At 44.5% G+C, this 1,153,433-nt stretch overlaps 4 protein-coding genes, 9 long non-coding RNA genes, 2 other non-coding genes and 2 pseudogenes across 37 annotated transcripts; 12 read left to right on the forward strand and 5 right to left on the reverse strand.

Annotated features, from left to right (window-relative positions):
• Window positions 1–31,127: 31,127 nt before the first annotated feature.
• On the reverse strand, window positions 31,128–32,678 carry LOC121143757. The gene is made up of 2 exons (XR_005881082.1): window positions 32,127–32,678; window positions 31,128–31,336 (listed from the first exon to the last, which is right to left on the reverse strand). It is a non-coding gene; the product is annotated as an uncharacterized LOC121143757 (long non-coding RNA).
• A 5,109-nt stretch (window positions 32,679–37,787) lies between these two features.
• Pard3 (par-3 family cell polarity regulator) lies at window positions 37,788–569,093 on the reverse strand. Of its 22 annotated transcripts, none has more exons than XM_013123087.3 (25): window positions 568,465–569,093; window positions 475,086–475,187; window positions 368,960–369,140; window positions 339,382–339,560; window positions 319,628–319,759; window positions 289,502–289,593; window positions 287,201–287,284; window positions 277,798–277,923; window positions 276,031–276,413; window positions 271,741–271,880; window positions 268,740–268,868; window positions 266,298–266,336; window positions 256,673–256,861; window positions 255,839–256,009; window positions 245,695–245,854; window positions 238,858–239,047; window positions 232,609–232,757; window positions 231,528–231,572; window positions 226,493–226,720; window positions 210,989–211,220; window positions 182,405–182,515; window positions 171,343–171,579; window positions 53,620–53,740; window positions 43,917–44,044; window positions 37,788–39,639 (listed from the first exon to the last, which is right to left on the reverse strand). In XM_013123087.3, exons 1-25 carry the CDS (start codon window positions 568,582–568,584, stop codon window positions 39,297–39,299), a joined length of 4,011 nt encoding a protein of 1,336 aa, XP_012978541.1. In that variant the 5' UTR covers window positions 568,585–569,093; the 3' UTR covers window positions 37,788–39,296. The 22 variants fall into 22 exon arrangements, with proteins under 22 accessions (XP_012978541.1, XP_005083508.1, XP_005083510.1 ...); XM_005083451.4 differs by having other exon boundaries at window positions 232,606–232,757; window positions 568,465–569,090; XM_005083453.4 differs by having other exon boundaries at window positions 245,704–245,854; window positions 568,465–569,089.
• On the forward strand, window positions 197,731–202,849 carry LOC121143464. Its single transcript, XR_005880646.1, has 2 exons — window positions 197,731–197,983; window positions 202,504–202,849. It is a non-coding gene; the product is annotated as an uncharacterized LOC121143464 (long non-coding RNA).
• Window positions 569,094–581,810: 12,717 nt separating the features above from the next.
• Window positions 581,811–581,965, reverse strand: LOC121143812 (annotated as a pseudogene).
• Window positions 581,966–658,327: 76,362 nt separating this feature from the next.
• On the forward strand, window positions 658,328–680,231 carry Rbm34 (RNA binding motif protein 34). Its single transcript, XM_040755295.1, has 11 exons — window positions 658,328–658,477; window positions 658,558–658,729; window positions 659,233–659,366; window positions 662,776–663,007; window positions 664,792–664,851; window positions 669,030–669,073; window positions 675,699–675,782; window positions 676,039–676,102; window positions 677,888–677,927; window positions 678,540–678,658; window positions 679,737–680,231. The coding sequence occupies exons 1-11, from the start codon at window positions 658,428–658,430 to the stop codon at window positions 680,019–680,021; spliced, it is 1,284 nt and encodes a 427-aa protein (XP_040611229.1). The 5' UTR covers window positions 658,328–658,427; the 3' UTR covers window positions 680,022–680,231.
• Window positions 666,880–667,011, forward strand: LOC121143849. Its single transcript, XR_005881158.1, has one exon. It is a non-coding gene; the product is annotated as a small nucleolar RNA SNORA72 (small nucleolar RNA).
• A 4,832-nt stretch (window positions 680,232–685,063) lies between the features above and the next one.
• Tomm20 (translocase of outer mitochondrial membrane 20) lies at window positions 685,064–697,003 on the forward strand. The gene is made up of 5 exons (XM_040755296.1): window positions 685,064–685,315; window positions 689,184–689,230; window positions 690,926–691,007; window positions 692,663–692,805; window positions 694,796–697,003. The coding sequence occupies exons 1-5, from the start codon at window positions 685,195–685,197 to the stop codon at window positions 694,838–694,840; spliced, it is 438 nt and encodes a 145-aa protein (XP_040611230.1). The 5' UTR covers window positions 685,064–685,194; the 3' UTR covers window positions 694,841–697,003.
• LOC121143802 lies at window positions 685,962–686,095 on the forward strand. Its single transcript, XR_005881126.1, has one exon. It is a non-coding gene; the product is annotated as a small nucleolar RNA SNORA14 (small nucleolar RNA).
• A 29,158-nt stretch (window positions 697,004–726,161) lies between the features above and the next one.
• Window positions 726,162–728,934, forward strand: LOC110342811. Its single transcript, XR_002384971.2, has 3 exons — window positions 726,162–726,455; window positions 726,991–727,188; window positions 728,802–728,934. It is a non-coding gene; the product is annotated as an uncharacterized LOC110342811 (long non-coding RNA).
• Window positions 728,935–732,115: 3,181 nt separating this feature from the next.
• LOC101844335 lies at window positions 732,116–737,713 on the reverse strand (annotated as a pseudogene).
• Window positions 737,714–770,349: 32,636 nt separating this feature from the next.
• LOC110342810 lies at window positions 770,350–772,527 on the forward strand. Its single transcript, XR_002384970.2, has 2 exons — window positions 770,350–770,507; window positions 772,278–772,527. It is a non-coding gene; the product is annotated as an uncharacterized LOC110342810 (long non-coding RNA).
• Window positions 772,528–787,248: 14,721 nt separating this feature from the next.
• On the forward strand, window positions 787,249–791,092 carry LOC106021913. The gene is made up of 2 exons (XR_005881059.1): window positions 787,249–787,367; window positions 790,791–791,092. It is a non-coding gene; the product is annotated as an uncharacterized LOC106021913 (long non-coding RNA).
• Window positions 791,093–817,048: 25,956 nt separating this feature from the next.
• Window positions 817,049–821,959, forward strand: LOC121143750. Its single transcript, XR_005881075.1, has 2 exons — window positions 817,049–817,252; window positions 821,631–821,959. It is a non-coding gene; the product is annotated as an uncharacterized LOC121143750 (long non-coding RNA).
• A 33,012-nt stretch (window positions 821,960–854,971) lies between these two features.
• On the forward strand, window positions 854,972–859,428 carry LOC121143741. The gene is made up of 3 exons (XR_005881060.1): window positions 854,972–855,138; window positions 857,065–857,114; window positions 858,383–859,428. It is a non-coding gene; the product is annotated as an uncharacterized LOC121143741 (long non-coding RNA).
• An 82,511-nt stretch (window positions 859,429–941,939) lies between these two features.
• LOC121143742 lies at window positions 941,940–959,731 on the reverse strand. Its single transcript, XR_005881061.1, has 3 exons — window positions 959,566–959,731; window positions 952,469–952,600; window positions 941,940–942,540 (listed from the first exon to the last, which is right to left on the reverse strand). It is a non-coding gene; the product is annotated as an uncharacterized LOC121143742 (long non-coding RNA).
• Window positions 959,732–962,980: 3,249 nt separating this feature from the next.
• On the forward strand, window positions 962,981–1,028,163 carry LOC121143465. Its single transcript, XR_005880647.1, has 5 exons — window positions 962,981–963,044; window positions 963,337–963,452; window positions 1,024,000–1,024,138; window positions 1,024,654–1,024,822; window positions 1,027,953–1,028,163. It is a non-coding gene; the product is annotated as an uncharacterized LOC121143465 (long non-coding RNA).
• A 24,842-nt stretch (window positions 1,028,164–1,053,005) lies between these two features.
• Window positions 1,053,006–1,058,100, forward strand: Irf2bp2 (interferon regulatory factor 2 binding protein 2). Of its 2 annotated transcripts, none has more exons than XM_005064698.4 (2): window positions 1,053,006–1,054,006; window positions 1,054,591–1,058,100. In XM_005064698.4, exons 1-2 carry the CDS (start codon window positions 1,053,064–1,053,066, stop codon window positions 1,055,304–1,055,306), a joined length of 1,659 nt encoding a protein of 552 aa, XP_005064755.1. In that variant the 5' UTR covers window positions 1,053,006–1,053,063; the 3' UTR covers window positions 1,055,307–1,058,100. The 2 variants fall into 2 exon arrangements, with proteins under 2 accessions (XP_005064755.1, XP_005064754.1); XM_005064697.4 differs by having other exon boundaries at window positions 1,053,007–1,054,054.
• The last annotated feature ends 95,333 nt before the right edge of the window (window positions 1,058,101–1,153,433 follow it).

The raw sequence follows: 1,153,433 nt of genomic DNA on the forward strand, positions 1-1,153,433 counted from the left end.
AGCCAAGGTTAGGGAGCAGGCTTGTTCCCGCCCTTGTGTGATGGTGAGAAGCTGAGATTGGAATGAGGGGCAGTTCCACAGTCACCTCCTGTGAGAGGACCCCCCTCAGCCTCCATCTGTGCCTCACTCCTTACCCAGAAGGCTAAGTCAGGGGAAGGGAACATCAGAGCTGCTAGCTGCTCAGGGGGGTGACAGGGTGCTTCCAGGGGAGGCAAGGTGCTGTTTCCTGTGGCCCCATGGAAGATTCCCCTGTGGTACTTCCTTGTGTTCTGATGCTCCAAGGATGGGCTCATCTGCAGGTAGCTAGGCACTGTCTCCACCTTTGAGATATCTCCCATTACTCTATGAAAACAATCCTACAGATTGTTCATTCCTCATTCTCCAAATTCATGTGCTAAACTAAACCCCAATTTGGTTGTATTAGGAGATGGACTTTGGGAGATGGCCAGATCGAGAGGGTGACCTTTATGACTTCACTGGTTACCTTAGAGAATAAGGCACTAGGATTTTCCTCACCCTTACACGAGTGAGAACACAACAGGGAAATGAGGCAAGAGGTGGACCCTCACTAGTTGCAGGTGTCTTGATCTTGGGCTCCAGACCTGTAAGAAACAAATCCCTGTGTGTTACTCAAACTTAGACAAAACTAAGACAAGTGACTTAAGTGTGGAAGCATTTATTCCTTCCCACAGCAAAAGGGTTAACCATAGTTTGCTTCAGGTTTGCCTGCTCCAGCAGGATAGTGAGTAATCAAAGGATTAAGCCTGCCACAGTACATTTGCTGACATTCCACCTCATCATTGTCTGTATCCTCCCCAACGGCTGTAGACAGAGGATAGTGGATGCTAAACAGACAGCCATGGTGTCTGCCCAGAAGAAATCCATACCCTTGGACCACCCAACTTCATGAGAAGTCACCCACAGAACTCAAGTGGAGAGGTGAAATCTGCTTGCTCTTTACCTCATCCTGAAGGAGATTTATCAAGGTGTCCTAAGCAGATGGGTGGCATGTAGTCTCTGCACTAGGGAGTGACTTCAGTCACTCTAAAGATTTACAAATCACTTGAAATGCTTGTACTCATCCATTGTTTTCTCCTCCATAAAATTACAGAACCCTTGTGCCTGCCTGTATCCATGGACCCTCATCATACCCAGGACCCATTCCCCATGCCCTGAGAGCCCCTCTGTCACAGAAACTCCAAGGTTGCCCTTCAGAGCCACTAAATGGAATATTCTCTTCTTGTAAAGGTTTAATCTTGATTGTCAACTTGTAAGGAGTTAGAAGCACCGTGGAGACATTATTCTGGGCTTGTCTCTAAGGGAGTTTCCAGAGAGGGTTAACTGAATTGGGTAGTTCCCCTCTGAATATGGGAGGCACAATTTATTTTCTGAGAAGTCAGATTCATGGGCTGAGGTCTTAGACTGAATAAAAAGGAAAAAGCAAGCTGAGCACCAGCCTCCATCTCTCCCTACTTCCTGACTGTGGATGCCATGTGACCAGCCACCTCAAGTTCCTGATGCAATGTGACCAGACCAGTTGTCTCGTGCTCCTGCTACACGGCCCACCCCATCCCAATGGACTGTCCCCTCAAATTGTGAGCAGGAACAAACCTTTCCTCCTTGAGTTACTTTTGTCTGGTACTTTGCCATGGCAGTGAGAAAAGTACCTAACATTATACGTCATCTTACCCTCTCAGAAGATGAAAGGAACATTGGCGTCCAGACCCACAGCCAACTGTCTGTAGCTTGTCACCAGAAAACCCTGGCTGTCACCCATAGGATGCCACCAGTACCTCTTGTTCAGAGAAGAGAGAGAGGGTTAGGCAATAAAAGATACTACTTTCTGACAGAATCTTACGTAGTCCAGGCTAGTCTCACTGTATAAAGAATGACTTTAAACCTGTGAATTTCCCGCTTCCACCTCCAAAATACAGAAATGCAGCATCATGCTCAGTTTATGTGATGCTGGGCCTGGAATTCAGGGCATTGGTAACACTAAGCAATCATTCTATATCCTCAGGCCCCACAATAAGATATTAAAAGCTTTATAATAGAATAATTTTGTGATATGCAGAGCATGTTTTGAACACTGAAATCAGCAGCTCAAGGTGAGAAAACACCCAGTTGAGGTCAGTAACCTGAGCTCCACAAAAATATATATAAGCATACAGTTTTCCTGTTCAGCCCACAGGCAAACAAGAAAACTGCCTGGCATAAAAATTCTTGTGGCTCTTTGGGTCTCTAAGGTACGGGAACATATTGATTCTGCTGGGAGAGTTAGAACTGGAACTCTCTGCCTGCTTCATTCACCTGTCTTAGTCAGTGTTCTGTTGCTATGAAGAGATGCCATGAGCACGGTGCTTGTTTATACTCAGAGGATTAGTCCATTATTATCATTATTTATTTGGGGCTTGCTTACATCAAAGGTTTAGTTCATTTTTGTCATGGTGGGAAGTATGGTGGCCTGCAGAAAGACATGGTGCTGGAGAAGTGGTTGGGAGTTCTACATCTCAGCAGACGCAGCAAAAGAAAGAGAGAGACTAGGTCTGGTTGGAACATTTGAAACCTCAAAGCCCATCCCCAGTGATACACTTCCTCCAACAAGGCCACACCTACTACAATAAGGCCACACCTCCTAATATTCATCCCTATGTATTCAGATATACGAGGCTATGGGGTCCATTCTAATTCATATCACCACAACCTCCCTCTAGAGATTTATCCAAGCAGTATCTCTTGATTGTTTTTTATTAAAATACAGGAAGTGGGGTGTGTGTGTGTGTGAGAGAGAGAGAGAGAGAGAGAGAGAGAGAGAGAGAGAGAGAGAGAGAGAGAGAGAGAGAGAGAGAGAGAGAGAGAGAATGTGGACATGTGTGCATGTCCATTTGTGTGGATGATGGTGGAGGTCAAAAGTCATAGTTGGGTATCTTCCCCCATGATCTCTATTTTGTTTTGGGGGACATTGTCTCACTGGCCTGGAATTCATCAACTTGGCTAGGCTGGCTTGCTGGGTCCTCCTATCTCTGCTTTCCCAGTGCTAGAATTGCAGACATGCATCATTATGCCCTGCACTGAGCTGGACATACCAGAACTTTCTATTCAAGTTCTGGATTCTGAACTTAGGTCTTCACATTTGCACAGCAAGTAATTTACTCCCTGTGCTGTCACTCCAGTTCCTCATGTGAGTTTTTGAAGTGACATAAGTTTTACCTTCAAAGAGACTGCGCAAGAATCATGTGTACCTGTGCTATGTTGAGATGGTGCCAACTGAGGTAACAGCATTTCATTATTATGAAGCGAATGAAGGTACCAGTAGAACTGTCTGATCTTAGAATGGTTCTTTCAGGCTAACAACCCATGGGTAGCCAGCCTATAAAATAGAGCTGAGCTGGGTATGGGGTGGGGTGGATGGCATGCTGCAGAGATGATCACAGACCTGGGAGCGGGCTGTGACATGTACACTCACAAGTCAAGACTCCATCACCCTGTGAGGAAAATCTATAGAAATGTTGGGTGTGTCTGGCATGGATGTTGGAAGCTGTGTCTACTCTGACTTAGCCAATGTGCCACATTCTCTTGACATCTGTACAGTATAATATGGCCCTATAGATCTTTGACCCAGTGTTAAATTGGAAGTTTCTTAGCAACCCAGACAATAGTATTGTGCAGCTGGAGAGGAATTAATCAGATTAACAGAAAACTCTGAGTCCAAGAACTGAGTGGGAACTTCTGACCAAATACACAATCGACCCTTGACTCAAGTTGATTCATCCAGGGGCACTCCTGGCTGACTGGGTATCATAGGCGTCCCAAGCTTCAGTGGTTGTGACAGCCTTGGAGAAGAGCTGAGCTGGAACTCACTGGTAGTACCGTCCCACATTTAGGGTTGTCCCAGATGCACAGGCCCTGCCAACCCCAGGCTTCAGGTACACATGGTTGTACAAATAAGCTTCCTTTTGATCCATGCCAAGTCAAAGAGGTCTTAGAATCAGCAACCATGACGCCTTGGATTTAAAACTATAGCCTCCAGAACAGAGAAACTTAACTTTGCTCTTTGAGACCTGGACTGTGGTCTATGCCATCAAACTAACGTGCTGGTGTCATGAGTGAACTTACCAACTTGTCAGAATGTAGAATAACCCAGGAAACACCTCAGATATATCTGTGAGCTGATTTAGCTGAGGTGGGAAGACAGACTCTGAATGTGAGCGGCACAATCTCATTGGCTGGGGTCCTAGACTAAAGGAGAGGGTGGAAGTGAGTTGAGCACAAGCATTCCTCTCTCTCTCTCTCTCTCTCTCTCTCTCTCTGCTTCCTTGACTGGGCTTGCAAGAGGCAAGCAAGACATCTCTGTCTCCCCAGCACTGAGATTACAGGTATGCATCACTGTGCCTGGGTCATGGAGACGGAACTTAAGTCCTCATGCTTACAAGGCAGGCACTTTATCAACTGAGCCATCTCCCTACCCCTACTCCAGCATTTTCTTGATCTTTCATGTTTGCCGATTCACCATTGAGGGTGAGTCTGAGGATGGGGAACAGATACAGTACACTTTCCTGTCTGAAAACATAGATTATAAAGGTTTATTTTGTTCTGTCTTGTGACAAGATCCTAGAATGTTACCTAGACTGGCCTCAGACTCATAATTCTTCTGCCTCATCTCCATGAGTGAAGGTGTGCCTGGATGTCTTAAAGATTCTGAAGTAGAGACAGGTTGAGGGACAATCGCAGGAAGCACTTTACTGTTTGCGTGATCCCAGTGCTCAACCAAGAGAAAAGAAAGTCACTTCCCTGTAACATGAATGTCTTACCAGTAGTATCCATAAAATTCCAAGCCTGAAAGTATCCCAGAGGTCACAAAGGGGTGAACAAATTGTGGTGTGTTCATACAACAGCATCATGGATTTGAGATGATGGTTGTTTGCATTGCCCTGTCTGCTGATGTCACACCTGTATACATACATCAGAACCTCCAAATGTGTGCAGCTATTATATGTCAACTGTATCTTACAGATTCCATTTTAGAATTACCTGTTTCACCTAGTCTCTCCCCAGGAAGGCATCTCAGCCTCCATTCCTCATCCCTCCCATAAAACCTCCTTCACACTCATCCATCCCTCCTGGACAACACAGGGTTCTATGAGAACCCAGAGGTTTGTGTAGGATTGAAAGGCAAGTATTCTGGGGCAATGTCTGGTGTTTCTCTGTTTTTACATCCCGTTGATGAACACAGAAAGTTTTTATGGTCTCAAAGTGCAAGGAATCCCTATCTCCTCTAAAAGGTGTTTTTGGAGCAGTGGCAGGAACCAGTCAGATTCTTCTGACCCCCTGGAGGTGGAATCAGACCCAAGTCTGCTCCCCATACCACTAGTGCTTAATTGAGACAGGTCTTGCTATATAACCCTAACCCAGCTGGGCCCCACGAACCCGGATTCAAGCAGTCCTCCTGTCTTGTTCTGTCCAGTGGCAGGGACTTCAGGTGAGACCCACCAGACCCCTTTGGGGTTCATGGACGACATGCAGAGACACAGCCCCTCACAAAGGGTTTCACCACTCCACTCTCCTCAGATCCCTGCACTAGTTCCTCCCTCTAGGATATAAGTGGGTAGGGAAGGACTCTTTGGAAGGAGGGAGGTCTATAGATCTGACAAGGACAAGGTGGTTTTATAGCCAGCTTCAAACAGGAAAGGGAAGGGAAGTCAGAGTTCCTATGATACCCATTAAGGAAGAAAGTTATACTTTATGGATAGGGAAAAACATGTATATATACTTGTGTGTATATATGTGTATGGTTCATGTATATGAATATGAATCTATATAGTTTATATATGAATATATATGATATGGTTTATATATAAACAGAATAAATATGAAATTGTGTGAATATATGATGCATGTGGCTTGTCTATGATAAGGTTTATGTAAAACTATGATATGTACTTTACATATGAACATATGATATATATAGTTGATGTGTATGAATATTATATTAGTTACTTTTTTGCTGCTGTGACAAAAATAACTGACAAAACCAACTTAAGGAAGGAAGAGTTATTCTGACTCACAGTCCATCATGATGGGGGAAGCATGGCAGCAGGAGTATGAGACATCTGGCCACAGGGCATCTGCAGTCAGGAAGTAGAGAAGGAAGCTTGCTGGTTCTCAGTTCTTATCTTCCCTCTCTTCAGCTCAGGACCCAGCCCATGTGACGGTGATGCCCACACTCAGGGTGGGTCTTCTACCTCAGTTAAACCAGTCTCCATGATCCCTCGCAGATAAGCTCAGACATTTATCTATAGTGATTCTAAGTCCTGCCAAGATGACAATCAAGCTTAACCATCAGAACATCTATAACACAGCCCTCTATCTGAGGCTCAGGGCACATTGGAGAAGCAGGGATGGAAATAGTGTAATAGCCAGGGAACCAGGACTTATGATGGGGAAGGGCATACCTGAATCTCAACAATATAGCCGCCTAAGCAAGGCAATGACACTGGGTAACATGTCAACATAGATAGGGGAAATCTCGCAAACCCTCATCCCAAGATGAAGAGTCATGGGCAGTTGACGTCTGCTGAGAGATAGAGTCATTATTCTCTGGGGATGAGCTTCCTAATTTGTTATCCAATCCTGTGTTAAGCAACTAAACCCATACACATAAAAACAACATGAAATGGACTCAGCAGATTGTATGTATGCATATCATGTATATAATGATAATAAAGAAAAGAGACCATTAATTTGAGAGGGATGGGGAGACATGGGGAAGTTGTGGGGGAGAAGGAAGAAAATATTTTATAGTACTCAAATATGAAATTCTCAAAAATGAAAATTTAGAAAGATTAACCATCAAAATTATATATGTTGTTTGTATATGTAAATATATTAGACATATGGACCACCTTATGAACATATATGATCTTATTTAGAGAATTCATATGGTTCATACACATGCTTATATAATATATGGTTTGTATACGGTTTATATGTGATATGTAATATGTAGTTTATATATGAATACAAAGGGTTTATATATGAATTTATGCTGTATATGGTTATACTTATCATCTTATATATAAGTTATACAAATGAAAATATATTCATATGAGAACATGAGTTCATGTTTTTATAATAACATGAAAACTTGTGCCCTTGGCTCCCGCCATCATGATGCTAAGCCCACAGATACAGCATGTTGGTTGAATGAATGAACACATAGTAATGTAATAGATACTTAACAACCAGTAGGGTGTATGGATGATAGACAGATGGACAGGTGGGTGGATGACAGATGGATAGATAAACAGGAAGATGGACAAGTGAATAGACAGTCAACCAGATGGGGATGTGTAGGACTGACCACAGCTGAGTCAGCAGCTAACATTCCTCTAAAGGAAGAGTTAGTTTTTGAAAGTGCACCAAGCCCTTTTAGATGGATGGCCCTCTGGTGGCCCAGGCTTACCCCTTAACATTGCCTTCCTCATACCCTGCAAGCCCAGGTCCTGACACCCCAGTGCCCGATTCAGTCTCTGTTGACGTGAGATCTTTCGGCAAACTGTCCTAGATGAATACTTCAGCTGAAATATTCTTTGTCACTGTGCTGAGTGAGGAATGAATAAGCTATTCCAGTCCGGTGCCTCCTTTGCTCTCTAATAAACCCCAATTTCCCAAACTATAGTCAAAAGGGGAATATTAGAGCACAAACAATGTATGCCATTCCCTTGATGGACTCTCCACTCTAAATCCACATCAATAGACGCCTGACAATAGGCGAAATCTCAATGGGAGTTCAGCAGATGAAATGAACAGCACACATAGCAGTGGGCTGAAGCATTTCCTTGCCTGTGTAATTGCAGCCACCCGTGTGTAAAAGCCCCCATCCGATTACAGGATTTGTTGGATGTAAATTGCAGACTAAATGGTTGGTAGCACCTTTCAGCTCTGCAATGCTGGAAATTAGTTTTTTAATAGGAAATTAGATTAGCAATATTTTAGTCAACAAAAAATGTAGAAAAATTCTGCATAAAGATGAGAAAATTATTCATGCAAAAAGACATTTAGAATCAAGGGTGAACAACTGTCAAATTCTGTGAATGGTTATCCACCAAAGAATTTCTTTAGACTTCTCCTGACCAAAGTTCAGAGCGGGAACAATTATTTTCCTCATAGTTTTTCCACGAGATTCCACCCCAGTGAAAAGCATCCCAGATAAGGGCTGCTCTGCCCCTCTTTACACTACAGCCTGGGGTCACCAGGGAGCCTAACCAAGCTGTAGGATAGCTGTTTCACAACCTGTGTGCCAGGCAGAAATGCTTCCTAAGACCTTCACAGGTAGGTCCTGGCAGGCTGTACCTGGGAGGTGGCAGGAGGGAAAAGTCGGGACTCTGGTACCTGGGCTCTGAGAGCCAGGCAATAGACCTAAGAAGATCTTACCTGCTTTCCAGGTTAGAAGCAAGGGAAGACTGATACTCAGATTTCTGTCTATGTGTATTTTCCCCCTCCTCCCTTCTTCATTTGCTTCTTCTTTCCCTCTCTGCTGAAAAGCAAGTTTGTAACTACATCCATTTTGTGCTTCCATAATACAATAACCCAGACCATGAAATTCATAAGTAGCAGTGATTTATGTCTCATAGAGGCTGAGAAGTCCAAGATTAAGGAGCTGGTATCTGGTGAGGGCAGTCTACATCCTCCTCTGGCAGTGAGAGGACAAGACACAGCGAAAGGGTGAGATGGGTCTGAGATCAAGTCTTTTTTGTTGTTGTTGTTGTTAAGACTTCATGCAGCTGAAGTCCAGGCTGGTCCATAATTCTCCATGTACCCAAGGACAACCTTGAACCCTTGACTCTCTGCCTATATCTCCCTCCCAAGGACTCTAATTACAGAGGTGCACCACCAAGCCTGTTTTAGGTGGTTCTGGGAATGGAACCAGAGATTTATGTGTGCCAGCAATAACTCTACAAATTGAGAGATATCCCTAGTACCACAAGGTTACTTTTCTAATAAGTCCACCCTATAGATAACTATCCAACTCTTGAGATAACTGCAGTAATCCATTGATGAGGACAAAGCCTTTCTTATCCAAACACTTCTTAAAAGCCTCAGTTCCTGACAGAGTTGTGTTGGGCATTGAACATTTTATACTAAAAGATATAGCTTGGTGACAGAATGTTTGCCCAGCAAGTGTAAAGCCCTGAATTCCATATTCATCACCATGAAGACAGATAGTAAGACAGGAAGGAAGGGAAGGAAGATGGGCAAAAGAGAGATAGAGAGAAAGAAAAGAAAAGTTAAGAAAGAAACAAAGAGAGAAGGAAGCAAATGTCTAACACATGAATGGGGAATGTCATCCAAACCATAGCAGCATGAGGATCTGCTAGAGTGGGGACTAGAACTTGCAGCATGCTGCAGGAGAGTAGGTTATGTAGAAAGGCAGCAAGACTAACATATGGAAGGGGCAGGTTGAAAAAAGAGATAGGGACTTCTCACTAGGAAGGACTTCATGCAAGGCGCAGCAAATATGGGCAAAGCCTGAGTTCTACAAATGCAGTTAATATGTAAATTATCCATAAGACATAACCAGTTAAAAAAAAAAACAGAAAGATTCCCAACTTTCTTCTTTCCAAGCCTTGGCCTCTCTTGCTTTGGTCCATTTCCAAGTTCAGAAGCTTGTCTCCTCCATCTTCTTGGCCACTTGCCCCTGCCCAAATCACCCTTCAAAGACACAAGCAATGGGTATCCTCCTAGAGCAAGGCCACAGTTCTCCAGGCCTGGTCCCAGAGGCCCAAGTGCTGTGATAAGAAGAAAGCTGCCTAATGGATCCAGGTTTAAGCACAATGCCCAGGTACATCTTCAGCAAATGTTAAGTCTGAGTCTTGCGGTGCTGGAGTTCACACAACTACAGAGCTCTCAATGGAGAGAACAGAAAACGATGGCTGCAGCCTAAGGTACAAGATCCTGGAAGGATCAGATACTGGGCAGAGAAATGCCACCAAGAGCTCATCCACAGGATGATACTGGGATCAAGGAGTGCCTTATTTTCTTCAGTGGAATTGGGTGTTGTGGAAGATGGAGACAGATGGTTGGTCTTGAGGGCTGGTCCCCTCCGTGGACCAGGCACCAGCCACAGTGTCCAATGAATTATCTTTTCTTTTTTTTTTTTTTTTTCCCCAATCTTTCCCTGGCCAGAAAAAGAGACGAACCCGCTCACTTACCTCGCTTTCATGATCTCGGTGGGATCCTCCAATTGTCGCACCTGCTGTGCGGCCTGCATCCGAGAATGTAGCGAGGTGGTCGGGATAGATGACACAGAGACTGGTCGGTTGCTTTAAGAAAACTTTATGCTTCCCAAGTCAGCTTAGGAGGAGACCCCAGTCCGCTTAGGAGAGCTCTCAGGAGAAGTCTCTGGCGAAATCTCTGGAGAAGTCTCCCTAAGAAAAAGGAGCTTCCCTTTTTAAGGACTTTTGCCATCCATTTACATACCATTCTTTCCACTTCTCACCCTCCTGGCTGGTGGTTTAATCTCCGGCCCCAGAATCGGGGAGACACCACAGGGGGCAGGGACAGGAAGAGGCATCTAGCCGTAGGGGGTGTGACAGTCATGGTATTTCAGTGAGCAAGCCCTTATCTGAGCCCTATGAAGCTTTAAAGCACTGAATTGTTTCCAGTAAACATTACACAGATGCCTGCTCCCAGGCCGAAGGGGAAGTGGGTTTCTGCTCAAGGTCTGGTGTCCCCACAGAAAAACTAAATGTTCTTCTGCAAATAGTTATCAGTTGGAGAGGAGGAACAGGTGAAGATCCACAGTTGGCTACTGCTTCCTTGCTGGAGTGACCTGCAGGTTCTCAGGGAATGCATGCTGGAGTTGGGAACTATAGAGTTGAGGATGAGACTGGGGGATTGGAAATGGAGGAGAGGAGGGGTGAAGATCACCTACCTGCTTCCCTGGCCAGCACTGGCACCATGCTTTCTAAAAGCTGTGATTGTTCCAGGCTATACATTCATATCTGAAGATTCTGAGCTAGAATCCATAAATCAGAGAGAACATGTGGCATTTATCTTTCTGAGTCAGTGTTACCTCACTCGTAACATTTCAAGTTCCATCAATTTACCTGAAAATTTCACGATTTCATTTCTTTTTACAGGTGAATAGAATTCCACTCTGTATATGTGCCACATTGTCATCGTCCATTCATCAGCTGAAGATCATTTAGGCTGTTTCCATTTGGTAGCTATAGTGAATGGGGTTGCTTCGCAAGCTTCTGTGGTGGAGAAGGATGCTGACTCCTTTGGGTATAGGTCGATGAGTGGTGTAGCTGGATCATATGACGGATCTATTTTTAGCTTTTTGAGAGTTCTCCACACTGCTTCCCATAGTCAGCCATGCAAAAAGAGCACTTGTCAGGCTTGCCATGTGAATAGAGCACTAAGTGGTCCCCTTGGCCCCGCCCCACACTTTGTAACATGAGACATGGCTGTGTAGGAAATAGAGCATTGAGCGTGTGTCTACTCACACATTGTTCAGACTAGCAGTGATTTCGGGTGTGGTCTTCAGACAAACCCCATAAGGATGAAAATGGCTCCTGTAACTCCAGACCAAAAGGAAAATGTAACCTATGGGAAGCGCTTCATTTTCTGGTCTTTTTCTGTAATTTCTGAGAGTGGAGAATAGTTATAGAATTCCTAGCATCAGGAGGCAGAGATGATCACAGACCATCTAGAATCAACCCAAAAAGGGCCTTTTCCTTAGCTGGCCACTTATCCTCCAAGGCACATCTCAGAAGAAGGAGAGATGATGCTGTCTGGTGCTCCTGGTGGTGAATCCCCTTCAGCTCAGCATTCACTCTCATGTGTCTGGGGCCTTGAGACAGATGGAACCAGGTCGAGCTGGGAGTGCTAATGTTCCCACGGCAGGCAAGTCATCCACTTTTTGGAAAATTAGTTGTGAATTTACTTCAGCAGTGTGAGAACAAAGTCCTCCTGGCAGGAATCAGGACTGGTAGGCTGGCATCGACTCAGTGCATGGTCTGTGTCACTGTTTGCTTATCCAATGCCTGATCTCTGATTGGCACTCACCGACTTCATTGCCATCACCCCACTTTGAAGCCCTGGTTATCCTTTTGTCAGGAAACATTTCCTGTCCCCTCTCATCTTCTGCATGAAATGTCATGCTCTTCGGTACCCCCAAAGTCTTGCAAGGCCTCTGTGCTGGATAGTTTTACATCAACACAAGCTAGAACATCTTTAGATATGGCTGTAAGGCATTTTTTAAGTTAGTGACTGATGGGGGAGGGCCCAGTCCATTATGGGTGGTACCATCCCTGGGCTGGTGATCTTTGGTTCTATAAGAAAGCAGGCTGAAACTGATAGAAGCAGATGCAGAGGTCTACAGCTAAGCACTGGGCTGAGCTCCTTGAGTCCAGTTGAAGAGAGGGAGGAACAATAATATGAGCAAAAGGGTCAAGACCATTTTGGGGATACCCACAGAAACAGCTGACCTGAGCTAGTGGGAGTTCACTGACTCTGGACTGACAGTGGGGAAGCCTGCAGAGGACCAAACTAAGTGCTCTGAATGTGGGTGACAGTTCCGTGGCTTTGGAAATCTGTGGGACCACTGCAGTGGGACCTGAATGTATCCCTAGCGCTTGAACTGACTTTTTGGAGCCCATTCTCTTCAGAGAGATACCTTTCTCAGCCTAGATATAGGGGGGAGGGCCTTGGCCTGCCTCACAGTAATGCGCCAAATTTCCTTGAATCCCCATGGGAAGCCTTACCCTCTCTGAGGAGTGGATGGGGGGTGGGATGGGGAGAAGTGGAGGAAGCAGGAGGAGGGGAAGGAGTGGGAGCTGGGATTTGTATGTAAAGTGAGAAAAGATTGTTTTAAAATTTAAAAATAAGCAGGCTGAGCAGGAGCAAGCCAGTAAGCAGCACCCATCCATGGTCTCTGCATCAGCTCTTGCCTTTAAGTTCCCGCCCTGATCAAATTCCTGTCCTGACTTCCTCCAGTGACTGTGATGTGGAAATGTAAGACAAATCAACACCATCCCCCCAAAGTTGTTTTGGTCATGGTGTTTCATCACAGCAATAGTAACCTTGACTTTCTCTAACCTTGGAGTTCATACCATGTACTACTTTGTCGGTATATCTTGACTCTGGAGCTCAAACAATTCAACAGTTGTTTCCTTTTGGTTTTTGTTGTTGTTATTGTTTTGGGGTTGTTATTGTTGTTTTTCTGTTCCTTTTTCTTTCTTCTTTTCCATGTTGGAAATTAAGTCCCCTGCTAAACACTGGTGTTTTGAGAATAAAAGTTATGTCCAAAATTTATTTAAGTGTAAGGCAAACAAGTCTGGGAGATATTTCAGTTAAAAGAGTGTTTTCTTTGCAAACCTGAGAACTTGAGTTCAATCCGCAGAACCTGTAAAAAATGAAATGCTGGGTGTTACAGTTAAGGTTTCTGTTGCTGAGAATGAAACACCATGACCAGAAAGCAAGTTGGAAAAGAAAGGGCTTATTTGGCTTATATTTACATATCACTGTCCATCATCAAAGGAAATCAGGACAGAAACTCAAACAAGGCAAGAACCTGGAGATAGAAGCCGATGTAGAAGCCATGAGTGCTGCCTTCTCCACATGGCTTGCTCAGCCCAGGGCTGAGCCCTCCTGCATCGATAACTAGTTAAGAAATGTCCTACAAGCTTGCCTGCAGCCCACTCTTATAGAGGAATTTCTTAATTGAAGGTCTCTCCTCTCAAATAACATCAGCGTGTCTCATGTTGACATAAAGCCATCCAGCATACTGAGCATATTTACTTGTAATCCCAGAACAGAGGAGGCAAAGACAAGAGAATCCTTGAAGCTTCTTAGCCAACCAGCCTAACCTACTTGGGGCACTACCGGGTTGCCAGGCCTGTAAGAGAACCTGTCTCCCAGTAAAACAAGTGGAAGGTTCATGGGGAACACACTCAATGTTTCTCTCTGTCTGTCTCTCTGTCTCTCTCTCTCTCTTTCTCGTGCGTGTGCGCACACGCACACACACACACACACACACACACACACACACACACACACGAGGGAACATGTAACACCTACTAAATATTCTGTGCATGCAACAGTACCAGCTTAACACCTACTGACTGATTGGAACTAAGTCTCAGCCCTCAACCTCAGTGAACTGATTCTATCATGTTGCCTCTCTCAGCTGCTGAGGACTGAGAGATTACAAGATGGATGAGCTGACAGCCTCCCAATGAGTCTGGACTAGCTTTAAATTAATTAACAAGTGAAGAATATTTTAGGGAAGTTACTGTGAGCAAATCACAGTAGGGGGACAAAGAAATTGCAAGCATCACCTTGTCTTTGCCCCAGGAGCACCATCTTGTCTCTGTGCTAAGGAACTGACAAGTCTGTGAGTGTAGTGAGAAAATGTAACTGGATCCTTATCTCTCACCTGCACAAACCTCAACTCCAAGCAGACCAACGACCTCAACATAAGGTCCGAATCTGATAGAAGAGAAAGTAGGAAATACTCTTGAACTCCCTAGCACAAGGAAGGACTTTTTGAACAGGATCCTGTGATACCATAAAGACCAATAATTAATATAAGTATCTCACAAAACTGAAAGCTTCTGTACAACAAAGAACACATGCTACAAAATGGTGGGAAAATCTTTACTAGCTATGCATCTGACAAGGGATTAGTATCTAGAATATACAAAGAACTCAAAATACTAACTTTAAGAAAACAACACAATTGAAAAATGGGGCATGGAATTAAAAAGAGAGTTCTCAAAAGATAAAATACAAATTTCTGAAAAAAATTTATGTTCAACAACTTTAACCATTATAGAAATGCAAATTAAAACTACTTTGTGATTTCATCTTATCCTCCTAAGAATGGCTATGATGGGAAAATATTTAAATGAAAACAGATGCTGACATGGATATGGGGGAAGGGGACACTTATTTATTGCTCATATGAGCACAAACTGGTATAAACTACTATGGAAATCAGTGTGGAGGTTTTTTAAAACAGCTAAAAATACATCTAGTATAGTATCCACTTTGGACATATACCCAAAAGACTCTATACCCACTGTCTTAGGGTTTCTACTGCGGCGATGAAACACCATGATCAAACAGCAAATTGAGGAGGAAAGGGTATATTTAGCTTACAGTCATCAACAAAGAAGCTTCCTCCTACACCACACAGATGCAGAGACCCACAGCAAAGCATTATGAGAGAGAGAGAGAGAGAGAGAGAGAGAGAGAGAGAGAGAGAGAGCCCTTGAAACATACAGCTCTAAATAGGATGTCCCCATTAAATCCCTACCCTCAGAGCTCAGAAAACTCCAAGGAAAAGGAGGCAGAAAGAGTCTAAAAGCCAGAGGCAATGGAGGACAAAGCTCTCTGAATCAGCTTAGCAAGGCTCATATGAATACACAGAGACTGAAGCAGCAAACATAGGGCCTACGTAGGTCTGCATCAGGTCCTCTATATTAAAGCTTTCAGCTTAGTATTTTTATGAGACTCCTGAGTGTGTGAATGAATGGGTCTCTGATTCTTGTGCCTTCTCTTGGGGCTCTTTTCCTTCTGTTGGATTGCCTTGTCAAGCCTTGATGTGGTGATTTTGCTTTATCTTATTATATTTGATTTTGAAATAATTGGTTGCTGTCTCTTAGAAACCTGTTTTTTTCCTAATAAGAGACATAAAAGGATCTGGAGGAGAGGAGAGGTGGGGAGGAACTGGGAGGAATAGAGATAGGGGAAACTGTAATCAGGATATATTGTATGAAAAAAGAATCTCTTGGCAATAAAAGGGGAAAATGAAAAAAAGAAATAGGTAAAGCATTTAAAAGTCTCTCACACACACACAGAGAAAGAAGAAAGGAAGGAAGGAAGGAAAAAAGAAAGAAAGAAAGAAAGAAAGAAAGAAAGAAAGAAAGAAAGAAAGAGAAAGAACACTAAGTTGAGTGGTTAAATACAGACACACTGGACGATGTTTGTCTCTAGTTTATCTCGGGCTCAGCTCAGAGCATCTTGCACCCAGGCCGGAATCCCACATACCAGTTTCCAGAATTACGGACCTGAGTCTTATGAAATAAATGGGGTAGGTATGGGAGGAATTGGGGAAGGGGTAAATATGATTAAAAAAAACATTGCACAAAATCCTCAAAGAGCTAATTACAAAAGCATTTTCTAAAAGAATTGACAGCCTCGTGGTCAACAACCTCTCAATACCACCACCAGCTAGAGACTAAACCATCACCATACGAGCCTGAGGGACATTCCATACCAAACCACAGCAGAGGGGAAGTTTGTAGATGGACCACAGTAGGATGAAAGGCTAAGTGTGAGTTATAACAGGGGAAGTTTGCATTTAGACTTCAGTGGGAGGAAAGGATAGAACAGTGAATGTGGGTCATGGAAAGGCTGAAATCTGAGCTAAGGGCATTGGACATCTTAACATGGACCATGAGAATCTGTGAGATTCTGAGCTACAGAATCTTGATGGCAGTTCCGAGAAAGGTTGATCTGCCTCAGGAAATAGCCCACATTGGAAACTCCAAGGATATCTGGCATCACTGTCACTGAATGTTCTGGAAAGTTATCTCTTGATTGTAAGATAGCCTGGTCCTGAACAATGGGATCTTGACCTATTCAGGTTCAGAGGAATTGTGTCCTTTAGTCCTGCTTGTCTCAGACATTCCTCCTGCCCAGCTGAGCATTGCTGCGCACACTTTTCTGTGTTCAGCTTCCATGGAGGCGACCCTGCTTGCTGCAAAAGCAAAATAAAAACAAAAGCAAAAGAGTCATCAGAGAGTTCTTGCAACATCTGTGCAAGCTGAGCTGTGGGTAAATATTCTCCTACCTGGGACCATATTCTCAGCGAGCTGTAGGATCAGGAAAATTAAAGAATGAATAGACTTAATGGGTTTTTTTTATTGTGTCTCCCTAGACAGTAGCCAACTGTTCCCCACAGCATGAAATTAAATTACTCTAAAACACAAAGCCATCCCAAGAAACCCAGAAATCCTAATAATTTAAAGAACTTAAGGATAATAATGAGCTTAAAAAACAAATTGTGATTTTGAAGTTATTTATGCAACTGCTGTTGAAACACATCAGGAAATTCCCTCAGAAGGTTAACAAATCTGGAAAGGAATTAAAATAAATATCTTAAAGATGTCCCCATAATCATCAGGATACAATGGAGCTATTGGTCATGGCTGGGTCTGGCTAGCAGAGAGGCCTCTTGAGGACAGGGGAGGTGGGTTCCACTTATACAGTAGGAGTCAAGTCCACAACCCTGGAAACTTTGGGATGTGGGATTCCAATCTGTTTGCAGGAGGCTGTGTGAAATGTCCCCCAGTGTGTCTGTACATAAGACTTCAGGTACAGGGAGGAGGGTTCAAGAAAGGAGCTCAATGGACAAGAAGGTAATAACAGTACATGACTATTTATCTCATACCTAGTTTCTGAACAACCCCGTACAGTCTCTTCTAAGCCCGGTGGACAAATTGAAAATCTAAGGGCGGGTTCTCATAAGAGAAATGGAGTGGGACCAGTGACAACTAACACTTAGAGGATAACACGTAGGCTCAAAGACAGAAATGTCTAATCTACAGCTTGTGGGCCTGTGTGTGTCCCAGGATAGTTATAAATGCGGCCCAACACAGTTGTAGATGATGACATATCACAGTGCCAAGGGCTGGACACTCCTGGAAGCAGTGGCCTTATCAGGCAGTCCTATCAACGCTAAGAGATATAGCTTGCTCTTCTATCCAGTTCGCAAATGGAAGCACTGAAAGTTGGAAGGGTTGGGAGGGCTAATCACTTACCCAGGAAGTGGGAAGGCTGGACTCTGGAGCCTGTGCCCTTAGAACACTGCACTAAATTGTGTCATAAGCAAGGCTGGGGGCAGGGGTGTGCAAGTGATGCTGGGAGGGAATCTGAATCTGAATCCAGTGTGGGGTTGAAAGCTTCAGGAGAACAGGGTCTTGGATGGAGGTTGCACTGGGGGTGTTTTTGTCAATTTGATGCAAACTAGAGATACCTGGGAAGATGGAACTCAACCGAGATATTGCCTCCATCAGACTGGGTTCTGGGCATATCTGTGGATCATTTTCTTGACCCATGTGAGAGGGCTCAGCTCACTGTGGGCAGTGCCATCCCTGACCAAGTGGCCCTGGGTTGTATGAGAAAGCAAGCTGAACAAGCCAAGGAAAGCAAGTCAGTAAACAGTGTTCCTCCATGGCCTGATTCAGTTCCTGCTTCCAGGCTCCTGGGCGAGTTCCTGTTCTGATTTCCCTCAGTGACAGGCTGTCACAGGGAGGTGTAAGATAAAATAAGCCCTTTCCTCTTCAAGTTGCTTTTGGTCACAGTGCTTCTCATGGGAATAGAAAGCAAACTAGAATGGAAATTTGTATCAGATAATAGGATGTTGCCGTGATGGACCTGGTCATGTTTGAGGGAGGATTTTGGAGACAAGGCTTTTTAGTGCCTAGAGCTGAACAAGCTGTTATAGGAACTTGGAAGACAGGAATGTTGAAAAAGATACAGACAATTGATGCCTGGCTTGTTAAATTTCAAAGGGAAATAATGACTAGCAGGACCATTCGTGTGATATTTTGAATTAAGGATATAGGAATATGAAACCTTTATCTTACTGGGACAATTGATCCTGGTCAACCATGACTGAGGAATCAGCTGCGATTGATTAGGAGGAGCCCGGCATCACTGAGGTGAAATCTTCTGGGGAGTATTTCCTCAGGGTGAGCACACAAAAGCTGTGGTCCAGAGGAGCCAGGGACTGTATCTCAAGCTGGCAGCTGAACTGGTAACGTGTAAGCATTTCCCATGTGATAATGACTTGGGCTGTATGAAAGCTGCAGGATTAGAGGAACATGAGGAACAACTGGAGCTTGACACTATGAGATACCAAGAGAGGCTATTGGTAAAGATGAAGCCCAACTTGCAGTGGAGACCTGGGATTGAACAGGCTGGGGAGAGAAGCTGAGGCTTAGTACCTTTGTTAGTAAATGAGGAGTCCAAAGAGAGGCCAAGGGGTCATTGGTGAAGGTGCACCCTTGCCATCACAATGGAGGCCTCAGTATTTTGGAAGTGTGGAGACTACAAGATGACCACCCAGAACAGTGGCAGGTGTGGCGCAGAGCAAGCCTGAGCCTACAAGACAAGATGTGTGTGCTGTGGAGGGCAGAGCCAGAGAAATGGAGCTGGCCAAGCCCTTTGGAGCCTAGAGGATGAGTGAGCCCCAAATGCGGGACACTTGGCTGCAGAACTTGATTACAATGCTAGATGTTGGCTTGGCTTTGCTTTGATTGTAGTTGCGCTGGCTCTTCCCTCTTAGAAGAAGTATACATGTTATTTAGTTATTTTACGGGAAGCAACAGTTAAGAGACTTGGGATTATTAAAGTGTTTGATTTTTTTAAGATAGTGGAATTTTGAAAACCATACTATATTTTTATATTGTGCTATTTAACAGGAGATCTTGGGAATAAATAAGACAAAAAAGGCTGTAGTTCAATAGTGATGTGTTTGTTTCAAGTTGACAAGAGGGGTCAGTTATGCTGGTAAGTTTTTGTCACCTTGACACAAACTAGAGTTACCTGGGAAGAAGGATCTTGACTAAGGAATTGCTTCCATCAGATTGGCATATAGGCACGTCTGTAGAGCATTTTCTTTATTAGGGATTGATATGAGAAGACCTACCACACTGCAGATGTTGCCACCCCTGGGAAAGAAGTCCTACATTGTAAAAGAGAGCAAGCTGAGGAAATAATGGAGAGCAAGGCAGTAAAGTGGGCAGCGCTCCTCCATAGTCTCTGCTTTAGTTCCTGCCTCCGGGTTCTAGCTTGAGTTCTTGCCCGTGCTTTCCTCAGTGGTGGACTGTGACACAGAAGTGTAAGCTGAAATAACCCTTATCTCCTCAAGTCACACAAACTAGGACACTGGTTTTGGTGAACCCACACAGGTCCTAGCAACAGAGGCAGGGGCTCCATAAACTATGGACGGGAATGACAGCAGAGCAGGGTGACCTCAGGACAAATGAGCAAGTTCAGAGAATCTGGGGGTTGGGAGTTTGTAACATGCAGGTGGCAGACGAGGTCATTCAGGAAGAGAGCAGAGTAGAAGGAAAAAAGGACAGAGGCCAAAGGGACACAGCTACTATAGAGACAAGAAAGAGAAAGATTGCAAAACCAAAACCAAGGAGTGGTAGGAATTCCACTACCCTCCTCCTGCAAGAATGTGCACAAATTCCTCTACTTCAGACTCATACCCTTCCTTCCTTCCTTCCTTCCTTCCTTCCTTCCTTCCTTCCTTCCTTCCTTCCTTCCTTCCTTCTTTCCTTCCTTCCCTCCCTCCCTCCCTCTCTTTCTCCCTCCCTCCCTTCTGGCTTCCTTCCTTCCCTCCCTTCTTTCATCCTTTCTTCTCTCTTTCATTCTTTCTCCTCTCTCTTCTTTCTGTTCTGAAGTTTCTGGGGACTGAACATGGAGCCTTGCACACACTAAGCAAGCACCCTGAGCCACACTCCACCTCTTCCTTTTACTTTACAACACACTCAGGGCTGGGAACAGTTAGACATGATAGAGCTTCGTCTCTCCAGGCAGGTATCCAGCCTTCAGCATCTTTCTTTTTTTCACTTAATTTCGAGGTTTTAAGTCTTTCACTATGTGTACCCATTATCCCTTATTCTGTCATTCAACATCTCCTTCTCTGCTTTATCTCTGCATTGGAATCCTCCAGCTATAATTTAAAAAAAAATAGCACATGTTTCCTTCAAGCACAGAAAGAGAAATTCAAATGACATGACAAGAAAAACACTCCTTTATTTATTTTCTATATTTATGTTGAATCAGAGCTTTGGTTCAACGAATTTTATTGAGTGCCTATTACATGGTGGTGAGGGGGAGCCAAGAGCATCAGGTTTGCTTACTAGCCAATTTCACAACCTGCCAGGCCATAGATGTAGTGTACCGGGTAGCGTTTGGACACTTAGGGTAGAAGCAAAGCCAAAAGCCAGAAGTGAGTCTAAAACACACACTAGGGACAAATAAATCTTTGAGGGCAACTGAACATAGGGCTGGCAGGGGGTGTCTGAGGATACCAATCCTGTTTCAAGCTAACCCAACAAGGGTGCAGGATGGATTACCATGGGACTGGAGGTTTTCCAGCTGCTTTTTAAGCATGATGGCCCAAAGTTTCATCCAGGTTTCTGTGAATCCTAGACCTGTTCAGTAGTGGAAGTGTATCTCTGGCTGGAATTCCATGGTCCCTTGGGAATCTTGGGTGTTTTATCATGTGGCCCCCAAACTCCTGGTGTTTTCAGAGATTGACCACAGTAAAAGAAAGTCTATACAGAAAGGGAACTTGGGGGTGGTTTGTCGATCCCTATGGGGGATCCTTTGGCTAACAACTCCACTATATGTAATCCAGTCTGGTACTGGCAGTGCCACTAGATGACAAGAGATGGCCAGTTAGGATTCTGTCTCCCCCCATTACTAGGCAATTACATATAGATTGCCTTCATATAGCAATATATTTTAGAAAATTTATACTGTATTGCGTTTCCACACTACCCCTCAAATGCCCCTTAATTTTAGCTGACTCTACCCATGTTCCCTCTCCCTCCCCACCTGATCCTCATATTCCAATCCCCTTCCCATCCATATCTATCTATTTTATTTCCCTTTCCTAGTGATATATATATATATATATATATATATGTATACATATATTCCTGCTAGTCCCTTATGCTATGCCTACCCTTTGGGATTCTATGGATTTGTAGCTTGGTTATCATTGACTTAACAGTTAATACCCACATATAAGCGAATGCATACCATATTTCTCTCTCTCTCTCTCTCTCTCTCTCTCTGCTGCCTGTGGATCTATCTGGAAGTAGAACTCTCAGCTACCTCTCCATCACCATGTCTGCCTGAATGCTGCCATGTTTCCCTCCATGATGACAATGGACTAAACATCTGAACCATAAGCAAGGCCCCAGTTGCTGTGACCATGGGGTATCTTCACAACAATAAAACACTGACAAAGATGGGCCTCATGTTCAAGAATAGTTGGCCAATATATAATGGATTTTATAGGTATTTTTGGTTACAGTTTTGGTGAGTTTTTTTTGAGGGGGTAGATATTTTGTTTTCTTGTTCTGGGACATTGTTGTTGTATTGGGTTTTTGAGAAAGAACTTAAAGTTGGGTAGGCTGGGAGAGGGAGATGATCTGGGAGGACTTGTGATAGAGGAAGAATGTGATCAAAATATACTTAAATTTAAAAATTGCCTTAAATATATATAAAAGGAACCTGAGAATGTGACTCAATTGGTAGAAGTTCTGGGTTCCATCTCCAACAGCACATAAACCAGGCATCACAGTGCACTTCTGTAATCCCATCTGTAATGCCAGCATTCTGGAAACAGAGGCAGGGGGAAAAGAAATTCAAAGCTATTCCCACTTACACAGTCAGTATACTGACTAGGCTATAGACACTGTCTGTTCCCCACTCCCACAAAAAATGAAAGAAAAGAAAGAGAAGGATTATAGAATCAAGGAAGGAGAGAGGGATGATGGGAAGAAAGAGGGCTCAGTAAAAACGCATGGTGATCACACCGGAGTAAAGAGTCCATTTCTGAGGGGATGTGGAGGTGTGGTGAGGCTGTACTCCACAGCAGTGAGCCAGAAAACGCTTAGTGGAGGCTCCTTAACCAAGCTCTTTAGACAGTCCAGTCACCTTAGACCTTTTCTCTCTCAAGAAACTTTCCATGAGAGAGGGTGTAGCCTCTGCCCCCCCCAGGGTGATCAATACCCACACCCATGCCAAAGGGCTATCTGACAGTTCACAGCACAAATGGAAGCTGGCTGTGAGCAGGAAAGAACCTTCCATGGTCCTTTAAAGACCAATATGATTAGAGAATAGCCAGGATGCTTAAGACTCCTTTGCCTCTGCACATGTCAGGACTTGAAGGGTAGCATTGAGTCCCAGGCTCCCAATTCCTGTTTTAGCTTGCTTATTTCCAAGTATGAGCTGGGAAACTTATATCCTAAAATTCCTGGGAAGTTATATGCCTGTGTCCTTGAATTACCCTCATTTGGACTTTAGTGAAGAATTGTCATCTTGGGGACACATTCAGGACTGGGTCAGAGAAGAGAAGCTCACTGGTTTCCACCTAGGGAGCTCAGCTGAATTCTACCAGGAGCTCTGGTCACCCTCCATGGAATCTCACCCTCCTTCCTAGACACCAGCCAGGAGCTTCAAGAGACTTAATGATGGATTTGTACAGTTAAGCTGTGTGTGCAGCAGGCACTCACCCATTGGTGCACGGACAAAGGGTTAGAAGTCAACATTAGGTGTCTTCTATTGCTCTCCCCCTTATTTCTGAGACAGTTTCTCTCTGACCTGGAACTAGCCAAGCCAGTGAGAGTGACTATCCACAACTCCCTAGGATCCACCATCTCTGCATTTCCCCCACCTCAGCACAGAGAATACAGACATGCCCTGCCATGCTCAGCTTTTATGTGGGTGCTGGGGACCTGAACTAAAGTTTTCATGCTTGTGTGCAACAAGGATTATCTGGCTTTGCCATCTCCCCAGAGCCCACCTTGTCACTTGAGATGTGGTCTCTCACTGGTTCAGAACTCTCCATGTAAACTAAGCTGGCCATCCAACCCCAAGAATCCTATTCTTGTCTCCTCAATTCTGGGATTATATACACATGCCACAACGCCAGGCCCTTTGACTTGGATTCTGGGGATCAAACATGTGCTGTGCTTGCAAGGTGGGCACATTACCAACAGAGACGTCTCTCTAGCCCCTGCAGCTGAACTTTAAAAACAATCCCTCTCTGATTAAACTGTAAGGTCTTTCAGCAAAGGTCAGTCAGAAAGGATCAGACCACCAGTTTGTCATTGTCAGAGTGTGTTTACTCCCTTCCACCTCCAAATTGTTACAGAACAAAAGGCACACGGGCAATGCAGGGCTTCGTCTCTGCCGGACAGATGTGCAGAAAACCCTCAGCCTCCTTCCGTGCTCCAGAGTTTTGATTCGGGTGTTGGCAGAGACTCACTAAATTGTCAAGGATGACCTTCAACTTCATGTCCTCCTGCCTTCACGTCCTGGGTGTTGAGGTCACATCATTCACCACATTTCCTAGCTCAAGAAGGAGTCTCAGAAGAGACCTATTTTTATTCTTGTTATTGTTTTCTTTTTTTGAGACAACATCTCATGCATCCCACTCCAGCCTTGACTTTTTATGTAGCTAACGAACCTAGAGCTTCTGATCTCCCTACTTCATCTCCTGAGTACTAACTGGGATTAAAGGCCTGTGTGCTGCCATACCCAGTTTATGTGGAGCTGGGAATTCTCAGTGCTGAACCCAAGGCTTTGTGCATGCTGAGCAAGCATTCTTATCAACTGGGCTACATCCCTAGACCTCAGAGTGTCTTTATTTGTTTCTTCATTTGTGTGTATGTGTGTGTGTGTATGTGTGTATGTGTGTGTGTGTGTGACTGTACATGTACACATGTGTACAAGATATGGCATACATGTGGCAATCAAAGGACAACTTTCAGTACTTGATTCTCTCCTTTCACCTTATGGGATCCATGGATTGAACTCAGGATGCTGGGCTTGCTCAACAAGGGCTTTTACCCAATGTGCCATCTTGCCTACCCCTGGATTTTGTTTTAAATAAGGATAAAAATAAAATAAGGCCAGAGCTCTTTCAAACCTCTCAGATTTCTTTGTGCCCTCAGGGCAGGCTGGCTATGTTCTGCTTCCCAGCAAACCTGAAACTCTTTTGCATACTATTTCATATTGACCCCAAATCAGACAGGCTTATTCAGGTAGTAGGGTGGGACATATCTGTCAATGCTTCAAGACTATCTGCAGCTCTCAGGCCAAACTGTATGTCTTCAAACAGCCTTTAAAACATCTGTAGCTTCACTCGGAGCCAACTTGCCTGCCTAGAGAGGACATACCTATCCAAAGCCTCAGAGACAGCCCTGCAGACCTCAGTGGTAGATGCCATGGCTCAGTTTCAGCCTCTTCAACCATTGTCTAAACCAGTGTGCCAGATGAAAAAATTATCAGGCCTAAAAGGAGCTGCGTGAAAGCACATCAAAGCGTGACGTTTGCCGATGAAGATAAGCCACCTGGATTTGGAAGCATTAATATGTAATTGTGGTGTGCAGACCACTTTTAACTCAAATATAAAGTTAATAGATTAATGTATTAAAAATAATCACAGCTACAGTAATTTGTTAACGATACAAAACATTAAAAGGGGAAGTGAAACATTAATAGCATAAAATGTGTGAGAAGTAAATGTGTAGAGTTTTTACACATGAATTAAGTGTCCCTGGCCTAAATTATGAAATTATGTGTTTTATACAACCCGTGGTGGAAATAAAGGAAACCTGGAACTAGAGAGATGCCTGATCGGTGAAGTGCTTGCTGTGCGAGCATGAGGACCTGAGTTTGGATCCCCAGCACCCATGTAAAAGGCATGTGTCTGTGATCCCAGCACCCATGTAAAAGGCATGTGTCTGAGATCCCAGCACCCATGTAAAAGGCATGTGTCTGTGATCCCAGCACCCATGTAAAAGGCATGTGTCTGAGATCCCAGTGCAGAGGAAGGGAAACAGGCAGACCCCTGGGGCTTGCTGGTTGGTCTAGCCACTTGGTGAGTTCCAGATGGAGAGCAATTGAGGAACTGTACCTGACATTGACCTCTGACCTCCACGGGCACCCCCCACACACATATTCACAGAAAAGAAAATTACTTATTAGATACACCAATGATAAAAGAAAGGGAATAAAGCCCTATTATGAAAATGCACTGGGAGAAGGAAGTGAAGAAGCAGTGCTAAGGAAATCTCAGTACCAAATGTTTGTGTCAGCAAAAAACCAACTCCACACATAAGCAACCTGACTTCACACCTTTCACACCTCAAGAAACTAGAACAAACTAAAGTCAGGGCTGTTAGGAGGAAGGAAGTATATGGAAGAGAGAGCAGAAACACTGTGTGTGTGTGTGTGTGTGTGTGTGTGTGTGTGTGTGTGTGTGTGTGTGTGTGTGTAAAATGTGATGAGTAGGAATATGCAATGGAGTTTTTACTTTTGCCATAATCAAAGCATGTCAACCTTAGCCATTGTTGGATGCTGTCAACTTTACTTATTTAGGCAGTGTTTTTCCCTGGCCAGCAACTCACTTCAGGAAGGAGGCTTGGCTGACTGACCAGCAAGCTCTAGATATGTCACCACTTTCTCAAAGTGGTGACCACAAGTAAATGTCACCACTCTTAGATATTTTTTACAAAATGGGTCCTGGAACTCAAACTTGAGTCTTCATGCTTACAAGGTAAAAACTTTCCTGACTGAGCTATCTCCCCAACCCTCAAAATAATTTTGAACCACACAAACTGAGCACAGAACGGTTACTACTTACAAAGCCACAATCTATCTCCAAGGATGTCAAGGATATCTGAGTCAGGTAGAAGTCTTCTGGGCCAAGAGAAATTGGCTGTCAGTCTTGGTTAGGGTTTTATTGCACTGAAGAGACACTGTGACCATGGCAACCCTTATAAACGTTTACTGGGAGAAAACATTAAATTGGAGCTGGCTTACAGTTCAGAGTTAGTCCATTATCATCATGGCAGGAAGCATGGCAGCATGCAGGCAGACATAGTGCTGGAAAGGTAGCTGAGAGTTCCAGATTTGGATCTACAAGCAGGAGGGAGAGAGAGAGAGAGAGAGAGACAGAGAGAGAGAGACAGAGACAGAGACAGAGACAGAGAGAGACAGAGAGACAGAGAGACAGAGAGAGAAAGAGAGAGAGAGAAAGAGAGAGACAGAGCGAGAGACAGAGACAGAGAGAGACAGAGACAGAGAGAGAGAGAGAGAACTTACTGGACCTGAATTGAGCTTCTGAAACCTCCCCCACCCCCAGTGGCACACTGCCTCCAATACAGTCACACCTACTCCAACAAGGCCACACCTCCTAATCTTTTCAAATCGTGTCACTGTGAGTTTATGGGGAACATTTTCATTCAATCCACCACACTGTGGACAACAGATGGGGTACAGATGGCTTTAGGGATCATTATGATAAGTCACCTTATAGTCTGTCTGTCATGAGTAGGAGTCTCTGGATTCTCTCCTAGAGGTGTAGTTTGTTGTAATTTTTAAAAAGTGGCACACAAGAGAAAGATACCATGCAACAGAGTTCAAGTGACTTTTTTTTTTAATTAGGGGAAAGGGATTCTGGAAAGGGAAAATGGGAGGGAGGAGACGAGCCTCTAGGGACAGCAGGGACAGGAGCAGCAAGAAGAGGAAAGAGAGGCAGAAAGAGAGAGGGGGGCATAACAGCAAGCACTAACATACAGAGAGAGGGAGAATAAAAGAGAGAGAATGAGGTAGGAAGGGCTCTTCTAAAGGGGAACATAGTGAACAGGCACAGTGGTCCTCTTAGTGACTGCAGTTGAGGGTGTATCCTGTCTGAACTCCAGGGCAAGCCAGTACAAATGCCTAAATACTAACATAACTGACCCAGGATTCCCATGCTGCCCTCTGAGCTCATCTCTTTATGCTGTGGTTGTAATTTCTGTGAGTTTCTCTAATCTGACCTAGGGCGTGTTGGTAGGTCCATGTTGGAGCGCCTCGTTGAGGTGGCTTTGGCTCAGGGACTCCTGTTAAACCTATTGAGGTTTCTCCGATCTTCACCCCAGTTCATGGTTTTCCTCCCATCTCATTTCCACAGCAGTCATGACTGCCCCAAGCTCTGAAGATTCCCCTGGGCTCTTGTGTCTTCACCCTCACCAATATACCTTGTGGTGGATTGAATGAGAATGTCCCCTATAGGTTGAGGCATTTGAACACGGGGTTTCCAGTTGGTGACACTGTTTGGAGGCAGTTTAGGAGGAGTGACTCTCCTTCCGGTTCACTCTGATTTCTGCACCTGCCACCATGCCTGCTGCTTGCTGTTTGCTGTTATGCCTTGTAGACGTGATAGACTTTTTTTTTATTATCTTTCTGAAAATATAAGCTAAAATAAATTCTCTCTTCCTTAAGTTGCCTTTGGCTATAAGGTTTTATCACAGCACTAGGATAGTAATACATAGCTTTGAAATAGTACATTGCTTATCTGATCTCATCTTCATGTCTACTTCTCAGTAAACTCAGACCAAAATGCATAATATCAAGAGAAGACTCTGCTATTGCAGCCACCCATGTATTGCATAAATAGTTCAGTGACCTTAAAAACTGCACTCCCTTTCACTATTGCTTAGTGTGACACCTGGTGTCATCCTTGTAGATCTCTGGAAATCTCACTAGTGCCAGATCTTCCCCCAAACCTAAAATGACTCCCTCTATTATGGTATCTCTCATCCTGCTCGCCTCTATTCTTCCCCTGACTCAACTTTCCTGCTCCCCCATGTCCTCCTCTCCCCTCCTCTTCTCCTCCTCTCTTTTTCCCTCTCCGCTCGCCCCCATGCTCCCAATCTACTCAGGAGATCTTGCCTCATTCCACCTTCTCTGGGGTACCATGCATATCTCTCTTAGGATCTTCCCTGTTTCCCAGACTCCTTGATAATGATTTTGATGACTATCTTATATACCATCCTAGAACCTCCATCCAGTGACAGATGGAAGCAGAGGCAGACACCCACAACTAAACACTAAACTGAACTCCTCAAACCCAGTGACAGAGAGGGAGGAGTGATGAGCAAAGGGGTCAAGACTGGGCTGGTGAAACCCAGAGAAACAGCTGACCTGAACAAGGGGGAGCTCATGGACCCCAGACTGATGGCTGAGAGACCAGCATGGGACTGATCCAGACCCTCCTGAATGTGGGTGTCAGTGAGGAGGCCTAGGTAATCTATGGGGCCTTGGGTAGTATTTTTCCGTGCTATACAAATGGACTTTCGGAGCACATTCCACAATGAAGGATGTTCTCTCAGCCTGGACTCTTGGGGGAGGGCCTAGGCCCTTCCCTGGATGAAATGACAGTCTCAGGATATCCTCCATGGAGGGCCTTACCCTCCCTGGGGAACAGAGTGGGGATTGGGTGGGAGGGTCCCGGGGGCTGGCGGGGGGGGCGAGGAGGTGAAGGAAAGGGAACTGGGACTGACATGTGAAACAAGCTTTTTTCTGATTTAAATTTTAAAAAATTGAAAAGAAAAAAGCAGCTACACTCCTCACACACCTTCATTGTCCCACTCCTAGTTCAGTTTCTTCCCATTACACTCTCACAGTATCTTTAAGGCCTCAGTCTGCCAGTGTGTGTGAATGGGGGGGGCGGTACTTCTGCCTTTAGACTATTATTTTTATAGGACTATCATGGCCTCTCAGTTCATCACTGAATGTCAGTGGCAAAATGAACATACTGTCTTGTGTACAGAAGGCCCTGAGTAGTGGATGGATGGATGGATGGATGGGTGGGTGGGTGGATGGGTGGATGGATGGATGGATGGATGGATGGGTGGGTGGGTGGGTGGATGGATGGATGGGTGGGTGGGTGGGTGGATGGATGGATGGGTGGGTGGGTGGGTGGGTGGAAGGATGGATGGAAGGATGGATGGGTGGGTGGATGGATGGAAGGATGGATGGGTGGGTGGATGGATGGAAGGATGGATGGGTGGATGGGTGGGTGGATAGGTGGATGCATGCGGCAGGAAGCAGGTTTTGAAACTGGGGTCACAGCATCTTGCCCCTTTTTAAAGGCCCAGGAAGCTCTGAGAGAACAGGCAACAGATGTCCAAGTACTGAACTTCCTTCTCTCCCTGAGACTGCAGAACTTCCTCAGTGTTACAACCCTGTTTTGTTTTAGAAGCCTGAATCCTCCAGACCACCCTCCTTAGGAGGTCCCACCTCCCCAAAGGCTTCAAATATCAATCTCCAGTCACCCCGTTCTCACCATAAGTGATTCCCATAGCTTCCCAGAGTGGCTTGGTTTCACTTACACAGTTCACATTTTGGGCTTGGAAACCAGATATGTGTCATTCTTGCAGACCACTTCCCCTCCTTTCGTGGAGGGTGCCCACGCTCCTTCTCTGCAGCCTGTCAATTAGGCTGTGCTCTTCTGCTCCTTGCACAATCTTCTCTAGCTCATTCTGTGAAGAACACAACACGGGAGCCACCATCTTGAAGCCACCTTTGTCTTGTTGCTGACTTCAGCTCTCAGAAGAGACCCTTCTAGCACACCAGCCGATGTTTCTAAAGTGCCTGGCTCCAGGAAGCTTGTCCTGGGTGGCACCTGCAGGGATCAATCCTACCCAGATTTCCTCCATGCTGTACCCAACATACATGCTCCCAGGCAGCAACAATCTCCAGTTCCAAACACCCTCTGACCCACCTTGTTTCAGGCCCCTGTCTCCTTCCCCTGATGTTTTTACTTTTGATCCCTGTCATAATAAACTCTTCCTCCCTCAGACAAACTTACTTGGAAAAATAAATGTAAGACAGGACCCTTATCATTTTTTTCTTCTGGTTTGCTTGTGTTTGAGCATGTTCATGTGTGTGTTCAGGTGTATGTCGGGGTGGGGTACATACATGTGGTGTCATAAGGACAATTTAGGTGTCGTTCTAGGAGCCACCTACCTTAACTTTTGACACAGGATCTCTCACTGGCCTGAAGCTTACCAGTTAGGCTACACTGGCCGGCCACTGAATATTAGGGATCCTCATTATTCCATCTCGATAACTTACAAATGCATGCATGCCTCCTGGGGATGGATATAAATAAATAAATATATATATGGGTTCTGGGGATTGAATTTGGGTCCTTATGCTTTCTCACAGGTGCTTTATTGACTGTGCTATCACCCCAGTCCTCTTCTCAACTTTTAAATGAAGCATCCACGCTGATACTGCGGCACTCCTGCTACCTGGTGGCATGCTCACCTCCTCCAGGCCTCTGCTCAACTCCAGTCTCTACCAACTCCAGGTGAAGTGACATGTTTTCAATTCTACCTCCTGTTCCTGACTCCTGCTATTTTCAGCATGCTAAGTATCACTGTGGATGTGTGTCTCTCTAACCCATTCCCAGCACCGAGAGCAATACAGCCTGAGCTATGAAAGAAAGAAAGTATAAATGAATGAATGAGTAAATATGAGAATTTTTTTTTTGCAAAGTGACTCCACATTGTATACTGTCAGAATCATTCCTTCCCAGGTTTCCTCCATTCAGGCAGCAGCCATCTCCAATTCCAAGCATCCTTTGACCAATCTTGCTTTGGGTCCTTTTCAGGCCATATAAAATGACTTCTTTAGAAAATCAATATTGGCTTCTTCATGGCCTTCCGGTTACCTTGAACAAATCACACAAACAGGATGTCCATGATTTTCAATTAATCCAGAGGGAATGGCTAAAAGGACTTAAGATACACAGCTGAAGACACTAACACAGCGTCTGCAGTAACCAGCCGGATTCCAGGTCCCCGATGAGCATCCCCTAATGAAAGGGGAGCACATTTCCTGGCTTACAGGAAGGAGAGCCAGAGCCAAAGGAAGCGCCTCATTCAAACGATTAGATACTGGAAACTCGGTCCTTGGCTAGTCATTCTCCCAGATGCTGAGAGCCCATGGCCGTCTAGTGTCTCCTCTAGGGGTGGGAGGCTGCAAACCAGCTGCAGCATCTACCCTGGCTCCTGCCTCCTGGCCCTGTGGTCCATTTTCAGGAGCCTTGGATAAGGCCTGTGCTGTAGACAATGGATGGATACACCCTTACTGCTCCCCACACAGGAGCCCCTGGAGAGCTTCCCAGTGGAGGTTGGACCCCAGTCGGTTGCTCTTTCTCTCCCCATACTCTGAAAGGGAGGCCAGTCTCAGCACTGCCAGCCTCTTTGAGCTATCACAAATATGTTTGCTTAAGATCTGGAGTGAAATAAGTCACTGGCTTCATTTGGAATGTCTCGGAGTTAAAAGTATCTTTTCATGTATAATTAATAGTCTACCTCTTTGAAGATAAATTCTATCTATCCAACTATTAATGGATCATTTCCCTTTGCCTATTGCTATGTCATTTCTTTGCCCAAAATAAAATACGATACAAAGTAAAAAGGATTGGTAAAGAATAAATTCTCTGAAAAGTAACTTACATTTTTGTTCCCAATGAGAAAAGCTGGAGAATGTTTTAAATGTGTGCCCAGCTGACAGCCAGCAGCAGATGTCTTCCATCTAGCAGGCTTTGGCCCTTTGAGCTGGAAGTGCCAATGATATGGTCCAAATCTGCATCGCATTTGTAATCTCCTAGTGTCTCTTCTGTTCTGGATGGGTTAAAGGCCTCTCCAGACTCGGCTGGGACTGGTTCTTGTTATGAATGTCCTATGCTTGGCCATGTTCTTCTTCCTTAGGGCTGTGGCCCATTCACTTTCCAAAACATGCTCACTGTTTCCAGTCTCCTGAGAGTCTTCATTTTCTCATCATTAAATAGCCTGACTTGGAAGTTAACCGAAGTTCCCAGAAAAATAAAAACAGAAACAAAACAAACAAGCAAAAACCTATTCCGGCATTTAACATGGTGATTGACATGTCAGAACTTCAGTGACCATGCAGCAGTTGGTATGTTGCAGGTCTTGGGCTATCTTAGTCTGTAAATAGCAATTTATTGTGCACGTGTGTGAGAGCCAACATCCTTGAGAAGATATATATGAACAGGCTCTTAGCTCCCCTCAGCCCCAAAGCTAAAACAGTTGCCAGTTAGCTCCTGAGATTTCCCCTATTTTGTTGTAGTTCAGCTAGCTGATGTTTCCACCCAACTGTTTTTGGAAAGCATTTTGATGCATTATTCTTTTTGTTAACACATCAGAGCAAATGGTATTTGGGGTAATCAAATCTATGTTCCCTGGCCATGGCCGTTTCATATTTTCCTCTAGAATAAGTCATGCTTACTCTCTTTGTGATGAAAGCTGTGTTTTTGAAGAGGAAGCTACACTTTCTGGTCTACTAGTCATGAACACTGACACACTGGAGCCAGGGAGTGAGCTATAGTCACTAGTAAGGGAGTGCAGCCGAGTCTGCACAGCCACATGGAACCCTGACGACTGGAGGGCAGCGTGGTGCAGCCGCAGTGAAAGCCCACCTCCAGATCCAGAGAATGGAGCCTCTGGCTTGGTAGCTGGGCAGCTTGGTCACCTGACTAAGGAACCCCTGCTCAGGAAGGCATGCCACTTTAAGCCATGCTACGTGGGTTGGAGGAATAATTATGTCTCTATTGTAACGTTTTCCTCCCCAGGAGCACCATCCGCAGTGCTGTTCTTACAGGGCCACAGCCATACACCTTTGTAAGTCTGCCTACTTTTGAATTACTCACAAAAGTGTTATTTTTCCCACTTCTGTCCCTAAGCATGCTTTCTCCAGGACTCTTGGCCTCCTTACTCTTTCTCTGAAGTCCCCCCCCCACCTTGCTTTTTGCCAAGTGGGTGGCTCTCTGCCATGCAGCTGACCCTAATACTGGCCTAACTCAAATAGCATGGATTCCCTCTTCCTCTACTCCACCTCCTTTCTCCAGGGTGCTGCTGAGCCGCCCTCACAGCCCACCTGCTTTGGGGTTTTTCTTTTAAATTCATATAAGACGGTCCTGGAGCTTTCTTCTGAGTCTGTTCACAAATCCCTTGATTAACTAGACTAAAAACAACAGGCGGGGATCCCCATTTCCCCACGTGTGATGACTCCAGAGTGACTTCTCCGAATTCCGGTAAGAAGCAAATGTTTTTCAATACACTGTGTTAAGAGGTCATTGTACATGCATACACGTCGGAGTATGTGTTTGTGCATATTATACACGTATATAATTTTCAAATACACGTGAATAGTAAGTATTAGGATCAATCAAAGCCGGGCGGTGGTGGCACACGCCTTTAATCCCAGCACTCGGGAGGCAGAGGCAGGCGGATCTCTGTGAGTTCGAGGCCAGGCTGGACTGACAGCCTCCAAAACAATACAGAGAAACCTTGTCTCATAAAACCAAAAAAAAAAAAAGAAAAAAAAAAAAAGAAAAAGAAAAAGAAAAAAAAAAGAAAAAAAAAGGATCAATCAAATTAACTTTCTTAAATTCTGTTTTACTGGGGGATGGAACCTAGGGAGAGCTTTGCCTGTTCTAGGTAGGTACTCTGTCAGAGAGCTGCATCCCCAGGGCAATAGAAAGACATTACTAGCTTTATATCTTTATACTTTCTGTCATGCTTAGTTTCCTGGTCAATGAAAAGCAGTCACTATTAAATAAGGACATAAAAATTATGAAAGACATAACCTTTCCCTACCTGTGTGTGCTGGTGGTGGAACCCAGGGAGCCTGAATGCATTGTCCTGGGTTCTCAATTCATCTTTGCTTGGAGACAAGGTCTCAGTAGCCTAGGCAGGTCTTCCAACTGTAATCCTCCAGCCTCAGGAGCACTCTTTTGTTTTTGATGAAACCTTTGTGCTGCTGCTGACATTGGGGGCTGGATGAAAGAAAGCCCCACATGAGCTGAACCCTAAAAGCAGGCCATTGACCAAGGCCAGGGCTGGTTTAGATATTTGTGTTGTCTATTTCCTTGTCACTTGCAAGCTATAACATAATGTCCTTCCCCACTGGTAGTTAGCAGTCCCCTGGGCCCTGAGTCTTGCTAGATGGTTTACACACAAAAAAACTTCAAAGTTGTACTTAAAATATTTACCTCATAAAACCCTTCGTAGAAGCCTTGTAGCAAGCCTCTGCACTGCTCCAGGAGGCCAGTGATGCCATGCAGAACGGCTCAGGAGGAGACACCCACAGCTCCACTGGGACCAAACTCTGAAAGGTTTGGAAGCCAGCAATGGTGTGAGTAAGTCAGCACTTCCCTGAGCCATTCAGAGAAAGGGTGTTTTTCACACGTTTAATTGATCCTAGGAGCAGAAGGGGAGCTAAGAACAAGTGCTCTTCAGAGCTCAGTGTGGGGCAGCGGGACTTGGTTCCTGCAATGCCCTCCTCAGTCAGCTGCCCCTGCCCCCAAGGCTGGCTAAGGGTAGAGCTTGCTCTGAAAAATCAAACAGAAGATAAAAAAGATCTTTAGAGCAGAACCCACTGTCTCCCCCCTCCCATGTTGTGTGTAAGGGGGGGATGAGGATGAGGGAAACAGAATGACTCTTTGGCAAAGGAGTTTTGAGCTTACAGAAATCACAATGGAGACCTCCAACAGTGAAATTTACTAGTATAGGGTATAATGTAAAGAAATTGCATTTGCCAGGCCTGGGACTGCAAACCTGACATCCCCACTGAAGCAGGAGAATGGCAATTTCAAGTCCTGCCCCAGTCACAGAGCAGAGAAAGTAAGCCTGGGAACCTTAGCAAGATGCAGCTCCAAAACAGAAAAAGCTCTTAGCCGGGCAAGATAACCAAGGTGTACTTAGCACCCACAAGGCAGCTCACCAGTACCCCAAACTCCAGTTCCAGAGGATCCCACATCCTCTTCTGGCCTCTGGGGGCTCATTTGGTTCAATACTCAACACCATGGGAGAAAACAAAAGAAATTAAATTTAGGGACAGAGATCACCCACAGAACTTCTACATTGCCAAATGTGTGGTTTATATGTGGGTGGTGGTGTGTATGTTTGTGTGTAGTGTGGTGTGTGTGTGTGTGTGTGTGTGTGTGATGTGTGTGGGGTGATGTATATGTGTGTAGTGTGTGTGTGGTGTATGTGGTGCGTGTGGTATATGTGGTGTGTGTGTGTGTGAGACAGAAAGGTAATGGGGAAATGGAGATCTCTGGATGGAGGGCACCTTTTGCCCAGGAATTTCGAGGCTATCAGCCACTTGCTTTTAAAGAGAGAAAGCTTATGTTCAGATTACACCCTCACCCTCACATGTTTTCTAAGTCACTTTAATCCAGCATGCGTTTGATCTAGTCATTACCCAAGGGGAAGGTGATTTGCCATTGAAGCCGCCCCTCCTACACTCTCACTCTCTGACCTGTGAAGGCTCTTATTAAGACGATATCCTGTCTCTGTGGTAAGAAAAGATCATATCCTTGTTTCATGTGTCATCATTGGAGCAATCTTTGTTCAAAGGGGGGAGGATAAAGAAAATAGAAAGAGGGAGTGGTCAACAGATAGTTGAATTTTGGTTGCACTATGATTTCCAAGGGAGGGGACTTTTGTTACCTCCTGATGGCCCTCAAGGCTTTAATGACATGCTTTCCTGTTACTATAAACAAAGGTGGGAATCATGCCATAGCTGCTTGGTTATAGGTTGCTTTTGCTTGTGGGTGTGGTGTGGTGTGGTGTGGTGTGGTGTGGTGGTGTGAGTGTGTGTGTGTCTGTATCTGAGGACTCATAGGATGAGGCAGACACATCAGAATGCACAAACTGAATCACAGGTGCTCTTAGCTAACATAGGGGGAGCTGGCTGGAAGGTCACAAGGTTAAGACAACAATGCCACCTCCTAGGTCACTCATCAGAAGTCCCCCTGTTCAGATGCATGGGGGACAAAAAGAACATCGTCCACAGAGGGGATTTAGTCACAGCCCACAAGAGGATGGGGGTGGGGGTGGGAGTCAGTTACTGCTCATGGGGTAAGGGTGGGGGTGAGTTACTCCCATGGGGCAGGGGTTGGGGTGGGGGTAAGTTACTCCCATGGGGTTGGGGTTGGGGTTGGAGTGAGTTACTCCCATGGGCTGGGGGTTGGGGTTGGAGTGAGTGACTCCCATGGGGCGGGGGTTGGGGTTGGAGTGAGTGACTCCCATGGGCTGGGGGTTGGGGTTGGAGTGAGTTACTCCCATGGGGTTGGGGTTGGGGTTGGAGTGAGTTACTCCCATGGCATGGGGGTTGGGGTTGGAGTGAGTGACTCCCAAGGGTGGGGGTTGGAGTTGGAGTGAGTTACTCCCATGGGGTGGGGGTTGGGGTTGGAGTGAGTGACTCCCATGGGGTGGGGGTTGGGGTTGGAGTGAGTTACTCCCATGGGGTGGGGGTGGGGGTTGGAGTTACTCCTATGGGGTGGGGTTGGGTTTGGAGTGAGTTACTCCCATTGGGTGGGGGTTGGGGTTGGAGTGAGTGACTTCCATGGGGTAGGGGTTGGAGTGAGTGACTCCCATGGGGCGGGGGTTGGGGTTGGAGTGAGTGACTCCCAAGGGTGGGGGTTGGAGTTGGAGTGAGTTACTCCCATGGGGTGGGGGTTGGGGTTGGAGTGCGTGACTTCCATGGGGTTGGGGTTGGAGTGAGTGACTCCCATGGAGTGGTGGTTGGTCACTGTTCACTGTCTATCTCATCTCAGTAAGATTCTTTGGCCAAGGTCACCATGGCAGCCATGGCCACAGGTGGTATCCTGCTTGAGCCCTCCCTTTATTTAAGTCCTTCAGTCCATCTCTCCCAGGGGCTCCTTCAGGCGCTCTAGGTCTTCCACAACCCTCATTAATAAATAGCTCCATTTATACATTTATTTACATACATGTACACATATGCATGTAACAATAATAAAAAACAAGAGGCCATGAACTTGAAAGGGAGTGGGGGGGGGCAATGGGTGGAGCTGGAGGAAGGAGGGAGGAAATGATGTAATAAATTTTAATTGGATAAAAAATATAAAAAGTTTAAATGAGAGAAAGAAAATGGGGCTCCAGTCTTTCCTATCCAGCATTCCCTCTCCTTGGGTGGTCAAACACTCCCCCACTCAAACGTGTGTTTGCAGAGATAGGAAGAAACTTTCCACTCTCACTAAATATGAGAAAAAAAGACATCTGTTAATATACTTTAAAAAAGAAAAACAGCTAGGAGAGATTCGACAGGAAAACTAGAGACACTCAGAGAACAGGAAGAAATATGCCTTTTATTAGAAGTCTGATATGTACAGGGACAGCTGTTCCTCAAAGCCTAAGAAGGCTGTGAGAAAACCACTGCCGTCCAAGGTCACACGCTTACTTACATTGGAAATACCACTTAAACACCACTGCGAGTCATTAACAGATAAAGCCATTACACACGGATGCAAAGAGACACGGGGTCTGTGGACACTTCTCATATTTTCTAAAAACAAGTCTACACAAAAAATACAATGTGCCAGTAAAAAAAAATAGGCATATCAATACACGTCTGTTTTTTTTTTCCTTTCTTTTTTGTTAATACATGGTACTCTGAGCTTTTTCCTCAAGATTTTTTTTTTCACATCGAGATTTGCAGGCACTTTAGCAACCCAGCCTTGGTTTACAATACATGATGTTCAGACCAACAGATGAACAGCGAGCGTCAAGGGCCTCGTGACACAGGCATGCACGGAAATGTGACTCCTAGTGCTCTTCTGGGACATCAAAATGTTCTCAATGGGATGGCTTTTCTTTTATTTGTTTTATGTCTCATGACAGAATTACTTAGTAATGTGGTCTCACCAGGAAGGGACACATTATGTGGGGATAGGAGACAAATAACGACTCCAACCTCAAAACTGTATTGAGATTAATTTTCAGAATCCAAAGTGACTGGTTTTTCCTTGTCCCACTCTGTGCCTTCCTTGCCAACCTATTGCAAAGCAAATAAAGTAAAACGATGACAGAAGAGTTTGGCCACAGCTCCTCCAGACTCTCCCCTCAGTTCCCACCTCCCTCCTCAGGGTGCATGCACAATAGGCCATTCCCATGTCCCTTGTTCCCAAGCGTCATGAATGTGACTGAACAAGTGTATTTATAAACTCAGACTAGAATTGCTGTGATACGGGTAGTGAGGTTATAAGGCAGCTGGAAAGTCCCCCTGATGGCCAAATCCATGGGCATATGGTTTAGCTTCACTACCGCCCCAGAGCCTTCATGCTCCAAGGAACTCAGGGAAAGAGAAGGAAACCCAGACCGAGTCCCAGAACAGGGAGAAACCCTGCTGCGAAGTCCTGGAGAGAGTCCCTGTTCCTGGTGTTCCTGCACTCACTTTCATCTACCAGAGACTGAGGAATCACTCCAGCTGAGAGCCCAGGGGGGAAGGGGACAGCAACATCTGCAGCCTCAGGGGTCACTCTCCAAGGTGAAGCTGGGACACCCAAGCCATAGGCATCTTATGCACAGAGCTGAAGCTTCTGGTACTGAGAGAAGCAGGTGGGTGATGCCTTGAACTTGGGGTTGTCAGGAGGGGAAATCCTTCCATGAGACACTGAGACGCAGTGGCAAAGACATTAAGGCCTTCCATTTCTTTGCTCGTGCTGCTTAAAGGCACTGATACCAGCAACAGAAGTGTTCTGTAGTACCACCGAAGACTTTTAAACTCCAAGAACACAAGTCTTCATAGGAAAATGTCCGTTATTGCGTGACAGGAAGCCTTGCCATCCTCATTTGAGCTCAGGAGTAGAAGGGCCGCCCTTTCTCGGGCGTCTGCAGTCTGTTTAGCCTGGCCACCTGAGATGGGGATGGAGGCACATCTTGCCTGAAGGGTCCCCTGACTCCATCAGCAGGGGGCTGCTTCTTCAGCTGCTGCTCTTTCCTCCTCTGCTCCTGGCGGAGAAGCTCCTGGGTCTCCAGCATGACCCTGGCATTGAAGCCATGCCCGCCTAAATAGCCGTTCCTTGAGCCCTGGTAACTGGAATACCTGGGGTTCTCCTTGGCACTCTGGAAGCCTTCACCGGGGGCATAGTTCTGTTCCCAGGAGTCCTGTGATACGGAGCTGGCATTCTTCCTGCTTTGCCTAGCAATAAAGCAAAGAGGCCAGTCAGGGGCGAGAAAGAGGAACCTCCAGGCTTTAGCAAACGTCACCATCACACACCAGGTGACATGGTAGGGGCTGGAGATATCAAAATGGACATTGCTCGCTGCCTAAGCTTGAGGATGTGATTTCAATCCATAGTAACCATGTAAAAAGCTGGGTGGGATAGCACACATTTGTAATTCCAGCACTGGGGGACGGGGAGACTCATGGGGCTGGATGGCTGGCCAGCCTAGCCTAACTGGTGAGCTCCAGTCCAGTGAGAGACCCCATTTCAAACAAACAAGGTAGACGGTTCCTGAGGAATGAAGCCTGAGGGTGTCCTCTGGCCGTCATATGCACACACATGTATGCGCACCCACACACACACACGCACCTGCATCGTGCATGCAGCCACACCACAACAACAAAGAAACAAAACACCTTGACTGTCCTCAGCAAGTCCTTCGTTTCAGCTAAGTGACCAATGCTGACAGAACGAAAGACAGGTGCAGACTCAGCAGCTATTTAGAAACAGGTGCTTCTCCTAGCTTGAGGCGCCCTCTTGCTCATGGTGACCATGTCCCCTGTAGTTGGGTGTATACACAAGCGCCTAAGTATTAGAGGTCAGGCAGCGTCTAGCTTTGTAATAACTGCTGCTCACTTTAGTGTTACTGTTCAATCTAAACAACCCAATGAGCAGTGTACCTAGCTGTCGCCAGAATGACAGAGACTGGTGTATGTTGTTCATGTTCATCTTCCAGACACTGTGATGTCACTCCGTCATGAAGAAGCTCATGTGACAGATTACAGCGTGAGCTCAGATGAGAATGGAAGTACAGTGGTCAGAGCATTGCACCGGGCTCAGGTGATAGAGCCCTGACCTAGCATGAAGAGGCCCGGGTTCCATCCCCAGCACCACATAAGCAGGTACTGAGAGTGCATGCCTATTACTCCAGCAATAGGGAGGTAGAGGCAGGAGGATCGGAAGCTCAAGGTCATCCCCATCTACATGTAAGTCTGAGACTAGCCTGGGTGGCAGGAGACTGTCTCAAAACAAAACAAAACAAAACAAATCACTGATAAAACAAAGCAAATAATGCAGCAGGCAGCTCCTTCAATCCCGCCTTGGCTCTCTGGGGTCCTGTGTGTCAGTAGCTGGCACAGGTCATGGGTGCACAATTTCCTTTTCTGGAAACACTATTTATTTCACCTCACTAGATAACCCATATTCTATCATCCCAGGGTGGGGAGACAAAAACCAAATCACACAGAAAGTTCATGTCCTACCACTTCTGCAAGGGGTTTGCTGTGGTTTTCAGGAAACAAGACTCTGAAACATCTTTAATTTACTACCAAGGCTCTAGATACTTCTATGAATTTGCAGTAAGATTGCCTTTGATAAAGCATAACAATTTTGTGCCAGGAAGGAAGACATGCCCTATTTTCCCCCTTGAAAATGGAAGAGGGAGGAGAGATGACACTCATAAAGAAAATCTATTATTGCTCCATTTATCAGCAAGGAAATCATGTGGTGACAGTAGGCGAGGCTCAGCCTCTTGTATCAGCACACACAACATTGCACATTCATGAGGAGACCCTGGGAAGCCACCATGCCTCCCAAAGGAACAGAGAGATCAGCATCTGAATGTTCTGGAATGCTGGCAATATGGTGCAGGGTAGAACCTGCCCATTTTCCACATGGCTGGGACTGTAGATAGGGAGACATAGAAGATGAAAAGTGAATTAAGCTCTCAATGTCACCACGGGCTCCGTGAGCCACTGGGAAGAATGGTGGCTCCCATCTGGCTTTCCTTATGGGAGCCACAGCAGAATCCTCAGATGGGATGGAGTGAATTCTTTGCCTAAAGCACTGATTATCTTCACATAAAAAGTCATGAACTGATCTGACCAGAGAAGTGACATACGGACAGCGTCAACATGAAGCCTGGGATTTTACTTTGTCACCTCTTCATCCATGGCTTCTGGATAACTATAGCCGCCTTCTTCCCTGATCCTGCGTGTCCTTTGCATAGAAAGGTGTATGGCAGTCACCCCAGAAATGCAGGTTCTTTCTGCACTAAAATTTGTGAAAATTCAGAGACTTGTCAGGGATGGATGAGAAGATGTGTGGGAGGAGGCACTGTTTTGTAGCTCAAGTTCAGCTGAATGAGTACAAAATAAAGCAAGTCTTGAGGTTTGAAATAGGGTATGGGAAACACACACACATACACACACACACACACACACACCCCTATATTAGGAACTAAATATACTAAATATCAAAGCACCCAGCATAGGGAAGAACAGCTTAGGAACACAGAGATTTGATTCTGTGTACTTGTGACAAGACTGTCACTTGGTCTTTGTGTAGCCTGGGGGAGTTGTGTTCTCTAGGCCCAAGCTACCTCATCTGTCAGATGGGGTGTAGTAGCTGACTGTGTAAGGTGCGGGGGGGGGGGGATCAGCAAACATGTAAATTGATCAGAAAAGGGACTGGCTGTCTTCAAATGACTTATGGGATCTAGAGAGCAAGTCAGTGTCAAATATTAGCTTCTGGATTTAGGGTAGACAGAGAAGATGGCCACCTTTTGGAACTGAGAATAATTAGTAGGGAGAGCAATATTAACTGTCCCTTCATTGAAGAGACAAAGTGGGTTAGAATCCAAGAGTTGGTGTCCAATGAAGGCCACTCCATAAACACTTGTGCATGGGGCCATTCAAACAGACCACAGCAATGGCAGCCACCCATGTGCTCCCACTGGATGTGTTCATGTGACACCTAGGTCTGGGTGGACCTGCAGCAAACTCCCTGGACATCTTTGAGTGTATTCACCTTGGATAGGTGCTAACTGCTTGCTACTGATTATAATAGCCTCCATTACCATGTAAGAAACTCGAGCCAAAGAACCAAGGCAAGGACTTCGCCCCCAAGATGAGGGAGACAGAAAGACGAAGAGAGACACAGAGTATAGCTTTGAAAGAGACAAACAGATGTGAACTCAATAACCCTGGGAGGAGAGGTCTTGAGGGTGCAGTGGCCTGTGAGAGGAAGAGTTGCAAGGAGGAGCAGTCACACAGTAGACACACAGTCACCACAGGGAAGGGAAGGCAAAGAATACAGGAGAAGGTCTATGGGCTCCAGTCACGAATAGTGGAGGATGTCTTCATGCCTGGGCTTCAAGTATGCTGGAAGGACATACTGACTGTGACTCTGAGCTCATTTCTTTCATTTTTCTGAGCTATTTATTTGCAAGATGGGAAATCTCCAAAGAATTTTGTATAGACATAGGCCTCAATGCCTCTTACCCGATGTAAGTTAAATGACTTCAGTGGCTAATCTCTGCGTAACAGCAAGAGGCAGCTAAGTGTTCCAAGGGCTGTACAGCCTCACAGCTGAGAAAAGACAACGGAATGCACTGGTTCACACATCACTACCATGTGTGCTGGTGGGAGCTCGCTGCAATTCCCTCTTGGCTAACCACTGTGAGTGTTCAGTTCTGAGGCTGTCATGGAGATGACTCAACTTTAGAGGCACTTACTTGTCTTTATCGGAATTTGAAGCAAGTTCATTTTCACATGGATCAGCCAATGCACAGATAAACACCACCTTCCTCAAACTGCCTTGCTCAAACTCACGTTTTTTTTGAGATGGAAAAACAAATGTCTAATGATTGTCACGTAGCAGTGACTTGTTCGGAGGAGTCTGAAAACCTGCAGGGTTTTCACTATGTTTATTCTGCACTATACATTTCCTGGGAGGAAGACTTTGATGGGAAAATGGGGGTGAGTTCAGTGTGGGTGTGCGGCCAATCTTGTGACAAGAGTTCTAGCCCTTTCACAGAGGTCCCTCATAAGCCCGATGCCTAAGCTTCTCTGACTCGATTGTCAGCTAATGAGCCGAGCACCCCTGGGACTCTGCACTTCCATGCAGAGCGACAGTAGAGACGGAGGGCAATTGGAACAGGGTCTGTGACTGTCTATCCGCATACGTGCATGAACAGAGGGCTCGATCCCGCTGTGACAGAGCTAGGTGCATACAGCAGCACTCACCCCTGAACCCTGGGAGTCAGGCAAGCAAAAGCATGATTATACTCTCTTTTTTCAGACAGGGTGACATATCACTTTGGGTATGCACAGGTGCAGGCACTTGCCCTCTTTGCCATGCTGCCACCAAGTGAGAGGTACCCCTCCCAAGCCTAGCATGCCTGCACCGCCCGTTCCTTGGTGACCCTGGTGCAAGCTGGGAAGGCTGCTTCTGCAGCTTGAGGGCAGCTCACCTTGGCAGTGAGCTGTACTGGCGCTGGGCCTGCTGGAAGCTCTCTCGCTCCTCCTGACGTTGCCGTTGCACTTGAACCTCCACAGACACCGAGTGCCGACCGCTCTGCGACGCTGGCCGTGAGCCGGACTGTGGGGGAGATGTACAGCTTGTCAGTAAGAGAACGACACCTACCTTGTCACACGTAAGTGATGTCACTTCAATTCTGGGTCTTCAACAATGCTGGAGATGGAACCCAACGCCTGCACATTCTGGGCAAATGTTCTGCCTGGATTATACTGTCAAGTCTCTAATTTTTTACTCTTACCCAATGACTTTGAAACATTTTACAAATTCTATGACTTTGTTTGTCTATGTCAAGTTTGTTATTTTACCTTGCTATTTTGAGACAAGGTCTCATGCAATCCAGCCTGGGCTTGAATTCACTGTGTCATAGCTAAGAGTGACTTTGAACTTCTCACCCCCGTGTCTCTACTTACTGAGCCCTGGGATCAGTATGCCTGGTTTATGTGGCACTGGGTATGGAACCCAAGTCTTTGTGCATGAAGGTAACCACTGTACCAACTGAGCCACCTCTCAGCTCTCCTCCCACTCAGGTTTCTTTGAGAGAAGAACCATATCCTAGCCTGGCTGAGTTTTACATACTCCATCTTAAGCTGTGATGGGTTTGGGCACATCATTTAAAATGGAGAGGCCAACTCTTAGTGAGACTCAGTAAATACTGACATAGATACAAGCTGACATCCCTGACATAGCAAACACCAAGCTCAGAGGATTAGAAGTTAAGACCAAAATTCAGGACTGGTAATGTAGCTCAGGCGGTACAACGCTCCCGCCCCAGCACACAGGAAGTCCTGGCTTTATCTCCTGCACCACATAATGTGGACATTGTAGCACACAACTGTCCATCCCAGCACTCAGAGGTAGAGGCAAGAGGATCAGAAGGCGAAGGTCTCCCTCAGTCGTGAGTTTCAGGCCAGCCTGTGCTACCTGAGACTCTGTCTCCAACCAACCGACGAAAACAAACCAAAAATTTGCTGCCATAACTCACAAAGGCCTGTGACTGAAGGCTTGCTGAGCTGGTGAACATTTAGTAGTTGTCTCTTTTGTTCTAGCAACGGTAAACAACATGGAGCGTCCACCTACACTATGAAGTGACAGCCCAATTTTGAAATGTAGAGATCAGTTTAAATGAGACACTGTGACCAAAGATAGACCTTCTTTTTGTCCCCAAAAACATCATCTAAAGAGGACCAGGGACCCTTACCATCATCCTGGACCTGCCAGCTAATGAATACTAAATGGACCAGTTTAAGTAACACACTCCCTTGGTCACAGGAAGTGGTAATTGGCCAATGTGAACCTAGCCTGAGAGAAGTCTTCACTCCACCTGGCCACATCCTGCGGCTAGCACATCATGTGTGGCATGTGCTTTTCATTCACAGTGGATTATCAAATTATATACTATGCTGTGTAGATCAAAACAGCTGGCAACTTTACAGAATACTCGAGGATGGTTTATTGCTGCCCTGCTGTTGGCACCCCAAGATTCCTGTCTTGTTACTCAACCATCTTGGTGCCTCGTTTTTGCTATGTGACATTCATTGTGCAATGTACATATTCTATGTGAAGACTTTCTGAGGACAAGCTCTAACTGATTTTTCTTCTAGCGCTGAAAGCCAGTGGCAGGCATGACTCAATAATGGCTGTGTAAAGTAATGGCTTTAGCATTCACAGGAGAGTGTTAAGCTAACGTGAGTCCTGCCCCTGAAGAGCAGTCCCTCTGTTTGGCTTCTGTCTGAAGACACACTCGACAGCATCGGTTGTTCTCATGTGCTGGTAAGCAATAGTGAGGCAATGTCCAGGACAAACATCTCTAAGCAGATGTCCTCAGCAGGTACACATTTAAAAGAATATTCCAATACAAAAATAATATGGTAAGCGATTAGACTTTACGGTACCCCAGTCTGTGCTGGGGGAGAATCACAACCACACTAGCTGGGACAGATGTGCCTCGGAGGCTGCATGTGCAGTTCAAACAATACATCGTGTATCTCCAGCATGAAGAGGACTGAGGGGGCTGGGAAAGAGTTCAATGGGTAAAGTACATGTTGCACAGGCATAGGAGATGGATTTGGATCCTCAGTACCTGTCTAAAAGCTGGGTATGGTGATCTGCTCTTGTAATCCCAGACTACGGGGAGTGGGGCTCAGTGACAGCCAGTCTAGCCTAATTGGTGACCTCTGCTTCCAGTGAGAAACCTTGTGGCAAAGAAAGAAGGAACAAAGGGAGGGAGAAAGGAAGGGAGGAAGGAAGAAAGAAAAAAGAGAAGATGGCTCTTAAGGAATGCCACTTGAGGTTGATTTCTGGTCTCTGTGTGCCTTCACACATGTGCATGTGTGTGTGCACTTGTGCATACACACACACACACGAGAGAGAGAGAGAGAGAGAGAGAGAGAGAGAGAGAGAGAGAGAGAGAGGAGGGATTGGTGGATAGATAGATAGACAGACAGACAGATAGGTGATAGAGTATTTCCACAGTGAAACCCTACTTTTATGCACACAGCATCCTCTCTGTTAACGAAGACAGGCATCTTTTCTCCCTTACACGAGGCAGGATGCCACTGAACTCCTGGGTGGTGGCATGCCAGCAGGAGCCTTGGGGAGCGTCACTGGACAAGCGAATATAAAGTGAGAACTGCATGGTTTGCACTGCACCCCCAAGGTGCTCTGTTTCCTTCCCTTCCACACACTGTAAGCTACCTACACATGTCAGGTTGTCTGGAAGGCTTTGGCATTCAGCGCCAGGATTCAGTAACCAGCGATTGAAGCTCATGCTGGCTTTTGACACACTGCTTGTGGAGATGTGAAAAGAAAATGTAAGATCTTACAGAAATGCAGGTATATTTTTAAGTTGTTTCTCTCAGCGGCCTGAAAATTTGATTCTGACAGAGGGGAAAAGGAAGTTGAAGGGCTTTTGTTTCCTCCACTGTGCACTATCTGACACTGCTCAAACCTTGTCAGTTGTAAGGATCTACTGACACCCTGGAGGGATTCAGGAGTGATCAGCACAAGGGCTGCAGCATACACAAACAATGACTGAGGTACAGACAGACGGATGTCTCCTATTATCAAACAGAAGCTTCAGCCCGGCCATCCGTACTTCACCATCTCTCTCCAAGACTGCAAAAGGGCATGCCAGTCACCTTCATCTTTCAGAGATAACTCCAATAGGCCCTGTGTCTTAGGGGAGATTGTACACATGACTAGGTCATAGCCGCAAGTCAATAAAATCACTCTGGCAACTTTTACTTTTGTCCCAAATAAAAAGTAACCTCTCAAGCTTGGGAGACAACCGAGCTGGTAACTTCCAACCCAGAACCCACGACAGCAACAACAAAGCTGGGTGTGGTGCACATGATTGTACTCCTAGTACTGGGGAGACAGAGGCAAAAGAATCCCTGGGTCTCCCTGGCCAGCCAGTCAGCCAGCATAGCAAGCTCCAGGTTCATTGAGAGTTCAGGTCTCAACGCATAGTACATGGATGGCACCTGAGAAGCACAGTCATGTATCTGAACCAAAACTTACATGAATAAAAGCAGGAGGAAGAGATAGCATGTTACCCGACAGGAGTCCATGTTTTCAAACAACAACAAAGCAGGAGGAGAGAATGAATAGAGTGCTTGTTGCACAAGCATGAAGACCCGACTCCAGCTAGCTGGACCTGTGGGCAGCGAGCTCCTGGTTCAGTGAAAGACTCTGTCTCAAAACATATGGTAGGGAGTAATAGAGGAAGACAATTTCTACAGTGACCTCTGACACTGACACACACACACACACACACACACACACACACCATCTGCATACAAAACATACCACCTCACACTTGCACACAACACACACAAAAGAAACAGCTGCACAGAAAATCCGTGTGCCAGCATAAGTGCCACAACACTGGGAATTCAGACAAGGAAGTAAAGCTGCTTTAGCTGCAAATTACAGAACGCCTAGGTCTTGTTTGTAATGAAATGATTTGTAAAAAAATGACCTTTTAAATTGAAAAAAAAAAAGAAAGAAAAGGCCCCAAGTGCCAGATCTAAATAACAAAAGATTCTGTAAGACAGAGGTGAATATAAGACTGTCACGGAGCACAATGGAATCTCTTCCTTAAGACCACAAGAGAAAGCTATGCCTTACACTTACAGAGATACTGGTCTGTATCATGATTAGAAAGACACCACTGCAGGACTGAGAAAGCTGGAAAGTGCTGCTTTCGTCCTGTGTGGAAGAAAATATAAGAACTGTCCCCACAGAGGGCCACCGAATTTACCTCAAGTAAGCATGTCTTTCAGCTAATTAGAATTATTCTTTGATTTATTTTTACAAAAATAAAAACACAAAACAAATCAGTTAAAATAATTAACAGACTAGTGAATAAGACAATGTAGACACATTGTAAATTTTCAATAGTAATTAGAACTAGGTAATGCTATAATTTTCAGATTCTAAAGGCAGTAAAAAAGTTGTTAGTTTATTGAGTTATATACAAATTCCATAAATTAAAACATACACAGTCATTTAACCTCATATAGATAAGAAAATAGTGTGAAAATATGTATGTATACACATATGTGTATATATACACACACACAGATACATGACCATTTATTTGGAGGTTTTCTATTTTCTACCTGAATATGCATAATAAAACTTCTAAATTTTGCATATGTCAAAGGTACATACAGAAAACAAAAAAATAAAATATGACAGTTTATGTTTTTTTAGATAAAAATAATGACAAAGGTGATATCCCTTTAAGATAGTGGGATCTTATTTAGAAGTTAAATGCTCATAACTCTCATATGGATTCTAAACTGATTAAAATGACAATTTAAAGATCTGATAGGTAGAAGGAAGTTTTATCCAATTAAGTCATGTAAAGAGTGTAAATTATATTCACTCTGATTAACTGTGGACACTGCTAACAGTGGTCATTATCTTCTGTAGTTCCCTCATTTACAACTTTAATCACATTGAAGCTAACTCCTGTCAATCTCCCTTCTAAATACAAACCAGACTGGGACCCTCTCAAGCCCCCAGACAAGACTGGGGCCTTCAGGGTGGTATAACTGAGACACCTTTTTGTCTATTTTGGTGTCTCAGTCCTCTGCCCCAATATTCTGTCAAACTCTTGTGGGTTCTGAATGCTGAAAAGCCTAAGTGCTACTACTAAGAGCCCCTGTAAAGGCAGGAAAGTCCTTGGAACACCCAGTTGCCCCTGATCTCTCTAAAAGCATGATTTGGTTTAACACTGGGTTTGTCTTCATTCATTCTCTCCCATCAGTGCTTGTGTTTACTAGATTTTCCTATCTGAAGCACCTAGTACCTTGAGAACTAGGTCTAGATCTACAGAGCCGGCCATTAGCATCAGCAGCTCATAGCATCCAGCACCCTCCTCTGCGGGTAGCATAGCTCATGGGCCTTTAAAGCTCATCTACAGGGATGGTTATTATAGTCCAAAGCCAGGGGTCCACTTTGCTGTAGCAAGGGTTTTTCTCCATGAGGAACTGCCACCCCTCTGCTGCAAAAAGCTCTCTCTGGGGACATTTCCAAGGAAAGCAATCTCCAGGCCGTGTGAGCTGAGGTCCCGCTGAGAGGCTTAAGTGAAAGTGGTGTCTCCTGAGTCAAGGACACCAGGCAACGAGGAAGCAACAGCAGCAGAAGCCTCATAAGTCACTAAAACAGTGACAACAAAACTAAACTGCTGGTTATCAAAGCCCCTGGCCTAAGGAAGGCAACAGGGGTGCAGAATAGCCCTGCTTGCCCTGGGCTCCTGATGAAAGCAGGCCACACCCTGGAAGGACAAAAAGCACCATCGCAAGCTCACACCAGGAAGATGGAGGAAAAGGTACCCACACAAGGAACATGGAGGAAAAGGTAGATTTTGCTGTTCGTTTAAGGCTTGTAAGGAACAAAGCAAGCTCAGGAAAGATGAGGACATTCACACTGCACAGGGTCCATTTTCTCCTTGAAGGACTAAAGTACTCTCAGTCACTCCTGACCAGGGATGGAAAGGAATTAGCAATACTATTAACATCTGTTATCCATTTCTCAGTTGCCTCAGCCAGTGCATCTCCTTGTGGGCAACGCGAGGAGTCTGAGAGGTTCCACTGGCAGGCTGAACTCTTTTGTGTACAGCCTGAGATTTAACTCCTTTAGAGTAACTGTCAGTTCATTCATGCCGGAGCACCCCATAATGATGGGCACCCCAGCTACTGCTCAGTGACTTGCCGGAGGTTGCCTTAGGGAAGAGTTAAAGCGGGGTGCTGCTTTGTTTAGGCTGCACCTGCATGGGGTGGGGAAGAACCGGCTTTTCTTCCTCCTCAACCTGGGAGAGGATATGCTCTGATTCCAGCTCAGAATTTCCTGGGCCTCTGCTCCTCTAAAGGCCTTTTGTGCCACAAACAGCTCTTTCCAACCCAGACAGCATCCTGAACAAAGGCCCACAAGCAGGTGCATTCCACACTGCTAGGGTTTACAGTGAACCTTTCCAAAATAGATGAGTTTTTAGGGCTACCTGCAGTCATTTTTGCCACAGGAAGCCCTGCCGAAGAAGTTGTTGGCTAGGAAAGCTCTATGCTACACATATATCTGGCTGTATTTCAGCTTGAATGTGCTATGCTTCCCATACAGCTTAAAGATGAACTTGAGGTTCTTTAAAAATAAAATGAGTGTGGACCGTTATGAAGCCATGCTCTGACACCTTCCGAGTACAGGAACACTACAGGGTCAGCAGACATGTGGGAGAAAGAAGGTTGCTAGCTGTGGAAGGGAAGATGGAACCAGAGAGGTTAGACTCTGAAGAAGCCAGCAGCTCTCACGGAGGAAAAAGGGAGAGCTGATGTGAGGATCGCTGTGCTGTGCTGTGCGGAGCAGAATAACGGTTAGCATGAGCTCATTTAGGTCATCAGCAAAAGGGAGAATTCTCAGCAAGATCTCAATTGTTTGCAAGTGAAAAATAAAAAGAAAGGAAAAGGTCAACTTTTGATCCACAGTTGAGGAAACTATTCGATGCCTACGGTAACCAATTTGTCATCCAAGTAATTGCGGTTCTGTCATCTCAGGAAATAATACATAGGCCACTCTGTCTGTCTAAAGTTTCAATGGCATCTGGCACACTGTAATTTGACCTCTGACCTTTGGTAGTCGAGTTTCTAAAGTACAGGGGTTTTCCGGTCTTTTCTCTGGAGTGATTGCTCCTATTAAAGAGATAATGGGGAAACATCTGAATCACAGACACTTCCTCACTCAGACCTGGATAAAACCCTTCCAGAGTCTCTCAATGAAAATCCCCTGCATTGAGAAGACACCTGGCCTCAAACTTGAAGTTCCTTTATGTGGGCACAATATCACCTGTCAGAAGGCAGGAGTGGTCGCCACACCTGTAACCCTAGCACTTGGGAGGCTGAGGCAGGAGGATGGAGAGTGGCTTTCTTTGTATCACCTTTGCTACACAGCTCTAGGGACGGCCTTTCTTTCCCAGACTTGCTCTTCTGTACTGCATGACAACGGGGCCTTGTGAGCTTCCCAGAAGTGAGGCGTGAGTGCTGGGAAGATGCTGGTCTGAGAGCCACATTCCTAGGTAACCAAAAGTGTTCCTCATGGCAGAGTGTGGGGACACCATGAGAGGCTGGCAGATCAGAGCAGGGTATGTGACAACCACTTCTGTCTGTGGTGGCTGCTTTCTTCGTAGGCACTGTCCTCGGTTCTCTCTTCAAATGTAGTTAACTATACATCACATAAGAACCCTGCTTTAGGAAACCTCTCAGGGATAGATGGAGTCAATTACAGCAAACAACACCAGTGCATTATCACAATCCCACCCTGTTGCTACAGAGATGACTCAATTTACTGGCAAATAAATCAGGTCCCTTATAAGGAAAGCATGTCTAAGAGCACAACAGCTGCAGAGGACAACTGGAGATCTGTTTCGGGGTTGGATCAGCGCAAGGGTGGCCTTCACGGGGCATGTTCGCACCTGAATGCTGTGCTCACATTGGCGATTGCCATTCTAAGGCGAGGCCTATCAGCCTGACACAGCTTCCACACTTCCTCCCCTCTTTCAGCTCTAAGTCATCCTTCCATATGATCATTAGACAGAAGCCTTTAAAGGTCTCTTGCTTCACACAGCACACTGGATGAATTGGGTATTGGGACCAAGAAGGACCCCAAAGATCACCCTGACATCCCAGACCCATGCTTGTCAAAGCTGAACATGACCACCCTCTCTCGGATCTCCACTTTTACTCAGCCCTCCCTCTACCCAGCCACCTGTCAGCTTCACTTCAGCTGGGAGGTTCATCCCCCCCTATGATCAAGAAGGAGCATGTGTCCTCAAGTCTCTCCTGACACCATCCTTCTTCTGCCACATCCAGAAATCTGGTGCAATGTATTTTATTCCCAGACTTTTTCTGAAGGGACTAGTCAACATCTGGGCACTGGTCTCCTCTGCTTCTGTGCCTCGAGTGCAAGGACAGAATAGTCGTTCCCACTATAGTTCTGAAGCTTCTGGTTGTTCTTACATTCTCCTGAGCCACCATGGTGATCCATCTTCTAGCTGCACAGGTTCCCCTACCTGGACTAAGCATCCTGACCCCAGAATCCTCATCAGGACTATAGGGCATCCTGACCTTCTACCTGTTGGTTTCTCCCGTCCCAATCCCAGAGCTTCTTTGTAAACATGCCTCCGTCATTCCTAATTCTCTTGGCAGTCGGTGGGGCTGCGCTACCAGGAGGACAGGAAGTTCCCATCTCCAGAGCTATACTGGCCTATGAGAGCAGCTCTTACTGACTCAGTCTCTCTCTTCCCAGGGAGCCTTCAGATTCTTCACTGTCTCCAGCACCAACTCTGCTCCCATCCTTCTACTCCTAGAAGAGTGCCACCAGGTCTCACAGATACAGATGCAGGACAAAAGAGGAGCAGCCACAGTTTCATCCCAAAGAGATTGCTGAAGTGGCTACATGGAGGATGGATGACAGGTGAAGATAGATAAACAGGGATTTGACAAATACTTGGCAGGACTGGGGATGGTGGCTCAGTTGGTAGAGAGCTTGTCTGGCACACATAAAGTCCTGGGTTTGATGCCCAGCACCACAGAAAACTGGCATAACAATGCACAAATGTAGTACCATACTTGGGAGGCAGAGGCAGGAAGATCAGCAGTTCAAGGTTATCCTTGATTATATATCGAGTTTGAAGCCAGTCTGAGCTACATGAGACCCTGTCTCAATAAAACAAAACAAAAAATATCAAGAGGGTCAGAGAATAAAGAACCAGGAATTATCAACCTCTGTCTCACAGACACATATAAGCATGAGCTGAACTTATGTCGGCTCTGCTCTATAGAAAAGCACTGAGTAAACCTAATAACAAATGCAGTCAAGTGCAGACATTCTTTGGTGGTGTCTCGTCATATGACTATTTGAACCTATTACACAGTGGACAGATGGTGGAACAAGATATAAAATGAAATTAGCAATGATGAAACCCAGATGGAAATGAGGGAAAGGTCAGAATGCTAAAGGTCAGAGGGATTTGGCTCCATCTTGTCTTATTTCATAAAGGACTGAGGTCATAGCTCAAGGCCCTCTCTTATGGGGCAGCTGTTAGCCTCTTCGCCCGGACTGAGGAGCCAGACACTCACCCAAGACTGCTCGAAGCTGTAGGTACGGCGCCGGTCTTCCACGTCCTCATCCTGCTTGGCTTGCTGGAACTCTTGCCGTAGACGCTGTATCCGGTCATGGTTGCTAGGAGTGGATCGATTGCTGAAAGAGAAGGGGCAGCAATGAGCACCCTCAAGAAGAGCAACCATAAATCTCAGTTGCTGGGGAAGAGGGGGGCAGCTAGCTGTGGAATGTTACTGAAGCAGGAAGTGAATTTTTACAACACAATCTGGCCATTTGAAATGGTCACTTGTTCTCAGGACTTAGGCTCTCTGCGGCTATTCCAGCAGAGACCTGAGAGGGTGAACTGTGTTTGGAGAGACCTTTATTTGCAGTGACCTTTCAAAGTCTCACTTCCTTTCTATAATCTGGTTAGGTGCTGGCAGCAAAGGCTTGAAAGATGTTGCTTTGGACATCAGAACAATTAGGGTCCAGACTAGCTCCTCCAGCTCAATAGCCTGGGGCACACCATTCTTGTACTTTTAAATACGAAGCAGAGATAATTATCTTCCATAAGTATCATCTGTAATCAACAAACAGCAACAATGCGTAGCCTCTTCAGCCAGATGTTGTAGCATATATCTATTCCAACATTAGGGTGAGAGGCTGAGGTAGGAAGATCAAAAGTTCTAGCCATGCCTGGGCAGTTTAGGGAGATCCTGCTTCAAACTAAAATCAAAACCAAAAAAATTACAATGGTACTGGAGATGTAGATCAGTGGCACAGTGCTGGTCTAGCACGTTCTCTCTGCAGAACTGCAACAACAAAATGTATACACATCTGTGTGGTTATCTCTGTGCATACATGATTGGATGTCTGTGTATGGTAGGTGTGTGTATCTGTGGTCTGTGTACCTATGTTTATGTGTGAAGTGTATATGTCATGTGTTTGTGTATGTGGTATATGTAATGTGTTTCTGTCTCTGTGTACCCGAATATACAATATGCATGTGCATCTTTATAGATGCAGAATTATAATCACAACACTATTATATGTGTCTGTGAATATACGGATGTAGATATGTGTGTGTGGTATATGCATGTACATATATGTGTGAATGCCTGCATGTTCTCAATGATATACAGGATGACATCATATTGCTGATTCATTAAGTTCCTATTTACATGTTATCGAGATCATAAACCAATTTGTGATTTTCATGGTATAATGAGACACACAGAAAAATCAAGTTAAGGTGGTGTTTGAGCAAACCACTTGCTTAAATAATGACAAATGCACTTCGCATATCGCCGGACTTCCTTTTGTAGTAAGGACAGCAGTAAGCCTGGTAGAGAAGGCAGCACTTCCCCACACCCACCAAGCGTGGAAACTGACATTTTAAGGGGGTGAGTGGCAGATGTTTTGGGTGGATCAGTCTGAGAACATGAACATTAACAGGTCTGTAAATGTGCTGTTTCAAATCATGCAGCTTTTCCCACAGTCTGGAAAGCTCCCCCCATGCTCCTGAGGCATGCAGGCTGCTATTTCCACTGGTGTATAAAAATACAGATAGAGCCATATCTTGCTATAGCACATTAGCACTGGCTACCAACCTGTAACTGCTTCTTTTCCATGTGACCAGTGACTACCTGGGCATGTGGTGGTCTAGTTGCCAGCACAAACTGACAGAGAGTGAGCAGCAAGGGAAGGGACACTGAATTGTTTCTTGCTTTCAACCTGCATCAATGGGAGGATGATCAGAGGCAAGACTCCGATCTCACCAGCATCCCTGCTCAACTCTTCCCATGCATTAACTGTACATTTATGGGTCCCATGAAATCCAAGCAACTGATGAAATCAACCTTCCACGGTCTGTGATGAGGTGAAAGTCCTTCTCCAACAAGGTGGCTGACCCAGAGTCCTCAATTCTAGTTCTGGGTAACATCAGTGGCACTCTAGGATCAGCCCTAGAAGTCACCTGGGTCCCAGTTTTCCAATCTGCCCAAGCAGTTTCCCTTTCTCTCCTCAGCTTTCTTTCAGCCTGTGTTCTGGAGGATTGGACCAGCTTGCCCTAGACCAGCTACACCAGTGCCGCTTTCCTGGCTCAGGCTGAAGGCAGGCTGCAATGGTTTCATGATTGATGATGATTTCCAAGGATGGGAAGGCCATCAAGTGCCCTTTGGGAATAACCATTGGCAGCATGGAGGTAAGACCTGGCTTTGAGAGAGGGAACCATTGCACCAGCTTACTTGTTTCCCAGGCCAGCCTGTGATGGGCCAATCATTCAAATCTGGGCTTTGAAAACTCGGATGCCCTCTTTTGCCAAGAAAGCCAAGGAGATTTAAATATTCATTAGCAATAGTGACTAATCCCTACACATCCCAATCAACCCAGATTAGGGCTGGTGCCAATTTAAAGCTGGTCTTTTTCTTTTCCTCCTAGTCTCCCCACCTCCAACATTGGTGAGGAATAAATAAAAACACCATGAAAGTAGATTCCTAAGAGACTGAGACTAAAGAAGTCTTAATGAAGAGACTACGAATTGTAGTTTCCAGAGACCCCACATCACGGGGATCTGAATAGAGATGATGAGGGTTAGGATGCTCTCTATAACCAAACAAAAGACAGATTTGGTCCAAATGCTAGCACTTAGTCTCCTCTTGCAATACTGGCTTTTGTAGTGCGACTGGTCTGTGTGTGTGTGTGTGTGTGTGTGTGTGTGTGTGTGTGTGTACCTGTGTGCAGGTACATGTGTGTACTATGTGAAGAAAATTGGTTTTTGTTCAGTAATGATGTGGGTTTTGTTCTGCTGTATTATGGGTCCTGTCCTGCAGAGAATTCTGGCCCAGTGTGCATTCATGGTGCAGTGGGACTTGGAAGCCCATGGAAAGCAGAAGGCAGAGGACACATGGCACGGAGCCTTCTGGTGGGCCTTGCATATTTCCCTGATAAATTCATTTGTGCTAAGTGTAACGAGTTTCTGCAGGCCTGCTATGACTCTTGGTATACAGGGTGATGGCACAGTTGCACAGCCATGCCTGTCACCACCCTAGAGAATGGCCATCCTAGAGAATCTGGTAAATGGGCTGCTTGTGGAGACGGAGACAGCCACTCCTAACCCCTTCCAGTTCTTAAAGAGAAATCACAGATGCAGTTTTCACCCCAAATTTAATCATTGACTTAATTCAATTTTTTTTAAAATTTGAGACAAAGCAAACACAATAGGGCAACTGGCAGCCAGGAGCTACCTCTACTTTCTGTTCTGCAGCCGCTATTTTCTGTTTGCTTCCCCCAAGTCAAGGTGAGACCCATGGTCTCTGAGCGATAGTCCTGAGAAATAGATGCAGTCAGTTCTCCATAGGGTTCATCCTTGGGCTCAATTGTCATTGGGTAGGAAGTACTGAGGGAAAGTTGTTAAGATTGTAACTTTAAATTTTTTACTACATATTTTTATGTGTATGGGTGTATGCAGTGCCCACAGAGGCCAGAGTATGGCATCAGATCACCTGAGATTAGAGTTGCAGAAGGTTGAGGCAATATGTGGGTGCTGGGAATTGAACCCAGGTTCTCTGGAAGAAGAACCAATGTGCTTAGCCACTTTGCTATTTCTCTAATTCCTTAACTTTTAAATAAATTAGTTAATTAATTAATTAATTTGGTTTTTTTGAGACAGAGTTTCTCTGTGTAGCCCTGCTTGTCCCAGAACTCACTCTGTAGACCAGGCTGGTCTCGAACTCAGAGATCTACCTGACTCTGCCTCCCAAGTGCTGGGATTAAAGGTGTGTGCCACCACTGCCTGGCAACCCTTAACTTTTTAAAAATTGGGACATTATCAAACCACTCATTAAAATCACAAGAACACAACCCCTGTTGGCACAAGAGACATAGCCCTTTATTGTGTGTATGTGCACAGTGCTTGGAGATGAACTTGTATAAGGTGGTTTTCTCCTTCTGGCACTCAGACAGCTGGCTTGACACCAAGTGCTTTTACCAGCTGAGCCATTTCGCCAACCCGTGACTAGTTTTTACATCATCCATACATAATTAAGCATACTGGTAAGTTACATAGTATTCCTATGCCATTAGGTATTAAAATCTAGACAGAATTTAAAGTATATGGGCTTATATTTGTAGATTTCTATGCAAATGTCCTTCAACATCAAGTATGGAACTTTGGCATCCACAAATTCTGGTATCCAAAGGGGATGTCTGGTGGCTATTGAAGGTACCAACAATTCAACAGGTGGACTTTGTCCCCAGAGCCCTGCTCTCCTAATCCACCCTCTCCTTCCAATTATAACTGAGCCTGGACTTAATTCTTCCCCAGTTATCCTATGATGTAAGCCCTGTGTTATACACAGTGCCCATCAGAAGGGGCACACATATATCTTTTTCTAGGTCCTGTCCATGATCATTACCAGAGTGCATTAGTCAGCAAATATGTGTGGAGGGCACACTTTGAAGTGACTCCCAAGTCTCTCACCTTCAGGTGCACTGCCTTTCTGAAACTCACCCTCAAGTGCGGATAGGACCCCCATTTTCTAACCAAAAAATGGGGTCACCATTGTTGAATGCATGTGATTACACTTATATGACCACCTAGGAATATGGTATCCATCCTGCCTCTGGACTTGAGCTATTTACCCTGAGTTGCAAAGGACAAAGGCCAGGACCTCCCCAGCAGTGCCTCGATGTAATAGCCAGCCTTTCTAACCTCGTCATTGTCCACTATGAGACCTTGAGCCTTGTCTCAACCCCAGACCCTCAGAAATGAAATACAAATGTGCGATGTTTGAAATGACTGAACTCATGTTAATCTGTCAGGCAGAAAAAGAAAACATATAGCTCACTGACGTTGGTCATGGCCAGAGGACTTGCTCTGTCCCACAGGATGTCTACGGATGTGCACAAGCAGGGATTTGAAATGTGACTATCATGGGTCTGCTCTCTCATGTTCTTGACTACCACTTGATGAGAACATTTCCACAGTTTAAGAGTATCAAAAGGACTGGGGAGGTAGCTCAGTTAGTGATTTTCATGTAAGCATGAGGCACCGAATTTGATTCCCAAATCCCATGTAGAAAAAGAAAGCATGCTAACACATGCCTATAATCTGTTATTAGTTAAGGTTTCTATTGCTGTGATAAAACACGATGGCCATAAACAACTTGGGAAAGAGAGTTTCTTCTAGCTTCCAACTCTCAGGCCTTATTCCACTGCCAAGGGATGTCAGGGCAGGACCTCAAACAGGGAAGGCTGCTTTACTGGCTTGCTTACATGGCTTGCTCACCCTGCACTCTTAAAGCATCCAGGAACGCCAGGCAAGGGGTGGCACCGCCCACAGTGAGCTGGGACCTCCCACCTCAATCTCTAATTAAGAAAATGCATCACAGGCTTGTCAACAGGGCAATCTGTTTTCCCAACTGAGGCTCCTTCAACACAAATGACCCGAGTCCACGTCAAATTGACATCGAACTAACCAACAAAGTCTGAGAGGTAGAAATAAGTAGATGCCTGTGGTTGGCTGGTCAGCCAACCTAGTCACAGTGGCGAGGGTCCCTGTCTCAAAAACAAGGAGGACAGAGACTAAGGAGGACACTTTAGGATGACTTCTGGTCTCCACATAGACAGGCACATGCACACATATGCGTACTACATCTGTAGGCACACACATATACAAAGAGGGGGGAGAGCACATGGGGAAGGGAGCAGAGCTAATCTAGGCTGTATCTTAGAGTCAAAGCTAAGAGACTTCAGCCTCAGAGCAGACCATGCATGCTCCTTACCAGGTGGTTTGCTATGCATCACCCTCCCAGCAGTGCGCCCCCTAGGCTTCCCTCCTGCAAGCCTGTATGCGCTCACCCTCCACTCCTACCCCACTCTGGAGAATGGCATGTTGTTGCTTTAACTTGCTAAAGTGACCTAAAATACACACAACTCTGTCCTTTTTCTAGAACCAAAAGAATATTGCAAAAACAGGCTGGTCAAAAGAGCAGGGAAACAAGGTGCTTATTGTACAAGGGGATTCTGTCACTATCATTCATAAAGATGGTCCCTGAAAAGTTCTGGCCCGAAAGAAAGTTCACCAAGTAAACCCTGGTACAGAAGATATAACTGGAAAATCAATGCCCCTAGCAAATAAAGCCATGGGACACCAGCATTTGGGCAAGAATGTTCCATAGGTAGCATTTCAACTACTTGTTTCTTTCTTTGTGTGTGTGTGTGTGTGGGGGAGCTATCTACTAAAACACTCTGTTCTGAAAAATCAGTCCTCATGGAAATTAGATTGTCTCCCCACAGCCTGGTGAACATACCCTGCTGAGCTCAAGAGCCTTTTGTTCCTAGTGTGGGTGTCTGAAGGAGACCCAAGAGCTGCTGGGAGTTCTCTCACAAGTCACGTACAAGGAACCATTCATTTCCTATGGTTTGGAAGGACTACGGTGCACTTCAGATCATCAATTAGAAAGGATAGCTGCTCAGCAAATGTTCGTTAGCCACGCTAGCCTCCACACTCAGCCGCTTCACTTCTGCTCCACCCTCAGCCCTAGCAATTTACTTTCTGGCCTAGGCTCAAAAATAGTGTTCCAAATGCTAGTGAGCTTCACACCTGTGCTTGGCACCCAATTACTGGAGATGCAAAGGGGCCATTCTTCTATTCCTAATTAAAACACAAGAAGTTAATTTCCAGATCTTTTAGATCCTGGAAATAATGCAATTCACACTCGATCAAGTTTTTTCCTACTGGGAAGTTTCAATCACCTTGACAGCTATCCTATTCACAATGTGTGTGTGTGGGGGGGGTGGTCACACCTTACGTGCTGAGTTGGTGCTCACACTCACCTAACTGTGCTGAGCTGGTGCTCACATTCACCTAATTGTGCTGAGCTGGTGCTCACATTCTCCTAACTGTGCTGAGCTGGTGCTCACACTCACCTAACTGTGCTGAGTTGGTGCTCACACTCACCTAACTGTGCTGTTGGACAGGTGAGCAAGCCTGAGGATCCTCCTGACTCTGACTCCCCAGGACCAGGAGTACAGGTGTGCACCACCCACACATCTTCTTATACATGGGTACTGGGGAATCAAACACAGCTTTTCATACTTGCACAGCTGAGCCATTGCCCCTTTCCTGAATACTGTTATCTTTGAAAACATGTTGATCCGGAGAAACAAGTGAATTCCCTTCCTTGTAGAATTTCTGACGTCCAACTTTTCCATCCCTATTTTGTCCCAACGCAGAGTTGGAAGTGCAGATATTTCATGGATGTCACTTAAGACAAAAGGGACATTGGAACAGAAAGAGAGTGATGGTGGGAGCAACAGATGTGGGGCATAATTTTCAAGCAGTCTTGGAAACAGGAAGCCTTGACAACCAGCAACACCTCACATCATTAAGCAATGTCTCACTGTAATGTCAAGTGTGGATGTGAGGAGTGGTGAGCCGTTCAGAACAGACAGTCAGCATGATAGAATGGAGGCAAATAAACTCCTAAACAGAGATGACAAATCATGGACGGGGTGTCTCTACATTCAAGGGATTCAAACAGAAGCACCAAATTATGGCATCAACTCGGAGGCAAGGAAGCCACCCTCCTGACACTGAGGTACGTTCTTTGCTGATTAGCAATCCCATAAAATAGTCTGATCTTGCCATTGCCAGAGAAATAGTTTTCATCTACAGATGTCAGAAGTAAGTTCTTAATTGCTGTAAATTAGTAAGCAAATACAGATTCCTCATTAAACTCATTACACCCATCTGTTAGAAGGGAATGCTTGCATTTGTTTTTCCTCCTGGTGCTTAAGTCTGAAGCATTCTGCTTAACTGAGGGGAAAGGGAGCAAGGCAGAGGTGGGTGTAGTGGAGATCTGTCCTCTGAGTGATGCTTATTCTTAGGGAGATGACAATGAACTTGAGGCCTCCACATCATGTGCATGCATGTGTGTGTGTGCATGTGATATCTGTGAGCATTAGTATATGTGTGTGTGAGGGTACAGAACAGAGGTTGATGTTGTCCTCAATTGCCATCCATCATATTATTTCACACAGGGTCTCACTGAACGTGGAGCTCACTAATTTGGCTCTGAGTTTCAGTGCTCCTTTCCCTGCCTTCCCAGTACTGAAATCACAAGCATGGGCCACCTTGCCGGGGTTTCTGTGTCACTGCTGGTGATCTACTCAGATGCTCTCATGTGCTTAGCAACAAGCACTTAGAACCAAGTCATCTCTGGTGCCCAGCATCTCTGCTTTCTTCACAAGGGTCAATGTTGTCAACCCTCGTTTGAAAACTTTTCTTCTTTCTAGGTATTGCTCTGCATCCTGTCACCTGTCCAAGTGACAAAGCCAATATTGCCGAGTTAAAATTTGGACACACCAAAATGATGTGGCACAAACTAATTCTCAAATGGCTGAATGTTAAAGACTGGCTGGGTACATGGGATTCCACCATCTCATAGGCTCCATCGTTGATGAGGAATGGGAGAAGGAGTAGGGAGACTAAACCAGAAGATGCACCAGCTACCAAATCACAAATAAAAACAGCTCTTCTGCACAGGCTTCATTAAGTCTTAACAGCAAATATCTTGGGGTTTTACACTCAAGCTGCAGGTCATAAATTCGCAGTACACCCCCATATGTTCCACAAACACCTGAATTCAATTTCTCTTTGGGCTGTGAAGCAAGAATGTGATGTTCCAATTAATTATGCATGCAAAGTTAGCTTTGAACAGGGGCAGATTTTGTGTGTGTGTGATGCAGGAGGGTATTTATAGTGTTTGATATTTTGGGATAGCTCTTTCTCCCATCCTAGAACTTTTCTAATGGGGGGAGGTGAATTTAAATTTACTCAAATATAAACATGAAATGAATTATGACTGGTAAATATCTTGTAACGTTTTAATTTTCTATAGACAACCCAGATACATAAGCGACCGAGCCAAGGTCTTAGTATTGGGTTAATGGATTTCAGGCAAATAGATCTCTGCCCATGTACAAATCACCTTAAATAGATCTCTGCCTGTATACAAATCAATCACTTTAAATTGTACAGAGGCATCTAAACAGAGACCAAGTAGCTCTATTTATATGCGTCTATGTGTACATGTAAAATTAGCTACTTAGGGAATACCCTGTCACCTTCAGTTTCTTTTTACAGTTTTCTCATCATCTGTAATATGAAAAGAATTATGAGATGCTTGTGCAAATCCCACAGGCGCTCCCCTTTCTCAGCTGATAAAATTCATCGCCAGATTGTGACACCTATGATTTGTTGTCCATTTCACACCAATTTCAGTATAATAAATCATAACAAATTAAAACCATATAGCTATACTCTCTGGGTTAAAAAGCTAGTCATCAAGGCTGTTAATCCCAGGTTTGTTCCGATAAAGATAGTACTGGGTCCCAGGATGCTCTGTGAATCACAGGGAAGTCATCTCACTGGTGGGAAGCCTCAGGAATGGACGCTGCATCCGTCCTCTGTGGCCCCTGGTAACAGCCCTATCATTTTATAAGCAGTTGGCTTTATTACCATCATCACTCTTCCTTATTAGCCTGTCAGTGGTCTCAAGCAGGAGCGAGGGGAATTTACCTTTACTTTTGAGGGAACGCCTCCAGCTGCAAAACACACATGTACACAGGCACACATACCTTCAGGACCCATTAATAAAAACACAGAGAAAAGTCCAATAGAGGCCTCCCTGGCTCTCCCTGACTGGAGTCAGACACAATTCAGGCTAGCTTCTACTGGGAAGGACTATTGATTATGGGATACTAACACTTTGAAGGAAGCACTTGCCTAAGTCACAGAACAAAAGTATTATTATTGTTATTATTATTATTAATTGAAGAGGTCTATTGTGCTATCTAGGCTGCCCCTGAACTGCTAGGCTTAAGGTATCATCATATCTCAGCCTCCCAAATAGCTGGGAGTATGTGACCCATACCTGGATATGTTTTAAAAATAATACACCAGTGTGCTGGTGGGATGGCTCAGTAGATAAGAGACATTTTAACAAGGGGGTTCGATCCCTGGGACCCACATTGTGGAAGGAGAGAACTTTCGGGTAGTACTCTGACTTCCACATGCACACAGTGCTGCACACACATATATACACATGCAATAAATAAAAATGTAACATTTTAAAAGCAGCAAAACAAAATCTTAGAAATATATTAATGTAAAATGAGCTATGCAAGATTTTACCAGAAAAAGCTATATTTGAATAGAACTTTTTAAACAGATGGTCTTTGATGAGAGAACCTGGTGAGGCCAAAAACCCCACAGAGAGGGAGAGTGAATGACCTTGTAGCCCCTTGCCCCACTTTATTGAGGGAAATGGGCAAAGGGCAGGCAACAGTCAGAAGCAGAGTCTGGGCCCCAAGTCTGCTCTCCAGCAAGCCACCCTGCGGAGCCATAAAAGCAGGTGACAGGAAGAAAATGAGCTCAGGCACACCTACAAATCTAAAAGCAGTTTGGAAAACACCTGTAAGGTGTTACACCTGTAAGAAATCACACACGACATTTTTTTCCCTTCTGCACAACTCAAGGGGTCGTTATAACCTGGGGTTAACCTCCCAAGTGCACTAGATAGGTGACTTTCTTCAACTTACAAATGGTAAGCACTTGTACGGCATTTCAGCAGGTGAGAGAGTTGGTGGAAGTTTCTGGTTGTGTTATTCATTCAATAAAGCCACCAGGGATGCAAAGGTTAGCCAGCTGTGACCCAGAGTTAAGGCCCGTGCTTCAAACTGAGATAGACATTCAGAAGTCTTAAGTAAAGAGTAGGCAGAATTTAGTACCCCAGGTTTAAAAAAATGCAACAGCAGAGAAGGGGGAAAAAAGTAAAAATTAGGATTATGTTTGAACTTCGAAATAAAAAAGCAGTGGAAATTAAATTACAAAAGCTGATAGAATTCAATGACAAAATAAGATGATTATCATGTTCTTTTTCATATTAGAGGGGTCTTATCACACAAACATAGAAACTAATTATCCAACCATTATTTTAATTCTTTAATCATGACATGATTACATAGAATCCAGGGATAGCGTTTTCTTTGTTTTTTGCATTCCCTTGTCTTTAATGATAGTGTAATTGCAAAATGATAAAGAAAAGAAAGAGCTATGTCTTTCATTCTGTTTAAAGGTAGAATCCCAATGTAATGCAGGGCTTAATTCTATACTGTATTTTAATTTAAAATAATGGCTAATTTCTATATGGGTTCCCTGAAATGACTGAAAATGGGAAGCAATATAGTAAGAGACATACTGCCTGTACAGGTCATAATAGACATCAATCTGAAAACGAAAATAACAACAGGGAAATACTTCTTTACTTAGGAAAGAGAAAAAGAAAGCCTGAAAGAAGGCTTGATACACTAAATACTAAGGAAAACTTTCTATGTGTCTGTATTAGTTACATTCTGTTGTGATAAAATACCATGTGAAAAATCAACTCTTGGTTGGGCCACATTATGTTGGCTTACAGTTCCTGAGGAAGGATCCACAATGTCAGGACAGTTACAGGGGTGGGAGGCTGAGAGGTCACAGCTTCAGCTACGAACACATGAAGCAGAGAAAGAACTGGAAAGGAGATGAGGCTATATACTCTCAAAACCTACTCCCAACCACACCTCTATCTCCTGAGAGTTCCCAAATAGCAACACCACCCAGGGACCAAGTGTTCAAATACATGAGCCTACCGGGGCATTTCTTACTCAAAATACCATAGTGCTACTGTTTCTCAATATTTTAAAGAACGTCACAATATTTCCTCTGTTGTTTTTACTTTTACTTATTTTTATTCCTTTTATTAATTTCATGATTATTAGTTAATTGTTTCTATTTATGATTTGTCCATGTTACAACTTAAAACTTTTTAAGCTGCATTAGGGAATTAGTACAAATGTTGGTCAGGCACCTCACATACAATCAGTGATTGGAATTGTTTGGGACTATTGATATATAGTAAAAGCTAGAGAGGCTTGCATGTTTTCCAAGTCCCTTGCATGTATACCAACTACATTTCAAATGCAACCTGAAAGGCTGGCTATCAGCAATCCTGCTCCATGACAGCTGCTGCTTTGACTTCCCAGGCCTCATGAAACTCCTTCAACTCAAGCTGAGACAGCCAAGATGTGCCAATCTTCATTCCTGGTTTGCTACACTCTCATCAAGGACAGTCATGGTTCACTTCACTTTCCATATTTTAGCTGGTGATTTTAATCAATATAACTCAATACAATTAAGCATGACTTATCTACATGGGCTTTTTGATAAGACAAAAACTTAGGATTCTATTATGATCCTCCTAAGTTCCTCTAGTATTTAGATATTTCTGAATGGTATGCCTGTAGCCCCCCCCCCTCTACTGAAGTGTATCTGCTAACTTCTTGTTAAGGCAGACAAGCAGAGTCCTCTTACACAGTGATCCCAACCCCTCTCCTTCTCCCCTACCTACAGTAACAGCATAGTGTATGTAATAATGTTTTTTCAACTTATACCAATATTGCTCACAAACGGGGAGCTTTGATTACTCCACTTTTTCCCTGCAGCATTCTTTATTTTCTTTTGCTTCATTTGCTTATTTATGAAGGGTACTCTGAGAAGCAGATCGTCACTGGGCATGGACCATGTCCACCACCACAGGAAGATCCTTCTCTGAGGTCATTTCAGTATCTACCCAGGAGAAGCCAGAGACCTCTGGCTTTGGGTCATTCTGCTCTCATGTATAAGGTTATAAGGAGACCCCATTTTCATACATACACACACACACACACACACATAAATGCCATTTACTCTCTTTGGTTATCATGGGACTTTCTGATTCATGTTATTTTTAATTCTCAATTATTTTCGAATATCATTTTAATAATCAACTTGTAAGTGCTGGATGGTCCTATATATGGCACCAGGAGAAAAATGCCCAACAGTTTTGTTAAGTTGTAAACCCTGTGAGCCACAATAATGACAGGTTGGATTAATTATGCCCACTAGTGTAATCGTGGCATGGAGATTCTGAGAGTAACCAGAACTTCATGATTAGATCTAAAACCTGCTCCACAAGATGGAACTCATGCCCAGTACTATTGCATGGGCTGAAAAATAACTAACTATGAAAATCAGTGTGGAAAATGTTACAACAGTGTTCCATACAGCTGCTGTGGTTGCTTGCACAGGGCTTGTATAAGATCAAGCCATCCTGCCAGGCGGTGGTGGCGCACGCCTTTAATCCCAGCACTCGGGAGGCAGAGGCAGGCGGATCTCTGTGAGTTCGAGGTCGGGCTGGACCGATAGCCTCCGAAACAATAGAGAGAAACCCGGTCTCGTAAAAACCAAAAAACCAAAAAAAAAAAAAAAAAAAAAAAAAAGATCAAGCCATCCGAAATCCCAGCACGGATGGAAGAGAGGCTCATGAAGTCCTACCCCTATCTGATGAGCAATGGCCACTGATGGGTGCTAAGGAAGGAAGATTCAGTTTTCTTAAGGGCTTTGGCATCTCTGAAGCTACCCATGTTCTAGTAGATGGTCCTGCACCTGTGCTCATACAAGTGGACTCAGTGGTTAAAAAGAACACTTGCAGTTGGGAAGAAGTGTGAAAAGGAGAACTAGAGGGGAATGAATGGGGATTTGCATAAAATGTATAATATGCACATATGAAATTCTCAGACAATAAAAAATTTTGAGAAAATACTTCAATTCAGTATAATAATATAAAAGAATAAACTAGGAAGATGGGTATTTACAATAAAATTTAAATATATGGACTATGTGGCTATAAGCCAAAAATGATAGTTGTCTGTGACAGTAACCACACTACATGGGTATGACACGATAATTTCTACGCTCTTTTAAAAAGAAATGCACACAATTTACTTAAATACAACTTTCTTTAAAACAGGGTCTAACTATATACCCCTGGTTGGTTTTGAATTTGAGGTGATCCTCCCAGCCTTCTGAGTGATGGGATTACAGGTGCTCATCACCCTCAACTACAACAGCAAGTGTCTTACTAATAGAGCCCCAAACATAAAATCATCTTTAAGGTTCAGCTGAGTCCTCTGGCTGTAACACACGTTTACTCCCATCGGTCACCGTAGTGATTACTGCCTTCAGTTCTTCTCCCAGTTCCAACATGTGCTGCCTTTACTCTTTCTCCTGTCAGAGAACTGGCAGCTCGTCATTCAGAACTCTTCAAACTGATTCCTGCTGTGGGTGGAAAGGAGTGGGAGGTGCTTTTCCTCACAGCCTAGCCCGCTCACAATTATGGAGCTCTGAGGACATGGTCATAGTCCTGGCATAGCCCCCGGCCCCCTTTTTTTCAGAAAGCACTGAGCTTTCATGACTGATAAATGTGAATGGATACAAGCCAAATCAATTTGGTACAGGATCCTAAATAATGAGAGTCATAGAAAAAGCAACGGATTATCTGATTATCTGGAAGTTGGCCAAATGATCCTTTGAATTTGTCAATCCTTCTGTTTAGTCTTCTAGAATGCCTCTTCCATTCTGAAAGGGAACCATCAGTATTGCTTCTCTAACTCTTGAGAAATAGGCTGAGGTTCTTCACAGCCACTAGTTTTTATGGCTGAACTCTCCAAGGTCTCTGCATCCCCACTGTCTCACTGATGAACATCAGCAGCAGCACTTTCACAGACATGGGACTTTCTGTAAAGTTTAATTCTCAGTCATGTTGGCCAATTCTGCTTTTGTTTCATTTCCAGTTGAATGTCACTTTATTCTATTGTTGCTTAATGCTTTGTTGTTTTGAGACAAGGTCTCATGCAACTCAGACTGACCTTGAACTCACTAGCAATCAAAGATGACCTTAGACTTATGATTCTGCTGCCTCGGCCCTGGAAGAGCAAGGCTTGAGATGGGCACCACCATGCCTAGTGTATGCCATGGTAGGGCAGGACCCTGGGTTCTGTGCATGCTAACTAAGCACAAGCATTAGATTTTAAAATTACATGGTAGCCAATTAAAAGGAATCATTTTCTTCTTTATAAGTTGTTTGACATAGTAAAAATCTTCACTTCTGTGTCTAAAATGTTCCAAAGACTTTGGACTAGTGACCTTTATCTGTCAACTTGACAGTCTGGAGTCATCTGATAAGGGGTCCCAATTAAGGGATTGCTCAGATAAGACTGGCCTATGGGCATGTCTGTGAGGTTGTCTTGATTGGTAATAGATGTAGGAGGAAGGGCCAGCCCACTGTGGCCCTGGGCTATATAAGAATGTAGGTAAGCATAGCAATAGAAGAGAGCAGGTAAGCAGCACTCCTCCACAGTTTCTGCTACAAGTTCCTTCCTGACTTCCTTCAGTGATGAACTGGGACCTTGAAGTGTAAGTAGAAATAAGCCCTTTCCTCCTTTAAGTTGCTTTTGGTCTGTTCTACCATAGCAACAGAAAGAAAACTAGACAAGTTTTGATATATAGGTATGCTTCAAACTTGCTCAACATCACTAGAAATTTTATTATTATTTTTTTGCTTACACATAGAATCATTGTTCTATTAGTAAGAAAGGGCATAGAAAACATGTAGACCACTACCTAGTCAAGTGACTATCAGATATATACCAATCATAAGGGCAAAGAAACAGATTTCAAAACCAGCCTTATACCGAAGGTCAGGGAGGCAGGACAGTGCCAGCTTCTACCTGAAATAGATGGGAAAACAATGGATCCAGGCATCTGTTCAAAGCAGTGAGAGCTTTTACCAGCAGAGTCACCTGCCATTCTGTATTCCACACCATCTGCTGATGCCCAAGGACCAGTGTGCAGGGAAGTTACACCAAGACCCACTGGTATGAAAAATGTGGTTAGCAGCACTGAAAGGGAGTCAGGCGACACAGCCAATGACATACAAACACAGGGACAACCAGGGAGAATACCAGTGACTTTTGAAGCCACGCATCAGTTTATATTCAATACTTAGGGGGTGTGCTGGGTTGCAAAAGTATGAGTTAGAAAACTTTTCTGTTGCGAGACAGCCAACTAACAAAGCCATGTGGAGATGTGAAGTCATAGCCTCTGAAGACATCATTTCGTTTCCTCTTCTCTTATATTGTCACGTCTCTAAGGGTGGCACAGATATTGCTTCATCTCCACATCACAATGGTGCCTCCTTGGATTTTGGCTGGCATTTTGTTCTGATATCACATTACAACAGACCTCCTCTGACATTTCATTTTGTCAGTGCAACAGGGTTTCTATAGGTTTCTGTTACATTGTTTTGTATTGACATTAAAAACCATCTCTACGGTCTTGGCTCATATTGTCTAGAGAATGCTGAGATGAGTTGCGTGGCCCATGGAACAGATGGCTGAAGTGGTATCATGCAGAATGTTTAATAAACTTTGAGGCCCTTCTGGTAAGTATGAATGTACATGACATGTACACAGTGGAAGGTTCACAAAATTGTTTCCATGGAGCCCTAGGGCTTATGACAGTGTAGATATAGTTATGATGTTAATTCTCTACAGTCACAACCAACAGGGACACAACAATCTCTTTGCATGTTGCAAATCTCCGAGAATTAAGCCTCTGTCCTGTGGCTAGAAATGTTATTTTTAACCACCAAGGCATCTCTCTAGTCCCTAGAACAAATGAATTAAATTATTTTAAAAATAAACATTTTGTGATACAAAATTTTAAAAAAGAACATTCTGAAGCAAACAGTGATAACTTTCTAGCTTCACTGAATTTAAGAAGCCATTTGCTATAGAATATCCTATGTACCTCTTAAGAAGAAATACCACTAAAAGTAACATTGGCTATACAAAGTATCTAAATATCAGAGATGTCAAATTGAAAAAAAAAGTGTGTATCTTATGACTGGAGAAAATGGTGTCAAGCCTGGCATTTCATAAAATCAACATTAGTAGAAAAGCCATAATAAATAAATGATGATAGTTTAAGCAACTTAAACACTGTATATTATGAATGTAATTTTAAGTTCAATGTAGTTTTAGGTAGAAATTACTTGATGACAAGTGTTCTCAAAGGGTTAAAAAGACAATTCTTCCTCTTCTCTTCCTCTTTCCTCTTTTCTTCATTTAGTGTTTATTAATTTGTCTATGAACATTTTAGGATCTGTAATAAGACTAGGAATCCTGATCCCTAACACTGTATACTCCTAGATTATAGTACTTCAAATTCTCGGAGACATAGTTTTACAATGTAATGGTGCTTTTGCAACTTTGACAAAAAGTCAATGGTCATCCAATATGAACATGTCCATGTGTTTTCTAATGATGTATTGAAAATTGTTATTCTATCTGATATTTCTCTCTCTATTACACACACACACACACCTCTACTTATCTACTTATCATCTGTGTATCATACTTTTTCTGTGATGAATATTGAACCCACAGCCTCATGCCCACTAGGCAAGTGGTCTGTCAGTGACATCTATCTGCTGGCTACATAGCACCACTGAAATTGTCATGCTTCTCATGTCTAGGTTTCCAAGGTTCACTATCCTGCCTTGATGGATTAAGACCTTCTGTTAGACACTCTCATCATATGTTCTGTAGGCTAGCTTTGCTCTGGGCACCAGACTATGGGTCACCACGCCCTCAGTGTCCATCTACCAATGAATACTCACTTCCTATAATCTCTAAGGACAATGAATATTATTCTAAATAAGATTTCTGTTGTTGAGACAGATTTTCATATATCCCAGGCTGGCCTTGAACTTACTATATAACGAACTTCTTGTCCCCTGGCCTCCACCTCCAGAATACTGAGAATTACAGGCATGCACCACCAATACCCAGTTTATATGGTCCTGGGGACTGAACTTATGGCTTCATGCATGCTAGGCAGATACTTTACCAGTAGAACTATAGAACCGCCCTACAGAGATTAAAACAACAACAAAGTGATTGGATGTCTTCAATTTAGTTAAATGATTTCCAACCAAACAACTATGACTCTCTGGAGTCTTAATGGTAACTATAAAATTACAGATGTAAACAGGTAACATACTCTGATTAACAGGCACACAATGAACTTTGATTTCTTTTTCTTTAAAGAGAAAAGCCTATGGTTTTTATCAGCTTTAGTCCATATTTCAAAGAATATGGTCTTTGGCATGATCTAAAGTGGAGACAAAAAGTTTAAAGTTGTACAACACTTCTTAAAAAAATATATAAAACCCTCATTTTAAAACACCAACCCTATATATAAGCTCCAGATTTCTTCTTAAGACTCAGAGTTTATGGATACATTCTTCATTCACATTGCATACCTGAGACCACACTCAAATTGGGTCCTAAACGACCTTCAACATCAAATACATTGTTCCCACCCTGCCAAGTCATAGTCGAGGTTATAAGGGCCGAGAGCTTACATTTAGAAAATATGGCATTCTCGACTTCTCACCACAATGTGTTTCTAAAAACCACAGCACAAAGTGAATATTGGATTTTCCCACAGGAGCAAGGTTATAATGGTGGCGGTGGCAGGGTAGGGGGCAGGAGTGTTTCTCAACAAGGAGTTGGCTCCATGGTGCTGTGGACTGTATAAGCCAGGACATGGTAACACCAGCTCTTCAAAATAACTTCAATAGTAAGAGATTCCAAGTACCACAGAAGAGTTTCATACTTGCTTTGTTATGTACAAGAGAGGAAACCATGACTTTAGATTATATAGAAATCATCCCACCCAAAGTAAGGAATTCTTAGAAATCTCCATGAAATAAACATTCTAATAATCCAATATTGTAATAATTCTCAGCTTTAACACAGGCATCTACAACACTAAGTCTACATTTCTCCAGGAGAAAGAGAGATACTTTCTCATTAAACCCTTGATAAATTTACCCCTGAGACCCAGTGGGTTTTTATATGATTTTTCACAGGATCTTCCTTTTACTTTGGAAATTTCCCCCAGTAGCTAGTGATACTTTATAAAAGTCATTCCATCAGCACCAGAACTGTTCCAAACCGCTAGAGGCAAGAGCTCATAGGTTGTACAATGAAGCGGAGGAGTATGTGCTGATCAAGTCACCATCATTAAAATGCCATTTGAAGACACTTAGCTTTTAAACAAGGAGGCGCAGAGTCACTGAGCCCCACTGGTGCTGTCTGCTTTCCCGTATTCTCCCTCAGAGCCTGGCTGTGAACAGCGCAGAGAGGCCAGTTAAAGGTGGACAAAGTGTACCGCAATGTGGATTACATAGAGTGGAAGGTGTGGCCGAGGGCTCTAGTGACATACTAGACCAGAGCTGACACTTCACAAGCCCAAGACCGGTGTCTTTGAATTAGAGAGCTTTCCTTTGCTGTGGTCACTGGAAGGCTGAGGCCCAGAAACAACAAGTGACAATTCAGGGCTACACCTGTGAAGTGCAGAGGTGGGGTCATGCCCATGTGCAGGTCCCAGCTTGGCTCATGCAGGTGAGGCATTGTCTGCTGAAATTCTCCACCATACACAGAAACTGCGAGACTTCCTAGTCTCTGCCAGAGATGAATGAGGGGCGAGCACAAGAGTTCTCTCTCTCTCTCTCTCTCTCTCTCTCTCTCTCTCTCTCTCTCTCTCTCTCTCTCTCTCTCTCTCTCTCTCTGTGTGTGTGTGTGTGTGTGCGTGCCCACGTATGTGTGTAATATTTATTTTGTATAAACGAATGGAAAGTAAATTAAGTAATACTTTTCATTCCACTCAGGCTCCTTAAGCTGGAGGTATTCACAGCAAAAGAACAAATACAGATATTTTAGTTCAGATTCTCTGAAATGTTTGTAATTTCATCGTCCAAGCTGTATCTTTTATTGACATCCATTTAATGGTTTGTAGTAGGAGAGGTGGATTGATTTAATGTGTGTTGAAGTCTAGGACTCTTAAGCAGCTATTCCATTACTTAGCACACGACTCTATAGGCAAGTCACTGAAGAAAACCTTTGCGGTCCTCCGTGGCCCTCAGCATGAATATGCCTTCTGTGTCTCACAGGGAACCTCCCACCAGCAATGCTGTGTTTTTGGTAGCTGCTTCAGAGGCCAGAGCGTGCTGCTCCTATTTCAATTCTAGCCACTTCTAAATGATGCTTTCAAGAAACAATTAATGGGGGAAACCATTTTTCTGCCCTGGCTTTTTTAGGACTGGGTGGTGGGTACCCTTTCTCACCACCAGTGGCATTGAAGTAATTATTTAGTGTTAAGGTTCACTTCCTCTGGTGTAAATTTTGGTTTTAGTTGACACTAAAAAGAAACATCAATTTATTAGGACATAAAACTTGTTCTCTGATAATGGAGCAGCTGTATTCATAAATTTATTGTGGTTTAATGTGCTCACACATAAAGCAATTAGAGTTTTCTGACAAACAGACTTGTGCTGAAATGATGGTGGGGCTGTGGTGGGGATGGACCAGGAAGCCTGAAAGGATAACAGAAGGCTCACATGAGAATCTCTCAGAAATGTAAAACCATCATCATTTTAACACATGCTGGGCAATCGCAAGTGAACCTCTTCCCTCCGAAGATGGAAGGCAAAGGAAAGTTTTGAGTTCTGTAGTTATGGAGAAAACTCCTGGCGCTACATGGCTTCCCTGCTATGCTTGAGCAGTGTCCAGAGGTAAGCCTGCCAGGACCTAGTGAGCGTGACGCACAGAGCCACAGACAAGCATCGCCTGCAGCAAACAAGTGTGCCTCCAGCTGCTCAATGCCAGGGTTACTCTTCCTTGTGGGAAACTAAAGCCATTTACTCAAGTTCCTCTCCCCACCCCAGACAGTGCCTCTCTTCTGTAGTGCCAGCAAGAATGGACTCTCTTTTTTTGCACCCATCCGACACCCCCACCCCCGACCCCTGCGTCCTGTAGTAAGAACCATAGCACTTGGTATGAGAATGTTTTTTTTTTCCCTTAGTTAATTTGGGAAGGCTGAGACTTAAAATGCCTCTAACATATTTCTGTCATTTGCAGCAACAGTTACCCAATTATTTATTATGCTATTAAATGCACTTATATAAAACTTGTCCATATTATGCAAATCTAGAGATGAGAACATAGTTCCTATACTCTGTAGTTAGCATACAATCGTCTACGGTCATTGCTACAAAAGCAGGAGTGACCACTGTTTGAGGGAATGAATGGTGGAGACAGGGCCAGTTTTAGTTTCAGATTCCTGAGTCTAAGCTGGGAGAGGATAGGAATTTGAGGCTGACAGATCAGTCTGTGTGAAAACAAGACTAGAATAAGAAGCAGAGAGTAAGGTAACCCAGTTACAAAAAGACAAACATGGTATGTACCCACTCATATATGGCTTTTAGGCATAGAGAAAAGGATTACCAGCCTACAATCCACACCACCAGAAGAACTAGAAAACAAAGATGACCCCAGGAGAAAAACTCATGGTCCCTCAAAGAAGGGAAGGGGGACAAAAATCCCCAAGCAAATAGGGAGCACAGGGGAGGGGGGGAGAGGAAGATGGAAAGAGGAGAAGGGGGAAAGGGGGGGGGAGGACAACAGGAGAACTGAGACAGGGGAGGAATAGAAGAAGGCAAGAAAGGAGACGCCTTGATAAAGGGAGTCACTATAGGTGTGGAGAGTGTCTGGCACAGAGGGAATGGTAGGGGATCCTCAGGGATAACCCCAATTAAGAATCTAGGCAGTGATGGAGAGGCTGCCTTTGATGCCCTTCCCCTATAATGAGATTGATGACTACCTTGGTTACCATTCCTAGAGCCTTGATCCAGTAGCTGATGGAAGCAGAAACAGACACCCACCGCTGAACACTGATCCATACTCCCAGAATCCAGTTGTGGAGAGGGAGGAGAGATGACCAAATGAACCAAGAAGGAACTGGAGATACTTGCAGAAAAAATTGACCTGACCTAATGAGAGCACGCAGACCCTAGTTGTAAAGCAGGGTAGCATTGGACCAAACCAAGCCCTCTGAATGTGGGTACCAGCTAGGAGGCCAAGACAGTCTATGGAACCTCTAACAATGGATCCAGAGTTTATTCCCAGGTCACAAATGAACTTGGGGAGTCCATTCCCTATGGAGGGATACTACTGAAGCCCAGATATGGAAAGGAGGACCTGGGCCCTCCCCCAAATGATTTGATGGACTTTGATGATCCCCCATGGAGGGTCTCACTATCCCTGGGAAGTGGGTGGTGGGTGGGTTGGAGGGTTGGTGGGAAGCATGGGAGGATGGGAGGGAGAGGGAATGGGGGGACAGATATGTAATTTTCTATAAAATAAAATGTGTCAAAAAAAGAAGCAGAGAGTGGTCTGGGGAGATGACTCAGTTGGTGAAATGCTGGCCACATATCTATGAGGAACCAAGTTTAATCCCCAGGACCCATTTAAAAGCTAGGTATGATGGGACATGCTTGTAATACCAGTGCTGAGGAGGCAGAGACAGGAAGACCCCTGAGATTGCCAGTTAGCCTAACCCATGTGAGAAATTTCATACTAGTTTAAGGTCCTGCCTCAAAAGCAAGGTGGATGGCCCTTTAAAAATAACCCTCAACATAGGTCTCTGGCCTCCATTTGCAGGTACACATATGTACTTATACTTAAATGCACGCGCGCACTCACACACACACACACACACACACACACACACACACACACACACACGAGACCCCTACCTGATGGCAGCAGTACTACAACAGGTGAGAGCAGTTGACAGGAAAGGCAGTGGCTTCCCATTGACAGGCAGAGACTCTGTGACCTGAGTGTTGCATGCTGGCAAGGCATACTCAGAGATGCAGGTGCCACATGCCTCCCCTTCACAACACTTAAAGCAATGACAGGAGCTCAGCAGTGCCGCCAGCTCCAGGTCCACAGTGGGCTGGAAGCTGCTCCTCCTTCTGATAACTTCAAGGTGGTTCTTTTAGCCGACCAGCACCAGATTGGGGCAGGTATGCATGTGATGGAGAGGCTGTAAGTCCACATGCATTAACAAAGCAGCACACGCCGTGGGTTTGAAAACAACAGATAAGATCACATAGCCTCTGCACGTGGACAGATGGCTCCCGGTCAGACCAGATGAGTTATTTCAAGTTTTAAGTTGGAAAGGCAGAGTCTATTCAGAGCAAGGAATTAAGAGTTAAAGGCTATGTTGCAGGTGCTCCCATGAGAAAACCCAGAGGTGATGAATGAGCTTGGATCAAGGTTTTTCCTGGGGAGTTCCCACTCCAGCCACCAGCTCATTCTTGGCACAGAGCATGATTGAGCCTGGCTGATGGTCCTACAGACTTTGTAGGTGGCAGCAGCCTCCCAGAGTGACAGTCTCACTCAGCTAGACCTGGATATTTGCATGTCCTTCTCATTAGACCAAACCACCACCCAGGAGCTTATTAAACCCCTGCATCTCTGCTTCACATCAATAGAAGAATAGCTTCTGCATATTTAATCTTCTTACTATAAATATCTACGTAAAAGCAGAGAGGTGACAACGGAAGTGCATCCCACTCAATTTATTTCTGTTGGCAATCTTTCAATAGAAACAAGGGGAAAAGAAAAGAAAAAGAAAAAAAAACAGCCCTTGAAGATGAATGCATCATGGAAAGGCCTGTGCTGAATCCTGAATGCAATTGTTCTATGAAAAGACTGAAACTGAATTCCTAAGTTGTATGTCACAGTGAAGAATCAATCCTGCCCATAGAGCGCCAGCCTTGGGGAACTCACAGAGTGTGCCAAGAGCTTCACACCTGGAGGAAGGTCAGGATCACCGGGGAAGAGATCATCGTCTGAATGAAGAGCGGAACAGCTACCTCTGGAGATTAGGGGTGCACTGTAGGCGGCCTCGCTGTTGCTTGTTTAGTGGGCCTGTGACCCTCTAGAAACAAGACCCGAGTTTGCTGAGGGCAGGCGGCTGGCTGCAGACAAGTGCATGAGCCATGAGCTTGTGGAGTGAGTGAGAACTGCTGCCTAGACACACGCTTCTCTGATTCGCTTCCATTTCCTTTAACCAGTTGTTGTAGGAGTGAACCCCACAAAGCTATCCGCCCATTAGGGCGGAGTCAAGGTAGAGATAAAAGGAAGTGAAAGGAAAAGGGGCTTCCCTTTTCTCCTGGAAGCCAGCCATGCTTCTAACTCCTGGTCTGTGAGGCTCTCTCCCTCTCTCTCTGGTAAATAAATATATTGTTTTCTCTATATAGCATCGAATATCGTTATCGAATATCGTTATAAGTTGTGTTATTTTTCTCGCCTCTGTGACTTAATAATTGGCATAGGAAAGACAGGTGGAGTTTAGATTACCCCTCAGGAAGTCCAGTCTATTGTGCAGGAAGGCACGGTGAGAGCAGATTGGTTGGGACGCTTTCCGAGAAGCATGACAAGGGGAATGCTCCTGCTCTGTCATCTTCCTCCTCTTTTCCTTTCTATTCATTCTGGGATGTCAGCTGGGGGATGGTGTGGTCCACATTCAAAGTGTTTCGTTAGTCCCATCTCTCTGGAAATGCCTTCAAAAACATGCCCAGAAGAGTGGCTCTTGGCTGATTCTTCATCCAGTCAAGGTGATAATCAAGACTAACCCTGACATGTGTATTTATGCTCAGGGTCTGCATTTTCCAACACAGAACATGTGTTTGCAACTCCCAGAGTTGAATGATTTCCCTGTTCCTGAACCTGAAATGTTTATACTATAAAGGGGGTTCTGAGTCTTCTATCAAAGCTGTAGCACACACATGAAGTCTGAGGCCATGCCATCCCTTGTTCCTTACACGGGGTTCTCTGTTCCCAGCGTCTGACTCTGAGGAATAACTTACTTAGTTTCCCATGGTCCTGATGTCTTAAAAGCATGACAGGATGGATGACAAAGCAAGCTAATGGTACCATGGAAACAGGCATTACTAAACTGGAGAAAGAATTCTATTTGTCAGTTAATTGTAATTCTAACCAAGTATTTTTCATGTTTTAACCACAACCCCAATAAAAGGGGTATTTTATGTAGTAATCAGCACAAATGCACATAAGTATAAGATTGAAACAGATTATTAAATAAAAGCACTCCCAGTGCAATCTGATATTTTTTATTCTATTTTCCTACCACATTTTTGCCCTGTATGGGGTGTGAGGCAGGAGGGCTGGGATCAAACCCAGCTTTTGAACATATTGAGTATGTGATGAGCACCAAGCTGCCACCCAACTCCTGCATTCTCTTTAAAAATTAATATTCCCCTGCTCAGCAAGAGGGAAAGCATGCTGGGTACTGGAAACCTAGCCAACTACTCAGTGTTGGTGAAGTCATAGATCTTGGAGGAGAACCTACAACCACCACTTTACTAAACCAGCATAACTCTAACTGCATTCTAAGTATTTGTCCTTATGTCCACCCATAAGTATAGCAGTCCTCATCCCTTACTAGGGAAACTTCTCTTTGCAAGAGACGAAGACCATTACAGAAAATCACCACCCATCAAAATGAAGAACTGGAGAGCCCCGTCCCAAAGGATACACCTTCAAAACACTTTCACGCCTAAGACTTGGGAACTGAGGAAAGAGGAAGTGGAAAGACAGTAAGAGCTAGAGGATCACGAACTTTTCTGTGAGACTGTCCCTCTTAGTAATGTCAGAAGTAACACTGATGAAGTCTCACCAACAAGACTGAATAAATATGAACTGAACAAGGACGACACCAATAGACATGCCCAAGTGGGTGGGGAAAACCCAGGAGGCCCCAACCCTACACAAGACACTATAGCCTACTAATGAATGCTGAGTGTGGGAGAAATAATCAACCACTATTCATCAAATACCCAAATATTAGCCCTGAAAACATGATGAGTAGCATTACATTGAGTTAGCAGGTTATATTTGGGAATATATATGTATATACGTATACATATATGTACATATACATATGTATATAAATAATAGCAATTATTGAAAAAAGAAGCCATGAATTTCAAAAAGAGCACAGAGGGGTATATGGGGGAGGGGTTGGAAAGAGGAAAGGAAGGGAGAAATGATGCTTATTTTATTATAATCTCCCAAAAAAGAAAAGAAAAAAATGCTGATGTCAACCTGAGAAAATTTCATAAGCCAACTCCTGGGAATGTCATGATTTAAAAACTGCAGTCACCTAAAAGATACCTATTTACCACTTAATTTCGACAGAAGTACTGACATTATGTAAATGCAAAACACAGTCACTAAAACTAAGTATGAACCAACTTCCATGGAACTCAGAATCTTCTGAAGTGACTTCTCTTGGGTTTCCTCCGGTTTCTGAATCTCTACTTCTGTGGTTTTCTAGGATGCCCTGTGTGTTTGGTTGTCTACCCTCTTCTATTACTTGTTACCCATGTGGTTTAGACAGGGTGAAGGCCAAAGTCACTCAGCAACCTGAGACCATGAGTGTATCCAGGTTAATTTTTACTACACACCATCTAAGAAACCAGACTTCCAGACTTGGCTAGTAAGAAAGATCACATGCCAAACAATGACAGGTGTACTGTCCAACAACATTGGAGAACACAACTTTCAAGCACATTGTCCATTGTGATTGCTTCAAGTAGCTATGGGTTCTTTCACCCTTGGAAGCTTCATGGAAGAACTGAAGTTCTCATTTAATTTTAAGGAACCGAAAGCTAAAGAGGCAAATGTGCCTGGTGGCTTCTACAGCAAGCAATGCAGCCTAAGAACCTGTCAGGCCTAAGTGAGAAAGAACAGATGAGATGCTCTAGGGCAGGAATAACTATGACAATCCTGATATCAGCTGTTGTCCCAGACTTTCACAGACAAGGACTGAATCCTGCAATTTGATGTTCGCAAATCCTGAAAGTGAAACCGAGTTTATGAAACAAAATAATCATAGAATTTCAACTAAGAGAATGTTTTTGTGGCTAATAAGCAATCTCTTCTAACTAGACCTTTGGAGAAAGGTTTTATATAAAAATTTACATGATCTTTTAGGATTAGAAGAGGTGGTGATTGGCATCATGCAGGAGACATGCACCCAGAGGCAGATGAGCAGATAACGGTTTCCTTGTAGCTCAGAATAACTATCACCTAAGTCACAAAGGTAGGCAGAAGGCTGATTTTATTCACTTTACTCTGTGTAAATACCAGAAACAGAAGACTCACAAGACTGTGGGAGATGGGAAAGAACAGCAAACCCCTCAACTTCTCAAGCTTAGCTCAACCCACAATACAGATGGATATAACCAAAAGGCCCCTGAGCTACAAGACAGTTGCAACAAAACCCTTACTCACTTGTATATCCATGATGAAATAGACAAAACAGCAATTACATTATCCCTGAGGCAATAGGCTCTCTCTGTGTACCCACGTCTTACAACTGTAAAAGCTGAGTCCTGTTATGCCACCTTCCCTGATGGGAGCGAAGGAATGGAAGTCCTAAGTGGCTTGTCCAAGATCAGATAGATAATTTTAAGCACTACACACTACTGCCTTTGTACAAGAAGTAAATTTTGCATGGAAAAGAATTATCTCAGCATTTCCAACCATGAACTTGTTTTTAAAATGTGATAATATTTCATAGCATCAAGTGTCACTGGTAGAAAAGGAAAATCATATGGCTGTGGAAGAAGTGGATAGGACTTTATAGAAACAGAACTAAATATTTTAACAGTCTCGAGTTAACATGGGGGCAAAAAGCCCTTAAACACAAAGAAACAGCTAATACAAATGATTGGCCAAGGACTCCAAAATGTGGTTTAACCATTGTTTGAATACGCTGCTAGAGAGGGCACGGGTCATTAACTCTAACTTATAAATAGAGAACAGCTTGGTTCATAATAGCACTAAGCTTTGGTTATTTGAGTAATTCACCATATTGAATGCTTCACATAGTCACACAGAACTAAAGAGACTTTCATGAAACAAATGAGGAGTGGGTGGATCACAGTGTCTTCTAAGAGTTTATCCTCCAAACAGAGCACATAGCTTGGTAGCAACAGTAGGCACCAACATACTGCAGTTCCAACACTGCTGTTGGGTACTTGTAAAAAGAAAAAAAAGTGTTAAAATAATGGGCAATTGAAGTGTTCTGAATTAGACCTAACAGGGTGAGTAATTGCTGAGCAAGTCACACTCCTCCTTACAGACTTTTCTCACTGAAGGAGTCACAGAGATTGCCCATAAGAGGTATAATCTTCTGTAATCTTTTCTTTTCTGGTGTTCAAAGCAATTGCCCTCCAATGGGAGAAGCAAGCAAGAGAACAAAGCATGCACCCCCAGACTACTTGAGAAAGTGTGAACTCTGACCTTTCACAGCAGTAATTATTGACAGCTGGCCCAAAGTATTTGACAGCCATCAAATTCGCATGACAGATACCTGTAAAGGAGCAGAGTGCCTGCCTTAGTGGCCCATTTTTCATCCAGGCCCAAGTACAGGGACAACTGGGAGAGACTGTTTCACTACAAGGGAGTTTTTTAGGCCATTATAGCTAGGAGATGTGTGGTTGAAGTTTAATGCTGAGAGGGTAAGGGGTGGATTTGTTGTACTCATCCACAAGCTGAGTGAGAGCAAGGACCCCGTTATATCTAAGGAGAATAAGAAGGAGGAGGAGGCATTGCCACTGGAGTGGGAGGCACAGAGGCTCGTGTGTGCATATGTTAACATGTGCTCACTAGCAGTGTGCTAGGCCCGAAGTGGTGATCTTGGGAGAAATGGTGACAATAGCAAATTAAACAAAACCAAGCTATTTGAAAGAAGAAAATGGTTCCATTTAATTGACTTCAGCTGCAACACTCACCATACACTCCAACTCTGACCCATTGCAACGAGGTGCAGAGACTAAAAAGGAAAGAACTTTGGAAATCGATCCAATAGACTAGAAGCACTTTCTTGAATGGGTTTTATGGTATCTAGCTAGGCTTCACAGGTTGACAGGACCTGTCCCTCCAAGCCCAAGGCATGCTGACACCACCACACTGGAATATGAAACTCCGCAATTCAGAGCTAGAGACGTTTCTCAATGGCAGGTCAGCTCTGAGAGAAGACTCACACACACAGCTAAGACCCAGGTAGGCATGCACTGGTACAGCAGTACATCTGTTTCTCCTCATACAGATGAAGGACATGCTTTGCATCCTCTGTATTTATTTAAGTGTTTTCATGTTCATCACAGTATTAACCTCAGAAATAAATGAGTTGTCTGTCACCTGTTAGGTGATAGGGGTTTAGGTTTGTCAATCAGAAATTTTAGGCCTCCATATTTCTGTATTGAGCGTCCATTAACCCAATGGATCAGATCAAATAAAAATAGAGTCCCTCATTCTAAATGAAACTTCATCTAAGTGAAGCAGATAGATACCAAAATTGACAGTCTGTCCTAAAATTAGGAGAGTCCAGACCACCCATGTCAGTGTAGTAAGAAAGTCTCCTCAGCACTAACCCTATTAAAAAGAAACCTCTCTTACATGGTGGCAAGCAACTATCTTAGTCAGTGTTCTATTGCTGTGAAGCTATGCCATGACCACAGCAGCTCTTATAACAGAAAGCATTTATTTGGAGGCTTGCTTATCATTTCAGAGGTTTAGTCCATTGTCATCATGGCAGGAAGCATGGCAGCATGCAGACAGATGCTGGAGCAGTAGCTGAAGGCTACATCCTGATCCATAGGGAGGGAGAGAGAGACACTTGGAGTTTTGAAACCTCAAATCCACCCCCAGTGACACACTTCCTCCATCAAGGCCACACCTTCTAATCCTTCTCAAGTAGTGCCACTCTGTCTGAAGCCCAAGAATTCAAATATATGAGCACATGGGGGACATTCTTATTCAAATCACCACACCAATAAAATTACATTCCTTCTGTAGCTCTGCTTCCTTGTTCCTGTCTCACAAAACCCCATGGATTTTTTACGTAGCCCATGATAGCTCTTAACACACTTTATGGAATGAATCCACTAAATAAACCACAAATAAAAGCAATCATATATTCACTGTAATCTTAGCCTTTGCAATCCCAGAACCCTTGCCAGGATTTGGAGGAACCCAGTCTTCTCTTAGAGGGCAAGTTTTGGCGGGGGAGTTGCCTGAATGTTTAGTGCCCCTCACAGACCAAGATTGGAAGCATTCACTAATGCAGAATGGCCAGGTATACTAACAAAAAGTAGTCCATCTGGTGAGTTCTCCTCAGTGAGGTGCCATGTATGTCAGGCAGAACTTGAAAAAGATGAAGAGTGGGAATGAGATGAAAAGATGGCATAGGGCAGGTGTAATCAGATCCAACAAGGATGACATCTGGGCTGGGAATCAAAATGTCAAGCAAAGAAGAGTATGAGAAATGTGGCAATTCACATTAGAAAGACACAGGGCAAAGCCATTCCTGGTGGATTGGGAACCGGTAGCAAGTGTTGTCTATATACACTGAGTCTTAGGGGCTGAAGTATCTTCTACAGCTACCACACTCTCACTGCTTCAGTGGAAGAGAAGCTGCAGGTAAAGAGCAGTATCTGGCTGTGACTTGCAGAGCCCCAGGCTAGAGGACTGCAGACAGATCTGCTCTGCTCAAGCACGAAGCACAGGACTCTGAGATCCTAGGTTCTTGTTATCCACAGCATCCGGCTCCAGGGCAATCAACATCCGAGTGAAAGAGGTAATGAAAACAAAGCAGTCAACTAGGTTTAACTTATACAATTATTATTTCCTTAGTTCATCTAATATGAGCACAGACAAAATGATGCTTAATTAAGATACCACACCGATCTATTTGAGGTGGGCAAAGAACAGTAAATCACTAATATAACCTCTGCCTAAAGCAAAATAAATAGATGCTTTGTACAAGTCTGGGGATTCAGAAGCAGAGCCAAATAATGGAGAAAAGGAAGGGGCCATAAACATTATTTCTCTTTTGAACCAAGTTTGAAGACTGAGTGGCAAAGTTTCTGTTACCCTCCAGTGTGGATTTTTCACATGAACTGCCAACATTACTGAATACATTGAACTGGTCACCACTATAATGGTGGACAACTATATCCAACCTTTGAAGATCTCTCCAATTTTTCTTGCAATTTCCAGGAATTAACTGAGAATGAGCAATTTCAAGTCCTGGAGTGCCACAAAAATACACTTGCCACAAATCTATGATCTAAACAGTCTAGAACTGAATAGTGTAAAGCTAAGAATAAATAGTTTCCTTTCTGTTATTTTCTGCAGAACATGAAAACTCAAGACATAGGGATCAGACCACAAGTTGCAGTCAATAGGTCTGTATGTATTTTTTCCTCCCAGCTATAGCAGAAAATAGTTTGTAGCTTTATTGTGAAAAAACTCCAAAACAAGAATTGTATGAAAAGTTGCCCTATTTTCAAGACTCACTAAGTACCGCTTTTAGCTTCTCTTTCTAATTGTGCAGGCATGTGTGCACATACACACAAACACACTCACACACACGTCTTTTTTAAATATTCAAATCAAGAAATTTAAAAGCTAAACCTGTGTATGGATCAATTTTTTTTCTGAACATCTAGCATTTGGCAAGGCAGTGTGGGGGCTTGTATCACTGAAATTTTCTATGTTTGGAGTAATTTTCCTCAAGTTATAAACCAGAGTCAATCCTCTTAAGTTGCTTCTTGTTAATACTTGAAACTAATATATTGCTTGTATGGAAACAACATCTCAGGCCATAGAGGTGGCCCACTGGTTAAAAGTGCTTGCTGGCTTCCAGGAGACATGTTTCAGAGTTTGATTCCCAGTGTCTAACTGCCTCTAACTCTAACTATGGGGCATGTGACACCTCCAAGGGTACTTGAATCAAAGTGACATACACACAGAAACATACATACATAGAAATGAAAATAAAATCTTAAAAACAAAACAAAGCACTGTTTTAGCCACCTGAGCATACCAACTAAACATGTGGAAATGAGGCATCTTGCTCTCCAGGCCTCCCACAACTTCCATTATCTCTGCAACGGTTAACATTATCATCATCCTATCTTTACAACCAGTCCCTTCTTAATTTCTTTCCCTAATCCCTCACTCAAATTCAATGAGCTGCACTCAAAGATATGAAGTAGGAAAAAGGGATTTCATTTTATTGCTGATAACATATGAAGCTTTGGAAAAGTTGTCTGTTGGAGAAAATTAATTGGAAAACAAAATTAAATTCAGCAGTAGTGCTTGTTGGGTGCCAAAGCATGGGCTGTTAGTATGGATAAAAGCTGCTTCTTGCCCTGACTCTGAAGACAAAACTTCCACTTGTTACTGACAGACAGAAACTCCAGAAATCTCACTAGCATTAGGAAGAACTCAAGGACTCTAAGCCATGCTGAAACAGCCCTCTGTTCCTTGAAGAAGAAGTCCTGTCAGAAACACCTAGCAGGTACCCCACAATGCTCAAATCCCAGATGGTCTTCTTAAAGATTTCTTTTTCCAGAACACAAACTGAAGAGTCACCTTTAAATTTTTTAAATTTATTTGTGGGGGGGGCTTGGTTTTTTGAGACAGGGTCTTACTCTGTCAAGAGCTGGCCTCACAGCCCAGGATGCAGCTCAGCTGGCCGTGTGATTACCTAGCATGCACAAAGCCTTGGGTTCAACCGTCAGCATTGCATCAATCCGATGTGGTAGATGCTGGCAATCTCAGTACTTTAAAGGTTCAAGGTTATTCTTAGTTTGATGCCAGCCTAGGTTACATGAGATCATGTCTCAAGGGGGGAAAAAAGGTTAATCCTAAGGTTCTTTGAAAGCTATGTTCCTTTACTTCCATTTTTGATTAAAGACAGTGGTTAGTAATCTCCATATCAACTTCCAGTCTATTTTATATGGAATCACACTCCAGATATAACAAATAATATTGGTGTCATTATTTGTAAAACAAAGCTACTCTGCTAATGAAGAGAGTGGCCAGTGAAAACAAGCCTAAGTCTGACCGACCTGCCAGTTGGACCGCTGAAGACTCACACCCAGTCCCCCTTTAACTCAACTGTTTAGGACCCTGTGTCTGTGTTCTGACTGGACCTCATCAGCAGTGTTCTGGGGATTCACAATGGGCAGTTAGTCATGTTGCCCACAAACATTACTTACCTAGAATGAAGCTTCTGAAGTCTGACTACCACAGAAGTATCTTTATGCCCCAAGTCAACACCTCAGGTCATTGTGAGCATCAGTGTTGTGGCTGGGTCAGCTGAAAGAGCTCCTGTGTGTGTGTGTGTGTGTGTGTGTGTGTGTGTGTGTGTGTGTGTGTGTCAGAGCTGGACACATGCTACACCAGGCACAACTGAGCCCAGGAACACCCCCCCCCATTACAACAAGCTAATAAGAGGAACAGTGGCTTCTAGTTCATAAACCAGTGGTGGTGCAAACATGAGGACCTACCCAAGTTTGATCCCCAGAAGGCATGTAACAAAGCAGGGTATGAGGCTGGAAAGATGGCTCAGCAGTTAACCTGAGTTCACTTCCCAGAACCCACACCAGGTGACTCACAACTAACTGTAACTCCAGTTCCAGGGATCCTCTGGCCTCTATGGATACCTGCACTCACATCCACATAGACATCATCTGCATTTTTAAAAGCTGGGCATGATGGCACATTTTATAATCCTGGAGCTAGAGAAGCAGAGTCAGGTTCTGGGAGCTTGATGGACAGCCAGTCTAGACAACTGGTGAGTTCCTGACCAGTGAGACCCCATCACATAAAACAACGTCAATGTCTAGCCTTCACATACAGGCACTTGCAAACACATATGCATCCACATGAACACATGCAAAATCTTACAGACCATTAAAGCTTCAGGACACATGCCTCCTTGGATCAGTATCAAAAATGGTAAAACCAATCATTTTCAATACCCAAAATCAAAATGAAGTTTGAAAACACAGATAGCATAGCAGATAGCAGCTCTCTTCGAGCAATTCTTCCTTTATGTATTCTGAGCTTGCTCTGTCTCCTTTGTGCAGAGTTCCCTGTCTGTGCTTGAACCTGTCTTCACTTTGGTAATGGAAGGCAGTGTTATAAGACATTAATTTCTAATTTGTTTTCTAATTTACTTTTAAGGCTGATTATTCATGTCCCTTTGTGCAATGCCATCTTTGCACCAGACTCCTGGTACCGACTCCATATCCCGAAGTCATGCACCCCTCTTATCATCATGTACCCCCATTACCAGAAAGGGCTGCCCTTTGACCCTGGCCATTCCCGGGGGTGCAGAGGATTACCAGGAGGAACAGATGGGTCTTAACAAAGGTCAGGCCATCACAATGGCTGCAGCGGCTTTTCTTCTTTTTCTCTCTCTTTTCTTAATGAAAAGGTTGTGTGTTTGATGGAGTTATAACATGTGAGCTATCTTTGTTTGCCATTTTGGGGGTCAAGAGGTGAAGAGAGAGTTATAAGATATGTAGTTAAATATTTCATGAAAAGATGTCTCCTCTACCATAAATGTTAATAATTTAAAATATGATAAACTCAACACTAAGCATCAAAGTCATTGGGTGATAGTTCTGTATTTGATGTGAATGCTTAGAGTCACTTCCTTTGCTGAGTACTTTGACTTAAATGGTGTTTCATCCCCTGAAAAATTATATTAACATAAAACATGCCATTAGTAAACACTAATCTTGGAGTTTCTGATTTATCTTTTTTCTTTAATGCAGAGAAAGGAGCACATGTTTATGAGAATTCCAAAACATCGTGCCAGAGCTCGGCTTTGATGTCAAATATATTCGAGTCCACATGCTGCTGTGTGGTTCCAGTTAGCTGCACTCTTCCTTAGATGCTGTGTGGAGCCTCCAGGATAGACACTCCGCTGGTAAATCATCGTGAGGGGGACGTGCTTCACTCTGATCTTCTCTGACAGGCTTTTCCCACACAGGGCCCAGCGGCCTGAGGTGGTTACTGAAGAGTGTTTCTACAATCGACAGCTGGGTCCTGATCTGTACTTTGCCAATCTGTGCTCATAAAACATAATGTCTGGTAACAAACTTACACTTTGCTGTCATCTTTTCACTAAAATCCTTATTTTCTTTTATCCAAGGATTTCTGAATAGTTTGAGGGCATTAATTTTGCAAAATGAAATCCTACCACATAATTGTTGGTACTAAGCTATCTCTACTACCAGCACATCCTGTGTTGGACTGCAACATAAGAACCCCCAAAGCCACCGAGTTCATTTATGCCTCCTGGGTATGTAGATCTATTGGTTTGTTTTAAGACAGAATCTCACTTTGTAGCCCAGGCTAGCCTGGAATTTGTGGTGATCCCCCTGCCTTAGGTGCCCAATCATGGGATTACAGGTATGAGACACTACATCCAGCAAAAGACTTCCTAATGAAAGGTACAGAATTTTCCTCTGTCCTGTGCTGGGCTCTTCAAGTGAAACTTTTTATCTGACTTTCTTTCCTCTACTATTCTCGTCTGTACACACACAGAATTTCCCTTTGAATAGGAGTTGTTGCTCAAGAGACTGGCTGACCACATTTCCCAATCCACACTGGAACAAAGCATGTGAACAAGAAGCAAAGCCTCCAGAAAATTCCATTCTGTGTTCTGTGTACTACAGGGGACACAAAGAAGAGGCCAGGCAACCCAGAAGCTTGCAGTTGCAGGGAACCACAAGAGGCATGGCAAAAGAAGTGGCATAGTTTCCTGTGGTGGTGACGAGTGGAACCAGAAAACAGCTTGGGACAACAGGGAAGGAGGAAGGGGAAGTGTATATGGGGTTAGGGAAGAGGAGGAGGGGAGGGGCTACAAAGGCAGCTGAGATTCTGGTGATAAAATTTGGGGTGAAAGTTCAACCACTGGTATGATGATTCGTGATCCCCAGGGTGGAGAGAGAAGCAATGTTGGAGGTGGCCAGCTGTGGCTCCTCTGTACTGGGGACCAAATGAAGAAACCGTGACCTTAGGGAATTCAGATAAAGAGGAGGGAGATATTTGACAGTGAGATACAGTACACCACAGTGGACTGGGTTATAGAATGGAGTCATGGAAATGCTGTGTGTGAAACAAATACACAAAAGTGAGAGTTTCCAACAACTTAACAAATGGACTGACAGGTGGAACAGGCCAAGCCCAAGGAACCGTGCAGCGGAAGCTTGTGGTGACTGCACAGGAGTTTTGGACACTGCTGCTTAGTATCTTTCTCTGGTCTCAATGGCCATAGTGAGCCAACATCATCTTTCACACAGACCTCCATGACCTATAGCATGGCTGGAGAGGTGCCTGGCAAAGAGCCTAGAGTGTGGCTGAGAACCATATACCTATAGTACTAGCTTGATTTATAAAATACTCAGTCTCATCCACAAGCTCACATTTGATGTCTTCATACGTGGTTTGCTTTTCAAAGCTTGTCTGGGAGTCATGAATTTTATTCATTCAACAACTTTACTAGGTGGAGAATGTAGCTTAGTAGGTCGAGTGCTGACCTAATGCACACAAGACCCTGTAAATTTAATCCCCAACACTGCATAAACTTGGGGTGGTTTTATACACTTATAATCCCAGCATTCTGGAGATGGAGGCAGGAGAATTAGAAGTTCTAGATCATCTTTGATACATAGTTTCAGGTCAGCCAGGGATACATGAGATCCTATTACAAAATCACAAAACAAATACAACCAACTTTATCAATATTATTCAGCTTTTCGGAGGTGGCTCAGTAGACGTAAGTCACAGGTTTATTTATTCATTCAGGAATTTCACCTCGTAGCTAATCTGACCTTGGCAGTAGGGTCGGAGCTCTGTAAAACAAACAGATACAGTCCTTGGGAAAACAGTCATGAAAGCTAGTTGCCAAGGGTGACATGTTAGGATGGAGATGAGCTGGAAAATGTCGAGGCACAGACAGTGTGCACTGACTGTGGACAGGGGCACAGGGACAGCACATAGGGATGACATATGGTGGCAGCATACATGCATAGGATGACTTGTCCTCCACACCACATCCAGCAGTCCCTGCAAGGTTAGAGGGGACAGATGGAGAGAAGCTGTCTTCCTGGACAAGCATGTCAGACACTGCACATCACAGCCTAAAGGGTGAAGGGAAGTCACCAAGGGGATGCTGACAGGACTGAGGTGCAGATTGCGCCAGCTTCTCCTGCTCACATTGCTTTGCAAAATATTGAGTTGTGCACAGAGCCTTGCTTGGCGCTGCCCTTGAAGGAGTTTGTCTTTGCTGTTCCCTGGAACAGAATTCAAATGCACTTTCATTTGCCAGAGGCTGCTAAGGCTGTGACCAGCTTAAATAGCTTAAAGAAACCAACTAAATGAAGAGGGAAAGTTTGAATAGAAAACAGGATTTGACCACTATTTTCCCTTACCCTAAAAGCTACTGATGGCATATATGACATATAGTTTCATATTTACAATCCATCAACTTAAAAAAATGTTTCATTGAATGACAAACAAGAATACAAGTCTTACCAAAAATCAAAAAAGAAAAAAAAAACACCAAAAAAGAAACTGAATTTTGGGTTAGGGAGCTGGCTAGGTAGGCAAAGTGCTCCCTGGAAAAGCCTCAGGACCTGAGTTAGAATTCCCTAGAACCTGTGTAAAGGGTGGCAATGCGCATTTGTAATCTCAGAGTTGGTGGGGGTGGGGGTGGCATGTAGATCCTGGGGGCTTACTAGCTAGCCATGATAACCAAATCATTGAGAACTCTAGGTTCAGTGAGAAACTCTGTCTCAAAATATAAGGTGGCAAGCCACTGAGGTAGCCATTCAAGCTTGACCTCTTTGCTTCGCTTTGTTTCATTTTTTGTTTTGAGACAAGATCTTATGATGAAGCCTTGGCTGGCATGAAACTCATTACGTAGCATGGATTGGCTTCGAACCCAGATCTGCCCATCTCTGTCTCCCACGTGCTAGGATTGAAGGTTTGCTGTCTTTTGAATTTCAACACAGAAGACACTATTCAATTATAATTCATCTCTCTCGCCAAAGCTGTGTGCCCGAAAAAAGAAAGAGGGCAGTGCTCACAGAGCCTACAAGGGGCTGCCAGCAGACAGGGAGTCATGAACCAACCACGCCCCCCACGGTCTCCCCTACAAGGGGCTGCCAGCAGACAGGGAGTCATGACCCAACCATGCCCCCCACGGTCTCCCCTACATCCCTGCCCTTATGGAAGGATTTACTAAAAGAATGAAATTTTTCTGGACAGGCAATTACTATTGGAACACAACCTTCTCAAGGGTTAAGTGTAAATGAATCAGAAACATGTGGCTTAAATTTCCCCCAAAATTGAATTCATATGAGCTTTGATACAAAGGGGAAAACTGTGTTTTCCCAAAAATGGCTTGAGTTTTGAAAAACTCCAAGTGCTGGGGAAATGGCTTAGGTATTCAGTTAACCTTTAACTACGACCACAATCACTCATCTATAACGTGGCAAAACGTCATCCGATGGAATCACGTGGTATGTGCAAAGAAAACTGCTTGCACATAGATCAAACACCCATCTTCACAATTCTGTACAGTCTGACAGAACAGGACGAGAAGACAGCATTCAATACTTCCCACACATGAGCCAGACAGCTGATTCCTACCAGCGAGCATGCACATGTGTTACTGGAACTTCTGTCCCATAGGGCTCCCCCGGGGCTGACCTGATCATTCATGAACCACACTCCTAGTAGCAAAGATTTAGGTGACTCTGTGCTGCAGGCCACAATTCACCACACAGGGTCATTTCGTTCTATGCGACATACTCCAGGCTTCCTAAAATTCGTATTTGTTTGTTGGTCCCCCCTGCCAAAAAGAGCTAAATCACATGAGTGGGAATCAAAATTTCCTGCTAAAAAGGTATAGATAATTGCTGTGGAATTTACATAACAATATGCAGTAATTGGAAGTAATGAGTAATGTATTCATTATTACATAGGGAACAATGAGAAAACAAATAAGAAACAGTAAATATTCAGCACTGCTGGCTCTGCCACCTCTTTATGCTTCACTCCAACTGGGAATCCTTTCAGGAAATCGTACAAATCACTTCAGACATCGGCTTATTGCCTGTTTTGAATTCAATTTCTTCTTTGTTTACCACATGACTAATTAGTCAGGAACTGGCTAATCCTATTGCATGCATTAAATCTGTACACGCACACCCGATTTTCACGAGCAGATCTCAATTTCAGTGAAGAATAGACTGGATAGTTCTTGTTCCAGAATACACCAGAGTCCTTCAACATGCAACGAATTACACTGCATATCTTGAGTAACCCTATGGGGTACATGTCAGCTTTTAGCTATATAAAGGCCATAAAAAGAGCAAAGCTCACTTCCAGTGTTAGGATTCATGGTGTCCTAGGTTTCAGCTGACGTGGTAGATTCAAGTATGAGCTGGGTAAGAAGAAAATACCCAGTGTTCTAAAGAAATACTCTGAATTTATTAGCAATGCTCCCTTTATTACTCCTGCAACTGAACAGGACTTTGGTACAAAGAATAGCACTATTATTGTCCTCCTGAATAAACAGGTAAAGCGTCAACTTCCTTTTATGTCTACCACATGTGTACTCCAGGACTGTGAAATATGGAGATTATTTCCAAGCCCTCCAACTTTCAAACCATCATCCCCAGTTGTCTACCATATGTCTGATTGCCTCTCCAAGATCTGGTGGTCCCAGCTTTGGGGTCACCAATTTGCACACTCTGCTACTGAAGGGGTCCCCTTGTCATTGCCCTTTATGTGAGCGCAGCTTGATAAGCTGAGCATAAAGGGTTTCCTTCTCACAGGCCATAAAAGAAGGTTCACAGAACCTGTGTCTGGGCTGTCAGTTTTAACCAGTTCATGTGAATACCTGTTGCCAAGGGGCTGTCCCTGGACTCTGCTGCACCCCTCAGGCAAGGATGGGAATCACTTCCTCCAGTCAGCAGACTCAGGGCTGGTGAGGCCAGCAATGCCTTAGGAGCTGAGTGGGTCTTCACCAGCTATGTTACCATGCCCAACAGTGATTCTGACAGAACTGTATCTAGCCTGAGATGATCCCCATGACCTCCTGTTCTGTAGGGCTGCACAGAACACTGTTCACCTACCTAATTCGATGGGTAAGAATTAGCAATTATATGCATTAGTTCCAGGCTAGGTTGCTTAAGTGGAGCGCAATTTTCCCTGTTTCCTTTTTCACCAAAGAAATTTACAGTCTAGATGGGAAGATGGTATGTATAATACATCTTAATAGTTTGCAGATCCAAGTATATTAATGCATGATATGTTGGAAAGTGGCATTAAAGGCAAGAGAGTAATCTTCAAGTTACATGCTGATGGTCAGAACAACAACAAAAACATGTGTAAAAGAAAAGGAAGGTAATTTGTTTTGGAATGTGTGGGCTCAAAAAGCCCTGGAATTTAGGTTACAGTGAGTCAACCTGGCTGGCTGGTATCAAGAAGACGTCAGGTTAACATCTGGGTGGTGGGTACAAGAGGAAATCACCAAATCAAGCTTGAGTGCTGCCCAGAAGACAGATGTGTAAACAAGACTGCAGGGGTCCACAGAGCTTCTTCCTGCCTCAGAGGTGGATGCTAAACAAATCTAATAAACCAGGCAAGGTGGAACACTCTGCAGTCCCAGTTCTAGGCAGAGGAAGGAGGACCCAAAGGTCAAGATCATTTTTGGCTACACAATGTGTTTGAGGCCTATTCAGGGTACATGAGACCTTGTCTCAAAACAACACAAAACCAAACAAAATCAATTAAACAAAAAATAGTAAACGAATCACTCTGATCAAATGAATGAATGAATAAATAAATAAACACTGGTCAAATAAAATTCTTTATCAGTTTTATATGTTAAATTTCACTTATCTTAGCCAAAAGAATGAAAAAATTATATATGGTAAGATCCTATATATGATTTTATTGGAACAACAACAACAAAAAGAATGATGTTTAGGAACTGCTTTTTTACTCACACAGGAATTAGCCTAAAGTAATTTTTATAATAAAAATTTAGTTCATAACTAATAGTTCATTGTACTTTTAAAAACAATACAAATGCTTAATTTAACACTTGGAGTCCCCTGTCTGTGTCATGGGAGATTATCACTGACATCATTGTCATTAATTAGATCAATATGGCTGCATCTCCTTATATGATGAGAACTAATTAAATCAGAGCATGCAGCATTACAGGATTGAACTGCGCATGGCAAAGAAGAGCCAGTTAGCTCCTCCCACTCCTAATTTGCCTCCTAACACTCACAAAACCCACATCAGTTTTCTAGAGAGCTGGGCACAGAGCAGGAGGGGCTGAGGAGGACTCCAAAGAAAGACATTCGTTTCTCTTTTACAACCCATTCATAAAATGCCCTGTTTTATTATTTCTGCTAGTATATGCATGTGCACATACATGCTCTTGAGTGTGTCTGAACTGAAAGCCTGCTAGCCACAAAAGGAATTAAACATAAACCTAAATAAGCTTCCACATGCCAATACAAGGACCCAGAGACTCGATTGTAAATGTGTACATTTAAATTGCCTATAGAAATGCTTTATTCAAAAGGTGTATTAAGCAGTTTCATTACAAAGCCACATAAAATATATTTTCACACGGGGAAAAATATTCCTTGGGCAAGCAAGAGATATTTTATTTAGACATTCAAGAATGGATTTAGAACAAATGAGTGCCTGATAAAATGTCAATTTGCCCTTGTATCAGAAGGCACCAGTATGCAGTGACGAATATGGCAGCTATAGGAAAAGGAGCATAAGACAAGTTTATGGCATGAAGGAGAATCTTTTTTTTTTTTTTTTTTTTTTTTTGGTTTTTTTCGAGACAGGGTTTCTCTGTGGCTTTGGAGGCTGTCCTGGAACTAGCTCTTGTAGACCAGGCTGGCCTCGAACTCACAGAGATCCGCCTGCCTCTGCCTCCCGAGTGCTGGGATTAAAGGCGTGCGCCACCAACGCCTGGCCATGAAGGAGACTCTTAAAGTAAGATTATTCTAACAATTTCCTATTAAACGCCCACACACCAGCTTGTTTAGAGTCATGGTCTGGCAGTCCTCAGTGTGCTGCACGCTGCCCTCGCTCCTCCTCTTAACACACTCAGACAATTTCCACATGGTTCCTTTGGTTACCCATGGTTCTTTGCACACTGCAGACTGGAGAGAAAGGAGATGATACACAGATCCATCAACTCAGAGGAGTTCAGATGCTTACAAGTTTTTGCTCTAAAACTCCATTTCATGTTTTTGGACTGGAAGTCATTTTTCTCTTGACAGGATCTTAAATTACAGTGTTATTATTTAAAAGGAACTCATCACCATGCCACCTAAATGGTGGCTGCCACTTCTCTTCTTTCAGTTAGAAAAGCCCAGAAAAATAAACAATTGAATCGATTTAATTTTAACTCTAATTTAAAAATCAAAACCCTGTCCTGTAACCAAATGACAGGCAAGGGCTTCTAAGCCAAGCGGGTGCAAAAATAGTGGTCTGCAGCAACATAATAAACAGCGCTGTGGAGAGAAACCGAGGGGACAATAACTAAGATGGGGAGGGCAGGGAGCTTGGGAGTTAGATCAGGTCAAGAGCTCGTTAGGAGGAAGGAAATATACTTGTTTATTAAGAAACAACCTCATTTAGTTATTGGTGGACGTGGATAATTTGTTTATCATTCCCAGTTTGAGGAACGGTTTTCTTACGTATTTCTAACCAAAATAATGGCCCCAGTGGTGCTGCGGTGTCTCTGGGGTGTCCCTGCCATCTGGTCTAGCTTCCACCCCCTCCCGAGCCCAGTGTGGGTTACACCTGCAGAGCTGTAACTTGGGAAGTGGCTTCCACTTCTGTGGGAAGGACTCAGGAGTGGCAGAGGCTGCTGCAATCAGCCCCCAAAGCGACTTCAGTTAAAGGGAGAAAAGAAAAGGAGCTTGTGGGGGGGCCATGCCACCGAGGAGGAGGGTCAGCCAATCACAAACCCTCATAACGAAGCAACCCAGTCCTTAGGGCTTTCCCTGGCTGTGGGGCTGGGTACCATTCGCAGGAAGCTAGGGACACAAGGAAAGTTGTTTTCCATTTTGAAACCCTTCCTTAGGGGGAGCAGAGTGTGCATGCTTGCCTGTGTGCACGTGTATTTATGTGTCCATGTACATGCATGCAATGTGTTTTGGTTTGGACTAGATGGGTGTCATGCCCTCTTACTGATGGTTTGCATGCTGTTATTTTTTGTCTTCATTGTGGACATTTAATTTAAGAGCATAGACTGGAACGCTGCAATACAGCCCTTGCTTGGTTTGTGTGGGGCCCTGGCTTCCATCCCTGATAGCACAGATCATACTGGCTGGTGGATGCATCTATGCTAAAGGCATGGAAGGAGCTCCACGTGCAGTATTGTAAATACATGGCTGCTAGTTGAGATGGTGCTGCAGACTGGCAGCCATTGAAGGTGGCAGGGAATAGCAGCACTGGAGCCCTGCTGTGGCTCCTGAATCATTGGTCTGAGTGTTGGAGCACGCTTACTCTGTCTTTCAAAGCTGGGACTTTCATTCATAATCCAAGGGAATGAGATGAAAGATTGTAGGCACCTCTCAAGAAACTCTGACAGCACATTAACTAGACATAAAATGTCTAAGAAAGAAATTCTGCCTTAACCCATATTATTTAAAAAAGAAAACAGTTGCCCTCCATCCCTCCCGATTTGCTTTTTCCTAGAGGTCGCTTTCTTTCAAGCCTAACCTCTCTTTGATATCCGTGTATTGTCCCTAGACCTCAACCCACTGGGCAATTAAACCATGAGACCTACTTTCCGATGGAAGATCAAGGCGGCCCCTTGAAAGGGCAGGAAGCCTGGGCTCAGGGAACATCACAGGGGCTTTCAAGAGTGATGCCTATCTGAGGTATCCCCACTCCCCTTGTTACCACAGCGACCCCAGTACATGGGGGTCCTTCCTTTCCTGGGCTCTGCATAGAATCTGCATCAGTCACGTTCACTGCTAGGGCTCAGACCCTCAACCACCCTGACTCCTATACGCTACTCAGTATAGCCCTGAGACACTTAAAAGATGGCATCACCTAAAATAAGCTTACCAGCCACAGTCCTTAGTCAGCCAGAAGATGCACAATTTTGTGTTTTGGAGAGAAAAGGAAGGAGTTATTTAATAAGGTAGTCTTTGCTTGCTAGGCGTTTACTGAATCATACATGTTAGGGTTTGAGAAAGCTTACTTCTTACATGTATACTCAAGAGCTTTCAGTAACTGACAGAAAGGGGGCAGGGTGGATGGTAGTTAAAACCCAGGGCTGCATTCTCAACTAGAAGAGTTGGGGCAACACTGCCAGGCCTCAGAGTCAGCAGCTAGGAGGAATCATGACACTTAAAGGAGAGACAATATTCTTTGCATCAGACTAAACACACTCATGTGTATCCATGTTACACATTATATAACTTAGAAAGTGCTTTAACTTTGTCACACTGAAATGCCACCTTGGAGACAGAGCTGTGGTTTGAAGCACCCAGCCACCTAAGGTGCACAGCATGAACTCAGGTCCGGGACTTGGAGACAGCTTCTCTCTCCTCAACTTGAGGGTGAGTAGGATATGGAACAGCTAAGTGAGGGAAGGATACAGATGCTGTGGTAAAGAGTATCCACAATGACACACTTCATCAAGGCTCAGTCGTCACGTAAATGGTCCCAAAGAGAAAGAGGGCTGCACACTGTGCCATGGGCCCACTTGTTGTGACATGCAGTTGCCCCTCTGTGGTAAGCTTCCCTTAAGCCATTTGCCTCCTCCATTGAAGTTGCATTCCTGAGAACCATGGCCAGTCTCACTCTATACTTTCCCAGCTTCTCTGATGAGCCCGGGGTGAGTCATTGTTCTTCAAAGATGATAAATGGAGCAGGGAAGAATAGTAGGATATACAGCAGCAATTGACCCCCATGAGGCCCCAGGCCTGAGACCTTCCAGGGACACCCACATCCCAGCCGCCCACCAGATTGTCCCTGCTCCTTTCCAAGTGAGGCCCTCTATCTTATATCCTTACGTGCTGAGTCCTTGCCTTCCCATCCCAACTATCTAGAGAGAGTTGCAACTTCATATGGACAGACAAGGGCAGTAGGCTTAACTGTCACTGTGGGGCTAGTTCCAAACTAGATATTCTAGAAATACTTTCTACTCCATCAATACTCTTCCCACCCACCTACTGTCTACCTGACAGTGTCCTGACAACATTGCTATCAGAGACCTAACACTGGACCAGCTGTTAACCCAAAGGTAGGACTGCAGTCTAGCACTCTTCCGAGTTTTAGGAGTGGGTGTGTGGGAAATACAAAAGAAATGTACTTTTTCTCCTATCAAAGCATTCAATAAGGCAAAACTTCACTTTAAAAAATTATGAAATAGACACTTGGGAGAAATTCAGATTCCCTCAGAATCAGTACTTCTTGAAACCAAACTATGTGCCTAAGATTGTACTCACTGCTAAAAATTGTATTCTGCTTACCAACTTTGTCATTTTAACCTAGCCAATCACATAAGAATGTAAGGCCAACTTTTGACTACTCAGAGCTAAGACTTAAAAACCCAGCGAGATGCCCACTGGTGTGCTCGCTTGAGTTAATATAGTGACACACCCTGCTGAAATATTTTAGATGGTGTGGTAATTTTCTGTGGATCTGAGACCCATCTCAAACAGGCAGACAAATAGCTAGACAGATTGCTAAGCACCTTAGCAGTCACCATTCAGCTTCACTGCAACAACAACAAGAACAGCGTGGGAAGATGTGTTGACTCCGGGGTGGGGAGATTGGGGGAGGGTCCAGAGGGACAGTCCAGGGGATCATCAGTGAAATTTCCCATCTGTTATTCTCATGTCTAATGTCTTAGGCCAAGGCCCACACATTCCTGTGCCCTCCACAAGAACAACTAAACCAGATGCTTGGCATGTCACTCATAACAAAGGCAGGCTCACTTCTAGCAGGGATTAGTTTTCCCTGCCTTTCTTCTTTCAGAGGGAAAAAAAATAAATAAATAAGATCAAACTACAACATTCATCAAGATATTGCCTAACAGGGCAAAATAACAGTCCCCAGGCTAGAAAGCCTCACCATAAAGAAGACACAAGGCATCTTCCACACATGTGACGTCTGGGGAGAACCCTACACACAGCTCTTAAATGCTTCTCATCTCTATCTCCTTTCCCAAGGCTGGCCAGGTCTGCCCATTAGCTATCCACATTAGCTAGCTGTTTCCCACAGAACTGAAATTAGTACCATGCTCCTTCTTCCAGCACAGGGTTAATTATATTCTCCAAAGGAAACCCATAATGCTTTCTTTGGCAGGCATTTAGCTAAATCACTTTAGACCAGCTTAGTCAATCCAAGGTGCATAGTGTGTTTGGTCTCCACCATGGGAATGAAATACTTCCTGTTGCCTTTGCCAGAACAGGGAAAGCTGCCTGGATAAACATGGTAGAGAAAGGAACTGGAGCTGCACGTAATTCAAGTGTTCTGAAGTGCCTGATAATTGATTTCAGTAGCTCAATGGAAACGCTCAGAATAATCATGTGTGAGCATTATCTTCTGAAGTAAGGGCTGAGAGCATATTGATTAATAATTATTTGCACTAACAGACTCAACTGAGGCAATATCATCAATTACTTTAAAAATTGACATGGATCAATCACAATGGGATCAGCTGGATCTTTTGCTCGGTGTTTCCAACAAAGAGGTAGACTCCTGATGGAGTCCCAGGTGAGCAGCACTTCTCTAGACAGAAGGCTCTGCAACGGCTTCAAAACATCGCACTGACCTAGACTTTTGAATAATGACTCTTTCCATGCTTCTGCGGAATGGCTCCCATGGTAAACAAATGGTAAACAAGTGAACGATGAATAAGGAAACACCAAGAGGACTAGGACAGAATATCTTCAGGCCCGGATCCAGAGGCACAAATACATTCACATTTCAAGTAATACTCGGTGTGTGTGTGTGTGTGTGTGTGTGTGTGTGTGTGTTCCCTGAACTTACAGCACACCCATAAAACACTGCTGCCCAGTTTATTTTGCAACTGAATGCGATTTTGAATAAAATCACTACCCCAAAGTGCTTAAAAATTTGGGATTTAATCATATCTATCCGGTGACAACAATAAAAGAAGAAATGTACAACCCTGAAACAACTTCTTCCTCCTCTTCCTCCCCTTCACTCCCTTCCCCTGCCTGCTTCACTACCACCTCCTCCTCTCTGTCCTCCTGGTCTTATTCTGAGACAGGTTCTTATTATGTAGCTCTGGCTGTCCTGAAACGCGCGGTATAGATCAGACTGGCCTAAAACTCACAGGGATCACCTACCTCTCTGGGATTAAAGGTTTCTGCCACCATGCACAGCCATGACCCCGAACTTCTGATCCTCTTATCTCCTCCCTCCCAAGTGCTGAGATAACAGGTGTATGTCACAATATCTGGTTTATCTATTGGGGATGCACACCAGGGTTTTAACACATCCCCAATCTAAGATTTGTATTTTTTTTTAACAGTGATAACCAGCTCATATTTTCCAATGCCCCAAGAAGATATTCTATTCTTCTCTATCGTACTGGGCCCTACCCCTAATCCCTCATCTCATTCCTGGGCCAACCTCTGCAACCTGGCCTAAAAGGTCTCAACACAATAATCCATAAGTCCCAAAATGCTGGAAGTGTGGCCTATGCACACTGGAGTTTCTGAGATGCCTTTACTATGGCTACCTTCTCCACAGACTAAAGGTCCCACTAAGGCTGGTGACATGGGAGACTTTCAGTGTCAGGGAAGGGTGTTGTATAGGCAGCTGTGGGGACTGTTACATTTTCTCCTGCAAGCAAGTTTCTCTTACATAGCCCCAGATGAAACAGCACTAATCTCTATAAATCCTGACCCCAAACAAAACTTTTCCTTAGGTCTGTCCTAGAGCATGTTCCTATCACACCAAATACGATACTGGTCTCCAGGGAGAGCAGCGTCACTGAGCTGCAAGGCCAATGAGCCACTTCCCTGCAGGTTACTGTTTTATAGAAAAAAACGATTTAAAACAAACAAAACCCCATCTTTCAGACATAGTATAGCTATGTAAAAAATGACTATCACTGTTTCCAGTGACAACACTTGAATGTTTGAATAGAAATTAGAAAACTTGTATCTACTGCTATGAGTCGACAGCTTAAAAATTTCTGTGTTGTTGTCTATCTTAGAACAAAACACATTATTATGTGGACAACTTGTGTAACTTCATGGGCCCATTTCTTCCCAGCAACTGATGCATAGGTTGGCCACGGAGCACTCAAAGTGTGAGACTGCCCAGTGTCTTAAGGGTGACTGTACTACAGTGGATAAGATCAAAGCTTCTTCAACTATGGTTTGCAACCCTAAAATAGGGTCACAGTTGAATGTAGGGTTGTATAAAGGGCCATAGTAAAATGTTTCTAAACTCACAACAGCCAGAAATTAATTAAAATCAAAAGCAATGAACCTGAAGTGTCACTGATGGTGGTTACCCATGTTGTATCACATTGTCTTAGTGCAACCTTAGTCCTGAACACAATCACAATCTTCTCTCTCTCTCAATCTCTCTCATATATATATATATATATTCCTGCTCTTATGGAAACATGATAATGTAATTGTGTAAGATGAAGATTTTCACTACCATCATAGCATCCCTCTTCAACACGAAGGCAAGGACTTAGACTATGTCTCAGTGTTATTGTCTTAGAAAGTCTGATTTTAAGTGTAGCTACATGCATTTCTGCCATGAATTTCATAAACAATTACATTTTGGCTTGGAATTTCTGAAGTAAATATACTTTTGCCATTTTGTACAATGTATTTATGAGAAACAGCATTCCCAGTATTGGTAATTATCAATACCCTCTCTGAAAAGTGTAGAAGATGCTCTTGCTGTAGCAAATACTCAGTCAAGATATAATTCTTTATGTAAAATCAACAAGCACATCCATTTCCTTAGTGTATAAATTTCCTCATCTTTAATAAATGGTAAGATTATTTGTATATCAAAGAGCTGTTTTAAAATAAATCTCTTCATGATTTACTACGCACATATTTGATTTGCATATTATCCTATATACATCTCTACTCAATAGAAAGGGACCATATGTATAAAATGTACTTGGCTTGGATAAGTAGTCCCTATGGCTCCAGGTACTAGAGGTTTGGTCCCCATTTGGGACTTCTACCGATGATGGAACCTTTAGGAGGTATGACTTAGTTGGGAGCTGCATGGTAAGCAGGGGAGACCTCCAAAAGGACATTACACGATCTTCACTCTCCACCTCTTTTGTCCCTGGTTAGTGACGTAATTGTTTTTTGTTTTGTTTTGTTTCTCTGCCATGAATTCCCACTGTGACTGTTACATCACCACAGTCCAAAGTCCCAGGGTCAAGGGGATACAGACTGAACCAACAGTAACTCCTCTTTCTGTAAGTGAGTTGTCTTGGGGGATGTGATAGTAATGAAAGCTGACTAACAGAAGTGTGAAATGCCCATCCCTAAGGTTTCAGAACTCATTTTACATTAGAATGTCCAAATCCATCCTGTGTCAGAATGTAGTACAACAAATGAAAATCCACAACCAGGGTTAAACTGAACACTACAATCAGCTGGGATAACTGCAAAGACACACAACAATCTGCTGCTCCTCAGCCAGACGTCACAGGCTTTCAAAACACGATGGCACTCCTCTCTGGAGAACATTTTACTGATACAGAACCAAAGACCATTGACAGAACTATATGCATTTAGCATTGTTGATTTTTAAAGGATAATTTATTTTGAATTTCTCTGTGATTTTGAAAAATGGTAAATGACTAATATTTGAGTCTTTATCTAAATAGTAAACCAGAAGCTCCTGTAGGGTTCCAGTACATTTTAAGAGTCTAAAGTGGGGAGGAGGGACTGGATAAGGTGCTCAGCACAAGGGTGAAACCTAAGTTTTGATCTCTAGAACCCATGCAAAGCCAAGAGCAGCAACCCCACCACTCCCTGGGAGCTCTCAGGGCTGCCTGGTGTATATAAACAGAAGCATACGAGAGACCCTGACTTAAAGGTGAAGGTGAAGACTGATACACACCCAAGGGTGTTCTCTGACCTCCCCATTTGTGTTGTGGCACCTGGGGACCTGCATACCTATATACCCTTTTTTATTTATTAGGTATACAGTGTTCTGCCTGCATGTCTGTCTTTGTGCCAGAAGAGGACACCAGGACTCATTATGAGATGGCTATGAGCCACCATGTGGTTGATGGGAATTGAACTCTGGACCTCTGAAAGATCAGTCAGTGCTCTTAACCTCTGAGCCATCCCCCACCCTTGAAAAAATAAGCACACAAAGGGAGTCCAAGAACACATGTGAGGAACTCCTCTGCTTCAGTCACTAACTGGGTACTGTTTCACTCATGGCCTCACAGGAGTGGTAGTTATTTGCATAATACCTATATATAGTCAAGCTATGGTGGAGAAGGCCTTTAATTCCAACATACAGGAGGGAAAGCTAGCAGCTGATAGTATCTGGGGATGGGAGAATCATTCTCTTTTGAGGATGTGGCCACTGGCAGGTTTCCCATGCACCAGTGGATGGTCCCACATTGGTGCACATATGGGAAGTACTAACTGGACTTAGTGGCTATTCTCTACTCACCCCCCCCCAAAAAGACATGAACCTGGGAAAGGGTGTGTATTGGAGAGAATATGGACAGAGTTGGATGGGGAGGAAAATGAGGAGTAGATATGATCATATTTAACTTTTTGCACATATGAAATTCTCAAAAAAAGAAAAAACCTGTTTTTGATTTAAGAAATGTTAGCCAGGAGGTGGTGGTGCACACCTTAAATCCCAGCACTTGGGAGGCAGAGACAGGCAGATCTCTGTGAGTTTGAGACCAGCCTGATCTACAAGAGTGAGTTCCAGGACAGCCTCCAAAGTCATAGAAAAGCCCTGTCTAAAAAAAAAATCCAAAACAAAAAAAGAAAAAGAATGTTAACTATAGTATCAGTCCCTTCACCTGACATTAAAAAACAAAAGAAACAACAACAACAGAAACATTTATTTGTGTGTGCAGTGTGTGTGTGTGTGTGTGTGTGTGTGGGTGAGAGAGAGAGAGGGGGAGCGAGGGGGGAGAGAGAGAGAGAGAGAGAGATGGGGGAGGGAGGAGGAGGGAGAGGGAGAGGGAGGGGAAGAGACCACACATGCTTGTGGAGTTAGGAAGGGAGGATAAGGTGCCAGAAGTCAGTTCTCTCCCTCCACCATGTGGGTTCTGGTGCTTGAACTCAGCTCTTCAGGCTTGGTGGCAAGCATCTTTAGTCACTTTGAAAACTAGAACAATCTACCTTCTTGCTTGTGTATATCTACCCTGCAGTATGCTGTCTCTAGGACAGAAACAACACGGGTGTAAACAAACAGATTAAATACTCTCAGTACAGAAAATGTGTCTAGCAATGTCCCAAGTGCTCTGTGCTGCGTGCTTTGGTTTCATTGTGTGGCTGTGAGAAACACCAAGACCAAAAGCATCTTAAGAAAGGAAAGGGTTAACTTCAGCTTATGGGTTCATCATTGAGGGAAGTCAGTGCAGGATCTCAAGCAGGGAGGGGACTTGAAGTCAGGTCTTCTTACTGTTCCACTTAGCATTGCCTCCAACCAAAGAGCTCACTCACAGCCAAGGAAGCCCAGAAGAAACCATGGGGGAATGATGGATGCTTGGTGGGTCATTCACAGATCAATGCTTTCTGATATAACCCAAGGCCATATGTTCAGGGGATGGCGCATCCCACAGTGTGCTGGACCCTTCTACATCAATTAACAATCGAGACAATTCCCCACAGACTATAGTTCACTCTGATCTCAGTAATCTCTCAATTGAGACTTGCTTCTTGGGTATACTACAGGTGTGTCAAATTGACATTTAAAGCTAACTAAGACTCTATGCAAAAAGTTCTCATCCTTTTGGGGGGTGTGTCTATGTGTATAAGCACACATGTGTGCAGAAATGTATGCATATCACATGTGTGCAAATGCATGTAGCAGTCAGATATCGACTCAGATGCCATCCCTCAGGAGCAGTTCATTTGATTTTTGGAACAGGCCTCCTCACTCTGGGATCTGGAACTCACTCAGTAGCCTAGGCCACTGAGCCAGAGGAATCTACTTGTTTCTACCTCCCCAGAGCTGGGATTACATGTGCTCACACTAGCATGCCTGGCTTTTCAATGTGGGCTCTAGGGATTGAATCCAGGTCCTCATGCTTTCAAGGCAAGTACTCTATTGACTGTGCCCTCTCCCCAGCCACTTGCATTTCTCTGAAGTAAAAGCTTCAGAAAAAGGCCACATTTCTTTCTTCTGTCCCTGGCTGACCTGGGAAACGACTACACTGTTGTTCCTCAATGAGGTGAGCTTAAATCGGACAGTGAGGGGGTACTATGGAGGGCACAGGCTGGCAGTCTCCCTAATTCAGCTGATGTCACCCACCTTCTAGTCTGTCTTGAAGGTGTAGATGGTTAAATGAAAGTGCATTTTGCAGATGCTAGTTTTGTTGTTGTTGCTCTTGGTTCTTCTTGTTAAAGACAGCGTCTCACTACCAGGCTTAGGCTGGTCTAATTCTTAAACCTTAGGCGTGCACTACCTCACCCTTCCTAAATGATTGTTTTTTGTTTTTATTTTTAATCCTTCTACTTACTTACATTTTAAGTTTTAGACATATATGTGTTGAGCATATCCCATACCCCTCCCCCCACACCACCAAATCTCCACATAATGCTCTTTGCCCACCCATCCTGCTTTATTTCTATTTCATGCTATACATGCATATGTAATTTTATGTATTGACATAAAATCTAAGAGCCACAAGTAAGAGAAAACATATGCAATTTGCCTTTATGAGACTGACTTAAGGCTAAGGTTAAGGCCAGCTTTAAAGTTTAACTGAGTTTAACTCAGCACCCTAAGAGTGAGTTCTGAGTTGTGGGCAAGCCTTTTCTGGATCGAACAAAACACCTTTTTGGGTTCAACAAGTAATTCTTCCTACTGAAGCATCTAATTTGAATTTAAACATTTCTTTACATGCTACCTTAATTAGATGCAAGTTCCCCTCAGCATCTTAATTTTATGCATTTTACACTTCTAAGCAGCACTAGTGAGGACTGCTTATTTGCATTCATTTACATACAATTTGCAAGAAATGTTGAAAAACCTAGAAAGGGAGAGATTGTAAATTCATGAATTTTTCTCCAAATAAAAATGTCAGTTCTATGAGGAAACAAACAGTAGGTTCTCTGCCCCCCCTTATCCACTGTGGTATTTTCAAGACAACTTTTAATATGTGTATACATAAAGAGATCTATTTAAGGAATGCTGGGATAGGAAAACTCCCCGCCCAACACACACACCAGTTAACACCCACGAAAAGGCTCCAGACTTCTAATTGCTGCAAGATGAACCATACTCATGCAGATGATACCTCCCAAAATACATTATCCAACAAGTGCATCTTCCTCTACCATGAGGATGCATTTGATCAATTCTACTCTAAAGATGCATCTCTCTCAGACCCATTTCTTTTAGCAATGGGCAGTTCATTTGTGAGATTTTCAGTTGTGTCAATTTGGATTTTCTCCAAATCTGTCTATCCTCTTGAGTTTAATTTATATTCAGAAAAACCCTGGCCCATCCTTACAGGAGCTTCCTGGAGTGTTGCTGAAGTCTGGCTTTTCATCAAAGATGCAGGCAGTCGATACTTCCCAGATTTCCAACACTCTGCATTTGAATTGACATCACTATTGTCACCATTCCCTAGGCTTGGGCTCAGAGACTGCCTTGAAGACAGCTGTGTGTATGAGGACTACAGAGGGAACAGAATGGCTGAACATACTTAAAATATAAGCACCTTCGACATTAAAATTGTATCTTTCTCATTTCACTGATGATGGTGCAAGCGTCCCCCACCCCCAACCAAGCTTCATAAATAACCATCCTACTTCCAGAATGCTCTCTCCTTTACATATTGAAAGCAATTTTCAATTCCGGCTCTGAAGCAAGCTGCTTGTCCAAAATAAGACACACTCAGCAAAATGTGAGTTTTGACATGCTTCTAGCTGAACAGTCATGTTTTCTGGCAGACAGAGTTTGTTCCTGAAGAGGAGATGAGGAGCCAGACGTGGCAGCTGCCCCAGCTGAGCAGTGAGGGGGACAGAGGCTGAGACACCTCTGCGGCAGTGGTCCCTGCATGGCGGGCCCCAGGGGCTGTCCTCTAGCTCCAAGATGGAAAACAGAGGCTTCTAGGAAGGACACAATTAGATGCTACTCTAGATGTGATCTCCGTAGACAAAATGTGAGCAAGGCACCGGAGTCTGAGTGTTTCTTGAACTCTTCAATGCATCCTCTCATGTGCCAAGAGTCAACATTTTAATATGTGTAGGTAACACATTTTCATGCATCAAGGCACTGCTCAGCTCAGTAGATGACAGAGATGGGACACTGGAGGAATGACCACTGATAGCCCCAAGGGGATCAATGAGTTTGTGATGAAGAACTTCCATTTCTATTTGAGTGCATAAAAATGGGTGTGGCAGACTGACAGACAGAGCTCTTGGACCAGCACTTGGGACACTAAAAACAAATATATGCTTTAAAAAAATCCCCACTCCTGATCACTTATAATTTACTACACTTGCATGTTGTTTTAGGACACTTGCTTCTGGTTACCAGAAACAGACTTTTTACATCTAATGTGATTACATGCCTCGAAGGAAGTCAAGTCTGAGGAACCAATCTGCACTGGTGAGAATGTCACCCTGTGTTACTGACACTTGATTTTGTGAATGCCCTCACTCCTGGTGCTGCACTCTCAGAAACTGTTTCTAACTGTCTTACCATAAACCAATATAGTTTCTCCACACGAAATCAACAAGCACAAACTGCCTCATTTCACAAGTAAATATGCCAAATTATGCCTCCTGAAGGAAAGCACAATTTATAATTAATGAATAAAATAAGTGGCAAAACCAGCTCAACACAATCAACCCAATGTTTATGCTGTTCTTGAACTTTTGTCCTATGTAAACCTAAACTTGGTGAACATATAAATATGTGTGTATAAATGTCTGAGTATGTGTGTGGAGTCTTGAGGTCAACCTTGGCTTTCTCACCGACCTGGAACTTACCAAGTAGGCAAAGCTGGGATTAGAAGGAGGATGTGCTATCATTCCTGGCTTTTTGATGTGGTTGTGGGATAACCGCTGGCTTTCACATGGATTTACAAGCATGCGTGCATGCACACACATACCCACACCCACACATACCCCATATGCATTCCCCCACAACATAAATAAAATGTCTTTAGTCATGTAATTGCACGTGACATGATCAAACAGAACATGAAAGGCTGTCATCATGCACACAAGCAGAGACATTCCCAATGCTTGCTACCTGAGTTATGGAAACCCAGGCATGCTATGTCTTTAAGTTGTTGTCATTTCCTCATGTGCCAATGGGACTAACAGCAGAAACTCTACAGGACCACTCCAGACATGCAGTATGAAATGGACTCTACAGGAAGCTGCCTGGTATGTGGAATGTACATTCCAGAAATATTAGCGCTGACAGGTCTGGTGAGAGCTCAGTCATACTTAGCCATCTAGCTTGTTCTAATAAGGACTCTGCAGGGTCATAGAGCACTAGGAGTTCATCCCAGATTTCTGACATGAAACCTTTAAACAGTACTGCAAATCTGGCTAGCTTAATATTGTTATCAAATAGATTAAAGAGTATCCTCAGATAACACTTAAAAGCAACACTTTTACTTTTTTCTATTCTTGCAGTGAAAACTGGCTTGGACCTCTTTATGTAGCTCAGGCTGACCTTGAACCTGGGTTCCTCCTGCCTTGGGCTTTGGGATGCTGCGATTACAGGTAGATTATCATGATGGCTCCTTGAATCCTAACATATAGGAATTTCAGTCTATCATTCTTTGGTTCTTGTTTTAGTGACAATTTCTGATACAACACAGGGCTGTCCCCATCCCCATCTTAAGCAGAAAATCACCGGAATAAATGGATTCCCCTAAAGGCTTACCATCTCTTCTTGACATGGATTTTTTTAATGGCACCTTCATTACTTGCTAATTGCTTTTGACCTGCAAAGTACCTGTGCATTACAAATATTTTGTATCCTTTCTGCTCTAGTGATTAATGCAGTTAATAGAAAGGCCAGACCTGAAATCTTCATCTCCCATCATCTTGACATCCCACAGGGAGCCTCTGATGTTAAGCCTCTGGTTATTGGTGATACTAAATAGCATGTTCTTTTCCATTCACTGTGGGGACAGCTGGGTGTGCCTGGATGCAGGAGGGCATCCGGCTTTCCCATTTTCACTCAGGATATAATCTGTTATATGACCCCAATGATGTGATGTGAATGGGGGGAGTATTTAAAACCCTGTGCTGATCTTAGTGTAAAGCATGTGCAAAGTCAAGAATAGGAACAGTCTGTGTCCATCTACTGATAGAAGGATAAAGAAAAGATGACACATAGGTACTGTGGAATACCATTCAGCCTAACAAAGAAGATCTTACCGATTACAACAGCATGGGTAGAACTAGATATCACTGATAAGTAGCACAAGCCAGGGGCAGTTGGACAGGCTCATATATGGAGCACTGAGTCTAATTTCATAGAACTTGAGAGGAAAATGGTGGTTATGAAAGTCCAGGGAACAAGGGGATGTGTGGGAGGAGAAAGGTTGACCAGTAGTACTGAGCCACAGTTCAGCAGAATGAGAGGTTCTGGCCCTGCAGCAGACTGTAAGCATCAACAATGTATCCTGCATCTCAAAAGGCTGCATGATTTTCAATTATTTTAAAAGAATGATAAATCCTTCTGGACATATATATTTAAACCTGATTTTAAAACAATACAACGTGTATCCTTTCAAACAGTCTATAGTAACCCACTAGCATATATGGCATTTCCTGAAGTATCTGATAAAAAAAACAAACATGTTCTTTTCAATGTACAGGTGTACATGCACACACATGCATGCTTGGTGTCCTTCCTAGTTTTCTCAGCATATGTATGTATCTGCATGTGCTCATGTGGGTGTGGGTATATTGAATACAGGTTTATGTGTATCACACATGTATGCACATAGAAGTAAAAGGACATCTTGGGTGTTGTTCATCAGGCTCTGTCTACCTTGCTTTTAGTCACGTCACTCATTGGCCTGGAATTCATCAATCAGGCAATACTGACTGGCCAGTGAGCCTGAGGGATCTTCCTGGGTCTGCCTCCCAGCTCTGGGATTATAAGTGTGTGCCACCATATCAGCATTTTTATATGGGTTCTGGAGACCACTCAGGACATTGTACTTTGGCAAGCTCTGTAGATGCATCTGCCTCCCTAGCAACTTAAATCCTCAACAGCTCTCGAAGAGACCAAATGTCATCCACTCTTAGGAAACACTGCCTTGTTTTTTGACACTCAGTTGGCTCCTTAGTTCTCCCAGATGGTCTTAATGCTTTAATTACTTGTTCTGATGGACTGATTGGAGCAGACCTGGAATTAACCCTCCAGCCTCCTGGTTTCTGTCTCATTAGGTCTCATTTCATATCAGGACTAGATACTCTTTCCCTCTTAGATCCCAAACAGACTACCGGCCCACTCCAACCAAACCAACCTCCGGACACCACCTTCAGCATTTTAGCCTGAAATTCCTGCACATCAAACCTCCCACAGTGTAAGCTCCACAGGCTTGCTCTTAATTACTTTTAGACAGGCCTTTGGCCTTCTTTCCTGCTCAAACCAGATGTGCACATAGAGTGATGGCTAATCTTGATGTTTCCATTGTGAGCCTAGCCTTCAGCAGCCCTTTTCAGCTAGCCTTAGTTGTCAGCTTGACGGAATCTGGCACCAAGAAATCACAAGTGGTTGGGAATTCTTGTGTGGGATTTCCTTGATCAGATTATGTGAAGCACAAAGACCCACCCTAAATGTGGAAAGCACATTTCTGTGCCACTTTCTGGTGGCAGCCCAGATGAAAGGACAGGAAGAAAGGAAGCTGCTTTTTGGATGCTGCTTTGTCCCCACTCTGGCTGACAAGTGCATCCATCTTGTTGCTGTGGCATTCTATCACCGATATTGGAATCAGCTTCTTCAGGATTCCACCACAGACTGCAGATCAGCAACTCTTCAGGAATCCCCGAGGCCTCCTCTAGTGCTAGATTGGGACTACTTAGACATCCAGCAAAAACTACTGGATTTTCAGTCTCTCTGGTGTGAGACAACCATTGTTGAACTACATGGGCCACATCCTGTAAGCCAATGTAGAGTCCTAGTGTGTGTGTGTGTGTGTGTGTGTGTGTGTGTGTGTGTGTGTGTGTGTGCATGTGCAGGAGTTCATTCTGTCAGTTCTGTTCCTTTAGAGAAACCTGACTAATACACTAAGTAAATTAGCAAATCCAGGCCTCTAGGTAAACTTCAATTATTTTTTAATATATATCAACTAGTTATTCGCTTGAATACTCTTCTGTTTCTTGGGAAACCTTCACTCCTACTACTAAGTATGAGTGGTTGTAATTTAATGAAAAGAATGAAGCAAGATACAGACTTGTGTGTGCTAGCACAATGACTGACAATCTTCTAGAAGCTGGTGTCGAGACTAAAAGTTGTGAAAAAGTCTACCAGCCAAACAAATACATGACTTTTAGTCAAATTCAATAGCACTTTAGTTCCTGAGTCTTAAGGAGCCCATCCTAATCAGATAATAATTTAAAAGGTTAATAAAGTTGGTCTGGGGATGTGGCTTGGTTGAAGAGTCCTTGCCTAATGTAAGTGAAGCCCTGGGTTCCACCCCTAACATAGCATAAACTGGATTTAGTAATGTATATCTATAATCCCAGCACTCAGGAGGTGGAGAAGCAAGGGGGTCAGAAGCTCTAGGTCATCCCCAGCTATGCAGCAAGTTCAAGCCCAGCTTTGGCTACATAAAATAAAACAAGTAAGGGAATGAAAATCACCGGTAAGTGTGGTGGTTAGGACTTCCATGTTTTTGTCTATTTGTCTGGTGATTAGTCAACATACAATTTGGAACACTGTAAATGATAGGTTTGTAGTATTTCAACAAGCTCCACCTGGGCACCAACCTTAGTACAAATTAATTAAAGTTCGGAAGAGCATGCATGGAACTGCTGGTGGGCGTGGCATAGGACAGAAGCACCTGAAGCTCAGGCCCAGCTGTCAGGGAACATGGGTAATTTCCTGTCAATTTTCATAATGAATACTGCCTTATCATTTCAAAGTTAAAATTCTTCCATTTTTGCCAAATATTTTCACTGGCTGTTATTTTATTTTACAAGAACTATCAGAACCATAAATAGCCCTTGCTCCCTCTTCATGGGATTGCAAATTTGTCAAAAATAGTAATTACCTCCAAAAATAAATACTGAGGGGCAGTCCAACAGTTGGATTCGTTGGCAGGCTTGACTGAACATTAGGGTGCAGGTGTATGCTTCCTTACAGATGGAAGGCTTAAAGTCAGGATGTCTTGAGCTAGGAGAAGCCAAAGTACCCTACATAAGCAGTTGAGAGGGTGTAAGGGATGATATATATCCTGATAATAACCTGAGACTCCAGTCACTATGTATGACAGAGGTAACAATCCAAGCACTGAACTAAATGGCTAGCCATCACAGACATCCCAGAATCAACAAGGCCACAGTCAGGATTCATGCAGGTATGCTCCACTCTGTGGGCCTCAACAGCACCCCCAACACCAGTTCCTATCAGTGAGGAGCAGCCTGCCCTATCAGGTAGAGAGAGAATAAAGAGACTGGAGTACCAACCAGTCTCATCCTACCTTGTGCCTACTCACAGCACCTCCTGGTTCTCAGGCTCTGTCTCCTACACATCAAAGTAGGGCATAAGGAACTCAACCATAAAGGGTAAGCCTCTAATTAGAAAAATTCCCCTTCTCCTTTCCTTCTCTCTCCAACCCTGTTTTCATTTCCTCCCTTTTTTAGAGACAAGTTTGGATCAGAGTGGAGATGGAGCCCAGGCCTGTGCATGCTAAGCAAGTCCTCTGCCGCTACACTTCACCTCTAGGTTTAGGAATACCAATTTCTGTTTGGCTTTCTTCCAAGTCTTGACAACAAAGACATGCTCAAATGTGAGTAGCAACAGTTCTGCCTAACAAAAGGCAGAAAACTGCTGATGGAAAATAGCCTCACGATTTCAGGATTTTAAATTTGACAGAGCCAAGTAAAGCATCTATATAGCCCAAAATGATACTGTTAAGCGAACATCCTAATCAAAGTAGATAGAATTTCTTTTTTTAATAACTTATTTTATGCGCATTGGTGTTTTGCCTACATGTATATATGTGTGATGGATGCTGGATCCCCTGGAACTGGAATCACAGACAGTTGTGAACTGCCATGTAGGTGCCTGGAATTGAACCAGTTTCCTCTGGAAGAGCAGCCAGTGCTCTTAACCACTGAGCCATCTCTCCAGTCCCCTAGATAGACTTTCTTAAGAGGACTCAGGGAGCTATGGTGATGTGAATCTTGGTTACAAACTATGACTTCAATGAGATTTATTCATACAAGTTCAGTTAATCCTGAGAACTGTACCATGAGGCAGTGGATGGAGAGGATAAGTCACTGGTTATGTCACCCAGCATGTTCGGTGGCAGAAAGACCATCCCAGCAACAGGGAGGAGCCAAGTGGAACCTTGAGCTCACTGACATGGTATGCAGCAGGCCAATGAGAGATCCTGCCTCAAAAATCAAGGCAGATACCTGCTAATGAATGACATCCAAGGTTGACCTCTGGCCACCACATGTACGTACACACACACACACACACACACACACACACACACACACACACACACACTGAGACCTTGTTGGGAATACAAAGCACAGAGCAGTAAAAGGGAGAGCTGGGTTGTTCTCATCTGAGCTACCATCCTACTGGCTCTTCCTAAACTAGGGTCACTGCTACTTTTAAAAAATGAAGGCTTGGGTATAGATGTTAGGGAAATAACACATAAATTGGGAACAAATGAAAACCTTCTGCTGGAAGGAGCCAAGGATGCTTTGGAGTGAGAGAGTCATCTTTACAGACTAATGGCAACACCTTTATACAGAGACAAGCCTCATAATTTGAATTTTAACTGACATCTGTGGCATGGATTTGCATGTTAAACCTGCAAAGCTGTCCACCAAAAAGGAAAATGTACTGTGTGGAAGAAACAGTGTGACCGGGAGCTGGCACGCATACTGTATGAGGAACCACTCAAGAGTAAGAATCAGATTTTGATTCTCAGAACTCAAATAAATGAAAAGCCCAGAACTAGGGAGGCAGGAGGGGGTGGGTGGGGAGTAAACTGGCCAGAGGCAATCTAGTCTACTTAGTGAGGCTCAGGAGTAAGGAGAACAGGTGTCTTAAAACCAAGCTAGTTGCTAGAGAGATGGCTTGGCAGTTAAGAGCATACACCATTGTAAATTACCTGAGTTTAGTTCCCAGCACCCACACTGAGGGGCTAACAAACCCTCTGTAGGTCTAGCTCTGGAGAATCAAGCACCCTCTTTCTGAGTGCTGGGGCATGTGCATGTGTACAAACATATGAGATACATGTGCATGCATGTAATTTAAAATAGTATAAATGACTTAAATGGCACTAGTGATGGGAAGCCACTAATGGGAAGATGGAAACATTACTTCTTGTTCATGTCTCATGTCTCACGTCCAGCAAAGAGGTCCCAAGCTGAGTGCTTACCACATTGCACAGGGTGAGTGACCTAAAGTGCTCCAACATATCTGAAAACACGGAAACACATCAAATACAAGCCTCAATACAAGGAAGTTACACAGTAGAATCGTGAGTTATCACCATTTTAATATGGGAGGCAGGAGACTAAATATGCCTTGGGTACTACTTTCCTAGCAGCCTTTGAGGCATAAACCATTGACCTATATCACCTCCCATGGCACATGTGCAACATAAAGGACCATGGGGCAGAGAAAAGCAGAAAACTAAACACTCATGGGTGCAGCGTCCTCCTGAGCTGGCTGTGTCTGACATGAGAAGGCCATCCCTGACAGCTGAGGCACCCCACATGTGGATCCACTGAGGTCCTTGCTTCAGCACAACCAAGGGAGCCCCTGCCTTGCCCAGTACTGCCTGCCCTCCCTGCCACTCAACCCTCTAGCAGTAGAGTGTACTTTACCCCATTTCTCTTTCTCTCTGCCTGTGTCAAGAAAACATGATGGTTTAAGTCTGAAGGTGGTTTGCCTGCATTTGGGAGTGCAGAAATACCAGAAGAGAGAGCTATGTCTACCTGCTTCTGCCAACACTTGAAGAAAATGCTTCCATTTAGAGCAGGGGTTCTCAACCTTCCTAATACTATGACCCTTTAATACAGCGCCTCATGTTGTGGTGACCCCCAACCACAAAATTATCTTCATTGCTACTGTTGTATTTTGCTACTGTTATGGGTCATAATGTAAACATCTGATATGCAGAATATTTGATATTTGACCCCTGTGAAAGGGTCATTTGACCCCCAAAGAGGTCACAACCCATAGGTTAAGAACCACTGGTTTATAGGCAGAAAAACTGAAGAACAGCAGCAAAGTGGACCAAAGTGAGCAGCTCATACAAACTGAATGGCTGCACTGGTGTTGGGAAGCTCCCAACACAACTCATCATTCTCTGTAGTCTGAAAACGTTTCCACAAACTCAGTCAGACAAGAACAGCCAGGAACCCACAGTATGGCTCCTGTGAGGAGCTTGCTGTAGTGGAAACCACACTCAAGTTAGGAAACAGATGATGTGAGAAAACTTTTTGCACATGCAAGCAAAGCTGGGGAGATATCTGAACTCTAAGGGATAGTCTAGGTGCCTGGAAGATGTATCTGGTGATTAAAAGTCCAAAGCAGCTAAGCTTTTCTTAGAATATCCACAACCCAGAATCCTTACATGGGATTAGAGGGTTCTGAAGAGCACACCTGTCAAGCAAGTTGATGTTATACTTAGAAATGGAAGGTTAGGACATGTGCGATGGCTCAGCCCAAACAGGTACTTGCTCCCAATGCCAAACCTGATCACCTGAGTTCTATCCATTCTTGTATAAGAAGAAAACTGACTTCTCTCAATTGTCTGACTCAATTGTCTTGAGCTCAACATGCATGACATTACACACACTACCACGCAAATAAATAAATCTAATAAAATGTTTTAAAGAATGTAGAAAGCTAAACATATACATGTTTATTGACTGACTTTTAACAATGATCAAAATTGCTTCTAAATGAAAGGTATAAGATCTCAATTAGTTTTCAAATAGTCTTTGTTGTTGTTTTTTGGACAGGGTTGTTGTGGAATATTCCCTCACACCATATGAAGATATGTCACTGATTGGTTTAATAAAAAGCTGAAGGGCTAATAGCTAGGTGGAATTTCCAGGCACAGAGGATGCTGGGAAATAGAAGGGCAGAGAAATCAGCCAGATGCAGACTGAGTCTGCCTATGCGGGGTTTCTCTGTGCAGCACTGACTGTCCTAGAATTTGCCCTATAGATCAGGCTGGCATCAGACTCAGAAATCTACCTGCCTCAGCCTCCAAGTGCTAGAATTAAAGACATGGGCCACCACTGCCCAACTTGAACAATCTTTCTTGATGCAAACGCCAGCCAGACTCAGACCCTGGGGTCCTGCCATACTTATACCTTGCAGCCTCCCATGTAGATGTGCGCAACTTCAGAACTAGAACAATTGTTAATTTGGCAAACTTTGTATTTGTTTCTCTTATACCTAATTACAAGCTCATTAATTTTATAATCATACTAAAGAACTCCAATAGCATCTCTAATGACTCAGGGGAAGGTACTTTTAGACAGTCAACCCTAATCAAGCAAGCTGATTACGAATGCATCATCACGGCAACTAGGAGGTAAGACTTGATGCTGGGGATGGTCACCTTCAAAACAACTGCAAAGCCGCATAGCAGACTTTTGTATCATAAGCCATTTCATGGAGGGTGGCCTGGGGATCTCGGAAATCAGCTATGTGAGCGATACATCAAAGCAAAGAAGCCCTGACTTCTTTTTTTTTCTCAGTTAACACATCTGATACTGCAGTCATCAGAACTGTCAGGTGTGAATCTGCCAAGCCTGAGCTCTTTCACACTTGGATGCTGAACCTATCTGAACTCTTTATATTTAGTATCTTATATTGATAACCTGGTTACCATGGAAAACCATCTCTGCAGAGGCCAAGACTGTCCTAGAATGCCACCTGGAACAGGAGAAAATACTTTAATCCATTTGAAAACAAGTCTGTGAAGTATTCAAATGTCTCTAGAGAAGCTTATAAAATAATATTTAAGATAAGAGCTGGGATACAGCCCTGTTACTAGAGAATTCCCACACCATGTGGAAAGCACTGAGGTTAAGCCCCAACCCTGTGTAACAGGATGTGGTAGAATGCAGCTACAATTCTAGCACCTGAGATATGGAGGGAGAAGGATCAAGGATGTCATCCCCAGCTGCATAGTAGATTTAAGGCCAGCCTAGACCACATAAGACCCTCCCTCAAAAACCAAAATTAAAAGCAAACAATTTTTAAAAAGAAAATATTCCCCAAGCTTATTCACAATCTTCGCTTTCCAGGGAGAATCCACAGCCCAAGGGTCAGATGCAGAGGCTTTCATGGCCAGATTCTGAAAGATGCTGGACTCCAGAAAGATGGACGAGGTCAAGAAAAGCAGTGGGGTGGGGGTGCTAAGAAAGGAGGAGTAGGAGCAGCCTAGCCTCTAGGAACCAAAGTACCTTGCCTCCCGGAACACACATGTGGCTGAGAGTGTCACTTTGTAGAAGGATGCCAAGGAGAGGGAAATAACCTTCAAAGGCCCAGTCAGTGAGTATACTACACGAGTCAGTCACATACATCATTTCACAGAATGAGAGGGCGGGTACCAGAGCAGGGAAAGGTAGCTGTGTGGAGGAAAGTCAGAACTTTGCCAGTCTGTGCCAAGACTGGAAGTAAAGCATGGTGCACTAACAGCTTCCGTGCCATGTAACCCACTCTGAAAGCAGACTGGGGCTTTGGGGCATCACTGCCCATGCAGACAGAATTTAGCCAGCAGGAATTAGGTGACACCTTGCATGCCTGTCTGGCTCTGCTTGGGATTTTCCACACTCCTTCTGAACCCGGCCCTCTTCCTATAGTCAGAGACAAGGAATAACAACCCAGCATTAACAAATCAATAGTGGACTCAACTGTGATTCCATCTGCAGACCAGCACCTAGAAATCGGTACCAGAATTGAACCTTGTCTGCAGAGGCATGTGCCTTCGGGGGTCTACCTGCAACTGGAGTAAGCAGCCAGACTGCAATCTATTCCTTTCCCTTTTATTTCTTTTTGGACAGCATCTCACACAGCCCAGGCTGACCTCTAACTCACTATGTAACAGAGGGTTTCTTTGAGTCCTTCGTCCTCCAGCCTCGAATTTCCCAATGTTGGGATTATTGGCATTGTGGATATGCTCCACTGTGCTCCACTTAATTTCTATATAGAACATGGATGGTAATTCCCACAGATGACCAGACCCATGTAAAGCAATCCAAGGTGAAGAGGTTAGAAATGATGAAGGGGGTGGCGGTGAAAGCATTTGCAGGGTCAGGCAGAACAACTGTCCTTCAGATGGAGAGCCAGAGGTCACAACAGGCAGGAACATGAAGGATAAGGTTTCACTCAGTACAAAGCAGGCTATACTAGGTAGTGAGTTAGGCGTGAAAGGCACATGTTCCCCCTTCTGTCACAAAATCTCCCAAACACATATAATCAAGAGAAAGTAAAACATTGAAATTCCTATAAACCAAAGGGTTATAAAATATTGTCTTAGTTACTTTTCTACTAAACAAACCCATATAAGGAAGCATTTAACAGAGGCTTACAGTTTCAGAGGGTGAGGCCCTGAGAGTCATGGCAGGGAGTTGTGCCACAAATAGGCAAGCATTGATGGTGCTAGCACAGTAGCTGAGAGCTTATACATGATTTGCAAGCATGAGGCAGAGAGAGACAGCAAAGGATAAATAGACAGATGGGGGGGGGGATGCCCAGGGCTTTTTGAAATCTCAAAGCCACACCCCAGTGACACACTGTCTCCAACACCCCAAATCCTTCCCAAACAGTTTCACCAACTAGGGACCAAATATTCAAATTTATGAGCCTATGGGGGCCATTCTCATTCACATCACCACTAGCATTTTTTGATACAGCTTTGAGAATTTCAAACAATGTATTTTAACCATAGTTACTTATCCAACCCCACCTCCTAATTCTTTCCAAATCCACCATCCAGCTCCCTAGAACCCCACCTCTACCAAGCCAAATTTGTCTAACCATACATCCCTAGGTGTAGGTCCATCCACTGGCTCATGCTCAGTCTACCAGAGGTCATCCCCGTAAAAAAGCAAAACAAAATAAATCTTTCTCTTACTTCCCCAGAAGCCAGAGAATTTTATTTTAAATCTCTCAGTCCCCAATTAACTACAAATAACCAGTATGATTATAGCTTTCAGTGTGGTATTAATTCTCCACAGAACGGACATTGAAGATTCTAAAAGAAGTTAAAATGACTTCCTCCCTCCCTCCCTCCCTCCCTCCCTTCCTTCCTTCCTTCCTTCCTTCCTTCCTTCCTTCCTTCCTTCCTTCCTTCCTTTTCTTCCCCTTTCTGAAACTATGCAGCCCAACCTGGCCTCAAACTTAGGGCAAACCTCCAGCCTCAGCCTCAAGAGTTCTAGGATTATATACAATTCTCATTTTTTAAAAAGTGCCTTTTGTCCTTCACCAGAAAGGTTTATGCCAAAGGGAGGCTGTTATCTAATATTTTGTAAGAGAAAAAAGTTAAAAACTTTTGGCACTGTGAGTATGCTCTACTGGGCTCTGATTTCTTTTCTATATACAGCATGGATGCTAATTCCCAAGGTTGACCTGACCCCCTGCAAGGCAATCCAAGGTGAACAGTTAGAAACGATGGATGATGGGGATGGGCAGTGAGAGGGTTTGCAGGGTCAGGCAAAACAACTCTCCTTTCTCAGAAGTGGGGTCAGAGGAAGAGAAGGGGAGGAAGCCCTGAAAGAATGTATAAGGAGTGAATGAAGTCCTGAGTGAATATGGACTGGTGACACGGACATGGCCATGTCGAGATTTACAAATGGTTGACCAGGGTATGTAAAAAGTATTAAGCACAGCTTTCTCCAGGATGACTGCAACCTAAGGCTCCTTCCCTACAGATTTTCCAGAGGGATTATCTAACTTGTTTCCTTGACCAGCTCTATACTGTTATATAGAAGAAATGCACTGAGTTTTGAGTTTGCAAAGCGGCATTGCAAGACCTTGTGGTTGACTTTTATTCTTTCATGGCCTCCTTCTGCCTTCCACCAAAGGCTCATGAGCCTAATGCATTGATGGCTTCCTGTGAACTTTGCCTAACTTCATGGCAAGCCAGGGAATCCAGGTAGGAGCACTACACAACATGAAGCCAGCCAGGGTCCTGCTGCAACCTTGAATCAGAACCTACTCTAGAACACCAGGACATTCAGCACTGGCCACACAGGTCTAAAGGAGCCAGCAGACCTCAAGTTGTTTCCTATTAACCAGGTCTGAGTAAAACTCTCTGAGGTTTTGCAGACATGTGCAGTCATCAGTGGGAATAGCCTAACAAAGCTAATAAGATTGGGGGTGGGGGACTCATTCTATAAAGTACATAACTTGCAAGCAGGAGGATCAGAGTTCAATTGCCAGAATCCACATTACAAAAGATGGGAGTGGTGTGTTGTACACATGTAAGCCCTGTGATAAGATTATGGGAATGTGGGATCCCTTAAGCTCCCTGGCCAGCCATCTTAGTCTACTTGGGAAGCCCTAGGCCCATGAGAGACCACATAGCAAAAATAGTAGCTGATGCTTGAGGAATGACCCCTGAGGTTGTCCTCTGGCCTCCACATGCTGGGTACACACATGCACAGATGAGCATATTCTCAATCATAAAGGTTTGTGTATACATATACACAGAGATGAGCACCATCTCATACACAGGTAATGATAATAAAGGAAGTCCTCCACTACTTCACTGAATACTGATGTCTAAATTCTTTACACACACATTAGAACTTCCTCAACAATTTAAATATCTCAAACTCTTTAAACTTTTAGAAATATACTTGTGTGTTTTGCACACACATACATACTCACACACTGTGGCTAAAGGGGAAAGTAATATACAAGAATGATTTTAAATGCAAACTGAATTTTTTATATAGGATATTTAGCCAAGAAAAAAAGTGAAACAGTGTACAATTTAGTCTTGCTGTTTTTACATTAGTCAAACTGGGGGAAATGACTTCAGATTTTCCACTTTAATAACTCAAGAATTTCTTATTTCTTGGGTTTAGAGAGGAGGCACTTATGAGAACACTAGTTGTTCTGATGAGGAATAAACCTCATTTCACAGGAAATGCTTTCTCATCAAAAGCCTAACAGAATTGCAGTAGGAGGATCATCTGATTATGAGGCGCCCAAAGGATTCTATATTATTTAGCATCTTTTAATATTATGCTATTGAAATCCAGGAGGAAAGGGTGGGTTGGCATGGAGACAACACCAGGGACAGCACTGGGCTATGAAGGAGCCCAGGGAGCACTTGAAGAAACTTCATCTCACCTATTCTGCTGTTTTGTTAGGTAGCTGATAATAATAGTATCTATAAATGTGATTCTGGAAGTGTAGAAACTCAGCACCACTTACAATCCAGGGAAGTAGTCTCTACTTCCATAATACACCAGCTATGGGGTCTTGGCTGGTTCACTTTTTTGTGTATTCTGAGGCTAACATTGCTACCAGAAGAAGGGATCCACTTCCAGGCATACTGTGAAAACTAAATGAGAAAATGCATGCAAATGCTTGCAAGAGAAAGCATTTAATAAATGTTAGCTATTATTAGTTATAATTAACACCATTATTTTTATCACAAAGTTGTGGTGGTTTTAAAACTGTGCCAGAATAAGATATTTATGGGTAGGAACCCAAAATAGGTTTCTGAATATCATTCACATGGAAACCCCATCTTCAGTTACTAAAAAAATCCCTGTAGAGATTAGATTCTTTGACTTTCCAACACTTTTTTTTCCTTGCAAAGTTAGCCATAAATATATCAAGGGTAGAGAGATCTTCCAGAATTCATATCAAATGTGAACAGTGGTATACTACGGTGCTTCTGCAGTATGTTCAGTGCAAGGCCAGGACTAGGGGTCTCAACACAAACATATAAGATACAAACAAGGCATCTCCTGCAGCCACTCTGCCACCATAAACATACAAGGGAATCACGTCTGCGGGTAGTGGACGTGGAGTCCAGGGGGACTGGGGGAGCATGGGGAATATCTGGCCTGGATTTCATTCCTCCAGTCAGTAAGGTCCTGGTGTGCTTCCCTGGTAACACATTAGCAGAAATCATAAAGGCTATAGTGAGCAGATAGCCCCACAAGTTTGCATGCCAACGTCTCAGGATGTACTGGACAGGGGACCAGAAGTCCTTCCTGTTGGACACGCACTTCCTCCTGGAAGCCAGACTCCTGTAGACCCAGAACATTCCCCTTTTCATAGCTTTCCCGCTCTCAAGGAAGGGAGGAGCAGCCACCAGGGTTCTCCTGGTGACACCACAGATGCCACCATAGCTCACTCTGTGAAGACACTCTGACGGTGAGACAGTAGGGAGTCACCCTCTGCTCACCTGAAGACTCTCTACATTATCACTGCCAGATGTAGCCTGGGCAGAGACAGATGAGTCCCCTCCGCAGATGACCCTTCCCAACCATACACCCTCCACAGACATACATCCTGAACAGGCATACCCAACTATAGACAGACAACGCCCCTTAGCTACACAACCATCCACAGATAACTCCTCAACAGACACGCATTCTTCACAGGCACACCCCCTCTGCCGACACCACTCCTACAGAGAAGCACTTCTTCACAGACACACCACCCTCCACAGAAACACCCACTCTGTAGACAGACTTTCTGCAAACACCCTCCTCAGCAGACATTCACCCTCTACAGACACTCCCTCCCTCAAAGACTCAGATACACCCTCTACACAGGCAAACATCCTCCACAAACATACCCCCAACACACACACACACACACACACACACACACACACACACACACACACCCCTAACAGACTGTCAACAGACATATCCCTTCACAGACGCCATCCTCTGTAGATAATCACCCTCTACAGACATCACCCTCCCCAAAAGAAACATCCTCTCTGAAGACACACCCCGTCCTCAGACACACACTCCACAGCATGCACCACCCTTTGGACTTTGGCTGGCACATTACAAGCATGGATTCACACACATTATCTTCTCCTGCCTCTAAAGACTCACCTGTCTTGGAGGTGAGCACAGTCACCCAAACAAGAGGCCACAGGAAGTGGCTGCAGAGGGCCTGGGCCCAGATACAGACCATCTCACCTAAGGCTGGGTTGAGACTTTTTCTCTCTACCAAGGCACCTGTTCACCCGTGTGCTTCTGTGTTAGGGTCACAGTCGAGGCCACAGCTGAGATGGAGCTACGGCTGAGCACTAAGAGAAACTCAAGTGTTTGGGAGGGAGAAACAGCACAGCGAAAGGCAGAGTGCATCTGGAGGGCAGGAAGAGATACTTCATTCTCTTTAGAAAGAGGAGCAGAGGCACCCCTCCACCCTAAGAGCCTCACTGTCTGTTAGCATCTCCCCTCTGTCATCTCAGTGTGTTGGGGATGTCACTTGCTTCTTGAGCATATTCTATAAAACTTCCGTAAAGGATCTGGGCTGAGGACATAGCATCAGCATGTGGGAGGCCCTGGGCTCAATATAAGAGAAGCTAAATGTGACAGTAACATGCCCTCTTTTCAGTTCCCATATCTCTCCACTCTACATTTTATCTCCATGAGTTTTTCTTTCCCTGCCCCTCCCATCACCAAGTCTACTAATTGAAAAGTGCTGAAATCACTATGGTCCTAACTTAATTTGTGGAGATCTGGGAAAGTTGCTCTGACAAAATCAAACATAATTATTATTATTTTCACTCCTAGGCTCCTAGGTGTGTGTGTGTGTGTGTGTGTGTGTGTGTGCGCGCGCACGCACGCGCACGCTATCTATCTATCTATCTATCATCTACCTATCTATTGATCTACAATCTCTCAATTTCTTTTTCACATTTCATTATTTTTCATGTATGTGTGCTACAAAGTACACAGGGACGTCAGAGGTCAACTTGGAGTGTATTCTTTCCTTCCTCCATGTGAGTTCCAGAGATGAAACTCAGTTTCTAAGGTTGGATGGCAAGTGCTTTAGCCTACTGATCCATCTCACCAGTCCCCTTACTTATATTTTTAAAAATATCTGTAATAAAATCCAGTCTGAACTCTTGGCTCCGAGACTGCCAATGCCTCATTAGGTAGGACTGTCTCTCACTTTTCCAGGCTGACCATCAATGTATCCATTCCAGCCCAAACCAGTATCCCTTTGTCTTTACCTCCCAGTAGCCCCACTGTCTTCGCCCTCCTCCTATTCTGTTTCTGACACTCCAGAGACTGGAAGCTACTGAACTCCATGGATAGCAGAGAAAACCAGAAAAGGCCTTTGCTTAGGGACGTCATACCCGGTGTGTCTGCCAAGTCCTCAGTCCCTGGTGGTGTAGGGGTCTCAGAGCAATGGCAAAAGCTCAGGGTAGCACTGTGAAAGGAACACTAAAGCTAGTACTGCTATTATAAGGCACAGGTGACAGTGTAGTAAGGCGATAGGGGGGCAGGGACACCTAGGAAAACCACTAATGAATCTGACATTTCCCTACTCAAGTCTGAGAAGAACCCTGTGACTACTGATTAGCTAGGGGCTAGAAGTATGACTCGGTTGGTACAGTGCTTGTCTACCATGTGCAAAGTCCAGGGTCTCATCCTGGAGCAGACCTAGAATTCTAGCACTCAGGGGATAGGCAGGAGGGTCAGAAGTTCAAGGCCATCCTAATAAGGAACTAGAGAGGTGCCTGAGCTACAGGAGATCCAGCTCAAATTCAAAGGAGGTCATCTAAAATGAGCAGCATTGTACCAGCAGGTACTCACTGCCTGACTGACTGTCGAGGTGTCTGCCTCAGGTCTGACTGTAATGGCTCATTCTGCTTCCCAGGTCCCCTCAGATATTGGCATTCTAGACACTTGCATAAATCCTGCAATAAACCAATTAAAATTCTCATTAAAAGATAAAACCTAAAACTATGTCAATAAATGCTAACCAGGCTTTAACTGTGTTCATTTCACACCCCATTCTAAAGGTATAAAAAGGAAAAGAATGCTGTGAATGATCTGGTCTCCTGGGGGAGGGCTCCACCCTCAGGAGGTCAACTTTGGAAACACAGCTAAGTCACCAAGGTCCCCAGACTCAAACTTGCAGGCCTGTTATCCTGCAGAGCTGTGCTTCAGGGGTTTCCTGAGTTTCTACTGCAGTAAGTAAGGGAAGTGCTTTGGAGATGAATGTGTATTGAAAACATAAAATATCATTCACAGGCAAACTTAAATGTCAGTCAAAAAGTCTTCAACTGATCCGAGCATGTATATTTCACAAGGAATCCTGGACTTTGCTCAACGACACTTCACTGAAATATGAGGCTGCCTCTTCAGCAGGAGCTCACATGTAACCACTTGTAAAAAGCTGACCCACCATGACTTCAGCCAGTCCGGCATGATAATGCTTGTTTACAACCCCAGCACTCAAACCCAGGCAGGAGCATTGCTACCAGTTGCATATCAGCCTAGGCTACCCAGTAAGACCCAGTGTTCAAAATACAAAACAAACAACTGACAAACTGAATACTGCGAATTATAAACATGACCCTTGGTCACCCCTTCAGAAGCCACAAGTACACTCAACCTCTGTTCTTTGCAAAACGAATGAAGGTGAAAGGAAAAACAGTTCCAAGGGAAGCTGTATTTCTGGAAAGCTAACCAAATTCATGAAAATGAGACATTGCTATTGTTAAGGGAGACTGTAGTAATGAAGTGTATGAGTAGGTAAAGAGGGGCTATATTTAAAAACGTCTAGCTGGGCATGGCTGTGTACACCTTTAAGTCCCAGTATTTCTCTCATCAACTCTTCATTCCTTTGAACACAACTGACACCTGGGCAGGTTCCTCATTCCCGAGTTTCTCCATCCAATTCCATATTTGTATGTAAATATCAAGGAAACACACAGGAAATTGAGTAAGTGGGCTTCACCACTCTAACGACAAATATCCCTAATGCTATCTGTGGGCCTACCTGCAGAACAACACTGGAGAGATCACTGGAAACTTTATAGGTAGGACACATGAAATTTACAAGGAACTTTCCAGACATGAGCACACGGCTGGGATTGTGAGTGTTCTGAGACACTGCAAGCAGCTAGCCCTTATCTCCCAGTACCACCGTCTTCCTGGAGTGACTGATGCTTGGAGTCCCCGGCTTCACATAAACTAGGCTGCTGCATTATTGTCTGCGGCCATCCCACTGCTGGTAGAGACAGGAAACTGCGTGGAGCCCAGATCAATAGACATGTCAACAGTAAGCTGCTTAATCTAATTCAGCCTATCTCATCTCGGGGGCCCAGAGTCTGCAGTCTGCTGTTAGGTTCTCCTGGCAGGAAATGGTTTGGAAGGTTTAGTCTTCAGAAGTTTAAGTGACATGCCTGTCCTCTGGGCTCTTGGATGTTTACTCAGTAGAACAGAGGCCTCAAATGTCTTTTAAATGGCAGCTATATAAACAGAACTTTTGACTTTCCTTATGTGGAAAACTGGACTGGTGCCCCCCTCCATATGTATGTATGTATCTATATATGTATGTGTATATGTATATAATGTACATTATATAAAATCTATTCTTTTTAGCAATATTTTAAAAATTCTTTGAGAATTTTATATAATGTATTTTGAACTTTATTCCTCCTTCCTGACTTTGAACACTACTGGGGAAGCTGCTTGGGTCCCTGTGTTCTGAGATTCATAATTAACTCCCTCCTAAAACTCTTTCCTTTCCCATCCCATGGCATCTTTCTGAGAAAGAAGGGCTCTTCATTTAAAACAAGGATTTCTCTCTTCTTCCACATGGTGTTCAACAAATGCCTTTCCTAACTAGAAGAGCACGCCTGCTTCTGCCTGTGTCTCTCTGTCCTGAACTCCTTGTCATTACCTGGAGGATGACACTTGTCTATCACCTGGGTGCTTGCTGTCTCTACTACTAGCAGCACTAGGACAAGCTGTGCTTCCATTATCAGCAAAGGAGGGGTCTATGCCCTCACTTCCCACACTTGTGACACGCCCACTCCTACAAGTCTCCATACTCCCTAAGCCCTTGAAAAGGATGCTTTCTTCCTTACCACTGCTGCCTGCCATGATTTCAGCAGAGTATGTATCCCTGACGATGCGACCTCTCTGTGTGCAAAGACTGTGGGAGGCGGGGCACTGAGGTCCTGGCAATGAACCACTGCCAGGGCTAGTGAAGAGGGCATGGGGAGGTGGATGCATGGACTAAGTGGTACAGAAGGAAAATTTACACTGGGGAGTCTTGCAGATTGCAACCCTGGTGAGGTGGGTCAGAAATTAGTCCCACATTACTGTGGCCACAGGGACAGACATGCTGTTTTTTAGGATGTGAGACAGCAATGAATTCCCTTCTGAGGTCAGGCTTTGTTTCAGGTACCAAATCACTGTAGTGACCAAGACAAACCCCACCCTCATGGGACCCACACGTGCAAACAGGGAGGTGGAGAACCAGCAGGAGAATAACACATGGCTTCGGACCATGCTGAGGACAGAGTACAGCCATGAGAGGGTGTGGTGGGCATTGAAGAAGTGACAGTTGAGACAGTCTGTTTGCATCAAAACTGCCCATCCATGAGGTGAGCATGGGAAACACAACATGCCCTGGTTTTCAGGGGGAGAAGAGAGGCACACGTCACTCTGTGAGATACTTGGACCCGATGTACTTGGCACCAGGCAAGCAATAGGCTCGCAGTTTTCTCAGGCCACTGGACTGGGTAGAGAGCATCACAGGAGGCATTTCTTTCTGGTTCCAAAACCTTCTATGCAGTTCCTTATGGATCTCTTCCCTACAGCTGTCCAAGTTGCTCACGGTCTGGATTACAGTGTCGATCTGAAATCATGGTGACAATCTTGTGGCAAACAATAACTGTATTTTAAGAAGATGCCACACAAGAGGACATGTTTGTGGAAAGAGGTGCCTTTTCAAATTGGTACAAGAAATGCCCAGCTTCTCCTGTTCTTCAAGGTTAATCACAGAAGGTGACAGGAGGGGCTGGTAGCCCAGCTGTATAGAGGGTACAGCAGGGAAGTTCTACTGGTTATCTCTACAGGAGTGATTCTCAACCCATGGGTCACAACCTCTTTGAGGGTCGAATATCAGATATTTAAATTATGACTCATAACAGTAGCAAAATGACAGTTACGAAGTAGCAATGAAATAATTTTATAGTTGGGGGTCCCCATAGCATGAGGAACTGTATTAAAGGGCCACAGCATTAGGAAGGTTAAGAACCCTTGCTCTAGAGGAACAAAATAAGAACAAACTCCATTAGCAGAATAAAAGGGGAATTCAAGGGGCAATGGTTGCGTGTACTATGGCAATGCTCTTAATTGATGACTAAGAAAACCGAATAGAAATCCATCATTACTGCTTTCTCCTTCACTGATGAAGTAAGCTGCCCCACCCCTCATTACAAAACAAAGGCCCCTTTGCAGGTACAAAACTCCACAGGGATACTCTTAATTGGGCTGGTAATGGGAACTAGGTGAACACAGTCACTGTTCATTGCAGGTCTCTGGAGATGTTAGCACTCCATAGACAGCAGTCTGAAATTTCTCACTGAATCTGTCTCCAGCCATCTCCTAGCTTTGACATTAGCCTTAAATATCACCTCTAAGTCAATCACTTTGTCCCCATCAAAGGTCACATTGAATTGCTTCCTGCCTCTGTGAGCCTCTTGGTTCGCTCAATAGTAGTTATAATGTTCTTAAATTAAGAATTTGGCATGGCAATGAGTTATACAATTGCAAAGCCAAACAGTCCCATTTCCACCCCAAGACCTTCCCAAGCAGAGTCAAGGCGACCTCCCAAGGCCACAAGGGAGCAGAGTGGCGGCTGGGAGCCTCCTGTGGCTGCAAGCATCGTCAGATAAATGATTTGCAAATTAAAAGAAACATTTTCAAGGCTCAGTGTGGTAGCCTGCTTTTGGGGATACAAGGTTAAAAGTGAACAGTAAACCTTTTAAGGTTATTGAGAGTAAATTATTAACACACTTCACCTTCCGTTTGTCCTCTCTGGCATCCAAGTAATTACTCATGGCAGCTCTACTCCTACAACTTGTAAATCAAAGGCGATCTTTACAGCACAAGGCCAGCTGATTAAAACATTCTGCCACAGGGGACCCACTATGGGAGTGGCAGCCTGCTTTTGTATTTTTGTTAATATTTTTTACTTTTAAAAATATGAAGCTTGTGGAAGCTTTTGAAACGATACATTATAAAAAAAATCATCTGCTTTTATCTCTGGAAGTAGCCCAGAGGATCAATTCCACCTATAAAATCTCCTTGCAATATTCAAAATAATGAGCACAGCTCTCCACGCAGGCACAGGTGGCATCCCGTACCCAGGATGCATCCTACTGGGAGGGCTTTGTGCAAACCTAACTGTTTTAGAGGGGTTGGCAATAGACTTAGACAGGAGCAGAGTTTTCTTTTAGTCCACAAAGCTCTACACCAGAAGAGAGGGAAAACCACGGAACGGAAGAAGCTGATTTCCTCTTCCATAAGGAGGACTCCTCAGGTCAGCGATGAAGCTAGGACTTGGTCCTTATTTGTGGGCACCTGAGTTCTGTACCTTTTATAAGATGGTGGCTCTGGGACTGATCGACATGCCCCCCCAGGCCTTCTAATCCTGCCTCCTAGCCTGTCACTTTAAGTGAGGACACATGGGAGGAGGCCACCAAAGGGCACGATGGCAGGAATGGGGATAGGCCACCTCTGGGAGGTGCACTGACCAGCCCAAGGGATCTGACTGAAGGGCTACCCAGAGCAGTGCAACTCCGGTCTCCCCACTTTCTGGTCATTCATAGATTGGCCGGTAACCTCTCTCTGAACTTGGGTTATGTAAGTGAAGTATGATGGGTCTATGGAGTACAAATTCATGGGCCAAGGAGATCTTGGCAGTGAACATGTGTGCCGTGCATTGTCACCTTATGTTTGCCATTTCGGAAAACCTCGGAGTAAAGGATTCTAGTGGGTCCAGGAAGCATGCACAGAGAGGTAGAGCTGACAGTCCCTGAGACCACTTCCCAGGAGAACCAGACTGCTTTGTTTTTCATCCGACAAGTAAAACTTGTGTGTATTTATGATTGCCAGTAGATTATTCTTATCGGTGTCTACAATGCGAGGCAACAAGATCAAGGGTTCAATACTGCTTCACACACTTCTATTTCTCCTTGGTGGGAACCAGTGATAGCTGCTCTTCTTGCCATGAAACTGCTGAGTGCAGAGAGAAGCCTGGAGGTGCCTGGGAAGCATGATGGTTACTGGCCCCTGGAACATCCTTTTCTAACAGTGCTCATGCCCTTGAGTTAATAAACTACTGTGTTAAAGACAGCAGCAGCTACTTTCCTTTTCAGTTGGTCCTTACTCATCAATAGGCTAAAAGCGGTGGGAAGAGACAGCAGTAGCTAAACTACTGTGCAACTATGATGGCAACACAGTGTTGGGTGAGCATGAGCGGGGAGAGCAAATGCTATGATCCCAGGGAGCCCACACTCCAGTCAGTGTCTATACTCTATGCTGAGGACAGGTACTCATGTTGGGTGTCCTCCTCAGCTACTCTGCACTTTATTTATTTATTCTTTTTGTTTTGTTTTTCGAGACAGAGTTTCTCTGTAATGCTTTGGAGCCTGTCCTAGAACTTGCTTTGTAGACCAGGCTGGCCTCTAACTCATAGAGATTCGCCTACTTCTGCCCCCTGAGTGCTGGGATTAAAGGTGTGCGCCACCAATGCCCAGCTCACCTTTATTTTTTAACTTTATGGTTTATTAATTTTTATTTCATGTATAAGTCTGCATGTATGTATGCATACCATGTGTGTGCCTGGTGCTCACAGGGGTCAGAAGAGAACATCAGATCCTCTGGGAATAGGGTTACACATGATTGTGAGACACTAAGGGGGGTGCTTTGAACTGAACCTGGATCCTACACAAGAGCAGTAAGGGTTACTATTTACCGAATCTCTCCACCACCACCCCCAGTTTTTTGAGACAGGGTCTCCCACTGGCCCTGGGGCTCAATGAGTGGTCATCAAGACTCTAGGATTCTCCGATCTCCACCTCCCCAGAGCTGGGAATGCAGGTATGCATCAACACACCCAGATTTTTATGTGGGTTCTGGGGATGGAATCTGGGTCCTTCGCAGCAGGCACTGCATGGATTAAGTCATGTGAGTGTAGTTAAAGCCATCTATTCACCTCATGATAGTAAAATTTTATATGGTTTTTAACTACACAAACACAAAAAACTCCATAAGCAAATAAACTTGGTAAGACACCACACATACACACACACACACACACACACACACACACACACACACACACACAGAGGAAGAAAATCAATGGTAAAATTTGATCCAATAATTTAAAATTTTCATTCTTTCTTTATATAGAACAAGAGTCAACACAATTAACATACTGTCAATAGTTAGCAACAGGACTACTGGAGAGAGGATAGAGCTTCCAATTTTCATCGATTGCTCCTCTCTTTCCCTGAGCTCTGAACAAAGGCTAAGTATTTCCTGGGGAATGAAACCTCCTAAGCAGGGAGTTGGCTCAGACTGTGTGCACCAGTTGTTAAGTGTGACAAAGGGACACTGAGGCTTCCCCAGAATGGCTCAAGGCTCCTTTCTGTATATCATACAGCCCTTGGAATAAAGACTGACAACATTAGACCCAAATGGAAGATACCTTCAAGATTCAGGGATCTTGTAGACATGAACCTTGCTGTTCCTGCAAGAATAGATGAAAGAATGGTCCCAGCAGTCACCCACTGGCCTTATAGGCCTGGTGAGACCTAAGGGGGTGGGGGTAGGGATCCATTAGCTGGTGAATAGAGAGCAGTGTGACTTTAGATAACTGAAGGCTACCCAGGATTGCAGGCATCTGCTGTGTCCAGAGACCACCAAGGGCTGGTCCAACAAAGATCCTTAGCCATGGCAGCCTGGCCCTAGTCTCTATGGTTACATTGCTCCTGTATCTAAACCCTGGAACCATAAACCCAAGAAAGGAGAAAGAGTCAGTGCAGTCCTGGGGAACATGGCCATCTTTATGCATCCTTCCTGGAAGAGTCTCCATCACACACTCTCTCCTCATCTCTCCAAATAGTACACATGGATCTGTCATGCCTAGAGTTCGCTGGGATCTGTAGTGATTCACCTAACCAAAACTTGCACAGGAATCACACTATATGCCGCCTGCTGCATGGGAGAAGTGAGCTATGAAAACTGGGTGGATGGGTGCAGGGTGCACAGCAATGCAGAGTGCAGGGGTGGCAGGAACAGTGCTGAGCATGTAGATCACATTTACCCATTCTTGTACAATGCTTCTCTCTGGGAAACAATAGCCGAAGACCCTTGAATTGAGAGGTTCTCAGGTAGAAGGCCTGGACTGCACCAAAATGGCACCATCAAACCACAAGAGGAGATGGTTAATCTAGATGGTCACCTCTATAGCATTTAGAATCACCATGGAAATAAACCTCTGGGCACATCTGGAAAGATGTTTCTAGATTGTGTCAGAAGAGGTAGAAGACCTACTCTAATTGTGGGTGGCACTATCCCAGGAACCGGGGGCTTGGATTTTCAAAAAAGGAGAAAGTGACCTGAGTGCCAGCATCCATCTGTCTCTGTATGTGGGACTGCAGATATAACAGTGTCAGCTGCCTAGCGCTCCTGCTGCAGAGAGGAGCCCAAACCATCCTAACCTCTTTAAGTTGTTTTTGTCAGACATCCCATAGCAGAAGCAGGACAAGTAACTAATACAAGTGGAGGAAGAATATTCCAGATTTGGTGGTGGTGGGGCTAGAATGGCAAATAAACCAAATGCAATGTGTAAATTTGGTTGGATCCTGAATCAAACCATACTTTATCCATTGGGGAACCAACCTGAGCCTGGATTTTGAGTCTGGTACTGTTGAATTTATGATTATCTGTTGTTGGGTATGACTAATAGGACACAAACCAGCTTTACGTCTATGCAGACCTCTTTAAGGGAGATAGCAAATGGATTGGGAAGTAATGCCAGCTATTCCCAGCATGTTTCCTTTAACAAGAAAGATAACGTGCAAAAACAATCTAAGGAAGGGGCACTATATGAAGTATAGATGTTATGGGGACATCATATGATGTAAGCAATTAGATCATGTCAGCACAAAAATAGTAATAAATAACAAACACAAACAAACACGTAATGATGGAGCAAGCCACTCACGAAGTGCCCTGAGCTCAAGATGTGACTCAGTTGGCACAGCACTTTCCTACTATGCATGAAACCCTGGGTTCCATTCCCAGTGTCACATAAACTGAGCATGGTGTACAAGCCTGTAATCTCAACATTTGGGAGGTGGAGACAAGAGGATCAGAAGTTCAAGGTCATCCTCAGACTACACAGTAAGTTCAAGGCTAGCCTCGGTTAATTGAGACTTTATCACAAGCAGAAATATGTTCTTTACTTTTTCCTTGCCACGTATGTACTTATTAACATGTATGTATTCATGTATGGATTTACTTATACTGGAGATCAAGCACAGGGTCTCATGCCTGCTAAGCAAGTACTCCTTTCACTAAGGTACATAGCAGTCCTTAGTCTCCTTCCTCTCAGTGAGATGGTGTGGAAGATCATTTTCACAAAATAGAAAGACAGTGTTTGGACATAGCATATAATATACACAGAGACACATATCCAGTAAATGGCAGCCCCAGGGCTCCAACCCAGGTGTCTGTGGCTCTAAACAACAGCAGAACCATTCCCTTAAAGTGTATGTTTTAAGTTCAGTGGGTGAGATGAGGAAGGTGAACATAAGAAGCTTGCTCTGGCTGGGCAGTGGTGACACGCACCTTTAATTGCAGCACTCTGGAGGCAGAGGCAGGCAGATCTCTGAGTTCAAGGCCAGCCTGGTCTTCAGATGGAGTTCCAGGACATCCAGGACTACACGACAACAACAACAACAAAAGAAGCTAGCTGTTAAGCCCGCAGCTTGGAGTTGATTGTCTCAGTTTGATGTGGTTCATATACATCCAAGCAAATCAGACTAAGGAGGACCAATATTTGTCCCAAGAGACCAAACCCCACGGTCACCATGACCCCCACAGTCCTGTTTCAACACCACAAATGAGAAGAGTGTTCCATAAGACCAACTTCACAAGGTTGATATCTAGGTGTTCTGCTCTGCTCACTGAATCACGACTAGGTTGGCAGAGGAAATTATTCTTCAGCTGAATTTGGGATATCTCACGAGAGGGAATTGGTGCGTGTACATGAGGGAATTGGGCACTATTTCTTCTTCTTTCATCAATGTTTTAAACATACGGAAAGTCCCCCTGGGAGTAAGGGGCAGGTAGAGAGAGAAGGGGAAACGTGTGCTCCTCAGGGTGCAGGGAGCAGAGTGTGTCAGGTGACCCACTGGAAATGCACAGGAAGGGAGACAGAAAGTCAGGGATGATAAGTTCTTGGAATGACTGGTAGTCAATGAAAGATGGAACTGGATTCCTGTCCTGTGTCAGAGGGACTCCATGTATTCTAGATTCTTTTTTTTTTTTCTTTTTGAAAAGCCATGCCAGACAGCTAGGGGCCACCTTGAATTTCTGATCCTTGTGCCTCTGCATCCTGAGTGGTGGGATCACAGGCATACACCACCACACCAGGCTTATGTGGTTCTGAGGAAGGAACCCTGGGCTCCATGCATGCCAGGTGACTACATCCTCAGATTTTCTATGGCATGTCATTACGATAGCCCCGAAGCACCTGTCCAAGTCCCTTCTAATCACTGTCCCTTTCAATCTATCAGGAAAAGCAACTCCACTTATTGATCTTCCTGAACAAGCTAGTTCCCCACACCGATTCACTGTTGCTGCTGTTCCAAATACTAGTGCATTTCAAACACTAACAAGGAAGAGGAAAGAAAAAAGAGAGGGAGGGAGACGTTCAAAGATCATAGAATTTAATTAAATGTAATACTAAATATTTCAAGTCCTACTATATCTAGTTGTAGAGAATACCAAAGTGAATGAGCTCATATTTCGGTAAGGAGGAGGGCCTGAGTTCAATCCCTACAACCCAAATAAAAATGCCAGGAGTGATAGGCACATCCCCAGGGTTCCCTGGCCAGCCTAGCCTTCTGGGAGAGATCCAGGCCAGTGAGAAACTCTGGTGGTTTGAGTAAGCGCGTCCTCTACAGGTCCAGGTGCTTGGATATTTGGTCCCCAGTTGGTGGCACTGTCTCAGTAGATGCGGTGGCCATGTCAGAGGAGCATCGAGTACCAGTTGAAGTTCCCAGTGTCAGCCCGCCAGAATAAACTCTCTGATGGGCCAATCTCATTTTGGCAAGGCCACAGGACTGCAGACGCGAGAATGTCTTTTGCTGTGCCTTTCCATGTTTGCTGCAGCTAGCTCTCTTTCTCTGATATCTAGCTCGGATGTGGGGAGATCTCCACAGCCTGTAATACGCTGCGTTTATCTCTTGGAAACATCCGGTTCTACTGTTACCTGTGGAATGTCAAGAAGATGAGCCCTCCCTAAGTTGCACTGTAGAATTTGATAACAATAATGATAGCCTATACAGAGTTTTGATGAATAAAGAAAATACAAGGATATGTTTCACAGGTAAGACCTATGAGTTCCACCTTAGGAGTTGCTCAGATTAATGATTAAAAGGAAAGCACCTGAGTCCAGGAGCCAGGCTGGCTCTAATTCTCTTAATGCTGACAAGAGATAGTCAGGTACCATTAGCTAAAACAAAGCTTCAAAATAACCTCAGGTTAGACCAGATGCCTTGCTAACACTTTTATGATAAATAACCCAAAGGACAAGCTAAAGGTCACAAGTACACATCACTGAGCTGACTGACTTATTAGGCTAGGGTGGAAAATTAAAAAAATGGCCTGACGGTTGCTAGTTCCCCTTGCTAGGTCTGGTTAATAACCTAAGGTGATGATTAATTCCTTAAACCCATTTTTGTTCTCAGTCTCCATATATATATATATATGAATGAGTGGGTATGCACCCTAAAGATTTAAGAGGAGCCGACTGTTGCTTTTTATTGTATAAAAGTTTAGATTTGTGATTCCTTTAAGACTCCTTATAAGATTACCTTTCAAGATAAAAAGTAAAGTAATTGGCCCTTTCTTTGTAACTGCAAAATGCCGTCTGCCAGTAAGAAGCTTGACAAGAACACCTTGCTTGCCCACACAGTTAATCTATAACAAGTTGCTTGGGTATGAATGTCTGTTTAATCATGTAAGGGATATGGAAAACATGCTGTTTTTTTAAAGGTTTGTTTTGTATTTATTGTAATCATTAACTTGAAAAACAGAATGTAACCACACTGTAATTCCTATATTGCCTGAAAAACTTTGCTGGGATATATGAGTAGAAAAAAAGTATACAGCAGAGAAAGAAGAAAGAACACAGAGGGAACATGAGAGAACAGAGAATAAAGAAGGAAGCCATGGTGAATGCTTATTTTCCCATAACCCCCTCAGACAGAAAAGTCTAGCTTATGCCAACTCCACTGGATTCCTTTCAAAGCCTTGTGCTGCCTGAAGCTGGACCCCCCAGGCAACAGTGAGGAGGTTTAGAGGGTGTGGTCTTGCTGGAGGAAGCATGTCAATGGAGGAAAGCTCAGAGGTTTCAAAACCATACGCCATTTTCTCAGTCTGCTTCATGTTTGCCTTTCAAAATGTGAGTCCTCACTTTCCTGGTTCAGCTGTGGTTCCCCCACTCAGCCATTATAGACTCCGATCTCTCCAAAACAATAAGCCCAACAACCCTTCCTTCTACAGGTTTCCTTGGTCATGGTGTTTTAGGAACCTATTTATCACAGAGATTTGTCTGAAAAAGTAGGGTGGAGGCTCCTGAGTAAGAAAACCTAAGGTTGACTTCTGGTCTCACACATGTGCTCCCACATGCCCAACACATCTACCTCTTACACACAGGCATATACCTCTCATAGCAGCACACACACACACACACACACACACACACACACACACACACACACACACACACACACACGGAAAACAAGTAAAATTATTATGCCTCATTCATCTAAGTTAGAAATGCTTACATGTCAAATGTCATCATCAAGAAAATTAATAAATGAGTCACAGACTGAAAAAAATATAGTCAGATCCTATGTGATGGGCTTGTATCCAGATATGAAAAGGATCTTCCAGTTCATCTAGGAGATGATAACCTCATCTATAAAACAGAAGCAGGAAGCTGGAGGAAACGGTTTACCAGGACACGGAAGCTACACAAATGGTGGTCAAGTAAAGAGAAAGAACACATTATTAGGGAAATGCAGCTCTCAGCCATGAAGCAGCACTTCATACCCTCCAACATACCCCCTAACCCAAACCACAGATGACTGTCGGGAAAACTCGAATGCTCAGACTCTCTGAAAAACTATGGCATTCTTAAAAGTCAGACAAGTACTTACTGCAAGCCCTGGCAATTTACTTCTGAGGAATGAAGCACATTACCACAACCACCACTTAAATGTATAAGTTTGGGGCAACACTGCTCACAACTGCTCCAAACTGAAAGAATCCAAATTCCCACTTGCAGGTGAATAAATAACTAAAGAATACTATTTCCCATAATTTAATACTGTGAAGCAACAGAAAATAAGGATTGCCATTAAAATACTACAGTTACGAATTCAAGAGCAAAATTTGAGTAATCTAGTGTTTTCAACTCAAAAAGATGTTTGGATAAGTTGAATCTATAGATTCAGGAGTAGTGGCCTGGGATCAGGAGTAATACACACAAGGATCTGTTGATGACAATAAACATGTCTTAATACACTGAATTAATGGCTGAACAACTCCACCAATTCAGTAAAAAGAACTCACTTGTATGGTTAAGGAATACTATTAAACAAGATTTCAAAAACCTAGTTTAGCAAATTACTGATTTAAAAAAAATATGGGGGAAAAATCAAGGTTTTAGCAGCATAATAGTTGAATAGGCTGGTAGTCAAAAATTGTTAAAGCAGATATTCATATAGCTGAAAGGATGGATTTTACACCCTAAACTTGCTGCAAGATAACCCAGTCCCTGAGTCTCCCCATCACCCCATCCTTACTCATGTGGTACATTTCTTTGTATCATTGGGAGCTCCGTGTCACTCTCAATTCTCCCTCCTTATTCTATTGCCTGGTCTTTTGAGTGGCTGAAATAACATTGGTTCGTTGACTCTTCACTGTTCCCTGATTTCTCAGCCTCAAGACCTTCAGAACTGCATAGTTCCCAAACAGGAACCCAATTCCATGAACACACATGGGCAATGGGCTGACAAAGAGATTCCATGTCACAGACACAGGTAGTCAACAGGCTTAGAACAAAGACTCCATTCTATGAACACACATGGTCAACAGACTCACACAGAGACCCCATTCTACTGACATTTATGGCCAACAGGCTTAGAGCAGAGACTTCATTCCAAGAACACACATGGTCAACAGGCTCAACACAGAGACCCCATTCCACTAACACATACAGCCAACGGGCTTAAAACAGTCTGTACTCCATGGACACACATGGCCAGTGGGCTCACTGAGCCTGCTCCTCTGACTTTGCTATACCATGGATCCTTCATAATGAGGCTAGAAACTCTTCCTACAAACTCATCCCTCGACAATGGAGCCTGAAAGTCTCTTCAGTGGCATCCTTTTGCTCTTTATGCATCCCTTTGGAATTCTCCTCTGATTGGATAACAGTGTTGGGTGGGTCCTAGGAAATTAAAAACCCTGGGTAGTTGCACTCTCTACCACACTTTCCTTATGCTTTCAACACACCTCACTAATTTTTGCTGGTTTTATTTTGTTTGGGGGTGAGGAATGAACAAATAAGCGCAGGAGAGAAATGTTGGTAAAACAACAGAAAGCAAAACACAACAACAACAAAAAACATTTCCTCTGTTTTATTCAACTGATTTTTAATGCTGTTTGCTACACAACAGTTAAGCAGGGCCTCCTTGTCTGAGCTTTGTGGTTCCCTCACTGTGCCACGTCCCCATGACTGAGAAACAGCACAGTCACAGTTTTTGTCTTGTGCTTGGTAGGCTATGAGACAAGGCGGAAAACTCACACATGGTAATGGCCAGTAAGAAAAGCTTCTTGCCCCTTCCCCTGCACAACCCAGAAACTAAGGACATCTTTGGACTTTGATTCTATTAAATGCACGAGGCAGCCACAAATCAAAGGCTGTAACTAATAAATAAAAACAATAAACAGAGCATGAATCAGCATAGCTCCAGTGTGTGGGACAGGGCGGAATAACACAACACACAGCCCAGATGCCTCACAGCTAGTATCAAAGTGCTGCTTCCCGTCTCCTTCTGTCCTCCCCACCCCACCTCCCCACCATCTCGCAGCTCCAAGAAGGTATTTTTCATTTTTGTTCAGATGAAATTCGCTATGCCAAACATGTTTGTATACCTGTCAAAAAAGCAACCGGGGCTGGGGCGGTGGCTCTGATGACACAGTGTTGCCCTTGCTTTGAGAAACAAGTTTCCTGCGTAGTGAGAGACCCTTCAAAAAAACCAAGGTGGATGGCTTCCTGGGAGTGGCACCCATGCACAAAGCCACAGCCTCCAAATTGCTTTCCATGTGTAGGGCATTGCAGCTATGTCCAAAAGCAGAGGCTCAGCCTAGTCACAACTATCTGTCCATGCTTCTCAAATTGGATTTAGACACTGGAATATACACATGCCCAAATGAATTCCTTAAATTAAATTTTATACCTCACACTCGGAAAGGGGTGTGTGTGTGTGTGTGTGAGAGAGAGAGAGAGAGAGAGAGAGAGAGAGAGAGAGAGAGAGAGAGAGAGAGAGAGAGAGAGAACATGATTTTCCTCTTTAAGTTGACACATTTAGTGAGTGGCAGCTGTGGCTCAAAGGAGATGACTTTTGGGGCTTGACTCTGATTGGCAGAGAAGCACATAAGGCTGGCTCAAGGCAATGTCTCCTGGTGAAAGCCTGCTCTTGTCATGACCAGCTGCCCTTGGCTATCATATGGATGGACTTCAAGTCTTTGTCTTTCCCCCTTTCTTTCCAAAGCTCTCTTGCTTCAAATGCCCTGCTTGACATCTGGGTCCAGATGACAGATGATGGGAAATGTTGAGTTTTCCATTAAAGTGTTTGAGTTCTCCAATGAGAACCATTTTGAGGAATGTAACCAAGCTGTGAGAGTTACTGAACTTACTATGGACAACCTTAGTGAATAGTCCTGTGGGCTGTTGATAAGTGGAGTGAAACAATACATCTTTGTCCTGCCAGGAAACAGCACTTTTTTGGCCAAGAAATAGGTTTTCTGTTCTTATCTCTCTAATTGTGGCTGTAAAGCAACCCCAAAGATAACATATGTGCCAAAACATAATAGCTCAAATTCTCACTGAGTATCAGGCATCTTGGAGAACTCTATGAAGGTTTAAATAAGTGGCCACTGGGTAGAGAAAGTGACTTGGGAGGGTGAGTGGAGTTTTTGCCTTAGGGCATGTGTGAAACAGTTTACCATTCCTGTGACAAAGTATGAAAGATGCTTAAATTGGAAATGGTTTATTTTATTCATTTATTTGTGTGTGTGTGTATGTATGGCCACATGCACACAAGGTCAGATGTCAACTTTGGGTGTACCTCAGGCACTACTGTTTACCTGTTTTGTCTGTTTGTTTTTCAAGATTGAATCTCTCACTACAGGGATTTTCCCTGTCTCTGCCTCCCCAATGCTGGGATTACAAATGTGCAGCCCCACACTCTGGTCCTCAAGTTACACACCACCGATCATTTGGGAAAACACCATACATATCTCTCTTATTTGCGGTAATGAACAACTTTATAGGCAGATCTGTATTATATACAGCCTCCAGGGAGAAAGCACTGCAAAATACCAGCTCACAGCAACTCTCCTGAAAACAGTTATCTCAACAACTTCTGTGCTATTTGTAAATTTTTCTTTTCAATTAAGTTTGATAATTTCTCCAAGGACTTGAGGAGTTTGAAAGTAATTAAATTCTTGTTATTGTTTTGAAGATTCTATAACACAGAACTAACTGGGTTAGGTCTTTCTCCCACTTACTGTGAATTGCTGAAGTTTTGCTATCTTTGCCCCACTCAATTTCTTTTAAACGACAGGCTGACTAAGCTGCACAACTCTAATCATTCCAAGTTCAAAGCAGGTTTTCCTGGAAGTTTAGGCAAGGAGGGGAGAAGAAGTGTAAGGAGAGGCTTGAGGCCCAACCTGCATTGCTGCTGTACAGAATGGCTTGGTGCCATCAGCTGAGGGCTAGGGCTGGGCACTGAGGGCTAGGGCTGGGTGCTGAGAGTTAAGAGCTGTGGGGCCGGCACTGAGGTTGGCCACAGTTCAGGATCTTTGGAGCAACCTCCTTCAAAGTGTTTGCCCCTGAAAGGTCTTCTTTTATTAGTAGATATTTTGGAGGTGGTGTGGCAATCAATACAATTGGTCACTATTCATGGATAATTTGCTTTTCCTTTGTTTCCCACTTGACTATGTATTTATAAAGAGCCACATTAACTACTGCTGCTGCTTACTTGCTGAGCTCTCATGACTAACAGCAACAAACATGTGTCTGTGTGATGTGACTGAAATGAAATGAGGTCTTTGGCAGCTCTGACTAATGGCACCACTTGTGGACTTACAGGTCTGAACAGAGTCAGCAGCGGGTATTACAGAAGTGAAGATTCTAACAATTGCCTCTGCACATCTTTTATACTTTACATAGTAGCTAATGATCTTGATTTGTCCTGAAAAAAAAAGTCTGACTGTGTGTGTGTGTGTGTGTGTGAGAGAGAGAGAGAGAGAGAGAGAGAGACAGAGAGAGAGACAGAGAGACAGACAGAGAATTATTTTTGTGGGGGTGCCTAAAATACTTTGGAAACCAAACATCTCACTCTAAATGTACCCACAGGGTTGGGGGTATAAGGCAATGGTTGAATACATGCTTAGGATATGAAGTCTTGGGTTTGATTTTAGTACCCCTCCAGGGAGAGAATGCACAAGACAGAGACACACTGACTGACTGACAGACAGACAGACACACAGACACACACACACATAGAATAAGAACCTATGTAACAACTCTTTTGTTGTTGTTGTTTTGTTTTTTCAAACAGGGTTTCTCTGTGTCACTTTGGAGCCTGTCCTGGAACTTGTTCTATAAACCAGGCTGGCCTTGAACTCCCAGAGATCTGCCTGCCTCAGCCTCCTAAGTGCTGCGATTAAAGGTGTGCACAACCACCTGGCACATTCACACACTCTTACTGGTGTCAGTGGAGACAATCTATGAAGGAGACTGCACAGTGGAAGGGCTTTGGCTACATCTGTGCACAGCAGCTCTGGAGGAAGAGTTAAACAGTTCCTAGAGAGCATACAGGATCCACCATCTGTTAAACTGAAGCCAGTTTGGGGGCTGTGATAGCTTTAATATGAGTCATTTACAGCACAGGACCCAAGGAAACAGGGATAGTGCTTTGTTTACTAGAAGGCTGATGCCTACCCTCTGCAATCCACACTCCCACTGTCCGGCAATACAACAGCAACCAACTAAAGCCAGAAGCTCTTCTAGGAAAACGTAAAAGGCTTGGGTGCTAAAAGCTTAGTCCCAAGTTCAATGCTCATGGAAGCATATTAAGTTGAAGGTGGTGGTGGAGGAGTCCTAGGTCTCTGGGGCATAATGCTGTAAGGCTAATAGAACTCTGAAGCCCCTGTGTCTTCCTTCCTGTTGGGACCTCCTGACTTGTGGAGTAGCTCTTCTCTGCTTCACACTTCCCACAGGGCTGCACATTCTGCCATGCCACACCACCCTGTCACAGACCCCGAAGTAATGGATCAACTAACCTTCTCTCTTCATAAGCTGATTTTTTTTGGTAACTAACAACAATGAAAAGACTATCACACATACTGTTTATTTTAGCTTTCCTACACGGAATTTGTGTTCATTCCACACCTGCAACCCACTTCATGGTCCACAGCTGCCAGATCAATACCATTTCAATATTACTGTCAGTAAAATGCGTTGACAGTGATTATAAAGAACATGTAACACACTATAGGAAATGTAAGGCAATGAGAATATAATGAGTAACCAAGAACATTTAATTTCTTTCTTTCTTTCTTTTTTTTTTTTTTTTTTTTTTTTTTTTTTGGTTTTTCGAGATAGGGTTTCTCTGTATTGTTTTGGACTCTGTCCTGGAACTCGCTTGGTAGACCAGGCTGGTCTTGAACTCACAGAGATCTGCCTGCCTCTGCCTCCTGAGTGCTGGGATTAAAGGCGTGCGCCACCAATGCCTGGCAAGAACATTTAATTTCATTATGAAAAACATTATTTTTCTTTTTGGAAACATTTTGTGTTGGATTTTTTTTTCTCTGTTGGTGTCCTGCAAAGAATGATATCAAGTGTGCCTCAGCACTTGGTCACAGGACTGAAAACCAGGATCTATGAAGCTGAAAACATAACAGACACCCAGATTGCTTAAGCCAGTGCCAACAGTCACTAGCCTTAGGTGGCTCAAGAAGAAACAACATGAGGCAGAAATGCTTCATCACCATCTTAGTTCAATCAGACCCATTCTCCAGTTGGTCCAAATGGCTTCTAGGATGCAAGATGTCACTGGTGTCTCTTTCATGCTTTCCAACAGAAGGGCAATTGTGGGTTGGGATACAGTTCAGTTACCAGTGTGAAGACAATGAGACTCACATCCAGAAGTCACTTTAGAAGATCCCTGCCTCAGAACCCCGCCCACACTCAGGATATCCTTATTACCTTTATTCTGGGACAGAGGATGGTGTGCATGGTAGCCTGGGCCTATTAACCCAGAATGGGTCAGTTCCTGGGACTCAGTTGGCCAGTCAGCCAGCCTATTCCACCAGCTCCAGGCCAACAAGTGAAGTTGTTTCAAGGGAAAGATGAATACCTCCTAAATAACACCACCATGAGAACATCCTCTGATATACATATACAGACACATTGATACACACAGATACACACACACATACTGGTGCACACACAGAGAAATACATATACACATGCATATAGATACACACACAATACATACTCAGGCACACACAAACACACATAATCAAAACCCAAACCAATAGAAAAAGTAACATCAAAGTGGACAGCTGTGCATGGAACCATCCTGGCAGAAATGAAGATATTATAAAGAAACACCATGCCTTTTGAACTGACCATCAGACTGTTGAAACAACTGACACAAAGAAATGGGAGTTTCCCCAGGAATCTCACACTGGGAGAAGGGAAAGGTAGCAGCTAGAGAACTTGCCTCCTGAGAGATTTCACACAGTTCTAAGGACTTGCCAACCACTTTACTGCATGAAGCTCTGACGGAGCAGTGCGGGGACACACCTTCACTGGGCTTAAATGTATAAGTCCTTGGGCCTCCATTTAAACTTCGATCTCACTTCTGACCCCAAAAGGACTTTGGGGACTCAATGAATGTCTTTGTTCCTCTTTCCAATGTGGCCATGTTGAATAACTCTTTTCTTGTTTTCCACTTTTTACTTGGTTCTTTTAATTGGTTTATCTAGGATAGTGTCCGGATCTGACTTGGGACACTTGCTGTGATCCCTAAATTTCATGAACAACAGTTGAGGTTGTCCTCAAGGCTACACACACACACACACACACACACACACACACACACACACACACACCCCAGTGTAAGCACAGGAAGAATTATCATTCATAGGAACATTTGAAAACTAATAATTTAGCTGTTGGAAAATATTATTCCCAATAGTTATTAAACTTGATGTTCAAATCGCAGAATTGAATCCTCTTCAGGAAGAATTTTAAAATTCCCAGTGAGAACCTGAAAGCTCTAATGGACAGATGCGGAGGTCAAGCCATGCAGCCCCTCCCATACAACACAAACCCATTATAGTGCTTAGACACATTGCTGGGTGTGGGAATGAGCCGCGCCTTGAAACTTAACACAGACTGCACACTTGCTTCCTGAGGGCTTTTTCTTTCTTTTCAGACAGATGGTCCGAAGCGGAGATGAAAGAAGCTGTTTTGATCTATTGTGCAGGGACAGAACGTTATCTTTGTTTTGTTTAAGCACTACACTGCTTCCAGTTAAATAACTGGGTGAAAATTCTCAGCTTTAACTTGGAAGCCAGAGCACATGGAGATAGCATTCAATAATTTTCTTGTATACTGTCATAAACGTTAAGACTATAAATATACACTATACGATGAATACTGTGTGTGTGAGATCTGAATATTTTGTGCCACTACTGCTGGCTAACAGACTCAACTAAAGCTAAGGGAAGTATCCATGTGTAAATTTCCACGCAATACCTAACAGTTTTCCCAGGGCAGGAAATGTAGTGTCTTGACATAGTTTAACACTAAAAAATCTGAACGCAGAGAGTGCATTTAGCTTGGCAATTCAGATGTGCTCAAGCTTTGAGTACGTTGCTCTGATGTATGCTATAATCCCAAGTTACATTGTTAAAATAATAAGGCTTAAAGCAGTGCTTCTGCATGCATGTGGGGCTGGGAATAAAGAATACTCTTTTTTTTTTTTTTGAAGGTACATTGAATGCATTATTTCACAGGCCTCTCCTGGACTGGCTTCATACTGGTAAATGATGTTTCATCAGCCCAAATAATTTGAAGGATGGTCCATGAATTTGGTTTATGAATACTGACATCTTTCAACCCACAAATCAGTATGTAGCACTGCATCAAAATGGAGCTAAATGAGAAAGAAGGGGGCTGCTGCCAACAGGCGAATCCAGACAACCGAACAAAGACACTTAATTTAATAACGAAGCCACTCCACTGCACTCCACCTCGACCACGGGTTATTACAATAAATGCATATTCACATGCTTCCCGAGATGCCTCCCTTCTCTTTCAGCCCAAAACAATGCCTCTCTAATCCAATACAATTCTTTCCACTCTGGCTTTCAGCAACCGGCTCCCCCGATTTCTAATCAAAGCTGTTGATAACTGTCTTTGGCAACAGAATGTAAAATCCCAAATGAGTCATTAAAGCCATAAATGTGTTCCTTCTCAGAACCCAAAGTGCATTTTGTAGCCGAACACATTCAGGCTCAATAAGGCTCTCCTGAGTTTTAATTTGGTCAGGGTCCTCCCTAGTTAACAAAGTATGGCCAGGCTTTTCTGTCATCTTTTCTAAACAGCCAGTTCCACGTGGACAATATAAAGGTCTGGAGGCTTAAATAACTCCCCTACCCCAACTGGCTCCCCAAGCCGCAGCACAGGACAAAGAAGCTGGAAGCCAGCAATGGTTTCTGACTACAGAAGAAACAGAAGGGAAAACATACAGAAATGATGGATTTTAAAACATATATAAGGAAACAACTTAGACACAGGAAAATAGCTTTTACAAAAGCTACCCAATGCTGACAGCTTTAAATTTTTTCTCTGAGTAACAGTGGTAAGGGAAGAAATGGTCTCTTTAAATGTATTTTAGTTTGTTTGTTATTTATCTGTGTACACACACTTGTGTGTGCGCTAATGATCATGTTCCTCAGGGTCTCTCACTGAACCTGGCTTTAATATTAGCCTCAGTTGACTAGCCAGTAAGACCCAGGAGTTCTCGTATCTCTATTTCCCCAGTGCTAGGGCTACAGGTGCACACCACCATGACTGGGGGTGAGGGATTGAAAGAAAATGGCTCCCAAAAGGAGTGGCACTATTAGGAGGAATGGCCTTGTAGGAGTAGGTGTGGTCTCCTTGGAGGAGGAAGTATGCCACTGTAGATGCTGGCTTTGAGATCTCATGCATGCTCAAGATACTGCCCAGTGCAACAGTTCACCTCCCGTGCCTGCGAGAGGGAGAACTCTCAGCTGTCTTTCAAGTACTTTGTCTGCCTGCATACCGCCATGTCTCACCATGATGATGATGGACTAAGCCTCTGAAACATGAAGCAGCCACGTCAACGAAATGTTTTCCTTTATAAGAGTTGCGGTGGTTATGGTGTCTCTTCACAGCAATGGAAGCCCTACCCTAACCTGGACACTAAGAATACACCAAAAATGTACACAGTTATTGTTTTGGAGCTGGGTGATTTATTCCTTTTCTATTTTGTAGAAAAAGTATTATTTCACGAATAAGACAATTTTTTAATGTTTGATCAAAAGAATTATATTAATATATACTGGAGCTGGGGAGATGACTCTGAATAAATGCTTGCTGCACAAGCATGAGAACCTGAATTAAACTCAAAGCACCCACGTCAGTAGTTGGGCATGGGGGTACATGTCTGTAATTTCAGCACTGGGGCAGAGATGACAGGAGAACCTGTGGACCTAACTGGCCAGAACAGCCTAAATGGCAAGCTTCCAGGTTTCGTGGGAGAACCTGTCACAAAAGATAAAATACACAGGAACTGTTATTCCTGAGACTGACCTTTGGTTCTCACATGCATTAATTTCCACATGTACATACACACACACACACACACACACACACACACACACACACACACACACACACACAGTAGTCATGGCTTCCATAAATCATGCACAAATTATCAAAAGAGAAGGTTCAGAAGGTAAAAGTTAATAACAAATCTTATACCAACGGCCTTTGTATATTTTATTATTACTTTTATTTGTGGTGTGTCTGTGTATGCATGCATGTTTGTGGAGGTCAGATGACACCTGAGGGCATCAGTTCGCTCCTTCCATCACATGGATCCTGGGATCCTGGGAATGAACTGACCTCATCAGGCTTGGCAGCAAGCACTAATACCCACTGACCCATCTTGCTGTCCCCAGCGCTTCTTAACCCACTAGACCACCTCTCTGGCCCCATGCAGTTTTTTAAATAGTGCCGCCTATGAAGAACGACATCTAGAGGAAGAGGTGCTTTAAACACAGAAAGTAGGAAACCCTGAGAGGAGAGGCTTGTTTTGCCTTCATATGGGAACATCTAGCCCCAGAGCAGAATTTCCCGAGGGTTAGTCAATAGTGCTGTAATACGAGGCAGAGTGCAGAGGCGGGAACCAGACAACGTGGGAAGGAAGAGGAGCAGGCAGGTCCCATCTGTACATACATACTTATTGTGCATCACTGAGGCGTGCCTCAGATGAAACCTGGGGCATCGGATGGCCAGGGGCATAAAATGGAGGTCTGGGGTTCAGGAGGGAAAAGGACTTGATCCTGCCATGAGAGGAATCTGCTTCATATCTAGACATCGCTGCCAGAGCATCCTCAATGGGTTCTTGTAGAAGTAACGGAAGGTACTACCACATGAAGAAAACTTGGTGGCCAGAAAAGTCAGCCTCACTGATGCCTGATATATTCCATCCCAAACAGCATCTCCAAACAATAACGCTATATTTGTAGCTCAAATCATACCTGGTTCTTCATAAGTTTATGATTTTTCAATAATTACTCATTGCTTTAAATTTTAAAAAATAACAGTTAAATATTCAAATCACAGGAGCTCTTAACTTATAGTCATATCTGTTGAACTTTCAGATCTATCTCTTCATAGCTAAGTGTGGTGCACCTAAAGTGTCTTTGAAAAATTCGTTTTTAAAGATCAAGGAAGATTCTTAACTGGTTGTAATTTATAACAGAAACACCCAAACCCAGGATTGGAAAGGAAGCTCTTTTGATAGAGTGTTGCCTAAAACACACAAAGCCTGCCTGGATTCCCAATATGAGATACGCCTGACATAGTAGGGCTAGCATTTGAGCAGGAGGATCAGAAGCTCAATGCCATCATCAGTTACATATCTAGTTTGAGGACAATTTAGAATAGATGAGATTCTGTCTCAGAAAACAAAACAAAACAACGTGTAAATCCAGGTACATAGACTCAAAGTTGCTGTGTCACAGACATGGAGGTAAATTCATGCCATGCATTCCAGAGGTTCTGAAAAAGGACAGTGTAACTATCTGATATGAATAATCATCAGAGGGACAGCATCTGGCCCAGGAGGAAGGGGAGTGTGCAGCACTTTCTGATATATAACTAGATCAGTATATCTTCTTTTTCTAACTGGAAATGGAGGCATAATTATCTCTCCTTATGAACTTGTACAAAAGGCTACTGGTAACTGGGGGACTTGTTCAAGGTTTCAGAGAGCCACTAGTCCTCATGTCCCAAAGAAATGTCAGGCCACACAGGCGGTGGCAGCAACAGCCACCTTTGTCTCTACCTCATGTCCTGCTCTATCCCTATAACTTTAGGAGCTGCAAGGTGAGCTCTTCATAGCCCCAAAATGACAGCAATCTATGATTCTGGATATATTTTATGAATATCAAATTTAAGAAAACCCAATAGTTCATCAATAAAAAAGCAGGGGGACGCCCATCAAACTGTCTTCACTCTGACATGGCACTCTCAGAAGGCATGCATATCCAGAGGAATTTGCAGAAGCAATTCTCCCTTTGTAACCACACTGAAAGAAATGGGAAATATGTTTGCATTTCTATCTTGTTAATTCCCATTACATTGGTGTTACTAATAGCATCAAATATTTAAAATTTGTGTTACACACAGAGCCAATTATATTATCTAGCGAGAAAACAATTTTATATTAGAAATCTAAAAATAATCTATTTTTTCACCGCAACAGATAATGCACATTATGAAATAAATTCTATCATCAAGTAACATTAACAGTAGCTCCTGGACTAGTTGCGCACATTTGAAATGTTCTCAGTAGCTGACATCTACATAAGATTCAGAAAGCAGGAATCACCATTAGACACATGCAACATGTGTCCATTACACTGTCGGGTGTGCCTGGACTGGACATTACTTCATTTTCTTTAGACCAGCAGTTTATTTAGATTAAATTTCTTCCCAAATAATCTCCAAGTGGTTGCCTAAAAGTTCATGCTGTTTTAAAACAGTCTATTTATCTAAGTAACTGTCCTACACAATGAAGTCTGATCTATTTATTATAAGAATTTGATTTTAATCATAATGTCTCCCCCCCTGGACAGGACACTTTCAAGAACTGCTCAGAAGCGAACACATTCCAAAGAGCCTGCAGGTTCTGTTATGAGGGCTTGCCCTGCTCCACAATTAGACGCCATCTATGCTTCCACAAGCAGCCTCTACTCCATGCTTTACTTACAGCATCCCCTTATCCCATTTGTACATAGTTATGTAATTTTACAGAGGGAAGACACAGTTGGTGCTTATGATCTTTATTATCAACTTGATTAGATTTAGGATCACCATGGAAACAAAGCTCTGGGCGTGTCTGTGAGGGATTATCTGAACTAGGTTAACTCAAGTGGGATGGGCTACTCTGAGTGTGGGCGGTATCACCCTTACAGGATCAGTTCAGACTGAAGAAACAGGAGCCAATGCACTGTATGTAGCAGTCGTCTCTCTCTGCTTCCTGGCTGCAGAGCCCGCACATCCTGCTGCCTCGCTCCTGTCACCACGCACTGTGCTTTGCCACCGTGATAAATCATACCCTCCAAGTGTGACCAATACAAACCCTTCCTTCATCGAGTTGCTTTTGCCGTGTGTTTTGTCACACCAACAAGAAGAGTCTCTAGCACACTGTCCCAAGTCCACATTATGCTTAAGTGTGAGTAACAAGGAACTCCTGTGTCACCGTTATCGGTCACTGTGCATGGCTAATCAGTTCAGACGATTAATTGGTAACCATGCTGATAAACCTTAATAATTGTTTCTCCTGCACCTGAACATGATATTATAGCCCAGTGACAGCGTACTCATCACACAATGTTTAATTATCAGTGCTTCTGCTTAGAATTTGAAACTAATTGGAATAAGACTCTGTTTAGTATAAACAGATAGCTCAAAAGAAGCTGATTAAGGATGATGTGTTTCTTACTTAGGAAATATTTCAAGGAAATCAGCAAAATGTTGTATCTAGTTAAACATAGTGCCCAGCAGAGTCTGATCATCTGCACAGGAAGAAGGAGAAGGGGAGATTACAAAATACCCTGCACTTAGCCCTTTTGACATCTGGACTTAAAACCAATAGTGTCCAGAGGAAGATGTCAGATCCCCTCCTCTAATATGTGCCTGCCCACTATTATAATGTATTGTTGGTTTGTTTATTTGACACAGGGTCTGATGTAGCCTAGGATGGCTTGGAACTGCTATTCTTCCTGCCTTTATGTCCCACCTGCTAGGATTACATGTGTTCTACTGTGTTGGCTTTATGTGGTTCTAGGGACTGAACCCCAGGATATATGGATGCTAGGCAAGCACTCCTAAGCCACATCCTCAGCACCCATTTCTTCTGAATTTGGCAACTCTTTAGGAAAAGTCATAGTAACCATCACAGTATAACAACAGGTCATCTAGTGATCTTTTCTGATCCATTTCACATACCAGATGATTCTTGAAAGGGAATCATCTCTATTTACTGGGGTTATATTTCATAAAAAGGGATCCTCGAGAAGCAACCTAGTGACAGAAATGGAGGAGTAATGAGCAAAGGGGTCAAGACCATGATGATGAAACCCACAAAGACAGCTGACCGGATAAGGGTGAGCTCTTGAATCCCAGACTGATGGATGAGAGGCCAACAGGGGACTGATCCAGACTCCATGAATGTAGTGCCAGGGAGGAGGCCACAGAAATCACTGGGTAGTAGATCTGTGTTTACCATGGTTTATGAATGAACTTTGGGAGCCCATTCCAAATAGAGGGATGCTCTCTCAGCCTGGACATATGGGGAAGGGCCTAGGTCCTGCCCTGGATGAAATGACAGACTTAAGAGACTCCCTCCAAGGAGGGCCTCTCCCCTCTCTGGGGAATGATGTGGGGATTGGGTGGGGGGCTGGGGGGCTGACGGAGGGACAAGGGAAGAAGGGTAGGAGAGGGAGCTGGGACTGACATGTGAAACATTCATGTTTCTAATTTAAATAAAAACATATATTGAGGAAAAAAAAGAAGCAACCTGCCACTTAAAATGCTATTTTTTCCATTCATCTTCATACACCCACCTTTAAATTCTTCAAAATGTTCAAAAGGCTATGAGGGATCAAAGCAGTCCAGGTCTGACTGTATCCTCATCTCCTTGAGATGAGCTATTCTTTCCTTGAAGGAAACTCACCATTTACATTGCTCCTTAGCAGGAACTGCATTCTAGAAGAAAATGAATCCTAAAACCAGCCCTTAAGAAATACCTGAGGATTTCCCAGTAACACTATAGAAAAATTAGGGATAATTCAAGTAGTACAAGAGAGGAGGTGAAGACCATTAAGCCATTCAGGGCAGATACCTGGGAACATTCAGAAGAAACCCCAGCTGCTCTGGATCCACAGAAGAGGATGGATCAGTTCTCAATGTGCAGACAGGGACATTGGAGGCCTGAGACTTCACACAGCTGGAAGACAAGCCTACAGCAGAACCCTCTATACTAGCAAGGGGCAGGAAAACTCTCAACACAGCCTGAGGCAGCAAATAGCCTAGACTGAGAGACTTGATGAGAAGTAAGGCCACAAAGGTTCACTAGGTAAGAATGCCACACTGGAGAGAATAGACTTGCCTCTGCAGCTTGTGTGTTTGATATCCACCAAGGCAAACTCAAGAAGGTAGTGTTGAGAGACCTTGTTTGACCAGGCTCACATCTCTGCAATAGCAGCACTGAAACACACCATACTGCTATATTATGCCAGATAAGGGAGAGGCAATTCAGGCCAATTTCACAGAAATAGCACAGACTGATGGGGAATGTCCTTCTGTATACATGTTTCTCTTACTGGTTGATGAATAAAACATTGATTGGCCAGGAGCCAAGCAGGAAGTAGAGGAGGGGCTACCAGACGAGGAGAATTCTGGGGAGAGGACTCAGAGAGTAAGCCACCAAGAAGATGCTATATAGTTGCCAAAGGAGTAACAGGTCCGGGCATTCTCCAGTAAGATAAGGTCATGTAGAAATATATAGGATAATAGCTACAGGTTAATAATTAAGAGAGAGCTAGTCAGCAAGATACCTAAGGCAGTGGCCAAACATTTTATAATTAATATAAGTCTCTGTGTATTTATTTGGATCTAAACAGATGTGGGACCAGGTGGGAAAGAAACTCCATCAACAACAGACGGATTCTGTGAAACTTCATAACTAAGAAGGGGATAAAGGAAGGAGGAGGAAGAGCAAGGAGATGGGAGATGCTGAAAAGAACCCATGGAGAGTGGACATGTGATTAACCGTGGTCACAGTAATAAAGAACACCCTAACCTTCTAAATTTGTGACATGTCAGGGCACCCAGAGAGCCACACTGCAAGTCAGTTGTATAGCTTGCAATGGGTCAACTTCTACAGAGGGTTTCAGCTGCGCTTGAATGAGGGGGAGAGGATGAGAGTCGGCACTTCAGAGCTGTGGCATGAAGAGACAAACAAGCCTCCAGAAGGTGAGTCGGCAACAAAGGCCAGGGAGAGCATGAAATAGCAAAGGGGAAGGTGTGCTGAAGGGTGAAGGTACACACGGAAAAATGATCTCCTGATGGCAGATTTGACAGAAGCCTTTAAAAGTAGAGGGGATTGAAACCATTTGCAAGAGGGAAATATGGGTAAGAATGAAGTAAACAGATAAAAGACGTTTTTTGGCAGAAGAACCATTCAAAACATTTCAAGGAATTACAATGTCTGCCAATAAGAGGATAAAGTGATCCAGAACTAACTTTTCAGTGCAGACAACTAGAAAACCAAAGAAAACATAGGAACCAACTACTTTCAAAACTTGGGATAGCCAAAAAACTATTTCTTCTGAAAGAAAAAAAAAAAAAGGAAGTATGAGGCACAGCTGTCCATTGCTGAGGCTCCAGTCTGGAGGTCTCTCCCACTGTGTAGTTCAAAGAGGGGAACTGAGACCACAGTGAAGGGACTGCACTCTACACCAGGGGTGTAAAGGTCACAGGATTGCCGATGGAACACCAGAGGGACCACATCAAGACAACACCAAATAAATCCTTATGAGCCCACTTTAGTTCCCACAGACTAACCTGGGAATGAGTAAGAGGACCTGACAAGCTTAGGCAGGAGCAGCTCTGTTTGCCTATGGTTCGTCCATGCGACAAATTCTCAATGACTGATGGAAGTTAATCTGCACTTTATCCCTTAAGATGGGGGGTTTATATTACCAAGAGCTTGGGAAATGGATCCATTCAAGATAAAACATTTTGCTAACAACTTTCATGGTTCACTGGCAGAGAAAAGAAGGCTTATTAGCTTGGCACTTCAGATATGGCTTTGTCCATATGGCAAAACACATACCAGATTTTTAAAAAGTCAATCAAACCATTCTGGCCCAGCTATTAAAATAAACAGCATGGTCAATAAAACTGGTTGTGTTATTTAAGTCCGTCTGCTGTTCTCCCAGAAGACTGGACGAGCACTACCATCAGAAGTGCTGTCTGTACTTCTCTTTCAGCCAGCTAGTTTCCAATGTGATCAAAATGCATGCTTAGAAAGACTAGATTTTCTAAATATAAAAAGCAGGACACAGCTGACATATGCTCCAACAATGGGACAAGGAAGGAAAAATAGAGATGATTGCATTAAGGCCCAAAGAGGTCAAGAACTTGCCACACATCCAAAACACGGGCAGAGTTGGATCTGAATCTAAAGCCATCCCTGATGGGAGCTCACACCTCGCTGTTCTGAAAGCAGGAAAGCAGGCAGAGAGAGTCACAAAGACAAAAGGCCCAGCCCAATAAAGGACATTATATGCTCCCTTACATCTTCTTCCAGGAACTCCAAGCATCATCACAAGAATAAAACTACTATAACATACATAATCATCCAAAGCAAGTCACACTAACCCCAATGGGTAAGAATGGAGCACATGTTTTACAGAAAGTACAGCTACTAAATGAACCATCTTCCTCATTCTAAGTAGCTATTTGTACTTCTGTTGATGGCTCTTTAATTCTGTTTGTTGTTTGCATATATGTGTATTCAGGTGTGCATGTACTTGTGGACATTCATGTGGAGATCAAAGATCAACCTTAGTCACTCTCCACTTTGTGTTGTAAGATAGGGTCTCCCTCCCCCTCCCTCCCTCCCTCTCTCCCTCTTTCCTTCCTTCCTTCTTTCTTCTTTCTTTCTTTCTTTCAATACTATGTAGTAGTAGCTAGCCTGGAACTCAATAGATCCACCAGCCTCTGCCTCCTGAGTGCTAGGATTAGGGGTCATATTTTAGACGTACTTCTGGAACAGAAATCTAGACACAGGGAGAGCAGTATTCAGTTTTCTGGGAATTAATAAAGGACAAACAAAATGGTACAGTTTAGTAAATATATTTGCTTTTGGATTCATATAGAACATTTTAAAGATATGAATCTTTCTTTCAGAACAGTTTGCAACTTTTACTTAGCATCATGACTGGTGCAATCAGCAGTTGATAATCTGTACTTTACACAGTTAGCATGGCTTTAAAGACATGGGCATTTCACAGCCAGCCTGGAGGAAATGGAAAGCATTGGTGCAGTGATCTATTTACTTTCATGTTCTCACTGTCTGCGTTAGTCAACCAGAACCCCAGTATACCCTGTGTGGTTCTACACTTCAGATTAGCTACTCCCAGCAAGCCTGAGACATTATCATCCACGTACTTTTATAAAAGTACTTGACATTTGGGACAGTAAGAAGTTTCTGTAGATTCTCCGTGGTCCAGATGTCCTGTCCCTGCTTCTGATCACACTGTTTACAGTCAGCAGACTCTGGAAGAAGGTTCCACTCCGTATAGATATCTGCACTCTGAAGTCCATTTCTCAGCTTCCCTTTGTCACCACAGTTCTCCAAAGTAGTCCTACTCAACCTGGGCAGGCACGGGCAAGCTAGCTGCTCATGAAACCAGGCACATGTGCAGGTAGAGGTCTCAGCCACAGAGTGCCACACACAAGATGCTTTGTTCTTTGCTACTGAGGGCAAAATCCAAATATGAATCCCTAGTCTACTAGCTGACTTTTATGAACAAAGACTCAGCCTTGACTCCCAAGACATGTGAAATAGAAAAATTCACACATTATCAGCCATGTAAATGATGAAAAGAAACTCCCAGCACACAAACATACACACACACACACACACACACACACACACACACACACACAGAGAGAGAGACAGAGAGACAGAGAGACAGAGAGACAGAGAGAGGGAAAGAGAGAGAGACAATGAACCTAGGATTCTTAGCTTCTAGTACAGTAAGTACCTATTTAAAAAAATGCTCAATTACTGGCCCGTGAATGTTGGAAACATCTTAATGGTGTCTCCGAGATGAAAAGTGCACAGTACAGAAGCAGGGAAAGAGGGAGCGAAAATGTTATCTGCAGTCACAATGAATCAAAGCGCAGAAGGAAGCCTGCAAGCCAGCAGGTTCTAATGAAATATTAAGGCGAATGATTATTGATGAAATATGAATAAGCCTTTTTGATTTCAGAAACCTTTAAATCACACCTAGCTAATTAAAACAACCCAAATCCATTAATTTAGTCCTTGACAGGTGTTTAGCCTGTTTGGGGTCTAATTTAGAAGGCCTGAAGGCAGCTGAACCCACACAAGTGGACAAAGCATGGCAGAAAAGACGCAGTCAGGAGAATGCAGTGTGGCTGGGCTGGAGAGATGGCTCAGCCGTTAAAGGCTGGGCTCACAGCATAAATATAAGAGAATGCAGGGTGGCCATCTCATATTTTATGTGTCATTTCCAAGCTGGAACCCTTTCTGTTTATCAGAAAAATATCAATAGTAGGCTATTATCTACTTATTAATACTCAATGTTATTTCAAGTAATTATCATATAATGAACACAAGGCATTTACAACACTGATATTATGTGATTTCATGACGCTCTTTATTTAGCTATATTGTAGAGTTGTCAATCCACTCCACACTTCCAGGAGAGACACAGTGAGGATACTCGAGTAAGCCCTGCAAGCAGGAAGCATTACAAGTAGCAGGGAACCTGCCCAGTCCATCCTGCAGCCTTTGCTACTGTCCTCTAACACCCAAACCCTGTGCACCTGAGCCTCCTATTCAGAAATTAATTGTAGGCTACTCAAGTTCAAGACTATACATAATTAGGGCAGATTATGTTGCTTCCTAATTACAGAGATCAATCAAATGTCCACAGCAATAATGAGTATTCAATACTGGTACACTGGGTACAGAGAAAGAGACATCAATTGTCTCAGCAAAACTCAAAGCAGTGAAATCTACAACAAGCATTTATACAAGAAAGATGCTAAAAATATGCAAAGGAACATCATATATCACACAGACAGAAGCAATCAACACAGCCAATGATTTTGCTTCGAAATGTCCTTAGAACTCAAGAATGAAGGTGCTGTGCTGCTGGTGACCATAGTGGGGAATGTCCAGTAACCTTAAGAGACAGCTTTCCTTCCCTGGAACTCAAAGCCTGAGAGAATCCACTTATGGGTCACCTCAGTACATGATATGAAAGTTCATCTCAGTATAAGATATGAAAGCTTAGCCCTGTCCTCTGGGCTTGTGAGCACATCATGACAAGAGCACAGAGCAGAGGAGGTTGGATTCACTCATGGCACTCTGGAAGTACAGAAAGAAAGGAAGAGTATGCTATTAACCTAACTTCCTCCAGTTCCCAATGTCACCAGAGACTGATGAGTACACCCGATGAAACAAACTATAGTTCTTCTTATGAGCCAAGCACTATTCAGGGTTGTGACCCTGTGGCATACCACATTGTGTCACCTGGCAGAGAGCACTGCACCCAAACTCCTGCCAATTAAATAGGCTCCACAAAGGCAACAAAGATTACAGGCTTAACTCCTAATAAGCAAGAGGGTTTTGTTACGGTGCCCAGACTAATTTCCAACTCAGGAGCTCTAAAGACCCTCCTGTCTCAGTCTCATGAGCAGCTGAGGCTGCAGGTACATATAAAAAGTGACTTTAAAGATTAAAATGTCTATGTTCCTAAAACAGGACCTTCATAGTTATATATAGACATGCTATAGAAACTGTCATTGTTATGCTACAAAATCTGTTTTATTTAGTGTGTGTGTGTGTGTGTGTGTGTGTGTGTGTGTGTGTGTGCGTGCAGCGTGTGTGTCACACTGGGCAAGTGGAGATCAGAGGACACCCTGAAAAAGTAAGTTCTCCCTTTCTACCATAGGGATTCTGGTGATTGAATTCATGTCATCAGTCTTGGCTGAAAGTGCTTTTAACTGAAAAGCCATCTCACTGACCTTAATTTCTTAATGTATGCAAACATATGTGAATGCCAATATACCAGAGCTTGGAATATTACAGTGAACAAAATAGATAAAAACCCTCTGCTTTAAATGCAATGTAATTCAAATTGAAGATAGATGATAAAACCCTAGAAGTACATCACATGCATGTTGTGATGTCAACACACTAGTAGGTGACATAATGTAGGCAGGGTGGACAAGGGGTGGGTGAACACACAGTTGCAAATCATTTGCATTTCCTGGGACACTGCCTGCTGGCTTTGCTTGCCCACCCCCAAAGCTGCTGTGGCCACAGAGATGCCCCCTCACCAACTCACCAACAACCAATCAAGTTCCAGGGGAGTGCTCTACAGAAAACTGCACTCTATCAAAAACAACGGGGTTCTGCTTTTCTCAAGGGATGAGTTCCTGTGACCCCAGAACTTGAAGGCCTACCAGCTTGTCACCTGCACTACCTTCATGTCCCTGGCTAACTACTTCACCAGCTGCCCTTCTGGCCACTGTGAACCACTGAGGCTTTCAAGGAGAATTCCAAACCGAAAACTTCTGGTTCATAGGGTCATGATGAGCAAGCATGGGAAGGACCCCGAAAGGGCCAAGGGGAGCATTCGTTCACAAGAAGCACACACACTCCAGGGTCTGCCTATGCTGCTCCCTACAGTGTTGAGGAGAAGGCAGGACTGGCCTCCATGCGTGTCAACCCTGGATCCTTTCAATGCAGTGAGGTTAACAAGCAGAGTCCGTAGAAAGCAGCAACCTTAGTCTTATCATGATTTCTGCTCTTTAGGAGTACAGCCTTTCACAACCCACGTGCATGCATGCGTGTGGCACCGGAAGTCCCCTGACTTTTAAATGTTTGCAAGAGTGTGCACGATGCGAAAGTTGGGAAGGGACACTCTCATGACAGGGCTGTAAAGGAAGTCCCAGAGAGCCATCAACCCTTCCAAGAGAGCAGCTCACGTCGGTATCAGTCATCAACAGGGCAGGGTGTTGGATATCAAACCTGTCCATCATCAAGGTTAATACTAATGGGAGACCCAAGCTGCCTTTCTCTAAAATGAAAGCTGGAAATCTGAAGAAGAGGGAGGGGGTGAGGGAATGAAAGACACAGTTTAAAAAAAAGAGAAGAGAGCTAGACAAAGGGTTGGCTGGACTCAACTGGAAAGCTGCTTTCCAGACCTGAGTTCGAATCCCCCCAGCACGCACATAAAATTTGGGTGTGGTGGAGAGGACTACATGCCCAACTCTGGGGAGGTGGGGACAGAGGAATCCCTGAACCTCACCAGCCAGCCAGCCCAGCTGCATCAGCAAGGGGGCAGTTTGTATGAGTGTCACCCAAGGGCCACATCTTACAAGGTTTGGTCTTCAGCCTACACTGCTGGAAGGTGCTGGAACCTTTCAGGGTAGGGTCTGCTCACTGGGACTTTGTCATAGAAGGTGACTCCAAGACAACCTCTTAGTCTCTTCCTATTGCTCCATACCCAGATATGGGGTAAGGGGTGTAGTTATCCCTGCCCTCCCCATATGAGGTAAGTCTTCCACAGAGTCCTAAAAGCACTGGGCTCCCCAACCAATCTGAAGCTTCAAAAACCGAGAACCAAGTTAACCTTTTCTCCTTTTAGGCCAAAGAACTCAGTTTATCCATCACAGACACAGAGAGCTGATACAACCCAGGAAGATCTGAACTTTGCATTTTAACTAGGTGCCCACCAGTCAAAACTCAGCCCCACTCCCATATACAGAATAGCTAGTCTGCTGAGGAGGCAGCCCAGGCATTCTGCCCTCTGAGGAAGTCAGGTGTCTGCCAGTGCTTCAACTGCTTAGCAACCTGACTCATATCAGCACATTGAACCCTGTTGTCTAACTTGACACCAAGTGAGAAAGAAGAAATTGGAAGGCACTCCAGATGGAATAAGGAATTAAAAAAAACCGGAAAGGAAAAACCTGTTATGGAATATTACTTAACTATGTAAAACTGTGTTACATTTGTTTATGCTGCATTTGTTTAACAATGTAAAGATGTGTTTTGCCAGCCTAAGGCACCTGATCAGCCTAATAAAAAGCTGACCAGCCAATAGCTAGGCAGTAGAGGGATGGTGGGCAGGGAGAAAGGAGAGAACAAGGGAGAAAGAGAGGGAAATGCCCTGGGCCAGCTAGCCATCCATGGAGTAGAACATAGAGAATGCAAGAAAGGTAAAAAGCCTTGAGGCAAAATGTAGATGAAGAGAAACAGGTTAACTTAAGCTAAAAAAGCTACCCAGAAACAAGCCCAAATGAAGGACAAGCATTCATAACTAATAAGTCTCTATGTCATAATTTGGGAGCTAGTTGGTGGCCCAAAAGAAAGCCTGGAAAACAACAACAACAAAAAACAAATACTGAAGGGTCAGTTGAAAGACACTTGTATAAAATGTGCATTTCTGAAGAAGGATACAAATCCATTCATTCTAACACTCAAGTCCATTTCAAGTGCATCCTCAAAAAACAAACAAAAACCCTCTATTATCTACAGGATATATGAATTATTTAGTTATTTCAAGTTCTTATTCATTTCCATCAACATCACTATCCACAATTATTGGCATGCAGCCAGGACTGAACAGCATTTTAGGAGTTGCCTGAACCTCCAGGAATTGTCAGTTATGTCCTAGAATTTGGACTTGTTGAAAGAGTTAATGCCTTTAAATAATCAGAGCTTAAATGTATAGGATAAAGGAAAAGAAGGAAACATCTGGGTGAAAGGAGGCATGGATAATTCAGCTATTTCCTTGAGCATAAAAGAAAAACCTCTTTTTAAACCAATTAGTGCTATTATTTCAGATACACACAATCAGCCAATGAAGAAAACATGGGAAAGGAAAGAATGAAGAAGGAAATACAGGAAAATCAAACATTCACGGGAGGACTGAGGGTGTCCAAAGAAGGACCATGGAACATCTGGGAGTTAATTTAAAAATGGATTGTGGATTCAGGGCTCGATAAAGTCTCCCCAGAAGCTGAAAATGCATCTCACCACAGGGCTCCACATAAATCCTCATGAATTTATATTAATAGTAGACTGATATTCCATCCTTATGCAGGAGCAAAAAAGGAAATAACACCAGTCTAAGATCACTAAATACCAATAAGATTGGCACTTAAAGCTACGAGTTTGGATTGTGGAGGGATGGGGAAATGCGGTAGGGAGACTAAAAGAGAGAGCTGGCTTACTGTACCAAAGTGCAGGGAAAGTGGGGTGCTAAGATGTGCTAGACACTAAAATAACACACTATGCCACACAGACGAAAGAGATTCTGGCCACCTCAGCAAAGCCAGCTCATCATCAAAGACCTGCAAGTTCAGGGCCCTGTGACAAAAGAGACATTAAGACTGAGTGAGTACACTCTTCTGGGGGCAATTTACTGATGATTACCAAAGTCTAAAATAGTTTTCATTTAGCCCCACATTTCTGTAGAATATGTAAGTATTCCCTAAGGCAGAAATAAATACATAAATAAACAATCCCCTCACAGATTACTTCTACAAATTGTGGTTTCGGGCAACGTTAATCAACAAAAAGAATTAAACAAAATGTCTTTAAGATTAGCCATGACCTTATTTATGGCTTCATTACTTTCAAAATTTCATTTGTTGGGTTGTTTGTGTCACCTCAGCCTTTCTTTTAATTGCAGAATCTCTAACTGCATTAGACATATTGGTGAATGGGGGCTGTTCACTTTCCTGCGCTGGCTCATTTTAGGTCAACTTGACACAAGCTAGAGTCACTTTAGAAGAAGGAGACACAGCTGAGAAAATTTCTCCACCAGACTGGGGAAATGCTCACCATGGGCAGTGCCACCCCTGGGATGTTGGTCCCAGATGCTATAAGAAAGAGGCTGAGCAAGCTATTGGGAGCAAGCCATGGCCTCTACATCACTTCTTGCCTTTAGGTTCCTAGTTTGATTTCCCTCAGTGATGAACGTTACCTGGAAATGTAAGCCCAATAAACCCTTCCCTCTCTAAGTTTCTTTTAGTCATGGTGTCTGATCATTCCAATAGAAACCCTAACTCGGACACTCTTCCTCACCAAAATATAACACTTGCAGAACTTGTAACGCTAAAGCCACATGGCTCATCTGTGTACCTGGTAGAGTTAGGTTTATATTTTCACATGGATAAGGAGTTACTAAAGAGATGTGGACCAACGGGGCACTGCAGGATATGTAGAAGAACAGCCTGAACGGAGAAGCTGGGGAAACCAGATGCTCCATGTTAAGGTAATAGATTACATCTTAGACATAAGCTATAGAATAATTTCAAGTAAAAGTAAGACGTAGTCATATTTTAAGTTCTTTGATCCACTACCCCAGGTAGTAGTTGAAGTAAAGACTCGCCAAGAACAAGACTGGAGACAAGGAGGATTCTGGGAGACTCCCATTGGCCACAGGAGCAGTGCTGCAGAAGACAAAGAAACTCAGAGTTCCTTAGCTTGGCAAACTGGCAGGCACCTGTCATGTGCTACAGCTGAAGGGTCCTGTCTCCAGAAGATGGTGGTGACAATACAACAAGCAGTCTGTTTCTCAGAGTGGTACCCATTCGACTGGGAGAGGATGCTGGTAAACGTCAGCCAAGTGAGGAGCAGGAAGCCAGATGCAGGTATGGGTAACTTCTGGCTCCCGAGCTGAAGAGGAGGTTGAAGGGAGTGAAGGAGTTGAGAGCACTTGCAGAGGATAGTGCAAAAGGAGCGGCCAGTGTCATGGGCAGATGACAGATGGTACAGACACCTGGCCCAGGTCTGATGGTGCACAGGATAGCGGTGACCCCTACAGACTCACTAACAGTTTTTACTCCCTTCTAGGCTACCTTCTCACATTTCAAGAAAAGCAGACATAAATAACAGGAAGTGAGTGGAAGTAGAGTAGTATTTGACTTTTTGAATAGCAAATGCAATTTTGTTATATGACCCAACATTCTCCAAAGGGCACGTGTTTAATAACTGCCTATATCTCAGAAAATTAGTTTTGTTCTGTGTCTGCCAGACTTCTTTTAGACTCAACAGGATTCCAGTTTTAGTGGGGAGGGGTGAACAAGTTCATAAAGGTCTTTTCTTTTAAAACTGGCATTTTCCCTTCATGGTAAAATGCATGCAGAAAGCATATGATTATGGTATTTATGCTTCCATTAAGGCATCCTAGGCAAGCTCAGGGAGTCTAGCCTACTATTTTCCTGCATTTAGATTTGTAACAGCACAGTTCTTGCTTTATTTCAATTATATTTGAGGACAATACATTCTTGGATGTCAAGTGATTGCATGATGACAGTAAGCAAATGTCCATTGGAGCTGCCTCAGAGTCCAGTATCTGAATACAAATGCATATTGCACAGTGTCCTCAAGTAAATAAAAAAAATTACTGACCGTGACTTCAGCATACCTTTGTTAAAATTCAAAGCACTCTAAACTTCCTACATGAAATTGTATAAGTTGTATGAAAAGAAACTTAGTGTTGTTAAAGAAACAATGAATAAAATACAGGAATAATATCACAAATGAAAGACAGCCACTTAATAAAATGATTTAATCAAGGTGAACTGCAAATGAAATGGGCTGTGTCCAGTAATGGTTATAATTACTTCCCAGCTTTGCTATTAACAGATGTTAGCAACTAGTTCCTGCTAGAACCCATGTTTTTCTTTCCCATAGCCCAAGCACATTGTGTTCCCGGTGTGGATCAGTCAGCTGCATGAAAGTCAAGTGGGGAATGTATGAAAGCAATGAGTGGCCAGTGCCCAGCCAGACCTATAGGATCAGAATTCCTACGAGAGCAGCATACCTGGGAGAGGTTCTTGCAGTGGGTTCATTTCCTGAAGGTTAGGAGCCCTCCTATCCAGTCAGCTCTGGGAATAGTCCCCACTTGGAAAAAATAAATCTCTTACACTGTCTGTTCTGTGGTGAGATGGGTAGGGTAGTCTGGGTTCTCTGTGCACACTCTAAAATTTGAAAACCACTGTTCTAGAACATAGCCTATGTGGCAGGTTGGCATTAGTGCAACACATTCCTCAGATAATCAGTCTCTGAAGAGGTTTGTTCAGGGGCTGGAGATGTAGCTTATTTGGTGAAGTGCCTGGCTAAAAAAATGGATTCTAGTCCCAGCACTTGCATTGCATAAACTGGGCATGGTGGCACATGCCCAGCATTTGGAAGGTAGAGGTAGATGGGTGACAATTTCAAAGTCAACCTTGACTACCTACATAGTGAGACCAGCCTAGGATACATGAGACCTGGTCTCAACTTCTCACCTTTCCCTATTAAAAAAAAAAGGTGGTGGAGGGCAGCTTTTCTGGCCTACATTATGCAGGCTTCAGCCCAAAGTCAGTTGCCATATGTTTTTGTGGTTGGAGGGGAGAGTACATCATGGTCAGAGTGTGTGGTAAACAGCAATTCACTACCTGGAGGACAGGATGCAAAGAGAGTAACAGACCAGGGTCCCACAATCCGCTCAAATATTCACTCCCACTCACTTGAGGGCCTCACTGGCTCCCACTTGTAGTAAGTTCTACCCCTTATGGGAGCCCACAGTATTGACTCTGTTCCATCTTGACCTAAGGCCAGAGAGGTCAAACCTATTCTTGCTTCTCAAGGCCAAATAATAGTATGTTTGGCCAAAAGCATGGCCACTAGATGTCTTGCTCCTCAAGACCAAATAATAGGATGCTTGACTTAGGGCTTGGTTACTAGATGTTTTGAGTATTAAGGAGGTAATTATACTCATTTGTTCCTTATATCATGGTAAGGATGTCTTTTGCCCTTCCCTTTTGCTTGGGGCATATAAGGGCTATAAATAATAAACTTGGGGCTGCTGCAATATTTACGGAGAGTCCTCCCAACTATGTCTTCTGTCTTTGGTCTCTCTTTTCTCAACCCTTTCTCCCCCTTTCAGACACATTTCACAGATCAGCTGGTCCTGACAACCCCATTTCCAGGGCACCATATACTGGGAGCTTAAACTACAGGGGCTGATAGAAATTGTTTCAGTCATAGACTAGAGTCAACTCTCTGACAGTTACAGTTCTGGGTCCTGCTTCTAGCCCTACCAGGAACTTGCCTGACATGGACAGAAATGTTAAGGGTATAGGCAATGCTTGACAGCTGAAGATCCTACTCTCTGTAGAAGCTTAGGAGTTAGGCATTTGTAGTAATTCCATGAAAAGACAGCATGAAGACTTCCAGTGGATTCCATGGAAAAATACAAAACAAAGAACTTCTAACTCTAAAAAACAAATTGAAACCGACAGCCTCCAAAACAATACAGAGAAACCCTGTCTCGTAAAACCAAAACCAAAACAAAACAAAAAAACAAAACAAAACAAAAAAACAAATTGAAGCCTGCTGAGAGATGCTGACTGAAACTTGTCACCTCTGTCAGGGGTACCCAGCCTTTAAGTTTCTACTGTTGAAGGAAATATCTTATGAGCTGTCACACCCAAGTTCTATTTCATTCACCACTTTCTGTATCCATGTGGGGCACTGTGTTCTCTTTAGAACAAAAGCCCATTTTGTAAATAACAACTGTAACACAAATTCTGAAATAGTGCTTATGATGCAGAGCTAAAAACTTTGTTTGCTATTAACAGAGCTAATCTCTGCCAAGCCATGAGCAAATGCCACTGATACCCCATTTCACAGGTGACAGGAATGAAGCAGAATGATCAGCTCACAATGAAAGAGCACAGGATCAAACTCTGGCCTGCTGGTGTCATAGTTCAAGTTCATGATCTCAACTGCCTCTGATCTTGTCAAACTGTCCATGGAGGTGGGAGTTATTAGGATCTTAAACAGCTAACGAGGGTTCTGCTGGCCAACATTCAATTGATAAAATGCAGTGTCAAGCAGGTAGCCTCAGCTCTGGGGAGGTGCAGGCATGAGGGCGAGAAGTTCAAGGTCATCCTTGGTTATGTAGTGAGTTTGAGGTCAGCCAAGGATGCATAAGATTCTGTCTTTAAAAAGGAGGAGGAGAAGCAGGCGTGAGGAACACAGGTAACGGGGGAGGGAAGGAAGGGAAGGAGGAATGGGGGAAAAGGAGGAGAAGAGAACAGGGCTTCTTTTAAAGTTCTTCTGCACAAGGTTACTTATATCCAGCCTAGTGTCTGGCCTCTTGAAACACAAATCTCAAGGCAGCAACTTCAGCAACAGCCAGATTTTTCTAAGGAAATAAAGAGCCAGGCTGGATAAGTCAGAAAGGAACTGCCACTAGTCAAAGGCTTTCATGTGGCTGTCCCTTTTGGGCTTTTTAGGTAAGGACCATCCTGGAGCACATATCCAAGACCCTAGCAGAAAAAAAGAGAACACTAAGGTGCATTCCCAAGCAACCTTGATTCTGACGTGCTAGGGCTGGGATCAAGAGCTTCAGATGTGCAAGTGAGATCCCCAGTTACAGGACACAAACAGATGCATGTACACATCAGGAAAAAAAAAAACAGCACTGTAGGAAGTCCCTTCTGCCCAGCTGCTTCCAAAGTTGACTAGTTAGAACTCTGTCACGTGACTCGCTAGGAGTCTAAGAACTGAAATGCTTAGGTAGGCATTTACTTAAAGAATAAAACAAGGATTTACTCCATAATGGAGAGGTGAGACTAGGTATTGGGTAGGTAGGCAACTGGTAGTGTCTTCCAGAGTACAGAACAGAATGGAAGCATGTCACCACACTGTGTCAGACACAGGGTCCTTGGCCAACCAGGACACACCAGCCACAGAAGAAGTTACCTTAGCCAGGGAAATGCAGGATTATGAACCATTGGTCATGCCTAAATCCATAGTGATGCACAGAATAAATAGGATGCACACACACATTATGGTGACTTTAAGCCTAATTATTCACACAGAGCACAGATTAGGGTCTGCCTCTTTAGCATGTATCTAATGTAAAAAATCAAAATGTTACCAAGGACATGAATAAAGAATAGAAGTTGGTACCACGACTCCAGCATGTACTCAGTTACTAGTACATTTGCTGATACAGTTAGGCATGCGTGAGAATACTGACAGAATAAACATGCATGAAACTAAACAGTAAAGGAAAGATGACTAACGCATGTACACAGGTACAAACTCACTTATGCAGGCATGAATATATTTCTAAACATAACTCTGTGCCCTGGAAAGCCACTGTGCATACAACATGTGGAGCTGGGAAAGTGTCCCCACTGTGACATCAAGTTACTGTCTTTTAATATATTTCCTGTGTTGCTTCTACACTCTGGCTGTGAGGCCCATCAAAATGACTGAGCAGTGCATTCTGAGGGCTGCATTTTTACTGAACAGAGAAAATCTAAGAAGTGCACGTCAGGTTATCAGCAAAGCCTACCCTCTCACAAATACAGAGATCTGAATAGCAAAGTTCCACAGATACCTATTGCAAATTTTGGTGACATTTAATCAGTCAATGAGCATCTGTACATTATTCATCAGAAGGGACTTCTCTCTAAGTGGTTTTAACTTTCATATTTCCATTACAATGATTACTTTTTTAAAGTTCATGTAAGCATATTCTAGATCACCTTGCAGCCATGTTAAATTTAACTTTAAAAACAGAAAGATCCTAGAAATGCCACTTCACTGTCTCAACTTAATGATGACAAAAACTGGGTGATGTCATAAATGATGTATCAATATGATACTCCAGTTAAAGATCATGGACCAGAAATTTGCAAAAGCACTGAAGGAATCAGGAAAAGAGACAGATGAAATGAATATGCACCAGCCCTGCAAAAGTATCAAAACAAATCTCAGCCTGCCTGGGCATGAGCATGGCAGGTGTGTATCATTAAACCCAGAGTATCTGTTGGTTTTGGTTACAATGCACCATTAAAACAAAATGATGAAAAATATTATTGGCCACATTAACATAGTTCACTGGAATGCAAAGGGTTTGTCATTTTGTTTATATCTAACTTTGTAAAGATTAAAGTTTTATTAGATGTATAGTAGCTCTACAAATGAGTCCAGTTCCATTTTAGTTTTATATGTATTTAAGTAACATTATAATCACAGCAATTTACAGCAGTGTGGCAGTAGCAAGAGGTCTCTTTTCCATAGAAGAGGGCTTTTCTACACTACTCAGGTATACTTTCACTTCAACTAGAAAGACAACAAGTGAGGCCATGCTCCCAAGCTAAGTTCCATATTCAACAGCAGGTGGGCAAGGAAGGGCTTGACAGGCACAAAGGCCACTAAAGTAGCAACACTAGTAATCACTAATGGATATCTTATTCTCTGCAAAAATAACATAAAAGATTCAGCAAGCATCTGTAATCTTTTCTTTTCCCTGAAAAACTAAACCATGACTCTCCAGGTAAAAGCAGAGGCGCCTTGGAGGAAAACAGTGTCAAAGGCATGGTTCTGAGATTATGTTTAGTGTGACCCCTAAGAAGTAGACTCTGCATGGGCATGAGCCAGGGCCTGCCGAAGATCTGGGTTAGCAAAGCAGGGCCTGAAGAACACATGCCCAGATGTTGCAAACTGGAGAGGGAGCGCTGGGAAAATGCTACTCTCTTCTGAACACTTGCAGAGGTCTTCAGGCGAGATTGTAGCTCTTGGGGAGCACTGGGGCAGCCCATTGTGGTTAGCGCGAGCAGGAAGGTCCTCTCAGATTGCCAGTGCTGCAGCCCTTCTCCCGGTTTTCATATTTTTTGAGTTTTGTGAGAGATGTGGAAATGATTAGCTCTTTTTTTATCAGCAATCAATAATCCCCAGGCCAACTTTCTCCATTTCCCCCAGGAGTCTCTAGCTGGCAGTGCAGGTGTGTTGGTGGCCTTTCTCTCAAGAAAGCACCTTCAGATGCCACTTAACCTTCTGCAGGCAGCTTCCACAATCATGGCAGAAATGAGGCAAAAAAGCTTTCAAAGAAAATGTCACTGCCACTGATGAGAACTTCATTCTTGAGTTCTGACATCTCTGTTGATACACACGAGCCTTCAGGGGGACACAGGGAGAGGCTGGAGCAACCATGTTAGAGGGCTCACTCCTCATATTCAATGTTAAATAGATTTTCTGAGATAATCAGGAAGAAAATCTAAACTACAACAAAGGTTCAGGCCAGAACAATTGCCTTGGGGTGTGCTCATTCATGAGCTGTTGTGTTTGCTCTTGTTCCTATCTGCTATTTTTAAAAATGGTTCTTTCTGTAATTGCCGGAAGTTGCTTTTCTGCATTTGCAAGCTTCTGCTACTAATAGCTAGAAATCAGTTATTAAAATAAGGGCTGTGGCAAAACTGCATTGAGGAACCATCACCAGAGTCCACTGACTGTGTCCTACCGAGGACTCTGAAGCCAAGACCTGCAGGTCCAGCATCAATTAGGGAATCCTAAAATATTCAAGTTCTTGGACTCTGGCCTTAATCTACCACATCCGAACATTCAGCCAGTGTTTCGAGAAGTCTTTCAGGCAAGCCTAATGCACATAAATGCTTCAGAAACACTGTTTTTAAGTAAAACCATTTATAATTTACAAAGCCCAGCTGCCATAGAGAGCGATAAGCGACGTTTATAACACGATTGGCGTATTGTTTATGACAATAGTGTGCACATGTTTGATATGAAAGGAAATGAGAATTATTCTCTTCAAAGCTAAACTCCATATGGTGTTGGAGTCTATAAAGGGAGGGGTGGGAAAAGATTCATTCAGGATTGTTTCAGCTAAAATCTGAAATATGTATATAACCATTTGAAGTAAGTATACCAGCAGTACACAGAGCCTCAATAAGTGTCTGTCAGTAATGCAGGCTCGCAGACTCAGTTAAATACTTAAATAACTAGATAACCTTTAAAACACAATCAGCATTCCACTCTGTCTGTTGTGTTGATAAACATATCAGAACTGAAACCTCTGCTGCTTAGCAAGCCTCTTGTAGAATAGATGTACTGTTTCTCATTTACTAATTCTTTCATGGCATAAAATTATGCCACCCTCAAAGTGGCCCTTCTAAGTCCTGATCCAAACAAATGTCCCTGCATTTAGTTATCATACCCAGAAGCCCTTTTATAGCAAGACAAGAACGTATTGCTTATGTTCAAGTTTGACTTTGACCTGAGCTGTAAGGCACAGGCAGGTCAAGTCCCAGGTTCATGAAGAGCATGAACAAGCTAGGCTGGAACTGTAAGGGAAACAATCAAAACTTCTTACTGTTCCTTCCATTAGCCACTGATTTGTGCCAACCCAATACCTTTAGACACAACAGCTTTTTAAAGCAGTTAATAACCAGCATTTTACAATGGGCACTGACAAACAATCTTCTCCCTTGTCCATAACCAGGAGAGAGCTGACACAGACACAAAGCCAACGAACAGCACCTACCTGTCCCCGGGTTTGGAGCTCCGTGGTTTCTTCACTTGCGCATACAAAGTGTCCATCAGGTGCCCTTCTCTTGGGCTCTGGGGTCTGGCATTGAGAGCCAAACAGCCTTCATAGGATGACATGCCACCATAGAGCAACTCGTCATCACAGCCAAATGTCCGATGGAAATCTTGGATTTCAGCATAATCGCGTTCTCGAGCCTGCCGCTCCCTAAATTCTCGAGTTTTGGCTTGGATCCTGTAAAATTAGAACAATGCTGAAACAGGAGAAATTATTCCTATTCTATGAAGTGAACACAGGAGCCTTTATCAAGCTGTCTTGTGGGACGTACTCTGTTTCATGCAGTTATAGGGGAGGTGTGTTATGAGTGATAATTTACACATATTTTAGATTCTCATGTAATGTCATAAAGGCTAAACATAATCATTTTGTTCATGCCAATATGACTCAGTGATAGAGTGAACTTGCACTGATTTGCTGACATCAAACATGTAAAAACAAGGGGTCTCAGAGACAGCTCAGACAGTAGAGCGCTTGCTGCTGTGGACTGACTTGGGTCCCCAGCATGCTCAACAAGCATGGTGGCAGGTACCTGTAACCCCAGCCCCAAGAGAGACAGCTATTCCTAGGGCTCCATGACCAGCCAATCAGTGAGCTACAGCTCCAGTGAAAGACCATGTGTCACAAATTAAGGTGTGGAGTGACAGAAGAAGAGAGCTAATGGTGACCTCTAGAATCTGCATGCCTATCCACATATGTGCACATGATCACACATACAGCCACCTGCTTTTGGGGTTGGATTTGTGTCCTGCCTCATAGGTAAAAATTATTGCCTGATATTATAACCCTTCATGACTGTGAAGGTCGTAGGAATTCCAAGGCAATTGCCTACTGTTGTCTTATTAATATAACTGGGTGTCAAACAGCTTTCTAAATATATAACACACCCAACTTGGGCATTACTTCTGAGTTTTTTATAAGGACAAACAGAAATTTTAAGAAGTTACACATAGATTATCCATCTATCTGTATCTGTCGCCTATCTGCATGTATGTATAAGTATAATAAATACATATTACTCAAAGAAAAGCCACACAAGTACAAAGATCTGTGAAACTTCAGCATGAGTGCATGTCCTGCTGCATCAGTGGCAGGAAGACCTCAGATCAGAGACACTGGTTTTCATTTCAAGTTTTTCCAGTCAGAATGGAATGCCAGATGGATCAAGGACCCAAAAGACATCCACACAATCACATTCTAAAGTAAAAACTACCTGTGTTAACACTAGAAATAGATCTTAAATGATCATCTTTATTGACTTAAAGATACTTTTAAATTACTTTGTACAGAGACCCCTTCAAATTATATTGGTAATTTTCCCTAATTAAAAACCAAGAATTCTTAAACTTTGATAATTTTTGATGGAGAAGTGTTTTTATTACACATTTATGAATTGAGTTCCTTACTTAAAAGCAACGGAGCCCTGGCAAGGATGAGGGGGAAGTACCCTTATCGCGGGGATGTATGTTTATGAGACTTTAAGAGAATGCTGCAGGCAGAGGCTCTCTGGAACATTCAGAGTCACCATGCACACACCCAGCAGGCCAGCACTGGTACAATTCAAAGAACACCACGCTTGAACAAAAATTTGATGTCTTATTAGCATCTTTGTATTTTAGTTCTGTGTCTCTGTATTGGTATTCACATGTGTGTATGGATGCCCACAGAGACAATGCATTTGCAGGAGCTGGAGCTACAAGGGCACTCTGTCAATGTGAGTGATGGAAACTGAACACAGGTCCTCTGCAAGAGGAGTGCTCCCCATAGTCACTGAGTCATCTCTCAGCACCGACTTTGGGGTGTTTTTATGACAAAAAGTGATTTGCTAAAAAGCTATATCCTGAAAACTTCTGTAAGTGCTCAAAAATGGATAGATTTATAGAGAAAATGTGGTGTATATGTACAAATGAGTACTATTCAGCCATGTAAAGAATGGGATTCTATTTGTTAGGGCAGTGTGAATGAGGTCAGAGGGCATAATGCCCAGTGACAGAAACCAGATGCACAGACAGACATCTCACAAAAGTGAGCCAAATGGTAGCTGCCAGAGGCTGGAGCAGGGCTGCATGGGGGAAGGGGAGAGGTTGCAGAAAGGTCAAAGTCACAACTATGAAAGAAGGTCGGAATCTCATTTTTGTTGCACAGTGCAGTGACCTCAGCTAACAGCAATGTGCACCTTGAAACAGAGGACAGGATTTGAATGCAGTGTGTGAGAAGATGGCTATAGTCATCTCCCTGATTTGATCATTGCACCATGTATGAGACATAACTACAATCATGCCAAAGTAAAAACCAGTGAAGACTTAATTCTGTGGAGTGGTATTTTAGGCTCATATGGATGTTTTATTGTATTTACCTTTCTTCTGATTTGAACTAGACTCCCGTTTGCATAAATGACACCTACATACAGTGAAAAGAATCCAGAAAAGGTACTCAAATAATATGGAAACAATGCCACCTATGTATGTGCACACCACACACACACACAAACAAACAAACACACACACACAGACAGAGAGAGAGACAGAGAGAGGAGGAAAAGGAGAGAGAAGGAAAGAAAGCTGGAGACCAATATTTCTCATGTACACAGAAGTAGAAATCCTCAACAGAATATTAGAGAACAGAATTCAGCAACCATACACTATGACCGAGTGGGCTCATCACACGAATGTGGCCCAGACTAGATTTATAAAAATTACATGATCCAAACAAATGATGCAAAGGCATTTGACAAATGTACCCCCTATTATGACAAAAATCCTCAGAAAAACAATACTACAGCAGGGTCCCTAAGCTTAATAAAAGTGTTTCTCCAAACCTACAGCTTTCTTCACACACAAGGAACAAAATGAATGTTTCCCCTGACAAGCAGTGAAGTGGACACACAGGCCTCTCCACTATCACTCCACAGAGGGCTGGAAGTTCTTGACAATTGTACAGCCTAGCCAAGGAAATGAAAAGCAGACAGGTAAGAAAGAAATCAGTCTTATTTTCAGATGACATGGTTTAATAGGAAACCCAAAGGAATGTACAAATCTAGAAAAACAAAGCGAGTTCGGCAGGTGACACAGAAGATCGACCTGTCAAGCCCCAGGAGGCAGCTGAGAAAGTGGCTCAGGTTGTAGCGTGCTTGTCTTCTAAGCATGAGCCTTGGATCTAATCCCAGGACAGTAAAACCTGAGGGTAGTGCTGCATAGCCAGAATAAGCATTTGGGAGGAGGCAGGGAGTCAGAATTTTATGGGCATCCTCAGCTACATCATGAGTTCCAGGCCAGCCTGGTACTGGGTTACATGAGATCTGTTTCAAAGCAAAACAATACAAAATTCCATCGAACTATATATATATGTGTGTGTGTGTGTGTAGGTCTAGGTTTCAGTTACTGAACTCGGGCCTTCAGGCTTGATGGCAGATGCCTTTATCCATCTCATTGACCCCACTGAACTTTATATTACAAAAGGCAGTTTAAGCACATAGGACCTGAAATTAAAACTACAAAACCACTATAATTGTTTTGTTTTATTAAGTACATAACAAATCAAATATTGTCTTATAGATAAAAATGTAACAAAACTCTAACAGGGCCAGTGTAGTGAAAACTATGTAATGGAGCTGAGGGAAATGAAAACCATGTGAGATACAGAGAGAAAAACCCTGTGCAACGGTAGAAACACTCAGTGTAAGACATGGTCAGTTCTCCCTAAGTGTACTCAGGCTCACTGCAAGTCCTATAAAAACTCAGCAAGACTGATGAGATTATTTCACCATTTCCTTTGGGCAGGACTTGTAGCTTAGTCAAGTCTGTGTCAAGCACTGTGAGCCCAAACTTTGATCTTTAACATTGCACGCCTAGAAACACCATGTGTAATATGCATGAGGAAAGACAAAGGCCAGAATAAGCAATGGTGAAAAGAACTATTATTAGATGGTGGTTAACCTTGATTGTCAACCTCACAGGACTTAGAATCACCACTGAGATCTCTGTGTACACCTGTTGTGAAGTCTTTAGGTTGGGTTATGTGATGAGGGAAGACACATTCTCGAGAAAAGGAAAGCTGAGCACCAGCAATCATCTCCCTGCTTCCTGATTCCAGGTGTAAGGTGAGCAGCTACTCACTCTTGCTGCCATGTCTTTCTCACCATGACTACAGCCTCAAGCTGAGAGCCAAGATAAGCCTCCCTCCTTAATGTGCTCTTCTCAGGACTGCTTATTGCAGCAGCAAAACAAGTAACTAATACAAGAAGAATCAGACTTCAAACTGCAGACTTCTAATACAGTAACAATAACTGGTCTATGGGTCTGTCCATCCAACAAACACTACACAGTCTGAATTCCAGCTATTGGAAGTTCAATACCACACGATCTTTCCCTGTGGTCAACAGATAGGGATACATGAAATTAAAAGCTTCTGCACAGCAAAAGAAACTACCAGCAGAACACACAGACAGCCCACAGTGTGGGAGAAAATCTTTACCAGCTTCACTTCGGACAAAGGATTAATAGTTAGAATTTACCTAGACTTGCAGAGAGTTAACATAAAGTAAATAAAGCTTTCCATTCAACAAATGGGCTAATGAATCAAATAGATGGTTGAGAGAGAGACAGACACAGACAGACAGACAGACAGACAGACAGACAGACAGACCGACAGACAGAAGACACAGAGAGAGAGACACACACAGAGACCCAAATGGCCAATAACTACTTTAGAAAGTCTTCAACAATCCCAGTCACCAAGGAAATGCAAATTAAAACTACCCTGAGATATTACCTCACCCAAGTCAAAATGGCTGTCAATAATGGTTTCAAAGAATCAAATTTCTCTAGTTTTTCTTTTGTTTTTAATTTATTTGTGTGTGTGCTTGGCACATGCGCATGTGCACCCACACAGTGCACATGTAGAGGTTGGTGGACAACTTGTGAACGGTTCTTTCTGCCCTTTGTGAGTTCTGGGGCTCTAGTTCATGTGCCCAGAATTGTACATGTTCACATGCTGAAGTCTCTTACTGGCCCAGTTTTTCTTATTTTGAAGCTAAGAGATGGAAGTACCTAATGTGCCTCACTTGACATTTCTTGGGAAGACTCTTCTGAAAAAGGACAGACAGCACGTGACATCTGACATGACTTCAGTCCCACTGTTCCCAGCCTGTGGACCACTGAGATGCTTTCAAGGTGCCCAAACTCCCTAGGAATACCTTAATCTCCCCAGTTGGAAAGCAGAGCCTTGTTGGAGATGGACTATGCTGAAAAGTTAAGACATTCTCCTGGAAAAGCCCTAGATTCTAATAACAGGGTTCTGGTAAAATATTCACAAGAGAAACAGTGGTACGAATTCTAATGTCAATTTAGTAAGGCAAAGAGCAGTTTTTTTTTACATGCCCTTCTACTTAATAACAATTATGATAGCCAAGGACATAAAAATCAATTACTACTGGATATCCACAATGAAACTGCTGTATGGTTAAGAGATAATTTTATTCTTTATATCATACTGTTTTCTCAACTCAGGTTCAACCAAAATAAAAACAAAACAGAAAACCTAAACAACTACCTGAAGTAAAGAAATGAGCAATCACTTTTAACTTAGCAGAATATTAATCTGAATGTCGATTATTATGTATCCAACAACCCAGTTTACTATTATATAATATTTGGTCATCAAAGGCCATTGCCAGGAGTCTGGCATTTATATAGTGTGTCTGTCTATGTTTCTCATTGTGATGGTATGGAATCCATGGTCCCATATATGATAGGCCAGGGCTTTGCCACTGAACTGTTTCCCCAGCCTATTATTTACTCTTAAATTTTTGAGACAGGAACTTGCTAAGCCGCTCAGGCAGTCCTTGTTCCTGCCTTTGTCTCCCAAGCAGGAGAGGTTGTAATCCAACTCTCCCTTGCCATGGCTCACAGAAGTTTGGGAAGCTCATGAAACTTCAGTGGGAATAAAAATGAAAAACAAATATAAACACAGAGCTGAAGTTCTAAAGTTAGAGCCTTCCTAAATGAAAAAGAATGGCTTAAGTTGTTTTATGAAGGAAGGAATTACAGAACTTCACAAGAGCCTCAGTTCATTAAAAGCAAGGCTACCCAGCTCTTGGTGAGGCTTCCATCAGGTAGGGCACACACAGGCTACCCAGAAGCCCTGCATCTGAACTGCCACCCTGCTCTGCCTGTATATCACTTCCTCAGCATTGCTGATGGGGCCTGGACTGGAATGGTATTTCCAAACTACACAGAATAAATTAGCATTTATTATGGGCAATTTCCCTTTGTATGTGTGTGGGTGGATGGTGTGTTCCTGTGGGGGGAGAGCGTGCATGCACAAGGTCAGGGATGAACCAGTCGGGTGCCTTTCTTAAATGCTTTCCACCTTATTTTGTGAGATTGGATCTGTCACTGAACCTGGAGCTCACCAATTCAGCCAGACTAACTAACCAGTGAGGGTGGCGGTCCTCTTTCTACGCCCCACCCCCAACACCGAGATTGCAGGCATGCAGAAGAACCATACTCATATTTTTACAGCTCATCCATTGAGCCACCTCCCCATCCTCAGGTGACACTTTCTAAGAGACCAGTTTCTCAGAAGGAGGCTTATCAGCATCAGATACTATCTGTGAAACCTAGCTCAACTACTTTTGTCCTTGTATCCAAATCTATATCCTGTAACTGATCACCAGCAGTCAGTCATTCGACATAACAGCAGTCCCTCCTCAGTCCCCTCTAAAAGCATTGATGTCCCCCTCTAAGCTCCAATCATAGAAAATGACTCTTTTCGATAATCTTGTTGTCACCTGTGTATTTTAGCCGCTAACTTCCTTTCCACCCTGGCAGCTCATGCTGATGATAAAACCTCAGTGTTAAAATGTCAGCACACCTATATGTGACGGCTACAATAGAGGGTAGTGGATCTGGCCGGCAACCCTGTGTTTATCTCTAAACCAGTTCTACAAACTATCCCCAAGGAGGTTCCTTACGCAAATGGCACTGGAAAGGTGATTTTTTAAAAACCAGTAACATACTGTGTGTGTGTGTGTGTGTGTGTGTGTGTGTGTGAGAGAGAGAGAGAGAAAATTTTGGGGGAAAATTTACACACAAAGTAAATTTAAGAAGCATGAGAGTGCTGGAGCTGGAGCTGCGGTGTTACAATGCTTGCCCTGGGTTCTGTTCCCAGCACCTCACAAGCAGAGTGTGCTGCTGCATCCCTGTAGATACAGTGTTCTGGAAACAGCAGATGGAGGACCAGAAGTTCACTGTCAGCTACATAGTGAAATCCAGACCAGTCAGCCTGAGCTACATGAAAGCCTGTCAAATAAAAACAAAGAAGCGAAGCAAAAACCAAAATATAACTCCACAAAAGAAAATAAAATGATTTTCCTTATTAACTTTTAAAATTCACCCTTGAAGTCTTGTGTATCATCAAACCATTCATGGAAAGGGGCATTGCAATATTCCTAGGTTATATCTGCATGTTATATGTATTCATTGTTGGCGGAAGAACTTACTTCAAAAAATATTTGGCCCAGGGGAGAAAATATTTTCTATGTCCTAATAAGAATATCATGATTTCTATATGAAAAAAATTTTTAAAAGCCCATTACCTTGCAGCTGAGCCCCTAATGGCTCCAGATGGTCACTGCTATAAAGAATACTCCTCTATTCTTTTACGGAGACCCTGGGGTCACACATTATCTGGGAGATGTAGGGTTATTCATGTTTCTGAACAGTTAGGTTTTGTTCAGCCTTATCCATCTCATTTGTCTCAGACTAGCCATCAGCAGCTATGGTGGCAACTGGTGCCCCCAAATGCGGCGTGACAAATACAACTCCCTTGCTTTATGCATCTCTGCCCACTCTTCCCACTTAACAACTACCCAAGCTTGAAATGAATGCAGGCAGCTATAGCTCAATCGGCCAACACCTACAAAAAACATTTCACACTGTTCCCTATCACTTAAATGCAAGGGGAAAAAAATAAAACAATGGTTAAAACTTTTCATCCGATTTTGAAAAAAAGAAAAAGGAAGAACTTATTTTGATTTGCTATTTTCTTCCAATGCATATTCACACCTCTCTTTTTATAGGGGAAAAAGATTATTTTTCCATTACAATGAAATTACATTGAAGCTGCATAGCAAAAATACGCAAAATAATGTAGTATACTACTAAATAACTCAATAAGGTAAATTCTATTCCTGCTGTCACTGGATTCTTGCTAACTGTCTCTCTTCAGCTTGACATCAATTAATGATTTTAATTCCAGACTCTGTCACAGTGCCCACCACCCCTTTCTCTAATTAAAATGGATGATGTGTGATGGGGACAAAGCACACAAGATTTTGTTCTTGTAACATTTCTATTCATTAGTATTTGTGCTTTTATAATAAATGGCTTTTAGCACTAATTGCAGCAGAGAAACATGAAGAGAACACATTTGTGACTGAGCACAGTCTTAATTTATCCAGAGTAGGCACAGATAAAATCTACACTATGTTGAAATCTCCCAGTAACATACAAAATGCACCTACTACAAAAACAGGGATTGAATCTGCAGAGAATTACCCATAGGGAAGGTAAAGTTTGGACCCGAGGCCTAATGCATACTAGGTAAGTGCTCTATCACTGAATTACATCCCCAGTCAATTTTTTTTTTGTTTTTCTTTTGAGATAGGGTTTATTAAGTTGTTCAGGCTATCCTTGTACTTATTCTAAGCAAGACTTGGAATTGTGATCCACTTGCCTTGATCTTTTGAATAGCTTGTATTAAATACCTGAACTACCAAGCCTGGCTCCACGGTATAATTTAAGAGACGGGAGTAGGGGGGTGGTGAGGCTATGGGGAGAATGCTCTTTTCTGGTTTGGCTTTTATCTGTCCTTCCAATCACATTTTCCCCAGGAATTTACCGCATTCCTCCTCAAAAGAGCATTGCTCACAGCAGAAACAGCACAGAAGGAAAAATAGACTAAAGAAGACTTGTCACATATCACAAGCACCAAACACACAACAGGACTTAGCACCTCCTCACACGTACCAAGCATGCATTGTGACCAGCACCCATCAAAGCACGAAGGATACAGTGTGACTCAAGCACCATCATAACATCAAACACCCAGGGTACCGCCATCAGCACCAGTTTGTTACCCACTCGATCATAAATCCAAGATTCACATGAAGCATGCTTTCAAAAGTATTAAAATGTAAAAAGCCACATCTTGCTCAAATTTATGGACCAGTCACTTTTTGAAAGATTTTGTTCTAAGCCCAAGTACACTGTAAATTTACTATGACCAACTGAGTACCCAGGGAACTACATCATTAGAGGCACAGAGATAGATTAAAAGCCAAACTAAGAAATGAGCTGTGGTTTGGGCAATTATTAATATAAATGAAGCTATGATGTTAAACTCATTGTTTAGTTGGACACATTTGACTATGTATTATGAACTATCTTGGAAACGTTGCTAGAATTCTGCAGGAAAGTACAGAAGTCATCTAAATGCAAAGCAAGCATGTCTAGACTATGGGAGATTGTGCAGTGTTGGCCAATTTCAAGGCATGGAAGTAGAGCTTTTCCTTCTATCACTCCATCTGCTCTCTAAGTAACTTGTACATCTGTGGCTGACTTGAGTCCACACACTGACTTGGTATGTTCTATCTTTAGGAGAAAGAAACTCTTTTTAGCATGAAACTGATGGAGACTGATAGGGAAGAGGAAGAGGGTGCAGGAAGGAGGTACAAGAGGCCATCAGGCGGTATGACTGTGAGCACAGTGCATCACAGGTGCACATATTACAGCAGCACAATGAAACCGCCTATGTGTACTATTAACACACACCAACAAAAAACAAACAAGCAAAACAGAAGCCCTGCTAAGACAGAGGTGTGAAAATTGGAGGAAGTCTGCCTAACACAGTACAATGACTTCAAAGGAAAATTGATGGCTAAACTCAACTCAGTGGTAGAATGCCTAGCATGTATGAGCTCCTGGCCTCCATTCTTAGAACTAACAAAGATAGATAGGTAAGTAAACAGATAAAAAGTAAATAAAAATACTGAGGCAAACCTCAAACTTGTATCATTCATTAAAACTCATGTCTATGTCTTACTGGAAAGCTAGAGAACAGAATAATTGCTCCATTTGAAACAAAGACAAATGAAAGCAAAATTCCCCAGAGAAAGATGAATGAAAAGGTTCCCAAGCTAATTTGTGTAAAGGAAGCTATTGGGCTGGGAAACAGATCAGGAGGGAGCTTGCCTGACTTGTGTGAGACTTTCAAGTCAATCCCCAGAATTGCAAAATAAAATAAGAAGCAGCTTCAGACTGTAGAGGAATCCTTTTTTTGTTTGTTTTCTTATTCATTCATTAGCATGAGATAACCCATCTCTGGCACACACCTACGCTCAAAAGTGCTATACAAGCTACAGGTAAAATGACACCCACTCAGATCCAAATGTGGAAAGGCAAATTATTTCTTGGAACATGGTGCCTGGCTGTGGGCACTCAGGAAAGGCAGTGTAAGGCAGAAGCTGGACACATGTGCCTATAATTCCAGTACTGTGGAGGAGGAGACAAGGCTTGCTGGTCAGGTCCAGGTTTAGTGAGAGACCCTTTCTCAAAGAACAAACAGAGCAACAAAGAGTAATAGGGTAAGACACCAGGTTTCCACATGGATGTACATTCCCATGGACATATATAGATGCACATAAGTCACACACAAAGAAACCTGATGGATGGATATATATATCCATGCTGAGCTCATATATATATACCCATACACTATGTAAAACATCTTAAGCAAAATCATTAAAAACTCACATTCAAATGAATATAAAAGTTCCTTCTTTTTTTAATAAAGCCTTCCTTTGTACTACATTAATAATCATCACACAGATCTTTATAGCCGAGTACAAACTATTTGCATTTAAGATCAAAGCAGTAGACAGGTAGCCATGAGTGAGGGCAGCACCTCTGCCAGGGGGCAGGGGCTGGTCTTTGAGGCCTACCTCTCCTGCTCTTCCTTCATCCGCACCCTGTCCTCTTCTGATGTGAAAGAATCCTGGATTTTTATTCGGCCCATTTTCTCCATCTTGTCATCTTTTCGATGCTTGCCAAACCTGTTAGTAATGAAAAATTCTACTTAGTCAATATATACACAATGAGTTGTCCTTCCTCAGATACACACATACTTAGTGCGATGCTAGGTTCCTCACAATGCAGCCCAGATGTCTCCTGAGTGTATCATCTTCAATTAGAAACTTCTACTAAATTTTAATTAGAATATTCCAGGCAAAACCTTTTTGAAGGGCTACTCCCCAGCCCCTCAGTATCTATATTTTTGTGTTGTTTCACAAAACAAAGTAATAATAATAAAAAAGACTCATTAAGGCTAACCAGTTTATTCTTCTGAGGGACTGAGGAGAGGTCCAGTTGGTAGAGTGCCTACTCAGCATGCAGGCAACCCTGAGTTCCATCTGTAGAATTGCCCCTTCTGAGAGAGAGAGATTGAGAGAGATTGAGAGAGAGAGAGAGAGAGAGAGAGAGACAGAGAGAGAGAGAGAGAGACAGAGAGACAGAGACACAGAGAGAAACAAGAGGATAAGAAGTTCAAGGTCACCCTTATTTACAGAAAGAGTTAATGATCAACCTGAACTATAAAAGAGTCTGTTTCAAAAACAAGAAACCAAAGACTTGCAGCAGTTGATTCCACGAAACAAGCAAATGATAAATGTGCAGAATGCCAGGCTGAACACATCAGACACCAGAAGAAGAAAGGAATCTGCAGAGAGGGGGCTTCTCTTAGGACTGAAGACTGAGAATCCAGAATCATCTAGTTAATGATCTCTCCATAAGCAATGATTCTTCTTTATTTTCAACGGGTAGGCTTATTGGGAACATTCATCATAGTTTAAAACCTGACAAAGGTTTGCAGGGTTTAAAGCACAGAGGATAATTCGAGCTACTAGACTGGAGTTTATTAAACTGAAAGCTTTTGAGGCGTCTTCACCAAACACTGTCCTCAGTCCAGTGAGCAATGGCAGGAGGATGCCATCCCTTGGAAACCGACATCTGAGCGAAACCAAATACAAGGAATGCATGTGTGATTCGGCCTTGGTCTATACACTGCTGAGAATAGATGCCGACCCTATGGCTTTTAAGAGAATGTCATGCTAGTCAATGCTGGCATGCAAAACATCACAGATGCTTCCAGCTTCATATGGACTCTTTTTCCTGCTGTTATTTTCCTCTATAAAAAGCCCGTGTGCCCTGCAATGCTTGCCTTCCATGGTCTCCCATCAGATTCATGCATGAGGATTGTCAAGTCACCAGCTGTCTCGAAGAAATCTCAGGCACACAGTTGTACAAAGAAATGCTCATATAAAAGAAGGAGGGGGGCTGGGAGGGCTGAGTCTTTCTATTGGAAGAGGTGACACAAGACAGAAGGAGACAAGATCATGGGTATGAGAAGAAAAACTCCTCATGCCAGTGAGGCTGAAGCCTCTATCCAGTGGAGAATCGAAAATTGAGCACAAATAACATTTGCTAAAGGTCTTTCTCCCTTTCCAGCTACACACCTGTCATTTTTTAGGAACATCATCTAAAGCCCCTGTACAGTGAAGGGGCATATCGTAAACAATTTGTACAATTTCATCAGATTGCAATTGCATCCCAGCCACATCGGGAGCTATCCTATAATCTCAGTTACAAAAGAGGGAACAGAGTTAGAGGAGGCAAGGGCTCTTTAGAAATGCACTGAGCAATAAACCCCCCAGAGTTTCCAACACTCTGTACACAGTTACCAATGGGACATTTGAAGGGGTGCTCTTGTTTGAGAACCCCCATCCACACTAGGGTATGTCTTATTCTTTCCTTGAGCAACTATTGTCTCTCAGTCCCCTTGCCCCACAGTATTTAAAATCCTTGTTTGAAGTATCCTTTAGTGAATGGTGACTCTCGAGAAACTTAGACCCACCCTCTGAGGTATGCCATATTCTTTCCCACAGTGCCTTTTAAACAATCCCCAACACTGTTTTGCTCATCCTGAAACTGTTTTCTGTATCAGAGCCAAAGGGACGTGGCTTTACTCAGGGATTAGGGAGCCTTCGAGGTTGCTGGTGACAACAGAGCCAGCCTATGAGTCCTGCCTGGCAAAGAGACCAGGAATGAGGCTGACAGAGACAAATCCACATCAAAATGAGAAGAGTAAAGCCTGGTACAGTTGACAGATAAAAGAGAAAAAGATTTCGAGTCATGGGTTGGTTAGTGGCACAGGTCATTTCTTATTAATATAAACCCCATTTTAAACACGCGGTCACACATGAAGTATCGAGTATAGATCTCAGACAGCAGTTAAGGTACACTGTGCTTGCCAAAGGGTTTATAAACATCATCATCACCCTATTATGCCAGAAAAAGTCACATATTATCACCACTGTTCATTTAAATTATATATTCTGAAGTGAAAAAAATCAAACCTAGCTACAAGTTAATTCTATAAAGTAAATCTGTCTTTGACAGTTGATCTTATAGTAACTGCAACTGGAAAAGGACGGAAGCAAAAGAAAGGGAAGGAGAAAAATAAGTCTTCATGAACTTGATTAAACTAGAATCAGCCCACTTTTCACAGAGGATAAAACATGTGCTGGGACTTTAAAACTAATACACACACACACACACACACACACACACACACACACACACACAAAGTCTGGGAGTTAAGCTTTATAAAGTTAAACTTTATAGAATGAATGAGTCTACCAAATAGAAAACATGCATCCTAGGAAAATACCATCTTAAGCATCATGTTCAATCATTCACCAAAGCTACCAGGCATCTGCTTGCATAAGAGCTGACTTGTCTATAGTACAGAGCTACACACAGTACAGAAAACACGCCATGTCACTGTGGCATCATGGAGCCTCGATTACAGCATATATTTAGGTGACAGCATGATGTGCTGGGCAAGGGAGCACAGAGGGTCATGTGAGAAGAAGGACAAAGTGGGCCAGAGATTTTATTTTAGAGAATTAAAGATGGCTTCCCTAAGAAGGTGACATCGGGCACAGGCCAGTGAGTCATGTGGGGGCCAGCCACACTGGGGAGTCAGCAATACAGGCTGAGACTGGAGCTCAGGTTGGTAACCCCAGCACCCCATTAATTAAGCATGGTGGCACACACCTGTAACCTCAGCACTTGGGAGGCATCAGCAGAAAGAACAGAAGTTCAAGATCATGCTAACTATCAGGCTAGCTTGGAATGTGTAAAATATCTTCTCAAATAAAGGAAAACATGAGGAAAGAGCTAGCACATGGAACCTGACGGAAGGTACGATGATTTTCCTTGAGAAACCACAGGGGCCACAAACCCAGGTGTGACACCGGGTGGTATCTGATAATAGCAGCTAAAGCGTAAGAAACTGAGTCCTTGAAGGGGGACTCTCAGAGATGTGGAAGAAGTCAGGTGTATGGGGGTGTTACAGAAGGCAGGAGGCAGAAACCATAGGATTCGCAGATGGGAAAGCCACAAGCATGCAGGAAATCATTGCTGCCTCTAAGATTTGGAAGATAGGCTACTATTCAGTGACACACACAAGGCGGGGAGGGGCAATCTATGGTGGCTGAATGTCACCTGAGGTTGTCCTTTGACCATCATCCACAAACAAACAAATACATCTTGTATTTACTTATTTACAGAAGCATATTGTATTTACTTATAATAGATAGCTATAAAGGTAAATGATTATAGCCATTTAGCTTTCAGTTTGTAAATGTCCCTCAAATGACACACTGATGTCACAGTGATTCGAGTTACTCTCACTGAGAAGATAATGTACGTCTGTGCATTGAGTAATCTATTGAAGAAAACTGAGATTGACTGATGGTTTTGAACCCAGGTCTTATGTGTGCTACACAAATATTCTACGACTGAACTAACAAGTTGGGAAGACTCAACTGTGTTTACATTCTTCTTCATAACCCAGGGAGGAGTGACTGACAAGTGGCCACTTTCCAATGGCACACTGATCTCACATCAGCTGCACAATGCATCCAAGTTCCACCACGCAAGCCAGGTCATTTGAGAGTGGTTATGGGAAACAGGTGGGGTAAGGCATGCCTTTGGTCATGAGAAAAGCTAAAAGCTAGTAAAAGAACCCCCAAACGGATGCAGGAACTGTCGTTCCTATGCGAGAACAATCACTAACAATTAATGCCTGCTACGTTTTCCTGGATATTAAACCATCGTTCTCATTTCCAGTGAAGCAGTATAAATACTGCTGAAATAGCTTGCTATTTAAACTGTGATAGTTCTACTGCTACTAAATTTAGAAGTCTTTAGAAAAATCATGCTGAATGATAACACTGCGCACTGTTCTAGATAAAATAAAAAAAAACCATTGGTTGTGACGAGAGGGCTTCCCCTCAAACAGTGTTTTAAAACATGATACAGTAAAAAGAAGGTTGTAAAAACATGCTGCCATGTATATAAATAGTATCTTCAGAACCGATTATTTTATAGTCTTTGAAAGAATAGGTCTTAAAATAATATTTTCTTTAAAAAAAAGAGTGAAATGTCATTGAAGTCTAATAGTTCACTGCTAATTACCAGGCTTTTGTGACACAGGAGGACTTTGCCATGATGTGTGTCTGACTATTTACCTCAGGAAATATGTAGGTTAGAATAAATGATACTGTATGGCTGTAAGAAAAGATCTTAACTAAATCAAATATGAGTTTGGCCTCAGCTCCCAGAGACAAGCAACTCCAACCAGGCATCACTGCAAAGCACTAGAAGTCCTGGTCCTGTATCCTGCTCATCATTTTCAGACCCTTGACCTTGTGTGATTCATCCTATCATTTCCTCTGTCTGAGAACTCATTTTTGCCTTCTGGAACCTCTCATTTGTTTTTGCTGGCTGCAAGCCAGCAATGTATGCTGACTTTGGACACTGCTGGCAGTGACAATGCTGCTATTGACTCTGAAGACCCTTCAGGTATATCAGCTGCCCAGTGAGCCAGCTGAATACTACACACAGCAAATTACAACCCCTGCCTAGTCCCCAAGTGATGCAGAGTACATGCTTACCACATCAAAACAAACTGGCTTCCACCATCATTGGCCTAGAGCTGCTGAGGTCATGATCCCCAGAGCTGTTTGACCCTAAGTTGCTTCCAAAAAACCACTTCAAGTTGATTCTGGTGGTATTAATGTATTTTTCTACACTCTACATGTATCAACATCCTTTAGTTTATTACTTCATTAGGGTGTCAGTGTGAAATACCTACAAATGCAATGTGACAAACTGCCTCCCAGTCCTGCCACCATGCCTTACCTGCCATGGTAGACTGTGAACCACAGTAAGTCCTTCCTTAAACTGCTGCTGCCAGGCATGGTGTCATGGAAACGAGAAAAGTAACTGACATGCCCTTGCAGTCTTGAAGACAATTGTAAACTTACTTTTGTTTAAAATTCTAACGTCTCTATATTTTAAATATGTAAATTTATTTATTTAGCTTATATCCCAGTCACAGTTTCTCCCTACTCCTCTCCTCCTGGTCCCTCCCTCCAGCCCCCCCCTTTATGTTTGCATTTCCCAATCCACTCCTCCTCCATTTATATTTAGGAAAGGGCAGGTCTCCCATGAATATCAACAAAACACAGCCTACCAAGTTGCCATAAGATTAAGTATCTAACCTCTCTAGATATCATATGAAGAAAACAAAACAAAGTAAAACTCTAGCTATACATCTTTGAAGATTATTTTTTTTTTTGCATTCTTATCCACAGCAGACAGATAGATGTTCACTGGTTTCTGGAAATCAAAAGATTCGTCTTCCAGTCCAGTCATCACCTGACAGAATAAGAAACTAAGGCCCCGGAGCCCCTGGGAGCTGTCCAAAGTCACCTTGCAGGCTGGGACTAGACAGTAGACAACCTCAAGGTTATTTAAAGATATCTAGGGTGTGTGTGTGTGTGTGTGTGTGTGTGTGTGTGTGTGCTCATGCATGCACATGTGTGTTTGTGTGTGTGTGTGTGTGTGTAGAAGGGGGTAGCTAAACTTGGACATTCCGAAGAAAATAAAATCTAGCATCTGTTGGAGGTTCACTCCGTGTACTTCCTAAGTGGGACACACAATTAGCCCTGATGATGCTTATTTTACGATGTAATTACATCTAACTGGAATTTACTGAGTGCTTACACTGTACTTTCTCTCCATGGTTCCCACATCAACTTATGAGGGAGGTGCTGTTTTCCCACAGGTGAGACCCTGGGCAGGGAGCCTAGGGGAATCTATTGACAGCAAGCAAACACCACCACCCAAGTACCCACCCAATGCACTCTCAACTCAATCCACACACAGTGCTTGAGGAAGCAAAGACAGTCTCCATGCTGTTATGTACAGAGCAGATGACTGATTTGTTCCTTGCTAAAACACATGAGAAAAGGTAGAGAAGATAACTTCATGGGTAAATTGCTTCCCGTGCAAGCATTATATGGCCTTAGTTCAAGCCCTAGAACACTCACAAAAATCCTTGTCTGCAACTGTAATTCCAGAGCTGAGGAGGCAGAGACAGGAACCTTCCCATGGCTTGTCAGTCAGCCATTCTAGAAAAATTGTCAAGCCCCAATTCTTGTGAGAGACCTTGTTCCAAAAATAGAGCATGATATAGTAGACATTTGATGTCCACACATATATGTATCCTTCCTTACACACAAACGCACACATGCACATACACACTAACATGCATAAAACACTTATATTTACTAGTATTACACACACTCCACATGTGATAATCCTGTACTGTTTATAGCACTGTGACCTATGGGACAGAGGTCCCGAAAAGAACTTGACTATGAAGAGTAGGAGTTTGAGGGCCAGGTCAAGAATTGCCCCATGCACTGGAGAGAAGTATAAAAACTGCACATAGCCACACATAGGGCACTACAAACATTTCTATTTTCAATGGCACACCAAATGTCAAAAGTTCAGTCTGGCATATGCAAACACTGCCCAAGGTTTGGCAAAGATCAGCCCAACCAAGAGGGGGCAGCTTCAAGGACTGAGGAGGACAAACTCATTGGAAACAGAGTGTTCAAGGTTTCCATCCATACTTCCTGTAGCCCAGATGATTTTATAAAGGAGGGAGGGGGGTCATTTGTAATCTGTCCTTGTCACGATTGTTCAGTTTTGTGACATTTTGAGAAATCGCTACTATGAAAGTGGCTGATTTGCTCAGCAGTAGATTGTGGAAATGATGGGGGAAATCAAGGAAGAGGGGGCTGATTATGGAAAGCAGAAAGCTCCCATTTAGAGGGGGAGAGGCGTCAGTAATCAACAATGATGAGAAGAGGGGCAGGGAGAAAGGGCAGGAGACAACTTGACAATGCTTCTGTAAGATGGGTGTGGCTTCCCCAGTGATGGAGGGTAGCAGGGGTGCTCTTTATGAGCAAATTCACGAACTCTAGTACCATTATTTTTGATTGTGTACAGTTCTCATCAGCCCTAGCCTGATTGGTTTAATAAACTAAATGTGTGTTGCTTGGCATGTAGGGAAAAATAAGTGACTTTCTTTAAAAGAAAAAAAACCCAGCTTCTGTGTAACCAACCTATCATAGCCTTAGATGTACAATGTGCCCTTGATGGAAGTCATTTCCTTTTCCAAAGTCCTGCTACATGTTCCTGTGAGTGCACTCCATCCTGCCGCAGCTGTTAACCATCAAGGCTGCACTGATACGCTCAGGAACCTGATGCATCAGAAACCCCAGATGCATGTGGAGCAAGGAAATATTAAAGCTACAATAGGAAATCTGAAAATGATAGGGGTAGAGGGAAGGGAAGTCATCACAGAATCAATTTTGACCTAAGAATAAAAACGATCTTGAAGGGGAAAACACACACACACACAATACATAAAAGCTGGGGTATAGGCACAAAGATGTAAGTGGGGACAAGGCACAGAAGATAAACCTTCCAGACATGAGACAAATGCATCAACAACTCCAACATCACAGGTGACCTGTATATAGGGCTGGTCTGAAGACATGGGGTGGATGAGGTCCATGTTGATCACAAGGCTGAAGCCTAGCCATCAGCTCCCAGAACACAAGCCATGGTCTCTGGACTTATTATAAAAAAGAGGTCAATTAGTAATTGCTGCTCCACACCAGATGTTTATAAGTCTTGTTATACCTTATTTTTTTAATATCATATCCACCCTAGTAATCAAGCCACACCAACCCCATAACCCTTACCATCTAAATGCAAATGAGATGCAAATTACAGTTTGTTTCTCCTCTAAGAACACCAACTTTATGATAATGTGTACAGGCCATACACATTCATACACTTTCCCACACACTTACACACAGGAAAACAAAGCAGGAACGTGATTTTGCTAAATGCTTTCCTTTGCAAAGACACCAGTCACGTCCACTCAGAGTGATTCCGAGGGTGCCTCTCCCTTCTGGTTCCTTCCCGGGGTCCTTTTGCACTGCCATGCTCCTAATTCGTGGTCTGTTCATTTTAATGCATTATTGTTTCATAATACAATACCACAAATTGCAAATTACATTTGGCTCAAGGAGTGATTATGAAAAACTACGATCACGGCTGCCTTTGCTCACATCACGCTGATAATAATGAGGGCCTGATTGAGTTCGAAGCAGCCGAGTGATGAGAAGGGTCAATTTGAGTGTTTCTATTAAGCGTCTTTTGTCAAACCCAACACTTTGCCAGGTCAGAGGCAAATAATCACACCCTGCATCTGGTTTCCATGGTTATCCTTCAGCCTCAGAACAGTACAGCAAGTGCCCTCAGGCAGCCTTACCCCCACCCCAACCCCAAGAGAAATAGAATATTGTTTTAGGAGTCTCTTGGACTCCCCTGACCAACAATTCAAAGAAAGGTTTTACATACCTGGCTCTAGGGGTTTTACCAGTCTATGGATTTTGGGAGTAGCATTATCACCCATGTGACAGAACTCCATGTAAGCCCCCCCACACACACGTATTCTATGCACTTTTAAGAAGTTTATAAAATAATGCTTTCTTACAGATTTTAGTGTTAGTCATCTCTCCTTCTTCCATCTCTTCTCCCAGTTAAAGGTATCCCCTCTTTTTCCATTCACCCTTTACAGCAGCTGTTGACATTGCCCTTGGTTGCCTCCAGAATCTAAAGATAAAACCCTATTGTTGAAGACATCCCACTTTGGATACTGGGATAAGGATGGAAATGAATCTAACCTGAATTTCTCCTCCCCAAGGACTAGTGCTCATAGCACAGGCATGCCCAGTCATGAGCACACACACACACACACACACACACACACACACACACACACACACACACACACGAGTGATGGAAGACTGTACATCATTCTAATGGAACAGAGTCCCACTACCATCTGCCTAGCCAATACTTGAATAAGTACCACATTGAAAATACCAACAGTAACAAAAGCTCACAATATGGAGACAATTGCTGTTGAGTTGAGAATACTCACCCTCAACTAAATTCACACTTGGAGGCAGCATCATTGACCTTCCTACTGACTCACATGGGCACATTAGTTACAGGGGCTGGAATGCCCTCCACCAATTCTTTCCCACCTTGAATGTTTACAAAAGTCACCAAGAAAAATAATAGGGGTTGCTGAAGTTTCAAAAACAAAAACAAGCAAACAAAACACCTTGGACTTTCTGGCTTATCTTCTGGAACTTAGAAAACAGAAACTTCCCTAAAGATCTCATTATCTGCAAAGTTCCACATCAGTCAACACTTTTTTCTGTCGATGATAGGAAACAAATTTTTGTTGATTCACACTTCTTCCAGGATGCTCCCTGCACAGTAAATTAAGAGGTGTATATGATCACAGTTTATCTTTAGGTTGATTTGCATATCAGATCAGACTTGAAAGGGCTGATAGACTGTTCAAAGAGCAAATAAGCAAGGATCAGAGGCCATGCTTCCTTCTGAGAACCCACAGAAGTCAGCAGGGACAGAGCACCAGTGTCTCCCCAGCATACCATCCTCTCAAGGAACAGAGGATCCATAACTATGCATTCGCTTGTAAGCTGTCCTTGTAGCACTCTAGGATGCTAGATATTTAGCATCAACAGAAACTGAAGGGTGACACCAAATGCCAACAGTGGCACTCTTTCAGCCAAGATCCCCCACTGTTCCATGCTGAGGCTTCACCTCCCAGGGTGCACAGCACAAGGTGTCTTGACTCATTGGTTAAGGATGCAGCTGCTAGTGAAGATCCTAGTCCTGGCAGGGTTCAGGGTTGAAGTCACAAGGGGTCAGAATAAAGACAGGTATTAACTGTCCCTTCTCCCACCCACATGCCCTGCCTATAAATAGTGTGTGAAATTCACAGTTCAGTAAGTCTTTAAACGAGAATTTGTGTATCTGACTGTAATTCCTCTCATCTTAATCCTATGTATGCTATGGGTTCACAGATGCCAGGTGAGAGAGAGAGAGAGAGAGACAGGAAAGTGAGTATGTTAGTTCTGGTGGATATATGTTGAGTCCAGAGGTAAGTGTTATGGTGTCCTTACTATGGTGATATCCATCTTGATTTTGATTTTTTTTTAGACAGGGTCTCTCACTGGCCTGGAACTTAATGGATTAGGCTAAACTGGCTGGTCAGTTAGTCCTGCAAGTTCCTGCCTTTGTAGTGCTGAGATTACAAGCTCAAGTGTGAGTAACTACAGTGCTTAGCTTTTGGTATGTTTTTTAAGTACAGGTTTTGGGATCAAACTCAGGTCCCCTGTGCTTTAATTATCTGGCTATCTTCCACAGTTCCAAAATAATACTGTGTCAGTGTTAAACTGACTATACTGTAAAGTACATATCTTAATAAAATTAAGCTCCTTGGGCATCTACCAAAATGCATAGCTTGTGATTCCTCAGTGCACAGTATCCCTGGAATCGGCTTCTGAGAGATAGCCTTGGAGATCACCAAGTGTGAGGCACACTATTGTAGCGGTGTAATTACAAGTCCTCTCTAGACCAGGAAGACACATGGGTGACCTTTGCACTCTTGAAGTCTCTTGCATATCATAGGTTGTTTGGTGGCATGGTCAGCATTACTTACAGATTTCAGTAGCTATACTTCTCTGTACTGACAACGAAACAGCAGCTAATGACACAAACCACTAGCAGGACAAAGCCAGGGGTCTAGAACCACTTGCTGTGTAAGGTAAACGAGGTCAAGCTGTGCAATCATTTACAAACTATAAGGATGTAAGAGTCAAAGGACTCTGGTAAATCTTTGATATTCACCCCCCCAAAAAAGTTCCTCTGTCTGATTGAGACTAAAGGGCTTTAGAAGGCTGACTTAGCTTCATCCCCTTCTCTAGTCTTACTCCTGAGAATGCCGAGGACATGGCTAGAGCTGAAATGGTATGATGTCACCGAGGACGGAAACACAGGGACAGACATACATTTACAGCAGCAGCATCCAGAGCAGCAGAGTGCAAAGAGACAGATGAACTGTTAACAAAGGAGTGAGCACATGCTATGGAATACTACTCAGACTTGAAAGGAGGGGAATTCTGATACACAGTAAATATAGATAAAATCCTGGGGACATCATACCACATGACGTCCTGTGACTTAGAGGGGCAGAGTCACAGAGCAGGTGGGAGGGAAGAACACTCAGGATCCATGGTTTATAATGCCATTGTGCAGGATGATGGAGCTCTGGGAGTGGAAGGTGCATGATGTAATGCCCACTGAACTGTACACCAAAATGGTCAAGCTAGTAAACATTATACTCTACATATTTTACTTCAACTCAAAAGTAACAGAATATGGGCTGGGAATACAGCTTGGTTGATAGAGTGCTTGCCTAGCACTACATATAACCAGGCAGAGGAGTGCATACTCATAATCCCAGTACTTGGGAAGTGGAGATAGGAGGATCAGAAGTTCAAGGTCCTCAAGAGCTTCATAGCAAATTCTCTGCTACTCTGCACTACAGGTGACCCTGTCTTAAAAAAAATCAAATGATATCAATAACAAAATTATGGTAATAAAATATGTATTCAAGATGGTTGAATATAAAGGGGGCTGGACAACCAATCTCTCACCCAGGCTTGACAAAGTGGTTATTTGGGTCTGTGCTGCAGCCACAGAAATACTGCCTTGAAGACAGAAGACGAGGCATGCTCTGTTTCATACATGCTTCAAAGAGGACAGCCCTTCTCTGCAACTTCTCTCTACATGGTCTCACCTTTCAGGTCATACCACCTTTCAGGTAGCACCTACAGTCCTTGACAACTAATCTCTCTATAAATAGCCAGTGCTGCCAAGGACTGACAAAGGCGTTTAGTGTAAGACTTAGAAATGTTTTTCATTTTCTCCTCATTGTTTCTGTGGTGGTTTGTGTCTTCCCTGGCTGGTGAGAGTGAGAGAGCACACCCATCCTTCTAGGACCTGGCTGAGCGTTCTCCACAGTGATCTGCTGTCCATCACCCACATAGCTGGAAGGATGGAGATGCTTCTCAGGAGAGAAAGTCCTTTCAGTAGTTACTTGTGCTCCGTGGAAACACAGTGCTGCGTAGAGACACATTACTTCTTGTGGAACTTAAACTGACAAAATAAGGGGCTGGAGAGACGGCTCGCTGGCTAAGAATGCTCACTACTCTTCCAGAAGGCCTGAGTTTAGTTCTCACCAGGTCACAACCACCTGTAATCCCATCCCCAGGGAACAGATGCCCTCTATTCACTTGGCATAACCCCCCCCCCACACACATGAATAAAAATAAAAATGAAATCTTAAAATTCAATCTAAAGTAATTTTAAAATTTTTCCTCTTACAATAAAAAGTATGGTTAAAAGTGCTTTTTTGTTTTGTTTTGTTTTTGTTTTTGTTTTTGAGGGGTCTACAAAGAAAAGGACTCTGGGAGTAAAAGATATTAAGATCACAGGTGGAGCCACAGTAGATGGTAGTATAAATAAACTTATATAAGTGGACTGAGGATATAACTCCACTGACAGAGTGCCTTTCTGGCATGCACAAAGCCTGGGGTTTGATCCTAACCACTGCAAAAGAGAAAGTGGGAGAGAGGGGAAGAGACAGATAGAAAGGGCGAGGGAGGGAGGGAGGGAGGGAGGGAGGGAGGGAGGGAGGGAGGGAGGGAGGGAAGGAGGAGGGTAACAGGGAAGACAGGGGGCAAATAAACAGAGCTGGTGCATTGATGACGCAAAGTCATTTGTTTGACCTTTTCTCCCTGTGCAACTACGAGGAAGAGTTTAGAGGCAGCACTGATTTTGACTCTCATCCCACAAGGCGAGGTATAGATGATACTGGCCCCCAACACATGATAAAAAAGAAACCCAGTAAGCATGTGAGAACTCCTCTCCCTGCTCAAGTGAGACACAAACATGGTCAGGAAGATGTGCCACGAATGCGCTGTTGCTGCAAGTTGTACTTTGGGAATTCTTTACTTAAAAACGAGCCCCTCACAACCTGAACACTGTAAGCTGACTACTGCTGCTATTCCTGGGCTGATGGGACTGAGATCCTGTCTCGCAAACAAAGTGAATTAGGAATATAGTAACAGCAGCAGTGGCCAACGTTTACCTAACCTCAGGAACGGGAGCCAACTTCTGATTCAGAACTGTCTGCATGGCAGGAAGCGCTGGCTGTCTTGCCTTGTGACTGGGGAAAGCGATGCCCAGAGCCTGGTGTGCAAAGCTAAATGCTGGGGAGGGATTCTACCTTGCACCCCTACCTTCCAGGACTGCTAGCATGACCAGAGGGCATCAAAGGGTGACGTGTACAATGCTTTGGGAAATTTACTTTGGCAATTGTATGTTGCATATACAGTAGGCAATGAAGTTGAGTGTATTCATTACTGAGGAGGATGATACAAACACTGGAATCCCACGGAGGCACACACTCTCTTCAGTCATTTTCTGAAACTAGACAGACTTGCTAGTCTGGGCTAGACCCTTCTGCTCTAAGCTTCTAGGACAGAGTCCATACCACCCTTTCATAAAGCCACTGGGGAGGAGTCCACTCATTATGAGGCCAGCAGTCGTCTTAACAGTATGGCTGGCAGGAGCCACGGGAGAGGGGCTTATTTGTGTTGAGGAATGAAAGGTGTTCCTCTTAGAGGCAGTCTCCTGTCTGAGGCACTAAGATCCCACGGCAGGAACTTGGGGACAGTGCTGTGTCAGACCACACCAACTTCCTTCACCAGGAATGAGCTACAGCAGGACTGACCAATTACAGAGGAGCAGTAAAAGTTAATCTTTAACAAGCACCCATCAGGAGGTACAGTGCTGACGGTACTGTGCTGAGTGGTTCCTGCTCATTTGCGAGCCCGCACCACCTGAGGACTGAGGAAGGGGTGCTGAACCACGCCTAACTAGAGAGTGATCATCCTTTCTTCAGTGTGGCCAGGACAGCTCCGTGGCAGCCGAGTGTGCCTGCACACACAGCAACCTCTACTTTGCCACTGTACTCCGTGTCCAGGAGCTGCTATGATGTCCCAGAGAAAACACCACAGGACTTCTAGCGGTGGAGAAGCAGCTGTCGAACGGCTTTCCAAGCAAGAACACAGCCCCGGGGCTGATCCTCAGCACTGAACAGATCCAGGTGTGTTGACTGGCCCATACCCAGAATCCCAGTGTTCTGGAGGTACTGGCAGCAGATTCAGAAGTTCGAAGTTCTAGGCTACATAATGAGTTTGAGGTCAGCTGGGCTACAGTTGCCGCAAACTAATGAACACACAACCCCAAACAAACAACAAAAAAGGAGCAGAACAACTTCAGTCCTCTCAGCACCCTTGACAGATTTTCTTATAAGTAACTGTGTCCAAATCAATCCTCCGAAGGAGACCAACGACAACGTCTTTGTTATTAAAAAAAAACAGGAAAAGGGCTTTGGGGTATGTGGTCCAGTGGTAGAGTGCATGCCTACTAGGTTCAAGACCACTATAGAACTGAGCCTAATTTTTTTTTCCTTTTGGGGGAAAAAATGTGAAATCCATGAAGTTTAAAAGTTCACCTTGAGATGTGGTTGACATCAGTTATGAGAGTGGGAAATGCCCAAGATTTGCTGAATAAAGAGACAGTGGCTGGAGACAGAACCATGACCGGACCTCACACATGCTGGAAAAAATGCTCCAGCACCAAGCCACAGACCTGGACCGCAAAGGCCAGCATGGAAGATCCCAGAGAGAACCAAAGCAGACGATGAGTTGCTGAGCCCAGCACCTTGTTCAGGGGCAGAGCCTGAGAGGAGCACCATGGTCTCTTGCACAGTCAGCATCGGTTAGCAGACAGAGACAGCCAAGGTAAAATTAGCCCTGGAGGGAGGAGTGCAGACAGGTTCTGAGGAGGCCAGGATGACTGCACACTTGCTTTAATAGCAGAGTGAAGAACAGGCAGAGGTGGAGCGTGGTCTGAGGTACAAGAAGGTGCATGTAAGGGATGGGGGAATAGCACGTAGGAGCAGCAGTGACTGCAGCCACAGAACTGTGGGAGGAGAGCGAGCAAGCAGGCTATGCTCGCCAGCAGTGTTGGTGAAGGGACTCTGCCATCACGGGAAGCACAGTCACTTAGGAGAGGAGGTACGTACAGGTGGCAGTGTTTGCTTCCCTAACAAACTCCTTAAGGTTAATTTTGGAGGATGGGCTTGGGAAATGCAGCCAAACAGTGGGGTGCTTGTCTGACAAGCAGGAAGCCTTGGATCCTATCCCAGGGACTGCAACAAAGGAAATGGGGGCTAAGGGAGAAGTAAGTAATCTGTGGGTAATAAAAGAACCAGGGAGGCAGTAAAAGAAGAGTACAGAAACTAGGCAGAAACAGAAACTCAACAGTCAGGACCAAAGGGCACAAACTTTTGTGTCTCAGAGCTAGCGACAGGAATGTGTGCCTCTGGCAGTACACACGAGAGCAGTGTGTGACACTGGAGTGGATTTCATAACAGCTGTGGCCCAAGCACAGGTCTGGCAGCGTGATCCCCAAGGGAGACAAGAAGGCTGGCCAGCTTGGCACCTGGCTCAGGGATTTAGCCCCAAGGTAGAACACCGATTTCGGTTTAGCAATTCCATCCCCTCACAGTGTGAGTTGGCAAGTCAGGTCACTCCACTGAACCTGGGTGTTGTTAGTTTCTTTGCCCATAAAATATAGCTAAAAATAGCAGCCTTCAGGGCTATGGTGAGGTTGAAACGGGTTAGGGAAAGAAATGGTCTCAGCAGATGTGCACCAGCTTGAGCATGCGATGATGACTGCTAAATGCCAGCTGCAGCAGGCTGTGCAAGGGACACTTTTCCCGTAAAGAAGTCATGGGGTGAACTTGTACAAAGCCAGAAATGGGCGTTCTGGAGTAATGGCGACAACAGACTGTAATGTGATGACTGGAATATGGCAAGGATGGGTATCTACAGTCAACTCAGGTCACCTCAACCTTCTGGTGCTATGTAGACCAATATGAAATTGTCTTTCTTGAGATAAGGTCCCCAAGGGGGGTTTGTGTAGTGTAGGATGACTTTGAACTTCTCCTCTTTCTTCCGCCTCCCCCATGGGTCTGCAAGTGTACCATCATGCTCAATCTGTGCAGTGTGGGTCCACTCAGCCACATCCCCAGGTCCTCTTAGTTTTCTTTTACAAAGACTAAAAACTGTTCTATAAGGAGAGATAGAGAGCCTGGGGGTGGGGAGCAGTTAATTACAATGTAAGTATTATAAATATTATGGAAAGAGAGACTAAGGAGGTGTGGCTGTCATCACCCTGTCAAACCACACCTCATTTAGGAGTGCCAGAAGATGCTGGGCTGCAGGAGGAGCCTAATTCCCAATTGTGTCCACACAGCAGCAGCATATGTATTCCAGGTTTGCCTGCAGGAGAATGAGACAGCTCCAGAGCACCCCCTGTGGTTGAGGCATGTGTACCTGCACATGTGAATTGCCATCCAGAAGGAAAGAGGCCTGATGCCAATGTAGTCCTCAATGGCTGCTCATAACCTTTGAGCAAGGGTTCTTGGCTTCTTTACGAGAAAGATCCTACTCCCTCTTCTGAATTCTGATGCTTTCAATCTTAGAAAGACCCTCATATGGCAAATGCATTATTAACACCATGCTGAAATTGATCAACTCTATAGAACAAGACCCTCAGACCTGGGGAGCTGTGAATGACCCATGGGGGAATGAGCGTGTCTAGGATACCTTCTGTGAAAGCTGCTGTACTGGAGAACACACATATCATTAGGGTTACTGATAGCAGAGACACGTGGTAGGTCTACAGGGCATGGGAAGAACTCCCCGTACAATGTCTGCTCTGTGCTAGGATGCACATGTGCAAGGTAGTTATGGCCAGTGGCAACCTTTTTCAAACTGGGGAAGCAGCGTTGCCACTAAGTGCATAGTTCCTTCAGACAGACAGGGGTGCCCCTCTTGCCTGACTACTGCCTACTAAACAGGCCTCATTTGCTCAACACTTGCTGCCACTGTCTGGATTTAAAAGAAACCATGTGGTAAAGGAGAAGGGGTTTCTAGGAAGTTGCTAGGAAACACTGACCAGGAAAAAGGGAATTCTGGGAAGCCAGTCAAAGGGATGGTCTCCCAAGGCCATCATCCTGTGGGCAAGGAGTGCCTGGTAACTTAGACTAGGGGTGCAGTAGGGAGAGTTATCCCTCTCATCTGTGCCGTGCACTGGGATTCTGGCATCAGTGACTCTGTAGTTCTGCCAGGTCATGCTTCTGTAATGATCCTGCCCAGAAGGCTACCCTTTATGGCTTAGGGTGTAAAAGTCCACTTATAGTTAATGACCCAGGAACCAGGTCTATGTTTATACTGGCTTCTGGGCCAATGTTTGATGGCTCCTCTGAGGTGATGTTATGGCCAGGCACTCTCAACAGTCCCAGCGAGCCAGGTGGAGCTGTCCCAGAAGCTGTGGAAGAGGCTTTAGACAGAGGTAGAAGTCAAGGAGCAGGCTGTTTACACTTGGCTTCTGTTGGACTCCCCAGTGCTGACTGTGCACTAAGGACACAGTGGACAAAGAAGTCAACATTCCTTGCCGTTGTCAAGTTTAACCCAAGGAAGCAGATAGATCAAGGTAGGCAACAGCCAGTGAAAGGATAAAGGATATTAGAAGAAGCGGAGAAGGAAGTGCCAGTGTAGCAGACTGCAAGCAGCAGATGGCATTCAGGGGGGCTGAGGAGGAGAGGAGGCCAGCATCCCAAGCAATGCCTCTGGGACGGTGACCAAGGTTTTCACTTGGAATTCGGTGATGTGGAAAGCTATGCGGGGTACTGAGAATAGGGACACACTACAGCTCTGGCTTCCAGCTGCAAGGGCGTACTGGGCAGGTGTTGCACAAACCAAGAAGGGCACAGGCTGCACGCATGGGTCAAAAGACCACAATCACTCAGGTCCTCTGCTCCCAACCTCCAGTCAACTCTAGACATTGTCCCATAGACACCTCCCAGCCTCCACTTCTGACTCTGGCCATTGACAGGCTGCCTTCTGTGGCCATAGAGGATCCAGGGCAGGCAATGAATTGCCAGGGTAATAGATGGGGGCTAGGGCAAACCAAAAGGACTTCTGCATATTCACAAGCCCGGTGTTGGATGTAAGATTGCTGTCAGGGATTGTTCTCAGGTTTTGAAGCTAATCAAGTGAAGAAGAGAGCCACTATAGGGAAAAGGAAGAGAGGGATACACAGCTTTGGGGGCAGACAGGGGACCTTGTGGCCACTAGCGCATATCCAAATAAGAATGTCAAAGAGGGCACCGCGCAACCAGAACTCAAAGGAGATGCCCCAACTAGGTACAAATGTGAGAGTTCTCTACCTAGCCTGAGAACCCAGAGGCCCTGTTCCTGAAATCCCAGCCCTCTGTGCTACTGAAAAAAGGAAGGAATTAAACAGCATAGAAAAGGGGAGAAAGGACGGGTCCTGTAGAACCCCAGAATTAGAGGATTAACTGATATGGGATTAGGAAGAAAAGTAAGCAGAGTGGGCAGAAAGCAGATGGGACCAGCACAGGCCAGGAAGAGCAAGAGCAGAGTGGTGACTGCTGGCGGGCTTTGCAGAGCATGGTTGAACAGAGACTTAGTGAAAGGGTCAAGGGAAAACAGGAGGGGTTCAGAATGTGACACATTCGGGAAAATGTTCAGCTGACATTCACAAGGCTGTGGGTTCCATCCCCAGCACCCCATAAATGGTGCATGGTGGCACACACCCATCATCCCAGCACTCAAGAGGTAGAGGCAGGAGGATCAGAAGTTCAAGGTTATCTTTGGTTACACAGGAAACTGCAGTCTAGCCTGGGCTACATAAGACTGGGAGAGGGGTGTGTTAGCTGTGAAGAGAAGCCAGGAGTTGGAAGGGGGGGTATATCTGATTGATTTTTCTCCAATATGGCAGAATGTAGGGCAATGTGGGTGATCAGGCAATGAAGATGCAGGGCTAAGAAGAAATTGTTAGCACCAGAGCCCAGATCAGGCTAAAGAGAACAGGGCAGCTCCAGGATTCCCCTCACCACTGAAAGTAGGCGTGACTACAGGACCCCAGAACAAAAAAAAAATATAAGTGAAGGCCAAGAGCAGGTCTCAGGGATATTTAACCATGATGGGAAATTCAACCTTTTGTTTCTAAATAGGCTATTACTAAACATACATCAGAAGAAAGCCATAAGCTGTTCAGTTATATCAGGCTTCTAGACACTTCCTTAAAAGTACTTTGTGAGGACAAAACAATTACTTTATATAATAATTTGTGTCTTGAAAAAAAACACATTTGGGAATAATGTCTACTTGATCTATCACATTAGATGGTAAAGATAAGGGCTTCCAACGGCATGGATAAAAGCACCACATTGATGTGAATGCCACAAAGCCCGTCTCTAGTACATCTTTCAATGGTGTGATAGCATTTATTTACCCTTTGTTATTAGGAAGTGAATAGTCACTAGCCTTCAATTTTCACGTCAATTGCGGGAAAAGATTCCATTTTCTACAAGAGTCTAGGACTGAAATTGACTTAGCATCTCAGAACTGTCAAAAAGTCCTTTTACAAAAAGATTTGCTATATAGAGACTATAAAGCAGGTGTCACCCTCCTGATGTGGACATTCTATCTTCACGCTATAGGTCTGCAGAGGACAGCAGCTGTCAACTCCGTGCCACCTCGCCTCTACATAAAAGCAGCTTTGGAGCCACCAGAACTGTGGGTGTTAGGGGATGCCGTTTAAATGTTCTAATGAGAAGAAGGATACCTGGAAAATACGGATCAGTACCCCAAACCAAACAATGCTACCAGGCCAATCTAACACTTTCCAGGGTAAAGAAACAGGAAACCCTGTTCTGATTTGAAAGCAGCACATTCTAAGTCCTTGGGATTTACAGATACATAATTTAGCTCAAGAAAACCTCCCCACTTTGGGCAACTACAAAACAAGGTTATTCTCAATAAAAACAAAACAAACAAACAAAAGTACAATGAAAAGCATCTCTATCCTAGTTCTTTCCATTTCAGCGAGTCACTCAGTTTTATAAATGTATTTTCTGTTTTATTTATTTATTCTTTATCTTTTGGAGACAGGGGCTCCTTTATCCCAGGTTGGCTTTGTGCTCATTACATAGGCAAGGCTGACCTTGAGCTTCTGCTCTTCCTGCCTATAACTCCTGAGTCCTGAAATTACAGGTATGTACCTCCATGACAGTTTATGTGCGGGGAATTGTACCCTGGACTTTGTGCAAGCTAGGCAGGCACTCTTCCAACTGAGCTACACCCCAGCCCTACATGAATGTGTTTAAACAGCAGTCCTTAAATCTTTAGAGGAATGCACAGGCCACCATCTAATTAAACCAGTGTGAAATTGGTCTCTTTAATCTATAAGGCAATTAGGACTGTACCCCAAAACTCCAGGTATTGCTGGGTTTTCAATGGTAAAAAACCTGCACTAGCTGCTCCTTAAGGTCCAGATGAGGGTCTTCCTGGGTGAGTTGGGGACTATACACTTATCCAGGAGCAGAGAGGCGTCAAGGCCTTGCCCACCCAAAGTGACTCCAGGCCAGCCTTTACTGAGAGGCTTCCATCTTCCTGTAAATGTCTGATCAGGACACACAGTTCTTATAATCTCAGGAAACAGAAGCAAGCATCTGTATCCTAGAGTTCTAGGGACATCAACAATGGAGGCATGGAGACTTACAGCTTATTACATAGCAGTCAGCTTCATCCTAAACAGGAGAGAGTTGGGCTCTACCACATGAAAAGAATGCTGGGCCTGATGGCTCTTCCTGGAGACACTCCTTACTGAGTATGCCCTTTTCCACCCCATGCTCTCCACAATGCTGTGGACAAGTGGGTCTACTTTGAACTGCTAGGAGAAGCTGCCAATACTGCTACCACAAAAGCTCTTTTCTTACTGCTTTTTCATCTGGACCTGTAGCAAACTAAGGGACTAACTGTTGTCAAGATGTCCCTTCAGCTCCAACCATTTAGGTACTGATCTTTGCACCTTTCTTTGCATCCCCAGTGGGGAGATGATTGCCATTCACACCCCTTAATCCAGTCCTGCTCCCCAACCCAATCCAGGGTTCTGCCTTGCTGCCAGGGTGTGTGGGAGACCAGACTGGAGCCTTTGTTGCTATACTTCGTCTGGGAAGCAGTGACTCTAACATTGAGTTGGTATCTGCAGGCCCATGATTTCTTTTTCTTTTTCTTTTTTTTTATTTTATGAGACAGGGTTTCTCTGTATTGTTTTGGAGGCTGTCGGTCCATCCCGGCCTCAAACTCACAGAGATCCGCTTGCCTCTGCCTCCCGAGTGCTGGGATTAAAGGCGTGCGCCACCACTGCCTGGCTCAGGCCCATGATTTCTAAAGACACCAGGACTATGCACATCCATCAGGAAAAAATGGATAATTAAAAATCAAAGCACAACAAAACAAAAACCTGAGAGGGGAAAAAAAAAAACCCCGCATCCCTGTTTTCTGAAACAGCAATTTAAAGCCCCTAGAATGAAATCAGTATTAAAAGTTCCAAATAGACTATAATAGAAATCCCTAAGTCATCCAAACTGATGGCATAAACAAAACTCGTCAACAGTCACTAATAATTCATTGAAAGTAAATTTATTGTTTGGATTTTTAAAAAACTTCTTTGAGACACGTTTCATGTATCCCATGCTGGCCTCGAACTCACTATGTAGTGGAGGACGACCTTGAACTTCCGATCCTCCTGCCTCCATGTCCCAGGTGCTGGGAGTTCAGGCATGCACCACCACATAGTTTATAGTGTGCTGGGGATTGAGACCAGGGCTTTGTACAGTCAAGGCAGCACTCTAGACTGAGCCACAGCCCAGTGAACATGCTTTTAAAAAAACAATTGTGCAACTTGTGCTGCTCAAAACAGTTTGAATCTGGTATGTTGTTCATCTCTTCTCCGGCTTCAGTTTGGCCAGGCTGGATGAGAAACACGTACAGACATTGTTAGTAAGCACAGGGAGGGAGCTGCCACACACACTTGCCTTTCCCAACATGGTCATCCACACCACACCAACGAGGTTTGAGGTCTGACCCTGTGATCCTAAAAGATGATTTTCTAAGAGAAAGCTCTAGCAGTGTATCTGATGTCACCCAAACAACATCTCAAACCTGGTTACCTATGCTCTCTTCCAGACCCAAGTCAAGCAATGTCACAAGTTCTTGGTGATTGTTTTAATTGTAATTAGAGGATTCAATTTTAGTAAAATTGTAGAATTAGAGATGACTCAGTGAATAAAGGTGCTTGCTGCCAATCCTAATGACCTAAATTACACCCCCAGGACTCACATGAGAACTGACTCTAGAGGTCGTCCTCTGACTTACACATATGTGCCATCGCCACACACACAGTGAAATACAAATAAATATATTTTTAAAACTTCAAAGAAAGATTGAAGCATTACTTTTGCTCTTGTTTCCCACAGTGATATGTGTTCACTGACATAAATCTCAGTTGGGCACAGTGGTGGTACACACCTGCCATCCAAGCACTGGAAAGGAAGTAGAGCAGGTTTACAAGTTCAAGACCAATCTGTGCCTCATAGCAAGATCCTGTCTTACAAAACAAACAAGGGTCCAGAAACATGGGTCAATGGGCAAAGTTCCTTCCATGTAAGCTCAGCACCCATGTAAAAAGCTGGACTTGGCTGCACAAACAAATAATCCCAGGGCTGAGGAAGGAAAGAAATGAGGATCTTAGGGCTTCACTTGCCACCCAGTCTGGTTGAAGCAGCAAGCTTCTGGTCCTAGGGATAGACACTGTCTCAATATGAACATTGAGAAAATAACGTAGAGAGGCTATTAAAGAAGACACTCAATGCTGACTTTTTGGTTTTGTAGCACACACAAAGGGACTCCTCCCATTCACACACACACACACACACACACACACACACACACCACTCCACATGCATATAACCATCAAAACCTACTCACATGCCCATGCAAAACAAATAGCACAAAAAGTACTAACATGGAGATATGTATAGTCAGATCGTTTCTAAGATCCTTCAGTTGGACACAGCTACAGTTCTCAATAGCCATGTGATAATGGATTCAATTTGCCAACAAAGCATATCAAACTGATAAAAAAATGGGAACACATCCCTTAATTATTAATATCTGTAAGACAGGATTTCATTGTCTTGATGGTAATATCCTTGTCAAGTTGGAGACCAAGGCCAAAATATGGTTCAAAGGCTGCTGCTGCTGCTGCTATCACTACAGGTGTACATATAACTCACTGGACAATACCTCCCTCCATGTTCCTTCTACAGTGAAACATAGGAAGCATCAGAGTTCTCAGGAATGTTTTGTAATCTGGAATCTGCGAATCCGACACTCACCTCTCCTAAACCTTAAACTTCCCCTCGTTTGGGCACTTCTTACTCAGGACAATTATATTCAGGCACTCTGCTTACTTACCCTGGTTTCTCACATACAAATCTATCTGAACTAAGGCAGGGGAGCTTCATTTATGCCAAATAAGATGCCATGCAAATGAGAAACTTACACAAGCAGGAGGCACTCCACATTTGCCACTGGAGTCTTTATCCATTTAAATTAGTGACTTAAAGCTAGGACAAGGCAGCTAGCTTTCATACCCCTCAAACTCCATAACTGGTAAACTGAAGAAGGATTTATATGACTAAAACAGTTTTTTCTTGGCAATATTTGTCAACAATTAAAGCATATTTGTGACCATTTAATATGGGAACTAGGAAACCGTATGTCCAGGATATGGCAGTAGATGAAGACTTACCATTCATTTTGCAAGAGGCTTCTTTAAACACAGTCTCTCTGATTCTTTTTGTTTGTTTGTTTTTTTCTTCTGAGAAGGGTCTCTCTACATAGCCCTGGTTGTACTGGAACTCACTATGTAGATGAGACTGGAATCAAACTCACAGAGATCTGCCTGCCTCTCAAAGACTGGGATTAATGGCATATGATATTATGCCTGGTTCAGAGTCCCTATGTTTGACTCACATTATACTTAATCAAAACTGGGGCTGGAGAGATGGCTCAGTGCCTAAGAGCACTACTGCACTTCTAGAGGGCCCAAGTTCAATTCCCAACACCCACATAGCAGCTCACAACTGCCTATAACTCCAGTTCCAGGGTGTCATTTACATCAGGCATGCAAGTCACAAACACATTTGCATGCAGGCAAAATATCCATTCACAGAAAATAAAGCAAATCATTAAAAAATTGTCAGGCAAATCACAGGGAAGAACACATGTATGCATGTGTACATTTGTGTATGTGTATAAGAGAGAGACAGAGAATGAGCAGAAGAGAGCTATGAGCCTCCTCATTGTGAAGAAAAACTTATTATTTCATTAATTAAACTGAGAACAACAACAACAACAACAAACTTCTAAGCAGCTACATTAATTAAAAAGCTGGATTCCTGGGTTGGGGAGATAGCTTAGTACAGTGTTTGCTTGGTATAACCATAAGCATCAGAATTCAGATCCACAGAAATCATAGAAGACCAGATATAGTCATGTATATCCATAGTCCCAGTGCACATATGGTAGGATAGGAGGCAGAGATAGGTGAATTCCCAGGAGCTCACATACCAGATGGCTGGTCATATGCAGTAGTGAGTGACAGGAGACCCTGCCTCAAGCAAGAAAGTTAAGGACTGATACTCCAGATTGTCCTCTGATCTCCATGTGAACACCCACCAAACCTAGACTCCCAACCTTTAATGTCCCTTCCCTCTTAGCCTTTCCTTTTTGTTAGCTAAACCACAACATAGCAGAAAGAACAATACACAGAGACCCAAAACTGCACTGTGCCTGGATCCTGCATTAGCTACCATTTATGTGAACCTCTGAACCTCTGCAAACTTCAGAAAGAAAAGCATATACACACATTCTGACCTGGTATTTAGAAGTGCCAATGTAAAGACATTACATCCTTGTCTCACTCAAAGAACAAAGAGAAAGGAAGAAACTCATTTCAGCATTACTACTCAGTATGGAGTTTAAGGGGTGTAGGGGGTGGAGAATACGAAAGAGCCAGAGGGTTGAGTAGTCTCCGATCCTCAATCCATCAGGCACAGAAACTACTGGAAATGCTTCAAAACTTGGAGTTGGATAGATGGCTCAGTGCTTGACAGCATTTACTGCTCTTGCAGGGGATCTGGAGTTCAATTCCCAGTGCCCACATGACAGCTCAGAACTTTCCATACCTCCAGTTTTAGAGGATCCAGGAACCCTCTTCTGAGCCCCATGGATATCAGGCACACACGGTATATATACATACATGCAGGCAAAACATAACACATAAAAAGAATCTTTAAAAAAATCAACAAAATGTTGGAAAACTCTAATGAGGCTCCACAACTTCTAATAATAGAAGGCAGACAAGATAAAAAGACACATGAGTATGTGTGTGCATACACACACACACACACACACACACACACACACACACAAACTGTTTTATGATTATGCAGTAGTGAAGCAGTAGTGTAGACTTAAAACTCATCCATGTTCCAGGCAGAAAAGATGCTGTAGTCGTACCCACAGACACATTTGTATTCTAACATGTGAAGTAAGAACAATCCTGTCTGGTGAGATTCCTTGGCCTCCCTAGTACAACCTCCCAAAATGGTTGATTTAGATAGGGTGTGTGATATGGCTGCTCACAAGCCAGGCAGGACATTGCAAGAACCTAGAGCTCACAGCATGCAGTCATCTCAGAAGCAGGGATCATAGTATACATTTAAAAAATAAGAACTGATGAACTTTGACCATTCATTACCTTTGATTTTTTAAAATTTAATTTGCTTTTAATAATGACTGTACTTAACAACAGCTTTACACAGTGTCTTAAAGCTGGGCATTGTGGACTAACTCCATAAGAAACCCATTACAGGTGCCCATGAAAGCTGATGTGCCTAGGTTTGTCTTCTTACACACTGGGAGAATGTGAACTCAACTTCACAAAACAAAATAAAAACCTTTAGCGCCAGCATGAAGGCTTTTGGATTTCCAAACAGGCAAACTTCTTTGTCACAAAGCTGGCTCTCTCTTCAAGCAAGCCTGTGGGTTCAGAACGAGAGGGCACATCACACAGTGCTTGCTAGGGCACTCAGCAGAGAGAGCTACTCCTCAGGAGACATAGTCCCCGTCACTGACCCACAGTAGAAAGCGCCATCACTGCAGCTGCAAGCTGCAGACAAAGGATGCATAATTAAGGCAGTCCTTCAAGTTGGAACTTCATCTGTTATTTCCCATTCAGAACAGAGATCAGGGCTGCAGAGATGGCTCAGCAGTTAAAAGCCCTGACTGCTCTTTCAGAGGTCCTGGGTTCAATTCCAAGCAACCACACGGTGGCTCACAACCATCCATACTGGGATCAGATGTACTCTTCTGGCATAAAGATAGAGCGCTCATATACACTGAATGAATGAATGAATGAATGAACGAACGAACAAACAAATAGATGACAGATAGACAGACAGACAGATACATCTTTAAAAAAAAAGAACAGAGCCTTGGATCTATTGCGCAAACACTAATGGTGAAGCAACATCAACAGTCTGTTGTTGGTTTTCAGGGGAGAGCTATAGACTGAAGTGGGACACATGCCTAGGACAGGTTTCCTTCCCCTCTTACTGTTTAACTGACAAAGACCACAGTGCAGATTTCCCAAGAGGTTACTGAGAGGTGGCAGCTTCATCACCGTGTATTGTATGGGTGCCAGATCATGCGCTGCCACTTGGCAAAAGTGGAACGAACCCCATGCTTCCTGCAGAATCACAGAAGCTGGAATCTAGTAGCAGTTAGAACGATTTCATCCTATAAATATGTATGGGCATGCAATATGCAATATAATGAAGAAAGATCATCAGGGAGAAAGCATAGTCAGAAAGAGCAGCATATTAACAAGAAAAACTTGCATGAAAAACTATGAAGATGCCAAGGTTCTGGGGGTAGAAAACAAGCACACGATTTTCTATACATTAAAGCTGAGCCCACGGACAGGCCAACATGAGCCAATGGGAGTCTCCACTTTCATTCTTCCCCAGGTTTGACCCATCAGACATCCACAGAATACATTGCTGTGAAGACTACAGGTTGAGGTCAACCTGAGGACTATAAATAAAGAAATTCTAGGAAAACAAAAACTCATATTCACATTTTAGAATTAAAAACTAGTTAAAGGGAAAGAACTCACAACACAGGATAACTCACTATATTTAGAAAAGTCAGAAGCTACGTACATATCTTGTTTTCAATTTTAAACACTGCATTCCTCTATGCAGCACTTAATCTGTGAGGCATTCATCACCTCCATATTTCACATTAGATACCTGGATCTTATGAATAATTTTACCTAAGGTGAACACTGAAGAGGATTTTGGTGCAACTTCTAAACAGTTTGGTTTCTTTATTGTAGCAGCAATTTGTAAGAAATGATATGCTAAGTAACACTAGAGTGTAATTTAGGGACAAAACCAACTGTCAAGAAACAGCCAGAGACTATATCTAATGAAATCTTTACAGACTGAAGTAATAAGTATTAAATTAATCAACATAGCTTAATTGAAGCTCTATCTGTAACATTTTTATTAGACTTGTTATTAATGAGCCTTTAAATGCTACAACTAACTTGAGGTCTGTGCTAGATTTAAATAATGAACCATTGTTCCCACACAAAAAGAACAAACAACACTTTAATAGGCCCTTTTCTCTGTGGGCCTTTTGCAGGCAGAGGGAAGAAGAAAGAGTCCCTGCTTCCTCACAACTGTTGTGTGGTTGGCAAGATACCACAACGAAGGCTGCTAAAACAGCTCAAAATAACCACAGTGGAATCGTTGAGAACATGAAAATGCAGCAGCTAAGACCGGAAAGGGGATAAGGATATAGGTTGGTCTCAGAGAGGTGCTTCCTGTCAACCTCAGTCACCTACAGTCATGTGCCACACACATAAGAAAACCAACTGGCTGGGGCAGCGGGGTCTCGGTCACTGCACCGTGGGCTATTTGCACAGCACATTGCCTGAGCACATCCCTTCACTGAGCAGCTCAAGCCTCTGCCCAGGACTGCTCCTGTCTGTCTTCAGATACTTACCTGAACATGTCTCCCAAGCCTTTCAGCATCCCCTTCTTGGCTTTCAACTTATCCTTCTCCTTCTCTCGGTCTTTCTTCTTTTCTTTTCCAGTTTTGTCTTTTTTCCTATCAGTCTTGTCCCTCTTCTCTGGGTTTCCATTCATTTGTCTCTCCAGAGAGTAGGAAGGCTGATCGCTGGATGTGGACACAGACTCCCTCCCTGACCTCGAGCTTTCTTCCGTATCTTCTTCCACTTGAAAGGGGGGGAAAGGAAGAGAGGGAATACAGTAAGCCACAGCAACAAAACCAGGGCACTGAATGGCACATGGGACCACGCTCTCCGCCAGTTTCTACAGCATAAGGGACCACATGCAGAAGCAGAAGAACATGTGATATGGTGACTTGGGTGCACAGGAAAACCCACAGGAAGATGGGACACCAGGGCAGGGGAGATCAGGCTGGGCATACAAAACATGGTACTTGCACTGCTACAGAGTCTGCATGGTAGGCAGGGACCCACAGACCCAGCAGGACAAAGTGAAAAGCAAATCAGCAAACTGTTCCTCCTCTGTGCTTCTTCCCCCTTGGTTAAAGGTCCTGCAGACACCTGTGTACACATCTTTAATTTGCTAAATGACACCACTCCCTAGCAACAACCATGTCAGCATGACCTTCCAGCAGCAAGCTACCTGATACACTCATATGTGGTTTCTGGAGATAGCAAGTCTTCAGGCTCTCCTTGTGTGATTACTGTGGAAGGCTAGCACCACATGTAAATGCCATAGTGAGCCCTACATTACATAGTGGATGCAATAATCGCCCACATTCTTTGTATGTGTATGTATGTGTGTGGTGTGTATGTCTGTGTTCACATGAGTATACATGGGTGTATGGGTGTGGATACATGTGTATGGGTGAGGAGGCCAAAGGTCAACCTGCAGTGTTGTGCCTCAGACACTGACCATTTGTATTTTGAGATCCTGGCTGTCACTGGCCTGGGGGTTTGTTAAGTGGATTAGATGGATATCCAGCTAGTCCCACAGAATCCTCCTGCCTATTTCCACAGGGCTGCAGTCACACAGGCACACCACTATGCACATCTTTTTATGTTGGTGCTGGGGAGCCATGTTTCTATGGCAAGCACTTTAGCAAATGCCACAGCTGCAGGGGTGGATGATCCATGAGAACTAGTGAGTCAGTAACTCACTCCTTCTGGCTTTACAGATGACTAGCTAGTGATAACAATATGCCCTTCTTTGAGCCAGCCTGTTCATGGTCCCTAAGTGTTTTGTATTTTAAGGAATGACAAGTAACTGACATAGATTTCTTCTATTCAAAGAACTTACTTTGATTGTTAGGAGACACACAGAGGCCTAAAAACAGGAACTATTAGAGATCAGTTCTGAGATCCAGCCATAAATCTGTCTTCCAAATACACACAGTAAAGATTAGGCAGGCTTCAAGTCACTCTTGAATCCTAAGGCAATCTCTTTCTAGCTTTCAACAGAGATAGATCCATGTTCGTGAACTTACAGCAATATGGAGCATAATATGACAACTAAGCTTCTTCTAAATGCTTTTGCCTACAAATCAGATCAATAGCCTTAGCTCTCTATCAGCCACAGGGCACCAGGGTAGTGATATAAGTACCAAGAGATGAAGACCACAGACAACATCCTAGATTTCATCTAGGCATCTCAGATTTCTGCTATTAGTTAAATCCTCAAACATGTGAGCCTAGTCTATAAAATGATGGTATGGCCAAGCAGTACTATTCTGTACTGTCTTAAAGATGCCAGTTGTAGAGAAGAAGGACAAAAAAGCAAGACAAAGAATCTTTTCTTTGCAATATACACCTTAAGACAGGAACCAATGTATTTCTTCTCTTAGGACACAACCTAGACACAACCAAAGCCTCAACACAGGTGCTAGAGAGATGGCTGAGTGGCTAAGATCCTTCCCTGCTCTTCCAGAGGACCTGAGCTGAAGCCCAGCACCACACTGGTTGGTTTACAAACACCTGTAACTCTAACTCAAGAAGAATCCAGTGCTTCTATTCTACAAGGGCACTGCTTATTCCCATATGCATAATTGAAAAATAATAGACTTATTCACAACCACCTGACCTAACTGTAGCTCCAGGGGATCTGATGCTCCTTTCTAGACTTGGTGGGTACCTTCACTTATATGTGCACATAGCTACATTTTGACACACATATACATTCTTAGTGCTTCTTAAAAGCTATGTTAGCTACATAGTAACTGAGGCTTGCCTTAGTTACATTAAACCCTGTCTCAAAATAAAACAAAAAGAGACCTCAGAAAACCTGCTTCTTTTATCATCTGTGAATATACAGATATTAACCAATGGAGTTTGTTAGAAGGAGCCACTTAGCATTTTTAAGTAGACACCCAATCTGTAGCCTTATACATAATGATGAACCAAGGCTGTGATTTTTGTGAAATGTGTATAACATGGAACACAGATCCTGGCCAGTTGCTGCTGTGGAACAAACTTTGTACACTGTAAGTATGCATTACTCTCATTGGTTAATAAAAATATGACTGGCCAATAGTTGGACAAGGAGAGATTAGATGGGAGATCCAAACTAAGAGGACACTGGGAAGAAGAAGGGTGGGTCCTTGGGAGTGGCATGCAGATGGCAGAGAGAAGCAAGGTGAATGTGCCGTGTTGAGAGTATTGCCATGTAACAAGAGGGTAGATAAGAAATCTGGGTTGATTTAAAATTTAAGAGTTAGCTAGTAATAAGCCTGAGCTACCAGCTGAGCATTTGTAATTAATAATAAGTCTCTAAGTGGTTATTTGTAGCAGTTGCTGGAACATAGAAAAGTCCGCCTACAAGTTGGCCTTGATCTTACTGCACACATGTCATTTCAAGTGAAGAGCAATCTATGAGAATGCAACTACAGCTTTTAGCAGAGATCAGGACCTCAAACCTCTGAACATGACTATGTTCTACCCACACAGACCTTCTTCAACACTTTGGAAAATGGGTGTGGTCCCAAATTTGTAATAATTGATCAAATTACCAGGAAATGATTTTCAGGAATTTCAAAACCTAAGTATACTAGAATATTGTAATGGGCTAAATGGAAGCTATTGGATATTTTTGTGAGTCCTGCTTAGGAACAAATTGTTACTAAAACTTCCATCCAGTACATAATCTTTTATCATTGCACATCTCAAACACTTTCCATACAAGTCTGTCTCCCATCCTCTTCACTCCTGAAACGAAGACGGCAAGCAGACAGCAATGCCTATGGAAATGAAAGATACTGGCCTGAACACTGAATTCCCAACCACGCCTGGATCCAGCATCTGAGCACCACAATCCCTCTGTCATCAGAAAAAAAAATGCCTGTTCTCCTCCAACAAAGCCTCATAAAATGCTATGGCATAGATACCCACTGTACTTGAATTAGCTCTATCTGGTTTCAGGTATATTCTATGTATATCATCTAATAGATTTTACGACCCACTATAATGTCTAAAACAAAAAGAGAACTCAATAAATGTAAATGATTTAGTCTTCCACAGAAACCATTATCATAAATCATGAATGGAGTATGAGTAGCAATACGGTCGGTTTTCTGCCTAACAGTTTTGGCAGGACTTCAGGGGGCATATGTCTTCTCTTGGCTCCATCACAGAATAAACATGGTGCCTTCACAACTCACTATATGCTGAAGTAATGTTTGTGCCAATTCTTTCCATATTCAGAATGATTTTCTCATGTCTATAACACAATGTATTTCCTAAATTGGATAAAACAGAAAGTATTAAATGATTTATTAACTTTGCTTTTGTAATCTCATTTTATAAGATGAAAACTCCTAGTTCGATTTGCTGCCCCAAGCGAATACACTGTTTAAATGATTCTTGCACATCTGAGGACTCTTGACTCTTGTTTTACACATTCAAATTTAGGTAATACCTCATCACAGAAAAGCTGCTGGGGGCATGATGATCTAACCAAAGTCTCTGAATGCCAACTAATTAAAAATATTTAGCAATATGGAATTTCATATGTACAAACATAAGATGTTCTTTTATGGAGTCACATTATATACACTTAAACTCAGAACAAAAAGAATTTCCCACTATACCCTCTTCCTATGTGGAAACACTTAAAGAAAAAAAAAAGCTCAAATAAATTAGTTACATGTGTTTAACTTGTGGAAAACACATGCGATTTAAGGACACAGATATATATTAGGTGCTACGATTAAATCCTAAGCCTGCATATTTAGGACTAGCTTTATATAAAGTAAGGACTATGAAATATTTTATTTCCTTAAGCTAAGAAAATGCAAAATACTCATGTGAACAATAATGCTACTAAGAAAATACAGGCAATGCCTCAGTAGCAAATGACTCACTCTGTTCTGCTCCTATAATAAGCTCCAGTATAGAACTAATCATGAATTTATATTTAGGTAATACACTATTTTAAATGCAGCATAAATGTTCTTGTTTTCCTCTTTGATCATGCTCATCTTCATAGACCTTTACAGACAACCTGTACATAGGAAGATGCTATCTCCTTCTGAAAAACAGAAAGCCCTGTTGTTTTTACCACAGTTCTGCGTCTGAATGTGCCCCTGGCACCGAACTCCCAGCCCCTCCTGAGTGATTACTATGAAGATGACACTTGCTCATTCCTTTTTTAAAAAGGTAAATCGTGAAGCTGCTTATTCCCTTTGATGTGCCAGTCATTCTGCAATTAAGACATACCTAATCACTATGTTTTCAACAGATGCAAATGTGGCTCAATTAAAATTCTAGACCATGTGACAAACTGAGCTCCTCAATTCTGAAAGGTATCGTGTTAGGACTGGGTCACTGAAAAGTCTAGAAAAGTCTGAACACTTAAGTATTAATGGCGATAGAGAAACTGGTCTCGGGCTTGAGAGGAAGCTCAAAGTTCCACAGCTTCTTCAGTGAATGAAAAATGTCTCTTTGGTTACCACAAATACCAGACTCACCCAGGCTGACTACCAGCACATGGTTATCAGCCATTGTTCTGCCAGTGATGCTGCTGCTGGAGGTGTAACCAGCTATTGCTGGTTGCTTACTCAAAGTTCATTTCTCCCTTTCTGCTTCCATAAATTCAGACTGTGCCCAGAATGTGACCAAGCTCCAAAGTGTGGATTCATAAAGCTTAAAGCAACCTACAGAAGCTATGGTCCTGCAGACGTGGGAGTCCAAGGTCACTGCATCAAGCATGACCCTGTCTCACCAAATCCTTCCCTTCCACTGGGTACAAAAGGAAACTGTGAAACAACCCTGTGGACAGAGGGGCAGATGGGGAGGAAAGACACTAGACCTTGTGATGCTGATTAGCTGTAGGCTAAGAGACCCACAGCTCCCTGGCTGTATAAGATACTGCATTTTCTTATCATTTAATTTGTGAAGTCAAATTTGCTATTAAATGCAGCCAAAAGCATCAACAAGAGGACACAGTGTAAGTCAGATATTGAAATAGCTGTAAAATATCTAAAAACTGCAAGATCTAGATTTAAACAAATTGTTGAAGATACATAAACAGAGAAATACAAAACTAAATTAGAACCTGTTTTGTTGTTGTTTTTGAAGACAAGATTTCTCTGTGCAGCCCTGGCTGGTCTGGAATTCATTTTGTAGACCAGGCTAGCCTCTGAATCAGAGATCCACCTGCCTCTGGTTCCCAAGTCCTGGGATTAAAGATATATACCACCACACCTGTCCTATAACATAAGTTTTGTTTGTTTGTTTGTTTGTTTCAAGATAGGGTTTCTCTCCAACTTTGGAACCTGTCCTGGAATTTGCTCTGTAGACCAGGCTGACTTCGAATTTATAGAGATTCGACTACCTCTGCCTCCCAAATGCTGGGATTAAGGGCTTGTGCCATAGCCTGTAACAATTTTATTTTCACTCAATAGGCACACTCCTCTGGGGGCAAGGACTAAAGATAAGTATCTGTTGCATGAAGGAGTCGTTTCCTATTCTCATGTATGAAGATCTATGCAGGGATTAGGAAAGCTTCACAATACGGACATGGCTTCTTTAGGAACTTACAATTGATATGGGAAAACAGAGGATCAAATATAAAGCTCTTCAGGGACAACTCACCTGCTTCACAAACTTAGTTGAAATAAGCTAAATATGAGCTAGTAAGAATGTGGGGTTGAGACTACAGGAAAGGCTCAGGTGGGAATGTGTGCTGTGTAAACAAGAAGATACAAGTTCAACCCCCAGAATGATATGTTTTTAATGTGCAGTGATACACATTTGTGATCTCAGCTCTGAGGACTGGCAGACAAGATGTCCTTAAGCTCACTGACCATCAACTTTAGTGACCTGTGGGTTATGTAAGAGACCCTGCCTCAATGGAAAGGGACTGAAGAAGACACCTGAAGCTACCCTCCATCCCAGACACTCAGAGATGCATGTACACACACACACACACACACACACACACAAATTCACTCACACTCACACATAGCACACACATACTCAAACACATAGAACACACACTCATACACATAGACACACACTCACATACTCATACACACACACACAGGATGGAGAATTCTACTAAACTTGGCAAATCAACTATCTGCCAACTTTCTATTGATGTGTGGGCAATAAATAATGTTTCAACAGAAATCATCAAGGACTGGACTCCAAGGCCCAGCAAAGCCTTTGCAGGAACTGAACACTTTGAGAACATAAATATTATCATTGGTTCTTATTTTAGCTGACTATTTTGACTTCAGGAAAGGAAGAAAAGATGTAGGAAATGAACAGCTAGTGATGCAGATGGTATCAAGTAACAGAATCTGTCGTTCTGGACTCTTGACTTTTAACATTAGAATGACGAGCTCTTGGCAAGGAAAATAGCTGGCTTTTTCTGAGCACAGGGGGCGGGGCACACATGTTCAAGGCAGGAAGGAAATATGAGGCCTTCAGAAGCAGTTCTTCTGAGGTGTGTAACAGGAAAAATAATGGATAGAGGCTGAGTGTGGTCGCACATGTCTGAGACTCCAGGACTCAAGGTCACCCTGGGCTATATAAGCTCCTTTCTCAAACTAACAATACCCGATAAGATAAGCAGCCAATACAATGGCTGAGAAGTGGCAGGACATAAAGGAAACAGGTAATGATACCTAGTACTTCTACAAAGGAGAAGAGTTCAAAATTAATGACCACAAGACACTCTATACTTAAAATAGCTCATTTCATTAAAATGAAAAGAAGCTTAAAGTCTATGGGTAGAGGGAAAGGAACAGTAGGGACTGTCTTTACAAATAGCTCAGGACTTGTTCCCAAAGGTCATGGATCATGTATTCCTAAGTTTCTAAACTTGTGTCATCCATCTTCCAGATGTCGTAGTCATGATATTCCCAAACACAATGGCAGATTATTCCCTACACAGCTGGCCATTCTCCCTCTAATGTTCCCTGCTGAACAGGCACCATGAGACCCACACACTCAATATGCTCAGCCCTTGCAGATTCATTCTTGGTGTCCAGTCAATTTTCACCCTAAGGTGATGCTAGCCATGCATCCTCTCTGCCCATAGGAACAATGTATCACGACAGTAAAGATTTTCCTCTCACCAATTCTTTCCAAATGGAATATTTATAAACTTAAAATGTTGGACTACAGTGTGGGAGTTGTCATTTAAAATCTCATTTGAGGACAGTGGATACAGAACTGAAAGTGGATTGGCACAGTGTTTGCCTTGGTGCCACATAACCTGGCTACAGTGACACACAGCCATAATCTTAGCATTTGGGAGGTAGAGGATCAGAAAGGTAGGGGTCATCCTTGGCTATAATGCAAGGTCAAGGTCAGATTTGGATATATGAGATTCTGTCTCAAAATTTTTTCTTTGGATTTAAGTAATGAGTAGGTTTAATATCAACATATGATTTAATAACCACAAATTATTATTATCGTGTCAAAGAGGAGATTCCTGCCATTGTTCAGACTATAAATGAAAAGCAAACAAAATCAAAGTGTGCAGATGGGTTCATTAGTGGAGGCTGGTGGTACCCTGTAACGGCTGTTATGTTTGCTTCTTCCTTTCTGGGAAATCAGATTGCCTAGCTCCCAGAAGCTGGTGTTGTTTTTAACATCTAGGAAATATAACACATTTCAGGGAATGCACAGAAATTCTTAATGCTAACACAAAATCTCAGAGTGGGGGTTAGCTGTGGTAGAGCATTTGCCTACATGTATGAGGCTCGAGGTCCTAACATCACTGCAAAGCCAAAACAACAACAAACGATACTAATAATAGCACATTCTACCTGATGGTCAGAGCTTCTGAAACACAAGTAGAAAGTGGATTGTGGATGGAAAATGCTCTTGAAGAAGGAAGTAAGGGGACAGTAGTGTTCACAAGTAAGGCTGGAGGGAAACACACCATTATAAGGAGACACTCGTTACACAACACAGGTGGTGTGGGTAGTCCAGGCTGCTTAGTGCTATGGATAGATGGGAATGGTGGTGTATGCCCATGATCCCAGAAAAAAAACTGCATGCTGCCAGTTTACTGAGTCAATCCACAGCAGACAATGAGATCCCAATAACAATTTTTAGAGTCAAATAAAGAGGTCTCTGGGCTGAGTGGAAAGGAATGACATCATATTTCAGGAGGGGGATTAAGACGGCACAGCAGCAGAGTGGCCATGTGGAGCAATGATAATCAAGGTCCAAGAATCAGAATGCTAACCAGAGACATGCATCATCAGCCACCACACTGTGTCTAGTGCTCAGCATGCGAGCACAGTTCCTGCCTTTGCTGGCACTATCGAGAGCCTTCACTTTCCTGAGTCATTGTGTCGTTTCTCTATAAGCACCCTGCCTGTAATCTTGCCTGTAATCTTGTTTCTTCCTGCATACAGGCCATGTCTGTGTGTTTGGAAGCCAGAGGTCCTCAATCGCTTTCCACCTTACCGTTGATGGGGTCTCTTACTGGACCTCATGAACTGCTGGCCTGTGACCCCCAGAGACTTCCTACCCAGCACTGTACAGAAGGCTGCAGCCACACTAAGTGTTCGCATGGATACTTGGGGTCAGAAATGCAGACCCTTTACTCACTAGCAATCTCTCTAGTCTCAGTCTCTGCAGGCAATACCCCCTGGCACCCCTCTACCCTACTCTCACCTCACTGCCTGGTCTCACCAACAACCTGTAGCCTACAAAATCATGTAGCCACAAAGTTCGCTGGGGCTGGTTTTCTTCTGAGTCAAGTCAGCCCTGGCCAGTTAGGGACTTTTAGCATCAGACATTTTACAATGGCTTTGAAATAAATGGCTTACCCCTTTGGGATTTAGCTCACGTTTGGGGGAGAAAAATCCTAGGACTGAGACATAGAAGAGGGGCATTCTAACATCTATTTGTTACATGTGACCAGGGATAAACATAGTTAAATATTTATCTCTCTCTAAAATTATTGTAAATGAAAAATCTTTTGTTTTGTTTTTGTTTGATTGTTTGTTTTGTTTTTCGAGACAGGGTTTCTCTGTGTAACAATCCTGGCTTTCCTGGAACTCACTTAGTAGACCAGCTGTCCTTGAACTCACTGAGATCCACCTACTCTGCCTCTCAAGTGGTGGCATTAAAGATGTGTGCCACAAACACCCAGCAAAGATTCTACAATATACTTTATATGTGATTTTGTATCACTGCACTTTTAACTTCATCACTATTTTCGTTATTGTTTTTGTTGACTGTTGTCTTATATAGCATTGGTGGGGCATTCCCTGTATAGTCAGAGATGAATTGGAAAATTTCATCTTCCTGCCTCTATCTCTGAGTGCTGGGACTGCAGATACGTGCCACCACACTGGGTTTAGGTGGTCTGGCATGGAACCCAGAGCTTCAAATGCTCTACACTGGCAGCTAAGCAATGCCATTCTCCTTTTTCTTTTTCAAGATATGTAGCCCAGACTAGTCTGGAAACCATGATCCTCCTGTGTCAACCAGTGAGTCTTGGGATTGCCGATATGCCCCATCACTTAGGTACAACAGTGGAGAGGCAAGTGAACAGGTTCCAATACTTGGAACCATAAAATATAGCTCTCGAGGGGGTTGACCAAGCAGACAAGGGCAATCACAGTGTCTCATAAGGGCATGCATTGCCTGCTAGCAGGAAAAATGGGCCACACTATTCCTGGGGACACTTTCCCATCCACCATCTGCTCTAACCTACCCAAGCCTGGGCCTTTGCCACTGCTGACACCATGGATCACACAGGCTTGTATGCAAAGGGCCCTACTTCCTCACAGAATGGCTGCAGAGATCCTTTGCTCAGACAACGGTCCTCTTCTTAAAAACAATATTCAATGGGGATGCGGCATTTTCATCTCAACAATTTATTGGAACAGAGTCACACAAGCATCTGCCCCAAATGAACACTCAGAGACTCATATTAATTATAATCCTGTTGGTCAATGATTAGGGCTTCTTACTGGCTGGCTCTGCCTTAATTATTAACCCATTTATATTAATCTAAGTATTTCCACGTGATCTTATCTTACCGGAAAAAGGTCTGGGGACATGTTACTCCTCTGATGTCCTACATGACGACTGCTCTCTGCCTACATCTCCCAGAATCCTCCTCATCTCTGAGACCCGTCTACCTTGGTGCCCTATTGGCCACAGTGTTTTAACCATCAACTAATAAGATAAACATATTTACAGAATGACATCTCTCATCAAAAGTATTTATTTTTATTTTATATGCATTGGTGTTTTGCCTGTATGTTTATCTGTGCAAGAGTGTCAAAGTTCATGCAGCTGGGTTACATACAATTGTAAGCTGCCACATGGGTGCTGGGAATAGAACCTGGGTCCTCTGGAAGAATAGTCAGTGCTCTTAACAGCTGAGCCATAGCTCCAGCCCCTCTATCCCTATTTTAATGTAAAGGTAAAGGAAGGGTTCTTATTGAGCACCAAAAGGATAATACATGCCAGGTGTCACATAGATACAACAGAAAGATCTACTTAGCCTTGACATGCTGTGCATCATGTTTCTCTCTCTGCTCCCTCTCCTACACACCAGTAATGGCTAAGCTTGTCCACCACCTACAATCTCACCAATATTCATGGAAGCCCGTACCACACTGAGCCTGAGGCCGGGAATGAGGGATGACAGAAGACACAAGGTAACTTTCTTTGGGAACTTCACAGAAGTTGGGAGGGACTGGTAGGTAAAGGAACTGCTGAGGCAAAAGAGTGATGACAGGAAGAGGATGAGAGCTCTGTGGAGGTCGTCTGCAGTGCAGAGGCTCAGCACACAGCTCCATACCTACACATCCAGATACCCAGGTCTCTGAAGTCACAAGTGAAAACTTAAGGGCCTGGGGATTAAGGATTTTGATCCAAATCCCATCTTTGCTGGACATCCTCAAAGCCCCATCAGTACTTGTCCTGTTCATTCACACAATTTCTGTGGTTCAAATAATAAATGTTTGAAATGTCCAAAGGCTGCTTTAACTCTCCAATGTTAAAGCTCAGCATCATGGTCTGACAAAACATATTAATAATTGGACTTCTGAGGACTGTAGTGCTCAGGACACACACCCCAGCATCACTTTTGAGCTCATCCAGAAACAGCAACTGTCTAACTTGTTTTCTTTCTGTTGAAGATAGGTCAATGAAGACAGGCTAATATACTCTTTCTACATTAAAAATGCACTATTCCCACCCTTTTTTCTTGGGAAAAGGTACCAACTACACCAGGGCAACTTCAAAATCAAGCCTACTATATAGTTGAGGATAGAATGCACTGCATTGCCATGCTCAGTTTACGCAATGCTAGGGATGGAACCCATGATTTCGTTCACAATAGTTCAACATTATAGAGACTGAGACACATCCCCAGCCCATTTGTCATAGAATGGTTAAGTTACATTTAGTGTGTAATTGTATGTGTGTGTCTGTGCTTGTGCTTGTGTGTGTGTGTGTGTGTGTGTGTGTGTGTATGTGTTTGTGTGTGTACACCATACAGCATTGGAGGTCAGAGGACCACTTGTTGAAGTCAGTTCTTGACTCCACACTATGGGTCCCAAGGATGGGTCTCAGGTCATCAGGTTTGGTAGCAAAGAACTTTACCCACTGAACCATCTCTCGGGGGTCCTGTGTATTCTTTTCAGAGGAACACTTTATCTGAAGGAGTAAAAGCAGATGTCCACATTGGTGTCAAACTCGAGAGTTCATCATGGTTGGCTTCAGATGGGAATTCCATAAGCATAATTTTCATAGTGTTATTACTGGAAGGAAGATGGGGGAACCTTTGACCAACATGTTCTGTTGGGGGTCCTTTGCCATTTGGGAAAGTACCTCGAGGGAGGACTCAGGAACCCCATCTGTAGGTTTAATGCTTCCTGGCTTCTGATGGAAGTAATGTGTCTCTGTCATTGCCATCTGCTGCTTGCAGCAGAGTCAAAAGCAATGGTGCTGTCCAACTCAAGACAGGACCCATGAACTAACCAGAAGCTCTAGAACTACGAACTAACAAACTTCTATTCTTTAGAAAGTCAGCTGCCACAAGTGTTTATTAAATGTGCAAACCAACTAACCCAGAGGATGCCTGTGTTCACATGCAGTCCATCTTCTGTTTCATTTAAAAAAGGAACACATCATGTAAGTATACTGAAGTTCATAAAAGGATTAAAATAACACATTAACAGGAACTAGAAAACACTTAAGTGATGGGAGATGTCATTCTGAAAATCTGTCTCTTATTGGTTGTTGAATAAAGCACTGTTGGCTAATAGGAAAGCAAGAGAGGTGGGACTAGGAGTCGAGCAGGATTCTGGGAAGGAGAAAACACAGGGAATCATCATGTAGATGCCATAGGCGTAAGAAGTCTGGACCCTTTTCTCCGATAAGAGAAATACTTAGATTAACAATTATGGGGTAAATACTTAAGTCAGAGCTAGCCAGTAAGAAACAAGCAAGGCCAACAGCTTCATAATTAATACAGCGTCTTGTGTGTTATTTGGGGACTACAACACGGCAGAGCCCAGGCGACTGGTGGGGGAAAAAACCAAAGCGGCTGTCAAGGAAAAGGCTTCACTCAACACTTAAGAAATTTGTGATTACATATAAATACCAGGTGTTAATGGAGACAAAGTATTCTACCTTCTGTTAAATGGACACCTATCATAATCAGATGTAAAATCTATAGGTAACAGCCAATGTTGCTTGGTAGGACAAAGAACCCTCCTTACAAAGGAGGACACTACATAGGAGTGACAACTCTGAGACTCAGGAAATTTAAGACCAGGACTGGTAGCTACACTAGAAAATGTGTTCTTGATCTGGCCAGAAGGAGGTGAATATATTTGAAACTACAGGTTGATCATAGTGTAAAATGGTCTAGATTTAGACAAAGAACAGGGATGTGTATAGCAATGTTCTTCCTAAGTTTTGCTTTGTGTATTAGATGTTCCCAACTTATTACATGTTACAGGCAAAATTGTGTAATTTTGCTTGAAACAGAAAGAAGCATTGTTTATTAAAGCTCTTTCTCCACCACTATCTTCCTTAGGAATGTGTGCTGCAAGTAGTCTATCCAAATGTGGAAATGAAAGCAATTTACATTCCACAGAAATTTTCTCAGTCTTGGATTTAACTTCAGGCTGTATAGGCCAAAGCTTTCCTTATAGATAAGTCACATGGGTAGTCACATTTGATGTTAAAATTTAAAACACAAACCAATTTCCATCTCTGTGTCCATCACTACATGGCTAGGGTATTTAAATGTTATCAACACAGTGTAATTAACTGCACAAGTATAGGTATCATGATCCTACAGGAACCTGGAAATCAGAAATGCCAGACATATAAAGCTATAAAAAAAGGCTGGTTTAACCCCCAGAAACAGCTGATCAGACAAAGGTTAACTCTTGAATCCCAGGCATCAGCCTGGGAATCCAGCATGGAACTGATCAAGACCCCCCCGAATCTGGGTGTCAGTGAGGAAGGCCTAGGGAATCTATTGAGTCTTGGGCAGCAGATCAGTACCCATCCCAAGCATACACATGGACTTTGGACTCCCATAGAACAATGTGAGGTGCACTCTCACCCTGAACTCTTGGGGAAGGGTCTAGGCCCTGCCCTATATGAAATGACAGACTATGGACACCCCCATGGAGGGCCTCACCCTCCCTGGGGGAATGAGGGGATAACAGGGGGGTTGGGGGGGAGGGCGCGGGAGGAGGGGAGGGAATGGGAGAGGGACCTGGAACTGACTTGTGAAGCAACCTCGTTTCTTATCTAAATTTAAACTGGAAAATAAAATTAAAAAAAAAAGGCAGACGATTAGGGCTGGGCTGTAGATCAGTGGTAGAGTACTTGTCTTGAATGTTTGAGGTCCCGGGTTCATGCCTGGGACCAGAAATAAACAAACAAACTAAACTAAAATTAAAAAGGTCAATGATGGGATGGATATGATTGTATGTGTGTGTGCATAAAAAATACCACATTACATTAAAACACTAACAAAATAAATAAAATTATAATGTAATCTAAAACAGTAATTATTGAATACACTAATCAATAATATTTTCCTTTACAATCCCTAAGTTATCTTCTGAATAAGTACTTTCCTTATTTTATAAAAATATTCAAATAAATGGTTAAACATATACCCCAACCACATGCTTATAAGGGTTAATTTTTCATTAATGAACCATAGAAAATTCTACTCATACTAAACTATAACTCTCAGTCAGTTTGACATAAAATGTTTAGTAATTTGGGGAAAATACAAAATTAGATACATCTGTTTTAATCCAAAAATATGTTTTTTAAAGTAATAAGATATTAAAAGTATTTATTGTCCATGTCATCTGGCAGACAATACTCAGAAATATTTTTCCAAGATTTGGTATAAATATAACTCTATGAGTTATTGAGAAATCCAAACAATATTTTAATGTGAACTGTATTTATCATTATACACCAATTTAAAAATCAGTTTTTAAAAGAAAATTACATTGTAAAAAAAATAGTACAATTGTATAGTGAGAGAAATTATGTTTTCAAAAAAAACCCTGTAATTTCCAAAATGAAATCATTGTCAGAATAATGGTTTTGTTTTAGTTTTGTTTTTTTTTTTCCTTCTAATCCTCCAATGTTACTTCAACACTGACTGAAAAGACAATTCCTTGCTGGACATAATGGCACAGACCTGTATTCTCTAGCATTGGAGGGCCTAAGAAAGGTTTTCAGTTCAAGGCCAACCTGGGCTATTACATATATACAGCAAGACTCATTCTAAAAAGATACTCTCTGTTTCTCCATTGAGTGCAATATCTCATGGTGTAAAAGACCAAGTATGGACTTCAAAGGGAAAATGACTACAAGGACAACTGTTACTCTGAAAACACTTTAGACCTCAGAGATGCACCCAAAGGACCTGAGAACCTGATAGCACATCCCGAGGACCACTGGTCAGGCAAGCCATTAGCAATTGCTGCTCGAGCAGCCAGGACACTCACAGGTCTCCATGCCTTCATCGTCGTCATCAACCATGGGTTTATCATAAGACTTGTCAATAGCAGCTCGGAAGCTCTCATTGCAGCCCCTTCCTCGGATGATTCGTGGCCGGGGGCGGTGGAAAGGAATGTTTCCATTCAATGTAACCTCAGCTACAGCAGTCTGCAGACTTTCTAAGGAGCTGGATTTCTTCAGACCCAAGGAAGGTCCCACATCTCTACTGGGAGAGCCTTGGAGGGTTAGAACAATACAAGATTAGTGAGAGGGAAGTGACAATTTCAGATGCACCGTGGATACCTGCAGGGATAAAATTATTGGCTCAGTGATAAGCACTAAAATAAGGATGAAAAATACATAAAATATTAACAATACTGAGTTTTAAAAACATTAGGTTTTAATATCTATTTCTGTTTGGAAGTGGTCCAAAATGTTAATTTTTATCAGAACAGTTGAAATCATCATCAAGCCATTGTCCAATGTAATACATATATGAACTAAAACAACTAAAATGATCAATAATTATATTTAAAATGTGGAAGTGGTAAGGAGGTTGCAGGAAAGTAATCTTTGCGATCCAATGGCAGCACCTTTTTGTAGTGTAAAGTCATTAACAGCAAAGGTAGACATCACGGTCACAGGCTCCATCCACTCTTTGCCATATGAACATACACAAAAGCAGTCCCAGGGACGGTGTGCCACGAGCACACTTAGCTGAGACTATGTAGAAAGGTGATTGTGGGGAACAGGATGTTCTAGCCAAAGGGCAGTACAGATTCAAAGAGACACATCACATACGGGCTTCTCGCCCTGAGAGACAGAAGTGTTGATATACCAGGAAGTTAAAAAAATTTCTTTTGTTTCCTGAAGATCCAAGGCAAGAAGGCGTGAGATACCAATGGCACCCGATGTAGCCGGCAATGCAAGCTATTTTCTTTAAGCAAGAGAGACAGCCCCATCCATCACTGCCTGACCTGGCACACTGGGGTGGACATCAGCAGACTCTAAGGCTGACGTCTCCACCTGGGTGGGCCAGGTGACAGGGCTGGTTCCTCACTTATCTTACTAAAAAGACAGATGAAAAAAAAGGGAGGGGGTGTGGAGAAGCTAAACAGCTTATCTCCACACGGGGTCTCCCGCCCATATGTTGATCAATAATTAGGAAGTAGATTCCTCATGTTACTACCTAGAAGACAAATGGCTGAAAAGATGGGCTCACCATGGCTCAGAGTGGCAAGCCACAAGGAAAACTAACTGGAAGTGTCAAATAGGAATTATCCCCTAACGCTTCCTTTATATTACATATTTTACTTAACTTTTACCATGGGGTAGCTGTACTCAGGAAGGGCAGGGGTGGTGAAAATACAGGCCAATAGGGAAGCTGGCATGAATTTAACAGCGGAAAAAAATACTCTACAGGTTATCAGTCTCAGAAGCAAGTGATGATATATATGCTTTCTGGGGTGCAGATTTGTGTGTATTCGATCACTTCTTTTACAACGAAAGCATACACTGAATATTTCTTTCAAGGAGCACCATGTCACTCTAACTCTTCACAGCATGTAACTGACACCTCTGACATTATTCATAAAGGCGATGTCACAGGAAAGAAAATGAACAGTCTTCCAAAACAAAAGGGGCAATGTCAAGGAGTCAGACACAACAGGAGCCATGCATTCCTTGGTGTGAATAGCCACCTTCACATTCTCTAGAAACAGCACCGGCAAGAACTTCATTTCTCAATGAATTATGACTGTGAGATTTCAAGCTTCCCTACATGCATTTGGGTCATGTGGAACATGTATTAGGTAAATGAGCTCCCCAAGGGTATGAGGACCTCTGAAGGTACACACAGACACACACACACACACACACACACACACACACACACACACAAAGCTGTGGTTTCACACTTCCTGCAGGGACTGTCATCAAAATGCCATGTTCTACACAGGCATAGTAACCTTTTCTTCAAAAGGAGTTAGCTGAGACGTTAATGTACTCAAAGTAACAAAAAGTGACAGTGAATTTAAAGAAATGGTCCAAGGCTCTTTCCTCATAAAGTAATTCTGCAAAGAAGACAAATAAAGGTGCAGAATAATGACATCAGCAAGAAAACTCTACATGTACACCAGGTCCTGTATCTTCATTCTCTAAATTATAACTCTGTGGATAACATTTTATCGCAATGCTGCTAATTGTGAATAGAGTATTCATTCACGGTTGAGATTTGCACAATAAAAAGTTTTAAAAAGTCAATCTATAGAGTGATCCGCATAGGCACCTAGACACTGCTCCACCCACTTATTTACATATGATCCATGGCTACTTTCATTCCTCCATTGTAAAATCAGACAGTTGCCAGAAAGCCTCTTGGCCTCTTAGCCCAGCTTGCTTACTATCTGCTTCTTAACATAGAGAGCTCACTGCTCCTGTAACATAGATATCATACACCAAGCAAGAACCTTGATCAAAGGCTTTAAGTGAAACACTGAGTATTCTGGGGTGAGAATGTGGCTCCAGGTTAGATGCTTGCTAGCAAGCACAAGGGCTGGATCTCAAATCCCAGCAGAGCAGTGCATAAGCTCAGCACTTCCTATGATGAAAACTGAGACAGGGTCTTCAGTGCAAAACATGAGCTGACTACTCACCACTATATGGAAAGCAGTATCTTCTCATTTGTAAACAATATTTCAAAACTCTCACTTTTAAATCTTTAGATCTTAGCATAAATGCATTTTTACATTATTCTTTTTTAAAGGAAGTAGATTCATGGCAAAAAAAAATACAAGATCTCTAAATCCATAAGTCAAAGTCAAGGAAATCATCCATAGAATTATCTTTCCTAGAGCAGTTTTGTTTGATGCCTTCCATATATAAGATGATCACTCTGGTGCCACACTCCAGCCCTAGACCTGTTGTTCTGTTCTATTCTTTTTTTAAACCTTTTTAAAAAAATTTTTTGGACAAGGTCTCATTCTGCAGCCTTGACTAGCCCAGAACTCAGTAGCTAGGACAAAGGAGACCCACCTGCCTCCTGAATGCTGAGATTAAAGGTGTGTACCTGATTCCTGCCTGCTAATTAATATCCCTTAGGCTTAAAAAAAAAAACAACTGACAATGAACATATTTTCTTCGAGAGGCAAAAAGGAGAAAGAGTTCTGTTTTCATAACAATTGGCTTACAATGAGACAGGTATCTATACCAAAATGTCTGCATGCCCTGTCCAAAGCACTGGGCTAACCTATCAAAGAATGCAAGCACCTCTCAAGTGAGGAACAGGAGACAACTCAACTGAAAGCTGTTCATTGGCAAGCACTGGGCAGGGAGAATACAGTCTAAGAATGTATCAATGGGGATTAAAACCCTCCAAACCAAAAAAACATTCTGGTATCTATATAAAGCACATCTTAACATTTTCGAATCTAATTGCATGCATAGGATAGATGGAGACACTCAAAACCAGAAAATGCCCTTCTCCTCTAAGACCTAACATGTGAACCACAGAACACATGGTTTGAATAGATGATAAATCTCAATCATCATAGTGGGAGTTACATAACGCTTTCAGGTAAAGTCTGTGTGTTATTTTTTAATCACAGTAAATTTTGTTTTCCTCATTGTGGCTTTTGGTTGTTTCAATTAAACACTCACATTTTCACATAACTGGACAGCATCACAATGTGAAGGTACGCAGTTCTACTGGTGTAGGACCTACTTCTTCAAACTACTAAGTCTAAACACTGACTGCTACTGTACACGTGTAGACTACCAGGACTTGTTCAATAGTTCTGGTTCAGAATTTCAATGAATTTTATGTTTCACCAGAAAAATAGCTACTTAGTAAGATCTGAGGCTATAGTTAATTGCCCAGAACACAGCCAATCATATATATTATTGAATTCAGTTTCACAAAATATCATTTACTTCATAGAATATGGTAACGCCAAGCACAACCACAATAATCTTTATGCATGTATGTAGAACACACAGGCTGAAACTAATTACTATAGCAGGTTAAAAAGGCAAATTAAAGCTAATACGTGCTAAGTGATATAATTACATTATCCTGGATCTAGAATAATTAAAACAAGATTCCAAAATACACTAATAAATCATGCATGCTCAACTGCACACAGCACACTGCTTAATTACACTGACAGACTCTGCTGATTTTCATGTAGTAATATGAAAAATAAGATATACTATACCGCTAAACCTGGTCCATGTAGCCCATTATTTCTATGAAATGATTAAGCAGTAAATTTAGACCAGATTCCAAAAATTAATGAAGTCATATGTATCATACAGTTCAAACTAATGTCAGGGTTAACACTGAGCTAATTCCTGCATCCAAAAAAACATGTAGAAGATAGCAAACTAAATATACTAGCATCAGTAGTAGCAAGGTCAAATATTGGCATTTAGTGAAAAGTGTTCATACAGGACAGTGGTTCTCAACCTTCCTAATACTGTGACCTTTTAATATAGTTCGTGATGGTGCAGTGACCTCCAACCACAAATTAAATTGCCTCTTCATAACTGTAATTTTGCTACTGTTATGAATTATAATGCAAACATCTGATATACAAATCTCGTGAAAGTGCCATTTGACCACAGAATGGGTCACAACCCATACTGAGAACCAGAGATATAGGTGATGCTAATTTCCAAATACTAAGACATCATGTAATAACTAAAGACCATAAGAGTACAAGTAAAAGAGGTTTTCTTAGACTTTTGATTTGTATAAAAAATCATCAAAACATTCCTATGCAAGAGAGATTAAAAAATATCTAAGGTTTTTTCTTTAACGTGGTAAAGGTAATCCATTCCATTCCATCTGTTACACACATTGCTGATAAATTTCTCATAACAGAAAAAATGTATTTCCCCCTGCAATTTGATTTCCCATAACGAAAGCATCTGAGTGAGACTGGAATACTGGTGCTTACATGAAACATGACTGGCAGCTCTATAATCATGATAAGCTCCTTGAACCATGGTTTCCATGGCAACAGTCTAACTGCCCATTCTTACCTGCTCTCTGGTCATCCACTGTATTGAGTTTAGTCTCGTCAGCTACTGTTAAAAGGTAAATGTATAATGGTTAGCCCAGTTAGTCCCCGAAGCCAAACATGCTTTACCCCTCCCCCAGCCTTGGCCGTTAGAGCACAATTCTTAGGCAATATTCCATGCAAAAAAATAAAAAGAAGAAGAATGGAACAACAAGCAAACATTCATAATCAAAAAATAAGAGAAAAATAAGCAGTATCTTCATGCAGGATGCCAGTCATTTCATCTCACAGTCATATGTTATTTGTATGTTAGTGTATCATCATTAGCCACGGCAGTGCACTGTCTAATTTTATTTTATTTTAACTGACAAATTAATGCTTTTAGTCTTGAGGTTCAAAAAGCCACCAGAAAACAGTATAAGTCATGGTTGATTAACAAAGGATTTTTTTTAAAAATTTAGTTTACACCTGTATTAATTAAATTATTTTGGGGGGTAGATTTGATTTAAAGAGAGAGACTAGCTGATTGGTGTCTTGCTGAACAATTATGGCTATTTTCCTCCTCTCATTTGCTCCCAAATTTGTTCTAGAATATAATCTCTCAAGTTATTAACTTGATTCAAGGCCATAATTATTAAAGCACAAGAAGTTCTATCAATTAGCACTTCAAGAAGCGCAATCAAGGAGGGCACTGGCTACGAAGCCCTAGACATGGATTGAGATAATGGTTTCTCTCCAAAACGTTTTCTACTTAAAATCCCACCAAATGAACTCTCAAATAAAACTGCTCCTCAAATGGACAAAGTATTAAAACATCTCATTTTGAAATGAAGCATCAGGGATACATCAAGGGTTTGCATGTGTTTGCTTCCTTTCTCATATGAAAGCACACGTCAACATACTGCTTATCATGTCAACATGCTACTGTGAGTAGCATGGGTAACTCAAACACGTGGAAAACTATTTTTTTGACATATTGCCACATTTTATATTCATTTTCTCTATTGGTAAAAGTAAGCAGACATGTGTTTGGGACTTTCGGTTTCATCCTGCAGCATCCACACCTTATTTAGATAAAGATTCATGGAGATTGTACTCACTACCTAAATCCATGCTTTTTGATTTTCGTGTTTTAACGAAATCCAATTGACTGGCATCTGAAAATTGCTTTGTGCGTTTTTCTGACATACTCTGGCGTCCAAATCCTTCTCGTTGAAACGCAAGAACCGGATCAACATCGGGACTCAAAGAGCTGGTGTGAAAAGAAAGAAAAACATGAAAGTATTTACTAAAGAGTACAGACATTCAGTTTTAGGAAAGATCCTATATCTGTTAGTGCATGGATAGATTAATATTATTTAAAGATTTAAATTAGATGACACAATAATAATATACCTCACTTTTAAAAGGAGACAAAATGGAAAGTAAGAGAAAAAATAAAAATTGGTTTAACCTTAAAGTAACTCTGTGGTTATAAACTTTCTTCTCTATTTCTTTCTGCCTGTTTATTGTGTTTGCTAATATATCATTAGTTCTGTTATTGTTTAAAATGAGTCTGCTACTTGTCAGACATTGGGATGGCTGAATATTTGACAAGACTTGCCTTGTGCTGTAACATGTAACCATATAAACCCCAATTTAGCAATTTAAAAAAAGATGTGTTCTGATGGAAACTAGCACAAAGTCCACAATTGGACAATGTGCAGACACTGAGAGATTTTGGAACATTCTGTCTGAAATGTTATGTCTTCACCAAGCCCGTACCCTCATGGAGTTATGCAGCAGAGAAGGCAGAAAGACTGTAAGAACCAGAGGGAATGGAGGACTCTAAACAGAATCTTCAGACACAACAGAGCTGATGTATGTAAGCACTCACATACAGAAGGGGTCCCAGCACTGGGAGGGGGAAGTGGAGACAGGTTCCCATGCCTCACCAAGAAGCTACCTGTAACTGACATTCACTTGCAAAAGAAAATTTACTGTTGTCCAATAGAGTCTCACTGGGTATGTTAACCACATTTAAGGGCAGGCCCCAAGCCTCAGTAGTATATGGCCAACACAAAACAAACTCAATGGTATTTTTGTAGATTTCCAGTCTAATGTAGCTCTGAATGGGCATTTTTTGTCTTGAGTCTTTTGCTCATACATTACTGTCTCCGATTTTGTGTTTTTATGGTATGTGAAGGCCATATGGAATTGCTCTTCCTTATAAAAATCTGTGACTGCTTTAACATGCACTACTAAGAGCTCCTACACAGCTCCAACTAAAGAAGTGGCCTTTTCTCCATGTTTGACACACTGAATAAATAAACACAACAGTTTTCTTTTATAGGATACAGCCAGGTAGAAGACAGCCTATGGTGTTTTGGGTTTGAAATATCCCCCATAGACTCAGGTATTTGAATATTTGAACACTGTGTCACCAGTTGGTGGCAACATTTGGGGACTTGGGAGGTAGAGTTTTGCTGGAGGAAGTGTGTCACTGGGGGTGGGGGCTTAATAGAGGGAGCCATGCTGGAGGAAGTATATCACTTGGCAGAGAGTTTAGGAGGTAGAGCTTTGCTAGAGGAAGTATGTCACTTGGGGAAAGTTTGAAGGTGGTGGCTTGCTGGAGGGAGTGTGGTATGGGGGTGGGGTTGAAGAGTTTATAATTTCTCCCCACTTCCAATACTCTCTCTCCTTAGCATATGGTTGAAGATGTGAACTCTTAGCTTCCTGTTAAGTTGGTCTGTTGTCATGCCCCTTCTGCAACAATGGACTTGCCCTCTAGAATTGTAGGTCAAAGTAAACATTTCCCATAAGTCACTTTTGGTCATGGTGCTTTATTACAGGCAGAAAAACAAACTAATACACCTCTCCCCATCAGCGAACTGATAATCATGTTGGGGCTGGGAGGGGGCTGCTTCTACTGAGGCAGCTGACTTTACCATAGGCTTCCACATGTTTCCCTGCCTACAAGCCTCAACAAGCCCGCACTGTATTATGTGAAATAACACAGAGGGAAAGGGATGTGATTTGGTTTGAGTACAGAGCAAAATTTTAACTGCAATTCACCAAATGACATAGCAGCAGGTGGCTGGCTCTTCAGGAAGTGCTAAGCCAAAGGTGAGGGAAGGTTTCCAGGAAAACCCTACTGCCGGAAGGATAGAATGGAGAGCTCTGCACCCATTTGCCTCCATGTGCTACATGGAATAGCTGGCTCACTCATCTCTCTAAGTTAATGAGAGAACTCAAGAACCTGAGGTGAAAGCCCTTTGCATACTGCCATCCATGAACTATTATTATCACCCAGTGAAGACAAGCTACCTCAGATTACCCTAGTAATACCAATACCTGTGCCCTTAAAAAACACATAAAGAATCAGACACCCTCCTTGATCATTGCCAGTAAACACAGAGCAGGGTACACATGTGAAGCAAGGCAGGTGGGCAGGGTCAGAATTCACTCACAAGGTCAGAGAAGAAGAGACATACAGCAGACAGTGAGCTTGTTCTTAGTTCTCCCCGGCCCCCATCTCAATAGTCTTGCCTGAGCCAGTGGCCAAGAACACAACAGGACCAGAGACCAGCCGAGAGCAAGGCATGAGTTTTTATTTTTATTTCATTATTTTTATTTTTGAATTATGTGTACATGTTCAGAAGTAGCCCACACATGAGTGGGGGTGCACTGAAGATCCAGAAGATACCATACCCCTGAAGCTGGAGTCACAGGCGGCTATGAGAAGTCCCTGTTTATCTGATGGAACTGGGAACTGAACTCAGGTCCTAGGAAAGAGCCGCTGATGCTCATAACTGCTGAGTCATCTCTCCAGCCCCCAGTTCCTGTTTTTATGCTAGTCTAACTCTCAGGGCATGCCATTTCACTAGCACTATAGTCTCCATCTTTTTCATTGAAGATAAAGGACCAGGGCTCTACAAAACTTTTGACAGTCTGAATTTGCAAGAAATAGTAATCAGACTTATGTAGAAATCTGGTGTAGCAACTTAAATACTAGAATCAGGCTTTGACCAAGATATTCAAAAATTTCCAGAGCAAAGTTGCCATCATTAGCCAGGTGTAGAGGTGATTCTTTCAACCCCAGCACTCAGGAGGGAAAGGTAGGTGGACTTCTGTGAGTTTAAAGTGAGTCTGAGCTACATAATGATTTCTCAGTCATCCAGGCCTATAGTAAGATGCTGTCTCAAAAAACAAACCAAACATCAAGCAAACTAACAACAAGCATTCATAAGATAACCACAACTCAATTCTGGAGCAGAAAACACTAAATAATACATGTCTAGTAATAATCATTCTTCTCTCTATGCAAAGTGGACTTCTTGGTTGCTTAGCAAAAAAAATTATAATGTAACATATGGAACACTTGAAAACTGCAATGAGGCATTAGATTTGTAGACAGAATGAATCTGAAATGTGGTTATTTATTTACTTACACATGTATGTGTGTCTGACAGGCTTGTATCTGGTGACCTTTGGAGAGGAACCTGTGGGGGTACACATGTACCTGTGTGCAGGCCAGAGGTCAGCATGAGGGCATCCTCCTCAGGACTCTATTTACCGAGGGATGGTCTCTGGCTGAATCCAGAGCTCAAAATTGATGTTATTGTAAACTTGGGACCCTTCCAGGTATTCACCTAGATCTTCCCAGTAATTATGTGGGTGTTGGAGATCCAAACTCAGGCTGCCCTACTTGTGTGTCAAGTACTTTGTCTACTGACTGTTTCACCAGCTTCATTACTTGGTTTATTTTTCAGAGAGTCCTGCTTATATCCATGTTGGCTTTAGACTTTTGATCTTCCTCAGTCTCCTGTGTACTGGGATTACAGATGTACACTATCACACCCTACTGAAAAAGTTTTAACAGAAAATTCTTCCTGCCAAAATGGCTTAAGAATCCCCACTTAGCGGCCGGGCGGTGGTGGTGCACACCTTTAATCCCAGCACTTGGGAGGCAGAAGCAGGCAGATCTCTGTGAGTTCGAGGCCAGGCTGGACCAACAGCCTCCAAAACAATACAGAGAAACCCTGTCTCATAAACCCCCCCCCAAAAAAAAAAAGAATCCCCATTTAGCATACTTTCAAACTCACTTAATATCCTCCCAAATACTGCTATTATCAAAATTAGAATTTGCTGTTATATTTTCTACTCCCTTAACAAAAAGCATGGTTAATGGCTGCTACATAAATTACTAGGTTGAGAAAATATATTCTATTAGTTAACAAATTAGAAGTACAGTCATTTGACACATTTAGCCTTGCACAACTGTGCAGTTAACTATAAATGCATGCATTTGAAAATGTCAAATGAGCTTGGAAATTAATAAGAGACTAAAATAACTAAATATTCTTAAAATATGACATAATTAATTTTTCCTGATTAATCTACTCATTAAACTTATTTCAGACACAATAAATAGTACACTAGAATATTATCAAGATAGGGAGGAAGACTGGTAGATGACACCCTGAAGAAACCATATATACCTTTCCCCCCTTTACTGAAATTCCAGTTGCTAATCTTGCCTCACTGACTCTCTGTTTTTCTAACATTTTCACCAAGTTGAGGGAGAGATTGTCAGATGGGCAAAGCTAACATTCTCAGCTCTGAGGCTGAACAGCTGGCATGCATGCTTAGATAATTCTTCACTTGCATTCTTTCCTTTGCCCTATATTTCCCAAGGAAAATGATAGACATCCTCACCACTGTTGTTGGAAACTAATATCCCAAGCTATCCCTTCAAGATAACTATGTCTTTTTACCAATGCAGATCTGTTCCTGCGAACCCCTTCACAGTGTCTTATCATGGTGGAGACTCAAAGGCTTTGGCCTCCTTGGAGAACAACATAGAGATAGACATAAACTTCCCTTCTGCTCTCACTTCCAGCAAGACACAGGCTGCAGTCACAATTAGGGCATCTTGTATTGCTACCCCCACCCACAAAGCAAGATTCACTGAAAGCTCGGCTCTATTATTATATCTTGTACTTTCCAAAAGAGAATTAAAAGGCACGAAACAAAAGCTAGTGAAAAACTTTTCAAGAGTCCACAAACAGGTCAAGTGCTTTCAAGAGAACATTATGTTTTCCTGACATCATATGAGGAGGAAGAGAAAGGTCGGGAGGAGAGGGGAAGAGGAGAACAGAGTGTTCCACTTTGTTAAGATTACCATGAAGATGTTAATACAAAAATGCCACTCCTCAGCCCCTCCAACCTAATGCCTAATGCGACACAGGAAGGGAATGCAGAGAAGGACATCCAGAGAAACAAGCTTTGTTTGATAGAATGCATTTCTACTAAGCACGTACACTAAAGGACAGGGTGCTGTGTGAGGGTCATACAAGGTAAATAGCATCAGATGCTTTCTTTTACTGTCACGGAGGTGCAGGGAGGGAGGGAGGGAGGAGTTATTAGCAGAGTATTCAGTCTCTGTGTCTCTGGTAGTAGCAACTCAAAGCCTAGTAAACAGAGTGCTATAGCAGTAGAGAGAATAACTGGGTTTGGGGCGATGGCTCTGTGGATATAGTGCATGCTGCATAGGCATGAGGACTCAGGTTCAGATTCCCAGCATGCAGTCTAGGCACTGAACAGCCACCCTAGCCAATTGGCATGCTCTAAGATCAGGGAGTGGCTATAGAAAAGAAAAAGAAAATTATGAGGACAGCACAGAAGAAGATACCTGATACAAATTGGGTTGGTCAGGTGTACGTCAACTTGACACAAGCCAGAGTCATTTGAGAAGTGGGAACCTTAACTGAGAAATGCCTCCATAAGTTCTGGCTTTTGGTAAGCTTGTAGGCATTTTCTTAACTAGTGATTTATTTAGGAGAATCCAGCCTACTGTGGGGGGGGGGCATCCCTGGGCTGGTGGTCCTGGGTTCTATAAGAAAGCAGGGAAAGCAGGCTGAGTAAGTCAGTGAGTAGCGCTTCTTCATGGCCTCTGTGTCAGTTCCTGCCTTCAGGTTTCTGCCATTTGAATTTATGTCCTGACAGCTTTTCATGAAGAAGAATTATATGGAAATATATGTGAAATGAACCCTTTCTTCTCCAAGTTGCTTTTGGTCATGGTGTTTTATCACTGCAATAGAAATCCCAAATAAGACACAAACCTATGGCTTCTACATGCACACTCACAGGGGAGCACACCCCAACACGTGACATGCATGCACATAGTCTCACTCCACACCGCAGCGCCCCCTCCCCCTGCAAACAACAACAAAACAACCCTCCAATAGGTCTCCTCTAGTTCCCAAGCAGATGAGCTGTTAAATTTTAATCTAATTGTTTGAATCAATTCAGGAACTTGCTTAGATATTATTTATCCAATAAGAAACTCCAGCCCTGGGCTGCTCACTCACCAGTCGGCTGAGTCGCTGATGGCAGCCTTGGCCCATGTGCCGGCCTCTGTCATTATGAATCCCACATCATCATGAGAGCTGGAAGAGGACTGGTCTGAGAGGTGAGGAGGAAGCACAGGCAGCCTGTCATCTTCAATCATGACACTGTCATCATGTGGCATGTTCACCGTGGGTGACAGCTGGCATTTACCTGACCAGTGAAAAGGAGAAATCCTAGATGTCAATGCAAGTGCCAAGCCTGTTAACTGTAAAATTTTTGTACATACAGAAAACCCCTTCTTGACACACCCTCTCAACCTGATGGAATGAGAATATAGTGTATTTATTTCTCATCAAACACTGTCAAACACAAACCTCAGGTCCATATGAATGTTTCTGCAGCATGGTTACACAGCATGCAGCATGGCAAGTGGCATCTCTGCTTTTAAGTTTCCCAAAGACAAGGATGACCTCCAAAATGCCTTACTGTGGGCATGATACACAGCTTCTTAGCTATGAGTCTTCTGGAAGGTTTTACTGGGAAATCTGAAGGGAAACCCCACAAACTTTCAATGATCATCTATTTACTCATGCACTAGGTAACTACTATAGGGCAGGCAAGTGCTTAGGTGACATCATCTCTGTAACTGGTGAGTTGCACTCTAATGAAAGAGGAAAATTGCCTACAGAGCAGTTAACTTGCAGTGTGAGAACTGTGTCAGTTGTGTTCACACGGATGGATGAAGGTCAGATGTGGGTAGTATTGCTGAGAATGTCAACGAAAGTTATCAGAGCTAGGTTTGGAATGGCAGTTAGGAATGACGGTATTTATCTCAGAAAGTCGCAACAAAATTAAACCACGATGAATTCAGGCGACACCTGACAAAGCCTGGCATGCAAGCCAGGGAGGATATCTTTGAAATGAGAGTGGCCTAGAAGTGAATAGCTTAACAAAGATCCAGATGTGTTGCTTGAGGCTCCAAGACTTGCCTGGAAGGAGGGATTACTAAGTTTGATTTTTCAGTTAGGAAAGGCTCCAAGTATCTCTGTCTTCTGTCTAGTCCCTTGCAGGAAAATTTGTTGAGGTTCATAGTTCAGCATGGCATTCACATATCACAAGCTTTCTTAGAACAAAACTTGTTTCAAGTCCTGTCTCTAAAGGTAATGCTGGAGGATAAATGGTATCCTTATCTCCTATCACTTAAAGTTCTTGCAGCTTCTTTGCAAATTCTGTATAATTTGTTTTCTGAGCATGGATACACTGACAAAATTTTGGTCCAGGTGCACACCTTGTAAGAAGCTGAATTCTCAGGACAACCACCCTAAGACATGGAACACTAAAGGGTATTCCTCAGTTAGCAAGGAACCATGACAGTTTCTCTGCCTCCTTCATGGGATGATAGAAAATACTCCCTGCAATTCTAATGTCCAAATCTGTTCAGTCAATTATACTGGAATACCAAATAATGTATTCGCTGCCATTTTGTGCAATATGCTCTTTCCCATCAAAATAGAGTTTCCAAAATAGTTCAACAAACATGTATTAGTATTTTAATATTAGTCTTAGATCTAGCTGTAAGTTGAGAATTCATTAGCACAGATACACTGGAAAGGTAAGTAGCACAGTAGATCAGTCTCTGGCTCTTTCAGTAAAGAAACAGAAAACCATTTAAGTTGTTGGATATCTTTCAGTCCTTACAAAAAACCTTGCTAGAAATTACAAAGGCATCATTACTTAGCATTAAGCGGTCTGTTACAGAAACCATGAATGTTCATTAAAACCTCTGCTCAACATAGCAGCTAGGAAAACTTCCTACTTATATTGAAATGTGCTATTTTGACAAACTGTGGAGCTGGAAGCTTCTGATGAATGTTCATGACACAAAAGTAAATCAAATGGAATTGTTTTTCTGTGTTGATTTCAAACCACCAGTTTTCTTTCCACTCAAGTTATAGGATATTAGAGTAGAAACCTGCTAAACAAAATGTCACTTGTAGATCAGGTAGTAAATTCCAGCACCATTGGCAAAAAAAAAAAGTGTTCCTGTATTCCTTTAAGACATAGTTTGTCTCCAAAATAACCATATTGAATTCATAAAACAAGGGTTCCTTCCCCTGACTGGAGAAGCATATGCCACATTATTAAATACCAAGTCCTCATCCAGGAAAAATTTAGCCAAGGAAGTACCACAGAGTAATCTACATTGCATACTTTTTTAAAATGAAACATGCAACCCCTTGTATTGACACATATATTCTTAGTGAAAGCCTAATAAGAAACATAGGCCACTGACTGGGTCATACAATCCCCTTTTGAATGTGTGTGTGTGTGATATATTGTTTTGTGTAGAAACAATGCACTGTACATGAGATACTGACAGAATTTCTCTCTCTCTCTCTCTCTCTCTCTCTCTCTCTCTCTCCCCTCTCTCTCTCTCTCCCTCTCTCTCTCATGCACGCACGCACATGCACACACACTCTCTCTCCACAGATGGCAAGACGTCTCTCTTCCATTACTCTCCAGTCTAATATTCTGTAAGATGTCAAGATCTGAAGACCCATATTCTGATCCTATTTGCTTGTCTGTGAGGAACTACTCCAGAATCTGGTTCTGGAAACCAGCAGTGACACATGACACCAGACATCTACAGTTCAAAGCTACATGTTTCACTGAGACACACCAGGATATCTTAATGACATCTGTTGGCCTTTGATACATCATAGGTAAGAAGACTCTGAATCATAATTCAACATGACTTTGGTTTTTTAGCTGATCCCCCCAACCCCCACCCTCAACTATTTCATCAACTATCTACAGACTATAAAAAGAACATTCAGGATCTTATAGAGTGAAACAATAACATACAAGATGATTGTTTACTAGACATTTATTCATTGATCAATTTACATAGGATGCAACATAATGCATGATATCAGGAATAAATGAAATGAAAACTGTCAGCAATAAGACTCATTATAAAACCAGCACCAATGTCAGTTTTCTGTGTCAAACTTTTAACAAAATGAAAATATTCCAAACATGATTATTTAAACTCACCATAAAAGTATGAATATAGAAACCATTGAGATAAATAGTAAAATGAAATAAAATTTTAGTTCAAAATAGAAATTTCTTTGAACAAAATATGCAGACAGACAATAACTAAAAATAATAATAATAATGTTCTATGTTCCCAAACATGAATTTGAGATGCATCTTATGAAGTAAGCATGTTGGTAAACTGTGCCTAATCTTTTACTGCTGAATAGTTGGAAAGGTCTTTCAAGGTTTATCACAGGAGAACTCCTAAGTAGGCTCACTAAGTGATACTTCTGGCCTGATCTGCTATTGTCCATCTACCTACCTACCTATCTGTTCAATTACTTACTTACCTATTTTTGTGGTGCTGGGAGCAGGGCACTTTACATACTAGGCTATATCCCCAGTCCTTATGAGTTACTTTCTAATACAAGACAAGGAGCCATGTTCTACTAACATCAATGGCAGTGGGAATACAGCCAAAAAATGACTGTGGTTATCTCTGGTCTTTGGTCACATTTCTGAGTGATTTATCCCAATCCAGAGATAAATCAGCTGTTACTAAAGAGAAAACCACACCTTTGAATTATGGTTCAGAAACATCATATGCCACTTCAGTCAAGCCACTGAACATCAGTCTGTAACCCCTTAAACGGAAGAGCAGAATGGAGCATGTGACATGAGTGGAGAAGAAATGTCTGAATCACAGTGGGGACCACAGGGTCTAGGCCCTGGAGACACTTCGATGGCTTTCAGTCAATGTGGTGCCATTAAAACTTACCATGAGATCTTGGCATTCCCCAAGAGGGCTATTTTTAGAAAGAGGAAATAGCTAAAATCGAAATAAAACTAAACTCATCATGGGGTTTTGGGACAAAATTTCTTTTTTCTGGCAAATGAGACAGTGTGACTGAGGACATCTGACATCCTTCCAATTAAAAAAGATGTTTCTTTTGGGGTGTAATTTTACAAGTCAATCTCTCCTGGGATGTATAGCCATTCAAAAATTATCACAGGCCTTAAAAATTCCTTTGGTTGCATGTACAAAGTATTCTTTGAGGAAAATTTGCCCTTCTCACATAAAATTAAGTACTTCTTTGTGTTATGATCAGGAATTTCAACACCTCACTTTATAATATGAAACCACGATCTACATTGGATTGAGGCAAAGGACCTGGAAGAGAATCATGACCTAGTCAGGTAGGACCTGGCTGAGAGATGTCTATGCATCTGACAGCACAAATCAGGACACTAACGGAAGAATGGCACACTGAGATTGGGTGTTGCTTCACTACTAGTGGCAAAGTAACATCTTTTACAAGATTTCTAATCTCAGTATATCTAACTTCACTAGTATCATGCAATCCTTGAGGCCAGTAATACTAGAATAAGGACTGAAAAAAACATAACTCTGAAGTTTGTAAACAGCATGATAAATTGAATTAAGTTTATATCTTTCTCTAGGTAAAGTCACGTGGGGCTCTTAGCTTCTAGTACAGGATATAAAATATGTCTTAAGGACATGGACAAATGAAGAAATTGTGAAGCCCTGGATTCAATCTCCAGTTTCCCTTCCCCAAAAGGTATTCTACTGTAAAAACTTGGACTACTGAGTATGATATCATCCCCTAGCCCATATGTTCCAGGACATGTGCGGAGCAACACCAAGCATAGCAGGAGGGACCAGCCTGTGAGGGGAGTCATCATGAGTGTGAAGGTTCTTTACATACCTAGCAGAGGGAGGGAAAATACTGCTGACCGAGTTACCCGCTGAAAAAGGACTAACAGGACAAAACTAACAAAATTGGGTGACAGAATATGGAGAAAATGACGTACTCCTCAACCCATGTCACACATTTCAACAAGTCACTAAGTAAAAATCAGGAATGGGCTTGGTATGTGTTTGAGTGTTAGGTTTTCGCCTTCCTCTGAAGAACCAGGGATTGGAGGCAGGATGCAGGTTACAGGAGCTGCTGTACCAATGGGTTGATCAGTATGGCAAATCCTATGTTCCTATAATAAAGGGGAAATTACAGCGTATCACTTTGTATGCACACAGATCCAGGGACACATGCACACATTCTTTCTCAGGGGTCTGAAATTTTGTCAACAGATAAGACAAAGATGCTCTACAGCAAAGTCAAGAAGCGTGGATAACCCAGCAGCAGTGAAGAGTGCTAACAAACAGGCAAACACCAAACTAGAAGCTAGAACACGGGGCTCAAACCAAGAGCAAGGATTGCCTCCCTGGTTCTCTCATGCCAGGTATGTAAAATTAGAAAAGCAGCTCTCTTTTACCAAGACTAGAAACTGAGAATTTAGCAATTTCTCCAAAGCTAGATGAGGAGGAAGAAAAATGACAGGAAGCTGCACTAGCCATGCTGACGTACATATATACTATATTTCTACAATGCTCAGTAGAAAGCTCTTTGATGATAGACACTGCTCCTTAACTCACCCACGTCTACTGTTAACACCATACCTTGCCAACATAAGCTTTCCATAAAACCCCCAACAAATTAACCAAACTCTGTTTCAATGATGCATTACAGTGGAAACATGTATCTGTATTAGGTCTGTATGGAATATACTCAAAATGTATCTAAATTTAGGGTTTTACATTAGAGGGGTGCAACACAGATCATTAATCTGAGTTGTCTTATGTCAAAACTATTTCTTATACTTTAAATTTGAAAACTCTCTCAAGTTAAACCCCAGATGAGCAGTTCTGTAGAGCCAATCCCTTCAGGATCTGCTAGGACAAAGTTGAGCTATAGCAAGAAGGTCACTTAAAATGGCACCGCCCACTGAGTCTTAGAAGGCAGCAGGGGTGGATCAAAAAAAGACACAGAAGAGCTAAGGATCTAAAGAACAAAGCTAGGTTCTTCTTGCTGCTGTTTTTGTTTTAAAGACATGTCTCATTATGTATCCTTGGCTGGCTAGAACTCTATGTATAACAAACTGACCTTGAATTTGAAGATCCACCTCTGCCTTCCACACCCCAGTGCTGAGATTAAAGGTATAAGCTAGCATATCTAGCAAGACTAAAGCTTTGATAAAGCATAAATGTGACAAAAATTTTATTCAATGCCACCAAATAATGAATACTTCACATAAACATGTATTTTTCATCTCAGCAGTGCTACTAAGTGACAACTTTTGGATTCCTTTACTAAAATCAGTGTGTGTGTGTGTGTGTGTGTGTGTGTGTGTGTGTGTGTGTGTGTGTGTGTGTGTGAGGCAGGGGAGTGCCCATGTGTGCCAGCCTTAGGCATTGCTTCTCAGGAGCTGTCTACTCTGTTTTTGAGACAGTCTCTCATTGAGATTAAGAGACTGCCCATTAGGCTAAGCTGGTTGGCTGGCTGGCCAGCCAATGGGCTCCAGGGCTCCTATTGTCACTGTGTCTCAGCACTGGGATTACAAACATGAACCACCACATCTGCATTTTTCATTTGAGTTCTGGGGGTTGAGAATAGATTCTTATGGTCACACAGCAAGAATTCTACCAACTGAGTCACCTCCTTGGTCCTAGTCATTTGTTAAAACATAGCTTCCCCTACTGTTCTCAAATATTTTGATGATTGAAAACATTTCTTTCATACCCTTTTCCTTTCTGTCCTCATCATACAGTTGAGAACTGAAGCCTATTTAATCACTCAGTGCATGGAGATACTTTTCTCACATTCATGTTTCCTTCATGACCATAATGAGACTGATCTCTTGGAGACACAGGCTTCCTTTACATTAATATTACATTAATCCCCTCCCATTGAACCAGGATAAGCATAAACATGAGATGAAGATGAGGAGAGCTTTACCTGACTCACCCATTATTCTGCTGAGTGCAGCATTCCTGGTGGGAGACTCTTCCAGCCCCTCAATCCCGCTGTAGAGGGAGTGTGAGATCCTGCGCTCTCGGTCATCCAACTCTGTTTCGATGGGCAGCTCAGGTGCAGCAGGGCTCCCAGGAGACCGAAGCTACAGAGAAAGGGAAAGGGGAACATGAATCTTGGAGGTTGGTTAGCAGCATGTGGCCACTATAACAACTTTCTAAGGCTTGCATCCAACCAGGCCTCAAATGAACTAGAACTTTTCAACCTACACCAAAATAATTTGTTCAGCTCGGCCTAATGACCAAATTTCAGTGGCACTTTATCCAACACCTCCTATGAAGCCCTGTCATATTTCAAGCACAGAAGGAAAAATATGCATATTAAAAGATTTTTTTAAAGTTTCACCTTATTGCTTTTTTTCAATTTGATTGAAAGCATGGACTGAGGTCAAAACAAGTTATTGCTTAATTAAAAATCCTGCTACCTGTCGCTCTGTGAAAGGCAGGCCTTGTCAGAGGAGATTCTGGGTTACTTATTTTTGTAACTATAGGACAGAAACGCATTTGCCTCCTCCACGTATCAGTTTAGGCACCTTTAGCAACACACTGAATCTAAATTCTGTAGAAACAAGACTAGTTGCATAACAGCAAGGCCATCTATAAGTTTGTGGCAATAACTGAGAAACATTGTAAGCATGCACAAAAGAGTATGAGTAAGACTCAGATCTTTTTGAATATATGTAGTGTGCATGCATCAAATGCCGGGTTTCAGATGTGTGTAGGTTCATGTGCTCTAGTGTTCGGTCATGTGGAGGCTTGAGGTGTGTTCTAGTGTTCGTTCATGTGGAGGCTTGAGGTTCACCTTGGGTGTCTTCCTTGATTGCTCTCCACTTTATTGAAGCAGGGTCTTTCACTCAACCTGGAGCTTGCTCGTTGCCATTAGTCTACCTTACTATCTTGCTAAGGGGACCCCTACCTCTATCTCAAGAGTTCTAACATAATGGGCAGCTACCATGTCTATCTAGTTTTTAGCTGTGGTATTAACATTTAAGTACATTATCCACTGAATCATCTCCCTAGTTTAGGACCAAGTATTTTGATGCAGCACATAATGACATGAACATTAAGCAAATTCAAGAAATCTACTAAAGGAGTAAGGAGAAGCAAGTCAAAGAGCTGGGAGTGTGGCTCCGTTCCTACAGTGCTTGTTTAGCAGGATGAGACCCTGGGCTCAATCTCCAGCATTGAATAAACTGAGTACAGTAGCTCACACCTATATCCCAGCACTTGAGGTAGACAGTTCAGAAGTTCGATGTTATCCCCTGCCAAAGGATGGGTTTGAGGCCAACCCAGTACACAGAAGGTTAAGTTTTAAAAGATTAAGAAGAAAAAAAAGTTTGTCATTTTCTAAAAGGTTTATCTCTATGACTGTGGATTGAAATAGCATGTAATCATTCTTATCACTGCTGTGTCCTACAAGTCATCTTCTCCATAGAAATAGCCAGAAGAAGATGTCCATGTTAGGAAGGATTTAAACAGTTTACTTGGTGAAGGGCCTGGCACCACAGGAACCATAAGGACCCATGAAGATTAGTCCTTTGGAGTGGTGCTACTGGCACACAGCCAGGCAGGCAGGGAGGGTCTTAGATGAGTAGCTACTTCAGTCAATCAGGGAGCCTACACCATTCAAACAGGAAGCTGTGCTGGTATGCTGCTGTGCATAGAACAGATTATTACTTTTTAGGAACTATCCTGTGTTAACATAATGAAATAGTTAATGAAGTTTTAAGCTGTAGGCTTACCACTCCCAGTCTGAGAAGAACTGGAGAGAGGTGGAACCCATTGAGGGGTCAACACAATTACAACGGGGACCATCAAGCTACAGGAGAATAATAAAATTGCAGTGTGGTGAATTGGACTAATACGGTTTAAACTGTAAAATCAGGATTCGTTTTTAGTTTTATCTTGAAACTGCAGGTTACAACTGACAGCTTAATTGACAAGTAAAACATTCAAGGTCTCTGATATATAGACATAAAAGAAAACGATCTACAGGACCATGATGTATCAATTCTCAGATACCTTGGGGAAGCAAAAACTAAAGCAAAGCGCAGTCCCTGTACATTTCAAGAAAACTGTACTCTTTGAAAACTCCACTTTTAGACCTGTTGGGTAGCTCTGTAGCAGAGCATGCCCTGGGCCTTGCAGTCCATAAGCAGCATAAGAAAGAAAGGACCCAAAACAAAACCAAAACTCTTGTTAGTTTTAAATGGTAATAAATATTAAAGACATTTGCCTTGCAAGTCTCTAGAAACAAGTTTGCTTGCTTACTATAGGGTATTTTATCAGGAGACACATACGAAAAAAATCCTTTGCATTTGCTTTCAAAAATAAGTTTAGATCCACTATTCAATTCTACAATACTCTGTTAAAAAAACCTTTATAAATATTCTTTATTTAAGAAATTAAGAATGCCAACAGAATATTTTAATATTATATTAAGTTAAATAAAATTCCATTAAAAGAGAATGGGCAGGTTTTGTAGAAAAAAATCACTTATGATGCCTGTTCCTAAAGAGCACACATGTAAACATTCTCCACCTTAATCATGTCTAATTTACATATGAAAAGACAGATTTAAATGATGCCATCAATAGTCTACTATATAAATATTTAACAGAACTTAGAATGCCTTTTAATTTCCCCAGTTTTAATGTGGTCTCATTGTTTTGCTTGGTTTCTGACAGGGTTCACCCTGTAGTCCTAGCTGGATGGGAACTCACTTTGTAGAGATCTGCCTGTCTCTGCACCTCCTGAGTGCTGGGAACACATTGGCAATTTCCCAGGTTTTTTTTTTTTAAGTTGGGGGGTGGGGGTGAGGGGTGGAGGAGTGTTGTTTGTATTTTGGAGAGAGAGTTTCTCTGTGTAAACCTGGCTGTCCTAGAACTCCCTCTGTAGACCAGGCTGACCTTGAACTCAAAAGATCTGCCTGCCTCTGCCTCGTGAGAGCTGGGACCAAAGGTGTGTACCATCACACCTGGCTAATTTCTCCAGTTTTAAGAGAAGGTATTGAAAAACAGTTTGGATTAAAATCTTTTAATTTTTCCCCTTTTTTTCTGCAAGAAATCAAATATCAAAAGGTGGTCTGCTGGCCATGCGGAGGAGATGCAGGAAGCCATGAAGAACATTCACACTAATCCATGCCTTACAGGCCTTTACATTAGAACTTACTAAAATTAGTAAAACTTAAATAAAAATAAGATACAAACTTAAAATTTAATGGAATTAGAAAATGAGTGTAAACACAGCTGCTCTTCTCAGGCAGTTCCATCTGTTCAAAAAGCAGAAATCTGCATTTTCACCCACCTGGCCCAAGGGCAGAGCTGGAAGGACCCTTTTACTGGTCTCTAGAACAGAGCGTTGATCTACCAAGAAAAGAATAGCAGCTGTATCCAGCATAGGGACCATTTGGTAGGATGTAAAATACACTATTTCCTGACTCATTGAGTAGGAATATATTTCTCTTTGTGGTCACTATATAAAGGAACTAACAAGCTAGGTCGTTAATAAAGGCTCCTATGAATCATTATTATAATCTTATTTATAAGCATAAAAGTTGCTAATAAAAAGTGAATAACAATAAGAATATTATGTTTTCAAAAAGATTTTCAGATGATATGTTGCTTTTATAAGTGGCAGTAACATCTTTTTAATAATAATCAACTGGATATTCTCCATCGATTATGGTTTTTTAATTAACTATTTGGAATACTTCTGAAAAGCTAAAAATTTGGTTTTCTTTAAAATAAGGAAGCATATACAAGTGTGTGTGTGTGTGTGTGTGTGTGTGTGTGTTTTGCCTTTTTCTAGGACTGCATTAGTGAGCCAAATGAAACTTTTCACATAAAGAGAAGGAACCACTGAATCCCACTACCTCCGCCTGGAATGTCAGAAAGCTAGAGAAGAAACAGCCTAATCTTCCCTCAGCAACCCTCCCTGGATCCTACCCAGTATCTGGGAGATCTCATTAATTGAAAGTTCATTTTTTGAACATATCAGTTTATATTTTAACCTCATTGTTTACCATAAAGCAGGCACTGGCTAAATGACTGGCTGAATAAGAAGTGGGTGAGTCTGATCCTCCTGAAAATGGCACACTAGGTTCTATGGAAGTGGTCTTGAATGCTGGGTTCAGTACTGTATAACATTTGACCTAGATTATAGTTCTACTGTGGAAAATACTAATGTCCAAAGGGTGGAGAAACCTAAAGTAAATAATAAACGGGTATGTTTCAAATCTGAGGGTAGGTTTTAGCTTTTAAATTTTATTTTGAAACTAAAATCTAATTATATAATTCTCCTCTTCCTCTTTCCTCTCTCCTACCCCTCAGAAATTCACGGCCTTACAAATTGTTATTAAGCTGAAATACAAAGATGCAACTTTCTCAGTCCATATACGGTTACTTATGTGTGCATGATTTCAGAGCTGGCCACTTGATGATAGATAACCAATGGAGGAGAGATTTTAGGGCTCAATTTCAGGTTCTGATTTCATTTAGTTTCCTTCATGTTCTTAGGTGGTGACAGCAAGCTCCCCCTACAAGTTCCAGGTGTAGAAGAACCAGAACTCAGTTAGCTCTATCTTTCTCTGATATTCATACAAGTTTTCCATGTTCCTCTCACAGCACTGAGTAAGGACACAGTCAGATTCAACAGGGGATGGTGGCGCTCCTGCTTCTAAATGGCTGTCACTATGCTAGCCACATGGCCCCTGCTCACTTCACTGGCTATGTGAATCCACCTCTTAAAACACACTAGATAAGAATCAGGAATGATTTTCCAGGCTCTTTCCTATTCCACAACACTTTCTGATTCTAAGAGGATTAAATCTAGGGAAAGAATTAATTTTGAAGTAGTCAATGATGTCTAAATCTCCTCACATGAGGTTTAAGACACAAGTTCACCTGGCAGCTCTTTATATTTAGGCTAAAATAAGGCTTTATGTAAAATATCTTCTAACAGACATACTGAAATAACTATGCAATGTTGAATTATGGCAATTTCTGCAAATATCCATTTCCTTCAATGTTTAAAATCAACCTAGTTCTCATATATAACTTATTTTGAGTACAAGATTGGGGGGGTACCAGTCCCCTCCAGCATCCTTTAGAATGCAACACATATCTCCCTTGAGGTAAATGATATCTATTTTGTCTTCCTGTTTCATGCATTCCAAATCGGAAGGAAGAAAAGGAGAAAGAAAAGAACATCATGAGGTCAGAAATAAAAAATAAACAAAACAAACTGTCTCTGAAATGTCCATCCATCCTTCAGGAGTGAATGGTAGTGGGGCATAGTGTTTAAAAATGCCCCATCATACCTCAGGGGTAAAGGGGATAAAGGAACGATAAAACATAGTGGAAAGAAAATTCTGAAATTGAAAGGCTACTGGAGGACCTTAGCTACCAGAGAGAGGTAGAAGCTGCAGAAGGAGTCAAGGCAGAGAGCGCCCCAGTGAGGGGGCAGCAGCTGTGGGTGAAACAGAGCTTGAGCAGGTAGCGCAATACAGATAGCACTAGGCCCCAGATGCCACAACAGCCTGACCCTGAGGCCATGTGGTGTCCATCCTAGAGCACTGAGCAGATCAGTTTGCTAGGTGCATAGAAAGCAGTCTATGGAAGAACTTGCTACTGGAATCAATCTCTAGAGCTGCCCTGGAAGGCCACAGGGGAGTGCCCCTAGTGCTGGGGAGTGGAGCTACGTGGAGATAGGTCCTAGGCAAATCCCAGAGACTAGCAGGCCAGCCAGTCTACCCAAACCCATAAACTATGGTTTCTGTTGAGAGACTCTATCTAATAATAATAATGATAATAAATAACATAGATAAACCAAAGAGGAGAGTGTACACATACATAGCACCACCATATATGAGGAAAGGAACCATGAGGCCAAATAAACAAGCTTCCATTCACAAATTCTCAACGTCTTTAATAAAACATTAAAGTTACAAGCCTTGCACTTCGAGAGGAGTGGGTGAGACATCATGTTATGGTCCCAGACTGGACTCTCATGCCTATAAAAGCAGAGCTCAAGCACATTATATGGACTGAGGCTCACTCATGTCAGCAAGATGGCCTAGGAGGACATTCACATTTAGTGGAACATCATTTACACAATCCCTCCCCGGGGCTCAGACAGAAAGTATGTCTGAAGTGATTGATATAAATGCCACACCAGGAAAAGCACATGTGAAGCCTGTTGGGAACCCAATTACATAGCTCCTCTGACTGCATAATTCGTTAGTTAAATCCTGTCAGTACAAATAGATCCTCCATTGCCTTAGAAAGCTCAGTACTTACCATAAGATAATACACACACACACACACACACAAATATATATAATTATAAGTTTACTGTGTCCTAAGAAACAGTAAGAACCAGGCATGTAGGAAATTTTAGCAAGGGGGGCAGAGAATTTGAGTCGGCAATGTCTATTGCAGTAGCTCCCACACTTGAATCGTCTTCATTCACATAAATTCAAATGTAGAAGTAAATGTGATAGGGAATTTTCAGTGGGGATTCTAGACTCACATATTTCATAGGGCAAAATGGAATAAATAAATGCCTTTATCAAAACATTTTCAAGCTGGTGCAGGATTGCCTAGCTCTTGGGGAATCAGAGCCCTACAGAAAGAAGTGTCTTCTTCGTCATTCTTTACTGCAAAAAACTTTCACAACATTCCATATTCTGGTGTGTGTGTGTGTGTGTGTGTGTGTGTGTGCCCTCGTGCGCATGTGCGTGTGTGCATGAGAGAGAGAGAGAGAGAGAGAAAGAGAGAGAGAGAGAGAGAGAGAGAGAAAGAGAGAGAGAGAGAGAGAGAGAGAGAGAGAGAGCAGTTGCAGTTGAAGCCCTCTATGGCCCTCCCTTTATTTATTAGAGTCCAAATCTCTTATTGAACCTGGAGTTCTGAGATTCAGACAGATGGAAGGCCGGTGACCTCCAAAACCCACAGATTCTTTCATCTCTATGTCCCTAGTGCTGGGATCAAACTTAGGTCCTCATGTTTGTGCAGTAGCATCTTCCCACCATGCTGTCTTCTTGGCCTCCAGATCTTGATTTAAGATCAAGGCAAGGATCCATTTATGAGTAGACACTGCTGTGTATCCATCATCTAACACATTTTCTGACATACAGTAGATGCTCAATACACACCTATAAACTGACTTCTGCCCTTGTGAATCAGAAGCAACTCATTTCTCTAAAGGAACTATCTAATATAGACACGTGTGTTGCACAACTTCCTGAGAACTTAGCACCCTACACAACTTAAAATAAAAATAGCAAACAGTGATTTGACAAAACTACCATTCAAGGCATGGAAGGCTGAGATGCAAGTCAATGAGAGTATATGTCCAACAAGTGTGAGATCCTGTGTCCACCCACAGCACCACTAATAGAATAACAAGGCACACTCCTGCAAGTCTACAGAAGTCAGACTTGTACTCTTCCCATACCAACAAATGTCTGCCCTATGTGTTTCCATTCTGAGTTTTTTTTTATTTTAGTTTTAAATGGCTTGTTTTACATATCAATCCCAGTTCCCTCTCCCTCCCCTCCTCCCGCACCCCCTCCATGCCCCCATCCTCCCACCCTATTGCCAATTCCTTCCACATAGGTGATATCTAGAGTCTGTCATTTCACTCAGGGTAGGGTCCAGGCACTCCCCTAAGAGTCCAGGCTGAGAGAGCAACCCTCTTTGTGTTATGGACACACGATGTCTGTTAGTATTCGAGGGATAAACACTGACCCACTGCTCAGGACCCCATAGGTTGCCCAGGCCTCCTCACTGACTCTCATATTCAGGGGGTCTGTATCAGTCCCATGCTGGCCTCCCAGCTGTCGGTCTGGGGTCCAAGAGTTCTCCCTTGTTCAGATCAGAGGATTTTAATTAAGGTTAAATTATTATTTGATGCAGAAGTTAATTATTATGACTAGCTAATTCTATATTAGGCACATAAAAACAATGCAAGTATGCATTGGTTAGAATAAGAAAGGCCATAGGTCCACATATTTGAAGCTTAGTTACCAGGAAGTAGCAATATTTTAAAGAATTAGAAAGATTAGGAGGTGCGATCTTGTTGGGAGAAGTGTGTCACTGGGGTGAGCTCTGAGGTTTCAAAAGCCGATGCCAGGTCCAGGCATTCTCAGTCTGCGGATCAAGATGTAGCTCTCAATTACTTCATCAACTCCATGCCTGCCATGCCTGCTGCCATGCTTCCCACCATGATGATAATAGACTAAGCCTCTGAAACTGTTAGCAAGCCCCTAATTAAGTGCTTTCTCTTATGAAGAGTTGACTTGGTCATGGTGTATCTTCACAACAACAGAACAATAGCTAAGACAAAGCATAAGCCAGTGATCCTATTGAGGTTAGTTCCTTCTACTTAATAGTACTACCCTTCAGAGAGATTCAGTTTGCAAAATAGGAGTGTAACCTAGGCCCCAGTATGTGACCATGATGTTGCTTTGAAATGAAAAAACACAGGCTCTTAGAGAAGGGTAGACTTCCAAGATCTGCCCAGTAAAGGACAGCAGGCAGTGTGAATCTCTCCAGCTTTCCCCCAAGTCCCTGAATAAAGTGTTTTGACAAGAAGGAGGAGAAAGAGAAGGAGGACACGGATGAGGAGAAAGAAGAGGAGGAGAAGGAGGAGGAGGACAAGGAGGATGAGAAGGAAGAGGAGGAGGAGGAGGAGAAGGAGGAGGAAGAGGAGGATGAGGAGGACAAGGAGGAGGATGAAGAGTATTTATTTTTCAATGTATTTTTCTGTTTGCTTCTGTGAATATGGTGTATACACATTTGCATGTGAGTATGGGTGTAATTGAGCCATGGCATGTATGTGGTTCTCAGTGCCTGTGGATCCTTGCCATCTAACTTGCCTGACAGAGGGTCCTATTCACTGTTTGCTCCTGCATATACTAAGCTACCTAGCCTATAAGCTTCTGTCTTTTCCTCCATCTCAACTGAGCCCTGGGACTCTAGACACATGCATTTCCAATTTCAAAGACTCAGCTGTAATTTACTTTATTCTGAAATGTGGGAACACGAGCACCAGTGAGAATACAAATAACTAACCTTACATTATCAACACACTCCTTTTTAGAAATTGGCCCAATATCTAAGGATGCTGCATCATTGAAAATTTAGTCTGTGGCTTGTTAGAATTTACAAACAGATCTATGTATGTATCATTTATTTTTAACTTTGCAACAATCTACTCTTTGAGAAAATTTCTTTCCTTTCCTTTAGGAAAGTCAAGGATCAAACCTTTCCAAATAGGATGCCCTGGCCCTGCAGTCACTGCTAATCACTTTTGCCAGTATTTCATTTTGTCTGTTTGCAACAAACACTGGGTGATGGGCATGGTGCACCCAGCTCTGTATGTCTGCCACAAATTTTGTCTGTAGTTGAGATCTATGAGAAAACAGTACTTTTAAAAGAGTTAGCTCCACAGAGGCGAGAGCGAGAGCAAGCATCTCCCACTCATCTCTGGGAAACAAAGATGTTTCTTCACAGCCACCCACAAAAGAACATGGATAAAAGGCAAGTCCTCTCCATTATAGGATTAGACAGAGGCATGCCACTTCACATAAGCAAGCAGCTCTCTCTTCTTGGCTCTCTCACTCCATGGAGAGCTAACACTTTCTGCAAGACTACTGGCTACCGGACAGATTATGGGCCCTGCTTTTCCAATGACATTCAGCTAGCTACAGGTAGCTCTGAGACATTATCTTTTGACTTGCAACAGAAATATTCAGGTACATTTTGAAAAACTTTGACCACAAAATCAATAAAACACATGAATCTGGAGCTGGAGGTCAATTCATAGAGCCCTTGCCAAGCATGCACAAAGCCCTGGGTTTGGTCCCACGCATTGTATAACCAAATGGTGGTACATACTTATAACTCTAGCACAGGAAGAGCAGAAGTTTAAAGTCATCTTCCACTGAAAGCTCAGTCTATACTGGATGACATGAGACAATATTTGAAAAAAAAATCTATGAGCAATCCCACACAATGTCGGCAAGTAACAGAATAGTGACGGCTTTCCTAGGTGACCCCTGTGTTCACCTCATTGCATTTGCTGATCCGCCTGGCCACGATGAGTTGGATCATGCCACGCTTGTTGCCCTCAGTAGACATGGACCTCCGCAGAGTCTCCATGGCTTCCTGGTTGGCTTTGCCCAGCAGAGACTCTCCATTCACAGCTATCAGCTGGTCATTCACTCTCAGTCTGCCATCCTGTGAGGAAGGAAAGTAATGTGAGTATTGCTGAATAGTTTGCAAAAGAGATTGCTTTCCCCTAATTTTAAATAATTAAAGCAAGAGAGGAAAGGGAAAGGGATCTGGGAGCTTTAATCACATTGCAAGCAGCTGTTGTAGTCTATCTATTTTAGTCTTTTAGGCATCCCTGAGTAATTATTATAATCTCCTAACTAAAATGGAATACTAATTCAAAGAACACAAAGTGATCATCACTCACATGCTTTTAGAAACACCCACCAAGCTGATTTATAAGGAAGAACCATGACAATCAAGACAACTGTAGAAAGTGGTCTCAACAAACTTACTCTAGGCTTAGAAGGAACAAATGACCTACCAGTAAGGGAAACAAAAGAAGACCTTCTCCCCAGCCCAGGACCTGTGCTCAGCCTATGCACATATCTTCACTGAACTAAGAAAACCACAGATTGTGGGTCATGTGAGATTAAAATGAAGAGTTGGAGTGATGAGCTCCATCCCACCTTTCCTCAGTGTTTGGTCCAGGCAGGGGTTCTATAAAGAAAGAGAACATCACTAACAGAACATGTGTGCAGGTCAGAAAGAAGGCGATTGAGAAAACATTGCAGTGGGTGAGAAACCCTTGCACTGGGTGTAGATTGAAAAAGGTTGACAGGCGCTTACTTTGGATGCAGCTCCGCCATTAATAATGGACTTCACGAAGATTCCCAAATCTGCATGGTTCTCTTTGGAACGGTTCCCTTTGACACTGACACCAAGCCCTGCAGATCCCGAGTCATTAAGCGGAACTTCAAAAGTCAGAAACTCCCTGGTCCCATCGGGGGTGAGAACAATGTCCTCATCTTCAGCTTTCTAAAAAGGGAAAGAATTGCACATGGTATTAAAATCTGAATGCCTCAGCTACCACACTACAGACCTGTAAGGGTAGCTCTCTGATCAGCACTGGCAGATTATTTCCACCCCATGACAGGAACCATGATGATGTTATAGGTGTCCTTCAAGATTACACCAGACTCTTGCTGTGAGTTTAGGCTATACGTACATCTAAGAAACACAAGGAGTAATACAGAAGGGATATGTAGACTCCTAAAATCTGGGGCTAGTATATTAAGTCTTTGTTCTGTTCTGTATTATAAACTAGTAGAGAAATGCAGTTAAAAAAAAAAAGCCAAGATAAGCCAGACATCTCCTCAGGTATCAATTTAGGAGTGGACAGATGCCAGTGAGGCCTGCAAGTTAGTTCCTCTCTTTGCCCAACTTTCAGACACGACTTCAACATCTACTTAGACATTTAAACGTACCATCACTAACGGAGAATGACAGTATGGTGATCTATCACTTGTCCTAAATGGACAGTTTTCAAACAACTCTTGATTACTAATAAAGGATGGAAACAGTATTGATTTCTTAATTTTTCTTTGTACCATACCCAATTTTTGAAAAATTCTAAGAACTCAAATCAAATAACTATAAAATAATTTAAAAGAGAATTTGAGTCTTTCATATGTATTCTTGATTTCTTAATTAAATGAAGTTTTAGAAGAACAGTATTTACCTGTGATTTAAAAAAAACGAAGCTAAAAATATACAATGGAATAAAGAAAGCATCTTCAACAAATGGTGCTGGCATAACTGGAGACTGGCATGTAGAAGAATACGGATCGATCCATGTTTATCGCCATGCACAAAACTTAAGTCCAAATGGATCAAAGACCTCAACATAAATCCAGCCACACTGAACCTCTTAGAAGAGAAAGTAGGTGGTACCCTTGAACGAATTGGTACAGGAGATAGCTTCCTGAACATAACACCAGTAGCACAGACAGTGAGATCAACAATTAATAAATGGGACCTACTGAAACTGAGAAGCTTCTGTAAGGCAAAGGACACAGTCAGCAAGACAAAAAGGCAGCCCACAGAATGGGAAAAAATATTCACTAATCCCACATCTGACAGAGGGTTGATCTCCAAAATTTACAAAGAACTCAAGAAGCAAGTCTCCAAAACAGCAAAGGACCTAATTAAAAAGTGGGCTGCAGAACTAAATAGAGAGTTTTCAATAGAGGAGTCTAAAATGGCTGAGAGGCACTTGAGAAAGTGCTCAACATCCTTAGCCATCCGGGAAATGCAAATTAAAACAACTCTGAGATACCATCTCACTCCTGTCAGAATGGCTAAAATCAAAAACACCAATGACAATTTATGCTGGAGAGGATGTGGTGAAAGGGGGACACTCCTCCATTGCTGGTGGGAGTGCCAACTGGTTCAGCCACTTTGGAAATCAGTATGGAGATTCCTCAGAAAAATGGGAATAAACCTACCACAAGACCCAGCAACTGCACTCTTAGGCATATATCCAAAAGATGCCCATTCATACAACAAAGATGTCTGTTCCACTATGTTCATAGCAGCTTTATTTGTAATAGCCAGAACTTGGAAGCAACCTAGATGTCCCTCAACCGAAGAGTGGATAGAGAAAATGTGGTACATTTACACAATGGAGTACTATTCAGCAGAAAAAAACAATGGAATCATGAGATTCGCAGGCAAATGGATGACACTAGAAGAAACCATCCTGAGTGAGGTAACCCAGTCACAAAAAGAGAAACATGGCATGCACTCTCTCATATATGGATTTTAGACATAGATCTGGGGAGTGCCAGCCTACAATCCTATGGCCAGAGAGTCTGGGAAACAGAAACTTCATTTAGTGGCTGATCGAAGAAGAGGCAGACTCCCTCTTGAGCTGAACTCAAGAAAGCCAGTAACAGAGAGGGAGGACTGATGATCAAAGGGATTAAGACTGGGCTGGTTTAACCCCCAGAAACAGCTGACCAGACAAAGGTTAACTCTTGAATCCCAGGCATCAGCCTGGGAATCCAGCATGGGACTGATCAAGACCCCCTGAATCTGGGTGTCAGTGAGGAGGCCTAGGTAATCTATTGAGCCTTGGGAAGCAGATCAGTACCCATCCCAAGTATACACACGGACTTTGGACTCCCATAGAACAATGTGAGGTGCACTCTCACCCTGAACTCTTGGGGAAGGATCTAGGCCCTGCCCTATATGAAATGACAGACTATGGACACCCCCATGGAGGGCCTCACCCTCCCTGGGGGAATGAGGGGATAACGGGGGGGGGGAGTTGGGGGGAGGGCACGGGAGGAGGGGAGGGAAAGGGAGAGGGACCTGGAACTGACTTGTGAAGCAACCTTGTTTCTTATCTAAATTTAAACTGGAAAATAAAATAAAAAAAATTAAAAAAAAAAACAAATAAGGTAAACAGCGTGCCATTTTAAAACCTTTAAATACAAAATAACATTACATGTAAAGCAATGTTTCTAATTTGCTGACATTTGGTGTTAACATGTATGTGTGGGTGTGTGTCTGCTTGTGTGTATGTGCACACATGTAAATTTATCAATGATGATAAAGCAGGGGTCCATTAAAGGCTGTCTCAGTCTGATGCTGGCCTATATGTCTAGCCACACAGGAGTACATTCCTGGAAACATTTTAAAGACTAGCCTGACAGTGAGTAAGGAGGAGGTGGAGGTTTTCAATGACATAAAATCACACCCTTTTTAGAACATAAAAAGTATGCAGTAAAAAATGAAAAATAAATGTTGAAAAGACATGGCCTATGTGAAATAAATATTCACCATCAAATTGAGCTTATTGGCCCATTGTAAACACTTTCTTATCTTTATAATATTCCCAGAGAATAATTACAACACAACAAAACCAATGAATTGGAGACAAATTGAGATCAAATAACTGCATCAAAATATTGATATTTCACACACTTATACAGAAATATCTTTATACTCGTGTGGTACACTATAAATAGAAATGTTCATTTCATTTCTCATTTCTGTAATTTATCTGTATCAAAACAATTAAAACACTAAGTAATTATTCTGCAAATGACTATTACAACCTTAATGTAAATATAAAAAAATACTCTCTGGAGGATTGGAGCAGTTGGATGAAAGAACTCTGGCCTAGCAAGCAAGTTCAAGGGCCCAGGTTCATCCCAGAACTACAGACAACCAAAGTAATAACATTTAAAAGAATACACCACATGAATAGATTTCAATATTTAACAGAAATTAATAGCATCAATAACTCCAAGCCACACCATTGCCCTGTTGTATCTGGAATTCAGAAACAATTAAGACATAAAACAGATTTTTTTAAAACTCATATTTCTAGTACTGAGAATGCTGCATCTGAGAGGCCATGGAAGCCATAGCTCCTCAGCCTTTTGCTCAAATAAAGGAATCACACCTGTATTTAGTGAAGACAAGGACTCACCCTTAACATTCCTCCCCTCAAATCCAAAGGATCTTAATTGTCATTGACTGATTTAGATTTTCAGTTTAGCTTTTTCATATTTACTGATTTCAACATTTCCATAATGTTTTTACAAAGGCTTGAAATTCTCGGTTTTTTGCTACTTGAAAAATCAAGACAAGGAGCTGAGTGAATTCGTGAAGAAGAGGGCTAATCAAGGTGGGTGCGCTTCCCCACTGCCTTGCTTGGCAGTGTCACTTACTATGAAGACTGCAAGGGGCGGCAGGGGTGGGGAGTGGGGTAGTCTCTTGCAGTTCTCATATCAAACCTTGAGACTTTATTATCATTAACAACATTGAAGGGAGACACTGTAAGCTCCATTAGCATTTCATTATCAATCCACTTGGCTCTTGAACAAGATTGAAATTAACACCAGCTTTGAGAAATTAGTTTTTTGGCAGTGACTTTTAAAAGTTTGCTCTCCAAAGACCATTTGAGTTGCAAAATTATAAAAATTTCCACCAAGATGAGATTTGTACAGCATCTCTGTGTTCTGACCCAATAGAAACTACTTTCCCACTTCCTGTTATGCCATTGAAGCTGTGCCTTTCCCACCAACGGACTTTAGTTCCCACTTGAGAAAAAACATTAGCATATTTTCCAACACACTCAAGTCAATTTTGCAGTTCACTCCCTCAAGCACATGGAACATGGGTATCTCTGGGTGTGTGCATATATGAGTATGTGTGTCTGTCTGTCTGTCTGTCTGTCTATAGAGCATAAACAAATTTCCCATCAAACTTGACTGCAGTTCTTCTATGTTCTCTTCTCCACGGGCAATTCTGCCTTTAAATGTCCAGAAAACAAAGGGTAATTTTGCCAAGCATGTTAGAAATAAGGCCCCTGCTACCTAGTTTTCCAGTATCCTCAGAGAAGCAGAAGGGTATCTCCCATGTCCAATGAGGAAGAAAAACAGTCAATAGCCTTCCTCATGCCCTAGTGTTTTTTCTTGTGTCAACAATAGCCCCAGGAGCTCTGAGACACTGGCTCTCTGTGAGGGAGTATGAATCTACAGTGAACACTAAACGCATCTTCTTTTCCTAAAGAAAGGGAAACAACAAATCTCTAGGCTTCGACAGATAAAATGCACAAGATATTGTGAAGAAAAACAAAGGGAAAAAGTTGAAATCACAGATCACAATGGGGTGGGGAAAACACTCAGTGGCAGCTCTTCGAGAGACTACAGTGCACAAAGTTGCCACCCAGGAGTCAGTAGCTCTAGTCTGTAAAGCCCTGGTAGATTGCTAACGAAGGACAGATTCTCCCCACATCAAATTCAAACGGGAGGTGAGCAAGTCATCCACTAAGAAAGAACAGAATGATAGGTAAGCCCTATTATCCAAACATCACTTTTAAAAAAGTGTAAATGGATTGGGAATTGGCCAATAGCATTTGGCAATGTGCCAAAACAGATGTGTCTGTGCTGGGCATAGCAGTACATACCCATAACCTTAGAACTTACAAGGCTGAGGCAGAAGGACCCTGGGGTCAAGTTCAATCTGAGCTCCTAGAAAGGCTGTCTTCAAAATGAGAGATGTGGGGAGGAGAGAAAGGAAGGAGGGGAGGAAAAAGAGAGGAATATGTCCTGGAATGACAGGTAAATACATAAACAGACAGAGCATTCAGAAGGTAATTTAAGAGCATCTAAGTTTATTGAATATTGCATTATAAACTGACTGTGGCCATGTACATTTGCGAGGATGCCGGCTTCCTTCATTACAACTACCACAAACAGACTCTAAATGTCTGACACAAAATTAGTAAGTAAATTGTCATATACTTAAGGAGCATATATCACTCAATTATTTAAATTGTCTTAAAAAACACTTAGGGTGATAAAAATACTTTTATAATGGGAAATTTGGGTTTGCGGGAAATAAAGGTTCTTTTAACTTCGCTCACCAAAGCCTTGACAGTGATTTTTGTAAATTGCTTAATTTCTTTTCTGTATCAGCAAGAAGTTTCAAAGCAGAGAGCTTGATGGTGTGACAGTCTTAGGTAGTGTGAAGGACATGTCACTTACAGCTCCTGCTCAGGCATATAAGACAGGACACAGATTGGCTACATATGAAATGGAAATTATGAGCAAACACATCAATATCATGACAATAAAGTCACAGAACTGCAGGTAGTTTTCTTTTGCTTGGCTGAATTTTATGTAATGAATGAAACTATTTATGCAATCAAGGAATCTAATGTGCTATTAATTTTTTTCCTCAAAGACACAAGAAGGGGTGATAGACATAGACACTGTGGGGACACCAGACCTTGAGCAGAAACCCACTTCCCCTTCGGCCTGGGAGCAGGCATCTATGTAATGTTTACTGAAAACAATTCAGTGCTTTAAAGCTTGATAGGGCTCAGATAGGGCTGGCTCACTGAAATACCATGCCTTTCACACCTCCTAAGGCTAGATGCCTCTTCCTGCCCCCTGTGGTGTCTCCCCGATTCTGGGGCCGGAGATTAAACCACCAGCCAGGAGGGTGAGAAGTAGAAAGAATGGTATGTAAATGGATGGCAAAAGTCCTTAAAAAGGGAAGCTCTTTTTGCTTGGAGAGACTTCTGTTGAGACTTCTCCAGAGATTTCGCCAGGGACTTCTCCTGAGAGCTCTCTCCTAAGCGGACTGGGGTCTCCTCCTAAGCTGACTTGGGAAACATAAAGTTTTCTTAAAGCAACCGACCGGTCTCTGTGTCATCTATCCCGACCACCTCGCTACATTCTTGGATGCAGGCCGCACAGCAGGTGCGACAGACACAAAGTGAAGACAAACACAGTGGAGGGGGAAGACAGAGGGAGGCTGGCGGGGCAGGGGATGGGGCTGGGGTCATGGAGAGGATATGGCTGCATGGAAGCCATCAGAAAGAACAGCCCTCAGCACATTCCCAAGAGCTAGAAAAAGAACACACTGTGCAGGGATTGTAGACAAAAATGAGCAGAATTTTGTCATTTTAATTAAAAGGAAGACCTCTTACAATTTATCCTCATTTTAAAAAATTGGATAAACTAATCACAAATCAAGTTTAAAACCTGTATCTTGATTAAAAACAAATGCTTTTGAGATAGGATCATATAGCCCAGGTTTTCTGTGAATTCTCTATATACACAAAAATGACCTCAAAATCTTGGTCCCCATTCTTCCACCTACTGAGTGATAAAATTACAGGAGTGCATCACCATTTTCTTCTTCACATTTTTATTTATCAGATGAAGCATGAACATTTGTTATATGTTAATTGAACCAGTCTTTCTAAGATTCATTATTTAGACTGTTTATTTGTTATTGCTGCTTATTTGTGTAGTAATTGGGAATTGAACTCAGGACATTGCACAACTAGGATATACCACTGAGCTGCAACCTTATTGTTTCCCTACCCTTTGATTTTTTTTGTTTTGTTTTGTTTGACATGGTCTTTTAGGTTTCATAGACAGGCTTTACCCTACATCATCCCAAGCAGGACATGGCATGTAGATGCACTTACCTCAACCTCCCCAGTTCTAGGATCACCAGACCTGCTTATTAAGTCACAATCTTATATCTGGACTTACTGTTGAATTTTCTTATTCAACGAATAGCATATATTTTTAGACTTTAGAGTTTTTTGTTTGTTGTTTGATAATAATAATGATCACTAACTTACAGCAACTGCCCAGAAAAGTATCCAAAGAAAAATCAGAAAAACCCATGTTAAGACATATTCTCAAAATGATGTGCTCTTTAAGAGATGTTCTCAGAGTAGGTTTTCAAAAATGTAAAACAAAGAGACAAGGAAGGAATAGTTCAGACAGAAGATTACAGATGTATGACGACTAAATGCCCACACCACACCATTATCTTGTATCCCAGAGGTTCATTCTTAGTTAATGCTCATTTATTTTATAAACAACTATTATTAGTTAGAGCACTCTGAAACCAATGTCAGTTCATTGGTTTTGATAACTAGAGTAAACTTGCATAAGAAAATGTCCTTATACCAAGACATTTAGGAGTAAAGCAAAAAAAAAAAAAATCACATAAATAATTTACTGTCAGTTCAGAAAAATGTTTAGAGAGTATGGTATGAAGACTGCGTGGAGGAAAAAGAGGGTGAAAACTATGTTAAATGTAGCAAAATGTTAACAATGGAGGAGATGGGTGAAGAGAACTTGTTGGAATTCTGAAAGAACAGAAATAAAAAATAACAAAGTGATTGATCCATTCAGAATAGTCTTGCAACATTCTGTCTATATTAATATTACAGATTTCAACAGAAAAGGAAAACCTTTAAAGTTAAAAAATGTACATGTTGCAAAGGTACTAAGTTATCACTACACTGCAAAGATGATGACTGATAACAAATGCTGAAAATATTTCCAGGAAAATATGACCGAAACATTAAGCAGTCATTTTCACAGTAGAGGAATTTCAACTCAATTTCTCAGTGAGTCAGCCCTGTTTGTCTTTCCAGCACCTTTACATTCTGCAAAGAGTAGGTAAAAATCAGTGTGGGCAGATGAAGGATTTTAATCATACTGTGCTTTGAAAACCCACAGAAGTTAGTAAGATTCAAAGCCACAGAGAAATGTCACTCATTCCATAGCCAGGCTGCAAATCCTCCTTTCAGTATTTATATAAGCAAATGCTTCAGGATATGGCTATAGCTGTGGATAATACTAATAATAAGTAAGATAAAAATAAATATGTACACATAAAGATGTATGAGAACATAAACGTCCCTTGACTCACGGTGGAATTACACCTAGATAAACCTACTCTAAGCTGAAATACTGCAAACCTAAAATGCATTTGGCATACCCAGTGAATCCTACATCACAGCTAAGCCTTCAGAACATTTTTATTAGCTGACATTTGGGTAAACTATCAACTACAAAGATTATTACCCGATAAGGCATTCAAGTTCCCCAGTCATTTATTGATTTCTCATGGAAACTGAGGCAAGAGAATGGATATCATATGTATACTTCATAGTCTTGTGAAGTTGAAAACTTGTATTTTGACCCTTTGTAAGTTGGGGCTGCCCATGTGTTGGTCTTTGATGTGACAGGCATGTTTTTATTCAATGTAATTCAAATGTTTCACACTTTGTTCTGGCCAAGATTTGCTAGGACTTTCGAGATGTAAATTCGTGACCAACTAGGACTTACTGGGATAGGTGGTAAAACAGTATCAACCTTTTAAAGGAGAATGATTGGTTGCTGGTTCAGTTCTGCGATAGGCTGGTCAGCATTTACATGGGGTCAAGCCCAGCACTGAGCAAATAAACAATTTTTTTAAAAGCGAACAGGCAGTGTAACACATGCTAGTAAACCTCATTTCGTTACTAATTTAAAACGCTGTCTTCAGACACAAGCATACACGTGTGTGTGTGTGTGTGTGTGTGTGTGTGTGTGTGTGTGTGTGTGTGTGTATTGCAGGAGAAACTGCCATCAAGCCTACCCAAGCTGTAGTCGCCCTGCAGGGGTGCTGAGGCCAGACAGCAGGAGCATGCACAGCAAGCACTTCTTCCCTGAGCCAAGTCTGCCTCTTTGCCCAGAGATTGAAGAGGAAGACACCTGACTAGAGACACCAATGAGGAAAGGACATGCAGCAGAGTCAATGGAACCTTAGGAGGGGTATAAAGAATACCTGACTTATCCTCCCATCTTTCATTAAGACAACACTGCTTACCCTAATTATCTTATCACTGTGGTTATACGTTATATTATATGCTCTTAACCTCACCATATTATACAAAGGAATAGGAAATAATTCTGACATTTCCCTTTTTATGCTTGTTTGACAAATCCCCATTCCAGGCCCCTCCCCCTACATGGAAGTAAATAAAAGTTATTTTAAAAATAGATCACTTTAGTAAAGAGGAAGGACAAATAATATCATAATGAATTAACAAGTGAGCTATTTATCTTTGCAACATCTCTAAAGACAAGTTTCTTACCGTTTCTTTTGGAATCTGCATCTGGCTGGGTTCAGCATTCTAGAAGAATTAAGGAAAAATATGAATATTTCCATCATCAAGGCCTAGTTTCATTAAAGAAGATTAGGTTGCTTTCAGCACCATCAACTAAGCTGGGTAGTGGTGGTGCATGCCTTTAATCCCACCACTGTGAGGCAGAGGCAGGTAGATCTCTGAATCCCAGGCCAGCCTGGTCCACAGAGTTCCAGGACAGCCAGGGCTACACAGAGAAACCCTGTCTTGAAAAACAACAAAAGTTGATGATGATGATGATGAAATTCATAACTATACATGAAGGATCATAATAAGATGGCCAACACACAATTGTCTTCCAGACTGTGTCAGGTCTTAGACACATATTTCAGCAGTTCTTCTAGACATAAGTTTTCACCAGTTCATTCACACCACCGCATGAACTTTTATATACAGGAAAACAAACCTCATAAACTGTGTTTCTAAATATGCTGCTATCTCTAAACGTGTTTGCCACCCTCCACAACCAAACCCCAGTCTTGAAGTACAGGGCCACCTGATAGTTCTGCAAATAAAAGTAGTCAGTACTGCAGTGGGAAACACAATGTGATATTTGAAGGTGTTTCACAGGGAACAAATGTAATTCTTCCCACAGAATATAGAAAATGAAAGACTGGTATTTAGTTGATTTAATTTTTAATAAAAGACAAACACTAATTTAAAAGTATTTTGTTTAAGAACCACAGAAATGAAAGAGAGACACCCAAACACAGAGAGGTACACTAACTGGAGTTAAGAATTATTTTTAAACACTCCCTTTGACTTTTCAGAATGTTATTATTTAAGTCTCAAAAAGCAGCTGCAGCATGTGTAACAGACTGACAGCCTACTGGCCCCTTCCTTAATGAAAAGCTCACAAGCAATAAATTAAATAACCAAGGGGGAGGGGGAACAAGAGCAGCAGACGGAAGAAACAGAAGCCTGGGGGATCTGAATTGGCCCAGAAGAACCTGCATAACCTCAGGCTGGCACTTGCCCCCCTGTGAGACTGCTGAGGAGCAGTGCTGCAGCCTGGCACGTTGGTAAGGCCAACAGGCAGCCTCAGAGTGCCAGGCGGAGGGAGCTGGAGCTTCCTGCCTGCCCAGGGGAGGCTGGTGCTTTGGGGAAGGCTCATTTACAATCAAATAGAGGCATCCCAGATTCAGGATCAGGTGGCATTTTAAACACAAAATTGGATAAGAGTGAAAGAAATGGAAAACTGAATTTAAATTGGGAAATAATGCATTAAACATTTGTTAACTATGTCGAAGTTTTCATAATTTATTTGAAATAAATCTAAAACACAAGTGTTCACTTCTCACCCTATCACAGTCTTAAAGCCCCACAAAACCATGGAAGAATTCCAGGTCTGTGTGGAACCCAGAGACTATATATCCATGATTGAAGTTTAGCTTTGTTTTAATAGCTATTTAAATAACTAATTTTTATAGAGAATGTATCAACCATGATGCATCACGCTTGCATAACTTAAGAAAATCAAATCTATATGACAGATTTGGGAACTATAGTCCTGAACCTTGCCACTTGTCATGGCAACACAATGCTAGCAGCTAGCTGAAGGAGATATCAAACATTCTGAGATGGCTCGGGTCAAACCTGCTTTGGAATATTTAAGATGCTACTTGTGTTTGAGCCAAAACAACCTTCTAAGCACGTTAAAAGATGAAGATGATGTTTCCAAATGAGTGACTTTTATACATTTTATACTTTACATATAAATAATAAAAATAACACTTTTATTCAGAAGAGTATTCAGAACTATATTAACTGTGTACATCTTATTCTGACCAATACCATTTCACTTTCCCTGCCTAATGGATGTCAGTCTAGAGAGCAAAGGTGAACTATAAGCAATGCCATTATTTATGTTTTGGCAAATAAGGGCACTTACACTTGGATTGCAACATGTCTTGCTTCTTACATCTTTTTATATGCATAACAACTATTTTGCAAGTTTCCCTACTCACCAAACAGTAAAAAACAATGAACTTTGCTTAGCTGTACTAACTATGAAAATCTGAAACCTGAGAACATGCCACATGAGAGGAAAAGATGGCAATATTTCAACTACAGCCTTTGGGGTGACAGTTATAAAATAAATGACATCTTGAGGTTCAATAAGTATAGCTGAGACTGTATAGCTATAAACACATGATTTCCTTGAAACCCTCCTTACAAGCTATTTATGAAACACTCATCCACTTATAGCAGAGGTATCCATTGCTAAGACTGGCATAGTTGAGGATGTTTGCAATGAGCTAAGCATGACGAAATAAAAACTATAGGAACTCCTTACAACAAGTCTCCATAAACATTCACCAGTAAGTAGGCGGCCTAGATCACTGGTTCATGTGCATGAGAAGTCTTCCATCTGCCCTATTGGTTACACACCAGTTCCCTTGGGTGGAAAGCGTCTTCCTGGCGAAAGACTAGAAGGCTCACGGTCCCCTCCATCTTGGTGCTTCTCAACAGGGAAACGACTTCCTCTTGGGACTTGCCTGCTAAATCTACTCCATTGACCTAAAACAAAGAGGAAATAATTAGCTGTAACCCTGTTCAGACAGGCAGTGGAAGAAAAGCCAGATCCAGAACTGAGGGCATGTGTTACTAAATGAGTCTCTTTCCATACAAAATTTGGTCATGACCAGGTAAACAGAGAAGCTTTGGCGGCTCATAGAAGAAGCCAATCACATCGCCAGAAGTCAGTGAGGAAGTAATAAATCCTTTAGTGTTCACTCATAAACCAGAAGCTGCAACCACCAGCCTTAACAGACAGCAACCATGAGGTCCAGGCAATATGAAGCTGCTATGAGAATTGAGCTCTTGCAAGGCCTTGTGTATAACAGGTTTTCCAAGAGCCAAACAAAGAGGCGCTGCTCTTGGAAGAAGAATACAGCACCAATATTTTAATATAAGTACTTTAAGTTTCAGTGAAAATGAAGAATAAATATTTTATCCTTGAAAGGTAAACACTAAACACCAAAAAGATTCACTAAACAATAATAATATTTTAAGAGGGAAGGATGCTTCATCTTAGTTCTTCTCAATGATTAAAAGAATTCAGTCAGGCAGAGTTTTGGAAGAATACATTTTTAAGGAATCTTATCATTTTTCATTCATGAGAATTATAATGATAGGTTCAAGGAAAGACGTTATTTTTATTATTTATTTATTTTTAAGATTTATGGTTTGGCTATGTATATAACACAGATTGAAGTTACTACATAGTTGGGGAAGCCTTGACTCACAGCCCCACTGCCTGGGACTCCCAAGTGCCAGGGTTGCATGTATGCATCATCACAAAGTAACAAGTTTCATTTTAAAAAAAATATATTGTTCTCTCTATATGAGTCAAATATTATAAGACAAATAAGTATATTATTTAAATTTTAATATTAAGATTCCCCTGTAGTTAAGGTATGCTTTAGAACCTAGTCTTTTTCTTGAAATGCTCTTCACAGAGCTTCATATGCTCTAATTCAGGGATGCTAGCAAACTGACAACACTTAAAACCAATGAAAAGTTTGCAGACAGTAAGGGGAAGGCACTAATAGTGTGAAACTTTTCCTGTTTATTATTCATTGTATGGCCCAGATGTTAAGGAAGCCTGTGCACTGACTTGTACATAGTCTATGGACACTGCCACAGTGGGTTTTAAACACACAAGACAAGTTTCAGAACTGAGACACACCTGGCAGGTATAAGCACTAAACCTGACTCAGAGCAAGGCACGCTACAGTGTGCTACCACCTCTCAGAGAAAAGAATGAAGTTGTTTGTGATTCACTAAAAGTAAAGCTATTACTGACTAAACAGGTGTAGAGACAGTGATTACCTTCAGGAAGGAGGGAAGGAAGGACGGCAGCAGAAAAGTAGGTGATAGAGAGGAACAAGGAGGCAGACACACAAGCAAAGACAGATGAGCCCTGCACGGAAGGCCCTAAGTTCATCCCAAGCTCAAGGCCCTAAGTTCATCCCAAGCTCAGACACAGAAACAGAGAGTGGGGCAGAGACAGAAACACAGCCAGAAAAGGAGGAGTAAAGAAAAAGCAAATGGAAAGACAAACTTTTCTCTTTTTGAACTTGGAAGCCAACTGAGACTTACAAAATAAAAGAAGCCATAACTACAAGCTTGCCCACAGCTGCTCAGTTTATATCTGAAAGAGAACAGAATTTTCGAGAAACAGTCCCCTTTATACAAGTTGGGGATGAGTCCTTCTGGTTAATAGAGTAACTCAGTGTCATCTGAAACATGTCACCATTTGTGGAGAGCAAAAGGGAATGGCATGAGATTTCAGGGATAATTCTAAAATGAAGACATGAAAACAAGGAAGCGGTTTCTCAGCTCTGCTACTCCTCAAGAAGCCCTTGAGAAAGCTCAGCCCAGAGGGGATCAAAGCTACATGGGAGAGGGCATGTTTATCCATATTTGAAGAATAGATAATGAAGCATGATTTCTGCTAAGAAGAAGGGACAATGAAGGACCAGATGGTGGCCCAAGAGTGGGGGCAGTGGTTTAGAGTGCAAACATGGCTCAGTGATGAGGGGCATGGCACATCAATGGGCGTGGCTCAGTGAAGAGACCCTGGATCAGTGGGAAACTCTTGCCTGGAATTCCCCAGTGAGGGCACTTAGGTGTGGCTCAGTTTCTGGATTGCGGCTCAGCACTCAGAGGCACAGCTCAATGGAGAAGCAATTGCCTAGGATTCATATGGACTTGGGCTTCATCTTTAATACCAGTAAAAAATAAATGAGTAAAAACTAAAATGCAGATTTGTTTTTTTAGAAGACAACACTTAGAAAAATAGGTGTGAAGTTGTGACTGAGTTGGTCCCTCAGTTTTTCATATGCACACAGCTTCTGAGCTTCTGTCTGGGTGTGCTTTTCCACAATGACCTCAGATACCAGGGACATTAAACCCTAAGCATCAAAATGAAATTTCTAAAGTCTATTTTTCTTTCTGTTAAAATTGGATGTTGGTTCATGATCCAGATGGTCATACTAACCCTTTTACCTTCCTTTTGAGACACGTTCACATTTACTTTATCTGCCTTGGTTCTGGTATCTAAGTAGTTGACTTGCCTATGCTGTCACACATTGAATATTAAGCTGTCTAAATTCATAGTCACAGAGTTATGCACATGCATAATGTTAAAAGATGGTCTGACCTCATAAACCAAATATGTATATAGCTAAATATTTATAAATAATCTAGACAGAAAGGTAATTTCTCATCAGATAACATGTATAAATATAAAGTAAAACATAGCTTTTTGATACAACATTTCTGCTAAGATAGAGAATTTCATGTTTTACAAAAACAATTTCAAACTAACCCCCGAGGGAAGGAATTTTTCAGGGAAGTCAGGAGTCTTTGCCTAGAAGTCACTCACCTCTATGAGGCGGTCTCCTGCCTTGAGTCTGCCATCCTGAATGGCGGCCCCTCGAGGAAGAATGTTCTTGACATAAATCGGAGCTGAGCCACCTATAGTAACATCTCGGGAAGTGATGCTGAACCCAAGTCCTTCTGTACCTAAGTCAGAAATAGAAACACCTGTAAGTGCTGCCACGTATTGTGAACTGTGCATGTGTGCCACACACACGGGACTGGCTAATATTTGGTGTCAGCTTTACATTTTATTATATCCAGTGGCCTACATTTCTTTTAATGCTTTAAAAGTTGCAATAAAGTTTTCAAACTAGACTAAGTTTGGAAGACTTAAATCGTTTAGCTCTAGAGATCATCAATCTTTTTTGGTGGTCTTATCAACAAGGACAGGTGCAAATTGATGAACTCATATGTCAACTTTAAGTCTTTGGATACCAAATGGACCTGAGAGCTCTACTTGAAGAAATTATGAATAAACAATTCTGAAAATATCTATAAAACCTCTGGGGTCTAGAGAGATTGCTCAATGGTTAAGAAAACTTGCTGTCCTTGAAAAATACTTAGGTTTGATTTCCAACACCAACATGGTGGCTTATAACCACTCTAGTTTCAGAGGATCCAACACCCTCTTCTGGCCTCCAGGCACAGCACTCATGTGGTATGCAGACATACATGTAGCCAAAACACCTAACACACATAAAATAAATTGTAAGAACCTCCATGAAACTTAAAAACATCAAGTATTAGCAATAATGGTCCCCAGACCTAGAGCACAAGGCAAGAGAAATGGAGAAGAAAATGTTCTGGGAGGGGACAGTGAAACCAGTGGTGTTTTCAGTAGCCAACCCTCCACAGATTCTGAGAACAGCAATGCATACATGAACTATATTGATTATCCTTGTCAAATTTTCTTCCAAGTAACCGAAATCCTCCCATGTGTGATCCCATATCCCGCCACAGGACAGACCACTTCATGGAAGAGTCCAGCTGGAAATCAGGGCTACTGAACCCTAGGGTCACCCTATCGTGTTTAAAGGTACCAAGATTACTGGGATATCAGTAAGTCAATTTCTTGATTTACCTAATTCTTAGCAAATCATCTTCTTAGATCAGGATGTTTGGAAAGGAGTTACACCACATTAGAACCTCAAAGTAATGAACAAAAATACGCCAAGGAGCAGTGTGAAGAGCCTGACAAATTTCTGAGTCATAGAATTTTATAACACTTCTAATGAGCAATTTTTTATTTGAGCGCATTTATTTCTCATGCTGCATTTCTGTTAACGAGATGGCAAATGCATGGTCATTGTGAGAAGGATATAGAGATGCACAAGGTGCACAGCTGATGAGTATCTTAGCACCATACGAGGCTCTCATAAACATGAATCAAAAAGTGTAACACATGAAAAAACTAAGACAGTTAGGTAAAATATTAGTTGAACAAAAAAGGAGCAGAAATGAATGCTCAGTAATTCCAGACACCAAAAGTGCCATAAATACTCTCAAGTTCAAACAAAACATGCATCTATACCCAACAGGAAGCCACTTCCAGACTGACTGTTAGTTTTTGCTGCTGTCTGTGCTCAAGCCTTGACTGGCAGGCTGTCTATATGAATTTTAATAATTATTCTTCTGAGGCTGTCCCATATGTCTCTGTGCCTTCATGAAACTCTAATGACTTGCAATAACATCTATTAAGAAAGAATCCTAAATTATTCTCCTTTGCAATATTAATTTGTACAAACTACAAAGATGGACTATTATATAACCACAATTCTATTAAAAATATCAGCAATAACCCCTAAATCTATAAGCCAGAAGTTCAGGCAATGACCTTTAAGGGAAAGATAATAGACGTCAATTTTCATTTGGTGAGGCCAACAAAATATTTTGCTCTGATTGAAACAGATTACTGACCTTCTCCTCTGACTTTATTAAAAAGCTAATTTTTACAAAAGAGCAGGGGATTTGAGAATGCCAGAGTGGTAATAAATATAAGAAATCATAATTATTGAAGCAAGCGAGTTGGGGCTTTTAGTTCCATAGGATCATGTGACCGAGTTCCAAAATTATTTCTAGGAGTTATTATCCTAGAGGCTTCTTTTTTAGTACCAACTATTGTCTTGAGCTTGTAAATTAATGCCACTTAGAGCACAACAGTTTACCTTGAGATGAACATATGTTTAACATGATCACACTATGTCTATAATGGACTTCTTAAAAAGAAAAACCTCCAACATTACAAGAACTGGTAAAAAGATTATCTTACAGCTACAAGGAAATAAAAAATTCTCATGCAATCATTATTATCATATCTGTATTCAGTCCTAATCAAACACAATCAACATTCTTGTCCTTCTTAAGTATAGTCAACACAGTTTATTTATGTAAAACATCTGTAGGCACTGCTGTAGAGGCAGCAGGTGCTTTTGTTGGATATTCTCACTGCTAGTTAACTGAAGTCAATATAAATCTAAGGGACTCCATGTCATTTGGAGTACCAAAAGTTAGAGAAATATTTCAAAGAAAACCACCACCTCTAATTTTCTTTCACGGATGAAGATTAGACTTCCTGAATTACGTAAGAAAACAGAATTCTACATTTCTAAATAATACTAAAGCAAACCTACTAGTTTCTGTATTCAAAACTAGTGGTTCTTTTAATAACAAGTGACACTTCATGAAAAAGTTCATATTACATCATAATTTGTCATGTCTATTACTTATGCAAAGCTGCAGTTAATTAAGTGAATGTTCTTCCCCCAGGCAAAGAGAAGAAGAATATTATAAATAACAGTTTATGAAGTAACATTAGTAGAACACTGGTCAAGTAAAACACTGTGTCTTTGTAAAAGGGACCTGAGTTGGATTGTTATTCTTCGTACACCACTAATTGTGGTGTTTGACATGTTTTTGGTAAGAAACCAAAACCTGTCACTTGAGTGGAGAAAGAAGAATGGGAATTGGATCTTCCCCTTACTGAGAACAGATAGGAAACAGAGGGCTTCCCATACAGCTTGCAAAGTGTAGAAACACACTGTCAAGTCTTGCTTATGCCAATCAAGTTATTGTAGTTTAAAAGCCAATAATCAGAAGATGTGGTTCACATAAAGTTCAATGAAAGAAACTAGCAGGCGCAGGCCCACAGCCTTATAAGAGCTACCTCGATGGCAAGCAGAGCAATGAATGCCATGATATGAAAGACCCTCTGCAAGGGTTTACTGTCCACAGTTGCTGGACACAGGTACATCATTCTGGATGGCTCTCCAGCCACTGTTGTAGCTGACTGGACTCAGAAAGGTATTTTTTTAAAATAAAGCCATAATTTTTAAAGGCATGCATTTCAAAAACGTAGTTAAAGGAATACAAAGAAGGGAAAGAGCATCTCGTCCTTGACAGACCATTGACTATCTAGAGGTCAAGTGTGGCCATCAATCTGCATAGAGGAGGAGACCAACCACAAGTGTGTTCTGCAAGAGGGTACATAAATACATCAGCAAGGATGGAGAAGACTTAGTAGTACCCTTGAAGGTGCTCAAGGAAAAGAAGTTATATACTGGAGAAGGAAAAGCAAACACAACTCTGGACTTCTTAGCAACTGTGACTCAAACAGCCTCAAAAATGGGTGCCCCCTTCCCATGACATGTGAAGGCTATAGAGACCTACAATTTCCTACTTTAGGGAGTGGTTGCCAATCAAGACAGGCAGACCTCTAGACTGTTCTAGATGTTAAAAGAAAACCTGTAACTCACTTTCAGTATTAAAAAAAAATCCTAACCTAGGAATAACACATGTACTATAATGTATTCTGAACTTTTACATTTTAATTTTATTTCTTCTGCACTTGTGTGTACATGTGTGTGCAAGTGCATATGTACCCGTACAAAGTGTGTGTGCAGGCCAGAGGCTGCTTTGAAGTGTCTTCCTCAGTTGGTTTCATACTGAACCTGGAGCTTGTCAATTTGTCTAGACTGGGGCTGGTCATAAAGATAGCCACCCAGCTCCACAGCCAACATGCCTAGCTTTTCTGTGTATGCTGGAAATCTGAATACATGTCCTTGTGCATATGTAGTAAGCGCTTTACCACCAAATCCCTTCATTTTAATTATGACAGGGTACAGACAAGGATGGGGCAAAGCAAACAAAGAACCCCAAGTTTTATTCTGAGCACTGAAACACTTAATAGACAAAGACAACAAAAGAGCACACCTTCCCCACCTTAGAATTCAAGGAACTCTCTTTGGCTTGTAGCTTATCTTAAAAGAAGCCCCATCTGACAGTGAGGACAGCCTACCTTTCTTAAGCTGGATGTTGAGCCTCTTGCCTACTTTCTTAGTGTTGTACACACTGCCCATATTGGTGCTAAGCACATTCTGTGGAACCACAGGTGGGGCTGCGGGTGGTTTAGTGGAGGCATGAGCACTATGAGGTAGTCGGGGGTGAGCATCCAGCTGCTCAGGCGGATGATTCAGTCTGGGTGCTCTGGGCAATGCTTGAGGCACATGGCTGGCCACATTCCTGTTGTCCACACAGTGGCTGTCAGGGCTGAAGCGGTTAGGGGAATAGTTGTTCTTCTCTCGCTGGGAGAGTTGTTCATACTGCTCCTTGTTTGCTGCAGGGACCACGTGGAACCAAATGACACGTGTGCGCATGGCTTGGCGGAACATATGCTGTGCTCTGGATTTGACAGAGAATGGAAGGTTAGCAAATGAAGGCTAGCAGAGCAGAAGATAACATGAGTTTGATTGAGTATGCTAATTAAGCAACACGACCAACAGACTGTTGGAACCACTTATGAACCACATTTGTAAGGTCTGATAAAAGCAGAACAGTTTCCCCAAATATAAATTTCTCATTCTGTAAATAAAAATGCTAAACCTATCTATGACTGTAGAAAAAAATACAGTGCCCTCCACTGTAAATCATCAATAATGATTACGTGCTAACACATTTATTCTAGTTTAATACTGACAGAAAATATACCTAGGTTTTTTTTTTCTCCCAAGTGTGTCCAACCTTCAGTCCTTCAGCTTCAAACATTCAGTTATGAATGCATGAATGCATTTCAACACATTTGTAGATGGCAAGGACATATCAAAAGGTTGGATATAACTGCACAGAATTATGCCATGAAACTACTAAGGACATAAAGTGTTTTCTTATTAAGGAACCATAGAATTTTTAAAGAAATACTCTATATAGAAATATAGGAGGCAACTAACCATTCATCACTTATCATCAAAATTGGTTCAAGTTTGTTGCAAAAATCTCACAAACACTAAATTCCTTTGAACAGAACCTAATGATGTATCCACTACCAACTACCAAGTCTGAATCCTACCTGTTGTGGAGCCCTAAGGCACACTGTAAGGCAGATACCACTCATGCTGGTCCCCAGGGCTCACATCTAAGTAAGAATGCGGTCACACCTACCCATATTTAAAAGGTTTATATTGCTGTTGTTATTTTTAATTTAGTAAGGGTCAGGATAAAGAACACATGAGAAAGACACAGTGTTGTGATTCAGAGGAGCCTTCCTCCTTATTTACACTGTGAAAGACAAAGCTGGAAATATGAGTTCAAGTGGGCCCAGGGCCAACTGCCTGAAAGCAGAGAAACCAGAAGTACCGTAATACTAAAATCAGGACCAGAACAGCTCAACTGGCTAGAGGTGGCTCTAAAATATAGACTGACAGGAGTTTGATTAAATTCTACATTAAAAAACTAGATGACTGCATAAAACTGTCTTCTGTGGTACAGTATACAATAATGTGTCAAAGCACCTGAGCCAAAGGTACCCCATCATGCCACAAGGGAAGAGAACCCCATTACCACCAGGAGAGAGGACCCCATTGCCACCAGGGGAGAGGACCCCACTGCCACCCGGGGAGAGGACCCCATTGCCACCAGGGGAGAGGACCCCACTGCCACCCGGGGAGAGGACTCATTGCCACCAGGGGAGAGGACCCCAAAGCCCCCAAGGGAGAGGACCCCACTGCTACCAGGGAAGAGGACCCCACTGCCACTAGGGGAGAGGACTCATTGCCACCAGCACACTTACTGCTCAAATCTTCTGTTTCGAAGATCTCCATCATTAATCCTCACAATGCAGTCATTCTCATGGAAAAGATTTTCTTGCTCGGCTTTCCCACCTTTCTCCAACCGTTTGACTAACAATCCCAGTGTTCTGGAACATCAAGAATGTGAACAATTACAGGGGTAACACTCCCTCCATGTGCTTTAGCTCTATGGTACAAGTTCACACACTTCCTTAAAAGCAGATGGACTAGGGCACTACTGATACATTTTCAGGAACTCCCAAAGGTCTAAATTATGTGTAGAAATTGACCCTTTCAATCAATATCAGAAACCATTTTCTGACTTGCCATTATTAGCCTTCTGAACCTAAGTGCATACTAAGTCAGCAGAGCCTGCTGAGGTGGGTGTCACAGTACAGTCTGAACAGGGACTGTCTTATGGATGGTTTGGCAGCCTTTTGCTTCAGTCCTGTGGGCATGCTGCTGCAAGCAGCCACTGATTCTTTCACAACACACACAGATCATGAGGAATGCCTATCCTCCCTGTGCTTTACATTCAAAGGTAAGAGCAAAGTCTTCAGAGAGAGTCAGAGAGAGAAGAGAGCTTCGCTGGCACGTGGATTGTGAATTCAGCAACAGTCTGATATAATTGAACTTTCAAAACCTGGCGAGTGTCTTCCTTAAGCGAGAGATCTGCTGCCATACTCCTGGGTGAAGAAAACCGGGAGCAGGAAAGCAGATCAAAGAACTTAACGCTTCTCTTATCTGCATCAACACTCAAACTTTAAGATAGGGCATGGCATGAGCTTTGCGGAGAAGGTGGCAAAGGAAAAAGACAAAATTATTAATATCTTTTGTAGTGGTTTGAATGAAAATGCCCCTAAAGGGTCCGGCAGCTAACACAGTCTCTGAAGGTTGGTGCACTTAGGTGATGCGATGGAACTTTTAGATGTTACAGCTTTGCTAGAGAAAGACACTGCTGGTGGCAGGCGTTGAGAGTCCATAGCCTTGTCCTATTCCAGTTCATAAACTCTGCTCTGCGTTGGAGGCTGAAAATGTGATCTCTCAACTTCTTGCTCCTGTGGCCATGACTCCGACCATGATGGACTCTTGCCCGTGGAACCATAAACTAAAAGAAGCTCCTTTCTTACCATGAGTCACTTTTGGTAATAGTTTCTTATCACAGCAATGGGAAAGAAATTCAGCAGTTGATACCAGAGAGCGGGTTGTGGCCTAAAAGAGCCTGAGCGTGCTGACTTTAGGGAACAGGGAAGACCAGAATTTTGGAACGGAAAAGCAGCTGAAGGCTATAAGTGGAGATTGCAGGGCCATCCTAGACTGCACCCAGGGAGGCATCCAATTTGTAAAAGAGAGTTCCAGGGCCCTTCTAGATAGTAATTCCAAGATAATGATCGGAAGCAAAAATAATTTGAAGTTCCCTGTTTTATATCTGGTCTTTCTATGATGCTTGTGTGTGTGTGTGTGTGTGTGTGTGTGTGTGTGTGTGTACTGGGTAAGCCCTCTACCACTGAGCTTAGTCATTAAAAAATTACTGAAGACTGTCTTTCTAAATTGTCCTTCTCTGTGGTTAAATGCAGTAGTAATATTAATGTAAAAAAATTATTACAAATTGCTGGGTATGGTAGCACATTCCTTTAATCCCAGCATACAGGAGGCAGAGGTGGGAGAATCTTTATGAGTTCTACTCCAGTCTGATCTATACAAAAAACAAGTTCTGGGACAACCAGGGCTATTACAAATGACTGACCATAGTGAAAGGCAGGACAAAGGAAGTATACTCCCAGGTAATGGTACTGCCAGATAATTGGGAGGGGTACTACAGCAGACACAGTGAAACATGGTACCAGGAAATCAGGAACATCCTGCACTAAGGTGATGTGACTGGCTTATTCACAATGCTGGAATCACTATCTCCAAGGAATGAACTAACTGATGGAGAGGTCAAGTGTTACAATCAGCAACATTTCTCATTGGCTTCATAGAATGAAGATAAACAGAAAATGAATGAACAACAACAACAACAACAACAAAAAAAAAACCCTCCCAAGAAAATGTCCACAGTTGCAGGAGAATGGAAAGAGCTCTGATGGGCAATCCAATGGAAACAACGTGTCAGGCACCCTCATTTTCCTGGAAGCAGTTGGGTGACAGACAAAACCCGTTTGCACACCTGCTACTTTGCACGCCTGCTACCTCTGACCCCACGTGGTCTCAAAGCTGCAGTGAAAAGGGAAGTACACAGTGGCGAGCTCTTTCTCTCTCTCTCTCTCTCTCTCTCTCTCTCTCTCTCTCTCTCTCTCTCTCTCTCTCTCTCTCTCTCTCTCTCTCTCTCTCTCTCTCTCTCTCTCTCCTTTACATGGTTTCACTGTGTCCTTGAACACACAGAGACCTGCCTGACTCTGCCTCCCAGTCTCTGGGTTGAAAGACGCACATCACTATGCTTTTCCAGATGTATGTCTCATAAACTGAACTCATCAGCTAGAACTTGTTTGGAGCAACTTGAAAATAGAAGACCTATGTTGCTATATTGGAGAATTACAGAAGGTAAGTAGGTCCCAGGGCCTATGGACTATCAAGGTACAGGATATGCTTTCCTTCTTGGGAGCCATTGCCAGAGTTCATCAGGGGCAACCATGACCAATTGGAAGAGCTGGGGGGGGGGGAATAAAGCTAGCTCAGAGCAGCCCATGCTTCCTGCACTGAGCCATGAGGTTGAGAAGAGACCCAGGGCATTATGAATGGAGCTGGGGAGATTTATGAAGAAATGACTGCAGGATGGGTAACGTGGAAACAGGCCTACTCCAACTCCACCTCCCACGTGAACTTCAGGCAGAACTTACATCAGTCACAGGCTTGCCAAAGAAATGTGACTTTCTTTTCTTGTTAGACTGGAGTATTTTTCAAACCTACTCTTCTTCCACTGTTTACTATAATGCTTTTTTTCCTTCTTATTTTAGAGGAAGGAAGGGAGGAAGAGCAGGAGGAAGGGAGAGGAGGACGGAGAGAGGGAGGTCCTATGCCTACTAGGTACAAATCTCAATTCTGAATAATTTATTTAAAAAAAACAAAAATAGGCAGTTACACCTCCCTTTCTCTCTCTCTCTCTCTCTCTCTCTCTCTCTCTCTCTCTCTCTCTGTCTCTGTCTCTGTCTCTCTCTCTGTCTCTCTCTCTCTCTCTCCCTCCCTCCCTCCTTCCCTCACAGTTGCTGAACAGTCTCTCTCGGGAACAGGAGGGGAGAGATCTCAGAGAGCAAGCTGCTGGATGCTGTGTGTGATTTTGGTTACATAATTAGAAATTTAACTGCTCAGATTATATTAAGGATTCACCACTACATTTTTACAAGGTTCATTAGCCTAATTATACACTTAATTCAAACAAACTCAGTTGCACATGTTAACATTTTAATTCTAAGTATAAATTATAACCAATGATAGAACTGAAAATAAGTAACAAATGTTTTATTGACATTTAAATTGGCTGAGTTAGTGTGAGTTTTGCTTTGATAATCTCCGCTCCCACAACTGCCATCCGGCTCTATGGGAGTGATCACGGTTTACCCTAATGATAAACGCTGACACAGTACAAACATGACAGTGAAGGCAGGGTATGAATAGGATTGCTGGCAAAAAGACCTTGCCAGCCCCCTCAAGGGTTACAAGTGGGAACTGACAATTCTACACGACTTAGAACCATGGCCTTGGCCACGGCCACAGTGAACAGCCACAGAAAGTTTGAACTTTATAGGCATTTCAGTTAAAATAACAATCCTGGTAAAGAATAGATCATGTTCAACATACAAGTATAAAAATGATTTTATGTAACACAATAACACAAAGAATGTTTACAACAAAAAAGCTTTAATTAAAAAGGAATCCTTGTAAAGAATCCAGTAGAGGGTTTGCCAGCATCTGTGAAGCCGGATGCCCGGCACGACCACAAAGTACATGAACTGGACCAAAAGGCAGATAAAGATGGGGAGTTTCTTTAATTCAAAGCAGGAATTACACATTATTCTACCGCATCTACTAAAACACAAGTTTTCTAAAGCTATTAAAAAGGACAGACCCAGGTTCAACCCAGGTTTCTGAGAGAGTTCCTCACAATGGCAGGCCCCATGTAGGCTACAAACCATGCTTTGCCCACAGGAGGATGTCAGATTGCTGGAGCTGGAGTGACAGGACAGCTGTCACAGGTGCTGAGAACTGAGTACCGGTCTCTGCAAAGGGAGCAAGTGCTCTTAAGCACCAAACTCTCTCTCCATGAAATTACGTAAGAGAATAATTGCTGTGGCATTTTATTTATGTGTGTGTATACCTATATGCACATGCTGCAGTGCAGTTATAGAGGTCAGAGGACAACACTGTAGAGTCAGGTCTCTTTCCAACATGCGGAACCCAGCAATGGAACTCAGCTTCCAGGTTAGCAGTAGGCAACTTTCCTCACAGAGCCATACTGTTAGCTCCTGGTTATAATTCATTAACGAATGCTTTCAGACCACATTGTAAACAGCTGCTTCTATGGTATAAGTTTGATTTGTGACGTCCACATCTCTCTTAGTGGGATTTCTAGATTCTGTCTTTAGAAACTAATTCAAGGCCTTACATCTTAATAAATAAAAACAAATAATAACAGAAAACCTCCTTGAATAAAATTGACAATCATCTAATTAAAAGTTGCATAAGAAAATATAGGACGAAAGAAAATGTTTAGCAATAAAAGAAGAAAGACCATTGAAAGCAGGCTGTGCTATGCTATGGGCATGTGTTAGGCACACTGGGAAAGATTCAGAACCTGTACTACAGAGGTTGACTTTGGAGCCAGGTAAACCTTTGCAGCATCCTCTTTATATACACCATGACTCCAACTAGCAAAGCACATTTGTGTTAGCATCTTCTGTTGGAATGCCCTCCAAGAATTGCTACCGTTCTAGAATAACATCTCTAAGACAGATCCCTTATTTCCTTCAAAGAATGGATCAAGCATATGGTGCTTCCCAAGTGCTTTCACAGCAGCCAACATCCAATATTCTCAGTCATTTATATCCCTGCAACATGTGGATGGCATCTCTTAATATACATGTTTTTTCTCAGGTCCATTAAAGCAAATATACAGTCTGGCCCCTAGTTTGGTAAATGATTTTGTATCTTGTTTTGTATTGACCTAAAGTTATACTGTAGTCATATTTCTGTATCATTGGAAAATTTCAGAAAAAAAATGTCAAATAATGCCATGGTCAGAATATGTCGCTACTCTTTTATTTTGTTTTTATTTTTCACAGTTTCTTATCATGAAGCCCAGGCAGGCCTAGACCTTAAAATCCTCCTCCTACTGCCCCCCCCCCCCAGTTGGCCTGCAATTTTATTTACCAAGTGCATTGAACAAATGGACCTGGATGATTCTTGGAAGTAAAAAGCACACATAAAATATCCTAATTTCACCAAATGATGCATAGTTATTTGTTATGAATGTTTTGAAAGTATTTGCGTTTGTGACTTAAAGTGGTTTGTGTTGTGACAGAGAAATGAAACAACAGAAGTAAAGAGAAAGTGTTTCAAAATGATCAACCCAGATAAGGAGTTCTGGGTGGAATCAGCTCACCATTTTTGTGAAACATCTACAGAGACTTGAGCAACTCAGCATCATAGAGAAGATAATCCTGTGGACTTTCCTATTGTCACTGTGTCTAGTCTAGAGTCAGTCATCCAAGGCAGAATTGGGAGGTGAGCCATCCTTGACACTGCCAATGAAGGCACAATGTTCAACTTACTAGAGAAAATAACCTTCCAAAGGAGCAGTTCTGGAAAGGTCAGAAATGAAGCTGCCACATGCAAGTGGCTATAAACCTCTCTCCCACCCAACCTCACAAATTTAAATTACTGTTCTCCTTCGATACATAAGACAACTGAAACAGTCAAGGGATGTCCCTTCTCCTTGTATAATTCTCATTCCTAATCAGATTTGAAATTCTAAACAAGAAAGCAGAGATTATATATACTTATCATTTCTATAAAATAAATATTCTGAGGAAATTATTCAATGAGGTTATGTCTCTTAGTTTGAGACAGCTCAAGACTGAGTAAATTTTCATGCTAACGATTCTTGGAGATTTCAATGTGCATATTTATGCTGCCGTGTTCCCAATAAAGAACATGTAGTTTCCTCATGAGCTCTACCTCACATATCCATTTCTACTCTATTGCTTTGCTCAGTCAGCCTGAGATCCCAGCTCTCTTTATGAGCAGCCAACACATTTAAAATCATCCTTCACCATCAGTCAGCCTCAGTTTTCAAATTCAGATACTCCTTTTCTTCCAGCTCACAGCAAGTTATCACATAATTATAATGCTGTGATTTCCTAGCTATCATTCACCTATATTCAAATCCTAGTTCACCTTATTTTCTGATGTCCACTTTCCTTACCGTAGAAAATGTTTTCTCAGGATTTGTGATGGCAAAATATAGTGCTCAGTTCATCTTTGTTTCCTGGCACCCACCATCCTCATCACAAGGTGAGGACTCTTCAGGATTTCTGACAGAACAGAAAGGACCATTCCAAAGTGTTTCTGGAGACTCTAGTCTTCTGGAGATGGGGACTTTGAGTCTAAGCAGCAACATGCATCTCTGTCAATGTCCACCCACTTCAAAGAGCTGGAAGCATCAAATTCATGTAGAAGATTGTAGACCCAGTGTCCTGGATCGTTTTATGTCAACTTGACACAGGCTACAGTCATCAGAGATGAAAGAGCCTCAATTAAGAAAATGTCTCTATAAGATCTAGCTGTACGTCATTTTCTCAATTAGTGATCAATTCAAAAGGGCCCAGCCCATTGTGGATGGTCCCATTCCTGGGCTAGAGTTCCTGGGTTCTACAAAAGAGCAAGCCATGAAGAACAAGCCAGCAAGCAGCACCCCTCCATGGCCTCTGCATCAGCTCCTGCCTCCAAGTTCCTACCCTGCTTGCATTCGTATCCTGACTTCTGTAGGTGATCAACAATAATGTGAAAGTATAAAGGGAATAATTTTTTTCTTTCCCAACTTGCATTTTGGTCATAGAATAGAAACTCTAACTAAGACACCCAGCAGACAAATTGAGTGAGAATTAAGTACTTCTACTCTGTTACCACGGGAAAACTGGTGATGACCAGAAAGGATTTATGAAGGCTCTGCTTTTCCTAGATCAAAGTCTTTATTCTTCATACAGGAAAGCTGTATACAATTTTCCTCATTAACAGTCAAATTACAAGGAATTAAAAATCACTCAGCTCTAGAGTTGCTAGTTCTGCAGAAGAATTTGTTTGTTTACTTGAATGGGTTTTGTGCATCCAAACTCAACACCATGGTAACCACCAACTGTGATAGGCTTTGCAATATTTTTCTGAATTCACCCTACTGGCAGGTTTATTTCTGTTTTCTCCTTTTGCTTTAGGCTTGTCATCTGTTCATTTTTTTCCTAACGTCATTTCACAGTGAGGTAGGAAATGTGTAAAACAAGAGAGAAAGTAACATGTTTGCAATAAAATTACTGGTTCAAAGTCGGCACATACACAATAATCTTATTTGTGATGAATTACGGTTCACAAGAAGTTTCAGATACATTGGTAGTAGGAAGCTATGATCCATGCACTCTAACTTTAAGTTTCTTTTGAGATAATTCTAAATAGCTTCAAAAGAAAATAAAGCTGTTACATTTGATAAAAAATATTTAACTGAAATATTTTTAAAGATATTTTAATGTTTTGCTAGAGTTTAAAGTGAAAGTAAAAGAGGGGAAAAAAGGAATGAATAAAAACACCACTCCAAAATTCAAGGTGAATTTTGTACTGAGCTACAAAATATTGTATTCGTGGTACTTCAAAGAAATTTTAAAAAGTTCAATTTTTAGCTGCAATTCAATTCACAAACTGTATTTTAAGCAAAGGAACAGTATAAATCTGGACTTGCAGTCACCATAATTAATGAGAAAGCAGTACACCTACTCAAAGAAAGACTAGTATAGCCCATGTTTGGCTATGTGCTAATTCATACTCAACTTCCTGGACACAAAGGGCAATAGTTTTAGCACATGTGGCTGGATCCCAGTACTGACCTGGTATCTCACTGTTGCACATGCAGAGACTCAGACTCTAGCCTCCATTCACAATGTCCGTTCTGGGGTTTCCTCACTGATGTATGTTCTCAGCTGTGGCCCTGTGCTCGTAGTCATATGTCTACATGGTCAAATGTGGCTTTCTTGTCTATTTTCCAGGTTTTCTTTCACTGGCCTAGGTTTTAGTCACCAGTTAGGCTCCTTTGGCCAGTTCTAACTTCTTGTCACACCTCTGTGTTTCTGGTCACTGGGGTAAGCTCCTAGTTCCTCAGTTCTCTGATACTAGTATATGGCTACTTGCCAATCTTGATTCCCACCCACTTCCCCAACAAAGTCTAAATATTTTATAAAAGAATAAAGTAAAAAAATAAAATAAAAGGACTAAGGAGGTCAAAAACAAGGCATAAACATGTTTCACCAGGTAATCACAAAGTGAACAAAAAGAGGGGAAGTCACATTTGCACAGGGCTGACACCCATGATGGATAGGGAACACCCCACTTGGCCAAGGCACCTACCCAATAAGTAAGCATTGACACCAAAATTAGCCAACACTATTGGAATAGAGCAAAGCATCCAAAGCAATGCTTACTCCATAGTTTCAGGGGAGAACCATGAAAACTCATTTGACATTTGTTAACTTTAAGGAATCATATTCTTCACAGTAATGAGGTTGAAAATAACAATGTAACATCTGGTGAGGTGAGCATTTAGAGACTAAAGTCAGCTTGGCCAACTTTCTAAGGAATTTTCCAAAACAAAAACAAAAACAAAAACAAAAACAAAAAAGCAACAGTTCCTTACCTAGTTGTAGGAAGTGAGCTAACAAATACAAACTTAAAACAAATTCCCATGTAATATATACAGGTGATTTTTTTGTTTTTGTTTTTGTTCTTGTTTTTCCAGATACACTTTCTCTATAACTTTTGAGTCTGTCTTGGAACTCACTCTATAGACCAGACTGGCCTCAAACTCACAGAGATCTGCCTGCCTCTGCCTCCAAGTAATTTTTATTCTATGATTTCTCTTTCAGGTAATTGCTATAGGTCTCCCAGGGTTTGGAAATCCCAGCAGAGTTGTCAGCTTGTGACAGAGTCCAGGAAGCAGTAGGATGTGCTAATGGTGAGTTCATTAAAATAATCTGAACATAGGAATCCTTCCTGTGCACAGAAATGTCATTGATCAGGCTGTGTGTTCTCTATAGACATTTAAGGAAGCAATAGCTGACCCCATTGAAAACTTTTCCATTATGCATGTGCGAAGTCAATACAAAAAACAGTAGACATTATGATGAATTAAAAACCTGCAAGATACATTACCTGCCGCCTCGAGCACTGAAAGGCACTACATGGATTCCCAGAGGCCCTCCATCGTTGGGGACTTGTACGAGCTTTACCATATCACTGTGAGACAATGATGAATGAGGGAGCATGAACATGGACTGTCAACAAACCAAAACAGAAACAAAACAAAACAAAACAAAAACTGCCAAAACACAGACGCACACAACAAAAGAGAACCAAACAAAAATCCCACCAGGCGACAGGCATACACATATACACTAAAGAACGCAGGCGTGAAGATGGCGACAGCACTGAAGGGCACCTACCTGAATGCTAGTCTGATGGCATGGAGGGAGCAATCATTAGAGATAGTAGCATTAAAAAGGGCACAGAAGTGGTCCCCTTGGACCATTGTCTTCTGAGCAATATGACTTCATGCTTTGGAGATCTAGACTTCATGAACACTCTCCAACCAAACATCTAACTTGAGAAGTCTAAGGTTAGCTAAATATAGCCATTGTGGATTCGTAGTACATGACAAGTTGCAAGGCTCTCCAATTCATGTCACTTCATTCATTCTCCCAATAATCCAATAAGGTCAGTTTTTGTGCCTACAGTCTGACCATTCCAAGGAGATTGCTAATGACCTTATGACTCACTAGGATGATCTAGTCATCTTTCCCCAAGCTGCAGAGAACTGCAAGGAGTTTATGAAGCTTATTCTCTCAAATTTACCCACTAAAGCTAAATACTTGGCCTGTCTTTAAAATTATGAAATATATTCCATGGACTAGCATAGAGTTACCTCTGAAGAATGAGCTTAGTGTGATGGCAAAAACCTGATATTATTAAAACCACTTCCACAGAACTTTCTTATTAGTATTGCCTTTAGATTAATGAAAATTATAACATAGAAAAGGTATATTTTTAAACTACTTAAGAGATTTGCTTTCTTTGCAAGTTTTCCAACATATACACACACAGAGCTGAATATAATTCAATCAATATTTGGAAATAAGATTTCAAGTAAATAACTATTTTAAGAAATTTGGAAAATCCTAAGTGACTAATATTGGATTTGAAGACAACCATAATGTAGTTTTTATATAATACACGATGCCAAATTATCATTTTTATCATATGTGTAGTTGGTGATAACATATATACTATGACTGTCCCACTTATATAGACTGCAATTAATGATAGGGATAGCCAACAAATCAAAACAGAATCATGTACATAGATTTTAATTACATACACTAATTAAAATAAAAGTCAGGTGTGGTGGTTTATGCCTGTAAATCACAGAATCCAGAAAGCTGAGGAAGGAGGACTGCTTAAGTTTGAGACCAACCTAGGCTATCTAATGAGACCCTTCTCCAAACAAACATATTTGTCCACATAACTAAATGTTAAGTAACATTATGTATAAGTCAGTTTTCATTTCATTATAAAAATCCTGTTTTTAAACTGCTAATACTACTTGAACATTGGCATTTAAATGAAGAAAAGCATAATTTGAATAGCTTTATTTTATTCTACATTCTGTCTAAAAAAAATGATGGTGCCCAATCATCTCTTAAATAGAAATATCACCAGTGCTGCCCACTTGTCCATATATCTATCCTATCTGAACCTGCTCAACCCCACTGTGAATGCTCTTAACACACTCCCCTTAGAAGACCAAGGGAACACTGAATTGTCTACAAATAGTGTTGTCTTCACCAAGAAAAGATCAGTGTGACTGTCCTCCCTGACTCCTGTGTACCAGGGGGAGGTACTAAGAGCAGACTTCACCGCACACAGGCTAATATCCAACACAATTCTAAAGCTGTGAAGTAGGAAAAGGCTAAGATCATGTTCTGTACTCCTACACTATGACATTCATCTCCCATCAAGTATCAACGCTGTTTCTTCAACTAAAATGTGCCCGCATGTGTGTGGGAGTATAAGACCAATGAACATTTTATCCACCTACTACTTAGAATAAAAAAAATAGGATATTTTCTTTTAACTTTGCAAATTTGAACAAATGTTCAGCATACAGACAGATAATGCAATCGGAAAACAGTTATAGTGTTTACAGAGCTATTAACATGACAAACATTTTCCATTAAATATTAGGTTAATCTTACTTAGTAGTTTTTGCCAAGGCATGAAACAGGTACACATGAACTTCCACACCACGAACGATGTTCTTGGGGAAAATGAAGCAATGCAGGCACAGCTTTTACCAAAGCACAAACATTCTGCATGCCATATGCTTCTAGAACACTTGCTGCAGTAATGACGCTACACATACACTGTACAGAATGAGGCAAAATCATAAGAACTTACTCAAGAGAGAAGTTGGACATATTCTCCAAGCCAGTATCAGCGTGTCCAACTGGTTCCACTCGGCTGCTGTCTTCCTCTGTGCCCTCTTCATCCTAGAGGCAGTGTGACAAAGAAAAGTATTCTGGGTTAAAAAGGAAACTGAAAAGCACTATGGTCCTGCCAAGAGGAATCGTGTCTAGGGAGGATACTTGGTTGGTAAGACAGGAACACCTTCTTGAATAAGCAAGGGTCTCAAGAGTCAGCATGTCCAGTTTAACAGACACTCCTGGGATAGGGAAGAAAACTGAACTACAGCTGAGGCAAATTTGTTTATCTTGGTATTTGTACACCATTCTTTGAATGTATGTTTTAGATAGTAATTATATTGCTGCAGTTTTGTGATATATTATTAAGTGAACATCTTTAAATTGAACATTACCACCTAAAATACCTAAGACCAAAACAGTTGGGGTACTAATAACCATGACTACTTACCAAAGACTTTGATAGTGAAGTCTTCCCCTTCCTTACCTACAAACTCAGCTTGTCAAAATGAGAATTTAGTAGGTAAAATTCCAAGCCTAAAATCCTTGCTCCAGGGAGGTTTCCCAAAGAGCAATCTCAAATAACTGACTGAGTATCTTGTGCCTTTCACAGGATCAAAGTGACAAAGGCTCTTATCTGTTTAGAGGTGCACAGCAAACCCAAGAAAAGAAAATGCAAATACATTCATGTATACAGTCCTTGTACTTACATACTGCCTTTGAAACCTCACTATTGTGTCACAGATATTGGTGAGAATGTTGGGATTCCAAAAGACAAAGGTGCAATAAATGCTGTTTGCATAAATAAATGAAATTCAACCCATCCAAGAGGCCACCTGAGGTTATCATCTTGCCTGATGCCTTTTCATTAAGGTGTTCACTTATCAGTCATTACTTGGCTCTTGGAGACCACTTGAATAATGATGAATACGCCTGATTGTTATCAATGTTCTTAACTAAATCAACATATTTACAAGAGACTCATTCTCCATGTACAATGGTTCAGACAGCCAAGTATGTTTCAACTTGAATGAACCGTCTAGCAACAGTGATAGACACTATAAAATCTTAATCGAAGCAAACAACCCACTGGCAATTTCTAAGGTTGTCTAAAGGGAACTGTGAGGTATACCTTAATTAATCTACTTCCATGATTACAAAAGTAATTTAGGTATATGCACAATTTTATTTTTATATGTTTCATTTCCATTCTTTATATTGTTTGTTTCACTTCAAATTTATTGTATCATCTACATTGGGAAAGGGAGCCCACCTATAACGAATATTTTATTTTATTTTACTTTATTTTATTTGAGACAGGATCTCATAGATCAGGCTGACCTCAAATTAGCTTTGTAGCTAAGGATGACATTAAATTCTGAATTTCCTTGCCTCCTCCTTGCAAGTGGTAGGATAGGTACATGACCATGCCTGATATTTCCTATTTTTCTTCATATATTTAAAGTGTGTGTGTGTCTGTGTGCGTGTGCACACACACACACGCATGCACTTGAGCCATAAACAGACACATCAATCAACAAAATGATAAAGAAGACAAACAATGCAGAGCACTCCTAGAGGCAGCTTCTCACTTCATCTCCTTCCTGTCATCTCCAAAGAATGTGCAGTCGTAGCAGAGGGCACCGTGCTGCTCTAGCTGTGGCATGCATCCTAGGAGGGGCAGACATGCCAGTGCATCCTGTATGCCCTATGCTGAGGAGCTGGGTGCTTGAAGATTGATGCTCCTGTGCTTTGAGAGGCTCTAATATATACTTCTTAGCCATCTATCTCTCTTAAGCACCAGCACATAATACATCTCAAAGGTTAACAGCATCTTGAACCTGTCTAAGAACAGCACTTTGAATGTAAACACTAACTCCCTAAATGACGCTTCTCCATTGGGAGTTGGGGGTGGAGAGACAGTAGGATCATTTATAAGCCAGATGTAAGGCAAAAAAATAATCTTACAGGTTAAGGACATTTTTATTTAAGAAATATTAATAATTTAGGTCCCACTGAAATGTTAGCAAGATGCACCCCTTCTCAAACATCTATGTGGCACCAGGGAAACAGCCACATAAATGATGCCTGACTACAATGACATATCAGGCAGAGGCAATTTGCAGAATATTTCCCTACAGTAAGTATCCCAGGGCCTCAAGCATGTAAAACTCTAGAACTGGGTATGATGGTTAGTTTAGGTCCACAAAACTTCCTTTATAAGCCTGCACTCAGTTGCTGAGGGAACTACAGATTAGCATCTCTAACCTTTTGCATGGGTCAGCATCAGCTCCTTCAGCATTTATTTTGTCTTTTTAAGAGCTGTGTACACACAGTTACTGTCAGCAAAACTAAATAGCACATCCCACGGTAACCATAAAAAATGAAACTCTACTGTCATATGATCAATATTTAAGGACAACCATGTTGATTTAAGCTGGATGTCACTATAGAACATCCAGGAAAGACACCAGAGCAGTGCCCATCCTTCTATTTTATTTAAGAATGCAGAGACTAAAACCTCTTTTTGGTGTTAAAATACTTGAAGGTGATTGTGAGGGAGGTCTAGTGACTATGTTCTTGTCTCAATGCCCTCTGTAAAATGGGAACAATAAAGACATCCTACATTCTAGAATGGAGGGGTTGAAGATGATCCATGTCCCAATACAGTATTGGAAAACTGTGCCTGCAGAAGTTGGTAATTTACATATGTCATCAAAAGCAAGTACTAGGGGCTGGAGAGATGGCAAAATCCATATACAGTTTGCTTATAGGTTCTGAGTTTGGTTCTCAGCAGGCACAGCTAATGGTTCTACAACCATATGCTTTGGTTGTATTTAACCAGTCTGTCTTTTACCAGAGAAAACAAGGAAGGCTTGATACACATAGCAGAATGCAAAGTTTGGGGTCAGTCTATGCAGAACTAACTGAAAGCGCTACGTGAAGCTCCTGTGTCCAGCTTCTGGTGAAACATCTATGCTCTGGCTCGCTTCCCAAGCTATGCTAGTAATTCAAAGGCTAAGCTTGGGGCTAGAGCCTCAGAGGACCACTAGACACTTTATCTTTCAGTGAAAAGCACTCATGCAAGCCACGCAGTAAGAAAAACGACACTTGCCTAACTATCATCCACACATGGGGAGTTTTAAAGAATGATTCAAGCTGCCCTCTATTTGAGTGGCAAATATTTTCTGAACTTCATAGAATAAAATTTCTGAAGCCCCAAATTAGGTGGATGCCACAGCAAGCTAAATGGGAGAAATTAGAAACGTTAAGGCTTGAATCCTGCACTCTTGTGTACTTCATAGCACTTTCTGAATCCAAACAGACGCAATCCCACACCCATTTTATACATACAGTATTCAAAGGAACCAGATATTTTGTAAATAAAAGACCACAGTTCTAAAAAGTAATTTATCATTTAAAAATCACTTCATTAAACACTAAAATTTTATTTCTTACCTGTCTATCACTATTATGCTTAAATGTAAAAAGGAAATGTGTGACCCTGAGGTAACCACTTAAATTTACAGTAATTCTCTCTATTTTTCTTATTATTCTTAACAGAATAAAATTTTTTAGATAATTTTTCTATAAAATGGTCTATTAAATGTTCTTTCTCACACTTTTGACATTAACTGGAGAATTTGCCCAACTCAACAAAAGACATAATACTTAGTAAGCTACAGCATCTTAGGGAAAATATTTATTTGGATATAGACAGAATGAATGAAGCTACGTTTTTTATTACATTTGGTAGATAATTCTAGAGGGATATGGCTTCCAAGTTCTCTGAGAATTGTGATGAAGATTCCATAAGGTTTTGTGTAAGGAAGCATGTAGCTACTTGACAAATTGGCAAGTTCCCTGAGGTGAGGTAGTTTCCCATCATACTAGAGAAAAATATGTGTGGTCTGACAGACTTCACAAGAGAATGAAACTCACATCAGCCTTCCAAAGAGACAAAATGAGGTGGGTGACACAAGTTAACTTTGTGATCACTGTGTTCTATGAGAGTTTTAGAGGTGAGAGAGAGACCAAAAAACTAGCAAGGAGTTGGGGGTTACCACACCAACATTCAGAAAGTAGAGGAAGGAGAACTATGAGATTCAGTCAGCCTAAGCTACAACCACAGAACCTGACTTTTGTGGGGGGGGGGCAGGGGGAGCAATGGAAGAAATTACTTAATCTCCATAGGCATGTGCATCTAAAAATCCATTCACATTGCTTAGATTTTCCAATTTAGTGGAATATGTTTTAAAGGGATATTATAATAATGATCTGAATTTCATCAGTATCTACCATAATGGCTTCCTTTTCATTTCTAATTTTATTATCTAGTGGAGGGATAATAAATTAGGGCTCCCTCTCTCTTTCTCTCTCATTAGTTTGGCTAAAAGTTTTTCAATACACAAAACAAAATCAAACAACAAAAGTCAAATTCACTCTCCACAAACAAGACTAAATCATAAGATCCTATGGAATAAAATTTCTACTGGAACAAAGAGAGCAGTGGCCGATAGTTAACTTCCAATAGTTGACTATAATACCCACTGGCTTTAAGAATAATACCCACTAATGATAAGTACTATCACTTATGGATAGTTGGAAACTATGCATTTTTTAATATGACTAACTTTGTCTTCTATCAATAGCATCTAATTTTCATTAATGTAATGTTTAAAAATGTTTGACCACAGGGCATGGTGGCAACACCTGTAATCCTAGCACTTAGAAGGAGGTTGCAGAAGGATCCCAGTGACTTCCAGACAGCCTGGAGTACATAGTGAGACCCTTCAAAAAAGAAAAAAGAAAGAAAGAAAAAGAAAACTTTAAAAACATATATATGTAATAAATAAATTTTAAAAACAAAAATAAGTACATATTACAAATGCTTTGTTGGAGGAAACAAGATACACACAGCTTTAAAATTCTTTTATCTCCACTACATAGCAAAATTGAAATGACCCAGAATATGTGACACCATTTCTCTAATAAATAAATAAACGTTAAAAGTAGAAAGTTTTGTTTTGTTTTGCTTTCCGAGACAGGGTTTCTCTGTGTAGTTTTGGAGCCTATACCAGCACTCGCTCTGTAGACCAGGATGGCCTTGAACTCACAGAGATCCACCTGCCTCTGCCTCCTGAGTGCTGGGATTAAAGGTGTGTACCACCAATGCCTGACCAAAAGTAGAAATTTTATGTACTGAGGTTAAAGCACCAAAAAGAAAATAAAATGAAGCAGAGTGCCAGTGAGAAGGCCCAGTAGGTAAAAGTACAAACCTGACAAGCTCAGTTTGATGCCCACTTCACACATGGTGATGGACAGAAACTCCTCCATGATTTTCCCTATAAACCATATGGTGATGGACAGAAAGACTCTTCCATGATTTTCCCCATAACCCATATGGTGATGGACAGATAGATTCCTCCAGATTTTCCTCATAACCCACATGGTGATGGACAGAAAGATTCCTCCATGATTTTAATCATAACCCACATGGTGATGGACAGAGATTCCTCCATGATGCTCCCCATAACCCATATTGTGATGGACATAGAGACTCCTCCTTCGTGATTTTCCCAATAATCCACATGGTGATGGACAGAAATCCTCTTCCATGATATCCTCTGATGTTCATATGTGTATGTCCACATACATACACACACTAAATAATAAATGTAAAAATGTAATAAAAATATTTAAACCAGTATCAAAGAATCTTAAGGAAATATTGACAGTAATAAGAGTATCTCCCTGGGTTGGAGAGATGGCTCAGAGGTTAAGAGCACTAACTGCTCTTCCAGGAGTCCTGAATTAAATTCCCAGCAATCACATGGTGGCTCACAACCATCTACAATTCAATCTGGCGCCCTCTTCTGGCATGTAGGCAGAACACTGTGTAAGTGACAAATTTTTAAAAAATCTCCCTAAAAGAAAATCTTCAAAATTTAAAAACATTTTTCAATTACAGTGTCAAAATTACACACACACACACACACACACACACACACACACACACACACACACACACACACACACATGCACATATATACAGCAAAAACTTAAAAGGACAGCTGCTAGCACGCACTAGGGACTTGGCAGCCCTAGTTAATCCTGTCACTCTCAACCCCCGTATCATCCTCAGCACTCCCCTTCACAGTAGTGTCTTTACAAAGCAGAACTAACTGCAGGCCCACATGGCAAGCCTGTGATCATCTGAGCAAGGGGTAATTTGGACAGTTGTGCTGTTTCTAACACACAAAGTTTCAATAATGTTTTCTGAACATTCTACATGAAACTGGGCCCTACAGTGCAGTGGTATACATGAACAAAAAATCTGGGTGGGGAATACTGCCTCTGCCTCACTCCCATTTGATTCACTGAGCCCAAATTTCGGCTTTCTTCTCCACCCTCCCAACTGCCATGCTCAATGATACTGGTGAGCCTGGGCTTTGCTGTGCACACTAAAGGTGCTATACATCCTTAGCCATAATTCCTGCTTTCTTAATCTGAATACAGGAAATAACAACCTTAACCATTTCACCATAAGTTGGCAGTGATGAAACCATGGAAATCACTATGTGGAAACTAAAATAGTTGGGAAAACAGAGAGAGCCCATTCTCGCAGCCTTCAAGGTGAGCTGCAGACACCACAGACAAACTTTCAGTTGCTTAATTCTCATAGTGATGAGCAGTTCTTATTAAAGTTGGGTCTAGATAGGGGCTGGAGAGATGGCTCACCAGTTAAGAGAACTGGCTGTTCTTCCAGAGGACCCGAGTTCAATTCCCAGCACCCAAATGGCAGCTCACAGCTGTCTGTAACTCCAGTACCAGGGGGTCTGATACCTTTACACCAACACATAAAATAAAGTTAAATAAATTTTTAAAAAAGTTGGGTCTAGATAGAATTCTTGGCTCCATGCAGAGGCAGAACTGGGCTTGGAAAACTGCATTTAAGTTCTTCAATTTCACCATGCTCTTACATCAGTTTCTGCTTGTGGACTGTGACCCAGTGTTATCAAGGAGTGGACATGACCCAAAGGGACTGGACAGTGACGGCAGGAGAATTTGTGAGAAAATAAAATTTATGATAAAAAATTTAAGTTCTGAACATATAATGTTAATTTTACATGATGTTATAACTTCTATTAAATTGTCTCTGAGGGGTTTTACTTTAAGGAAAGCAATAAATCAGTAAATAAGGACCAGAAGGGGTGTCCAGGAAATGTTCTGGGGTATAGTGGCAGGATTGAAAAGGACTTTTACTGTATCTTGTAGCATACATAACCTCATAATGGACTGATTTTTATTTAAAGCCCACAATAGTCTTGCAAATCTCTCTTCACAATAGACATTGCTGCACTGCAATTTCTCTGGAAGGCAATGTCAGTAGGAATCAGAGATGCAGAAAGTAAGCAGGGCATGGGCAAACTGTTCCTGTCACAGCTGTCTTAGTTACTAGGAGACTCAGGGTGACAAGGAGGAGGCATTGGTGGAGTGAATGTGATAATTAGACAGTGAGTAGTACAAGAGACAGAGATATTGCTAAGACAGACCTCACCATACTAGTTTTTTCTTCTTGTTCTCATTCTTCTCTTCCCTCCTTCTCACCCCCCCCCCCAGAAATGTGGAAGACATCGGGAATCTGGACTAGAAAAGTGGTTGAGTGTTGCAAGCAGAATTTAGTGTGCCATTTTTGCAACAGCTTGCAAGACAGGTGCTGAGAGCCATGAGAAACCCCAGGCTGAAGAGAGTTTAGAGTGAACAATACTCACAAATGGCTGGGAACTGTTCATGTGAAATTTTGGCAAAGAATATGGCTGCTTTCAGCTTTAGTCCCAAGAACTTGCCTGAGGCTACATCAAAAAGTAATGGACTAATTTCTTTGGTGGAGGAGATTTCAAGACAGTCTGATATTGACCCTGTCATATGGTTATTAATCACTTTTAGGATGGTCTACAATGCAAAAGAGCAAGTGAGGCAGGCAGAAAGAAATACAAATTTTACAGTTGGAACAGAAAAAGAGCACCAGGAAATGTAATGTTGCAGCCAAGGCTTGTGCTGAAGGAGATGAGGAGACTAAGGTGTGATCAGCTGTGGAATAAAGAGATGAATGCCCTCATGGCTTTCCCAGTGTGCTCTCTGCTTCCTTCTTGTGCCTTACGATGGAAGCTATCAGCTTGCTGCTACAGTAGCATGCCTAGCTGGGTCCCTACTTCCCTGCATGACAGAGATGGCCTCTTATCACACTAGAACCAAAGGCCCCAATATACCCTTCCTTCTAAGAGTAGCCTCAGCCAAGATGGTTCATCACAGTAATAGAAGGTTACTAAGACAGGTGCCTCATCAAATAAATCAGAGAACCAGAAGAAACTGCAAATAGCAAGAATGAAACAACAATAAAGGTAAGATGCAATGGGACTTTCTATGGGAGATGTAATTTCAACAGTTACTTCTTGATGGCAAGCACACACTCTTGATTATTAATTATGAAGGGGTCGCTAGGAATACACTAAGAAAAACATCATTTCCTTCCAGAATTCCTACATTTCATTATTTTAAGTTGTTAATCAACCAACAAAGAGCCACGCTCAGGTCCTGTATCGAAATTCTCCTGCAAAGATAACACTAAAACATGCACAGACTTAATGCTCTGCAGTACAGTGTTTGATCACGCAAGTGAAGGATACCCACTGACTTAAACTGAAACCAGTAAGGAGCGATGAAGGAGATGAAAATAAAAGTAAAGTAGCCACTTCTCTCAATGTCCCAGTTGAATTCAATGAAACAAAAGCTAGTAGGAAGACTTCCTGGAGAATTGGAGAATAATATTATCTAATAACAACTATTATGTTTGTCACAAGACATGCAGTAATGATTAGTTTCAAGGCTTAATTTTAAAGTGTGACTTCAAAAGTTTAATATTAGTAAAGCTTCCATGTTTGCATGGTTCATGATTCCCAGGATATGATACAAATGTCAAACTAAACGCAATATTAACTGTGCTGTGTTTGCTGTGGCTGGCCCACATGGTGGGTATTAGCATGGGTTCCATATGCAGGAGGATTTGTGCCTCGCTTTACTCATTTATAAATAGAGTAACAGTATTGCTTCATTGAGCTTTCATGAGGTTAAAGGAAGTAATTAACACGAGGCTCTGAGAACATTGCCTTGTAACTATTAGAAGTAAGCTAAAGCTGCCTTCTAGATACATGAGAATGAAAAATTAACTTATAACAAATGAATGCCCTCTAACTTATGTGGAACAAAGTTTAGTTACAGAAATTAAAATACGTCAAGCTGTCCAAGAAGGAGACACACTGGTAAAATGTCATTTTAACTGTTGCTATGAAAAGCTATAGCTTCTCTTTCTCAGTACATTTTGTCATTTACATCTAGGGTTTGAAATCATATATATTACATATTAATAATAAAATATGTTTTTTCTAATATAAAATTTTATTAGAACCTTTATAAAATGCTAAGATAATTTTATAACTTTGGTAATTTCAAATTTATTGTAATAGACAATCATCAATCGACATGTCATTTACCAAAGGACGTATTTCCTTTGTATAGCACTGAGGAATGAGCCTAGGGTCCTGTACATACTTTGGAAGTGCTCTCCTACTGAGCTAAACCCCAGACTAATTACAGGACGTATGATACTTACAGTAATTAAATGATTCATTAATAAAAATATTTCAGTATTTAAGATCAATTTTTTTGGAGGCCATCTATAAAAGACTGTTTCAAATAAATGAGAATTTGTAATAGAAGGTTTCCTTCATGGGGACAAGACAGCTGACGCAGGCATTCTAACAGGAAGGAATCATGGTGGAGAGTTTGGCAGAAAGGCTGGCTGTGGCCTTGGAGACATCATGGCATGGAACAGAATGGGAAGTAAAGATGCTCACCCCAGGGTGGCCATGGGGTGAAGGAAAACAGAGTGTGGGTTGTGCCCTACTATCCACTTCATAGAAATGCGCTCAATACTCCCCTCTACTGGCTACCCTCCTAACACCCAAGCCAACAGCACCTAGGTTGGGACCAAACCCATAAAACATAGGCCTTCAGGGATACTCCAGATAAGAATTACAGCATTCTTTCTAGTTATTTAATGACTAGTAACCCCCAAAAAGGGTCAAGCCCACCGAGGTCTACCAGCTTCATAGTGAACTACACTACTCCACACTCGTCTTCTGGCCTCCCACACTTTTGTATACCCTCAAAACAGAGTTTCTGACTGCTTGGGTCCAGCACTTGTTGCATAGGTTACCCATTCAGCTGGCCAAATACTTTTCTAGATAAGTTGTATAAAGATGTTTCTGAGTAAGATACCAATGTTTAAATGGTTAGGTTGAAGAAAAGAAGACTGTTCTCCCTAGCATGGTTGGAATGAAAATAGAATCAAAAAGCTGAGTAAGAGGGAACGTGTTTTGCCTATTCTGGGAAATGAGACACACTGGTCTCTCCTCATCTTTGAACTGAACGCTTTGGTTCTTGAGCTCGCAGGCACAGAAGGCAATTTACACAAATAGCTGAGGGTCAGGGGTATGTTCCAATTCCATGGAGGTCTTGGGAATTTGCAACCCCCATAATCATGCCAGGCAATTGTTTAAAAGAAGCTTTTCTCTTGGGCTTGGGGTAAAGTTCAGTTGTACAGTATGTGCTTCGTGTGAGAAATCACAGGTTCCATCCTCAGGCAGGCAGAGAGGGAAGCTCTGTGAAAGGAGCTGTGTATTACCCTATGATACCACAACCACACTTGTGAAAGGATCATAATCCCCTTTACAGATGCATCTCTATATCTCATTTATATTGAATTTATATTTTTCTTATGGATTTAGTGAAGTTGTGATATTACTTCTTTAGGTGTAATGAAGATTGCACCAATTTATGATGTTTTCATTTTATGTAAGATGAAGGCATTGATATTAAAGGGCCTCACTTTTTAAAGCAATTGTGCTGAGGCTGTAGCTCAGTGGTTGGGCACCAGCCTAAGTATGCTCTTGGTCTTGAGAATCATCCCTAGCAACAACATAACATAAAATAAAAGAAAAAATAATTTTATTTTTAATCCTCTCCTCTGCCTTTTGTAGGACCCACAGTTTAACACCTGACAGCTTCCATGGACTGAAGCCTCCATGGTGTCTGCTCCAGAGGAGGGATTTTCAAACTAAGAACTGGGTCTGGGCAACATCAAGAAGGTCCAACCCACTACAATCATGTATCCCTAAAATTTCTTACATCAGAGAAGTCTTGAGGCTGGGAAATCACTTTATTATTTCATAGTCATATCATTTGCTTTTGATTACACAATTGAATCAATTATGTTGTTGCTTTCGGCTCCCTAAGGCTATCCCTGGGGGTACAATTAAGTCCAAATTTATGATTTCCTACCTGGACCAAATATCTTTAGCTCATATAATACATAAAAAATTTTCTTATTGGTATGTCCCAGAAGAGTGGTCTTCATAAAAGAACCTCACTGTAATTTTAAATAGGAAATGATTAAACAAAATACACAGGGCAATTAAGAAACACAAAATACAGCAGATACCATTTTAAAATATATATAAAATAAATATATATTTAGGTCACAAACAAAGACCAGAATGGTTTCACTCTAGGTGTGGATTTCTGAGAGTTTGCTAAATTAACCAACTAAGTGAGTTTGGGCTATGAGCAACAGGAAAAAGACTATTATATGATGCTTCTTTCATGATAAAATAGATTTTGAAAGTGAAAACCACTTAGAATATAAGACACTATGATTAATTTTAAAGGGGGGGGCAAGATATGAACGCCCCTCCTGGTTTGAACACATGCAACCATGTCCTGGAAACAAGGAGGAAGCCCAGGGTAAATGACTGCACCCCAGAAGACAGCAGCAAGTTTCTTCCCCAGTTCCACAGCTTCCCTGTGGAGTCAGCCCCACTTTGTTATACAAATTAGCTGTGCAAGGGTCTGAGCTGCTTTATAATATCAAATACTTTTTTTCTTCAGACCCCAGAATCTTATCCTTTTTTTCCGGTATTCCTAGGAAGCTCTGACCATGTTGAGTATCCCTAGACATTTCTGCTACACTTTGGGAATCAATTATTTTGGCTCTATTTACTATCATTTGGAAAACTGCTTCTTTATAGAAAAGAATTTGAGATGTGGGGAGAGGTTTATGGCTCCAAATTAAAAAAAACAATTGGTTTAGTTATTCCTTTGTTAATACTTATTTAGGCAAATATTTCTGTATGATATCTTCCTAGACTTAGAATTGTAAATTTAGAGACAGAGGTCAAATCCACTTTCAGAAAACCTTCAATTCATTTATCAGACTAATAATCAATCTCACCCGGATAGGAATCCTGCAATCTACAATGGGAACCTACCTGAAAGACGTACTGGTGCAGTAGCAGCACAAGTGTTATGGGAGTAACCAACCACTCCTTGCTTGACTTTAAAGCCAACTCCATGAGATGAATCCATCCCCAACAACCTGAGACTAGCTAGGTTGGCCACAGGCCTTACACGAAAAGCTACTACTATTATTTTGATAAAGGAACATAGTAATAAAACAACTCCTAATGACGACATATTGCTATACTTAATAGATAATTGCATTACTCCATCCTCTCAAAGAAGCTTTTTTATTTTTGTGGTAGACAGGATCTTTTTCTTTTTCTTTTTTATTGTTTAAATTTAGATTAGAAACAAGGTTGCTTCACAAGTCAGTTCCAAGTCCCTCTCTCCCTTTCTCTCCCCTCCTCCCAATCCCTTCATTATCCCCTCATTACCCCAGGGAGGGTGAGGCCCTCCATGGGGGTGTCCATAGTCTGTCATTTCATCCAGGGCAGGGCCTAGACCCTCCCCCAAGAGTTCAGGGTGAGAGTGCATCTCACATGGTAGACAGGATTTTTAACACTGAAAAGCCCAGTACAGAGAGAGACCCCAGAGCACTCAACTCTAAAAGGTTTACTTTCATCAAACCTTACCCCTCAAAGCTCAGAGATGTACTCAAATAAGGAGCTGGAACAATTATAAAAGCCAGAAATGATGGTGTAGCAATCCCACTGCTGGATGGACACTTAATAAAGGGGGATCAGCATTCAGGAGAGAGAACTTGTTCTGGAAGCCACCAGTGCCCAGCCCGAGGTTAAAAACAAGAAAATTCAGGATATATAGAATGTATCTGGTAGTCTTTAAGAGAAATCTGTCACTGGCAACAACATGGGTGAACCTAGAGAACAGGATAAAATAATCCACACAGAGACTATTGTGCAATCTAAGAACACTGAACTTGGAGAAATAAAGAAAGTGTACAGGAATGGGGATGTCACAGGCATCAAAAGGAAGTACAGAACAGCCACAGTGAATAATGTATTAGAGTCTTAAAAACAGCGAAGACAGTAAATGCAAAGGTTTCCAGGACAGAGGAGAAGGAAAACAATACACATGTCAGCAATGCATATGGTAATTAGCTCAGCTCAGCTGTAGGTATATTCTCAACCAGCAAGGTGTACGCATCTATAAAACATTAATCAGTTAATTTTAACGGATCAGAAAGAAATGGTAATTCTTATAATTATGATTAGCTGAAAATAATTCTAACTAGTGGACCGAGATTCACACAGGCACAAAGACAGCAGAACTAAGTTCTGAATTAGGGTGGGAGTCCCCCAAAAGCCATGTTTTTACCATTACTCGAGTTTTCCAGACCACAGTTGTGTTTTTCGATCCACATGACATATTCAAAGTTCTATTCCTAACAATCTGTTCAATTTATACTCAGAGGGGATCTTAACCAGGAAGGTCTGGTCCAAATTTTAGCTTCTTACTCGAAACAAGTTCGCCAGTTGTTTTATGCCAGTCACACAGCTAACCCAAGGGTGAAGGATAACTTTTGGGTTCCCTGAATATTATGTCTACCTTTGCAAGTGTTAAAAAGTAACCGGGAGGGCTGGAGAGATGGCTCAGAGGCTAAGAGCACTGACTGCTCTTCCAAAGGTCCTGAGTTCAATTCCCAGCTAACAAATGGTGGCTCACAACCAACTATAATGATATTTGGTGCCCTCTTCTTGCCCACAGACATGCAGGCAGAATACTGTATGCATAATAAATAAATAAATCTTTTTAAAAAAAAAGAAAAGAAAGTATTGGGGAGATGCAGAGCAACAAGCAATGCCTTCATGTCATTACACAGGGCAATCACATTTTGTAACAAACAAACTCAAAAGTCTCTTAGTTTGAAGAGATTTCAGTGTTAGAGTCCCTCAGGATAAAAATCAAGACCAATGTTGTTTCCAATAGGCACAACAATCTGTTGGAAGGAACAGACAACAAGATGGATTCTAGTAACATGAAACCATTTAGATCAGGAGAAAACAGAAGGGGCTTTGAAAGAGTCCAGAAGGAACTAATCAAATATAAAACATGATGAAATTTGACCTATTACTGCAAGTAATCAATGTTCTAAATTTAAAATTTGAACAAACAGCCCTATCAAGTGAGCTGGGCTTCGTACCACTGAAAATAAAAATCACCACCCTCTATTTCTCAGCCACCCAAGATTCAGAATTCCCATTTTCTCCCCAACCCTAAAGAACCCTAAGCATCAACTTCAGATCCACTGGAATTTCTGTGAGCCATTTTCAATGTCTCCTAGGAAATTCACAATTGCTTCATGACAAGAAACTTCAAACCTGCGTGCTAGGACCAACTACTTTCTCTCTTCACACACTTGCACCAGCCTGCACGTGGGGTATGACTTTTCATCTGCCTTGACTGCTCTCCGCCCTGTTGATTCTCTGTTCTCAAACTGCCTTTCAAAATCCTTACTGGTGAAAGGAATACTCACTTAACACCCAGTGGATTCCAACCTGTCTTTCACCAACTTGTCTCCTAACGTCAAATATCTACACTTCACAGTGTGGAGGCAGTCTAAACTCTATCCTTCCTGCAGCCCCTCACCCCCAGTAACCTCGCAGCACTTGGGAACACTCACAGACAAACGTTCTGCCTATTTTAATGATTTTGTGCCTTGACTCTGTCCCTTCTGGGTCACCTCTCTCTAGGGTATCCAGGGAAACTGAGTATCACTTGCTTATTCCAGTGTGTGGCAACTCTGCCCAACTATAAAATCCCCCATTCTGCATTAAAGGAATATGGGTTCCAGCCCTCAAATCTGAGTGCAAACAATTGTTTTCTCAGTATTAATCACCAAAATCAGAGGGAAAGGAATATTTAATTGCGTAAGAACAAAATGGCAAACCTGAGTATACTTACAGAGTATTTTCACCTGGTCTAGGAACCAATTGCAGCAGGTTTAGAGCTTAGGATAGGTTGGGCCTCCAGCTGTCTCTCTTCCAGGTCAGGCAGGCTTATATTTATTTGTATTTGTATAACCATCCAGGCTCATACTTCTTTCTATTTTTTTTTTTTTAAGTTCTTACCCTAGCTTGAGTCTGGCAGCCAACCTATGGGACTAAAACCCAGTTCTCCCAGGTTCAGTGATGAAACAACTTTAGGTTTCAAAGCATAAGTGAACTAATTTTCTGCTTAAAATTCCTAATGATTTGGCTGTTTCTGGAGCCTGGAACTGTACTACCAGGAAAGCTTGCATGTCTGCCTGTCTTCTGGGCTGTAGAGAAGTCTGCCTTCCCTCTTCCCTCTCCATAGAGTTCAGCCAGATTCTTCTCCACTGCTTCCTCCGCTAGTTGACGTTTCTATCAAATTCCTCAACTTTTCCATACTGGCTTTGATTTTTCAAGTGAGAGTACATGATTGCACAAAGCCACGTAGTTTCTGTGGGGTTTCCTGTAATTTGTAACACAGAGCAGAGACAGATCTTGCTCCACTTCACCACAAGAATTGTTTGAATTTTAAGAATTATGGATCTTATAAACATTTCCTGGTTCTTTGTCCCATTTGCTGGATACTGAAGAACATTCCAGTAGACACAGTCTTCTTCCATCCAAACAGTAAACATCTGCCAGTTTTATCAGGATTTTGAGTAATTAATTTAAAGATCAGTGTGCATGAGTTTTCTGTTTTCACTTGTAAATGAAAGTATGCAATTCAAGTAGTTTGTGGGCTAAAGGTTCATTTATTTTTGTTATTAAGACAGAATCTCACATATAGCCCAGGCCAGCCTGGACAATTTGCATTCAAAGTTGTGAGTTCAATTCTCAGGACCTTAAAAGCCATGATGATGGTACTCACATGCAGTGTGAGCACCCTGGGGGTGGGAACAGAAAGATTAGATGGTCAAGGTCATCCTCGAGACACAAAGCTAGTTCAAGGCCAGCCTGGGCCACACCTGGTTTCTAGGAAAATAAAAGTTTCTGTCGAAAGTCTAATTATTTCTGTCTAAATAATGAAGAAACCAGCTTTCAGAGTAGCCGCTGTCATCCTGTTAGTGCTGATGTTGGTGTCTGCTGTTTCCATGACCCAGCTTTCCATGGAGCTGTTTATCACCTACAAAACCTCTGTGTGGAGCTACTTCCTCAACTGGGAAGCTAGGAATCAATAATTCCCAGAGTGTGCTCAGCATGGAATTCTGATTGTCTATACTTCTCTTATCTCTTTAAATTTTGCCACGTGTTTCCCTGCTTCTAATTCATTTCCTCTCCTCTGTGTGTTTAATTGGTCACCAGACAGTAAAACTGCAGCAACGCTCTTACGTGTGTGCACACCTTTCCTCTTGCATAGCAACTGTTCCTATTGTAGCCCAATTTCTTCTGGCTGCACTGATGTAACTGTCTTACTCCACCATCTGTTCCTTTAAAAAATCATTGCCACATATTCTTAGTTGATTAATCTCCAAAACCACCTCTTGTGTTGTCTCACTGAAGATTAAAAGTGTAAAGAAACTGCTATTCTGCTTTAAGATTAAATGCAATTTGCATGCTATCCAGCTCTCATCTGGCCTTGAGAACCAACACTGCCTTTTACCTCTGGAACTAGCCTCCAGTCCCATGTACTAAATCTTGCTCTAAGACAGCCCTCCGCTTGGGAGAACTGTGTGTTGAAATGCTGGGTCCCAGTATCCTCCTTTACTGACCATAATCTAAGGAAGCCACCTGACATCAAGTTTCTAAGAATCTGTGATGGAAAAAAATCACTTCATGAAAATTAATGTACTGAAACTTTCTGGGGAAAAATTATTTTAGTGAATAGTCTTCTCTTCACAAAAAGACATTTCCCCCTATGGTGACAAATGCTCTGTCTATATGCAACACTCTGGTCACTACTAGTCAGTTGCTTATGTTCCTCTGCTCTAGGGGGCATTACTGGCCTGACTTCTCTTAGCTGCTGTAATTGTACCTGAGTCATTGGTGAGATTTGTTCTTCCTTTTGTAATACTCTTGTTCAGAACCTCAAACTTACCATCTTACATGCTTGACCAGGGGAAGCTGAATCCATGTCCCCTAGCCATATGACTTTGGCAGTACCAACTAATTTCTTTTTTTGTTTGTTTGTTTGTTTTGTTTTGTTTTTGTTTTTGTAGACAGGGTTTCTCTGTGTAGCTTTGGAGCCTATCCTGGCACTGGCTCTGTAGACAAGGCTGGCCTTGGAACTCACAGAGATCTGCCTGCCTCTGCCTCCTGGGTGCTGAGATTAAAGATGTGTACCACAAACACCCGGCTGCCAACTAATTACTTTATTCAGTATTTTTTTTAATTTATGGATTATCCTTATTTAAGGATGTTGATAAAAGTATTTAATAAATGCTAGCTTTTTTAATTACTGTGGTGTGCTCACTGAAGCTTAGTGTTATGTGTATTGCTATCTTCTTCCAATACTCCAACCCTAGAAACTCATTGCCATTCCAATTGGATCTGGAAGTTCTTATTGAATGGAATAAGAATCAAATTGCATTCAGCAGTCTATTTTGACATGAAAGCTTCTGTTACAAGCTTCTCCACCTAAACTTTTTAGTGTTTGATCAGTATTGCTTTGTATTCTGCATGTGTGAGAGTTGGGCTCTTTGTCCTTTGATAGAACATGCGCTGTAGAAGAGGACTCACTCTACACTGTAGCATGCTGTCTCTATCAGAGGCACAGAACCTTAAAGAAGACACTCTGGCTCCCCAAGTAAGGAAGTAATTGCACACGGAGGCCTGTGATGAGTAGCTCCGCAGAAAGCCAGGACACAGAGAACAGCTTTCGGCAAGCATCACTCTTTTCTCCAATGACCACCATCCATCACCTAGGGAGGATGGCTCACCTTCATCTGTGTTGTAGCTAAGTGGCTTCCTAGAATTGTGGGTCCTCATGGGGCTGAAGGAAGGAGAAAGCCAAGCAACAGAGAAGCTAGCTAAGAGAATCCACATCCATGCAAAGCTGGATAGACAGAGACTTCTGCTAAGTTTTGGCCATTTAATGTCCACACATGACTCATAAAGAAGGCCCCTCAAAGTACACAAAAGCACATCAGCATAACTGTACATGTTACCAGTCTAAACATAAAACTAAAGGAATTAACATTAACAGTAAAGTATTACCTAACACCATTCTTAAGTTAAAAGCAAGGACTTTATAATACAAAAAGTAATTATAAAGACAAAAAAAGATGTATTGACCATCAGTGTCACATCCAATAATAGACAATTCAATTAGCAAAAAGAGTTTAACACATTACCCAGTGGGAGGGCAAAAAAAACTCTGGAAAATAACAAATACAATATTTTTATTTGAATTGAGACCTGTTATTCTTGGCCAAACCACAAAAAATATGTTTCTCTTTCTCAAAGTTCAGGACATTAATACCAAAGCCCCAGCCAAAGGATTTTAAGTATTACTGGACTGGGTCTGTTTATGATTAACATACAAAGTTCTCAGGAAAATTAGTCCCTTTAGGGACTTACAATATGAATAAGTCCAAAAACCTAGGTTTTTACTGATAGAATCAAACTAGCATTCCTCTCTTCCCTCAAACTGTCTATAATTTAAGCTAGAAGGGTCTTACAAAACTACATATTTAAAGTAAGAAAATACACACTATCTTTGAAATAAGATTTTTTATCAAAATGCTTGCCACAAAATGTTTAAAGGGAAGAATACTTTTAGATATACAAATTATAAGCAGACATTCTTCAACAATAACAAATGTATTTAATAAAAGCAAGGTTGGGCTGACATGTCAATATACTAGAAAGAGACCCAGTGCTTCCCTCAAAAGCCAGACAAACAAATGAAAACACTATGAAGAAGGCATGGGAACCTGCCCTCATCAAAATCACCTAAGGGCTATGACAGGAAAGGAGCAAGTCATTTTAGGTGCTTAGCTTGGGAAAGGGAGGGTGGGGACATTTGTTCTCGACAGTGTCACCAATCAGAAAGAAACAGGGAATAACCAGTCAGTTTGCTGTCAGAAGATGCAAGGACAAGGGAATGTGGGGGCCAGGGTTATTGGTTCAGTGTAGCTGACAAAGTGGAGAATCCAAGCCCAGAAGATTCATCCAGTAAACAGTGCCAGCAACAAACAGAACAAAATACCACCAAGCAGAAAATAACTCCTGTACCCAATACAACAGAGAACCAGCTCCAAACAGATACCATATAGAGGCAGTTTGTTTGTTTCTATAAGAAAGAATTTCCCTCTGTAGCTCAGGATAGCCTCGAAGTACTGATCCTTAGGCCTCAGACTCTGGGATGCTGGGATGGTAGGTGTGGTCAGATAGGATTATTATAGCCCAGTAATTCTCCAGCAAGTGATGAAAATGCAAGATAAGGCAGAGTGTGCCTGGATCCCAAGGGGTGGGGGGTGGGGAGGTGACAAAGGAAATTCATAGCTAACTCCACAATTTCTGCATCAAAATTCCTAAGATCTCAAGAGCATTACATCTTCTTCCTCAAGAGAAACCCTTTTCAATGAATCTCTGCATCAAGACAACACAGAATGCAAGCCTGGCAAGAAGACTGTGGCAGTCCCTAAAGTTTAATTCTTTCAAATACACATTTTCCATGTGACTAAATAATGCATGGTCTGAGGTCTCCAGGAAAAGTTGTTAAAACAGAAATAGATTAAAATAGCACCTTCTCCTATGATAGATAGAACAAGAGGATTGAAGACATTTTAATTTGTTCACATAGAATGTATGTACCTAAAATAATACCAACAACCTAATTTAAAACTTCCCTATAAGGCTGGGGTGTAGCTGAGCTGCAGGCTCAGTCCTCAGCATGTGGCAAGCCCTGAGTTGAAGTCACAGCATGCCTTTCTCATCTCTCTCAGAAAGAAGGACTCTGAAAACTTTAAAAAGCCTTTAAAAAGCCCCACCTCCTTCCTGTCTCTAGCAAATAACACCAAAAACAATCGACCTCTAGTAGCAGGCAGGCATGAAGGTGGGTAGAAAACAGAACAATTCTAGTTAAAAGTAGGTAGGGAAAAAGTCAAGTACACATGATTTAAATATGGAAACAGACAGCAATGGGGGATTGCAGGGACACAGAGCACAATTCCAGTTTAAAAGAGGGGGGGAAAGTCAAATGTCTGAGATTTAAGAATGAAAAGGATAAAAAGTCAAAAGTTAAAAAAAAAACTCCCACGAATTCACTATATGTGAAAAATCCAAATACATCTTTAAAACACACTTGGGAGAGAAGGAGGGTCAGAATAATTAAAATAAATTAAAAGTGGAAAAAGAGACACACTGGAGCTGGGGAGATGATTCAGTAGGTAAATGCTTGTCCCACAAGCATGAAGACTCCAGATGAGATCTCCAGACCCATGTGAAAGCCAGACTGTCCTGGTGATCCACCTGTAATCCCAGCACTCAGGAGGCAGACAGGGGATGCATGCACTGGGCAAACTGGCTACACTAGCCAAATACAAAAGCTCTAGGTTAACTGAAAGTACTACCTCAGTAAAATAAAGTAGGGGACAATTAAAGAAGACCCACTTCAACTTCTGAGTTCCACACACATATACATATGTGTATACAGACCTACACAAATACATAGAAATATACATACAACACACACACACACACACACATATAAACACACACACACACACCAAAAGAGAAACAAATAACAAAATGATACAGGTTCTGATGAGATTTTAGCAAAAGTTCAAGGTCATCCTAAGCTGCACAGTAAGTTTGAAGTCAACCTGTGACACATGAAATCTCATCACAAACAATCTCAATTCTAAATGTGTGTCCATATTATTCCTGCTCTCTCCAATATGTTGTACTATATTCTAGAAGGAAAGGGAAGACCTCGACCTAAGCTACACGTGAAATGGCCACTTAGGACAATAAGAAACAACATAGAAGCAACTACAAAAAACTCCCTTAAAACTGGTGTGAGATCATTTTCATATCAATCAATTCAATTAAGTAAGACACTTTTGTGGAATGTCATAATGAACTGTGAGTATTTCCTTTCTATTAGTAAATAATTCCAAGGGAAGAAAGACGTCTCAGCAGTTGAGAGCACTGGCTGTTCTTTTCAGGTGACCTGGTTTCAATTCCCAGACCAATCTGACACTAACAACTGACTTTAATTCCAGCTCCAGGGGTTCTGATGTCCTCTTCTGGCCCTCCTTGGACACTGCATGAACACAGTGCACAAATTTCATGCAAGGAAACCAAACCAAACAAGCAAAAGAACCATTAAATAAAATAAAATCAATGGTTTTGAAAATTAGAAAATAATTCCAGGGTCTGGAGATTTGGCTCCATGGTTAACAGTGCTTGCTGTTCACAACCGCATGTAACTCTAGTTCCATGTGGCCTAAGGCCTCTTATTCACTTGTGACAGACTCATAGCAGACACATGCACGAAAATAAAAGCAATTGAATCTTTAAAATAAAAAGGAATTTCAAAATTCCTATACGGTTTTCATGTCAAATATCCATATTAAAAGCATGTCTCAGGAGATTGAATAGAGAAAATAACCTCAAGATACAAAGCCTATGTGTAGCATATTAATGGTGTGCCAGAATTTATAACATCTGTAATTTATATATACTGACACAAAAATATACTGACTCCACAGTAAGGGAGAAAAAGAAAACACCTATAAAGATAAATTTTTGTAGCTTGCAACCACACAGTCATACATTCACAGTCTAATGAGAATGAAGAAACCCCTGAACTCTAAAAGAAAAAGCTCTCAGATAATATTTACAACATTTTTAGTATAGGGTATTAACTGTTAGATCCAACTCTAATGTTTATAAATTATCCAACATAATCAAATATTTTGTTCAAACATTGTTTGCAAATTAAGCAGAAAATTCATGTCACTTTAGTCATAAATATTAAGAGGAATTTAATATTTCCTTGATAATTAAACATTTTACTATTTACATAAAATTTTTAGAGCTAACAGAATTGACAGGTGCCTTGGCTTATAACAGCATTTTTGAACTTTTTTTTTTCCCTCAGGTCCTTTAAGAACCTCACTTAACTGGTCATAGCAGCTCAGCAAGGTTCAGACAGACTAGGGGGCTCTCCCAGAATTAACCAGGACCAGCAGACCTCATTAGGGCTCATGGAGACCAGCAGTCAATTAGGAGGCAGTCCCCAAGGAGCTGTACAGGCTAACACCAGTTAAGAAAGGCAGTACCCTCCACCAAACTGTCTTCAAACTGAGAACAGGGCTTTGTCTAGACAGACTTTCCATCTCCCCTCAACCGTTGGGTCTTTCTCTGTAACACTTTATCAGTCTCCTCTGTCACAGGGAGATGTCATATGACAAGCAATATTGTCAGGAAGTATCAACAGTGTAAATGCACAACTCAGCTCTTGAATAAAATGTATTAGTTGTTAACTTGATCCACTAGAATTAACTAAAACCCAAGCTGTGGGGTATTCAGGTGAGGGAGTTTTCTAGATTGGATCATTCAAGGTGGGAAAAACCCATCTGAAATGCAGAACATTAGATGTGGGAAGATAAACTTAAACCTGGGTTACACTTTCTGGTGGCAGCCTATATAAAGGACATGAAGGGTTTGTTTACTCTTTTCCTGCTCACCCTTACTCTTGCTTTCAAATTCATTCCTTCGCTGACATTACAGCCTGCTTCTCCAGAATTTCTTTGTGTACTGAAGACCAACTGATACATTCAGCCTCTGGGAGTGAACAATTACTGTACACTTGGACTTTCCAATAGGAGGCAGCTATTGTTGGAAGAGTTAGATAATAACTTGTATGTCACTTTAATAAATACTGAGAGATAGATAGATAGATAGATAGATAGATAGATAGATAGATAGATAGATAGGAAGATAGGGAACTTTGACTAAAAAAATGTGTGTCATGATATTTAGCCCTTTTTCCTAGATTCACCCAGACACTGAAACACTAGGAGCTAGAAATGTAGCTTAGCATGCATGGGTGTCCTGGATTCTACCCCGAGTGCCACATGAACTAGAAATGGTAAGGTATGCCTATAAACCCACTACACAGGAGAGATGGATAGTGGGATTGCTAATTCAAGGTCATCCAAGCCACATGCCGAGTCTGAGATTAGTCTGGTATCCTGGTCAGATTTTTGTCAACTTAACTTTTGTTAACTTGTGTTAACTTAGGATTATTGGGAAAAGACAAATCTCAATTGAGACAATTCCCTCTTCAGATTGCCTGTGTGCAAATCTGTAGGGTATTTTCCTAATTAAGGATTAATGTGAGACAGTGTCACGCCCAGGCGGGTGGTCCTGGTTGGTATAAGAAGCAGACTAAGACGTTCAGTAAGCAGCAGACATTCCTCCATGGTCTCCACTTCACTTCCTGCCTTAACTCCCCCTGATGATGAAGAGTAGCCTGTAAGCAAAATAAGCCCTTCCCTTCCCAAGTTGCTTTGTGTTTTACCACAGCAATAGAACTCCAAACTGAGATGCCTGGGCTACATGAGACAATGTCTCAAAAATAATGCATAGAAAGGCCACAGTTTTTAGTTAGCATTCTTATGACATTATAAAATTATTGATATAATACACTCAGCAAAACCCACCATAACACACGGGATCAGGAAAGTGAGGAATTATGTAATATGCTCTCCCCTCAATCTGTTGAAACTTGCATAAAGACTTATTAGATGCTTCAGACATTTTATATGGACACTGGGAGAAGACAAATCAAGCTCAGTTCAGTAATGTGACCAAGGAAAGGGTGATGAACAGAAACATTGATGTCATCCTCTTTCAGAAGAAGGATTTGGGCAAGGATCTGTCAAGGAACCCTTTACATGACAAAGGAGGATCCAAGTTTGTGAACTTGAAAGAGGCAGAGCCTGGCTTGAGGAAGGCATAGGAGAGGCTCTAATCAGCTGGACATATACCTGCTGCAGGAGAGCCTGGAGCTGACAGGGGTTTATAAGAAAGAAACCAAATGACTGACAAGGGCACACGAGGGAGAAGTGAGGACCCTGCCATGCCAAAGTCAAAGAGTTTCTTTAGGGAACACAGGCAGTGTGAGCACACACAGGTAAATCAGGACATCTGAGGGGGAATGAGGGTGCACCCACATCATACTCCTATTTTCTAAGAAGTTAAAAACAAAAGTGCCAGTTAATGAATTTTTTCTGATAACTGAAGGGGCTGGCAAAGACAAGAAAACACATGTTTACCAGAGGGATTCACCAATACCACCAAATACTGACATACAGTTTCATTTGGCAACTTGGAAATTGCAACAGAAAAGGAGGGTGAGGGGATGGGGGAGGATGGGGCATCTCCCATCCTTGTAAAGACTGATTTACTAAAAATAGGAACAAAGTAGCCCATGCTTAGCATAGGGGAACATAAAGAATAAGGGAACGTGAAAACAAAAACAAAACAAAAAAACTCAAAAGTCCCAGCACACCATCCCTTCAGGTAGATGTTGTATAAATAACCATGGTTCTTTCCAGATCCTTAATCCCTACATAATTTTCTCAGTTACTTGCAGATGCAACTTAGCTTGAGCTAGAGGTACTACTGTGTAGATAGAGTACTTAAGAAACAGATCCAAACACCAAAAAAAGTGAGGGGGGAAAAAGTCCCCTACCAATATAGAATTGTCAAAGAAATACCACAGGGCACAGAGTTGGCAAAAAAAAAAAAAATGAATAATTTTAACACTTAGAAGGACATTTTTCAGGACTATTCCAAGACCTAGTTGATGGTGGTAGGAAAAGTCTACATACAAGCAGGTTAAACAATAATAACAACAAACAAAAAAGTGTCCCGAGTCCTGTGTTGATATTTCTTCTACAAATAAAGCCTGCCTGAGGGTGAGAGAATGGAGCTTGCCACTACCTAACCATAGAGGTCTGGAGGTCTGTAGAGACAGACAGGAAGTGAGGTAGCTGGGTGGAAACAGGATATAAGCAGAGAGAAACAGGAACTCACTTCTCTTGTCTGCTGAGACACAAAGGAGGTAAGGATTGACTGTGACTTGCTCCCTCTTCTCTCTGATCTCTCAGCATTTCCCTCTGTATCTGACACCAGGTTGTTATTATCTACACCAATTAAGAACTCCATGTACAGAGCCCAGATCTCAAAACCCCAAACTAAAAAATGCCTTGTGAATGATTCATAGTCTCCAGGCAGGCTATCAGCAATAGGCATTGTAAGATAGAAATGTTGATGTGACTTCATAATTCGTATTCCTAAAAAGAATGGTGGTCTCCCCCCTCCTAAAACACAAAGAAACAGCAAATGTTAAAGACAGTGAGACCACGTGTCTGAATGAAGCACTGCACAGCACAGACACTTGTTTGGCCTCGTCATCTGAGCACAAAGCTCCAACAAAGGGCTTTGAGGCTGACTGTAGTGAGCACAGGAAGAGCCACCTGAAGGTCAAAGATTTATAAAAACGATGCATCTTTATCCAATGTGCAAGATCCACAGCCTGACTGTAGCAGTGATTTCACCGCCAAGGAAAGCAGCGAACACCAAGATTCCCTAAACGTCACTCCACATCCTGCCTGACTTGTAATTTGCTCAGAATTTCTGACTCACCTCCTGGCTCCCTCCAGGCTTTCAGCTCCATCAATCAAAGAAGCGGCAGAAAGTAGTAATCATGGTGAGTGAAATGGACAAAACAGAGACTGGGGGGGGGGGGGGGATCCTTCAGTAAGTGCTTGCCTAGTAAACACGAAAGCCTGAGTTCTGTCACAACACGACATGGTGGTACATACCTCTAATTCCATAAAGCAATGAAAGCAGGAAGATCAGATGAGACAGACAGACAGACAGACAGACAGACAGACAGACAGATAGATAAAACAACCCTGACAAGTAGCCCTTGAAGGGCACAGATCAGCTCCAGAAGTGACTGAGTGACAACTGTCTCCCAACTCCATCAGATCACAAAAAGGCCAATATGCTTAGCAAGTAGCTAAGCAGACATGATCAGAAGGCATGCGGGAGTCTAGTATCCATAAATGGAATCCTTGCATTTAATCCCAATACACCTACACAAAACAGAACAAACGGGGATATTAAAGTGGGCACCAGGACTAACACTACATTCTTATGTCAGATTATATTCTCTGGACAAAATATGATGTAAGAAGATTAAACTGTATTCTAATTCTGATAAGATGTCACTGAATCAAGAATCCCATTCTGCAAGGATGTACTCTGGGGATGGCAGAGAGTCAGCTCAGAATTCCAAATGATACTTCCAGAATGAGAGGACAAAATGAGATTCAAGACAGTAAAACCTGGGCTGGACATTGCCATGTGCAAGGCCCTGGCCTCCAGCCCCAGCCCTACCATTAAACAGTCTAACAGGTTACTCACTATTCGATAGATTAACCTTGCCTTGTCTAAAATGAAAAGAGGGGGGCAGCATCACACAAGTGCCACAGCACAGCCATGAGTCTGCACTAAACCTATGTGATGTCCCCCAACCTTTGCCCAAGGCTAACAGTGTCAGTCCCCACCTACACAGCTGCAGGTGAAACCTACAAAGCTCACACACAACATGAAAGCTGACAGTCGGACAGTCACAAAGTATACCTGCTTCCCTCAAATGCAGGTTTCCAACGCTGACCACATGTCACAAATTCACTGGGGGTGTTTGCTGCTAAATATGTAAATGGGTAAAACATGTTTCTTCTCTCTCTCAGGAGAAAGAAAGTGCCCTGCCTGTGACCAGCATGGCTTCCCAGGAAGGCAGGGCATTCTAAGCAGATCATTCATCAGGGCCCTTCGCCACTCCATGGGACATTGGTGATAAAAGCAGAAAATATGCAGGAATCATGGAAAATAATGCATGATACCTATATGTGGAGCCTACCAATCACTGCATTCTAAAACAAATAATTTAAAAATTGCCTATAATAGCAGTCATTTGTTATCAACGTATGACAAAGTAATTTGCAATACAGCAACAGCAGGGTGGGAAGACAGCTCTCCTAAAATGTTGGTTTTATTTTTGGTGTTATTGTGAACAGGATAGATTTCTGCGATAATAAAGTATCCAGCAGTCTATAATAATAACTAAATTTAATTTTAAAACAGTCTCAATGGTTTTAACTTTCTACATTCAGTGCTGCTAGAGAAAGACAATTATGTTTTGCTGCTGCACAAATTTTCCAAATCTTGGCCAAATGGGAAATAATATTAATAAATCTCTTTCGCTTTAATAGAAAACAGTACATTTTTAGGATTTAGCGGCTAAGGGCTTGCATATTTTCCATCAACATTTGGCCACATCAGAACTGAGCCTCAGTTCCCAAGAATGGTTGGCCACAGCAGAGCCCTGTCTGTTCCCCACTCTGAACTTCCACAGTGCTTCCGGGTTTTCATATTATGACCCATGAGTCAGCTCACTAGCCAGTCCACAGCTGCTATAATCAGATTTCTGAGTGAGCCATTTCCTAATTTTGTAATTATAAAATAAAGATCATTTCATATGCTGGAAACTTATTTTTCTTTATGACATCTGGATAGTTCTAGAACTAAGTAAAATCAGACTTTCTTTTGTTTTTTCTTTCTTTTAATTTGGAGAAGAGGTAAATTCAGCAGGCACTTGGGAGGAAAGGGAGCCCACAAACATAAGGTGATCCATCAAAAAAAAAAAAAAGCAACTGTGGCTAACTGTGCATAAACAGGAGCCATAGCCTGTCTACCCAAGACACCTACCAGTTTACAATATCGTTAAAACACACATGTGCACATGCACACGCATGCAACATGGCTTTGTCACTTCTAAAACTCATGGCATTGAGAATTAAGGCATTCCACTGGGTAGTGGGATTTCTTTGGGGCTAGAGAGGGACTGCGCTAGTCAAATTGTATGCTCACCAAACATTTAGGTAAGTTCTTATTCTTCAGCGCATTCTGCCAATTAGGTGAAGTTTTCCTTAATGGAAAGAACCCTAAAACATAGGTTTTTCTCCAAAGGTCAGGGCAGTCACTCCCAGCACAGAACGGAAATGGCGGCTGGAGTTGCCTTGTAGTTCTGCTCTCCGCCTCTACTAATTGGGTTCAGACTTGTTCAAGACAAGGAATGAAAATGGCAGGCTCCCAATTAGTTTACATCCTCTTCTCTTCCCTCCACTTTCTAGCACTAACTTTTGCAATCAAGAGTTTTGTAAGGTTTGTGCTGAACTCACATATAGATTTTATCAGTAGCAATAAAGCATAAAGAAACAGGAACAAAGTCAGCTTATGATCTATTATCTGCCAATATTTAAAAAAAACATTCTACGCACAGTCAGAAAAATGATATGGTTGAAAAGATTTCAACCTTCTTAAAATACTTTCTGACATCCAAACTCGGAGTTTCTTTCTCTTTTTGTTCACGGATTTCTCAGAGTAAGAATGTCCAAAGCAGGAAAACTCACAGTGGCCCAACAAACCATGTCACTTTTAGGCCCCTCCTGCTTCCTCTGAGAAGGCTCAAAAGAAAGAGATCCCAAGATGAGCATTAAAAGGGATGCTAGTTCTCTGCCTCCTGAGGGTCGAAATCAGAATGAGAATGACTATTCTGAGCAAGGTGAGATCACTATAAAATCAGGCTCTGCGTCTGGAGATCGAGTCTGGCTTGACCCCTAGTACAGGCTCTAACAAAGTTCAAGTCAACGCACCAAAATCATTGCAGAGGGAAAGACTTCGCCATGTTCCATTATGTAGATCAGTCCCCCACAAAGAACAAGACATCTGCCTTCTGAGGTGTCTGCTAGCTCAGCATCAAGGCAGGCATTTGTCTGCCTGCAATTTATTAGCATTGGCAGAGCTGCTGTGGTCATGGTGGGGGGCTCTTTAATTAGAAATGAAACAAAGACAAAACTACTAGAGACATAAGATCTAGAACTTCCCAGACCTCCTCAGTTCAAATGGCAACTCTACAGGAAGACAGCCATCCATTCTACTCTAGTGACCCCAAGATTGGTTTTGTTTTGTTTTTAACCCTACATTATTATACATAGAGAATGTAATTCTCCTCATTGTATTTTCAATAACAAAATAAAGAAAAGAAACCCCTTCAGAAGAGGCATTGGGCATTGAACACAGGAGTCATGGAGAACATTTAAGCAAAACACAAATAAAGGAAGACATCTGGAAGGGAGGTCCAGGAGGAAAAAGGAATCTACCCCATCTCTCCTGCCAGAGCAACAGTGCTTGCTTCTGGCCAAAATCATAATCTGAATTGTTTATTTTCTTTTTGTAGTTCTCAGCCCATTAGAGGGAGTCAGGTGTAACTAATTATCCGGCTGATGAGGAAGCACCAATGTCTTCTTCCAGGTGTAGTCGTGTTGGTGCCAGATTTACTGAGTGGATCAACATCTGTCAAGCCTCTGTGGAGGATGATGCTTTAAGCCCAAGACTAAAGGGTACCACTTTCTTCATGTCCTGCCTATAAAGTATTTCAAATAGCCCCAAGATGGGCAAATAGAAGTTCAGTCTTTGAGGAGAAATGAGAAGGTGTGTGACTTCTCAATTCAATACCTTTTGATAAAAACAAACGTTTTAAAAACAAAAATCACAAAGAAACTTATGAGACCAAAGATATAACTCTGTGATTAAATCAACCCTCTTCAGAGACCTGGGATTCCGTTTTTCTTCACATACTGCAATAAAAAAATGTCACACAGCACATTTAGACAACTGCGGGCTGTCAGACAATGATTCCAAGCGAGGACACGGTACTTTACCTGCTCTTGCTTCTCCAGCCACCGGTCTACCATTGGGTGGCTGGCGCTGAGAGAGGAGCGGGCATTGTCTCTCTGGAACTGGTTGGACCAGCTACTGGGATCCCTCGGGAGGCTCCTGTAGTTTTCATCTTTCTATTCGAAATGAAACAAAAGGGCATCTTTGTAAAAACACAGACGTCACAAATTAATGGCACACTTGGGTTTTCTGAAGTCAAGGAAATTTATTCTATGTATTTGAAATATTTTTCCAAGTCTATACAAAATAGTAGATTGAAGATATTACATCTAAATTGGACCTCATAAATACCAGAAAATGCCAGGATAAGGACATTTAATTGGGGTAGCCTGAGAAAGCTGCAGAGAGTGCATACAGTAGGCCAAGAACTTGCATTATTCCATGCTGTCACTCAAATCAATATCTGGCAAAATGTACATACAAAAAGCAGCTTGTATTTCTAGAGACTCACACTCTCAGCCAAGGCTTTTTATTCTTTTCCAATATTATGATTATGAGATATTGTCAATAGGCCATCAAAATGGTAAAAACAGGAAAAATACATTCTATTCTTCTTTGTGTTCTTGAAGTTTTGTTATTAGGGGAAAAGAGTCTCTAAGATTTTCTGATACTTACATCACAAGATTGCGGTCAAGATTAACTTAAATATCAAGGAAATGCCAGCCTATCATAATGCTGGACACATGATAGACAAATATTGTTCATTCTGTCATGGTTATGACAAGCAATGTCTTTACATGAGTATTTATTCACTACATTTTCAATTCACCATAGAATCAACAAATGCAAGATAGTACTGAATATTCTTTCAAATACTAAACTGTAACAACTGCTTTTAACTTTTGAAGTGAGAAAAAATAAAAAAAATCTAAGATGAAATAGGGAAGTTTTTTAAGATCAATAACTAAATGCAAAGTATTTCCAACAAGAACACTGTAAAAATGCTACCCTCAGTTCAGCTCAGATTGGATGAGAAGTTAAAAGGACTATAATATTTTTCATAATAACTGTTAATACACTATGAAACACACTATTAACTATTATTATCATTCACTCTCTTCCTGCTGTGTGTGTGTGTGTGTGTGTGTGTGTGTGTGTGTGTGTGTGTAGGGTGTATTCATTCACGAATTTACAAGTCAGCATTACAAGTCACATATTTACAGGTGTGTAGAGGCCAGAGGTCAACTTCAGTTATCTTTTTCTACACCCCTGTCATCCCTGTCATATTTTTGAGACACTCTCTCTCCCTCTTCCCTTTTCTCTTTCATACTCTGATCTCTGGCTCACCTTTCAGCTAGACTGACTTGCCAGTGAGCCCCTGGGAGATACCCATCTTCCCTTCCCCTCAGTGTTGGGCTCAAAGTCACACATGCTACCAGGCCCAGCTTTTTTGGTGGCGTGGTTCTGGGGATGCAAACTCTGAACCTCATGCTCATGCAGCAGGTGCTCTGACCATCACCATCCCTCCCCAGGCATTATTTTAAATACATAAGCTACCAATACCACAAAAAGAAATGAAGCAATATGATAAGACTCTTGCATACTATAGACTTTAGCTGTGGGCCAGGACATAGTATACACCTTCCCTTATGGAGTTCTACCATAAAATATAGCAAGCATAAGATTTATCTAATAGTATGAATCACGAAGTTAAACAAACCAACACTTATCCACTTAAACTCTGATGTAAAAGTCTAGAAAATCGGTACTAGAATTTACTCAAAATAAAATAAAATCATCTTTTAAACCTTGGTAGTGAATGGGGCTAAAAGATGGCTCGATGGTGAAAGGCATCTGTTCCTTTTTCACAGGACCCGGGTTCAGTTCCTAGTACCCACATGACAGCTAACAACTACCTGTAATGCCAGTCCCAGAGAATCCAGTGCCTCTAAAGCCACAGATACTAGGCATGCACAATGTGCATACACATACATACAGGGAAACACACAGACAAATAAAGTAAAAATAAGTAACATGCTTTTCAAAAACAACCCTTGGTAGCTAAAATAAACATTGGTAGGAAATACTGATTAATGAACTCAGGGAAGTGGTGAGGAAAAGTCACTAAGAGAAGAGTGATTTGGTCTGATTATCATGTCAGTTCTATTCTCTCTCTCCCCACCATTTGATCACTGAGGTAATGATGAACAGCTCCTTCCTTGGAACACAAGCCATTGAACAGAGGGGCTGAGAAGACAATCCTGTGTCCTCAGTTGGAACTGTATTTCAGAGAAACCGACAGTGACAGCCCCTGGTGGGATGACCCTATGAAGGGTTTGACCCTTCAGACGATGGTCAAGCTGGGCAGCAGGACAGAACTAGAGCAAAACAAGGTATGTGAGATGAATGACGAGACAGTGAAGACTGGCCACAGAGCAGGGAGACCTCAGCATGTGGAAGTGCCTAAAAGTAAAACACCCCCTGCACTGACTCAGGCCTTCCTGGAAGGTTCTGGATCTGACTCTTCTCTCCCCTTCTTCTACAGTCTTCACAGCGGCCAACTCCTAATGACCCAGCATTCTCTGTCAAGATTCTACTTCCACTCTCAAACCTCATATGAAGCTGTGGCCCTGGTTGCCAGATAGACAGTTGTGCAGCCTCATCCTCTCCAGCATGCTCTGCCCCACTCCAGAGCAGGTCTCTCTACAGGATGTGTCGCATCACATGATACCTGTGCTGACCAGAAGAAACCTGACTGCATCTCACACCTCTCTTTCCTAAGCACAATTTCCAAGACATTTCTACTGAGGAAAGATTAGCAATTCTTCAAAGCCAGTCAAACCCCCCCCCCCAGGCAAAGTCCCCAGGCCCTACTATGCCATGGTTTCTGTCAACTCAAAGTTTGATTTTCAAAGTTGCTATTTCTATGATTGCACTGAAGCCTGGACAGGGCCACCATTCACCTTACCCAGGAACCTGGTGCTGTGACACGGGATGTGGACACCTTCCTTGAATGTGTTTTGTTTCCCTTTTCACATGGTTCCTAAGGGACAGTGTAAGAGGCTTTGAGACAGACCTCAAGCAAATGCAGTGACTATTGTTTCAGATTACACTGAAAGGTGTATTTGCTTATTTCAGTTTAATGTCACACCTGCAGGTTAAAATACTTATGTCAAATGTAATTACTTTTAGTTACATCCAAAAATTAATGGATTATTTCTCCATTTAATTCAGTTTTATGACATAATTCTTGCAACAGGGTAATGACAGATAATCACATTAAAGGAAATTATGGCTAAAATCAAAAGACCTGTCCTTTTTTTATTGCATTTGAAAAATTCTGCAATTTTGCATATAGACAGTGAACTCTGAGGAGTTAATGGATAAGAAAAGTAAATCAGACATTACCATCCCACAATAAGAGAGTATTCCTAATTCATGGTGAAGTTAACAATCTATGCATTAATTCATGTATAAAGACTTGCAAATTATAGCACTCTGACATCATTACCATTTGAGCAAAGAAGGTTGAAAATATATATTACTCCTCATGAAACTTATGCTTTATTGTGTTAATAATATCTAACAACTTAGACATGTTCTTCTACATAACATTACCAAACATTGGGGTTAAGTACACACAGGGAACATATGCCAGGAAATGTGTTCTGTGTGTATGAAGAAAGAATATGGATAGGCATCAAATATGAAATGTTTTTTAATGGACATCAAGACAACATGGCTGATCAAGCTGCATTTATGAAATGCTTTTGCTATATCACAATATGTGGCATGCCGTGACTCCTGTTGAAGTATGTATAATACACTCTATTTTAGTTTGGAACATGTCTAAAGATAATATTTTAAAATAAAGTTGTCTTAATGTTATCTGAGCTAGATTATATATGCTCATTTATAGATTCTAACTATAAAATGTAAAAACTTCTATTAAAGGATTTTCAATCTGATATTTCACAAATTAAAGACAGGAAAAACAAACTATCAAATCTTATCTCTCCTCATATTTTTGTGAAAGTCCACAAGAGGTTACTAATAAATCAGAAAACATCTGTTTAAATCTATTTCAATCCATGACCAAAGTAATGCAAAAATTCTGTACACCAGTAAATATTCAAACTTTACACTAGCAAACATTTTTTTTTTACAAATAAAAAATGCTGAGCATGGTTATACATGCCTGTAATTCCGGTACACGGAAGTCTGAAACTTAAGGATGACAAGTCTGAGGCTACCCTGAGCTACATAGCATGTTTTAAGTCAGTTTGGGCACATGGATGGTGCAGATATCATGATTTATTAAACCATAAAACAATAATGACCACTAAGTCTGCTAATGACAAGCAATGATTTATTAGAGTTAAATTAGGACTTCATCTAGAAGATTGTATCAGAAAAATAGTGTGAGGAACCACTGTCCCTTATTCGCATTTAATTATAAAATTTCTACATAAGAGGCTAACCCGTACAGTCAGTAGTCTTCAGGAGGACTGTCCCTCTTGTCAGAGAGAAGCAGGTGTAGGGGCTGTGATCAGGGACTCTTATGTCACCTGAATGCTTTGATGCCAAGAGCAGATGTAGAAAGTCCCTGGCCTGGGAAATGCATACTAACTCTCAGCTCTCTGGCAAGCTGCCTGTTTGACAGACATCTTCCAGGGAAATCAGGTAAAAGAATTCCACTACCCCTCTCCTGAAGCCAACCACAAGCCAACAAGAAGACATTCCACAGAACCACCCACTGCTTGACAGCAGCTGACTCCTAGCAGGCTACAGGGAGGCTTTCTCTCTCTGACAGCCCACCTTATCCACGATGCTATGAACAAGCAGATTGTTTCAAATTTACCATGGAGGTAATGGACCCCCAATTACAATTTCATGGATATTTTTAAAAACCACTAAGTCTCACAATATCATAAAATACGAAATATTCAACATATAAAAACTTCACATTTGCACCCTCTATGTATCACATGATCCCAAGGACGCCTAAGTGATGTTAAGACTCTAAACTCACAATGTTTGACATGGAAGTCATGGCTTTAAAAGAATTCAATTTTGCACTCTAACATCTTTTCCTTCTTTTTTATTATTATATTTATTCAAGGGGGGAGCACTTGCAAATATCTTTTGCAGTATACATCCATTCTGTTCCTCTATAGAACCCCAACTAATTCACACATATAGCACAAGGGTAATTTTATGAAATGCTTTAGCAATTTGTGAGGCTTTTGTGTATAATTTACCACATCAGTGCTAAATGGCTTGAGCTTGGGGAACTCCAGGGCAAGATGAGTGCTCTAAGTTGGTGTGACTTACTCCACATGCACGGCTATGTTGAAGTGCAGCCCTCTTATCTATGTCTTAACTTTCTGAAGTCTTCATTACTCATGACTAGCTTAAGTTCAAACATTCCAAATGAAAAAGTACAGAAATGAACCATTGTTTTAAATTACATAATGAGAACCCTAAGTGTCATGGTCTACCCCGGCCAGGAGATGATCCATGCCCTGTCTAGTCCCCACACTGTGTACACAGCCTGCCCACAAGTCACTGAGCAACAGACAATTATCAAACAGAAGACAGGAGTTAACATGGAACTTGGGAACCGGGGATCCTTTACTTTTTTTCACAGCACCTCAGAATGCAAGTGTGGTGAAGTAACCCAGAAGAGACTGTGACAGAGTATTTCCTTTTTACTGAAAATATAAAGGTCCTTGACTTCATAGTAAGAGAAAAAGCCATGTGGTGAGGTTGCCAGGAACAATCTTCCATTCGTGCAAATGTGAAGGGGATAGACAGGCTCCTGTGCTGTGGGGCTACCAACAGCCACAGCATACACAGTCCTTAGTTAAGATGGAAAATCACTGACTTAGGAGGTGCAGAATTACCTAAGGGTTCAGGCATCACGGTGGGGGTCAGGTGTTCCCTGAAGATGACGATAATAACACCTGGGCTAATGACCAGCCCCTAAGTGTGCATAAACAATGTTAGTGAGCATATACTACTTCCTTCCTATCCTTTCTTCTTAATAACTCCTCAGAGTTGTGGAAAAGATGAAGGATTAGGAATATGTTTACAAAATTTATTCCAACATGACTATAATAATATAGAAAACTCAGACATCTCTATATTAAAAGAAAGGCAAGATCTCTACATCTCTCTGGAGCCATCTGCTAGGCTCAGAGAACAGACCAGAGGGCCACATTACAAATACCCAAACTCACTTAGGCTCTTACATTTGGAGTAACATCCCCAATTGTTCCTTATTTACCTAAGTAAGTCAGAATGCCAGGAAATTTCTTCATGTGCCTTTTCTTTTTCTGAGCCAGGGATCAGCCCTGGGCTCTGTGCATGCTGAGCAGTGCTCCACTCTTAGCTCCACCCCCAAGTCCTCAAAGCAGAATTTTGAAGCTGAAGGAGGGCATCCGACTTAACCCCCTCCTGTCTGAAGGAAGAAATAGACCAGACAAGTTATAGAGCATGCTCTACAAGATGCAGACTGACAAGCAGTTCCTGCGGGGACCCAACACTGCACCCCATTCCTCGATGGTTCTGAGTGAGGAGAAGCCACAACTCACTCTTTATCTACTTACAGTTAGCTCCCATGAGAAAGGTAGGAGTTTCTGATATCTGCTGATTCTTATACACCAACCTCCTAAGTTTTTATACAGCCAGTTCAACCTCCACTGATTAATTCTACTGATTATAGTGATAGCAGGAGACTAGCACACACTACGTAGTCTTCAAAGCAAGCACAGTGAAGCATCTGCTTGAAAATCGTGTCTAATTACAAAGACATCTTTCTGCACACAAGACTCATCTTTCTCTTGGAAAACATGCTGAGGGAAAGAGAAGGATCTGAGAGGGGAAATTGCTTTTTTCCTGAGTTGCACAGGGCTTTCTCCTGACTTCTGAGACACTACATAACAGAGCTGATGGAGAGCAGCCATAGAGACCAAAGCTTCCATGGTCTCATTTGCACGGTCTTTCAAAGAAATTAACATGGCCGATTATCTTTCCTGAAATACACAATCATCCAGAGTCATACCAGAGAAAACAAGACTTCCATTCTGACCACACACTTGTCTTAGCTAGGTTATTTCTGCTGTGATAAACGCCATAACCAAAAGTAATTTGGAGAAGAAAGGGTTCATTTCAGCTTATACTAGCAGGTCACAATCCATCACCGAGGGAAGTCAGTGCAGGAACTGAAGCAGAGACCACCGAGGGGTGATGCTTATTCCTCATGGCTTGTTCCACCTGTTTTATTAAGACCCTCCCTGGGATGGTATTGCCCACAGTAGAATACTCACATCAACCATTAATCAAGAAAATGCCCTATAAACTTCCCCACAGGCTACCTATTGGAGATAACTTTGACTTGTGTCATGTTGACGATAAACTAGCCAGGTCGACTTCCTATCAAGTTAAACATGGAAACTCCAAGAAGAGACTGTGTGTGTGTGTGTGTGTGTGTGTGTGTGTGTGTGTGTGTGTGTGTGTGTGTGTGCTGGGATGGGGGGTATCCCTCTAGAAATAGAACTCAGGTCCTGTCATATGCTAGCCACATGCTCCTTCAGTAAGCCACACCCACAATCTCTGGCTCATCTTGTTGATTACTGACATTTAGTTTTGAAAAACAAAGTCTAAAGCAACTAAAAAAACATTTGACAGCATTTGTGTACTTCTGAATCTGAAGGGAAAAAGTATCTATCCACATTTCAGTTTCCTTCATAAACACACAACTCTAAATGTTTTTACCTCTAATCTAATAGTAGAAATAAAGTTGCATGTTGCCTTGAAATTTTTCTGTGTAATGCCAGGGGAAGGAAGCAGCATGCTAGGAAGCAGACAGAGCAGGTGCCAGGTCCACAGGGCCTCGTTCACACCATTATCCAAACACCATTATCCAAAATGGGTAAGCATTCAGACGGATTTACCTACACATATTTCATCTGACGTGGAGTTAAAGAAATTACACATATGCCATCAATCTGCCAGAGAAAAGTATGGACACTTCTTTCTTAAAAAACTTTTAGATTTAAAAGGTCTCGATGGGTTGACAGAACAGGTGGGGAATTTTAGTGCCAGTTCCTTGGCTTAATTCCCTCAGCTTTCCTCTTCAACTTCCAAATGCTTCTTCAGGTAAGCCATGTCTATGGGCACACTGCTGAGAATGCTTATCCATGTCATAATCTTATCCTGTGTACTGCTGCTCTTAAATTAAAAGGGCCACAGGAAGCAGGAAGAAATGGGGGCGGGACCTTCATCCAGTAAGCTGGTAGACAATCAGAGCAGGGCAATGATATGCAAGGAAATCACTCGTTCCCCAAGTTACAATTAAAAACTATAATTCTAAAGTAAGGAGGAGATGCAGAGACCCTTGAGTCCAGTCCCTCTGTTGAAATCTTGCCACAACCAAACTGTTACTTTGACTAAGTTAAGAGCAAACCAAGGATGGCATTTGGTATCTCAGAAAAATTGAAGATTAAAGTGGGGATTTGCAGCCATGAAAGTCCATCTCATGTGAAACCAGTGAGCACTTCTCAAATGTAGATGTACAACAAAATGGCTGTAACAATGCATCGGTAAAATGGCCTGGGTGTCAGCAGGCTCAAGAGACACAAGGTGCACCCTGATCCTACTGGTTGCTAACCTCACCTCTGAGTCACATGTGTGGGTGATACCTACAGTGTTAAGATCTGATAGAACTTTAAAAAAAAAGTTTAGATTTACAGAGAAGTTACAAAGATAGTACACAGAGCCCCTGTATGCTCTCTGTCCAGCTTCCTCTGACGTCATCCTCCTTTGAAGCTGCCATGTTCCTGAAACTACCAGATGGAGCTGGAAAAGCACTGGTAATCCATAGATTTGGTTCTCTCCTACCTGTTTTCTTCTCTCACGGTCTTTTTCATGCCAAGATCTAACCCCAAGTCACGGTTAGTTACAAGGTCCGCAAGTCCTTCTCTAATAGGAGACACTGTATCTAAGAATCCTGGTCAGATACTTTCATCCCTCAAGTTTTGGTTCAGCTGGTTGTTCCTTTTAGCAGTTCTAGGGGGAAAGCAGGGAAGTGAGACCTCTGCCCTGTTCATAGCATAGGGTCCCAACACAGTGAGTGTCATTGCTAATGCAAACCTGGGTCTTTGGTTTTGGTGAGTTGGCTACATTCTTCATTATTTGGTCCTCTTCAAGAGCTAAAGGAGCTCCTGTCAGCTGAGCTGTCTTTCCAGTGCGATGTTAGAGTGTTGGTACCCAAGTCTAGAAATATTAGGTTATAACAGACTTGCTGAGGTTTTCAAGATGTACTCCAGTTTTAGTAAGAGCTGATTACTGTTAAATTCATAAAGTTCATTATAAAAATTATGAAGTATTTAATATTTGGAAATATTCAACTTAAAAGGTATTTAGCCATATATCAAATGTCAGAGTTGTCGAAAAATGATACATTGTTAATAAGCCAGATTTATCTCATCTGTTTATATGTAGGGGATCAAAATCATGGCCAAACAAATGCTAGACATACATTCTACCATTGAGTTAGAGTTAGAAGCCCTCTTATTCATGAGATACATTGAACTTAGCCTAGTTTTGAACTTGCTATATAGGCAAGGATGGCCTTGAATTCCTTATTTTCCTGCTTCCATCTCCCAAGAATCGCAAATGTAGACTACCACACCAGTTTTATGTGGTGCTGAAGGTGGAAACCAGCACTTACCAAGCACTTCTTCAAGAACTCCATCAACTAAGCTATCTCAGGCCTGACAAGAGAATTAAAAGTAGACAAACGGAACTCATGTTACAACTTCATCATGTTCAATCATTAGGTCAGTTATTGCAAGTCACCAAGGCTCTGTCTTCTCAACAATACGGCGGGAAAATCAACAGTACCAACAATCAGAGGTGATACATGAGCATAGCCTGTAACGATCCAAGTAGCACACAGCGCTTTACAATAACACTAAATGTGGCCAAGTCCCCCATAAATGCATAAGTTTGGATCTGCAAGTAGGACTGTTGAGAAGTACTATGCATATTTAGGAAGCTCTTATGGGAAGCTCTGAGGTCACTGGTGATGTGACTGGGCCTCCTAGCTTGTAAAGTAAGAATTGTGATCTCCTGCAGGGTCCTACAACATGGCACAGCCCATTCTACATGCTCAGACCTGCCCCACCCAGAAGTATGAGCCAAAACAAACCTTCATTCTTTAGAAATTAACTGCTTCAACTATCTCGTACAAATGGGAACCATTTTTTGTTCCTACATTGTTAAAACCTAGGCTGGAATTCATGGCTCAAAAGGTAGCTGAACACAATGGCACCAAGGTTGCTAGGAACAGCAACACACTATGGGTGCTCCTGCCCCAAGCTGACACTTTCATCAATGGACGGACCAATAGAGCCTGATCTAACTCTGTGATATAACACAGTTAATTTATAAGCAAAAAACTTAACATGCAAGCCAACATTATAAGATGAAATAATGCCAAAATACTAGGAAATATATAAACACTAGGAATTTTGAATCGCCTACTCTACTATTTCTTGGTCCTTGCTTCTAAGAAAGCAGGCATAACAGACTCATTTCCCTCTGTGCTGTGTATGGCTCTCTGAAGGTGTTCATGAAACATCCCAACTTCAACTTGACTTTTTATTATAGATGGTAAAAATATCATAACCAAGCTCAAATCTTTTTTCCAATAGCCCCTTCTGACTTCATAATTTTGAGCACAAATTGTACTGTTCAGAGTACACGGAAGCCGATTATATCCTAGGTGTATAACAGAGACAGAAGAAACAGGACGCTAACAGCCTGGACCAGGTGAGCTTAGCACCTGCAGGAGGGCTATTGTCCTGATGATTATAACTACTGCTAACTAAAAGCTCCAAATGGCACTGATTCCAATTCAAAGTCTTTTAATACATAAAACAGAGGGGAATTCAGGGACATAGACTCTTCAAGGGGAAAAACGCACTACAGCCAGCAAGCAGTCTTAGATCTGGTTCTCAGCAGGACCTCCTTTTAAGCTGTCATGCGGGTGGGGTGGGAATGATTTAAAGCCATCTCTGTTTTTCCTGTAGGACTGGAGGGGGAACACTTACAGTAGCACCTGTGCCTACACTTAGCTTGAAAATAAATAAGAACAGTTTCTTCTTGACAGTCAGCTGATCAAGGGTCCTAGTGTATTGTATTTCATATATGTGTGCACATGTACATGTGTATATTGTTTGAGTGGAGGGATGAACTTGAATATAGGCAGACTTGAGTGTGGAAGCCAGAGGACAATCTGGACGGTCACTCCTCGGCGCTATCTAGCTTTAAGACAGGGGCTCAACAATTTTCAGGTACACCAGCTGGAGAGAAAGCCCCCACCTCCAGCAGTGGAGTACACACCATGCCGCCCCTGCCTCTGGTTTTTAACATGAACGTTCTGGGGACTGAAGTCAGGTTGCTGTGCTCACACAGCAATCACTTTGTTGGCTGAGCTAGGTCCTCAGCTTCTACTTTAAAAAAAAACTAAATTGTGAGCTGAAGAAATGGCTCAGCTGTTAAAAGGCTAGGTTCACAAAAATATAAAATATGTCAAATTCCATTTACAATTTGACCAATAGTTTGAAAGAATTTATTAGGAAGAATAGAAACCAGAGAGCCAAATGGTTTGGAAACGGGTGAGGACGTAGAGGGGAAAGTAAACTATGGACATCATAAATAAACAGAAGAGTAAAGAAGCAAGCAGAGGACCAGGAATATGGTGGAGTAGTTAGGAGCATTTGCTGGATTGGGAAGATGGGGGATTAGTAAGGAGCAATTGTTGCTCTTTCAGAGAACCTGATGGGGACTACCAGCACCCAAGTCAGGAGCTTAAGAGCCAGTCCAGCTCCTGATAGTCCAAACGCCTTCTGTAGGGACCTGAACACATATGAAATACACACAGAGAGATGCTATAAGGTGCAAGTTCACACAGTAATTATACAGTCATTGTATCATGAGATAACGCAAAAGTTTTAAGAATTCTCCTTATGGATTAAACCAGTACAAAATCTGTACTGGGTGTTATAATCTAGTGATTGAAATGACTTGTTTCTTGCTGTAGATTCTTCCTGTAGCTTATTCCTTTCTATAACAAACTTGGAATTTTACTTCCCACAGTTTAGTACTATGTGATCATTTGCTAGGAACAAGTATCTCCCATGTATTTGAAGTTTACTAATTATGCTCCCTAGCTATGTGTGAAACCTGTTCTCCATTAACAGGTCCTAGTTTACTGACTACATTCCTTAGCTATATATGAGACCTGTTTCCCACTATCAGGTCTTTGTTCCCCTTTCCTGTATAATTTCAGAGATCTACCTTCCTGCAACTATCAGTGTTTAGGACCCAGGCAAAAGCACTTCATCTAAGACAGTCCCAGATATCCAAGGACATAGAATTACTAAACATCCAAAGTTGTTGATTCATAGCTGCCTAGATAGATAGAAAGAATAAGCATGCCCTGGTTTTACCTCACTGGCAGATAGAGAAGTAATAACCTTAAACTAACCCTGCACTAAGATACTCAAGCTTCTTGTTTTATTAACTCAAGATTTTAGCTCAGAGATTTACTGCTCCCTACTGTTTCCCCTGAGAAGATAAAGACGAAGGTAATCAGCTCATTTGCTCGTTCTCAGAGAAAAGTGAACTCTCCTGAAGGCCTGTGCTGCCACTGAGGCTAGAGCACTGGAAGGCACCAGGTTTTGTTTCTTGTGGAAATTAAACTTAGGCCCTCTCTTTGACCTACAGCCCTAAGTGATTGATGCCAAAAGTTTCTCCTAGCAGTTTTAGTTTATTACTCTGTGTGTAAATCCTATCTGCCTTGATGACCCTGAGAAACTCAAGCCTCATATTGTATTGTAAAAAGAATTACTGTTGCAAACATATGTATACCTGCATCCCAAGAACTGGGGAGAAATAGAGAGACAGAAAACAGAAGGCAGGGGGGGGGAGCAACATGCAGAGGAGCAATTATGTGTGAGTCAATTCCTTTTTTCCTCAGATTTTAGTTCCTCCACTTATTTGTAGTTCCATTTTGGGAACCCTGAGTGAAAACTCTAAAAGTTGGCCTTTTAAAGTTTTCGATAGAGACAAAACACACACAAATAAAAATATAAATCTTAGCGGCAGGTGGATCTCTGTGAGTTCGAGACCAGCCTGGTCTACAAGAGCTAGTTCCAGGACAGCCTCCAAAGTCACAGAGAAACCCTGCCTCAAAAAAAAAAAATCTTTAAAGGGGAAAAAAAGGAAGTAAGCAGAGAGCCCTTTAGAACAGGATACAGGAAGTTTTGATACTAATGATTAATCTACATATCAAATGTAAGCATTTCTCATGCTGGAAAACCCAAAGCAGGCAAGTTTTGAAAGTGTCAAGTCTGAATGGCTATGATGTTCTCATGTTTGAAGCTGGGAGTTGGAACCTCCTGCACTGAAATACTCTACAGACAAAAACGAGGGATGCCCAAAGGCCAGAACCCAGCCCCTGCCCTCAGCACAGCCTCCCATCACACGGAAATGCTATTTCCAGTTCTGGTTCTGTCGGGACAGAAGTAGCCAGTGTTAAGACACAGTTAGCTGTAAAGATGGCTTTAAAGCACTTAGAATAAGTTAATTTCAGTTGACTTCAATTTAAGAAGTGGGTAATCCAATGAGGAGATATTGGGGGGGATTGGTGGGAGGGCACGGGAGGAGGGGAAGGAAACAGAGAGGGACCTGGAATTGACATGTGAAGCAACCTTGTTTCTAATTTAAATTTAAAAATTATATATATATATGAAGTGGGTAATCCAAGTATGAAAAGAAGTTAAATGTCACAAAACCATATATATTTTCCAGATTCTGTTCTACTATGTTCATTATTATAACAGGAGATGATGATGATGATGATGATGATGATGATGATGCCTGAAATGACCGTATCTCTGTATAACCACATCAACCTGTGTGCTCTTTCCTTCTCCTCTCTGTCTGTCTCTAGTGCTGGGATTGCAGGGCACTCCTGGCTCCTCACCAACAAGCACATTATCCATTTTCTCTGAACAGGGAACCACCCAGAAAGGGTGGCATTCCAGAGTGGACAAAGGAGCTATAAAGACTCCAACCTCCCTGAATATCTAGACAAGAGATGGCCTGGGCTCATTCCAGGCACCGCAGAAAAAGATTTAGAAGAGAAGATGATGGTTCGGTCAATAAAGCAAGAACCTGAGTTTGAATTCTCTCTCCCCATTCTTCCCTTTCTCCATTCCCCCTTCTCCTCCTTTCCTCCCCACCTCTCACCTTTCTCCCTTTCCCCTGTGTTAGGCCACTAGTATTACTACAGCATACTCAAAGAGGAACATGGAGTTATTCAACAAGACAGGCTTTGAACTAGAAAAGTCTACCCCTTCTTTTTACGTTCATTTCATGCACACATACCTCCAGCATGCCTGTGACTTCTCACCGTGCTATATGTAAGTACTTCATGCTTTCTAATTATGAACTTAGATGAAAAAATAACAACTTTAAAACTTTCATCTCCTTATAAAGTAAGTCTAGCTCACAAACCTAATTTAAAAAAACAGGTGTCAATATAAGTTAACATTTAGGAATAGTCTCTGAAATACAAACCTAAAATTTTACTTTTATGAGAAATGATATAGGCAAAAAAATATAGATGTCAAACACAGAAAGCCCACCAAATAACATTAGTAAGCATAAACTCTAAAATGTCAAGTATAAGATAGAATATTCTGCAAATACTAATATTTACAAGAGATAGCAAAATCAATACTACAGACATTAGGAAGTGCACTGGAAATCAAACCTTCCTGCTTTCAGACTCCCCATTATGATAAGGATAGCCACTGTCTATATGGATGCACACACAACATTTGCCCTGGCATTACACTTCATGATTCCAAAAGGCTTCTCTACCACTCCATACTTTACATGTTAAATAAAAATCACAGTAGTATAACCATAGAAAGCAAAAATGTTTGTGGTGTCTTAAAGTTTACTAAAAGCAATGATGATTAGAATTAATTTCCAGACCTAGAGTACAGCTGAGGGGTAAAGTCCTAGTGTATGAAGACCATGGTTTCATCTTGAGCATCCTGGAAAAATACTGAGAAGAAGGGGTGATGGCTCAGTCAGCAAAGCAAGGACCTGACCTTGAATCTAAGCTCAGTGGTGACCTGCCTCAGTAACCCTGGGGCTGGGGGCAGGGACTGGTAGACCCCTGAAGTCCACTAGTCAGCCAACCTAGCCAAAGCGTTGAAACTGCAGGTTCAGTGAGAGACCCTGTCTCAAAAAAGACTGGAGCGTGACTAAGGAAAGCACCTACTGCCAGCTTCTTGCCTCCATACTCACACAAGTACACGTGCATCCACAAGCATGACCTCTAGTACACACACATACATGGGCACACAAGAGCACACATGCATGCGTGCGTACGTACACACACACACACACACACACACACACACACACACACACACACACACACACACACTGTGCCATTCTAAAGTAATAAGAAAGAGCTCTCATTTCTCAAAGGGCAGGAGATGGCAGAGGCTTTAGTTAGAAAGCTCCTTTCCCAAGTAGCTACATGTGCCAGGGAGTCCCAAGAATACACTAACCCTGACCAGTAAACAGAGAAATAGGAAAGTCAAGGGGTAAGAAACATTCCAAAGCCTCTCGCTGGAAAAAAATTAATAAATAATTTAAAAGCCACTGACAGCAATATGAGGTGTTTTTATTATGGCGTTCTTCCCCCTCTGCTAATTGGATAAGGATCTTTCTTGGAAATTTGCCAACATGTAGTTTCATGCTAAATCTACCGCTGTTTAATTTGTAAGGGAGGAGGTAAATGACTCAACAAAGCATCACCTGTTAATATTTAGGGGGAAGACCACTGTTTGTGACACCACATTGTGGCAATGCAGTCTTACACACTGCTTACCAGTTTGGCTAAGTGCCCCCTGCTGTTTTTCATGTGACCAGTCACAGGCTGGCACACAGGGATACTGACTGAATAAGGAGGACCAGGGAGTCAGGGAAATGACTTAAGTTTCCACACAGATTAAATAACCCAGGCCAAGGTAAACATCCACTGCAGGTGAAATCTCAGGTGAAAAGCAGTGTCTAACAAGCCACTCTCCACGTCCTCTGGAAAGGTAGCCAGCAACAGAACTGAGTGATATCTGAGACAACTCTGAGAAAGGCAAGATTCCCTTCCCTCCTTCCACCTCTCATACCCAAATAAAGTATATAAATTATAAAGAACCCCAGAATCCCACAGAAACCTACTCTCAGAGGTCTACCAGACTCAGCATCATGAAGGCCTGTGCCTGCAGGCCCTAAACTCCACAGTAGACATATATACAGTCATCCTACTTGATGATCCATCTGCCTTTGCCCCTAAAGTCCAAGTGCCCACTACAAATTGACAATAGTCTACAACATTTTAAAATCATGCACCATGGGCAGGCTCTAATGGATTCAGAAGAAAAATACTTAGAGCTCTTTGCCAACTGGCTAGCAATGTTTCTTCCCAGGTGCTTTCTCAATAAGAAAAAAAAAAGGTGAGGGGGAGTTCTTTTCATGGCTGAAAAACAAAAAAATATGGAATGAGACAGACAGAGATATAGAATGATAGATATGAAATGTTTTATGGTACTGACAACATATAATTTAAGATTTATTTATTTTATTTGTATTGGTGTATTGCCTACATGCATATTTGTGCACCACCCATATGCCTGGTGTCCATGGAGGCATCAGACTCACTAGAACTATAGTTAACAGACTCTAGTTGAGAGTCACCACGTGAATGCTGGAAATCAAACCTGGCTCTTCAGCAAGAATGTTTAATGCTCTTAAGCACTGAGCCATCTCTCTGGCTCCCAGCATATAATTTTGTCAAGATTAGTAAATTAATAACTGAGAAGTTAAGCAAGACAAAAACCAAAAACACAAAGGCAGTTACCCACTACCTTTCTGTATCCTCTGTGAGGACATAGTGTCATCTAGGGGCTTGTATTAACCTAGGCTTTTCCCTTGGGAAAGTGTGGCATGGGACAACATAGAATACTATTCTGTTCAGTAGAGAAAAGTCTCATTGGGTATATCAGAATTTCTAAAAAGGAAAATATAGTCAAGGTTGGGTACCAATATGATTATTTGCAATGTGAGAAGATAAAAATTGGTCAAGAGTGAGTGGATCATAAATCAGAGAAGGCTATATAGTAGGATATGTCACATTATTTAAAATATTCTCTAATAGCTGGGCGTTGGTGGCGCATGCCTTTAATCCCAGCACTCGGGAGGCAGAGGCAGGTGGATCTCTGTGAGTTCGAGGCCAGGTTGGACCGACAGCCTCCAAAACAGAGAAACCCTGTCTCATAAAACCAAAAAAAAATTCTCTAATAAAATCCAAATAGAAAATCTTAGTAGTAGTAGAGGGAAAATGTAGGAATACTGAGTAGCAGATATGCAGAGATAACATGGCAGAGTATATGTGTGCGTTCGAATGTGTGTGTGTGAGTATGTAAATGTACATGTGTGCGCGTGTGTGTTTCACTGGTATCCTGGTCCAAATACTAGTCAATTCCAACCCTACTTAGCTCCAGAGATCTGAGGAAAGCCTGCTTGCAGTGGTGTGGCTATCCACCATTGACTTATCAATGAGAGATGCTGGCTTTGGAGACACAGGTGATTTTACATTAGTCTAGTCTTCTGGTTTCCCAGGTGTTCCCAGTGACAGATACATATTATTTACTGCCAAGGCAGAAGTGCAATTGGTTAATTATTCTAAGCATCTCAATATGCCCCTTGCATGCCTTCCTCTGCGGCAGAAGTGGGAAGGATGATGATCACTCCCTAGAGCTTCAGCAAGAAAGAGTCTGCACTGCATGCAAATGAGTCTGCTATCTAAATTCATTGGTGGGAAATTTCAGATTCCAATGGCAGTAATTAAAGGGAAGCTCCTTGGTCCACTGCCACTCACAGCATCTGGAGATTCAGCCTCCATTTTGCAGGCAAGGCAAGCACCTGTGAGGACAGAATGATATCTAGTGTGGAGACTGCTGGAATGCGCCTGCTTAGAGACAGGTCTGATATGCACCAGGTCAGGCATGTTCTGTGAAATTTTCCAATAATATTTGAGAAAGACATTCTAAGTATTAAGCACATTCATGTTTGAAATATGATAAAAACAGATCTGTTTGCTATAACTACACCTAAGTCACATACCCAAGATACATACTAAATGAGTCACAGAAGCCTGGTTGTGCTCAGACCATTGGCCTGCCAAAATTGACTGGATGAAAGCCCACTTGAAAAAAATATTCTTTAATTATAAACTTCACTTGATTATAAATTTGTAAATACTTATATAAATTAATTCTGACAAAAATTAAATGCCATGAGGCCTAGTCAGAAAGTAAATTTTCCTTCTTTGGTCAGTTCACTTCAAGTTTCCTCAGGGCTCATGCTGGCTTCAAGGAGCAAGCAATCTAATGAGTTTCCTTGCAGAATCTTTCAGAGTAAGGCTAACAGCTAAATCAATAGGCACCAAGAACCCAAAAGTACACTGCCTTCCATGTTTGCCCTTTAAGACTCTTGTCAGTTTTTATTATTATATTATCACTGTTCTGGGCACTGAAACCTGGGTTGAGTTTGCTGTAAGGGCTCTGCCTCAGAGCTATACCTCTGGCTTCAGTCTTCTCATTTTAGATGTATTTACCCCATGGTTTTTATTTTCACTTGAACTAATACTAATAAAGACAAGAGAAAGTTGGAATGCAAAACAAAATTGAAAGAAACTTCGCTATGAGCTACCACACAGATGCACAGGATGAGTCAAGCAACCCTCAAGCTGTGCCCAGTTTGATATTAATGTGATTGGCACTATGTGGTAACACCTCCACAGCTCTCGTCACAGGCTGTGTGAAATTACTGGCTACAGTGAAACGTGTTCACAGAATCTTATTCTGCAGATACAACCATGAAAACATGCCTTAAAGCTCATTAGGTAAGAGAAAGGGATGTTGAGGTTCTCTGGGCATAGGAGATGAAGATCGCAGCAAACAGGATTACTATACTAAAGTGCAGGCACTGGACTCAGTAACATGTCAAGGAAGCAAGGTGCACAATGACAAGACAGCACATTTCCACTCCCCATGGGATCAGGATAAAACGATGAAAGAAACAGAATAAAATACCATGAAAGGCGCTTTTATACTTCTAAATCTATAATGGTCCAAGTCCCTTGATATACTTCCCAAGACAACACAGGTGTTTGCTTATCCATGTATAAATTATCTCCAGAAGGCCATGCAGAAAGCACAAAGAAGACATTTCCTTTAAAGAGAGAAGCAAGAAACCAGAAACTAAATAAGAAAGGGACTTTATAGGGCAACACTTCATGTTCAAGTTTTCCTTCTGAGACTGGTTTACAGTTCAGGGTTAAAGAACTTCCCTGACATGGTAAGGCCTTGGTTTCCATCCCTGTGACTGAGGAAGAAAAGAGGTGAAGTGACATAAGCGTGAAAAAGTGAAAGGAAGGGGAGATCCCCATACTCCACATATAGCATTGAATTTATCAGAAAATTGAAACAAACTACCCATTAGTTTCTCCACAAATTGATGATAAAAATCACTAACACTCACACAGGGCCATAGCATATGCCCAAGGAACACCTGACCACACTTGACTGACACCAAAGTACAGAAGATGACAACGGTTGCAGAAACAAATGGGTGTGGTTACCTTCCTGTCACACGTTTTGGGACTTCCAGTGGTGTTCTGCTTGAGAAAGCCAGCTGTTGTGGACCATCGGGTGGGGTTTTTCCTGGAGGGCTCCTCGGAGGAAAAGTTATTATCACTGACCGAAGTGGAGAGGCCAGTTAAAGCTGGGTCACTGCTCCGGCGGACATGAAGAGGCATATCTACACACACAAAGAGAGGATTGGACTTAGCAGACATGAACACCACAATAGGAAAGATACATTCAATCCAAAGACAAGTATTTTTTTTAATTTTGCAATTTAAGGTTTAATCGCATTTACTTATTGTGTGTCTGTATATGTTTGTGGGTGTGTGCATGACACACACATGTATTGAGGTTGGAAAAGCACTTATTCAAGTTGAGTTTCTCCTTCTACCATGCGGGATCCTTGGATGGAATTTAAATCCTTGGGCTTGGAGGCAAGCACCTTTATTTGCTGAGACATCTTGCTAGCCCAAGTAATGCTTTTACAAAGACACAGTGAGCTAGTAATCTAGCACAAATCCTATCAGGCCTTCAAATGCCCTGGCAGTGAAGGAGATGGAGGAGAGGTCCAGCTCTGGACAAAGCTGCCTGGCCTGGTATTTGGACTTCACCACTCATTCCCAACAAGCCTACTGGTCCTCTACCTCTATCTAGTCACTTGCTACTGGAACAATGATGAAATAATATCCTGCTTAGTAAGAGTACTATGGGGTTTAAATAAGAATCAGTGTCTGGCATGTGATAAATACCAAATTGAGAATAACAATCCACACTGCTCTTATTTACCACTGTGTCTAGATGAATTATCCTAAAAATTACGCAAGACACTTAACAAAACAAAGTTATTTCATCTATCTTTTAATTGTATCTATAGAACTGTAAATATAGAACTTAGACAATGCTTGGATAGTCTCCTAAAGAACTATGTGGACTACACCTCTGCTTTTCTTCAGTAAATTATTGTAAGAAAATGCAAAGCACAAAGTTGTTTCTTTAATCTTCATTGTCAACCTGAAAAGATTTAGATTCTTCTAGGAGATATCTCTGGGCACACCAATAAGGATGTGTCCAGAAGACTGAGTCGCTCTCTCTCTCTCTCCCTCTCTCTCTCTCCCTCTCTCTCTCTCTCTCTCTCTCTCTCTCTCTCTCTCTCTCTCTCTCTCTCTCTCTCTCTCTCTCTCTCTCTCTCTCTCCTCCTTCCCTCCCTCCCTCCTTCCCTCCCTCCCTCCCTCCCTCCCTCCCTCCCTCCCTCCCTCCCTCCCTCCCTCCCTCCCTCCCTCCCTCCACAATCGGCAACAAATTCAGGCCAGTGTCTGTCTATGGTATCACTGAAGCATGGTAACCACAGCAGAGGAGAAACCCAAGATAGAGGTTTTATAACTGACCTAAAAAACTCTATCAAATGCTAGGCATGGTGATACACACTCAGGAGACACAGGCAAGGGGATCTCTGTAAGTTTGAGGCCAGCCTGGTCATACTGAGTTCCATGACAACCTGGACTGTATAATGAGACCTTGGTCTAAAAAATAAACCAACAGGAAAAAAAATCCCAAACCCAAAATACATCTAACAAAACAGCCCTTCCCAGGAAGCAGAAGCTCACCTATAAAACCACAAACAAGCCACCCTCAGCAGTATCCTACTGAATATCCATGTCTACCCCCATGAAAACTTGGTAACAGCACCACAACCTGGGCAACATTACCCAAGTGAAAAATCACTCATTAGTTTAACACTGGTTGTGGTTATGTCAATTTGATAGAAGGAACTCATACATAAAAATTATAGGATTCAATTTCTGATTTTTAAGTGTGTATAAATTACCTGAGACAGTCAACATACTTAAAATTTGCAATAAAAAAAATTAAACAGAGGCTAGGGATTTAGTTCTAGTGGCAGAGTGCACTTGCCTAACACAGAAAAACGCTTCGACCCAATTCTTAGTACTACATAAACTATGAGTGGTGATACACGCCTATAATCCCAGAACCTGTGGAGCAGGAGAATCAGAAGTACAAGATCATCCTTGACCACATAAGGAATAGGAGGCTGGCCTGGGCCATATGAGACCCCATAAATATATAAATAAAACGAACAAATAAGAACTATATAGTCCCTTTGAGACAAGTGCATAAAAACACACACGAATATCCATGTGTACTGATACTATAAGTAAAGTCCTCTATCAGAAGGAAACAAAATTGTAACCTAAATTGAGAGGGCTAAACTATTCCCAAGGATTATAATGATGTCTGTTTTGAGTAATATCAGTGCTAGGGGTGTTAGTTTTCTATCACTTAAACAGGTCTTAGTACCAATCTCCCTTCCAGATTCCACTGTGTAAGTATAAATATCATACTAGCTCACAAGACAAGGTCTTTAACAGAGGCACAGCCTACAGGCTAAAGCCAGCACCCACTATCTAGCACAAAATGACAAAGAAGTATATTCCATCTCACAGCAGAAATTTGCTTACCAGCATCAAAATAGTCAGGGGCACATACTACACTCCTGATTCTATTACTGGAATCACCAGTTCTGTCTAGACATGAGCACTATGTCAACCTGTTCATTTGAAACAAAGGGAAATCACACCTTGTGACTATGCAGTATTATGAAATTTCCCTTATATTCTAAGGGATTAGAACTTTCATTGAACCTCACAGCCAAAATTAGTGACACATGGTGAGGTCACTTAAGTCTCGAGACTGCTGCCCTACTATGTACTCGTCTGCTTATCTAACCTGACTTTAAAAGAACAACCAACTTTACAGGCCTTGACTTTTCCATGTAATCAACTTTTATACCCTAAGTTAATGCATAGCTGAAATCCCAAATTATATACTTTTCCATGCCCCGGACCCATGAGTAATGCATGCATGTGTGTATGTCACAGTAATAAATGCTGAAAACAGCAAACATACTGAAAGCAACTTTATAAAATGAATATCCAACATAAACATTGAAGACTATGTGTAGCTATTGCTTGATATCATGTGTTTGTTATCTGGGTCAGGTGGAGGCAGTGACTTAATCCCTTGTAAATCGCCAGTAAAAATTCTGCAAAGTATCCCTCATTCTTCACCTCACAAGATTCCTTCTGTGCTGTTCAATAAAAGAGAGAGCACAGTCCTTTGTTAGGGACACACAAACACAGGGACAGACAACACAAGACAGCATTCAGGCAGACAGAGATTCAGACTTAGACAAGATAGGCATCAAACAAGGATAAAGAAGTAGAGAACTCAGATTCCCAAGAGGAAGTGCTATTTAATTTCTTTCCCTTTAAGCAACCCTGACACATTCAGGCACATCTGTTCAGTTTGAGTATCTGTGTCTGTAAATAAAGTTGAATTATGGAAAAGTGGGGGTTGGAGTTGGAAGCTGTCTGCCAAGTGGATGAAGAAGCACTGGGTGGTGGGCTACAGAAACTGCAATTTGAGGGGCACTCCTGGGAGACATGGATATGCAGTCCCTCCTGTGCAGCCATTAAAGCCATGTTTGTATTTTAGGGAAACTGATTCCAAGAGTCACCATAAATCCACTCTGGGTGTGATCTTTGGGCTACCATCTAAAGAGTAATCCATGTGACGCCAACAACCTCTTTTATATATATGAGCTCTGTTGCATTCAAAAAGGTAAATTTGAATAACAATCATATCCAAGCTGGTAAGAAAATTATAGAACTAAATAAAGAAGTCAGCAGTGAATTCTCACTGGAGAGACTCAAGTAACCATACAAGGTGAAAAGCTCAGGTTCCAAAGGCTTTGAGGGGGCCATAAGAGTTGGGTGATCACAACACAGAAGCAGAATTGGCTGTCTTCAAATGGAAAGACTCCAACATGATGGTGACTGAAGTACACCAGACAGAGGGAAAAACAGCACACCATCCCATTCACAGGCAGAAGCTAAGTTGCTCTTGTAGAAGTGTGTACTGTGGGCTACAAGGGCAAGGAGGGGAAATGTGTACAAAGACAATCAGATAATGGAACATTCTCTGAAACCTGATAGGACAGTGTGGCAGCTGCAATCAAGAATCATTCATTTCACATTTCAAAATGGCAAAAGGATCCCGAACAATTCCAACTCAAAGAAGTGAAGAATGTTTGAGAAGATGGAGATGCTATTTATACTGTATGCATACAAATTTATCACTACCCATGGTATATGCAGGGCAGTATCACAATGTACTCCATGAATACACACAATAACTATGAAAACAGAGACCCCAGTGTGGCTCTTCATTCACACTCACAGAAATTCAGATCCAGTACGAACCGAATATCACACACTATAATGGTGCCCACTTGGAGGTGTACTGGTTTTATTTTTTTCTTGGTTTTATAACTGCATGAAAGGCATGTTTATGCAGCTTACACAGACATAAAGGTTTAGGAATAGAATAGTAGAACTAATGACTTCCTTTACGAGGGTCTGAATGATTTAATTTTTTAATATGAGTCTGGTACCAGTCACAACAGAGAAGCTTATGACTCACTTCAGAGATTAGCTGGGCTAAAAAAAACAAAAAAACAAAAAAAAAAAACGCATGAACAGCCAACTGTGGTCAAGGATAAATGTCCTAGACAAATGTACAGGTTCTGGAGCAGGGCTCAGTGACCACACAAATCATTCAGTTATTATTGGGATATCTATCAGAGAAGGCATCTATTTCTATCTACCTATGACTGTAAATGTTGGCATCAGGCATTAAAGAGGAGAATGTTGTTGTCTTCGAAGCAGAACCATACACACTGAAAACTACATACTCACTTCAGGACTCAGACGAACAGTACACTAACTACAATCACTGATTGTAACAGCAGCACACATCTACATCGCCAAGATGATAGCACAGAGAAGAAAAGGCCTCCTTGGTTAGTAGAGGAGGAACATGCATGGGTGGTTTCATGATAAGGAACAGCACAGGTGAACAGGCTGAGGCTGGTGTGGTTCTCAAACACTCACCTTAAGACCTGATCAAGTCCAAAAAGTGAGGGTCAGGTATGGTGATCCATGCAATGAATCCTAATACAACAGGGGCAGGTTAATCTCTGTGAATATGAGGCCAGCCCGGTCTACACAGTGAGTTCCAAGTCCCAGCCAGGGTACACAGTGTAACAAAACCAATAGCAACAAAAAAGTGAATGCCTCAAGCAGCCGTGCATTTGTGCAGCTCCAGGCTGAAGGCATTTATCATTTAATAAGTGAAAATGAAAAAGTGCTAAATCTTTACTGCTTTTTTCTTTTTAAGTAACAATAATAAACACACTATATGCTCCATAACCAATATGAGTTTATGATGATGACTTTACAAAAAGCAAAGCATAGAAACAGAGAAGACAGCCACTGCTTTATATTTCATACAATAGAAGACACCAGGATTCCACATGGGCTTCTGCAGGCATTCTGCTACAAAATGGGAAAGTGCAGAGGCAAACAGCATCACAATGGTGGAGCTGGAGCAAGATCATATTCTAATTGCGTTCTGAGGAAATTGTGGAGATTCCTCGCCCATACTTAACGAATGGCAGTTCTCAAAGGTCAGATACAACATGGGTGTGAACTTTTCCGTTACCTTAAAATCTGCTTGTCTATCTCAGACTTTTAATGGACTATCTACTTATGAAAATTCTGCAGCATTAGTCATCTGGAAAATATTAGTTATTGAGCTATGCCAATCTCCTCAATGTTGACACATTTTCTTTCCTATCAGAAAAAAATCACATATGTTAACGTCTCCACTGATCTCATTGGGAACGTGTTATAGGGTGGGAAGTTGTCAACAGGAGCAAGTTATGGGTTGGGAAGATGTCAGTCATGCTTATAGTGGGTGTGAGTTTCCAAAACCTGCTTTTCACTACAAGGTTGAATTTTTCTTTGGCAACAAATACTGTCAGTGGTTGCCCTTGTTTGAGGGGTTTCTGTCATCCACTCACTAGAAACCATGAGATACCAAGTTCTGAATATCGCAAAGTTCTTCTGTCCCTTTTAAAAATATAAACAATGTCCCAGGGCTGGTGAGATGAGTATAGATGAGTGTTTACTATGCAAGCATGAGGACCCTGATCCTGGGAAGCAGGGAGAAATGATCCCTCACCAGCTAGACTAGCCAGAAATGGTGAGCTCCAGATTCAGCAAAAGAATCTGTCTAAAATAAGGTAGACAACAGCAAACATCAACCTCTGACCTGTATGCATTCATGTGCATGCAATTGAACACGAACACACACACACACGCACAATGAAATCTAAAAGGTTCCCAAGTCAAACCAATGCCCAGCAGTTTTTTTTTTAGACAGCTACAATGTTTTATGCCTGCTTCCCATCATGCCATTTATAATCTGTGTACTTGAAGTCAGGTTGAAGTAATTGCTTGCCCTAGTTCATCAAGGGATAAGCAGTATGAATGACAAGCAGGGATTTTTTTCAACTGAGTGTATGGGGCAAAAAAAAAAAAAAAAAAAAAAAAAGCATGCCAGCATGTTACCTTTGGGCTGTCTCTACCCACACAGGTATGAAGCAAGTCAACAATAACAATGAGGATTCCCCATGCCTTGAGACTGGGGGAATGAGTCCAGGGCCTCAAACATGGTAGCTGAGCCTAGAACCACTACACCCCATTCAGTCAGTGGATATACCTTAATAATGATGAAAATGTGTTATAATCTGGCCTCCACAAAATGATGTCAATGACACATAAGGACCCATGAGCCAGAGCATAAGACCCATGGACCCGGTTCCTAGACCCTAGAAGTAATTCCTCTTTCAGGGCTTTAGTTCCCCACAGGTAAAAACAGAGACCACAATGATGGCTGAAAAGATTCTGTGAGGACCAAACATGTGATCTCATACATGTTCACTGCCCTCATCAGGATCTTCCATCAGACCTTTTCCTAACAGAACTGATAACCATCTAGTAACACTTCAGAGAGAGTATAAAAGAATTCATAAGCACCTATGTTGCAATATTACAAGTACTACAGTCTGCAAATACCAAAAGCTGTGCAGACGGGTACAAAGTTAGGCACACGGTGAAGGAGGACATCTGAGCAAGTAGACGAGGTCTTTAGAAAGGTCATTATAATAAATATCTAGGCTTGTGGTTAAGCACTACTATCAGGAGGCTTGCCATCTCTTCTCATAACCACAGAACTTAGTATTATATACAGAATACCATTTTGCACTGGCCACTGAGGAATAAAACATGAATGCAGTATCTTTCCTTATTTCATTTCCTGTTGATGTGATAAAACTCTCTTGACAAAAGCAACTTAGGAGAAAAATTATATGACTCCCAATTCCAGTTTCCAGTTCATCACTGTGGGGAAGGCCAAGGTGGCAGCTGATCACACCATATCCAGTCTGGAGCAGAGAGAACTTGTTCAACACACATGTTCTCCACTCTTAAGAGTCTGGGTCTTCTCCCTAGTGGATGCTTTGATCCACACTGAGGGCTGGGTCCTCCTGAACTGTCTTCATCAAGACAAGCCCTCACAGATATTCCCACGGGCCAACATGATCTAGATAACACCTCATTGAAACTCTCATGCAAGGTGATTCTAAAAATCTAACCATTACAAGACTTCTGCAACTTATAAAATGACCCCTGAGCCTGTGGCCTATTGCAGCATCACTAATAATCCGGTGTGCTCTATGCCCATCACAGTAATTGGCAATAATGGATGTTCCTTATCTGTCGAAATTCCTCAGGCCTAATTTTAGGAAAACAGAAGTATTTAATATGAAAATAAAACTTTCCAACCAAGTGATCTTCTGATTTATTTAATATATAGATGTTCAAAGCTTGGCCTCTGAAACATTAAAAAGAAAATTCAGAGATAGGCATCTTTAATAATGAAGCTGCTGGCTGCAGCTCAGAAGGACGTGCAGTGGTACTAAGCCTGGAACAGCTGTGCGGGCCGTTTGATGCCATCACTGCTTTGAAGAAGGGCGAAAGCACCAATAAACCACTATCACATGATCCCAGATTCTCTGTGCCGCTAGTGCACTATAAATATTGATTTGTTTGCCTAGGTAACATTCTTCTTAAGTAAGACAAAGAAAGGGTAAATCTAATAAGGAATTAGAGCAGATGCTAAACAGGAGATGCAAGTATTGAGTTCAACTGCCGCCTCTTCACCTTGCTGAATGCTACTTCTCCTAGTTTTTCAGTTGACTCATGTATTATTTAACCACTTGAGGCAATGAATAAACTTGTTCCAGAAAAGCCCTGCATAAGCTGGCAAGATATTTAATCAAATCTAAAAATAGCACACAGTCACAAGGTTCCTAGAAATACTTACTATACAAATGGCACAATTACTCCGCATACAAAGTGTAACTATTTCTCCCATCTCCGGGGCCACTAGACAGCTCCTGAAGACACAGTTCACTGTGGGAAAAGCCAAGTTATTGGCATGTGCCAGTGGCAATGTACCAAGCCAAAGCCTGGAAAAATTCCCTATACAGAGGTTTCGAGAAGACTTCAGGCAGCCTTCCAACCCTATTTCCTATGCCACTTGTCATGGCCCAGTGCTCAGCCCTACCCAGATTGGCAGTTCCACCTCGAAGCTCTGCAGAAAGACAGTCCCAAAGCTCACAAAGGAACAAGTGAGGAAAGCCCGGGGCTTTTTGGCTTAACTTCCTACAGCACTCCAAGCCTGGTTCTATCCTTTGGAAAGCATATGGGATGTCTTTCTAAACCACCAATCAAATGCAGTTGCTCAGAACTCTTGGTCTAGTTGGGCCATAGCAACATTAGATAGAACAAGTCCTAGTCTTTACTTTCTAAGATATATTAGCTGAAGTTCCTAGGAAAAAAAAGTCGTCCCAATAGAAAGCCTTCTACAAAAGCTAAATGGCTGATAAGAACATCAGTAATCGTAGCCAGCTAGATTGTTGCAGGTCTCAGGCTGAATTACCCTGGACTATCTTTTCCAAATAGGTACTTACTGTCCACCTCTCTATGTGCCCTACCATCCTGTGACTATTAGGTAGGTCATTTTGAAATGTATTAATAGAGCACTAGCTTCCACTACTCCAAAGACTAAGAATATCCTCAAACAGTATCTGAGGCCTACTGCTGAGATTTCCCACTTCACTGTAATGAGCTCACCTGGACGCCCAACAATGTATTTGAAAAGTGCCTTGATTTATAAAACTTTTGTTCTCTTATTATAAAAAAAAGAAAATCAGGAAAAAGTATTACCATGTCAGAACACAAAATTTGGAGTAACCTGAATCATTCATTCCTGGGTCATGGCCATTTGCATTTGGCTCCCCAATAAACCACCTCTTTATTCCTTCCTAGGTGAGAGCTGTGCTTTTGGGTTTTTTGTTTGTTTGCTTGCTTGCTTGCTGGCTTGCTTTGCTTGTTGTTTGTTCTGCATGGACAGATCTGAATGCTTCTGTGCTTAATACCCAGATGCAGCTGAAGGTACCAAATGCCACAGGTATTCCCAGGCCCACCACTCTGAGGTTCCCACAGCTGAATGGAAGCTGTGCTCATATGCACTTTGTCAGTTAGAGCTAACCTTCATTATTAAATTCTTCCTCCAGCACAGAAAATGGTACTTGGAAATGTTTGCAAAAATGGTTTATAAATGAAACTGATGAATAAATGTGGCTGCCAGCTATCTCTACCTTTTTTCTATCTACTGTCTCAATTACTGTAAGGTCAATCTCTTTATCAAAGAAGAAACAATGATCCATACTGGATAGCTCAAGGGGATTTTTTTAAACTGTTGAGAAAAGAATGAATTGCTAGTTCAAGCACTGCCAATAGTAGATAGTATCCCAGTAATGTATTCTTTCCATTTTATTGTTTTTACTATTAAGTTTGCACTTTAGCCCTTCATGCATAGCTGATTCCCCTCCAGGAATGCCAGAGCACCGCATACTGCAGGTCAAAGCTGACACTCCAGTAAGAATTTGAGGCTCTTTCAGAATCAAATCCTTCTTATCCCTACCACTTCATCAGTTCAGTTCAACAATCATGGGATCATATTTGAAAATTATCAATTATATATGATGAGGAATTTGTCTCTCAGAAATTGCCATCGACTATTGATTAATGGAGATTTTTATAAAGGCTCAGTGCTGTCCTTGGACATTTGTCTTCTATTATCTTATTAAGGTTTGCAGCCGTCACTCACTGTCAGGTCAACTTTTGAGAAGCATTACTTTCCCATTGCTTTATTATTCTAACCTCTGACCTGCAATGCTATGGAAAAGTGTAACACATCCCCTCATCTAGGGACTACAGATCCACAACATTCACTGGCTGATTTTCTATTAATGGATGCACTCAGGAGCCTCTATCTTCATCTGGCTCTACAATTACTCCACCCACATGTTTCTTGTCAGCTGTTTCATGGAGGCAAACCTCCTCGGATGTTTCCAGGACTCAGACTTCTGCTGTGGTTAATGGGTTTGTTTGCTCTTGTGGTGCTGGGGATGGACCCCAGGCATCAAAGGTGCTTAGGCAAATGCAGTGCAATACGCTCCAGCCCACATCTCTTCCCTTTATTTTGGTCACAAGTGGAATTTTTGTCCTAAAAAATGAATCTCCACTAAAGAAGCTTGAGGACTCACTATATGCTAGGTACTCAACTAACTGCTGGTGCAAACAGATTTCAGGGAGGATAAAGGGACCATAAAGAAACAATGCATATTATGTCATCAGGGATTGGTGTTGTGAAAAGCTAAATGTAGTAAGGGCCAATGGGAGGGAAACACTTTCTAAGGGGGAGAGCAGGGCACATGTTGTCTAGTTTCAGATCAATTCCTCGCTGTGCCACCTTGTACATGCTGATTGGTAATAAGCTCTTTTGGCACCAGTAAGCAGCTCCAAACAATGAGCAAGGCTTCATGGTCCTGAAACATATGACTATGTGACTACATGTATTACCTTCAGTGTGTGGAGATCTCCCACTGATAATGTAATGCAGTTGTTCTTCTCCTTACATGAAGAGTAATGGAATGTTAATGCATGAATGGAGTCATTGACATTGACTATTGTTAAAAAGGTAAGAGGAACTTTAACACATTAATGAGGAATTCTTCAAAGCAAGGCTAAGCACATAGTTAAAGTCATTTTTCCTATTTATAGGGAGAGAAATTTGGTGTTAGAATAAGAAGACCTGACTAGAGTTAATGTACAAGTGATGTGGAGATAAATCCATGCCTCAGTCATCAGAAAAAAGACAGTGGGCTCCTACCGATGGGAATCCCAGAGTCTAGGGCTGAAACCCTACCCTGTTCACAAAATTGTCAGCATCCAGAGTCCTCATCACCAAAAGGCAGACATACAGCAAATGCATTTGAGCAAACCTCATATTAACAAAGTAGGAAGGACAGACAAACGCTGTTTGTCTCTCAGCTCACCCGGCCCAACTGGGGCTTGAACATCTGTACATATTCTTCACAGAAAGAAAGAAGGGCCACCACGTAAAGAATTGAGAATGAGATATGCTCCTTCTAGGGAAAGCTGAGCAAAAACAAAAACTCTTAGTTTACCATAACGTACTGTCTTGTTAGAAGACTTGTATGAGGGAGGGGTGTCACACTGAAGGGAAGGACCTTGGGGTGTGTGTGTGTGTGTGTGTGTGTGTGTGTGTGTGTGTGTGTGCGTGCGCACAAATGCTTCACATTTCATGCCTGAGCCACAAGCATCATCTGGGCTAACAGAAGTGTGTGACATGACCTTAACCTGTATGTTCATACACTGTAACTGTATGATCTTGAAAAATGGGTTTATTTGTATGAAAATAATCACGTCAGGCAAATATTTGGTGGGCTAAGGATGATGCCTGACCCATGACAAGCACCAAAGGAGGGTGCCCTCATGTGGATCCACTCCTGTATCTGCCTGCAGATGTTAAAGATGAAAATCCAGACCAACAGTAAACTCAAGCATCTGTGTGTGCTCGTGTGTACGTGTGTGTGCGAACATGTGTGCACATGTGCGTGTGCAAGCACACTCTGTGAAAAACATCCATCTTTCTTATTCTTTACTAGTTTGCTGTAAAGAGGATCTGGGCACAATTTATGAAACACTTGGCTTCAGGGCACTACCCAGAAGTATTAAAGATTTAGTGTAGGGTGAGTCTACGAATGTGCCCAAAAGTACCATGGTCAACTCTAGTGAGCAGCCAAAACATGGAAACATGTTGACATAGACTACAGGTCAGGCCTGGGGATCCAACTAAGAACACAGATTCCAAAGACTACAACCACAATGGGTCTAAAATGATGTGTTTTCCAGCAAGGTACCAGGCTCTGCCCTGGGTAGCAAGGTTTATAGGCTGCCCCATACAGGAGCCCCTTTGGGGGCCTATTTCACTCAAGTCTTTGGCCTCATTTCAAAGCTCAGAGGCCATGAGGGGACAATGATTACAATTCCTACATTGCTCAGGCATGTCTCTGAGATGTCTTAAGAATCCCATCATTTTGTAGCTCGGTTAGCTTAGCGGGATGAAAGCAGAATGCCAAAGCAATGATTTGACAATCTCAATTGTATTAACCTTTTGTTACGGCATGAAGGACAAGATCAGAGGTAGTTCCATTTCTCTCAACTATCAAAGTTTAAAGATGGAATCATTGGTCTGCTTAAAAGATACAGGGAAGAGAAACCTGCATTTTCTAACATCTAACAGATGACATATTTGATGTTTGTATTTGTACCTTGGGGAATCACAGTTCATAGCTAGACTCCCCATAGAAACAAACATTTACATATGATTGTTTATCAAGGTGCTAAATTTAGCACTAACCCACTGAGATAATACAAATGTTACCATAATCTGCTACAAAATAAAATTCCAGTCACAATCAAGCAGTCAACAATCTTCTATTTAGTATGTTGAGAGCATCAAAGAGTTGGCTGCTTTTTAATTGGGGAGATAAACCACTTTAATATTGATGAAACATTTCTAATATTTAAGTAGCACTTTTACACCAGTAAATCTAAACAACTTTACCTATCACTCTGCCAGCCTGACAACCAAGCAAAAAGAATTCAGCCCAATAGTGGTTTCCTAGGCAACAAGCAGAGAGAGAACCACTGGGGGGAAAAAAATCGAAAACAAGAAAAAGCATTGTGGCATTTCCAGTAGGTTTAAGAAATGCATTCTAATTGTTCAAATGTCACAAAGACAACAATATTGAAAATCATTTCATTGGAAATGATTCAAAAGATAATGCCATTTTCATTGTAGCAAACGGGGTGTGGAGAAATAGAAAAATTAGATTCCTTTCCTTTATTCTGAATTAAGTAGGGTCAGTCATCAATCTTGTCTGATTTTATGAAATTTATCTATATTAGTACAGATTTCTAATATGCCTCCCTATTTCCCTATGGCAAGTATGAGCTGACAGCTACTCCACAAAGAATCACCCAGAGCAAGAAGACAGTGTAATTTAGGTAAAGCCTCTGGGCATCTGGGGGCATGCAGAGGGTCCCATGCATGCTTAGGTCTTCATTCAAAAGGAAAATCCATGTGATGGTTATATGGGCTATCCATTTAACAAGGGTTATAATCAGCTTGGAGACAAACCTCTGGTCATGTCTGCCAGAAAGGTTCTAGATTAGGTTAACTGAAGTAGAAAGACCCACCCTAAGTGGGTGGGACCACCCTGTGGGCTGGCTGGATATAGAGAAGAAAGCAAGCGAAGCATCTCTCTGCTTCCTGACTGCAGAGGCAGTGTGAGGAGCTGCCCGAGCTCCTGCAGACACGCCATCTGTACTGGGAACTACGACTGACTATACTAGCCACACTAACCCAGGACAAACCACTCATTCCTTCAGTTGCTCTGGTCAAGGATCTTGCCACAGAGCCAGAAAAGTAAACAACACAACTCTTGAAAACAGGGAAAAGTGAGTCCAGGCTGAATATGCACCCTTGCCCCCAGTGTCCTCCTTTGTAACAAATGGCTTAGATTCAACCTCACAATACTTTTATCTTGTGACTTTTAGAGCTGAAATACAGAAGGACTGGACTGTAATTCTTCTAATGAAATCAGTACGATGCTCTAGAGTTGAAAGCCTTGAACTTACAGCTAACCTTGAAGAAGCAACATTGGAAACACTATATCACACAGTGGGAAGAGGTATACATTTTTACCAGTTTTTATAACCCTAGGGCATTTTGCCTTGTCCCTATGTTGGGAGCATTTACCTAGATGAAGAAAATTTTGAGTGATGAGAGGCTGAAGAAATAACTCAGTGGTTAAGAATACCGGCAGCTCTTCAAGAAGTCTCCCAGCAACCACATGGTGCATGGTGGCTCACAACCATCCTCTTCTGGCATGTGGCTACTTGTGTAGACAGAACACCATATACATAAAATGAATAAATCTTTAAAAGAAAAATAAAGGTGTGATAAAAGCCCTAAATCCATGATGAATGTTACTGCAGTCCTATGAGACACCCAATGTTGGCATCTAACCAACCTTCTCTAAGAAACACTGTGTTGATCTAGGAACTTGGGTGGAACTGGTCCAGTAATTCAGTCAAAGCCATTAATTTAGTAGCTGCAGTCAAATATTACAAGTGTTTTTCTGATAATTCACTTCTTGAGGATTGGTAAATTAAGGAAATAATAAAATGTAAGTAATAATAGTGAAGTAATACAAACTTTGCTGTATGTATGTTGTATATATATGTGTATATATGTATATGTATATATATGTATGTATATACATGTGTATATATATGTATGTATATGTATATCTCCAGCAAAGCAAGGGAGAAACATTGCAATTCCTTCCCCAGAGGTCATCAACCAGCATCATGAGAATAGTACTAACAGCCAGTGAATGGTGGGTAGCCCTAAGGTCTGGGTGTCCCAGTAGATTGGTGTGAAACCCTGTGACCTGGATGTCCCAGTGAATAGGTATGCAACACAGTGACCTGGGTCTCTGGTTTCATATGTACATGTTCCCAATATATACTTGCTCTATAAAAGCTTAATTAACAGAAGGCATTAAAGGTACTACAAAACAGGTTGATAATTTGAGAGAAAAGTGAATTCCAAGACAAAAGCACATATGCCGGTGAGGACATTCTTATCATTTCAGTTCACTTGGACATGCTTGCTATTTTGTTTTGTTTTGAATCCAGCTTTCCAGATTCTCTTGCTGGTTGTTAGACACAACAGAGGAGGTCACAGGACTTTATCTACACAACACACAAAATCAAAGAAAATTTAAACAACACTGCCATTAACAAAACTCTGAGCTGGGCTTGTAGGCATGGACCTTTAATGCTAGCACACTGGAAACTGAGGCAGGAGGATGCCAAATTCCAGGCCACTCCAAGCTATAGGTACAAAATCAGAGGTGAACCTGGGCTACATATTAATACTGTATTTTTAGAAGAAAAAAATACGTCCCCTAAGAGTCCAGCAGGCTGGTAGGCGGGCTGCAATCCGTGCAGATCTCCAGGAGTCTGAGAAGGCCCATTGGTAAGTAACGAAGCACAGCGCCAAATGCTCTCCCATTCTCAGGAGCTAACATAGCAAGCTCCAACGTCCAGACCCGACCAGATATGGGGAAGTACCTTTCCTTGTTCACAGTTTTAACTTTATATTTTTCTACCATTCTCAGGGGCTAACATAGCAAGCTCCAATGTCCAGACCTGACCAGATATGGGCAAAATGCCTTTTCTTCTTCACAGTTTTAACTTTACATTTTTCTATTTTCCTGTTATTTCAAACATCAATATGTGGTGCAGTTTGAATAAACAATGTCCCCCATGGGTGGGGATATTTGAATACTTAGTAGACAGTTGGTTGGCACTGTATGAGTAGCTGGTAAAACATTGCTGTGAAAAGTATGTCACCTGGGGCCCACTTTGAGGATTTATTGCCTTGCCCCATTTCCAGACTCTCTCTCTCTCTCTCTCTCTCTCTCTCTCTCTCTCTCTCTCTCTCTCTCTCTCTCTCTCTCTCTCTCTCTCTCTCTCCCTCCCTCCCCCTACTTCCTATTTATGAGTGGAGGTGTAACCTCTCTGAGTGGTACCATGCCTTGCCTTCCCTACGGAACCATAAACCAAAAATGAACACTTTCTTCTAACAGCTGCTTCTAGCTATGGTATTTTATCAAAGAAGCAAGCAAACAAAAAATGCAACTGTCTATCAACTAGAATAATACTAACAACATTTTTGGGTTTGTAATACATAAACTACATATTTATACAAAGGACAATAAACTTTGATGTGTCACAATTAGCAGGAGACAGGGTTGGGATGTGTCTCAGTTGGTAGAGTGCTTGCCTCACATGCACAAAGTCCTGAGTTCGATCACAAGTGCCATTTAAACTGAGTCTGGTGGTGTAGGCCTGCCATGCCAGAATTCAAGAGAGGAAGAAGTAATAGGAGTTCAAGCTCATCTGTGCTTATATAGCATGTTTTAAGACCAACCTGGAATATACAAGACCTATTTCAAATAATAATGATAATAATATATGAACTAACTCTAACATCCAGGAAATAGTGAATTAAAAAAAAATACATGGCAAAAAGTTAATTAGAAGGAATTCATTCCAAGTAACCATCTTTCAACTACAAATCCCATAATTCACAGGAGGCTAGGCATCAAAAACTACTCTTCTTTGATGAAAAGAAAATGTCCCCAAACTCAAAACCCTTTGAAATCTATGATTTTATAACCTCTCTAAAACAAACTGTGGTTATAAATTATCATGCCCCAAGTGGAATAGATTTGCAAAGATTAGACAATGTTTTGACAAACCACACTCCTTTTATGCTCACATTCCTAAGGCAGCAAGGAGACAGTCTACTGAGAAGCAACAGTAATCGGCATCCTAAGACTTAATCATGAGAACTCTGCAGAATGCACCAGCAGCGAAGGCCATTGCAGGCAAATACATCTCTACTCAATCAAATGACTACAAACCAAGTTAAATATTTTAATACGACAGTGGAATCACTAGAAATGAGCAACCAAAGGAAATGAGACTTATTCAGCTTCTCATCAGGGAAAAATCTGCTGCCCACCACTTGGAGCTCATGAAGTGAATGCACCAACTGCTATTCTGTGGAACCTTCCAGAAAGATCAAGCATCAGAAAAGGCTGATGCATTCCCAGAACAGTAACAGGTACCATTATAATCCCAGTTCACATTTATCCTCACAACCTAAGAATTCTGTAGGCTTAGCATGTCAGGAGCAATGTAAAAATAGAAACAACGTGATGAAGGAGGGGAGGCGCTGACACGGATAGTAGTGCTGGTTAGAACATTGTTTTCCTTACCTTCTTTAACCAATGAATGTCTCATTATCAGTAATTCATCCATCCATCTATTCATTCACCTTTAATATGTCTCTCCTCCACACCCCTCCCTCACTGATACATGCTAAACTTAGTCCAGATACCTCAAAACTGGAATGGTTAGTAGAAACCAACTGTACCAAGTTTAAACCCAAGATATGTGATCCATCTCTACTCAGCATGAGATTTCTCGACTAGTTTATATCAATGAATTATTAAATTGTCAAGAGCTGATTATTTATATGACATCATTATTTAAAAGTAAGGTGCAGAAACATCCAGCTACACATTAAAACAAAGGCACTCAAAACTGATTCCCACTTTCCTCTGTGTCTGTCATAGCTCTGGAATCTGAACAATGGATAAGTCATTGAACTGTTGTTCACATCTGCACAGGTCTACTTCGGCGGTACTCAGCACAGATCACCTTAGATCTCAGCATACCAGCAGACCCACAAAACATTGACGAATGCCCTCTTCTCAAATAAGACACTATCCAGACAGTTCTGGCCTCCAGGAAGTAGCATGACAGGTAAATGCAGGTCTCCTGGCAGGCAGAGGAGTTTTACAAAGCAAGGCAGAAACTCAGAGAGGCCCAGGGTACAATGAATGGGATACAAAGAGTTAAGACACCAGTTAGCTCTAAATTTTAGCAAAATACGACACACAAAAAAGTGTGGGTTCGATCCATATAAGTCAGGTGTATACTGCATGCCTAAAAGCCCAGCAGGGAAGGGGTCAAATTCAAGGTCATCCTTGGCTGGAGTTGGAGACCAACATGGAATATAAGAGATTCTGTCTTAAAAAAAAAACAAAAAAAAAAAACAATGATACAAAACACAAAATTGTTACACAGGCTAAGCAGCACACACATATAAGCATAGCTTTTGGAAGCCTAAGGTTGTGGGAGCTCAAATTGCAGACAAGCCTGGATGAAAGGCTACATATCTTACTTGCCTTATGATAGGCAAGGAGGCCTTGTAGTGACCTAGGCACTTCACCAGGAGAAGTACCCTGAGAGTCCCAACTGACAGGAAATGCTCATCAATTCTTTTATTTCTGATGTACTCAGTTTGTTTGATTCAATTTTTTTTATTAGTAGTGTTCCTTTTTTAAAAGATGGTAAGGAACAGTAGTCACAAATATAATCCCATAGCTAAACTCAACTTCTCTGAAAGCTAAGACTGAACATGAACTTGGCGCTTTATAGGCCTTGATAATGTCCAGGGTGAACGGAGTCAGAAGACCTGACGGTAAGGACAGAACCTCTCTAAGACAGGATTTCAGAGGTTGGATTTCCTAATTAAAAGTCTCAATTGTCCATCCTAACAGAGCTGGTACATGACCCCAGTTAATTCGAGATACAGATGCAGGGACATAAGTGCTCATGGGAGCTGTAGCTCAGCTGGTAAGTGCCAAGCATGCTCACAGTCCCAACTCTAACTCCAGCTCCATACAGCTATCAGCATAAGGGAGATGCATGCTGGGGGATCAGAAATTCAAGGTCAAGGTCACCTGCTACTATAGGACTCAGAGGCCAGGTTATACCTAAAAATATACTTGTGAAGTTTCCATATAAATTTAAAGTCAAAGAAAATGTATAAAAAACAAAATATATAACAACGGTGACCAGTGGAAGGCCTTGTTAAGCAACTCTTCCATATTTAAAAAAAAAATCATCCACATTAAAGGGATTTGGGCAGTGAAATCAACAGATCATGGATAACCTCAAACCTAGGTGCCTTCTTGATAGACATGATCAGTGGTTGATTGCTCTTCACAATCTGGGGCCAAGGACACTATTGTCCTGCTAGTCTCTTGAGCCAAGAGGAAGAAGTTTGGCAGTGTGGAACTCCAAGCCAGCTGGCACAAGCAAAAGCAGGGTTCTTACTGCTCCTTTTGAGACAGGGTCTCCCTATGCTGTTGAGACTGCCCTTGAGCTCCTGGCCTCAGGTGATTCTGCCTCTCCCACTGAACACTTGCTATACAAAACACTGCATGCTCTAGAGACATGCGCATAGTTAGCTACAAAATAAAAGCAACATGTAGACCAAACTGGGAAAAGCAGATATGGTCAAGAAAACCTTCAATTAAAAAACAAAAACAAGCCGGGCATTGGTGGCTCAGCCTTTAATCCCAGCACTTGGGAGACAGAGGCAGGCGGATCTCTGAGAGTTCGAGACCAGCCTGGTCTACCGAGGGAGTTCCAGGACAGAGTACAAAACGATACAGAGAAACCCTGTCTCGAAAAAACCAAATAAATAAATAAATAAATAAATAAATAAATAAATAAATAAATACAAAAAAAAAAAAAAAAAACCTAGTAAATGCCCAAGCAGTCATTTCTTCTTCATTCTAAGAAGCCAAAAATAGAAATGGCAGGACTAGGTGAAGAGTTGCCGATGAGGCATCGGATAGCAAAGGAACGTATCCCCAGCTGCTTAACTTACACAATATCACAAGGAAGCAAAGGAGGAGAGCTTGAATTGCCCCACGGGTTCAGTATGTACAGCCTGTGCCTAATTTTCCTAATCAAAATTTCACACAGTACAAAAGTGAGTAGTTATCATGAAAATTTTCTAATTATGCAAACAAGCTAAAAACTGAACAAACATTCTTGCCAGAGTATTTTTATCAAACAGAATTATATAATAATGGTCAGAATTATATTTTTTGTAAAATATTGCTCCATTGTATTCATCTAACTAAAACAAGGTGCAAGTAAAACACTGTGTTTAGCCCTCACTGGCCATTATTCTCCTTCCTGACATATTTCAAATGACCAGCCCATCAGTGTCCCAGTGTCAAATGTTTATTGGTGGAGAGAAAGGACAATGGTTCCATACATGCAGCAGGGCTGAGGGAATTCTATGGGAACATTTATCTAGCATGTTTAAGAACCTAGAGATTAGCTGGGCGGTGGTGGTGCACGCCTTTAATCCCAGCACTCAGGAGGCAGAGGCAGGCGGATCTCTGAGTTCAAGGCCGGGCTAGTCTGACAGCCTCCAAAACAATACAGAGAAACCCTGTCTCGTAAAACAAAAAACAAAAAACAACAACAAAAAAAAGAACCTAGAGATTACAGATTACATCTGGTACTATTTGTGATTAGATGGATACATGCATGCAATAGAAGTGATATTCCCTGCCCTGCTTTAAAATATTAAACTATAAATATACTAATAACCATTCAGCCTGTGGGTACTTTGTTTGGTAGTGCTTACAGGTCTGAAATATTGTGATTTAGATAGGACATCCCTATTTGAACATGTATTTGAACACTTAGACCCCAATAGTATCTCTATATTGAAAGGTTATAAAACACCTGTAGGAGGTGAAGCCTTCCAGGGTAAGAATTGCACGGGAATAAGGGGGTCTTGAAGTTTGATAGCTAGACTCACTTCCAGCCTGCTCACTGCTTATGGGTGGTAGATACACCGTGACCAGCTGTCTAACACTCCTGCCATCACTGGTTTCCTCTCATGATGGACTGTATCCCAAAAACGCTTCCTTTCTAAAGTTGCTTTTTGTCAGCTTTTTCTCCCCACAGAGCAAGGAGAAAAATAACCAATGAAGGGACTGAGGAGAGGACAACAAGGGATATGGACATAGAAACAACCTTCGCATAAATGTTGTTACATCACACTGTTGCAATTGTTATTATTAACTATTGTTCTCGTCTGTGATGTTTGAATGGCAATGGCTCCCATAGGCTTATTTGAATGTTTAGTCATCTGGGAGTGGAACTGTTTGAGAAGGGTGGTCTTGCTAGAGGAAGTGGTTTGCTGCGGGGTGGATTTGAGGTTACAAAAGCCCACAGCCAGGTCAAGGTTCTCTCATGCCTTTTCTCTCTCTGCCTGCCTATGATAAAGACATATATCACTCAGCAGCTGCCTGTCTGCTTCCAACCATAATGATCATTGACTAACCCTATAAAACTGTAAGCAAGGCCTCAATTAGAAACTTTCTTTTATAATCGTAGCCTTGGTCATCGTGTCTCTTCACAGCAACAGAACAGCAACTGAAACAGTGTCTTACTGGGTCTAATTTTAAAAAAATTTATTATAAAGTATGTATCTATAGACAAAAACATAGAGCAGGACATGGTGGCCTGTACCTATAATCCCAGAACTTGGGAGTTGGGGGCAGGAGGATATCCAGTTCAAGGTCAGTCTCAGGTACATGATGGATTTAAGGCCAGCATGAGCTACATGAGACCCTACCTTACATGATAAAATCAAGAAGCACATACACAGGACTATCAATTTAGAAGAGAAAAAAAAAAAGCATTTGAAGAAGAGGAAAGAGCAGATCACTTCTCTGGCCAAAATAACTGCCCAGCTCCTCACCAGGATAGCTGCAGGGTCCTCCTTAGCCTTGCATACAGATCAGAAACCCAGGGCAGAGTTCAGAATGAGAATGCACTCCTGAGCTTTGATCCATTGGGGACTTTGTTTCTGTCTCCTTTTCCCAACCTGCTTGTTCCAGTTAAAAGATAACCGTAACCATTCAGCTAATATAAATCCTTATTAGAGGACCATGCACTACTTAATCTAACTAATCACCAGCTGCTTTGCCTTGTACTAAGTCATAAATCTTCAGGCTGGAACATCACTGCCAAGCAACATAATATGCTTTTCCAATTCATTATCACAAACTCTATATTTAAAATAAATATGGCTCCAGCTGATTTAAATAACAAATTAGCCCATGGATCAGCCATGGCCCACAACGACATTTTAATTAAGTGTGATAATAGGCTGTATAACCTACAGAGCTCTGAGACGCCCTTCGGTCAGGGTCTTTTCCACATTACTGTTGGTCCAAGCTGCCCTTACTGATCCAGTTGTAATTTTCCATCTTTAAACATGAGAATTAACTTTTTTAAAAAAATCATTTTCCTGTATACTTCTAAAATCCTTCCATACATAAGCTCATCACCAGCTATGTGTATATACTTTGATATTAACACATTTGTGAGTGTAAGTTTACAGTGTGGATATCTAAATACTAGGATACTGATATCCACACATACATAAAATTAACAGGCAACTACTATAAAGGCAAGAAAAGACACCTAGTGGACAGAGGTAGAACTGCAAAGTGGCAACTTAGTCCTGTGACAGGTGTGTTCGCCATTTCACACTTAAGGAAAGGTTGCCCACTGTTAGGAGTCCCACAAAAGAACCATCCTACACAATTGTAACATATATGCAGAGTGCCTAGGTCAGTCCCATGCAGTTTCCCTGATTATAGGAACAGGGGCTGTCTCTGGATCTTCTAGTGGATTTTGGGACCCTACTCCTCATACTTAGTCTCTTTGCCCAGCCTTAATACATAGGGAGGTGCTGCAACTTTGATAGGCCATGTTTTGTTAATGCTCATGGGAGACCTACCCTTTCCTAAACAGAAAGGGAGGAGTAGATGGGGGGAGAGACAAAGTGGTAATGTGAGGGAGGGACTAGGAGGTGAGGAGAGAGGGGAAACTGCAGGATGGAGAGAGAGAGAGAGAGAGAGAGAGAGAGAGAGAGAGAGAGAGAGAGAGAGAGAGAGAGAGAGAGAGAGAGAGAGAGAGAGAGAGGTCAATTCACACTTACACCAGATGTGCTGTTTTATCCCTTCAATCCCAGTACTGCAGAGGCAGAGAGAGGCAGGCGGATCTCTGAGTTTGAGGCCAGCCTGGTCTATAGAATGAGTTCCAGGACAGTCATGGTTATACAGAGAAACCCTGCCTAGAAAAACAGAAGGCAGAAAAGGTTGAGGAAATAAAGGAAAGCAGCTGTTGAAACCCTTGAACAGACAGATGTGTAAGATGCGGATACATTCCAGACCTTTCAGAGAGAATGGGAAGGAGGCGGCCAGTGTAGGGAACTCACTGTGTGGTGAGATTCAAGGACAAACGAGGCCAATGGTTTGCACTTATAGCAAAAGGAAGAAGCAGCAGGGGGAGGGGTAACAAAGCACAGACCTCCTTTGTAAAATTCTAGATTAAGCTCAGTTTTCGAATGTCAGCATGCAGATGTTGAAGGACACATCAAATCCAGAATATAGAAAGACCTTTATTAGAAACATCTATTTTCTGAAGAGGAGAAATCACTGTGTTTTCTACAGAGTGTCTAAGCACCCTACTGCTCACCCATACTTCTGCATTCACCATGCGGCCACGCCATAATTAAGACTCCGTGGAGCAGAAAGAAGGTCTGTCTGAGGGAGCTGTGGTTTTGGATGAGAAATGTCCCCCAGAAGTCATAAGTGACAATTGAGGTTTACCAGCACGTCCAGGAAGTGTCAGAACCTTCTAGAAGCAGAGAATGCAGGGAGGAAGCCCTAACCCCTTTTAGTTTACTTGCTGGCAGTTATGAAGCATAACTTATGCTCCGACCATGATTCACAGTGAGAATACAGGTCCGCGCAACAGGATGAGGTAGCTGTGAAATGAATCCATGAGCCAGAATAAACAATTTGATCAGATATGAGCACTGATTATCTTTAGTGGTGTCAGGATGGAAATCTCACTCCCACAGTAGGTCATACATTTATAAATAATTGAAAAATCAATAGAAATAATTTTAAAACAAAATGACTTTGACGTTAAGGGACATTTTCATCCTTTAAAATGTCATCCCACAGAGACAGTTAGTTACATCTATAAGTGGAGGAGGTTACAACATCAACGGCATAAAGACTTTCCCTCATCAACACCCAGTCACTGGGACTGACTCAATGGCTCTGAGATAGAAGAGACACCTTCAGTCAGCCACGAGAGCCAAACAGGGTCAAATAAAACGGGGAATACAAAACTACTCCTGGTGTTTAAAAATATTTTTTGGAAACATAAATAAGCAAAGATATTCTCAAGGAGAAAAAACAAACAAACAAACAAGCTGTGTCAAGTGAAGGAGAACAAAAGGAGATTTTTATCTTCCAGGCTTTCAAACCAACAAAATAATCCACAATGTGTGTGGGATGGGAGTGAACAGCAAAAAGGACTGAGCACTTAGTGCAACAGAAGATGAAAATAAAAAGAAACTTTGCAGATTCACTCTATGCAGTGTCTACTGAAACATTTTCATGCAGTTACTGTTTAATATGTAACAGCATACTTCTTATTGCCATCAAAACCAGCTTCCTTATCTTTGATTTAAAAAATACTTCTTAACATAGCTATGGCAAAACTAACATGGCAGATTTTCAGGTGCAAATAACCATATCTACATTTGATACAGAGACTATAGTCAGGCATATTGAGTATAGTCCCATAAAAAAAAAAAGAAGAGATCAAGTCAAGCCAAGCAGGTCAAGAAAAACTTAATCATTAAGGACAAGACGAAGGGGAAACGTGGTTGTGTAGTAGGGGAGTCTGTGAGGCAGAAAGGGTGGACCTGGGAGCATGCTCCTGCAGCAGATGTGGAACGAGAGAGAACTTCCTGTACAAGGGTCAGTTCTACATGGCCTGCCTCCAATTCCAAAGGCAACTTCTGAAGAAAACGACAGATTGATCTCCGGAATACATGTCAGGAGCATGAAGATTCCAATCATGACCTGGATTTCACTACGTCAGTCTGTCCTGGTGGAGACCGGGATGGTCTACAAGGTCAAAGTTTACATGCATATGGGGCACACAAACTCTCAAGAAGACAATCTTTCTCGGGCTACTGGGCCATTGATCACACACACTGAAAATATCTTTACAAATGGTAAGATGTTCATGTATGTGCATGCTTGTGGTGTGTGTGTGTGTGTGTGTGTTTTATAACTTAAGTGCTCTGAGATTGGTGAGTAGCTCCATGGAAGAGCACATGCCAAGTATGTACAAGACTGTTTGAGCCTCAGAACTGAAGAACAAGAAAAGGTGCTTCTCACAGAAATAAATAAAAGCAAAACCTTTCCTGGGAAATGCAAAGGCACATTCGAATCAGGTATTGGAAACGCAGCAATGAGCCAATAAAGATGTTTGAGGGCGTTAACAATGTGTGTCGCCATACATTATCAACAATGCATCCTTTCTTAGATTTAAAGACCTAAGCCATGGCTGTGCCATGATTTTAACTAACTGAGCCTGTTGCCAAGCGGTACAAATAGGAAAAGTGATGTGGGAATTTTCCTATGAGCTGCATGTTTAAAAAGCCTGTGAACTTCAAGTGTCTCTCAAACAGCACAGTGTCTATAGCCTTAGTGGAAGGGCTGGTCCATGTGTACATGTCTAGATGCTTCCTGGAAACTCACAGCACCACACCCTGATAGGGCTGCAATGTGACTTTGGAGAGTTTCAGTGGGGTGACCACAGATGAGAGGCTACCATCCAATGAAGTGGTGTCTTACCTCTATGTGATATGTCTTGGATTCTAAAGTGAGCAAATGTATTTTATTCATTTTTTATAAATGAAGCATGTGATTGGGCAAATATAAAAATACTCTACAACCTATCTTATCATATATTGATTGCTGATAGTTAATTTGAAATCTGAAAAATGAAGCACACTTCTTTGTGATGCCAAGTATAACCAGGAAAAGATAATTTTTCCTTGTGGTATTTAAACGTCATCCTTTGGAACAAACAATGTGGTGCAGGCAGCTAGCTGCCATCGCCTGACAGCCCGTCTTATCTGCCAAATTGCTCATTAGGTTTGGCAATTTTCACCTGCTCCTCCAGTTTATATTTCAGCAGGGAACAGGCATCATCCCTCTCTTACCATCTCTATCGTGAGCTCCTAAAAGCCCTTTGTTAACAGAGCACCCTGTCCCCCATGCCTCAAAAGCCCAATCACCTTATGTACATACCATTATTTTTAAAATGTCAATTTGGCTTCCACCAGGGGAAGCCAGCCTAGCATCAGTAAAGCATCAGTATAGGAGCAAGCATGTTATATAAGCCCATATTATAGCACCAAACAAGCGCACCAATAACAAACATCATTCTTAACTCAAAAGCAGAACCCATAAAAGAAAAGAATCTACTTCTTTAAAATGCCAGGGAGTAAGTATTTCCAGCGGGTCACAGGTTAAGATAGGAAGCACCAGAGCCCTCTTCCCATTGGGGCAGATCACCCAACCTTTGTTACAGGCCTGAAAGGAGAATGCTGATTTATAAAACAAGCAATGACAGTGTTGCGACAAACAGAATGGAAAGAGTCTAAGAACCACTCACCCGGCGCCCATGAGCATGGTGGCATCTGGGATGGTTCGATACGTGTTGGGCAAAAATCACCAAAGATATAAAACAAAATGTCTCATACCCTATAAAACAACTTCTGATGGCATACTGGTTTTCATTATGCAGAAGTAAAATATTCACTACCAACCCTGCAATTAGCTAGAAAATTACAATAATTACAGCAATTTTGTATCCCATCTCCAGTCCAATTAATAGATATATGACCTTGTCAACATGTAATAATCAGATTGCATCCACAACAAAACTAGAAGGGCTTTGGATGGATGTTGAATGGAGCTTACTCAGAGAGGAGGCAATTACTTGAAATTCTGAGAATAACATTTGTATGCCATGCTCTAACAACTCAAAAGGAATTACAATAGGATAGTATCGTAGTTTCAATGTATATTTAAATCAGATTTAAAAAAACAGCATGCTAATATCAACTAAATGTTAAAGGCTGGATCTCTAAGCCAAAGACCCTTGTCTTCTCCATCTTTGAACAAATCTTTAAATAGAACTCTATATTCTTAGATAAGGAAAAACCTGAGATCAAAAAGGGGAAATGCAGGCTGGCCCAGACAGCTGAGCCTTGGCAGCACTTACCGTGTGAGCCTGGTGATACGAGTTCAGTTCTAAAACCCACATAAAGGTGACAGAGAAAACAAACTCCAGGAACCTGTCCTCTCACCTATCTATGTGTGCTATGGCTCATGTGCCCACATGTGTATGACATTCACATGACGACATCAAGTGGCTCCCAGGTGGTCTCAAACTTCCTGCATGGACATGACTGATCCTGAACTCTTGATCCTCTTGCTTCCGCCTCCCAATTGCCGGGATGATAAAAGCACACCAACACATCTAGCTGAGGACTATTTAGATAATATATCCGTGAAGTGACCAAATGATGTTTCCAATTGCTTAAATTGGTTTAAATATATCTGTTTATATATGCACAAACTGTGACAGAGAAACGGTAAAGCAGGGAAAAGTAATATATATCTTAAGCTAGCAGGGAGGCTAAAGGGGCAGTCATTTGAAAATATCCTAAGCAAATGGGAGATGGGACAGGCTGTTCTTTTCCAACCTTAAAAACATTTTCAATGTACCTGGGTCTCCTGTGGTCCAGAGGGTAAAAACAGTTGAAGGAAGGTTAGCACTGTTCTACATGCAGGTATAATTCTGTAACACATCACTCTCGTAACACATACCACAGTGTACCACCTTCCAGGACCTCTACTTCTATGTATGACACAGCTTCATAGCAGCTTCCGGTTGGCCTGTCAGACTCGTTCAATGTTAACTTGGTGTGCTTTGCTTGTTTTCCTTATATATATATATATATATATATATATATATATATATATATATATATGTTTTGTTCGTGCCAGTGAACAAATTCAGGGCCTAATACGTGCTAGGCACATGACATCCCACTGAGTTGTATTTCCATCCCTGATGCATAGATTTATAGTAGTGCAGCAAACACGAAGTGAAAAGAACTGAAGGGCTAGAAGATGGACAGGGGTGACGTGAAGTGCTATCTTCAGGACGTGACCTGGCCGTAGCATCCATGAGCTCCCACAACTGTGACTACTTGCACAAGACCTGCAGAAGATCAAGTCAACATTCCAGCAGGCAGCATTAATTGGACTCTGTGCTAGAAAGGGAGAGGAAGAGGGAGGAGTGAGAAGGAGGGAAGGGGGTGAAGACACAGGGGGTGAAAGTCGGAGGGAAGAAAGGGAGAGGAAGGAACAGGGAACATGGCCGAGGGAGGGTGCTGAGGTTGAGGGGTGAGGAGGAGTGGAGAATGGGAAAATTTAAGGATGACATATCACTGGTTGAATTGTAAACGTACAAAAGTACCAAAGAACACATAAACATAGACCTTAAAAATAAATAAAGCAAGAAACAAGACTTGGTTGGAAACTAAGGATTTTAGAGAGTTGTTTGATATTTATTTTATCTTGTTTACCCCCTTCCCCTGTGGAAGTCTCAGAATTGTAATAATGCTTCATCTTTTCTTTCTTTGTATTTTAGACTCTTGAGTTTTAGACTCAGATTCAGGTTACCTGTATGTTTTAAACTCCTAGTTGACTACAGATAAAATGAAAAGCAAGTAACAAACAAGAAAAGTACATGTAGCTTACAAACACGTAGAAGCAAGTTGTTGAAATGCTATAGCCTACCACCAATGAGGCAAAAAAAGAATTAGAATACAGTCAAGAATAAAGTACACTTTCTAAATAATTACCTATGCCATGTTTTACATATGATTAATCAATTGTAGAAAAAAAAAGTTGGCCAACCAAAGAGTGTCAGTCAGTAAAGACACACAAGACCAGGCATTCATTCTAACAAAAAATAAAGGACCTTAAACAGAGATAAATGAGTATAAAAACTAATTTATTTCTTTTGGGAAGGAATGTGGGTGAGACAGAGTCCCGTTATGACTTAGCTCATAGTGTCCCTTCCTCAGACCCCAAGAGCAGGATTACAGGCGTATGTCACCGTGCTTTACCTATGTGATAAATCACGTTTTCACAGCTAACAATGGCTCAGCTATGAAATTTTACTAACAAGTATTATTTCTAGAACAAATATTGCACTATCCTGAGCAAAGTTTCCGGGAACTGGTTACGGAACCCTTCAAACAAATATCCTGAAACTGGAATTCCCAGGGGCACATTACTCCTCACAGGCTCTGTTTCCCTAACTTTCCTTGAGGTTCTAGTTCATTCTCCTACAAAACCCCACTGCTAACTTCAGTGCAGCAGTCTCTTCCTTGCTAGCTGGTCACATGAAATACATGCTCTGTGAGTCACAGTTACAATTGAATTGGCTATGAGAAACCTTTGCTCATTTCTATCCATAAAAACAGGGCAGGGTAACTTATTGGCAATCAATCATTATTTACCCTTTGGGACCAACCAAAAGTCTCCACTATAGACAAAACTAAGCCCATCTATGAACAGGTCCATAACCACTGACTTTTTGGGTAAAAGATACTGGCCCAGCTTCAAATGTATCCAGTGTCTGATAAGCACAAAGAATTCCATTTGTAGAAGCAGAGACGGAAAATTAAGATGAAATATGCAGAAAGCAGAAAGCTCTCACTTACTTGCCCGAAGGACTGAAGGCGTGACCTCAATTTCACTTGTGGCTTGATAAGGCTGAAAAGCAGAAGCATTGTTGGTGCCCAGCTCACTGCCGAATATCTCTGGGCTCTGGGTTCCTGTGGAGCTGGCGCTGGTACCATCTCCTCCATGGTGGGGGTCCTGTTCGTCATACACTGCTACCAGCTGGAAATGACAAAGGGGCACTTGTGAATAAGGACATCAAAATAACTACCAAATACTCCACAACACTGAGACAAACTTAGAGGGAAATACTGACAGCAATGTGTCCAAGAATGCTAGCTTTGAAGAAAGCAAGACCTCAGTAAAACATTGTCTCCCGCCGGGCGTTGGTGGCGCACGCCTTTAATCCCAGCACTCGGGAGGCAGAGGCAGGCGAATCTCTGTGAGTTCGAGGCCAGGCTCGACCGACAGCCTCCTAAAAACAGAGAAACCCTGTCTCGTAAAACCAAAAAAAAAAAAAAAAATTGTCTCCCTGAGGCCTGATACACCATTCACACATTTCTAGGAAGTGGATTTCGTATCTAAAATTCCATGGGTAAAAACACAGTAAGACACAGTGACATACCAGAATGCTAGGGTAGGAGTGAGTTTAAATCATTTTTACACAGGGTATGTTGCTAAGTACAAAGAAAACCCAAGTACGTACATGAATAGATATATTTCCTCTTTTCCTTTCCCTTAAGACCAGAATCACAGGACGCCCAACTCACTATGTCCAGGGTTGATGTTCAGCTCTGAGCATTTTACCTTCACACCCCATTTCCCAATTACTGGGATTGTAGGACTGAGCCATCACATCCAGTTTTCTGTGGGGCTGGAGACTGAACTCAGGCCCTCCCACATGCTAGGTAGATGCTCTACCACCTAAGTAACAGCCCCAGACTTGTGTGTGTGTGTGTTGTGCATGTGTGTCTGTGTATGTACTTGATTACACACTATATATGCTACACTTCACACAGGAGGAAATGGATATTAAAAGATATACGATCTCATTGCTGGATAAAACTTATGAACTAGTGAAATGAGTCATTCCCAGGAATGTGTTTGGTTAGAAGACAGGATGGGAATAGATGATGGCAATAGGAGGAAAGGACACACTTTTGAATAGCTCTGCCTGTCAAAGGCAAAATTGTGATTCATTACCTAAAACACAAATTACTAACTGAAATCAAAAAGGGTAGCAACATGAGGCAGGGACACTGAGGACATAGTAATGGCACAGACAATCCTGACCACTCTATAAGCAAATACATGACCATACCAAATGGGATGAAACTGAAACCATCTAGATTCACTGTGGACAAAAAAAAAAAAAAAAAAAAAGCAAAACTACTATTTAACGTAAAACTAAATATAAAAGAACAGTCATGTAAACACCGTATTCCAGGGAGTCAATTTGCTTCAAACATGCACACAGCTTACCAACTACCGCTCAGCTACATGAGCGCACATATCAGGAATGAACAAAAAAGTGAAAATATTTTGGATGGTGAAAGCCAATATTCTCACTGTCAGAAACAGCAGTTACAGAAAAGGAGACGCTGTAATGAGCTCTGTGTGTTAGACTGGAATTAGGGCTCAGCACAAACTCATAGCTCCTGTGAATCAGTCATCCTGAGCAACACTTCACTGACAGTATAACACCATAGAATCCCAGAGAACACTTACACTGACTGACCTGGATGAATAGGCCAATCACTAGATGGAGGCTATTAATCAAAAACACTGTATGCACCAGATATATGAGGCCATTGTTGGCATAGCCAGGCATACTGAACATTAAGCTTTTCTATAAGACATAATATACTATACAATAATGATAAAAATGTACTATGTGTAATTTATTGCTATAATTTTACATGGCTGGCAATATAGTAGGTTCTTTTATACCAACAAATGAGAGAAGCATTACACTATGATCTCACCCAAGACCACGAAAATTCCCAGATCTACTGTAGTCTAATGGGCAGCATGTTAGAAAGAGCATACTGTGGTGCCTGGATACAGGTGTACAAGCATGTAGACAGATGGTGTAGATGAGTGTTGATACCATGAGGAGACATATAAATACCCTCGCTCTATTCTGAGCTGTCCCAGCACTGAGAAACAATGGCACCCAGAATCGGGGAGCACACCTCATGCCCAGAGCTAGGTTTCTAATGTCATTCACTAATATGACAAGGCATCTTGAAAAAACTAGTGGATTAAAGGGGAACAGAGAAAAACACACATCGAGTGTGAATGCCTCGTGATGCTGAGAGTGTGGTAGTGTTCAGAAGACAAAGGAGGCACATCAAGGGAAGCAGATACAAACTCGATTCCCTCTATCCCCACAACCAAATATGGGACAACTTATGGCCAAGTAAATAATTCCACTAGGGGGTCATAACTGCAAAATAAACAACACATCTGTGAATCTGTGGATGGTTTAAATAATGGTAAAAAGCTGACAGCTGTCTTCCACTGTAACATTCAAATGATGAAGACATTGGGGTTGGGGTGTGGCTCATTTGGTAGATGGTCTGCCTCAAAGGCTCAATGCCCCGAGTTTCATTCCCAGAATTGCATAAATCACACGTGGCAAAAGCCTATAATCCAAGGTATTGGGAGGGAGAGGTAGAAAAATCAGATTTAATGTCATCCTTGGCTATACAGCAAGTGGGAGACTGGTCTGTGCTATGTAAGACTGTCTCACAAGGAAATGAATGAATGAATGAATGCAAATAAATAAACAATAGAAATATAAGTTATCACTGGGAACACTCATAGAAATAGTTGTCACAGAAAATCTACCAAGAGATGTCACTATTAACAGGTAAAGGATGAAGAGAAGAGGATAATTGCCTATCTCAAAATGCATCCCAATACAACAGATACATTTTATCCTTGGCTACAGAATAAGTTGAAGACTAGTATGAGCTATAGAAAACCCAGTCTCAAAAATAAATAAAGAGATAAATAACAATGGGTGAATAAAGATGTTAGAAATAAAAGTTATCATCAAGAAATCCACAGAAATAATTGTTACAGACAAAACCTACCAATGGATGTTGGATTTGGTGAAGAGAATAGAAATAGAAGCAATGTATTTGCCTGTCTTGAAGGTGTCCCTTATTATATGCTTTGGCCAAAGGGAGAAGGGTAAGTTAAATCTGCACTGGTGAAAGCTGGCAGGCACAACTCTCCATACATAAGATCAGCAGTGTTAAGAACCCCAGCCCCAAGGACAGAATACCATTTATGTGGCTGCTGTTCAGGCCAAACATGTGTCACCTCAACTCATCACAAAGTAGCAGATAAACCTAAATCGAAGGACATTCCACAAAACACAGATTACTCTGATTCAGAATAGAGTGGCCATGAAAATCAAGAGAGAATGACAAAATCATGTAAATAGGAAACCACCCGGGGTGGGGGGTGGGGGTGGGGTGGGGGACCCATGTGATAGGATCTTCCTCAGGTATAGGGCCAGATAAGATAACAGAAAGAGGCAAGATCTAAATGAACTTTGAAAAATCAGCTGACACGTGAGCTGCAGGCTGGTTTATAGTGACAATAACTGCCTCTGATTATAAACAATGTGAAAGTTAAGGAGTTGGTGAGGGGCTCTGGTAGCTATCACCCAACTTTTATGAAATTTATAATTATCTCAAATAAATCAAAGTCTTGAGTGCTAAGGGTAGTCACAAAGTACTGTGAAAGATTTCCCTCTGGCTCCTTCCATAACAGCACAGTTGTTTGAGCTCTACCAAGGTGTCCATCAGCTCGGTGGCTCTCCAAGGATGGGAGAACCGTGGCTGTGACCCCAAGGAACCACCTGTCCTACCACTGAGATTTTGCAATGTCCACACTCTGTTATTAAAAGACAGAAGGCACACTCACAAAAATATAAGCAGCATTTCCTCATTTCTTAGACAGCTCTGTCACCTTGAAGAAACACTGTTTCTATTCTCATGTTACAGAGACATGCAGAGAAACAGGAAGCATGGAACTCTGCTGGGATATAATAGATAATTAACTGATTAATCCAACGGGTGTTACGTGGCAAGAACAACGCAAAGTAGAATGAAAACTTGGGTCACTCCATCTTGTAATAAGCAATGAAAATGATATCCTTAACAACTACAAACACAAGGAAAATGTTTGTGGGTGTACTTCCAAGTATTCAGAAAATGTCATTAAATCCTGTTCACCAGGCATGACTAGTGGATGTCCCTGCACTGGAGGCACAGAAATCTCAAGTCAACAGAGATCAGCATAGTCTTTCTGAAAAGTGATAAATTCTTCTGGAGCTATGCTCCAAATGGTATCTGTCATGATTCTACTCTGCTTTAATAGCATGGGAGTAGCATAAAGAAACATGTGAAGAAATGAACATGGTTCTGTTTGGATAAAACTTGATTTATAAAAATAGACAGCAGATCCAATTTGGTATGTGGTGATGTCTTTATGACCCTCAAGACAAAGGATACCTCTTTCTGCTATCATTCAACTGTAAGGTTTCAATATAAATAAGGCCACACAAAGGTACATTTGTAACCCTGATAAACTACAACACCCATTTTGAGTTGTTAATCAGAACACAGGATTTCTGCATCAATTTAAATATCACATTTTGTACAAGTTGTATAGTTTAATATATATTTTGAAGCTATCAAATTTTTGACATTTTGGTGTTTAATTGGAAATAATTGAAATTCAGGCTTGTTATTAACTATGAGATCTTTTCTCAAGAATCAAGTCCTCTCTGCCTACTGAAAATGGAGATGGAAAATTACAAACAAGTCTTTAAATGCCAAACATGGAAGCGCTTATACATGTATATTAGTTTCAATAATTATCTCCAGCATTTTGAGAAAACACAGGATTAAGAAATCTGGACTGTGTTGTGAATAAATGCTATGTGAATTTCAGTGGTAGAATCACAGTTGGTGATTAGCAATGTGCCAATAACATACAATTTTACAGCTTTCTTTAAAACCAAACTTTAAGTGCCAGGTGCAGACATGAAGTAATTTTGTGTTAAATTGAGAAGGATTTATAATTTTAGAAAAGCTACTCTACAAGAATACATATAGAAACACAGCAAAAGAAAACGAGACCTCCATAGAAACACCACAGATTCAAACTCCCTGCACACCCTTAAAAAAATAAAAGAAATGTAGTTTAAGTTTCTAAGATGTGACTCAACTCCGTATTTTAACAGATGGAATCTTCACTATCCATGAACTAGATCATTCTTTAAGATTTACTTTGAGACATTTTTCTTTAAATATACATGTCTGGAGTGGGAGTGGGGACAAGAGTAGAGATGTCCTTAGAGCCCAGAAGAGAGTGTTAGATCCCCTGTATGTGGAGTTAAAGGTGGCTGTGAGCCTCTCGGTATGGGTACAAGGAATTGAACTGGGGTCCTATGAAAGAGCGGTGCCTCTTCTTAACCATTCCAAAGGTTCACTTGCAATAGTTATTAGCTAATTTATCTTCTATTCCTTGCATCTGACAAGTATGATGGGGAAAGAAGACAGGCTGAGTTAGGATAATTATTGGATAGCCCAAATGTAAGCACACTCTACCCACTGCAGGTCAAGCAGCCTTCACTCTCAGAAACACCAGGACCTGGTAAGGATACATCGCACATAAATGCTTACAAATTACTCTGATGGGTAAAATAAATGAACAGAAAGTACACAAGTGCATGGACCAGAGTGGCTAGATCCAGAAAAATACACTGAAGAGCAAGTAGCTCAGGCTTCTTCAGAAGGGAGCTGGTACATTATAGGCCTCTTCTTATCTCCAAATGCTTCCTTAGTTGGAAACAGGATGATAGTTACAATAGGTAGAACAGTGGCCTCCCACCAAAACTATCCATGTCCACATCTCACAGAGTAGTTAATGTGACCTACCATGACCAAAGCCATCTTACCAGTAGGATGCAGTTATTGACCAGGAAACAGAGAGCTAATCCAGGTGATGTTAAAATCCCTGTCTAATCAAGGGAGTGTGAAACTATAGAAAATCTCCCCTGACTTTAGCTGGAGATATGAGGTGATGAACAGAGATACTGACCACTGGCTTGTAAGATTAAGAGTGAAAGCTCTGAGCCCATGAATGCTAATAGCATCTATGGGCAAGAAAGAAATACCTTACAACTACCCGTGAGGGATGTGGCCCTACTGTGACATTCCCTGGGAAAATTAAGGCCACCTCCCCTGACATCCATAACCGTATGTGAATAAGCACACACCATGTGAAGCCACTGGCTTATGGTGATGTTTTCTGACAGAAAGAAGAAACTAATGGTGACATGTAAAGAACATACTAAGCACATAACTAGTCGTCCTCATCGACTTATATCATGGTAGTATATGTGCACTGTATATACAAAAGACTAAGGAAAACCTCAATTGGTGTGTTTCTGTTCTACACACAATAAGGTTTTTGTTTTTAAGGATAACAGAAAGGAAGGATATAGAAGGGGTAAGGAAGTCTACTAGAAAAACATGCTCAGATCAACAGATAACCAGGAAATGAACCTCAAACCTTCTGTGGGATGTAACAGTTATCCTTAACAGAAAAGGAAACTGAAGACCAGGGAGATGGGTTGTCCAGAGATTTAGTAAACTGAGAAGGACTGTGAGTCAAATCTATTGGGCTACCTCTAGTAGCCTATGTTCTTGATCTCCCTGCCTGTGACACCTACCACACTGATAACAGGCCCAATGGGTCATAGTCTGGATTCCAAAAGCCTCTAGCTAGGAGTCTCTTGTTTAGCCAAAGGCACTAATCCTTGTGCCAATAAATGCAACTTTGAGACCACCACCTAAAATTTAATGACTATATTTGATGGTCATCAAAATAATTGCAAACAATCCCAACTTTTGATAGTGTACCTTGGTGTCAATCATGGAACTTAGAAGGGAGGGAGGGGGAAGAGAGGAAGGCATTTCATTAAAAATTCAATTAGTCAACAAGCTGGGCAATAGGAAAAGAATACGTTGGACCCAAGGCTAGCCTGTGTTGGGGACAGTACAGGCTAAACTATTAATCTAACTTAACCTCAGGATAATCCTACACACAGAGGGGGGGGGGGAGAGGGAGAGGGAGAGGGAGAGGGAGGGAGGGAGAGAGGGAGAGGGAGAGAGAGTTTCTCAAGACCCTTTTCTTTGATGCAATGACAAGACATACTTCCAACATGTACAATCCCTGTCTTGACGTTACTGAACTTTCAGAAGCAAATACAGGTGAATTAACAATGCAGCCTTCTTCCTTGGCAAGAGAAGCTACTGCTTCCATCAAGTCCAGGCCTGTCAGAACCTCCACTCCCTCTGGACTTACAAGCCCATGTCACAACAGGATGTTCCATCCAGAAACCTATGAGTGTGGTAACCCGAGTCATCCTACACCCCCATCTCTTACACCATACTCCATCTATTCTCAGGCAGGACCACACCCTCATCTCTACAACACTGATATGATCTGATTTGCGTTATATATTGTACTGTATAATGTAAACCTCACAATCTGATTCACTTAAGGAGAATCCTCTACATTATAGTGTGTACCAAAACATTATTACTTAGCCTTTCCAATCCTTTGAGCAATGTAATTCAAAGGTCAACAAAATCACATACAAAGCTATCATTAAAATTCTAAAATACAGCTGTCTTAAGAAGGCCAGGGGCAGATGAGTCAAAAATTGTTCTTTCCATGAGTCTTCCTCTCACTACTTATGCTTCAATCTGTATGCCAGCCTTTTCTTAAAGATTTCAAACATTAAATCATTTTCTCAACAACTCTACTTTGCTTCACACTATCACCCTGAAATTCTTTCCTTGACTGAAGCAAAGATCACCGCTTTCCCTTACAGTGGTCTCTGAAAAGAATTCTGGGCTGTCTGCCTCTGCCCCTAAACACCCTATCTCCCTTTCAAGAGATTACAAAACCGAATCTGAGATCCTTAGCTAGGAAAATTTGCTTTATTCCTTTTACTTTTTAGACTAACAGAGACCACTGAGGCAGGGCCTCCCTGTCTCGATGGCCAGGGACACTTCCCGTCTTCACCTCACTACAGAGTTCTCCCTGGAAGCTGCATTTGGCAGGCTGTGCTGGAGTTTGGAATAGGGGTCTCTAAGAGCAAGGTGACTTCCATGCAGTCCGGAAGTCAGACAGTCTACAGCCTATTCATGAACATGAATAAAGGAAGAAGGAGATAAGTCATGAAAATTTCCTGCCAGTCAAGTCTTGTGAATTTTATAACTTTGTTTTTTGGCAATCAATGCTCAAAAACTTTCCACCCCAAATTAGAAACCTGAAGAATCAATTAGTTCCAAGTTTTAGAGGCTGTGTTTAAAAGCGGAAGAAGTAGGGAGGAGAACGTGGCTGCTGCTTAGCTAGTCAGTCATAAGGACAAAGTCACAGAAACATCTCGACTCCATGTTAGGCCTGGGATGGAGCAAAAGAGGTCAGCAGAGAATCATCCTGCACTTAAGACAAGACAGCACTGTCAGTGCAGAAACCAGCCTGTTTCCAAGGCAACCTGCCATGTATATGGGAAATTTCACTTGGGAGTCAGTAAATCCTGCAAGTGCAGAGTTCACTGTTTGAACAAGACACCCACTGGCAACTTAGCTCCCTCTAAAAGCATGACCAGAAAATAAAGAGAAGTTTAACTGCTTCAAAGGATAACGGGATTCGCACGACTCTATTAAGATGTGGAGATGGGTAGATAAAAAGAAAATGGTAACCTAAGATAAAAAGGAAAAAATGGTTTATTTTCAAGATCAAATACACCAATCAAAGGTAGTAAGTGGCAAGTCTGTACTAGTAGTGCTTGGGAGGCTGAAGCAGGAGGATAGTTGAGGGTAGATAAGCCAGTACCATATAGATGCAGTCTCCAAACTCCAAAAGATGCACCAGAAACATACACACTGTTCAAAGTTTTGAAGGAAAGTTGGAATGACAAGTACTCAACAGTCAGTGTGCATGCTGACAAACAGCAGCCAATACTAGCAAAAGATCAAAGTCCAATCAATGTTTTTTATAAAATCTACGCTCCATGCTATATTACAAAATGACATTCAGTTTAATTTGCATACAAAAGGAAAGAATAGCGTGGGTTTTGAATATCCACCGGGGCACAGATGGGAAGCTTCAAACATTTTCTGAAGTGTTTGTTGCTCTATTCATTGTTTTAGTATCTTCCACAGGATAGATGAAGATGTCCTTGACATTAGCTTAAATTATCTCTGGTGTACAGTACCATGCTGATTAAATTAGGCTCATTTTAATCATCTGGCAGGTGTATTCTAAAAGCAACCAAATAATAAAATTTTTTAATCAACTCTTCATTAGTACAACCCGTTTAGCAGTGCTTTAAAAAGTAAACACACAGTAAATACTAATTGTGCCAATCCTCTCTCCCACATATATATGATAGGTAAGAACATAAAAACAATAGCTTGTAAGCATCCCATATATGTGATGGGTAAAAACAAAGAACTAAACAGCTTACAAGTATTCCCTCCAGCCTACAGTTGCTTACAACACTTTGATGCAATGCACCTCCTTGGAAAGGTTAATGCGTTAGAACTTAATGAGTTTGCCTAAGAACAAGAATTCAGAAACTACATTCTAAAGAAAACTGATTCTGAGGAAACCAAGCCTTTACCTTGCCTTCTGTCTCACAGAAAATGTCCCAGAAGATGACCTGGAATCTGTGAGTAAGGGATTGGAAGGTGACTAGCAAACTGTGTGGACCTGAACATTTTCTTCACCTATTGGCTCAGTATTGGGGTCTGGGGCCAGGTATTAATGATGGCAAACTGCATGGATTGGTTATTGCAAGCAGCAAGTACTTAATAAAATTATATTACTCTAGAGAAAGTTTCAAGGGGCTGAGATCCTGGCCAAAGCTTGGTGACAGGCACTGGGAATGCACCTAAGCCTTATGATCAATATCCTGAAGACTGTTGTTTCCTTAAAGACACACCAACTAATTGGCATTTATTCTATGGGTGGTTTCAAGGGGGGTACAGAGAAAAGGTAAACACTCATAGCTGGTTAGTCCAATAATGAAGAAGTCATGACAGTCTAGACTAATAGAAAAGCAGTGGAGTAAAAAGACAATTAAAACGTATAATTATGAAAATAGAGAGCACAGACTTATTTAAAAGGACTGGCATGTGTGATGTGGATAGCATTGCAGAAGTAGGAGGGGCACATGGGGTTCAGGCTCTCAGGGGGGCGTGGCCAGGGGTAGGAGTGGCACATGGGGTTCAGGCTCTCAGCAGGGGGGGGGGTAGTCAGGGGTAGGAGGGGCACATGGGGTTCAGGCTCTCAGCAGGGGGGAGTGGCCAGGGGTAGGAGGGGCACATGGGGTTCAGACTCTCAGCAGGGGCTGGTGGTCAGGGGAAAGTCCAAGGACAAACCAGTGACTATGCACTCAGCTTATAGAAGAGGTAAGAGGAAGACTAGAGAGCCAGGGCAATTGTCATAAGCTCACCAATATGAGAAGGAAAAGGAGCCTCTCAGCCTGGAGTCTGGCTGAAGCCTCTGCCAGCTAAACTTCAAGGATTCAGGCAAAATTAACACTAGTTGTGCAGGCTGCCAACACTGAGACAATCAGTTGTACAGAAAAATATTTTCAAAGAAATGGAGTGTCCTATAGGTAAGGCCTTTATTTTCCCTGAAATATTTTCTAGTTATCTCCCAATCAAAACCATTAAATTTGTTTACATGATGTGAATCAACGTTCCCAAAAACACTCTGCACCTACAAGGCTTAGCAGTTGGTGAGAACTTTACTGACTGGATAGGTTGAAATGCTACAGGTCCAAGCATAATTATAAATTATCTTGGGGAGCTTGGTAGATGGCTCAGTGGGTAAGATTGCTTGCTGTGCAAGCATGAACACATGAGTTCATGTACCCTGCAACCATGTAAAAACCTGGGAGTAGTGATATGTATCTGTAAGCCCAATGTTACAGAACTGAGACAGGCAGAGGCCCCGCCCCCAGGTATACAACCAGCCTAACCAAAACCGTCAAACTTCTATTCAATAAGAGCACCAGTCTGAAAGAAATAGGGCAGAGAGTAATAAAGTGAAATACACAAAGGCCTCTTACAGTCACCAAAAACACAGACATAGGTCCTGACACACACGTATATGCACAGCATGCACATAAATACACACACTAAAAATTATTTTCAAGTGAAATAAGAACATTATCTTGGACTATCTTTAGCCCCCTTAGTAACTATTCATTGCCCATCTCTGGGTGTGACCTAGCATCTTTGCAGGTAAATCCATTCACAATGTACAGATTCTCTAGCTTCCATCAACCTAAAGAGAGCATCTTCCCACCTTGCTGCATCCTGATTACCTAACGTTCTCAACAATGAATTTGGAAAACAACAATTTATGCCTTTATCTAGTACTATAAAAATATCATGAAATAGTTGCTTCATTGGAACATGGCATGTAGGGTAACCTATATCTGTGTCCCCAGGCCATGGTCAATACTTGCTTCCTTTGTCTCTTAAGATACCCCAACTTCATACATGCAGGTGCATGCTTGCAGTCTATAACTGTCACAGAACACATATGCTCTAGAGAGCCAAATCTGGAGCTGGTGGGATTATACTATACTCCCAGCACTCAGGAAGCTGAGGCAGAAGGATTACTGGGAGTTCAAAGCCAGCCTGGTATACAGCAAGACTCTTTAAAAACAAAACAAGCACTAACCTAAAAGGAAAAGAAATAGCAGCTTAAAATGTTGTAAATGGTTCACTGTATATCACAACCCTGATTTCAAAATTAGCATAAAGCTTGCCTAAAAATATGAACAAGCCTCATATAAACAAACCATTAAGCTGTGAACTTTCCTTCAGGAAAAGAGCACTGTTTGTAAATTGCTGCCACATCAGAACTGACCTGATTCAAATGTGTCAGACAGTAAAATACATTTAGGAAAACGTCAAATCACAAGAGGAAAAGTCACAACAGAAATGGACATCTCACCCTGAGAATAGCAGAGGAACAAACAGCACACTGCACAGCAGGGTTGTGAATCTCTGCCAGCCATCTACTCATCAAGCAGGGTCCGAACCGAGGCCAGAAACTCAGTAACATGCAGCATAGCTGTACACTTTTATAGCATTGTTCACCAAGAATCTATGTTAGGTTTACAGAGATGGCGCCATCAGTAAACTGCTTGTCATGAAAGCATGAAACCCTAAGTTATACTTCTAGTACTCAAGTGTAATAAAACAGACATGGTGGAACACATATAGAATGCCAGCGGTGGGAAGGTGGAGACAACAGATCCCTGGAGGTCACTGGCTAACCAGCCTAGACTACCTGGGAAGCCTCAAGCTGGTGATAGAATCTAAGTTAAGAAAACTTACATTTCTCTAAAGCAAACAGAAGTCAATGCCTAGAACACCAAGCAAGGTTGCCCTAAGGCCTCCACGTCCACAATAATACATGTGAAACTCAATTCCAGCACCTAGGGCATTTTCTTAGATGCTCTTAGGAACTGTTCCAGTGATTTCACAGTCATGGTGTACAGAAAGTTGTGTTGAGAATGGAGAGTCAAGTGGACCGGTATGGACCATGGGGAAGCTGTAGGCAGCATGGCAGAATGAGCTCGTGTCATGAAAGTGATGGGAATCACAAGGTCAGTTTTCAGGAAGGCCCAAACAAAGGCAAGATGATCATCTCCCCTGCAGACCTTGGACCATCTGGGGGAAGAAAGCGGGCCGAATGTACACTACCTATACACTGACAAAATGAATATAATGGCTCTCCTAATCCTGGGATGGCATCAGGACTTTCATGTCATGACACAGGCATAGGTATCCTTATCCATAGCTACAAAGCCAAATGGTTCCAAAGAATAAAGTTTTATTGACAAGCACATTTGTAAGCAGGTGAGAGAGATTTTAAGAAGCATACAAAACCCAAACTAGGCACATGGCTGTTTATAGTCACTTGTACAGTGAATGTTCACATATTTTCCTGCAGAAATATCAGTGCTTTTACTACATCTGGGAGTTCTTCCCCAGATGTCACAGTATGTGCTACGTTTTATGATGTGTAGTACACACTATTTATAATTCTGAGATATGAGAACACAGAATTCCAACTGTCACCTGGCCTGGTGGCTTTAGGAGGTATGGACACTGCCTTGAAGGAACTTATTGCTGAATCAGGAACTTAGCAACATACCTGTTAAGAACTCTACAAAAATCAAATTATATAAGCTTACAATTAAATCAAAGTGAATCCTTAAAATTCACTACTTCTAATTTCCTAAACCAACATAATCCCTAACAACAACCCATAAACATTTGTACTTGTATATCCACAGCTAAGTGTCATCCTCACCCCTCAAGGAAACTTCTCTTTGCAACAGAGATCATTAAAGAAAAAACAAAAGATTAAAATGGAGAGTTGTGGAACCCGGTCTCAATGCTACATCTACAAAACACTCCTGAAACCAAGACTCAGGGAACACTGGGGGGAAAGAGGGAAGAAAGGGTATAAGAAAGAGAGACTCAGGGAGTTTGCTGTGAGACTGTGTCTCCTAGTAATTTCAAAAGTTTCACCCATAACATCTCACCAACATGACCACCCAGTGTGAGCTGAACAAAGAAGACACCATGAAACAAGATAAATTGCTAAAGGAAGAGTTTGCAAGGCCTCAGCCCTAAACAAAGAAATACAGGCGAGCAAGAAAAGCTGAGCCAAATGGTCATTCAGTGTCAAACAGCCAATCCTGAAAACATACATATAAATGACATAATATGGACATATATATATGTATGTGTGTATATATACATACACAACACTCATATATATGTATACATACATACATACATACATGTACACAACCACAATTAGTGAAAAAAGAGGCCATGAATTTGAAGGAGAGAGGGGACAGATACATGGGAGAGTTTGGAAGGAGGAAAGTGAAAGGAGAAATTATACTTATTAAATTATAATTCCAAAAAAATTTTTAAAAATAAGGTATAGTTCACTACGCCTTAAGTATTAATTTACTACTATCCATGATCTGCATACATTTAGGTCTATTGTAAACGAATGCATGAGGGAAGTTTCCAAAACCATGCTAGCCCTTTCCTAATGTCATTAGTCTTCACAGTACAGCAGCAGGACAAACCTCACTGGCCTTCCCTTGGCTTGCTGCATGGTAGTGGGCTGTGCTCAGGAGTCCTGGTGTACTTTTGACAGAGACATACTGTTAAGAGTCAGGCTGGTGCCCTGAACACCATGGGTGCAGGCTGGTCAATAATTACTGAAGGTTCTTTATTTATTTCTTTTCTTAAAAATAGGGCCTCACTATATAGCTGCAGTGGCCTGGAACTTAATATAGATCAGGCTAACCTCAAACTCACAGATATATACCTGCCTCTGCCTTTCAAGTTCTGGAATAAGATTCCCTGTATCTCAAACCTAACAAGGCAAGAAGAAAACTACCAAACAGAACATCTGCTAAGCTGCCCCTTCTCACGTGAGAACCCGTGTGGGGGAAACTAGCCCAAGACAGCCACAGAGCTTAACTCTACAGTATCTCCATGACACTCATCTCCATGGGCTCAAACAAGTCTTTATTGATTCAAAAATCTATAACCTATGACACTCATTTGTAGGAAAATAACAAAGCCTAAATAGTTGAGTTAGCACACAGGCTCGTTTCTAGATTAGAAATGTGAGCTTAATGCACTCAAAATGACAATTTTCAAGCTCTAGGAGCTTTAAGAGATCTGTAAAACTTTAAAGGAAAATAATAACTATCTGTTAAAAATTAACATTCAAAACATTCTGTTAAAGATAACAAAAATAGCACCATAGATCATCTATGTGGCCTTTAGAAAAAGAAGTAATTAATAAGTGTCTTTTATTCCTTTTTTGAAAATAGATGATTCTTTTCACATATTATATACTGGTTATGGTTTCCCTTCCCTCTGCTTCCCCAGTTGCTGCTCTGACACAATCTTATGAGACAAGAAACCTCCAAAGATGTTATTGAGTTCATTTTCTGCTGGCAATGACCTTAAGAGTAGTTAGTTCTCAGTGAGACTCCCTGAGTAAATTTTCATTTTCAAGTGTTTATCAACTGGAGAAAATTATCTCTCCCCTCTCTCCCCGTCTCTCTCTGGAGACAGGCTAGCTTCAAAACTGAGCCTGCCTCCCAGAGCACTGGGATCAAAAGCATGCACCACCACCTGACCAATGAGCTTCTTTTCAACCGGTTATTTGGTAAGATGCTTAGAGGATCTCTTCTTAACTGGCAAAGGAAAAAAGTGGTATCCTTCACTCAATTCCAGGATAATTGTTATTTTATCTATGGGGAAAAGTAAGGAACACATTCAAAGAGAAAGAAAGAATTTCTAGAGCTTGAGCAACCAATACCAAGAATATTTGTTTAGAGAAAGGACAACCTTAATCCTTCTAACCTGCAGCTCAAGTCTCTAAAGCCAACTGCATTCCTGAAGGGCTTTCCTTCTATGACTCATCTCAACTCACAGAAAGCCCCAACTGGAGACTTAGAGGAGTGTTAGACCTCTGCCACCCAAGGCGCATCCTCTTCCTGCAGACAGACTGTACCACCTCAATGAAAGCAGCCATACCTAAACTACACTGCTGGCACTCAGCTTGTAGTACTACATGGCAGATGCCATGAAGCAAGGCCACCAGGTTGTTATTCTACTACAACAAACTTTCAGAATCATCACAGACATGTTGGGGACGGGAGTCACCTTCTGAAGCCTTTACTGCAAGGAAACCCAGACAGGCTTGAGACCATTTTTATCCCACAACCCTTTAAAATGGATACAAAATAGATACGACCAAGAACAAGACATTTGGGTAGAAAAAAATCTTTATAATAACTTTTTAAAATAAAATGGTATAGAATGTATGAAATTAACAAAATAGAAAACACTGCAGGCAGTGATGCAACTTAGGGTATATGCATTGTATGTGCATGCACACATGTATGTGTGCCTACTTTCCCTGAGCTGTTATGTGAAATGTGTCTTGAACTTTAGGGCTGGGCTATTTTATGGAGAGGACATCATCAAAGTCTGCACATACATCTGGGTGTCACAACTACCACAGAGTGCCGAGTCAAGAAAACCTGCTGTGGTGCCCAGGGCAGTGCCACACATCCTTGGGTAGATACGCACAAGTTCAGAGGCTGACCACCTGTCGTAGGACTCTGTGTTTTATTCACTTCAAGAACATATTTGAACTTTGATGTGGACTGCCTTACATGGAGTTGTTGATACTTAATAATAGCTAACAATAGGCTTTCAGTACTATAAAAATCACATGACTACTACAAAGAAGTGTGGTGGTGCTATAAAGGATGAAGCAGGGCTAGTTGGATGGCTCAGCAGGATAAGGCACCTGCTGCCAAGACTGACAATCTGACACGCCTTGGGCCCACACAGTACCAGGAGAGAAGCAAGTGTACCTATTACCCCTGTGAGCATGTGCATCACACACACACACACACACACTCACTCACACGAAGGGGGGTGGGGACAGAGACAGGAGGAAAATGTTCAAAATGAGGCATGGTTTCATACAGTTTTAGGAAGGGAAGTAGCTCTATCATTTCTAAATCTCCTGCCAGGAAGTGACATATTCCTGTGATACACACATTGTAAATAAGCTGTTTTACATAATTTTTGTTTAGAATTCACCATTTTCACACAACACTAATGATAAAACAACTGTCACTTCCATCAGCCCAGCATGCATACCAAAGTCTTCAACGTTGGAATTAACTTGAAAAATCCCAACATTTGTACTGGGGATAAAATATAGCTTAGTCAGAGAATGTCTTGCCTTGCAAGCATGAGAGCATGAGTTCAATGCTCAGAACCCACAGCCAGACAGTCAGACAGCCAGACAGACTGGCATGGCAGTGCATGCTGAGGAGGAAACAGAGTAGGACTTGCAGGCCAGGTGGCCTAGCCTACTGGATAAGCTCCATAGAAGTGAAAGAGCTTTGTCTAAAAACAAAAAGGCGGTCAGTGCTTGCATACAGCACATGAGGCTGACCACTGTCCTCTAAACACATGTATCAACACCACACCGTCTCATCTTGTTAGCTGACTAATAAGAGCTCAAGGAAGAAAACCTATAGAGGAGGGAGGGAGGGAGGGAGGGAGGGAAGGAGGAAAGGGACCAAACAAACAAACAAACAAACAAAAAAAAAAACAGAAGTCTACCACCTATTTGCCATGCCTGCTGATTCAGAGGACAAGGTGACCCGAGTTCTATGAGAACACTGATCTTCCATGAGCTTATCTGTAGCCAGATCACTGTGGGAAGCAAGACCATGACTGTTGGAGACTGAGCATGATAAAGCAGCTGTTCTTTGTCTTCCAAACTCTGGAGAACAAATGTCTACCTGCAGCAGGCAAGCAAGCTGCAAAGTCACAAGTTAGGAACTTTTTCAAGAATATAGTTTTTAATCACAGCCTCATAAATCTTCATCATTATATTTAAAAGAACTCTAATTACATTCAGGGAAAAAAAAAGTGGATATACACATTGGCACTAATGAGATCTCAGGACACGGATGGTTTCAAAGCAGCAGCTAGCAACCTAAGATGCATTTTGAAATCATTTGCATTAAGCACAAGTTTTATCAGAAGGCCAATTAATAGTCAATTTAACAGCTCTGTGGAAAGAGTACTAAATTAAGTGTGTCAACACCATATATTTGATATCAGGGACGGTCTCACATGCATCAAGAAAATTACATGAGTGAAGGTAATTCTCAGAGATGAGAGCAAGTGATCACTGGTGACTCCCAATCGTGGCTGACAAGTCCAGTTGTTTTCAACATCTGGTAGAGATGATGCCATTCAAAGGAGCCCAGTCCCTGCAGATCTTTCACCAGAAGCAGAGAATAAATTAACTCAAGCTCTCTATGGAATAGTTTTTTAATTATGGAAAATAGTAATCCCAAGTTAAGTGAAGTAGATACATTAGAAATGAATGTAGACTGTTAATATCTTAGAAAAATAACTTTTAATCCTTTTCATTAAAAATTAAGCTGATATTCTATGTATACTATCAAAATCTTCAAAGCCTACATCAACCTAGCCTCATACTAGTCTGGTCCTTCTCACACTGAACCCTGTAACTATCCCAGACAAGCCAATTTTGACTACCTGGAGGCGTGCTTACCATGACAGCTGGTTTGTCCACCATGGGGTACTAATTTTCACTATCTCAAATATTACCTACATGGTGATATAGATATAGATATAGATATAGACATAGACATAGATATAGACATAGATAGATAGATATTTCCCCCTGGTTCAAAATACCACCAAATCTTAAAACCACCTCACCAAGAAATTCTCCAAATGGGGTTGCTGCACTACCTGGAAATTTGTTAGAAATATAAAATATTCATACCCTCTGATAAGAAATTTTGGGGCTGTAGTCTAGGCACCTGCAATGCAAACTTCAATGTGTAGACATTGCCATCATCTTAAGGAGATGACTATGTGGAGATAAAGGACAAGAACGAAATAATCACTGTAGTTCACTAAAGACCTTTTGCTTAAAGTGACACCAGTGATGTAGCTAACTAATTCAGCTTACTACACTGACTTATTCAAACTAAGCAAAAAATAAAGAGTTGGGGTTTTCTATTAACCATTTGATGATCCTGCTCTCACACTGGAATTCATATGCTCAATATGCTAACAAGGAAGTAAAGAGGTTCCAGACTGTAATTCTGCCAGAAGACTTTTGAGATCCCAGGGCAAAGATGGCTCCAGAACTGCAGCGAGCAACCTAGGAAGCCTTTGACATCATTTGCATTCAGCAGGTTTAATCAGAAGACCAATTAACAGAAACTCACATGTACTGTCTTAAGATACTTTTCTGCTGCTGTGATTAAATACCATGAACAAAAGTGACTTAGGGAGGAAAGGGTTTGTATCTCCTTGCAAACATCAAGTGACACTCCATCATTGGAGGAAGTGAGGGGCAGGAACCTGGAGGCAGGAACTGAAACAGAAATCATGAAGGAGTGCTATGCACTGCCTGGTTCTCATAGCTTGCTCAACCTACTTTGTTATACAGAACCCAGGACCACCTGCCCAAGGTGGGAATAACCTTCAATGGACTGAGACCTCCCATATCAATCATTAACCAAGAATATGTACCACAGGCTTGCCCACAGGCCAATCTGGTGGAAGAATTTTCTCCATTGAGGTTTCCTCTTCCCAAATGACTTTATTTGGTTTTAAGTTGACAAAAAAACAAAAAACAAACAAACAAACAAAAAACTCAACCATCTCAAAACATACCAATGGATTCCAATTGAATACAGCCTTCCCTGCTGCTCTTGCTGCCTACTTACTTGTTCCGGAATCAGGGCAAAGTTTCCATGCATAACTGGTTGGTTCGCTCAGGTCCCAAACCAAACCCCCACCTGAAAATGTGAGCTGGGCAAGCCAAAATGGAAGTACTCTGGGAGTAGACCTTTCAAGTAATATCCCAACTCAAACTTACGGAAAACGTGTGAATGCCAGACACCACAACTGTCCAAAGCCTCATCTGCAGAGATAACCATGGGAGGGGGCAGACGACAGGACACAATAGTAACTGTGGAGGTTTGAATGAAGATGGTCCCTATAGGCCCACGGGGAGTGATACTAATACTATTATTGGAGTCACAGTGTGGTGTCAGAGAAAGTGTGTCACTAGCGACAGGCTTTAAGGTCTCAGATGTTCAAGTCTCACCAATGTGTCTCATTCTCTTCCTGCTGCCTGTGGGTCCAGATATAGAACTCTCAGCTACCTCTCCAGCACCATGTCTGCCTGCATGCTGCCATGCTTCCCGACATGATGATAATGGACTAAACCTCTCAACTACAAGACAGCCCCAATTCAGTGTTTTCATTTATAAGTGTTGCTATGATCACGGTGTTTCTTCAGAACAATAAAACCCTAAGACAGTAACCAAGAACGATGTACAGTATATAGCTCAATGGTAGGGCTCAAGGTTCATCTAAGCATAAAAATCTACCAGTATAGATGATGAAATAGAAGTTAAATATATCGCTTTAATTTAAAATCTTAATATCCTCAAATATACACAAGGAGACTGATTAAACAGAGTCTGGTGACTCACATAAATAACCACAACATGTGGAAGATAGAGGCAGGAGGGTCAAGAATTCAATGTCATTCTTGACTTCTGAGTCAAACCTGAACTATATAAGATCCTGTCTGGATGTCACCCACTGTGTGTATGTATATATGTGTGTGCATATGCATGCAGGAATACAATTAGACTAATGAAACAATGCTACATCCACATTATTTAAAACGTGTGTGTGTGTGTGTGTGTGTGTGTGTGTGTGTCTACAAGTGCGGAGAGGGAAACAAGAAAATTCACTGAATAGTAACAAACTGTATAAGATAATTAATATTAAAGAATTGTGCTAGGGGTATTGTATAGTTGAGTCAAATAAAAAAATATATGTTCTTTAAGAACCTAGCAAAATATCAACATAATAGATGTTAAAGTAATGAAGATTTTGACACTTGAAATTAATATTTTGTACTAAAATTTGAATGTGACATATCCTAAATATACTTTTATACAAAGAAGTCCACAGCAATAACCAACACCCATGGCATCAGCAAATTTCAGACCCCTCTGGGAATAGAGACAGCTTTTATTTTCAACCAAGCTGGCTTTCCTCACCTTTCACATTGTTTGGGATATTTAATGTATTCTTCAGGCTCTACACGATGAACAAGCACATTAGAATTTAAGGCTGCCCTAGACCCTTGACAACCAGATAAAACATGGTTATTACTCTGAACACAGTTGGAACCAGTTGAAACAGCCAGGAATTACTGGCCCATTGTCTGGTTTTGAAAATGCACAAAAGCAAGAAATGCTCTTAAATGTTTAGCTTACTCTCCAAGCACATTATCTCATAAAATTTAGTTATTCAATATTTGATACTAAGAACACAAATGTTCCTAGTCTATGTGGCTCATGAAACTTTCAGGCCTCATACAAATTTATAGAGTAAGGAGCATGACTGGTGGTTCATCAAAACTTGGGGTAAGCTCCCATTATCAGCCTTCTCCTATTAACAGGTCAAATAATGGGATATCAGCAATTAACAATAAGGGACAGGAAATATTTTACAACAGATTACACATTCTGACTGAAGTCTTTACATTAGCACTCAAAAGCAGAACAGCAGGAGTTTCGAGATCCAACACACAGTATTTTTCGCCATATATTTTAAATATAACATAAGTAATCAGCTAGAATCATGCCACATCATTTCTCCCTTTGGGAAGGTAACAAATATTCCATGTATCACGTGTATTAAATAATTATGACTGGAAATCATCACAGCACAACGAAACACAGGTGTCACTGCCAAATTCATTCAGGGATGTATTACACAGAGACACGTGCTTTTAAGCTTGGGAAAAAAAAATCATGTGTGGTTCTTAACATTACACAGAAATAATAACTACAGCTTGGGGGAAGGACAATAGGCACCCAATAGTTACCAAAGGGACAAGTTGTTACTGAGCAATTTCCTGTCCTTCAGATGGCATTATCTGACACCCGCTGTTGAAGAGGAGACTGCAACTTGAATACTGCTGCTTGGTGATCACAGAAGAAATGCATTGTTCAGACGAGGCAGACAGACAAGGGAATGACTATGTTTAAAATTCTAATTAACTAGAACATGTGACCGCTGGTTCCAGCATCTGCTGAAACCCTAGCTTCTATCAAGTCTTCGCATAAAATACCTGCCACCGAACTTCCTTGTGCTGTAACTCGCCCAATGGCGACAGGTCAGCCACACATGGGGCTACCTTCTTCAGGCATACTTAACCCTGAACAAGTACACAATCCTCCCATTTCATTCTTTAATTTGTATCAGTGACTGCAACTACATTTTCAAAGCCTTGTTTATAGCCAATAATATCAACTAATCACATAAACTTAATTTTCTATATGTCACAGGCAGTCTTTGTCTTCCTTTGCTATATATTTCCTATACAAATGTTTATTAATAAAAATCACAAGAAATTCACTATCCAACAGTAATGACATGCCATGGGACACAGTGGCCCCTAAACCCCTATCTTGTGGAGGATTGCTCTTACTGATTCCAAGACCAGGGACAGAATGGAGGTCACACATGGAGCACCTTGAACTGACATCACTTTGGCAAATACTTTGTACAAAAAGACCTGGACAAGTCTTTTATTTTGTCTTTATCACACCAAACCCATTGACTGTTCTGCAAAGTAGATGGCTTTTGAAGAACAGTACCCCAGATACAATTGTCCTTAGACCTTGCTTCAGGTACTCATGGTCCATTTGCTGATCCTTTCAAAGATTGCTGAATTCTGTGTGCTGGATGAGTTGGATGCATGTGAGCATGGTAAGAGAGAGAAAATCTGTGCATAGTCATGCTGCTAAATCACATCACTGAAAGAAATGCTCTACCTTCAATGTACATGAACCAACTCCCATGGAAAAACTCGAGCCTTGCATTGGGGGAGTGGGTGGGTCAGACAGTTCAACATAAACCTCAGAAATCATGTTCACAGAAGCTTAAGAAAAACAATAGCAGGCCACCATGATGGCTCATGCCTCTAATCCCAGCACTCAGGAAGCAGAGGCAGGAGCACCAGACAAGCCTGCCCTCCATCGTAAGCTCTAGTCCAGTCAGGGCTACATGGTGAGACTTTGTTTTTTTTCTTTAAGTAGAAAAGAAAAAAGAAAACTAAAGACTCCCCTAAGGTCCTGTGTGATTTTACAGTCACTCCATATTTGGAGATAATTAGGATTTTCTTCCAACTCATGAAAAAAAAAACTTTGTTATGCTCTTTTAACTATTAATTTAAAAATAAAACAGCAGGAGTATGATATTAAAGGTTTCACTTCAAAAACAGAATGCTTTTCATTATTTAAATGATCAACTCATTTTTCACTTACTCATTATTCTCTTGCAAAGCCATGTCTGTATGGCCCCTGCCCACAGCATCAAAGATAAGGACTCACATGACCTAGACTCCAGAACACAGTCCCACCTATGTATGCCAACCCAATGCCTTGATTATGGGGGTAATTTACCTGGGTCTCCTGAGCTCCCACTATACAATGTGTTAAAACTGATTATCTACAACATGCAAGTAAAAGACAGTGACCCTGGATCAAATGGAATTGTAAATGAAAATTCTGGATAAATGATAAAATACATGGCTTGAAAAATGAAGAGTAGGGTGTGAAATTTCCAAGTCATAGAACTTTTCCCAAATGTACAATGAGGAAAGTGGTCAATGTCTGAGCTTTTAGTCCAGAGATGACTGGTTAGGCAGCGAGGTCAGAAGACTCAGCCACTAGTACCAACAATCCACACATATAGGGTATCAGAAAATGATGACCCCAATGCCTTCTGGCAGGCTGAGTACTTTGACGTAGGGATGGCCTCAGATACAACCCTTCTGACCCTTCCTCCACTCCACCATCTCCCCAGAGGCAGGTAGCAGAAACCAGACCTCTTCTACAAGGCTCCAACTCCTTTTCCCAGAGATAGCTGTGGCTCTAGAAATAATCCTCGAACCTTGCTTCCACCATTCTATGTAAGAGCTAGCCACAAAGCACTAGTCCCAGGTAGTTTGCAGTAGACCTTGAGGCCCTGGTTCCATGGAGGCTTTGCTCACACTCTGGGGAAAGGAAGAACTGCCATAGAGCAATTCGCTCGACTATGTGCTCAGCCCATCCTTCCTTCCTGCCTCCAATCACATTTCCACAAGGCTGCCATAAAGCCATCCAATCTTCCTCGTCTTAACCTGTTTGTAAGTACATCAGTGTCAGCTGTGACCAAGATTCTGGGGAGGAAGGTATGGCACCCTGCAACACTGAAAAATGCCATTATCTTTAACCAGCTAAGGCCAGCACACAATCAAACCATCAATCTGCCATTACAGATATACTCACTCACATAACTGACCTAGCACACTCACTCTTACCTTCCTAATGTCGAGACTCTTTAATAGAGTTTCTCATGCGGTGTTGACCCCCCAACCATAAAATTATTTTTGTTGCTACTTCGTAACTGTAATCTCGCTACTGTTATGAATCATAAAGTAAATATCTGTGTTTTCTGATGGTCTTAGGTGACCCTTGGGAAAGGGTCATTCGACATCCCAAAGGGGTTGTGACTCACAAGTTGAGAACCACTATCTTAAATGAATAGGGATAGCAGATGTAATAGGTTACATCAGTATCAAAGAGCCAAGGAGTTCACTGACTGCACTTTATTTTTGAGTGATCCCCACCCCCAAGGCTTGAGGCAGGCCAAGGTTTCATTTGTACACATTTGATGTTTATAGCAAAACATCAAAGAACAAGGGTGCTAGAGGGCAGTTCTGAAGAAACAAGTAGCTTCCTCTACAACCAAATCCACTCCTGTGAGCCCCAACACCCAAGAAACCAGGAGGAACAGTAGTATCTAAAGGTAACCTCCTACCCCACCCTGCCTCAGCAAACAACTGAAGGACACTCAGGAGATCAGAAAGAAATGCTCTTGTTCTCAGTCACAAGTGAGCACAGTTGCATGCATCATTTCTATGTAACTAATCAATATGATTAAATACTCAGACACCCCTCATTTGCATAAGCAGACTGGGAGGGGAACCTTCTCCAGGGAAGCCAACAATCCTGTCTTAAGGCAGTACTTTTGCTTGGTGGGTTGAGCTTCTGGGTTCTCAGACTAACTTGCTTCCTTGCATCCTTCGTCCCCAATTGAATAAGGCCTTCATTTTCCTTAAATCCTTTTCTAGGCAACTTCACGGTCAGACATGGGGAGGCACCTGATTGACACTGGGTACAGCCCCGTGTAAGGACATGAGCCAATCCTGTCTTTTCCTCCAAGATTGCTATGCTGAACCAGACCCCACAGGCAGAGGGAACTGTGACCTAACCAAAGACAACACCAGGGTTAGCCAACATGTTATGAAAAGTTAAAAATGCCTGTTAGGAAAATGAGTGCCATTTCAGTCTTCTTGTCACCTTCAAAGTCTCTGCACTTTGACTGACAGAAAAGAATGGAAGAAGGCTGGAGAGAAAAGGAAGCTATTATATAACTATGGATGTTCAAAATCATGCTTTGGGTGGCCATGTTACAAAAAACACCCACAGTGACATTCTGGAGTCACAATGCCAAAAAAAGTAAATGAAACAGTGAATAAAGGGCTCAAAAAATAATGTAAATCTCAGGCTTCAGGAATCAGATAGTTTAACTATGACTTATGGCAGAATTTAGTTTTAAGAGGCTGTAATAAATGGAGGAAGAGGCATTTAAGATATGCAAATAGCTAGCATTGTGTTTACTCGTATCCATGCTGAACTGGACTCTAAGCCACTTCAAACAGTCAAATGATCCCCACAAAAGTGTGACGCTATCCAAGTGAGGTACTATGAAAACAGACTTTGAAGTAGAGGTGAACATAGTCCTCACGGGTGATCAACACTGTTCTAGGGAGTTGGAAATGGCCTGCAGTACTCAGTCCATACTGCAGCCAGAGGTTCATGCAGATCCTCCAAATCTCAGTGCTCAGAGTGGGACTGTGGAGAGCCACAAAGAAATTGTACTGGGAACTGTTGTGCATTCAGAGAAAATAGGCCTGGAAAGGTCTCCCAATAGCAATGTACTGAACGCACAGCCACACAAAGGTGTAACAGTAAAAATGTTACGCTGGATCAATGGCAAATACTCAGGGAGCCCAAATATATGTGGAGGAGAATAAACCACTGTGTGTACAAGGGGTACCTGCATGCTCAGGTATTAGCATGCACAGATGATGCTAAGAACAGCACATTACAACGTAAGAAAATTTAGATAGAAAAGACAAGTTATGACTCCCAAGGCAAACATGAGATCAGATGTTTCCATTCATCAAATGGTGGGGGGAGCTTCAGAAGAAAAGTATGCTTTGTTTAATCTGGCTCACCCAAAGCAGCCAGAGCAGATTAACAAGCATTGTTTTCATCCTAAGGAAGTCTCAGACCTTCATCACAACTGGAAGAAGCTTTACCAAATTCTACCAAGGCAGGCTGATGGCTCACATCCTGGGGCTCTGGTGAGGTGAGTTACCAACTGCTGTTTTATGTATTTTATGGTTAGACTACTATGCACTTAACATACAAATGCCAGAAATGCCAGAAAAGGATACAAAAATTTATTGTAGATGTGCTTTTAAGTTAGTGTCAGTTTACTATCCATCAGCTATTCTACTGCCAATTAGCACCTTAAAAATTGTGTGTAAATATTTGAAAAACATGTTTGCAATTAAGAGGAGGAAATATTACACATTAAAATCAGGAAGAGACTTTAGGTTAAATGCTGGAAGGTAGCTGATTCTCAAGATAGCACGTTTTCACAGCTTAACACAAGTCGGAATATCCACCCCGAAATAAAACACAACATGCAGCTTCTACTTAAAATTCAGCAAATGTCAATTATTGTTTACTACTTCCAAAGCTAATAGGTTCTCTAATTGAATGTAAGAGGTTTAAACTCAGGGCATCATTAACTTATATGCCATGTCAGTAATGAAGTGTTGACAAGCACTTTCATTCAGTACCAACAAGGGAAAGTTCCAGAATTCTTTGTATTAGCTTTTAGTGGCTGCCCTTTTTTAAACAATAGGAAAATTTAGTGTCCGACACTAGGCTTAAAAAGCAAGCTTTATTCCTAAGTTAACTAAAAGAAACAGAAAATTGCCATAACATAAAGGATAGAGTTTCTAAAGAAAATATCCCTAATTATCATAGAAAAATGTGATGTAACCCAAAAGAAACATTACAAGAAGTCACAATTAAGCTGAACAACAGCCATTCATCCAGAATTAGAGTCCTGCATTATTGGGATAGTGTTTAAGTTGTTGGGCTTTGAATTGTTTGTCAATAATAATTGACAAAATTATTAATAGTAGGAATAAGCTAAACTTTGTTGAAACCACAATTTCTCACATCAGAAAAGCAGCCAACAGTATTCCTTCATGAAGGAAGGTCTAGAAAGCTGGCAGGTATTTAAATGGTGGTCCCAGTGTTTCAGAATCTAATTGAAATTAAATAGATAGATTTAGTCTTCTCAGATGGTAAATCAGAAGCTGCTAAGATGCTCCTGTGAATGAAGGTACCTGCCACCAAGCCTGACTCCCACAATTCCTCCTCTGACCTCTACACACATCACACACAAAAGAAATTGTTTTAATTTAATGGTAATTCAAGGAGGGTGAACCAGTGGTAGAAAAGAATTTGGAGGCAATGAAACTCTACTTTCCAGTTTATAATGTTGTCACTTTAATTTGTGGAAATCCACACAACATGCAACATCAAATGTGAGTCTACTGCAAATGTTCTACTAAGACAAATGCAGTGTGGGGAAGAGGTTAGTGGTGGGAATGCTGGGCAAAAGCAGCAGTGGGCACAAATCTCTGCACCAGACACTCTTATTTTGTATGAACATTGGTTAGATGGGAACTTTAAAGCTACGGTTTGACCCCTTCATTCAAAGAGAATGACAAGGCCACATTTCCTATTGAAAAGGGGGGTCAGAATTGAGGTAGAGACAAATCGTTAATACTGCATACATAGGGAAACAATTTCCAAAAACTAAATCAGAGTGAAATAAGAAAAATTACAGGACCACAGAACCACAAACACTTCCGTTCTTTATGTATTCACACGCATGGAAAGTTACAAGGAGGCAGATGACATGACTTTCATGTATGCACACCTATCTTACATTGTAAGTCCACTAGTTCTGCATGTCTTTAATGTCTTTTATCTTTTATTATTTCAAACCCTGAAGACCATCTCATTCTACTGCAGTGCTACTTGCTATTCTCCGGTGATACCTCTACCCAACAACACACTCCCCACTTACCACAAGCCTGGTAGACGCGTTGTTGTGAAGGACTCTACCCCATAGTTGTTCTCACAACTCCTTCTAGGCACCGCTCATGAGAACCAGCTTGGGACCAATGGATTACCTGCCACAGAACTTTGCTACAAGGAAAACCCAGCAGTGTGACACTGACCATCAGTGGCACAGATAAACCAGGGCAGAGGAAGCGCCCCAAGCAAAGGTATATCACAAGCCAGGAGGGCCGAGTCGGGATCTTGGGGACCTGTGGAGTTCCCAGCAAGTCCCTGCGCTGGAGTCCATCAGCTTCCTGTGCTTCCTGAAGCTGGAAAGAGCCCCTGCTGCACCACTGCAGCTTTACATTTGTGCTCCTCCAGGAAGCCAGGTTGATTCTGCTTTTGTCGTGTGCAATATAGTGAAATTGAATTGAATACTTCCAATATCCTATGAGCAATAAAAGGGCGCTATGTTTCTTCCATCCCTTTAAGTGAATCTCTATGAACAAAACTGGAGCCAACCCTCTCCCCACCCTAAGTGGAGGCCCTACTTCAAAGTTCAACATCCTAAGTATCTATGAAAGAACATTCCTGGTACACAAACTATGTACTAAACCTTCCGGGAAACAGTGATTTACTAACCCTCCCTCTCACACCAAGTCAGGTAGAATTTCCTCCTTTAAACTCCCAGGAGGTAGGGATTTTTCTGCAAATCATTTCCAGATTATATGATCTATCTGCCTTGGAGCACTCCTACCAAGGTAGGTTGCAGCTACCCTTAGAACATGTTTATCTCAATTACCCAAGGATATGTGTTTATCTCCAATTTGGAGGGAAGGAAGCTAGATTTAAGCTCGATAAACCAACAAGAGTTGTGCTTTATTCATCTCTACAAGCTCAGTAAACAGCAGGGCATTTAGTATGTCGTTTATACCCAGAAAACAACTACCAAGTAGGATAACCAGAACACATGGAGGTTTAGTCTGTCGGCAGTAGCATTAAAATTAATTGTCATTATGATGTTCAAGGCTACTTTTCAATTAAAGATGGAGGCACTTTGGGTGTTTCTGGCTGTGTATGGAGCAAATAAAGACGAACACACTCCTCTTCAGAAGATGCCAAACGCTGCTCAGCTTTCTTTACCTCCTGCAGGTAAAGAATGCATTGCTTTGGGGAAAAAAAACTTGCTATACCACAAAGAAATGCAAGCACTGCTTTGTAGAGACTTATTTGTGATTTATTTTATTCCAAAACCAATCTCAGTAAAGGTTGCCACACAGAATCTACTAGCTACCATTCTTAATAGAAACCTTGCCCCTCCCCCCATGAACCTCGTGGAATTGCAGGCAAGGACTGCAGAATGAATTACTATAATTGCTTTGCTTTTTAGAGTAATTGATGAAATGTTTATCATTCCTACTAATATTATCAAGTGTGAAATCAAATACAACACAGGAATGAGTTCTTTGTCTGACAGCCTGGTGACTCTGCTATGGTAAGTTTGTAAGAGGCTAAAGGGAAACTATTCCAAAGAAAGCAAAGGTACCTCGGGTTCCACTCCTAACTTCCTTCCTCCAACCCAGACACGCTTAAACAGTTCTAATTACACTGAAGCAATTATTAATTCTGTAAATACATGGCATGTGTTTCTTGCCTTGCTGTTGTGTGGGCACCATCCTGGGGCCCCATGCTGAGCCAGTGCTCCTCCACAAACTGCACTCCCTCTGTCTTTTCAGGCTGGGTAAATTCCCTCCAGGTTGGAAGCCTATTTGACCTCTAAGTCAATGCCCTCTTAAGTGTTTTTGAAACCCTTTGATAAAGCACTCCACCATCCTAATCCCTCTGTATTTCTGTGTGTCTTTTTAACACAGGTGACTGCTATATTCTGCCTTGTATTTTAATTAATTGTGCTCGCGTCTTACAAGAGCTTGTTTTGATTGAATTGATCTTATTGGCAGAGTAGTATTTTTCATTGATCTAGGGTTTAAAAGGCTTTTGTTGGTTCACTGATGCAAAGTTGTTATGATTTTCTAATCCCCAAGCACTCAGTGGACTAAACTGGCCTCTTATAATCATCAAACACATTCCTGTTCATTTTCCAGCAGAAATTATAAATAAGCATTGGGGAAGTAGCTGGATGTATATATTATTATTAAAAGCCCAATTTATTTTAAACAATGAGTGTCTAGGCCATTCACATGATCATCTCAAAGAAAACTGAACACTGAGACAAGAATTCTGCCTGAGATGCACAAGCAGCAGTTGGGGGCGACGACATACTAGAACCCCAAGACGGCCATGTTTTAACAACCTACCAAACCAAGAGTTCTCATGTGAACACTGTGAGTGTCACACCTTCATCTGTAAATGACTCGTGGCTCCACAGCTTAACCAAGTTACTCCTCCAGCAGAGCACACAGGCACTGCAAGCAGACAACGCAAAGGATGCGCTCTGGTTGGGACAGGAACCTGCCCTCATTCAGTCTATGAGTGACTTCAACAATGAATAATAGACTTCAGAGGCTCCCCGTACAGTCACATAGGAAGCAAGGAAGATGTCATGCTAAACGGTGCTGCCTCGGAGGAAACCTCCAAGGGTAAGACTGCAAGCCCAGCAGACGCAGGCCCCTAGGCTAAAGAACGGAAGGTGTTCCCAGGAGCGGAGCTGAGATTGCTCGTGTTACATAGAACAGACACTTAGCATGTGTCTGTAGAACTCGGAAAGGGTTAACAAAGCCGGCCACTGGCCAAGCGCCTTCATTAGCACCAGAACTGTGTACCATGCTGCCTGCGCATACTATTTCAGAGTTGTTCAGAACCGTGGAAAATGTTGACCGCCCCAGGAAAAAGAAACAACTGAATTTTAAGACTGATATAAAAACATCACAGGTTACTCTGACTACTAGAAAAGGAATTAAAGCCCAGAGGAGTATTTTGTGGGAAATTTCCTAGACTGTCTAAAGGCACACATGTGCACATTAGTAATACGCCTCAAACCTCAATCAGCTATCATTCAAAATTTAGCCACGTAGAAAGACTTGACAATGCCTCATGAGCAACTATGTTTGCAAATATCAAATTCACATCTACTGTGTTCAAAGGTTTTGTGGGCAATTTGATCAATACGGAAGATGTAATCACGAAAACCAGGACTGGCGCCCACACAGGCCAGTGCTACAGGAGGCAGCACTTCCCCCTTAATAAAAACCTGCCTTTTCAATTCTTCCAACCACGTAGTTTCAAAATTCAATTTAGTGGAAAGGTTCTGGTATTAACCATAATTTCTATACTTGAAAGTAGCCATCTATAGATGAAGACTTTTGTTTTTAAAACTCCAGAGAGACAAAGCTTTTGCAAGAACCAGGACTGGTCCCATGGGTGATGGAAAGTAGTGAGAGGACAGAAAATATAAACAGTCCACCAAGTTACTTCAAACCTCCTTCTTTAGACATGGTGACATGAGAAGATTCTGATGGTACTTGCATGAGATGCAAAAGATGGCCAACACAAGTCAGTGTCAGAACCTCGCTCCAATCAGCCTCAGTACCAGCAGTTGACACAATGCAGCTTGCTCATGAAAGGATAGCAGAATCACACTACAAATCCATATCCTTCCCCAGCACATGTACTTGGTGAAGACATGGCTGGAAACACTCCCTGTAGTAATGTTTGGATTCTTTTTCATGTGTGTTGCTGTGTGCTGGGAATGAACCCAGGACACACACACACACACACACACACACACACACACACACACACACACACACACTGCCACTTAACTGTGACTCCAGCAACTATTTCAAAGTAAAACCTTTCTGTCAGTAAAAATAGTTATCACTGGCACTTAAAGTAAGTACAGAAGAGTTGAGTTCCAACCCAAAGAAGGCAGGAGAAGATGGGAAGCATAGTTTTGCTTACTGAAAATATGTGCTGTAAACTGCATCCTAACTCCAGTCTCATGAGGATGAGGAGTGTGGAATAATGGTACTGAGGAATCAGAAGTTCACTGCAATGTCTTTATCATCACTCCCAACCCTTTCTGTTCTCCAAGATTTAAACTTTTCCTAACTGACAGAACAGTAGCCACCATGACAGTTTTGCAGGATAAAGGACAAGAATCGTATCTCACTAAAGCTGCAATGAAGTTTCCTTCCACTTGGTTCCAATTGCCATCAATCCTTACTCAACATTGTACTCATTAGAGCCAGGAGCAGATCGTGCTGTGCTTTTTGTCTGGAGCATCCCTGAAGGGTGTAATGTACAGTTTTGAAAATTTTATATTTGAGCAATCCATTCATGCCATTTTCACCATCCTGCGCTCACTCAAAGTCTCGTCCTGTGGCTCCCCTCCCTCCCAAATTCATGACCACATCTTCAGTTAAATTACATACTCACATGTGTATATATGCACACAGCCATTTAGTGTTGCTTGTTTGTAAGTGCATTTAGAACTGACTTCTTGGAGTTGGCTAACCATCTGGGGCTCATCTCTAGAGAAGATCAATTCTCCCTCCCTCAGAAGCCACTAATTGCCTGTAGCTCTTCACAATTCTTTTAACATTGTTTATATTTATTATTTGATAGATATATATGTATATAATACATTTGGATAATCATACCGTTAACCTCTTACTATCTTTTTCCTCTCTATGCAAACTCTTCCCACAGTCCCCCTCTTCTTTTATGTCTTCTTGTGTGAGAGATGCACTGAGTTTAATTAAGGTCACTTGCATGAGCATGGATGCTTAGGGGATCAAGTTTTTACTGTGGTTAATGGGATTCAAATATGTAAAGCATGAATTATGATGATACATGGTTTTTCCTGATTTGCCCCATTTGTTAAATTCAAGAACAAAAGGAAAAAGTCTTGATCTGTCAGTGATTAAATGGAGTCTGATGATCTGATAACAAATAACCTGAAATCATCTGTTCTCTTGATCCTGGGGTGTCTTTAATGACAGTCCCAGGAGCCCTTCCTTGTGTCTGACTCACAGGGTCAGCAGCTGAGTCACACATTCTTATGTTGGGAACAAGGAAATGGCACCAGGCCCCACTGCTAGGCGGTGAATGATGACATCTACTTTGCAAAGTGTTGAAGTACTTTTCAATCTCTGAATATGGATAACACACATACATGTCTAAAGGAAATGTGAAACCCATATGAAGGTCCACTGAGACATTTCCAGACAGGCCACTAAACACATCTGACAAAAGAAAAATCCGTCTGCCTCTTTGGTGTGGTGTGAGTTGACAGCAAAATATACACTTTGAGTAATGCCCAAAATGGATAAAATCTTCTACAAGAAGGACTTCGTCCTCTCTAACATACAAGAGCAAGGACAAAGCAAATGGAAGCTCATGCGTGTGAAGTCTGGCTGCAGGGGAGACACGTGCTCACAAAACGCAGGGCAGAAAGCCTGATGTGGACAAGAATGCAGCAAAAGCTTTACTGGCCTACTAGCAACCAAAGTAGCAGCTCTAAATGTAAGTTGTGAGCTATTGTTATTCCATGGCATATATAAAAAAGCATGTTCTTTCACTTCTACAACAGAAACTATTATGTAGCCACCACACAGTAGCATTTTATGAAATACTACATAGATATTAATTAAACAGATTAGCTGAAGTGGCAAGTCTGGCTTCGTTTTTATATTTGGCAGCATTCTTTTTTTTTTTCCACTAGCAGTCCAAATTAAACAGGTTACTGATCTGATTACTACTAAGGTCAAAAGATTTTCAAAATAAGAAAACATCGTTAATGGCTGGGAAGTCAATCAGCAAAGTGTTGCACAATGATCTGAGCTCAATCCTCAAAATTTGTGTACAAAGATCATAGAGAGGTTGGTGAGGTGGCTCCGTCCACAGAGGCACTTGTTGTACAGCCTCACCAACTTAGCTCAATCAGGACCCACGGGGTGGAAGGGAAGAAGCAATTCCCACAAGTCTTCTTCTGACCTCCACATGCACACGCGCACACGAACACACACACACACACACACACACACACACACACACACCACGTGTGCATGCGCACATGCACACACAAATAAATAAATGTAATAAAAATAGTTTCCTTTTAAAGTCATGACAGCACAGTGCCTAGAACCCAGCACTGGGAGGGCAGTAGCAAACAGATCCCTCAGACTCCTTGGCTCACCACTCTAGCCTACCCAGTAATTTTCAGGCCAAGATGGATAAATTCTCTCAAAAAACAAGGAGAGTGGTCCCTACAGACTGACAGCACCTCGGGATAACTTTGGGCTTCCTCATGCATGGAACAAGCTATGTTGATTAGTCTGTGCTGGAGCTCACACAGATTTTCCTGTCTTCGCCTCCCATGCACACGAGGTAAAGGCATGTGCCACCACACCTGGCTCTCAGTGGCAAAAGTAATGATACTGTTGTTGAAATAAACAGTTAAAGACAGTAAGAACAGAAGCCAATAGCTACAGCTGGACACCTGTCTACCACTGTTTTACCCGGATAGCTAGAAAACAGGCCTGATATTAACAGGTTCAAGTTTATACCTAGACTTCCTCTTCTGAAGCACTTGTCTTTGCAACTATGGTGCAACTTATTACCAAGTACAATTAGGTCACCACCAGATATCAATGACAGCTGTCCCCTGGAAAACTAGAGAGGTGGGTGACCTAAGAGGAAAACCAATGTCTTTTGTGGTTGTTCAGCTTGCATCCAACATGTCAATCTGCAGGCACCACCTGCCATCCTGAGCACACTCAAAACTGTTGTCTGAGAGTGTGTGGCAAAGACAGAAGGAAAGAAAACAATCACATTTAATTAAGAAAAGGAGAGACCATTTTCATTGTTCAAAGTCATGAAGTACCAGTTCCAAGAACAGTGCTTCAGACAGAGCTTTGCGACCAAGGAGCAACAGTATGTCAGGCAACCCATTCCCCTAAGGCAGAGGTTTGCAAAGATTGAAGAGAGAGACACTGGAGCCCCAGAGATAACAGGCAGCAGTCAAAACCTCCTCCCCATCTGTGTAGGCACATTCACCTCCGTGGACTCCTCTCAACTGGAAAGAATGCACTCAAGTCAGTTGCCCGCTTCCTTTTCCTAACTGTTGTTCCAAATAATATTCATCTCATCACATTTTCCATCAGTCTCTTCGTGCATGAAAGAGAAAAGACTTTGATTTATTTCTTATGTACTAGAGACAGAAACCAGGGACCTTGCATGCTAACCATAACCCTTCTCGTACACACTGACCTACACCCTCAACACAGTCAAAGCAATGTCACCCCAGATGAGCAAGCATTTGTAAATAACAATGGAGAGAATAACTATATTCTTCTTCAGAAGAAAATCACTGTTAAAATTTCCAAGCAATCAAAGCTAGCAATACAGCACGAGTCGAAGACACCTGCATTCCCCAGAGACACACACACATGAGCCTAAAGAAGCTGTGCAGGAAGTCACCCCATGGGACTACAGTGGACTGAGAAGAACTGGATCCCAGCAGGAGAAACTCCATACAGGACATGAAAGCTGGTTTTGATCTCAAAGCTGATTTTGATCCTCCCATTTTAAATAATGGGAGAATTTTTACTTTAAATAAATTTGGAATGCTTAAAAAGAGTCCTGTGCTTTAAGTGCGGCGATGCTCTTAAAAGAAATCAATGTAAATCATGACAGAATAAACCAAATTTACGTTTTTCTGTTAATATTAGAAAACAGTTGAAACAGAGGCCATCTGTTACATTTTAAATGAGGATTGAGTGACAGTAACTTGACTGAGCCTCTCCTTCTGATTCTGGCAACTAGACACACTAGATTACAAAAATCCTTATCCCTTATTACATACTGTTTTCTCGCTAAAACAAAAATAGGAATAAGTAACTCCCCAAAATAATAAGGGATGTTTCTTTCTTTTCCTTCAAGAAAAGATAAAAGTTAGGCTCAGAGGACATTTTAACAAAACTGGAAAAACCCAAGAAAAAGCATGTTTGTAATCTTACCAAGATTTTTACCTTAAATTTCAAAAAATCTGTTTATTGTCCTGGTCAGTCCTAAAATATTTTAAAGCATATAAAATCTGCACCCATGGTTTAAATTATTCTGATGTTTGTGTTATTTTTAGAGTTGATTACTTTTATTTGACACAAATGTTTTCCCTACATGCAGTTCCCATGGAAGTCAAAAGGGGACCTCTGATCCCCTGGAACTGGAGTTGTTGCTGTGAGACACCGTGTGGGTGCTGAGAACTGAACCTGAGTCCCCTGAAAGAAGAACAAGTGCTCACAAAGACCGAGCCACGATTCCAGCTCCTCAGTCATTTCAGCAACACAGCAGAGATGCTGGTATTCTGGTTGCCACAATACTAAGCCACTCGTTTTCTTAGTACCAAAGGCGGGGGGAGTTGAAGGCTAGAGGGAAAAGACGTTCCAACAGACTGCTTTGTGCCTGTACAAAATTCAATGGAAAATCAATAAGCCTCAAATTTTGAAGGAGACTTAGAAGTCTTAGATGAGGTCACTGTGAAAACATGAAGTAAATTTGGTGCCCCTCTTTAAATTCTAAAATGCTGGTTCTTTAGTTCCATGAAAGCTAGCAAAAATTAAAAGGCATTTTAACTCCCTTTGAAATGGGTTTCATGATGTATGCCAGGCTAGTGTGGGTATCTCCATCTGATCCCCACCTTCCCAAGTGCTGGGCTAACAACAGGTGTGCAACACCATGCCAAACTAGATTTTCCATTCCTTATCCAACAACGAGAGTCAAAGAGCTCCATACATCCTGGAATAGCAGATATAAGGGGCTCACGTCTCTCCAGTTCAGACCAAGTGTAGAGGACTTAGGAAACTCTACCCTAAGGAAGCTCAATACCACCCTCCAGAGGGACTGAAACAGAATGTCCTCAAGCAGAGAGTAAACAGGCATGTGCAGTACACACACTCTCAGTCAGCCGACAGCAGCTTCTAGAGAAGTGTACTGCACATTCTAGAAAGAAGGAAAAGGGAAGGACCAACAGAAATATGTGAATACAAGACAAAGGCAAGATAACCATTACCTTAAGAGAGCCTGCAAGGGGTCCAGAGGACATTCAAATTACCCACACCACAGTACAAGAGCCACATGACAAAAGTGCCAAGTGTCTTGATCAGAAGAAACATAAATTATCACCAGGAACAGAGAAAAACATGTCAGTCAGGTGGAGTATTTTCTTTATATCAAGGTTAAAATGAGATATCACTGACAAAATTAAGGGAAAGATTTTACATTTTGTAAACTAAAATGTATGAGTAACTAAAAGGAGAGGGCTGGTGAATACTGAGGATGTCGGGGTGTATTCTTCATCCTTCAACAAGGAAACTTGTCTCTGCAGTAACACTTAGGTTTTAAAAAAAGAGGCCATGAATTTGAAGGCGAGCACACAGGGTTATATGTGAGGGTTTGAACGGAAGAAGGGAAAAAGAAGTGTTATAATTTCAAAAATTGAAGTATGTGTATGTGTATATGTGTGTATAAGTACATATATGTGTATATATGTAAGTATATATTGATGATGCTCTTTGGGTGACAAAGGTGAGGAAAATAAAAACAACAGCACATAACTTTTGAGCTCAGTGGAGGGCAAGCATTGTTCTAAATCATTTCCGTATATAATGCATATGGATTTTACAACCCAGTGAATCAAAATTAAGCTTTGTGTATCATCCCCCATAAAACATGAGCAGTCGCAGGCTTCTCCTTCAGTATGCAATTGCAAAACTAGCAATAATTCTAAGTCACAAAAATAAAATCTTATGTATCTGGGAAATAAAGCAAATGACACACCAAAGAATAATAAGCCCAAGGAGCAGATGGAATGTAAACTTTGAAGATAGCAAGGACTAACCCAATTAAGAATGTGATTGGCCACACTGTGATTAAAATAACAATTCAAGTTTTGGTACATTGGTTTGTGAAATTACTTCCTCATTTAAATGTAGGGTTTTGTATTTGTTGTCATGTGATGTGTTTTCATTTAGAGAAGGTTGGCTATTTGGAAAATAGGAATATTAGTTTTTTAACTTATTAGGAAAAATGAGGTAGGAGTCTAGGTTAACAAAAGAATGTAAACAAATCCCATTGGGTTCTACCTGGTAAGAAGTTACATGCTCTCAGTCATTCAAGCATCTAGAATTAATACAGAGAAAAAAATCCTCCAAATTATGATAAATAGGAACATTTGGAGCAATGAATTACTAAACAACCACTAAATATAAATGCCCCCACACTTTTTTCGTGTCTTGAAGATACTACTGACTGTTCCAAGTAAAAGAGGGAATGGTTTTACTAACACAGCTAAGAGATTATCCATAAGCATGCAGCTTGAAAACAGCACTCTGAGTTTGGATGAATTAGCCGGAAGAAGCTCACATGGACCAGCATCTCATTTTTACCATGGTTTTGTTGGCCTCGGCTTTTACACCTTACCTATGAATAGATAACTTTCCCCTTTACAAAAAAAAAGTAGACTACTAAAATCTCACATACGTACACATACATACATATATAAATGTAATAAAAATTTTAAGATCAATAATAATGGAAACCAGATGGGGTGGATCAGCAGCTCAAAGTCAGTTCTGTACTTCTACAGAAGCCAGGTTCACATCCTAGTACCCATGTCACACAGCTCACACAACTGCCCGTACTCCAGCTCTGTGGGGTATCTGAAGCCTCTAGCCTTTGCAAGCACCTGCACACACACCACTACCACCCCCTCCCTCTCCCTCTCCCTCTCCCTCTCCCCTCCCTCTCTCTCCCTCTCCCTCTCCCTCCCCCTCTCCCTCTCCCTCCCTCCCTCCCTCCCTCTCTCTCTCTCTCTCTCACACGCACACACACACACGGAAATAAAGTCTCCTTTTTTAAAATTAATGCTAGTAAAATTGTCAGATAAAGTGAGGCAGAAGAACGAACACAAATGGCCCCATGATTTATTTCCTGAAGAGGTTGCTTAGTGTTTTCTCCCTTTCCTAACATGCTGGGGAAGGCATGTTAGGAAGATTTAAAAATGACTCTGTACTTCATGTCAAGAATTTCAGGACATATTACTGTCATGACTTAGAAGGGAACTCACAAAGTCAACCTCAACACTGTTTCTAACTCAACTTGCCGACAGGTACTGTTCCAACACTGTGAAGAGATTTGCTTTAGTACAGAGATGGTTTCATTAAACAGGTTATTATGACCTTTGCATTTATCTCCTACTAGCTAATTAGCCTGCACTATAACATAGCCTCTAGCTAACATTATAGGTTATCATAATGAATGCCAATAAAATGAAGGCCCTTCCAAATTCTACTCATGGACTATATTTAGGGGTAAGTTACTTACTGAAAGAGTTGCAGTTTGGGACACTATAAAGAAGATGCTCAGAATAGGAAAGGTGGACTGAATGGATATCAAACCAGGTATGGTGGTGCATACCTACAATCCAGCACTTGGTAGAACAAGTCAGCAGCATCGCAAGTTCAAGACCAGCTAGCTGAATTGCAAAGTGAGACCCTGCCTTTGGGGGGAGGGAGGGCTATAAAGATGGCTCAGTAGCTAGGAGCATTTGCTGCTCTTGCTGAGGACCCAGGTTCAGTTCGCAGCACCCACCTACTGGCTCACAACCCTCTCCTCCAGTTACGGAGGACCCCATGTCCTCTCCTAGCCTCCAAAGGCACTGCATAGACATGGGGCACATATGTCCATGAAACTCTCATATTCATAAAATAAAAACAAAATAAAATTCTGGGGACTCACTCATGCATCACAGATCAAACTGCAAACTATACACTATTTGCTTTATAAGGCTATGATATATAATATTGCACAGAAATAAAGTGATCCTAATTAAGAAAAATGAGCAGTAACTTTGAAATGACCTCATTAAGGGTAACTGGGATTTCAACAGCAAGCCCCCATTGAAAATTAAAAACTTACAGCATCATCGTTAGGGGCAGACTTTACTGTTCTTCATCAACACTATGCTTTAGCTGAGAACCTCGATAATGGCACTAATTCTGGATCCAGCCTTCTAGTGGTGGACAACAGAGCACACTTCATAAACTGGATTAGCTTTTGTGGAAGCAGTTCCTCATTCATTTTTGGCTTTAAAGACCCTTGACAGCCCAATCAAAGAATCTTTAAAAAATCATTTAAGTCCAATTAATTCATCCATAGACATACATTGCATTCATTTTATTAGAAGTTAGGGCACGAAAATATCATACAAGAACTATTTAATAAGAAAGGGGAGGAAAAGCAGAACGTGGTACAGTAAGTATAAAACAACCCCAGGTCATGGGAGGCTAATTCAGGAAGACCCTAACCCTAATAAAATAAAGAATGAGGAAAAGAAAGAAGGCTCTTCTGGACCATAGAAACGATAAATCAACAACCAGACAGCTATTGGGTTTCATTTCATTCCTACACCCAGCCCCTAATCAAGGGTGTCACCCACCCAGCACACTAAGCAGACCCCCACTGAAAGATGTGGTTATGGGAATTCATGGAAAACCAGATAAATCACTACAGAAATGTTCTTGAGCAACCACAGAGAACACTGTGTGAGCTGGCCAGTGTCATTATCCGCATACTAAAACACACCAATGCAGACTTAGCTGCTGCCATGACATTTTCGGTCTCTCTGGAATGTGTCACCATATAGCTTCTCTGCATCTAATGCATATATATGAAAGGAAATATACTTCAACCTTGCATTTCCACTTAAACAACCTGCAATCAATTAACTGTTGTCAGAAGCAAAAGTCAATTTTCTCTGTGCATGTGGAGGGAAACGTGCAGAAGAGGCTGATAATACCCGGTGAGCGTGTGGCCGAGTGTTTCTAAGCAACCTTGTTCCATCATCTTCCCCAGTGAAAACAAGGGAAAGAGTTTGAACTGCAGGATGACAGGGCTCAGAATACTAATGATGAGGCAAGAAGGAACAGTTCCGTACAGACCTTGTGGGCAACTGGGAACATCTTTCAGCTGAAAATAAACTTTAGTAAAACATTAGTATGCAAGTCATAGAGCCAACCCACCATACGTCAATTCTGGGGCTGTCCACTCAAGTTAGTGTGTTCATTAACACTCCTGTACAGATAGTTTAGCAAATGATTTGTGTGGGTGTGTGTTCTAAAAATTACTGAGTTGTGGGGCGCCCTCCAAATATATCCACTTACTTGCTGTGGAATTTACTTAATCCTCTGGAGAACATTTAAACTGACAATGTCCTTAAGTTAATATCTCTATCCAAGGGACCTTGTATAGAGCTGTATGTAAAAAGCTCTCTCACAGCTGAGATGGAGCTATGACCCTGTGTCAGCAGCCAGCCCATGCAGAAGGCAGCACGGAGCAACAAGAGAGCATTCAACAACCACTAGCCCCTCCTGCTCTGGGCAAACGGCTCTCTCCATAGCTGTGCCCAGAAGGGCAGCACGTGCCTCTTTCTGTTTGGGAAATGAAATGGAAACAACCTCCCAACAAATCCCCATGGAACTCATGGGGGAGGGGGAGGCACTCTGTCTGTCCTTAAGTTTTAAATTTGGGCTTCATGCTATCTGTGGAGGTGAAATATTTATTCAATGTGCCAAGGGATACTATAATAAACTTTTTAGGAACAGACTATCTGGAGCTGGAGAGTTGGCTCACACAGACAGTGCCCACTACTCAGCATGAGGGCCTAAGTCTGGAAATCTAGCACCCAGTTAAGAACATGTACAATGTCATGTTTCTGTAGCCCCGGCACTGGAGGGGAGGACTCAGGAGGATCCTGAGTTCATTGGTCAGCCAATATAACCAAATCATTAAACTCTGAGTTCAATGAGGGGCTGGGTCTCGAAAGGATAAGTTTGAGAATGATAATGGAAGACTCACAGTGTCAACCTCCATGCACACAAGTGTGGTCACATAGTCATACACACTATAGAGGCACGCATATATTCTAAAGGGTAGGGAGAGTACTTCAAAACCTCCAACTATTGTTCTATACATGTATCTCAGCAAGAAACATGGAGGTAACTGGAGATAATTGTATTCCCAGGTTGTGTGTAGACATAAGAAACCATGTATGCATATATGACACAAAGCAGAAGTAAAGCTGCCTGGAGGGACAAAGAGAGCAAGGGGAGGGGGCAGGAGGACATGAAGACAAGTGTGCTTAGCACACAGTGTGTCCATGTGAGAAAGCATCCATTGTTTTAATCTCAGGAATAAAAGGATTTCAGTTGCATTCAGTAAAGCAGTTATGTGCAAACTCATTTCTGTATGATGGGCAATTCCACAGAATCATTGAATAAATAAGCAGTAATACTTAAATTATACCAATTTTTCTCAAGCCAAATGGCCTGAGTTCAGGTCCTCAGGACACATATAAAAGTTACACATGGCGGCTGTTGCCTATAACCCCAGCACTGGGTAAGCAGAGAAAGTGGGATGCCAAGGTCTTCCTGGCTAGCTAGTATAGATGAAATAGTTAAATTTCAGGTTTAGTGAGAGATACTGTCTCAAAAAAGTAAGGAGACAAACAAAAGAGGAAGACAGCAGACACTGACCTCTGACCTCCACATGCACATACAGACAAATGGGCGAACTTTAAACAGAAGTGTGAAAAGTGAATCGTGAGGTGAGTACTCTGATTGCATGTGTGTTATCGAGTGTCATCTGGCAATAGAAAGGTAAGTTCTATCAGCTACTTATCGGGAGAGGTGCTAGCAGAGGAGGTAGCATAAACTGCCTAACCATGTAACATGTAAGAGATCTGCTTACGCAAGAGGAAAACTATGGGCTAGGATATAGCTCAGTGTATAGTACTTGCTCAGCATGTGCAGGTACCTCCGTGGGACCCAGCACCAAACACATAAGGACACACACTCACACATAGACACAGACACACAGACACATGAGGATGAGGACCACAAGCTCTTTGGAAAGCCTACACTTGTCATATGGTGGTGGGGGACGCACAGTCTCTTTGGCAAGCCTGGACTTAATATGGTGCAGCAGTGAGTTATATGCAGAGGGAGGATCTGACTGGCTGGGTCTGGGTAAGAAGCATGATGTCACAGTAACAATATTACAGGTCACCCTTCCACTGCCCAGTGCTGCTATTTAGCAAACCTGCCAGCTGAGGCGTGTATAGCTGGCTCACTGACTAACAAACCACATCCTTTATATCACAGCAAGCTATTTTCACATTAAGTCTGAAATCGAAGGAAGAAAAAGAATAGAAATCTGCTATCAACTGTTTAAAAATTTACACCAAGAAACAAGGAATTCCCCAGTAGAATATAAAGACTAGCTGGAATTTTCATTATGTGAATTTATTGCCAATTCAGTCATCTTAAAAGTTGTGCTATAAAACATATTGTCCTTTGCTGTTCCCAATAACATTTGGGGTGGGGGTGGGGGAATGATGACTTTCTTAACACTATTGCTAGAATGTTCTTCCATTCTCCGAAACCAAATGGAGACACTTAATAAAATGGTGAGCTAGAATTTGTCCATTGTTTTCCAGACAATTATTAGGTCTACTGAAGATGGGGGAGGGGCCACGAACTGCTCCAACAGGAAGCTGCTTGCACCTCTTCTTGAAGACTCTGAAGAGAATGTGGAGCTGAGCTCAGAGGCAGAACAGAAACGTATTGTTAGCATTACGAGCTCCAAAATGATCTGTAAAAACAAGTATGCTCTCCACTATCTTGTATCCACTTACCTAAGTGAATTGTATGTGTGCGGGCGTGTGCATATGTGCGTGCACGCATGTGCGTGTGTGCGTGCGCGTGCGTGCGTGCGTGCATGTGTGCTGGATCAACTGCGAAAACCACGTCTTCACACTGGCCCACTCTGAGAAGACCCACAGGTGCTCCACCACTGTGCTCCTCCTCTGTTGTAAGCACACCTGGGCGTCACCTTGCAGCAAGTGTTTCTATATCAGCTCTAAGTAGAACAGGGCAACAGTTAAAATGCTCTGTGGTGCTTCACAAAAGCCTTAGGGCAGAGTCTCCAGACGGCCTTTAACTGTCCTTCCCTCCAGCTTCCAGGCAAACAAACATTATGGCTGAACTCAGGAGCCACCTTGGACCATGAGGTGAACACTAAAAAGAGACAACATTGGGACAGGTGTTGACACTGGGACTATGACACATACCAGCCCCAGACTGCTGAGTCCTGGACTTACTTGACATAAGAGAAAAAGAAACTGCTGGCGTGCTTAAGCCGCTGCTACTAACATTTGGAATTCTTAGGGTAATATATCATCATATTTAATACCAAGAAATAGGGTAAATGGTGCATCAAAATTCCAATACAAATACTTAATTAACTATGACAAGAAAGGTATAGACAGCCTGCAATAGCATGAAGTTTAAATCAAGTTAGGTACAAACCAGCAAAGCAATTTGTCACTAAGAAGACACAAAGCTACACTGTTCTCCAAACAGCATGGAAGCTGCTCCCTGAAGTGACCAGGCCAGGGATGCCCAGCTTCCTTGATTATCTCGGGCTTTAGAGTTTCTGTCTACAGAAAACTGGTGAGATTGTCTGTTTTCAGACATTTCCAGTGCAACTTTTGCTACTTGAGGCCACTGAATACTCTTTACCCAAGTCTTCTGAAATATTCGATCAAGCAATCAGTCTGGCCTTCTAAATTAATAAAATTGAACCCAATCCATCAACTCTGACACGGAGTTAAGAAACAGGCATTAAAAGAACATAATTAGAAAAATCTTATCTTCCAGAGGTCTTTGCACAGATGAAATACAAAAATGTATACAAATCCACACCTACAAATGATTTTAGTATTGATTTTATTTTAAAATAATCAGGACAGGGAAATGGGCTGTTTTCCCTCCCATGAACAAAATCATTTTAATGCGCTAAATATTTTCTTTACAAATGAACATTTTTCTTTAAAAATAAAATCAACACAAAATAGGGTCTAATTTTAATTCTTTTATTTCTCACAATGTAATCAATATCAATAATCATAACTTCTAGATATTTTGTTTACTAGCACCATGGTGTATATAAGCAATCAGTGTAGCAAATTTTTGTATCATTCACATTACAAAACCTATATACAATTCAAAAATTTGAAGCTATAAACACCCAATATGTCTTACTGAGTTCCTAAACTGTTATTTCTACATGGTCAAAACTAGACAAAGTATTTCACTTTACATCAGAAGGATGTCCCATCATTACAGCTTTGGAGACTGAAACCTTACCCTTCTTACACAGGTATGCACAGCCCTAACTGTATCTAGCATGAAGGATGGACACTGGTGCTATCTATCATCAGGACCCAAAAGCCAATGCCCTTCTTAAGCTCCTGGGGTCAGTCCATAGAAGAACAGGACATGAAGCTAGCATGAACTCAAATGCTGTGTGGCTTGGCCAGGTTTCAATGATCTACAATGAAACTTTTTTCTTTAATGCCTTTTTCTTTAATGTTTTCTTTCAAGGCATACCTCTGCTGGAAGGGTACACAGCTGAGAAAGTTCTTGGTCTGTCCAACCCCAATACCATCTAATTATGACTGATGATTGGATGAAATTGGTCAGACAAAATGTATAATTTATCAAAGCAACCGCTTGGTATTTTTTCACTATTGAGACTGGAGAACTTGAAGCTAATGGCACTCTAGTCTGCATGTATTCAAAATAATCAATGGTCATCAGATCCCCATTTCTGAAAATACCTCCTGGTCATCAGCTGTTTCCTTCACTGACCCCAGCATTACATTACTTGTCCCCAGACAATACCAATCTGCTTGCATAAAATAATCTATTTTATACACTCATGTACCTGATCCTATTGCTCCATTATCACTAACATGTATTAAAAACAAACAAAGAATACTCCATTCACCATTGTTTGTAGATTTCATTAATACACTGCCTCCCTAATTCTTCCAGGTTACTAAAGAAAATATACATATTATCCTGTGAGTCCCCTCAATTTGCCCTGTTTTCAGTAATCATACATCTTGGACAATTTATTACGCACTTACCCTTCCTTTATACAATTCAGTTAATTTAACATGTAGGATTTCAAAAATTTTGCTTTCTCAAAATTATTATGTCTGCCAGTGATGGCCTTCTTTAATCAAGTAATTCTATAAAGCGATCAAAGAAAGCAATCAGATTTTTGTGCGATGATTGCTGCTCTCCAGCCTTTCATCTTCTTCCATTATCGTACAGATGCTTGTGCGTTCTTGTTAATGCATATTTCACTCATTTATTAGGAACTGAAATTAAACTAGCTAGATGACAATTCTTTCTAAAAAAAAAAACAATCTGCTATATTTGTCTCATGTGTTTTTCTATTTCTGGCACCATTTATCCCCCAAAACCCTGGGAACCCTGAGAGAGACACCATCTATATAGGAGGAACAGGTGATCATGACATGTAGGTATGACTTCCAAGGTTGTTGGGCACACACATTTCCTATCCTTCAAATGGTTCTGTCCAGCCTTCAGGGATCTGTAACTCTCACAACATTGAGGAAATGGGATCACAGACGTTTGCCAAAGGGAAGGTCATGTAGGCCCAGGAATTATGTAGCCATTTACAAGCTAAATAGGCAGACTGCAGAAAAATCCAACTCTGCCAGTACCTTGACCTTAGGTATCCAGACTCCCAGAGAAACTAATTGGCTGTGGTACTCTGTTATGGCAACCATAACATAATCAATGCACCTATAAAACAAAAGAAAACACATCAAAGGACATAAAGTTTCTTCCTGTTTCCAAGCACATCTAATTACAGGTCCACCGATGATGTGGGAAAGAGGGAAGTCACAATTCACTTTAAAGATTCTCCAACTGGGGATTGGAGAAATGACGTAATGGGTAAAGTGCTTCACACCGAAGCATGGAGACCTGAGTTCAGATCCCCAACACCATGGAAAAGTCAGGCGAGGCAGTGCACAGCTGAGAGGAGAATAGGAGAATCCTGGACTTTGCTGGTCAGCCAGTGAGGCAGTCAGGGAGCTTTAGGTTCAGTGAAAAACCCCGCCTCAGAAAATAAAGCTAAGCAATTGAGGAAGACCTTCAACAGACTCTATACAGACCCAACGTACATCACTATGTTTATTCATAATTCCTACATGATCCCTGTATACACGGGAATTCTGAACACAAAAGGAAGAGGGTGACACTGTCATCATCTGAATATGGCACATGACATCTCACAGGTGTTGCACATTTAAAACCTTGACAACTTAGGAGACAAAAACTGACATTCCTAATACGAGCAGGGGAGGCTGTGGGGAGGGTCTAAAACTGGCTGCCCTGTTTCGGTTTCTCTGAAGCCAGTGCCCACCATCAGCCAGAACCACTTCATAAACGCCAGCTACCATTCTCGTGGGTACATGTACATGAATGAGTTCAATAAGACCTTGCATGAAAGGTGACTTCAGTCCATTCCCAAATCCATCAGTCACTACAAATGGAGTATGCGTCCTGCCAGCCAGGGGTGCTGTATGCATGGCTGCTGAGGGCCACTCACCAATCACACTGCAAATCTAATTGAAAACTGAGGCCAAGGGAAGAACAGGACTCAGGTTGTCACCCAATAAATCCTAAGAATTATGACAAGCCCAATGTGGCACTGCACCTATTTGCTTTATGGAATATAAGTGGTGTTAGCTGCCTGATTTTTTTGTTATTGTTGTTGTTGCTATTTTCCTCATTTCCAATTTTCCCCCTATCGAAAAATAGGGCAGAGAAATACACCAACACTTATTTGAAAGGGGTGGTGGAAATAACCCATACATGATTGCATTTTCATTGATTCACAGTGCAATTCTGCTTATTATTTTTACATCGGGGGTGGAGGAGGGGCTTGGGACTCAACATAACACCCACAGCTTTTCACTCTTGCATTAATATGAGGAGAGTGTTGTTTTCTTCCAGGCAACTAAGGATCACTATCTATCAAGAGGCAAGTTGAGGATACCCTTCCTGGCTTGCAAAGGGGCATTATATCCAAAATAAAATGGCTCCTAAAAGTAGATGCAGTGTATGGGCATGACCAAAGACTATGGTTATAAATCTTTGGTTAATTTCTTACAGAGAATCTGTTTCTTTCAAAAGTATGAGACAGGCTCCAAAGCTACACAGAGAAACCCTATCTCAAATAAACAAGACAAGGAAAATATGAGAGCAAATGTCATCCACCCTGCTCTCACAGTAGCAGCTGCAACACAGAGAGGTGAAGAAAAGTTTGTGAAAACAACAAAATATAAGATAATATTAAAGAACCTTCAGTCTCTATTATGTCTACTGATTAAACCTATAGGTCCCCCTCTGACTCCACTGACCTAATCCACATCTTTAAACTATTGTGTCAGAATCAGAAATGGGCCTGGCTTGACAGGGTCAGGCAGGAACAAGAGAAAATAAATCCTCCAAGCAACTTAGTCCCGAACCAGACTCCCAGTCCTAAGCATCAGCTTTCCCTCAGGTCTTTTCTGCTCATCTTATCACATTGCACAGCCACCCTCTGCCTTCAGGAGCAGAATGCCTACTTTTGCATCTACAGTTTCTTCCAAAGAAATAAAAATGTTTAACTTTATGTCTGTGTTTGCAGTAAGTTTCTGCATGGTATAGTTCTCATGAAGTGTTTGTAATAATCAAATGTGATCGATTTTTCTTTAATATGAGTGGGATGGGTCAGAGAAAGGAGACCCAAGGAATAAAGCTGAAGGGTTTGTCTCTCTTTTCACTTTCTCATTCTCCTATTCACTCAGCACTGAGTGTCTATCTCGTATCAATGGTGGGTATCTAGTGAGTCACACAAACAGCCTGTGGTCCTGAGCTCATGTTATAATACTAAACCTTAGATAATAAAGTAACAACCACAGCATAAGGATGGGGTATAGAATGATTTGTTAATCCCAGGGAGCTGCTCTGAAGATCACAAATGTGGGGGAAGAGAAGTCTCAGCAGAGAAGGGAAGAGTAGGACCCTAATGTAGAAACAGAAATGGTGCCTCCCAGAACAAAACCACTCATAGGAGGGAAGGTGCCGCTAGTGCAGACAGGTTGTGGCGTGGGGTGAAGGGCCCCTGCTTTATTGCCAAGCTTAGAACTTGGACATGAACACCACAGTGATGATGAAACACCTGTACAGCAGCAGGCCTGAGTAAGGATCATGGATGGTTGATCCATTAAAAAAGGCCCAAAGTCACTATGCCAAAGATGAAAACTTGGGACATATACAAAGGGAGTAAACTCCATCGCTCTGAAGTCATTGACTTAAGCTGTGGCATGCATTCAAACTTAGAAACCCCAAATGTCCCATGGAGTTAATAAGAAAATGGCCATTTTTAATTGAGTCCTGCATAATGTAGACAAAAATGCACTCCTCCCCTAGACTGGCAGCTGTTGGGTTTGCTGCTGCTGTTGTTTTGGTTTTTTGAGACAGGGTTTCTCTGTGTAGCTTTGGAGGCTGTCCTGGCACTTGGCAGACTAGGCTGCCGTGAAATCACAGAGATCCTCCTGCCTCTGCTTCCTGAGTGCTGGGATTAAAGGCATGCTCCACCATTGACTGGCCTTCTCCCTCTCCCTCTCCCTCTCCCTCTCCCTCCCTCCCTCCCTCTCTCTCTCTGCTCATCAACAGTGATTGGTGTCCCAGGGTCTTAGGACACTGTTTTTACTTCTCCTCAATGCATACTCACTCAGGAAACAGCCACTGTGACTCTGTTCAGACCCTTCAAATGCAAACGGGAACAACACGAGAGAAGGTGGCACATTTTTTGAACGTAGAGGGGATTGATGGGTGTGAAACTAACACCACATGACAGAAGTTCATACTATTAGCACTCAAATGTAAGTACTGAATCATTTGAAAATAGGTCTAAATGTATACCAGAGTCTGTGGCTATGTATACATACGCAAACACACATAAATATATGCATGTTTATTTAAAGGATGTTTGCTTGTTTGCTTGGTGGGGGTGTTGGAAATGAACTTAGGGTGTTGAACATACTCAACATATACATATATATGATCTTTCATATATATATATATATATATGATCTTACACTCAAATTTCCCATTGAAGGACTGCTTAAATTCAACCAATGTTTCTTTCAAATTACAGTATACTAGGTATATAAAACAATGAATGAATTACAATAACAAAATAGATTGCATGCCACTTCAAAGTGTTAGCTCAGAACCACTGAGTGAGTGAATGCCTGACCATTGTTTCTCTGAGTAGTATCTAAGCATAGTAGTGAAAACTCGTTTAGTTAGAAATTCATTTCAGCTATTCAAAACTCAATACTGTTCCCCAGCTAGATATCATGAGAACAGAGATTTGTGGAAGGTGTAGAAATCTCCCTGTTAAAAAGATGGATAATTCTTACACATGATGAGCTCCAGAGAGGGAAGCAGCTGTGTGGTTTTACAAGCCTGGGCTTCTCAGCAATTTAAAGCCAAACATTTTTCATGGATTTACATTTATTAAAGCTTACAATTATGACTTATGCCTCTCCCCAGAATCAAATAATAGTGTCTTTTTGAACCTCAGATAGAGCAAAGGAAAAGTTTATTACTTTGTCACTTGCAAGCCCCGGGGGCAGTCAGAGCACAGAACACACATTCTGTTAGTGGAAAGTTTCAGTTCAATCAGAGCACACTGCTCCAAGGATGCCGAATGGGTGCATCAATTGGCAAAAGCTGTGTCTTTGAAATGCCCTACAACTCACACTTAATTCAATGACAATTACTTCTTAGCTGCTATTTCCAACTACTAGAAAGTCTCAATAAAATCACACAGAGTCACTTCTGTGCAAAGTGAACTCTTTGGCTTGTGCCGTAAGTCACCCATGCAGCTATACACAGCCCTATGGTAACAGCTCTTCCTTGTTCCCTTCCTGGGACTCTGCAAGCATCACAGAAATCTCCAGAATGAGGAGTGAGTGAGTGACCCCAAAGGATTGGTACAGGCAGGATCATTCCACCCAACAAGTTCTTTGGAAGGCAATGGAAATAAAAAGGGATTTTTTAAAGTTTTATTTTATTATAGTAAATTTTATATATATATATATATATATATATGGCCATTTCATGCAAGCATCCACTGCACTCCAATCACATTCCCCACATCCTATACTTGCTCACTCCCCAGTCCCCCCTTAGTCTCCTTTGTTTCCCTGCAGTTTTGCTGGTTTCTATGACAGCTATACATACATGATTGCATGTATGGGTACAAATCTGGGGGCCTCAAATGAGGGACTATGTGTTACACTTGTCTTAAAAGTTGTGTGTGTTTGTGTGGAATCTGTGTACGTGTGGTGCATTCATGGTGGGTACACATGGAGGCCAGAGAAGAAAACCTGGTGCTCTGTTCAGTTATCACTTTCTACCTCAGGCCTCTTGGGTGGGGCTATCACTGACCCTGGAGTTAGGCTGGCAGTCCACGAGCCAACAGTACTGCCCTGACAGTACTGGGTTTGCAGGAAGGTCCATGACTGGCTTTTTTTTTTTTTTTTTTTTTTTATGTGAGTGCTGGGATCCAAACTCAGGTCTTCAATATTACACAAGAAGCACCATTCCCTACCCAGCCACCTCAGTTGCAGGCTATTTATCTGAGACTCAATTTGTTTGATGTGATTTCCTCCAGTTGCATACATTTTCTGCAAAACTTTGCTCTTCTGTGTGGATGGAAAGATCTGTTGTGTGTGTGCACATTTTCCTTACACACTCCTTTGTTGTTGGGAACCTATTGTCAATCATGCTATAATAAATGATGACAGGGAGAAATTGCTCAGGAACTAAGAGCACTTGCTGCTCCTGTAGAGGACCTGAGTTCAACTTCCAGCACCCACACCAGGTAACCCACATGTGTGTGTAACTCCAGTTCTAGGGGATCCAACACCCTCTGCTGACCTCCACAGACATCTGCAACAAACATGGTGCACAGACATACACTCAGGCACACACACAATACATAAAATAATAAACAGGTATACATTACAACAAAAAACAAGAAACATTAAGGATGGGTTTTTAACATGTGAACCCCAGGCTTTCCCTCCAGTTCTGACATTTCCATATGACACTTTTCTGAGAAGATTCTCCAGTCCCTGGAGGATACTCACTCCAAATAACAAAGGAAATGTGTAAAACAAACAGGACCAAGTCAAGTAAACAGGCAGGTAGTAAAGGACTTCATGACAGTGACTGCTCATTCAAGTCTATTGTCATCCCTCTCTCTCTCTCTCTCTCTCTCTCACACACACACACACACACACACACACACACACACACACACACACACATATATGTGTGTGTCTCTCTGTGTCTCTGTCTCTGTCTCTGTCTCCCTCCCTCCCTCCCTCCCTCCCTCCCTCCCTCCCTCCCTCCCTCCCTCCCTCCCTCCCTCCCTCCCTCCCTCCCTCTCTCTGCTTCCTGACTGCAGGTTTAATGTGCCCAGCTGCTGCATGCTCTCACTGTCACTCCTTCCTTACGTTGCTCTTGTCAGGGCATGTTGTCACAGTAATGAGAAAGGTAACTAATAAAATGACAGATTGGCTTGTCAACCACATATATCCTGAACTTCAGGCTCTGCTATTCAGAAATTAAACAACAACAAAAAATACATTCTTTTAGGTTTAGAAATTAAAACGGTAGGCTTGGGCTGTGACTTAGTGGTACAGATCTAGTCCAGCATGTACAAGGCCTTAGGTTTCATTCCCAGCACTGAAAGTGAAAAAGAAAAATTCTAAGAAACATGAATGTAGCATTAAGGTGAGAGGTTCAGGGTCAGGCCATAATTTGTAATAGTCTATCTGTGTTTTTGTATTACAACTAAGAGGAAATAAAATTAATCTGTGAATACATCATTTAAACTGGAAGGGGGAAGAAAACGGGATAGAAGTGTTTAAATGGTACAGTGAAGGATTAATATATCTAAAAAATACTAAACTTTTATCAGGACAGAAATCACCATTTCAAAATGTTAACTAATGGGCTAGGTGCTAAGTCATAAAAACAAGTCTTTTGAAAAATCTAAGAACAAAGATGTCTTACTAATACGCAGATCTTTTAGGTTGAAGATAAAGAACTATATAGCATACCTTCTTCCTTAAAGCATTTCATAATGTGTATTGCTTACAGTGTAGTGTACTTCAGACTGATTTCAGCATGCCTTCAAATCAATGGTGGGTTCTCTGCACCAATTATGGAGAACCCCTCCTATCTTTCCTCAAGTAAACAGCTGAATCACTTGAGGGGAGGGAGGAAAGGAGCGAGGGAGGGAGGGAGGCTTATATATACTTCAGTAGAATTTTAAGTTTTTCGATTGAACTAGACATAACATCTTGACACTTAGCTATTCAAATTTTTAAAAAGTTCATTATGTGGAGTTTAAAACCTCTGTAACAGTTTATACATTAGAATTCCCAGGTGTCTTTTCTATTCTTACCTCAAGTACCAAGGAACTGATAGAGATAAAAGCTCATTTTAAAGTCAGGCATGGTGGCTTGCACCTGGGACTCCCACCCTTGGAAAATGCAGACTGGTGGATTGCAATGAGCTAAAGGACAGCCTGGACTACTCTGTAGGTAAGCTCTGGGCTATCCTGGGATACATAAGTAAAACCCTGCTTCAATAACCCAATTCTATCTCATAAGATAAAATAAAACAAGCACTTAACTTTGCCCTCATGTTACATATCCATTATTCCCTTAGAAAGCAATAAAAGAGTCAGATAATGTCTCAGTGGGTAAAGATGCTTCTCTCTGATCTGAGAACCTGAGTTCAATTTCCAGAACCCACACAATGGAAGGAAAGAACTGATTCCTACAAGTTGTCCCCTATTCTACACACACACACACACACACACACACACACACACACACACACACACACACACACACACACACACTGTTATTTTAAAAACAACTAGTTTAAAAAGCAATTTACAGGTGGAAAACAAACTACTCCTTTAAACCCAAAATTAACTTCTAATTACTGTACAGTTTCTAAACTCTATGGCAGGTTAAATAGGAAAGCAATGTCATGGATCAGGTGAGATGGGACACATTTCTGCACATAACCTTGGGAGTGTTCAAGTTTGACAGCAATTTGTAAAACCAAATGTTTACTCCCATGCAAGAAGGGGTAACTGAACAGTTACACACAACTCTAGATGCACTCACTTCTGCTACAAACACACAAGTACTCAAGCCCTGCAGAAACCAGCCATGTACACCACAGGTGTCTGAAAGGTGGGAGGATGTTAAAGGAGAGGGAAGAGAAGGGCTGTGTCCCTTAATGCCAAAATCTCACAGAGCAGTTGGGGGTTGCACTACCAATTTTTTTAATGTATTATCTAAATCTTGAATAAATCTAGAGAGAGACTGCTCAACAGAGCAAGGATTTAATGAGCTTCAGGCATATAAATAAGAAATTGCTCCCAGCTGTAGTTTCAACAGGGGGTGGGTAAGTTTTACAACCCCAGAGGCAAAGGCATTTCAAGGGTCTGCTTTATCATAGGAACAATGAAACCCTTTTTCTCTAGAAGCCTAACAGGGAGATCCAGGAACAGGGACCCTGGGGTGTGAGCAGGATCGGGGTGAGTTGTTAGGTGAGTATTGTAGCAAGCCTATAGGTGAGCATGGGAAAAGTCAGGGCAGCTGGAGAGGATGTGGTGGCTCTCTGAGACCAGAGCAGGAGAATGGCCATGGCTGCCTGGAAAAGCCAGCAACCCAAGAAATGTGCAATTACACATCCTCTATCTACCACCTGCTTCCTCTACTACTACAGCCTTGCAAAGATTTCTGTATGAATTTATGCTTATTTTGTAGTTTGGTTTTTGTTTGCTTTTGAGACATGGTTTCATGAAGCCCAGGCTGGCCTCTAACTCACTACGTAGCTGATGATGGCCTTTTCCCTCCACCTCACCATGGCTAGGATTAGGGGCATGCACCACCATGCCATGTTTATGAGGTGTTAGAAATCAAACCCAGGACTTGGTGCATGCTAGGCAAGCGCTCAATGAATGAGCTATACAATAGGGGCTTTTGTTTATGTCTATATCAAATATAATAGGGATATATACAGCATGCTGACATCAGTATATGCCATATTTTACTTGTAATCTTCACTAAGTTTTGTTGACACAAATACCTATTTTTGAAACACAAATGTCACTCTACCATCATTGGAAACTTTGACTCTGAGGGAAATAATCTTAGGATTGTTCTAATTTTCTGTAGGCTGAGATGATGGTGAACTAGGGCATCTGTATAGATAAAAGGAAAGGAAAGGAAAAGTCCCAGGAGTGCAGGGAAGCCATGGTAACTCTCCAGTAGTTCTGCCTCTGGCTAGTTCTCCAGTGAGTTTGGCCAGGCACAACAACCTCCAGAAACGTAAAAGGCGACTGTACCGGAAACTGAGGCAGGAAAGGACAGGGAATAGCTTAGCCGTCTGGGATTCCGTTTCGCTTGGAACACAACCCACTCTACTAATGAACTTGGCAGCCGGGGCCTTTAATAACAAAGCACCTAGCAACTTGTTAGCAAGCTAAGACACAACACACACCATTGGAATAAGCATCCCCTATTAACAACCACCAAACTTAGGTTCTGTTCAGTCATCCTCTCCTTATGTCTAGGCAGGAAGGCTGATCCAGCCTGCACAGTAAGGAGGAGCTGCATCCTCAAGTGGATTTTTAAGGCAAATCCCCTATGTACTATTTTATGCCTATGCATAATTGGGTGAGCATATGATTAAAACCAGATGCATGGTGGGAATGGAACATGCAGAATGGGCTAAGGCTTACATAATCCAAATCCATCAATCAAAATAGAGAGCTGCCCATGCTATACCCCTTAGCAACCAAACTCCTTCTCTAGAGCTTCATGAAAGAAAATTCCAAACAATGTTTGGGGTCCCTGAGTACCTCACTCTCATAGACCACTACTCTCCTATATTGTATTGTGATTTTCTCCTATTGTTTTGCTTTAAATAAAGTTTCCTCTGTCTGAAATCTTGTGGGCTTTGATTTTATCCTTGAATAAGAGACCAAGCACCTGGAAACGCACAGTTCAGAGTCCCTGTGAGCAAATGAATCTCGACAATTTGTTCTTGCAGAGGCAGAGAGAAAGGGAAGAAGGGGGGATTGACATTGATTTTAATTTTTCCAACTAGGTATCAATAACTATCTGTCCAGCACAATTCACAAGCAATGCTCTTCCAACCCCTACACCCTTCCCCATTAAGATCATATCAGACCCCAAACCAAGAACTCAGAAACCACTGTTCCTTGAACTTCACAGACATATCTTTACTGATAGTTCAGTCAGTAAAGTGGCTGTTGACCAACAACAAGAACCTGAGAATGAGTCCTGGAACCCACGTGAAAAACTGGATACGGTATACATTTAGAAACCCAGGGCTGGAAAGGTAAGGACAGGAGGCTCCCTGGGGTTCACTGGCCAGTTAGCCTAGCCTTAATGGCAAGCCCCATGCCAATGAGAGACCCTGCAACAAAAGCCAAGGTGAGCAACAGCCAGGGAACAGCACACCTGAGGTTGACCCTAGCATACACACACGTCTGCACAAACAGAAACATGTGCACACACACACACACACACACACACACACACAAAGAGCACAAGTAGAGTCTGTTACTCGTAAATATCAGCCTATGAACTAAAGAGAAACCCTTAGCTGAGATGTACGCAACATACTGAAGCACATATTCATATCCTCTCAACTGAAAAACCCAAGGAAATCCAATAGGTTCACATGTGCAATAAAAATCACTAAATGATGAATGATGTTATGGGGTATAACAATACCCATAAAAATGAATACTAAGATATAATTATGAAAACTTCATACTACAAATACTGAGAAACCCGGGGCTGGGTTTATAGATCAATGGTTGAGTGTCCTCTATTCATGAGTCCCTCGGTTAAACCCCGACACCAACAAAGAAAGCATCTAACCAGACAAAATAGCATGTACAAATAGTGGAGTGTTAAATACCTAAAATACTTAGTCATAGAACTAAAGTTGTAGCATATCACAAGGAACTTTAACTACAGAATAATGAATCTGGACCCAAAGCTAAATGTAAATAGAACATTCAGTTCATGTAACCCTGAAGATTTTCAGATTACCTTCCAAACACTGAGGCTATGCAGCATGCTATAATGTCTAGCACCTTCATCTGCCCTTGCTAATATTTCATCCTTGGCAGAGAGGACATTCCACAAGCCCCTGGGTTAATGCTAATTAGGTCTTGGTCATATTGCAGCTGAAAGGATAAAGGCATCCAAAGGCCTAACATCATCACAGTTCCAGGCACAACGCTGAAACATCTGAGAAACCAGGCTTTCCCTGTGGGGTTATTAACTCACCATAACTGAGCAAAGGCCCAACAGAACATTAAAACAGGGAATGCTGATTGCCAGACCCATGGTCTGGGGACCATGCAAAATTGACCATAATCTCCACTCGGCATAAGGAGAGCACATGCTGTCAAAGCAGTGCCCCACTCAAGGATGGCATAGTGGCTCTAATTCCTTAGTCCTGCCTTTCTCTCTCCTTGGTTTTCCTGGGTCCCTCTCCTCTGAATAGCCCAAGACTCCGAATAAGTCAATCCATCTTCAGGAAGCTTGAAAACTTTTTTTTGTTTCTAAATCAAGAAACCCCATGGATTCCTCATTTGAAAATTCAATAAAGTTGTTTTCTGCTTGATTCCAACCCACTTGGGACTTTGTACTGACCTATGTGGGCATCAAGGGGCCTGAAGCTTTAAGACAACACCATCAAGAAGCCTTCTAACTTTAGGCCAGATGCTCTATAACCAAAGCCTGGAGGAGGCTCACAATAGTTACAGGTGCCTTTTAATCCCAGATGCTTTGAGGGGTGAGAAATTCAAAACACCACCTAGAGTTTCTTCTACTTTTTCTCCAAGTCAATGACTCGATTTCTTCATTCAATTCACAGGGAATATATTTTTTTGAAAACTAGTTGACAGAGCTCACAGAGTCTACCTGTATGCAGGGGTATGTAAATGGGTGCACTTGAGGCAGGGAAGGTGTCACTGTGCATTCACACAGGGTGAGTGGCTGAGAGCAAGAGAAGAGAAGTGAAGCAGAGGGCAGGCCAGACATCCTTACCTGGATTGACTTCCATCACCCAGCATGTCCTACAGTATGGGTTAGGGGCCCTCTGGTTCGTTTGCTCTTCATGGGGGTGCTAGACTATCGTTCTACCAAAGTTACAGTGAGCCCTTTCCCAGAGGGCTCTAACTTAGATTTGCCCAGATTCAGAGATAGATGTATTGTTTTTGTGGCGAGAAGCAAAGTTGAAAAATCTTTCAGCACCATTCTTAGCGTCTGGAGGCCAATATGAATTACAGAAAGGTTATACCTGGGTTTCTCCCCTTCACACAATTCCCCCAATGGACAGATCATTAGCTAGTCCCAGCCACAAAGTCATTGCATTACAATCATAGAAATTCCATTATTTTACAGACAAATGTGAAATGCATGTGACAACTTTTACAAACATCCCTCCAGGTTACAAATATGCTAAGAACTACAGTGTGCCATAGACATATCAAAGATGAAAAGATGACACTGCTCCCAAAATGTGCTTAAGCAATGGGTACTGTGTCCAACAGCAGGAATTCTTAATGTGTACTAGTTAGAATCACTGGATAGGTAAGCAATTTCTTAGGATGGTGGGAGGCGAAATAACAGGAATACAAAATGGGAGGATAAGTAAAGGGATATTTTGTGTCTTACAGAAATTCCAAATGAGTGTCAGCCCTAGTGATGCCTGTTTTTTATAATCATTTTTTCTGTTGCAATGTATTGAAAGGGGAAGGAAGAAAAGCTCAGTTTTCAGCCCCTGGCAGGTAGCTCTGCATGAATCATTTGTGCCTCCAGGAGAGCACTGTACAATCCGTGGAAGGAGCAGAGGTCAGCTATCTGGGAAAACCCTGACTCCAGGAACCAAGGACAGTTAGAACCAAGTCAACTCCCCTTCACACTTCCCCTCACCCCCAGCAACAGAACGACACGCTCACTGCCTAATGGGAAAGCACACCGTCCGCCCGTGCACACTTGCCACTTCAGCTAAGTGTTAAATATTCTGAAGTGCCTATTAAGTGCAGAACAAAGTACCCTGTCACTCACTCCTTGTTGGACCTAGACAATTGAGAAAATACCCAACTAGGTCTTGGATGTCTGCAAATCTCGAGGTGGCTACTGAAGCTCTACTTCATGCTAACAGGAATTGGGGTGTGCCTCGCCTGACCAGAGCGCCCACCAGGGCACACTTCCGGCTCCTCTTCACTCCATGCAAACAAAGCATGGCAGAATCAAAAAGTACACATATACACACTGGGCTGGTGAGACATCTCCACAGGTTAAGGGTGCTTGCCGCCAAGCTTGATGATTTGAGTCTGTTTGATCTCCAGGACCTGGGTGGTAGAGGGAGCCAACTCCCACAATTAAGAGATAATAAATATTATTCCTTTCACATCACTAAAAAGAAGGCAGTCTCACCAGGCAGCAGCCTCCCTTCTTAAGAGCCATGGCCTGTGTTATTCCCCATGAAAGAACACCAGCTAAATCTTTGCTTTGTCTCAATCAGTTAGACAACCCTCCAATGACCATATCAGTAGACCTATAACATTTCAAACATCTGGGATGTGGTGCAAAGCAGACACACCTGGTAAATAAGCTAAACATAAAGAGCTTAATTTTTTTTGTTTCAAGTTGACATCTCATCTAACATAACGTCCAAATTTTTCTAAACACTAACCATTCTAGGTAAATTTGGAATTCCAGGCATTTCAACTCTGATTATTTCCGGTCAAACCTTAACAATCTCTTATTAATTAACATTCAGATATTAAAGCAAGATTCTTCCACCATTTAGCCAGCTAAATGCCCCAGTACATAAGGATGAGTTCTAAGAGTTCAATATGGGTTAGTCTGAAGGACCTCAAAAAGCAAGGAACAGTTTGCAGGTGGGTTTTATCAAGCAGGAAACTTAAGCCACCCAAAGTGAACAATGCATGTATGAACGCTGTATAGACTCTGAACACTGAAGCCTGCTCTGAGACCAAGCTAGGCTCCCAGATATCAACTCTTGGTGGTGGATCATGAAAAGTTTTAAACCCTGTACAGTGTTTTTAACTAATCATGAAGTTATAAAGTATTGGGCAATAATGGAAAGAAACTTAAGTGACATGAAATTACTTTTGGAAAGATGACCTTCTGCAGAAGTATTACTTTTATTAAGAGTAATGAAGTTTCTACATAGTGGAAATTCACGTAACATGAAGAAGCCTGTAATTGTAGAGGCATTCAGATCACTGTTTCCAAGTGCAGGGTTTTATACGAAACATCCTTCACTGACTCTCTGTTTAGGACAGATCTGCCAATATGTAGTCCAGTGTCTGGTCCTTTATCCCTGTACTTATCAATGTGCATTCTGTTGGCTATAATGGGAAATTCTATTATATAAGTCTATGGGAGCTGTCACAGGAAAGCCACATGCCATTAACACACTCCAGGCCTCCAGCATACCATCCCAGGACTGTGAGAGCTATCAGGTGCTCTTAAAAGCCACAGGGTGACTGTGGTCACTCTTCCCTTGAATACACCACTGATAGAGAATTGGCTACTATACCATGTGAGTACTCAATAACAACAGAGAAACAAGAGAAGGTATTGACTGGGGGGCTCACAAACATGCTTCCTCTCATGTGTATCTAGATCTGAATTCAGACACGCGTGTGTATGTATGTGACATGCGAACAGAGGGGAAACTATTGAGGGGCAGGAGTCTGGCAGGAGGAGACAGGTGGAGAGGGTAAAAGAAATTAGGAAGGGTGATAATGAACTAAAAAATAATGACCTGTATGCATGAAAGGATCATAATGAATTCCATTATTTTGTACACCAACTATAAAATAACAATGAAAAACATAGAGTAGAGCAATACTCACTGAGAACTGGCCAGGCATCAGGGAACAGAAAATTCATTAAAACAAAAAACAAAACAAAACAAAAACCTGATTCAATGTATTAACATAAATCAGACCTCAGAGGAGGCTGGCAGGACAGCCTTTACTCCTGAATGTGACAGGAAGGCTGTGCTGGCCACTGAAGAAGTAACACAAGTATGTGGGAACAGAGGATATCACACAGCGAATACTCTAAGGATCCAGCAGGATTACTCACTAAAGAACATTTGTGGTTCCTGGGGGTCACCAGGCATGCCGCAAGGCCTTTTTCTTTAATAATGTTGTTAGTAGCATTTCAGTTCAGTTCAGTTTTTACTAGCTTTATGCAAAACGAAACTACTGGATGCTATATTTAAGGATTCATTCCAAAATCTGAAAAGTGTGATACCCCTTCTCGTTGAAAATACCCAGAGCTTTCGCTGTTGAAAATATACTAGGCCTGTTTATATTAAGCAATCCAACTGCCCTGGAAACAATGTGTGCGCACGCACATCTATGTCGGGAGTAGAAATGTTAAACTCTTAATAACCTTAGAAACTAAGCAAGTCTCAGAGAACTAAATTTGTGCAGACACAAGGAGAAGGGCTTTCTTTTTCTTTTGTTTTGTTAAAACCAAAGGTCTTTTGTTTGAAAAAGAGAGAGAGAGAGAGACCTTGTTAATGAAAACATTCTAAACATTCTAGCCCCCAATCAACTTTAAAAAGCTGCAGCAAGTCCTTTCTCAGGGAGCTTGCCAAACTCGGTCACAAGCATGGAAATCAGCCACCTAAAATCAGGCAGGGCCATGGTGGGTTTATTATTATCCTCCCAGTTAATGCTCTGCTGCTCATACTAAGTGAAAATCTGTGGTGGCTGGTAACATTAATTACAGCTTCCAAAGGTTCTCTGTGTTCACTGATTACTTATAAAACATAAACACATACGAATAAATAGTTCCATCATGACTTTGTACATGAAGTGAGACATTACACAGCCTTGGTTAACAGCTAAATTAATTCCCCGTTAAGCAACTGCAGTCCTTGAAATAAAAGCATGAAGGAAACAAGTGAACCAGGGTGTGATGCTTCTGGAAATGCAAAACATTTTACAAGAAAGCAAAGCCTCCGCAGAGATGTTACCCTAATGAAAGAGGAGAGCAGACATGGAATCCCAAAGCCTCACAGTCTGCTCAGTGTCTGCACTGAGGAGGGCAAGGAAGGGGAGGATTATAGCAACAGAGGCGCACTGCAGGGCTCCGGAGATGCTTCTCACTTGGATCCCAAATGCCAACAGAAAAGTTATCTTAGCATCTGTTAGCAGAAGACCTTAAGTGGGCTGTATGTGAAGTGAGGGAGCAACTGTAGCTGGGCAACATCAGAGGGAGCGATGATAAAGCACGTGAATAGCCCATCAGGTAAGCAGTGCTAGTTAATCCTTATTAAAATTAGTCTTTCGAGTTAATAAATATAACTCTCCAAGCTGCTACACGAAGCTTAAAACCTGCACAGGTTTCAATCAACCAAAGCTACTCCCAGAACAAATATTAATAAATGTTTCTACTTAATGCATAACACGCAAATAACATTTTCTCCCAGAATTTAAAGCAAGCTATAATTACTTAAGCGTTTCGAGTTATTTCAAAGCTTTAACATAAATGCAGTTTTGCACTTCTATAAAAGGAGAGTAAAGTGAGGAATAAACCAACAAGGACACGCTTGCCTCCAGACTAACACGAACACCTACATAGCAGCAGCACAGTGTCAAAACATGAAGTTTTACTTGATAAGCTTCCATTCTGAATGAACAATCCAGCATAACGATTTGGTTCCACACATAGCACCACATGGCACCCGGAGACTAGGAAACACGTGGTCTTCTATTTCTTTTGCCTCTTGTGAGAATAGAAAGAAAATTCAGACTTAAGTATAGCAGGGGGGAGAGCAAACACTCATTTCCTGTGGAATGAGAAAAGGTTTTAAAACCAAATTTCTGTCCGGTAGTCTCTCAAGGTCAATTTCTAAGGGTCTGGGTTTCATAAACTGGGGATTAACAATGTCAAGACAGTCCCATGAATGGATTATCTAGATTACTAAAACTACAGCAGACTCTAGGAGCGTGCGTGCACGCGCGCGCGCGCGCACACACACACACACACACACACACACACACACACACACACCAGGTGTACTTCCCAATCACACAGCCAGGCTTGGGAAAGGAAAGGGAAAAGGCTTCCTACATAAAAATCTTGCCACTCTTATCAGCCAACAGGGGAGCCATTTGCCTCCTGGCCTTTAGTTCTCCTGCACATGAAGGAGGTCCACTCTGTCACAAGGCCCAGGAAACTTCAGAAATTATCTGAGTTATATTTGAAGGAGAGTCCATAGGAGTTGAGGCTCTGGAGGTCACAGTTTGGGGACAAAAGCAGTTCTCTCACAACAGAGGAGGTGAAGCGGGGAAGGAATACAAAAATTTAAACAAAAATAAGGGGAAGACTGGAAAATGTGTGTTATTCTGAGGAAGCAAACCTGATTAGGAGTGGTAAACAGAGCTAATTAACAAGTTATGAATTATACCCACTGACAACACACAGCCTTTAGGTCACATTTTGGACCACTAACTAGCTCATATTAAAAGCATCTTTAAAACTGCTAGATAGTTTTTGCTTGGCTCCCAAAGTAAAGGGTTTTGATTTTTAAGTGTATTTCCTATGTCTGTAAATAACCTACTAATTTGCCAACTGAAAGCAAATCAGAGAAGGTTGGGGGATCAGAGAGTCCCTAAGCAGTTCTCACTGGTGATGGGGTCTTACAAGCCTCCAGTCTACTACAACGGAATTCCGGGGACACAGACAGCCTGGAAAGGTCAAAGGCTTCTAATTGTTAGTTCAAAAGCAAGCACTCTCTTTCTTACCATAGTGTAAGTCTGTGAGCTGAGACTTTTGTTTGCGTGCGTGCGTGTGTGTGTGTGTGTGTGTGTGTGTGTGTAGGTATTTGCATGGATGTGTGTATTGGTTAGGGTGTTTGCTTGTTTGTTTTGGTATCCTCCTGTCTCGAGTATGGACCACTGTTAACTGACTTTTATTTGGGTGCAGGAAATCTGAACCGAGGTCCCTCATGCTTGTGTGGCAAATATTTTAGACTAAGCATCTCCCCAACCTCTGGTTTGAGATTTTGAAAATAAAACACTTAAAATTACTAGCCATCACTTCTGTATAAATATTCTCAACTACATTCATGTGCAGAAATTGCACAATGACGAACAAATCAAAATGTTCCTGCCCTATACTCCGTCCCCAGAGCTACATAAGTATGCACAAATAAAACTCAAGATTCCTAATGTTTTTTAAAGAATTCGTTTTGTCTTTTTCTTTCTTTTTTTTATTATTTTCTAGATGTATGGGTGTTTGCTTACATATATGTCTGTGCACCACAGGCATGCCTAGTGCCCTTGGGGGCCAGAGGATGTCAGATCCCTGTAACTGGAATTAAAGATGATTGCTAGCTGGCATGTGGGTGCTAGGAATAGAAACCCTATTGGAGGAATAGCCAATGCTCTTAACTGTGGAGCTACCTCTCTACTCCCTACCTTCCTAATCTTTATTCTGAAGGATTTAAGACCCTTACACCCTTTGTGTAAGTATAACAATGACTTACAAAAAAAATAAGCATAATAAAGTCTTTAGCACAAAGAGCTTTCAGATATTAGAGGATGTACAAAGTATAAGGTCTTTTAGAATGCTTTTTTCTCTAGGTTGAAAATCAGTGACTTCTATAAGAATTAAAATATATTACTTTGCCACCACACTTGAAATAGCTTTTCTCCTCTATCAGGATTTCAACAGTAAAGCCAGCAGATAAGAGCACCTTCCTTAAAAGTGACAGAGTAACAATTGGTGGGAAAATTAGAAAGTGGCTAGTGCGGCAAACACCTATGCATGTAAACAAAAGACAAACTGAAACGAACAAAACAGAGAAGTCACATGGAATTTCAAAGATCTTTTGGGCTGACATTTTAAACTGTAACTCCACCAGCCCAACTACACACATCTATAAGAATGAAGATTCTCACCTACTCCATGCTTGTGTATGGAAGAGGTTTCTATCAAAAAGGCACACTCCTTGCTGGGCATTGGTGGTGCACGCCTTTAATCCCAGGACTCAGGAGGCAGAGACAGGTGGATCTCTGTGAGCTCGAGGCCAGCCTGGTCTACAGAGCAAGTTCCAGGACAGCCTCCAAAACAATACAGAGAAACCCTGTCTCGAAAACCAAACAAACAAACAAAAAGGCACACTCCTCCCTCCACAAGCAGCCACTCAGCCCACACCACAGCATTCAGTTACCCCACAGTCTACACCACAATGCCCAAGTAATAGTGCCACCTTCACAAAGGAACTCTGCCCCCTTTCCCGTTGCTCATGCCAGTGATTCCCTAGGGTTCCCCTCGTGGTACCCTAGGCCTGTGTCAACTTTCCCGTAACTTGGCTTTACCTGCTATGGTGCTCAAGAATGGTCTAACCTACTGCATGTTCTTAAACATTGCTGATAGTCTAGTTCAACTCCAACTTCTTCCAGAAGTTTCTGTAGTTCTTACCACTGAAAACATGATCCTGACACCTACAATGTTTATTTGGCACTTGTGTCTGTTGAGTAGAGTGAATGGCTTAAATTTTCATTTTAACCCTGCCAGGAGCTTGAGAAGTCCTGGAGCACACGCACAGATAGAGGACCCTACATTGTGTGTCTCTCCCTTGTGAGTTACATACTATTAGAGAAGCAGGAGATACTCAGAACATCAATAGCACCGGACATGCATCTCCTTTAACTCCCCACTAATGAGCTCTGAAAACCTTCCAAGATGTTCCCACATTTACCCCAAGTTGAGCCCCTTCCTTCCAAGCAGTTGTTAGCAGCCTTTGGCCCTCAGTCCCTGGAACCATGTAAAAAAACTTACCTCTGTTTCTAGTGAGAGGAGCGTATGTACCATGCTAATAGACAGGGGTACCGGCATATTATGCAGAGTTTACACAATGTTAAACGTCAGATTTTTCCTTAAGTATACAGAACAGCACCACACTGAGACTGTGTACCTGACTTGCTGTCATTTATAATGCATGTGGAGAAAATGAGTATCCAAACTGTGATGTTCATATTATTTAACATTCCGTTCAAGTCAAGGCTCCTCAACTACTGCATGAATGTCGGCAGTCACTCACTCTAGTTATCACATATTTCTTAAAGTCCAGTGCAAGAAGCAGGTTCTCCTAAAGGTGGCCAGTATACTCCTTGCTCAAGCAGAAAATATTTGGCTCATGTCTGTAATCTCAGCACTTGGGAGGTTCGTGTAGGAGGAGTGCTCCTAGCTTGAGGACAGCCCTTGCTACAGAGTGAGCATTCCCCATTGACTTAGAAATATACAAAAAGAAATGTATTTATAGAACTTAATTTGGAAAACATTCCCAGAAAAGATCATCATTCATCTAAGAAATAAATTATTTTCTGACACAGTTCTCATATTTTCATATAAATATTGATTTGGGATTTGCAGGTTGGTGCTGGTTTAAATTAAAACCCAAAGCCTCCAGATATTGTGAATTAACAGAGAAAGGAATGTGAAATATGGAAATTATGCATTTGCAAGGACACTATGTTCCCATCTTTGAAGTCTACAAAAGAAATTCTACAACAGAATAGTGCTCTCAAACCCAGCATCCGGTGTCTATGGAGGGCTGTGAGGACTCACCTGCCCCTAGGTTTTCTTCCCTCTTCTGTGGAGGAAGGGAGAGTTACCTCAGGGACCAAAATGAATTTTACAATCAGGCCTATCGGGTGACATAAAACCACTAAATAAATTAGGCTGATAAATGTATAGACTGAACTTCAACCAGTAGATTTTAGTTTCTTTCATAAAAACAAGAAGCTTTGGGAAGACAAAACGGCTTCTATCCTAAATGTATAGAAAACACTAGGAGAGAGGCCTCTGGCGACAGGTATGTTTGTAATGAGTGTGGACAGGTGGGTTTTGTTTCTTGCTGCAGACTGGGTTCCTCCCTAATATTTCCTTGGCTCCCCTGAGATGATGGCTGCTGGGTATGCATAGAAACTGTTCTCTTCATGAGTCCATGCCTGTCTATTGCCTCCTTGATATCATGGAGTTTGGTTTGCAGGTGTGACTCTGCACACACCATTATTCACACACATTATGCATGCATTCTCAGCAATACTGGGCTGACATGGGGATTTTCTATATAGCTTTTGATAAGCTGTCAAGCTCCTTTTCCTCTCAACAATTGTATTCGTATATACACCTTAAATCTCCAACATTAATTGAAAGTAAGGCTTTTGAACCTGAAATTCCAAACCAGATAGTATACTCATGTTGGCTAGACAGGGGTTGAGAGGAAATCTTGGAGTTGGCATTTCCCTATATTTCACCAAAGGGGAATTCCAAAATAAATAAATAAATGAACAAATAAACACATACATAAACAGGCAAACAAGCAGTAATTCGACCCACTCTTCTGTGTTTGAAGCCTCTCTGCCTCTCCCAGGTAGATGAACAGCCTTAGCCAACACTCGGCCACCTCTGCAAGGACTCCTTCCTCACCACACCGCCTGGCCCAGAGGCATGTACACCTATTACCAGCTATTAACAACGCGCACTGCTGCGGTTTGTGCTCTTCTTTCTGTCGTTTTCTGAACAGCATGTTCTCCTTTGGTGAAAGGCTCCCCTAGTGTCCCATCCCCCAGGGATACTCTTGTGAGCAGGAAATGTATGGAAAACACTAATGACCTCTCAACAGGCAGGGCAGTAACGGGAAGGTAAGCTGCAGGTTTTCTTCATCAAATGTAGTGTTCCTCACTTAGAGACCTCCAAAAAGAACCTGGGTAGAACACAGGAGAGGAACTGCACAGCCAAGTGCAGAGTCTGCTCAGGCACACTTACTTCTGCCCAAAGCCACCAAACTGCAGCCAACTGCTACTGTTTAAGTGCTGGAGCAGCAGGATCAACCCTGTGACCATCCCAAGTTCCCAATATGCCCACAGAGCCAGCAAGGCCAGGTGACAGGCACAGAAGCCAGAGTCTATGTCCCCTAACACTTAAGACACCCCAATGAGGAGCAGCCTGGAGGAGGACCAGGAGGCAGATCTTCACATTACTACCTCAGACTTTTCTGCAGGCAGGATGGTGGCCACCTGCCCACAACGGTTCTTCTGAGAAGCAGGTACCCAAGGAGAATGTCCCCCACCTCCTACAGAAGGTGTTGTACTGTTTTGCCAAACACCACATGAGAGTAACAAGGTGTTACATCATGGGCTACCCATGCAACGCATCCACGGAGTCCAGTTCTGACAAGAGTGTCTTGAAACAACATCCCAAACTCAACCCAGGCATACTACTGGGGCCAGCAGCTACGGGGAGCTCAGGCAGAGGTGTGATCAAAGATGCTAACCCAGGTGGCACCAGCTCTAAGCTGCAGGTTTAAACAACCCAGGGAGCTATGAAAGGTAAACTTCCTTAAGGTATTCAGCCCTGGCCATGCTCAGCCAGTGAGATTTTATGAGCACCCCTAACTATGACTTGGGAGTCAGTGAGAAGATTGTTGATGGCCCCTCGTGGCTCTTACTGTCTGGTGTGAGAACCTAAACAGAGCGAGCCTCATAAATCTGAGACCACCACCTACTTGTGGTGCATATTCTGAGTACAGAACAAAAGCTTTGAAAGTCACGTCACAAACAAGTGGCACTTTCCATTTCTCCTGGAGGTTCTTTACTTATTGCCAAGACCAAGGGCCGGGGTTTCAGAAGGGAGCCTTCTTCTATTTCGTCTTAGTCACTTCTCTGTTGTGATAGGACGCCATGACCAAGGCAACTTATAGAGGGAAGAGTTAACTGTGGGCTTATGGTTTCAGAGGGTGAGTCCATGACTATCACAGCAGGGGAGCAGGGAAGCAAGCAGACATACATGCATCTGGAACAGTGGTGCAAGCTTTCACCTCAAGCTGTAAGCAGGAGGCAGTCAGAGATAGCTGGCAGTGGCGTGGACTTTGGAAACCCCAAACCCTGTCCCTATTCATTCACCTCTTTCAACAAGGGCACACCTCCTAATCCTTTCCCAAACAATGGCATTAGCCAGGGAACAAGTATTCAAGTTTATGAACTTATGGGGCCATTCTCATTCAAACCACAGAGTCTAAACAGTGCAGGCACTACAAGCACCAACAATGGGCCTTTTCTATGTACACGCACACACACACGCTGTTCTGCCTGTACATACACCCCATCCTGAAAGTGTGCTTGTGATAACCCTGAAGACTGCATAGAGAGATAGAGGCAGAGACAGAGAATACATACATACATACATACATACATACATACATACATACATACCATACATCTACACACACACAAACACAGCAGAGCCCACAAGTTCACTTGCCGTGCCCTCACTATGCCCTACAGTGCATGAACTGGCCCAGCTACCCTGAGAAACAGCACGGTGACACACAGGACTTTCTGTGAAGTACACTGAAACACACACTCCCCAGCACCTTTGCCAAGGTGCGCACAAGCACCATGTGCCAGGCACTGCCTAGGAGATTTGTTTATGCAGCAATAGGAACTTGCTGGGGAAATTGGAATGTGTTTGTTCCTTTGACAATCACTGAATAGCCAGTAGGAGGCAGAGCAAGTGTGAGGAAGCTCTTCCTAAGAGCCAGGCACTGCTCAAAACACAAGGTGGAGCAGTGGTAGCGCACACCTTTAATCCCGGCACTCGGGAGACAGAGGCAGGCGGGTCTCTGCATTTGAGGTCAGCCACATCTACAGAGTGAGTTCCAGGACAGCAAGAGCTACACAGAGAAACCCTGGGGGAAACACACACACACAGAGAGAGCCCTGTAACCTCAGCCCTGAGACAGGAGGATCCCTGTTGTTGCTAGCCAACTTGAATCAAAAACATAAGGTAGGGAACAATAATGGAAAACATTTGACATCAACCTTTGGCATTCATGTGTATGTGCAAGTATATGAACCTACATAGACACACATACACACAGCGGGAGGGTGGGAGGGAGGGAGGGAGGGATTCCTTCATGAGATGATAAGCTGGAGAGGGGGAGAATAGCCCTAGCTTATCTAGCTGATAAACAGGCCAGAAAGCAAAAGACTTTGATAGTCAGTGCTAATGATTGGCCCCAATAACAGACGTGGAACTACACCTGCATTCTAATTCTGCATAATTTCAAGAAGACTTAAAAAAATATAAAAAAGAGGCCATCTCCCCTACCTCACAAAAGGGGGGGGGAGAATAAAAACTATATTGCAGACACAAGTCACAAGACATCTGCTAATGTCATGGGTGGCTCTAACATTAGTTGCCTACATCCTTCAAATACAATATTTTGATCCCCATGAAAAGCCAACTGGCCTACAAAATTACTAAAAGAACAGGTCTTTAAACCCTCCCCCAAAGGAGAGGGGGCTGTTAAATCCCTGCTTCACCACCAGCTTCCAAGCATCTTACTGCAGAGTTATGAGGTGAGGATAAAGGGCCTGACTGGGGAGGAATGTGTGTGTGCAAAGTCTGCACAGACACATGCTCTGGCCACATGTGCCTTGGACATCTGTTTTGACAACCATGCATGATTTACTGCCTCTGACTCTCATATTAAACATTTTCAATATCTTTTAGCAGTTTGATACAACCTATTAAAATAAATTTCAACCACAAGTCACTCATGTACACCTTAGGAGGCAAAGGCTACACTAATATGATCTCTTTACAACCCTGGCCAAAAATAAAGAGAGGAAGTCTCTCCATCCATGTGTGCAGAAGTGGCAATCCAACATCACTATGGGGACTTCCCCCTAACTTACACAGGCATGCACACAGGGCACACACAGTCAAAGGTCACTAGGCACAGGCTGCAAATGTCTCTGCTGCTCAGTGTCCACACAGCCCTAGAAAGATCTATCTGCTGGACACAAACCTCTGTGACATCAGCTGCAGGCTCCATGCATAGCCACAGACTGGTCAGAACTGATGTCACAGGGGAGCACTACATAGAGAGTGATCAGCAGTTCAGATGCTAGAGATAAAACACTCATCTAGTTGTCACACTGTTTACGACTTGTTTGAAACCAGAGGCTGGGATGTAGGGTGGCTCATTGTCAAACATTTACCTATTGAACACATGACCCTGGGTCCAATTCCCAGGAAAACACACACTGTGCACACGTACACGTCTGTACACACACACACACACACACATGCATGCACGTGCGCACACACACACGCACAATCAAGACCCTCAGCTTTTAATAAGATAGTTTGTCATTATTTGGGGCGTGATTTGTCATTGTCTTGAGGTCAACAGTATATAACACTTATTCACTCACTAAAACATATGGGCAGAGTATGTCTCAGCATCTGCATGTTTAGTTGAATACCCAATGTGTAATACAATAACATTCAGGAGGGGCTGGGGACTAGTGCTGATGGCTGCGTGCTCAGCTACCATGCACAAGGTCCTAGGACCCATCATGCACATCACATAAACTGGAATAGAAAGGGCACACCTGTAAACCCAGCACTCAGACACTCAGGAGATGGTGGCAGGAAGATCTGAAGTTCAAGATTTTCCTCAGCTACACAACAAAATCAAGGACAGCCTGGGCTACACAAAACCCTGTCTCAACATTAGAAGCAATGATAGATAGATGATGATGAAGAAGAAAGATGACAGACAGACAGACAGATCACAAGAATTCACTGGCCTGTTCTGTACTGTGTTCAGTTGAACTTGAGATGAACAGGAGATCTAGAGATCCAGATAAGCAATGTGACCCAAGAGTTTAGAAATTAAAACCATTGACACTCCCTGTGTTCCCTGTATATGAAACTGCCCTGCTCACCTTGAGAAACCAGGCTCCCTCTGCCTCTACCATTCCAACATGTCCCAAGGCGGGGAGATAAAAGCCTCGGTCAGTATACCCTGCGAATGTCATGCTGGTGTTCTGGCAGGAATTCACATGCAGGTTCCAACCTCAAATGGCTGAGCCTGCAGCCATGTCCACCCCGGACATCCCAGTTCAAGCTCATCTCTTCTAAGGCTGTATGATGGAGAGCAGGCAGGTGGTGTAGTTGCAGAAATGGAGAGCTTTGTCTTCTAGTCCCAGATGCATACCTCACCACTGTCAGCTAAAGGCACTGCTGGGGCAAATGCTGTGATCAGCCTTCTAAATCTGTACATTCTGCTGCCCTTCAACAGTAACCCAGGGTTCTCCCTCTAGACTGGGATGCACAAAAACAGCATCACACAGGACAAGAACAGTAAGTGTCAGATGAAGGTATACGATCAGAGTATGAAGCAAGACAATTAGGCATGGGCACTGAGCAACACCAAGCCCAAGCCCTCCTTGCCCCTGGGGAGAAAGGTGGCTGGCTGCTATGTAGCTGAGGCCCAGCCCCACTGTCTCTCCCACTGCCTGCCTCAGCCCAGTAACAACACACAAACTACCAGAACACAGACAATGGATGCTCCTGCTCTGGCTTCACATAGCAGGGGCTGGGATCTGGCATGAAACAATCAGGCAATTACATTTAAGCATCAGCATGGGAGGCCTAAAAATTCACAATGCTGTCAGTTAAGAAAGGAAACTCATCAGCTAAGCTCTCAGCAAATGGCTCTCTGCTGGTGCTCACTGGTCTTTCTCACGGCATCACAGCCTCCAAGGCCCAGCCCCATGTCCCAACCCCTGGGCCAACTGGACATCACAACCCCACCAGAACAAATGGGAGTCAGGGAGAGCTTGTGAATAGGTTGACAACGACTCACAGGCCAAGTTCCCAGCATCAGCTTCTGTGGCATTCACCACAACTAATCCAGACTCAGAATTACTGCCATTGAAGACAAGAAAGGGTTCATTAAAAAAAAACAAAACTGAAATGTGGGTTTCTGAAAATACTCATCTAAAGATGGCTTAGCAGTGAAGAACACTTGCTGCCCTTGCAGAGGGTTTCGGCTTAGGATGGCTGCTCATAACCATCATAACTTCAGTTCCAGGGGACCTGATGCCCTCTTCTGACCTCCAAAAACACCAAACACACACACAGGTGGTGTGCATACATACATGGAGGCAAGCCCTCATACACATAGAACATAAATGAAAAGCATGGGGGGAGAGCTGACATATATCTTTAATCCTAGAACTTGGAGGCAGAAGCAGGATTAACAGCTCTACAAAATAAAACTGGCACTTTTAACTTAATCAACAACTAACAACACCCCCACTGATGCAAACATAAGAAATAAATTATAATTTCCATTACGACTTTTGCTTTCCGTTCTTTTTGAGACAATAAATCTTCAGTAGCCCAGGCTGGCCCACAAATCCCTATGAATACACAGGAAGACCTGAATTTCTGGTCCTCCTTTCTCTACAAGCGCAGAGATTACAGCTGTGTGCTACCATGTTCAGCCCGGGGATGGAGCCTGGGAGCCGCCTGCATGATACATAAGCACCAACTGAACCCCACACCCAGCCCATTGACTGGGACTTCTCTAATACATTGCTTTTGCTTGCACTGTGTGGGTGTAAGAAGCAGAGCTCCAAAAAGTACAGCTCTGGGAAGAAAAGGGGACGTGAATATACAGTAAGTAGGTCAAGTTGTGGCATGTCACTAGCTCAAAGCACCACAACCCCCCCCACACACACACACGGCCTAAATAACAGAGAGGTATCTCATAAGATAGCCAACTTGGAGGCTCAGGAGGTAAAACACTTGAGTAGCAGGCAGTCCATGCCTGTCTCAGGTCTCAATTAGTAGCCAAAGGCTGGGTGGAGCCTCTAGCCAACCTGCTCTCATCAGCAAGGAGCAACAGTGCTCCAAAACATGGAATCCAGTGGGAAAGAGGAGGCAGAGGGAGCCCTGGGAACATCTTCAAAGCAGCAACCAAAACAAGAGAGTGGTAATGTTGGTAATAAAGTCTGAGGTCTGTACTTACCTCCCAAAGACTAGGACTGTTAGGCAGAGTTGGTATTCTCTACTACAGAAACACATCCAAGACACACAAGCAGAACAGTATTATAGCAAAATGCTATGTGCACAGAGGTGTACTTAAAATGCTTGTGCAAGTGCAGAAAATCATGGATGGGTGGGAGAAGCAAAAACAAACAAGCAAACAAAAGCAATGTTCTCTTCCCTCCCGGGGAGAGAATGGGTGTGGTGCTCAGAGCGTTCTGCTCATTCTCCACCTGCGCAAGCCCCACAGGAGTGGAAATCACAAGGTCCACAGAGTGACTCTGTTTAGTGAGAAGTACAGGAACACACGATGCAGGGCAAAGTTCTTCTACAGGGCACGGCTGTTGAGAGAAACAGCTCACCTGCAGCCCCAGATTCTTCTGCACCTGCACAGACACTCCAGTCTGTTTCAGAACCTTATGGACACCTTTTCCAGGATCAAGAGCCTTTTTAATTTGTTAGATAAGTTCTGGTAAAGACTAAGCCTGTAGTGAACAATAGGCAGTGAGATCTGGAGACCTCTTCTGGTATGCAGGCATACATGCAGCCAAAACTCTGTATACATAATAAATAGAAATCTTGAAGGCGGAGGGAGGGAGGAAGGGAGGGAGGGAGGGAGGGAGGGAAGGAAGGAAGGAGGGAGGGAGGGAGGGAGGGAGGGAGGGAGGGAGGGAGGGAGGGAGGGAGGGAGGGAGGGAGGGAGGGAGGGAAAAAGAAAAATGCCATCCCAGGGGGTGCTGAGAGACAGCTCCACAGTAAAGAGAACTTGTTGCTCTTACAGAGGACCCAGATCCAATTCCCAGCACTGACATGGTAGCTCACAACCATCTGTAACACAAGTTCTTGGAGATCTGATGCCTTCTTCTGACTTCGGTGGGGACCAGGCATGTATGTGGTGCAAACACATAAATGCAGGCTAAACACTGACACAGGACGGATGGACGGATGGACAGAAGCACCATTCCCAAAGGAATGAGTTAGGGGGACACTGAGAATGAGGAAAGCAGGACAACTTTAAAGTCCAGTCCCCATGTAGACAGTGTCTGAGTCACACCAGAGGACTGACTGCTCCTACCTACAGCTCCAGGAGACACAGAGAACCATCACAAGCCTCTATTTAAAACAACACTCAGGGATGGAGAACCCTGGCGGAAGAAGGCATGTCACTGTCAGACCTGACCAGAGACAAGCACGGCTTTCTAGGGAACTTCTTCCAGGCGCAGGGCCTGCACTCAGCTAACACTGGCAAAGCAAGTATCAACAAGCCCCACTTCCATAGAGAGCATTAAGAGTTACGTGAGATGAGAAAGGACCAGAATAACACCTGGTGAGATAACATTCCAAATGACTGAAGACACTAACCAACCTATCTTGCCTGGAAGTAAGTGTGTACATGCACGCGTGCGCGCACGCGCGCGCACACACACACACACACACACACACACACGATTCAAACGTTTCCTTCTACCTTTCTACTAATTCAGTTTCAAAGACTGTATCATAGGGAGGAGCCTGAAAACTGAAGGTCACACAGTGGCTCAAATCATCTCTCAGAGATAGTCAAGTCAACCTGCCAGGTCCCATCAAACTAAATGCTGCCAGCCAATTAGTAGAACAAATACTTTGCCGCATAATGGGCTTTGTGTTAGTTTGCCCATGTGTGTGGAGGATCTACAAGCAGAAGAAGATGGAGCCAGGTACAATCCCAGTGCTGTGATGGAGAAGGCGGGCACAGGTGTGCAACAGGAGCCCCCACAGCTGGGGAAGAGCCAGCCATACGTGTCGTGAAGGACATGGTAATTCTGTAGTCGTGCAGCACAGAGACCAGGGAGACAAAGGTCACTAAGCTAAGCATTCAAATCTCTGAACCCGGCAATGAGGGAAGGAAGGAGGGCTTGAGGGCTTGAAAATCAAGGGGTGGGGAAAGCACAGTCCACGCCACTGATACAAAGGAGCGGAAAAGTACACTGGTTCGCTTTGCAGAGGGCAGCCTGGCTTACGCAGGAAGAGGCCTCACTGCGTGCCTGTGTTATCTCCAGAAAGCAGTGAGTAAAACAAACCTGCTAGACGGGGCTTCTCACGAGATGGATAAATTACCCGGCATGCCTTTATTTACATTTAGTTTTCTAAAGCAAAGATGGAGCCAGCTATGCACAGGCTTTCTCCTAGCTAACCCTTCATACTCTGACATCCTGAAACAACTCAGAGGACGGGTTTAAAAAGGAAATAAAACCATCACCATCAAAGGCCTGACACATATTTTGAAGTTCTACAATGACAGTATCCATTAATGTTACAGCTCACTCCACCCACAAGTGCTATTCTCGATTGCAAGTGACCCTGGATGAAGAGCCCTGCCACGGGAACGCTGGGAATTTTCCATATTGTGGATTTGAGTGTGCTGTGCTACTTTGCCACTGGATTTTTTTTAGGTGTTCGGCAACAATGTGCTTTGTTCTCAAAAGTGCCCCCCCACACCTCCTGCCAACTGAGAGACAAGAGGTTCTTGTGGGATGATGCGCTGCTGTGCTGCCCTCTGGTGGTAACTCGAAACAGAGCGGGAGAGGATGGAACCATGGCATAAACGAGGAAAAGGTTGAAACAGAAAGATAACTTGAGAGGGAAAAAAGGGGGAGGAGGGATCGTTACTAAAAATTCAGTGGTGCCTTGTTATTTGATTGTTAAAAGACAAATTTGCAGGCACATCCCTTCAGACATGTCTACTTACTTAGAAACCCGTTAAATAAGAAAAATCCAGGGCCATGTGTACAAACATATACACAAGTTAATTGCAGCTTTAAGGCAAGAGGACAGTGCCAAACCAGGTGTACAGAATGTAATGTTTGTTAAGGCGACAAGGACAGAGAAAGCCTAAGGCACAACGGGGTGAGCAAAAGAGAGTGAACCCTCTAATGAGGTAGTGTGATTTAAGATGCAACACAGTCGTGGCACAAACTTCCAGTACCAACACTTGAGAGGCTAAGGGGGAAGATCACAAGTTCAAGGCCAGCCTGCACTCCATAATAGCACATCTCAGGTCAAGGTGGGCAAAACAATGAGACCCTCTCTGCAAAAGGGGGAAGGTGCACAGCATCATTTCCCCAAGATTCGGAGCAAGAAATGTCTAAATCTTCAGAGGAAAAAAAGTAATAAAGTTTAACAAGTTTGCATTGCTTTGGAAAGTGACACATTAAAGTCACATACAGTTCATACAGGCAAGATCTTCTTTGTAAAAGTCAAACCAAGTACACAGGGGAGGAACAAAGTAGGGCATCTAGCGGGTTTTAGTAACAGTCGCTTCTAGCTGGTACATGCAGGCAGCAGGAAACAGTGGGGTCTCCAGAGACACCTCACAAATGTTGTTTGGACACTTATAATAACCTCTATAACAGCATCTTAACATAAAATCTATCTTCACAAAACAAAACAGTTTTGTCTGGGAAGTATGCAGACATGGGTCACTTATCATCCAGCAATATCAACTACAGACAGACAGCGACCTCTTCTGGACCAGCAAGGAAATGCCTCAACAACAAGACAAAGACTTCCATCCCCTGTAAAACCACAAAACTGGCCAGCCACTTGGCCCTGGTTTAGTTCACTGTCAAGCCACAAAATTATATCTGAAGCTAAGCTTTGAGCACATTTTCTTCGATTTGGAAATCAATTGTGAACTGAGTTCAACCCTCTGGAAACACCTTTTGCCCTTGTTACCACATACATACTTTATAATAGTTTTCCTCACAATCCTGAGCAACACAAAATATGAAATACACTTGAGTCTATTTCAAAGACTGTATATAACCACACCTAGGATCCACATACTATTAGTGCTTTGAGCTAGAACTTAACAAAATATATACCTATAAAGGGGTGCTGGGGGTCAGACATGGTCGCACACACTCGTAAATCTACCATTCAGGTGACTAGTCTTGGATATAAAGGCAGACTTTGCCCTAAGAAAAAAGATCAAGAAAATAGCATTCTCATAAAGGATAATTTGACAACATCTATCACTCTATAATTCATCATTTCCTTTGCTAGTTATGTAATTGTGAGATATATTTAAGCAAGTTTAATATAGCACTGTTTTAATGAAAGAGAAAAGGGAGGGAACATGATACATTAATAAGCATGAAATACTTTCTGATTATAAAACAAACAGAGAAGCCTTGGTCTAGTGGCAGTGGTGCATGCCTTTAATCCCAGCACTCAGGAGGCAGAGGCAGGCAGGTCTACAGAATGTTTCCAGGAGAGTCAGAGCAAAACAGAGAAACCCTATCTTGGGGGTGGGAGGGGTGCCTGAGTATAATGTATGTATTAAGACACCCCAAATCATATGTGAAAATTGCATAAGACTACTCATACATTAAGTCCATTTTTCCATACATTTAGCATAGATGGGTCAGATAGCATTTACAGTTAATTCTAGGTGGGTTGGAGCACAGGCCCTGAATGGACTTAGCTAGAATGTTACCTCAACAAAGGACAAATTGCCTTGGCCTGTCCAAGGCAAGACCCATACATCCAGCTATTCAGTCCTGTCATGCCTAGGTGCCAGGTGTATCCCTGCCTGTCATTCTTAGAGACACACAATGTTTATAGTCCACCACCAATCTCACAGGCACAGTATGCCTTGCTAATCCCAGTCCCAAGTCATCAAGCACTCATTGACGGTTGGTTGCTAGCTGGACTCCTACCCTGACCGCCCTCCTTAAGCTCTCTTCTTGCTCTTCTCCCTCAGTCATCTCCCTGGCGTCACAACTGGCAAACTCCTTCCATTCCTTCCATTCCTTTGGTATAATCTTGCCACTGCATAGAAAATGCACAGCAATGCCAAGCTGGCAACAGGTCTAACCTCCCTTCCCATGCCCTAACAGTACACCATCGTTCACTCGTGTGGTGACTGTGGTGAGTATCATCAGGTACGGGGCTGCTTGATCTGCTTACATCCCCACCCATGGCCCAAGCACACAGACAGCTCCTAAAACACATGTCCGGGGGAAGTGCTCACCCACCCCAAGGTCATGCAAGCAACACAAAGGGAGAGAGGCAGGAGATGTGGTAGGTAACACTTGGAGGTGAGTTTACAGGGCTTTCTTCTACAAACGGACAGGTGAAAGCAGAGTGACAACCTTATCCTCTAGGCTGTTACAGAAAAAAATTTAAAATAAATGGAGAATAGGCCCTCGGGTCTTCTCTAACTCTGCTACATTATACTTTGACATTCAATGACAGTGTCACTGGGCTTCTCTTAACTCAGGATACCATATGTTTAAGATAAAATTCTTCATCTACACCAGCTAGAATTATAAAGTGTACAAAGATGAAATACTACAGGAAAGTAGACATACAAACACACCTTTTTTCAGATTTTTCAATCTACACATGTACACACAGAGAAAGGGGATGGAGAGAGGAAGAAAGGGAGAGAGGGAGAGGGAGAGGGAGAGGGAGAGGGAGAGGGAGAGGGAGAGGGAGAGGGAGAGGGAGAGGGAGAGGGAGAGGGAAAGTGACTGGCTACTGAATTCTGAAACCAAAGTAAGGAGACATTTCTCCTTACTTTAAAGTCATTTCTCCTCCTTTAGGCTACTAGAGTCAAATTTACTAGCTACACACCCTAGTTCCTGGGACTTAGCCTAGGGGAGACCTAGACCTCTTCCTGAAGCTGGGAACCAACAGAACATACAGAGGAGCCCAAAGGACACACACTCTTTACTCAGCTAAGTGGGACTATTCCAGCCTCAGTATCTTCAAACTGCTTCATATGAGAAACAAGTAAATCCCAAGGGACATCTATACACTCTGGCAGCTTTCTGGCTACGGTGACATGTATACACTCAGTCTCTGGTGCCACAATGTAGCCGGTACTGGCTGACATGACTCAACAGAGATATTAAAAGTGGGAGGAGGGAGTGGGTGTCACTGTCATGATTCCAAGCATGCTAAGGAGCTTCAGACATCCCCAGCATACACAGAATCCTGCCATTCTTAAAGCCAGCTGGTTTCTTGGACAAGTGTACAGAATAGTAAGAGAGCTGCCCCAGGCTTCTGTGTTGTCATTTAAGAAGTGGGACAACAGCTATGCAAAGTCTTTACATTCTCTTAGTCTCCTCTGACTGCCAGCCAATAGAAACGCTGAGAATCCAAGGGAACTTAACAGCTGAGTAAGAGAGAGTAGGGCCATACATTCATTTGACACGACTGAAGCTTGTACATCACACTTGTGGGGCAGAGGCTCTCAGCTACCTCCCAAAGGGAAGAGCCTGTCATGCCCTAAGCAACAAGTAACAAGGTTTAAAGAAAATGCAACCGCATAACCCAACAAGTCCAACTTAGTGGCATAGTCCTCGTAGCCCAGCACTGAAGAAATGGGCAGGAAGATCACATGTCTAGGCCAGCATAGGATACATGGCAAGACCAGAGAGGAAAAACACAAACAAAAAAAGCATCATTGGAGAGACAGAGGCAGAGGATCTCTGTGAATTCAGGGCTACCCAAGAATACCCAGTGAGACCCTATCTCAAAAACAACGTAGGCAGGCATCAGGCACCCAGCTTCTAAAGCAATGGTGTTGCTAAAGCTACAACAATAGGAGACAAAGTTTAAAGAGTAATAAAGTTGTTATGCTTGTCATGTTCAGATTCCTCCCCTGCTTTGTATATTGTTAGGGGGAGGGAAAAAAAAACAGGAAACCGAAACAGTCAAGCAAACCTCTTTAGGCCTAAGAAGAGCCATCAGTCACTAGTGTAGGTAAGACACGCCCCACAGCACAATGAATGACACACAGCACTCTCCATGAAAGTCGAGTGAGAAATGCAAACTAGATGTGTAGTTAATTATAAACATAAAACCACAAAAAACAAATATTTTTCCTAAATAACAATCATCAATAGTGTTCCACCTTTGTTTCTGGGTTGTTAATAATGAGAAACTGCAATTAGCTAAACATTTTTTATGGCTATAATTAAATTCAGGTATATGAGAAAGAGACCGCTCCCCCATGAAAGGCTTATAAAACACTGCATGGTTTTATAGTACTGAAATGTTACCCTGAAGCTCCAAATAATCTCCCAATTACATTTCAAATGTAAATCCTGAATTTTCCTCTTGCCCCGAGGCACTCTTCTGTACTGCAGTATACTTGAACCTGCCTAATGAGAGCGACACCAGAAAGTACAGTGTCTCAGCTCGGCAGTCACTGTACCACTTTGTACTTCAGAGAGCACAACAGCCATGTGGCAGTGAGACAACAGAGGCATCATGATGTGTCATCATCATGTGCTCAATCATCATCATGGTGTGCACAGTTATCATCATCGTGTGCACAGTCATCATCATGGTGTGCACAGTCATCATCATGGTGTGCACAGTTATCATCATCGTGTGCTCAGTCATCATCACGGTGTGCACAGTCATCATCACGGTGTGCACAGTCATCATCATGGTGTGCCCAGTCATCATCACGGTGTGCCCAGTCATCATCACGGTGTGCCCAGTCATCATCACGGTGTGCCCAGTCATCATCACGGTGTGCACAGTCATCATCACGGTGTGCACAGTCATCATCACGGTGTGCACAGTCATCATCATCGTGTGCTCAGTCATCATCACGGTGTGCCCAGTCATCATCACGGTGTGCCCAGTCATCATCATGGTGTGCCCAGTCATCATCACGGTATGCACAGTCATCATCACGGTATGCACAGTCATCATCATAGTGTGCACAGTCACCATCACGGTGTGCACAGTCATCATCACGGTGTGCACAGTCACCATCACGGTGTGCACAGTCACCATCACGGTGTGCACAGTCATCATCACGGTGTGCGCAGTCATCATCACGGTGTACACAGTCACCATCACGGTGTGCACAGTCATCATCACGGTGTGCACAGTCATCATCATAGTGTGCACAGTCATCATCACGGTGTGCACAGTCATCATCACGGTGTGCACAGTCACCATCATGGTGTGCACAGTCATCATCACGGTGTGCACAGTCACCATCACGGTGTGCACAGTCACCATCACGGTGTGCACAGTCATCATCATGGTGTGCACAGTCATCATCATGGTGTGCACAGTCACCATCACAGTGTGCACAGTCATCATCATAGTGTGCACAGTCATCATCATGGTGTGCTCAGTCATCATCATAGTGTACACAGTCATCATCATAGTGTGCTCAGTCACCATCACGGTGTGCACAGTCATCATCATGGTGTACACAGTCATCATCATAGTGTACACAGTCATCATCATGGTGTACACAGTCATCATCACGGTGTGCTCAGTCACCATCACGGTGTGCACAGTCATCATCATGGTGTGCACAGTCATCATCATGGTGTGCACAGTCATCATCATGGTGTGCACAGTCATCATCACGGTGTGCACAGTCATCATCATAGTGTGCACAGTCATCATCATAGTGTACACAGTCATCATCATAGTGTGCACAGTCACCATCATGGTGTGCACAGTCATCATCATGGTGTGCACAGTCATCATCACGGTGTGCACAGTCATCATCATAGTGTGCTCAGTCATCATCATAGTGTGCACAGTCACCATCATGGGGTGCACAGTTATCATCATGGTGTGCACAGTTATCATGGTGTGCCATCATCGTGTGCACAGTCATCATCATGGTGTACACAGTCATCATCATGGTGTGCACAGTCATCATCATAGTGTGCACAGTCACCATCATGGTGTGCCATCATGGTGTGCCCAGTCATCATTGTGGTGGAAGAACCTAAGACATCAGTCCTTCAAGGATTTTGTTCTGTCCTAGGATGTTTTCCTCATGTGAGCACTTACTTCTTCATGCTTCGATGGAACGCCCATGTGCTGGCTTAGTAACCACCTCTTCTAGTGTAGATCTGCCCCTCTTTGGTGGCTCTGACCCTGTGTCCTCTCTGATAATGGAACCACACCACTTACACCTGGGTATTTATATTTCAGAAACGCAATTACTTTTGTTTTAGCAAAAAGCTTTATAAATTGTGCTTTTTGTCCTTCCTCTTCTGCTGGTGGTCATGCTCTCTTGCCAAGCCAAGCTACATCACCAATCTCAAGTAGCATGGCACCTTGTCTGTGGCTTTAAATGCAGCAATAAGAATTTCCCAATGAGAAATAAATTTTTCTCTGCATCTGAGAATCACATCTGAAGGATGCCTCCTTCTTATGAATATACTTGCATGGCCTATGGCTTACTATGTGACAAGTAGCAACTGCATCCCTTCAAAGTGACAGTTTGTCTTTTATTCTACTCTACCTCACATCTGGAAGACTGCTGTGGGTATTCAGTGTGCATTTACTGACACAGAATATGTGAAGTTCATAGGAAGGCAACTGTGAGAGACCAAGCTTTAGCAAATTCAGCAATCTTACAAATATTCCCCAAGCCTGGAGTTATTCTGCAATCTACCGCCTAAAACAGTAAAGTCAGTGAAAATGGAAACTTTGAAAGATGTTTTCCCTTTGAGCACACATGAGCAGATCTTCACCTGACACAAAATCAAAATGCTGCCAGAGCTCATATTCTCAAAAAGCTCCTTGCAGCCCTAATTACTTTGCTAATTCCAGGCCATCGTTAGCCATCTTCTAGTGACTACTGACAGTTGGCAAGACCGATTGGAGAGAAGGCCTGGGAGGAGTGGGCTGGGGCAAGTACTCCACAACATACTTTGTACAGTGCAGACTGAGGCCACTGTGGTAGAATGTTTCTGCTGCCTCTGTAGCTGCGGTGCTTTGAATGAAAATGACTCCCATAGGGCCATAGGGAGTGGCACTATTAGGCATGGCCTTGCTGTTAGGAGGTATGGCCTTGTTATTAGGAGGTGTGGCCTTGCTGTTAGGAGGTGTGGCCTTGCTGGAGGAAGTGTGTCACTGGGAGGTGAACTTTGAGGTCTCAGATGCTCAAACCTGTCTGTTGATCTAAATATAGAACTCTGAGCTACGTCTCCAACTCCACGTCTGTCTGTGTGTAACTATGATTCCTACCATGATGACAATGGACTAACCTCTCAACTGTAAGCCAGTCCCAATTAAATGCTTTCCTTTGTAAGAGTTGTCATGGCCATGGTGTCTCTTCCCAGCAATAGAAATCCTAACTAAGATAGAAGTCTAAACTAAAATTTCAAAGAATGATGCCGAGGAGCAGGGCAGGGGAGCTACTACAGTTTCAGGATGCATGTAAATGTGTATAAATCCCACATAGAAACCCAATATGCACATCTCACATAAAATGCTCACAAATACTATTTATCAACAGAAAAACTTTACGCATACCAGGTTCACCACACAGGCTGTGCACAGGTGTGAGGACTGTGTCTTATTTATACGAACAGACTGAAACTTCATGTAATGTTTTCTCATCTTCAAACACACACTGCAGTCACCATAACAGATGTGGCAACATTAAGTCAGCTTCAAAGACATTCTTGAAAGAAATTCCAACAACTTTCATGAATGTTTTATAGTTTAGTTTTTAATATTGATGTAATTCATGTTACTCCTGCTGCCAAGAGCAGTAATGAATGCTGGGGTTGCTGCTAGTTGTCTTTGATAAGACACCTGTAACATTACACAACCCAAATAATATACAAAAATGAGGAAAATAGTATCTCTCCAAAGGTGACACTTTGACAGAAACCCAGCTGTTTCAGATGGTCTATCATTTAACACTTCCTGGCTAGGTCAGAATTCCTGCTGCTCCTTGGACAATAGCCAGGGTAAGCTTCTTATAGCCACTGACAAGTCCTCCAAGACCAGGCAAGCAACATCATTCATTTTAAATGCAGAGACGTCCAAGTTCAGCAGATTTCAGGACTTCAAAGACTTACAGCTGCCAACAAACAACTGCACAGGCAGCCAGGGCAGGCTTGGCTTTGCACAAATATTTACTCATATTTGACTTCAAACACAAAGCTAATAGTCCCAAGCATATCTCTAGAGGTCTGGGGCGGGGCATTGCAGTGTGCACTCCATGGCAGGCAGAGGGAGAATCACATTTTTCAAGTTGACTTGATGATTAGAGAACCTAGCAAAATCTGAGATTTAGAGCTTGGTTTTGGTAGCTCTTCCTAGCCAGGTCAGTATGCTACCATCAATGAGGTCAGAAGGAGAGAAAATATCACTTAAAGGGAGGTGGAAAAACACAAGTGTACCTGACCACACTTGGGCAATGGGTCCACTGGAGTGGCTAAGCAGCTGCAATCACCATCCAGGAGTATGAGAAAGAGCTGTAGAGCAAGAACTGAAGAAGTCTGGAGAGCCACCATAGCCATGCTCCCTATCCTCAGTAACCACTGGGGCTACCAGCCTGGGCCTCAATGGACCTGAAGATCTCCTCAGCTAACCCAATGTAACAACAGTCTTCCAGATGCTAGTAAAATCACCCTAGCGCAGATGATTCCCAGGCCCTCCTCAGCACAAAACCAAGGTACCACTAGGCTCTCCTTACCCGAAGCAGAACATGGATACCTCCCTAGTTCCAGGCCTATCGCAAAGCTCTAAGATAGCACACAGGACACTATAAAACAACCATAGCCTTGTGGAGAACCACCATGTTCCGAGAGAACGGACCTTAGCAATAACCCACACTCAGCAAGCACTGGGATCCCCACCCGGCACTGGCTGTGCATAGGTCAACAGTGTGTACTGGGGAGAGGCCTGTGATAAAGCTGTACCATGTTCATTTCCTTGGGCTCCTCACACTCTATGTGGAAGCACAGAACCATGCCACTAACTGGCCACCTTCCTACTGCACGCATCTCAGGGTTTCCTCAGAAATCCCATTATTGCTGTTCTACTTCCCGCTCCTCCCTTGCAAATTTTACACTTCATGGTGCAACTGTATGATTCAAACACTAAGATTTAGACCTGGTCAGTCTCCTTGAAGGAACTGGCAAAACCAAGGCACAGAAAGTCCCAGCAGATATCCCCACAATAGCTACACTTCCTGCACTGTTCAGTGATGCTGTCATGACCTCACTCAAATGGAACGAGGAGATGAGCCTCTCTCTGGGTTCACAGGTTCCCAACACAGCATCAAATGAAGGGACAGCTTCTGGGGAAAGAAAATAAGTCAGTCCAAGCTGAACGACAGCCGTGTACAGTGACTATTCAAACTCCTCAATCCTAGAGAGGACTTCGTACAAACTCATGAGCAGACTTGTCGGGGAACTGTTTAAAAGTTTACAGCTGAAGGAAATGGGGATGGTGAGGTAGAGATGTGACAGAGGAAGTCTCACTCAAGTGGCAGCGCTCAGAGCTTTGAGGGAAAGATAATGAGAAAAAGAGGTGCCCTGGACTGGAACAAGTCTGCTTAATTTTAGAGAGAACAGTGCGTTTCAAGTATGGTGACAGAACTACTGAAACAGAAAAGCCACAATTCATAAGTGTCAGTATGAAACAGCACTGCCCCTGCCTACAACCATGGTCCAGGAAAGATGAGTCCCAGTAGCTTCCACCCCCACACACACTCAATAATGACTTTCTCGGTTCCCCAGAGATTGGTAGTCATCACCTGAAAGGACCGGAGTCCTTTCCTTCTGTGTTTAGACAAACTCTCCTTTGGAACAAACAGCTCTTGCAATGAATTCTGGGAGCAGTAAGCATAGCATGAATGGCCTAGCCATGGCCAAGAGCTACCAATCTTTGAAGAAAGAGGAAGACACTTAGATTGGCCTGACTTTACAGGAAAATGCACAGAGATACTTGGCCTCTGACTAGGCAGCGCCACAGGACCCTGAGAAAGCCACAGTATGTCCGCAGCCTCTGGCCGATGAGGCAGATTCTGCCACCTCTGACTCTGATGACAGGCAAATGCAACTTCAGGGTAAAAATCAGACACCTGGAAGAGACAGCACATGGTGTGCAGGCATGAACAGTAGTCTGGGAGGATGCTCATAAGCGTAGCCCCAGTAACACAAGACATGAGCTCACAGAACAATCCACACCTTGTCTCTATTAATTGGTTTAATATTAAACTGACAACCTTGTTTTAAAAAAATGGGTATGACTGCATGGTTCTAATGAGGATTAAGTGAGGATAAACACACCGGGTGTTGTTAAAATTGTGAAAAACAGTTCAAAGAAATATCAGAGAACCCCACTGTTCACTTCTTGGAAAGGATCTGCAAACACAAGAACATGAAAATAAAAGCAACTAATGTATGTAAGGTAACACAACACCATCACCAAACGACTCTCCCCTCAAAGCAACCTGGGGTGATAGGAACCGTTAGTAGTCACAAGTATGCCAACAGGTAGACACAGAGCCAAGGTCAATGAACCAAATTTTGTTGTTCAGGATGCAAGAAGCTCCCTGACTTTCCACAGGAAAACATCCATGAATCTACAGCAACATACAGCTGTCCAAATGACTGGCACTAAGACAAGCTTCATGGGTCAGCAGAATGCCTATGCGTCACTAACGGATCCAAGCATACCTATCTATCCCACAATTTCCCTGATGTCACTGAATCTACTTGCTCATCAGACGCACATCAAGACCTTCCACTGTAGGTTCTTCCCAAGCCGCTCGTTAGCATGAGGGCACTGAGCTGCCACATAAGCACACGGCACACATTTCCATGCCCTGCACACTGAGAAACCTTAGGTCTGAGATGGCCGCATTCTCCCCTAGGGGAGAGTGGACTGCAGGGCATAAATGCTGGCCTGAAAGGGGAAAAAAACCCAGAATGCCTTGGGAGAGTGCATAGGGAATGGCAGCACTAGAAACAAAGATACTTTCACTGTGTGGACAGTGATCTAAGGACACAGTTTTCATGTAAGGGCAGGAATGAAGTTGCAGTAAATGTATGTGCTCTATAACCCAAAGCCCTGTGAACAAGGCACAGAGAAAACACCAGGGGGCAGTGTGGCCATCTGTAACCTAAGAAAGAAATTTGGCTTCTAAGAATTTAACCATGTCATAAGAACAAGCTTCAGAAGAGGGACAAACCAGCCAGGCATCGCAGCCCATCCCTTTAATCACAGCACTGGGACCCTGATGCAGGAGGACTGCCACCTGTTTCGAGACAGTCTGAGCTACATAGTCTTAATACCCTGACTTAAAAACAAAGCAAAATAAGAGCCAGAAGAGATGCAGTGACACAAGGCACCAATTACAGAGATACCCTGTGCTCATCGGATATGAATTCCCTGATTATAATCTCTGATGGGAGCTCAACCAAATATTTGAGGAGGATCGCCTAGAAACAGGCCTCGAACACAGGGGAAAATGTTTTTACGGTATGAAAATTGGAGGTAAAAGAAAAAATAAGGAGATATTTCGCATTTTGTTTTGTTTTGTTTTATTTTTTAAAGTCTCGTGTATCTCAGGCTAGCCTTATATGTAGCCAAGGATAACTTTAAGTTGTAAGAACCATGGCATTAACTGACTGACTATAACATGCATTATTTGTTCTCTATACGGGGCTCTTTTCCACCTCTAAAACTCAGTATTTAATTTTTACCTTTAAGATAAAGTATCTCTCTGACTACAGCACAATCTACCCAATATTTTCTTGAGACAACTAACATAAATTCCATTATAATACATATATACAAGCTTAAATATTGTTATTGCAGATGCAATTATCAATGTTTGAGTTTTCATACTAGTTAAATCTTGGCACTATGAGAGAAATCAAGGGATAAATGGAACAGAAGAAAGTGTGGGCTTTGGAGGATGGAGGCTTAATTAAGTACTATCTCTCCCCACAGAGCTGGTGGAGGTCTCTAGCTCTGTCCACGGCCTTTTGAATCCTTGCATACAGAAGGACCAATCTGACAAAACTCAAGGGGTTTGCTTCCCCTTCTGGTTCTCCTTTCAGAACTAGCCAGGTATTTCAAATGCTTCCTAATGACAATAATTAAACATCTGGTAATAGGCACCCACATGTGCTGCGGTGCTTGCTGGGACTGTCCTTTTCATTAATTATGTGCATGCTGAGTGAGAACTAAAAGGACCTGCGTTATGAATCAATGCAAGGCTGCAGGACCAGTCGCACAGCTATCTGTAGGGAGCCTTGTTAGCAAGCTCAGACCTGGGAACAGATGCTGCAGGAAACTTGCAAAAGCGCCCAGCAAAGACACACATGCAAGTTGGGGCGGGGGCCACATGCCCTGAGAAGTGCCTGGAGAGTATGGTGCCAAGCTGTCACCTTTCTTCTACTTCACTCCAAATGGAATCATGTTCAGGTACAAACTTTGACTCTAACCTTTGCACACAGTGCCCAGGTCTGGCAGAGCCTTGGCAGAAACACAAATAAAATGCCACATTAAAAAAGTGAACACTTTCAAAGGCCATTTCATGCTTCCCTAAGTTTCAAGGTAAAATACAGAGAGAGAGGAAAGTAGGAATTCAAAGATGCTTGTGGGAGTCTGGGGTTCATTTGGTGATAAAAGAATCTTTGTCAAAATAACAAGTCACTTTGTGTCCTTAAATTAACTGATAACTATTTATTCCAGTTGCCCCAAACCATGAGGTTTTGCTAATTAACACATGACTGCTACCTATTTTCTTCCACCTTCATTTAACTTTCCTAGAGATCCAAAAAAAATAATAATAAATATAAAAAAAAGAAAAACCAGCCACATCCACTTTTTAAGAAGACTGTCAAGATTTTATAGCCTTTGGTACAAAGGCATGAAAACAAGTGCCAAGTTCATTAAAGCCCAGAAATGTGTCATATTACAATATTACCCAGAGTTTTCCAAAGTCATCCGGGTCTAATTTACTCTATTCTGAATAGCACTTGATATACATGTACAGTAAAGATCCAGCAGGGAAAACAGACCCCCAACACGGAAAACCTAAGGTGGCCAGTAACCTGTGGAGGGCCCAAGCCTGGAGTGAGCAGCACGCTGGGGTAGGGAGGCTGAGCCATCCAAACCCCAGAGTCGGTTGCAAGACTCAGTCCTCAAGGGTGGTGTACATGTTGGGCTGTACATGGATTGCTTAGCATAGGGACTTAGTGGGAGAGGCCAGGACAGACTAATGTCCAAAAGCAGGTGTTGAGTCCTCCAAAGGCCAAGGGAAGCTGCCAAGAAAAGTAAAAAGAAAACAGATGAGAATTGGAAAGAAGGGGTACTTCCTGGCCATTAGACAGCAGAAAGGCCCAGGTTCAGCCCTGTCTGTGCTGCCATCTGGCCTCGTCTAACACCCTAATCGGGGAGCACCCGGCAAATGGGAACACAAGATGCTCAACCACAAAGTGATCTTCATCTTACTTCACGATTGCTGAACCTTGAACTTCTGTAAAATGAAGAAAGTATCAGAGTCGATTCAGGCAGAGATAGATGAGAGCCAAGCGGGCCAAAATGTGAGGACTGAGTCAGTCACTACTAGTGTTAAATTTAAAATAGATAGGGAGTCATAGTGGCTGGTTTTTATGTCAACTTGGCACAAGCTAGAGTCAGAGAAGGGGCCTCAATTAAGAAAATGCCTCCATAAGATCCAGCTGCAAGGCATTTTCTTAATTAGTGATTGATGGGGGAGGGACCAGCCCATAGTGGGTGAGTACCATCCTCGGACTTGTGGTCCTGGATTCTATAAGAAGGTAGGCTGAGCAAGCTATGGGGAGCAAGCCAGGAAACAGCCCCCCTCAATGGCCTCTATCTACATCAGCTTCTGCCTCCAGGTTCCTGCTCCGCTTGAGTTCCTGTCCTAACTTCCTTTGATGATGAACAGCAATGAGAAAGTATAAGCCAAATAAACCCTAACCCTCCCCAACTTGCTTTTTGGTCATGATGTTAACAACAGAAACCCTAGGACAGATGTTTCTAAGTATTTGTTAATTTCTACATCTGGACTGGTTAGAATTTACCCACAAATCCCACTTGTTCATGATGTAGTGCAATACAAGAATGCAGGCAGCACTGGCTGGGCAGATGTTGAATATGTGATCACCAAAACCAACAGACCCCACCCAGCAAGGATACCAGGGCATGTGCCCTGAGAAGCATCAGTACAGGCACAGTAGAGCATCTGGCTCCAAGCTGCTTCCACTGAAAAGTGAGCATCTAATGAGGTCAGCCTAGGGTTCCTCCTGACCATGAACCTTCTCTTTAGCTTTCATGGTATAATTCTGTAAGACTGCATGAAAATGGAGTCATTCAGTGAATTATTATGCATCCCTTACCCAACTGCAATGCTTACTAATATTTTGCCAATATTGACCACTGTCTTTCAAGGAGTTGCTGGGGAAGGAAGTTGTCACTATGCTACAGGCATGAGTATCCAAGTCAAAACTGTCTGCAGCATGAGGCAAGGTGCTGAAGAGGTAATACTGAATTCAAGACATCACAGTTTCTGGTGCGAAAGTGGAGGCGTTTGTTTTTGAGACAAGGTCTCACTTATCCCAGGCCGGCCTCAAACCCATCATGTAGCAGAGGATGACCTTGAACTGCTGATTTCAAGCCCTAGAATTAAAGGTCTGCACCATCACGCCCAGTTTATGTGATGCTGGGGACTGAGTCCACGTTTTTGTGTATGCTACACCAGGAAATCGTAGTTCAAATGAATACAGTGACATTATTGGTTCTTTTCCTTCATATCTGTATCACTTTTTATACCCCATTTCTGTCAATTCACAGTTTCATGGCAAAAACAACCCCCACCTAGAACTAGGTCACTCCAATGAGGGTTAAAAACTGGGAATATCTTAACAAGGAAAGCTTAGTTTAGACCACAGAGTATCGGCTGTAAAGTAATCAGAGGGAAGCAAGTATTTCACATCTGTCTGGGGTCTGTGGCTTAAACCATCTGAGTACTGTTGATAAAAGTACATTTTTACCTAATTGCCTATGGGAAAGCCAAAATTAAATATTTAAAAGATTAGATGTTACCCTTGAAAAATTGTATACAAATTTAGAAACCACATTAACTGAGGTTGCTAAGGAAGCAAAAACTCCAAGTATAACACATTAATATGTAGAAAATAAGATTCATATTATCTTAATATTTACACAACAAAACAATGGTGTTGCAAGACTCATCAAGAATGCATTTCTCTTGTAGGTCAGGGAGACATCAGTTGTCAGCAGCACCTTTTCTTCTAGGACCAGGAGGTAATTTTGCCAGTGAAGAAAAGTCACACTTACATGGTCGATTTAAAAGTCTAAGTCATTTCTTTTACAAATGAAAAGGGCAGATAAAACAAAACAAACATACTTCCATATATTCCTGGCAAGAAACTTCCTAATAGGACACTTAGCCAGCACATACACAAGTTCTAGTGTTCTATGACACACAGTGCAGGACTTTACAGATCTATTCATCTTCATTTTTCATCAACTATGAGTGGCAGTATCCACAGTGGAGATAAAGACTAATAAGAATACAACTGTGGGAGTTGGAGGTGGCTCTGCTGATAAGCACTGGCTGCTCTTTTAAAGGACCAGGCTTCACTTCTCAGCAGCCAACAACTAACAGTCATCTGTAACTCCAGTTCCAGGTTCTGACACCCTCTTCTGGTTTTTGAGGGCACTGCACACACGGTACACAGACATACATGCACATGCACAGGTGTGCGCACATGTGTGCACATGCACACACATACACACACAGAGACACCACAAGGAAATCTTTAAAAATAGTATCATTGTGGTATAAAATTAAATCCAACTTACTATAAGTCTATTCCATATCACTTTTAAATTACAGGGACAAAAATAAGACAACACACTTGAGTATGCTGTCTTCATATAGTCTATGTACACTTACATATAAGGGCAAAATCCCAAACATCCATTGTATTGGGACAAAGATTTGAAAGTTAAGTAAGGGAGCCAGAGAGATGGCTTAGTGGTTCAGAGCACTAGCTGCTCTTCTAGAGTTCAGTTCCTAGCACCCACATGGTGACTTACAACCATCCTAAACTCCAGCTCCCTCTCTGGACCTCCACAGGTACCAAAAAACAAATTACATACATAAAAGCAAGCCAAACACTCATATACATAAAATAAAGAAATACAAAAATTAAAAATCTACTTTCAGATTTTGCTGAGAACTTTAACCAGACATCCTATAAAACAAACCCACTCCCTCTAAACACAGGAGACTGTTCCCACATGTGATGTTCGTCTCTCCTGGGGTTGTCAAGTTAGCAAGGATACAGGGACCTCACTATGCAGCCCAGGCTGGCTTTGGGCACTCATCAGAATGTTAGGACCATGAACTGGTACTACCAGAATCTGTCTTTTCCATTTAATACATGACCTCATTGTTCTTGACAAATCTGAGGAAGCACTACACCTTATAGCCACACCTCCTTATAAGTCACATGCTGGCTCCTGGCAGGAAACCATGCTCTGGAGATGGGTGCCTTTCTCTTTCGCCAGGGTTCTGTCCTGCCATAAACAAAATACCCCATATCGTCACACAGGTGAGTGTTTCCTGTGAACCAATGTCCTCATGCAACCTTCCAAAAACCACATCTCATATTTATGATGAAAAATTAGCACCATCTTGCTAACAGCTCAGAATTTAATCACTTGCAAGTGTGTTTTACAAGAGCAGGACAATGCCACCATTACCCCTGGAATGAGCAATGAGAAGACTCGGGGCAGAGAGTTAGGAGTGCACAGCACAGTTTAATTAGCAAACTGGATTCTGACAGGACTGGAGGCTGGCACCAGCTGCCGCAAAGCAAGGACGGACTCCTTTCCAGACTACTGTACTGAAACCAAAACACTCAGGTGTCAAATACCAGCCCACAGACCTGCACCTCAGGGTCAAGCAGTTTCACTTCCTGCTTAGCCAGAGGAGAAAACCTTGGCCGATGGAATTATTATCAGTGATGCTTCAAGTCTAAGCCTTGATCTCCTCGTCCCTGTTACATTCCATGTACTCTATGTAGAAGGCTTAATTATTTAAATAAACAAATAGCAGGTTTTACGATTCATCAAGTTACACTGATCCACTCAAAATATTATCAGTAGAAATAAATCAGGAATGCTAAAAATATTTAACTGCAAAACATCTGCTACTGCGATTTCTGCTAAATTTACAAAATCATTGTTTGTTTATCAAATATTTATAAACATTTTATATGTGAACAATTTATTTATAAAATAATTAGAAGGCTGAGGCTGCAACTCAATTGGCAGCGCTGTCTAGCATACAAGAAGCTATATAAACTGGGAGTGGTGACCCACACCCACAACCCCAGAACTTGGGAGGTGTAGGCAGGAGGATTAGAAGTTGAAGGCCATCATCGATTTACATAGAGTTTCAGGTCAGCCTGGGTTACATGAGATCGCTTCTCAAAAAGTAAAATAAATGGGAATCAGAATGTCAACCGACTTGCTTGCAGCATACAGATGGCCTCTGTGACAGTAAGGGAAATGGGGCAGGGAGGAGAAAGAAAAATACTCAAGACTGAGCAGAAGGCGGGCAGCACTGGCTCAGTGGACACTGGGAAGCTGATCTCCAAAACAGACACCACCCCGCAAGGAAGAAGGGGCTGGTGGCCAGAGAAGCTTCACTACTGACACAGCTGAATGAAGAACAGACTCAATGGATAGAACAGAATACAATTTAAAAAAAGAAAACATCCAGAAAGCACAGCCCCATCTAATTCCTATCGTTTTCCTTTCAATACTTTGAAAGTCGAAGGAATGAACTATATCACAACTCTATGAATCAGAGCTTCTATAAAAGGCATCACACAGGCTTACTTTATTCCAAAATTTTGCTGCTTGTAAAAGTTATCTAATCCTCTTTGCAAGATGTTTTGGTGACATAAATAGATGTCTTAAAGTTGTGTTTGGGAGATTACACATGAGAAACTGGAATCTTCTGGCAACGTGACAAGTGTTATTTGTAAGACACAACTTTGATACTTGGTTAAGAAATGAATAGATACACAAATCACACATATCCATACAGAAACTGGGAACACAGAAAACATCAGTAAGACTTTGAAGACAGAGGTGTTCAAACTAATTCAGATACTTTTTTCCAAGAATGTTAAGGAATAAGCATAGAGAAGGACAAGAGGTGTTTTTTTTTTTTGAACTCTTAAGGAAATTTAAAGGGGTGAGAGGGTTCTGTACCAACCTGCCTTGTGCTGACTCTTGAAGTGGCTCTTTTGAGGTTCAAAGACCTTGACAGCCGCAGGGCCTTCACCGAGTCCTTCCTGGAAGCACCAGAGAAGGAGAAATACTTCCCTGTACGTTTCTGGCTGGTTTGGTCTGACATTTCTAGCCATCGGTGGGGGTAAAAAACCAAGATGTCCCAGAATGCAAATCTAAGTACAGAGCAAAATTATTCCCCAGAGTCCTCAAACCCCAAACATCCAGTTCACGATTTCCTTGGTGATCAGGAAGGAACACCAGCCTGAAACAGGGGGAGGAGAGGCCCCAGCTGATCCACACGATAGCAGTCCTCCCTGGAAGCTGGCCGAGAAGACACAGGGCACCGTCGATCTCAGATCACCAGGGACAGCCCCAAAAGCACCAAATTAAAACACCCTTCACCAGTTAAACAGGCTTGGTAGTTTGTCAAGACTAAAACTGGGTGTAGCAACACACCCTGGCATTGGCTGAGTATGAGTAAATCCATCAGAGTCAAGAGTCAAGGAAGTCTCTAGCTCACCGTCATAAGACAGCAGGGGCAGCCGGGCGGTGGTGGCGCACGCCTTTAATCCCAGCACTCGGGAGGCAGAGGCAGGCGGATCTCTGTGAGCCAGGCTGGACCAACAGCCTCCAAAACAATACAGAGAAACCCTGTCTCGTAATTAAAAAAAAAAAAAAGACAGCAGGGGCTCTTCACATCCCGGCACAACTACCTCCTCACTGCAGGGCCTCTTCATAGGACCACTGGACTTAAGTTCTGAGAACTTTCTCCTCACTGCAGGGCCTCTTCATAGGACCACTGGACTTAAGTTCTGACAACTTTCTCCCCCTCACCCCCACCTAGTGAACGGGAAATGGATGGTGAGACGTTCAAGTGTACACCATGTATGAAGAGGAATGCAGAACTAAGAATGCACAATTACCACCCACTCTGGCTCTGGGACGCCCTTCCTCAGACCTGGCAAGGGAAGGAAGGCTCTGTTTATGTTCTCTCCAAGGAGGTCATCAAGGGAGATATGAGGGCTGGGGGGAGAGTTCTTGCCTAGTTATGCCAGGCCTAAGGGACAATCTTGGGGTTTCCAGAAAGAGAGGGGAAGTAGTAGAAATGAGAAACTGGAGATGTCTTTATAAAACAATGAATTCTATGACGATTTGTAACAAAAACGTGATTACATCAAGATAAAAAAGAACTATATAAAACTTAAGGGCAGAGAGATGGCTCAGTAGTTAAGAGTACTTGTTGCTGTTGCAGAAGAATGGAGTTCAGTTCTAACACCCATATGATGGCTCACAACCATCCTTAACTACAGTTTCAAGGAATCTGATGCCCTCTTCTGACCCCCTTGAACACCAGACATGCATGCAGTACACTTACATACAGAAAGGAAAAGCTGTCACATAAAATAAGTCTAAAAGTTAAAAAAAATACAAAATTTGAGTTTTTAGGGGTGACAGTTCAATGGGTAAAGCATGAGGATCTGAGTTCAAATCCTCAGAATTCACATACAGGCGGGTCTGCAATTCCAGCACTTCTATAGTGAGATGGGAGCAGAGTCAGAATATCCCCAGAGCTTACAGACCATCCAGCCTGGTGTATGCAAATGTGAATACTGTCTCTAACAAGGTGAAAGTGAGGACTGGCCCCAGGGGCTGTCCTCTGACCTATGCACATGTCCCAGGCCATGCACTCATCTCCTCAGCATAAACAAATCATACAAACACACGAACTAATTAATTAATTTAAGCTTGAAGTTTTAGGATGCTTTCAAGTCTAATGCAAAGCCTGAAAGACAGTGCATTTGACGTACAAAAGATGTCTTGGCAGTTAAAGAAATGTGCCTCCAAGCCAATGACCTGAGCTCAATTCCTGGGACCCGGTGTTCTCTCTCCTCAGACCTCCATATATGGGCCAAGAGCATGATCCTTTTTAGTGTTTCAGGTTATTTCCAGAAAACATGCATGAAGGAGAAACTAACAATTACCTACTTAGATCTTTGTCTGGTTTTTTGGAAGGATGAGACACTTGGGGACAGAGGAGCAGGGGAAGTTAACAGCATTTAACAGCATGATCCTTGGTTCTCAAGTACTAAAAATATCAACTTGGATTCTCAGCTCCTTTTGTCTTTCAGAAGAATATATACTGTGTGTGTGTGTGTGTGTGTGTGTGTGTGTGTGTGTGTGTGTGTGTAAAACTCAAAATCTAAAGATGTAGGAGTTTGTATGCTTTGTCCAGCAACTACAGATGAATTCCATTGCCAGCCCGGGCCCTCATGAAACTGATAGAAAAGTAAAAATAGGCAAAGGAAAGTGAAGCTAATCACCTATGTAAAACAAATGCCCAAAACAGCCTGGTTAATGTTTGCTTTGAAACCCTTAGGAGCTGGTGTGAAAGGAATGACACCAGAGATAGCAATGTTGGTGACCAACTGCCAAGAGTGCCTGCAGTCAACCTTTCCCAGGACCAACCACCATCCAAAACCATTATATCATCCTTAGGCTTAACCATTACCCCCACCTGCAGATAGTAAAGCTAAGGTTAAGTAGCCTGCACAGGCTCATACTGCAAAGCCACAGGGGAGGAAAAAAGGACTGTGTGCTTAAAAGGCAGACCATGTGGCTCCAGGCTCCACAATACAAGATGCCCCTGGTATATGAAGCAACACAGGGGAAGCCGGATCCTCAGCTTACAATGACTAATACAGCTGGAAGAGCGACTAACTCCACTCTTCCTGCCTAACTAGGCAGCCCAGGACAGCATTCTACATAGTTTTCTCAGAGAAGGCTTACACCAGCCAGAGTGTGAGCGCTGGCAAAGGCCCTACTTGCTCCTGGGAGGCCTGTGCCCTCCCCATCTCTCAGCAGGAGGCAAAGCCCCTTCCAACACAGCTTTGCCCTTTCACACTCCTTGCCACCCCTGCCTCTGCCAGACACTTGAGCTGCTGCACCCAACCCAGAGTGATGAATACATTTAAATGCTAGGGCATATCACTTTGATTTAATTAGACAGCCATTTAGTTTCCTATTGATGGCTAACGTAAATGTTTCCTTCTTCAGGGACTCACGAAATAAGTCCATTTGGAGGAAATTAATCAAAACAGCTGGTTAGTGAATTCTACTTATATAAAGTATTTCAACTTTACATTATCAAACTTTTTAATCATCCATTCCCCATGCTAAGTCATACCAAAGCTGAAAACACAAATGAAGTTTCTATCCAAAGCTATACTCAGATATGCCTAATATTTTTTTTTCTACTGAAATTAAGAAGTAGAACTATCAAGAAAAACATTAAAACTTTTTCCGGTAACCCTAAGTATTTCTACTGAAATCAAACCATAGTCAGGCTAGAGAGATTGTTCAGCAATTGAAAGTACTGGCTGGTCTTGTAGAGGGCTTGGTTACCAGCACCCACAATAACACCTGATGCCAACAAGCCTGGACTCTGCCACTCATTCTCCACACCCATGGAAACAGGGGGGCTGTTTCTCAATCACAAATCTGATCCCCTGAAGCCCCTCCATTTTCAGTAATCACTCTAAAGCCAACAAAATAAAGGCTTCATTGGATCCCATAGGTCATCAACCAATTTCTAGACTTGTGCAGTTCATGAACCCATAACCCCTTTAATGCAGGGAAGGCCAGCCACATCCCCTTGAGGAGGGACCTAGTGACAATACCAAAGCGTTTTGATGTTAGCCTTCTGTCCATCCTTCTTTGGTGAGACCCATAGCCTTTGACTAGGGCAACTGTACCCTGGGGGACAAGAAAAACTCAGACTGCCTGGAACCCATAGAACACTAGTTCTAAACAGACACTGGTACAAGGAGATACCAAAAAGCATTGAGGCCCACTTAAAGTAGAGACTTCTAGAGGTCAGGTGATCAAAGGAGCTGTCACAGTGGGTCCAGTGGCCCCAAACTCATCCTGTGGCTATTTCCCCAGTTCTGCAGTATAAAAGTGGGATGGTTATATTTAGAAGTTTATACATTTCCCACACTGGTTCCCTGACCTGTGGAAAGGTCAAATGGAAGACAACAGAGTTGCCTCTACCAGAGAAAATATTGAGCCAAAATCGTATCACCTCCCTAGAAGAATTATAGAAACTACTGCCAACCTCAAAGACTTCAATGACATCTCCCTTAAACTCTCCTACATGGCCTGTGCAGAAGACAGATGGATCATGGCGAATGACAGCAGACTGTCAAAAACCTAACCAAGCAATGACTCCAAATGTGGGACTGAACCAGATAAGCATCCTGACTTGAGCAGATCTCCTGGAACTTGGTACACAGCTTTGATCCAGCAAATGATTTTTTCTTAACAGCAATTGATTGGGACCACCAAAAGCAATTTTCATCCATCTGGCAAGGCCAGCATATACTTTTACAGTTTTACCTCAAGAGTATACATTAACTCCCCAATCCTGTGTCTTAACTTAGTTTGAAGGATCTTGTTGTTGCTGCTGTTGTTAATTTTATTTTTCATGTTATGTCTATGGGTGTTAACATGTATGTGAACAAGGAAGCCAGAATAAGACATTGGGTCCCCTGGAAGTGAAGTTACAGATGGTTGTGAATTGCTATGTCAGTACTGGAATCCAGATCCTCTAGAGGAGAAGCCAGTGCTCTTAACCACTGAGCCATCTGTCCATCTCCAGTCTGAAAGAATCTTGACCTTCTGTCTCTCTCATAAAATATCATGTTGATGACAATATGCTGACTAGACCAAGTGAGCAAGAGGCAGCAACCACTCTGGACTTGTTGGTAAAGCAAATGTGCCTCATGGGATGGGAAATATTCTAACCAAAACTTAAGAGCTTTCTACCCTGATGAAATTTCTAGGAGTTCAGGGATGAAGGGCATGCAGAGATATTCCTAACATGAAGGACATTAGGATCATCCCAACAGCAAGAAAGTAGAGGAAGTTTAGTGACCAATTTGAATTCTGAAAGTAGCAAATTTCTTACTTCGGTGTGTTACTCTGGCCCATATTACAAGTGACTCAGAGCCCTTTTGGCTTTGAGGAAAGCCCAGAGCATCAAGTCCAAGCTGCTGTGCAGGCTGCTCCACCACTTAGGCCCTATAATCTAGCAGATGCAATGGTACTTGAGGTGGCAGTGGTAGACAGGGATGTTGTATGGAGTCTCTAGCAAGCTCCTCTAGATGAGTCACAGTGGGCTTTTATAACAATCCCTTGGGCTTTTATGCCAAGGTTCTATCATAATGTGCAGCCAGGTATTCTTCCTTTGAGAGGCAAATCTTGACCTATTAGTCCTTAGTGGAAATTGGGTGTCTCACAATGAGTCACCAAGTTACTATGCAACCAGAACTGCCCATCATGAATTAGGTGTGATTTGATCCATCAAATCATAAAGACAGATGTACAGAGCAGCAATTCATCAAATGAACTGGTACGTGTATGTGACCATGCCAAAAAAAGGTTTTGTGGGGTACAAGGAAAGAAAAGTTGCCCTATGCCTCTGGTTCCTATTCCTGCTACAATGTTCCAAGCATGCACCCGTAGCATCATGGAGTACGTGCCAATGAAAGATGCCTGAGGAAGAAAAAACTAGGGTCTGATTTCTCACAGTTCTACGCACTATACAGGCACAATAAAGATGTGGACGGCAGCAGAGAACTCTAGCCCTTTTCTGGGATGGCCCTGAAGGGCACGGGTGAAGGGAAACCCTCGCAGTAGGCAGCATGCCAGGCAGTGCACATGATCACACATTTTGCAAGACATATAATTAAATGCTGATTCGTGGGCTGTTGCCAGTTGCCTAGCAGAATGGTCAGTGACTTAGAAGGAGCATGACTGGTGAGAACAGACATTTGGGGAAGAAATATATGAACAGAACTGCCAAAATGGACAAAAGGTGCAAAGATGCTTATGTCCCATGTGACTGCCAATCAAAAAGGTAACATCAGCTGAGTTCAATAGCAAGCAAATAGGATCAGCTATTCTGTAGGCAGTCAACTTCTATCCATGATCATTCCTGCCACTGCCCAGTGGACCCATGAACAAATAAACCATCATGGTGGAGATAAAGGTTATGTGTGGGCTCAACAACATGGACTTCCACTCACCAAAACTGGTTTGGCTTGGGCTACTGCTGAATGTCAGATCTGCCAGCAGCAGACACCAAAACAGAGCCCCCACTATGGCACCATTCTGGAGGGCACCCAGCTAGCAAGTTGGTGGCAGATTGACTATCCTGAACCACTTCCATCACTGAAAGGATAGTGTATTGTCCTTACTGGAATAGATACTTATTCTGGTTATAGATTTGCCTTTCCTGCACATAATACCTCTGTCAAAGCTACTATATATGGACTTACGAAATGTTTGGTCCACCAACACAGTATTCCACACAGTACTGTTTCTGACCCAGCAAAAGAGCATGGTGGTGTCTCATGGTAATGTAATTCACTGGTCTTACCACGTTCTTTACTATCCTGAAGCAGATGACTTGACAGAACAGTGTGATAATCCTTTAAAGTTACAATTTTAGCAGCAATTAGGTGTCTAGAGCCTGGAGGGCTGAGACAGACAGGGTTTTCCTTTGAATCAGTGGCTAATATATGGTACCTTTTCACCTATAACAAAGATTCACTAGTACGAGAATCAGGGTGTGGAAATGGGAATGGTTCCACTCATTATCACCCCTATTAGTCCACTTATTTAAAAAAAAAGAAAGTTTCCTGTTCCAGTGACCTTTTATGCTTTGGTAGTCTAGGTATTTTGTTTTCAAAGGTGAGGTGTTTCTGCCAGGAGGTACAACAAACTGAAGTTCAGACCTTCCCTTGGCCACTTTGGGCTTCTTATGCCCTAAGCCAAGAGGCTAACAAAACAGTGTGAGAATGGGTGATTGATCCAGACTACTAGGGGGAAATTGGATTGCTTCTCCACGATGGAGGTATGAAAAATTATGTCTGAACTGCAAGGCATACTTTAGGGCATCTCTCGGTACTACCATGTACTGTGATTGAAGTCAATGGGAAACTCCAACAGTCTAATACAAGCAGGATGACAGAGGGCACAGACCCTTCAGGAATGAAGGTATGCGTCACTGCTCCAAGAAAAGAGTCAAGACCTGCTGAGGTGCTTGCTGAGGGTGGAGGAAATACAGAATGAGCAGTAAAGGAAGGTGGTTATAATAACCAGCTAAAGCCACATGGCCAGTGGTAGGAAAGAGAAACGCAACTGACATGTTTCTCTGCTGTGTACTCTGTTTAAAAAAAAATCACAAGCATATGTGCATTTATGCACGTAAACTAAGCAGATTTTCCTGTTGTCTGTCCTTTGTTTCTTTACCATGCAGTGTAATATAAGTTGAGATATATTAGTGGTTAAGTGTTGTGAATCAAAACATATGAGACACTAAAAGACTCTAGTTCCTCAAGGACTTTGATACCTACTTAAAACACATAGTACATTTGTGGTTGTATGCAAGATGGTTTATATTATGGCAAGTAGAATTCTGATTTTGTCTATTTTTGTTTTTGTTACTTTATTTTCATTTGGAAATTAAGCATGACACAAGGAGATGTGATGGGTGTCAAGATGACAAGGAGTAGACTTTTGATGGCTAATCCAGGTTGCCAACTTAACTGGATCAACTAAATCGCAAGCCACTGGACACTCTGGTTAGGGATTTTCTTAATGAGGTTATCTGAAACAGAAAGACTCGCCCTGAATGTGGGCCACACCTTCCGGTGACAGCTCACATTAAAAAAAAAAAAATGGAAGAAGGAAGTTTTGCTTTTGGCGTGCTGGCCTCGCTGTTGCTGTTCATCTGTCCTGTTGGTGCAGCACTTCTACAGGTTTCCAGTACAGATTGAAGACAAGCAACTCTCCAGCAGGTCACTAGACCTTCATTGCCAAATGGAAACTACTGAAACACCCAGCACTGTGAACTAAATGACTACTGGATTCCCAGCCTCTCCAGTGTGAGAAAGCTTCTGTTGGGAACTGTATTGTGTTGGGCATGTAAATAAATCCCCTCTGCATTCTCATTCTCTCTTTCTCTCATTCTCTCTCTCTCTCTCTCATTCTCTCTCTCTCTCTCTCTCTCTCTCTCTCTCTCTCTCTCTCTCTCTCTCTCTCTCTCTCTCTCTCATCTAGGGAACCCTAACAGATATAAACTATGGTCTCAGAAGTTGTGGTCCTAAGAAACAGAACTATAAGGATGAATTTCTCTAGTAGGTTAGTGGTATCAGAAGCTGCCTCTCCAACTCTATGAAACCTATGGTTACTAAAAATCCCCTGGTAGCTTGGAGAGTAGTGAAAGTCCGTGCTGAGAACTAATTTAAAGAATAATGCAAAATAAATGCATTTGTTACCCTAGATTTACCTCTTGAGAGGAACAAACAATTTAGTGACTGTACATAAGTTTTGAGCATAAGGAAAATAATGGTGCTAGCTGGTTTCTTCTGGCATCTTCCCATAAAGTGACAAAGGAAAAGTATGAGCTCAGTGATGAAATGAACAGGATACAGATTCACACAGTCTCAGGGTACCTGAGTATGTCCTGGGACCTTCTCTCCAGTGGCCGGAGAGCACAAGTCACTGAAAACCAAATCCACATCCTCATTATACAATTGGCTGCTTTCTAAGGCAATTAAGACCCAGCTTCAAAGGGTGCTGGTAGATAAAGTGAGGGTACTACTTCAAACAGTGGGATCAGTGGGATCCTATAACATAGGATGGGCATGTGTGTGAACTCTAGTGAAACTGAGGAAATGGAAATAAGATTCTAAAGGTTTGTTCTGCCTGAAGAAATAGTCTTTAGCAGAGGATGCAGCCCCACCTCACTCACTGAAGAAATATCCTCTCTGGTCTGGCCTGAGGGAATCAGTACTTTGAGACAGGGTCTCGGGAACTGCAGGGTCATCTCAAACTTGTTAAGTAGCCAAGGGTGATCTTGATCATCTGAGATTACAGACGTTCACCACCATGTCTAGCTTAAGGGGTGCTGGAGATAAAACCAAGAAGTCTGAGCAAGCTACTCAAGCATTCTCCTAAGCTGCATCCTCAACCCTGAATTGCAAATAGAGTTTTCTAGTTACAACTCTTGATAAATCCTTAAACCTATGAAGTCAAAAGCAATTCTTTGTCAGCAAAGAAAACACTGATTTTGAAGCTATTTCTCACTTAGGAATGTTGTATCCATTAGCATTCTACTTAGAAACTTATTTTAGGAATCATCACATGAAACTATAAACAACAATTATACTTACTAAAACTTCAAACTTTTTCTATCACTAAAGAATGTATACATATATCATCATCTGATTTATAGAAGACTACAAAGCCAAAAATACGGTTTGCTAATCATATGATTTAGATATGCAAAGTCTTTACTGATCAGATCCGGTGTGCCTTGTTCCTGGTTCTCTGTCATCACACAGGTAAGAGTACATGGTTTCCACTTGATGACGAATGACAAATCGTCCCCTAAAGTCTAAGCACCAACTATCTCAATCTAATGGACTTTGACTACACCCTGCTTAGTTACAGCAGAGCGCAAACTATGGACAGCAGAAAGAGAGAGAATAAGAAAAATACATTACAGCAGTGGATTTCTAGCATTGTGGTTGGGAAAGCATCAGGAATTCTTCAGGTCCCGGAAAGTCGCTGTCAGCTTCAGAACTGAACTAACAACAAATTCACCACAAATTTAGGACCCCTCTCAGTAACTCAAAAGAGAACTGGCTAAATGAGAACCCCAAATGGGAGAAATGGCACCCAAGAAAACCCCCACCAAACTGCAAACAGGCCTAAAAGATCTCAATTTTTTTTTGACACAATATGTTCCTGGTTCATGGTAGCTACAAAAGACAGACCCAGCTGTGTCAAGTTTTGATAAGCTGGGCCTCCTCGGACTTCTCAATATTTGTACCTGAAATGTTTGTTCTTCTTGAGATTTCAAGAAATGACGTAGGGATTTTATCCAGTTCAGAGCAAGCGTGATACCAACTACCAGAAATGCGGGCTTGAGCAAGCTCAAGTGCTCGCCAGCTCAGTCCAGCAATAACATGGACAGAGAGTGGGGCAGAGCATCAGTCACGGTGAGTGTCCCAACACCGTGTGGCCTGGCCTCTAGCCTTCTAAAGTGGCCTGGCTGGTTTAATGCCCTGTCTGAACACTGGAGTGTGATGAGGACACGGGGCTATCTACAGCTACCTCAGCACAGCTGTGGTGCTACCACCGAGCCTGTGGCTGGGAGGCCTTACGCAATTCCAGTTCAAGCCAAGCACAACAGGAGGTGTGGGCAAGAAACTGTCTCAGCCCAGCCACTCCCATCATCTCACTACAATAAAAAAATCTGCTGACTTCCATATGCGGAACCCAACTCCCAGTCACACATTTTTACCATGCTAGGAGCTACTCTCCTCCCCGTTCCCTCCACACAGTCAGCAAGCATAAACTGGCATGGGCTGCTATGATTGACAAGAAAGTACAAGACTACCAAAGGCACCAGGAGGGCAGTTTTGTGAGAGGGAAGCACACATATCACAAACAGAAATGCTTGGAGCATACACACCCCTCTTTTCTAGCAAGACAGTGGCTCAAGCTGGCCAGTCATCACACTGGACCATCACTGAGCCAGCACTGAAACCAGAACTAGGAGACGCCACATATTCTACAAGATCAGAAACAAGATCTTCATGACAGACCTGTGCTGCCAAGGGAGAGCTTCTGCTTGGCAAGAATAAGGGGCAGATGGCAAAGAATATTTGCTGCATTTCCACTGTAAAAGCTGCCATGTAAAAGTTCTTAAAAGTAAGTATTAAATCCCCAGTATGAGGAGAGGCATTACAGTCTGGCCTCTGGACAGTGAAGTTCTTCAAATCTGCTGTGACACAGATCAGAAAGAAGTGGGTGGCCCATGTGGCTTTTCATCTAGTTTCCAGCACAGAAGGGAAGGGCTCCTCCCCACCACTCTCCTCTCATCCTGGAAAACTGCCTTTAGAACAGATTGCCCCATCCAGGAACTCACTCTGTCTTTGTCATCAGCAACATCGCAGAGGATGTCATCCAGGTCTAGAATCCCTCCGTCTCCATGCTCCAAGCGATGCACCTGTATCCAGTAGTTTGGATCCTGAACAAAAGAACAGAAATGTCAAATATGTTAGCACCACCAACTCTAATAAACTCCTGATCATTAAAGGGACTATCAATAATATTAAAACTGATTGAAATTTCAGGTAGGGCTTAGTGCATGGTAGAATCAGTTTTCCACTTCCTCTATGACTAGGTCACTCACATATACTCTTCCCCTTGGCTCCATGTCAATATTGTGACAGGAAAACTCATGGCCAAGATACTGATTTCTCTAAAGTAGATCAGACTTTCCATTGTCTGACATACAAAGTATGCAAGACCCCAGCAAGGCAATCTATAGAAACATGTTACTAAGTGGCATACATTGTGAATTTGAAATCTTCAGATAGCATATTGTATACGCATGCTGGAGAGTCAATGTACTCCTTTCAAACAGGCCTGAACAAATGGACAGAGAGGCTGACAAGCCAACACATGGACCAATAAGGCTGTGTTGTGAGCCTATGCTCAAAAAGATCAAACCCGACCCACATTTACATGTGCATAATGAACTATTTAAAGCAATCCATCAAAATATGCAGGTCCTGCTGCTCAAAAACAAACTTAAAGAGAAAGGAGGAAAAAAGATCTCACTTAAAAAATTTTAAATATAAACCAGGAGGTTGTGGCACATGCCTTCAATTCCAGCAGTCAGGAGGCAGAGGCGGGTGGATCTCTGAGTTTGAATTCAGACTAATCTACCAACCAAGTTCCTGAACAGTCACAGCTACACAGAGAAACCCTACCTCAAACAAGCAAACAAACAAATAAGTAGGCAAGCAAATAAATAAATGCTCCTATGTGGTATATTTAAACACACACACACACACACACACACACACACACACTTTGTAATTTGGGAAGTAATTTGAGAAGGACACAGTTGTTATTGAACTCCACAATAACCCTGATGTATATGCTCATAAGAAAATACAGGAAACTATGTTGCTGTCGTGAACTAATTTCCCAAAAAACACAGAAATGCTACCCAATAGTTGTATAAACGCTGTTTTTTTCCTAAGAAAGGATATTTGATATAGTCCTATCTTGAAAACAAAAGATGATTGTTAGCTTAAACACAGATTCCACCAGATCTATGAGCCAAGATGATGCAAGGTAGTGGCAAAGGTCAGCATTCTCTGGATACTGCCCAAACCCATCTCTAACACAGGCATGCCTTAGGTCCACTAATACACAATACATGTCACAGAAATGGAGAATTACTCTCTGTCATTGTTTAGACAGCAAGACAAGCAGCTCAGGCCTTATTAGTCAATACTATAACCAGGACGGTGCACACTGCCTCAGCTAATGAGACTTCTGTAAAAGGAATTGTTCATCTAGAAAACACACACCACAGAGATACATACACACAAGATACATACACAAACATACACAGACATATACACACACACACCACACACTATTGTGGTTAGAGTTCCTAGTAATGTGATAAAACACCATGACAAAAAAGCAGCTTAGGGGGGGAGAATATATACCACTCACCTGTATATTCTGAGACACAGTCTATTAAAGAACCTGGAGCTAAGAAACTAAATCAAAAGACATGAAAGAGTACTATTTATTGACTACTGGCTTGCTTTCCGTGGCTTGCTCAGCCTGCTTTCTTATATCATCCAAGATCATCAGCCCAGCAATGGACTGCCCCCAGGGAGCTAGGCCCACTCATATCAATCACTAGTGAAGAAAACACACTATATACTTGCCTACAGGCAAATTATAGAGGTATTTTCTCAATTGAAAGTCCCTCTTCCAAAATTACTATAGCTTATGTCAAGTTGACATAAAACTAACCAACACACAAACCAAAATACAAACACACACATACACACTGCACTACATATACATATATACATGCATACACAAACACACACACACACCACAGATACATACAGAGATACATACAAACACATATATGCATGCACAAGACATACAGACACACATACATACACACACAAACACCTTGGAAGTTTCTTCATCTATATGGCTTAACTGATCCACATGGTTCCTTAATTTTAATGTCAACCCCAGTATGCTTTTAAGACCACCATTTGGAGTATTTCAGAATTTATTGTTTCTACATTTGTTTATCAGCCCCAAGACAAACCACAATCCACATTCCACAATCCAAATCTTCTTATCAAATGGTATATTAACCAATCTAGGGAAACTTAAGTAAGTAATGCCCTGTGGTGAATAAGGAATAGGAACCCCTCAGCTCTCGCCTGGCCAGTTAGAACACATTCACTCTGCCCACCGCCACTCACCCACACCCAACAAGCGCTAGCATGAACAAATTAACTTCTACTTAAAACATTTCTACACACACAAGCAGATGGCCCTCCAGACAGTTTACTGAGCCTGCTCTTCACAGACCTATGTCCTTCTGAATTAGCACCTGTGAGCTTCACAGGCATTGGAGCCAGTCCTAAAGAGGAAGTCTTACCCGAGCATTTGCTAAACCTCTTGCCTTTATCCTTTCCTGTCTGTTCCCCAACACCTCCCTGTCCCAGCCCACCATGTGTGGAACCCACACAGCACTAGCATCTACATTCAGGACTCCTACCTTCTCCCAGCTCCCCTGTCTACCTGCCATGTCTTCTTGGACCTCATTTTGTCCAGGAAACCTGTGGAACCATCATGCCCACCAGACAGACAAGAAAATTTGCAAGTGCTAAACACAAGGTTCTCATCCTCTAGTTGATAAATCAATTGTGCAATCATCTTAACCACAGATGTTTTCTAAATAATTATTTGGGGGGGGGGTTCTGTCAAATGGCATGCTTTTAAGAACTTGAGTTGGGTTGCCAGAACCAGGTAAAAAAGCACATGTGTACCGATCAAAATGCAGAGTTGTGGAACCCCGTCACAACAGATATATCTACAAGACATTTGCATACCTAAGGCAAGGAGAACATTGCCAAAGAGGGAGTGGAAAGCTTGTAAGAGTCAGGTATCAGGGAGTTTGCTGTGAGAATATGTCTCCTAGTAATTAATACATACTAATGGGGCAAGTACAACAAGGCAACACACACACACATACACACACACACACACATACACACACGCACACAGCATTTTTTGAAAAGCACCATGTGTGTTGGCACATCCTTGTAATCCCAGCACTGGCATCGAGGAGACTAGAGAATCCTTGGGCTATAAAGGCAGTCAGTCTAGCCTAGACAGTGAACTACGAGGCAATGAACAACCCTGCACAAAGCATATGAACAGCATTCTTAAGAATAACATGTGGGGTAGTCCTCCAGCCTCCGAATACATACATGACACATCACAGGGACATGCACACACTTACATGAACACACAAACATTTTTACATAATCAATGTGCTTGTTGATTCGGGCTGATTTCCCACAGTCCCACGGCACTCTGGCATCCTCCCACCACACTACCAAAGATGCTCTTAAAGTCAGCAGCAGCTTCTGCACTGCTACATGCAAGTGGCCCTTTCTCAGTCCTTGGTCTACCAGCAAAATCTGATGCTGCCAATCACTATCCCTTCTCTAAAATATCCCACAATTTTTTGCATCCTCCAATAACTTGAGCATTGTTTCCTGAACTTGAGACTTGTGGACTCCATATCAGGAGGGGCCCTGATTCAACAGTTAGACATGCCACATGGTTTGTGACACGTATCCAGCTGTTATGTGAGCAATGAAGTGATTTTCAGAGGTGGGGAATGAGCACATGACTGGCTCTCCCTATGGAGTACACCTCATTAAAAACCAAAGGTAAGAAGGGATCTGGAATGGCCTCTCTCCACAGCATGAAGCCCAGGAAGGGTTTTATTCTTGCTGCTGCTGGTGGTGCTGCTGCTGGTGCTGGGGCTGTTGGCGGTGGTGTGGCAGTGGTGTGGTGGTTTAGTTTTCTTTTTACTTCAGAGCATCACTCTATTCACCCCTGGCTTGTCTGGAACTATGACTTGAATTTGTGATGCTCTGCATCAGTTTCCTGACTCTTGGGTATATAAACTCTCTCCTATTGCTAATCCATAACCCTCCCATTTCATCTTCCACCTATCCTGCTTTCTCAAGTTTTCAACATTTTTACTCTTCGTGTACCTTACAGTCTCCATTTTCTTCATCCCTGATATTTTCTTTTATTAAAGTCATCTTTTAAAACTTTCCAATAAATATCCTCCCTGCTCCCACCATTCCTGCTGTTTTTACGGTTGTAGGTGTCAAAGCTGATATCCGGTTTTACTGTATCTGACTCATTGCTCAGAGCAGTCATTACTGCTACTTTTTCCCACTTCTGTGCAGCACTGAGTGTGCCTGAGACACTCTGCATTGTCACTGAAGTGCACTACCAGGCCAGAAAGACGCAGCTCTACACACAACACATCCTTGCTCAAACGTACAAGTAATACTTTACCACAAGAATGGGGGAAATAAAAACACCAACATGTGAGTTAAAAACCAAGCAGGCAAGACCTGGGCCTGAAAAGCCCACTCCTGGGCATTCACTCCTATTGCAGAGAGAGGCCAGCAATGGACACCACTGTCATGAGGAACTATGGCACAAGTACCTTTTCAGACCACACATCAACAAAGACTAGAGGAGTAACAATTAAGGGTTTATCATATATGGCAGTGTTCACACTTCCCTGGACTACTATAAATGCCACCTGTTCCTGTAAGAAAGACCTACAGAAAACACAGGAGCCTCAGGCCCCAGCATAACATGCAATGGGTCAAAATACAAGAACCACCACCAAAATAATGGGTAACTACATAACAAAATACCATTGGAATACACCCAACATTTCACAACAATTCACTATCCTAGAAGCCACTGCTAATAGAGACCATTCCCTGGGTAAGAGCTCAGTTGATAGAGTGCCTGCTAGCAAGAATGAAGCCCTGAATTCTATCCCCAGCACCACATAAAAGCCGGTGTGGTGGCATATGCCTATAAACCCAGCACTCCTGAGGTGAAGGTAGAAGGATGGGAGGAAGGAGAGCCTGTGTATAGTGGCATGCTTGGCATACTTATCTAAAGCTGCAGCTGGGGGTGAGCAGATTTGAGGCTCAATGCTAGCAGGTATAGCTGAAAGGAGGAGATCTGTGCTAATTGAGACCCTGTCTTAAAAAAGAGGTGGAAAGTGGATTGAGGCAAGACACCCAAAGTCAACCTCTGGCCTCCACAGGCACAGGTGTACATCTGCAGGTGTCCTCACATACACAGGAACATACACCCGCAGTAACAAGTAGACACAACTCTGTGTGTGTGTGTGTGTGTGTGTGTGTGTGTGTGTGTGTGTGTGTGTGTGTGTGTGTGTCAGGATAACTTGTAGAAAAGTTTGTCTCCTATGTGGACTCCAAGGACTGAACTTAGATAGTCAAGCTTAGTAGTGGGTAAGACTTTTATATCAGTCCAACATGCACAAAATATTTTTAATTAAAAAAGAAAATCAAAAACCATCAGCAAGCAACAATTGACAGCATTCTAGTAGCTTCAAGTTCCTCAAGAAACACTCTACCATAACCTTGTCTACTTGTAAATCTTTAAAGATAGAAAAAAAAATCTTTAGAAATGTAACCTTCATTGCACCTTTCTCTGGAAAGTACTAGAAGATGTGTTCCAACAAATCAAGGAATAGGCTATGAACAAGACTACCTTGGCTTATGAAGCAGACCATGTGAAGGAAGAGAACTCCCTGAACTATAGAGATCACTGGCAGACTGACCCTGAATGGTGACAAGAACCCAGAAAGCTATTGGGGGCAGACACAGAACATGATGCACCTAGAATGAAGCCGCCAGGATCTCCCAGGGAAATGTCTTGGGGTGATGTGGAAAGACCCCTCCCAGCAGGCAGGATGGGCAGGGCTAGGAGTCAGAGCACAGATGGTTTCAGAAAAGCACAAGTGTGGAAAAAGGGCTGTGCTGCTCAGTTACAAGCAACACTCCACCAGGAAGAGTAATTCACCTAACCAAACCATAACTACAATTGGTGGAAAGCAGCCTATTAATAAGTATATGAATGTGAGAGGGACCATGAGGGAGATTCAAGACTGGTTTTCTGAGATGGAGAGAAAACACACACTGGGCAAGGGACATGGTCAGTCAATAAACAGTGAGAATCTATTTTTTTTAAGAGTGATGAAGAAATAATACAGGCAGTTTACACAGAAATATGCTGGTGCACTCCAAAAGAATGGGCCAGAAATCAGAGAGCAGCTTCCACTCATTGCCATTCTTGGAGTACTGCATGCATGTATGTATATTAAGAAGCAAAATAAAAAGTTTGAGAATTTCTCTTCAATGATAACAACCACTTAACACTAAGCATCCATTTAACCAATTAGCTACAAGGTAATTACATCCCTAATACAATGAAGTCACTGTTGCTAATGACAGAACAAATCGAAAACATTTCATTTTTGAAAGCTGGCAGAACCAGTCAAAGGAAATAGTCTTAATTCTGGGCAGTGCCATAACTGTGTATCTATGTGCACCATGAGGCAGTGTTGTAAGGATGTATCTATGTAAGCCACTAAGCAGTGCTGTAATTATGTATCTATATAAGCCACAACAGACATTTAAACATGGGCTCTAACTGTGAGGGTTGTTTAATGAAACATTGGCATTTCAAGGCAGGCATGATTTACACGGCTTTCCCCAATTTAACCAAATTTCCACTTCAGAAACACATGCCTTTACCGTAAACTTATAAAACTAGTTTATCAGTTTGCTGTGGTGACACAGATAAAGAGTAAACACATTTGTTGCCATCTCAGCAGGGGTAGAGGACATGGATGATCAAATGTCATGCCTGACATCCAACGATGAAATGGCCTGCATTCCTGTTGGAGAGTGACTAATACTGAATGCATGAGCTCCTTTCTCCCTCTTCCCAATCCCAAGCCACACCCACACTGATGCCTTAACACTGCCCAGCATACAAGAGAACCACAAGTCTGTTCCCCACCGGAGAGTGGACGCAATCACTTCTCTCAGTAATCAAAAAAGAAGGGGGGGGTGTAAAGTCCAAGTTCACAAAAATAACTTTGCATGTCTTCTCACTTTAGAACCAGGTAGTCTCTCACAGGGCACCAGGTATGTTACTGGGCCCTTCTCTCGTCATTTTCATAAGGACAGACATGGAAGTTTTGATTTCTCCCTATTCCACACCAAAGAAGGAGCCAGGGCCATTGACCCAGATTTCATCTCCATTCTAGCAGTAATAGGACCCTTCCCGAGTCAACCCAATCAGATAAAAACCTTTCCAACAGGCGGGCCAGGGGATGAAGAACCCAGTAAGCAACCAGACAAATATAAAAATGTAAGGTGCTTTGTAGGGGTGAGCTCATAATACAAAGAGATTTTTTTTTAAAGAAGGAAAAGTCCAGGACTAGGGAAGAGGTGGCTCAGTTACGAGCACAAACAGCTCTTCCAGAGGACCCAACTTTGGTTCCCAACACCCAAAGGCACTCACAACTGTCTCTAGCTCCAGTTCCAAGGGATCTGACTCACTCTTCTGGGCCCTGAGGGCACTGCACATAATGCACAGACACATGCAGGCAAAACGTCTACACACATAAGATAAAAATGAATAAAAGCCAGAGAAAGAGAGTTCGCTTTAGCCAACCTAAGAGCAGTACAGGCCTCTAAAGACAAAAACCTGTGGAAAGGATAGTATAAAGAATCTTGTCATAGTAAACGATGAGTCACGATGTGAGCACTGTATAGCAGTTAAGTAAACGCACACTCGATTTGAAGGGAATGCCTGCTGAAGCGGTTACGGGTGAGAAGCAGCATACTAGGAAGGCACCTAATGGCAGCATTTATGTGATGTGTGGATATGTGTTTGTGAGGTTAGGAAGAAGGTAAACGCCATTAGATGTCAACAGCTAAGAAGCTAGGCAATGTGTGAATTGGTGGTTCAAATTCTTTTCAAGAAAAAAATGTTAAAAGTCGATCGTTTTCAAATAATGGGGACTGATGGAAATCAAAGGTACTGCAGAAGCATGATGATGTTCAAATGTGGCTCTTGGCTGAATCCTTGTTTGAATTTTTACAAAGAAAAGAGATTCGGGCTAACAATGTGGAGGCTCAGTACTGGAGCTCATTAGTAACTACACAATTTCCATCCAAAGTACCAAAATACCAGGGGAATAAACTTTGGTCCTAGGCATGCTATGTAAGCACTCTAACACTGACTTAGCTATGTTCCCCACTTAATGTTGAGACGTTGTCTTACTCAGTTTCAATGGATGGCCTTAAATTTGGTCTATAGCCCAGGTAGGCCTGTCTTGAACAGACAGCTGGGATTACAGGCCTGCAACAAAGTTTAAAGACATCTTGTGGACTACTTGAAGTCTGTTACCATAGATTATGTATCAAATAATTGTTAGAAGTTGTTAATTTTCCTAATTGCAATAATTATTTTGTAAATATTAAAGTAAATACCCTTCTTAGAAAATGTCAATGAAGTGTCATAACACTGGCTATTGTTTTAAAATAGCTTGTTCAAGCTGAGGGATAGCTCAGTTGGCAAAGCGCTTGCCTTGCAAGCAAGAGTCCAATCCCCAGAACAATATAAACCTGTCAGGTGTGGCGTCCTGTGCTTGTAATCCCAGTGCTATGAAGATGGAACAGGAAGAGCCCTGGTTCTTGCTGGCCACATGGCCTGAAGGTCAAGCCTAATCAGTGAGCTCCAGGTCAATAAGAGACCCTATTAACAGAAATGGATAGTGTTCCCTGATATGCCACCCAGAGTCATTCTCCATCAACACACACACACACGCACACATGTATACAGAACTAACTACATGAACACCCATGCATATACAGATCCACATACTTAAACCTAGCTCGTTCTCAATTCAGATGTAGACGAGCATACACAAGTTAAAAACCTACAGTGCAACATGCATCTAGGAAAATACAATTCGTCCCAAGTCTTCAAACCAAGAAAGGAAGCATAGAGAATAGTCAGAAGACAAAGAAGAGCTCAGGTTCCCAAGCAGAGAAGTCTGAGAAAGCTCATGCTGACACACTAAAGGAGGTGGCAGCATAGCCCCTCCTGTACGCAGTAGCTGGCCAGTGGAGTGTGGAGCTGCTGGACTATGAGGAGAGGCTTCTCTGCAGACACAGAGCCGGGGGGGGAGCAGGGATCTGTCCTGCGGAGCATCATCACATGACTTCCATCTCTAGCATACCTCCCACTGCTCAGCCTGACCAGCTGTCAGCAGATACAACTAGCCCCCAACTATCCTCGGACTGTGCATAACAAACTGGAAACCAGAGAAACTTTAAACAAATGCAGTGACTGAGTTAATGAGAACACAGGAAGTCAGCATGATCAGTGTCCCAGGGTGTAAACCTGTCAAGCACATGAGAGGGGAACCTGGGGGATGGAAATTTTTATTCAATGTTAAGGATGAATACAAGACATTGCATGTGCAGGGCAAGGAATCGACCCACTGAGCTGAACCTCCAAACCATTAGTGCAAATTTGGGTGAGAGACTTGTTATCATGGAAATATTTTTAAAGGCTTAAAATTGAAAATAGCCACAGATTCAATAACTAAAAATGTGGAGAGATAAATGTGATTGATCTCCAGCTAAACATGCAATTTTCTAAAACAAGTTGAGCACATCCCATCCATGAAACACTGACCAGCAAAATTCAAGCTTTTTTCCTGGGAGTGGGGATGTTGTTCAGTTGGTAGATGTCTTGCCTAGAATGCATGAAGACAGCATCCCATTCACAACACCACAGGTATAATGGTATATGCCAATAATTCCAGAACTTAGAAAGTGAAGGCAGGAAAAACATGCCCACCTTGGCTACATGGTGAGTTCCAGGCCAGCATGGTCTACACACAACCCTATCTTTAAAAAAATAAAATCCTCAGAACACTCTTAGTTCACGGGAAGTTACCCCCTAGGATCCCTACAAGTTGGAGGTGCCTCCCCCAGGCAAACACTTTCAGGTTTCCCCTAATGAAGTTGATATAATCTTTGATCTAACCATTTAAACAAACAGTGAATGCATTTCTTCCTTTCTTGCTGCTTGTCAGTCTTGCTCAGTACTGTAATTACACTGCCACCTCATCTCACTTTGCTCCTACCCCATCTTGCTCCCGTAACAGTCACAGCCTGACTTCTACCCCCTGGAACATACCTGGTTTTCACAGGAATGCTCCCATGGCTGCATTCTGAACTACCCTAGTTGTATTTACCTTCCCATGCCTGGGGGAAAACCTCCTCTTTAACATGGGCCTCAGCCCTGGGGTACTCATCAGACACTGACTTGGACTGAAGAGCCTGTTTCCTTTGTGCTCCTGTGGTATTAGCTTTTCTCACTGGTAAAATGCCCAACGGGATTTTTATAAGCTTTTTTTTTAAGTGCAGAACAAAGAACAATGCACTGCGTTATATAAATGCTGTGTACTAAAGAGACAGGCTAAAGACTGTAGTATGCAAAGGAAAGGCTTCCCATGAGTGCTTCTTGGGAAATGTGATCACCAAATTGCCCGGAAAAGCACAGAACCACGCCTGTCTCTCATCCTTCACCCTCCAGTTCTCCAGTCTAAGGAACCCCCATTGATTACTGTCTTATCGTCAGATGACACCCAATATAAGGCCATCAGAAGCCAGACACGCAGACTGCAGCTTTGACACCTCTGCTCTCACCCGCAGGTTAGTTTCATCTAGAAGTCAGGGTACCCTGGCATCTGGCCTCCAGTCCCGGTGAATGTGAGAGACTGGAAGAGGCTAGTACGGCCACCTGACAGAGAGAGACAAAGCAGGGGAGTGTGTGAGGAGGCACTGGATGTGCAGGGCGGCCAAGCAAAAGTATGAGCAAGGCAGACTGCAGGGCAGCCTCAAGAGCTCTGCCACCATGAGCTCCCTGACCACTGGCAGCGGGTCATGCACCCATCTCTCTCAAGCCCTGGGTTCACCAGGTGAAGGGCCACAGGTGGGGCCAGGGTGGGGAGGCAATGAAGATAGTATCGTGTCTAGAGAACAGCTCGGCTGGCCAAGTGCTTGCCTCAAGCATAAGACTTGAGTCTGGTTTCCAGAAGCCGTGCCTTTTGGAAGAGACAAGGCATGGCAGCATGTATTGGTAATCCCAGCATAGGGGCTCACTGACCAGCCAGCTTAGCACAACTGGTGATGCCTGGTTCAGTGAGAAACTGTCTCAGAAAAGGATGGACAGAGCCTGAAAAACAACATGGGAGGCTGATCTGTCTGTCTCCTCTCTCTGTGTGTGTCTCTGTCTCTCTGTCTCTGTCTCTCTCTGTCTCTCTGTCTCTCTCTCTTTCTCATGAGATAACATCTGTGATTGATCTGGAACCAACACACACACACACACACACACACACACACACACACACACACACACACACACACACAGAGCCTCCACCACTAGCAGCAGTAGCAGCATCACCACCAATCAGACAATATCCATCACTTCCAGAAGTGTAAGGAAAGATGCTTTGCACCTATAGGCTATGATTCTATCAGGATTGATTGGAGCCAAACTGCAGGAAGAAAGAAAGAAAGAAAGAAAGAAAGAAAGAAAGAAAGAAAGAAAGAAAGAAAGAAAGAAAGAAAGACAATCCATCAACTCAAAATACAAACAGGGACTGTTTCTCTTGAACACAGCAAATGAGAATCCAGATAACCACCCTTAGGAGGTCTTTAAAGACAGCTATCAGCTGACAAAAGAAAATCTATATATTCACTACCCAGCCAGCAAAAAGGAGTCGAGATACAGACCAAAGGGAACTCTTTGACCTTAAAAAGAACACCCCCACTGAAATATGACCCAATCTCAACAACTCAGAATTCTCTGAGACCAACAAAGCAATCTGAAAACATGTCCCTTCTCCCGCTTAATCCAAACCCACCTCTTGGCTTATTCACGTGTAACAGAAAAAAAAAAAAAAGGAACCACAAAAACAAAAACAAAACCTCTCTCAGATTACCCCATCACAATCACACATAGTAATCCCACACACCTGGAAATCCTAAACAGGATCCAGTCAAAAGATCAGGGATGAGGAAGAAAAATTAAGCCCTGGAAGATTGATACCTACCTCTACTTTCCCCCTTGGAAGCCTGGGGAAGCAGTGAGCCAACTGCAGCTTGTGGCTTTTCCACTCAAACTCAGCCCAGCCCACTCTGCGCTGGCTCTGGGTTGGGGCCCCACAACACCACATTGTCACAATGCCAACCTGGAACAAGGCAGGAAGGGCCCCAGACAGTGGTGCTCGGCATGCAACTCAGAACAGCCCATGGAGAGTGGCAGGCCTGTCTCTGAGGTCCCTGGGACTGCTGATGTCAGAGGTGGGGTTGCCTCTCCTCCCAGTCTTATCCTTAGTCAAGGGAGGGATTGATGATAGTATCTTCAAAGGATACTCCTTCCTGTGGCTCTACCGGCTACTGGCAAGTAACCTAACAGTCAAAGCAGAGCGGAGGGAGCGACAGCCTCACAGACCAGCCCTCCATGTGTGTCTGTCTGGCCTGTATACCAGGGAAACAACTCTCCTCCTACGAAGCTGTGTGTGCGCTTGTCTGCACCTCCTGGAAAGTCAGGCTCACTCCCACCCACTGCAGCACTCTCGTCCACACTCGACTTCCTGCCATAGATCTACTCTTCCTGACCTTGGCCCTCACCCACTTGTATCTGTCCAATCAATCCACCAGAGTTGAAATGACAGACACCACATGATGCCATCTATTTCCCTGACAAATATTTAGATGACATTCTTCACTCATTCAGGGGGGCTTTGGGCAACAAATAGTTCCCACCCTTCTGGAGATGGCTCTGCCTTTACTCTCAGTCAAAATAAGGACATTTGCACTATATTTTATTAATTCTTAGAGAATTTCATATCATGTATTTTGCTCATGTTTACCACCCACAACTCCTCTCCCTAACTTCTCCTAGATCCATCCACACCTTCCTGTCATGTCTCCAGCTTCATGTCCTCTTTTATATATTTTTTTTAACTAACCCATCTTACCCAATGTGTGCTGCACATATACTCCTCGGTGTAGGACCAGCCACCAGGGCCTGGCTGACCTACCAGGATTCATACCTCTAAAGAAGACTGACTACCTCTCCTCCAGAAGCCATCCAGTGTCCATGGCTCCTCAGTTAGGGGTGTGGGATCAAGAACTCCCACCCCCTCCTGCTGGAATATCGGCTGGCTTGGGTAGTGTGCATGCCACCACAGCTGTTGCAGCTGATGAGTGTCTGTCATACCTAGAAGATGCTGTGTTGACCTAATCCTCTTACAATAGTTCTGTGATGGTCCCTGAGCCTAGGGACCAGTATGTGACAGAGATGTCCTGTCTGGCTGACTGTCCTACTAACACTTAGTCTGTTATAGGGGAATTATTCTGAAAAGGGGGAATTTTAAAATAAGGGCTAACCCCACATGCCTTTTCTGAGCAGGTTATAGTTCCATGTTTAGTAATATATTTGTAACAACATTAAAGAAATAGAGTTCATGAATTTGAGAAATAGCAAGCGGGAAGGAATATGGGAAGGACTGAAGAGAGGGAATGGAAGGGTGAATGGAAACAGCCTCAACCTATTTCCAGAGGAGAATGACAGCCACAAATACCAGGTAATCACCTACACCAAGGTCTCCAGAAACAGGACCAGCCTCCCAAAGTGACACTCCCACGCACACTTAAAGTTCCTTATAAAATCCTGCTTGGAAACAAAGAAACAAATTAGCTGTGTAGGAACTCCAAAGGATGTAATTACACAGCTGGTAATTAGGAAGCAGGCTTCCTCAAATGACAACACTGGAAACAGCAGCATTATCAGATAAGGAAGGGAGAATGCTGGAGTAGAACAGGTTTGTGAGGCTTCAGCAAACAGGTAAGCAGTGGAGGGTGCCAGCTGCACCGGGGAGAGACAAGAGAAAGAGTGCAAGCTTCATGGGGACAGCATGGGGAGGGGGGCTTTACAGGGGCACAGTGGGGAGTGGGGAGCTTCCAGACATGGGGCTAGAACAGGGCCTTCATGACAGAGCCAGAGAGTGGTGGCAATGCTTGGATAAGCAGGGCATCCTCGGGCAGCTGCTCTATCACTAATCATTGTATGGCAATGAAATTGTTCAGTGGTCTGGCCCTTCCCAAGCCACTACACTCCACTGTAGGCAGGACAGGCACACTCTATACAGCACAGCCCTAGAGTCTGAACTACAGCCTGAATGAAATACACTCCAGGAAGGCCCCCCTAAATAAGGATAAATGAGGTGGCTGTGGTCATCAATATATAATTTAGATCATGTAAACAACTCATAATGCACAATTTACACTGTGTATATTAGGGGCTGGAGAGGTGGCTGGGGTTAAGAGCAGCGGATGCTCTTCAAAAGGACCTGGGTTCCATTCCCAGCACCCACATGGCTGCTCACAACCATCAGTCCAGTTCCAATGGACTGATGCCCTCTTTTGGTCTCTTCTGCCACCAGGCACACACATGGTACACAGACATGCATGGGTGCAGAACACTAAACACATACAATATTAATAATTAGATAAACCACTTGTCCATTTGCATTGTTTGGCTTCTCTGCTGCTATGATAAAGCACTGACCAAAAGCAACTTGGGGAGAGGGTTTATTTGGCTTACATGTCCTAATCACCAATGTCATTTAGGGAAACCAAGGCAGGAACCTGGTGGCAGAAACGATAGAGGACTGCTGCTTACTGCCTTGCTCAGTAGCCTTCCTTACACAAACTAGGACCACTTCTCCATGTCAGCAACACCCAAAGCAGGCTAGACCCCACGTCCATCATTAACCAAGAAAGACTCTCCTACAGGCCAATCTAATGAAAGCAATTCTTCACCCAAGGGTCCCTCTTCTTGGGTGATGCTAGTTTGAAGTTGACACAAACTAACCAGCTCACCACCCTACGCTGACCCAAGAATCCAGCTCCACTAGACCCCTACAGAAGACTCTCCAAGTGAAAACAGTCAACTGTATTGAAGAACCCCTGCATGGCAGACTCCTGCTGTCCCACCCACGTTGGGAGGACTTGCTGAACCTCTGCAACAGCCAGAGATAACAGCACTTTGTGAACACACACACACCACTATGAACACAGCATGAGCCAGGCCCTGAGTTCCGTCCCCAGCATCAACAAAGAATGAAAAGGGACCCGGGTCACCCACTCTGGAAGTAACATCATTTTAGAACATATGGGCACAACAACCACTTCCATGAGCGCACTCCTGACCTCTATGACTTAAAAGCAACAAGGGCTTAAAAAAAGTTCAAAACAACACCCAGTTACAGAAATCAAATGCCAGCACATGGATAGAAGAACTCCAGCTCCAGAACTGTGAAACGCTAATAACAAAAAACAAAACAAACAAACAAACAAAAAAAACCACTTCCTACAGACCCATCACTTCATTTCAACGGGGGACAGGTGAGGGGTTGGAATACCCCCGGTGTGTTTGAACAGGACCTGGATATAACATGCACCTGAGCACAAATATTTCCACCCCTCACCCTGGTCTACGGAGATGGGGACGAGCTGTGCTAAGCTAGGCCAGGGCCAACCCCTGCCAGAAGAGACCATGGCAGAGCCCTTCGTGTGAGAGTGTCCGGTGCTCAGAACCTGGCCCTTGAACATCGCCAGCGCTACTTTAGTGTTAAACAACTGCCATGAGGAGTGCCTGCCTGGGACAGCAGCAGCAAGCACAGCAAACCCACAAGCTACAGTAGAAAGGAGGAAGCATGTAAGAGACCCCAAGCTACAGCTGTTTTAAGTTCTAAAACTATAAAGACTGCTTGAATATTTTATCAGAACTCCTCTTAAATCTTACTGGTTAAAATCTCTGCCCCTCAATGTATTTAATAGTTCCTTGAACATTCCCTGAGTGGCTTGTAGTAGCTCTTCCAGTTTCCTGTTTATCAAAAGACTAAAATAACCAGCTGGCCAACAAGACTAGACAAGGAAACAAAACTTGTTGGACGACCAAGGCCACAAATATGTGCCTGTGAGTTCCAGAGAAACCACCAGGAGAAGCCACCCATGAAAGAGTGTTCATGTGACGGCAAGCCGACCATCCCTGCCACCTCCAGCCACCTCTGGCCCATGCCCTCCAACCTCCACCCCACAGTGAAGACATTTAAAGCAGTCTGAGTAAGACATGCACCCTGAACTCAAGGACAACAAGACTTCAGTTCTTGTGTCCCAGCAGGGTAACACCTATGCACCAGCGACTCAATTAACCTAAGAGTCAGCACACAATGCATGGGAAATAAACATCAGAGTTCATGCACTGGTAATCCAGAATGGAGAACAACTCATGGGATGAGCCTGAGGGACTATGGTGTCTGTTTGTTTCCAGGAGAAGACAGAGGTTTCTTCCCGTATGGACCTGCCCATAGTCACCTGGCATTCCTGCAAAAACCTGTCTTTCCTTTGTTTAAATACACAAAGAAGAGGGTTGGGACACAGAGCACCTTGGAAATAAACTGCCCCTCAAGTCAACTGAGTCCAGTGTGCTTTATGGGTCTTCTGTTTTAGTAGAAGAGGGAGAGGAGGGAAGAGGGAGCAAGAAGAAGGAAGAGAAAGAAGAGGGAGATGAGGAGGAAGAGGAAGGAGAAGGAGAAGATGAGGAAGAGGAAGAGGAAGAGGAAAAAGACCTCCTCCTTTGGGGTCTGGAAAGATGGTCCAGCAGTTCAGAGCACTTTCTCAAATGTCAAAGAGAACCAGAGTGTGAATCCTAGCACCATGTAACAAGTCAGGGGTCTTTGCAACCTGTAACCCCAGCTTGGGAAGGAGATACAGGGAGGCGTGGACAGTGGTAAAAGGATCAATGTCTGGGGCTTGCAAGCAAGATGAGAAAACAGGAGCTCTAGGATGAGAGTGCCTCAAAGGAAAAAGGCTAAGGGTGGTAGAGAACACGTTACATCTATCCTGGCCTCTGTGAATACACAGGCTTGCCTACAGACTTACACACACATATACACGTCTAGACATAGACGCATAAACAAATCAGTCTTTCTTAAGATTCCTTGAAATAATGCCATCTCATACTAGATAAAAACTTCTTAAGACACACATGGTGGTGCACACATGTAATGTCAACACTTGGGAAGCTAAGGCAGGAGGATCGTGAGTTTCCGGTCCACCTGGAATGAGTAAAGAAATTCTGCAAGTCACAAATTGGGAAGGAAGGAGAGGAGGAGGGAGGGAGGGAGAGGAGAGGGGAGAAAGGCAAAGTTACAATCCCACTGACATCATGAAAATGGTTCAAAGTTACTTAGCAAAGCTAAATCCATTACAATTTCAAGAAGTTTGTCTTTAAGAACTATCCCTCCTTATGGAGATTGGGTGGGGGACTGGGGGCCTGGTGGGGAGGGATGGGGAGGGAGAGAAAGCTGGGATTAACATGTGAAACAACAACAACAAAAAAAGATCCACTTCCAAGAAGCCAAAAAAAAAAAAAGAACTATCCCTCCTTAAAGACACATGTTATAATGAAACAAAATACTATTCAGAGGAAGAAAGACACCAGTTGTAAACGCATTCTGCTTTACACCAGAAAGGAAGTCAAGTCTGGGAAAATGGCCATACAATCATGAGGACCTACACTAGGTGCTAGAGAATGCACCTACAAGCCCAGCCCTGGAGCTTGGAGACAGAGGGACTGGTATATCCTGTAGCTCATTGGCCAGCAAGCCCATCCAGTTGCTAAGCTCTGGATCCAGCAAGAAATCATGTTTCAAAAAATAACATGGAAATCTCCTCTCTCCCTCCCCCCCTCTGTCTCTCTGTCTCTCTGTCTCTCTGTCTCTCTCTCTCTCACACACGCGCACACACACACACACACACACACACACTTTTTTTGCCAGCTGGGCAATAATGGCAAAGGATCTTGAAAACCATAATTTATTTTACATCAACACCAAATCAAACTACATAGAGCAGTGTGATCTCATGGCATTTAACTTAGGCAGTGTAACAAGCTTTACAAAGACCCATGAAGAAACCAAGTACAGAGTTAAAAACAATGCGCTTATTCTAGGGGGGGGAGAAATGAACCCTAATCTTTAAAAATTGCTGCTTCTTTAGTTACACCCCTCTTCTTCCATGGAAAAGAATCTAACCACTGTGGGAGGAGTGGAGTATGAAGTAAGCCCTGTGAAAGGAAGGCAGGACGAAGCTGGTTCCAGCGGAATGTGACATCCTGGCAGGTGGCTGATTCTTTTCATCCAACCACACAGCACCAGATGCAGCTCAGGGCTGAACACTCCCAGCTGAGGAGCCAGTGAGGCAGGTGAGGGCACTTCTCAGACCTGCCTGAGGTCTGCTACCCATGAGTTCACATTTCACATCTGATGAGGCAGCCAGAGGAGCCCTGTTCACATCTCTGGTCACAGACAGAAGTACTGAGCAAAACTGTCCTGGAGGCACTGGTGCCAAGATGATTTCGCCAATTATGATTGTGGCCGCCAAGATAGGGAAATTCAGACATATGGTGGGAGACACAACCAATGCACTAAGTATCCCTCTAGCCTGGATGTATGGCAGAGATCACTGAGAGTTACCAATATCTGCAATCAAGCACACATACAACGTTGTAAATACACATTAACGAAACAGGAGAGAAGTGAGATTCACCACCAAGCATCCTGCCCTTCATCCCTGCTGCCTCCCCTGTACTGACCAACACAAAAATGAAAACAGAATTCACACCCAGTGCTCTGCAAGAGATCACTGCCAATTACAGGCACAGAGAAATGAAACAAACATGGACATTGCCACGATCAAGGTGTAATTACTGTGACAACCCTGACCAAAAAAAAAAGTACATAAAGTCACAGAGTTAAGAAGACGACGTCTGTGTGCATGACAGTGTGATGTACCATCACAGAAGACAAGCTTGCACAAGTGCCACAACCTTACACAAGAAGTAGCTCAAGGAGGCCATCTGGAGATGACACAGTGACACATACTCATCACCTCAGCAAACAGGAGACTGAGGCAGAAGAAATACTGTAGGTCTGAGGCCAACATGGCTGGCTCCACAGAGAGTATCAGAGTCCCCAGGACTACATAACAAGACCCTACCACACACACACACACACACACACACACACACAGCACTCCTGGTATAACCTTGTGTTTAAGAGCTTCCTATATTTCTTGCTGCCTTTGTAAGTTAAAGGTATATAACCCCTGTGGTTCTGTTATGCACTCCCCAAATTGTCCAGGTAGGTACTGTCTTGGCTTCACAAGCAACTTTCAGCTTGGGTTACTTGTGATTTTGAACAATGTCCTAAAAATCAAAATGCTATTAGATACTGATCAGACCACAGTAACCAATCTCACCCTCCTTTTATCAGAAACCTTTAGGATATTCACTCTAACAGTTCCCAGCCTGAGGTAAATGAAAATACAACCTCTTCATAAATCTTGCATTACCCTGGTACACAGTGCTTTGAGATAAACTTGGGTATTGATTACAGTGAAACAGACAGGCAACTGCAGAATTCAGGGATCGTTCCTTTGTATTAAGTAGCTCCTTGCTTTCTGGGTAACACGGTAAAAGCTTAAGGCCAGGCTCAGGCTGCTGCTGTAGCTCTCCAACTTTACTTTGGAGACAGGGCCCTTACTGGTGTCCAAACCTAAGCCACCAGCAGATGGCACTCTCTGAGCATAAGCAGATGTGTCCATTCTCAGCAAATTAAAAAATGAGGGCTCATGTGTCCATCAAGGAAAAAACACACTTAAAGGAAACATGGTGACCAGCATTCAAGGACATGAAAACTGAAATGTTCAAGAGAAAATAAAAAATCAATCTGAAGTTTTTAAAAAGCTAGTAACACTAAGGTATTTTTCTAGGTAACATTTTTCAAGATTAAACAAAACCAATTCATTGCGGTGAGAAACTACAGCATGACCTATGACTTTCTTTCTGCAGTTGCCATGGCCTTGGGAGCTGAGACAATAACCCATGTGTAAAACATTGGAAGTTCATAAGGACCTGAGTTCAAATCCCCGGCACCTATGTAAACACTGGGCACAATGGAAAGCTATGTTACCACGTGCCAGAGAACAGAAACAGGAAATTCCCGGGAATGCGTACACAGACACCAGCAGAAATGGCAAGACCCAGCTTCAGTGAGAGACCCTGACTCAAAATCTGGGGTCTGGCGAGAAGACACGCTGGGGAGATAGAAAGAAAGAGCCAACTCTTCAAAGTTTTCCTCTGGCTGCCACACACTACGGTGGCACAGGCATGTGTGCACAGACAGGAAGAGTCGTTTAAAAACTACAAGGTCAAGTGGACATCAATACAAGGTAACTGAAGTCAGCCATTCTCTTGCAGGGGTTTCCCTCTGGTCCTCTGACACCTCATTTTACTGGAGAAGTTTGTTTTCCTTACAGTGCTGAAGTGGGACCCACAGTCTCTAGCAGCCAGACAAGAATGCCTGGCTCACCTCCATCCTGGCCTAATTGTGCTGATTGCTGTGTCTGTAATGCTCACATTTCTAAATTTGTTAGCAAAAAAAAAAAAAAAACAGAAAAAACTCTAAGTCTGCTAATGGTTTTCTAAACTGTCCAGTAAAACATTAAGTTATATGTAATAGGTTATCCTGTTCCTAATCCCAGTCAAAGATTTAAATAATCTGATTATTGCTACAGAAAGCGGAGCACAAAAACACAACAGAAAATACAAATAAAATATGCTTATTAATCAAATGGGCCAGTTTTCATAAACCAGGATATCCTAAAATTAGGCACATTGTACTATTTTGTATGTTTATTATGTATCATTTCAAAACAAAATATAGAAAGGATTGTTGTTCATGGACTACTTGTCACAAGGAGTCCCACAGACACTGCTGAACGGTTTTATGTCAACTTGACACAAGCTAGAATCACCTGAAAGGAGAAATCTTAACTGAGAAAATGCCTCGGTAAGATCAGGCTGCAGGTTCTTAGTGACTGACACAGGAGGGCCCAGCCCATTACAGGTGGTGCCATTCCCCAGGCTGGTGGTCCTGGGCTCTCTAACAAAGTGGGCTGAGCAAGTCATATGGAGCAAGTCAGTAAGCAGCATCCCTCCATGGCCTCGCCCTGACTTCCTTCAATGATCAACAGCAATGTGGAAGCATAAGCCAAACAAACCCTTCCCTCCCCAGGTGACCTTTGATCCTGGTGTTTCATCGCAGCAATGATAACCCCAACTAAGACACATCGCTTAGCCTACTGGATGCTGCGGCCCAAGGAACAAAGCCAGATTCAGGACATGACGCCCATGCTAGGCACAGCAGAGCTTTTAAAATCGGCCTTGTGAGCCACATGGCTACTCTCTCAGGAGTGAAAATGGATGTGTAGGAATAAATGTAAAGACTGCTGTAAGGAAAACTTCACAGCCACTTCCCAGTTTCCGCACAGAGAAATGCAGCAAGAACATCTAACTCGCATAGCTGTTGCAAGGATTAGATGAACCCAATACATCTGAATGGAGTAGTTCAAATGAGGGAGGTGGCACCTGCCTGTCCTCACAGTATGAAGAAAGCTGCAGTACAAGTTGAGACTCCAGCCTGAGAGGAAGGCCCTGGCTCAGGTAAACAGGTAATAACAGGTGGACAGATACATAGCCGAAAAAGTATTGTGATTATCTGTGCAATTCAATTATGAGATGCAAGCTTTATGAAATAAAATAAACAATTTCAAACAGCTCAGGGACTTTAGTCACCGCTCAAAAGGTACTGAGAGCTATTTTGTGAGCCGTGGGCCAAGATTTTCAAAAAGGGTCCTTGCATTTTTCAACTTTGTGAACTTATGTCTTACACTGTGAGATTTTCTGAGAAGACATACATACTCAATGCAACATACCTTTTTTGTTTGTGGACTAATTCTGCTGCCCCGGGTAAGCACTTTCAGGGATGGGAGAAAGGGGGGAGAAAGAGATTCCACACTCTCATATAACATGAAAATGTAGTATCTAAGCATCAATTTCTAAAGATAGAAACATATTTCAGTCCTTCCAGGTTTAAAGATCTTTGTGGGTAATCAATCTGTGCCTCACAGATTTCTGCCTAAAATGTGTTTCAGCCTTCCACAGAAGCCATATCATTTCCTAAAGCTCTCTGCTGTGACTATTTTTCGACCTAGGTTAGAGTCAACAGAGGTAATGACTTCTAAAAACACAAGCTTGCCTGTCCCTGGTTCCACAGCCTTACATTCCCCTCCCTGAGCACAGACCTTAGTGGCTTCTGTAACCACAGGGTGTCCAAGGCCACAGGGACCTCCTTCCCTGCCTGTGTGGGCCTCCCTGTTAGCATCTGCTGGGTCAGTAACAAACTCAGTGGGTTTGGGCAATAAGCACCCTCAGCTTTGGCCCCGCCTGGCCAGTAAAGGACTAGTACAAAATCACTCACAAACATCAGGCCAACCTGAGCAGGGAGGTAGCTCAGTCAATAACATGCTCTGCCATGGAGCATGGGAGCCAGACTTCAATCCCCAGGACTTACATAAACACACACTTGTCATCTTCCTTAGGAAGATGGAGACAGGTGGGTCCCTGAGGTATGCTGACCAGCTGGCCAACCTAGCCTACTTGGTTATCTCCACAAGCCAGAAAGGTCCTGTCTCAAAAAATAAATAAATAAATAAAAATTTTTAAAAAAACAACCTGAGAAAGAACACACAAGAGTTGACCTCTGACTTTCTCATACCTACACACAAACACACACGCCACACATCCTCATCCCACATCTGGTGTAATGGATGAGTCTGTCATGCAAAGAAGCTAAAATGTCTTGGCCCAAAGCCACAGCACCCATGACTCCAGGAGCTACTGGGACAGTCAGGAGATGGGGAGCCTGGTAAGATGTGTGGTACAAGTGCATGTAAGGAGCCCTAGCTCTGGCTCCAAACTCTAGAAGAGGGACTGGACTCATGGGATGCCTTCAGTGCTGTTCTCCCACTTTCCCAGGCTCTGTGGCAGTGTGAAAGCCATGATGTGCCAACACGCTTTCTGCGGATAGAACATGCCTGACCAGACACCAGTAGGTCAGTCATACTACACACATGTGAAGTACAGAGTGACCTCCCTGGACTTTGGAAAGGGCTAAAACTCACTTAACTGACGCAAGTCTGAACACAGCAAGTCAACAAACTGCTGGGTTCATCTGAAGAAAAAAAAATGATCCAAGTTTATGTACACAATGATTTATGAGCACTTTGAAGTCCTTAAGGTTTTCTTTCTGCTTTTGCCTCATCTCTATTCCAAATCCTACACATCGGTGCCAGAATAATAAAAAAAAAAATTCTTCCAATGTTGTTCTCAAACATTCTCCAGTTTGAGAATCAAATATGGGTACTCTCATTCCCTCCTGGGCTGGCAATGTGGTAGAACTCCATTCCCAGGGGAGGGAGGGAAGGGAGGGAGGGAAGGAAGGGAAGGAGGGAGGGAGGGGGATGGGAAGAAAAGAGGGAGGGAACTTACAAAAGTTAACAACATAGCCTTTTAGAAAACACTTCCAGCAGGTTGTGGTGGCACACATCAGTAGGATTTGCTGAAGGAGGTGGAGGCAGGAGGATCAGGAGTTTAAGGCCAGCCTGGGTTACACATTTAGAAAACACTTCTAAATAGGGCAATCAACCAAATTACACAGTACTTCAAGGTGGATCAGGTGACTCAGCAGACAAAGACAGTTGATACAAAAGCATGACAACCTCTGACCTCCATATGGGTGCTATGACATACACACACACACACACACACACACACACACACATACACACACACACAGAGTCACAGTGAGATACGTAACTGACACATAAGTATCATTTTTAAAATTCATCAAAATAGAAAGATGGTGTTATTCATGACGAGCTAATCCCAATTAGACTACTTCAAGACTATGGAGACACAGAAAATTCTGTTCAGTCCTAACCCAGTCCTAACGGACAATCAGTGAAAGCCAGACAGCGTGTGCAAACGGCACCCTCTGCCATAGTCTACACTGAGGGTAGCATAGCGTTGCCTGCTTTAACTGATCCTTATTAGATGTTGTCAGGGCAGGAGACAGAAGACAGTTTTACTCCCCAGGAGAATTTAACCATTCTTGAACTTTCCTTTCTCAATCCCTAAGAGCACAAATACAAACATCCATATGTGCACCAAGTGTATGGGTTATAAGATCAAAAACACCAATGACAGTTTATGCTGGAGAGGATGTGGAGAGAGGGGAACACTCCTCCACTGCTGGTGGGAGTGCCAACTGGTACAGCCACTTTGGATATCAGTATGGAGATTCCTCAGGAGAATGGGAATCAGTCTACCACAAGACCAGCAATTCTACTCTTAGGCATATACCCCAAAAGATGTTCATTCATATAACAAGGACATCTGTTCCACTATTTTCATAGAAGCATTTTTTGTAATAGCCAGAACCTGGAAGCAACCTAGATGACCCTCAACCGAAGAGTGGTAGAGAAAATGTGGTACATTTACACAATGGAGTACTATTCAGAGGGGAAAAAAATGGAATCTTGAAATTTGCAGGCAAATGGATGGCACTAGAAGAAACCATCCTGAGTGAGGTAACCCAGTCACAAAAATACAAACATGAACCTTCATCCAGTGGCTGATGGAAGCAGAGGCAGACACCCACAGCTAAACACTGAACTCAACTCCTGGAACCCAGTGACAGAGAGGGAGAAATGATGAGTAAAGGGGTGAAGACCAGGCTGGTGAAACCCAGAGAAACAGCTGACCTGGACAAGGGGGGAGCTCTTGGACCCCAGGCTGATGACTGGGAGGCCAGCATGGGACTGATCCAGACTCCCTGAATGTGGGTGTCAGTGAGGAGGCCTTGGCAATCTACGCAGCCTTGGGTAGTAGATCAGTATTTATTCCTGGCATACAAATGGATTTGGGTGCCCATCCCACATTGTGGGATGCTTTCTCAGCCTGGACACATGGGGGAGGGCCTAGGCCCTGCCCTGGATGAAATGAGGGACTCTGGAGATCTTCCATGGAGGGCCTCACCTTCCCTGGGGAGTAGAGTGGGAGTTGGTGGGGGGCTGAGGGGTTGGTAGGGGGGGCAAGGGAGGAGGGGAGGGAGAGGGAGCTGGGAATTGACATGTTAAGCTTGTTTCTAATTTAAATTAAAAAGACAAAAAAAAGATCATGAAATTAAACTAGAAAAAGTCAATAAAATTAATTTTAAAATAACTACCCTATGGATGTCCTCCTATAGAAACCAGGGTCCCTCTGATACAACCTGGAGAGTTTTAGCTGGTTTTAGCCTTAGCAATAAGTGAAGGGCAAGTCATAAGAAAGCTCATTCTTCTTTAAAGGCTCAGGAATTCCTCAGGGTCCCATGCCTGTCTGAGATCATGTGATCACCTGTACAACACCTGGGGCATCTTTTAGAAACCACAAACTTTTGAGTCTACAGAGACAGGAATACAGAATGCAAGAGTCAACTCAAGAACCTTAAAATCTGGAAACCATGTCGGGCTATGTCAAGGATGATGGGAAGTTAGCTTATCATAGCTTCCAAAGCACATGGGAAAATCCATTTTCACCGAGGTAAGTCAATGAATATATTAGAATTATTACTGAAGTAACTGTTCAGGGTTGTGATTATTAATCTGCCATAGTTTTTAATCTATCAAAACCCAGTGCAAGGAACACTTAAAAATCTATATAGTACATAAATATGCAGATATTGGTGTATATGTATGTAGATAATCTACAACTGAATATATAGTTCAGTACTTGCTGCCAATGCACAAGGCCCTGGTGTAGTAATGCACTCAGGAGGTACAGGAAAGAAGATCAGATCAGAAAGAAGTTCAAGGCCATCCTTTAAGTTTGAGACCAGCCTGGGCTACATAACACCTTGTCATGGAGGGTGGGGAGGGAGGGATGTTCAGAGATAACTGAAATTCAGTTAATCACTATTCTTATAAAATTAATCAAATGTAAATCCAAGTGGTTTGCTGCCCTAGCAGGGACAAAGTCTGTTTGGGGGCAGCATGGTGAATTGGGTACTAACTGTGCCAAGGCGTACAAACTCACCCCAGGGACAGTACAGAATGAGGCAGGACAGAATGGGCTCACAATATCAAACTTCAGTATTTGTTTCCAAGCGGCTAATCTTGGTTATAATTTGACTACTAGAATCAACTAAAATGTAAGCAGCCAGGCACACCTGTAGGTGATTTTCTTGATTAGACCCTACATCTGGGCCACCTTCTGGTGGCAGCCCACATCAAAGGACATGAAAGGAGGTATTTTGCTCTTTGCCAGATTGCCGTCACTCTCTCTGGCAAGTTCATCTATCCTGCTGCTGAAGCATTCTTTTGCTTACATTAGAGCATGCTCCTTTAGGGTTCTCACACAGATGAAGACCAGCTGAGACATACAGCCCGATGGAATAACTACCTGACCCTTGCCCTTTCTGTGTGGAGACAGCCATTGTTGGACTAGCCAAACACAGAACATACACCACTCCAATAAATCTCCTTTAGATATGAATGTTATTTATTTCATTCTACCAGTTCTATCCCCCTGGAGAACCCTGACTGATAAAATTCCCATAAGAAAATTTGTGAATAAAACAGAATTTCATAACAAAGCTTGAGTGCATCCCTGGACTCTGTATGCTCACACACAGACTACTTATGGGTAGAAGTCAAACTCTCAGGAAGTTAAGTCGGATTCCCATCACTTTTCTGAGTTGCCCAAAGCTTTGTGAGTGAATTCACAATTTGAGGGAGAAACCAGTTAAGTTTCCTCCTTCTGTGAACTACAAGCACTCTGCTGACTTGCTTCAAGGCTTTTTACTCACGGCTTTAGAGTTAGATGTGCATGGAAGGAAGCTTCTAGAAACAACAGTGTTCATTCCCTTCCAGCCCACTCCAGCCCCTGCCCCGAGCACCTAGAACAGAGTCCAGCAGCAAGCCTCCTTGAATCCTGACCAGAGGTGGAGCTCTGTGCCAGCCCAGTGCCTTGTCCGTCTAAAATTAGAGGAATAGGGGTAAGTGCATCCAGAATGTTCTCACCACAAAATGAAGTTATGAGTTGGTAGTGGAGATCCTAGGAAAATCTAACAAGTCATTTACATATTTGAAACCTTGGAAACTACTCCTTGGTAGCCCATGGGTAAAAGAATTCGGAAAGATTAGAAATATTCTGGACTGCATGAAAATAAAACTGTAACCTATTGTAATTTGTGGATTGCAGTGAAAATCTGAAAAGGAACCTATAACTCTAAACACTGACAGCAGGACCACAACAAAATGACAAGCAATTACCTAAGTGTGTGCCTGAGGCACTTAAGGAAAAAATGAGAAATGAAATGGGAGGAAATAGTAAAGTCACACTGCAAAATAACTACACAGAAAATGGACAGTCGTATAAGGCCAGGCAGACTCTGCACCCTTGAAAGTCCGCCAGGACCAGCTGAACCAATCAAGGAAGAAGAAGAAGAAAAAAACCAATATAGTAATAGGCTGAAAAGTCAGCTAAGTCAGAAACTGCTTACCTTGAAAGTGTAAACTTTAGTTCAATCACTAGAACCCATGTAAAACGCAAGACTTAGTGGTAGCACATGCATGTAATCCCAGAAGTGGGGAGTGGGGGGCTATGGGACTCATCAGCCAGCCAACATGGCATACCTAGTGAATTCCAGGTCATCGAGAGACCTTGTATCAAAAATGAAAAAATGATCAATTTTTAAGAAAAGGTAGACAGTGCCTGAGTTGGCCCAAGTTGGCCCTCTGACTGCCCTGCACACACATACACACACATACCTGTACACACATGTACCCACATACACATTAATATGTGCATATACACACAAAAATTATAATACTAAAAATGCAATAATAGCATTATCACCCATCATGTAGTTGTTAAAGGCTAAAAGTGAAATTCCACAAGTAGATATATTTAGATGAATTTGACAGCTTAGGATAGGTGGACCAATTCCCATAAAAATACAAATTACCATAACTGAGATAATATGCAAAATCTGGATCATCCTGTATGTTTTTAAGTGTACATTCATAATCAGACACTTTTCCACACTGAAAGTCCCAAGCTCAGATGGCTTCACTTTTGGGTTCACTTTAGGAAAAAACTATTTCATATCAGCTCTACAACTAGCACAGGACATGTCTCAACTCACTGCCTAAGTTCAGCCCAGGCCTGATACATATCTTAATTTTTATCTGATCAATTCCAAGGGTAAGTAAAAGAAGCAAAGGTAAAGTCAGACTGTGACACAGAGGCATGCAGTTCAGAGCCACAACTCTCTTCCCTAATGATCAACCAGTTGCTTGTGGAAGCTAATAGAGTTTGTAGACTGGAAAGAATTGCTAACTGTATGCTGTCTTTTACAGCAGCAAATGTGCATAACACCGGAACACTTGTCTAGTAATCTCCAAATCAAGAGAGAGAACGGAAATCTTACAACTAAGGCAAAGCCACAGGCAGTACTAAAAAATGGCTGGTCTCTAGGAAGGATATAGATGGAGAGCTGTCAGGATTCTAGCAGCCTTGAGGAGCACACAGACACAAGCCACAACAATTTCTATTAACACCAAGAAATTTCTTTTGTACATTTGCAGTGAGAATGGTAGCTGAGACCTAATAAACTTTGTCCTCAAAACCATTTTTTAAATAAATCTAGCCAAAAGGGACTTGACCTGGCTATACACCTGTATTAGCATAAATTACATAACTAACTTCCCAAACTCAAGGATTCTCTAACTATAAAGTCCCATAGGCAGTCCCCAGGCAACAAAAAAAAAAAAAACCTGCCTCTCCCAAATGTGTACATGGCACTAGATTGTGGCACAGTCAGCTAGACGATATGCTCTGGTATCTTTTAAATCACTTTAAATAAATGATTAAATATTGTATTATTATCATCATCATGCATGTGTATATTAAGGGATGGGTGCATGTGTGGCATGGTGTACCTACAGAGCCCAAAGGACAATCTCAATGGTAACAGTCCTCTGCTTCCACCTTTACCTGGGTGACAGGAAACAAATTCATATAGTCACACAGTGAGTGTGTGACCTGTTGAACCACCTCACTGTCCTCCACATTGTTTCTTTTCTCTAATTTTGCTATGGTCATTTCAACTCAGACAAAAATCAAAATACAAAGTCATGCCTGATCATCTCTTAGGAACTCTATCAGGCAAGTTTAGACTTCAATTGCAATAAAGCATAGACAAACACAGTATGTCTGAGTGTGAGATCCTCAGGCCCCCCATAAACTTCAATCAACCCTTATGTAGAGAGTTGTTCTTGTGCAAAAGTTTGATCATAGACCTTAATGTACATCTTTTACCCTAGGACCAGGCATAGTCAGATGCCACAGATGAACTTCCTGCTCCAGCAGTGACTAAGTGTTTATAGTTCGTGGTTCCATGACCACCTGAAGGCAGCACAAAACCTACAGCTACTTGAGCTAGTAAATTAAGGCTCTTCACACCTGTGGGGCCTGTCTTAGGTTTTCCATTGCCATGCTAAAACACCATTACCAAAAGCAATTTGGGAAGGAAAGGGTTGATTTCATTTTAGAGGTTGTAGTCCATCAACCAGATAGATCAGGGCAAGAACTCAAGGAAGGACCTGAAGAGGAAGTCATGGGACAATGCTGCTTACGACCTTGCTCCTTTTTGCTTTCTTAGGCAACCCAAGACCATCTACTACAAGGGCGGGGTCCTCCCACATCAACTCCTAAGAAAATGTGCTATAAGCTGGCTGACAGGTCAATCTAGTAGGGGCATTTTCTCAACTGGGGTTCCCTCTTTCCAAATGACTCTAGCTTGTGTAAAAATGACATAAGACTAGCCATCATGGGACTATAAAAGGATATAAAACAATAGGCTGTCATTAAATCACTGAAATGAAAGACTGCAAACTCTCTGGAGGACATCTCACAACACACCGGCCGAAGTGCAAAGACAATTAATAGTTGGATGGCAAGACCTACAAATGCCCTCCCAGCATTCTCAGCGCACCATGCACTTCTGCCTAAATGAAACCACGAGAAAAGCAAATAGGCTGTGAAGTGACAAATCTCTCCAAGAAAGGAAGACAAGGTATTAGCTTACTGAGTTGAAAGAGTCCAGGACCACAAACAGGATCCCAAGGCCTGGGGTCTGCAGGTCTCGGAATTTATAAGTGATGACCACAAGAAGAAAAAGAATGATGCACCACCAGCACTCAAGAAAGAAATGAATCACAGTGATAAACTTTTCCTTGGAAAAACGTAAGGCAGAGGGTGTTTCCCCACCTTGACCTTTGGACATTAGAGGACACTTCCCACACTGCTGCAGTAACCTGCAATCCAGGAAAAGGACACACGACAGGACAGCCACCAAGAGCCTTAACAGTGATATGGTGAAGCCTGCAACAACACCCACCTCTGCCTTTTGTCTTGAGCTCGAAAGGAGCTCAATGGAAGACAGAAAGCAACGGTGTGCTGGACAACTCCTTCACCCTTTGAGAGCTCCCTTTGGCTACCTGAGCTTTGTTATTTAAATGCACATAAAATTCACGTCTTCCTCTATGATATAAGCTGAGCCTTCCAATAATTGGGTAACCAGCTCTGACAAGCCCACAGCTGCTGCCAGTGCCCACACTCAGATGAAGTGCCTCACTGAAGGCCACGGGACAGAGGCAGCAGGCCAGGAGAGAACTTGGTGCCACCCCCTATGCTGTCAGCACCAGGCACAGCAGGGATCTCAGTTCATCTGGGACCAGACTCCCACACACTGCTGGCATCACTCCTTCTTTCTTACCCAATACAAGAAACAGAGTGACTCTACAATGTGGGGTTGTGGAGCAAAGTCTAACCAGAAGCATGAGGTGTCTACGGAACACAAGGTGCTAATCACACCTCTATCAGCTGACAGCAAGAAGATCCACTATCAAACTAAAACACTGGCCTCTAGCCAGTAGACTTTAAGCCAAAGTTCAAGACCACCACTCAGGAGCAAGTGCGGGATGACTGCCCAGCCATTCCCAAAATCCACACTAGAAGTGAACCTGCCCAGGATCCAGGATCACATGGTGGCCATCGGCTCAGAAAGTTCAGTACTGTCACTTTTCAAAAGATTCTTCCATTTTAAGACTAAATTGAGAGTGAGGGAGCAACACGAATAATATTTTCTGTCAGTTGTCTAGGAATTTAATGCAAATGTATTTCTATTTGTAATGACGAAGAGAAAAATAATACAAGTACAAGAAGGAAAGAAGAAAGAGAGGGAGGGAGGGAAGGAGGAAGGAAGGAAGGAAGGAAGGAAGGAAGGAAGGAAGGAAGGAAGGAAGGAAGGAAGGAAGGGTACCAGGCATGGTGTTGTATGCCTTTAATCCCAGCACATACATTAAGAAAAAATAAACAATATTTTTTAGAAAAAAATCCTCCCCAAAAAACAAAAAAGACAAATGGAAAATTCTGTGAAGATTAATATAATGTGAGAAAATGGTGAAACTCCACCAAGGCTAGGAAAACATAAAACCGTGAAGTTTCTGACTATTCAACTGATAAAACTGGTTGGTGTGCACAAAGATAGAGCTAACTGTTCTTTTTCGGTCCAGTTTGCCAAGGTCTAATAAAACATGGCATGCACACCTCCTGTGCCAAGTTTTTCATGTGCCCTACAGGAAAACCAGTGCACAGCAGAGCTGTGAAGATTCCATGGGATTTTCAGCAAACAATAGACAATACTTTAACACTATTATTAAAAGAATTGTTAAAGAAGTCCCCTCCACACCATGAGAGAGCCCACTTTTTTTCAGCAAGACAAAAAGGACTATACTCATAAAACTACGGTAATAATAATTTACCTCGTTTTTGCTTATTCTGTTAATCTCGTGCTATACCTAAACTAAAATCAACTATTGTTGTAGTTATGTATGTCAGGTAGTACAGTCAACCCTCATTATCCCCAAGGATTGGTTCCAGTATCTTTGATTACAAAATCTGCAAGTGTTCAATGTTCTTTCACAAAATGACAGTGTCTGCACAGAACCTATGCAGGTCCGCAGAAAAGCTGTAAAGTCCCTTACCAAGGCCAGTGCTAACTAAATAGTGGTTGCATTGTATTGCTTCAGAAATACTGATGAGGGAATAGTCTATTCATGTTTAGCATAAAGCAATTGTTTTCTACCCATGATTAGCAGGATGTATGGATGTAGAACTCACAGTCACAATGGCCTACTGCATACACAATGCTGCAGACAGACTGTCTGATCTTAGGCCTCCAATGAGGTCTTGGGGTAGATCACCAAGGAATAGAAGATGTTTAGACTACCACTGCCTCCGCCTCCTCATCCAAGGAAACCTTTTCTTTTTCTCCTTTAAAAAGATATGAACAGGTAGGAGAGATAACTCAGTGGTTAAGAGCACTTGCTGCTGCAGAGGACCTGAATTCAGTTCCCAGCACATACATGGTAGCTCACAGCTACAACTCTGGATCTCTTCTCTGGCCTCTGCAGGCATTGCACCACGGATGCAACATGCCTATACACATAAATAAAAATAAATCATAAAGTGTAAAAATACAAACACCAGAGGAGATAGAATATAGGCATTCAAATATCTGCACCATTCATGAGACAATTTGCCTTTTTTTTGTTTAAAATTGAAAACAAGACCAAAAAATAGCTTTTGATGAAAGTGTGCATTTCATATGCTAAAATTTGCCAACTGAAGCCCCTAAGTATAAACTCACTGCTAAGGTGAAATTTCATCCACTCACTGTTGCTTTTTCTCTCTTTCCATGTTTTAATTTATCCTTTGTTTGTTTACTTTAGACAACCAGTGAGTTGAAAGTGCTGTCTTCTCTCCAGGGCTCCCCACACTACTGACCTATCTCCTGTAAGAAAAACAAACATAAAGCTAGGGTTTTCAAACTACACCAAAAATCTGCATTCCATGCAAAGATGGAGGGAAAACAATCTGTGCTTCAACAGTCCTGATACAAGTTGCTCTCAACTCCCTTCTAATGTCAACCTTACTCTCTAATGAAACGCATCCCAGGTACTCTCAAGTACTTTCTCCTGGTATCAGACAACAATCTGAGCACAGAGAAAGTCAAAGCAGGCTCCAGGGAACACAGCCACCCTGTATTCACTTACGCACTATACCCCATACTCTGTCATAACTGCTTTATCACAAATTTATCTGTCAGCCCCTTTCCACCCGCTATTCCAACTTACAAAGGTAATTACGTTCAATGTGCCCTTTGCCCCGCATCCCTTTGGTGTGCACAGATTAACTAGAGATCAATATTTAAAACAGAGGTTTTTGTTCAGGCATGTTTTCTTCTTTTAACCATACCAGAGTTAAAATCATATGACAAAAAGCAGCCCACAGCTAGAAGGACGAATCCTCCATGGGAAAATCCAAGCAGGATCCAATGCTTGGTGACCCAGGACAGCAAGAAGACACAATGTGGAGCTGCATCCAGGGGCCACTCCACCCCCAGCCTCCCATCAGGCCACTGGGATGGTAGTCAATTAGCAGCGTGTCCCCTGACCCATGCCCTAGGGAAAGACATTTCTAGAGCCCAAATGGACTCTGCCTGGCTCACAATTAGTCTGACATCTCCATGATACCTGTATAATTTGAAATTGCAAATATCTGCGGATTTGTTAACTTCTCAAGTAGTCCCCTACCTTATAAAAGATAAGAACCACTCTCTACAGTGTTAAATGAACACAAAGCATTGCTTTAAATTCAAATACATGGCAGAAGGCCTGAAGTAAAGGCCTAGTTTTGTATGTTGCCGACATACTTGGAGAAATCAGGAGGATCCCAAGGTCTTAAAGCAAGGACCTCCCTGCACTAGATCCCTGCAGATCAGGCCCCAGAACCAGACAGTAACCCACCTGATCATAGTGACAGGCTCAGCTCCCACACACCCCCAAAAGTAAGCCACATCTCCATGCTATGCATAGAAGTGTTCAAACGGGCCAATCACACCCTTGCGGAAACCTGGGGCCACCCTGACCTCTATGTGCTAACAAGGCTGCCTCCACTCCTGCCAGCTCAGCATAGGCTCCTCCCATCCAGGCTGTGAGCAGGATGACTAAGAGACTGCATCAAGCATTTCTGTTCAGCCTTGTCCATGACCCTAGGGTGGGAATACTCCCTCACCCAAATGGTAAAGAAATGGTCAAGATAAAATGTTCATTTCTAATTAATACATTAATAAGGATGGGGCACATAATAGCAAATGGCCACTATAATTGCAAAAAAAAAAAAACAAGCCAACAAAAATTATCCAGCAAAATAGACAAACTGAGAGCTAGTGGGTGAGGTGAGCAACCCTACCCACTGCTGCAGCCCCAGCATGAGGAATGCATGCTGGGACTAAGAGCACACAGTCTGTAAATGTTTTTGGGGTAGGTAGTTAAATAAATGGAAAAATGGAGTCTTTGAAGGGTGCAGCCCCCTCTCTTGAGCCCCAAACACTTGTAATATGAATTTGGTCCAAGTCAGCTTAGTAGTGACTCCACTCTTCATTATAACAGAGCAAGCGACAACATAAACAAGACACGGATTGCCTAGGAAAGTGATCCTGCCAGCCAGAGCTTTTACAGAAAACTGAAGTGCACAAAGAAATAGAGGCTATTTTAAATTTTTGGAAATGAGTTCCTTTAGTCATTCAAAACCTTGACGTGTTGCCCTGGTTCTGATGTATATGCTCCAAATCCCAGCTGGAATATCAAGATCTAATCAGAGAATCACAAAGGGTGGGGAAGAAAGGGGAGCACAGAGAGAGATGGGAAAGGGCAAGAAGCATCCATAGGCTGCCAAGAATTCCTTCCACAGAGTGTTTGTTTGTGTGGCTGAGCTGTAAGTCCACAAAGTCAAAGGCTCCTCAAACATGAATTGTCTTTTGCTTTTCAACAGACGCCAAAGTTGATTATGTGGTCAGGCGAGCAGACTTGCCTAGGTCTGAGCTCGCAACAGTCCAGAGCTAAAAGCTTTCCCAGGCACTTAGGCAATTCTGCCAGAAAGGTTTGCCTGCCCACTGGCTGGGACTGATGTCTATCACACAAGGGCCACAGAGCAAAGCCACACCCCTTCTCTAGCAAGTACAACCAACCACAAAGCTATGGTTTGAATGTTGGTGCACCCTCTAAGAATCTGGTTGAAATTTCATCACAAAAGCAACAATGTTTAAAAAAAATAGAGAAAGACAGAGAGAAAATGCTTCCCACAACCACCTTCTTTTCCGGTTGGTTTTTATTGACATATTAACTATTCATAATCACGGGTTTTGTGGTGGTTTGAATAAAATATCCCTCAAAGTCTCAGGTATATGAATGCATGGTACCCAACTGGTGATACTGTTTGGGAAAGATTAAGAAATGTGGCCTTCCTAGAGGAAGTGCGTCACTGAGGATGGGCTGTGGTTTCAAAAGACTTGAACTAATCCCAGCCACTTCTCTCCACCTCTGGTTTGTGATTCCAGATATGAACTCTCAGCTGCTGCTCCAGCCACCTGCCACCCGTTACTTCTGCTCTACCCTCATGGACTCTAACCCTGAAGTGTAAGCCCAAGATAAACCCTTCCTTCCGTAAGTTGTCTTGGTCAGTGTTTCAACACATGGATGGAAAAGTCACAATGACATCTTCATACATGTATGTAAGGTATTTTGATCATAATCCACCCTCTCTTGCCCTATCTATCCTCCATCTACTGCCGCTGACCCCTTCCTTCTTCCCAACTAGTCCCCACCCACCACCACTTTATTGTCTCTTGGGGGAGGGGATTCATTAGGGTCGCTCACAGGGGCACAGATACCTTACCAGTAGTTTCATAGCTGAAGTTAATGGCTCTCTAGAGGAGTAGATGAGTACCTTATAAAAAAGGCCAAGGGGAACTAGTTAAGCCTAATAGTTCTCTTCCTTGTGCCATGTAAGGATACAGCAGGAAGTCACCATCTTGGAAACAGAGGCATACCCTCCCCTTACCCTTCTATCCTTCAGAAGTGAGAAGCTAAGAGCATGCTGATTATAAATACCATCTGTTCTCAGTATCTCTGCCACAGTCATGCAACAGTCTAAGACAGACAGCTAAGCAGAACAGTACATATCTAGGAGTCATGAACACAAGGGCCACAGCAGAGGTTCACAGAGCCTCATGGAGTTAGGCCCCTGCATAAGACGATGCGCCAAGCAGGATCACAAAGAAGAGGAAACCAGCAAGAGAAGGCTCTGAGCCAAACATAAAGGCTGTGTGGGTCCCATTAGGCTGGAATGAACTCAGATATTTTCTCTTCTGTATTTTTGTTAATCCTTAACCAACCCATAAAATTGTACAAAACGCAGCTCCCGGCTTAAAGAAAGTAAATACTCTGAGCCAAATCTGAGTGACCATGGTCCAGGGACACGGGTTCATGCTGCCCCAGATATCATTGCTAGAAAGAGGTTTTATTAGTTACCCACAAAAGATCATAATTCATTTACAACTCTGTTGCTGGGACAACAAGTAGGTAGATTATAGCAAGGTGATATAATCTCTGCAGTAGATCTCAAATACTATCCAATGGCATTCATAGCTTTGGGCATGGTGGGAACTAGAGGAATGTTAAGAACACATTCAAAGGTTTTATCTGATAATTAAAAGGATGTTTGGTCAGATACAGGAATGCTCAGTGAATGACTGGTAAAAAGAGTAAAGATAGTTCAAGATTGTCTGGCTATTGGATAGGCAACACCTTAACTCTCCACCACCAGAAAGTTCTCATCTTCTAATCACTCAGCTGTCCAGACTCAGATGCACATCTACTCCCTGTGGAGTTTACATACATAGTATTTCAAAGCATTGCTTTATTTTAGTGTCAAATTTAACTCATAAAGAAATATGACCTCTTCGCTGCTGTCACTATGGGGGCAGTGGCAGTGGGCCGGGAGGTGGTGGTGATGACCTGTCTTGGCAGCTTTCTGAAGAGATCTCACACACAGTGAAAGCAGGCACTAACGTCCGTCTGAATTCTCTTTTCACAAATATTACAGAAGACTGTGTATCTCACAGGGTCTCTGCACCTGGAATGCAAAGTATTTCTTGAAGCGCAGTGTGTAGAAATCATTCCCTTCATTCAGAGGGAAACCAAGAGTCAGAGAGGACCACAGTCTCCTCACACAGCTCGCTGAGCCCAGGAACCCAGCAGCACCCAGAGAAGCAGAGGGTGAGGTCGTGCCAAAAGACTGTGGGAAGGGAGAAAACACAAGAGAGCGGCAGGTGAGAGGCGCCAGACTGCACCTCGCCTCACTAGTGACGAGGAGAAAAGAACTATGAAAATTCTGCCAGAGGTGTTCCCAGTGCCTGCTATCTCAGGACCCTCCCAGCATCAGTAGTGGCTGGGACATGGTAGCTGAGGCTGCCAACTACACAAGTTCCCTAGCTGAGATGGAAGCACCCAAGGACACAGGGATGTTTTAACAGCCAAATGATTTAAAAAAAAAAAAAAACATTGGTGGATATGAGACCTCAGAAAACATGTTTATCCTGGGTATCTTGAAGTCTTTGACCTTCCAAAGCAATGGCCATGACCCCAAGAACTCCCTTTGCCAATCACATAGCCACTTACAGCAAAATGGCATCTGTCATCAGTCACTGACACATTGAGAGATGTTCAAGTCACTTTATTTCTTCCCTTCCTCTCCCCTCCCAGGCCTCCTCTTGCTCCTGCCAGTCTTCAAGATGTCTCCCTAACCAGCCCCCATACATCATAGGAACAGTAAATGAAGCTCCACAAATGAAACTGCATTTAGAACAGAAATAAAGTTAACATGGATCTTTTTCCTTTGGAGACCTACATTTCACAACATAATAAAATCCATTAAGCCTACTAATTAATTGACTAGATCGAGTAAAACGTGGTCTAAACATGTGTAAATGTGAAACATAACTTTGTAAGTACTTACACAAATAGCACTACATCAGCATGCTATGAGAAGACAAAGTATGCCAATAACTTTAATCAGCAGTAAAAATGCAAAACATGTATTTAAAGAACAAAAGGGGTCTCATGTTGCCCAGGCTGGACTTGAACTCTATTCAGCAGAAGGTGACCATGAGCTTCTTCTGGCCCTCATGCCTGCAACCTCTCTAGTGCTGGAATTAGGAGCATGCATTACCAGTTTCTGAGTCGCTGTCTCCTGCCTGCTCAGCAAGTACTCCTCCACTCAGTTACATCAGCCACCAACCACAAAGGAAAAAATTGACACATAGAAAAATTGTCTTAATGGAACTAGTCTATTTGCAAATGAGGAAACCAATAAGCTAGAGAATTAATACCACACTTCACAAATAAAATGAAATGTCACACTTAGAATTAACTTACTGCTTGAATCAGCCTGGGAATCCAGCATGGGACTGATCAAGACCCCCCCTGACTGGGGGTGTCAGTGAGGAGGCCTAGGTAATCTATCGAGCCTTGGGCAGTAGATCAGTATTCATCCCGAGTATACACATGGACTTTGGACTCCCATCCAACAATGTGAGATGCACTCTCACCCTGAACTCTTGGGGGGGGGGGGGTCTGGGCCCTGCCCTGGATGAAATGACAGACTGTGGACACCCCCATGGAGGGCCCTCACCCTCCCTGGGGAAATGAGGGGATATTGGGGGGGTTGGGAGAAGGGTACAGGAGGAGGGGAGGGAAACGGAGAGGGACCTGGAACTGACTTGTGAAGCAACCTTGTTTCTAATCTAAATTTAAACTTAAAAGTAGATAATAAAAATTAAAAATTTTTAAAAAAGAATTAACTTACTGCTTCTAGGAAAGGCCAGGATTGTGTTTGCATAGAACTAGCATTTTGATTTTAGAAGAATATCTGTAGTAAGAAAGGGAGCGGCCATTCATGTTTCACTGGGTTTTGTGTATGTACTCCAAACGTTCTAAGTTCTGGACAGTTCCCAATACACCTCCACTTCTATGCAGGAGGGACTTCCCTTTGCAGATGAGTGGAACCATCTGCAAGAAACAGAACCATCTACTACCAAAAGAGGACCCAGTCAGCACAGGACCTTTCTCATGCCAGCCAGTGCCATTGTGGAATCCTTTCCTGGGACAGGAGAACCTGGCTGTTTCACTGCACACCATGCACATATACATTCACAAGAGTTCCATTGTGCATCATACTGATATTCAGCAGGTATTACATTTCAGGAAGAAATCTTATTCACTACCAGATACCATAACAACCCAAAGAAATTAGCTAAAGATAAAATGTATGTGTGTGTCTGTGTGTGTTCTGACTTTTACAAATTCACAGGACAACTTATAATCCATAGAAGTAATTTAACAAAAAAAAAAACCTAAAGCATACAGTTTAACAACACTAGGCCAACTTCTAACTTATAGGCTCAGTATTGATATTTAACAGCACAACACATTACCATCATGTCACCTAGCCCAATAGCTGTTTTTTGATTCTTCAAAGCATTTTGACTTCTGCTGTCTCCATGTTCCATCCAGAAACCTGGCAGAATGTATATCTATTTACTACCAGCCTCTATGAGTAACCTAACATCCTGTGACTATTAACAGATCCCTAACCCCCACCAGCCCAAAAGCTAAACATCATCAGACAGCATCTGAGGCCCGAAGCAGAGATTACCTGTTTTGCTGTATAACTGGCCCATCTGATAATCCCACCAATGTGTTTCAAAAGTGCTCTAATTTATGACAATAAGACTTGTAAAATTGTTACCTCATTAGAACAGGGAATTTGCAGTAACCTAAATTTGTGTTGTTGGAGCACAGTCACTCATAACTGGCTCCAGAAAAAAATACAGGTGAGAGCTGTATTTTTTTAACAATGACACCTTTTGTAAGCACAAACTGTTGTGTTAAAAAGGTCATGTGCTGCATCTGGGGAGATGGTCCAGAGGGAAAGTACCTGCTGCACAGACATGAAGACTGGGTTTGGATGCCCAGCACCCATGTAAGAGCTGGGCGTGGTGGCAGATGCCTGTAACCCTGGCACTGGGGATGGAGAGACAGGAGGATCCTTAGATATACTGGCTGGTCAACCTTACCAACCAGTGAACCCCAAAATACTGGCTGGCCAGCCTCACCAACCAGTAAACCCCAAAATACTGGCTGGCCAGCCTTGCCAATCAGTAAATCCCATGTCCAGGGAAATCCTACTTCAACAACATAGGATAAAAAGATGGAGGGAGACAATCTGGTGTTAACTTCAGCCTACGCTCGTGTGCTCATGCGCGCATGCACAAACACACACACACACATGCACACACAGTATGTGCTGAAGGATGAGGATTATAGCTAAAACTAGTAGATATTCGATGGAAATTTATCATGAGCACCTCATCATCAAAATTCCATTCTAATTTTGTACCAACCAGAAAGACTCTGAGAATATCTAGTTTGCAATGACCACACATACACAGAAAGGACCAAATCCAGGAAGGACCACACTGTAGGCCACCAGGCTTGCCTGCCTCAGAGTTCACCCGGTGTTAGTCCTCCTTGCACTAACAGGACAAATGGCCTACCGTAGTTTTGACACCTTGGAGGTAATGGGGTATAGGTTCTGACCGCTTTATGATGGGACTTGATACGGAACAGAGCCATCCCCACAGGACTGAACTTTAGTGCCAGTCCCTTGGCAGAGCACACCTAGCATGTGCCTTCAGAATGGACTCAACTCTACATAAAATGTCAGGTTCTGCAAAGCTCTGCCAGTTCATCCAGAGCACAGAACCACAAACTCAAATGACCAAACTCTCCAGAATCTGAAATCTACTTTCTCAGAGCCACAGACGCATCTTAACAAGCTTCAACAGATTTTTACACTCTATGCCAACTGGCAATGGGCATCAGAAGCTAAAGTGACTGTTCTAGTTAACGTGAAGAGTCAACTTGCATATCAGCTACCTCGAATGCCAAGGCTGTAGGAAGAAAAAGGGAAATGGGGAGGCTGCGTAAGCTTCGGGCGTGCCCCTAGCTGCCATGAGCTGCTCTGCCCAGCTAGGAGCATGCTATGCCCTTCCAACGCACCTCTTCCCTGCCGTATGTAGCAGCACTGCCCTGGCAGACTTCCTATATGCCCAAAGCTGCCTGCAAAATTGCTCAGAGTAACAGCATGCCTCTGCTTGTTGAAGAGATCCCTAGACACTGCCCTCATGAAATCAGCAGCAAACAGCCAGGCCTGGCCAACCCAGATGACAGACAGACTGTGGCAACTGCAGCTGCTAAAAGTAGTCAATGAGGGCCTCACCCCTGCAATACCCTGGGGACCAGTGGTCCTCCCTGTGCCCCTTAGAAATAGCAGTAAGTAGCATGGCTTGATTGTATAGTTAAAAGACAAGACACCTTTGTTCTCTAACCATGTCCATGTTAGGTCAAGATTTAGAGGATCCATGTAAACTTGAATATACAATGATCCATCCCCCAGAAGAGGTTAGCATGATGGTTCCCAGAAGCTGGAGCAGTGCCGGAAGAAGGCAGCATTACAGAGGTAGGCACTGGTTAAAAGTACACTTTCATAGCTGGGTTGAGTAACTGAAAATCTCTATGGTTCAGCAAAGTGTCTGCAGAAACGCTTTATTCTTGAATGTACAGAGCAGGCATCACACACTGTTGCCACAAAAATGACAACTGTGAAATAACAATCAGCCAAATTGTACCATTCCTTCAAAACTCCTTAACAGAGCATAATCATACGATGATTTCAGTTATTTTTTTTAAGTAACGTGAAAATAAAACAGTCACCATTAAGAGAAATTCAATAACAAGACAGCACATTTCCTGTTTCAAAGTAATCCAAAAAAAATTAAAGTTACTTCAATCCATGGCTATTTACTTCCCATGTGGGATTAAATAAATATCTGCTTACCCTAAAGACACTTTCTCTGCCCACTATGGTGCGTGCATGCGTGTGTGTGTGTGTGTGTGTGTGTGTTTGCATATAAATACAAGTGTGTGCTGTGGAACATGAGTGGAGAACACAGGGCAGCCTGAGTCGCTGGCCCTTGCCTTCCACCTTTCTGGAAACTCTCTGTTTTGCTGTTTTGCACTGCATAGACCAGGCAAGCCAGCCCGTGTGCTTCTGGAGATTCTCCTGTTTCCACTCCATTTCACAGGGACAATCAGATTGCCGATGCAGGCTACCAGGCTTGGTTCTGGGGATCTAAATGCTTGCAGAGCACATGCTTCTACCATCTGAGCACTGAGTTTGATTCATTTGCTTGCTTGTTTGATTGAGGCATGGACTCTCTCTGCATTGCCCTGGCTAGCCTGAACTTTCTATGAAGACCAGGCTGGCCTGGAACTGACAGAGATTCATTTGCCCCAGCCTTCCAAAGGTGTGTGTGTGTGTGTGTGTGTGTGTGTGTGTGTGTGTGTGTGTGTGTGTGTGTGTTACCAGACCCACCCCTGAGGCTGTATGTATGTCAGTTTCCTATAACTATAAACACAGTCGAAATCAGCATGAACATGCATTGTGTCTAGCTTATCACTGAAGCTCTTTAAACTTACAAGAGTCTTGGCTTTGATATAGTATTTTGCAATGAGAACTACAAAGAATTCTAAAGTTCACAAGACAGTAATTGTAGCTGGGTTCAAATTTAACAAAACAATTCAGGGAAAGTAATATATGAATTGCAACATAAAAATGTCAAATTTTAAATGAAATAAGATCATTTGGGCACTCTATTTGGTAAGGAGGACACTGAGAAAACTTCTTTCTCACATGTCCAACCCTTTGCTGTGATATGACAATATCAACAAACCTCATTGCTCAGTTGAGTTCCTAAAATAAAACACAGAAGATCTCATAATGTTTTAAATAAGTTTATAATTTTGTTATTGGGCCACGCTATGGCTATCCTTGGCAACATGTATGTGTGGCCTGCAATTTGGACACATGTGCACCACAATCACAGGCTACTCTGGTCACCTAGAGTCAGATGAGCATCTGTGGACTTGAAGATGGAGCACATACTGGCACCCAGGATTCTTGAATTAGAGAGCCAACTCCCTACCAGGATTTTCTATGAAACACAGTGCTACCCCACCCATCCTTGACCAACAAATGCAACAAGCTGGAGGAAGGGAAGGCCAAGGCCTCTGAACCCTCCCAGACACCCAGTTTCTGAACTGAACACAGATAATTGACAATAAATAACATAGCAACCAACCTTAACATCTTACAAATGAGAAAGATAAAGACTAGGAATGTAGCTCAGTGGTAGAGGCTTCGTCCAGCATGAACGAGGTCCTGGGTTCAAAACCTAGCACTACCCAAAATATAAATAAATAAACAAAAAATAAATAAAAAGAATGGGCAAATGGGAAACTCTGACTCAAAAAGCTAAACTTAAAAAATGAACACACATTCTGGACCTACTGGTTGTTAGTGCAAAAGAGACAAGGCTGTAACATGGCCAGCAACAAGGTTGTAATGTAATCAGCAACAAAGTTGCAACATGGCCAGCAACAAAGTTATAATGTAGTCAGCAACAAGGCTGTAAGGTGGCCAGCCATCCTGACAGGAGCAGCCACACTAGGGGACTCAGTAAGTGGACAAGCTGTCTTTGCCAAATGGGAATATGTGACAGTTTCTAACCTGCAAATTTTCCTATGTAAAGATCTCTCTTCGTCTATCCTCTCTGCTTTATTATTCTTCATAAATGAAAACTAGAATAGCAACAATAATACTCTCCAAAACAACTTCTAATGTGACTCTTTGCCCTGATCTAGAAGAAGCTGCCTTGAGAATGCATGTGTGTAGAAGGAGTGGAGGTGGTGGTGTCAGCAGTGACTACTACAGCCATCTTCTGTATTCCAGGCTGGCCTGAATTTCTGACCTACCTGCCCCTAACTACCAAGTGCTGGATTATAGTATGTGCTACCACACCCAAGTTATGTGGTATGAAGACTCAAACCCAGGATTTACCCAGTGTTTAGGCAAGCACTAAACCAAGTGAGCTACATGGCTAGCCTTGCATTTTTAAATGTTTAACTTTTTTCAAACATGCAGACAGTAATTTAGCACATATATAGTCATGTTTTGTCAGAGTATGAGCTCAAACCCTGATCAACTCATTCTGTGGGCAGAACTCACCAGCAAAGGGCTTCCAAGGCACAGTCTAGGCCCTCAGATCCACCAGGGGAAAAAAAATAAGAACAGAAAAGAAAACCAAAAGCCTCAACCTTAATATTAATTTAAAAAGCAGGTTACAGTCTTGAAATATATTATCATATACACCTGGAAAAATGCCATCTTGAAGTATTTATTGAGGCATACAAGTTTCCTTGATGTGTCAATAATAAGGTGACTACATTTATTTTCAAGTATCAAGTTTTTTCTTTTTTATTTCCCACCATGTTAGAAATACCTGCAAAAAGTAGAGTGTTTGTTGTAATTAATTTGGTGTTAGCAAATATTATTCCCACTTTAAAACAATCTGCACTCTTCAACATGAAAGTGATCCCATGTGGTCTGTAAAATCTCTAATCACTTGCTGGAGACAGTACAGCACCTCCATTTCAGGGGGTGATGGAATTCTCAGAACAGGGAGAAATACCAGGCTCCCCCTTCCACCCTCCCCAGCCAGAAGACCCTCTGTAAAATGCTCTCTTGAAGACAGGTACTTCTCCTCCCTCTAGACAGCAACTGCAGCCAGATATTCTTGACACCCAAACCGTGTCTTCCACTTACAAGCTCTGAGAGGTTGTGCATGCCAACAGGCTTCTGTCAAATTGTAGCTCATACCACCCACATCATAGGAACAACATAAGAACTAAAGTTAGACATACAGAATCCTACATCAGGGTATATCTGAACAACAAATATCACCTCTAATGACCTGCCAAAATGTCATTTTGTTTTCGTTTATTAAAGGTACTTTCCTGAGTAGCTCTGGGCTAAAAAGTTCACACACAGACATGAGAGAGAGAGAGAGAGAACCCAATGCACAAACCTTCTAGAAGCACTCAACATTAAGGATTTTTAAACAACTCTGTACCTACATTAATAAACCTCACAGGAAAATATGTCATTCTTTTCCAAGGGCAGTCTTCATTTTCTGAGGCAGAGGAAATGATTTTACACATATGCTAGAGTTAATCTGCCCTTGTATGGTCCAAAGCAAACAGTCCCATCACTCTTAAGAGAACAACTACAAAAGAGTGACACATCCTAAGTACTGTATTGTTCACTTATCTCATCACTGTGACACAATACCTGACAGGAGCAGCTCAAGGAAGCAAGGGTTTGCTTTACCTCATAGTTGGGTGCAATCCAACATGCCAAGGGAGGCAAGATGGCAGTAGTGTAAGCATCTGGTCACACTGTATATACAGTCAGGAAACAATAATGAATGTTGGTGCTCTGCTCACCACCATTTTATCCCATACAGGACTCCCTGTTCATCACACGGTGCCACCTCAGCTAACCCACCCTAGAATTCACAAACATGCCCAGAGGTTGTCTACTAAGTGGTTCTGGATCCTCTCAGGTCAACAGCAGACATGAACCATCACCACAAGTACTACATCTAAGGAGCCAGGGATAGCTTTGCTGTAAGTGCTTGCCAGCCATGCAAGCACGAGAATCTGGGTGCAGATCCCCAGCACCCATGTAAAAAGCAGGCCAGTGTGATACACTCCTGTAATCCAACATTGTGGAAGCTGAGACAGGATTCCCAGAGTTTGCAAAACCAGCCAATCTTACCAAATAGTGAGCACTGGCTTCAACGAAAGACCCTGCCTCAAAAAGATACAGTGGAGAAGTGATTCAAAAAGATACCCGAAAGTGATTCAAAAGATACCCAGCATCAACCTGTGATACACACATCTAACCATAGTGTACCCACCTACATGTAAACACACACACACACACACACAAAGGAATGCAAAGTCAATCCCTATACTAGCAATTCCTACTGCCACCTTAGGCACGACTCAAAAAACGACTTACACTCCAATTGTTCTTTTCATTCATGATATGGTGGAACTTGGTGGTGATGCAGCTGTGTTGGGGTCCACTACAGACCTGTAAGTGACCCTTCACTCATGCTCTCTAATAAGACCAATAACCATATAGTTCACCAATTTGGCCTTGAAATAAGCCTCAGTTTGTCATTGGTGCCTTATCTGGAAACTCACTGGCCCAGAGTTACCAGGGCTAGTACAGCCCAGAAATACAATTATTGTGTGCAGACATAAAGGCTTACTCATGAAAATAACAAAGGTTTCATGGTCAACCCGCTTTGAAAAGCACTTGTGAAAGACATCACAGCAGGCTCACAGCCTGGTGAGTAAAAGATGAAAGTTACAAGACAGCTCTGCAGTGAGCACTGTAACTTAACATCCTGCGCTAACCTCTCCTGCCCTGGCTGTCTTCATAGGGCAACCGGAAGAGAAAAACCTAGGACTCGCTTTTCCTTGCAGCTGGGCATGCCCATAGCACACCGTTTTCTAAATGAGATCCATTATCAGTCATTCATGGGGCACTGAGCATAGGACTGAATTGAGGGCTGTGGCTTTAACCACTCTCTACCCTGTCTGGATCATGGAAAATGTGGAAAACCTAAGATTAGGTGGCCAGGTGGGCCCACCTCTTATTGGCCACAATCCACACCATCTCATCCCACCATATCTTAGGAGCCCTTCCTAGGTTTCCTCTGTGCCCTTGCCTGACCTCACTCCTCAGCCAGCACACACGCCTGAACACAGCAGAGTGAGTCACCTGCATCAAAGTCCTCAAACAGGGCTCTCTCTCCTCCCACTCTCTACGACAAAAACCCAGCACATGCCCTTCACCGTGCCAGCCAAGAGCCACAGTTATCAGTGGCTTCGTTCAGTCACTAATGCAGATCTGGGCACGACCTGGTGTTGCATCCAGTTCTAGGCATGAGGACTGTAGCAGTGTGGTGTGGACTTCCAGTAAACTCCTGTGACATTTGATCACACAATGTGTGGAGGCACATTGCCACGCTCAGGTTTCCACTGCACCAGTACCCACACAGAGGACACCTTTCACCATTTTTTGGTGAGAGGGTCTTACGTATTTCAGGCTAGCCTCTGATTGGCTATGTAGCTAAGGACAACCTTCAACTTTGATACTCCTGTGTTGAAGTCCATGACACAAAGACAGATATGTGGGTTTGATAAATGGAAAAACACAACATGAGCTGGGACACCCTTGAAGTAGCTGGCAGACAGGCTCCAGGGGGGAACAGACCAATTGGTGCCAACTGTGACCTCATCAGGTGCCACATTTGACTATCCAAACACCAGGGACTTTATGTTGTGTTAACTTTTCCTGAGGAGACATGAACAAATGTCTATGCCCCAGATAAGGCACCAATGATAAAAGAAGGCTTCACCCAAGTCCAAATTGGTGAATTAATCAGTTCATTGGTCTTATTATAGAACATGGGTAAAGGGTTACTTACAGGTCAGTAGGGGACCCCAAAACAGCTGCATCACTACACAGTCCCACTCTACCATGGATGACAACCTCATGGAAACCACAACATAGAGTCCACCCTCCCCCAAGTTAACTCTGAATCCGCAAAACCCTTTGAAGCTGGGGCAAAGAGAAATGGCTGTGATCCCAGGTGGGGCCATCTGAGCCCTCCCTTCTTCCATCTGCTTCACGGTGTCAATAAACAGCTCATTACCATCGCCATGGATCAGTCACCTTATTGCTTTGCTCATTTGGTTAACAGACTCCAAGATGGAAATGGCATGACTATGTTATGTCTGTGTTATGCTCAGAGAAAAATGTCATGTTTCAACATATACATTTAAAATCGTCTTCAGTGATACAGGATCACAAACGTACCCTTGGATTGCAGACACATCACAAGCCCTTCGGAAGCCCTTACTGCAGAGCTAACACACAAAAAGCAACCATACTATAATGAATAAGGCAATCTGTGCTTCTCTGTTGCCTCTCTACCACTGGGGTCTAACTTAACTAGTTATTTCTTGGTAGGCGCATTTTCAGAAGTGATTTCAGTATCTTAGCAAAGGGAGAAAAGAATTTCTGGAAGCATTGGCCTTCAATGTTTCTTTTAAGGACTATGTACTTGGCAATCACACATTCCAATTTACAGCAAGTGAAGAAGGAAAAGAAAAGTCACCCTAAAGAATTTATGCATGTCTATACCCCTGGTACTGGGGAGCAGGAGGCCAGTCTGGGATTCACACCCTGATTCTTGGGATGCTGGGGACTGAGAGCATTAGTTAGAGCTGCCAATTCCACACCCCATCACCTAAGACCAAGGTAAAAATACTTGAAGCAAAACTCATGTTAAGCACTTCAGCCAGAATAGCATGCTGAGATAAAAACTAATATTAAAGATTACTTAACAAAGGTACCCATGAGAGCAATTCACAAGTGAATACATGTCATATACGAAATAAAACAAAACAGTCTCAGGTCTTAATTTTTAATATAACAAAAAGCTATGCATATACCACTGAGATTTCTGCTTTCTCTCCACTATAAATAATCAGCTTAGAATTCATGAACAAAAATAAATTTAATTTCCCTTGCAATAAGACTCATTCATTCTCTCTCTCTCTCTCTCTCTCTCTCTCACACACACACACACACACACACACACACACACACACACACACACTAGGGATGAAACCTGGGGTTATCGTACATGCTCAACCTTCTTTATTCATTTCTGCAAGTATAATTTAACTGACCAAAATCTTTCACACTGCCATCAGGCATACACATTGCAACAAGTCTGATGTAACTATTGTTTTCATAGACCATGTTATAGAAGTAAGGTTAATATAAACAGCCCCTCATATCATTCCATCTCCTCCTGGTCACATGCCTGAACAATCCCCTCTCTGCTCCCTCCTAATGAATAGACTATGACAGAAGGGATGTGCCGTCACCTCCAAATTGGCTCATCAAAGCTACTCACTGGTTCCCCTTCAAGTCCCCAGGTACAAGTGAAGAGTGGCTGAGAACCGCTGCCAATCAACCCCATGAGAGAACCTCACATGGATTCTTAGCACTTTTCAAGCCATAAGTAGGCCACAGCCCCCTAAGACACAGCTAGCCATAAAGACCCAACAATACCATACCTAGTGACCTGGCCACAGAAACCATTAGTCCAGAAAGTTTGGATTTCTTTTGAAGCCACTGAGTCTGGGGAGAAAGTTCCATGGGGTGACAACAAAAAATACATGAATGGGACAAACAGCTAATTGAGTCTGTTGTAGAAGACTTATCATTGTTTGGGCATAATGTTCATCAAAAGGGAGGAGGGGCACAAATAATCTACCCTTGTTAAAAAGCAGAAAGAACCATAATTCAAATTTAATGTTTTCTGAACATTAGAAAAGTACACATTCAGGGACAGGAGAGATGGCTGGGAAGTTAGGAGCACATACTGCCCTTACAGAGGACCTGAATCTGCTTCCCAGCACCCATACTGGTTGGCTCACAACTATCTGTAACTCCAACTCCAAGGGATCAAACCCCCTCTTTTGGCACCTAAGGGCACTGTACATATAATTTTCATATTATTGTTTATTTATGATGATGGGTATACACGTTCATATGAATACAGTGCCCTCAGAGGATAGAAGAGGACATTGGATCCCCTGGACTTGGGAGTTTCGGGGAGTTGTGAGCAACCTGATGTCAGTGCGGGGTACTGAATTTCAGTCCTCTGAAAGAGCAAGCAATACAGGCTCTTAACTGCTTAGTCATCTCCCCATTCCAACACATACACACATAATTTTAAAAGTAAAGCAAACAGCCAGGTGGTGGTGGTGCACGCCTTTAATCCCAGCACTCGGGAGGCAGAGGCAGGTGGATCTCTGTGAGTTCGAGGCCAGGCTGGACAGACAGCCTCCAAAACAATACAGAGAAACCCTGTCTCGTAAAACCAAAAAAAAAAAAAAGAGTAAAGCAAACAAATAAAAACTTATATTCCCTATTTCACATTATTCATAATATGAAGAAAATTAGCATAGAAAGGGAAATTTTAATTAAACATTTATTATTATTATTTGTATCCTTAAATTTTTATTTCTTATTTTTGTACTCTAAGAAATGATCACTGGGACATTTTAGAAACATAGCCAAATTCCAAAATCCCTTGAAGAGTTCCCGTGGCGAAGAGTGGAATGCTCTGACTCGTGGATTAATGCTAGCATGCCTCCACTGACACTTGAAGCGAGCACATTCCCTTAGAGCGCTGTGGGGAGCAAAGATGGACACCTTCCCCCTATTGACTCTGTGGCTCTGTTGGTTCTATGTTTTTCTCCAAAGAAATGACTGCGGATTGCTACTTAAGAAAAGTGATTACAATGCGTGTGGTGGTGCACACCTGTAATCTTAGCATGGGAGGGAGGGTGCAGAGGCAGGCAGAGACCAGCCTGATCTACATAGTGAGTTCCAAGCTAGCCAAGGCTATATAGTTAGACCCTGTTACAAAAACAAATGAGAGGGAGAGAGATACAAACAGGAGAACTGTGACTACATGGAGAATATGCCGTGTCCAGAAGAAGCATGATAAATAGCCCGGGGAGGTTGGAGTCTTCAGTGGACATACAAGCATGGACTTCATTCCTACAGCACACACATGATGTGGACTTGACCACAAAAGCACTGGGTTCACTTACCAAGGCTTATAGGGTATATAGCAGCTTACACTCGTACTTTTAGTGATGGTGAAAAGTTGTCTTCAACAGTAAAACCATAAAAGTAGGCACTCATCTATAACTCAAGCACTTAGAAGGGGAGAGAAGGAGAATCAGGAATTCAAGGTTATCGTGACTCAGCTATATATGAAGTTTTTAGAACAGACTGGGATACACAGACCTTTTCTCAAATTGATGGATGATTAATAGACAGACAGACAGATAGAAGGAGGAGGAATCTCACCGATTTTCACTTCCAACCACATGTTCATCGGCAGTAATGAGGTTTTGGTTCTCAACCCTTATCTACAGCACATATAGAATATGGAATGTGTACAGGACCCCTAAGGCTACCCACATCTGGCCTTCCTAGAAACAAAGGAGGGTTGCCCTCCTGGGTGAGGTTGGGAAGCTGTGAGCTACTCCAGGCATCAGTCAAGTGATAATCACAGTGAATTAATTCTCTAGATCTTCTTTTAGGGATTTGTCTGCAAGACCTTCTGGAACTAAACAACCTATGATTTCCCTAAAATGTCTAATGGCACACCATCTTGTAGGTAATGAAATACAGTATCTCATATAATAAGCCAGGTGTAGTGGTACACACCAGTACTGGGGAATCTGGAGCAGGACTGTAAGCCTGAGGCCAGCCTGGGATATACTGTGAGACCCTGTCTCAACAGCAAGATTTTGAATTATTTAAACTTTGTAAAATATGCATCAAAACTTTATGTGATGTGCACAATAGTTGGTTTTGATAATGGCATGTTTTGGAGAACTGAATGTGGAAAAAAGAAGTTACAGACCCAACTGGATGGCCACGTGAGGGTGGTGATAGCTGTGGAAGCTGAGTGACAGGTACCCAGGAGCTTTTATTCTGCCCTGTAGCCATTTATGTATAAACATTTCCACAGTGGAAAGCTATCCTCAAAATAGCTCGGTATATGCGAAGCATGTTGAGAGGTAAATGTGTTATGGGAAAGTCACCCAAAACTGAAGCAAGCAGATCCTAAGTGGGTATTTGCCAAGGGAAACACTTCAAGGTACAAGACCAGATTTTAAAGTCTGGGATTCAACACTGACATCTGTTCCACCATATGCGACCATCTGCTTCATATCACAGACAGCAAAACATTTCAATAGGAAGTGTCAGAGGCGACTCCTAATCAGAAGCCAATTACCTACATGTGCTTCCAGCCCAAAGCAGATTAGAGACTCCTGGGCAGAAGTTAATGGAAAAACCACAAAACCACAACGCAGGTACACATTTTAATGAGGGTGGTTACCTGCTGAGATTCTTGCCAGCTCTGATATTTTAAATAATTAATTAGAAGGGGAAAAATGAGGATATAAGACAAGAGATGTTGAGAAAATGTTCAGAGGTAAGAATGAAGAGTTGGGAAACTAAGACCCCTGAGTGAAAGACTCAGTGCTGTTTAAGTTCCTTAAGCATAAAGCGCTCACCAGGCACTGAGTTGAATGAAAACAGTCCTACACCCAAAGGGCTCATGGCCAAAAAGACAACACATGTGGGTTAAAATGCACGAGCAACTCCAAGGCGCATTTCAACTAAAACTCCAGATACGCATACGATCAACCACTGCAGCTAGGGAGGACATCAGAGAGGACTCTGTGGATAAGCCTCCTGGTCTGCTCAGGTGCAGAAGGTGCCCTGGCCAGAAAAGCAATGGGCTAACAGCCCAAGCCCAGGAGCCGAAAGACAGGAGTGGCCAGTGACTCACAAATGACCTGAGATGCAGTTTGGTGCAAGCTGAGGAGCCAGTGAATGGAGGTTTGCTACTGTGTTCACAGGCCACAGAACCTTCTGGGGGCTTCTTGGAAGGAACACAGCCAATGCCTCTTAGGAGCTGGGTATGAAGTCTAAAGACTAATATGAGGTATGACACAGAGAAAATTAGGGGACATGGGAGGAAACGGAGGCCCTGTGGGAGACTCCTGAGCCCGACTGAAGCAGAAAGTCAAGAGTTACTGAAGAGACTGGACAAATGACTCAGCAGATAAAAAAGCGCTGGTGGCTCTCCTACAGGACTGGAGCTGAATCCCAGGCACCCACACAGTAGCTCACAACCATCCCTAGCTCTGTTTCTAAGGGATCCAATGCCTTCTTCGGGCCTCCTCAACCACCAGGTACATATATGGTGCACATTCATGTGCAGGCAAAACACTCAAACACATAAAATAAATGTGAGAGACACGGTGCAGCACAATTAACACTCACTGTGAAGGATGGCTCCAGAAATAATATTCCCCTTATATAGATATTTTATGTTAAGATAATACTCACCCAAGTTTAAGGCCTAAGCCTAAATGGCCTTACTCCTGTCCTAGATATTAGGAATCTCAAATATAAGGTTAAGACTTTGTTCACACTTGAAAAAAATTTAACTTCCCTTTTAGCACTCGTGACTTTATCAGCTGTGGTCCTGACTAGAGCAAACCAACCACCCACCCGAGGATCTCACTTAGGCTCCTTAGAAATCTTTGAGGTGCAGTGTCAGAAGGCAACCAAAACAGTGTATACAGCTAAAATTTTTAGAATTATTATTTATTTATATTTTGATGTGTGTTTGGCCTTCGTGTATGGATGTTAACTGCGTGTGTGCCTGGTGGCCATGGAGTTGAGAAGAGAGTGTCCCATTCCTTGAAACTAGAGTTACAGAGAGTTGTGAACCTCCCTATGGGTGCTGGCAAGTGAGTTCCGGGTCTTACAATAGCAGTGCATGCTCTCAACTCCTGAACCATAGTTCCAACCTCGATATGGCTACTTGTTTAGACACTTAACTATGACTCTTGAGAAGCCCACACCCATATACCTAGGTTACTTTCTTCTCAAGAACCTTTCAAAAATGCAAAACGTCTTTTAATACACTCCAACTCTGCTTCATATTGGCTTGCCTAAAATCCTTTTCTGGGGCCAATCAAGAATCTGGCTTTACCTAACTTTATGTTCTTCAAAGTTTAAAGAAACACTCCAGTCTGATGCAGGGGACAGCAGGCCACTGGGCATCCATCACAGACAAATGGTGCTTGTCATAGAGCCTGGATTCCAGGATGCCAAGTCGAAATCAAAAGTGTGACATGACTTCAGCTATTAAGAAAGTAAAAGGAAACGAAACAGGATGGACAGCCAGGGACAACGCTTCCTAGTGAGCCCAGTAGGTAGCTAGTGTGGCTTCCAAGGAGGGTGGGCTCCTGCTCTGGCAGGCAAGAGGCCTAGTTTATCAGAGAATCCCTCAAAGAGGGCTGTGGAACCCTCCAGCCGCTCAGGAAGACTCTCTGACTCCACATCTCTTTAATTCAACCTCGTAATTGAGCTAATGAAAGGCTGTGTGCAAAATTACTTGTCATTAATATAAGAAGCACAAGGATCTTGAAAGTGGCATCAAGTTCTCTTTGGGATTCACCTGACAGCTACTATTCCCCTCCTGCTGCAGGGAGGACACCAATGTGCCCCTCACAATACGACTCCAGGAAGCAGAGAGCCATGAGAACTTCTAGAAAGTGAAATTTCATAACAAAATACACATAGTATTAGCAAACAAAAGCAGAGGAAGCGTGTACCTTCAAACAGTGCTGCTGTGCAGGTGACTGACTGCACCACAGCACACTGGGGAACAATGCCCTTCTCCTTTTGAGTCAAAAATTCCACTCATGGAATCAATAGATAAAACTGGATACTAATACAAATATTGTCAGTGCGGTACTATCCAGAAAAACAAATTGAATATTCAGTAAGAACAATCAAACATTATACTGTTACATCCATGGAAAGAAACACATTAATCATTAATAGTATAGAATATACTAATATAAGAAAAAATTTATGACCTTTAAAACAGTAACTATATTTAGTGTGACCTTCAAATCTCAAATAAGAGGTTTTAGGAGATTTCAAGGTTTTGGGTCATTGGTAATATAGTTTAAAAGGCTTGTATTTGATCCTGAGCACCAAGGAGGGAAATAAAATGTTATGCAATGAAATTCCAATCTCTATATTAAAATATGAATTTGTCTATTAAAACATACATTCAAAATTTTCTTCTTTCTGAAGCTACACATTTAATCTCTTGTTCCCTTACAGAACTGAATGTAAGAGTCCTTAGGCTACCCAAGGTCTCAAGGATGGCACATCAGAGTCCAAGAACTCTGAGCATGTTGGGGACAGGCAAAGAAAAGCCTGTTCATTTGGACTACTCTTATTGTCTGAACTCTAGATGACAGACCCACACATATGCCTAGGTCCCTTGATCATGGCCCTGGCTACAGGTCTGCATACATGCCACAAGTCTACAGAGTGCAATCAAGTGTGGTTCCACCCCTGGGCAAAGTGACAGCTCAGGGCAGGGCTTTGACTCCCTGGGTTTAAACAAGTAAACAGCCAGTTCCCAGCACTGGCCTCCCTAGCAAGCTCCCAGTTATCAGGAGCCCAACTTCTGCCTCCTACCCAAACTGCATGGATTTCCCTGGCCTACCCTGTTTCCATCTCACATGATGTTTTGGTCAGGAAATGCTCACCCTCTTCAGCCATTGGCATGGGCTGCGGGCACAGCTGAACTTGGCACTTCTACACACACAATGCTGGTAGACTTCTAAGGATACAGAGTACGCCCACCATGATGGCTTCCTGACCAACTCCTTGACCAAATCTGTCACACAGAGACACATACTATTTTTTTAATAAATCTTGAGATTGGAGAGATGGCTTAGTAGTTAAGAGCCATACTGTTTCTGCAGCAGTTGATTGTGGGTCCCAACACCCACATTAGTCAGTGCATAACTGCTTGTAACTCCAGGCCCAAAAGAGTCAATGCTTCTGACCTCCAGGAACACCTGCACTCACAGGCACACATATATACACTTAATTAAAAACTACTCTTTTGTGACTAAAAGTTATGGCCTTTGAAAGCAAATGTCGGGAAGAACTGAGGGTGATAAATCTTTGGGACACAGGGATTGCCACTGTTTAATTTCACACCATCGGGCTCAAATACCCTCTGAGTACAACACTGATAGTCATGCCTAGTAAAGCAGTGATGTTAGTGCCCTGGGACGAACACAATCCTTGGCACACAGGATCACAACTACTGTTAGCAGAATTTTCAATATGAGCACTATAAAGCTGCCACACTACATCTGTCACTGCGCTATCAGTGCAAAAGCATTTTTCAAAAAGAATGAACATACGGGGCTGGAGCAATGGCTCAGAATTTTAAACACTTGCTGCTCTTTCAGAGGACTGGGTTCAGCTTCCAGCACCCACATGGGGACCCACAGTCATGTGTATCTCTAGGTTCAGGAGATCCACTGCCCTCTTCGGACCTCCACAGGCACCAAGCATGTGCATGGTGTGTTATATACATGCAGAAGGAAACTCTCATACATAAAAATAAATAAATCTTAAAAATTGTTTTAAAAAAAGGAAGACACAAAAGTGAAGAAAGGAAAACCACATGGGTCTTTCCAACCCACACACTTCTTGAGCCACTTGCTGGCTTTTCTTCAGTGTGAGATTCTGGGGTCAGGCAGGGAACATTTTCATCACTGACTCTTGCTAATTCTGTGGTGTGCCTTATGAAGCAATAGGTGCTTAGTCAAAGACACACAAGTCCGGGCTGGTATATTAGGAGTTCCAATAGAAATGAACATCCTGTACTTTTAGGTGGAAACAAAGGAGTTTTTCAACATTGCAATCACAGGCCTCACTTCCTGGAGCCTTACAAGAACATACCAAAATATACTGCTGAACTGATAATGGATGGTCACCCCTGGAAACACCATCTCACTCTGGGCAGCAGTGAGAGAGAGCAAAGATGCTTTGCAGAGAGCAGAGGACCAAGGAGTTCAGTCTGGAAGGCAAGACTGTGCAGCTTCATTCCCCACTAGCCATCAATGGTGCTGGCTTTTCTAACAGCTCCACAGTACAAATATACAAAACAGCTCACTCACTAAGGAACTCTACCATGTAGCATAAAGCAGACTCTGTGTAAACCCACAGAAATGAAGTGCGTCAACAACATTGGATATAAACACAAACAGACCCTCGTGCGTGCTGTCACTGAGTCAGGGCCCACTCTATCCAGGCAGCTGGTTTCTCTGGATCTCTGCATACTGTAGAAAGCTCACTGTGTGGGTTCTCAGTCAATCTGACACAAGCTGAGACTCCTGGGAAGAAGGAGCCTCAACTGAGAAACTGTCTCCATCCCATGATCCTTTGGGCATGTCTGTGGGGATATTTTCTTGAGTAATGATTGACTAGGGGAGGAAAGCCCAGTCCACTGTGGGCAGTGCCAGTCCTGGGCACACAAAAATCATAGGCTGAGCAAGGCAGTAAGCATTAATCCTCTGTGGTCTCTGCTTCAGGTTTCTGTCTCAAGTTCTTGTCCTGATTCCATTACTCCATGATGTAGTGTGACCTGGGAATTATAAAATTAAATAAACCCTATTCCCCACAACTTATTTGGGGTCAGTGTTTCATCACAGGAACAGAATAGATGCGAGGACAGAAACTGGTACCAGGAACATGGGGTAATCCTATGAGAGGCCTAAACATGTGGATTTTTATGTCTTGAACTGTCTTATGAGAGGACTTCCAGGCTTTGGGCTAGAAAGGGTCTTTGAGTTCTCACAGCTTACTGGGCTGTTATATGATAAACTTTGAGGACAGCAATGTTGAAAGAGGTACAAATGATGGATATGCAGCTCATGAAGTTTCAAAGGAAAGCAAAGACTACTGGGGTCACTTATTTGGTATTTTGGATTTAGAATTTACTTTACTGTGACAATCGGTGTTGGTCAGCTGGGGCAGAAAAGTCAGCTATGATTAATAAGAGACCAGCAACACCAAGATGGAATCCTCTATAGAGTGTTTCCTCATGATCCACTCAGATAAGCTGTGGTCCATATGGAGCCAAGGCTGCATTGCAAGCTGGGAGCTGAACTTGGCATTATGTTAAGAGTCTCCCACATAGTTCTAGTTCTGGTGGCATGAAAGATGCAGGATTGACAGGTCATGGAGAGAGGCTGAAACTCATCAGAGTTCCTGAAGAGAGGCCACTGGTGACAGTGCAGTCTCAGCTACAGTGGAGACCCCAGAATATTAGTCATACCAGAACCATGGAGTGACCGCAAAGGACAGTGGCAAGTGAAGAGTGAACCCAGCCTTAGCCCAAGACATATTGTGCATTTTGTGGATGTCAGAGCTGAAGAAGTGATCTACCTGAGCTCTTTGGAACCCAAAGATCATAAGTGTCATGAAACATAAATTTAACTAGGCAAAAATGTGTTACATTTGTCTGTACTGCATTTGTTTAACAATGTAAGGATGTGTGTTGAATTATGTAAGGATGTATTGCACTTGTTTCATCTTGACTCCCAAAGCACTGGATTGGTATAATAAAGAGCTGAACGGTCAATAGCTAAGCAGAGAAAGGATAGGCAGGACTGGCATGCAGAGACACTAAATAGGGAGAGAGAGAGAGAGAGAGAGAGAGAGAGAGAGAGAGAGAGAGAGAGAGAGAGAGAGAGAGAGAGAGAGAGAGAGAGAGAGAGAGAGAGAGGAGCATGGGGCCAGCCAGGCAGCCGCCAGCCAGCAGACACAGAGTAAGACATACAGAATGAAAGGTAAAAAGCCCCAAGGCAAAGTGTAGATGAAGATGAAATAGATTAAAATAAAAGCTAAGCTAAGACTGGGCATTCATAACTAACATTACGTCTCTATGTCATGATTTGAGAGCTGGTTCGTGGCTCAAAAGGAAAGACTGCTACACATGAGTGAGTACCAGACATCAGATTTTTCTTGATTAATGCTTGATGTGGGAGGAACCAGACCACTGTGGGTGGTGCCACACCTAAGAGAGTGGTCCTGGAATTTGAAAGAAAGCAGGCTGAGCAAGTTCCTGGGATTCAAGCCAGTTAAGCAGCCTTCCTCCAGTCTCTGCTTCAGTTCCATGACAATGAACTACACAACCCATAAGTCAAATCAATCCTTTCCTCCCCAAGTCACATTAGGTCAGTATTTTATCATAGCAACAGAAACAAAATTAGGACATTTGCCCACCCCCATTGGTGAGTAATTTCTTAAAGGAGTCGGTAGCAAAGTCTGTGTGTCACCACACAGTGTGGGCATCTGACTGTGAGTGCTACTAAAACCAGACTGAAGGGAATATTTACATAACATTATACAGCCCATGCTCATGCATATGTATGTGCACAGTATGTGTATGTGTGAAGGTGGGAGTTTCTTGCTCCTGCTAAGAATAGATAACAAAATTTTGGAGCCAGTAACAATGTAAACTAGCTGCAACAAATGTAATTATACCTTTAAACAAAGGAAATCACATGAAACTTGAAAAAAATAAGTTATATTAAAATACGAATAGAAAATAAGCTATGTAAGTCAAGTGCACATCCTTAAGAACTCTAACGTGATTTTAAAAGTATATATTGATTAATTTGGCAAGGTCATTCTTTATATGGGGTAGACAAATAATACTTTTCAATCATCTTAAATGTTGACAAAAAGCAATAATTAACAGGGCAGAACTTCTCCAGAAACACAGCATCAGGTGTGAAAGGATATGGGGACAGGCATCATCACATGGGAAAGGATACAGGGATCATGTGGGGAAAAAAATACTAAAATTCAGGCTAATCTAATTCTCACCCGACCTGCTCTCTTTATTAACAACTTCTCTATAGCCCTCCCCTTACTTAACATGCCTATTTTTAGATATTTCTCTATAAGAAAGATAATCAGGATGGAGGCTCCCAAAGAAGGGCAATTTTGTTCCTTAACTAGGATTACCTTTATAAGCAACTAAAATCATGTGACACCAAAATGTGACATATTTTGCTAGGTAAAATTATCATCCAGGCACACACCACCATAGTAGGATAGCAGAGGCAGAGAGGCAGACAGATTTCCATGAGTTCAAGGCCAACCTGATCTATACAGCAAACTCTAGCCTAGCACAAAATACATAGTGAGACCCTGACTCAAAACAAAACACAAACAAAAACAAAACCACTAACTCACTCTTCATCTCGTTCACAAAATACTTTGCTCCTTGTGATGTCAAGATTTGAAATAAAATGATGCCACTGTTTTTGTTAAGGGGCTTTTTGTTTTTTGCTTTGTTTTGGTTTGGTTTTTTGGTTGGTTGATTGTGTGTGTGTGTGTGTGTGTGTGTGTGTGTGTGTGTGTGTGTGTGAAACTATCAAAACAAACTGCTAATTTTTCATGCTACTCAGCATGGCAACTTGCCAAGTCCTTTGGAAACAGAGTGTTTTATAGCAAGTATTCAGCCCTTGTCAATCTATACCACTGGGCAGAATGGAGCATTCTTGTTTTCAATACTTTGATAAACAAGGAAAGTATAAAGAAAATAACATCTGCTCTCACTGCAGTATTCAAATGACAATAAAACTTAGGCACAAGAACTTATTCCTACCATCACGGTATGTAATGTATTCCCACTGCAGAACCTGCTGCCCCCAGCCAGACAGGTTTTTCACCTTACAACTTACCAAAGAGATGTGCTCTCAGGCCCCACCCCAAGCCTGTGGAATAGGATTTACACCTTCACAAAGGTGGGAGGAGGAAAAGTCTCCTGGAGGCTGTGTTCTGACCACAGGTTCATGCCCACATACATATACACACATTAGGTAAAGAAAAAAACAGATAGATAGATAGATGGATGGATGGATGGATGAATGGATGGATGGATGGATGGATGATAGATAGGCAGACAGATAAATGTCTTTTTTTAATGGTGCCAAAATTCTCACTACATGGCAGATTTGCCTCCATTGTGTTTCTCAAAAGCACCTCCATCTGTGATTCCAGATGACTTAAAACCCTTGTGATGAACTAAGGCTGCAGCTTATTGGTAATGAGTTCTATCATCACCACTGCAAGAGTAACCGGGCCCTTTCCAGAACGATCTTCCAAAGACTAGCAATGCCACCTCTTCAAACATCCCTGGGTCCATCTTCTGTCCCATTCCAAGAAAGTAAGGGAGTCTTTTGTCATCTTCGTTGCCCTGCACAGCTCCCAAGCTTGTTCTGAGCACTACACCTGTATATTCAAGGCCATTCAAACTTGTCCTGACTTAGAATTTGCTACTCAAATGCTGCCCAATCCTCAAGGTCAAACCCCACATCCTCTTGAAGCCACCTTTGACCAGGCAGAGGCCAGGGCTCTCTGTGTTCTACATACCCACCTAGCCTTGTCCTATCATGGTAAGTATCAGCAAGGTAGGGACTATTTTGGGGATCCTGTTAATGACCATCACAGCATGGGATTAATAAACACACTAGGAGTAAACCATGGTTATTTCAACCTGCAAGACAGCTGAGTTGGTCCCTGAAGAAAGAGGCCTGGCATTCAGGAATCCCACCCTTAAAGATAGATTGGGAAGGCAACCCACTCACTAAAGTACTTGTCTTGCAAGCTTGAGAACCTGAATTCAATCCTCAAAGCCCACACAAAACAAAAAGAAATCCAGCATACCACTGCAAGCTTGTAATTCCAGAGCTGGAGAGGTGGAGAGAGGTGAATCCCTGGGGTTCACTGGCCTACTAGCCAGCTAACCTAGCCTAATTGGCAAAAGGGACACCATCTCATAAAGCAGGGTAGACAGCAACTGAGGAATGACACCTGAGGTTGTTCTCTGGCCTTCACATGTGTGTGTGCACACCCTACACACATATGCACCTGCAAACACCCAGACACTTAAAAAGAAAAAGGCGGAGAGAGGATTTGAAGCCAACAAAAGATCAGTGAGCAATTTCGTTTCAGGATAAGGGGGTAAGAAAAAATAGATGCCTTGTTGAGAGCTTTTCTATCATGTGTTGTAGTTACAAAGGTAGTGTAGCACTTGTTTATTTTTAAAACTTAAATCTTACAACAATTATTTCATTCTAAAAGCAAAGATAACCCTAACCTCCTAAAATGTCCTTGAAAAGAATGAACAAATGCTAGTGTCCCACATACACCTAGATACCTCACAAGGTGCCTGGGACCTAGTAATGCTCAACGTGTTCGCTGAATGAGAGATTGAAGGAAAAGCATGGGGACCGACCGATCACACACCAGTCTTGTTACAAGAGGAAGGACCCAGGATTTCCAAATACTTGTACCAAAATATGTATTTTTTGTAAAGTAAAATTAAGTTTCTTCTACTCCAATAAAGAAAACTGTACAAAGAAAAACTGTGACAGGAGGGAGGCCATGGAGCCTATCCATGGCTAAGATCCACCACAGATGCATGACTAAACATTTGTACAAATTTCAGCATTCATCCAAAAACATGTGATCTCAGTTGGTGGGAGCTGGATGCCTCTGACAGACCCGTACTGTAGAAGAAGACAGAAAGTGTTGTACACTTCCTGCAAGTATGAGTCGATAGATTGCTTGTAAAACCATCCTTAAATGCTGATAACATGATAACAGCAGATAACAATGCTACTTTCAGCATCTAAAGATGATCCAATGTATATAATATGATGCCAAGTATACACAAAGTATATAAAATAGCCAAAGTATATAAAATGATATAGTGCTTTGAAAACAACTATAAAAATAATCAAAAATATTTGATGACTTAAAGATTCACTCTAAATGCTTAGAAAAAAATAAACTATTTCCACCTGGTTCCATACCTTGTATTCTCAACTTTCCATCTCAATTCACTAAAATAACTTCTTGTTCACTCTAAGGCATGGAGGAAGGCTGTACCCACAGACAGAGCACATGAAGCCAGCAAAGTACCAGACATCCCCATCATCTCATTCCACTCTACCAGAGCCTTCTTGTCCTTCAGTATTCTCTTCATAGTGATGAAGAGACTAATCACTAAAACAATCAGAGGAAAATACACCTGGAGTTTTCTGCCCCTCAGCACGAAGGGACTGAGTGTTCACCACACTGTTCTGCTCACAGGCTCTTGGGACTTTGATCTTTCTCTCACTTACACCAATATAAGCTTTTTCACTTTGAGAAGCAATTCTTATGCCCCTTTAATGGTTGCATGCTATTTGTTTTGATAGCTGACTTGACCATGTCATTGGTCCTTGGAGGTAATTCTGATTGTTTCAGAAATTAAATAATGCTAGATCAGATATCCATATCTATTGTCGATTAGATTTTTGCCAACCTGACACAACCAAGGTCATCTTGGAAAAAGGAATCTCAATTGAGGAATAGTGTTCATCAGTCTGGCCTGTAGGCAAGTATATGGATGACTGATATGGGAGGGGAGACACCACCATGGGCTGTGCCACTCTTGGGCAGATACTCCTGGGGTATATAAGAAAGCCCTAAGGAGCAAGCCAGTATGCAGTGTTCTTCCGAGGTATCTTCTCAGTTTCTGCTTCCATGTTTTTACCCTGAGTTCCTGGGCTGATTTGCTCTTCTGAAGGACTGTAAGCTTTAAAATAAAATAACCCCTTTCCTTTTCATGTTGGTACCTAAGAGACCCATGACTGCAGTTTCCTTGGGAAACAGAATATTCCAAAGGACTGAAATAAACACATCTTTATCCATTTTGTAATACTGCTTTACTTTTCCAAGGAAATGTGCAGTCACATGGGATATGGCCAGTAGAGTACACAGTCACCAGTTTGGTGAGACTCTGAAAATATGACCACACAGCTCGTGCTCCACTTTTATCGATTTAATTGGATAACATCTTCATTTTTGGGCCTTTGAATACTAGGTTTGATCAATATCTTAGTCAAGGTTACTATTGCTATGATGAAACACTATGACCAAATACAACTTGGGGAGGAAAGGGTTTATTGGTCTTATAGAACTTAGGACCACCAGCCCAGGGTGACATCATCACCAATGGGCTGGGTGCTCCCCTAGTAAATACCCTATAGGCTTGTTTGCAGCACTGTCTTATGGAGGGATTTTCTCCATTGAGGTTCCCTCATCTCAAATGACTCTTACTGTGTCAAGTTGACATAAAACCAGCCAGTAAAGTCAACATTTTGTGGAGAGTCTTTGGTGGTTAATTCCTTCTTCTGCAAAATGCCTATTCGAGTCCTTTGGGCAAACACTCCTGGGCTCTTAATGTTCATCTCATCAATTTGTTGGAAAACGAGTGCACAATAAGTGCTCTGTATTTTCAATTAAAAGCTTTCATACTAGAATAATAGAAAGTTAATTCTATTACTGATCATCAGTTGATTAAATGTTCAGAAGTAAAGACATCAGAACTCCAGTAGACTTCTACACCTGCAAAATAAAGTGTGCTTTACTTTAAACTGGCAATACTCCACAAGACTGAATACAGCCCACCCTTCTCTCCCATCATTACTTTCCAACAGAGCAAACTCAATCATAAAAATCAATGCTCACAACCTATATTAACTGAAATGAGTAAATGACATTTATACAGAAATTGTGTCATGACAATTCACATTTGAATGGGAAAAGGACTAGGCTTCACTTTTTCTTATTAGAAAAGTATAACCCTAAATACTACTGCTGATAAAATTCATCATTTCACTTTGCCCATGCATTTGGCCACAGAACTGACAAGTGCCTTGAGTTCCATTGTCTACAAGATGTGGCTGCTAATATGAAGCAAATGTTAAAACAAAACTGCCCTTGGAAACCATTTAAACAGCACACACTATAGACACTTCGGACTTTTCTAGCAGTGTATCTCTCACAGAGCACAGTGTTGCCTCTTCAGTGCTGGAAGGCATTGCTGCTTCCATTGAAAACCCAAAGGCTCATCCTGGCGGTGGTGGCACACACCTTCAATCCCAGCACTCAGGAGGCAGAGACAGGTAGATCTCTGTGAGTTCGTGGCCAGCTTGGTCTTCAAAGAGAATTCCAGGACATTCTCCAAACCTACAGAGAAGCCCTGTCTCAAAAAACCAAAAAAAAACAAAGGAAAGAAGGAAGGAAGGAAGGAAGGAAGGAAGGAAGGAAGGAAGGAAGGAAGGAAGGAAGGAAGGAAAGAAGAAAATGCAAAAGCTCAGGCCTACCCTTAAAGGAATGCTGCATGAAAAGCAGTCATGATTATGTCTAAGCATCTATTGGAAGTTAGGCTAACGAGAAATACTTGCATATGACACAACGTAAAAGAGCTGGAAATATAAAAGCAAGCAAAAACAGCAGTCAAAACCACAACCAACTCCACACGCACGGTTCACATACTGAGAAGACATCCCTCTCAAAACATGTGGATTAAAACTAGCTGCATGTGCATATCCGTCACTGTTTAGCAGTCTTGCCAAGTACTAGTGGTCGGACTTCAGAGTACTAACTTTGAATAAAGTAATGTAATGAGATACATATTTTGATTTCAACAGATACCAAATTTCAGAGACTCTTAGAAGCTGACTGTTACAGATGAAGAAGGTGGAAGGGTACTCTGGTGCCATAAGGATTTGTTGCTGACCTCTCATTCTGTTCCAAGTTCAAGTTCCTGAGGATCCAGGTCGCCTGAGCCCCCATCTTTACACACAGTGCCCTTGGGTTCACCAGCAATCCCTCTGACTTCAAGATCTGCCACCAAAAGGAGCAACACAGAACTTGCCAAAGGCAAGCTACAAAGAATCTGATCAGAAAGCAGCAGACCTCTACATTATGTAGTTGAAACCAATGGGACCATCAAGAGGAGCAAATCTTCATGGGACCCAGGCTGGGCAGGCAAGTGGAATTCGAGGCTGTCCAGTAACTCAACTGTTCTAAAGGAAAGAGCAAGAAGACACAGAGGTTCAAGAAACTGGGAAGCAGGGGATGGGGAGATGGCTCAGTCAGTGAAGGCTTTATCATGCAAGCATTGACAACCTGAGTTTAGAACCCCAGGACACACATAAAAACCCAGGCATGATAGCATGTCTGTAAACCCAGTACAGGGGCGAGGGAAGGGGGGAGAGACTGCAGTATTCCAGTGGCTCAATGGCTGGGCATTCAAATCAATGAGCTCCAGATTCAGTGAAAGACTCTACCTCAAAAGCTCTAAGCACAAAGCCAGGAGTGGTGGCACACCTTTCATACCAGCATTTGTGGGGCAGAAGCAAGCAGATCACTGTGAATTCTAAGTCAGCCTGTTCTACACAGTGAGTTTCAGGCCACCCAGAACTACCTAATGAAAGTGTCTAAAAAAGAAAAGAAAAGAGTGGAGAGCAGATCACTGTGAATTCGAAGTCAACCTGTTCTACACAGTGAGTTTCAGGCCACCCAGAACTACCTAATGAAACTGTCAAGAAAAGAAAAGAAAAAAGAGTGGAGAGCAACTGAGGGAGACACCCAAGATCAGATCCGACCGCACAAGTACATGCACACATGTGCCCATGCACACACATACACACACTATGAAAAAAAAAGAAAGAAAGAAAGATAAGGACAAGAAGGGGAGAGAGAGGCTGCTCTAGCATTTGAGTTTGCTGTTTAATGACCAGAGAAACCCAGGATGCATTAACAAGGACTGAGAATGATGAGCACAGTGGGGCCCCACCTCCAGGGCTTAGAGAAGTTCCAGAAGCAGGTATATTACTCGCAAGAGATGACTGAGTTTGTCGCAGGGGAGAAGCAAAAAATACAACAGTCTAAGGAAGAAAAGCAGCAGCCTCTGAAGCAATGAACCTGGCTGGCTGGGGACATTGGCTTTCAACAATAGGTCTGAGAACCCCAGAGTGGGCACACAGCCAAGGAGGAAACAAACATGTGGTGGATCTACAGAACACTCTGTCAGGAAGATAAGTCCCAGGATTCCCTGAAGCTCAGGAACAAATTGATTCTTAGCAGGCAAAGGAAGAAAATAGGTTTCAAGAGATGCTGCATTGTGGGGAGTGCTACCACCGTGAACCTGTGGCTCTTCTCTGTCTCTAACAACCTAAGGATTACCAAACTATGAAACATGAGTGTATCTCCTGACCCACTGGCCATTTCTGTGGACATCTGCATGGCCATCTCACCCTAAACACACTTCTAGAACACCCTTCTTTGCCAGATCCAGGAGCACAGCAGGAAACATTCATTATTGACTAACTTATCAACCAGCCAGTGTTTTGAAGAACAAGGACAGGATGTTGTCACCCACAGGGCTCTGGGGAGTTCCTCTAACATTTTAGATACCTCAACTGCTAAAACTAGGATTTGTGGCTGTGATGTTGGAAAAAATTTCATACTCGGACATATGAATGAAGCACAACTGAGGTTTAATAAAGACATCCTAACACAGACTTAAGCTGCAGGGTTAAGAGAAAGAGAGATACTGGGAAGAAGGTCAGACACGCTACCCAAGAACATGATTTTTCTCCCTAAGAAAAATCCAGGGTCAATATCTTCGCAACAATTGCCATGTGTGATTGTGGTGGGATTCGAAGCTTCAATCTCCAAAGGGTTGCTAAGGAACCTAAATGAGACCAGTGGGTAGCTGCTAAGGGACCTCTGACTGCAATTGTTAAAGTAAAAGTCTAACACTGGGATGCAGCAAAATAGGACATCCTTACTATCAACAAAGCTAACTGTCTTGTTTGAGGTCCATGGTCCCTTAATGTCATCCCCTTTAGAACTGGGAGTCATGAATGCAAGAGAGCATATGAGGTCTAAGTTGTAAATAACATAAATTAATGATAGTGAAAACGCAATAAAAGTTGCAAACTCATGTCCTAGTAAAAGATGTCACCCCTGAGAAGCAGGTATGCAGCACATGGCATCAGGGCACCCCAACATAGCTGTGGGAACATTGTTCCACCACGTCCATAAATAATTACATATCTAGAAGAACCCTCTACTTTGCAAGTCTAGATTCCACTGTACAAATTTATGAGACCAGGTACTGTATTTATATAAATGGCAAACCATGTTTTGGGGTGTGCAGGTATGTATATTGTGTTTGAATTTGGGCAGAGAATGTGTATATGTGGGCATATGAAAGCAAAGGGTTCACATCCGGTGTCACGACTCAGAAAACAGCCATCTACCTTGAGGTTTGGTGTGGCGGTTTTCTGTGGGATAGGTCTCTCACTGGGACCTGGGGGCTAGCTTGCTCAGCGATGCTGAGTGGACAGCCAGTGCCAGAGATCTGTCTGTCTCTGCCTCCGGAGCACTAGAGTCACACGTGCGTGCCACCCCGGCCTAGTAGCTTTTTCCATGGGTGCCAGGGTTCCAAATTCAGGTCCTAATGCTTACACAGCAAGTTTACATGCTTACTCACTGAACCACCTCCCCTGTTCCCAAATAGTGTTTCCAATAGTGTTAACTGCTTGCTGTTGGGAGGACCTGGTGATGACTTTTCTTCCTAGTGTTCAGGGCTTCTTTCTTTCTTTTCTTTCTTTCTTTCTTTCTTTCTTTTAATGCTTCTCATTGCACTTTCCAAGCTTAATAAAAATGAAGTAGACCAGCACCACTGATGACAGACAGCAACCAGCTGAAAATTTAGCACTCAGTCAGGCCTGGTGGCACACACCTGGAACCCCAAAGCTGAGAAGTAAAGGGCTGGACAACGATGGTTATTCAGGCCAGCCTGGGTTACAGGTTCAAGGCAACCCTGGGACAGCTAGAACTTGCCTCAAAACGTCAACGACAACCAAAGACATTAAGACTTCTGGATACTGGGCTATAGAGAGGGCTCAGCAGACCTCTGGCTGCCCTTCCAGATGCCCCAGGTTCTATTCCTAGCACCCACATGGTAGCTCACAACCATCTGTAACTCTTTCCCAGGGAATCCAATGTCCTCTCTGGCCTCCATGGGCACCAGGCACACATGTGGTACATGGACATACATACAGGCAAAAACACCCATTCACCAAAAAAAATAATAATAATTAATTAAGACTTCTGGATGGGACCTGCTATCAGCAATGACTCCCAACCCACCCTTCCCGAGAATGCCCTGCTGTTTTCCCCTTCCATCTCCAGATGCCACTGTATAGCTGTGGGTTAGCCCCATGGGAACGACAATGAACATGACAGCAGCTGCATCTTTAATATGAATGGTTTTGAAGTTACCAAAACTTGTTCTTTAAAAACACTAAGTTGTCCTTGACAAAAATAACCTGGGATAGAGGTCTTCAAGAACATTTGAGCTTTTCAATCTCTTGCCCGCAAAATGTGGATACTCTCCAAAACTGGAGTCACAACTACAAGTTGTGGAACACTGTAAGAGTGCTCCCGCTTGTGCCCAAGTTCTGGTTTATGGCTAAGGTACTCAGTGCAAGCACTCTCAAAATAGCTTCAGAATGATGTAGAATATCAAGTAACAATCGGCATAATAGGAGGCATAAGCACTTCCCTTACCCTAGTAATAAAATGTTGCTGGCAGTATTTTCAGGCATAAACATCTCATTATTACAAGCCCATAATCAGAAAGGTGTCACAAGCACCCTGCACTACAGAGTTATTTCTCAGAGGTCACCAGGATACACAATGGGAGGAAATCCGGCTCTGCAGTGAGAAGTCTGCTGGGAGTCATTAATAAAATCATTGGGAAGGAGAAACTTAGGCTTTGGTCTCATGCCTGCTGTATGCCCTGGGCCAACAACACACTCCTAGTCTTGTACATGTTTTTACAAAAGCTGCACTTCTTAAATATAAAAGAGGAGAGAGCTGTTGTAATCCCAATTTGCTGTTATTTTTCTGTTCTGTTTCTGTTGTGAAACAAGACTTCTAAACTAACAAAAGACAACAATCAATCCAGAAGGAAGACACAATGCACCACAATAAGGAAATGCGGAAAAACACCATTCACAGCATCAAGTACAAGAAGAAGAAGCTGAAACTCAGCATTTGGGCTAAACCACAGGATAGTTTTGCTTTGTTTTGTTTTTAACGTAGCTACAATGGCAAACATAAAAGCAACTTAGGATTTCCTATAGATGAGAGTGTGTTTCCATTGACTTTGTACTTTCTGTGAAATAGGGACAGTAGCTTAAGCTACATGCCACACTTCTCAGCTCAAGTATCCAGATGAAGCTGTGGGTCTTTGAGGACTGGGAGCCTTGCCCCACCTGGCCCGCCTGGGGGCCGCATTTATGCACAAATCAAGGACAGATATCATGGTGGGGCTCCTCAACCTCAAACTTTCTGACCATGGTGTTCTGTCTCTGGTGACTGAGATGACCTTGCAGGAGAAAACTATTGGATTTCACTTGTCTCTGTGACCTGAGCCCATGCTCTTTATATGAGTTGGTAAGGGGGGTGGCATTTCCTGTCTGCTCTTTAGTCATTTCCCATTCTCTTTTCATTGATTTCTTCTGGTGGTTTCCACATTTGGAGAAATGGAACAAATAAACAGATTCGTCAGACCTCAGCATGGTTTGCTTGCTTGCTAGCTTATTTTTAACAGCTAACGCTTGGACTGGGAATGTTACTCAGTTGGTAAGTGCTTTCCTAACACGAGTGATATACAATAAAACAAAGCCAGGGTCTCCTGTGAATATACATGATGTACAATGAAACAGTTCCTGTGGATGCATGATACACAGTGAAACAAAGCCAGGGTCTCCTGTGCATACATGCATGACACACAATGGAACAGAGCCCAGGGAGTCCTGTGAATGTGTGAGTGATACACTATGAAACAAGGCCAGGGTCTCCTGTGGGTGAATTATACACTGTGAAACAGAGCTAGAATTTCCTGCGAACGTATGCAGAACATACAATGAAACAGCCACGTTCTCCTGCCCTAGGAAAAGGATTCCACAGTGGCACCGGCTGGCGTGAGAAAGGTCCTGTGCTGTTGGTAGTAGATGGTTCTGTTTCTTGCAGACGGTTCCACTCATCTGCAAAGGGAAGTCCCTCCTACATAGAAATGGAGGTGTATTGGGAAAGGTCCAGAACTCAGAACGTTTGGAGTACACAAAGCCCAGTGAAACATGAATGGCTGCTCCCTTTCTTACTCACTAAAGATACTCTTCAAAGATCAAAATGTTAGTCCTACACAAACATGGTCCTGGCTTTTCCAAAGGCAGTAGTTAATTCTAAGTCTGACGTTTTATTTCATTTGTGAAGTGTGTTATTCAGTACTCCTCCAGCTTGTCAGTTGAGCTGCAAATAGACTAGTTCCATTAAGGCACATTCTTCAGAGCTGGAGAGGTGGCTCTGTAGTTAAGATCTTGCAGAAGACATACATTTGGTCCACATTTGTTTCCCAGCACCCACATTACATGGCTCACAAATGCCTAGAATTCCAGGCCTATAGAATCTGATGCCCTCTTTCCTCCAACGGCAACTATACTTATGTGCACATACCCATGTACAGGCACAAGGACACACACATGTACACATAATTAAAAATAAAACAAAACCTTTTTTCAAAAAGACAGCCCTTCTATAAAATTATTTTACTGTGACTTAGGAACGTAGCTCAGTTGGTAGAGTATTTGCCTAACATGAAAGAAGCCCTGTGTTCCATCCCTAGCAATGAATGGTACAGCATACCTGTATTCTCAACACCAGGGAGGTGACGGGAGAAAGATCAGAAATTCCAGGTCATCCTCCTTGGCTACCCATACCAAACCTAAGTATTGCATGAACTACATAAGACCCTGTCACAACCAAAGCAATGTTTTATTAATGGAAAAATTAACAGAGAAGTAATAACAGCAAAGGAGAACCAAAAGAAATTAACGGTTTCAGACTGTGCATACGGAATAAAAGACAAAATTTTGGCTCTGAGCTAGAATCAGAATTCCAGCCAGGCTGAGGCATCTGAGAAGGTGCTGTAGTCTAGATCATCCACACCTGAACTGCAGGGCTCAAGCCAGCAACAGCACACAACCAGGGAGACAGATGGCTTAATTAATGGGATTTTCCTCCATGGCTCTTCAGCTCTGAAGACAATGCCTCTGCCAGCAGCTGTGGGGAACAGAGGCGTGACTGGTGGCTACAGCTTTAGGTGTTTTAACTTAAAGGAGAGAACACATACGGATTCAAACATACACGATGGCTTTTGGTCTAGAGATTCTTCTGTTGTCGCTGCTGTTTTGTTTCCTAGTTGACTTCTGGACCAAGATACTGGGAGAATAGCAAAGGAAATGCTAACAGTAACTTCTAATTTTAAAGATGATTTTACTGAGCAGCACAAGAGAGCTTCATACATCCTTGAGGATCCTGAGAAGTTCTAGGAGAGCCAAGGTAGGACCCAGCAGCTACCACCGGTCCTGGGTCATAGAACCCAGCTGACAACACCAATTCTGGGTCATAGAACCCAGCTGTCACCACTGGTCCTGGGTGTAGAATCAAGTTTTATAAAAGTGACCTACAAGATTTCATGGGAGGGGGGTTCCTAAACACCTGGGGAGAGAATCAGGTACAATAAGATCAACACAAGGATACAGGAAAATCTTTGGTGAAAAATGCTCCATCTTTTCTAGTCTCCAGCTTTCATCTGTGCAACACCACCAAAGCCTTCCTATCATCTATCATCTATGTATCTAGCTACCTACCTATCATCTATCTATCTATTTTGAATAGGATGTCAGGAATCCTAGGCTGGTCTTGAACTCGCTGTAGTAAACTGTGGATTTTCAGCATTCACCTCCCTAATGTTGAGATTAAAAGAGTATATCACCTTGTATGCACAACTCAAACCCAGTGCTTCATATGTGCTGGGCAAACACCCCACTGACTGAGCTACATCCACAGCCTAAGATAATTTTAATTTAAAAAAAAAGGATTGACATAGAAGTATAACACACTGAGATGTCCCAACTTCCATTTAAATATCTAAATGTGTTCTCTAAAATACATTTATTTTATTGTACCCTAGAACATTTAAGTAAATGCAAGTGTTTATATAGTCTAAATTCATCACAAAAATATTACTAACCACATCATAAAATCTTCAGGAAAAGTCATAGCCCCATCAATTTATGTAAATAAACACTGGCATTGTGCTTGTATGTTATTTAAGTGACTTCATCCATTTACTTGTTTTGAAACCCACTCAAAATAATGTATACCTCATATGTAGTTTCTGAAACTGCTCATTTTTAGACCCATAATTGGATTATTTAAAGTATTCTAAAATGTTAACATCCCTAAAGCCACAAAATGCAAATGGCAAAATTTAACTGAAGAAGCTGAATATGGCTCAGGGTGTAAAAATGCTGGTCAGTCCCCAGAGCCATCAGCAGAAGGAAAAGAACCAGCTCCTAAAATGTACTCTGACACCACTCATGCAAGTGTACGTACAATAATAATAAATAAGAATGCATTTAAAGTAAATAAAGTGTAGGTCTTTGTGAAATGATAGAAGAAAAAAACCTCTTGCCTTCATTTCTCATTTTAGCCAAAAATGATGGAAAATTAACAAAAGAAGAGACATCTAACTGAAGGTAAGGATTCTTCCTGGTATTGCAAACATGTTTTAAATCATTCCTTCCCCTTTCTTTTCCCATTTCTTTGCCACTTGTGGATATTTGGGAAGTATAAGGTAAAATGTTCCAGACCATCAAGTAGGAACACTTGTGTTCTCTAGTGCAAAGCTTACATACCATAGGTCTAACAACCCAGAAAGCTAGATTTTGGATCATTTCTGATATATACATCTATACTTAAAATCCTTTCCAATATATACATATAGATCTCTTTCAATACTCCAAAACTGACATGCAAAATTCAAAGAAAAGGCAACAAATCAGTATCCCTATTCTAGATAGATCAAACATCAAAACTACTGTATATGGTTGCAAAGCATTGTTCTTTTAAAAAAGAAACTGTCTCTAAATTCATCTAAATATTCCCACCAGACCCCAGCATGGTGGCACTCGCCTATCATCCCAGCACTTGGGAGAGGGACACAGCCAGCAGGATTTCATCGTGCCTCCTGAGAACAAAATGTAACTCAAAATTTAAGAGCTGTTTGCTTGTGGGATTATCAGCAGTTGTTAGTTTTGTTTGTGTTTTTGAGACAGGAACTCATGTAGCCCAGGCTGATATAAAACTCGCCCTGAGGAGGAGGACCTTAAACTTCTGATCCTTCAGCCTCCACCTCCCTAGTGCTGGGAATACAGGTGTATCCAACATCACCAGGTTTATGTGGTGCTAGTGATGGAAGCCAGCTTTGTGCAAGCTAGGGAAGCACTCTACAAACTAAGACAGTCTCAGCTGTGAGGTTTTCCACTTAATATCTTCTATTAGGAGTGACCACAAGAAACTGACAATACAGAAGGGAAACTAGGATGAGGGAAGGACTGTTCTCTATCTCCCAGTTAACCTTCAAGAAGTCATCACCAATGACTATTAAAGTGCTGGTTGGGATCTTGTGTCCTGAGTCACAGTGAAACTACGCCTACTCACCCAGTAGGGCTTCCCAGCACAGGCACGGTGCAATCACCCTTGCAGACCAGCATGCACAGATGTAACTAGGTTAACATCAACCCATAAAGACACAGGCTGGGGACATTGCAGCTTCCTACTGAACAATCCTACCTCAGCAAGTTTAAATACTCTATACTAGGAAACATTTTTGTTTTGTTTAGACTTGGTTTCACTGAAACAAGTTCTTTATGTGATTCAAGGTAGCCTGAAACTTGCTATGTAGTCCAGGCTGGCCTCAAACCCACAATCCCCCTGCCTCAGACTTCCAAGTACTAAGATTACAGGCTTATACCACCATGCCTGAGGTGAGATTTGTACCAATGAGATGCATCAGCAGGTAACAGCACCTGTCACACAAGCCTGGCAACCTGGCAATGGACTCATGGTTGAAGAACAGAAACAACAAAAAATTGTCCCCTGACCTTCATATGTGAACTGAGGTAGACAAATACACACATGCACTGGGCAAGACACATGCACAGCATATGCATTATAAAAATTAGGAAATAAAATAAATTGCCAATAACAGGTAAAATTTTATATATCTACACAGTGAAATGCTACATAGCCTTTAAAAATTATCCTGAAAAATATTAAGGGACATGGGTACAGTGCTAATATGTTAAGTAAAGTAAGTTAAAGTAGTTTCATGAACTCTGTGCCATCAACTACTTAAAATCACATGTGAGGATGGGAGTACTAATGGATGGTGCGGTGTTCAGCAAGTGCAGAGCCGTGGGTTCTCACCCTAGCATCCGACACACACCTACAAACACGCAGGCTTCAGGTATCTACATACAAGCACACAGAAAGATGGAAAATATAGCCTCTTAAACTTTGAATTATTCTGAATGACAGGATTATTCATGCTTTATTATCTTCTTTAGAATCACCTAGATTTCCTAACTTCATACAATACATGTCTGCTTTATTATAAGAAATACAGGGGCTGGAGAGATGGCTCAGTGTTTAAGAGCACTTACTGGTTTTATAAAGGACACAGGTTTGGTTCCTAGCAACCACATGGTGGTTCCCAACCACCTGTAACTACAGTTCCAGCAGATCCAATGCTGACTTGTGTAGGTTACTGTGCGCACACACACACACACACACACACACAAATAAATTAATAAATTTTCTTTGAAAGAGTCCAGTATGGTTGCTCACTTCAGTGCCTCTGGCAGAATCCTGGTCTCTAGAGTGCTAAACTGAGAACTGTAAGGATGACGTGCACAGCTCTGGGCTGCAACAAGCCTTGTCACAGCACCTCTTAGCTACCAAGGAATCCAGAAGTGACTTTGGCTAGTAAAGATGTGTGTGTTCTCAAAGGCAGCATCAACAAGCTCTGAGCCTGAAATCCAGTGTGGGCACCCACCCACATTCACACCATAATAGAATGGAATTCTCATTCAAACAACAAAATCCAATAAAGTAAATTGTAGAGTGTATTTGCTTAAAGAACACCACTTCAATGTTGTCTTCCACGTCTCTGCCAGCACTAATTTACCAATCAGTAAGGTCCCTGAGGAGGCATGCACAGTAACGACTCCCTATGAACAAGGGGGAAGAAGACGCTAACATCATTCCTCCAGCACCAACTCAAGCAGGAGGAGGGAAACCTGGACCATTCAGCCTCCCCCTCCGCTATGGATCCCTTCTTCATCCTGACTTCAATGCCCTACTCAGTGCTACTGCAGTCAGCAGAACTCAAACATCACAGTGGTGAAAGCAAAGGAGAAGGGAGGATGTGTCAGAGAGGGGAAAAAAATTAGTGTTCTTTCAATGAAGCAGGGTGAAAGGTTGCAGCCGAGTTAACAAAAAAAAAAAAATGAAGAAGCTGGGAAGTTCTGTTGCAAAGTTCACACACACACTCCAGGAAATTCTAAGTATCTCAATATGGATGTTTTTTAAGATTTATGAGTCATACAAATCCTGAGTTCATTTCCGTAATCCACAGAGTTACACAACAGAGTCAATGATTAGCTCCGAGACACTTGAAAGCCTGTGACTATAAAAGAAGTCCGAAGCCCATCAGCAGTAGGAAACAGCTTGGTAATAACATCCCTTCCATCAGAGTACTCACAATACACACACACACACACACACACACACACCCCATAGGCACACAAGAGCACACAGACATACAAGCATGCACACACTAAGTAAGAGGTAGACACATCGATACATACCTTTGGATAGTTAGCATCATCAAATAAAAATGCGATCCACTTGGAGAAAACAACACAAGCCACAGCCATAGCCACCCTAAATGCACAGTCCTCCATTGAGGTGGGAAGTATGAAGTACGATTTTAGCAGCCGCTCATCTAAGATGGCTAGCCACCACGGGGCCCAGCAAGCTGGCATCTCAGCCAGGACTGAGCTCTGCTTAAAGGTGAGTATACAAAAGCAATGCTTAGGCCTCCCTGGGGAGAAATGACAAAGGATACCTGTGGAAGAGGGTCAGCACAGCCCCACACCCGATGATACAACACTGGCACGGCCTTATGACACCAACAGCTAGCGGTGCCTCCTCTAGCTCTAGAGTTCACAGGTACTAAAATGCTGTTGCTGGGCACATGGAAATGCCTCGATGTTCCTCCTGCTTCTACAACTTCCGTTTTATGACTTTTCTGAAGAGGCATGAACAAACATCTATTCATCGTAGACTGGGAACTGGCAACAGTCCAAAGAAATTATTCCAACCAGCTCTAGATTGGTGAACCACTGGGTTTATGGGGGTCACTTATGGAGCATGGGTGACTGAAAAGCCCATCACAGCATGACTGATAACTCAGGAGAACTGCAACCCTGCACAGCTTGTAGACAATTCCACTGAAGGGTCCCCTACCTCCGCCAGTTGTTTGCTGCTTATATAACTGTAGGCAGGGGCCTTGTGAATCTTCTAACTTTCCAACCTTCTAATTTGGTAAGTTTCCTTAGCTTCCTGAGCACCGCTCCCTTTCTTCAGGAAGATACATATATGGGAGGAGGGAGAGAGGAAGAAAGGAAGAAAAAAAGACCTAGCTAGCTGCTGGTATAATTACCTAGTATTCTCAAAAGTTCTAGGTTCAATTCCCAGCACCAAAAATAATGAATGTGCAGTGATGAATTAATGATTCAAGGACCAAGCTCCAGTCAAACATTCCTTCCAGGACTACAGCAGCACATATACCCCCATGACCAACTTGTTAACTAACTCCATGCTGCACATGAAACACACTCCTTACAGTCCATTCAGGCTTAATTACAAGGGGCTCCTCAACACTGGAGAACGATTCCTTAATTATCATTTGCATTAGTCATGAGCCCTGCAGTTCATAGTCTGATTCTACGTGAAATGTGTCAGCCTTACACTTTACAGTGACATGTGGGTGCCACCAATACAACAGAGCAGGCCATACAGACGCTTCATGAGGGTGCTTGTAGGGGTGAGACCCCACACCACGGGGAGGGAGGGAGGGCAGAAGGGAGGGGACAGAAAAAGTCAAAAAGGGGTGGGCAGGACTAGGAGAGGATATGGCAGCCTGGGAGACAAGTATAAAGGAAATTCTGGTTAATGCTATAGAGTGTAAATATCCCCAACACTGTCATCAGTGCCCACAACCCATACAGCCACATCTCAAAAGGGCAGATAGGTGTTGTGGTTCTCAGCAATCCAGTGCTGCAAGAGTGACCCTCTGCACCCTGCTCCCCAGTGAACTGATGAGATCACCACTTCCCCCATCTGTGCAGGAACTCAGACGGTACTGTAGATCACTTACCTCACAGGACATGGCCATAATGGAGTCTCGAGTGGCTCGGCCACTTTGAACCTCTCAGAGAAATATGCCACATAAACCTAAGCTATTATTATCATTATCTCTCTCTAGCATGTAGCCTGGGAAAACTGCCGGGTCGTTGGCTAATGAGATATGTAAACAGACTATTACTTACCCTGTTCAGCCTCAAACACACAGGACATATACTTTATAACCCTTGCATAGATCAAAACAAGGGCAAGTTTAAAACATGACACATCTCAATGAAAAGGACATTTGATTCCATACTCAGCGCTCATGCACGCATGCAAGCACGCCCGCACACAGAGAAGGGTGCTGCTGAAAGTTACTTGACACCTCTGACTCTGAGAAGGATGAAATATGACAGACATGGAGACTGACTAAGTACATACAAGGACGATGCTGCACTGCTGGCCTCCGGATCTCAGTCTCGGGAATGGCAGCTTCCTCAGCCTGACCTGGAACTCGTTCTAGGATCCTGAGATATAGCAGAAGATGTTCAACAACAAACTGGGGGCCTGCATGCTGAACCACCTCACACAGTACTCTAACTAACAGTGACTGCTAAGTCCCACCCTCAGGATACCCCTACCAACATTAGACATGTACACTGGATGGAGGAGGGGAGGGGAGGGGAAGGGAGGGAAGGGGAGGGAAGGGGAGAGGAGGGGGGAGGACTTCCAGTAGCTATGCTAACAGAAAGAACAATACCTTAATATAGACAGACCTTCTGAGGTCTTCTGAGGTTCACAGGTCTCTACTACTTTGGGGCAGGAGTAAGAAATGTCCTAAGATGCAGAGCACAAAATTATGTAAATGAAATGCCCTATGTCCAGTCAAAAGGTGTCTCCAGGATTCTCTGTCATGTCCTGTCTAGCACACAGTTATATACTCAGAAGCATGCATGAAAAGAAATTCTAACAAGAGAAGCACTCATGCCTTCTACCCAGCTGGACCACAAAACAAACTTAGCTGTCCTGTGTCTATAATTGCAGACACCCAGAGGACCCAGTGAGACTGGCCACATGGTTTATGCTTTCCAGCCTTTCCTTTCCTGTCCTCTTTAATGCCTCCTCGCTATCTTTTCCCTGCCTCTTCTCAATATCTCGACCCAGCTGTGGGTAGTAGAGGCGTTACTAACCCAAACTGCATGCACACCAGTGAGAGTCAATAGCTAGGGCTGGCTTGTGCCACAGTTGGCAGAGTACTTTCATGTACAAGATCCTAGGTCCAACACCACATGGGGGCAGGGACAGAAGGATGAGGAGGAGTTCAAGGTCATCTTCAGCCACAATGAGTATGAGGTAGGTCTGGGTTACCTAAGACTGTGTCTCAAAAAAAAAGACAACAAAAAGTAAAGCAAAAGAGTTTACAACTAGGAACTATCAGGACAGCATAGTGGGAAAAGGTGCCTGCCACCTGAAACTGATGACCGGAGTTGGATTCCCCAGGACCCCACGTGGTGAAGAGAGAACTGATTCTCATAAGTTTTCCTCTTATCTCCAAACATGCACACACACACACACACACACACACACACACACACACACACACTCATCCTAAATAAATACTTTTAAAGAATTCATAATTAAAACCAAAGACATATCTAACACATGTGCTATCAACTGTTTGCACAAATAAGAACCAATAAAATTACCAGGCAGGAAAATATAGTGACTTGGAAAGTCAGATAGGACAATGTACTGTGGGAAACTGCCGTGAAGACACCAGCCCTTGAGCTGACACTTCCCATTGGTGCATGGGACAATCCAACACCGAGTGAAAGGCAGTTTGGACCCCACATCCCAGGATCCAATCACCTGAGAGATTTGCAGACTGGCACACACTAGCCATTCTTCATCCTGGTTGCACTACCTGCATGAGCTTTGTAGAACTGTTGGCACCCAGTCCTGACTCGGGTTCCTTTGCTGTGTACAGCTCAGGCAATGGTCTTTAAAATCCTTTGAGGTGTTCCTGCAGTGCAAAGGTTGAGTTCTGACTGTTCCGGCAACACTTGCCAACCTACCTAAAATGAAAACTGAAACACAGGATCTAAGATGCTGAATTTCTAAGTGATATGACTTCTACTGGCCCAGGGTCCATAGCTAAGTAACCAAGGGCTGTGACAGCCAACTGATCCTCAGCAGCAAAAGTGCACTTATTCCCTGAACTCCTAAATCATTCAAGCAAACTTAGGACGGATGACAGATGAGAACATGATCTTCTGGTGGATTCCTGTAGAATTGCAATATCCTACAGTATGTGGCCACACACTGTGTCCTATGCAGGGAGAGATTCATAGTACAGGCTCTGCAACATCAGAGCTGTGCATGAGAGAGTGGAACATGCATCTCTGTGCAGCCTTGTCCATAAGTCCAACATTCCTCACTGGGGAAGTGAGGATTTCATCACAGCCAACCCTCTCTGTGGGGTGAACATGCACACGAGTAAGGCACTCATCTATAGCATGCACCACCATCACCACCCCACTCCTGGGAGTGACCACAATCACTACTGCTTCCTGGCATCTCTACAGGGTCACCTCCAAAAAAAATATGATGAGTACCCCTGTGAAAGACCCTTTCTCAACACTCCCAAAGTTGATAGGCAAGTTCCTCATGCCCCAGCACAGCACTCAGGTGAGAGCTTTCCACCATCACGCTGATCTAAGGATCTTTGTGATGTCAAGAGCAAAGACTGGGTAGTGACATCAACACCCTGAGTCCATGAAAGCAGCTTCCCCTTTAATGATAGGATGGAACCAAAACCAGTTATCAAAACAGATTACAATCTGTCTAAAACTCTTCCAGTACAGGTTTCCTTTCAAACTTTTCCTTCTCTTGCCTCATGTGTCCAGAGTTTACTATGTAGACAAGACTGGCCTCACACTTGAAGTAATCCTCCTGCCTCTGCCTCCCAAATGCTGAGACAAGTACGTACCACCAAGACCAACTTCTACCATTGTGTCTATCAAATATGTGAGTGTCTAGAATGTTTTTGAAAGCACTGTTGACCATCTTATTAGCAAAGAACAAAAACAAAGATCAGAAATGTGTAAAATCCATCTTCCATTTAAAAAGACGGGTAAAACTTCCCGTTTCAGGGAACTTCCTGTACAGCAATGTTTACAAACAAATGCTGAAAGGGAGAGTGAAAAGAACATTGCCCAAGTGAGCGGCTTATTGCTCTAATCACTGCTTAGCAACATCCTAAGGATGTGAGGACAGAAGGAAGCACAATTTTAATTAATACAGCCTCGAAGGTCCAGCCAGAGGCAGGAGCCAACACTGTGCTCCAGAGAGGAGAGATGGGAAGAGATGGTCCTCTTGAACACAAAGCCATGTGCCTGTGATGTTGTAAGTCTAACCTAACAACTCCTCCTGCTATACCACAAACTCACCACACCCTCAAGATACCGCTCCCTATTTCTCAAACAATAAATAGGTCAATTCTTGGGTGAAGTCAAGAGGTGATTGACAATGGGAGCCCTTAGCTGAACTAAGTATTAAAAGGTGTGTCAATCAATCTGCCAGCCCTTGCAACTACTATACAAGCCAAAGATGTTCTGTGTTCCTATATACTGGTGCAGCTGCTGAAAATCACCACCATCTTGAAGTTCACGGAAGAATAAAAGGGGGTTATGAACACAGAAGTTATAGAAGTCTCTATAGCACAGGCTTACAAAAATGCCTCATTCCCCATTTCAATTCCAAGGCTGGTGGTTCCTATCCCCCAGAGTAGTTTCAGAACTAATTAGTTAAGGAAGCCTTGTGCACATTGCAAATAAATTACACTAACAGTTCCGACCTCCATCCTTTCCAATGTTCATAAGATTTTTAAGTGAAAACACAGATTTGATGCCTTTCAAAATGTTCATAGAGACTCAGTTGGTAGAGAGGCTGTACAACACTCCCAAGGCCCTTCATTCCAGTCCCAGCACGGAGTAAACTGGGTGTGGTAGCAATCCAAGCACCGAAGAGGTATGGGCAGGAAGACCAGAAATTCAAGGTCACATTCAGCTACACAGGCACTTTGAGGCCAACCCGGGCTTCATGCAACTATCTTAACAATATCAAATAAAGAAATAATTCAAATATAGCAAAAATAATTCAGATACAACTGTACGCTGATTAGCTTTCATCAAGTTGACGTAAACTACAGTCTCCTGGAAATAGTAACTGCCTCCATCAGATTAGCTCGTGGGCATGTCTGTGAGGCACTTTCCTGATTAATGATTGATGTGGGAGGGCCCAGCCCTTTTGTAGGCGGTGCCTCCCCTGGGCAGGTGGTCCTGTATTGTGTAAGAAAACAAGTTGAGCAAGTCAAGGAGAAGTCAGTAAGCTGCACTCCTCTGTGGTCTGTGCTTCAGGTTCCACCTCTAAATGAGCCACAGGCCAGAGATCCCTTTCATCTGAAGACCCACACAGGCCCCTGCTACCGACCCTACTAGTCCTACTGAGATCAGGTACAAGGGACTGCAGCTGCCCAAGGCCAGAGTGAGATCATAGCAGAGTGAGCCCCTTCCTACTGACCCTGGGGACTGCCAACAGTGAGTGGCTGTGTAGCAAAAGGAGCTAAGGCTGTCAATGTTCCTGACTTCTCTAGAGTCTTGAAGATAAAGCACCTGAGGACAGCTTAGCACAACTTCTACAGGTGAGCTCCTAATGTGCTCCCTGTGATGAGCCTGAAAACTAAAAATAAATCCCACGCTTGGCAGCTCCAATGCTGCAGAAAATAGAAGGATCAATGGAAAACCCAGCACAGGACCAGAAGTGTAACTCATGGTAGAGCATGTAAGCGTATTAACCGCTGCTTCCTATCCCTAACTGTTTCGTGCAAAGACAAAAACAGAAGCCAGGTGAGATCAAGGAGCAGATAATTATCTCTGATCTGTTGCACCTACGGTACATTGTGGGACCCAGAATTGTTTTTCTTCTTTCCCAATGATTTATATACTAAACTTGAATTTCTATATAACGTTTAGAAGAAAAAGTGATCCTTTAGCAGGCCATCTTGAAATACAACACTTGGTATAATAAATCAGGTAAGAATCGAGCTGATTAATAAACTAGCCACTAAAAGTGGGTCTAGCCAATAATGAAAACCTGAGGAGGAAGAAAAAGATTCAATAAGAATAAGAATCTATTACACTTAATCTTCATGAAAGCTCTAGAAAGACAGCATCCCCAGGCAAGGAAGAGAAAACAGACTCACTGGTACAAGGGGTCACACAGGGCCAAAACTGGAAACTTCCTCTATGAACACCTCCGGAGATGTGAACGTCTCTTAGCATGATTTTATAAGAAAAGCTGTCTATATAAACTCACTCAATTGTCCACACCCAGGACTGTTCTAACCAGGGTGAGAAGCAACGGAAGTCTATGCAAGTGGTCCTTACCAGTCACAACCTACCAAAACTGAGCAATGGTTCCAGGTAGCATAACTCCATCAACTTCTCACAGTGTCTGCGCTGCACACTTTCTGTTTTGGATGCAGCTTTAGTCTGAGTCACCTAACTAGTGTAGTACTGGGTTCAACACATACTCTAACAACAACAACAAAAATCATTCTCTTTGATCCCTGGCAACAACCCAGTAAGATTGAGACCATTAAATACCCAAGATCATCCTCAATCCCTTGTCACTCTGATACTGATACATCCGCTGCTTAACAAGGAAAACTCCTCCTGCTAGACTTTCCAGTTCCAACTACCTGAAACTGGATGTGTTTTTGCAGACATCTGGGTTGTCATCAGTAGACCATAAAACATGAACAATAAAACTAACATCATAGAATGCTTAGCGGTTAATTAGCATTCCAAGTTTCCTTGAAAAAAATTAAAAACCTTTTAAGATGTGCCTTCATTAATTAAATGTGTTCTTCCAGACTTTAACACTGGAATGGTCCAGTTTCCACATCCAACTGTTTCGACTGTGAGCAGACCACAACTCTCACAATGGAGCCTGTAGATTTTTCTGGAACTTCAGCCAAGGGATGAGGATCCCAAACCCTCATGGAGAATCAGTGGATTTAGGGGTTAGTCACATTCTGCACAACACTCCATCAGGAACCCATATTGGTGCTCTCTCTGCCTCTTCTCTGGGCTGTAAGAAAGTGCTTAGCTGAAGGATAACCTGATGAACAGGAATCTGCCCCCATCACAATGCTGTACACTCGGTTTCAGAATTATAAATTATACATCTGAAATGCCTTTGTAGTACTAGAAAAATGTTTCCTGGAAAAGAACTTACACTAAAAAGTAAGTTTAATATTGGAGTTAGAAATGACAATTAAAACACATGCAAGAGTTGCCAATGTTCATTTATTTTAAACATTAAAAAGTAAAACACAAGGCCTAGGCTTGTATCAGCCACCTACACAAGACCGGCACTTTCTGCTTCATGGTTTCCATCTATTAATACCACTACATTGTGGTGAACTGGCCATTTTTGCTTTGCAGGATGAGCAGTGAATTATTTTGCTATGGATACAGAAACATTCATTTTTTAGGGTGGGTGATCTTAAAGGGGCCTTTATGACCCACAAGAACCTGTAATACACACTAGCTTTCTACTCTAAAAAGATACAAAACAAATACAAGCAGAAAAATCACACAGGCCCAAAACTCAACTCTGCAATATCTCAATACAGAACAGAGTGAGAAAAACTACTGCTCTAACATTGCTAACTATTTATAGTTATATACCATGAAAATGTTGCCTCTGTATATATACAGACATTTGGACATGCACGGCATCCATTTAGCAGCAGGTCATAGCAAATATTAGTTTAAACTCACAAAGGGAACCATCTCTGAACATGTGATCCATCTTCCAAGACACATATCCTCCATTCCACAAAGGCAGCTGTGGAGCTGGGAGCAGGGCTGAGGGAATGGGGTAACAGCTGAGAAGCCTTCAAAGGGGGTTTGACAATGAAATGTACGGGATGCAGAGGTTCCATCAGGTGAGAGCTTTTCAGGCAGACAGCGTAATAGACCACACCAACCCAAGGAAGCACCGTTAATTTAGCCCATTGTATTTAAAATCCCTACAAATGCTTTTCAATTGGGATATTTGGTTATCTCTGACACACAAAGACATGTTTTATGGAACTCTCAGAACTATAAAATACCTAAAAATGGAATCCTATTCATACTGGTTTATGTAATCTATTTTTAACATCTTTATTGAGATACAATCATAAACCATAAAATTCATCCATTTAAAGTATACAATTGGGGTTAGAAAAACAGTGCATTCAGTTAAGTGCTTGCACACAAGCATGAGGCCTTGGTCCCTTCCCTCACAACCATGAGAAAGCAGGGTGTGGTGACACACACCTGCAATCGTGAGGACCCCTGAGCTCATTAGCTGCCCAGTCCACACAATTCAGTGAGCCCCAGGTTCACATAGGGACTCTGCCTCAAAAAATAAGGTGGAGTACAACTGAAGACACTATACCAACCTCTGCCCTTGTAGTTGTATGACCATTATAACCACCTAAATTTAGACTATTTGATCTCTCATAAAAGGAATAACTGGGATACAGAGATGATTCAGTGGTTAAGATCATTTGCAGCTCTTTCTAGAGGACACAAGTTTAATTCCCAGAATGTATAACCGGCACCTCACAACTACCTGTAGCTCTATCTATCCAAGCAACCCAAAGCCCTTTTCTGGCACCCATGATTACCTGCACACCCATGGCATGCAAATACACACACACACACACACACACACACACACACACAATAAAAATAAAAAAATCTTAGGGCTGCAGAGGTGCCTGAAGTGGTTAAGAGTACTAGCTGCTCTTGGGGAGGACCTGGTTTCAATTCCCAGAATTCATACTGTAGCTCACGATCATTTGTAATTCTAGTCCCAAGGGCTCCAACACCAAGCACATACAAGCAGGTAAGATAAAAATGCTGCAATGAACATTTACATCTAAGGTTTTATATAAATGTTTCATTTCTTTTATCTATATATCAAAGAATTTAAAAATGAAAATAAGCAATATTTTAGGACATCTGGACATGCAGCTTAAAGTTCTATTCTTAAGGGCCACTATTGATAGGATCAGAGAAGAAGCAATAGTGTTGGGTTTTATTTTTGTTTTGACAGTCTCATGTAGCTCAGAGAAGTCTCGAACTTGTTATGTTGAACTTCCATCTGATCCTCCTGCCCCTGACTCAAATGGGAAGAAATTACTGGTGTGCCTCTCCAAACCTGGTTCTATGCAGCAAGGGAGACTGAACCTAGGGCTGTTCTTATGTAGGCTGGGTAAGCAGCCAAACAAACAAGCTGAAGCTTGAGCACCAGAGGATTATATTACTTAATGGTATAAATCACCAAAAGATGTAAGGCCAGACACAGGAAAGCATAGCCCCATGGAAGAAACACATCTTCACACAGTCTTTCTGAAGTGTTTAAAGCAAAATTAGTAACAGAAGAAAAACATCAGACACGTTCCTCCTTTAGTTACTAAACATTAAATTTCTTTTCATGAGAATTTCACTCTCTAAGGCTGTGTACAGTGAAGCAAGCCTTTAATCCCAGAACTTAGAAGACAGTAGTTAGGAGGCAAGGGAAGCACTGTGTTCAAGGTCAAGGTGGTCTACTTACTGGGTTCCAAGACAGTCAGAGCTACATAGAGACCCTATCAAAAAAGGAATGAGGGAGGGAGGGAGGGTGAGATAGAGAGGGAGGGTGAGAGAGAGAGAGAGAGAGAGAGAGAGAGAGAGAGAGAAAGAGAGAGAGAGAGAGAGAGAATGTAAAGAAAAAAAGGAAAGATGGATGGATTTTCTAGCAAGACATGGTGGTTCAAATATGTAACCAAAGGGAGGAGATCATCACAAGTTTGAGGCACCATGAGCTGAAGAGTAAAACAGGAACTCAAAAAAATGATATTCTATTTTCATGTCAAACAGAAAAGGCACCAAAAAGATTTAGCATGATGACCACATACTCTACTGCTATTGGCCTAGCTCTAGATAGGAATGTAGACTTGAATTGATGGCTATGGAGGAGGGAGGATACTGTGTGTGCCTAAAATGCCAACTCCACCCAGTGGAAAATAACCTATGGAAAGAACCTACCGACCTATTTTCCCCCATTTCTTCCCAACCCTGAAAAAAGAAAACGTGTGTGTGTGTATGTGTGTGTGTGTGTGTGTGTGTGTGTGTGTGATCTGTTGAATATTTGCTGTCACAAACATGAATCCAATGCCATAAGAATCTCCCAGGACAGATGGAGGATCTGTCTGAAGGCTAATGGTCCATGTGGGACTTTAAATATTATCTCCAACATGTAATTCATCCATGAGGAATTAAAACTACCATAAGCCAAGCAGTGTTTCTCCTCAGCCAGATTCATTCTGTGAATCTCAAATCCTAAACACTTACATTCACTTCTGGCCTAGTCCCAAGGATTTACACTGGAAGAGATGGAGGCACCAGACCGAGCCTAAGTACAGTCAGGGCCAGATTCCCACACTGCTTTGGCCACATGCCTTGAACCTGACCCAGTGCACACTTCAGGACTAAGTTCTGCCTGGTCTCACAGACAGACTGACCTCCTTGAAAACAGATGACATGAAAGAGAATCTTCCAGGTTGTCCAAACTCTCTTAGTCTTAGTTCTTATCGCACGCTATATGTGCTACATGGCAAACACACAAGCCTAAGTTCCTTCTAACTAGCAAGTGGGAATCACTATTTCCTCAGAAGACCCTTTCTGTATGGTATCAGTGTGATATGTTTACTCTCAACTCTATTTAATCATCCTTTATGATAGCTATGTGAAAGAGATTTGCTGAACAAGTGAGACCAAAGTGAGGTACTTGCATCAGCCATCTCACCTGGAAGAGAATCACAAACCCATTCTACATACCCTTGAGTCCTACCAGGTACAAGAGCTACAGGAAGTCCTCAGGAGAAGCACAAAGTAAAGGGAGTCTCAAAAGGCCAAGTACACACAGCCCACTCCCAAAGAGGGCTAACATGAACTGAGGGTCAAAGGAAGACTGCAAAGAGGGAACAAGCATCCTAGGAAGAAGCAAGAAAGACAGCAGCGGCAGGAAGTCCACGGGGCTGGGACAAGGGATATAAAGTCTAGAGAAGAAGTCACAAGAAAGCAAGAGGTCACTAAAGACACTTGGACTTCTGAGACAGGAGGACAATGAGAGCTGAACTTTGAAGTAAACCTTTTAACTTTGTTTCTTTTTCCTCTTTGGAAGACAGAAAATGTTGCAAATAATAAAATTCCTTATACTTCACTATTTCTTTTTTATTCTTACCTATATCTTCTCTCAATCACTGCTATAATGTAACTTCCATTGAGTTTCCAGTAAGTTTGCAACTATGTTGCAAAATGTTGTCATGCATTCATTCACAAGGAAGGAAAGAAGGAAAGAAGGAAGGAAGGAAGGATGGAAGAAAGGAAGGGAGGAAGGAAGGAAGGAAGGGAGGGAGGAAGGGAGGGAAGAAGGAAGGAAGAAAAAGAAAAAAAACAGAAACAGAGAGAGAACCATGCCAACTAGCAGGCATTTCTGATTCATAAGTTTAGTAATTAGCAATATCCCTAAAGAAAGCAGTTTGATTTTTTTAAAAGTTCGTATCCATAAGTTGTTTTGTTTTTGTTGTTTTGTATTTGTTTTTTGTTCTTTGGGACACTGACTGGCCTGGAACTAACTATACAGACCAAACTGGCCTGGAACTTGTGACCAATCCTCTTGCCTCTCTCTCCCAGCTCATGAACCACATCCCCTCCCTTTAAATTGTATTTAAACAACAACAACAATTAACTCACCCTTAAGAGATTGGTTTGAGAAGCAGAGGCCCAGCCAGTCAGTCTGAAACACTTAGAGAAGCCCTAGCATCCTCTGCTCCCTAGGCTTACTGAATCAACCAGCCCTTCTGATTGCACCATTGCATAAGCAGTTTTAAATCAACCAACTGTTCAATTACATTACACTCTAAACAAAAGAGGAAAAAGCCAAGCAGGACCTATGGGATAGAGAAAAGTTGAGCATGCTCTGTAGATGAAATATATAAGTGATTCAATCTTTACTGAGTAGTTCTACAGACTAGATCTGGCTCAGAAGAATTCATGTTCATCATGGTCAACACACACTTTATTCCTGCAAGGGAGATGGGGAAACTGAGGGTTAGCTTGCCCAATGTTAAACAGCTAACACAGTCAAGTTACCAACATTTTTACCAAGACAATGAGTAGGGAGGTGAACCAAGGGGTTCCAGCCCACTCACTTTCATCTGGTCTTCAATCCTTCCCCTTTTCTTTCCAACTAAGCCAGGCTCATCCAATCAACTACTTGTCCAGTCTTTTCTGTTACCAAACCACATGACATACCAGAGTCTCTCCCTGGCATTTTCTGTCCTCCATAGCATGATTCTAACATAGGCCCTCCAAAACTCCAATGCTTCTGTTCCCATGATGGCAATACACTGTCCAGGTTCACACATCATGACTCCACTGCAGACCTGCAGATCCAGAACTCTCCCACTACAAGGCAGGAGCTTTCTGGGGTCACTCAGCTACTCAGTTACAAAGCAGGGCCCTAAATATGGCTAGCCATCCCTCCCACCAAACCCACTGCAAACCTAATGACTACAAGATACCCACCACCCTTCACTGCATAATAGTGACTCCTTCTATGAAGTCCAGAGCATGACTTACTTCAATAAACCCCATGCTTAAAGCTAAGGTTCTGTGCTTACCAGAAATGGTAAAGCTCTGAGTACACAGAGACACAAATGGTCCTCCAACTGGGCACACTCAGAAGAATACACACCTGGTTCTCAATATCTAGCACAGCATATACTCAAACTGGGTCTTGATTATGGTAGGTAAATGAGGACAAATAGCCATTATAACCCATCACCATTCATAACTACAAAAATGTTATTACACTAGTGTGAAAATATAGATTACAGCTGGGCAGTGGTGGCTCACACCTTTAATCTCAGCAGCACTCAGGAGGCAGAATCAGGTAGATAGGTCTCTATGAGTTCAAGGCTACCCTGGTTTACGAGCAAGTTGCAGAACAGTCAGAGCTGTTACACAGAGAAACCCTGCCTTGAAAAACTGATGATAGATAGATAGATAGATAGATAGATAGATAGATAGATAGATAGAGATATAGATAGATAGATAGATAGATAGATAGAGATAGATATAGATAGATAGATAGATAGATAGATAGATAGATAGATAGATGGATAGACTGATGGACAGACAGGTGGACAGATAGAGATAGAGACAAAGAGATTGCACATGACTAAGGGTAAGTGGTCTAACACTGGCTTCTTAAGGACATTATTTGTGCTAAAACATGGCATTTTCCTGGCCAGAAATTGATTTGTTCAACCTACAGAGAAAACAGCTCAAATAATGCAAACAGAATGCCAGAAAATTTCCCCCACCATACTACAAAGTGCTTAGTGTACAGAAAATTTGCCTTTTCTTTTCAGCTTTTCCTCCTTTTTTTCTTCTTCTTCTTCATGGATTTTCATACATTGAACATGCTCTGCCTGCCCACATTTCCCCCAGCAGGTAGGGAGTTCATCACGTCTCCTGTCACCTAGCAACCTAAGCAAGATTTTACCACTACCTGGCCACCCAGTTCTTCATACAGAATCTACTCTGTCTTATTAAGCAGAAGAAATAAGAGAACAGAAGTTACAACACTAACAGTGTTGATGTGTTATGCTCCCTAGTGACCTTATGGGAGAGGTGTGAAAGGCTAAAGATTAACCTCAGTCATTACCTAACCAACCAAGAGGAAAAACAACAAATAGATGAAGCAGCTTTTCAGTTAATCTGTTTATTTTATGTGTATGGATATTTTGTCTGCATGTACCACATTTATGTAATGCTTGTTGAAACGAGAAGGGCATTAGATTCCCTGGGACTGGAGTTACACATGGTTGTGAGCCACCTTGATGAGGGTGCTGAGAATCCAACCCAGGTCCTCTGAAAGAGCAGTCAAGTGCACTTAGCTGCTGAGCCAGCCCTTTCTTTGTTGATTTGGTTTTTTGTTTGTTTGGGCTTTTTTTTTTTTTGAGGCAGGGTCTCACTATGTAGCCTAGCCTTGGGTGGCTTAGAGCTCGCTCTATAGATGAGGCTGGCCTTGACTTCACAGAGATAGACCTGCCTCAGCCTTCAAGTTCTGAAATAAAGATATGTGTCACCAAACCAACCTTTTTGTATACTTATGAGTCAACTGTGATCTAATGGTTGAGCTGCAAAATCTATTGGGGGTGAGGGGGTGGTATATAGCCCTGGCTGGCCTGGAACTCTAAGTTCAGTAAGACTATATCTCAAAAACTAAAGTGAGGGAGACTGAGAAAGACACCCAACAATGAACAATGGCCTCTGATCTCTAAACACTCACATACACACACACCCCACCTCCTAAACTGAGCTTTTTGGAAACCAGTAAATCATCCTTGGCTCTCTTATCTTTAGCAATCCCCCCCCCTTCCTTTCTTATTCACACCTGGTCATCACAATTACTAGTTACTCACAGCTCCTGCTCTTTCTGTGGCCTCTTCCCCACCCCGATCCCTCACTATGGAGCAGCCACTGCTGACAGTGAAGAACAGGCCACATCTGTCAACAAGGGTGCTCAACTCAATCCAACATCCCAGAGACATCTTTTTCCCACAGCACAGACAAGCCACAGCGCAATTGCCTTAACCTGAGGGATCACAGGAATCTTGTTTTAGAGTTTTCACAGTCCATCTACAAACAAGCGGTCCCTTAAATGCCTAGCACACACAACACAATAAGTGTTTAATTTGACCTGTGATAGTAAATGCTTAATTTCTATGAAAAATTTAATAATTCAGCCAGTCAAACAGTTACCTGTGTATTCCCCCAACAGGCAACTTGACCGTTGCCTGGGGTGTACAAGATGAAACATGGCTAGTTTTACAAACAAAATCGGCAAAGCAGAGGGCAACAGCACCGTGCTTTCCGCTGTGGAACTAGACATACTTCTATGCACTGTATGTTACTGCCATTTTTCTTTGCTCCCCCCCACACACCCCTCCCCACAGCTAACAAGAGTACAAAGACAACCTGGTTATTCCCTTACAACATTAAACCATCAACTAACTGTCAATCAGAAATGATGCTTAAAACACTTAAGTGTGAAGTTACAGAGGATTTTCCCTCTTGTCAGCTTTACAAGATAAACAGGTGCCCAATTTCCACAAACGTTGTTTGATTTTCAATGAATTCGACCAACTGGAAGAGCACTTACAGCTGTTGAACTCAGCATCTCCTAGCCCTGTATCAGATTCCTAACCATCCCCCAAAGTTTCCTTAAAGAGGCAATTTTGTTATTTTTTTTTCAACACAGAATAAAGGCAAAATAAAATAAAGGTGTAACCATTTTGCCCTTTCTTTATTTTAGAGAAAAATGGAGGGTGGCCCATGAGCATTCGGCGACTTAAGCAGACAAAGCCACCTTCCCCCTCTTGCTTGTTCCGAAGTCACAGAAGGCTGGCTGCTCCACTACCAAACAGACAACAGACGGGAAATACCAAAGGGAACACATTCCACTCTGGTACAAAGGAAATATCCTCAGGTGCTAGGGCGAAACTTCAGCGTGGGCTGTTGTCAAACAGAGGGTAAAACAATCTAACAAAACACCCTTCCACTTCTGCCCCATTATGGAGGAATGCGGTTTAGGGAGACAATGTTACTACTCCAGCAGGAAAACAGAGAAACCACGCTCCTCCGACCCCAGGCCCTGTGCAGCCCCGGCTCAGCAACCGAGCACATCCCGCGAGGTAAGGTTGGAGGTTCGGAGGGAGCTCTGACTCCACAAGCGAGTCCAGGCTGAGATGTTTCAAGGAGCCAAACACCGCAGCTACTCCATCGCCCCCACTGGAGTCCACGAGCCGGGCCGACCCAACCAGGGCTGCCTGCGCAACCCTGAGATCCCACAAGAACACAGAAGGTCCCCGGCCCCGCTGCGGCTCCCGCGTGCACCGGATCACCCAACTCTTTTTCACACCCCCAAAGTTCCGTGGCCAACCCTCCGCGGCAGGCCTGCTTGGGGAGAGGCCTGGAGCTGGATTGCCAGGGCCCGCGGTCGGCTGGGCAGAGGCGCCCCGCCAGGCTACGCCGCGCCTCCCGCGTGCCGCACTCTGCCTCGCCCGGTGCTGGCTCTGGGCGCCGAGCCGCCCACTCCGAAGCCCAGAGGACACAGGTAGTGTCCAGGGACTGTGCGGGTAGCGATCGCGGCCCAGCCTGAGCGCGCCGAGAACTTTGCGGCCGCAGGTCCGGGCCGGGGGGCGCCTATGAGGCCGCCAGACTGCCGCACTTTCCCTTTCCCCGCCTCCCGGTCTCCCTCCTCCGTCTCCAGGAAGCGCCATATTGATCCCCGCGCCTTCCCCGTCCGCTCCCCACCGCGCGCCCCGGGCCACTTACCTTGGCCACGGCCTTCCGGTAGCGGGTCACCGCCTGCTGGATGAGGTTGAAAACTTTCATGCGGCCGTCTCCACACGGCACGACCACCCGGGTCCTCCCGAAGCACACGGTCACTTTCATGCCGCCGTCCCTCGCTGGCCGTGGCCGGAGCGGCGCTGGGCCCGGCGACTGTACGCAGGGCGCGGTGGGGCCGCTGCGCCGGCGCGCCGGCGGCTAGGGGCGCGAGCAGACGGCGGCTCGGGGTCGCCCGGTTACCATGTCCAGCCCGGCCGCCTTCGCCTGGTCTCGCCTGTCCCCCGCCTGGGCGCCTGCAGCCTCCGGCCACCTGTTCGGAGTCTTGGCGTCTTGGCGCGCTCGGCGACGGCCAGGGGCCGTGTAGCGCTCGCGCTCAGTCGGGACTCCGAGGAAGGGACCGCGAGGCAGGGAGGAGGAGCAGCGGCGGGCCGGGCGCACAGCACCGCGCGCAGGCGGCAGGAGGAGGCGCAGGGCGGGGCGCCCGGGAGGCCTCGGCCGCTGCCCGGCAGCTTGGGTCACCGCACGGCGATGCGCATCGCAGCCCGCGGCGCTGTGCCTGGGCCGGCTCTGGGCAGGGAGCGTCCTCCTCCGGCCCACTTGCTGTAGAGCTGAGGCGAGGCCCACTCAGGGACGCCCCACCCACGCCCCCAAGGGCTCCACCGAGGTCCCCTCCCTTTCTTTGTGACTTTTAATCCCCTTCCTGGGAGAAAGCAGTTTAGGCTCGGGGACGCCTCTAGAGCCCAGCAGCCACCGAGTCGCCCCGGGGAGGATAGGGACTCGACTGCTGACGAAGCTCCGGGCTAGGTCTCTTTCTGCCCGCAGCAAGGCAGGCTTTCTGTCCTAAGAGCCTGGCTCCGGTGCAAGGCCGGGCGGCGCTGCTCTGTAGCAGAGATTAATTGGCTGCTCCCGAGAGAGTTGGAGACGCTTGGACGCCCTAGTACTTCCTCTTGAGGCCACTATTTGCCTTAAAGTTTCTTGGTGACCCACTTGTTTAAATAAGTAGGACTTAAAACCGCAGTTCAAATATATTTGTTTCTTGACAATTCTTCAGTCTTAGCAACTTAACACAGCCCTCTGAAAAATACAGTCCGGACACTCAGACAGGGAAACTGTTCTAGGATATTCTCTCTCTAGGCTGGCTCATAACTCAGGCACTAACACACCCCCAACTCCATAGGGAGTGGGTGACACGCAAACTCTAAAGTGTTTAGTAACTACGTGGAGCAAATCTAGAGAGTGGCTGAAGCTGGTTTCTGTCATATAAGATGCGGTTCCTAAATAAATGTGTAGCCATTGTTTTCAAAGAATGGCAAACTTTGAGAGTCGCTGTTGGCCTGCGTTTGTCCCACACTATACAGAAAGTTCATTTTGGCAATTAATTTGCAGATTTCTGAGCCCATTAAAGAGCTTGAGAGCCCCAGATGAACTTGAGCACTTAAAGTGGGCTCTGGGGATCGTCCACCCATCCCTCCTCCCTTTTTAAAATAATAAACAAAACAAAGAAGTTCCTTGACTTTTCGGAATCCTGCACATTCTCCTTGGCTTTGAGGCTTTAGGTCTGACTGCTCTCAAGCCACGCGATGATCCCGGTCCCAGCAAGTGATGCCATCATGCATCCTCCCCTCCAATGTTTGTCAAGAAGACTTCCTCCTAAGCCCACAAGAAAATGCTTAAAGGAGCACAACCATGGGAAAGACTCATATTACTTCTATGCGGTTGCATCGTTGAACTTGTCTATCAATGACTGTACTGGTCATGCTATGCCAGTAACTCCTGCTGCCATTTCCTTGCTGAAGACATTATCAGTACTTGGATCGATGGGCCATAAGATGGCTCAACCTGCTAGGGCACCTGCCACCAATACTACCTAAATTCCAACCTTAGACCTACATAGTGGAAAGGGAGAACAGCCCCTAAAAGTTGTCCTCCAACCTTCACACACACACACACACACACACACTAATAGTAACAATAATAATAATTGGTCCCACAGCAATTATGATTAGTTAGAAATGATGATTCTGTTTTTACACATGGGAGGAGTATAAAGTTGAGAGTGGGTTTGTCATAAAAGTCAAAATTGCACTGACCTAGGTTCAGATCTAAGTTTAAGCACTAATGCCTTCGACTGTACTTTTTTTTAGCTAAGGAATGAAATTGTGAGGATCAAATAAAATTTCATATTAAAAATCTTGCCAGACGGTGTATCCCAGCACTCAGGAGGCAGAGGTAGACAGATCTCTGTGAGTTTGAGACTAGCCTGGTCTACAAGAGCTAATTCCAGGACAGGCTCCAAAGCCACAGAGAAACCCTGTCTCAACCCCCCCCAAAAGTCTTAATAACTGCTACTGAGTGGCACACGTAACAGCAGCAGAGTCTAGTGGTCATGATGTAAAGGGCAGCAGCAGAGTCTAGTGGTCATGATGTAAAGGGCAGCAGCAGAGTCTAGTGGTCATGATGTAAAGGGCAGCAGCAGAGTCTAGTGGTCATGATGTAAAGGGCAGCAGCAGAGTCTAGTGGTCATGATGTAAAGGGCAGCAGCAGAGTCTAGTGGTCATGATGTAAAGGGCAGCAGCAGAGTCTAGTGGTCATGATGTAAAGGGCAGTAGCAGCTGGGATAGCAAATGAGTGGGGAGGGGTGAGCAAGGAAAGCTCAAAGTTAGAGAAACAGCTGGACAAGGGCTGGGGATGTAGCTAGTAGAATGCTTCTCTAGTATGTCCAAAACCCTGTGTTTGATCCCTAGCACTCCATAAAAACTGGCTATGATAAGCCACACCTGTAATCCCACGCAGCACATAGCCAGTAATTTGCAAATGCATAACAAGTTCAAAAACAGCCTGGGCTACATGAAACCCTGTATTGTAAAAAATAAATAAAATTAAAAAGAAGTGTAAGACTTTATCTGGCTAGTTAAGAAGAGGTGTGATTATCATTAATTGTATGCATCATGTTTGAAAATTTCCCAAGCTTTGATTAGCAACTAAACAGATGTCAATCAAACGTTGTCTCTCTTGAAAGCATGCCTCTCTCCCTAGTACAGCTATAAATACTGTGCTCACACCTTCAACTTGAAGTTTTGAGATGTAGTATCATCTTAAAATGTAATTACTGGGATATTTATCATGTTCTAACCTTTCCATAACTCACCTGTGTAGTTCTATAACCTCCTCAGAGCTTTGCTGTAGCAGCCTAAGTACCTACAGATGAAATTGAGCTCTAATGAATTAGGTACAGCCTTAGATCATGAGCCTGCTTTCCATTCAGATCCTGGCTCAGCCTTATTGAGTGCTTGTACTGAATAATTTTTTTAAAGATATAGTTTCCCATGCTCCAGACTGGCCTCTAACTTGCTATGTACTTGAGGGTGACCTTGAACTTCTGAATCCTGTTCCTCTACCTCCAGAGTTCTGAATTACAAATTTGTGCCACCACCCTTGGTTTATGAAATGCTAGCGGTAGAATTTAGGGCTTCATGCATTCTAACTAAGCACATTATCAACTCAGCTATATTGTTAGGTGTGTGTGTGTGTGTGTGTAAGCAATGAATTTCTCTATATTAAAAAACTAATGAAAATTAATGCTTTGTAATTTTAGATGCCAAACCTTTTTCTGTCTTTAAAAAAATTCATAAAATTCTATGACAAATAATTTATTTTCACCACTATATTCCTCAAATAACATCTAACCATAAAGATGGATCATAGCCAAGCCACCTTCATGTCAATAAAATATTCAACTTAGCAAATAGCTTCTAGTCTGAGGTAAGCATTAAAGCAAACCAGTCTCTTTGAGAAGCAAAATTATCAACATCAGGGGTCAAATGTTGTGTAAATACCTTGAAATGGGTTTACTTTCTTAAATTCTAGAGTTTCTAGTTTAAAAAAAAAAGCATAGCCTTTGTCTGTATTTCTGCTTCACAGTTAATTGGTTATAAATACCCCAGAGGGTTCTGAGAATTAATGAGGGTTTATCTGGGCTTTGCGCCTATGTGAAGGTGGGCATATGTGACCACACAGAACATAACTTCAGTTCTATCCAGCTACACTCACACACTCCATATGTGTAGGAAAATCACTGAAGCAAGCAGCTCACCCTTAGAAAGTTAGTAATTGAAAATAAGGGAGATGGAGGATGGGAAGATGGCTCAGTACAATTCCCAGAAATTAGAGGGAGCCAAGTTTTGTGAGTACTTGTAATCCCAGTACCTAATCTCGGTGATGGGGAGGAGGGGACAGGTGGATCCCTGGAGCTCACTGACCTTATTCCAGAGTGCTTGTCTCAAAAGAAAAAGAAAAAATATATGGCTGGTGCCTGAGGAATGACAGCCAGGGCTTATCTGGCCTCCACATACACATGCACACACTCACATGTATGCATACATATGTGACACGCATAAGAATAAAGACTGAGTATGAAAGATTTTTTAATGCAGTCATCCTGTGAAGATTATTATCTCCAAGGCATTTCACATACATGCAGTGCTAACTTTTTGATTACACATCCAAAAAAAAAAAAAAAGAAAGAAAGAAAGAGAGAGAGAAAAGAAAAAGAAAAATGCTTACAGTGTCATATGCCTGGCCTCCCATGAATTGGGGCTGCCAGGTCTATCACACTCATTGAGTAACAGCAACAAGTTTTATATCAAGCACTAGAATACACCTTTATAAGGTTCTTCTTCAAGATGCACCCAGTCTGGTAAAGATTTCAGAAATGAATGAACAGCAACTGAAATATGGCTACCTGCTACATAGTAGCAACCATGGCTACCTGCTACATAGTAGCAACCATGGTAATACCAAAGAAACTACTCACTCCCTCTAACAGAGAAGGAAACAGGCCTTCTAATTTCATCCAAGACATATATATTGTAACCATATTTACATATTAAGAGTAACAAATGGCCACAAATGAAATTAATTATAACAATGTAGTTTATTTAACCAAAGATACTACATATTGTCATTTCAATGTATAGAAATATCAATGAGATGGGGTCTTGTCTTGTATCCTAAAGTATACCCAGGCTTGCCTCAAACTTGCAATCCTCCTCATTCGGCCTCTAAGGTGCTGCAGTTCACATGCACAATTTAATAAGTCTTTGTATTCATAGTCCTTGGCTAGATCATTTTGATCCTGTGTGTGACTGATATTCCTGGCACAGCTCAATTTGGATCAGCCACATTTCCAGAGCTCAATAGCTGTCTCTGATCAGTGGGTGCCATATTCAACAGCATAGCCCTGGAGTTCAGGTCCACTAGCAGCCAAGCCCACAATGCCATGTCGAAAAAGAGACTCACAAATGGATTGAACCCTTTGAGGCAGAAGCCAGTTTTCACAAGGTAGACTCTGTTCATGCTTTGTAACTATATGAGGAGTGTGTGAGTGACTGAATATGGAAGAGTGGGTGACAGATGACATCCTGACATTCAAATTGCATAGCAGTGCAGAATACAATAGGCAAGGATGGGGCTGGGCCTGGAGCTCAACTGCCACAGTGCTTGTCTGACATGTACAAAGCCCTGCCTAGATTTGATCCACAGTTCTGCATAAGACAGGCATAATGACACGTACTTATAATCCCAGAACTCAAGAGCAGACAAGGGGAACCGAAGTTCAGGATTGTCAGGGAGCTTGAGGGGTGTTCAGCAGTTAAGAGCACTGGCTGTTCTTTCCAGGGACCTTGGTTCAATTCCTAGCATCTGCACAGCTGCTCACAACTATCTGTAATTCCAGTTCCAGGGAATCTGGCACCCTCACACAGACATACATGCAGGCAAAGCAGCAAGGTACAGAAAAATAAAGATGTAGGCAAAGATTGTCCTCAACTACATATTGAGTTCGAGGCCAACCTGGGCTGCATAATAACCTGTTTCAAAAGGAAAAGGAGATAGGGAGATGGCTCAGTGAGTAAAGTGCCTACTGTGCAAACACCCCATGAAAGACAGCTCTACAGTACACTGGAGCATTGGAGAGCAGAGACAAGTGGATTCCTGGAGCTCACCCACCCGACTTAGCTGAATAGACCTTTCAAAATCTAAGGTGGAGGGCGCCAGTGGGTAAAGACAGTTTGCTGCCACACCTAAAGACATGAGTTCAAAACCCTGTTATCCACATGATACAAGGAGAGAAGCAGCTTTCACAAGTTGTTCTCTGATTTCCACATGCGTGACACATGCAACCACAAACACACACACAATCAATTAATTAATAAGTTAATTAATTAAAAGTAATGCAAAAAACAAAACAAGTCACAGAGTGGAGCCCTGGGTTCAATTCCCTGCAACATAGAAATTTCAAAACCCTGGAGGTGGAGGCAGGAGAATCAGAAGAAGTTCAAGGTTGTGCTAGGTTTAGCTCATCAGGTAAACTGCCTGCTTAGAAATTCAAGTACATATTGGGTTCAAGGCAAACAGAAGGAAAAAGTCCTGAACTCCATTAAAAGTCATTTTGCTGGAGTTGATGAAGACACCCAAAATTGACTTCTGGCCCCCTCTGCACATACATGAAAACACACACACACACACACACACACACACACACACACACACACACCACTCAGACATGAGGCACATAAGACTGCACAAAGTTTCAGTGCAGCCTCACTGTTAAGGAACGTATAAAAAATGCATGCATAAATCAGGCATTTCCCCCTAACAATGCAGAAGCTCATGTGACCTGCATGGTGAGAGCAATGATCAACAAAGGCAAGCAAAACAAACAAGAAGGGAAGAAAGGGTATTGACTTAATGATCCTCAAACTGTCAAAAGTAGTAATCAGACACAAGTATGAAGAAGGACCTGATTCAAACCAGGGGTAGCACAGGACTAAAAAGACCCTGCCAGTAGGCCTTGGTCCAAATCATCTCATGTCTAGAACTTTGATCTCCTCCAAATTAATGTCATCCAAATGACACCTGACTCACCATCAGCCGGAGCTGACAGCCCATGCCCTGTGTTCATTGACTGTCTTCCATCCAAGTGTTCAACTGCCCAAATTCAGCTCCCTTTGGAATACTCACGGGTCAGTCTCTCCAGGCACTGGCCACTTTTTATTGGATCCAAATAAACATATGGATGTTATATTAATTACAAAATTGTTGGCCGATAGCTTGGGCTTCTTATTAGCTAGATCCGTCTTAATGAGTAACCCATAACTACTAATCTATATATTTCTACATGGCCTTATCTTACCAGAGAACTCCTGGTACATCCTATCTTCCCAGTCTCTGCATGGCTTCTCCTTGAGGCTTCTCTCCCCTCTTCTCCTCAGAATTATCCTCGTCCCCTAGACTTGCCTATCTTCCTGCCTCTACTGGCCAATCAGTGTTTTATTCATCAACCAATAAGAGAAACATATATACAGAAGGACATCCCCCATCATGACGCCTAAGTTATTGTTACCTTATTTTACTTAATTTTTTCCATTTTTATTTTTACATGTATGGGTGTTTTGTCTGTGTGTATATCTGTGCACCACATGTGTTCAGTGCCTGAAGAGGGCAGAAGAGGGTGTTGGATCCCCTGGGACTGGAATTCCAGATGGTTGTGAGCTATCATGTGAGTGCTGGGAATTGAGCCTGGCTCCTCTGGAAGAGCAGCCAGTGTATTTAGTGGCTGAGCCATCTCTCCAGGCCCAGCCAGTTGTTATTTTAAAAATAGTAAATGCCAGCTGTGTGTGTGCCAGTTGTCCACTGAGAGTGGGGTTGGTCAGCTGTGGCCCGAAGTCCTCATCAAACCCACCATCTGTTTTGGGATGCCCTGTGAGCTAAGGATGGGGGGTGTTCTGTTTTTGGTGGCTGTGAAAAAGTAGCAACAACAATAATAACTTGTGATGTGAAAATTACATGCAACTCTCACATCAGTGACTATAGATAAATGTTAGGTGGGACATGGGTGTGTTCATTTGAGGGGTGGGGCTGGCTGATTGTGTGCTACATTGTCAGATGATCAGCAGCAAAAAAGAGCAGATGGTCTATGAGCATAAATCTTTACAGTCATTTGTGATGGATGTTTACAGATCTCTGGCTTAGAGCAAGGGCATGGTGATTAAAAGGTAAAGGCAGGGCTGGCAAGATGACTCAATAAGTAACCGCATTTGTCACCAAGCCTGATCTGAGTTCTATCCATGGAACCCACATATTAGAGAGAGAACTGTTCTCCACACATATGCTTGCAAACTCTTTTGTTATTGCCATTGTTTAAGGTGAGATGCTGTATAGGGTAGAAGAAATATTTCCTTCAATCCTTGGAAGCAAGAAATGTAAATGTGTCATTTTATTCCCCCTGCATTGGGATCTCCACAAGAAAATGACAGTCAGCCTCCTTGTCTCTATCAGTTGTGGTAGGGATATCCCAATGACAATCTCACGCAACTCCTCTCACCCTGTGTGGACAGAAGTTGTGACTTAACTCCAATCAATATGAGTTGGCTAATTTTGGTTGTCAACTTGACCACATCTGGAGTCAATTAAAACCCAAGCTGTTGGACACTACTATCAGAGGTTTTCTTACTCTGATTATTTGACGCAGAAAGGCTCATCACAAACCTGGGTCACATCTTCCAATGGAATCCTTATAGAAACAGGACATGGAAGAAGGAAAGTACTTTTCGATGCTCTCCTTCAGAAGGTCATCTATTCTGTTGCTGGCAGTATCAAATCCCACTTCCTTAGGTTTCCAACATAGACTGAAGACTGGCAGCTCTCCAGGAATCCTCATGAACTCCATTGCCAGATAGCCACCCTCCTGAGATGAGTAGCCATGGTAGTCTCAGCCTTTCTACATAAGATAGCCATTGTTCAGCTACTCAGACCATGGCCTGTAAGCACGTTTAATGAACCCCTTTAATATATACCTCCATTCTACAAGTCCTGTTCCTTCAGAGAGCCCTGACTGACACACAGTAGAACTGAAAAATGTGACAGGATGTCACGGTTGTGACGGTGTTCCACCACGCAAGGCTCTACAGCCGCACCCCAGAAGCACCATGCTGTCAGCTGACTGTAGGAGGGGACCATGGGTAAACTCTGAATGACCTCTGAGAGACTAGGACGGTTTTCACTCACAGCAAGTGAGAAGCCAGTGTTCTTCATATCAGTGTCCACACACAAGTGTTTGTGGTCGTGGGGTCGTGACCCACAGAGATTGTGGGTCAAGAAATATGTGTTGTTGCTAGCCACTATGACGTCATTCGTCCACACACTAGAAAATTATACAGCTATGCAATACAGAGCTTGAGTTGTGAGTGCCATGCTCTGCACTCCTCAGGTTCAAGCAGTGTGGCCTGATGCTAAGTCGTTAGGGATGTTAGTGGACAGTACCTATGTCCACAGTCCTCTCCAGACACTATGGTTCTACAGATGTAATGTGAGACTGAAATCTGAACCCAGCATCCTGTGTGAGTCTCATCGCTGAGCAAAGCTAGAAAATACCAGTGTTGGAATAAAAAAGTGAAAAAGGAAGTAAAGTAACCATGAGCGGAAGTAGTTGGAAATGAAGTGACCACAGAATGGGTGATAAGTGGAGACATTTGTGGGTCAAACATACACGCTGTTCTGGTTGGGCCACAGTCATGTTTGCTGGATAGACTGTTGTAGGTAGGGATCCTAGGTAGGCATGTTGGTATAAGCAATAAGGAGGCTGAGGTAGGAGGATCATTTCTTTTCTTTTTTGTTTGCTTTTGTTTTTGTTTTTTTGGGGGGGTCGCTTGTTTTTTGAGACAGGGTTTCTCTGTGTAATGGCTCTTTCTGTCCTATAACTCACTTTTTATACGAGGCTGGCCGCAAACTCACAGAGATCAAACTCACCACACCCGTTGTTTCTAAAATTTTTAACTTGTTAATTAAGCACATTTTTCCCCACCTTGGTTTTTCAAGACAGGGTTTCTCTGTGTAGCTTTGTAGACCAGACTGGCCTTGAATTTACAGAGATCTGCCTGCCTCTGCCTCCCAAGTGCTGGCATTAAAGGCATGTGCCACCACCGCCCAGCTAAGACCAGTATTTTTAAAGAATTTTTAAGTTGTTCACATTTTCAGTTTTATTTTTCCAGTTGAATTCCAGAGGACACCATTTCAAACAAAACACACACACACACACACACACACACACACACACACACACAGACCACCTGGATGCTGGTTATAACGGTTCCTGCTTTCTGTTAGTTCTCGGTGCTTACAGTTTGTCCCTGACCTGATCGTTCACAAACATCCAATACTGCAGCTCCATAATTTTCATGGGGACCCTATCTCTGACAAGATCTGTTCTGTCAGAGGCAGAGCCACAGACAAGTCAGGACCTGTGAGTGTTAGCTGGACTGTTTAAAATGGAGGAACACTGAGCAGGGTGTAGCTGGAACACTTGCAGAGAGGTCGAGGCTTTAGTGTCTGTGACGGGAAAGGAAGACAGGAGAGAAAAGGATTTCTACTAGGGGGTTGTGAGAGGTGCTTCAGAAAAGTTAGAGCTAGGCACGGTAATGCCTCACACCATTAATCCCTGCACTGAGGAGGCAGAGGCAGGTGGAGATTTGTGAAATGGAGGCCAGCCTGGTCTACAGAGTGAGTTCTGGGACAGCTAGAGCTTCATAGCAAGATACTGTGGGGAGGAGAGGGAAAATAACTTGACAATTAATGGGTCAGAAAAGGCCCTTGAGAAAACTGATTAACTAGTAAATACATTTCTTTTTTAGAATAACCTTGTCAAATAAACCATGAAGTAAAACTATTTTGTATAATTGTGTTCATATCTTCTTAATACACTCTTCTTAAATAGAAATGCAAAAGCTGCCAGTGGTGGTTCGGTGGCTCGGTGGCACGACTATGCAGTGAATTCAAGGCTAGCCTGGTCTACATGAGGCCCAATAAAAAAAAAACAAAATAAAAGAATAGTTAGGAGCTGGGCAGTGGTGGTGCACACCTTTGATCCCAGCACTCAGGAGGCAGAGGCAGTTGAATGTCTGTGGGTTTGAGGCCAGCCTGGTCTACAGAGCAAGCTCAGGATAGGCAGGACTACACAGAGAAACATAAACGAACAAACCAATTAAATAAATAAATAAGGAGTTGGAGGATTGAATCTATGGCTAGGAGCACTTGTTGCTCTTGCAGGGAACCTATGTTCAGATTCAGCACCCACTTAGTGTCACCTGGCCTCTGTGGGGCAAATCCATTTTCAAAAGAAAATTTGAAAAGCATAATTAGTAAAATAAAGTCAAAGAGTTTATTTTTTCACATTTTCAGTTTCAAATTTCCACATGAATTCTAATGAAATATCTTCAAAATTAATATAACATGTCCCATTGGAGGTGACTTCAGGAAAGTATCTTTGTACCCTCGGGTCATCAGGTTTCTTGCATGGCACAGACTCACAAAAGCTAATGAACTGTTCTAGTTTAGCAATTGATTATCCCCAGTTGGGGTTAAAAATGGAAGGAAGGCTTTTCCTGTTAACATTTTATGACAATGAAGTTCTTACTCCCAAGAGGACTTCATGACCCAGATAGGAGGGGACACAATAAGAGTCTGAGCTTTCTATAACTCTCTCCCGTGAACAAACAGATGCTTGTCTATTAGGCATCCTTTTTGGGTACTGAGGTCTTGGGGGAAAAAAAAGATTTAAAACAATACAAAACATACTTCATGTTCCCAAGCAGATTGCAACGTGAACATACTACAGTTATTTGTGACCTTCAAATATGTACAAATAAAATAACCCTAAACACAGCTTGCTAGGATTTGTCCTGAATAGAACAGATTTATTCCCAAAAGACCTTTTGTTTTCAGGCAGTGCTTGGTATATGAAAATAGCACTTTCATCGACAATGCTAATGATTTCAGATATAAGAGAAAATATAGTGACTCCAAAGCCACAGAGAAACCTGTCTCAAAAAAAAAAACAAAAAACAAAACCAAATGGGAAATAATGAAGCAAGCTTCTAACGAGGACAGCAAGGCAGGCTCCCCCATACCCTGTCAGCCATCACGTCTGTGGTGGGAGCCCAGCATGAAGAAGTGTTTGCAGGATGCCTGATAGATGGAAGTCTGTGCCTCGGTGGACAATCAGCACTTTGACATCCACAGGGCTAATCTGAATCAGAGCTAGCACTTGCAGAGTTAAACTCAGGAATCTTCATTTGTAGAAACATACTCTATATATTCACCTAGTTGTTGTCTCAGTAATAAAGTAAATAAAAATGCAGAGTACTTGATTACACAGTGGGCTCAGTAAAAAAATGTCTGATTCTGCAAAGTCATTCTTACTATTAACATTCATTTTGTAGAATGACCTCGAAGGTTTCAGAATGAACTGCGGAGTCACATTCTTTGTCAATAGCCTGAACTCTGCTTCTCCTCTGCTTTTATCTCAAATACTTTGGTGCCAAATTTTTCATCAGTACTTTTCTCACTGTTCAGTCATTTCTCATCAGAAGACAAAGTGTTAAATTTCATACCTTGAACAATGATAAGAAAAACCAAATATCTTCCATACAGAGACCATCTCCATATCACACCTCACTAGAACAGAGGTTGGTGATGGGGCTCTTCTCTTTAAAGTCCATGAGATCATGTTCCTGTCTTAACAATTTCACTGAGCTCATCCTTGTTAAGTCACATGACTTCCACATTTCTAAACACTCTTCCTCTGGGATTTTTAGGTTATTCATCTTTTTTGTTTGTTTTTGTTGTTGGTGTTTGGGTTTGGTTTTTAAAACAGGGTCTCAGGTAGCCCAGACTGGCCTTGAACTGTCTAAGTAGATGATAATGACCTTGAAACCCTTATTCTCCAGCCTCCACCTCTCAGTGCAGAGATTATAGGTGTGAGCCACTACCCCAGCAGGAATCTTCATTCTTCTATCTTCTGGAATGGGTTTGTCAATCTTATATCTCATATATATCTAGGAACAAATTTGTCAATCTCATATCACATATGTCATATATATCTAGGGATGAATTTGTCAATCTCCAATAGGGCAAAGGAAGATCCTTTGAGACCTTGAGTCAAACAAATTGATCAGTCTAGAAACCATTAATATATTGAATTTTCCATCTATGAGTTTGATCTTTGATCTTTTTTCCAATCCATGATGCTTTGAAATGCTTTTGTGTAGGGCTTGCTCATCTTGGAATATTTCTTTCTTGTTATTCTGTACTTCTGCTGCTATTAGAAATAGCTTTTTTTTTCTTCAAGACAGTTTCTGTGAATAGCCCTGGCTGTCCTGGAACTCACCCTGTAGATCAGGCTGTCCTCACACTCACAGAGATCTGGCTATCTCTGCCTTCAGAGTGTTGGGATTAAAGGTGTGTGCCACAACCTCGTTTGGCTTCTTTCTCTTAAAAAAGAGATTTTACTCCCCCACATTCATAAATTTTGCAGTTGAGATTCCCACCTTTGGGGAAACTGCCAGAGTGAACACAACTGGAGTGTGATGGATAAGCTTCAATCTGAGAAACCACCTTTGTGGTCATGCTGTTTCCTCTGCTGTATAAGTTTTCTGTTATGTTGTTACTTTTTGTCATGGTTGTTGTTTGTTTTGAGACATAGTTTTACTAAGTATTCCAAGCTGGTGTGGAACTCACTACATAACCCAGATTGGCCTGAGAGTCATGGCAATCCTCTTGCTTCAGCCTTCCAATCTGGGATTATAGGCAAGTACCGACACACCCTGATGTCATTTTCAAAATTATATACACACACAAACACACGGAGAAAGAGTGTGTGTGGTTCTTGGTATGCAGCCCTGGCTGGACCAGAAGTCAATGCATGGACTATAATCACCAAAAACTCACAGAGATAAACCAGACTCTGCCTCCAAAGTGCTGGGGTTGAAGTTGTGCGCCACCGTGCAGGGCCTTCAAAATTACGTCTTTTAGATTAAATTTTCTTCTACATAAAATAGCAACTGGTGTTTGTGCACTGATTTTATATTCATCAGCTTATCTAACTTCCCTAAACTCTCTGAGATTCTTTAAAATTTTGTATGTATGGCATCCAAAAGCCTTATGTTTCTTCCTTCCCTTTGCTTTTACTCCTCTCTGTCTAGGAACTTTTGGAGAATGTTAACAGAAATGACAATGGACTTGTGTGATTTGACCCTGATCTTGAAGAAAATGTTTGTAACCTGTCAATATTGGGAAATAATTCTTCTCTTAAGAGAAGTTTTGCCGGGCGTTGGTGGCGCACGCCTTTAATCCCAGCACTCGGGAGGCAGAGGCAGGCGGATCTCTGTGAATTCGAGACCAGGCTGGACCGACAGCCTCCAAAACAGAGAAACCCTGTCTCGTAAAACAAAAAAAAAAAAGTTTTCTGCTATCCTTGGCTTTCTAAATATTTGTGAGTTTCTGGGAGTTGTTTGTTTTGATGTTACCATTGTTATTTTCAGACAAGAGTTCATGTAGCCAAGGTTGGCCTCTTTATGTAGCTGAAGTTGATCTTGAATTCTTGGTCTTCCTAGCCTTTCCCCACAAATACAGGGACTGTGGGTGTCACGTCCATGGCTGACTTTCTGGGGTGCTAGGGATTAAATGCAGACCTTTGGGCATGCTAGACAAGCAAGCACTCTACCAAATGGGTCACAGCCCAGCTGCTAAGTATTTGGGTTTTTTCATTTTATTTTTTTAATCATAAATGGATGCTGTATCACAAATTTATTTTCTGAAGCCATACAGGTAGACTTAGACTTTTGATCCATTAATCTAACAAACACATTAATCAAATTTATAATGTCCCCTTTTCACCTTGTTTGAGACATTTGCATCCATAGAGGTAAAATAAGATGGGATGGCAATATTCTTTTTTTCACACTGATCTTTATAGTTTTGATAGATAGACCATATATTTAACCACAATAAATTAACTATAAAGAGTCCCAACTTTCTATTTTCTCCAGATAGAAGACTGTAGAAGATCAGAATTAATTTGTTCCTTAACTTGTTTGAATGTTGTTTATTCTATACAAATAAGCCCCCAACAGCTCAGGCCATCCAAGAGCCTACACTGAAAGAAAAGAGCTCATGCAACCCTGGATTGAAGACTATGGAGGAGCCAACACCTGCTTCAAGCACATAAGACCAGGCACACCACACAATGTCAACTTCCGGAGACATGGCGGGAAATACAACTTCAATACAATGACTATATCCAGAAGTGCATGTTGGCTATGGGAAGGAGTTCTGTCTTCACACACTGATGGCAAAGCTAGAGGAGCCTTCAGTGGTGACAGGCTGGGAGAGGTCTGGTTACAACAGTGGTTTTTGGAAAGCTGACCAAATGAAGACAACATGGAAGGAAAGTACCCATGAGAACCTCTAAAGGAACAGTAATGAGAGAATGGCTTTATTGAAGGGGAATTATGATACTGGCTTACAGGATGCAGTTTGGGTAGTCTAACAATAGCTGCCTCACCTTGGAGAGGCTGAGAATCCTGTGGTTGTTGCCAAGCCTGGAGGTCTGAGCAGTCCAATTCTGATTTGAGGCCTAGAGAAGAACTGATCTTCAGTCTAGGAAACCTGGATTAGGTTCTAAGATTGGTGAGGAAACACCACAGCAACAGGATAGCAAGAGTGAGGGCAATCAGGCAAAACAAATGATGAAGTCTCCTTCTTTCATGTGCTTTTGTCTGGGCTGCCACCAACACCTGATTGGGTCTTTCTACTTCAAATAATCTGATTAAGAAAATCCCTCACAGTAGTGCCAAGCAGCTTGTAGTTTAATTGGTTCCAGATATGGTCAAGCTGACAACCAAGATTAGCTATCATATTCAGAACATGTGGGAAACAAGGAGAAAAGTACTTTGGAGGGAAAAAAAACCCCACAGCAATATGAGATTTAGGGATGGAGAGATGGCTCAGTGGTTAAGAATACACACTATGTTGGAGTTCAGTACCCAGCTCCAGTGTTAGACAGCTCACAATTGCATGTAGCTCCTGCTATGGTTAGCCTGATACTATTTTCTAACCTTTGCAGGCACCTACACCCACATCCAGACACCAACACATACACTCAAATACACAATTAAAGCCAAAAAATTCTTTAAAAAAGAGAGATCTGTGAGGTTTATTTGGTTAAAAGTATGATGTAATACAGCAAGGTAGTAAGTCCCACTACAGAGCTCCTAAAAGCCCAGTCATTTTAATAGTGATGTGTGCTAGGAGCATGTTCTGCTGAAATATTAAACCTCATTCCCCAGGGCCTGACACAAGAGCTTTCAGGGCCTTGCACTCTTCAGTGCAATAGGTGTCTTTTAGTATATTGATGAGATATTGATGAGCCAACAGGTGGCTGAAGTCCAGGGAGCCTCAGAATGGATCCGGTTGACAGAGGAACCAACTATGTGACTAAAGGATTGAAGCACTCTGCCTGGCTCCTAATCTTAGGGAGGAGAGACAGATTGGAGACTGAGTTCAGTCACCAGTGGCCAATAATTTCATCAGCCACCTTTAACTATCTGGACATAATCCCTTGCTCTGACATAATTCTTTATTTATTTATTGTATTATTTTGTTTTGTTTTTTCGAGACAGGGTTTCTCTGTATTGTTTTGGAGGCTGTCCTGGAACTCACTCTGTAGAACAGGCTGGCCTCACACTCACAGAGATCTGCCTGCCTCTGCCTCCCGAGTGCTGGGATTAAAGGCGTGCGCCACCAACGCCCGGCTCTGACATACTTCTTTAAACATCTTATATGGAGGAAAAAGGTCTGTTTTGGCTCTTGGTTCAGGCATTCTAGTCCATTGCTGTTTGGTTCTGTTGTTCTTTGGCCTGTGCAGGAGCGTACTGGCATGGTGGGAAGTGTGAGGTAGAGCAAAACTGCCCCCTGACATACGGCTAGGGAAATGGGGGGGTGGAATAGAAGGAGAAAGAGGTGGGGTCTTGATACCCCTTTCACAGTTGCTCCCTAGTCAAGTCAACTTCCTTCCATTAAAAGGCCCAACCCCTTATAGGTTCCAGTAGGACCACATGCAGGCAACCAAGCCTCCAATATGCAAACTTGGAAAACAATGAGAGCCCAAACCATAACAGTTATCTATGTAAGGAAGTCTCTGCAAAACTGCTAAGTAACATGACTCAGAGAGTTTTGGTTTTGGTGGGTGTTTCCAAGTGAAAGGTCAACAAGAAAAAAAGACAGATAAATAATGAGTGACCTGCCGATACCTTCATTTGGGAGAAAATGTCCTGAGGAGCTGCTGTAAGAATCAGCCTGTGGTTTATCTACAAACGGAGGTTGCTACAAGATAGAATGGAGAGCATGAAAGGAGAGTGAAAAGTTCCTTTTGGTCAAGAGTTGCCATAGCTGGGAATAACCCATGAGTTAGTTAAAGAACTTCATCTCTCATGGTGGCCATGACTGAGGTACGTGAGTTAGGGAGAACAAGAGTCTAGAAGAACAAGCCACTTTAGTTCTGGAACCCAGACTGCTGTAGTTATGGGAATTGTCACCATTAAAAATGAAGGAGCTTTGCAAAATGGCATGACTTTGACTCACAGGAGGGTTCTCATCTTCACAGAGATGGATGTTTCTGCACTTAGAGCCCTGCTGGACCTTACCCTGTGTGTCTACTCATCTGCAGTCATGTGGATCCTTTTGACATACATTCCCACAAACCAATAAGGATTTGTTTCCATGAGTTCATGAGCCACCGTCATAAGTGTTCAATTATGAAGAGGGGGCATAGTGACCTCTACTTTGCAGCCAACCAGTTAGAAATACATGACATCATGGACTGATGAAGATTGGAATCTAAAGCTTGGGCAGTCTTGCAGGACTGAATTAACCTGAAGGGTCCAAGCTTTCTCCAGGGAGATAGTGTGATAATTCAATGGAAATTAGCTTGGGGACACCAGTCCAGCCTGGGGATTTGAAGAGTTGGTTGTTATTGTGGAAATTCTTCAATGTTTCTTCAGAAGTACTGACGACAGACAAACATGTTTTCCTTTGATGAGACAAAGGGAAAAGGCTTCTCCTCTCAGATTCTGTGTCTGGTGGCAGACAGTGTTCTCACCTGGGACTAATAAAAGAAAACAACTTAAAGTAATATGCACAGACTGGTAAACTTGATTTGTTTTGACCTATATAGAACATGATGAGGTTTGATAATTCTATTCTTTCATGATCATGACCTTTCATGAGTGGTGTTAATAATATCCTCAGTCTACACTATGTGCTTTCAAAGTATAGTACCTGTTAAGTGTGAGCATGCAGATTCACTTCCACAAGAGTGTTGGAAAATAAGAAGCAGTGTTGTCATTGGATTGCTATGAGTCTCCCTTTAAAACTTTTTTGATTTTCAGTCAGCTTAGAAGTTGTTGTGAACTGTGACAGAATAGAATTCTTACTATTCAGGTTATGTATTGTCGTATAATACTATTCCTAGGGAATGTGAACAAAGATCCACTCACATATGGAGCCAACAACAGAACAAAGTACAGGTACCACCAAAAATCCAACTCGGTGAACCAATGAGTTTTCTTAGGGTTACTTACATGAATATGAGTGAGGGGTTACTTCCAGGAACAGAAATAACAGAGACAGCTGTATCAACAACACCCAGCGTGAATGACAGCACATGAAAGCTAGTGGTACACTGAACATCATGCAGGCAGCTCAACAGGGTAGAGAGTGTCCTTCCTTGGCAGATCTCTGCTTCTTCAAGGGAGCTCAGTTTGTCTAAGCAGTCCTTACTACTGATGTATGCTTAAAGATGAAAAATCCTAGTGAATCTTGCCAATTTCAGAGACTTCCTGAAGCTTTTGAGTTGTTTGCTTCCTGAGCTGAACTTCCCTGCTCCACCTTTCTGTAGAACATCCTGTGTCTTATGGAGCTTACATCTAAGCTGGATGGTTTTATTTTGGAGAAAGTTGTTACCCAAAATGTATGTTTGGAGGTATTTCCTTTTTATGAATGTATGCAGGTATGGTATGTACTTTCATGTATATGCATTTGCACATGTTTGAATACTGGGTGTATGCACATGAGTGTGTGTGCATGCACATGAGTGTGTGTGTGTGTGTGTGTGTGTGTGTGTGTGTGGTATCTGAGGTTGAAATGGGGTCTCCACTCTCTATATTGAGGCAGAATCTCTGAATGAACCTGGACCTTGCTGTTGTAGCTAGTCTGGCTAGAAAGCTTGCTCCAAGGATTCCCATTTACTGGGATTAAAGGTGGGCTGCTACACCCACTCCACTTTTATGTATGTGATCTCCAGGCTTCATGCTCACATAGTAAGTACTTTACTTGCTGTACCCTCTCCCCAGTCCAATATTCAATTATGTATTTGTATGTCGTATACCCATTCACTCATGGAGGCCAGAGAAAGATGCTGGGTGTCCTGCTCTATCATTCACCATTTTCTCCTAACACAGGGTCTCTCACTGAATCTGAAGCTAGGCTAGTAGTCTTCAAACCCCATCCATCCTCCTGTCTCCATCCCTCATAATGCTGGTATTATAGGCACTTACAGGCATTCCCAGCTGTTTGTAGCTGGTCCTGGTGAATTGAACTCCGGTCCTCATGCTTGCACAGTGATCTTACTTGTTATACTATCTCCCCAGCATTGGGGTATTTAATTTTTAAACCTTTAAACTCCGTGTGTGTGTGTGTGTGTGTGTGTGTGTGTGTGTGTGTGTGTGTGTGTGTTCATGCATGTATTTTCCACTGCCCATATATGGAGGTGGAAGAATATGTGAGGGTTGGTGCTCACTTTCCACTATGTGGGTGAAGGTATCAAATGAAGATCATCAGGCTTGATGTCAAGTGCCTTTACTTGCTGGGCCATCTTGCTGGTAGGTGAAATAATTAATTTTTTAATTAAAAATATGTTAATTGTTCGAGATTTCACTCTGTGTGTTTTGATCATATGCACTCTCAACTCCTCCCCTTAACTCCTCCTAGATCCAGCCCCTCCTCTTTTGTGTTCTCTTATTTTTTAATACCCCATGGACTCCAGTTTGTGCAATTTTAATGTTAAAAAATGAGACCCACACCATGTGTGGTGGTGCACACCTTTAGGCCCAGCACTTGGGAATCAGAGGCAGACAGATCTCTGAGTTTGAGGTCGCCTGGTTCCAGGACAGCCAGGGTTACACAGAGAAACCCTGTATCAAAAAAGCAAATCAGAGAAGAGAGAGAGAGGGAGAGAGAGAGAGGGAGAGAGAGCCTAAAGGGAAGCTGGAAGATCAGTAGACTGATTGATCATGGATCAGAGAAGATGTTCTCTTGGGGGATACAGACCACCTTTGGAAAGGCCCTGTTTCTCGGCCATTCTGGGCAGACATCAGGAAATATTCCTTAAAGCCTGAGTTAATTTGACAACTTAACAAGAGGGGCATCACTGTCTTCCTACCCCATACCCAAGATATAGAAACCTGGATTAGAAATTTTAAGGGTTAAAAGACATTTGTAATTTTATGGCCTGGGCAATTGTTCCTCATCCCTACTTCTTTAAAATGATTTTATGGGACTAGGGAGAAAAATAAAGAAAATAAAAATGATTTTATGCTATCATATAGTAAATTTTTGAGCATAAATTTTTATGAAAACGCTGTAATATATCTATTGATAGGAAATGGAAATTTAATAGTTCTCTTTAAAGCAATATTTCCATTCTCCAGCCTTAGCTTTTCCCAACAGCAAAGTTTAGTCAAGACCCTTTGGTATAAGCAATAAGAATATTGATTAAGGAATGTTTTTAAAAGAGCACGGTGGGGCTAGAGAGATGGCTCAGCGGTTAAGAGCACAGCTGCTCTTGCAGAGGACCCAGCTTCAGTTCCCCCACACCCACATGGTGGCTCACAACTGTCTGTACCTCTAATCCAAGGAAATTTAACACCTTTTTCTGATCTATGCAGGCACACAAGTGAGGGCACATACTTACATGCAGGCAAAACACTTAACATAAAATAAGCAAGGCTACATTTTAAATTTTATGATGTTTTTACACAGAGGGAGCCCAGGTTGGAGGTTTCCATCAGGTCCCTCCCCTTAGAATTCAGGGAATCCCGCAGAAGAGGAGGAGGAATTGTGGGATCAAGGAAGGGTCAAGGAGATTGGAAGAGTTTACCTCTATCCCAGTTAGCTAATCAGGGATCAGATCATGGGGGCTCACAGAGACTGAAAAGCAATCCAGGAGCCTGCATAGGTCTGCTGTAGGTCCTCTACATACATTATGGCTGTTGGTTTGGTGTTTTGGGGAGATTTCTGACAGCAGGAGTGGGGGTGTCTCTGACTACTGTGCCTGCTCTTGTGACCCTTTTCCTCCTATTGAGTTACCTCGTCTAGCCTTGATGTTAGGGTGTGCACCTGATCTTATGCATCTTGTTGTACTGTTTTCAGCTGATGTACCTGGGAGGCCTGCTCTTTTCTCAAGGGAGAAGGAGAGGAGTAGTGGATGGGGAGGGGGCCTGACGAGGGAGGGGAAGCTGTAGTCGGGATGTATTGTATGAGAGAAGAATAAATAAAGAAAATTAAATTACGACGTTTAGTAAAATGAAATGAGGCAAGGTGGTTTACCCCTGAAATCCTAGCATTAAGGAGGATGAGGCAGGAGGATTAGGAGTTCCAGGTCTGCTAGGTACTGTAATAGTATAGATACCCTGTATAACTCCTGAATAGAATAGACTAAGTAACCCCAGCCTGTGAGGAACATGGCTCCAACAAGAAGCACAGATACATTATGAAGTTAGAAGTTAATAAAGGCCCAATTGGGTTTTTTTGTTTTGTGTGTGTGTGTGTGTGTGTGTGTGTGTGTGTGTGTGTGTGTGTGTGTGTTGTTTTGTTTTGTTTTCTGAGACAGGGTTTCTCTGTGGCTTTGGAGGCTGTCCTGGAACTAACTCTTTTGGACCAGGCTGGTCTCAAACTCACAGAGATCCATCTGTCTTTGCCTTCCGAATTCTGGCATTAAAGGCGTGGGCCACCACCGCCTGGCAAGGGCAGTTGTTTTTATGTGACTAATGAGAAAAAAGATCATAAGAGCTAAAGATGGGGCTTGGTTGGTAGAGTACTTGCCTAACGTGCACAAAGCTCTAGATTTAATCCCTACTACCATAAAAAGCAGGAGTGGTTCATTCTTGAAATTCCAGCACCACGGAGGTTGAGAATTAGGAATTGAAGGTCACCTTTGCCTACATAGTGAGTTCGAGGCCAGCCTGGGCCATAAGAGACCTTGTCTAAATTTTTTTTTCTATAAAAGGAAAGGGTCATGAAATGCCTGAGAGGAACTGTGGGAATTTGTATGGGCTGTGTTACTAAAAATAGCCAGCTTTAGTGTGGAAGTGGCGTCCTAAGGGAAACCAACCACCTTTGAAGGTGCTTTGGTGCCTGCTTGTTCCGACCTGCATGAATTACTTTTCTGTTTCAGTGATAAACCACCATGACCAGAGAAGTTCATGGAAGAAAGAAGGTTAGGTGTTTGTTGTTGTAATGGCCTATGGTTCTAGAAGAATAAGAATTCATCATGTCAGTAAGAAATGGCGACAAGTAGAAGGCATGGTGGCCAGAGCAGGAAGTTGAGAGCTCCCATTTTCAACCATAAAACAGAGAGTGGACAGGAAGTGGGTATCTTATTAGTGTTCAATTACTGTAAAGAGTCTCCATGACCAACCAAGAGTGTCATGGAGAAAGACGGCATTTGATTGGGGCTGGCTCACAGTTTCAGAGGTTTAATCCATTCTCATCATGGCAGGAGGATGGCAGCATGCAGGCAGACACTGGAGCAATAGCTGAGAACTACATACTGATCAAAAAGAAAGAGACTCTGGACTTGGAATGGGCTTTTTGAAACCTCAAAGCCTACCCCCGTGACACACTTCCTCACGCAAGGCCACACCTCCTAACGATTTCAAATAGTGCCCCTTCCTTCGTGACCAATTCCTCAAATCTATGGGTCACTGGGGGTCATTCTCATTCAAATCATCACATGGGACAAGACTACAAACACTTAATGCCCAACTCCAGGGAAATACTTCTTTCAGTAAAACCACATGTTCTAAAAGTTGCACAACCTCCGCAAACAGCATCACTCCACTTGCCAGTTTTTATGTCAATTTGACACAAGCAAGAGTCATTGGAGAAGAATAAGATGAGGTTGTAGGCAAGCCTGCAGGTCATTTTCTTAATTATTTACGTAGGAGGACCCAGGTCATTGTGGGTGGTACCACCCCTGGGCAGATGGTCTTGGGGTATAAAAGCAGGCTGAGCAAGTCCTAGTGAGCAAGCCATTGAGCAGTGTTCCTTCATGGCTTCTGCATCAGTTTCTGCCTCTAGGTTTCTGTCTTGAGTACCTGCAGTGACTTTCTTTGGTAATAGAGTATGATGTGAAACTGTAAACGGAAATAAACCATAAACCCTTTATTCCCCAAGTTGCTTTTGCTCATGATGTTTTATAAAAGCAATAGAAACCTTAAGACCAACTGCCAATGAAGTATTCAAGTGTCTGAGTCTATGGAAACCTTTCTCATTCAGACTACCACAAGAGGCATCCTGGCTTCTCTCAGAGTCCGAGAGGCACTTATTATCTAAGGTTGCTTGACTTTATCAAAGCAATTCCACCTCTAGATGCTGCTCCCTGGCATGGTTCACCCTGTTCTATCCACCCTGACTAGTTGCACTGTGTTACTTTAGGTTACATCAAGGCTCTTGACCCTGTTTTTGTTTGGGTTGTATTTCTGCCATTTGCCGGATTTGTGTCAGCCACCCAGTCTTACAAATTGCTTGGCTGAGATCTGTATTTGTCATTTTCCTTTGAAACTGCGAATCACAGTGTACACACTTTAAACAGAATCCTCCCAGCCTGGAAGACTGAAAAGCTTCTTTTAAAAAACAATCTGCTGCACAAGCTGTCCTCGTAAGGTTTCCACACAGCACCCTGGGACAGTCAGACTTAAAGACGGGGTACGTGAAAATCTCAGTTTTTCTTTCTGCATTAAATGGGGAACAGAATGTCACGTTCTACCACCAGGGTGCCCAAGACAAACCCAGTCAGCTGAAAAAACAAACTTCTAAGTGAGAGCTTAAGAAAACAACACACTGGCCACCACCAGAGCCGTCTTATGATTCGGGTAAAATGAGTTCAGACAGGGTTTCTCAAGTTTAGGATGTTCTTTTCCTGTGTAAGTCTGTTTTGCATAGGAAGGCACAGTAGTGTAATTATTTGGTACTGTGACTCTCCTTATTTTACATCATGTTCTGGTTGACATTTTCTGTTAAGTTGACAAGAGCTAGTGTTATCTAGGAAGAGGAACTCTAATTGAGAAAATGCTTCCATCCAGATTGCCTTTAGCAAATTTGTAGAGCATTTTTTTAAATTAATGATTAATGTGGAGGGCCCAGTCCAGTGTGGATGGTTGCCATTTTTGAGTAGATAGTCCTTAATTGAGTGATAAAATGCAAAGTAAGAGATTTCAAGCTTTATCACAAACAAATAATATTGATGCTGACTGTACTGCTGGTTTTTATGTCAGCTTGACACAGGCTAGAGTCATTTTGGAAAAGAGAGCCACAGCTGAGAAAATGTCCTCACCAAATAGTCCTGTGGGAAAGCCTATGATGCAATTGATGTGGGGAGACCCATGCCACAGAGGATGATGCCCATTCTGGTCAGTGGTCCTGGGTTCTATAAGAAAGCAGACTGAGCAAGTCATGAGGAACAAGCCAGTAAGCAGCAGTCCTCCATAGCCTCTGTATTATTTCCTGCCTCCAGGTTTCTGCCCTGCTTAAGTCCCTGCCCCCAACTTCCTTCAGTGATGGACTGTGATATGCAAGAATAAGTGAAGACAAAAAAAATGCTTTCCTCCCCAAGTGGCTTTTGGTCACGATGTTTTATCACAGCAATAGAAACCCTAAGACACTGACACATGAATATTAAATATATTTAATACTCACCATGAGACAATCATGCTGTGTTGTTCATACATATGTGTGTGTGTGTGTATATATATATATACATATATATATGAGTTTATTTAACCCCATGATGCTAATTACATTGGATGCCAGTCCCAAAGCACTAGAATACAAGTCTTTAATCTTCTTCCAAATATCCATGGCTGGGAAAGATGGCTTAGTTGGTAAAGTATTTGCCATGAGCTCCCAAGGATATAAGTTTGATCCCCAGCACCCATATAAAAGCTGAGCATAGTGGTGTGCATATGCTGTCCTGGTTCTGGAGAAATAAATATAGGATGATCACTGGGACTTACAGGTTCAGTTCAGTGAGAGAACTTGTTTCAAAAAATAAAGTGGAGACCAACTGAGAAAGATGCCAGACACAAATCCCTGGCCACCATATGTGTACATGCACCCACACCAACACCCACACTCCAAATATTGTTGGGGAGTTCACATTCTGACAAGGCTAACTTATTCCGCACAAAAACTCTTGGGGAGACATATAGCAATGAAAATAGGCAGAAATCATCCTAAGAGTTCAGTGTTTCTTATTGTGCTTGTCAGCCACATGGGGTTGGGGGCAAAGGCCTAGCCAACACTTCTATATTCACCTGAAGACCTAGAAGGGAAGATTTGGATTGATGTGTTGACAGTCTCTGTGGTGCATACTGCCCAGATCCCACGTTTCACTCCTCTGCTTGTACACACACTCTTTATATTTGGTTCCCCTGGTAGACACTCCCTGCTATGATTCAAGTTTAGTAGACTCTAGTCTGGACTTGATCCCAGAGTCTCAGGAGTCCTCATAAGGGACCAGGCTAGGATGAAGATGTAAGACCTCAGAGGTTTCTACAGCAGAGAGGCGTTAAAGTTCTAATAACAGCATCAACAGCTCAGCTCTGGCTAATTCTCCATAGCCCATATTTATTATTATCTGAAATTATTTCTATGATGCCTCCAGCAGCACCCTCCTCTCTCCTCTGTCAGAAGTGGAACCCATGGCTTCCTCACCACCACTAAGGAAGTGCTCTGCTTCTGGCCTCATCCCCAGTCCTGGAGTCCTGCATCTTCACAGCAGGAAGCACCCCCCTTGACTTGTTTGAAGAGCTACAGGACTGATTTCCTTCTTAAGGGTGTGGCAAGCCCTGCCTTCAGCTTTTACATGTCCTAAGAGGCAGCAGCCAATTTGTTGAAATCCAGAGCCTCTCACTGTTGACACAGCACTCCTGTGCAAATATTTGCTGCAGAGAAAATATCTTTGATGCCCATGAAACCAGTGAAGTGAACTGGAGAATTAATGAGAGCATTAAAATAATTTCTCCTAAGAGCTCAAGCAACCCCTGCTTGGCCTCATCCACAGCATAGCTTTAATGAGACTCTCCATATACTCCTCCTCCCCACTCTGCTCCTCTAATAAAAAGCATTCTGTATCTGTAGCTCTGAATTAAGTTGCTACTTGTCAGCTGGTATTGTCTGACTTAATATATTTCCAAAGAGCTTTGAAATCTCCCTTTGGAACCTGGAGTTTAAATATAAGAACAAAGGCAGTCTAATGGAAGAGGAGAAAAGAGAAAAGAAGACAATTGGACATTTCTTAGTTGTTCCTTTTATTTTCTGTTTTGAGACAGTGTCTCAGGTAGCCCAGGCTGGCCTCAAACGCTCCATGAAGCCTGAGAATGACCTCCTCCTTCTGAGTGCTGGGATTATAGGCATGCACTATCACACCCAGTTCTGTGTGGTGTTAAGGGTGGAACACAAGGCTTTCTGCATGCTAGGCAAAGGCTCTACCAACTGAGCTATAGCCTTAGCCCAGCAGTTCCTTTAACTGATTCATTTCTCCAGCCCTTAACAGTTACTTTTGATGAGCTGAATGCAATCTGTTGGCTCCCCTCTATCTCATCTTTGTCCTCTGAAAGTCCTTATTTTTTCTTTCATCCTTCAGAATTTAATCAAAGAAACACATTTCTTTATGCCCAGGCTTAACACAGAGTAATCTTTATGTCTTAATGGAATTTGATGCCAGAAGTTCTGGTAGTCATAACCCTGTTTTCAAGTTTTAGTGTCCCTTATCTCCTTCTAATTTACTGGCTAAGCAAAACTTTTTGAGAATTGTGTTTGACTGGTACCCCATTGTTTTCTTTTTTCCCACTGTTTTCTTACTATTTTTTGCTTTTTGTTTTATTCCTTTGAGATGGGGTCTCTTGAAGCCCTGCACAGCCTAAACCTGTTGAACTCCTGATCCTCTTGCCCCACTCCCAGGAGTGCTGGGATCACTGGCATGACTTGACTGTTTCCTTTTTAGTTTAATTATGAATGGCAAGGAGAAAGTGAAATAATAAAATCTATTAACTTACTCAGCAGAGGAACAGCCCGTTCTTTTCAAATGTTAGCTCCTCTTCCCTCTTGGTAATGGAAGGGTTACATTAGCATGCCATTCTCTAAGACTGTCAAACAACAAGTGCTTTGCAGCTATTAAAGTGAGCTACTTTAAGGAGCAGAGAAAAGTCATCCTTGTCTACTGATACAAGTGATGTGGTTGCTTTAAGTGGGGGTTGAAGCCACTTTGGAAGCCACTTTTCATTTGTTATACACCAAATTGCTAAAGTCTTGCATAAGAAATAAGGGAGAAAAATCCATCTGACAAATCTATAACAATTGCAAAATAAAGTTTGGGACCCTTTGGAGATTTTATAATCTGAAAGTGAAGAAAATGAGACAGATGAAAATGAACTAAGATAAACACTCCACTAAGGAAGGCTACTCTGATGGACCATGTTGTGACATGGCCTTGGACATCTGAGAGATGATGTTTTGCTTCCCAAGAGAAAAGATGAGTTCAGGGTGGGAAGGGAAGTTCATCAAGTTTACATCCATCCTCTAGGATGATCCAGTTGTCCAGACTTCTGACTATTGCATTCAGGGTTAGAGCCACAAGGTCTGTGATACTTGGAAACTAAACCAAAATGATGAAGTGTCATTTTTGCCATAACGGGGCCTGTAAGTGTCTCTCTAACCACTGAGGGAAAACTTTTCTGAGTTGGGTGGTTGGGGAGGAGAGAAGGTTTTATGTTGATAAAGAACTTCTTGGGACATTTGAAACTGTAATGGGAAACAAGGGAATATTTTTAAAATACAAAAGTAAAGAAAAAGATGAAATTTGACAGTAAATGGATAGAACTGGAAATCATTTTGAGTGAGGTAATCCAGACTTAGAAAGGCAAACGCTGCATGTTCTCTCTCATAAGTCAATGCTATCTTTGAATTCTTAATGTGTGTGGAGTACCCACAGAAGACAGGAAACTAGTAAGGGGCTGTGGAGGTGGATTTCAAGGAAAGGAGGATGGAATGTAGGTGATTAGAAAGGGGTCCAGGATGGGAGTGCAGGATAGACAAGGGAGTATGGGTAAGGATCAATAACATTAAAAAAAAAACCTTTGGAAATGTTATATGGAAACTTACTACTATAGAAGCACACACACACACACACACACACACACACACACGTTATAAAAGGAGCTTAAATGAAGTCACCCTTTAATAGGGGATACTCCCTCTTCCCCCAGACACCACTGGCTATCAAATAAAAACCGATGCCAGGTATAGGTTACTTCTTTGTGAGTTGTTGGTCAATGGGATCCCTCTCAAACACTACAGGATTTTGTCATTGCTCTTGGTTACCCTCCAGATAATCAAGACCCTATTTCTGTCAGGTGGGGTGGTATACACCTTAGCCCTAGTGTAGGCAGGGATCTCACATATCCACAACACTGGCCATGCCCATTTGAGTGTGGTCACAGGTACATGGGGGAGGAGAGATAAAGGTAAAGAGAAAGGGATACTTGATCTCTTAGGGGCTACGATTGAGGTTGGAATCGAACAGAGCGCTGACCTCAGGTCTCAGCTTCTCATGTAAGTGACTTCTCTCCCTCTAATAAAGTATCATATGACATCCCTCCCCGGTATCCTTGGCATGGCTCATTTACCATCATCACGCTAGAACTGAGGATGCATAGGTGGGCAGATCTCTGAATTCAAAGACAACCTGATTTGCATAGCCAATTCCATGCAAGCCAGAGCTACGTAGTGAGACCCTTGTTTTAAAAACGAAGTAATTAATTAGCTACTAACTAAAGAACAACAGAAGGATATATTGTTGAAAATATATATATCTGAGTCACAGGACATGGAGAAATCAGTTAGGCACTGATCTGGAAGCTTTGTTCCTATTAGTTAGCTTTCACAGAGCTTGAAGGTTCTATGCATGTTACCAGGAGAGAAAATCATGAGTTGTACTCAGATGTGAAATTGAGAGCTACAATAACCACTTGCCCAGGAAAATATGCCTTTGGGTGAAATAATGGCATGAATATTATGGGAGCAACCAGCCACTCTCAGATTGCATTTAAGCCTACTCTTTAAGATTGATGCTGTGCCTGGTACCATTAATTGAGTAAAAAAAAAAAAAAATCAGTGGCTGACTAGGTCACAGGTCCTAAGGGAGAACTTACTATTATTCTATTAAATGGACATAGGAATAAACAGCCTCCTAAATTGTTTTCCTTATATGAATAAAACACCTCTCAGCTGTCATCAGAGAGGCTTTTACTGTGGTCAATACAGAGGTCAATAACTGGTCCGTGTGAAAAGAATAAGGGACCACAGAGTGCTTAGCTCTAGATGGGACATCTGTATCACACATCCTCCTCTTGAGGCAAAGAAATCATCACAAAAGAGGAAGTGGTAAGATTGTAAAAGTCAAAGGAACTGTATGACTGAAACCAAGCACTATTTTCCAGACAACACAGTTGTACACATGAACTCACAGCAGCTCAGACAGCTTATATGAGACCTGCACAAGAGGCAAGCCAGCTGAAATGAAACCCAAGGTGCTCATGAAGCCACACTGCTTTGTGAGGAGACATTGGTAGTTACTGGGAGGGGAAGAGTTGACTTTTCGTCAGGGGTGTAGACCCTTGAGATACTCTCCGTGTTGATGTGGTCCCTATCTTGCACATGCAGCCATCTCTAAATGGACTCAGTGTCTATTAAACTTTTTAAAAGATTGCATGAATTTGGGAGGGGAAATGGGGAGTGAGGGAGAAACAAGAGGGAAGGGAATGGGGGGGGTAGACTGGGTCCAAACACATTATATGAATGTGCCGGGCGATGGTGGCGCACGGAACTCGGGAGGCAAGGCAGGCGGATCTCTGTGAGTTCGAGGCCGGGCTGGACCGATAGCCTCCAAAACAATACACAGAAACCCTGTCTCGTAAAAACCAAAAAAAAAAAAAAAAAACAAAAACCAAAAAAAAAATTATATGAATGCATGAATATTAACTAATTATTTAATAGAATATCTTATTAAACTGGAAACAAAGGAATTAGCTGCCATACTCTCGAGAGCAGTACAGTACAAGTTAGAATACACAGCTCCAAAAACCATAAAAGTAACTTGGAATAATCTGACATTAAAAGAAAGCTCGAGGCTGTGAGTGACACTGTATTTTCTAGTAAATAGTTAAGTGTTTTAAGAGACAGTTTGAGATGCCAAGGAGATGGGTTCTGGGCTGCAATCCCAGCACTCTGGAGATGACAGCAGGGGCTTGAGTCCAAGGATATTGTCTACCACACATTTGTCTGAGATTCCCATGAGCTACATGAGATTCTTTTTCATTTCATCTTGTTTTTTTAAGGAAGGCTTGTGGACTGTCATTCAAATAAATACCTTTTCTCAAGTGCTGTACATGTAAATGTAATGAGAGGTGTATCTTGGCATATCTACCCTCTGCATCTGGAAGTAAACCTAATCTCTGCCAGGAACTATCAGTAAAACAGTGACAGCTCCCTGCCTAAGAACCACAAAGCCAGCAACAGTCTGAGTGTCACTGGGAACCTCACCTTCCATAAATGGCACTTAGAATATGGACACAGGTGGTCCCTTGGACACAAAGGGAAGTTTGGAGTGAAATACACAGGAAAAGCCTGGAGAGGGAAGGTACTGTCAGAAGAACCCGAGGAAAGCACTTTCCTGTGAAAGGCTAGGCAAGAAACTCATGGATTCTCTGAAGTTCTTTGGGATGCAGCTACCTGGTGTGCGATCCCAAGGTGCCCAGAGTTTTGAAGAGCTAGGACAGAGATGGGGTTAATAACACCCACCAGGAGATCAGAGTTTCCTACTGGGATTCTTAGTCTCCTTAAGAAAGGAATTTAACAGCACTCAGGAGGCAGAGACAGGCAGATCTCTGTGAGACAACAACAAAAATGGAATTTAAATGACTGACTTACTCGGAAGCTTGAGAACAGGTTTATTGGAGTTTACAAGAAAAGCCCGGGGGCAGGCAAGCAATAAAACCAGCTGCTGCCTGGAGGAGGAAAGTGAAGAAGAGAAGGAAGAAAACTACAGAAATGAAGCTATGCCAGCATGAGGTCAGCCATAGTGACAGGCAGCCAGCCACATGTTGGAGAGCGAAGCATTTCTAAGAGTGAAGCCCAAAGTGTTAGGAAAAGCAAGGTTAGATAAAAGATAGAAGGATAAAGTTGGCCTTTTCTGAATAATCAGAAAAGTGGGAAGATTTATGAAGCTTCATGGCTTTGGCCCCCTGTAGCAGGGGATGAGAATTCTGGGAAGGAAGTGTATTATCTCAGTAATGGTATAATTATTCTGGCTATCTCATTAGCATGGCTTAAGGCTGACTCACGTAAGGGGTTGCCCTGCCTTCCTGAGGAGTGTCCATTGGTCAAGTGATGTTACATCTCTACCCTGGCCAGAGATTTTGTTCTCCTAGCCAGAAGGAAGGAGGTGTCCCTTAGTGGACCTTTACTGCTGCTGTGTCATTAGGGCTTGTCTTGTTTCTGTGCATGAGGGTATGTCACAGGAAAATGGAGTCTCTAGTAGACTAGTCTGACAGAAACCACCTGAATGAAACGAGGGCATGACCACTCCAGGGTATGGATGAGGAAAAGGTTTTTATTGTAGCTATGAGGGTGCATACAGCCAGAGGCATCTGGAAGAGATGGAGAGAAAGTAGTAGACTAAACATGGCCAGTAGACTGAACTGGGCCACAGAGTGGGGGCATGAACCAAGAGAAGAGAGAGAATACATAGGAAATGGAGAGAAGACCAAGCAAACCAAGAGGGCACATGGCCTAAGTGGCAGGGTTATACAGGAATAAGAAACTGGGAAAAGGGATGCCCGGCTGTGCTGCCCAGGTACAGCTGGTAAGGGGATGTCATCTCTCTCGTCTGTTGCAGGGGTAAGGGGAGAGGGTTGGGAGGGTGGCAGGAATAGCTCCCCCATGCTTACAGTTTCAGGGCTGGCTCATCCACACCTCTGCCAACAGGGCTGACTCTGTTGTTGCCCAGGTGAGGTGCAGGTCCTGAACTCCTGAGTGTTGCAGCTGGTGAGGGCCAGGGACGGCTCTCCTGCTGCTATGTTCACAGGGCCAGCCCATCTGTTTTATTTTTGTTGCTATCATGATGCAAGTTCACCATAAGCAGCCATAACACTAAAAGTATGCCAAGAGCGCAAAGCAAAACTGAAAACAACAAAGGCATGTTGAGGTTTTTGTTTTTCCTATTTCCATTTTTCTTTAAGGATCACACTTGCCCCAGGTCAGTGTAGTTGTATCACTTGTATTTCTTGTGGGGATATTAAGAAAATGAGCCGAGTTTGGCTTGGCTCAGAGTGTGTCATTCAGTGTGGGAATTTAGAATTTCCTGGTTCTCTTCAAGTGAGGCGGTAGGGTGTAAGGGGTACCAGACTGTGAACTACACTCAGTCACACATAACCAGTTTTATGGTTTGTGCAACTGCTGTTATCTGCACCATGATCACGGGTAATTTGACAGTCCAGTGTGTGCCATCTCTTGACTTAAAACAAAACAGAACAAAAAAAAAGTGTTAGGGGAAAGCAGAATCGACAACGCACAATACCCGGGAAACAGGCTTGACAGAGGGTTGTGCATTTGTTGCCAGGGAACAAGGTACTTCTCGTGCTGTGAAGGATAAAGGAAAGCATCGAATGTGCTCCCACGGGAGACACCTTAGATCCATCTGAAAAGATCTTCCCTGCCACCTGGTGTCTCAGGCACGAAGGCTTGGGGGACAGCAACTTGGACATGACACAAAACCCCACTGAATGCAGCAGATGGCCTGATTAAGTTGACTACTTAGGTGAATCACTTATTTTTTTTCTACAAGATAATAATAATTTGCTCTTATAAAATGGTTTCATGGAATATAATGTGTTTTTATTTCTTGTTTTTCCTCTTAATATAGGTATTTTTCCAAGTGTATATCAATTTATTGCTTGGTCTTTCATCAGAGGGCATACATTAGTGAATTCATACTCTCAAATTAATATTGCTTCTCCTTTTTGTTTGTATAAGCAACACTTTTGCTCAGACATAAGTCAGAGTTTCCAAAGTAGCCTCAAGGCCCTCCCTGCGTTCTTTGCCGTCCCAACCCTGATCTCCTACTATTAAGCCTCACTCTGTTCCTTTTCTGTGGTTGTCATTAGATTTACTCTCCAGGGCCTCTACACGTGTTCTTTCCATTTCCTGGTGTACTCTTCCCCAAGACACTAGTCTTTACGAAGATGTCATCTTCTCTGTGAACCTCATGAGGACATCCCTCAGAAGTGCTAGACCTCTGTAGTTAAAGCCATTATCCCTCTTCACTGCTTGACTCTCACCCAAGTTCTTCCTAAATCTTCAACTTCCTGAATTATCGGCACAGAATAGCACTTGGCACAGAATGAATCCCCAACACATGTTCATTAGACAAAGAAATTACAGAAGAATCTGTGGGTAATGAGTTCAGGAAAAACAGACTTCCCAAATTAATGTCAAGGTCATTCTGGAAAGACTAAAGGAGAGATGACAGGAACAACAGTGGGCCAAATAGACAGACAGATATAAGCAGGTTAAGCCAGGTGCAGTTGTATTTGTCTGTAATCCCAGTAGTGGAGAAACTAAGGCAGGAGGAGGACACCTATTCCAGGACAGTCTGGGATACATACTGAGACTTATGATCATGGTCAGGGATGTTTTTCTTACCCACCCCTGAGGGCACTGCCTTTAGAGACTATCAACCAGATGTGTAGTTGTTAAGAAGTTTTCAGCATGGTAGCACACACTCTGGAGGCAGAGGCCAAACTGGTCTACAGAGCGAGTTCCAGGAGAGCCTCCAAAACAATACAGAGGAACCCTGTCTCAAAAAACCAATAAAAAAAAAAAAAAGAGATGTGTCAGAGACTGGCCATACCTCGGCTACACCAGACTTTTCTCCTCGAACTGGCCTGTTTCCTTCATTCTGTTTACAAATACTTTCTGAGTGACTTCCATAGTTCTAGGAAGGACCGACACAGCAGATAAGAAAATAGGCAAGGCCTGGGCCCTCAAGGGGCTTATGATCTAATAGGAGTAAATAAACAAATCCTTCTCCTGTGTGTATATTGGCATCTACACACTGTATAAAGATACATGACATGTATACTAAGGCAATGTAGGATAGAAGCATGATGGTTACTGGATGCTTGTTTATTTATTTATTCAGTTATATTTATTTTTAAGACAAGGTCTCACTATGATGTCCTAGGTGACTCCTAAACTTCGGAGTTCAAATGATTCCCATGCCTCAGTCTCTTGACTATGGTTATGTGCCACGATATTTGAACAAAGTGATTCTTTTCTTTTTGTATCTTACCACACACACACACACACACACACACACACACACACGTATTCTTTCCTTCCTTCCAAACTACACGCCAGCCTGATTCTATTTAGATAGCGGGCTAGAAAAGGTTATTACTATGATGATGTTTAGGCATAATCAACACTCCTGAATGGAGGTGAGAGAACTGGGGGGGGGGAGGTCAGGGCCACCTAGCTATGTGTCAAAGTCAAGAACGTAGGCTACATAAGACCTTGTCTCAAAAAGAAAACAATAGAAAATTTGCGTAGTATAAACAGCTGGAGATAAATAAGAGGCATCATAGTAGGGCTCCTATCTTGACTAGGAAGAAGGTGCCCACGGGAACTTTAAATGATACAATGTAGAAAGTGTCAGCAAACATAACCAAATGAGAAACCCTCATTGCAGGGTTGGATGATAGGTTTGATCAAAATCTGGGACAAAGTAAGTGCCCAGTGAACGAATGAATACTTCACATTCTATGATTTTAGGAACTTTTTTCACTTCCAGTAATGAGTGAGTTTTTTTTCTTCCTGAGGAAAGTTTATCTATATGATGCTTTATCTGATGTAACACAACAACTAATTCAAGCATGTAATGCCAACTAATTCAAGTTCAAGTGTAAATCATGGGAGGTCACACTTCAACAGTCCAACGTGTGTGAGACAGAGGCAGAAAGATCAAGTTTAAGGCGAGCTATGCTACCCGTGAAGACACAACTCCAAAGTGAACAAATAAAGTAAAAAGATAAGCATTCAAGTAAACCACGGCAATAAACTTTCAAAAATCAAAAGCAGGAAAATGAGTTGGGCCTTAGTGGGCTAGAGCAGGGAAATGGGAAGATTTTGGAAGTAAAGAGAAAAGGTCAGGCTCTTTCTGCTGGTGTTTTGCTGCAGCTATGGGTGATGATACACGAGCCACAGAACTCAGCAAACCCACATGGAGTTTATTGGGAAAGGGAGCGAAGGGAGAGGAAGGTGTTGACCAACCGGGCACAGAGATGGAAGGGAGAAAAGAGGTAAAGTGACACAGAGACGGAGAGAGAGGACAGGAGGAAGAGGGAGACAGGACAAGTCCAGTCTGCCCCAGAGGAACAGCGAGGAACAGAGAGAGGGAAAGAGAGGCGCAGGAAAGAGAAGAGAGCAGAAAGAAATGAGCAGGCAAAAAGATGGTTAAGTGGGCGGCGTCTTTCTCTTCAAGGGGTCCTTTGCACCTCCATGGAACCCTGAGCTGACCGGGGTGCTCTCTGAGTGCTTTCTTCCGGGTGACAGGGTAGGTCAGCATAATGTCTGAACTTTCTCTTCTACTTTGTACCTCCCCTGCTCCCTGGTCTGTTTTCTGTTTCTCTTCCTTCCGCCTTTTTTATTTTCTCTGTGCACATGCTCAGCTTTATCATGATTTCATCCTGTCTGCAGGCTTCTCCCACACAGCTCCTGATGACCACGCTCCAAAATGTCTGAGGCCTAAAAGTAGTACAACTAGTCAGTGTGCTCATCACAGCCACTTAGCTCAAGCACTCAGTTCTCTGTCCCAGGAGGAACCTTGTGCTTTAGTCATGCAGGTGTTAATCATGGTAACCTGAGGGGAACTGACAAGATCAGACAATGGTTCCTCTCTAGAACCATATGTATCTCTGTAGATAGGAGATGGTTACTGTCATGGGAAGGAAGCCGAGGAAGTGGCTCTAGGGTAGCTCTTTATTTCTGTTTTATTCTTAAACTTTATGGTGAGTTTCCTGATGATTTTTGGTTGGTTGGTTGGTTGGTTGGTTGGTTGGTTTTTTTGTTTATTTGTTTTTTGAGACAGGATTTCTCTGGATTGTTTTGGAGGCTGTCCTGGAACTCGCTCTGTAGACCAGGCTGGCCTTGAGCTCACAGAGATCCTCCTGCCTCTGCCTCTTGAGTGCTGGGATTCAAGGCGTGCGCTACTAACGCCCGGCTTCCTGATGTTTTTACATCACTTTCTTATACTGTTTTGATGTCTGATTTCTTCAAAACTTGAAAAAGAGAAGAAGGGGCTCTTTTCTAAACTGAAAGAAAAAAATGTCTATGTAGTTGCATGGATATAGACACGAACTCCTCCACCAGTGATGAGATTTTAGTAGAAATAGTAGAACAGTTGATGCCAATCTCCTTGAGCTCTTGTACACTGGTAGTTTTATATGGGAGTTGGTAACTCAGTCATCTATCTAATGAATATTAATATTAAACACTTTCCATCTGGTAGTTAAACTGTAAAGCCCCAGATTTACAGGTGCTCAAACCAGATAGGGAGAGTATAGCTGCTACATACTACATAGATGGAAACAATTTCTTTATTTCCTTTTTTAAGTTTGAAGTGAGTTTCTGATTAAATGTTTTCTTGTAGTTAATTTTTTAAATATTCATTTATTATTATTTGATGTGTATGTATGAGTGTCTACACCCGTGTATGTGTACCATGTGCATGCTTGGTGTTTAAGGGTGCCAGAAGAGGTTGTTGGAGGGCCTGGAACTATAGCTATAGTTGTAAGCCTTCTGATGTGGATGCTAGACACTAAACCTGAGGCCCCTATAAAAGCAATATATGCTCTTAGCCACTGAGCCGTCTCTTCAGTCCCAGTCTCATAGAAAGAAAAGATCTCAGTTATTTGGAGGAAATTGTAATTTTCTTCCAATGAAAAGTTGTAGTGGGCTTGGTGGCAGAGACCTTTAAACCCAGCACTTGGTAGTCAAAGGCAGGTAGATCTCTGAGTTTGAGGCTGGCCTGGTGTACAGAGTGTGTCCCAGGACAGCCAGGGCTACACAGAAAAACCCTGTTTCAAAAAATATGTGTACATTTATGAACATGTCTTTATTTTCTTGCTGGCCAAATTGTTGTATTACCCAAGAAAAACTAGGAATGTCACACGGAGCTCTGGACCAACCCAAGGCAATGGGGCAGGGGACTATAACCTATCACAGTCTATGATGCCTATTAACAACACAGGACACAGATGCAGTTTAAAAACAGAGTGAAGATTAGATGTGGCCTGTGTTTGATCTCAGTCTTGTCAAAAGTATCAAGAAGATGAGATGCCTTGATGGCATCTCACAGAGTTGGAGGCCAGCCTCGGCTATATGAGACTTCGTTTCAAACTAAACAAAACCAACAATAGAAGGAAGACTGGCTCCTTCCAGTTGAGTTAATGTCTCCAAGTGCTTTGACTCTTTGATAGAAGGAGGAGAGCCCAGGACAAGAAAGGAGGCCCCTAGAAACCTAGCAAGTGGAAACCGGAGCCAGTTCTGACTTGAAGGGTAAAGCATTCTGAATCAATCTTCAAACTGGTGAAGCAAGTCATACCAGTCAGACACAAAAATCAGAGGGTAGCTTCAAATTGCATAAATGCTAAAGCTGTAAATCTCATTTTTCATTGGGAGAATAATAGGGAGATCTGTGTGGATTTGGGAGGGAGCAGAAAAGGGACAGAAATCCATGGTGCAAACCTGTCAAGCCAGAGTTGGGTTTAGAGCTGTGGTTAGCATCATTTTTAGGGGTAGGGTTAGGATCCTGGCTTAGAAACTGTTATAATTGCATAGGCTGGGTTAGAGATTGTGCTAGGATTAGGTTCAGAGTTTACAGTTAGGTTTAGGGGTTAGGTCTGGGGCCAGGATTAGGGATAGAGCTAAAATTAAGGTTAAGTTCATGGGTAAGACTGGGGTTCAGTGTATGTCTATGGTTACAGTTTGTGTTTATCTTGTGACTAGGACCAGGGTTATAGATAGGTTTAGAGTCAGGTCTAGGATTAATCATAAGTTACAAGGTAGAAGTAGGGCTAAGACTACTGCAAGGCCTGTGTTAGTGTTATGACATGGGCTAGGCTTAGAGTCAGGGTTAGGATTATGTGTAGGGTTAAAGTTACAGTTAGGAATAATGCTAGATTTAGGCTCAAAGTTAGTTTTTTGTTTTGTTTTGTCTTTTTGGTTTTACAAGACAAGGTTTTTCTGTATTCTTTTGGAGGCTGGCCTCGAACTCACAGAGATCCACCTGCCTCTGCCTCCCAAGTGCTGGGATTAAAGGCATGTGTCACCAATGCCCGGCCCAGAGTTAGTTTTTTGTTTTGTTTTGTTTTGTTTTGTTTGTTTGTTTGTTTGTTTTTTGAGACAGGGTTTCTCTGTGGCTTTGGAGGCTGTCTTGGAACTAGCTTTTGTAGACCAGGCTGGCCTCAAACTCACAGAGATCCACCTGCCTCTGCCTCCCGAGTGTTGGGATTAAAGTCGTGCGCCACCAATGCCTGGCTCCAGGGTTAGTTTTAAAACTGGGGATGGTATCAGATTAGGGCTGCAGTTGGGGGTTAAAACTTGGTCAAAGGTTAGGATTATGGTATAGCCTAGGTTTAGTTTTAGGGTTAAATTTTGTTTAGTTTTATGTTTAGGTACAGAATTAGGGTTGGCCATATATTAATCTTTAGGGCAAGAGTTAATTTTAGGGGTAGATGTAAGGATATAGTTATTTTAAGATTTGTGCTATGGTTATGCTTTAGTCTAACATGAGAGTTAAGGTAATTGGTAGGTTCAGGTTGAAAATTAGGGCTAGGGTTAGTTTAAGGACTAGTGTTGGGTTAGTGTTACCCTGGGCCTTTGTTAGGTTAGGGCTAGGGATATAGCTAGGATTAGAGACCAGAATTAGGTTAGGGGTGGGTTTAGGGCCCTAAAGTTGGGGTTAGGGTTAGAGTTAGCACTAAAGCCAGGGTTAGAGCTAGAATTCCAGGTCATTCTAAGGCTATACTTACAGTTAGGGCTAGTTTTAGGTTAGGACTCATGTTAGGATCATGACTAGTTAGGTGTAAGGTTTGGCTTATGGCTGTGTTTGGGGCTAGTGGTGGGTTTCAGACCTAAACTTACAGTTAGTGCTGGGGGCTCTGCTCAGACTTAGTGCTAGATCTATTCTTTGTGAGTACTAGGGTTAGAGGTGGGATTAAGGTTAGTACTAGGTCTTAATTTATGATTAGACTCGGGCTTAGGGTTAGAGCTGGAGTTATGGTTAAGGCTGAGTTCAGATAGGGTTAGGGTTAGGGATAAAGTTAAGGTTAGGGATAGGGTTAGGGATAGGGCTAGGGTTAGGGTTAGGGATATGGTTAGGGTTAGGGATAAGGTTAGGGTTAGGGTTAGGGATAAGGTTAGGGTTAGGGCTAGGGCTAGGATTAGGGCTAGGGCTAGGATTAGGCATTAGGGATATGGTTAAGGTTAGGGTTAGGGATAAGGTTAGAGATAGGGTTAGAGGTAGGAATAGGATTAGGGATAGGGATAGTCACAGGTAGGTTTAGTGTTATGGTTAGGGTTAAGGAAAGGGTTAGGATTAGGGTTTAGATTAGATTTAGGACTGACTTGGTTGTGATTATTCCTATGGCTAAGGTTAGGGTTAGAACTTTTTTGGCATTGTAGTTAGTATTGTGACTAGGATTTGTGCTAGGGTTGAGGTAAGATGAGTTTTAGGGTTACATCTAAGTTTAGTGCTTGGCTTAATGTTAGGGATGGATTTGTTGTTTGTTTAAGGGATACATATGGGCTAGGTATAGGGCTTTTTTTAGGGTTAAAGGTGGGAGTTAGTTTTAGGGTTAGAGATAGAGTTATAACCAGTTTTAAGTTTAGACATGGGGCTAAGGTTTGGTGTGGGCTAGGTTTTGGTGTTAGAGCTAGGTTTGGGTTTGAGCTGGACCTAGTGTTAAATATTAGGACTAGCTGTAGGTTTTGGTTATAACTACAGATACAGCTAAGGTTAGGATTATGGCACAGGTCAGGGTTTTGGTCAGAGATAAGAATTAGCTAACTATAGAGTCAGGGGTAGTTTGGGGTTTAGGATTAGGGGTAGGGTATGGGTAAAACCTCTTTTAGGGTTGGGATTACTACACTAGGTACAGTTATGGTGAAGGCTATGATATGGTTTAGGGTAATGGTTAGAGCTACTATAAAGGTTAAGAGTAGGGCTGGTGTAATGGTGTAATGATAATGCTAGAGTCAGAGTTGTGACTAGCCTTAGCTTTAGGATTATTTCTTTGTTTGTTCTAAGATTAGCATTAGCATTATGTCTGAGACTAGGAATGTGTTAGGACCAAGGCTAGGTATGTGTTACAGAAAGGACTAGTTATGGTTAGGGAGAGCATTACTATTAGAATATTTTGTTTGTTCATTAATTTGTTTTGTTTTGAGACAGGGTTTCTCTGTGTAGCCCTGGATGTCATGGGACTTACTCTGTATACCAGGCTGGCCTCAAACTCAAGAGATCCACCTACCTCTGCCTCCCAAGTACTGGGATTAAAGGCGTGTACCACCACTGCCCAGTTTAAGGTTAGGATTTTTGACTAGTGCTAGGATTAAGGCTACTGGTAGTACGAGGTATTTGCCTATGACTAGACTTCAGTTAGTATTAGAGATAGAATTAGGGTTAGAACTGAGTATGAGATTATATTTATGGCACTAAGTAGTTCTGGGGTTAAGTTTAGTCTAATGTACATTTAAGTTTATGTTTATGTTTAATGTTAATGCTAGTTTGATTAGGTTAAGGCCAGGATGTTTGTGTCTGGTACTAGGAAAAGACAGTGTTATGACTAAATTTATGGTTAGGGCTATTGCTACAGTAACTATTAGGGTTAATACTAGGTTTAAGGTTAAAGTTAGTGTGCTGACTAGTTTTGGTCAACTTGACACAAGCTAGTCATCTGAGAGGAGGGAACCTTTAGAAAATGCCTCCACAAATATGGCTGCTGGCAGGCCTGTAGAGCATTTTCTTAGTTAATAATTGATGGGTGAAAGCCCAGCCCACTGTGGGTGGAGCTACCCCTGAGCTTTGGTAGTGGAGTCTGTAAGAAAGCAGGATAAGCAAGGTATAAGAAGCAGGCCTTAGCCGGGCGGTGGGGCACACGCCTTTAATTCCAGCATTCGGGAGGCGAGGCAGGCGGATCTCTGTGAGTTCGAGGCCAGGCTGGACCGACAGCCTCCAAAACAATACAGAGAAACCCTGTCTCGTAAAAAACAAAACAAACAAACAAAAAAGAAGAAGAAGAAGAAGAAGAAGAAGAAGAAGAAGAAGAAGAAGAAGAAGAAGAAGAAGAAGAAGAAGAAGAAGAAGAAGCAGGCCTCTGTATCAGTTTCTGCCTTCAGGTTCCTGCATTGACTTCCTTCATTGATCAACCACGACATGGAACCATAAGACAAATAAACCCTTTCCTCCCCAAATTGCTTTTGGTCATAATATTTCATCATAGCAATAGTAACCCTCGCTAGTACAACCAGAGTTAATACTATGATGCTGCCAAGGTTAATGTTATCACTAGGATTTGGTTTAGCATTAGTTAGGGTCAGTATTAGATTTAATTAGGGTTAGGTCTGGAGCAATGCTTAGATTAGGGCTAGACTTAGGGTTAGAGCTAGGCACATGATTACTGTTAGAGTATCATATTATGTTATTATGAGGGCCAGGGTTTGTATTTGGAGCAGGGACAATATTCAAGCTAGTATTAGAATTATGGTAAAGTCTGTGGATGGGTTAGGGGTTTTGCTAATGTTAAAGTTAGGTTTGGGGTTAGGATTAGGCTAAGGGTTAAATTTAGGGTTAGAGCTAGGAACAATTTTGGGATGTGTGAATAGAATAGGTTAGGATTAGGTTTGTGCTTAGAAATTGATACAGGTTTAGGAATAGGTTAAGTTTATGTGTTGTGTTGTTGATAGGGCTGAGGATTGCTTTAGGTTTGAGGTTAGGATATAGGCTAGAGTTAGTCCTAGGATTAGATTTCTGGTCAGGTGTAAGTAAATGTAGGGCTATCCTGAGGGTCAGTGTTAGGAGTATACTTACAATTAAGAATTGGTCTAAAGTCAATATTAGCAGTAGGTTAAGGGTTGAGGTCAGGTTTAGGACTGGGGATAGTGCTCAAACATAGCTAGGTTAGGTTTGGGTTTAGTGTAGGGTGCTTATAAGGGTGGGGTTAGATTTATAGTTTGGGCAGAATTAGTGTCAGTGTTTTGTCTAGGGTTATGGTTAGGGCTAAAGTTTAGATCTTGGGTGGGTTGTGGGTTATGGCATGGATGGTGGTTAAAGTTATAGAAAAGGTTACATTTAGGTTTAATTTTATGGTTAGTGCTTGGTAAAGCTAACCGTACACTTAGGTCTACGGTTAGTATTAGATGTAGGTTTTAGGAGTAGGGTTAGGGTTATGTCTAAGACTAGCATTAGATTTAGAGCTAGATTTAATGATAGAGTTAATGCTAGGGTTAGGATTATTGTAAGAGCAAGTGGCATAGCAGGTTTAGATTCAGGGTTAGGGAAAAGGTAAGTTAGTACTGCGGCTGGTGTTAGAGTTTAAGCTATAGTAAGAATTCTGATTAGGATTTGGGTTATAGCTAGGAGGAGATTTAGAACTGAGGTTAGGGTTAGAGCTAGGCATATGGCTAATGTTTGTGTTTGTTTGGGTCAGGCCTTGCATAGGATTAAGTTTCGTTCTAGAATTAGAGCTGGTTTTAGAATTATGTTTAGGATTATATTTAGGGTTATGCTTTGGAATAGGGTTAGGGTTAGGCCTATGGTCAGAGTAAAGTTATGCCATGTGATAGGGTTAGGAATAATGTTATGTTTAGAGTTAGGCTTAGGATTAAAGCTAGTCTTAGTGTTAGAATTAGGCTTAGGAGTAGTGTTGAGGCTATGGTTGAGTTTGATCTTCTGTAAGAGTCAGGGTTAGTCTTCTAAATTATTCTACGGATATGGGAATGGTTAGTGTTTGGTTATAGTTAAGGTGAGGGTTTGGTTTAGGTTTTTAGGTAAGGTTTGCCTTTGGTTACGATTAGGTTAGACTGGGGTTAGGGTTAGGTCTTAGTTTAAGATTAGGTCTTAGTGTTAGGATTGGGGTTAGCATTATGACTAGGTTAAAAATTCAGTTTGGAATAGATATAGGCTTAATTTAGGGATATAGAATATGGATTACGGCTATAGCTAGTGTAAGAGTTAATTTTAGGGTTAAATTTAAAACTTAACTATCATTAGCATAGGGGTAGACATACGTTTAGGGTTTGAGTGCTTAATAATAAGTTCTGTGTCACTGATAATGCTTAGGTTTCACATTGAAGATTACAAAAATCAAAGCACTTCCCTTTGGTGTTTATTTAACCTGGAGTGAGTCCAGATTTGAATTCTCTTCCTCACTCTCCCTGTGTCTTCTGCTGTGTCTGTCTGTCTGTCTGTTGTATGAATCTGAATCTGTGCCTGCCTGTTGACTCTCTTCCTGTGTCTGTCCATATGTATCCATACCAAAGAGCTTTACTGGTTTTTTTTATTAAACAGCACAGAAAGTAACATGGGAAGGAATGAGATATACTTTACAGAAATCTTTAATAGAGTTTTACAAGGACAGTTACATCACTGACTGAGTCATAGTAACAGGAATCCAGGCATGGATGGACTTGTTGTCTAAGAATTAGCTCCAAGTTACCCCAACTGACCCAGTAACAGTACTATAAACATTATTGTTTATCAGACAATATCCGCCTATTGTCTTCAACACTTATGAATATTTGCTTTGTAATATTGCTTTCAGCCTATTTGCTGTTCCAGAAAATGATTATCATTGCACATGTACAAACACACAGGCACTACCTGAGCTATGGAAAATTACATAACTTAAGATAAAAGCTATGCAATAGTTTAAGTTGTAAACGTTGATTATGTGAGAAATCCAAGGCAAGCAAAGTTGGTTGTTACAATTTTCTTTTGAAGCAGATTAGACAAACAAGCTGAGTACACAATAGAATAAGAGAGCTCAGGGTTAAATGATCCCAAGGTGTATTAACTCCAGCTGTGAGGTCCAGCAAAGGCTCCAGTCTCTTAAAATGTCAGATGTCTTTTTAATTATGATGCTTTGTCACAGTTCTTCCTTTTTTGCTTTACTAAAGAAGAAACATGTCACTGATTGTGATCACTGGCAAACAAATAGTGTGCTATCAGGGCAGTCAAGATCTGCACCACTTTATTCTAGATGGTTCTTTTGAGATGCACTTGGGAGGCAGAGGCAGAGGCAGAGGCAGAGGCAGAGGCAGGCAGATCTCTGTGAGTTCAAGACCAGCCTGGGCATGACAGGACTGCATAGAAGAGATAGACAAATGAAATGGCTGTTCCTATAAACAATTTGTCTTAGTTAGAGTGTATACTGTCATGAAGAGACAGTATGACCACACAACTCTTATAAGGGAAAAACACTTCATTGAGATGGCGTACATTTTCAAAGGTTTAGTCCATTATCATCCTGATGGTACATTATGACATGCAGGCACACGTGGTACTGGAAAAGGATCTGAGAGCCCCACATCCTGACCCACAGGCAACAGGAAGTGGTCTGAGACGCTGGGTGTATCTTGAGCATAGAAAACTTGAAAGCCTACCCTCACAGTGACACACTTCCTCCAGCAAAGTCACACCTACTCCAACAAGGCCACATCTCCTAATAGTGCTACTCCCAATGAGCTTATGGGGACCAATTACATTGGAACTACCACACCATTTAAAAGAATTTGTTTTGAAAATAGTAATTTATAGTTGCTGTAGTACAGAAGGCACAAGGGTTCTTATGATCACAGATAAGCACTTGAGAGCCTATAATATTAACTCACAGGGTTGTTCCTTCAAGGGAAGGAATGCATAGCCTGTTATCCACCCAGAAGGCTTGGAGCAAATGTGGTTAATAAACTGGTGAATTTTGTACTATATATGTGGCTGAGACCAAACTTTATTTTAAGCTTGTTTTTCTAGGGCAATCTACAGAACCCATCTTTATGGAAGGTGTCATATGTACTTTACAAGGAGTTTTTTTTTAGATTTATTTATTTGTTTAGTATACAGTGTTCTGCCTATAAGCCAGAAGAGGGCACCAGATTGAATTGTAGATGGTTGTGAGCCACCATGTGATTGCTGGGAATTGAACTCAGGACCTCTGGAAGAGCAGTCAGTGCTCTTAATCTCTGAGCCATCTCTCCAGCTCCCTACAAGGAGTTTTAATGTAGTCACATCTGATCTTTATTTAGCTTACTTTGTGCATTGTTATGCACAGTGTATTGAGATGATTATCACCAGGAAAGTTTTGACCAATTTGTGCTGTGCTTAAATATGCCTGAAATAAACTACTGAGGGTCAGACTCCCAGTATTTGAACCAACAATGGCTACATAGAGAATTATTACTCTGCTGGTCATGGTGTTTGCATAGACTCCCTACATACACTAGTTTGAATAGATTGAGTTAAGCTAGTGCTGCCACGGCAGTGATGACAGTGGCAGCCATGATAGTGGCAATCATGATTCCAATGAATTTTTGTACACATATTCAAGAGCATAATTGAACTGTTTTTAAAGCATATTCTCCATGCCACTGCTGAGTCATATTAACAGGAATCCAGGCATGGACTTCTTATCTAAGATTTAAAGTAGGAGATAGAATTACAGTAATTAGAGGAAGAATTACAGTAATAGGAAGTGTGGCAAATGGGGTAAGAATAAAAAATGACATGGGGCTGAAATTCAGGAAACTCAGAAAAAAATCCTGTTTTGTTACCATGATGCTTCTATGATGCCAAGTCATCATAGTATAGCTTTATCAGTCCTGTTGGAATCTGAAGAAAGCCTGTTACTGAAAACCCTAGAACCAGGCCCAGACATTGGGTAGACCCTCAAGAAAGTTTAGATAAAACCATGAGTTTGTTCCTAAATAGTCATTCTCCCTTTGCTATGTGTTCAACGTTTTTGTTTGTTTATTTGTTAGTTTTTTGAGATGGGGTTTCTCTGTATATCCCCTGCCTCAAACTCATAGAGATCCACCCACCTGCCTCTGCCTCTCAAGTGCTGAGATTAAAGGTGTGCACCACAGCACCCAACTATGTGTTTGATTTTTGAGTAATAAAGTTGAGTAATAAATGACTTGCTCTTGGGGGCAAGGGGAATGCCATAAGAGACATGAATTTCCTAAAGCTGACAAAAAAGAAAAATGAAATTTTAATTATATTAACAGGACAGTCGTCTGTTTTATGAAAAGTTATCAATATAACATTAACAAATTTTAACTGTCCAAATGAGATTTAAATTTTTTAAATATTAATATTATCTATGATATTATTAAATTGCTTTTGTAAAGCTTTAGTAGCCATTACTTATAGTTGTTGCCAAGAGTCAATTCATAACTTACTATAAGTACATTGATTTGTCACTATGTGGGAGCTGTGATTGGGTTTCCTCTGCCAGTTAAAGAATTAAAAGACAGGAAAATCTTGAATGCAACAGGTAGCAGCAGTGGGTATCTCAGACACAGCAAAGAGTACATGAATTGGCATAGTGAGGCTTTCATTAGGGGTGAGGAAACACGTATAAGGCAGCACAGAGAGGAAGACCCTTTGCAAAGTAGATGGGGAACCAGGAAGCTGAGCCCCAGCCTGTCCTTGAGAACTGGAGATTTGCAAAATCTTTGAGGGAGGTCTTCCTCCCCTAATTTAGGATTGGTCAATTTGAACAAAGACTGGAAGGCCTACAGGTCCACAAGCTTGGGATGAAACATATCCTGGTGTGGCTTTGAACTTGTCTGAAAGGTCCAGAGGTAGGGAGCCTACTGGTGGGAGAAAAAGCCCACTAGGCCTCTGTTTTAAGCTGCTAAGCTTTTGTCTCAGGTCAGGAGGGTGAGCAAGAAGCCAGCCATCTTGGAAGCTCACCACCTTTATTATCTAGTCGTGGATCCTTTATCTGTCTGGCTATCGGGGACTCTATCTAACTCCTAGGCCCTCATTGTCTCCTCTCAGAGGTCACCCTAACTGCTGATAGGGGTTTAGGAACATAAACCCTGCAATTTCTTCAAAGCTAACAAAGAAGGTAATTAATGTTGAGGGGGCAGCCATTAGATCTCCTCAGATGCAGGTTGATGCTGTAGGATATTTGATTGTGCTGTGAACCCCGAGATTGTGTTAATAAAATCAATCTTGGATTGGGGGGGGTGGAACCAGAAACTATCTGATAGGAATTATCAATAGAAAGTATGGAGAAGCCAGGAATGCGGATAGACAGACAGGAAGGAGTAGGGAGGGACTTGGAGTTTCATAGTCTTTTTGGTTTAGGATGGCTGGAGAGATGCTCTTTTGCTGGGTCTCTAGCCAAAAAGAAAGATCAGCTGGTTGCTTCTCAGCCTCTCTGAGCTAACAGGTTTTCTTCCCAATACCTGACTCCAGCTTCTTTATTGGTAGATAGAACGATAGAGACTTAGTTAAAAACTACATCTGATGACAGTAGCAGAGTTGGTATTGCTGAACTAGAAGTTCCGCCAGGCGGCCTGAGCAGTGGAGCACTGACTGAAGAGCCACAGGGCCACAGACAGTAGCTAAAATATCAGTAGATTAGGGTGAAACTGAGAAGCTCATGCAAAAACAACAGGTTGATGTAATAGACAATAAAACTTAACAGATGGCAAAAATCCAGAACATAAAACATCCATTTGATGACAATGTGCATCCTTGGAACATGCTATGCAATTGGGGTAGTATCTGTGACATAACATAACATAACATAAACATAACAATATAATTTTTAAGATTTATTTATTATGCATAGTGTTCCACCTGCATGTATGCTTGTACACCAGAAGAGGGCACCAGATCTCATTACAGATGTTTGTGAGCCACCATGTGGTTGCTGGGAATTGAACTCAGAACCTCTGGAAGAACAGCCAGTGCTCTTAACCTCTGAGTCAGCTCTCCAGCCCCCATAACAATATAATTTAGCTTCATATATATGAACTAACTGATAAAAGAAAGACTAGAGGAACCAGTGGTCTCGCTTCTTGTGCAATACTATTTTCAGATGTGTTACATTTGTTTACGCTGTTTATGGAATATTTGTTTAATGATGCAAAAATGTGTTGCATTCTTTTATGTTGTATTTGTTTAATTCTGTGAAGCTGTGATACTTTGCCTGTCTAAAACACCTGGTTGGTCTAATAAAGAGCTGAAGAGCCAATAGCTGGACAGAGAAAGGCTAGGTGGGGCTGGCAGGCAGAGAGAATAGATGGGAGTAGTTCTAGGAGTGAAGAGAAAGAGGAGGACATCAGGGGCCAGCCACCCAGCTACACAACTACACAGTCACCTAACCACCCAGCAAGGCATGGGGTAAGTGTGAAATTAAGATATACAGAGTAAGAAAGGAAAAACCCAGGGAGGTAGATGGGATAATTTAAGAAAAGCTGGCTAGAAACAAGCCAAGTTAAGGCCAGAGATTCATAAGTAAGAATTAGACCTGGGTGGTGGGCTTCCCAGAAAGTAAAAGAGAAAAAACCCAACCAACTACATCCCCAAAGCCCAAGTGACCACTGAGGACATTTTGTTCAAAGACAAAAATGAATTTTGACTAATTACATGATCTTAAACACACACTAGAAAGGAAAAACCAGGATTAAAATGATCAGTAAGTTTCTTTAACAATCCAAGCTGTCCTGTCTAGTTTCATGTCAATTTGACAATGCTAGAGTCATCAGAGAGGAGGGAGCCTCAATTGAGAAAATGCCTCCATATGATCGAGTTGTAGGCAAGCCTGTAGGGCATTTTCTTAATTAGTGGTTGATGTGGGAGGCTCATCCCACTGTGGGTAGAGCCATCCCTAGGCCGGTAGTCCTGGGTTCTGTATGAAAGCAGGCTGAGCAAGCCACGATGAGCGAGCTCTGCCTCAGCTCCTGTCTCCAGCTCCCTGCTCTGTCTGAGTTCCAGTTCACTTCTTTTAGTGATCAACAGTGATATGAAACTGTAAGTAAACCAAATAAACCCTTCCCTTCCCAACTTGCTTTTTTGGTCATGGTGTTTTGTCACAGCAATAAAAATCCTAACTAGGACAAATGGAGTTATCTATCACACTGATCACTTAGGCATTCATTGTTGGGAATCTGGATTCATTTTATCTAGTATTGCTTCCAGGAATCAGAAGGAACGTCACCCAAATATGCTGAACCTCTGCTACACAGATCCATTTACATAAAGATCTTACGGAGGGCAGTGGTAAAACACACCTTTAATCCCAGCACTCGGGAGGCAGAGGCAGAGTTCAAGGCCAACTTGGTCTACGGAGCGAATTCCCGGACAGGCTCCAAAGCTACACAGAGAAACCCTGTCTCAAACAAACAAACAGAAAACCATGAAGATCTTAAACTGGGATCTTGGCTCCTGTCTGTAATCCCAGCACTCCAAAGGTTGAAGCAGGAGGATTGCCACACATTTGGGACCAGTCTGACCCACCCAGTGCAATTCCATCAAAAGCTACAGAGCAAGACCCTGTCTAAGAAACAAACAAAACAACAAAAAATAGTAAATTATCAACTTTACGTCTCTGTTCAGCTCAGGAAACCTCTAAAGTAAAGCTCTTGAATATGGGGCGGATCACATCAGGAAAGAATGTGTGGCTTACACCATTTCTTTTATTTGACAATTGTATCTGGTTATGTGTGGCAAGCAGGCACATTCAACTTTTTGACATAACGACATGACACTGATAACCACACAATCAAGTTTTTGAAAAAAAAAAAGCTCAAGTTGACAGTTTTGTTTTGTCTGTCAACACAAAATAAAAACTCACCCCCAAGTGGGTAAGAGAGTTTATTCTGAAACCAAATATGAGTAACTGTGGCCTGGGAACACAGTCATAAGCTACCCCAAATTTCATGTTCCAAAGAGCTTTGATGAGGTTTAAATACTAATACAACAAAGAAAGTCAGAAATCAAGGCAGCTTTCAAATACTTTGGTGGGAACATTACGTGAGTTAAAGCAAAAATGGAAACCTGTGATGGTTCTGACATGCTGATAGCTTTCTTTGCTTTTTTTTTTTTTTCTTTCCTGGGTTGCAAAACCAGCACTCTGTACATTCTAAGTGACTTACACAATGGTCACAAAGCTGTAAGGACAGAAACAGAGGAGGGCACGATACAGCTACTAAAAGATCTACAGATAGCCCCGAATAATATGTCATTAGGCTCTGGACTACAACATTATCCAACCTCAATTCTAATAATTTATTCATCCGGTCTTGCAGCAGTATCAGCTATAGGTGTAAGTTCTTCCTGGGAAATTTTATTCCCAAGTTGCACTCACAGCTATCCTGGACCGTATGCTGCCGCAGGGTAGACACGATGATGCTACCCTGTTCTTCATGGTAACCTGTTGAAAATATCTAATGGTAATTCCAGCTCTAAGCCTGGGGCTTGTTAGGTTCCCAGTTCTTAATTAAATGTCTTTTCATTGCCTCCTGCGACGCATCTGGCAGTTGTTGCTCATTCATTGGCCCTTTAGTAAGGTGGGCTTGCCGACGGATTGGCTCTCTAGAGATGTGGTTTCCTGCTCACTGACTGGTGCTCTATTGAGGTGGGCGGTTCCTGGAGATGTCCATAGTTGGAGGGAAGAAAACACGGAAGCGGGACTTCCTGGCTAGTTCTGGAGGAGTTTGCGAGTCTGGCATCTGTGTTTAGTTTACAGCTTCGGCTTCTGAAAATGCAGTGAGCCTGGAGAGGCCGGCGACCCCGCAGGCCTCTTGGAACTGCAGGGAGATCGGAGAGCGCGCCAAGACCAAAAGCTCTGGAGACAGGAAGCTTGTGCTGTGGCTCAGCAGCTTAAGCCCAGCTCTGATCTGCTTCTGGAGACACTCGCCTGGGGGAACTGGAGATAATGGGAACGGCCTCTGGTGCTGCAAAACCCAAACGAAGAGGTGTTGTGGGAAGAGGTGTTGTGGGTCGAGATGTCACTGCTGTACCACTGACCAGAGCTTCTGTGTGCCTCGGAGCCACTAAGCTACTTGAGGTTGGGAGAGAACAAGACTCCCAAACAAAGTTAGCTCAGTGTCATGACTGGACAGGCCTTGGCACATAGATACAGTAATCCTTAGCTGAGGATAGTTTTCTTGCTAATTCTGTAGTGTATTTGTCTCCTTGACACATTTGCTTTCATCATCAGCTTACCTAACGACAAGTAAACCGGTGGCATTTAGCTGCTTGAAATAAGGTTGATCTTGGAACTGAATTAATTTTCATTTCACTTGAGTTTATTTTATCTGAGATGTATTTGATTTTTTTTGTTTTTTTTTTTTTGTTTTTTGGGGTTTTTTTTTGGTTCTTTTTTGTTTTTTTTGTTTTTTTTTTGTTTTTGTTTTTGTTTTTTTTTTTTTTTGGTTTTTCGAGACAGGGTTTCTCTGTGGCTTTGGAGGCTGTCCTGGAACTAGCTCTTGTAGACCAGGCTGGCCTCGAACTCACAGAGATCCGCCTGCCTCTGCCTCCCGAGTGCTGGGATTAAAGGCGTGCGCCACCAATGCCCGGCGTATTTGATATTTTTAACTTTTTTTTTTTTTTGAGACAGGGTTTCTCTGTAGCTTTGGAGACTTTTGACCCGAATTCTACATACTTCTGAACTACATCACTTTTTTAAAAATTATTTTTATTAATAATTTTCTAGTAGGCCGGGCGTTGGTGGCGCATGCCTTTAATCCCAGCACTCGGGAGGCAGAGGCAGAGGCAGGCGGATCTCTGTGAGTTCGAGGCCAGCCTGGTCTACAAGAGCTAGTTCCAGGACAGCCTCCAAAGCCACAGAGAAACCCTGTCTCGAAAAACCAAAAAAAAAAAAATTTCTAGTAGTATTAATTTAGGTGTATTCTCTACAAATATAAGTACTTAGCAGAGGCGCTGACGATGTAAAATGGCCTGATCACTTTGGTATAAATAATTGCCCTGTCCAAGTTTATAATAGCCTCAGTTAGTGATTCTCAACCTGTGGGTCGTGAACTCTTATGACCCTTTCACAGGGTTTTCCCAAGACCATTAGAAAACACAGACATTTACATTACAATTCATAATAGAAGCAAAATTACAGTTATGATGTAGCAATGAAAATAATTTTATGGTTGGAGGTCACCGCAGTATTAGAGGGTGGCAGCGTTAGGAAAGTTGAGAACCACTACTCTAGGTTATTATATTCTCCTCAGAAGAGTGGTTCAGTACATGGCCTATCCTGACCCTTGGTATTTGCTCTGATCTACTGACTGCCTCTTCTGTATTTTAGAATAACAGTTAGGTCTTTCCTATGGCTGTCTTTACATGCGATGGCAGCTTCCGTGCATATAGCACCCACTGACAATTACCTAATAATTGGCATGTGTAGCTAGCTTTATGTGGAGTCCACCCTTGCATGGTAGCATAATTCAGACAGCAACATAAAAGGTGGCCAGAAATACTTTACACTGCCCCTTTCCTCCAAGGGAAATCATTCATATTCTTGTTTGTAGCATGAGTTCTAATTGGTGTTAATAATAAAAGCCCAGAGAAACCACAAAAAAAAAAAAAAGGCCGGGCGTTGGTGGCGCAAGCCTTTAATCCCAGCACTTGGGAGGCAGAGGCAGGCGGATCTCTGTGAGTTTGAGGCCAGCCTGGTCTACAAAGTAAGTTCCAGGACAGCCTCCAAAGCCACAGAGAAACCCTGTCTCAAAAAACCAAAATAATAATAATAATAATAATAAAAGCCCAGAGTCAGAGTGAAAACTGAAAGATGAGAGAAGCAGAGCAGCCAGTTACTAGAGTTTTTACCTCTACGAAATCTCCAGACCAAAAAGAGGCTGAGCTCCTGTTTCCTCCCACCTTATATTCCTCTCTCCAACCAGCCATATCACTTCCTGTCTGTCTGTACAGACTTCCAGACCTCTATGGCTAACTAGTGGCTAGCTCTGCCCTCTGATCTTTAGGCTAGCTTTATTTGTTAGAGCGCAAACAAAATATCACTACACTATTTTCTAATACAGGTTGGGTAAATGGCACAGTAATTAAAGGCACCCACTGTCAAGAAAATTGCCTGCTCGACTCCTGTCCATTGCCTGTAGACTGACAAGTCATTTGTCTTCTGTACCTTAGGTCATAAGTGGTGCATCTGTTCTTTTGTTCTTATGATGTTTACATGGTCATTTATGAAGTGTTAGATATAAAACAGTTACTAGACAGAGTGGTCGTTTTCATAAGTAATGCAAATGGAGATGGCAAGGGTGCTGGCTTCTCACATTCCCAGGACACATGGCTCCTGCATCACTCATGTCACTGTCCCTCTAGTTCTCACAGTGCAGACTAGGTGCCTGCTTCCTCTGGAGCTGTGGCTTAATGCTACATGTTTTCTTCAGTGAAGGACGAGGTATGTTCTTTCTCCTCTTCTGTATTCCCTACCCTTTCTATCTCATGCATTGTTTCTGCACTAGCTCATGCATTGTTTCTGCAATTTCATGCTGACCTCCACACAGCCTATATTATTTTCTATTTGCCACCCTTCAAGGGGTGGGTAATTTTATGGACTCTGACTTTTCTCTTTCCCTCATAATAGCTTTTACCTATTATACCATCAGTCAGAGTTCCCCAATAGTAGTCTGCAGGAAGTGTCCTAGTAGAGCATCTGCCCCCAAAATGCTCTCACACAGGGGCAAGATGCACACATTATATTATATTCCTGAGGTGCATAATTACTCTCCACAGAATGAGTTCAGGCCATGTCACCTATATGGTTTTCTCCCCATATGCCTGTCCACCACTACTATTGGCCTGATGCTTTGGGGGTTGGGTACCACTATCAATATACATTTCACTTCAATATCCAGTATCGTCCAAGTATTCTGCATACTGGTGATCAACCAGTAAGTCCTCAGTTCAACATGGCCCTCACCCATGGGCCACCTTAGCCACCCAATCAAAGGAAAGGCTAGGAATGCTCTCATCATGAGACACAGTCCTATGGATCAGGAGGAGCAGTGGACATCTCCTGTACCCCCTGATCATCCATTCCACTTATTCTGGTGGTGAATGAGGTGGTGAATGAGGTGGTGAATGATCTGGCCTAAGACCCTCCACAGAGTCACCAACCAGCATTGGGTTGCCCATCAGTTTTGTCTGTAGTGACTTCTCTGCAGTGTCCAGCCACATCTGTGTTCAGGAGACATGGAAAGGCCCTTTACCTGCCTTTCTCTCCTCTCACATGCTACTTTTTGCTTTAACATATGCAACCCTGGTTTACCTGCCAGTCTAAGTCATTTAGATAAGGCAAAGTCTCTCCAACTTCATACAGGTAACACCCTCCCTCCCATGGGGCTCAGCACTGCCATTCAGGCTCCATACCAGTCTCATGGTCCTTGCTGAATCAGTGTCTCTCTTAGTTCTAAAACATGGTCCAGTCTGAATCTGGGAACTGGGCATGAACACTGCTTCCCACACCCCCAGTTCCCTTAGTACGTCGGGCTTACCATTTTTTCCATTCCCTAATAGTCACAAGGACCTCAAGTGTTGATAGCCAGCTGTCCCTGGTGGCTCCTATGAGCCAAACCATCAAGGACTGATTCTGTTCATATTGCCTTCAGTTGTGAAGCCTCTGTCTGGAGGAGGGATGGGTGTTCTACTGCTCAGCCTTTCTGCTTCTGTAGCATCAAGAATCATCCATCTGTCCCAGCTTCACAGGCTCAGTGGTGAGGGGCTCCTTCTCCCTCCCTCCTCTCTCCTTCCTTCCTATTTGTGGATCAGGCACTTAGCCACTATCGAAGCACCATGCCTGCCTACTTGGTGCCATGTTTCTTGCTATGATAGCCATGGACTCTACTACTGTCTGGAATAGTGAGACCCAAATTAAAATTTTCCTTTATAAGTTGCCTTGGCCATGCTGTCTCTTCATCGCATTAGAGCAGTAATTAAGACACTACTCATCAAGGAGGTGTGTCACTCTATACCATCCAGAAGAAGATGGATATCCTGAGATTACCAACATTTCCTGATGAAAGGACAAAGGGGACATTAGTTCTGTGTCCTTTCCCAAGGGCAGACTTGGAAATATCTGTCTGGGGCTAGTCCAAGTCCTTGAAGGAGTCAAGGCTGTAGTTTCTGGGAACCTGACTCTTCCTCTTGGGCTGTGACTATCAGTCCTAAGGCAGTGTCTGAGATATCCTATGCTTGCTTTACCAACATTGTTTAATTAGTTTTCTGCTGACTCTGCCCCATTTTCCCCTATAGATGCTGTACTTCTCTTCCCCCATTACCAAAGTTGAGGATTGAACCCAAGGCCTTGTGCTTGCTAGACAAGCACCCTATAACTGAGCTAAACGCCAAACCCCAACCCTGTATTTCTTAATAAACATGCTTGGCCATAACCATTACTTATGTAAGACATCCTGGCCCCAGCTTTTCTGTCCTCTTTCTTTTCTCATCCCCATCCTCTAACCCTGCCGTCACTGAAGAATGAACCTGTCAGTCACTGACCTGCTCATCCAGGTCATCAAGTGTTGCTAAAATTCCTTACCTGGGGGACATGTAAGCAACATCTACCCTGTCACCTAAGTCCCAAGCACAAACCAAGGCACCATTCCACCAAAGTACACTCTGGAGAGTCAAAGAGTTTATTGGGCTTCCTTACACAGCACAGGCGAAAGGTTACTCACAGGGCTGTGGGTGTTCTTCGCGCCAACAAGCCACATTTGAAAAGCCTTTACCTGTATGGATAGGGGATTCCACTCAGCCTCATGGATGGGGAGCCCTCCCTTGGTCATCCTGAGCCTGTATATTCTAACCCTTCCCCAAGGCCACTTGCAAGGAAGGCAATTATGTACAACTGGTGGTAGACAGCTGGATCCTCAGGCAAGGATCTCCAGACTCTTCCCACCTCTCCATGAGGGGAAGTAAACAGTGAAAGAACCTGACTGAGATAATCCTTCTGCAAGAAATGTACAGCTGAACTCCCCAAAATTGAGATTGTTTGCCTCAGAGAGCATCTACAATACTATCCTTACCATATATTCATACATATCGTACAATGTTAAGGCTTGCCCAGAACTGAAAAGTGAAGCACCTTAGTCATTGTAAGTTTTTTAGTTTAGTATTATCTGTTAGATGTCAGTGGGCAACTAGGTGTTGCACATATTACTCGTGATCAGAGGAATTATTTTGCAAAAAATTCACTCATGACCATAAAATTTATTGCTCTTCTAATGAATGAGAAGCAGCCATGATAAAATAATGGCCTGTTTAGAGCTGTAATAAATATAGAGCTGACAGTTTGCAAATTTGAGGTATTATCCCATAGTATAATTAACACCTTATAGCAGTGGTTCTCAACCTTCCTGATGCTGTGACCCTTTAATACAGTTCCTCATGTTGTGGTGACACCCAACATAAAATTATTTTCATTGCCATTTTATAACTGTGAATTTTCTAGTGTTATGAATTGTAATGTAAATATCTGATGTGCAAAATATCTGATATGTGACCCTGTGAAAGGGTCGTTGAACCTCAGAGGGGTTGACACCCACAGGTTGAGAAGCACTGCCCTAAAGTAAGCACTTCTCCCCAAACCAGAATGGACAGCTCACAGAATGAGCAGAAGAGAGATAAAAGTGCCCAGTCCGGGTATTAAGCAGGCTATCTTATTTCAGAAGTAAAATTTGGTGTATTTTAGACTTCTCCAAAGCAGTAAAACTGTTTCAAACAAAATAGTCCCTTTGGTACTTGAATTTATATAAAATACTTTAAAAATTAAAATCTAGTAGTTAGCACATTTACTGTGTATTTTAAATAAAATATAAGTTATTGGAATTAAAAGTTTAAAATATGTCCCCAGGATACTTAGTTTTTCATTTGTTTGTGGCTTCCACATTCATTTTTTGTGCAGGCATGTAGGATACTTTGTTCCTGTGATCTGAAATTGTAATTTTTGGGTTTTGTTTTGTTTTGTTTTTGTTTTTGTTTTTGTTTTTTGTTTTTTGTTTTTTATGAGACTGGGTTTCTCTGTATTGTTTTGGAGGCTGTCGGTCTAGCCCGGCCTGGAACTCACAGAGATCCACCTGCCTCTGCCTCCCTAGTGCTGGGATTAAAGGCGTGCACCACCACTGCCCTACAAAAATGTAATTTTTGAAGAAAAAAAACTAGATATGGTTTATTAAGACCAAAGAACTTTCCACTTACTTTAAATATCAAAATAACACAAAGAACAAGTTCAGTATACCAGACACCTCTTATTCTTCACAAATAACTGAATTTTTGGTATAAAACATTTATACTTAAGCAATATAAATAAAATATCTATTAAATTCAAGATATTTTCTATACAATATATAATAATGGATTTTTTTTGTTTTTTGAGGAGTTTTTTTTTTTGTTGTTGTTGTTGTTGTTGTTGTTTTGTTTTCCAAGACAGGGTTTCTCCGTATTGCTTTGGAGGCTGTTCTGGAACTCGCTCTATAAACCAGGCTGGCCTTGAACTCACAGAGATCTGTCTGCCTCTGCCTCCCAAGTGCCAGGATTAAAGGCGTGCACCACCAACGCCCGGCACAATAATGGATTTTTATACTTTAGATTTTTTGTAATTGCTTTTACAACTGTTCTTATTTAAAAACAAAAATTCTCATTAGAGACAGAAAACAAATTAAGACACATTTCTATTTTAATGTATGTCATCATTCTTAAACAGAGCAGTTTTGATACGATATTTAGCAGCTAAATTTCCAGCTTGTGTAATGTTTGGCAGTCACACACATCTTCTAGAGTACTGTCTTGCTTCCAGGGAGAGAAGTTTGATTGTCAGAAGAAATCAGACCTTATAATTGAGCTTCAGTACATTATCCAGCTTTCTGAAAGCAGGACTATCAGACAGAAGCACTGAGTCAATGGGATGTGCATGTTTTTCACTCAGGAGACTGGAATTACCTTTCCAGAATCTGAGAAAATGTAAGATCTTCATCTGAGAGTAACGTCTAGAACAAAATCCCTAAATTCTCTTTAAGTAAATGACTTGGAAGGCTAAGTGTTCTGGGGGACCAGGGCAGTAAAACAAGGCTTTTATTGGGGGGTGAGGAGACACACACACAGCAAGGCACACAGTAGGTAAGACCCTCCTCAGAGCCCAGCTTCTCCTTGAGAACTGGGGGTTCAGGGAATCTTTCAGGTGGATCTTCCTCCCCTGATTTAGGATTGTCAGTTTGAACAAAGACAGGAAGGCTGACAGGTCAACAAGTTTGGGACAATCACATTCTGGTGTACCCTTGAACTCGTCAGACAGATCCAGAGGCAGCAAGCCTGGTGGTGGGAGAAAAAGTCCACCAGGCCTGTGTTAAGCTGCCAAGATTTTGTCTCGAGTCAGAAGGATGAAGAAGCAGCTGTCTTGGAAATTCACTGTCTTTATTATCCAGTCATGTCCCCTCTCCTTATCAGTCTGCTGATGGGAAATGTCCTTCTGTATACTGTGAATATATGCTTGTATTATTGGTTGATGAATAAAGTTATTTCAACCAATAGACAGGCAGGATTTTGCCAGGTATGAAATCCAACCAGGGAGAGAGAAAGGTAGTAGGCAGAGTCAGGGAGACAAGACCATGAGGAGATAAAGAGATTAATAGAGAGATAGCCAATAAGAAGCCTGAGCCACTGGCCAAGCAGTTTATAATTAATATAAGCCTCTGTGTGTTTATTTGGGACTAAATGGATACCGGACCAGGTGGGACAGAAACTTCCATCAACAGTCTGCCTATCAGGGAATCTCTTGAACTCCTAGTCCCTCACTGGGTCAGGGGGAAAAAACAACAACCTTATTTGGAAGACATATATATGAGGGGTTGATCATCCAGCTTCTTGGGCACCCTCACATTTCCATAAATATACAGAATAACCCTGAGAGCCCATGGAAGATGATGTGATAATTGAGAAAGTCCACCAGAAAAGCAACACATAGGCCCAACGCCAAACCCATGCACACATAGGCAATGTTTCTGGAAAAGGGATAAAGGTTGGGAAAAGTTTTCCAAAATGAAAGAAGTGTCTGGAGATCAGCTGCTAGCTACTACTCTAGCCTGCTTCGTGTGTGACATTTCTGACTTTCAACTTACAAGTATTTGGGAAAACAAGGAGATCTAACTAAAATCAACCCTGGTTTACCATTCCTTCAAGTGGGAACATTTACTTTCTCCAAACTGGTGTATCCTTTGTGCTTAACAAAGCCCCAGGCAATACAATGTTTAAAAAAAAGTCAATCATGAATAGGCAGCCTACTTTAATGAATGGAAAATGATCTATTAAAAATTGATGAAATTATAGGAAAGAGAGGAATAGAGAAGGGGAAGGGAGAGGAGAACTTGAGGGATCAGGACAGTTGAGCTGGGGGAAAGGACAGAAGAAGAGCAAGGAAAGAGATACCTTAATAGAAGGAGCCAGTGTGGGGTTAACGAGAAACCTGCAACTAGAGAAATCCCAGGAATCCACAAGGATGACCCCAACTAAGAATCTAAGCAATAGCAGAGAGAGCACATTAAATGCCCTTCCCCTATAATAATGAGATTGATGACTACCTTAAACGCCTTCATAGAGCCTTCATCCAGTAACTGATAGAAGCAGAAGCTGAGATTCACTGTTAAGCACTGAACTGAACTCCTGGAGTCCAGTTGTAGAGAGGGAAGAGTGATGAGTAATGGGGTTAAGACTGTGCTAGGGAAACCCACAGAAACAGCTGACTTGAGCAAGTGGGACCTCACTGACTCTGGACTGACAGCTGGGGAACCTGAATAAGACAGAACTAAGCCTCCTGAACATGGGTGCCAGTGGGGGGTGGGGGGCTTGGACAGTCTATGTGACCACTGGCAGTGGAACTAGTATTTATATCCCTACTGCATGAACTGGCTTTTTGGAGTCCATTCCCTATGGAGGGATACTTTGCTCAGCCTAGATACAGTGGGGAGGGCCTCGGTCCTCCTGGAAATGATATGACAGACTTGGATAATTCCCTGTGGGAGGCCTCACCCTCTGTGAGGGGGTGGGATGGGGAGATGGGAGGATGGGAGGGAGAGGGAACTAAGATTGATATGTAAAATAACATTGGTTTTTAAAATTAAAGAAAATTTAAAACTGATAAAATTGGTCATTCAAAATAATAGAGTTATAAATAAAAACCACGTGTGAGTTGAGATGAAATAAGTAATTTAAAAGTTTTTAGTTTAGGCTGGGTGTCGGTGGCTCACGCCTTTAATCCCAGCACTCGGGAGGCAGAGACAGGCAGGTCTCTGTGAGTTCGAGGCCAGCCTGGTCTACAGAGAGAGTTCCAAGACAGCCTCCAAAACAAATACAGAGAAACCCTGTCTCAAAAAAAAAAGTTTTTAGTTTATATCAAAACTGAAGATAAACTATAAAATGCCTTCTTCCATGTTTCTCTGGTCTTGCTTCTTTATATCTCATCTAACTTATAGTTTTTTTCTTGGAAAGTTCTTCCCTCTCCCTTTTCACTATTCCACTTACATTAAATTGTCTTTATTATGTAAACTAGTTAGTCCTGAAATTTCTTGGCCTTAAAACCCAAAACCTCAGTTTGGCCTGAGTCAAGACCCCTAAAGTGCAGAGGAACTCCTCAGGCTGTTAAAGATGACCCAGTGAAGCTATGTCTGTGTCCCCTCATCAGCGTTTATGCTGAGACTCATTTTCAAGCATTGTTAACAAGTTTCCCTGTCTGTCATTTGGCTGATCATCTGGTCAACCACAGCTTCCGTGGTCCTTTGCTTCTGTTTTCTGACCAGACTAAATGTTTGAGTGCCACTGACATCAGAAATAGACATTTCTTAGACCCTTCATACTCTGCTCCTGTCATAACGTATAGCACATGAGTTTCCTAGAAATAAAACCCGATTCCTCACATATCCTAAGCCAGTCTCTTACCTCCTAGAAAGCATCCTGAGATTCAATGGAAAAAAGTACTTCTCCTTCAGCTATTTAGTCTGAGATGGGGGGGTGGGTGGGTAGGGGGTCTAGGGGACCCACAGACGGGCACAGGGGACGAGGGGGGCATATCTGTTGGATGAATTTCACTTTTTGAACTTTTACCCTAAACTTTTCTTATATTTTTAAAGAGATATGGATACAAACTTTCTCCCTCTTTTTTTTCTGAACTGGGTATGCCTACTGTCATATAATTGTGTCACATCAGCCTATAATTGGTTTTCTATGCTTTTGGTTGTTTTCATATGTTGTTTACATCAAAACTTCTTTTTAACCAAGAAGTTCTGGCCACATTGTTTCTCTCATTTTAAAAATGCATTATTGTTATGTGATAAAAATTTTTTGTCATGCCCACTTAAAATATACATGATGTATAAATTTAAATATTGTGATCATAGATAAAAAGTACTGAAAGATACACACTGCCATACAAATCTGGGTAATCTAAACATCTTTAAACCTATTAAAATGGTATATTTGAGTCTTAAATATTTCATAAAACCTTAAAATGCTAATTATTTATATAAAACAACATTCATTAGACTCATAAGATTTTATTATGCTTTAAAATTTAATGTAACATATGCAGAGATTTTGGTAAGGATTTCCTTCCAAAGCAGATTCTAAATATATATATATTTACATAAATTTTTATGTTTTTTAGATAATGGGTAACATAAAACTCATATTTTTTCAAAAATTCTTAATATAAAACTATTAAATTATTTTGTTAAGGTCTTTAAGATTAAGGCTGGGCTGTGTACAAATTAATAAATATATGTAGTTACTAAAAATCTATATGTTGTCCTCATTCACAATGAGGGCTATAGGCAATATCTCAACAAACAATAATATTCAAAATCTTTGCTAATAAAAATATATCTTATTAATGATTACGCATATAAAAACTGTCTAGATGTGATTATGTTTTTCTTAAAAACATAATGTAGTTAGTGAGTGCTCATGTAAACTGAAGTTGTTAACTTGGACCAGCTTTCTTTTGTTTGTTTTTTTGTTGTTGTTGTTGTTTTGAGACAGGGTTTCTTTGTATTGTTTTGGAGGATGACCTGGAACTCACAGAGATCCACCTACCTCTGCCTCCCAAGTGCTGGGATTAAAGGCGTGTGCCACCAATGCTGGGCTGGACCAGCTTTCTTTTGGCTCATAAGACTAAAATTTTTAAGGGAAAGAAAAATACAAAAATGGTATATTTAACCAAGGTGGCCACATAGGTAAATCAAATAGAGATGGCTAATGGTTCTAAATATCTCTTGGGACAACAAATGTAAATTTTAAAAACTTAAATCTATTTTTAAGAACAGAATTCTGGTCAAGATGTTGTCATCTGTTTGATCCTCATCACATTATAAATTGACTTTAAAAGGTGATTGATTCTGCTCCAGGGTAAGTTTGTTTTTCCTACTGGGTAATTGCCATCCCTTAAGATACCAAACTCTTTATTCCAAAGATTAGTGGACGATTTATGTCTCAGAATTGCTGAGATCAACAAAACAGCCAACAACAAATGCCAGAGGGCACATGGAGAAGAGAGAATCCTCATTCACTGTTAGTGGAACTGCAAACCGGTTCAGCTACTCCGGAAATCAATGTGGAGAACTCTGAGAAAGCTAAAAACAAGTCTACCATGTGAGCCAGCTATACCCCTTCTCAGCCTATGCCCAGAGAACTCCACATCCTACTTCACAGATACTGCTGAGCTGTGTTCATCCCAGCTCTAGTCACAATATCTAGGAGATGGAGACAACCTGTGTTTCTACAGAGATAGTGAGATGACCGACAGACATGCTGGGTCAGAGGACTTGGAGTTTTTCCTGGTGTCCATAAAAGGAACATGCAGAAAGGATAGCAGAAAATTTACTATTTCTGAGTCAGAAGTGGGCAGGTTCAGCAGGTGCAGAAAGCAACTGCATCAAGGGAGGGACCCCTAGGGTATATAAGTGCATCTCTCTTTAAGGGGATCATTTTTCCTGCCATCATCCTATTACATCTTCAAGTATATCATGTTTCCTGTAACTTTCTGGCTCCCAGCTGTTCCCTTCAAGTTGTTACACAGAATTTTTTCCATCTCAGGGAGTCTTTGTCCTTGCTGTCTTCATCTAAGGGCACCATCAACCACTGGCCAGGCCATTTCTAAAAAGAGTCAGAGGATATCACTGTATTTTTAATTCCTGCCTCAGTGGGTCTTCAGACTTTGGCAAGCCCCTCAATCTGGATCAGAAAAGAACCTATTAGCCATGGACCATGCCATTTGTACAAAAGGATGCTGACACTCATTTTGTCCCACTGGTGTCCAGGCAAGAGACTACAAATCTACCTTTGTATTCCCTTTCTCCTCCTCAACTAGCATTACCCATTTTAGTGTTATGAAATTATAAGATGTCATTAGAAATATCAGGACAGGTGATGGGGAGGGGGGAGTGAACTATCCTGACAGCCTAGTGCTCACACTCCTCCCCAGATTAGTCTTGAGTCAGGTGCTCAAAACATATTTCAGGTTTCCCAGTGCTTAACCTAGGTTTCTCACTTTCTTTATGGTCAGTTCTCATGCCCCCCTTCCCCATGCCATGCTCTGAGCCATATCATAATTTAGTTGTCACATGTGAAAATTTCTGGGTGTAGTCAGCAAAATAATTAAAAGACATGAGAAAATCTGAGTATGACAGTTAGCATGGAGAAAACAGTAAACACCGCAAACAGAATTAGACAGTGAAGAAAGTTTTATTAGAGGTAAGAACACATGTGTGCAGGTTTTGTTGTTGTTTGTTTGTTTTTAAGTCTTTGAAGGATCTTCTTTCAATAGGGTTTAAACAAAGACAGGATGGCTGATTAGCTCACACGTGGTGCAAAGATGCCCTGATTCTGTCTTTGACATCTCTGGTTGGTCCGTGAGCAGGTGAGCTCTAATGGTGTGAGAAAAGCCTGCCAGACCTTTGTTTTAAACTGCCAGGCTCCTGCCTCAGGAGGAAGCAGTCAGCCATTTTGGAAGCTTGCCATCTTTATTACCTAGTAATGCCCCCTTTCCCTATCCATCTGCCTGTCAGGGAATCTGCCTAACTCCTAGTCCTTCACTACTCTCTAACTGGAGAGCAGCCAAAGTCATCCAGGCTAATGCTTTTAGGTTAGCCAGGGGCTGCAGTGTCTTTGGTGACAACTTGTGCTTCCCCAGGACTTGAATATTGTCTTTTAACAATAGGAATCTAACGCTGCGATGAAACACCATGACCAAAAACAACTTGGGGAGGAAAGGGTTATTTCACTCACAATATCATCATCAAAAGGAAGTCAGGACAGGAATTCAAGCAGAGCAGGAACCTGGAGGCAGGGGCTGATGCAGAGACCATGGACGGGTGCTACTTACTGGCTTGCTCCACATGGCTTGCTCACTCTGCTTTCTTATAGAACCCAGAACCATCAGGCAGGGACAGTACTACCCACCATGGGCTGGGTCCTCTCACATCAATCACTGGTTAAGAAAATGTTCTACAGCCCAATCTTATGGAAGCATTTTCCTAATTGAGGCTCCCTACTCTCTGATGACTCTAGTTTATGCCAAGTTGATAAGTAACTAGCCAGTACAAGGATTGTGCTCAGTTAGCAATTTCCTAAGGTTATGTCTAATGTGAAGTACAGAAGCTTGAGCAATGCCCATGCACTCTGCTCCTGACCCACACTGCTCCTCTTTAAAGGGTACTAACAGTCATGTGGTGGATAGTGCCGTATATCCTAGCAGGCAGGATTGAGGAGCAGAAACTCCAAGGCAGGGGTAGCAGGGAAGAAGCAAGAATACTGCCTAGAGTCCCTGGCTGTCACTGGACTCCTCAGGACCCTAAGGTTTACTGATGCTCCCCAACCTGCTTGAGACCCGCACCACAGCCTCAGTCTATGTCTCCATTTTCCTTCTGTTATTGCACATGTATCTGTCTTTTCCAAAGAATTTTTTTTCCTGAAGCATATCAGGTTTTCTCTCCTTTCCTGGGTTTTAAAAACACTGTACTCCAATAGCCTGTTAGCTAGGAATAAACCCAATCAAGCAGGTGAAACACGTTTACAATAAAAAGAGATGAGAAAGACACTAGAAAAATGAAAAGACACCTCATGCCCATGAATTGGTAGAATTAATATTTCGAAACTAACTAGTCTACCAAAAGTCATTTACAGATTCAATACAATCCCAATCAAAATCCCCATCTCATCCTTCACAGAAATAGAAAAAAACCAGATAGCCAAAACAATCCTGAGCAAAAAGAACAATAATGGAGGAATTACCATTCCAGACCTCAAAATATATTACAGAGCCATAGTAATTAAAACAACATGGTACTGGTACTAACTTAGACATACAGACAAATGATACAAAACTGAAGAACAAAACATGTATAAATGTAACTACAGCCATCAAATAATTGACAAAGTTGCTAAAAACATACACTGGAGAAAAGACAGCATCTTTAACAAGTAGTGCTAGGGAAAACGGATGTCCAAACATGGAAGGATAAAATTAGGTCAATGGACCAAAGACTTCAAAGCCAAACCTAAACCACTGAAACTGCTAGGAGAAAACATAGACAGTACCCTACAGGATATAGGCGTAGGAAAGGACTTTCTGACTAGGACACCATTTGCCCAGGAATTGGGGCCAGTAATTGACAACTGGAACCTCATAAAACCAAAAAGTGTCTGCACAACTAAAAGAAACAATCAGTCAGCTGGAGAAAAAGTTCGCAGAATGGGAGAGAATCTTTGCCAGCTATACATGGCAGAAAATTAAGCTCCAGAACATATAAAGAATTAAAAAAAACAAGGAGTCAGACAAACAACAAAAATGACCCATTCTGAAAAGAAAATGGGCTTGGAAGCAGGGTGGTGGTGGTGGTGCATGACTTTAATCCCAGCACTCGAGAGGCAGAGGCAGGTGGATCTCTGTGAGTTCCAGACCAGACTGGTCTACAGAGTGAGAGAGTTCCAGGACAGGCCCAAAGCCATACAGAGAAACCCTGTCTCAAAAAACAAATAAAAAATGGGTTCGGGATCTAAACAGAGTTCTCAAAAGAATATATAAAAATGGCTAAGAAATATTCCAAAATGCACATCATTACTAGCAACTAGGGAACTGGTAATAGAAACAACTCTGGGGTGTGGTGGTATATTATTTATGATTTATTAAAGCTTGCCTGGGGTTGGAGAGATGGCTCAGCGGTTAAGAGTACTGACTGTTCTTCCAGAGGTCCTCAGTTCAATTCCCGGCAACCACATAGTGGCTCACAAACACCGTGAATTAGATCTGGTACCCTCTGCTGGCACGCAGGCAGAAGGCTGTATACACAATAAATAAAAAAGCTTGCCAAGGATTCAGAATGCAAAGCTAACCATAAGCCATAGAGGTCAGACAATGGTAACACTGCTTTAATCCCAGCAGTCATACTAGCAAGCCATATAGCCAGGCATTGGTGGCACACACCTTTAATCCCAGGACTCAGGAGACAGGCAGATGGATCTCTGTGAGTTCAAGGCCACTCTGGCCTACACAAGAGTGAAGAGTAACCGAGCTCATGCCTTTGATCCCAACACTAGGGAGGTGGAGACAGGAGTGATATGGCTGGACAGAGGAGGAATATAAGGAAGAGGAGACAGGAGTTCAGCACTTTTGCCTCTGAGGATTCTTAGAGACAGGATTGCCATTTCAGCTGGGTAGAGGCAAGATCTACCGGCTTGGCTGTGCTTCTCTGATCTTCAGCTTGAAGCTTGAACCCTAATATCTGGGTCTTTATTCATGCTACACTGGGGTTTCATCTTCCCCTGGTCAGAATGGCAAATATCAGCAACACAAAGGCTATACATGCTGGAGAAGATGTGCAGAAAGCCGAACCTCATTCACTGCTGGTGGAATTGCAAAACGGTCCAGCTGCTCTGGAAATCAGCGTGAAGAACTCTCAAAAAGCTTAAGGTAAGTCTACCATACAACCCAGCTATACCATCTCTCAGCCCATGCCCAAAGCACTCCACCAATGCTTGCTCAGCTATGTTCATTCCCACTCTAGTTGCAACAGTTAGGAAATAGAAACAACTTAAACGTCCTTCAACTGTCCATGAAAATGTGGCACATATATACTACATAATACTATTGGGCTGTAAAGAAAAATGAAATCATGAACTTTGCAATTAAATGGCTATAACTAGAAAAGAGCATACTGAGTGAAGTAAGCTTGACTCAGAAAGACAAACCACATGCTCTCTCTCATCTGAGTTTCCTACTTTCAAGTCTTCAGACGTGAGTATACAATCTGGAGTAACTGCAGGAACCAGGAAAGTTAAGTCCAGTGAGTACAAGTGATTTGAAAGCAGAAAACATGGACCTCTAATTAAGGAGGGGTGAGGGAGATAAATATAGAAGAAGGGAAGAGGATAAAATAACAGTAAGCATGTCTGGAAAAGTTATAAGGAATCATACTATTAACTCTCTACCTAAAACAAACAAAAAACTGGACAACGGGCAGAGAGCAAGACAGCCCTTTCCTAAATGGGATGTCTTCATCAAATCCCTCCTCTCAGGCCTCAGAGAGCTATGCTGAAGAGGAGATAGAAAGACGGTAAGAAACAGAGGGGATGTCTGACACCAAGGAAGCAGTGTCTTCCAGACATGGCAGACTGACTCATACATGAACTTGGAGACTGTGACAGCATGTGTAGGACCTGCACAGGTCTAAGTGGGGGGGGGGGGTGCCAGCGCTGAGAGGAGGAAGTGGACATGATCCCCCATCCTAAATAACAAGCTATCTCCAATAGAGAGCTGCTCACAAAGGAAAACTTAGGTTTTTGTCAATGGAGTCTCATTGGCTATACAATCCACATTTAAGAGCAGGTCAGATGCCAACTGTATCTCTATTGGCGGATGTAGAGTCCTTTGGTATCTGCCCAAGAGTGGATGGCTGGATCTTGAGGTAGATCTATCTCTAGCTTCCCAGGTAATTTCCACACTGATTTCCACAATAGCTATAACAGTTTTCACTCCCACCAGCAATGGACACCCATTTCGTTAGCTCCATATATGCCCCTGCTTTAATTTGTGGTCACAGGCATGGAACCAACAGCTGTTCCTGGATCGCTGGGAACCCACACCAGGGCACAGGGCAGGTAATGCGTATTGCTAGTGTCAGGATGAAACTCCCCTCCCCACCCCTGTCCATTGTCATCAGACTAAGAAACATGCTGTACAGACAAGACAGACTCACTGGACCTGCAAGAGTGTCTTCCTCTAAAAGGGAGCATCCTCCGCCCTCTTGTGGCAAAGACACGTATCACATGCGCTGCCAAAGGTAAGGAGGGGCTGTTCTGAGACGGTGTCAGTAACCAAGCAAGGAACTGGCAGAGACGGTAGGGTGCTGTCATTTGTGCGGAGAGCTTGGGATGTAGGTCATTGCAGTTCTGCTTGAGTTTGTGAAATAACAGCAGGGGGTCCCAGGAAGAAACCACAAGGTCCACAGATCAGGGAAAAGGATGGTGAGTGAAAAGGAATTTCCAATGTATATATTTTCTGTGCTTTAAAATTTAGAACTGGGGATCTGGGGATATAGCTCAGTAACTAAGAGCACTTGTTGCTCTTGCAGAGGACCTGGGTTCAGTTCCCAGCACCCACATGATGATTCACAGCCATCTGAACCTCCAATTCCAGGGGCCCAACACTCTCTTCTGACTTGCACAGGCACAGTATGCACACTGCACATATACATATGCAGGCAAAACACTCATACACATAAAAGCAAGTAAATAATTAAAATATATATTTAGGGTTAGACACAACTTTTTTTTTAAAAAAACCCTGTGTCACCTGTAACACTGTCAACTTGAAGCAACTTCTCCACATGGAAGTCAAATGTCTCAGTGCACACTCTACATCAGGGACACTACCTGGGAAGGACAGAGTTCTGTGTGTAGGAATGTTTTCAGTATTGGACCACGTGGCACTTGTGCACACTTGCACCTGTGCGCACACACACAGAGATAGATAATTAAAATAAATTTAAAATTAAAGATGCATACAATACTTTGATGTTCATTAAGATATGTTTTTGCTTTTAAAAATTGTTAATTCATATATACCAATCAACGGTCAGCCAGTTTGGAACTTTTCCCAAATGTTGATAAAGGCTTTCTCACTGATGACCTTGTGTTTGTTTTTCAGAAATGTTATCTATTATACCATCTGTAGATAAAAATGATTTACCTTTTCTCCTTGCACTCCTCTCTATCAGGGAGAACTGACTAATCCCCCAGTATAACTGTGTGATAGACTAGGGCCACATGCCAAGTTCTAATTCATGCGTAGTCACAGGGCTTAAAATAACACCTTCCTGCGTCCTGACTTAGTCTGTGCTGTGAATAAAGAGGGTTCCCAGTCAACAGGTGGGGAAACACAAGGCTGATGTTTCTGCGACCTCTTCTGGCCAAAGGTTTGTCCTGAGGGCGAGATGCGCATTGCAGGCGTGCCACGCCACCTTGTGGAAGTAAGAATTTAGTGCTCCTGAGCTGCTTCTGCCATAGTTGCCTGGGTCATTCCAAAGCTGCCAGCCAGGGTGGACGCGGGTCACCCTCAGCACAAGCTCAGTTCCTCTCTTTACACCACAGTGGAAAGTGTCTGGGGAAATGGAAATCCAGTGCTAGCCAAACAGGAAAGGTACACTCCCTCTCAGACGAGAGCCATGTTCACCCCTCCCCTTGGCAAAAGTCCAAAGGTCTTTCGGTCCCACCACATGGTTACAGGAACCCCAGGGCGCCGATGTCATTGGAGAACTCAGGCCAATATTTTCTGTCTAATCTGTCCTAGTTAGGGTTACTGTTACTGTGAAGAAACATCATAACCAAAGCATGTTGGGGAGGAGAGGGTTTATTTAACTTACATACACCTCACTGTTGTCTTGAAGGTAGTCAGGACAGGAACTCAGGCAGGGCAGGAATCTGGAGGTAGGAGCTGATGCAAAGGCCATGGAGGAGCGTTGCTTACTGTCTTGTTCCTCAAGGCTTGCTAGGCCTGCTTTCTTCTAGAACACTAGACCACCAGCCTAGAGGTTGTCCTCATTCACAATGGGCTGGGCCCTCCCCCATCAATCACTAATTAAGAAAATAACCTACAGGCTTGTCTGTTACTAGCTGGATCTTCTGGAGGTATTTTCCCAGTTGAGGGTATTTTCCCTCCTCTCAGGTGACTATAGCTTATGTCGAATTGACATAAAACTATGCAACATATAGTCCAATGGGGCATTGGCCTCCAAATGCCTGGCTGGAAGTTCTCTCTACAAGCTGTTTTAGACATCATGATGAAATTAAATCCTTGTCCTGATTCCCATAAAGGAGTGGTATATGTTGTAATCAGCTAGTCGGAACTTCCTCATTTGTGGTGTGGGACACTAAGAAATGCTTTTATCTGTCATGGCAGTGTGCATTTTAGTCCCAGCACCTGAAGAGGAGGGTATGGGGAGGCAGATATTTGGGAGTTGAGGGCCAGCCCTGGTTTTCATAAAGTTCCAGGCCAGCCACAGTAAAACCCTGTCTTCAAAACAGAAACAAACTCCCTCTGGCCCAAAGAGTCTTCTTCAGTAAGTGGCAACACAGATGAATCTGTCATTGCAGACGTTACAAAGAGCACTGGGTACAGAGTGTCAGGTCGAGCTTCATCATGCCAAGAGAATAAATTCAGAAACCTAGCAACCAATGTACCGCAGACAGAACCGGAAAATATCCCCAGAAGTCAGTCATGTCATACTTTAACAGGAAGTGAATAAAACATTAATATAAAAATGTAAAACCCACAAAACTAATAGTTTTAGATGCAATACTTTGTAAGCTGCATTAATAGAACTTATAATAATATAAGGAGAAATAAGCAAATTAGAAAATTGTCTCATTTTTCATAGAAACATAGCTGTATACATATACCCCACTATCTTCCTATAAAAGACACTAAGGTGTTCCCATTATTGAAGTCACTGCTACTTGTATTTTAAGATACCAAAAGTACAAGGGGTCACTACATCGAGGATTAGTCAGGCCACAAACAGACACCAGCCTACTGAAGTCTTTCACCCAAACCAAGGATGCACACCGCCACAGGAAGAGGACAAGTCGACTTCTGGTTGGTCTCATGGTTATCTGTACAGGAAAAGTCACTCCTCTTAGGTCAGGGTGAGTGACTGCAAACCATTTCTCAACAAGCAACTCTTATTATGTAAATGAGGGCATTTCTGTGGTACCCGGTTGTAAGTAATTCTTATTGACTGCATAATTCTGCTGTTTTGTGGCGCTAGTTGGGTAAACTCCAAGTTTTCTGTCCAGGGAATGCTTTTTGGATCTTGGTTGGAACTGGGATCTGTATCTATCTTCTCCCCCACCCCAAGAAACTAATGACATTTGACAAAAAGGACAGACAGTAGGTAGCATGCCAGCCTGCTACGAGTCTCCTCATTTCCCCAGGACGAATGCATGATGATCCAGTTGCCAGAAGAGGACATCCAAACACTGTCATTAGTTTTCCGCCTGTTGCATGGGAATCTTCTTTACACTGAGCTGTGGTCATCACAGTTCTGTGCTGGAGCCCATAAATAAACAAATAAATGTTTTGAGTGCAAGAATGGATGGAGTGTTCCACAGTGTGTATATGAAGGTCAGGAGACAAATGAGGGTGTCCAGTCTTTCATCCTAACATGTGGGTCCTAAGGATCAAACTCCTGTTGTCAGGCTTACCTGTGTTGGCAAGTACCTTTACCCTTTGAGCACTCTCATCAGCCCAAAGCAACTTATTTGTTTGTTTGAGATACTGTTTGACTATGCATTCCTAGCGGGACTGTACCTCACTATGTAGAACAGTCTGGCCTCAAACTCATAAGGATATGCGTGCCTCTGCCTCCCTAGTACTGCATGGTCAGCCCAGGTGACATTTTAAAGCTCTGTCTACAAACACTTAAGCTCAGCAAACAACCATGGATCATCCCACACTGCCTTCCATGAAGGTGTGGGACTAAACAAGCCCTGTGGGATCTGTGTTGCCTTTCAGGTCAGTTTCATCAAAGAATGTCATGGGCCAGTCATATTTGGCAGAGGTGTTTAGCCTATGCAGCTCTCAGCTTCTGGTGCTATCACCAACTTCGTGGTAAACTGAAGGCTGGGGACAGGAGTGAGCAGGGCTCTTGGGGAGCAGATTGCCACCTTGCAATAGCCCTGGGACCAGATCTTTCACCAAAGACCTCTTCTGGGACAATCTAGGAGGTATAATACACCAGGATGGCCCTTGCTCTATTGCCACTGCCCATTGCTATTACCAGACAAGGTTGGGGTCAGAGTCTCCGTCTTCAGTGTAAGAGCTATAAGTATTGAAGTCATTCTAGTCTCCCAGTCATTACACTTCTGTGGTGTCTGCAACTGCAGTTTCCCCCATCTCTGCTCCAAAATCAGACTGCAGAGACAGACATGCAGGGAAGGTTCCTGCAGAGGCAGACATGCAGGGAAGACTCCTGCAGAGGCATGCAGGGAAAGTTCCTGCAGAGACATGCAGGGAAGACTCCTGCAGAGACAGACATGCAGGGAAGACTCCTGCAGAGACATGCTGGGAAGACCCTGGAAACTTCAAAACTTCCATGTAGCCTGAATCTAGGTGTTTTAAAAATAATAACATTTTTTGGTGACACAAAAATCCTCAGGGACAGTCATGAAACTGTTTCTCAGATGGGCCTTGGAGAGCAACAGGTGTTCAGTGGGCACACACCCAATCCTGCTGCGTTGCTCCTAGTTTTCTCAATTTAGAGTGTTATTGTCCTTAGGTTTCTCATAGCTGTTACTATGCAGATATTTCCTCTGTAGTCCTGCTCCCTCTAGGACTTTTGCCACGAAGGCATGTTGTCTTTCATCAAAGACTTTTTTCTATGTCTATTAATTTCAGCTTTTATTCTTATTGTTTCATGCCATCTAGTGGCTTTGTTCTTGTTTTCCCAAAAATTTTAGTTGTATTTTTCAGTAATTTCTTTGTGATCTTTCTGATTTTTTAAAATGGATTAGGTACTGCTTTGAATGAATTCCAGAGGCTGCATTGTGCTGTATTTTCATTCAATTCTAGGAAATTTTTTTTATTTCTCTCTTGTTTCTTTTTCAACCTATTCATCTTTCAGTAATGATTAAAGTGTTTAATCTCTAGACCCAGGGGATCTGATGCCCTCCTCTGTTCTCTCAGGTACACATATGGTACACAGACCTAAATACAGGCAAAACACCCACATACCTAGCAGTTTAAAAAAAAAGTGAGCCATCATATCACATAATCATTCTAAATGTATTGTTGTTTCCTACTGATAATTATCAGCCTCTTCTGCACATGCCTGTTTTTCCTGTGAGGGGACGATGCGTGTTTTCTTCTCCTCTAACTGGGATCCAGGGTCTGTGCCCTTATTGTAGAGTATAGGATGTTGGGTGTCCTTACAATTACATCCTCACTGGTCCATGCGTCATCCACATGTACCCAAGATAAAGAAGGGGACCGCTGGCATAACCAAAATGTGCTATGAATTGAGACTGTCTGGGATCACACTTCTTAGCACCATGAGAGCTAGCTGGAAAGCAGGAAATTTTAAGTCGCTCTAAGGTCCTGCAAAACGTGTTACATCTTTAGTAATAGGAAGCCACCATTTAGTTTGTGATGGGTAAACAAGAGCAATGACAACCTGTGTTGTTGTTGTTGTTTGTTTCTTTGTGTTTTAGGGCTTGTTTTGAGAGCAAAAACTCCTGAAAAGAAGCTGTGTTTTCAGAGACTGATTGGAACCGCAATACGGTGGAGAGTTGGAATATTGCAGGTCCAGAGGCTAGTTATCTTTCTTGGGCTAGTTCTTGTCCATCTCTGGGTGTGTACTAACATGCTATGACTAATAGACTAAAATCCCGTAGAATGAATTAACTTATCAGAACACTAGCTTCCACCAGAAGTGCAGACAGTGTCTTGGGCCTACGAAGAGCTTCCTTCGTCTCACTCACCTGCCTCACTGATGCACCCACCAGAGCATTTGAAACCTGCCTTATTCACGACTTTCTTTGGTCCCTAAACTATAAAATCTTCATGAAACTGCTTTCACGTTCGAACACGGAATTTGGGGTGACCTAACTCTGTGTTTCCAAGCCATGGTCACTCAAGATGGCTCCAGAATAAACTATCTTTTGTTTCCTTTAAGATGAGAGCTGTGGTCTTTTGCATTAAAAAATCTGGTGGCCAGTGTCAGGCTGGAGGCTGATCTACTTTTCACAGGAACAGTCACCCGAATGGAAGCCAGGTACTTGCAGGGACCCATTGTGTCCAGTCTCTGGTGTTATTTCGTCAAATGAATTGTTGGTGAGTTTGATTGATTTGGCTAGATGATTTTCAATTTTGGTGGGTCTGTGAGTTCCTATTTGTGCATCTGTCTACGGCCTTCCTGACCTACAAGCCCTAGGGAAGTATCCCTGGAATTTTTGTTTCATGTCCCAGGCCCTGAAACTCCTTGAATTGTATTGTGGGTCTCTTTAAACCACAGCGACCTATAAACTACACTGATACAGTTATACAGATAAATTAGTTGTGTGATGTAATTCTAGTATCTCAGACTGGGAAGAGAGAAAATGAGTTGTGAAATAGAGAGGTAGATGCAGAAGGATCAGAAAGGCCATTGTCTATTCACAGCACCTGACCCTGTGTCAGAGACTGGAGTGGAGAAATGATGGTGGGTGGGCCATACTTACAGAGTACTTAGACACACAAATCTACTGTCTTCTTTGTGTAAACTACCGTCTTGTTGGAAGGAAGGGGAGAAAGGCCTCCATACCTATTTCTAAACGCATTTTCAGCTTTTTGAGGAAACTCCACACTCACGTGTATTTAAGCTTGTTGATTTTACTTCACCTTTCCTTTTGGTTTAATTTGTCTAGTATCCAGCAGCTCTTTAGACTGCTCTGCCTCATTTAGCCTCAGGGCTTGAGTTACATTGTGTCATTACATAACTCAAGACTTCCTGAGAGATTCCATGAAAGTAATAAGCCACTCAAAATTATGCTTATTGTATTCCTTATTACTCATAGTTAGTATTATTATCTCTTTAACATGTGCCCTCTCATTAGGAGGTGGGGAGCGGGAGGAAAGGGAAGGGAGGCCTGACAGATTCTCTTTGGCTCTCTTCCTTTTAGCCTTATTGAATAAACCTCTTGGTTCTGCTTCTTACCTCCCTTACAGCACCTTTTCTACTTTTTAAGCCCTGTATGCAATGTTCCTTCCAGTTTTTTACTTAATTATTTCTTATGCATTCATTTATTTAAAGTAGGGCTTCCCTGTGAAGCCTTGCCAGGCTTTGATACAGCAATCAGAAAACTAACTTGTTATTGTTGCATACAATGAACACTAGGTATCACATGCTCATCTTAACATGAGGAGGGCTCTAATCAAATGTCTTTAAAGAATATAATTCATATAAAGACTATAATTAATATTAAATTAGTTAAATAATTAGTTTCAATATCTATGAATTAAGAATGCCATAATTTTCATGACTTCCTGCTTTTGTCTGTTGTGCTATTCAGGTCTGAGTAGGTGTCAATCAGGAAAAACCTAACTTGAGCCTGAAAGGATTCCAACAAGTGGTGGTTTGACCAGTGTTGCATACATAATAAGTCACAATTTAAAGACACAATAAAAAGTTTAATTTAATTTAGTTTTTATTTTTGAGATAGGGTCTCACTGTGCAGACCAGGCTGAAATGAAGTTATCAAGACCCACCTGCCTCTGATTCCCAAGTGCTGGAATTAAAGCTGTGCAGTAGTAAACCCAGTGTTTGTTTAATTTTAAATGAGAGTCCCTTTATTGAGCCTTGGGCAGCAGATCAGTGCCCATCCCAAGTACACACACGGAGTTTGGACTCCCATAGAACAATGTGAGGTGCACTCTCACCCTGAACTCTTGGGGAAGGGTCTAGGCCCTGCCCTATATGAAATGACAGACTATGAATACCCCCATGGAGGGCCTCACCCTCCCTGGGGGAATGAGGGGATAAGGGGGGGGTTGGGGGGAGGGCACGGGAGGAGGGGAGGGAAAGGGAGAGGGACCTGGAACTGACTTGTGAAGCAACCTTGTTTCTTATCTAAATTTAAACTGAAAATAAAATAAAAAACAACAAAAAAACAAAATAAAATAAATGAGAATCCCTTAATTAAAAAACTAAAACACACACAAAATCACCCTTACACACACACACACATACACACACACACACACACACACACATACACACACACTCACACAGATGCACATACCTGTACATTTTAAGTTACAGGGAATAAAGTTTATTTTGTTAGGCAGAGATAACAAAGTTAAGTTATATACATTTGTAACAGAATGCAACATTTTTAATTTGGTAGAAGTCTGACAGACTGTCTTGTTTTCCTGTGCTCTATTAAACTGCTTTGAAAACTGGTATGCTAAACTGGGCGCTGGTGGTGCATGCCTTTAATCCCAGCACTTGGGAGGCAGAGGCAGGCGGATCTCTGGGAGTTTGAGGCCAGCCTGATCTACAAAGCGAGTTCCAGGACAGCCTCCAAAACAATACAGAGAAATCCTGTCTCAAAAAACCAAAAAAAGAAAAGAAAAAAAGAAAGAAACTGGTATGCTCAAGTTTAACTTCAGTGTTTCACTCATATTCTGATTTCATAAACTTCTTCAATCTACAGGCCTATCTCTTCTTCATCATCCAGATGACCAGATCCTTATAAATCTGGGTTCCATTTTCTTCAGAATCTGGGGTGTAGAGGGAGGAGCCTATCTTTACAGTAACTATTTTTGTTGCTATTCTTAGCTGTTGCTCATCCCAATTGCCTCATTCAAGTGAACTCTATTAAAAATGTTTTTACTGTAGAGGTCCTTCACTTCCTTGCTTAGGTTTATTCCTAGACACTTTTTTTTCCTGAAGCTATTGTGACTAGCTATGTGTATATGATCTCTTTTTCTTTATGTTTGTTATTGCTGCATAGAAAAACAATCGCTTTTTTTTTGCAAGTTGATTCTATATCCTGCCCCTTTGCTGACATTGTTGATTAGTCCTTGAAGTTTCCTGGCAGAATTTTTGGGCTCTCCTATATATATATATGAGGTTGTCTGCAAATAAGGGAAGCTTGATTTCTTCCTTTCCTATTTGTGTAACTATATTTTCCTGGCCTTGTTGCTTCAGGTAGTCACTAGCTGCTAGTGCTTTGAACACAATCTTGAAATGGAGTGAGGATAGTGAAATTTAAAAATCAGTTCTATAATCATAGTAGCCCCATTTCAAGGGTTCAACAGATAAGCTTGGCCAGTGGCCTCTCTATTAATGGAAGTGTGGACTGTATTCATCATTGCAGGTAATTCTGTCAGGTTGCATTGTTGGAGCCGGTTGAGAATTTTTTTTAAAGTATAAAGCCTGGAAGCTACAAGTTCCAAAACAAGTAACTAACTGCCAGCAGATGGTATCATGCTCCAGTGAGAATGAAGAAAAATGCACTAACCAACACCAAACCCATCTGCCTGTGGAGTTTTTCGGGTAACTCACTAGACCATCATCTCTCCTGTGGAGGCCTTAGCTACAGGCTTCTAGAACACAAGGAACCGAAGGGTGGGTCCCCTTCTAGAGCAATACTGGAGATATCCTGGAAATGCACCTGCTCAGGGGGTTCACCATGCATAACGGGGGGAGGAAGGACCATGAACATCCCTAAAACTTACACCTCTGAACCACTGCTCTGGGTGGCCTCTGCACTGGCCAAAGCCAGAAAATCCACCTCTATTGGGGGAAGAACCTGGGTGCAAGACTGGTCAACAGTGCAGGGGATCACTATCTTGATAGTGTTTTCCGAATTGCTGCTACTGCCGCTGCAGTGGCTGCTTCTGCTGGACAAGGATCCTGGGCACGCTCCCTTTCGGCAGCAGTTGGCACCCAGGCTGTCCTGTGCAAACAAAGTAAGAGATTATGCACACTCTCAACTTGAACTTGAGAAGTTGAACTTGGGGCTGGAGAGATGACTCAGTAATTAAGAGCACTAGTTGCTATTCTAGAGGTCCTGAGTTCAATTCCCAGAAACCACATGGTGGCTCACAACCATCCATAGTGGGATCTGATGCCCTCCTCTGCCATAAAGTCATACACTCAGATAGAACACTTACATACATTAAAAGAAAAAGTTGAACTTGGAGAAGCAAGTACTTATTTAAGTAGTTTTCTTCCATTGCACATGAACTCTGCAATAAATGTGAGACAATTGCTACTTTGCCATTTTTTTATTACTGCCATCATTATCTGATCATATCAGACAAAATTTCAAATGCTCTGTAGTAAATATGTTAATTATTTTATGGCTTTTGGGAGGGATTCAAGTTGTTGGGAGAGTCTAAAAGTACCCGGATTGTCTTTCCATTTTGTCTTTGCAGAGCATCTCAGAGAGCCAGAGCTGGGCCAGGAGTTTCCTAAGGGCAGGCAGCACACAAACAGTTGTGGATGGCTCTGGGTTTTTTCAGGCAAACTGCACAGGTGAGTCTTCCATGTATGTGTTATAGTTGTGGCTCGGTTGTGTCAGACTGTATTTCAGTGAATGTCAAATGGCTGAAACCAGCTGACACACTGGTCTCTAAGTTTGAATGACTGTCATCATGGTGTGTTAGTTGTCCTGACAGTCAGGAAAAGGTAGCCGATCTGAGATCAGACAGGAAGGAGTTTGATTTTAAGCTCTGCTGTTTACCGAATTGCTCAGGAAATTATCTTTGGTAACTTTTGTTTCTTCATCTCTAAGTCGGAGATAACAGCAGATCCTATGTTAATTGTATAAAATCATGACTGTGAAGGGCTCTTTAACAGACTCAAGCTTTGCAAACATGGTGCCAGTGGGTCTTGCTCTCTCCGTTCCCCTCTTCCTTGCTAAATCACTAGATTGCCTCCCGAAAGCTGGCCCCCAAGCTCCGCTCCCTTATTTGGCCACTTCCTTGTGCCTGACTAAAACACCAAGGCCCTGCAATCCAAATCCACTACTGGGCTACAGGGACACTCATATTCAACCAGGACTTACCAGCTCATCCTAGCTCAGACTTCCCCCTTTCTCCTTAAATCCTACTTCTGCAGAGCCACCTGCTGCTGTCTTTGCCAATGGCAGCACCCTTCCCTCCCACTTGTCCCTCTGGGGTCATAAAATCTCCTTTCATGCTCAGAATTTGGTGCCTGGGCTGCGTTCTGTGCCAACTCTGAGGCCCCTCCAGTACGCGTGCTTTTCTCCGGGTATCCCATCTTGAAAATATTGCCTTCATTGAACTTCTGAAACCCCAGCTGTTAAGCTGTAAGATGTGAACTGTTCAAGAGATTATTATTTCCCAATTAGAAATTGATTTACCAAGTCAGGGAAAAAAATCAGAAGTACAGTTGTGTTTTGGGGGTGGGGTTGGATAGCTCAGGGCCTGGAGAGAAAGACTTCATTTTCACTACGTTTGCATTTGTCTCCTTTGTTTGGGCTTTGTGCCATATATATTTAATGCCCACTCAAAATGCTCTAGACAATTTCAAATAGTATGGTATTTCTATGCTAAATGCAGTCAGGGAGGCCCAGTGCTGTCTTTTCTTGGGTTACCCAGTGAAAAACCTTCCTTCCCATTCATTGTTTGTTTTAAGCCCATTTTAAAAATGTGGCACAGTTTCTATACTATATTTTAAATAGAATTAAAATAGTTTTAAGTGATTGAGCCCATTAAATTCCATCATTTTCAGATGTATGTTGAATTCACTCAGCATTAAAAAAATTTTTTTTTGTGGCCCAAGATTCCTTCCTTAAATCTCCCCACTGCCTCTTTCTGTTTCTTCTGTGCCTGGCATCTGTGTGGCCATTTTAACTCGACTCTTTGCCAGGCATGTAAGCACTTGTAACTATGCTCTCCACACACATGTCTCATGAAGATAATGGGAATGGTTTCTGAAAATGTTTAAAGAATTCAAAGAGTTTGAAGTGAGTGGGGTTTAGATGAGTGGCGGGTGCTTGCCCAGGACCCTGGGTTCTGCCTACAGCTCAAAAGCAAAGACAGAAAACAAAGAAATTCATCGGAATGCTGTATTTATCAGAATTTTCCAAGGCATCCTTGCTGGTCTTACATGGTCTAGTGAGAGACCGGGAATCTGAGAAGGAGTCAGGAGGAAGAGAAAAAGTGGCAGGTGAGCCAAGGGCACTAAAGAATCCCAGGTTTTGTTTCTTGCACTTCTTGTCTCCCATGGGCTTCACATACAGCTCGAGCACAGAGTGAGAAGGTGAGAGCACACACGAATGTCAGGTGAAGAATCAGAACGACATCCGGAGGGGGGGAGAGGGGGAGGGTTGCAATGTTCATTCTATTTCCAATGTATAGGATGCAGGTATGTTGGAAACTGAATGCCATTACCAAAGAGTCTTAAAATGTGTAAGGAGAAAACGTTGCAATGAGCTACTTGGTTATTGAGGAAGACAAGAATGACAAGCTTAGGGTAGGATACACGCCCAGTGCTTGCGCAGTGCCAGTGTTTGCTCAGTGCCAGTGTTTGTGCAGTGCTAGTGTTTGTGCAGTGCCAGTGTTTGTGCAGTGCCAGTGTTTGCACAGTGCCAGTGTTTGTGCAGTGCCCAATGCTTGTGTAGTGCCAGTGTTTGCGCAGTGCCCAGTGTTTGCGCAGTGTGCAGCAGTGAGGGCTGGCGCTTGGCTTTGCATTCTCCTCACCCAGGGCAGTCTCCAGTCCTGCGATCTGTTAGTCGTGCCTGTTCTATACAGGTGCCTCTTTATTTATTTGCATTCCGGAAGAGGAGTCAGTACTCTCCTTCCATCATGTGGGTCCCTGAGGATCAAACTCTGGTCATCAGTTTGGCAGTAGGCACATTTTGTTGTTGGGTGTTCACCAAAGAAGACTGCTGGGACATGGGACTAAACCCATAGAAAGTCCATATTAGCATTCTGGCATTATACTGGGTGTTTGGGATCCCAGTGTAGCACTGAGCCTTTCTCAGGGTCAGGATTTAAGCACAAAAAACCATGTCATGACTTAGTTATCAAGAACAGTCAGTGAGAAGCAGAGCTACAAGAGCCAAAAACAAGGTTAGTGCATTTAGAGATTTTCCCAGAGCTATGAACTTTGATGGATTAGACTTTTGTTTTGCTTTTGGCAGGAGGTGGTATCTGTGTGCTGAGTTTTATAGCCTGATTGGTACTCCTATCATGGAGTCAGTTAGGCTAAGGTCTCGGGGACCTTCTAAGGTCTGGGGCCTTATTAAACTTTACTCTCTGAACCATGCCTTCAGCCCCTGGAAATATACTCACACATAGGCAACCTGTAACTCCAGCGCCCCAGGTGGCATTGTGAGTGTCACGATACTGCTGAAGCACCATGTATTCCTGATGTGCCATTCTGATTCGTCAAAGGAAAGTCAGATTTCAATTAGTGTATGACTCACGTATTTACTTTACACACACGAAAAACAAACCAGCAATAAAACTTCCAGGTGAACGGGAAAGTCAATTAGACAGCACCATTCTTTCCCATATTTTATCTATGTGGAAATGTACTGGACATTCTGCTCACTGATTTGTATAATTTTTAACATAGTTTTCTTATACTTAAACTTAATTACAACACTTGCACAGTTTATTCTGTGTTTTCCTAAGTTGGCCTTGAACTTGAGCTCACAATCCTGTCAACCTCCTTCCCATACATTTGTGATTCTCCTCCCTTATCCTCTGAATGCTGGGCTTATAGGCATGTGCTAATGTAACTAGCTTTTGAAACACACAGACATAGGCTGAAGAAGTGACTCAGAGGCTGCTGCTCTCGTAGAAGAGCCGAGTTTGGGTCCTGGCAGCCACATCAGGTGATTCACAATCACCTGTGAATTCCAGATCCAGGTGAGCTCATGCCCTCTTCTGGCTTCCACACTCACTTGCATTCATGTACACATACCACACATGGACATACACATACTGATGGGGGAAAGTCCTTCCATGTATATGCTTGTCTGATTGGTTGATAAAGAAAACACTGTTGGCCAATAGGGAATCAAGATAGGTGTCAAGGAGGATTCTGGGAAATGTAGTCAAGAGTGGAAAGTCTCCATGTGATCCTGGGAGGAGAGGACACATCAGGATGGCGTCCTCGGAAAGATAAGTCCTTATAAAAATATATATTAGTAACTATGGGTTAATAATTAAGTCAGAGCTAGCCATTAAGAAACCATAGCGGCCGGGCAGTGATGGCACATGCCTTTAATCCCAGCACTCAGGAGGCAGAGGCAGGTGGATCTCTGTGAGTTCAAGGCCAGCCTGGTCTACAGAGCGAGTTCCAGGACAGCCTCCAAAGCCACAGAGAAACCCTGTTTCTAAAAACCAAAAAAAAAAAAAACATAACAAACAGCCAACAGCTTCATAATTAATATAGTGTCTCTTGTGTTATTTGGTGGCTGAGACAACGGTGGGACCCAGGCAGCTGGCGGGAAAGAATACACATTACAGCATACACATAATTAAAATAAAACAAATCTTGGGACTAAAGAGATGGTTCACAGATGAAGAGCACTCACTGCTCTTGCAGAGGACCTGGTTTAGCTCCCAGTACCCACACAGCAGCTCACAACTTACAGTAGTCTGTAATTCCAGTTCCAGAGATCTGGTGCCATCTTCTGACCTCAAAAGGTACCAGGTACACAAGCTGACAAAACAGTTAATATACATAAGATAAAAAATAAAAATCTAAACATCTTTTTAAAAAGCAACAAGGGGGCTGGAGAGATGGTTCAACGGGTAAGAGCACTTACTGCCCATTCAAAAGGCACAGGGTCAGTTCTCAGGACCTGGGTTTAGTTCCCAGCACCTGCATGGTGGCTCACAACCATTCACAACTCCAATTCCATGGGCCCTGCCACCCTCTTCTGATGCTCTTGGACACTTTACACACATGTGGTGTACATACATACATGCATGCAGGACAACACTCATACACATAAATAAATGGTTTTTTAAAATGTAAAAGACATCAGAGATATTGAAACAATATCATAATAGATGCTATGTGTCCCAAAGATGAATAATTCAACTGGTCTTGGTGCATGCCTGTAATCCCAGCACTCAGGAAGGGGTGGGAGAGGAAAAGTCTGGGTGGAGACTCCGTCTCTAAAGTGCTCAGGACTAGGTATAGCTCAGTGTTGGAGTGCTTTGCTAGCATGCACTGGGTGTGGGGGAAGTCGCACAATTGCTGTTGTACTTTAGTCAGTTTCTGTGTGAGGTCTGGAATCCTTAGCACCCGGGATGCCTCTTGAGTCAATGTCTGCATCCTTACTGAGATGGAGGCTGTGCTAGTTTGCCCCTGATGAGACTCCACTCATTATCTGGGATGTGAAGCATTTACCTATATTGTTTTATTATTAAAACTCCAGAGTCAGATATTGGGGTGCAAACCTGATAGATCAAGAAAGCAGCAGAGGAACCGATAGCTGACTCACTCTCCCCCTCCCAGATTGAGAAAACCTGAGAATCCCTCTAAGGCCCTCCTTATCTCTTCCTTAGCCTCTCTATCCGACCTTCCAAAATCTCTATTGCTAGTTCCAGTCAGCTAGTTGTGGACTTCACCCACTGATTCAAGGTTTAACTTTATTAACAGTCTTGGAGTGTCTCACTGTGCAATCAAATATCCTGCAATATTTCCCCCTTTGTCTAAATAAAATGAAAGGTTTTAACTCTAATACAGTAAAATTATATACAATAAGAGCAATTATCAAATAAGAATTACATTCACAATGTCCAACCTATTTGAATTTGGCAAATTTAAAAGAAAATAATCTATTATCTATCTTATCTTGGTGAGTTCAAAAGTTTGTACCTAATTTACTTTCCAGAATAACTTTAGTTTTTTAGACCTTAAATATTTTTTAGACTTTAAAAAACTCTTTTCAGATAAACAATTTAAGTTGTTATGCCTCTGGACCGTATAAACTTTTGTCATCCTGGCTACTGTACCCACCTCCCACACTAAACTGCTCTAACCCCTGAGTTTGGCTTCCCACCACCCAGCTTCTCTTCCCTATATTACCCAGATGTTTTGGCTGTGTTTCTCTTGGTCTCTTGGTCCTCAGCTTGTCTCTTGCCCCCTCACTCTCTTCTCTTTCTACCTCTCCTCCCCTCTCTCCTCTCATGATAAGCTTCAGTCTGCCAGCCATGTGCAGTCTGGACCCATCCAGATGCCTGTGGCCATGCACACCCTCATATCTACAATAAACCTTCTCCTCAACCATACCTTGGAGCAGTCATGTCCTCATTCTTTCATTCATAAATAATTTTTATAAAGAAGTTACTTGTGTATCTTGCATAGAAGAAATAGCCTGGGTTCTATCAGAGCAACATACTCTATGGTGCTGCATATACACGGATATATAAGTCACCTTGAGCAGGAACTAGTGTTTTTTATTTAATCATTTGGTAGGTAGGACAATTCATAGCAGTGTGTGTGTGTGTGTGTGTGTGTGTGTGTGTGTGTGTGTGTTCTCACTATGCAGTCCAGGCCGTCTTTGAACTTTTGGTGATCCTCTTGAATACTGGGATTACGGGAATGTACCACCATGCATGGGATATCTTACAGTGCCATTTTAAAAATATGTGTGGAATGAGTAAAACGGAAGCCTTTACTCTATTGTAGAGCTTGTCTTTTTGTGGAGCACCACTAGGTGGCAATCATGCCTTTCTAGGTAATATGAGGCTTAAGAATTAGACTTTTGGGAAAACAAATCATTAGCTCAAAGAACTTGGGGTCAAAATGGTTAAGCTTACTGGTTGAGAATAATGAGTGTGAATTATCAAATGAGCTGAATGAAAAAAACTAGAATAAAATGGAGGACATCAGTATTCCTAAGGGGTTAAAGCGAAGGTTTATTATAGATAGAAGGAAGAAAACAGGCAGAGAGAAGAGAGAGGTGTCTGACAGAGTCCATAGTGAACATGACTGGCTGACTGAGCTGGTCATGCAAGGAGAGGGAAAAGGGAGAGGGACAGAGGGAACCGGTACAGGGGCCAAGAGGGTAAGAAGGCAAAAGATACAGTAACCAAAATAGCTGTGTTATATCAGAAAGAACACCTGCGGGGAAGGTAACCCAGCCCCTGGGCTGGGGAAGCTTAGGGTAGGGGCCATCCAGGAGGACTCTGAAACAGGTAGGGCCTGAGAGGGGCACATACAGGCTTATGTCTTCCCCATTTGTTCCTGCCTGAGTCCTAGTGTTGCCCTTAACTATAGGCTTAGGACCTTTCTCTCTCCTTCGCCCATGGGAACAGCATCATTCACACCTTCTGACCCCAGTGAAGCCATCAAGACCACTGGAGCCTAAAGCAGCCATCTAGGAAACGGGTAAGTCTCTGAAATTTAATTGACATATAAGCAATTCCAGACTATACTTCCTGCTATAATTTATCCTTCTCAGATCTCTGGTGGTGTTGATGGCTAACTACAGCTTCATCAATTTAGCAGCAGCTTCCTGGTCAATGCATTTCACATTTAAAAACCAGGCCTTACTTTTCTAGAGCCATTAGGTCACCTGATAAACAAGGCAAACTCACAGAAGTCTTTACTAACAGGCTCCATATTGAAGAATAAACAGGTTTCAGATGTAACTTTTACCATTTAAGGAATTTGCTTTGCAAATACTGTTACAAACAACGGTATTGAAGCAGGGCATATGGTGGTGCCTTTAATCTCAGCACTTGGGAGACAGAGGCAGGCAGATATCTGTGAGTCTGAGGCCAGCTTGGTCTACAAAGTGAGTTCCAGGATTCTTTTTTTTTAATTTAAAGATTTATTCATTTATTATGAATACAGCATCCTGCCTCCGTGTATGTCTGCACTCCAGAAGAGGCACCAGATCTCATTATAGATGGTTGTGAGCCACCATGTGGTTGCTGGGAATTGAACTCAGGACCCCTCGAAGAGCAATCAGTGCTCTTAACCTCTGAGCCATCTCTCCAGCTCCAAGTTCCAGGATTCTGTTACACAGAGAAACAGTCAGAAAACCCTGTCCCCCCAAAACAAAATCAAACTAAAACCAAAACAGTGGTATTGCAGGTTTCAGGGAGGAAAAAAAAGACTTGGATCCACCTCTCACAGGTCAGATGGTCAGATGGACTTCAGATAAGTATTCCTGTCCATCAACAGCATAAGTTTCCCTATCTATTGCCTATTCCTGTGGTGGGCGGATGGGGGGAGTGGAGCTCCAAATATAATAGTTTCCTTTAAGTTCTTTTACTTTAACTTCTGTCCCTAGTGTTTATCTGTCTTTGCAGAGTTCCACTAAGCTGGTAGACACCATCCACAAATCAGCTGTGGACTACAAACTGCTCTAAATATGATCTACACCACTCAGGTAGTCCTATAAAACTGGAAAGCCCTGGGCTTGCTGGAAGCTGATGTAGACCAGTCTAGTCGATGTGATTGCTCCCTGTCTCTTCAGCTGGCTCAGAAAACCAGTTCCTCTTGATGAATATCCCATTGCTCAAATCCTCTCCTGATCTTGGTTAACATTCCAGCCTTCCTGGCATCCTAATTTCATCAGGAGGTAGTTGCAGAGGAGACTACATCACCCCTTGTCCTCAACAAAGGGTTAGAATATTAGGTCTACGGAAATTCACTGGCAAAGGGGACAAAGTGGCTACCTATAGGTATACTAAGATTATATGGCCTTAAAATATTTTTTTCTATTTGTGCCAACCAAAGAGGTATGGTTTATAAATGAGCAATACAAATTTTGTTCCTTCCCCCGCACCTCAGATAAAAAATGCTTAGACCTTATCAAGGGTGTGCTGGGGATACATAAGACAAAGGGGGAAATGAAGAACCAGCCTGTCTCCATGGACTTAAAAGCCATTTCATAGTAAAGACAAACTAGGTTCATTCCTGTTTATAATTAAGTCTCTATCTCTCAAAGATTGGGCTATATCCCACCTCACACACACACACACACACACACACACACACACACACACACACACACACACACACAGTTTCTCTAAATAGGGTTTCTTTGTGTAGCCTTGACCGTCCTGGAACTCTCTCTTTAAACCAGGCTGGCTTCGAACACACAGAGATGCCCTTGACTCTGCCTCCCAAGTGCTGGGATTAAAGGAGTGCACCACCACTTCCTGGCTCTTTCATGTCTTCTTAAAAATTTTTGTTTGTTTGTTTGTTGGTTGGTTGGTTTTTGGAGATAGAGTTTCTCTTCTGGAACTTACTTTGTAGACCAGGATGACCTTGTATTCATTTAATCCCAAATGCTGGGATTAAAGGTCTGCGCCACTTCCTGTCAAGATTAGAATTTATCTTTTAATTTTTATTACATTTTTGTTTAGTGTGTGCTTGTATGTGTGTCACGGCACAAAAGTAGAGGCTAGAGGACAACTTGCAGGAGTCAGTTTTCCCCTTTTATCATGTGGGTCTCAGGGATTGAATTTAAATCATCAGGCTTGCTGGCAGGAACCTTTACCCACAGCAACCCATTGGGCAGAGCTCCTGAAGTACAATTGAAGTGAGAGAGGCTCTACATTATGAACAAAGGAGTCAAGAAAATGATGGGGAGACCCACAGAATCAGCTGACCCAAGCTAGTGAGAGATCACTGACTCAGGTCTGACAACTCGGGAGCCTGTATAAGACTGAGCTGGACTCCCTGAACACAGGAGACAATGGTGCAGCTTGGGAAATATATGAGGCCACTGGCAGTAGGTCCAAGATCTCATTCTAACGCACAAACTGACTTTGTGGAGCCCATTCTATAGGAGAGATACCTTGCTCAACTTAGGCATGGGGATGGGAGGGGTGGGGAGTAGCGCCTTGGTCCTGCCTCAACAAGATGATGGGTCATACTTGGTAGACTTCCTAGGGGAGGCCTTACCCTCTCCGACAAGCAGATAGGAGGTGGGGTGGGAGGAAAGTGGGGGGAGCAGGAGGAGAGGAGGGAGGGGGAACTGGGGTTGGAATGTAAAGATTAAATTAATAAAGATCTTTAAAAAACTATTTTATTTATTTATTTTTGAGAGTCTCTCCATCAGGCCTGACCTGTGATGGAACTTTTTCTGCTTCAAACTTAAGAGTTCTTCCTGTCCCTGCCTTTCAAGTGCTAAGACTAAAGATGTGTACCACTACGTCCAATTTAAAGATTTAATATTCATGTGTGTTTCTGAGGCTGGAAAAAGGTCAGAACCTCTGAAGCTATTGTTATAGGCAGTCGTAAACATTAGGTCTCAAACCCAGGACAAGTTTCACTCAGTAGTTCTCATCCTGTCCCCTACCCTAAACTCTTCCGCCCAGGGACTGGGCTCCCCTTCCCCCAGCCTGCCTCATCCCTATGTAAAGCAACTTTTTTTTTTTTTTTTTTTTTTTTTTTGGTTTTTCGAGACAGGGTTTCCCTGTGGCTTTGGAGCCTGTCCTGGAACTCACTCGGTAGACCAGGCTGGTCTCGAACTCACAGTGATCCGCCTGCCTCTGCCTCCCGAGTGCTGGGATTAAAGGCGTGCGCCACCAACGCCCGGCGTAAAGCAACTATTTTGGCTACCCAGTCTTCCTGTCTGGGACACCTTTCTTGGTCATTAACTGCCTACAGCTCCCAAAGTGGAAGGAAGTTAGGGAGCAGGAGTCCTAAAGTGAAAGTTAACGGTGAAGGTTTGCATGTGGGTGAACAGTTTGAGATAGGATCTCACTGCAGCCTAGAGAGGCTTGGACAATGTAGCCCAGACTGACATCAAACTCATGGCCATTCTTTGGCCTAAGCCCCAGAGCACAAGGATTACAAGTATGAGCCACCATAGAAGATTTGAAGTATCAAGTATTGAAAGAACGGCAGGGCAACTTTGAACGGGTACGGTACATGGATGTGACCCGTTAGAGCTTTGGCCCAAACTTGTTTTTGCCTACTTTGAAATGTCAAACTTCAGGAAAGGCGTAAAGGCCCTTTTCCCTATCAGAGCACTGTTTACCCTTCACACCGACTTCCAGACTGCAAACAACATAACCCTTTAGCCCCATTTCTTGAAAAATCATCTTCCTCAATGAACTGTGAAACCCAAACAAACACCTCACCCTAACCCGGGTGTGTTTTGTTTTGTTTGAGACAAAAGTCTCACTCTGTAGCCAAAGCTATCCTGGAGTTGTGTAGTTTATGCTGGTCTGGAACTCGTGGCAATCGGGTTGCCTCGTCCCCCAAATTCTGGGATTAAAGGCATGAACCATCATGCCAGTTGACCCCCATTCGTACTAGAAGCCTCAGCTACTCGTTAGACCTGGTGCACTCCCAAGCCTAGGCTTCCCTGACTAGCGGGTGTAACAGGACAAATTGCCCTCCGAAACTCGGAGTTCCACAGATCCTTAATATTAAGCAGAGTAGGGCTCCTGCGCAGCCGCGGACCGTTTAGAGAGGAAGGGGCGTGGTCCTGAGCGGAAGAGCAAGGCCTCGGAATGGAAGTAGTCGGAACCCGGAGGCTACCGGAACCCAGAACCAGGAGAATGCGGGACTAGCCGGATCCCGGAAGTGAGGACTAACACTGCGGCTGTTCCGGAAGCTCGGGTCTAAGCATGGCTTTGGGAGGGAAGGAACCCAAGAGAAAGAAGGGCCAGGAGTGGAGGTGAGTGGCGCGCGGTGTTGGTGAAGGTGCAGGGTGGTGAGTGGCTCGCGGCGCGGCTGAGCGTGTGCCTGTGTTTGCAGACAGAGCCCTGAAGATGGCGTGGGGAATGCAGCCGCCGACTACCTGGTGGGACAGGTTGCCGACAGCCTGCGGGGCGGCCAGCGCCCTCCTGGAGGCGGGACGGGGCGACTGGCCTCTCTCTTCAGCACCGCGGAGCCACGCGCCCCACCTGTGTTTGTGCCTGTGCCCCAGGTGAGTCTCGGGGCTGCGTTTTGAGTATCTTTTTAAAACTAGGTTTAGAGGGCAACTCGCCCGACGGCAGTAGCTGTTAGACCCTATCCAGAGCTGGGCAAGCACTTCACCCTCGGCCCTATTTATTGATTGGCAGGGTCTCTTGTAGCCTATTTAGGCCTCAAATTCTGTAATGTACCGGAGGATGATCTTAGGCTAGATTACCACGTTCTCCATCGTCTCTGACTTTACTTTTTATTTTGAGACAGGGTCTCACTAATTGCCCAGTCCGACCTTTAGCACACACGGTAGCCCAGATAGATGCCACCACACTCCTGCCTTAGCTTTCCACTGAAGTGCTGGTATCACAGGCATGCGTGACCAAGCCCATCAAATCTGGTTTCATGACTACTGTCAAGAATCCTCTGCTTCTCTCTATAACCAGTGAGGGAAGAGAAGGATTAGTTTAGAGAGACACCACTGTAGAGTTTGACATGTTAAGTATGACTTTAAACTTTTGAAAGGAAACTTCTATAAAAAGAAAACGTGATGATGATGAAGAAAGTACACCCCAGATTAAAAAGCCAGCTTCGCAAAAACCTGCAAAAAAGGTGAAAGGGAAGAAACTCTCGGCTGCAGACCAAAGACTGGCAAACAGGTCGGTGAAATTCCCCGCTGCCTCTTGTTCGCCCTTGGCCTTCCTGGGTAGGTCTTCACCCCATCACTGCCCCTGCAAATTGGAAGTAACCCTGCAGTTTATGTCTCCAGTGTTTCAATCAAACACGAACTTGGTTTTTCATTTGGAAACCACAGCTTCCCTCATTAACATAAACTTTTTTTTTTTACAGAATATTTTAGTTAGTATCCAAATAACTACAACATTACCACTTTTCCTCATTCTTTTTGGGGACGTGGAGTAGGGCAGGGGTTTCTTATATTTCTCGTAGGCCTTGAACTCATTATGTAACCTGAGCTGTATTTGAGCTCCTGACCATCCCATCCGAATTTCCCAAGTTCTGGATTATAGCCATGTGACACAAAGCTTTGGACTTGAATTCCTTTTCACTCTTTCAAACCATTTTCACATTTTTAAACCCTCTTTCAGAAGATCTTTAAGAGTTTTTATTATGTTTATTGTGTGTGTGTTGGTGCACCCACATCATGGTGGCATGTGGAAGTCATGCCATATTCTGAGAACTGCTTGTTGTTAACACTTGGTAACTACTGCCTTGAAGCTGGGAGATTCTGTGAGTGATATTTCTGCTCTGCTCTTCTGTTTTTCTCTCCAAATTAAGGTGAACACCTTTCCTTTTTTTTTTTTTTTTTTTTTTTTTTTTTTTTCGAGACAGGGTTTCTCTGTGGCTTTGGAGGCTGTCCCGGAACTCGCTTGGTAGTCCAGGCTGGTCTCGAACTCACAGAGATCTGCCTGCCTCTGCCTCCCGAGTGCTGGGATTAAAGGCGTGGGCCACCAACGCCCAGCGGTTAACACCTTTCTTTAGATTGCTGTTAGGAAACTACTTTTCCTCAGAGTTCATGTTTGCATGTTTGTCGTCTTCTCTCGGCTGTTCTTTATGGGCACTGCCGTGTGTGCCTGCCATGATCTCTAGACCTTTCCAGTCTTGACTGACAGCATCTACACCTGTATATTTATTGTTTACCTTAAGGTGAGGTTAGGGATGTAGCTCAGTCGGTAGAGTGTTTGCCTAGCACACAGAAGGCCCTAGGTTCAGTTCCTGGCTGTTGCCTAAACTGTGTGTGGTAACACCTACTTGTAGTCCTGGCACTTGAGAGCTGGAAGCACAAGAATTAGAAATTGAAAGCTTTTCTAGGCTATATAGTGAGTTTGAGCAGGCCTAGGCTGCATGAGACCTTTTCTTACAACAAAACAAAAACCAAGAAAAGAAAATAAGAATGTTTCAAACTAAAATCTTCCTGTATTAATGATATTTCACTTCTAGTTAGTTGCCTAAGCCAGTACTCTCCTCTCTCAATGTGTAGCTCCTAGTTGTTAAGCCCTGAAGCTCTTGGTGTTTGTTTGTTTGTTTAGTTGGCTGGTTGGTTTTTTAAAGGAAAGAACAGTCTTACTATGTTTCTGTAAGCCAGTCTGTTATACCTGAGCTTAAGATCCTCATTCCTTAGCTTCTCAAGTCACTGAGATAGTACTGTTCTTTAATTCTCTTTATCTTCTTTCCATCTCTATCCTTGCTCTGGCTGACCTGCTTTTTCTTCTGCTGTCATGACACTATCTTTCCTGTTTGCTCCTAAACACCTTGTTCCCTTCCTATCTTCTCTGTTGCATGATTAACATGAACCTGCCTGCCTGTATGTGTTCCTGTGTGTCTGACTTTCTGTCTGCCCCCCCTCCCTCCCCTCCTCCCTCCCTCCCTGCCTCTTTTCCTCCCTTCCTGTAGTGTTGGACATTGAACAAAAACACGTGCCAGACAAAGTGCTTTGCTGAGCTGTGTCCCTGGAAGTGTAGCCCTGCTATGTAGCTGAGGCTAGCTTCCAGTGCCTAGGTATGTGTCACTCTGCTCAAGTGATCTTTTTGGGTAGTTAGTCATGGGTAGTTTCCTGTCTTCCAAAGGATAAAATCAAGTGGTTTTGCATAACATATTCTTACCTGGACTGTTGGGTCCTGCTGACCTGCCTGGTCTGTAGCTGAGAGGAGGGGGAGTGTTGATTGAGGAAAGAAACAGACTAGAGGTAGAAGATAAAGTTGGGATGGTATCCAGTATCTGCCTTGAGTTTGTTGCTCAAAATTCTTATATACCCCAATCAAAAGGGGGGGAAAGGCAAAAGATTTCTTTACCATGGTACAAGGAAAAAACAGATGTAATTACTTATTTCTCAAAACATCTAATAACTATACTTTAGATCAAAACTCTTGTTATCTGTCCTTGAGGATTAAGACATCTAGTTACCTATACCTTATATCAAGTATTCTATTATCTATGTAAGACACACTGTAGGCCAAACATCCTCCAGTAGCCATACCTTAGACCTTTAGGTCTTAGGCCTTTAACCTTGAAAGAACAAGGATAGATTTGAACTCTCTGACCTTAAGATGAAACGGGGTCACTTCTATAGGCCCTTTCATACTTTTTTTTCTTGCCAGATGCATTAGACATAGAAGTAAACAGAGTGCTAGACTTGGGCTCTTAAGACTATGGCAAAAACTGCTTCCTTCTTTGAGAAGCCTTTCTTGGTCTTCTGTTTCTTATGGTTCTGCACCAGGTATTCTAGCTGTTGCCATGTGATCGTTGCCTGCCCCTTCAGTGCACTGCTGAAAAACACTGGGAACCCAGCGGTGTCCTCTGGTGAGCAAGGCACTGCATGGCTCCTGCTGCCCATTCTTTTCTCTCACCTAAGAGCCCTCTTGTCAGTGTGACATCAGACCTTAGTGTCCGCATGCACTGGTAACCTCTTGTATTTACCGTTTCAGAGCTTATCTAGTATGCAGTCCTTCACCTAGACACAACTGTTAAAAGCAGGAACTCTGGTTTTCTCGGGCCAGATCCAGTTTTCAGAGTGTTTGGTGGGCATTTCAACCTTTCTAGATTCTGAGAGAATGTTGCAATCTCTCAGTCCTAGGGCAGAGAATGATAATAATGAGGCATCTGTAGAGTGTAAACTGTACCTCTAAGAGCTTTAAGTGGATTGGCTTTTCTTTAGAATTTCTGTGCTGCTGCTGTTGCCTGGTTCTTTAGTATGTCTTAAAATATTGGACTTTTCTTAAATTCTTGAATTACAGAATTTGTTTCCTAAGGTATCACCTTTTTAAAGATAATGCTGCTAGCCGGGCTTTGGTGGCGCATGCCTTTAATAGTAGCACTCTGGAGGCAGAGGCAGGCGAATCTCTGTGAGTTCCAGGCCAGCCTCCAAAATAATACAGAGAAACCCTGTCTCGAAAAAAACAAACAAACAAAATGATAATGTTGCTTTGATACTTGTAGATTTATGAGTACTAAGCCAGCAGGAGGTGTTTTCACTAAGTAGGTAGGACTAGCTTTGACAAGTGCGGGTTTTCTTTGTTGTTTTGTTTTTGACTCTTGTTCTTTAAAAACTAGGGAAAGTGCTCTAGCAAATGCTGATCTAGAGGAAGAGATTCATCAGGAGCAGGGGCAGGAAAGGAGAAAGTCTCAGTCTCATGGTAAAGCAGCAGGTGGAGAGGCACTTGGTGTTGCCCTCAGCCTCGATGAGGACCAAAGAACAAAAATCCCACTCAACCCTGAAGAAGAGCGGTTGAAAAATGAGAGGACTGTGTTTGTTGGCAATTTGCCTGTCACATGTAATAAGAAGGTGAGTGGGAGGGGTGGTATAAACCTGGAGAAGTTATAGACTAAGATTACTTTTTAATTGAGCTAATAGTTGATAACTCATTGCAGTAGCTTCATTATGCTTCCTAATCACCACACCATAGTGGGTTCTGGTGCCAACACCTCCCTGATTCTGTAGTCACAATTTTAATGCAGGCTGTGGGTTGTGCATGTGTGTGTGTGATGCTGGGGCTTGGCTCCCACCCCTAATTCAGGCTTCTGAAGGCCGTGTTTAAAACAGCAGTGGCTGCTTCTGACTTTTTTCTCTTCAGCTTCCTTTCTGCTAATACCACTAGAATGTATATTTCTCTCTCTTCTTCAGTGTTCTATCTGGAACACATGAGAAAGTGCCTAACACATAGATTGGGCTCAGTGAATGTTTTCTGAGTGAAAAAATGAACATTTAGGTGCCTTTCATTCTGCAGCGTTAACTGAAGCCATACCTTTTGCCTTCCATGTACATGTGGTTGGTAGTCACTGCGTGAGCAATCCTTAGGCCCAGATCCTGCTCGTTTTTGGAAGGATGGGTTTATATTCACCTTCCTTCAAAACAAAGCAACCTTATTCTGTCCTTTAGTATATGATTTGTAAAGATACCATGTAGTTTCTTTTTTTAAAAAAGTCTTTGTAGATTTGTCTTAGTGTATAAATATTTTGTCTTCATCTATTTATGTGTATTATATATGTGCCTAGTGCCTGTGGAGGTCAGAAGAAGGCAAACCCAGATCCTCTGCAAGAGTTAACAAGTGCTCTTAACTGCTGAGTTATTTCCAGTCCTCCTTTTTGTTTTTGAGACAGGATCTCATTATGCCTTTACTCTGGCCTCATAACTCGTGGCAATCCTTCTGCCTCTACCTCCTAAGTGTTAGGATGATATACCATATCCAGGTGACTTTTGTCAGTTTGGTATGGATTTCCCTATGAATTACCCTATGTATCCTAGGCTAGCCTTGAGATCTCAATCAGCCTGCCCCAGCCTCCTGTATACATTTTGCTGTTGGTTATGATCTTCCTTTTAGGTCATAAGAACTTAGAAGAGTGTGCTATTATGGTTCTCTGCAAAAACATTCATACAGTAAATAACTTTTTTTAGAATTAGTTGTAGAAATTATTGTTCTACCCCTCGGGAGGCTGTCCTGGAACTCATTCTGTAGACCAGGCTGGCCTTGAACTCACAGAGATCCGCCTGCCTCTGCCTCCCGAGTGCTGGGATTAAAGGCGTGCGCCACCAACGCCCGGCTGTTCTTCACATCTTGAGATAGTCACAGACTAATGCCCCCAAATGACTAACTAGGATTCTCCTTACCATTGTGTCTGAGTTAAACAGCTGGAGAATTCCCCTGTGGGACAGTACCATTTAAAGACACGATACAAGTCTAACCTCAATTTAAGTGTCTCACAGATTATAAGCACTGAAACAAACTCAGCTACTATGCAGGTCATGAATGAATGCTAATGTGAACCTAAATTGTGTTTTTCTTCTTCCCAAGTTTCTGTAAAATCTTCCTGTCGATCCAGCTGAATAGTCACCTATTTTTTGTTGTTGTTTTCATGCTCTTTGGTTTTTAGACACTGGATGTGAACACTAATCTCCTTTTCTCCACTTCGTGTTCTAGTGCTGGGATAATAGGTGTATGCTACTACGTTGGTTCTGGAATGTTCTTAAAGTATAGCAGTGAAGGGTGCTAAGACCATTCTCATTACTCCTTTTGTGACACAGATTTTCAGGGTGTTAACTAACATGTATGTGTATATTGTTTATTTTAGAAGCTGAAGTCATTTTTTAAAGAGTATGGACAGATAGAATCTGTACGATTTCGTTCTGTGGTAAGTATCCTCTCTCCCTGAATAATGTATGTCACTGTGCTTTATCTGTAAATCAAACCTGCTGGCCTCTTGGTGTCTAGTGTCCACTGTTGATTCTGCACTTGGTAGGTAACTGCATGAGTTTACACAGTAAGGTGACATCTGTTACCAAGGCTAGCCCTGGGCTTTGGTGGGCAGTCAGATTATTGTATCTGCTGTCAATAGAATAGGCAGAAAGGTTGCTCCTCACCAAGCAGCGTCTCTCAAGTTGCAGGCAGCCTTACTGGAGTTGTGTAGGCAGAATTTTTTGTCAGGACTGCTATCCTCAATAACCACACTGGGACTTATTAATTATAAATGCTCAACTGGTAACTTAGACTGACTACTAGCTCTTACAACTTAAATTAATCCATATTTCTTATCTATGCTCTGCCGTGTGGCGGTATATTTTTTCAGCATGGCAAGTTAATCTTGCTTCTTTCTGGGTCTCTGGTGACGCCCTTCTTCCCAGCTGTTAGTATTCAGGTATCTATACTGGCCTGTCCTTGGGATTCTGACAGGGTATGCCTTCAGCTGTAGCCACTGAGAGCACCACCTATGCATATTCACTATGTTCCCTTTCAAAAGGGTCCTGCCTACCTCCCATCCTTCTCCTCTTGTCTGTTCGGCGCTCTCTCTGCTTCTCTCTCCCTCTTTCCTCTCTCTTCCCCTCTTCCCTTTCTCCTCTCTCATGCTGCTCCTGTCTCCGGAGGCCATTCTCCTCCTTTCCCTTAGCCCCTTTTTATGATCCCTTTCCCTAATTAAACAAAAAACCTGTTGCATGTCTTTATCTCGATGCTTTTCTTAAATTACAACACAAGCATCCTCTCAGTTTGACTCTCCTGACTAACCTCTTTTTGCTTGTCTATTAGCCAGTCTGCTCTTTATTAATCCAATCAGAAGGAGCTTTGGCAGACTCATCTTCACAGTCTACAAAAAGCTTATTCCATAACAGTGTGGTGTGCAGGAGATGAGGGTGACTGTTGCAGGCATTGCTTACACACTTGTAGAAGTGATTGGTATCTTTCACCTTCAACCAGTTATGCTGATGTTCTCAGAGGGTGAAATATACAGTAAAGTGTATGTTTCTGTTCATTTTGAGACAGAGACTTACAGCATGGCCTCTACTGTCCTGGAACTCACTAAAAAGACCAGGCTGGTCTAGAATTCACAGAAATCCACCAACTTCTGCCTCCTGAGTGCTGACATTAGAGGTGTGCATCATCACACCCTGCAGTATGTTTCTGAACATTATTTTCAGTGTAACTAGCATGTACAGGTAGTACTTACCTTGTTTCTAATTGCTCTAACATGATTCTCTAAGGACTTAGCAGTGAATGCTTGCCTAGCATTTGTAGTTGCTATGCCCAGTGTATTCTAGGATATCCTGCCCTGGGGTTGCCTACTAACTGCCTGCAGTCTTTCCCTACCCAACAAAAGTATCCCTGAAGGTTGCCAAAGTGTCCCATGGAAAAAACTACTGCTTCTTTAAAAGTAGACATTTTAGCTGGGCGGTGGTGGCGCACACCTTTAATCCCAGCACTCAGGAGGCAGAGGCAGGCAGATCTCTGTGAGTTTGAGGCTGGGCTGGACTGACAGCCTCCAAAACAATACAGAGAAACCCTGTCTCATAAAAAAAAAAAAAAAGTATACATTTTTGCCATGTTGTGGTGGTGCACGCTTTTAATCGGGAGACAGTGGCAGACAGATCTCTATGAGTTCAAGGCCAGCATGATCTACAGAATGAGTTCCAGGGCAGTCAAAGCTACACAGAGAAACTTTGTCTTGAAAAACTGGGGGAAAAAAAAACATTTTCTAAGATTTTGACAGTCCTCATCATTTCCGTTGATGTTTTCATTTCCCCACTGTTACCTCCTATATTATCTGCTCTCTAACTCCATTTCCCAATATGAAGCTCTTACCTGACCCAGTAACTGGTGTCTTGGCCCACACCCTAGTTACAGGATGCCTGTGCTTATCCCTGTAACATGAATTAATAATTGACCCAGACTGCGAATATTCTCACTGTTCTGATTCATTGATAATCAGGACAGGCTAGACATTCGCTATAATAAAACCATGCATGTGTCCCCAGGTCTAGTTCTTTACCTAGGTCTGGTTTTCAAAATGCTGGTGACAAGCCCAGAAAAAATAAAATGACCCAGAGACTGATATTGGGATTCAAACTTCAAGCTGAATACCAGAAAAGCAAAGCAGCTGGCCATTAGCTGCTTTTACCTCTACTTCAGGCTGAAAGGGCTGATCCTGTATCCACAAACTCTAACCAAGCCTCGGACTGTAACCTCTCCTCAGCGTGGCTGGAGAATGAATGCCTGATACTGAAACCTTGCTTCTGTCTTATATATTTCCCTAATGTTGGGATTAAAGGTGTGAGCTATAATTCTCTTTTAGACTGATTCATTGCCTTTAATTCCTTTGAACCACCTAGCCTGTTACTTGCTTTCACATGGGTGTAGGTGGAGTTTTCCTGTCCTGGCAACTCTTTTCAAATTATAGCGACTTGGTATTATAAATGCTTGCCCAATAGCTCAGGCTTGTTACTAGCTAACTCTTAGATTTAAGTTAACCCATTCCCATTAATCTGTGTATTGCCACGTGTGTTGTGCTCAGTTGGTGACTGGCTGGTAGATCTATCCGACTCTACCCTTCTTTCTCCCTGTATTTGTTTGATCACCCTGCCTATAGGTTTTTGCTTGGATATTGGCCAATCAGCTTTTATGAGCCAATGAGAATAATACATATTTATAGTGTAGAAAGTTCCACAGCACATGGGGGTTTTCCCTAATTGAGTCATTCCTTCCTTTTCTTTGTGGTCTATGTCTATTCATGACTTCTTTTTTAAATTTTTATTTTTATCAAGCATCTCTTTTTAACATTTATTTTTATTTTATGTGTATGGATGGGTGTTTTGCCTTCAATTATGACTGTGTGTCATATGAATGCAGTGCAGCTAGAGATCAGAAGAGCGCATCAGAGCCCCCAGAACTGGAGGTCTAGGCAGGGGTGAGCTCTTGTGTTGATGTTGGGAGACCAGCCTGGGTCCTCTAGAAAACTACTGATGTTCTTTACTGCTGAGCTGTCTCTGCAGTCATGTTACTTCCTTTTGTTAGAACAGCTGTCAGTCTCCTTTCATTTATACAGCACCCCATGGGCTACCAGCGTGTGTGGTAGTCCCGTGAGTTCCTCAGCCTCGTCTTTTCAGAGCAGCACTTACTGTCCTGAACTGAAGCTGCTTGTTTTGGCCTGTGTGTCCCTTCCTGCAGCTGCTTCTTCATCACTTTACTTTTTGCTGTGCTGCTGGTATAGGATGCCCTTGGTTCTACTGGAGTGTGTTCCACAGGACCAAAATCAAGCTCATCCCCAAAGACACACTGAGTCCATGGCTAGCTTGGGCTACAAAGACCCTGTCTAAAACAAATAAAGACTCCACGAACTTTGGCACCCACTGGGTATGTAATCTCTTAGGTACCCAGAAAATTACATGTCCTTGTTACCAATTTAGATGCTTTAAATTACATGGAATAAAAAGTAAGGTTTAATTTAGAAATGTTGCGACACTCACACACATTTACTTTACATAACTTTTTGTCGTGTTTTTCCTGACTCTTCATTGTCTTGGAGTCACCCTGTAGTTTGAGCACCCATTGTCTGTACTTGTGCCCATGCTGTTTGAGAGTGGCTGTTAAGTGTGATGTTGTCTGTGGAATTATCTTAATCCTCATGGTATCGTGTCCCGGGCTCCTCCCCCCCCCCTTTTATTTTGAGATAGGGCTTCCTGTAACCTTGAACTCAAATTTACTGTGTAGCTGAGGGTAACTTTACATTCCTCGTCTTGTCTGGAGGGCTGGGATTATAGGTTTGTAGATGTGTGCCACAACTCCTGACTCAAGCATTGGGATAGTTGTTTCTGATTCCATTTCCCTAAAGTGTTTTGAGTTACATGTGGTTGGAATATTTTGGCTTTAACTAAAATGTAACTTATGTGGCTGGGGTGTAGCAGAGGGAGACCACGTGTTGGCATACATGAAGCACTGAAATTAGTCTCCAGCACTGAAAAAAGGGGAAGATTAAAAATATTAACCAATTTGAAAAAATATCCAAATTCAAATTTTTAATGTTTTTTTTTTTCTTTTTGAAAGATGCCAGCAGAGGGGACACTAACAAAAAAGTTGGCTGCAATAAAGTAAGTTTATAATTAGATTTTTTTTAGACCATCCTAATATTCTGTAAGGTCTACCCTGATTTATTTAAGCTTACTTGCTGATGGCTAATTAGTGAATTTTTTTTTGGTTTTTTCAATCTTGTGGTCATAAGTAACTGGAATGAATAATCTTATATCTGGGTAATTTTGTATATGTTCTGCTTTTTCTGTAGGGTGAACTTGTGGTAAGGCTACTTTGCATTTATAATTTGACTGCAATCCCATGGAGTTAGTCACCTGTTTATATTCACATATTTTATAAATAGTAGAAGTTATATTTTATAAAAATTGTGGTTTTGGCTCTTTGGTTAAGGGCGGCCTGGAAGGTCAGAGTGATTTTTGTGGTTCAAGGTAAATGAGCATTGAGCATCCACCTGTATGCAAGGGGAGTTCTTTGTCTTTTATCTGATTGGTTGCTGGGTTTTGTGGGGTTTTTTTTGTTTTTGTTTTTTTCTTTTTTTTTTTTTTATTTGGTTTTTCGAGACAGGGTTTCTCTGTATCATTTTGGAGGCTGGCCTCGAACCCACAGAGATCCGCCTGCCTCTGCCTCCCAAGTGCTGGGATTAAAGGCGTGCGCCATCAACGGCCGGCTTGTTTTTGTTTTTTTCAAGACAGGGTTTCTGTATTGTTTTGGAGGCTGTCCTGGAACTTGCTCTGTAGACCAGGCTAGTCTCGAACTCACAGAGATCTGCCTGCCTCTGCCTCCTGAGTGCTGGGATTAAAGGCATGCGCCACCAATGCCAGGCTCAAGTTACTGGTTTTTAAATTGCTTGATAGGGGTGAAGTCAACCAGCCATTTGTGTTATGTAGGGAGAAGCCTTCCCGCCGCCACATCAGTCCCAAATGAACACACAGGAGGCTATATTAATTATGAAGCTATTGGCCGTTTGCTTGGTTTCTTACTGGCTATCTCTGACTTAAGTATTTATTCCATAATTGTTAATCTAAGTATTTCTCTTACTGTAGAAATGGTCCGGACTTCTTACCCCTATGGCGGCTACATCGTGACTCCCTGTGTTTCTCCTTCCCTGAGTCCTCCTTGACTCCTAGTCCCACCTATCTTGCTTTCTTCCCTATTGGCCAACAACAAATAACAACAACCAATAAGAGACAGATTTCAGAATGACATCTCCCATCATCTCCTCTTTTCTGTCTAAAATAAGAGAAAGGTTTTAACTTCAACATGATCAAATTATATATAACAGAACAGTTATCAAGTAAGAACATAGTTAAAATATTTTGTCCATTAACATTTAGTAAGATTTAAAGAAAGTATCATCTATCTTTGTGAGTCTAAAGTCTTATCTGTAGCTTATCTTTTATCATAACTAAGGAAAACTATAATTATAATTATCTGTCTTCAATTCCATCAAAGACCACAGAAGGGTAATATATAAACCCTAGAATTGACAGAGACATCTCACTACCTGGACACCCGAAGTTCCTCTGTAACGCTGGGGCATCCATCTTCAACCCATAGCCATAATGTGTCTGGAAGACTTCTCAGCAAAGCAGGAAATTTTAAACTGTCCATCTGCATTGTCAGTCTGTCATTTGTTTTTCTATGTCCTGCAGAAAGTCTCGTAGACTCTTCCATGAAGCAGGAACCCTGAAGGACTGTTTGAGTTCAGCAGTCACTTTTCTATGGGTCCTGCATGTCCAGTTTATACAGCAACAGTCAAGCAGTCCAGGCAAGAGCAGTTTCTTGCCCAAATGGCTAATCTTGCCATGTTGAAAGCAAACTCCATAACGAGTTTCTTCAATGTCCATCTTCCTCTCAGATGTAATTGATGTGCCAGGAACAGACATTTCTCATTGTCAAGGAAAACCCTAAACCATTTTAAATGCCATTTTCTGAAGGTCTTTGAAAGGTTTGAAGACTATCTATCTATCTATCTATCTATCTATCTATCTATCTATCTATCTATCTCTCAAATACATCTCTATATATCTAGAGTGTTACAAGTTATAAATGTTTGTTTCATTTACTTTGATGTGGGAGGCATATGAGGAATCATACCATGGGAAACTTTATACTTAGGTTTGTTTCTTCTTTGATTTAAAGTGTAATTTACCTTCAGTAAAATGGAACATTTGAAGCCGGGCGTTGGTGGCACACACCTTTAATCCCAGCACTCGGGAGGCAGAGGCAGGCGGATCTCTGTGAGTTCGAGACCAGCCTGGACTACCAAGGGGAGTTCCAGTACAGCCTCCAAAGCCACAGAGAAACTCTGTCTCGAAAAAAAAAAAACAAAAACAAACAAAAAAATGGAACATTTGAGATGTATAACTTTAGGATTCTTTTCTTTTTTGCTATTTGGGGGTTGAACTTAGTACTTTGTACATCCTAGGTGACTGTTCTGCCAGTGAACTCTACTGAATCCTGGTTTGTTTGGTTTGGTTTGCTCTTTTGACTGGCTGGTTGGCAGCCTTGAACTCACAGAGATCTGCCTGCCTCTGCCTCCCTAGTGCTGGGATTAAATGTGTGCACCACCAACGCCCGGCTCAACCCTTATATTTTTGAGACTGTGTCTTGCTATATAGTTTAGTAGGCACAGAACTCCTGATTCTTCTGCCTTTGTTTCCTGAGTGCTCAGTGTATAGGGGAACATCTCAACATCTGACCACCTGTAGGACTGTGATGCTAGTGCTCTGGTGATGAAAGTATTGCCACAGTTTTCATCCTGAATGCCTCCCTAGCCCCGTTTCCTGTGCCCTTGCAGTGTGTCGCTCCATGTCTGTCCATGGGCAGCCAGCTGCTCACCTACTTTCTGTTTCTGAGTGTGCTAGTGTGTTATATAAGCAGACACCCCATACTTAATGGATACCTTGATTCTGGGGATGGAATGTTGGGCCTGGTTTATGCTAAGCATACACATTACCCCTGAGCACACTCTAGCCCCCTATATTTTCTGGTGATGGGGAATGGTCTTCTGTGTGTATGTTTGTCTTATTGGTTGATGAAAAAAGCATTGTTGGCAAATAGGGAAGCAAGATAGGTGGGACTAGGAGAGGCGGAGGACTCTGGGAAACGGAGGCACAGTCAGTCACCCTGTAGGACTTGAGAGGAGTAAGAGGTCTGGACCCTTTCTCTGGTAAGAGAAGACCACGTGTAACTATTCAGATTAGCAGTTATGGGTTAATAATTAAGTCAGAAATAGCCAATAAGAAACCATAACAAGGCTGGGCGTTGGTGGCGCACGCCTTTAATCCCAGCACTCAGGAGGCAGAGGCAGGTGGATCTCTGTGAGTTCGAGGCTAGCCTGGTCTACAAAGTGAGTTCCAGGACAGCCTCCAAAATAATACAGAGAAACCCTGTCTCGAAATGCTTCTTTTATGAAGCACAAACCCTTCAGGACTGTCCATCTTTTTTTGTAAGTTCAGCAGTCACTTTCCTGTGGGTCCTGCATGTCAAACAATCCAGGAAAGAGCAGTTTCTTGCCCAAAGGGCTAGCCTCACTGTATAGAAACCATATTCCATAAGTTCTTTCATTGCCCATCCTCCTTTCTGATGTAATTGGTGTGCCAGGAGCAGTTGTGCCTCACTGTCATGAAGAATATCTATCTCGCCTGGCGTTGGTGGCGCATGCCTTTAATCCCAGCACTCAGGAGGCAGAGGCAGGTGGATCTCCACGAGTTCGAGGCCAACCTGGTCTCCGTAGTGAGTTCCAGGACAGCCTCCAAAGCCCCGGGGAAACCCTGTCTTGTAAAACGAAAAAAAAAAAAAAAAAAAAAAGAATATCTATCTCATGTATATCTCTGTATATCTAGAAAACCTAACTAACCTAACTCTAAGTTTTGACTAGTATAGGTGACTATATGCAATCTGTATTTAATTACATGTTATATTTTAAAAGATTTGTGTAAACACAATACCTAAACAAGAGGAGAAATATACAAAATTGACCTTATATTTGTATCAATAGCTGGACGGTGGTAATGCACGCCTTTAATCCCAGCACTTGGGAGGCAGAGGCAGGAGGATCTCTGTGAGTTTGAGACCAGCCTGGTCTACCAGAGCTAGTTCTAGGACAGCCTCCAAAGCCACAGAGAAACCATGTTTCAAAAAACAAACAAACAAACAAAACAGTATTTGGGAATGTGGGCATTGTTCTCTCCAAGATGCTTCCTGCTATTTGGGGCTGCTGTCTTTAGTATCCTAAGAAAATCCAGAAATCCTGGCTGCCTTGTCCCAGCTGTTTAGAATGTTGGATCACCTGGGCCACTGCTTCAGTGGGTTTTGCTTCATCAAACCATAATTAGTCTGGAAGGAATCCACAGCATTTTCTGTGGAAACACAAATAAAATCTCTTTTCCAAAATAACATACCCTTAAGCTTAGATTTTTGAAGTCAAAACATTTTTAAAATATAAAAATTGGACTTATCCAGCAGCATTTCTTTTAGCAGTTGTTGCTATTTCCTCAGCAGTCAAGCAAAGACAACACAATAGCATCAGTATCCAGACTCTCTGTGTATTTTCCAACTTTACGTGGCTTATTTATTTATTATTATTACTCTATTTTTCTTTTTTTTAAGATTTATTTATTTATTACATATACAGTGTTCTGCCAGAAGAGGGCACCAGATTGAATTGTAGATGGTTGTGAGCCACCATGTGGTTGCTGGGAACTGAACTCAGAACCTCTGGAAGAACAGTCAGTGCTCTTAAACTCTGAGCCACCTCTCTAGCCCCTACTCTATTTCTTTTACTTTTTCTGTTTTTGAGAAAAGGTTTCTCTTTGTAACTTGGACTGCCCTTGAACTCACTCTGTATACCAGGCTCGCCTTGAAATCACAGAGATCTGCTTGCCTCTGCCTCCGGAGTGCTGAGTCTAAAGGCGTGTGCCACCACACCCAACTCTATTTCTTTCAACCAAAAAAGAAAAGACTTAAGGTGTTATTCTGCAGTGCAGCATGTCATGTGTGTGCCTGTTACTGTTTAGCTGTTTACTTCTTAATAGTGCTCATTGTGTGGGCCTTTTAATTACTTCAGCAGCAGGTTGACATCTTTAGGCAAGAACCAGTGATCATTACTACGTCTGTTTTACTGTTTTATCCAAGATTTATTTATTTTTATTTTTTACGTATATGGTTGTTTTGTCTACATGTATATATGTGTACCATGTGTGTATTTAGTATCCGAGGAGACTAGCAAAGGATTTCACATCCCTGGAACTGGAGTTACAGATGGTTGTGAGCTGCCCTGTGGGTGCTGATAACTGACCCAGGACCCCTTCAAGAGCAACAAGGCTCTTAACCACTGAGGCATCTCTTAAGCCCCAGTCTGTCTTACCATTAATATTAATTACTATTTTCTACTGAATCACATCCGTATTATATTACCCCTTTGCAAGTGTATGTCTTGGGCAGCAGTATAGGCCATAATCATTAAAGGTGAAAAGCTAGCTTAGGGAGATGGCTAGGTCAGATAAGTGGTTGCCTTGCAAGCATGAGGACCTAAGCTCCAAACCTAGATCTCTTGTAAAAAAGCTGGGCATAGTGGTTGGCACACTTGTAATCCCTGTGCTGGAGAGGTGAGCCAGGTAGATCCCTGGTACCCAGTGGCCAGGCTCTCTAGCTTGTATGGTGAGACCTAGGACAATGAGAAACTCTGCCTCAAAACTTTAGGTAGTACCTAAGATGGCTCAGCAAGGAAAAGTACCTGCTTCCAAGCTTAAATGACCTTGGTTCAATCCATGGAACCCACATACTGGAAGGAAAGGATTAATTCCTGTGAGTTGTCCCCTGCTTCCACGTGAGTGTGCTTGCCCCTCTTTTACCTACAACTAAATAAACAAATATTTTTAAAATGTACACAAAAATGGTAGGCAGTACTTGAGGGATGACAGATGAGGTTGACTCTGGCCTCCACACGTACATACACATAAGTGAAGAGCAGCTATAGCATGCCTTTCTGAGAAAGAATGTAACACTTATTGTGGACCTGACAAAGGGGCCATGTCTGAGCCAGATCAAATCTTTGGATGCAGTAGCAAGTATACAAGTGTCAGAAGACAAAAGTGCATGTCAAGCTGCTTTCTCACAGCCAGCAAATTCAGGCTATTGGAAATAATGCAGGCCAAACAAAGACAGGTTGAAGGAGAATGAACAAGTAAAAGTGTAATGTGTAAGAGTAGATAGGGCTATAGGGCTATTGTAGGAGAGAAGCAGTCCATGTGTAAGTATGGATGGTGATGATCACCAGAACGATGGATGGGCTCCTCCAGGGCTTTGGCTCCTATGTGCTGAGCTGTTTGTGGATGTTCAATTTCTAGGTTGTGTGTCTTGCAGTGAAAAAGAACAGTTTTGCTAGTTACAGAGTTGGAGCCAGCATGACATTTCTAATCCTTCTATTGTTCTAGTTGGCACATGTGGGTGTCTTGTTCTTACCGTTCCCTCACAGTGATGACTCCCAAGAAAGCGTGGGCTTTTTGTTCCTTTTGCTATCTTTATATATCTATGTTCTTTTTCAAATTACTGAATCTTTACTTGACAATGTAGAGCTTCCAGTCTGCAAGTCTTATCATGTATTGATTGTAGAAAACAAAACTAGATTTTTCTCTTGAGTTTGATGTTAGCAAGTTTTTCCTTCTGTTTTTTCTGTAGACGTAAATTTCATCCTGACCAGAAAAGCATCAATGCATATGTAGTGTTTAAGGATGAGAGTGCTGCTACAAAAGCACTGCAAAGGTAATCCTGCCTGGGGTTGAATGCAGTGTTGTCCTTTGTCCTTTAGACATGGGTTTATCACTGCAAAGGTAATCCTGCCTGGGGTTGAATGCAGTGTTGTCCTTTGTCCTTTAGACATGGGTTTATCACTGCAAAGGTAATCCTGCCTGGGGTTGAATGCAGTGTTGTCCTTTGTCCTTTAGACATGGGTTTATTACTTGGCTTCATTACAGTAAATGTTTCCATAACTTGTTTCCCCCCTTGTCTTTATAATTAGAAATGGAGCCCAGATTGAAGAAGGATTTCGTATTCGAGTTGATCTTGCATCTGAAACCACCTCTGTAAGTAGAATGTGATTTGTTTAAGAATCTTAACAAGATAGCTAGGTACGGTAGCTCATGCTTGTAATCCTTGCATCAGGAGGGTGAGACAGAAGCAGTGACAGGAATTACAGGCCTACCTGGGTGACAGTGTGAGACTGTATTTCAAATAAATAAAAAAGAAAACAAGATAACAACAAGAAGAACATACCATGAGCCTCATGGAAAGGTGGAACCAGTGGTGTGAGCAGGAGGGAAATGGGAGAAAGAAACCTTTGTTTTTAGGGACGCAGTATTGGTGCCCAGAGGGTCAGTGGGCTCAGGTGAACATTACCTTCACAAGCAGGTCACTTTCCATTTGAAGATACTTTTCCATGACCAAATGTTTAGAGAAAAATAAGAGGTCATCAGATCCAGCACCATTTTAACAGACTGTAAAGTCAGGAAAGTTGTTGTTCATGTTAGGCTGTTAGCTCATGCCTGTGGCAGTGCTGGGGAGGAAGAGATAGGAGAATCACACATTTTGGGCCACACTGGGCTGTGCAGTGAGACCCTGTCTCAGAAACCAAAAGGAAATTGTTATTTATTAGAGGTAAGGAACAGTCTGAAGACTCTCTATGTGCTTGGTACGTGCTGGAGACACACAGGGACAGGCTGTGGCTCTGTTTTATGGTAAATGCTGTCATAAGCACAGGATGTTTTGTCCACTTGGAATGGTGCACCTGGGGACAGACCAACAAGAAAGGACAAGGAAGGTTTGCCGTAGAACAGATCTCATATGACTCTTAAAAGATTTACCTGGGAGGAAAATGTTTTCAAAGCACAGTGGCAGTATCTGTGAAGTGAAGACACTGGGGACAGAAACCTTACTTGCCCAGGGAATGGCAAGAGCTTTGTGTGGTTAATGGGTCTATGGGGGCTGAGTGCTATTGGATAGATAGGTTAACAGGCAAACCATGAAACCCTGCTTTGCCTTGCTTCATGCAGTCTGGTCTTGTCTAAGAGCAGGTCCAAAGTTTCAGTGCTAGAGAATGTTGGCAGCTGTGTCTCCAGACAGTGAAGGATTAGAGTTAGTCTGTAACAGTGTACTTCTCTTGGTGTCAGGGTTACTCAGTTGAAAGAAAACAACTGTCAGTGTAAAACCTCTAGCTGGACTGGAGAAAGATACCACAGAGGGTCAACAAGCTTTGGTGCTTGGGCCATATCTGTTAATAAAATTAACTGCACACAACCACAAGTTAGTTCTTGTGTCTTAAGCTATTATAGTAGGATGAGAAGTTGCAATGGAGATCATGTGGCCCGTAGACTTTTGAGTGTTTCTCAACCTTCCTAATGCTTTGGCCTTAATACAGTTCCTCATATTGTGGTGACCCCCAATCATAATATTCATTGCTACTTTGTAAGTGTAATTTGCTACTGTTATGAATTGTAATGTAAATATCTGTGTTTTCTGATGGGCTTAGATGATCCCTGTGAAAGGGTCATTGGACTACTTAAGGGCTCACAACCAACACGTTGAGAACCATTGCCTTAGAGCCTAAAGTGTTTGCTGATTGGCTTCTCACAGGTAAAACTTTCAAATAGCAGGCCATCCCTAAGCCCTGCCTGTGAGTACTACTGTGAATGCAGTCTCTCCTCCAGTGCTAGCTCACTTACTATGCAGAAGTATGATTAGAACAGACATAGACAGGTATATGATCAGATTAGGAAGTGGAGGGATATATGCGGGGGGTGGGGGTGGGGGGAAGGGTAATTTTCTGTTTTCTAATGCACTGTCTGGTTTTTATTCATTTTTGTATTTTCCAGAGGGACAAGAGATCGGTATTTGTGGGGAATCTTCCTTACAGTAAGTTAGTTTAAACAAATAAAAGTATAACTGTTGCTATTAAATGTTAAGGAAGGGGCAGGGCATAGTTTAGTGGCCAGGGGCTGACCTACCACACATGAGTACAGTAATTCTGGTGTAGTGGGTTAGTGCATATCTTTAATCCCAGCTATTTAGGCCAAGGCAGGAGATTGAATAGTGAAGATCAATTTAGTAGCTGCCTCAGAGGAAATTTTAGAAAGAGCTGGAGTGGCAGAGTACTTCCCTGGCATTTGTGAGACTCTGAGTTCAATTCCCTTACTACCAGAAACCACACAAACAAAACATGAATAATTTAATGATTTGCTTATGACCAGCTTTTTTGTTTTGTTTTGTTTTTGAGCTGGTATCTCTGTAAAACAGCTCTGGCTGCCCTGGAACTCACAGATATCCACCTGCCTTTGCCTCTTTGAGTGCTGGGATTAAAGGTGTGTGCCACCACCACCTGGCATCTTGTGAACAGCTTTGAGAGGCGCGCTGTAAAAATGCTGTGTTTTCATGGGGCTTTGCCTAACTTAAAGTGTTGTCAGGCCTCTCCAGCTTTCTGAGGAGTGTCCACATGGTCACCTCATTTGTGCTTGCATTTGTTTGCAGAAATTGAAGAGGCTGCTTTGGAGGAACACTTTTTGGACTGTGGGAGTATTGTGGCAGTGAGAGTCTTGAGAAACCCACAGACAGGAGTCGGCAGAGGGTTTGGCTATGTGCTCTTCGAGGTATGGAATACTAATGCACTGTTGCTCTTTGAAATGCCTTTGCGGAGGTTGTCAGTTCTGTCAGCTTTCAGATAGTGCTGTTATTCGAATTCCCAGGTTCTGACTTAGGGAAGCTAAATTCATACCCACCACCACAGAGTGTTGTGGGTAGATCTGTCCCAAACAAAACATGTTGTAGTTCCTTGTTTGTGCATGCTAACCGTACTAAGTAATACCCTAGATGTTGGGTGTTAGAGGAACTAAAACCTCTGAATTTTACCTTCTATAAAATGGAGCAAACACTTTAGAAGGAAATTTTAGTCCCTGTACAAGGTTACTTATATTGAGTTCAGTGACTATTAATCAGTGTTTTCTAATATTCTTAATTTTTAATATGTATATGAGTGTAGGTACCCATGCCAGAGATGTGGGATTCCCCGCTAGCTGGAGTTACAGGTGGTTGCAAGCCACTTGGCATGGGTGCCAGGAACTGAACTCCAAATCTCCTTAAGAGCAGTATGTAGTCTTAACTACTGAATGAGACAGCTGTCTAGCACACAGGCTCTTTGACTCTTGATAGGTATTGCCTAGGAGGTTTTAGAAGAGTCTGGTGTGCATGAGGTCTCTATTGCTCTATTGCACTGATTTTATTCGTTACTCTGTTTAGATGTAACTCGCCTCTTTAAGAACCTTGTAGAGTTCTTGCAACATCTCAACATTCAAAATAATATTAATCATTCTGTGTTGAAATAGGAGTTGGACTTGTAGAACATTCTACAGTCTCTAGTCCTACATCATAGGGACTGTAGGAGAGTTTCCTGCCATCCACTTACATAGGTTGGCCTATGAGCTGCTTTCTCTTTTAAAGAAACTGTGAGCATTTGCTGGGGTAGTTTGAGTGCTGCCAGATAATCTGGAGTATAACATGAGCAACAGGGGGTTCAAGCAGGGATGCCAAAACCATTAGGATTTGACCTTTAGGCCACAGAGCAGAAGGTCTTCTGTGTGCAAGCTTTAAGATTGAATTCTGACTTTACTGGTCTCATTACATATGGGTTTCTGGTGGAAATTAATGTTTCTTTTATTATTATTATTACAGACTACAGATGCTGTTCATCTTGCTTTGAAGTTAAATAATTCTGAGCTTATGGGAAGAAAACTGAGAGTCATGCGTTCTGTTAATAAAGAAAAACTAAAACAACAGAATTCAAATCCAAGCTTGAAGAATGCAAGTAAACCTAAGCAGAAACTTAATTTTACTTCCAAAGATTCAGGACATTCCAAAAAAGCATTTATTGGAGAAAAGGCAGTTCTCATGAAAAAGAAGAAAGGACAAAAGAAAAAAGTAAGAACAAAGAAGCCAAAAAACAGCAGTAATGACTGAAGCTGCTTCCTTCCTTTTTGTGGTGAATCCTTGCAATGAATGTCTGGGTTTTTATGGATTGTGTGGAAAATGTCGAGACTTCCACAGTGGTTTTATTTTGTTTGTTTGTTTTTTGTTTTTGTGTTTGTAGTATATCTAAGACTTCTTTGAAGCATTGTTCTTAGAAATGGATTTGCAGAAAAATAATAAACATTAATACTGGTGTGCTTAGACCATGTGTTCAGATGGTTACTGTGGGAATACTGATTCCAAATGTAGTCATGGTCCCTAACAAAGACTTGTGAGATGTTTATAATATACATCCATTCTTTGCCTCTCTTTTTTCAGTCTCTTGCACTTGTAGTAGAAATCTATGGTTCTATCTTATTCCATCCATCTAATAATTGCTAACAAGTAAGAACACCAGGAGATGTGTGACTGACTCCTAGTACATAGCCAACAACTGGAGTGGTCATTACTGTCCTTGACAGGTGCCTGTAAAGCTGGTTTATAGGAAAAATTCTCTCAGAAAAATGTGATCCTTAAATTAGTATCACTCAGAATGAATGACAGTGTTTCATAGTGAATCAAGGTAATTAAATCAGACTTTAATGATGAATGACTGGATAGCATACTGTTGTGACTTCTAGGAGCTTGGCTTGGTTACAGCTAATGATACTGATCTTATCAAGCCGAGGCTGGGTCTAGGATGGAGAATTGTGGTAAGTCAAGGTGACTGATTCAGGCAGGCAGAGTATGTATTAAACACATCCTGTCACGTAAGGAGACAAGAGGGCAGAATGAGTTTTCACTCATTTAGTTTTGAAAATTCTGTCTTTGGGAAATCCTATGTAGAAAATCTAATGAGGTATTTAAAAGGTAGCCTTAGAAGCTAGATAGATGGCTTCTTGATGTGGGGCTAGAGAAATAGCTTAGTGGTTAAGAGCACTAGACTGTTCTTCCAGAGGTCCTGAGTTCAATTCCCAGCAACCACATGGTGGCTCACAAACACCTTGAGTGAGATCTAGTGCCCTCTGCTGGCATGCAGGCAGAAGAGTGTATACATAATAAATAAAAAGATCATGTACTGCTCTTGCACAGAATTTGAGTTCAATTCCTAGCACAACTGCCTGTAACATAAGCTCCTAGGTCCAACTCCACTGGCCTCCTCAGGCACCTATCCTAATGTATGCAACTACAAACAGACATTTACATACACTTAAAAATAAAAGTGTAGCTCTAAAGACCAGAGAAAGGCATTAGTGGTGCACGCCTGTAATCCCAGCACTCGGGAGCCAGAGGCAGGAGGATCTCTGTGAGTTCGAGGCCACCCTGGTCTACAAAATGAGTTCCAGGACAGCCTCCAAAACAATACAGAGAAACCCTGTTTTGAACCCCCCCAAAAAAACAGAGGAAGCTCCATTTCCTGTATCCAAGTCTAGATATTTATGCTTTGTTTCTCTTACAGTATTTAGAACCTTTTCAGTTAAATCTCAACAATATCACGCAACATGAGATTGTGTGTTCATATATAATCTGTGTGCATATGTATGACTCCTGTGAGTGAGCAGCTTAAAGCATAGCAGATAACATAATTTGCCATATATGTGTGTGTGTGTGTGTGTGTGTGTGTGTATTTAACTGTTATTATTTGTGTCCATAATGTGGATGCAGGTGCAAGCATACCACAATTCCTCCCCACGTGGAGGTCAGAGAACTCCAGAGTTCTCTCCTTTCACAGCATGCACTTTTACTCACTGAACCACTGTAATTGTTGAAGTCTCTACTTTCATAAGCAAAATATGTGTGTGTTACTTACTGTTTAAAACATTAAACATTTTATAGAACATTTTCCTAAAATACTCTGTATAATTATTTTTATCTGGAAAAATACTTGTTATATCTGATTACATATATACTTTCAGCCACAAGACTATGTATGAGTGGTTGACAGTGGTTAGAAGTTGGCTTTTAGTTATAATAAAATACGGGGCATGTGTTTTGTAGTCATGAGAATTGGTCATTTTTTTTCTCATGAACATTTTTCCCTAACGGCCTCAAATATTTCCGCTGGGCTTACATGTAGTTAAAGAATTCTTCCGATGGGAGGTGTAGGAAGCTTTGGTTGCCTACCCTTTACCTCCTCACTGTAGACAACTCTAAGGACTGCAGCAGAGCCTGTGTACAACTTTTCTTTTTCCAGGCTGCTTACACTGCAGGCGTTTGTGGTTGTGCATGATTTTGTGTTAACATGTTGCTATCTCATTGCATTTATTATTCATAAGAAAAGGGTACCTTGGGACTGGAGAGATGGCTCAGAGGTTAAGAGCACTGGCTAGTCATCCAGAGGTCCTGAGTTCAATTCCCAGCAACCATATAGTGGCTCACAACCATCTATAATAAGATCCCATACCTGCTTCTGGCATGCATGCCAGAACACTGTATGCATAATAAATAAATCTTAAAAAAAAAAGAAAGAAAAGGGTACCCTGTTCTGGCTTACCCCTAAGTCATGGCTATGAAGACTACCCATGTCAGGCTTTCATGGCCTCTCATGCCCACTCTGTGGCTTTGGGTAACTATTTCCTGTCCTATGTACCCAAGGCTCAGGAAGTTGAGGTTCACAGGTAGCTTTTGGGGATGAGGAAGATCACAATGCGTTCAGAATGTAAGCAAGCAGCCTTCTGTGCTGCTCCGCTGTACGGGCCTTGTCTGCCTTGCTTCTGTCTGCCCTTCTATATCCTTACCGCTGGCCATTGCCCAAGCTCATTTCACTAGTACACACATGCCTTCAGGGATCATTCCTGTTTTGATGGAGAGCTCATGTTCATCCTTACAGCAGGGCTTTCCCAGGCTAGGTTAGGTCCTCCAGCGACACGTATTATCTGTGTGGTAACTTTCGATACCAACTTCTCAGACCAGGTTTCATAAGTGCAGGGTGCAGTGTTCTACCAGACTGCCTTTGCTTCAAATGCCAGCCAGTGTGTGGTGGGTGGGCCTCACCACTACTAATGAACCGGCTGGCATTTGTTTGCTCAGATGGAAATCAAATCGGCAAAGAATAGCTTTTGTACAGTTGGTAATCCTGGGCCCTTGAGTGTTAAGCTTTTAAGCTGGGGCTCACAGATCCAGAGGCTTAAAGTTCCCAGTCCTGAAAAAAACAGTATTAGGGTTCAGGCCTTGCAAACCAGATAGCTCTGGGTTCTGATTGCCACCAGCCCAGCACTGGTCAGCTAGTGAAATCCTTGACTCTATGAACAGGTAATGGCAGCAATATTTGCTTATGTTATCGCCCCTGGGAGAGCCTCGAGACCTTGGGACCCTCATCCTGGGTGGCCAGTGTTAGAGATCTGGGGTCTTGGGTGTCAGTATCCTCTTCTGACAGGTGTGGCTGTTTCCTGGAACTCTTGCAATGATCAGAGGCATCGGTTTCTTATCTTCAGCTCCAGTTTTCTGTCTTCCTTTCAGCTTCTGCTCGCTGCCATCCTACTCTTGCTTGCTGCTACTGCCACAGAAGGGTGGTGGTGTGGGCACGGTTGCCGCTGCTGTCACTCTACAGCCACTGCTGTCACTCTACAGCCACCCCTCTAGCTGCTACATAAAAAAATCAGTTGGGAGAAGTCTTTTTATTAGGTCTAATGTTGTAATGCTAGGCACCGAGACAAGACAGCATCTCCTAGCTGACTCAAAAATTTGAACTGACGGCTGCTTGGTGCAGACCTGTAACTGCAGCTGCCAAGCAAGTAGAGACTGCTGGAGCTTGCTGGCTTATTAGAGAAAACACCAGTCCCAGCTTCAGGAGGCTGCTGGCCCTGCCCCAAAGGATAGCTCTGGTTTCTCTGCACATGCACACATTTCCAAAAAATCGAACTGAACAACCTGGTTGTGGGGGAGGAAGGTGGTCTAGTGATTGCAACAATCAATCACAACAATACTACATGCAAAAGAAGCCTTGTGTGTTACACTAATTCTGGAACAGTAAGGGAAGTGCTTCTCACATCCAGAGTCCACTATGGCTTTTGATGGCAAAAAAGAGTGGTACAAGTGTTCTAATACAGTAAGTCTGCAGTGTGTCCTGTAGGTAGCAGAGGGTGTGTTTAAAGCATATGGGTTGCTTCACAAGAAACACCCATCCTAACAGCACTTACCAGTGCTCTGTAATATTCAATAATGCTTAGCTCTGCCCCAGCTCCCCAGGAAGAGGTATGTCCCTTTAGTACTGACAGGTGGCCTAATTTCACTTAAAACACCAGAGAATTGCTATACTTTATAGTTTAGGACGGTCAGTGGTTGGCATACACCTTTAATCCCAGCACTCGGGAGGCAGAGGCAGGCAGATCTCTGTGAGTTCGAGGCCAGCCTGGTCTACAAGAGCTAGTTCCAGGACAGCCTCCAAAGCTACAGAGAAACCCTGTGGAAAACAAAACAAAACAAAAAGAATTTACAGCTTAATGGCAGCCTAAGGGCACAAATAGGAACTATCCTGAGGCTTTTATTGCCTTTCTACTTCCCTCACAGGTTTTTTCCCCATTTTTCTTCCCCATAGCATAAGATGGGGCTGCATCATAGCATTATTTTAAAATCAGTTATTGTGTTCAAGTTCAGTCGCAACTTAAAAATCAAATTCAGCCAGGCTTGATGGTGCAGGCCTGTAATACCATTACTCAGGAGGATTGCAGGTTTGAGGCCAGGGCAGACTACACAGCCATTTCCAGGCCTGATACAAAGAGTCTTTCTCAAAAATGTAAAAATCAAATGCATGCATTTCAAGTCACAGGATCCCTGAAGGACACGGTGAGGTGAGGCGCTGCTCTAGCAGGCTCTCACCTTTGTCTTTGACAAGCAAGGATGGCGGATAAGGGCTTCTGACACAGTGCGCCACAACCACGTGCTACCACCATGCCACGGACCCTGGGGATTAGCGCGTGATGACGAATAAACCCTCCCGCAGTGCGCGCCCCTCCCCCAGCAGGGCACTTCCCCCGCGCAGGCTAGGCGGTCTACGCACGCGCATTAGGCGTCCCCGCTCAGGCACCGCCGCGGACGTTCCGGGGTCCTCGCGCACCGGAAGTGCTGGTGCTCGGCCTTTTCCGTCTGGACTGGGCCTGCGAGCGGCTGGCGTGCTCCGGTCTGTCGGAGCTAACCGCTGCTTGGCGGGCCTCCGAGGCCCGGCACAAGCCCCAGCCGAGCGAAGATGGTGGGCCGGAACAGTGCCATCGCCGCGGGCGTGTGCGGTGCCCTTTTCATCGGGTACTGCATCTACTTTGACCGCAAAAGGCGGAGTGACCCCAACTTCAAGAACAGGCTTCGAGAACGTGAGTGGGCCCTCGCGCCTCCTGGTCCCCTCGGGCCTACGCGCCCCCAAGAGGCCTCCCCGGCGCCGCGCGCTGCGGCCTGGGTCCCGCCTGTGCCCGCCGGCCTCCATCTTGGAGGCGACTTGGCTCCATCTTGCTGGCGGTGGAATGCACGCTTGGCTCCCGGGATGGGTAGCACTTTCTATCTGTCTGCCCCCTGTCTTTAATATTTTTCTCTTCACGACGGGCCTTTAGTCCCGGGTGGGCTTGAGGCCTTGGCATTCCTGCCTTAGCCTTCCAGGTAATAAATAGGATGAGTCACCTCTCCCAGCCTCCATTCACTCCACTAAACTTCGGTGGCTGTGGGCTGGGGTGCGTGTTTTGAGATAGGGTCCTAATATCAACCTCGTGGCAGCTCCTCCCTGCTTAAGCCTCTCGAGTGCTATGATAACAGGCATGAACCATCTCTTCCTACTTCACGGTTGTTAAAAAAAAATGCTTTCGTTCCTTTCTGACTGGGGCTTCGAACTCGTGGTGCCTCCCATTGCTGGCTTTACAGACCGGCGCCTACATATGGCTAAACCAGTCCTTACCCCGAAAGTGCTATCTCTTACGTAGAAGCATTTTAGCCAAAGCCTCAACCCGCAGAGTCAGTGCGGTGTCATCCTTGCATTCTTAAACCCTCTTGGCGGCTTCGCTCTGGTGCTTCCAAGATATGAGTGAATGCTAGAGAAAATGCGGGGGAGTCCAAAGGGCTGCACTCCTCACGTGGTTCAGTCTTATTTCATACCTGCGACATCTTTGAAGAGGCTTACCGGAGGCAAGTCGTGGCGCTCTTAACCAGCGTGATCCGCACTTGAATTTCAAGGCACGGATTTCAACAGTCCAATGCTGGAATAATGAGCGGTTTTGCGCATTGTTTAGGACAGTCAGTCAGTAGCTCGAGTCATTATCCAGCCTTTCCTACTTCTTTAATTAAGCCGTCCTAAGTCATTTCAAATTTTTTTTTGTAGGTAGAGGTGATTGGAGACAATACCCTCCTTTTACCGCCTGTTACAGGGGTTCTAGCCCTTTTGAGCCTGCCTGCCCACAGTAGCCCATCATTTCCATCATGTGGGGAGATAGATAATTTGTTTTTGTCCATGACTAGGTAGAGTAATGGAAAGAAGGCTGCTTAGATTCAGACTGCGTTTCTGGGACCAGATCGTTTACTGGTCGGTCACCAGCATGAACTCCAAATCTTTTAACTTTTTTTTACCCCCACTTTTTAAATTTAATTAGAAGCAAGCTTGTTTCACATGTCAATCCGAGCTCCCTCCCCTCCTCCCCCACCAACCTCCCACCCGTCCCCTCCAAATCTTTCCTAACTGTATAGTATAAGTTACCTCTTGTCTGGTGAGTTTGGTGCACACCACAGTTTTTGTGGTTTTTTTTTTTTTGCGGGGGGGCTTTTCGAGACAGGGTTTCTCTGTGGCTTTGGAAGCTGTCCCGGAACTAGCTTTTGTAGACCAGGCTGGCCTCGGAGCTCACAGATCCGCCTGCCTCTGCCTCCCGAGTGCTGGGATTAAAGGCGTGCACCACCAATGCCCGGTTTGCACACCACGGTTTATGCGAGACAGAGAGAAGACCCTTGCATAAATGCTAGCTATGAAGTGTGGCTGTTGGATAGAGCACACGAGTGCAGGCTGCTCAAAGATGCATTGGGGCTGTGTCTAAGCAGGTTAACTCCTTTAGAAAGCATTGCTGGAAATCCCAGGAAATGGCTTTTGGATGAAGAAATCATACGTTTTAATTTTAGGAAAATTAGGGTGGTTTGGGTTTGTTTTTTATTTGAAACAGGGACTCTGTAGACCAGGCTGGCCTCAGGACTCCGATCAATCTGCCTCTGCAGTGCAGGGATTAAAGGCGTGGGGTACCACACCCTGCTAGGGTTGTTCTTTTCAAAGTAACCTTTTCAGTACTTTCCTTTTGCCCTTCTGTCGATGGGTTCAAGGCCGTTTGCAGACTATGTCCTCCACCACTGCCCTTATTATCACGTTCTGTTCTAGCAGGTTTGTGGTGTTGGGGGAGTGTTTACCAGCTTTAGCCATAGCCTAATGATTTAAGTGAATTAACTAACTGCAGCTGTGACAAGAAGGCACTTTAGGGGTTCTTAGTACGTTAGCTGATAATGGAATTAATGTTAGAATTTTTTTATTTTTGGTTTTGGGCAAATTTTTGCTAGCAAGTAATGAGTAATTTCACAGTGTCTTTAAAGCTATATAGTTGAGTGATTCTTAGAAATTTAAGTAGTTTGAATTTGACTCATTTACATCTACAGTAAAAGTATAGTTTCTCGAGTCATTTCTATTTAATAAAACGAGCTTAAGTTGAGGGTTTAAGTGTTTAAATAATGGCTTGCATTTGGGGTGGTTCTGAACTTAAGCTTTGCATGGCTTTGTTTTGAGACAAGGTCTCTAATCTTGGCTGTCCTTGAACTCAAAGATCCTCTCTGCCTCAAGTACTGATATTAAAGACTAGTGCCAAAAGCCCTGGCTTACATGTTTGTTTGTTTGCATTTTATTAGGTGGATATAGTTTAAACTTTATAGGTTTACTAATGTCAAATAAAAAAGCAAGACCAGATATTTTTGCTGATGGACTGTATACCTTCTTCCTGTAGGTTCTCCCCTCAGTCTATTATCATCTGTCCCTAAACAGAGACACTTTTATGAAACTACACCCATATACTATGTTAGTAGGTTAGATGGTTATGGAAAACTCCAATGGGATTCATTACCTTTTTGTTATTTTTCTTTTGGTACATTGTATTTTTCATTGCATTAATTACACAATTCTCTGTTTTGAGGTGTTTCATCTGAATGATGTGAATGTATAGTGTCTGAGGACAAGAGGTCTGAAGATGCTTGAGTAGCTGTTCTTACATTTTAAGAATTAACAATAGGTCCTTTAGTCTTGTGTTGATACTTGGATTCATAGAGTATTTTAAGGTTTTCAGAGACTTTCTGAAGTTAGATTTTTCTTGCTTAATATTTACTCAGTACGTAGAGAGAGCTTTCACCTGGTTGTTCAGGTCATAGTATTGAGTGAGTGTTACTTTCTAGGTCTTGATTAGGGGATGCCAAAATGGCAGAGCCTAGGCACTCTTGGCAAATGTTTACATCTGTTAACTCACAAGCCTGCTGAAAGCCCCATAATTATATAGCTACTATTATTAGATCAGTTTTGATGAGGACGAGATACCTTACTATTTGTAAGATGAAACAAATAGGGCAGATGGTCCCATACACTATTGTTCTTTCTTATGGGGCATGCATTATAGAGCAGCGAGGCCATTTTTAACTAACCAGCCATAGGTACTGCTTTCAGAGTGCTTTTTGGAGCAGCACCTCTTGCCCTTTTTTATTATTGTTCAAACTGGGACCTTGTTGCATGCTTGTAATCCCTGAACTCTAGAGCTGGAGCAGAAGGATCTAGAAGTTGGGAACCTTGGCTGTGTAACAGATGCAGGCCAGCCTGAATATACAGAACTTGTCTAAAAAAATGGTTTTTACAAAACGGTGTTGCTTAAGAATGCTGCATAAATTTTAATGGTAAAGCTAGAATCTAGTATGATTCAGTAAAAATCCCTTAATGCTTTTACTTTGGAAAATTTGTTCTACTGGAGTGCAGCTGTTGAAACAGTTTCTATCATGTGAATTGCTAGGCCTGGTGATGCAGAGGAAAAGAGAAAGCTACTATCCAGAAATGCCAGCTCCCTTACCATGGACCAGGGAGGCAGGGATTCTGGAGTCAGAATGTTTTGTAGAATTAATGGCTGCTGGAGTAATTAGATGTGTTAATTCTTCTGTTGATAACCAAGTGAAATTTTATTTTTGTTTTTCTCGTAGGAAGAAAGAAACAGAAACTTGCTAAGGAAAGAGCTGGGCTTTCCAAGGTAATAAAATAGTCTGCTTTTGTGTGTAAGAGAGTAACTTAGACTGCAGGTAATCCAGGCCTGCTATATTTTCCTTTCATCTGAGGGTCTCTAGAGATGTGGGCTACAAGAGATGAAGAGTGTTCTCAGCTACTTCAAAGTACAGCATTTGATTGTATTTTCCTTCCTTTTGTGTCCTTTAAGTGATCCACACCTGTAATTCTAGTATTTAAAAAATTCAGGCAGGCAAAAGGAACCAAAGGTCTTTAAAAGTTTTTAAAGCTGTGGATCAGGATTGTACCTGATTCTGATGGATTTAAAAACGAAAAGCAAAAACAAATTAGCTGGGCGGTGGTTGCGCATGCCTTTAATCTCAGCACTTGGGAGGCAGAGGCAGGTGGTTCTTGAGTTCAGGCCAGCCTTGTCTAAAAAGTTTGAGGACAGTCAGAGAAACCTGTCTCAAAAGGGGGAGGGGGACAACGACTAAAGAATACAAATATCTGTATTGTCTATTGTCATATTTCATACATTTTCATGTGCACCCAAAAGACTTCTCCCTATATGCTACACGTGTGTACATATATATTCAGAGATGTACACTTTTTTGTTGGTGGGACTTGAGGTTGAACCTAGGGCTGTTTGTACACTAGAAAAGCTGTATTCACAGTGCCATTCTTATTTTGACAGGATCTTGCCAGGCTGGCCATAAACCTACAAACCTCTGGCCTCAGAGGGATCACTGAGCTTCAAATGGCAGAGCATACTGAAAAATGACAGCATACTCACCATGCATTTGTTGATCATCGGTTACTTCTAATTTATATGATAAACAGCCATAAGCGACTGACAGGGAAAGGGGTACAGCTCAGAGGTAGAGTGCTTGCTGGCACACACAATGACGGGCTCTACCCCTCAAACCTTAACGTGCCTCTATCAGACTCACACGTACACACAGGTCTACAGTTCTCACTTTCTGTATTCCAGTCTTAGAAAGGTAGTCTGAACATATCAGAAAAACAGCAATTCCCAGCTTCAGTTCTCTAGAACCATATCCTGTTAGCTATGCTGATCACTCAACTGGTTCAAAATGACTAAAGTGTAACATTTATCAATCCCATTTGTCCTTGCCTGAGCATGCTTTTAAAAGAATGGATTAGTGATCCTATAGCTCATGGTTTACAAATCCAGAGAAAGAATATCAGCAAGAGGGAAGTGACATGGACAGTGACTAGCATTTACTTAGTTTACTTTAATCAAACAGGTTTTATAAAAACCTACGTAGTCATTAAAAATTATGAACACAGGACCTATGAAAAGAAAAGATGAAGTCGTTTATATTCTAAGTTACAATTTTATTTTTATTTTTTTGGTTTTTCAAGACAGGGTTTCTCTGCTGGGATTAAAGGCGTGCGCGCTACTAACGCCTGGCTTTTCCTCTTTTAATTTAGGGTATTTGTTCTTAGAATGGATGCACTTTTTTGGGGGGTGTGTTTTTTGTTTTGTTTTGAGGGGGGTGTGTTTTGAGACCGGCTCTCTGGCCCTGACTGCCCTGGAACACTTGGAAGCACAGGCTGGCCTTGGACTCAGATCTACCTGTCTCTGGCTCCTGAGTGCTAGGATTAAAGACTACCACTGCCCAGCCAGCATCATTTAAATTTTATTGGTTTTCCACGTTGATTATATTCGCAGCATAATTTCTACATACTTCTTTTCCAGTTGCCTGATTTAAAAGATGCTGAAGCTGTTCAAAAATTCTTTCTTGAAGAGATACAGCTTGGTGAAGAGTTGCTAGCACAAGGTAATAGCCATTTCAAGATTCAGAAAGTAGAATTAGGATTTTAAACATTTCAAGGTGGGCTTTTGGTACTCCATACCAAGTCTGGCTTCAGAAAGACTTATAGGTTGCCATTGTCTGGCACTGTGTTTTAAGTGACTTTTATGCATACTTTCTTTGTCACAGGATATGGAAGATAAGGTAATAGTTGAATGAAACTAGGAGAGAACTTTGTTCGTACAGAAATGACTAAATCTACAGTGCTTGTGTGTGTGTGTGTCTGTAGTGCAGTATAAATACTGAGTGGATATGATCCGAGTTTGCTAGCACTCACCTGATAATGATGGGTTTTCCCAGTGTTTGCTAAAGTCCAAAAGAAAGTTAATTTATCAGGGCTCTAAGGAACGGAAACAATAGAATAGACACACCAGCAACAGCTATGTCCTCACAGAAAGGCCAATGATCTGGTAGTTCAGTTCACAAGACTGATTAATCAGCAGTCCAGATCTGGTGCTGGAGTCCCAGGGATGTTCTAGACAGCTGCCAGTTGTTTTCTGTCCATGTTGGAATCTTGAAGTATGTTCTTACTGTGGAAAGGGAATGGTCTGGGATAGAACTTTGCAGTCAGTGAGGGCAAGCAGACAGGGAAAAAAAAGCACAGCTTTCTTTTATGTCTCCAGGAAGTGTGGCCAGGATTTAGGGTGGGTTTCCAACCTTAGTCCAACCGGGAAATAAAAACCTCAGTGCCCAGCTGCTTTTGGGATTTCCGTTCACTTTAAATGTAATGTAGTCATGTTGATAGCCAGGGTGGCCATCTCACACCAGATGCTTTTCGCATTTAGCATCCTGTTTCAAATCTGATCAGTTAATATGCTTAATTACTTTGGGCCTCATTTATTCAATCACCTGTATTGAAAGATGGTATTGTTTTGATGCTTGGTTTAATCTTTCTCCTTATATATCTTTTTTTTTTTTTGGTTTTTTTGAGATAGGGTTCCTCTGTGTAATAGCCCTAGCTGTCTTAGTTTTCAAACTTTTCTTAGATTATGAACAATTTGAATAGGAAAACTAATATCAATCTTTTTTGTTTTGTTTTCTGAGACAGGGTTTCTCTGTTTTGGAGGCTGTCCTGGAACTTCCTCTGTAGACCAGGCTGGCTTCGAACTTGGATCTGCCTGCCTCTGCCTCCCCAGTCTGGGATTAAAGGAGTGCGCCACCAATGCCCAGCTCTAATCAAAATCTTAAGTACAGAAGAATAGGTTTTCCAAGGTGCCCCTGAGAGGATAGGCACTTTGTGTTCTTAGCAGCAAGATGGTACTTTAGCTTGGAATGAATTAAGTTCCTCTGATGGTCTAGCCAGCTGCAACATTACCACTGCTGGGTAAACAAAAGATTATTGGAGGTGCTGATTTAGAAGAGGCCTGGTGTCTGTTGGGGTAGGACACAGTCTCAGTGCCTGTTCCTGGACAGGTTCTCCTGGTGGGCATTAGTACATCTCAGAATCCCAGGAAAGGAACTGCCCATGCAAGTCAGAGTGAAGGTTTCATATACCCAGATGATAGTGGGCAACACATAGGTAGCTACTATGGTTATTGGAGGACTTGCCAGTGATGTTGGCTAGGATCAATTAGTGACTCTTGATGGCTTCAGATAACACATAGTTTTGTGTAATCTTGCAGGTGAATATGAGAAGGGTGTAGACCACCTGACAAATGCAATTGCTGTGTGTGGACAGCCTCAGCAGCTGCTGCAAGTGTTACAGCAGACTCTTCCGCCGCCAGTGTTCCAGATGCTTCTGACCAAGCTTCCAACCATTAGTCAGGTAAGGAGTTGAAGTGCTTTAGAGTAATATATGAATTGATCAGGGGCAAGTCTGCTGATCATATAATATTGACTATGCTAGACCCTGGAATGGTTTTCCTAATGACAACTGTGCAAGTGACTAGTTTAGGCTTGTGTCAGATGTGATTCATAAGTGTACTCGCTTGGTGTCAAATTAAGGCCTTTATATTTGTAGAGTCCCGAAATTCTGGTTACTCCTGCTGGGAATGTAGTACATTTAGGAACCCTTGCCCATTGTTTAGTTAACTTATAAGGGAATACAGAAATCAAGACTGCATATCCTGGATCGTCCTGGAGTCCCTGTGTCAGGCTTGGTATTGTTTGCCTCTTTCTGCTACTGTGGTCTTTAAATTTGGTACTGTTTGACTATACATCCCCAAATTTCTACTCAGAAGTGCGAAGGGTATGTATTAAATTATATAGCTAAGTGTGGTAGCATAATCCTGTAATCCCAAATTCTGTGGGTGGGGAACGCTGAGCCAGGGCTGTTAGTAAGATTTCGTCTCAAAACATATTTGCTAAATACTCACTATAGTGCATTCTGTTCATAGGAATTCTTCCTAAGGAGTTCCAAATGGATCTCACAACAGCTATTGCATATGTTGATTTTCAGTTTGATATGTTTAAGAATTAGCAAAGATATGATGGCAAGGAAGTTTAACAAACATTTTAGTAACATTACTTTCCAACTTTTTTTTCTCCTTCCTTCGGGGTTTACTTGTTGAGTCACAATTTCTGGCTCCTTCATACTGATTTTTATTTTATTTTTTATTTTTTTTTTATTTTTGGTTTTTCGAGACAGGGTTTCTCTGTGGCTTTGGAGGCTGTCCTGGAACTCGCTCTGTAGACCAGGCTGGCCTCGAACTCACAGAGATCCGCCTGCCTCTGCCTCCCGAGTGCTGGGATTAAAGGCGTGCGCCACCAACGCCCGGCTTCATACTGATTTTTAAATCAACTAGATTTGGAAGAGGACTGGGGGGGTAATTAGATTCCTCCAAAAGATTTGAGGAAGACTTAGAAGACCAAGAACTTGCACTAAATCTTTTTTGGTTTTACAAGACAGGGTTTCTCTGTATTGTTTTGGAGGCTGTCGGTCCAGCCCGGCCTCCAACTCACAGAGATCTGCCTGCCTCTCTGCCTCCCTAGTGCTGGGATTAAAAGCTTATGCCACCACCGCCCAGCTATACTAAATCTTTTAAAGATAGATGAATATGGTTCCATTTTTTTCCATACCTCAAATAATGTTATATGTTGCTGAAGAGATAGCTTCCATAGTCTGTGTTGCTGTAATCAAAGCTACTTCTGGGAATGCATAAAAATGAGTATTTGGCTGTTGTGGCTGTGTCTGTTTAGGAGCTACCTGGTTGTGTCGCAGTGTGATACAGAATTCTGAACCAGCCTTGCTCGGAATGGGCATTTAAGAGCTGGGAGTGAGTGGTATAGCTGCTCGTTCAGGAACTGATCCAGTGGAGAATGGTACCTTGGCAGATCTCAGCATTGTCCCCTCATCTTAAGATCCTTGATTCTCCAATACAGAGAAGCCCTGTCACTTCCAGTACAAGGACAGTGAGAACAAAGCAAGACCAGGTCAAAGCAGCCTGTGACAATGTCATAGATTTGCCTGGTTGACATCTAAATTGCTGGTTTGTGTGGGGATGAAAAAGTCTTTTCGATTATATAATTGACAATCAGCATTTGTGTCGAGTGCTTTGTGTATTCATTTGAATTTTGTTATGGAACTGAAGCTTGTATGATCATAGCCCCCAACACTACCACCAAAATCCCCCATTTCCCTCTCAGAACCCCTGTTGCTGAGATTTCAGGTATGTGTCACCATGCTCCTCAGAGGCTATTATGTGAAGTATGGAATCATTGTCATAGTGGGAGAATTTTAGCAAAAATTGATTCTTTGACTGAAGAGCAAGTTGGAATTAGACACTTCTCAAAAAATAATTTTCTTTTTCTTTCAGAGAATTGTAAGTGCTCAGAGCTTGGCTGAAGATGATGTGGAATGAGCCAGATATCAACACGATAAAATCTCAGTTAAAAATGATTTAACCATTAGCTTGGAAGCTGATCGGCTCTGGGGGAATAAGGGCAAATATGCTTGTCATGAACTGTCCTACACTGAAGTCTACCAAAGTGAATGTGTACTTTGAGTAGATCCATTGTCTGTTCTATTTATTTTTTCCAGTGAAAAGTATTTTGATAGAACCTTTCATTTTATAAATACACTGAGTTAACCAAAATATCATGTATTTCGTTTATTCTTAAGACACGGAATTCAGATGTACATACAGCAGAGTTATTACTTGGGTAAAAACTCTCAGTGATGAATTTTTAAAGATTGGAAGAGAGTATGAAGGATAGTTGAATAATGCCCATTTTTAAACACTAATACATTTTACTGTAAATCATAAAATTGGATAGAAACTTGTTTGTGAAAACTGAGCATTAAAATCTTGCAGAGACGGTTTCTTTCTCTTTACTCTTGAACATGTGAAGTGTGCCGTTGAACTCTTACGATTCCGTTCTCTCCTATGTTTCCTTAAAAGCTTCAGTCTATATCAGTGGCTTAATGTCCTGGGCACTAACTCCAGTATTTCAAGCACCTGGCTGCAGACAGCATCAGGACTTTTACCTAGGTTTGCCTGCTCACTCTGCTCTTCACAGACTGAGAGGACCAGTCTGCTCATCTCTTGTGTGGAATTCAGTTTGTTCTGTTGAGCGTCTTCAGGACTATATCCAGCTGATGGCCAGTGATTACTTTAGAACAACCAGGCCTTGCACCTGTTTATATTCTGAGTTTGCATGTTTGCCTGACTTGGTATTCTCAATTAAACCTCGAAGTGGAATAACTTCTTTGTCAGTTGTTACTGGTGTGGAGTGTGTAAACTAACCAGAAACTTGTCATTAAGGCAGTTGTGAAAGTATTGATTCCTTTTTGCTTTTAACAGTGTATCTCTTCAGTCCTCCTGTGAATTAATTTATCTTGTACAGTGACAGTGGAGTGTCATCTTGACTGGAGACTGGCTGAAGCAGGTGGGACTCTCAGATAGCGACACATCACCTGGTGACATGACATGAATTGTGAAGACCTTGTGGTCTGTGCTGGCATCTATTCACCGAGCAGCATTTTCATGGGGCAGCTCATTTGCCTCCATGCCCTAGACTTGTTTTGGCTTTGCTCGCCTTTTTCTGATAATATAGTAGGAAGAATCAGGCTTTACCTGCCTCTGGTTGGTGTGTGGATAGCAGCTTTGAACAGCTTCCTCACATAGGAAGCTTGCTCTGGCACACTTTGAGACCTTTTATGGGCCCTTTCTAGGCCTTGATCCTGAACCCTTAAACAGTACTTGTTAGGTATGCATGTTTGGGGGTGTGATGCTACAGATAAAGTAAAAAGGCTGGCTGAATTTTGCTGTAGGCCTTCCAATCTAAGCATCATAATGGTGATTAGTCAGAGACTGACTGCACTGCCAAGAGTCCTGATGCAGCCCGGATATGGATAAGGACCAGAGAGAGAATGGAGATAACAAAGTGAGTGGTGGGGCACTGCTTGGAGAGGTGTTCTGCAGTGTGCACTGCGTGGCCTGGCTCCTGGCTGATTAGGACAAGACTTAAGTGGCAAGTGACAAATGAACACTAGCTGTGTTTGTGGACGTCTACTTTCCTCCACAGAAACCAGTGCTGAACACTGTTTCTTCTCCCCTCAAGTTAAACAGATGGAACCAGGAAGTCTTTGTGCTGGTCAGTTGATGTCAGAAGGCAAGACTAACACTCAAGTAGTGTAAAAACAGCTTAAGTGTTGCCAGGGATTGTTGGCATGTTGCCTTGAGCAAAGGTGTACTGTTGGATGCCACTGTTTTTCCTAAGTGAAATCACTATAAGTAGAGCTGCCTGGAAATGTGCAAATACCCTTAATAGCATAATGAGCATACTTGGGCAAAGTCCAGGTATTGTGTTCCTTTTTATCTCCATCAAGTTTTGTATTTCTACCAACCATTGGCCACTTGCCTTCATGTCCTTGAACCAACCTGTGGACCTTAGTATCAAACTAAATATTAATGCTGAAAACATGGTGGGGAATTTGGTGTATGATGTTGACAACAAATCTGACCCAAAAAATGAAGTGTTTATTTCTTGTGCCTCAGCTCTATTAAAGGGTTTGGAGAACATTTTGGCTTGGTGTATATTTGCAGAACTGAATGCCGTTGATCTTGGTGACTACCCAGAAAGCATGCCAAACTTCATTTAACAACCCCCTGAGAAAAAGCTATGTGACCCTTGCCCACCCTTCACCCCACAAATGCCTGTTTAGTGCTTGACTTCCAGCGTGGAAAGTATGTCAGATTAATGCCAGTGGGTGAGGGATTCTGTGTAGTAGTGTCTGGGGTAGGGGTGGTGTCTGGACAGTGTGATAGTAGACAGACTGGGATCACTGTAGAAGTGACCATGTTTAGTTGGTGATGTGGGACCCACCAGTAGGAAAGCCTGACTACGGAGTAAGATGCTTGATGACAATACCTAGTCACTGAAAGTCTGGACAACAACCCAGCACTTTTGAAATGTTCACTTTATTGTTAAAATTTCTGTAGTCCATCTAGATGGATTTATTCACAAAATTACACTAAGCAGTTTCTTTTTCTGTGTTGGGAGGCAAAAATTGTGTTATTTTACCCTTATCCAACACAAGTCAAGTACTGTCTGTCTTTTTGTATGTGTGTGCAATTAAAAGGCTACAGTTGAAGGCACTGAGAAATGAACCTTTTAAGTCCATTTGTACATTAGGAGTCTGGCAGCATGGTGAGGCTTCATGCAAAGTTGTCAAGTTTTGCCGAGAAGCAAGGGAGCTGGAAGGTGAGGAGTTGACCCCGGAAGGTGAATGGTTGACCATGCCTTTGGAGAGTAGATGGCCCTGACCTATGTGCAGGTGTAATGTGAACATTGTGGAGACGGGGACTTGCTGGGCTTTGATGAGCTGAACAGTAGCAGTCCTCTGGGTTTGGGGGCAACTTTGAAGTTCCAGGGCTGAGCCTGTGTATTCGCTGTCTTCGAGACAGTGAACGCCCAAGTGATAAAGTCTTGGAGAGACTAGGATTGGCACACCCTTTGCTGGAGATGCTGTCCATATCACATTTGTTTCCTGTGTTAGGGCTCCACTGGCAGAGTAACCCTCTCCCTCACTATGCCTTTCAATCTCATCTCTTGCCTCAGCCTCCTGAAGTGCTGGGAGTTCTGGAATGTCCTTTTAAGGTCCAGCACTTGTTAGTGCATGGTCATAGTAAAACAGCTCCCTTGTAATTCATAAGCATAAGTAAGAGTTTGGAAGGGGGAGGAACGAGCACACTTGTGCTCCCATCATCTGGGTGGCTGAGGCCAGATTGTGAGTTTGAGATCACCTTTGAGCACATAGTTCAGGACTGCTTTGGAGCCTGTGGAGGCTGGAAGATTCAGGATTTGAATTAAGAAGAGTAAATAGACAAGATTAGGAGGGAGCTGAGTTTTGTCTCATTTTTTTTAAAAATACTTTCACGTATTTTAAGCTGACTTTGAACTCTTGATTCTCTTCATCTATGGAGTACTGGGTTTACAGGTGTGTGCTTCCATGCCTGGCTGTTTATTTAGAACAGGATCTCACTATGTAACCTTAACTGGTTTAGAACTCAAGAGATCCAGTTGCCTCCGCTCCCCCCAAGTGCTAAACAGGTAGTTCCTGTCTTCATCCTCAGTAGTGTTAGTATCAGGATTAGACCCTGTCTCTGATCTGTTGTTTCTGAGTCAGCCTTGAGCTTGAACAGCTTGAAGATGCTGGGATTACAGGCATTTGCCTCCATGGCTATGCTTCTCAAGAGATTTTTGTTTGAGTTTCATAAAAAAATTGAAAATTTTCAGCACTCTGAAACGACCCTAAACATGTGTTTATGTGAAGGGTTCTCTTAGTAGATGATTATAAAGTTGAAATAGTGACCAGTTCTGAAATGGCTGAAGGCATTCTGCATCCTGCAGGATCAAATGCTTACCCCAAATTATGTAATGTAAAATTACATTCATCTTATTCATATGCACTTTGTCATTTCAAAATAAATGCCCTTATGATTTATTACCAGTAATGTTTAATTCGTCGATTTCATAGGCCCAGTACCCGGGGCATGTAGAAGTTTCTTGGGTTAGCTGGTTGGCCAGTGGGAAAAATTGAAGCCTCAGTTTAAATAGCCATCTGCTCAGCTGCTTCCTGTCAGCAGCCCCACCTGTGTTTTGCTGGGAGGGTGGAATGCAGTTTTGACACCCACTTCTTCACCTCAAATTCTATTCCTTACCTTCATCCACAGACCTTGAGTAGCTATTTGTAAAACATTGAAAGTCTGCAGAGTGCAGAATCTTCAGGGGTCAGGATAGCACCCTTGGTAATACTGCTTAGTTGGTATAATGGTGTGCAGCTGTAATTCCTGGCTGAAACAGGATTGCCCCGAGTTTGAGGCTAGCCTGGGCTATACAGTGAGACTCTGAATAAGTCTTGGGGTCTCTGCATTTCCTTGTGAGTGTGATTTGTGAGAAAAGGGGAAGAGATTGGCTCTTGATCTGGGAGGATGAGGGAAGTGCTTAGGCCAAGACTTTGCATACCTGACCTCGTGCTTTTGGGAGAGGGAAAGGAGAAGACATGGGTCTTCATGCTGGACATGGGTTCTCAGCTCTAGCGTGGGTGTGAAAGTTGTGTCACCTTGAAGTGTGTCCTTGCAGGAGTTTCTCACTGGGTTGGCCAACCCTAAGTGAAGCAGATTTTGCTCTATAGTATGGTGGTTGGGTGACATCCAACCCAGGGAAGTCCTTCCTGTATTGTGTAGAAGCCCCGGACATTGCAGATATGGACCTGCATGAGCACATGTCCCACAGGGTCTGTCTCTGGAAAACTTGGTGATGACAGTGCGTCCTGCTGGCATCTGTTTTTTAGACCCTCTACCTCAATAAATCACAAGTTCTGCCTGTCTTGGCAGCAAATTCCTTGCGAGCTTTTGTGCCATCTAGTGTCGGATGTAGGTACTGCAGGGTATTGACCCTCCCACACCATCCCCTAGGGACACCTAAACACATAGTAGTAGATGGCCATATTTAGGTGCATCATTTGATTTTTTCTTTTTTATTCAGCCAATACTTAACAGAGCTTTCAATGCACAGGACATTGCCGCAGACACCCAGACAATTGGTCTGCTCCCCATCCGTGCAGTTAGAGACAGACTAAACCTAATTCCATTTGAGTAAGAACAGGGTCAGGACGGGGCACTGGGGGAATTGAAGAGACTACTACCGCATGTTTGCTGAGTGGAAATCTGATAGCTTCTTCCATCTTGGGACTGGGTAAGGTCATAATACTGACCAGAGCCCTGGATGGAAGCAGTTGTCACAATGTGTCTGTCTGGACAAAGGGCTGGAGGTTTAGAGGGGGAGGTTATTTGCTGAAGGGCAGACCCTGTTGTACTGGGCAGGAGGGCTCCCCCTTCACTTATGTTGAGAATGGCCAGGAGGAAAAGGGGAGCTGGGAATGTGCTGGTTTGGGAGGGAGATGTCTCAAGGTTTCCTCTTCATGTTCCCTTCCTTGCGGTTACCCAGGGAGGCTTGCTGAGTGAAGGCCTGGGTTGGGACTGAATGATGTTTGAGGTGACAGCCTCATCCTGTAGGAGTGAAGCTGTCCAGCAGCTCTGGGTCCTCAGAAGGACTGAGCTAAAGCAGAAGTGCAGGGACCTAGGTGAGGGTGGGGTTAGCATTGGGGTGGGGCCAGCTCCGGGGTCCACCTCATGCAGGCTTCAGGCACTGGGCAGATCCACCCCTTTTCCTGGTGGTGCTTCCAGGTGAGAAGCTGGAGAAGGTGCTGTCACAGGTGTCAGACAGAGGTCATGGAGGAGGGCAGCAGCAGAGTGGCTTGAGGTTCTCCCTGTTGGTGGGCTGTTCTTTCACCTGTCCCCTTGCCAATCTGGCCTTCCTCACAGTCAGCTAGTCATTGAAAGAGCTTAGTTATCTGTCTCTCTGACTCAGCCCCTCACCCACAAAAATGGAGCTTCCTATATTACCTACTTTTGAGACAAGGTCTTCTGTAGCTCATGCTGGTCTCTTGAACTTGCTCTATGGAACAGGATGGCCTTAGACATTTGGTCCTCTCCTTCCTGACTGCTCTTGGCTCCTTAACCAAGCCTTGTGTGTCCTAGGCAAATGCTCTACTCCCGAGCTACAACCCCAGCCTGGTATTGCCTTCTTGCCACTTAAGGGAGATGGGACCATGTCTGGTCCATTGCAGACGAAACCTCAGAGTTCGGCAGATGGAAGTCTGAGTCTGGGGGCAAGCCAAAATCCAACACAGAATTCAGGTGACACAGGATAGCACCACAGAGGAAGGACTGGGGAGAACAGTGTTCCTTTCCAGGAACTGACACAGGACCAGGACATTCACGAGAGACCTAGCCTTCTTGGTTTCTGGGGACTTCTCTCTGTAAGACTGGAGCTTACGTATCTTGTGATGCCGTTTTGACCAGCTTCTGAATGAACTGGGAGTCCACACCCAACCTTCCCTGCTGGGACTTCATGAGTCTGCACATTCTTACCACATCTCAGCTTCTGACAACGCTTGAAATTTGTGCTTGGGAGTAACCCTCTATTAAAGGAGAGCAGAGTCCTAGATGGCTGCCCTCACCCCATTTCTGCCCCTTGGCTTTGGCTTCTCATCTTTCCACATCATTCATTTGGACATTTAAACGTTTCCCAGCATGCTCTGAGTTGCCACAGACACTCCCATTGTTTGCAGGGCCCTGGAATGCTGAGAATCTCAGGCACTGGGAACATGGGTCATGGCCTTTGTCATAGTTGGTGGCTGAGTAGAGTTTGAAGACTGACTGGCCAGGTTCATAAGTTGCTGGCTTCGTGTGTGTGTGTGTGTGTGTGTGTGTGTGTGTGTGTGTGTGTGTGTGTGTGTGTGTGTGTGTGTGTGTGGTTTCACACTATAGCCCAGGCCAGGTTCATAAGTTGCTGGCTTCGTGTGTGTGTGTGTGTGTGTGTGTGTGTGTGTGTGTGTGTGTGTGTGTGTGTGTGTGTGTGTGTGTGTGGTTTCACACTACAGCCCAGGCTGGCCTGCTTCTACAACCTCAAATTCAAGGCCAGCCTCGCATCATGAGTGCTGGATGGCAGGTGTGTACCACTATCCCTGTCTTAAATTCTCCCCAAATCGCTTCACAACATCTCTTTAGTAAACATCTCTTGGTCATGCTGTTTGTGGCAGACGGGTTATCTCAGATGTCGGAGACGACAGGACTTTGGTGTATTTGATCTGCAGCCACAAGGGTGTGTTAGGGAGTTTTCTTTCACATTGTGTGACCTGTCACTGTGATTGGTTTAATAAAAACCTGAACGGCCATATCTAGGCAGGGTTTCCAGGCACAAAGGCTGCTGGGAAGGAGTCGTGAAGAACGAACAAGCAGAATGGGCACTACAGAGATAAGGTAATAAAGCCTTATAATAAAGGTAATAAAGAGACAAAGTTAATACAAATGGGTTTATGTAAGCTATAAGAACTAGTTAGGCCGGGCGGTGGTGGCGCACGCCTTTGATCCCAGCACTCGGGAGGCAGAGGCAGGCGGAGTTCGAGGCCAGCCTGGTCTACAGAGCGAGTTCCAGGACAACCTCCAAAGCTACACAGAGAAACCCTGTCTCGAAAAACAAAAACAAAACAAAACAAAAAAAAGAACTAGTTAGAAAAAAACCCAAGCTATGGCTGAGCTTTCATAAATAATATTAAGTCTCCATGTTGTGATTTGGGAGCTGACTGGTGGGACAAAAACTTGCAACAAGGTGTGCTTTCTCACTGTTCTATGCAGAAACATTGGATCCATTTCCCCAGGATTCTATGTCCAGCTGGTTCAGATATTGAAGTTTTCCAGGCACATGGTGGGTCCACAGATAACTGCTGGGTGGTTGTTCTGGGGTCAGCTGGGTGCACAGTGCAGGCAATCTAGGACTTAACCTGGGGAAGCTGGATCCAGTAAGGCCCCTCCAAACTGTGCTACTGCCTCCTGCATCCTTCCTTTAAAAAATGTTTTGTGTGTATGTGTGCTCACGTCACCATGTGCATGCAGGTACACTTAAAGGCCAGAAGAGGATAACAGGTCCCCTGGCACTGAAATTACAGGCAATTAATTATGAGCTTCCTGGTGTGGGTGCTGGGAACTGAACTTGGTCTTCTGAGGGATCAGTGAGTGCATCTAACAATTGAGTCAACTAACTCTTTTTTCTTTTTGGGATAGTATCTTCTATTGCTCAAGTTGTCCTCAAGCTTGCTATATAGCTAAGGATAATTTGAACTGATCTCCTGTCTCTGATAACCAAAAATCCAAATGCCAGGATCACTAGCATATATGCTGCTACATTCAGCCTCTTTTCCTCCTTCCTTCCCTCCTTTCTGTCTTCCATGTTCGCTCAGCTTGGCCACAGAACTCTTAGCCATCTTCCTCAGCCTTCCAGGTGCTGCATCTTAAATAGTAAGTCAGGGAACATACTTCTGTTAAAAAAGTCCTACTGGCTTTGCTTATTGCTGCTCCTCCTATGTGGTAAAAAAGGAAAAGAGCAGGTGAGATATACTTATTGATTTTATTTGGCCAAATGAAGATGTGAAATGAAACAAACTACCATCACTCTTACTACATAACCAAATTAATCACACACACACACACACACACACACACACACACACACACACGAGCACACACACACACACGAGCACATGCACGCACGCCCCATGGTGCTGGGGATTGGCCCCAGACCTTCACATATACTAGGAAAACACTCTACCACTGAACCACGTCCCCAGTATTAAAGACATTTGCCACCATGCCAGGCTACTTTTATTTACTTACTTGCTTGAGACAGGGTCTTGCTATATAGTCCAGGCTAGCCTTGAGATTATATTGTAGCCCAGGAAAGCCTCACTTTCTAGCCACCTGATTCTGTTTCCCAATTAGCTAGGATTGCAGGCATGTGCCACCAAGCCTGGAACAAAATATTTTAATGGCAAGATAATGGTAGGAAGAGAAACTAGCAAAAAGACAGTCTGGCAAGGATATATCTATCAAAGGTTGACAGGAAGCCTGGAGGTACTGCTCAATCCAGTACCATCAGTGAAGTAACTCACTGGATAGTCCAGGCCATGGCCCAGCAGTGTGTGACAGTCATCCAGGACTCTGGTTGATGGCCTTAGAAAGGGCCTTTGAGGCTGCCTTTTCAACAGACTGGGTTAGCCACGGGCTGCTGTGGGCTGCTACATGCTGTGAACAGCGAGTCCCTCCACACCGTGCCAAAGCCAGTCCTCAGCCTGAGAAGATGGATTGGTTGGGAAAGTGCTCACTGGTCAGCCAGCCCAGCCTGCTTCACAAGTCCCAGGCCACTGAGAGGTCTCAAGGGAAAACACCCGAGGAACGACACCTGAGGTGGCTCTCTGGCTTCCACATGCATTTGCATACACAAACATACAAACCACATATATGTGCAAAAAGTTATAATAAGATGGACATGGTGGCATATGACTTTAACCCCAGCAGAGGCAGGCAGCCTGGTATACATAACAAGTTCTAGGTCAGCTAGGGCTACAAAGACCATGTCTCAAAACAACAAAAATTAAAAGTTAGAATGGTTGGGTCTAGTAAAGAGAAAAAAAGCACTTTTCAAATAAATTTTCTGCTGTTGCACAGACATGACCATTACTCATAGAGGCTACTACTATCATGTCAGGGACTATCCTTTGTGATCTGTGAACTAGTAGGAGCAGTGGCTTCTGGATAGCTCCCTTCATCCAGCTCCACGGAAGCAGTAGCATGACCAGACAGATGATCTCTAGTTCTCTGTTAAACCCAGAGCATCTGAATAGAGAAGTCAATGCTGGACTTGCTCGCTCTTATCTCCAATCCCAGGCCAGCTTTGGGTATGTAGCAAATTTGAATCCAGCCAGGGCAATAGGAGATCCTATCTCTAAATAAACAAATAAATAATAAGGAAAGAAAAGAAAGAGCCAGTGAGCTTGATCAGTAAGTGTGCACTAGTGGGTTTTTTTTTTTTTTTTTTTGGTTTTTTGAGACAGGATTTCTCTGGCTTTGGAGGCTGTCCTGGAACTCACTTTGTAGACCAGGCTGGCCTCAAACTCACAGAGATCAGCCTGCCTCTGCCTCCCGAGTGCTGGGATTAAAGGTGTGTGCCACCAACGCCCGGCTTGCCTAGTGTTTTTAATAAATGTCCTTGTCCTTAGAAGCTGGGTGTGGTGGTTCAGGCCTGTCATCTCAGCTGCTCCAGACGATCTTGTAAGCATAAGAATCTTGAGTTCAACCACTTCACCCTCTCCAAAGCCAGAAACGTGGCTCTCTGGGGCTGACCTGCTAGCCTGTATAGTCCCTGTAGCTCCAGGTCATTGGGAGACCTTGTCAAATGAACATAGTGTTTGCAGGACAATCCTGAAGTGGTCCTCTGGTGTACATATGCGGGTACACCTATGCAAATGAATATGTGTACGAACACACACACAACACACATGGGCTAGAGATGTAGCTCAGCGGTAGAGCACTTGCTCAATGTACATAAGACCCTGGCTGATCTCCATAGTGGGGAAATCAAAACAACAGAACAAGTCACAGGAAAAAGGTGTCAGGATTGGGTGCTGGGAGACAGGGAATGGGTGTGCACAATGGCAGTTGGCTTCCTCTGTGCTACTGCAGTCTTAGGTTAACGTGCACAACTTTAGACTCTAGCAGAGGCTGACTGTGACCAAATTGGACTCAGTTTCGATTTGTAGGAGGGAGATTTGAATGGACTCCTATAAGTGTGTCCACTTCTGTCCGGTCAACAGTGGCCCAGGTCTGGAGTTACAACATAGAAACATGACTTGATGGCTGTGACTCTGCAGGCATGTCTATTGATGAACCCACTCCACACATAGCTATGCTGCCGTAGAGCCTTTTGTTCAAAAGCCGAACATGTAAAGAAAACAGGTGTCTGGGAAAGAAATAACCCAGTGTCATTTCTGTTGCTGTGAGGAGGGAGGAAGGGTTTACATAGTTTTCAGATCCCAAGACACAGCCCATCATTGGTGAGAAGTCAGGCAGGAACTTCAGTCAGTTACATAAGCAGCCACAGCCAAGAGCAGAAAGAAAGAAATGTATATATTCTTGCTTGTTTGTACTCAGCTAAATTTCACCGTTAGTATAGGGTTTAGGACCCTCTGCCTAGGTTTACCTAAGACAATTTCCCACTGATAGGACAACTCCATGTGCACAGTCCCTCTTTGAGGGGCTAGGGAGATGGCTCAATGGTTAAGAACACTGACTCTTCCAGAGGTCCCAGGTTCAATTCCCAGCACCCACATGGTAGCTCACAGTCCCCGATTGAGACTTTCTAGTTAATTCTAGGTTGTATCAAGTTGACAAAGCTAATCAACATAGGGAATGAGGCCTACTCAATTGGTGCCACATAATTAGGCCTTGTAGCTGACTTTGGATCTCTTGGATCTTGCCCTGTTTTCCTGTTTCCTCAGGTGAGACCATCTCAGAGATAGAGTGACAGAAAGCATCTGGGCTTGAATCTTTAGGTGTTCCTTCTCTCCTCATTCCTATCCCCGTTACCCAAACAGAACTGCTGGCTTCTAAATTCTTTTTTGTTTGCGGTGTGTGTGTGTGTGTGTGTGTGTGTAGTGTGTGCATTAGGTATACATGCACGTGTGTACTTGTATATACAAAGGCCAGAGACTTGAGTTGGGTGTCTTCTATTGCTTTCCACCTTGGTTTTTGAGATGGGGTCTATCACTAAACCTGGAGCTCACTGACTCAGTTATGCTGGTGTCTCAGGAGCCCTTCTTGTCTCTGCATCGTCATCACTGGGATTATAATTCACATAATGGCATGCCCGTCTCCCTCTCCCCCACTCCCTCAACATGTGTGCTGAGGACCTGAACTCAGGTCCTCATGCTGGGACAGCATGTAATTTTCCTGCTGAACTGCCTTCTCATCCCCTCCCTTTCACCTTTGAGACATTACTCATTATATAGTTCGTGCTGGCCTTGAACTTGTGAACAAGATCCTCCTGCCTGTGGGCTTGGAGAGATGGCTCAGCAGTTAAAAGTGGCTGCTCTTGCAGAGGGGCTGGTTCCATTCCCAGCACCCATATGACAGCTCAGAACCGTCTGTCATTCCAGTTCCAGGGGACCTGATTCCTTCTCCCTGGTGCACAGACATACATGCAGGCAAAATAATTCATAAAATAACAATAAGTTAAAAGATTCCTCTGCATACTGAGATCATCGAAGTATACCCATCTGAGACAGTGGCTTTTGTGCTGATGCTTCCAGAGGTGTCTCCACATGTGGCAAAAAGTCCACATTATGTGCCCATCAGGCACTAGGTCAGTTTACTTGCCTGAATGCACGAAGGAGGTTAGTTACTGTGCACATGCCCGGAAAGACCTTGTACACATCTCTGCAGATGCTGCTAGGGATTGGTATTTACCACACAGCTCCATGTTCTAGGCTGCTCCTCCGTTCCCGAGGGGTGCTTTGAGTCCCTAACTAAAGCTCCACCTCCTTTCTCCCTCTGGGTAGTAGCTAGGCTGTGACAGGCATCCTGCACTGGCTCAGTGAGCCGCTTGATGGCAGTGTGAGAATTGGGAAAAGAGTCCCCTTGCTTGACAGTCCTGGTAGCTGTCTCCAAACTGCTCTTTCCGCCTCCACAGCCACCCAAAGCAAACAGAAAGCTCAGCTCTGTCTACTGCTGCGCCCGCCCCGTGGCCTGATACAACCCTTCAGTCACCCACTCTCCTCTGTCTCCTTCCCCACCATCAAGCTCCCACCAGTTCCTCCTGGTTTCTTGTGGATTCTTGTTTGTTTTCATTTAATTTGGAGGTGGAATCTCACTATGTGGCTCTGGAACTCACTGTGTAGACCTTGACCTTGAACTGACAGGGATCCACCTGCCCCTGCCTCCTGAGTGCTGGGATTAAAATCGAGCATTACCACATCCAACTATTTGTTTTTATTTTTATTTATTTGTTTATTTATTTATTTATTTTGTGGTTTTTCGAGACAGGGTTTCTCTGTATTGTTTTTTGGACCATGTCCTGGAACTCACTCGGTAGACCAGGCTGGCCTCGAACTCACAGAGCTCCGCCTACCTCTGCCTCCGAGTGCTAGGATTAAAGGCGTGAGCCACCAACGCCCGGCTAGCTATTTGTTTTTATAGCTTTGTCATTTTGTGTGTTTCATAGTCTCGGGGCTCCTAAGCATTGGGCATGAGGGAAGAGGTGCAGAAAAAGTTGTAAGAACTTTAGGAGAGAAAGCAGAAGTGCCTGAAATCCTTCTGGCCCTGGAGGTTTTTTTCTAGAAGAAGGAACTAGCAGCGGGGAGAGGAAAGATGGGGGCAAGAGGGTACAGATAGGAGAGAGAGGACACTACGGGAATGTGCAGAAGGGCAGGATGTGAGGTGGTGGAATCTGACACTGCCTTGCATCTTAAAGGCAGTCTGTTCTTGGCTTCCAGATGTGGTGTGAAAATCTTCCTGGAAGGGTAAGGGGTGAGTGCAGGGCATGGTCACAAGGAGCCTTCCCACCTCCCATTCTCCATTGTGGTCTCTGATTTCTAAACTGGGCTGCCTTCTTGCCTTCCTTCCTGCCATGCTTCCTTTCTCCCTCCCTCCCTCCCTCCCCCTCCCTCCCTCCCCCCTTCCTCCCTCCCTCCCTCCCTCCCTCCCTTCCTTCCCTGTTTCTTTTTGAACTCCTGATTTTTCTGCCTCTACTTCCTTAATGCTGGGATAATAGGGATCCACCATTATGCTTGGCTAGTTTCTAATTCTTTGCCCCATAGACAGATGGGATGGCCAGGCATCCCCAGAGGCTGAAGGAGGCAAGTGAATTGTAAAAGGTTAGTCTGGGCTACACAGTGAGTTCAAGGACCGGCCTGGTTTTAATAGTGAGCCCCTGTCTCAGCCATCGCCTCTGCCCTCAGTAAGAGTGATGCTTGTGGGAACACCAAGGAAATCCACACATTGCCCATATCTTTTCCCCCAGCCTTCGGCTGACAGCACTCTCTTTACAACTCACCAGTCATGGGCTAAGGATGGAGGAGAGAGACGGGATGCGGCTCATGAGGAATTTGCTGTGGGAAAAATGTTTTTCCCAAACAATGACCAGGAAATGCTGTCTTGACCAAGATTTGCTGCATGCACTGTCCTCTTGGCAGTGTGATCTGAGGGCTTCTATACCACGTGAACTTTAATAGCAACCAGTTCTCAGGCTCAGAACAGCCCACACCACACAGGCCACCAAGTCCTCTTCATCCCCCTTGGCGGGTACTGCTGTGCCCTCCTGTGGGACAGCCTTGACCTTGACTACTGGCCCAGCCTGTATGCAGGTGGGAAGCCATTGTCTGCTGACTCCAGCCTGGCCTAGGGCAGGTGTATGCCTTCAGCCTATGAGTAATACTGGTGTTTCATCTTCAAAGGGCCTTCCCAGGATTAACCAATTAGTCACCCCCAGGAGAGCCACAGTACAGGTTACTACTGTCTTCATTACGCCAGAGCTGCAGGAGGGGAGGGAGGAGCATCAGTACAAGTGTGTATATCTGGTGTAGGATGTTCCACAGTATAGAATGAACAGGATGAGACAAGACCCCCAGTATGGAGCTGGAGTTGATCACTGGATGGGATTGAGAGACACCTGGGGGAAGTTACAGACTGCAGACTCTTGGTTCCATGCAAAAAGTGTCCTTCTTGTGACTAGGGAGATGGCTCAGCAGGTAAAGTACTTGTTAAGCTAGTGTAAGGACCTGAGTTCAGTCCTCCCACACCCATATAAAAAGCTGGGTTTGGTGGGTCATATGCCTGTGACCCCAGAGCTACGATGGAGGCATGGAAACAAGGAGAGCTTTCGAATTCTCTGACCAGCTAGTTTAGCCAAAACAGTGAAGTCTTGGTTCAGTGAGAGATCCTATCTCAAAAAATAAAGTGGCAAGTGATAGAGCAAGACCAACCCCTGAAGTCACTGTCTGGCTTCCACCATATACACATCCAGATGATCTCACTTGGACACACACACACACACACACACACACACACACACACACACACACAGAAGGGGGAAGGGAGAACCGACCTGTGGGGGCCACCATGTGTTCCCACTATTGCAGTCTGACCTTATTCTGCCCCTCTGAGCCTTCCAGGAATCTGTAGCATAAATCTTACAACTGTTTCTGGTATGCATGTAAGAGAGAGATTCTTTTGAGGGTGGGATGGGGAGGGACTTTTGAGACAGGATTTCACACATCCGAGGCTGGTTTTGAACTTGTTCTGTAGCTGGGGATGATCGTAGACTCCTGCCTCCACCTCCCAAGTGCTGGGATTACAGGCATGTACCATCACATCCAGTTGAGCATGAGGATTCAGGAGACATGAGGGATGGTAAGAACTTGCCCTCAAGTGCCTTGCACATCATGTTGTGATATGAAAACTTGGAAGACTAAGAGGTAGACATGGCACACTGGCCACACACATGTCCCTCTGGAGTACATGGGAAAGAAAGTGAGAGTCTTAAAGGCAAATGTTTGCATCTTGGAAGTTAGATAGGGACGAGCCTTTCTATCAGGCATCTCCGCAGCTGCTTTTTATAACCTTGGCATCAACATGTGCTTGGCAATGCCAGCACAGTGTATATGGAAAATATTTTCTGCCATTTGAAAACACACACACACACACACACACACACACACACTCACTCACTCACTCACACACTCACACGCACATGCTCGGAAAGGGGAAGAAGGAAAAAAACAAAACCAGCCAACAGCAAACAGAAATTGTGCAGGATACAGAATGTCTTCACAGAGTGGTTCCCGCCCCGTTACTTCTCCAGTTCATTTCCCTGCTGCCAATTTTAGAAGGCCAGAAGTCACTGTTGTTGTTAAACTTTGCCGGTAAAAATATAACTCGAAGAGAAGAGCCATGTGATAGGCTGTGGTCAGAAAGCTTTTGGAGAGCTGCCCCGGGGGAAGGTACACCTTCATCTCTGAACTGAACCCATGTATTTTCTGGTACATGTTGGACATGGTGCTCTCTAGTGGGCCTGCCTCTCAGGAGCTCTGACCTCGGATATCTCCAAAGGGCCTCCCTAACAGGAAAGAGAGCTGTGATGCACCAAGCTGACATCATTCGTTCCATGTGACCCAGAAACAGAGTGGGTGTCATTAAGGGCAACCTACTGCAAGATCTTCTAGATATGGCTGCACCTGCTCTCTCACAAACTCCACCCTCCAAATCAGAAAGCAAGGGGCCAAAAGAGTGACAGGATTTGTTGAGGCCTGATTGCCTCACTCATTTCAGAGAGCTGGAAGAACAGTAGTAGCCAGGGCACTGGTCTGGGTTTTGAGACTAGCAGGCTGGATATCTTGTTGGTCTGGAAGACTGGAGGCAGGTAGGGCCCTGTGATCTACTCTAGGATTTCAATGACAGTCAACCTGAAGAACACAACAAGCCAATAGACATTTCAAATGCCTGTGCTTAGAATCAATCGTGAAAACCCAAAGCGAGGTGCCTGTAGTATAGTCAACCATCAGTGTGGAGGATAGCCCCACCATCTTTTCCCTCTCTCTCCTGCTTCTTGTTTATTGCCCTTTTCCCTGGCCGGCCATTCCTGGCAGGGAAGGGGGGTGGTGGTGGCGGTAACTGAGGATGGCTAGGGAAGGCAGGGAGAAAAGAAGGTTTTCTCGGTGGCCGGGTCCCCAAGCCCTTGGCTTGGAGTAATTGTTGTCAGCAGAGCTGGAACTAGGATGGCTGCACCGGAAGCTAGACTGTTGTGTTGGCTCTGGGATTTAAGGGTGGCATTAGTATGCCCAGTCCCAAATTCTGCCCGAGCTGCTGAGCTGGCAGCACGATAGGAGCACCCTCTTTGCTCTCGATGTCCTCTCTGTCCAAAGAGGCTCACACTGCCCTTGGCGCATGAGAGGATCCACTTCGTGACCACCCACGCTGTGCCTTGGTGGGGAATGTGAAGATGGCTTCCCTGCCCCAGAGCCAGACTCTGCAGGGAGGCCTGGTGTGGGTTTAAAAAATGAATCATGTGTCAGGTGTGGTGGTACCTGACTATAATCCTAGTATCCATGAGGAGACTGAGGCAGAAGATCAAAAATTTGAGGCCACCCTGGGAGAAATGTCTGTCAAGATTGCCACTTTGCAAGCGTGAGGACCTGAGTTCAGCCTCCAGCACTCATGTGAAAGCTGGGTACTGTGTGCATTTGTAATCCCAACATGGAGGCAGAGACAGGAGGATGCCTGGGGCGGGATGGCTAGCCTATCTGGATTGGTAAGCTCTGGGTTCAGTGAGAGACCCTGCCTCAAAAAACAAAACAAGACGAAAGCATGGGGAGTGATAGAGGAAGACACGTGGCACCAACTTCTGGCCTCCACATGCATGTATAAGTGCACATGTCCACATATGTCACACACATGCACATAAGAAACAACAAAAAGGTTGACTAGTATGTGCTACATCATGTAGGCTTTGGGAGACAGGTTCCTTCCAAGCAGCAGGCAGTAGTGAGCAGGAGATGGACAGGGCCAAATGATTCCAGCCATGGTGCATGGGTGATACAGACTGGTAAGAGAGCTAGAGATGAGAGCACACTTGGACTGGTGCTGTCCCTTCTCGGAGCCTTACCTCAGTGCAGCTGACTTTATGAAATTCTGTGAACAGTGGGTAAAACAATGTACCCGAAAAGCACGGTGGCCAGTGTGACAACCCTTGTGATTCTGATTCTGGGCTGTGTCCACTCCTGGGTCTGATTCTGAACTCTCTCTTTGATAAGCTGGTTTATTTGTTCATTGGTTGTTTTTTGTTTTAAGCTTTTGATTTTTTGAGACAGGGTTTCTCTGTAGCTTTGGAGCCTGTCCTGGAACTCGCTCTGTAGACCAGGCTGGCCTCAAACTCACAGAAATCCACCTGTCTCTGCCTCCACCACCACCCAGACATTGGTTGATTTCTAAATTTAAAAAATTTTCCAACATGTCATGGTGTAGTGCCACACAAGAGCACATAAATATTTCTATGCACATATATATTGCATATTGAGCATGTTTCTCACATCCCATTGTTTCCCTCATCCGTCTTGACTCAGTTTCATGTCATATATACATATGTGAGTTTATGTTTCTGTATACATCTAGAAACTGTATATAAACCAAAGCATATATTTGCTTAATATAATTATCTCCAGTTGCATCTATTTTCCTGCAGATGAAGTAACTTGTCCTCTTCCTTATGGACTGTATGTACTAATGTCCCAGGAGAATTCTGTCATGTGTATGAGCAAAGTTTTCTTTATCTTTTCCTCTGCTGTTGGACACCTACACGGGCTCTGGAACTTACCAATTGTGACTAGTGCACAGAAAATGTTGATGGGGTGTGCTGGCTTGGAGTGTTTTGGGTAGATCATCTGGGAGGGAAGAGCTGGGTCACATGGTAGATCTATTTTAGCTTTTTGAAGAACCTCCATAATGAATACTGATTTCTATAATGAGAAAGGGGGTCTTGCTATGAAGCCCAGGCTGGGTTCAAACTCATGCCAGTCCTGCCTTAGTGCTCTAAGTGTGTGCCATCATACTTGGCTCGACTAACCTAATTTAATAATCCAGTCCAAAACCAAACAAACACCTGGGGGAACCTGTATTCCAAACTGGCCTTAACATTTTTTTTTGAGCCGGGAGGTGGTAGTGCACACCTTTAATACCAGCATTTGGGAGGCAGAGGCAGGCAGATATCTGTGAGCTCAAGGCCAGCCTGGTCTACAGAGTGATATCCAAGACAGCCAAGAAACCCTGTCTCAACAAACAAACAAACAAATTGTACTGGGTTTGATGGTTCACATCTGGAATCCTAGCACTCTGGAGACTGAGGCAGCAGGCTAGAGCCTCAATTTGAGGCCAGCCTTGGCCACAATGGGAGTTCAAGGCCTGCCTGTGCTATATATAGTAAGACCCTGCCTCAAAACACAATAACTTTTTTTTTAAGGATGGGGTGGGGTTGGGTGAGAAGGAGCAGACACTGCCATCTGAGTCCCTCAGTACTGTCTGATTGCTTAGTCAGCTTTTCCGTGGCTTGCACAGAGCAGGCGTGGGGGGACAGTCTGCTCGAGACCTCTCTGTCCTCTGTCCTCTGGCCGCAGCTTCTGATGATTTGAAAACACTCAGGAAATGAACTAGAATTTTCAAAATTCCCTCCAAGCCAGAGATGCCTTCCTGGAAGACAAAACAAAAGAAGTATGACTGCCTTCAAACAGACTGAAAAGCTGGTTCTGGATGCTAGGCTCAGGATGCCCCTCCTGTGTGGATGTGGGGAGAGGCCGTGTGACCATGGGTTTCATAGGCAGTGGTGGTCCCGAGACAGCTGTGTGTACCAAACACAGTGACAGATGTGCATCTTTGTGTGTGTGTGTGTGTGTTTGTGTGTGAGAGAGAGAGAGGCAGAGACAGAGAGACAGAGAGACAGAGAGAGCGCCCATCCACCTGCAAGTGGACAGCATCTCTCCACAGCCCAGACACGTGTCTACATGTGGGTGACTGTTTGGGGTTTCTAGGTGTTTGTGCTTGACTTGTGACATTTGGGGGTTGTGACTGATAACGTGTCTGGTGGTAGGGGTTTCGGATGAAGCTTTTTTAGTTCATTTGTGGAGCAGAGAACATTTCCTTTGCTAAGGGAAAGCCCCTCCAGTAGGGTGACAGCAGATCCTTGCCGCCACCCCTGTGCAGGACACAATCCTCAGCTGGGTCCTGCCAGAGTCTGTGCCCTGTGTTGGGAAATAGACTGTCTATTGATTGTGGCTTACTTGCGATTCGGGTACCAACATGAAGGGACACCAAGCCAGTGTTTACCAGTGGCTGTCTACACCTCAGATTTCACGCTGAGGGTGGTGATAGTGCCACAGACTCCCCCAGCAGACACCTTTTACTGTCATAACAATAAAGGATGTTTCCTGACTCCTCTTCATAGGACCCCTCCCCTTTTCGTTTGACAGTAAATATAATTAGTAACAGGCAGAGCTGGTTGCCAACCCTTCCTAACCTGCACTTCAGATGTCTGCTGATGGTGTGTCAGCACCTCCAAGAGTGACTTTTATTTTGAAACAGCTCCAGGGACCAAGGGGCAGATCAGCCCTTATGTTGCCCGAGCCTCAGTTCTCCCATGCTCTTGACTTTGAGGCATGTCGGGTATCCCTGGAATATGTGTGGTTCACGCTGGGGCCAGCTCCTCTTGGGGCCAGAGTATGGTTGACGTAGTAATGAGGCGGCCAGTGCCATTACTGCTGGCTCTTTCATTACAACTGGCCCTGAGCCTTGGTGTGACAAGGGACACCTGTGTACCTGGAGGTCAGATCTGTCTGTCCCAGGCCGGCAGCCAAGTCCAAATGCCTTTGTTGCCAGATCCCTGCTGGAGAGCTGGCATGGAAGCGTCGGCTCTCATGCATGTGAAGAGCACAGATGGGTCACTCAGGCAGTCTGTGCTTCTCTCCCTGTTGGATGAGAAAGCTGGCTCTCTGGGGACCACTGTCCAGCTGCAAAGAGGGTGCCTTCTTTTGAGAGCATGAATGCATGCACAGCTCATGGACAGATTCTGGGAAGAGAGCTGGGCCAATGGGCTTGGTGACTTCGGAAAAGCTGTTGTGCCTCCCTGGGGCAGGCAGTGGTAACTGTATGGCTGGTTGGCCTGGCCTTCTCTGACCTGAATCAAATGCAGCAGGCGTCATCCAAGCCGTAAGCACCTTTCCCCAAGTTGCTCAAAGTGTTTTCCGAGCAAACAGTTGTTTCCTCACACCGTGAGAAGTAGGTGGGGTGACAAGGCTGTCTTTGTCCCTGTCTTTCAGATGGGGAAATTGGAAAGCTTGCCTGGCCTGGTGAGGAGGCCAAGAGAGGGAGAAGGCACTGTCCCGCCCTAGGCTCTGGAGCGCAGAGGGCTGGGGCCAACTGTGCCCAGTCACCAGTTCCTGCAGGGAGGGACAGGGTGTATGGGGAAGGAGGCTAGAGGTGGAAAAGACATAGCTCCTTTCTTTGCACTGGGAAGCCTCAGAAGCAGTGGCAGAAGCTCTTTCTGGGCCTTGTGGTGTTGACTTTGGCTATTGGTGACAATGGGAGATGGTAGGGTACCCTGGCTTATTTGGTTTCCTTGAAGCCCCTGGGGGTTAGCAGTGACCTTTTGGGGGCCTCATCCTATCACAGGAATGATTCCGAGCATGGGGAACACAATGGTGAATGGGTCATGTGTGACCTTGCCACTACAGTGCTCATCGGAGTCCCAGTTGATGTAAAATTATGGCGCAATCATTTTGGAGAGTAGCACGTGCCGTAAGGATGATGGAAAGGAGTAAGACTGGGCTGGGGAGATGGTTCAGTGGTGAGAGTGTTTGCTGTGTAAGAAGGCCTGAGTTCAAATCCCATGTACTCATGTAAAAAGCCATAGGTGATTATGTGAGTGTAAACCCTATTGTTGTGGGGGACTGGGACAGAGGATCACTGGAGCTTGTAGGTAGGCTGCCTGCCTAGTTCTAGGGAGAGACCCTGCCTCAAGAGAGGAAGGTAAGGATGGAGCAGGACACCCAATGTCCTCCTGTGGTTTCTGCATGAGTGAGTAATCACAGGCACCCTTACACACAAGTACACATATGCCATGTACACCATACTCACACACACACTATACTTACACCCACCCCGTACTCACATATATACACAGTGTCTGTTACAGCAGAGAACAGAGGGGAAGGGTAAAGGAATAACTTCAGAAGCTCAAAGAAGGTTGAAGTGGACCAGATCTGGGAAACAAACTTCCAGGGGGAGGAGCAGCATGTGCAGTTCTCAGAAGGAAATGGGTTGACCTGTCCAAATCTCTGCTCTGAGGTGGTGGTGAGAGATGACCCGCGGGCTCTGAGCAGGGCCCCGGTAAAGCATAGAGAACCTGGTGTTGCGGGCCACATGTATGCTTGTGACTGCAGGGACAGGAGTCCATGGGGGGTATACGATATGGTTTTGTTAGTACAGTGCTCACCTTGAAAGTAAAAGAACCTGAGTTCAATCCCCCAGAACCCATGTAATAAAAGCTGCTGGGTGTGGTGATGTGCACTTATGATCCCAGCACTGGGGAAGGTAGGAGCAGGGGGATCGCTGGAGCTCATCAGTCAGCCAGCTTCATCTACTTGGTGAATTCCAGGCCAGTGAAGGACCCTGTCTCAAAACAAAACAAAACAAAAAAATGGCTTTTGAGGATTGACACCCAAAATTGTATTTTAGCCTTCATATATAATGTATACCCCTATGTGTATACACACACACACACACACTCACACACACGCACACATGCACGCATGCATGCATGCATGCACGCACCCATCCCAGTGCACATGCGTATAAAACCTGCAACAATTTCTTATGGAAAGAGTCATCTAGAAGAATGTGTGCCTATGTGTGAGTGTGAGCAGCACTGATCCAGGAGGCTCTTTCTGACCACACAGCGGCATTCTGCACTGTGTAGATTTTGGAAGCAATAGGATTTTGTATGGCACCCTGCAATTGTAGCAATTGGGAAGCTGAGGCAAGAAGATCATAAGTTCGAGGCCAGTCGGAGCTCCAAGTGAGCCGGTCTCAAAAAAGAACTGTTTATGAGAAAGCTCGCATGGCCCACCTCGGGGCTGACCTGCCCTACCTCACTGCTGGAGGGCCAGCTCAGAGCCCTCCTGCAGTGCGCATTCCAATTCTGCTCTTCTAGGCTACAGTTTGGGGGCAGGAGATGAATGCATGTGCTGTGTGCACATGAGTGGTGATTTCCCCGTGTCTTGGTGGAAAAGTGTACAATTTGATTCAGAGGTTTGCTTGCTACTAGACTGAAAATGCTGGTAGGAGGTGACTGTTTTGAATAAAGACTCGGAAGCTCCTGCATTGTGACCAGTTTGTCTGTGGGGCAGATCCATTTCTCTGTGCACGGCGCTTTCTAGCTTCCATGGCCGTATTCTCTTGCTTTACCTACACCTTGGGATGCTGCTCAGTGGCAGAGTGCTTGCCTGGCATGTGCAGGGGTCCATGCCGAATACGGGGGGAAGAGATTCTCCCAGCACCTCCTATTACTATAGGCAATGTGTAGTTGCAGGAGTGAACCAAGGGTAAGTTCAGAGTCACATAACACAGGGACATCTGCGAATTAGCCCCAAGTCTCAGCTTTTGCCTTCCGGCTCTACCAAGCCTCAGTTGTCAGGTCTTTGGTGGCAGTGGGCCAGAGTGGTTCCGGGCACCTGGACAGATTATGTGACCAGGAGTTTGGTAAGCAGGGAGGTGCTGCAACTCTATGAACTCCTGGGAACCAGTCCTGTGCTCACAGAGCTGTGTTGCGATGTGACTAATCGGTAAGAGGGTTGGGACCAAAAGCCATTACTTCACCAACGTGAATCAAGGTCATTTGTCATCTTAGGAAGCATGGGGAGCTGTGACACTCAGGAGAGAGGGGAGGCACCTACTTCTGAGTCCAGCCCTCAGTGTGATCTCGTACTTGTCCCATGTGTCAGGGAGCAGGGACATTTCTAGAAAGAAGAATGTGCAAGGTGAGCAGTCAGGAGCCAGAGCTAGGGTACCTGACCATGCCTGCTGCAGCCTTCAGAGAAGAGACCCAGTCCACGGGGTGTTGTCAGGAGCTGGCTGCTACCATCATGGGCTGAGGGCTCCTGGACACTGTGATGGGGTTTGGGAAGGCTACCTGAGGAGAACAGGTTAACACCAAGCTTCTGGAGTATCCTCAGACATGGCCTCTCTTCCTAGCTTGGCAGGCTTGCTGCCACAGTTTGAATGTGTAATGTCCTCCAGGTTCACGAATTTATACACTTGATCCCTCCCTCCCTGGAAGTGCTGTTTTGCAGGACCTCTGGGACATAAGGGCCAGCAGAAGGTTAACTTTCCATCTAGCTGTCTACTTCCTGATTTTCCAAGATGTGAACAAGGTACCTCATGTTCCTGTCACCACACACAGGAAATGTGCATCTAAGTGCTGGGGCTCAGAGGAAGAACCCTTGTGGACCTCTCTAGATGCTGTGGCTGTCCACACTTGGGCGAGCATGTACTGTGTTCAGTGAGCTAGCACGGCACTTCCCACCAGCAGCCCAGGCTCTCCCTCATGGCTGCCCCCTGGGCTCTCAGTCCTAGCCCCGAGCTGTCTCTTTAATCCTCACATCATTCATGTCTGTCAGCTTTCCCTGCCCCATTCGGGCTGATATCCACAGAGCTCCACACTAAGAAGATCTGATGTGTCGATTTAGTTGCTCACACACTAAGAAGATCTGATGTGTCGATTTGGTTGCTCGCTTCTAGTGTTTCTTCTTGCAGAAAGGCAAGTTCCATGAGGGACAGAATCTTGCCTGATTTAGGCCATAGGTTCACATCTTGGGGACAGAGAACACCTATGTCTGTTCTTTGGATAAATGGATCAACGCATGGGTGTCAGGAAGAAGCCGGGGTGGAGATAGGAACAGAAGGAACAAACCACACGAGTGGATGCCAGGTAAGGGCCCCCTCTCATAGAGGGGCAGCTGCAGTCCCTGTAGGGCAGTCTTCCCGGGGTCCTACAGGCTCCTCCTGAAGTTGAGCAGGAGGTACATCTTGAGGGCTACGGTGTTGTTTGGTAAAGGAGTAGGATTTGTGGGTGAGTAAACAGGACCGGCCAAGAGGTCAGAAGGAACTCAGTCTCAGAAACTGCACGTGTCATAGGCATGGAGGAGCCAGGAATGTTTTTTGCGCTGATGTCAACCTGCCCCGCTGGGCCACACCTGCTTCCCGACCCAGGAGCGTGGGAATGAGAAAAGCGTGGCTTGTTTTGGTAGAGGTGGAGCATGGTAAGAGTGGAGGATGCTCATTCCCTGACTCAGAGCCGGGAGTACTCTGGGCCCTGCCACAGCCTGGGGACTGTGGTAAGTCAGCCTGGGCTCCTGCCCCGTTCCCATCAGGTGCTCCAGTGAATGGCTTGTTCAGACAAGTGTGCTCTCTGCATGGGACAGTTTCCCTTTGCCCAGCTTTCTCTTGTCTTTAAGATGCAGGCATCTCCAGGCAGTGGTGGCGCACACCTTTAATCCCAGCACTCGGGAGGCAGAGGCAGGCGGATCTCTGTGAGTTCAAGACCAGCCTAGTCTACAGAGCTAGTTCCAGGACAGCAAGGGCTGTTATACAGAGAAACCCTGTCTCGGAAAACAAAAACAAACAAACAAACAAACAACGATGTAGGGATCATCTACAGCAGAAGGGAATCAAGACCTGGAGGCTAGACTCTGAACTCCCAGCTTTGGCTCACATACTACTTCCTGCCTTTTTGACTTCTGGTTCCCTACAGCTTCTCCCTTCAAGGGGGTCAGGGCCATGTTCACCAGATTTTCTTCCTCCTCCCCTCTCCCCGGCCTGGGGCTGTCCTGCTAAGAGGCTATGCTTTCTGAGAACCATGCAGCCAGGGTCTGACACTGCATAGAGCCCCTGTCCCTCTGCAGTTCCCCAGACACTCCACAGTTCAGCGTTCCACAGAAGCGTGCCTTCCATAGTCGCACATTTTAATCCAAGCCCAAAGGCTTGTGTGACTCATTGAAGGGCTAGTCTTGGCTCTCACTGACCAGTTTATCACTGATACCAAGTGGCATGCAGGCCCCTCGGTTACTGGGAAATTGGGGTTCTCTCTTCGGGCTTCAAGGTTCTTTATAAGGCTGCTGAGGTGACCCGGAGAGTAAAGGCACCTGCTTTCAAGCCTGACAACAGGAGTTCAATCCCTAGGACCCAAATGGTAAAAGTTGTCTTATGATCGCCACACGTGGGCCCACATGGGTATACACACATACACACAAAGCACATTTGGAAATGTAATGAAAACGCTTTTGAAAAGGCTTTGAAGATAGACTCAGAGCAATTTTGTTAAAGTTTGAGAGAAAAACAAGCGGAGAAACAAACTGAAAATCTGGCCGTAACCAGAGGGGAGGGGAGATGGAGACTCAGGCAGTTTGGAGGTCAGAGAAACGGGGTGGGGCGGGGCGTGTCCTGAGCATCAGAGAAGCACGCTTAGGGGTGCTGAGTCATGGACTTGAGTGCAGAGGGACCAAGTTCCAGGCTTATGTGTCCAAGAGCAAAGGATTGCACCAGGGGTGCATGATTAGAAACAGAAATAGAGATAGTTTATGAAAGAAAGAGAGAAGGTGGGGAGTAAGGGAGGGAGGGAGGAAGGAGGGAGGAAGGGAAAGAGACGAGGGTGGGAGAGATGGCTCAGTGTTTAAAAGCACTGTCTGCTCTCCAGAGGACCAGGGTTTGATTTCTTATGCTTTGGTTGTGAGCCTAGCCTTTAACGGCTGAACCATGTCTCCAGCCCTAGGGTTTGATTTCTAACACCCGCAGGGCAGCTCACAACCATCTGTGACTCTAGTTCCAGGGTAACTGGTGCCCTCTTCTGGCCTCTGTGGACACTGCATGCACATAGTGCACAGGTACACATACAAACAAATCTTACAAGAATTTTGTTTTTCTTTAAAAGAAAGAAAGGCAGAAGCAGGCAGATCTCTGTGAGTTTGAGACTAGCCTGCTCTACATAGTGAGTTCCAGGCTAGCTGAAGTTACACAGTGAGACATTGCTTCAAAAAATTAAAATAAAAGTAGAAAGAAAGGAAGGAAGAAAGAAAATAAATGATTGGGAGTAGGATGGTGAGCTGAAGAAAGAGCCCAGAGCCGGGCGTTGATGGCGCATGCCTTTAATCCCAGCACTTGGGAGGCAGAGGCAGGCGGATCTCTGTGAGTTTGAGGCCAGCCTGGTCTACAAAGTGAGTTCCAGGACAGTCTCCAAAGCCGCAGAGAAACCCTGTCTCGAAAAACCAAAAAAAAAAAAAAAAAAAAAAAAAAAGAGCCCAGAAAGCGCTGGGCCTTACACCCTCTGACCCTTTTAGGTTGTTTACATAGCACCTAATTCTCCACGTTTGTATACTGCAGGCTTTTCTTTTGTGTGCTGTTAGAAGTTCAGGCAAGGAAAGACTTCCACTACTCCTCTGCAAGCTGGTGTCTTTCACGTTTCATCCTGGGGCTCCTGCCGCTCCCTCCCGCCTTTCTAGCTCTGTCTTCTGCACAAGTGCCGTGTGTGTGTGTGTGTGTGTGTGTGTGTGTGTGTGTGTGTGTGTGTGTGTGTATAGACTGGACCGTTCTCCACAGACATCTAGGCTAAGCATTGTTCTCCCATGGGCTGCATCATTTATGCTGCCCAGCGCCCTGTCACCTTTCTGTAATTGGTCCCAAGCACAAGCCCAGGTTGGTGGGACCTGAGTTCAGCTCCTCCACTTAGGGTAGTGTGTCTGCTTCACTTTGCAGGTGGGTGTTGGATGGACACAGTTTATGTCCTCTTCAACATTTACTTTCGATCTTTGATTTTTATGTGTTACATTTCCTGCATATATGTGCACTGTGCATACGTATTACCCACAGAGGCCAGAAGAGGGTGTCATATCCCTGGGAACTGATGGTTAAAAGCACACCCATCGCCTCATGTTCACCCCTCTCCCCATGTTGGATTCAACCTGCCAACTGATACTTCTGTAATTCTCTAGTAGGTCAGATGAACAGTTTGATTGCCAAATCTTTTCTTTTTCTTTTCTTTTGAGACAGAGTTTCTCTGTGTGTAGCCATGGCTGTCTTGGAACTTGCTCTGTTGACCAGGCTGGCCTCCATCTCAGAGAACCACCTGCCTCTGCCTCCCAAGTGCTGAGATTAAAGGCATTTGCTATCAAGCTTGGATGCTTCCCGAGTCTTTAAAACCCTGAATGTGTTTATGTCTCCTTACCTCTTGATCATCTAGGATTGAAATTCTTAAAAAGATCTCAAATATCTGTCTCCAAAACCACCTTCACTTGGCTGCATGTGGTGGGAGCTGCTTCTGCGCCGGCTCTGGAGTTTGATGGTGTTTGCAATAGCGCGGAAAGAGAGCCTTTTTTTCCTTTTTAAAATCAGTTTAGTTACAATGTTTTCGTGAATTTTGATAGTACTGAACCCTGTCTATATCACACACAGCTTGTCCATACATGCCTATGATAAAGTCTACTTGAGTATTTAAACATCTCAACATGAAGACAGTCTGTGTGATTGTAGAATTGGGTGCTCAGTGATGGATGAATAGCATATATGCCCCCAAACAAGGGTAGAATTCACCTCCTAATTGTGGTGATGTGGGGTGGGTAGAGATTTCATCATGTTACATTAGTGTTGTTTATTTCTTGTGTTTTTCATGAGATCATGGCTGAGTTAGTAGCGGTGAGTGATGACACCGGTGAGGGCCAGAGGCTACTGTACTTGTCCTGATCTTTTCATATTATGTATGAAAGCATCCTAAGGGGAAGACCTGCTTTAATGCAGAGCAATTTCTAGTGCAGTTCATAGCACGTGGTAGGTACTCAATAAGTGCCTTGAAGTTAGCCCTGGGATATCTAAGGTAAGTCAAAAGGGACCTGGTTTTCAGGGACTTCTTCACAGCTTATAACACCTAAAGAGAAACAGCAGACAGGACCCCTGGGGCTCTCCCACATCCAGGCAGCTCTCTTATTTCCCTATTTGTGGTGGAAAGACCTTGATAATTGGTCGTGTCATATGCTAGCACTGACCCCTTGAGTTTCATTTCACTGAAGGAAATGAGACCTACTGAGCCAGATAGCAACACAGCTGCCTTCTGGGACTTCAGGCTTTCTCAAACTCACTGGTGTGCTTGGTCTCAGCCACATGCAGGTGAGTGACACGTGTATATCGAGTCAGTAGGGCCCTGGGTGTGCACACATTGTTTATAAACTCCAAGGTTTGCAGAGCCAGTTCACTCATTGGGCAAGTGCTTGCCACAAAAGTCCAAGGACCAGAGCTTGGTCCACAAGAACCCACAGATGTGGGGACGGGATAGCCAGAAACAGTGGCGTTGTAATCTCAGCGCTGGGGAGGTGGAGATAGGCACATTCCTGGGCCTCACGAGCTGGCCTAGCCTAGCCTTAGTGAGTTCCACACTATCGAGAGACCCTGTCTCAAAAAACCAGGTGGATGGCACCTGAGGAATGACATCCAAGGTTGATCATTGGCCTCCTTGGGCATACACATACACGTATGCACACATGTGCATCTGTCTTCAGGAGCACAAACACATACATACAAACACTGTGTCCTTCATGGGTCATAGTCAAAGATAGATTTTTCTATGTCCCTTCCTTCTGGAATGTTGATTTGGTGATGTCTCAGGTAGGACATGTTATGAGGCTTTAGAGTGAGCTCTATTTTGGCCCAGTGCACCTGTCAGCAGCTGCAGGGTGGTTGTGGGAGGGACTTGGGAATGCATTGTAAAGTACCAGGATCCCCGATGCTAGGAGGCCTGGGTATGGCTGTTGAAGTCACGGTATGGCTGATGGTGTGTCAACTCCTTAAGCTCCTGTAGTCACTACCTTTGCTTTATCTAGGGCTGAATTTTACTCTCCTGCCCACTCACCTGCCTCCCACATCAAGTGTCACTCAGCCCCTCCCAAGGCAGGTACTGTGCTAAGTCCGGGTGCAAAGCAAACAGAAGATTGTAAGCAAGCCCGGGCAGTGCTGAGCGCAATGTGAGCACGCAGGGGCTGCCCAGTGCCCTTCCTAGAGGAAGTGTGTCTTCATCCAGCTGGCCATCAGTTGATAGCAAGTGCTTAGTTTACAAGTTTTACAAGTATAAAGCACCAAGGGGCTCCTCCCGGGAAGACAGGTGCTGCCTAGGTGCAAGGCTCAGTACCTTGCCCGATGGCACATGTCTGTAATCTCCCGCAACTCAGGTGGATTTGTAAATTCTGTGTTCTGTCTGGGCAACTTGGTGAGACCCTGTGTTGAAATTCAGATTTTAGAAAAAGGGCTGGGGATATAGCTCAGTGGTGGAGGGCTTGCCTAGCATATGCAAGACCCTACATTCACTATCCAGTATTGAAAAAACAAAAACAAAAAACAAATAAAAATGCAACAATAGTTCATGCCTACTAATGCAAACATAATAATAGTTTGTGCTGAAAAGACTTAGTGAAAGGTTTGTTTTCTAAGAATTATTTGTGTTATCTAGCTAGTGATGCTAGCTAGACACTGAACCCAGAACTAATTCATTCTCTCTCTCTTCCTCCTTCTCCTTTTCTCTGACCATTTTTTCCAATTAATTTTGTGTGTGTGTGTGTGTGTGTGTGTGTGTGTGTGTTGTACTGGGGGGGTTCAGACCCAGAAGTTTCTTTAAAGGCCTTTGAGTGGCTCAGAGAAGTTGGAACCTTGGCATTAAGTGACCTAAAGAGTGGGACTCTTCCAGGGTCTGTCTCACAAGGTGCCCCACCTGAGTAAACACCCATTTGCATATCAGTGTGTGGCTTACAGGCTTTTTTTTTTATGGGAAGGAGCCAGTGCCCTGTTACTCACACAGGTGTACAAACAACTAGGGAACCCTCAAACCCTGTACAACCTGGGAACGGAGGCCGAGTCCTCAGGCCTGAAGGCCACGCAGTCTCGCTCCGTCCACTGCAGTTGCTGCAGTAAACTATTCGCAGCCCCGCCCCGCCCCACCCACCCCTTCACAGATGACCCACTCGGGGTCACTGTGTCTCCTGTAACCAGATTTGTAACTCAAGGTTTCTGTCTTGGTTTGTTGTCACACAGATAAAAGAATTTAAAATGGATTCAAGAGAAATCTCAAAAACATTTTTATTGACATTATAGGCAGAAACCCAGCAGGACCAGCAGCTGCCCCTAGGAGAAGAAGAAAAAGCCGAAATTTGGGCTTTTTTGAGTCTGAGGTCAGGAAAGCGGGCGGGTTAGGCAATGCAAGTCTTCAAGCAGCTGCTGTGCAGAGGGGGAGGGGGAGAGAGGGCAGGGGAAGAGGGCAGGCGGGCTTAGGCAGAACAGGAAAGAAAATGTCACTCTTTCTGAATTAGATCTCAGGAAGCAAGCAGGTTTAGCAGCGAGAGTCCATAAGCCCATACATGAAAGGTGGGTTTCTGGGTGTTTGAAGGCCTCCTTCCTGAATGTCTTCAGGTGTGTTGTGGTTTTGCACCTCCTGGCTTCAGGCTATTCCACCTCTTGAGGTTATAAGACAGGATTTTGTCCTTGTTTTGGGATGTCCTCCCTTGCCTGGGCAAGGGAGGTTCCTTCTGTTCCCGTCAAAGGATGTCAACCACTGACCAGACCGGTTGTGACAAGGTGAAGGGGAGGTCAGAGGACAGCTTCTGAGAGTCGGTTTTCCCCTTCCACCACGTGAGTCCTGAGAACGGGTTTCCAGCCCTGACAGCAGATGTCTTTATGTGCTAAGCCATCTCCCCAAGTCCCAACTCCTCCCCTCCAGGAATCATTCTGTGTGTACCAGAAGATGGCTTTACTAAGCATTCTGTTTCAAACGGTGCTCGTGGAGCACTTGGCTGCAGTGTTTGTTTGTTTATTTCACATTGAGAAAAGTGGCTTAACCAGTGGTTGGAGAGTTAACCATACGTGAATGGGACTTTTCCGAGAGCCACACCGAATGCCAGGCCTCACGTAGGGCCCATGCTGTTGCTGCTGCAGCTTCTACCAGGAGGGGACGGTAGGAGGGTAGGAGGTTCTGTATATGAGATGGGTGCAGTACAGACGAACAGGGTAATCAGATTGTTACAGGTGCTTCAAGACAGCTGAGTCACTGGGCGGGGGGTGGGGGTGGGATGGGGGGATCAGATGGAGGATCAATCACTTAGGGGAGCAAGCGTCATCGGTGGGGGCGGGGAGGCAGCCTGTAACTCCCTCCATCTGGAAGCAGTGGGGCCAGCAGGCTTCACTAGATTGGTTCCTGCAGGAAGGACAGGCAGGCACTCATTGCTGATGCAGAACAGTATGATTGCCTCTGCTGTGGTAATTAACCCTGAGGCACCTTGCTGGAGTTTGCACTTTCAGGAGGGTAATGCTGGCCACGTGGGGGAAGGTTAGCATTTTCTCTAACCCAAAGGAGGGGCACAAGTGAATCTTCAGACTGTCTTCACTCCTACCCAGGTGGGAACAAAGCCAGTCTGTCTGGGCAGAGAACTGACTGAAAGCCTCTTTGTCAGACCTACTTAGGATAGGGCTTTACCCTCTCTCTCCTCTAGGACCGATGTAGCCTACTGATCTCCCAAAAGTTTGGACACACCCACTAGATGTTCAGAGATGTGAGCTGCCTTCTGTATCATGGACTAAGTCTGTGTTCCCGAAGGGGGATCCTGCCTCGATGAGAGGAGCCAGCAGCCCATTGGAGCCTGGTGGTTAAGGTTCTAGAAATTCAATCAATAAAGAAGCAAGATGAGGTGGTGAGTCGGCTCAGTGGGGAAAGTGCTTGCTGTGCATGTCTGGAGATGTGAGTTCAATCCCAACCCCATGAAGGCGGAGGGAGAGAGTCAATACCACAAAACTGTCCTCTGCTGTCTATATGTGTGCTATGGTATGAACCCTTCCCCAAAACAGTAATAATACTGGATGCCTAGATAAATTGGAATTAAATTTCATATAAAGCTAAACAATTTTTGGAGGATAAAAGTATGATCACTGGAATACATTTATCTAATAAATATAATAATGTATTTATACTGAGAACGTATTTATTGGTTGAAATTCAAATCTTACCCAGCACTTTGTTTTTAATGGACCGCCATAGTTCCAGGTGAATCTGAAGTTGACTAAATGCTGTAGGAGGCTTCACTGGCAGAACAGGACCCCAGAGTGGGCCTTGCAGGACCCTGGAGTGGGTTTTATAGGACCCCAGAGGGGGCTTTGCAGGACCCTGGAGTGGGTTTTATAGGACTCCAGAGTGGGCTGTGCCCACCAACTCAGAAACTCTTTCTGAAATTGGCAGCTCCACATGGCCTAGAATCTGGCCAGCTGTGTTTTTTGTTTTGTTTTTGACTGGCATGATTTTAATTACAAGGTCCACAACCAATCAAAATGAAGAACTGGGGAGCTCAGTTCCAGGGAATACACCTACAAGACAACTCCCGGACCTAAGGTTCAGGGAACATTGTGGAGAGGGGGAAGAGAGTTTGAAAGAGCCAGAGGATATTACTGTGTCTCCTAGTAATATCAGAGGCTATACTCATAGAGTCTCACCAGCATGATTGCATAAACATGAGCTGAATGAGATTGACACCAATGAACATGACAAACTGGTTGGGGAAAAGTTATTGAGGCCACAACCCTACAAAAAGAACTATAGGCAACTGAGGAGATCGGGAGAGGTAAGCTTCCCAGGGAAGAGCACAAATTTGGTCACCCAGTGTCAAACAGTCAGCCCTGAAAACATACATACAGGTAACATTATACAGACTGAACAGGTTTATATCTAGGAATGTATATGTACATTCACGTATATGCATGCAGTAACAATTAATAAAAAGGGGACCATTGGGTGGGAGAGATGGCTCAGAGATTAAGAGCACTGGCTGCTCTTCCAGAGGTTCTGAGTTCAATTCCCAGCAACCACATGGTGGCTCACAACCATCTATGATGAGATCTGGTGCCCTCTTCTGTCATGCAGGCGTACATAGAGGCAGAATTTGTATACATATCAAAAAATTGAAATCTCTAAAAAAGAGGAGGGGGATAAATTTGAAGGAGAATGGGGAAGGGCATATGGGAGATTTTTGAGGGAGGAAAGGGAAGAGAAATGCAATTATATTATTATCTCAAAAATTCTAAAGAGGTTTTTAATAGTCAAAACAAACCAGGAACCTTCACACACAAATCTATAATTTCTAGTTTCTGCCTCATTTTGTGTATTATGGTTTGAATATAAAGTGCCCCCCCCATAGGCTCATGTTTTGGTACTTGGTCCCCAGCTGGTAGTGCTATTCTGAGATATTGTAGTCTAGCTAGTACAAGTGTGTCATTGGGGGTAGGCCTCAAAGGTGAGATCCACCTCTGGTTCCAGGTGGATCTGTCTGCCTCTTGATCCTCCAAGATGTGAACAAGCTATACCACAAGCTGATGCTGCCACAGATGGAGGTGCCCTAGCCACATGCCTTTCTGACCATTATGGACTGTGTGCCCTGAGACTGTGAGCCAAATAAAATCTTCCCTTAAGTAGTCTCTGCCAAGTGTCTTACCACATCAAAATAATAAATTGATAGGATCTTGCTGTGTAGGGCAGGCTGGTTTTCAATTGGAGATCCCCTTGGCCCTGCCTGCCAAATGTTGGGTGTTATACAGGCAACATGTGTCTGAATTAATTCCTGGTGTTCTCTTTAAAGTGTGTGTGTGTGTGTCTGTCTGTCTGTCTGTGTCTTTGTGTCTGTATGAGTGTATACCATGTGTGTGTATGTCCACAGAGGCTAGAAGAGGACTTTGAGTCTTCTGGAGCTGGAGTTACAGTTGGCTATAAGCTTCCCGATGTGTAAGAACCAAACTTGGGCACCTGGAAAAGCAGCAAGCACTCTTAACCACTGAGCCATCTTTCTCTGGTCCACCTGACATTCTCCAGAACAATCAGTTAAATCCTTGAGATTTGATAGCAGTACTCTCAGAACCCTCAGGTACATGCCCTGGCCAGCTTGTCTGGTGGCTATCATCTAGTGGCAAACTCCAGCCCACTGACTCACTTCTCCTGGTTCAGCCTCTGCTGACTCCAACTGATCACCTCATCTGATCTCACCACACACTGGATCATCCCCTTCTTGTAACAATAGCAATAAATACCAAGAGTTGCACTCAACCGTCCCCTCCATTTGTATCTCAGCCCCCCCCACCCCACCCTTCCTATGTACTCATTGTTCACCATGTGGGTTACCGCTCCTCTACAGCCAGGCTGACCTTAAAGCTAGTCCTGATGTCCATGACTTCCTTCTAGATGTTTCCTCGAGTCCCTGGCTCAGATGCTTGCTGATGCACACACAGATGCCGCCACTTAACAGAATTTCCTCATTGCTCAGATTGACAAATGGAAAATGTGACACTCAAGGATTAAACACAGCTGAAACTGTAAAACTGAGACTGGGACCCAGGCGGTAGGGAAGAGGGGGTTTCTCACCCGCCCATGTGCTCTTGGTGAGGAGCCAGCCCCCAAGTGCTCTGGGGTAGCATCACCATGTGTTTGAGAAGACATCTCTCTCTCTCTTTCTGACTGACTGATTGATTACTAAAATACTTGGCTCTTGAGCAAAGTAGTTCTCACTCAGCTGAGCAAATTCTCTGTGTTCTTAGTCCCTGGAGCTCAGATGAAGGGAAGCCCTGATATTACCAGAGAGCTTTCAGTGTCCGAGAACTTTGGGGCGAGAGGAAGGGATCTGTCTGTGCGTGCAGAAGGGGAGGGTGCTAAAAGCAAAATATAAGACGGAGAGTGACTGACTGAAGAAGACACCTGATGGAGTCTCTGACCTCCACACTGGTACCTACACACACAGACACACACAGACACACACACACACACACACACACACACACACACACACACACACACACTTTCCATCTCCCCCAAAGAACAAAAAAGCTGAGCACCATGGTTCATGCCTGTAATTGTAATACCTGAAACATGGAGACAGGAGGATTGCTGTGAGTTTAAAGCCAGTTGGGCTACATATTGAGTTTGAGACTATGAATGGCTACGGGGTGGGACCCTGTCTTACACACACACACACACACACACACACACACCTCTTATGCACACATCAATGTATTACTTCCTTTCCATAATGGCCTAGGTTGGTCACTTTACCATATGTCATATTTAACTTTTTTACCGCACAATCACAGAAGGTTACAGGAACATTGGAGGTGGCACTCGGCTGGAGGAAGTAGGATGCTGACAGGTGATCTTCGAGGGTTATTGCCTGGCCTACTGACTTCTGGCTCCAGCCTCTCATTGCTTCCTGATTATTGCAGATGTGGCAAGCTATTTAGAGAGCTCCTGCCATCAGAGGTAGCAAGCAGCCCAGCTTCCACACCTCCCCTCTGTGACAAGATGTATCCCCTTAAGCCAGAAAACACGGATAAACCTTTCTTCCCCTAAGTTGCTTCCGTCGGGGATTTTATCACAAATACGAGAAAAGTAACTGATACGGGATTGAGATGTGGCTCAGTGGTAGAGCATCTGCCAAGCATTTGTGAAGCCCTGGCTTCCATCCTATGTACTACATAAAACCGGGTGTGGTGCCACCACCTGCCTGTAATCTAACACTCAGGAGGTGAAAGCAGGAGGGCCAGAAGTTCAAGGTCATCCTCAGCTACATAGCATTTTTTATGCTGGCCCAGGCTACAGGAAACCCAAGGCTAATATAGTAGGTATAGGTGGTGTCATTTTGAGGGGCCAAATCTAGTAAAGTCTGGACTTTAGTTGATATCTGCGCTGGAAACACTAAGCTCTACAGAGCGTGTATCCTGTGCACAGCTCCTCCTGTAGCCTGGATGTATGTTCTTTGTTCAGTCTGGTGTGACAGTGTCTGTCCTTTGGATGCTGGGAACTTCCAGGGTGCAGCCAGCTCACCCCACTTACAACGTCAGCCTGGCTTATGGAATAGACCCAGGGAACATTTACAGAGAATGACACCACCTTGGACTTTGGCATGCCACCCTGGACATCATGCTGATGTTATGCGCGAGTCATTTCAATAGCGTGCAGAAGACTGATGGTAGGTGCCAGGATTTCTTGGTTACCACCATAGCTTTACCTGGGGTTGAGTGTGGGCTGTGTGTGCTCTTTACAAGCTCATATTTAGTTCAGTGTGCTGATTTATCTTTTGATAACTTGGCATGCATTTATTATCATTAAAAATTCTTATGGAAACTGGGGGTCCTGCTGCACACCTTTAATCCCGGCACTTGGGAAGCAGAGGCAAGCAAATCTCTGAGTTTGAGGACAGCCTGGTCTACAGATGGGGGTTCCAGGACAGCCAAGTCTGTTACACAGAAAAACCCTGTCTTGAAAAACAAACAAATAAACAAACAAACAGGAACCAAAAAGTCTTTTTAAAAAAAGATGAATTGTCTACAGAGTGAGTTCCAGGACAGCCTCCAAAACAATACAGAGAAACCCTGTCTTGAAAAACCAAAAAAAACCATGTATTTATTTCTTACGTATACAGTGTTCAGACTGCATGTATCCTTGCAGGTCAGAAGAAGGTACCAGATCTCATTACAGATGGTTATGAGCCATTATGTGATTGTGGGAAATTGAACTCAGGACCTTTGGAAGGCCAGCTAGTGTTCTTAACCACTGAGCCATCTCTCTAGCCCCAAGAACCAATATATATATATATATATATTTTTTTTTTTAATCACGTCTTTTGCTTCTTAACTAACTGGGCATTCCACTACACCACTGTTGATGTTATCAATGATGTCATGAGGGTGGCGGCCATCCACATTGCAGCCCACAGACTGTGCAGTACCCAGGATCTGTTTAATAGTTCCAGAAAGTTCTCTGGCTAAAGACTGGTGTCACTTCTGCCGGGCAGTGCTGACAATCTCATCGAAAGTGATATTTCCACTGTGTTCAATGTACTTCTGCTTCTTTCTGTCTCTTGGTGACTCCTTGAGGGCTTTAATGATCAGGGCCGAGGCAGAGGGCAGAGGCAGAGGCAGAGGGCACCACCTCAGTCTGGGCCTGTCTGCTCTGGATGGTCAGCTTCACTGTGATGATCCTCAGGCCTTTCCAGTCACCGGTCACCTTCACAATGTCGTCAGCAACTTTCTTTGGGGACGGACCCAGGGAACCGATCTTGGGGGCCAAGGCAGATGTGGCACTGACCTCACCTCTGGTGCACCTCAAGTACATGACTTTGATCTCGTTGGGGTCGATCGTGGGCGGCGTGGTGGAGGCAGCTGGTGTCTGATGAACCCGGATTCGGGACGACTGAAGAAAGTTAAGCTGCAGTATCCTCCGAGCTGAAAGCCAATAAATAAATAAATAAATAAAGAACTAAAAATCTTATGGGTTACTCACACTTAAGCCAAGCTTTAGAGCTGTGAATGAAGACTGGATTAAAAGTAACAACAGCAGAGCTGAGGAGATGGCTCAGTGGATAAGAGTATCTGCTATGTTCAAGTCCCTAGCATCCATATAAAAAATAGGGCGTGGCCATCCCCTACTACACATACATCACACTACACACACACAGTACACATGCACCACACTACACATACACACACATACACACTACACATATATCACACTACACACACACAGTAAGTACACATGCACCACACTACACACACATACACATATACACACCACATGCTACACACATACACACACTACACACTACACACACACACACACAGTAACAACAGCTAACCAACTCTTCCTCCATGGTCCATCTTCCCCAAGGAAAGTCCCCACTCTGAGGAAACAGTCTGTAACGTGAGTCTTCACAACCTAATCCTAACGGATTTCCTCAGACTCCAGAAGGGGATGTGGTGTGAATAGTACTACCCCTGATAAACATCAGTGCAGCAGAAATAACAAGAATTTGGGAGTCCCCTCATCTGCTGGGGACTAAGACCCAGCAGATGTCTCAAACTGCATAGTACAACCCCCCCTTACACTATGTTTTCCCCCATATACACATCCATGATAAAGTTTAATTTATAAATTAGGTATTTTACGGGTTAATAACAATAATTTACCATAGATTTTTATAACCTTGGCATATGATAGGTTTTTTTTGTCATTAAAAAAGTTTTTAAGTTCCTGACTCTCCTGGAACTCACTAGGTAGACCAGACTGGCCTCTTAATTCACAGAGATCCTCTTGCCTCTGCCTCCCAAGAGCTAGGATTAAAGGCAAGCAGGTGTGCACAGCTATGCTTGATTAGGTTTTACATTTTTTGTTGTTTGTTTTTTTAATTTTTAAAAAGGTAAATTTTTGCACAGCTTTAACCCCAGCACTCAGGAGGTAGAGGCAGGTAGATCTCTATGAATTTGAGGTCAGCTGGTCTACATGGTGAGTTCTAGGATAGCCAAGGCTACAAGAGACCCTGTCTCAAGAAACTGAAATAAATATTTAAAAGTTAATTTTTATTTTATATGTTTGTTTTGCTTACAAGTCCACATGTACCTGGTGCCTGTGAAGAGGTCAGAAGAGGGCATTGGATCCACTGGAACTGTAGTTACAGATGACTGTGGGCCGTCCTGTCCGTGATGGGAACTGAACCTGGGCCCTCTATAAAATCAACAAGTGTTCTTGACCACTGAGCTATTCAGTTCCCATAGTTTGTTTTTTTATTTCCTAGCTGGGCTTTAACCACAAGGGCCTCTTGAGAAGGCACTGGAGGGATGGGGTGAATTTGCTATCGGGGGTAAAGTGAGTTAGAGGACTTGAGTTTGGATTCTCAGCACCCATGGAAAAACCAGGGTCTGGCAGTAGCCCCAGGCCTTGGGAGCAGAGATGGGCAGATTCCCTGAGTCACTGGCCAGTCATTGTAGCTGAAATGGTGAGTGCCTTGTCCTGAAATAACAGTGTGGGAAAGTTATAGAGGAGGACACCCATGTCAACCTCTGACCTTCACACGCACATGCATGAGTACCTGCACACACACACACACACACACACACACACACACACACACACACACACACACACACACACACGCATTCACGGGCGCATACATTCACTCCAAGTTCAGAGTAGATGGAGCGACTCTGCTGTTTGATGACACAGGGCATGTGACTGTCAGAATTACCACCAACCACCCCATCCGTCCCTCCTTGTTGGCCCTTTCCTGGGAGTCCAGAAGCTAGGGGCTTTACCTGGCTTAAGGCTGCCCACATCTGGGCCTCCTCATAGGTTCCAGAAGACAGGGCAGTGCTGTGCATGACACTGAGTTCAGATGAGTTCAGACTCCTCAGGCTCCCTGGCTAGAGGCCTGAACATGCAGCCTAGATTCTTTCATCTTGCCCTCCAGGAGAACAGGCAAGGATAAAATGCCCAGGTCTGGCCATGACCTCTGTCTCTGAAGCCTCCCCACAGTGTCCTGCCCCCCTTTCTGTTTCGTTTCTCCATGAGTTGCTAAAACTGACCAACGCCTCATTCTGCACACAGTCCAGCCTGGCCTTGAACTTACAATCTTCCTGCCTCAGCCTCCCAAGTAGCCAGGATGACAGGCCCCTGCTACCTGGCCTGTGTCCCCTTGGTTTTGATGTGGGGTGGTACTTTTCTAAAATTTCTTTTATTTTCCTGTTCAGCATTCCTGGCCCCGGTGATAACAGGGCTTGTGAATTATGACCCAGGCAGCAAATGTTTTTAATCTCCCATGAAACAAAGCCAATGTGTTTTCTGTCCCTGGGGCCTCCGCCAGGCGGGAGCTACAGCTGTCTTGATATGGTGAGCTCGGCTGACGTCAATGCAAGCCATGCCAGGCCAAGGGCTCCACTTGGGAAGCTTGTAAGTGATACAGAAAACAAATTTGCATTTTTTTCCCTTCCCGGGAACTCAGCTACTCTCTGCCCCACCGAGATGCTGAGATGTTTTTGCTGGACTCTGTGCAGTCGGCAGGCTGAACAAGCCCCAGTCACCAAGTTTTTGGAAGGCGACCTCTGCTTTTGCTTTTTATTTTCCTTTAAGATTCAGTCAGCCAAATTCGTGTTCCCTGGCCCGAGGCTCAAACCCTGGCAGGCTCACACTTTTCTGCAAGTCTTAGGAAACAGCCTGGCCAATGGTCACTTTAAATGGAAAACAGTCCCAATTTGGAATTTCAGTGTTTGGGCCAAAATGTTAGTCAAAACTCTAAATTTTAACTTCTCATTCCCTTCCCTGCTCCAGCTGAGCCTGCTTAGGGCTGGAAGCCTGCATGGGAAAGGGGCGAGGCTGGCTGTCCTCCCTTTCCTGTCTGGCTTCGTTTCCCATTTCCCTGCATGCAAGGTTGGAGGTAGGCAAGGGGCCAAGGGGCCAGGGCAATCCTGGGGGGGGGGGCGTTGGAGAGGGTTTCATTCTTTGAATCTGGCTGAAAGAGATACCTGCCCTTGGCCCTTCCCTGACCCCCTTCTATGCAGTCAGTTGAAACTCTCTTTAGTTCCTTGGGACTATCTTCAGCTTCTTCCTGTACCGGGAATGGAACCTGGGCCTTTGACCAGGCTAGGCAAGGGCTCTGCTACTGACTTGTGTTCCAGCCTCTTTTAACTTTTTGAAACAAGGTCTCATTGGGCTGGCCTTGAACTCAACTCTGTAACCCAGGCAGGCTTTGAACCCTTGCTCCTCCTGCCTCATCCGCCTGAGTAGCTGGGATGGTAGGCCGGAGTCTCTTGACATGGTTTCCCTCTGGTTCCTCCCTGTGGGGTTTCTGCCCCTGCTGGTAACTCCATAAGTCAGGTACTCAGTGCCCAAACTAGTTCCCTCTTGACCCGGACCCCAGCTGGCTCTGATCCTCCTGAATTGCTTGTCCTGACAAGCTCGGAGGCAGAACTTGGCCCAACACTTGCTGCTGGTTCTGACACTAAAGCAGGAAGTAGTCAGCTTGTGTACAGTGCCCCTTGGCTGCTGAAACAAAAAGATATAAGCTTGATGTCTTCAAACAATAGTTCATTCTCCCGTGGTTCCGGAGGACTTAAGTCTGACATCACTGTCATTTGGCTGTGTCCACAGAACTGCGTTCCCTCCAAGGCTCCAGGGAAGGAGCCAGTTTTGATCTCTTCCAGCTGGGTTGGTGTCTGCCATTACTTAGCTTGTGGCCTCAGCACCTCAACCATGTCCATGCTAGTGTTTGGATGTAAAAATGCTCTCCACGGGCTCGTGCGTTTGAACACTTGGGTCCCCTGTAGATGGCACTGTTTGGAAGTGTGAAACTTTAGAAGGTCAAGCCTAGCTAGCTGGAGGAAGTGGATTGACGGGGGCGAGGAATTCGGTGGACTTGGCCCCTTCTCCCTGTCTTGTTGGTGCTTCCTGGCTGCCCCTGGGATGTGGCTGGTCACCTCCCATATGTGCTGCAACAGTGGCAAGCCACACTGCTTTCTTCCCCCACTGTGGTGGACTGCATTCTCCCAAGTGGACACCAGAATAAACCTTCTCTTCCTGAAGCCGCTTTCATGAGGTGCTTTGTCGCAGCAATGAATGAAGTGGTCAGTCACTGGGTCTCTGTCTTCTAAGGGTGCAAGCCATTGTGCTTAGGGCTTTTGCCTCCTCAGCTGTGGGTGACCTGGAATAACTGCTTCATCTCACAGTCCTTAATCATATTGCAAAGATCCATTTTCCTAAAGACAAAATCAACCAAGCAAGCAAGCAAGCAAACACCAAAACCCCTCACATTTACAGACCTTGGGGGATGAACCTGGCGCCTTTCGGGGCTTTGCCAACCTACTGCAACCCATTTAGACTCTCTGAAGTCCTGACTGGCAAAGGCCTACTCTTCTCTACTCTCAGCTAAAGGGCATCCCAGGGTGAGCTCTGCCACAGTCTGATGTGCAGGGACAGTCCCCACTTCCCTCCCAGGAGCATGGGTTTCTCCACAGACACATTGCTTAGAAGATTCAATCTTCAGACTCTGATCCCTAAGCAGCCAGCACCTTCCATGCTACAAGGGAGCGGGGAGGTTCCTAGAGACTTGAAGTTCTAGATCCTTTCCTACCATGCTGCAAGTGGTGTGGCCTCCAGTCTGTCGCCTTTACTGTGGGAATGTTAGTGGCTGATGATGCCCAAGCTTGTAAACCTTTAAGGCTGTGTAAACTGAGGCCAACCCCAGGGAACTCGGAGAGGGAGCACTGAGGGCGGCGATCAGCCACACCTTCCCCAACTAGCCTGGCCCTTAAGTTTGCAGGCCTGTGTTTTGGGCTCCTTGGCTACCTGTCCGTTGTTCTCTCACCAACCTCGTGGCTGACCTCATTCTGTTTTCTTTGCCAGTAGTTCGATGACGCAGACATTGCGCTGTGATCATGAGACGCTAGTGACAAGTGAGGCAGAGACAGGCATCCTTCTTGGGACTTGCAGCTCATGAGGTGTGTTGAACCAGAACCCTCCTGCTCTGTGAGTGAGCAGACAGTCACTTGATAAGGAGGCGGTGCGCATGAGTGCTATGGAGATGGGCAAGCTGGCCTGGAAACAAAATGCACTTATCTTTTAGAATGCAGTCCAGCTTTTTTTTGGGGGGGGGGCAGAGCAGACGGGTAGAGGGAGGAACAGATTTATTTGGAAGGCTCTGGAATGTTCAGATAATAAATCCTTTTATCTCCTCTTCCACCTTAGCAGTGGAAATTAGTGGCCTATTCCTGGGCTGCTAAAGGAGGGATGAAAAAGCCCCAGCCTTGGGCTAAGTTTCTAAACGCTTGGGTACATTGCTGGACAAGGTGTCTCTTTGTCCCCAGGGTTCTGTTGGAAAACTGCAGCATATAGAGGAGGAACTCAGAAGTGACAAAGATGGTCAAAATGACAGTCATCAAAGGCTGAGTTGCTCAAGGGTCTATCAGAAGACCTGGATTTTTATTTTCTTGAGATATTTCTATCACTCCAAGTCTTCCATAAGCGACTTGAAAAGGAATTTCAAGTCTTCTCCTAGTCTCTCAATTCTCATTTTACCTTTGTGTTTGTGTGTGTCTGTGTGTGTATATATGCACCGTACACCTTTTTGTTTTGAGACATGGTCTCTCGCTGGCCTGGAAATCACCTAGCAGGTTAGGTATAGGTATAGAGATAGGCTGATCTCTTCCTCCTCAACACTGAGATCACAAGAATACATCACTTTGCATCACTGTACCCAGTTTTGTTTTGTTTTGTTTTGCTTGACTACTGGGGATTGAACTCGGGTCCTCATGATTGCACGATAAGCACCTTACCAACCAGAGCATCTCCCCAGCCCTCATCTTATTCTTGGTTCTCTGAACCAGTACACCATTGACTTAAATGAGGGTCTGATCTGAGCGGGCCCATACTCTCCTACTTGGGTGATCCTGGGGGAAACTGAGGAAAATTTAGGGACAATCTGAGAGCCAGATTTCCTTCAGTGTGGTCAGACTGGATTAGGTACCAAGGCTGCCATGGCAAGATTGAATAGACTAGGTGACTTTAAAGAGAAACATTGATGGCTCAGAGCTTAAAGATGCATACTGCTCTTGCAGAGGACCTGGTTTTGATTCCTAGTATCAGGTCAGGTGTCTCACAGCTGCCTGCAACTCCAGTTCTGTTGGATATGACATGCATGGGCATTCTGGGCAATGCACTCATGTACACAAACCCACAGACAGACGCATATACATAGTTAAGCATAAAAACAAAGTCATTTAAGAAAGAGCAAATACTTATTCTCTTATACTTGTGGGCCCTAGGAATCCACCATCAAAGTATCAGTAGAGCAGGTTTCTCTTGAGGCCTCTCCTCTTGGCTCACCAGTAGCTGTGTACACCCATGTCCTAGTTCCCTTTTCCTATAAGAACCACAGTTAGATTACACGAGACCACAATCCATTCCCTACCTTGAATCCTCTTATGTATTTTTTCTCATTTTGAGATGGTCTTGCTAAGTAGCCCAGGCTGTCCTGAAACTCATGATCCCTCTGCCTCAGCCTCCTGAATGCTGGAATTATGGGCATGTGCTACCATGCCTATCCACACTGAATCCTAATTACCTCTTTAAGGATATTGTCCAGGACATCAATATGGGAGTTTGGTGGGGACAGGATTCTGCTCCTAACACCAATCAAGGCATTTAACATATGCGATTTTAAGTATTCCTTCCAGTGACACTGATATAGACCACATTGGCCATATGTACACACACACACACACACACACACACACACACACACACACACACACACACACATGATAACCAAGGCTCATAAAGATTAGGCAAGCTCATTAAGTCTACATACTAGCAAACAGCAGCTGTGAGTCACACTAGGGCCAGCCCCTCGGCCTGCACTTTTTCCATTGAACCCACTGTCTGCCAAAGCCATGTGACTGCACCATGTGAGGTGTAGAGAGAGGACAGGAGGCAGAGAAAGGTGGCATGTCACAAGCTAGTTAAAAATAAGGCCCTGGGGTCATATGCCCATGCAGTGTCAACCCTAAACTGTCCTTCCTGTTCTTGGTCCAGTGCGCTGTGGGGGCTCCTTTTCCCTGAGTTGGCTCTGGCGCTCACTGGAAACACACTTCAAGAAGGTGAAGGAGAGGTGAGCCTAGAAGGATCAAAGGAGGCTGGGGGATGGGCAGCATTGTCCCCAATTCCAGCTGTCACAGGAATCGGCTTGGAGAGTGGCAGGGGAACAAAGGCCACGGAAGAAGAAGATTCCCTTAGCGGGAAGGACACTGCACCATCTCCTTCCCCAGAGCTCATCCAGAGCTGGTTCTACAGAGTTCACATCTGGGGCTTCCAAGGGTTGGGGTCTAAACTGATCCCAATCCCATCCTTGAAACTCATAAGCTCTGCTATGATTTGAATGTGAAATGTCCCCATAGGTTCATACACTTGAATATGTGGTTCCTAGCTGGTGGCATTGTTTTGGGAGGTGGGCTCCACCAGAAGAAAGTGGGCCACTGGGCAGTCCTAGCCCTGCCCTAATTCCAGGCCTCTGCTTTCTACTCTGTTGTGATGTGAGGAGCTTCAGTCTCGTGTTTCCACTGCTATACCTGCTCTGTCATGATGGACTGTGTGCCTTCCCATAGGGCATGAGCCAAGCGAACCCTTCATTGCTTAAGTGGCTTAAGCAAGAAGGGTAAGGAGTCCAAATCCACGCCCGCTGCCTTAGCACGTGCCCACACTAAGACAGGGTCTTGAAGAAGTGATCACGTTGAAGTGGTTACCAGGGTTTATCCTAACTTAGCCTGACTTCTGTGCTTATAAGAAATGAGTTTAGGAGTTGAAGAGATGCCTTGGGTGGCTAAGTGTCTGCTGTTTAAGAATGGGGACCTGAGTTTGTATTCCCAGCACCCACATAAAAACTGGGTAAGGCAGCATGTGTTTATAGCTCCAGCACTGGGGGGTAGGGGTGGGTAGAGATAGGTGACTCCCTGGAGTTCATTGATGAAGCTGGAGCTCATGGTCTAGCTGGACTGATGAGTTCCAGGTTCAGTGAGAGACCTTGTCTCAAAACCTAAAATGGGGTTGGAGAGCTGACTCAACATTTAGGAACAATTCCTTCTCTAGCAGAGGACCTGAATTTTATTCCCAGCACCCACATTGGACTCCTCGCAATCAATGGCAAATTCCAGATCCAGGTCTCCTGGACATCCCCTTTTGGATTCTGTGAGCACTGTACTCACATGTGAGAGTATGCACACACGTATGCACACAGATATCACACTCACATACACATTTAAACAACAAACACACATCTTAAATGAGGTGGCAAGCAATTGAGGCAGAATCTGACATTGTCCTCTGGCTGCCACATACATGTGAACACATGTACACAGATGCCTGCATGCGTAGGTGTACACACCCACACCAGCATGACACTCCACACCACATACACATGAGAATGGGACAAAGACACAAACAGGATGGTTATGTAAAGACAGGAGGAGAAGACAGCCATGTGTAAGCCACGAGGAGAGGCCTCGGGAGAAAGGAGCATTGCAGAAACTTTAACCTCCGACTTCCAGCCTCCGGAGCAGTGGAGAAGCACATCTTTGCGGATTAAGCATGGAAACCTGAGCAGAAGATGACGCCTCATGGGTAAACCAATTCCTGCCTTTCCTGAGTGTAGGAGTTGTGGTCTGGTCCCACAGTCTGCTGTGCTTTCACACAGAAGTGACACCTGGAGAAAGGCCAAATCTGCAAGAAACCACATGGGGCCAAGAAAAGAAAAAGACGCTAACAAAAACACAGGACCCCGCAGACAAAAAGCACCTAAGAAATCACCAAGCAATGGATGCCTTCAGAGAAAGTGAGAGAGGAGTCACGCTCGTTTCCTTGGGTTTTTCTAAAAGTCCCCACTAGCTCCTTTGCCTACTTCTCTCTAGATCTAAGGTTGCAGTTCACCCTCACGTAGTTGTCCCAAACTCCCGCTCAAGCCATGCAGATTTATTTGGAGATAATCCAAAGTTTTTGCAATGTTAGTCTTCTAATGCAGGCTTACAACATCGCTCCTCACATTGCGGTCCTTTAGAATCTTTCAACCTGGTTCCCCTCACCATGTTTATTGCGCATTGTGCATTGAACTAAGGCCTCAAACATCCAGGGCAAGTGTAGGAGGCACAGAGGCCCTTATGCTCACAGATAAGCAGTGGGGGAGCATAGAATGTTAAACACACAGGGTTGTTCCTTCAAAGGAAGGAATGCATAACCTGTTTTCTGTCCAGTAGGTTGGGGACAGATATGGTTAATAGCCTGGTGACCTTTGCACTATCTGTGTGGTGGGAGACCACACCATATCCTCCCTCAGACACTGACCATAAACTTGAGTTTTTCTCAGTCAATCTAGAGAAGCCATCTTTCTGGAAGGTGTCCACGTGCACTTTACAAAGAGCTTTAATGTAGTCACGTCTGATCTTTACTGACTCACTTTGTTCCTCAAGGAGGTTTATGTCTACTTTGTTGTGCACTGTGTATGGGGCTGATTAATACCAGCAGAGTTTTCATTGAATTGTGCTGTGCTCAAATATGCCTGAAATAAACTACTCAGAGTCAGACTTCGGAAGTTTGAACCAACGTTGGCTACTGAGTTGTGTGCAACTCTGGCCTCCCGTGGATCATCTGTCTGCTAGAGCTTGCAGGGACCCCGCTGGCAAGCACTCTGCTACTGAGCTACCCAGCCCTTTGAAAATGTGGTTATTTTTTCTTTCTTTATTTTTGGAGGTATATTCTCACTAAATTACCCACGCTGGCCTTCAAATCACTCTGTAGCTCAGGAAGTCCTGAAACTTTCAAGCTTCCTATTCAGCTTCCTTGGTAACTGACAGACCTGTTCCCTCAGACTGGGCTTAAAACAAGGTATTTCTAAAACAACTATCCCCAAAGATTCCTTGCTGCTGCTTCTCCCCAGCCCTTTTCTTTTTATTTTTCGAGACAGGATTTCTTTGTGTAGTCCTGGCAGTCCTGGAACTTACTCTGTAGATCAGGCTGACTCCAAACTCACAGAGATCCATCTGCCTCTGCCTCCTGAGTACTGAGATTAAAGGTGTGCGCCACCACCACCCAGTCCAATCCCTTGTTCCTTGGTCCTTGCCCTCAGAGTGGATGGAGGGAACACTATAGCAGGCAAAGTGACACCCTGCTCTTCCCCACTGTCCTCGACAACTAAGACTTCTGGTGGCATTTTCATTCTTTAGCTTCTTTCAACAAGCCTCCCCCCCCCGTGTGTGTGTGTGTGTGTGTGTGTGTGTGTGTGTGTGTGTGTGTGTGCTCTATTAGGTAATATAAAGATGGCATCTTATTGAAGCTCCCACATCCACCATCAAACAAAGCAGGGCTCCTTTCAAAGAGTCTCAAGACAGGGCGGGCATTTGAGCCATGGGGGACTCTGCTGTTGTCACTGTTGTCTTCCCTCAGTGCGTGTTTGTCTGCCAGGACTGTCACAGCACTGTGTGGCTCCAGTCCTGGAAACTGAAGTTACAGGTCAAGGTGTCACAGGTGTATTCATTACTTTCTCATTGCTGGGTAAATATCTGGCGGCGGCAGGTGACGGGAGGGGAGGTTTTGACTCACAGCTTAAGGGAACATCTAGTTGTCATAGTGGAGAAAGATTTGGCTCAATTCAGTGGTGGCAGGAGCATAGTGAGGTTGCTTGCTCTGTCTGGGGGGATCAGGAATCGGAGAGAGCGGGAAGCAAGGGCAACCTTTAGTCATCTTGCCTTCTGCCTCTGGCACTACACCACCTAGACCACATGTCCCAAAGGTTCTGTTGCCTCCTACAGCAGTGCTAGCAGCTGGGATCAGTGTTCAAACACACGCACCTGTGGGGACATTTCCATATCCAAACTATAACAGAAGGTTTGGTTTCCTTTCAATAATTTTTAATTGCATTTATTATTATTACTGGGTGAATGATATGTGTGTAAGTGTGGACATGTGTGCTGCAGCCCACCTGTGGAGGTCAGAGGACAACTTTTGGGGGCTGCCTGCACTTTGGGCTTCAACGATTGAAGTACTTTTGCCTGCTCAGACATCTTGGTACATTTTGTCTCTTCTGAGGCCTTTCTCCTTGGCTCCTGTGCCTGCAGATGGTAGTCCCTTTCTTTCTCTCCCCACCCCCTTTTCTCTCTCCTGGGGATGGGACAGAGTTTAAACCACACCCCCAGCCACAATCTCTCCAGATAAGAGTCCCTACCGCATTTGCATAGACAGGAGACCCACCTTAATGACCTCATTTTAACTTAGTCATCGAGTTGAAGACCCCACCTGTAAACACAGATCCTCTCTGAGCTGCTGGGCTATGACCTCCATATTGAGAATTCTCTAGAACCATGGATCAGGCTCCTGAGATGCTGAATGGGACAATTAAGGTACAGGACCAATGTTTAAATGCTTACACACAGCTCCTCTTATTTTGGCCCTCAGAAAACATCACTCTGGAGTCTCTGGTAGTAGCCCTGGGGACGTTTCTGTTTTGGTGCTCATGTCCTCTGCAAAGATTCCGCAGAAGCTAAGAGAACATTCCATGCTCGTCTTGCCAGCTGACTTTCAGCAGTGAGCAACTGAGGGACAGGGAACCTGGCATGAAGGACACTAGACACCCAGAGACTGACAGTGACAGAAAGCCCACAGCTGGGAGCAGTATGTACGGAGGAGGGTATGTAAGAGGAGTTGGCAGGGTGTCTGGGTGCAGAGGCTGTTGTAAAAATAACCTGCATCCGGGCCCAGGGTCAGCCTTCCAGATTTGATGGTGGCCTCTTGCCCTGGCCTCAGTCCCCAGGGCCATTTCATACTGTAAGGAGCCACAGCTGGAGCCCTGGGTGTTGGCAGCACACGTGAGTAGCTAGAACAGGGAGATGGGGTGTGCAGAACAATAGGAACAAGGGCCCTTTCAGGCCTGTGTTTACATATATGTGCCTTAGAGTCTCAGGGAAGTGAAAACAAACTCTCTGGACCATTCCTGAGCTGCCTTGCATGGCTAAGATTCTGACTTAGGGTACCCGTGAAAACTTTCTGGTGGCTTCCAGTGACTGCAGTACCAATAAAAGACTTGTTTTCCATTTTGTCAAGAGGCTGTTAGGTAAACCCCAGTGCCTATGGGACCATAGGCTACAGGTGCCTCCTGGATGAAGGGGCCGCTGACTCAGGCGCCTTTAGGACTTGGGTAGCAGCCAGCCTGACCAATGATCCTGCTGTTCTGGGGTGGTAATTACCCACTGCCCAGGGGACTCTCCCAGCTCTCTGCTGCTCTCACTTGTTGTTCCAGGGCCTTCCAGGACATAGCATGGTGTTACTCCTGACCCTGCAGCCCCGAGTGCAGACTGTGTTCTCATGTGGAGGTCGGCCAACACTGGCTATCCATTATCGCCCTTCACCTTATTTTTCCAGGCAGGATTTCTCACCGAACCTGGGACTTAGTGATTTAGCCAGATTGGATAACCAGGGAACCCCAGGGATCCTCCTGTTTCCATCCCACGTACTTGAATTACAGATACCAGCTGCCACACCTGACTTCTATGTGGGTGCTGGAGATCTCAACTTGGTCTTCATACTTGTATAGCAAGCACTTTCACACGGACCATCCCCCAGCCCAGGATGCTTCTGGTGCTGAGCTCACACCCTCTTCTTTCAATTTCTACCCACGTCTGCCACCGCACTAACATCCCTGGCCCAGCAGAACAGCCCACCCTGCCGTGGCCTATGTGCCCTCACCAACATGGAGTCGCTGAACTGATCCCCATGTCAGGTAGTATCTCCCCAAGGCTGCCACTTGAGGCTCACTGCTTTCATCTGAAGAGTCACTCACCAGTTTTTTTGGGTAGAGGGATAGAGAAACCGCTGCATCCACACGCATGGCCCAGAAGGTCTTCTATCTGATGGCAGAGAACCCTGGAAATGCAGTGAGGTATTGGGACCAGCCCTTAACCTCTTAGCTCTAAGTTCTATCAATCCCAAAACCATCTCTCTGAGTTAGACAAAGTATGTCTAAGCATTGCTTTGGTGCCTTGACAACATTGCATGGCTTGTATAGAAGACTTGCTTACAAGTCTGTCCTCTGTAGGGATGTAGATAGACACTGTTTGTGTTAATAAAGCTATTGATTACAGGATGGAAGTGGAAATGTGTGTTTCCATCTCTATTTTTTTTATTGTCTCCATTTTGTCCTGTGATCTTTTTGTGTGTGCATGTGTATGTGCATGTGTGTGCATGCCACGTGGAGGCCATACGACATCTTTGATGTCATTCCTCAAATGCCATCCACCTTGCTTTTAACTTCAATCTTTTAAAAAGATTTATTGTTATTATTATTTTTTAATTTTATGTGTATGGGTGGTTTGCCTGCCTGTGTGTCTGTGTACCACTTGCATTCTCGTGTCTGTAGAGGCCAGAGGAGGGCATCAGATCCCCTGGAACTGGAGTTACATACAGACAGTTGTGAGCTGCTGTGTAGGTGCCAGGAATAGAACCTGTGTCCTCTGGAAGAGCAGCCAGTGCTTTTAGCAGCTGAGCTATCTCTCCAGGACCTAGTTTTAAGGTCAGAATTTTAAAATCTATTCCTTGACAACTTAGCACATGTACACAATGCATCTCTATCATGTCCAACCCAAAGCCCCCCCTCCCCCATCCCACTGATGCGTCCTCTCGTACATTTATAGGTGTGGGACTGTCTTTTTATATCTTTTCTAGGTGGGGCCTCTCCTGGGCCTGGGCCTGATCAGATCAGGCTGACTGGCCAGAGAGCTGCAGGGAGTCACCTGTCACCACCTCCCCAGGGTTGGTATTAGAAGCTTATGCTACCACCCATGGCTTTTGTTTTATGTGGGTTCTGGGGTGTCTAACTCAGGTCCTCATGCTTGTAAGACAAGCACTTTAGAAGCTCACCCGTCTCCCCAGCCCCTTCACTGGGCTTTCGAGCAATTTGACTGCACAGCTGTCTTGTGTAGTCCCCCAGCCCCCACCCCATTCTGGAGGTGCATCCATCTGGTTCCTCTGAACCTGTCCCTTTCATTCTTACCCTTTGCATTTCCTTGGGCATTCTGGGCTCACTGTCTAGACTGGGGATTCACGGTGGCTTTTCTCACTGCACTCCCCACCCCCCACCCCAGCTTTGCTGGATTCTCACAGCCCTTCCCTGACTAGCACACTCCATCTCCACAGCGGTGGCTTTATCCCTCGGTGTCCGAGGAAACTGATTCATCGCCTCAGGGGCTGTCTGAGAGCTGCTTCCAGACAGCCGGAATCACATTTGAGCCTGTGGGTGGGATCTGGGCTTGGGTCTGGCCTTTCTTTTGCTTTGTTTAGCTCGGTTTGGTCTCCCTCTGGGATGTGGGGCTGCCCCTTTCAGGGCTGCCCCGAGAGAAATTCTTGTTACCAGTGACACCCAGAGCTTCTAGAGTTTGATTAGCACTCCTCAGGGGCTTGTCATCCTCTGTGTCCAGCAAACTCAGACCAAAGGTGTGAGTCTATAGATTAAAGTCATGGTATTCCTGTCCCAAGTGAGTACTAGTCAACACCCTTCGTGGCATTTTTAGGGGCCTTCATGATGGGAAGAAAATAATTTTTTTCCATGTAGGAAAATAACTACTCAGTTTGGTCTGGAATTCATTTTCTTTGTCCAATTATTTTCAATCAGGCAGTATTGTGAGGAAGCTACTGTGGACTTGTTTAATAACTCTCCACTTGTGTGTTTGTGTTTTTTCTCAATATTCAGAAATATATATTTATCCCTTTTAAGGGTCCTGACAAGTTGTAGAGGCTTAACAAGAACCAGATTGCAAAACAGGGGCGGACCATCCATCATGATGGAGGGATGGCTGACAGTTTTAGAAACTGTCTCAGCTACTTTTCCCATCACTGTGACAAAATGCCTAATAAAAGCAACTCAAGGTGAGGTTATTTTGAAGGTACGGTCCTTCATGGTGGGTGGGGCAAGGTGAGGATCCTCTGCTCGCACTCTACCCATAGTCAGGGGTCAGAGAGAGATGAATGCTATGGTCAGCTTGCTCTCTCATTTCCTGTTTTTATTTATTTGGGGTCCTAACCCAGGGGATGGTGACCATCCCCATTCAGGGTGGCTCTTCCATTCTAAGGTAAGTCTGTCTGGAAATGTCCTCATAAACATATCTAGAGATGGCCTCCTAGGGGATTCCAAATTCCCATCAGTTTGGCAATAGAGTAGCCATTGAACACATCCACTAAAAACTCAACATCTACCCCAGCAGCTGAGAATCCAGAGCCCTCTGTAGAGAGGCAGGAGACAGGGAGATACACATGGGTCAGCAGTGGAACACAGAGAAATAAACAGTCCCCACAGCAGGTAGGGTTGGCAAGGACATCACAGCACTGGCAGTGCTGGCCACATGCAGGACGCAGTCTCAAAGTTTCTTGCATCTTTTCCCACTAAGAGATGAGGCGTATGCCCCACCTCACTGACTGGAGATGACTTTGATCAGTAAATAAGGGGTCTGTGACACTTTGTGGTACCTGAAACAGGGCCTCATAAGGCCATATGGCTACTGTTTTGTGTTTTAGGCCCCTTGCTTCTCGGTCTCTGTAACCAGGGAAGTTTGACCACCCTTTGGTGGCTGTGCTGGGAGGGAGCTGAGGCACATGGAGAAGCCACATGAGGCCTCCAGTCAGCAGGCTTGGCTTCTGAGTCAGCGGAGTACAGGTTCTAGATGTCCAAGAGGTCGGGCATCCAGTTGACTCCAAACTCCAGCTGCAGAGTCATCCTGGCTTTTGAGGCTACCCTGCTCAGCCCCAGATATGTGGGTCAGATACCAACCCTCCGAGCTATGTCCTGTCTGAATTCGTGTGTGTATATATGTATCTCCATGTAATGTGTATGAAGGTCAGAGATTAACCTCAGGTGTTAATTTTAATGCTCCACCCATCTTGTTTTTCTTTTCTTTTTCTTTCCTCTTTCTTTCTTCCTCCCTCCCTCCCTCCCTCCCTCCCTCCCTCCCTCCCTCCCTCCCTCCCTCCCTCCCTCCCTCCCTCCCTCCCTCTCTCTCTCTCTCTCTCTCTCTCTCTCTCTTTCTTTCTTTCTTTCTTTTAAGACAAGCATAGAACTCATCAAGTAGGCTAGTCCAGCTGGCCAGTTCCCTAGGGATCCACCTGTTTCTGCCTTCCCAGATCATTTCTAATTATAAATTTCTAACCCAGATCTGTCCTCCAAACATCCCTGCATATTTAAGTGGTTTCATACTTTTCTCTGAAACCTAAAACTTTTACCAGAAAATATTCTGGTGCGTTTATTTTTAGTTTCTATCTGTAGTTTCATACATTTATGACACTTCTTCCGAAAGGTTTTCCAGAGTGGTTGAGTTTTAACTTTGTTCTGCTCTTTGTTTGGTTTTCTGTTTGGGGGACTCTTAGCTCTTCTCTGCCCATCATCTATATTTGGTCTTTTCTCTCAAATCCTTCTCAGTTCTCTCTCTTCCTGTCATTTGCTATGTTTTGTTTCCATTTATACTTCTGCTTATCTTAAGTCAATATCTTCTGGATTTACTTTGCTTTTTAAAACTTAATCCTTATCTCTGGATGTTTTTATCCCTTTATTCTTAATGCTTTCTTGAACGCTATACTTCTATAATTTTGAGGTTTTCTAGCTGTCATTTATGATCTTCCCTCCCCTCTGTGGAGCTTCACTCATGCAGGCCGAATGTGCTAACACCGAGTCACACCCAGATCTCTAGGCCTTGGAGTTTTGAAGGTTGGGCTTGAACCTGTCATTCTTCTGCTTCTGTGTGGCAAGTGCTGGGACGACAGGAGTGTGCCACCATGCCTGTCCCTTGTTGGCCATTTATTCACATTTATTTATTTGTTTATTTGGATACATATGGGCCAGTGTGCCATGTTTTATGTGTGGAGGTAGGGGATAACTTTCAGAAGGCGGTTCTTTCCTCTCACCATGTAGTTGCTGGGGACTGAACTTGGGTCGCGAGGCGTGGTGGCAAGCGCCTCTCAGTCCTTTCATCTGCCCTCGCCTGCTGTTCATGTAGTGCATGCCATCTGCGAAGCTTTGCTAGTCTCTGTTACTTGTATTATTTATTTATTTTGTTGGAATATTCAATGTGTAAGTTAGAATGGTCCTTTAGAAGCCTGCGTCGGATGCTGTGATGCTCTGCTTATGATTCTCAGTGGCTTCACACCTCCAGGCAAAAGGGCATTTCCTCGAATAGTTTTATGAAGGGCTCTGCATGTCCTCTGCATTTCTCTCCATCCCTGGTTCTTGCTTAACTCATTTTATATCATATGTCATCCTTGCTTACCACGTCTCCGCCCACTGACCTTCACACTCTCATGAAGAACTCCAGGAGAGGCTCTGTCTTGGGGGAATTATCACCTTATAGCCCCATAGGTGGTGATGTAAGTGCAGCGGATTCTAGAACCTTCTTGGATTGCCCCATCCCCTTGTATCCCCTGTGTCCATTCCCTACTCCTGCTTCTCCTGTTTCATTGCTTTCTCTTTCTACTTTCATCACATATTCTAATTATTGAAATTTCAAATGTGAATGAGAATGTAAACTTCAGGAGGTATGCATTTTTAAAAAATCCCTCTGGTTTTACCGAGGAGAAGGACGGTGGGATGGAAACGGAGCAGGGAAGTGAGTTAGGAGAGAAACAGAATCTAGAGAGTGTACTGGAACTGTGGTAAGTGGCCTTTGTGGTCACTACAAAGGCAGCATGGGCAGAGGATAAGCAGCAGCCCAGGCGGGAAGATACTGCTGGTTTGGTCGATGGACTGTCGCTATCACTCCTGCCTCCTCCATTCTCATTCATGTTTAATTTTAAATAGCTGGCCTGCAGGTGTGGGTGGTTGGGGGAAACTCAATTGTTTAGAGGGAGATGACATTTGCTTTTTATTTGTTATTGTTTGCAGTGTCAGGGAGAAAACCTGGACTTTTCCCTCCCAGGCTGGTACTCTCGGACTGCATAGCACTCCAGACTAGAGAGGTGTTTCCTGTGGGTCTCAGGAAGGATTTACTGCCTGTAGATCAACTGAAGATGCTTCATTGTTAACTGTGATTCTGTGCTTCCTCTAGGTCAGTGGTTCTCAACCTTCCTCATGCTGTGACCCTCTGACACAGTTCCTTATGCTGTGGTGACCCCCCCACACACCATACAATTATTTTCATTGCTACTTCATAACTGTAATTTTGCCACTGTTACAAATCATAATGTAAATATGTATATGCAGGCTATCTGATATGCAACCCCTCTGAAAGGGTTGTTGGACCCCAAAGGGGTTGAGACCCATAGGTTGAGAACAGCTTTTCGGGGTACTTCTTGTTCTCTCAGCACTCACTTGGAACTATGGCAAGGTGGAGCTGACAGGTCTATCTGTGTTGGAAGCTGGTGTTGGCAGGCAAGTTGAGGGTAGCCACTTCTCCATAGCCAGACCAGCTTCCTGCATAGCTTCCTTCTGGTGGCCCAGGGTAGAATTCCAGGAGGACACAAGCAGAAGCTGCAGGGGCTCAGAAGTCACATGCTGCTACCTCACTAGCTCTATTTATTCTTTTGAGACAGGATCTTACACTGGTCTCAAATATGCAGTCCCCCTCAGCTTCCTGGACGTTGAGATTACAGGCAGGTGCTGCCACATCAGCTCCTAGGAGGGGTTACTTCTATTGAATTTTATTGGCCAAAGCAACTCACAGGCTGGCTCCAATTCAAAGAGGTTTGGAAAAGAGCCTTCAATCCTTGCTGAGAGTGCCAGCAGAGAACTCACCAAAAAGGAGTGATTTGTGGCAGCTCCCACAGAAGGGAACTGACTCTTAGGTGGTCTGTGTGGCGGGTTCCACTTGACCCTCAGTGTGGTCCTAGAAGGAGATCGTTGAAGGAGCAGTGGAGGGGATAATATCCAGCCTGCCTAAAGGACCCAAAACTAGAGGGCAGAGGCTGCCTCTCTCTCTGTCTGTCTGTCTGTCTGTCTGTCTGTCTCTGTCTTTGTCTCTCTGTCTCTCTCTATCTGTCTCTGTCTGTCTCCCTCTCCCTATCCCTCTCCCTCTCTCCCTCTCTCCCTCTCTCCCTCTCTCCCTCTCTCTCTCTCTCTCTCTCTCTCTCTCTCTCTCTCTCTCTCTCTCTCTCTCTCTCTCTCTCTGTGTTAGTGCTGGCAAACCCATGCATATGGAGGTCAGAGGCTGACCTTGGGTGCCAGTTCTCACCTTCTACTTTATCTGAAACTAGGTTTCCTTGTCGTTTGCCATTGCATAGGCCAGGCTAGCTGGGCCATGACCTCCTGGAGATTACCCTGTCTCTGCTTCCCCCTGTGTAATAAGTGCACTGGCATTACAGATGTGTGCTGCTGTCATTCCTGGCTTGACGTATAGGCATCTCCATTCAGGTCCTCACGCTTGTGTGGGAGCACTTTGCCACAAGTCATATCCCTAGCCTTCTCCTGTTGTGGGATATTTGATTGAACTGAGAAACTGCCAGACTGTTTATAAAACTAACCTTGAGTTGGGGGCAGAGCCAGCCCCTAGTTGACAGGAATTCACCATAGAGAGGACAGAAGAGCCAGGGATGTGGATAGAGAGACGCACAGGAAAGAGTAGGGAAGGACTCAGAGGTTCCAGGTCTGTTTTGGTTGGGATGAGTGGAGAGAGGGTCTCGAGGGGTCTCTGGCCAAAGAGGATGGTCAACCGGTTGCTTGTCAGCTTCTCTGAACTAGCGGGTTCTTACCCCAACATCTACTCCAGAGTCTTTGTCAGTAAATAGAACTATGGAGCCTTAGTCAAAACCTACATTTGGTGGCCGCAGTTGAGCTGGGTGCTAGTGGGACCAGAAATCCCCCTAGGCTGCAGTTGAGCAGAGGGGTGCTGACTGCAAGGGGTGGGGGTTGGCAAGGGGCATAGATGGTAGTTAAAATATCAGTAGATTCAGGTATGGTCCTAAGCCGACAGAAAAACAACATATTTGCTGTTTTTGCTTTCCTTTTCCTTTTGACTGCTGGGCCTGGTCACAGAGCTGCCGTGTAGAAGCTGTATCTGTCTGAGTGATTCTCCTAAACCGCACCGCTCCCCCGCTGTGGTTCTAGGGGTTGAACCCAGGGCCCCACACATGCCAGGCAAGCTCTCTGCCACTGCTCAGTCCTCTTTCCACTTTTTATTTTGTAGCACTAACTTGCTCAGATTGACTTTGGAGTTGCCATCCTCCTGCCTCAGCCTCCCAAGTAGTTTTCAGTCTTGCATCACCAGGCCTTGGCAAAAGGTCTTTGCAGATTTTTGTTTGTTTGTTTTAGTTTTTTGAGACAGGTTTTCTCTGTATAACAGCTCTGGCTGTCCTGGAACTCGCTCTGCTAACCAGGCTAGTCTCGAACTCACAGAGATCCACCAGCCCTTGCCTCCTGAGTGCTGGAATTAAAGGCATGCACCAAAAAAAGAAAAAGAAACAAAAGCAAAAACAAACAAAAAAACTGGGCATTGGTGGTCCACGCCTTTAATCCCAGCACTCGGGAGGCAGAGGAAGGTGGATCTCTGTGAGTTCAAGAGCAGCCTGGTTTACAAGAGCTTGTTGCAGGACAGCCTCCAAAGCCACAGAGAAACCCTGTCTCGGAAAAACAAAAACAAAAGCAAAAACAAAAACTATAAATAAATAAATAAGTAAATAAACAAGGGCTGCACCACCACTGCCCTGTGATGCTGGACTCTTCTTGATCACAGCTGATCCTCTAGCCCCAGTGGACTAGTATCTGTTGTCCCATCAAAACAAAGGTTCTACTTTAGTGGTTCTGGTCTCTTGTTAATTACAACGGATTCTTCAGGTCTAGTTGACCAGACACCACACATTTGTCACACAAATGGTCCCGTAGCGTCTTTGCTTCCCTCTGAAACTTCACAAGCCAGACCCGCATCCTCTTCATTGCTTTCAACACTCTGATCTCCTCAGTTCCTGAAGAACAGCCTGCCGAGCTCTCAGTACTCAGTGGCTTTTCTAGCACAGAGTTCCAAGTTCCTTCCAAAACATCATGATCAGGTCTGTCACAGCAGTACTCCACTATCCTGGTACCAATTATTGCTGTGATGAAACATGGTGGCCAAAGCAAGTTGGGGAGGAAAGGGTTTATTCCGCTCACACTTCCACATCATACTTCATCACTGAAGGGAGTCAGGACAGGAACTCAAACAATGTAGCAACCAGGAGGCAGGAGCTAATGCAGAGGCCACAGAGCAGTGCAACTGGTTTGCACTCCATAGCTTGCTTAACCTGCTTTCTTATAGATCCCAGGACCACCAGCCCAGGAAGATCCCACCCACAATGGGCTGGGCCCTCCCACATCAATCACTAATTAAGAAAATGCTCTATAGGCATATGTGTTCGGAGGCCAGAAGTTATCCTAGAGTGTTGCTCTTCGGAGCCCTCTACTTGTTTTTTGAGGCAGGATCTCCCAGAAGCTTGGGCTTTTCTATTAGTCTAAGCCGGCGAACCCCAGGGATCTGCCTGTCCCTGCTTCTGCCCATCTCTGCTTCCCTAGTGCTGGGATTACAAGCACATGCCACCATACCTGGACTTTTTAGGTTGGTGCTGGGGATCAAAGTCGGGTCTTCATGCTTGTGTAGCAAATACTTTACTGACTGAGCCATCCCCCTGCCCCGGCCTGCCTCTCCAAAGCCAGGAGGATGTGTGAACACTAGGTAGAGTGTGGGTCAGGGAGGAGCAGGTCCTGCTATCTCTTTCCAGCATCTGAGACTCACTACCTGGAAGCCAGTGGGATGATGTAATCTTAGGCAAAGCTGGATGATGGCGGCTTCCTCCTGTGGGTGGGACCCACACGTCACCAGGCCGGGGAATCCCATTGGTGACAACACAGCGTCATTTGAGCTGACATGGCACCCAGTGGCCCCATACTGGCTTCCGTGTGACAGCGTCTCAGGGAGGCGTGTGTGGAGCTGGTGACACGCAGTCATCTGCAGATCACCTCCAGGGGACTTTGTGGTCTATTCTCTGATGATTCATTCCTGACCTGGTTTCAACGCTGTGACTCAAAACGTACCACTTTCATTAAAAATAACATTCACTGGGGGCTAACGGCTTTCTGTTTCCTATGCTTCACGGTACAGTGTAGCTTCTGTCTGGGGAGCTGACAGGTGCGGATGTGCTGCAGAGGGACCTGAACAGAATCCTGCTTGCTGGCACTGGGCCATGGACTCAAAGAGGGATCGATGCTGCTGTGTGTGAGGGACGACCTGCAGCCCTCACTCTGATCCCCTGATGGTGGGCTCCTCAGGAGCTCTTTGTAGATTGAGGTGCAGACGAGTGGGGGCTTCCTTCAGGCTGCAGAAGAAAGAGGCCTGTCATTCCACTCAGCTCGCTTTGGGAGGGACGTGGAGGGGGTGAGAGAGGAAGAAGCAAGGGCAGGGGTGGGGGAACCCCAGTTGCCCATGGGACTACACCAAAGCCTTCTGAGAGACACCCACAGTCTTTCTGGTTTGGGGAGCCAAAGCTTTGGACATCCTCTATGTCTTTACTAGAGAAAAAAATATATAACATAGGAAAATGCCGCAGTAAGCATTCTTCAGGGTAGAAGGCCCTTGCTGAGGCAGTCTTTAAAGTATTTTGTTCATTCTGAGTTTTGTTTGTGCACACGTGTATGACGGTTCATGCTTCTGAGTGCACACAGGCATGCGTGAATGTCAGGGGCCACAGGCCAATGCCATTCTTCAGGTGCTGCCCACCTTACTTTGAGAGAGGGTCTCTCACTAGGCTGGAGCTTATCAAGTAGGCTAGGCCGGCTGGCCAGTGAGTCCCAGGGGTCCAGGTGTCGATTCCTCCTCAATGCAAAGCTTACAAGTGTGAACCACCATGCCCAGCTTTTAAATCTGGGTTCTGGGGATCAAACTCAGGTCCTCCTTCTTACAGCAAACACTTTATAGACTGAGATGTCTCCTTAGCACTTTTATTCAAAATTTAATTGAATTTGACATTTTTTTTGAGACCAAGTTTCACTGTGTAGCCCAGACTAGCCTCAAACTTGGCCCATTCTTCCTGCCTCCTGAAGTTGAGATTACAAGTGTGAGCCACCTTGCCTGTTAAATCTTGGGTTCTTACAGAAAAAAACGTGTTAGAAACTTCAGGGTTGGGGCAGGTATTGTGGAGGGGGGGGGTGGGTGGGAAATGATTGTGTCACAGTGACAACTACTGAAGAGACAGACTGGCTGCTTTATGGGGACAGTGTTGTAGCAATGTGTAGTGACCACTGTTGAAGACAGTTTTCTCCAGAATGGCTAAGATGGTACATGTTCTCCTACGTATGTGTCTTTTGTATGTTTTGTTGCAGTAAGATCATTGGTGAAGACGGGCTGGGCTGGGGAGGTGCTCAGGGAAGTGTTTGCTGCACGTGTATGCGGGCCTGGGTTCAGATCCCCAGTGTCCATGTAAAAAGAGCTGTGTGCGGTGGCACAGACATGTCTGCAATCTCCATGCTAGGGTGGGGGGGAGGCTCCTGGGGCTTGCTGGTCAGCTAGTCTAAGTCTAGCTAGCTGGTGAGATCTGGGATCAGTGAGAGACTGTCTTGAATAACAAGGTGGCCAGCAACTGAGGAAGACATCTGATGTCAACCTCTGGCCTCCACACGCATGTGAGGGCATAGGCTCCATATCTCAGGGGGTTTGGCTGCCCTGCTCGACTCCTTTCCTACCACCCAGCATTGTGGACAACTTACCAAGCAGGTTGTTTTTAGGACCTTTGCTGTCAGCTTTGGAGTAGGGGTTTGCTAATGAGGGGCAACATGAATATTAACCAGCAGAAACCAGGGCGCCTGGGTTCAAATCCAGGCTCTGCTCTGTATGACTACATGACCTCAGGAAAGGGATGTGGTATGTGTGTGCTTTGGGTTTTCTCACCTATAAAATGGGGAGCATAATTAGAAGTCCCCAGTTCAGGGATGGAGACATAGTTTAGTCAGTAAATGTATTTGCCAAGGAACCTGACTACTGGACTTCTAGGCCAGGAACAAGCGCAGCAGTTCTCAACCTGTGGTTCATAATCCTTTTGGGCTTGGGGTCCTATATTGGATTCCTGCAGATCAGATATCTACATTATGATTCATAGAAGTAGTAAATGACAGGAAGTAGCAACAAAATAATTTTATAGTTGGTGGTCACCACGACATGAGGAACTGTATTAAAGGGTCTCAGCATCAGGAAGATTGAAAACCACTCGACTAGTGAAAGGAGAGAATTGACTCCTGCAAGATTTCCTCAACATGTGTGCCTTGGCACATACATAAACCTACAAACACCCCCCACCACACACACATACTACACACACATATACACATACTATATACACATGCGTATATACATACACTACACACACATACATACATACACACACATATAACATACACACACACACACAGACTAAATACAAATAAATAAGAGAATTTCCCAGTTCAGAATTTTCTGGGGACTTTTGTTGTCTGTTTTGAGACAGGATCTCACCATATACCCCTGGCTGTCCTTGAACTCCCGAGTTCTAGGATAAGGTCGTGTACCACCCCACCCTGCTGACTTCCCCTTGTTTGTGAAGACTCATGACAGGTATGGCCACGAATCCGTACTATGCTGTTTAGTTGGTTGCTTCCCTTTCGTAGATCAGCAAACATCTGCACAGAGGAAGAGTAGGAGGTGGCAGGTGGTTACCCTTCCAGGTCAGGTGGCTACCCTTCCAGGTCAGGTGCTACCCTTCCAGGTCAGGTGGCTACCCTTCCAGGTCAGGTGACTACCCTTCCAGGTCAGGTGACTACCCTTCCAGGTCAGGTGACTACCCTTCCAGGTCAGGCTGTCTCCAGAGCCTCTTCTCTGTGAAGGCCCCAGACAGCTGGCTGCTCTGGATCTGAGACTCTGTGTGGGGTGTGGATAGCAGGGCCTGCCTTTGCTTTGGGTGGGTATCTGCACAGGTGGCTGTTAGGTTTTAGGGCAGAATGAAGATCAAGAGAGAGCAGCAAGGCTGGAAGTAAAAAGCTTATGCTTGCCTGGGAAGCATAGTGTGTATTCTTTCAGGGTCGTGTGTGTTTGTGTGTATGTGTGTGTGTGTGTGTGCACGTATGTGCATATGTACATGTGCGCACACACACACACACGGGATATGAATGTTACTTTATATGAAAAGTTTTTCTAGGTGTTGTTAAGTAAAGAATAAAAGAAAAAATTTAAAGGCTTGACTTAAATAAAATGGCTCAGCCATTAAAGGCACTTGTTGCACGGACCTGGTGGACTAAATCTGATCCCTGAATCCACGTAAATGTGGAAGCAGAGAACTGACTTCACAGTTGTCCCCTGACTTCTGCATGTACGCAATGGCTCATGTGCCCCAAAGCATACACATCACACACACAATAACAATAAAATTCGGTAAAATATGCAATGTAAAACATCTCCTATTGGCTCTCATGTAGCCCAGGTTGGCCTTGGATTCCCCCTATAGACAAAGATGGTCTTGAACTCCTGTCCCTCCTGCCTCTGCCTCCCAAATGCTGGTATTATAGGCATGGCCACCATATTCTGGCTCATGCTGTTTTCTCTAGTGATTGTATCAAGCTCACATTGCACCAACAGTGCACAAGGATTTAAACATTGAAGCAAGATGTATTAGTTACCCTTGTTGCTGCGAGAGTACTTGCAGAAACACTTAAGAGAAGTATTTATTTTGACTCATGGTTTTGGGGAGCTCTCAGTCCACTGTGTCTCTTACTGGCCTACAACTCACTGATTACACGAGGCTGCCTGGCTGGAAAGCCCCAGGAATCTGCTGGTGTCCACCTCTTTAGTGCTGGGATTACAGGTGCATGCTGCCACCACCGCCTTTTATACGTGGGTTCTGGGATCAATCTCAGGTCTTCAGACTTGCACAGCAATCAGTTTACCTACCAAGGGAGCTTTCTCCCCAGACCCTCTGTTTCTTTTCGGTAAGTGCCAGCTGAAAGTCACCAGTTAAGTTATAACGCGGATATAAATAGCAAAGAAACACAAGTGGGCAACACAAAGATTTTTCTTTTCTTGTCTTTTCGCCCTTCTGTTCTTCGTGATTCTTCCCTCTCCCCATCTCTTTTCTGTCTTTAAATAATACTTGGAAAGACAGATTTATTTGTCACAGCTGATCTGGGCCCTCTTTTAGTCCTCATAAGAAAAGAAAACCTGTGCCTTCTGATAGCCAATGTTGCATGAATTTCTGTGTGACAGAGATGTCAGCATTTTGCAGGTCTCAGGGTGTGAGCCACAGCAGAGACAAGGCCTCTATGAATGATGGGTGGCAATGTGGACTGATGGTCAGGGCAGTTTCTAGCATTGACAAGACATGAAGTCTGAGTCCCTCCCTGGACATGTCACCTATCACGGCAGGCACCACGGAGGATTCCTCTACTCTCTGATTCTGCCTCACTGTGTATAAGCCCTGGCCTCACACCCTCACTTTGGCTTATACGTTCTGCTGGCTTTGCTGCTTATGGAGGTGGAGAAGGGAGAGTGGGAAGGTGGTGTTAGGCCTGCTCCCCTGAGAATACTAAACTTTGCCGGTCCGATCTGAATGGATAGCACCTCACAGCCATCAGATTCCCTGGGCTGAGATCAGAGAGGACAGAGGAGCATGGCATGGAGGTTGCCCAGAAGCTGTGTGGTCACCTCCCTTTTATGTTGCTTGAAGTCACAGGACCGGTTTTGGCTCCTGGCTTGTGGGTGCATTCTATCATGGCACACAAAAGAATGGAGGCAGGAGCATCAGATTGCTTGTTTAAATCTCAGTGGACTAAAAGGCAGAGGGGAGAACCAGGGCAGGGAAACAAAGCTGGGCTCCAAGCCTCAAGCCACCCCCCTCCCAGTGACCCACTTCCTCCGCTAGGCCCCAGCTCTCAAAGAGTCCACAAGCTCACAAAACAGCATCACTAGCAGCAGATGAAGTGTGCAAATGCATGAGCCCATGGGGGACATTTGTCACTGAAGCCATAGCAGCCAGGTATGCAGTAATCCAGCTCACCCCGTTAGCTGACTGAACGAAGAGCAGGCTCTCCTGCCTTTCTCACTCTTGGGGTGCATCCGCAAGTCCACTCCATGCCCTCTGGCTGCCGCAGGCAGTGGTGTCCACAGCCGTGTAGACTCACATGGTGCAAGTGTGGCTGCAGAACAGAGCCACGGCCTCAGTCAGGAGGCGAGGCTCTGGGCCCAGGTCTGCTGTACATTAGCTCTGTGGTTTCCGGCACTCTTTCCCATCCCCAAGGATTGACTGTCCTGTGGTGTGACCCACGTCATCAAGGTCTGGTGAGGCTCCAGTGAGGGGGTGGCCATGAACTGAAGACCACTAGGAAAGCACGAGGCTGCCTTGGAGGGAGTTTCATCTGAGGCCTCATATTAAGGCTAAGTAGGACCAGAGCTCATCTGGCAATGAGAACACCAGATTGCACAGGCTGTGAGTGTGCTAGATCTGCTGGAAACATGGTAAAGACAATTGCAGTGGGCAGAGAAGGAGATGGAACCCATGGGAGGGAGGCATATAAACGGTGATCTTGGGCCCTTAGAGCATCCTGGAGGGGCCTAGCGGAGACTTTGAAGACTAGGGACTTGAACCACTCCAGGGCAAGAAACTCACTGCTCATTCAAAGAGGAAGGATATTTTCCCTTTGTATTCTATGAGACAGGATCTCACTCTGTAACCTAAACTGGCCTTGAACTTAGCATATAGCTCAGGCTGGACCTAACTAGAAATGATCGTCCTGCCTCACCCTCCAGAATGCTGGGATTATAGACACAAGCCATCCTGCCCAGTTTAAAAACTAGTAGGGGGTCAATGAGATGGCTTTGTGGGTAAGACACTTGTCACCAAAGCTAATGATTTGAGTTTGATTCCTGGGACTCACACGGGGGAAGGAGAGAGCTGACTCTTTTTAGTCGTCCACACTCCTGCCTTGATGTGTGTGTGCATGTGCATCTGTATACACACACACACACACACATACACACACACACACATACACACACACCACGCACATGCATATATCCCAGAATAATAATTAAAATTCCTTACAAACTTATTGGTTAATGCCTGGTTACTTCAGGTTACTTTTTGGATGGTTGTTTCTAGAACAGGGTTTCACTATGAAGTCTAGTCTAGTTGTCTTAGTTAGGGTTTCTATTGTTGTGAAGAGACACCATGACCACAGCAACTCTTATAAAGGGAAACATTTAACTCGGGACAGCTTAAGTTTAGAGGTTTAGTCTGTAGTCACCATGGCCAGAAGCATGGCAGTGCACAGGCAGACACGGTGCTGGAGAAGGAGCCAAGAGTTCTACATTTGAATCAGCAGCAGCAGGAAGAGAGAGTGACACTGGGCCTGGCTTGAGCTTCTGAAACCCCAAAGCCCACCCCCAGTGACACACTTCCTCCAAAAAGGCCACACCTACTTCAACAATGCCACACCTAATAGTGCTACCCCCTGTGAGCCTCTGGGGACCATTTTCATTCAACACACCCCATTAGTCTTGAACCTGAGATGACTGGTAAGCCTGCGTTACCTAACTTGTCAGAAGAGGTGATTTGGAAGGTAGGTGAGGGTGCTGTAAGGCCAGACTTCCACATGAACAACCAAAGCCCGAGGGAGTAGACCCAGGAAGGGACCCAGAGGTTTCAACTTTCCCATTTGTTGTCAAAGTTCCTTTACCTTGTAAGCCAAGTCAGAGGCTCTCTCAGGTCCCAGGCCTGGGATCAAAGGCAAGGCTAGTAGGTGCCCCTTAGGATGGGAGGAAGCTGTGATTTATGGGCATTGGGAACTGCAGAGACTTCTCCATGGCAATTCACTTCTCTATGGTGAGTTAGAGGTGTTGGGGAGAACGTGACAGGACACGATGTTGTATGGTGCAAATAAAGGCTGATACATGGTGACAATATCTGGGGCATTTCCAGCTCTTGGCCTTGCCAAGAGAGCACTTGACTTCTGATACCCAGGTGGAGAAGGCAGGACATGAGATCCAGGACACAACATAGGACAGCCAGGCGCCAGCCTTCAGGGTCCAGGGCCTCTTGGTTCTCAAGATCTGGATGTATACAGGCTTTGAGACAGCTGATTCCTGTAATGTCACTCCTGTGGGGACAACTGCAGAGGGACAGCTACACCCTGGTCATCTTTGGAATGTCAGTAATGTTGGCCTGAGGGGGATGCTGATATTTCAGCCTCTCGGTACCGCCCCCCTCCACCCAATGCAGCCACTCTACTAGGCTCCCCCAAACTCCCTGTGAGTTTCTACAAGGTGTCTGCCCAATCAAAGTTTTACTCCAATGGGTGACATGTTGCCCCTTCAGTCACCTTATGAATAAGAGCAGGGCATAGGCCCTAGAGTCCTTGATCAGAGGTTACAGGCTCTCTTCATTGGTCTGGTCTGTAGGGCCAGTGTGGAGGACAAATGAAAAGAGAGAAATGTCACAGATGTTGCCAGCAGGAGGGAGTGCTGTGTGGGAGGAAGGATGTGTCCCTGTTGGTCTCCTTGGCCTTCATCTGGGAAGCCATAAAGAAATGTGATTGACCTTGTACTCAGGGTGTGGTGACAAGCAGCTGAGGATGGAGAGTTTCTCTTCTTTCTAATGTCTTTAAATACGGTGTCTCACAAAGCCAAGGCTGGCCTCAAACTCATGCCATGCCTGGTTTATGTGGTACTGGAGATCAAACCCAGGGCTTCATGTGTCTTAGGTGAGAACTCAGTCAACTGAGCTGGATCCCAAGCTATGTTCTTTTTGGAACCTGCGTGCACACATGTCCTGTGAGTTAGACATGTTTAGAGATGTCCCCCAGGCTGCCTGAGGCCAATGGCTGCAAGGGACAATGACACAGATTTTGTAAAGCTGAGTTAACCCTAGGTAGTGTGTCTTAGTTAGAGTTTTATTGCTGTGAAGAGATGCTATGATCAGTACAACTCTTCTAAAGGAAAACAGTTTGGAGATTTAGCCGGTTATTGTGATGGCAGGAAGCCTGGTGGGTAGACATAGTGCTGGAGAAGGAGCTAAGCTGGATCATCAGGCAGCAGGAAGAGAGAATGGGCCTGGATTGATCATTTGAAACCTCAAAGCCCATCCCCAGCCACACACTTCCTCCAACAAGGCCACCTACTCCAAAAAGGCCATGTCTCCTAATGGTGACACTCCCCGTGAGTCTATGGGGGCATTTTCATTCAAACCACCACACAGAGGAATTAGAGGGGATGTGGTGGGTCTTCTGGGCTGGGCCAAGAATTACAAGTGTGTGCTTTAATGCCCAGATTTGAACATGGGTTCTGGGAATCAGGCTCAGGTCCTCGCTCTTGGGAAGCAAATACTTCTGAGCCACCTCTAACTCTACTTTGCTTGCCTTTAAAAAAACCCTGCATCCTTTGGGTACATACTGAGAATCCTTTGTTAGCTCTTGTTTAAGGCATCTTAGTCCTGGATCCTAGGACCACATTAAGTCAGACTTCATCACTGTAATAAGACCACTTGACTGAACAACTAAAGGGAGGAAGGAATCATTGTACTTCACGGATCCAGAGATTCCATGCATCATGGTGACAAGTACATGGGGAGTAGAACAGCTTATTGTGGCGACCAGGAAGCAGAGAGAGAAAGGACACCTGTGAAATGGCTTCCTCTTCCCTCTGTTCCTGGGATGGTGTCATCCGTCATTCAGGGTAGATGCCCCCCATTCAGTCAGTCCTCTCAAGTGTCCTCACAGGCACTCACAGAGGTGAACTTCACTGACCTGTTTTGATCTCTGACTGGAGGTCCTACAGGTACTGCTCTCTTAGCATGTGCCAGACAGAACCAAGGTCATTGCCCCCCCCCTTTCACAAGCAGCAATGCCATTCCCCCTGGTTCTGGGGGACTCTCTTGATCCTCACCTTCATTAAACTCCAAGCCCTGTCAACTCAAGTGCTATAACTGGTGTTAGCAAGTCACTGATGGTATGTCACCCATCACCCACAGACCTTTGCCAGTGCAAGCTCCTTTATCCTTAAAGTGTCTCTCCAATGGAAGTTAGTGACCATGCCTGACAGGAGACCCAGCCAACTTAAACAACAGACATTTACTGTCTCTCGGGAGACTGAAAGTCCATGATCCACATATGGAAAGGGCTGGTCGCTTCTGAGGCCTAGGACATTGCGGCTGAGGGGAAGAACATGTACAAAGGCCCTGTGGTAGAAACATATGCTGTTGCTACCACTTGCTCAAGACTACCTCATCCCAAATGACTAGAAACCCCGAAACTTCAGCTCTGACTGGCACGCTTCCTTCTACCCAGGTACTCACCTGGGTGAATGGTGTTGCTACTTATGAAAGGGAGGGGCAGTGACCTTGGTTCTGTCCTATGCGTGCTGAGAGAACAGGACTTGCAGGACGTTCAGTCCAGTCGGAGGTCAAAGAGATCAGTGAAGCTCACCTCTGTGAGTGCCTGCGAGCACACTTCCAGAGAGGATTCACCTAGCGCCTCCAGTCTCGTCTACACGCAGTGGTCAGAATGCTCAACTCTACTAGGGCCTTTTGGCAGAGAGCAGATTCCCAAGCCCTACATCTTTGAGCTGCTGCCTTGACCTCCATGCTATTAGCTGTTGGGAGAGTTGGACAATGTCGAGAGCTGTTGCCCCAACACAGAGAGCTGTCCCCCAGTCCCCATGCAGGTGGAGATAGAAGAAGCCCCAGAATCGTGCTGAAGCAGAAAAGCGGGTGTGTGACTTCATGACCACGGTTGGGCTCTAAATTCAAGCACTGCCAGTGGGTCCCAGCCCTGACCCCTTCATTATTCTTTATCCCAAGAGTGTTCAAAAATTTTTAGTCTACAGTCATTCTTAATTGTGGTAAGATGCACAAGACACAAAACTCACCACGGTCAGCATTTCTCGGGGCACAGTTAGGAGGGGTCAGATACATTCACATTCGTCCCTACCAATCATCTCCAGAACCTTTTCATTTTGCAAAACCGAAAAACTTTACCCATGAAACAATCTCCCCAGCCCCCGCCAGTCCAGGAAACCACCTCTCTACTCTCTGTCTCTATGAATTTGACTATTTTTGGTCCCTTGTGTAAGCAGAATCACATCGCTCTTTCCCTTTGTGTCTGGCTTATTTCACTCAGGGCAATGTCTCCAGGGTCCATCTATGCTGCAGCAGGGCCAGGCGTCTTTTCTTTTGAGGGCCAAACAAGAGTCCCTCAGATGCCTGCCTGTCTTCGTTGACCCATTCCTCCAAAGATGGACACTGAGTTGCTTCTTCCACATTTGTGCTATTCCATCAATGTTTCTTTGAAAGAAGCCAGAGCCCCGAATTTTATACTTAAATGCATTCTTTAAAAAGTAATTTTACTTATTCATATTTTACATGTTTGGGTGTTTTCCCTGCGTCTATGTCTGTGTAACACATGTGTACAGCGCCCATGGAGGCTAGAAGAGGGTGTCAGATCTCCTGGAACTGTAGTTAGACAGCTGTGAGCCACCGTGGGGATGTTGGGAGTCAAGCCTTGGTGTTTGGTAAGGGCAGCCAGTGCTCTTACCCATTGAGCCGTCTCTCCAGCTCACCCTTAGATGAATTCTCTCTGCTTCCTTGCCTTTCTTGGTGCAGTGCTTTGATCTGGTCACCAGTTCAAGAAGCCTAGAAGAGTTGAGGTCATTCCACCTGGCTTTCTGTTCTTAGCTATTCTTGAAAGCAAGCAAATGCTGGGGAGGTTTTTGCAGACAAGGCCAACATCTGCTATCTCCAGCTGTGGCACTTGCAGAGGCTTTTCCAGAGGATCGTCTGTTTTATCTCCAGTTCACTTTTTAAAAAGGCTGACAATGTTTTCAACCAAAGATAATGTTTTGTTTTGGTTTTCTTCCCGGTGACGCTTGTATAGTTCAAGGTGGAAAACTACGGCCTTTGCTATTATTAACAGAATAAGTCAGTCTCTTTCCCCGATGGGAACTTGACATTGTAAATCCCTCTGAGAGGTACGCGCAGGCCTGACCGATTTCTGCAAAGGTCCACTCAACAAAGGGTGTCGCCATGCTTTCCAAGGCCAGAAGAAGCATACCCTGCTAGTGACTCTGTAGACGATTCTGGTGCTTACCAAGAGCACCCTCCCTTCCCCTAGATGTTTAGTGTGCTACTGAGGGCCGCCTCAGGACATGATGAACAAAAACTTTGTTTGGAACTTTCTGTGAAAAGGGACGAACCGGACAGGCTATTTCCAGCGGGAAACATTCATCACAGACACCACCTAAAGCTAAGCTCGGCCTCCCTCAGCTGCTTCCCTTGGCAGACCCTTCTCAAACTGCGGGGCTCGAGAGTTTGGTGGCCTGTCTGCTCTCGTTCTTGGTTGGTGGAAATGGTGGAAACTCCCTGTATAATGGATGCTGGTTAACCCGTCAAGGGCTGTTTTACATTCTGCTTCTGGGGTTTCCCGACCAACTTAGCAAGAGTTTCTTCTGCCTGTGGGGGGATGTCCTCGGCTCTGCATCCTTATCTGTATCTGGTCTGTGCCTGGGGCAGGTGCGGAAGAAATAAAGCGAAGAATCCATTCTGCAGCCTAAGCAGTCTTCCAGAAGTGATCCCTGGCCAGTGCCCGAGGGCTCCAAACATGCCAACCGTGCAGGGCCAGGCTAAGGGGACAAGTGTCGAAGAAAAGAAGAAATGGACATGGTCCTAGTGGAGCCAATGGGGAAAGCAAAGCAAAGATCACACAGCAGCAAATGAGAGCGAGTCAAGAAGTGTCAGTACTCAAAAGCAAATGTTTACCTTTGCATCTAGCGTGGGTACGCCCAAACCAAACCTTCATATTCTCATCTGCCTTTTAAAAACGCTTTAAATTAACATATATTAATTTCATACATTAATGAGTTTCATTATGACATTTTCTTGGTTTACCTTTTTTTGTTTGTTTATTTTTGTTTTTGAGACAGGGTTTCTCTGTGTAGCTCTGTAGACCAGGTTGGTCTCGTACACACAGAGATCCACCTGCCTCTGCCTCCCGAGTGCTGAGATTAAAGGCATGTGCCACCACTGCCTGGCTTCTGGTTTGTCTTTTAAAGATTTATTTATTTTTAATTTACAAATGTGTGAGCCTTTGTGAATTTGTGTACATGTGAGTGCAGTGCTCCAGGAGGCCAGAAGAGGGCGCCCTGCTTCTTGGACCAGAGGGTAGTTAACTTCTGTGTGGGTGCTGGGAACTGAGCTCTGGTCCTCTACAAAAGCAGTATGCTTAACTGTGGATCCATCTCTCTAGCCCCATATAAAACGTTTTCACACATGTGTATAATGTTATTTTGATCACAGTCACCTCCACTATCCTCTCTCATCCTCCTCCCTTCCCACTCTGCCTCTTCCTCACCAGGCCCCTTTCTTCTTCATTTTTTTTTTTTTGGTGGGAGGCAGAGTTTCATTAGGGTTGCTTGCAGGTGTGTGGGCTACTAACCAGTGGCTGTACCGCTAACTGCCTACAGATCCCACACCTCTCCCCTCCCTGTGAGCCATTTTCTCTCTTTCTCTTTAGATGAGGCAATGGCTTAGGGCTTGAGAGGAGTGGTTGTCTCAGCCCACAGGCATGCAGGCAGGGATGAGCAGGACCTCCTGGGTCCTTTCCTTTTCCAGTTGCTGAGCCAGCTCCTTGGAGCTGGGACACATGCCTGCGCCCTGTTCTCAGTTCAGGACACAGGACAGAAGGTCGAAGGGTACAGCAGAAGGGCAGGAAAACAAAACAAAAACAGGAAGTGGCCTGCTCTGAGATTTTCCATGGGAAGGCCGAGAAAGGCGGACTGATAGAACAAGAGAAAGGAAGAGAAATGGCTGGCTTCAGTTCCCCAGAAGTACTGGAGCCGTGGCTGTGCCTGGCAGGAGATGTGGTGGGAAACAGCCTTGGCCACAGCCTCAGCATCTGCCTCATCTCCTTGCATCCCTGGTCACCGGGAGGATGCTAAGAGATGTGTGTTTATAGATGCTTAAGTGCGAACATAGGTGTGCAACAACACAGAGAAGCAGCCGTACCGCAAGTGGGGTTTCTGCAGGGCAGACTCAGAAGGCCAGCCACAGAAGGACTCACATTTCACCCACTCTCAGCATGAGGACTGACGTCAGGGGGCCTCTCTGCCACTTACTGCAGCCGGGCAGAGCTTGAGGGAGGCTTCCCCTCTTTTCATCAAGAATGGATGACTTTTCAGAAACATACATGGTCAAAGGTCTGTGGGAGAAGGGAGCAACTTTGAGGGTAGGGATTCCCACAAGAAATGGGGCCAGATAAGAACAAATGCTCTACTGCCAGGGTCAAAGTGCTAACTCACAGGAGAGGGAGTGCTGCAGTTCCTTCTGAGCTTAGTTTGGAACCCAGTTTGAATGCAGTCAGAACTTTATGTGGTGAGGGAAGAATGTCCCAGTAGCTCTCCTGCGGCCTGTCTACCCATGAGTCAGGACAGTGCACTCCAGACACCCGCCAAAGGCCAAAGGGCACCTCGTCCTTCACCACAGTTTTGCTCAAAACACACAGTAAGTGGGTGGCAGGAAGTGAGTTGCAGCAACCTCAAGTGATGTGTGAAAGTTTCCAATTAGAAATTCAAAGAACTTGTCATCGTTTAATGGAAAAGTGAAACAAATTCTTTGTCGTCTTCTTATCCTTTGCTGTTCCTGGATGAGGGCTGGATCCACGGCAGGAACATAGGGGCCATTCATTCCCTGATATCTACAGGATCTGATGTAATGAGGAAGAAGACAATCATACTCTTTGGTTCAGGACAAACAATTGCCTGGGTTAGGTTGAGCCCATAATATGTTGTTAATAAAGTTTTATTGGTACAGACTATCTGCTTATGTACATTCAATACTGTTTTTACAGTACAAGGGCAGAATTGAGTGGCTGGCACAAACTTTGCATCCAAAGTCACCCTCCTCTCAAATTTGCTCCATGAATGTAAATATATATATATGTATGTGTGTATATATGTATACATACATATATGCATATGTATGTATGTATATATACATACACACACATTCATTCTCTAATTCACTGATTCTTAGTTTTTCCTGTGTAAAGGACCCCTTTGAAAATATGGTGATAGCTATATGCAAAACTCCTGTCAAAGAAGTTCATAATTTCCAAAGAATGTCAGATACTATGTAGACTCTCCCACAGGCTTAGGCTGATGTACAATACTCCGGATCAACATGAGAATAGCTTCAGAGGGCGTGAAGGACATCTGATTTGACTCCCACACCTACCCACTGCAATGACAGTTACAATAAATAAAAACAACCTTGAATTACCAGCCAGAGGATGTGAGCTCTCTTGGCTCTGTCCCTTTAAATGACCTCAGCAAGTCATTTCACTTCTCTGGACTTTGGTTCTCATAGATGTCTGATGAGATATCAAAACAGTTTTTTAAAATTAAGATTATTTTATCTTATGTGGATAAGATTGTTTTGTTTTTATTTTTATTTTGGTCTGCATGTGTGTGTGTGTGTGTGTGTACACCTGTGCATACCTGATGCCCTGGGAAGTCAGAAGAAGACACTGGATTCCCTGAAACTGGAGTTACAGATGGCTGTGAGCCTCTATGTAGGTCCTGGGAACTAAACTTGGGTCTTCTACAAGAGCAGTCAGTACTCTTAACCACTGAGATTTCTCTCCAGCCCCAGGGGAAGGTTGTTTTGTTTTGTTTTCAGGAGATACTTCTATTATCTCTAAGGCTCTAAAATTTGTTTCCAGACTTGAAGAGCTAGAGTGTTGTGATTTATATGTTTTCAAGACATTTGGATCTGTTTGGCTACCCAGAACAGTGGTCTGTGGTGCTTAATGTAGTTAATTCTCCAATGTCTGGAATCTGGGATTTGATTACCATATTGGATTTTTGGCATTTGAGGAGAAAGCTCTGCTATGCCTGTCTACACTTTTGACCCAGGTCGTCTGTCCTGATCCATCCAGCTGCCACATGGGGGCTACTTAAGAGAGTGTAGACATGTGTGATTTATCCATTAGAACTCAGAAAAACTAATCAGAGCCTAGACCACAGGAACAGAGAACACCCAAGGCCTGTCTTGGACAGGTATGACCTGTCAGGGAAACTTCAAGTTCATGTTGCTTTTGTTTTTAACATGATTAGGTGTGTGCATACAAAGGGGGAAGACAGGGTCCAATGTTGGTGTCTCCCGCAGTCACTTCCCCATCTTATTTTTTGAGACAGGGTCTCTCACTGTGCTTCCAGCTCATAGATCGGAGAGAGTAGATGTCAGCAAACATAGCAGCTTCCAGTCTCTACCTACCCAGAACTGAGCACTGTGCTACTCTTGCTTCTTCCGTGGGTCCTGGGGATTGAAACGCAGGTCCTTATGCTTGTCAGCATTAGTGAGCTGTTTCCCTAGTGCCCATTGTTGATTGCTTTACGGGCTTTACTAATGACCACTTCTTGGGAATTTGCTGAATGTTATTCAGAGAGCACATGGTCTATCTACACGGGCTTGGATGACAGGGGTGACTTCTGTCCATAATTGCAAGGCTACAAGAGGAAGCCCCATGGCCACTTGATGGCTCTGCTGTCTGCTGGATCCAGTCGTTCTAACAGTCTGGATTTTGACCTGTTTCCCTCCCTTTGTGACTGGGAGATACCGGCTTCATTTTAGACTGCTCAGGCAGGGGAGACTGAACTCCGAAGATGCTGCCTGGTGCTGCCCAGGGTAAGGGCTGGTGGTAGAGGGGTCAAATATGCAGGGATGCAACAGTCCCCAGGACCTCCACTGTGACCTTGTGTCACAGTGAGCAGGGGGCAGGAGAGGCCAGAGCAAGGAACTGCTCTGTCCAGGCCTGGCTTTGTGCAGCGGTTTCCTGTCTTACTAAGTGGCCGTTGCTTCCCTGATGATTCATGATGTTTGGAAAGTGTGGCTGTGCTCTGAACAGGGAAGTGAAAAATAACACAGCCAAGGTCAAGGCAGGACAGGACAGGGCTGTTAGAAGCTTTCCAGTGTCTAGAAGATACTGAGAGTGAGGACCACGGTAAAACTAGGTCTAGTGGCCTGTGGCAGGGTGGGCCTTGTGCTCCCCTTACAGCTTTCCAAGGGGTGGTCACCTGTCTGTCCTGGAAGCCACCACTAGTCTTGGCTGAGCTGGGCTGGAGGAGGAAGTGGAGGGTGATTCAGCATTTGTTTCCTCTCTGAGTCAGAACCGGCTCCATTTCTGAGGTTGGAGCCAGGGGGCACTGTGTGGCCTTCTGTGCATTCTTTGAACTTGCAGTCAACAGAGAGGTTCTGCCCCCTAAGGCTGCTGCCCCTACTGTGACCTTTTGGATGAGTAAGGGGATAACTGGATCCTCCAGCCATGCCTCTAGCCAGACTCCCCTCTGACTCAACTGGAGCCCTGCCTGTGGTCAGTGAACAGACAGTACAGGGCTAGGTTTCTGGAGCTGTGCACAGTTCAGGGCATTCTCAGGCTCTGGAGGGGCAGCTAGGTTTGAGGGCCCCTTCTGGGTGATGGAGGATGTAGTTGAAGCCACCCTCTGGGCTTCATTTAACCCTTAGGTTGATGATACAGTACTAGGATAAACACATGGTTAAGACAATCTCAGACAAGGTGAACAGGGGCTGTCACTGTTGTCATCTAAAAACCTGTCCTAAAAGCATTCCGCGTGTCCAGGTGCTAACGGCCTCTGCCCAATAGTGCCTCGGTGCCAAGATTACCCACTCGGTAGAGACTTGGAACCCCTCTACCAAACACTTCTGTGGCTTTGGGCCTTGGTGCTTGCCCACCGTCATCTCAGTGCTGTGCTCCTCAGCACGCTCTTGTCACTTCTTTCTTCCTTTCATATGTGCCATTGCATGACCAGGGCGTGGTCAGCTCGTCCAGCTCAGGCTAGCATTGGTCACCCCGCAGTTAGTGAGAACTTGTAGCCACATGTAAGAGTGATGTGAGTTGATGTAGTTGGTGGTTCTAATGCAGGTCAGGGGCTCCTTTTCCTCTCACTCCAGCTTCCTTTGAACTCTGATCTCAATCACTAGTCTTTGAGAAACTTCCTCCACCTAGCTAGGTGACGCACACACAAGATGGCGGCTTTTGATACCACCCATGGCTTTACTGCCAGGGAGTGACTGACAGTTCAAAGTCCCAGACATGGCCTAGATGGCTTCTGCTAGAGCCAGGCAAGTGCCAGTGGCCCCTCCACGGTGGTGGTGTGGTGGTGACTGCATATCTAACAATTGCTCTAATTCTGGCTGTGTGATGAGCAGGTCCCTGTCTTAGGCAAATGGTTGCTAGGGTGACTAATCCAGACAAAGAGGCTCCCAGCATGAAGACATGGCTCTCCTGCCTCTGTTTGGTTTACCCAAGGCCCTGCAATGAGGATGGGCTTGTTTTGTCCTCCAAGCCATGAGTTTCTGGGAGGATGTGGTGGTGGGTGTAGCTCTCTTTCTGGAGGCATATGCTTCAGGTAACAGCTGTGTGATGTTTCTGAACAGAATTCCTTGGAGAGTGGATGTCACGACCAAACGGAAGAACAAAAGAACAATTCTCAGAAGCACAGCAAAAATGAAACCAAATAAAAACCCCATAAAAATCCCTACGGGGCAGAGGAAATACCAGCCTGATGCCTTTTGTGCCTTGTGCTGGGTCATAAAGGGCAGCTTTGCCAAGAAGTGGTGGTGATGTGGCAATGTTTGAACTTGAGAGAGAATGTTCTGGAAAACAATAAAAGGCAGAATCCATGTATCTATATGCTTGCATGGTGACTGATGGCAACTGGGAAACTGTCTCATGGCCAGTGTGTGTGTGTGTAGCCTGAGAGAGGCACTGGGCAGGAAGAAGCTCAAAGTTTGCATTTGCACATGGTTACCGAGAGCTGGCAACTGTCATTGGGTCTGCCCTGCTGGTTATGCCTGATGTCAGAGGAACTCTGACCTCCGTTTAGTCACCAGATACCAGTCTGGAACTCTCTTTGAAGATTAAGTAAGCATTCACAGTACAGAGAATAGCTGAGTGATGTCACCTGGTTATCTGAAGCATGAAGAGTGAGCACCTAGGTGGTGGAGTGACAGGCATCAGACTTTCTGTTCCCCTCATGGACTGCTTCACTGAGGGGCACAGTTTTGGGGTGTGGTTCAGAGATCGTTTTAGGGGATGCAGTTGAGGATGTGGCGACTTTCACTCTTGTTTCAGGAGGTGACAGCATCCCAGGGAAGGAGCTCTGCTGTTACCCACAGCAGCTGTGTGTGGCCTGTGGCTGGCAGCTCTGCCTACATAGTTACCTGGGATGGAGTTTGTGGGAGATTTCGTTTCTGCTCTGTGGTTTTGTTTTTTTTTTGAGCAGCTAAGAATCCATGGTGTGTGTGTGTGTGTGTGTGTGTGTGTGTGTGTGTGTGTGTGTATTTAAACAAGGTCTCGTAGCACAGGCTGGCCTCAAACACACTAAGTAGTCAAAGATGGCTTTCAACTCCTATCCTCCTGCCTCTCTGTCTCAGTGCAGAGATTGCAAGTATGCACTGCCTTATCTGACTTCTATATGTCAAGTTTGCTGAGCTCTCTCAACCCTGGAAGTAGTTTCAAGCCTCTCAGGATTCACCCATCCAGCTTGTCATTTACTCCCTCTATAACTGTCATTCCCTACTCAATCACAATGAGAGCTGGCTGCTCATCTTGTCTCTTTTGCCCAGTACAGAGATAAACTTGCAGTAGGGCTCTGCACGTGACTAAGACTTGTCTTCCTACTTTTCTTCTGCTGGGATGCAAGTCCTGACCCAGGAACCTCGGAGTGTGGCCTTACTGGGTCTTGAAAGAGGCAATCAAAGTAAAACAGGGTCACTGGAGGGAGCCTTCATGTAATCCAACTGGTGTTTTTGTAAGATGAGCCTGGCCAGGTTGGGCTGGAGAGCTAGCTCAGCAGCTAAGAGCAAATATTACTGCTCTTGCAGAGGACCAAAGTTCAGTTCTCAGCACTGATGATAGGCTGCTCACAAAAGACTGTCACTTAAGCTTTGCAGGATCTGATGCTTCTCTGGGCACCTGCTTTGATGTACACACACACACACACACACACACACACACACACACACACACACACACACACACAATGGATTCCTAGTCGCTAAAAGCCACTGAGCAGAACTGAATACTTAAAAACAAAGTCAATACTTAAAAAGAAAGAAGAGTCAGGACATCATTTCTCAACAGGTCACTAACATGTGACCAGGTGTCAGGTGTTCTAGAACATTCAGAGACAAAAGAAATACAAGGAAAGAGGAACAGGAATAGGCCAGTCTTCCTTTTTTCTGATCTCTCCTAAAAAGTCTTGCTAGCTTTTCCTCACCCCATTCCCAGTGGAAAGCAGAAACTAGGGGTGGGTAGGAAATGAAACCCAAGGCTCCCCACAGAGAACACCCCGCAGAAGCTCTGGAATAAAATGGAAACTCTTAAACACAGAGTTGGGGGCCTTGCTGTCTTCTCCCCATAAGCTCCTCATCTCACACATGCATACACACAGGGCCAGAAGATACACATGGCCCCTCAGAGTGACCAAGTGTGTATGTTGCCTGGAAGTCTCAGAAAGGGACCTTAGCTGTCCCATGCTGCAGCTGGCAGAGTGCACACACACGGACATCATCAAAACAACTTTTTGGGTCATGAATTTTCCCTTTGGTGTACAGCTCCTGTCTCTATGGGAACCATGAGCTCATTTCATCACGGGGCTGTCTCTGTGAACACTTTTCAGCTTCAGACCTGTCCTGCCTGTGAAGAGGCTGGCCCAGTTGGAAATGTGCTTACTATGGAAGTCCTGATAGGCTTTGTCCTTCTGCAGTGTCTGGACCTTGGACCCCAGACAGTTTCATCACACCCCTTCCTAGGGGCTTCTTCTGAAACACTAGTGGGAACTGAGATCCCAGGCGATCCGTTGACTAAGCAGTCCTGGGTTATGTAGTTTTGGGTTCCCAAGGGGACAGACCTGCCAGTGGGACTGTGAGCAGCCTCAGGGTGAGTACTAGGGATGGGGTTTGCACAGTATAATCCCCTTTCCATCCTACTAAACATGGTTTTCTCGAGGTCTAGTGCACTTCTTCATTTAATGTTGGTGTCACACCAGCTTCCCCTGTCTGATGAGGACTCAGGGAAGTACCCCCTAGCTGAAAGGCTTTGTTGTTTGGCATGAGTCAGCCTTACAGACAACCAGTCCACTTGCCTGGGTTGCTAAGTGCCTGGTTCCTGTAAATAATGATACTTAGAAACCATTCTGAGAGAGCCCCAGCAATGGTCGGGAAGGCGCTGCATGTGAACATGACCAGTGATTGGGAAATGCTCCTCATTTGCTAGGATGCCACCACCCGAAAACACCACTCCATGGTCTCGCTACCTTCCAGGGGCTCGGTTACTTGTGTGTGACTCATGGCTGATTATCTGATGGGAAGTTGGGTCTGCTATAATGATGGTATCTGGTTTCCAAGATACTGACTTTCACAGGCATGGTTCTGCCAAGAAGGGAAAGCAATGGGGAGTCTCTTCAGAGAGCGTAGAGTTCTTGATAGACACAACTTAGCGTTGACAACCACCCCAACTGAGCCTGCACATCAGCACGTACACTTCCCGAAGGCCATTTCGATTGCAGCTCAATTATGGTTGCTGGGGGTCTGCCTGGGCTGATTGCTTTCTCTTCAATGAAAGCTTTTAGGCTTTCCAGCTTTACCTCAGAGAAAGGAGAGGAAGGGTTCCTGTATGCCTCTTCCTGGTTTCCTTCCTTCCTTCCCTCCCTCCTTCTTTCCTTCCTTCCCTCCCTCCTTCTTTCCTTCCTTCCCTTCCTCCTTCCTTCCTTCTTTTCTTCCTCCTTCCCCTTCTCCCCCTCCCTTTCTTTTTCACGTGTATGTGTGCATTCTTGTGTTGGTGTGCATGTGAAGGGCCAAAGACAGCTTCAGCTGACTCCCTCTACCTTGTTTTTTGTTTCGTTTTGTTTTGTTTTTTTTTTTTTGAGACAGCATTCTTCACTAGTTTGGAACTCACCAAATAGACAAGACAGTGAGTCTCAGGAGACCGCCAGGGTCTGCCTCCCCAGAACTAGGATTACAATATGACACTTTTAAAATGTGGACTCTGGGAGTCAAACTCTGTTACCCAAATATGCAAGACAATCACTTTACCAATTGAGCCGCCTCCACAGCCCCTTGATCTCCCTTTGTAATGACTCAAAATGAATTTGTCATTACCCAGATATATCTGCTGGTGCTTTCCGATGGCCTTGGCTCTTTGCTGAACTTTTTCTTTGAAGTGACTTTACCACGTGAATCACAGTGCTCATGACCAGGCTGGCCCTGGCTTATGTCCTATTCTGGCCCGGACCTCTCTATGTAGACCAACTTGGCTTCAAACTCATAACACCACATCCCTCGAGAGAAGAACATTTTCATAGATGGGCTTTGATTGTGGGCCTTGGGTAGATGAATGTGCTAGCCAAAAGCACAGGTTGAAGGTGAACACACACATGCACACACGCACGCACGCACGCACACACACACACACACGCAGGCAGGCAGGCAGCCAGCCCTCGGCATAGTCACTCTATATCCCCTTGCAGTATATGTCTTTCTCTGCTTAACTGGCTGGCCTTTTTAGAAAACTTGTATTAACCTTACCATGAGTTGTCTCTTTGTCACCAGTTGTCTGTGTGACTTTGGGCATGCTACTTACGTGCTTTGAGTTTCAGACTTTTCATGTGTGCAGTGGAGACCATAACACCCACCTGGCCGGTCAGTGTGGATAGAGAGCACATACATGGTATACTTGGCTCATAAAATCTGTTCAGTGAATATGGTTAGTAATTCAGGGCCAAACCACAGGGAACACAGTGACTGCTGGCAATAAAAATGGACTCCAGTTATTAAGGATCTGCTCCAAGCCATGTGTTGCATTGGCCTGTCGGAGAACTGTGATCACCCTCACTGGACAGAGGACAAGCACAGAGTCCTAACTCTTTCCACCCAGGATCAGAGACACATAGCTTTGATGTGTGGACTGTCATTGGTGCTGCTTTGCAAACACACTGGAAGTCATGGCTCTGTATGGAAGAGGTTGACAATGAGCCGGGTCAGGTGACCATGAAAACATCTGCTTTTCATCTTTACCATCACAAATACACAGATTGGTTCATGTGCTGTAGGTGGTCAGTTTTGTGGACCCTCACTCTATCATCTGCAATGTGGACCCCTCTCTCTATCACCTACAATGTGGACCCCTCTCTCTAACACCTGCAGTGTGGACCCTCTCTCTAACACCTGCAATGTGGACCCTCTCTCTAACACCTGCAATGTGGACCCCTCTCTCTAACACCTGCAGTGTGGACCCTCTCTCTATCACCTGCAATGTGGACCCTCTCTCTAACACCTGCAATGTGGACCCTCTCTCTAACACCTGCAATATGGACCCCTCTCTCTAACACCTGCAATATGGACCCCTCTCTCTAACACCTGCAATGTGGGCCCTCACTCTATCACCTGCAATGTGGGGTTGAGATCTTGTCCCATACATCTGTCGTCCTTTTTACAAACTATTTTTTAAAAATTGACATTATTTTTGTGTATGAAACAATGGATTTCATGATGACATTTTCATTTATATATTTGTTTTTGTTTCCTCTACTACCCTCCCCTGTCCTCCCTCTCTTCACTGGTCCCCCTTCCCTTTAAATAAGGCTTCCTGCTTTCATGCCATGCAGATATGCGAATATAGCTAAATCTAGTTCCATATATGAGAGACAGTGTGATATTTTATCTTTCTCCCTCTTACTATCTTCCTTCCGCATCTCCTTCAGGTTCTCCTTCCCCATACGGTCCCACTTCTACCTTCATATCATATATATTCTGCCTTCAAAGACTGTAATGTTCATATACATACATATACATGTGTGTGTAACATATGTGTGTGTGTGTGTGTGTGTGTGTATAAAATCCAACTTTGAATTGCAGGAAAAAGTCACAAAGTCATTTACTCCTGAGACCAAGTAGCCTTGCTAAGATTCACCACCCAGGAAGTGACCCACTCCAATATCCACAGCATGTCTCTGTTGAAGCAATCATGCAGGCGTACATGTGTGCAAGCATGTATGTACATAAGTATTTGTGTTCATGTGCATACGTGGATGTGTATGAGTGCACACAATTGAAATTTGCATGAAAACAACAGCATTTCTGGTCTGGGCCTTGAGTGCTTGGCCAGCCTTGCATTCCTACTCACACTAGCTCTGTGCCGACATGAGGGTAGCTATTACTGTCTTTGATGAGCAGAGAACACATCTTGGTGGAAGAAACAGGAGGAGCCAGGCAACCAGGCCAGGTGCCAGGCTGAGTGGCCACAGAGCAGGGCACATGCTCTCCAAGATACTATTTCGGGACTGCCTGAGACCAGAGTGTGCTATTGCCACAGAGGAATGCTCCCTCTGAGGGGATGGCTAACCTGGCCAAGCAAGGCAGGAATGCGCAGCCCGTGGTGGCCGCCTCCTCCTCCCAGCGCATGTCCCGCTTCCTGCTCTGAGTCACTGAACTTTTTTTGTGTGTGTCTTTCTGACTTGCGTACCTCCCACTACAGCCTGCATTCTGCATTGCTCTGTTGTCAACATAGGGAATCTTCTGAACTTGGAGCCGTGTTGCAAAACTCTGAGCTGTTTCCAGCACGCTTCTGTGTTGTAAAGAGGCTGGGAGGAAGAAGGGACAAGGAAGAGAAAGGAGGGCAAGAGGAGAAAGGGAGAGAAACAGCTTGCTGACGTCAAAGAAGACCACATTCTACAGGGTAGCATTACTGGTCCCTCCACCACCCACTCCTAATTTACTAGAAACCAAACAGCCTGTTTGGAAACGCATAGCTTTGCCTGCTGTCTCTCCCCCCTTCCCCGCCCCCTTTATTCTCCTTTGACCAAACAGGCCATCAATTGTTGGGAGTTTGAAAACTACCTGGTTCCCTGATACAGAGGGAATTTCCACTAGTCATAATTCAGTCCCTGCTTGTGTAGGGCGCTGTAGCTAAAGTAAATTGATCCAGCTGATGGAAAAGGGCCTCTGGGGACAGAGAGGTCAGCTCTGCAGCTGGGGCGGCTGCTGGGGTTGTCACATGACTGGCTGTGCTTGCTTAGGCTTGTCCCCAGTGTGTCCTCCCTCATACCCTCCCTGGTGCATCCCTTACAATCTCCTTTGCCTCTAGAAGGGCCATCGTGTAGCCCTGCTCTTTTCCTGGGGTGAGGGTGATTTCCCAGGAAGTTGGCAGCCTCTTTTTGGACTTGAAATGTGGAATTAGTTCTGGAGAGATGGCTGGCAAAGTGCTGCTCTCACAAGCATGAGAACCTGAGTTCAGTAACCCAGAACCTGCATTAGAAACTGTAGGTGCAGTGACACGTGCTTGTAATCCCAGTTCTGGGGAGGTGGAGGCAGGCAGATCTCTAGAGCTTGCTGGCCAGGCTGCCTAGCCTAATTGGTGAGCTACATCCGGTGAGACACCCTGTCTCAGAAAACAGGACGGATGGCTCCCGAGGAATGACAGCCAAGGTTGACCTCTGGCCTTCCCTTACACTGGCATACACACGCTCGCGTACAGATTCAGAACTTGTAGTAAATGAGAGTGGTTCCCTCCTGAGTGTCCTCTTTGCGGCCCTGCCAGGTTCTCTGGTGCATAGCTGAAGCCCTTCTTGATTCTGCTGTCTGGTCATACAGGGCCTGTTCACAAACGCAGTGTGGCAGTAGTAACTTGTAACTGGGGGGCTCCAGAAACAAGCTTTTTCCACCACCCAGATGGTAGAGTTCAAGCTGCTGCCTGGCCAGGGCCGCACAAGTTAATTTTTATCCCAGCAAAAAATAATAAACACCGCATTAACAGCTACATGTTTATCAATTTGCAGTTCATTTCCAGCCAGACCATCTCCCTCCTGTGTGTTTTTACTGCTGGCTGATGATCCAGAGTACGTTTGGCGAAACCATATGTGGCTATTTAGGCCTTGGCCTCAGTCGCATTTATGTGATGTTTTCCACCTTAATTGCATAATGCCATTTGGCTCTTTGTGCGATGGCCTTCAAACGGCACAGCTGAATGATAAAGAAAGTGCAGTAAAGCCACAGGACTTGCTAGGGGGTCACCCGGCAACCCATGATGCCTCTTAACAGAGCAACAAGGATTTTATTTCATTTTCCTGGTTTTAGAAGAAGCCCCAGCCTGCATGTGTCAGATCACCTTCTCTGGATAGGAATGGATTTGTTGTGCTTCTCCCCTCGTTTTATGGTGGGCTGATATTAGAGCAGGCGGCGAGAACAGCTGTCAAATGGAGATAGGAATTTTGATCCGAAAGATGTACTGTCAGACGGCACCAAGTATATGACTGGACTCAAGGGTGTTCACTGGCCCCACAGCTCAGCCTTTTTTTTTTCCAAGTACTTCAGCTGATTTTGTTCTTGGCAGGATTAGAGCCCCCACTGAAAGTGTCACCTATTGTTTATCACTATATTGTTCTAGCCAGGGATACCATTTGGCCATGATGAAATGGAGCAATGGCTGTGTACAATGGTGGAGATACCGAAGTGTTCTCCAGCCCCTCAGTGCTCAGTACATAATAGAAACTGACGTTGCCACGTGATGGAGGGCAGATCTAAACAGTTCCTCTGGGGAAGGGGGAGTGAGGAAGCCACAGCAGCACCAAGCAAAATAAAAATAAACCCAGACTGTGCTCTGTCTTTATCTCCTTGGAAAGATATTTTCCTTTTTGTAACCTCAGATTTCTCCTGAGGAACACTAGGAGGGCAGTGTGTCCTTCCCGAGGCTCACAGGTGTCTGACGGTGTCTACTCTCAGGACCAGCTGTCTGCCTGGCCTCTCCCAGACCCTCACAAGAATTTCTTGTTAAGTAGATCAGTCTTGGCTGAGACCAGTACACAGAGGGTTGAAGGTGCTGCATGAAACCCCAAATATGAGGCAATGTCCCGTTTCCCAATGGGGACTTATGAAAGCCTGCTTTTTTGGGGGGCTAGCATGAATATACAAACTTAAAAAGTTTTATTTGTGTGTGTGTGTGTGTGTGTGTGTGTGTGTGTCTGTCTGTCTGAGTGCCACAACTCCTGTGTGGAGATCAGAGAACAACTTTCAGGAGTCAGGGCTCTTCTGCTATGTGGGTCTCAGGGATCGAACTCGGGTCTTCCAGCTTGGCAGCAAGCCCTTCACCCACTGAACCATCTCAGTGACCTTTGAATGTATACATTTTTAATGATGTAAGTGACATAGTCAACTATTTATTATCAACTGTATTTTACACGTATGGTTAGACTTACATGTACAGATATGCTTATTTACAAACATTGCCTTAGTTTTCACTTGCTATTCAGACCCTCCATTACTCTAGCTCCTTGTATGTGTGGTGTTAGGGACCAAATACAGGGTCTCTTATGTGCCAGGCAAATGCTCTGCCACCAGGTGAATCCCCAATCTTTCCAGCTCCCATTTAAATGACCTAACACAGTCTTCTAGACCACATCTTCATACTTCTGCCCACTGTCTTTGAGATGTAGTACTGTGGCCATTACAGGGTTGTCTCAGCCCCCCATAAGCCACACTGTATTTGGGATTTCTGCAGTGGGCATCTTCTTGCACTGCTTTTGAAAGGGACCTTTGTAGGGTGTGGGTGCCCTAGGAAATGCTCACTTGTGTTAAGGTTGTATGGAAAGGTATGAAGGAGTAAAATGGCATGGGACTTTGTGAGTTACTTTTCTTACCGCTGCAAAAGGTCCCGATAGAAGAAACTTAACGAAGGCAGGGTTTATTTTGGCTCACGGTGTGAGGAATATAGTCCATCCTGATGGGAAAGGTGGGGTAGGAGTGGGGGTATAGGGGTGGGAGGCAGGGGATAGGGGAGTGGTTCTCCTGAGAGGGTTGGATCAGCTCTGTTGCTGCAGTGTCCATTGAGGGGCAGGGCCAGCTCTCCTAGAGCCATCAGAGAGCGGGGCCAGCTCAGTGTGGCCCTCTGATTTCATCACACATGGTTCCTATGCCCCATTGTGCTAACATGGGCCACAGACATCAACACTGATCCCAGCTGCAGCAGGACCATGGACCCAGACTTGGCTGTCGGCAGCAGCTCAGGCATGGATGACACCGTGGCTCTGGGTGGCAGCACAGGCCACTCAGATCTGTATGACCCTGACTGCAGCATGGTCCTCAGGTGGCTGATGAGACTCCAGGAAACCACACAGCCCTCGATTGCAACAGGAGCCATGGATGTCATCTCAGACCCTGGCTGTAGGACCATGGAGCATACTGCTTTTTCAGATGGACCAGGTTCAGTTCCCAACACCCACATGATCACTTACAATTACCTGTTCTAGGAGATGCAATCCCCTCATCTGGCCTCCCCATGTACCAGGCATACACATGGTACACATCCATACAGACAGATAAAACACTTACACACATAAAAAGACTCTTAGATTAAATTATGTGTGTGTGCGTGCGAGCACGTGTGTGCATGTGTGCCTGTGCGTGTGTGTGCGCACACGAGCGTGCTTGCATGCATGCTTCAGCTAATGTGTGGAGGTCAGAGAGCAACTTGTGGCATTCAGACAGTCCTTTCGCCTTGTAGTTCCTGGGGATCAAACTCAAGCTGTCAAGTTGGGTGGGAAGTGCCTTTACCCACTGAGTTATTGTGCCATCTCCTTAAATTTTTCATTTTCCATGTGGGGCTTTCTTAAAACAGAGAAAACTGTGAGAAACAAAACAGAAAGCAGACTTGGAGAGGTTCTGGTGCTGGTCATCTGTGCCATGGATGGAAGAGCTCAGCTGCGTTCTTATGACATACTTGAAAGTGTTCACAGCGAAAACTTAAAACGAGTTTGCAAAGACTCATCTAGCAAAGAACTGGAGGCCATGCTTTCAAGAATATCTGCAAACACTTTCATGCTTTTTTTTTTAATGTGACAGAAACCAACAAAAAAGACATTCGTCACTGAGTCTGCAAACCTAAGGATAGGCCTCACACGTGGTGGAACAAAACTAACCACTCCTGCAAGGTGACCTCTGTTCTCCTGGCCCTTATGGCACATTTGCCTCCCCAACCAAAAACAAAACAAAACAAAAAAAAAAAACAAAAACAAAAACCAAACAAACAAAAAACAAGTAAGATAAAAATTACAAAACCTCCATAAACATCTAAAAGTAGCAGAGAGTTCCTGTGAGGATATTTTTTCTAAATAAAATAAATTGAGAGAGCATTTTATACTTTGAGAGGGTACCCTATAACTCTGTGAGGTAACTCATGCTTACGGATACAAACCTAAGGAAACACCTTAGAATCCCCCTCCCTGCCTCCCGCACATCTTGTCCTCTGTGTTTTGTGGCTCTTAGTCAGTAGGGTTGGTCACAACCCTCGGTGGAGAACTTCCAGAAGTGACAGGAAGACCTACCTAATGCACTGTGCTTCAAGAGAAGCCTGCATCCCCTTGTGCCCTTGTTGGCATGCAGAAGGCAGGGTGCCTGTAGCCCCACAGTCCTACAGCGCGCCTGGTGGGTAAGTGGCCTTGGTGGTGGCATCCAAGGGGAGAATCAATATTGTGCCCCTGGTGCGGTGACAGCTGTGGTCATCTGTCCAGCAAACTCGGCTGTATTCAGGCAGGGTGACTCAGGCCTTGGAGCCCCGACAACCACATCGAGAAGGGCGGAAAAACAATTCTACGTTTACTTCGTTCTCGTTTTGTCCTGCTGGCTCTTCCAACATTGTTATCCCAAAAACATGGTAGAAGAACGGGATGTTTTCCAGACAAGACAGTGGGTCATTTGTCATGGAGTAGTACTAAGATTAAAAATGTCTACTAGACTTGTGGGGAGGGGGAAGTCTAGAACTCTCTGGAATTATTATTAGAAAGAAAAATAAAAACCTTCCCCTACGGGTGCATTACACTATGACACAATAGGCTGATAATAACCTGGGATCGATTTACTTCTGACCTTTTTTTTGGTATGTCCCTCATTCATTTCTTAAGAAAGAGGAGCAGAGCTGTTTTGAAAGAGCTGGCCCTCTAACATGACCCTCAAATGTGGCCCTCAAACGTGAAAAAAGAAAAACATACCCACACAATGGCCTCAGAGTATCTGTCCCAGCATCGTAGCACTGGCAGATTTATCGGGATGCAGAAAAATAAATAAATAACAAAAAATAAACAAAACACCCATGTGCTCAAAGTGAGAGCAGATTGTCTTTTGGAAAACGTGTGTTTTTCTGATGAGCTAAGTGTTGATTCTAACCCAAGAAGGCTGGAAAGTGTGAGGTTAGATAAGTGTTGGAGACTGAAGTGGGCGGGAAGATCACTGGCCGTGGCTGCAGAATACAGTTCACCCTCAGTTATCCTCAGTGCAACTGGCTACTGAAGCGAATGAGCTACCTTCCGGAAGCCCTCCGTTAGCTTCAGGTCTGCCTGACACACATGCGCGGATGCTTGAGGCAATGCGAGGGATCACGGGTGAAGTCTACAGGCCCTGCTTGAACAGAGTCAAGTGGCCCCTGTCCAGGCCGGAAGTTAAGCTGGAATATGGCGATCAAGTGCAGTTGTTGGGTCTGGCACAGTCATTCTTTGCTGAGCTGTGCAGAAAAGAGATATTTCTCTGTGGATTTGGCTCATGGCTCCACAATGCAGTTTTTCATCTGCATCTTCCTGTTGGCTCAAGGGAAAAACAAATCTTGCATGCACAAAGGAGCTGTCCTGGAGAGCTGACATCGCTCACCCGTGCCCCTGCAGAGCCCTCCACCTACGCTTTCCCACTCTGCTTTTTCCAGCAATTCAGACAAGCAACCTCATAAAGTGTTTGGGGCTGCCTTTAGGTTGTAGCTAAAAATTTCCAGCAGATTGGTAACACATCCTATGATAAACAATAGCCTCCCATGAGCTGTGATATCTTACGTTTGCAAGCCAGTGTGTGCGTGTGGGTGGAAAAATCGCCTGGTTATGCTGAGCAACGCTGCCTGACCACAGGGTCATTTCTGCAGAATTCTCTTTCCTGTGGCCATCCCCCTTCAGGTCAGTGACTAAACGCATCTGAACGCATCTGGCAGGGTGCTTTGCTGCAGAGCTTAATATGCAACTAGTGTTTTTCCTCCTGTGTCAGCAGTTAGACACAGGATTTGGTAAATAAGGGTTCCAGGGAGGCAAGTGCTCTGTCAGCCACGGGAAGGAGAGGAGAAAGTTTTGAAGTCCACTCTGTGGTGGCTGTAAGAGGTAGGATAATTTAAGTAACCTGGAAGAGCTGTGGGTTCACGGGTTTCGACAACAGGAAAGTCTTTTGTTTGAAAACCCTCCTAAAGCAACATGAGGGCTTAGAGGAAAAAAAAGCGGGGCTGTGGTTTGGTGATTGTATTTCCTTATTGATATAATGGCTGCTGACGCAAGGCCTCCTGGGATTGCTGTGTGACCACAGGCCCGACAGTTACCCTACTGGGTTCTGAAACACAGCCGGGGCTTTCTGGACAGATGAGAAGTCTAAAAATTTCCCTTTTCATTTCCTCTCTGGTGTGACTTTGTCATTTTTTGAAAAGCTAAAAGGGAATTTTGCTTACGGCTTTAAGTTTATCTGGCCTGAGTGGCTTCCTTTTCACACAACACCCCCATCCCACCCTCTGAAAACCCAAACTTAAAGACAAAAAAATACAAATTCTTGTAGACACCCCCACACCCCCAATTTGCTCTCCAGGCTAGACATATAAACAAGCAAATCTTTTTAAATGATGTAATCTTTTAAAGGCACACTCCAATACCTCCACACACCATCACTGGGGTCAGAGGCTGAGAGCACAGGAAAAGTCCATCATGTCTTTCTGGAATCTTCACCTTCTCCGCCTATGGGAGGCTCTGAGGGTAGATGCTCTAGGACTGCTCAGGTTTTGGTATAAGTGGGAACAGATCCTATTCTTGTGCTGTAACTCACCACAGTAAGGAAGGCTCTGCTGGGTAGAGGTGTGGGGCTGGTTGAGCACCCCAAACATTTCACAGCTCAGTTAACCCCCAGAGAGAGGCCACCTCTGAATTCTTGAACTAGAGAGGCCCCGTGACCGATAGACAGCTCTTGAAGCTACTGCTGGATAACCGCCCCCTCTTCTGCATGAAGGAGAGACAGTGATGGACAGGACCGCAGAGTACACTTCTATATTCCAAATCCTCTACGCTCATGGTGCCTACATGCTTTGCCCCACATGTTGACCATGCTTGTTTTCATGCACATATGTGTTCTTTATGTCACTGGGCATAGCTCCAGAACTTCTTTTAAAGACAACATTTGGAAGCAGTGTGTATTTGAAGACTCCAGAAAACTAACAAGCATGCCTGACTCTCACCAAAACATGCCCTTCTGCCAGCTCCTCTGTGCTGGTCCTGGGGACCTGGAACCTGAAACCCAGAGCTGGGATGATTGTGTGCCCCTCCCACATAAGTCTGATAAATCTGATCCAAGCACGTCACTAAGGCCACCAGGAAGTGCAATCCTGCCAAGAATGAAAGTTAACTGCCAAAGCCTTAAGGTTACAGAGAGAGCAAGAGGGATGCAGGCCTACTGTGTGTGCACATAGGGTCCATGATGCATACTGTGCATGTTCAGGAGTACAGTGTTCCTGGGACCCATGGAAGACCAGCTCTGGGATCTGCAGATTCTTGTCTCCAATAAAAAATGATGTGAGTATTTGCATATGATAGTCACACCAATCACCTCTAGACTTACTGTGCCTAACAGTGTAAATGCCAAGTAATGGCTATTGTACTGTATAGTTTAGGGATTGCAGCAAGAGGAAAAAGCCCGTAGTAAAGACACAAATCTCCCCCTTCCCCCCATTTGAAGATGGTTAATACCATTACTGAAGAACTTACAGATACAGAGTCCCAACTGTATTAGGTATGTGTACATGGGCTTCATGTGTTTACCTTGCATGAATGCACAGTTACCATGTGTGTAAAAAGATACTGTGCCTACTTCTGTGACTGCATGGGTGCCCCATAGGAAGGTGTGTTGCAGGAATGTGCTTTGTGTGTGTGTACTATGTGTGCATCATATGTGTTGTATAGCACACTGGATGCCATAGGTCTGAGAAGCAATGACAGGAGGTGCTGGTAGCCTGTACATGTGTGCATGTATGAATATGTGGACTTCACGGTACTTGGTGCAAATTGTGCTCTTGCTGGGACCCAAGTAGATCACTCAGGATAGGTGACTGTCTTCTGCTTTCTGTTTGTTGACAGCTAAGTGCCATGTGCTGAGACTGCAAGGAAGCTCTTGCTGTATTTCTTCCTACTAGCCTCTCCTGTGAGCTAGTTTCCTCCTCCCTCCCTTCCTCCCTCCCTCCCTCCCTCCTTCCCTCCCTCCCTCTCTCCTTCCATCCTTCCCTTCTTCCTCCCCTCCCTCCCTCCCTCCCTCCTTCCCTCCCTCTTTCCCTCTCTTCCTCCTCCTCCTTCCCTTTTTCCTTCATTCTTTATTTCTTTTTCTTGACACAAGTTCTTCTGTCCTGGAGCTTGCTATGCAGTCGAGGAAGACCTTGAACTCCTGATCCTCCTGCATCCACCTCTGGGTTATAGACATGTAAGTTCTTTTTAAGTACCTTTTGTCTTCAGCCTCGGGGAAGAAAGAGGTTTGGGAATTGAGAGTATTGGAATTAAGGCCCTGTGTACTCACTCAGAAGACAGAAGGGGGAAGAAGCAGCAGGGGGTGAGAACCCAAAGATAGCACAAGTCCGTATTCACAAAACACAACTGCTGTCCCTCCATGCAGGACTTGAAGTCTGTCCCAGTTTCCTGCCTCCAACCTTACTGTAAGTGCTGACCCACTTCTGGCTATTTTTATTTGTTTCTTTGAAAACGCTCACCGTGTGATTACAGTTGACTCTTGTCAACTTAGCTCTGATTCCTTCGCCCTGCCATCTGAGGCCCAAAGTGCAGCTCTTCTCTCCTCAGTCCCACTAATTATGGGTGAGCTTAGAGCCAAAGGATGATAGGTTCTATTGGTAATGCACCATGTGGCCCGCTTCTTCACAGACACAAGGACAAGAGGCTGTGTGCACAGCTCTGCACCTGCTTTGCTTTTGTCTGAGGTTTTCCTCTCCGAGGCAAGCCATGAGGGCCAGCGTCTTGCCAGGTGTGTGTGTGTGTGTGTGTGTGTGTGTGTGTGTGTGTGTGTGTGTGTGTGTGTGTGTGTGTAAGGGGTGGGGGCAGGCTCAGTCCTGGCCTCTCTCCTCAGACTTGCCCTTTGGGCCCAGGGCAGTGAGTGTTTTCACTTATCTAGGATTACCGCCCAAGTCAACAGTGGAACCAGGAAATGGGCTCAGGACCAGCCTGGCATGCGGAGTGTGGGTATTTACTCTTCTCTTCCAGCAAACTTTGATTTACTCTTTAATAAGTCGCCGCCGAGGATGTGGCTGTGGAGAGGCTTAGCTTGGCACTCAAATCTAAGTCCCATGTTGATAAAGAGGGGAGGGCAGGGCAGTCCTTACGTTATTCAGCCTTATCATTAACCCTGAAGTTGGATTCAGGCTTGCTTTCAAAGGGCTGGTCTCCCAGCATTGGAACAGGTGGCAATTCGCGTCAACCAGGTGTGGTGACAGCATAAGCAGACAGGCATTATGACCGGCACAGGGCACAGTGGACACCTCTGGGGTGGAGGATGGGAGACTTCAGACATCTCTGGCCTCAGTTTCCTCTGCTGTGAAATAAGAGTAGATAAAACAAACAAACAAAAAACCTAAATAGACCGAGCTCATGGGTTGCTTTGGGATCCAAAAAGGGAACGGATGAGAGGGCGGTGTGCAGTAAACGCCGGATTCAGTGTCACAAGTCATTAATGTGGTGCGGGATACAGCCTCTGTCTTTTCTTTCCAGAAATTTCTTCAGAGTCTCCTTTCGGGAACTAGAGTCAAAGCCGTGTGTGTGTGTGTGTGTGTGTGTGTGTGTGTGTGTGTGTGTGTGTACATGTGTATTACTGGGGATTGATTACTGGGTACATGCTAGAATGTGCTCTAACATTAAGCTATATCCCTGACCCCCTGCATGCTGTTTCCTTATCTATTTAATTTTTAAATGTCTGAGACAATGCTTTATCTTGTTAAATGAATCAAGCAGGCTCTGAACTCATTATCCCCCTACCTGAGCTCTGGAATAGCTAGGGTGACAGGTTTGCACTACCTGGCTTCTCACCTCCCAGGGAAAGGGCTTGGGACTGGCTCCCAGGAGGGGGTGTTAGCTAAGGCTTTCCTGTCTGCTGACAGCACTTCCTCTTTAAATCCAGTCATCTGCAAAAGCAGAACAAATTGTGAGAAGAAAGAGGAGGCCTGAGGACCCTCGTCACACACTAAGGGCGACTCAGGGAGACATGAGCAAGAGAGTTAATCACCCTCTGTGCCTAGGGCATAAGAAGAGAAGGGAGAAGGTCACCTAGGAGAACCACAGAAGTGGGCATGGTGGGTCTGCCTTATTTGTAGAAGAGAAACATGCTGTCCCCCAGAGTTTAGAAGACAGTAATAATCCAGGCTCAAGGCCATGCTGTATTGTAGACTTTAAACTGCCAAGCACTAGTAATTCCAAACAATGTTAGTGATAAAATCTCCTCTGGGCAGCTGGCCCTTCTGCCCCTCTCAGGGCACATGGACTAGTGGGGGTAAAGGCACAGAGACAAAGGAATCTAAGTTGTTTCCTGTCTCCAGCAGCGGTGACTGGAGGGGACAGGTGCTTAAAGGTTCCTGGGGTCAGAGTCCCATGAGAAAGAGGGAGGGGGAGTGGGATTTGGAGCTGAGCCCGCCTTGGGCTGAGGTCAGGTCCCTTTGGAGGGAAACAGGTTAGAAGATCATAGCCGACAGCCCTGTAAAATAGGACCAACAGACCCCTGCGTAGAAAGAGGCTTCCTCCTCCCATCCAGATGCATGGATCATCTCTTCTGCCCACCCCACTCCTGCCCTGGTGTTCTTTGGCCTCTTCCAGAGCCATTCTCCTGTAGACTGGTGCTTACCCATGAGGCAGGTTTGTCTCACCCTCCAAATCAAATAGTGAGGTGGATAGAGCTGTGCCCATTCAACAGATGAGGAAACAGAGGCTCAAACAAGGGCCAGAGACCTTTCCTGCTTTGGAAACAGAAGACTTGTGGACTCATTTAGTCATGGAGTCTGTTGTCCCTGTACCTCAAAGGCCCTGGAGCTTCTGGGTGATGCCTACTGAGGGAGGTAGCAGGGGTCATCTCATCTGTTATTTTAGGAGTGCACAGAGTCCCACTCCCAGACTCAATGAACCAGCAGCCAGGGGTCTCCGGCTGACTCTAGGAGACACCTCAAAGTGTACTACTCCAGACAGGCAAACACCCTTAGAGACAACACTCTTTTCAGAGGCCAGGGCTTTGCTGTGTGCTATACCTAACAGGGCTTCCCAGTACAGTATCTGTCGAAGGTGACCAGTAGACTTGTGTCCCTTATTGATTCCTGGATCCTGCTACAGGCTGGCCTAACCCTGAGGCCCGCTCTATCAAGTGCCTCCTTGTTCCTAGGGAGCTATGTAGGTATAGAACCACCTCTTTGGGCCTTTACCTCCCCATATACTTCTCCAGTCCCAAGCCGGAGGAAACCCCAGGAAAATGGGAGGAAGGTCCTTCATGGGGCCAGCCTGTTGAAGGAGAACATGGAGTGACCAGGAACTCTGTTCTGACACATGGTCAGTCCCTTGTGATCTCTAGCCTGGAGTCTGAGCTGCAGGGCTGTCCTGAAGGAACAGCTAGCCCCTGACCACAGGCTGGCTGGGACTGGCCAAGGGCCCAGGCCTCCTAAGGAATAGTAATTAGGATGGGAAGGCTCAGGGCCTCTGATGACCAAGAAGCCAGACAGTGGTCGACTTTTCCCCCTGCTTCTCTTAGAGTTTGGTTTCTTGCAGATTCCGGATTCTACAGATGTCTCCCTTAGAGAAGGAAGCGGTGGCCTGACTGGGTTATTTATGTGTGTGCCCTCATACAGTATCTGCCTTTGTTCCACAGAGCGGCAGCATGAAAACCTGCTGGGATGGACGGAGCGCTATGTGTTCAGTGGCTTGCACAGGAAATTGGAAATCCGAGACCTGGGATCGACCCCCACTTCTCTGACTCATGCTTAAACAAACCCAACACACCCCCGACCTTTGCTCCCTGCATCTGCAGCAGGCCTTACCCACCAACAGCTCCCCCCCCACCTTTGCTGGCACAGGGCTCACTGAAGGTCAGAGTACAGCCAACTTCCTGGGGGAAAGAAGCCTTAGATGTAAGCTAGTATTGTGTTGTAAGCTGTGACTTTTTTTTCTGAACCAAGTGAATTCTTAATTTTTTTTTCCTCTTGGGATTTCTACTCCATTATATTCATCAATGCAGAGACGGAACATTTGGCAAAATTATTTTAAGTAGCTCTCCAAACTGTGATCATAATTTCAAATCAAGGAATTTGCTGAGCAGCTGTGGGGGAAGAACAAGGGGTCTGGGAGTGATTTAGGGCCTGGGGGGAGGGGAGGTCATGAAGTTTAAGGCCTGGGCTAGAAACAGAGGCAGCTGTGGAGGTGGGCGGCGCACACCCAGTGGGGAAAGAGGCCATGCTGTCCCGACTCATCAGAGTTTTCATCCGCTGAACCCATTGCACACAGCACTTGGGAATAGATAGTCCCAGGGGATGGAGAGATGGCTGATTGGCTCGGTGGGGAAACAGCTTGCTGAGGAGCTGAGTTTGGGTCTCCAGGACTCACATAAGAGGAGAGGAGTGGGTAGAATGCATCCTGTAATCGCAGCTCAGGAGAGGAAAACAGGGAGACCCCAGAGCCTCGGAGAGGCTTGGGGAGGGTGTGGGTGGGGGGTGGGTAGTGAGGGTTGAGGGTGCTGCAAGTCAGGCTGTGGGAATCAGCTCTCTCCCACCACGTAGGTCCCAGGAATCGGGCTCAGGCTGTGGCTTCACACATCTTTTCTCAGCCGTTTGTTAGGGCTTCAACCAAAGCGTTTGAAACATGGTATCTTGCTGTATCTGAAGTTCTCCGATGGCTACATTGGTTGACCTTTGAGTTCTCAGGGTTCACCTACTCTGTCCCCGCCAGGGATGCTGCTACTGCTGCACACTACCACACCGATTTTTTAAAGTGGGGATCAGAACTCTGTCATTATGCTTGGATGGCGAGCACTTCATCCACCGAGCCATCTCCCAGGTCCTTTCACCCAGAGCTGCTGCCTGTTCTCTTCCCCAAGGGGCACAGCAATAGCTCTGGTCACTGTTGGGTGGCCAAGCCTGTCATGCCTAGGAAGCTTGGAAGCCAACATTCAGCTCGATTGCTCTTTTGCCTGTTCTTTAGGGTGGCTCACCCCAGCTCTGCTTTCTGAGAAAACAAGGCTGAACTTTGTTCAGCCAAAGCCTAATTTCCCTGAGGTCTGCTGTTTGTTCCCGGGGCCAGCCTCCCTCCAGCTGCTCGCCTGTTGACCAGTCTCCCTCATACTGCTCTCTGCTACCTCAGCTCCAGCACCTACTTCTTGGAAGGCAACCATAGGGAGCCTAGCAGATGGAACACAGGCCCTGTGCTAGCCATGACCACTGAGGTATCCAGAAAGACTCAGTGGATGAGTTGGGTACCGTTTGGGGCCCACTAAGGAAGGAGAGCACGAGTGAGCAGCATGGCTCTGGGGCTCTAGGGCGGCTCTGTTTGACTCACACCTGAAGTTCCTTGAAGATCGGGGAGAGAGAGAGAGAGGGAGAGAGAGACAGAGAGAGAGAGAGGGAGAGAGAGGGGGGAGAGAGAGACAGAGAGAGGGAGAGAGAGACAGAGAGAGAGGGAGGGAGGGAGGGAGAGAGAGAGAGAGAGAGAGAGAGAGAGAGAGAGAGAGAACCGATGATAATGAAAGTAAAGACTGTTGGTAACAAAGAAAGGCTTCTTTCTGAGTACCTTGTGTTCTAAAGCTCTTTCTTCAGACTTTCCTCCTCTTTTTTTCCTTCTCCTCTCCCTCCTCCTCTTGTTCCTCCTTCTCTTCCTCATTCTCTCCCCCTCTTCTTCTTCCTTCTCTTCTCCTCTTCATCTTTCTCCTTTTCCTTCATTTTCTTTTAACTTTTATTACATTTACATGCATATGCCATGTGCACCGTGTGTGTGTGTGTGTGTGTGAGTGTGTGTGTGTGTGTGTGTGTGTGTGTGTAGGTCAAAGGACAACTGTGGGAATCAGTTCTCTCTACCACCATCTGAGTCCCAAGGATTGAACTCAAGTCATCTGGTTTGGCAGCAAGCATCTTTACTGGCTGAGTCATCTTACCAGCCCCCAACTTTCTATCTTACCTTTCTCATCTCTCTTGGCTTCTCTTTGTTTCCATAGAAGCTACAACTCTGGTCCCTGGGTTCTTATGCCCTTTTAGACTTTGGGGTGATTCCTCCTGTATTTTTGGATCCTCTTTTCCTGTCACACCCTGAATTTGATACAAAGAAGGTCCAACTTGGTACATACTGTATAATCTCAATTCCCTAAATGTATGTACATTTGCAGCATCTGGAAGGACACATCAGGCTGAACTGCTTGTGACTGGGAGACTATTCTTAGCTTCTTGTGTTTTGTTTCCTGTAATGCACATGCTACAAAATAAAAGCTTCTTTTAAAAGCTTAAAAAAAAAGAAAAGAAAAGGAAGGTCCAACCTAAGGGAACACATTCCACAACATTCCCAACGTCTCACCTAGCATCCTCACACCGCAAAACTCACCTGGGCCATTGAATGGGCTTTGATTTTCCTGATGCATATTTATGATAATGTGATATATTTTTCAACACGTAAGAAACAGAAAATCATTTTTAGAAGCCCAGATTTTTAGCTTGCCTTGTACCGCCATGGGGTAATTGCTTGCGTTGGGGTGTTTATTGCCTAGAACAAAGAGGCCGCTGCCCCTGCACGACACACTGTCCATACTGCACCATTGCTACATCCAAGCATGTCTGTCTAGACTTTGGGATGGGGGTTAGACACTACCGATGAATGGGCTTGTCCCTCCTGACCCTCTAAACCACCTCACAGGCAGAATGTCTGACTCTTCCTTCCGGGCATTTTAGTTTGTGCCCTGGGTAAGACAGAGTTTTCCTGGCAATCATTTCCCAACTCCAATGGACTTGTTGCCACCATATTTCTAATGGGTCATTCTACATCTTGCCCAGGGCTCTCAGGTTCTGAATCTCTCTAGGAGGCCCTGCCTCATGCATGATTGGAAAGACTGAGGCCATCTGTCCTGGTGCCTTGGCTTTTTTCTCCAAGATCTCTCTCAAGATAATGACCTATGGTGTTCTTAACAACTGGGTCAAGAATTAGGGCTGCTCTCCCTGAATATCCCACCTGTCCTCCCAGCGGACATCACCATCCCAACTCCATAGGAAAATGCCCTTGATTTCTCTATTGTTTTGCCATCAAAACATGGACATAAATAGATGCTCATTGCAGTTTTATTCCTAATTACCTCTGTGGGGCTCAATAGCTTCTGGCTGCTGAACATGTTGGAATCCTTCCTGTCACACTGATTTGACTGTTTGTCTTGGTAGATATTGAAAGAGATATGCCAGTGTCTCCCCACTGTGACTGTGGGGTTATCTATAGGTAGATTCATTGCTATTTGTGTTTTTTTTTATATTTTCAAGGTGAAACTGTTCAATTTTATGTTACATTGAACTTTTATGACTAAGAAATGTTCTTTGTCCCTAGTAATGCCTTTGCTTATATTCACTGAGTTGTTATTTTGTCTTAGTTTTTAAAGTTATTTTTTAATGTCCGTATTTGTCTCTGTGTGAGTATGCGTATGTAAGGGCAATGCCAGTGGAGACCAGAAGAGAGTGTTAGGACCCCTGGGGCTGCAGTAAAAGATGCTTGCAAGCCACCTGGTATGGGTCCTGGGAGTTTGAACTCAAGTCCCTAGAAGAGCCACAGTGCTCTTAAGCCTTGAGCCATCTCGTCAGCTCCAGCCAACTATCTCCCTACTCTCTCCTCCTGCTCTGTCCTTTGCACCCTATCATTTCTCTGTACTTCATTATGGCTTTACTTCACCCTGATTTCCTGTCTTATGGAAACCACCTATGACATTAAATTCATTTGTTAGAGTTCCTTTCCCTGATTTGCAAATACCCTCTCTCTCAAAACATCTATTTGCTTTATTGTGTGTGTGTGTGCACGAGTGTGTATTTGTTTGTGTCTGGGTAGGTTCACCACATGTAATCAGGTGCCCACAGAGGTCAGAAGAGGAATCAGATCTCTTGGAATTAATTATGAGCCACCATGTGGCTGCTGAGACCCAAACCTGGGTCCTCTGAAAGAACCGGAAGTGTTGAGACATCTCTCCAGCCCCCCAAATACTTTCTGAATTTCTCAGCCTTGCCCCCCATTTCCATGCACTAGAAATTGTGTGTATTTAAAGTGTACCTCTGATAACATTGTATCTGGAGTTTATAGAGTCTGTTGTTAATTCTGTTGACCATTGTTCTGACAATTCTTGCTAGTCTTTCTTCCTGGTTTGGACATGCTTACAAAGCTAATAGTAGGAATAGTTTGAGGCCTCAGAAGATCCCACTGTCCTCTATAAAGATTTGCTTTGCTTTTTACCAAGAGTCAGGGGACACTAGCACCCCGAGATTAATTTAAACCAGTTTCATGGGTTGAGGTGATTTGAAGGTCATTGGTTTCAAAAGCCTGCCTCTTTCTCATTCAAAATCACAGCCTGGTTTTCTTGGGACATTAATTTTGGTGGGTCCTGGACTCTAGTACTTGTCCCTCTTGTCACAAGATGCCTCTGGAAATGCTGCCCCGCCTCAGTGTGTTGCTGCTCTTATGTCAACTTGACACACAGACTAGAGTTATGTAAAAGGAGGGAACCAAGGTTGAGAAGATGCCTCCATAAGATCCAGCTGTAAGGCGTTTGTTTGTTTAATTAGTGATCAGTGGGGGAGGACCCAGCCCATGATGGATGGTGCCATCCCTGGGTGGTGATCCTTCATTCTAGAAGAATGCAGGCCGAGCAAGCCATTAAGCAGCACCCCTCCATGGCCTTTGCATCAGCTTCTGTCTGCAGGTTTCTGCTCCCTTAGACTTTCTGTCCTGGCTACAGCACTGTGGAAGTATAAGCCAAATAAACCCTTTGCTTTTTGTTCATGGTGTTTCATTGCAGAAACCCTAACAAAGACAACATGCCTGCCACCTGGGAGGAAACATGAATTCATAGTTTGGGCTTATGTCCTGGGCCTCCATTCCCCAGATTCTAGTTTGTTAAATTTAAATCTTCACTGTTATGTTAGCCATCTAATGCGTTCAGTAGAGATGAGACGGGGGTGGGGGTGTGTATCAGCACATGTGGGTATGCATACCCATGTGCAAGTGTAGAGGTTGTCAGGGGTCCTGCTCTATCACTTTATCTGATGACCCTGAGACAGGTTTTCTCGCTGAACCTGAAGCAAGCCCCGGCAATCTTCCTCTCTCCCTCTTACAGAGCTGGGGTTATAGGTGAGTGTAGCCATGAGAGGTTTCTTACAGGAATGCTGGGGACTCAAACTCAGACCGTCATGCTTGTGCAGCAGCCTCCTTACCCATGGAACCAACTGTACAGCCCCACGGGGATGCTGTTTATATTTTGTGCTACTTTTGTGAATTACCTAGTCTTGTAGTTTTTCAGTCTCTAGTTTCTCATTGACAGACTTCTGGCCTTTGTTTTCTTTAGGCCTCACGGGAGAAGGCCTGCTTCTCTATCAAATAGGCCCTTCCTGGCATGGGCTGGTCATCTTTCCCTTCACACTCGTCTAGAATTGCAAATCCTCTTCAGTTTCTCCCTGGGCACTGGACCCTTCCCCACAAACACATTCAACTGTCTACTATACAAACACAACCCGCTTTCTTCCCCCTAAGGCCTTCCACCTTTTGTAATCCATAATCTAGATGATGCTATTCTTGGTGAAAGAAAGTTCTTGCTAGAACAGTTTATCAGCTTCTGTGTTTCTTTCTCCTCACCCAGATCCACACTGACAAGTCTGCTTGGACCAGTGCTCCTAAGTGTTCCTGTCTTGATGGGTTAGCTTGGCCAGGACAAGCTTTTACACATCACTGGAGAAGTGTGAGGAGGGAGTGTGGATGGAAAAAATAGAGACGCAGGAAGAGGTTTATGATGTTTGAAATTAGGCAGCCCAGCCCGGAACTTTCCATAAAAACTTTCTCCTGGCTCCTCCTCTTTCCTCCTTTTTATTGCCAGAGTATCTGAATGGGCAAGCCTGCCTTGCCGTTTCCATTACTCAAGCACACACTTGGATTTAAGGGGTGTGAGAACTTGCCCACATAGGGCTTTAAAAAAACCAAACAAAACAGGGTCTCATGTAGCTCAGGGTGGCCTTCAGACTCCTTATGTGGCTGAGGATGACCTTGAACTTCTGATCCTCCTGTCTCTGCCTTCCAAGTATTGGGACTACAGGCATTTGACACCATGCCGAGTTTATGAGGTGCTGGGGATTGAATCTGAGGTTCTATGTAATCCATTCCCAGTCCTACAACAGGCTTCTCTTGGTCTATATCCTGTCCAGTCCTTTGAAGACTTTGCAATGGTTTTACCCCCCCCTTCCTCCTTCCCTCCCTCCCTCCCTCCATCCCTCCCTCTCTCTGAATTGCTCCTCCCCTGGGTGCTAGGGAGTTTGAAACTCTATGGTCTCCCAACTATTCATTCCATTTCACTTTCTGCTTCTTTTCTAAAGGCAGAGCTTCTAAACTTCTTTGGCCCTCTTTTGGTCTCTTCTCATTGCTCTTTATGGACCCCTTGCCTTTGTTAATGGTGGCTGCCATCACTCCTTTCGATGCCCAGAATTAGCTTTCCGGCCAAGGCCACTCAGTAGGGTTCCACTTTTTGCATTTCTCAGTGTCCGCTGTTTATTTCTTCAGTGTGTCCTAGAAGCCCTTCAAAATTATTCTTAAAGTTGAGTTCATAGTTTCCACCCACAAACTTCCTCTTTCTTGTAATCCCCCTGTGTGAATATCATGATACACTCCTGCTCCCATTTTACCCTCATATTAGGTACCTTTCCTTTCATCTCTGTTTCTACATTCTCATAGATTTTGAAGGACTCACTCAAATGTCTCCTTTCTAAAAAACAAAAAACAAAAAAAATCTTTAAAAAAATATATATTGTACTTCCGTAGTGAGAGACATAGCTCAAATCCAGGTTCTGCCTAGGACCATAAGACACTACATACGATGTTCACATGTCTTGAATTTGGTTTTTCTCATCCATAAAATGGGAGCAATACTTACTAACTCACCAGTTTACTGGTGGGATTAAACGGTTTACAAATATATACGAGACTTATTGGAGATAGCGTCTTCTATATAGCACAGGCTAGCCTCAAGTTCACAGTTATCTTTCTTCCCTGAGTCTCCTGAGTGCTGGGATTTCAGTCATGATCCATAGTGCCCAGCTCATTATTGAAAATGTTGTTTCAGAATGTAAGCTCCTTAAGAGCAATGCTCAGTTCTAGTTAATCAATATAGCCCCAAGTACTCACTAGTGATCAAATGAACAAATGAATACAGCATAATTTTCCTACCTCCATGTCCAATGCCAGCATTGTATTCACTAAGGAAAAGATCAAGCCTAGTCAATCTTGTCCTGTTTAATGCCTATTGATTACAAGTGGTCACTAATTTGATGCTCTTGCTTTACTTTTGCCTGGTTAAATGGCTTGACTTCATAGCCAATGACTGTTAAGAAGGGAGAAGTAATCATGAACTAAACTCACTCAGCCTTAGCTTGATGTTGCTTTCCCACAAGCTGGGCCGTCTGGTTAGCTGTCTAGTAATTTAATGGTATAGACAACTCACTGCCCTGGGTCACCAGCTCCCATCACCTTTCTATTTTTGCATAATATATCTAGGAAACTGCTTCATCTGTTTACTTCTCCTGATCTTTACTGAACAGCCTCTTGGGTTCCAGGCAGCCATCTGGTCTACACCCCTACTCTCATTTTCTGCTTTGACCTACTTCCTCCTCTTTGGTCTTAAAGGTGGGAATGCTGGCTGTTGTCGTCCTGAAAAACTAGTGCTCAGCTGGAAAGCAGCCCTTCTCTGAGAGTACATCAGGCCCCATGCACCTGTCTGCTAACGTGGACACGCCAAGCACTTGTCTCCCTCCTGGCCCATCAGACACAGCTGAATACATTCGGCCGATGCTCTGGCAATTGGTTATTCATTTTCTGCGCTCAGCTGAGTGTAGACCACCTGGCCATAGCTTGGCTCACCCACTTCCTAGTTCTCTTGGCAGATGGTGTCTGGCATCCACAGTATGCTTCCTCTTTCCCTCCTTCTCCACTATCCTCCCTTGTAAAGGTCCTTTCGGGAAAGAATAAATGGAGGAGAAGAATGAGTATATGAGGTAGCATCCCACAGAAGAACTTGGGAGATCTCAAAAATTGTTTTGGGGGGTATATAGACACCCTGTCTCTTTGAGTCTTTTTTTCTGATTTGTATAAGACTTTGAAACATCTACTTTTTTTTTTTGGTCTTTACCATGGTAGACTAAAAACAAAGTGTTCTGAATGACTAACTATATCATCTAAGCTAAAGATGACTACGAAGATGGGCTCTCCAGTCTTCATTCACACCCCCTTAAAGATGATGTCCCACTTCTGCCAAGGCAATAAGGAAATAAAGAATGATGTGGTCGTGGTGATTTAGTTCACTACTGCATCCAAGTCTAAGTCATTCTGTCATTCTTTTCTTTAGCATAATTGGCAATAATCATAATTGTAATTAATTTGAGATGAAATAGCAAAACTGTCTCAAGGTGTAGGAAAAATAAGATCCCCAAGACCCTCAACAGTCTCGATATATAAAAGGGTCAGGTGATGGCATATAGCTCTAATAATGTAGAGTAACTCTATTGTAATAAAAATAAGCAATAATTTCTTTTGGCCATCTTTTGAAAAACTTGAAGGAAGAATAGAAATTAAGAAATATCAGTCCTTAAAAACCGGACCAGTCAGCCTTTAATCTCAGCACTTGGGAGGCAGAGGCAAGTGGATCTCTGTGAGTTGGAGGCCAGCCTGGTCCACAAAGAAAGTTTCAGGGCAGCCAGAGCTACACAGAGAAACCCCGTCTCCAAAAAGCAACCCCTGTGGTAATATATTAAAGTTTGCCTGAAAATCAGAAAAGCAAAACAGCTAGCACTAGCTCTCACTCTACCTCAGACTGAAAGGGCCATCCTGGCTCCATCAAACCTCGGACTGCTTCCTCTACTCAGCGTGGCTGGAGAATCCTGAGACTCCAGTGTCTTCCTATCCTCAATGTGACTGGAGAATGAGTGCCGGCTCTGAGACCCTGTTCTTGTATTAAATACCTCTCATGAGTCCTGGCATTAAAGGTGTGTGCCTGACTTCTATGGCTTGCAGCTGACTTTGCTTTCTGAATCCTCAGGCAAGTTTTAATAAATCATAACTAATATATCACCACCCCACCCCAAAATAGGACTATTTAGGAAGAAATTAAAAGGCAGGACTGAGAGGATAGCTCGATTAGTAGAGTACTTGTCTTGCAAGCACAAGGACTTAAGTTCAAGCCCCAGAACCCTTGTAAAAATGTACAGAGACAGAGATCACTGATGTCAATGGCCATTCTAGCTTATAGGCAGATCAGTGAGAGATCCTGCCTAAAAAAATATGGGAGGATAGAACCTGAGGAATGACACCCAAGGTAGTCTTCTGGTTTCCACATGCACATGCATGCATGCATGCATACATACATACATACATACATACATACATACATGCATACATACAAAAACACAGTTTGGCATTAGAGAAGCCTGGGACCTGGATCTGATGAAGCTTCCTGAGGTCAACCTCCATGTAATCTGTTTTCCATGTGGTACTGGATATGAAAGCCAAGACCTGCTGTACACTAGGCAGTCCTCTGTCATTGAGCCTCAGCCCCAGCCTTATTCAAAGTCTCTTAAAACTTTCCGTGAACAGAATCATGCTTTCTTTTTAGGTATGATTTTGAGCAGGGGACAGCGACAATTGCAGCACTTGAAAGGGTTAAGAGTTCAAGGTCATCCTCAGCCACACAGTGAGTTTGAAGCCAGCCTGAACTATATGAGACCCTGTCTCAATAAAAAAGTGATTCTGAGTCAAACACGGTTCCTGGATTATTCTTTCCCCGGGAGTTTCTTTTTTTTTTTTTTTTTTTTTTTTTGGTTTTTCGAGACAGGGTTTCTCTGTGGCTTTGGAGGCTGTTCTGGAACTCACTTTGTAGACCAGGCTGGCCTCGAACTCACAGAGATCCACCTGCCTCTGCCTCCCGAGTGCTGGGATTAAAGGCGTGCGCCACCAACGCCCAGCTTCCCCGGGAGTTTCTTTCTGTGCAGTCTCTAGAATATTCACAACCTTAGGCTTTTCTCCTCACTTGGATGACACATTCCACTGAGTTGAAGCATGACTGACCTGTAGGGTCCAGAATGGATTAGAATAGCTATGCTTTCAGTTTTAAGTATATAACAAAACAAAGAAAAAGGAATAATCACCAATAGTTTTTTGTTGTTTGTGTTTTTGGGGGGGTGTCTTTTGTTTTGTTTTGAAACAGACTTCTCTATTATGTAGCTCTGGCTGCTCTGGAACTTAATATGTAGACCAGGGTGGCCTTGAACTCACAGAGATGCTATTTCCTCTGCCTCCCAAGTGCTGATTAAAAGCAGGTACTGCCATGCCCATCCTCAATCAATACTTAGGAAGACAAATAGACAGGAAAAAATCATCAGATCTAAGGCTCAAAATATCCAGCAGAAATCAACTAGAGAAATTGAGGGTGACAACTGGATCCCTGGATACACTTCCTCTTCACGGTGGAGCTTCTGACTTCTCCTGCTCACTGTTGGCGTTTTTATAGTGTGGGATAAACCCTAGTTGCCTCCACTGAAAATGGCTTCCTTCTGGCTGTTCTGAAGGATGTGGTGTTTTCACTTTTGGGGCTGTCTGGTTGATCTATTCTCTCACAGAGTTAGGAGACTGTTTGTATCCAGACAAAGGCCTCAGAGGACACTGAGATAAATACACTTGGGTCTGAAATGGGGAGATGTCTAGCCTGCGTCCAGAGCCGAATCTTCTGTGAGTTCAAACAGCATGTGGCAATTTACCAATCTGATACACATTACAATGACATAAAATGACTTTCAGGGAACATAATACTTTGTAATTTCATAATAAAAACCAGGCATATCTCATTTTTATTTTCCCAGCATTAAGACTCTTTATATCTTACACTTAAACTGACCTGTTGTAATTTTTTCTTTGAGACATGTCTACCCTGAACTCTTAGTGGCAATCCTCCTGCAACAGTCTCTCAGAGTGTTGGATTAACAGGTATGAGAGCTACCGTGCCTTCATAATAATTTTCAGTATTTTATTCCCAGTAGCCAAGTGAACCCAAGAGATTTTGTTTTTCTTGAAAACTATATTATGACAATTTAATTTAAAAATTTTTACTAATAGGAAAAAAGTAAAATTTATTATAACTACCAATACACACCAATTTCTTTCAGTGTTGTTTTTTGGTTACTGTTTTGAGACAGGGTGGCAGTATGTAGCTCTGGCTAGCCTGGGACTCTCACATAGCCCTGGCTAGCCTCAAAGTTGTCATCCTCTTGCCTCTGCTTCTCCAGAACTAGGATTACAGGCCTGGCCCGATGTGCCTTGCACTTCTGTGGAGTCCTAGAAATGTAGGCCCTATTGAAAACAGCCTGGAGAGGAATGTGCTCAAGTGCCTCTGCCTCATGCCCTGCTGGGCTCTTGTATTTCACCATCCGGGTTCTTACGCTTGTCTCCAGCCAGTGTTCCTCTGTGCATGCAAGCTGTGCAATGTCGAGTGAAGATCAAAATACCGAAGCCAGCCTTGGGCCACTGTGGGTGAAGTGTGAGTCACAAGGATGCTTGCATGTCTCTCACACTCTGTCACCTTCTTACATAGTCCTGCTATAGAGGGGGAAACTTTAGAATCGTCATTTGGTTTCATGAGTTAAGAATAGAAGAGGCCGTGACATAGTGTGACATAGTGTTAGCTTTGAGAGCCATGGGGTTGATCACTGGCTAAGGGTGGTGGGTCCAGCTCAGTGGCTAGGAGCCCAGATTTTGGAGACCAGGACTCATCCTTCCTCTTTGGGACTCCTTGTGGATGCCATGTACACATAATTTTCTGTTTTCTATTGTCCAAAGCAGGGTTTGGTTTTAAGACTGTAACTCAACTCCATGAAGGTCCATTTAGTTCCGGGTTAATGTTAACGAGCACAAGCTTTTCTGAAAGGCGAAGTTCTGTGTGTGTGTGTGTGTGTGTGTGTGCATGCACATGGATATACATGTATGTGTGGGTTCATAGGTGATATATGAAGGTCGGAGGTCAATATCAGTGTCTTCCTTAATTATTCTTTACTTTGTTTTTTTTTAATTACATGTTATTTATCTTTCATGTATGTATGTGGAACAGGAGAGACATGCATGTCATGGCACATTTATGGACATCAGGGACAATTTTTAGGAGTTGGTTCTCTCCTTTCACCATGTAAGTATCAAGGAGCAAACTCAGGTTGTCAGCTTGGAGGCAACCACCCTATCTATCAGATGAACCATTTTGCTGGATCCACCTTACACTTTGAAACAGGGTCTTTCCCTGGAACTGACTTACTCAGCAAGACTTTTTATGTGGGTTGGCCATCAGGGTTTTTATGTGGGTGCTAAGTGTCCTCATGCTAGCCTCTCCCCACCCACAAGGCTAACGTCCTAGATCTTTATCACCCCCACCCCAGGCTGGGGGATGACTTCCATCCCCATCTTCACTTTCTGGAAGTTGGATTCTCCACAGGTCTCATAGTTTCCTGGGGCCATAAGCTCCAGAGTGTATGAGAGCTAGAGGAGGGAGGAGGCCTTCCTTCCCATTAGAATTCCCTGGGTCAGTCAGCCCTGTCACCTCTCTGGGGCTCACTCAAGCCTGGGAAGACACATCCTCAGCTCTGTTCCTTTGGAAGCACCACATTCCCATCAATGAGGTGTTAGGCGTACAGTGGTGACAAAGGCTGACACCCTGACCCTCTGTATGAAGTTGCATACTGAAGCACAGAAAGATCTAGGCTCCTATTGTAGCAACTATGACTATGACTCTTTTCTCTTCCTTTCCCACTGCGCACCTTTCTCTTTGATGGACAGGAGCCATCTTTTAACAACTTTAGAAAGGGTTCGTGGTTCTCAGGAGGCCTCCAGTCTCTGTAGAAAGGTTCCTCATTGCTTGCCTTGGGTAGGAACTTTCCAGCTGGGTGGCTGAGGAAGGGATCTCTCCTCTCTTTCTCTCTCTCTTTTATTCTTTATCTTTATCTTAATGTGTGTGTATGGTGTATGTGGGTGGGGTGCATGCCAAGGTGCTCTTATGGAGGCTTGAAGCAGAGTCTCTTCGCCATTGCATATACTAAGCTAGTTGACCTGCAAGCTTGTAGGGCTCTCCTGTTTCTTCCTCCTGTCTGTCTACCCAGGGGTCTCGTCCCATGACGATGTGAAAGCCACCTCAAAGGAGAGTAGGATGCTGTAACCTCCTCTCTGCTGTCACATACACAGGAGCAGAGGACCATGGAGGAGGAAGTCCTGCCTGGAGGAGGATTATGATTAGAGGAACAGGGTGGACTGCTGGAGTCATGCTTTGAGATCATGCCTCAACCCCTGGGACCTGATATGAGTGGGACACTTCCTTCCTCCCAGTGGGAGCTGGAAGAGCTCTGAGTCAGCATCCTGACTCTTGGCTCTTTTTTACATGAAACTATGTGGAGGAACCAGGTAGGCATTGCTAGCAGACTCTGGCTTGGACTCACTGCAGCCTCATGTACTGGGGGGGGGGGGGGTTGGGCTAGACAGGCATGCTATGTGAGAACATGTGCCATCAATCAGCCGGCAAGACACTGGGGAGGAACCATTTGCTGGACACCCAAAGAGCTGTGGGGACCCCTGGATCCAGCACCTGAGAATGCAGCGTGTTAAGGGTTGGATCTCATCAGTCTCCAAGTTTTCAATTTCTTCTGTTCCTGTTCAAACTGGACAGTCTTGGCCCAATTGTAAGGAGGTGCTGGGGATCTGGAAGTGCAAAGAAATGACATGATTTCCCACAGTTTTGGAAATGGAGTGTCTCAGAGCCGGGGTGTCAGCATGGATTAGTTCTGTGAGGGCCTCTTCAATATGCTGACCCTTCTAGCTGTGGCTCCTCATGGCGGAAATGAGGTGGGGGTCACTCTCTCGGGCTTCTTTTGTAAAGATACTCTCTTCATTTATTAGCATCTCACCCTCATGGCCCAATCATGCCCTCCTCCCCCTCCTCCCATCGCCTTGGGGGGCTGAGCCTCAATATGGGAATTTGGCAGACACTCTGTACTCAATCCACAGCGGAAGGGGCACCGATGCCAACATCTGTGAGACTCATCTCTGCCACATCACTTGTTTCACTGAAACTGGCCACTGAGGCGGCATCACTCTTCCTCTTTTGAAGATGAAGGAAATGGCTCCGAGAGGTGAAGGGATGCACAGAGAGGCAGCTGTCTGGTGCAGTCAGGTGACAGCCTACAGTGCAAATGACAAGCCCATGGCCTCCCAGAGCTTGGTGTAGAAAACGATGCTATCGTTTAAATCCTGGGGGCAGGATTGGCACTCTCCAGTCTGAAGGCCACCACCCTCCTGAACTTCCCACATGTGCATGTCTGCTGTGACACTAATCTGAGAGTTGGTGTTGTGAAGGAAGAGAAACTTGTCCTGGTTTCGCATATGAGCTGCTGGGGAGGCCTTGGTGATGGGTATCAGAAGTCCAGGAAGCCCCCACATCTTTACACCTGAAGATGCCATCACAGAGTGATGGGCTGACAGGGTGGGCAGAGAGCCTTGTTGGTGAGTCTGGTCAGGCGACAGCAGGAACTGGCCTGGAGCTGGCTAGGATGAGGTGCTGCCTGGGCAGATTAGAGGGACAGGCAAGTGGAGTACAGCTGACAGGGAGGGGTGAGAGAGAGATGTTCACAGTGGTAGGGGCAGTCTGAGGGCATCTGGGATTCCTGTTGGAGTGTGACAAAAGGGAAGTTGGGAGGGTGGTTCAGTAGGCTGAGAGTCCTGGAAGGCCAGGCAGGCAGGGCATGGTCCAGAGGTGGTGATGGGCTCACTGAGGTGGGAGCGACCTTCCAGAAGGAAGAAGAGGACAGGTGAGGCATGCAAAGGCAGGGACAAATGATGGGACAGAGCTTGGGGATGGCACCGGGCATGGTTTTATTTGTGTGAGTGTTTGCCTGCACGTGTGTCTGTGTGTCACAGAGGGTGTCTGATCCCCTGGGACTGGGGTTCCAGATGGTTGTGAGCCACCATGTGGGTGCTGGGAACTAAACCTGTGTCCTCTGCAAGAGTAGCCAGTGCTCTTAACTACCAAGCCCTCTCTCCAGCCTCCTACTTAATTATTTTACAATTTCTTACAGGCATATATGACATGTTGGGCATATTCTACCCTGCCCTGTTCCTCCACTCTCCCTTCATTTTCTCCTTCTCCCATTAGTACCCCCTGTTCACCAGACAATTTCATATCTACTGTCATTTAGAATATACTACATGATTTGATGTGGTTCTATAAGATGTGGGAATCACATAGGAGAGAAAACATAGTATCAGTGTTTCTGAGACCAACTTAATTCTATTGTCTCCAGTTGCATCACTTTCCCCACAACGGTATGACTGCTGTTCTTTATGGGTGGAAAAATTATCTTGTGTATAAACGGCACTTTTCTAATTAATTCATCTGTAGTTGGATGTCTGAGTTGGCTTCATAGCTTAGCCATTGTAAAGCTTCAGTAAATATGGAGGTGCAAGTGTCTCTCTGATGTGTTGACTTAGAGCACACTGGGTGAATCCTCGAGAGTGATGTAGCTGCTCATATGGTAGACCTGTTTCTTGGTTTTCGAGAAACCTCCACACTGACTTCCATAGTGGCTGAACAAGTTCACATCTTCACCAGCAATACATAAACAATCCCCCTTTTCAGGAGGAGACATTCTGGGCCCTCAGATGTCTCAAGGTCATCAAGGCCCTGAGTAAGTTGGATGGGAGATGACCAGATAGCAACAGACACAGGAGGCCTGGGGGACCCTGTTGAGCAGCATGGGTGGAACTTTGGAGGGGAGTGACAGCCAATGGGCAGGTGGCCCTAGGACAGCTGGAGACAGCAGAAGGATCAGACTGGGGTATGTGTATTGTCTGTGCAGAGTGACCTGGCCAGGGAAGGCTGCTAGTGGGTGGCTTCTCTGGGGTGGAGAGGCATTTGCAGAGCAGATGAGAGCAGTGACTCAGAAGCACACCAGGCCCGCACAGAAGTATCAGTCGGAGGTCAAGCAGACACAGGTACAGCCCTGTGTCATGGGCTGGGGTGAGGGTTCTCCATGTAGGCTTTGGTTTTTCAAGGAGCTTTCTTGAACACAAGAAGTACGGTGGAAACCAACAACTTTCTGAGTAGCAGAAAGGAACTGAACACAAGGACCTCTTTCCTTCCCTGCAGCCCCCTTCTCTGCCAAGAGACCAGTCACACCCCTTTCAGTGAACACTGAAAGCCATTAGTGAGGCTGAGGGTGTTTGGGAACAATATGCTGTGTAGTCCTGGGAGCAATTGTCTTCATGTCAGAGTGGAGCAGGCAGGACATGGCAGGGGCTTGGAGGGGAACGAGGCAGTCACCAGGCAGAGTTCTGGTAGGTATGAGTGTGTTCTGCACAGTTGAGTGACTGTCTAGGGATATCCTATCCTAGCCCTTTTCTTCAAGTTTCAGTTTCTATGGTGGTCATTCCATGCCTGGAACAGAAGAACAAAAGGTCTTTGAGGCCATCTTGAGATAATTGCTGACTACTGTCAACACAGGAGGATTTCACTGTCCTGGGGAAGGTAATGCTTTCTGTTGTTTTTTTGTTTGTTTGTTTGTTTTGTTTTGTTTTTTTTTTTCTTTGAGACAGGGTTTCTCTGTATTGTTTTGGAGCGTGCCCTGGAACTCACTCAGTAGACCAGGCCAGCCTCAAACTCACAGAGATCCGCCTGCTGGGATAAAAAGGCGTGTGCCACCAATGCCGGTGGTAATGCTGTTTCTGATAGATTTGATTCAAGGTAAGGCAGCAATGGAGCCCAATATTGGCAGGATGGTGCAGATATCATGCAACCTGCCTTATTCCAGTTTTTTGTTATGTTGTTCTTTTGAGACATAGTCTCAGGTAACCCAAGCTAGCTTCATTATGTAGTCAAAGATGGCCTTGAACTTCCAACGTCCCTGCCTAAGTGCTGGAATTAGAAGCATGAGTCACCATACCTGGTTTATACAGTGGTAGGGATGGAACCTGGGGCTTCAGGCATGCTAGGCAAGCACTCTACCAACTGAGTTTCAGCCCATTTCTACTCTAGTCTTCGGTGCCTTGCATTTACCCTCCAGAGAACCTGGCTTCCAGGCCTTGAGAGTTGGTCTGTTGAGGATGCATGGTTGGCAGTACCTGGGACATAGGCAGGGCAAAAAGACCATCTTTTTGTGCTTACTGACTGGGCAGAGCAGACAGATGTTTGTTATGGGCTATTTGTACCCTGGGTGAAGATATATTGCTGCAATTGGTTTAATAAAGAGCTGAAAGGTCAATACCTAGGCAGGAGTTATAGGTGGGACTTCTGGGCAGAGAGAGGAAGTAGGAAGAGGAATTGAGGCACAGGAGAGAGATGCCAGGAGACACAGACCAAGCAAGACATGCAAGGAGAGGTAACAGCTATGAGCTATGTGGCAGTACATAGATTAATAGAAATGGGCTAATTTAAGTTATAAGAACTAGGCAGGAACAAGCCTAAGCTATAGACTAAGCTATAGACTAAGCTATAGACTCAGCTTTCATAATAAATTAGAAATCTCTGTGTCATTATTTGGGAGCTGACTGGTGGGACACAGACTCCTTAAAGATGGTTTTTTGCATAGAACCACGTCGTAAATGTTTTCTGGTTTGCAGATCATGTGTCTGGTCTCAAATGTTCATTGTGTTCTCTGTGTGGTGGCATAGCTACGGGCGAATGGTGTGACTGTGTTCCAGTGAAACTTTGTGTACAAAAACAGATGAAGGCTGGATTTGGCCTGTTTTTTGCACCACCTAGATTTTTCCTTCTGTAGGTCGGGAATACATTCTTGCTCGTTTTGCTCTGCCTAGGCCTGGTGTGACTCAGTGAGGTTCAGCAGCAGGTGTCAAGGGATCTAGCTGTGGACAGAGCTGCCTGTGGACCAGGAGGCTTAAATTAAAGGAGGCCAGTACCCCTCCCAACCCTGACACACAGAGCAAGGTGGTCCAGGGAAGAGGAGAGAGCATAGGGAGCTATTGAAGAGGGCAGACTAGGGAACAAAGGGAGCGAGCACACTCCGGAGGTTTGCTGAGGGTGGACAGGAGAGCCGTGCATGGCGGGGAGGTTTGCTGAGGGTGGACAGGAAAGCCGTGCATGGCGGGGAGGTTTGCTGAGGGTGGACAGGAAAGCCGTGCATGGCAGGGAGGTTTGCTGAGAGTGGACAGGAAAGCCGTGCATGGCGGGGAGGTTTGCTGAGAGTGGACAGGAAAGCCGTGCATGGCGGGGAGGTTTGCTGAGAGTGGACAGGAGAGCCGTGCATGGCGGGGAGGTTTGCTGAGAGTGGACAGGAAAGCCGTGCATGGCGGGGAGGTTTGCTGAGAGTGGACAGGAGAGCCGTGCATGGCGGGGAGGTTTGCTGAGAGTGGACAGGAAAGCCGTGCATGGCGGGGAGGTTTGCTGAGGGTGGACAGGAAAGCCGTGCATGGCGGGGAGGTTTGCTGAGGGTGGACAGGAAAGCCGTGCATGGCGGGGAGGTTTGCTGAGAGTGGACAGGAAAGCCGTGCATGGCGGGGAGGTTTGCTGAGAGTGGACAGGAAAGCCGTGCATGGCGGGGAGGTTTGCTGAGAGTGGACAGGAAAGCCGTGCATGGCGGGGAGGTTTGCTGAGAGTGGACAGGAAAGCCGTGCATGGCGGGGAGGTTTGCTGAGAGTGGACAGGAAAGCCGTGCATGGCGGGGAGGTTTGCTGAGAGTGGACAGGAAAGCCGTGCATGGCGGGGAGGTTTGCTGAGAGTGGACAGGAGAGCCGTGCATGGCGGGGAGGTTTGCTGAGAGTGGACAGGAAAGCCGTGCATGGCGGGTGCTTTGGCTTGATGATGGCCAGAATGTGTCCACATGAGTTCATGCATTAGAAGTCTGTTCTTCAGTGTGGGTTAATCATCCTACCCTCTGCCTAACTCCAAGTTCTTGCAGTCTTCTCTCCCTCACCCCAGACTCACTCACTGCCCAAGCCTGCAGACCCGATGGAAAGGGAGGTGAGTGGTCTGTGCAGTCTTGCCTGGGAGAGGGGTTAAATTACATCTCCTGGGAACCTGCTTGGCTCTTGAGAGATGGTTTTTAGTAAAGGAGAAAGACTGGTCCCTCCCCCACTTCTTTCTGACTTTCTGTCTTCCACGTGATCTTCCCATGATGCCATCTGCTGTGATCTGACACACTCAGGGAGCGTGTCACCAGAGCTGACACCATGTTCTTGAACTTGCATCACTGTGTGAAATAAACTTCCTTTTTAAAATATAAAATACCCTGGCTCTGGTATTTTGTTATAGCAATGGAGAATGGACTTATACAAAGGTGAGTAGAGAATTAAGTGAGGCCAAGCAAGCCATCTTAGGCTGGTAAATGGTGGTGCAGGTGTGGTGGGGAAGCAAAGAGGACACTAGCAGGAGTCCTACTCGGAGGTCACCTGCAACAGAAAGTGCCGAATCAGTCCCCTGGCAGAAGGGGTTTTGTGGACAGGGACTAGGGGCAGATCTCAGTAGTGACATTCCCCAGTTTCTTATTCTCTCTCAAACAGTAACGCATGAGGATGTTGTGTTTTTGGTGTCCAACTCCCACATGTTTTTTGGGGGCATTGATCCCAAAGGCAAAAGGAGCATTGGGATGGCACAGCTCCCAGCACGCAGTGTTCTGGCCTCTGTGTATCGCCTGAGGCAAGGCTGAGATGTAGTAACAGCTCTCTATGGTGATCTCAGCTTTGGGGACACAGGTCAAATTTGGAAACCATTCTGCAAACACACACAGGCCCTAGTGAATGCCTGTTTCTAGGACAGAGGTTGTAACACAAGCATGCTGTTTTGATGAAGTTTATCATCAGAGACTTGGCAAGTGGGTGTAGGCACAGCAGAACCTCAAAACAAAGCAAAAAAAAATCAGGATAGTTTCTCACTTAGGGGGCAGAAAACTAAGCTAATAAAGATTTTAAGGCAAAGGAGAATAACTAGAGGGGACAAAGCGGGGCCGTTTTGAGAAAGTGCAGCTTCATTTTCTCAGAGTTTACTGAGGAAGCCACAAGCCATGGCAGTGTTGAGTGGCCATCATTGCAGAGCTGTTCCCCATACCTTCTCTCCTCTACCAACCCCTGTTTGTCAAATACCACCTTTGGGCTGTTACTAGCATCCCACCATGGTCCTGTGAACCCTACATCCGGCGAAGGTTTGTATGTATCCAGCCCACTTAGCTCAGTACCTACAGAGAAGTATCTCTAGCAGTTCATCAGCATCTTCCAAAGGTTATGAAGGATGGTCCCCATCCCTCCCTGCCTTGGACCATGGTTTTTCTCAGAGGATACTGGCTCATTTGTCCCTGAGGAATAGTCCAGCAGTGTATTTTCTGGCCTGAGACTTCTTGGTCCCTCAGTTCTGGCTTCTATAGATCTGATGGGGAATAGCCATGCACAATGTTTTAAAAGGAAAGAGTCCTGGAAGTGTGTGTGCCCGTGCTCTGGGGACATGGGAGTGCCAGCTGAGGTTCTTGCCAGGTCCCCTGGGAACTGTGGGTGCCACACGTACATAGTTTGATTCAAGGACAGAGCAGAAGGGGGGTGGGCTGGGGGAGGGGGAGGAACAGAACGTTCATCCCTTTTAAGCTTCCAGGAACTTGAGGATCAATGTGCGAAAGGCGCAGGTCACCCCTGCCAGTGAACCTTACTGATTACACAACTCCTACAATCTGACTTTGGAGTTGGCACTTGAAGAGAATGTCCCAACCTAGTGGCAGCAGATTCAGGAACTCAAAGAGATGACGACATTTGTTCAGAGGTTGAGGTCCTCTGAGTCAGGTCATTTCTCCTGGCTCTGCAGCTAGGCACAGCCTAATAATAGCAATGGGGCACTCTGGACTATGCAGTGGCTAGGTTCTCAGTACATCTGTGTGTACTGTCGTGACATGGAGGACAAACAGCAGCGATCAGCCCAAATCTCCCTGCGAGCCCTTGCCAGCTGTGCCATGGGCAGTCAAATCCCCACCACAGCCAGAGAGACAATGTTTTTGTTTGAGCTTGGGCTGAGAGGAAGGCTGATGTAAGTGTGTTATCGGTGAAGGCTTGGGGTGCAGCTGAGTTCGCTGTAATCCCTGATGTGTGTTGTCTTAAGTGGGTCCAGCACCGTGGGCCTGGGAAGGAGGCTGAATGCAGACCTCAGGGACTCATCCTGACCTCTGTGGGCACGAAGGTGACATGTGTGACCATCTGTGTGCCCCTAATAGCAGCAGAGGGAACTCACTCATCACCACAAATAAATCTTGTCCCGAGCTTCAGGTGACCCCTGTGCCTCCTGCCTCGTTTCTTCTCTCTTCCTGGGTCACTCCATCTTGGGGAGATGGTGTCAGCTAGCCAGGCCTCAATGTGTAAAAAGGCTCACATGGGTGGGTGACTATTTCCTAAATGGGCTGCTCAGGGGACTAATTCTGAATAAATTGTGGAATGGGGAAGGACTTCAGAGAGAACTCCCAGGACTCTGGTCACTTGGGCCGCACTGGGGAGGACCCTGGCTCTTTGTGAGCAGTGGATGGGTGGGCGGAGGTAGAAATGTGTGGAGGGAGAGGGGGAGCAGCAGAGAATGAGACTACCAAGAGAGGATCCCCCGGTAGTACAGAGGGGACTTGGATCTGTCCCTAGAGTAAGGAGCTAAAAGAAAGGGTTCCCCCAGGCAGAAGCAGCTGGAGAGCAAGTAGGCGGCATAGAATGTGCCTGGTCAGAAAGGCCTGGAGCTCACTTGGCCATGAAGTCACGGGAGAGAACCCCCAGGCCACACACAAGGCGTCTCTGATCTGCGGACAGGGTGATGAGAGTGTTGCTGACAGAATTGACCCTGTGTCTTTTCATATGAGGGCCCAGGTAAATATGTCCTGGGATAGGTGGAGCATGAAGAGGAGGAAAGAGGACCCAGAGCTGCCAAGTTAAGTCACAGGTTAGGGCTGTGGGATGCAGAAAAGTATGGAGTCTGGCGGCCTGGCAGGGCTGCAGGCAGTGGAGGGTGGGAACCAGGATGGCCAGGCAGGAAATGCCCTAGTCTCTCAGGTTGCAGGAGAAGGAAAGTCTGGCTGTTCTGAAGGGGAACTTAGAGACTAGGGACCGGATGTGAGCAGGGACCAGGGGAGGGAGGAACAATAGCCATTCTTCCACCACAAGTTGACCTTCCCCGAAACAGGAAGGGCCTGCCAGGAGGGGAGGGTCAGGCTGAGGGACAGGAAGGAAGGGGCCTGAGGGAAGCCAAAGGCATGTGGACTGTGTTTGGAATTTACAGACCCCTGTCTGCAGGTCCCCAAACATCCAGCGAGCTCAGCTCACAGCCTGGGTGCGACTTTCCCAGGTCCTGTTGCCTTCACCTCTTCCTCTCTGGGCCTCCTCAGGACCCTGATAACGAGGCCTTGCTAGGCTGCCCAGGGCCAGGATTTTGCTCACTGAATGAGTGTTTGTTACAGGTCTGTGAAACCTACCATCTTCACACACCGAGAGGAGTTTCCAGAAAAAATAAAGAAAGGCGGCCAAAGTAATCAAGGCACACAGCCTCCTCCTCTTTCGAAAAGGCGCCTATCTCCAAAACAATCGAGGCCGCCCATTAAACAACACTTGTTCAGTACAGAGGAAGGGCAGCGTGCCGGATCGCTGGGCTTTCCAAAGAAAACACTCCCAGTTGTCCGGCAGGCAACAATGAACAAAAAAACCTGAATGGCATTCACATGGGAGGGTGGGGAGCCTGGGCCAGGCCCTCAGGATCCTTGGGTGACGGGTGAAGGACTCCCCATCCGGCACACGCAGGTCCTCAACCAAGGAGCGGTCGTTCTCTTGGTCAGCAGACAGGGACACAGCAACCGGGTGCTTCTACAAGCCAGGGAGGAGGCCTTTGCTAGGAATAGCGTCAGCCAGCACTGGGACTTGTAGTCTCAGACCACAAAGAATAAGTTCCTCATGTTGTTTAAGCTTCCCAGCTTCAGATTTATTTGTTATGGACTTCTTAGCAGAGTAGCATATTATCCATCAGGTCCAAAAGATTAGAGTTAGTAATACCACATCTTCTCACATGCTGAAACTGAGAAGTTAATCTCAAGGAAACAGAGAGGAGAATGGTCATTATTTTGGACTGGGAAGATGGGGGGGAGGTCAGGGTGGGAGAGGGTGGTTAATGAGGTAGGAGAAGTCACTTCTAATGTTTTGTAGCATGGTAGGCTGACCATGGTTGAAAACAATGTGTTGAACCTTTCAAAGTAGCTAAAAAAAGAGGATTTTTAAGGGCCCTATTGCACAGAAATGATAAATATTTTGTGTGATAGGTAGGCCCATTGCCTGGTGTGGTCATTACACCATGTATACAGGTCCAGCAACATACTAAGTCTCATAAATACATGCAGTGAATTTGCCGATTCAATAAATATTAAAGGGGAGGCATGAAGTCTCTGGGACAAAAAAAGCCCTAAAGGTATCAGAAACAAGACTGTCCAGTTGATGGTGACTGTTCTCTCAAGGCCACACTGAAATTCCTGGTAGCTTACTGATCCTTTAGGCTTCCTGTACCAACTTCCAGGGTTGTTTGCAGAAGTGGGAGCCTGGGTCCTCCCCGCCTCCACGTCTTCACCTGGGATCCCTTCACTATAGGCTACAGCCAGTGTTACCCCTTCCAGAGCCTGTCACTTTGCCCATTGTGGGTCTTCAGCATGACTGCAAATGAACCCGTGGATCAAACCAGAGAAGCGAGGCCTGCAGAGTATTTGTGGCAAAGGGAAGTGGAAATGGGTGTTCTGTGCAGTTCCTGGAAGGCACTGGGGCTTTTCGTGGGGGAAGTGACTGCTTTGCAGACAACAGACCAAATCAGAGAGCTGCTTGTCACCGTGGTCTGAGGAACCCTTAGGGCTCTGTCCCCTGCTGTGGGGATCACCAACCCTAGCCACTTCCCTACGGTGACTGACCTTGAGGGCCCTCTGGAGTCCACGCTGTCCTTATAGCTACACCTCCTGTGCACTTGCCTGTGGGGTGCCTTCTTCGTTTTCCAGAGCCTTGTACACTTTCATTTTCTTCCCTTTACCTTTCTTGAGACAGTGTCTTATGTAGCCTAGGGTGGCCTGGACTCCTGATCCTCCTGACTTTAGTCCCCGGTGCTGGGACAGTCTTGCTCCAGGTTCATGAACTGAGGGAATTGAATCCAGAGCTTCTTGCATGCTAAGCAACCCATCCACCAACTGAGATATGCTTGCTACCTTCTTCCCTTTCCTTCTTTTTGTGAAAAAAAATTTAAAAGCATATCTCAGAAAAGCTGCAATGGCAAAGGGCATGAGGTGTCCAATCCATTGTGATGTGTAAGTGGCATTCTCCTTCCTGTTTGTGGTGTGGATGTGACTTGTAATTTTGGCTGAATAGGTTGAGGTTAGTGGGAATGCCATAGTGCTGTAGCCTGAGAAGCTTTAGTAATTGGATCTAATAGGAGACCCATCTTCACATCTGGCCAGATGTGCAGGGTCATCTGTTTCATTTACTTCATCAGTTTCTTTAGTCTTTTAACATCTAGAACAGTCTATAGCTGGTCTTGAAATTTCACAGCATGGATGTTAGGATTAGTTAGGAATTTGAAGGAGAGAGAGAATATTCTTGGATCCAAAGCAGGAAGGGATGGATGTGAAGGGTTCATGGGGGATCTGGAGACCAAGTTCAGAAGAACAGTGCTGGGGACCAGAATGAAGTGCTAACTTGGGCCACACATAGAGGTTTCTGGCAATGATGGTTGTGCAGGGTTACAGACTTGTTCATCTGTAAGGCTGGAGCATCTGCAGGTCAGCAGACAGAGTTGGGCGAGCAGTTAAGGGCTACTACGGAGGCACAGTGGCTGTGTCTGTCCCTCTCTCATTGATAGGAGATCCTGGCAGCCTCCGCCATACAGGTGCCGCGTACCTAGAGAAGCTGAGGCAGGAGATCCGGGAGGAGGCTCTGGGTCCGGCCTCTGCTCACAACAAGGAGGTGATGAGACCGTGACCGTGGGTGAGTCGTGGAGAGGCCCTCTTGTAAGTTGTTCCACTTCTGCCTTCCCAGTCTCACACACAGGGCCTCTGCAGCTGGCCCTACTGACCTGTGCACCCTATAAACATGCCTCTCTTCCTATGAAAGAGAGTCTGACAGGCAGGCGAACTTGTAGGCTTCCCTTTGGGAACTGGCTGGCAAGGACATGGACGTACACCAGACTGCATCTCCACACTGTGCTTTACAATTCTCCACACAGCCCCACCCCCACCTCGTTGCCCGGGCCTGTCCTGTGTTTCTTCCCATGGCTCTGAGTTTCCCCTGAAGCAGGGGCCTATGTAAGAAGACTCAAGATAGTGAGGATCCATGGAGGAACTGAGGCTGCATTTCACGTTTCCTCTTTGACCTTCCATTGTGGGTACCACCATCTTGGACCATGAGCATGAGGCTGCTCCTAGGGAGGGTGGTGCAGGGCATAGGAAGCCCATTATTTATGGATTCATCTCTAGGGTCCTTCTCAGTGCCTCCCACTCAGGACAGTGTTGACAGATGGGGTGAATGGTACCTTGGCTTTCCAGAGAACCATTTGGCAGCCATGATGACATGGGCTTCCAGGGTTTGGCTTTGATGATGTCTGTGTAGAAGGACCTTAGTGACTTAGAGCTGCTTGAATCCAGCCATCTTCAAGGTAACTCTGTTTTTGGGTGGAGCTATTGTAATGAAGGTGACAGGTCCAAAGTAGAGACAACCCAACACAGAAAAAAGAAAGCAACATGGAAGTTTATATCTCTCATAGTGACTGGAAGGAAGTGACTCGGTCCTCTAGGGCTTCAGTCTCCTCCAGCATGCTGCTCCACCCGCCACAGAAGAGGCCTCGTCCTAGTGCCCAACGTGGTAGCACCCATAGGTCAGGCAGAGGAAGGAATGTGAAATCACGGAACTGCTTCAATGCATCTCCACCACCTAGAACCTTCTATATGACTGCAAAGGAGAACGAGGATGCCATCTCCATTCGGCATGGCCACATAGCCAGATGAACATGCTGCTACTATGGAGAATGACGGATAGGCTGCAAAATCAGGCCACGTGAAGTCTTTGCCACAGCTGTGACTTGGGGTAACAGGAGTGGGAGGCCTTGTGTTCTCTTTCCTCCCTCTGTATTTGTTGGTTTTCTTGTCCCTGTTACTAATATATCTGATGGGGAGACTTGAGGAAGGACAGATTTATTTTGCTCATGGCTTCAGAAGGTTCAGTTTCTGGTCTCTTGGTGCCACGGTGGACTTGAACAGAACATCGTGGTGGTGGGAGCATGTGGGAGAGGAAAGCTGTTCATGGATGACCAGGGGAGAGGAAGAGGGAAAGGGGGAGGGGGAAGGGAGAAGGAGATGGAGAGGGGGAGAGAGGGAGGGAGAGGGAGAGGAGGAGAGGGGGAGGGAGAGGGGGAGAGGGAGAGGGGGAGTGGGAGAGGGAGAGAAAGAGAGAAATCTTGACTCCCCACACCTAGTGACTCACTCCCCCCACCTCCTAAGTTTCTAGAACCTCCACAAATGGCAGTACAAGCAGCTGTGGAGCAGGCTTTCAAAGCCTGAGTCGGGGTGGGGGCATTATATACTCAAACCATGGCATGGGAAGATGGTCAGTACCTTCTGACCCAGCATTCCTTCAGGGTGAGGTTGCTGTCTACTGTAGCTTCTGCTAGAAATGGGGCAAGGAAGTGGCCGTGCAGAGTGACTATTCATTAGGGCCGAATGGCATGAGGCTGTCCTCCATGCAGGCACAGGCTGCACTCTACTGGGGGAAATACAATGCAAAACTGAGCAAACAAACAAAAGCCAAGTCATGCAAAGACCAAGGACCATTTATCATGACCAAAAAGGCCACGGTGAGACTGGAGAGACAATAGTGCATTTATCCCGCTGAACCATGGCAGTCCTTGGGCCATGTCGGTTGCAGAGTGATTGAAGATTGCACTTACTCTAGGGTGGGAATTTAATGTCTCCTCTCAGAAGCACGAGTCTCCTGGGAGAATGTCTAAGGCAAGTAATGGCTCTCCAGAGAGCTATTTCAAAACTACTTTGTAGAATGGCCAGCTGAGAATTCCCTATTGTTGTCATTCTTTGGGACCTGGGGAAACAAACTGGAGACTTGGCCTGAGCAGGGTTGGCCAGGAAGACGGTACAAAGGTTCTTCAGGCTGATCATTCCCCTGCTGCCTCTGGACCCTGGTGCATTATCCTAGACTCCAGTGGCCAGTGTGGGGTGGGGCAGAGGAGGTGGGGACGACATAGATGCTACCTGGTAAATGTGTCTCAGACCCTTGAAAATGAAGTGCTTGTATTTTTATAAGGTGGTCTGATGATCTTGGGGCCCAGACTCTTCCTATTATGACCAGAGATACTGTCAAATGTCCCCAGTATGCATGAGCATAGGAGGAGTGGCTGGAATCTCAGACGAGGGTCCTGTGACCTTCCACACCCCCACCTGTGATGAACCAGTTAACAATCAATCTACAGGGGTGGTCTCTAGAAGCAGGCACAGATGACTTGATGGAGATGGGGCTGTTTCACTGGAAGGACCGATTCTACAGTACTGTCTCCTTGGAGCCCCGCCACAGTCCTTCCATGACCCTTTGTCTGTGCTGCTGTTTAATATGGATGACTTTGATCTGCCTGTTGTGTTTTGTACATCTTCTCTCTTGTCAAGTTCTGGAGAGAAGAGCCATGGAGCTCAAATCCTTTGCTGGTGTAGCCCCCAGGCAGCATGCCTCAAAAAACTGAATGATAAAACGCTATTTCCAAACCTTCATGACTTCAGCAAGTGGCCTCTTTATCTTGTGTATTAGTAACTTCTGTGTCACCGTGACCAAAGTATCTAGCAGAAAAAATTCAGGGAAGAATGGTTTGATTTGGCTCTCCATTCTGGAGAATTCTGGTTCACTATAGTGGGGAAGTTTTGGTGGCTATCTTAGTGACCTGCTGCTCCTCATATTTCTGTGGGCTGTGACAATGCACCAGGCCAGAAGCAGGGATGTGTCTTAAAAGGAACACCCCTAGAGAATTACTTCTCTGTTAAGCTCCACCTTCTAAAGGTCCCAAAGCTCTCAAAGTAGTGTAGCTGGGGTAGGTAGGGCAAGGGAGCTTCCAGAGGAGTGGGCTTCATGCCTGTTAGAGGGGGCATGTTCATTGGGAGTGAATCCGGTGGTGCCCAGGGATGCTGAGATCTCCCTTTACAACTGAAATGTCAGGAAACCTGGAGCAAGGAATAAATGATGGGTGGAATAGACCTGGGCATCTAGAGGCCAGTGTAACCCAGGAGCAGGTCATGGTCCAGCCACAGTAGGGAGCAAGGCCCAGCACCTGAGAGGAAGGGCCTTCCCTACCTCGTGTGCTAACTGCTTTTCTGACTTCCCAGTTACTGAGCCATTGCCGAGGTCCACTGATGGCTAGACACCATTCCTCGGGCCCAGTATTTGGTTTTGACTCTTTGCTAGTACTAAGCCTCCACCTATTCAAAGTATATGTGTGCCCTGACACTTGTGTGGAGGTCAGAGGATAGCCTTGTGTGTGGGTCCTTACCTTCTCCCTTGTTTGCGGCAGAATTTCTTTGTTATTTGCTACTGTGGACACCAGGCTAGCTGGCTGTGAACTTCTTGGAATTCTGCCTCTATCTCCCATCTCTCCACAGAAGCACTGTGAAAACATGCTGCTGACCCGAGCTTTACACAGTCCTGGAGATCCAGGAAATGGGATGTACGTATCTTAGTAGTCCAGGCCCAGCTTATCTGAGGGACAGTCAGGGGCATTCATGGCTATAGTGTTGATCATGGTATGGTTAGGATTGCCTACAACCTAATCTTGTGGAGGCATTTTCTTAATTAAAGTTCCCTCCTCTCAGATGATTTTAGCTTGTGACAAATTGATATAAAACTACCTGGCACTGAGGAAGAGAGGAAGTAAAACGTCTCCACATTGCTTTATAGTCTCCACTTGCCAGTATCTCAGACTAAAGTGGGTGTTTGGCCCATTCTTACCCAGGTAACCGGTTGCCTTGGTTTTCAGTGTAACTTTCCATGCAATGATCTGCTCATAAAAGATGTGGGCCATTTCTGCCAAGGGTACTGTGGTGAGAAGTGAAGCCAGAGACCAGTTAGGAAGGGGAACAGGTCTGGGTCCAAAGCTCAAGATTGCAATGACTGGATAAAGGGTGTTCAGGGAGCAATGAAAGCTGCCATGCATGGCTGCTCTGGGAAATTTGAGATCCTGGTCCACAGCAGTTAGAGACTTGCCATTGTCTGTTTGGGAAGTGTCCAGCTTTGCTGGGAGAGGCTACACTTTGGGGTAAGAGCAGTTCAGGAAATAAACGTATTAGGTCAGGGCCAACACCTTGCTGAATAATGACCACCAGGCTAACATTGGATGAAGCAGTCCAACACCAAGGCCAAGTACATCCTTGATGGAAAATGAATTCTCAGGGAGGAACCATGTCATCGGAGCAAGTTCCTTATGTGCCTTCAGCTGGTAGGAATAGCCAGATGTTTTTCCATGTAGACTCCTAGTCCTTAAAGACCCATGCTTTGCCAGCCATGCCCCAGGCTTCCTGTGGGGACATTTTCCTTGGCAGTGCCATTCAAGGTGGAAACAAGAAGTTTCCTGGAGGGTCGTTTGGTACAAAGATAATGTTCAACGTTCGCCCCTGCATGAGGAAGCCATGTTGGCTCTTGCCACTTCCTGGGTCTTCTCTCTGAGTCTGTGTGTGTGTGTGTGTGTGTGTGTGTGTGTGTGTGTGTGTACGTGCGTGCGTGTGTGCATGTGAGTGGAGATCAGAGGACAAAGTCAGGTGTTGTTCCTCAGGCACCATCAACTTTTTCTTGGCACAAGGTCTCTCTCTGGCCTGGAGCTCACTGTGTAAGCAAGGCGGCTGCTGCCTAGAGATGCCCAAGGATCTGCTTGGCTCTCCTTCCCCAGTACTGGGATTGCAAGCATGTGCCATCAAGTCTGTTTTTAGATGGTTCTGGGGGATCACACTGGGGGCCTCTTGCCTGTACACAAGCTCTTTACTGACTGAGCTAGCTCCTCAATCCTTTGACTCATGCTTAGGGGAGGTGTCAGGAGGAAAAGGAGGAAAATCTCCTTCCCTGACAGGGCTTTGCTGTTGGTCCCTCAGATTTCTCCAGTGAGAAAGAAAATCCAACAGTCTCATTGAACATATGTATTCTAGGATGTCGAGATTTCACACTTCATCCTGGCCCCAAGATGCCTGAACTGGAGCATCTGAATCAGGGTACTTTATTTCACCTCTCTGAGTCCCAACTTTCCTACTTGGAAGACTGAGATGTTTGTATCTATTTCCACCATGCCTTTCCTGCCATAAATGGACTGTGTACTCTCAAACCATGAGCCAAAACAAACCCTTCCTTCTTTAAGTTGCTTTTGTCAGGCCTTCCGTTGTGTCAGTGAGACTACCTAATACAACATGGTTTTCTTTTTTACTTCTAGAACATACACTGAAGGGCTGAAGGAGAGGAAGCAGAGTGAAAACGTGGGCTGCTTTCAGGCTAAATCATCCACAATTCATCTGGCTCACAATGCTAATGCAGAGTTGGAGCCTGCACTGCGGATTCTGACACAGGTGGTGATGTGCCATGGCGGGTCAAGGTCAGGAAACCAGAGGTGAAGAGGATTTAAAAACAAGAACAAAACCAACCAAACACTGAATAGACGAGTTATCACCACGGGACCCAGGTGACATCCGTGGTAAAATGGTCCTGTCCTGGCAAACAAACTGGTGGTGCTTGTTGAGTTTTAATAAAGCAAATTAGCTTCTATGCATCTTCTTATCACTTATCTTTCAAATAGTTTGGAAGAACTGCACTATGCGGTTGACCCACACTGTCTCAGCTGCACAGTTCATGCCGAGAGTCGATTGAGAGTGGATCACATTTTTCCTCACCTTGGAGGTAGTTTATATCTATAAACTCCTGTACACTGTGTGACTTTTAAAAATGCTATACTGAGACTGGGAAATGGTTTGCTTGGTGAATGAAGTACTTGCTGCACAAGCGTGAGAACTTAGTTTGGGTCCCCAGAAGTTATGTAAAGCTGGACATGGCGACACATGACTGACTCTAGCACTCCTACAGGAGAATGAAACCCTGGAAGCCCATGGGCCAACTAGCCTGGCTTTCACAGCAGCGAACAGCGAGAAACATGAGTCAAGCACGGCCGAAGGTGAGGAGTGACACCCAAGGTTGTCCTGTGATTGCCACACATGTGCTGTAGTGAGCGTGCTCCCCCCACAAATGTCACATGCACACATCATACATACACGCGAAAGATAAAAAGGTGTGACAACTGAATGGAACATTACACAGCCATGAATAAGGATCAACATGTATTAAGGCGAATCACAATATAGCACACATCATGAAATCTAATAACACCAAACAAAGCAATAAGCAAAACACCCAATCTCTTTTTTGAGACAGGGACTGTCTATGTAGCTCTAGCAGTCCTAGAACCCACTGTGTAGACCAGGCTGGAATTCACAGAAATCTTCCTGGCTAAGCCTCCTGAGTGCTGGGATTTAAAGGTGTTTGTTATCATACTCAATCACTTAAAATATTTTAAGAGGTGGCTTACATGCACGTGTGTGTGTGTGTACACATAGACATGCGTCATACATGAGCACAGTATATCTCTAAAAGCAACAGTAAGAACTCTGTAAACATTAACTGAGGACAAACTCCTTCCATTCAGTCCTTCTGTGCTACTGCTTGGAAATTCTGTGAGGCAGTATGAATTTCGAGGTCCAGTGCCATTGTTTACAAATTTTTGGTTCTTACTTGGCGTATTTTGCTACATACTAGCCATTTTTTTAACATTGTTGTTTTATTTTTCTCTAAGTTGTCAATTGGTCATTTCAAAGTAAAAAGAGAAAAAAAAGCACATCAAAAGAGTAGCTCGTGCAACTGATGGCAGTGTGATTCCCGTGTGCATGCGACTGTCTTCTCAGGGTGTCTGATATGACGCTAAAGTTCTGTGTTCTCTTCCCATGCCAGGTAAGAGAAGTCCTAGAAGGGAAGTGTGTGTGTGTGTGGGGGGGGGATTACAGGTTGTGATTGGCACAGACTGTAATTTTTAAAGGTGAAATCAATCATCAAATGCTGGCTCAGTTACTTCTGTTTAGGGGTGCTGGGCACAGACTTGAAAGACAAGAAAGGTTTCCAAGTCTAAGAGAGACTTCTGTAAACAAGAACTGAGGGTGATTAGAAATTATTAAGGTCTGGTTTGATAGTGCCATGCCTATAAAGATGGAGTTTTAGTTATTGCTATGTGTCTGTGACCACATATCTGACCAAAACAGCATAAGGGAGCGCAGAATTACTTTGACTCAGTTTTTTTTGGGGAGGGGTTCAGTGCATCATAGCCAAGAGGTCATAAGGGAACAGTTTTTTTTCCTATGACAGTGGGAAGAAAGCATGAAGTAGCTGTTCACATGGTGGCAGATGGAATGCCCAGAGTGCTCTCATGAGGGAAAGGCTGGTGGCAGATGGAAAGCCCAGAGTGCTCTCATGAGGGAAAGGCTGGTGTCACCCCACAGGTCCATCCCTAGTGATCCACTCCAGTCACCACGACTCTACAACAGGAGAATGGCCAGACTCTCTGTAGACAAGTGCCTGCCCTCACATCTGAGGGCCTGCGGGGGAGGACAGGTGAGCGCCCTTCATATATCTAGGGACTTACTTAAGCATTCAGACAATTAAAATACACCCTGTGCTCATACCTTAAAAAACACGTACTCATGTTTTTATATATTTTAAAGCAAAATTGGAAAAAAGCATAGACCAAAAATTGGCAGATGACAAAGATGACTGAATTAATCATTATGGACTATGTTTAAATAGATTATTTTGGTTCTGTATGAATGACTAACCAAGTAAAGAAACATTGAATTCACAATTATTCTATATTTTACTCAAGTAAATTTTCCTTTATTTCTTCATAATCAAAAATTCTGTCATGATGATGAACATTTCCACAGGATTTTATTGTATTTATAGAAATCATCTAAAGGATTTTAAAAATGTAAATGTGTTTGAACTATGCAAATTTTGAATATATTTTCATAAAAAAGTGTGAAAAGACATAAAAACCTAAAAAAGCCCTGGGCGGGCTGGGGCTGTAAGCTCAGTGATAGACTGCTTGCCTTGTGTGTGTGAAGCCCTGGTATTCAGTTTCTGGCATTGTGAAAAATATACACACTGGGGCTGGCAGGTGGCTTACAGGGTAAGGTGTTTGATGCTCAAGCCTGAATATTTGATCTTAATCCCTAGAACCCACGAAAAGGTGAAAGGAAAGCCAATTCCACAAAAATTTGGCGCGCGCACACACACACACACACACACACACACACACACACACACACCATGGTGCACATGACCCCTCCCCACCACATCATGCATACTCACATAATTTTAAAAATTTAAGCTGTATGTATATATAAATTCATCTTCCCAAAGCAAATCCTTAAGATATAAAATATGAAATTAAAGTGGGAAGCAAAAGTACAAATTAGAATTCGTAGATGTCAAGTGGTTAAGTGAAAACTGTTTAGGCACACCTGAGTTTTAAATTTAGTTTTGTGAGATTTAAATAAGTCTTGCTAAATATCCTGCAATCAGTTCACACTTCCAGAGTTCCTCTCTCACCTGGCTGCCTATGCAGGACCTGGATCTACAGCCTGTGAGTTACAGTTAGATCCTCATGGAGACCAGTTCAAGGACAATGGGGCTCCTTGGATACCACACACTGTTCCACGCTGCCACATAGAATGGCTGCAGAAGCCACATTGCTCCTAGAGCATCTCCACCAGCAGGAATCTGAAGAGGAAGGGAAGCACGCAGGCAGAGGGCCAGGTCTGCTGGCACGTGCCACGCAAGGCTCTTCTATTCATTTGTGGCGTGGAGTGAAAGCTCCATCACGCTAGCCTGACCTTCCTCTTGCTTGTGTTGGTCCAGTCTTCTCTCATCCTGGAGCGCCAGCCCTCTGACATTAGACATAGGACGATACTGAAACCTTCCATGGCTTTTGAAATCACCCCCTGCCCTCCCCAAAGAAAGACATAGAGCAGAAAACAGAGAAGTGTTTCACTGGGCCTGGGTGGTGGTGTTTAGTGAAGTGGGTGTTCGTGCTTTGCCTACGCCAAACCTTGGATCCCACGTGACTACAGGGTCCTGTGGACACTGATAAAGTTTCACTTTTGTATGTGTTTTTGAGTGTGGCGTTGTCTGAACCACAGGGCACATGGTGAGAGTCCCTTCAGCTCAGGTCTTCTGATATGCTGACAGTGTCAGGAACAATGGCCCAGTGAAGACTTCCCACTAGGGGACTCTTTAGCTCCTGGTAGCTGATTTGGGTATGAACCAGTAACCTTCCTTGGTGCACACCTATAACCCCTGTCTTGAGAAGTGGAGACAGGTGGATTCCTGGAGCTTGCTGACTAATCCAGCCTAACCGATCAGGGAGCAGCAAGTTCAGTGAGAGACCATGCTAAAAACAAAAACAATATGGAGAAAAGACTATACCCAGCATCCATCAACCTCTGGCCTCCATAAGCACATGCACAGTCATCCGCATTCACTCAAACGTGTATACAGAAACATCACACAGGTGAGCACACACACACACACAGAAAATGTGGTTGATGGTGATGCATACATCAGGCGGTTGTCCATTGTCACTGAGGTGTCACCAGAAGGTATTGTATGCTACCTATGGGGGCGAAAGGCTGTTCCAAGGTCTCTCTGTATGAGTGTGGCCATGACACAGTTCACTGATCTCCATAAATAGAGCCTGCTACCCAGGAGAACTAGGTGAGTCTAAAACCACCTCCAGAATGTATTTAAATTGCTCTGGAGTGGGATTGTTCCCAAGGACATCCTCACCTCTGGCTTTGCAGATGTTTTGATTGGACTTGACATTTAAACGGCCTTAGCCAAAAACATCTCCCAGAGACAGCAGGTTTATTTCCATCCCACGTTCCACGGAGGATGATTGCTCAAGTCTGTGCAGCACTGCATGCTGGGACTCCATCTCCCTGGGTGCACACGATTTACTTCCATTAGCGACAGTGGCAGCCAAGGCAGACAGATTGCGGGTGAGGGGAAGGTGGACCCCCGCGACTGCACCCTGGTGGAGCGAGAGGCTGCCGCACATTAACAGTGGGAAATGATGCTTTGTAAGCCATACGCTGCCTGAGATTGCATTCGCATGGAGACATACAACATCTTGTTATCAGAAGAGGCCAGACACAACACTTGACTGTGGGAGATGCAGCCTCAGGGAGGACAATGCCTTCTCCAACCGTGCACTGTTGTCCATTATTTAGTCTTGCAGATATTTCTACCAGAAGGTCGTTGTGGGGGAATAAGACAGTGCTTTGCATCCTGGACCAATGGGCTGCTGCAGGGTTTAGGAGGAGGCTATTACTGCATCACAGCAACAAAACATTTGGCTTTCTGGTACCTGGCGAGGTTGCTTCACAGGCAGCGGCTGAAGTTCTCACTGATGCACCCTCAAGAGCTTCTCTGGGACTGAAAGCCAGACTTGCTGGCACATGCTAGTAAATTCAGCATTTCAGGGGGAGCAGATCCCTGGGTCTCACTGGTCAGTCAGCCTAGCCAATTTGGTGAGCACCAACTAGGTCCTAATGAGAGACCCTGTCACAAAAACAAGGTGGATGCTATCACACACACACACACACACACTCCTTTGATGATGATATATTACAAAGATGAAGTACAGGGGACAGCTTACAAGCCCCACCTGTGGAAAGATTTGTCTGAGACAGGGTGGCAGAGAGGGGTCCAGAAGCCAGGGCTGTCTGTACAGGCTGGCACTTGCTTTTGTACCCCAGAAGGCTGTCTCTCCCAGGGACTTGAAACTACAGATGAAGGTGTGGCTGGGCTTGGGGCTCAAGCATAGCCATTTGCATATGCTACACCTGGATCAGGCTTTGTGACTCAGAGCTCATTGGCCTTACAAGATGTGTGAAGCGGCATTTTCAGCTCAGGTTACCTGGCAGGTGCTTCTGGGAGCTGGCCTTTCAGCTGCAAAGCACCTGCTGGGGTCCAGCAAGGGGAGCAGGTGGGAGAGGGTGGGACTCTTTAATCTGTCTCTGGTCACAGCTACCTCAAAGCCATACGGACCAGGTAATAGTGTTATCCTTTATAAAATTCTCATTTGGGGGATGATTTTAAGGATCTTATGTGCAAGAGAGAGCCCTTTAGGAGAGAGGCACAGATGGAGTTTCTATCTACCAGGTCAATCTTCTATTGACCCCCTAAAGGAGGGAGTTTGGTGTTTGTGCTGGCTGTCATTCACTGGGCAGGCACATTGCGGATCCTGATGGGACAACTGGACCAGAGGTTTCTTTTTAAAACACGGACTTATTCAATAAGTAGGGGTGTTTCGCCTGCATGTGTGTCAGTGTACCACGCAGGTGCAGTGCCCACAGAAGCCATCAGATACCCTGGAACTGGAGTTCCAGAAGGTCATGAATTCAGGAAATATAACCTGTGTCTTCTGGAAGAGCATCAAGTTCTCTTAACTGCTGAGCTACCACTCCAGCCCCTGGACATTTTCATAACTCTTCCTCACCCCGAGACTCAGAGCAGTCAGAGGGCGGCCGCAAGCATTGTCTTCAATGCCAACATGAGGCATCTCTGTTTCCCACCTCTGCGGAGAAAGTGAGGTTTTGGAGTAGGAGGGCATGGACTGGTGTTCACTGTGGTCTGGGCAAAACTGCTTAACACAGATGCACTTCAGTTCCTTCCTCTCTCACGGGGACCAAGGAAAATTTGAAGGGCTCTTGGGACGAGAGATGAGATACGTGGGTACCTGGCGTGTGACAAGTAATCCGTTAGCTCATTACTGTTTTGGGGCTTGCCTCTGAGTAAGATGTTGGAAAGACAACACATTGCAAAGGTCCCATGAGTGTAGCTGGAGGAGTGGTTCACACTTGTTAATGGAAGCTTCCAGAAATAGAAAGCAGAGGTCCTTCCAGCAACTGCCTGGGCCTTTGGTTTCATACTCCATCCTGAGTTATACACCAGTGAGTCTCACAGGGTGAGTGAGGCATGTGGGACCCAGTTACAGTGTCCTGGAGCTAGCTGCTGCTCAGTCCTTCACCCAGCCCATAGGACTGCTCGGAATGCTGGAGCACGGTGCCAAATGTTTTTGCTTAAAAACCATTTGTCTGGAACCAACTGACTGACATCCCTGAGAGCTTTGGCTCATGAGTCAAGACCCAAAACCAGTTTTTACTTTTCTATATGACATCGTAGGTGGGTCACTAGGATACTTTGTGCTGGCTGTACAGTAGTGAGAGGAAGGGCACTGACCAAAGAGAGTACCACAGGGTGCTGTGTGAGTACCACAGGGACCAGAGAGAGCACCACAGGGACCAGAGAGAGCACCACAGGGACCAGAGAGAGTACACCACAGGGACCAGAGAGAGCACCACAGGGACCAGAGAGAGCACCACAGGGACCAGAGAGAGTACCACAGGGACCAGGGAGAGCACCACAGGGACCAGAGAGAGCACCACAGGGACCAGAGAGAGCACCACAGGGACCAGAGAGAGTACACCACAGGGACCAGAGAGAGTACCACAGGGACCAGAGAGAGCACCACAGGGACCAGAGAGAGCACCACAGGGACCAGAGAGAGTACACCACAGGGACCAGAGAGAGCACCACAGGGACCAGAGAGAGTACACCACAGGGACCAGAGAGAGTACCACAGGGTGCTGTGTGAGTACCACAGGGACCAGAGAGAGCACCACAGGGACCAGAGAGAGCACCACAGGGACCAGAGAGAGCACCACAGGGACCAGAGAGAGTACACCACAGGGACCAGAGAGAGCACCACAGGGACCAGAGAGAGTACACCACAGGGACCAGAGAGAGCACCACAGGGACCAGAGAGAGCACCACAGGGTGCTGTGAACAGTCCAACAAGAGCAAGGGGACGAGAGAGGGGATGGTTCAGACCTAAGACCTGCCCCAGAAGATGTGAGCCACAGCAATCCAGATGCCTGACGTTTCTGAGAGGCAAACCAGTTCCTATGAACATAGAGTTCATATTCCAGGGAAAGCCAAATGGGCTATTCCTCAGTATTAAACAGAAAAACATGATGGCTTTACAAAATCTTTTAGGTTCTTTACAACATGCTGATAAGATTAAAAAAAAACTATCGAGGCTTTTTTGCTAGTCTGTCACTATGGTAAAGAACACACATCCCGAAACCTTCCCCTGTAACTATTTTAGGCATACAGTGCTATACTGGAAGTGCACACCCTATAGCTCTGTATCCTCACTTCAGAACCTCTTCATCTGTCCATACCGAAACTCAGAAACTGTGTGCTGATGTTTCTCGTTGCTGCCACAGCTGCCTGACAGAAGCAGCATAAGGGGCGAAGGTTGACTGTGGCTCACAGTTCAGGGGACACAGTCATCACAGTGGGGAAGCCGTGGTGATGGGAGAGTGAATCTCCTTGTGACATACTGCCAACCTAGAAAGAGAGAGCTCAGATCAGGAAGTGGGGCCACAATATATGCCCTCAAGCCCTGCCCTCCTACAGTGACCCACTCACAACCTCCCCAAACAGCACCACCTGCTGGAGACCCAATGTATAAACACATTAACCTTGGGGGCACATTTTAAGAACCCACTGAATACTACCTCCTGAAGCCCCTGGTTGTAGGAGTGAACCCCACAAGGTTATCTGCCCATGAGGGCGGGGACAAGTAAATTAGCACAAGTAGAAATAAAAGGAAGCGAAAGGAAAAAGGACCTCCTCTTTTGGAAGCCGGCCACGCTTGTGATTCCCAGCTTGTGTGATTCTCTCTCTCTGGTAAATAAATATATTGTATTCCCTATTGCATTGACCATCACCATTACCTGGTAACAGAAGTTTTTCCTGTACTTCCCTACTTCAATGATGTATTAGCATTGGAGAATGCTCTTTTCTTGATATAAGACCCCTGTTTGGCCTTTCAGACATAAGTATAGCACAGAGGCATATGTGGAAATATCTTTGGAATATTCCTTCATGCCTTGATTTTTGACCTTGGTGAAATAAGCAGTATAATGTTTATAAAAGCACACTTGTGAAGAAGAAAGCCTTGGATGGGACTTGGGAGTCCTCCTGAGTCGTTGACAGCTGTTATTCACTGGAAACCTCCATGGAAACAAAGAAATATGGCAGCATTGTTCATCGTGAATGTGAGAAGTGGCTCCCTTCCAAGGCGGCTGAGGGAGGCTCAGCTCTGCAGGTCCCCTCATCCAGGCTCTTACTTCTTCTTAGGCTGCTGTTGACACAGCTGTGTGGGGGTCTGGGAAGTATCTCAAGGCAGCCAGGGCTGGCTGCCACTGCTTTATGTCCCTGTGTGATGTCTTCAGGGACAATAGCTTCAGTCACAGGCCAGTGCTGTGTGTAGGAATTGGAAACCCTCACGTCAGGTAGAATCAGCAGCTTTCTCAAAATTCAGATGGTGGCCACCAGCCTGAGGTTTCCATGGAGACTCACTCTGGGGTGGGACAGTAAGGGGACACAGACCACTTCCCAGAAACAGAAAGTGGCTACCCCAGAAGAGTGGGCACACTTTCATGACATCCATCTTTCTCCTTCAGAACTTGGTGGCAATGCCCTTACTTCAAGCTTTACATGTTGTTCCCCTGAGATGACCGAGGCTGCCAGCCAGCCCTGCTGTGTCACTGTGTGTCTCCATTTTGTTCACCAATAAGACAGGGTTAATCACTTCTGGCCTGGCTGCCTAGCTCAGTGAGAAAATGTATGTAAAGTGGTTTGCAGGTCAGAGGTGCTTTCCATTTGGCACATAGCTGGGTCTTGTGGTGTCCCTTGGGATGGGTCCTTGAATGGGTTAAGGCCCAGCCTCTGGTGGGGTGCCATGGCAGTGGGGATATGAAGGGTTGTGACTAAGCCCCTGTTGGTGAGGTGGCATCTCCTACAGATGCTACTATTTCCCAGTGGCTAGGATTGTTTATACCAGGTATCCCATGAGGCACAAAGACCTTCAATCAGTCACCATTACCCAGAAGGACAGCTGGCAATAAGCAGGCATAAGGACTGTCAGCTGTGTGGCCTGTGTTGCATAATCCCCCAGGGTCTCAGGCTTTTCAGATTTCAAATGGCTGGTGGTCATGGGTGTTTCCTGAGAAGGTCACCCCAGCACCAAATATATACATATCCAGCAACAGAGATATGCTTGCCACACTATGCCGGTGCCTAGAAAGGCACTAGAGTGGTGGCCTGCATTCTTGTTCATGCTCCTGGCTACATTCTATAACCCATGTTGATGGCACAACTGGTGTTTCTTTGACTCCTGTTGTCTGCACTCACTGGCCTGTGAGGTCTTGGCTTTCTTGATGTTAAATGGAAAATCTGAGCATCCCTCCTCTGTGGCCCCTTGGTAGTAAGTTTTAGAGACAGCGTCCTGGAAGGATGTTGGTGTTTGAAGTTGCTCTGTTTCTTGATTTATTGCTGTGGCCACGTTTGTTCTTTGTGGGTCCTTCCGCCTCAGCATCCTGGCAGATAGGTCCTTGGCAGGATGATTCGGAACCCAGTAACCTTGGTGCTGACTTCTTTGAACCCATGTTTACTGATGCCACCAAACTGAGTAATGGGACTGATGGCCCTCCCTTCAGAACAAAGACATTTGACCAACTGGTTTTGATTCAGTTTGAGAATGGTGTGGGGCATGTGAGTTCTATTTAAATAGTCATGTCTGCACAGAGGAGGGGACCATCTACACAACATCTCGTCCTCAGAGAACTAGGGAGAGACCAACCTGGGCAGATGGCAACAGGAGCTGTGCATGCCTCCGGCTCCCCTTTCAAGTCCCTGGACCCGTAGGCTCCTGTTTCCTTGGAAGCTAAGGTGACATCTATCTTGGGGTTTTTTGAGACAGTTCTCTTATTAGACTTCAGTTTACTGTTTTAGCTGGACTGTCTGCCTGGTGGACATCCCCCACCCCTACCCCAGGGATCTGTCTGTCTCTGCTCTCAGAGTCCCAATCACAAACACACATTATCACAGTCAGTGGATCAACTCAGGTCCTCATGCCAGCTGACTGATCCATCTTCCCAGCCTAGACTGGTTTCTCTAGGGTCCCCTCTGGCCCACACTCTGTGTCCGGGTCCTTCTGTAGATCATCTTTGCAGCTTCTGAGAGAACCTGGCACCAGAAGAAAACAGTGGCAGGTGTGTCTTTCAATCCCATCTTAAAGTCTGGCATCCCAGTTCATCTTACATCCTATGTTGGAAGAAAGACATTGTAATGGCAGAATTCTAGGCTGACAGAGTGCTGACCTCCTCAGTCAGAACATTCTGGCTGACCCTGGGGAACTTGCCCTTCTCACAGGCAAGGGGGTCATCCCAGGTCCTCTCTGAAGAAGGTTACAGAATTGGATGAGAAAACAATTTGATTTGGAGAGTATTTTGATGTCTTGGGTCAGGTCGTTTTAGAAAAGTTGAAGACTCAGCGAGAACTGTGCTTTTTGGAGTCAGTCAAAAAGCCTGCACCACCATTGACCATTTTCTCTTTTGTTTTTTAAAATGCTGCCACCAACTTTCTTTCTTTCTTTTCAGGAAAAATATATTCTCTGTGTTTTTAAATGTGTATAAATGTTTTGCCTGCCTGTACATCATATGCGTGCTGTGCTCTTGGAAGCCAGGAGAGGGCATCAAATCTCCTGGAACTGAAGTTACGGCTTGTTATGAGCTACTATGTGGGTTCTGGGAATCCAAGCTGAGTCCTCTGGGCCAGGGTGGGAGGCAGTGCTCTTAACTGCTGAGCCATCACTCCAGCACTTATGGATTGTTTCAGACCCATTAAGAGGGTGAATATACCTGAGAACTGCCATGATCACCACTAAAACAAACAAACAAACAAACAAACAAAAAACCACAGCCTAGCCCAAGAAAAGGTATTGCCACAGTTAACCCTTGCCATGGTCAAGCGAATAAATTTGCAGAAGAGCCAGCTGGAGAGTGAGCTGTCTTTGGGTCTAGTGTCCTGGTTTGGTTAGAGCCCAGCCCTTCAGGGGCTTTCACAGATCTTCTTCAAGGTTCTTCCTCACCACCCCAACACATTGATTTTCTAGTAACTCCTGTTCTACCCAGATTTTTCTCTGATGACAGTAGTTGTTGCCTTTACTTATACTTTTGATCTTTGTGGTTTTGGCTACTCAAGATCAGCTGCAGTTCACAAATATTCAGAGGAAAATTCCAGAAACAAACAGTTCATATGTTTTAAATTGCATTGTGTTCTGGATGGCATGACGAAATCTTGAGCTTCCCACCCCACCCCGCTTGGCACATGCGCCCTTCCTTCATACAGTGTCTCCACACAGGACATCGCCTACGTTAGCCATTCAGTAGCCACGCTGGTTACCAGATCAGTGACTGAAGTTTTACAGTGTTTGTGCTCAAGCTGCTTTTAAGTAGTAGCCCAGCTCTATCGCACAGTACCCGTGTCACCCATCTTGTTTCATTCATCATGCGGGCTTGTCACCTTTCTGCACAAGAAGAGAGAAGAGGATAGCACATGAAGGTATTTTGAAAGTGAATACTGTTGTGTTTGTCTTGTTTGGTTGTTAGTGATTGTTGTTGATCCCCTGCATCCGCAGGGGTGTGCATATAAGAAAGGAGCCTATTCTATACAAGGTTTGGTGTGAGTCAAGGTCTCAAGTGTTCACAGGGAATTTTTGAGACATATACCCTTTCTATGGTTTGACTCTGAAATGTCCACCCTCTACAGGTTCATATCTTAAGTGCTTGGCCCCCAGCTCATGGTGGTGTTTGGACAGTTGTGGAGTCTTTAGGAAGACTTGCTGACAGAAGTTAGACTCTCTGAGTTAAAAAACATGCCCTGGTTCCGGTGTTTTCCGCTTCATAGTCAACCTGTAATGTGAACACACACAGACAGACAAGGGCACTCCCTCTGCTGCGTCTCCACCACCACATGAACTGAAATCCCTCTGAAACCATGAACTTAAACAAGCCTCTCTCCTGTAAAAGGTTACCGTTAGGCACACTCTCATAGTGATAAGAAAAATAACCCACAAGCCTTGTAAACGAAGGAGACAATGGTAATGTGCCCTTACCCTCGACTAGGCTTCATGACCATCCCAGGTTCCCCAGGGAGAGATGCTGTCACTGTTTCCACTGTCCTGTTACTCTGCCCTGAGTGTGTCTCCTTTTGTCCTGCCACCAGAAACCTCTTTGAGGACCCAGAATAAGCCCAGCGTGGGAATGTCATGCTTAGTTTTGTTTTCTTTTTTTTCAAATTAACATCTCAATATTTATTGCTTAAAATATCAAAAGAAGAGACACACCAAGTAAGATGTTCTTAAACATGTGATTCAAGACTGAACCTCATCTTGGATCACAGAGCAAGGAAGGCCTTACACCCCCTTTTTTGGTGCCTTCTGCTGTCGGTTGTATCAGAGAAGGTCATGGCTAACTGAGCATGGAGGCTGAGGGGTTAATCTCCATCCTATCTTTACTTTGGCCTCTATGTGTGCCAAACATCCTTCAAACATCACCTGCAAATTACTGGAGCCTTAAATCGAAATGTCACCCGGCTTTTCATTTGCACTTGCTACGTGTGTCCCCTCGGGACAGATTGTCCCGTGGTTACAAGAGATGATAGCTTTCTCCATAACTCTCCTGTGGATGACTTCATCCGCCTAACATCTGCCGAGTGACACCGGCCAGCGGGTAAGGAGGGCTTGGATCTTGTCCTCACATGATGTCATTTGGTTCCCAGGGTCTGGAACTCAGCATCAAAATACAACCAAAACAAAAAGGAGCATGTCCCTCCAAGTGTGGAGTGGCCTCAGGGCTCTTGGTGAATGGGAAGAACCAGATGCTAAGGAGCCTCACTCTCAGGGCATGTTCTCTGAAACCCACAGCCTCACCAGTGCCCTTCAGTGGGGAAGCCAGGGTGGTGGAGTGACATCACCCTCGCAGTAAGATTCAATTCAGACTTCTCTTTCTCTGCAGGGTGGGCTTGCGCCTCCATTTCTGTCCGACCTGAGGGAGGCAGTCAGTTTAGGCCAACAGCCTTTTTGCTTTGCCTAACAAGATGGTGTGTGAAGCATCCAGCTGCCCAAAGGACTGGGTGCTTAGTTCATAATTTAAGACAAGCCCAGGCCATCCTTACACACATTGGATGTCATATTGTCCGTTGGCTTAGAAAACATACACAGAGGCCAGGGAGATGGCTCAGGCAATAAAGTGCTTGCTGCACAAGCATAAGGACCCGAGTTCAATCCCCAGCACCTATGTAAAGGCTGGAGAGGGTGACTGCGTGTCTGTAAGGCCAGTTCTGGGTCTAGAATGGGAGTGGGCTGAGATAGAGGGATCTCTGCAGCTTACTGAGCAGTGAGTCTAACTGAACCAGTGAGGCCCAGGTTCAGTGAGAGGCTGTGTTTCAAAAAAGAAAGTGGAAAGCAATTGAGGATGGCACCTGACGTTGATCTCTGGCCTTCAATTGTAAAAGATAATTTATGAGCACTCTTCCTAAACTGGTTTCCAACGAGTCTATTTCCAAGAGTCACGGTCTCCTTACTTCTGAGGTCTGCCTGAGTTTCAGAACATGGTGCTCTCCCTGAGTAGGGACATAGGGACTGGGTGACTCAGGGCGTCACAACTCATGTAGCTCTCTAGAGAAGCAGCCTTGACTCCTGTAAGAGCACCAGATGCTCCATGTGAGGCAGGGACTATGCTCTCCTGTGTGTCTCCTTGTGATTGGGCACCCAGAAGGTCACAGGAAGGAGAAGGAAGTCCCTGCTGTGCTCTATTTCAGGCAGTGCCTGCCCACTTTGCTCTGGGGCTGAACTGCTGACCCCTAACTAAGGCCCGGCCATCAGCAGGCTCCACGTTCCCACCTACACCTCTATAGCTAGTCTCTTTCAGGGACCACAAGCTCTGTACTATAGACCCCTGGCTGAGGAGTCCATATGCAGGGAATCTTCAGCTTTTCTCCACCCAAGAGATATCAAGTCTGGGTATGCTCAGATGTCAAATGCATGGCTGGTCAGTCATTTTGTTTTTCAGGCTTCCTGTTGCTTTTGACCAAAGTCGCTCTCTCGGGAGACTTGCCACTCTGCTAGAAAGGTGTTTGCAAACAAGGCCTCTCGTCACACAAAGGCCAGTCTCAGAGACTTAAAACAATTTGGGGTGCAGAACAGCAAACTGATGATTGTGGTCAATCTCTAAGAGAGACTGTCTCTGAAGCCCAGGAGGGGTGTTAAAGACACAAGCTCAGGAGAAGGATGGCTAGGCACGTTGCCTGGCCTGCCTGCCTGTGTGGAGGGATGGCCAGATACTTGACTGTACCTATGCTTGCGGTGCCTGGAGGCATCTTCAGTGTGTCTGTGACCCTCCTTGAAGTCGAGTGATGCACTGGCTGCCTGTGCAGTCCTCGGATGCTCAGGAAAAATGTCTCAGGTGAGCACCCTGAGTTGGGCTTTTGCAAAGACGATGGGAGGGTGGAGGAGATAGTTGGGTTGGTAAAGTGCTTGCCTTTGCAAGGACAAGGACAAGGACACAGTCTGAATCTCTATGGACAGTGCCAGGGTTGGTGGTGCAGTTTGCAATGCCAGCAGTGGGGAGGGAGACAGGATTCCCCAGGCTCACTGGCCAGCCAGCCTGGCCTACTTGGCATGTTCAAACCTTATCTCACACACACAACAAAAGTGGGCACCACCTGAGAAATGACACCCATGGTTGCCCTCTGGCTTGCAAATACCTGTGCATACATGTCCACTCACTTGCATACACATGTATGTGTACTCACACATAGATGTATACTACCTGCTCCTACTCCTAAAGAAAGAAAGAAGATAAGGAACAAAGGTGATTCAATATACACCTCTTCCTTGTAGCTCCCAGAATGAAAGGTAAGGTACAGACCTGGGGAGGGGGTGGCTTTCGCTGGCAATCAGCATGGCTATAAATCTGACAGCAGCAGGCACAGCCAATGAATACTTCTGTAGATCTGCAGGTAAGCTTGTGATCCTAGCACTTGGGAGGTGGAGGCAGGAAGATTAGAAGTTGAAGGCCAAGGCCAACCTTGACAATATGAAATCCTATCTCAGAAAAAAGCCACCACCACCACCACCAACAACAAAAGGAAAATAAAAATAAAGTAGAGCATGTAAGACTAGTCAGGTTTTGGCTTGGAGTGGGCATGCTGGCCCTTTGTCTATATACCTGTGGCCAATGATGAATACATAGCCAAGCTCTGCTTAGAGTCAGAAGCCAAAGGGTAGGAGAAGCATTCTTTTCAGGAAGCTTAAAAGCTGGAGGGAAGAGTGGACCAGGAATCAGCTACATGTCACTCACTGAAGATGTGAGTGCTCCCCTGAGGCCAGGGGAAGTGCTCAGGGTTGGTGGCCCAGGAGCCAGGGGCTACTGCTTTGGTATGGGGCAGCAAGAGACTGCAGGTTAGTGAAGAATTACACTAGTTTCTTGGGCTAGGAAGTGGGGCTGTCTGGTGAGGTTTCTGTCCCTTGTGCATATACAAGTTGCTAACTCTGGTATTCAAGGTGTGTGAAAGGGCAGGTCTGACCTTGCTAGCCAGGGCTCTCCAGGGCTGTGTGGACGAAGTAGAAAGGGCGCTGTTGGACCTGCTCTTGCCCTTCTCTTCTATGCAGGCTGACTACTCCCCCAGCCTTGGGTGGAGTGCTGAGCAGAGCCAGGCTTCAGGCTTCATGTGTCCACAGACCTGTCTGTTCTGGCATCTTTGCCTGTACTGGCCCCTCTGATCATGCACAAGAGGCTTTTCCCTTTGCAGGGCCCAACACTGGGGCTGAGAGGCTTGTGCACAGTGTCTTCCCTTGAGCCCGATGAAGCCACATATCCAGAATGTTCCAGAACAATTGCTCAGCTTGGTACTCATCCAGATGCCATATTTTTAAAATTAAAAAACAAAAGCAACAACAACCAAGATCTTTGTCATGTGTGGTGTCTCAGGATCTCATCCTAGCACTTGAGAGGTAGAGGCAAGCAGATCTCTGAGTTCGAGGCCAGCCTGAACTGTAGATCAAGTTCCAGGACAGCCAGGGCTACACAAAGAAACCCTGTTTCAAAGAAACACCACCCCAAAAATTGAAATTTTTTCATACAATATTTTTGACTATTCCTTCCTGATCCTTTCCACATCCCTACCCGCTCAACTTCATGTGTCCCCTCTATCTTTAAAACAAACATAAACAGAACAGCAGAAAAGGCAAGGAGCACATGCACATGTGCACACACACACACACACACACACACACACACACACACCACAAACCAAAATAAACACCAAAAGACCAATAAGACAAAAATGTCCAAAAAAATGAGCCAAAAATTCTACAAAAATACTACTGACTTTATTTGATGTTAGCCAATTACTCCTGGCATGGGGCCTGCCTCAGCGTGTGGTTGATATGCCCAGTGAGACTCCATTACAGAAAACCATTTTTTTTCTTTGTCAACAGGCATTACTTGCGAATACCTTCTTGGCTAGGGGTTAGAGCCCATGTCCAGGACCCCCGTCTTAGTGCTGTAACCCCATCTTCCTTGAATCTATGCAGGTCTTGTGCATGTTGCTAAAGTCCCTTTGAATTTATATGTACATCAGTTCTGCTGCATCTGGAAGACTTGATGTCATCCATCATCTCTTAAAAGTTTTCTGCCTCCTCTTCCCCATAAATCCTTGAGTCATGAGGGGAGGTCTTTGATGAAGATATCCCATTTAGGACTGAGTACTGCAAAGTCTCTCATTCTCTGAACACTGTCAAATTGTGGATCTATATTAGTTTCTATCAAGGAAGCTTCTCTAATGAGGGCTGAGCAAGGCCCTGATTTTTGGTTATAGAAGTGTGTCATAAGGAGTTGTTTTATTGCTATATTCCTTTATCAGAATAATAGTATTAGGTTTCCCCTTAAGCTCATGAACTATCTAGTCTCAGGTTCTTGACCACTTCAGCAATGTCAGGTATGGGTTCCATCTCATAGACTGGTCCTTAAACCCAGTTGGAAGGTGGTGGATTACTCCTATAACATTTGTGATACTAACACACCAGCATATCTTTGCAGGCAGCCATTGTTGTCAGTCATGGGGATTGTAACTGGAAGATACGATGATTGCCCTTCTCCCCTGGTAGTGTGCAGACTACCTTCTAATACCATGAGTGCTAGTCTAGTTAGAAAAGCTCAACATCTCTATGTTTGATGACACATTCAATTGTTGTCTTCAGCAACAGAGTCTTACCATTAGGTTGTGGAGAATAATCAATAGACTTGGCAATAGCTTATGATGTTTGGGGGATTCCATGGAGCCTCTTTGGTCAATGCCTCAACAAAATGTAACTTGTTCCTGGCACTGGAGGTGTTACATGGTGTCATAGGATATCTAGTTGGAGCGTTGTCTCTCCTATTATCTGGTGGCTTCATTTAGATTCCTTTAATATATGTGTATATTTCAGGAAGCATCTGCAGTAGCAGATTTCCATATGGTCTTTCAAATAGCCTTTAGTGTTAGTTGTCTCTCCCATATTCCCTTCTTTATCCTTCTCTTTATCCCCTCCCTTCTTAGTCTTATTAGTTTCCCCTTTGTCTCTCCACAGCAACATGGTCTATTTCACCTTCCTTGGGAGGTCCTTTCCTCCCCCTTCGTCCTTTACTAGGTTCCTAACCTCTGTAGTTATTCAGATTATAACACATATTCTCAAAATTTTGAAAGCCAGCATCTATATAGAAAAGATTACATTTGCCGGGCGGTGGTGGTGCACGCCTTTAATCCCAGCACTCGGGAGGCAGAGGCAGGCGGATCTCTGTGAGTTCGAGGCCAGGTTGAACCGACAGCCTCCAAAACAATACAGAGAAACCTTGTCTCATAAAACAAACAAACAAACAAAAAACAAAAAAAAGAAAAGATTACATTCAATATTTGTCTTTTGGAGTCCAGGTTACTTCACTCAGGATAATTTTTATCTAACTCCATCCATTTGTCTGCAAATTTCATGTTCTTCTTAACAGTGAAATAATATTTCATTGTGTAAATGTGCCACATTTTTGTTATTCAGTTGATGGATATCTAAGCTGTTTCCACAGTCTGTCTATTATGAATGAAGCAACAATGAACAAGAATAAGCAAATATCTTTGCAGTAGGACACAGAGTCCTTTAGGTATATGCCTAAGAATGGTGTAGTATAGCTGGATCTTGAGGTGGACTGTTTGCGGCTTTCAGAGGAACCACCACACCAGTTGCTATAGTGGTTGCACAAGTTTTCACTTGTACAATGGATGAATGTTCCCACTTGCCCCAGATACTTGCCAGCATAAGCTGCCATTTAGCTTATTGATCTTGGCCATTCTGACTGGTGCAAGATGAAATCTCAAAGCAGTTTTGATTTGCACTTCCCTGATGAATAAGGATGTTAAACTTTTTCTTTAAAGATTTTTCGGCAATTTGTATTTCATCTTTTGAGAACTCTCTACTTAGCTCTGAACCCTGTTTTTCATTGGATTATTTGGGGATTTGTTTGCTTGTCTGGTGTTTTTTTTAGTTCTTTATGTGTTTTAGTTCTTTATGTGTAATTTAGAGATTATAGCAGATGTATAACTGGTAAAGATACATCTCCATTCTGTGGGATGCCACTCTCAGGTACCACTCTTTGCACTCCTGTCCAGTGGTCTTTTCAGAAGGAAACTCAGTCTGTGCTACTCTCAGCCCCTTCGGGGCTTCTCAACACACCAAGAGAATAAGTTCTCCCATGCTCAGGGTGACCCTTAAGCAGGTGACGTCCTGCTTGACGCTCCCTTGCTCTCCTCCTGGGCAGAGTCTGTACCACTCTCCCACTTGAAACACCGTCTTCCCTCACCTTTCCTCAGGGCCTTCGCCTCTGCCCCTCCACCTACTCCTGGTCCCCTTTACCTGCCACCATCTCACTCTGTGCAATGCACTCTGTGCTGTTTCTCTGGAGTGAGTGCCTGGTCCTTGAGCTCCCTGCACACATGGCCGCCCCCATGATGTCACAGTCTGCTGTAGAGGCAGCTCAAGGGCACTCTCCCCAGAGTCCTTGACATAACGAGGGCTACACAGGGCTAGAGGTATAACCCGTCCAGACCGAGAACTTCTGCCATAATGCTTAAGTATCATCCACTCACTCTGTCATGAGCATACAGTGGAATTTTCCAGAAGTAATGTGGTAGTTCAGTAGATTGAGGCTAGAAGCAGAAGCCATTTTCTAATTTACAAAAGAAGGCCACTCTTTTTACTAAATGCTTTTATTTTGGGAAATAGTTATCCTCTCCCCAGATAGACAATATATGTTAACAAGTTGCAGTTTTATTATTGATATCATTAAATGATTTTGAGAAAAAAAAAAGACAAGAAAGAAATCAAGGTAAAGGGGTTTGAAATAAGGTTTCAGGTATTTCGGGTTAGCACTGAACATACTATATACCCAAGGCTGGCCTCGAGCCCGTCATATATTCCTCCTCTGCCTTCTAAAGCGCTGAGGTTACAGGCCTTAGGCTGGCTCAGCAAACTTTTCTTTAAACTTTGCATTTACGTTGTCTGGCAGGAAGTATTGACAAACAAAAACTCTTTGGGGGAACTTGATTATTTTTAAGGATGAACAGAATTCCTGACAACAAAACGCTTGAAAACCACTGCTATTCAGTGTTGTTGAACTTGTTTGATCCGGGATTTCCATCTCCATCACTGTGGGCCAAAGGAGACTGTCAGTCTCTCTTGGCAGTCATGCTCCAAGTGCAATGTGCTGGACTCTTTGACTGGCGACAGAGCAGAACAGACACAGTGTCACAGCAGACAATAATTGGGAACAGCTCTGTGACCTTGGCTGCCACTGCCCCCACCCCACAACTTTCTGGGTCACAGCTTCCTCAGTCTGAACAATATGATCACAATGGGCTTCTACTCTGAATTTATCTCATTATAGATCTGTGAATAAGGCTTCATGTGACATATTAATGTCATTGTATATCAATCACTATAGGCCTTGTGCATGCTAGGCAAGTGCTCTATCTCTGTGCTATATCCTCAGTCCCCTTCTTTACTCTTTATTTTGATACAGGGCCTCGTTAAGTCACCCCAGCTGGCTCTGAACTTAACAATCATCTTGCTTCCTTCTGAGTAGCTAGGATGACAGGCCTGTGCATCCATGCTGAGTGTATTCATGTCTTAATTAAGGATAACCATAATTAGGGGTAGGGAGATGACTCTGTTGGTAAAGTATTTGTTCCTGTGCAAGCATGAGGACCTGACTTTGATTCCCAGCACCAATGCAAAAAGAAGCCTAGTATGATGGTGTGTGCCTGTAATCCTGTCCCCAGGGAGGCAGAGTTGGGAGGATACCTGGGTGGCTGGCCATCTAGTCTAGCCAGATAACAGAGCTCCATGTTTAGTGATTCTGTCTCAAAAAAAAATAAGGTGGAGAAAGATTGGGGAAGACATGTGATCTGATGTCAATCTCTCTAGCTTACACACATGTACACACACGGAAAATGATAAACAATGGTAAAGGGAACTTGGACTATGTGTAAATGAGAAATGGAGAATGAATCGTCCCCGACAGTGAGGGAAGAGCACTGTGGTCAGCAGAGGTGACTTCTCTAGGTCTTTACAGGTGTGCTATCCATGGCCAGGTGGGGTTGGCTATGAGGCTCTCACATTGGTCAGTGTGTGAGGTATAGACAGGATCTAGAGGGTTCTTTCTGGCTTGACCACCCCCGGATACAAGGAGCGGGAAATGACTTTAGGGGACTCAATTGTAGATGGCAGGGCCAGACTCAAGGGACAGTGTCCTGCCCACTGTATCCAAGAGACAAGAAGTCCAAGATAATACTACTTCATCCCTCACTGTCTCTTCTCGGCAGCTGCTGCTCTGCCTGATGAATGAAACCTAGAGCTGTGTTTATTGTTGGTGTATTTGTAGCCTGTAAATAGATTGTTTCATGAGGAAGACCCTAGCAGAGACCAAAGAGGACCCCTGAAGAGCAATAGTGTGCAAGTGAGACAACGTGTTCAAAGGCTTGGGCGTCTCTGGAAGGAAGTCTGATTCTCTGTCCAGCTAAAGACCACATCTCCTTTCCTAATTTAAACTTAGTTGGCCCAGCTGTAAATGGGACCACCCTCTCAGTCTTGTGAGCGGAAGTCCTTAGTTAAAGAAGTAGCTCGGTGATGAATCTTGACAAACTTGAGCATTGGGGGGCACACTTGATCCTTCTGAGGCCATGCTGGAAAATCACAAGATGGTCACTGGGAAAGTAAAATAGGTCAAAATCCATGGCTGGTGTGAGCAGGCCCTCCTTGTCTCCCTGGCTCTCAGCCGGGGAACGGTACTTCAGTTTGTTTGGCTTCCTCGGGACTTTTCAGGACGAAGATTCTCTGAGGAATTAGAAGCTGCAGCCAGTACAGTTCCAAAGGGGAGGCCACAAACATCCTACTGATACTGTCAGTTGTCAGTTTCCCATGTGGAGGCTCACACCTGTAATCCCAGCACGTAGGATCCTGATGCAGAAGGATTGCCAGGATTTCAAGGGCAGCACAGGCTACATGGTAAGTTTGAGATCTGGGCTCCAGACTAAAACCTTGTCTCAAACAACTGACACCAACAAAACACCTCCCCACACACAAATCAGAGAATTAGTCTGGTCAAAAGTTGTAGAGCCAGGGAAAGTGATCTGCCAGGACTGCCATGAACTGTGCTCCCTCAGGAGGAAGGACTGGCCCATACCCTGGGCAGCGTTCCCTCAGTCCTAGCTGTCATCCCACTTCATGGCCTGAAATGGAGGGCCACACCTTCTCAAATTAGCCATATGTCTAAAGGGCCCCACCCATCTTGAAAATCTTCAATGCATAATGACGTGGCACGGCCAGCTGTTGTGTCAGTAGTGAGGCCGTTTGGCCTAGGCACGCGGTGACCATGAGTACTCTCGTTCAGGCTGCACTTGAGAGTTGGAGGAGGCTATACTACTCATGGCGCTCAGTCTGGTAAACTGGGTAAAGGGGAGATGAGGACACCACTTAGAGGTCATTTGAATGTGACAGGGGACAGAACATGCACTGGCTCCCTGTGGAAAGGTGGCTGGTCACTGTGCTAGATTTTATTGCCCAGTCAAAAGGAATCCCAGCATTTGTGACCAGTTTATGTTTTATTCTGTTGCTGGGACAAATATTATAACCAAAAGCAAGTTAAGGGAGACTTAGGCTTCCATGTCACAGTTCACTCTTGGGGAGCCAGAGCAGGACCTTAAGCAGGAGCTGGAAGCAGAAACCAAGGAGGAACATGGCTTTCTGGTTCTCTCTCTGGCCCATGTTTAGCTAGCTTTCTCGCATAGCCTTGTCTCATTTACTTGAGGAATGTTATCATCCACAGTGGGCTAGGCCCTCCTTACATCAGTTATAATCAAGACCATCTCTCACAGACATGGCTACAGGCCAATGTAATCTGAGCTTTGGCACTTTTCCTTATAGATCACTCTAAGTGTGTCAAGTCGACAATTTGGTGAGCCAGTACTTGGGGTGCATTAAGATAAGGACAACAGGGGTTCACTGACCATGGAAAGGATACTTCTTAAAAGTATGCTTTGGAGTCACATTTGTGCTCCTTATCTGTCCAAGGGGTCTTACCTCTTAAGTCATGTTCACAAGACCCATAATTCTGTCAGGAGAGCCCCTGTCCCCAACCTGAAAGGTCAGGCCATCATTTGAGAGCACTGTTCATGTATTTCCATATAGTCTGCAGAATGGTCTGATGTGGAAAACACAAGCTGAGATGAACTCTGCATTCCAACATCCAGGCAAAAGGGAAGGGGTTGGGTATATCATGATTTGAACTCAGGCCTAGGTATGACTCCAAAGCTACTGCTCTTTGTACCTTCTAAGCCTTCCCCCTGCTTCTACTCCCTGAGGCGTGGAGAAAATGTGTCCCCTGTCTGAAGTCATCTTACCTGGAGGAGGTCAGGTCAAGTTGATCTTCTGGAAGTCTTTTTTGGGTCAAATCTCATTGTAAATATTTTCTATATGATTTTGCAATGCTGGGCAGTTAGTTACCGGGACTTCAGAGTGGAGATTGTTTGTGGGAGGGGAACCGCCCACCTCACCCAATGTTGTCATGGGCAATTTCTGAATGACTCTAGGGCTTCAAAGGTCATACACTAGGGGTGAAGGTCAAGGCTGTGCTGTCGATTGGACCAGGTTCATGTTTTCCATGATCTCAGAGGTAAATAAGAAGCTAGAGGCAAACAGGTCCCAGAGGTGAAGTGGTTTCACGGTGTGACAGGCCCTAAGGCCCTACCCTTCCCCAGCACAGGGACCTGGTAGCCTCTGAAAAAATGAACAGAGGTGGAGTCACTCACACTGAGAAGTCAGTAGCAATGGGCTAGCCCCTAGGAACCCCACTTTATTCCATAGAGAGTGCTAGAAAAAGAGGGGTTCAGGTCGTGGGCAAGAGGAGCTGAGGGAGAGGCAGCTGGATTCTCCAATAGACAGGGGACCTCATGGTACACCCTGGGCTAGACTCCTCTGGCCTCCCCTCTCCAGATATGCAGAGGACAACAAGGATTACATCCCAAGATGACGATAGTGTCCCAGAGAGGGAAAGTGCTGCCCGACCTGGCCTGTGGCTTCTCTGGAGGAAGCTGTAGCTTGAAGAAGTTTATGTGCAAGCCCAGAAGTGGACAAGGGACTGTCCTTGAGTCAGGGCTGGAAAAAGAAGAGAAAATAGGTTGTTTTGGAAAGTTGTGGGGCACCCGCCGATGGCCTGAATGAAGTACCCAGTGCCCATGAGTCTTCTGCCAGGATTTTGCCTGTCACCACTTTCCACATCCCTGAGAAACAGGTCAGTCACACAGGTGGCTCTCAGACTCCACAGGACAGCTATTTGGATATCTGACTTGGGTTCCTGAGCCACAACTGACCCATCCTGCTCCCAGGCCTGGGTAGGGCTAGGGGCTTCCATGACATTCCTGGCTTTTAATGTCTTGAGACCTTGCTTGCTTCCAAGTCCAGATGGAAATGCCCCCTTCTCCATCTGCCACCCACATTGCCTTTCTCAGCTCTTCTACTTAATGAACTTCCCAAAGGTTCTCAGAAGTCGAAGTCAGTGTGACCCCGCCATGGCATGCTATCCAGGTGTCATTGCACCTGTGTCATCTGCATCTGCCTGCCTCCCCCCAAATCCTTTTAAAACATTATGTCAGTTCCTATATTCCATATTTCACACACATAGTGGTTTGATAGTCATTAGGTCCCCCAAATTACCACAATTACTTACTATTATCCAATAGGCAGTACACACTGAAAGATCCTTGGGTGGTTGTAATTGTGTAACCCTCAGGAGATGGAGACAAGAGTTTGAGCCCAGCCTAGGATGGATAGTTTGACCCTATCATGAGAAAAAAATCAAAGATTTGAGATGTAGCAGTAGGGCACCTGTTGAACTCAGGCAGATGACCGTGTGTTACAAAACAGAACAGAACAAAACCAAATTGTTCCATGATTTTATTTGGAAGCAAGTTCATGGTCAGATTACACTGAAGGTTTGGGGTCAGTTTTCCTGGGCCACACCCTGCATGTGTCTCTGGCCTCATGTGTATGCCCTATAATTCAGCTTTATGGTTTATTTGTTCAGCAAGCCATTTTTGAAACTCTTACCTTGAGCTAGGCCTCGCCTAACATCTGGAGTCCAAAGATGGCTGAGAACTACTTTGTTGCCAGAAGAGCATTTTATTGTAAGCGCCCTCATTGTATCCACTATAGAACAGGTTTGTCACTCCTCCAGAGTAGAGCATGGGCTTGCTGAAGCGAGTATAGCCTCTGTGGTCTCCAAGGTATACCTTGCTTCTCAACTTGATAGCATGACTTTCTTAATGGGATCACAGAGCAAATTTTTCCTCTGCCAGTTAAAACCTCAGGTCTTAAGAGTTTGAGCCCATTGGTGCCTGGAAGTCACTGCTGTGACTGGAGGCATTTGGATATAGGGCAGAGGGTAGACCAGATGACCTTTGACACTCACTATGATGCTGCAGTTTGAACACCCAAAACCTGGCTTGCAGTAAACATTGACTTTGCCCTCTATTTTTTTCCTAGGCTTATTGATATTTCTGGTTGAAGTCCATCAACTGGCATGATTCAATAGGGATTTATATGGCATGAAACTAGGGCATGGTTTCTAGCCGTTACATTTTACGACTTGGCTGGGGCTGGAGGCCTGCCCACCTTTCTCCAGTTTGACGTGTCCGAGTGAGGCAGTTGAAGTTGGGTAGGGCATGGCAGAGTGGCACAGCTCTTGCCCCTTGCCTTGCTTTCTCACCCGACTCTCATTCTTGCCATCTCTGAGTTTATTTTCAGAGGTGTAATCTATATGTTACATTTGAAGCAGTGAGGAAACACGGCTTGGGAAAGCAAAATTTGGCCTTGTGGCTTATTTGTTCAATGAGGTTTTTTTGAGACTCTACCCTGGGTTAGACCTTGCCTAGGATCTAGGAGTCCAAGACCCACCCTGTGGCCAGAAGATCACCACTGAATTACAGAGACACACCATTTGTACCACAATGGAGGAACACCCAGTGTTACCGGGGACAGAAGGGCACCATCTCATACAGCTAAAGAGCTAGGGTACTGCCAGAAGAGGTGGCCTCTATCCCATACCTTGAAGAGTACCCAGGAATTTTCTGGAGGAAGAGGGAGGAACCTGGCCACCATATCCCCAGAGACAGGTCAGGCAATATTACCCCACATGTGATTTTTATAAAATAATGCTCCATGGAAGTTAAATAATCTGTCCAAGGGGAAGCGGATGTAGAGTGGTCATCATAGACTTTCTGAGGAGACACCCAGCCTCCCCACCTTACCCTGGACCTTCTCTTCCACTATATAAAGAAACGTTCTCTCATCAGACATAGAAGGGGCTGTGTGTGTACCACTGCCCACATGTGAATGTCAGGGGTCACCCTTCAGGAGTTGGTTCTTTCTTTCCCTGTGTGGGTTTCAGGGAATGAACCCAGGTCGTCAGACTTAGGGGCAAGCACCTTTGTCTTCTGAGACATCTCTATGGTTCAACACTATTCTCTTAAATTCTTATAAACCCTACATCATAGGAGGGGGTGGTATTCAGCACACAGGGTTTCTAACTAGTGGATGAGTGGGTTCCAGTGAGGGAAAGCAAAGTTGCTGAAGAGTGGCTGTCCAAGGACACTGTGCTGAGGAGAAAGCCAACTTTCCCTAGCCCTGACTCTGGTGACTGACAGGTGTGTTCACAGTGCTTCCCTTTGGCCTAGTAGAGTCTCAGTTGCCCCTTCTATTTATGTTATAGGACAAAGCCCAGACTTCGAAGGTGTAAGGCCTGCATAGGAAACCAGGAAGCCGTGTGGTGTGTTTTTTCTCATGTGCATACTCTAGATATGCAGGATTGAAAGTTGAAAGGGGACTGTGAGAGGAGAGATGAGGTAAGGCAAGGGGTGGTGAGAGAGGGTAATGGATTTTACATGGTGTGAAAGCAGAAGGAAGGGCTCTTTGGGGGAAAGACACCAGGTGGGTGTGGGAGGGGCAGAGGAGGGGCAAATAGGAACAAAATATAAGCTGGATGTGGCAGCATGCACCTGTAATGTACTCAGGACATGGGAACAGGATCAGAAGTTCAAGGTCATCCTTTGCCAGAAAGAATCCATGGCCAGCCTGAGCTACATACCTCAAAACAATAAACAAAAGGTCATAATACAATGAGGTATGCACATCAAACTGTCACAATGAAAGTCATTTCTTGCATGCTAGCTTGGAAAAAGTCAATAATAGGGGCTGGGGAGATGGCTCACCAGTTAAAGCACTTGCCTTCTAAGACCAGAGTTTGAATCCCCAGAACCCACATCAATGCCAGGTTGACATGGTGGCCTGCCTGTAATTTCAGCCTCAGAAGGAAGACAGACAAGAGCTCCTCAGAGTGAGCTGGTTAGGAAGGATCCCACCTCAACCCCAAGATACATGGCTTGACAACCGCAGGCGGGCAGGAGCCCCTGCCTTTGGAGGGCAGAAGGTGCTGGTAGCTGAGTGACTGGTGTAGCATCTTGTGACAGCCACACAATTCCACACCATGATGTAACCTCTTTCACCTTGATTGCTCCATCCTGGTGGCCCAAGGTCAAAGCCTGTGACATCTGTGTCTGTGCAGTGTGCCTTCTTGTCATGTCCCTGACTGCACTGATGGAGCATGAGAGGAAGCAGCAGATGTCTCTCCTCCACACGACATTGACAGTGGTACTCAGTGTCTCCTGGGGTTTTCACGGCCTCGGACAAATGGCTGTTACAGGGACGGGATAATGGTGATATACGCAGGGCCTGCCAGTCGGTTAGGTCGGTGGCTTTAATGGCTATCTTGGAGGTGACATTCCATTAGGGGTGATTGAACTTAATTTTAATGGCAGGATGACTTAATGTTTCATCTTCCCTCCCAGGCTCCAAGGTCAGTCAGAGAACTTTTTCCACCCCCAGAAATTATGCTACAAAATCTTCACAATGTGCCACTTTGGGGATGCTAACATACTGAACTATAATGGGTAATTAATTGTACCAGCAAGCTTGTTTGTCCACTTAGACCTTGGCCTAGTGTCCTTGGAGTCAGACAGCCTTGGGTTGGATGTGAACTCCACCACTGACTGTATGGTTTAAGGAAACTTACGTAGACACTCTGTGTTTCAGTTCCCTTATCTGTGGAGTTGAGTAATGAATCTATAGGGCTGTGAACTGTTGGCGTTGCTGCATCACATGATTTGGGGTGTGTGAATCACTTGGAACTCTGCCCCAAACAGGGAAGAGCTTTGGAAGAGGCTGGTGCTATGTCCTAGTAATTTTTTTCACAGCTGCAACAATGGCAGGTTTATTTTAGCTCAAGGTTTTGGAGGCTTTCAGGCCACCGTGGCAGGGAAGACATGGCAGCGGGAGCCTTGTGTTAGTGGGAGATGAAGGTAGCTGACTAGCAGATAGAGATGAGCTGGGAAGCATGGCTGGGGCTGGAGCTCTCAATGCCTGTCCCCTGGTGACCTACCTCCATCATCTAGGCCCCATCCCTTAAAGGGGCCAGGTGTTCAAAACAGATGCTCATGGTAGTCATTTTAGATTTAAATGCCAGTATTAGAGTTTGGGTGTGACTTTCTGACTGTGTTTGCCATGTGACCAATTCCCTCCTGCTCCCCCTCATCCCCACCACTTTCTCTTCCATGATGCACTGTGTCCCCTGTGTAGGAAAAGACTGGTAGATGGTTGGATAGGGTGAGGGGTAGGTGAGGAGTAGACAGAGGCTGACCTGAGTCCTTTCAGAGGCATGCAGGAAGCCAGGCTCGTAGACATCAGAGCTGGGGTCAGGACCTGGCACTTGCAACTCAGGTGGGACTGGGCGTTTTAGAAGTCGTTTCAGGGGTGAGTGGATTTCTCAGTTACTGGGAGAAAGGAGATCAGAGAGAGATGGAGAGAGGTGGAGGGCATAGTCACATGATCAGACCAAGGAAAGCTGGACAAAGAATAGCTCCCCAAGAAAGCAGCCAGCACCATGAGGAAGCAGCCAGATGGGTGTCTATAGGTGTACGCTAGCAGTCTAAGAGGCCAAGAGTAATGAAGAGGCTGGGGTCAGCTGTGGGCAGCTTGTGTGGGAGCAGGTATAAATGTTTTTTTGGGGGGCATGGGGAACCAGGAAGGAAGGCCTAAGGTGTTGGATGAGTCAACAGCAGTCTTGGCTATGAGAAATTCTATAAAATACTATTTCTCTTCTCAGCTGGGAGTCCCTTCACTAATGATAGATATGAAACATCTATAAAGCCAAGTCCCTTGACACCCAACCAGAGCTCCCAGACCATGACCATGGGCAGTCATTGAGTCCATCTGTGGTGGTAATTGTCAACTTAACAGGATCTAGAGTCACCATGGAAACAAGGCTCTGAGCATTTCCGTGAAGAATTATCTAGATTAGGTTTATTGGGTGTGAAGACCCATTCTGAATGTGGGTGGCACCATTGGCCTGGGGCAGGGGTCCCAGACTAAATAAAAGGAGAAAGCAAGCTGAGTGCCAGCATTCATCTGTCTCTGCTTCCTGACTGTGGTTGCCATGTGACCAATCCCCTCCTGCTTCCTCTAGCCCTCTGCCCCCACTGCCTTCTCCTCCATGATTGACTGTGTTCCCTGGAACTGTGAGCCAGCAAACCTTTCCTTCCTTAAATTGCTTTTGCCAGGTATTTTGTCATAGTACTGTACATAATGATGACTTTGGACCTGTGGATTATAGGCTGCTTGTACAGTTATTGCAATTTACTCTCATTCTGTTTCTTTTATTTCTCCTGGGGTTCCTCAAACTCAGGACAAATACTAAGCAGTCAGGTTGAAAGAATAAGTAGTGAAAGTCCCCAGCATTTTTATACCCTAAGTTGTCCCATTCCTCTGATATTTGGCCACCATGTCTGTAGTAAGCTCAAACATTTCAATGGGCCCTTGGAGAGGGAAGGAGGAAGACTGGGCTGCAGGAGACCTTTGACCCTCTGTGGTATTATTTGATCTATTTGAAGAAGTGAACATTGGACCCATTATTCCTTAATGCTGGCAGTCTCACTGCTTTCCTGAGCAGACTTCTGTGTCCCTTGGCAACCACTTGATAACTTGTGAGTTATGCAAGAAAAGCCACAGATAAGGAAGCAGAGTAGTGCGGGGACTACAAGGTCCTGGTGGAATAACTGCTAGCTGGGCTAAGGTCTTTGTTCTGGCACATTCCATGGCAGCTATACTTCAGAGACGGCCCCAGAGGCTCTTGCTTCTTAGCACTTGGATTGTGAGTCCCCTCCCACATGGAGGAGGCCTGACCCTGGTAACCAACTTGTAGAAATCACCATGTGTGACCTCTGAGTCATATATATATGGTATCTTCCAGTCTGTTTGTTTGGGTCACTGCGGAGGAAGCTAGCTACTTCCTTAGAAGGACACTCCATCAGTCACATGGAAGTCCAGTGTAGGAAAGTCTTAAGGCCCCTTGCCAGTGGCTAGCACCAACCTGTCAAATGGAAAACCATGAAGCCATCTTGGGTGTGGATTCTCAAGTCCCAGCCAAGCCTTGAGATGACAGCACCCTTGACTCACAGCAGCACCCAGAAGATTCTGAGTCTGAACAGCCTAGCAAAGTTGATTTATGAGGCATGGCTCAGCCTGGGCGTACCTACAATTCTCTGGCGTTTTCATCCCACCTGTGTTGTATTCACTGTCTCATCCCTAACCCTGTGATTCTGGTGTGGGCAAACAGGTACACAAAGGCACTCAATGCCTGGCTATCCCATCCACCTGCATCATTTCAGGGACCCAGGGTGTTCTTTTCCAGGCCCTGAAGTTCCCACGGGAGCAATGTGGAAGTTGGCATACCCCCAGGGCCCTCTGTCAGTGGCTGTTCACTATGGGCTCTTGGCAGAGTTGGGCAGCAGGCTGTCAGGAGGCTATACATTAGTACATAGCTTCTGGAGTCTCATCACCTCTATCTGAGATGTTAGTCTTTGACTCTGTGACAAAGGCCCGAGACAGACAATTAGAAAGGAGGGAGAGTTTATTTTGGCTCATGGTTTCCTAGACAAAAGTCCATGGCCAGCACCATTGTTTTCAACTGTGTCTTTAGGGCAAGCATAATGGCAAAAGGGTGTAATAGAGGGACATGGCTCACCTGGTGGCAGCCAGGAAGCAGAGAAAAGGGGGCAGGGGACACATCCCAGTGATGTATGTCCTCCAATAGACCCTACCTCCTACTTTCTGCCATCATCCAATAGTACCATCAAATTATAAATCCATGAAGGGACCAATCATTGATTAGGCTAGAGTCCTTAATCACTTCCCCAGAGCCCATCAGCTGGTATGTTCGTTCTCATTGCTGCAACAAAACACCTGAAAAGGCAGCCTAAAGCAGGAAGAATCTATGTTGGCTCACAGTTCAGGGGCATCACGGAGGGGAAGGCATGGCAGTAGGAGCTTGAATTATCTGGTCACACCACATCTGTATTCAGGAAGCCGAGAGAGGTGATGCTGGTGCTCACTTTCCCCCTTTCAACATGTACTACTGTTGTTATTGTTACTATTATTATTAATGTTACTATTGCTATCATTATCATTGTCATTGTGTGTGCTCACTCCCAAGCATGCTTACACACGGTGCACACGCGTACTCCATGGTACGCATGTGGAGGTTTGAGGGTAATCGCATGGAGAAGTTTTCACTGTCAGCTTCACCTGAGTTCTGGGGCTTGCTCTAGCTCAGTTGTCAGGATTGCACAGGAAGTACCTTTCCCCACCGGGCCATCCCACCACCCCTTGCTTTCTCTTTTCGTGCGGTCCAGGACCTCAGTCCTTGCAGTGTGCCACTCATGTTTAGGGTGGCTCTTCCACCTCCATTAGCACACTCTAGACAATCCCTCACAGGTGTGGCCAGAGTTTGACGCCTAAGTGAGTCCAGATCTATCATGTTGACAATCAACATTAGCTATCACTGCTGGCCACCAGGCCCCCAAGACATCCTTCAAGGGCATCTCAGGCTGAAACATTGCATGGGGTTTCCCTTTCTTGAGGATTTCTTTTGGCATGTTGGTGGGAGTTTGAGGGCTCTGAGTCTCATCTAAGACCCATGAGGAGCAGGTCTCAACAGTCACTAATGAGGGCCCTTGAGTTGCAGGTTCCCCAGTCAGAGAGATGGGACTATTGGTCCATGGGAACCAGCAGAGCCTTACTATGCTCGAGATCTACTGGGGGGTCATAGTGAAAGCATGATCTGACACACAGCCGGTACTGTGTGAGCATCAACTGAAGAAATGGTGGCCGAAGGAAAGGCGTCTCTTATCTTCTGCTCTGCTTGGAGGAATGAGAGGTGAGGGTTTCACTGTGAGTCTGACTCAGTCGCACAGGGGAACTGGAGCAGGCCTCAGGGGTGAGTGCCAGGGTTGATGAGGAGGGACTTTTGACTTGTGGGATGAATGAGTGACGAGTGATGCTCTGCAGGGGGGACTTGCAGACATGTCCTGCCTGATGTCACCAGTAGGGTCTTCCTGGCTTAGAAGGCTTTAGCTCCCCTTTTTTGGTTCATGGTACTGAGGAGGTAGGAGGGAGTTGGATGGACACATGCACACTTCACCCAAAGAAGGACGCCATTCGCTTCAGGGCATGACATGGTGCTTAGGAGGGGATGTGCTACCTGTCTCAGAAGCTCTTCCATTCTTAGCCATGACACAGGGGCTCTTGTGTGGAACTGATTACTCCTCTTGGAGTGCCTCTTGGAGGCTGTGTTTTGTTGTGACCCTGGAGTGGAATGTCAAGTGTGTTGGGTGAGGAATGGTCCTGTCCTCCAACAGGTTCACTGTGACTGTTCTGTGTGTGGTTTGGGTACTCTAAATGGCAATGTCTTACTTGATATAATGGACATTTAACATTTTCAAAACACCAGGAAAAACATCACAGAGCCTGCCGCTCCTGGGAAGCATGTGAGTCACTGGTACCAGAGGTCCTCTTTTGTCCTTTCCTTGGTCATTGAGTTTGTGAGTCACACCCGAGTCATTTCTTCTGAAGTTCTTAATTGTTAAAAAAAGAGACTCATAGAAATACAAGTTGAGATATTGTTATGGAAGGATTCCAGATGTCCCTTGGGCAAATATGTTGGGAGAGGTTGATGGCTCTGTGATGTCACAGTCATGGTCAGCCTGTAGCTCTTTGTCATAGAAGGAGGTAGCAATGCTGCCAGGGTCTTTGGGACCTTGGTCCTTGCTTAGCCTCTGCAGTACAGATTGGGACTCTGTCAGCCTCTATGAACTCCCTCCCTCCAGATCACTACAAGAACCCTGGACCTGGAGTGCCATCAAACCATCTCAGCTTGTTGTCTCCGGGCTAACTCAGGCTGGTAGGAACTGGAGGCCCTGGGGAAGCCTGGTGCCTGTCCCCTGCTCCATCCCATCCTGCTCAGATCTCTTCCTTTAAGTCAGCTATAGTGGTCCCCACATTCTTCCCCGAGGCAGCTGGTTGCTAACTTCCAACACTTGCTCTGAGTTGGTAGTACTGGAAGAATCCCGGGGAGAAGTTACAAGTATTCAGGCCTGCCAGGTTGTGGCTGTTTTCTTTCCATGGGTTTCAGATGCAGCACTGTCTTGTTTTGCAGTGTTTAGGCCAGCATTGCTCTTTTGCAAAGGGAGAAGCAAAGGTGTAATCAGAGGGCCGTTGGGGTGAAATGTCTAAGACCTGAGGCTGACAGAGTCAGAGATGGTAAAAGAATGCAGTTATAATCCAGGGGGAAGCTCAGCCCACAAGGGAGGCAGGTCAGGGTGGATTCAGCTGTCCCACTGGCTGCTGGAGAGGAATAGTCTAGGGCTGGAAGTCTTTCTTTTCCTCAGCCAATCACATAAATATCCCTGCTAGTGGCCGGTGTCATTTGGAAGTGGGCATGGGCCATGCTTGCAGAAGCAGAGCAGTCCCTCTGTTGGCCTGATGTCTTGCAAATAAGCAGAAGTTGGTCTGTGCGTGGAGATCTTTCTGGATCTCTTGGGCTTCTCTGTCTATGTACTGTTCCTTGACCTAAAGCTGCCTTTCTCCAGGGTCAGTTGTGGAGTCTAGGGACTGGTACTGGGCAAATGTGGTAATGGTCTTCTTACCACAAGAACCTGGTGATGGCAAGGCTTAATTTAGTTCAGTTTTGGTTTTGAACCAACAACTCATTTTCTAGGTTCATAGCTCAAAATGACAGAAAACATGGATTTTTTTTCTTTGCTCCTATCAACTGGCCTAACGGGGTTACTTGTGTTAGGTTTTCGGATGTCTTTATTAAATACAGGCCAGATTCCGCGTGTATGTGGGTGCATGTGTTTGTATGTGTGTGCACGCACACAAATCTTTTCTTCTCTTTCCTCTCTTTGGCATAATGGAGAGACTCACCGGATCTTAGGATAATGGAAGGAGGCTCAGTCTCACTGTGCTCAGAGGAGTGCAAGTGGAGGCAGTAATGGAGTCACCAACGTCAAGGCTGACACCAGCGAGTGCTCTGTGAAGAATGAGGGGGACTTTGCTTTTTTTAACTGAGCTGCCTATCTTGGACATCTTTTAAATCAGTACAGCACATAAATATGTCCCTGCTCATCTTTACAGCCTTAGAGTATCTTATTTATGGCCACAATAAATTGATCTTACCCATTGGCGGTTACCCTTAGGTGTTTGGTTTGCTTCCTATCTTTTGCTACTGCAAACTGTAAACCAGGGCACTTCCTCCATGTTGCTGCTGCAACTAGAGGACAAATTCCAATAAGAGGATAATTAGGGCAAAGAGTAGGTGTATTTATATTTTTGATAAGCTTTCCAGATACTCCAACAGGAGTCATAAGCTACGCATAGACCTCTTTCCTTACCCTTGGACACATCACAGTTTAAATTTGCCTTACTTTTCTTCAGTAAGATCGAGCTCTGTTTCAATGTGTGTGTGTGTGTGTGTGTGTGTGTGTGTGTGTGTGTGTGTGTGTTTGTCTGTCTGTCTGTGTACATTTTTTCTTTTCTGTGAGCTTCCCCTCATATCCTTTGTCCATCTAAACAAAACTTATATCATGGTCTTTGAACTTTTTTCTTTCATTTTCCAGGTCCTCTTGAAATGTTAGGTTCTCAGTGGTGTGAGCTGTTCCTCAGTGCTCTTTGTTTTGGGCATGAGGGAAGTTGCTTATGTGTGTGTGTGTGTGTGTTTAAAAATCAGGTGGCATAGTATAATAGTGTGTGTGTGTGCACTCATGTGTATATGGAGGATAACAGTCAATGAAAATGTCTTCCTCAGCTGCTCCCCACTTTTTTTCAGACAGGGTCTCTCACTGAGCCTGCGGATTACAGATCTGGCTGCACTGACTGGTCAGTAAGCTCAGTAGTTCTGCCTTTCTCTACACATCTCCTACCAGTCGTAGGGCTGCAAATGTTCACCACTATGTCATTTATGTGGGTTCTGAGGATCTAAACTCATGCGTGCACAGCAAGGACTTTACATTCTGAGCCATCTCCCCAGTCACTATCACTGGTTTTCACATTTTGATCAGGGTTGAGGGGAGGACACCTCCCCCCAGGGTGAAGTCCTCATAGGTTCTCCAGAGAGTCCAAGCTACAGTTGTGTGAGCGCTCATCATCAGAGGGACACTGACCAGTGACAGGTTGCAACTTAACTGATCATGCAGGCACACTCCCACATAGGAATGAGAATTTAGGATTGTAACTAGGGGCTCCTCTTCTCTCCCCCTTACTTCTCCTCCCTTCCCCTCTGCCCTCCCTTTCCCTTCTCTTTATGCCCCTCTCATTGACAGAGCCTGGAATCGAACCCAGAGCCTTGTGCACTCCACCACTGAGCCTTATTGTCCACCTTCAGGCCACGATGTTCAGTGTCTGACGATTGTAAGGTGGTACTGACCAGTATTTGCTAACTATTGTACATGTTGGGTAGGGCACTAAGCCCTTTGCACATGGTCTCACACTGAAATCCCCCAACAGCTGCAACTTTTTACAAGTGCAGGAGGCTCAGGTGTGAAGAAGTTTCAGAGGCTGCATGTCCCAGTCTTGTTGAATTGCAGCCCTCAGTAGCCACTTTGGTGTAAGGAGTCATGTGCAGATTTCTCAAGGAAAAACTTCTCTAAGGAGCCTGCTCAGAGAGTGGGGACTGCTGGAGTAAGGAGCATCTTGGGTGTTCGCAGAAGTCTCTTCCACAAGATCCCATAGGCTGTGCTGGTTGCAGCACTGAGCTGCACCTCCCCCCCCCCACAGCACTGAGCCGCATTCCCACCTCCCCGCAGTCATTCACCCACACTCAGGCCCTGTACTTGGCTTAATTCTCTGCTTTTTGTGCTTACAGTTTACCATTTCCTGAAACAACTTGGGGTGGATTTCAGGTCCAAGTAGCAAGAACTGTCCCTGCTTAAAAAAAATGAGGTCGGTGTGTAGCTCAGTTGGTAGAATACTTGCTCAGCACCAAGTAAACCAAGCTCAGTGAACATGATCTGTAATCTCAGAAACAGGGGAATCAGAAGGGCAAGCTTATTATTTGCTGCATAGTGAATCTGAGGTCATCCTGGGTTACATGTGACTCTAACTGAAAATACGCAAATAATACAAATAAATGACCATTCTTCCTGCAGACATGGCCCTGGGATCTGTGTGTCCCTAGTCACATGTGCCCAGAGTAGAAGCAAGTAGTAGGAGCAAAAGGTAAACTGCTTTCCGATTTGTTTACCTGTCATCACCTGGAGATGTCTCAGCGTATCCAGCATCTGTCACACCTGGAGAAACGCCCTCCCTGCCCTGTGAGACCACCTCCCAGCTGAATATGAAGGTCTTCACCTAGAAACTTTGAACCCTGTGTGGGCAAAGAAAGAGGCGGGTCTTTCCCACCACCAGCAGCTAGTGCTACCCTGTCCCCTTTGTCTCCATAGTCCTCATGGCCCCCTGCTTGCCTAGCGTGTATCTCTGCAGCATGACTCTTGTTTCATGGGGTTTAGTTTCCTGGAAGTGGAAAGAACAGTCATCCATGTGGTTCATCTGGAGCCTTGGGTATCGGCCAACAAGTCAGCCTCTGCGGTCGGCCTCCTCTCCTGGGAAGCAGAGGAAAGAAAGAGGGTTGTTCTCCTTTTTATTTCCCCGAAATGTGCATCTCTAAAGCACTGGGAGAAACAGTGCTGGGAAGAAACGTCACTGCTCACTCAAGATGCCAAGCAGTGCCTGGAGGAAGAAAGAGTGGGCATTTGGCCATCAGAGCCAACCCAAAGGAGTCTTCAAAGGAGGAAGACTTGAAGGATCCAGGAGGAATCTAGGAGGCAAAGGCCGTACTTCTGTCTTAGCAAGTTTTACTCCTCTGTCCCCTACTGAAACATTCCGTGTATCTTTACCTCTGCAAACCGCAGCTGGTTCTAGGAGAAGAGAGGCGGTCTGAGGATGTCACCACATGGATGGGAGTGAGGAACAAGCAGAGGAAGGAGAAGAGGACTCAGGCCATGCTCACGCGAAGCTAATTTGAAGATCGTTTTCTGAACATCTCCCTTTGGTCTGCAACATCATTCCTCATTTCCTGCCTGAGAAAAGGCATCCTGGGTCCACTGGGGAAATTTATTTTGATAGACTTTCAAAGAAGTCTTGCTTACGTGTGCAAAATTGGCACATTACTTATAGACAATTTGTGTGTGTGCTTGCGAGCATGTGTGCATGTGTATGCATGCGCGCATGTGCGCATGTGTGCGCGTGTGTGTGTGTGTGTGTGTGTGTGTGTGTGTGTGTGTGTATGTGTGTAAGAAGACCAGACATTAACCTGGGGTGTTGTTCCATAGGCACCATTCACTTTGCTTTTTGAGACGGGTCTCTCACTGGCCTGCAACTCATGAAATAGGCTAGATCAGCTTACCGAGAGCCTCAGGAATCTGCCCTTTCCAGCTCCCCAGTGCTGGGATCACAAGCACCCCACATTATCACCCCTAACTTCTTCTCATAGGTTCTGAGGCTCAGATTCAGGTCCTTGCGCTTGTAAAGCAAGCATGTTACCATTGGAGTTATGTCCCCAGCCCACCAATTCGTTTGTTTACAAATTCTCATTTAGTTTCACCTAAATTCACTGAGAAGTTTCCCCTTTCCCCTTCAATGAGGCTCTCATGGGCTGTTCTTTAAAAAAATCTGTTTGCAGACTGGATCCTGACACCAAGTACAACCCAGAGACCCTCCCAGTTTGTCTGTCTCTTCTCTCTCCCACTTTGTCTTAACTTGTCACCTGCTTCCATCACTCCCCACAGAATCACAGAAACAAGGTGAGAGGTTTCTGGTTTGCTTTGATATTACAAGGCTATTTTATAGCTCAGAATGGTTTGTCCAAAAAAAAGATACTCACTCTCTAACTAACTAAATTTCTGCTGTGTCGATAATTCTTTTTGTTTGATAGATCAAGACATCTACAAATACAATACAATTGAATCAATTAACTATCCATTCATTGTAAGTTGGGGTACCAGTGGGAAAATATTTCAGTGAATGGGCACCATTGTCGTTTAAGGCTAGGTTAAGTCTTTAGAAAAAAATAATAAATCAGATAGCTTCATACTAATACAATTTTAGAAGACACCGTCTTGGTATCACCAGATTCCTTTGGTAACACCGAACCTAGAACTCACTGATCGTCTTGACTTGGTGGCCTCTGGGCCTCAGATCCTCCTGTCTCTTTGCCCCACTACTGGGATTACAGGCATGTGCTACCTGCATCTGGATGATGGGGATCCGAACTCAGGTCCTCAAGCTTGCACAGCAAACATTTCACATACTGAGCCATCTCTTCAGACTCCATCATTGAAGTTTTTACCGCAGCTTTCCCTTGCAATACCTATTACCAGCTCCTTGTCCCATTTGAAGTACCACAAGGGTGATTTCCTAGGGATATTTTTTCTACTGGTGTTTATGTGTCTCTAATTGCCTGATATTAGTTGCAATAATATTCAGACACCACAGTGACACCAATGTTGACTGCGTGTGTCAACATGTCTGACAAAGATGGTTTTCTTTCTGGTGACACAATTTCTCTGCTTTCTCTTTTACGCTGAGGTCTTTGGAGCACTGTGCATGACATCTGGCTTAACAGATGTGAGCTCTGGATGACTCTTGCTTCTTCCAGGGGTTGTCTCTAAATGTGTTTAGTCTGCTCCCCCTTACCTATGCACAAAGGAGCAGGGCACTATCTGCTGTAAAAGTCCATCAAGTATGTTTGCATAAACGTGTCTTTATTTTTTTCCTGCATGATTGCTTTGTTTACTGAACTGGTCGACACACTACACAGAAGGCTGCTTGCTCTCTTGCTCCTGAGTTGTACCTGTTTCTCAGACCCTACATATAGGACTGTCTACATGATTTGGAAAACCCATGTAACCTTCTGTTCAAAATTTGAAGTCTCAAGTTAGTGACATCCGAGTCTTGGATTAGGAGTGGCTCCAAGTAACTACCTGGGTCACAACCCACTGAGTCCAGCTCTTCCTGTCTCTGGAATTTAGGAGTAGTCCCTAGGCATGCTCTGTGACTTAGCCTTTATTTGTTTCCTCATTCTTTTTAGCTTGTAAAGTGAATGAGGTCATTCTGCAAGCCTCCATGTTCCACTGACTTCTGACTTCTATTGTTGGGACTGAAAAGTCTGCTGTTGAGAGAATTGCTGTTTCTTTTCGTCTTTCTTTCTTATGTGCTTTTCTGTTTTGATTTTTGCCTTTGGCTGCTTTTTCTTATAATGTGTCCAGATTTTCGTGTCTTCCTTTGATAACAGTGCTTCCTCAATTTCTTTTATACCTGTTCTAGAAAATTCTCAGGCAGTATCTTTGGAAATATTGACTCCCCACGTCCCCCTACCCTCCCCCTCTTTCTTGAGCTCCTGTGTAAAGCATACCAAGGTTCCCTTCTGTCTCAGTGATCTCACTGTCTTCATTCCAGGCCACCTTCCAAGCTAGCCTACATTCTCTTAAGTGTTCTAATCTGACCTTTCTCCTACATGTTGAGTTTTTAACTGGTACACATTTCTTATAACTTTCTTTTGCATGTGGTGTAGGTACATGACCACGTGGAGGTAGTGACTGCACATGTATGTGTTATGTGCATGTGCTTGTGGAGGTCAGCAGTCTACGTCAGGTGTCCTCCATTGTCCCGCGCTACCGTCTCGCCAGCAAGAACGACGCAGAACACTCGGATCCTTCTGCAGTAAAGCTTTAATGCATCTTGAGAGATAGATGATCAGCTTCTTAGAGGGAGACCCCAAGCTAAGAAACCCAGCCCCTTATATAAGCCTAGGAGCTCCGAGTGAGATGTGTAGAGCCGGGATTGGTGGTTTGCACATCACCCCAGATGACGTCACGGGAGAGGCACAGTTTAAACGGTTAACTCCAACTGACAGCGACAGTTAACTCCAACTGACAGCGACAGTTAACTCCAACTGACAGCGACAGTTAACTCCAACTGACAGCGACAGTTAACTCCAACTGACAGCGACAGTTAACTCCAACTGACAGCGACAGTTAACTCCAACTGACAGTGGATGTCAGCGCCATCTTCTAACGGCAATAGCGATAGCGAGGGCGGCTCCTCACATCTCCCCCTATTCATTTATTTTTGAAGCAATAGGACACCCACAACTTTGGAGTGGAGATAGAGGTCAAATCCCCATGTGCAAATTCGGAACATGTACAAAGCTCCTCTCCAGGGTCTTATCCCCAGAGGAAGTCCTGACCAGTCCGATGTCTTTTTTCTGGGGGAAGGAGATCATGACATAGAACCTTCATGCAAGATGACTTATCTCCCAGGAGAAAGTCGTTATACCGCAGACCTCTCCTGTGCAGTGCTTAGCCTTGCAACTCCTTGGGCTGCTGAAGCCTACCCACTCTATCCCGTGCAATGAGACTAGCCTCGTGGGGTGCAAGAGCTGGGAGGCCAGCGACCTATTGCTTTAACATGGTTAACCAAATGTCAGGGGATGCTCCGTGTTCTAAGGCAGCAAGTGCTTGTGCCACCACCACTTTCTCCTTTTGTTTGGGCTCTGAGCGTACACACCATCCAAAGCATCAACACTATTCCACAGCAGAGAACTAGGCTAAATGATCCTACCCCCACCCATTCCTTAAAATAAGAAAATGCAGATGAAATCCAGGGGAGAGGTCTTCCATCAGAGAAAGATCCAGATGCGTCGAATTCACTTGCAGGATCGCCATTCTCAACTCACGGAGTGTCTGCTCAAACTCAAAAGTCCAATTCTGTAATAAATGTTGAGACAGAGCTTTTGACAGGTTAGCTGCTCTTGTAAAATTCTCATATTGTACTAAGTGACACAAAGGCCAGGCAACTTTGTTCACATCCCAATTTGGCCATCTGCCACAATATATCCAATTGTTCCTGAACCAAATTAATCTGTTGGTTTACCAACATCAGGCCTCCTTGTATCTGAGAATTGGCAGTGGCCTGTTTATCTAGGACCATGGTCACAGTGGCCTATAGTTCATTAATGGTTTGAGTTGTCTGCACAGTGGCAGAAAGTGCAAGGGCCGAGGCGGTAACCGAAGCAGTAACCGCGGCGGTGGCTATCAGGCCCACAATAATAGCAGAGATCCCAAAAATCTCGCTTTTCCCTAAACAAACTCAAATTACTTGGCGCCTCAACAGGAGCTGGAATAAATCGAGGCATGCGCATTACCAAAGCAAAAGGGTGCTTAATAGCATCCCAGCATAATGCATAAAAACAATTCTAAGCAGAACAATTTATTTCTTTCTGATTCTTACCTAAGGTATCATTACTCACAACCCAAATAAAGGGCAGCTGAATAATTAGTTCTCTTAAAAGGGGTATACTTAACATTGGAGGAGGACCAATCAGATGATCCAGAGCTCTGTCCCTCACTCAGACTGTTGCCTAATGCCCCTTTCCAATCAAAAGTAATCTGTCCCTTCTCACTATCATAGGAGAAAGATCAGTACAGCTTCCATTAATTCAAAAGGATTAGCATTAGATCTTTCTGGATCCATATGAATAAAATTATCCTTTAATGAAGAAATCACAGTAAAGCACAAGCTTCCTACTAATGACAAGGTTCTCTCATCCTGAAAACTCTGTATCTGAGGATCTAAAGGCAAAAAGGCAAGCCCCAACTCTCTATTATTTGTGAAAAATCTAGGGAACACCTGGGCATTCTGCATCACTGGCATCGGTAGGGGAAGGTAGACATGATGGCCCACCGTAACTCTCCCATCATACTAGGAACCATCATCCCGAGTAGGAGAGTCTTCATCACCCACTTGGCCTCCATCCTTCTTATTCTGGAGTTGTGAAGGAGCTCTTCGAGTGAGTCTTTCAGGGATCCACAGGGGGTTTTCTTCCTCCTGTGGAAAAACACACACAGCTCCCCTGGATCTTATAAGAATAGGATCCGGGCCTTTCCAGAGATCAGTCAAGACATCTTTCCATTTTACCATTTCTTTTGGCCTATCAGGCTCTAAACTGTGGCGATCAGCCGCAGTGTGGCCTTGGGCATCACAGTTCAAGAAATTAAGGGTAAAAAGTGCCATGGATACAGCAACTCTTGGTACCGAGGGTAGAACATCCTCAATACTCCCCTTTTGTTTAATCAGATATGATTTGAGTGTACGATGGGCACGTTCCACAATGCCCTGTCCTTGAGGGTTATAAGGTAGGCCAGTTAGATGGGTAACATCCATTTGCCGACAAAACTGTCGGAATTTTTGAGAGGTATATGCTGGTCCATTGTCTGTTTTTAAAATTCTGGGTTTTCCCCAAGCACTCCAGGCCTCAAGGCAATGTTGAATCACATATGAGGCCTTTTCCCCTGTTAGGGGTGTGGCAAACATTACGCCAGAACAGGTGTCAACAGAAACATGAACATATTGAAGCCTTCCAAAAGAGGGAATATGAGTAACATCCATCTGCCACATCTGCAATGGTCTAATGCCACGTGGGTTTATTCCCATGTGGGGAGTAGGTAAGAATTCGCAGCAATTCTGGCATTGAGTAACAATTTCCCTAGCCTCTTTCCTGGATAGAGCAAAACGACGGCGCAAGGTCTCAGCCGTCACATGAAAGCGCTTATGGAATTCTTTTGCTGCTTGTGCATGGGTAGACAAGGCAGCGGCCACCAGCTTTGTAGCCTTGTCCGCTAAGTCATTCCCTAAGGACATGGGACCTGGGAGTCCAGAATGTGCTCGGACATGGGTAATGAAAACAGGAAATCTCCTATTTAACAAGGCAGCTTGTATCTTCTGAAAGATGTTAGCAACTCTGCTGGAGGATCTTATTATTCCAGCTATCTCAAGGAGATTAACTGCATTAACCACATAAGAGGAATCTGATACAATATTGAGGGGTCCTGGAAAAGCCTCAAGAACCTCCAGTACTATCAGACATTCTACAACTTGAGGTGAAGTTTCATTATATTGTTTAGATATAACCCTATCCTTGACCACATAAGCTCCCATACCAGTTTTTGATCCATCAGTGTACACCACAGTCCCATCTGGGAGTGGGTCTTTAGCTGTCACTTGTGGAAACACTATAGCCTGGTTTAGGGCAAACTGTAAAATTGGATGCTTTGGAAAATGATTATCAATTTGTCCTGAAAAGGAAGTAACTAAAACTGCCCAATCACTAGATGTGGCTGCCAAGGTCTGAACTTGTGCAGCAGTATAAGGCACAATCAAGGAATCAGGATCCCTGCCAAAATGTGTAACAGCTGCTTTTATTCCGCGAAGCGCGAGCTGTGCAACAGCATCAGGGTACCAGTCAATAATCTTAGCAGGGGAAGCATTTGGATGAATCCAAAGTAATGGTCCATGTTGCCACAGGACTGCAGTTGGCAATTGAGCTGTCTTAAAAACACACAGATTAAAAGGTAGTGACTCCTCAATTCGTTGTAATTGTGCTTCCTGTAAGGCCTCTTCCACCATCTGTAAGGCTCGGTGGGCGGCAGGGGTAAATTTTCTGGGTGAGGAGATATGAGGCTCACCCTCCAGGAGATCGAAGAGGGGTTTTAGATCAGCAGATGGAATTTTTAAAAAGGGCCTCAACCAATTTATATCTCCCAGAAGTTTCTGAAAATCATTTAATGTTTGTAAGTGGTCTTTGCGAATTTCTATTTTCTGAGGAACTATATTTTTGGGAGTAATCTTTGAGCCCAAAAAGAGGCCTGTATCTGCAATTTGAACCTTTTCTGAGGCAATCTCTAATCCCCACTGTTTTAATTCAGCCACCAGCATGGGAAAAGCCTTTTGTAAAACATCTAACTCTTTGTGACAAATAAGAATATCGTCCATATAATGGATAACGATTAAAGATGTAAATTGCTTCCTAATTGGCTCCAAAGCCTCCTGCACATATAGCTGACATATTGTTGGGCTATTGGCCATGCCTTGCGGCAGTACCTTCCACTGAAATCTCTTGTCTGGTTCCATATGATTAAGAGAAGGGATAGTGAAGGCAAACCTTGGTCTATCCCGTGGGTAAAGTGGAATAGAGAAGAAACAATCCTTAATATCTATAATAATAAGCTTCCAATCTTGAGGAAGTGCAGAAAGCAAAGGAAGGCCTCTTTGAACAGGGCCAAAAAGATGCATCTGATTGTTAATGGCCCGCAGGTCGTGGAGTAATCTCCACTTCCCAGATTTCTTCTTAATAACAAAAATTGGTGTATTCCATGGGGAGGTAGAAGGCTCTAGATGCCCCAGCCGTTCCTGTTCTTGCACTAATCTTGTGACAGCCTCTAATTTTTCAGAGGATAGAGGCCATTGAGAGACCCATAACGGCTCCTCTGTTTTCCATGGTATGGGTCGTGAAGCCTCAACGGCCCCTAAATAAAACCCAGTCCTTTTCTACCCCGATTTCCGTGTTGTGTAATGGGTTTTATTCTGCCTTGTTCTTGCCTACCCAAGCCTCTACCATTTGTATACCCCATCTTTGCCATAATGGCTGATGCCTGGGGGAGTATTCATTAGTTAGGGTCATGCCCATGGCTTGTAACACATCTCGTCCCCATAAATTTACAGGGAGTGGCAACACATAGGGGGTAAAACATCCCTGTTTGCCTTCAGCATCCCGCCAGGTTAAGGCTGAGGCACTGATGGCAGGAGAGGACTGGTATCCAAGACCTTGTAGAGAATGAGATGAAACAACAGTGGGCCAAGACTTCGGCCACCAATGGAGTGAAATAATGCTTTTGTCTGCTCCCGAATCCATTATCCCTTCAAATTCTTTTCCATTAATTAACAATTTTATTGTAGGTCTCTCATTTAGGGGTATAGCCAGATAGGCTGAATCACTTCCAGAAGATCCCATAGCCCTTTTTTGTAAAGTGTAGGTTTCTCCATCCCCGAGGGAGGGCAGCAACACCAGTTGTGCAATTCTATCTCCCTGCTTTATAGAAAATACACCCCGAGGGCTAGAACAGAGAACTTGAATCTCCTCTTTATGATATGGGTCAACAATCCCAGGATATATAATGAGTCCCTGTAAAGTTAAGGAGCCACGGCCCAGAATAAGCCCAATGGTGGCAGGGGGCAAAGGTCCAGGGAATGGACTGGGACCGGTTGAACATTCATTTGGGGCATGAGTAAGAAGTCGGAGGCGGCACGCAAGTCCATTCCGGAGGTTCCTCGGAAACCTCTACTTCCTCTTGATTGCTTTTCTGAAATTGGTTCCCATATTTCTGAGGGCCCTGGGACCATGGGCCCCGTGACCCGTTTTTTGATTGGGGTACCTTGGATTCTTCAATAGGGGGCAGAAGCCTCCCTTTTACATCCCGGACTGACCTGCATTCGCTAGCCCTATGATAACCTTTACCACAACGATAGCAAAGCTTCGATTCTCTTGTTCTTTCAGGGGCTTGACAATCTTTCTTAAGGTGCCCCATTCTCCCACAATTAAAACAAGCTTTTCGATTAGATAAATCTCTATACCTGTGCGTTTGTAAAATGGCGGCAGCTAGTCCTGCATTGGTTAGGGGTCCCCCAGCTCCCTGCACACTCTGAGCCAATCTTGTAAACCTTTGCTTTTGCGAGGGCGATAGCCGCTCGACATTCCTGGGTTGCTTGTTCATAGACAAGTTGCTCAATCAGGGGCATAGCTTGTTCTGAATCACCAAAGATGCGACTGGCGGCCTCTGTCATTCTGGCCACAAAGTCTGAAAATGGCTCTTGGGGTCCTTGGACAATCTTTGTAAGGTGTCCACTGGACTCTCCCCTTTTTGTGAGGGCCTTCCATGCTTTAATAGCGGCGGCCGACACCTGACCATAGACGCCCCAGAAGTAGTTGGTTTGATTAAGGGCATGTTGACCCTGACCTGTCAGCATTTCAAATGTCCACTGCCTCTGATTCTCATCTTCAGCCGTGGCATTAACTCTAGCTTGTGCCTGGGCTGCATCATACCAGAGAGCCTTCCATTCCATGTATTGTCCCATGTTGGGAAGCACTGCTTTCACTGTCGTTTGCCAGTCAGTGGGAGTCATGGCAAAATTAGCAAGCCTTTCCACCTGTAATGTGGTAAAGTTAGCATTGACCCCATAATTACGAACGGATTCGGCCAATTCTTTAATTTGATTGTAATCTACGGGGGTATGTACTCTTCCGCCTTCCACATTCTCGAATACTGGAAAAGCCATTTGTATTTTTCTCCGTTCCTCTAAAGGTAAAAAGGAGTCAGTACCAGTATTCAGCCGAAGCTCATATGGCGGAGGCGCTGAGGGGCGTGAGCCCGCCGGATTTATAGGCGGTGGCCTCACATTCATTTTTGTTTTCAGTGGCCGGTGTCTATCAGGGTGATATCTTTTTCCTCATACCGTGCCACCTCCTCCTCTAGACCACCTTCTTCGCTAGAATCCAGAGTGTCAGAATCAGAATTATCTAGCTCCAAGGCTTCTAGCTCTACTGCAGGGTATAGACTAGATTCTGGCTTTTTCTTTTTCTTAGATTTGTTAAGGGGTGAATGATAACTCCCTTCTTTCTCTCCCCCTTTCTTAACTTCCTGGGGAGGGCCTTTTTTCTTAGACATGTCTTTTCTTTTGCGAGCTCCCATTCTCTCACTCCGTTCAGTTTCTGACATGCTATCCTGAACTTCCTCTAAGGTTCCCTGACTTTCTATTATAGCAGGGTGACAGGCCTCATCCTCCAAGCAGTTTTTAACTAGCTTCCAAATGGCTTTGGTACCTAAGCAGAGATCTCCTTCTGCATGCTTCCTGTCTAGTTCTTTACCTAGCTTGTTCCATGAGGCCACAGTGAGGGACCCGGAACAAGCATACCATGGTGCCACTCTATCTACCTCCTTCACAAAATTTTGAAGTGTTCGTGGTGCAATTTTAAGATCTCTTTGTTTTAGCACAGTCTGTAAGGCTGTAACCACTGACTGTGACGACCCCATCGCGCTGACAGCTTATCTAAAAACGCGCTCAACTCCGTTACCAGACTGACAGCACCAGACTGACAGCACCAGACTGACAGCACCAGACTGACAGCGCCAGATGGACAGCGCCAGATGGACAGCGCCAGACGGACAGCGCCAGACGGACAGCGCCAGACGGACAGCGCCGTTCTGTCAGCACCAGCCACGATGAAGGAGAAGGACAAACAGGACTAGCACCAAAGCCTCCACTGACCCGTCCCACGGTGATGACAAACTAAGGCCAAAGTCGAGAAAAGGGTTGTTCAGGATAAAGCATACCTCTCTGAACCTACGTCCCTGCAGTTCTGAATCCGCCCCGTCTTCCGAGGGGTCTCCCGCGGCGCCGGCGATGTTGAAGAGTTCCCGGGTTTCGGCACCAGATGTCCCGCGCTACCGTCTCGCCAGCAAGAACGACGCAGAACACTCGGATCCTTCTGCAGTAAAGCTTTAATGCATCTTGAGAGATAGATGATCAGCTTCTTAGAGGGAGACCCCAAGCTAAGAAACCCAGCCCCTTATATAAGCCTAGGAGCTCCGAGTGAGATGTGTAGAGCCGGGATTGGTGGTTTGCACATCACCCCAGATGACGTCACGGGAGAGGCACAGTTTAAACGGTTAACTCCAACTGACAGCGACAGTTAACTCCAACTGACAGCGACAGTTAACTCCAACTGACAGCGACAGTTAACTCCAACTGACAGCGACAGTTAACTCCAACTGACAGCGACAGTTAACTCCAACTGACAGCGACAGTTAACTCCAACTGACAGCGACAGTTAACTCCAACTGACAGTGGATGTCAGCGCCATCTTCTAACGGCAATAGCGATAGCGAGGGCGGCTCCTCACACTCCATGACTGGTCTGCACCTTACTTTTGAGTCAGGGTATCTCACTGATCTGGAGCTTTTCGTTTCAGTTAGGCTACCTGGCCAATGGGCTCCAGTGGTCTACTTGTCTTTGCCTTCCCTGACCACAGCACTGGTGTTACCTACATGAGTGACCTCACCCAAGTTTTTAATGCGTCTTCTTGGGATCCAAACTCAACTCCTCATACTGTGTGGTGAACACTTGACTGACTCAGCCCCCTTCTCCCATAATTTTAGTTTCCCTTTTTACAGTTCTAATTATTTTGAGCACAATTCACAGCCTCTTTCTGATAGCTAGATTATCATATGATGTGTTTGATGCCTTTGGGTTCTAGCTCTGCTGCTATGCTTGGTGACTTAGGGGATGGGGTAGAGTTGAGGGCTGAACCCAGGGCTTTGCACAAGCTGGGTAATGGCTACCACTGAGCTACCTCCTTGTGTCTGCTGACTTGTTTATAGTGGATTTATGGTTTGTAGATTTGGGTTGTGAGCTAATAGCTCAGAAACGGCTCACCTTGGGAATCTGTTTGCAGAGGCTGAGAATCAATTTCTATTGGGAGTCTTTCCATTTGCTACCAAGTGCATTGTGATGCTACCAGATTGAGACTCTTCGTTAACTGACTTGGGGCTTCTAAACTGTATAAATGCGTACATTTATGCTTCAAACTGGAGTTCAGCTTGTATTTATGCATCTGAAGGTGACCTTTCCCTTCAGCACTTCCTATCCAATCCCAAAAGCCAAAGGGCTGGTGTTTTCTCTGTACTCATCATGATCTATGCTATTGCCCTCAGGGACACTCTCCATGATTCCAACTATGCCTTTAGGCCACAGTTATTATCCTGATGCACTATAGCTAGGTATTTTACAGCCAGAGTTTTCTCTTCTCCCCACAATACTTCCACAAACGATAGTTCCTGTCATCTCCAATGTCTGATCCTACTGTGACGGGGTATTTTGAGAATCTAGCTTTTGAGAACTTCTTAGGAAGTCAGCCAGGGGCCCTGTCTAAACTCATGGCAGGTCTATTGGACTGATCAGGAAATGTCACCTCTTTTTGTGTTGAGCTTTCCTATAGATGAAACTTGGCTTCTGTTCTGCAAAGAAAACAGCCAGTGCACCCTTGCTAAAAAAGGTAGAAGCACCGTGGCTGTGCTAATTTAGCACAAAATGTGAGATGTTATAAAAAAACAAGCACTTAGAGATTTGTGGACACAGAGGGTGTTGCTCATTGATGACAAGAAACATAAGGAGGGGACATTTCAGTTCCCTGTACCTTGCCCTCACTCAGCCTCCAGCCATACCCGCAGGCCACTCTTTCGTTCCTCTCTTCTGCTATTGAGTTTCCTGCCCCTTAAGTGTCCGCCTTACCAGGAAAGGAGAACACCTTCACCCAGAGGACCAGTGGGGAAGTGAGGACATCAGACTGCAGAGGGCCGCACAGCTGAGTTGGCAGGGAAGGCAGCTGGTGGCCACTTCCTGCCTCACCCTGCAGGAAGGAGGTCCCCAGGAAAAGGACGTTAGAGCTGTAACCACCGTAGATGGTTCCTGTTTCCCTCCAGGGACTGAAAGACCTCCTAGTGTGGACTGTTTCAGTATTCCATTTAGGGGACTTCTAAGCACATAGACACGATTGAAGAGGTTCATTTGAAGTGTTTCTTTTTTTTATCCCTTTCTCTTGGGAAAGTGAAGAGGGGTGTGTGTGTGTGTGTGTATACACTCAGTAATGACTTGCATGTAGAGGTCAGGGATTCACATCATGTCTGAGTGTCTTACTCTATTGTTCCCTGCCTTTTTTTTTTTAAAGACAGCATCTCTCACTGAACTTGGAACTTACCAATTGACTAGACTGGTTGACTAGTATGCCCCAGGGATCCAGTTCTGCCTCCCCAGCACTGGCAAGCAGTAAAGCATTTTTGCAGCCCTGATCCCTGCACACTCTGACAGATTCACCTCTTGGCTTGGCCCAGGAAAGCCTGGTTGACTCTCCTTAGCGTTCAGCTTGGCAATAGTGCAACCCTTCTGGAGTCTGTCTGGAAGGGATCTGCCACAGTGCTTCGATGTTCTCATCTGTGTGATCACGATAGTAGATGCTATTCCTGGAGGACCCTCCCCTGCTTCTGTGGTGTGCAGCCGAGAGATGAATGAAATAGGGGACTCATGGATGGGATTAACGATGGGCGCTGTAGAAAGCAGGAACTATTTCTATAGATACCCACAGAGCCCTGCTCTTCCTACAGTTCCTCACCTCCCAAAGACCAATATATCACCAGGAGCTTTCAAGTGTCCTGCTGGATTCAATATCTGCCCTGGGCTGGGGTGTGTGTGAATGAATGCCTTGACTTTTCTACTGGGATCAAGGAAAAGTCTGGAGTCAGAGGAGGGCTCTGACTGTATTTCTGCACTCTAAAGTGTAGATTACAGCCTGTGTGGTCTAACAAATAAGCATCTTACACTGAGTTGTGAGCATGGGAGCTCTGGGCTGTGGGTTCACTCCCATCACCTTAAAGTGTTAGCTGCGTGGATACTATATGTTCATTGTTATATCCCAGGATCTGGAAGAAGAGTCCAAGACCAAGGGCAAACATATGAAGTTGGCAGAGGAATGGGCACACACCAATAGCTTCAGATAAATGAATGGAACAAAGTCATGCTGGAAACCAAAAGCTGATGCCACTAATGAAGGTATTCATTCCACTTAATCAAGACACGCCCATCAGGATTCCACTTCCATCTTTTTCTCTACGCAAATTTAATTCGTTGTTTTGTCTCAAAATAACATTACTGAAAACCTTTCTTCAGCAGGCATTAGTGTGTCTCATACAGTCTTACAAATGCATCAACCAAGAAATTGCAATTGAAAGGATACAGATCACCCCTGGTTCATGAGTTCACTGGTTCCCGCCAACAGACACTTCTCTACAAATCGTCAGAAGCTGATGAAGCACTGCTGTCAGAGGCCTCTCTGTAACACTCTCTTGTATAGGAATTTGGTTATGGAAAACATCAGCAAAGACCTCTCTTCAGGCTTACCACACAAGTGCATGGTTTTCATCCTCCAACGGCCCATGTTTGGCGCCAACCAGCCAGTTCCTCATTTGCCCTGGCTCACTTCTGTATTTTGACACTTGCCAGTCATGCTGTCTTCACCAAAGCCATCAGTGGGAGATGACAAGTTTCTCACTGACTCTTTGGGGGCCTTGGGCAGATGTGGCACCTACCACCAGTACATAATATTCCTTAGAGGGGGTGCTAAGATGCTGTGAAGATCAATAGACCAGGAATCAATGGACAGCCCAAAGACTGATGCTTCTTCATTCAGTAAGCTTGAAGTCTCACTCCTGGTATCTTTCTAAGTATTGGCAGGGATAGCCGAGTAAATCTTTTAATTCTCAGAGTCTGTGCCCGATCAGATTAGCCAAAGACTGTACCTATGGTTGTAACAAAGTTCTGTGCTCTTCCTCCTTGCTCCTGGCAATCATCGTTCTGCTTTCTCCATGAGTTTTGCTATTCTATGTACCTTACATATAAGATGATAGCTGTCCAGTTCTTCCTGGCTCTGTAAGAGGACCCTTTCCTTGACATAAGTGATGTCCGTGGTACAAAGTATCAGGAAGGTGCTGGGGTCTAGGGTCTGCAGGACGAACAAACAGACCCCACATCTACTCTCACAGAGCCAACACTCACTAGACAGCAGACTAAGCATTTCTTTTCCCGTGTGTGTGTGTGTGTGTGTGTGTGTGTGTATGTATGTATGTATGTATGTATGTATGTATGTATGTATGTGTTGTGTGGTGTGCATGTACGTGGAGAGCAGAGGTTAACACTGGGCCTTGTGTTTGGGATTACCCCCTTGTATTTGTATGGGTATATATGTATTTGTATGGGTGTATATGTATTTGTATGGGTGTATATGTATTTATATGGGTGTGTATGTATTTATATGGGTGCTGGGGATCAGAATTCTGGTCTTTATGCTTGTTCTGCAGCATGTTCCTCATCTCCTTAGCCATCTCCTCAGCCCCACAGTGAACATTTCTATACAGCCTGCAAACACAGGGGATTAAAGATGTATCACAGTATATTGGGTTAGCTAATCTTTTGTCAGATCCACCCTATCTATCTGACAGGGTCATAGGTATGGAACATCGAAGGTACCTAATGAATGTACATGTAGAGGTCAGAGGTTCACATCTGAGTATCTTCTCTACTGCTTTCTAATTTTTTTTTAAAGACAGCATCTCTCACTGAACTGGGACTCACCAACTGGTTAAGGGTGTGGGCCATTTTTACAGCTCTGGCCTCTGGCCACCCATCTCCAGCTCCTTTCTCACAGACAGTCACCTTCTTGTGTCATCAAGATTCTCCTCATTGGCGGCAATGTAACTAGAGCAGGGACATGGGGTAGGCATCTCTATGGGGTAGAGATCAGCTAACCTCAGCCACTGGGTCAGGCAAGCAGGATGTCACCAGTAAGTCAAAAGTTCGTGGAGTAGTTTGGGTACAGTGAGGTTTGTGTTTTGTTGGGTTAGGTCAGTCCAGGTTGAGCTGTTGCCCACGTGGCTTGTGGAGGAAAACTGCAGATGAAATCAGGACGCCCAGAGTACTTCCTGGCCCAGAGACGCCTGGTGACACTATTGGTCACTGCTGGCTGTGACAGATGGATCGGCTGGGAGCCCTCCTCACTTTCAGCTCAAGCACTATTGAAAGAAGGGTGTCTGAGGAGGTAGCATGGTGGACAGGTGCCATCTGTGCCCATGTTTTGTTTGTTTCTCCACTTGGCTTTGCTCCAGGGTCCCATGCAGAGACAACAGCTAAACAGAACCATCATAAGTAAACAGCAGATTCATGGTATGGTTTGTCAACATGAGCTTCCACAATGCAAATAAAATGACCCCTATGTTTCAGTGATACTTTTCAGCCCTTAAAATCTAATAGATCTAACAGTACAACACTGTGCCTGTTACATTGTTTAGGGAAACTAGCAGCAGTTACAGACTCTTATATCAGAGCCATGGCAAGGCGTGTATGCCTTTTCTAAGTAGGTGAATGGCTCAAGAACTCAGTCTCCTTCTATATTGTGGCTCTGCATCCCCTATACCCTTGGAGACCTCTGCCTAGAAGTAGAACTTGATAGAGATAGTACTTATTTCTTTCTTATCTTGGGGTGACAGGGAGGTATAACCCCATGCCAATTTTGCACTATAAAGGGTTGTATAGGTGTGGCTGGGCAGTAAGCCTCTTTGCCATGACAATGGCATGAACCTCCATAGCCTCAGTCTCTGCATCTGTCAAAGGGAGGACATGGAGCCTGCTTCTGAAGGTTACTGGGAGCACTAGCACTAATGCATGGAGGCGCTGCTTATCCACAGTCAATGCTGTAGACATTACATTCAAGGCCATGACCAGTGCCAGAGGGGTGGGGGGACGGGCGCTTTCTCACCATCTGGAGTCAGGGGAACCCAGATACATCCCACCCCAACTGCTTCCAGTTCTGTGTCCATGCCTCACTTCTGCCTAAATAGGCCTCATAATGACCGTTATGCAATATGCATTCTGTGTTTTGATTATTATGCTAATGCAAGCCTATTTCATAGTGATTACAGTGTGATATGTATTATCTATTGTGATTATTATGTATATGCAAATGAATAGCTCACTCAGACATATGTCTCATAGACTCAATCTTGCTGGGACATTGACACAAGCTTTTAAATATTGCCCTCATTGTTTGCCATTGTTCAAAATATCTTTTGTTATAAAAGTAATGTAGGTCATTGCAAAAGTGTCCAACACACAGACAGCAATAAAGTGGGACTTAGAAGGCACTTCCCCGCCCTCCACCCTGCTTGAATAAGTAACCATTGTGAACAGTCTGGCTAAATCTTTCCAGAAATATTCCATGCTCAGGCACAAGCTATAAAAATGCTTCTACTTTGCACAAAAGCAAATCACACTGAAATGTTATTTTGTGACTTCTTTTTCTTTTCTACTATTTTGGTGTCTGGTCTAATTTAGTATTTTTAACAACCACGCAGAAACCCACGATGGGGATGGCTGCATTCTTTCTCCCCAGAGACAGACGTTTAAGGATCATTACCAAGGTGCCAGAGTTCTCTTTTCTTCTGTGGGCCAAATGTGTGCTCCCTAAGCCTGCTCCCACCCTATCACAGAGCCATGTGAATAGTTCACTTGTCTCTCATCAGACCCCTGTTGTGGTTCTGAGAAGTAGACAAGCTCAGTCCAAAGCCCCTCATGTTCTATGAAAGGCGAAGTCACAGATGGAATCAAAGGATCACCCACCCCTGTTCTGTGCTTGTAACCTCAGCTCCCTGGAGGAACAGGCTACCAGAGATACTTGGTTCCCCTCCCAGGATATGGCTGTAGTCCCGTTTTGGGAGTAGTCCTTTTAGGTTTAGACACCTAACATGGCAAAAATCAATGGCTTGTGCAACATCAAGAGGCTTTGGACAGACACTACTATAATTTTTTTGAGGGAGGGGGGCTGTCCTGTCTTCTTGAAGGAAATAATTCAGTTGTGGTTGAATAAGAATGGCCTGCCATAGGTTCATATATTTGAATGCTTAGTCACCAGGGAGTTGATGTATTTGAAAGGATTAGGATTAGGAGGTGTGTCCTTGTTGGAGGAAGTGTGTTACTGAGGGGTGGGCTTTGGGGTTTCAAACGCCCATGCCTGTCCTAAATGCTTGAGTTCCCCATCTCCCCCTTCCCACACACACCTGTAGATCAGGATGTAGCTCTCAACTACTTCTCCAGCACCATGCCTGCCATGCTCCCTGCCATGTTCCCCGCCATGTTCCCCGCCATGCTCCCCGCCATGCTCCCTGCCATGCTCACAATGGGCTCACCCTCTGAAACTGTTAGCAAGCCCCAGTTAGATGTTTTCTTTATTAGAGTTGTCTTCTCCAGCACCATGCCTGCACCATGCCTGCCATGCTCCCTGCCATGCTCCCTGCCATGCTCATCACAATGGGCTAACCCTCTGAAACTGTTAGCAAGCCCCAGTGAGATGCTTTCTTTATTAGAGTTGTCTCTTCACAGCAACAGAACAATAACTAAGACCAGTTGAGTGACAAAGCTTAAGAAGTTTACTCCAAATATTTCAGGAGAGGGAGGGGAGAGGAGGGGAGAGAGAGCAGGGTGGGGGCTGTCCCAAGGTAGAGGGTGGCCCAATGGGTTCTGTTTAATGGACCTAAAAGAAGTTTTTAATAAATGTCATGAGGGGTGGAGGCATGTTCATGACAAACATGCTGGACCAAATGCCTTTTTCAGAATATTTTCTCCCTCATGATCTCCACAAAAAGGGGGTGTCAAAACCACAATGCAGGTGATATTATATTGATGTCAGTACTTCTAGGGGTGCAGACCCTCACTGTCCATTTGTGGGAGAGTGTCCTGGTGTCTTAGTCTCAGATGTAGTAAGAAGAACCTATCCAAAGTGTCACCTTAACCATAAAGGTGCGTTCCAGCTGTCAGGAGACACAGTTGCCAAGAAGCCGTTGTGGTTTTCCTCAGTTAGCTCATGTGAAAGTCCTTGCCAACTCCTTTTCAGTGGTCACTGGGGCTGCAAAAGCGAATTTGTGTACAGCATCACTGCTCCAAGCCAAGAGGAGCCATCTGATTTCAGTCCTAGAATAGAGTTTTCCAGTTGTAACTATTTGTGGACCACCTTCTAATATCCTGTTTAGCATTTCTGCCTACCACCTAAACATATATCAGTATGTTTGGAAAACCACACTTAAAAAGGCTCAGTGCACTTACAAGGAGACGGCTCATTGGTGACAGCGCTTGCTGAACAAGAAGGAAGACCTGAGGTCAAGTCTCCAGCATCCATGTAAAAGGTGAGGTATGGCTGCACACATGTCTGTAACCCCAGGTCTGCCTGTGAGGTGAGAAGAAGGGAGGGGCATAGAGCTTGCTGGCTGACATCGTGGGGCTAGATGCATGAGAGACTGTCTCTAGAGAATAAAGTGGAGAGTGACAGAGCAGGACACCTGACATCCTGCTGCTCTCTGTGTGTACTTGCTCTCTGGCTCTCCCTCTCCCCTCTCTCTCCTTTTCTCCCTCTCCCTCTCCCCACACACACAGTACAAAATGAGAATTACTTGCACATAGGAAGCCATAATGTGCCTTAGGTCTATCCTCACTCTGAATAGTGTCTTGGAGTCACAGTGTGTGTGTGTGTGTGTGTGTGTGTGTGTGCGTGCGTGTGTGTGTGAATCAGTTAAGCTTTACGCTGATACTCTTGACAACAAGTGCAACCAACCTCCCTTCCCCACCCAGAGCAGAAGTCCTTTGATGGACCTCCTAAAGTCAGTACTTCCGTCCTACTTTTGGAATTGCTGCCCTAGAACCTTCTACTTCTCTTTGAGGACGTATACTCTGTGCATGATTTAAGAGGAGACACTAGCGATCTCTGGAACGTGTAAGATTTGTGTGAGTGAACTGTCTCTGAGCTGAGTCTTCATGAGCACAGGATGCTATTTTTGGCCGTGATGATCCTCATGGAATGTTTTTCTCTTTTTCTGGAAAGAAAATAAAATGTCTCCATTCCCAATTACCTCTGAGGAGAAGTATAAAGAGCAAGCAAGTGTCCAGGGACTCTCGCTCCTGCAGACGTAGGGATCTTTTTATTGCCTAATATGCTCTGGGCCAGGCTCGAATCGGTCCTATTTTTAGACTTTTGAGTTGACTTGGTGAATTTGGCCTCTTTTTCAACAGATCGTATTAACGAATTGCAGATGGGCCATAATTGATTCCTTTCTGTCACAATTATTTTGCAGGCAGGCCGAATGCACTCAATGTCTCCTTGGTGAATAGTTACCTAGTTTCTAAAAATCCCTGCTAGGTCTTCAAACAGGTTTCCTTTTTGGCTTGGGCAGCAGAGGACGTATTATCTGAGATGGATCCAGAAGTACTTGGATATTCATTTGGGATCCTTGGCAGTCATAGTGGAAATTTGGGGATCTTGGTGGCTCTGCAATTGGTTTCAAGGAGATGCTAATACTTAACATCTTGGTGGGTGGAGGACAGGCTGTGTTACTGAATCCCACTGGGGTACATTTCCATCTTAGGTCAACAGTCTCATAAGTACTTTACCCAGGTGTGTCCTCCTTCTTGGCTACACCTTCAAGAATGATTGCTGTACATCTCGGCTCCAGAATGAAGCTTAAACTTTTACTTATTGTGTATGTGTGTAGGAGGAAGGGGTGCACGCACATGCACACACATGTGCACACACATACACATACACACACACACACACACACACGGTATGCCCTTGCATACAGGTGTATGCATGTACCACAATGTATGTATGTGTGGTGGTCAGAGGACAACTTATGGGATTTATTTCTCTTTTTTCAGCATTTTATTTCCTGGGATTGAACTCAGGTCACCAGGCTTGGTGGCAAGCACTTTTACCCATCATCCTGTCTTGCTGGCCCAGAACATGCCTGTATGTTTGTTTCAGCCTCTTTTCCCTTTGACTCCATGTGAAGCTACTGCCAGCACTGCAAGTAGGTGGTGGTGGGTTACATTGTGTTCTCACATAAAAGCTAAGAGAATGTGAACTTGGTTATAAGATCTGGAAGGATACCACCATGAAGGCTGTGGACCAATACTTGCTGCTTTATTTATTTTGCTGTGTAAGTGTGCGGGCATGTATATGTGCAGGTTCACGAGCCTAAGCGCACACACAGGGGCCAGAGGAGGATGTCAGATATCCTGCTCTATCACCCTCTATCTTATTCCCATGAGACTGAGTCTCTTCCTGAGCCTGGGTCTGGGCTGAAAGCCTGCAAGCCTGAACAATCCATATATCTCTTCCTCCAACATTACTGCACATGTGGGCATGCCTGACATTTTTTATTAATGCATGGAGATTTGAACTCAGGTCCTCCTACTTGCCAAGCAGCCCTATTCCCCACTGAGCCAGGTCCTCAGCCCCTAGCTGCCTTCTTTTACAGAGGAAGTAGCCAGCAGCTAACTGTCCCGATGGATACAGAAAACCAACATAGAGCATACTTGGCTCAGGTTCAGAATCCAAACCAGCATCTTCCTGGGGCCTGGGGAGGGGGTGACTCTTGGAGAGGTTTGCTGAATCCTTTAGATCTGGTTGTGTTGATTCAAATCCTCAGTCACAGACAGACATTTTGAATCAAGAAAAAATTTACAGGTTTACCTGAGTGAAAACACACCCAGAGGACTGCAGCTTCTGAATAAAATAGTGACCTTGTTTTCGAGTCAGGAAGGCCTCCCTGAGTTCAAATCTCCAGTACCCATGCATTAATAAAAAATATCATTGGTGCCCTGTGCATCTGTGCTCTCTTCATGGCTGAGGTCACAGAGTGACTTTCCCCTTTGTCCTGTATACTACTCAACAGATACCAAGTGTGGGTGGCTTCAACCCTTTGGGGCCTGTGACCACATCTGCACTGAGAGGTCACTCGGGAAAGGCCAAGACTCAAGATCCTTGTTGTTTGCATCACCTTTCATGGCCTCTCCCAGTCAACCACTTGGGCAAATCGTATTAATGGTGAGTTCTGCTCCCCTGAGGGTGAGAAGATAAAAGACTGAGTGAGGCATGGCTGCCTCTAAGGAGATGCAGAGCTAAGCTTCTCTCCACTCCTTACTGCGCTGTTCGAGCTGGTTGGGTTTGCTGTGATGTGACTGCTGCCTAAGGACAAGAAGTGAATAGCTGCTTCCATTCGTCTTGAACTAGATTACTGGTGCGTCTCATGGTAACTTCTAGCCAGGTCGTCTGCTTTCTGTAAATTCATGCAAGTTGCAGTGTCTCTAAAATCTCACAGCAGGATCCTAGGCAGGCCACTCAATCACTAGTGTGGGTAGAGCGGGTCTGGTCTCTGGTAGATGAGAATGTGAGTAGTTTGTATAGACTAAATAAGCAACACCTCCCACCCATGTGAGCTATTATTTTTGAATATTTACAGATGGCTATAATTAATAAAATGCAGATTTATTCCAATACATAGCTAAATTCATTATAGATGTTCATCTATGTACTTCTTTTAAATATTTACATGTATATGCTGCTGCTGCTGCTGATGTGTGTGCGCGTGTGTGTGCATGTGCCAAGACATATATGTTGGTCCTTGCCTTTCACCTCATTAAAGACAGGGTCTCAGCACTGCTATGTATGCCACGGTAGCTGGCCCGTGAGCTCCTGGGAATTCTCCTGTCTCCATTTCCTATCTTGCCACAGGAACTAGGATGGCAAACACATGCCACCATGTCCAGTTTGATGTGGGTGCTGGGATTCCAAACTCCAGTCCTCATGCTAGTGCAGCAGGCATTTTATCCACTGAACATCTCCTCAGCTCAGTCTAGAGGAATATTACAGTAATAACCACCGACACCTGGGAGCCTGCCATATTTGGGGGTAATAAAAAGATTCCCATAGTTGAGAATATGAGAGCCATTTATACAGAAGAAAGACACAGCTGATACGATGCAGAATTCAAGGCACATCTTCAAGTGGCAGTGTAGTCAAGGGTACAGTAGTATCTTCACCGATTCACATGTAAGGACTCTGAACCACAGCACGCTATGGAATGCTCATTCAGTTGACTGAGCCTTTAGACTGAAACTTGACCAAAATTCGTGTTTATGCTATTTAGTCCCTGTTTTCCTTTTTTTTTTCTTTTCCTTTTTCCTCTTTTTGCTTTGTGCTGCTGGGGATGGAACCCAGGGCCTCAAGCATGTAGGCAAGAGTCCTACCTCTAAGTCCCAGGCTCAGTTTCCCAATCTGCAGTTGGAGGGCTAAATGGAGTTGTTGGCTTGTTTGTGGGTCTGTCTGTCCAGTGAGAAAGGTGACACCTCTATTCTAACGTTAGAATGTAGCCTCAGCATCCTCTGAGCAGTGCGGGAAGAGGCCACACTGGCTCGGTGTTAGGACACGCCCCTCACTCCACCTCCCCGATACGGGAAACCTTTCCTCTCTGCCTTTGGATGCCCTGCCCTGTGCCTGAGCTTTCTGCAGGATTCTAGGCTCTCTGAGTCCAAGCTTGTAGGCACCTCGGGAGCTAACGGCTTCACATTATGGGTCTTGCCGAGAATGAACCCAAAGCGTTCAGTGAGCAGAACTGTTGTTTAACCTTGCAGGTTGCAGACAGAAACATGTGAAGGAATAGTTAAAGAGCAGGGGCACTGTTTGTTAGGCACACCGTTTCCGGGTTTCCCCTTTGCGTGGATTTCTGGAGGGTCGGAGAACTAAGTGAAATGCCCATCCTCCTTCTCCCTGGTTATAGAAATAGTATGCACTGAGTGTGAAAAGAAAATGAAGTGATGAGGACTAGGCAAGAATCGAACATCTCTCCCAGCCACATCTCCATGACCGTGTAGAACGCATCCTTCCGACCCACTTTGACCCATGTTCCACCCTGTTCTGGTCTCCCAAGACGTGACCCCTCTGCGGTACCCCTGCCTGCCTTTCTGTATGTCTACCATGGCAGGAAGATTTCAGTGGAACCCTCCCGGAGTTACTGCCGCAGGGATGGCTCGTCCTGGCTTCAGTCTCCACTGGAGGAGCCAAAGCCAAGTGCAGCCTGGAAACACTCTTGCCTTGTGTTCTTTTTGCACACAGGACCCCACTTTGCAAATTGCGTCACCCAGCCCATCCCCTCTGCCACGGCTCTTAGAGTGGCCTCCTTTTCACCTAAACACCTTTAAATGGACTGTTTTGATGAGTTGCTCTTCCTGTCCAGACCATCACTGGAACAGACACATCCGCAGTGACACAAATAGTTCTTCCTGCACATTCTAGCTCATAGTCTGCTTTTTAACATTAATCGTTTCCATGACAAGATCCTTGTAGTTTTCAGTGCTGAGAACTGGAACTTGTCCTTCTGTGCTAAGCGAGTGCTCTACTGCCGAACCATACCCCCCCTTGCTATTATTTCCATTTTTTAAAAAATGTATTTTCTGTATGTGCAATTTATAAACTGTGTGTATGTGTGGACACACGCTCCTGGAGGCCGGGGGACAACTTGCAGGAGTCAGTTGTCTCCCTTCACTGTGTGAGTCTGGGGATGAAACTCAGTTCATCAAGCTTGCCCTTTAACCCCGCCGCGCCCGGCTTAGCCATCTTGTCTCCCTCTTTCTATTAGTTTTGTTTAGAGGTTGGGTTCGACTAAGCTGCCCAGGCTGGTCTCAAACTTTTGATCCCGTGTCAGCTTCCTGAGTAGCTGTGATTCCTCTAGGAATCCTTCCCTCCATGCCAGCAAATACAACTGCATATTTTCCTTATTTTGTCTGATAACATTTTCCAGTTGGATTTAATTAATTCCTACAGATTGAATCCGCACATTGCTTCCTGGGTATAGGACGTAACCCTCACTCTCATGTGAGGGGCCATACAAGGCAGGTAATGGCAAAGGTGCCAGGAAGGAGCTACTAGCTAACAGCATGAATTGCATCAAGGGCGTCTTGGAGCAGGGAGGGGTATTGCTGCGGTATGCCAGAGGCAGAAGAGACTTCATTCTAGGCAGAGCTAGCTGGCCTGGAGAGGAACATCTGTGGTGCTTTGAGCATTGGGGGAGCCCTGTTAGTGAGCAGAGCCGAGCTCTCTTCTACTGAACTCTTCATTCATCCCGTCCGTAGAGCAGTGCTCTGGAATGACTGTCATTTTCCATTTCCCCTCTAGATCGTTATTTCCAGGAGGCTGGCTGGGCTCCCTTGCATCCTGTCACACACCCATATGGTGGGAGTTCCAATAGATGCTAGTGGGGCGAGTCTGAACAGCAGAAGAGATGTCCGCTGGCGGCTGAGTGCTTTGTGGAGAGCTCTTTGCAGCCCACTCCTTCTGGTGACATCCCCTCTCTGGTTTCAAAAGCTCTGACTCGAACGCATGGCATTATCCCTGTGAAGTGATTTGTGGAGGAGGATGCTGTCCCCATTTCTCTCTGAGTGTGAGTCATGGGAGAGACAATTGGGGAGAGGCTTCCAGGGCTCCGAGTACCCTGCTCCTGTTCACAGAGAACCCCAACAGCAACCATTTCTCAGATAAAGACCTGAGATAAATTCCACTAACATTAAAGCTCAGGAAACTTCTCTTCCCCACAGCTCCCTCTTTGTCCGTATGGCCCAAGCACACTCGAAAAGTGCTGACTTTGTTTTATTTTGAGACAGTATCTCTCACTGGCCTGTAACTGGCCAAGTAGGCTAGGCTGACTGGGTGAGCAAGTACCAGGAATTCTGCCCCGGCCTCTCCAGTACTTGGGTTACAAGTGAAGGCCACCACACATGGCTTTCTACATGGGTTCTAGAATAAAATTAGGTCTTCATGCTTACATAGCAAACACTTTACTGACTCTCAGTCCCCTGTTTTTGTTTTTCTTGTCTGTTCCTTGTTTTGTTCTGAGACAGAGTCTCACTCTGTCCTCGCTGGCCTGGACCCCATGCATAATTCAGGCTGCTCTCAAACTTGCAGCATTCTCTTGCCTTGGCTTCCTGATCTCTGTAGTTACAGTGTGAAATGACCGCACCCAATAGTACAGGTTGCTGTTTTGTCTTTTTGTGGGGAGAAACCTGGAATGAGGGCTCACCTTGCAGGCTAGTCTTTCCCATGTTTTACTTGGCACTCCCGTGGGGAGTGTACATTCCTTTGTACATGAGAATCTGCTGTTGTCTCATGCAACACAGAGTTCCTTGGATGAATGCAGCAGACATCAGACATCAATCTGGGAAAGGGAAGTTGGGAGGGACGAAGTTTGCCAATCTTCCAAAAACAATTCCCTATCCCCAAATTCTTCATTCCTGAACCCTGAAAGAAATGTTAAACAAACTTTGAGCATCTGGTTTAGAGTCTGAGCCCAGCCATTCTATTGAAATCCTGAGTCACACATTGCAGGTCAGGGAGGCAGCAAAGGCAACCAGCACAGGTGGACACACACACACACACACACACACACACACACACAGAGAGACACAGACACAGACACACATACACACACACAGAGACACAGACACACACATACACACATACACACACACATACAGACACACACACACAGAGACACAGACACAGACACACACACACATACACACACACATACAGACACACACACAGAGACACAGACACAGACACAGACACACACACACACACACACACACACACCTTAGTGTGTCCTGTTACAACCATCTTGTAAACATTTAGGAGAGCCTGCTGGCTGTTGGAAACCCAGACTCTAAATACTGTTTACTTCTGAATAATTTGTAAATCCTTTCCCAGCTCAAATAACCATAAACTCCTGCAAAGCACTTTATAAATAGTCATTAGAGTCTTACAAAAATCCTTTGAGACCTGCATGATTATCTCCATTTGGCAGGTGAGTAAACTGAGTCACGAAAGTTGAAAGATCTGCTCAAAGCCATGCCAGAGGCAGGGGCAGGGCCTGAGTTGGAGCTCAGACTTCCAGGCTCCTCAGTGGGTGAGCTGTTCCATAGAATGTGCTGGATGAGGCACAGCTAGGTTCCTATGGTCAGATCCCCACAGAGCCACTGGGTTCTGTGGGAAACCTTTCACTTGGTTCCTTGGGATTGACTGAGGTCTCTTGACTTCCAAGAGCCCACACTTCAAGGTCAAAGGCTCCACTTTGAAGAAGTCCCTGAGCAGCTGCCCATCATCTTCCCGAAGTTTTCTCTCCTCAGTTGCATGGCCTCCAGTGCCTAGCTTGAGAAGAAAGAATGTGGGTTGAGATTATCTGTGTGTAGAACAGCTCAGAGTAATCTGTTAGCAGACTCCAGTAAACACTCTGCATTCTTATCCACTTCTTATTTTTCTTTTTAAAAACGTTTTATTTTTTATTTCTGTGTTTGTATGAGTCTCTGGGAGGGTATGTGGATGTGAGAACAGGTGCCCAGAGGTTAGAAGAGGGTGTCAGGTCACCTGGAGCTGGAATCATAGGTGGTTTTGAGCCATGAGATGTGGGTGCTGGGAACTGAACTCTGGTCCTCTGGAAGAGCAACAAATGCCTCTAAATGCTAAGCTATCTCTCCAACCCCCTGGCTTTCTTACATTGAGCTCTGCTACTCAGAGGGAAATGGAAGAGGCTATCTAATTTCATAGCCTTTGCCACAGTAGAGTATAAGCATGGAACCCAAACTGACCAGGTGGAAGGCCCTCATGTACCTCTGGGTGGGTCTGAAGGTGACTAACAAGAAGCATCACAGAGACCCAGTGATCTCATGGAGGTGGGGTGGAGGTATCGGCATGTTATTCTGGCTATCAGTGGTACTTGGGGATATAGGGTGACTCCTGAGTTAGAGTCTCAGAGAGGCCTCTTGTTCCTAGCTTGACACTGCCCATGACCTTGGCTGTAGTGCAGCAGTCTACTCCAACCTGCTTGCTTTTCTAGTCATTACCAGAAAGTCCTGAGTTCATTTGTGAGTTTACAGCAACCATTTCAATTTATTCCTGTGGTAGTTTGAAAAAAAATGGCTCCCAAAAGGAGTGGTACTATTAGGAGGTGTGGCTTTGTTGGAGAAAGTGTGTCATTGTGGAGGTGGGCTTTGAGGTCTCATATATGCTCAAGCCACACCCAATGTCTTAGTTCACTTCCTGTTGCATTTTGGTGTAGAATTCTTCAGTACCATGTCTGCCTGCACACTGCCATAACTTCCAGCTGCCATGCTCCCTGCCATGATGATATTGGACTAAACCTCTGTCTAAGCTGCCCCCTCCATTAAATGGTGTCATTTATAAGAGTTGCCATGGTCATAACTGTCTCTTCAAAGCAATAGAAACCCTAACTAAGACAACCACCTTTCTGGTGTTAGTCATGAGTCAGGATAGCTCTTGGTTTGTACATAAGTGATCGCCAGGCAGGGTTCTTTGTCCCCTTTCCCTCATCATATTGCTAAGAAATGATTCTTAGAGCCAGACATGGAGCTAACAAGTACATCATCAGAAAGGCTGGAAAGACTGGAAGGTACCTAACAAAGGTCTAGGAAATCTCTCTCCAGCAGCCACATCACACCACGACAATGTACCTTCATCACCAAGGCATTAGCAGCCCAGGCACTGAATCTTCACATTTATGGCCAACTCAGCATCAACATGCTTCCTCCTCCATCTCCCTCCAGGCCCCTCTTAGCATCTTGCTTCCCATCCAGGGTCCTTCCCCAGCTTGGATTTGAAGCAGAGCCTCAGCTGCTGTATCAGTCATCAGAGAGTGAGACGCTGCCTTTCACTGACCTCTGCACTGCTAAGGCAGAAGTGATGCTGGCCAGAGTATCGGACACTAAGGGAACAGCATCCGTACCCATGCCAGTAGCTTCAGATGAAACATCTTTTAAAGACATCAAAAGAAAATGCAATCAAACCCAGGAGATGGCTCAGTGGGAAAAACACTTCTTGGGGGTGGGGGTGGGGCAAAGGGTCTATTATGCTTATACTTCCCATCACTGAGAAAAGTCAGGAGAGAAACTCAAGACAGGAACTGAAGCAGAGAACACAGTTCTCTCATTGGCTTGCTTTGATAAAGGACCTGAATTTGGACCCCCAGAGCCCACATAAAGTGGGACACAGCAGCACATCCTTCTGTAGGACCAGTGCTCTATCACGATGGGAGGAGAAGAGAGTGAGTATCATTCACAAAGCTTCAGAAACGTGCGGGACAGCTCTCCTAGCCTGTGCAATGGTAAACAAGAGACCCTGTATCAAAGAAGGTGGAAGGGGAGGACTGTCACCTGATGTTGTCCTCTGACCTCCCTCACATGTCATAGTATTTGGTCTGGTCTTCCTAATGTCCCTATGAAGAGGATGTTGTGATGGCACCTAATTTGCATACACGATACTAAAGTAAGGTGACTTATCCCAGCTAGCAGTTCCAGGGGTTACAGTTGAACAACTCATAGTTTCTGTCACTTTGCAGCAGTACCTGAATAGGCACATCTCTGGCTGTCCTAGAACTCACTCCGTAGACCACGCTGGCCTCAAATTCAAAAAGATCTGCCTGCCTCTGCCTCCAAAGTGCGCCACCAATGCCCAACTTTCACTTATTTTTTTTTGTTTGTTTGTTTGTTTTTATGATAGTCATTCTGATGGGGGTGAGTTGGAATCGCTAATTTTATTTTGCATTTCCCTGATGGTTAATGATGTTGAACACTCTAAAAAATATATTAGCTAGCTATTTGTGTACTTTCTGTTTAAAAGTTCTTTATTTAGTTTTATGTGCATGGCTGTTTTGCCTGCATGTGTGTACACATGTACCACATGTGCCTGGTGCCTACAAAAGCTGGAAGAGGACAGAACAATGCTTGGGCATTGACATTCCATTAAAAAATGATAAAGTTGCAGATTTTCAGGGTTCTCACCTGGGGAGTTTAGCTTAGTCAACCTTGGCAGTGAAGAGGCTAAGACTGGATGACCAGCCAGCATCCCAAGTGAGGCTAAAGACTTCCTCTGTAATAGGCATCTGGCATGCTGGGCTAAGCTCGGGGAGAGACCCCACCCCTGTACACTTGACAGAGAAGGCCCACTGGTCATGATGCTCCTTTCTGCTAAGCTGACCTGGCTTCAGAGTGCTCAGTAATAAGCAGCCAACACCAATCTGTGGGCAGTGACTTCAAGACAGTATCAGCCATCACCTACTCCCCAACCCTAGAGTATCCAGGAAGAGGATTGCTGAAGCTGAGCTTCATCACAGGCTACTAATAAAGGAGAAGATGAGGGCATTCCTGTGCCTTGGGTTTCATTCTACTGTGTGTGTGTGTGTGTGTGTGTGTGTGTGTGTGTGTGTGTGTGTGTGTAGGGGAGTGATCATGAGCCTTTGTGCTCTTAGCTTGGAGAAGATGTATTCTAATTACTAACCATTAAGGTAATGCCAGTTGCTATACATTTTGTGATACTTAATGGACACTGGACATGTACTGTGATTGACTTTTTATAGGTAGTTAAATGTTGAGCTTCTATTCCAGGGATCAGATTACTTGCCTGTGTTAGAATTCATCAGCATGGCAACCAACACATTGCATTTATCACACCATTTGTCAATGCTCTGGCCCCAGGGAGGGTCTCTGTTCATCTCCTGGAGTCCAGGCTGATGGAGTTCTTCTATACATGTTTCCTGAGATTGTCCTGGGGGCTGATATCCAGTGGTGACAGTGCAGATCTGCTCAGGAAGCTCAGTAGGTCATCGGTAGGATGCACCTTGGTTAGATACATTCCATTGGCCAGCACTTCTTCCCTAGGCAGCAATGAGGCTCAAGAAGATAGCAGAGTGGAGCTAGGCTGGACCAGGGGGACCTGGGAAACAGCTATCCAAGCTTCCTTTGAGCTAGGAGGACTGAAGACAATTTTAAGGAGCGAGTGCCACACAATTCAAAGCACACAGTTCTGAGAGGTTGGTGGTGTGCCACCCTGGACCCCCTGAGCTGTTCCCATACTGGACCAGACAAATACATTCAAGAGACTGACTTTCAAATTCTAAATAGTGAAAACCAAGTAAGAACAAAAGATATGCTAGAATTGTTCCTAGCATATTAACAACCTCTCCTATATATTGACTTTGGCACACCCACCTGGTCCATCTCAAGGTTTTGTTCTCTAGCTGTTTGACTTCAGAACAGCTCTAAGCGGAGCAAGCAGGCCTTCTCAACACAGGCTGACATGAAGACTCAAGGGATAAATGGAAATGTCTGACCTCTGAGAACAAAGTGATGACTTAGGTCAACAAAGGTCTTGGAAAAAGATGTTCATGTCCGTAGCAAAGAAAGTTTGGGTGCTGCGATCACCTCCAGTGAAGGTGACCAAGGCATTGGCCCCTCTTTTGTCTCACTGTCCACATCTCAGAGGGAGGACAATAATACTAACCTCAGAGAGGGGTAAATGAGGTGTAGGGACAGAGCCCGCTGGATAATGGGGGGGGGTAAGCTAGAAAGCACCATTGGTAAAGAGCTTGTCTTGCTTCAAGGACTTGAGCTGAATCCTTAGAACCCATGGTAGAAAACCAAAAAAGTCATCCATGTTGTGCTGCACATCAATAATCCCAGGCCTGAGGAGACAAAGACAGGCCTCCCCAAGCCTAGTCTACTTGGTGAGCTCTAAACTAGTGAGAGACCCTGTCTCAAAAAATAAAGTGGTTGACCATAGAAAAAAAGGATACCTGAGGTGGTTTTCTGACTTCCACATGCAAACATGTGTATGCAGCCCTAACGTGTGTTGGATGAACACACACACACACACACACACACACACACACACACACACACATCACCACCACCACCACCACCACCTCCACCACTATTACCACCACCACCAGAAAAAAAAAGAAAACTCTGGAAGGTCCTGTCTGTTCTTCTCACTGTTAATCTAGCAGCCTAGACATGGCTCAAGCTGGGTGGGAACACTGCCTTGGATAAGCTCAGTGAATGGGTGTAGTTGGGAGACTCTCCAGTTGACCCTTCCCTAAAGTATTCCAGAGTGGTTTTCCCAGAGTTCTCCCTTGAAACAAATCCTGTGGGATCCCCAGCCTTTACAGTGACTCAGTTTCTTCACTGATAAAAGGGGGGGGGGGAGCAGGTCTACAGTTCTAAACTTGCCTGTAAAATACACCAAGAGCCTTGAAATAAAGGTGGTATTTAGGGTGAGTTCAAAGTGTTATGTAATTATTTTATTGCCCCTTTTATTCCTGAGATTTTTCTATTTGCTCAGCTTACAAACCCAGGCCAAAGCCATAAAACCACTTTTATGCAAGCGCCTCTCATACTGATCATGTAACAACTGCGTATCGCTTTGGCTATGAAAGTGCTTAGGAGGAGGGTGGAGACCTGCCCAACAGGAACCTAGGCCACTTCTGTTGAATGAAGGTCATCACTGTACCTTGAGACTGCTGGGGACCATTTATATTTTTCAGCCTCCAAATGGCCGCCTCTGCCTCATGTTGGAGTTAGCCTAAACATGGTGGAAGCACAGTGAGGATGGTCCAGAATAACAACTCTTTATTTCACGTCTTGCTTTCTTTTCTTTGCCTTTTCTTTTCCTTCTCTTCCTTCCCTTCTCCCCCTTCCCATTTATTTGTTTGAGACACAGTCTCACTATGTGTCCCAGGATGGCCTTGAACTCGCCATGTAGCAAGTTACAGAGTCTCATGTGTTGGGATTATAGCACACTTCACTCCTTTCTTTATTGTTTGCCTTTTTTGAGAAAGGGTCTCAAATGGTACAAGCTGGCTTTGAACTTGATAGGTAGCTAAAAATAGCCTTGAACTTCTGTTCCTCTCCATTGTAGCTCCCAGGGGATTACAGGTATGCACTACCTTGCCTAGATTTCCTGACTCTTCTCATGAACACAGAGCTGGGTCTTGCTACAATCCTTTCCCAGTACCATTACCAAAGCCACGGGATGCAAGAAGCTTGACGTTGAGGCCTCACTGGCTGGTGTAACTGCCTAGCAGATCAGAGTCCCTCTTAGGATATCCTTGGGCACAGTGGCAAGGGTTTCATTAACTGGCATGGGGCTCCATGCCCCTGAATTGGGGGGCATCTGACTCTACATTTGGGGGCATCAGGCTGTGGACTGTTGTTTAAGGCCAGCAGAAAAGCTGGCTGTGCTTAGCCCCACAGAGCACTTGTTCCCAATGCCAGCCTTGAGAGACAGAAGTGGGCAAGACTTGGAGAACTCTTGTTATCTCAAGAAACAGAAGTCAGGACCGTGGGCTCATTTCCATTCCGGTTCTTTCTTTCTTTAACAAACGAGGACAAGTGGTGTCCTGTTAAAAGAGTCACTGCTTGGGGTTAATTTACAGGGATGGGAGTTTTCTGGACAGCAGTCTTGTTGCTTTTCTGGTCCTCACCCTACTTCCAATCAAAAGAAGAACCTCCCAACCCCATGTAAAGGAAGGCAAGGAAGACCTCACCTGTACTGACAGGAGCTTGGAGAATGCAATCCTGTTCCCAAGCCCACCAAGCAGATCAGGTCTTCAGGACCATGCCACAAACCCTACTGTGCAATCAGTCTGCAGCGTCAGGGAAATCAGACCAGATCTCAAGACACTTAGACTTTGGGAGGCCGGAGAGTTCATCTAGACCAGACCACTGTATGCCTCACCTCCAGGAATCTCATTTCTAGGACACTGGAGAGATGCAGTGGTCACCTAGAGCCCTCTGGGGCATCACTAACATTCCTCTCAGAGTCTGGCCTGGTAGGTGTCTCCTGCCGTGGACCACCACAGCAGAGCCTTTGGGCAAGGCCCTGAGTACATGGCATTCTATGTCCCTCCTCATTTTCTTTCCCCACAGCTACCTTCCTGGTTCAGGCTTTTGGTTTCCCTCTTCAGGATCTCCTTAACTCCTTCATGTCTCACTTCTCCATCCCAGCTTACTTCCTCCAGCCAGTTTGCCAAGCTTCGCCAAGGCGGTTGTTGTATCTGGGCCTGATGGTGGCCTCCTCATCTACCTAGGAGCCTGAGGATGGAGTACCAAAACTTCAAGACCTGTCTGGGCTGTGGAGTGAGTTCAAGGTCATCCTGGATGACTTAGACCCTATCTCTGTGGCAAACCCCCATTCTGGCCTCAGAGTCAGTCTTTCCTGTGAACCCCTTCAGCCATCCAGTGGTTCAGTGGGTTCTGTCTGCTTTGAATTTCCTTGTTCCTGTTACATTTCCCATGACCATCACAAACGCCCCACTCCTCCCCCAAAATGCCCTCTAAGCTCCCTGAGAATGGGATTCAGTCTCCATGACCCTGAAGCTCTTCAAATTGCTATGCAACAGAAAGAATATATCCCCATTCAGGTCTGCCCTTTGCCAGGAAAGGCTTCTCTTTGCCCTGCAGAGAATCTCAGTGGTGCCAGGCATGGCTCTCCAGAAGCACCCCGGTGGGGTCTGGGGATTGTCTATGGCAGGCAGGAGTTTAGCCTCTGACTCTTGGCCTGGCTGCAGGAAGCTGGGGTTGGTGCTGATGAGTTTCTCCAGAACAACAAACAGAACCCGGAGGAGGGGCAACCCTGGAGCCTGGCAGTCGACTGGGTGGGAACCAGGGAACCCTGCACAGGCCCAGCTGAGTGGCCCCAAGATGGTCTCTGCTAACACTGACCTCCTCCAGCCTGGGATCCCCCGCTCTCCAAAGGTGCCAGAGAGTACTACCTACATAGGAATGAGTCCTGGCGTTAGCTGTGGGAAGCTGAAGCATACAGGTCACTAAAATCAGCTTTTCCTGCAATGTGCCATGCTTGTGATGTTGTTTTTTCCTGTGTGTTTTCACAGAGCAATGAAACTAAGAAAAAGAAAATCAAACATCATTAACATCAACACACACACACACATACACATATTCACACACACACATGTTTGCCCATTCATGAACATTAAGGACATCCACCTAGCTTCCTGTCCTCCTCCTTGACTGGTCAGGTTTCTCAGGCTGACCCCTCCAGCCTCTGAATTCCTCTCCCAGATCCACTGTTTTCCACCCTGATTTTGATGGTGTTCCCAGGATTAATGGTTAACATACTCATTTTCTCCTAGCCGTCCGTTATCATAGGGCGCACCGAGCAAAGATTAACTTGGGTTAACAGAATCCCATTAATCATCTACAGGCTTTGGTAAGCTCCCGCCAAAGACTGCATCCTACAGCAGCTGACCTTCACCAACACCTGGGTCTAGAGACTTGAAAAAAGCCAAACTTAGGAGAACCGATGAGCCAACAAAGGTCACAAACTGTTGAACAGTGGGTGACGCTGGCGTTCTGTGCTTTTTAACCTAGCCACTGCTGTTCCGGGCCCCTATAAAAGGACTGGGCTGTGCCTCTTTAAAAAAAATGTTTTGCAAGCCAGGCCTAATCTACGGTACATTCTTTGTTGCCGGGAGACTCAGAGTGGCTGTACAAGCTGTTCTTTCTGGGAGTCATAGTTCAAAGTGTCCCGACCCAAACACACATGTGTTGTCATTGTGCCTGTCCTTCGAGTGGGGCTGAGACATCCGACTTAGGAAACCTCTCCTGAGCAAGCAGGCCTAGCAGCCAGGAACTACAGCCAGCGGGGTGGCTCTAGACACAGTGATTCCAGGCTCCCAGTGCAGGGAGGTGACCTCCTTCTAAAATGAAGTGGTGGCTTCTGTCCAGGGAGCAAAAGGAGGAAGAGGAGGGGAGAGAGGAAGGGTGCTCCCACAGGGTCCCTCTGGGCACAGGCTGCCGCAGTTGAGCTCAGGATGACAGATGGAGTGTGGCCAGCACAGCCAAGCGTCCAGAGTGGCATTGTGGAAAAAGATGTCCCGCCTCCCCCTTGCAGTTGGCAGAGTTGCTACAGAGCCCAGGCTAGGGGAAAAACAGGCCTGGGTCCAAATTCCTGCTCTGTTTGGCTTCCTTTCCTTCCTCCTCGGAGAAGACTGGAGTGGAGGGGAGAGGTCGTTCAGAGGGGGACTGAGGCCTGGAGCCTGCCAGACTTATTAGGAAAGATGTTGTCGGGGTCTTGGCAAGCGTTCTCCATCGTCCCGCCCCAGTATGACTGGTTCCTGTCACCCTGGCTGACTCCCGCCAGCCCTGAGCGCCTCCCTGTCCCACATTCAAACATTTCCACATTAGGCCACCTGCATGCCTCCCTGGCAGTGGGGGGGGGGGGAGGTGCCTGCTGACCTGGGGTGGCCTCTTCTGCCCTGCCTCCCCTGCAGGTACAATTGCTCTTTTCTGGGTCAACCTTGTGATCTGGTGTCCAGGCACTTGGCAGAATTTAGCAAATGTTCCTTAGGGCTCAGTCTCTTGGTTACACTATTCACACTGACACCCTTGGGACCATGGGGGAAGGGGAAGCATTGTCTCTGTCTCCTGCCCTGCCGTGCCCTGGTTAGAGGGCCTGGTTGCCCAATTTGCAGTCCCTTGGAAGAGGTGGGCGGCTTTGCCTCCTTTGCTGATCTTTAGTCCTTTACCTTTCTGTCAGCCTGACCTCTCTTTTGGACCCAGAGCTAGAGCAGAGGCCACCATTCATGACGTACACCCACATATGGGCCTGTGCAGCCTCAAGCCCATGTGACTCAGAGCAGTTGAATCACAGCTGTGCCAAATGGAGCCGGACAATTGTGCCAGCTGTGGGATGGATTTCGAAGAGTTCCTTAAAAAAAAAAGCGAGCACTCTCACCTGTTGAAACAATATTCTGGAGGAAATGTGTTCAATAAAATATGATCTAAAAATAAATTGCACCTGTGTGTTTTGACCTTTATAAACATGGCTACTAGAAAACGACATCTATGTGGTTAGTGTTGTATTTCAGCTGGGCAGTGCTGCTTGACAACTGTCTCCACAGTAGCGTGCTTCCTGCCCAGCATGGGGCCTGCTGAAGGCTGGTTCTAATCCCCCAGGTCTCCCTGCTTGCTGGCAGCTGTCTCTGCCCACTGTGACATGCTCTACCCCTGCTCCCTCCAGGGCTCCTGACTACTCTTCAGGACCCAGGGCCAGTGCCTCCCATGCACGAAACGTCCTTGTCCACACTGCTTCAGAGGCTTTGTCCACTTGGCTGCCACCTTTGTGCCCACAGCGGAGTGCGCAGGACCACATGTATGCTCACCCACACCTAGGTGAATGACCCAAAGGGCGGAGCAGACCCAAATAGGACCAGAATCTGGCCTTATTTATTTTTCCACTGTGGGAGGCGATAAATTATTAACCTAAGTCAGGATATTTTGATTGCTGCAGAGAGCACCTTAGTACCTACCTTGCGGAGGCTTCACAGAGCCTGAGACTACTTGAAAACAGTTCGGGAGGGCGGGCAGTGAGATGGCTAGTGAGTAAAGGCGCTGCTTCCAAGTCCGACGGTCTGACCTTGATCCTTGGGAACTCCATGGTGGATGGAAAGACCAACTCCTACAAGTTGTCTTCTGACTTCCAGTTTCATGGCGTGACAGCATACTCCTGTACATGAATAATGTAATACAAAAATTGAAGCCATTTTTGGAAATTTTTCTGTTATGAAAAGCGGTAATTTTTTTGTTTTGTTTTGTTTTGTTTTGCTTCAGTCTTTCCATGTAGCCCTTTTTCGTCTCGAGCTCGCTCATCTTCCAGCCTCCACCACCCCACTAGTATTACAGGTGCGTGCCATCACATCCAGTCAAGAACTTTAAATCAAAACAATTTCCCATAGTACACGTTAGACGTGCTTTGGGGAACCCTACCTTGACCCACGTACCCTTCAACACGTATGGAGGGGAACGTTGGCCTCTAAGCTTACTCCATTCCTCACACACTTGGCCTATGGCTCTTAGCCTGGGAGTCACATCCAGTCCCTGGGTGATACTCACCCAGCTCTAGAAGACCCTGAAAGCACACACACACAAAACATGCGCAAAATATCTCTAATGCATAATAGAAATAAAATTTAAAAGCCAATCACATTTCTACCGATCAAGTGATAAAGTCTTATATCTGAGGTCAGTTGGTTACATATATCGTCACACCTAACTCACATGTTCCTTTTTTTTTTTTTAGTGCAACTTCTGATATATCTTAATGGACACACATGGCTCATGCTGTATTTCTGTGGGAAAGTACTGCAAGCCAGAAGATAGCTCAGTAGTCACACAATGCTTGCCACATGAGTTTGAACACCCAAATTCAGTCCGCAGAACCCACACGAGAAAACCTGGCAGAGTTGTGTGCTTCTGTAGCTACAGAGCTGGAAGTATGGAAACAGGAGAATTCTCCAGTGCTTGTTGGCTGGCCAGCCCTCCCCACAAGTCAGTCCTAGGCTGGGGAGAGAGGTATCTGAGCTTGACCAGTGGCCTCCACACTTATTTACATACACCTTTGTATGAATGCAAACACGTACACACAATGGTATCTCTAAGGTGAAGGTGCTTTGTGTATTTCCAGACATTTATAGATGGGCCTGAACATTTCGACTTTTTTTTTAAAGTAGTCTAAGATCCTGAGAACTTTGACTTGAGTATTCTCGCCAAAAAAATAGTCCATGAGGTTACATAAGTTCCGATTTGGATTCATCTGGATTGATCTCATCTAAGAGACCCACCTTGACTTACCCCCTCCAGAAATGGCCCAAACAGGCCTCTGGGGGAACTCCCAGGCTCTGCAAGAACTTGCTGGGGAGTAATTACAGTGTGCAGCCCTCCTGCTTACACACTTAGTCATAATTACTTACCTCAGCAGCACCAGCCATGTGGTAGGAGCTTAGCTTAACAGAGAGGAGACTCAGCAGGCACATCACCTTGAGTTTGACCTGTCAGCCAGATTTCACAGCACCTGCCTAGTTAGCCTGAGGGCTGTGATTCACCCTCAGGAAAGGGAGCTGTGGTAATTTCTGCCTCTCCCTCCCTCCCTCCCTCCCTCCCTTCCCCCACCTCATGAAGGAAGATATAGAGACATTTGTGAGGCACATGGATGCTTTCCCTTGGATAAACTTTGCAGGCACCATCCAGCTGCCTGAGAAGTCCATCTTTTGATGTACACATATGCAAAAATATTAAAATCTGTGTTGTCATGTACTGTTTAGGTTTTTTTGTTTGTTTGTTTGTTTTTGTGTCTTGTCTTTCCTTCCCAGAGATCCTGGAGCAGAAACCCGTCCTGGAGGATAGTTGAGGAGATAGTGACAAATCAGGCATCTCTGGCTATCCTGCCATGCTCGCCCCACATGTGGAAGGCTACCAGGAAGAGGAGATGGCAGGCTTGTTAAAGGAGAGGAAAATGAGGGCCTTTGGATGAGGTCAGGTGACTTCTGAGGTCGGATCAGCTGGCCAGGTGCACAACCAATTTTCTTGGCTCCTTGGCAGCAACTAAAAGTATTTGAAAAATAATGGAGCCCTCAGTCCTATAAGTAAAATCCCATTTATCTTGGGGATTAAAAAAATACAGTGCTGGTGATGGAAAATTCCCAGTGGGGTCCATTTGTTCCTTCCTGTGGGTCTTGGATTGGGCCAGATCCATCTCTCTGGGAAGTTGCACTTGTAAATCTGTGCTTTTCAGAGGTAGGAGATGGAAACAAAATGTCTTTTAGATGTGTTTCTGGGAGGACTGGAAACAGGAAGTAAATTGGAATCCTGGCCTGTGGGGACAAATGCTGCATGCCAGAGAATGTTTACACTGAGCATGCGTCCCCCATGCCAGCTGTGTCCTTTGCCAGAGCCCCACGTCTTTATAATGTCCCACGGAAACCAAGCTTCTCTTTGGAACTCGTCAGGGCTGGTTCTTTTCTCAGATTAAGCTGTGTTTATACGGTTACACTCAGTGTGCCTTTCTATTTAGGAATATTTTCATATTTTTTATTTAAAAAGCAATCAGAACATCTTGACTTTGAAAAGACATATTCATCAAATAAGGTGCCTAGGGCATGGACAACGGTGCCTTTCTAGTTCATGTCCACGCCGCATGTTTCTTTGTTGTACCAAAGAGCAGCAGAAGGAAGGGGAGGACTGAGGAAGGAAGGAAATTTCTGTTGCCTGGCATTTAGATTTTATAATAATTATTATTAATAGTAGTAGTAGTAGTAGTAGTAGTAGTAGTAGTAGTAGTAGTAGTGCTTAGTATGTGTGACACATATGTAATCAGGTATGCTTGCCCATGCATCTGGAGGCCAGATGTCCACATATGTCATGTCTTTCTTTTCTTTCAATTGTTTCTCCATCTTATTTTTGAGGTAATGTCTCTCACCAAACCTAGGCATGATTTGACTCACCCACCATGAAGCTCTGGATGATGTGTATTATCATGCTGTGCTCTTATATAGCTGTTTGGGATCTGAATTCAGGTCCTTGTACTTGTACAGCAAGCATTTTACCCACAGAGCTAGCTGCCCAGACCCTGGCATTTAAATATTCTCCAGTACCCTGACCGGCCCCTGTCTCCCAAAGTCATAAAATAGAATGTGAGGGATGCTGCCTATAGGCCAGGGAAGGCATCTTGGGGAGTGGGAAGAATGAATAAAGGCAGGCGTGTTTGCTGCAAGGGTAGGTCTGGCATCTTGGGTAAAGACTCCCTTCTTGGTCTCTCACACTACATGGTCTGAAGTAGTAGACATGTCCAGCTTCAGCAGACAAAGTCACAGAACTGTGTTGGAACCTTCCCATAGGAGGGGCACTAGGGGACACTCAAGGAAGTTCTTCAGCACCCCTGTAAAGCATTGACTCCACGGTCTTTGAACACAGTTCCATTGACCAGAGAAATACAAAAAAAAAAAAAGAGCCTTCCGTGCGGTGGTAAACTGAGGTAATGACACAACTCTGGCCATCATCTGAACTCCTTGTGGTTCTGAATTACCCGTGTCCACCCACCACTGATTCTCACCGCCTTTCTGGAACTGTCTCTGTCCACCTTTCCTCTGTTCCCATGACTTTCAGCTGAGTCATGGTGTAGGGAGAAGAGCCAAGTGACAAATGGCTCTAGCTTAGCAGAGCTGTATCTCTGTCACAGCGACCAGTTTCCCTGCACCAGTGCCCAGCCTGGAGCTTGTTCTCCAGGAATCGTGGTGATGCGCCCAGTCTGAAGCCTGCTAACCAACTGGATCCTGAGGAGTGGAGGTCAGGTCATCCTCATCTTGAGGATATGGAGATGGAAGACACAGGAGACATTGGGTAACCTGCCTGAGGTCACTGGACCAATTAACAGCAGAGCCAGAGACATTTCCAGTTCCCTGGCTCCCTGAATCTCCTCATAGGAATGTCTTGATGACAGTTGGCCTCCCTGGCCAGTAGAGAATTACTTGTGCAGAGACTCAGCTTCGAGGTTAACATATCCAGATGCTTGAGTATGTGATGATCATGGAGGACTGTCCAGATCCTTCACTGTGTTTCCAGAAGGGAGTCTCTGCTTTGAACTGCACACTAAGGAGCTAAACTAGAGACCTGGTTCAGCCTCGTGAAACCTTGTTTCACCGCTGACTCATTCATTAACCAACCAAAACTTCAAAGCCTGTTAATGGTTGCTAGCTCGGAGAGTGGCCATGGCGAGGGAGTTTATGGTGTAGAAACTGTAGATGCTGCAGTTAGGGCTTGGTTCCCACCACCCCTGCTACCATGTACATGAGAGTTGGTCTACAGACTGCTGTGCACCCTATGGAGAGGCCAGTCACTGGGGGCTGTCCCTGGTCATCACAAGATGAAGGGGTGGCCCTATCATATGAAAAGGAGACCTCACCCCCAACCTGTGGCCAGCTCCCCACCAAGCTGTGTGGTAGGAGACTGTGTGAAACGGAGAAAGGAGAGGAGAAGGGAGAAGAGAAGGAAACGAGGAAAGGGAAGTTGGGGGAGGAAAGGGGGAGTGGAGGCAGAGATGGAGGGGGGGGGTGGAGGGACTGGGGAAAAGGATCGTAGGGTAAGGCGATTGCTTTGCAAGCATGAGGACTAATTCCCATTACCCATGTAGAAGTCAGACGTTATTCGTGTGCCGATAACCACAATGCTGAGTTGGGAGGAGAGACAGATAGATCCTGGAGTCTTGCTGGCCAGTTTGCCTAGCCAGAATGGTACACTTCATTGAGAAACTGTCAGAACATAAGGTGGAAAGAGACTGAGAAGACACACGACTTCACTTCTGAACCCTACGCATGCGTGCACAGGTACAACCCTGCTCCCACCCCACATGTGCACACACCCACAAAAGGAGGATGAAGAGAAGAAGAGACGGAGAGGGGGAGGGGGAAGGAAGATAGAATATGAGATGGAGAAGAGGAGAAAGGAGAGGAAAGAGGTGCCCTATCCATACACCCCACTCTCCACTGAACCCCCTTTGTATCTTCCTGTTGTATGGACATAAGAGCCAAATGTGGAGCAAAGTTCTGCCTGTCTGGCCCTGCTCACTTCCCCAGCACCGCACCTCCTCTGTGTTTCTCCAATCCCAGAATCTGTGCCCTGTACGCCCATGTCCTTGAAGGGGTCCTGGAAGGCTCCGTGGACATCACAGCCCAGCTAGAGCCAGTGATTGGGGATTTCTGGGTAGAAGTCACCTTGTGTACTAAACCTTACATCAGAGCTGCTTGGGCCCCACAGTCCCCATCACATTGTCCCAGATGGGAGCTGAAATTCCCATGCCTCAACACCAGAATTAGGCAGCCAACCTATCTTTTTTGGGGGGGACACTGCAATCTGCAACACTATAATGTGCTCCGAGGCATGCGGCGAGGACCACATGTGTGTTTCATAAGCATGCTAAGCTGGTGAGAAAAGAGCCTCTGAGGGAAGTGAGATGGAAGCCATAGGCCAGGAAGCAGCATCAGCTGGTGTATATGTAGGCTGTGGTGAAAGGCCTTTGGAAGACAGGTCCATCATGGCCAGAAGGTGTGGCTGAGCAGCTCGCATCATGATGGTAGACACATGTGACATTTCCAACATGTCAGACAGAAAGCAGAGGGGGACACCAGTGCTTGGCAAACATGGCTGCTATCCTAGAACATCCCCTCTGGGTGGGAGAGAAAAAAACTGCAAACAAGATGATTAACCCAACCCTGAAGGTGAAAGAGAGCCACTCTAGTAGATTTCTAGAAAAAGCCCCAGGCCAGGCTGCTGGTAATGGAGAGAACCAAAGGGATGACAAGAAGGCAGAGGAGGAAGTCATGGGATGTCACCAAGGCCTTGGGGGCTGTGGTGGTTTGAATAAGAATGATTCATATAGTGGAATGTTTAGTCATCAGGAAATGGCATTATTTGAGAAGGATTAGGAGGTGTGGCCTTGTTGGAAAAAGTATGTCACTGGGGTGAGTGGGATTTGAGGTTTCAAAAGCCCATGCCAGACCTCCCTACCTGTCTCTCTACCTACAGATCAGGATGTAGCTCTTAGCTGCTTCTCCAGCAGGATGCCTGACTGCTACCATGCTCCCTGCTGCCATGCTCCCTGCTGTCATATTCCTTGACCTGATGATAATGAACTAAGCCCCTGAAACTGTAAGCAAGCCCAAATCAAATGCTTTCCTTTGTAAGTGTTGCCGTGGTCATGGTCTCTTCACAGCAATAGGATGGTGACTAAGACAGAGGACATCCTGAGCACTTGGTCTTCCTCAGATGGAGGTGGCAACCATCTCTTATATGGAGATGTGACATGGTCTGCTTCCAGCATTAGCACTATCCTTCTGGCCCCATAGCTGAGAGAGGAGTGCCTATGGGGAAGCAGGGACGTGGATTTCAGAGCTGTGGAAACAATCCAGGGAAGCTGGTTCTGATCAGGGTGGAAGCAGGGTCAAGTTTGAATCTCTTTTGCAGATGCAGTCAATAAGATTTGCCAACAGATCAAGACTGGACAATGGAGAGCTATGTCTGTGGCAGGTGGGCAAATGGAGTTGCCAGTCTCAGAGATGTGCAGACGAGGAGACTGTCTGTACATGGGAGGGAAGTCAGAGGCCTCCTTCACACACATTCTAAGTATGCCAAACAGACAGTCCAGTGCAGAATGGCAGTGCACCCATGCGACTCTGAAGGAAAGGGGGCCACCCAGAGGGAGGCAGTGCTGGTCATCCCCAGAGTAGGACTGGGCATGCACACAGGACAGAAAGCAGGAGACTGAACTCTAAGTTACAGGAGCTTAGGAGGAGGCTTGAGAATGTGCAAAGGAGACAGGAGGAGGGAGGGGCATGCAGGGATGTGGAAAGGAAGAGAGGGAATGTGGGAGGACCAGAGAGAGATCAGGGGAGGACAAGAGGGAGGAAAGAGGAGGAGGAGTTTCAGAGTAATGTCTGGGTTGCACGTCCCTGGGAGAACTCCAGGGTTGAGATTTGGCTTAGTTCCATGGGTCCTAGGGCTTCCAGATGAGAATTTTAAGGAGAGGCCTTGCATCTGTGTAGTAGTAACACCGTGGTTTCACTCGGTGGGTCAGTGCCTTTGACTACCCACAGTAAGTGCTTCTAGTGGGGGGTGCTTGTGGGTATTTATCCAGGAGTACTCCCTGTGGGTGGTCCATGCAAGTTTTTCTCATGAGCACTCCCCATTTGTGTTCCTTCATAAGTTTGCACTACAAGTGCTCCCCTTAAGTGCTCCATGAGTATTCACCATGAGTCCTCCCTGTATGTACTCTCCATGAATGGTCCTCTGTGAATGTTCCATTTAAGTGCTATCCTTGAGTGCTCCATGAGTAATATCCATAGATGCTGCCCATGAATATTCCTTATTGATGCCTCCACTTAAGTGCTCCCTGCAAGTGTGCCATGAATATTTCCAAATGATCCCCATCAGTGTTCCCAAAGTACAGGTGTGCTCCCTTCTCCATAGCAACAGCACAAGTGGAAAATGGATTGCTCCTGAGTAGTTAGAGGGAGACCATTGTGACCCATTCCCAAAGAGAAAGCTGTCACCTTCCACTTTGTCTGCTTTATCTATTAAGGGTTTTGGATATTGGTTGGAACACACTTCTTCTGAGAGTTGACCTATATTAGGGCATGTGGTGGTTTGAGTGAGAATAGCTCCCATAGATTCATGTATTTGAGTGTTTGGTTCCCAGTTGGGGGAACTCTTTGGGAGGAATTAGCAGGTGTGGCCTTGTTGGAGCAGGTGTCACTGGGGCTGGGCTTTGGGTTTTCAAAAGTCCATGGTGTTCCTAGTTAGCTCTCTTTGACTCTTACTTGTGAATCAGATGTAGTCTCTCAACTAGTTCTCCAGTGCCATGCCTGAATGCCTGATGCCATGCTTCATGCCATGATGGCCCTGGGCTCTAACTCTCTGGAACCAAGAGCGCAATAAAGTTGCCTGTTCATGCAATAGTTTTGTCACAGCAATAGAAAAGTGGCTAAGATAGGACATCACTGTACAGTAAACCAAAGAGTTTGGGAGAAGAAATCCCAAAAATACACCAGGTTGCTTGGGAGAAGTGAACTCAGGGGTGGAACCTCTGGGGAGGAGAGCATCTGGGCAGGCTCGCAGTGGGTGACCCCCTGATGTGAGTAAATGGTCTATCTTAGATGGGGTTTTGTTACTGTGATAAACACCATGACCAAAAGCAACTTGGGGAGGAAATGGCTTATTTGGTATACATGTCTTCATCACAGTCCATCATGGAGGGAAGTTGGCAGGAATTCAAGCAGGGCAGGAATCTTGAGACAGGAATTGAAGCAGAGGTCATGGAGTAATTCTGCTTACTGACTTAGTCATTGTGGCTTGCTCAGCCGGTTTTCTTACACACTCCGGGATCACCAGCCCAGGGGTGGTACAGCTGCTTGAAGTCCTCCATGCTTCTGTAAGTAACCCTTCACACACACTCCTGCTAGTGAGCCCAGTGAACTCACTGTCCAACAAGTGAACTTTGGGGTAACTGTTACTTTGTTCTATCATCAGTTCCCTATCTGGGGTGTGTGTGTGTGTGTGTGTGTGTGTGTGTGTGTTTGTGTGTGTGTGTGTGTGTGTGTGTGTGATCGCCTTAGGAAAAGTCTTAAACAACACATAGCTTCACCTCTTGAAAATCCTTCTATTTCCTAGGACCTCCAGAAACCTAGGAAGAGGGTCTTCCCTAACACAGTGGGCTGGGACCTCCAGCATCAATTATGAATCTAGAATATGCCCCACTGACATGCCTACGGGCCAATATGATAGAAGCAAGGCCTCGGTTGAGGTTCCCCCTTCCCAGATGACTCCAGCTTGTGTCAAATTTTCACATCTATTTAGCACATGGATCATCTTGTTCTCCTGCTTGAAGAGAGTAGTTCTAGAAGCTGCCATGCCTCACAACAGCACAGGGGCTGAAGCAAGGCATTATGAAAGCATTTTGTAAATCTGTAACATGTTTGTGGCCAACCGAGAAGGCGAATTCCTGCTGAGTCCCAGGCTTCTACTCCTTGGGGGTGGCTTGGCTTTTACTTGCCTCCACTTCCAAATGCCTGGGGCTCTTTGATGGGGATTCCTCTCTTGTCTAATTAGCATGGACCCAACTGAAGATTTCATCTTTTCTGAACCTTTAGTTGAGGATGCTTAAGGGAATCCAGGGCTGCTCCAATGAGGAAACCCGTGCATCAGCATCTACTCCTCCATCAATATTAGCACCAACATGGCTGTGAGAATAGTTGGCAAGGCAATGAACTGGTGCCCCTGACAGGCAGCACCAGAGATCTTCTTAGAACTTTGCATATGGACAGTCCTGGAACACATGCCTTTAAGAGCTCACCAAGTCTGATCTGCCTCTGAGTCCTGTTCCTGCATTCCTTCCAAGGGTGACTGACACTGCATTGGCCTCAGAGTCTGCATTTCAGTCTTCTTTGACACCATTCCTCCTTCCTCATCTGCCCTCAGCTCTGTGCATGTGTAGTTCTTCCCTATCTGTTCAGCTTTGACCTTCTCTTTTAGATTTGGAGAGCTGGAGCCTTTGGCTGCTCACTCGCTTCACTGGAGATGTCTTCTCCCCCAGTTCTCCCTATCATACTACCTTCATCCACAACGGTTTAGAGTACAGCCAGTTACCTGGCTACCTCAGGAAAACCCTTTTCCTAGGTTTCTGCAGGTCATAAGAAATAGCATGGTTTCCAAGAGGTGGGGCTGTGTGTCATTTGAGACTTTCCCTATGAAGACCATACACACACACACACACACACACACACACACACACACACACACACACGCGCGCGCGCGCGCGCGCGCGCACACCCCAGTTTACTCGGCTCACTAGCAGGAGTGTGTGGATGGTTACTTACAGGAGTGTGTATGTTTTGACAGCAGCTGTACTACTGAAAGCCTGCCCCAACATGGGTGATTTTATTCCTGATTCACCACTTAGGAATTCTTGAACCCCAAGGCTCCCTGTGGGATTTGCAGGCAGTTCTGAGATTGGAGAATCTTCAGGCAGCCTTGTTGATCAGAGTCCACTCCCCTGGCAGAGGTTTGTTGCTTCTGTGATCTTGCAGGGGTCTTCCCAAATCCTGTGAGTGAAAGTTTCAATTCAGAAGTTGCTATACAAAATCATGCCTTACCTTCCCTCTGTATTAGTTTTCTTTCTTATGTTGTAGCCAAAATACCCAACAGTATGCAATTCAAAGGAAGAAAGATTTATTTTGGCTCATGGTCCAAGGGTGTAGTCCATGATGGTGAGGAAACCACAGTTCTTTTTTATTGAGCCTGAGACCCCCAGCCATTGGATAGTGCTACTCACATGCGGGGTGGGTCTTGCCCTCATTTAATCTTCTCTGGAAGCACTCTCACAGACATAGCAAAGATGGGCCTCACTGTTGTCCTAAGGCTCAGGGGTGTCCAGCCCTACACCATTGTGATATGATGTCTTCATCTACAAATGTGTTGGGTTGCACTTGCATCAATCCTTAGACACATGTGAAGATTAAGCATACCTAAGTGTTTCTGAATCCAATCAAATAGACAGTCCAAATGAACCATCAACCCCATCCACCTTTCTCCTTTCAGTGCTAGACTGTGGAAATGGGAGAGCATGAACATGGGCTAACTGAATGAATATCACATGTTCAGGGTGCCACAGCCACAACAGGGAAGGTACCATCATCTCTGGTGCTCATTCTCCACTTTGTAAGGAACAATAAAATCCCATCTTATCTGAACTGTATTCTTGGGAAGGGCGTGGAGACAGAAGGACAAAGTCTTGCTACATAGTTCTAGCTAGCCTGAAACTGAAATGTGCACCAGGCTGGCTTTACACACATGGTGATCTTCTGCTTCACCTGCGTGAGTGCTAGGGTTGAAGGTGTGAACTGCCACACCCTCTGAACCATATTGCTTTGAGGTTTTGTTAGCACTGTGGTATGTGAGGTGTGACAAAGCCTCTAGTCTTGAGACTTTGGCCAACTCGCTAGACTGTAGTGACATGACTATGTGACTTGGTAGCCATTAGTCAGGAGGATGGCACAGGTTGCTCAACACACACACACACAAAAAATACTTGCTGGAAGCAGTGAATGGATTCCCAGGTTACTCAGGCATCCAAACACTTGCTTTGAAAGAGTGAGTAACATGTGACCCATTTCTCACTTGCACTATTGCAAGCTCTTTCATGGGCCAAGCACAGATGTCCTCCAGGCATGAGATGTGAGAGGAAGGGAGCCCCACCCACTAGAGCATGCCCTCAGAGTGAGCCCCTCAAGAAAGCCAGATGGCACAGTCTTCCCACTGATGTATGAACATAAGTTATTCCAAGGATGCAGATGACTTTCCTCTCCAATGAGATAATGCCTTCATGGATACAGAGGCAGGAGGGTTGTCTGGGAGATAAATCTGAAGCTCTGAGAATGAAGAATCCATGAGGGCTTTGAATACTGACTGTTTGGAGTTAAGTCTCTCCACCTTGTGGTGATGATGAGGATGAGGATTGTGTGTGTGTGTGTGTGTGTGTGTGTGTGTGTGTGTGTGTTTGTGTATGACTGCAGGTACCCACTGAGGCCAGAAGAAGGCATCAGATCCCCTGGAACTAGAGTTACAGGCTGTTCTGAGTCTCCAATTATGGGCACTGGGAGCCAAACTCTGGTCCCCTGCAAGAGCAGCAAGTGTTCTTAACCACTGAGTCATCTCTCCAGCCCCCTGTATTGATTGTAGCTAACCATCCCAGTTGTGCCTCTCTTAAAGTTAAATAAACACTGACTGTGTGGCCACCATGTACATATCACACTTGTGTAGCTTCCTCTCTATCAGTGAGCTGAACTCAGGAACTAAGACCCTGGCCTTAGCGATCCTGGGTTCCAGGACATCAGATTCATTGGTCCCATCTGTATTTTGATGTGCTACCACAAATGTAATAATTCTCACCTGCAGAATTGAAAGTGCTGGCACTTTATCAACGGGTCATATTTTGGGTCATCTTTCTAATGGGGTTGGTAGGTTTGCATGGATCAGGTCCTTCCCTCTCACTTTGTCCTGTTGGTGACTGAAGGCTCTTTTCAAAGGCAGATGGCCAAGGTTAAGGGTGGACTCTGAGGCCATGAGGCAGAGTGAAATGAACTGTTCCTTTCACGAAGGCCTGAACCTCTGACCTTCAGCTCGTTAGCACAGTACTCCAATGTAGTGATGCCCAGCCTCAATTTTATTTCACCCTAGGGTGTTTCCACTTAATCTCATGAGGGAGCTTTGGAGTTCCCCAACCAAAATTAATTTTAACTCACTTTAATTTAAAAAAGAACTATTAGCTAAGCAGGCAGCACGTAGCAGGCACGGAAGACAATGGCCACTGGGAGAAATCCAGCCCTCATATACTGCTACCCAGACGCTGGGAGAAATCCAGCCCTCACTCACTGCTACCCAGACACCGACAACACCTCCCTCCAGCCCACTGAGCCAGATAGGCTGGGGAAGAGGGAGTTTGTGGAGCAGACACAGAAGGCTTTTAAACAGCACCACGCCCACCAGACATCTGTGTCTCATAGAGATTGTTTCATGTGGTCAGCTGGGGTGTGTTCCGCCTTTCCAGGGGCCGGATGGACACAGTTGGGCTCAGGTCCAGCCAGGCTCTTCCCTTCCCATCTGAAGAACTGTGATGCCTTGTATAGCCAGAGGAATTTGCCACAGGGACAATTTGGAATTTATTCAGATAGTGAATTGGTCTTTGTTGCCGAAGCCTTCTTCTGGGTCGATACAAAAGATTTATCACCTCCACCAAGTCGACCTAGGGAGAGTGTAGGTCAGAGGGTTCTCTGGTCACAGCTTATACTGGGGGGCCCAGCAGGACCTGTGCCACAGTGGGATACGACAGTAGGGTGCAGTTATATATGAACATCTCCACAACAACTTATGGATAACATTAGTCATAGTCATTTATTAAAGGAGAAAAAAATCTCCTTTTTATTGACAAGGTGCTTTATAAGGGACTATCACATGCTTTACCTCATTCATCTTTACCTGTCAAGAGTCACTCTCATTTTATTGACAATCAAATAGACTCAGTGAACTTAAGAGACTCACCCAAGGTAGCACAGTCAGTGCCCAGTGCAGCACCACCTGTCTCTTGGTGTCTTCTGCCCTTCCCCTCTGCCCTCATTCCAGTTCACCGCTGTCCTGTTAGCCTTGTGAGCTTGACACAACCTAGAGTCATCCGAGGAGACAAACCTCGACTGGAGAGTTGCTTAGATGGGACTGGCCCGTGGCCATGTCTAATTGATTTGGGAGGCGCAGCCCGCTGCGGGCCACACCGTGTCTGGGGAGGTAGTCCTGGGCTGTACTGAGACAGCTGGCTAAGCACTGCCTGCAACCGAACCAACAAGCAGTGTTTCCCCGAGGCCTTCCCTTCAGTTCCTGTTTCAGTCCTTGCCCTGACCTTCATCAATGATGAAGCACAGACTGAAACAAACGCTTTCCTCTCCAAGTTGCTTTGAGTTGGGGTTTTATCACAGCAACAGAAGGAAATTAACTCTGTAGATTCCATTTTCTCTACTCTGCAGAAGAACAGAGTGACACAATGATGTGACAAAACCTCCCTTTTCCTGATGGCACTGTTTGCCTTGTTCTCCTGTAGGCACACTGGTTTCAGCTCTGGGTGCCTAGTCTCTTTACTGTCATCCCTCAGTGCTGGGCTAGCCACTGGGTGGTACCCTGCCCTCTGGCTGGTGGGGCTTGTACCTGCAACTTCTGGATGGAAGGGACAAACACATGAACAGCCATTTGTATCCACTTACACTCTTTCAAAACCCTGACTCCAAGCAGTTACCGATAAAACACTTCTTCCTAGTGTGTTGTCTTGGGTCTTTTTGAGAGTTGTAGTTTGGGATGTTCTTCTAACACAGTAAGCTCGGAGCACGCTTTCCTCCTTGAGGCCTTAGACATACCTTTCCTATTCTGGACTTGTGGCTACTCCATGCTGTAACTGAACAGAGTGGATTCAGTGGGCAGAAAAAGAAAACATGGCTGAAAATTAATAGAGAGGGGAAAGGTTTAATAGCAGAGGTAAGTAAGAAGACCATGGGAGCTATTTCCAAAGGCCTCCAGTAACAAAGGAGTGAGGGAGGGGTAGATTCTATTTAGACAGCCCATGCATACTCATATGGAAAAGTACTTTGGGGCAAGCTCACCCTGGAGCACACTCATTTTAAGATGTACATTACCGAGCACAGTCAGTTTAAAGTTGTGTTCAAGAGGAAAGATGGCATACCCAAATGCTTCTGGGCCCACTTGGTTTCTTTTCCCCAAATTGTTTCAGTCACATCCAAAGGAAAGGACACTTTGAATGTCCCATCACATAGGATTATCCCTAAAGGTGCCTGCTTACTTGAGCTTCCAACAATGTCCCCAACCATTGCTACCCTGCCTGGAAGGAAGTTTATCAGAGTATTATCCCGCCTGGGAGATCCCCTCATTCCCTCTACATCTGTACATAGAGAGTTGTACCTGTGGGACCATGCATCTGTTACACCGGTATGGAGGCCAGAGGAAGATGGTAAGTGTCCTGATCTTACCAAGTTTCCACTGAGACAGTGTCTCTATGAATCTGGAGCTAAGATGGCTGCCAGAAAACCCAATCAATCCTGACTTTGCCTCCCACAGCCCTGGGGCTCCAGGTGTGCACTGCTACTCCCAGGTTTTTATGTGGATGCTTGGATCCAGACTCGGATTCTTACGCTTGGCCCCTACCCACTGAGCCGCCTCTCCAGCTCCTCTCTATTTGTTTTCTAGACTCTGCTGAGGGAGATCTCTCTCTCTCTCTCTCTCTCTCTCTCTCTCTCTCTCTCTCTCTCTCTCTCTCTCTCTCTCAAATAGCCCAGTGTCAATGTCTTTACTTTTGGATGAAGGCCATCACTTTGGGCCATGAAACAGCCAGAGCAAGAGAAACTCAAACTTCTGGGGCCTGGGGATGGGAACACCACAGGATGTCAGCTTCAGGAAGGCAAAGAGTTTTTTTTTTCAATTTTATTTCAGTTCAGAGACCATGTGAGCTTCTCATAAATGGTCTACTCAGTGAGTGTCAGTGATGCAAAGACCATGAGCTGTGGACTGAGGGTGGTGGTCTAGATGATAGAGATGGTTCAGCAAGCACATCTATGACTGGTGGTGGCAAGGGTGTTTACCCTTCCTGAATCTCTTATGCCCTAAGCTTGGTCCTCTTGTGGATTTTTAAGTCCTGTTTCCAAGAAGCCTGACTGGTTTAATGAAACAGGCACATGAACTAAGCATGTGAGTCTTACCTGTTTGAGAATGTAAATGTCTGAAGGCCACAGGAGGCTTGGTGTCTCCTTGTACCACTGGTAACATTAAGAGTGATGTTTTGTAAATGGATGCCGCTCAACACATGTTTGCATGGAGATTAAGATGACCTAGTATCACTGCAAAGGCTGGGCACCCAAGAAGTCACTGTTCTCAATGTGATTACACACAGCTCCACTTGTAGGATGTCCCATGCAGGAAGCCATTTGGGCAATGCAGTGGGATCATCAAAATCCAGAAGAAATTCAAGTCCATGGGCCAGCTGTACCATGGAAACCCTACACTCAGCCAAACGCCCTTGCTGGCAAATCAGACTTGAAAGCTGTCACCAAATTCTGTTCCCTGGCAGTCCCAACCCAACAAAAGACAGAAGAAAGAGAAAGCCATATGGTGACCAGCAATACATCTTTCCAGGCAGTAGCAGTTGTAGCAGAGGGTGGGCAGAGCTCCGAAGAGCTGCGCCTAGCAGGGTTCCGCCTCCACCCTCAGCTCTACCACACAGGATCTCAGCCTTGCACGTATGGGACTCAGATCCCTAGAACTTGTATAAAAAGCCCAGTGTGCTATAATCCCAGCACTGGAGAGGCAGAGCTATGAAAAGGAGTTCCTTGCGATTCAATGGCCGGCCAACCTAGCCTATTTGATGAGCTCCACACAGTGAGACACCCTGTCTCAAAAGTCAAGACATGGGACTAGAGAGACAGAGAAGGGTTAGATAAATGACTCAGTGGTTAATAGTACTTGTTTTTGTTTGTTTTCTTTTGTTTTTAAAGTATGCAAGTTTGGTTCTTAGCACCTATAAGGTGGTTCACAGCCACCTGTAACTGGTTTCAGAGAATCTGATGACCTCTATGCACACGCTGGCAAAACACTCATAATATAAAGCAAAATAAATCTAAAACAGCAACAAACAAACAAACCAGTGTGAACAATGTCTGAAGAATGACACCCAAGGTTGTCTTCTGGCCTTCACACAGTCAAGCATGCATGTGCGCGTGTGTGTGCGCGCACGCACGTACACACAGCAGTCTATATTAGATAAGAGCTTTTGTGGATTTGTGGACCAGGGCCTGTAAACATATTTTGGGACCCAGATCCAAGAGTCCTTGAAAAACCCCTGTGTTTGCTGCTGACTCCCAAGCACAGAAAGAGAAACGGCTGCTATTGCAAGAAGACAAGCCTTGGTAATGTCAGCAACAAACAATCCAGGATCATCACTACTTCACCAGATTACAGAGTTGCTGCTGTGTGAAACCAGCTCTGGGCTGGGCTTGTTAAGTCACTTCATTTGTGACTCAGAGGGCTCATTTGGAGTGGGTCTAATGACAGACATTTTACAAGTGAGCACAGAGGCCTAAGATGGTTACAGACCTCCATGACTGCATTACTCACTAGTAGATAAACTTTAAAAATGTTAAATATAATGTGCATTAAGATAGCCCCATAATATGTATGAACAGCCACAAAGGATGGATCAGTTAACCCATGACCCACAAAAAGTTGCTAGACTATCATCTGCAACTGAGAATCTCCACTCTCTCCTACATCCTCTCTCCACCGGGGACCATTTCTGTCACCAAAGATTAACTAGTTTGTGGCCTTTATAAACATGTAGTTATACATGTATCTTTTGGTCAGGTTTCACCCTCCATTCAGTATGAGGTCTTTAAAATTGATCTAATATTGCAAAAGATACAAGTATTCTCTTCAGACAGGGTCTTGTGTACACCAGATGGGCTTCAAACTCATGATCCTCCTCCCTTAGCCTCCCCAGTATTAGAATTACAGGTATGATTTCAGACTTAGTTTATATATCTGTAAGTATGTGCACATGCATGCCATAGCACACATGTGGAGCTCAGAGGATGACCTCCAGTAGTGGCCCTCACCTTCCATCTTGTATGGGACAGTGCCTCTTTTTGTTCTCTACTGTGAACACCTGGCCAGCTGTCTCTGCCTTTTGCCTTACTATAGGAGTGCTGGGGTTATAGGCCAGTACCACTGCATCCGTCTACACATTCGTTCCGGGGATCCAAACTCAGACTCTCATGTTTGTGCATCAAGTGTTTTACCTACTGAGCCTTCACCTCAGCCCAGTTCATTCATTTTTTAATGATGTAAAAAGTACAAGATACGACTATCTCACAATTTATTATACATGTTTCTATGCTGATCATTTGGATACATTTAGATTTGATCTTTATCAAATGATGTTCTTAGAGCCTTCTTGTACCTGGTATAAACTTCTTCGTAGTGTATACCAAGGAGTGGAAGCCCTGGGTCAGGGCATGCATGCCCCCAGCTCAGCGCATAGTAAGAAATAGCTTTGCAGAGCTACTCTACTGATTCTCAGCCAACGAGAAGTTATGAGGGTCTTGGGATATGTTTCCTCACCAACACTGCATTGGTCATTCATCTTTTGCCATTTTGAATAGTATGCTTGACTTTGACTCTCTGATGTTTCCTGAGGGTAAAGGCTATTTTAACTCCATTTTTGTTTTTATGATAAAGTGCTCTGACAAAAAGCAACTTAGAGGAAAGAGGATTTATTTCAACTTAACAATTCCAAGTTATACTCCATCACTGTGGGAAAGTCAAGACAGGACCTTCAGCTAATCACATCAAACCATGTCAAGAGCAGAGAGAAATGAATTCATACAAGCTCACTTGATTAATTTTCCCACTCTTATACACTTCAGGACACCTTGCCTAGGGAATAGTACCACCCACCGTGGGCTGAGTCTTCCCACATCAGTTAACTTAATTAAGATGGAGTCCCACAGATGTGCCCAGAAGCCATCAAATGTAGAAAATCCTAGGTTTTCTAGGCTGTGTAAAGTTGACAATTAAAGCTATCCACCAGAATCACCTTGCAAATGTTGTTTATTCAGAAAATTGCCCCCCCTTAGCCTCATGAGTACATGTGTGTATATATATATATAGATGTGTGTATGTATGTATGTGTGCATACACACAAGCACACACATGTAGGTTTGTATGTGTGTGCATGTGTGTCCTTGTGTGTTGCTTGGAATCAAACCTGGGGCTTTGTGCCTGCCTCCAGCCTACTTTGCCATTTTTCTACGTATTTTCTATCATTCTTGGTACCTCATAGGAACTGATTACCTTTTCTGGATCTGAGACATTTTGTTGATTCTATGTTGTTCTCATCTTGTTCATGGCTTTCCCTTTTACCCACCCGGATTTCTTTTCCTGAAAGGTGGGTCCAAATGTTATTACAGTATGTTTTATCAATATTACCTTTTTGGATTCTGCTTTTTCACTTCTGCTGCATTAATTGACTTTTACATATTAATATTCTTTGCCCAAAAACCCTTGTTTGATTTACTTATTAATTCTGATAGTTTTGTGTAGTGTAAGTTTTTGTATTTTTCTTACATAGCTAATGATGTAGTGTATAAGTAACCACAATTTTATCTTTCTTTTCACATCTTAAAATCTTCCTGCTTTATTGCAAAGGCTAATATTGTTAGTATAATAACAGACAGAGATGGAAATAGATAGCATCCTACTTTAATTCCAAATACTGTGAGAGGATATCAATATATGAACAATCAATATGACATTTGCTGGAGATCTATAGCTACCAAATGCAATGTTTAATTCTATTAATACTTTCCTAAAAGAGTTTCTCTTTCAGTTTTATTGTCATTAGTGTTTGAATCTCAAAGTGCTTGTTCTGAATCTCCAGAGCTGATCAATGTCTTGTTCTTCATTTTGTCACCATGGTAGATCATGTTGACTGATTACAGAACAAGTCCTAGGAGGAATTGCATGTTGGCTGTGATGTGTTTGCTCTTTCTACGTCTAGACATTGGATTCTGTATATAGTATTTCACTTTGTGCTAGAGTCTCTGCCTAAGAAAGGAAATGGCTAGTAGTGACTTTCTTTGTCCCATTTTGATGTCACTACAGCTCAAAAATGAGTTAAATCATTTCTACTCCCTGAAAGACTGTGTAAGATTAATGTCTGTAAGAGTCTGTTGCTGAAGTCACTGGGCTGGAGTTTTCTTTGTGGAAATGTTCTTCATTATGACTTTTGTTTCTTAATAGATATACGGCTCCACAGATGGGTTGAGTTTAATAAGTTGAGTTTGTGAAAGAATCTCTTTCTCAACTAAAATGTAAAAGTCGCTGTCCTTATGGTTCAGAATATTGACTCATATTTAACGGCTGGATATTTCTTGTTCCTGATAGTGATTACCATGTTTTGTCCTTTAAAACAGCTTCTCAGTTCTGAGTCTTTGAGAAATAGTGATTGACCTTGTCATTTTCTTCGTTTTTCTCTCTCATTTCCCAGTCCACCAACTCCTGCTGCTTGTTAATCCCTTTCTCGTGCTATCTCAGGCTTCATTTCCTGATTTTCATTAAGCTCTCCCTAGAAGACTTAGTTCATTGTTTCCTCCTTCTTTCTTTCCTCCTCTGACGCATATGCAGCTATAAATTTCTCTTAAGCAAACTTTAGCTGAATCCTTGAAGATCTGATATATTTTGGTTTTATTATCTTTTCATTAAGGCATTTTCTAATTTCCACTGTTTTTTCTATTTTGACTCATGGGCTGTCTGGATAGATTGCTTAACTTTAAACATCACCTTCACCCACTCAAGGACACAGCTCTTCATAGATGCTTTTTAGGACCAGGGCATAGCTATGGAGAGAGTGCTTGTCTGGCATGCACAAAGCTGGGGTCAAGTCTCAGTCCTGCACCAAGAAGCTTAGGCTTGAAATGAACATGGCCCAGATGCTCTGCAAGGCTCTCTGTGGTTGTTATAACAGAAAGCTGGAGGTAGTCAAGCTCTCCATCCTTGCCAAACCCTGCATTCCTTTTTGGCCATTCTAGATTTCTCAGGCTTCTGGAAACTGCTCCGCTTCTCAGAACTCAGTGAGTGCCAAAGTAAAGGTGGCTGAGACTCCCCTTTGTTGTCACCAGCCTCTGAAATCCCAGCTCCTCAGGTTTTCATGGCACTGGCAGATTTGGTGGGTTGCTTTTATGTTGTTGGTTGACTGATTTTTTTAAATGCCTTTAGAAAGTCTTGGTCGGTGGCACATGCCTTTAATCCCAGCACTGGGGAGGCAGAAGCAGGCAGATCTCTGTGAGTTTGAGCCCAGCCTGGTCTACAAAGCTACACAGAGAAACCATGTCTCAAAAAACAAAAACAATAACCAAAAAAAAAACAAGGAAAGAAAGAAAAGAAAAGAAAGTCTTGGTCCTGGGAAGATACGTCAGTCCCTAAAGTACTTGTAGAGCAAGCACGAAGACCCTAGTCCATATCCCCATGCTGGTGTATGAGTCTATTCCCAATGGTGGGGAGAAAGAGACAGGCAGAGCCCTGGGGTTCAGTGGCCAGGAAACCTAGCTGGACTGGTGAGGTACAGGCCAGTAGGAGACCTGCTCTCAAGAACAAGAAGGATGACATCTGATGACAACCACAGGCATTTGTGCATATGCGCACTGAGACACACACATGCATGCTCTCTCTCTCTCTCTCTCTCTCTCTCTGTCTCTCTCTCTCTCTCTCACACACACACACACACACAACACACACACACACACACACACACACACACACCTTGTTCACACTGCCTAGTTTTCTTGGTAGAAGGAGAGTCTAAGGCAAGCCAGTCAGTCTTTCTCAAGAGGGAGAGGCCCTGGAGTCAGACTTTAGGATGAGTCTACAGCCCAGAGGCTCTGCGGTTGTAGCACTGGGTACGGCCACCAGGTTGGAAGAAGGGTCACTGATAAAGCTTTACCCAGTGCCCGAACCTCTTGTCTGCTGTTGTCCCCATCCTTGACTTAGTCCCTTTTCATTAGACATTACCATTTACCTGGCTTCTGCTTTAAATGGGCCAACCCCCAAATGTCTAGTAAAATTAATTTGGGGGGCACCTACTTCCCAATGGTTGTTCAGAGGGTGTATGAGCCCTCTTTCCCGAATTCATCTCCCTTGCTCTGGAATCAGATGTGAGAAACAAACCAGGAAACAGAGTGAGAGCATGAAGTGAGCTAAGGGCTTCCACCTCTGTTTATCTCTCATTCCACTCCCCACCTCTCCCTGTGTCCTCAACCCACCCTTCCTCATCCCCTCTGCTTTCCTGTCACATGCACTCCAGGCCACCTTTCCCCTCCTCACTCGGTCTCTTTTCCTGTCTCACTGCCACTCATCTAGATCCATTGCCTATATATATATACTCTCTCTCTCTCTCTCTCTCTCTGTGTGTGTGTGTGTGTGTGTGTGCACAGGCACACAGAGGCCAGAGGTCATTCTCTTAGTTTCCCCAGTCCCGTTGTCATGCTGTGGTCTTAACGCAACTCACCTCAAGTCTCCATGCCTTTCTCTGCAAGCCCATAGAATGACACCCTCTCAGGGACAGGCAGGACATTCTAGTGTCACTTAGATGGAGTATACCATCAAATGCCCAGAACAGCTTGGGGAGGATGCAGCCTGTGTGGGCTGAGGGACCAGAGACAGATTCCTTATCAAAGGTCTGCAGTGCTCAGTCACAGCGAAACTGTTGGGGCTTGGATTGGCTCACACTTTGGTTTCATCAGTAATGAGTAAACAATGAGTAAGAGATGACCTGGTTGCAGGTGAAGGAACAGCCACACTTGCTCTGCAGAATACACTGGGTCTCGGGATTCTGGCTCAGAAGGCAGGTCTGGGCCTAACACTGCATGCAGTGGGAATTCCCAGGCTACACTTACTGAGTTCCTACTAGGTGCCAAAAGCAGTGCTAGATGTGAAGTTTTTGTAAACCCTCAGACCAGTACTCAGAAACCTTATTAATATGCAAAGATGAGCACAAATATTCACTGATGTTTATATAAGTTTTCTCACCACAGTGAGGAATTCTCAACTTGGGCCCCCTGAGCTGTGGCTGGAACCTTGGCCTGGGGCTTTCCTCCTGATCCAAAGGCTTAGGGACCACACAGTGTGGGCCTGCAAGCTGGAAGCCCTGGGATTACTTCTCCAAGTCTTAGCCAGACCTCCAGAGCGCCCTTGGAGCAAGCTGCAGGCTCTCCCTAGGAGACCTTGGCTATGTCTCCGTAGCCTGCCGAGCTTGCATCAGAGCCTTTCATCCCATTTGCCTGGTGAAAGTCCTGCAGGATGCGGTGTGGTCCCTCATCCAGCAGGAGAATGACACAGCAGGTGCAAAGAGGGGTCTTGGTGGAGCCTGTCCCTCATGCTGCCTCTGACTGGGCTACAGGAAGGGCAAGGGCCTGGAGCAGAAGGACACAGGGCAAAGGCCTTTGGGCTTGGAATTCTCTGGGTATCACAAGCTGAGAGATGTTTGCGCGGAGAGCAGGCAGGAGTGGTCTACTATGGGATTTCCACTGCAGAGAGGGGAGGGAGGGTTCCTAGCATTATTTACTTGTACCATGGCCTCCAGTGGTCCGATAGAGACAGGAGTTTCCAGAAATCCAATGTAGGGGGCCCTCTGTTCCCTTGTAAGGTGTCTATTGTGTTGATTGCTGGGAAACATGCTTAACTGACTGACATTTTTATTGCTATGCACATGTATTTGGTGTGTGAGTATGTATGCATAAATATGTGTGTCTAAATGGTATGTATGGGTGAGTAAGTGCGTATGTATGTGTGTCCATGTTTAGGTGGTGTGTATGTTTGGCATGAGGAAATACAAAGTGATGAGGGCTGAATTGAATGCTGCTAGGGTGGGTGCTGAGCTATGTGCTGTTAACATGAGGCCTAGTATGGTACAAACACACACACACACACATACACACACACACCACACAAACACATGCACACACACACATATATACAAGTGTACTCATACACATATACACATACACATACACATACACATATGGACACACATATGCAGACACATACATACACATATACATACATACATGTACATATACATGCAAACAGCACATAAACACACATATACACATTCATGCATATATACATACACATACACACCACACACATATATACACCACACTCATGCACATACATATACACATGTGCACACATACACAAACATACACACACTCATGAGTAAACACATTCAAAGACTTTGTGCCTCTAGCATGAACTGAGTGATGATAAAGTGTATTCTAAACTGGGTGCTGATAGGTTGAGTGTTGGCAGAAGGGGTACTGAACTGAGTGGGTGTTGCTTAACCAAGAGCTAACAGGTCGGGTACTGAGCTGAGTTCTAATAGGGTGGCCCCCCCAGGCAAGTGCCCATGCTATCCAGGGAACTATCCTTCCCTGGGGAGCCTTGAGCTGCCTGACCTCCTGGGTCTACTACTATGTAGGAGAGGGTAGAAGCCTCTGGTTTTTGGGACCATGCTTCAGAATTTGCCAAACCCCAAATGTTTCTTGCCTGAGCAAAAAGTCCTTTCTCTGTGCCCTGGACTCCCCTGTGTCTGGGGAGTCATCTTATTTAAATGCCTCGTTGTCTTTCCTTCTAACCTGTGGGCAGCGGTAAGATGCAGGCAGCAAGGAAGACACCTCCAGTTTTAGCCCCTGGGACTGCTGTGAATGGACACTGTGGTAAATTGCCTCCCACCAAGGCAGAGGCCGGGGACCCACATTCCAAGGAGACTGACTCCAGCAGGCTGCGGTCTGTTCTCACATCACACACCTGACAACTTCATAAATTCCTCTATCTAACGCAGGGAACACTGTTGAAACAGGCCATTAAAAGGGAAGAGCCAGGGCTATAGTGAGCTCCTGGGTGCCTTTCTGAATAAATGCTTGAAGGAATGAATGGGCTTATTGTATTGGCCTTTAGCATCTTTTTTTTTTTAGATATAGTCTCATGTGCTATGCAGTCAAGAATGACCATGAGTTCCCGATCCTTCTGCCTCCCGAGTGCCGGGGTCACATGTGGATGCCACCACATGGTTTAGGTGGTGCTGGAACTTAAAGCGAGGGGCCTTCCTGCGTGCTGGGCAAACACTGTGCCATCTGAGCTGCGTCCCCAGACCTGACCATTAGCAGTTCAGAATCTTCTGCCAGCCTTGTTAGTTCCATTGGATCTCTAGAGGTACAGAGAACTCAGTGCAGGAGAGATGCTTACAGGATCTCCTTCTGCAACTCTCTGTGTTGTCTACACTCCAGGGATTCTGTAAGAGACAGGAGGAAGATAACCTCCTGTGCACACAGACACACACATACATATACATACAGACACACACAGACACATACACACACAAGCACACACAGACACAGATACATATATAGACAGACACCACACACACACACACACACACACACCTTGTGTCTCTAGCCTCTGGGAAATCCACTGGCCTGATTAATACTCTCATGCAACTTTCTGGCCTGGGCTGGCACTGCTGGAGCGCCATCGGAAATGGGCTCAGTTCAAGTTGGCAGCTGCTGGCATCGCAGGCCTGTCATGTGCAGGGCAGATGTGGCGCCTCTGGGAACTCACTTGTTGGTGGGCAACGAACCCAGAGGAGAGCCCCGTACTGTCCAACTTCTTTTCTTTAACTTTCCAGATCTGAGAGCCCATCTGGATTCTTCCTCACGGCCCCGAGGCATCTGGGAGGCAGCCGTGGAAGGGAAGACAGTGGCACAGGCTGTTTCTGGGCTTGCTTAGTACTAAGCCCTTTCCATTGTGTGCTATCTTGTGTAATCCTCACAATTCCCTACCAGTGGGGAACGCAATTCCCACTTCACAAACGAATAAATAGGAGCTCCCACATACTAAGTGACAGCATGGCATGGGCTTGAACCGAGACAGTGGCTTTAGTGAGCAGGGACTTGGGCAGCAGCCAACATCTCTAGAGACAAAAACTCTCTGTATTCGTAAGACTCGCACCTAGCCAGGCTTGGTGGCACAGGCTCCTTGGGAGAGTGAGGCAGGAGTCTTCCTAGGCTATGGGGTGAGCTTAAGGCTCATCTGGAAGTATAGAGAGACTTGGGCTTTAGGTAAGGAGTAAGAAAAGGACTGGAGACTAGGCTCAGTGATACAGCATTGCCCCAAGGCCCTGGGCCCATCCTCTAGTCTCTCTCTCTCTCTCTCTCTCTCTCTCTTCTCTCTCTCTCTCTCTCTCTCTCTCTCTCTCTCACACACACACACACACACACACACAGTAATAAAAGGACTGAGATGAGTGCCCAAAGGCCCTGGGTTCATCCTCTAGACATGGGGGTGGGGGAGGGAGGCAGAGAGAGGGAGAGGGAGAGAGAGAGAGAGAGAGAGAGAGAGAGAGAGAGAGAGAGAGAGAGAGAGAGAGAGTTGAAACAAAACAAACAACAAAAACTTATCCAGAAAGGTCAAGCAGGTAGGATTCCACAAATGGAGCCCATCACCACAGGACCCCAAACACCCCCAGAGCACTTAAAGTCACCAGTTTCTAAACACACCCACACAATCTGGGCTAAACCCTGGGTTACCATTTCGGTTGACTTTGAAATATCCAGGGGACAAGGTCCAACTTATTTTAAGTTCCAGCTAATGTTTTTCAGGCTCCAAATTACAGACTAGGAGTGTCTAATGGGGCTGTCTGGATGCAGGCTGCTTCCCACAGGCCACTCTGGCCTCCCTACTGGATCTCTGGTATGCCCTTGGGTTCAGGACAGTCATGGATTTGGGTCTGCATGGGAACATGTGTTCAGAGACCAAAAGGTCACCAGTGAACATTGTGTCCTGGGAGCACTAAAAAAAAATACCAAATAAGACAAAAGTTCAGGAATGTAGGATTGTAAACAGGTGAGCCACCTTGGTCCCCTGCTGCCATTTGGAACAAGTGCCACGGTGAGAGATTTCTACTCACAGATCTGGGAGTTTTGAAGCATCTTTGCACCCGGGACTCTTTTGAGCCCCATGTGTCTCACTGAACCATTTGATAAATGAAGAACTCAGGCATTAATAGATGAAGAGAGTCAGCCAAGGCCGGGATCCAGTCATGGGGATGAGGGGCTTGGGTGCTCCCTTTCAGATCTGGTCATGTACTTTACAATGTGTGCTGTCTGTCCAAAGAGGACAAGAGACTAAAGTGGCATAATCAGGTTCCCGTCCTGGAAATCAGCCTCCAGACACCAAGAACAGGAGCTTCAGTTTGCCAGATGCCCCAAGGCAGCCACAGTGTCCCATTGGAGGAAGGGAGGTACATTGAGGTGTGGTGTCACCATGAGAAAAAAAGTGATTTCAGGTGACTGTGTGCAAGGTCTTGGTAACACTTTGGTCACCATGATGGGGAGGAAGCTGTGGGACAGGGAGAGACAAGACCTTGGCTGAGCAACTGCAGGCACCAGCTTCCCAGCCACGGCTAAGTTCAAGCCTCCAGGGGCCTCGTTCACATTAGCAGAAGGGATGGCTCCTGCGCTGGAGTGCAGGGACAGTGGGGCTCAGTCTGAGGCCAGAGGCCAGTGTTCTTAGAGTGTAGCCGAGGACAACCTGGTGAGCTGTCACTGGTGTGGAATCACTGATACTCTCAGACACACGGCTCCTGGTGACAGGACTCTGGCTGTGGGAAAGGGACAGATGCTGAATTGGGCTGAGTGCTGGCTAGGGCAAGGTTCCTCACTCCCCACCGTGGTTCCCAGGCTGGCTCAGGGATTGCCCTGTGGGGCTGTGATCTCAGGGACTGATTGGAGGAAACTACCCCGTGCACTCAGTGGGAAGAGTCTCGTGGCACGCTACGGTGTGGTAGGCCTCAGTACTTCCTGCTACTTGGGCAGATGCCTCTGACCCATCTCCTCACCCAGCTTGTCTATTCCTTGTGCTGACACCCGCTCCTCCCTCCAGATAATGCAGTATTCTTCCAAACAGCTCCTCAGGCTGCACGCACAGCATTTCATGGGGTAGGCATGCTAATTTTCTAGTGAGGAAGTAAGTGCTCATGGTGTCAGTGTGGGTGCTGCAGGAGAGGACTAAATAGACTCCTGTCTTCTTCACCCTGAGGATTCCTCTTACCTCCTGGTGCCAGCTGGGAGAGTAGCTAGCAGCTGCTAGGTTCTGGGTTTCTGTCCTGCTTCAAGGCCTTTCAAGACAAGATGCTCAGCAAGAGAGAGAATGGCCTGCAGGGTGAACCCCAGAGAATGAGGCCAGCATTTTCTGCGCAAGAGCCCACTGGTCACTCCGTTGGACCTGGGAGGTTACTGAGAACAGAGAGACATGGCCCAGCGTGTGCTCAGGACCTCAGGACTCAGAGGCTAACGCCTAGACACCATGTGGCCTCCTTGTTATTCAGAGAGGAGTCACCCTTGGAGCCAGCACCTTCCTCCATTGCTCTCTTTTCCCCTGTTCCCTCTGGCCTTCCCTCCTCATCCCCACAGCCTCTCACCCTCCACTTTCCCCAGACTGTCTTGGGGGCTGTCCCCACCCTGCCACACTGCAGCCTTCACAGAAACCACCCCACCCTCTCAGAGCACCCAACTTCTTCCAAAGACCCAGTTTAAATTTGAGGTCCCCCACATGAATGTGGGATTGGCAAAATGCCTCTTTTCTGACATGGGTTTCCTCTTCCTTTGCAGTTAAAAAACCATGACCGCGAGAGCGACCTCCACGCTTGCTGTAATAGAAGCTTGCACAATAGGGCTGGGGACGGAGTCTGGGGGCACAGGGCAGGGGCCTTGTTTTCCAAAACCTGTGAGACCTGGTTCTGTGGAGCAGGAGCGAGGGCTGGTTCTCTTGTGGAGAAGAGGCTTCAGGATGGAGACAACACAGGAGGCAGCCTATTCTCCACGGGGAAGTAACTCCCTTCATGCGTGCCCTGGGCTGGGAAGTTTCCCAGCTCAGTTCCTTTCTGTTTGAGGCAGCATCTCACATAGCCCAGGCAAGGTGTGAATTCAGGGTGATGAATTCCTGGTCCTGGGATTAGAGGCAGGACCTCCTTTAGCTTAGATTCCATTCCTGGTTTTGCAGGAGGCAGTCCACCTAGTTATCTTCGTGTCCAGGTCGTGCACACAGACCTCCCTCGGTCAGAACTGTGACTGTGAGCACTTCAACCCAGGCTGCTTCACTTCCTCCTCACTTTGCAATCTTGCATTATTGAGCCTCAGTTTCCTTGTCTGAAAGATGGCCATAATAATACTCTCTGACAAGGATTAAATGAGACCACGGGCAGTAAGCTTTTAAAACAGCGCCTAGCACCAGGTCACCAGTGTCACCATCTACCCCAATTCTCCTGTCCATCACTACTTTGCACAGTTATTTTGGGATATTTGAGGTCATCAAAGTTAGGATGGTTCACCTTTGACTTTTGTATACTGTGCCTTGCTTCTTTTCCAGAACAAAGTGCTATCATCTCTCGTATCCAAACAACTGCTGGGGAGAAGGCCCTGCCTGGCTGCTCAGGGCAGAGGCATTTGGCTGAAATAGACAACAGAGACCCTCATGGTCAGAAGGGAGTTACGGTTGTTCTCAGAAGTGACTGTTGTCACATGTTATTTACTGGGATCCAAAGCGAGGTTTCCCTCAGCCACCACTTCTGCTGCTTGGGAGAATGATCCCCCCGCCGCCTCCTTGTGGGAGATGACTTGATGTCCTGCTTGCTGCCCCAGCTTCCCTGGCTTCCTTGACAATCACATCAGTGGCATCTACGCCCATGTGCAGTGGACAGCAGTGACCTCTGCTCAGCTACGTGGGTGTCTCTGTAAGAACAGCCAAACATACCTGTCATCATTTCTCCTGGGCTGAGGAAGCACGGGTGATCTGAATGGCCTTGGGTAAACATGGATCTACTGACAGTGGGAAGAGGCAGCGTGACCACAGGTGATGTGCCCTGGCCACTCCGTCCAGACGTAGGCTGCAGGGGAGGACATTGGCGCATGCTCTGTGCTTGGCCACAACCAGAACCTGGATCACCTGTGCTCAACCCCCTTCTGAATACGGAATGGGTATTTCTCTTCTGGGTAGCTCTGGCCTCTAGCAGTGCAAGACACTCAGAGACACAGCCACAGACTCAGCCTGACTAGGACACCAGTGTAGGGATGTCTGTCCGGGAAGCCTGGCCCCTCCAAGGGACCCAAACAGAGGGCTCTGCAGAGAGATACAAGCTCCGGAGTTCAAAGGGTCAGGCACTCAGACCATGCATCCCTATCAGAATAGAATGAGGAGTGAGAAGTCCCAAGGTCCCTGGCCAGTAAATGGCTCCCTTGAGAGAGGCCACCTTGAGGGCATTATTCACACTGGCAGTAATAGCAAAAACAGTAAGAGAACATCCCTTCAAAAAGTTTAGTGTGTGCCCCATTGTCGTGTGAAGTACTTCATAGACCATAGTAGTGTCCCAGCAACCACGCAGGGCCAGAACCACTGCTTTCACTTTTCAAAAGATAGTCCAGATCCAACTACAGGAAATCAGAGCTGAGCAATAGACCCGAGTGCTGAGTTGTGGTTCAGAACAGGCTGCCTGAAGCTCAGCCCACCCCTCTCCTGCCACCCCATTAGACCTTGTCTCCCCCTATCCCATTCCAAGTCTCAAAGAAAAGCAGGACCCAAGGAGCTCAGTGGGAAAAGAGCTTGTACAAAGGCCCGAGTTCAAATCCAGAGGAGGAGGAAGCTGCTGAATTCTAGATGAATCTCAGGAAGATGACTGTCCTGGTCTCATAGTGGGAGCTGACTCCTCATGAGAACCAGGTTCTATATGACTGAAGTGATAAGGACAGCTGTCACATGGCTTTGACTCTAGGACATGCCTCCATACCTGCTAGTTGCCCTCTTGTGAGAGGAGTCATTGGTCTGTCCACCTCACAGACATCACTTTCAAACATCAAGTCTCACATGGACACCCGCTCTCTTTGGAAGATTGCAAAAATTAAATCGTTTTTAAGCAACAGAGCAACGCTCTGGGGTTGGTTTGCCATGAGCTTGTGAAATGAACGGAACTTGGCGGTTAGTTTCTTCCCATCCTGCGTCTCTGGGGGCCCAGGAGCTTCAAGTTGGCCCTTTACTCTCTCTTGTCTAGAGCTGATCTTGCCAACTAGTGCCTGGCTATTGCCCCATGAACTAAGTTCTAGAAAAGTCTAGGGAAAGTGACCCCATACTTGGCTAAGGGCTTGCTTTCCCTCTGCTTGGGGCAGAGGCATAAAATCAAACAGACCCTGATAACTTATGGTCGCCTCCTCAGAGGTCAACTGTGTCTTGTTGTCAACAGAGTTACACTCAAAGGGGGACATACCTGAGCAACGAACTAACTACCTGTGGGAGGGCTAGGTGAGCAACCCCATGGATGGCACTGTCCTATGCAAAACATGCCTTCTGCTTGTGAGCCAGAGCTCATGCCTCTGCCACCACGGGTTAGATTTGCACATCTAAGCCAAATACACAAGGCTGGTGCATTTCCAGTCCCTCCAAATCCTTAGCTGCAAGCTCAAGTTCATGCAGTCAGGACTGGGGTGGTGTCAAAGTGGTAGGACAGACAGATTTGCATGCCATGGTATGTGGAAGCCTAGACATGACAGAGAAAGCCTTTTCTAAACAGAGGGACTGACAGGGATCAAGGGGCCAAGAGGACACCTGGCCTTCAGTAGAGCAGCAACTTCCCTACCTCTTCCTAATCCTGATACTTAAGAAGGCTGCATCTGAGGCAGGGCCCTGGGTTCTAACCCTGCTCTTTCATCTTCTGCATAGAGGAGCTGGTAACAGTGTTCATCTCTTGGAACTGGCATGAGGATTAAATGACTTTTAAGGGAAAGCCTAGAACAGTCACCTAGGACACAGTACACAGTGTTGACATCACTTCCATTACTGTTTGATTACATGTCTGCTGCACAGAGCGCTGTAGCCTGGGTGTTTACTCCTGTGAATAGGTGGTGGTTTAAACAAGAACCCATCTAAGTGCTTGATTGAGAGCCTCCCATAGTAACTGTCCCCAAAGAGGCCCTGGGCCTCATCCTCAAAGCCTGGGGAATATGTTAAAGTGTATCATGAATGAAACTGAGTTGCAAAAGAACGGAGGCACAAATCAGTTGACCTTGAGACAGAGAGGCCTGGCTGGGTCTTAAGGTATAATCCCAGGATCAATGAAAGAAGAGGAAAGAGGGCCTGGGATGGCTCAGTAGGTAAAGGGCTTGTCCCATGTTCCTCTTCTCAGTTCTGAGGATGGCAGACAAGCAGCTCCTGGGGCTTCACTGGCCAGCTAGATAGGGAAGCCCAGATCTTGGAGAGAGGACACCAGTGTAGAAACGGACTCTCTGGGACTCCCCAGCCCTCTCTTTCACCCGCTGGTCCTATCAATGTTCTGGAAAGCTCTCCCTCCACATGGAGAGAGCTTAGCTATGAGATCCAACTGTTTCTCTGCCCCCTGAGCTCCCCACCTTCAGAAGCTATAAACACAAGAGAACCCTAAGATCTTCCCCAGGAACCCCAGCCTCAGACCCTGCACCTCTACCAATCAAGATCTTCTAGCGAATGGTTTGTTCTCGAAGGTGCCAGTTCTTAAAACAAACAACCAACCCTTTCTTACAGTTCAGTTCAGTTCTCATCTCTCCCCTCTCATCCCACCTGCTTTCCAGCCTTTCACGGTGGAGAACAAGAGTGGAAGGACTACTCCCCACAGTGAATGGTCGAGGTGTGAAGCAACCAGGCAGCTGGATCTGCCTTACTTCACTTCTTGGCAACAGAGCCCTGCGGCTCAGTCTCCAGTAACCCACAAGGGACATCTTATGACAAATTTCTCGACCCTCCCACTGTCACTACCCACCCCCTCCCTACTCTCACCAGCCTCACTCAGCTCTGATGGTTGTCACTTTAGTCTGTCTTTTTCTGCTTGGTTTGCTTAATTCTTGAGATAGGATCTCATGTAGCTCACTAGGTAACAGAGGATGACCTTGAACTTCTGAACCTTCCAGTGTTGGGACTATAGGAGTGCATTGCCACACCCTATTGACCAGTGCTAGGAATTGAACCCTGAACCCTGAACCTTAAACCTTGAACCCTGAACCCCAAACTCAGGGCTTCATGCATTCTAGGCAATCATTTTACCAATTGTGCCCCTGTGTTATTTTCTTTCTTTTTAAAGCGTGCATCTGTGTCCACACACACACACACACACACACACACACAGGAATGTACACACTTCTCGTTTTTTATAAATTTTATTTCTCTGGATTGTAGTGATATTTTGTAACCTAGAAAATTAAGCTCGCCTGAAGATCAGAGTGCAGAGCTAAGCGCGCGCGCGCACACACACACACACACACACACACACACACACACACACACACACACACAGCCGCTAGTTGGCCACACACCTAAGCCACTAGTTAACCATAGAGGACAGGGAGTGGTGGCCATATCTTTAATCCCAGCTCTCAGGAGGCAGAGGCAGATGGATCTCTGTGAGTTCAAGGCTACCCTGGGCTACATGAGAGTGAATCAGTCTAAAAGAGAAACAGAGCTCACATGTTTGATCCCATCACTTGGGATGACACGCCTTTAATCCCAGCACTAGAGAGGAATATAAGGCAGGAGCTCAATGCAGTCTCAGGGAGTCTGAGTTTTGGTGGAGAGCATTGCAGTCTGCAGTCACTCTGAGGACAGGATCGGCCTTGTGGTCTGAGCCTTGGTAGAGGTAAGAGTTCTCTAGTGGCTGGCTGCTTTGCTTTTCTGCTCTTCAGCTTGAATTCCAATATCTGTCTCTGGGTTTTTATTATTCATGCTACACTGGATGTTTTATACTTTGGCTCGCTGAAAGCAGTTCCAGAGCAGAGAGAATAAATAGAGAGGTAGACATGAGACAGATACTTTGGGTCCACCAATGTCCTGAGGCTACATTTGAGAAGGTGGTGCTTGTTGGTGCGGAGGGAGGGAGGGTGGGTGCCAGCCAGGAGGCCTTTAGACTTCTGACATACTCTTTTTTGCCTCAGGTCAAAAATACCCACACTTCCTGCTCCTCAGAGGGGTATGCACAGAATGCAGGTGACTCACCAAGGTGGTTTGCACCGGGCCTGTCCTCCCAGGCATCAAAAGCCTGTTGTGTCCCACATGTTATTTTTTCCACTCTCAGTTATGCAGTGCTAGAAGGGCTGGCTGCTCAGACCCAGTGTTTGTTTTGAGGGCTGAAAGTGAAGGGAGAATTAACTGTGCCTAAGCAAGTAAAAACGAACTCGGAAGGGGGGGGCGTGTAAACAATATGGGGATTGAGTTTCAAAGCCCTTGTTTTCGAAAAGTTTAATGATATTTCCACTAAAGCCAAACTGTCAAAACACAGGCGGGTGATCTTCCTGCTTTGAAAAGACATCAGTTCCTTATGTAAAAGCCAGTAAGTACAACCCAAGAGGGACCTGGGCAGCCAGGGAGGCGGGCCTCTCTCAACTGCTCCTGCACGGCCCCCACCGCCCCCACCACCCCACCGCCCCCACTGCCCCCACCGCCCCACCGCCCCACCGCCCCTGAGAGACTCTTCAGATCTTGGGCTGTGAAGTGGGGAATTGGAGTAGAGAACAAAGAGAGGGCAGAAGGCTGTGTGAATAGAGAAGGGTTAAAAATCTCAGGCTGGGTTGTGGCCAGGGGCATTGTGGGTGATGGCTGATGTTTGGACCCATAATCTAAATAGGAGTGTCAGGGAAGACTGCTTGCTGGCATGCCTCCTCTCTTCCTCCTGGGAAATGTTGGAGGCCCCTGTTCCTCCCGAGAGGTGCAGAGTGCCCCTATTTCTTCTGAGAAATGCGGAGTGCATCTGGGATGACTCCAGGATTTGCTTCCCTTTGGGGTCTGACCTGGCTCCCAGCTCTGAGGTTAGCAAGGCTGTGGCTCTTCCTCCAGACACCATTCAGTTACATCCTCAAAACATTAAAAAACAAAACAAAACAAACAAACGAAAAACGAAACAACAACAACAACAACAACAAAAAAAAAAACCAAAAAAGCCCTTCCCTTGTTGGTCGCACCTTTGTGGCTTTACTGTCTCTCTCTCTCACCTCTGCCTTTCCTTCAGTGATCTCTAACACATCCTAGTGGCTAGCACAGTAATGCTAACTTTTCTCTTTCCATGCCTGAAGATGTTTTAGATTCTAAAACCACTCGCCTGTAAAATGATGCTCACACTGGAAAAAAAATATTGTTGTATACTATATACCATGTTTGGGGCATGAGGGAGCAGGCACTTGGCAGTCCCAGCTGGGACATTTAGAGCCCACAAAAAGTTGGATGCAGCAGCTCATCCTTCTGTAATCTCAGCATGTCTAGAGGGCTGGGGTTAGAAGAAGCTCCAGAAGCCCGGGGGCCACCTGGCCTAGCATGCACAGTGGTGAACAAGAGAGACCCTGCCTCAAAAGGAGAGGACTGACATCCAAGGTTGTCCTCCGCCCCCCCCCACATATAGTATATGCATACACATACGCACACAGTAAAGTGACTCGCAGCTATACTTGAACTTAAACAACAAATCTTTTTTTTTCAGTTCAGATACATGTTGAGTGTCATAGTTTGAAAGCAAGACCCACCCAATGTTAGGATCTGCCTCATGCAAACTGCATCTTGAACTGGGCATCTTTGTTTGTTTGTTTGTTTTTGAAATCTGGCAGGCTTCCTAGGGCCTCTGTATTCACAGCATGCATGGGAGCAGATTCTAAGGAGACTTGAGCCCAGTGGGGTGGTGTCTTTCCAAAACCCTGGTCAGAGGGGCCCTTGTGTTCCCTCTTTGTTCCCGTGTCTGTCTACTGCTATATTGAATTGGTACTTTTCTGACTAGAGCAACTCATAGGAGGGAGGGTTCATTTCGCCTCAGGGTCTGAGAGCCCGCAGAAGGCATGGTGGAGTTTGTGGCCATGGAGTGTGTGACTGACACTTTGCATCTCAACAGAGCAGGAAATAGAGGATGTGGGAGGCTGGCTTCCTCGTCTTCCCTTTTTATTCAGTCCAAGACCCTAGACCATGAGATGTCACTATCTGCATTCAGGGCAGGGCTTACCAGTCCCGTTTAATTTAAAGGTTTGCTGCACAAATGTCCCAGGTGTTTCCTAGTCCAATCAAGTTGACAGTGAAGGTCAGCCATGATGTCTGTCTACTCCCCAGTCACAGCACTTATGACGACTGTAATGGCTCTAGACCTCACAGCCTGTCTGGGAGACACAATTTGGCTCACCTGTGAGCCCTCACAGTATAGACCTGTGAGCAGAGGCAGGGGTATGGAAAGTATAAAGCTGACCACAGTCTCTCACAGTCCATGCCCAGGCAGCAAAGTCACCAAGTCACCACCTAGAAATGCCTGGGAAGTCAGAGGAAGCCACTACACAGCCCACATAATAATAGCTGTGTCCCTTCTTATTCCAGCTGAAACACTTCAACAAATTCCTGCTCAGGGCTGGGTAAATAGCTGAGCCAGGTTAGTAAGTGAGGACCAGCCAGCCAACCTTGAATTAGTGTGGTCCTGGCCAATGGGAGAGACCCTGTCTCAAAAAACAAAAACAACAACAACAATAAAAAAAAAACGGTAGAAGCACACAGGAAGGACACACACACACGCTGAGGTCAGAGGTCGTCTTCTGACCTTCACACAGACATGCACATGAACACCCACAAATGCATAAATGCACAGAGATATATCACACATGCAGAGGAAAATTTCTCTTAGTAATCAGTGGGAAGGGATGACTCCCTGCATTAAAGGTAGCCAGCTCTGGTGCAGCGCCAGTGTGTAGCTGAAAAGGGCAGATTTCTCATTCCCCAGCCCCAGCACTGAACGGCGTGGTAAGCTGGCACTGGACAAATCCCATGAGTGAGTACAGGGCTCTCACAAAAAGGCGGGTCAGCCAAACCCTTGACACGAGGCATCTTTACACTGGACCTCACCCCAGTTCCCCCCTTCCCGCCAGGACTCGTGCAGGCAACTCTGTGTTTGTTTACGCTAGGATGGATAGAACTTGTGTCACTAAGAACAGCCATGCCAGAGCTACCTTCCATTTCCTTCCTCAGACAGAGAAGTCCCTTTTCAAGTTCTCCAAGATTTTAAAGGGAAGTCACAGAGGGGCCAGCTGTCCTGTGTGCCATGGGAACAGACAGAGGACCAAGGCTGAGCTCAAATCTGCCTCAGTCCTCACGTGTCAGCTTCCTGAGTGCTGGGCTGAGGCGTATGTCACCATGCTTGCTAAAACCGGGCATTTGAAAATATTGGCACATAAGACTTTAACATATTTATGAATGCCTGTGACAGATCAATACAGGTATATACTGTGTGATGCTCACACCTGGGTAACTGTGTCTATCTCCTCAGTCAGGATACATTTTTTGGGGAGAAAATATTAAGACTCCTCTCTCCTAGCTTTTTGAAGTATGATGTACATTATCATAGTCTATGATTATCTCCTCGACGATTTGGTAATGAGTGTGTGCAAGTGTCCCCACACACATGTGCAGGTACAGAGGTCTGAAGCTGATGTCAGATGTTCTCATCTGTGACTGTCACTGAACCCAGATCTCGGCAGTTGGCTGGACTGGCTGGTGAGCAAAGCTTCTGGATCCTTCTTCATCTCCCCAGCACTAAGTTTACAGATAGGTAATACTGAACTTGACCTTTTACTTGAGAGTTGGGGATTTGAATTTAGGTCTTCAGGATTTTGGGCCAAGGAGGACTTCATCCACTGAACCATCCACCCACCAGTCCCAGATCTGGTGATTTCTAAAATTGCTTTTTACTTTCATCTGCTAGGGTTATCTGGCGAACTGGAAGCCCATGGGTCAAAGCCCATACAGCCCATGGTTCAGTCTCAAATACATAACCTCTGCATGCCCGAGCATACTGCTTCCATGATTTACTGATGCTAACTCACAGTGTGTCTGGTACTGCACAGGGTGTGGGGTGCAGTGGTGAAGGAACACAGACCAAGAAAGTTCTTGTCTCTACCTATATCCGGTTCTTGATAGTCTCTGTATGCCTGCTCACCTTCACTTCTGCCCAGGTTCCCAGGGCCTTCTGGGTAACTGCTGACACACAGCCAGCTCAGCAAGTTCTCTCTTTGATCTTAGTGGATCAGGCACTCAGGCTGGTCCTAGGTCGGGAGTTGCTGCTTCTGTAGAGTAAGCACACCTGCTGAGGATTGTGTCTGAGGTCTGTGGGCAGTTGGGAGAGGCTCCCCAACAAGGTGCTTGGCTCATTGCTGGCAAGTGGCAAAATACAGTGTTCACAGTACTCAGGGAAGGTCCTTTAAAGGCAAGTGTTCAGACACACACACACACACACATGCACGCATGCACACATGCACACACAGCTAAGACAGAGAGGTGAAATAAGCCTGTCTGTGCTCATTGTGTGATGCCACGAAGAATCCAGCCCTGTAGGAAAACCATTCCCTAGACCCGGGAGAAGGACTCAGAGGTCATGGTGAGTGAGGGACAGGGGAGACTACCTCCTTGTTTGGTGCACTGAAAGCCAGATGGCTACCCCTGCCATTCCTAGGCGCATACTAAAGGATTCTGTAGCCTACCACAGGGACACTTGCACATCCGTGGTCATTACTGATCCATTCACAGCAGCCACAAAATGGAGTCAGCATAGACTCCCATCAACTGAAGAAGGGATAATGAAAATGTGGCACAAACACAATAGAATTTTATTCAGCTGTAAAGAACAACGAAGTTATGGAATTTGCAGAGAATTGGGCAGATCAGGAAAGTATGGTATTTGGCTAGGAGACCGAGACTCAGAAAAACAAAGTCCCATGTTCTCTTTCGTATGTGGATCCTAACTGTTAATATTTGTGTGCATGTAAATAAGGGCTGAGAGAGTAGATGTAAACTTTGAAATTAAACAGAGGGCCACAGGAATGAAAGAAGTGTGAAAGGGAAGGACACATGTGACGTGAAAGCAGAAAGAGGACTCTAGGAAGCGGAGGCCACAAAGCGGACAGGGTATGGGGAAGGAAAAGAGAAACAAAAACAATTTTGTTTGAAAAGGATTCCATAGGCGCAATTCTGTTTTTGTTTTTTTAAGAAAACAAAACAGGTATCATGGTGGTGTATGCCTGTAATCTTAGCATGCGAGAGTCTGGGACAAAGGAACGAGCCTGGGGCCAGCCTGGGCTACACAGTGACTTTGTGTGAGAGAACCAGGTACTATGGATGTAGCTCAGCGGTGGAACACTTTGCTACCAGCGCAAGACCCCGAGTTCCACACTAGCATGAAAAGAAAGCAGACCTCAGTTCCGTCTACTGTTGCCTCAAAGGAGAGCCAGTGCCTGCTCTCCGTAGCTCCTCTGCTGTTCTCAGGGGTTAGCTGCCCCTTGTGTTCCCTGAATGCCCATGTTGAACAAGACATTATATAGTTACCCTGGAAGAGGTAAGGTAAAGGGCTGATTGCAAGTCCCTGGATGAAGCGCTAGAAGAAAACCGCCCAGGCTCTGGGACATTGGCCGAGAACCGCCCCCTCACTGCTGTGGTTTCTTTCCAAGAAGCTCAAAATGCGGCTGAATTAGGACTGTTTGCTTCCGTTCTAGCTGCTTCCCAGTGCCAGGTTTACAATAAAGTTCTGGCCTGCAGAACAAAGGCATTTCAAACCTAAATTAACCATGCGTCAGTTTGGAAACCCTGTCTGTATCCTGTGTATCCTGCCTGGTGGTGTCTGTCTCTGCCTCTCCAGCCACCTTCCTCTCCCACCCCATCGTTCCTAGACTTTCCATTTTTCCTGATTCTCTCTCTCTCTCTCTCTCTCTCTCTCTCTCTCTCTCTCTCTCTCTCTCTCTCTCTCTCTCTCTCTCTGTGTATATGTGTGTGTGTGTGTGTGTGTGTGTGTGTGTGTGTGTGTGTTTGCCCGTGTTGTGCATGTAGATCAGAAATTGAGAACCTCACAGACCCTCCTGTCTTCACCTCTCTGGTGCTGTAGTTTACAGACATGCGCCCCCCTATCTGACCTTTACAGGGGTGCTGGGGATCCAAACTCATTTCTTCGTGTATGTGTTCCAGGTCCCTTACCGGCTGAGCCATCTCCCTGGTTAGTTTCTCACTGCTATGATCAAATCCCTGACGAACACAACCTAAAGGAGAAAGGGTTTGTTTTGGCTCACGGTTTGAGGGAACAGCCCATTGTGGTAGGAAATCATGACAGCAGGACCTTGAGGCAGCTCATCACACTGCATCTACAATCAGGAGGCTGAGGGAGATACAGTTCACTTTCCTTTTTACTCAGTCACAGCACACATAGGCTGGTATCTTACTCAGTCCCTTTGTGCTGCTATCAAAATTATCCAAGAGTGGGTAATTTATATCTGGGATTTCTCTGGAGTTCAATCACTGCACCCATCTTTATGGTGTTGGCCATGAAGACCAGGTGCAGTAACAACAGGCTGGCTCATAAGTGCCCATCTTGGGTAGCAAGTACTGACCCAGAGTATAGGATCAATCAGACACTCTGAGGTCTCCAAGTAACGAAAGGAACAGCATGCTTTTAAGCCAAGCTTGATGCTGATGGCTGATCTGCCATGCTCAGTTTATTCCAGCTGAGCAGGTCCATGCTGTGACACACAGAGAGGACCATGAGGCGGGGCTTCTCCTGTGGATCAGACATGCACATTTCTCCTGTCTGGAGTAATCAGCATTCTCTCTAGTATGTGCCTCCTCTTTGCCTATGCGTTTAGCTGCCCAGATGACTTCCCACCAGTTGGGCCCTCCCTCCTAGTCCATATTGCCTCCTGCGTAAGCTCTTTATTTCCTGCTGCAGCCTTGCCTGGCATCCCTTAGAAGACTTATAGGAACCTTATCCAGTGGATTGGAGGTCAGCATGGAACCATGTTACTGAGAACTGGTACCTTCCCTGGGATGACTAGGGGTGTGGAGTAGGGCTGAGTGAAGACAGGGCAGAGTGGCAGGTTACAGAAAGAAAGCTTACATCAAGACCAAGAGTGGGCATGGGCAGCATGGGAGGAGGATGTGGGCATTACCTTGAGGCCAGTCTGTGTGTTTCTACAACTTCCTATTGTTTGTCTTTCTGTTAGGTATTGTGTGTCAGTGGGACAATGCATCCAACAGAAACAATGTAGGGAAAGGACTTATTTGACTCAGGGTTTCAGAGGGTTTTGTCCATTGTGACAGGAACAATATGGAGGAGCAACTGCATCTGGGCTGCAAGTGTGGGGTGGAGCTGATCACATCATGGTGGACCAGGAAGCAGAGAGGGCTAGAATCTTCAATGGTTTGGGCCTGGTAATTCACTTCCACCAGCCAGGCCACATCTTCTAAAGGTCCATAGCATTCAGAACAGCACCTCAGGGTACTTCAGATTCAAACCATAATACCGTCCCTGTAGGACTCTTGAAGACTTCTTGTCTGTCACTTTCCATCCATTCCAAATATTCTTTCAAGGCACAGCTCTAGCAGGAGAAATCCTCATCTTAGGTTCTGGGCACACCAATCTTCAAATCTTGTTGCTTACAGTTGACATCTGAAGTTCTGTTCCTTGCCTGTTTGTCCTTGGCCTCCTCTCAAGTGTGTCTCTAGCCCTCAGCTCTTCTGCTGAGTGAGCTTCTCCCTGCTGGCCAGATCCCATACTTCTGTCTTTCCTGGAAGCTGGGATACTTGGTTTTCATTATCTCTTTTACCAACTCTTGTAAAATTCTGTGCATGGGGTGTATGTAATACTATTCCCACAGAGATGCCAACAACTGTCTATTCACCCCAGCCAGGGAACTAACAACAGGCCAAAATAATACTATCAAAGTACAACTTGGTGAACTTATTGGGGTTACTTACAGAAGTGTGGGTGAGGGGGCACTTACAGGAGCAGGGACAACTCAAAGACAGCTGTATCACTACAAAGCCTACCAGAGCCTGGGTGATGTCACTCATGAAAGCTGGAACCCTGGAGCGCTCCAGATGACTCACAGGAAGTTCAGCAAGAAGGAGAGTCTGCTTTCCTCAGTTGTCTTTACCACTTATGTAAGTTTGGGGGCAGGGCCTATGCATCAGTAAGTTTTGGGAACTTCCTAGGACTTGTGAGTTGTTCACTTCCTGAGTCTTAACAGCTTCCCTTTAGAACTTTCCGTGTCTTAAAGAGCATCCCACCAGTATGGAATACTTCAATTCATAAGAAATTTCTTACATGAAAGGTGATTTTTTTCTAAAGTTAACCAGGGATACATCTAAGACCTTCCATGAGCTGCCCTTTCCATGGACCCTGAGGTTCCAGAATACTCAGGTCTCATGGACATGGGTTTTGTAAACTCACAAAAGTGAACGAAATTGATTAAAGCTTCTCCTTTCCTTCCACCCCAGTGTAGCCTCTCCATACTTTATTAGTTTCCTCTGACATTGAAATGGCTTTGCACAATTTGAGGAGCTGGCCAGGGGAGAAAGATATTTAATGTTGACTCGATGGGGTATTTCACAGTCCTCTTAGCATATATCGAGCTTCTTACTCATGGCTGTTCGGATGTAGTGATGACTTCCAGGAATGCAGCTGACTACCCCCTACTGATCCATTGCCATGTGGAGACCCAGGCCTCAGGCAATAGCATAAATGTGTCCCTTGGCTCCAGCCCCAGAACCATAGAGATAGGGGAGAAGAAAACAGAATGTGCCATGTGTGGCAGCTGTATCTGATCTACAGTGTTTTGTCACTCCTCAGATGTATTGAACTGAAAGGAAAGGATTGTGTTCTCCTTGATGCCTGATCAAAATGGAAGTTCTTCCAGGTCACCAAGCAGGGGCAATTAGTAGAGTATAGTTTGTAGAGAGACTTGGGATCTGCGGCTGACTATGATACTGGTGTGGGATGTGCTCTTAGGATGGTTGGGTGTAGGACTGTGATGATGATGATGATGATGATGATGTGTGTGTGTGTTGTGTGTGTGTATGTGTGTGTGTTTGGTATCATACTGTATGTATACACATATGTGCAGTGTTCATATAGACTTGATTCCACACCAATGAAGGGCTTATAGGAAGCTTAATGCCTTGGACATCACTAGAGTTGCAGAGTTTAGGGGCTCTTAGTTCCACCTACCCATGGGCAGGGTTTCCATGCCTAAAGTGCAGAGTTTCAGAGACCTGGGGGTGGGGTTTGCTAGTGATGGCACCCAGGGTTATTATCATTGGATGACCCACCGATGGCCTTTCTTCTTCCCCGAGGAGGCCTGGGGAACAGTGAGGATGGCATATAGAAGAAAGTTTACCCAGAGCTGTGTGAACCAAGTCAGTGGGACACGGGGCAAGCCAAATGCCCACAAAGCAAGAAGTGTCTCAAAAATGTGTGGGCTCCAAGGCCAGCCTACAGGTGACAAAAGTATTTCCTGAGGTCACTGGGAATGGGTGATGATGGGGCCACAGTCAGGGAGAGGGTATCACTTTTGAGTTCCAGGATTCCTTCCCTTTGGGCAGAATATTGGGTTGGCTTCAGCTCCAGAGAGCTGCAAATCTACCCAAATGTTGGTTTGGCTGTCAGGCTGGAAAATTCTTAGGGTTAAAAATCAAATAAGAATAATAATACTGCAAGTCTCGAGTGTAGTTTATACTTAAATTATGCTCCCAGATGCCTATGAAGTCAATCCAAAACATAATTAATATACATTTTTTTCCTCCATAGAGGGCAAATTTTGATGTAAGACTACTCAGGCATAATGCAACAAGCATATATTTGCCACTCAGAAGCAACATGAAAGAGGAAATATTTTCCCATATGGGCAGTAAATGCCCAGAGTGGACACACAGGGTCTCCAGTATGGGAGCCCTAAGTCTGAGCATGCACACACTGCCACCAGGTCCCACTCCTCCACCTGCTCTCCACCCCTGTCCTCAGCCCTTGTGTGTCTGGCTGTTTCATTTCTCATTCTCTCCCCCTCTGTGTCCCACTGACTTTGAAGGATGACGCCCAGCATTTCTACCTGTTCCCCATACGGGAGGAAAGTTGAGACATGGAGAGAAGTTTGCTGGTCTGAGTAGTGAGATAGAATGAGCTCAAGAGGAAGAGGGACAGGAAAGGGCAGGATATAAATGTTGTTTGTGCAGAGGCGCATAAGACCCACGTGTCAGAGGGAGTGTGTTTTCTATGGGCTTCTGGAGGCTGTTGACCTTGGGTCCTGCTCTGTTCCTGCCAGTCTGGGGCCCAGAACGGTGGCTGCAAATACATGCAGAATCTGACTGGATCAGGCAGAGCCTAGGAAGGAAGAGCAGTGCTGTGCCCCCAAATACTACCTGAGCCTGAGTATGTAGCCGGCTCTCCTCCATCTGGGCTCGTCTAGCCATGCCTGGACAAGCCTCCATACAAGCTGCCTTGCCTTGAGTAAACTTCCTGTCAGAGCCACAAGTGGCCTCTGCCACCTCCTCCCTCCCACCTCCCCAGCTATGCTAGAGCTAGGACAAATGTGAAGACTGAGTTGTCCTTGAGGATAAAAAGTTTTGGTTGTTTGTTGTTGCAGTGTGTGTGTGTGGCATGTGCACACCATGACACCATGAGAGGCCTCAGGAAGATGTCAGGTGTCCTGTCACTCTCTGCCTCATTCCTCTGGGACAGGGTCTCTCACTGAACCTGAAGCTAGATGGCAGTCATTAATCCTCCTGTCTCCACTGCCAGTTCCCCAGCCCTGGGGTTACAGACACGCTATGTGGAGCTGCTGTCTTTTTACTTGGATGAGAAAGACTCAGACTCAGGTCCTCAGACTCGTCCAGCGAGCACTCTTACCCACTGAGCCTTAGCCTTCCACCTGCTTGTTTATTTATTTTAATATTGAATTGCTTCACGCAGTACATTTTCGTCACACTCTTCCCCCTCCACCTGTTTTTCAAGACAGGCTCCCTCACGTCCTGAAACAAGGCGGGGGTGGGGTGGGGTGGGGGTGGTGATCTACCTGTCTCCATTCCCCGGGAGCACACGTACAGACCACTGTGATGGTTTGAATGAGAATGACCCCCACATAGGCTCACATATTTGAATGTTTAGCCCCCAGTTTGTGGAAGGAGGGATTAGGAAGTCTGGCCTTGTCAAAGGAGGTGTGTCACTGGGGCTGGGCTTTGAGGTTTCAAAAGCCCACGCCATCCCCACTTAGCTCTCTCTTTCTCTCTGCCTCGTGCTGATCAGATGTGAGCTCTCAGCTATGGCTCCAGCTCCATGTCTGCCTCCTTCTGCCTGGCTCCCTGCCATGATAGTCATGAACTCCAATCCTCTGGAGCCCCAAAATTAAATGTAAGCCACCAAACCTGAATATTTACATGGATTCTGGGGATCAAAATTGGGTCCTCATGCTTGCAAGACAAGTGCTTTATAAACTGAACTATCCCCACAACTCCAAGAAAACACCTGGACTGGAGAAATGGCTCATTGGGTAGGAGCACATACTGTGCTTGCACAGGCCCGAGTTTGGTTCCCAGCACCCATACTAGGCAGGTCACAACTGCCTGTCTGTACTTTCAGCTTCAGAGGAGTCTATGCCTCCGGTCTTTCTGGGCACCCTCACTTACGCACAGATACCCACATAATTTAAAATAAAGTAAGTCTTTTTAAAAAATCTTAAAGTTGGATGTTGGTAACCAGTCATGAGCATGTCCTGTCTGTCTCCTCTATGGATCTGTCCTAAAGCATGGACTGACAGAGAAGTCTTCAGTCAATGGGGTGGTCTCCTTGAAACAATTCCTTTACCTTTGGCCCTTATTTCTAAAGCTTTGTAAACCAAACACAGAAGTTTAGGCTCTGATGAGCTACTTTTCCTTGTTCTAAAGTCTGGGTGAGGAGCCCAGGGCCTTCTCTGAGGGCCCACTGTACTTCTAGGGAGTCCCATGGCCAGGGGCTCTCAGACCTCCAGGTTGACAACAGCGAATTTGGATGTCCCATCAGGGAGTTCTGAGCTCTTCCTGTGGCCAGAATCTGTCCCACAGTGAAGTTGGTGAGGATTTCACTACCTCCAGCCCGTGAAAAAAGGGCTGCTCCTTCTGAGATGTGATGGCTGGAAGCTGAGAGCTCCCCTCCCTTGGTGACTGGGGAAACCCAGTCTTCCTGGACCACCTCCTATAGGAATGCATGAAATAAGAGTGACAGGCTGCCTCACTTGTCTGAAGCAAAGGAAGCAGCATCCCACCTCCTCATCATCTTTTCCTGAAGATCCCACCCACTGCTCCATCCTGGGCAGCTGATATCTGCCAGCTACCCACCCTCATCTTATTCTTCTTCCACAGACTCAGCTCCATTCTGTTCCTTGTAGTCAGCTTGGTGAGTTCTCTGTCCTAAAGTCACTCAGTGTCCAAAGCTGGTCAGGCCCCAGATCTAGAAGTTGCTGTCATTAGAGAAGAAACTAAGGAGTTCCTTGGAAGGATGGAGAACCCAAGGACATGCTACATTGGAATATGTAGCCAAAGGTGCAGATAGAACCTTCTAGATGAAATGCCACTCCTGGGGCAACTCCCAGAATTACTAAATTGCTTCACTACCCACCCACCCCCAATGCCTCCCACCTGAAGTGCCCCAAACTTGAAATTTAGAATGATCTTGCAAGACAAGTCAGTGAAAATTCTTACCTACTTATGGCATGTTGGCATCTGGATTGAATTTAGCATCTGCAGAGCTATCAGGTACAAGAGGAACATGGCATGGCCTAGCCATGGCTCATACTCCACCCAAGACTTACAATATTGAAGAAGTAATTGAAGGAGTCCTGGAGCTAACACTCATTATTGTGGGGTTTGGGCAAATGGCTCCATTGGTAGCTTGGTGACCTGGGATTCAATTCCTTGAACCCATGTAAAATGTCAGACACTGGCATGTGTTTGTAGTCTCAGTGCTGGGGAGGGAGGAAGTGAAAGGCTGGTCCCTGCAGCTCATTGCCAGCCAGCCTAGCCTACTTGGCTAGTTCCAAGCTAGTGAGAGACTCTGTCCCATGAGGGGACTTCCAGAGATACCCCACTTTGTCCTACTGCCATATCTACAGCAGAAGTCCAAGACAGAGAAGGCATGCCCCTCCCTCATATTGAAAAATAACCAACCATGGCTTTAGACTCATTGTTTCATAGCTCTTTTGGCTGAATTCTGAAAATAGGTGCACAGGTATCCCAGTAGTTCCCCAAACTGGGAAAGCCAGTGTTCCATCTCTGGCACAAGCAAACCTCTTGCCCTTCCCAGTGAGACCTTGAAAGTCTTTCAATGTGTGTGATGCCTGACCTGTCTTCCAAGGACGTGTCTGCTGCTCTTACATCAGTGTCAAGGGGAGCACAATTCAACAAAGATTGAGATCCAGGGCTGGGGAGATGACTCAGTTGGTACAGTGTGTACAGCACAGGTATAATGTCGCAGCTTCTTCTCCTGCTGCTGAGATACAGTTCTCCAGCAAGAGCATCTTAAAGATGGAAGATTTGTTTCTGCTCAGAGCTCAAGGCACCGTCTGTCACACTGAGGAAGTCAAGGTGGCATGGAAAAGGTGGTCACATCACATCCAGGGAGCAGAGAGAGCTCAGCTTCCTTCCTGCATGAACACATTCATGAAGAAAAGATCTCATTCATGAATGGTGCCACGTGTAGTGTGTGAATCTTCCTGCATCAAGATAATCCCACATAGGTCTGTCCAGTGGTCATTCCCCCAGGTGATTCTAGAGTCTGTCAAGATAACAATTAACATTAAAATCACATGTGAGGACCTGTGTTTGATTCCCCATCACCCATACAAGAAAGCCAGGAATAAAGACATGCTCCTGTAGTCTCAGTGCTGGGGAGCTGATACTGGGGGACCCCTAGAGCCTGCTAGTCAGCTACACATTCAGTGAGAGACCCTGAAAAATGAGGTTGGGAGCAACTGAGGAAGACACTCAACATTGACCTCTGGTTTCCATACACACTCACATGCATGCACACATGCAACTGCAGACACACACACACACACACACACACACACACACACACACACACACAATTTACTTCCCTGCATCATCTTTGTCCCCACAGGCACTCCACCCCCCAAACTCTTCCCTCTCCTTGTATTCACTGCAGGTCCAGCACCTCAGCTCCTCATGACCTAGGCACACCACAGTACTTCACCATGGTCTCTCATGCTCTCTCTACCAGCCTTCCTGCGGTTCATTTCCCTGATTTCTGTCTGAATCTGGAATCTGAGGGATTGGCTGTAATTCTGGTCCTGTTGCATGGGGCCAGTGCAGCTGTGTGGCCTTGGACAAATGGCCTCACCTACTCTGGGCCCTGATTTCTTTTTTGTGTTCTAAAGATGAAGAGCAAACCTGTGTCCAGGTTTTCGATGAGGAACAAAGGGGACAGGGCATGTGAAAAGACTGGCCCTGCCTGCTGAGCCCCGTGCTCCATGCTGCTGTGGTACATGTTGCTTTCTCCTCTCTAGTTCTGTTGGCCTCACGCTCCACCTCTGGCACACCCCAGCATCTGAATGTGAAGAGTGACTCTCAGACAAGGCCTTTGCCTCCCCACTTCCTAAGACTCTGTCAGTCTCTTTCAACATTTGCAGCTGGCTGTGCTCAGCTGTGGATGAGTACACACTGGGCAGTCAATACTCAAGGGGGGATGACACCCGGCGGTAGTCCTCTATAGATTCCACGCTGCTGAACTGACCACAGGCTTCCTCTGCCCCCTAGGGAAAAGCTGGCAGTTGTTCCTTTGGGTCAAACATCTGAACCATGGGTCACTTGGGCATGGGGGTTGTCTCAGGCTGTGTTACTCTCTCTGGGCAGATGATCAAGAGGGTCTCAGTCTCCTTGACTGCGCTGTGTCCCCCACCCATTAGGTTTCTTTATTTCTGGTTGAGACTGGAAACACATCATGTTGCCAATTTGTGAGCTAGGACAGCTGTCACTCCCCAGAGTGGCTTCTTACGGCACAGGTCTCTTTTATCCCTCTAGGTTGTCTGTCTGTCGGCAACTTGTCATGTGTCTGCAAAGCGCTCAGAGTTCCTCAGAGGAAAGTGCGACTCAAGCACAGGGTGTTACTGCTGGTGCAACTCATTATTCCATAACGCAGAACCTTTAAGCTACAGGAAGTGTGGAAAGCAATTATTTGCTCTGCTTTGGCTCTGCCTGAGTCTTGTAGCAAAATGCCGTATCAGGAAAACAAAGTCATAGGAGTAATAATCACACTGTGTGTTGATAGGCCTCTGGTCTTTTCACAGCCACCAGGGATTATATTCACTGATCCCCTGGGGTTATATAGATGAACACTATTGTCCCTTGGCTTAAACACAGGATGGGGTGGCTGAAAGAAAGAGCCCAAAATACAGGGCTTAGCTGACACTCCAGTAGCTCTGGAATGTTCTTTTGCTCATAGAACAGCATCATGAGAATTGACATATTTGGCTGTCTGGTAGCTGTTAGAAGGGTAAGGGTGGCCAGGTCCCTCCCCAGTCCTTCTGCAAGTAAGTCCTCTTCATAACACCTGCCACGCAGGTACCACTGTATACCTAGAATGTGGATTGTGACTGAACTGAGAGTCTCACAGAGACAGATGCCCCAGTGACCTGGTACGTCCCATCACAGTTGGGAGAAAGTTCCTACCTCTCAAGACTGGTAGGGTTTCAGGGACAATCTTAGAGACAATCTGCTCACCCTATTTTTCTAGAAATCAAGACTGTCCGCAAACCATATTCTTTCACATAGTTAAGTGGCAAGAAATGCGGAATGTCAGGACGAAGTTGGTTTGAGAATTGTGCAGACCTTGGCTAAAATCCGAGTGAACTGACAATAGTTATGTAATATTGAACAGAGTGTCTACCCAACCTGTTTTGCCCTCAGTAAAATGGCAGTTAATGCCTTCATTGAAGAGCTATGAGTGTTCTTACTCATGTGTTGCAATAGACATGGTATGGGAATGGGCAGGAACCGTGCCTTCTGACAGGTAGGGAGAGATTGTGTTAGGGTATTTCACTGGGAGTTTGAAATCACCCATGGTGAGTGTTCTAGTTCCTTTTCTGTTGCTCTGAAAACTACTCTGATCAAAAGAAACTTAAAGGAGGAAAAATTTTAATTAGCTTGCAATTCCAGGTTATAGTCCATCTTTGCAAGGAAGTCACAGTACCAGCAGCTTGAGACCCTGGTCATATCACACTCACAGTCAGGAACAGAGAAGTGGATACATCCATGCTTGCTACTCAATTATCTGTCTTCACGAATGCAATTAAGACCTCAGCCTAGGGGATGGTGCTGCCTACAGAGGGCTGTATCCTCCTACTTTAACTAATAACCAAGACAATCCCCACAAACCTGCCCTGAGGGCAGCCTGGTCTGTCTAGGCAACTATTTATTTGGGCTCTCTTTGAAGGTGATTTTAGGTTGTGCCAAGCTGGCATTTAAAACTAACCACCACAGTGAAAGTATTTCCATTATAGAAATCAACAAAGGCTAAGCAGTAGGAGTAATGTTTTCCTGAGAGCTTACACCACTGCATAGCAAGAACTCATGAAAGGCAGCAATTGGTACTGGCAAGATGGCTCACTGACTAGAGTGCTTACTGTCCTTACAGAGGACCTAGATTATGGCGCCAGCACCCTTGTCAAGTGGCTCACAGCAGCCTACAACTCCAGGTCTGTTTACATCTGATAGCCTCTTGTGGCCTCTGAGGGTGTCTGCATATGTGTGGTGCACGTAAACTCATGCAGACACACACACACACACACACAGTAGAAAAGAAATACAGCTACTATTAGTAAACTCTAGTAAAATGCATGGGGCTCAAAGGGTAAAAATAGAATGCATCTATTAGTAGAACATAAACTCACTGCTTGTTTTATGGGGAAAGTGGTAATGGATCCACTCAAAATTGATCACAGCAAAGATAAATGAACAGTCTGCTGTGGGACATGGTTCTGTGGCTCTTGCTTACTGAATTGGAGGGTATTTTGTGTTGCTTCTACTAATTCTGGTATTGTTTGGCTTATAAGAATACACCATCAGGGCTGGAGAGATGGCTCAGCAGTTTAGAGCACTTGCTGCTCTTGCAGGGGACTTGGGTTCAGTTCTCAGCACCCACATTGGGCGGCTAACAACCACCTTTCCCAAGAGATCTAACATCTTCTTCTGCCCTCCATGAGCACAACACACACACACACACACACACACACACACACACACACACACACACACACACACACGTCTCTCCTCGAAGACTGCATTCCTCAGTGTTTACATGTGGTGATGCTAGCCCTCTTCCCAGTTGTTCTGATTGGCCTGTGATCCTTGTTTGTTTTTCACTGAATATCATTTCTCCCTCAACCTAACACCACCAAATTCTCACAGGAAAATCCGTGTCCCATGGACAGTAGCATTAGAGGGTGGAGCCTGTGGGATGTGATCAGGTCATGAGAGTAGGGTTTTCATGAATGTAGTACTCTGATGAAACAGGCCCAGAGAGTGCCTTTGCTCTTCCCACCAAGCACACAAAGATTATACATGTCTATGAACCAGAAGGCTGCCCTCAGCAGACACTGAACCCTCCAGCACCATGACCTGGGTCTTTTTGCCTCGGTGAGTTTCTACTGTTTATAAACCACTCCTTTTTTGTAATAGCAGCACACACAAACTAAGATTCTCACCATGATTGCAAATTTTTGTGATAGTTCACTCAACAGTAAACAAAATTGTTAATTAACAGTGGCATAGGCAGGCTTACATGTGTTTCCCTAAATGAAATAAGCAGTTTGATGAGTCAGCTGCGACAAAGACAATTAAGAGAGCCCTGCAGAGCATGGTTGAGAACAACGCTGGCTTTCTTCTCTGTGTGGTGGGATGACTTGAGAACATCACGATTCACAAGGTAAGACAGGAGGGGGAAATCCCACACCATCATTGCCATATCTCCATTTTCCTGTAAAGTTTATGCATGTTCAGTAAGGGGTGTTGCAAGATGGCATTTGTGAGCAGGGAAAGGCAAGAAGTCTCTACACCACTGGTTCTCAGCCCTCCTAATGCTGTGACCCTTTAATACAGTTCCTCATGCTGTTGTGACCCCAACCATAAAATTATTTTCATTCGTACTTCATAACTTTAATTTTGTTAGTTATGTAAATATCTGATGTGCAGGATATCTGATATACAAACCCTGTGGAAGACTCATTCAACCCCCAAAGGGGTCATGACCCACAGGTTGAGAACTGCTGTTCTACAGTGTTTCTATAGCATTTTATATTTACTTTGCTTTACTTTTAAAATCTTTTTAAAGATTTATTTCTTTTTATGTGTATGGCTGTTTTGCCTGCATGTATGTGCATAACATGAGTGCAGTGCCCAAAGAGGTTAGAAGAGGGTTTTGGATTCTCTGGAAATGGAATTATTGATGGTTGTGAGCTCCTATGTGGGTACTGGGAATTGAACCAGGGTCCTCTACAAGAGCAGCAAGTGTTCTTTTAACCATTGAACCAACTCTCCAGTCCTTATATTTTATATTTGTCTCAGGCTTTATTGAAAAGATAGTGGCTCATGTCTGGATTTTCTAGCAGCCTGATTTGGTTTGAAAGAGAACCATACACACACACACACACACACACACACACACACACACACACACACACACCACCACCACCACCACCACCACCACCACCACCACCACCACCACCTCCACCAAGTGTGTTCAGGCATCCTGAATTAACTCATAGAAGAGTAAGAAGAGTAAGAAGCTACTGAACCAGCCTTAAGCCACTGACCAAGCCTGAAGGGAAGAAACTAAAGATGTGTCTATGGAAGCTAGAATGGAAAGACAGGGGTGGAAGACATGGAGATGGAGAAGCCCGTCCCTTCTTCTGGTCAGCAAAATTGACGCATTCCCTCGTGCCCTCTGTTCAGAGCACGTAGGTCCTTTGATGTTTACTGTTTTTCTTTCTCTGCTTTCTGAACCCTGGATCTGGTATCTCACGTCCATGATGGTGATCCAGACATTAAGCCCTGTGTTCACATTGGGAGATAGATGGAACCATGTCCTGATGTCATGTTGACTTTAGCCTTGCCCACCAGTCATGGCTGTTTGGTGTGGATTTGAAATCTGCATACTAGATATGACTCCAGGTAACTTAGTTGATTTTTTTCTCACTGCCCCCTGTATTTAGGGGACAAGATGCTTTCCTCAGTGTGTGTGTGTGTGTGTGTGTGTGTGTGTGTGTGTGTGTGTGTTTGATCACATGGAGGGGGTGCATACCAGGGGTCAACCACAAGTGTTTTCCTTAGAAGTCACCCACACTTCTTTGTTGCTGTAGGATCTCTGGGACCTGGAACTCACCAGGTGGGATTTTTCTTTCTGTCCCTCTTCCACTCTGGAGTTCCAGAGCTGTGACTCCACCAGAGCTGGACTGTGCCACCACACCTGACTTTTGCATACAGTCTGAGACTCTGACCCCAGGTACTCATGTTTGCATGGTCAATGCTTTTTCCACTAAGCCATCTCCCCATTCCTCCTATTACATTTTAAAATATTTCTTAATTATCTACTCGTTTCCTGTCAACTTTATTGGAGCCTAATTTACATGCAATAAGACCGAGAAGAACTGGACAGCCTGAAGACTGGCCTGTCCTCTTTGAGGTACCACCGGAACTGAACAACTTGATCTGACTAGAAAAGCTCCCTTCTGCCACTTGGTCTCATCGCTGTTTAGGACCAGCTAGGCAACCAGTCATAGCCCAGTTTTCTCCTCTTATGAACACAATCCAGCCATATACCTGTGTTGGCCTCTTTTTGCTCTATATACAATACTGATTTCAGTGTCCCTCACTGCTGAACTGGTGAGTAAATCTGAGGCTTTTTCTCTCATTATAAATGGGGGACCTGGCATAGGAATACCATACCTGTTCTGTTGTATCTTTCTGAGGCCAGAGGAAGGGAGGGAGGGAGGGAGGAAGGGAGGGAGGGAGGAATGGAGGGAGGGAGGGAGGGAGAGAGGGAGGGAGGGAGAGAGAGAGACAGAGACAGAGAAAGAGTGAGGGTGGAAAGAGGGAGAGAGAGAGAGAGAGAGGGAGGGAGGGAGAGAGAGAGATTAAAAGGAGGGCTTGTATCCCACAGACTGTCACCCATCCTTGGAGTTCCTTAGGCAGCCGGTCACACTTGTTTGTACATGTCTGGGTTGATGGACTTGTCTGTGGATGCATTCTCCACCTTCTGAGGACTTCAAATATCACACAGCAGAAGTAGCTGCCAATATCCATCAGAGAAGAGAGAAGATAGATCCACAGATGCTTGAACCAAGGGCAGAAAGTTGCACAGGGTAGGGAGGAGCTGGGGATGCTGAATCAAAGTGCCACCTTTGGTCGTGGGAAATTTTAACATGAGGGTGATGCCAAAACCTTCAAAGTCAGGGGCCTGGGGAGTCAGAGAGTATGACTGAGTCAAGGGCAGGAAGTGGATGGAGAGGTCCACCATGACAGCAGAAGAGAAGGTGAATATATACATCACGGGAGAAGCCCGGTTCTCAATCTGGGAACACTGGGGATAAAAGGGAATAGCCTATGGCAGGAAGATAGACCAAGCTCCACCTACAGAGCCTTGAGCACCAAGCACAAGACTCGCTGAGCAAGTTCAGACACTGGCATGACATTGTTGATGTCTTAGTGATGAGTTAGCTGCCAGCTCTCCAATCAAGCATCAAAGGTAGCAATGATCCCACCAGCATTGCTGGCAAGTATCTGAAACTTAGATCAGATGAGTAATTGCATTAGGTCACAGCACAGGGGATGCCAGAGTCAGGAGCCACAGGACCTGGGCTGACTCAACCCTGGATACCGTGGACTTTGCACAAAAGAGGTGTAACTACAGATAATGGGTGGGTTCCTATTAACTATTGTTCCTTGAAAGTCACTATGAAAATAGAGTCTGGCTCTTTGCTTTTAAGTGACTGAAAGGCTGTAGAAACATTATCAATAATGGTATTAATGTTATGTGATATTTCAGTGATTATTCTTTTTTTAAGTTATTTTATATACATTGTGTCACTACATCTTCAGTGTAATCTTGAGACTTCAGCAAGCCATTATTATTATTATTAATTACCATTTCCTTATTATTTTACTAAGACTACTGTTATTCTGGATTTTTTCCCCAAGAGAGAAAAGGACATCCAAAAGTATTAAGAGCTTTCCTAAAGCACTAAAGGTAGTTGACTAGTCAGGACTCTAACCTTAGATTCTTTGATGTATTTCAATCACTTGCTAATGGGGAATGAGGAGGAATGGTTGATCAGATGTATTTGTCTAGAAAACTGTGTTGCTGACCAGTAGGCTTCATATTCATGCTCTCCCCAACATATTGTCAGCCTGGTTGGGGCAAAGAAGAGGGTTTAGAATGAGTTAGGCTTAGAGTCTGCTTCAGGGGGTTAGACTGTGACACTTAAGCTTCTGGTCAGTGTGGACATTTGTCCTCCTATGACTCTTGGAGACACTGTCAGAAAGGAAGCTGCATTTGATAAGAACAGAATAGAAGATTTATACAAGAAAGGTGTGTGTGTGTGTGTGTGTGTGTTCCAAAGTCATCTCTATAGGAAGATGGCTCTTGCAGCTCTACCTCCAAGGGACCATGGCTTGTCTCTACACCCTGGCCCCTACCTCTCTGCCCACTGCTCTAGGCTGAAGCTTATTTTCTTTTTTATTTGTTGTTGCTGTTGTTATGGTGTGTGTGTGTGTGTGTGTGTGTGTGTGTGTGTGTGTGTGTGCGTGTTATATCCACATGTGTATGTGTGCATGCAGGCCAAAGCATCCTGTTTTATCATTCGATGCCTTAATCTCTTGAGACAGGGTCTTTTTCTGCTCTTGAAGCTAGGTTGACTGTTAGAAAGTCCCAATCACCTTCTTCCCTCCTCCCATTATGCCTAAGTTAGAGCCTTGCACAGCAACACCACATTTTTTTACATGGGTACATGGTTGCTGGAGATTTGAACTCAGATCCTTATGTTTGCATAACAAGCACTCTTACCCACTGAATCACCTCCCCAAACCCTCTGAAGTCTCTTTTAACTGCCTGCCTTGGCCTACTCAGCCTGGGTGAGTCCTAGATAAACAGGTCCAGGCAGGCTGTGACAGTGACCCAGGGCCTAGCTGAGAACAAAAGGGACTTCAGGAGAGGATGCCTGGAGGGAGTGTGCCACTGTCATCACTTTGCTCCAAGTAGGTTTTGTGTAGCCAGGCATCAGGAGGGTGAGTCAGTGACCAGTCATGAGAAACGGGAGCCATACAACAGAGTTGATGCCGAATCCTGTGGAAGGGCTGGGCCTCCCGTGCCCCAGGCTCTTCACACACCTTACTGTCTAATTTGGAATATCCCCAGAAGTTTGTCGGCTTTGTGTCATGTGAGCAGTCCTTTATGCCAGATTGCTAAACAACCTGAGTGAATGGAGCTTCTTGTGCTTCTGTCTCCATCACGAAAGCCCCAGCTTCCACTTTAAGCTATGCAACCCCACCTTCATCAAAGCCGCCACCAGTCCACCACCCAGCCCTACTCCAGCTCAAGTCACTTCAAACACACAGTGCGGTTCAGGGGCTCTACAAAGGGATCTTTTGGGATGGGGAGATAGCTGAGTAGGTAAAGCAATTGCCTTGCAAGCATGAAGACCTGGGTTTGGTTCCCAGACACTACCTTAAAAAGACCAGATATGGTGACACCCTCATGTAATCCCAGCACTGAGAAGGGAAAGACAGGCAGGTCTCTAGGAATCACCGACTGGCCAACATAGCATAAGTTCTAGGCAAGTGAGAGAAGCTGTCTTCTAGCCTCCCCACAAATACACACACACACACACACACACACACACACAGAGAGAGAGAGAGAGAGAGAGAGAGAGAGAGAGAGAACAACTTAAATAAATCTTTCTCCTATACAATTTTCTATGCATATGTTCACTTCTCTCCGCTCAGCAATGGCCAGGTAGTCAGCTTATGATGAGCATCATTGGTCATGGCCAGGAATAAAAGACGTTTAATGAGGCATCTGCTTTTAGATCACAGCATCTGGGTTAGAAGTAGAAAGAGGCTGCTGCATCCTTGCTCTCTACTCAGTAGACAGATACAGGGATTGTCAGTGATAGTAATTAGTACATACTTTTCTCCTGGGACAAGTTTGCTGGCAATTTCTCAGCTTGAAAGTCAAAGAGAAATAGTCTTATGTGCAAACATGGACTTTGTGTGTGTGTGTGTGTGTGTGTGTGTGTGTATTCAAGTGTGAGGGTGCACATGAATTTATGCATGTACACATGTGTAGATGAAAACCAAAGGCATGTGGGCTATCCTTCTTCAGTCACCACCACCTTGTTTTTTTAAGACAGACTCTCCTGCTAGCCTGGACCTCAATAGACTAGACTGACTGACCAATGTCCAGAGATCTTCCTGTCCCTGACTTCGCCAGGGCTGGGATTACAAGCACACCACCATACCTGTTTTGTTTTGTTTTAAACAAACAAACAAAAAACCATGGATTCTTGGGATGGAACTCGGGTATTCATACTTGTGAAACAAACCCTCTACTAACTGAACTGTCCTGCAGGCTCAGCCATGACTTTTCAATCACTTCACAATGTCCCCATTCTCCAACCTCCCAGTGTCCTTACCGAAAGGGCTCTGAGCTGTGAAGAATTGCTAGGGAGAGGAAGGAGTGTTTCGAGGGGGCTCAAGGCGAAGTCTTCAGAGTCCTTTGAATCAGAGTGAGTCACTGTTCTGAGCCAACTGACACGGGCTGCAAACTGCAAGATTAATGGTGATGGGTAAGCTATTGAAGCCCCAGGGCATGAAGCCTCTAGATCCCTTCCCTCACCCACACACGCCTTTTCATGAAAACATGATAAAGAGGAAGTAGTCAAGGGTAAGTCAGCTTAGGATGCTGTCAGGTTTGTTTGATAGTTTTTCTTTCATGTCCAATTATTTCATTGTCTTACTACACGTACATATACAAATATGTACAAGTGTGCTATATGCATACATAAGTATGTACACATATCTACTCATTCTTAGATGAATGCATAAGAAAGGACTTGGAAGGAGGCACTAACATTAGTCCCATCTACTGAAGAGGGAACGTGAGAGATCTGCCCCAGAACTCTAGCCCCCACTGACATGGGTGTCACCTCCCCAAGAGTGCCTGTCACTGTAGCTCTAACCCTAGACAGTCGTCATCCATCTAACCCAGCAAGCAAGACATGGACCTCCATCTGCATGACACTTGTGTGCAACACATGGACAGCCACATGGTTCCAGAACGGGAAAACACTCCTTCCCCTTCCTGTACCAGTTGCATGGGATGGTGTGGCTCCAATGGTTGGCTTGGCTCTGTTGTTGATCTTACTGGTTAATTTCCTCCAGTTCCATCCTTCATTCTCAGAACCCTCTGTCCCATTGTTTTGGCAGAAACAGTCTATGAAACGACTCAGAAGGGGAACTAAACATTTTAGTGGGAAAAGATGGGAAATTTAACAAGGAGCTGACTCCATTCCTTCAAGAACTGAGAATGAACCCTGGCACATACAGACGAAATTTCAATGGAGATTTGTCCATGGCATTTAGACTAAGAAAAACTCTGAAAATGCCACATGCTCATAAGAATCTAGTCAGGGTGGCCAAACAGACAGATGGACAACATCTGAGGGGCAAGAGGACAAAATAAGATGCTCTCTAAACCCGTGAGTGGTAGCAGCTGTCAAGCGTGGGCTCATTCATCTCATATGCCTGACGCCTCAGGTAGAGAGGAGGCAGCTATGAGATGGCCACCTCGTGACAGCCTCATTCAATCTGGGATTCAGAACTCCTGGTTCAAGTGGCAGAGATTTCAGTTCTACTTTTTGCCAGGACTTCTTTAATTTTATATTCTGTATGCACGGTTGTGTGCATGTATGTGGAGGTCAGGGCACAGCCTTAGGAATGCCAGGCACTTCATTTTCTTGGTTTTGAGACAGGGTCTCTCACTGGCCTGACCACGTTAAACTAGCATGGCTGATCAGTGAGCCCCATGGATTCTCTCTACCTCCCCAGTGCTGGTTTTCTAAGAACCTCACCATTTTAAAGTGTGTGCTGGGAATCAAACTCATGTGGGAGTCTGCCAGACAAGTACTCGGACAACTGAACCATCTCCCCAGTCTCCTGTGCTTTATAGCTTGGCTTTGTTCTTTACTGTTGCCTTTCTTTCCCTATTTCTCTACAAGAACCAAACAATCTTGCTCTCCCAGCTTCACAAAGCAGAAAGGGTTCCAAGAGGAAATTGCTTCACAACAAGGGAACCCTGGGAAGAAACAAAGACTGGGAAACCCTTGCCATGAGATTAAGGGGGAAATGCCTTGATGCATCCATCCACTCAGACCCAGTCTCCTACTGCAGAAAAGCCAGAACAAACGCAAGCATTGTTTCAGGAAGGAAAAGGTTAACAAGCTACAAAAACAAAATTCAAGATATTTTCACAGCATGACCCTTGGCAGAACGAGTAGAATGCAATCGGCCTGTGTATGGCAGCAGAACATTTCCACTGGGCACATTCGAGAAAGCCAAGACTCAGGAAGAAAAGGACATCCTGCTCTCAGCCCCCACTTACAAATGAACTTTGGAGGAGGCCTGGGAAGATAGTTCAGTTGGCAAAGAGCCTGCCATGAAAGCATGCAGACCTGAGTTTACTTCCCAGAACCCATGTTTACTGCCTAGATTTATGTCACCTCGACACAAGCTAGAGTCATCTGAGAGGAGGAAGCCTCAACTGAGAAAATGCCTCCATAAGATCAGGACATAGGCAAGCCTGCAGAGCATTTTCTTAATTAGCGATTGATGGGGAGGGCCCAGCCCATTGTGGGCAGTACCACCCCAGGGTGTCCTGGGTTCCGTAAGAAAGCAGGCTGAGCAAGCCATGTAGAGCAAGTCAGTAAGCAGCACCCTTCCATGGCCTCTGCATCAGCTCCTGCCTCCAGGGTCCCACCCTGTTAGAGTTCCTGTCCTGACTTTTTTCAGGGACAGACTGCAATGAGGAAGGAGGATAAGCCGAATAAACCCTTTCCTCCTCAACTTACTTTCTGGCCATGGTGTTTCATCACAGCAATAGACACCCTGGCTAAGACACCACGTAAAAATGTTGGGCATGGAGGACACACTTGTAGTCATAATCCCAGTGCTGGGGAGGTGGGATGTGGGGACTCACAGGCCAGCTGGACTAACTTCATTGTGGGCTCCAGAAGAGTGAGAGACCCTGCCTCAAAACCACAAAATAGAGGGACAGAGAGGGCTCGGTGATTAAAAGCACTTCCTGCTCTTCCCAAGGCCACGAGTTTTGTTCCCAGCACCTGCATCAGGTGCTCACAACTGCCTGTAACTCCAGCTCCCAAGAATCTGATGCCACTATAGCTTCCTGGGCACCTGTACTAGGGTCATGTACCCACATGCATGTGCACACCCCCCCCACACACATATATAACTTAAAATGATAAAACTAAATCTAAAAAGAATCACATGTAAGAGAAATCTTTGTGTTTAGGGGGGAAACACAGGGTTCATGGTGCCTGAGAAATAACACTCAAGGTTGACCTCTGATACACACACACACACACACACACACACACACACACACACACACACACACACACTGAGCTCAGAAAACAATCCCTGTGAGTCAGGAAGAGGTTGGGGAACCTGTTTTAGTCTTCTCTTGGGAAAAAACACTGTGCTACAAATAAGACTCCTAGCTTTGCTTCAGACTCGGTCAGTTAATGATTCTGGGAAGAAAACTCACGCCTTGAGTTTTTCATCCCTTTCCTGGATTGGTCAGACTTGCTGTCTTGGTTACTTTTGTCTATTGTTATTGTGAGACACCATGACTAAGGCAACTTACAGAAAAAAAAAAAGAGTTTATTTGGGGCTTACAGTTCCATAGAGCCAGCCCACAACCATCGTGGTGAGGAGCGTGGCAACAGGTAGACAGGCTACTGGAGCAGTAAGACACACAGAGAGAGAGAGAGAGAGAGAGAGAGAGAGAGAGAGAGAGAGAGAGAGAGAGAGAGAGAGAGAGAGAGAGAGAGAGAGAGAGAGAGAGAGAATATGTACTAACTGGGAACAACATGGGGTTCTGAAACCTCAAAGCCCACTCTCAGTAACACACCTCCCTAAACAAGGCCACACCTCCTAAGCCTTCCCAAACAGTTCTGCCAAATGCAAACCAAGAGTTCAAATACCCAAGCTTGTCGGTGCCATTCTCATTCAAACCAACACACCATCACTGAAAAATATTTTTACAAAAAAACCTAAGGGGGAAAGGGTTTCTTTTGGCTCCATTTCAGAGGGGTCAAGATATCTCTTTTGGTTCTGTTGATTCTGGGATCATGGTGAGGCTGCTCACCTCAGGATACATAAAACAAATGTGCACACACCTGGGATATGATATATAGCTCCCGATGGCACTCCCACCTGGGGATAAACTCTTCAAAAACACGAATGCTTTATGAGGACATTTTGCCTCCAAAAGATAAAATGAATATATAAATATTGTTTATGGAACATCGCAGTTGTGTGTTCAGCTATGATGGTATACATGCAAGAGCCAAGAGGAAGCCACAGGGGGTGTCTCTTTGCCAATTATCTAAGCCCCCCACCCCGATGCCCATGAGGATCCAGGTTCTCTTTAACATGCCCACTGACAGTTAGTCATGAACTCTGTTTGTGACAGCGACAATCAAGGTTTTATAAACACAATCAAAAGTCAAGCAAGAGACAGAAACAGACCAAGGTGCCAAGGCACTCTGCACCAGCTCCACTCACTTCTTCCACCAAGGCTTAACCCTCACTTGTCACATGAGGTCCTTGCTCTGCTTGGCTGATGGGCTGTGCTTGACATTTGAAATGAACTTTCTGGACTTGGCTCCAGCTGAAACGGCAGAGCCCATTCCTAGCACGTCTGTGATTATTTTGCCAGCGGCGCCTCACATCACTGCCTGGTGGATGCCCAGGTCTGAATCGTAGCAGTCATTTTCACACATCAAAAAATAGAGCTATGGACAGGGGCAGCTGCAGTCATTAGGTGTCAGTCCCATCCTCTTTTTTTTTTTTCTTTCTGAGACTTGTGACAACTAGCCAGGAAGTTTGATGGCATTGACCCTGGTGTGAGTAGCTATAAAAGTGATTACATCACCCACTCTTTTATCCACAGGGACAAGGGTGTGCTGTGTGCTCATTGACCTTCCAGTTAACTTCTAGATAACTATTAAGTACCAAGAGTTTTTTGTAACTTAATATGAAGTTAATTGTCCTTTTTATTTCTAGTTCTATCCATGAGACTTCAATTCACTGTCTAGATGAAGTATTCCTCTCATATTCACAGACGTGAGGTTTCTCTGCTTGTATTCAGGATTACCTGAAGTAGAAATGATTAAGCCTAGGCCAGACTCCTCTCACACTTGTGTGAGAGTCCTTCCCTTCTTCCTGGGCACCACTGTCAAGAGTCCATCAGACTGGAAGAGGATCTAATCCACAAAGCACCTCACAGGAAGTAAGCTTGGTATCCACTTTTGTTCTCCCTACAATGATATTTGTACCTGAACTTCAAAAGTCTGCTGGGGAGACGGCTGAGTCAATGAAATACTTGCTAAGCAACAAAATAAGGACCTGAGTTTACCTTCAGAGTCCAGGTGAAAAGCTAGGCATGGTGGTAAGAATTTGTAACCCCAGTACTGGGGAGGCAGACAGGTGGATCCTGGGAAGAAGCTGGCTAGTCAGTCTAATCTACTTGGCAAACTCTTGGCCAGTGAGAGATCTTATCTCAAAATACGAGGCAACTGGCTCCTACGGAAATAACTGACACTAGAGACTGACCTCTGGCACATTCACACATGTATTCAAACACATATGTACACCTAAATGAGCACGCACATGGGTGTGGGGAGAACAAGAGAGTGAGAGAGAAAATCACACTCATGTTTAGCTGTTTTAGACTGTTTCTCACACTTAAATACATCTGAGGGCCTCTGGACACCTCACTCAGCTAACGGACATCTCAGACTCAACATGGCCCCTGTAGAGCACCTCCTCCCCAGGCTCACATACCTGCATCCACAGCCCTCCACCTCAGCTGGGTCCCATCATCCTTCCCGTGGCTCAAGCCTCACAACTTCCTTGTCCTCCATTCACTTCTTCATTCCCACCCACACCCAGACTCTCAACCAACCTGGGTCGTTTAAAGCGTTCCCAAGACCCTCTTCCTGCTTCAGATTCATGGTGTCACCCTGAGCTTCCACACTCTGTCCCCTGGATTGTGGCAGTAGACTCGTGTGTGTGAGTGTGTGTGTGTGTGTGTGTGTTTGTGAACAGGAGCAAGTGTGTATGTGATGTGGAGGTCAGAGGTCAAACTTGGGTGTTGTTCTGCAAGCACTGTACCTCTTGTTTTCCTCCCTCCCTCCCTCCTTCCCTCCCTCCCTTCCTTCCTTCCTTCCTTTCTTCCTTTCTTCCTTCCTTCCTGTCTTTCTTTCTTTCCTTCTGGTTTTGTTTTTGTTTTTGGTTCTTTTTTTGAGACAGGGTTTCACTTTTTAGCTCTGCCTGTCCTGGAACTTGCTTTGTAGGCCAGGCTGGCTTCAAACTCGTAGAGATCTGCCTGCCTCTGCCTCCTAAGTGCTGAGATTAAAGGCGTGCACCACCACTGCCCGGCTCCCTTCCTCTCTTGATTTCTAGGACAAGGTCTCTCAATGAACCTGGAGCTCACCGAGTAGGTGCTATGGCTGGCCAGCAAGCCCTGGGGATTCGCCTCTGTCTGTTTTGTCCTATAAATCTCTGTTTCTTCTTCCTCCACACACCAGCCAGGGTAGTCCTGTGCAAATGTAGAGCAGATGTTGTTATGTCTGCTCTGGACACAGTGAAAGCTCCTGGAACACCCAGGAAAGGGTGGCAGACCTGAGAGAGAATTTACTACCTCTCCAGTCTTCTGGCTTCCTCCCTGCCCAATTTTAATCCAGCTCAACCACACTGGCCTCCCTGCTTCTGCTGCTAGCCAGGCATACTCCTACCCAGGGATCTTTACCTTCCTCCCTTCCTTGTGGCCCCCTCCCACCCTGCTAGGGCTCTGTCTATTCCTTTCCTCTTAGAGCCTTCTCAGTCCTCTCTCAGGGTCTCATGCTGACCTCACCCTCACTTGATCACTCCCAGAATTCTTGCTCCCTCCTCTAGCACTCTGATCTGTCTGTCTTCCGAGACATGGAGTTAGGGATCTTCATCTGTTTTATTTGCTGTGTCCCTAGCTGTGGTTGACACATAGTAGGTCCTTCTAATTGCCATTAGGTTGGGTAGTGGCTCGAGGGGCCAGTGCACACTGTTGGGGAGAGCATGGATTTAAAACTTGGTGGTGTGAGCTGAAGCCTGCTTGGGCTACTTCCTAACACTATGACCTTGGGCAAACTATGTTAGCCCTTTGAGCCAGTGGATGGATGAAACAGAGCCATAAACCAGTCAAGACAGTGCCTAATGTATGGAAGGCACTGTAGGCTGTTTGTGGCATAGTTATGACTCCTGTCTATGCCCATCCCTGCCATAACAGAGCAGTTACCTCCAGAGTCCCTTTTATCCCTCCGTCTACAATCAGACTGTAAATTGAGGCCCAGATGAGCCACCTTTGCCACCTGACACTCTCCTCTCTGGCTGTTCCATCTGGTCACAAGGAAGTGGAAAGTAGCTCCATCACAGCTAAAGCAATCATGCTCACCAACCCTAAGCCCAGCTTCCACATTCCGTAAAAAAGAGTGGATCTACACTGCCAGATGAAGGCTGCCTTCTTGTACCCATCCTTCTCCCAGCTGTCTCAAGTTGGCATCACTTTGGGGGCAGTCAAAGGGTTTCTTGGTTCAGCTGATAGCCTGGGAGGATCTCTCTACCAGGAGACAACCAGCAGTTTTGGATTTTCCAGAAAAGTTAAGTCACAGACTGGGCTTGCCCTGAAGTAGTGAGCTCATAATCCCTGCAGTTCCAGGAGCAGCGGGACCGCCCGTCAGTTAGGATGACCAAGCTCTGAGACAGCCTCCTCTTCACCTCTGAGACTCCAGTGCTTACGGCACTGCTTCCTCTTCTCATCCCTGACTCCCTCCCCACCTCAGACACTTGACCCAGGTCTCGACAAGGCAAGCAACTCTGCCTTCCCACAGCATGTCCACGTTCTCCCTGGTCAAGACAAAGAGAGTGCCTGGAGGCCTCAGAGACCAAAGGGCAGATGTGGCAGAGATGGCAGATGTGCTTAGCTAGGTGAGAGCACATGCAGCCAAGCAGCCATGCTCTCAGGAAACATCCCACACTTTATGCAGACGAGGCTGGCATAGCAGGCTCTGAGCATGATGGAAGGGTATAAGTGCAGCACAGGCAAAGAATGTGTAGTCTTTCCATTTGGGGATCTGTTAGCAACTGCTTGATATGCAGGGCACGGCCAGGGGCAGGGGTAGAAAATACACCTGTCAAAGGATGTTTCCACAAATACAAGGAACCTGGGCCTAAAGTCACATTGCTGCTTTTGTGATGTTTCTCTGCAGTTCTTTACACCCAGTTCCCAAAAGGGTCCATCATGAGAGTGTGTTGCCATGGCAACAGGCTCCATAGGGGAGCCACTTGGCATTACCCAGAATTCGCATCTATGTGTGCTTCTCTCTCTTCTTTCCCTCTCTTTTTATCTGTAAATGGAAAGCAGTTTCTGGGTGAGCAAAGCCTCTCTCCACCTGACAATTTCCAGGAAAGAGAGAAGAGGAGATTTCGTCCTGGGGGGTCCGTCCACAAATTCCTTTTCCATACTCTCACCCAGGACTGGCATGAGTAACCCTGGAGAGGACCACTGCTGAGGCAGACAAAAGGACTAGGAGCTCCTCTAGGGAGGGCTAAGGCTCCCATAACACCCGACCTTTGTTTCAGAGGCTCTTTAGAGGCACAGCAGTTCACCTAAGGCTTTTACAAAAACCACCTGACTGCAGATTGGGCAAGGCAAGTGGGATGAGGGCCAAGTCAAAGTCAAAGACAAGGCATGACCCTGAGCTTCTGACCACTCTTGCACAACCTAGACTGCTCCTTTAAGCCCCGCCCCAGCCCCTGTATTCCCTGTTTTACAGTTCCTTCCTATATCAAAACCCAAAGCTAGGGATGAACAAACAGGCAAGGTCAAGGGTAGCCTGTCCAGAGTGGGTTGGAGGTCAATGCAAGATTGGCCAGGACCCTCTGTACCTCCTTCACAGAGTCCTGCCAAGTCAGACAATGACAGGGGCTAAACTTGCCCACCTTCTCTTCTTGCTCCTCCTTCCTGCAAAACCAGCGTCATTACATTTCTGCCTGTACCCAGCACCACACAAGAGAGGTGCCAACTGCTCAGACTTGCTATTGGTAGGAAAAGGGACTTCTGAAACCTGTCATTAAAATACCTTTTTAGAGGAAGTATTATTGGTCTGTACTTTCATTTCTTTTAAAAAAAATGTATATCTTTAGTTTTTAAGTGTATAGCATCAAGATGTTAAAATGTTATACAATACTTACTATGTAAATTCTCCCTTCCATTCCAATTCCCTTCTAGAACCCAGTGGAAGTTATCAGTTTTTGTTAGAGGTGTTTAACCCAGGAACAGAGGGCGGTGGCTCTGTCAGTAAAGTGCTTGCTGAGCGCAAAGCATGGGGACCGGAGCTCGGTATTCAACACTCACGGAAAAAAAAGTCTAGGTGTGATGGCTTGCACACACAATCCCAGTGCTAGACAGGTAGAGAGAAGAGGCTCACTGGGAACAGGTTGGCCAGCCTAGCCTAATCAGTGAGCCCCAGGCTGCAGTGAGAGACCCTGTCTCAAAGTCATCCTGAAGAGTGACATCTAAGGTTGACCTCCTGCCTCCTCATGCATGTGCATGCACACACACACACACACACACACACACACACACAGAGAGAGAGAGAGTGAGAGAGATTGCATTTCATTTTTCCTGCCTCTTCATAGTGATTCCTAATAAGCAGGTTTGGTACTTAGAAGACCTGACCAGTAAGTATATCCATATTTATGTTGAGCAAACCCCTGAATTGTCACACCACAGTCATACTATTTCTTTTTGTTTGTTAAGTTTAATTTTACACAGTCACCTTCCTTTCCCATCACTCCATAGGATAATGGGGAAAGGACCCAGAAAGCCAGCTTATATTGCTCCTTCCCTCCTGGCAAGGGACATATAATTAGTGCCATTTTTGAAAAACAATGACAAATCACATACCTAGAACTGACCAGTTAGAGAACTGATATTCTTTCTGTAGATATAGACAGCAGTGGGAGTGTGCCAGCTATTCTCCAAGGGACAGTCCCAGGCCTCTGGCCCCCAGTGGAGAGGAGGGCAGTGGGGGACAAGGATGGACTGTGTCGAGGAGGTCTCTGGATCCTGATGAGAGAAGGAAAGAACCAACCCAGACTCTTTATTTGACTTTCACTAACTCCATCCATATTTCAGTCCAAGCTGCCCAAAATGGCTCATGTGGGCAGACAGGGTCTGAGTCAGCCAGTCAATAACAGCTACAGAGTGTTCCCTGGGCACAGAGCTAGCAGCTTGGAGCTGTGCTACTGGAAACAAGAAATACACAGTTTCAGTCCTGCCCCTATGGAGCTGCAGAGATGAGGGCAGTGAGCCAGGAGGATGCTCCAGAAGAAGACTGTGAAGTCCATTAGCACAAACCAAGATAAAGGAGCAGGAGGGGGCCAGGCCCAGACAAGCTGTCTCCCCTCTGGAAAGGGAGGGAAGACTGGGGTGTCTCTCAGGCTCAGGTGACACTGGAGGTAGCCTAACACAGCTGCATACCCTACAGGTAAAGGGGGCCTTCCAGCAACTTCTGCCCCTGGACCACCATCTCATTGCTTTCCCTGGAGAGAGGTTAACCAATGATCTATTCAGCCTAGATAAGGTACCCACAACAGACCAGAGGACAATTCCACCCGAGTCCAACCTGGTGAGCCAAGGAATTTATTTGGTGTATGTAAAGGAAGGTGGGGAAGGGAGATTTATAGCAGTGTGGGCGACTCAAAAACACCAGCATCACCAAAAAGTCCCATGGTAGCATGGCTGATGATGTCACAGAAGCTGAATTATTGACTGTGGCCCTCAGTCAATAATTAACCATCTACCTCCTGGATAACCTAGCATCACCCAACATCACAGGCAGCTGGGAGGCTGGACAGAGTACGGACTAGGTGAGGGTTCCATGATGCCTCTCCTACTTGGCAACATTAGCAGCTCCATTACCATAACCACAGGTCTAGGTATCACAACTACTTGTTTTGTTGCCATGACTATGGGGCCAAGGTTTTGTCGGCCTCACAATGACCAATGCTATGATCACATTGTGATAGGAAAAAAGTTATATGGCAGCCATGGTGTAGGGAGAGAGTTTAGACCAGAAGCCCAAAGATGGGGATAAAGGTAGGGAATGGTGAACCAGGTAGCACCTGGAGAAGGGATCCAAGAAGGGACCTCACATTTCAGGCTCGACTGAGGTGAAAGCTTCTAGCAAGGCTGTATCAGAAGTCAAGAGGCTGTTTAAAGATGACCTGAGGAATCTGCAATGGCTGGCAGGACCATAAGCTCATCATCATCCAAGTGTGAGTCGCCGTGGATATCTTGGGTGCTGGTTTTTATACATGTTTCTTCTTTGTGACTGCTTGGGGGCTAGCCTAGGCTACATAAAGAAACGCAGTCTTAAAAAGTCACAAATAATGTAACTGGTGTCACTCCCCTTCTCTAGCCCTGATCTACTTCTCCCTGAAGTGTGCAGGCCCGGGCTTTCAGACAATCTCCTCTGGGGAGCCCCCAAGGTAGCATTCACAAGATGCCAACCACTCTGTTGGGGCATACAGTCTGCCTAAGTATCCCGGGGCCTGGCCTGAACTGTAGTTTTAGTCCCCAGGGTCTAGTACTCCCTCTGGGTTGGTAACATGGAGCCTCCCCACCCTCAGCCCCCATCCCCCATCCTCATCCCCCATCCCCCATCCTTGAACACTTAGGCTTCTTGGGGAGGGAAGCTGTCCTAAAGAATAAGCAGACAGGTAGACCAGCAAACATCTCCGGGGGACACTAGGTGAAGACTGTGGCCCTTCCTGACTGTATGTGACTACTCTGGGCAGGAATCAGTTCCCACCTGAAGAGTCAGTCTAGTTATATTTACAATCCAAATAAACCCAAAGACGCAAGAGTTTCCTTCACTTACTGTGACTATCCTGGGATGTGACCATTTTCCTCTGTATGACTTTGAATATAGGAGAAGCTCGATTAACATATGTGACTGGACAGAGTATCTACCACAAAAGTCAGCCCATGACTGTTTTAGAGTCATATCATCTGCCTTAGGCAAAAGCTAGCAAATGCAATCCAGGCACCAGGGTGGCTCATAGCTTAGCACTGAAGCCTGGGCCAGGTGGTGAGGAGATACAGAGACTAGATGCACTATGTGCGTGTCACAGCCTGCCCTTCCTAGTTTGCCTGGGTGGAGATACAGAGGGCATGCTGGGCTGAGTTGATGGCTAGTATGCATCTTGCTTGTTGCTGCCTGGAGTTTCATGTGACTCCATACAGTCACAGGATATAGGGTTTCCTTTTCCTACTCATGGACTAAAACATAAAGTCTCTAGGCCAGCCACAGGGATAATTCTTATATTGGTATGAGAAATTGTTCCCATTATCTTTTGCACATAAAGTTGTGAGCCTGGCATGTGCCTGCAATAAACATGGTAGTTAGCATCCCTGATGGCTGCAGAACTGGGCTCCGACGAAGTAGCATGACTGAATGGGTCATTTTCTCATCCACTTTGCAGGGTTCTTTTCGTGAGGATAGTGGACTTCATCTCTAGCAGCTAGCTCAGGAAGGTCAGAATGAATCGGAGACTACCTTATTTACAGTGGTGTGTGGGTGTGGGTGGGTGTGGGTGTGTGTTTGTGCATGCACTTGCCCACACACGTGTGAAGACAGCACAGGGTTCTCTTACTGAATTGGACCTCAGTGGATGTTTCAGCTAAACTTTCCGGTTAGTGAGTGCACTGGGTCCTCCCCTCCCCATCCCCTGCTCTGGGATTATAGATGCAGGTTGCCACGCCTGGCTTTCACATGTGTGCTGGGAATCTGAACTCAGGTCTTAATGCTTACACAGCAAATGCTTTATCTGCTGAGTGGGCTCCTCAACCCTGTTTGCAGCATCTTTAAGGCTCAACTTGCTTACTCTAAGGAGTGATTTGGAGCCCTCAGCAGGCCTCTGAACTCTGAGTGTGAGTGAAGTTTCTGTTTCAGGCTCTTTTCCTTTTGTCAATGAAGAATGGTTTATTCCCTCCCAAAAGGCACTGTGCCTTGACAGCTTCTACAAGGACCATGCAGCTGCTGTCCTTGAACACACGCCCTGGGTGAAAGTGCTTTGGTGGCGCTGGCTTATGCTCTGTGATGTGTGGGGGCCTCAGGAGTAGCAGCATGCCCAGGGAGACTATTCTCCACTCCGTACTTTTCAAGTGCTGCCTTCCCTAGAGGTCCAATGACGCCTCTCACCTCCACCGTTCCCTCACAGCTGTCATGCATCCTCATAGGTGATTGACTAGTGTGTGCCCATGTTTCTGTGTGTGGGTGCACACCTGTGCATGTGTGTGAGGAGGCCCGAGATCCCTCCTTAAGTTGACATTTGGGTGTCACCTCTCATGAGCTATCCTCCTTGCTGTTTGAGACATGGTCTCTCTCTCTCTGGCCTCGTCCTCCAATGCAGATAGGCCGAGTGTCCACCTACTTCCGCCTCCCCAGCACTGGAGTCACAAGTGTGTGACCCACAGATTTCCATGTGGATTCTGGCAATCAATCCCATGCCCTCATGCTTGCATGGCAAGTACTTTACTGAATGAACCATCTCCCAGTCCTCTTTAAATGGAGATCGCCGAAGGTCAGAACAGGGAAATGGAGGTGTTGAGAGGTGTGTGTGACCTGCCCAAGGTCTCCAGATAACTGTTTGTCACGACTTCAAGCCCAACTTTTGACTAGTAAGGGCAGCCAGGCCCTGGCACCAACACTGGGGCTCTGATACTTGTAACGGTTCATTTGTGACTCACCTAGACAAATAAAGCTTTGAATTCCCTGCTGCAGATGGAAATGGGTTCCGTGACACCGAGTAGCCCCAGTTGCCCCAGTGGCTTGGGTAAATCATTGTATGTAATGTCCATGTTTCCCTTAGTGACACAGACACCTGCTGCTTGAAGAAACCTCAAGGGACCAGGCAGCCTAAGAATCAATGCAGTTACAGGATACTCAGCCACTGGCATTGTTGGATGCATTTCCTCTGGGAAGGAACCAAGACCTCGGTTGTAAATGGTGTGTACAAGAGAGGTGACCCCAAGGTCCTGTCAGAGAAAACTGGAGATGCACTGAGAGCCAACAATGCCTCTCATGCTTGCTCACACCACTTGAATAGCTGCAATACTCCCGGATCTAGACCATGCATACAGCCTTGTATGCATGTAGGTGCAGTAGGAGCCTGGGAACCAGGAAGTAGCTATCTAGATTAAAATGATGAGTAGAGGGCTGGAGAAATGGCTTAATGATTAAAGTGCCTGCACAAGCATCCCCCAACACACACACACACACACACACACACACACCCCAAAATAGGCATGGGAATGTTTACCTACTACCCCAGTACTAGAGAAGTAGTGACAGGGAATTCCAGGAGCCCACTGGTCAGTCAGTCTAACCAAAACAGCAAATTCCAGGTTCAGGGAGTGAGCTAAAAAAAAAAAAAAAAAAAAAACTAAGGTAAAAATTGAGAGGAAGACATCCAACACCGATCTTTAGCTTCAGCATGCACACACTCACCCCCCCCTACCCCTTCCACACACAAAATAAACGTTAAAAATGTGATGAGCCTGTTGATTAACATATGTTTGATCCAGGGACTCATGTATGTGTATGTCAGATGGTTTACCTCTTGACCACATGTAGCAAAAGTTGCAAGATTTAGCACATCGGAGCCTGAGTATTCATAGGGCTGCCAACCCTCAAGAGTGTTAGCAACATTCAAAGCCAGCTGCTCAATGACACCTTTTGCAAAGGAGAGACCGCTGCTAGGAGTAGGCTCTGGAGGGCCCAGGTGATTTGGCAAGTCCCAAAACACTGATTTGGGCATAGAGATGGCCAAGACCTCCCACTGTTTGAATGGATCTTTAGACTCTTCCCCACCCACCTGAGTGGAGCCTTGGAGACACTCATGAAAACAGTCACTATCTTTTCTCCTTTTCCACCTCAAGTCCTCCTGCCTAGCAGTCTGGCTCAGGGACAGCTTTTGTAGGAGATGCCTAGCAGGACTCTGCTCAGGTGGGAGCCTCAGGTAATAAGGTCTTGCCATGCAATTAAATGCAGATGTCTGGAAAATGTTCTTCAGTTCCTCAAAGACAGTTCTGTGTAAGACCAGTGATGTGTCTCCTTGACTTGTCCAGAATAACTTGAATTGTAATTGCTGTCTACTTAGGATCCCACAGCGTCTCTCACCAGTAACAGAGGCAGAACCCCTGAACATGGATTGATAGGACAGGCGTAATGTTTGCGTGGAATCGTTTCTCCCATGCAAGTTAAGCCTTTTAATGAGAGGAGAACCCCAGCATTAGGAATGAAAGATGACAGGAGGCTGGGCGTTGGTGGCACACGCCTTTAATCCCAGCACTTGGGAAGCAGAGACAGATGGATCTCTGTGAGTTTGAGGCCAGCCTGGTCTACAGAGTAAGTTCCAGGACAGGCTCCAAATCTACACAGAGAAACCCTGTCTCGAAAAAGGAAGGAAGGAAGGAAAGGAAGGAAGGAAGGGAGGGAGGAAGGAAGGAAGGAAAAAGGGAGGAAGGAAGGAAGGAAAGAAGGGAGGAAGGAAGGGAAGGAGGGAGGGAGAAAGAAAGAAAGAAAGATGAGAGAACCCTGGCAAATCACCTGCTTGCACTGCTCTCCACATGGATCTCTAGGGCTAGAAGCACATTGACCTCTGGCCCTCTTCATGCGATCAGACCTGGTTTTGCTTTCTCTTAACTCTTCAGGAAAGGCAAATCCCTCAGGATCATCTCATTTGTCCACCTGACAAATTTACCAGGAAATCGGCCTTAATGTGTAAGAGAGGGGACGTCCGGCGTTTCACAGACTGTTTCCAAAGGCTTCCACCTGAGATAGAAGGGGCCCTGGGACATGGGATGTGTACCTGCACAGCACTACTGTGGCAGAGCCTGGCCAAGGCTTCCCCTGTGATATACTCTTCCTCTTCCTACTGCTGGCCCTTGTCCATCCAGGGCTCTGCTGGAGAGAACACAGGAAGGCCCAGGATGTCAGAGCCTCTCCTGGAAGCGATCAAGGAACAAGCTCAGACATCCAGCCCCAGAATGTATTCATCCCCAGGTCCTTCCCAGGGGAAAGCTGAGAAAATGGGAGGCCACGGGCTCAGACATGTTGTGGCAAAGGCAAATGTGCTATAAGGGATGTTGACTGACTCAGTGATCTTTCTAGAAATAACCAGAGAATATCCTTCAAAGAATCGGCCCAGGATACATATGGGATGTACCTGACCCAGCCTGTAGCTGGCATCAGTCCTAAAACAAAGAGGCTCTTCTGGGTTGCTGTTCTAGTAGGACCCAGGAGGTTTTCCCTGTTGTCACTATGGGATCTTTTTGTCTGGTGACCAGCTGACAGCTCTGTTATCAAGCCAGAGCTTCCCTCACATCTCCTCCCCCAGGTCTTGAAGAACTAAGCTAATCTTCGCATCTGTTCTGTTTGGCAGTGAGTTGTCCTTTATCCTGGCTGCCCCAGCTGAGACAAAGGTGTGTTTCTTTCTGACTTTCAGCTGCTTTCACCACCCTCCCTGGTACTGTGGACTCTACCATGCTCTGGGGACCAAGCCTGTGGTCCCCTTTGCATAGGAACTGTTGTACAGAGTATGTCCTGACATAACGGCCTTCTGTGGCCTTGGTCCTTAAGGAAGAATGACAGCAGCAGGTATGCAGACCAGGGGGGAGTAGTGATGGAACAAGGGTGTTCCCAGGAGTGTGGGGTAGTCATGGTCCCTGTTCTGCTCATAGTACTCCTCAGAGGGGTGCGTCACCACCTCTTCCCTACTGGACCCTGTTCGGCTGAACATAGTGAACGACCCACTCTTGGCTTGTCATGCCTCTTAATAAGCCTAGACCTGGGCTGACAGCCGCACGGAGCAGGCGCAGGGACTTCTGGGATCTTCTCCTGCTTGCCAGCTTTTCCCTCCTGACCTTGGGCCGTGTCCCTCCTGGCAGCTCCACCTCAGCCCCTGCATAGGAGCCAAGATACAGCTGGGAAGACTGCAGGGGGCATTCTAGGTGCCACAGGGTCCAGCTGAGAGTCGGTGCGTTTCACGGGGAGCTTCCCAGGCTTTAGACCAGCCACTTCTTGGGCTTGGACTTCCCAAGCCACCAGCTGCAGGGCCAGGAGTCAGCCCTGTTGCAACACTTTCTAAATTCTGAAGAGGCCTTTCTGGGAACTTTGCTGAGCCCTGAGGGTCTGAAAGCCTGGCAGCAGGACCTCTACTTCTAAACAACCTTTGCCTTAGAAACCCATGGCTAGTGAGGCTTGCCTGTGGTCACGACCTGTCAACCCCCAGGAGATGCTCCACTTTCTAAGCAGGTGACAAATGAGCCTAATTAAGAACATTGCAATGTACTCTTCACAGAGTCCCTCCTGGCTGCCATTCCATGTGGGAACAAGGACACACTGGCTCCTATGGGGCCCATAGCCCTGACAAAGGCCACTTAGCTCCAGTGCACCCCGAACTGCCGGGGTAGGAGGCCTGATTGACACTAGATTGTATCACAGCAATAAGCACAGCCCTCCGGGTGGTGGCAGTGGCAGCCATGACACTAGGTTTGTCTTGGTGTCCAGAAGGAACCCAGACCACCCCTCCTGCCTTCCTGTCTCCTCTCTTTCATGCTCCAAGGGCCTGGCCCCCTGGAGTTTTCTCAGAAGCACAGGCACATGTCCAGTGGAAAGCATGGCAGTTTTCCGTTTGGTGTTACCCACTCCATAATGCCTCAGGAAAAGAGGGAGAGAAGAGAAACAAGGCCTGGGAACCAGCCCCACTCCCTCCCACAAGGTGCACAGCCAGGCCTGTTTATCCCTGGCTACAGTGACAGCAGCAGTCACAGCAGGGAGGTGTCTTCCTCCTCCCTGCAGGCCCCACTGGGTAGGTTAACTGCCTTTCTCTCTGCTCCCGGCTGCACATCTGGATAAAGGCGTGCCTCTGTGTGTGTGTGTGTGTGTGTGTGTGTGTGTGTGTGTGTGTGTGTGTGTGTGTTTAAACTTTCCTTTCCACTGCCATAGTAACCACTGCGTGTTTGGCAAAGGCATGGAGGAGGGGAAAAAAGCAAAGCCCTGGGAGGAACGGAGCTCTGAGCACAGGGCTGGCAGCCAGCCAGGGTAGTCACGCTGTGGAGCTGAAACGAGGCCTCTGGCCGGCAGCCAAGTGACAGAGAACAAAGCTGTCAGTTCCTAATGTTGGCGGCAAAGCTTGCTTGGCACCCTTATATGGTTTCCCATAAGTCCCTGCCTTGGCCACCGTCCATTCCCTTCAGGGCAGCAAACGGGGATTAGCACTGCTTCAAGTTGTTTTTCTCCCCTTCGCTCCAACTGCTCCGGTGACATCACCCTCTGCATTCAACTGCCAGCAGGGTGGCTTTTCTCTGCCCCGCCCCCTCCACCCTAGCCCTCCATCACTCTCCCTCCTTCCTCTCTCTCCCTCTCCCTCCACCCCCTTCTTTCTCTCTCTCCTCTCTCTCTCTTTTCTCTGTCTCTCTCTCTCTGTCTCTCTCTCTGTCTCTGTCTCTCTCTCTCTCTCTCTCTCTCTCACACACACACACACACACACACACACACACACACACACATACACTTCCTGCAGCCTCCCCTTTTCTCCCTCCCTTTTTTCTTTAAATGCAGTGTTTTAGGTCATTCCTCTTGTCCGGACTTTTTTTTTCCTACTAAATTAAAAACACCCAGGCGCTTGTGCATTTAGCTGAATCAAGCCAGACGCTGTATTTTATTTTTATAACTGAATTCCTGAGAGATAAAAATCTCATTTTCCTTAGTAGGCTGTAATCAGCCCTTGCAGAGATGTGGGTTCCAACCGCCCCATCTCAAGCTTCCTTAAGCAGCTCCTTGGAGAGATGAACTTGGCTTCTGTTCAGGTTTAAAGGGGCCCTGAAGCTGGTCAAAGGCTGTTTGTTACACTCATGCACACACAGACTCACATATACTCCTTCTGCTCGTGGAAATGCCACCGAGACCGCTGGACACACGGTCAGTACACACTGTGTTCCTCCCCTTTCCAGAAGGAAAATAGGTGAGTAAGTCAACGCCAAACGCAGCTTCCGAAAAGACTGGTTTCAACTAGCAAGTGCCAGGCGGTGTTATGCAACTCACGGCTAGGTTCGTGAAAGGAATGGAGGTTTGCCGACTGCACAAATGGTCCCCCTCTCCCCGCCCCACTCTGATTCATGAACTAGTTTTCTGATTCATGAATCACTCGGGAGCCAGCAGGAGAAAAAATGAGTCGTATTGATCTCATTTCAGTTGAAATGGGCTCAGCAGGCCTATTGCTGGCTGAGGAAGGCTGTCCAGGGCCAGACATTCACTTCAAGCCTCCCCCTTGGTCTGATAGCAGGTGCTCCTGAGGCACTCTTAAAGGGATACAGCATAACCTACTGCTACAGTGGCTATTGGTGGAAAGTCACTTTGTCAGGGACCATCAGTTTCTATTGTTGGTCTAATTAATTTACTTCTTTTGAGATGGGAGAGGGGGCATTCTGTAGCACAGGCTAGCCCCATTCATTTGGCACATCTCTCAAGAGTCATTTTAATGTCTATTCTGAATTCTGGTGAAGTTTATTTGCTACTCTTGTGCTGGTGGATGGTGCCCTGGGCTTTGTACACACTCGGAAGTGTTTCATCACTGAGCTATATCTTCAGCAGGCTCCTTGCTTTTTATTTAAAGATAGAGTCTCATTAAGCAGTCTAGACAGACTTTCACCTCATTCTGTTGCCCAGGCTGGCTCTGAACTTACATTCTGCCTAAGCCTCCTAAGTAGCTAGGCTGGCAAGCCTAGTGACTTCTGAAGAAGAAAGTCCTGTTCTGAACCAACAAACAAATGGCCTCCCACCCCTCCCGTTTACAGCCTCTTCAGCTAAGAAGGATTCTAGATAATGCTCTGTGTTATACAAGGGCAGGTTGGTCATGGCGGGAGGGTGCACCTGAGACCATATAAACCCAGTCTTTGCTTCCAAAAAGAAATGAAGGTCTTTTTCTTTAGTAGGGCAAGAAGCAGGAACTGAGCCTGAGGCCAGAGGCAGATGAAGAGAAGCCCACCTCCCATCCCCTATTCACCCAGGCTGCTCCTTGGTGCATTCCTTGTGATATGTATCCGTTACTCAGTCCTCCTTCTCCCCTCCCACTCCTACTCCAGACTTTGGGAAATTTGAGACATTTGGCTGAACTAGGCATGGTGGTTCTTACCTGTAATACTAATCCTCAAAGGGAGGCTGAGACAGGGGGATTTTGGTGACTTTGAAGCCAGCCTAGACTAGGTAGTGAGTTCAAGGCTTTAAGACACATGATGAGACCCTGACCCCAAAATAAATATACATGCCTGGAGACATGGCTCATCCAGACCTTCTCAGTGAGCATGAAGACTGAGGTTGAACCCTAGAGCCCAGGTGTAAGAGCCAGGCATGCTGGTGTACGCCAGTCATCCCAGCCCTGGGAAGGCAGAGAGAAGCACACATCTGGGACATGCTGGCCAGGTAGGTAGCCTAATAGGGAAGTCCCAGGTCCCAGTGAGAGATCCTTTCTCAAAAGTAAACAAACAAACAAACAAAATAAGGCAGACTGCTGACTGCTCCTGAAGAATGACATTTGAGGTTGACCTCTGTACTACACTAACAGGTACCCACACACATCGGCACCTGCACACACACACACACACACACACAGGCACACACACAGGCACATAGACACACATGATAATGTAAAATAATAATAATAATAACAATAAACACTTGGCTCTCTGATACAGACTTTTCAGAAACTGCATAAAAGCTAGCAATCTAGACAAGAGGACTGTGGCCCCGTTTATGGAATTTTGGGTCCAAGTGTGGAGAAATGAGCTTTCAGATTTCAGATTCCTGGACATCAGCTGCACCATGGCCCTGAGATGCATTCCACCAGTCAGGGGCTGGAGGAGGTCACCTTCCTCCTTTTTATTACACATGGCCCAGAGGAGGCCCGGGAGACAAGGAAGGAAGGCAGGCGAGTATGAATTTCAATCATCAGGCAAAGGAGTCTCTTTTCCTCCTGAGGGCCCTGCGAAGGTGCCTTTCAAAGGGCTCCTCCTAGAGCAGCCAGAGCAAAGCCCCACAGGTCCCCCAGGTTAAAGCTGTGCCCACCGACTTGCTAGATGGCCTCAATGCACCCTGGGCTTGGTGGCTGGCTCATGTTTCGTATTATTGTCTTTGATTTTCCCCTCCGGTATATCCCAGCTCCTGTGATCAACCTGAGTCCCCAGGACAACTCTGTATAACACCCACCGGGCCTGCCCCAGCGTCTCAGAGCCTTGACTCCAGCATATTCCATGTACCTGGCAGCTCATCAAAACCTCTGTTTCATAACACACTCAAAATAGTATATTTTACTAACATGCCAAGCCCAGGGCTTCTCATGTCAGGGCCGGGAGTTTCATGAATCATTAATGGTTAAACAGAGATGACCCCCCCCCATATCCAGGATGCCCAACCTGCCTGTCTCTGGGGGTCAGGGTAAACAAGGTCAGAAGACTGTGGTTTCTATAGCCGGGGTCTGTCTGTTAGTGACTGAGGGACCTTTTCAAAGAATTCCTCAAATAATCTCAAGCACATTGAGCATCTTACTCATGCTTTAAAAACGGAAAAAGAAAGAACTACCTTCCTCCTGCCTCCTCCTCATTCACGGGGAGTGTGGTTTCCTTTCATTTGTTGCCAGACACTGGCAGTTGCAGACTTAACCCCTGACTCTCCTTTGAGGAGGGCAGCTTCCTGCAAGAAACGCCCAGGTCTGGGCCCCACAGACGGACTGCGTGCTTGGACTCCGCTTCGGGGCGGTGGATGATACAGTCAGAGCAGAGAGGCTGCAGTCCTACCCCTGTGGGCCCTGCACCCGCCTGCCTCATCCGGCCCTGGTTTAGATTATGACGGGGAAGGGTGTGTCTCCCAAAGACCATTTGCAGTCTGTTTAGGAGCCCTTCTGGAAATTTCTTCCTGAGGCGGCCAGTGAGTGTTCCCGGATTCTGTTTCGTCACATTGTCCCTGCTGGTGCAGCGGTCTCCCTTCCTCATCCTGCCAGACACATGGCTGATGTCCGTGTACAGATGGCCCTCAGGACATCGGTAGCAGCCTTCATCACTCACAGTGGAGGTGGGGGTCACGAAAAGCTTTGGTGCCTTTGACTGAGGCTGGTGGGGGGTTCAGGCCAGCAAGGCTGACCTTGGGAAGAGCCATGTGACCATGGGTAGGTGTTTCCTGTGTCTGTGAGACGCCTTGAGAAGATGGAGCTCTGTGGCTCATTCTGCAGCCATACCTCTGCAGTTCCCTTTCCCCCAACTCAATCCTCCCTCTCTGGGCCACTCATCAGCTCAAGGCTGGAGCCCTCAGTCCTCAATAGAGATGGGAACGTTGATCAGTGATCACTCTGCCCTTGCCTGCCCAGCCCTCAGTGAGCCTGTGCGATTTCCCATATGCAATTCTTTCTGCCTGGATGACCTGGAATGAGTCTGCTTTACAACTCTCTTCCTTCTTGCTGTGGCATATTAACCCTTCAAATCACTGACCCTGGGTTTTGCAGGACAACCGTCATTTGGTGATTTCTTCCCCAGCTAGCTGTTATTTCTTCAATCTCCGAGCTGCCGGCGGCACCTTCCACGTAGCTGCATGCTATTTTAATTGACTGGCTGTTTACCCTACCAGCTGGGACATGGTACAAAAGGATAAACAAAAGCCACCTCTCTCCCATCATGCTGTCCCTCACATCCAGCTGAGTCTGGGAAGGAAACCCTGGGTCCCCTGCCTTCCATGACAGCCTCACAGAGGTTCTCCAATGAGCCAGCAGTGAGTGGGGCTCCCTGCCCCACCCCCAGCCTGAGACTGAAGAGCCTTCAGATTCGTCTAGTAGCTGGACACCTGGTTGCTATGGAGACAGTTGTCATAAAAACACACTGATCTGTAGAGAGATATAAAGCTGATCCCAGAGGTACAGGATCAGACACATTAGCCGAGAGAAAGGGCCTGCTGCTTATCACATGGCTGCTTCTGTTGACACGGTGCCTTTGCCTTTCAAAGTCAACCTGGGCGACCGACCTTCCCAGAACCAGGCCAGCACCGTACATTTGCAGCTACTATTTCATAAGGGACAATCAAGGGCTTCATTCAAATGCCAGATGGCCCCCAGCCTTCCTATCCCAGGTTGAGTCAGCCCAGGAAAGGTGGCTCTTCCTGGCGTGATTTGTTCTTTCTTGCCTGCCATTGATCCATTGGCTCAGAACAGAGGGAGGCACAAATATACCCACTCTGACCACGCGGCAGGTCAGGGGGCCCCTGTGAGTGACAGATGCCAGCAGGAACATCTTGATGCCCGGTTTGCAGGGACAGGAGCTGCAGGGAATACTAGATGCCAGCAGGGAGAGCACAGACAACAGAGCCTCCTCATTCACAAGAAGAGAACAAGGGGGGAAGGGGGACACTGCTTAAGCCTTCTACCTCTTCTTGCTCCAGATCCGAGTCTCCACCCAAGTCTGCTCCCTGTGACGTAAAATATGTTCATCCTCCCCAGTCCTGGGCTTGTTCAAGGACCACCCAGCAGAGGAGGGGCAGGAGCAAGGACAAAGGGGAACGGGCCCTCCTCTAGAAGTTTGTTTGGATTTGGGGGTTAGACCAATGACTTGGTGTTTACATTTCTAGCTGCACCATTGGCTGTAAATGGCTGAAAACAAAACAACAACCAAACCATCAGCTACAGGGGTAGTCACATGGTGAACACAGGCAAGATCTGCAAGATCTACCTCCAGCATGGCTCCCAGCATAAGCAACTCCAGCCGAAACAGAAGGCTCAGCTCACTGACACCTGAGACCTCTGTTCTCAATCTCTCTCTCTCTCTCTCTCTCTCTCTCTCTCTCTCTCTCTCTCTCTCTCTCTCTCTCTCTCTCTCTCTCTCTCTCTCTCTCTCTCTCTCTCTCTCTCCTCTGAATTCTAGAAGAATGAGACATAATCTAGTCACTGACTTGATACTTGATCTTTAACAATTCCTTGGATTTCCAAACACACCTGCCTTCCTCCTTTTCCCTCATCATCTTCCTCCTCCACCTCTTCATTGCCAGGCAATGCAGACCCAGACTAGTATGCAGAGGTGACAAGAACTGATGCACCCAACAAGTGCAGTGTTCCTGAGACCCGGGTGACAGCCTGGGACGCTGTTCTCAGTCTGTCTACACCAGGAGTTAGGACACTGTTCTCAGTCTGTCTACAACAGGAGTTAGGACACTGTTCTCAGTCTGTCTATACCAGGAATTAGGACACTGTTCTCAGTCTGTCTACACCAGGAGTTAGGACACTGTTCTCAGTCTGTTTACACTGGGTGTTAGGACACTGTTCTCAGTCTGTCTACACTGGGAGTTAGGACACTGTTCTCAGTCTGTCTACACTGGGAGTTAGGACACTGTTCTCAGTCTGTCTACACCAGGAGTTAGGACACTGTTCTCAGTCTGTCTACACTGGGAGTTAGGACACTGTTCTCAGTCTGTCTACACCAGGAGTTAGGACACTGTTCTCAGTCTGTTTACACTGGGTGTTAGGACATTGTTCTCAGTCTGTCTACAACAGGAGTTAGGACACTGTTCTCAGTCTGTCTACACCAGGAGTTAGGACACTGTTCTCAGTCTGTCTACACCAGGAGTTAGGACGCTGTTCTCAGTCTGTCTACACTGGGAGTTAGGACACTGTTCTCAGTCTGTCTACACCAGGAGTTAGGACACTGTTCTCAGTCTGTTTACACTGGGTGTTAGGACACTGTTCTCAGTCTGTCTACACCAGGAGTTATGACACTGTTCTAAGTCCCCTCTACACCAGGAGTTAGGACACTGTTCTCAGTCTGTCTACACTGGGAGTTAGGACACTGTTCTCAGTCTGTCTACACCAGGAGTTATGACACTGTTCTAAGTCCCCTCTACACCAGGAGTTAGGACACTGTTCTCAGTCTGTCTACACTGGGAGTTAGAACACTGTTCTCAGTCTGTCTACACTGTGTAGTTGTGAAAAGTTAAGTTGTTCATAAGGCTGCATAGCCTTCAGTCAGTTCTAACAAATATGTGGGACAATGGCTGTCTCGCCCTTTCATTTTCATATTTTCAGTACTTCTGAATACACTCCTCAGCCCTCCTATGTCTTCATTCTTCCCCTATTGACCTTGCTCCCTATCTTTCTCCTTCCTAGGATGGGTTAGTTTTTTTTGAAGGGCTTTGAGAGCCCAGCTAAGTTAAGGCTCTTTGGGTTTCAGCTCCTTTCTCTTGGTTCATACTCCTGCCCCTCCTCCTCTGCACAAAATATGTTTATAAAGACACATGCTCCTCCCTAGTTCCTTTGGCTGACATGACATCATCCTGTCTTTTTTTCCTCCGCCCTCATGTTTTTCCTGAAAATGTCCCCTTCTTCCTGGCGTGGTTTCCCGCCCCCACCCCACCCACCCAGTTCAAGAGAGGGTTGCTCTGTTGAGCTGAAAGTGCACAGAACTCTCTTCCCTTGGTATTTTCTGTCCTGTTTCCACGGGCCCTGGAGTCTTGCCCTGTACTTATGGCCTCTTTCATGTTATCTTTCTCCCAAGGCAACAGCTCCCATCCTGGCGGAGGAAGACAATGGCAAAGGGGCCTTGACTTTGCTTTCACACCTTTTGTTGCAGAATGCAGGATTTCCTTATAGTTTGTTTGGGTTTTTAAACAAGTCTGTTTACCAGTCTCAAGTGTCAGATTCACAACCCCAAAGAATAAAGGCCAAGTTCACATGTGGCTGAAAACATTCCATCGGGTCCAGGACAAGTTGATGTTCTGGGCCAACCATAGGACTGATTAGATTACTGTGAATTCTGTCCTATAGTGTGTCAAGACTGTGACTGGGAAAGTAGACCCGAACCAAGGCTCACTGCACCCCTTCCTTCCAGAAAGGCCTTTTAGAACCAGAACAGGGTAGTGTCTAAGAGGCTGAAGGAGAGTGATACCACTGTGGAAAGTCCCCATCTTGACTGAGTTTCAGATCAGCATGCCTGATCATTTATTTCTTTGCATCCAATTCTTTGGCCTTAATTTAAAAACTATGATGTGATTTTTTTAAGTTCATTCAAAGAGAGTTAAACTTTACGTTCTTAGATTTATACCAAAGCCTCATCTGTGTATGTCTCTGTGTGTGTGTGTGAGTGAGTGAGTGAGTGAGTGAGTGAGTGAGTGAGTGAGTGAGTGAGTGAGTGGGGGGACTAAACCTGGAGAGTTCACTGTTTCAGCTGGTCTGGATGGCCAACAAGATCCGGGATCCTCCTGTTGCCTCCACAGCCCAGTACTGAGGTAACAGATATGTATCACCAGGCCTGGCTTTTTACATGTGTGTTATAATTCAAACTCAAGTTTTCAGGCTTGCACAGCAAACACTTAAATGAGTGCATCATCTCCCAGTCTAACATGCCATCTTTAAATGATGTTTTCAATGTGTTTGGGGCATTCCTGCAAATGTCGACAGAAATCAAGGCATGGGATCTATATTTTACTTATTTGAGAGTATAATATAATTACGTAACTTTTCCCCTTCCCTTTCCTCCCCCCAAATCCTCCCATATACTCCCCTTTGCCCTCTTTCAAACTCATGGCCTCTTTTTCCATTAATTGTTATTACATGAACGAGTGTGTAATACACACTCACACACACACATACACACACGCGCGCGCGCACACTCTCGCAGCCTTCTTAGTCACAGTAATGTTATTTATATGTGTGTTTTCAGGGTTGACCGTAAAGTATTGGATAACCAGCTGGTGTGCTCTTCCCTGGAGAAAAGCTATTTCACCCACTCTTAGCACTCCTTAGTTGCCCATAGTTCTTTGTGTTCTGGGAGTCTATTTGATCTTCATGAAAGAAGGGTAAACAGGGCCTAAGGCATAAATCTACTTACAGGACTCCTCTTCATCTTTGGCCACAGTATTTGCTCCATTGTCCTTGAGACCCATGAATGTCATTGCTGCAGGACGTGCTGGAGAAGAGATTCCTAGAGAACCTAACACCAGCAAGTGTGTGAACATGGGGCAGGCTTGTCACACTGCTCTGGTCACAGAGCCCAGGGACAGGCTTTAGTAAAATGAGAATTTTTCTCTCTTCAGTCCTGCCAAGCTTAAATCCCTTTTCCTTCATCAGTATTGATCTCCTGGTTTTCCTTTGATGTGTGCAGCTCAGGATCTCCCACTAACATCGTAGGTGCCAAAGCTCAAGGCTAATTGCTGCCAAGAGTAGTTAGGATATTTGTGTCTGATGACTACAAGTACAGGAGTCACTTCTCAGAAGTCTGGATGTGTACTTCAGGCTCATTATTCATTTATTTATTATTACTATTATTTTTATTTATTCATACATACTAGGGGTTGAATTCTGGACCTTATCCAAGCTAGACAAGCAATTTGATATTGATCTACATCTCCAGCCTTCTTTTTTACCTTTTATTATGAACAGGATCCCACTAACTTTCCCAGGTTGACCTTGAAGCCATTCTTCATTCCAAGGAAGTCTTGAACTCATAATTCTCTTGCCTCAGTCTCCCAAGTAACTGAGATTACTGTCCTGTGCCACAAGGCCTGGCCACATGAGCTCCTTGTGCTTGCTTACCTACTACGTCAGAGTTTGGGGATTTAGATCAGTGGCAGAGTATTTGCCTAGCAAACACAAGACCGTGGTTTTGATCCCCAACACCACAAAAACATATTAGGCTTCCAGACATTGCCCTTTAAGACATAGTCTCCTGAAAATGCTTCGTCCTCTGCCTGAAATGACCTATCCAGCTGTGTCACTGATCAGCCAACTCTGGGTCGGAAGCCACCTTCTAATGGAGACCTTTCCCAGGCCCTGATAAGGCGGCTTTCACATTTTTGTCAGAACTACCGTGTGGTGTCTGTCTACTCAGCCTCGTCTCCTCTGCCAAACCATACTGTTGGCCGGCATTGCTGGGTGTCAGTGAAGATCATGACTCAAGATAGATGCTGCCCTACCTAGAACTTGTCATTCTGTATTCTGCCATCTCTGCCAAGAGGTCTCTCTGGGACCGCAGACAGAAAGCCCCTGGGCACATGGGATCTCCATGTTTATCTTTACATCCTCCACCGTTAACGGCTGGCTGTCGCCTCAAAGCTGACAAGACATTCCTTTCTACCCTCCACCTGCTTTCCGTTTGTTTGGCTTTTGAGACAGTTTCGGTGTATAGTGCCTCGTAATTGCTATGCAGCCTAGGACAGCTTGGAGATCATGGCGATCTTCCTGCCTCAGCCTCTGGAGTTCTAGCTACTAGGTGAACCTGTCACAGCTGGCCTTGCTATCTCCACTCACCCACTTTTCCTTCATGTTGAGTTCCATAAAGTCTGGCTTTCTCCTTTTCATCATAACTGGCAAGACAACCGTGGGCTTCATGGACCTTCTAAACATCTCCAACCCAGCTGTAGCTTGTTTGGTTGGTTTGGGGGTTTGGGTTTTTGCTTGTTTGCTTGCTTGCGTGCTTGCTTGTTTTTGTTTTGTTTTGTTTTGTTTTGAGACAGAGTTTTTCTGTGTAGTCCTGGTTATCCTGAAACTGACTCTGTAGTTCAGGCTGGCCTCGAACTCAAAGTTCTGCCTGCCTCTGCCTCCTGGGTACTGGGATTAAAGACATGGGCTGCCACTGCTCATCCCCTCCTGTATTTTTTGACCCTCTTTGTCTGCTCATCACATTGGATTGGTTTCATGCCTTTTTTCTCAGCCAGACTATGAACTCCTCTAGGGTACAGAGTCATTGATGTCATATTTTAGGAGGCACAGTCTGGCACTCATCTTTCTTCAGTGATCAAGCATTCTAGGTGGCACTGGGGCAGATGTCAGACAAGGGTCTAATGTCCTGGGATTCTGTTCTTTGCTTTCTGTCATGCCCTGGCCTACTAGATGAAGAGTGGACTGACTCAGCTGAATTCATCAATGGCTTCTTTGCTGTTGCTTCTGAAGTTGGCTGATAGAGGGAGCTTTGGAAAGAAAAATGTAGTCCTCTGTGTGAATGTGTTTTAAAGGAGACCCTGGTGCTGCTTCTCATTTAGCAGCTTGGCAGCTTCCTTACTTCAGACTTAGATTGGAGGCAAGAAACCAAAACCCTAAGGAAAAAAATTCCTCCCAAAGCCTTCAGAGTATGTATTCTTTACAGAGCCTTTGGTGTGTGTGTGTGTGTGTGTGTGTGTGTGTGTGTGTGGTGTATGCACAGATTAGCAGACAGTTGCACAGTCTGTGCACATGCAGAGACAGGAAGAGGATATCAGACACCCTGCTCTATCACTCTCCATCCTATTTCCTTGGCACAAGGTCTTTCATGGAACTTAGAACTAGGCTGACTGCCTGCAAACCCCAGAGATCCTCTTGGCTTTGTCCCCCAAAGAGCTAGGGTTTCAGGCACATCCTGCAATGTGGGACTTTTTACATTAGTGATAGAGATTCAAACTCAGGGCCCTGGATGTGTAGAGGAACTAATCTTACACACTCAGCCACCTCCCAAGCACCCCCATATGTCTTTTAGGGACCCTTTCAGTTATTCAGCCAACTGCACATTTCTCCTTATGTTCTTGCTGTGTCACTCACTATGGGGCAAGGGCTGTGAGCTTACTCCCTATTACTTGTCAGAAGATTTCCAGTACCCAGTTTAGGCTTCCTCTTATGAACTTCAGGACATTTTAAGTGCTTGTATGCATGCATGTGTGAGTGTGTGTGTGTGCGTGTGTGTGTGTGTGTGTGTGCGCGCACGCGCAAGAGAGAGAGAGAGAGAGAGAGAGAGAGAGAGAGATACCACTGAGCTGTGTCTCCAGATTCATCCCACACAGTTTAATAGGTTTCAGGTTATAGGCTGTTTCCAAAATGTGAGCTTTTATGTCATTCAATTGGGCTGTGCTGTATGCCGATGCTAAATATGGATCCAATATATTTGTATTCCTTACTTTTCTCATTGCTGGAACCAAAGACCCAACAAAAGCAACTTAAGGGAAGAAAGGTTTGATGGGCTGGGAGCTTTGGGAATCCCAGTCCATCGTGGCAGAGAAGGTATAATGATTAGAAAAGATGTGGTGCATGGCCATTGCAGCCTATGATGCCGCTTCTCACATCCAGGCAGATTAGAAAGCAAAGGACAGGGCTGGAAGCAGGGCTTGGCTGTAGTCCTCAAGGCCCATCCTTAATGCCACGTCCCAAGACTGCACAGCCTCCCAAAGCAGCACCACCAGCTTGGGGATCAAGTATTCAAAGGAGCCTGGGAAATACACTTCACACTGAAGTCAGTACTGGCGTGCACCCTAGCATCCTCAGATGTGGTCTTCCTGCTATGAATACTGATGAGAATCTGGACCTGAGACACATGGTCCCACAGAGACACTTCCTAAATGGGCCACCACGACTGCCTCCCTCCATGTCTCAAGTCTACCCTTTCCTGATATTATAAGAGAAATGTCTGATACATTTCCCCTGGTTTTCAGAGATTCCCCATGCATTTTAAATGCAGCAGTGATTTCCATCATATTTTATTCTTGATTCATTCGTTTTAAGTGCAGCATTGTGGGTCTTGAGAGTCATAAGAAATGGGGTTGGGGACGGCAAGGAAGATTGCTGCAGATGAGAGGCATAGCTGTAAATTCCGAAGTCAAATTATCTTTGTGAACTAAATGGTACCTGAATTTTATTCAAGTGAAAATCTGGGCAATTGACTGTGATTTAGAAGGATCACTGTCCCCACACTTCAAATGCACTGAAATGGGTCCCACCACCCTTTTTGCAATAGCCTGGGGAATGTATGCAAATCAAAGTTGTATTATTTAGTCTGAAGATACGAAGGCTGGCAGAAAAATTGGACTGCAGGCATATCAGATGTTGTGTTGAAGATAGGGACCGCTATTTGCTATTCAATGGGACACAGAATTAAGATGAACTTACAGTACTTAATGTAGATGAAATAATAGGAATATAAAAATCCTTAAAGTAGCTAATATGGTGAATTTTCAAGTGCATGTGTATCACATATGTACATGCATGTGAAGGTCAGAGGTCAACCTCTGGTGCTGTTCCTCAGGAACCATCTATTCTGGTTTTTGAGACAGGCTCTTCTCTGGGATGTGAGTAGCCCAGGCTGGCTGACCCGCAAACCTCCAGGGCTCTGACTACCTCAACCTCTCCAGTGCAAGCACACGATGCCTCACCTCGTATGTCACATGTCACGTGTCACCTGACATTTTACCTCCTTATTGTGGAAATGGCCCAACCTGGTTACTCCCAAGCCCATTATTGCTCTCAGCCTTGATTTGGTACTTGTTAGACAGTGGCCTATGATGGGCCCTGTGTGACACTATGAGACAGTGCCCTTTCCACGCTGAGACTCTTAGGAGCACTGCTGGTTCCCAACAGCCTGCTTCTGGGCTCCTGAGGCTCCTCTCCCGGGCTCTGCAAACCTACGAGAGGTGTAGGAGTTGTCCGAAGTCCCCTCCTCCAGCCTCGCTAGCCACTTACATCCACTCTCCATTCTGCCTGCAGCAGACTCATGAACAGAGAGTTTCGTGGGTCTGTGCTTGGGATCCACCCCACTGCAGTAAAATCAAGTTCTCTGGGGATCAAGCTTGCAATGGTGCCTTTACAAAGCTCACTAGAAGGGTTAGAGAGATGGCTCCATGGTCAAAAACACACACTGTTCTTTCAGAGAACTGGGGTTTGTTTCCAGCACCCAACCTAAGGACGCTCACACCAGCCTGTAACTCCAGCTTCCGAAATGTCCAACACTCTCTTGTGAGCTCTGTGGACACTGCACTCATGTGCACATGCCCCCACACAGGCTGACTCTTATAAATTTCAACTAATAAAAACAAACCCTTTAAAAATTCTGCCCATCAGATGTTGGCACGTGTTCCGGTGCACATATTCTGGGGGTATATATGTATGTATGTGAATGTGTATGTGTCTTAAGATGCATGTGGAAGCCAGAGGTCAATTTTAGGAGATGTCACCTTGGTCTTTGAAACAGGGTCTCTCACTGAGATCTGGGACTAACAGAGTAGACCAGGCTGGGGGGCCAGAAAGTCCCAGGGATCTGCTTGTCACCACCTCTTAAGCACTGGGATTACAAAGCACACACCACTGTGCCTGGATTTTGAAGTGAATATTGGGGTTCAAACTCAGGTCTTGTAAGGCAGTACTCTACCAACTGGGTCTTCTCTCCAGCCCTCCCCAGATGATTTTAACATTCAACGCAGTGTGGGAACTATCAGATCAATGGTCATAATTTCTAGGAGAGAGAAAAGAGGAAGCAGGAAGGAGAGAGGTGGGGTAAGGGACTTCTAATGTTTGAACAAGCGTTTGAGACACTGAGCAGTCTCCTCTACACAAGTTCAATATACACTCTCCTGAGGTATCATTACCATTCACTGAAAGCTAAGACTACCTACCTTCAGGGATGCAGAGATACCTTAGCGGTTAAGAGTACTTCCTGCACTTACAAACGACCCAGGCTCAGCTACTAGCACCCGAGTCAGGTGGCTTCACCACTTCCCTTAACCTCAGCTTCAGGGGATCCGATGTCTCTGACCTCCAAAGACACCATGCGTGTGCGTACATATCCATACACATAATTTAAAATAATAAAGATAAATCTTTTAAAAAATAGAATGCCCATCTTATCTGTTGTACTTAAGCAAACCGGGACTGCTTTGAGCTCTGTGATAAGAGTGGGTTGATCAGGCATTGTCCAGGTCAGAAACTGTAAAGAGTTGCAGATTTAGAGTGGTCTGGCCTGGACAAGACCACATCCTGGCTGGGGAGCGGATCCCACCAGATCTCACAATTGCTCCTCCTGTCTCTTTAAATCTTGCCACAGAACTCCATGACCCCAGAGTCCACAGAGCTATTGATACCCCTCTCCACAGATCTGTTAACACTCTAACCCTGACCCCTACATACCTTCTCCCAGACAAACAAATTCACAAGAAATAGACACAAGTCCCTCCCTAATACTTTTCCCATTGAATCTTACTGGTTTTATAATTTGTTTTCCACTGTCATAACGAAATACCTGAAGCTGGGCACTTTATATATAAAGAAGTTTATCTAGCTCACAGCTCTGTGAACTCAAAGTCCAGAGTTAAGTGGTCTCCCCTGCTTCATGGGTCCACAGGCTATGTCACATCATGGCAGGCATGCATTTCAAAGGGAATGGTCAAGTGCAAGACAGAAGAGGCTTCCCTTACTCTTTTATTTGATAACCCTTTATCAATGTCTAACAATCCCTTAAAACCTATGTCAATCCCTGTTGAAGCTGACAATCCCAGTTTCTCAGTCACCTCCCAGTAAGATGTCCCCCTTAAAGGTTCCACCACCCCTCAGCATGACCGACCACACTGGGGCTCTCGGACTCAACACACGAAGTCTGGGAGAATATGACACAGGCTCATTTGGAACCAGGAAGCTCACAGCTTGGGGGTTTATGTTTTATGGAGCTAGGAGTCCAGTCTTTCACTGTCCGAGGATAGACATCAGCCTGTCCTAAGGACAGCCACTGACACTCAGCCTTTGAAGGCATTTTATTCCCTGTGGTCTGGGTACCATTATCTTCTCCGGCTTCTAAGGAGGATGAGAGAGGTTGGCAAAGCCCACAGAATTCAATAAAGGGCTGGACTGAGGGGATAAAGTGAGAGGAGGAGAACAATCCACAGATTCTGTCTCAAACCAGATGGGGTCTCCATTGCTGAAGTGGGAGATCCTGGGAAGATTCCGGTTAGCTCCATTATTGTCTTCAGCCTTCCATGTTTACTCTTTTCATTTAAATTTCTTTCACATGATTTATAAATCATTCATTAATAGTAAACCGAAGTCTTAATTACTTATTAAGCCAGACCCAGCCAAAGGAATACAACACTGACACTGACTGCTAAACAATGGATTCTGCCTAGTTCGCACTTTCATCATGAGCCAGCCTTTAAGTCAGTCATGGAAAGAAGGGGGAGAGAGAAATATGTGAAGCTGGGTTTATGCTTTGTGCCCAAATGAACTGGGTATATTGCTGCCTGGCTTCAGGGACCTGCTCCAGAGACTGGCCTGTGTCGAGTGGGTCACCGGCTAACAATCCCTCACCCTTGTTGCTATGGAACAATCCTTTTGTTGAGCATGGCTGTCTCTCAACACATGTGTATTCCTCACTGTTTCTGTACCTGGCACTGTGCTGTGTACATGAGCAATAGATAAATGAAGCAGAAGAAAGCATGGCCAGTATGATTCAATCAAAGAAGTAGAAAGATGTTGAGCAGACACACAGGAAATAAATGCTATGTAGGACTTTTCATCGCTGCTGTGACAAGACACTTGCATTAACTTAAGAGGGGAAAGATTCACTTGAGCCCATGGTTTTGGAGATTCAATCCACAGACCTGTCTCATTGACCTGGACAGTTGCTGGAGGAATGGAAGTCCGAAGCTCCAAAGCGGAGCCTCCCCAGTAGCCACACGACGCCCCGGGGCACATGACTCAGGTGATGAGAGGTATTTGAATCAGCTCCCTTGCTTTGTCTCTATGGCTTGAAGTGACAGACTGCCACCCAAAGCCGCTGTTAACCAGCAATACTATCATTGGGACATCACTAGCATCCTGTCCAACATGCAGTAGGCTGCACAGGAGCAGCTGGCGGCCTTTGTAGACCCTGACCACATCCTTCGCACTTAGCCATCTTCCCGGGTTCCAAACAATTTGCCTTCCCACCACGTCTTCCCCACTCCTTCCCCCCTGGGCTCTCCTTCCACCTCAAGCTTTCATCATTTTCTCTCTGTACAAGACCAGAGGCATTGTCTCATGACTGAGGGGCATGTCACCCTGTACTTCCCATATGACCACATGACTGAGCTTCACACATAGCCTGACCGCTGACCTGACCTCTGACCTCGCCTCCTCTACTTCCCAGCCCCACTGGCTTCTAAAGCTTCCGGGAACTGCTTTGGTCTTCCTTCTAGCCTCGTGGACAAGCTATCCTTCCCTTTCATTGGGACTCCCGCCATGCCACCCCCTCAGAAGGGACGTATAAAGCTTCTCACCGTTGTCTCAGCACAATGAGGCTGCTATAACAAAATACCATAGGGTTGGTGGCTTAGAGGCAACAGATATTTATTGCTCATAGTTCTGAGTGCTAGGAGTCTCAGGTCAGAAGTCCAGAAGTTCAGAGTCTGGCAAAGGCCTTCTCAGTGCACAGAGGGATCTTCTCATTGTGACCTCACGGAACAAGGAGTAAAGGTCTCTCTGGGTGTTTTTCCAGAAGGGTGCCAGTCCTTAACCTAGTCACTTCCAAAGGCTTGACCTTGTAACCCTGTCACCTGGAGGATGGTCTCAACAGAGAGGAAGGGCTGAGCAAACAAACACCCAAGCTACAGTTTCATTGCTTTGTTTTCAGCTTTCACATCTGTCATGACCACCTCATTGACGAACAGCACAAGAAAGAGCCAGGCCCATCTCTACCAGAGAATATTCAATAAATAAATAACGTGGTGATCAGAGAGTGATTGTTTAGGTTCTCGATGTGGCTTCGTTGGTAGAGTGCATGCCTGAGGATTAGGTCACCACCATCACACAGGCACAAAGTTATTTGAATGACACCTATAAGTTGCTGGGACCTAGAACTCGGGCAGTGGTCTTCCTAATTTCAGTGTGTCTATTTTGACCTGGGCTTGAATGCAAATATTTTCAGAATTGCAAAGAACTTGAAATAAACTGCAGAGAATACCCCTTCAGTATTGGGAGCTAAAACAGAGCCTCTGGGGAACTGAGCCCAAGGCAAGCCTGGGGCCAGTTGAGCACATTTCCTTGATGTTGCTAGGGATTAAGACACTTTGCCCCAGGCAGGGTGGGAGAGTTCAGAGAGCCAGAGAAAGTCCCTTCCTGGTTTGCTACTGGGTTCTCATCTCTGAGGTTCCTTCTTCCTGGCAACAGGGCCACAGATGAGCCTGGAGCATGATTTTAGGCCCCCACAAGCCTGTAGCTGGATCCTGGGAAGGGAGTTGATTTCATGGCTTCCACTCTTCCTTCCTGGGCTGATTTTGGTGAAACCTTGACAGTATGTGGTAGAAAGAACTGTTGGGAAAGATGAGAAAGGCATTTTCAAGTTACCAATGTGCCTTCCTGTACTCAGGACCACAGGAACCCAGACATACATGCACCTATGTACACATGCATATGTATACAGGTACAATGCATATAGGTATACATACATGAAGGTACACGTGTGCTCAAATATGCATGTACACAGATATGCATGCACACAGAAATGCATGAATTCATGCAGATTTACATGCATGTACACACACAAAGGTATTCGTGCATACAGGTACGCACACATTCATGTAGCTACGTATACAAATACACAAGAAATGTGCGTCCACCAGAAATACATCCCACAAAAACACTGCAGCCTGGGAGCAGGGAGTGTTGGCCCTCTGAAGTGATTTCATATGCTGACAGTTGAGCCCTGGTTAGACCTGGCTATACTGTTCACGCTACCAGGCATATTCAGCAAGAGGTTACAGTTGGCAAAACCTGAAAAACATACTTATACTTTTACTTTGAAAAAACGTTCTTAAAGGTATGAGGAAGTTGAACATAGCTCTCTTGACAGTGAAGGGCCAGAGCCACAAGGGTAAGGTCCCTGCTGACTGCACTATCTCCTGATCTCTGGTCTCCACACTCAGAATTTCCCACTGTGTCCCTCCTGGGCTTCCAGGCTGTGATGAAAGTGAGAGATTACATGGTAACCAGGGCCTAGGGCAGCAACCAGCCCAACCCAAAATGGCTTCCTTGGGGTTTACTTCAAAGTGTTCTTGGGCAGGGCCAGTGTTTGCGGACAGAAAGGATGCATAAGCCCCCATTCTGTCAGTGTGGAGAAATGGACACACACCGTACAGCCATTTGCTCCCTTGGCCAGCACGCTGCACACTCTTACACACTCCAAAGAGAATTCCTTACTGTCTTTCTAGCCTTAGCTATGACATCCTGCACCCTTCACCCCCCAGGCCCCCACTCTCATCCTCAGAGCTCACGAGCAGTTTGCTCTCAGACACAGTCACTTGGTCCCTTTACCCCTGACTGCCACGCCTCACCACATTTACATCCCTTGCTTACAGGACAGAGCTGGCCTGCAGCCTACACTGGTCATGTCTTCCCTGAAGGCCAGCCATGTTCCCTGGGTCTCCTCTGACCAGCTGTTTCCCATTGCCCCAGTGTCAGTGTAATGGCTCCAGACATTTTTGTTCCCTGGGAAGAAGCCGAATCACTGAATCCACTTTCACCCCAGCAACCATTCGCTAAGGTCAGACACAATGGAATGCTGACCTTCCCAGAACACCCTGAGCGATGGAGGAGGGTTCCCAATGACACACTGCCCAAGCTAGTACTGTGGCACTTGCCACACAATTACCATCAATGTGTGTAACTTGTCCTATTCAGGGCTATTTTCATACAGGTTATTTTTGCATCTTGGTTTAGATTTCCAATTCTAAATCTATTACATCTGAACACAGGGTTAAAGAAAGATTTTGGTATCTCTGGGGACTCAGACCCTAGGGTACATGGAGTCAGTAAAGGAAACAGAATCCTAAAATATTCAGAGCATGAAGCCAAGTGGTAGTGACACACACATTTAGTCACAGCAGTTGGGAGGCACAGGCAGGTGAATCTCTGAGTTTGAGGCCAGCCTGGTCTACAGAGCTAGTTCCAGGACAGCCAGGGTTACACAGAGAAGCCCTATCTCAAAAAACAAACAAGCCAACAAAAAATTCAGTTTCCTCATCTCACAGACAGAAGATTGAAGCTGAGAGAGGTTCAGCAACTCATGAGACGATTGGCAGTGATTTTATTAAAGAACAATTATTTATTCAGTGTATAATCTGTTTAATGAGATAGGAATATGAAGGCGAATCAATCACAGTTCATACTTTTCAAGAGCTTAAGGTTTGCTTGTGCGTATGATAGACATGTCAAGTACATATGCATATGTGTGTGTGAGTGTGTATGTGTACGCACATGCAATGACCAGAGGTATATATCATGTGTCACCTCTATCAGTCTCCAACTTCTTGTTTTCTTTTGTTACGTTTTGCCTGTCTGTACGTCTGTGCCCTGTGTATGTGCCTGGTGCCAGCCAGGTCAGAAGAAAGCATCAGATCTCCTGGAACTAGAGTTATGGATGGCTGTGAGGCACCATGTAGATGACAGGAACCAAACCCAGGTCCTATGCAAGATCAATAGGCTCTCTTAGCCCTTGATCCATGTCTCTAGCCACAGGGAGATGATCAACTGGACTAAACCTGGGGACCACTGATTGGACTAGATGACTAGCCAGTGAGTCCTAAGGACCCACCTGCCCCTGGCCCACCCAGGACCACCTTTACAGATGGCCTTCTGTTCCTTGTTCATGGGTGTTGCAGGTTCAGACCATTCTTCACCCTTGCACAGTAGATGCTTTACCTACTGAGCCCGCTCCAGAACTCAGAGTTGCTGTTAGAGCTGAGATGAGCATCAATACCTCCACTGTGTGACAGAAAGCGGGAGTCCCATCACATGATGAGCAGGCTGGAACCAAGTCCAAAGAAAGGAGATGGCGAACTTTGAATCCAGTGAGTGCCAACAAAGGAACCTCTGGTGGCACAGAGATTTCCTAGTAAATTCATGTCAGACATCCAGCCCAAGCTGTGACATCAGCCCCTCCTGCCCTTTACTCGGTTGGTGGTGACTCACAGCTTCGTTTTTTGGCCACATTGAGGAGCAGTGTTCTGTATGCCTTGCTGTGACTAGCAGAGACTGCAATGATGCCTAGGGAACAAATGTGCCAAATGTCCACCTTGGGACCTTCCAGCTCAGTATGATTCTGAAGAAGATAGCACTCAAGACAGGGAAGGAAACCATCTTGTTTTTTACTCCTCTCTCTTGTCCTAAGAAACTAAGGCAGAAGAATTGTTGAGATGACCTTCTGGGCTACATAGAAAAACCATGTCTCTAATAAATAAATATTTTTAAAATTAAAAACTTCATTTCTTTCCACTAAGTAACTACTTTCCAACTGTGGTTTGGGATTTTCCTCCTACTTTCTTTATAGATCACCTTACTGAAAAAGCCCAGCTTCTCTAGGGATGCTGAGCTGGGAACACTCTTTGCTTCTTGAACTTGTCTGATAATTCAGGAGACAAAGATCAAGTTACCCCCAAGACCACACCTATTTGTGACCCATTCACTCAGGACCAGTGGGAAAAAATCAAACTCAGTGCCCTTGTCTTTAGGAAGGGAAGCCCCTGGTTGAGACGTAGAGGAAACTGGCGGCTAGGACTTGACAATAGTTAGTTACTAAAGCACTTGCCCCTTGAGCAAGAGCTCCTGAGTTCCATCCCCAGAATCTGCGTGTAAAGAGCCAAGTGTGATGGTGCACCCTATGATCACAGTGCTGGGAAAACAGAGACAAGAGGATCCTTGGGAACCTTGGCCAGCCAGCCTAGCCTCATTAGTGACAGACTGTCTCCAAACACAAGATAGGTGGTTCCTGAAGAACAATACCTAAAGTTGTCCTCTGGCCTTCACATTCACATTCATACACACACATGCGCGCGCGCACACACACACGCACAGGCACACACACGCACACACACACACACAGGCACACACACACACATACACACTGTTGGTTAATCTCCACTGTCTAATTGACAGGATCTAAAAATCACCCTGGAGATGACCTTCTGGGCATGTCTGTGAGGGGGTTTCTAGATTGGTTTAATGAACATGGGTGTCATCATCCCATGGACTAAATAAAAAGAGCAATGAAGAAAGTATGTGCACTCTCTGTCATACACACACATGCCCTCTCACAAACACACTCTCTCTTACACACACACATGCACAATACACTCTCACACACACTCTTATATACACACATTCACACACACTAATACACTCTTTTTCTCTCTCATGCACACTCTCTCTCACACACACATATACACACACTCACACATACAAGACTGCGATTAGCATTGGTTTTGTTGCTCAACAACTCCATTCCTTGCCCAGTTCCTCCTCCATCATCCCTACCTTTTTTCAACCTTCAGAGGAAGAAGAGCCCTGGCTCTTTGGAGGCCTCCCTGGCCTCCTGCTCCTACCTGTGAAGTCAGTTCTCTGTACCACCGTTATCCCTGCCTCTTTCTCTGCCTCCTTCTCTATGTCCGTCAAGCATGTCAACGACTCTTTACTCCAAAAACCTCACTTGCCACTCACCTGCTTCCCATGCCCCAGCACCCACTCGTGTGTCCCTTCTCCGTGGGTCTCATCACCCACCCTGTCCTCCCTCTCGGCTTCCTCCACCTCTGCAGACACACCTTCACCGCCACTGCTCATCCTGCTTGCCTTTCACACCAAAGCCTGCTCAGCGGGTGTGATAATCTCCCAGGCTCAGTCCTAGGCCAGTGCACACTTCCTCTGGGGTCCTTTGCCCCAGGCTGGTGACTCCTCCGTGTGTGCAGGGCTCCAGTGTCCAACCACTCGATGGTGGGGTGTGGTCTGCATTTGCATGTATCTACAGAACAGTTGAGTCTGCCTGGCTGTCCCTTAAGAACTGCAAACTCATCATTCACCAGTGGACTCACCCTTTCTCCTCAAAGCTGCCTTTCCCCTAATCTGCATGGCAGTTACTCTACCGACCAGGAAGTTGCAGTGGGACCCAGAATTACCTCAGGTGCCTCCTTCTGTTTCACATCCTGTATCCAGTAGCATCTTAATCGCATCTTAAACCTGTTTCCCTTTGTTATTCTACCCTGATCCTGTAAATCCAGCTGAACCCCAGGCTTTGTCCTAGCAGCCCCAGTGCTGTGAACAGCAGCTATTTCAGGCAGGGACTCGGGCCTGCTTTCAGTGTTTTCAGCTCCCTGTTTCTTAATTCCCACCCTTGGCCTCTCCTTTGTTTGCCGTTTCTGGCCACTAAGTTTCATTGGCTTGAGGTCTCCCATGATCACTCTCCATCCACTTCTTATTTTACATACAGAGTCATCCCCACCCTCCCTAACAAAAACCATTCAAGCCCAATCCTTACCTCCATTGTCTAGGCCAGTCCCCATGCTCCAACCTTTGTGTTTCCATGATGTTCTAGTTTGCTTTCTGTTGCTGTATACAGTATCCTTGTAAGAAGCAACTTAATGAAGAAAGATTTTTATCTGACTTGCAATTCCCGGTTCTAGGCTCATCACAGTGGAGAAGCAAGTAGGAGCTTAAAGTATCATATCTGTCTGTGGTGAAGAGCGGAAAGAAACGAATGGATTCATGCTTGCTTACTCTCAACTTGCTTTTCCCTCTCTATAGTTCAGGACAACACCACCACCCCAACTAGCGAATGGTGTCACCCACAATGGGCTGAGTCTCTTTACATCAATTAACTGTGGAGACAATTCCCCACAGACAAGCTGATGTATGACAAAAGGTTTTCTGGAAGACGAAACACACATGTCTACTCATCCCCAATAGGGAACACACAACAGAGCATAGTCCAACTTGGTGAGCCATACTGTTGTTACTTACAGGAGTATGGGTGAGGGGTTACTTACAGGAACAGAAATGACAGCTGCGTTACCAAAGCCCACGCCAGTGTAGGTGACAGCTCACAAAAGCTGGGAACGTGGAGCACATTGCCCAGCCTACAGGCAGCTTACCGGCTTAGACAGTGGCCTTTCCAGGTGCCTCAGTTGGTCTAAACCTCTCCCAGTCAGCTTGGCTGGTTTCTGCTTCTTCCAGGCAGATGGTCTGGCCTCAGAGTCTTCTTTGCAGCTTGGCTGTGATCCTCTGAGAAAGCCTCTCAGCTTTTATTGCTAATTCTGGCAGGGAGGACCTAGTGAATCTGGTCAGTTTCAGGAACTTCCTGAAGCTCTTTTGAATTGTTTACCTTCCTGTTTAAGGAGCTTCCCTGCAGGATGGAATGTTTTAATCTAGGAGGAAACTGTCACACAACACATCCATAAGCCAAATTGATCTAATACCCACAAGCTAAACTGATGTAGAAAATTCCTCAGATCACCCTTTCTTCTCAGGTGATTCTAGGTTGAGGCAAGTTGAAGTTAAAAACTAGCATGTGGCCAGGGGATGGTGGTGTACACCTTTAATCCCAGCACTCAGGATGCAGAGGCAGTTGGATCTCTGTGAGTTCAAGGTCAGTCTGGTCTATGAAGCAAGTTCCAGGACAGCCAGAGCTGTTACACAGAGATATGGTCTTGAAAAATTAAAACAAAAACTAGTACTTGGTGGTTTTATTCAGGTACCTATTCTTTCACTGGATGTACATTCCTTGAGTAGAAGGATTCACTATCATTTTTACTTGTCTCTGATCTCCAACACAGCTCATAGTAGATTCAGCATACCCAATAGCCTAGGAATAGCAGAATGGAGAGAGTAGGACACATACAGGGAATACCTAGGTGTGATTCAGAGCAATGCATGGCTGCACACATGCCGGGAGGCAGGGGTGCCAAGGGCCACACCCATACTAGAATCTGCATCTCCAGTGAGGGCAGATGCTACAGCCATTCATCCTGAAGACAGGAAATGCTGATGATTGTACAGTAGCACTCTCTCTTTTCCTTTCTCCCAATGCCATGAATTTTCCACTTACCCTGTCACCATTTCTTTGCCTGATTGGGATGTCCACTTCCTGTCACACCAAGAAAGACAACTCAAAACATCACCAGGAGTCTCATAGTCTAGCTAACTTGTAAGTCCGCAGTCAACATGATGTCTACATACTAAGGCGGAGAGTTTGGAGGGGCTCCTCTGTTCATTTAGATCAAAGAGACAGTGGTGGTCAACCTTGGTTATCAACTTAACAGGGTCTAGAAGTACCTAGGAGACAAACATCTGTGCAGGTCTGTGAGTGAGTGTCTACATTATATTAAGGGGTGCGTGTCACTGTTCCCTGGGTCCTGAACACCGTCGTCCCTCTCTACTTGGGCAGCATCACTGTCTCTTTCCTGCGTGTAGACACAATATGACCAACTGCTTCACACCCCTGCCCCTATCTCTCCCTTCTCCCTTCTCGATGGACTGTACCTCCAACTCTGAGCAAAATCAGCCCTTCTGTCCTCACCTTGTTTTTGTCAGAGAAATTTAACAACTGAAGACCTTAGCCCCAGGGTTGCTCCGGCAACAAACATGCTCCCATCCTCGTGAGCACACCCGGGTGCCGTTTGGCCCGAAGTCCTCCCCAGAGGCTCCTCTCCACCAAGTGTGGATGAGCCTGGCTGGTGCTCAAGAGCCTTGCTGGGGTTTTCCACAGACGCGTTCAGGCTTCTTATTGCTCTTCCTCTCTGTTGTTTTCCCATCCTGCTGCTGTGTGACCAAAACACAGCTGTCCTTGAGGCTCTGTCCCTTTGGTGCGATGAGCTCAAGTTCGCTTGTTTGTTCCTGGCCAGCACTCACAGCCAGTCCTGCAGCATCAAACTGGACATGGGGTTTCCAAGGCCTTTGTGGAAGCTGCCCATCATGGGCACACACACGGTTGACGCCCTGCTCTGAAAGGCACTGTTCCAATCTGGCTCCCACTGAAGGAGAGCCCGGTCCTTAGGACGGAGCCAGGTCCTGCTTCTAATCTGCTCTACTTTACCTTTGCAGCCTGGCCCCTTTAGTCCCTCCTCTGCTGTCCTGTGTTCCCTTTCGCCACTTGCTCTCACTTCAATGCTCCCCAGATGTTGCAAGCCCTCCATGTTCTAGAGGAGCCCCTAACAGTGACCACAAGACAGCACAGGCATAAGGAGAAGGGGTTCAGTGGGTAAAGAGACACGGCACAAACATGAGAACCTGGGTTTGATGCCCAGGACCCGAGTTACAAAGGTAGGGGTCGTGGCACACATTTATAATCTGAGTGCTGGGGAGACAGGGACAGGTTGATCATTGGGGCTCACTGGCCAACCAGCTAGCCTACTTAGTGAGCTCCAGGCCAATGCATGGCACCTTGGGGCAATACTCACGGTTGTGCTCTGCTACACACACACACACACACACACACACACACACACACACACACACACCTGAGGCAAGGCAGAAGCTAACAGAAGGGTGGAGTTTGAGCTGAAAATGCCAAAGTTCTAGACCTAGGGTCGAGGTAGTTCTATGTGGAGACAAAGGGCAGACACAGGATGGCTCAGACGTTCTTCCACATGAGCATAGCAGTCCCCAAGGAGCCACTGCAAAATGTTTCTGGGGACAGCGGCCTCAGATGACACCCATGCATCGACTTGTCTCTATTCTTTGCTTCCTCTCCCGGCAGCCCCTGCACAGAAGGTCCACTGGCCTCAGGGCAGTGTGTGTTAGGGTTACCCATGTCCCAGTTGCCTTTGCTGTTTAGTACTGTGCATTCTGCCTGTCTGGCTTTTTAGAACAAGCATGAGCTACAAATAGACACCGCCCACATTTTGCCTCAAAGATCCATTCTTTGATTTCTCCCGCTTGCCAAGTTGAACTCTGAGCTGATGTTTTATTTATCTGTGGCAATGAGGGATGAGGCTTGCCATGAATAACTGGAATATGACGATTCTGAGCCAAAATTCCTATGTCCTTTCCCATCAAGTCTGGATGCCAGGGTTGTAGATTGGGGCTTGGAGTGCTTGTCATAGGAGCATGGGATCCTGAGTTCAGATTGTCAGCACCCATGTAAAAGTGGGGCATAGGGGCACATGTCTGTATCCCCAAAGCGGAGAAAACAGAGAGACAGAGGGCTCCACGGGGCTACCAGGCTGACCAGCCTAACCTACTGGGTGAACTCCAGAGTAATGAGAGACCCTGTCCCCCAAAATAAGGTGGATGGTAATTAAAGACAGCTAAAGTTGACCTGTGACCTCCACAAACAGGCACACACTTGCCCACTACTAGGGAGGCCGAGGCAAGAAGATCACAAGGCCAGCTATAGAGTGAATTCATTTTCAGCTTTGGTGATTTAGTGAGACTCTGTCTCAAAATAAACAAAATGGAGCTGCCTAGTATGTGTGAGGCCCTAGGTTCAACCCCCCAGTACTGGAAAGAAGTGGGAAGGAGAAAAATCTCGGGCTTAGATCCACGGACTTCATGTGGAGCTCAGCAGCCCCGAGGGTCAAGAAAAGAAGAGAGGAGCATGTTCAGGGAGAGCGTGAGGCCCTGAAACGTGAATTAAGGCGCGTGTGCACATGTGTGTATGTCTGTCTGTGTAGGCATGTGTGTATTTGTGTGTGTGTATGAATAAGAGTTTGTATGTGCATGTGTGTGTACGTGTCTCTCTGTGTGTCTGTCAGTGTCTATACATGTGTGTCAGTGTGTCTCTGTGTGTTAGTACGCCTGTGTGTGTTGTGTACTTCTGTGTCTGTCTTCTGTGTGTGTGATCCATCTCCCCAGCTCAATCTTCAGTGCCCTTCCCACCCTCCAGTGTGTCTTTCCTCGCGTATCTGCAAAGCCTTACTGCTCCTGATTGAGTGAATCACTCCAGCGTACCAAATCGTTGTGCCTGCCTGACCAAGCGTGTGTGCACAATGGGAAGGGCCAGGAGAAGACCAAGTGTGCCGCTCTGAGTGCTTGTTCTACTCAGTTATCTCATTAATGTATTTAACTGATTATCCAGTGCTGAGCTGTGAGCATAATGCTCCTCCACAAACAGAGGCTGCGTGATAGTTTTCCATCGTTGTAACAAAATGTCTGAGCAAGTCAAAAGGATCAGGACTTACTTTGGCCCATGGATTCAGAGGCTTCAGTCCATAGCCCACTGTCTCCATTGTCGTTGGCCTGCTGAGTTCTGGGGATTGAACTCAGGACACCATGTTTACAAGGCAAGCGCTTCACCGACTGTCTCCAAGATTGTTGTTTTCACGTTTAGAAATGAAAGGATTTTATAAATGAAATTATTGATGGTGTTCTGATTTCTAAGAACAGACTATGTCCACATAGTCTCCAAAGCAGTGCCAGAGATGTCATAGGCTCCTTGTCCTACTGTCACCCCCTCCTCTGACCAGCCAAGTCCACATTGTGCCTGGCCTCTGCCATTGCCAAGTGACCGGTCCTCCAATGGCTTCTGCCTAGGCACCCCACTGCTCACACACAGATTCTACCACCAGGCTGCTGAGGAGGCTGCTGTGAGGGGCTGGAGCTGAGCGCCCGCAGGAGTTTCCAGGTCACCATCCGAGGTGAGAAGCCTGGTGTGAAAGAGCCCCTGACACAGGCAAACCACGCTGAGTCTGGGCTGGAGTGATACTGACTGCACGAAGCTGGGGGTAGGTCAGTCTCCAGAGGAAGAAAAAGATAGGAAAGCCATCTAATAGAAACACAAAGGGTGGATGTGAAGCCACAAGTCACCTTCAGGGACAAGAGTGTGAGAGACATCAGAGGACCAGCTGAGTGACCTCAAGACGCAGATTTGTGTCCATCAGATGGGGACAGAAATGCTGAGTTGAACAGCTCCCACAGTTGCTGAGAATTGAAGTGACAGAAACTTCTCTAAGTTTCTCTTTCTTCAGCATCTTTTCTTTTAACCAGTTTATTCAAGACTGAATGAATTGAAATTGCACAATCTAGTAAATTTGGGCAAATGGATATAGTCATGACTGCAATTGAGATACAAACACATCCATTCTTAGTCCTCCCCAAACCCAAGCTGTCTTTTCATAATGGTCATTAGGGTAGACGTGTTTGAAATGGCAATCAGCTAAGCCAAAGAGAGGAGGAGACTGGAGGGGCGGGGAGAGGGGGGAGGAAGGGGAAAGAACTGGAGGAAGAGAAGACAGGGGTGGAGGGTAAGTGGAAAGAAGGAGAAGAGATAGAAAAAGAAAAGGAGGAAGAACAAGAAGAGAGGAGGGGGAGAGGAGGGGGGAGGGGAGGGGAAGGGAGAGGAGAGGAAGACAAGGAGGAGGAAGAAATAATAAGAAGAAAAGAGAGATGAAATAATAGAGGAATAGGACTAAGGACTTAAAATCTAAGTAAGTAAACACTGAGATTTGAAGAAGGGAGGGGTGGGGGACGATGATGTGATAAGAATTATCCTTCAAGGAAAATAAAAATCACCTTTCTAGGTTCAGGGGTCAGGGACAAGGTCAGACGCCTGGGTTCCTTGCTTTAGGAAGACATCTGTCTGCACGCTCTTCAAGGCTGAGCTTCCTGGTCTCCCCTCTGCAGCTGGCCAGCCAGCCTTGGCCTGTTCTATTATTTTCATCCAAACATTTAGATCTGAGGCTGGGGTAGATATTACTGGCTGGGTCAAAAGACAGTTCTGGTATGAAATATTTATACTTCGCTGGCCTCTATCTGCCTGTGTCTGTGTAGTTTTGCCAAGCAGTTAATACTTTCCACTAAGTATTCTTTATTCTTTTTTGGGGAAGAAATCTCTTCAGAGGAGAAACTGGGGGAAAGGGGGGTGAGGTCAGGCCTCCAAAAGTTGGCTTTTCTTAAGACTCTGGGCATACCTCCCAAAGTAGACAGTCTTGGAAGGGATGCTGACCTCTGGCCTGCAAATGGTTCAGGCTGTTTATCTTGTAATTCACTGTTGTTATTCTTTTCCTCTCAGTTTCTCTGACCGAGATTCCAGTTCGATAAAGTATTGGATGGAAGGGAAATTGTCATCTAAGGGCATCTAAGGCTTGAGATGGAGGCAACAGACTCTTCACTTCAACTTAATCTCAAATAGTGCACTTAATTGAATGATTCATAGCCAGGGTATCACGTAAAATCTTTTCTTTTATCATTAAAAAGTTCTCTATAGACTCTTACCAAGACAAAAAAGAAACAGAAAGATATAAGGAAGAAAAATTTCATAGTTCTTTTTTCTTTCTTTTTTTTTGGTTTTAGTTTGGTTTTTTGTTTTGTTTTGTTTTGTTTTTTGTTTTCTTGAGACAGGGTTTCTCTGTGTGACAATCCTGTCTATCCTGGAACTCTCTGTGTAGAGGCTGGCCTTGAACTCACAGGGATTCACCTGCCTCTGCCTCCCGAGTGCTGGGATTAAAGGCACGTGCTACCTTGACCCAGCTCATAATTTTCCCATTCTAAAACATGATTGTATGTATGCCCTTTCAGCTTTTTCTCCTTTTTACCCTGGATTTAGTGGTGTGTGTGTGTGTGTGTGTGTGAGCATGTGTGTGCATGCAAGCCTGTATAAACCAGAGAATGACAGCAGGTGTCCTCAGTTAGATTCTCTGCTAAACCTGGAGCTCATTGGCTGCCCAGGGATCCTTCTCCTGTCTCCACCTCCTTACTCTTGGATCAAAGGTATGTGCTGTCACACCTGGTGTCTTTATTTTTATTTATTTAATTTTTGTGCCATATGATAAAGTCAAGGTATGTGCCATTTATATCTGCTTTTGATCATATCTTGATTTATGCCCTTACTATCACTTGCTAGAAGAGAAATTGCTGAAGCAAACATGAACCACATTATGTTTCTCAGGATAAGCTGGAAAAACATCTTTCCCAAAATATTAGTCTCTAAACCGACCGACACGGTACTACCCCAACTTCTGAAATCAGCGCTGGTTTTCAGCACCCGAATGGAGTAGCCAGGAGCTCGCTCTGTGGCTGTGCGTTGAAGTGCTCCCAATGAGTGTCCACCCCTCATCACACAGTGGAGATATTCACAGTACATTGTCTGCCCTGCTCTCACCAGTCCACCTTACTGTTGTGTCACTGTTCCCTTGGGACTGACACAATCTGTGTCAAGGGAAACCCCAGAGGCCCAGGAAGTAGCACAACTTACAAGTCCCAGGACAGTCTTGAAAATCAGAGGGTTCACAAGTCCCCTTCCCAAAGTTACACAAGCAGCCACGGCTGCAGGAGAGAAGAGGTCTTCCAACCAGCTGAGCTCTCTGCACAGGGAGCCCCGAGGATGTAGCTGTGTGAGTTGTCAACTGTGTTGGGATGGGTTTTCTGGGATGCACCTACCTTTGCATCATCCGTGCTCCTGGAAGTCACTCCAGTGAGCACACTGGTTCACTAAATTCACTAGATTTCTTTGGTCTGTCACTCGTGCCCAGTCGAGGGCGGATAGACCTGCTTGTCATCATTCCCCTAGGAAAAGTCACACAACATTTGCCAACCATCAAAACTGCTTCTGTCTCCCACTCACTGCTGACTTCAAGGTCATCTCTCAGCACTCAGCCCAGTGACCTTGACCCACCTCCTGTGCCTTCCTCTCCTTCACCTGGGGCTCCCAGTCAGTCATCAGCTAAGTCCCCACATTTCAGTCTCTGACTTGTCACTCCAGTCAACTCCTTGCTCCAGGCAGAACCCGATTCTCCTGCTGAGACCATTCTATGTTTTCTACAGCCATTTCTACGAAAACTAATTTTCCTCTCATGTGTCTTGAAGTGGTGGGTCCAAAGCAGTGAGTGCATACTGCATTCTCCCCATTAATGCTTCCAGATCATTCTCTCTTCTTTTCCTCAATGAACTTGACTTTGAAACTCATGTTGCACAACACAGACTACCTCTCCTGGTTTCATCACCCTCTTCTCCCAGAGTTACTTCATTTATGGAAGGTCTTAGCCTATGACTCAAGAGCCCTCTGTCTCCCACATGACTCAGGTTATAGCTCTTGGTGATGTCACTACCCACACATTACTCTCCTAATGGGGAGCTTCCGGGTGCCTAGAAGACCTCTTCTCCAGTGATGCTTCCCAGCCTGCACTGGCTCCACGTGTACAGCAGCCTGCTTCCGTGGATCTGCCTGCTGTCGCCATTCCCAGGAATTGCATCCCCTCCTGAGTCTCGGTGCTGAGCATTCTGCTGTGTTCCTGTCACCTCTTGCCTTTCCACCTTGCTCTCCAGACCACCAACTCAACTCTTCTGTCTCCAACAGGGTTACCCATTGATTCTGCCCCATGCCCAGACCACAAACCTCTGAGTCTTCTCTCTCATGCTCTATAGATGACCCAACCTTCAAAGCCGGCCACACTTGGTGGCATACTGTGGCATGGGATCTTGAGTGTGAGGCCAGCCTGGTAGTGAGATCCTGCCTCAGAACATTCTCTCTCTCTCTCTCTCTCTCTCTCTCTCTCTCTCTCTCTCTCTCTCTCTCTCTCTCTCTCTCCTCCCTCTCTCTCTCTCTCTCTGTCTGTCTCTTTCACACACACACACACACACACACACACACGCGCTCGAAAGCACATATCCTCATACCTTCAGGACAGACAAATTATTAACTAAGTCATCTCCCCCAGTCCCTTGTTTCATAGATATTTTCCAATTCACAGATTTTACTGAGCATGAATTTGAATTTACAAATGCCTTTTTAGTAAGCACCAAGATTACTTTTTTCCCTAAAACATTTTGGCCTGATGAATTGCATCAGTTTTCTGACACTGAACCATCCTTGCAATCAGAAAATGAAACAGTTTTGATTTTATAGTAATACTTTTAGGACTGGGGCAATGGATCACAGGGTAAAGTGCTGCTGTGCAGATAGAGGTCCTGAGTTCGAATCCCCGGCACACAAGTAAAAGACAGGCACGGCCATGTACATCTGTAACCTCAGTTTTGTTGGGGTAGAGACAGGTTTATCCCTGGAGCTTGCTGACTGAAAAGATGATTTCTAGGTTCAGTCTGAGACCCTGCTCAAAAAGCAAGGTGGAGAGTAGCAGAGGAAGAAAACCAAAGTCTACTTCTGGCCTCTGCACACACTTGTGTGGAATGGTTCATTTGTGCACAGGCATGCACGGACACAAGAGTAAAGTAAAAAAATATTTTCATAAAATAAAAAATGATGTTGCTCAATTTTCCTAATGCTGCATCCCTTTAATACAGTTCCTTATGTTGTGGTGACCCCCAGTCATGAAATTATTTTTGTTGCTATTCACAACTGCAACTTCACTACTGTTATGAATCATTATATAAACGTCTGATATGTGACCCTTGTGGGGGTTGTAACCCACATGTTGAGAACCACTTGTTAAGGCTATCACGGAGCTGAAATTTTTTGCTTCCTGGTTATGAAAGTGTAAGGAATTAGCCCAGTATTCATGATGAGGTATTCATAGACATCCATTGTGCTACCAATCATTAAAAAACTATATCATGTGTCAATGCTATATAATACTAACAATGAAAATAACAATGACTCTGATTTATATATTTACTGTAAGCTTCTTCTTCTTTTCTTTTTCCTGAAATAAGATATCGCTGAGCAGCTCAGACTGACTTTGCAATCCCATCCCGCCTAGTGTTGGGTTCCAGGACCAACATCTCTAACGTCAGCTCTAAAGAGATCCAACATCTTCTTCTGGTCTCCAAGGACACTTGCACATATGTGCACAACCTACACACACACACACACACACACACACACACACACAAGTTTTAAAAAGTCTTTAAAAATTTAGACTATTTCAATTTGCCAAGTAAACTTAATCCGAGAAAGAAATAAAGTGTTACAAAAAATGTTACCAGTTCAAATGAAACTCCAAGGGCCACAGAAAGTCATATTTGGTTGACAAAGGATGTGATCTTTAGTGAAGATAAAGAAGTGAGGATAAGAGTTGAGTCCTAGGAATGTAGTCATAGGATGTAATGAAACTTACCCAACATGATAAGAACTGACTAACAGGAATCAGGTGGTAGGAAAGTTTATTATTTTTATTCGCTATACTGGGGATTGAACCCAGGGCCTCACACATGCAAGGTCAGTACTCACCACTGAGCTCCATTTCCACTTTTTATTTTATGACAGGGTTTCGAGAAGTTGCCCAGCGTTATCTTGAGCTCATTCTGTAGCTCAGGCAGGCCTGAAGCTTGTGAACTTTCTGCCTCAGCCTCCTGGATAGCCAGAGCCTCAGCCCTCTGCCACCAGGTCCACTGTGACTGGGAACTTTAAAATACCCAATTTGTGTCTGAATGCATCAAGAGTTGAAGCAAAAAACAAAACAAAACAAAAACAAAACAAAAAACAGTGGCCCAGCACCATTTGGATAATGTCACTTAGATGTACTGGCATGACTGCCCTCCCTGTTTCTCTGACAGATAGCCAGCTACAGTAAGTAAGGACTGTGGTTCCCAGCATGCACTGCTACCAGGAGACTTCCTCCCCAGCCTGGTCCTTTCCTACCATCAATCATCAGACTCCATTTTCTCTACAATAACCCCCACCCTAGGCTTCTAATCTTTAAACATTAGAAAAGGAGATAAGAAGGTCGATGGGAAGGACTCTCAGGAGAGTCAAACCTGCTCTTAGTGCTAGAAACACGGGTTTTGACTGGCATGGCCTTGAGGTCTCGGAACCAGAGGGCCCAAAAGAGTAGGAAGCATGGGCACAGCTTCTTTCCCAGGTTTTCCGGAAGTCACCTGGCTCCTTCTCAGAGAACAAAGCCTCTCTCTTACTTTTGTCTGTCTGTTTATGACAGAGCCTGGCTAACACCACCCAAGTTGGCCTCAGAGTGCCTTTCCTCCTGCTTCAGCCTCCTGAGCGCTAGCATGACAGGTGTGTGTCCCACATAAGACTTCATTGCCTTTATCTTAAACAAGACAGCCTCCTGTTGAAAGAATACTGCCTCTGGAGATGCTGATGAAGACTGGGGTCAAGCGAAGATAGATCGTGGAACCCGGAAGCTTGTCCTCCCTCCCTCTGTCCTCCACAGACTGGCTTGACCATATCCCTTTCAGGGCGGTAAGCACCCCTGAAAACTGTGGCTGCTGGAATCCCTTAATTAGAAGAACCTTAATGCACACTGTCGCAAACGAGGCAGATGTGTGGACGGACACCCTGCATACCGCTCATCTGCCTACAACCAGGGCAAGCACAGTGCCACAGTGGCACCTGTCAAGACCACGCTTGGGAGTCTGGGGACAGGGTCAAGCAAGCTGTAAGCCTGAACTCCCAGAGACTGAGCCCACTTACCTTTGAACTGTGTCTGCATGGAGTACCCATGAGCATACCAGGCTTCTAGGGGAACTCCTCGCTCTGCTCCTACCAAGTTCTCCACCTCTGAACAGCACAAATTTCCCAGGATCCTTCACTGCTTCCAGGTATCCCTATTTGTATTTATGTCTCCAAGTGCACTCCAGGTTTCTGTACTCTAGGTTCCTGTAATTTACCCCCTAGCCTGGAACTAAACTCTAGGGGATATTTTTGAGAGAAACACACCTATCTGTGTGTACTCATAGCTTTTGTGTGCCTGTAACTAAATGCCTGGCAAAAGCAAGAGAACTGCTTTGGTTCAGTTTAGAGGCTGCAGTCTCTCGTGGAGGAGGGGAAGGCATAACGGTTCAGGCCACCGGAGTGAAAGGACTCCTCACATCGCGGTGACCCAGCAGGCCAAGAGTTCCCACTGGGAACGGGGGCTTGGTTAAAACCCCGAAGGCTCAGCCTCCAATAGCACACTTCCTCCAGCTTGGCTCCATCTTCTAAAAGATTCACAGCCTTCTGGACCAGCACCACTAAGTGGGAATGGAGCAGTCACTCATGTAGGGGACAGCTCACATTCGAAGCAGAGTAAGGGCATCGCGTGTGTGCTCATTTCTCATAGGACGGCTGTGAACCTAGCTCCTGTCCAGAAGTGTCCTGGGGTACAGAAGTCTCTGCACATGTATACCTGGACCGCCGCTTCCCCTGCTCATGTTGCTCTTATGAACTAGGTTTCCTAGCTCCTGAATTAGTAGATACTAACAAGTTATGTTAACCCTAACAACCCAGATGCCACGTGCTCCAGCCCCTGCTACCGTGGTAGAGTGTACCACATTCCAAGAATTTCTGTAGGCCCTGGGGGACGTCTTTAGGCTCACAAACAGCCCTCCATTATTCTGCCCTCCCACTCTACTTGGTGAGCCTACTACCCAGGCACCCAGACGCCTTTGAAAATGTAAACAATCACTCCGTCCTCCATTCTGTGTGACTCTGTCACTCAGAGTACAACTGCTCCTAGCCGCTCCCCCCCCACCCCCATAGCGTCTCCTGAGTCAGACCTGATGGCCCTTGCCTGTAGACCCTCTGACTGAGGCATGCTCTGACAAATGCTTTGTTAGATGACATTGTCATTGTGTGGACAACCTAGAGTGATCTTATATAAACTCAGATGGTGAAGCACTCTGGGCCTCCATTTCAGTGCCTGCCTTGGCTACCTGTATCTTGAACCATGCATAAGGATGCTCTCTGAAGCCACATGGAGCTGGACTGTTAAGTATGGATCCTAACTCATGTATAGATTAAGACCTGGGTAGCATTCGTAATGCATGACTAGTTACACAAATTTTTGAAGGGGAAAGACAGGAGCCAGTAGACTTCTGTGGTTCTTGAGGACTCTCCTTCCTAAGAGACAAGCAATTGGGGTTTGGCTCTGTGTTATCTCTTTAGTTGTGAAATACATGCACATTGTGACTTAAGAACACTGGTTTGCTATCCCGAATTAAAAAGAAATGGTCCTCAGACTGTGAAGGCCTATCATCCCAGCTACTGGGGCAGGAAGACTGCAAGTTCAAGGCCTGACTGGGCTTCACAGTGAGCTCATGAGCAGCTTTAGTATCTTTGCAAGATCCCCGTCTTAAAGTAAAACAGAAAGAGAGGGCTAGGGCTGGCTTCCATCCTCTGTGTCCAAAGGAATCCGTGGTACACTGGTAACACACAGGCTTCCTGGCCAAAGCAGAAGACATCATGAATGAGGGCAGAGAAACATAGGGCTTGAGGCTAGACCCTCTCTTGTTTCCTCACAGACAGGGGGAAAGCTTGGGAGAAAGCATGGGCTTCCTTTAGCTTCTCCAGAGCAGACACTAGTCCAAGAGCAGAATCAATGAACTAGTTAAAGTCAACAGATCATCCACTGCCATCCAGAGAGGTGTCTGTTAATGGATGCAAAATGGACAGACAAATCAATGTGACCATGATTATCTATGAAGAGTTCAGCAAGGAGGAGCAGGAAAGGGTACTGAATAAGCTGGCATGGGGCTCTTACCATCGATTGGGTTGGTTTAGCTCCGGCTTCTGTTTTAATCACTGGTAATTGGACAGGGAAAGAACATGTATCTGTGAAATCTGTACCTAGGAAGGACTGCTTTCGTGTGTAAACATCACAGTTGTCTGTTTTTTCAGATCACCCCATCTCAAAAAGCACTTTGGTTTTATACGCTCAGGTAACTACAGAGAGTTTGCAAGCCCCCAGCAAACACAAGCCAAGCTGTTGAAACTACAATTAAAACCTGTCAAGAGTCAGTGGCTTCACCTGGTAGATAAAAGGATGCTCATGTGTACACAGGAGGCAGTTGTAGATGAGGGCAAGTTCTGGCTACAGACGTCAATCGTGGGGACTTTAATATCTGTGATGGACTAGAGGAGTCTGGTGGACCTGGAGCATTCTGAAGGACAAAGTGGGATGGCCGAGGGCCAAGGTCATATTGCAAGGAGAAAAGTAAAACAGAAGAACTGCTTTCTAGGAGTTAAGGAAAGAAAGACATGGTAGCCCAACAAGCTGCAGAATGTCCCCATCCCCCACCGCAAAGACACCAGAGCCATTATACTGAGTCAGATGCAGGAAGTAAAGCCAGAAGCCAGACAGTTACCATTTTCACACCACAAAAACAAATGCTCTGGCTGGAGACCAGTATTGTCTCCCTAGGTGGCTCAGCCTGGGCAGGAAAGACTGATAGCACCACTATCAAAGGTTCTCAGATCATTTAAGTGAGCTTTCCAGAGGGCAGGCATAGCCATGATTACAGACCTCTGTGGTCTCCCCAGAGGGAGAAGCACTCTGGCCTGGCACTTTAGCAGGTAGTGTTGGTTAGCACTACCCAGCACAGGTTACAAAGTACTGGAAAGAATTCTCTGGAGCAGGGTAAGCAGTATTCATTTACAAATCTATATCGTAATTGGGGCAGATCAGGGGCTGGAGAGATGGGTCAGTGGTTAAGAGCACTGGCTGCTCTTCCAGAGACCCCAGGTTCAATCTCTAGCACCCACATGGAAGCTCACAACTTCCTGTAACTCCTGTTCCAGGAGATCCAACACCCTCACACAGACATAGATGCAGGCAAAACAAACAAACACCAATGTACATAAAATACAAATAAATAAAAACGAATTGCTGCATATCATGTTGGGCTGGGCAATGGTTTTCTTCTCAGTAGATCCTAGCCTGATGTCTGCTAAGGTTGGGAGTGGGGGTATTATCATAACAGTAAAAGCAAGGAGGCACTCATGCACAGCTCACAGGTACTTCAGCTGTTAAAAGAAGTGACTCTATCAATAAGAAATCTATACTGAGGGGCTGAGATACCCAGGGACAGAGGTTCCATTAGTAGAGTCCTCACCCAGCATGCACCTAGAGTGCTGGGTTCAGTTCCCAGTGTGGCAGCATATGCCTATAACCTTAGTACTCAGAAGGTGAAAACAGGAGGGTCAGGAGTTTACTACTTTAAGGGCAGAGCTCAGTCTTAGACAATGCCCTGCCTCCAAAAAACAAAAGCACATTGAGAACCAGAATGGGCAAAGCATCATGGAAATCATGGGAAAGTGGCCTTCAGCGTAGACTAAGCTTTGAGGCGTGTGCTGCAGGGATTTTGCACACTTCATCTGAGAGGCAGATGTTTTGAGCCTTCTTCATAAGCAGACAAAATGAAGTCTGTAGCCATGGGTTGCATTGGCGAGCTCCTGGTTTCTAGTTTCCTGTCCTTCCTGTGTCTCGTCTGCAGGTCTGCTGTGGCTCCATCACACATTAGCTGAACTACTTAAGGTACTTGACCTCTGTATGCTCAGCTGTTAAAATGGAATTGCTAATGCCCAAAGACTGTCCTAAGGACCCAGTAAGAGCATCTACAACCACGGCAGATATGGGGCCCGGGACAGGCTAGGACTTCTGCAAACTGAAGCATAGTGACAGATAGGTCCTGTTGTCCAGCATGGGTAGCATAACCAATGCTACACAGGATGGCCATGTGCTCCAGGAGACAGGCAAACCCCCTTGCCTGAAAGGGAAGAGTGTGGCTATGAGAGGAGAGGCACTTAGGCAGGTCCTGGAAGGGGTTTGTCTGAGGGGAGGGATGGGTAAGTACCGAGCAGGTAATGAACAAAGGCTGCGAGGCAGGAAAAGACAGCTCTTTTAACCACAAGCTGCGAGCAGTTTACTAGGTATGAGGGTTAGGGCTGGGAAGAAGCTGAAGATGAGTGGAGGGCACCTCTACAGTCAGGGATCTACTGGGTCATAGAATGAAGTTTGCAGACTTGGGGTGTCTACTAGGGAAACTGATGCAGATGCCAGGTGTGGGGGATTGCTGGGAAAGACACAGGAACACAGGGAGGCTATATTATACACACACACACACACACACACACACACACACACACACCACACACACACTCACGCACTGTTTTATGTTAAAGCGAGAACAAAACTCAATTTGTGTCACTCCTAAGGTAAGTTACAAGTTTCCAGGAATGAAACTTGATAAAAGGCAAAGACTCACTGTGTGTGACAATAATTAAATTTGTATTCAACAAGTACAAAAGAACAGCTGCAGGGTGGGGGTTGAGGGGGATATGGGGTGGGGGTAACTAAGAGGAGAAAAGCTATTTACTTGACTCAGACAAGACAGGAAACCCAACCGAAGTTTGATTCTCACAATCTATTTTGAAATGTGAAGTTAGGCTGTGAATTTTAGGAAAAGCAAAATTCAGTGTCTAAATTAGAAAATGAGTCATATATTCAGAAAGCAATGGATCAATTCTGTTTAGGGTCTTGGGGCCCAGTTTTCTCATGAATATAATCTTATAAACATATCAATCAAGTTCTTAGCTTATACAAAAAAGTCTTAAAATCACCATGTATTTATTCTGTATTGCCAATCTGTAGAGTTGAGCAATCTTTTTATAGTCACACTAGTAAAAGAAAAGAAAAGAAAGTAACTTTAATAATAGGGGCTGGTTGCAGTGTTAGTGGCACACGCCTTTGATCCCAGCACTCGGGAGGCAGAGGCAGGCAGATCTCTGTGAGTTCAAGGCCGGCCTAGTCTACAGAGTGAATAATAAGGGCTAGTAAAGTAGGTTTAATTACAGGTTAGGAGATTGACAAAAAAAATTTGAAGTTTCCAAAGATACTATCTGATCAGTGAGCTTTGTTCTAATTTTGTCAAATTTAATTTTTATAATGTGTGATTTTATTCTTCATTCATCAGACATAACTTAGGTATCAGTAGCTGAACACTGACTAATGACTAGGAACTTCAGTGTGAATACATACAGTTTTCTGGGTTTTTTGTTTGTTTGTTTGTTTTGCTTTGCTTTGCTTTGTTTTTTGAGACAGGGTTTCTCTATGTAGCCTTGGCTGTCCTGGAACTCACTCTATAGACCAGGCTGCCCTCAAACTCAGAGAGACCCTCCTGCCTCTGCCTCTGCCTCTGCCTCTGCCTCTGCCTCTGCCTCTGCCTCTGCCTCTGCCTCTGCCTCTGCCTCTGCCTCTGCCTCTGCCTCTGCCTCTGCCTCTGCCTCTGCCTCTGCCTCTGCCTCTGCCTCTGCCTCTGCCTCTGCCTCTGCCTCTGCCTCTGCCTCTGCCTCCCAAATGCTGGGATTAAAGGTGTGCACCACCACTGCCTGGCTAAATGCATAATTTTTAATCCAAGGAAAAAACAAGCACATGACCTTTACTATTATGTGCAATCACTTAACAAATGTTGAAAGATGGCTACATTGAATCTGTCATCCCTCTGTATTTCAGCTCATATGTAGCCCTTATATCTCATAAATGGAATAAAGGAATATTACTGAATAATAAGGAAAGAAAACTCTTTCTCTCATATGTGTGTGCATCTTAGTCTTCACTGCTTGTGTGTGTGTGTGCCTGCACGCACATGTGCATCTTAGTCTTCACTGCTTGTGTGTGTGTCTGTGTATGTGCATGCACGCACATGTGCATCTTAATCTTCACTGCTTGTGTGTGTCTGTGTGTGTGCATGCACGCACATGTGCATCTTAGTCTTCACTGCTGTAACATAATGACTGAGACTGGCTCATTTATAAAGAACAGAAGTTCTTATCACAGTTCTAGAGGCTAGAGAATCCAGGATCAAGATGCACGTAGGTTTGGTTATCCAATGGTGGCTGCTCTCTGCTTCCATTATACTCAGGCGATATATCCCAGAGGATCAAGTGTGTAAGGTCGCCGGGTGTTGGTGACGCACACCTTTAATCCCAGCACTCGGGAGGCAGAGGCAGGTGAATCTCTATGAGTTTGAGGCCAGCATGGACTACAGAGCGAATTCCAGGACAGGCTCCAAAGCAATACAGAGAAACCCTGTCTCGAAAAACCAAAAAAAAAGTGTGTAAGGTCATCCTCAGCTAATAAGCTGTTGTGAGGTCAGTTACAGGGTCCCTGGAGCTCACTGGCCAAAAGGCTTAACCAAATCAGTGATTTCCAGGTTCAGTGAGAAACCTCGTCTCAAAACAGCAAAACAAACAAATACAGTTCTCCAGCTATGGAGAACTTATTCCTATGATAAGACTACTTACATTTCCAGGTAGAAACTTACTAACAGCTCATCTAAGGCCCTATAACATAAGAAGAAATTACATGGAAGGCGTGATGGTCAGCTTTATCTGTCAATGTGACACAACTAGAGTCACCTGGAAGAGAGTCTCAATGAGGAGTCTACATGGGCCTGTGGGGGTTGCCTTAATTGATGTGGGGAAACCCAGCCCACTGTGTGTCCTGAACAGTAGAGAAATCAAACTGAGCACGAGCAGCTGGACATGCTTCCTGTCAGTTCTCTTGACTCGTCACTGTGGATGCCACGTGACCTGAGCCCAGCCTTGACTTCCCCTGCACAGTAACCCAAAACTGTAAGTGGAAATAACCCTCGTCCCCCATTAAACTGTTTCTAGTCAGAGTATTTTATCACAGAAACAAGGAAAATGAGAACAGACAGTGCGTTAGTCAGTTAGGGCTGCTGTGACACACCACTACAGTCTGGTTGATTAATCGACAGAAATTCATTTCTCATCGTTTTGCTTCTTGTGAGGTCTATGCCCCTGGCTCATAGACAATATCTCCCACTGCATCCTCATGTGGCCCTTTCCTCTGGGAGCCTGTGACGTGCACAGTCACCCATGCTATGTCCTCTTGTAAGAATGCTAGTTCCAGAGGCTAGGGAGACAGTTCACTTAGTAAAGCTCTTGCCTCACAAGCATGAGGGTCTGAATTCTACCCCAGTACCCACATAAAAAGTTGCACGTGGCAACAAGTACCTAAAATCCCAGCACTGGGGAGGCAGCGACTGGAAGACTCCTGGGGCTCTCTGGCCAACCAGCCTAGCTGAATCAATGAGCTCTATGTCCGGAGAAAAGCACTGTCCCAAGAATTAAGGTGAAAAGAGATTGACACTCGGTGTCGACCTCTGGCTTTCACACACGTACCCTTATGTGTACACACACACACACACACACACACACACAAGAACACTGTAGGATGGGCACTGATTAACTTTATGACCTTTGTTAACCCTAATGACCTAATGACATCTCTATTTACAATGTAATAACATCATTCTGAAGTGTCTTGGGGCTTAGGACTTCAACAAATGAATTGGATGTTGTCAGGGGACACAATTTAGCCAATAGTAGCTGTCCCTGGGAAAAGCCAGGGCTGCTATGAGATTGTCTTCCTGGATGGAGCTACAAGTGTCATCTGCAAATGGGACTCTTCCTGGCCTGGGTCAGGCCTAGGTGCAGGTTAAAGAAAACTCAGGAGCCTGAGACCCAATGCCAGCTTCCCACTAGTGTAGATGTGCCTCTGCTTGCTCAGATGTGTGTGTGTGTGCGCGTGCGCATGTGTGCATATGTGTGCACATGGAGGCCAGAGGTTGTCACTGAATTCCTCTGTCCTTCTTTATCTTGTTGGTTGGCTGTTCAACCAGGAGCTCACCAATGTGGCTATGGCTGAACAACAAACTCCGGGGACCTGGCTGTCTTCACCTACATCCCATCCCCTAAGTCCTGGGGTTCCAGTTGAGCACGGCTATGTCTGGCTTTTACGTGGGTTCTGGGGCTCTAATTCAGGTCCTCATGCTTGTGGAGCAGACATTTCACCAACTGAGTTATTGCCCCCATCATGGAGACATGTTTTTATGTTCCCAGTTTTAGGGATGGGAAGTGAGAATTCCCCCTTCCCCGTCTCCCTGTCACCTACAGGATAAGAGTCTGGCAGTGTCAGGGTAGTGATGAGTCAGCCTTGGGTCCTCCTTGGTTTCTTTGTGGTTGTCATGGTGGCTTCTTGCTGTGATTGGTGTGATTTAGAGGTCCCCATTGTGAAGGGGAAGTCTGAGATGGCATCAGAAAGTAGAAATTACTGTAAATAAGGTGGTATTTGGATGTTTTATAATTTTACCAAGCTCATTATGTCATGGTCAAATGAAAACCTTGGCATTTGGGCAGGAAGCATGTGGCTGGTGAGGTGGGTGGATGCTAGGGCTGACTGCTGATCTGAAGGAAAGTCACTTGGCGGTCTCCAGCCAGCTACAAAGAGAGGTTTCAGGCCAGACCTTGAAGGCCCCTTCCTCCCCAAAGCTCTCTGCCTCCTACTTCTGCTGCTGCTGCTGGGGCAGAGAGCATTAGTGCTGCACAAGGGAAGGAGGAGTCTTCTAGCCCTGGGGACAAGTGATGGTGTATGTGTCTATCTATGTGTGGCATGTGTGTCTGTATGCCTGTGTGTGGTGTGTGTATGTCTGTGGTGTTTGTGTGTCTGTGTCTGTGTGTGCCTGTGTGGTATATATCTGTGTATGTGTCATATGTGTGTCTGTGGATATAGCATGGTGTGTATAGTATGTGTGTGTTTGTCTCTCTGTGTGTATATAGTATGTGTGTGTGTATGTCTGTGTATATGTTTGTATTGTGTCTTGTGTCTGTGTGTTTGTATCTGTGTGTCTGGTGTGTGTGTGTGTGAGAGAGAGAGAGGGGGTAAGAGCATACATGTGTGGCATGTGTGTATAATGTGTACATGTGTGTGTGGTGTGTAATGTGTTTGTATATATGAATGTGTGGGTGTCCACATGAATGTGTGGTTTGCATTTGTGTTTGTGTGTCTGTGTATGTATGGTGTGTGTGTGTGTGTGTGTGTATCTGTGTATGTGTGGTGTGTGTATGTTGGTGTGTCTGTGAATGTGTGGATGTCCACATACATGTGTGATATGTGCTTGTGCATGTGTATGTGTTGTGTGTGTATGTCTGTGAATGTGTGGTGTGTGCATGTGTGTGTATGTGTATGTGTCTGTGTATGTGTGTGTGTGGTGCGTATATGTGAGTATGTGTGGTATATATATGTGGGTGTGTCTGTATATATATATGTGGGTGTATGTGTGGTGTGAATATACTGTGTGGTGTGTATGTATATGTGTGGTGTGTATATGTATGTGTGTCTTTGTGTGTGTGGTATGTGTGTGTGGGTGTGTCTGTGACTGTGCACATGAATATGGAGGCCAGAGGACAGCCTTGGATGTCATTCTTTAGACATTTTGCCCTGTTAGACAATTAGAGTCTCTCACTGGTCTGGAGCTCACCAAGTAGGCAAGGCTGGAAGGCCAGGGAGCCCCAGAGGTCTGCCTGTTCCTGCCTCCCCAGGGCTGGGATTACACATTTGTGCCACCTCACTTGAGTTTTGTGATGTGGGATCTGCGGGTTGAACTCAGGGCCTCACACTTGAGCACTAAGTACATTTACTCCCTGAGCCATCTCCCCAGCACAGGCAGTGGTTCTAGAACCACTAGACCAGGTCAGCAGAAAACACTGTCCTTCCTCAGAAGCTCTGAGTCATGGAAGTCAGAAGAAACCTCTGATGTCATCAAGGCTTAGCTGGAGTGACAGACAATCCAAAGTTCTGTGTGAGACTTGGAAGAGCCACAAGAGCTCCTAGGGGTGGGACTTCATGTATGGCCCCAAAACCAACCCATAAAAAGCTCAGAGTCCTCCAGACATTCTCTGCACTCAAGTTCAAAGGGCTGTGAACATCATGTGTATCTCTGCAACACACCACACCTCAGTTCAGTCTCATTAGAAAACTGAGTTACAGCGTGGAAGACAGAGAAACAGGTATGCTGGTTGGGAAACGGCACTTCTGGTCTTCCCGCCCCACTGTGGTTCAGGTTCCACAGCCTGATAATGGACAGGCAAAGCCTCCTCTCTGTGTCTGATGAGATCATCTACCTCTTGGAGGCATCAGGAAGAATATATGCATGTGGGGTGGAGATGATGCAGGACCTGGGACAAAGAAGGCTTGTCCAGCATCCAGTGAACAAAGACTCCTTTGGAATTTTCAATGAGTGATTAAAGGAGGGAAGGAGGAAGAGAGGGATGAGAGAGAGAGAGAGTCATAAAGAGAGACAGAGACAGAGAGACATCGAGAGACAGAGGTTGTATACACGTCCTTGTTAATGACACCAAGCTTAGGAAATGTATTTGGGTTTCTTGAAGTGATACTGAGCAGTCTACAATGCCAAAACACTCTCTTTCCCTGTGTAGCCAAACCTTTATGTGGGAATACACACCCTCCTCCTTTAAAGAGAATGCCTTTTCTGCCCCTCTTTCTGGAGCTCTATGGTCTGAGGAACTTCAGGAAGCTTCACACAGCATGTGGCTTCGTCTCATCTTCATCTCCTCTGCTTTGACATGGGGTCCATCAATCAGAAGACCAGTCACCAGCAACCTTCCCTCTGCCCAGCACTGGCCTAACAACTTCTGGGTTCTTGTCTGCTGATACTAAAGAGGGGATCAGGGAGTTCAGAGGGGCCCTGGACTGCCAGTCTGGCAGAATTGGTGAGACCTAGGTTCAGTAAAGACCATCTTGCATCTTGAAAAATAAGGTGCGGGACTGGGGAGATGGCTCAGGTGTTTAGAACATTGTGCTACCAGGGAATCCCAGTTCAGCTACCATCACCCATGTCACGTGGCTTACAAACCACCTGTGACTCCAGGTCCTGCCAATCAAATGTCCTCTTCTGGTCTCTGGTGGCCCCTGTAAACATCTAGCATACACCCCATTGTAAACACTAAAATAAAACCTTTTCTTTAAATAGCAGTAAGGTGAAGATATAGAAGCAGACACATGACATCAACCTCCGGCCTCCACACAAGCACACATGGCTCTCCTTACCTCCATCCTGTGCTTCAAAGTCAGACTTCTCATCTCTGCCACTTAACAATGACAATAGTCTGTGAACATTCCTCTCATGCCCCTTACCACAGTTCTGAACCCCACCCCCAGGCAGAACATCTCCAAGGACATGCCATAGCCGGAGTGCAACCTCTCCTTAGCCCATACATAAGGTGTTCCGGTTTCCTCCTGTTGCTGTATTGAAAGCCCATGACAAAGAGTGTTTAGAGGAAAAGAATTGTTTCATCTTACACTTCCAGGTCACAGTTCACCCTTGGCGGAAGGGCAGAAACTCAAGGCAGGGACCTAAAGGCAGGAACCATGGAAAAGTGCTGCTTGCTCCTCCACTTTTCGGATTGCTCACTTATTTCATTATACAGGCCGTGACCTACCTATCCAGGTACTTCCTATGGTGAGCTTGGTCTCCTGCATCAATTAACGAATCAGGATAATCCCCCACAGACATTCCCACAGGCCAATATGACCTAGGGGATTCTGCAGTAGAGGTTTTGCTCTCAGGTGACTCTAGACTCTGTCAAATTGACAATTAAAGCTAACTAGGACGTGGGGTCTTCAAAGTGCCGTCTCCCTGACTCACCTGTTACTTGAGGGATCTTCTTTGAATGCAGTCTGTACACTTGCCTGTCTCTCAGACATACTCAAGGCTAGCTTAATTTTTCCTTTGGAGCCCACTTCCCCATCCCAAGCAGTTGCTCTGCTCTGTCTGAGGACCCCCTTTTTCCCCAAATGCCCCAAAACCTCCCAGCTCTGACTTCCCAATCTCCCCACAGTTGTACTTCTAGGCCACCCCAGTCCTATCTCTCTTCATTTCTGATAGCTTCAGTATCCCTAAAGACCTTCCAGTGTTTTAGGACCATCCCTATGCTGTCCCTGTGTGTCTATCCCCTTGGCTGGTTGGCCTGTGGTCAGCACCCTATGCCATTGACTGTGTAAGATACTCCAGCTAGCATGGAGGGGTGGAGATGGTCAGCCTAGATGCAGTGGCTTTCGTTACTAAGCTAATGATCCATTTCCTTCACAAAGTGCGCCCGGAAGAAGGGAGAGTCCCATACCAAAGCCAGGGCATTCCACCACCCAACTCTGCTCCAGGTAGACAGTTCAGAGGTGCCTCTGCTGCTCACTGGAGAACCAGGACTGCTGCCCATGGGGAGCAACAGCCTCCTGGTCCACAGAACTGTCGTAGGGCAGTTGTAGGAGAACAACAGGACTTGTGGGATCCATAGACAAACTACTGATACCCACAGGAAAGTTGAGGTTGTTTTCCTTATTGATAAATCCCAGTACCCTATTGAGTACTGTCCAAGGCAGAGCACAGCTTAGAATTCAGGACTGCACACATTTTTATCCGGATCTGTCTTCTACTGGTTAATCAGACACTATCTGAGGTCATCAGACTATACCTAACGCTGGTACAGTGTACAGACTGTATCTTATGCCTTAGAAAGACTTGGAAAATTCCTCCCTGAATGAGTGACTTCAACAGCAGTAGCTTTATGTCACGTTTTGTGTTTTGGTTTCCCCTGGATTTTAGTGTTGCAGGCATCTCAGAGTGACTTCACCTGGACCTGGTTTGCGTCTCCTAGGGCTCTGGCTCCATCGAGCAAGTAAAGGATCTAGAGTAAACTTCCGTGAGACTTTTCCTGGGGAAAAATGAACAAACTTGGATTCAGTCCAGATAGGTCACTGGTGACAGACCAAAGGAACGTTCTATCCTCGTCTGGTTTGGTAAACCAGTGAGTCTGCTGGTGTGATAGCTGCTCCGCCATATAGCCAGTTCCCAGCATGAATGGCCGCTCATACAGCACAGCTAGCAGGCAGCTCCACCGAAGAGTCTCAACCGGCTAGCACTTGTTGACATCTTTCTTATGTAACCCCCAGGCAGGGCCTCCAGAGTCTTTGTTTTCTTTTGAGTTCATGGAACTGGTGTGGGTTTCATGAGCCTTCTCTCCTTCAGGAATGTTTCTGAGGAAAGACCAGCCCTCCTTTGTCTTCAGGAGACTGGGGCAACCTCAGGAACTACTTCTTGGTTTTGTTCCTTCTTTGAGACATGATGTCAACAGTAGTGTTTGGAGGCCTGAAGACAGGACAGGAGTGGGTGGCTGAGGCCCCTCCCAGTGCACAGCTATGCAGACTGGGAAGCAGGGGTGTAGGCTTCAGGAGGACTTCCTGGTCCTTGGGCCTGCAGTGACCCATTGTATGCAGATCAGGGTGGTTGTTGGGCCTGCACCAGGTGCCAACTCTGCCTTTAGTTGATAGGAACTGGGTCAATGCCTCTGCCCAGCTAGGAGGAGCTCTGAGCTGGTTACTCATTCTTACTCATGGAGGTTCCGCAATGCTCCAAGGCCAGTCCCAACCTCCAGTCTCCCACGGGCCTACTGAGCCTCCCTTGTATGTCCGGAAAGCAGCAGACTGAGGGGACCAAAAGGAGAGTGACTTGTAAAACCAGATGCTGGGGGCAGTGCCTCTAGGCGGGTTCTCCCCCTACCCGGCTGCCATCAGCCAACAGTTTTTACCTCCTTAAAATGTCACACCCTGGGAACACAGCATCTACTGAACTGATGATTTGGGACAGGGGTGGGGGAGGGTGTGAAATCAAGGTGACAAAAGGGCCAACTGTCCATTCTCACCTTGGGGCTGAGGCAGGAGCTGCACCTATGAAAACAAAGGTGTCCAGGACTTCTGGTCATCAGATGCCCCCAATCTAGGGACAGGCCAGCCTCCTCTCCAAGTTCCCCAGCATCAGCAGTGCCGTATTTAGCTGCCGGGGGAGGAGAAATTGCTTTCACCTAGAGTTGATGTACCTGACTGTTACTTTGAATGTAAAATGCCCCGCACAGGCTCATGTGTACGGGCACTTGGTTCCCATCGGGTCCTGGCCCCCTGAGGAGCAGAAGCAGCCCTTCCACCCTCCTGGTCTGACAGTCGCATCAGCAGCTCTGCCTCAGCCTCCTGCCACCATGAACTCCACCACACTGTCCCCAATGTGAAGGACTGACACTCGCTTCAAGTTGCTTTTGTCCAGTGTTCTGTCACTGCAACAAGAAAAGTAACTAGCATAAGAGCTTCCTTCCAAATGACTGCAGCATGGAGAATGGGGGTGTGGTCACGTCCAGGGTTCAATGCTGACAACACACAGGGCGGGGCAGAGCAGAGGTGACACGTGTGGCCTACTCAGTGAGATGACAAAGTGCGCGCGTGTTCCTGTGTGTATCTCCCACTGGGTGCAATCTTGCTCTTCTCCCTCACCTCTCCTACATACCTTCTGAACTGTGGGTGGGTTGCCTGGGGCCGAAGGTCACAGATCTCAGCTCTCTGCCTCAGAGAATCCCCACGACCCTGCCAACTACGGTGCAGCTGCAGCCAAACCTTTCCCAGAAAGACACAGGTCTGCCCACTTCCCCTTGAGCCTCTGCTGGTCTGCGATGAGGCCCCTCCTAGAAAAGTATGTTCAGTGGCCTCCAGGAAATCTACCCTCTTTCAGCGGGAGGCAGAGGGCTGCAGAAACCTGCTGGGCCCTGGGATCTGCCCAGGGACTGACACCTAGAAGGTGACATTGGCTGATCAGCCTGACCCCACCCCAAACCCTGTTTGGCTTGTCTTTTGTCAGAAGGTTCAGCCTAAGGGACTAGAATGAAGCAACAGCTTCCCTGGGGTGAATTACTGCCCAGTGCTGGTATCTGGTTTCTCAGCCAAGCACGGGTGGCTCTGGCTCCAACTCCTTTGACTTGTACGCATTGCACACTGATTGTCTCTGTTTGCCTGGGTACTGACCCTTGGTCCTGGTTGCCTGCTGAGCACTGGCTCTCTAGGTTTGTCTGGATATTGATCCTCAATCCTGCTCACATTCTAAACACTAGTTGCCTACCTTTGCCAATTGTACTTGCATGTTGCACACTTGCTGTCTGTGTTTGCCTGGATACTGATTCTGGTTGCACAATGCACACTGGTTTTCTACGATTGCTTGGAATCCATCCTTGATCCTGGTTGTACTCTGTACTCTGGGTCTCCAAGTGTGACTAGTTAGTCCTCTCAGAGAAAGGACTCTGTGGCCTGACTGTTTCAGGCCCAGACGTAGGTCTTACCTGCAAGCACTGCTGACCCTATTTTCAGAAGACACCCAGTTCTCTTGCTGGGCTTTCCCCTGACCTAATGTTTCTTTAGGTACCAGAAATAGGCATGTGCTTGAGACTCAGGTGGCTTCTCCCTACAAGGGCAGTGCTTGCATGGGGCTTCTAGGAAGACAAGGGCACTTTGTCAACCACTAGGACAGCTTTCCTGAATTTGTCTGCATTTCCCGGGCCATCCAGTTGCTGAGGGTTGTCCCTGATTCTTTCAGCGTGCAAGTTACAGTCATGTAACAGCACCCCCACCTCTTACCCCTCATCTAGGCTGTTTCAAGTGATGGTTTATGTTTTGTGACCTAGGAAGCAAGAAGCTGGGGCATGTCCACTCCTATTTTCATGTCTGTCTGGGATGGCCAGAACCTGGCAGAGATCACACATCCGGGGCTTGCCAGGGACCCATACTGTCTAAGCCCCCACCCCCACCCACAGGGGAATTGTGGGAATATCCCGATCCCTCTTGAGAGTGAAAGGTGGAAAGTAACTTGTTGGGCACTCCGTACGGAGGACTCCACTTACAAGTGTAGAGAGCTGCTGTGGCAGAAGTTCCGGTGGGCAGCAGAAACGACTTGTCCACACTCACGGCACATCAGGGGTGGGATCCCTCCCTTTAGGGAATTTGACTCACAGGCTGCTTGCTTCTGACACCTCCCTGCTGAAGAACAAAGGGGCAGAGCTGTCAATACACTGCAGGTGGGCGTCAGTATGCCAGTGAAACTGTAGGGAGAATGTTGTGGGGTAGCTGGGGTCAAAGCCTGGGTCCTGGCAACCTTAAAAAGTTAGATGTAGCTATCTCTCCCCAGTTAAAGAAGCAAATAGTAATAAGAGCAGAGAAAAGAAGTGTGTTCAGTGTGGCCACAGTGGGGAGAACAAAGGAGTTGAGTGACCCCCAAGTCCATCTTCAGGGTCCTGACATGAGCTTCAGGGTTAAATGGGGAGCAACGAGACGCACAGCTAAGCAGGCCTGGCCAAGGTGTGGCCCTGCCCATCACTGACCCCTCACTACCCTGCGAAGGAGTTTTGACAGGTGGTCAGAAGTGTGTGAAATCGCCAGGCAGTGACAGCACACGCCTTTAATCCCAGCACTGGTAAGGCAGGCCTGTCTCTGTGGGTTGGAGGCCAGACTGGTCTACAGAGTGAGTTCCAGGCCAGCCAAGGCTCTTATATAGAGAAACCCTATCTTGAAAAACCAAAACGAAAAAAAAGTGTGTCAAATCCCTTCCTGGGAGACAAGTTCCCACTCTTACTGGAGTCAGCCTCTTCCTTCTGCCAGCTTGAGATCCCTGGAGAAAGTCCAATTTCTTGGAGTCCGTTTTCTCAGTAGTCTGACAGCCCAAGAAGAATAGGGCTCAAGCCTCTTTATAAATCTTCACAATAGAAGTCCCGGGAAGATGGGAGGAAACCCTGATGCCCTTTGGCTGAAGAAGGAAGGCCATGTGTAAGGTGGCCTCAGCCTCAGCCTCAGCATCATGGAATGGCACACTGATCCAGGTGAAGAGTGATGAGTTACAAGTGCCCACGGGGAGAAGGGACACAGGCTCACCAAGATTACTTCAGAGGAGACTGGCCACTCTCCCACACACGCTGTCACAGAGTCCTGTGAGGCAAAGGGTGTTCCTGGAACCTAAGGGGCAGGACTCAGGCCTTATCCAACTGTGTCTTTCAACTCATCAAGGTAGCCATCCAGCCATCAAGGACTAAAGGGCGAGGCCTGTGGGAAGAAAGGGTTTGTGAAGATAAAGCAGGCAGAGGGAGCAGGGTGCAGAGACAAGGGATGTCTACTCTGAATTCTCATGTTTTGGTTTCATGGGGAAATGGTGACTTTCTCCAAAGTGGCGATTACAGAGGGTGAATAGGAGAAAAACCACAGGGATTTTTTTTCTAGGACCAAAAATCTAAAAGAAAAAATTTCCTCCAAACTAAACAAAGTTAGATTGAGAAATTCCACACAGTACCTAAGGGACCTGGAGCTTCCCACTGGCGCCAGCCTCACATCCTAATGGCTGCCTGGGGAAGGGACACTAAGTTGATCTTCAAGATGCAGAAAGTCATGATTCTTTTTTGCAGAACCTTTGTTGCTGAAAGTTGGAAGCAGGTTTTGAGAGCTTCAGTAAGAACAACCACTGGTGAACCCCCCCCAGGCGCGCACCCGAACGCACGCACACACACACACACACCTGCTACCTGTCCAGGCACCTCTCCTGTACCCTGCCCCTTCGGCAGGGCAGGTGCTTAGCCTCAGATTACTTGTGGGTCCCTTCGCTTTAAGGCCCTTGGGTGTTGGCTGCTGTCAGGACCCACAAGGTGATTTCCCCATGACACCCTGGGCTGAGTAGCATCCAACATTAAAGAAACAAAGGAACCCCCTAATTACGAGATGAAACTCTGCCTTCAAAGAACGAAAGACCAGATTCTGAAGGAAAAGCTGCTGCCGGGCCTGGGTGGTCTTGCTGGTGTTTGCTGTTCAGTAATTTGATTAAATGAAAGCCATGCATTTGGGGACTTTTTTTTTTCAAGTAACATAGGCGTCATTTAACCTTCTTCGGCAAATTATAGGGGCTTTAGGGGAATGAGAAGTCTTTAGCCCACCACACACTTCCCCTATTAGACACCGTGTATCTATATCTGATGGTAAAAGTTATCCTATGCCTTAAAAATAATAATTAAACAAAAAAATCTCTCGCAACTGCTCAGCTGCAGGGTGTGGGGTCAAGTTCTATTTACATAGAATTCTTACCCACACCATCTGATCTTCGTTAACTTCTAGATCTAAACCTACTTGGGTCTTGTGCTTACAGACCCTTTAATTAGCATGCTATCTTAAATTGCTCTTGAATTGAGGTGGCTGTGACTGGTTTCTTATCTGTGGAGGTAGAGGCCTTAGGCTACCTGCAGGGCCCACGTGGCTGAGATTTTATCTGTCCAAATACAACCCTGTGTCCCTAGACCTGCTGGGGCTGAGCCTGGAAGGCTACTCTAGCCTTCAGTGCTGTCTCAGTTGGACCCTGGGAGGGCTCCCATCCCTACCTCGAGTCTTCCAGGTTGCCAGTTGCTGTAGGATGTGGATGAAGAGGGGAAGGGCTTTCCAATCTCTGAGTGCCAGGGCTGGCCCTGTCCTTGCATCTCTGGGGGTGGGCTGCTGAGGCACCCCACACAGTTGATGAAAATCCTGAGCCTGCAAAGTCACAGACACCACCATCTGTGGCAGGGAAACCAATAGCCATCTCTTTCTAGGCCAGGGGTCAACACAATTTTGGGGGGGAACCTAGGCAACTGCATTGAAAAGAATGGTGACAAAATTCTTTGAGGTAAAGAATCCTAGTTTCTCCAGAGTTCAAAGCTATTCTGGACAACTTAGAAAGAGCCAGGATGCAGCTGTCAAGTGGTGGTGGGACCCGTCAGATCACTGGTGATATGGCCTTGAAAACGGCAGGTCTAAAACCATCTAGGAGGCAAACCTCTGGGCTTGGCTGTAAGGTGCTGAAAGGGAGTTTCTAGACTGTGCAGCACCATGCAATGGACCAGGCTCCTACACGGAATAAAGGTGGACCTGAACACCAGCATTCATCTCTCTCTGCTTCTTGACGGCAGAGACACTGTGGCCAGCTGCTTCATCCGCCAGCCACCAAGCCTCCCCCTCCGTGATGGATTGGAGCCTAAAACGGTGTGAAGTAAGCCCCTCCTTCCAGAAATTGTTTCATTTAGATCTTCTGTCACTGCGACAAGAGAAGTAAGTAACACACACCATGAAAACCTTTTCCCTTTGTAAGTTGATCATCTCGGTTATTTCATCACAGTGATGGAAAGTTGACTGACACTCCAGCTTTCCCCCTCAGCACACATTGCCAAGAGAAGTGTGACAGGAAATCCACATGCGAGCTAAAGAGTGTCACAGGTCCTGTTTGTACAGAACTTGCCACAGAGCTGGGGGTAAACACTACTTGATTTCCCCTGGTAAAAGTTTAACACAAGATAAACTTGCTAACTGCAAAATGTACCTTAAGATTGTTCTCTGCCTGATAGCTAATGTCAACAGGGGTGAGATGGGGGTGGGGTCTGTCTCAGATTCTAAGGACCAGTGTGCAGATTTGTCTGGAAAACCGGCCCAGCTGCAACCTACTCAGGTTCCCAACTTCTGTCTGTCCTAGAGCCCTGGAGTAGACAGGACGGAAGTGAGTGGGGAGGGTGATGAGATGAGGGTGCTGATGGCCGAGGAATCTCAACCTCCTGACTTTCCATCTTCAGATCCATGCCTTCTTGGAAGCCTGTGGAGCCTGGAAACCACTCAGATGTCAGGGCGACCAATAGAATTCTGAACAGAAATAGCCAGTCACGGGAAACGAGCCCTACAACTCAACTGGGGACACTGGGTGTTGTCATCAGCAGGGACAGAGCCCTGAGATTCACTTTAAAGGTGATTTGATCCCAGACAAATCAGACTTTCTTTTCAAAGAGTGAGACATTTTTATGAGTATAAAACTCACTGAAGGAGATGAATTTTTCTCTCAATGTCAGTTCAATCCACAGAACTATTAATTAAAAAAAATCTACCCATCTACCTAACTACTATCTATCACTCTGTCTGGCTGTCTGGCTGGTTGAATAACTCTGAATGGAAGTAGTTGAGTAGCTGATCACGTACGTCTGGAAAGAATGGGTGGGGAAGTTGACACTATCTTACATATTTACATATTATTATTTTTATTTTTATGAGACTAAGCCATTGCACAGAATTGTATGTTCCCAAAATAGCTCAGAAGAGTGGAATTTAAGAAAGAAAGAAAAGGCAAAGCTGGAGGAAAACAATTTGAGACAGAGTTTCACATAAGGCTATAAGCAGCTGAAGATGACATTGAACTTCTTATCCTCCTACCTCTGGCTCCTAAGGGTCTGGGATGACAGGCATGTGTCATCAGGCCTAGAGAGCTGGAGATAGCTCAACAGTTAAGAGCACTTTTTGTTCTTGCAGAGGATCTTAGTTCAGTTCCCAGCACCCATGTCAGTTCACAACTGCCTATAACTCTGATCCAGGCATCTGCCTCCTTTCATCTCCTGGGACATTTACACCCACATGCACACACAATTAAAAACAACAAAAATCCTATAGATATATACACACCATAAATACACATTGTCTTCCATTGTACCCACTGGTGAGGCCCTGGGCTTCAATGTATAGTTCCAATCCAGTAGCCACACAGGTGACCCTGGCCAATCCCAGAGAGACACAAGCAAAACAAAAAGATATGAATGTGGGAAAGATCTAGTAGGAAAGGGAGAGTGGACAGAAGACCGATGAAGGTAAGAAGACTCACCACAAGTATCTACACCCACCTCTCAAGAAAGTCCTCAGTAAGCCAAAACTCTTGTAACAGAAGGAAAGCATGGGCCACGACATAGCCCATGCTCAGTATGTGCTCGTGCACTTTAAGAACTTTCTAGCGGTTGCCGGGTGTCTGAACAGCTGAGCTACAGTTAAAGGGATTGTATACTTGAAATAATGAAGCAGAGAAAAGCCACTGAAGGGAATACAAGGAACAGCATCAGTGTGTGTGTGTTTGGGAAGAAGGGGGTCCCTAAAGCACAAACAAGCTTTCCCAGTCTCATTTACTTTTACCCTTAGCCCAGCTCACAGACAGACTCTGAAACTTCTCATTATCACCAAATGTCCTTTCAAGTATTGAATGGCTACAGAAAAGTCTAAGTCACCTCCCCAGATGACATGTAAGACATGTCGATTCATTTGACTGTCCTAAGCAGGTACATAATCCTGAGGCGTTGCCTCCTGCCTTCTTCCCATTCACAAAGGATACATGACGTGCACACACACACACACACACACACACACACACACACACACACACCGTCTAGCAGTGTCCAGCCCTTTGACTTTGTTATCTACCAAGCTCACACTCGAGAGTGTGCAATAGAGGTAGAAGAAAATTTCAGAAGCATGATGATTGTATGTGCACATGAGTGTGCACATGTGTGCAACTGAAGAGGTATACATATGAAGACCAGAGCTGTACCATTGGCCTCTTCCTCTATCACTCCCAATGGTATTGCCTCCAGATAGGGTCTCTTAACTGAACCCTAAACTCACCCATTCTGCTAGGCTGGCTGGCCAGCAAGCTCTTAGGATCCACCTGTCTTCACCCTACAGTGCAGGGCTTATAGGAACACACAGCCATGCCCAGCTTTTCACATGGATGCAGGGGGTTCTAACTCAGGTAATTCAGAGGAAGCACTCTTACCACTGAGCCATCTCTCCAGCCGCATCATCATACTTTAAAAGCTTAAGATTTTGTGCATCCCTGCATCCCTGCATCCCTGCATCGACAGGTGGCCCTGGCCTCACATGACCTGTGGCTGTAGGTTGGACATGCCTATTGGGAACATTGTCTGTTAGGATTTGTGTAAGAACTACTAGCACTAGGCTGTAGTGTCATGTCCAGCTTCCTGACCACACTCCAGTGAGACAAGTGAGTCCAGCTCCTAACAGACTCCAAGATCACAGAGAAAGAACTTGAAGCATTTGTAGAACCACTGGGAGGTACCACTCACCAAAGAGGTTTAAACAGCTACCATGCTGGGAGGTGGTGGGGTGGTGGCACATGCCTTTAATCCCAGCACTCAGGAGGCAGAGGCAGGTGGATCTCTGTGAGTTTGAGAACATCCTGGTCTACAAGAGCTAGTTCCAGGACAGCCTCCAAAGCCACAGAGAAATCCTGTCTCAAAAAAACAAACAAAACAAAGACAAAACAAAGACAAACAGCTGCCACGCCAGTAGCTGCCAATTTCTAATTCTTTGTTACATATATCATTTACGTAAAGAGAATGAGTGAGTGTGTACAAGTTTATGTGTGTGTATGTGTGTACATGCATGCTATCACACATGTGTGGAGGTAAGAAGACAAGTTGCAAGAGTCAGTGCTCTCCTTCCACTAGGTAAGTGCTCCCCTCCACCCCTGCCCGAAACTCAGATCACCAGTCTAGACAGCAAGCGCCTTTACTCACTGAGACATCTCATAAGCCCGTGGCCCTTGATTTCCCAAGGGGCAGAAATGAATTGAGAAAAATAGCTGCTTTGCATGTATACACCAGGACTCCATGGGTAATTGTGTTCTGCACAGAATGGAGCATCTGGGCAACCTGATGTTCCTTAACAACATCAGGGAAGATGCCTCAGTTGACAAAGTGCCTGCATACAAGCTTGAAGATCTGAGTTCAGATCCCCAGCCCCATATGAAAAGCCAGATATAGTGTATGAGACGCTTATAATTCCCGTGGTAGGGAAGTGAAAATTGAGGATTCCTGGTGACCACTAGCCAGCCAGGAATCTTCTGGTACACACACACACACACACACACACACACACACACACACACACACACACACACAGGAACATGTGTACACAATTTACAAAGACATATATGCACACGAAAGGTATTTCTAATGAAGATAAGGTGTTTGGAAAATAGGAATGTGTAAGCTGAAGCTGCCGAGGTGGAAACTGACTTCAGCTATGGTTTATCAACCCACAGGTGGAGGCACATCAACTGCTGATGTCAGCCCTTAGCAGACCACTAAGGAAACACTGAGTGAGGACCCACAGCAAACTACTTTCTCCCAAGGCGAAATGGCCGGGGGCAAAGCCTCCATGGAACCTTAATCTCAGCCCCCAAGCTTTGCAACCATGCTGTAGAGAGGCCTGCTCTTGAACACCTGGGTGAAAATTCTACTCTTTGGAAGCGAGCCTGGGCATGTTTTGTCTGGTCTTTGGGACACTGTGTCTCTCGTGTCATAAGCACCAGAACAGGGGCCATTGCTTATTGTTGTGGTCTGGCTGTGAGCACAAATTCATTGGCCAACACACAGTGTGTGCTAATTAGACACTAGGTGATGAAGTGGGTACTGTGGAAATACGTGGCTACTGGTTGAGCCATTGACACTGAAAACACTAGGCTTCACCCTGTCATTCCACACCAGAACACTGAAGTTCACAAAAGGAGTTCACAATTTTATTTAGGGGGAAATATCTGCCATTACCTGGCATGTTTGATGCTTGGCACAGCAGCAAAATACTTTCAAAACATTCACTTTTCTAGGATCATGCATGGTGGCACAGGCATTTAATCCCAGTACCTGGGAGAAAGAGGCAAGAATGTCTTTGTGAGTTCAAGGCCGGCCTGGTCTACATAGCAAGTTCCAAACCAGCCCAAAGCTACATAGTAAGAGTCTGTCCAAAATAAATTTTAAAAATATTTAACAATACAAAGAAAAAGAATAATTGTCTCTAACCTTATCATTTTCCCACTTAGAATTAAAATTTTGCTGTATATGTATGTACAAATATATGTGTATATATAAGCATACATGTACATGCAGATTCATGTATATTTAAAATTAAGCATTGTATGTCTGCCCTTTTCACTCTTACAAGCTGGATCTTGTATTTGTTCAACACCTATGTCTGAAAACGTACTTTTCCTTCTGTTCACAGCATTCCATCCTAGGGATGGGCTCTGATTTTACTTCACTTTTTCCTTATTTTCTACATTGTTTGTTTCCAGCTTTTCCCGTTTTATAAAGAGACCTTCACAGAACACGCTCATTCATAAATTGCACTCCTCACTTCCAGCCACGCTGCTGAGACAGACACCTGAGAAGCAGGATTGCTAGGGCCAGAGAATAGTAACACTTCATGGCTCCTGTTACACACTCTTTGTAAGACAGTTTTTAAAATTCTATTAAGGCATGTCTAAAGACAATTATGGGGAATGACATGTTAAGCTTGATAGCAGCCCTTTTGCCTCTTTTCCTTCATCCAGGCCAAAGGACATGTTGGACACCACTATGGCTTGGAGTTACCCTGCTAATCCGAGTGTTCCTATGTCCCAAGGCCCACTGTCATAGGCAGGGCCCTCCACCACACACACCCAGGATCTCTCCTTCAGGACACCCTGACACACAGTTTGCAGAGTCAGGCCTGTCTCTAAGGCTGCAGCTCTCTGCTCAGCAAGTGCTCTACCCACTGAGCAATCTCCCCACTCTTGACTTTGTTTTTGATTTGGTAGAAAGTTAAGCTTGTTGTTTAATCTGTAAAAAGCATGAGTTTATGATTGCATGGAACAGTTTATTATCTATAAACCTCCTCTCCCCTCCTTTTTCCTATTTATTTTATTATTTATTTATTTATTTCGGACAGGGTTTTACTCTAACCCAAGCTGGCCTTAAGTTATGAATTCTGGAATTTACTCTGTAGCCTGGTCTGGCCTTGAACTTGAAATAACCCTCCTGGTTCAGCCTCCCAAGGGCTGAGATGACAGACTTGGCCCACCACACCCTGCCCTCTTTTGCTTTGTTTTGCTTTGCTTTTACTTTTACATTATACTTAACATACTTTGAAACACTAATACAAAATAAGTTAATGCAGTAACGACTGATAGGTTCACTACATAGATCACATAGATTAGGTATACGCTCACCCCAGTCAAGAGAGTTACAGGATCAAAAATCGAGAGCTAAACAGTTCTAGACATCCCTCATGCGGATGAGAAACTAGCAGACAAGAGATGTGAAAGGGTACTTTTCAAGTCTTTAGGAAAAATAGTAAACTGAAGACTGACTTCTTTACAGTCCTTCCCAGTTTATAAACCGTGTTCATGTTGCTCTCAGCCAGTGAAACACCCACCCAGTACCCCCTCCAGGAGCCCCAGGGGGCTGATTTTACATCTGGTGTTATTTCATTTATTGGTCCTGCTATGGGAAACACCCTTCAACTGGAGTCTCTACAAGGCTGTTAAGATGAGTTCACATGAGAAGCTGCAGGCTACCATTTTGGGCAGGCTGGTTTTCAAGCTAGCCAAACACACCGAATTCAGAAGAAACTGAAGTCATATCTCATGGCAGGCTCACAGAGGGATTTTCAGATTTTAATGAACCTGTTACTGAGGTTTGGAGATGTGGCTCAGTTGGTAAAGGTACTTGTCTGGCACGCACGAAGCCTTCGGTTTGGTCCCTAACTCCACAAAAACTGAGTATAATTGTGAACCTCCTCAAACCCAGCACTCAAGAAGAGACAGGAGAATCAGGAGTTCAAAGTCATCCTCGGATACCAGACAATTCTAGGCTAGCCTCGGCTCATGAAACCCCATCAAAAAATAAGAAAAACAGATAAGAACCTGTTTGTTAGAGGTCACATCTGACACTTGTGACTCCAAGGACCAAAGAAAATCTCAAAGAAACTCCAGGTTGTATCTTTCAGTGTCCGGGTGGGTTTTTCTGATGAAGGAACCCATCAGATTTGTCTGCCACTTTGATCTTCATGGAAAATGATGGCAAACGCATACTATAACATGAAATTAATCACCCATCAGAAACAGTTCCCCAGGCAACTCAAGCAGACCTTTGATATTTATTGAGTACTTCTGGACTCAGGGAAGGAGATGGTGAATAAGGTACGGCTGCTTCATCCAAAGGCATCTCAGTGTGTTCTATATCTGTCCAGTCGTGTCTATGGGATCCGTGCCAAGCCTATGGAGTGCTGGCTTCCATTGCAGATAATGCCATAAGTCATTGTGACTGCTCATGGTATAGCTGTGAGCCTTATATGGGATCATGGGGGTGATATCATCATGCATTTACTCTTCAGTTGGGTATGTTTGTTCCTGTGGCTGCCAAGACATATTGCCAAAATCTGGATGCTTAAAACAATTTTTAAAAAAGCTGGGAATAATGGAAAGTAAATACTTAGATGGCATGGTGGCACACACCTTTAATCCCTGCACTCAGGAGGCAGAGGCAGGTACATCTCTGTGAGTTTGAGGCCAGCCTGGTCAACAGAGTGAGTTCCAAGACAGCCAGAACTACATAGTGAAACCATGTCTCAAAAACACGACTACCAAAAATAACAAACAAAAACAATAAAATTTTACCGCCCAGTTTTGAAGGCTGGAGCATGAGACTGGGCACTGGGAAGACAGTCCCTACTTTAAAGGCTTGAGGGTCCATTGGTTCCCCCTTTTTTTCTCAGCTTTTAGTTTTGTGTGAATTCTTGACACTTTTTGATTTGTCAATGTGTCTCTTTAATCTGCCTTCATTATCACACATCTTTTGTCATAAAGACACTGGTCATGTTGGACCTCACTTATTCTAGACCAGTACTAACTTATCTTCCTTTAATTACTTCTAGAGACCTAATTTCCAAATAAGACCCCAAGAGTAAGGTCTGTAGAGGACTTTCCAGAAGACATGGCTTCACCCATTGTCCTAGTTACTTTCTACTGCTGTGAAAAGACACAGTGACCAAAGCAACTTTTAAAAGAAAACATTTAATTTGGGGCTTATGGTTTCAGATGCTGGAGTAGTAGCTGAGATCTTACATCTGATTCCTAACCACAAATAAGATAGATAGATGATAGATAGATAGATAGATAGATAGATAGATAGATAGATAGATAGATAGATAGGACAGATGATTGATAGACAGACAGACAGAGCAGAGCAGATAGATGATAGATATATAGCAAGAGAGATCATTAACTGAAAATGGCATACCCGATGGCACACCTCCTCCAACAAAGTCACACTTCATAATCCTTCCCAAACAGTTCCACCAACTGGGCACCAAGCATTTAACTATATGGAGTCCATTCTCATTCAAACCACCAAAGCCACACACAGGGTGTGATTGCTTCAGGCCTCTCCTCAACAGAAACAGTGGTGACTTCCTTCAGCAAGCCCACAGCAAGTTCACACTGCTGCATCTAAAGACACAATAGAAAGAGTAAGCCACTGTGGGCTACAGTAGCCTGAGTTGTGTTTTCAGGAGCAGATGAAAGAGTGGCCTAAAGAGCACCATGAAAGAAGTGACATTGTGTCCCTTTCTTTAATCTTGCCTGTAGCATACTATCCTTCCTCTCCACATTCTAGTGCACCATGAACAGAGGGAAAGTTCTGTGTTTCTGCTATAAGCCAGTGCCACAAACATTGCAGACCCCTCCCTATTCCTCCTCTACAGCAGGGGTCACCTCTACAGCAGGGGCCACTGTCCCTGGAGACCGTGGTTTTCTTCTTGTTCTTAATTTCTGTTGCTGTGATAAAATACTCTGAAGAGAAGAGTCACCGAGAAGATGAAGGATTTATGTGGTTTATAATTCTGGTTCACGGTACATAATTGTGGGGAACACTGGGGCAGGAACGTTAAGCAGCCAGTTTCGTCACATCTATAGTCAAGAGCAGAGACTGAACAAATGCACATGTTTCCTTGCTTGCTTATACTCCTCTAGCCCTTTCCACTCTTAGACAGTTCAGAACTGGCCCCAGCACCCTCCAGTCCCTTGGCCTAGGGAGTTGAGCCACCCACAGTGGGCTGGGCCTTCCAACATTAATTAACTTAATTAAGACAATTCCTCAAAGATATGCCCAAAGGCAAATCAATGTAGACAATCCCTCATTAAGATTCTCTTCTCAGGTGGTTCTAGGTTGTGTCTGGTTGACAATTAGCTTTAACTACCATGCTGCCCTTGGTTGAATCTGAATGGCTTGCCCAGACAAGTTTCCTTTTAGGCCACAAATCTCATGCCTGGTTTGCATCTTAGTTATTTGCACTGGGAGTATTTTCTGCCTAGTGAATACATAGTCATAAAGAACTCATGACTGTGGGGAGCAGATGAAGCACTAAATGGACATGTATTGCTGACAAGAGCATAGTCATGTCAATGAAGCCAATGCCTCAGACCTATGGGAATGGCAGGCCTTCCCCTGGTCCAAGTGCTGGTATTGAGAGTGTGTAAAGAAAATAACTATAGCAGCTTTCTCCTCCAGAATGACTGCAGACTACTCCCCTACAGAGAACTCTTATGGGGATTAGAATAAACAGGCTGAGTTTCCCCAGGCTGCTGGTATACACAGCCAATCAGATGCCAGCTTGTGTAAACATCTTTCATTTCTTCATTCCACAGCCCCCTGTCAGGTCAAATACAGAGCCATGTAGATTGTTGCAGAGGACATTCTAAAACATATTACCACTGACATCAAGACATAAGAGAACAAAATAGGAGGCCATTGCAGAAGAAATCAGGGTAGGCAGTGCTTGAACCCCTCAGCGAGGCTTTCTTCATGCCAAGAGCTGTGTTCCCTAGCATCATGGATGTTCATTATGGAGTATCTGGCTCCTTCACACTATGTTTTCCAGACATTAGTGACACTTTTTTGTCAGAAACAACGCAAAGAAGATTTATTCTGCCGGGCATTGGTGGCGCACACCTTTAATCCCAGCACTCGGGAGGCAGAGGCAAGCGAATCTCTGTGAGTTCGAGACCAGCCTGGACTACCAAGCGAGTTCCAGGACAGTATCCAAAGCCACAGAGAAACCCTGTCTCGAAAATCCAAAAAAAAAAAAAAAAAAAAAAAAAAGAAGATTTATTCATGGTTTCAGTTCAAGGCAGGCTCCATGGCGGAGGCCTAAGCAAGGTAGGGAATCATGGTGGCAACAGGAGGTTCTGAAGCAAAGCTGCTCCCTTCATGGTGAACAGGAGAGAGGAGGGCAGGGTCAGATATGCCCTCACGCATACACTCCCAGTGGCCAACTTCCTAATTTTCAACAAATGTGAGCCAAGTGAATACAACAATGTATGAAAAGAATTATGCACACCTGTGTTAGGGTTTTATTACTGTGAAGAAACACCATGACCACGGCAACTCTTACAATGGAAAACATTCAACTAGGGCTCGCTTACAGCTCAGAGGTTTAGTCCATTGTTGTTATGGTGGAAAGCACAGCGGCATGCAGCAGACATGGTACTGGAGAGGTAGCTGAGAGTTCTACATCTGGATCAGCAGCAGCAGGAAGGGAGAATGCCACTGGACCTGGCCTGGGCTTCTGAAACCCCAAAGCGCCCCCCCGTGACACACTTCCTCCAACAAGGCCACACCTGCTCCAAAGAGGCTACAGCTCCTTACAGTGCCACTCTCTATGAGTCTATGGGGACCGTTTTCATTCAAACCACCACAGCACAGTAACCAAATTATTCCTGCTATACAAACCTAATTCAATATTAGAAAATTCATTTGATGGAATGCATTATATCAGCAAACTGAAGAAGCAAAACCAGAAAAACTATGTGACAAAATCCAATACTCATTCAAGAGAAGAACTCAGAGCAAGTTAACAGAGGGAGGGAGTAGCTCACCCACACAGCAAACCAAATTAACAGGATTCCTGCAGTTACCATGTTTACTGATGAAAACAAGTGAATCTGTTCCCTTATATGGGAAGCAAGGATGCATACTAGCTGAGGCTGCCACTTATCACTGTCCCTTTCTGTTGATGGCATGGGTGACCACATAGAAAACTTCACATGCCTTCGAATGAAATCTAAATGCAAGTGAGCGAATTCAGCAAGGCTGAAGGAGACAGGTCAAACTCAGTCACCCTTCTACAGACTAAGAAAATAAAATTTAAAGTGCACTGCCATTTATAACCATTCCAAAGAACGTAAAATGCTCAGTGTAAACTTAATAAAATGTGTTCAAAATCTCCACGCTGAAAATTTCAAAGTATTAGAGGAGAAAATAAAGCTGGGCATAGTGGTTCACACCTGTAATCCCAGTGCCTGGGAGACAGAAGCAGGAGGATCATTGTGGACTCTAGGCCAGTCTGGCCTATATAGTAAGGCTAGCTTCTGCCTTATAAAATTTCTATGGGGTTATGAGATAGCGCAGTGAGTAAAAACGTTTGCCACGCAAGTCTGTGACCTGAGTTTGGTCACGAAAAACCATGTAAAGCACCAATGTGGTGGCACACATTTGTCATCTCAGGACACCAATGGAGAGACAGGAGAATTGATGGAAGTTCGTGAGCCAGTTAGCCTGAAACATCATCACAGAAACAGAGAGGCCCCAACCCGATGAAGCAGATGGGGAGAACTGACTCTCCACGGTTGTCACCTGATTGCCACATACACATAGTGGGCACAAGTACCCTCATTCACACAGTGCACACAGACAAGCACACATAATAAGGAAAAGAGGAAGGAAGAAATGAAGGGCATGAAGAGTTAACACTCTGCTCATGCGTTATAAGATTCAGCACAACGAATGTGTAACTTCTCCCTAAATGAACTTAATGGATTAAAGCAATCTCCATTAAAAAAAATCACAGGAAGCTTTTCTACGGACATAGGCAAATTTATTCTTGAATATACACGGTCAGCACAAGACCTAAAATAGTTGAAACAAATGAGATAGACTAAAGTGTGAGGAACCACGTTAGCTGATACCATGTAGCTATAGTAACCGTGCTGGTGTGATATTAGTGGCAAGAAACAGGCATGTGGATCAATGAAGCAGAACAGAGAACCCACACGAGCGTGCCTTGATTGATTTTTGATAAACTTAAATCTAAAATATAAAAGTGAAATGGCTCTTCCTCCCCTACAACCGTGTCCCTCCCCAGATGGTGTTGTAAGAACAAAACAATAACAGCAAAAAGCAAAAAGCAATATCAATAAGGAGCAACAACAGACTATCAACCACAGCCTCCCACCATGGTCAAAATATAACTCAATAATGGATCTCAAGTTTAAATCTAAAACATAAACCCATCAAAACTTTTAGAAAAAAAATACAGGATGGAGGGGTTTGTTTCGGGACAGGGTCTGACTGGCTTGGAAATCTCTATATAGACCAGGTGGGCCTAGAACTTACATCGATCTGCCTGCCTCTGCCTCCAAGGGCTGAGATTAAATACATGTGTTATCACGCCCTGGCAGGAAGACAAGTTGGATACCTAAGGCTAGGCAGAACAGAGATAAGGGTTAACATCCTGATGTGTTAAAGGAAAGACTAAAAGTGTGACCTCACCAAATTGATCAACCTCTGACCTGCAAAAGAACCCACTAAGAAAAGACAAGCTACATATGGAAAGAAAATAGCTGTGAAATATTTGTAAAAACATATAGCGGCGTGTGTATAAGCAGCCTTATTTTTGGTGTGTGTATAAGCAGCCTTATTTGTGATAGTTTGAAGCTGCAAACAACTCAGACACCTGTGAGTGAAATAGCCAGCGCACCATGGTATCGCCCACTACAGGTTCCAACTGAGCAAAGAAGGAAGCGCAACTAGTAACATATGGCAGCTTCAATGAAATGAAAGGTCAGGTCCTCAAAGCTGATACACTACATGAAATCATAAAAAGGGAGAACAGATCCCCAGTTGCCAAGGGTGAAGAGAGAGGGCAGGGGCAAGGCAGGAAGCAAGTGAGGCTTTGGGAGTCCACGTGGGGGTTGCTCCGGTGGCGACCGTTCTCATATGTTCATTATTATCCAGGACAGTGTCCCCATTGAGATATTGTATAACGATGTTCCAGCTTGCTACTGCCAAGGGAACTAGGGAAAGGCTATGCAGGATCTTGGTATGATTTCTTTTAAGTCTGTGAATCTACTTTTATTTATTTGCATCTACATGCATGTGTTTGCTACAGCACCCAGGTGGCAGCCAGAGGATAACCTGAGGATTGGTCCTCTCCTTCCCCTGCGTGGATTCTGGGGGCCCATGGCTACTGAGCCCATGGCTAAGGAGCCAACTTCACTGTACCGTTCAATTTGGAGTGCAAGGTTTGCAAGAGATGGAAGGGCAGGGAGCCGGCACAGAAAGTGAATACACTGGGAATGGTGCTCTACGGGCACAGGATTGAACATTAGGACTAGGAGTATACCGGGTATGGTGGTACATGCCTGTAATACAAGCCCTTAGGAGGCTGAGGCAGGGGGATCAAGAGTTCAAAGACAGCCTGGTCTACAAAGTGAGTCAGCGCTGTTACACAGAGAAATCCTGTCTCAGAAAACCAAAAAGAAAAAAAAAGTTCAAAGCCAGACTGTGCTACATAAGGAAGTGCTATTTCAAAACCAAAAACAAACAAACAAACAAAAACAGAATGAAAAGAAAGAAACATTAAAAATGAGGAAAAAGAAGCCAAGGACATCTCAAGTGACAGATGGCCAAAAGGATCTTTGGGCAGAGTCTCCAGAGATGGTCTACAATTTAGGCCCCTTCGGGAAGCTCTTCTGTGAAGCAGATGACATGGAGGGCTAATGGTCCTCAAGTCTGGCCATGATGGTTGCTCTTAGAAACGCCTGCTTTGGCCCAGCCTGGAAGTGTATGAGGAGAAATCAAGTTTTTGTTTTGAATACCTAAGAGGGAAGCCTCATCGGGCAGGAGGGCTGTGACACGCTGATTTCTCAACCAAAGTTAACGCCATGACTGTCTCAGGCTGGAGATAGAGCAGTGAGTCTAAGGCCTCCTCCCTGGTCGTGGAAGTGTGTTCCTCGGAAACTCTTGTAGCCAATCAAGACCAGTTTGTAGGGGCGACTGTTGTAATAAATAGGTGATGGCATTAGTTAGGTTCTGATTCCTGGGACTACAGTAATTGTTCTTTTCAGCTGTTGCCACAGCTTCAGGAAAATGTCGGCAAAACCTCAGTGGGAGACCGGAAAGAGAGACAGGATTGTCTTTAGAGTTGGGCCAGGGGTGGTTGCTTTACGGGATCTGTAGCTTAGTGTGGGGACAAGTGCCCTCAGCCTTCTTTACAACACAACCATGTGCATCTTTCACACCGCCATGCCACTTACGTTTTAAAAAAGCAAATACTATTTAGAGGGGCTGGAGAGGAGGCTCAGTTAATGAAGTGTTTGCCATACAAGCCTGGAGGCCTAAGTCCAATCCTCAGAATCCATGTGAAAAATGCCGGGAGTGGTGGCATGAGCTTGTAATGGCAACACCGGGGGGAGCAGAGACAGCTCCCCCAAGGCTCGCTGGCCAGCTAACAGCCTGCATGGTGAGACCCACGCTAGTGAGACAATCTACTTCAAAGAAAAGACATTTTAAGGTGCATGGCAACTAATGGATTATACCTGGGTTTGTCCTCTGGCCTGACCTCTACATGCACACACACACACACACACACACACACACACACACACACACACACACACACAATTTAGAATACTATTTTGTTAAACCTAAGGAGAATCTCAGACATACGAGGTATTCTTTTGAAAGACTGAGTGGCTACATGTAGATTATCTCCTTCCCAAAGGATATAGTGTTCCTAAAAGAATATTCTGGAAGTCAATTATGCCTTTTCTCAGTCACAGATCCAAACAGTCCTTTTGCCAAAGGTATGATTATAAAGAATTAACAAAAGGGAAAGGTTAGGCATTCCCTTACTTTACTTTAGAAATGAACTTGACAGAGAGGTACTGATGGAAACCTCAAAGCTGTGTCTTTTCTGTGGATGTCACCTTCCTGTGAGACCTGTGCATGACACTTAGGCTGTCTGCCTTCACAGCTTCAGTTCTGCCATGGCAAAGCTCAAAACTGTCACCTAGGACTGGGGAAATGTCTTAGAGGGTAAGAGTGCTTGCTATGCAAACATGAAGGTCTCAGTTTCAATCCCCAGAACCCACATAAAAAGCTGGGTGTGGTATACCTATAACCCCAGTGCTACAGGGAGCGGAGACAGGGGGATCAATGGGACTCTCTGAGTGCCAGACAGCTCCAGGGTCAATGAGAGACCCAGTTACAAGAGAATAAGGTAGAAAATGATAGAACAGATCACCTAAATTCCTCCCTCAGCCTCCTTGTTCATGAGTGTTCACTTACACAGCTGTGCACACCACACACACACACACACACACACAAAGTTCATGTGTGCTTAAGACAGAGATTCTCCACATTCATTTCCCATTTGAGTGATGTATTACAAAATACCCTTTCTACCACGATTTGCAAATTATGATTGTTTTCTTTCCTTTTTTCGAACATTGCTGTAAGCTGCCTTCTCATGAATTCCAAGAGTAATTAATTCCCTTCACCACCCAAGCAGTAGGGAGAGGGGGCAGATATGGGATTTGGTCTTGGACTTGGATTGTGTTGTAAATGCTGTTCTGTGTTCACATCCCCTGGGTACCCAATGATGCATCTTACTGGGGTCCTAGGAGACTGGAGAGCATTTTAAAAGCCAGATCACCCATCATGCCTAGCGGGAACTGGCCTATACTGATGCCTTCAGTTTCAGATGTTTTCCGCAAGGCTCTTGGTCATGGGCTATTCTCTCTGACTCTGTGTCATGCTTTCTTTTGGTATTCAGCTCTCCAGAATGCCCTCAGTTCTTCTGCCAAGGGGTATCTTGGGGGCTTTTCTGTGGCTTCTGTAGTGTTACCAGGAGTCTTGAACCAGTGGGAAATTGTGCTACCTAAGCAAATGCAGGTTTCAGGTTGTGGTCTGTGACTTGGTACACTTTCCTCATTTGTTAGAAAAATAAACATAAACATATTTAAATATGTGAAGTGTCTATGGAGAAAATTACCACCAGCATGCAGGGTTTTTTTGTTTGTTTGTTTGTTTTGTTTTGTTTGTTTTTGTAGTTAGAATTTTTTCACTAAATACAAGGCAATTCACAAACATAGTGTGTGCTCCTGACCAGTTTGGTTCTAAGACTGGGCTTGGCTGTGGCTGATTCAGAGCCACCCGCACCTTGCTGTGAGTCTGTCTTTCTGCTGTAGATCTGATGCCCACCCCAAGCTCTAGGCATGCCGTTGTCTTTCCAGACTCTGGCTTTCAGACTGTGATGAGAACCTCCGAGCCTGGGGTGAGGTTTGCTCTTCTTGTTCATATATAAAGCTTGTTCTTTGGGGTCAGATCTGGTGATCTCTGCTTAGGGTTAGTGTAAGGATTCAGGCATTGTGCTGGCAGAATGCACTCAGACAGTACCCTGGCCAGCCCAGGGTTCCATGGCTGCTACATCACAATGTAGTCTGCATGCAGGTGCAAAGGAGCCTTTAAAAGAAAACCCCACCCACTTCCGCTCTCTTTCCTGCTATTCTTCTGAAGGGGCAGACAAGAATTTCCCTCTTTCTCCCTCTCCCTCTCCCTCTCTCCCCCTCCCTCCCTCCCTCCCTTCCTCCCCCTCCCTCCCTCCCTCCCTCCCTCTCTCTCTCTCTCCTCTCCCCTTTCTAATAAAACTTCTCACGTAAGCTCTGTCTGCCTGGCATGTTTGTCTCTTGCCCTCCATGGAATCCGCCAAGATCCCCCTCACCCAATACTCCTAACAGTTAGGATTCTGTGACATTCTAAGTAAACAGGAAACTGGAGCCGCTTTCCACAGCAAAGGGTCCTCAGAGCCCTCTAGAAGACCTATGGTCTTGATATATAATGCTCCCACCTTATCGATTATGTTTTATTTGCAAAAGGAAATCAAGCCCATTTCCACATCTCTTGTGTGTGCTCAAATATATGAAGGCGTGTGTATCTATGTGCAGTGGTGTGTGGGGGGGTGTTTACACATGGAATGAGAGATCAGCCTTGGATTGTTCACCTTGTTTTTGAGACAGGATCTGTTATTGGCCGGAAACTTGCCAAGTAGGCTAGGTGTGGGTAACCAAGGAGCCCCAGATATCTGCCCTTCTCTCTCCAGCCACCATACCTCAATTTTTCCCATGGACCGTGGGGATGGAACTCAGGCTCTCAATCACTCCCACCACCATGCCCCCACGCATCGCCCCCTCTCCACTACTGTTTCTCAGCTGTCTCCCTCACAGCTCCTGTTTGCACTCTTGTATGCTCAAATCTTTCCTCAAGACTGTCACATGACCAAATCTTCAAAGGCAACATTGATGCCCACAGTCAAGCAAATCAATCTTACAGCCATTCAAACTCTTAGCAGAGAATTCAAAATGTTGACAATTGTCATTGGGAGAGTACAATCATGGTCAGAGCTAGCTAGGAAAATGTGCCATCAGGATCAATAAAGCACTTTCCAAAGCAGACAAACAAAAAGCAGTAGTGTGAAGAAATCAACTGATTTCTAATTTCTCTCTTGCTGGTTCCACTAAACGTTTAAGCAAGGAGATAATCACAACATCCTACAAAATCTTGAGACGGCCCTGGATCTGCACTGGACACCTCCCAACTGGAGGTGACACGGTGGTGTATATCTGGTGGTTAACCCACTAAGTAACTCTGACAGATCGTATTTCTGCTTGATTGTTGGTTCCTTATGGCCTTGGACTTTGCCAATGTTTTTAATAACACCAGCAGCAGCAGTGTGGGGTGGCAATAGACTTTCTTATTGGAGGATTTCTGTTCTTACTTCATAAACAAAAGTGTTCAATCCCCGGTGTTGAAACCACATCATGGAATTATTTCAATTATACAACGTATGGAAAGCTTCGAGGAAGCAGCTGGCTTTTCATCTGTACGCTGGCTGTATTGGCTTTCACTGAAATATCATAATTTATGTACTGTGATAAAAAGATTTACAAATTGTTTTCTTAGTCTGCAAAATGGAATATTTCAAAGGAACCCTGTGTCTGACACTGCAGTCCTGTTGTCCTTTGTTCAGATAGGTTCTTGTTGGTTTAATCTCCCACCAAAACAATTAGAAAATAATTTTCAATTGGCATGGAGGTGCGTGCTTGTAAACCCAGCATTCCGGAGGCTGAGGCAGGAAGATTGCTGCACGGTTGAGGCCAGCTTTAGCTACATGGTGAGTTCAGGGTTAGCCTGGGATACATAGTGAACCCTGTCCAAAGAAAAACAAAAGGTAATAACACCACTGGAAAGTTAAGCAAGCCAGGGCTTTCCCCTCAGCTGTCACACAAGCCCTGTGTTTGGACTGAGGATCTGGCACAGGAAGCGCTGAAGCATTCGCTCATGCCTAGTCTGTAATCACGAAATGAGGACAGGCCTTAGAGTTAACTACCTTTGTTTGGGTCTTACACATAGTGGCGCCTCTGAAATGAACTCTTTGCAGTCCCAGTAAGGGGGGGGGCAGGGGGCAGAGCGCTGGTGTTTAATTTAGGCAGGTCTGGGCTACACTGTATACTGATGAGTTAGTGCAGTCCTCCAATCCATGAATTTGAGCCTCAGCAAACTGAAGCGCTCTGTGAGGTGGGAGAAATGGCCTGCATCTAGCCTGAGTTCCGTTCTTGAGGGGTACATGGTATCCTTTCCCTCATTTCCTCCCCTTCCCTCTGCTCCTCTCTCTTTCCCTTCTGTGGCCCTTGTCTTGTTCAGAACTGTGGCAAAACTCACAGACTGACTTGCATAACCCTAGCTAGAGCTGGGGCTAGTGCTCAGTTTGGGAGGGTGCTTGTCCAAATGCACAAGACCCTGGCTTCCACCCCTATTTTGCAGTGAACCTCCCCCTCTGAAGAAAAAACCTACCTCCCCCCCCCAAAACAACCCAAACAAACCCTGGTGTAGTAACACATGCCTGTAATCTAGCACTTGAGAAATGGAAGCAGGAGGATCAGGAGTTCAAAGTCACTTTTATCTACACCATGAGTTCAAGGCCAGCCTGGGCTACGTGAGACTCTGTTTTAAAAGGTGGGTGGCTGGAAAGATGGCTCAGAAATTAAGAGAGCTTGCTGCTCTTTCCCAGGATCCGAGTTAAGTTCCAGCACCTATGTCTGGTGGCTTCATGTTGAGAGTTCACAAGGCAGCCTAAAACTCCAACTCCAGGGGATCTCACACTCTCTCTTCCAGAATCAGCAGGCACCTACACTCACACCTGCACACACACACACACACACACACTCATAAAATTTTAAAAATGAGTCCAGCATTCCCTGATCTTTGCTAAATTATGAACACTGTACAGAGCAGGGTTTTATTTCTTGGAATGAGAAGGTTGGCCTGAACACCCACCACATGAAAATCATCCGGAGGCTGCTTGCCAGCAGAAAACAACCTCAAAAGAACGGAATGTAGAACTTGGAGCCCAAACCACTTGACAGTGTCCCAGAAAGGCTTGTCCTGACATGTTTGCAGGCTGAGAGGGCTTCAGCATTCCAGGCTTTTAAAAGAAATGTCTCCTGTTACAGCTGTGGTCTGCTGAAACTTTTTCCACCCCGTGAATTCAAGGAATCTGGGAGCCCTGACTCTGGAGCGTGTCTGTGAAGACACATGAAGTGACCTTTATGAGAGAAGCCACAGAGATGTCTCTTTCTGATTGCCAAAGAACAGTTGAAATGAAGCAAATTGTACCCATAATGTGTCCCCACCCCCAGCTTTTGAAAAACAGAATTAAAAAAAATGAAAGTATGTTGTCTTCCCACAATCACACCCAAATAAATGAGAGCCACTTAGGGTCGTAACATATGTAACATTTCACCGAGAGAACATAGTCGAGGTCAGTTCAAAAGTACCTGAATCCTTACTTTGACAAGGTCCTTTATGAATTCTGGATGCAGACCCCAGAGAGGTCATACAGATACTAAGCAGCAAAATCCTGGGTGGGAATGCCCATGAAAACCTCAAAACAAGTCTCCACATCCTGCTGACCTAGTCAGTGGAACGCCTGCTTGCTGGTGTACAGAACCCGCTTTTGTTTGTTGTTTGTGCAACTGAAAGGCTTCTTTTTGTTCTGTTTTGCAGGGCCATGGATCATGCTCCAGCATTGTGTGCGCTAGGCCAGTGCTCTAGCATGAAGCCAACATACCCTAACACCAACTGAGGGTCTCTTTTCCAATCTACGTTCATCTGTGTTTCTGACATAGCATGCTTATAACACTTTGCTCACTAGATATGCATATACGTATAGTATATAGAGATCATGGGCTGGTTAAATAGCTCAGTGTAAAAAGTAATTTGCTACCAGTCTGGTAACCTGAATTTGATTCCTGGGATCTGGATAGAGGGAAGACAGAGCCAGCTCCTGAAAGCTGTGGTCTGACCTCCACATGTGCACCAAAGCAAGTGAGTGTGCATGTGCACGTATACATGTAAACAAACAAATATGAATTATAGTAAATATAATATACATACAATTGTGTGTGTGAGAAGCTATATAAAAGGGTACTTGGGGTAAATATGATCAAAATGTATATACACATGTAAAATTGTCAAAGAATACATTTTTAAAAATTTAACTGTATAGATAATACATGTTGAAATTTATGTTTACATACATGTACATGTATGTACATACATATGTACAATGCATCCATGATATAAATAATGCAGCTTCTTTTACAAAGAAAGGTCTGAGAGGCTGGAGAGATAGTAATATTTGTGTGCTGTGCAGCACAGGACCTGCGTTCAGGTTCCTCCCTCCCCAAGAACTCATGTAAAAAAAGCTGAGCGTGGCAGTACACATCTCTTATCTCAGTGCCTGGAAGACACAGACAGGGGGACTCCTGGAGCTCACTGGACATCCAGTCTAGCCAAATTGGAGAGCTCTAGGTTCAGTGAGAAACCTTATCTTGGAAAATTAGGTGGAAATTTGGGCAGTGGAAGCACAGGCCTTTAATCCTGGCATTCAAGAGGCAATGGGAGGCAGATCTCTGTGAGTTCGAGACCAGTCTGGTCTACAAAATGAGTTCCAGACTGCCAGGGCTACACAGAGAAGGTGGAGAGCTGAAGTTAACTGAGGCTCCTCCACATACACCTGCATGCACACATGTGCACACACAAACATATATCTCTATCTATCTATCTATCTATCTATCTATCTATCTATCTATCTATCTATATGGGCTTATACATACATACACACAAAGGCTGGAACACTTCCCCTAAGGTCAGGGTTGCTTGATGTACAGAAGGCAGTTTGGGATCTCTTCAGTTGAACCCTAAGCCTAATCCAGTCAACACTGTGTTCTCTAAGGATGTGAATATCTTGAGCCATCTAACCTCGCAGTTTCATTGGCATGGCACGGTGCCCCCAGGTAATGGGCAGGCATTTACTGGGGTCTTTGTGTTGACTGAGATCCCCTGAGGAGTCAGAAGAATGCCTGACTTGGGTTTTCCAAGTTCTGTATTCCCATTTCCCTACCCACTGTCTGAGAGGTTGGGGCGGACATGACATCAAGACTTGCCATCCTTCTCCACTCAAAAAAAGTGCTGGGCAATGGTATGAGCAGAGCCTTTGGGCCCCAGAAATCTCCTGCCAAGATATTTACATACATGTAAATGAAGGAATCAGGAAGAAAATACAAATAAGTGGTAAACCACCAGTGAGCTAAAGAAAAAACTCCAGCCTGGGAACCCGAATTTTAGTTACAGTTTAACTGCATATTTTCTGTTTCCAGACAAATCCCTTTTTGCCTTGGTACCTCAGTTACCAGATCTATAAAGGCAATGGCCAGGGATGGTCAGATAATTAGACAGAGATAGATTGACACAGAGGAGACACAATCAAAACAGTTAAAATCTGCCTCCCTGTGAAGTACAAGATGACAACACTCAGAAAGTCCACGTGTGTATGTATAGTTCCCAGGCATGCTTCAAAACCACCTTCCTGGCGTCAGAATTTGCTGGAAGGGCTGGGAGGCTTGCCAGCAAGTCCATCAAAGTTCATTTAGATTTGCATTTTCACTTGTGTGACAAGCTTTTTAGTAAACAGGCTCTCCTGGGCTGTCACTCTAGGGGAGTGCACTCCATCATTCTCCCCAGCAGAGTTTGCTTGCTGACTCCAGACCCGGGAGAGCCACCATACAGGTTTTCTCCCTCTTGTATGAACTTCACTTGGGTTCCATGCCCATTCTTTCTGTGGCTTGCACTTCCCTTGGTATCACATGAGGGGAGGTGCTGGTTCATATAAAGCCACTGCAATTAATAAAAGAAATCTCTTCTTTTAATTTCACTTCCTTTGGCAAGGAGTTCTCTCTACCTTCTTAAACTGACTTGGGAGGCAGAGGCAGGCAGACTTCTAGTAAGTTTGAGGTCAGCCTGGTCTACAAAGCAAGTTACAGGATAGCCAAAGCTACACACACACACACACACACACACACACACACACACACACACACACACACACACACACACAAATCCTGTCTGGAGACAAACAACAGAAACCAACAACAAAAAACAAAACCTGACTAGTGTCCTTTGGTTCAAGGAGTATTGCAGAAAAAAAATTGTACTGTTTGGTTTTCCGGACTTTGAAATGGTAGCTATCATTTGAACGTATGCCCTACCCATAAAATAATTAGGGTTTGTGTGTGCATTTGTATGTATACGTGTGTGCCTGCTCATATGGATGTAAATGTGTGTGCCTGTGAAGGCCACAAGTCAACTTCTAATGTTGCTCCTGAGGCACCATCTCCCTTGGTTTTTTTAGACAGGGTCTCTTACAGGTCTGGAGCCAGCCAATTTCAACTGACTGGCTGGCCGGCCAGCGTGCCTCAGGGATCCCTCTGTGTCCTCAGTGCTAGGGTTACAAGTGTGCTGCTTTACCAGCTGAGCTCTCCCTAGCCCCAAAAATGGTTGTTTTAAAAAGTACCCCTACTGTTTTTGTTTTGGCTAGATAGGTGAGTAACTAAGCCAGCAGAACTCCATCAATAGGGGCCATATTTTGCTGCAAAAGGGCATTCTTTTGCAAAAATACATTTTATCTTGTCAAGATAAAAGTCAGTCTAGTTTATACTGGCTAGCATCTATTTCAAGAGAAGTCCCGATGACAACAACGAAAGCTTGTTTGTGTAAATTATCATCGTGATAGATCCCACAACCCCCTTCTAACCGTGAATTCCTATAACCATGATTGTCTAGGGGGTTTCATGCTTTTTTCTTTAGTACCCAGGAGCCTACTGTCTCTCTTGAGTTTTGAGGAGTCAGCACTGGAATCTCACAATGAGTGAGTGCAGATTAACTTCCTGAACTTTATCTGCTTTTGAAGAAACATGTCACTAAGAAACTGGGTGCCATGTTCTGGCTTGGTGAATGTGATAACCATTTTTTACCACCCAAGTAACCCCAGAGTCTTTTTGTTTTTGTTTTTTTTAAGTCATGGTTTCTCTGAAGCTTTGGAGTCTAGCCTAGAACTCTCTCTGTAGACCAGGCTGGCCTCAAACTCACAAGAGGTCTGCCTGTCTTTGCCACCCAAGTGCTGTGATTACAGGCATGTGCCACTACTACCTAGCATAGCCTTATAATCTTTCACCCTAATGCCAACAGCAATTTTTTTGTCTAAGGCAAATAAAGGCCAGAACACTGTCTGACAACTGGACCTGGAGTTGAAGCAACTGTCACTTGCCTATCATCTTCATTTGTTGTGAATATTAATTTTTCTTTGAAGGTTTTGTGAATTGTACTGGAATTACCCTTATATAAATATAACCCCCTTTTATAAATACAAGCAATGATTACCTCTTTTTTTGAAACTGGGTTTCTCTATGTAATGTGAGGGTGGCCACAAACTCGTGATCCTCCTGCCTCAACCTCTTGTATGCTGGGGTTATAGACGTATGTCACCCCTGGTGCCTATGTTTGCTTATATTCAGAAATCTGAACACTCTTTTGTTGGACCCTGAAACTGTGAAGAAGTAAACGCATGTTCCAGACTATAAACCTTTATTGGCAGTTACAATTATGACTTTTTTCCCTGGTATTTTGGTTTGTTTTGAGACAGGGATATATGCAGCCTAATGACTTTGAATTTGCAACCCTCCTTTGTTTGTTTTTGTTTCTGTGACAGACTCTTACTCTGTAGACCAGGCTAGCCTCAAACTCACAGAGCTTTTCCTGCCTCTGCCCCCAAGTGCTGGGATTAAAGGCTTGATCCACCAAGCCTGGCCTGCAAAACATGTTCTATTTATTTATTTACTTATTTATGCGAGCGAGCACATGTGTATTGTTTGTGTGCACGCGCTATAGTAGTGCATGTGTGGAAGTCAGAGTTCTCTTACCATGTGATTCAGGGAGATCAAACTCCAGTCATCAGGCTTGGTACCCAAGCACCCCTACCCACTGAGCCATCTCCTCAGCCCATAGGATAGAAATAAAGTGTCTCTGAAGAGATGTAAGGATTAGTATGTCATCACCTACTCTCTGTAGCCTTGAGTGCTGTACTAGCATTTGGTTATCTCGACTTCCTTTGTCCTACTGAATGAGACTGTGGGGAATGTTTGTTTTTAGGCCAGAAAGCTAATGAGAGGATATCGGACTTTTAATATGTTCAAACGTTGTCCACACATCTTTCTACTGCTTATCTTTCAAAGGACTCTAGCCAGTGTGTTAACTACACATGAAACTCACAGTCAGCTAAGAGCACTTCCTCCAGCTCTTTTTTAAAAAAGCCAATAGAAGGCGGCTCTGGCACCAAGGCTATTGAATCTCTTCCAGGGCTCTTGAAAATTTTCCTTGCAGATTGAGCAAGGGTGTGACCTCAATCTCTCCTTTGTCTGTTTTCCCTACTTTTTTTTTCTTGGCTCTTTAAATTGCAACACAGTCAGTAGTTAACTTACACCAAGACCCTAGTTTTACTTTAGATGGTGATCTGCATGAATGTAGACACAGGCTGGTGACAGCAGCTTCGGTTTCTGCTAGGTGGTGTTTATAAGCCCCTGCGATTTGCTCTGGTTCTTAGACCCTCCACACAGAACCCCTTTAACAATAGTAAATGTCCTCTAGCACAGGGGAGGGTGGCTTGGGGAGGCCAGAGGGAAAGCACTTCAAAAAAAAGAATATTTGGCATCTGGGAAACAGTGAAATCATCTCACGAATGCCACTGCTCAGAAGAAAGGCTCTTGAATCGGTTCTAGAAGGTTCATGTCTGTTGTGCTGCCTACAGTTTGTGGAAGTGTATTCATATTAACATGTTCTTCTGGTTCTGCTGCACGTTTGCCAACGTCAGGGAGGTGGGCAGTGCCACCCACAGAAACACAGATGATATGTGGCTGCATTATTTTCCCCTTCACACATGCAGGGGTCAGAGCTGAGAAAGCCTCACTGTGGTTGCAACATCATTTTTGTTTTAGTGTGTGTGTGCACATGTGCGCCTGAGTGCGGGTGTGGTAAGAGGACAGCCTCAGGTGTACCTCAGGTGCCCATCCTTGCCTTTCATCCTGTTCCAGACAGGGTTTCCTGCCGTTCCTTCCATTTTGTAGACTGTGGAAGCTGAATTATGGAAGCACTGTAGGTGGCTTGCATGGATTCTGGTGAGTCACACTCAAAACCCCAGGTTTGTGTAACAAGTGCATTACCCATTGGACCACCCCACTCCCATCCCATCCTCGACATTGCCATTGAAAGTTGCACTCTACGGAAGTGACACCACGCATCCACATCTGGATTCAGAGTGGCGCTCACAAACTCAGAACGCCATAGCATAAAGCACCCACAGTCTCCTGGGGTCCTGAAGATAGACCTCCATGTGGGTGTTCTCACAGCACCCTGCCCAGTAGACAGTGAGTATATGGCTCCCAGGTGTGCACAAAGGCACCCACCCGGCAGTGAGGCCTAGAGAGTAGGCCTCAGAGTTCAGTGTCCACCATTGCGAGTGTAGGCTCAGCTGTCTTTTGTCCATGGAACCATGCTTTTAGAATCCCTTCTCAAATTGCCGTTTGCATCTGGTCAAGCGGAACTGAGATCTCTATTTTAAAAGAAGAAATCTTAAGAATTGCAGCCAGGAAAACTGTTGCTCATCTAGAACCCCACCCTGCAGAGTATTTCCTTTAGTTCCTAAAACAAATCCCAGGGTCCCAGCACTCTGGTTAAGCACTGGCCTCGGTCGCTGCACTGCCTGCCTGTCTACTTAGGAATGCACACATACAGGCTGCAGCCAATCCTGGAACCTTGACTTTGAGCAGCAAAGCTCATCCTGACTCTCTTCTGGGAGGACCCGGAGCCTTAAGCAAGAGGGCAGTCTACGTGACTAAAAGATGCCAACTTCCTCTTTCATAAGTCGTCACATGGTGAGGTACAATTACAATTCCTGCCTTGTCTGTGCGAATTGCAGACGCATTGCCTCACCCTAGAAACCCCGCTCCTGTGTGTGGAGGAGGCAGGCTGTAACTCCAGCAGCAGCCGCTTTGGACAGGATCCAGCTCCAGTCTGCGCCGGGAGGGAGGGCGGGTGGGTGGAAGACAGAAACAAAGCTATGTTTACTTAGCATACATCGATTAAAAAAAAAAAACTGCTTCGGAGTTACATGAAAGGCTAGGCAGCATGAAAGGCTGTTGATACAGTATAAGGAATTGCTGCCCTGAATCCAGGCCTTGCCTTAACCCCGTGGAGCCGGGTTCCTTTTTGTGGAGGGCAGCCCAGTCTGAAACAGCCTTTCCGTTTTCCAGCAGGCAGGCATCTCTAGGGGGAAGTTCCAACAGCTGAGTTTCGACATGAAGCCAGTGGTGTGAAATACAAAGGAAATACCGATCTTTTGGAGAAGTAAAGCTCTACTTAGCATTTCTCAAGGCAGACATTGTACCTCCGTAATTCTATTTTGGGCTGTAGTGGCGGCTTTCCCTGGAGAGGGCATCAAGGGCCGCTGGCAGGTGAACCGAGTATAATCAGGCCATGCTTTCATGCAGAGCTCTGCTTTGTTTTAACATTCCAGTGTCTGCCTAGTGGGTCACCCCCTAGGGCACTGAGATGACTCTGCAGTCAGGGCAGCTTCATCTCCACTCGGTATCTCCACGGGCAAAATCACGTGCTCAGATGAGTGGCACAGGGTCTTGGAAGAGAGTGACCAGACTGACAGGTCCTGGAGCAGGTGCCCAAACCAGCTGGCATCAGCTGCTTCTGGGAATGGATCTGGGTAGGCCCCATTCCAGGCTTGGAGAGGGTGAGGCAGGCTTATGACTGGAAGAGGAGATGGGGAGGCCCTTGACACAGGTGTACCTTCTCCGGAAAGCCCCGAGAGACGCTCAAGGTTAGCCTGTGGACGCCCTTGGCATCTGGTATTAAGCTTTCTGTGCCATCTCCAACAGGTTTATTCTTGTGCTCTAAGCAGTTCCCTAAGCCGTTTCTCTATGGGGCGTGTTTCCTCTTGTGGCTATTCTTTGAAGCAACCTGGCATTTTCAATAGCAGCAACTGGAGAAACGTCAGCAGGATTTTTTTTTTCCTCCCTTTCCACCTTCCAATCCAGTTGTAGGAAAGGTAATGTAATTAGTACCCTGTTCTTCCCACACTTAACCAGCTCATTCCAGTCTTGGGGAGAAAAGCGGGCCTGTGTTGTTCACCACAAAAGCAGCTCTTGAACTCAGCCAACTGAGTGTGTAGGTCCCAAATGAGATGGTCAGCCTGAGTGACCGACCACAGACAGCACACACCAATCCCTGCTCCCTATCAAAGTGTACATCTCGGGAGTTTCGTCCACTCTGGGCAGCCCGCAATGCCCACCGTGGAAGGGAGCGGCAAAGCCAAGCGGCCAAGCGCATCTGCGCCCACTGGGCTAAGCCGGGTGGGACAACGGAGAGCCAAATCCACCCGCCAGTCGCACGCCCCTGGCGCACAAGGGGTAGCGGGCGCCTGCGGCTGGCCACTCCAAGTACGGCCGAAGTGGAGGTGGTGGGGCAGAGCCTGCGAGCCAGAGTCCGGGGGCGGGACCTGCGCCATGACGCGCCGGGCTGCAGAACCCAGATCCCTGGAATGTGCGCTAGCTCGGCTCGGCCTCAGAGCCCGCGGCGCTGGGCACGTCTATGTGGAGCCTGCGCAGTGGCGGCGTCTCTTGCCCACGTCACGCGCTTGCCGCGCGGACCTACTTAAGACGCTGGGGCGGCGGCGCCGAGGGCCCTGATGAGCCTGGGTTGTGCATCCTCCTTTGGTGCACGCGCAAAGGAGGCCGGGCCTGCCAGAGCGCAGCAGGCCATGCGGAGTTTGTAAAACTTAAAGGGACAGCGACTGTGTGTTGCTTCCTCGACCAGATTAGGGCTAAACGTGATGATTGCGCGCGCGTTCAGCTCAGGCCAAGTGAGACTCTTAACAGAAAAAGTCCAAAGTGCGCCTTGCTATGCTCAAAATTCCATGCTCAGGAGGCTGCCAGTAACTAAGTGACAAAGTGGCACTGCGTGTAAAATAAAACAGTTTGCACAATATAATCAAAAGGACACGACTGTGGGATGGAGCATCCTGGCGGGGTAGGCGGGGGGACAGACGACCCCAAGGGATGAGACCTGCACACCTGCAGCATCAGGACCGCGCGAACTCCTGTGGTGTTCCAGCCCCTGCGCGCACGCGATCGGGAAAGGGAAGAATCCAGGGCGGCGCGCGCGAGAGCGCGCGGAGGGAGGGAGGGCGGGCGCACGGGACCGCGCGCGCCTGGGAGGGAGGGGGCCGCGCAGGCGCCGTGCGGAGCTGTCGAAGAATCAAGTCTGTAGAAGTGGAGCGGCCGCGGCGGTAGCAGCAGCAACAGCAGCGGCGCAGGAGCTGAGCTGCACTGGGTGCTGTGCAGCGGTTGCGCCGGGGCCTAGGATCCAGCTGCACGCCTTCGCGTGCGGCATGCCCCGCCGCTCGGGCTGAGCTGCCCCGGCGGCTGCCCCGCGTCCCCCGTCCCCCGCGCGGCTCTGCGCGCCCGGCGCCACCGCGACCTGCTGCGCTCGCGGCCCGTCTTCGCCCCGGTCTGGAGGCCCGAGCCCGCGGCCCCGGCCGAGCCGCCGCCCCCGCGCACGCCTCGGCGCCCCACCGCCCGTGGGGACCTGCAGCCGCGCCCCGCCGCGCGCCCGCCGCCCCTCGTGCCCCGGGGGCGCCGCGCGGGCGCCGCGCCGGCCCGGGCTCTGCCGCCGCCGCCTCCTCGCTTGCGGCCGCCGCCGCCGCTAGTCGCGCAGACGCGGGCTTGGGCCGGCCGGCGCGCGCGCGCGGGGCCCGCGGGGGGCGGCGGCGTCCCCTCCTCGCCCGGCTCCTCCTGTGGCGCGGCGGGCTGTGCGGACATGGCCGCGGCGGTGGCGGTGGCGGCCGCGTCTCGGCGCCAGTCGTGCTATCTGTGTGACCTGCCCCGCATGCCCTGGGCCATGATCTGGGACTTCACGGAGCCCGTGTGCCGCGGCTGCGTCAACTACGAGGGCGCCGACCGCGTGGAGTTCGTCATCGAGACGGCGCGCCAGCTGAAGCGTGCTCACGGCTGCTTCTCCGAGGGCCGCTCCCCGACCGGCGCTCAACCCTCGACCGCCAAGCCACCGCCACTGTCGGCCAAGGACCTATTGCTGCAGCCGCCGCCGCAGCTGGGCCACGCGGGCTCCGAGGCCGCGCGCGCTCAGGCCATGGAGCGCTACCCGCTGGCGCCGGATCGGGCTCCGCGCCTGGCCTCTGACTTTGGCTCGCGTGCGGGTGCGGGCCTCCCGCAGTCGGCCGCGCCGCAGCCCGCGCCGGCGAACGGCATCCTGGTGCCCAACGGCTTCTCCAAGCTGGAGGAGCCGCCCGAGCTGAATCGTCAGAGCCCGAACCCGCGGCGCGCACACGCCGTGCCGCCCACCTTAGTGCCTCTGGTGAACGGCTCCGCCGCACTGGGGCTGAGCGGCCGTGCCGCGGCCACATTGGCCGCGGTGAGCGGGACACCGGGCCTGGGCGCCCAGCCCGCCGAGCTGGGCACCCATAAACGGCCGGCGTCGGTGTCGGGCGCGGCGGAGCACGAGGCTCGTGAGCCGAGCAAGGAGAAGGCACAGCCCGCGCACCGAAGCCCAGCCGACAGCTTATCCGGCACTTCTGGGGCGAGCGAGCTGGGCGCCGACGGTGCAGGCAAGGGTCGAGCGTCAGGGGAGCAGGACTGGGCCAGCAGGCCTAAGACGGTGCGCGACACGCTACTGGCGCTGCACCAGCACGGCCACTCGGGGCCCTTCGAGAGCAAGTTCAAGAAGGAGCCGGCCCTGACTGCAGGCAGGTTGTTGGGTTTCGAGGCCAACGGGGCCAACGGGTCTAAAGCAGGTAGGGGCGGCTGTGGGACGAGGGGAGAAGGGATCGAGGGCGTGGAGGTTAGAAACAGTGTGCACGCGTGTGTGCTGGGGAATCCACTGTAACATGCACGGTTTTGCCTTAGCCCAAAAACAACAAACAGCCAACTTCCTGGTCGGCCAAAGGCTGAAACAGCGCTTAGTGGCAACGTGGTTCCTTTGCTGAACCAGCACAACAGGGATGAGTCAGAGCAGGCTGATAGGCAGCAACACGGCGTTTTCCTTTCCCAGCAAATTCTTGGATGGGAGCATGAGGGCAGCACTCACCCTTTAACCTGTCTAGGACGTTAGCAGTCACATGTGCCGCTTCGGAGTTGGAACCTTTAAGGCAGGCTCGCCTGACTTAGCTTCTCTTGGAAGTAGTGTGCAGGCTCAGAGCCCCATGCTAGAGAAGTGTTAGAAGCTGCATGCAGAACTTGGTACTAGGTGTGTTTTGTTTGGAGATGGGAAATGTCTCTTTGGATACATTTCCGTTAATTTTCCTTTTCTTCCATTCCTGTTTCTGTTTAGTTGCAAGAACAGCAAGGAAAAGGAAGCCTTCTCCAGAACCGGAAGGGGAAGTCGGACCCCCTAAGATCAATGGCGAGGCTCAGCCTTGGCTGTCCACTTCCACAGAAGCGCTCAAGATCCCCATCACCCCTACATCCTCTTTTGTGTCTCCACCACCCCCTACTGCCTCTCCTCATTCCAACCGGACCACACCGCCTGAAGCGGCTCAGAATGGCCAGTCCCCCATGGCAGCCCTGATTTTAGTAGCAGACAATGCCGGGGGCAGTCACGCTTCGAAAGATGCCACCCAGGTTCACTCCACCACCAGGAGGAACAGCAGCAGCCCGCCTTCTCCCTCCTCTATGAACCAAAGAAGGCTTGGCCCCAGAGAGGTGGGGGGCCAGGCCACCGGCGGCACAGGAGGACTGGAGCCGGTGCACCCTGCCAGCCTCCCAGACTCCTCCCTGGCAGCCAGCGCCCCGCTATGCTGCACCCTCTGCCACGAGCGGCTGGAGGATACTCATTTTGTGCAGTGCCCGTCTGTCCCATCGCACAAGTTCTGTTTCCCTTGCTCCAGACAAAGCATTAAACAGCAGGGCGCTAGCGGAGAGGTCTATTGTCCAAGCGGGGAGAAGTGCCCTCTGGTGGGCTCCAATGTCCCCTGGGCCTTCATGCAAGGAGAGATTGCTACCATCCTCGCTGGAGATGTGAAAGTGAAAAAGGAGAGAGACTCGTGACTTTCTGCATTCAGAAAAGCCCACGGCTACCCTTAACTCAAACTTCTTGAACTGTATATAAATCTCCATATATATATATATATATATATATAAATATATATATCCAAGACAAGGGAAATGTAGACTTCATAAACATGGCTGTATAATTTTGATTTTTTGAATACATTGTGTTTCTATATTTTTTTTGACGACAAAAGGTATGTACTTTAAAAGGCATTTTCTTCTTTTGTTAACGTTATTAGGCTGTCTGTGCTTGACTCTCCTGGTGACAGTTGCTGTTCTACGTAGGCTGCGACTTGGCTGCTTTTTTTTTTTTTTTTAAAGAGCACTTGGCAAACAAATGCTTCTAGCCGTATTTGTATGCACTTATTTTAAAAAAGAAAAAAAGCCAAATACATTTTTCTGACATTGTAAGATTGCCTTACTGTCTGTCATTCCTCATTGCTGGCCCCTCTCCCAGACTGGAGGGAAGTGAGGGAATAGGGAGCACTCCTTGTCAGAAGGGCACGCTCCTGGGCATGTGACCCACCTAGCAGGCCCTGTGGGACGGTGGGGAGATGGGGATTGAATCTTGTCTTGTTAATGGTTCAGTTCTTGCGATACTGATAGTCAGAGGTGCTGCTGAAAGATTTGCTGGATTGTGTGTTTGGGAGTTTTTTGGTTTTGCTTGTTTTTTTTTTTGAAGGCAAGTTGACAGATGTACACTCTGCCCATGTGACCGGTTGTAAGATGTCAATGCTGCATGCTCGCTCGGTTGCCTCGCTGGTGTTCCCAGCTGTAGAAATAGTTGTACGGGGTGGTGTGCAAGTAAGATGGCTTTGCTGCCCTTTTACAGCGGAGCCTGACTCGGCAGCGCCCCTCAGCCTTTCCCAACACTGTTGCTGCTGCAGGCCGGGCGAACTCTCGGGATTGGTTTCTTTTCTGTCTTGCTTGTGTTTTGCTGTTCTGGTTTGTTCCTTTCCTTTGCCTGTCCTGTTCTTGTGGCCATTGCTGTTGTCACTATCCATCCCTACACCCTGTTGTAACGAGTGCTTACTGCAGTGTGTCCATTGACGGTTAGCAGCCCTGGGTGCTTCGAGGAGGGCCCGTGGGCATGTGAGTGGTGGGTGGAGGAAGCCTGCAGTTTCCTTCTTAGATGTGTCTGAAATTATAAGTCAATAATACTGTTCTGGAAAATGACAAGCTAGTGAAAGCTACAAACATGAAGGGTTTTTACATAATCAAGCCCCACCTCTCCAACTATTTTTAGAAGCCTTTTGTAAACTAATTTCTTTTGATCACTGTTTTGTGTTGGTGAAGTGATTGTTTTTTTAATGTAAACAACAGGTCATTAGTTACTAGTAGTGGTTGCCCCTTAGTGATGCTGGGTTTTGTGGTCCTCCCCCCCACCTTTGTGCTGTTTTAGTTTAATGTCAACAGGAACACACTACCCTAATGTGCAGGTGTTTGTAACTTGGCCTTGTAGGCTCAATCATGGCTTCTAAGTCTACTATGGTTTGTGTTTTTTTTTTCCTTTTTTTTTCTCACAGCCTGGATTCTATTTTAATTTGAGAACGTAGCTTATCACCAGCCTGGGATCATTTCTAGTTACTTGATCTTTTTTTTTTTTAAGGTGGTTTCTTTAGTAGTCAAGTTACTAATGCTTGAAAACCAGTGACACTGCACCACATACAGTATTTCTTATTGTGTTTTTCGTGAGTGCACCTCATCCTCCAGGTTCTTGTTACCAGTCATTGTGATGTTACAGACAGGCATGCGTGGTAGACCAGTTGATTGTTACTGTGACTCAGATCCTACTGGTCTCTGAGGCGGATACACACACACACACACACACACACACACAAAACAGAGTCAGTTTCACCTACCGTAAAGACATTTGTGAAGGACCCAACTGTTATGGTCTGTATAAATGTGTTTCTAAGCACTTTATTATAAACTGGAATTTGACCTCATAGATGTTACAACTAGATTAGTCATTTGACCTAATTTGCCGTGGCTGTATCTTTTGCAATCTCAACACAGATAAGCTCTCCAAAAACATGAATAGAGAACCATCCTGTCGAATGGGACAAGTCTGTCCAGCTGCGGAAAGGGCCACCTGTGGTTTCTCTGTGCTAGTGGCAAAGGAGGCAAAACTTGACCTGTTTTAAAGGGGGTGCACTTTGAGATTAAAGGGCCTGTGTGCATCTGCCCAGCCTTGGATGGCCTTCAGACTTGTGTTGTTCTGTCAGGAGTGGGGTGGGGTGAGTTGAGAGTCTTTCTCTGGCCTACTCTAAAACCATTCACGTGGGGACCTGGTTTGATCTTTTCTTGTCCTTGATGACGTTTGTGGATGTTGTCCACAGCTGGGTAGATTACATCAGACTCCCAACACTATTCCAGCCGTGGTTCTGATACTCAGAATATTAGGGGATGGGGTGTCAGCAGTCCCTTTTTTGCTTTAACAAATTATAGAATTTAACAGATATAAGTAGTGTCTTTCATGTGGCCTCACTCTGAAGTTACAAGAACCTACACATGGTTTACAGCTTTTCTATGTATCTTTTCCTGGCCACCAAGTATTTTGAAAGTGTGCCACCTTTTAACCTTTGCTTTTTTAAGTTGAAGGTGATAATTTTTCTATATATGATGAAACTCATGTCTACTGAAATAAGTGTAATCTTAGCTATCTATCAACATTATATTTTAAAACCATGCTATGGAAATACCACCTGCGTTCTGTCATTTGTCAGATTTACAGTACGGTTTTTTTTTTCTTTTAGCATTAAATAAAAATAAAATTGGGAGCACTGAACGTTTTCCAAGGCCTTTTTTAATTTTTTAAACCAAGCTTAGGGTGGCTGTTACGTTACTCCAGACAGGAAAGTGTGTGGGGTTGGGTTTGCAGGAGAGTAAGCTAAAGGACTGACTACAGAGCCGCTCTGGGACCCAGAAGCCGGGGAAAGGGCTGTGGGAGGGGCACAGATAAGGGCTGAGCAGAGGTCATGTGGGAAACACTTGCTTGGTTTTCAACTGGCAGGAGAGCCTGCCACTCTGCAAGAGGGGGTTGGAAGGAGCAGATGGAAGGACACTGAACTGTCTGTCCCGACCTGGATCTGCTCTTTGAAAAGTTTTGTGATGAGTGCCGTCTTGGCCATAGGAAGTACACTGCTGCAGGTGGGGTCTCCACTGGGAATCTCTGTGGAATGAAGCGAAAAGTAGAGCCACGTGGGTGAAGCCCCAGGTGTGTTTAAATGGTGCTCATCTCCACGTAGTACGGAATTCCCGTAGAGTACACGTCTTTTTGATCTCTTGACCTATGGCTGGGAAGACTCCTGCAACAGGAAACTGAAATTTAGGAAGTTCAAGGCTAGAATATGCAGAGTTAAATATTTTAAGATGACATCAACAGCATCTTGGGAGGTGGGGGGGTCTTACGTATTTTTAATTTTTGCTATTAGTAGTCAACTGAATGCATTTTTCAAAAAACAAATGTGACTTTTTCATTTAATAAATAACAAGAAATAGGGTTAAAGTTAGCTTTCGTTTTCTTTGAAATGCTAGATTTTTTTTTTAGAAGTCACTTAATCTTCAGGAAGCACCTTCAGTGATTACATCCAGTGTAGTCATTACCTGGATTCTTGGTATGGAAAGGAAAGAAAGATTTAAAAGGATTTGGATATCCCAGTTCCTAGACAAGTCATCCATTATTCAGTCTTTAGTACATGACTTACAGATTTTATTTAACCAGTGAAGAGTGAAGTACCATCTTCCTGATTGCTGAGTATCCTTGAGCAAAATATCTTGCTACCATTAGTAGCTACCATTAGTCCCAAGTTACCCTCATCTGCTTGGCTTCTGTTGGTAGGAAACTAGAAGACATGCCCTTCCTTGGTCATAGACCAAGGTCAGACATTCTGTGAATGGAATTCATACTCATTTCATCATGTAGGGTTCTAGATCCAGGGCTGTGGTTAATGCCGTAAGTGCTACTGCTTAGACCTACAGTAGCAGATTTAAGTAGAAAGTACAAGCAGAAATGTAAGGTTCCTAAACTGTCAACTATGTAGGACCCTCCTTCCTGTTTCTGGGGCAGCCTGCATCTTTAGCCTAGCTGAACCCCTTCCTTTGAGACACAAAAATAAAGCATGTAGTTTATAATTTAAGAAACTGAAGTTGTAAATGACTCGGTTTATGGATTGGCACTGGATGTCTCTGAACCCCCAGGTAAATTCGTACTTGGGGTAGGGGATATCACATCCCCCCCCATCATATTAAGAATATACAAGGCTGAAGGAGTAGGTCAGTGTAGTAGATTACTTGCCTAACATGCATGAGGCCCTGGGTTTAAGAACAGCACTAAAACAACTCATCAGTGAACTTTTTAAACCATCAATTCGACCTGTCCCATGTCAGTCTGATTTAAGACCACTTCCCTTTGAGTTATTACAGCTTTCTTTTTTTAAAAAGATTATAAAATTGTAGAATTGTGTGTGTGTGTTTAAATCACAACAGTGTGTGCCTCTTGGTGGGACTGAACAATATAAAGTAATCCATGCAGCAACAAAGGTATTAGGGCAAAAATACCATAGAGACAGATAACGATGTTGAATTATTTAGACATGGTATCATAAAGGCTGTTCTTTTAAGACAGTTTCATTGTGAAGCCCAGCAACTTGCAATTTAGATCAGGCTGGCCTCGACTCAAAAGAGATCTGCCTACCTCCCCTTCCTGAATTCTGGGATTAGAAGCATAACACTACACCTGCTTAAAAAGTGTTCTTTTATTTTGAATGAAAAAAAATGACTATTGACATTGTATAAGTTTCTTCTATGATACCACCTTCAGTATGTTTGGGAAAAACAGGCTGGCCCTTTGTAATTCATCAGCTCAAAATCAAACAATGTGCCTCCAGTGGGAGTAGTCTATCCCATGATCACTGGAAACGCCTCTAGGTAGTGGGCATTTTTCCTCCTCCATTAGATTAGATACAGAGACCAAGATGACAGAATTCTCACCGAGAATTGAGAGCACCACCAGTTGGCCTTTGAATGGGGCTTCAGAGCTCTGATGGTAAAACACACACACAGCATATCTTTCACGATGAGCTAAAACACCCTGTATAGGGTAATGCCACCACATTTGAATATTTCTAAATATAGTGTACATTTTGGGTAAAGTAACTTGTTACATAATCTGGAGATCTCACCCGTTAACCACTCTTACTTAGCAATTAGCAATGCTAAGGAAGTCATCTGCACCAGCTAACCGTTCATACTCTCACCAGGGGAGAGGTGTAGGGCACAGATGAGTCAAATTTTGTTGGGTGTGCATGTAGGTAACAACCTTAGCACATATTTGGGTCACTGCAGATTTCTGTCACTTAGAAAACATCTTTCCTGCAGCAGCTCAATGTCTTCTCAACTGCATATATGTGGCTGTGTCTTCACGAAAACAAAACAGAAACAGCTCTTCAGTACAGCTAAGGGCCTGGATTTATCTTAATGTATGGGGGGGAGGGGTTGTTGTTTTTTCAAGTGAGTCACAAATTATGTTTTTTTATGCTATGACTTTTCAAGTATTCTATCAAGAGATCTGCAGAAAGCATAGTAAAGACTGCTGGGGTCCACCTGAGTTAGCACTTTATAGCCATCTTGGATTGGGTTGCTGGGGGTGGGAGGTGCTGCTGGAGGGGAATGCTCCACCCAGGCTGGAACCTGTTTACCTCATCTTGTTATTTGTGCTGCCAACAGCAATTTAATTAGCCTTTTGGGCGATAAAAGATAAAGACTTATTGCACCCCATATACAACTGAAATCAGAATTTCACAGGCAGGTCACAGTCGTTAGAGACACTGTTCCCCTAATAAGCACCATATGGGTGTCTGCCACCATTCCATTAACACCCCCAACCAGGCACCTCAAGCTACAGCCCAATTTAGATCCACTTGTGAGGTTAGGGTCAAAGGCACCGGTAGAAAGGCCCCTTCTCTGGGCCAAGGACACAGTGGACAAATTGGTCCACAGTGGCTCCCTATATTTACCAGGACTGTGAAAAGTAGATTTGAGGCTAACTCCCACAATGGAGAACGGAGTGTCCTAGAATTTATATACCGAGCCACCGCAGCTTTCTGACCTAGGAACGCAGTCAGACGTGCATGCGCACAATGCATGCATTGTGCAGAATACAACGGCCATGCTTTTGGCGGAGCATCAAAGCGGCTGCTTCTTTCTGCCGCGTCTGCGCACAATCGCGGAGCCCGGGACACACGGGGCGGGGTCAGGATGGGGCTTTTCCTTTTCCCCTTTTAACTTTGCGTGGCAGTTTCGAAGGCTCGTTTTGTTTTTTTACAAGGAAGCCTCCAGTCCAGCCAGCCCTAGTCGCTGTTACAAAAAGAACGGGGTCAGGCCCACGAGGAACATACGGAACTGAACTCCCTGCGTGGAGGTCTTCCACTCCCTAATTTACCGGGGATCACAGCTGAGCACGTGGAGTCGGGAGGTCAACAGGAAAAAGGAAAGGCTCGGATGTGCCCACTGCGTGCCCCGTCCTGTCCTGCCCTACTGTGTGCTCTCTCCACGAGCCTCCCCCCACCTTGTCTCCTGAGCGCTTGCCTCCACTCTGAGTCCCACGCCCCGCCCCACTCTGCAATCCTCGACCCAGTCCACCGACCCGCTTTCCCACTCAGCAGGCCCCGCCCCTCCCCAGAGGCCCCTCCCCTCTTCACGGGCGGTGCCCTGCGCGCCAGCTGCCGCGCTAAAATTAGCGTCCCGCGCGTGAGTTGGCGCCCGCAGGAATGCGCGCGCAGGCCGGAGCTACGCGTGCTGCACCAAATAAAGTCAAAGGCTCGTCTGGCAAGGGGAGCTCCGGCGCCTGGGGCCCCCGAGGGTCACACGCGGCTGATCGAGGCCGCCAGCGGGTGCTGGGGGGATTTGCGAAGTTTACAGAAAGCTTGGGACAAAAGCTGCCCAAATGTCAGTCACTCCGTTTTTGGAAACCATCATGCTGGGCTTTTAGGGCTGTAGCTATAATAAGCCAAATGTTCCATGCTGGTGCAGTAAGCATGCGTGTCTAAAGGACATCCGTGTGAGCAGAAAGCATACCCACGCTGGACCGTGTTCAAAATGCATGTGGGAAGCAAAGCTCAGGACATGTCCATGCAGGAGCTCCCACGTCTGATCAGGTGCTCTATCAGCTGGCTGTTTACTCGGACTTACTTTAATGGTGGAACAGATTAAATTGAGAATACATATTTGAGGTGCTACGGCAGTTAACTTCTGATGTTTGCAAATTATTCAGTTTAACGCGCTGCAGTACCCCCTCCCCCCCACACACAAGCCCCATGTTGTTATTATTCTTCAAATGACATTCTGTCAAGTGTGATGGTGGATGCTTGGAATTCCAGCACTGTGGAGGCAGAAGGGTCATAAGTTCAAGACTAGACTGCCTTACATAGTGAATCCCTGTCTCAGAAGGAATAAGGAGGGTGTGTGTGATGACATTTCTCCCTCAGCAGCCTGCAGGCAGATTGTGCCTATTCCAGGGAGGTATAGACCTCCCTCATTCAGACCTGAATGACATAATAGCTTGCCATTGCTTCAACATCGATTGCAGCACAGGGATGGGACACTAAAGAGTTTTGTGTCTTACTCACAACTTGCCTGAAGACTCTGCTCACATACCCAGAGGCAATTGTGATGGGAAGCAAAGGCAGCATGCCCACATTTTTATCAAGGAATCTTGAAGGCTTCCTGGTTCAAACTTCTGGGAGAAAATTCCTTCCCTTTCCCTGTGGCTGTGTGTCTAGAGCCAAAGGCTGTTTCACTGGACACAAGAGAGTTCTGTGCTGAGACCTGAAGACTAAATTCCCATGGGAACACACCTCTGTATTGTCCATGATGCACACAGCAGCTGACACACAGGGCTGGGAAATCTTAGATGTGAGCATCTCAGCGCATCCTGTTCACGTTTACGTCTTAAAGCAATAAACAAAGCACCATGTATTCACCTCAGAGAGGGCCAGTCTCCATGACAGGGTTCTGATCTTCATGTGTCCACCCTGTAAAAGCACAGGCTATGTGCCAGCAGGATGCTGGATAACACCAAATACACACTCTCCATTATTACATGAACATGGGTAGCAAGGGATCCCCTCTGAAACACTGAAGAGCAAGGCGCCCCCTGCTGTAATCAATCCTAGAGAGTAGGCCCCTATAGGTTGCCTCCTGCCAGGGGTCAAAGGGTTTTTTTCACTGGGTGTCAATACCATACTCTGTGCAAGCTTATTTCATCAATGACCTTGGGGGAATAAGTGACTTTCTTGGAAATGAAATAAACATATGATCCACAAATAAAGGGGGTAAATGTTTTTCTAAAAATAACCCATGCTGAGAGATATTCAGAGACAGCCTACTGTTAAGCCAACAAAGCAGTCTACATCAGTTCACATATGACTTTAAAAGTAAGGAACGCATTTGGGTCGTTGTGAGGGATGGAGGATGTATATTTTACTTTTTAAAAATATGGAAAAACAAAGCAATAAAAGTATATGGGGGATGGAAGACCCTCTTCACTAGCTTAACTTCAGTGAAGATGTTGCATTAGCAAAAATCTGTTTTATTTTCTTAAGAGTCATACATCTTTGCCCTGGAGCCAATGGATCTACAAAAACCATGGAGGGTCATGAAGAGTTGGTCAACCACAACTTTGTAGCTTGAGAAGGAACTTAGTCAAGGTGTCAGTGGCAAACCAGGCCACCCAGTTAATCACAGGCATTTCTCATATGGTACCTGCTGAGGCTGTGGAGTGATGAGATGAGGTTGAGACTCTCTATGGCCCAGATGAATCCCAAATATTGAAGCGGGAAAGAGAGTGGCATGTTTAAGAATGGAGACTGGAGAGAAAGTTTCTACCAGACCCAAATCTGATCATTGTGTTTCCTTTCTTCACTCATTGGTTCGCAGTATTTCCTCTGTGTGCACCTCCTGGTAGAGAATGAGGACTGGGGAGATGAGTCAGTTGGTAAAGTGTTTGCTGTGAAAACATGAAGACCTGAGTTTGAATCCTAGTACCTGTGCAAAAAGCTGGGCTTGGTGGTACACAATGTAATCTCAGAGACTGGAAGATCTCTGGACTCATTGGTCAACCAGTCTAGCCAATCAGTGGGCTTCAACATCAGTGAGAGACATGACTCGAAAACAAGATGGAGAGCCATAGAGGACACACAGCATTGACCTTTTGCCTCCACACACATTTACAAGGATATGTGTACTTGTATACATATGTGCAGACACACACACACACACACACACCCTTACCCATATTCCCACCCACCCAGAATATGGGCTAGAGTCAGATGGTTTAAACTTAAATAAATACTACCTCCCTCTCTTTTTAAACTTTTGTGTTTAGTTTTCTGAGAAATGAGCTAAGGGTGGCTTACCTCTTGAGTTCACAGGGGGTTAATAGACAAAGTTAAGTAGTACATATTCCACGATTCCTGCTAGCCACAGTTGGTAACTTGAGATATGTCCCTTATGACTAGATCAGATAGGTGTAAAAAGAAACTGTCTTCAGTTTTCTACATTCTGTTACCCTGCCACCCACCTGGTAGTTCCTTCTCATGTCCCTGTTAGAGTGCCTCTGAACTCACTCCTTTCTGTCTACTCTTCCTCTCTGGTCATATCTTTCAGCATCAAATATTAAAATCATATTTACATACAGACTTCCTCCAAACCATCTCTAGACTCAGCTTGCCCCTTAGGTACCAACCAGCCTATGCCAGACTACTTGCTCAGCATTTTCAGTGAGCTGTCTAGTTGGCATTTTAAACTCAGCATGAAACATCCAAAGTCGAGCTCCTGCTCTCCCTCCTTCCTATCTCCTTTCCTCAGTTTCCCCCATCTTTGTGAAAGTCAAGATCATCTTCCCACTTCTTGGGCCATAGACTTCGAAGTGACCTTTCTTGGGGGTTTTATTATAACCATCCAGTCACTCAGGACATCCTTGTCACTACACATCAAACACACATTCAGTAACCAGGCATGGCGGCACAAACCTGTAATCCTAGCTCTTGCTTGGGAAGTGGAGTCTGGAGGATCAGAAGTTCAAGACCACTGTCAGAAATATGGCTAGTTCCAGACCAGATTGGGCTACACAAACCCTGCCTCAAGTAAGAAGAAAACAAACAACTTGTTCAAAATTGACCTGGTGGAAGCCACTGCCATGCCTCATCTAGAATACTACATACACTTCATAGCCCCTCTTCCAGGTTCTGCCCATGTCCTCTACAGTTTATTCCCAAATTCAGCAACTAGATGAACCTTTCAAACATAGGTCTGGGGAATGGAGTGAAGGTTCAGCAATTAAGAGCACTGGTCGCTTTTCCAGAAGACCCAGGTTTGATTTCCAGCAAATCTCTAGTTCCAGGAGGCTCTGCTGCCCCCTTCTGGCCTCTGTGGGCACTGCACACAGGTGACTCACACACAGGCATGCAGGCAAAATACTCAGACACACACAATTAAGCCAGCCTTTAAAGTTTTTAAATGTAGGTCTGGTCTTTGATCTTCTTTCTCCTCTACTAACATTCCCCCACTGCCCTTAAAGCAATATCCTTCGGTATCTAACACAAAGGCTTGCAAGGCCATGCTACCTTCCAAGCGTGGCTGCTACCCTTGCTCATTCTGTTTTGGCTGCATGGCTTCTTTGCTGTTCCTCATTCCCAAGCATGCTCCTTTCTCAGGATCTTTGAGTGCAATCTCTACTTGGAATTCTTTCCTGCCAAACACATATGTTTTAAACTGTTACCATTGCTCTCAACAAGTGCCCCCAGCTGGTTACTTTATAAAAGAAAAGAGTTCTGTTTAGCACACAGTTGTTTTTACAGTTTGTTTGATATAGGGTCTCACACATACCTGGCTGGCTTTGAGCTCACGTTGCAGCCAAGAATGACCTTAAACTTTTGATCCTTCGGCCTTCCTTCCCAGGTACTGCGATTATAGGCATGTACCACCACAAACAGTTTATGGGGTACTGAGGGTTGAAGCCAGAGCCTCGTGTATCCTAGACAGCACCCCACCAAGTGAGAAACATCTCCAACCTTTTAGTTCACAGTGTTGAAGACTGAAAAGCCAAGATGGGGCAGCCTCACCAATTTGGCCTCTTTGTGCCTTAGGTATAGAGGGACAGATGATGCCAACAGGATAGAACAGCAACCATGAAAATGCACCCTGGGCCGGAAAGTAACACAAACAAGACAGCTTGTTGTTTAACTTCCTGTTATCTACCCGCCCAAGCTTTGCTTGAGTGATCAACTTAGTACTCCTTGTCACATGTAAGCTACAACACAGGGACCAGTGTCAGGACAACTCCCTCAATTAGTTCTCCTGTGACCTGACTGTGCTTCCAAACCTTTATGAGGCCTGAAGACACAGATTTTTCTGGGGTCTGATTCTCATGGTTCAGCTGCAGTTGGAAGTCAATGGGTCTTGTGTCTGCAGTTACCTCTGCTGTGAGGTCCACAGCCACAGCCAGGAGGTCAAAGGTTCCTGGAGACGCTACAGATGTTCCTTGTGGCAAGGCTGAAAGGACCTGCTGTCCTTCATACTGGGCCTTCTGGGAGGGCTACCTGAGACAAAGGAAGTGAGAATACAGGAAAAGGAAAGATTGGAGGTAATGGCTTCCAGAGGCCACAATGGGCTGCATGGGGAAGCTATGGAAATGAGTGTCGTAATTCACCCATGCTCAGGGTTTCACGGGATTGTCAATACTGCCCAGAGACTTCCCCTGTCAGGAGAGAAGCAATAAAGGGTATGAGTGCCTAGAGGAAAAGACACTAAAACACCTCTGCTCTGGCTCCCAGGTCCCATCGTGGAGGCTCCCATTCATCCAGTGCCCAGACCAATCCAGGCATGAAAAAGAACACAAATGCCTCCCACAGACCCAAGATCACCCTGTACCACTGAGTTCCCATGTACTGTGTCTCCTTTCCACCCAAGCCCAAGCCCATTGCTTTTGGAAAGCTTCTAGAATGTTCCATGGTCCTTAAACCTTAGCTCTCATTGACTGCTTCCCTCTCTTGTCCCATATTGCCAAGTCACTGGGCTCCACTTCAGCTTGAGTCCCTCAGGTTGCCTTCCACCTCCAGGCCTCCTTTAGAAATGGAGATTCCTTTAAGCCCTGGTCCTGAGATGAGGGCTCCTCTGCCTGCCCTGGGCTCCCATCACCTTGCAACGTCGACCTAATCTGACTCTATGACCTTATCTTGGATTCTTTTCTGAAGAGCCCAAGACCTTTGGAGCCTAAAGACACATTCTCTTACCAGCAACACCTCTGAAGTCAATGTCTCAGGGCCTGTCCCCTCTTAGTGAACACATCTGATGTCACTGGATAAATTGGTATTCTCAAGGGAAAGAGCCAATACAACACACACATCTATAGAGAGAGAGATGTTATCATTATTATATTTTATGGTTTTTAAGATTTATTTATTTTTCTTTTATATGTTTTGCCCACACATAAGTCTGTGCTGGGAATCAAATCCAAGTCCACTGGAAGAGCAGCTGTGTTCTAATTACTGAGCCATCTCTCCAACCCCTATTTTTTGAGACAGAGTCTCAATATGGAGCCCAAGTTGGTCTTCAACTCACTATTTAATCCAGGCTGACTTCAGACTTAATGCAATTCTATTGCTTTGGTTCCACAAGTGATAGGTGTGAGCCACCATGCCTGAACCCCCTTTGGGAGACTGAGGGGGCTCTCACCAAGTGTATGTGTGGCGTCAAAGGACAATTTGCTGGAGTCCGTTCTCTCCTTACACCATGTGCATTCCAGGAATTGAACTCAGGTCATCAGACTTGGGGGTCTTTACCCACTGATACATCTCATGGTCCCTGTTTGTGTGTGTGTGTGTGTGTGTGTGTGTGTGTGTGTGTGTGTGTGTGTGTGTGTGTGCGCGCGCGCGAGTGTGTGTAGATCCCAGAGACCAGAGGAGGGAACTGAATGCTGGAACTGGAGTTAAGGTGCTGTGAGTCACCTGATATGATTGCTGGAATCATTGGGGTTCTCTGGAAGGCAAGTGAATTCTTAATCACTGAGCTATCTCTTCAGCTCCAGGTTCACTCTTATTATTTTGAAGTGTTTGGGGAGACTTTTGAGTCAGAGTTTTGTAACATAGCTCAAACTGGACTTGGACCCAAGACTCCCTGGTGCAAGCACTCTGAATTACAGGGAAGGACCTGCCCCTGGTAAGAGACTGGATTTCAAGAATCCACTCACGCAGGGATAAGGAGTCAGGTCAGTAGGTAAGCGCACTGACTGCGGAAGCATGATGACCTGAATTTGAACCTCCGGCAGGTATGTATAAAGCCAGATGTGGCCGGCTGCATGCTCATCTGTAATCACAAGGCAGTGAGGACATAGACTGGGAATTGCTGACTGCCGTCCTGATTCTAAGTTTAGAGAGAGACTCTGTCTCAAGGGAATACAGTGGGGAATGATAGAACTTGACATCCTTGTCTGTCCTCCATGTGTGCACATATTTAAAGTTAATACTAGTGAAATCTAAAACTACTAATAAATGAATTTAAATGCCTCTATAGAAATTTCTGCATTTAACCAAACAATTGGATATCTTAGTCCAGTCAAAATGACATAAAATTAATCATCATGTCCACTCTTCTGGTTGTCTTGGGATTTCTGTTGCTATGAAGAGACACCATTACCGTGGCTACTATTTTTAACTTTCTTTCTATTTATTCTTTGTGTCTTTCATATCATGCATCTTGATCCCATTCACTTTGCATCCCTGTGTATCCTCCCTCTGCCCTTGAAGCAACCCCCCCATAAATTTTAGAAGAAAAAAATTAAAAAGGGGAAAAAGTCTCATCATGGGAGCCACAGCATGACACAGTGAGTCACGCAGTAAACCCTTTGTCCGTACATCTTTGCTTGCAAGTGTTCACTGCACAGAGTCATTGATCTGGTTTGAGGCCTCTGTTTTCTGCTACGCTACCAATGCTGGGCCCTCGCTTGAACTTCTTTTGGTTATCCTGCTGTTGCCCTGTGTTGTGGAGATCCTGCAGCTTTGGGTCTGCAGGACTGGTTCCTTCACGTGCTCCAGAATAGCAGAGATGGGGTGGATATTGGGGTGGAGTGACCCATAACCTTGGTTCTGGGCCTGGGTAGTTGCAGGGTTGGTCAAGCTGCCAGCTCTCCCTTGTCCTCACCACCAGGGTGAGCTCTCCTGCGTTATCCTGGCAAGTTCACCCCTTGCAATGATGAGCAAGGGGTAGGGTCAGTTCTCCTGCTTTCATGTCCTCAGAGTTGGGTCTCTCACACCTACACCATTAGGGTCAGCTCTACTGTGTTGCCCAGGTGTGGGCATAGAGACCACTCTCCAGAGTGCTGCAGCAGATGGGGAGCAGGGCCAGTTCTCTGGATCTTATGACCCCAAGGCCAGACCTCCCACCTGCCTCAGGCATTGATGGGGGGGGGATGCACATGACATCTCTCTCCCACCCATGCCACTACATGATAGGTGAGTAATGGGGACAGCTCTTCCATGCTCACAACTTCAGGGCTGGCTGGCTGACCCATAGCTCTGCCAAAGGGATTGTCTCTATTGTGCTGCCCACTTGAGGTGCAGGGCCCGCTCTCCTAAGTGTCACAGCTGTCAGTAGGCAGGGGCAGCTCTCCCACCCTGATGACCTCAGGACCAGTTCTCCCACCACAGCAACTCTTCTAAGGAAAACATTTCATTGGGGTGGCTTGCTTACAGTTTCGGAGATTCAGTCAATTTTCATCCCAGTGAGGAGCATGGCAGCATGCAGGCAGATGTGGTGCTGGCTACATCTTGATCAGAAGGCAACAGGAAGTGGTCACAGTGTCACACTGAGGGAAGCTTGAGCTAAAAAGACCTCAAAGCCCACTCCTACAGTGACACATTTCTCCAAGAAGGCCACACCTTCTAATAGTGCCACTCCCTTTGGGGGCCATTTTCTTTCAAACCACCACACTGGGGTTTTTTGCTTGTTTGTTTGTTTTTCTTGCTTTTTCTCTTGCTGTCCCCATATTGTGGTCTCATTATCAGCTCTGGTTCTTTCATGTCCAAATTCACAAAATACCTGGTTCAACAGACTTAACTGTAAAGGGGTCCCATCAGTTAGTGCAGCTAAAAAGTCCATGGATGTTTAAGTTTCGGGTCTCAATTGTTTTAGGTTTTATGCCACTCTCTCTCTAGTGTTGCATGACTTTTCCTGGGCTGACGGCATCGACGACCCAAGGATTCCACGCAGGTCAAGCTTGGGGAACCAGTGAGTGAGTTCAGGGTCATGGGAGACTCTTGGACAGTTGTGCCATTGAAGAATTGGCACCCTGAGTCAACCCTTCCACTTCCTATATAATTTAGCACCCCTCCCCACCCGCAAACATAAGCAGCTTCCACAGGAGGGAGCAGTACCTGAAAGGAAGCCTCTTTTGGGAATGTCAACATTATCACAGACCCAGCTAGCACCATATTGTTCTGTACTTCATTTTCATAATTGGGACACAAGTTTTTCTGAAGGTCACCATGGCAACTTGGCTTCATGGTGGTGAAGGTCATGTCACACAAGAAGGGAATAAACTATATTCCAGAACATCCTTCCAGAATGGGGTGAGAGAGCTCTTATCTTCCTTCTGATTGGCTAGGTCTTGGTATTTTTTCCTGTGGCCAAGCAGATACCTGCTCTGATTGGCTTAAGTATACCTATGCTCTACCAATCCTGGAAAATGGAAATGGGACTGCCCTGATCCGCCTCGAGCTAAAGGTCTTGCCTTGGGACACAGGAACATCATTCCTGCTGGAATCGGCAACTAGTATAGCTGAAGGGCGGACCGGCAGGGTGATAACTGTGGCACTTAGTCAAATGCTGAGGCAGAGGTGCTGCATTGGCCAAAGTCAAGGGATCAAGGATGGCGGCGGGAGCTTCTGGAAGCATGAGAGTGACTCATAAAGACCTGATTAGGGTGGCTTGGCAGGGACAAAGAATGAAGGAGGGATGTGCCACGAGGACATGTTGGGGCAGTCCAAAGGAGAGGGCTGCCTCCAAGATTCTAATCTATAATTTGCTTTTGTTTAAAAATACCAAACCAACAGTGGAGGTGACAGGATTCATATCCTAGCAAGCTGGGGATTGCTTCTCTGCCCCTCCCTGTCTACACATCTTCCTTTTTGCCTGCCCTGTCAGGGTAGTCTCTGGCACACGTCTGCCGAAGGGATGCCAGGGCAGGGAGGTTGGGCACCTTTACCGGAAAGGAGGTCATTCCTTGTCTACACATTTCTCTCACAGAAGGCACACCTGTTGGCATGGTGTCTGGGTGTGGTCTGCAGTCTTGCCTGGCAACTTGAAGCCCACCCTATTCTTTCGACCAATTTATTTTTGGTCCTTCATCCCATGCAAAGAGAATGAAAAGTTCAGGAAATATTAGTTATGACATGCCATGAGGTGAAGTCTCTAAGTCTCTGGCCCTTTGGCTTATGGACTGGGCCGGCCCCGTCCTTCCTTTGGGGTTCACTAACGCGGGAGTCACAGGCTTCTGATGTCATTATTCTCACAGTTTATTAGGAAAGCAACCCAGAAGAGTCGGCATGACTAGCCTGGGATCCCTAGACGGAGAAAGGATTTACACTCACATCAGTGATATTTTTGGGCCACTGATTAGGCAATTTTGCTTTTATGAATCAATTATGGTGATAGCTGTGCTGAGTAAGATGTGGAATTGTTCTCCCCAAGAACTAAGGATTGTGAGTTTTAAAACATGTGCTACCTGTGCACAGATCTAAGTACCCAGTGTAGGGTGTCTACCTCCTTCTCCTGGCGCTTGTGTTTGGGTTCCTTTTTCCCTCCCTCCCTCCCTCCCTCCCTTCCCTCCCTCCCTCCCTCCCTCCCTTCCCTCCCTCCCTTCCCTCCCTCCTTCCCTCCCTCCCTCCCTCCCTCCCTCTCTCTCTCCCTTCTTCCCTCCCTTCCTTCCTTATTTTTTTAGTGGCTCCATGTGCACATGGGTGGAGGCCAAAAGCAATATTGGATATTTTCCTCTATCAGTCTCAACTTTAATTTTAAGACAATCTCTCTCTGACTCACTGGTTGGTGAGCTCCCAGGATCCTCCTGTCTGTGTCCCTACACCTGTACTTCGACAACAAGAATGCACCACCATGCCTAGCTTTTTCATGTGGGTTTGGGGGTCCAAATCCAGGTTCTCTTGCACTGCTGATGGAGCCATCTTCTCACCCCTGCCTTTAGATTTTCTCAGAGACTTCCCAGTCCCACTGAGCAAGCAGCAGAGTGATTCCCCAGTACACAGTGTCCAGTCATGTGACAGTACTGCTCACTTTCCATTAGCAGCCCCGTGAACAGGTGTAGGCTGGGGTTCACGCATGTGCTTGCAGACATACCATGCAGCGTGTCCTGAGGTAGCCACCAGTGGCCATACACCTGGACTCTGAAGGTGCCATCCAGAAGATAAGGAGAGTTTCACAAATGTGTGCAGACACTTCTGAGATCCTAATAATAAATGGAGCTATGATCTCATCTTTCATTTTTGTGTTAATATTTCTTCTTAGAGCAGACGGAGGTCATTTCATAAATTACACATCTCACTGATTATTCTCCATGGATTGCCTCCCGCTGTATAGCAAATATGATAATTCCAATAATTGCAATTAAAAATCATGGGGCTTTCATTCATAAGAGGTTGTTCTGAAACAATAATCACTTTGAAGGGGATCTGAAAAGTCTGGGTGAGACACTATCAAGACAAAGGGGGTGGAAAAACACTGACAAGGGGACAGACAGCTGCAAGGGTAGGGAACATTGACAGGTTGGCAATTAGGAGTTAAGGATGAGGAAGCTGGGGACTAGGGCAATAACTCAGTAGGTCAAGGGAGGACCTAAGTTGGAAACCCAAGCACCCACATAAGAGCCAGTCACAGTGGCCTGTGTCTACTTCTGGTGTGGGGTTGGAGGCGAAAAGGGTGTTCTGGTTAGCTAATCTAGGCAATCAGTGAGCTCCAGGTTCTGAGAGAGACCCTTCCTCAAAAATTAAGGTGGAGAGCAATAGAGGAAGGCATCTATGTCAACTCCATATGCACACATATGAGCCTCTGTTCTCATACACACAAGAATGAAAAGGTAAGTATTTGACACAAATACTAGGGAAGTTTACGGATTCTAGACACCAGATGTCTCTTGAACTAATTTATTTAAGAAACATTAATCCTATGCATTCTATATGTTATGCAGAGGGAATTTTAGATATGAGTTTTTTAAGACCCAGAAGTCCTGTAGCCTGATGGACAGATTAGCTGGCCATGAAGGTAGCAAGAGCAAGCAGAAAAAGCAGAAATGAAGGAAAAGCCCACTTGCGGAGGGTGGTGACACACGCCTTTAATCCCAGGACTCAGGAAGCAGAGACAGGCAGATATTCTGTGAGTCTGAGGTCAGCCTGGTCTACATAGAGTTCCAGGACAGCTTGGGCTACGTAAAAAGACTATCCCAAAACACACAAACAAAAATCTACACCATCAAAAAATATAAGAACCTGCCACCAACACAAAAATATCTCTTGCAATCCCCAGTTTTCCTATAAACAAGATGGGCATGAGAGATCTGAACTGATGCTTAGAACAGTTCGTGCCTGCAGAGGTGGGTCCATAGTGAATACTCGATATTGCATCATTTCCGTACATTATTCCTTCTGGCAGGCGGTGGAAGAAACACAAGATAAAAATCAGGACTCAGAACCTGCTTTGGAAATTCCACGAATGCTAAGTTACATATCCAACCTATGACAGCACAAGTGTGGCAGGTGGCCTAGTTCAGACAGGGTGTGTTGTAGTGGAGTGGAAGTCTAAAATGAAAGATGGCTCCCTGGAGAGGATGGAACCAAGTAGACCAGGAGAGCTATCAGGTGATGCAGAAATTAGCATCAATGGGGTAAGGTAAAGTTACTCAGTGGGTAAGTCAATACAAACATGAGGATGGGGGGGCAGGTTCAGATCCCTGGTACCCAAGTAAAAGCCAGGCATGGTAGTGTGTCTATAACCTCAACCCTGGGGGGAGGGGCGCATTGACTTCATTGGCCAATCAGAGCTTCAGGTTTCGTAAAGGATCTTGCCTCAAAAAAGAAGGTGGAGACTATTAGAGGACATCAAATGGTACCCTAATACACATCTGCACTTGCATGTGCACACACCACACAAACATGTACATATACCATATACACAAAGAAAATGAAATGATACTAAATATTTGAGGGATCAAAGAGGAAGAGCCTGCTGTATGCATCGCTCAAAGTCAATGAGTGGTAATGGGAAATTGAGAGTGAAGTGCAGGGTAAGGTGGCCCTTCTGGAAGCCAAGACTGATGCATGGGAGAGGCACAGGACCCCATCCAACATAATGGTGGCATGTGAGGGAGCCCACTGTGGCAGAGACATAGATAAAGGTTATGCAAAGAGCAGAGTTGAGGCTACTGGCAAGCCAGTAGATTATCCCTGTTTCCAGGGTGTAGTCTCAGAGGGTGGCAGGGAAGCAGCCAGCAGATGAGACCTTTGCAGGAGAGGGTTCATTAGGCGTAGAGTCTTACCTACCTAAGGGTGTTGACAGGAAGAGGAGGTTCAGCGATGGTGACTCTGAGATTACGAGAGTGAAGATGACACATGCCTGGGTGAGTGTGCAATGATCCTGTGATGATAAGTTGGGACTTGCCCTGGACAGAAACGAGAGCTTCTTCTTGCCCCCACTCCTAGGGCTCAGCAGGGATGAGTGGGTCACACCAAGTAGCACCTGGTAGAAAATGAGGCAGGGACTGAGCCAAGAACTCTGGGACCAGAAGACCAAGGGGTCTAGACTGAAAGATGCCATAGGGACAAGGGCAATTTATGGTCAGGAACCAAGCTACAGTCTCTGCTCTGGATGTGAGGTCAGGGTCCCTTTGGTCCTTGTGTATGTGCATGCAGGTGAGGCTTGCCAGTTCCCTCCTCCACTGACTCACTTGCATAACATGCCTGACCCAACCACTCATGTATCCCAGGTGCTATGCTGTGTGCCAGAGCAGAGGGAGTAAGGCAGAGACCAGGACCTTAGAAAGTTCCCAGTCCATGGAAGCTGACCCACGAAGCTATCTGGGCTATGAAACAAATGGAGGGACAATTGCATTGAACTAGGACTCAAGAAGGTAGAGGGTGTCGAAGCTCTGTTGTGGTAATTCCCAGCAGGAATGGCATAGGTGAAGGGAGGAATAATGGAGGCCAGAGATGCCTGTCAAAGGTTGATGTATTAGCAACTCTCCAGTGGTAGCCTTGGCCTGACTCGCAGAGAAGCCAGTAGGAAATGGGGCAGGAGAAAATAGATTCATTCTTATCTTCGTGCTTCAGGATGAACACCGTTCCATGGGAGTGATGCTTCACCTGCATTGAATTTAGAATCACCGTGGAAACAAAGCTCTGGGTGTCTGTGAGAGGATTTCTAGGCTGGGATAATGGAGGTAGAAAGATCCGCTCTGAATTTAGATGGCGCCTGTCCTATGGGGATTCTGACTCGCTAAAAAGGAGAGGGAGCCAAGCACTAGCGTTCTCTGCTTTCTGACTGTGGGTGTGATATGACCAGTTACCTCATGCTCCTGCCACCATGTCATGCCCAAACTGTGAGGCAAAATAAACCCTTCCTTCCTAAGACACTTTTGTCAGAGCAGCCACAAGAGCCAGCAGTGACTAACACAGAGTCTTTTGTTATGTGGTCAAGGCCAGGGCTTCCCTCATTGGGCATGGAGTCCATACCAGGTGCCTTGCCCTTAAGTGTACCCAGAGCTGGAGGGCAGGTCTCCAACAGTTCCCTCTCCCGCTCCTGGTGGGTGGTGTAGAGGGCAACCAAGGCATACAGTCCACGACACACTACATATACCTCACACCCCTGTACACCCAACATACATGCACATTCTTCAACCCTCTCCACTCCTAACACACAACACACTACATATACCTCATACCCCCTGTAACCCAACATATATGCATATTCTTCAACCCTCTTCACTCCTAACACACAACGCACTACATATACTCTTCATAACCCCTATATCCCCAACACAAATATATAACATATATATACACCACACCTCACACCTTCTACACACACACATAACACACATATACAACATGCATCCACATACCTCACACTCAGTCTACCCCAACACACACATATACACATACACACATTACACACTTCACACCTTCCCACACCATACTCTACACACACATATACACATAAGACACACAACACACACACTCCTCGCACACCCTCAACACATAACAGATACACCACACACACAGCACACATGCCTCACTCCTCACACACATACACATACCACATACACATAAACTCATAGCACACACCTTTCAGACTCCACTCACACACGTGTCTCATATCCCCATGTCCCCCATACTTATCCTCCACACACACATCATACATTCACCCTACCACAGGCCACACAATACACATACACACACACCACACACCACAATAGACATCTCATACTCCACACACACACACACATACACACATGCATCAAACACATCACACATATATGCATATGCACCTACTACACATACATACTACACACACACACACACACACACACACACCACACACATACCGTGCACTTACATGTATACACCACAGACACGCCCCCCACATCCACACGTCCCACGTGCACACATGACTGGGGAGGCACAGACAGCAGCCCAGAGGTAGATCTTGCAGAAGAATAAGCCCACAAAACAAAGAGGCTCCTTGCCAGTGGGGGTTTTATTTTACAGTTTCCAAATGCTAAGAGCATCCTATTTTTTTTCCTTACAGGTTCAGAATTTACACACTGCATGTCCTGCCCCTAGGCTGCCCCTGGGGGCTGTAGCATGCCTGCAACACCCAAAGCCCCAGGTCCTGCTCAGCAGGCTTATAACTTATATTTTCTATTTCTGAAACCCCAGTTCTTAGTAGCCAGCACTCACTCTGAGCCACAAACTTCCGAGAATGATTGCATTTGTCAGCTGCTAAGTCACATGCCCTTAAGCCTGGCCCCTTCCCGAGGCATGACAGAACTTCTGTTGAAGCAGATGAATGTTACTGTCACAGAGAGGTTGACATCCCTTGTAATGCCACCCAAGGGCTCACCACAATCACCCAGAAGTGCAACTCAGTCCCGTCACAGTGAATCAGTGTTCCTGAAGCCCCTGGCTCTCCGAATACCACTGGTAGCAAGTTGATGGGACGCTTGGCTCCTTCCATTTAACTCACCAAGGAATATGAGGAAAATGTAATTTAATTAAGATAATAGCTCCCCCCAAAAAAGATAATAGCTCCCATTTAAATAGGGCCTCAAAGCAAGAATCGAGTCTCTTCATTTCCTTTTTTAAAATAAGATTTATTTTATTTTTTAGTTATGTGTATATGTATGGGTACCTGCATGTGAATTCAGGGGGCTTAGAGGCCGGAGGCATCATATCCCCTGGAGGTAGGATTACAGGTGGTTGTGAGTCTGATATGGGTGCTGAGAACCAAGTTTCCATCCTCTGGAAGAAAAGTAAGCACTTGTAACTCCTGAGCCATCTCTCCAGTCCTTTAAACTTTGTTTTATCCCATTAAGATCTTGTGCGTGTTTGTGTGTGAAAATCAGAGAATCTAAAACAGTCTCTTTCACCTTCTACTAGATGAGTCCGAAGAATGATCTTAGGCTTGATGGCAAATGCCTTTACCCATGGAAACATCTTGCCAGCCCAGTTCTCTTCATTTGCAGACCAATGTCACCTGTCACTCAGCGCCAGCCTTCAGTGAATGGTGCATTTATTCCCATTTTAGGGATGACAAGAGGGAATTTACTGCACATGGAAAAGAGTTGCAAATGGCAAAGAGACGCAAGCCCAGAGCCCCAGGTCCTGGCTTGCACGCTGCCTGCGTTTACTTAATGTCTGTGAGCTCCCAGCAGCACACCAACAACGCAGGGAAGACTTTCCCAGCCCAGCGTGCATTTAATGAATAGGGTGTCTTGTGTACTCGAAAAGCTGGAAATAGATCCTCGCCGTGGAATGTGGAATGCGGAGTGGACAAATGGAGAATGTGGCCGTGCTCAGCAAGGCGGGACTCACCCCACACACAGCCCCACGCTGGCATGCTCTGTGCTGTTTGGAAGCTTTCCCCCCTAAGGCTCAGTACATGGTGGTACAAAGAGCCTTGTGTTACGGTCTCAACACCACTATTAATATCCTGTGGCCCATTAAACCCTGATCTCTTGGTTGGGGTTCTCCCAACATCTCAAGAAGGGAAAAATAGCCTGACTGGGGGGAGGGAGGGACTGGAGGAGGAAGAGAGGAGAGAGAGAGAGACAGAGGAGAGAGAGAGAGAGACAGAGAGAGAAGAGAGAGAGACACAGAGAGAGAGACAGAGAGAGACAGAGAGACAGAGAAAGACAGAGAGAGACAGAGAGGTCTCATTTACAGTCCTTGAGTCAAGAATTTAGAAACATGACCACAGCCAAGGCCTCAGAGCTCTCGTATCAAATGTTGTTATTTTTGGGTAGCTTGAAAATGAAGCTGGCTGAGGGATGGGCAAGGTGCCCCAGCAGCGGCTGCAAGAAGCAGGAGGGGCAGGGGCTGTTCAGGGGAGGGTCGTGTCACTCCAGAGGCAGCGGCCAGGCTGGCTCAGCCTATTGGCTTCCTCTCAGGGGAAACTGAGGAGCTTCTCCCTGGGTCTACCTACCCCTGTGTGGGCTGTAGGTGGTGACACTTCTCTCCAGTTTCCCCAGAGGCGGCTTGGCACAGTGTCCACCCAGATGACTCTGGGTGAAGAGACTTGGTGAAGCCTAGCTATCCCTCCCTTGATGTGTCTTTATTTAAACAGCTTTCCCATGACTGGAAGCTCCCTCCTCTCTGTAGGAAATCTTCCTACAGGGGGTATTTTTATGCTCCACCTGCACTGGGTGAAAGGCAACCCTGGTTTAGTATGTCACTGAGGATGAGTCTCTAGCTCTGCAGAGCTGTGTCCATGTCAGAACTGAGGTGTTTGGGGATACGACTCACTCTGTCCCTCCAGTCTCCATTCCTGGTCATTCTGCCTGGACATGCCACACCACATCCCATCACAGCACAGCACACCACACACAAACACACACACACACACACACACACAAATAATAAACAAAATTCCATGCTGATTCCAAGAGCCCTTCCTTCTACAGAATACAAGGGACAAATGGAAGTCGCTGCCCTGGACTGCTGGCACATTCGGTGCCCCAAAGGACTTCCTTTGCTCAGTGATCATGTGTAGACTTCACACAGGGCCAGGAGGCAGAACATGGAGAGTCATTTGCTGTTCAGAGACCAAGAGGAAGATGCGTGTCACAGATGTGACCACCAGGAAGGTACTCTTCCCAAGCTTGCTTTCCCAGGCTCTGGTGCAGCTACTGTCCTGTGTTGGGCCACCTGCAGCGCCTCTGCAGACACAGATGTCCACTTCCTCTTCTGCTCCTGTTCCTTCCTGCTGGTCCCCCCCCAAGCCTCCCAGGCTGTAGTTGGGCAGGTGCAGGGACTTTCCATTCCCTTGAGCAGTCACTGTCCTCATGACTGTGCCTGTGAATCCTGTGACAGTCACATAGTCACATAGACTCTGGGTGGAATTTGTAATAAGCCGAGACTGTCCAAGAACATCAAATACGAATGCCAACCCAGAACCTAATGACAGTTACCCTTTGCAGAAATTAGGCATGTTCTGTGAAGCCCGGTAGGCAGTCCATCTCACCCTTCCATGCGCCCACTGGGGAACCTGTTAAGATCCAGATGCTGAGGGAGCCCCAGGCTCAGGGCTACGTTCCTGACAAGCATCCACTGGGCAATGCTGCCATTGCAGAGGGACACTGTCACAGGGAAGGAATGGAGCCCAAGCTCCTTGAGGACCAAGGCCATGCCTGATTTTATCTTGATCCCTCTGTGCTCAGCAGTACCTCAAGAGCATCGGTTACTTTTCTAGTCACGAGTGACAAATTACTTGATGGTGCCACTCAAGGGAGGAGCTAGCAGCCCCCTCCCCCGCCACCCTGCAGTCCTCAAGGCAAAGCCAAAGTTCTCCCATAGGTTGGGCCTACAGACACTGGACACTGAGGGAGGCCCTGGCTTTCTGAGTAGAGTGGCTTTCATTTTATTCCACATGACAATGGGGTGCCAGGTCCCACGGGAGTTTGTAATGGACAACCTTCCCTTCAGAGAGTGGTAGAACTCTGTGCATGGAGCTGATGTGAAAGTCTCGAGACACCATGGTCTTCCCATCACTCCCCTTCTACTTGATAAGACAAAGCCTGGTGTTCTAATGTGTGGGCTGCATCCTGGCAGCAGCAAACAGAGACCCAGGAGGCTTTCTGTTTCAACAGCACAGAGCTGGGAAGCTGGGGACAGAAAGAGTGTATTCCCCAAAAGATTGGGTGGTATGTGTACTTACAAATTAAGTTATGCCCAAATTTATCTTTCCTTGTCTTAATGTTAAACACAAGTCCTAAGAACACGTGATTTATAATTTGCCTTTTTCTCTGTGTCTTTCTCAACAGAATTCTAACTTTTACAGTTTTGATAAGTAATATATGTAACTTTTCCTGGCATTTTAAAGTTTAAACCTATGTCCTAAGTGTTGATACCACTGTCGTTACAGTCATCACCCCTGTGTGGTACTCCATACACGGACTGTACCAATACCCACTAACTCAGCTACTGGGCACTTGAATATTAGGCATTTAAGTTGTTCCAAAGGTTTTACAAATATAATTGTGCTAAAATGTAACATAGAAAGTGCGTATTTACTGTACATATAGAAATATCAGATTGGGCCGGGAGTTGGTGGCACATGCCGTTAGTCCCAGCACTCAGAAGGCAGAGGCAGGTGGAGCTCTGTGAGTTCGAGGCCAGCCTGGTCCACAGAGTGAGTTCCAAGACAGCCTCCAAAGCCACAGAGAAACCCTGTCTCGAAAAACCAAAAATAAAATAAAATAAAAAAGAGATATAAGATTGATGTTTATCCCTAACAGATATCTTATTCCAGGTGTTTCTTAGGAGCTGGTAAGTAAACAACACAAAAACATGACAGGATCATCTATGGAAAGCAAACGGGAAGGAGACAAGGTCCAGAAGAAGATGACCAGGGAGGGACTGGCTGGAGAGGGATTTGGAGGGTGTCTGTGGGAATTGGACTATGCACCCTGCATGGTGACTGTTGGCTTGTCACTCCACCTGTGTCCCTGCCTCTGCATGAAACCTCTGTGAGAGGACTGTGTGAGGGAGGAGTGTGTAAGAGTATGGGGGAGGAGTCTGTAAGGGTGTGTAAGGGAGGAGTGTGTAAGGGAGTTAAAATGCCCGAGGAAGGCAAAGCCTGGCAGGAACTCTCGGTACAGGTCAGAAAACACCCGTGGCTGTCTCATGGTAGTCAGGAGAACAGCCCGCTCCAAAAACTCTGCTGCTGTGTGTAAAGATATCAAGAAGTTTTAAGATGGGCCTGAGAGATGGCTTGGTGGCTAATAGTTCTTGCTCTTCCAGAGAACCCAAGTTCAATTCCCAGAGCCTACATAGAGCAATTCACAACTGCCTGTAAATTCAGCTGAAGGGGATCTGATTATTTTTTTTGGTCCCCACAAGTACACACACACACACACACACACACACACACACACACACTTGCAAATATACACAAATACACACAATGAATAATAAACCTTTGCATTTTTTACTTAAAGAAAGCATGCTGTAAACTGGGACGCTGACTCAAGTCCTTGCCCCTCAAGCACAAAGACAACAGCTGGCATCCCAAACACCCACATGAAAGCCAGGTGCAGCAGTGTGTGTCTGTAACCTCAGCACCGGGAGGGAGGGTCGGTGGAAGTAATCGAGTATGGGGACTCACTGACAGTCAGTATACCTGAAAGGGTGAGCTAGCCAAAGACATAGCATCCGGCCTCTACAGCAGTGTACACAGGTGGTCAGACACACACACACACACACACACACACTTTAAAAAACGCACTGTAAAATAATCCTTCCATTGTGACAAACATTCTGCCATAACAACAACAACAAAAGTCCCCATCACACCGGGGACTGTGGACAGGAAACAGAACAGCAGCAAAGCATCCAGGAGAGCAGTGTCAGATACATGGACCACATGATGAATCTGAATCACTCAGCTGGCCTTGTTCCAATGATCAGAAAGAATAGACACTAGCCCATTGTTATACACTTACCTATGAAATCAATCTTTGTTTCAATAAAACAAAACCCTTATAATAAAACATTTTCTGGGGCTGGAGACATAGTTTGGCAGTTAAGAGTGCTTACTGCTCTTGTAGAAGACCAGGTTCAATTCCCAGCAAACACACTAGGCAATTTACAACTGCCTGTAACTCCAGTTCCAAGGGATCTGACTGCCCTCTTCTACCCTCTCTGGGTACTGCACACACACACACACACACACACACACACACACACACACACACACACACACAAACACACACACACTTAAAAATAAAATAAAATCTAAAATATTTTCTGTGCTTCATTAATAACAATATAATAAATTAAAAATAAATGTAATTATATAAAATATTTCATCAATATGTAAGTTAATGTAAGTATGAAACACCAAAATGTTAATTTTTGAGGTGTTCTGAAAAAACAATTTGTCTTTCAAAATATTAAAAAATATTCACTACAACCAAGACATAAGATATTTAGTAAAGAGCTAAGATTAAAATTATCAAAGTATATCTGAGGTTATTCTTTATTTTGTAAAATTTATTGCTGGTTGTGGTAGTATGTGTCTTTAACCCTAGTACTCAGGAGGCAGATGCAAGCAGATCTCTGTGAGTTTGAGGCCAGTCTGGCCTACATATAGAGTTTCATGCCAGTCAGAGTTACATAGTGAGTCTCTGTCTAGAAAATTATATAGTTTTACAAAAATAAAACTGTTTATAACTCCACCAGTATTCAATTTGTTTCTACTGGAAAATTCTGGGTTTTATACCTCTTAGTTCTCTGTGAACTGCATGAACAGAAGAAGCACACATGTGAACCATGCACCATTGCACAGTTAAGTGTATGTAGAAGTGTTCACATATGAGTGATGCACCATTGCACAGTTAAGTGTGTACATAAGGAGTACACACATGATGCACCATTGCACAGTGAACTGTATGAATAGGAGGCATATACACGTGAGTGATACACCATTGCCCAGGGTCCCTGTCACTGTGAGATGTGGTATGTACTGATAGCTTAGTCTTCTGGAAGCCTGCATTGGAAGGTGCAGAGAGACAAAGACCTTCAACAATTCTCCCTCATGTAAGCATCCACTGTGACCCTGCTTGGTGAGACAAGGAGCCTAGCATAATGATGACCTTGGATTTCCTCTTATCTTAGAACTTATGCATGTCCAAACTCTACACACACACACACACATACACCTAAAGCCGTGTTTCTTTGGAAAGTCAACAGTAATGTGTCTTCTCAGTGCCTGTTCTCTTGTGAGCCAGCACAAGATGTCAGGACAGGCCACATGAGGAAGGGTCCCTGGAGCCCGAGCATGCTAGCTGCATTAGTGGATATTTAGCATCACAGGTGCTGGGCCTGCAATAAGAGCTGAGGCTGAAGGTCGAGGTGTCCAAGTGGACTTTGTATTTCCTGTGTGTGCACACATGCTGTATGCAGGTGTGCTCCACACAAGAAGCCAGGGGAAGATGTCAGGTGCTTTCCTCCATCCCTGTCTGTTTCATTAAATTTCATGAGGCTGACTAACCAGTGAGCTGAGGGAATCTACCTGTCTCCATCCCACAGCACTGGGGCTTGTAATAAGTATTAGAATTCAAACTCAGGTTGGCATGCTTGAACAGCAAGCACTCTTCCCAATAAACCATCTCCCCAGCCTTTTGAGTACTTTATTATTTTTTCTAAATAATTTATTTATTTTTGCTTTATGCACATTGCTGTTTTTCCTCCATGTAGTTGTCAGATCCCTTAGGACTTGAGTTACAGACAGTTGTAAGCTGCCTTGTGGGTGCTGGAAATTGAACCTGGGTACCCTGGAAGAGCAGCCAGCGCTCCTAACCATTGAGCCATGTCTCCAGCCCCCTTGAGTACTTTAGTTCTTTTGTTTGTTTGTTTTTCAAGACAGGGTTTCTCTGAATTGCTTTGGAGGCTTTCCTGGAACTCTCTTTGGAGACCAGAATGGCCTTGAACTCGCAGAGATCCACCTGCCCCTGCTTCCTGAGTGCTGGGATTAAAGGCGTACACCACCAACGCCCAGCCCCTCTTGAGTACTTTAATCTGTGTGAACATATAGAGCCTTTGCAAGTGTGAGGTTTGTTTATTATTATACGCGTGTGTGTGTGTGTGTGGGTCTTGAGGGTGGAACTCAGGTCCTCGTGCTTTCGAGGCATTTCTCAGTTGAACCATTTCTCCAGTTCCTGTATCAGTCTTGACTTCGATTTGTTACAGAAAGTGGAAAAGATAGGACCCTCCTTCCTCACTACCAGAGACCTTCTAGAATGCCACAGCTAGCCCTAAAATAGGGCTGTGTATTTGAAGAGCTGCTTCCTTGTACTGAGCAGGAGGCACAGGTCCAATGTGAGTCAGATCCCCATTGTGATCTTGGGACTCTCTCTGAACCTGTCCTATTCTCATCATCTTCCAGGCTAAGCCAAGCTTTGCCACCTTCCAGGAGCTTCCAGCCATTAGTCAGGGGAACAAGGCTCCAAGGAAATAAATAGAAAATAAGATTGAATGCAAGACAGTCTTCTTTTTCAGCCTGGGCAATGACATAATGATATCACTGTCTGCAGAGTCGAGCCTCGGGGCATGAGGCAGAGGACAAGGCAATGGGAAGGCAATGACCTGGTAAGGCGGCCAGCAGCCAGAGTCTAGGACAGTGAGGAAGTGGCAGGGTCTCTGCTAACACGCTAAGCTCCTTCCTTCAGGAACACTATGGTTCTTTCTCTAGAATCTGTCTATGTATTTGTCACTACTTGTATTTGATTTATCGGCCCCTACACTGTCTTTGTAGGGTCACTCTCTACCCTGGGCTCAGCCATTCTTTGAAAATCAGCATTTCAAAAATCACCATTTTTTTCCTCTTGTCGGGTGAAGGCAGTGACCTCATTTTTACTTGAGGTTTAGCTTCGTTCTCTTCCTGTTTTGTTTTCTTTTAAATTGACAGTGACAGAAAGGTCAATCTTCAGTTTTGTTTTGCCTGGAGAGGCTGCTGTTCTTGTGTGCAAGAGCAGGCATGCTCATGCCATGGCCTATGTGTGGGCATATACGACCTCACCTTCCTGTTCATTTGGGGCAGGGTCTCTTTGGTACTTGCCCCTGTGCACACCAGGCTGGCTGGCTGGCATCTGCAGGTTCACCGACATTACAGATGCACAATTACCTCATCTGTCATCTATGTGGTTTCTGGGAGCTGAGCTCAAGCCCTCAAGCTTGCATGACAGGCGCTTCACCCACTGAGTCATCCCCCCAGCCCAGACCTCTGTCTTAGTCTTCCCATCCCAAGATATGATTCAGGGGAGAGTCTCACCATGTCATCTTTTACGTTGTTTTACAATGAAACGATGGTTTTGCATGGGACCAGCCATTTCTATTTCAGGAACAGCGGGCAGGCGGGAAGGCAGGGAGCGGTGAGATATCGAGGAGTAGGAGCAGGAATGGGAATTTAAAGAAGACAAAAACAATAGCTGGGACCAGGAGGTCTCACATAAGCTGATGGCTAGTGCCAAGCAAGTTTGTTAAGAAGGACAGCATTTAATCCCAGCACTCGGGAGGCAGAGGCAGGCAGATCTCCAAGTTCAGGGCCAGCCTGGTCTACAGAGTGAGTTCTAGGACAGCTAGGGCTGTTACACAGAGAAACCCTGTCTCCAAAAAAACAAGAGGGGGAGAAAAAGGAGGAGGAGGAGGAGGAAGAAGAAGAGGAAGAGGAGGAAAAAGAGGAGAAGAGAGTATCTTATATACTATTTGCAGGAAGAAAATGGCTAAGGTAAGCAGAGAGCTAAGCCAGACAATGCTGGCAAAGGGAACACAGGATATCTCAGACATAGGTGATCTAAGTCCAGGGAGAAGAGTCAGGTCACCATAAGCCACAGCCTTGACTCCTTTACAGCCCTGGCTCTAGCACTAAACTGGTCTTGCCAAGACCATTTCTGGGCAAGAACACAGAACTAAAGTTCCTTTGTCATCAGAGGCCCTGAGATAGTCTTAGGCTGGTCTGGCTCCCCACATATCTGGAACCACTGTCACCAGATGAGAGGGACTTGCAGTTTGATATTGCAGTTGGGCCAAGGTGGTTAGTATGCCTTCTCCCCTCTGCCTATCAGCAGACGGCCCTCATAGAGAAGAGCTTCTTGGACAAGGTGTCAGAGGACAAGAGACTGAGTCTTGTTCCAAGGACAGCAAGTGTTGCTTCATTGGCCAAGGATGGTCTCTTCCATAGCCTCTTGGGGCAGGTCTGGGTATGCAGGGTGAAGCTATGCAAGTCATGGAAGGCCGTGGGGAGTGTGAAACAAAGAGCAGGAGGGCTTTCCTATGGTTTCCTACAGGAAGGTGGCTGCCCAACTACAAGAGGAGGATGAGGAAGAGACTAGAAAACTTCTGGGACCTCAGCATGAAGACCTGAGAATCTGTGCCAAGAGAACAGGTTGGACTCTGAGTCCACTCCCTGGGCATCATTTTAGGAGATCCACACAGTCAAGAGTCCTGTTTGTTGCGTGCTTCATGAACCTGCATTTGAGGTGGTCCCATGCCCCATCATACTTGGAGGGTCACAGGAATGAGATAACAGGAGTTGGTCCCAGGTGGGCCATCTGCAGGTATCCTGGGGCCAGTAAGATGGGCAGAGTAGGTTGAGGCCTAAACTGGAAAAACCACTCTGTTGTTGGGAGAAGATACAAGCATGACCCCTTAACACAGTTAATGCCAAAGATATAAGAGCCAAAATATCAGGCGGCTAGGAGAATGGAAAATTCAGAGAAACCTGAGCTCACATTCTGTCTGAGTCTCCATGCTGTGCTTGGTTTTTCAAGACAGGGTTTCTCTATGCATAGCTCTGGCTGTCCTGGAGCTCACCCTGTAGATCACAGGGTCACAGAGACTACTTGCCTTTGCCTCCTGAGTACTGGGATTAAAGGGGTGTGACACCACTGCCCAGCTAGGCTGGAGTCTTGGCAGTCAGTTTCTGGGGCCACAGTGTGCACATCTACTGAGATGTGCTTGGGTCTCTCAGTGGTGAAAGAAAGAGATTGCAGAGAGAGGGTAGCTCTGAGAAGCAGTAGAAGTGAGCCCCACCCAGTCCCACGGGGGTCCATCTACCAAAGAGAACCCCACTGAGGCCTTCGACTGAACAAATTTGAGATGTGGACTTCTTCCTGGAAAGGATTTCATTATCAGGAGAAACCCTAAGAGGATGTCTGCTGTGATCTGACCCAGCAGCTGGAGAAGTAAGGGCCCTCTCTGGAGAAAGATCTGAGGGCACCACGGGGCCTGTGAAGCTCTCTAGCTTCTGGGGTCCTGAGCTTCTGGAAAAAGGTGTTCTTACCTGGGAACCTAGCTCATCACAGCAGGTACAAAGCCCATAGCTGAGGACCATGAAGCCTGAGGGACCAAGGCCTCAGCCGCCGGGAGGAGGTGGAGGGTCTCGGTAAAGGTAAGATCTGTGTGTGGTCGTCAGCCAGGTCCTTAGCCTGCCACTTGCCAGCAGATGGTCACAGGCAAATGACTCATCTCTCTCCCTCAGTTTCTTCATTTGTCAAGGAGGCACAAAAATGGCTCACAGAAGTGCTGTGAAACTCACTGGGGGTACACGCCCTAAGGAGGGCTACACGTGGGCGGCTGCTAGCATCGCTGTGGTGCTTTGTAGCTGTCACACACAGACGGCGGAACTTGGAGAGCAGCCTCAGATGGGCACTGGGAGCCTGAGTTCTAGTTCCCAAGGTCTAAAAGTGTGAGCATCGGAGCAAACACAGAAGCAAAAGGGGGACAGGCAGACATCTTACCATGTGTCCCAGAGAGAGAGAGAGAGAGAGAGAAACTACCATCCCCTTTCCTTTCTGGATGGCTGCACTGGGCAGAAGTAGGCTGTGAAATCCCGAAGCAGGGTCTAGAAAGATGGTTCAGCATTAAAGAGTACTTGCTGCTCTTGCAGAGAGGACCAGAGTTTGCTCTTAGCATCGGTGTCAGGAAACTCACAACTGCCCATGACTCTAGTTCCAAGGGAGCTGATGCTTCAGGCCTCTAAGGGTACCCCCCCCCCCCCCCCCGACAGATAACTTTAAAAAGTCTTTAAAAAGCCAACAGTGGGCTAGTGAGATGGCTCAGTAGATAAAGGCACCTGCTGCCAAACCTGACTAACCGAGTTCAGCCCCCAGGATCTCCATGGTGGATGAAGAAAACCAACTCCTATAAAACTGTTCCACACACATGCAAACAAGTAAAACGTAATAAAAAAGAAAAGCCCAAAGTGGCCCCTGTGGTAAGGCTCACCTGAAATTCTCTCTCTCTGTGGAGGCTGAGGCAGGAGGATTGTGAGTCCTGGGAAAGCCTGGGCTACATAGTGAGGCCCTGTCTCAAAAACAAACAGCCGGAGAAAACAACAGGAAACAGCAAAAATTAACATGTAAAGTGTTAGAGGAAAACTGAATGCATCTGTGGTAAGAGATTCACTTAACTTTTTTCTATTTTTAATATTTTAGTTACAATATAATTACATCATTTCCCCCCCTTCTCTTTTCTCCCTCCAACCCCTACTGTGTCCTCTCCCTCCATGCCCCTGCTTTACTCCTCAAGTACGTGGTCTCTTTTCTCCTATTATTTTACGTACATATACATAAGTACATAAGTGCAACCTGCTGAGTCCACTTAGTATTGCTTGTATGTGCATGATTTCAGGTCTGACCACTGAATATTGTGTAACCAATTATAGGGTCATCCCTGGGGAAGACTAACTCTCCTCTCCACAACAGTCATTAGCTGCCTGTAGTTCTTTGTTTAGGGATGGGGCCCAGTGAGATTTCCCACTTCCACATTAGCATGTCTACTGATGCTGTTATTCCCAGGTCTCCTGTAGGCGGCTAGATTGTTGCAGTATCACGGGAGAAGCTTGTCTGTCATTTCTAGAGGTGCAATCTCACAGCAGTCTTCCCTGTCCTCTGTATCTTACACACTCTCTCCCCTCTACTGAAATGTTCTATGATCCCTAGGTGCAGGAATTGTAAGTGCATCCATTGGGGCTGGACACCCATGAGCAGTTGTTCTCTGTGTTTTGACCAGTTGTAGTTGTATGTGATCTCTGCTGCAAAAAGGTTTCTCATACCTGGTGTTGGGGTTTTTGTTAGATGGTTTATGGCTCTTGGAAGAATTGTTAGCCTAGGCGGAATAACTTCATTTCAGATGCGTGTGTGTGTGTGTGCGTGTGTGTGCGTGTGTGTGTGTGTGCGTGTGCGTGTGTGTGTGAGTGTGTGTGCGTGTGTGTGTTTGCGTGTGTGTGCGTGTGTGTGTGCGTGTGTGTGTGTGTGTGTGTGTGTGTTGTTGTTGTTGCTGCTGCTGCTGCTGCTGCTTCTGCTGCTGGAAGTACTGGGTTGACCACTTAGTCAAAGTGGGAACAAATAGAATCAAGTCAGGGCCTTTGCACTGCAACTAGGGATTCTCAAGGGTCAAATACGTTCCCTTTTCAGTTTCTTTCTAGTTTTTGTCTCTCTTTACCTACAGATCTCACATTCCTCCACTGCAGAAAAGCCCCATGTACATGAAGAGAACCCAGCACCAGCACATCCTGCTAAGCAACCCAGCCCTTAGCAGGCTAAGCAACTCACATGTGCATTCATCTATCCAGGAGGAGCTCTGACTGAGCAGCTCCTCTTCAGCCACATCCATTTCTGAGGGTCAAATAATTATGGGCAGAGGTCCTTTAATTAACAGCCCCAAAAGAAACCATGGGATAGGCAAAGGATGTCAGAGAAACACAAAACCGAGCTGGGGGAAATGGCGAAGTCAGTAAACTGTTTGCCATGTGAGCATGAGAACCTGGATTCAGTCCTCAGAACCCACGTGAAAAACTTGGTCATGGCAACGTGCATGTGTAATCCAACAATGGGAAGGCAGAGACAGACAGATCCCTGGGACTCTTTGCTCAGCCAGAACAGCCTGATTAGAGAGAGCCAGGTCCTAGTGAAAGACCCATTCTCAAAAAGTAAATGGTGACCAGGCATGGTAGTACACACCTTTAATCCTAACACTGGGGAAACAGAGGCAAGAGGATCTCTGTGAGTTCCAGGCCAGCCAGGGATACAGAGTGAAAAAGAAATTACAAAAACAAACAAACAGTAACAAAGTGGTAAACAGTACTTGGGGAAAAATGATAGCCAAGACTGGTCCTCAGGCCTGCTCACTCACAGGCATTCATGTTTACCCACACACATGAACACACACACACACACACACACACACACACACACACAGCAGGCACTGGTGAATAAAATAAAACCCTGGTGGATTCTGGGAACCATCTTCCTGGGTGAGCTCCAGAACTTGGTGCTTATAACCTGTGTGAACCTGGCAGGTTATGAAACCTCCTGAATCCTCACTTACAAGAAAAGGATACTATAGCATCTGCCAGTAAGTTAGTGCAGAGATGAAAATTAGTACTGCAAATAAAAGGGCTTGGCCACCTTTGGAATATAGATCATATAGCAAGCGCAGAATACATGGTGCCCGTCTCCAAATTTTCCCTAACCCCACGTAGCTTAAGGCCACCGAACTTAGATGGAAGGTGATGTAGAAACAGAAGGGACTGAGCAGGACAGTGGTACTTGTAACTGGTGATGCTCTTGACATGGTCAGCTGATCAAGGGACCCTCTATTCTGTTATTTCAAATGTACCAATCATTGTCTCTGTTTTATCCAAGAGCAGAGAGTGTTATCTTCCTACTGAGGTCAACCAGTCAGTCTGGGAGGGAGTCAGTGTTTAGGGGTCCTTCCGGTGTGTGAATAGAAAAAGTAGGGCGACAGGGTGAGCATGTTGTTTCCACTTGCCATTTCACATGTCCAGGACATGTGTCACCAGATTGTTGATTGACAGTTCATCTTCTCAAGGAATAAATTACAGATGTCATCAATGACAACTGTTGAAGGAGAAGAGATATAAATACATGTAGACCTGGGATTCTATCAAGGTCTTCATTAATGTTTTTAAATTGTATTAACCTATTTGTTTACATGTTTATCAAGTGTTTTTTATGATGGGTGCATGTGAATTCAGACACACCTGTGGAGGTCACAGGACAACTTCTGATTTTCAGTTCTCTGCCTTCCGCTGTGGTGGGTTCCAGGGGCTGAACTCTGGTAGTCAGGCTTACACAGCAAGGGCTTTTCCCAACTGAGTTATCTCATTGGCCCCATAAAAGTTTTAAAATTTGTTATTATTTTTTATTTCGCTGAGACAGAATTTCATTTATCTCAGGCTTGCCTCAAGCTGAGAATTAACTTGAATTTTTGATCCTCCTGCCTCTACCTTCCAAGTGCTGGGATCACAGGAGTGTGCCCAGAAGACTGGCTTATATGGTGAGGGGATGAATTCTAGGACCTTATGCATGTTAGGCAAGCACTCTGCCCACTGAGCTACATCCGAAACCCATTGTTCATAAATTAGGCAGGGTGTAGATGGGCTTCCCAGAGTAAAGCCCTGTCACTGCTGGCACCCTTGTTCGTTAAGTGTCTCACTTCCATGCAGCCTCAGGATTGGTTTCTGTCACCATTAGATCTGAAGTCAGGTCTCACTAAGGCATCCTCATTCTTTTTTTTTTCCATGCAGGGATTTCCACAACTCCAAGGAGTGTCAGGTCACCAGGAAACCTGGTTCTCCTGTGACTCTGGCTGCAGTCTGGCAGACAGCTCTGCATTCTTTTTGGAGCGTGTATCATCCAGTACCTGCACCAGAGCATGACTCAGCCTGTGAGTAGCTGCTTTTCCCCCAGTGTGACATGTCACCCAAATTTCATTGCCTCAGCATGCATCCCGCCCTGTGGCTGATCAACAAGGCAACCAGAAAAGGAAACCAGAGTGAATTCCCTGCTTCTGAGTCAAGAGTGGGAGGACAGCCAGCCCAGCCGGAACACACCATTCTCGCCCTTACACCTTGCTCAATCCTCAGAGGCTTGGAACTGTTTTTCTTCTCATCCTCGGCCCCATCCCTTTCCTTAGCCCAGCCCTCAAGGGAAGAGGTCAGAATTGCAGGTCTATTTTTACCTCCGAGAGCTGTTTCAGGGCCTCAACATGGTTAACGTAAGACTTTTGTGTCCACAGAGTTTATCTCGATGGTGAATATGGGTTGCACATTAGGACTCTGACCACATAGCAGCTAGGTGGTCCTGCTTAATGCGTTGTCATGAAAATAGTGAGGGATCAAGGACTGGATTTCTGAGCCCCACTTTTCTTATCTGGGGTTGGAGGACAAAACAGCCCTTTTTAAGATCTAGGGAGATGGCTAAGATGATAAAACATGAGGACCCGAGTTCACATCCCCAGGACCCTGTGACTCAGCACATCCTGTAAGCCCATCTCTGGGAAGATGGAAGCAGAAGGATCCCTGGGGTTAGCTGACCATCCAATCTAGCTGAATTCATGAGCTCCCGATTCAGTGAAAGACCCTGTCTCAAAAAATTACATGGAAAGCTACTAGAAAACACCTAGCTTCAATCTCTGGCTTCTGCACAAGTGTGAACACACACAGACAAGCATGTGTGTATCTACATACATATGTACCCAAAGATTTCTATTTTTAGTGTGAAATTTAAATGAAATTAAATATTATACATTATACATTAAATGTGGTATAAAGATACACAACAGCATACCCCTGATCTCTATGATCTTTAAGAAGGTAACCCTTACCCTTGACTTGTTATGTAGCCCAACCTTAATACTCAGTTGTCCAAAATGATGATAGAAATAATTCCATTTTCTGCAAAGTCATCTTTTCCAAAGCTTGAACTAGTATGAATTGGTGCCACTTTTGGGGGAGGGGATTTAGTATTAATCATCAGAAAATTATAAATGCATTTATATATTCTTTACCTCAGTTAGGAATTTAAGAATAGGACCCGGTACCTCTCATATACCTATTCATCATGAGCTGTGTCTGGAAGCACAGACACACCATCCTGGAGATTCTTGAAGCTGAGACAGGAGGCTTGAAAGCTCAAGACCAGCCTGGGAAACTTGAGAGCCTGTCTCACAATTATTAAAAAATGTTTATTAAAAAATGGAGCTGGGGTTTCCTAAATGGGGCCAGCAGCTGGTGTGTGACACACCTCTGGCATCCATTACTCTGAACCCCACAGGGAGTCTCTAAGCATTCAGTTCCCTGAGGCAGTCCAGGAGGAGAAGAGCTGAGCTGCCTCCACAGCTGTGTGCGTGAGAGGGCATCCAATTCCCTCTGCTGTTGAGAGCCCTAGTGCGTGCCTGTCTCCAGGCAGGCCCGGAGGCCCCAGCGTCACAAGGCCCCAAGCTGCCACAGCTCCTTGGCTGTCTCCCTTGTTCTTTCACTGGGTGGTGACATCAGAAAACAAACTCAGAGGACTGGCTCAGGTTCACGTCAGGCCAGAGTGTGGGGCAGCAGCTTAGCAGCAGTAGTCAGTTTGCCCCAGGTTGGGCACTAAAGTCACAACTGTAGAACACAGGAGTTCAGCTAGATCACTGTCCCCTCCAGCAGTCAGCAAGCAGGGACGAGCTTACACCCATTGTGATGATGTGAGGGGCAGATGTTCGCCCAACTGAGGTTCCAGGGCAAACACTGGGAATTTCATTGCAGGGAGAAAGAAGAGGCTTCGTACATGCATCTGTGTGGTGTGTGTGTGTGTGTGTGTGTGTGTGTGTGTGTGTGTGTGTATGCTTTCATGTGCACTCCTGAATATATGTATATGCATTTGGAGGTCAGAGGTCAGCCTTGGGTGTCATTCTTCAGGCCCTGTCCATCCACTTTTTTTTTTTTGAGAGCATCTCTTGCTGGCCTAGAGCTCACCAAATAGACTGTGTTTATAGGCTGGCCAGTGGACCCCAAGAATCCTTCTATTTCTACTCCATGGAATTAGGATTACTAGCATGCACTACCATGCCTTGCTTTTTGCATGGTTTCTGAGGACTGAACGTAGGTCCCTGTGTTCGTAAGGCAAGCACTTCACTGGCTGGGCCATGTCCCCAGATCCAGATGTGATATTCCTATTGAACCATCACAAGCTCAAGCCTCCAGACACTTGGTTCAGGACACACCAAGAAACCAGCTTCCAGCCAGGTATCACCTCGTCTTCATTTCCAGACAGGACTTCTACCATGCAAGGAAGTATAATTGACCACTGAATCTGAGAATGCTTCTTCCCAAACCTGTGAGTTCCAGTGTCTCTGTTCTCTGAAGATTCAAGAAGTCCAGCAAAGGGGAAGGGAGACTAGTCTAGAAATGCTCTCAGCCACTGTCCATGGTTTCCGTGGTAGAGATGACTCACTGGGCCTTGCTGGTTCCTGAATGTAGAGGCAGCGTCCCCAAGAATCTGGTAGGGAAAGCTCTTTGGAGCTCTGGTTAGTGGACAGTAGAGGGAGGGAAGGAGGGGATGTGGAGAGTCCTGGTTGGCTGCCACTAACCAGAGGCTGGTGACAAGAATAATCTATCCATCTTTTGCAGGAAGCCAAATATAGTGCTAGAGCTATGCAGGTGATAAACAAGGGTCTTCTTGTGGCTTGACTAGAAGAGGCATTGCAGATGAATATTGGGATATCCTGTGCTAAACACAGCACCACCCACTGTAAAGACCATCTCCCTCCGAGGAGCACCAGTCCATGTCTGTCCTTATAGAGCCCACATGTGTTTTCCCCTTGATATGCTCAAAGCACAAAGGGGAAACTGAGGCCTACGTGTTTATTTGCCACCTGCCCTTAGGCAAGGAGATGCATGGTTCTGGTGTGAGGTGATCCCATCTCTGCTTTCCTTCTCCTGCCAGCATCTCTCACATGTTGCTCCCCCTCTTGGTGATGCTGAGAGCAACCAGCATCATGGGATTTGATGGTTAAGGCAAACATTATTACAAGCTGGGATTTAGTCATTTGGGTCAGATGTGATAGCAGCCTAGTGAAGTTTCTTAATGTTGACCCCTTGTCAAGGGCAGCTTGGCAAGACAAATGAACACAGCAAAATCAGAGAGCCCAGGGCCAGAGAGATGTGGTTAGCAAGGGTAACAGGGTCAGGGTCATATGGTGGGATCCTCCTGCATATGAGTATTAAGTACTGACACCATGAACAAGGGACAGGGTCTTCTTTTGTCTTATTTTCATTTGCTAACTGGGACTCTATCAATTACCTATTTATCTGTCTTACATACCAATCCCAGTTCCCTCTCCCTCCTCCCATCCTCCTATTCCCCCTATTTTCTTTCTACCCCACCACCATCCACTCCTCTTAAAGAGTGAGACCTCCCTTCCATGGAGAACCAACAAAGTCTATCACATCACTTGAAGCAGGACCAAGGCCCTCCCTACTGTATCTAGGCTGAGCAAGATATCTCTTCACAGGGAATGGGCTCCAAAAAGCCATTTCATGCACTAGGGATAAACACTGGTTCCCCTGCTAGTGGCCCAACAAGCTGCCCATGCCACCCAACTGGCACCCACATTCAGAGAGCCTAGTTCAGTCCCATGCAGGTTCCTCAGCTGTCGGTCAGGAGTCAGTGAGCTTCCACTTGCTCAGGACAGCTGTTTCTGTGGGTTTCCCCATCATGGTCTTGACCCCTTTACTCATATTATTGCTTCTTCCTCTCTACAACTGGACTCCAGGAGTTTGGATCAGTGCTTAGCTGTGGATCTCTGCATCAGTTATTGGATGAAGGTTCTATGATGACAATTAAGGTAGTCATCAGTCTGATTACAGACAGTTAAGGTATCCTCTCCACTACTGCTTAGATTCTTAGCTGGGGTCATCCTTGTGGATTCCTGGGAATTTTCCTGTGCTAGGTTTCTTGTTAACCCCATAATGACTCCCTCTGTCAAAGTATCTATTTCCTTGCTCTCCCTCTCTGTCCTTCCCCCAACTCAACCTTCCCAATCCCTCATGTTTTCCTCCCCCTCCCCCCTCTTCTATTGCCCCCCCCACTGCCTTCCTTCCATGTTCCCAATTTACTCAGGAGATCTTGTCTACTTCCCCTTCGCAGGGGGGAAATCCATGCATGTCTCACTTAGGGCACTCCTAGTTTCCTGGCTTCTCTGGGGTTGTGGTCAGTCTATAACCTGTTATCCTTGTTTTATGTCTAATATCCACCTATGAGTCAGTAAATATTGTATTTGTCTTTCTGTGTCTGCGTTATCTCACTTAGGATTTTTTTTCTAGTTCCATCCATTTGCCTACAAATTTCAAGATCTCATCATTTTTTTTTTAACCACTGAGTAGTGGTTAAACTCCATTGTGTAAATGTACCACATTTTTCTTATCCATTCTTTGGTTGAGAGGCATCCAGATTGTTTCCGGGTTCTGGCTATTATGAATAATGCTTCTATGAACATATTTGAGCAAATGTCCTTGTGGTGTGAATGTCCATCCTTTGGGTATATGCCCAAAAGTGGTATCGCTGGGTCTTGAGAGAGATTGATTCCCAAATTTCTGAGAAACTACCATTGTTTATTTATTCTTTAAGGGAGATGAAGATTGAGCCAAAGGCAACATAGGCTAACATTCTATTACCAACTTTCTTTTTATTTTTAATTTTGAAACAGGACCTTGCTAAGTTGCCCAAGTTGGCCTTCAACTCACTTTGCAGCTCAGGCTGCCTTTGAAATTCTTAGCTCAGACAGGCTTTTAGCCTTTGACCCTTCTGCTTCTGTCTCCCAAGTACCTGGGCTAACAGGTCAGTGTCATCAGCATCATGCCTAATTTGGGCCTTTTCTTGTCAATGAAATTAGAGCCTTTGTCTTATATTACCACATAGAAAAAAAAATCACAGGTTAAGAAGTTCCAGGCCCCAGAGAGAAGTGAAAACCACAGGACCTTGTTTCAATTCCTAGTGGTACCTAGTGGCACCCTGCATCAGCCAGCATGTGACCACATGTATGCAGTGTGGAGTGATCCTACCTGCTTAGCAACGGTTTTGAGAGTCAGAAGTTGCCCGTGGAGGTCCTTCAATAAACAAACATGGATACCTCTGACTGTTACAATCTTTCATAAGTTTAGAAACTTGCCTTGATCCCCACCACCCCTGCCCCCAAACATTCCACATTCAAAGCTCTTTCCAAAGAGCTGCTGCTTTAAATATGCAAATCATTCCTGCAGAAAGTGAAAAGCTTTCCCAGAATGCCAAAGGGCACACTGTTCTGATTAGGTCAACTCAGTCTGGACTCCACAGCTCAAAGGCGGCTATCAAAGGGCTCTGAGAGACACAGCAACTGCTTTGAAATGTGGCTGTAGGCCTGACTGAGAAGCCACTGCCACCTTCACCCTCCTGACCAACATCACTTAAGGCTGCAGAAAAGGCCTCCACAGCGCCCCATAGCCTGTCATTTGGAGGCCAAGGTTCAGACCTAGGGCTTCTTTGGAAGTTTCCAGCTTTTCATGGGGGTTTTGAAGGCAGTGTGGTGGCCATATTGGTGGTACAGGGTGTATGGGCACCACATACTCGCCCCATCTTTAGAGCACATGATTGGACTCATCCCAGTTAGCTCTATTCCATCGCTGCATAACTGAGACAGGAAGCCCATTTCCAGGATGGAAATCCCCAGAAGGGAAACAAATGTCTGTGCAGCCACTGGCCTAAGCTGGACATCCTGTGGAGGACTAATGTAAAGAACCCAAACCACAGACTGCGAACCAGCTTGTATCTTAAGACACAAGTTAGGGCGCTGAGGAGATGGCTCTGCAGCCAAGAGCATGTATTGCTCTTAGAAAGGACCAAGAGTCCCAGTGGCTGTGTTGGAAGGCTTACAGTAGCCTGTAATTGCAGTTTCAGGAGCTTCAATGCCTTCTTCTGGGCTCCTAGGGCATATGCATTCCCTAGGGTATCATGTGCACAACCACCCCTACACATACAAGCACACATAATCTTAAAAACCAAATAAATCTTCAAAAATATGTGACTCAGAGTGTGTGCACATGCTTCTGTGTATATTCTGTGTGTGTGCATGCATATGTGTGTGCATGTGGGTGCATGCACTTACCCATGTGGGCACATGTGGAGGTCAGAGGTTGATATTAGATGTCTTCTTCCACCTTAGTGTTTGAGACAGGGACTCTTCATTGAGACCAGATCTTGCTATTTCAGCTACACGGTCTGGCCAGCAAGCTCCCAGGATTCATTTTTCTCTGCCCCCAGCACTGGTGCTATAGGCACACACTGCCACACCCAGCGTCTACCTGAGTGCTGGGGACCTGAACTCAGGTCCCCATGCTTGCACAGCAGGCTCTTTTCCCACTGAGCCATCTCCATGCTCCAACTTATTAGTTTTAGTTGTAAGTTTGCAGCTCATACTTCTCCTACAATGAAGCTTTATGAGAGGAGTAAATTAAATAAATAAATAAAGACTAATGGAAGAGCCTGATGATCGCTGTTTATCACCATAAAGACCTAGGTTTCCACTGTGCGGTGGCACCACCACCCATCGACATACTCACAAGTGGAACACATTATAAACACTTAGTTATATATTGTTGCTGACGTAAAGTCATTATAGCAGAAATAAAAACTGTTTTTTATTTTAACTATTAATATTCATCAAATGTTAATGAAAATACCTAACAAATAATTATGAAAAACACATCGCTTAAGTAATAAAGATGAAAGAGATGATAATTCTCCTGAATATCTAATCAGCAGAATAAAGAACATACCATTAATACGACTTAATTATCTCATTAAATATTTAATTTAGCTTTTGCTACTAAATTTTGTTTGCATTTCACATATTTTACATGTAAAATGCTTCTTAATAAGATTTTCGGTCTTGGCTGTATCAAATGCCAGGCTTTTTCTGTGTGACTTACTGTCTTCATGAAATCAGTCAAACCCCACTTGATTCAATGTCAAGGGAAATGGGAGGTCCTATCTGAAGTTAGCTACCACTTAACATTGTATCCAGAGGGATGTTTAATAACTGACTCTCCATTAGACTCACATAAATAAAGTTGTCCTGTGGTGAAGAAAAAAAAACCCTGCGTTCCTTTCCATTTTGCTTGTTCATATCACTGTTTCGCTCCTTTCTTACTTGTTTTTGCTCTTCTTTTTTGAGGTAGGATCTCATGCAGTCCATACTATCCCTAGACTTACTACCCAGTCTGGGATGGCCTTGAACGTCAGATCCACCTGCCTCTGACTCCCCAAGGACTGGGACTATAGGCATTCACCACACCTTGTTTATGCAATGCTGGGCCTCACACATGTTGGTCAGGTAGTCTGCTAGCTGTGCCCATTCGCAGACCTTTCTTAGTGATTTCCACAAGACAACATGGCTCTCATTGTGCCTTGGCTTGCTATGCAATATGTCCTACACCATTCTAAAACCAACCTACTCATTTTCTCACAACTGACTCTTGTCATTGAGGATTCCTATTTCTGGAGGAAACCTCAAGATTTAATAATTTTCAGAGTCCAGAGGGAGAGTGGGATTCCTAGTGTTACTGGATATCTTTCTAGGACAACTTTCAACTTTTACCTTAACACACTGTCTCAGGTACCCTGTGCACACAGCCAGCACCACACTTAGCACAAACACACAGAGCACATGGTTCCTAGGAACTATCTGCAGTCCTCCTGCCTGACAGCATCCCTGATGTCACCGCAATGGCTGAAGTAAACAATGAAAACTGTACTCATTTGAATGTGAAACATCCTCCATGGGCTCAAGCCCTTATGTTTAAAATCTTGGTCCCCAGCTGGTACCACCATGCCTCCCCCTTCCAACATGGATGGAAACTGTTAGCCAAAATAGCCCATCTTTCCTTAAATGGATTCTGTTAGGTGTTTGCTAAGCCAAACGTATTTACACCAAGGGAATTGGCCTGTACTACATTCGGGACCCTGTCCTGTCTCTGTCCCAGAGAGCCAGTTGTTTTATTATCAGAACAGCACTCACTCACTCACCTTCGTCAGTCATGACACACTCCCCCTTTCTTCCACCATTTCTTTCTGCACCCTTGACTGCCCAGCCCCCAGTGACCCCAAACTCAGTGGGAAGGTGACAATGAGCAGACATCTCTATCTCTGGATCAGCTCCTACCTGATTATCAAAATATCAGAGGCTACAGGCTAAATGCTTACCCTAGCCTTGTCCTTTGTTGTCCTTAAACCCCACAATGCTCTTTGCTGGGAAAGCAGGGCGACGCTCCATGTGGCTACTGCTCTGCCCTACTGTGAGGCCACTGAAGGCTGGATGGGGCAGATGATTAGCAGGCCCCATCTGTGCAAGAACCTGGATACGTGGTGACCTTCAGAGAGCCTCTAATCTATGCAGCTTGGGAAAAGCACCAGATGAGAGAGACTGCAAGAGCAAGAGCAAACATGGCAGAGCCCTGCCTCACTGTGCCTGGTGGCCCACGCCTGTAATCACAGTACTGGGTAGGCTGAGGCAAGAGGATGAGGGATTCAACAGGCTACACACATATCAAGTGTCAGGCCAGCCAAGGCTGCATGAAATTCTGCCCCAGGAAACAAAAACAGAGCAGAGGATGGGGCTCGGTTGATAGAGCACTCGCTTAGCACACACAGAGCCCTGGGTTTGATCCCTGTAAGCCAGGCACAGTAATGCATCCCTGTAATATCAACACTTCTGAGGTGGGGGCAGAGGATCAGAAGTTCAAGATCAGAGTTGGAGAGATGGTTCAGTGGTTGAGAGTTCAAGGTCATCCCCCAGTATATAGCTAGTTTGAGGGCAGCCTGGGCTACTTGAGATACTGTCTTGGAAAAAAACAGACGTAACTCAGGCCAAGAACAGCATCTTCCTTTCGTAGTAACAGCTGGAAGGGAGGGGAAGGCCAGGAATGAAACCAGAAGCCCAACGAGAAGGTGTGGCCCTGTTTTCCACAGAAGTGTGGACCCAGCCTTTGACTTGCTAAGGGATTCAGTGTGTGAATCTCCCGGGCTACTAATGGTTCTTGAAGCCCAAGCCCAGGGTTAGCTGGGAATGCTGTGACACAGGCCTGCTGGAGGCTCATCACCATGGTCCTGAGGGCAGTGGGCTGCCACAGGAGTGTCTCCACCAAAGACTGACAAGGCCTTTGGGATTCTGAGGCAGCCCTGGCGTTTTCTTCATAGGAGTGTGCTGGCCGTGATCAGGTAAGCCATCGTGGAGGACTTTGTGAGAATAGTGATCAGATTTACAATGAGGGAAATCTTCCCAGTCAAATTGCCTCTGAGGGGAGCTGTTTTTCCTGAACATTCTAAAGGGTTTTGTTTTGTTTTTTCAAGACAGGGTTTCTCAGCGTAGCTCTGGCTAACCCAGAACCAACTCTATAGACCAGGCTGGCCTTGAACTCACAGAGATCGGCCTGCCTCTGGCCCCTGAGTTCTGGGATTAAAGATGTGCACCATCACCACCCAGCTCCTAAAGGTTTCTTATGACTCTATGAGCTGCAAGGAGTGGGTGTGCCAGGGCCATTAGTTTTGGTTCTTTATTGTTTTAGAGACAAGTTCTCATATGTAACCTTGGCTGGCCTAGTACTCACAGAGATCTGTCTCTGCCTCCAAGTGCTTCAGTTAAAGGCACAGTGGTATTGGTTCAATGATGAACCTGTGTGCTACTCTTACCTTAGAGTGGTCTGGCCATGGTGATGAGTCCCCTCTCATGAACCAAGAGGCTGATTGATGTGAAGCTTCAGTGAGCTCTAAGTCACTTGTCATTTCCCATTGTTCTTTGTTGAGGACGCCCCCCACCTTCCCATAGGGTCAGTCTCCTTCTCTAGGCTTCACAGACCCTTAGCATGAATGAATATGTTATGGTCCTTACACATGGCAACGTAGTCTCCATCACTATTTTTAAAAAAATAATTTGTTTTTGAGTGTGTGTGTGTATGTATGTATGAGAGAGAGAGAGAGAGAGAGAGAGAGAGAGAGGAGGGAGGGAGGGAGGGAGGGAGGGAGGGAGGGAGGGAGGGAGGGAGGGAGGGAGGAAGGGAGACAGGTAGAGACAGAGGAGAGAGAGTTTGTGCATCAGAGCATAGTACTAGCCTCTTGGAGGCTAGAAGAGGCCCCTGGTCCCCTGAGCTGGAGTTGTGAGCCTCCCCACATGGGTGCTGGAAACCAAACCCAGGTCCTCTGTAAGAGCAGTGTGTGCTCTTAACTGCTAGGCATCTCTTCTGCCCTTTCTTCCTCTCTTGACATATGACTTTCAGGCAGAAGGGACACTGTTTGGTCCCTCCATAGCTTCACTTACCCAGAAATACTTTGCATACAATAAATAACTGATGGCTTCCTAGTAAGTGCTTGGAATGCAGGGAAGGGTCCTTAGCTTCCTTTAACCCACAGCTCAAGGGATCACCTGTCCCAGTAAGCTTCTGGATTAGTGGAGGGCACCTCCAGCTCTCAACGTGACTGTCTCTCCTTTCCAGTTGAAACTAGTCAGCATGGTGATGTTAACATTAATAGTCATTGACACCATGCCAGAACCCACTGAAAGCAACTGATATGGTTCCTCACATTCCTCACGGGAAGACACGAGCTCTTCCAGTGGTCATGTCCTCACTCTGCACATGAACACCTTTAAGAAACAATCTTTAATTTAACATACGTCTAAACAGGAAAAGTCAAGGTCCTGTTAGAGAGCCTCCTGCCTCAGCCTCCTAAGCCGCTGTGATTATTGATATGTGCCACCAGGCATGGAAATGTTTTAATATCTGAGTATCTAGGCTGTGGAATGGGAGTGTTATTACACAGGGCCCTGGCTGCTTTAGAATTAAAACCAAGCCTAGAAGGACGGGTGCTACTGTGGTTGTCCCCTTCCCACCCTTTCGCTGGCTCTGGGTTACTGGGACTGCCCTTTTCTTCATGCGGGCACAAGCCACTAGAGCCTCAAGGTCTGAAGACGACTTACTGCACAGATTCACCCCTAGCTGAAAGCTGGGTGCATTCTCGACTCAGAAGGCACCCTCCCCAGCCACTCATGGCCGTAGGCTACGAGAAGCACACGCCCCTACCCATCACTATAATGGAAAATTCTAGAGCTGAGTTGGTGTTCAACACAGGAGCCCCGCCTGGCTATGGAGCACCTAAGGAGTAACACATTGGGTGCTTGACTAGTAGAGTCCACACACCAGGGTTCAAAGACATAGTGTGAAAGGATTTGAAGTGTCTAGTTAAAAATCTCTGTGCTGAAGGCTGTCCGTTCCTTGGTCAAGTGTTTGCTTAGCCTTGGGTTTAACTCCAACACTGAAAAAGAAAAAAGCAGTGATTTCAAACTGGTTTTGTTGAGATGTTCACTTTAGTGGGTTTATTGGCTAAAATAATTTTAGTAAAGCTATTCAGTCTGCTTCTCTTACCCTTTAGCTGTGGCTATTAGAACATTGAAAACCACCTGTGTAGCTTGTGCATTTCCATTGGACAGTCGGTCGGCAGAACTGCTTGTGTGAGTCAATACAAAAGGACAGTGACGGGGGGGATGAGTGGGGGGCAGCGGGGGTGGTCCCTAGCCTGAGGGGATGCAGTCACCTTCCACTTCCTTCAGAGGACCACACTGAAGCAGAGTGAAGTTGATGTGATCAGGGCTTTGGCCTCTGCCTCCCTCCGGCGCCTGCCTCTAGGGTGTACTCAGGGTGCTGGAGGGTAGTTCGACATTTTTTTCCCTCCTGCTCTGCACAACACCCAACACTGTCATGTCTTGGCCTCAAGCAATTCTGTGGTTTCTTTCTCGAGCAAGGTGCTTTGTCATGCCTGGGAGGAAGGCATGTGATGAAATCAAGACACAGAAAAATGACCTGCTCTCTAAGACTATCCCCACAGAGGTGTGCAAACCAAACAGCCCAGACCGCCAAAGCGGAAGAGTTGAGCCCACCTTCCCCCTCCCTCCTCAAGCAGCTGTAAGTTCTTTCCCAGTTGATGGGCTGTACTTTGGGAGAGCAGGCTTGGCACACAGGTTCCCAGAGAAAGGATCATGGCGCCTGATGACCCCTGACCTGTTTCAGGATGGTAACAGGCTGCTGTTTCCTGACTTGTTTTCTCTCATCAGACATGGAGGTGCTGTGGTATCCCTCTTTGATGTTGCTGCCTTCACCCTTCCCTCTCAGCCACTCCTTTCTCCTTGCTGCTTTTGCACTAGTTTCCATAGTAACCATCTCTATTATATCCCTGACTGCGAAGAGAAATCCTTCCTCGGGATCCTACGCCTTCCAGGAGCTGTTTGGAAGCATTGTCCTCATCTCCCTGCTTGGATTTTCTTTTGCCTAGCCTCCCCAACCCACTCCCCCTTTTGCCGATGCCCTTCTTTGAGTACTAGAAGTCCTTTCTGCAATGCTGGACCGCAGGGTGGATGTGAAGAATGGTGCCAGCAGAGGCTACACACTTTATCTTTCAGGTGGCTTCACACAAGGCAAGTCCCAGACAAGACAGGCTATCCATAAGAGCCTTGGGGGAGGGGATCAAAGGCACCTGAGATCCAGCTGGACTGACTGGTTCACCAGTCACCAGCCACAGTGATCTTACTTGCAAACTTGCAACATACACAGACAGCCTGGGCTGCCTTTATGCCAAACCCTGCTCCTCTCCCCAACCTCAGCCTCTGAAGGACCTCCATGTCTGTCTTTATTCTCTTGCTTTTCCTTTAGAGGAGTGAGCCATGCTGTTTGCAGAACAGGACAGGGATTACAAGTACACACACACACACACACACACACACACACACACACACACCCTAGGGTGTTGAAGACCTACAACTGTAGAAGTACCTACCATTGAGCAGGCTCAGCTAGTGACCTGGGGAGGCGATAAGAATGCCACCTGCAGAATTGTTTTAAGATGCCCAGCCCCTTCCCTAGCCTTTCTTGAACCTGGACATTATGCTTTTGACTACATAAGCTTGACAGCCTGACCATAATCAACACGTAGAGGAGGGCCTCCCCCTTTCCAGAAGCAGCCTCATTTATTCACCCCCAGAGAAGACTGGGCTATATTTAGCATATGATGTCAGTGGGTTGTTTGGTGTCTTGGAAACTGGCAGGAAGCCACCTCTCACATGATATATGAAATCACAGATAAATACTTCTTTTCACCCAAAGAAAAACAGCTTAATAAATGCAGCCCTTCTCCACTTTCATCTTCTTTTCCTCCCTCCACCTCCTGCCCGCCCGCCCGCCTGCCACGTCTGGGATTTGTCTTTCCAAGGCACACGGCTCAGCTGAGCCTATGAAGTGGAAATGAGCCTCTCCGTATTACAGATGAGAGCGAGGCTGCCTGGATGCTCGCTCCCTCTCCTCCAGCCTGGAAGGCTGCCAGTGAGTCCGTGAATCAGACACACATACGCACAAAAAGGCAAATCTATACCACAGTGGCTTCATGGGGCCCGGTATTTATGGCACAGCCTTGCTCTGGGTTGCTGTTTTGCAGGCAGAGATGAGAAACAGACAGTGATTCAGGATTGCCATTAACGATGAAAACAGTCCTTGTACAGATTGTGTGCAATAAACCAAAGTGCAGAGAGGGAAGTGTGGGTCTGCCACACCAGATCAGCCTTGAGGCCCGTCAAGTTCAAGCTCCTGATATGTGCAGTGGCTAATACCCAGTATTTGGAATACAATTTTCTGCTCTCTCTGTCTCTCCATCATGCACTCAGTCCATTATACAGAGCTGTTGGGGGACCTGGGTGGGGTTTGCATGTGGAATTAAATTAATTCTTGCCCTCCCGTGGGGATCTGTTTATTTGCCTGCAGCACAAGATTTAATTACCTTTAACTTAGCTTGTATAAAAAAATCAGCTTCACTATCGATCACAGATAGGCTCAGTCCCTTTCACAATCAGCAGTAATGATTCACTCAGTGACCTGCAACAGGTCCCAAGAAATGGTAGGCATCAGCTCCCAAGGGTGGTTTATTTAATTTGTCCTCATCCTATCTAATCACAACCTGTTCTGGCACAGGCAGATTACGAAGAGGACGGAAGGGTTTTGTTCTCCCCTGAATTAACTTAGACATCTTCAGGTTTTGCTCTAACATTACGCTGTGCCAAGGCTCTGCATCCTGGAATGGGTGACACCAACTATAGCCCCAGAGGGGCCTGGAGAGTCCCTAAGGCATCATGACTTTGATATAAGTGATCTTGCTTCCGCATCCATACTGCAGCCCTGTGAAAATGCTCAGCCTTGTCCTTGATGAAGAAGAAACAAGGAAGGAGGGGCAGGGAGGATAAACCCATATCCACTTTTTGTATGTTTGCCTTGGTACTGCATTGGGATGAGGGATGGGTGAATGAAGGGGCAGGTGGGTAGATGGATGGATGTATGGATTAATAGATGGATTGGTTGGGTGAATGAAAAGATGGATGTATGAATGGGCAGATGGGTGGATGGATAGATTGGTGAACAAATGGATGGTCAGATGGGTGGATGGATGAATAAGTAAATGAGTGGATGGGTACAGATAGATGTATGAATAGATGTATAGATGGGTGGGTAGATGAGTGTGACTGGGTGGATGGCTGGGAATACAAGTAGATGGATGGGTAAATTAATAGATCGGTGGATAAATTAATAGATGGATGGACTGGTGAGTGGATGGATGGACAGATAAATGAGAAGATGAATGGATGAATAGTATGTGGATGGATGTGTGAATGGATGAATAAATAGATAGTAGGATGGGTGGATTATGCACAGATGTCCATGATGGTTAAGGAACCCATGAGACATCTTGCAAAAATGAGTATTACATTCAGATAAAAGTTGTTCTTCCATTGAGTTTCTTAATTAGCATTCACTTGGGGCTCCATAATAGGAACTGAAGATGAGTGAAAATTTTTAAATGGGGCTATTTTTTTTAAATTAAGAGTTGTGGCCGGGCGGTGGTGGCACATGCCTTTAATCCCAGCACTCGGGAGGCAGAGGCAGGTGGATCTCTGTGAGTTCGAGGCTGGGCTGGACCAACAGCCTCCAAAACAATACAGAGAAACCCTGTCTCAAAAAAACAAAAAAAAAGGAGTTGTGGACCCGTATGACCTAATGACCAATGAGGCCTCTCTCAACCCTGAAACTCCATGGTTCTGTAATTGTGTGAGTTTATAGCCATTTGGGAATTTCATTGCTCTCCTGCTCCTCTGGTGATGTGTGTGAGCCCTTCTTCTAAGCAGGGTCCTCAGTCGAGGGCCTAGGTGTTCTGAGGACTCTGGGGGAAGCAAGAATCCTCTTCCTTTGGACAGATACTCACCCCACTGACATCATGCTTGGTGGGGCTCTCTGTAGATCCAGAGTCCTGTTTGCAATGGTGAAGAGGCTTTGATTTTTGTGAAAAATGGTTTCTTTGGCCCAAGCTGCTCAAGAAGTTAATAGCCACTTCTGTGAGACTCGTATGTTACACAGAATGGCAATCTGACATATAATGCTATGTAATAGAAGCAAATTGCCTACTTAGCTCTCTGAGGGCTGGCAGACGGATGTCCCACTCCTAGGCTGAAGTGCAGGCTCTTCTGTCACATTACCCTGGGGGATGTAGAAAGCCTGCATGCAACTCACAAGAGACTGAGAAGGTTTAAACACACGGTTCCCATGGGAGAGTACAGTACACCAGCAGTGCAGGACCACCCAGGACAGTGATTGGGCTGGTGACAAGGCAGGAGGGAGGACATCGTGGACAGGAATTTTAACTGCAGTTTCTGGAGAGAGGTGTGGATGAGGCAGAACCAAAGCTTAGAGTCAGCTGTGTAATAGTCTGATAATAGAATCCATGCTTGTTGTGACAGTGTGTCTATGGGTATGTCCATCAAGGATCTCCAGAGTGTGCGGATGTGTATCCTGAGGGGGCTGGCTGGAGGGGAGAATGGGAAAGTTTAGAGGGAGGGAGACAAATTGGTTTTAATGAATCAGTTTGTGTGACTATGTAGGTGGACAGCTCTAAGATCTACAGCATGAATCAGCAGGCTAGACAGCAGGGAATACACAGGTTATATATTAGGCCACCCACTGAAGAATGCCTAGGTTGCTGGGGAGATCATCTGGCCTTCACCAAACTGAACAAGACCCAAGCATATCATGATGGACAATCCTTTTTAGTTAAAGCCCATTGATTTGAATGTTAATCACATCCCAAAACACCTAGAACAATGTGTGGCTATGTATCTGTACCATGGCCCAGTCAAGTTAACATACCATTAGCCACAACTGGCTAAGTCACAGCTAACTTACTGATATGTTAGTTAATTTCGTCAACTTGACAGGATTTAGAATTAACTGGGAGCCAAGCCTCTAGGCATGCCTGGAAAGAGTTATCCAGATTGATCTAACTGTGGTGGGAAGACCCACCTCAACTGTGGATAGGACTGCCCCATGAGCTGGGTCCCAGACTTCATAAAGAATGAGAAGGCGGGCTGAGTGTCAGCATTAGTATCTCTGCTTCCTGACTGTGGACACAATGTGACCAGCTGCCTTAGGCTCCTGCAACTATGACAGCCTTGCCATGATGAACTGTGCACCTTCAAACTGTGAGCCACAATAGAGCTTCCCATCCTTAAGTGGCTTTTGTATTTTGTCACAGCAGCAGGGACAGTAACTTGTAAGGAGACCTTTTGGAGGAGGTTCAAGTGTACCTTTCCAGAAAAGGAAGGTTAACGAATTAATAGTCTCAACTCCACAATAGCAACTCTCCTGTAGCAGGACTTCAGAATTCCCTCACTTCCCTATACCTCCTCCCAGGTACTTTAGCAACTGTCTCAAGATAGGGCCTCAGAGCTTACAGAATACACATGTCCACCATTGTGTCAGTTCTCACAACAGCCAGTAAGAGTGCATCAGGCTCCTCATCTCTGAAGTCAAAACACGTAAACAGAGGGCTGGAGTGACTTGCCCTAGGACCTGTGAGTGGGCAAGGCCAGATTGGATGCCACTACAAAGTCTGAGTGACAGAGGGATCACTATTCCATACAAAACACATTTGTTAAGCCTTCGGGCTTCACTGTCTGGGTTGTTTGATTTTCCAAATACTTCAATAAGGAAGCTATCACCTCTTAACAGCTGGGGAAACTGAGGCATGCTCTGCACGTCCCCTTTATGCTAGCTGGAATTCTAGCCAGGCTAGAGTCCTTGATGTCCATCTGTCTCCTGCCTCCAGCTTGACCCGGTGCCACTCTCTCTGCCACCCCAACACACTGCAACTCGCTGGCACCGCTTAGTTCAACACTTAAAGCTGATTATCGTCTAAGAAGACGCTGCTGTGTACACATACCAGTGGAAAACAGAAACTCTCGACCTGGACAGAGTTCTAGAAATGAACTCTGAGATCAAGAGCACCCCTTCTGGCACCACATCCTAGCTTGTCAGGAGGCTCTGAGTCTGCTGCCCCAGGAATGACCATTTTGATTCAACAAGATTCTGTCCCTACCATTGGTCCTGATTGTGTCTTCTCCAGGACCTTGAGTATTGGAAAAGACACCCTGCTCTGAGCATCAGCCCAGGTACCACTCAGGGGACAGGAGCTCAAAGGAGGATTCTGGCCCCATCTCTTGAAGGCTGAGTGTTAGATCTGGGGTGGAGCTCAGTGATAGAGTGCTTGGCTACCATATGCTGGGGGCCAGGCTTGATATCCAGGCCCTCCCCACACATCCACATGGACAGAGTCCATCTGCTGTCCTGCACTGGTCTTTCCTCCCCACCCCAGGCTCCAGGCAGCACTGTAGATCCAAAGGTGACTCAGCACCTGCTGTGCCCACAGCCTGAAGAGCTTCAAGGAGAGGAGAGCGATGACCTAGACCTGAAAGCACAGCAGAGTGTGGTGAGGGCAGCCGAGCACAAAGAACGCTCATACAAAGGCATGGAGGCCTGGGAGGACACAGGCTGGAGCAGACGAGGCTCCCGGGGGGTACCCCACTCATGAGTATAGATGTGGTCCCCTGAATAAGATAGCCCTGGATGATCTTGCCAGGGTCTCTGAAAACAGGCAACAATGAGCAAAGATTTAAGATATTCTAGACAGAATCCAAAGGCTAGCCCTTGTTTCAATAGAGATTTCTTGTGTGTCTGTGTGTGTGCGTGCACATGTGTGAACATGTGTGAAGACCAGGGATCCATGGGTGTCTTCTTTATTTTACTGTTTTGAGCCAGGGTCTCTTACTGAGCCTAGAACGGATCCATTAGGCTAAACTGAGTAGCCAGTGAGCCTCTAGGAGCTCCTGCCTTCCTCTCCCCGCTCTAGGATTACAGGGGCACACCATCATGTCTGGGTTTTTATAAAGTTCTGAGGTTCCAGACTTACTCAGCAGACACTTTGGCTGCTGGGCCATCCCCCAGTCCCTCAAAGGATTTCTAGGAACAGGCTGAAGTCTTTGAAACGTCAGCAGCATCTCATTCCCGGAGAGAAGCATTAGCGGTCATGCAGTGTGGCATGGTAGCAGGCATGGAGAGAAGTGATGAAGGTTTAGGATTAGGGCTCTCCCAGGGCAGATTTATGAATCACAGCTCCCTGCTGCTGCACAGTGCGTGGCTGCCTGCCCTGGCCTCTCTGAGTTTATAGCCTTTTCCCCTAGAGGATTGCAGTATGGCCACACCCACTGCCTCCAGCAGGGAGTCTGAACTTCCTCTCCCCTCTCCCTTCTGCAAACCAACTCTCACCTTCCTGGCTGGACTTGTTTTATTCAGGCCTCCACCTTCAGAAGTTCTTCATCTCTCTCTCTCTCCTCTCTCTCTCTGTCTCTCTGTCTCTGTCTCTGTCTCTGTCTCTCTCTCTCTGTGTGTGTGTGTGTGTGTGTCTGACAAGGTGTACCTTGTGATTCTGCTGCCCAAGCCTCCTGAATAGGTAAGATTACAAGCATCACCACAGCCTGCTTTAGATCCTCCTCTCGGGGTTTGTCAAAATCCACTCCAACTCTACTTACTGTGGCTTGGGAAATAAAGATATGCAAAGAAATTTTTGAGTGTTGGGTGTATTGAATGTGAGGTTTTTGTCTAAGGCAGTTCCCTGTTTTTGCTGAAGCTAGTCCTCACCTTCTACCCTGTCTGACACAGAGTCTCTTGTTTATTGCTGCCTACACCAGTCTAACTGGCCCAAGAGCTTCGAGGGATTCTCCTGCCCCCATCTTCTGTCTCTGCATGGGAGCACTGGGGTCACAGACCCGTGATATCACCTCAGGCCTTTCACCTGGATTCTGGGGATTTGAACTCGGGTCCTCATGTTCACACAGTAAACACTTTACCCACTGAGTCATCTTCCAGCCTAAGAAACTTACCAGCAGTTTCTTTGAACATAATCATTTGTACTTGGGAGATGTCCTCTCAAAAAGTCTGAGGGTGGGACTTCAAAGCAAAGAGGGCCTTGACATGTGCCAACTACAAATGCACAAGCAGGCCCCATCTTTTCCCTCATGCCTCACAACCCGGGAGATGAAAACAAGACATTTTAAACTCGAAAGCAAATTACAGCAAGGAATTAGCTCAAGTTGCTCCCTTGTCATCCTCACAGTTCCTTTGCAGCAGTCAGCCGCGTCTCATAGGGTGAAAGTTGGCCTGTCAAACAAGCCCATTCAAGCTTGCAATTCCGCTGTCATTTGCCCAATGGGCTTATGATAAAGAGAAAGGATGGAAAAAATCTGCCAAAAATAGTGCCAAGGAGAAATCTAAGTCAGGGCAGGCTGAGGAGCCAGCATGGCCCACCCTGCTGGCCCTGCCACAGGATGGCTGCCTGGAGGGCCTGTTCTGACAGAGATGGTGTGTTCCAGAGAAGTGACCTCACTTTTCAGCACCACAGAGTGTTGGAGAGGAAGGGCCGCTGAGAGCCCATCTGTGAATCCCTCAAGAAAGGGAAGGGAGAACAGAATTTACACTGCAAACTTGACTTTGCAAATGGCATGTTGAGACAGCCTCATGGCCAAACAGGTATGCTGGGGGCCTGGGACTAGCTTGAGGCTGATACAACCTGGAGTTTCGTCTAGAAAGAATACAAGGAATGAACTCCCTTCTCTCTGGTGTCCGTGTCAGTCCTTCCTTGCTCTATGTCTGGGTCTTCACTGCCTGCTTCCTACTTTTGACAGAGCTTCAGGGGTAGAAAAGAGGAAGCGAACCATCTGGAAGTCAGAGCTGCTTAAGACCAGGTAAAAATGGAGGCAGTTCTGTCCACTACAGAGCAGGCCCTAGACCCTGGGGACAGGTGCTTCGAGTTAAAGTGATGTGCTCCCTGCTGTGTCTGGAGCCACCTCTTAGGAGGAAAAAGGCAGGATGGCTTCTTAGTTCTGCACAAATGCTCTCAGAAGTAGGGAGGTCACATCTTCAAGCAACTTCAGCCTTCAATATGGCAACTGCAGTGTTTGGTGCTCCAGCTGCAATGCATGGTGCTCCAGTTTGCAGTGCATGGTGGTTCAGCAGCAGTGCATTGTGGTCCAGCTGCAGTGCATGATGCTCCAACTGCAGTGCATGGTGCTCAGCTGCAGTGCATGGAGGTCTGTCTGTCCTCCACTGAGAATCAAGTTACAAGCAGCCAGACCCACCATTTACATGGCTGCTGGAATTTGAACACAGATCCTTTGGTTTGCATAGCAAGCGCTACCTTCCGCATTGAGCCATCTCCCAGCCCATGAACCAGATCTTATTTTCATGTTTAAATATGTATTTATTTTGTGGGGCATGTGAATGTCATGATGGATGGATGAGTGGAGGTCAGAGGACTCGTTTTGAGAGTTGGCTCTCTCCTTCCATCGTGTAGGCTCCAGTGACTGAACTCAGGACTGGGCAGTCACCACTTTTACCCATGAGCCATCTCTCCTGGATCTATGCTTATCTAACCGGCTACCATTAAACTTGATTTTTGTTCTGCGTTATAAACACCCCAAATGAAGCACAAGAGAGACCTCCAGGGTGGCAACTTGGTGGGTTTTTATGGTAGAGGTTCTGAATGGAGGTCTCAGCCCAAAGGCAATCCTCTGCTCCTGGGCCCACTGCCCCCAGCAATAATAGTCACCGTTGTTACAATGACGTTGGTCTTTGCAGAGTCCACATCTGCCTGACATGTCTCTGCTCACTGGCTAATTAGCATGTTCACCCGACCCTTCCCCACCCGAGTCCTGCTGTCTGTCTTTCACTGCACACACAGCAAACTCTGGCAAGCAGAGCAGTCCCAGGGGGAGCTTCTCCAGGGACCCTTCCCTTCGGTCTCTTAAACAGCTGTCACACTGTCCCAGTTGTTTTTCAAGGAAGGCATCCCCAGAGTTTCATTGAGGCAGACTTGAACTTGACCCCACTCTGTTGATCTACTCACCGGCAGCTCCCCCGGGAAAGGAGTGCCGAGCTCAGGGTGCCCATGGGTAGATCCTGGCAACTCCGATGCCTAACAACTCATCACCTGTTGTTTTCTACTGAGAACATACGTTTGGACTTGTAGGGACTTCAGAGGTTCCTCCAGGACAGCTTCTCTGGAGGTGCCCTATACATCTTCTGGGCAGAGCAGCTTCACACCCTGCAGGGCTGTCTGTCAGTGCGATATTTAAAGGAGAGTCGTGAGTACTGCACTAGGAAGGCTGGGCTGAGAGAGGGGATCACTCAACACTTGAACTTGAATGCGGAATTCAATGCCAAGTTTTTAAAGCAACTTTAGCTGGTGTAGTTCCTAGCTATTCATATGGAGTGGGTGGACATTATACTTCTTTTGAGAAAAAGGAAACTGGAAGAGAAATGTCACCTGGGACACATCCATAGAGGAGGGGTTGGAACCCTTAGGGTGCAATGCTGCCTCAGGATTTGAACCCTGTGGGCACCCAGCCAGGTCTCCCAGGGGACCAGGTTTGTGGAGTGTGGCAATGTTTGGGATAGAATCCAGAGCCTCGCACAGTTTAGGTGAGGGCTCTACTGCCGAGCTGCTCTCCAAACCTTTGAACCTCTTTTAAAGGGAGCCGCATTTATCGCTCTGGCTGCCCTTAAACTTGAGCCATGAACAAGCAGGCATAGGGAGGGTGGGGGCACTGAGCAAGCCTCATCAAATCACAGATTACATCCCCTCAGCGAGGTCACAGGAGCTTGCAGTCACGGGAGGCTTCATGGTTCTCATCCACTCCCCAGATAGCTTTGAAGAAAGGTTGTTTTTTCTTTCCTTTTTTTTTAAACACAAGCCTACAAGAGAAAAATACTCTTTCCATGTCTGTATAGCCTACTAACAGGGCAAGAGTTTCCAGCCAGTTCCATCTGCCTGTTCTGAGGGTTGTGCTCTCAATTGGCATTCTATTCTTGTCCCCAGCCTATAGCAGGGCCACCATCCTCAGAGACAGTGGTGTGTTGATGAAAGAGGCCTCCTGGGTTCTCATTTGTTCTCAGTTTCAAGACTGGCTCTGTGTAGCTACAGGCCTGGGGGCCTACCCTTGCTTATCTATTGGTAACTGTTTTTGCAGTATTTCCTGGAGTATTGAGGATTAAATTTAAAGTGTCCTGCATGCTAGACAAACCTTTACTCTTGAGAAACATTCTTAGCCCCCACTTGATTCTTTATTTTGAGACAAGATCTTGCTAAATTTTTCAGGTTGGCCTGTGGAACTTGCATGTGATATTCATGTTCTTGGGTGTGACTACACATGTATGTATGTACAGGTCCATAGGCACATGTGTGCACATGCATATGGAGGTCAGAGGGCAACTTCAGATGTTTTCCGGAGCCATTCACCTCACTTTTTGAGACAATGTCTCTCATTGGCGTGGAACTATCAAGTAGGCTATGGGGTCTAGCCAACAAGCACCAAGAATCTTCTTGGTTCAGTGTTCCTAGTTCTAGAATCACATGCTTGCACTGCCATAGCTGCTCCCCCCCATCCCAATATGGGCTCTAGGTATTGAACTCAGGTCCTCATGTTTGTGTGGCAAGCATCCTACAGTCTGAGCCATCTCTTTAGCCCAGGCCTTGAACTTCTGATCCTCCTGCTGTCTGGCTTCCAGAAAGCAAGTCCTTGCCTCTTTTTGCCCAAGGCTGAAAAGGGCTGTACTTCTGAGAAAGCAGTCACCACATGCTGGGTCACCTTCACTGGCTTTCAGGGGCCAGCCCAGTACATTTCCCTCTCTAGGAAGGAAGCCTTCCCTTCTGGAGTCCATCCCCCTGCTTCTGGTCAGGGCTCGTTTCCTTAGCTAGAGACAATGAGAACCCTGCCAAGTCTTCACTGAGACTGCTCTGGGAAGCACACTCAGGATGTCCTGTTGAGTTGCAACAGTGTGTCCCCGAGAATCGAGAATCGGATTGTTGTTGCTTTGAAGCAGCCATCTCTGACCCTGGCTGAGGGAGCCGCCCTGTGTCTGGCTTCACGAGGAACTGTGTGCCGCTGGGTCTATTTGAGTTATGCAACATAAACAGCTCCAAGGAGATGGGCTCCCGCTCTTGTTTTTGACTTGCCTCCGCAGAGCATTGCCTGGGTGGTGTTGCTGGCCTTCTCCACTCTTCTCTGGAGAACAAAACAGCCCTGCCTTGACCTTCTCCGGGGCCAGCCCTTTCCTCTCCACTGCCTAGGCAGTGGCAGAGAAAATGAAGGGCTCCAAAACTATCTGTGAACCTTCAAGCATTTGCCCAGACCGGGTATTATGGGCAGGTACCAGCTCTCTCTGAAGCCTCCTATAAGAAATAACTCTAGGGTATATTAAAAACAAAACCCAACAATAACCCCCACACACACACTCACACAATTCTATAATCAGGATGGCATCTGTTGTGTAAAACACAAGGGAACGTGGCAAGGAGGGAAGAGCAGAGTGGCAGGAGAGGAGCTGCCCAGCTTTCTCAGTGGAGAGAGAGAGCTTCCGGCACCAGCATGAGGTCCTGAATTCAGATCCCCAAATCCACACAAGGGCTAGGTGTGACAGTATACATCTACAGCCCCAGCGCTGCGGTTGGGAGGGAGTGGAGACTGGGGTGGGGCTTTCTAAAGCCTGCTAGCCAGACAGCTCCAGATTCAATGAGAGACTCTCTCAAAAACCAGAGTGGAGAGTGTTAGAAGACATCCAGCATTGACCTACACACACACACCATTTTGTTTTGTTAAATTTAAAAGGCTGATAGACTTCAGCTCCATGGAAAAGCACCCACTGCCACCCCATCCAGCCCAACATTGCCCAAGCTTTGCATAGCTGAGACCAGCACCCGACAGCTCCGACCGCCTCCAAAACTGGTAGACAGCATGCATCTCGGCACTCCTAATTTGGCGTGGCATGTGGTGCCTGCGGCATAATGGCATCGTGTGAAAATCCCTCTCAGAACAACCTCTCTTGCTTTCCTGTTTATGAGGCTGCCTTAAAGCAGAGCTATTTTCCAGGAGTGTTGTTAACTTCAGAGTTTCTCACTGTAAGGTTCTGTCTCTACTTATCAACTTGGTTTTCTCTATTCCATTTCTCTCTGGAATGGTCCCCAACACCCCACGCACTATCTATGAGGGTCGCCTACCAACCTGATAGTAATAGTATTTCTTTTCATCTCTCGGACTTGTGAGATTTGGGAGACTAGAAAGACAGGAACTCAGAGGTTTGGGGGTGTCGGTCCCTAGGGTACTGGATAGATGGATGGGGTGCAACAGGGATGACCCTGATATCAGCAAAGGGATTTCTCTGTGAAAACTAGCGATAGGAGGAGACACGCGTAATCGGAGACTTTTGTGTGTGAAGACCTCAAAATCTCCATATGGAAGCCAGGCCTGTCATCCCAGCAATTCAGGAGCTTGAGGTAGGAGGCTCACACATTCAAGCCCACATGGACCACAGAGTGAATTCAAGGCTGCCCTGGGCACCTTAGTATGAACCTGTCTCAAAAGAAAAGCTAGAATAAGTTAGTAATAAAAAAGAGGGTTGGCAGACTAAGTGGGGTGGGGCCCTGGGTTCCACTGCTGTTGCTGTGAGAGAAAGGAGGGGGAGGAGGGATGGAGACATGGGAAGAAACTACCTTGCTGGACAACTGAATCCCAGCTGTGGTTTCTGATGAAGCTCCAAGTATCCAGTCTCCCAGCAGCAGCTCCCAGTCCTAGAATAGGCTCTGATTCGCCAAGTCCTCACACTGCCTCCTGCCTCCTTTTTCTTTTTCAAGGTCAGATTCCAGAATACTTCAGACTCAGTACTTCTTCCCAGCGCAGGGTCTCTTGGGTGTGAGTGTAAGGGGTGTGCGTGTGTGTATAGTATGTGTGTGTGGTGTAAATATGTTTATGGTACGTGGGTATATGGTGTGTATGTGTGTGGTGCGCATGTGTAGTGTAATGCATATGTAGTGTGTGCATATGTGTGGTGTATGTGTTATACGTGTGTGGTTTGTGTATGTTTGTGTGGGGTGTGCATGCATGCATGGGGTATGTGTAGTGTGTAACTTTCTCACATATGTTTTAGAAGTTGGGGTATAAGCAGCCTGTTGAGAGCCGCCTCCCTGCCCCTCCTGTTCCTATCTCCCCTGGGGTTCCAGGAATAGGGCAGAAAGCAAACAAAGAGAAACAGTGATCTGGTGTCCCATTGCATTTTTCTGTTGCTTTTAGAAAATGTTAATGACAGGCTATTTGATTAGCCTAAGGGTTGGCTCTTCTGGCTCTTTATTAAGCGCATCTTGTATTCAGTAACAATATAAGTAGCAGAAGTTTTTTTGGCACTTAAGAATAAGCTCATCGGACGCCGCCATGCAGTTTGGAAACGCGACAGTGAAGCCGGCCAAGCCTTTTTCTGCAGGCTGGGCAGCTGGCCAGGACAGCTAAAATATGTGCATCGGCTAAGAACCGCTGCCACGCAAACACTTCTGGAAATTTCTGTGCTCAGGCCTGCCAAATCTATTATGCATAACATGAATTACAAGAGAGTTTCTCTCTCTCTGAGCAGTTGCTGTTTGGGCTTAATTCTTCTCTGGGCTTTGTGAAATACACACAACCCAAATGAGAAACATTCCCTGCAAATCCACAGTCCACTACCACATCGTGTGTGTGTGTGTGTGTGTGTGTGTGTGTGTGTGTGTGTGTGTCTTTTTCCACTACGACTGCCAAGTTCATAACTTTCCTTGAATTGGGAGAAATGGCTTCCAACTTGGGTTGAAATTACATTAAGTGCAATATGTGGTAGGCTGCTGTGTTTCCTGGAAATTCTAGAAAAGAAGGATGTCTCAAATCATGGAGACTGCCTAATAGTGAGATAGGAGAAGCAGTAACACGTGATCCAAGAATGCGGTGGACGGAGGTGGGTTAGGGGGTCGGTGACACAAAGACTGCGTACACTCGACAGTGCCAGCTATCAGGATCTGAGACTCCTCAGTCATCCTAGGTTTTTTGTTTGTTGTTTTCTGTGGGGTTTAGTTTTGAGACAAGTCTCACTATGTAACCCTGGCTGTCCTGAAACTCACTGTATAGATTAAGCTGGCCTCAAACTCATAGAGATTCAACTACCTCGACCTCCTGAACATTAGGAACATACCACTTCCCTCAACTCCAACCAGTCACCCTGTGAGCAAGCCTGCCTCCATGAGTCTGAGATGACAGCCCCCACACCCTACCAGCTTGCAGCGTACACACTATGGATCCTTGAGGTTTGGCTCATAGCCCCACAGAGTGTGAAAGTGCCACCCAGGAAGATTTCAAAGTGGAAGGTGGGCCTGGGAAGCTGTGCCAAACTGGTCGAAGGGAGAGCAGGCAGGAAAGAAACTGCCAGGCCTCTCGTCGGGTTCTGCCTCTGCGTGCCTGCTTCCAGGGCTCGGAGAGGCAGTGTTGGCATCATGTGTTTTCTGATCCCAAATTGAGACCAGCAGTCCTCTCCTGTGATTTAGATGGGCTTAGATTACTCAGACTCTGCCCAGGGCCATTCTCAAGGGCTGGCAGCCCCACACCTCTTCTTCAGAAGCCCAGGAATGGCATTATTCATAGCCAACATGAGATAATCGTATTAGCACATGATGACACAGTACAGTGAGGGCCTTTCAGCTCCCAGCAGGCGTCTCGACAACCTTCCAATAATAACTGACCTACCACTCCGTAGTTACTCCCTCTCTTTGCTTTCTGGAAAGTTTTATTGACATGAGAGATCATGCTCCCTGGAGCCAGGGAGATGGCTTACCTGGTAGGGAACTTGCTAAGCAAGTATGAGAACTGGGTTCAGGTATCCAGTCCCAAAGTAAAAACTGGTCATGAAAGTGCACATCTGTAGTCCCAGAGATGGGAGGGCAAGGAGATGAGAAGCTTGTGATCCTGTTTACCATTCAATGTAGCTGGTTCATTGAGCTCTGGGTTCAATGAGAGACCCTGCTTCAAAACTCGGGTAGAAGGTGATAGAGAAAGATACCTAGCATTAACTTCTGGCCTCCACATGTACATGCCCTGGTATGTGTACACCTGCACATATATCCCCACACATGTATGCAACACACACACACACACACACACACACACACACACACACACACACACACACACACACGCACACATGCCCAATCATATGATTTGTTGAATTGGAACGCTGAGATGTTCTAAGAGATGATGAGGTCAACTGTGTCATCCCATCAAGCTCCCACCCCAGGATGTGCCCCAGCTTCACTCTGCACTGGAGAGAAAATCTGGGTTTACACATTGTCATTCTTCCGGGATGCAAAGAAGCACTCAGAAAGAGACATCGAATTTGACACCATGTTGTGACCTGCGCCCTGACTTCCGAAATGAGGACAGAAACACTCCCCTTTACAGCAAGGCCACAAAGGACCATTATGCATAATTACATCACAGCTTTGCAAGCCATGAGGTAGTATGCTGATGTGGGCTGGGATCGCCTTCCAAGGAGACCTCGCTGTGCAAATTTTGGCATGGAAATGATGGTGAACATGACACAGAGTATAAGGAAAAGCCATGGACATACGTGCAGCATGTCCTGGAACTCTATAAATTATTGACTGACTGACTGATTGATGGTTGATTGATTGACTGACTGACTGACTGATTGATTGATTGGCTGCTTTTGAGACAGGGTCTCATGCAGTCCAGGTTGATCAGAAGCTCACTATGTACCCAAGGATGATCTTGAACTCCTGATCCTCCCGCCCTGCCTCAGCATCCCAGGGGCTGGAATTACAAGCATTTACCGCCACACCTGGCAAAGTGGGGACTCACTGGAGGGATAGCATGACGCAGTCTTACTTTCTGTAGTTGACACTTCCTCTAGGAGAACTTCTCAGCTTGGCCTTTAACCTGCTTCCTCTCCTGCCTTTTCTCATCCTCCCGTCCCCCTCCCCACCTCCCCGTCAGTTCACCCTGTCCCATCCCCCTCCTCTGTCTTTTCTTCAGGGACCAGTGGTTAAAATTGCTGGGGACTTGTCCTTTGACTACGTTGACCTAAGAATGGGAGAGGGTGCCCCAGCACTAATGAAATCTCCTTCCTGTCCCAAACTGTCTCCCAAAACTAGTTCACCAGAAACAGTTAGCAGGTTTGTGCATTTGGAAAGAAGACAAAAGGCCAGGGTTCCAGAAGCACCCCCAGCCTGGTTTCTGTTTATGCCATGGCCTGCCCTGTTCTTGACTTGTATTAGACATGCTCTCCCTGTTTCCTTCCCTCCAGCTCCTGTACCTTTGTTGTGAAGTTGAAGGAAGCCAGGAGTCAGGGGAATTGATGGTGCTCTGTCCCCTGGGAGACCTGAACTCAGGTCATCAGACTTAGTAGCGAGCAGCAAGAGCCTTTTACCCACTGAGCTGCCTTGCCAATCCGTAGCACTTGCTTTTTAAAGTAGGTTGAGAGGGGGATGAGAGACGTCTCAGTGGTTGAGAGTACTGGCCGATCTTCCAGAGGACCCAGGTTCAATTCCCAGCACCCACATGGCAGCTCACAACTGTCTGTTGGACACCCTCACACAGACATACATGCAGGCAAAACACCAATGAACACAAAAGAAGAATAAATACATTAAAATATATATAAAGTAGGTCGAGCAATAATAAGTCTCACAAACTAAGCTGCCTGAGTGGGGTGTGAGTGGGGTGTGAGGGTGTACCCTAGCACTCAGGAGGTGGAGACAGGAGGATGAGAAGTTCCCTGGGGATAGCACCGATCTCCTCTGTATTCCACTGCTTAGAAGTTCATCAAGGCAATGTTTACTTCTGAAAATACGAGGTATGCTGTGGATTGCTTAGGATAATTTTCCCCTTAAAAGAAACCAACATGTGCTATATAAAAATGAAAATACTTTAATGTTGGAAGAACTGAAGAATACTGGCTGGTTTTGTTTATTCAGTCTTTCCCTTACTTGACTTAGAAAGGGCAAGTAGCCTTTTTTTAAAAAACTGATATTTAAATTCTACTGTTAAAGCTTTCTCCCACACTATCCCCGGTCCCCTGCCCCCCACCACACGCACACACGTGCTCATATGCGTGCAGGCGCCCACACACACACACACAATGCTCACATAGAAGTGAGATGCTACACGGGTTCTAAATTAGTGTGATGTCAGTCTAGGGCTGTGCTGTTCCCAAGAAAAGCAAGCAAGCCTTTTGAACAAGGGAGCTGCCTTGTCTCAGGACCGGATGCCTTAAAGCCTTCAGCTTCCGACAGTGCCTTGTTATCCAGATGTTGCTGAGGGTTAGAAATAACATGGACTTTTGAGACAACCTTGATTCTTTCTCTCATCTCCCCGAATCAAGATAAATATGCAAGTCCCTTCCCATCCTACCATCCCAGACTCTGTTTCGACACTTGTTTCACCAGCTCGTGGCACTGTTGAGGAATGTCATGGAAACTCTAGGTCAGGGGACTAGGAGAAGGATTCCCAAGGATTACAAGTGGCCTTGGTTGTAGTCTGAGGTCTCTGCTTCCTGGCTAACCACTGAGATGTGGATAAACCACCTCATGCCTCTTCTGCCAAGGTTTGACATGCCTTCCCGCCTGCCTGCCTGTGAACTGCATCCCATCAAACCACAGCTGGAATAGACCCTCCCTCCTCCCTCAAGTGGCTTCTAGTCACATGTTTGCTTAGAGTGAGGGGAAAGTGAGCAGTATAATAGATATTTATTCTGTGGGTTGGAGAGATGGCTCAGCAGTTAAAAAGACACACTTCTCTTGTAGAGGACCAGAGTTCCTAACACCTAAATCAGGCAGCTCACAACCATTGTAACTCAAGCTCCAGGGGATCCCATTCACAGACTTAACACATACACATCAATAATAAAAAAGAAAGAAAGAAATGAACATTCACCCTAGGTCTCTGAGAGAACACCATGCTTTCTGCAGGAATGGCTGATATTTCACATCTGAGGGTCTTCAAGTACAAATATCCATGAGACAGAGATGCACACAAATCCAACAAAGCAAGACACAAAAAGCAGAGTAGGCTGCCTGGTGATCTTGCTTTTGAAAATCATGTTTGGAAAACCATTATGACAAACTGACGCCATATTTTTAGCCCACCTTGAATACATGAACAATATATCTCTAAGTATGTCACATGTTTATAAAAGCATGACTAACATATGACAATGTAAGTGGGATATGTGGCTAATAGTGGCTGTGATGCTCCCCACTTCTTAGCAAATTCACATACAACAGATAACACTCGTGTCCAATGCTTTGTTAAAACAAATCAAAAACAAAAACCTGTTTTCTAGTATTTCAGAAAACTTTCTAGAGAAGGGAAGCAAAAACTTTTTTGAAAAAGTAATTTTAAGATGGATGTCAATTTAAGTGGCATCCCATGTCATTGTCCTGTAGAGAGCATGTGGTATGTGTGTGTGTGTGTGTATGTGTGTGTGTGTGTGTGTGTGTGTGTTTGGGGGTTCTTGTCCTGTACAGAGCAGGTCTGATGGGCTGCCCCAGCTCCCCAGTGTGGTGTGTGTGTGTGTGTGTGTGTGTGTGCGTGCGTGTGTGTGTGTGTGGTGTGTGCGTGTTTGGGGGTTTTTTGTCCTGTACAGAGCAGGTCTGATGGGCTGCCCCAGCTCCCCAGTGTGGTGTGTGTGTGTGTGTGTGTGTGTGTGTGTGTGTGTGTGTGTGTGTGTGTGTGTGTTTGGGGGTTCTTTGTCCTGTACAGAGCAGGTCTGATGGGCTGCCCCAGCTCCCCACCTCCCCAGTGTGCTCCCAGTGTGACTCCCTTGCCTTTCGTTGGTAATCTCTCTCCTACTTCCAGGCTCTCTTTTTGCTTTTGGTTTTTGGTTTTTTCGTTGGTTGGTTGGTTGGTTGGTTTTTAGTGTTCATAAGAAACACACCATACTTGACTTTTTGAGCCTGGTTTATTTCTCTTAAAGTGGTGATTTCTAGTTCCAGTCATCTTCCTGGAACTCCTAATTTAATTCTTCATTGCCAAATATGGCATATTTTCTTTATGCATTCATCTGTAGATCAGCACCTGGATTGACACCATAGGTTGGATATTATGAACAAGGATGCCGTAAATATGGACATAGGGTATCTTTTCTGTTTGCCACTGTAATGAGAATGTACCTGGAGGTCTGGCCAGGGACACCCTGGTGCTAGTGTTAGGTTACAGGAAGTCATTTTTGTTGTTTTTTATTTGGTTTATGAGACAGGATCTTGTTCTGGATAGATTCAAACTTGAGAGCATCCTGCCTCAGCATCCTGACTGCTGGTATTATAGTCATGAGCCACCATGTCTAACCCAGTTTGACAGTTTTAGCCCTGGGGTAGAGCCTCTTGAACCTCTTAGAGAAGTAAGTCACATCTAGGGTTCTCTCTGGAAAGTGTGGGTACCCATCAGCTTTTCATGTGAATTCAGGGGCTGAACCCGGCCGTGTATCCTTAAACTTCACCTAGATTGAAAACAGCACAACCCCAAAACTCACCTGAAGGAAAAGAACTGAGGTCTAGGGAGACAGCTCAGTTAGTATAGTGCTTGCTTTGCAAGTATAGGGACCTGAGTTAGATCCCAGAAATGATGCAAAAAGCCTAGTGTGGTAGGACACAAAGTAATCCCACTGCTGGGGAGACAGAGACAGAAGGGGCCCTGGGGCCCCACTGGCCAGCCAGCCTAGCCTAATGGATGAGACCCAGGCCAGCAAGAGACCTACCTCAAAAAATGAGATAGACAGCACTTGGGGAATGACATCTGAGGTTGACCTCTGACCTCCAAATGTCTTCACACCCATACACACAAGACCCCCCTCCCATGTGCAGGTGCACGTGCACACGCGTGTGCGCGTGCGCGTGCGCACGCACACACACACACACACAGAGAGAGAGAGAGAGAGAGAGAGAGAGAGAGAGAGAGAGAGAGAGAGAGAGAGAGAGAGAGAGAACAAAGAAATGGGTTGACCTGCAAGTGGTAGCATACTGTAGTCCTCATACTTGAGAGGTTGAGGCAGGAACAGTGCCATGGGTTTGAGGCTAGCCTGAATTACACAGGGAGACCTGTTTTAAAACAAACAGACAGACAGATAGATGAAAGACAGGTGGTAGGAGAGAGGCAGAGAATGGAAGGAAGGGAGAAGCATGCTATAGACCTGGATATGTTCAATACTGTGTCTTCAAGGATGGTTATCCTGTCATCTCTGGCCCTTTCATGGTATTTTTAGCCTGGCTGTGTTGTCTCCATTGCTGTCCTCCCTCTCTGCCTCTAAAGGCCAGGGAACCAATTATGTTTCAGCGTCTGGTCTTCAAAGACAACACAGGTCCCTCAGTCCCAGCATAACATAGTAAGTGAGGCTCTGCCTGGTGAACGCTAAGTCTTCTTTCTTCCTTTTGAAAAGCTAAAACTGCCAAGCCCGAGAAAGAGGACCTGCACAGTGGCCCTTCACACCCTGCAGGAGGCAACGCATCAGCATCCAACCCGAGTGTGATGAAAATGTGCACAGTTACAGTTCTCATTAGTGATTCCAAAATAACTGGAAACCGGTGGTCTCTAAGAAAAAAGACTTAAAAACACTGATCTGTTAGCACAGGTTTCAAGGGCCTCAGCCCATTTAGTCAATAATGATAAAGATCATTATTTTCACATTTCCCAACTAATGTCTTCTGCTTTCTCCCATCATTATTTAGCTCAGCTGGGAACAATCTCTTTCTTATTCCTGAGCTAAACAAATACTAAGAGCTGGTATTTGTAAAATAGCAATGCCATTTGTGGGTGATTGGCCTGCCTCTGTGTGGACACACCTGGGTCTGTTAGGGTGTGATTTAGGCTGACATCTGAGTCCCTTCTTTTCCTTTTTAATTTTTTCTATATATATATACATATATATATATTCATTTTGTTTGCAAGTAAATCTGTGCACCATGTACATGCCTGGTGACCACAGAGGTCAGAGGATGGTGCCAATCCCCTGAAACTGGCATTATGAATGGATGTGAGCCACCATGTGGATCCTTGGAATCGAACCCTGATCCCTGGAAGAGCAGCAGACAGTGCTCTTAACTGTTGACCCATCTTTCCAGCCTCCCCCCCCCTTCAGAATACAGTACGCATCCGGATCTAGAGAAGGATATATATGTACTCTTTTTGCTCGGCTCTACAAAAGGAACCTGCTGTTGAGTGCAGCTGCATGTGCTGCCAGCACTATCTAAGCAAGCTAACCTAGATAGGGACTGCAGTTACATCAGCCATCAGGCAGGGAGCCTGGCCGCGTGCCAGCCTGTGAAAACCAAACGCATTTGCGTCACTGTTCCCTTGGTGATGTTTCTGGGAGTCTTGTCAGCTCTCCCATGAGGCTGTTTCCTTAATATGTCAACAGACGTTCCTAAATCTTTAATGCTGAATCGCTCTTTTCCATTTCTAGAAACACCTTGGTGACCAAACAGCTAGCGGATGGCACGACTGTGATCTTTAAAGCACATTTCCTTGGTGAACTAGGTGTTTGTGGGGCCTCCGAGAGGACTTAGATTCTGGCTGCTCTGTGATGCAGGATCTATTTTTGAGGAATCGGGTCAGCGGCTTCAGCCCAGAGCTGCCTGTCTGCTTTCATCTTCCTTAGGAAAAGCCCTTCCTTATTCCCTTCCCAGCTCTCCCGAAACTTCCAATTACCTGTTACAGTGTCAATTGTGGGAGAAGCAGTTGCTCCAAAGACCCCTAGAATGCACCCCATTTATGAGCCGCTCTGAACCGCCCTAGGCACATCTGTCCCCTGCCCACTGCAGCCATAAATAAGAAAACACGTCAGCCTTCGACCTGTGAAATCTCTTCTCTTGTTTTCTGTGTGATGTCTTTATTGATCTCTGCTGTTATTCTGGCATGCTTTCCTCAGAAAAGCAATAGAGGGAGCCACACCCCCACACCCCCTTCCGCAAGGGGCACTAAAAGCGCCCTGTACTAACCCTGGCTGAGTCCTTTGCCCTGCACAGACCTCCAGGTCATTGCACAGTTGCTACCCAATTAATCACAGTCGTTAGAGTGTCTTACTGCGGAGACCAGGTCTTTCTAATTTTGTTTTTTTCTGTTTTGTTTTGTTTTTCTTCTGTTTCTCGAGACGGGGTTCTGAGTAGCTTTGTAAACCAGGCTGCCCTTGAACTCACAGAGATCTGCCTGTCTCTGCATCACAAGTGCTGGGATTAAAGGTGTGTGCCATCACTGCCCAGGTATTTCTGTGTTTTTTTAATTAGAAAAATGAATGTGTGGGGGAAGGCATGTTTTTCTTGCATGTATGTCTGTGCAGAACATTAGAAGAGGGCATTGATTCACTGGAAGTGGAGTTACAGACAGTAGTGAGTCACCATGCGGGTAATGGGAGCTAAACCCCAGTCCTCTGCAAGAGCAGCCAGTGCTCCTAAGTGCTGAGCCATGTCTCCAGCCCCTGCCCCTCCCCCCCTTTTACAAGGTCTTATGTTTTCTGGTCTGACCCCAAACTCACCATGTAGGCAAAAATGACCTTCAGTTCCCAATCCTCCTGCCTCCACCTTCTGAGTGCTGGGATCATGGGCCTGTACCATCATGTTCCATCTATGTGGCTCTGGGAATTGAACCCACAGCACACATGATCGTGGGTGATTGGCAAGCGTTCTGCCAACTTAGCCACCTCCCAAGCTCCCTGAAGTTCTTTGAGACTTCATGAGTTCCACAAGTGACTATGATGAATGATTGTACAAGGAGCCACTTTAGTGAGCTTGGCAGTAGAGGGGACTGCAAGGGCCATCTTGGGCCTTTTGGAAAGGGGGTTGTGGCTGTGGACCTGCCCCTGGGCAATGGCTACAGAACATGCTCATTCCTCCACCAGCAGAAGTAATCATAGCTTTAGTCCAATCCCTGTCTCCCCCATGATGCCTGTGGTGTCGTTCCTGGGAGCTCTGTGGCTAACACAACAAAGATGGTGTCTTCCCTTCTATGAGGCTGAGAGACAGGAAACAGCGTTGCTAAGAGGTAGGAAGAGCTCAGAGCACTGTGGGTTTCTTGTGGTTGTCTGTCTGTCTGTTTGTTTCAGGCAGGGTCTCGCTGTGTAGCCCAGGATGGCTTCAAGCTTGTGATCCTCTTGATTCCAACGCCCAAGCATGGGGATGACAGGTGTGCTCTGTCATGCCTGGTAGAAAGGAGTATTTCAGCTGTACTGAAGCCCAAAGTTCACATGTCATTGTGAGTCTGAAAAACTCCATATCCAGAGAAGTCTAGTGGCTTCATAGGCGAGGCTAGGCAGGTGTCAGACCTCAGCCAGGACACATGTTGCTGCAGTGGTCTTTGTCCTTCTCTGGATAGTAGCCTCCTCTCAGCCAGGGATGACTGTGGCCTTACTTCAGCACCATGCCCTGCCTAGTGAAGCAGTAGGCCCTGTGAAGTGTGGAGTGAGTGACAAGGACAGGATGCCCTCAGTGGTCCCCAGGAGAGCATCCTCCTATGTGCTCTGTGTAGCAAGCTGGCACACAAGCCCCGGCAGACTAGAGAGTCAGCCAGGCAGCTCGGCAGGGACCAGTGAGCAAGATGACACAGATGGACCTTACCCTCTCACAAAGGCCCTGCTTACCCAGGGTTAGTCTTCTTCGGTGTTTAATTCTTCCCTCCCCAGATCGGTGTGTCTTCTACAGCGGGATGTGGGATGGCTGCTGAGCTAAGGCCATGTATTTGAGGTGAGATTCGGGAGTATTGCCCCATTGCTATGTAAGCTAGGAGAACTGGCCCTCTTTGAGTCTCAGGTTTCCCATCCGTAGATCACAGAGTATATTATGTCCCTTAAGGAACGGAACAAAGATGAAGTAAAACTAAGTGTGGGGGGTGGGCAGGGGCTGAGGTAAAGTGGCTGGCACAGGAGTGGCAGCACTGTAGTCAGTGCTGTGACTGCCACTCAAGGCCAATGTTTGGAGGCGTCTTATGAGCACTTGTATTTGGTGAGCATATGGGAGTGGTGTGGTCAGCAAGAATGTAAGGATATATAGTGTGTGAGAAACAGCACAGACCACCTAACCCATTGAGCCTGTGGCCTTTATTTAACCTCCTCTGCTGGGCTAAGAGAAGCTGGCTGGCCAAGGAGCCCAGAGGGCCACTTTTAATGGCCACAGCCCTCACGTGAACACCTGCCCTGTTTAGCATGTGGTGAGGTTAGCCATCATACATGACTGTGTTGAGAAAAGAGAAAACAACAATGGCCAGCAAGCTCGCAGTCAAGGGCACATGAGAGCACGGTAAAGATCTCTGTGGAGGAGCTAGAGCACTGTGGGGCTTGCCACATCTTCACATTGACACGTTTGTGCTGAGGTTAGAAGGCTCGCCCTAGACTGAAGAGCTAACTAGGGACCTGCCTCCAGCCCTCTAAGCCGTTTTCTTTTTATCACATGCTGCACAACCAGGCACGTTCACACTCACATGGACATGTATTTGTGCATGCATAGCTATGTGCACATATGTGTATATGAATAAATATGCATTGTCACACTCATGTGGGCATGTACTCATGCACATATAGCCATGTGGATACATGCGTGTCATGTGTGTATGAATAATTGTGCATGCTTATGCTCACACAGGCATGTACTTGTACATGCATAGCTGTGAGCACACATGTATGTACATGTATGTGGATAAATAAGGATGCATTTGCACACACAGACACACACAACAAAAGTACATGTCCCTGGATACATAACACTAGCATATAAAACCACACACATTTATGCACACATGTATGTTTATACATAAGACACACACTGAAAAAGAACCCTGTTATGCACAAGTACCCACATGTACATCTGTATGAGCATACATGAACACCAGATGCTCACACCTGTGAACATACACATCCTATGCAGAGGGAACAGCAAGTAGGCACGAGGTGTGTGTGATAACAGATATCAGTTTCATCTCACTTGCTGCTGTTCCTGGAGGTCTTTCGTGGTCAAAGTGGTGCTGAGCACAGGTCTGGGCTGCCAGGATTGGTGCTGAGGATCAGGAGACCAACAGTGCCCAGAGCTCCTATTTCTACAAGGAGTCTGGGTCAGAGCTTGAAGGGCACAGGAAAAACTGTAATGCATCCCTTGAGTTTCCTAATGTCTCTTTTGCCTCCATAGCCACTGACTGTGGGGATGAGTCATTGGCCAAGAGTGTCTTGTGAAAATGCTAAGTCTTTGACATTACTTACGGCTACCCCAGTGTTTAGGATAGAAACCATGTGTCCATGTGTGGTTCTTGTGTGCTGACATTGCTCTAATTCCAGGCATAGAAATCACAACACATACACATACTCAGGCATGCATGCATGCACGTACATGAAAAATAGAAGCTAGAGGGCAACCTCAGGTATAGTACCTCACGCCAGTCAGCCATTTCTGGTTTTTTAGATAGGGTCTCTCACTAGGACCTAGGGCTTTCCATACAGCTGACTGGCTCGTCAAGGAACTCCAAGAATCTGCTCACCTCTGCCTCCCCAGACTGGGATTACAAGCATGTACCACCAGGCCTGGCTTGTCTATTTTCTTACAAGCTTCTGGGGATCAAACTCGGGACCTCATCCTTGTGTAGCACGTATTCTACTGATTTAGCCATCTCCCAGGCTCCGTAGCTGATTTTAACTGGTGATTCCTTCATTCGTTCGTTCATTCATTCATTCATCCATCCATCCTTTCACCTATCCATCCATCCATCCACGGAGTGCTTGCCGGGCACTGTGTTCAGTATGGAAGCACTAATTTTAACACAACAGGATCCCTCAGGAAGGGCACACGGGGATACAGCTGGTGTTTCCATTCCTCACATGTCTCATACCGTGCTTGAGATGGGTGAGCAACTCCATCTGCCATGGATTAGAGCAAGAGGCTCTCCAGGGAAGAGGAGACCTGTGACCTGTGACAAGTTTGAGGACACCAGTGTCTTGTCTCCATCCTTGTCCTTCCAGCCTTTCACCCCTGCGGCTTTAAGTTTAGCTGTTTCATTCAACTACCAACACACACTCGCTCTAACCTGAGCACGGGGTCGCCTGCTTGTTCCATCCTTTGGTGCATTCAGTGATTAAATTTCAAATGCACGGACGCTGAAGACAGAAACAGCTAATTACACACAGTAATTGCATTTAGAATCCTTGCTTTTGAATGCCTGGTGACATCTTTCTTCGAGTCTCCTGGAACCCAGCACACACCATGAGCAAGGGGTGCTGTGTGGGTGGGTGTGGCCACCCACTTGTTCTCTCAGTGCCTTCCCTAGATGCAGCCTGTGTATTGGAAAGAACGTTTTTGCTTCCCTTTATCTCTGCCCCAGAGGTAGCAATTCATCAGACTGAAATGAATCAGAGAAAGTGGATCGATGGGTATGTGTCCGTGCAACTTCAAGCGAAGATGACAGAGAATCCTTTTACACTTTTGGTTGTGAGCCTGGCCTTAAATGGCTGAACCGTCTTTTCAGCCCAAGAAATCCTTCTAAAGACCCAAAATAGCATAAACAAGATGGCTCCTCGGGTGCCTGTGACCCGAGTGTGAGCCCCCAAGTCTTACACGGTTGAAAGAAATAAGCGGCTCCAGCAAGTTATCTTCTTCTGACCGCCACAGGCTCTCTCTCTCTGTCTCTGTCTCTGTCTCTGTCTGTCTCTCTCTCTGTCTCTGTCTCTGTCTCTGTCTGTCTCTCTCTCTGTCTCTGTCTCTCTCTCTCTCTCTCTGTGTGTGTTGTGCACATGAAGGTCAAAGGATAAGTTCACATCCTCCACTATGTGTGTTACAGGGATTGAACTCAGTTTCTCAGGGTTGGCAGCAAGCACCTTCACCCACCGCCCCATCTCACTAGACACCTGAGGTTTTGAAATGTTTAAATTAGCAATTGTGATGGTCACTTTTCTCAATGCCGTGACAAAATACCTGACCAAATTAACTTAAGGAAGGAAGGCTTACTTCATCTCACAGTTTAAGACAACAATGCAAGCCGCGTGGTGGTGGAGCACACCTTTAATCCCAGCACCCGGGAGACAGAGACATAGGATCTCTGTGAGTTCAAAGCCAGCCTGGTCTACAGAGTTCCAGGACAGGGTCCAAAGCTTCAGAGAAACCCTGTCTGGGAAAAGAAACAAAAAAGTACCACAGTCCGTCCTAGTGAGGAAGTCCTGGCCACAGGGCATGTGGTGACTGGTCACATGACATCCCCTGTCAGGAAGCAGAGAGATGAATGCTGTGCTCAGCTCGCGCTCTCCTTTTTCTCTTCCTTCCTTCCTTCCTTCCTTCCTTCCTTCCTTCCTTCCTTCTTCCTTCCTTCCTTTTTCCTTTCTTTCTCTCTCTCTCTTTCTTCCTTCCCTCCTTTCTTTCTTTCTTTTCTGTCTTTGTTTTGGTTTGGCTTGGAGACCACGTCTTACTATGTAGTGAGGCCGTCTTAGAACACACTCTGTAGACTAAGCTGATCTCAAACTCAGAGACTCTCCTGCCTCTGCCTCCCAGGTGCTGAGATAGAAGGTGGGTGCCACCACCTCCCGCTTTGCTTCCTTTTAATTCAGCGTGGGACCTCATTCTGGAGTGGTGTCACCCAGAGCCTTTCTTCCCTGTTCATCTAAACTCTCTCTCACACACATTGTTGGTGTTTCCATGGTGAGTCTAAATCAAGCCCAGTTGACAGTGAAGTGTAGCCGTCCATCAGAGGGAAAATGCCCAGGAGTTTTTGTGTATTTTTAAGTTTCCTGCACAACGGTTGTAAATTGATCACTGAAGCTTCTTAAATGTGCACATGATTTTACAGTGCTCAGAATCATTCTATCACTATTTTGAGATTTATATTTTATTTTGTGTGTTTGGGTGGGTTCTGTTTTGCTTTATTTTGATTTGTCTCTTTGCTTTGAGACAGATTCTCACACTATATCTGGTTAGACTCAAACTCACAGAGATCTGCTTTCCTCTGAATGTGCAGTGCTGGCATTAAAGGTGTGTATCATCATGCCCGGTGTACGGATGCTTTGTCTGCACAAGTATCTGGGTACCACACATGTGCAGTGCCCAAGGAAGCCAGGAGGGGGCATCAAATCCCTTGGAACAGGAGTTAAGGAGATTGTGAGCCACCCTGTGGGTGCTGGGAGTTTAACTCAGGTCCCCTGGAAGAGCAGTCAGTGCTCTTAACCACGGAGCCATCTCTCCAGCCCCTGACTCATCCTTTTAATCGTTACTTATTAAAAAGACTCAGTCCTCAGGATCTGTTCTCATGGCTCACTAAGCATCACTCTTATCTTGAGGCAGGAAGGCACACAGCCCCAGCCACCACAGCCCCTTGGCTGTGTGGGATGTTTGGAACTTCTCCATGACTGGTCCAACCCACTGGAGTTCTTCCAATTGGACAGAAAATGAAGGAAGTTATGTCAGATGAGTCATTCCACCAAATGTTGCCCCACAGAAGCACTTCCTCTAGATAATTAGTGAAAGACTGACAGGAAGAAGGCTCCTGGGATAATTAGCGAGAGGTCTAGAGTGGGAACTCTGAGTTTTCTCATTGCTCAGTTAATCCCAGCCAGGAAAGATTTTCTTTATTTTTAATTTATTTATTTGTGTGTTGTGCTGTGGGGGGGGAGGGAGAGAGGTAAGGAGAGAGAGAGAGAGAGAGAGAGAGAGAGAGAGAGAGAGAGAGAGAGAGAGAGAGAGAGAGAGAGAGAGAGGGAGAGAACACATATGTGAGGGCCATAGATCAACCTCCTCAAGTATTGTCCCCCAGGAGCTACCTATCTTGATTTTTGAGGCAGGGTCTCTCAGTGGGACCCCAGGGATCTTCTTGTCAAATGCCCATAGTGGCAGAACTAGGGTACAGTTCAAATTGCTACGCAAATATGAGGTGCCAGCACTCATGCAAACGTCTGGGTGTGGAGGCATGCACTTGCAGTCCCTGGGGAAGAGGAGTCAAGAGGAAAGGGAGGTGCAGAGACACTGAAGGTGGTCATCATCAGGACCAGCACGTGTCTGTGCCGTGACAACTGCCCGTCCTCCCCAGTACCAAATGCCACCGAAAGCCTGGAATCTGCCCGTGACTTCCCTGCAGCTTCCCTTCTTCTGGGAAGGTCCCCTCTCTAGAAACACTTGCTTGGCACACCGGTTTAGCAGTGCAGAGCTCAACTTGCATCTGGGATGAGGTATTGTTTCCATTTTGTATGCAAATAAACCAGGCGACTCAATTGTGAGTGTACAGGTTGGGTCCCAACCCCACCTCCTTCCTGGTCTTGTTTTGTTTTCAGAAAATGGTGTGAAGGTATTCCATAGAGTATCCTAAGAACCCTAATCCAGGTTTGGTCAGGGAACGATTAAAGCTCATTCTATACCTAACGACCTTGGACCTTGAAAAACAACCTGAGGAAATAGACTCACTGCTCATTGGATCGGCACAGACGTGACTGGCCCGCCACCCCCCTTTGCTCAGTGTGTTTTGGGCATGTATGTGCGTGCATGTGGAGGACACTGATGTCAGACATCTTTCTCAATTTCTCCCTGCCTTTTTGTTGGTGTGTTTGAAAGACAGTCTCATTATGTAGCTTTAGCTATCCTGGAACTCACTACCTCAACCAGGCTGGCCTCAAATGTGTGCACCACTATGCCTGATTCTTTTTTCTTTCTTTTTTTTCCTTTCCCCTTTCACTGGCCCTGGAACCTGAATTTCCCCGATTTGGCTAGGCTGACCAACCAATGAAATCCAAGGGCTCACCTTGTCCATCTCCCCAGCACTGTGATTACAGATGTGTTTGCACACCCAGTTTTTATGTGAGTGTTGGGGATCTGAACTCAGGTCTTCATATGCGTGTGACGAGCACTGACCCAATTCCCTAACCCTGTGGCTTTTAACATTTGTCTCCATTATGGTTCTAATAAAAAAATGTCCCCCATGGGCTCATGAATTTGAACATGTGATAGCCAGCTTGTGACGCTGTCTAGGAGGTTGTGGGAACTACTTTGTGAAGGGGAGCCTATGAGGAGGAAGTGGGCTGCTGGGAGGCAGACCTTAAAGATTATGGCCCTGCCCTGCCTCTCATGTCCTCCCCCCCTCCTCATCCCCACCTCATCCCCATCCTTCTGTCACATGATCCTCTGAGAGCTGAGCTGACCATCTCTGGTTCCCGCCACCATGTGTCTGTCTGCTGCACCACCTCCTTCCTGATAGCTCAGACCATGAGGCAAAACAGATCCTTCCTCTTTTCTGTCCTTTCTGTCAAGCATTCTGCCACAGCAATAAGGAAAGTCATTAATAAGCCCATTCTTTTCAGCAATTCTCACCCCGTGTTTTCCTTCTGCTCTACCATCATGCTGAATGTCATTGCAACTTTATGGTGTAATCCCAGCTAGGTGTGAATATTGATGGTATAGCTCTGCCTGGCACTGACTATGTATACCTCCTCCTCCGGTCTCTTAAGTTCTTTGAGTTTCCATTTTTCCTGGTTTCAAAATAAAAGGGCTGGGCTAGGCAATGTCTAGCTCTCTCTCTCTACACCTGTGTGCTTTGATTCTGAAGCACATCTGTGTTAGTGGACACTGTGTCTAAGGAATAGAGGGATTCTTCTTGCATGTCTAGGGGCGTAACCTGTCTCAATTGGCTCCCCTTTCTCCTCTTTGTTAGTCTAGGACTTACTCCTGTTCCAACCTTTCATAGGTCTACAGGCTGGCCACATAAACGAGACCGTCACTCTTCAGCCAACTTTCCTAGTGGGGAAGTTTGGGCTGTCACTTCCAGCCCCAGATTCTCCTTGAGATCAACTTTGCCTGAATCCTGATCTCAGGAGCCCTAAGACAACAAAATGTGGAAACCTCTCTCTGGGGGAGAAATAAGACATTTCTCAGCTTACATTTTGTCTTTTGAAAGTTGACAGCAAAAACTTGCATTCCACCCATAGTATATTAATTTGTTTTGTTATTAAAATGATGTTCTTTAAAAACCTAGGAAAACTAACCTCCAGCTGAGACTGAAGCCCAGGGAAGATGCATGGAGCGTCTTTCCCACTTGTGAATAATGTTGGAACCCAGAATGCCTTCTCTTTCCACACCCTTCTTCAGCTGTTTCTAGAACGTTCTTTTCAAATTGAGACGCAGAACCAGCATGTTGATGATCTATGTAGCTGAACAGCACAGTAAGACATTTTTCCAGCTCTCGGGTGCTTATAATCCAGGTCAAGGGCCAGTGAGAAGACAGCTGAGGAATGGGGTGGCGGATCCTGATGTCAATGTCATTGACTTGAGAGGAGACTCTAGTTGGCGGAAGTATGTCACTGGGGGGCTTATCTTTGGGGCTTTGTCATGCTCAGTTCCCTTCCTGTGTTCTTTTCTCTCCCTCCTGGCAGCCACGATTCGAGCTTCTGCTCTACCACACTCTCCCCACCACAACAGACTAACGCCCCTGAAACCATGAGCCCAAATAGACCCTTCTTTCAGTCAGTTGTCTGTGTTAGGTATACGGGAAACATATATATATGCGTGAACCTAGAAACATCCCAAGAGCAGAAGGGGGACATGTGTGAACATGGCTTGGGAAGAGATTTGAATATAAACTTGAAATATGGATAGGATATTAGTGGAATGTGGGAAGAAGGGCCCAGAGGGCAACCGTGAAAGAGTCTGAGATGGAGGTCCCCTCCGTGTGAAACCCTCAGATTGATTCCTGCTGGGTACTGAAGCTGTGACAGTTTGGAAGTGGAAGGTAAGGATGTCTAAGTGATGTTCGGGAACCAGGCAGGAGCTGCTGCTGCTTAGATGGTTATGTGGAGCAGAGTGCTAAGGGAGGGGGTGTTGGCTAGCTGGCCCGTGCCCAGGTCTAGGGCCAAGCTGACTCCCTTCCCAGCATGCTATGAGACATCTCACTGTTCTCACACCCAAACCCCATTTCCATGGAGTCCTGTAGAGTCTCTGTTCCCCTAGTACGAGCATTCCTAACTGATGTACATAGCCTATTCTGTTTCATCTTTGCAATCATCCTGCAGGACAAGCCTCATTATTAGCATTTCATGGGCCACTTAGGTTTCAGGGAAGGAATGAGGCTTGGTGAGAAAGTTGTTGCAAATCAAGTCATGAATCCTTGTTCCTTGGTTCAAGTTCGGATCTGATTTCCAAGCCCAGGTCTTCGGCGTCTCTCCAGCAGTGCCCGAGTGTGCTTTCCCAGGGTACCAATAACAAAGGGGCCGCAAACCATGCAGCATTGAATGACAGAAATTGATTGTCTCGTGGTTATGGAGGCCGGAAGCTGAGACCAAGGGGTCACCAGGGCCACCTGCTCCACAGTTCAGCCTCCTCCAGTGACCCTAGCCGCCGGCAGCTTGGGGCTGCATTTCAGCCCTTCATGTCACCCATGTCCCTGCCTGGGTCTCTTCTCTTTTCATAAGGACATAGTCACTAGGTTGGACCCTTCCCTAATTCTCATGACCGCCCCTCCTCTTGCTTGTGTTTGTAAAAATCCTTCTTCCACACAAAATCAAGTTCACAAGAACTGGAATAGTTCAGGATCTCTTTTTATAGGGAAGCAATTCAAGGCATCACAGGTTTTGTGTCTCTTCAGAGAATGAAACTTGTGGAAGAGAGGACCAAGACAGGGTGACCCAAGAAGGTAAAGAGACCACTGCCTTTCCCTCCATTTTTTATATTGAGCAGTGACAGGTAAGATGTTCACAGAACATAATGTCAATTTAAGAAGAGTTATCAATCCAGATATTTACATTTTATTTTTTCTTGTTTTGAGATAGGGTCTCATGTAACCTAGGCTAGCCTCAGACTCACTCTTTAGCACAGACTGACCTTGAACTTCTGTTCCTCTTGCCTTCACTTCCTGAGGGCTGGGGTTATAGGGATGTATCAATATGCCTGGTTTTTACCATGCTGGTGAATTAAGCCCCGGGCTTCCTGCATGCTAGATAAGCGCTACCAACCAAACTGCATCTCCAGACCCAGATAGTTAATTCTTTGATAAGCTGCACCAAATCAAATGATACAAAAGCCCCATGATCGGTGTAAGCAATGAATGGAGGAAGAGAGAAGGCAACAACCAACCCAGATCAATACAAATGGCCATTTGTTCGTCTGGGCAGTTGCTGAGCAAGCACAGCTCAGCAAGCTCACCCAGGAGGCTTCAGCCGCTATGCACAATTACAAATGTCTGTTTGCATTCAAACTCCCGCTCCTCGTGTTTCCTCCTGACTATCTGGTCTGTGTCTTTGGGTGAGTTTGGGTGAAAAGGTAAGCTTTCTAAACATACTTACAAGGGCCAAGAGCCAAGACATCTGGCCTGCACCTTCATCTTTGGACATCTGCAGGAAATATTTTAAACTAGCATCCTTTGGGCAGAAGCAGATGTCACTAAGCAAGGGGAGAGGATGGGATGCCAAACACAGTATTGTTACCAGGAAATAAAGGTAAATTTCTGGGTTCTTAGTCTCATTAAGAAAAAGAATTTAAAGTTGGACTCAGAATGAGGGTCAAGAATGATTTTATTAAAGTTCTTTAGGGAAACAACAGGGCAAGCAAACTTGCAATCCTAGCAATGGCCAGGGAGCAGGGAGATGGAGAAAGAGTTGGGTTTTTAGGTTAGATGTGGAAGGTGGAGAAACAGTGGGAAAACCCGGAGCACCAGGAAAAGAACGCTTGGGAGTGCTGAGCCACTGATCTGCATTCAAAGAAACCTGCTTCTAGTCTCTTGTGACTTCTGGTTACACCAGAGACACGGGGTAGAAATAGAAGTAGATACAGCCTAGTAAGAAGTGGAAAGCACTCCCAAGAATGGGGAGTAGGGTAAGAGCTGAGGTAAGAGCCTGAAAAGTGTGTGCCATGAGATCCCTGATCCTTTATAGGACATTTACAAGACACCCACCTTTCCTGAGTTAGCATAGCCTGGGATTTTCCCAAGTATGACAGGGAAATGGCTCACTAGGTAAAAGCCCTTGCCTCACAAGTGTGAGGACCCGAGCTCCAATCCTCAGATCCTACATAAGCCTACACACAGCAGTATGCCTGTCTGTAAGCCCAGCACTCTGACAGAGAGAGGTGGAGGCAGGAGAATCCCTATAAGTTCATGGGTCAGCTAGCCTAGCTATCAGCAAACAATAGCCCATGTCTCAAACGAAGCGATGGTGAGGACCCTACCTGAGGCCGATCTCGACTTCACATTTGCACACGATGCACACACACACATACACACATGTAGATACATGTGTGCTATTCTGGATCAAACAGCAATTTTTAGGAATGTATCACGTAAAGTGCGACCTCTTTCTTATATGTGTGTGGTATATGCATGCATGTGCACGTCCGTGGGTGCACACACCCATGAGTGCATCTACAGATGTCGCTGAATCCAGTTGCCGTGTAACTGTTCTGTGGAACCCAGACACTCAGACATCTTTTCCAACTGTGTGTTTAGATCCACAGCAGGGGTGAGTAGGAGAGGAAGAGGGTTCATAGCTACTTAAAGAAAGCAAAAGATACAGCGGATGTTCAATGTGGCAAACTCCTGTGTCAGGCTTACTTCTGACATTCTTAGGCCCAGCATACCTAGACTTCTGCCCTGGTTGGAAAGAGAAAATGGAGATCAGCCTGGCATTGTGACTTTCTAGAGCTGCAATTGCTAGCAGTGTAAGAGGTCAGTGTGTGTGTGTGAGTGTGTGTGTGTGTGTGTGTGTGTGCGCGCGCGCGCGCGTGCACCCCTGCAGTCTTCAGGGGAATATACAAATACATGGGCCCCACAACCTGCCTCAGGCATTCTGAAGAGTGCTTGGCCCGAGGATGGGAGTTGGTATTGAAATCTTGGGTTCTGGAAAGCTAAACAGCAAGAGTCTGCTCAGAAGGGCCCCAGTTCCTCCAGTATTTCACAGGAGTTTTGACTCAAGGGGCTTTACACAGCCTAGCCTTACCTCCTTATCACCTCCACAAACCTCACCAGCCACTTCCAAAATAAACACAGCCAAACCAGCTCACCCAGCCCCCATCGCTCCCCTCTCCCCTCTCTGCTTGGCTATTCCCTGGCTAAGAACATTGGCACCGTGAGATGATGGACAACCCTAACTCCCCCAGGATCACCATCCCTCCAGCACTGGTTGGAGCTGATGCAGGACAGAAATGTGGCTGGTTTGCCACAAAGTTTCAAGAACCAATGAACCTTTCAGAGATCTGAAGCCAGGTTCCCTACAGAATGAAAACCAGAAGGAACCTGCTCTTGGGTTTCCCATTAAACTGACAGGGGACAGTCGTGACAGGAGTCCCCAAAAGCAGCAAGAGCAAGCAGTACTGAGCACTCAGAGACATGTGGGCTCCTCAGTTGGCCCAGTTTCTGACTCTGCTACAGAGACATGTGGGGTCCTCAGTTGGTCTTGTTTCTGACTCTGCTACGTACTTGTGGCCCCAAGCCTGTTGCTTACCTTCACTTCACTTGAGGCAAGCTAGAAAGACAAGGAAAACTAAGGGGATGTGAAAAAGGAAAGAAACCCCTCAACCTAGGAGTATGGCGGGAGCCTCTTCCCAGCTGAGAAGCAAGAATTTTGAAACCCATGGACGCCTGTGGTCCATGATGCGGCAGAGGGCCATGATGGGGTATATGATCCTGTGGCAGCTGGGGGTTGTGTTGATGCTTGGGGTCTGAGTTACCACACAAAGCCACGTGCATGCCTATGATCGTGCTGCCACCTGAGGCCATGTTAATGCCCATGGACCAGGTGGCTTCAGGGGACCATATTGGTATCCCTGGCCCATGTTTCCCTAAGAGGCTATGTTGACATCCTTGGCCTGTGCTGCCACCCAGGGCTGTGATTGTGTCCCTGGCCCATTTGGCAGCAGGGGGCTGTGTTGACATCCATGGTCTGTATTGCTGCGGGAGACCATGCCGAGGCCAGAGACCATTCGGAAGTCCATGATCTGTGCTCCCACTGACTGTAAAAGGCAAGGAAGCTACTTTTGGAGTGGAATTGTTGACTGCAGACTAACAGTTGAGTAAGAGGGATATAGAAGGCCTCTGTGACAGCCCTCACCCCACCCCTCAGAAGTAACCGCCTAGATAAAAAGTCATGGAACTCTTAAAAGATGTGATAAAGCCAGGCGTTGGTGGCGCACGCCTTTAATCCCAGCACTCGGGAGGCAGAGGCAGGCAGATCTCTGTGAGTTCAAGATCAGCCTGGTCTACAGCACGAGTTCCAGGACAGCCTCCAAAACAATACAGAGAAACCCTGTCTCGAAAACAACAACAACAACAAAAAGTTGTGATAACGATGCCGAAGTATAGTTGTTCCACAGTTGATGGCTTCCGGTGTGGGTGCTGTGGGGAAACACTCAGTTTTCTTTACTGGGCTGGTCACTGGGAGATGAACCATGTTCCAAAGCATATGGGCAACACAAATTGGACATGGTCTTTGTTGTTGTCTGTTTCTTTTTCTTTCGTGTGTGTGTGTGTGTGTGTTGGGGGTTTGCCATGGTTGGGGGTGGACTTGGGAGAACTGGGAAGTGAGCATGATCTGGGTACATGATGTGAAATTCCCAAATAATCAATAATCAATAAGAATATTATGTTGGAGGAAAAAAACTTCAAAAACAGTTAACAAAAGCTTAAGGCTTTTCTTCCTTTCCAGTTGCAAGCCTACATTTTTCTAGGACTCTTACCATATAATCCTTCATTCAGGGAAAGGACATGGCCTAACCTCTTGGGCAACCCTTGTGGTTCCTGGTTTTACCTTATTAGATTATACTCCATCCAAGACATCTCCAGAGCCACCCTAAGTATCTCACTTACAGAAAAAAAGAAGGAAAAACTGTCTTGTCAATCTTGAGATATCATTTGAAAGTCATCAAAACGGTATATGTGCCTATTGCTAAGACAGACACTGAAGGGCGACTCTCTCCCGAGAAGCCCACATCTGAGTTCTCAGGGTTCTATCCCTCCCTCGAACACTTTTCTTTCCATTTCTAATAAACTCCAGCTTTGCTTCCTACTGGCCCCTAAGAAGTTGAGGGAATTCCTCAGGAGGCTGGTGGCGACGTCTGGAGCCCCGCCCCTGTCTCGGCTACCACTGACACACCGCTCCCCAATGTGGAGACCTTCCTGTACCACCCTTCATCTTTCTGGGATGCAGTGGGGAAATGTTAGGACAGGAGGGACCTGGTTATTTTCTAGATCCCTGTTCTTTGGCTGTGGAGCTGAGCAGGGCTGAGAGGACACATCTTGGACTCATTCCCTGCTTCATCTGGCGTGGCATGACACACAGGGTACGCTTTTAGAGAAGATAGAGAAAAAAATCTTATACGTTTACTTTAGGCCCCCTGAACTGCTTCTTAAGGTAAGTGTGTGTGTGCGTGTGTGTGTGTGTGTGTGTGTGTGTGTGTGAGAGAGAGAGAGAGAGAGAGAGAGAGAGAGAGAGAGAGAGAGAGAGAGACCATGGCTATGTATGCTTCTTGTGGGTGCCCAGAAGAGGGTATCAGATCCCCTAGAGCCAGAGTTACAGGCAGTCGTGAGCTGCCCAACACGGATGCTAAGAACTGAACGTGGGGCATCCGGGACAATGACAAGTGCTTGTAACCACTGTGCTGTCTCTCCAGCTCTCTGAATTCTGAAGTCTCTCACTCGTTCAGCTTCAGCCTTTGATTTCACATGTGGCCACACTGATTTAGATTTCAACTTAGGAAGTTCTGGAGGGCTTTGGGGGAAATGGCTAAGCAGGTGAGAACAGTTGATGAGAAAGACTGGAGTTCAAACCTCTAGCACTCATGTAAGAGGCTGGGCCTGGCCACACTCACCTGAGGTTGTCCTCTGGCCTTCACACACAAATGTGCAGACACAAACAAGCACACATGCACTCACAAAATGGGGTTCGCAGCCAAGCAGTTGTCCTGAGCATGGAGTAAGAAACCACTTCTCCAACATATGGGAGAGAGTGCCTGGGGCAAAGCAGGTGCCAAGGTAAATATCCGCCCCAGCTGTTCTTTATCCACACGCCTTTCTGACGGGTCAAAAGCACAGACCGCAATAAACATAATGCTGCCTCTGTCTTCGCTTCCTTTCGCTCCTGGGGTCCTGCTTCAAACAGAAGGAATCAACAGTAACTGTCAGAAAACCCTATTGAAAGTGTCACTCGTCCGTTGAAATATCCTCTCCATTCAAGAATGTGATGATTAATTATTCATTGCTTTTGGAACTGAAAGCAAGGACGGGGCTCCCTGCCTAAAAGCCAGAGCTTGACAAGAGTAGAATTCCAACTGGCAGATTTTGGTCATGGCCTGGCTCCTATGGGATCCACCCCAAGTCTCAGATGTGCTGCGCTGGGAGGCATGCAAACTTCAGATGGAGGGTTGTTTCGTGCCCATCGTTCCTGCACTGGATCTCTGGGAGCCTTTTCCCTGCATGGGTGGCCTGAGTCCTTTGGCCTCCAGCCCCATGGCTCATTCCAGCACTCCGGGCAAGCAGTAACCACCCCAGAGCAAGTCTTTCTTTCATGCCTCAGTGGCATGAGCAACTCATTAATCCTCCAGGGCTGAGGTTGGAAATTACGTCAGTCTTACATCCCACTGTGAGTGGTCTAAATGCCAGGGTAACAATGCTTGTAGGACTGCGTTCGTGCTAGGAATGCAGACCCCTTAATATGCAGTTCCGGACTATTCTTTCGCCTCATTGACTGTGCTTCCCCAGGACAGCAGGTTTCATAAGGGAAGCTCCACGTCCAGCCAGGACACATGCATGAGTGAGGGTGGAGGACTCTGCTGGCCAAGAGCCTCTTCAGGGTAGGTGAGATCTTGCTGATGTGTCCCCAGGAGGAACGGCGGGCAGAGCCCAGCCATTCGGTGTGGAGTTTCACACACTTCTCCAAAGACTAGCTTCCTGTGTAGACACTGGACAACTAGGGGAGGGGGGAGGGTTGTTAGGCCAGGCAGGCACAGTGACACATTTCCTGAGGCCCTGGGCTGTGTGCCTGACAGCGGGGGCTGTGTGCCATCTGGTGGCCACTGATTGATATTGCAGGCCCCATCCGGGTCTTTTTCTCATTAATGTAGCATTCATAGAAGGGATACACAGGGGATAGAGGGGACGGGGGTGGGGAGCCTTTTAAGTTCTATTTGAAAACACCACTAGAGCCCCCCAAAGGAAGACAAGGAGGCCAGACACACCTATATCCATTCCTGAGTCTACCTCTGGATACTCACTGCCTTGCCTTAACTTGGAAGAAGACAATGGTTTTAAGAATTTCAAGGCCAGACTTGTTTTGTTTTTAGAGATAGGATCTTGAAGTTGCTATGTAGTCAAGAATGGCCTTGAATTTCTGGTTCTCCTGTTTCTACCATCTAAGTGCTTGGGTTATAGATGTACATCATCATACCATGGTACTGGTTATAGATGTGCATCATCATACCATGGTACTGGTTATAGATGTGCATCATCATCACACCATGGTACTGGTTATAGATGTACATCATCATACCATGGTACTGGTTATAGATGTACATCATCATACCATGGTACTGGTTATAGATGTGCATCATCATCACACCATGGTACTGGTTATAGATGTGCATCATCATACCGTGGTACTGGTTATAGATGTACATCATCATCATACCATGGTACTGGTTATAGATGTACATCATCATACCATGGTACTGGTTATAGATGTACATCATCATACCATGGTACTGGTTATAGATGTACATCATCATACCATGGTACTGGTTATAGATGTGCATCATCATACCATGGTACTGGGATCAAACCCAGGGATTCGTGAGTGTTATGCAAGCACTCCTCCAGCAACTCCACTTCATCCCCAGCAGCCCCCGACAGCCTGAGTGTGCAGCTCTGAGCAGTCTGTCTTGCCTTAGCCCCCATACCCTGTGTTCTCTGTCATGACCCCCCAAAGCCCCCGAGCACAGGAGTCCCCCATCTCACCCCTGCCTGAAACATGCATACGCCCTTCTCTGGCCTTTGGAGCCCCACACTTCCCAAGCTCCATCTGTGGGCATCTTCACACCCTCAGAACACCAGCCTCATGGGTGTGCATGGTGGCATCTTAGGAGCCCTGACACCCCAGGGAGGCCGTGAGTGTCTAAGCACTGAAAGATGTTTGGCCTTGCACCCACCCCCCACCCCCAGGCCTGTGAGCTGCATTGAAGACATTGCCCTTGATAAAGTTTTGGGGAGCACTGGTCTGTCCTGTTTGCCTGACACGTGACCATATAGCTGTCTTTTCGAAACTAGAAGCTGTCTCTGGCTGCCCTAGGATAGTTCCACACACCGAGTGGCTTGATCCTCGTGAATCAATCTTTTCAGTGCTCTGGAGGCCAGACGTCTCAGGTCAAGGTGTCCTTAGAGTCCATGTCTCTGGGGACCTTCCCTTGGCACTGTACAGCTGCCTTCTCCCTCTGTCTTCATTGGTCTTCTCTGTGACCGACTGTACCCTAGTCTCTACTCATCATAAGGACATCTGTCATATTGAAGTAGGACATCTCCTCCTCCTTATGAAAAGAATCCTTTCCACTTAGTCACCTCTTTAAAGGCTTTGTCTCCCTTCTGTGGCTTAAGACTTAGGCATTTTGTTGCCACTGCCCTTGGTTGCCCGCTAGACTTGACGGCAAGATCTATTGCTGAAGACACTACACAGATATGGCTACTGGAAACAGAGAAGTCAAGATGGTACCAACCAGAAAGCTTCCTCCCTGGGTAAACATGTAGGCAGTCCTGGGTAACATGCCATCAATGGTTTTACCGAGCTGAGACCCCTGTGAGTGGCAATAATTGTCACGGGGTTAATCAACTGCTTTGGGTTGGATCTGAGGTCCACTCCACAGGAAGAGATAAATGTCTGGTACTGCAAATCTGGCCAACAGCCAGTGTTTGGGGAGCTCCACGGGCCCTAGAGTAAACCTACTGCTTATTATTCTGCTGAATAATCCAACTGCCCTTTGAATTCATATTTCTGTACCATAGATTCATGCAGCTCTAAGACCTCATGAGAGAAGTGTCTTTGTGCAGTAGATGGTGATTAACACAGAAACTCACAACCAAAGGACAGAGAATAAATATCATTGGAGGGGGTCAGCAAATAGGGCATCTGTATCATTCCACAAGGCTCGAGGCCATCATGGAAGAGGGAATGAAAACTGTAAGAGCCAAAGGTCAGGGAGGACCCAAGTGAGAGTTCTTCTGGACATGACTGGAGCTTCACTGAGGAACTCATGGCCTCTGGTTACTTGCACAAGACCAGGCCAGTCTGCATTCTAGAATGGGAGTGGGGCTTGTGAACTCTGAGCAGCTGATGCCTTCTAGGACAGGAAGAATTAGTTTCCTTTAGGTGTACAGCCCCTGGTAGGCTAATCATGCTCCAGAAGCTAGTCCCACACTCATGAGTAAATTGGTGCATTAAAAAAAAGGCAAGGAAATAAACAAAATCGAGGGCATGAATCTGGGAGAGTGTGAGGATAGGGGTGGATCTGGGAGGAGTTAAAAATACTATAAGAATTTTAGGGGTTTGCTTTAATTTTTTTTTTGAGGGAATAGACAGAGACTCTTGTGGCCTGAGCTGACTGCAAACTCACTATGTAACCTAGGATGACCTTGAATGTTGATCCTCTTGTCTCTGCCTCCCTAGTGCTGAGATTACAGGTGTGCACCACGATATTTGGTTTTATATAGTTCTGGGATTTGAACCTTAGGCTTTATGCATGCGAGGAAATTAGTTATCAAAGAGTCACATCTCTAGGCCCTGTTTTTGTATCTCTGGTGAAAATTTGTGCTTTAATGGAAGATTACACACCCCTTAGAAAAGGGAAAACTGCAACCAGTGGGCAATTTGTTAGTAAACAAAGCTTTATTGGCACACAACCTTACATATTCCTTCATATATTGTCTGTGGTGACTTTTAAGTTCAATGACACAGTTGGAAATATAGTAAAAAAAAAAGTCATATTCACTCACTAGTTCTTTATGTACAAACCACAGACTCTGCTCTACAACACACTCTTCAGTGTCAGCCAATTTTGATCCTTTAGAGGCTCTGTACAATTTGTCACTTTATGCCAATAAATTGCATTTCACAAGAATAGACATAGACCCATAGACAAGAAACCACTCTGGGGTTGGGGTGCAGTTCGATGGTAGTGCACTTGCCTAGCATGCACCTAGTCCTGTCTCTATCCCCAGTACTGAAAAGGGAAGAGGGAAGGGGAGGGAGGGGGAAGGGAGGGGGAAAGGGAGGGGAGGGACAGGCAGAAGCAGTATTCTTACCAATGAAGCTCTCTGACTTCATCCTGCACTGACTGTACTGCCCACAGTTCCTTTATCAATGATGAAAATTCGTTTTGTATCTGTTTAGCAATCACCATTTTACCTTGTTTTGAATGTGACCCTTTAACTTATCAATGTGTCACTGGGATCAGGAAGATGATGTGTTTTGTTCTTAGAAAATGCCTACAACTGACTTCCAGATAGCTTAGGCTATATGAATATGTTTTTGCCTATGCTCTATGCATGTACCACAGGAAGGGGAGAGAGAATATGAACAGCTATTGAGCCCAGCTGAAGACTACAGGGCATCCTTGAGTGCTGAATTGTTCACTGAGTATTACTGTGTCTTAGGCAATTGCCAGAATAAAGGGGGGTATGTTGCTGATGCTATACTGAGATAAACAGTGAGTTGCCTCCACGGGGTTTTTCAGCTGCCTGACTTTTATAGCATGTGCTGCAAATGAAATATTAATGTCTCTGCTGACAAGTGACCCCATTTCTCTTAGAAGTTTATTTTTGTGGGGTTCTGGGGCCTCTTGCATGCTAGGAAAAGACTACACTGACCTACATTCCCAGCCCCCCTTTTAGAGATTTTTTTTTATTTTAGACAGGGCCTCATGTATGCCAGGTTGACCTCTGACTCACTCTGTACCCAAGGCTGGCTGTGAATTCGTGATCCTCTTGCCTTTACCTCCCAAGTGCAGGGATTACAGGAATCCTCTGGTTTATTTGATGCTGGGGGTTGAACCCAAGGCTTCAAGCACATTAGGAAACACTCTACCAATTGAGTCGTACCTGCAGACCTCTTCTAGAATTCTTTTCTCAAGGTTGTTTTTATGTACATTGGGGCTTTGCCTGAATGTGTGTCTGTGTGAGGATGCTAGATCCCTTGGAACTAGAGTTACAGACAGTTGCTAACTGCCATGTGGTTACTGGGAATTGAGCCTGGGTCCTTTGGAAGAGCAGTTGGTGCTCTTAACCACTCAGCCATCTCTCCAGCTCCTCTTCTAGAGTTCTTAATGATGTCAACAGAGGTTTAAGTGGAGCACCTTCAAGCCAGACACCTTACAGTCCCACAGGATGCTCTTTTTGTCGTTTGTCTCTATTTATGATCCTGTATGTGTGTGTGTGTGTGTGTGTGTCCATGCTGGTGTCTTTGTGGATAAATGGCACACTCCTGCACAGGTGCCTGCAGTGGCCAGAGGAAGGTATAAGAGGCCCTGGTGCTGAAGTTACAGGTATTATGAGTCACCTGACATGGGCGCTAGGAATTGAACTCTAGCAGCACAGGTGCTGTAACCACTGAACTATCTCCACAGAAAGAGGTAAGCATTAGAGCTAATGAGGTAACTCAGCGGTTAAGGGTTCGTGCTGCTTTTACAGAGAACCTGAATTTGGTTCCCCGCACCCACACGGGGGCAGCCTGACCTGAGGCCTCTATGGGCTCCTGCAACTTATGTGTACATACCTCCACACAGACATACATGTACACGCATAAAAATGAATCTTTTGAAAAGCAGTGTAACTTTTGAGATGAGCCCGAGGTCAGCTTAGAAGTGCTCACATTCATGCTCACATGGACTGGGAGCTGGCTGGCGTATAGACACTGGTGTTACCACAGCTTTGCCCATTCTCCTGCTGGCTTGACATCTCAGGCTTCTGCAGTCAGGGACCCCAGGAATCCCAGTGTGATTGCTGCAGTGAGCTGGGGCTGTGGCACTTACTCCTGTTGCACCCTCAGCGGTGTGACAAGCTAGGAGCAACGCAGGAGGACAGTGAGCTACATTTTCAAGTATGGTGTCATTTAGCATAAAGGTTAAGGATTGAAATTTTCTGCCTGAGGGAAGCAGGGGGAAAAATGAGGTTTTGCCTGTTACATCTTTTTAAAAGACACACTAAAAATAACTAAAGGGGCCCAGTCACCTGAGGTCTCCTGGGTTGCCCCATAGGAGTTCCTGGGTGTAGAATCCTCATCCCAATAGATTACTGTCAATGACCCAGAGACCACAAACCTCAGGGTTTGTGTAGAGCCCTCCCTCTTTCATGAGGAGGCAGGGCTGAGCCATATGTCCCCAAAGGATCCCATAGAGGAGGGAACATTCGGCAGAGGCTGAGTGAGCATCCTGGAGGTAAGAGCCTGCCGATAGCACTCACTCAGAGACCAGAGCATCCTGAAGTTGGAGCCTGCCGATAGCAAAAACCTTTAGCCACCACTGCCACTGCCTCTAAAGAAAATGTCCTGCTGGATGTGGTAGGTATCTGTAATCCAGCCCTTGGGAGGTGAAGGCAGAAGGATCAAGAAGTCAAGGTCATCCCCAGCTACATGTCCAGTCTAAGGCAGCCAGGGGTGCCTTGGAGCCTGTCTCAAACAAAGGGTGAAAGACTCGGGACTAAGGCAATAGCACAGTTGGTGAAGTGTTGGCTATGTAAGCAGAGTTTTATCTCCAGAATCTACATTAAAAAGCTGGGCTTCGGGTCAGAGTGATGGTTCAACTGCTAAAGGAGTCAGCAACGCTGGTTACCTGAGTTCAGTCCCTGTAGCCCATATAAAGTTGGAAGAAGAGAACCAACCTCTGAAAGTTGTCCTCTGACCTTCACACTCTTGCCACAGTTCATGTGCACCCCCCATGTCTTTCTGTTGGCATATTGACTGCACATGAATCTACTGATATTTTAATTATCATTTTCTGCCCCACAACCCCACCTCACTCTGTCAGCCATTAAACTAAGGCCGGTACCTGGAGGGACTTCCCATCCCCTGGCCCTAGCTCGCAATATGTAGGTTTAAACTAAGTCTGCATGGTTCTATTTACCAATAAAGACTTGGAAGTCAGATGTAGGAGTGAAAACCTGCTAGATCAGAGAGGTCCATTAGTAACCTGCTGACCTTGCTTTTTGACTGGAGACCCAACAAGCGATGCATCTCTCCACTCATCCCAAAACAACAACAACAACAACAACAAATGCATCAAATTCAAGCCCCACCGTCTCCTTTCTGTGTGTCTTCTTTATCCGTATTCCTGGCTTCTCTATGGCTAATTCCAGTCTTCTGGCCACTGGCTCCACCCCTGGGTTCAAAGTTAGCTTTATTAGCACGGTCTCAGAGTGTGGAAGTGCAATCAGATATTCTATAACAAACCTGAAGCTTGGTGCAGTGGCCTGCACTTATAATCCCAGTGTTGTGGAGGCAGAGGCAGTCAGAGCTATCCCTGGAGCTCTCTAGAAAATCAATCTAGCCTAATTGTCAAATTCTAAGATAGTGAGGGACCGTGTCTCCTAAAACAAGGTGGGCAGCATCAGAAGAATGACACTAAGTTTGTCCTCTGGACTACATACATGCATACACACATTCATAGACAGATATATGTGTTACCTGTGCACCCATAAGCACACATACAAAAGAAGGAAGGAAAGAGGGAGGTACAGAGGGAGGGGAAGGGAAAGAGGAAGAGAAGAGCAGAGGAGAGGGGGGAGGAGAGGAGTGGAGAGGGAGGCAGAGAGGAGAGGAAAGGAGAGGAGTGTAGAAATATGTAGATTAGTAGTTATGGGTTAATAATTAAGAAAGAGCTAGCCAGTAAGAAACCCTAGTCACAGGCCAACACTTTTATAATTAATATAGTTTCCATGTGTTTATTTGGGGCTGTGAAGGGTGGTGGGATCTGGCCTACAAGAGAAAAACAGCAACAGAGGAGAGGGGAGGGGAGGAGAGGAGAGGAGAAGATGCCCTGCTTTCCCTGAGAGTGTCCAGTGAAGAACAGATTTTTGTTCCCACCTTGGCTGTTCCCACAGCTCCTGTGAAGCCCTGTATCTCCATCTTTTCACTCCAACTAATTGTTTAGACATCAGTCCTATTTCTTGTAACCCAATGAAGTTCAAGCCATTCCATTTTTAATATAATTTTACAAATCAGATAACCAAGTGGCATTGGCTAGATGAGTCCTTGGTCCTCTGTAGGATGGAAATCAGACACAGGTCCACTTTGAAGCGAAGGGAATGGAAGACTTTCTACAGAAAAGCAGCGGGGAGGTCACCTCGCAGAGCAGAGGAAAATGAACTTCACGTATTTTCAAGGGAAGAGGAGATTTCTAGTGTGCCCTCACTCAGCACCCACTCAAGGTCAGGCTCCTGTTAGAACCCTGTCCCCACCTGCCCTGGGTGGAGACTCTCTCAGGGACAGTCCCTCAGTTGGGTTTGTTGCAATCTTGATCATTGCTCTAAAGCAATTTGCTCAAAGCTCCACCCCACCTTCTCTCAGTAACAGACACCCATCTGCTTCCCTGGCTCTCTGCGGTGCATTTGCTGCTGCAGGCAGACTGCTGCCTCCCAGTGCCACACACTGAGTGTGCTGTTAGCTTTTGTCAACTTGACATAAACTAGAGTCACCCAGGAAGAGGAAACCTCAAGTAAGAAAATGCCTCCGTCAGACTGGTCTGTGGGGCAATTTCTTGATTAATGATTGAAATGGAAAGGTTCAGACCAATGTGGGCAGTGCCACCCCTGAGCCAGTGGTCTTGAGTTGTATAAGAAAGCAGACTGAGCAAGCCATGAGGGGCAAGCCAGTGAGCTGCACTCCTTCATGGTCTCGGCTTCACTTTCCACCTCCAGGCCCCTGCTTTGAGTTCCTGTGTTGGCTCGACCAGTATGTATAAGTCAAATAAATCCTTTCCCCAATATGTGCTTTTGGTCATGGTTTCTATCACAGCAACAGAAACCTAAGACACTGATTGACCCCAGAAAGCAAGCATGTAAAACCTTCAGTATGTTCCACCCTTGTTAAATTAATCTCAGCTCTTTTCCCAGTGCTGTTAAGGGTCTGTCTGTCTGTCTGCCTTGGCTCAGCCTTCCTAATTCATTTGGTCCTCTAGAAATCTACTCTATGATAATCCTGAGAGAGAGGAAAGGCAGGGCGTGCCATCCCATCTCATAAAAATGACAAAAATTATGCCATATTTGTGTTTCTAAACCCCCATTACGCTTAGCCAAGTGCTAGTCTTAGACACATTCAAGAAACAGCCTTTGAAGGCTTGAGTGATGACTCTGAGCAAAAGTGCTTGCTGTGTAAGCCTTATAACCCGAGTTCAATCCCTAGAACCTAGGCAAGAAAAGGATGTGGCAGCTTGTGTATAATCTTAGCACTCCTGCAGTGATATGTGAGAATCAGCTGGCAGCCCCCAGGCCAGCTAGCCTGGAGCATGCAGCAGAGCAGAAAGAGCAAGAGAGACCCTGCCTCAAAACAAGCTGGAAGGCAAGAACGGACTCCCCAAAGCTATTGCCTGCCCACCACAATGTGGAATGGCACCTCCCATGCCCCCTCCCAAAAGTAAATAAATAAAAATAATGAAAAAAGAAGCAGGTTTTGAGAGCATATACACAGATGGTGATGGGACTAGACCCTCACCAGCCCCCTGCTTTAGCAGCCATGACAAGCTGCAGAAAAGACCTAGCAAGCCAAAGGCCCCTGACTCAGCAGCATGTGGTTGCCTGACCTTGCCAAGCCTCCTAGTCACTAGGAAGTCAGATACCCTCCACGTGGCAAGGAACCAATCAGAAGTTACCTGGTGGGCTCTGGATGTGCTTTTCAGTAAAAGTGGTATAATAGTGACATGCAGAGCATAGCAACCACCCTGGGAGGGCCTAAAGGCCATAGCAACCCAGTTGACCAATTAACATAGGACAGGTTGGCAATAAATTCCCTGCCTCATGGCCCCTTCAGGGCCTCCTCATGCCAGCCCCTGTGTTGGACAGACGAACCGAGTTAAGACAGTTTACTCACTAAACAATAAAAGACTCTTTGCTTTTGCATTAGAATAGATCTCTAGGTGATTTGGGAGTTCAGAATTTGGGCACAACAATGCAGAGACCCAACAGCTGTCTATACAGATGTGTCTACAGCAATAAGATTCACAAGTGCTCCCTGAGAGATGAATGGATAAACATGGGGTGGCGTTTGACATCAGTGGAATCAACATTTAGCTTTGAAAGGAAGGAACTTCCCACCCACACTACAGACTGCATAAACTTTAAGGTTACAACGTTTCCATGAGATAAGTTGGTTACAAAAGGATGAATAATGTGTGATTACACTAAAGTCACAGAAGCAGAGAATAGCTGTCAGGGGCAGGGGTAGGGAATGGGGTGACAGCGTCAGAGAATGGAGGGGATCAGTCTGCAAATGACTGCTGTTATGATTTGCATAGGAAATGTCCCCCAAGAGACTCCATGCTTTGAAAGGTTGATCCCCAGATTGGGGCACTCTTGAGAGGTGATCAGGTCATAGGGGTGGGGTTAGATAATGGATGAATCCATCAGGTGAGCAGTGTAACTCAGTTGACAGATTCATCCATCTGTGATTACACAGTGACTTAAACAACGAGTTAATCCATTGATCAGTTCATCGACCTTAGTCTTTGGATTCATTCATTAATGAACCCATAGTAACTCAGTC

This window comes from Mesocricetus auratus, unplaced genomic scaffold (assembly GCF_017639785.1).
Source record: "Mesocricetus auratus isolate SY011 unplaced genomic scaffold, BCM_Maur_2.0 Super-Scaffold_100013, whole genome shotgun sequence".
In the NCBI taxonomy this organism is placed as follows: domain Eukaryota; kingdom Metazoa; phylum Chordata; class Mammalia; order Rodentia; family Cricetidae; genus Mesocricetus; species Mesocricetus auratus.

Excerpts from the sequence above, each read along its gene's own strand:
- Pard3 (XM_005083451.4), bottom strand. The coding sequence starts at position 568,584 with ATGAAAGTGACCGTGTGCTTCGGGAGGACCCGGGTGGTCGTGCCGTGT. Across the intron at positions 475,188-568,464 it reads ACCGGAAGGCCGTGGCCAAG|GATCCAAACTACTGGATACA; the intron begins GTAAGTGGCCCG and ends TCTTTTGTTCAG. Across the intron at positions 277,924-287,200 it reads TTCAGTGCTCGAGGCGGCAG|AACACTGGGATTGTTAGTCA; the intron begins GTAATGTATCTT and ends TTGATGTTCCAG.
- Irf2bp2 (XM_005064697.4), top strand. The coding sequence starts at position 1,053,064 with ATGGCCGCGGCGGTGGCGGTGGCGGCCGCGTCTCGGCGCCAGTCGTGC. Across the intron at positions 1,054,055-1,054,590 it reads GGCCAACGGGTCTAAAGCAG|TTGCAAGAACAGCAAGGAAA; the intron begins GTAGGGGCGGCT and ends GTTTCTGTTTAG.
- Tomm20 (XM_040755296.1), top strand. The coding sequence starts at position 685,195 with ATGGTGGGCCGGAACAGTGCCATCGCCGCGGGCGTGTGCGGTGCCCTT. Across the intron at positions 685,316-689,183 it reads CAAGAACAGGCTTCGAGAAC|GAAGAAAGAAACAGAAACTT; the intron begins GTGAGTGGGCCC and ends TTTTTCTCGTAG. Across the intron at positions 691,008-692,662 it reads TGAAGAGTTGCTAGCACAAG|GTGAATATGAGAAGGGTGTA; the intron begins GTAATAGCCATT and ends GTAATCTTGCAG.
- Rbm34 (XM_040755295.1), top strand. The coding sequence starts at position 658,428 with ATGGCTTTGGGAGGGAAGGAACCCAAGAGAAAGAAGGGCCAGGAGTGG. Across the intron at positions 658,730-659,232 it reads TGTTTGTGCCTGTGCCCCAG|GAAACTTCTATAAAAAGAAA; the intron begins GTGAGTCTCGGG and ends AACTTTTGAAAG. Across the intron at positions 664,852-669,029 it reads CTGTACGATTTCGTTCTGTG|ATGCCAGCAGAGGGGACACT; the intron begins GTAAGTATCCTC and ends TCTTTTTGAAAG.